The sequence below is a fragment of the Bombus fervidus genome, chromosome 1 (assembly GCF_041682495.2).
Source record: "Bombus fervidus isolate BK054 chromosome 1, iyBomFerv1, whole genome shotgun sequence".
Lineage (NCBI taxonomy): Eukaryota > Metazoa > Arthropoda > Insecta > Hymenoptera > Apidae > Bombus > Bombus fervidus.
The window spans coordinates 23,260,971-24,252,579 of NC_091517.1; the positions used below are offsets into that span (position 1 = coordinate 23,260,971).

General features: G+C 38.4%; 17 protein-coding genes and 6 long non-coding RNA genes across 47 annotated transcripts; 12 read left to right on the forward strand and 11 right to left on the reverse strand.

Moving 5' to 3' along the window:
* Positions 1-18,612: 18,612 nt before the first annotated feature.
* LOC139986423 (uncharacterized) lies at positions 18,613-21,643 on the reverse strand. The gene is made up of 5 exons (XM_072001741.1): positions 20,594-21,643; positions 20,385-20,518; positions 19,732-19,904; positions 19,219-19,288; positions 18,613-19,004 (listed from the first exon to the last, which is right to left on the reverse strand). The coding sequence occupies exons 1-4, from the start codon at positions 20,983-20,985 to the stop codon at positions 19,223-19,225; spliced, it is 765 nt and encodes a 254-aa protein (XP_071857842.1). The 5' UTR covers positions 20,986-21,643; the 3' UTR covers positions 18,613-19,004; positions 19,219-19,222.
* A 1,634-nt stretch (positions 21,644-23,277) lies between these two features.
* LOC139985613 (uncharacterized) lies at positions 23,278-24,394 on the forward strand. The gene is made up of 3 exons (XR_011799453.1): positions 23,278-23,410; positions 23,524-23,703; positions 23,777-24,394. It is a non-coding gene; the product is annotated as an uncharacterized lncRNA (long non-coding RNA).
* Positions 24,395-24,401: 7 nt separating this feature from the next.
* Positions 24,402-26,569, forward strand: LOC139985620 (uncharacterized). The gene is made up of 2 exons (XR_011799454.1): positions 24,402-25,409; positions 25,529-26,569. It is a non-coding gene; the product is annotated as an uncharacterized lncRNA (long non-coding RNA).
* On the reverse strand, positions 26,371-49,987 carry LOC139998263 (paramyosin, long form). Of its 3 annotated transcripts, none has more exons than XM_072022701.1 (17): positions 49,846-49,985; positions 49,545-49,762; positions 48,091-48,147; positions 45,393-45,479; positions 45,098-45,264; positions 39,787-40,024; positions 39,450-39,569; positions 39,189-39,338; positions 38,914-39,060; positions 38,331-38,547; positions 37,595-37,722; positions 37,079-37,191; positions 30,285-30,480; positions 29,696-29,824; positions 28,563-28,934; positions 27,610-28,068; positions 26,371-27,126 (listed from the first exon to the last, which is right to left on the reverse strand). In XM_072022701.1, the coding sequence occupies exons 2-16, from the start codon at positions 49,656-49,658 to the stop codon at positions 27,676-27,678; spliced, it is 2,628 nt and encodes an 875-aa protein (XP_071878802.1). In that variant the 5' UTR covers positions 49,659-49,762; positions 49,846-49,985; the 3' UTR covers positions 26,371-27,126; positions 27,610-27,675. The 3 variants fall into 3 exon arrangements, with proteins under 3 accessions (XP_071878802.1, XP_071878811.1, XP_071878794.1); XM_072022710.1 differs by having other exon boundaries at positions 49,545-49,760; positions 49,849-49,977; XM_072022693.1 differs by having other exon boundaries at positions 49,545-49,987.
* On the reverse strand, positions 31,231-35,542 carry LOC139985482 (paramyosin, short form). Its single transcript, XM_071999951.1, has 3 exons — positions 35,151-35,542; positions 34,046-35,041; positions 31,231-31,991 (listed from the first exon to the last, which is right to left on the reverse strand). The coding sequence occupies exons 2-3, from the start codon at positions 34,361-34,363 to the stop codon at positions 31,413-31,415; spliced, it is 897 nt and encodes a 298-aa protein (XP_071856052.1). The 5' UTR covers positions 34,364-35,041; positions 35,151-35,542; the 3' UTR covers positions 31,231-31,412.
* Positions 48,154-49,538, reverse strand: LOC139985599 (uncharacterized). Of its 2 annotated transcripts, XR_011799448.1 has the most exons (3): positions 49,155-49,538; positions 48,475-49,076; positions 48,154-48,382 (listed from the first exon to the last, which is right to left on the reverse strand). It is a non-coding gene; the product is annotated as an uncharacterized lncRNA (long non-coding RNA). The 2 variants fall into 2 exon arrangements; XR_011799446.1 differs by lacking the exon at positions 48,154-48,382 and having other exon boundaries at positions 48,474-49,076.
* A 12,392-nt stretch (positions 49,988-62,379) lies between the features above and the next one.
* Positions 62,380-100,815, forward strand: LOC139998171 (uncharacterized). Of its 2 annotated transcripts, XM_072022517.1 has the most exons (11): positions 62,380-62,951; positions 86,716-86,944; positions 87,426-87,869; positions 88,843-90,118; positions 90,605-91,932; positions 92,755-93,623; positions 94,212-94,434; positions 94,944-95,043; positions 95,121-95,157; positions 97,719-97,834; positions 100,229-100,815. In XM_072022517.1, the coding sequence occupies exons 1-11, from the start codon at positions 62,931-62,933 to the stop codon at positions 100,407-100,409; spliced, it is 4,824 nt and encodes a 1,607-aa protein (XP_071878618.1). In that variant the 5' UTR covers positions 62,380-62,930; the 3' UTR covers positions 100,410-100,815. The 2 variants fall into 2 exon arrangements, with proteins under 2 accessions (XP_071878618.1, XP_071878625.1); XM_072022524.1 differs by lacking the exon at positions 97,719-97,834.
* Positions 100,741-342,317, forward strand: Fhos (Formin homology 2 domain containing). Of its 4 annotated transcripts, XM_072022646.1 has the most exons (20): positions 100,741-101,069; positions 171,397-171,506; positions 258,687-258,745; positions 273,113-273,180; positions 278,070-278,175; positions 293,228-293,741; positions 295,331-295,593; positions 298,623-298,754; positions 300,294-300,630; positions 301,365-301,995; positions 308,115-308,273; positions 309,337-309,519; positions 311,585-311,704; positions 314,567-314,701; positions 315,612-315,754; positions 317,112-317,379; positions 317,768-317,891; positions 329,607-329,765; positions 336,393-336,479; positions 342,100-342,317. In XM_072022646.1, the coding sequence occupies exons 1-19, from the start codon at positions 100,905-100,907 to the stop codon at positions 336,446-336,448; spliced, it is 3,732 nt and encodes a 1,243-aa protein (XP_071878747.1). In that variant the 5' UTR covers positions 100,741-100,904; the 3' UTR covers positions 336,449-336,479; positions 342,100-342,317. The 4 variants fall into 4 exon arrangements, with proteins under 4 accessions (XP_071878747.1, XP_071878738.1, XP_071878720.1 ...); XM_072022637.1 differs by lacking the exon at positions 336,393-336,479 and having other exon boundaries at positions 329,607-329,774; XM_072022619.1 differs by lacking the exon at positions 336,393-336,479 and having other exon boundaries at positions 100,764-101,069; positions 317,109-317,379; positions 329,607-329,774.
* LOC139985365 (protein mesh) lies at positions 315,019-320,801 on the reverse strand. Of its 3 annotated transcripts, XM_071999771.1 has the most exons (6): positions 320,325-320,801; positions 319,497-319,732; positions 319,194-319,381; positions 318,803-319,118; positions 318,319-318,550; positions 315,019-316,223 (listed from the first exon to the last, which is right to left on the reverse strand). In XM_071999771.1, exons 1-5 carry the CDS (start codon positions 320,740-320,742, stop codon positions 318,356-318,358), a joined length of 1,353 nt encoding a protein of 450 aa, XP_071855872.1. In that variant the 5' UTR covers positions 320,743-320,801; the 3' UTR covers positions 315,019-316,223; positions 318,319-318,355. The 3 variants fall into 3 exon arrangements, with proteins under 3 accessions (XP_071855872.1, XP_071855881.1, XP_071855864.1); XM_071999780.1 differs by lacking the exon at positions 315,019-316,223 and having other exon boundaries at positions 318,242-318,550; positions 320,490-320,801; XM_071999763.1 differs by lacking the exon at positions 315,019-316,223 and having other exon boundaries at positions 318,242-318,550.
* Positions 342,318-344,616: 2,299 nt separating the features above from the next.
* Positions 344,617-460,248, reverse strand: Fkbp14 (peptidyl-prolyl cis-trans isomerase Fkb14). Its single transcript, XM_071999992.1, has 4 exons — positions 459,948-460,248; positions 355,714-355,877; positions 348,284-348,396; positions 344,617-346,140 (listed from the first exon to the last, which is right to left on the reverse strand). Exons 1-4 carry the CDS (start codon positions 460,178-460,180, stop codon positions 345,952-345,954), a joined length of 699 nt encoding a protein of 232 aa, XP_071856093.1. The 5' UTR covers positions 460,181-460,248; the 3' UTR covers positions 344,617-345,951.
* Positions 456,902-579,715, forward strand: Mesk2 (misexpression suppressor of KSR 2). Of its 8 annotated transcripts, none has more exons than XM_071999730.1 (10): positions 546,934-547,315; positions 552,441-552,859; positions 556,626-556,679; positions 568,108-568,307; positions 568,859-568,979; positions 571,416-571,704; positions 572,411-572,680; positions 573,087-573,171; positions 575,534-575,578; positions 576,815-579,715. In XM_071999730.1, exons 2-10 carry the CDS (start codon positions 552,645-552,647, stop codon positions 576,958-576,960), a joined length of 1,425 nt encoding a protein of 474 aa, XP_071855831.1. In that variant the 5' UTR covers positions 546,934-547,315; positions 552,441-552,644; the 3' UTR covers positions 576,961-579,715. The 8 variants fall into 8 exon arrangements, 7 of the variants coding, with proteins under 7 accessions (XP_071855810.1, XP_071855800.1, XP_071855831.1 ...); XR_011799393.1 differs by having other exon boundaries at positions 546,935-547,315; positions 575,534-575,654; positions 576,815-577,038; XM_071999682.1 differs by lacking the exon at positions 575,534-575,578 and having other exon boundaries at positions 546,935-547,315.
* Positions 579,716-582,940: 3,225 nt separating this feature from the next.
* On the forward strand, positions 582,941-759,259 carry Egfr (epidermal growth factor receptor). 5 transcript variants are annotated; one of them, XM_072022567.1, is made up of 12 exons: positions 651,672-654,143; positions 726,956-727,287; positions 750,128-750,463; positions 750,740-751,124; positions 751,777-752,453; positions 752,748-752,877; positions 753,138-753,436; positions 754,030-754,331; positions 754,479-755,684; positions 755,865-756,270; positions 756,401-756,580; positions 756,699-759,259. In XM_072022567.1, exons 2-12 carry the CDS (start codon positions 727,155-727,157, stop codon positions 757,004-757,006), a joined length of 4,362 nt encoding a protein of 1,453 aa, XP_071878668.1. In that variant the 5' UTR covers positions 651,672-654,143; positions 726,956-727,154; the 3' UTR covers positions 757,007-759,259. The 5 variants fall into 5 exon arrangements, with proteins under 5 accessions (XP_071878687.1, XP_071878668.1, XP_071878650.1 ...); XM_072022549.1 differs by lacking the exon at positions 651,672-654,143 and adding an exon at positions 679,567-680,661; XM_072022559.1 differs by lacking the exon at positions 651,672-654,143 and adding an exon at positions 683,586-683,846.
* Positions 759,260-760,571: 1,312 nt separating this feature from the next.
* On the forward strand, positions 760,572-762,978 carry LOC139990968 (uncharacterized). Its single transcript, XM_072010648.1, has 7 exons — positions 760,572-760,990; positions 761,075-761,351; positions 761,658-761,789; positions 761,868-762,114; positions 762,273-762,387; positions 762,569-762,674; positions 762,766-762,978. Exons 1-7 carry the CDS (start codon positions 760,829-760,831, stop codon positions 762,972-762,974), a joined length of 1,248 nt encoding a protein of 415 aa, XP_071866749.1. The 5' UTR covers positions 760,572-760,828; the 3' UTR covers positions 762,975-762,978.
* Positions 762,979-763,103: 125 nt separating this feature from the next.
* On the reverse strand, positions 763,104-764,203 carry Mrrf1 (mitochondrial ribosome recycling factor 1). The gene is made up of 2 exons (XM_072010635.1): positions 763,511-764,203; positions 763,104-763,435 (listed from the first exon to the last, which is right to left on the reverse strand). Exons 1-2 carry the CDS (start codon positions 764,074-764,076, stop codon positions 763,195-763,197), a joined length of 807 nt encoding a protein of 268 aa, XP_071866736.1. The 5' UTR covers positions 764,077-764,203; the 3' UTR covers positions 763,104-763,194.
* Positions 764,204-764,817: 614 nt separating this feature from the next.
* On the forward strand, positions 764,818-767,071 carry LOC139985466 (protein Loquacious). Of its 2 annotated transcripts, none has more exons than XM_071999925.1 (3): positions 764,818-765,188; positions 765,430-765,800; positions 765,867-767,071. In XM_071999925.1, exons 2-3 carry the CDS (start codon positions 765,456-765,458, stop codon positions 766,518-766,520), a joined length of 999 nt encoding a protein of 332 aa, XP_071856026.1. In that variant the 5' UTR covers positions 764,818-765,188; positions 765,430-765,455; the 3' UTR covers positions 766,521-767,071. The 2 variants fall into 2 exon arrangements, with proteins under 2 accessions (XP_071856026.1, XP_071856017.1); XM_071999916.1 differs by having other exon boundaries at positions 764,819-765,188; positions 765,320-765,800.
* A 1,093-nt stretch (positions 767,072-768,164) lies between these two features.
* Dhc1 (dynein axonemal heavy chain 1) lies at positions 768,165-789,649 on the reverse strand. 2 transcript variants are annotated; one of them, XM_072022438.1, is made up of 34 exons: positions 789,217-789,649; positions 788,503-788,742; positions 787,925-788,079; positions 787,589-787,812; positions 787,065-787,342; positions 786,799-786,972; positions 786,462-786,691; positions 786,153-786,352; positions 785,806-786,029; positions 785,363-785,538; positions 785,098-785,280; positions 784,596-784,994; positions 784,012-784,262; positions 783,488-783,733; positions 783,240-783,403; positions 782,766-783,020; positions 782,465-782,693; positions 781,253-781,926; positions 779,724-780,529; positions 779,450-779,657; positions 778,995-779,381; positions 778,332-778,504; positions 777,683-778,049; positions 777,380-777,574; positions 777,176-777,314; positions 776,795-777,071; positions 776,103-776,544; positions 774,289-775,646; positions 770,530-774,107; positions 770,216-770,442; positions 769,828-770,139; positions 769,151-769,602; positions 768,792-769,086; positions 768,165-768,580 (listed from the first exon to the last, which is right to left on the reverse strand). In XM_072022438.1, exons 1-34 carry the CDS (start codon positions 789,307-789,309, stop codon positions 768,194-768,196), a joined length of 13,998 nt encoding a protein of 4,665 aa, XP_071878539.1. In that variant the 5' UTR covers positions 789,310-789,649; the 3' UTR covers positions 768,165-768,193. The 2 variants fall into 2 exon arrangements, with proteins under 2 accessions (XP_071878539.1, XP_071878531.1); XM_072022430.1 differs by lacking the exons at positions 768,165-768,580; positions 785,806-786,029; positions 786,153-786,352; ... (5 more) ...; positions 788,503-788,742; positions 789,217-789,649 and having other exon boundaries at positions 768,849-769,045; positions 785,363-785,618.
* LOC139985595 (uncharacterized) lies at positions 775,644-777,390 on the forward strand. The gene is made up of 4 exons (XR_011799445.1): positions 775,644-776,025; positions 776,153-776,386; positions 776,929-777,063; positions 777,132-777,390. It is a non-coding gene; the product is annotated as an uncharacterized lncRNA (long non-coding RNA).
* Positions 789,650-793,938: 4,289 nt separating the features above from the next.
* On the reverse strand, positions 793,939-805,051 carry Dopecr (G-protein coupled receptor DopEcR). The gene is made up of 4 exons (XM_071999939.1): positions 804,893-805,051; positions 803,767-803,986; positions 801,951-802,380; positions 793,939-801,375 (listed from the first exon to the last, which is right to left on the reverse strand). Exons 1-4 carry the CDS (start codon positions 805,002-805,004, stop codon positions 801,196-801,198), a joined length of 942 nt encoding a protein of 313 aa, XP_071856040.1. The 5' UTR covers positions 805,005-805,051; the 3' UTR covers positions 793,939-801,195.
* Positions 805,052-840,595: 35,544 nt separating this feature from the next.
* On the forward strand, positions 840,596-872,251 carry Slow (epidermal growth factor-like protein slowdown). The gene is made up of 9 exons (XM_071999795.1): positions 840,596-841,300; positions 865,645-865,710; positions 865,880-865,980; positions 866,397-866,492; positions 869,661-869,786; positions 870,836-870,925; positions 871,060-871,139; positions 871,707-871,814; positions 871,884-872,251. Exons 1-9 carry the CDS (start codon positions 840,810-840,812, stop codon positions 872,049-872,051), a joined length of 1,326 nt encoding a protein of 441 aa, XP_071855896.1. The 5' UTR covers positions 840,596-840,809; the 3' UTR covers positions 872,052-872,251.
* Positions 872,252-872,297: 46 nt separating this feature from the next.
* LOC139985538 (protein LLP homolog) lies at positions 872,298-873,374 on the reverse strand. Of its 2 annotated transcripts, none has more exons than XM_072000049.1 (3): positions 873,201-873,374; positions 872,730-872,993; positions 872,298-872,655 (listed from the first exon to the last, which is right to left on the reverse strand). In XM_072000049.1, the coding sequence occupies exons 2-3, from the start codon at positions 872,887-872,889 to the stop codon at positions 872,396-872,398; spliced, it is 420 nt and encodes a 139-aa protein (XP_071856150.1). In that variant the 5' UTR covers positions 872,890-872,993; positions 873,201-873,374; the 3' UTR covers positions 872,298-872,395. The 2 variants fall into 2 exon arrangements, with proteins under 2 accessions (XP_071856150.1, XP_071856141.1); XM_072000040.1 differs by having other exon boundaries at positions 872,730-872,904; positions 873,201-873,359.
* Positions 873,375-875,280: 1,906 nt separating this feature from the next.
* On the reverse strand, positions 875,281-878,972 carry LOC139985558 (uncharacterized). 2 transcript variants are annotated; one of them, XM_072000090.1, is made up of 4 exons: positions 878,393-878,972; positions 878,155-878,236; positions 877,896-878,005; positions 875,281-876,267 (listed from the first exon to the last, which is right to left on the reverse strand). In XM_072000090.1, exons 1-4 carry the CDS (start codon positions 878,442-878,444, stop codon positions 876,200-876,202), a joined length of 312 nt encoding a protein of 103 aa, XP_071856191.1. In that variant the 5' UTR covers positions 878,445-878,972; the 3' UTR covers positions 875,281-876,199. The 2 variants fall into 2 exon arrangements, with proteins under 2 accessions (XP_071856191.1, XP_073968299.1); XM_074112198.1 differs by lacking the exon at positions 875,281-876,267 and having other exon boundaries at positions 876,885-878,005; positions 878,393-878,950.
* Positions 878,973-934,010: 55,038 nt separating this feature from the next.
* On the forward strand, positions 934,011-935,624 carry LOC139985590 (uncharacterized). The gene is made up of 3 exons (XR_011799444.1): positions 934,011-934,196; positions 934,299-934,454; positions 935,570-935,624. It is a non-coding gene; the product is annotated as an uncharacterized lncRNA (long non-coding RNA).
* Positions 935,625-962,112: 26,488 nt separating this feature from the next.
* LOC139989067 (uncharacterized) lies at positions 962,113-967,226 on the forward strand. Its single transcript, XR_011800258.1, has 3 exons — positions 962,113-962,383; positions 966,359-966,514; positions 966,992-967,226. It is a non-coding gene; the product is annotated as an uncharacterized lncRNA (long non-coding RNA).
* The last annotated feature ends 24,383 nt before the right edge of the window (positions 967,227-991,609 follow it).

Sequence of the window (991,609 nt, forward strand, 5' to 3'; positions counted from 1 at the left end):
AATATACGAATCGAGACGATTCGTTGCCTGTTTACGACTGAACATTATCATCTTGTTTATTTATCTGACGCGAAATCCTTCTCTGTTTCTTCGGTTAAATTCCTATCATTTCTTGCATACAGTTTTTTCGATATAGAATTTTATGAACACCGATCGAGTCTCAACCCGCTGTTATCGATTAATTCTTCGCTGAAGTGGAAAATAACCGAACAAAAACAAGGTAAACTGCAACATTGATCGCAGCGATGCCGTTTCATGTTTTTACCCCGCGGTAAGTTCATCGTTGTAAACACGTTGTTGTCGGAACGTTTAAATAGAAAAATTAAATATTCTTGTAAACTTTGAACAATTTCTTGCTTGATAACCGGATTGATCTGTTCAATTTTTCTTTAGAAACGATCTTACATATATACTTCGTCTTAAAGATTTTCTCTTTATAATTATCGTCGTATGTTACGAATTAGGAAAGTTCGACAATTTCTTGCATCGTTTAAAATGTTAAATAAAATAAATAATGACACATATGTACATAAAAATAAAAAGTACAAAATATAAGAAATTTCAAATGTTTCAATGTATCTTCGAAAACTACAAAATTCTAAACAGGACGTTTCAATTAAAAAAGACAGTATTAATAATTAGTAGAAAGTAATATGTATTTCTCATAAAATATCGCTGCTGAACTGCCTTCGTTTCGTGTTAAAAGCTTTTGAAACATTCTTACTGGCCGTGATACGCGGGGAATTTCTTCCCCTCGACGTCTAAAGTTCAAACTGTTGAAAGTCTGCATTCTGCAACGCAACCATTGCCACGCGCATACGTCTATGAATCGTGCGCTTCTCGTATTATTATAGTTGCGTCTATATTTAATCGCAATTAATCAGCTGTCGGGTGTATCCGCTTCGGCGGTGTTAATTTTTAACAAACCTTTGCAAAGAATGTCGTGCTCTGCTTTGCTCCATCAACGTACTATGAAACCGCACGATTCACAAGCATTCCAGTTAATTATTCCCATTGTGTTTGTGACCGTGATATAGCTCAACGAATAAAAGTAATTGAGAAAATAAGAGTGTTGTCACGTGTGATGTAGTAGTACCGTCGACAAGAAAATAAATATGAATTCCAATAGTATCATTTAAATGTACGAGAAGAACATGAATGAGAAAAGACAACGTTTAAGTTAATTAGTTGCATGTATGTAGATACAGTAGCACGTTGATCACGCGGTTTTCTCATTTTCAAATCGACAGTTTATAGTTGTATAAATCATTATGATAAGTTATTGGCGACTCATGGCCGGATGAAATCATAGATTGAATTTTATAAACCTTGAAATTAATATTAAACAGAAATAAAATCTTTTGAATAAAAGTGTAATAATTTTGTTCAGCTTTAATTCATTGTTTTCCAATCTTTCTTCTGCAAGGTTTAACAAGCAACCAACTAAATTTCTAATTATTCAAAATTTTCCATTAATCGATACTTCGTTAATCGGTACTTTGGTAATTAAAGTTCTACTGTACATCTTATACGCGTATAGAATTAATTACTATACGTGGACAAGGTGTAATTATATGTATCGTAAAATTTCTAGCAATTTCAATATTTTGATGCTCATTTCCAATTGCGTTCTTGATTGATATATCATGTCATCGGGAAATTATACAATATGTAAAGAGAGAGTAGCGAACAATCGAGTCGTGTTTCTACGGCTTTCGATATCTCTGCTGCACCCCTCTTTATCGAATTTTATTTCAGCCGTGCGAGAATAATGAACTCGATTTCTATTGTTCCTTTAAATGTCCGTAATCTATTGTTCGGGTTCCATGAAAGCACGCGAACGCCTACGCGCTCAAGAACCAGCTATGAGTAATAACAGCCAAGGTGTATTATGTAAAATGACCTATTTCGATCATGGATTTCGTTTCGCCGAATTTCTCCAACGTTTTGCATAGTCCAGTTGATGCATTATAGAATAGTTCTCGTAGCGGTTTGCTTTAATAACTTCAAACGGTTAAGTAACCAGAAACATCAGGATAGTCCGCTGTTCAGCTCGCTTATTTCTCCTTATTTCATCGGTTTATTAAGACAGTGACAGAATTAAAAAAAGTAAACTTTTCAGAAAATTGGAAACAGAAACACCTGTTGGACAAATTAACGAAACACCTGGAATTGCTAAAGTATCTAATTAAGGAATCGAGAAGTTAATCAGCACTTGTAGTCTAAGCTACACCGTCCTAATAAACAGATAATTTTTCAAAGATCGCAACTTTGATAATTTTTTTAATATGTCCGACGATTAGCATCATATTGATCAACTTGGCAAAAAAAAAAAAAAAAAGGAAATTTAATTCACATCGTTCAGCAGTGTAAAGATCCAAAAAATCGACATGTCACGCTCGAGGAACGAGTCTGTGCTGTTACAAATTGATTAGATCGTTCTTTCGCCTGTCAGTCTCGCGAAGATTCTCGCCTCTATAATCGACGACACTTTCACGGACGAAGAACGAAGTGGATCGCCAGTTGAAGATTAGCAAAGTCGACGATAAACTGTAGGATCGATAAATTCACGGTCGTGGTGTCGGTACGCGCGTTACATAAGCGATACAGGACGTTGCCTCGATCTATCCTTGGCAACTCGACCAAATGGACGTCGAATCGCTCGGCATTGTTCGTCAGGGGAACCTCCGATATCTGAATCGTAGACAAGTTTGCAATTGAAACGACACGTTCGTTTCTGAATTTCAGCTCCCTTCCGCCTCCTTTCCATGACTCGATTTTCATTCAGCGGCCTCGCGAATTGAAAGTTCCAACTAACGGCAGGTACATGTTTTCTGGAATATCGTAATGCAAGGAGAACTTACGTGAATCTAACGGTAAGTTGTTCGATGTCGCGTTACTATGAATGAAATTTGTTATTTCTCAAAAGCTGAATACTTCGTCCTTTTTGATCGATTCTTATAGGAGAGAATTTGATTAACATATAATTTATTCCAAGTAGATAATTTTGTTATGGAAATGTAGAATGGTCGAGAAGGACAAGAGCGCAAAAGAAATATTGTTTATTTGAATATTGTATGAGATTTTATGTAATCTGTACCGCGAAGAGGAAAAAGATAATGTCGCAATGTTATCTTTCGCTGGAAAAATAGGGCTGAAACGATTATTAAAAATGCGGTACGTGGCCGAAGATAATTTTGTTTCATTTGAATTTTTATGCGCGCGTAAAAATTATTTATAAAATATACTAATCTTAAAATATACATAACTGATCATTTATTATGCAAATATACATACAAATGAATAATTACGTAACAAACTGATCCACAGTTAATTTAAATACATCTCTCGTCACTTAATTATATTCTCATTCTTATTCAATGAATTATTTAACAAGTATGTAGTTCACCTTAGCTCTAGTATTCATTTTTTAGATAAGTATTTTCTTTTGCGCCCAATAAATAATCTTTCATTAACATACGCTACTCTAATACATTTCTTATATTATACTTTTCTTACATAACAGAGAACATAAAATATATCTCTGTGCTTCGTTGTATGTAAGAACCCCCAGACATCGTCGATATAAATACGAAAGGATAAAAATCAACGAAATAAAATTTATGCATAGTAAGTAATTGATGTTTGTTAGACGTATCTCGCAAATTTTAACGCGACACAAACGAAAATAATTGACAGTGGAAGCCAAATTTGGTGTGCAACACGGCTTTACTATTTGAATCGTGCCGTGAGTTATTCTCATTGGATAGAGCGTAATTACAAACCTTTCCTAGCAGTAGTCACGACTAGAAATTTGTTACAGTTTCGCAAGAATTTCCGTGGCTCCGTAAACTTTTCAGTCCGAAGAATGGAAAAGATTACAAAGCCGAGAGGTTACGTAAATTAATCCTCCAGGACGTTGGTCCTACTCGTCGTGTTATCCTTGACGACGATGCTAAACAGCGAGAAGATCGATCGATTTTATCGATTATCAGACTTTACGGCACATCTTCGTCTCTTCACGCCATTGTAACGATCTTTATCGTTCGCCGATGCTTACTACCATCAAAGGATTTCTCTCACATAACCCGCGTCTATAGTTACTCGTAATTTACTCCATTCATTATTTATAGACAGGATCAATTAATTCCTTCGTCGTATTCTCTTTCATCTTATTGTACCAGGCGATTGTCTACATCGTAATTAAGCAAATCGTATCCTTTTAAATCCATTGTACAGAGACAATGATGCACGATATCGTCTTACTTGGCAGCAAACATTCATCGCATATACGTAATATTTTTATTGATTTGTTCGTCTCTTTATTAAAGGCCATTAAATCGAAGATTTAATCCGACACAGTCCGAGTATCTCATCGAACTATCGATAATCCGTGTAATTTAAGCGATCAATTATCATCGAGAATTCTTTTACATCGATATCGAGTGTTGCTGCAAAACTAATTCGGCGTTAAATAGGAATCTTCGTTTCGTTGCAATAGCAAGCCGTGGAAATTCATTTTCCAAAGAAAAGCCTTCATCCGTCATTGAAGGAACGTTTATTTTGTAGCGATTATACCGTCGACATAAAGTATTTGCTCTGCTTGATAATGGAACACGTGGATACTAACATTAATTAACATATTAACGATTGATTCATGGAATACGTTCTTTAGGCGAACCAACTACATGAAACAACTAGGTTCAGTTTGCACGATATTTACACTCTCATTGGCGTTTGGAAACAATGCACATTATTCGCGAATTAACCAGATACGCTGGTATCTTATCCCGTGCAACTTCGATTCGGTCTGCGGCCGATAATGAGCAGAAACAATTTATCGGACATCAACGACGCAATCGATATGGATTGCCATGCAATCTGTTGCTGTACAGAAACCAAGCTCCTGGAACGAAACTTGGGCAACAAATCCATCGCAATCGCATTGTAACGCTATACACGGGTTTCGCTTGAAGTTGCAATGAAATCGAATGCCATTCAGGTATTGCATCGAGTCCAGTCACAGAGCAATGATTTCGAACTTTTCGCCTTTTCATGAATCTATTCATGAGCCGATCGAAACGATGCGATGGCTGCGATTAAACTCTTTGGCCATGAATCCGTGTAATTGTACCGTTTATACCAAATGCTGCTTAAATATAAGCCAATTTCTTTTTTAATTTTATAATTGTAACAGCATACCTTATATGTATTAGTGTCTCTTAAGCAGATATTGTAATTTACCGTTTCGTTGATTGAGAATTGCAGCGGTGTAAAAATCTATTGCTACGTAGTTTTCATAAAGAAATGTTCTGCGTATGTTATTATCTAAAATTTGTCGAATATTTTGCCAGTTATAAAGATGTATCGTGATAGGAAATAAAATTATAATATAAAATAACGAGATAAAGGGTTCAAATAATTAATTCAAATTCTTTAAAATAATAAATTTCTAACATATATGCGTAAAAGAAATTTGTATTTCGTTTCAACTTTTTAAGGATATACAGTGAAAAGAATTTGAAAGAGGAAAGTCGAAGGATTGCAGGTGTTATTTGAGAAATCGCAAATACAGCTCGACATTTTGATGAAGAAACGTTCTTCTCATTTATCAAGCACTTTTGTAGGCCGAAAGAGTTTCAAAACGATATTCCGTACCTGTTAGTTATGGTAGGCGATGAATAACGTGACAGTTCGTGTAACAGTGAATTGCGTCGTTACTCTTCAATAAATATCGATACGATGCTTTAAACTATCGCTCGTAATAAGTAAAGGAGAATAGTCTCGATTATGACCTTATAAGGATGGCATGCAAATCATTTTATTTCTCGACAGAACGTTCTTACCACATTATATAAGATTTTCTTCCGTTTTTATTTATGCTCGATTTTTTTTGTACAAATCGATTGCTCCATCGAGCTATTAAATTTCATTCAAAATGACAAACAGGAAAATAAAATTTATATTCGTTTACTGCGTTAATAGCTATTAAGTATAAAAGAGTGTCTCGATGGTCATCGTTTTTTTCATAATATTTATCTCTCTGTTTCTTGTTTTCGTATATTACATAAAACCTTTCAATTTTACAATCTTATAGATAACATTTTAACTTCCCGAATGAATAAATCGAAACAAAATGACGCGAGGATACGACGCATGTTTCGTGTCTGCGTAATTTGTCCTTCCATATAGTATTGATTTTCCCGCTATCTCTTTCGTTTGACGTTTTATTATCCGCAAATAAATTTATTTTTACCGAACGAAATTTTTATGCTCAACAAAGAAATTTTTCGAAACGAAATACCATTGATCACGTCTAAGCAAGCTATCGCTTTCATTCTAACAAGTTCCTTCTCACACAATTTACCAACTCTCGCCCAGCAGTCGATGCGTTTACAGTAATTATATTTTCAAAAATCGGAATCCAATACTTCTGACGATCTTCATAGCTGTAACGTTAAATACAACTATCGTGTTGAACCCTACGCATTCGTTTCCCCTAGGAACACAACTCCACAAACGTCTACGAAAAAATGTCGTGTGTCTTCCAAATTTCCTATCCGTGAAACACGTCCGCCATTCGTCTTTCACGTTGAAGAAACCTTCTTCACCGAAACTTTCAGAAACGAAACCTGAACATTCGATGCGTTTACGTATACCCGGTAGGTGTGCATAAGATTACGCACGCAGTCCTCGAAGCTTCTGGCAAGGGCGTGGCGCGATTAATTATGGAACACGCATAATGCATGGAATGCTGGTCCAGTCCTTGTTGGACGCGTGCTTCTTCGATTATGACCTTATCTGAATCAACCACATTTTTACGAATGGTTAGCTTAATTACTCGCATACCTAAAACTTACGTACTGCACGCCATTTTTATTTCTAGGACTTATTAAGAATTAGAAGCCGGTTATCGAATTACTAAGTTTCTATATAAAAACCTCGACTGCAACTAAAGGCTATATACGTAATCGAATTTGAACTCTATTGAACACTAAATCCCGATTAAGTGTCATACCAGTTACATATTTCTATAGGAAACGAATACATATTATGTATCTATAGGTAGAACGAGCTAACTGTTCCTTCTGTACTATTGAACCACGATGGAAACGTGATAATAATAATATTGCATGAATATTCGAAAGGATGGAATTTAAAATGTGAACAAGAATCGTTTGGTCACAGTATCTAGAATTAGAATACAGTATAAGACTGATTAAACTATGTAATCAACGTGATTGTGAAATGTTTGAATATGTCTATGATGTAATTAGATAAGTTTGAAAAAAAAAAAATTGACAGAATTAAACTAAAATTCGACCAGGATATAGAAACAAGAATTATTAGGAAGTCAGAACCGAAATAATTATAACTGGAATGAGAAAATTGATTGTTTTATGAGATTCAATTATGCTGTATATTTTAAATAATTGTTATTTATAAACCTACTGTAGCGTGTGTGTATTACTTAAAAGTTTGCTAAATCATCGTTCTAATTAACGCCAGGAAGCAGCAAATAAATAGCTAATAATAGGCTTCTGGTTGTCAAAGATTCCAAAGATAAAGTTCCAAAAATAAAATCTCATCGTATATACGACTTTATAGTCTTTGGATTGCGAAAACGTTTCGAAGGCCATTAATTCTTTCATTCAAGTCGGACCAATCTTTAATCGTGGCCGTATTTTTTCTCGTGTCACAGAAGTTCACGCGTGAACCAATGGACGTGATTCCGTGGCAAGAACCAATCCGTGAAGCAACAAGTAGACACGGTAAAATTAGAAGATAAATGAAGTAAGGTGAAGGATGATGTGTTAGGTACAATGTTGCGTATCAAAACGGTGCTCAGTTGTTTCGTGTCTCGAGTGAGATACGACCGGCATTTCCTGCACCATGAAAACGATAATGGCTGGAATATAAATTTTAATGTTTACGACGCACGATGATCTCTGTTTCACGAAGAAACGAAGCTTACCTTTATCTTCCTGTCTTTTATTTATGTATTACGTGTAAACGACATTTCTTTCGCGTGTTACACGTTCTAAACGAATAATCTACGAGTCGAATTTCTTCCAATCAAACTAAGATTCTTCGGTTGATTAGAAAGGACGGAGAACTCGGAGAGTTCTCGTTTTCCGAAGTATTTTAAAAGAAGCTACGAGGAAAAAGTGGTCGTACGAGTGATTCTAAAGAGAATTATCTACAATTCAGGTGCAGAAAGAATTGCGCTAGTCTTACATAAATCTGCGAGGAACGGAGAGCGAAGAATTCTCTCTCTGATCTTCTATCGTCGATTACGGGATCGTATTAAGTGTGGAAATTGATCCATATTCCTCCATGGGTTAACTCGAACAGAAAATCAGCTGTCGCGGCTATCGGACGTAACGTCGATATTTAAGTCACGTCGTTTTGTTTCACGCTTGATCCAACGAATTCGTAACGAGGGACGCTGTAACGCCTTGTTACAGAACTACCGCTCACGTAACAATCAGCAAGCGTGTTGAGTAACTCGTTCCTTCGAGTTAGATGTTACGAGGTGAGCTTTACATTGGTGCCTACGGGCGTAAGAGCGACGCGTAACCTGCTTTACGACTATTATCGTCTTACAGGAGAAAAGGAAGGGGGAAAAAAGCGAGAAGAAAAGAGAATTTCGACGATGTTACGGCGGAAACGTTAGAGTCGTTTTCTTGATGCGTGCACGACGATTCTTGGAAGTTACGTAACTCTATAATTCGGTGAAAATACCGTAACCGAATTTGGTGATACGTAATTTCATAATTCTTGCTACGACGGACGATATTTTTCTGTTACAATGTTTTTCTGTCCTGGGAGAAAGACACGATTGTGTTCGAACCTGACAGACTTATTTTTCGTATGAGTAGCAGGTAGATTCTCTAATGCGCTTTTGCGGAGAAAATAAAATCGGGATACGATAAAAAGATTGTACTCTTCATTCTCTGATTTACTCGTACAATTGCGAGCAATACAGTGTCACTTTCGAAAGAGAGTGACGCGATGTAATGTTACTTCCTCCAACCGATAGATAGAAAACATTATCCTCGAAATACGTTGTCGAATTTGCATTTTGCGATAGTACGTTGTCGCGATATTATTTGTCGTGACATTAAGTAAGTTTATATAGATATGGGTTATTGGGTAACGGCTATTAATGCATTTAACGACTCTTATGTTATCGTGTGTTAGGTGATTTTCAGTTTATACGTAGAAACGAGCCCGTAAAAATCCTGCTGAGACGCTAGTTTGATTCGAGTGATCGAACGAAACATAACAATTTTCTATCTTGTTGTCAGATAATTACATGGATTAGTGACTTTTAAAAAATATCTCTCTTAGATAACATAATCTATTAGGGTTAAATTCAGAATCTCAACACGTATAAACTCTATACATAAATAAGTGCACAAAGTTCAATAACGTCGAATTTGAACAGATGTATGAAATTCGATGAACTAAACACAGTTCTCGACAAATCATTTCGCTGATATTAATTGTACAATATCTATAGTTTAAGAGACCGCTATCAGCCATCGTCAATAAGTAATAGTAGCTATCATTCGGAATATTGTATGCTTTGCATGCGTCAAGTATTGCATCAGCGTAAACGCGGTTTAACAGCGATACCCTACGCGTGCATCCGGTGTCGTTTCGAAACCGGTCGCGAGCCGCTCATTACCGTCATTAAAAGGCCTCGTTAATGAGAATCTCCATTGTGCTTCGGCGTGCACGCACAATGCCTTCTCTTTTTGTCGCCGATTTGTCAATCGACGCGACACGACGGCTCGCTTTTTATCGATGTCTCGCGTTGTAGTCGACGATTATGCCAAAACGGATGCGCAATTTGCAACATTTTCAACTTTACGCCGCGATGTCGAAATGCGGCGAGGGAACGCATCGATGGATCGATAGGCGATCGAAAATGCACAAGTACGTCATCGACGTACGCTGCCACGCTATCTCTGAGCTTTTCAGTTCCTTCCGATTGTTGCACAATGGCTTTGCGCAATACGATGGATCGACCATTGAACTTTTCGGATCGAATCAAAGACAGAAGCGTAGGCGAACGAACGATTATCACGATCGAGCGTGACTCGATCGAGTTTCTATTTCCAGATGGATTTTAGATTTTTTTTCGATTCCAATGACGTTACGTAACGGCGCGTGTCAACGTGGCGTGTTAACGCCGACTTGATCGAGCAACATTTGTCGCACAATGGAACTGGTGAACATTGTAGACACTGCTTTTATATTTCCGATCGTAAAAACTTTTACGAATCTTTGCCACTGTTTATTGTACATAGTCGAGCGCGATCGAACACATTTCTGGCAGCGAGTATTAACGTCAATTTTTCAAGCGAACCGGTTAAGGTGTCGTAGTGTGCAAGTACACATGCATATTATATAAATTAAATGGTAATACGTCCATGAATCTTGCTTAGAAATACCATAACAGGTTTTCTCGGATGAGACGAGCAAATGTTGCAACAGGAAAATGTCGCTGATTCGGTATAAAAAGAAATTTTAATTTATTCGTTATTTGTTACGAAAATGATATATGTCTGTGTAAAATTGACTGAAGTAATAACGATTAATTAATAACCATTATGAAATATCTCTACCTCGCTAAAATCTTTGTTTAATCAAATAAATCGAAAATATATAAAATATAAACGATCATTTGCTCAGAGGATAATTTGCTTCATAGTAATTTCAGATTTCTACTTGTACACGTATAAATGCGATTTCAATGTATCTAAATTTGCAATTACGTTCGAAACTAACACCAACAGACTGAGGATGACACCTCTGCTATATCGACAATAACATCTCTGCCGTATATCCATAAATACGTGTACTATATGGAACATAATAAGTAGATCGTAGTTATAATGGGTACTATTGTAACGATAGGTTAAACGCGTCAATTAGGCGAAATTTTTCGCGTCGAAGTACATAAATTTTCTTTAAAGGTAAAAAATCACGTCTCGCTTAACGTTAGTTTTCTATCATAAGTCACAGTCTTGTGTACCTACCGTGGACGATATTTTAACGAGTTATCGAGGCGCGGTTGCATGGCGCATAAATCAGGGAAATCGTGCCGATCTCGTCTCTTATCCCGCGTTTACGATGCAGCGAAACGAATTTCAAACGGATCGGATCGTGAGAAGGGCGACGAGCACCGGATTTGCCGCTTGTCGGCTTAGAAAGGATTACGTTATCGTAATTGAACGTTGCTCCAGATATGCTAATAGAGGACTGTTCGTAATTATTTAGCTGTGCTTGCAATAGACTCCTACGTGAATGTTATTCGATCGAGCTATGGATACCGCCATACACCTTTTACGCAAACTGTATCTGTTCTAGATATAAAAATCGAGTATTTAACATACTTGACGCATTTTAACCAGCTTCCGTCTTTTTTTTTTTTTATATTAATTTATTCTCTTTTAAAATTCAGCATTAGCATGAAATTAGAATTATAATTTTTTAAATCTATTACGGATATCCTGGATATTTCTGTATATCCACATGCGTATAAACGTCGGTGGTCTAGTTATAGACAATCCCTTACAATTTACATCTGTTATTTATATGCTTGTCTTTCCTTTTTAGAATGCAGTTTTCATATTTGAGTTACAACACTATTGCGTAAAGGAACGATCGTTCGAATTATATGTGCGTACACTACGAGCGTCGTTGGACGTGGAAGCGTGCAATCTATCACTAGTGAAATATTTGTCAGAGTAATTGAACAGAGAACGTAACAGAATTTTTATAGCGATCTCGTAAGAGCCGAGACGTTATCTTCCTATTATAATAGGTCACGTCGCAACAGCTGCCAGTCGCATAGAAAATTATTCACAAAGGACAGATCTGAATCACGAGTTCTCCGGTAGACAATAAAGCAGAAAGATTAACGCGTTGCTCATTGCCAGAGATATTAACTCGTTGCTTTATGACCGCAGCCTTTTATTCCTGAAGTATATTACGCTGGTTATCATTGAAAACTAGCCCTTGTCTAGACTTAGGTATTTAGACGTGTAAACATCTTGAGCGGAAAGAACAAAAAGCGTATCGTAATCGTTGTGTACGAAGGCTTAAACGTTTACCTATACGTACGTATGTAAATACGATATAGTGCATTAATGAAAGTAGTATGAATTCTCTATTAGCAACCTAATCGTCGAAAGACGATTTAGATACATGCATGAATTTATTAACAAGTGTATTATATGACACAAGCTTGTAAAATTGAAAATAGTCGGTAAGTGATACGGATAAGATGGTACAGTCACGAAGATTAACGCGAACTTTAAGAAAATTAGCGACTGTAGGTTGTTCCAAATTGAAAAAATCTTTGAACGATATTCGAAGAGCGTTGAACATTTTTGTGTAAAATCACAAAATATAGATATTGAGCAGAGAATGCGGTACGAATATAACTAGAGAAATGGGATCTGAATAGAGAATCGCTCGATCTATGCACTTTTTTATTCTCTCTTAAATTTCCCATAAATACATACAAACCCACGATATTGAGTATTCCAACTTATCCATCCCGTCAATGACAAGCACAAAAGTGCGAATAACACAATCCAGACAATTATCTTTATTATTCTCTTCTCCTCTCCAGCTTGGAAACTACAGCGTTGAAATCGTAACAGTTTCGTTTTTGCGTAATAAACACGCTTGGTTGTGTAGCAACGCATGATATCATAGGTAAGTATGCAACGATTGCGTTCTCACAATTGGTCGTGGTTAAACAGTGCAACACACGGTCACAGTTTACTACAATGGGGAGCAAAAATCTGCACGTGAAAGTATCTCGGCTTTGACTTGTCACTTACGTAAGACGAGTGGGAGTAAAGAGCTTTAAAAGCGTACGACTGCGTATTGTTCGGTAGGCACCTATGGCGAATCGATAATAAAAATAACGGAATTATCGTGGCCTCGTTGTCGCGTGGCTGGTTTACCAGTGTTGTCCGACGTTCTTTCAATTAGATAGGGAATAACTTCACATATACAGTGTGATAGAAAAATCGAAGACAGACGAAACCGTACGATAAAAATCAAATTGTAAGATTGTTACATAGAGAACGAGATATTAGCCCTTAAAGAGTGTCACGGAATAAAATTAAAGTTAAAAAACTATCGTTTCATAATAATATCATCGCAACGTTATTTGCGATTACTGCGAACGATAATATTTCTACTTTGCATCTAGCGTTGGATAATAATAAAACGTTTAATTCCACTTGTTTAATTTTACTAATTTCTTAATTAAAAAACGACACGTTACTGTAAACCTCCAACCATGATAATTTTTAAGGGCTGATATCGATATTGTTTTCTCTGTGCATATTTCGCTTGGATATTTGTGTCACTTTTATAGAGATAGTTGTGTGAGAACGACTTGTTTTTAAGGAACAATGAATTACTTCTCTTTTCTCGGACTCATCAAAGCGTTTAAGTTTGTAGCAGGAAAAGAGGCGCTAAGGGAATGATTTAATGGAGTCTTGGCTCAGAAGGTATACATTTCGCTTTACTCGCAAGGAGGTTCTAGGGGAGCTGTCTTCTATATCAGTCAATTCGGACAACGGTGATACAACAATTCGAGAGCTGTTCTAATCGTAAGAAACAAGCAGACATAATAGAGTAATGCATCATTGTAATACAAATTCAAATAATTATACGGTGAAACCTAAGTACCCAAAGGTACTTCCATAAACTTATCTCGAAGAATAGTCTTCACTGTAAAACTTTTCAACAGGGAAATTCTTTTTTTTTTTTTTTTTTAGCATTTTACCTGCGATACTTTAATACTTATCCACCGTCAATTGACAGAATTAGGTATTATAGCAACGATATACAGACGAAACGATCGTTGGTACGTTCGAGTAATCAGTTTAACTGCGTTGCAATGCAGATTATGGTGGTTGCAGAACCACAGCTTTCGTCAAATCCGATTAGAAAACTCTTAACCCCGATGTTTTTGCGACACTCAGCTGCATCTGATAATATCTGAAATTATACGTAGTCGCATAAATCAGAAGCAACGAGACATTCATAGGAATTATAGAACTTGGCGGTCGATTCGATGAATGATATATCGAGCAATAATTTGGATAATGAAAAGCAATTTACTATCTACTACACCAGCGTTGTATTTAGGAAAATGAAATTTCTATACATAGCCTCGAGCGAATAAATACGATGCAGAGACTGTATTTGCCGGGAGTCTAATTTATAATTAAAAACAAGAGGCTACGATCATAGATCGCTCGAAAGAACTTTCTACAAACTTTTCGAGCGTGTTAATAAACAATCTTATTTATCAAAAAATTCTGTTATAAACGTAAAATTATTATAACATAGGAAATGCGAAAAAAATGTTAAAACAACAAAAGTTATTTCACACGATCGAAGATCTAATTATCGTCATGTTTTGCGACCAAGTTTTCAGGACAAAAATAACAACCAAAAACAAAAACACACAAAAGCTTCGCTCCCCAGCGGCTTAAATCCAAAAAAAAAACAACACAAAAAAATTGTAAAAACCACGACACACAATACAGTATGGCTACGTCGTACCGTCGCGTATCGGTACTTTTGCCTAACACATCTTACTCTAATTCATTGTTTATTGTGAATTTCAAAAATGTATCAAAAAGACAAATCTTGGCATAATAAACGATTAAAAAAAAAAAAGATCTAATTATCGTCTGATACGATAAAAAGGAAAAATACAGAGATAATATTTATGTTTTGTATGGAATGTATTTATCGAACGAATACTTTATTTGTCGTTTAAATTCAGTAAAGCGATGTTTCTATTAGCTGGCATCGACAGCTGCGGTCACTGTTTCATAATGAGAAACACGTAAAACAAAATGAGTTAATTTTTCACCGCGTGTCTCTCTTGAATACGTTTCCATATTATGGCGCCTACCTGTTTTATAGACGTCTATATACGCGAAGATATACGCGGAGAGAAGACAGACAGCGTTCAAGACAGATCGTAAAGTAAAGTAAGGTAAAGATCGCATGTTGTTTTAAATGTCGGTATCGTGTTCTGTCGGGCGGTCGCGTGCATCACTGAGATTAATCAACTCCTACGAGCTCTGCGAGTTTCCAGCCGTGGTAAACGTAATCATTGTCGTGTAAGTTAACGATGGCACAATCATTTTCGTGGCAAAGTGGTAGCCGCAATGATCATAATTATTCCTTTCGTTGCGATTTCTATCGATATGTCACTTGATCTTGAACGAATTTCAACGATTTGTATTGGATTTGTCGTTGATTTGGATCATTAATTCAAATTGAATCATTAATAAATTTAGAAGCTAGCAGTATATACTGTTCTATGTATGGCCTTCTTAATCCTTGATAAAGTAAACTACGGAAATTACAAAATGCTTATGATTAACAAGATGATGACATTTTGAAGAAAAGCAATATTTTCTTTGCAGACAACGAAAAGAAATCGCGAATAATAAGAAGACCATTGTATGATATTATAATTCGTACAGTCTGTTTAACGAGTATTAATAAAAGAAGAATGAACATAAAAAGTATGTGTAACATATAATCTCTATAAAGCGAGATAATCTCACTTAATCGTTTTATTGTACTTAGGTTAAGGCGTTGATCAAACGAATCAAATTTATCCTCGTGATTTTCCGTTTACGACGGAACCTCTTTCTTTTCATTAGTTACAATCAGCCAATGCATGTACGACGAATTACGCGTCTGGAATACCGTGGTGCATTTACGTAGACTCAATAAGCAAACAGAATAATATTGTACGCATTTGCGTTTAGTGCCAAAGAAGCAAGTGGTTCGCTCGAGATATTGAGTGGCGTAGAATTGTTATATAAAGTGACCATTAAGAAGTGTGGACGTCACTTAAACTCATCGCCAGACAGTTTCGTAATGTTTTCCTTTCGTGTTCAGAGTTGATAATTTCGCATTTATCCCCTCGATAAATTTACTATGCAGAAAAACAATGGGATGTCCATAAATAGATTACTTATAAAAATAGTATACTATAAGACGTTGTTAAACATAGCAATCGTATAACATAGCAATGAAGCTAGCATAGCGTGAAATCTATTTATTTATTCATATTGCGTATGATATCTATACGTCGATAAATATAATACGTTAAAAATAAATTATTTAATCAGGAGAAAACCAACTGTATCTTAGGAAAACGTAGATTTTTTTCATTTTTACACGGAGGTCGCTTCTCTTTAGGAAACTATTATTATATTATTATATTTCCTCTACTATATCCTACTCTTCTTTATGGTTTGTTTATTTGAAATGTAATTTCTAGGGAACGCTAAACTCGTTTTGCGAATTATCTGTGACCTCTGATTTAAAATACTATTAAACGTATATAATATAAGGTTTATTAATAAATAACATGTTGGATTCTGTGCAAGTAATTTATCAATATCGAAAGAGACAAAAATTCTCGCTTCGGTATCACATCATGCAACCGAATCAAAAAGTAACCTATAATCGTTATCCCATTAATCGTTATTAGACATAAAACAAAGGAGTAATTACAAAACGGCGTAATCAACGACGAAGACGCATCGGGTTACGTGATTTCTGTGGTAACATTCATTAAATTCTCATTACGTATTTACAACGTTTGATCGATCATCCGCGATCGTGTAAAAATCTGTGCTGTAACTTCATTGCATCCGTAACGTGACTCGTTGAGGGGGCACGCGCGAAATCATTAGTCTACATTCAGCTGGATGAAACAACGAGATCGGAGAACGAATCGAACGCGAGTTCTTTCCTGTAAACTTGCTCTTCTCCATTTGCAAGAAACAAATAAACAAGATTCCTATAAAAAGCACAGGACAGATAATTAGAAATCTCTTATTCCTATTGCTACGTCACAAGTACCATTCCCCTTTAGTTAAAACGTCTTATTATTTCAAGATCGAGGGTAGTTGAGATTTCGTCATTTTCTTCCTGCTATCTTCGTCTTCCTTCGTTTAATTTCATACGTTTGCGATATAACCTTATTTAAAAGACAAAAGACACGAGTAACCTCAAATATCTGAACAGGATGTTCGAAGCAAGGATATTGTGTATCGGGTAAGAAGTTTCAAACTGTTCGAATGTTTCAGATTACGTGGTTTTTCAAATTATACGGATCGTATTCGCGATTTGATAACTACAGGCATACAGATTTATTAACACGCCTCTCGTCGAAACAAGACTCGGGCTCCCTCTGTACGTCTTTCTTCGTTGTGCGCATCTCGCGGATCTACTTGTTCCTTCGTCGCTCTAAATTTTTGCTTTCGTCGCATAATCGGAGAACGCAGCGCCGCGTTACCTATCGATCGTCTCCATTAACTAGTCCGTTACACAACGAACTATAACTATTGCCAAACAATAGATTATGCCGTGGCTGTGCGCCGTCAGTCGGCGCGTAGGCAGGGTAGGGGTTTACCTTATGCAAGCGTTACATACATTTGGTTATATTACTGACATTACGTAAACGCTGCTGATTACAAGGCGCGAGAAGGGAGAGAGAAGTGTTACAAATTGTCGATATTCAGGATATTCGTCGATAGCCGGTGTGTATCTGGGTTACGTGAAGAAAATAAACGAAACTGGTCATGGTGCGGCTGACTGTTGCACAATTCGTGGGGTAAAAGTTGACCTCGCGTTTCGCGCGCTCTGTTTTCCCCGCCTGCTAACCGCTTTAGGGACATCTATGGTCTAACTGTCTAATAATATAATGTCGATGCGTTACAATTTTTAGCCAATAATTCGCTATTATTGGAATATCATGCTCCTTGAAAATTAAAATAAAAGTTACGTTTCTTCAAACACATTATGATTCATTTAATAGGTTAAAATTAACATATCAGAATACCTATGTAGGACCTAAAGGAATTTCTCAATCTTAGGCGGAGTTATAATTGTTAGACTTTTCCCGAGTATTCGAGGAACGAATAGAAATTATCCGAACGTTATGTAAATTCGAACGAAGACGCGGCTATTAAAATCTCTAATCTACTTTCAGGTATTACGTTTGAGAAGATTCGCGGTTCTTGATAAACGAACGAGCCCATTGGCCAACGCGCATCCTTATTTTTGTTTGGCTTTCGTTGGTAATCAAACATGATGTGCGAGAGGAACGGAATCGCTGACTTTGAAACGTTCACGGTACGTTACGAAACGGGTCTTCTTACCTTGTAGCGTCGCATTATACATATAGGAGAGGGTCGGTACAGCCATTCGCGCGCGTAAGAGGTTGGTTACATGAGCGTGTAAATATTTCGCTTACGACGAACGGTTTATTCGTTGCGTTATGCGCACCTCTCCCGGTGCCTTAAACCTCCAATTACGTAAGCACCGCCGTTTGATGTTTATGTAACATCGTACCACGTTACCGACGAAATCGGTCATCGTCAGCATTGAACGAGGAACAACTATCAGAAATAATACCCGCTTCTGCGCTTCGTTCAACGATCCACTGATCGTCTGACTAGCGTCACCTGGTACAACATACACGTACTAAAGCAACGAACGAATGATAACAAGTATGTTTCTTACCTTTTTTAATTTAATTTTATTTTCACCACAGTATTCACATACATTTTGCCTATTTGACATTAGGAACTCGCAATTTTGTCACACCTACGTACAGACTTTCTGTCTCAGGTTCTGAAATATCGACGTGCACAAAAATCGCAGTGTTTCTTACGCCCTCTGTATTTTTTACGGTAAACACAAAGCAAAGATAAAGTCGGCATAGTCCGGGAGGCAGTAAATATTTAACGACTACTTATTTTCGCATCCTAATTTCGAGGTTATTTAAGTAGAATTATTTAAGAAATGAAAAAACTGTCTAAGGCTTTTTACCTTCATAATACCTGGAATCGGTAAGATTAGAAATTGGAGCGTAAAAAAATCGCGGATGCGTATCGAACAACTATGTTTTACTCGAACTAAATAATTATGTAAAAACGGTAAGGTATGTGACATTTTGCTATATGTGACAACCACTGTGCACACTAACGATTCATACACGTTCGTACGTATTGTAAAAAAAAGGAAAATTACGTTTAATGTATATTTTCACTGATACAATTAGTTATAAACTTGATCCGTGACTACTATGTTGTGACTTCTAATCTTGATTACGTATTATGTAAATAGGACGCACTTATCTCGACTCGTCTTGTACCATGGCACGCAAAGCTGTACAGAAGGAGAGGGCGTTGGACACGAACTGAAATGACATCAACTTGTTATTTATATATATAACATTCGTAATTAACCTGTTAATCAGAGAAAGGTATTGTAACTGTCATTCGAATTGGTAATCCCTTGAACATAATACCTTTATTTAGGGCTCTATATATTTTTGCATGCTTTCCGTCAAACTCTAATTACTTATGCGGCGTTTACATTTGCAAACCGAATAAGATGACTTTAGTAAACTTTAATACTATGATTGTAGGAGTATTTTATTCAATGACTACCTGATTAACAGGTTAATTCGTCCCCTTCGCTGTTTCTTCTCTGCGGACCAGTGCATATTATATATTTATATCGAAGCAGAGAATAAGAATGCAAAGGAATATAAAAATATATACACTGACAAAACATTACGTAAATATCGATAGTCTATTGACTATTATAATTGACAAAAGAGACATTGATTTCTCTTACCGAACAAAAGAAACGCAAATTAAGTTCCGGCATAAAACAACCGACAGAAAGTGTTACCGGTTTTTGATGAACCAACACGTTGAGCATGTGCTTTCGCAATTCTGAAGACTGTTCGTACCAGTCCATGTCGTATACGCTTTGCGAGGCGTTCACACTCTGAAAATTATGCAAGATTAATTATACGAGACGAAAATATAATTTAATTTATAACGCAAGAAATTCTGTAAAAGATAGAAATATTTATCTTAACGCAACATCGTAATCAATCGAACAGCTCTGACGATAGATATTTTATTGCGTACTTATAATGTGGAAGTCTATGTGTTTTAAAGTCCGACGACAGTTGGACATAATTTCCGGTAAGGAGGACAAGAAGTTCCATTTCGATTTGATCTGCGTCTGACAATAAATCTGTGTCGATGTGTTACCGAATAATTCGAAAATATGCACGCGATGTTTTTATCCGATGCACGAAACTTTTTATAGTTACTCTCCTTACAATAATCGCACACAGATACTTACAGCGTCTTGCAAATAATCAGCTGGCCACGCATACATGAATGTGAGGATGAGACAGAAGACACTAGAGTTAACGAGCTCCATTTTCGTAGTTATTGGAGAATCCTGTTTACAAATTGAATCACCGATTCCTTATACTATACACAAAATACTAGAAGATTCACATACCATTATCATCAAAATCCCACACAAAGTTATGGTAAACGTTGTCATTCCCAAAACATAAAGTACTATAAAGCGAAAACAACCGACCACTTCCTCCGCGTATCTAGACAGAGGGAAATTACTTAAAACGAAGACAAATGTCTGGCTTAAATCAAACGACGTAATACATTATCTTTACCTTCTTAAAAATAATTCTTTCTTAATACAAACGATCAACATACGAATATTTGTAATTTTCTCAATTTCCACGACTAAACATTCGAATCTTGCAGCGGCGAACCACATTAAGAGCGCACCAACCACGCCTATGCATAAGTGTGCAGTGACGGTGAGGCATACGCTGCTGTGATGTAAGTAGATGATAATATTTACTGGTGTATAATTAACTTCAAACGGATATTCTACATTCACCAGGGTTGGAATCGGTAAGACCAAAGGCCCAAACATGAAAAAGGTTAGCGACGCATAAATAGCCACTACATAAGCACTGTAAAGGACGTTGCATTTTATTATATGCGCGATGAAAATATCTCTTTCGAACTGCTGCGCCTCGTTCACGCATTTCACCATCTCTCCAATTATACGCTACAACATGTTTCAAACATCAATGCTTCCGACGTGAATTAATTGCCGAAGGGACGCGAGGATGAACTTACTTGCAGCGAGTCGCGCTTCTTCCAACATATACAAGTCTGAATAACTAGTTGCGTGGTGTATATCGTTAAGGTGATACATTTGAACAGAGCGTCCAAGTAAAAACTTATGTCGTCTAAGTACAAATAAATCGAGTACAACGAAGGCACGAGAATCAGAAAAGCGTTGATGACAATACAGATTTGCGCAATTTTGTAACAGCCGCGGCTTCTGCCGCTGTTGTCAGCAGATGGCCAACAAAAGCTTAAAGCTACACTGAGCCGAGTAAACTGGATTACATCTTCCGGTGTTATTTGTTTCGACATAATCTCAACAAACTTTTACATCTAATGAGTCGGACTAAACACGTTTCAATTCGCACAGTAGGAAGATATGTCCAGGTTCTTGGGAGCCAGGTAGTTATTACTTTTCTTTGAACGTAACTACGTAATCATAGCCTTACTGGTGCAATATTACCTTGTATGCAGGTGCGAATCAATAAATGATACTGAAAATACGCAGGAACAACTCGTGTTTACCGGAAAGTACAGAGTTCTTGTACTGTTAGATGATTCGATGCTAAGAATTATTAATTGCATTATGCATTTCCACGTTTCTGGTTACTAGAGAGGCACGAAGGCACGTTATTACGTACAGTCGTCAATATTCATGTGGCAGAACCTTCTTCGAAAATGCAACGTGGTATATGTGCACGATGCCATATATTCAGTATCTTGGGCGATATGTGTAGAGTAAAATAACAACGAAGTTTTCCATCTAAACATCTAGTAATTGTATCGACTTATATTTCTTTGAGTATGAGTCTGGATGATTTCTCATGATATCGTTGTAAAAAACGGGTGATTTGTGATTACAAGCGTAGCCAACGCGAAGACATTTGACGCGGTCGTCTGTCTGTTCATTACCATCGATGGAAGAAATAATAGACAACCTGTAACCCTGCACAACGGATAATTAGAACACTATCAAAAAGTGTAATGTAAGTAACGCGGCTGTTATAATATTCAAAATTATATTACAGCAATATTAACGGGTTTTTTCGCGCGTATGCATCCTGAAAATAATTAGTTTTAACGTATATTTTCATTGAAACAACACTAGTTTGGAATTCCTTTTTTTACGAGTATTCTTTTATCATATTCTAGTCTTTACTACATATTATGTATTTAGGATATACTTAGTGGTCTTGTACCATGGTACGCAAAGCAGTACAAAAGGAGAAGTCGTTGGACATGAACTGAAATGATATCAACCCGTTATTTATATACATATTATTCGTAATTAACCTGTTAATCAGGATAAGCTAGATAACGTGTCACTTGAATTGCTAATCTCTTGAACATAATATCTTCATTTAAGATTCTCTATATTTTTCCGCGCGCTTTTTTCGTATCTCTTCCTATCAACCTTCCTATCAATTATCTCGTATTTACATTTGCGCGATCCCAAACCGAACAAAATGACATCATTATGTTTTAATTCCACGACCGTAGACTTTTTTTATTCAGTGACGACCTGATTAACAGGATAATTTATTCATTTCCCAGTTCCTTGCCTTCGGACTTATTACACGCTTATATCGGATGTATGTAAATACGCAACAAGTAAGAATGCACGAAAGTGTGTAAATATATACACTGTCAAAACGAATGATAGTACATAAATATCGATAATCCATTCACGATCATGATTGATATTGGAGATATGGAGTTACCTTACCGAACAATAAAAACGTAAATTAAACTCTGGCATAAAGCAACCGACAGAAAGTGTCACTGGTTTCTGATGGACCCACACGGTGAGTATGTACTTTCGCATTTCTAGTGGTTGTTTGTGCCATTTCATATAGTATAGGCTTCGGGAAACGTTAATTCTCTAAAAATTATACAATATTATACGTAATTATGTACATAACGAAATATGTAATTATACATAACAAGACATAATTTGCTTTGTATTGTAAGTATTTTTGCAACGGACGTTTCTTGTCGTAAAATTGTAATCAATCGAATATCTACGACGCCATGGTAAGTGGACATCTACTTACTATTTATCCGTAGAAAAAAATACGTTTCTATATGTTTTCAGGTTCGAAGATCGTTAGTTACAATTTCGAGTGCAAAGAACACGGAGTACAATTTCGTAGCAGATTGCATCTCAGAGTAAGTTTGTATCGATATGTTATCAAACAATTCGAAAATATATTTTTTAATTCAAAAATGCGCGTACGAGATGTTTTTATTCGTTTCATAAACTTTTTCTTCGTTATTTGTTTTACAGTTATCGCACATAAATACTTATGGCATCTTGTAAATAATCAGCTGGCCACGCATAAATGAAAGTGAGTAAGAGACAGAAAGCAGTAGCTCCACTTTCGTAGTTACTGGTGAATCCTGTAAATGTCCTAATTTAAATTCTGCGAAATTGTTATCATCGATTCATTATACCGTACAGAAAATACCAGAAGATCCACATACCACTATCAATAAAACCCCACATAGAGTTATAGTCATCGTTGTAATTCCCAACACATAAAGTATTATGGAACGAAAACAACCAAGCACTTCCTCGGCGTACCTAAATACGGGGAAACCGTTTATAATGAATACAAATGTCTCAGTTAAATCACACATGGTAAAATGTTCTTCTTACCTTCTTAAGTGTAATTGTTTCTTAATACAAACAACTAACATACGAATGTTCGTAGTTTTCTGAATTTCCACGACTAAACATTCGAATCTTGCAGCGGCGAACCACATTAAGAGCGCACCAACCACGTCTATGCATAAGTGTGCAGTGGCGGTGAGGCACATGCTGCTGTGATGCAAGTAGAAGATAAAATTTATTGGCGTATAATTCACTTGAAACGGATACTCCACTTCCACTAAGGTTGGAATCGGTAAGAATAGAGGACCAATTATACAAAAAATCAGGGACGCATATACAGCTACTACGTAACCAACGTAAATGATATTGTGTTTTACTATATGTGCGATGAAAATATCTCTTTCGAATTTCTGCGCCTTTATCGCATTTCACCATCTCATCAATTATACGCTACAACATATTTTAAACATCAATGCCTTCGACACGAATTAATTGCCGAAGGGACGCGAGGTCGAATTTACTTGCAGCGAGTCGCGCTTTTTCCAACATATGCAAATCTAAATAATTGGTTGCGAGGTGTATATCGTTAAGGTGATACATTTGAATAGAGCGTCCAAGCTAAAACTTATGTCGTCTAAGTACAAATAAATCGAGTACAACGAAGGCACGAGAATCAGAAAAGCGTTGATGACAGTACAGATTTGCGCAATTTTGTAACAGCCGCTATTGTTAGCAGATGGCTAACAAAAGCTTAAAGGTACACTGAGCCGGGTAAAGTGGATTGCATCTTCCGGTGCTATTTTTTTCGACATAATTTCAACGAACCCCTACATCTAATGAATTCGACTAGACACGTTTCAATTCACACACTAGGAAGATATGTCCAGGTTCTTGGGAGCCAGATAGTTATTACTTTTCTTTGAACGTAACTACGCAATCATAGTCTTAGTGGTGCAATATTATCTTATATGCAGGTGCGAATCAATAAATGATACACATAATATGTAGGAAGACGCGTTTATTAGAAAACAGTTAGTTCTTGCGTTCTTAGATGCCTGGATGGTGATTATTGATTGTATTATGCATTGGCACGTGCATACTACTATACAGACACAAAGGGAAGTAAATACATACACGGAGCAATATTCGTGTATCAAATTTGTCTTTGAAAATATAAATTTGCATATGTAAGCCATATATTTAGTATCTTGTGCAGGAATATTCGCGTTGTGGAAAACTAAATGTAAAACAGAAAAATTCTCTATCTGGGCATCTGAAAGTTATATCGATTTGTATTTGTTTGTAAATGATACTCAACGAATTGATTCTTTTTAATGATATTGCTGTGAAAAATAATGTGTTTTGTGATTACATCCACAGCCAATCCTATTCATTACCATAGACGCTACAAATCGACGCATAATCCAAACTGTAACACGGTTGTTGGAATATTATGTTATATTATGCTAAGGATTCTTACTCGTTTTTATATATTCCAAAAAAAAAATTATAATTTTAATGTATATTTTAATTAATATAACTGGTTAAGAACTTCGTTAGTGACTATCTTTTTATGATTTCTAATCTTGAGTACATATTGTGTATTATAACTCGCCTTATATCATGGTTCGCAAAGGAGTACAGAAGAGAAAAGCTTTGGACACAAAGTGAAATTATATCAACTCGTTATTTATTTATTATTCTTAATTAACCTGTTAATCGGAGAAGATTAGGTGACGATATGATAATCGCTTGAATATGATATCTTTATTTAGTGTTAGGTTTGGGTTAGCGATATTTTTATTTTTATGTAGTTGTACAATCGTTATCATTAAAGGTGTAAATTTAATAGAAATCTATGTTTTTTGTTATAGATTTCGCACTGACACATCACTATGGGGTTCGATGCCATGATAACTTCCTCCGAGTAAAGGATAGCGTTAATAACAATATCTCTCGGATCTAATGGTGAATTGCATACATTTTTATTCCTCCGATTACCCAATCACATTTTTTGTTAGCGAATTTATGTGGCTCATTTATTAGACCAGGATAACGCCTTCTTGCATATCGCGTCTTCGATGTGATTAACATTTTATATCGATAAGATTAATTGGTATAATTTGAATAAAATCGGGATTTTCTCAATATCGATATTTGCAAAAGTTGTAAAAATAAAAAATATGAATATTATATGGCACGAACGTCCATAGGCTAATATTAATAAGGGCATGATAATAGGACAGAATACGTATCTTATACTTTAGTAATTAAAGTTGAGAATTCCATACCACACATGCTATAATGTAATAAATAAAATTTGTGTTCTTTATAAATATAGCAACAGTTTATTAATTTCATTCGTAGTTAAAGTTCTATGGTTCGTTAGTTACAGTGATAAAATATTACGATAATTATTAAAATATAAACACGATATTAGAACGGTATTTTACAATATTTTTTCTTCCTAAGATATTTAGCTTCGGAAAGGTTAAACTTTTCTCTATCAGCATAAAACGTATTAAAAAAGAAGGGTAGATTAAAGGATCATCGTAACATTAAGAAATAGAAGAAGAATTACAAAAAAAAACTCGATACATTTCGATAGGATGTGTTACAGGAATATATCGGTATTAGTGTTTAATCTTTATCTTGCAAACTATGGGAGGAAATGTATTCCATCGGCTTCGTACGTACGTGTTTCAGTTTATTTATTAAATTATTGTTTGACACAGGTTATCGTGTATGTCGTACAGTGAGAGTTGTGTGTATGGGCAATAATACCTATCTATAATATAATAGTAGAAGTAGAATTAAAGTTAATCCATTTAAATACAAGTGCGACACGCGCGATCAAAGAGGCGTAAGGAGAGAGAGAGAGAAAAAGAAAAAGTTAAATCTACGTCTCGCGTTTTTCATTTAATTTCTTTTACTTTTTTCCTTATTTATTTATTTATATATTTATAATATTTCCACTCCTTACGCTTCGTGATGCTGACATAACGGATACAAGGAAGATATAACGAATCGTTGTTGATTTTTTTGCGTGTATAATATTGTATAATATGTATGTATGTGTATATATTTTCATTTTTTGGGTTGATTAATCCATTTAATCGAATAGCGACGGTGTTATGCGTTTTAAGATGGTTGCTTCCTTCACGTTGCTTGTTCATTAATGCTTATCCCTTTTCGGTTTTTGCATTTATTTGGTTCGTTACGACGGGTACCGCGTTTCGTTGGCCAAGTATTTTGAATTTGCGACGGGTCGTTGGGCGTTGTCATAATGCAATTAAATAAGGTGACACGATATTTCGATACTGTTTCTTTTCCTCGTTGCTTCTTCCTTACGATGTTCGCGGTACGGCCCGTTGGAAACTCTTCTCGGCTCTTTCAACTAACGATGACGTATCGAGGCTCTTCCTTTTCTTCGTCGTTTGCTCGTGACACCTGTCACACAATCGTGGAACTGTATATTCTCGAAAATATAAATTTACTGAATTATCCGATGATCGTTTGAAATCTCACGATATTTCCTTAATTGTACACTTAGATACGTGGTGCAAGATGATGGTAACATCGACTGGTATTATTGGATTGCAGGTAGGTAATCAAGAAGCAAAGAATTATGAAGCAATTTTGTGTAAGTTATTTTTAATTTTTCATGATTTTTATCTTGTAAAATATAGAATACAAAATAAAACCAAATAGTGTAAAATTAATTGATCTAATTGAAATTATGATCATAGGAGTCATAGACGAACATTAAGGTAAATAACAATCGATCAACAATCGTGTATCGTGTATTTGATTATTTCTAAAATATAACTAATAATGTAGTTGAAATGATCCATTGTTTCATCTTATTATCTTTTATCTTTATTTTAGATCACATTCGCCCAAACTTACATAACTTATTCATCAAGTACGTACGTTTCTAAAGACGACGAGGTGGCGTTCGAAGTGGCAAAGGATGGGGTGTCGATGGCGATGGCGTTTTTACAGGTCAGACCTCGTCTCCTGGACGAGGTACACCTGAGAACCGGGCACGCTGGAGGTGGTGACGAAGCTGCGGTGTTTTGCGCGGATCAGAGTCAAGTTGCTCTCAGCGGTATCGGCACGATCTTCAGCAGCCTCCAATTCCCTTTGGAATCGGCGGACCCTGGTCACGCTTTGCTGGGACATGCCTTCCTGTTCTTGCAGTTGCCTCTTGTAGATGTTCACTTTCTGGCTCGCCTTGTCCAACGATTCTTGTAACAACGCAATGTTCTTCGCGTCCTCCTCTACCTGAATCATCACCTCCTTGATGTTGCGTTCCTTCTTGCGGAGAATCTTCACAGTCTCGGCATGTCGGCGCTTCTCTTCGTCAAGTTCCAGCTCTAAGTCGCGGATCTGTCAGAAGAATAATCGAAGAACGTTGAATTTGCTTTGTGGAAATGAAACATTCGTGTGGCAAGGTAGAGGAATAATTTATAAAAAATTGGATTGGATGTTATAAATGTTTAACTGTTTCTCTGTAGTATAAGTGTAATTAAATAGGTGAATTTTGTAGATAGGACTGCGGTAAAGTTTCAAAAATTTGTCGCCTTTACATTAATATCTCTCATTAATGCTACTAAAAATATTTGGTACCAATCAAAAGGGGTTTTTTTTTTAAGAATAATAGATCGAAGATTATCTACAAATTTAGTTGGAGTAACCTTCAATTTAAAAAATTGAAACTAGATTCTTGCAGCCTATGGAGAAAAGAATGCAAACATTTTTCATAAGATGAATAGTCATTTATCATTTCTGTTACATATTTTAATGAGTTTAGTTTTATTGCTGTCTGAAAATAACAATGTCGTCCACAGGTATAAATCAAATGAAAGGAATCTTAAACTCACCCTAGCCTCGAGTTTGCTGATGATACGCTTGCCACCGACGATAGCGTTCGCCTCGACTTCCTCCAATCTCACGGACAGGTTCTTCACTTCAATTTCAAGGGACTTCTTGATGGCCTCGATCTTGACGATACGTTCTTGTTCCTCGTGCAGGATCTCCACGGTGTGCTTCAGTTCGGTCTGTACCCGTTGGTATCGCTCGTCGCTCACTCTCAGCTCCTTCGTCACTTCTTCGTAGTCTCCGGCCAGGGTAGCCAGTTCCTGCTCGAGTTTCGCTTTCGATGAAGCGATGTTCACATTTATGGTAGTCAATTCGTTGATGCGACTAACCGACTCCTCGTATTGCTGCTCGACGGTTCTCTTTGCACGGAGGGCCTTTAAAAATATTGTTAGTTATGTTATTTATTATCATGTGGAGACGAAAGAAGAATAGGCATAGTGCAGACAAGCGGATTTTACAGTAATGATACTACATGATTTGGTTTTTTAAGTAAATGATAACTCGTATTGGTAATTGAAACGTTAAGCAGAACATGCAAATAATTTTCTTCTGATTTATGGATACTGTGTTTGTTCCATTTTTTAAGAAGATCTTTTATATTAAATTAATTTTCCTTGCGTTGTTTTGTCATAAATATTGGATCTTAATATTATGAAAATTAAAAATGTCGATTAATCCGTCAAGACGTTTTCAATAATTTCAGTATACAAAGTTTAAGAATAGACGAATCAATTTAGTGGCAGAGGAATCAAAGTTTTATGCAACTGGTTGGTATATTTGAAGTTACGTCTTAGCATTACCGTTTAGTCTAATGTATTTATAACTTGCCTAACATCAATAGCTCGTTCAAGCTATCGAATGGAAAATCCTGCCGTTTCGTTCATCCATTATATCATTTCATGGTTCGCCTATTTAATCTGAATTTAATTTGTTTTATTCTTTAATTTAGAGATAAAAAAATCAAAATAATAATAAAAACATGGAAAATTTCTTTACAACAGAATGCATTACCTGGTGAAAGGAATACCTGGAGACTTTGAAACTAAATTCAATCAGAATTTTAATTCGCTACAGCCCGAAATCTCTACTAAAAATATTACATTTTTATGATAAATTATTCACAGTATTTACTTACAGATTCGTAATTGCCGCGTACTTCCTCTAGCTCAGCTGTCAGCGATTGCAGGCGTCGTTGACTGATACCCAGTTGGTCTAGGGTTACCTGTAATTGGCGTTGAACTTCGTCGTAGTGGGCTTGGAGTTCCTGCAAGATAATGACACAGCATTTAAAATATGATACACAGTATTTTGCCAAATATGCGTCGTTCTTTCTTTAACTGCAACCTGTCATTCATATAACGCACAAGTTTTCGTAAGGGTGTCATTACTACAGGTGGGTGAGAATTCCACGTATGTATCGACTCAGAACTAATTTTATCGATACATTTCGTGTTAGGAATTAATTTCTTTGGCAAAACTCCAAAACTAAATTAAAAAGACGCATTAGAAGATTTCATTAAAAGTATACGCGTAACATTGAATCGCCTAAATAGAATGGTTAAATAATCAAATATAGCAGAGTAAAATTAAATATCACCATTTTGTATTGATAAAAATCTGTTCTTTAACTTCAATTTGTCTCGTCGTATTTAACTCGTTAAATGCCAGATGATCAGACAACGTATTAACATAAACTTCTTTTTACTCTATTAGGTTCTACTTACGGTCAAAGTGAGCGATTGCTTCTTGATGGTCTTCTGTAAGTCGATGTTGTTCTTGTTGGCAACGTCCAGAGACAGTTCCAGTTCGGTGATCTGGATCTGCATCTTCTTCTTCACGCGCTGCACCTCGGACTTCAACTTCGTCTCCGCCTCAACCACGCGGGCATTCAGCTGCTCGATCTCGATACTGGTCTGTTTGCTAATTTATTTCATTCCGTATGAACAATACGATTACCCCTTTCAATCGTTTTAGAAGGTTTCAAACCAGATTATTGTTTCCAGGTGACAACAGCAAGAATTTTGGATCGTCGGAAGATACCACGTCTTTCTCTCGTTGGTATTGTTTGCGGGAAAACCGCATCATCGGTGAATATCCAAGGTTAACACGTTTAGAAATGTTTGACATTTTACCAGTAACGTATTTAGTAATGCAAAGAGTGTTAGATTACCGGGATGTTTTGAAACACTTTGGTTGGCCATTCTTTGTGCTTTATTTATTTCGATGCAGAGTTAGTTGGGCTGCTTTGATGCATAGTTAGTTTGGCAACGGATGCAGTGATTTCGGAGGCATTACCATATCACAAGTGGAAAGTGTATTTATGTAACAAGGAAGATGCACGTAATTTACTTCAGTGTTTCTTTGACGTCTAGAAAAGATGATGGTTATTTCATCCGATAACGAAGTCAAAGAGTTACGAATTTGTAGCTACTCTAAATAAAATTCGAATTAAAAGATCCCAAAATTGAATAAAAATCGGAGTCAAAGAATCTAAATGTAGTGAATAAAAAATATTTGATGAAAAATTTGATGATGAATATTTCATGAAAAGAGATGATTGTTATCCTGCATAGAGGTGAATTTTTCTTATAAGCATGTGCCGATGTTTCAAACAAAACTTCAATGAAACCTGCAAAGGTATAACGAATAGAGAAAAAAGTAAAACAAAAATTCATCTAATCAAAACATTTTCTTCTTCAACAAGTTGTTACTCGCCTAATCTACAATTACAAGCTTCTGAGAATCAAACGACAGTGCAATTACTTCTCATTTATCGTTTATTCTCTTCATTGTTCCGTGTCACATTACTCTTACCCACACGGTTAAACTAATCTACTAGAATTTCCATCCTTTCAAGCGGGCCTGATTCCCAGGCATCCGTATAATCGTCTCGGTCTGGTCGGGTGTCGATACCTCTTGTCCAGGTAGTAGTTGCTCGACTTCTCTTCGTATCCTTTCAGCTCCCTGCTCAGGCTGTTCAACGGCGCGGTCAATCTATCCTCGTCGAGCAAATTCCTCGTTCTCTCCTCCATTAACTTCAGATGATCTCTGCAGTCCCACGAATAATTCGCGGAGGCAGTCTCCCTCTGGTACTTTCTAATATCGGCCAATTCTTGACTCTTGTTCAAGTTCTTCATAGCTTCCGCCGTTAAATGGAACTCGATCGCTCTAGCTGATTTACCACGCAGACTTCTTCCATGATCGAGGGCGTCCTGTACCTCGGACATGTGTTGCACGTCTCTCAGCGATCGAAAATCGATGTCGGCCATTTCACGTTCCAGCTGTCTAGCTTCAGCTTTGGTGCGTGCACTATCCACCAGCAAGGGCAACGGTTTTAGCCTGAATTCTTCAAATTTTCGTGGAAATACTTCTCTAGTCACGTGGCTGGCCTGCGCCGTCTTCGACAAACTGAAGTCGGACCGATTCGCTATCTTTAAGAAGACGAAAGCACCAGGTCAGACCCGTGCTCGCATAAATCACCCCCACGATCTTCGCGGTTGATCGTCGATTTTGATCGTCGCGTTCGATCGACGCGATTAATCGCGATGATTAGGAAAAACGGAAAAAGATGTCGAGACGAAGAGCGAAAGCGAGTAGAAATCGTGGTTTTCACAAACGCGACCCTTTCCTACGATCGTTCCCTGGTCTGAGGGTAGTCTCGACTGAGCCTAAACTTAGCCGCAGCGGTCCAGAATTCGAAAGTGACCGATGCACACTCTCGATCGACTCTCTCTAGAGACTCGAGAACGACTGCCAATCTGAGCAGGCTGCTAGCTTCCCGGCCCCGGGACACACGGGACGCGAGATGGATTTTTTAATGTACGCGCCGCGAGACTTGGCACCCTTCTGAGTTGCGTCTCGATTCGTTTCATTGCTTCCATTGTAAATTACGGAAAGATCTAACTGGCTGCCAGATGTTACCGCTTCCGCGATATATATCTATTTCCTTACACTGAATCTGTAAATATAAGAGCAATGGCGGAGGCTGAGGTTTCACGGTATTAATAACAATAAGAAATTTAGGAATTCCCGCTTTCTATCGCGCAACTATAATAGATTTCATTTTACGCCGAAGATTTCTTGCCAATGACTCGCTCTGACCGTGTTAAATTAAGATTTGGTGACAGTGGGGCGGCGATAGGGCGTCACAGGCTCGAGTTATTGAGCTGACAATGAATTATAGAAGACTTTCTAAAACTAGAATTTTCAAGAATAATACGATCGGTTTCTAATCCAGTTGATTTATATTCCAGTTTATCTTTCGAAATTTTTATTCCAGTGACGATAGGATTTTACCTTTCGACTCTGTATCACGTTCTACTGCATAAAATTTCAAGGATAAACAGAAATGTCGAAGATATATTTTAAAACGGAAGAACATTGAAAAATGATTTATATAAAAACGTTGACTATATAGGCAGTATATATATATTATCGGAAACATATATTATAGAAACAAATAAATAATATCTATTTAAATTTAACTCGTGCATTTAGAACTAAACAATAGCGTAAACAGTAACTTATTTGTCGAACAGGATACTGCCAACTCTTTCATTCCACTATATTGCACGGTCTTGAAATCCAAAATACGTCAAACATTACGTCTTAATGTGTTCAAAGATATTGAATAAAATGGATTGTACGTATAGATATTCGTATCGCAAAAATTATATAACTTAGTCTCTGTAGTCGTTATGATATTTATCACTGAATCAAATATTCCAAGATTATTCTAATGTATCTGATTCTTAAAAATTATGTAATTATGATTATGGAATTTTTAAAAATTACGTACTTATATAACTAACTCTGTAACGTTAAGTAATCGCACAAGCAATGCAGTTTTTCCGGTACATATATTAGATGCAAATAATCGATTATCTATTGATCATTATCGATCAATCTTACGTTTTCCTTTATCTTTTATAAACACTTCTAGCTTTTTCTAACTCCAAGTTCCTTGTTCCTCTTTTGTAAAACTTGTTATTACGACGTACTGCGTTACTGCACAGTTTAACTTCAACTTTTAGAAAAATCTTACTACTTATGGAACGATCTATACGTACGTCTGGCCGCCGGAAGTAAACGTCAAAATCCAAAAACTTAAAACATAGCATAAACTAAATCTCATCGTACGCCCATCACTTCCAAGCCAATTCTCAAACAAAGAAATCCCATTCGCTTGAATTATACAAGCCCCACCCAAGTCACCAAATCGATTTTCAACGACCATGACTTTCCTCTCAAGAGGAATTCATTCCTACGCCTGTTCGATTGACAGAGGTCTGTTTAAAAGACGGCAACAGCCTCGCCGAGTATTCAGCGTCGTATAAAGTCCGTCTACGTTGGTGCAGTTCCTTCCGTGACGCCAAATTTAGCGAACGAAAAGGTCAAGCAGTCGCGAAAGCGCCTAACCGCGCGAATCGACCGCTTTTCCACGCTCGAGTCGGCCTAACTTTCGCTCTCCGATCTAGTCTCGTACCTTGAATTGGGACAGATGATCCCTGGCCTCGTCCTCCGCGTCGATCGCCCGTCTGATCAGCTCGTGTCTCGAGTATGTTTCGATCGGTTTGCTCTCCCATAACGCTCTACCATCTGACCAGGGTAATTCCGGTGGTTCTGTTTTGCGAACGCAATAATCGCGTGGCAACGAGGAACATCGAGCTCGCCGATCGATGTGATCCAGCATCGGTTGATAGAAATTCATCCCGTAATTGTAGTTCTTGTCGTAAATGTAGGTGGGCCAGTGCTTCCATTTTGGTTCCAAAGGCACGTGCATTGGCGGCACGTAGCTTGACATTTTTGTTTGTCGCGGTTTTTCCGGTTTCTCTAGGTAGGTAGGTCTTTTTTTATTCACTCGAGGACTCCCTTTAAGCGTTCTTTGGAAATTGTTTTCTCCTTAAAGGATTCTTCGCAAGTTTTTCGATTTACTTAAAGAGTTGTTTGAAAGTTTCTTCTGATTGGCAGAGGAGTTCGTACGAAGAGAATTTCTTGGAAGACGATCGACGTCTCTTCTTCTTTCCGAAGCTGTTTTCTCTGCAGCAAAATTTCCCTCAGTTTGTTCTAAGGCGATTTCTGATAAATTATTTCTCTCGAGTAGAGTATCATATGATTCCGAAGCTCTTATAGGAAGTGTCTTAATATATTCTTCGTTTTTCTTCTTCTTGGAAGTATTGCTCTCTTCGCTGAAACTTCTGTATCGATCGTCTTGTTTACCGATTAAATCTTTCAATCGAATAAAAATTTTAATTCTAAATTCTGCAAACCTATATTTGAGATTTATCTATGCTTGGATTTCTTCTTCTGCGAATTCTGTCTTTGCTATTATTACAATGTATAATATCACAAGTATCGATCTTCACTGGGAGATATCGACCACCGACAAACTGCTTCTTCGAAATGTACACTTTGACGAGTTGGCGGATCTATTTTTTCGAGTATTTGTATGGGTATTGTTAATGTTTCATCCAACATCTACCTTGAATAGAAAGGATTGTCGTATTGTATTTCTTTCGGTGTTTGTGGAGTTAAATGTGTTAGATACAGGACTTTGTTTTTATGGGAGATTCCCTGATTTTGTTACTCACAGATTTTTCATTGTCGAACGATCGGAGGTGACAGTTGCTACGAAACGGTCGAGAAAAATTAGGCCGGTCAAGCGCGCTGCTATCTTTTGTAGTTTTTCCTTACGATTGCCACATTGAGAACGGCCAATCAGCACCTCTCGGCTAATAATTAGATCGTGACTGATCGGTGTTGAACGACGTTTATTAATAGTAGGATTGCGTACTCTTTATGCATCATCCTCAATTAATGACCCCAAATAATCTTTATGTCATTACAGAACGACGATACTCTTTGAGATGTCGTTGAAAATGGTTCGTAATATTGTTGTCAATTTTTCATGTAAGTAACGTCGCGTTTATTTCCTCAACGATGTTCTTAATTGTGAGCCTAATTATAGCGCGGTAACAGCGGTATTATTTCTTTGAAGATGTAAAAATATGTATCTTCTCGACGTGTTCATAGTCAAACTTTGACTATGAATTATCACTTTGTAGTTGTAATTCTTTTAAGCACTTTTGAAAAAATATTTTTCGGAATAGAAAAATAGAATATGTACAGTATACAACATAACATGTTGTAGTATCGTATGTATCTTCTTTCTAAATGATTTACATTTATTGTATTTTGTATTCGTTGCACCTAAATGTTTTTATTTTTATTAATACCTTTTATCAGGTTCCGTTTTCCTCTTCAGGCAAAGAAATATATCGTTTCTTTTTTCGTAGCACGTGGTTCTTACAAACCCCATTCACAATGACATAATCAATATACGCGTGTATCGGGCATTTGGCATTTCGGTACCGATGAGATTGGAGCCAAGCAGAAACAAAGTTGTCGTGTTTGATCATCGTTCGATGACGAATCCCGTTTGTCAATCCACGCTGATTGAATTTCCATTTTCGTTTAAACAAGTAACTGGATCACAACAGGATATTCACTTGAGTGTTTTCGATCGATACAAAAATACCTCGGATGATTAATCGATGCGGCTGATCGATGACAGAATTAACCGTATCTTTATTAATAGGTGGATATCATTGGTTAGTTATATCGGAAATAAAGCCAACTGCATCAAGGCTAAGTTAAAAATTCGCATACCCGTATAGATACTTTTCAGATCTACATTCGTTCGCAAAGTGTTTTGAAAGTAATACTGGCTTATAGATTTTCTGTAACACTTACGTAACTTGTATGCATGTTAAATAATAGTCGTGTGTAAGTGTGACATAGATCATACAACTTTAGAGGATAACAAATAGTATAATATTTGGAAAATGAAATTTTCGTTACTACTGGAAATTTGATCTCTGGTTGAAGTATCGAATTCTTTTAAATATTAAAAATTATTAAATTTATCATTGATTTTCTAGAATTACCATTTTACTACTATAAATAACGCATATGTTTTCTAACTTTATATTTAATCACCGGCTGTGGATATGACCCAGAGATACTTTTAGAACTGCGTACTTTGTCAAAAATGTCATAAAATATTGATTTATCGACTTCAAAAAATATGATTTCATTGAATAGAAATAACTCTTTTCTGGCTACTTCTCATTTAAATCCTGGTTTAACCTTCGCTATTTTAGAATTACGAATGTTTCACACGAATCGATTGCTCTTCTAATAAAAAAGAAAAAGGACGTATATCGTCTATCATCGCATGTATGTAACACGAAAACGGAAATAAGTCTCATAATACCACGGTTCAATATTTTCAAAGAAGAGATAAACGGAGATAAACGGAGAGATCATTACATCGTATTAAATATGTCACCTGGAAACTATATTCGCTATGCATTTGCAATGGTAACATCGTAGAATTAAACATCGGTGTTAGTACCAAAAAAAAAAAAAAATCGTAAATTATTAATATCGCAAATTATAATGAAATTTGAATGGAGAATTTAAGGAAAAGCACAACAAACGCAATTTAATTACTTACCGGATGATTTCGATTTCTTCATCCTTCTCAGTCAGGCGGCGTTCGTAATCGTGACGAAGTTGGGTCAACTCAGCGGACAGTCTTTGAGCGCGCTGTTCTTCGATCTTGCGTCCCTGCGATCAATTTTCTTTTACAAACAATTCTATCTTTCGAACTTTTCAATTTCCCACACTATAGCCAAATGATTTCTAGAAGATAATACGAGTAAATGATATTTCTGATTATCATTCCACTACTATTTTGTGAAATTATGTCAGGTCGTATAATTTTCTTTTAAATTAATAGAGAAATTATGATTAACTTAATTTCAAAATGGTAATATATCGTATACTGAGAAAATTTATATACTGAAAAAAATTCGGCTGTAAGATAATAAGTGATGGTTCTAATCATTAATTTCCCACTAATCAAATTTAAGTGTTGCTACTACAAATCGATCGATTATAAGGATAATGTATATTATAAAAAAATTTAGAAATTTAAAAACACTGATATAAATAAATAAATTCCACTTACTGCTTCGGCTTCTTTGTAGGCGGCAGCGAGTTCCTCACGCTCGTTCTCCAACCGACGGAGTTCCAGTTCCAGTTCGTGAAGTCTGCGGTTCATATCAGACAGCTGGTTCTTGGCATCGTTCAAGTCATCTAAAATAATAACGCAGTAATCGATATAAAATTATTTCTATACGTCGTTTATGATATTTTATTTACTTTTTTAAAGATAAGAAATTAACTACACACACGTTCTTTTCATTTATTTGATACGCAATGGCGGGTAAAAGATACTTTAAACAGAGTATTTGTATAAATATTAACAATTTTTTAACTTTGCTGTATTCTTCTCCTTTTTGATTATACAATCTATTTTGAGATTTATGCATATTACATTTATTTATTATTTTTGTCAAATTACGCTATTCTTTCGTATGTTCAGCGTTTAAACTTTCTTTTATCCGCTACTGTAAGTCATCAGACATTTACTGTATTTAATTTTAAATATAATACGCGTTATACTAGATTTACAATAAAATCTTTGAAACCGAGTACAGTCTATTTTTCCGTATAATACAAATAGTTAATGCTATCTGATGCCATCGATATTTTGTATTCTCAGCTTTCACTTATCCCTATTTTAATCTTATTAAATGCTTGATGATTTACGGACGTGTGATAATATAAATGTCAGATAAATATAAAATAGAGAATAGAAAATGAAAAAATGTCGATCGATCGAGTCTTATGAAATTGCTCACCTCCCAATTTCTTGTTCTCACGAGCCAGTTGGTCTTTCAGCTCGCGAGTCTTGTCGAGTTCGGCGTTGGTGCGCTGGAGTTCTTGTTGTTTGTTGCGGAGATCACGTTGGCTTTGTTCATACATTGCCACGCTTTCATCCAAGCGAGCCTTGAGTTCGATATTGATCTTCTCCAAGTGTTCCACGCGTTTCTGCAGTTCGCGAGCAGTTCCATTGGCCTTAAAAATTGATAAATTCATAAATAAATAAAATGCTGATTCTTGAAATTGGAATATCATGTTACGTACAATTTGCAAATTGTGAACTTTTTTTCGAATCAATCGTACTTTTCCACAGTTGGCAAACAGATAATTAAACAGATTAAAATGTATTCAACCTTTTACGAATATTTTCACCTAACTCAATGTTTGTCCTACAACAATGCTTTATTTATACATTTTGTTCCGTGAAAAACTATTCTAAACGAAATCGTGGAGTTATCGATCGTATTCGACAATTGTATTGAAAAAAGAAAATAATATAATTTAGAAGATGATTTACGTGTGAAAAAGTGGCATAGGATAGTAGAAGTTTCGGAACTGTACCTTTTCCAAGTCGATGATCAGCACTTCTACTTCAGATTGGAGGCGGGATTTCTGCTTCTCGAGGTTGTTGATCTTGACGAGCAGAGTTTCAATCTGCTCTTCCTGTTCCTGAATGCGAGCTCCGTATTTACGACGTAGTTCCTCTACCTATAAAATTCAGTCGATCTTTTACTCCAAAGGTCCAAACTAACAGAAACTCTGTCTATATATATTTATGCGCTTCGAAGCAACGATTGCTTTTGCTTCTAAAGTTTCGAGTTGTTCTTTTTAGTTACCTCTTCGGCACGAGCGTTAGCTTCGGTTTCATACTTCGATCTCCAAACTTGCACTTCACCGTTTGCTTTGACCAATTGACGTTCAATGTCCAAACGAGCTTCCGATTCCTCTTCCAATTGAATGCGAACGGATTCCAATTCCGATTCAACCTGTCGACAATTTTATTACATAAATAAAATACAACTTAAATGTAATTTAAATGTGTCACGTTTATATATATATATATATATAATTTTCCAGAGAATTAAAAGAATATATACCTGATGTAAGGAGGCCTCGACCAATGAACGACGACGATCCTCATCCTCGAGACGACGACGAGCATCTTCGAGCTGACCCGCCAGCTGAGTCTTCAGGTAAACAGCGTTCTCGATGTTAACCTATGATAAAACAAATTATTATAAAATCATTAGAAAAGCGTAATACCAAGGACGAGCTAGAGATACGACACTGATCGCGTTATCGATAGTGTCGCAGATAATTTTAAATCGTTAGGACCATTTCCCAGAAGTTAGGAGAACTTCTTTTCTCTTTATTGATGCAAAACTGATGCGTTTGTATCAAGTATGAATTTCAATTAATTTCATAATTATTTACCTTCAAGTCCTGCACTTCCTTCGTCAATTCGATATTTTCCTGTGAGATCCTGGTTTTGTGGTTGGTGATGTCGATGACGGTACGATTCAATTCTTCAATTTTCACGTTAAGCTCGGCTACATGCACTTCGAGTTTCTCCACAGTTTTTATTGACATCAATTTCTCTTTCGTGACATTGTCCAGCTGGGCGAGGAGTTCGTATACCTCTTGTTGGAATTTCGATTTTTCCTTGTCAGCTCTGCAAATATTGCCAATAATGTATTAGTGGAATTCTGTCAGACGCAGACAAATTTTTGCCGGAATTTAATCTTTTATTTCTTCGAACAGCGTTCTTTATATCTTCCAATAGAATGTTTATATTATATTTCTACATATTACATTTTATATCACTACATCTTTCGTCAACGATCGCTTTCTCACCTGTTTCCCTCAAACTTTTTACGCTATTCTTACATTTATATAAATCATTTCAAATCACGAGGAATCCAACGAAATTCCACAAGGTGTGATCGTTAATCGCCATACGCCTAACAACAGTGCCAACAAAAGCAACAGCTGGAACCTTTCTCTTTAAACAATGTCCAAGAACAACATCTTACAAAAATACTTCATTGAACGGACCCGACCTAAGATGTATATTTCGTCCATTTATCTAAATCATCAGCCGTTGGTTATTTCGAGCTCGAAACTGACATCTAAACTCTCCATTGATTACCATTAATCTTAGAAAGACGAGAAAGAGACTTTCTTAAACCCCTAAGAAAACTAATAAGAAAATCAATAAATAAGCAATTTCTTTCTTCTGCGCGCGTAAAACGTTTTCCACTCATATTCCTAAGAAACGAATAAAATATTTTTTCATTCTACAATTACACTTACGATGAATACTTGTCGTCGAATGACCTTTCCTCGAAACAAAACGATAGAAAACTGACGTTAGCGTTTATAAATAGAATCACGACTTATGGTACACGAAATATTCGAAGATCGTTTCTATCATTTAAAGTACCGATCGATGAATTCGCATACCATTTTCACTGTCCTCCACATTTGTAAACTTTCTCTAAATTCTCAATAAATACTTCGTATCGTTTTCCTTTACATAACGAACTTCTTAACCCGAGATCAAGCGAAACTTTTACGTTTACTTTACTTCAACGAAAGAATAAACCATCATGAACGATGTACAGTTGCAACCGTAATCGAATATTACGGTCCACTCAAATGTTCAATTTGTGATCGATAATGCGATCAAATCACCTCGATCGAATCTTCTCCTTTAATCCTCTTTAATCTTTTAAATAGAAAAAGTATCTTGTTCCTGCGCATCCTCCTTCGCATGTATGTTGACAAATCTGTGCGAACAAGATGGAAATAAAATACAGAGACAGAGGAAGAGATAGGGAGGATCGGCTAGCGACGATATCGGTGGTCCACCTACACGTAACACACAGAGGGTGTAAGGTGTCGGCCGATTCCGAGGATAGTGGGGATCCGGGCCGGTCGCCTGTACTAATATGGCGCGGCAACACAGGGTTGTGGATTGCCGCGCGACTCGCACGGTTAAAAATAGTCATAAGCCGAGTAGCGGCCGTGCGAGCAAAGCGTCTCGCGGGGGGAATCAGTAGAATAAAAACGTAAGAGCAGGAGGAAGGGATGTAGCAAGAGCTAGAGAGCGAGAAAAAGGGACAGAGAGGGACGGAGGGATAGAAAGTCGTAAAGGGGAAAGTTGCGAAAGTCAGGGCAAATGGTGGAGGCAGTGGCGAAGAACGAGAAGGAAACGAATAAATAAACTGACGAGTGTTTATGCATTTATGGGACGTATAAAAAAATATGGAGAACGTCTATAATACACGGAAATATATACGAGTGAACTATTTCAATTTTTTACTTTTACTCTAACTTTAACTATTCTAATGCAGCGTGAGAAAATATCTTGATTCGACTTATGGTAATTAACTTTGCCGTGATAAAAATCGTATTCGAATGTTGCAAGATAAATTGCTTTAGTTTATTTCGATATATTCCTTATAGATACAAAATTAATCTATAACGATGAATAAGTATTTGTTTAGGTTCTGTTTCTTCGGTAATGTTTAGGAAAGTATGCGAATTTGCGTAAACGCCTTGAAAAGGGTTAGAAGTTGCAGAATGACAATACAACGACGAGACGATGAAGATAATGACAAGATACCGAAACGACGACAAGAGAATTAAAGTTGCAGTTTCGATTCTGGGATCGGAAAAGAGTTGGAGGCCAAGGAATTCGTTCGGAAACGAGGTTATACGTTTTCAGAGAACGGCGGAGGGAGTGTACAAATACGAAGAAAGAAGAAACAAGACCGCGCGTGTGTAAGGAAAAGATTGCAATCGAAGTAATAAAACTAGCAGGGGAAGGGTTTATAGGATAGGTAAACGAGAATCACGAACGGAAAGAGTTTATCAAATTGAAAAAGATAGAACGTGTATGCAATCTAGGAAAGAGAAAACGAGGAAAAAGAATAAGATTGAAGAGAAAAGGGCAGAACAAGCGAATAACAAGAAGATAATGGAAGCTGTGTAATAAAGAGAGCGGCGAAAGCAGCTTGAAAGATGGGACAGGGCTATTTTAAAAGGCATTTTAAACGCCCTTCTTGTACCAACAGGTGGAAACTTTTTGTAACGCTGTGCAAATACTCTAAATACCTCGTGTTTCCCTTTATCGTTATTTTTTTCTTTTTCTCTCTTCTACGAAGGTAATTGAAAGAAGATCGTAAAAGGAAAAGGAACCGAGGTGGAATTTGCATCTTCCTGAAAAGTCACGGAAGTCGATGAAACGGCCATTTTACGTTTATAACGTCGTAACTAGTCTTCATTTATTATTTTCCAGCGTCGTTAATGGCGACTGGGCTGTTCTATTTCGCTGGTTGAAATATTAAGAGGCAATTAGCTGTTGCTTCGTCGCGATACCGTTGATGTATAAATGTCGTAATTGCTTTCGCTGGAGGGTACATTTAGAACGGAATCCCAGTTGGGCTCTAATTTCAGGCCGCATTCTTGATCAACCATTCCACTTGTGCGCGCTGATGCTACAGAAATACGTTCGAAAGAAGCTTCCTGATATTTCACGCCACGGAACGTGATTTTTTAACTTCAAAAAGTGCGACAAGGAAGCGGTTTCGTCGACTAAACTCGAGGAAAAGAATCGTTTACGTTCTAAGCTCTGAGTTGTGCTTTTTTTTTTTTGTATTCGTGAAGTATGTGGAAATCAATGAATTGTAGAAGAAAATTGCACGATCAGAGTGGAAATGTCAGATTTAAATAACATGAATTAGACACCAAAGTTTCATATTCTCCAGACAAATAAGTAATACGTTTCTAAATACAAATTTGTGTTGGAAAATAGTTTGATTAGAAGTAAACGTAAACATGTATATTGAAATTTATATGAAGCGGTGATTGGTTTATTTTTAGCATTGTGAAACGAGAATAGATGAACTTCCTCGGACACTAATTTACTAATAAAGCGAGATCAGGAAGAGATAATCATTTCTCATTCATCTTTTACAAACAATATATTATCGCGAGCCAAGATTATATCGTCGTTAATATGTTACTGTGAAAGTATTCTATATACTCAATAATGTTCATCTTATCTTCTTGAATCGTGATTGAATTAAATAGAAACTAAACGCATACATAGTGTCAGTATCATTCAAGAAATCAATGGCGTTTATTCCACGTTACGCAATATATCCGATTTGATAAAACCCCAATGAAGCGTTGGTCTTTGCAATAAAGTCGGATCTTTGTCCATATCAAACTTGTGCCGAATATGTTACACATTTAGTATACTCAAAATTGATATGAATTTTAATTACGATCTCTCCTACAAAACTTTTACCTAATCGTCACTCTAATCGTTGAAACATGCTCCCAACTCTAACTTGAAAAAAATTACAACTATATATTACGCAATAATAACAATCCTCCGCCGTACACTGTAAGACCTTAGTCAAACATTGGCGACCAAAGAGAAGGGGTTTAAAAAAGTTTCTATTACTAAGCTTCCTGAGACTCGATAGAGACCACAGACAGCAGACACGCGAAATAATAGACAACGTCTAGATGACAGCTCGATAAATTCTCGAAACGGAGGCGTCCTTGTAACGAGCGATATCGCGCATTGGGGCGCCGGGACGTCGAAAAGTTGGTTATGTTTAGAAGTGCTGGGGGAACGAGTCTACGCGTATTTCAGGTGCGAGTAACTTCGTTGTTTGGCCAGAGGCCAGTATCGTCGAGCATAATTCCCGCAATTTTCGAATACGCTTTCGTTCCGCGCGATACTTGCTATAATTAACGATCCAACAGTGATTCATCCTTGTTTTCCATTTCGTTTCTTTCCACATTTTAATCCATCGTCTTTCCCTTCTTCTTCTGTGTTTCTCTATCAGTTCGATAATACACGAGCAACGAAACTGGGTTTCGACGAATCTTCGAACTTCCGGTGAACTGTTTATTGACGCTTTGCACAGCGTTCGCGCGCTTTGACCTCAAAGAACGGGATCGCGAGGCCGCGATTTTATTTTCACAGGTGTATATAATTAACCACGGTTTATTGGTGTTCCTATTCCAGCGTACCTTACACCCTATCGAGATTCGACGCCTGTTTCGACTCCCTCGGACAGAATGTTATCGCGTTTCGTTTCGTTGCTCGGATTTAATATCGTTTTCAGTGGATTCGTTTTAGCAGAAGGTAACGCGTACTCTCGAAGCGTTTATATGAAACGTATCTGGTCGAATAATGCCTAGTTCGGTCGAGTATCTGCGATCTGATGTTAACTAAAGCTTGGGAATCAAATTTTTATCGGATATTTGAAATTATCGAAGTTTTAGATATTAGAGTTATCGAAAATACGCTTTTACGCAGCAGCGATGTAGCTTGGAATTGTGGAGAACGAATTACTAGAAATACACGGCGAAGTATATTTTTGGTTAACTTTGGATTATTTTAGAAGTGTCAGGTATAATTTGTATAGTATCTGGTCATGTTTGTGTGTTCGATATGATGCCGTACTGAAAATAGAACGAAGATATACCAAAGGTAATTGAGTAAATGGTTATGTAACTGTTTTTAGTATCGTTTGACGAATGTATCAGACTAATTGCTTTGGTAGGTGCGACGATACGAAGAAGAAGGTACGTATTAATATACCGAAGAACAAATATAGAGAATATCATACTTTCGACTAAACTTTCGACTAACCTGTTGTGTTTAGATATATAAAAATAAATATTTTTGAAGGATTATAATTTTGATTAATTTGCTGACCTGGCGCGTGCTTTCGAAAGTTGATCGATTTGATCTTGGAAGTCGACAACAACTTCCTGGTGTTTCTTGCGCAGAAGATGCGCGGTTTCCTCGCTCTCGAGATGAACATCTTCGAGTAGTTTGCGCAGCTTGGCCAGTTCCGTGTCCCTCTTTTTGTTAATCTCGAACTGTTTAATTGTAATAGAGATCGTTAATATTGCGTTATTAATGAAATTTAATCGAATAAAATCTGTAAATCTAAGAATTACACGATTATATTACGTGTTTCGTTGGAACGATTCGTTCCGAGACTTACTTGAGATTCGGCGCCACCCTCTGCCTCTTCGAGACGTTCGGACAGCTGGATGACTTGCACGCTCAAATCAGCGCGCTCGCGTTCAATCTGCAGATTAAATAGAAAAGATTAAAATCTATCAGTTAAGAGACATAGTGATAAATAAATGAATATTATAGAGATTTTAATTGTTTTTAATTATTTTAGGAGTCAACTAAGCATTAACATTTAATTAGTTTCTGTATAATGAGAAACAAAAGCTTGAATTTTTTCCACTTATTTTTGTTATTTTGCTTTCCTTTTTGTGGTCGTAATCCTCTGTGCCAATAGACGATCTTTCTACTATTACACTTTAAATTCAATTTAAATAAAATATAAAACAAACGTTTATAACGTAGCTAAAACTTTGTGAAACTAACATTTTTTATCGGGACATGCTTATCATTATCGACTCAATAATCGTATCGTGAATTTTGAAAATCTCCGAAGCTATAGAAAGCACAGAATGAAAATTTTCAATTTCTGCAATTCCTTGACTCGTTTAATATTTAAAAATAACTCTTCGCGTATTGAAATATTCCATTTACGAATTCTTGCACCACTCGATTCAAACATCAAACATCTCTACCACTTGAAAAAGGATCAAGGATCGATCGTTCCATTTCCCTGATAATAAACATAAGAAACCTCGTAAAACATTCCATAACGCGTCAAGAAACGTACCACTGATATAAGGAATTCGAATCGTTCCTAACTTCTATACGTCGAGTATGAATTCATCGAGATGGCATTCTTGTTGATACACGTCGAGTGTAATCGAGACGCGCGGCATTGTTTTGGAAAGAGGCCTCGAGAAACGATGTGAACAGCTCGGTGCAAGCTTGACGTCAGGTTTCTTTGGACCGCGAATAGAACGATCTAATTTCGTACGGACTGCCTCTATATCGGGAGCTTTATTCATATTACAAACGAGGCGTTTATCGAGAAAAGAGAGTCGCGCGACACCACCATAACTGTTAGTTCTCTAGAAACCATTAACGTTCACCATGGTTCTTGAATGCTGATATTACTTATTGTTAAAATGCGACTTGTTGTCCCGAAGGAACGTGTAGGAAAATATTAAAGGAAAATATAGAACTTATTTTAACCATGACTCTTTAACCTTGTCTCTGATAATAGAAGATTTATCGATCATTTATCGAGCGGAAAAATAGTTTCCAGTAGAAAAATCCAACTCGATGGAATTTAAAGTTGGACAAATTTTTGATTGTTCGAGGATAAATAATTAAATTTGTAACTATACGAAGTGGTGAAATTTAATATGAACTTTTTGATAAAAAATGTATTATTCAAAAATCTATTATTTGGTAGTTTAAATGTATAGAAGACTTTATATCCTCGTATCAGGATACTTGTATAGTTAACTACGCGTGTATGGATATTTAAATATCAGGAAATCGATTCAAACGATAATCGTAATGAAAGTAACAAGAAGTCGCAACATTATGTAATAAGAAACGCGATCCAAGCAACGTGGACTGTTTATTCTCCACGAGAATAATTAACCGGACACTTCATCGGATGATACGTGTTAAATACGATCATAATTTCCAAGTTTTTACGGTTTCGAAGCAGGGAAAATGTCGCTGGCACCGGTTCAAGTCACGTATTACAAATAGCATTACGAATCTGATTTCCTTGAAGTTTGATCGCACAATGAAACGCAAAGAATCTTCCAATTTAACGCTCTATTTAAACAGAGACTATCATTGTTTCTAGAATATTAAACTCTACTACTCTAAAATGTATCAAAAGTTTACGTTCTAAATATTTTTAGAATCTTCCAAATTTTGATACGCAAATAAAGAAATTTATTATCTATAATTAATTTGAAAACTATATTTATATATTTTGTGTCACGTTGAAAGACAAAATTATTCGATGATTAATCGACGAATGATATTTTATGATTCGAACAAATTTCAAGTTTTCTTAGTATCGTCTTTTAGCTTCTTTCGTACGAAGTAAATTTCCGATAAAAGTATCAGGTTTTCTTGGTTCTGTCTTTTTAAACAGGTAGACGTAGATACTTGTTGGCCGAACACGAGAGAGGAATGCGAGTTCGTACGCTGAAGAGGCGCGCATCCCCAAAAATAGCTGCGACTCGAGAGCTGGACATTTCGACCTACTGCTCCCCACTCTATGATGGAGAGCAGGCCAGCCCCGCTTTTTTTGTATCAGTTTCAAAATTCACAATACCCGGATTACATAAAGTCTCAGAATTGACGTTTACTTCTGGCCGTTTTAGTATTTTTATCTATAGAATCTCGACGTGTGCTTAACTCGAATTCCTTTCGATATCTCGATATTAAAGAAAACGGAGAACGTCTTGATCAAAATGTTTTCTGTGTTCTGTAAACTAACCGCGGTAATTATTTACTCGCGTGAAAAAAATACGAGTTACTTTTTGCATGCAGGAATTATTCTTCACTATCGGAATAAGAAAAAGGCAAAGAAAGATAGTAATCACTCCCCGCTATTAAAAAATAAAGAAAGATACAAATATAATAAATAGTATTCTACTATAATTCGAAGCAAGGAAATCACACGTTTCACTAGAAGAAACGGTTCGACGTCAAACGATCAATCGATCTCCGCTAGAAGATAAGAATTCACAGAGGAAAACTGTTGCAAGAGGATCGATCGAAAGGAAACTCACCCTCTGACGCAGCTCTCTCTCAGACTCCAGGTCATCCTGCAGCAGGCGGATTTTGTCCTGAAACGAGAGGCAAAAAGGATTAGAGCGTATCACGGACCACGTTACAGAGGGTCGATGCTTTACGTAATCGGCCGACGAGAATATCCAACAGACGGAGGCTCGGAAGGTATTTCAGAAAGACGGACAGCCTCTGAAACGGGCTGACTCGCGGTAGGAACAGGAGGATCTTCGTTTTCAGCGACCGTTCATCGGGGTCGTTTCTCAACCGAGGAACCAAGGAACGTGCACTCGTCTGTACGTGTTCCATAACGAGATCAATGGCAAACGGTTCTTCTCGAGTTGAAAGAAATAAGAAAAAAAAAAAAAAAAAATGAACAATCTTACTTGAGTCTATAGACGAATACACGTTTCCTGGTTCTGTTCTTCGAGTTTTCCTCCTTCGTTGAGTTTTTTCGTTGAAGCCACGAGATTGGCATAATCAGGGTAGCCGAAGACGAGCCACAAGAAGATCCGGATGGGATACATTGATCAATGTTCTCGATGAGAACGTTTTGTGGATCATTCGAAGATGTCACTCCTTCGTGGCACGATCGTCATTTAGGACCGATATTTACGACTATTTTCGTACACGAGCAATTTGATAGCTACAGAACCGTCTACGACACTTTCGTTCCTCGTCAGGGTTGGCACTAATATCCCTTATGGTCACTGAACTTTCTCGCGTCTCACTGTCCCCGAAATCGGTCACTGCTCGACATTTCACCTTTTCACCAGCGATCACTTCCTCTACGTGATTTGTCCTTCTTGTTCTTTCGTCGCGTCGTTCAAGGAAACATAAATCGAAGGACTTCCTCCGAGAACCCCGGTGTTTCGATCCTCTTCTCGTTCTTCTGTCTCGCTCTCTTCGTGTTGCATCATCGGGCAGACTTGGATGAACATTCTAGGTTCGCTAAAACCTTGGATTCTTCGGATCAACGAATTTAGACCTAACGAGAGGTACGTAAGACGTCCTATCATACATTATATTTCGCGAAAGATACTTTCGACTATTACCAGTGAAATACCTTAGCTATTACGTGGATGGAACATTAATAGTTTTGTTCGTACGTTTCAGCGATCCTCCCGTTCCCTTCCTATTCTTAGTAACTAGTTGTAAGCGATACTTCTACAACATGGTAACTAACCAGTTTTTCAGAGACTAATCTTTATTAACGATCTATTATATCAAAAGTAAAGAGATGAAATTAAGATTAAAAAAGTCGAATTAAAAAAAGGTCATATTTAATATATATAGAACAGTATCTAAACGAATAATAGTTTAAATAATTATTTATGGCCATCGAAAAGCAACGAAGAAAAACGGAGCATCGTTGTGCTCTTAAACGTGACTATCTTATATCAAGATACCTTTTAAGAAAAACGAGTAAAATAGCATTCGTTTCTGTGGAACTTACCTCCAGTCTGGAGAGAGTGCTCAGGTCGGCGCTGTATTCGATGCTGACATCGGCAGTACCACCGCCGGTGGAGCGGTACGTGTACTTGGAAGCTTTAGCGACCGCTGAAGACATCCTGTTCGCTAGATTCACTCGCTATTTTCACCAAGATAATTTGTCCCCGTATGGAGCCGAGAGATTCGTTTCTTCCTCGGTCTTTTCTCGCCTAAAAGCAGCCTCTTACAGCCTCGATGCGTCGGCTGTTACAGTCGTTTAATTTCTTTCAAACAAAAATATAATCGTCGTAATATAATTTTGCTACCACTTTTCTTCCTCCTCGCCGCTTCTTGTTCGGCTTGTTCTTCGTCTTCTTTCTTATTCTGTTCTTCTTCTTCTTCGGGGTTTCGGAGCCGACCAGCGCCCTACTCGTAGTGCGCGACCCGTCGTCGTTCGTATGGCGCGCCGGCGGCTCCATGGCTTCGTCAAAATGACGGTTCCGCGCAAGCGCGTTAGATCAGCGACCCCCACCAGGAACATGCGACGACGACTCGTCATCGTGGTCATTCCTCGTCCTCGTCGTCCGTCGAGGGGAACCACTAACCGACGACCACCACCGTTACTCGAACGCCCACGTTTCCTAGCGTGTCTGCCAAACGGCCTCCTGCTTAGGGAAACGGCTATGCCGTGTTCAATTGCATTTTATCTACCCTTTTCCTTATCTTTCTCTTTCTCTTTCTCAGCTTCGTTCTAGAAACGTTACGTGTTTTGAACGTCCTGTTTAGGTTTGCTTGTTCGTTGTTAGGTGTATAGGAAATAGTTCCTTGTATAGGAAAGAAACGAAACGGCGAAAATTTATAGGGATATGGATATGAGATGAAATAAATTGTAGCGATTATTAAGATTTAGGTGGAACAGCATAGAATAATATATTGTGCGATATATTGCATTATAATCGTTCGTTTGCTATCTGGTAAATCTGATGTTATTATCTTCGTCGTTGTCATTATCATTGGGTGGCTTATGATCGTGCGATACATTAATGATAATCGAAACATCGTGATTTTACATTTGTACAGTCAAATGTTAAGTATCTTTTATAATAAACGACGTATCGACGAACAATGACGACTAATTAACGAGAGTTAATTTCTGTTTTCATTTGGAAAAAGGCAGTAATTTTTAGAATGTAAATAGTTTCATAACTCGAGTTACACATGTATCGATAAATTAAGAAGGAAATGTTGACAATCGTTGATAATATGGGAACGTTATAACGAATTTGTTGTCGAAGGAATAATTATGACGAAATAGCCAGGATTACCATTCCATAAACATCTCAACTGTTGATATATTGAAAAATAATAATATAGATATTTCATGTCGGTAAAAAAATTGATTTAGACCGTAGCATTTCAGCCAGTCATCGCGCTAAAAACAGTATTTATAAATCATTTGTCCAGATCTTGTACTTACGAAGTACAGAATATTCCCAGGATCAAAGAGAATAGAAAAATATGTAGTATTGCTGTGTTATTGAGCTGAAGCCAGCAATTTCGTTAATGCAAGGTTGAAGTTTGCATATTATCTTATTTTCAGTTGTAATCTACTTGTTATAATACAGTGCGTCACTTTGTAAATTTATTGCGTCTTATGCTTATTGCGTCTCATATTGTTCCAAATATTGAGATATCAATATCTCCTATTTTTCTTGGCATGTTTACAAAATAACATTCGATAGTTAGATACTGTATGTTGTGCCTTTCTCCACTGCAATAAACTTATACTAAAAATAATACCATATAGCGAAAAAAAGCATTTATCTTCTTTTATAAAACATCGTTTAAGATTAGAAAAGATTATCCCTTCTAGAAAAAATTTATTTCAGCTATGGCACAATTTTTTTTTTTTTTCGTTTCGAAAGCTTTTCGAAATTTAACTAAGAAACATAAATACCAAAATTTTGAAAACGTTAACGTGACTAACATTCGGCTTACGCGCGAAAATAAATAAATCACACACGAAGTAATGCAGAATAATTTTCAGTGTAATGAAGCTTCGAAGCTCAACAGGTGTACCGTCTCCGATCGAAGATCGTTTCTGAGTACGAAATTATCGTAGCTCTGGACGAGTAGAACCAGAATCGTCTCCTAGCGTCCCACGCCTCGCGTTTCGTAGAATTATTCGCTTAACGTTCGACCTCTGCAACCGCGTCTCACTTCGTATACCGATTTAGATATGCCGTACTTGAAAAGCTGCAGGGTCATCGGTTTCATTCGTGGATCGACCATCGATGAGCGAGAGTCGTTGACATGTTCGAATCTATAACAACATGGGCGTAAAAGAAAGTGCTACGTAACAATCGCGCTACGTCACCGACCAGTGTCATATGAAAGCCAAAAATCATTTTAGAATCGTCGAATCATCCGCGACTATTTTTACGCGCCCACTCACCGCGTCAGGAGCACGTTTTATAATTTTACTCGCCCTCGAATCAAATCAAAAGCGAATTGTTTTATAAATAACAACGCGTAATAGTTGATTGAACGAGGTTGATCGATCGGGCAACAGGTGATCGGAGATCAAAATCGCCGTCTCCGAATCGAATTCTTTAAATCTGTCGAAAGTTCGCCTTTATCTCTCACAGCTGCGGTAAAACGTTGAGCTTTTCGTTATTTACACTCACAGCATCGTTGACGTTGCGACGATGCCTAACAAGAATACCGAGCGTGTTTCCATCGACGTTGGCATTGCGATCTCCGGTTCTTGAAATTTGTTTAACATTCCATTTACACAGGAGAAACGTTAGAGAAACGTTATTGATAAATCGTATCTAGTGATACGTTATTATTCATGTTGATTTACTCGTTTGTTTATCAATAATCTTCTATCGAATGGTAGGGTATGAGGCCAAGCAATGTGCAACATTAATATACCGGTGTTTATCTCTTTATTTTTATATCTTTTACTTACACATATGTTATTTTATATATTGTCTGGTGAATGAGTCATGTCGTGTAAGGCAAATTTGTGTACTATAATTAGGCTGTGGATGCTTATACAGATACATACTTTTAGGAAAATAAAGAAAGAAATGTAACTGAAATAAGAAATTCTACTTTATATATATCACCTTTTTATTATCTACAAACACACGATCTTGCGCAATCTAGTTATAATAATTCAATAAATACTCTATCTGACTACTGTAGATAAAGTAAATCCAGAAGTTGTTGTTGCATTTGAATCTTTTGTAAACAGAAATTGATAAAAGGGAATTCCAAGGTGAAAGAAGTACTTTAGAACTAGAGACTCTACTTTAGGCAAATAACAATTAAACCATTAATTTAAGAAAAAGAAAGAAAGTAAATATCTTTCTCTGATTTTAACACTTTTTAATTAATAGTACATAAAACCATACACTATGACCTATAGTGTATAACATCAAAAAAATGTTTAGATACTCACCACTAATTTTACATAAACATACATCGACGTAATTCCGTTGTATCTATATCTCTGCGCTCAATCATTTACCCATTCTACTAGCCGGCCGTCTGAAACAGGAGCTTCCCATTCTACTAGCGTTTTCCCCACCATCGCCGCGAATTCCTCCCGTATTTATATCTTATAATCCATTTTCCTTCACTCGAAACAGCAACAGGGGACAACCGAACCATCTCCTTTCCTTTCCAAATTCTCGAATTCGATTTTTCCCACTTTCATCCATAAATCATCATCCGCCCATCGTCTTTCCTCGATCGAGAAAGATACGAACAAATGTGTAGCTAGAAAATATGTTAAAACCCGAGAAATCTTTGTCAACCGAGAAACTTCCAGTTTTCACCAAATTTCCTCGACCTCCCGGCTCCTCCCCCACTCCCGTCGAGTGTCTATAAAAGGTCGCCGGGCAATGGTGGGCAAAGATGTTCGTTCGGCCTAGCCGGGAGCTCACCAAGTAATTTGAGATTGGCCCCTTCTCTTCTGCGTCCTCTTCATCACCTTGCTCCCACTCCGCGTCCTCCGACGACGGCCACGTGGCTCCGCCTGGCGGAGAATTCCAGCCACCATCGAGAAAAGCGCATCGGAAGAGCTTGGACCAGAATAACTGACTCTCTTTCTCTCTCTGTCTCTCTGTCTCTGTCTGTCTCTCTCTGTCTCTTTCTCTCTCTCTCTCTCTCTCTTTCCCACCGCCATCGACTTCTCGCCCCTCCGGCCGCTCTTCCATTCGAAAGAGAGTTCCGAAAGCCATCTCATCGGCCTGCACACTACCTATCGCGTCGAAACTCCCTCGTATCCGTGTTTGCAATTCGCGGCGGCATGTTTCGCCGGATATGCGGCCACGATCCCTACCGACTGTTCCTTTTTACGTCCACTCTGTTTACGGAGGTTGTGGAACGGCGTGGAAAGAGAACGGTATTTATCGAAGAGAAATTTTCGACAGGGACGATACGATCTTTTCGAAGTTTGTAAGTTTTTATCTTTGCATAAGCGGGCGAATTAACGAGTTGAGACTAATTTGGAGAGTAACTGGTCGCAAATAAACTTTTATGATATTTACCAAATTAGCTGACGCGTAATGTGGTCTTTCGGGGAATTGAATTTTAGACAATAGATACCATCGTAGTAAGGATTTTATGAAAGGGAAATAGAAAAGATAGTTTTACGGAAATCCTAGATTAAAAAACGGTAATTTCCTACAACTGAGGCAGGAATTTGAAGGATATTTCAGATATCATATTAGGTATCGTTCGTTATTATTTCACATACCACCATTAATTACGGATTCAAAGGATTCGTAGTTCTTCGAGTTATCCCTTCCAGACCACGCGATTCGCGTGAAGAATTTGTCCGCTTAAGCCTGAAGCAGTGCTTGTGTTGTAGCAAGAAACTGTTACCAAAATATAATTGTTGCTATATTCCAAAGACTGTAAACCAAGTTGAGATGAAAACTAGGACACGTAATTTTCAAACATGACATGTACGCTACAAGATGTAACCAACAAGTCTTTGTTCTTCGTTGTCGATTTTGAAATCATGTGAAAACGATAGCCAAGTCTTATCGGACAAATTTTCTAATAAAATTACAACACAATCAGGATGAAGCTTGTAGTATAGTCGAGGAACAATAGTCAGACTGTTACTAACCGGGTATTTTTACTTCTAGCGACAAATCACAGCCTCCTAACCTTCTGCCTAAAGTTTCGCGAATGAACGAACAAATCTTTTATTTTCAACAAAATATTTCACTAAAATTTTTACAATTTTATGCGTTAAATGGCGATCCGCTCGAACCAGTCACAAACCTAATTAATCCTGTCCAGTTAAACGATCGTTACCCAGCAGGAAGTAAAGTTTGAAACGGAATATAACCCAGTTATGGAGCTTCGTGTATCGAGTGGACGTACTTCCACAAATTCACTGTTCGGCGCCTAGGGGTTTAATCACTTTGAATTGTGTTTTAGAAAATTATTCGCGGAATCGAAGCGATCTTAGATGTTGTCAACAGCGTGATGTATGTCACGCCGAATGGAGTCGTTATGATTTTTCTTGGCCGTCATTCGAAAAGCTGGACTCGCATTAATTTGGGTTCGCTGGTACGCGATTCGGTTATGTAACGGTGTTAACGAATGTCATCGTGATTAATTCGTCACGTTGATAAATCGCTCGATGTTGCTATTCCTGAATGTTTACGAATTAATTCGAGATCGTAAAAAGAGAACGATAGAAAAATACCGTGTGGTTTCTGTGTTTCGCGTAAAAAAGGTCTATAACGATCTTCGAGTCGTCGGATGAGCACACTGCCCCAATTTTCTAAATATACCCACGGTTTCGCTCTCTCGCTCGACTGAATTCCCTTAAGTATCGCAGGTTGAAAGTTCTTGACTTCTCAATTGTGAGTTTAACGTTTGTAAACAGAGTCGTTGGATAGCTTGGGAAACATTGACCACTTGAGTCGATTATACGGTGATCGATGTTCTCGATGATCGAAACTCTTGGTGCTCCTTTTACACGTTGCTGTTGAAGAGCTTGGTACTCACAATGTTGCATGTATATTTTGTATACTTATAACGTTGAATATTGTGCTGCTGATGGTTGCCAACCGAATTACGAAACGGACATTATTCGTACCTATCTCTTTTTTTTCATTTTTAGAAGGAGGATGCGTGAAACTAAAAGCAAAAAGATAATTTAGGCTTTTGATACTATCGATATTGTTTTGTACCGTTATTCGTAGTTTCACTTTTCTAAATAAAAATAAACCTCCTCCGTGTTAATGAAACGACACCTTTCCGGTTACAAGCTTCAACGTCAGAGTCTTCGTCGAGTTTCTCGTCGAACTACGTTTCAGAATTCGATAACATGGCAATAGTTCAATAGCAACCGAACTGAAATGTTGTATTCGATATATCTCCGGTTATACCCATTACTATTCTATAATTACGGTCGTCGATCGAGTCAGGAAGAATGCAACAGGTGGACTCTAAAACGCTCGTTAGAGATTTCTCTCTACGATTTAGAACAGCGACTTTTAAGGGACCGAATCAAATAGCTCTTCCTCGTGTAAAAAAATATTGTTTCAAATTGAAAAAAATATTAGGACCCAGAGTAACGCTAAATCATGTTCGTTCGGTTAATAGCGTCGAAGATGAAAATTTGTTTATCCGAAGAACGAATTGTTGAGGTGAAAAGCGGATCGATCTTGTCCCATTTCGTTAACGTGAATTACACGGGGTATCGACACACGGTATTCAGGTCGACAACGATCATTAAGTTGTTCCGTTTTGCGCACAATACCATCTCCGAGAATACCTTACAAAATCCATAAACAATGGGATCTGGCCTGATTCGAAAGATGTAAATAGGAATTGCATTTTGAACGCAGACACATTTGTAATCCCTGTTGTACGCGTTAAATTGATCGCGCGTAAAATGTCGTTCCCTGAAATAAGCTTATTAACAGCAACTAATTGCTTGAAAATATTACACACTCTTTTCCCAAAAATAAATTAATTTTATCAGAATAGACGAAGAGAACTATTTTGTATGCATCGGGCTAATACATTTTTGCTCGCGCGAGTGTAGTGTGCCAGAAGGGAAAACATTGTATCCTCGCCGCAAAGTGGAAATATGAAAGGCGATACACAGGCCGGTATCGTCTGCTCGAATTTACTGCCGTGCTACTTTCTGATCGGTTATTTTAAACGATCCGAATTCTGTTCGGGACAGAAGCTTCGGATGTGAAGGAAACTAATACGATTCGGTTTATCATTCGATGAGGATTTATTTTATCTTTATTGCGGGCGACTGATGCGTTTAAGAAATTGCAGGAAGACAGTGATACCGATATATCATTGCGTTACGTGGGTTTCGTGTGTTTACTTTTTAAAGTACATACTTTAGTTAGAATTTCTATAGGTGATAAGTGTAAGTGACGTAGCGTGTGAACTTAATGCCAATAACGTCAGTATTTTCAAGTTTAGCTTTTTTACCGCTAATTGATACTATGCGTGAAAATTCGTCCGAGTGAAATAAGAAGCGTATTTTAAAACTGAATGTTATTTCAAAGGTGTGGCGTTCCATTAAACTTCTACTCAAGAAATAATTATGATTATTAAGTATGTAGAAATTTACATAAGGAATCATTAATCTTAATCACTCAGACCTGTTGAAAAGCAAAATAAAAACATTTATTAAAAAGTTGAATTACACTTGACTTTGATTTGCTTCAGAATATACGTTCCCCAAAAATTTCCAATGAATCATCCTGACGTTTCTCCTTTCTGCCAACAACGACTGTCATAATTTTAATAGAAACCGTATCCTTATTGCAGTCACAAATTTTACGACGTTTGGGAGTTTTTGTTAAAAATCAATTCTTGTTATTTTTAAGGAAATAAGAATACCCAAGTAAAATACATATATCTAACTCGTAGCACGCAAGGTAATACCGATCGTGAATATTTTATGGGAAACATTTGTAGAAAGTGACGCATATCGAAAGGAATTTTTTTAGCAGCATCCATTGACCGTTCGAATAAAGAAAGAATCAGAATCGGAAAATATGGAATGAACGGCCGATAAACACGTGACGCGACATCCACCCCGCGACAAGGGAAAAAATATATTGACTCATCGTTCGAAATCGTCAGGAAAATTTTTAGTCGATGCTTTTCGACATTACCGGGAGAAACTCAAGATGACTAACTCGCTCTATTCTTGTCCGAACGTTATACACTTGTATCCAATGGGAAAGTGGGCTAGAACGTATGAAATATCAATCCCTCCTCGGTCTCGCGTTCAACTTTGCACCATGCTTTCTCGGTTTTCATTTGTGTATTTTTTCCTGACTATATCAAGTTTTGTTTCGTCACTTTCGTTATTTTTTATTTAGTCGTTATTTTGTATCGCTAGAATCGTCGAATAATATCGTAATTTGATTTCTGTTCGATATTAAATATTTAAAGCTTCGTCCTTTATCGGAGTAAAAAATATGTAAATTAGTGTTTGATTCGTTTTTTCACGAAATCGTCTATTTCTCGCCTTGTACGTTCCCATATTTATTTCAGACCTAGTATTGGGTTGGCAACTAAGTGATTGCGGATTTTGTCATTAGGTGGTAATTACTTAGTTGCCAACTCAATATATTCATAGTATCTACGTAGCCAAATCAACGAAGCGTTTGCGACACATTAATCAACGATGCTTTCAATTTATTTTAGATCAACCAATTTCAATTTCCGTAATACCGAAGCGATTAATTTCCCATTCGATTAATTTCCTTTTCAATTCACGATACTTTGGACTAACTTCACCCGTAGTTTCGAGTTCATTAATTGTATGCATTTCTCTTCTTATTTCCTCGACAACGATTTTCATAATTGTACAGACAAACAATTTCGTTCGTCTTTCTCGCCTTTCATAGAATCGAATAGAGTTCCTTCGCTCGATTCCATTCGACTGTCAGTAGAGTCAATAGCATTTGCGATGACAAAGTGCCATCGTCCTAAGTGTACCCCTCCGTGAAAATAGAAAGTGATCGCGGTGTTGTGTCGAGTCCTCGCTCGTCTCTTCTCGAGTGGCTGCTCGTCGATATTTTTATTGCCCGTTCGCTGCGTATTTATACGCCGGTGCTTCTATATCGGGAACGAAAATATTTCTAGGTGGATCTGCGAAGAGTGAACCCATGCAAGAAGCGGTGTTCCGTCGCCGCCTTCCGCGATTTCGGCGACCTGATTAAGATTAATCTACGACACCGGTCAGACGGCCACGGTTCGTTTTCACTGCCACCGGAAGATTTGACACGATTTGTCAAAGTTGTTACCACGAGTCTGACACGGATCAATATAGATTCGAAGCATCAGCAGGGATTAGGATGGTCGTGCAGGGATTGGGATAAGGATAGCTCGATATTAGAAGCGAAAAGGGATAGAAAGGCGTGCGTGTATGCGTCTACATTGATTATTTTTGAGTTGAAATATTAATAGCCACGGTATAAGAGATACGTAAATAGAAAGCGTGGAGCGCAACATGGGTAAATACTTTTGAGAATATTTTCTGAAAGCGCTTTTAAAAGCTTTGTCGTGGCGCCACCGTTACCAAGAGTCGTGAATTTAAGCTCCTGGAAGCTTCGATAAAACCTCGACCGATAACTTTGTAGTCGGTCTCTGCTTTTCAACTACTGGATATGTTGATTACTGCATACGAGCGAGTCCGGCGCTTATTTTCTAGCGTGTTCTAACGTGTGTCGAAAGTTGGCAGCACGACATCAGATTCGCGATGCGAGTGCTCGCAGAAAGACTAACTCCTTGCTCTGTGCATAGTAGATCTACCGATTTAAGCGAAAAAGCTCATATGTACGTACATAAAGTGGAAATTGTGAACAACCGAATATTACAGGGTTATCGTCGTTCATGACTGATTCATTGTTATTTACAAAAGCAGTTTTAGCAACTGAAAAGTCGTTTTACCGTTTTGTATTGTATTATAATTTTCTAATTTTTAATTAAAATTAACTTTAAATACGCTCGAGTAGTTTCATTTCAAATCAACGATCCGCTTAATTCAGTCCCAATACCTACTTCATTTTTCATTTCTGCTTCCGCATCGAAGCTGGAAACAATATAGCAATAATAACAAAAACAACAACAACAACAATAACGTTAACGTTACGAGATTAATTCGTTATGGAAGGAAGAAGGTATCAATTAGGCAAATGCGACCATCCTACGACCAGCTGATATAGCGGAGCAATTAAAATCCCCGGGAATAATTCAACAATCTGACAACGAGATTTCCTCAGGATACGGGACGTCCCTCGTTATCAACGCCACTTTAATAATCGTTGCTCCTTCAGACTTTAATCAACTCGCATTATGCACCGGCTAATAATGATCTCGATGCACGAGATCCTTCCCTTTCCGTCGAGTGGCGCGGTTGGATTTCCACCTCGGGTCACCGGTTCGGTTTCGAGTAACCCTCGAACTCGAACTGTAATTAGCTTTCGAAATCCAGCGAAAGCTGCAGTCTGACTGGTTCGTACTCGACGGTAAGGAAACGTCCTTCGTCTCCGAGTAAAACAATCGTCGGCGCTTTGATTCGCTCGACTTCCTGCCGGTTGCCGCACGAACTGCCATTTCACTGTCTTTATTTCGTCTTTTTCCTGTTCGTCCGCTTTATCTAGCCAATCCGTGGCTTCATGGTCTCAAGGATACTTCAACCGATTCCTCTGGGCAGAAGTTCCCATTTCGAGGAGCAGTTCCGCGGATCTGTTGTACAAAGAGACAAGGTCCGTAGAATCTAGTCGCCAGAGGAACGCTAACCGTGCCGGCGCTGTCCTCGTTTCCTGGACAAAGACGCCCGTTTTGCCAGCAGTTTGTCTCCACCGTCCGCCGGATTCCTCCGCGGAATCCTTCGGAGAATTCCGGAACCGCCGCGTCCGACCCCTCTCCGTCTCAACTCCTCGTGGAATATTATACGCTTGCACGAGCACGCTACTGTAGCCGCGCTTGTACGTGGTTGGCGCCGCTTTCGTTATCGTACGGAACCACCGTCGACGAGGAAACTTCGCGGTTCACGCTTTGGCGAACGATGATTGGCAGAGGCTGCAGAAGTCTTTGTGTTGCTGGTTCATTGTCTTTGGGTAACGAGTGAAATTAAGCAGATGGAATTCAATTTCTTCCTATTTTTCAGTTTTAGAATACTTGGATGGAGTATACTTAAACGTGAATTTTTATGCAATTATGGAGAATTTAAATTAATAGAAGAAATAACACGATTTTCTTAAATATATAAACTCTTACTACCAAGATATAACGTTACGTTTCAATCCATTTACGTGTTGTTATCAAATGACACGATATCGTACCATTGTTAAAAGCTAATACACAGCTTGTTCTTCGATATACGTCCGGCGGTGCAATCAGTTCCTTCGCCTCGAATTCTTATTAAAAGTGTAATCGCTTTTGAGTATCTCCGATACTTCGGAAGAATAATTTTCTTCTCTTCGAAATCCTCTCGAGGAACAACTCGGTCTATACAAAGTGCTTACAAGGAACGATTCCCTTAAAAATATTCTTTCGCGGAATAATTCTCCTCCTTTCGTCAAAGAATACATTCGTCTACCGTCGTAAGATATTCTTCCGCGGAGTAAACCCCTTACCTACTATCATCCTTTCTCGAAACATTCTCTCGGAGCATGATTTCCTCGATACTTTTAGAGGTACAGGAACGTTCGAGTGGATGGAAAAGGAGGAATTGTATTGAAAACTAGAAGGTAAACTCCATATTTGACTTGGCAGTCGGTCGATCGTTTGAGTTAACTCGATAATAGCCTCTTTCGTCCGATTCGACGTCAGATAGCATATCACCGACAAAGATCGTTCGCATGCTACTGATTTACCGCGGTCCAGCCTCGTTCGTTCATTTTAAAATTGCGTTGGTGCAACTATTCCACGTACAAGATCAATTATACTCGCTCGAGAAGATGTCTCGTGGAATGTTTCTTTCATAAGTTCGAGGGTGGTTTTTATTTTGTATTTACTATTATTTTGTCGTATATTATACGCTATACGTTATTAAACAAATTACAAATGCAACATATTATTAAAATGTTACACATATACTGCCAAAGTAGATTTGAAGAGATTCGTAAAAGTTACCAGTCCTTAACGCGATTGCAGTTGTATGTATCAAGGAATAATAAATAAAATTTATACGTCTTGATAAATTAAAGCTAAAAATGTAAAACTAAATTATGCAATCTTAATCATAAACTGCCTTATTAATTAATCGCCTCCAGGGAGACTACGAAAAATGAGAACAGACGGTATCTACGCTGTATGCATAGATATTATACCAATTACTGTTCGCAGAGAAAACCTGCATACGTTCATCGGGAAACAACGTATCGTCGCTATTCAGCAACGTGCACGTAGCATGCCAATATAAAGAATCTAAACTAAATAAAACACCGTAAACGTAGAATCTATCGTTCACCATCGAGTTATCATCGAGGTTGGTGAACACCACTTTCCGAAAATTTCTAAACATTCGAGTTTCCTTGCAAGATCGAAGCTGCGACCGTCTCTTTGGGCGGGTACGGAAGCATCAAGGAGCCGACGCGGCCGAACAGCGAGAGGACGTGAAGCTATTCTTAAAATAGGGCTCGACTGAACGAAGCGAATGAACGAGAGAAGCCGATACGTATATACGGAGGGTAAGGCGAGGCGCGGGACGTCGGTACGCGTTAATCAGAGGAAGATGGAAAAGCACGGTCGAAAGAGGAGCGTGTAACGAAGGCTCGGGAAGAGAAGTCGGAGAAAGAGAGGGAACACGGCGTGCCTCGCGGGTCGCCGGCTCTTCTTCAGGGTCCGAGCTTCGTCCGAAACGAAGCGCCTCCGTTCTCCTCCTCTTCTCTTATGAGAACGTGCCGTCGGGGACGACGCTTCGTCGAACCGTTCGTCGTTCGATCGGTTCTCCACGTTTGGCCTCACTCGTCTCTTCTTATCCCTCTTTCGTTTAATCCTTCTCTAGTTTCCTGTATCTTACTCTATCTGTCTCTCGTACCTCCGTCTCTTTCTCTCCCGCTTTATCTGTCTGTATTCTTGCATCTTTCTCCGTCTCGATCATTCGATTCACCGGTTTCTTCCTCTTCTTAGCTCCGCAGCTTCCTTCTTCTCTCGTCTTTTCGGCTCGAACCGCGTGTCACGGTGAAGCGAACGTGGTGCACGCTCCGGGTGGTGGTGCTGGTGCTTGGTGTTGGTGGTGGTGGTGGTGCTGGTTGTTTTGGTGTGGTCGATGGTGTCGGTGGTCGATGGTGATCGGTGAATCCGCCTCGAGCGATCAGGAGATCTCACCCTTGGAAACCTTCCGCTTTCGCTCGATCGAGGAGGGGAGGCTGCTCGAATCATGGCGTCCTACAGGAGCTACGTAAGTGTTGAGACTAGGGTTTCAGCGCGAAGTCGTTTACCGGATATCGTGGTTCGTTTATGTGATAATTTCGATGCACGTGCCCTACTTGTACAGGCCGAAAACCGTGGGTTTGATCAACGTTTTTGGGCGCGGCAGATTCGGGAAACGTAATTTTACCGGCGGTTAATTGGGAAGTTCGTTTCGGCCGGTTGAAACGTTGTTTACGCGACGCGGTGTCTTCATTAAATCGACGCCGGTCGCAAAACGACGCGAAGTTATAATTGGTGTTCCGCGGTGTCATCGCACGAGATGAATTTTCGCAAACGCGACGCTGAAAAAGAAGCAGAGTAACGCCGCTCGGCTGTAGCACGCTGAAACGCGTTCTCCCTAATGTTGTCGAGCGTTTTGGGAACCGGGCAAGTAGAAAACGACGAGTTTCCTCCATTTCGTTGTCGCGTTCTTCCGAGCAAAAGGCTGTTTCTGTTTTTCTTTCCCTTTGCTTCTTTTCCTAGTGAAATTTTTAACGTCTCGTTTATATGGTTTATACGCATTCCACGGTTTCAAAGCGGTATGAGATGTGACATTTTTAACGATACACCGATGCTGAAAGAGAATATGAAAAGATGTGAAAGATCGGTACTATTTTTTTATAAATTCTCTGTATATATCGCTTTTCAACGAATCGAGTCATTCTCGAAGAATGATCCAATGTTTTGTTGAGATGCAACTGCAGTTTCTTCAGGTACTTAGTCATGTGTATAACGCGAATTAAAATATAATTGTTCGCTAAAATGTAACTTGAAAAATTTAACATGAAACCAAATATTTTTATGTTTATACATTTTTTAGTCAACGCGATACATCGTCATAATTGCATTCGCGTGCAACGACTCAAAATGACACTAGTTGCGCGTTATCTCGTATCTAGAGCAAGAAACAGCGTTTGCTGACGATGATTCGTGTTATCTCGAAAAAGTAATTGAGAATCTAGCCGGTTCGTCAGATATAATAATTTAAAACTATTCGAAAGCCTAATATTATCGCTCGATTTTGTTGAGAATTTAACTATTGAAGATTGGCGTGACCGTGTCTTATGGTGACCTGCATAAAGAGACGAGATGATGTTTAGTATTTATTGTGCATGGTGCAGATATTATTAACCCGTTGATGACTGTGCTCGTGTCTGAGGCGAGCTATTCGTGATTCGTTTGTAGACAGTGTCGTTTGTCTGGTTTGTTGTCGAACTGGTTGACTAGCTTGGCAATTCACTGCACTGAAAAGGGAGAATGAAATACGTTTTATCATAACCAAGGAAAGATTTCATTACTTTCTATAAAAAAAAAAAAAAAAAAAAAAAAATGCAGCTGGAGGAAAAAGAAAAAGGAAAGGAAAAAAAAGAGAATCGAATGTGTTATAAAACTTCATGCTTTTAATTAAATGTATTCTTTTAGTTTATATAATACGAATACGCAAAAAATTAATGTACAATTAAAAACACTGTTTGGAAAATAAATCGTAAATACTGGCATTTATTGCTTCCTTTCGAATAAACACTGAATGAAATTCAATTTAATTATAACGTTCCATCATTCTCACGATCAGAATGATCTCTTCCCTGTCGATGTTTCACAAGTTTGATTATCTAACAAAAATATACGAATTTATGCCTATTTCCCTCTTTATCTTTGGTATAATTTATATAAAATTATACTTTTGCCTAGAATTAATAACGCAGTATTTGTCCAACATTTATTACAATATATTACAATTGTTTCGACGACCTGTGCTTGATATGTTCCTTGATATTTTGAGACGATAGTTCAACCATGTCATACAATGATCAACGATAATTGATCTCGATCAAGATGATCTACTATGTACAAATACCCCCTATTCTGCTCCCATCCAATGTTTCAATATATCATACAACTTTATTACTTCGTCAAACTATATCATAAAACTTGAAGACGTTAAATCTTAATATAAAGTAATAAACGAAGTGGCAATAAACCTAATCCAAAAGTGATGCAAACTAACAGTAATCCATAATAAACCGAATATAAAACAACGAACATATCGTATTACTCGTATATTCTATGTGCCTCGTATAATAAAGCGAGAAGATTTTGAGAATCTGCATTCAATCACGTATTTCGATTCATAGATCATCGTCATTTTAGTTTCACGATTAGTTACGTCATACGTTTTCATGACCTGAATGTTATACCGAATTTCTTATAACGATAAACCTAAGATACTAAGTTTTATGAAATATGACAGGGAACCTACACAATTGTGACCCTCAGTTAGTAAAATAATGTATCAAAAATTTAATTGACTAATGGTAAGTAGAAATTGCCAAATTTTAAGCAAAGTAAGCGACGAACGAGTATTTTGAATGTATTTGATTCCTCGTGGTCGTTGCACCTCGCGCGTAATCTATACGCGACTCGACCGCCCGCTATAATTATGCGATGTAAATGAAGTCCATTAACGTTATCGTCCGAAGGCCGTGGTCGCACGCGATTCTCTGTTTCGCGCAAGCCGCGTCGCTGTTTACAAAATACCTAGAATTTAAGACCGCCGTTCGCCAGTCACGCCGCTGACGCGACTTTGCCCCTCCGCCGTTTTTCCGATTTCTTTCGACAGTGATCGCTTGCACGTGTTACACATATTCTTGCTTCAGGGATCGAGCACACTGACCTCCCTCATAAGATCATTAAAATCGCGTTTCATTATTGCACGACAAAAATATTTGGACATATTTCTCAATAAATTTACAGAAATCGCTGAATGATTTTCTTGAGAATATCAACAGCATACAAATACACACACGTATGTATATATAGTTCGGATCTTATATCGAGTTTTGAATTTTTGATTATTTGCTCTCGAGTTTTTAACGAGAAGTTTCTGGATTTGTTTTATGATTTCTCGTATGATTGCTATTTCCAAGAAGCTGTAAAAATTGATCGGCAGGCTATTTCTTTTCTCATTTGCATAGTCGATGTTCTAGCGAAAAGAAATAACTTTGTTCCAAGTTATATTTCCTTTTTCTAGTTATATTTGAAGTACAATATAGGACACGCTATACTTCATCGGTGGTATATTTCAGTAACTCACAGCAGTCTCTGTGTTTATATACTTTTGGGAAGATGCTTAACTAAAGCGATGAAATATTCCATTTACTATACCATAAAAGAGGTGAGCCAATCCCCTTTTTCAAACACACGTTTCCATTAATTTGCCAATTATCTCGAAATAAAACTCGAAGCGAAGATCGCCTTAAAAATCAGCAGTCCCATCGTAAATGTCCGAACGCGGATCTTAGTACGTAGATATAGTGTGTAGACCGTGCAGTAGATAGAATACGGTCGATGGTCAGACGGTGTTGGACGTCGTAAGCCAACTTGCAAGGGTCCGATAATAATACATAGATCGGCTGGCAGCGGCGCGGAGGTAAACATTTACCGAAGAAGCTCGGGCTCGACAGCCACAGGGCACGAATTCCGGGTGTGCACCTCACGGAAACGCGTTCATACGTCGGCATCGGGTCGCTTGTGCCGTGGCTAGCAAAATTAGCCGGGTCTTTCCCAGACGACGTATGCCTGCTGGCGATCTACTCGTGCGAATCTTTCATCTGCCTATACCTATATGAATACGCACACTATACGCCACACGCATACGCAGTGTTTCATTCAAGCAATTAGCGTGTTTAAGATTCCCGGTAGGTGTTAACGAATTAATTTTCTTTTTTTATTTGATCGGGTAGAAAAAAAACGAATAAATATATCTTCTTAACTTACAATTTCGTATAATCCGTTTACCGTGTATAGTTGATGTATTTGTATTGGGATATGTATAATTTTGTGTGCTAGACTAGATTAGCCGTGAAGTAGTGACACACGTATGTGAGAATGAGTGTATGGAAATATGTGTGTGCACAGCGTCTCGAAAAACGGAAGAGTGCAACTGTTCCGTTAGCAGTGTGATATGGAAGATGGACAAAGAGAGTGCCGAGACGCGTGCAAATGTGTATCGACGAAGATCCTGCAAATCGTTTATTAAATAAATCTAAAACTATTTTAATATAAATCCTAAGTGTAATCTTAGTGTTCCTTTACATTTATTTCGGCGAGTAGGATCCACAATTCTCAACGATTTGAATCACTTTTTTAAATTTATTCCTCATTTGTTTAATTAATAGCTTATAACAGTTAAAGGAATATTATTCGTATGAAAGGGTAAATATCGAGGAAGGAAAATCTAGAAAAAAATGATTGACTAAACAATTGCAATTCCCTAAAAGAAACAAATGTATTATAACGTATATTTGGTACTTTGTATACATTTTTGAACATAAAATTTATATCTGATAATAATTTATCCATTATACGTATCTATCATAACGAATAAAAATATTCCGTACGGAAGCAGAAATTTCGAAAAATAATCCAGTCGGTTGCTTATGTCGCGCGATTTACCCTTCCCGTGAAAATATCCTGTATATTGAGTGTGAAGTTTCAAAAAGAGCTGATAGGTACCAACCTATCGACCGTTTCTGCGAGATTTTCGTTGCGAAGCCCGATAAAGAATATCCCTGGTCGTTCCGGCCGACAGCTTTAAGAAAGCTCTCCAGGGAACGAACAGTTTTGCTCTCGTCTATTGGAGTTCTTTAAACACGGCTGCATCAGGGGATGAGCCAAGGGTGTACGATATCTTCTCCTTTTCGAACTTTCCAGAGTGAGAGTCGGTCGAAGAGGATTTCTGCGGACGGGTGAATCTTAATGTGCGCGATGTACTGGCTTTGCTACTGGATCGTAGATGAACTCGCGATATCGAAATTTATTGGATCGGTATATAGCTTTCCCCTTTTCGTCTCTTCCTCTCGATAAAATAAATTATAAACTTTTCAACTAAATTATTTTCACAGATACACGAATTGAATATTTGAGTAAGGCGATCGAAAAATAGTTAAAAAATATTTGTTTCGAGTATCTCGTGAACTTAACAATTTTCTCACCACTTCGGACCGATACTATTTACACAGATCGATGAAAGAATTCCATCCGACAAAATTATATATTTCCATTTAAACTGATAATGTAACACATCGCCGCGCTTGAAAAACCTACACGTATACGCTTGTGTTAATACGCGATTGTTTAAACCGACAATGTTTTCGTATGACATTTTTTCCACCTGCGCTAATAAAAGAGCTACGACATTAAAAAGACGAATGAATTTCTCTGCAAAATTGACTTAAAAACCACTTTGAACCGATACAAAAATACTATAGGATCGATATAAAACCACTTCAAAACCGATATAATAACGGGCTGCAGAAATACAACCGGAATCGATATCAGGCAAAATCGTTTTTATTCGTAAGAGTTATGACATTATCTCGATTATATAAGCATTTCAAGAACGAGGATCGATATCACGAGCATTTGCAACCGCTGCCAGTGGTTGACTTCAGTGGAATTATTTTACGTAATAACGACAATTTCGTCGATCGACGGGCATCTCTAAAACGGCGTAAGTAAACGATGCGAGGTACGTCGACGATGGGACGCATGATAAATTTAGCCGGGGTACAACGTGTTTGCGTTCCACTTCCTAGACGCGAAATCGAACAAGTTGGTCTTTAAGATTCCCCCGCGACATTTACACGCGGCGTGAACTTCGGGCAAATTGAGACATTTCGTTTCTTGCGATTCGTCAACATCGTAAACACTCCACTTGGAATTAATTACAATCTCTCGTACGTAATTAATAATATTTATGTATGTACGGTGATATTGAATCATCTGGTGTATTCATTGCGATTTGTAATTTGCAGGTGAAATTGATCGCTACCTTACAGAGAAAAAAGAAAGAAGATTTCTAAGTAATAATCGTAAATATCGAATGTATAATTTATAATTGTTTAATTTTTGTGATATTACGTTTCACGGTACAATATGATACGTTTTTAACGATATCTCGTTACGTGCATATCTCGTGTATCATATTTTGTAAATCATATCGATACAACTTTGTTATCGCGCGTTCTGAATATTTTCAGAACATTTGAATATTTTTTGTACCAATTATTAGCTGCAATTGGTTCGAATGAATTTGATTTATTAATTTATTACCTGGTTTCCAGATAAATAAAATTTAATACGAAGTTGTTAAGTAATGTTGAATACGTAAAACATTTTAAATTCTCTTCTCGATATACAATTACAGTCACTGATTTTTCACTTTATTAAATGGATAACAAAATCTAGACAAATTATAAGTAGATAAGCTTACACGTAACTGACTGGAACAGGAGACGCTACTCGACATAATTATTTGTAAATAACGATAATTATTCATATTATTGTCTTCATATTTGTGACATTTAACGTCATCAAACTATGTACGTTGAAAGGCGAGTTTCCAAACGAGCTTAGACAACATATTGAAAATATTACAAGCTTGTTGTTCGTGGAAAGAGCAGAAGGTAAGAAACAGCGGTAAAAGAAAGAAGGGTGTGTTCGAGGAGGGCTATCTTCATCGCTGTCCCCGAGGCGACGATAAATCTCGCGAATCTGAGGGGGAAAGGGTGTCGGTGAGAAAGGCCGGGCATTACAAGGATGAAGCAACAAATCGTGTCGCGTTAAAACGCAGAACCCTCGTAATATCGCGTCGAAGCCCACGGCGTCGCTTAAAAATAGTGCAACTGGAACGTACCGTTTATTTCCAAGCTTATTCGAAGATCGTTATGGACGGATGAAACCGGCGATTAAATTAAAGGGAAAGCGAGAAACGAAGGTTGAGAAAATCGATGTCGTCGCTGAGTGGGAAATCATAGGGTAATATCGCTCGTTCGTTAATAACTTTCTCTCTTCTTTCAAAAGATAGACACGCGCTCTTTCAAAAGATAGAAACAGCTTGAACGCGATTAAACGTCAGAAGGAAAATCCAACGTCACGGTGGATAAGAGACGCTTCGAGACGCAAGAATATGAACAGGGGAAACGAAGGGGAGACGTAGGCAAGGGGAGAAGTGGCTCGGGCTGAAGATAGAGAAAAAGATTTAAAGGCTCTTCTGAATATTTCAAGACGAGTTGTTGCCACGGCAAAACGTTGCCGCGGGACGATTTAATTGAGCGTTCTCCTCTTACCCTCTCGACGCTCCGTGCACAGCCCCTCCGGAGGAACGTCAACTGGAAATGCATATGCATCCGTGGCTCGCGAGCAACCGCTGTGCATCCAATTGCAGTCGGCGTTAAATGGAAAAATACACGCTTCCCTGATCGCTTCGATGTTCGTCAGATTCATTCACACCCCATGGTTTCGGCTGAAATGTCTAGAGGGTTACCTAGGATACGAGCTGATGTATTTCAAATGCAGTTATTGTACTCTTGGTTAATTCTATCTTCACGTTACGAGCTAACATCGGGTTGTTTAATTTATATACGTATTTTGTCAACAGTTTCCTAGTACGTATATAGTTTAGGCCTTAATAACAACTTCTTAATCGCGATAGCCGTGCTTTATTAGCCGATGCTAATGAACTTTCAAAATGTTTTGTACAACGAATAGAATATGTCCATGAAAATGCTATATGATGAACATTCAAATATTTTTCTGATATAGACATCATAAAAGAATAAATAAAAACAATGACTGTATCAACGATATTATCCATCAATAAACGTCAAATTTTCTTCTCCGTTCCTCGAATAAAACATCCTACGCGGCTCCTCGAACAATAAATCTCGATAAACAAATCGAGGTATCATTATCCCAATTGGCGCGCCATTCCTTAATATTCTAAACGTTAGCACGTTCACCGTGTTACACAGCTTCTGACAAATTGCACGTTAATACTAGATGCTTGTGATAAAAGCGGCACAGTGATAATGCCCGGGCTTTTCATTGCGCCATACCGGGACAATAAATTATGTTCGCCGAGAGGCTAGCCAGTATTTGGCCAGTGCTTTGTGCTCATGTTGAACGTCGACGATGCATAATCGACTAACGAGTCGAGTCGCATCCACATTTGATGCCTCGATGTTGCTATCGGATACAGGTGTTTCCGATAGCCGTGGTGCAGCTCCGATCCGATCGCATACATTTCACCCTACCATGGAATTTACGCGGAACAATATGCTTAGCTAGCATGGTCGCGTGGAAAATATTTTGGCTCGTCCGCTTCGCCGAGTTAGCAGCGATGTTCATTGTGTCTGGTTTTCACAGTAGGGTGGAAATACACGATGTTCACGCGAGTGGAAGAAACAGGATACAGAATTGTTAAATGATGGTTATTGCGCATCCTTCGATTCGTATTTTATTCAATCGTGTGTTTCCTATTATTATAAAGTTTTCTCAAGTTTGAGAAAAATCTTTTTGCCACATATTTTACGTTACATATAGAAAATAACATAACGTTTCTTTAACTATGTAACTTTTAATTTGCATCTTAAAGTAAAAAGCATTTTAAATTGCATCAAACTACGTATATTAGTTTCGAACGTTGAATCTACAAATTCGAGTCCCAAGGTGCATTTTTTTATAAGCGTCACACCTAAGAAGAAACACGAGAGTAGCAAGCTCCGCATTCATCAAAAATACTCGAAACCACCACTCCAAAGAAGTTATTTTTACGTCGAAAAAAAAAGGAGAAAGGAAAAAAGAAAGATACATCAAACCTGCCACCTTATGTTCGAAAAATATCAGTTCAGTCTTCGGATAACTTAAGGGAGAAGCATTTGTTGTTTGATTTAATGCGTTTCTCCAATCGAGAAAGCGTGCTTCTACCAGGAAGCATCATTTCAAATCCGTTCACTGTATTGTTTAAGGCAGCGCACCATAGTCTGTAGTATTCTAGAAAATATCGTTTCTCCTTCCTTCCGTTTGCTCGTTGTTTCTGTCCGTCCTTGTTTCACTGTTTCTCTCTTCTCGTACGTGTACACTTGAAGAGAGAACATGCCGGTGGATACTCCAGAGGGAACATGGACGAAGACCTCGCGGCTATATTTAAACGGACTCGTAGACATCGCCTCGAGTCTCTTTTTTCCATCCAACATGCCACGAAGAAGCATCTGCAGCTTGGCTTCGAAAAACTGCACAACTATGACAGGTCGTGTCCTCCTGGAAATCGCGGAAAGTCCGCAGAGAAAAACGTGACACAATTTTCTCGCTGTTTCACCCGTGTTCGCTGACTCCAGACATCATGGAAAGCTGCGAAAATTCTCCTAGCTTTATTTATTCGCCTGTACGTTTTGTTTGCTTTTCGATGGCAATTTGAATTCAACCTTAGGATTAATTTTATTATGAATTGTATATTTTGATGAAACTCTGAACAATTGTTTATTGCATCACCAATTCGAATCAATGATCTTTTCAGACATTTTTTTCTACAAATTTATAAGATTTTACAAAGGATACAACTTTTACTTGACATTTTTTTTAAGTTTTCTGTCATCCACAATTTGCAATCACTTAATTAGTAGAGGTGATTCGTGATCATGACGAAAGAGAAAAGAAATTCTTATTTGAAATCGTAGTTACTAAAAGGAAAGTGATAACTTGATAGATCCTTTTGTTATTGTGTTATATTTCTTTGTTCTTTGTAATACAATTTACGTAAATTAAATAAAATTCAAATATACACAAGATGAGAAAGACGTACCAAATACGATATTAAAATAAGGCGATAAACTCTGATAGTGATCAATCAGATGTACCTACAGCCTACAGCTGTTCGAATTGTATATAACAAATATTTGTTGTTCAAACAAAAATGTACCTATAATTTTCCCTATCATCGTTAACAATTCAAATTCAGAATTAAAAGATTATCTTTCGACGATCATGACAAACAAAAATCGAAAATAAATTGCAATTTTATCGAATTGCCGTTTCCTCTGTTTGTTTTCAAACAAATAAAGCAATGAAGTATGAAAAATAAATATTAATATTACTGCTAGTAGACAATATCTTTCGCGGAAAATTTGACAATTCAAAATTCAATGGTACACAGAATATACAAAACGTAACGTTTTTCTGTGAAATCGGATTGATGCAGTGCAGCGTGCATCGTGCACGTTGGTCGATGAAACAGGCGTTTGAAAACCGTGGCGGAAGAAGCGTTCAAACGTCGCTGTCTTGTTAGCGACGACCAATATTTGCCGCCAGAAACGACAACAACGCGGTCCGCAAACACAGCTGATCTCGCAGATCAATTGCCCGCATTGAAATCAATTTTGAGACTCGGCCCGGTTACAGATCGGCCTATTGCGCGATGTCACTGAACCTAGTCGTTTGAATTATATCTATCTACCGATGATTTTTCTACTACACGAATGGTAAACACATTCGAATAAATGGAATTTTCTCAGTGGATTTTCGTAATTGTGATTGGCAATTCGAGATTAAACTAAAGTGGATAAAATTGAAAATGGATAAAGTTGGTGAGCTGTTAACTGGATTGGACACATTTCGCTAAATTCGTTTGTTGAACTTTTCAATGCATTAATTAAAGATAGACTTTTTCCTTCTTTAAGATCATAATACCATACCAGTATTTATGTATTTATATATTTACACTATCTGTCGCGATCGAACAATTTTTAGTACTTGAATTATATAAGTACAATTTACAAATATAATACATACATAAATAAATATATATGTATTTATATATTTACTCTATCTGTCGCGATCGAACAATTTTTAGCACTTGAATTATATAAGTACAATTTACAAATATAATACATACATAAATAAATACATATGTATTTATATATTTACGCTATCTGTCGCGATCGAACAATTTTTAGCACTTGAATTACATAAGTACAATTTACAAATATAATACATACATAAATAAATATATATGTATTTATATATTTACACTATCTGTCGCGATTGAACAATTTTTAGCACTTGAATTACATAAGTACAATTTACAAATATTATATATACAGTATACTGTATCCCCATCATATAAAGCTTAATGTATCCGAGATAGATTTCAAATGTCATTGAGTACACGTGTACTCACCTAATTCGAATTAATGGATCTGGTTATGGATTTACATAGCGTTAGCATAGGATGTATGAAGTGTTATATAAGTTAATGTAACTCGAGATGTCATCTTCGCATAATCTGATCCGCTGTTCTTTCTAGTTTTGAATACCTCGTCGTGTGCTGTTACACGCGCTGGCAAATTTTGTCAAATTAGCTAGAAAACAACTTGATTGATTAAATTCGTTACTCTTCATGGTACTTTGTAGTAGGCAAGGGAAATGAAAATTTGTCCATATTATTCGACACGATGATTATTCTAATTATTAATTACGAGCTTCGTCAGTTGTTATTAGATTACTTGGTCGCACAATTTATTTAATTTATCATATAAATTTAGAAATAATTTATAAAATCTAAGGGACGAAAGAAAGCGAACGTCCAAAAAAAAAAAGAGAGAAAGATTGACATCCATCGCGGTGGTAACTAATTTGCAACGAATTCTAGAAAGAATTCGCATTTAAACTCCATTAAAAGAGACTTAAGTGCATTTCTATTTATACGCAGATTCTTGAGAACGCCGTGCCGGGGATATTCAATCTTTCGTTTCAGCCTGAGCTTTCAGTTAGTATTAATTAAACTCCGAGCCGTTGTCATTCTGTCGTAAAATAAATAGCCCGAACTAAAAGCTACGCGTGACTGCGCTAGGTGCCACTGAAATTGGCAGAGCACCACGAATCGGTGCGAGTACGTTGCTCTTCCCATGACTCGCCGAAATTCGAGCCGACCACTTTCTATTCGTTAACTGTACGTTTTGATGGAACACGATACCGTAAGTTTGCCGTTTGCTAGGTCTGTTGATTTTCTGCGGGAACAGGATGTGGATGTTGATGCACTCAGCTCTGTATTTCCGACCAAAGGACCTAGTTTCTTTTCGCGTATCTACAATGAATAGTCAGCAGACGTGCCATACATTTGCATATCTTTCAATACCTTAATATGCATGTATAATCTACATTTCTAATTTCTAAAAAAAAAAAAAAAAAAAAGAATCCCATTGCACGTACTTTGCGCTCAGTTCCTAATTTGCTTGATTGATATTCGAAGAAAGCTGTATACACCGCTTTACAGTGTTATCAAATGACGAAGAATTCAGAATGGATGATTCAGAAAATTATTTCTTTGATCTCACATTCTCCAACTTTTGGCAGATAATAAATACAAATAACTACATCATGTGCAATGGTATCTAAGGTGTGAAAGTTATAGTACTACGTGTGATAATTTATCTGAGTTTCTCTCGTGCTACGGCAAGAGTTACGTGGCATTCCTAGTCTAGTTTAAACGATCAAATATCTCTAAACGATAGGAGTAAAGTCTAAGCTGGTTCGAAGATATTACGTAGCTCTTGGCTGACTATCGTTGTACAAATATTACTGCAACTAGAAAAACTTAGGCAGAGAGTAATTATCAGGTTCCACTACCTAAGAGTAATTACATAAGGAAATTCGTAATCCGTATAAGTAACCTCTCAATAATAATCTTATGAGGATGATATCGATAACACTATATTTAACGATGTGGATTTCACAACATTTTGGTGACTGACCGAAATTCAACGATGACTGAACGACTTGTCACAGACACCTTACATTTTTGGCAATTCTGTTTCTTCTTATAAATTTTGTTAATTGCGCTATAAAGTGTTACTTGTACGTTAACAGTATTAACAATATTAATTTTATATAATATTAGCGATAGCATATCAAAATCATAATAGCTTATAGTTTCGGTGTATTTTTACTTGTACAACGTTCTAACATTTTACACCATTTTCATACGAACATTGATTATAATTTCTCTACATATTTTACTTCTTTTCTACCTTCCCTGTTCTCGCTGTTTTATGGTCCCTATTTTCTCGCTGTTTTTTCCTTTTTTATACTCTTCGTTGTTTTATGCAGACGCTTTAATAGACCATGTCTGCAAATATTTGTCCTCGAGAGGTGGATTGCCAGCTACATATCTCCCTGTCTCTCGAATGATCTTGCAAGTGGACAAGTCTCAGATGGTTTTCCCTCGAGTATGATGCGCCACGTTTGTAAATTGCGGATCTCCCTTTGCAGTATCGTGCTAGAATTTTCTTTGCTAACCTTGAATAATAACTGGCTAAAGTAAACGAAACAAGAACGGCGCATACGCCAAAGGCAATGAAAATAAAGCTCCAGGTATAAAAAATTAATTTGTTGGAACTGAGTTGCATAAGAAATATTGTGGGACGTTAAATGTTACAGCGCACAAAGTTGAAAATATGCCGGATAGAGGTGGACGTTATGTTTCTTCTCCTCGTGACAAATAAATAATTTAGAAAGGGTGGCAGGAATGGAAACATTGGATAACATTAAATATTAGAGTTCGTGAAGTTGAAAATATCGCGAGATAGAATCGCGGGGAAACTTCTTATCTGCTTTGTTATTTATGAACTCGACCAGGTACGAGATACGATGTATGACATCATTTTTCTGTTTTCTTTTCAAGTTATATTTTAACTAACTATATTCTAAATAAATTATATTTTAAATTATAGACAATAAACGATTAAATTAGTACGTAGACGTTTAAGCATTTTAAGCACTAACATCTACGCAAACCTTTTATTCTTTTATTGGATCTAAATAACGTCGCATCGTCGCATGTAAGTATATAACTTAATATAGATATTATAGGTAGAAAAACTTTTCCATTTTTCACAATCGATGCAATAGGCGCAACATTTCACAATTTGGAAAACTTGTAACGTAAGAATTCCATATGATATCTGTAATTAATTTTCATATTTTCATTTCATCATAGCAGTTAAGGATTAATCACTTCCCTGCAGTTTTTTATTTAATTTCTACATATCCACGCTTCAATATTTAACAGAAATTAATTGAATTTTTAATACTTTCGAATTATTTATCGAGTTTCATCGAGCAAAGATTTTTTATAGTTTATGATGTATACCTTCAATTTTAAATCGTAAAACTTTAACTATACTCCATTAGAAATCTTAAAATATTTATAGGAAGGAGAAACAATTATAACTTAGCAATTATAGAGAATGACAGTATGATCGGGCTCACAATGAGTGATTTATCGGTTTGTAACTACATCGAGAGACTCGACATCCCTGATAACCGGACTCCATAAGAGTCTTCGGCCGCAACTTCCGGCAACTTATACGGCACCGGAAGTTTTCCAATTACGCGGCGAAGCCGTTGCTGTTTCCCCGTCGAAGCGTTTAGTTCTTGACATTCTCTCGTCGCCACTTTCGCGGCGACGAAGGCTTCTCATTGAAAGACTTTTGCGTCGAGCCACTCGCCAGAATCTCGAGAAACTTCATTAAATATCTTCAGCTTCCGATGACTTGCCACGCAACTTGCAACTGAAATTAATTGGATACACCAGTACATGATTTTCGTAACGGATTTGCATGACGACATAGTCAATAAAATTTTCTCTTTAATTGGAAGGATTTTTAACTTTAATATTAAACTTTATCGCGATTAACGGTTTAGTGGCGAGGCACGTTAGTTGATATTTTCTGTGAAGTAATCACACCGTAATATATAAATTATGGTGCATAAAAGAGATACGTAGTAATCGAATATAATAATAATAACTATCCTTAAATTTTTATATTAATATCTTGATCGACTTAAGATATTTCTTTCTTATAGCAAAAGAAAACTTTCATTTACGTATGAACGCGCATATTAAATGAAATGTGCAACATTTTGGAATATAAACTTGAATCTGACATTCGCACGATAATGCGTCTATTTCGATACAGGTGGTTCATCTATATTTTAGGATTAAAGTACGTTTTACAAAATGACTAATTTTTGGAAATCTACCGCGAGAGAAAGAGAAACGCGTCGATTTATTTTGTCCACAAATAGAATTAAAGATTGCGTAAGAACGAAGACAAACCAGGAAGTGAAATTGAAGGTGCATACGATTCTTGCCAAAAATACGCTCCGCAAATGTCATACGGGATTCACTTTCGACATACACGTGTCACGCGAACACCCAGAGAGGCTGAAATCGTTTCCTTGATTCATGCATCGAAATACTGAAAAAGTTGGCCACCACCCAACGCGTAAAACGTGAAATAACAACCCGTTGAAATGGATCGTCGAACCGGCCTAATCGGCATTTTGTAACGTAAACACGTTATCGTTTTCTTCATACGCTATTTTTATTCCGAATGTTTCTTGCATGGAAACAAGATATACCTTTTTGCAATGCAATAATTGCCATTTTCGTCCAATACTTTATTTCATCCTTGTACGTCGCGAGTGCATAGATTTCCTGCGAAATCTTCAGCTGCAACAAGTATATAGAATTATAATCATAACGCATGCTGAAATCAAACGTCAAAGTGCGCTGCTTAGGGTCCCATGAAATTGTGAAAGGTAATTTCAACGTTCATTCAGTCTAAAACCAGAAGAATCACGTATTTTCCTCGGACGAATAATACCGTGGTAAATTAAATTTCCTGCCTTCCCGATCCCATTTCCTCGGTGTTCTTGTGCTCGTAAAACGAAGCATTACTTTCGACATATTAATCCGCGCGTGGTCGGAAACCAGAATGAAATCTGCGAGCAAGATTATTTCTGTAGAGACGACACAGAAAATTTTCTTCATTCTTTCACGAACTGTTTTCTATTAAATATGCGACAAATTATGCTTTCTTTTTTTTTTTTTTTTTTGTTTCTTTCGCTTCTTTTGATCGTCGAGCGAACCATCTCGAAGGGAACTATGAGAATCGCAAAGGCAGAGACGGGACAAAAGCTGTTGAGATGATATTTCTAACGAATATCCACTGCTTAAGAGGGAAAAACATCGAAAAAGAAAAGAAAGAGAATCTTTTACTTCTATCGAAAGTTAATTCATAATACTACCGGAAGGATCTTTGAATTTAATCGACAAAATTTCATACAATTCGATAAATGGAATTTTACCGTATTTTATCAAATAGCGCAGGTACTTTAAGAGAAACACGATTTAAATAGAAAATGATGATTGAGATTCTACCTTTTCACATTTCTTTCTCTCTTCTATTTCTATCGTCGAATAATCCTGCATTTAATACCGTCTAACGTACTCTGTGTGAGGAAAAGATACGAAGAAGCCACGTTACATCTCGAATTTTTCCTCGTCGCAACATTTCATCGAATTCACCTTTATGATGGAATACATAATGCAATTTCGTGGAGACGAGCCGAAGTTAACGTCGGTTGATGAATTACATACGAACCGGTTGACCGAGAAAGACGAACACAATGTTTCCTCGGTATGTTCCATCGAAAGAACAGCAGAATAAATACAAAAGGCAAACTAACGCCAAGCAACGTGATGGTTTGTTGTGGAGGAGAACGCGTCTGTCCTGGATAGAAGATAGATTAAATTTATATAACCAACTTTCTGTATCTGAGTTGTCTGAATACAGCCGGCTACACTAATAACCCTTTCAACCGTGTGACGTACGTACACGTCGTAATATTAAATTTGCAATTACTTTGGCGCGTTCACGCGTACGCTGTGTACCGGGCAACGAGCTTCCAAGTTTTCATATCGTTCCGCGATACCAAACGGGTAAATTCGATAAAATGCAAATGTTTATTAAATCGTGAAGTGGCACAGTTGCGTTTCTCATACGGAATGCGCGGTGTTTTTGTAAATAACGTTGAACGAATTATAACTGGAGCGTTACATCGCGCAATGTGCTGTAATGTAAAATATATTTCAATGTTCGATGCGTGGAAATGCAGAATTGGTTTGATAAAATACGAATACAGCGTTTATTCGATTATACGTACGTCGCCGAACATCCAGCGATAAGTGGATCTATCATTTTCCATCGTGTTTTTCATCGTAAATATCGTATCATAAATCTTTTATTTATAAAAATTAGAATTTGCATAAAGACCTGCTAGCAGGTTTATCGATAAGAAACAAGAGACATAATATTTTACATACCTTCCTTCGTCCCCTCGTGAACGATGTATTTTTGTCTATGACCATTTACTTTGGCCTTCAACAAGCGCCTGTTATAAATGGTCAAGTATCGACGTCACTTTGTAATTTTAAAAAGACGTAGCGGCGTTTTCGTTCCGCGGAGTTCACGACAACTGGTGGCACGTCGTAAATTATAATAATGCGACCAGTCGACAGAGGTTAAATCAGACTGACACTCTTCAATTAGTCGGCCTCCCCTCGAGCTGCTATCGCTCGAACCGCATCGGGCGCCCACATCCTCATCAGTAACGCGTCGATCGCACAGATCTGATACAAACACAATCCTTGCTCGTTAAAATGCAAACATTTGTTTCTGAAAAGCCACACGTGTACACGAATTACCCGATAATTTTCAATATGTATAAATTTTAAATATCAAATATTATTGGATGATCATATAGAAGAAAAATAAATGCTGAGATGTTCTCTGGAAATGTTCTCAATTATACTTATTTCACTCGTGTCAATAGGCAATCGCAATTTGTACGGTTAATGTTGACGGTCTCGTAAAAGCAAATAAACGTGGCTCTTTCTTTTCATTAGCCAGGAAATTGCAACGAATCGAGGTTTTCCTGCATTTCAGCGGAAAATATCACATCATATCGGTATAATCATTGAAAGGTAAGTAGTAAATAACACCTGGTAGTTAAACAAATTACGTAAATATTTCTGATGAATATTTATACCCGTTACTTTGTTCCACGGAATAATCAGGTGCAGTATATTCGCGGCTTTGACGCGAAGAAATACAAGCGATGAAATTGAATTCTCTTAATCAAATTATTTTCATTATAAAACGTTTAAATCAAAATTGTAATAGATATTACGATTAATACTATTCTAAATTTAAAAAATTCACGTACAGTCTGTAATAATAATTTATATATAATATATTTTATTTATATATATAATAATAATTTATTATTACAGACTGTACGTAAATTTTTCAGGAATAATTCCACCTCATTCGAAAATATCGTGTGAACGATAAAAATCGGTTTTACTGGCATTTACTCGTTCATTCTATCAAAAGCCACGAATGTTACGAATAGAGATAGAGTTAAGTTAATAGTTCTTGTCTTTTACTAGCGACAAGATGTATTATTATGTCAAGAAACAGTGTCTCGATTGGAGTAGATCCTCTGCTACCCGAACCTCCATTATTCCAGCACTCTATTATTCAAACACACTACTATTTGGAGATTCTATTAGTCGAACGTGGTTCCATATAAGTTGCGTTGCAATATAATACAACGTAATAGTAATATGTGCAAACTATTCGACATAAATTTTAATTGTGTCCATGATGCAATATAGTCGTTACAAAAATAAGCAACGATCGTAACGTGAGATTTTATGTTTTTAGAGATACGGTAACATCGATTTTTTAGTATCTGCGAAACTATTTCTACAGAATGTGTCAATCGCGTGTCACGTATGGACATCGGGATATTATCGCACAAGATGACACAAATCTGTACTAACTTCCTTTCCCATTTTTGTGCATGCAATTCACCCAACGTGATCGTTCGTAAAAGCAAATTATTACCAAACTCACGTAATCGATCAAGTTTATAAATCTTCAAATAATCTTCCCCTATCCAGCGTTTCCAGAATGCGTAAGGGGAAAAGACGATTCCAAAGGAAATCTAAAATTCCAAGAAATATTTCATCCCTCTGCAAAGACCAAACATTTTACATATAACATTGGACTGCACACCATTTGCAAGCTCTGCCAATCGATCCTTGTCGTATTAAACGAATCGTCTATCGATACGTGATTTTCCTTTAAACTGGCAACTTTAACCGGCAAATATTCAATTACACGAAACAAAAATCGGCCTTTGGCGGTAAAACGGCGCGTGAGAAACGATCGTTTCGCGGCCGTACAATTTATCTATCGATAAAGCGGGATCAAGGGTAGAAAGCTGGCGTGCAGGGTTTGAGTAGGGATGGCCAAGCTGTAAACAGCCATTTTTATGGACGATAAAGCAATATCGAAAGATTTCCCGGTCGAGCTGCTTTCAATTCGACCAACCCAATGGAAAGCTTTTCGCCACGCCGACGAAATATCGAGAAGGCTAAATTGACGGTAGGAAACCCTGGATTTCCGTCAAGGGAGAGAGACAGAACGTAGCTGCTCTGACGGATTAGCTGATGGACGGTGACTATCGATGGATCGTTTATCGATCTTGGACAAATTGGATGAGAACGATCTTGCCGCTCGATTTTCGTCGATTTTCCGTGCAAATTCTACGAACGCCATTCGTATCAATTTTCCACGTTTTACAACTTTCATCCACTTTCATTTTCTTTCGTTAAAAGCTTTTTTAGTCTTGCCCGGTATTTTTCATTTTTCCGCCTCAGTCCGTCGATCGTCTCAGTCTTTCGAAAAAAATCGTTCATTTGTAAAGAGATCTCGGATTATCATTCCTGTCACACCGAAACTCATCTACTTTTTCGTACGTTCTATCTTTCGGATTTTTCTCTATTCCGGTCGCTCCACATCGACCGTTCTCTATCACTTTTTCGTTTATTTTTCCCTTCTCGACGGAAATCCAACGAATTCCCAAGTAGTTCCCGGGGAATTTCCAGAAACCTCGTAAATGAAAATAGAGGCTTGTCGGGTGCGTAATGTGGCCCCACTCGGTTCTTTATCGTTTCTATGCTTCAAAGTTTCTGACAAGGACAAATCGTGTCGTCGTGGCCGGTGGCGCTTGAAATTTTTAGCATTGAGCGTGGTGTAGATATTAGCCGCGTATTTCGCCAATGTCCTCGAATATTTTCGGCATAGGAATCGATCTCTAAGCCTGTTTGACAGCAAAAGCTGTATTTCACGGTGATTTGCAAAAGTCAGCTGATTGGTGGTTGTCGATCATCTGCTTTGAGAAGACAAGGTTGAAATCAACTTTTCTATTATGGGACGAGGTTAAGAAATAGTAGGCGGATTAGGAAATGCGTGGATTTAAACGAAGCATGGTTACATAACTTGTATTGTCTTGCAATAAGAATACGATCAGATACAATAACGACCAATGAATCACTTCATAAATCATTTAATCGAAGATTAAGGATATGAATAATTCGCGTCTTATATTGTAATATCAAATGTAATTATTTATTATCTCTGACTATGCAATATCTGTTTAATCTGTAAATTATGACAGTATAGTGCACAATGGTTGCATATTTTTATTTCTCCTACGGGAATTATTATGATTTAGTTATAACATATTTAGACATCTAACCACATAATAAGAATATCTTTAATACTTTTGCAGTGTTGTCGTATCTGCTCTGAAAGAGCGTGCTTTCCACACAAATTGATCAATATTGCTTCGTTCTCTGTATACGTCGACATTTCTTCGTATTCGAGCATGAAAAAGAGAGATTTTACATTCCGTGCAATATATGTCCAAAAAGAATATTTATTACCTTCCAACTTCAAAGAATATTCCATTTGTATTTGCTCTCGTCAAAAATACGGAAACAACGGAAAATAGCGCATTTTCCAGAAAAAATCTGCTGAGCATTGCTAAGCATTAGAAAATTTATTACAACGAAGAATCCTTTGATAAGCCAATAATACTAATCTGTGAACCTAATAAAAAGCAGGAATTTAATCATCGCAGAAAGAGAAAGATCGCAAGTTTTTCGTGGAACAATCAGCTTTCGAAATTGTTATGTATCGTAAACATTCGTCGAGGGAGGAATAAGCATTACGAAAATAAATTTCCACAGTTGGCCGAGCACGTCGAAAAAATTTCATAAAAATTTCACCGTGTCCGGTGAAACAAGGTGGTCGCGATTTCTTGCTTTACCTCGCGATGGTCCAGTAAAACCACGGTAAAGCCGATAATGGACGTCGTAACAGGTTCTCGTTCGACTTCTTGGCAAACCTTTGCCTTCTGAATTTAGCCAAAGACCGTCGAGGCTGCTTGCCAAAATGTTTATGGTGACTTCTTGAACTAATATCGAAGTTCGGCAACGAGGCGCAGCTCCGGAACCGTACACGACCGGCATTTTAAGATACCTAATGAACTGCTGCCAGGTAAGAAATTGATGTTTCATCTTGCAAGGTTTGGTTAGTAATAAATATATATCGTAGGAATTTTGATACTGTGTTTTAAGAGGCTTTCATCTATTCATGAATAGATCTTGAAGCTCGTTCATTATCGATTCTAATTATTATCATAGAATAAAATGAAACAATTTCTGTATCGATATATTTGAAATTAAACAATTGTAAGATTAGCAGTGAATTTAAGATATGACTATGTTACATCAGAGATCAATTCCAGTATTATTTTGCAATAGCAAATCGAAGAAACACGAGGCTATAAAAAAAGATAAGTTATTGTATTTGAACTTAATTAATTGATATACGAATGCTATAATAAATACAGTGTTGTATAAATACTTTTTGTAGCCAGTGTACATCAGGTATCTAACGTTAACAGGAGAAATAATCGATAGTAGGTAATCATAGCTTCTTTTTCATAAACGAAACTTGGAATATTCGGTATTAGCAACAAGGGACCGCGAGCGAAAGAGCCGGAGACGCGATAATAAGGCAGATATGAACGAATCGAAAGGAGTTATCGTTTCCGGCCGTTTTCGACACTTCCGCTGAAAAGAATCGGTTTAGCGGTCTTAAGGAGCGTCCGTTGTAATTCCATTATCACTCCCCCCCGAATAGCATTAGCATAATAACGAACGGCACTTTTTAAAAGTTCGAGCACGAAGGCTCCCCTCACCCCTTTCTCATTCTCTTTCAGAGGGGATCTCATCTGAACGCGATAGCGCAAGATGTCGGAGCTTTAGAATGTAATTGAATTTAAATTGAAATTATGATCGCGCCGGTGGTATCGCGTAAGCTCGCTCGAGTCGAGGTTGCGCGGACTCTACGTAAACGCAAACTTGTAAACTGTATGAAAAATAAACGCCGGTCCATACCTGCGGTTTCGGACAAGGAATAATTAATTACGCGAACGAGTTTTAATTACGGAAATATCTACCAACGTTTAGAAGCTCCGTTCAACGACTTCTGCGCGTGGTTCGTTGGTTCGTCTAAAATCAACATTTTAAGAAACACGAACAATACGAGAATCATGTGGTGGAAAATTTATTTCTTTCAACTTCGCGAATGCAAAATGCTTCGTACATGCGACACACGTTACAGATAAGTAATCGCGAATCGATCTTCAACCACCATATGAATCTTGTTCAGAATAGTCACTGAACTCGAAGGACTTCGAGTCGTGTAATTTGAGTATCGTAGAAGCTTGAAAGATATGAGATATTTCCAGTTAAACAAACAGGTTTATATATGGTAAAAAGATTTCAACAACAGGTAGCGAGTCATTGTGACAATGAGTTTGCGAGTTCTTGAAACTATATTACTCGTTATTCTTTCTATTTATGAAACGATTATCGATATTTGCTATCAGCGTCAAACGAAGCCGTTGAAATTATTTGCCAAATTTTATACTTATTTCTATGACGTTCCCTTTGATAAATGAAGATGATTTGATAAACGAAGAATATGAAGCTATAAAAAATTTATCTTGGTTATGTTGTTCACAATTAGCTACGGTGCTTCGATCAGTATGTAGAATGATTCTGATTACTTTTGAAGAAGTAAGAATAACAGATTTGCGTTTAACCATTTGTATACAGAGTTTAAATGATAAAAAAAAGGTGCGTTTTTTGACTCACCCGTTATACGACAGAGAAACAGGAAGGTTATTCCTCCCAGTTAGGTCGGGCCATCTATTTCAAGCTTAGGGCAATTCGCCAAATTTATGTTAATTGTACGAATTTTCATTTCTAGACTTCGGCCATCCGTAGATGATGTATATTATCCTCGTTCGGCTTACTTAAAGATGTTCTTCCTCTGTAAGATGTTCTTTAGATATTCTGTAGATGTCCTTCATCAGATGTTTGGCTATTCACAAGCCAGAATGCAGTGTTTTTAATACCATTACTCATTCGAGGTAGACTTTACAGTCGTATTTCACTTGTTCAATTCTTTCGTTGTATCTATTCATATTCCGCGAAACACGATCTACATATTACGATTGTCATTCAAATCTTTACGACCGCGTCTCGCGTTTATTCTATAAGCTTTTCATGCTTACATTTTTCAATAACTATATCTAATATCTATATCTTTCTACCATTTACTTCCAGTGTCTACATTTATTTGTATCTTACGAAATGTAAATCTTGCAATTAAAGAAAAAATTACCGCTACAAGATAAACTGCCCTTTTTCCTTTTCCTAAAAAAAGAATCGCACATGTTACGCACGTCGCTCCATTGTCATTCACAATACTTCACTGCTCACCAGTCGCGTAATCGATGGCACGCAGTTCAGCAATAAAACGCACGGTGACACGCGATTCTATCGCGGCGACGTACGGCGACGCATAAATCTGTCGTGAAAAAAGAAATCGAGCCGTTTGCCGGCCAATCTCGATCGGTAATTTTACTTCGCAAGCGGCACGAAGTTTCGCCGTAGTCCGATTGTTCCCCGGCTCGTGGAACAGTCGATCGAACCGGCGACGTTTCAAGCATTCGGCCCGCTTTTTCATCGCCTTCGATCGATCGTCGCCGTCGTTGTTGTCGCTCGTATAACGGTGCCGTGGATAAATGCAACGAGATCACGAGCATTCACAGAGAACTGAACGATTCACGGTTTCCAGGGTGACACTGGCGCCTACCGACCCAGAGGCAATGTTGGCATCGCCGCAGGTACATTTGGAAGAACGACCGCGTCGACTGGGAGCGGTCTTCCGGGTTGCAGGAACAGCTACTCGTCGTCCATCGGTTCCGGTTCTAGCCGAGTGCACGGCAAGGAGAGGGTTTCTGGCTTCGGAAACGCGTTCCTAAAGAAAGACAAGTCCGAGGAAAAACCTACCTTTAAGTATTCCAGTAAGTTGCTTTGGATATGCTCATTATGATGTGTACGGTCTTCGTTTTATCGTTTCAGGTTCTTCGCGTTTGTTGGTCATTATTATGGTATTTGAGAGAGCGATTTTAGTATCGTTGCTAATATACTTTTTCTTTATTCTACTATGAATAATAAATAAAATAAATCTGCGTAACTTTCCATAGACATTTTATAGATTTACGACGGTAGTTTCCCGACGATTCGAGTAATCTTTTTTGTAAAATATTTAACTATAATATATATTCGTCTGATGCTTCCTGCGTTTATATATAACACACGAATAGAAACTTGTTTATGTCCTTATATTATGCACGTATTTTTTCATATATGTACTTTCATTTTAATTTTTTTCTTTTCTTTTTGTATAGGTTTCGTATTTCAGTCACCGATATTTCGCGTGTTAAATAATTGAATAAAGAAAAGTTAGAAAAAAAAAAGAATCACAGGTCGATGGTTTTTCAGCTAACAAGGACGCGGACAAAAACAGACTACACCCCAGTAGGTCGTCGACGGAGGATGTAGGGGCGAAAAGTCCATTATCGAGCAGCAGATCTTCTCTGTTCGAGAAGTACTCGTTTCCAGCTACTAAAGCTTCAGAGAGGCCCGCCTCCGTTTTGGACAGATATAACCGTGCCACTTCCCGCGAGAAGAGCAGAGAGCCAGACGGAGTATCGCGATACGGATCCAACACGTATCCCGGATCGAGCTTGGCTCGAACTTATGGAAACGAAAGTAGAATCGAGAAGAAAGAGAGGTCCGATCATCCGCCGGTATCCTACCGTGGATTACGGCCGAACTCTGGGAGAAGTTCACGCGAACCTAGCCCGGAAGTCAACGTCGGAAAATCGAACTCCTTCAGAATGTATTCGAGAGCCCCATCCTACGGTCGATCCAGTGCCACTTCTAGTGAGTGAATTTCCTCTTTTTTTCCCTTACATTTTGTTAGAAATTGGATTTTATTATTCAAGTTGGAAATGGAAAAAGAATGAGTTTCAGAGAAAGTTCTATGGCGGAATATTCTTGGTTTTCATATAAATTTTATTATTATTACGATGATATTATTCTCTGTGCTTACAACAAGCAAATACAGAAACGTTAGTTACAGGTGAATGACCTAAGAAGAGAACGTGAAATATTTTCGAAACCGTTAATTATATCGAAAAATGGTTCGGACAAGAGTCGAACGATTTCAAACAGAACATTGTATGGTATAAGTAACAGTTTTGATATTTCCAGTCTTAGGTGACTCTTCCTGTATACATATACATATAATGCTATTGTATGATAAAATATATGAGTACATATACAGTGCTATCATACGAAAACCATATTGATGCTCGGTGATTGTTCGAATCCTTGTCTTATAACGTCGAAATCAGAAAATTCATATTACGAGAACGGGGTGTCATTTAAATTCATTTTTTCCGCAGTTCTATCGTCTTTTAATCGTCGAACAACGTTCGTTTACGCGAATTCTAAATTTATAGACCTACGATATTGGCAGAGACACGACAAGAATCGGTAAGTAGCAGTTCTTGTCATGCTCTGGAGAATTGTAAAACGGAATGAGAAGCTTTTTACGCGATATTTATAGCTATAGATTTTTGCATTTGAAAGCAATGTATCTCGCGAGAAATGGAACTGATTTGTTCAAAATTAATTTTCCGTTCAAAATCGTAACGAAGAATAAGCTATGTCGTCATATTTAAAGTCTCTATTTTTATCCTAATTATTTAGAATCGAGCATTGCAATTAAAACAGTTAATTTTAAATATGAAAAAGATCACGATCGCTCTTATATATGTATTAGTAAAGTTACCAGTTAAGAAAAATATATTTTGCTCAACGAACGATTCTCAACGTACGAAAACATTTGCAGGTGCCTCCGAATCGAGCTCGGCGCCAATCTCCTCGAGATTCGGCTCGACAGCTGGTAGCAGGTTCCTTTCATCGAGAAGCAGCAACGACCGAATACCGGCAGCCATAAGCTACTCCGGATCGGACAGGTTCCGAACTTCAGGCAGTAAGCCTATGCCGGCAAATTTAAAGGACGAAGACACCGTTAAATCCAACGTGGAAAGGAACGCGAGTCAAGAAAAACGTTCCACTCCTGTTAAATCGGAAGAATTAAAAGTCGACAACAGACTTCAGGACAATGAGACCGTTACAATGGTTACGAGAGGTACGTCGCCCAGTCTACCGGCTTCTTCGTCCTTTGTGAGGAGCAGAAGAGCCGACATAGGCATCGCGAATCAAAGGGAAGTCGCGCGAGTTCGAAAGAAAACGGAGACGAAGAATCAAGAAGTTCAGAGCGAAAGGCTCGAGGATGCTTCGAGATTTTCGCGATTTGGAGGCGGTGGACGAATCTCGGGGACTCCGTGGTCAACGTATTTGGACAAATTTTCCTCGAATTCGAGCGGAAGTGGCGTGTACGCCAGAGGCTTTAACGGAGGTGCGACCAACTCCAGAGTAAATAGCTTCGCGTTCTCGAGATCGAACGACGCTTCCAGAAACGATTCGACTTCAAAATTATCGCCTAGTTCTAGTCAAGAAATCCACGGCAATAGGAACCAAAATGAACAGAATACTAAAGCGTTCGGCGGTTTAGGTTTCGCGGTCACGAAAACGGATTCGAAAGCGTCTACGGGTAACGATCCAAGCAATTCCAATCAGACGGAGGTTAAAGCGCACAATGGCGAGGTTCGTCCATGTAGCGTCGGCAAGATCGAAGTGAAAACCAGTCGTTTAGCGAATCCTTCGGTTCTAAAGAGAGACAACTCACCGCATCAGCCTGGTGTTGTCAAGTCGCCAGATTCCCGCGAAAATACTTCGAAGAGCGAAGAACAGCAAAGTAGTAGAGAAAGTTCGACGTCGAAGAGCGAGGATAGCAGCCAGAGAAGGCCATCGATACCGAGATTAGGTCGTATCGCAATGAAGAACGAAGGCAAGGTTACGAAATCGTCATCGAGTTCGTCGACTAAGTCCGATGGATTGCGGGAAAGAAGGAGCTCGACACCTAAATCTGACACTAGCTCGTTATCGAAACTAGATGAATCTTCTAGTAGGATAGTCGAGGGCCACTGCCAGGGACAGAGCAAAGAAGTCTCCGCGTCTAAAAGCGATAGTGTTTCTTCTACGAAAGATTCTTTCCAAAGGTAGTTGTCTAATTTTTCAAACGATTACAGTAGAACACAACATTTTTACAATACGTAACTTCGTTTCGAAATATTTTCAATTTTTGATATCGCTGATATGTTTCGATATTGTCAAATAAATAGCAGGAAAGTGAAAAAGTTTTCTCGAAATATTTTGTATTCTTAATGTCAACGAAAATAGTTCATAGAGTTTCGCGTTTGAGCGAGGATGCCAAAATTAATTGGTCATTCAAGATATTTCTCTAATATTATGTATAGATTTATTTCTCGATATTACCGTACACAATTGAGGCAAATTTCCACGGAAAAGCAGCATCAACGTAACGATATAAGAAGCCAAACGACGTAGAAGATTTATTTTTGTTGACTTTAGGCGACCAAATCTTGCACAAATCAATTCTGCTTCTTTGATTCCTCTCCGTTACATCTAAAAATACACTGTTTCCACTTTCTGAAACGCTTCTTCTTATTTTTCCGATTAAATAGCAATTCGTCCCAAAGCCGATCCACAACACCCCAGTCGCGAAGCGGTTCTACGAAAAATCTCTCCCGCCAAATGACACGGACCGATTCGTCGGAAGGATCCGCTGTAAATGTGCCAATTGGCAGATCGAAATCGACGTCAGCCAGTTCGGTGACGAGTCAGGGTGCAAAAATAAAGGCGACGCCGCCACCATCGCCAGGGAAATCTTCAGCGTCGACCGTCTCTTCAGTGAATCTGAGGCAGGGCGGATCACCGGATGCTCGTGGCAAACCACCTGTACCGAAGAGCGATGCCACATCGGCGTCCGCATCCAAGAGCATCGTGCCAGTTAAGTACGTGAACAAGGATTTTCGAAAGTCGACGTTAAACATGGAGAATGGCGACCCGTCGCAATCTAAGTACAGCAGAAAGAAGAAGAATCAACGAAGCATGTCCGTCAGCTCTCAAGATTCGCAGTCCGAACCGAACTCCGAACCGAATATCCATCGTCCAGCTGTCCCCTCGGAATCGAGCTCGAGTTCCGTGAAATCGAATAGATCAAGGCTGAGAATGCCATCGTCCGGTACGTCGTCGAAGAGCATCGGTAGGAAAAGCGAGTCGACTAGTTCGTCGAGGCCGGAAAATTCGAGGAGCAGCTCGAAATCCCCTTCCGGGAAGAGAAGCAAGCAAGACGGAAGCACGAGTTCCAGCGGCGTTAGCGAGTCGAATTCTTCGAATTCGTCGAGCAGCGAGGAGGAAGACGATAATAAACAGGCAAGACCAGGATCGAGACGTCGTAAGAGGAGAACGTCGAAATCTCCTTTCTGCGAGAAAAAAGGGAAGATAAGCGCCGGGTCATCGAGGACGAGCGTTTTGGCGTCATCCACCGACGAAATGTCTTTGACGATGGACAAACCACCCAGACCGCCGTCTAGTCCAAGATCGAAAAGCGATCGTTCGGGGAAAACGGAGGAGGCTAAATCATTCCTGATGAGGGCCCTCGCACCAGTGACGAATCTTTTCAAGAATAAGCATCAAGATTCCAGCGAGTCGGGTAAATCAGGTGGTTGGCTGGATTCCAACGAGGAGAGCACGGACGCGAAGAAGTCAGAGCAGAACGGTACGATCGCTTTATCGAAGAGTCTATCGAAGAGCTTCAGTTTCACGAACTCGGAGAAGAACGACGACAAGAGACATTCTAGCGTGAGGATCAGGCGAAATTTTTCCGGGGAGCAGCCGTGGTGGATGGATCCGAACTCCGACAATGTTCCTGAAGGCGTCGAAACGGGAAGCGTGTGCAACGAAGATATCAGTCAAGAAACGACCGTCAGTAGTACCTTACCTGACGATGGTAAGTCAGCGTTTCTAACTTTTACATCTGAAATAAATTTTCGGTTAAATGTAGTTTTTTATTTTGATACACGTAAACGAGGGATTTGGTTTGAGAAATTGGATGGAAACTATATTTATCTGACATATAGTGTTTACGTGCTTATGGATACTATTTCAAAGCTTATGAGAAAGAGCTTTCAGAATGTAATATATTATTACGATTTCCAAAAAAAAAAAAAAAAAAAAAAAAAAAAGAGGTGCGGTTCATTCGAAACTTCGTTTAAACGTTCGTTTTTAACTTCCGTTGCAAGTTTAAAGATTTTATAAATGTTACAAGCGAATAAAGAAAGATAACATACATTTTTTAAAGTTTCCTTTTCACCTCAGATCGTATCGGAAAAGCCACTAAGAAACCGCGTTCATAATTCGCAAGGGAAAAATATAATTATATTAAAATATAATAAGTCTATTTCTGTTGAATTGCCTACTTTTATGTTGCTTAGTTATTAAACCAAATCTATTAATATATCAAATAGTTATTAAATAGCTAAAGAAATGCAAAATCAAATACAGAGACGTGGAATTGGTGGACAACAAATTGAATTTTTAAGTTGATCCTTTACAAAAGAGAAGACATAACTTATTGTTTCTACCTTAGAAGCATTATATATTTTCGCAAACGTCGTAGATTACCAATGATTCGCGTACTCTAAAACAACTTAATTACCTCCCCGTAAATCATTTTTAAACATACAATTCGTTCTTCTCAGCTTCGCAAGCAGAAACACAGGTTAGTGCGATTCGCGTAGATAAACCACTTCCCCTAATTGTATGTTCGCAGGCAAATTTAAATACAAAGTGTGGAGACAAGAATCGGAGGAACGAGCTTGGTGGTTAGATTCAAACGACAGCGCGGCCTCGGAAGATGCGAGGAAACAGTCGACAACGATTTTAAGACAAGAATCGGGAGAGAAGGCTTGGTGGCTAGATTCCAATGATAACGTTCCGTCGGAAGAAACTCAGAGACAATCTTCCGCAACAGTTTTGAAGCACGATTCGGGAGATAGGGGTCGTTGGTTAGACGGAAATGACAGCGTTCTTTCGGATGAAGCCAAAAAACTGTCGCGACCGACGATATGGAGACAAGAATCGGGGGAAAGGGCTTGGTGGTTGGATGCAAACGATAATGTTCCGTCGGAGGAATCGAAGAAACAATCGTCTATGACGTCTCCTGTTTCGAAACGAGAGTCGAGTCGTTCCAGTACTCGATCCAACGAACGAAGAAATCGACTCAGGCACCAACAATCCGGCGAACAAGCATGGTGGATGAACGACAATCCAGAGAACGTACCTGAAGGAGTCGAAGTCATTCCTGTCGCTACAACGCCCACGCAAAAAAATAATAGCTACAATGATGAAGTGGACGACAGTCAACCGTACAACAGAAGTATAAATAAAGTCAGGCACATCGAGTCTGGTGAGAAACCATGGTGGATGGATAGCTCGTCAAACGTTCCTGACGGTGTCGTTAAGATTCCTATGGAAACGTCGAACAGCACCTCCGATTCCTCCGAATCGTTCGAGAAAATCGATATTGGCGTTAACCCTGAACCTGAGATATACGCGAAGAGAAACCTTTCTAGATTCCCTATCGAATTTCCGCCACCACCGCCCGATGAGCCGCTTGGGGATCGCGCCAGTCCTGAAGGGGTAAACTGATCATATATCGTGTATTATTCATTTAACGGTCCCCCAACTGACGATGCTATAGATATAGAACTCGATAATACGCTACGTCGTAAATCTTTAACGTTGCGTGCCTTACATCGATGAGACAATAAAGTCTTTAACTTAATTTATCCCTTGATTAAGAAATCGAGTGGCTTCCGTGAGAGGCTCTAAAAAGGATAATGTGTGAAAATTGTTCTTACATTGTTCCGTCTTTAGGATATGCGCATTAAATTATCGTGTGAATTTCTTCCGTCTAATGTAATATTGTATACATTCGTAAATAATCTTTTCCTTTCCTTTCTTTATATATACTTTAATGTTAAGTATCTTGTTAATTATAATTGCTAATATTCTCGCCAACATTTTTCAAAAGACGAACACTTAAAATCACGATCGAAGCCACCGATAATATACCAATTTCCTAAATTCGCTTCAACGGTAACTTTGAGCGCATTTCAACTAAAGTAAAATCAAATTATCGAACAAAATAGCTGGAAAATATTCGATTACCATCCATGAATTAAACGTTACTTTATTTTATTTCAAGTAAGCCTATGAATTTTGCAGGTGGAAAATCCTCCAGATCCTCCTGACAACTATTGCGGACGCGATTCGCCTTACGATAATGTTCAGTCGACACCCCGAAGATCGTCGCCAAGGAAACGACCTTCCACGTTACCGTTGTTCATCGGCCAACACACCAATATCGACGATTTATTGGGCGACGCGACTACCTTGTGTCCAAGCCCTGTCTTGTCTCGAATTCGTAAACGCGAACGCATCGGCGAGGGTGAGTTCTGAATGAACGTAACACGATTTAGGTTCGATCGTAGACGTATGCGAGCGACTGTTATTTGAATTACCGATTGTGTGCCGTATACGGTCGGTATAGAGTTTAGAGCAGTTTGAGACTAGGGTTGTTAACGAGAGAACGTTGTCCCTTTGAAGAGAAGCAATAGCATCCATCCTTTAGGGAATTGCGGTAAGCTCGATGGATGGGTGCTGAATCGTGGATAAGCTCGTGCACACAGATACGTATACTATTTAAAGGGCAGCTGATAGGATTAGAGAGTAGTTGTTACGAACACATTCGGGTGATTGTAATTCCCCTGCTGAAAGAAATTTGGGTTAGCGAGTAGCCAACCGTAACTGGAGGTCGTTCGTAATTGTCAGGGATATTGAAGAAGATAGTTTCAGATCTGTCTTGTAGAAGCGAATTGCAATGTTCGTGAAATATCGGCGTACAAAGTACGACGAATGGTAGATATATTTGATTGATTTGATTCCTTGTCTGTGTAGATTCGGCAGAAGAGAGTTCAGAATGCGAAGAGATCGACGCCACCCAAGTGATCATCCACGACAGCACTCCGCAGACACCGGTGATACAACGACGACATCGGTACGTTTCATGTCGATAATCGAACGTGAATTCCGAAACACGTGGATGCTTGATTGTAATTAAGCAATTTTCTTCAGGGACAACGAGAGACCTCAACCCGACGGCTACATTCCGGTAAGTTTTTCTAACAATTTTGTTTCTCTTTCGCTTTGTCAACATTACGACGTCAAATTAGAGGTGACGCTGTACCATCGAGCAAACATGGTATTCTTTCATTTACTTTTCTTCGTTTCAACCATTTCTCTTATCGCGAATTCTTTGGAAAGTTTGAAAAGCGTGCAGGACAATACGGTATACTCTATACTGTTTGAAGTTTCATCACTTTGCCGTTCCACGCGAAAGAACGGAAGGGAACGCGAAACAAGCAACAAAACTTCCGTTTCTTCGTTTCTTCTGTAGCTTTCCAACGAGACGCGGTTCTTCGCGCTCGCTATTCGCGTGCAATTCTTTTCATCCTGATCAGTAGCTGAAGGAAAGTAGTGTGTAGGTGGCCGTGGATAGGAGGACGAGTACTCGAAAAAGCCAGACAAACAAAGACGAGAAGAGGGTAGACGACATCCCGGAGGAGTGTTAGTGCGCGCGACATTATTGTTTCTCATGAGGGATGTGCGAAAAGAGACCCTCCTTTACTCCAGACTCCCTTTCCTTTCCCTTTTTTTTCTTCCGTTTTGCACGTAAAGTGCTAACAACAAAGAGGTCTTCTGGAATCACTTCCCCTTTGCTCGCAACTTTCCTCGGTCGTCTGGGAACAGACCAAATTCTCAATTACGTAGTGGTAATTTGCAAAATTCCGTGAAAGTTTATAAACTATTTTAAATGCTATTCGAAAAATAATCAGCCTCAAATAATATATAATAATCGGAAAAATAATCTACTTACTTTAAATTATACGCAGACTTTATATAGTTTCTATGCCAAAACCATTGACGTAAAATTCTAAAACTATGGATTAAAGAAAAGAATTAACTTACAACAACAACGAGAACGAGAAATCTTTTGTCCTCTCGTTTCTCAGTCGACGAGTCACTCATATTTTCCCGGAGCACTATAGAGTTTTATCGCAACGGTGGCACCCTCTAGCACGAGCTACCTCCCATCACGTTTCTATAGGTCCAGCAGCCCCTTTTGTGAGCTTGTCACCCTCGTGGGGTTTCGTAGTAGCGGGACAACAATGAGCACAGCCGCACTTACGGTTACGCTCTACGTGCTGCGCCAGCTGATTATTTTTTCACCGCACAATTACCAGCCCTGCCGTTTCATTTGGTTTCTCTGTACCCACGCAAACCTCTGTCTCTCTTTCTCTCGTGAAAAACTCCATCCTTGAAAACAACGAATCGCCGGGTGGACCCATGTTCCCTGACTATCTTTGCGGAAAATCGAAAAGAGAGAGGAAAAGAGTAAGATAAGTACAGCTTAAATGGGCTCCATAGAATACGGGTCAGTCTGACCGGCTGGATAAAGTTTGTTCGACGATAATATTGTCAGTTTTTGGCTGTTTGGGTTAGAAAGTAACGGGCTCGTTTGCGATATGGACGTGCGTTTCTCGGTTTGTTCAGCGCGTCTTAAATGGAACGAAAACGCCGTCTGTTTTCTAATTCTTTTCCTTATCCGCAAATCCGCGATTTTCCTTGCAAAATTTAGCTACTCTGTGGTTACTTCTCCTTTTCGACCCGTACACGAACTGACCGAACTGGCAGAAGTAATTCTACGCGGAAAGAATGTCCACGAGCTTTTGTCAACTGAAGAGCTCATAAGAAAAACGATTTAGGTCCGTGCTTGTTTTTCTTCAAGAAATCAGGAAACGATCTAGTATTGTTATTTTCAATTTTTTAAAACAATATATTCATTATGTTAGGTAATTTTTGCTCTATTCTTGTCGTAGTTATATTGCAAAAGAATTATATTTAAATAAATTACGGAGTTCTGATTTTTTTGTATGAAATACTTTGAAATTACGCGGATCGCTTATAATCAAATGTTTTTGTGCAATAACTGAAACGGCAATCATATAAAGTGCGATTAAAGACAAAACATTAAAACATTAAGAACCTTGAAATAAATTTATCGATTACTGTATTTTTTCTTGCTTCTAATAATATTATTGGAACATCTCCAAGTACCGATAAATTAATGTAATACTGACTTTAATCTGCAATTATCTCGAAATTTAGATGTGTGAACGTTTGTTACAAAACATCTAGCACGAATGAGGTATTACTCTATGTATACGTGTATCTAAATTAAACATTACATCAGCGAAATAATGAATCATCGGTTGGTTCATTAAAAAGTAAGATATAAAAGATCATCGTTTAAATTGCTTCCGTACGACGATGATGAATTAATCTTTAACAAAAAAATCAATTAATAATAACGATTTGTTAACGTATATCTAAAATTACTCTGTCAATGATAAAAAAAAAAAAAAAAACGTAATCATCTACACATAAACAATAAGTGAACAAATCGTCTTTCAAACATTTTGTATACTTTCACCTTCTGAGAAACGCACATAAATATTCCTGGCTAATCGATATTTACACAATTCATAACAGGAGATTAATTGAAATTATCACACCAAATCATTATAGGTACATAATTTCATTTATGCAACAGCGGTAAACAGCAATTTTGGTAATAAAGACAGCAAATATTGTCTTACGGCATCGTTCCAGGGTGTCCTTTGTAGCCGGGACGGAATAGGGAGGGGGTTGACCGCACGGCGGCGCCACTGTCGCCTTAGTGGCGACAGGTGTCCGTGGCGTTCAGTGTCGCGGCGGCCGCTCGCGAGGTAAGATACATTGTTGATTGTGTATTTTTCTCTCATTTTCTCTCTTATCCAGTTTTATGATTCCGCGTTATTTTCGTTCACGTATCGTCGATTAATGTGTGTATTTTGACGAGTGTCGTACGCGATCACGGATCAAGGTGACGCGCGTTTCCGTGCGCGGGAAGCGCGCGTGTCGTTCGCGCTCACTCGAGCTGAGTTTTTGTCGCGCAGACTCCGGTTCGACAGTTCGTTTACTGTATATATCGTTGTTCTCCTCCCGGCTTCTGGTCCAGACACTGCTCCAAAAATCGAACATCAACGGCTGGCCGTTACGATCGAGCGATGTCGTTCGATAACTGACCAGTCAGTGCCACAGGTAACGTGAAATTTGTTCTATCAATTCGACGTACGTTTGAAAGTGACATTGAAGGAGCTGTCAATTTATTACGAATACCATACGATGATAGCATAAATGAAACTTCTTCGTGAGTCACAAGGGCACTCCAATCGATACTTCTCTGGAATGTCTCGACTAGTTTGGATGGGTTACCGCTGCTACCGGGGCGTGTTATTTATTTTGGAGGTTAGGTTAGTTATGTAGTCTTTAACCACAGGTCCGGTTTACGAAGTTCTGTCGATTTTTTTGTCTGGATCTAACGTGTACGATTGTCAGTTAATTGTCGTAGTTCGTAAACGCGAGAAACGTACAAATTTTTTGATACGATTTTCGGGGATTTTCGCATGATTCGTTTTAACGATCATATTGTATAAGTTTACCGACCGTTTTAAGTTTCACGTTTGTACGTTATAAATCTATTGCGTTGAATTTTTTCTCGCATTATTATGAAAGTAGTCGAATCAAGCTGAAATTGTTTACCGTTTCGAATGCTTTCTGGAAACAGTCCGAGTTCCACTGCCGTTCCAGGAATCCTGTCAAAAGAGAATTTGTATTTCTAACGAAAAGTCGACTCGCATATAAAATAGACAGAGAAAGCAACGCCGGGTCGGTGAAATTCCTTTGATAGCGGCATACCGGCGAGCATACCGAAAAGTTGGCACCGGCCGTGGAACGGTCGAGTTTGTCGCCGGGTCCGCGCGAAAACATCGGTCCATCGTGGATTTGTTGATGCAGACGAGTTTGGAAATCCTCTTAAGCACGATCTTACGTTACGATCGCATCTTGATCGTGAATCTTTCGTCGACTACAGGCACGATTACATTCGTGGCATGGCGCAGACTCGTTTTCCCTTCTATCTTCCTCCCCCGCGTTTCTCTTCTCCCTTCTCGCCATTTTCTTTCTCTCTTTCTCTTCCCCTCTGTCGTCCTCCATCTCTCTCTTTCCCTAACTACTATCTTTCTTTCTCGCTTATTCGGTATTTCTCTCTCTTTATTCTCCATCTCTCTCCTTTTTTTCTGTCCTGTGAGCACCATCGAGCCGGTTCGCAGAAGAGCTAGCCCATGCAACGGGTAAGAACAATGCGAATAAGAGAGGATGACAAGACTGGTTGGCATGCGTGGATAATTGACACTTCGTAAATTCGTTCCGGACGAACGTCGATTTTCTCGCGATTCCTCCTCGAATTGAATATCGGTGTGAAACGTAAAGACGAAAACGTGAGAATCGATGTCGTTTGATCCATTTTCGTGACACGAACGAATCGGCGGGGCACGGTATTGCGATTCACCGGACACCGTGTAGAAATTTCGCGTCATGCGCGGAGCGTGGAAGATCGATGTTTTTGTATAATACTTCTCGCGCGCGAGATAGGTACGACGCGACGAATCTTATATGTTCGTATGCGCAGATGTTTTGAATTGTGTATATAGAAAATCCGGGGGAATTAGCGTGTTTCGTAAATATTTCCGTAGATTTTGTTTGTCAACACTGTTCTCTGTTATAGCGAAGAAAATACGTATGATTTATTAATTTTGATGGATATCGGAATTTTATGGGATAATTTGGTTCATTGTGTCGTGAAGTAAGGTTGAAGAACGCACGGTATGTCAGAGCGTTCGTAACCTTGAAGGTAAATGAAAATTACCTCTTCCGATCATTCCACTTTCGGCCGACAAGCCGACAGACGAGTGAAAGGAAAATCTAAAGGTCATCGACCGTATGAAAACGGCGCGGTTTCTTATTCACCTGGTCACCGGAGTCAAAGGTTGTTACAGTTTCTACATTGTCACTTTTGCACGTACGAACCGTAAACGTCGAATACGATTTGTTGAGTTTATTTTTTATTATTTCATAACACGTTCTTGAATATGTATTTTTACAAAGAAACTTTAAGAAACTATGTAACTAAAAAAAAAAAAAAAAAGAAGGAAGATATAAAACTATTTATATTTTCCTTGATGATATTTCCATCGCAATGTCAATGATATTCACGTTACCATTAAAAACCCAATTTCCAGATACACACTACAAACCGATCGATCGATGGAAGAGCGCGAAAAGCTGCAGAGACAAAATAGCGGCACTTTTTCCTCCGTCACGAATCTCCATCGTCGCTCAGACAAAAATAAATCGGCAGCTTTCCACGGTCGCTCGCGGTGTGCCTCTCTTTTTCTCTCTTTCTCTCTCCTGTTCTCATAAAACAAACTCACGAACGGATGAGAAGTGGTCGGAGTAGAGAAAGAGAATATCGGTTCACCGCGATCAAGGTATTCACGTGAGCCTCTGTTTCGTCGTCGAGCCGGTAGACGCGAATGGAACGTGAGGAGGAAGAAAGAGATACAGGGAAAAAGGAACAGAGGGCTGGCGTGAACGGTGGAGACAGCGCGTTAGAGAAAGAAGGAACGAGAGCAAGGTTCGTTTTCTCGGTTGGTTGTAGCCGGCGACTCGAATGAAAATAAATCGGCGGTACGACGAACTGGTTCGTGCGTTCGCGTAAAGCGGTCGTGCGGTCCGGTAAAACAGAGACAGAAGGAAAGAGAAAGAAAAGACGCGTATAGAGTGCGAGTGAGAAGGAAGGAAAAGGACTCTCGCGACGCGAAACAAGCCTGTGTGTTGCCTTCTTTGGATCGTGGAAAAAAAGACCCTATCGGACAACAATCGGCCGTTACGGTCAAGATACAGAGGGCCCGCGAGATGTCTCTGACGTGCCGAGTGCAGTATCTGAATGACGTCGATCCGTTTGCCTATGCGAGCTCCTATCCGGAGCCACCTAGGCCGCCTGTGCACACCTTCAGCGCGACCTTGCCACTAATTAACCAGCTCGCAGCGGTGCATCGACTTCTACGGGCGCCTCATAGGGTGAGTTCATCTTTCTCGCTCTGCAACGACAGCGTTCCTCTTAATTCATCGTTTATCGAGAGATCGAGAGCGAGGGCGAATTAATGCTCCATCAAGCGGCCCGCGGCGCCGCCATGCGGTATCTATCGCGAAAGTATAATTCATAGGATTTTTTGCGCGCCGCTAACGATGTACTTGATTGCTTAAAAACCAACACTTTTCATTTGCCCTTTTTCTTTTTTTTTTTTTTTCTTTTCTTTTTCACTCTTTTTTCCCCCTCTTTTAGTTTAATGGTTCGAAGTCTCTTACACGACTATGCTTGCGTTAGATGTTAGACTCAAGCGAGGGGAATTCAACGACCTGCGTAGGTCGGTTAGAACGAACGATGGCAGATCCGGATTCGAGTGCCACTGCTGTGGAAATTTATCAAAAGCGTTGTTCAAATTCCGATGATTCCATAAGGATTGGTATTTTATTTTCGATATATTATACGCAGAGTTCTTCGTTCGAACGACACTGTCACTTGATAACATATTTGATATTTTAAAAGATGCAACATAGTAAAATTAATTAATTATTCGATTCTCTTTTGTCGAACTGTAAAACGACAACGTTGTCTGTTCCAAACATAAACATTCTGTTAAACGACAAATAGCGTACTGAGAATACATTATCACTACGTATAAGTGTTAAATTACTATGGTATAAAATGACCACGAACGCAAGCTTTTGATAAAGTCCATTCACAGCTATTAAAGCGTCTTACAAAGAAATCGTCGAGCATGTTCGTCATCTATCGCTTACGTTCGCCTCGATAAACGACGTAGATGAATAGCTATGGGAAGAATGCCACGGTAGGTGTTTAAACAAATGTTTTACGATAACGGAAAAATATGGCACGGCTGCTGGTATGGTAATGCGAGGAGATCCATCTGTAACGGAACCTCTTTGAGGGCCGGGGGGACAGAAATTATTCTCATCGTCAGACAGGATTCTCGTTTAATGCTGCCACTTGCTGCCAGTATCAAGGATTCTCGAGATCGCAGAAATTTCCCGCCAGGGACAGGTTTCCTTTTTACTCAACCCTCCCTTAACGTCTGCCTCGACGTGTAATACGTACACGGAAATATATTTATATCCCCGGACAAAATCGCGCCGGAGAGGGATGAATTTTCTTTCCTTGATATTAATATTTATGAAATCCGCCCTGATACCGGTCGGCGTAATGTATGCTTGAAAATTTCAAATAGCACGAGTTACCGCACCACGGTAGCACCGTGGAGGAATAGTCGAATGAATTTTTTCATCGAAGTTCGCCAGGAAGTACTTACCGATAACTCTAGCTCTATCAGGCCATTCAATAGTAATGTTGTCTCTTTGCACTTTGAATTTCCGAGATAGAATGTAACGGTCACTGCATCAAGGTATGCAAATTTACAGTTGACGATTAGAAAAATTACAAATAGCACCAGTATATAAATGATCAATGCTAATGAATCAAAAATGAAATTTTGTTCTATCGATGGAATGCAACGGTATAGTTCGAAATGGTAGATAGGACGTTTTAACCAAGGAGCATGGTAAAGATCATACAAGTATAACAAGAGTGCGCATAAGATATGGAAATTTCCTTCGGTTAAACTCGAAACAAGTTTTCTCGAGACATAGATATCAGATTGTACGTTCATAATTTCATCTAACCATTTTCTGAAAGAATCTTAAATCCCAAAAGAATGTAACAAATACATTACATCCGCGCAATATTATGAACTGTTCGGAAACTCGTGGTGAAATCACTTTCGGAGTATCTCTACTCTCCGATGCCCGGAGCACCGATTAGATTAATTCCCAATCAGAGTACCATTAACCAAACTACCCATCCTGAAACTTTCTTCGAAACCACGTCTCTTGGTATCACGATGTGGCTCCCCGACGATTTAAGACGACTGCTGATATTACATTGAATCAGTGGAACGGAGGAGGGTCGATGCGATAAATTATATCGTCGAGGGAAAAATGGACGGAAAGTGTGGCCGGATGCGAGGCGAACGATCCTCGTGGCGTTTGCCGAACTTCACCTTGGGCCGAGTAATTCTTCAAAATTTATTATTAGATGTTCGTCGCGCGATATCGAGGCAGCGGTTGCACGCTTCTCAAAGTCGTCTGGTCGGCTAACTATTATAAATCGACGTTATTAAGCACCTAGCCAATGGAGAAATATATGCTTGGCGTATTACGACAGTAAAGAGGGATGAGAGAGGGAGAGAGGGAGATCATAAATTTCGCGCGCGTAACTATATTCATTAATGGCCAGGGGATCTTGTGGGATCTTCTCCGGTTGTCGTTCCCTCAGTTGCTGCTGTTTCTCTCTCTCTCTCTCTCTCTCTCTCTCTCTCTCTCTCTCTCTCTCTTTCTCTCTCTCCCGCACACCAAGAGAATCCGATTGCGTATAGCTGCGTGGCGTTCGTGGCTCCGCGACCTGGCACGTTTACGTGTTTCATTCATTGGATCGCGCGAGCGTGCTTTGCGTAAACCCGAACAGCATATATGCACATACATACATACATAGATATATGTAGCCGCGATCTCGCGGATAGCTGCGGCTTCGTGCATTCGCCACCGGCTTATCTTTCGGTGATTGTTACTGTTCGCTCGCCGCGTACTGCACGGTAATTAATACCGGTGTAGGCACGCTGAATGTGTAACGAACGATGCCGCACGATTGATGTTGCATAATTTTTGCCACGGTATGCGGAGAGAATTTTAAATTCGTCTAAGTAAGAATTATTATACAGAAAGCGTAAATTAATAAGCAAGAAAGAAAGAGGAATAGAGAGACAACAAGGATAAAGAGTAGTACGCCTTCCAGATTATTGCGATAGAACTTAAAAGAAGAAGTTAGAAGAGAGAAGCACTTAAAAGAAGACCACTTGGTACTTGGATCGAAAGAATAAAGGAAGAATGCGAGAGTTTAAAAACTGAAAGGCAACAACAAAATGAAGAACAATGGTATCTTTTCTGAAAGAGATCGGTTGTAAGATACGCGTGACAGCGAAAATAGGATTAAAATGGTCTACAGGGAAAGGACGAAAGTTATGAGAGAAAATAAGAAAAGTCAATACGTCAACCTTTTTACATTTTTCCAAAGGTCGCAACCTATGAGCGACAGATCTGTTCGTAAGTATTTACTATGATTCGAACATTCCTGTATTAGAATGTCTCGAAACATTCATATATACTGTCTTTGCATACGGCACAAATGTAACTCATGGACGGAGAATAAAAGATACCAGAACCTTCGATTATTTCGCTGGCGCAATATTCCAAGAGTGGGTCATTAAGTATAAACAGGTTTCCACTCCAATTTATCATCTCGCAAGCGTTTTCTTCCTCCCTCTACAGATAAGATTTGTTCCTATTAAGCATCTACAAACGTTTCGAACGAATAAAACTCCGATATTCTATTACTCTTCTTCGATTGGTCTGGCAATTTTCAGCCCTTCTTCAATTACCGAATTCAAAGTATTTTTCTAGTTAGGAAACAAATCTTTCTCTAGTTAACGTCCCAAGAACGTGTTGAAACAGTTGATAATCCAGTTTCTCGGAGACTCTAGATTTCCAAGGTCTTCGAGACAGCTCATTGTCATCGTACGTAGAACTCGTTGGGCGCTGGTCTGTTACACGGTGTCGCCTATCATTTTGACAGCCAGCGCTGGAACTGAGCTCGTGAGAGGTCCAGGTCGGTCGGCTGCGTCGCGGTCGCGAAAGCGGTTTTACGATCATGTCCAGATAGCTTTGTCGTCGTGACACCTTTGCGGTGCTTGCTTTGACACGCTGACGCGCTTCATTCACCTAATCGTGCACGCGTGCTTTCTGTAAACTGTCCGGTGGGACACGTACATGCACGCGTGTCCATCTGGTGTAGCTAGAATCAGGGACAAACAGCCGGTGAACGAACAATAGACGAAGATATAGACACTATAGACGGTGCTGGAGCGGAGAATGGGCGAACAATGAGAGAAAACGAGAGGGGGAAATGGACGGACAAAGAGAGATAGAATAAAGGAGAAAAAGGGAAGGGTATCCAGAGTAGAGAGAGGTCAGGCGACACGAGCGCAGAAGCGCAGCAAGCGTGCACGTGGTTCCTTTGTTCGTGGCACCGTTTCTGAAACAGCCCTTCAGCCGCAACTATTCTCATAGAGGTCCCGGTGCACGGTTAAATGCACGATTACTGCAGTATCGCTGAAACCTCGGTCGGCCACCTTCGTGACTGCACCACTTTGACCCAATTGCGTCGTCGTGTCGCAATGTTGAACAACACGCGGCTGCCAACGGAGGGACCGGTCGGTCGGTCGGTCGCGCGCTATTCCTTCCGCATTCAACGGGCCAGCCACGACCTGTCTCGGGCTACGTTCGTATCCGACTCGAAAACGCCACTCTTCCAGCTTGACGTCCTCCGGATTAACTTGCATGAACTTTCACCGATCGTATTTAGCACTTCTCAAGAGCGTGCTTTTTGCCGTTGGTCGTGACTTTTTATGGTTTCGAAGCGATTTTCTGTCACGATTGTGAGTGGTTCGTTTTCCAATATAATAAATCCAATATATATATACATTTAGAGATGAATTTTGGAAACGCGGTCTTTCGCGATAACTATTTCACTTGTATTTCATAAGATATATGCGCCGTATTATTGCTTTGGTTAGCTGGAAGCCTATGCGCGATTAATTGATGCAGAGATTGGCTGTAATTTCAGTCTTGATCATAATTTTCTGCTACTGCTACCGAAGAATCTGTTACAACTCTTGCGTAATACTATGTAAGACTTTATATTAAAACGACGATAGACATTTACGTTCTTCAGCAAATACCATTAAATACATTCCTTCTGAATTCTAATGCAACAATTTTATTAGCGTCATAGAATTTTAATAAAAGGCCATTAACGTTACAGAATTACTCGTACAATTTGAAGCATAGAGTAATCATCGAACACTTTCTAAATTTTACATTATTCTTCACGAGCAATGATCGAGTAAAAAAACTATCGATGTTCTCGCAATCTAGACGCTGCTTCTTTATTTCCACGAAACCTTTTCTCTTCCTCACCTTTTTCTCCCTACACGTCGAAGCGGATTCGATCGTGAAGAAATTACGATGCGGTTAATTTTAAAGCTGTTTCGGACGTAGCCTGGTGCTTCTGAAAGATTCGAGTGTTCCGAAAGATGCTGGTCGGTACTCTTTGGGCCCTCCTTCGGCAGTTCGCCGACATAACGGGACCGAGAAGCGTTACCCTCACGGCAAAGGAATAAAAAGTACGTTTATGGTCTGAGCATTATATACCTATAGGTACCGTGTGCTGGTGTACCGGTTATCTCGCGAACGTTGCTGGGTTCTTTCCGTGTAACTCTTTTACCTGTCCTTTGCTGCGGTTAAATTCGGCCTCGCCCTTTCCAAAGGCATCCTTGACGCAGCTTCACGATGCGTTTAAAGCGGACCGGTTCAGCCGCGGCTAAAAAATCCGCGATTCGAACAGAAGAAGTTCTTTCCAACCAGTTTGTGTTGGGACGGAAAGGATAAGTTTTGTTTTCTGTTAATTTATGGCATAGATATTGTCTAAATATATCGATTATTTTGACATCTGTTTCGCATTCTTCATATTTTAATTTGAATTCGTTTCAAAGATTATTACGAATGTAATATAAATAATGCAATGTAAATATTTTGTATCGTTTCGTTCGTAAGTTTTGCGTTATTCCACGGTGAGAAATCCGTGCCCATAAACGGCGTATATCGAACGGGCTCCGCTTTTTCGCTTATTAAAAGGAAGATGGTTATTTTCTACAGTGTAGAACGGTGGCCACGCATAAATATTTGGTAAACTGACATCCTTAGGAAGAGTCGGTGCAACAGTGTGCACGTACGAGCTGCGAACCGCCTTTTATATTCTTTGACGTTCTCTTTCATAAAAATCCTCTTTACCCTCGCACATTCTGTCGCGCGTATGCTAAAGCAGTGCCGTGCTCCGAATTTATGAGCAAAGCTGTACTCAGGAACCAGAATTTATAGTGCGCATTCTCTCGAATTTATTCCTCGGAAAATGTAACGAGACGCGTCGGTGAATTTACGCGTGTTCTCCACCGCGATTTTTAACGCGAAACGATAAACATCTTGATCTACGATCGAACGCAAAGGATAACTACGTGGAAAGCCAAACGATCATTTTGCTTTCACCATGATCGATGCACTTTGTCTCCTGCATCGTATTATCCTTGCAACGGAGACTCGATGTCCCCCTTGTTAATTACGTCACGATTTCGTTCCATTCACGGTGGAAGAAAGTTTATCGTTCGTTCGCGAGTTAGACGCTTTATATTCTGTAGCTTGCAACGATTCCAACGTTATTTACTGAAATTACGCGTAAGTTTTCTTCTTTTTACGAACTCTGCGTGACAAATGTTTTGATTGATTTTTAACGAGGAATTCATATCGTGATTCGACGTGGAGTATTCTTTCATTATCGTAGAATGCATTTTGTAGTTTATTTCGATGAGCCAGATTATAAAAAAAAATTCGTGGAATACATGTAAACTTTTGTGATTGACTATAAATCTTTCCTTGGATAGTTAGATATTCATTTTTGTGGGTTTTCAGACAGTATGATTTTAGCGAGTATCAAAATTTTATAGTTAGAAGTAAAGATATTAGTAGATTGATGAGGTAAAACTTCTCGGTTCCTTCACTGCGATATCCTTGAAACAAGAACCGCTCACAATCCACTGAATAGAATAATGGTTATTCCGCGCTGATATATTTATGTACGTAGATATTTAGATACTTTATATAGGTAATTACTTGGCAGTTAGTAATGCATATTTATACCGAAAGTTCACTCGGTTAGTCACTTGGTTGGTAGCTGCAATATAATTCAATTCATTACGGTAGTTTACTCTAACAAGCTTAAGACCTTGGGTAGTTAATAAAGTAAATTACATTTTCACGTATAATCTTTCGATCTCTAACAATAAGATATGTGCTCGGATTTTAATTAATCCTACTAAATTCATAGATTAAACTTTAAGTAATCTATTAGACTAAAATTAATTCTATCTGCTCGTACTACTCCACATACGTAAATACGTTATAATATTATATAATATTTAAGCGATTCGTAATCAGTTACGTCTCTGGAAATTTGTGATATGTATAAAATAGAAAATATTTTATAGTAGGTGAAACCAATTTATCTATCTATCCTCATAAGTATATAAAATCTCGTAAACATTCTTAGTCTAATCTCGATCTCCGTCACTTAAAAAAATACGTAAGGTCTAAGCTTAGTAACTCGAAATGTTCCCGACATTCTAAACCCAAATTAACTTAGACGCGTAACCGCGTTGACTGTTTTCCAACGTACTTACACACGATCACCAGCGATTCAACACCCGAGTCACGGTCACTGAAGTGCTTCAACCTCGAGCAGGCTGCGTATCCACGAGGATCGGCCTTTTTCACGCTACGACAACAGGCGTATCCGCGTTACGTAATATTACAATTACATCGCGAGTGACGCATTCCAGCGCTTAGCGGCTCGCATAACTCGTCAACAGCGAGTAACCTCGACTGCCTCGATTTGGTGGCAAATAGAGCATGCTCGTCTCGTCCCGTGAAGATCAGTACCGGCACACCGGTTTCAGGCAATCCATTTTTACCCTCTGCATTCCTATTGAATGGTAATGGAGAGTTACGATTGCGATTTATGGCGGCGTTATACTTGGGAGGCTGCGAAATTTCGGTTTTATGGCCGACCGGCTTATCGCGCCGCACGGCAATGGACTGCGAAGTGCAGCACTGGTGCCGTCGTGCCACCGAATAACGATACCAGAAAGAGACGTAAATCACCACGGACGCATTGGGACCCGTCCGTCTCAGGGGATCCTCCAGTTTTTTTTTTCTTCTTTCCTTTTTCGCTTTGTCTCTCGTTGGTCTACGTACAGTGCAACCACATTGTCGAACTACAATACGTATGCGCCGACTATACGGAAACTTGACGATCGTTTGTTAGTGTTAGCTACGTATTAAACGTATTAAACTACGTATTAGCGAAGAACTCACATTTGCATCTATAATCGTTTAGGAACGTTCTACGTGATAGACGAATTTTAGTAAAATTTTAGAAACACTGGTGTTCATACGTATCATACGTCTCTGTTAACTGTTCCAACTGTTCACAAACGGTCGTGCATCGCTTTTGTCATGGTGCAAATAGCTTCTCGGTAGATACGTAGCTTTGGATGATCTGAAAATGGAATTTTATTGGCTCGCTAATATATTTGTTCTAATTTATTCGAATAACGACGGATGGTGAGGCGGGATTTTGGATATTACCTAAATTTAAGTTGGAATGGTTTAACGAGGGATTTGGTGCAGGGCTTCCTTTTGGGCGTCGAGTTATTTCGAACAGCTGCGAGTTGCGAGAGAATGCTTGGGGTGGGCACCTACAGTTAATGGATGGATGAAAGCAGTCTAGTCGGGGTAATAAAAATTGATTCGGAGCAGTGATTGTGTGTGACAATGGAATTAATAGGCTCGGTTGATGGATTTTTAACACGGGTTAAACGTGATATTTTGAGGGGATTAATTGTTCGCTGAGATCTCTCTCATTCGATGGAGGGTGGCTCGGTGAAACTGGAAAGACTGACGTATTTTATCCACCAGATTATTTTTCCTAATTGAAATCGAGACACTTTAATACGAGGATATCTTCGACGAAATTAATACGCGACAGGAAGTAATAATACATCCGTCAGGAAAAATGTTTTTCTACGAGATTCGGTCAACCTGTGTACTTGAAAGAAAACAAATTATTAGAATTCGTAGTGCACAAAATTTCACGAAAGTTGGGTTTCTGCCGATCTGTATAGCATACTAAAACTACAAACGAGAATCGGTTCGATGGTACTATAACAATATACAATTTTCTCTCAGAATTTTATGTCAGTACATCGTGCATAGACTAGACTTGCATATAATACTATTTATAAAATTTGACCTAAATATCTTTACCTCAGACCTGGCTTGCTTCAATCGGTGCTAAACAATGAAGCCATTCGGAACGAACAAGCAGACACGAAGAGTTCTTCAGAACTCGGTCGACGATCTACGATATTTCGTTCTTTTATTCTTAGCATCGTACGATCGTTACAAGAGCGATTGTAGTCGCTCGAGTTCATAAAAATGTGACGTGAAAAAAGCAGAAGCTAAAACAAACGTTGCAAAACGGTTCGAGGCGTTGTTTACGAACGACTTTCTCCAGAACAATCGGTCCCTACTGCGCGAACCGATCGAGCTCTGTACATCAAGTTCGCGCAGTCACCGTTCCATCATCGTCTGCTGATATTTTTTACAAGAACATCGCGCTCGATCTAACGGACAAAAGGAGTCGCTCTGACGATGAAAAGAAATATCACTTGCACCACGACAAAGAAACTTTCTTTGGTACAATATTGACAATGCCTTGATCACGATTCTTAAGGTGACAAGAAAGAATATAAGTGGAAAACGGAAACTAGAGAATAATGGGCTGAATGGGATGGAATATTGAAATAATGGGATAGAATTACATAAACGAGGATTAAAGTGGATATTTTTGTATTGGAAAATTGGAAAATTGGAATTTTTCTTTTGTTACAGGTGAACATCAACTGTATGATTATTATCGATGGATACGGATATTGTTGGTATATCGTTATATTGTTTTCGATTTTATTTTTATTTCGTCCAATGTTTGAAAAATATTCAACGAAATATTTTGACACGATTACGCGTGTCGCTTATCGACTCCTGAGAGCATTCGATTTCATAATCGAAACATGGTTTATGTATATTCAAAGAATTTTCAAATTCAATATTTTTTCGACAAATTTTTGAGGAAACGATTCTGCCTTTGATTTATTTTTGTACATAATTTCGTGCAATATTGCACTATACCTCTCACTGGATGATATTAATCCTGTGGGAACCATAAAATCAAGTTCTTTTTTGTATTTTGCTAGATCGTAATAACTTTGCGAATACTCGAGAGATTTGCAAATAGATTTTCGCACAGTATTACGACATAAATAAATAAATATCTGACGGAAAAAATTTCTAATTTCTGTCATTCTAAATGTTACAATAGAATTTTGATTATTTAATCTGATCATGATACGTATTGTTCGATTAATTGAATAATTTTGTCTTCGTTACTACAAACAACAAATTGCATCAATCTGCACTTCGCAAATTTTAAAACGTTTAAAAATTATCACGCACTAATAATAAATACTAATACTAAGAAGAAAGGAAAAAGGTGGGTTTAACGCGATAGAAAGACAATACACTTGCTTTAAACAGCCTACGTGAAACTGGGCGCATAAATCGTCGAACGAAGGTGCGCAAAGAACGCAAATAACTTTTCACATGGCTCGCCTCTCCCAGTTTTTCTCAGTTTTTACGTTCTTTCGCGTTTCCCAGTAACAGCCCACGGAAAGCCGGATCTCGCTGACTGACAGAACAAACGAAAAGTTCGAGAAACGACGCGCCAAAAGTTTTTCGTGTAACGAAGAAAAGTAATCTCACGGAACGTTGTTTCAATCCGGTTGTTGCGTCGAAATTGTAAATAACGGTTTCTCGAAAATTGGCGAAACTTGGTTGGACACCACGCGTTTCCACGGGTCAAATTGATTTAACTTGAGGATATTTATGATACGAGTTAGAACGCCAGCCGGCGTAACTCACGGCCGAGATTTGTTTTCGTTGCGATTTTCGAACTGCATTGTACGATGGTCTTTGTTACGTTGCTTGAAAAATTTGAAACTTGCAGAAATTAGAATTTCTTTCCTTTGTTTAGGAAGTTGTGGGTTGCTTCTATAGAAATGCTATTTTTATATCGATGGTATGTCGTATCTAAGACAAATGATCGAGTCTTTTAAAATTATCGAAAATAATATTATTAGAATTTTTAATTCTTTTAACATTTTGAACTTGCAAAGATCTTTAACATATTCGTGACTTCCGAACTTTCGCTTCTACTTCTTATAATTATCATTTTGCGTAAATCGAAAGTTGAGAACTCATTAATTTCAGGCTACTGTATTAATTGGCAAATAGTAACGTCACGACTGTTTGCTCTTTTTAAATACAGTTTACCGATTGAAAATCATACCACACTCCATGTAGCTGTTTAAAAAGTTCACTCAATATATTTTCAAAATTTATTGCTATAATCTGTAGATAAATAAGTAGAGAAACTCGCAGAATTTTTAATTCTCATGTTTCGTAATTAATTTTCTTACTGCGAATATAAAGTGGAAACGGTTGCCTTATAGTTGATAACTATCATAAATCGTGGTAACAAAAGTAGCAATTAAAATGCAACTGATTAAAAATTTCTTCAGAAATGTATATTACTGCTTTCGTAATAATATAGTTAGCTATAAATAAACATTAGCCAATGATCCTATGGGAATCGTTCCCAGCGTATCGTTATCGTTATTAATACTCTTTCTATTCTGGTTTCTAAGAATACAGTCGAAATTTCTACCGGACCAGGACTCGTGTGGTCTGTACAGCCGCGTGACACCTGTGACATCGTTCACAACTATTTTCGTACTACGTTTCACTCTGTGATGTGGAGCTTCCCTCGAAATTTCGGTGCTTGACAATTTTCCTACGATATCTTAATGTTATCATCGCAATATCTTCTATTCAGAAAGTAGCTCTGTTTGTAGAATAGCCCTTGAGAATCTGAAACTAGCTCAACAATCGATATTTCTATAAACTTATAGTTAGTGGATAGAGCACTCTCGTATGATTCTAATAATTTGATACCGTGAAAATGAAATGTACATAGAATCTAGATGAAAAAACGATTCGTCGGGAAATAGAAGCGTGTGCTAATACCTTTTGCAGTCGTAGTATTAAATTGTCCGAGAAGTGTCTTTCTTTTACAGACTCGTCTTTTGCAACGATGCATCTTTATACAAACATGAAACCTAATTTGTCGAACGTTGTGATCTTTAGTTTGATAGAATAAAATGAATCATACGTAATTGGATAAAATAATATAAAACGAAAAATGTTATGCATCCATTATTTTCTTATAAAACGAAAGAAACATTTCGGACGACCTAATATATCTACCTAATTGCCTTAATTAATCCGCGCGCTGCGACTGCTTTTTTTCATTTCTAAATAATTTTTTGTTAAATAAACAATTTTTAATTTTTTCCTCCGTTATAAAGAATGTAAGATGCGATATTTGCGAAGTAACATTGTCTATCAATCGTGTTGAACAGTAAATTTCCGATAAACTCCATGAAGAATTCGGATGTCAGTCTTCTTAATTAGAGCCATGATGCAAATGAGTTAATTACAGTATCAATCGGTGGATTTTTGTATACCTTTAATCAACCAACTGCTACAGACCTCTGATGTATTCCGCCACGAATGTCATTTCTCCTCGTGTACATACACGCTGCTCCACACGAGTGTCCAGTTTCATTGAAGAGTGCGATTCTTGACGCGACGGTGGAATTTGTTTCGGGAAACGTGTAGAGAATGGACTTTCGGCCGAGCTGTCGCTCGAGCAGACCCTCGTTGCTCGGTTTCGGAGCAAATCGAGTTAACTGCTGGCACTTAGCGCGCGGTATTGTTGAAACTGGATAGGGCAACGTTTTCTATGTATTTCAGTTCACTGACTCGTTATACGAAAAAGTATTGCCGGTATTTTTATAATTAGATATTACAGTTTTATTTTTGCACTTACTAAGAGTAAAAGAGTATTTGATAATTGAGCCCGCTTAATAAATTCTAACTAGTTGATTTTGCTACAATTTAGCTAAATCGTCTGTGTTTTTCGGATCACTCTCGACCCTATCGTATTCTTTCGTCGTTAAAGAAGTTCCTTAACTTGAAAAAAAAAAATAAAAGAATTGCTATTACCGCGAGATGTTTTACTCCAATTTTATAACAAAATCTCGATTAAAGCGTTAAAAGCTTCATCGAAACGGAATCTAGATCGAGCTGGATAGACCACTGAACGTGCTTTAACACTGGAACTACCGATAGTTAACACGAAGCTATTTCTACCAAAACCAATCAAAATGACTCGTCTTTAAAAAATACGTAACAATAGAATATTTATATATTTATCGATTTACTACTTTCTTACAGAAGCAATTCCATGTTATGTCGTACATTTTTGGTATTATTAATCCATCTGTGACTAAGGGACTCAACTGAGGGTTGACACATTTATAAAATTGTAGAACCAGTCATTTTTAACTGGTGTGGTATTTCTAGTGTTAGCATCTAGCGATCAACATCATCATATTGAATGATACGCGGTAAATATTGTAAAAACGTGTGGGAAGTTGTACAAAACGAGGAAACTGGTTAATTGGGATTCGATAAACAGATTGCAGGACCCTTTTACACTTTGACAAGTACCGCTCATTTTGACTGGTTTTGGTATAAGTAGCCTTGATACAAAATTATTTCGAGTTTGAATACATAAAAAACAAAATAAAATTCATTATATTATTCTTTTAGTTATCGTTGCGAAAGTCATTACATCGTTGCGGAGAAAAACTATAACATGAAGTAGAAATTTGAAAATAAGATCGTAAAACTAATCAATTTGACTGGTGTGGTAGTTCTACGCGTTCCACTAAAACGACGAGGCATCTAAAATTATTCAAACATACTTGGATCTTCGCTATTCTCGATTTCAAGCTAACATTCCCTCGGTATACGTTGAATCTGGACGAGCAGCGGCAGGTAAGAAAGAGGCCGCGTGTTTGGTCAAAATGTTTGCCCCGAAAAAACGTCCTCCGAATGACCTTACCTCAGGCTGTTCATAAATATTGATAAAATGCGCTTCCTGCCGAACGACAGGAGTCGAAGGGAAGGGTGGAAAGGGTGGGAGATGCAGAAGGTAGCGGAAAGGAAACGAGAGAAAAAGAGAAGCGAAGCCGCGTAGAGTTGCGAGTTGCAACACAGTCCAGCGACCGATCGAACGATAAAGGCGTTACCGCATTATATTTTCGAGAGCGTGAAATTAATATTCATGAAGAAGCGGTATTGCGAAGGGTAAAGAAGGTAGAAATATGACGGACAGGTTATGATCGAGTAATGCGGTCGTGGAACCGTTCGCGAAATTATTGCAAATTACAGATTTTTGTACGGTTCCCGGCCGAGATCGGTATTTTTGGCACACTCGCGGTAATAACGACCTTGTTCGATGCGAGCACGCGGTTCTTCGCGTTGGATCGATGACCTCGGTGTGAGATCATTTTTTAAAAAACTTTTATTATAATATCGGATCGGGAGAGATTTAATGAATCCTGGATTTTCTTTTTAGCCGTTGATGAAAAAGTTACAAGTTTTCTTAGATTGTGCTTACTTCTATTGGTTTATATCGCTTTATATTCTATCGGGTGTTAAGTTGATTTGATAATACTTGGTGTGAGACCTTCTGGGGAAACTTTGGATTGGGTATAATTTAATGAATTGTAATCTTTTCTAGAGCTGGCCTTTCAATAGGTCTTGTTGTGGGGAAAATGTTAGGTTTTCTAAGATAACGGTTACTTGGATTCTTGTAAATATCTTATCGTGTCGTGTATTCTGTTGAGCGTTAAGTCATCGATTCGGTAACAGTTTTATGATACGTTCACTGTACTCTATATAAATCTTTTATTGCTCTTATACAGAAGAAATTTTCGCATATAATACGACAACGTCTCAGATGTTTCTATTTATGAAACGTTTTATTCCGATACTAGTGAAAAAATAGAAACGTAGAGATTTATGTGACGATTGTTGTTATCGGATTTTGATTATTTCGATGGAAAGATTATGTTATCGACACTGAACTCCTATCCGTATTAGTTACAAGGTTGCGTCAAAGAAACAACCTTGGTCGATATAAATCAAGCAAAGTGTCCTTGAGTTGCTATAGAGTAAGAGTTCTATGAAATAAATGATTTTAAAACTATTCGACATACTCCATTGAACAGAACACATTTCTTCTTAATCGTGTTTTTGATAGGTAGGATTAGGCTCAAAATAGATATTTATGGTATGGTAACCTGTACAATAACTTATTTACTTAGTGTTGTTTAAAACATAGTGTTTTTATTTTTCTCTTTTTTTCCCGGTTAATTTATTCATCGATTTATCGACCGATTAGAAGCTACAGTTATTTGCTAATTCATGACGCAAACATTAATAACTTAAATACATACGTACGTAAATAAATATAGATAACATATTATCAAAGATAAGTTTTAAATTAAATTGAATTGTCTTTTTGAAAAGCAGTAGCTTTCTAGTCCAGATTATTTCGATAATTTGTCAAACAACTTTTTAAACAATTCTCGAAAGATTTAGATCCTAAAATTACACGAAGATACAATTGACTTTTCTATTTTCTCTATGAGAAACAAACGAAATATTGGAAATGATCATAAGAAGTGGAACGTATGTACGATATATTGGAATGACAGACTGAATTTCTGTATGCAGTATCGCGGTGGTATTGTGCCAATATTTGAATAAAACATTGGCTGTCAAAAGGATGTCGAAGGAAAGAATGCTGGAAGGGAAGGAAAACAGCAGGAATTGTGTATTGGTTTTCATCTTGGTTCTTTCCTCGACTTTATAAAAAGATCACCTTTTTGATTTTATCTTACGAGGTCACTCTCATCCATTGTTAACCCAGGATAACCTGCGCAGGATCATAAATTAATAAGAATTTTCAGAAATAGATCGCGATAGAGATACGAGTAAGAGTCGTAACGAACTGAACGAGTGAAATTTTAAGTTAATTTTCGAATCAAAGTTTGTCAATTAGTAAAATGTTACACACACATGGTAACTAGCTCGTAGAGTTGTGGTTGACGATTATAGACTTTATTTTTACTTGAACGTAATATCCCAAAATCATAACTGCGCTTGGAAGCGAAAATTTCTAAAAAAATAATGAGGAAATGAAACGAAAAACCGGGAGAAAGATCGATGTGATTCGGAAGGCTGTAAACCTTAAAGGCTTTCAACGACTCAGCGGGTTGCATCGTTTATGATTGCTTGCGCTCTAAAAATCGTTTTATCGTCTTCGACGAACGTGACTCGAAACACATCGGTCGCGTGAACGTTCCTTCCCCGAATGAATATTTTCAGTGATCCGTGAAATCTCGGTTGAACCTTTCTACGGTATCGGGCGACGATTTTAATAGCTGCCATGAATCTGACCCATCGTTGCCCCGTTTCGTATCCCCGACGTTTCGCCAGGCCGATCGTCCATCGTGGGAATTCCCGTTGATCCGTGAATTTTCTGCAAATCAAGACCAGGGGGATGGCCACGATCGAGATTTATTCCCGCAATAAAACGGCCGGAAAGTCTTCTTTCTCCGAGGTGTTTTCCACGCTCGGCTGATCGACGGGACTCGCGCAACGATTTCGCTGGAAATTTTACGCGGTTCGTCGGTCCTCTCGATGCCGGTTGCATTGTCTCGTTGTTAGTTCGGGAACACAATTAGCGCACCAGGTCAGGGAGCGTCATGCTGCCTTAATCCAGGTCTAACGTCTGTCCGCCAGATTGTTCTCTTCCTGTACACTGTACGGTATTCGTGCGTGTTGTTTTGTGTTTGGATTTCCGTGGCCACGGATCGCAATCGTCTGGGCAGCTAGAACGAAGCTTCGTGCGTGGGTTGTTTCGTTTGTAATACGATATACGCATGTCGATATGTATTAAGATTTCCTTTTTTTTTTTTTTTTTTATTTTCACGTAAATCACCGCGGGGAGAGCTTTACCGTAGTAATTACAACGGCGTAATTGAATCTCGCAATCGGTGGGAAATTTTGATTTAAATCGTATCATCGAGCAGCGATTGCATCGAAAATCGTCGGTGTTCTGGGATCGTTGTTAATTTTCCGAATGTATATTCATTGTACCGGAACGATGTTATTTCAGATAATGACGTGGTTGATAAATCACGCGGGGTCCATCGACGAAGAGGAAGCCATTCGACCAATAATCTAACTTCTTGTCTGATGCAATCTTGTATGATAGAATCTTCTATTTTTGATGTTTAGTTTAGTACGATGGATGGAGCATCATCGTTTTATACTTACGAGACTCACCTTGAAACAGGATGGTCGCCAGATCGGGAAAAAGTTATCGACATAGTTTCACGTGACGACCGGTACGAGCTACAAGAAATCGTACGTATGCCGACACGTGCATTCCACCAGGTAGCACGTGTAAATCGATCGATCGACAATTTCTGTATCGGCATGACTATTTCTCGATAGAAATTTTTTTCTTACGCTTTCTTAGTATTGTTTTGCAAGGGTTATTTCTCAGCTATCGTTCGATTGTCTATCCTATAAAGAATATTACGGTGTTTCTATCGATATCGTTGAAATATATTCTCATCGAAAGAAGGATCCGAGTCTCTTTTCGTCTCACGTTTCGTTCCCTCGATTCTATCCTTAAAAATAGATTTAATCATTTTTCTTCGGTTGGAATATTTCTATTGAGAGCGTCTTAACCCTACTACATTCTTTCGGTCATTTTTCATTCCATTGTATCGGGTTATTCGAAGATCTCGTAACGAAATTGAAGAAACATTTTTAAGTAATATATTTTTATAACAATGTGTCTAGCTTCGACATACGTATATCGTAATGGCTATTTAGAAATTGCAAGAAATTTTATTTTTTCGTTGAATTCGTATATGGAAATTTCGAAACACATTTACAAGGTTAAACACTTTAAGAAAGAAAAAAAGTGGGGATAAAGAAAAATCCCCTTGGCACAGAGAATATATAGAAGTGTGTCGCAACTCGAAGCTGTAATTTCCATTTCCATTTTATGTATTACATAAGGAAAAACGAATATACAAGTCACTTCTAGACGTTGCGTGCGCACGTTATTCGCGTGTACGTGCACGTGGTCAGAAGCGTGAAGGCAAAGTCCAATCACAAAGGGCATCGTAACGTTGCGTTGGTGCGTTCGTCGTAATGAAAAATACGACAATGCGTCTATCTTTCTGGCCCTTCAATTAACGTTCCCAATGTACGCTGCTACATTCGTGTCGCGGTGACAAATAAAATCTCCTATTACTTGCTCGTTGCAAAATGGATTATAATTGGCACGATTCCGAATTTTCCGGCGTCGTCGTCGAATCGGTTTGAAAACGCGCGCGTGGCCATCGATTTGTAGCGCGGCGCGGCGCATAATTAATGGTAGATTTAATTGGAGCTCTGGCGCGTATCAAAATTACGCGGAGCGTGGAATTTATCGCGCGGTATCATACAAAGTATCGTTATTTTCGCGCGTGCTGCAGAGGGACACATTCGTTCGACGTGAAAAATAACGATGAAATATCGAAGCGAGAAGTAAGTAAAATTGGAATAATTCTGTATCCGATAATTAATCGAAACATGCCAGCTTCGTTTATCTCTGCAAGTTTCTGCAAGTTTTATTCCTTTTCATCTTTTTTTCAATAACACTCGGATCTCTGCACTTTTGTATCTTTTCTGCGATTTTTACATATCAATGTCGTAAATATCGAATTGATGGAAAGTTGATTTTTCTGATTAGCCTGTATATACACGTTGCTTTGAATTTTGTTTCATTCGATTACGCTCTGTGATCGCGTAAAAAGTCAATTTAAAAGGAGTTTGCATATAAGTCAAGGTTAAAATTTGGAATCCCCGTGCACGTGGTCTGCCATAACTAACGCGAATAATCCATACAATTTTGCTATTTTATTTCCCTTTACGTTGTCATCCATGTTTATGAATGAAAATAATAAATTACTACGATATAATGTATTCGATGAAAAATGTTTTACCACGTAGATTCGGTTTATTTTTACATGTGTATTCGATTTTTAGCTCTGCTATAAATTACGTCCCACGCTTTACATACATATAATATTCGTCATTCGTTCGGAACGTTTCCTGTAACGTTACATATATTGTCTCGTCGCTCGAATATTTTCACGCGGTCTAGTTGAAAAAAAAAAAAAGAAAAAAAGAAATGTAATTTATGTAACAAAGAAATTTACGATTCGTAAATTGCGATATTTAAGATCGTTCCGCTAGAGGTTAACAAGAATCTCTAAAAATAGCATTCTTCTAAAGGACAATTGATGCAGCATCGATAACAGACCCATAATACTGACGTCAGGACCAATAAAATCGCCATCCTGTTAAACGGCAAGCACCAGATGCACCAAGTTCCTTCGTCTTTGTCGCTCGGACGGATCAGAGGTGATTGGACATCAAGGTCGATTTATTAAGCTCTTGACTCGCATCATATTACTTACAAGGAGAAAAATCGTTAACAGTACTGTTTGTACATCCGTCTAATCGACGAATTTAGCGTTTATTATATAACGTTTCTCTTCGTTGTTTGTCGTGTGTGTAATAAACGTCGAGTCGGCAATTTCATAAAAAATTTCACAGTGCTTAATGAATAAATTAAAAATTATAAATATTATTATCGAAATATTATTACGTAGATCCATTACAATTGTCGTAACAAAATTATCATAAACGTTCGTCCGAATACTTTCTATTTCCAAGAATTAAAATTAAAATTCCAGACAAAGTTCAACTGTTCAAGGAATTAACTTGATTTCCACTAAAGATATCTACCATCGTCCTGATCAAAATTTATGCGTCGATATTTATAAATATTCGGGGAAAAGTTGTTTCGCATTTAACGTAGCGAACTATCCTATTTAAGCGAAAATGTCGGCGGTCATAACGTACGAATATTTGCATAGGGTTCCCTAGAAGGGAATAGATCAATGGACGTTAAGCAGCAAATCGACAAAAGGAAATCCGCAGAAACAGGAATCCGCTTTCGAGTTCTGCCTGTTTCTTTTCAGTAAGAGGTTCACGGAACGACAAGTAATTAGGTTGGCTCGCGAGTTTCAGTAATAGTCGCAGTCTCCATATAGTTTCAACATTTAAGTTTCTCATTACAGCGGACTCGTGGTTAGTCCACTATCGCTCGAGAAGTCCGTGACGTTCTCTAGCATTTGGACACGTCTGGTACATGTAGACACGGACAAGCGTACGGTTATTAAAGCGACGAGTATTCGGACGTTCGAGTATGCAAATAGAAAGGTCCCTTGATAGCAGTGGCTTTCGTCGAATGCATTAAACGTTCATTAAGAAGTTAAATCGTGTAATACGAGATCGGTTGAGCCAAATGCGATTCAGTCCAAAGGAAAATTGGAAACACTTGACAAAAAATTCTCTACTTTTTTTCGTTAATGACATAGATCGACGTGTTTCAATTCTGAAATTTCAAATAATAATTTGTAACTGATAGCACGATCGAAAAAAGACTGATGATATATAAAGAAATAAATAGAATATACGAAATAGACTTTCTTATCGGACTTTGTGATAAGGATTCGCACAGGTTCGATCGATCGATAAGTAATTTATTTAGAAAACTAAAAGAAAATACATAATCGCATTGATAATACGCTTTGCGTTACCGAGTTTCTCTTCGCTAGATTACCACATACTTTAAACAGGAACGTAGATAATTCAAGAGAAAGAAAATAGAATGCGATCGATTATTCTCAATCGTTCCTGATCATTTTGTTTTTGCACAGCATTGACTTGAAATAACATGTATCGAGAATGACGTTAACGAATCTCGTTATGAACTAACATCACTAGTTACGTTTGTACTTATCCTAACAGTTCACAACTGGTTTTTGTTTTTTACTGGAAGAAAGAATAATTCTTCTGAAAAATTTTATCGAGAAGAGATTTTTCTTCTAATTCTTTTCGCGCTATGAGAGAAATATCACCTAAATACAGAACACCATATGTTCTATTGTACAACGTTGTTCTTGGTACACCGACCGAACTGTTTCGCCAATTTCGTCTATGGAATTTCACGTCTTGATTTGAAGATTCGGAGTAAAATGCATACTACAAATCGTTTCATTTTATAGGAATATTTGTCCATTTTTAGAAACGTATTGTGCAAACGCTTTAGATATCGCGCACCTGGTAGTCGGACTAAAATTTTTACACGATGCTGTACATTCGAATATCTTGTACGCCACTGTGCAATAAGATTGTAAGAGACCAGAGATCGAAATGGTCAGGGGATCGAAAAAGTGTCATCTTTTCTGTCCATAGAAGAAAACTGGTTTGGATTTCGTACAGCGATCGCATCGTCAGACGCGAAAGTTGAACAGGTGAAGGCGATCTAATACATCAAAATTCCTTCTCATGTTCGTCCTCCGCTTGGGAATTTCCGCTAAAGCAAGTCCATATCGAACGTGCTCCTTGACCTTCTCCGCGTTGTTAGTTTCGTTGGTTTGCCGCCGGCTAGGATCGATCCAATTCACTTTACTTTATTTCCGACTTCTGGGAATGAAATTTCGTTCCTGTATTGTTTCGAAACTGAGGGATTGATATTTAGCCGTCGTTAAATGTCACGGAAGTGTTACGTTGAAACTGTTGAGAATAATGCCAAAGTAGTAAATCGTTTTACTTGAATAATATCATTTGAATATTTTTTACACACGAAGACATCGTGGAGTTAATATTTTTATGAAAAGTTAAATGTCTAATTTTTATGCTAGAAATGGAAATATTTGTATAGTAATCGTCAGTTACTAAGAGCCTAAAGTTACGTTTAATATACTTATTCGTAAGTTCAGCTATGTAATTATGTTATACAAAATTTTATTTCGATCTTTTTCTTGTACTTCGAAGCACTAGAAACACAGATTTTCGAATGTTCAATTCGAATGTTCAAGTCGCATACGAAATTCAATCGAATTTGGTACGATGATTTTCCCTATCTATATGCTCACCATTGTGATAATTTATATTAGTTTGTAGCGTTACGTAATTACCTTCTAGCAACTCAAGGACGTACAGAAACAGATGCTATTATAACTACATTTAACACCCTGTGGTGTAAACTTCAAGCAGATGCTGTAAATGAAGTACACGGTAATGGTTATACCAAGTCTCGTTTGTTTAAATAACTTTCGCTCTTTAGAAACCTTGGCTTGCTCGAAGGCCACGGAGCGTGAAATAATCGTGAAATAATCTTGAAAACGTAAGAAACGAATTTCTCTTTCGTTGGTATTAAATCTGGAATAATAAATGATGGAGAAAGCTGTCGTTGCACTTAATTTATTGAGTATTATTTTACATCGTTTGAATAGATTTTTACATACATACGCACGGTATATAAATGGTCGAGCATCGTTAAATTTGTAACTTGTTGAAACTTAACCGATATATTAATCGACCTATTGATCTTAATCGCGTCAAATCATTTCGGCATAAAATCTACTAGCCAAAAAGGTAATAATAGAAACAATGCAGCGATTTGTTTCATTCATCGAGTGTTGCGATGAATATCATACAATACTTTGAATATTTCATATAGTTTCACGCGTTATATGGAGTCTGTACATTTTTGTAGCTTTAAAAGAAACGCAGAAACATCCGCAGTATAATAACGCTATCATTCAAGTGTCTTAATTTTCTTTCGTTTCCTCGAAAGAGAACTACTTCTGGAATACAAAGATTAACATCTCTAGTAATGGCAAACATTTAACCAGTTAAACACCTAATTACCTTTTTATGTACCTAACCTGCCATATTTTTACTATACGCTACCTACGTACATATATACAGTCGCAAAGTCTATCAGCATTAAACCTTCTTCATAGCGTTCCGACATATCCCATAAACATCAAATGCCACATTAAAACCTTCTTATACTAAATAGGTACATAAAACTCAAAACCTCACCTACCAATCTTTTACATCCTATATACCATCGTATCTTCGTGCCTCGCTCAAACTCGACAACCGATCGCTCAAGAAACAGAGTAGCATTCGAGGGCAGTTTTACGCGAAGTAATCGACTCGATAACCTCGCAACGTTCCTGGCGAGGCGTAAAAAAGAGGAGGGGTGGTCGTAAAGAACGAGAAGCTCTCGTTGGAATTTCCAATTTTCCCTTATCGTTGCTTCGCGGTGCGACTTTTACTCGTTCCGAGAAATCCGTCCTTCGGCGACCTCCCGCGTCGACCTCGATCGTCCTCTATGGCATCGTGGTAACGTCGCCATTCTGGGGACGTCGCGCGCATTACACGTAAAAAAGACCTGGCTTGGCTTTAATCTCGTCGATTCGAAGAGCAGCTGGGGATGTGCGGGTGCGGGTGCAAAAGGCGCATGCAGCCGCGTGTATACGCGATCCTGTACACGAGCGTTTGCGCGGGGGTAAAGAGGCTCAACAGACAGCGGCGTACCGGTACGTTCTTCGCGATACACGCATCGAGCAGGTTCATAATCACCTGGCCATGCACATACATATCGAGCGACGCGAGTTAGGCCGTTTCTCTCTGGTTTATAGCTAGTTTCGTGTAACCACCAGGGGCGGTGTAAACGTGGTTGGTGAGCCTGGCTGCGGTAGAGGGACTGTCGGGAGAGGATCCACGACGTGTATTCACGGCTGCAAGAGTGCACCGTCGTTCTTACAGCCTGGAATATATTATGTGCACTGTATATCGCTGGCACAATGCCTTCTGTATGGTATAATGCGCGTACGCGATAGAATCGGTGAGCTTACGCGCGCTATATTCAGTGTCATACGGATATAGCGTATTGTTAGTGTAACGCAGGCCGGATCGCTAGGGATGGGATCAAGTTCAACGTGTACTCGCAAATCTAAGTCAATCGCAGGAACCAAATTTTAGTCTATGGCTTATGGAGCTAGGTACAACGACGAAAGTTCTTAGTGGTAAACTATCGAGCGATCGCTGCCGATCAGTTTTACTTTCTATCGATCGTTCAGCCTCGGTGCATGAAATTGAACCGTCTATTCGGATTTAACACGCTAACTCGTTTATAAATTTACGAATTTACACGAATATTCGCGGTTCTCATGAAAAATTCTGATATATTTCGTAAACTTTCGAAACACAAACGACTTGCACGCTATCCACTGTTCTCCCAATGCTATTTGATCCCATTGCTAGAGCTCGCGGGCAGGTTTCCGTCCCGGCGCAACCGAGCTCGCTATTTTTTTCACGAACGTTGAATGACGATACCGGCGGTGTATTTTAGAAGCATCGTTTTAACCCAGCGACGTATAACGTAACACCTTCGCGCTCGGTGAATCCTCTTGGAGCAAGGCGGATCTAAACGAGCGGCCGGGCTATTTCTAGACCCTACATTTTCACGCAAAATGTGTGCAACGTGCGACTAGCGATGCGCACGGGGGATCGTTAAATATTCTGAAATAGAACGAATCGAAAGAATAAGGCAGCCCGTATCCGTTGCTCGCGGAATATTCTCGACTTGACGTAGCTTTGGCTATCGATATAGCGTCTTGAATTTCGAAAAGTCAACGGTTCCAATGATTATACGTACAGTAAACATCGCGATGACTTGGTAAGAAACGTTACATGTTTGTGGGCGTGAAATTTCCTGTCAATTGACGTTAGAAAGCAAATGATAGAATTAAACGGGAAGCAAATGCTAGAAATGTGGAAATTCTCGTTGTGAGAGTGCTAGTGGACTTGTTTGTAGCGTATAAGAAATGAATTGATTTAAAGTTATCCAAGAATGAAATTTTTTAGATTGTATGTTTTAATCTATTTTCCTCGTTGTTGATTCTCCGGTTGACAAGATGTTCAACAGGTGGCAATGATTGCAACATCTGTTCTTAAGTTATTTGCGACAAAGCGATATTTCAAATAACGAGGCAAACGTTAGTAGCTTTTAGGACTATAATAATACGAACGAAATAGTTTTTCCTGTCATCTAACTATTTCCTAATTATTTCCTAATCTAAGATTCTCCCTCTGAGTCTCTGAAGTCGTTTAAACGGTCAACGCTGGGAATGTCCATACCTCTCAGATAATAAACGACGTAAACGTGAAAATTAACAGAAACTTTTATTGTTATCACTCGCGTCGTTTCTATATCTCAATCTATCGAAAACAATCTACCACGAGTTAACCCTCGAAAATCCTACAACCTGTGTTTCAACTGAAGGCGACGAAACGCATTGTGGAAGGGACGTGTTGGCCGTGTACAAGCATTTATTTAAATATATTGGTTACATCGCGGACGAAAGGCTTACAGAAACGTGCCAGCACGGAACGTCACAGGAAGCGGGTCGTTAATCTGCGGCTACGATCTCATTTCCACTAATTGGCTGATAGGGACGCTCGATACGGACGATACCGGGCTACGTACGCGGGCGCACGTGTGCAACCGCCACAAAGGTTCCAGCAGAGGGAAAGGCTGCGGAAAAAAGGACGAGTAAGAGGTGCACTTACGTACGCGCGCGTGCTGTACGAGATTTTCAGAGAGCGAAAGAGAGCCCTCCTCTCTCGTTATATTCCTCCTTCTACTCTTCGTGTTCCTGCTTCCCTTCGTGATTCTATTCTCTCGGTCCCTTGATCGTGCAAATTTCCTCGAATCGTCGTTCTATCGTTTCGTTTCTTTTTTTTCCCCCTCTTGTCGCCAATACCGCTTTTCATCCGACAGTTTCAACCCCCCCGAGCGCGGGCGATATCGCGCGAACGTGGAACACTGATACGCGAAGATGGGAATTGCAAGTCGAAGTCGAAGGGTGCGATGAGAAGGCACGATGAACGAGGGCACTACGTGGATGCAGGAAAAAGCAATTAATGTGAGACGTTTGATGTTTTGAACTCGAGTTCTGCTAGTTCTGTTCTGTTTCGCTTTGCTCGTACTAATCAGAGCTCCTAATTACGAATAGGTTCGGTTCGTTGATAAATTACAGCTTTCACGAGACGAGGAAAGGTCTTGTTTCTGAATATGCTAATTATCTAGGAAATTGGAAAATATCGCAAGGATCATTGGGACCTTTGCGACGATGGAACATCGAGTGGAACGGTGGAAGGGGAGAATTTCTGCTTTGTGAAAGATTAGTTTCCTAGAATATTCGTTATACAATAACCAATACGAGTTGTTATCAAGAGCTATATATAAGTCTTATTGACATTTGGAAGTTTTCAAAGTCTTATTGGCAGATGGAAGAGATAGCACTTATTCTAAAAGTTTATTTAAGCCTCCTAGTTTAGCCCATCTTATTCTAGTTAGTAGTTATCTGTAGTTTAAATTTTTCTAATAAAACAGGGACGATTAAAGAAAGCTCGAGACAGTTCCAGCTTTTTATTTAGCGCTGACGCCCGAACACAAAAGGAGCTAGACTTCTATACATCCACTTTTCTTCCATTACCTCCGTTTCTTCTTCCCTCATCTTTGTATCTCTCCCTTATTTCCCTCGCCCATTTCCGCCTGTTTTCCCTTCCTTGGTCCATTGCCTTTCACGCGACTTGTTCCTGTTCCCTTCCACCCTCGAATCCCGACCATCTACTGGTAGATTCGCACCGTGAAAGCCCGTGGGATGAAAGGAGAAGGAGCAAGAGGGAAACAGTTAGCGAAACAGAGAGGGAAGGCGACAAGGGAACACAAAAGGCGAGGCAAAGAGAGAGAGAGAGTCTCTCAGTCAGTGACGAGAACGTCCTTAAAGGATAATAAGCTCGTGCGACGTTAATAGCTGCCGCACAAGAACTCTCCGCTGAAAGGAGACGTGTCTACGGACGAGTGGATTTTGAACGTCCCTCTACTAGATTTTGAAGAACGTCCCTAGAAACGGGAGTCAAGCCTGAAGAGACTGATTGTTAAACAGTGGGGTTGGACGACGTGACAAGTTCCAAAAGGGACAGCTAGTCATACAAATTCAACTAATCATTCCTGGTCATTGTTTCACGCCAGATCGACACCTGACGAACACGTGCAGGCACAACGCATACGAGCAATCAAGCTCCGATTCATCTGTGTACCCTAGCATCTGGTGCAATAACACGAGGGAAATTTAGATTATCTTTGTATATCATATAGCATAGCATAGAAATGATAGAGAAATTGATTCTTATATTTATATAAAATTCTTATATATTTGTATATTCTGTATATGATTGATTTGTAAAAGTACGACGACTAAAAATATATTTCGAACTATGTAGATATTTGTAATAATTGTTACATCCTTTGTATTTATTTTGAATTAATTTTTGCCTCGGTATGTTTCCTTAAATGTTACTTATTCAAGGTAGCAAACTTGCGTATGTATATGTGATAGAACTCGTACTATACCGTAATCGGTCGATTTCCCGTATTGGAAATTCCCGCGATTCCCTGAAGAAATTTCGCAAGTCGCAATAAAATCCTAGAGAGACGTGACGATCTGGTTTCGTTGTAGCCAAAATCGCCAATTACCGTTAATTAAACGTAATAAAGCAGTGAAATCTTAATCAGCTACGTATTCCCCTGGCATCGTGGCCAGGTGTCACAGATTTGTAAGATAACAAGGAAGAACGCGTGTCCCGCATATTTTTCTCACAGCCAGCCACTAGCAACCTACTAGTTGACTGACTAGTCAAACCGATTTCTCGGCTCTCGGCCGATCGATCAGCCGTTCTCGTTCACACGCCGCAATTTTCCTCGCGCGTCGCCTTTTTCTCACCTCGTGAAAGGTTAATATATAATCACAGTCGTTTTACCGGTGACTTTTAACTGTACCATGACCAATCACCATACAGGAATTTCTGGTATCGGCGCAGAACCCAGGAACCGCAATTTGTCCCCATTATTTCATACTCGATTCTTCTTTAAACGATCCAAGATCTTGCCGTGTGTTTCCAGCTTCTTGTTCGATCTTTAAGACCAAAGATAGGCATTTTAGATGAAAAATAAAAATAGGTTTTTGAGAATGTGTCATCGTTGACAATCTCGAAGTCGTTTCAAAGGAACGAAAGAAACGACGATTTATCAATACGAAAAATCCATACTCTCGAGACAACATTAGCAACAACGGTCGTCTTCTTACGACGCTTTCTTCTAAATACGCGCTGCTGTTATTTTTGCACTGGTATTTGTCATAATTATACGGTCACGAGTTAAGAGTGACTAACAGTTTCTCAAGAGAGAAAAAGGTCGGTTTCGATCGTCGCTACAGTACCACACTGGCATGCTACGTTTGTTCAAGTAGAGTACTATTAATTAACAGACGCCGTTTGGTGCTGATGGAGATTCATGCGAAGCCGAGAGAAAAGTGTAGCGAATATTGGATCGAATAAATCGTTAGTTTTTCAGAGAGCGATCATCGCTCCTGTTTTGTGCACGCCTGTTTATAACGAATAAATATCGCGGCTTAAAAATCTTTTAGCGCGTTGCTTCGCTCGCACTTGTTAGAGATTTATTTCTTACAGGTGCCGAGAGAACGTTTAATCTCCACTGTTCACTGAATGAATCAATTTACGCGTCGTTACTTTTTACGGTAGAAAAATAGGAGAGATTTTGTTTCATCTATAGCCTCTCGGATTCTCGAACTCATTTAGGAGATCAATTAGGAGATGATTCGATCCGGATAGTAGGAAACTCGTTTCTTGTAAATAGGTGCAAATTAGGATCGAGATGCTGTTTAAAATAGCACAGTAAACTAACTTTCCTTTCTTGAAAAGAAAACCTGTAATTCTTTTCCTCTAATTGCTTCAAGTACTAGATGAAATAACATGTTCCTACGTATACCTACGTTAGCGAATTCTTTCAAGTACTATACTCGTTCAATAACGATTTTTACACTCGGAACGAGCGGTTCCGACGAAATTTGTTTTTCACGAAATTCAATTATAGCCTGGTCCATTCCGATTTTGGTCGGCGTAATTCGAAGCTGTTTTCATTCGAACGGTGGAAAATGCAGGCACAATGTCGACCAAATGAACGTTGTTTCTCTCATTTCGCACGCTGATTTCCTCTTTTCATGGAATTATTTTCTGATAATCCATAGTGACAATAGGACGAGTCGCAACAGAAATAAAATGCTTGGCTTGCATCCTCGATTTCTATATGTCTCAATTCAGCTCCATTTGACGGACTATTACCCAGGAAGGGTATCATTTTCCATGTTATAAAGAGCTGTCATTCGTAAAACAACATACAATTTACGGAAATTATGGCAATTTTTCGAAATTGGATTGCTTCATATCGATCGCCATTGATACCTAAGTGGAAAGTGATTCTGCATTTATTGCGTACGATACAAGTCCTTGGTGTAACAGAGCTACGTTGAAAGGTAGTAAAGGTTTTAAGTAAATCGTGGATTTTTACGTATTTATGGAAGAATTAAATGTGCAAGAGTGTACAGAATAAATATGATACAATATTAACAAAATATATAGATCAATTACTCGAAGTATATCTAGCAGAAGAAACAGATCTTTGGTTCCATTTCCTTAACTCTGTTTCGTAGTCAAGTTACAAGTAATTCACACGTCACGTTAAAGATTTAAATGGAAAAGTATGTATAAGTAAAAGTAAGTATAGGTAAATGGAAAAGTCGAGTTAACTCGTTATTTGACGTGTGAACATCCTGAACGTAATACGTTTAGTTAGTAGCGAGGATTCTCGTGTTTTCGATTTAAAAATGATCCAGTTAATACGTTAGTAATAGTTAGTTATAGTATAGCGCTTACAAGAATGACACCGTGTTTGTTTGGATCTCTATTAGGATAATCTGTATATCTTGGCATTTACATCGACAAATCGATTTAACCTAAATACGTATGATAATAAGCATAATGCTGTAAGAAAGAAATGTAACTCTGCCGATGATGCATCGACGATTCAATAAACGTTTGAAAGATTGATTATTTCTTTTGTAATCAATTATTGATTAGGTTGATGAACACGTTATTAACTCTCTGTTTGATGAAGTAACAAAAATGTGATTATGCGTTTTGATCGTGTTATCGCAATAACCTACTAAGAATCGCCTTTCATGAAAATCTGTCGAGTAAAGTTCAATCTCTGCGTGTAAAACATAATCGGAGTCGAAGAATTTGATAGTATCCGAAACACTATTAACGCGTTCTGCTTCGTGTTCGTAATTTCCTCCGGTCGGGTTCGCGCGATGTAAATCAGCGGGAAAACTCCGTAGGGCGAAGGGCCGAGGCAAAGGTTCCTGGAACGTGTTGTCGAGATACAAGTCGACAGCGTAATTTGATTATACAATGGCAAAGGACAGCCGTAGACAAGCATAATTAGATTTTTCAGTAAACCAATTTACTTCAGCTGCAGATTAGTATTGTGTATAAGTGTTCCGGGTCGTGGAAATTGTCGCGCGTTCCTCGAAGAAATTTCGTGTCCCGCGTCACTCCGCAGTTAGAAACGGCTCACGATGTCCGAGTTCCGGCAATCTCTTGAAATCGTGGCGGCGAGCTAAACCGGAGTAAATTGAATAGCTCGAGAAATTGCTTAATGCACCGCTGAAAAACGTGATCGATTAAAACGCACACATTGTTAGTTGCCTTTGTACACCGCGCGCCGTAGTAACGAGAAATTTTGCGATTAATCAGAGTCATATAACATCGAGGCTTTTCTACTTCGCTCTGACGAGTGTACTCATCTTCCTCGATATTTCACTCTCCGTCCCTTTGGATAAAAACGCGAAATACGTCAAATAAGATCTTAATCAACGTAATTCCTATTCATAGTAAAAATTCTGGATTTGTGGCATAGGAAAATCGACAAATTTTTAGCACCTCGAGAATATTAATCGTCGAATAAAATTCTCGAGGTCCTAGGAATACATGTAGTTCCATTATACATATAGCGTTTCTAAATTTTTAACGCATAGCGTAATTTCAACGAAATTATGTCATTTGTAAGCAAACCGAAGCATCTGAGAATCATTCCACAAATCCTCCTTTCTCGAACGATGAAATTCAACGCATTCACCCAGTCTATCGGTACTGTTTTCCCTGTTTCGCAAAAACACGTCGAAAGCGTTTTTCGAGAGGACGAAGAAAAAAAGAGGCTCGTTCGTAGACAACGATAAGGCAGATAAACATGATTACTATGTCCGGAGGCCGGAACGTAAGCTAAACAGAGGTCGATTTTTGCGAGCTTCCCGTAAAATGGAAATGGCGCCGTAAGGCGTCCGGATTGTTTCGAGGTCCAGGACTTCGATGTCGATAGTCTGGTGACGCGAGGCGTCTTGAGCGGACGGCCGCGTTTCAATTTGCCGATTTCCAAAGCTCCGGCGGATCGAGTTGCTTGATCTCTGGAAAATTGGATACGTGATGGGACTTCCCGGGATTCACTGGGAAGTTTACGAGCGATCCTTGAATCTTTACTGCTCGCTACGAAGCGGTTCGCCCTGCACCTCGAACGCCATTCTTCTTCCTTCTTCTTCAGAGAGTAGACGAGAACAGGAGAATAAAGGAGAGCGTAATCAGTCGAGGAACATTCCTCGATCTCCCCGGTTGAGAATTGCGTCTGCATTTTGACGGCATTACGCTATGGCGGTGGTATCAGTTTGTTTCTTCAACGCGGTCCAGGTAAATGTTTTTCGGTAAATGAAACGACGCCTCGTAAATCGAGTATCAAAACTGAAAAAGAGATTTATGTTGCGATAAATTTGCGAACTTGTTTCGGCTATTTATGGATTGACAATCCTACGGGATCCTCGGAGTACGATCCTACAGTGATTACCAAAAATACTTCCATATCGTTGTATTTCTTATGACGTTTAAATTTAAGCATATATTGATCAAGTACAGATCAAAGTATATTATATCCTGCTTTCGTATGATTCCCAAAATTCTACACTACGAAAATAAAATAACAAAAAACACGTTATTGAAGATTAAGGGTATTACCAATCATTTATCGTGTATGTTTATTTTATAAATAACAATGAACGAATCGAGAGACGGGAAGCAACAAAGACAGAACTGAAAAGCAAAACGAGAATGCCATCTGTTTCATTCTTCGTTTCTCTCTCTCTCTCTTTCTGGCACGATCTTATCCTCTGTCTATATCAAACCGCTGTAAACAAATTTCACCTAAACTCGCAGTCGCAAACGATCTCTTCCGAGAATCGTTCTATCGTTACGCCTTTCTTCGATTTCCAAGACGTGTAGCGAGGAAAACCAACCCCTCGAAGGACAAATCAACAAACTCTGATCGCATCTCTCACCCAAAAACCTGAAAATCTAGTTGGAGCCTTATAGCTCGACTCCACATCCAATCTCATTCGCAACCAAATTTTACGATCGTTCTGTCACGAATCGGCACGTTGCGCCGCTCCACGAAACGCCGCGTTGCGCCGGTATGCAATTTCAGACTAATCTCCTAGCGCGTTTTCGAAACGCGTTTCATCCCATCTAATCAGATTAGTCCGGTTTACCACCAGTGGCAACGTGTGCGTGTACGTGTGTTCCCTTTTGAACAGTTTCATCGTGTGGCTGGGCCAGAGGATATGCGTTGCTACGATGAAATTGGACGAAGATTATTAATTGCCTCTGGTGTACCTGTTTCTTCGGAGCTCTGCGAATATTTAGCGGCTTCGAGTGTTACACGGGCCTGGGTTAGACGAGACGGAACGTCCTTAATGACCGTGGCTGCGCACACATAGCTGCGTTCTTGCACGTTGGATCGCATCGGTCTCGTATTCGGGTCATCTAGTTGGCCGCTTTCTCGCTCGAGCAGCCAGCTAAGGTTCCAGAGAAGGTGTATCGCCGCTATCTTTGCCTCGTTATTCTCTTCTTCTCTTTATCCCTTCGCTTCGTCTCTGTTCCCACTACGTCCATCCTTTGTCTGCTCGCTTGGAGAATCAGAAAACGTTCTCTTGTTCTCTCCTTCTGTTCCGTTTAGTCGCTTGGCTCGTTCTCTCTCGCTCCATCTCTATTCCTCATCGCGAGATTTATTCGCGACCCTGCCGAGCGGATATCTACGAGCAAAGGAAGTCCTTTATTTCTGCGGCACGACGAGTCGAGCGCGCACGTGAATGCGGCTTTAACGTCCTGAAGGGACGCGGTTGTATTCCCGCGGACATGAATGCGCGCAACATAAACCGGCGGCCAGTTTTCTTTCGTCGCGCTGGGCTTTCCTTCATTTTTATGGCTCCGTTATAATTGTGTAACAAGTTCCGTTCGATTATTATTCTTCTCGATACGGAACTGTAGCCAACAAGATTCCTTAAATAACGAAACAAATTGACAATTGTCTCGATCTCTATTTGCATAATGTGAAATTTAATGTCAGAAATGTAATTATCCTGTTGTGCAAACATTTCGTTATTCAAGTATTTTTATGTTTCTGTTAGTTGAGACGTGGGAAGCTCTACTGCTTCAGATTGCTATTGAGCGCAAGCAGTTCCTTTAACAATGTGACTTTCTTTGACGCCGGAACCCGGTGCAATTTATTCAAAGTTGCGCCGAACGAATTGCTATGAAACGAAGAAACTATTCCGTTTCTCTCCAACGACGAGTGTTGTACGCATGAATGCGAATTTATGCTACTGCCAGAAACATTTATATACACCGATACAAACGCCTCGTAAAGGCCACTGTCACCTCTTCGTTGCCGACTTTGATGATCATCTTCTGCCTTTGTTTTCTTTTTCTTTAATCCGTTGCGAACTTTAGACATACTAATTTTAAGATTATTACCAGCTTTCAAGTTGTAGTTTAAAGCGACGAACACTTGCCGAGGAAAGAATGCTCGTTCTAAGAATGTTCCCTTTGCGACGAACTGGTTCGTGTTAAAAGGGCGAAGTTGAAACGATTCGTCCATATGATTGAAAAACTTAAATACGTTCTCGAAACGAATTCTTCGGTACAGAATTCTTTACTCCTTTCATTCGTGAAATTTTCTTTCCTTAAGATTACTTTTCCTCGGGGAAATTTGCTTGAGAATCACGGTTTGGAGAATGGTCCGATTTTGCGGACGTCCAACTTGAAAAGTTAATACTGTACGAAGGACTCGAATAGGTGTAGTAGATGGGTGGTTTGCGTGTGATACGTCGAATATTTTTCAAATAGAACTCTAATCGCGCATAATTCGTTTAAACGGTATGTACTTAATCAAAGTATGTAATTTCCGTATTATTCGATGCACTTTTTCAACGACTAACTACATTCGTTGTAGGATTTATACAGATGATCGGTTTTAGAATTCTGACGTACTTGTAATAAAGCTATTACACTTCCTTTTGAACAATAATTTATGCATTAAAAAATTATGTACCTAGGTAATAACAGCACTAGGATCACTAGCGAAATATCAATCTATGACTTTAATTAAAAATTCGGTGCATATTTTAAAAGAACACGAACACGGTGAATGTAGGTCGATCGCTTAATTATGAAAAGTTACGCATATACATATAATATAATTTTAAATATAGCTCTTAATTAAATTTACCGAAAATCAGCATACAATCGCGTATTAGAACTAAAATTAATTAGAATGATATCGAATTTTCTAATGCGGATTTTTAATTAAAAATCAACTCGCAGTAATTTTCACCGAACGTATAAGAGAAATGCATCACTGGAGCTTCACACTTAAACTTTCATGGAAAGTACAAGAATTCTACCGGAACATTGCCGGTCTGTGCAAGAACGTTGATGAATACACACTTTTAACCGCTTCTAACCATAACAACGTATGTACTGCCACGAGGCTACGAAGGTAAACGATTTACCTGAAATGCCTTCCGTGCATGGTCTTCGATATTACAATATTGCCATGGCATGCAACGATGTTCGCGTTTCAAAATCGTTCGTGAAATCATTTATTCACGCGGTTTCTTGCTCGTGTAAATTAGTCGCAGTTCATGGTCATGCACTCGGCTGTATAGTCTCGTAAAGGACGGATGATTAAACTTTGGTGAAAAATAACGGTGTGGAATGAAATTAAAATATGCGAGACGTTCTCGTTTTATACGTCGAGTATAAAACAAAACTGGGTACGTATTATTAAATTTATCGCTGGACGAATTAATTTGCGAGCCGTGTTCCTCTGCTAAATCCTATTTTGTTTTGCAACTACACTGTTGTTACAAATGCAAATGCCTGGTTCGAAATGCGTATGCAAAATTTATAATTTAGAGACGTAAAAGCTTATACTTACTCAGCGGATAAATCGTTGTTGTTATTTTCGCTAATGAATTATTGATGGAAATGTTAAATTATAAACATAAGAGCTTTCCCTCTTTGCTATATTTTGTATTTTGTATTTTGTGTGTGTTTTATTTATTACCCACATATTTAAATAAAATAAGTTCGTATAATAGTCTGAATTTATACAGAATTTTACATTTATCGAACGTGCAATGTATCGTAAAGTAATCTTTTCGTAGAGATTCAAATCGTTCCAACAAAGAGAAACTTGTTGGTAAATAGATTTGGCTTGTCATCGCGGTAATCGTACAATGCAGAATGAAATTTTATTTTATTAAAAAATGTATTAACGAAAAGGTAATCGTGAATAGTATTCCCTACTTCTCAAAACGCCTAAAACGTAAAACTAAAATACAGTAGCTCGTAAAATATTGCTTCGAATAGGTACTTCTATCAACAACTCCACGCACGTATATATAAAGCGAAGAAATTTAAAGAAATTGAAAATCGTTCTGTACAATTTTGTAATTTTGCGTTTCGCCACAATCACACGTGACTTTCCACAGGGTACCTTATCGAAAATTATTTCAAGTACTTACGAAATTGCAAGGAAATTCGTGGACCGATCGATAACCTTGTGTCGCGGATTGAAAAAGAAAAATTGGGAAAACAATCTGGTTGGGCGAAGATGGACACGTGTACGTTTTAATTTGTGCCAGTAACGTGTCCGGTGGAATTAATGAACTAACTAGCGAGCACAATGGATGGCAGAATGCAGAGTATTTGCCCGCTTATGATGCTAATGCTGCCTCTTTACTTTGCATGACAATTACCTTGCCTAACTCTAGGCTCCCCATGGGGGTAGTATACTGCTCGTTCTATATCATGACCCGCCTACGCTTCTACTCTGACTACCGTTCTTGCCCTCAAACCCTCGCATATCCTTGCCGTATTAAGCATTAAAGTAGGTATGTACACAGCAAATTTTGTTCTTCTAATTGTCACCATGAATATACACTCTTTGCGAAACGAAAGGACTATTCTGACATTCTTGAATGTTTTTTTCATTTTTATATGCTGTTTGTCTTTTGTCAATTTCTCTTTGTCTAATTTAGTTTTTAATTAGCATTAGTAATGGTCTTGGTTCAATTTTGTCCTATTTTTGTGTCAATTAGTGCTAAGTACGATTGACGATTAGAGCTATTATCTTGGAACTTTACGAGCTCAACATGAACAGATGTTACTTTTGATCAATGGAGAGGAAGAAACGAAAGTAATTCACGAAATACTATTCGCATGTAATATCGGATATAATATGGCAATCTTCGAACGAGCGAAATCTTATAGGGGAAACAGGTTAAAAGGTGAAAGAAAAATTATACAGGAACGAAATGATGCCACAACTTGCACCAGAACAATGCTTCATTTTAAAGATCTCTTAATTTGTGACCTAAGTGAGATGCAATTTATTGCGAATGAAATGAAATTAAATTGCTCGTAAAGTCTGCAGAATTTTATGAGCATTTATTAATTAAGAGTAATAATTATACGACCTTTTGTCTGGGTTCTGCATGAGAGACAGGCTACGCGAGATGTCAAGATTTACTCCTTTTATACGTGTGATTTTCATTTCCGTCTGACGTTATTATTAATTCTTAAACCGTGTAATTATAGAAAGAAGAAATGTGCAATATCACTAGCGGCGAGATTCATCTTCCCGGCGCATGTATTTACATATAGATTTATTAAGAAAATACCAAAAAAAGAGCCTTAAATTGAAAAGAAACAAAAGATATATTTTTTTTTTAATGTTAAATAACAGAGCGTAATAACGGGCTTAAAGTGTAATAACGATATAGATTGCTTCGAAAAATAGTCAAGAACGTAATGTTATGTATAAGAGTCGTTCTTTGATCAAAAATTACTTTAGACACGGTACTGAGTATCGATAAAGATGAAATTCAGTTGGGTCAAATTTAATCTCTGCGATTGTGGACGTAATATAATGTACTTGAAATACAAATATGTAGTAACGATGTATTAAGAAATGAACGTATATAAATATTACAAGGTACCTACTAACGATGTACGTGACGAGTTAATCTCATCTTTCTCATTTAACAGGTTAACTAATATTACATCCCTAATTTGATCGATTTCTTTTCTCACCCTAGATAAATCCGCCAACTTTTTTTCAAATATAATCATTTCTCACCATGAGACGCGTATCGTTCCACAAATCTACCAACTATAATAGAATATTTCCCGTACGAAACGGTTTCCATTTAATAAAAAGTTAATTCATCCTGATCGACGACGAGAAACTTGGCGAAAGTTTCACGATTTGCTCAACGATTACCAATTGGGAAAGTGATTCGTAAAATCCGCCAGGGACTTGAACGAACGCGTGGCGAAAGATTCGAAAAGTTGCAAAGCGGCTTACACGTCGTACCGGAACTAATTGCGAACGACCGTCGGTACACGGCAAGGAAAGAGAAAGAAAGGTAAAAAGGAAGAGAGAGAGAGAGAGAGAGAGAGAGAGAGAGCAGATGGCGTCTGAAAGGAACTGGGTCGTTAGCCCGAGTTTAATGATGCTGAAGGACGAGGGACCCGAAGTATCCTGCGAAGGACGAACGTCGACCGTCCTTTTATTCCTTCGAACAAACCAATGGACGAACGAATGACCTCCGAGCGAATCGATAATTCGGCCCGATATATCCCGACCAGGGTGGAAAGAAAAAGAGAAAAGGAGGGTAGGAAAAGACGGAGAAAGAGGGAATGGAAGACAGAGAAGAGAGGCGAAGTCAAGGAGGATCGTCGGCGTACGAGCACGAGCGAGCAAAACCGACGACGAGAGAATTCGATATCGGTCGATCGTTAAACTTGACTAGAGTTATCGAACCAACAAGATGGGGGAGGAAGAGGATACGAAGGGGTAGGAGAATGGGAGTGCTGCTACTCTCGGTGATTCGATCGATGAATATAATTCGTGATTCGACGTTTTGCTCGTTTCATGGTCGTGATCTCCGAGATTAAACCAGTGTTCGCGAATAGAGAGCGCGAGATGGTTTTTAAAATCGACGATCGTGTGTTCGATGATGCTCGCGTGTTTCACGTTGAAAGTTTCGTGGTCGCGTGGAGAAGAAGACCTTTCTTTTTGTCAACGTCCCGAGCGTCGAATTCCCTCTCTTTTTCTTTCTTTCTTTTCTTTTTTTTTTTTTTTTTTTTTTACATGGTGAAATTATAAAAGCTGGTCGTATCGGGAAGATGGCGAATTGGATACGGTCGCCCATTCGAGAGGGTAATTGATGGGCTCGATACTCGGGGCGATTCGCGGCTTTAAAGCGCAGAGTGTAAGGACTGAACGCGTGTCGCTGGCTTAAGTCGATGATCAGATCGAACGCATCGATCGATGTAACCTTGCTGTCGTTTCGTGTAATGGATCTGTTCGACTTCGTTCCAGGATGATCGAATCGCGATTTATCTCATCAAGATATTTCTGTATCTTGTACCAGAATTTCTGTTTGGTATCCCCAAGTATATATATATATATATATATATTTTTTTTTTGCAACGAACATTATTAACACGATTAGATTAAACCTTGAGACGTTCGAACTTTAAACATATGTAAAGTAGATGTATTTAAGACGCTGTATGGTGTTTAGGCTATTCATATTTTCTATACTGTACACCTATACTTCTTAAATCTTATATTTTACACCGTAGAAACGTTCTTATTGCTCCCATTATGAACATACAATGGATTTCACCTAGAACTTAACCTCGTTTCAGAAGAAAATTATTGGTCTTTGTAGAACGGAAGTATGGATCAATTAATAAATAGCGTAATGCTATATTTGAAAGTGTATTGACGTATACCGTGATATTATTAGAGAATTTATTAATTACAAATTATCATTGTGTTAGTAATTTCCTATATGATATACTTTAGATATTTCCTTTTTCTTCGTTATCTGGAGCAACATCTTTCGCTCGGTACTTTTTCACCCTTTGTCGGTTCTCTTTATTCTATCCAAGTCTTCCCGACCAGAAACCATGAACGACTTCCTTTCTCTTGATCTTTCTCCTTTATCCAATTTAGAAGTTCGAATGTGCCACGAAACTTCTGAAAATTTCCTGTTAAATATTGAACTATTCGGTGAATTTGTTGAATCACTCAGAGACTTGCCTCGAATACGTAAAACTGCACAGTTCCTGGCGGTTACGTTCGAAGGTGAGTTCCTTTGCCACTTGACACGGATACAACAAGCTTCGAAATGAAGGCAAATTTGCTACGTTGCTGGCATAAAGATTTTCGAAAATTCCCCTAGCTTTCTTTCATGCATATTAAAATACCCACTTGAAACTTTCGCGATGAGAAAATCGCGGAGAAAGTAACACTTTAAGTATCCGAATTACACGGCTATGTGTTTCTCTGTTAAATTGATGAGAATAACAGGGAAACTACGATGGAATATTGGTGGCGATAAATCTACAATTTCAAAACAAGCTCGGGGCACTTCGATATGAAAATTCTTGGTTTATTATCATTGATGCTCTTACGATGCTACATAGCCGGTGTTTGCTCACACGCAGCCCCGATTTATGGTTTCTCTCAAGGTTTTTCGATGAGATTACGCACGCTTTGGTGAAAGGTTTCGTAATCGATAACACGTTTGCGCCGTATACTTGGCATCATTGTCCTTTCCGCGTGTAAGCAACTTTTAAATCAATTTATTAGAAACTGTTGAAGTAGTCGCCACTTCTAAGAAAACTCTACATCTGGTCTTTAGTTTTCTCAAGCACCGAAGCCATCGACAGCGCATAGTTCAGTCTTAGGGTAACGCTGCTAGCGTGCGGATCTGAATCAGCTCACATTGTATTTCACACTTTGTACTTTAATATTCACAATGTATATATCTTTTTATCCACGCGTTTCGTATGTATCCACATACATCCAATAACCTTAACAGAAACTAAAGCGATGTTAATTTAAAACGATCAATTCACTTTCTAGCGAATTTAATTTCAGCCCAAAATACGTAAAACACAGAATTCCAATAACAGTTTTACAAACGAGAGATACCAGTATTTCCCTTCTTCGATCACAAATTAACTCGCTTTGTATTCCATTCGCACCACGTACACAGCATAGAATAATTATCTCACCCTAAGCACGCAATTCTCGCACGCTTCACCAACCTAAATAATTTCATCCGACAGAGGAACGAAAAGAACCTCGTGTTCGATCGTATTCTCTGATTCTCCGTGGCAAATTTCTGCACCGTAATGACCAATTTAATTTACCGCGCACGTTACCATCGCGCGATCAGCATACGTTGTAGCCCGATGCATGTTCCCTTTTCTATTCGGCCACGAATCGATTTGTCTCGTATCTGTCCAGTGGCACGTTAGATCTGGCTAATTAGGAATAACGAACGCGAGTCCGGTTAACGGTTTGGTTCGCACTTACGCGCCACCACGCTCTTTACGATCGAGTGGCTCTTTCTCTAATTGTTTAACATCGTGCTACGCCGCCAACGAGCCTCGCATAAGTCGAATAAGTCGCGTTATTCGCACGAGTCTCTCGCACCGTCTCTTCTACGTGCCCCTAGCCTCTTTGGTTTTCCTTTTTTCCTCTCTCAATACCATGTGCCATTCGTTGGATCCTCGAACGCGACACGTCGTGCATCATGAATGGTAATTTTCGCGTGAGAAATAATCGCGCGCCCTTTCACCAGGTGCTTTCGTGCAAAAGTACTAAACCCTTTCGATCGGATGGGGTTGAAATGAATTTCCAGCGATGTTTGATGTGGTTGGAATATAGTATGTCGAAGAATGCGTGCCGCACTTTTGTGTGTGTGTGTGTGTGTGTGTGACGTTTAAAGAGGTTTAGTGGAATCTACTTATTACGGTGGGTCGTATAATTATTTCCCTTGTATGAGTCATTTATTGTTCGAGTACAATGGTGCGGTGTCAGCCCCGCCCAAGTTTGTCGCGCGAAATACCTTCGTCTAATGCCTTTAATGGCGTTTAATGACTTCTAGAGGAACGATTTTCGTAGATTTGTATTTTTTCGTTAATTTTTATGGAAAGATTTTAACAAGCTTGAACGTCCTTGACTTGTATTAACGAAACCGATCGAATACGCTTGATTCTATCTAATTGATTAATATGACTATTCATAAGAAGTCTCTGATCAAATAAATCTTTTAAAATTAGTCGATCTTTTAACCACGCAATCTAAATTACGTGTCAGATATACTTAAATAAATGTCCATATTTGACGATTCTCTAGAGGCTTCTTGTTGCGTGGATAAAAACAGTTCAACGAAAAACTTATTTCACGCATATGGTAGCGTTCCGCTAGAAGACTGTCAGACACCAATGGAACAATGTTGATACGGAAAAAAGTGGGAACTCTTGCGAAGGAAAAAGCAAACGGGGACGTGATTTTCCGAGTATTGTCAGAGACACCAGATACGAGCGAATGATATGGAAAGAAATCTTTTTTCCAAGTGTCTGCGTTCGCTGTCTTGACTTACAATACCTACATTGCAAAGAAACTCTTAAACCTACTAAATAGACATTTTTTATTTTCATGAATTAATTAGGGATACTCGATGTTGTTCTTAATCTTTTATTACATCTTCATAAATATTTAATTACGAGATTATTGATAATTCAGTACATCACCGTATGTGTGCTGAAAGCACGATTAGTTGTCATTACGAGATCGCTATGATAATTGACTTAAGATCTTCCCACGGTACTGTATGTCTACTCGGTGGCAATGCCGTGTCATTGTTACGCTTCGCGGTCTAGGGGAATTAATTATTTTATGGAACGTCATAGTTTTCGGGTCACATACACGTAGCAGACGGGTACATGGAAGCGAACGCGACTCCATTGTTCCCCGGTGGCCTCCCGATTCCAATTTGATCTTGTTTTCAACAATGAATGAAAACAACGCCGCAAACCGACGTAATTTCATCCGTTGATAACGGTTCTATTAAAACGAGCATCTTCTAATTACCGCACTGTACGCTGTATAAATAAAGCCCGAAAGTATCGGGGTCGTATCATAAATAAAGGAAATTGTCTGACGTTGCTTTCAGGAAACTGCAACCTCCAAAGTTGAAATACCAAGAACAGGAAAATTACTTGGCTGGTAATTACAATTGTTCGAAACGGGCCGGTTGTCACGGGCTTCTTTTTAATTGCGTTTCAATTAAAGTCGACGGAAGTCGTTTTTTCACGCTCTTTCGAGATCTTCAGGAAATTTTACGTTTTAATACCGCAATAGTCAGAATGGTTAAAATAACCGATTCATAATTTTTCATAATAGACCTCTGTAGATTTATATCTGTGTATTTTCGAGAATTACTGCTACTTTTTATCGTTATCTTTCTTCGTGTTTCAATATACGAATTCGTATAGAATGCGATAGATACAGTGACGTTGAAAAACTACGAAGGTAACGAAAGAATCTCAATCTTGAGCATGTGAAAGCAAGTAAACTACCATTTGCTTCCTACATGCTTGAAATATCTACCACGCAACGTCTCTCACATGTTTATCGTACCTTCGGTTTCATTTTTCTTGATGCAAGTTTTATGCTATAGTTGTTAGTAATTCTAATGTTAACCGACGATAAATTACAAGATTATTGGCAAGAGTGGTTCTTGTAATGTAAATTTTCTAACGATGTTCGCTTAGAATACGTTATCCAACGTTTTTCTCACGCTATGATAACGATATTCTACTATACATAGAATGGAGAATAGCGTTAAGTTTCTGAAGTTCTAAAGTTTGACTTTGATAACAGCGATCTAACTAGAAGAAACTCCGAAGTGCTTAACACGTTTGTTAGGTACGAGTTTAAGGAACCTGTTTAAGAGGATTAAACTTAGTTTTAGAAGCGAACTATGTATGTCGGCTGGTTATCCTAAATGTCAATGTACGCAACTATCCTATTTTACTTTACAATTTCCCCTACTTTAATTTATCCCGCCCTCCGACTTGTGAAATATACCTTTACTCGGTGGATTTAACCAACGATAAGTTAATGATATTGATGACTTCCAAGAGAGATAATATGGGTAAATGGGTATTTTATATTCTGACAAATTTCGCAGAAGCAACTTAACCACGTTTCTTCGGAGTAATGAACGTACGGGTTGACTTGACGAGAGTAAAAGTTGACTGACAACTTACAGAGATTGATCATTCCGAGGTGAAAAGGTTGACTCGGAGGTACCAAGGTTGAAAACAACGAGGTTGACTAATCGCATAGATAAGAGATTACCAATCAAAGCATAGGATACCGATTTTTATCTTCTTCGATATTAAATCGTTCCCGTTCGTTTCATCTTCGTTAACAACAACTTTGCTGCTATTGTTCATATTCAAATTGACATCGCGAGAGATACTAATTACGTATACACTATTTTCAGTTAACAGAAATTTCTAAATAGAACTGTGTTACTTTCTGAATTTTTGTTGATCATTAGATTCGCAAATTTTCGTAAAATACAATGAAAAGAGAGAACACGAATGAGAATAATCCACGTGATTAATGAAATTTTGATTTCTGGGATTTCGAAATCCCAGGAAACTTCGACTATTGTAACATATAAAGAAAAAACGAAATAACGAAAGATACCCAAACACGAACTGTATTTCTGCAATTTCGTAGAATTTATAAAACCTCGACGATCGCAAAACACAAAAAGATAAGCAACGAAAATCGAAAATAACAAGCAAGTTCTATCTCTGAAATTTCGAACTTTCGCCGCAATTTACATTCCTGTCTTTTCTTCTCGCCCACGTGTCGGCGAACTTCCCGTCACGAAGTCACCAGCACCATTCGTCACTCGTGTTGAAAGAATTCTCCGCGTTCTAGGTTTCAGTCCGCCCATTGTCGCGAAACTGGCTGGCTGAAACGTTTCTGGTCGCATAGTTTTACGGCCGCATACCGCAACGTAAGTACGTATGATTCGTCGCGAACGCTCAGTCCCGGGTATTATGTAAGGTTCCTCGTAATATCTCGCATAGGCACGGTTCACCTTGAACCGTGCACGCTTCTAAGGGTTTAAGGGTCAAACGCTTCTTCTTCGCCAGAGAATAAGAGCCGTGCCCTCTTTGGTTACGATTCAGGGACCCGTCCGACGACCAGATTGCCGATCCATTTTCTTTCATTACGATCCTTTCATTATGATCCATTTCGCGTCGTTACGTTGTACCCTTTTTTTTCTTTCCTTTTATTTTTGTTTGACGAACAAAGGGCGGGAAGTTGAGAATTACCGCGAGATTTGTTGCAGAGATCTTAACCCCTCGGCCGTCTCTGTTGCTTCTTAGTCAAGTTATCGCTTCGGTGGGGGATTATCTCGAGGAGACTAGTCGTTGAGCAAGAGAGACGTAAATCCTGATGAATTTTATTGGAATTAATTGACGGTATTGTTGTACCTGAGCTGATAGTCGTGTGCACGTTTTGATCGGTGGAGAACGTATTAACAAGTTGGCTCTCGTTGTTAGTGGCACTGACTGTGTTTATGAAGTCTGTCGGTTTGATAAATTGCTAATGGTAAAATCGAAGTGCTACAAGTGTTTCGTTGAAACGTAAGTAGTTAGAATATCTCCTGTGTAAAGTGGATTAATCGTGTGAACAATTCTACTCAAAAATATTAAATGTACCGCGATGAAATTTTTTCTATGATTTTCTTCGATAATAGCTTTTGAGTTGTGTTAGAAAAACAAAAATCTTTGGTATCTGCTTCGATACGTAGTTTCATTTCTTCTACGATTGCGCATTAAAATTGACAATCGATGTTTTTGTAAAGGAATAGGAGCTTTTAAAGCAACTTAAAAGCGTAAAAAAAGAAACAAAAATTGGGCAATATCGAAACGTTACAAAGACCATTACATATCGTACTACAGAACGTGAAAAGCTCAAATATACGGTGCACAATCTGAGACTTTTAAATCGTATACTGGAACAACATTTTGTGCCTGCAGCGATAGGATCGAGCGTGCGGCGCGATATTAAAACTGACAATGGAACAAAACGATGTATGCTGTAGATCGCGTTTCGATTCGGTCGCAATGACTAAGTGACTCGTACGTGTTAATTTATCGCGCGATCTACATCCAGGCTTTTATAGCGCGGCCTTCGTGTATCGATTAATCCCAACTTCGGAAAGTAACACTGGACAATGAACAGGTATTTGTGAGTTTATTTGCATCGAATGAGAACACTTAGAAACAGGCGACTGATAACATCGATAACAATTTACCTGCGAATAACATTCTGAAGCGTTAATTATTTCTATTCTACGAACGTTTATCTTCTTACAACTGGTATAAATAGTATAGTATATAGCATATAGTAGTATAGTAAAAGACCATAACGTTACAAGTGTTCGACACGTATAATACAGGGAAATAAATGAAGAAGTTTATTTTGTAATTTTAATTTGTATTTTGTGATTTTTGTATTCGACAAACATTTCAATAGATCGATTAGTTATTAATTATTTGCATCATATATAAAATCTCTTTATTATGTAAATGAATGTGTATTTATGCAAGTTCGCATTTTCGTGAATACAATTAAAGAAATAAAATATATTGAGACTTGATTCTCCTATTATATATTTATGCTTATCATATATATTTATTACATTTTACGTCTATTCTCTACATCATTTTATATTTATCCTTGAAAGAATCTCGCAATTACCTATAGGCAAAATCAACAGTATAAATTTTGCAATATCTGTGGAATCTTTAAATATTGAAATTTTTATGAAATAATCTTATTATTAGCGCAAAGTTTGCATCGAATTGAGTTTGCATTTTAAGATTTCAATGCGAATATTAAACAAGCTTCTTACTTTAATCCGTTTCGTTATTCCAAACAATATCAGTCACTTATAATTGTTAATTTGGCAAATAAGAACCAGGCAACGTTGATATTCTCTTAATCGTGTTTCTCAATTGTGATAAGCTTAGCTTAAGCTGATAAAGCTTCATTGTTTTTGACATATTATAGCATGACTGTTTTATTCTTACGTTTCCTTCAATTTTATCATCGAAATAGAAGAACGATGTTGCGGATAGTCTTTCATCAAAGTGACTATCGAATTTGTTGGCAGGTGATATTGATTTCGGCGATACGCTTATATGTTTTCTATCGATTCTACGTTCGTTTCGTAAACGTTGTTATCGGTCCCTTAAACAGACCCTAACGAGCTGAACTACAATGTTTGTTAAATATTTGGCCGAATGCTAATACTAGTATAGTTATACCGATATAGGTACTGACAGTTGAATTTTCGATTATCAATATTATCAATATGTACATTCTGGTATTAATCATATTTCTGATATTCTTGTTTATATTTCAAATTTTCTTCAATTATATTTTATTTCTAATATTTCTTAGTAATTATTTTTTATTTATAATTTACATATTATTTCTCTAAATTTTGGTATTAAATACTTTATTTTTGTTAATAATACTTAATCATCAAAGTAACCCACGCGGAATATTTCATAACTTGAGATTAATTACGTAACTTTGATCTCTATCGCTCGAAATCGCTTACCAAGGTTCACAATACATCTTTGAACCTCCTACGCTGCGAAGAGAACAAGGTCATACCTCAGAAGTTCGATCCGAGTCAATCTAAATCGAGCAACTGGAGCAACGAATTTATATTCCGGAAACCGTGTTACCGACCTCTGATCACGATCCTTGATCGCGGAGCTGTTAACAACCTCGATGAACTCGAGAACAAAAGCTACGTCTGTCTTTCTCTCTCTAAGATTTAGAGTAAGCGGAGCTCATATAAATGAATAACAACGAACTGCAGGATCGCGCGATGATCCGCGTACACTAGCGTGTGTGCATTGTTCCTGAGAGCCGGGCCAGGGATCAGGAACGAAACGATCAAACGAACGTTGGTTTCACTTCGATATTCGTACGATAATAATTTCCTCTCGTATCGACCACTGTTGCCATTGTCGATTCTCTGGATCGACCCTGTCGATTCAATGAAATTTCAGTAAAAGCACGCAATTCTTGTTTATCAATAAACTACGTTAATTTGAATCGAATATTCTGCGCTGTTTCCGTTTTTTAATTATTTTACTATAAATTAGTTAACTCACTCGTATCGTATGTGTCTTACACGTAAAGTACTAAATATAGAGTAAAATTTATTAGAGTTTTGCGATAATCGTAACGAGCAAGTGGCCCAATTTGGTCAACCTATTTAGCAAGTAGGCGATTGCAGAACGGGTTAAGTGATCGTTTACAAGCCGAAATCGTTCTGTGAATATGATAACCGAGATTGTTGCCAGGTGACTGAGACGAGATAAAACGCTGATTTCGGTACATTAAGGCGTTCCGTTGGGTATACGCGAGCTCTGTGCCAGCAGCTTTCAAATCTGAATAATTTTTTGTTTCTTGTTGTATCGGTCGTAAACGGTTTCGTGATATATGTGGCGTTATGATCGTTGGCATATCGTATAAAAGTGTATGTAGCGTCGGTGGTATTTAATTTATCTGTGGCATTTAATCAGTTTACACACGTATATATCTGCGATATAGACGGGTGTAGATTATTTTAGTCATTGACCTTTATGGATACAAGCTGCGATATCTTATGTTGGAACATGTAAGTACCTATGTATCGTGTAAAAGATACGCTATAAATATATTTTCGTTATTAGTCGTTTTATCATATAAATATTTAACCATTTTTACCACTAAAAAAACAATTTGTATATAGCTGCCAATATTATCCATGTTTTCAATATTCTCTCTGGTTACGGTAAATATTCGTAATTTACTTATGACCACTCGCGTAATACTCTGCTCCATGTTTAATGGAATATTTATGGTATCGTCCGACGATAGTCACCGCTATTGTTACGATACTTATTACGATACGCGATACCGATTTCAATTCGCTGTTCAACGAAGCAAACCGTGATTTACGCGTTCGTGCGTTTTCACCGACATTGAATCAAACTGTTAATTAAATTATGTTTTTACGCGTATTTCGTAGCTTTGTAAAAGGTACCGCTTCGCGCTTTGCCTGTATCGGAACGTGCCCCTCTATTCATCGTTAAGTTTCATAATGCTAATTAAACCTAATTAACGGCAGCGTATCGTATTTCTATAACATATTCTAAAGGTGGAAACAGAGTCGGTGAACCATAACGCGGAGGTCTTTCGAAGGAACAGGCATAGGGGAAAGGGAGCTGAAAGGGATTCGTAGGCGAAATGGCAGGTGTTTGGAGATTGTTTTAACCCTTTCATTGCTGCAGCGATACAGTCACCCATTGCGAAACATTCCCTGTATATATTGCGGTTGACCATAGTTACTCGTTTTAAGCTATAACATTTTTCAGCTATAACGTCTTCAAAGAGAAAAGAAATAAATTTTATTTTTTATTTTTATAAGTATATAAATATTCTTCTTATACATTGTATGCATTCTGTACACTTTTGTATATTTATATTCTTCGCAAGTGCATCCGATTAGATATAAAATTTGACGAATTCCACAGACTATTTGACAAGTAATTCGATAAATGTTTCATGAAAATTCTGATATTCGTCGTGTAACTAACACCGGAGCACATTGGAGCGCTTTCGTGCGCCATGGGCCATTGATATCGAATGGCGGAGTTTTAATCACGCGGTATCTCGCGTCCCTTGTAACAGAGACCTTTAAATAAAAAGGAAAACGCTCGAGTTACCCGCGATTTCGCGGGACTAACTTTTGCAATTTAATATTTGTCTTCTACCGTTGCAAGTAGCTCGCCGCTTTTATAATCCCCCGCTAATTACCCCGGGCAAAATAAATCGTGGAAAAAGTTCCCCGTTTTTCCGTCTTACTCGCTGGGATTAAATTAGCATAAAATCTGCCGCGAGAGAAGGCTGCGTTGTTTAATCAGCAAACGGGGAAAATATTTTTCATACCGCGTTTAATAGACACTCGAATGAAATAAGTAACTTCTTCTCCTTCTTCTTCTTCGTCTTCCTCCTGTCCTTTTTTTTTCTTCTTCTTCACGATCGGTCACGGTTCGTTCGGAAATCCGAGAATCATTTAACGAGACGTCTTTTATAAGAGACGATAGTTATTTCTGTGAAAATTGTATATGAATAAATTGATATCGAACTTGCCGGGTATAAGAGCGGATAAAGTTCTCGAATAGAAGAGTGGTACTCTTGGTGTATCAGCGAGAGAGAGAGAGAGAGAGAGAGAGAGAGAGAGAGAGAGAGAGTTATAGGAAGGTTTTTGAGAGTTTTAAAAGTCAGAAGGATACGGCGCGGAGGAAATTGATAGATAGTTGAAAAGTAAGATTATTGTACGTGTGTTAGAGAAAGTATACGTTCAATCATAGGAGTCTTTTAGGTGATCGTGTATGCGCATGAGGCAAGAGTTTTCTTAGACGTGAATAGTGATATAATGATCGAGTAGAATGATCAGGAACAGGACTATGAATTCCTTTTATTATGTAACTCGTGGATATAACTTAACGTTCTTCTAAAAAGTGGTGAGAATATACAAGTGAGAGAATCTCTTTGATTTTATATAAGAAAATTTTCTTAACGAGATTAATCGTATAGTTGGAAAATAAATAATTACAGAAACGTAGTCTAAATAGACATTTTATATTTTACATTTTGAACTCAAATTATATGCAGATTATTCGTATCAAATGTTTATTAAAATATTTATGTCACTTAGTACATCGTATTTATTTAAAATAAATTACTAACACAAAAAATCGTATATTTTTGGTCTTGGAATTCGGCATTGCTTCTTCAAAATCTAAATTATGCGACAGCTTAAAATCGAAAAGGGAGGGACTCGTGGTATATTAATGATATACGAAGTTTCGTTTATAGGCGATCGTGCAGCTTATTTTTCATCCGCTGTAATGTTCGGTGACGATATTATAAACGCATCGTGAATCGGATGGAGATAGCTATCTGCTCGATGGTTCTTCAGGCGAGAAATTAATTAGAACGTCAAAATTAAATTTCGCCAATCGTTCTTGCGATTCTTTTTTTGCCACTAACTCTATTAGATCGTCGGTTGCTCGAACGTCGAAATTAAACGGCACGTTTGATTAATATTCCATCGACTTTAATTAGGTTCATGGCTGTCATGTGTTTTATGTTATTGTTGAAATATTGCTGAAAATAATGATGCGATGTAAATAACAATTTTCTAATTGCTTTTCGTTTATCAACTACATAGCTTGTTATATAGTATACTGATATTTTATTAGACACTTTAGAACTCTAGAATCTTAAATTAGATATTTAAAAATATTTATATTCCGTCCTCTACGTACAAACATTATCTCTCGTGTATAAGTTAAAATAATAATAAAATGTTATTTGATTAATATCTGTTAAATTAAAATTGGAAACTTGGAATCTGAGAAACAGAATTCATGTACCTATTAAATAATCGAAGAAAGTGTGTTCGAATTTCCTACTACTAACTTGTCGTAGAAACTATTTAGCAAGATAAGTTAGTTTCCCAATCTCGAGATTTAGAATGAACTAAACTTTTCTTTAAAATTTTCACTTCTTCGACTATGAGCTATCGACTGAGTTTGGCTGGATATTGAACATTATGGATTCTTGAACAGTTTAGCAGTACTTAACATATCTACCAGCGAAGCATAGTTCGTTTAAAAGTTTCTTTTGAAGCGTATTCGGCCACCCAAAGCGTACGCCAGCTGCATAACGCTCGCTTAGAGTTGGGGCGGAATTACGCTTGGTCCGCGTGCAATGTGAACCGACCGAAAGGCGTTTTGTTCTTCTTCTTCGTCGATCGTCAGTCGCCGAGCGTGAAGTTTTCGGATTTCGCCATCGATTATTGTTGAAGACCCTCGTCAAACTTTATAGTTTTACCGCAATGAAATTACTTTAATAAAGAAACTTAAAGAAGAAAGAATTTTGAAATCATATACATATCTTGTATATTTAGGGTTTATTTATACCTTTAAATAAATATATTCATAAATAGATTATTATTTTATTATTTGGTATGTTTATGGTTCGTACAATAATTACTAGTGAACTCTGCTTTTAAAAATAATCTAATATTATATAATTTATGAGTTTCTAATTTTTATTTCTTTTAAGCTACTTAGTTTTTTTTATAATAATATTATAAAAGGACGAAGAATTGAAACTTAACGATTTGGAAAATAATTATCTCTTTATCTTTAACATTTCCTGCATTTCCGTTATCAGAAATTATCAGATATTAGTCGATATTAAAATAAGCATTAATAATTACCTTATGCATGATGCCATTTAAGATATAAAGTATACAATACCTTGTTCTACTGCTTGCCCGTGTCTCTTTCAGTTCTTCCTTCATATATAACTTCCTTTTAACTTCTTTTTATTCATATTCGAGAAAATAGTCTTTTCCAAGTACAACGAAAGTTATTCGCTTTCAAAGAGGAAATCGACGCTTTCGGGTATTATAAAACGAATAAAACCTACCTATGAAACATTGGATGATTGTCTACGTCTACGCAGCATGAGGGACCAGTGTTCCGATATTACTCGGTATTCGAGACCGGTCGTCATAATCCGCGAGCATGTTGCGGATCGTGTGTCAGGAAACACAAGACGAGAGTCGATCAGACTTTATAATCCTCGGGCACGGTAGCGAGAGAGGCCGATTTGCAGCGTCGAGAGAGTCCGATTTAACTTTCCTCCGTGCGGAGTACCAAGGGAAAATCGGCGACTTTCTCGCGCAAGAAATCGTATTCAAACGACCGATGACAATAAAATGCCACCGTCCGTAAATCGTGCGTTAAACGATGAACCGACCTTTCTCTAATCGGACATTTCGCCATTATCCACGCCGTGTTCTTTTCGATATGTGGAGAAATCATTGCACCATCATAGAACTCGTTGACGGTATATATATTAAGTTTTTATTCAATTTGTAAGTCTCGTTGGCGCTTGAGTGATCAGGTTATATATCGAACATTGAAAATTGTTTTTGAACGTAATAGTGGAATATGTACTTTTACTCGAGATATAAGACAAATTTAGAAATATTACACATGTTTCTAGGGTTTAATTAGGTTTTAATTAATTAGTAAGCGCATCATTTTCCAGGTGATTTTCTACCATTCTATCATTTTGATTTTTACCATTTAGGTTGAATTCAAAACTAAAAAATTCTGCTGGCTCATTGGCAGACGGTCCAACTTAAACATGCAGAGTAAAATAATGTTATATAAAGACATATTAAAACCTGTTTGGACTTATGGGATCCAACTATGGGGAACAGCGAGTAATTCCAACATAGAAATTTTCAAAAACGATTCCAATCAAAAACTCTAAGATCCTTAATAGACGCACCTTGGTATGTTATCAACGAAACGATACATCACGACCTTAAGATACCCACAGTGAAAGAAGAAATATCCAAGTTCAGAAACAGATATAATATAAGAGTTAATAACCACCAAAACCCATTAGTTACCCAATTACTTGACACGACGGATTAGATCCCTAGACAAAGAAGACACTACCTTTAGATCGAAGCATTAGATTCAACTAGAATCAAACATACTATAAACTCTTATAATCCAAGTTACAGTACCACGCCAAATTAATTTACTTATAATTCTCAATGAGAATTGATTGTAAAAGTCTACCAAATAAAAAAAAAAAGAAGACCATTTAGGTTCCTCGCCATTTAGAGTGCGTAGATTTTTTTTTTTTTTTTTTTGGTAGATTATTTAAAATCAATTCTCATACAGAATTTTAAATAAATTATTTTGGCGTGGTACTGTAACTTGGATTGTAAGACTTTATAGTATGTTTGATTCTAGTTGAATCTAATGCTTAAATCTAAGGGGTATTGTCTTTTTAGTGTGTGGATTTGACTCGTCGTATCAAGTAATTGGGTAACTAATGGGTTTTTAACTCTGTGGTTGTTAACTCTTATATTATATCTGTTTCTGAACTTGGATATTTCTTCTTTCACTGTGGGTATCTTAAGATCGCGATGTATCGTTTCGTTGGTAACATACCAAGGTGCATCTATTAAGGATTTTAGAGTTTTTAGTTATAGTTGCATTATTTTACTCTGCATGTTTAATGAGCCAGTAGAATTTAGAGTGCGTAGATGATAAAACAAAGGAGAAAATGAGATGTCTAATTACAGCGACGTATAACTACGTAACTTGAATTTATCTTTTGACAATGACGATTCTTGGAAATGTAAATCAATTATATAATTTATCTTTAATAAGAATGAAACGCACGTAAAAAGACGAGGATCTCTACAGGGAGAAATTATTACGTACAGGAGATCGCCGATTCAACTAACGGATTAACTCGTCTTACTCGGGTTCATAGGTTGAAAATAAATTTATCAATTCGTCCTGCGTTTGAAAAAAGGATTACCATTGTTGGGACAAATGCAGTGCGCATCAATTTACTCTCTCCTCGATCCTAACGACGCGACGCCAAGAGTTTCTCCGATTTAAAGAAAGTTTCATGCTTTCGTCGTGTCAACAGTCAAACCATTATTTGTTTGAAAGTTCAAGCGAAATCGCAGAAATGATTGGTATTTTGTAACAATTTTGTAACAGGATGATCGATCGATCGAAATAGACACGACACGTCGCGTTATCAGCACACTTCGTTACTTCTTAATAGCTCGTTGATCGAATCACCGATCAAAATTGCTCCTGCGTCGATCAAATTTTTCTTCTTTGTCATAAAATACGATGTAACACTATGATACGATGATATATCGTTAAAACAATTAAGTATTAATAAGTTGTACGAATCGCGCTTAAAAAATAAAATATATAAAATGTAACTTTTATACTTATATTTTTCGCACGATGGTTGAGGTAGGTTAGGGCACTGATGGTTTCTTTTTTGTCGTTAATATAACATGGAAAATCAGTTTTTACATCAATGGGACATATAAATTTCGATAATTTCGACCTGAAATGTAATTTTTAATTTTATCGCATTAAATTGCAGAGAATACTTTTCAACATTTCCAAGTTAGATATTTCAAGTCGTATGACATAACATCTCATACGATGTTACCTGTGTTGTAATCCGTACCTCGTCCGTAATATTAGGCTTTTCTGGATGTATCTACGGTTTGTATTTTAACGACACGTAAATTCCAAATGCTGCACGAATATGATCGAATATATTTTATACCATTACGTTCTTAATTCCAATAACTACTAGCTGATTTTCTTCTATTCAACGTACATCAAAGAGGTTCGAAGCAAATCTTACAAAAATTGCATCAATTCGGTATCGATTTGCTACCTCGTTCCTCGCATTACTCTAATTCATTTCCAACCGATTTTTTCACCCTCGAACAAAACGATTTATGGAATACATCGGAATGATATCGAAAACACCTTTTTGCGGTTTCTTTCCCTTACAAATTCCCTTACAAAGTCGATACTGCCATAATATATCACGAAGAACACGTATCGAACGTTATAGAAATTATTTCACGTAGAAATATTCACTTTTAAAGGAATTACATACCTGTGTTCTTTCAAAATAAATGTTTCGAGATAGCAGAAACTCGCACGATGACTTCGTACAATCGTCTACATGCAACAGTTGTCGACAAAACAGTGTACAAGTAGAAAAGAAACGAGCGAAAGGGTGCGTCGAATGGGAATTAATTCGAACCAGGTCACGCTCTAATTTCATATTCAAATCGCCGGTTAAACGAGCCGCGTGGTCTTGGAGATCGTGCCCGATCTCCAGCGTCGCGAACTTCGTTTCGCACACCGGTGTATCGCGGCCAACATAATTAAAGTTTCAACGAGCTCGGATGCAACCGGATCGATGAAAAAAGAAAAAATCTTCGCTCTTGGGACGATCGATTTAATTCGTGGAAACCGCGACGGTCCTTGAACCGTTGGCCGCCGGATGTCTTCGCGGAGAGGCCATCGATCGTCAAGGACACGGCTGGTCGAAAAACTTGTCGTTTCGGCAATGCCTGGTTAGTGCGTAGGAATCGTCCCTGCAGTCCCTTAAATCTTTCGACGTTGTGACGCGTCCTGCATACGCATACCATCGGCATCGAGCTTAATGCAAAACTTGCATATTTAGATATCTGCTTTAGATTTCTGCTGTCATAAAAGAATCATATAATCCGGCGTGTATACTAGCATATTTCAATCAAACAATCGTAACATTCATGTTTCCTTCGTCGCTGTTATTAAATGATGCAATTACTATCGGTACTTGTTTTTCTATCGCGAAAATTATATATATATATATAGTTATATAACGCGAACGGAATACATTTGACACGACAAGTCGACTACAAATATATCCAGAAATAATTGAACATTCAAGAAGCTATAAGTCGACATTAGGCAAGAAATGGTGAGGTAGATACGGTTCAGAGTTCAGACAGAGAGACGCAGGAGAGAGGCTTGTGAACAGAGAGAAAGAGAGAAAGGGCGAGCGAGAAGAGGACGTGGGTGAAGTGGAGCCTCTCGAGATGAGATGCCATGCCTCTCGAGCCTGTGTTCTTTATCGCGCAAGAACCTGTGAAGTAGGAACAAAGGAATATTCCCGTGGTAAGAATCCTCTTCTCTGGTCGAAATACTCGAGCCAAGAGCCGGAGGATGACGGAAATGATGGTAGGGGGTTGGAGAGTGGCTGGCTGGACGTTTCTAGGATATTATTCCTACCAGTTCTCCGTTTCACCCTGTTTCTCGTTCCGCCACTCCGGTTTCGTCTCTCGTTCGTTTCTGTTTGTTGTCCTCCCCGAACCCTCTCACGTCTCACAGCAACGAGAAACCAGAGAAACTGTAACGCTCGTTAAATATTTACGAACGATTTACGAGCCTGGAATTTTGCTTATGATTAATTCAATGGTGACAGATTTCTCTTTTTCTCACTTGGAGAAATTGGTGAGAACAGATGAGAAGGAGAAAGATAGATAGCGTGTCGAACACCGACGCGAGATGATTAATGACTTATGGTAATTTGTACGTTCGATTGTGCAATCCTGATAGAATGTAATCGTATTATTTACGCGATGTTACGTAACGGCAATCGCCGTGCGTTATTGCATGGAAATGCTTGTTCCTCGATCGGATCGTTCAGTCGGCTAGCTTTTATTACCGATCTCGAACGCAGATGTGTGGAGTCTGATTAGAAAAGAATCGTATTGCTCCGTTGATGATTGGGCATTTTTGTTAGTGCGTCGTTTGAATCGACGCGTTTTCCAAGTATAATTACTCAGATGATAAATACGGTTTATACGTCGCTTAGCTTACTTTCCATTAATCCTTCGATGATGAATCGTTCGCGAATTGAATGCGGACACGTCGTATTCTAAACAGCTCCGTTTTTCATACGCATTGTTATAAATTTTATTTGTCTGTATTATATTGCACGGTTATTTCTTTCTCAACTTTACGAGTCGCGTTACCAACACTAGAATTAAAATAATAAAATGCCTCGAAAGAAATTTTGAATACCTTGGATCGCGGTTCTTTAAATCTTCAATTTAGGAACATTGTCTCTTCTGTTTCGTCGATTATTATTTTACAAACGAAGGGAGTCCTTTCTCTGCCATCAAAGTTCTCTTACAAAATTTTTAACAGTAAGTACCTCTTAAATTTTCAGAAAAAGAAATACATACTTTGAGATCGGTAAAATTTCACAATCGAACAAAATTTAATTTTCCCCGTTGCGCGTTATGCTGCATTCTTCCTTAAAACTTCCTCTAAATTTTTACAAAAGGCAAATATCGAAGTTAAAAGAATTGTATCTTTCCTTCATCGAATATTCAACACTCGTAATACCACGTTTTTTCATTCTATTTGGCCGGCCACGTGATATTTGTGCGTCTTCCCCGAAGACGAACACTCGGATGTCTAATTTTATCTCTACTCGAGACACGGCAAAAAGAACACGACCAGAGATGTCAGTGTAATCGGCAATGCTCGAATCGAGTTCCCGGCACCGTTCAATCATTCATGCGGTAAACAGGTTCCATTGAAGTCAAAAGCAAGCGCGCCATTCTCCGTCCACCGGCCGTGCAAAAATCAAGTCGTATTTATGCAAGCCGGTGCGTGCTGCTACCTCTCGAGCAATCGTCCTTCCTGCAGGTGCTACTTCAAGGAGTAAGGACAAGGGACAAGGGAGAAAACGTTCGACTGGTTTCGCATAGAATAGACGAACTTTGTTCCTTCGGCGGAAAAAACTTGTTGGAATGACTAGACTACAGGAAATGTAAATTTAAATTGGGAGTTTTTGCGAAAGGCAACGTTGGGAACTTGAAAAATATACTTCGGTATGGGCAAATATTAGATAAATGTAATTGGTATACGAGCACGTTCATTAGATATAACAAATTCTATTAAATTAACGTAAATACGTTATCGAATTAATAATAATATCTTTCCACTCCTTGCACGTTTAATTCACCTTCGATCCATCGTGATAACAAGAAAAGTTTTATTTTCAAAAAAAAAATCTGCTTCATCTGCAAAGTAGCATTGCGATAAAACTGCTTGTAACTTGCAGGGCGACATACGAAGCGACACGGAAAAAAGGAGCGCTCGAAAAATACTGGTAATTAGCTGAGAATTTTATCGCGAGGTGAACTCACCGCGGTTGGTTAAACAATAAATTTTGGTAGTCGAACTTCATTAAACGTTCTCCGGATCACTTTTTGAACGCGTCGACGAATAAGTTCTCAGGAACAAGTAACTTTCTATCTTCAGAATTGCTCTATCTAAACCCCAAACCATTCGCTATTTCCAACTCTGCAGTAGCCACCATCTGCAGACGTTTGAAAACAAACTTTTGCCTCGTTCGTTCAAGATCATTTCGTAAGAAGAAATGCAGTTATAACACGGACTCTTCGTACGCTTTTCGTCGGATAGGAAATTTTCATTCGAACGCGATCCAGGTCGATCAACTTGGTTTGCTGGGCCGTCCACCACTTCGTCCCACGCAACTCGATGTTTCACGCGTGTTTCCGTATCAGCTACGAACCGATATATAGGGATTGCCGGTTCTCTCGATCAAACTTTATCAAGACATTTTGCGAATGTACAAAGTGATCCACGCAATTGCTCGAAGCTATGTTCTTTTCTCAGTGCAATTTGGAAAATGTCAGAGCAAAAGTTGAATGGTTCGGAGAGTGATACATTTGTAGAACCATCATTGTTTTGCAAAGTATCTCTCTTTCATAAATATTCTCGTCATTCTACGTAAAAAGGCACTTAAGTAAATGTATTATAAATAGGAAAAAATTATTATATAAATATAGCTCGTTGGAAATTTTATTAAAAGAATTATAACAAAAATACGAAATATGAAGGGAATGATGACAGACTTGAGATATCATAGACTAAACGAAGAAATCGTTAAGAGATCGATGATCCACGCTGACGAGTTAATTCACCTTCCTCGGTTAACGGGTAAATTAATCTTCAAATAACTTATAAAACTATTCCGATAAAGTTAGCAGGACAAACCAGGGACACCCGGTATAACCGAAGATAAAGAAATGAAAAAATGCAGTCACCCAAACGGACGAGCGAACGGATAATTTATGCGGTTTCGCGGTCGCGTGACATTCCCTTTAATTCATCGAAAAATGCTCATAACGACACGCCATTAATTCCAATCGCCGTCATATTATTTACTCGGTCCAAGGATGTATCCGTTCGTTCACGGTACACCGGCTTCCAAGCGAATATCCATCGCCGGAAACATCCGTCGCGGTAAACAACGGCCGGAATTATGGCGCGAAAAGCGGCCAGATACGCGTCGATGCTTTACCGCGAAAATTTTGTTCTCTCACTCGTTCGAAACTGGTCAACCGATAAAACAGTGCTGGAGGTATGGACCACAACCGTCTACCCTCTTTGGTCGTAGTACGTATGTATTTTCAACGGAGTTGTAGGTACACGAACACATCGCCGAAACAGAATTGCCGTTGGCTGTTTCCACAGTTTTCATTATCTCGTACACGTGTAATAATTCGGACAGCTTCTGTAGAAGTTTACACCATGAACATGATCGTGTGTAAGTTAAGTTAACGCGGAGTTACGACTTGAGTCTAGCGATAGACTCAAGTATGTGCAAGTAAGTTGAAGCGAGAGGCTTCTATTTCGCGTGTATCTAAACGCATGTGTACACGCGTGATTAATAAGCATATCCGTGTTTTAATTTACGCAACCGTGAAATTCATCAGAAATTCTCCGTTACAATGCACAGAATGCACATAATATACAGAAGTATTTAAAGTATTCGCTGATGTATAGCGATATAAAGTATATTTTATTCATCTATTTATGAGTTTATGTTAAGGTGGTCTGATTAACAATAAAATCATTAGCGACTGCCAAAAGTGCGTAATTAGTGGTTATTACATGTTCATAAAATTAAACGAGCTAATCAGTTACATGGAATCGACTAGGTTTGTCTGTTTAAAAAATCACTATAATGTTCGTTATAATATTCGATATTTACTGGATGAAACGAATCTATGCGCGTACATTCCATATCTCTAGCTATTTATATTCTTAAAAATATAAATTTGCATAAACAGCTACAGTTTACTTAACGTTCGAATTCTGCGAAGAGAATCTTGAGTGTCGTATTTGATTCGAATTAATAACTATATATTGAAGTTGATTCTATCGCTAGCCATTACCAGCCGGAACCTTCTTCGGTTCTAATGGGAATGCCCATCCTTTTCGTTTCGCCCAACGGGATCACCTCCTGGCGTGGATGCACCGCCAGTTTTCTTCCCCGTTTCTCGAGCAACTGGACTAATTTATCGCGCGATTAAGCGAGTTCTTTGCTCGTACTTCTCTCCTTTCTCTTCTTCCTAGCGTTCCTTCGTTTCGTCGTCTTTTATCTTCACGCGTTTCTACGTGAATTTGCTGCACGAACTTTTGGGGGTTGAGGCTGATCCTGACTAGAATTTCTTTCGGATTTTATTTCGAACAGGCAGATATTTATCACGGTTCAAGTTAGTTATTAATGCTAGATTTTGATCGTTCTTTGAATTTACACACGTCCGGATAAAATTGCAAGTTGGAAACGATACTCGGTCTTTATTCACGACCTCCATGAAGTTCTGCATTCCGAACATCCTAAAATTTCCTCGACACTTTTTTAAATCCCTTCAACCGCAGGATCGTAAAAGGAAAGTTCATTTACGGGTGATTCGGGCAGATGGTCCCATAATTCGTCGTCGAGCAGTTTTCATAGCGACGTTCGCGTGGTAAGAGGTACCTATTTCTTTGTTTACGAGTCGAAGGGACGGAATAGTTCATTGCTTCGGCAATTGTGTTTGTCGGTTCTCGTCGCAGAAATCGGGAACATCGTCCGTAATCGTCTGTAATAACAGAGAGGACGTCGTCATAGTTAATCGTGGCGATCGATTACTTCCAAGAAGGTGAAATGTAAAGAACAGTTTATCTCGGTATTGCTTATTTCGTTCAGTCCTGCTTACTCTTGTAAGGTAACAGAGCAAGGAAATAGTCGTCATGGATCTTAGTTATAGATTGAAATATTATAGTTTACCGTTGCAAATATGTAAGAAACGGTAGAAATGCAAAAATTACAAAAGTAATAGAGCCTTAACCCATTAAGAGGTAACGTTGCGTTAACGCAATATTTCATTTGTCATTTCTTCAATCAGTTGGTATTGTATCATCGAATTCTGTTTTTTAAGCGACTACGAGAAGAAATCTGGCAGTTTTGAAAATTTTAAGGATCCAGCTATTTGTAACATTATGATAAACTGTTCTTAATAAGTTAATATATCACAGTAATATATCGTTTTGGAAATATTCGCGACGTCCGAAGGTTCTAGAGCCATTGTGAATAACCGAGGTGTCCAAAAATTCCATAGGTATTTATAGTATTCAGCAACCATTGAAGCTCTACCTGGAGGAAGATCGACATACCTAAAGAACCTCTGTGACTCTGAGATTTTAGGATATCGGTATTGATGTATTATATATATTTACCAAATGTCCAGCTGGTCAAATTGTAAAGTACAAATTAAATAATAATAATTAAAAATATATATATATTATATATGGGAGACTCTAGTATCTAGCATAGTTTGGTATCATAGCAACACGTATAATTATACTCTGCTCGAGAAATTAATCGTTTTGTAGATTATGTAATTTTATGTAACAAATGTTTTTTCCTAGGTTCCTGATACTTGTCTTTCTCGTATCAATATTTTTTTTTTTTTTTATTATTATTTAATTTGTACTTTACAATTTGTCCAGCTAGACATTTGGTTAATTTTTCTAACTTAATTGCTAAATAACACGTGGATGGCTACCCCCAGCGGGATACCATCTTCGAGTTTAACTATTTTATTTCTTTAGCGAGGTCAGTAGGGTGCTTTCTTTCTACAAGAGACGTTATCAATATATCGACATTACTCTTTATTGGCTATTTCATTGTTTCTCTCTCTTTTGTATTCTGTATGCTTGATCTTTCGAGAACTTTTACTACGGTTAGTGGTTCGGCTACTTTCTCTTTTACGTTCCTGTGACAACGATACGATGTCTTCCTTTACCGTTCCTCGTGATTGAAGAGGAACGCATTCCCGTGCCCACGTGTCGCCCACGTCGCCATTGAAGCGTACTAGGCTCGAACGCTCGCAAACTGTTCTAGGAATCATTCGCTTATTGGCGATCGTTTCAAATTCAAATCAGTTGCCGTCTGTTTTCCGCGTGGTGACGATTATTAATTACCGACACGACGGCTAGGTTTCAAGCTATTTTTACGCTGCGTTACTCATTTCATCAAAGGAATGATACAGTGTGAATACATTAAGGCTATGAAGGTTTCTATGTTAAATGTAAAATACGGATGTAATATTCAGTGGCTGTGAAACGAACAGGTGTTCGTGCGCCATTTGACTTGAACGACTATTTTGTGCTTTAATCGTTTAAATACGATAACGGAGCATTATACGTTAGAAAGTTGTGCAAAGGAAATTTGTTGAAAAAAGATGATCGTTATAGGTGAAAGATCGATTCATGTTTCTATTTTGCTACGTTTTCTTACGTTTATTTATTACTTACAGCTGCTTGTTGCAAATTTTACGTGAAATTACGGATATTAAGCACGACCATGTACCACTACATTTAATTTATCAATGATCTTGTTGAATCGCTATTCAACGAGCTTCATTAAAATTTAATTGAAATTCAGCGGAAGCTCGGTGAATCGTTTCCAGTCGATGTAATCTTGCTGTAAAAGTTACTTCATCATAATCGAATCGTAATTCGATCAATTACAACTCGGACTAATTGCTGACAAAATCTGACGAAGTTATTGGCGGTAGTGCGTCGTTGAACAATGCTGGCTGGAAATCGATATTCTCGTATTTCCATGTGTAATTGCTCTACTTCGAATCAACTGTGTGTTACGTAAATCCGTTCATCGAGTTTACGTCAGAAAGGGCTTTTAATAATTAGGCCAGATCGCGACAGTGTTTGATAAACGACAGATTTCCGGCGTAACGACTCAGAACGGTATCGCGAGAGTATAATCGATCGAGGTTGATGTTACGACGATCGTTAAATGGAATAAGAGGCGTCGTTTCAGACTAAAGCTCGCAAATTGATTTTCTGCCTTTACTCCTGGCTGTTAATATGAAACATCGATTATTTAAATATAACGATAGAGAGAGTAATGACTCGCTAATTTTATACTTCGTAACACAACGTTATAGAATGTTGTAGCACGATACTATAAATGCATACTTAGAAATATTTTAATTATCTGTTTAATTAATTTCAACAATTTCAATCAAAATTTGGTACACTTTACTGGACGAAGTAAACATTCTAAATTTGAGATTATTCTTTCTAGACTGTTACGATTATTCACATATCGTATTACAGATACAACAAATATCAGTAACATTGATTAAATAGAACGATAAACTTTATTACCCGGAACATTGATACGTGTCACACGCCATAATGAAAGCAAAGTAGCGTTTTCTATTTCGCCGCAAATCTTTACCGACTTAATAGCCTTCAATAGATAAGGTTATTTTCAATATTTAAACTTAGTTATCCGATCTCTGCTATCGATTTATCTATCGACAGGGTAATTGTGTGAATGGCCTGTAACGCGTTATTCCATCGTGTGTACAGTTTCGCAGCAGATGATGGCGAACAAAAAGAAGCGAATCGTGAAAGTTTCACATAGTCAAACAGAACGGCTCGGCTATCTCGGTTAATTGTCTCGGAAAGCTTTCGTTTATCTTGTCTCAAGGGACTTCCGTCAAATCGCAGGACGTCCGTGAATTTTCATTATGTTTAGCGATATACGGTTCTGCATAAGCTCGCGTGGGTTCTCGGAAACGTTTCGTTATTTCGGTCTCGTGGGAACGAGTCATGCGACCCTGAATTTACATAATGGAATTGTAACGTTTTCGTAACGAATTTAATAGCTCTTTAATTGTGATTAACTTTGTTATAATGATTATATTCGAGTTAGTTTAATAATCTAGGCCTTGTTTTGGGATTATTCGTTAATAGTATACAAAGACCATAGAGAAAGAGAGAGAGAGAGAGAGAGAAAACGATTGATAATGATCGGTAATGAGCCACATTTTTTATGTTTCATAAAAAAAGCAATTTTAAAATTCAATATATTCTCAGATAATAGTTGTTAATCGTTTACTATAAATTTGGCATTAAGCAAGGCTATCAAAAACCTTTCTTCTGAAAAAGTAACAGGAATAAGTAAATTAATCGTATAAAACTTATTTTTTACACGTTTTACTCGAGCGAAATTTTTTTATTCCATAATCAAATACAGAAATTTTGAAACGGCTTCGTTTAACCTCTCGCAATGTCACTTTTGTGTTGTTATTGTTCCGTATATTTTGTGCACGAAAAGCGTCGATTATACGGATGAAAAGTGACATTGGGGCAGGATATTTGCCAGTTGCTCACACGAGTTTCTGCAAACAACGTGCTCCCTGAAGAATAGGAAATAGAATCGCGCGAAGCATACGTCACTCGGGGAAAATCGTAGCAACGTCCAAAATGGAGGGTCAGACCCTGGTCAGGTTGCCGCATCATCGAATCGACGCTCAACGGTTCACGCTTCCTGGAGTCGACATGCGTTACGTTAACACGTGTTGCTTGACCGCTGGGAGCTTCAAGGGTTAATTATTACGTCGCTTGTGTGGATTGTATTGTACGCGGAGGGAAAGGTAATTTTAGGGAAGAAAAGGTAAAGAAAATTGATATAAATTATGTACGAATGATTATTGCATTGTACGATCAAATCAGTGGTTCAAAAAGGTAATTAATTTACCAAATGTCCAACTGGACAAATTGTAAAGTACAAATTAAATAATAAAAAAAAAAGGTAGTTAGTTTATATTCGAGGTTTTGATGGAAATGAATTGGAATTGTATGTTCAATACACAAAATGTTGATATAGCTCTTGCGAATCTTAGAGCACAATTTTATAACACAATTTATTAAAAACTTTTCAGCGTTTAGATTTCTATAAAATTTGTGCTTCAAATGTTTTTTTGAAAATTTGCAACGTTTTCACGAATCAGAGTTCGAATTTCTATATGTCCGTCCAAAATGCAAAGATAGAGTCGTAAAAGAAATGAAAGTAAATATCTTTGAGTCATCAGGTTATTGAAGATTTCGATCTTTGTCGGATTCGTTAATTGCATTTCTAATTTGTAGTAATCTGTTTCGAATTTTAATCGCTAGAAATTCCACAGTCAAGTGATTGGTCTTTATCCCTGCGTAATTCACATTCCAACGCGGCTCTATCGCGTTAACTTGTAATGGAGATAGCGCCGGTTGTGTCATCGTGTGCTACATTACAGTATCGGAAGAAGCCTTACAACTTTCGCCATCGATATCGACATACGACTTAGTTAATATAGAACGGCGGACGTGTAAATCCTATACTATACGAGTAACCATATTCTTACATAAAACCGACGATATAATTCCACGAAGCTAAATTAAATTACGAATCAGCTGTGGATTTGAAACGAAATAAATTCGATAGAAATCCGAATTGGACATCGTTTTCTTCGACCGATTAATTTACATCTTTCGACTAATTCTTAATTAAAACTAACTGTCAAATATATAATAAGAATTTCCACGTTGCTCAAATATTTTGTTTTATTTTTTGGTAGCTTATTACATTTTTTTATGTATCTGTAAATCGTTCTACTCGATACAGAATACTATCAATTATTTTTTTATTATTATTACTTAATCTGTACTTTACAATTTGTCCAGCTGGACATTCGGTAAATTTTTCTAGCTTAATTGCTAAATAACACGCGGATGGCTACAGCCAGCGGGATACGATAAATTATCAATTATAACAGCGAATCTAAAAATCCTGAAGGAAGTTTAGTCGCGTTAGAACGATATTCTCGCGTGGCAGCTATGATTGTAGTTGATCTTTTGATAGAAAACAGACGTTCCGTGTCGCTGCGAAAGAAGCAGTCTCGAGGCTGCCTCCACTTGAAACGCGTCGACGGCGACGCATCCGTGAAAAGTTTCTTCAGTGTGGATTTGCGAGGACGTGTGGCAACATTGAACTGTCCGTAGGGAAGACATACGAGACCCGTGAGACTTTAAGTGGCTAATTAAACAACTTTCCCATGATGCGTAGATCGGATAGGAAACTATCAGAGCGTGGTAAAACTGGATTAATGTTATGATTAATTAGATTCCTGATCTCTCGAAGGATTGACGTGTACCTACGAGGGTACTGTTTTCACTTTGCCATTTGATGTCGGCAATGTATCGATCATACACCGCGCTGGATCTTCTTTGACCAGATTTTCTCGTAGAACACCGATCGAATGTTAATGCAACTGTTTATGTAACCTCGAAGTCGACGTGCTTGGTAACTCGTCTTATAAAAGCGTTTATCTCACAAAGAGATTTATCTTCTTACAAAGATTTTTTCCTATTGAAAATATTATTTTGAATCGTTATCTTGGATGGATGGGTTATCATCTATAATGTATTATTATTCTCTATTCGTATTTATAATGATTTTTCATATGGAACACGTAGAAAATTGTTGAAGGTTGTTAAAGATGAAAGATAAATTTATTAGAGATACCGAGCGTTCCTTATTTGCTTTAATACAGCGCAATGTTCACTTTCTTGAAACATGAGAGAAACAGCGACGAAAGAGAAGGACGCAGCCAACAAGTAATTTCCTTGTCGAAGCAAGATACTGTTGACCGTTTTAAACCCATTAATTTACAGACTTCCAATTAATTAAGCATTTCATAGTCGAGTAATTACGTTTAATCGGTATTAATCTCAAATTGCTAAACTAGTTTTGTAAACATTCTGAGCATATTTACTCCGCCCTCGCCTATTCCATTTTTCTTTTAACTTATTCAACAGTTTGTATAAATATATATACTTTGTTCGTATACAGAGTATAACAAATCTCTGTTTCTTTAGTTGTATTCGCGAAAATCTAAATTCGCATAGACATCCGCAATCTACTTATAATCTAATATTACGATTCATCGTCCTTTCTCTAAATCGATTACATCCGATCACTTAAATCCATCTCACGTTTCCTATCCATCGTACAACTTCCTTTTCCCATCGACTCAAATTTTTACCATCGTTTCCTTTCTCCTTCAGCCCGTTAACATTCTTACGCAAGCGACGCAAGTTCAGCAAGCAGAAACAAGCGGAGTGCCATTGTCCAAGATGACGATGCAGTCGTCGCTTCCGGTTGACCAATTTCGTTGTGGGCTTGAAGGCCAGAGATCGTACAGAACGCAGCCTCCCGTCACGTGAATTACGTAAGGCAATTCGCTTTCCACCGAATGCGGGACGCCTAGAAACCGGAGAAATGCAGCGCGTGCTCGAACGAGCCTCTGCATTATAACCGGCGCTCCGTTGCCGGCAGACTATTTTGAAGCTGTGATTTTTAGAAATATGGGTCAGCCGCGTGCTTCCTGTCCCCGCTTGGCGCACGCCGTGTACACGCACAATTTCGTTCTCTCGTTTTGTTTCAAACTCTCGCCTGTTTCGCTTCGATTTTCTCCTATTTTCGTTCCCCTCGTTCTTCCACTTAGCGAGAACGCAGGTCTGAAAATTCATCGTCAAGGCGATTCTTATTTGTTTTCCGCCTTCAAAGTTCCGTTTTTATCGTAATCGGTTTTCCTTGTATATTTTCTTTTTCTGGTCGATATCGGTGTTACGAATTTCATTGTTTATTAACCGGCATATTCGTTCTTTATAGAAAAATGTTCATGAAACTCGAAAATGTCAAGCTTAAGCCTACATGATACCAAATCTTTAAGCCTCTACATTCCAAATAAATTTAAAGTAACAAAAGCTCGTCTTAAAGTAACAATAAAAAAATCCTCGTATTATCGATTAGAAACTCAAGTTAATCAGCATCGTTCAATTATTCGTTTAAAGAAGCAAGATGAAAACGAATCGATTCACGCACAAGCGAACGCTCGTTGCCAACTTATTTTGTCATTAGTATAAAATCACTTTCTTCCTTTTACGCTAGTCATTCCGAGACATCCTGTACATTAGAGATCGAGAAGAAAATCTCATTTCAGTCTGATCAATCGTCTCTGAGCTACAGAAAAACCAAAGTGCCACTGAACGTTAATTAGTAGCGCTTAAACGATGGTTCGACGAGACATCGTTGAAAAGAACGCGTTACAGTCGCCACGGAAGCGGACAACAACTTTTCCAGCGACAACGATCACAAATACGGCGGCCTAGGTAGCTCGACTATTTTTAAAACGACATTTAGCTTTCGCCTATGGCTTCCCAACTGGCTGCACATTATTTTTCTCTCTCGTCTCCTTGTTTTCGGCTTATCCTCTATTACTTTCTCCTCTGCACCCTCCATGTTCCCCCCTTCAACCGTCCTACCTTTTTTCTTCTCTCGCTGCTACGCGTCTGTTTCTATTCTCCCGCATTTCCCGTAATATCTTTCCGTTCGTATCCTCGTGGTGTTATTTCTTCTAGGCTGGCAACATGCCGTGGAAACAGATGGATCTTAATCTTGCAAAGCGACGATGTCTCGAAGAAAGAATCTACGGCGTAGAGAAGAAAGGCTTCATTTCAGTCAGGATTATTTACCTTTCAGGATTTATCGTCTGACGATTTGGTAGTTGAAATCGAGCGACGATGCCGAGACGCGATTCGATGGAAGATTTTTCGTGGCAGTTTTCGAATGCAGCGATTGATTCGTCTATATAAAGAAAAAAAAAAAATAATAATAATAACACCAGTGTTCTTACATTTTTTGTTTATAAATGTTTATCGATGACCAATGTTCAGTTATGCACGTAATTATCGTTCTAGAATATTTTTTACGAATTGAAAGACTTGACTCGGATATATTCAATTAGACTACATGAATTTCTTTTGTCTCTGTCTCATTTTTTAATATATAACTGTACGCGTCTGTTCTCTTTTCGTATTTCTGTGCACGTTAAAATATTATATCTCCTTTGATCTACGACACAATTACAGTTAAAATTAGCATAATTACTTTAAACGTTCCAAACGCGTCACTACACGTAGAATTCCCTGTTTTCAACTTTAATTTCATCTTCGTTTATTCGATCGTTAAAAACTGAATAGACAGGCGAACAAGGAAATAGAAAATATTTCAAGCAGCAAAACTTTAATCCTACTTCATGATTTACGTAGATACTTCCACTTAATCAAACGTCCAGAACGATTTAATGAAGTGGTATCCGTGGTCATTATTATTCCCGGTATTTTTAATATAATAAAATTATATCTATAACTCACGAGTTTATGGCGTTTCTATTTTCGAGACAGCACGATGATGTAACCGGTGATTTAATACGCCGTGTGTCCAGCGAAACGGGACCACCTGATGCCAGATGAAGAGATTATCATGTTGCATAGACGGACACGGAGTGCGTGGACCAAATGATCCGCAGATAAATTTAGCAGATTAGCCGCATTAGCCCGGATTGTTGAACCGTAAGGCGCCTATTCGTTCGTTGAACTCATTCCTTGGATGCTACCAAGAAGCTGGATGATGAGAAAATTCCAGATTCTTCGCTTTAGTAACCCAATAAGGGTTAACGAGACATTGCATTCGCAATTTTCTCATTTTTCCACTCGATTTATATCGTTGAGATATCTAAATTTTCGCAAAAAATTGCCAACCTTCCAGCTGTTACGATTTCTTCGACGATAATCGTACAGTAATCGTACGCACAGAGATGGTTTTACATTAGACGGAGCGAGAAAATTAAGTTGGACGTTTTCTAAACAAAATCTTAGAATATCAGACACTTCTACGTAGCTTAATACATTTTTTTCACGATTTAAATTCGAGGCTCGCATGATTCGTGTGAATTTAAAGACCGGAATTCCATTTCTTCAGTCGTAGTCGTTAAAATACAAATCAGCATAAATATCCTCAGTCCACTGATCAAATGCAAAATTACGTTACGCTATCGTGGCCTATATCGCGCAGCAATAAAACCGTAGACGAATAGTTTTTCGTAGCGCAGTTAAATTTCTGTGGCCGCAAAGTGGCAGCAGTTTAAAATTAGGCGACGAGTACAGGAGCTGTTCCCGCCCCTGGATCGCGAAACATAAAGGCTGCCTCTTTGCTCCAGGCTACTCTTGCAACGACACGTTATTTTGGAACCGCAACTGTTCCGAGGAAATTGACCGATGCTTAACTGCTTATCATTTCCGACAACTGGGTAGTTTCTAATTTGATGCCACGTCGTAAGTTGTAATGTGGCTAACGTGACATAACGCTGACACGTTGGCTGCTTGTCACGTATTATGTCGAATTTTGATGTCCTTATTTACATACGTGCTACGGTAGATACCCAAGTAGTTGAAAAAAATCTGCTGATTATATAGATGAAATTTCGTACGAATGTTAGAATTGTATCAAATACGTGACGATGCGTGTTAGTAAATTTTTGAAGCAGTTCACTACTACTAAAGGTTATAAATATAAGTTTGGCAGTTAGTGATAAGATATATTGTACAATTGGTAGCGTGCATCGTCTCGAGCTGTGCAGTGTAGAAATTGTAAAGAATTTCGTGATTATTAACACTTTATAACGACAACGATCATCGAATTCATCGATTTAACGATTTCTTTTGTTTATTTGTCGTACAGCTTGATGATACGGCGCTCCAGCTGTATAAAGATGGCGATTATGGCGCTTATTTGGACCTCGAAGCCTCCATCAGCGAGCAACAGGAAGAATTCGAAGGTTTCCAGACCAAGTAAGTCTTCTCGTCATTTGACATCCTTAATAACAAGCATCGTGCTTCTATTACTTTAATTACCTATCCCACCCCTTACAATTGTTCTATAGAATCAGTTAGATAGGGATTTTAATGCAAATTACGATTAAAATTAACACGAATAAGATAGAACATTATTTTAATTTTATAAGTATACGAAGATTATCACCTCATATCGTATCATATTCCAAAACAATATAGTAAATGCTGGGACGTAACGCGTTTTATGATTAATCATGAGTAATTAAAGGAACTCTGTCGGAGACAAATATTTTGTCGAGCTTGCAAGATGCATGGAGAACTTGCAGCCCCATCTCTGGTACCTTTGATCCCATGGGATTCGATGTGCTTTACCTACCTCGCGTTGGGACAACTGAATTATACAGCAACTGTTTCTAAGATATATGAACAAACTTTGCAGGCATGTTTTTAGTAAGCGTAAGGACGAAAAGATATCGCGTAAATGTAGTAGAGTTAAGGTCTTTTAACGGTGCATATTGAGCTGAATAAACTTTCCCTCCGATATAAACCGAGGAATGCGTATTTAAGGGATCTATTTAAATTGCAAAGTTCCATTGTCTGAAATGATTTGGAATACAATACTCGTAGTTATGTATCGTTCGAAATAACCAATCTTTCCACTTTCTACATAAGGGACAATCCAAATATTTGAAGAACCTTTTTATCGGAATAATATAGCTTTTCTTTATTCGATACTTAAATCAAGTACGTTAATTAAATTTTTATATTGGAGCATCGTTAATTTGAAACGAAAGATGGGCGTACGAGTTGACGAGAAAGGATTTGCAAGACAATGCAATAAGAAAAAGCTCGTTGTCAGGAGGTGTATTATATCAAATTAAATCAACAGCACTAAAGCAGTATGACGAATCGTGTAGATAGGGAACCGTGAGAGATTGATGACACTGATCTCGAGCTAGGCTATTGACGTGCTACTGTGAATTGGAAAGAACGCCATTGTGGAAAAAGCGGGTTTCATCGCCGGCTATTTTGACTTGTTTAACGTCGACACATATTTCATTCAGTCGAACTTAATACGTTCTTTACTCTTGTTTGAGACATTTCTTCGCCTTTCTCCTTTTCTTTCTTTCTTATGTCAATCATTAACAGTAACGCGATTGCCGGCAAGAAACCTAGATTTCAAGTTAAGTTCATAATTACTTGAGAAAAAATAAATCTGATACAACAACTTGCCAGCGTAATTAATTTGGACTAATTGTTTGCCAAAAGAGACGTTTAACAGCTTGAAGAAAGTAATTTCGTTTCGATTCCATCGATGATCGATATATATTATTAGATCGCGAACGATTTTACATTTACGGGAAATTTAAACACATAATATACAAATACGTTGATTAATATACAAACACAAGTTAACTATGTTCATAAAAATATGAAACTACATCAACATAATCTACAAACTGCGGTATATTGTAATCACAAAATTGATTAAAATTCAATTCAAATAATTCAGATGTAGCGGAGGTAGAAGAAAGATCAACATAATTTCAATTAAATCACTCTATAAAGGAGGATGAAGTTTACTATTCAGACATCTCAAGCCTGTATCTTCCTATTTAACCATGTACAATCAAACTAGTCACGCTCTCCATTTCTTACCAACTCTCTCGTAAAATTAAAACGATAATCTGCTTGGTATTTTCAATTTCCTATATTAATTATCTATCTCACTGTATATTTCACAATCAGCCGTCATCCGTTGCTTCGATAGTTGACGACGAAGCGTAATTAGGTCGCAGTATGATATTATCCATCTTCGCGTTTCTCCTTTTCGCAGAGAATTAATTCAGAACTTTTTGTTCCTACATCCAGTAGCGGAATACATACCTTTTCTTCTTCTTCTTTTTCTTTTTTTTTTTTATCTTTTCTAAGCGAGATTTCGACGCAGACACACACGGAGGTCGGAAATTGCGCGTAGAAGCGAGTCAGGGAAAACCAGGGAAAACGTAGATAAACATCTAAGATTAATTAAGACCGGCTCGAGAGAAATTAGTCTGTTGGTGTTAATTTCCCATTCTGCCGATACGCGATCTCAGGGACCTTGACTTCACCGACGCTTTAAACACGCTTTCAATAATCGACACAGCTGCCGAATGACGTTCTTAGTTAATTAAGAGCACTTCGAAACACGGGAAACGCGGAATCTCGTTGCTTTCACTCGGCGTTCGAGTTTCTCGGAGCAGATATGACTTGCTGTAATGTTCGTCAAGCAAACGTTCCGTTCGAAGTTGATTTCAGGATTGGTTACTAGGCTGAAAAAGGTTTACATCGTAGAATCGCTGTGTGCTGATGAAAATGTTCTGTGCCGTGTTAATGACGGGTGTGAAATAGTAGGATGTAGTAACGAGGATTTAAATTGAGCTCTTTGTGTTCTTTGTTCCCCCGAAGTTGTTAAGCGTAATTATTTAGACTATTTTCCTTTTTTAATTACGAAGAGCACTGTAATAAGGGGACCCCTGGGTTAGAAGAAGGCAGATGAGAATTGTAGATTTTTCATACGATTGTGAACCCTAGTGTAGACGAGAACTATAGATTTTCTAAGATAATCTTAAAGCAATTAGTTTTCACTTAGATACAGTCTTTTCTGATTTTCTGTTTTATACGGTATTTCAATGTCGTTGACGAAACAAGAAAAAATGCAGAAAGCTTGTAGTTAGAAACGAATATAATGTTAGATCGAACGTATGTGACTTGTCGCGTTACGATGTTTAACATTCAAAGTATCATACTGTGGTATTGATTGTACGAACAAAATCATCGCAATTTGACTTATTCGTTATTCGTGCGATTAAAATGCATTTTGCAAAAAATAAGTAAACGTCCAGATACTTTTAACCAATGACGTGTCTCCGAGTACTACGCGCGAAGTCCACATCGATTTAAAATCTAACGTCGATCCGAACGTTTCAAACTAATTAAACTTCGTTAAAGCCAGCTTGTCAGGACGAACATTCTCTCTTGATGTTCTTGGGTATCCATGTGAAATGGAAAACTCTTCACCTCCGCGATAAGAAGTCGGTTCGTTCAGCGAAAGCATGCCGCTTTAAAGTCCGTATCGGATTCGCGTTAACACCGATATCGAGAGGATCGATACGCGCACAGCAAAATTTCGCGATCGGCAAGGCATCGTATTTTCGATTATTCTCGTTGCATAGTCCGCGGATCGACGACATTTTCAACGGTTTTCTGGCGAAACCTACGCGTTCGTTCGTTCCTATGCCACAATGGCTGCTGAAAGACGCGCCAGAGAGATCTATCGTGTTCATTGTGTGCAACACGCTCTATACTCGCGAGGGATTGACTTCCTCCTTGCGGCGAATCGATATGAATTACTCATTGGATGAAAATTACATCCTACGAGGCCGTGTTCTCGCAGAGAACTTGCGCAACCGTGAATCCTCTTCGACTTACCTCACGATTTTCGTGATTGTACCATCTGAATTTCGCATTTTGCCGATGTAATAAATTTATAAAGCGATTTGTTTGGTAGTGTTTGTAATATAGAGTTACACCGATATCTAATTTTGCGAAGGTTGTCTTGCGATCGGAATGTAGGCTTCAGGCTCTACCCTTCAAACAACCGCTTGTCCCTAAAATGTTTTCTATGGATGATCCGGAATTTAGGGTGCTTTCGGGTTGACATGGGTTCATCGTCTCCTTAATAAGTCTTTCGCAACATCACGTTACTTCGTTATCGCGTAACTTGAGATTGAAACTTTTATCTACTCCCCATTCGCGCAATTACATCTATCGGCTGAATTTCTTAAAACGTGTTGTATCCTCTGTTTGTTGATATTCGACAGCAGCATCGTCGGCTGACACTTTGCGGAACACAGGCCAAACGTTTGATACGCAAACAGAATCGTATTTATAGGAAGGACGGTCGCAGATGCGACGAAATTGACAAAATCCGCGCGCAAGAATCTGGCAAATATTATCGGAATAAACAGTATTCGAGAAACAAATTTGCAACGCGTGATAGGAAAGGGGTGAAACTTAGAGGGTCGATGGCAGACGATTGACGAAAGACCGACGGAAAGAAAGGTAGGAAGGCGAGCTGAGGTTAAGTAAATGTTTGGTCAGTGGTACTCGTTCCAATATTTGAAAGGCCGGAATTTTCACGAACCGCAAAACGACGTCATACGTTTGCCTCCTCGCCACACCTCGCCCCCTTTTTCCCATTCTCTTCCGATACAACGGCACCGAACCGGTCCGATCCTTTTTTTCTCTTTCTCGTCGATGCCTATGCCCATGCCCACGTACACCAGTCGAACCCGGCAACGACACGGTCCATGGCTTGCCCTCGGTCAAATGGAAACGCGTTCCACGGTTTTTCCGGCCGCGACGCCCCGATATTGGCTCCGTGGTTGGAGATTTGTCGACCGGCTGTGATACCGCGTACACCATGCTAGACCGCGCTCGATAACCAACCCTACGACTGATCATCCGCATTTTATTCCGTGTTCAGCCGACCTCGAGAATAACTAGTAGTCAGAGATAGAATCTGAAACTTGTGGATCACCTGAAATCTCTGTACGCTTCCGTTCTTAAGTATTACGATACTTTCTGGCTCGATACGCAACGCGATAAATAAACCGCGGATGATAATATAAAAGGAAATACATAAAATATCGAAAGTAAAGCACAAGTTAAGAACATTTAGTAGATGAAACGAATCTTTATTTAAGTTTGGTTCTTTCTTTTTTGTATCGTATCGATAAACGTGCGAAGAATCGTTGATTCTTGGTGATCGAATCTGAAATATTTTCAATCGCTTCGAGTCCGTATTGTACAATATGTGAGGAAAAATTCGAAACACTTGGAACACGATTCGAAGCTTATAACTGTTTGGAATTTGACGATCTGATGCGACGATCCGTTGTACGTCCGATTTTCACGTGTCTTCCAACGAAATGGCAAACTCGTGAAAAGATCGTGCAGGAATGCGGGTTTTCTGGGTGGGGTCTCGTGATTTGTATTGTGTTTAGCGAAGAATGGGGTGGGTTTGGCAAAGGAATGTGGTGGAGTTTCGATGGAGCTTTCGATAGCAATGTTTAAATTGTGGTTTGTTGGAGCTAGGAGCGCAGATTTTATTGCGGTTTTATCTGTGAGATATTTTCCAAACCTTTTATCGTTTTGTTTCATTTTCGTGGTTATTTTATTGCGTTTTGTTCATAGCGGTTTTATCGTAAGAATCTTCGTTGTGGAAAGTGGCAGAGTTTGCCAGATGGATGACTTCCATTAATGTTGCTTTTGTGTTACGTTATTACTTTATTTTGTCTACGTTTGAAACAAGTTTCATATTCCAAGATAAACAATTGCTTTGAAACATCAATGAAATTTAGAGGATATAAGACACAGCTTTTATTACACAACCATTCGTTTTTAAATGTAGTAAATCGTTCTGTGTATATTATTTATTAAGTTTATACGCAGAAAACCGTTATAAATCTTGGCAGGTGTCATATTTTTGATGCAAAGTAGTGCTAAGAAACATCACAGTTTTAGTACTAACATACAACATATTACTGTGTCATTTGGCACGGAGTAGACAGAGTTTATTGCACGTAAAATTAGCAAATAATTTATATGAAGACAATACAGTTTCTATTGAAGTAGTCTATACGTTGTCAATACATTTCGACTGTTATCACAAGATATTCACCTGGCCTCCCTTAACATTCGTTGATCAAATCAAAGTATCAGGTTGTCTGGAAAGTGTCCTTCTTTTACAGACACGTCTTTTACAACGACGCATCTTTATACAAACATGCAACCTAATCTGTCGAACGCTGTGATCTTTATTTTGATAGAACGTAATCATGGATCATACGTAATTCGATAAAATGATATAAAACGGAAAATGTTGTGCGTCCATTATTTCCTTATAAAACGAAAGAAACTTTTCGGACGACCTAATACAATACAGTTGCATGTCATTCTCTGTATAGATTCTAAATATTTCGAATCGAAGGTTTAATTTTACACGATGACGCTTACGTACTGATCGCGATTCGTCAACGTTGCGTCAGTAATCAAACTCGTCTTATAACGAGATAAACCCATCAACGGAATTACGAAATTTGTTTATTCAAAGTTTCAACTTGTTAAGGTTATGCGATGGATGTGGAATTAAAGAAACGTGTGGGTAAATTGTAAGGTATTGTAAGTATATAATTTCTTGTGAATGTAAAGTACAAAGTGTGGAATATATGTAAGCTGGCCCAGATCCGCACGCTAGCAATGTTACCCTGAGACTAAAAGAACGCTAAAGCCAACGTCGCACGTGTGCCGCTTATGGTCTGACGCATTCTTTTGTCTATGCGCTATTGATGACCTCGGCGCTTGAGAAAGCTGAAGACCAGATGTAGAGTTTTTCTAGAAGTGTCGATCACTTCAACACAACTAAATCGTTATCTCAACCACAGGAAGATCTTGGACTTCTCTCGTCAGTAGCGATCGTGTAACACAAAATTGCAGGGTCGTGCCCACACACCGCGTCACCCAGTTCCCATGAATCGTTCGTTGCAACACGATTAGCCACCCACGCTGATCCATTCTCTCCTCTGATTTTCCCCGTGAGGCTTTCAGTGAAAATTACGAAAATCGAGAGTCAGTAACGTAGAAAATCCGTGATCTATTCGACGAAGAGGAGAAGATGGCGTGTCTCGCGTAGGTAACCGATCATTTGTCTTCTCGTCGTAACATTTCGCACCGGACCGCCTACGTTTCAACTCTGCTCGCGATATTCGTCTACTCTCTGACCACCGTGTTTCACGAAAATTAATTCCGCTGAGCGTTGGCTGGTGTTCCGCGCGTATAAAGAGCCGTAACAAATTGCCGGTCATTCACCGTGGCCGAATCTGAAGTTTCTCTGACTCCAGGCTCCCAAGCTGGTGCCGGAAGTTGGACGTTTAGGCAGAAACAACAGTGGACACAGTCCGCGCTTTGACAATTTCGAGTTTTTGGGGTTAATGTGGATGACGAAACGAGTTGGGATTAAAAACTTGGGACGTGAATCTTTTTATCGTGCGTGAGTCAGAATTCGTGCAGGTGACGAGCGATGGAGAACTGAGAATAGTTTTATGTTAACTCTTTGGGAATTGAATTTTGGCGAGGCGTTGAATCGCTAATGACGGTTCGTTGGATTAGGTTTCGTATTTTTATAATTTTTCAATAAACTCGAAGAGCTTTCAACGCGTATACTCTCGACTCTAATATCACGTGTATCAGTTTGTCGTTGATTTTTCAAGCTTTCAAGCAACTATTATTAAGGTTTACTTTCAATTCGTAATAATAAACAGCGATTATAAAACACGCGTGTCTATGCGGGGCACACGAAGGCGTAGGTTTGGAACGCCAAAGAGGCGCAACCTAACGTTAGTAGTGGAAGGTCCCGGGAGCCCATCACGAGTTCCAAACAGTTTTCTCCCGTGTCACGTCTGTGCACAGCGCCTGGGAATAGGTTGCCGCGAATTTCTGGAACACGCAAGCAACTGAAAATTATGGCGATCAATCTCGCGTGTATTAAGAAGACGCGGAGGGCGACTAGATCCGACGTAGAAAGCGGAAAACTCGGGTCACGATGGGTTAATTAATTACATTTGTCTCGTCGTGCAATCTAGACACGGCGAATTTCAGCCTCTGCCTTCTGTCGTCTAAGATCGTTAACTCATTAACAGATTAACGAACATCGTTGAAGTTCCGAGGCAAGAAATTCACAAGTTAGGCTACTGGAATAGGGCAAGAAGACGGTCTGATCGTGTTACCACTTTGAGCAAGACTAATGCTCGTTGACGGTGAAAACGCGCTTTGTTCTATTCGGAACGCACAAAAGAACGAACAGTGTCTTCGTCGGTAAAGCTTGTAGCAAAGATGTGTTCGTAAGGAAAGGCTATTTCCGAGGTGGAACCTTAAAACTTAAGAGAGTAATAAACAGCACGCTCTTTAGGATGTTGGTTTTGTTTGTTCTGTACTCAGACTGTAACCAATCCATTTTTGAAACCATTTCATGCCCAACAGTTTCTCCTTCGAGATTTCTTACCATTAAAAATCATAGCAATTGTAATCAACGATACGTCGCATTTAACGAATGAATAAAATTTATCAGCGAACCACTCCCACTGGTAGAATGAATAGTCTTAACGTTCACGAACAAAGAAAGAAAAAATTGTTCAAAATACAAAAGAGCCAGAAGCTGGAGAAATCCTCAGCTCCTCCATTCGTTGGACCAAACTCAGTCTCCGCGGTCCCTTCGTTAATAAAGCTCGTGTCATTGTCCTATCTCTTTCTGTCACGTGTTGCGTAATCCGTTTGAATGCACGTAGGTACACTGGCCACGTATAATTATAATGGAAGCTATATATCCGCGGGTTGTGGAAGGGTCGAGAGGGAGAGCAGGGTAGGAGAAGAGCGCGGATAGTGGGTACTCTCCCAGGGGTTCAATAACCAAGCACAATAAGTCGCTAAACGTTCGGCGTAGACGGTACGATGAGTAATCAGCTTCCTACGTATCGGCCCCGGGGATCGTTAAGGTGTGTACAGTGTACACACGTCCTCGAACCGAGATACCTTATATATTATCGGCAAGGGACACGAAGAAAGGAGAAAGGTACATCGGGCGGGAACGATTGTGCGCATCTAAGGATTGTTGTTGCGTTTCGCGTGGTCGAGGTATTCATAGGCGGATGTAGTTACTTGGAAATGGAATTTTTGGCAGCTAGAGGATAGGAGAATTATTATGAGTATTATTTATGTCGGTTTCGAGAAGTCGAGAATTTGTCCGAAGAACGTTATTGACTCTTTACGACAGCTTTGCCACTTTAAAGCTACTTTTGGTAGGAAGTTTACTTTATGATAAGCTTACTTTAAGTTTACTTTCGGATAATGAAGTTGTAAATTGAAACATCAAACGGGGTAGCATCTATCGATCTAGCCATAACTAGAGTAAGCATTAGTTTGAAGGGGTCGTAAAACAGAAGCATATTAAATTTCAGATTGCAAACGACATTCACGAATCGATATTTAAAACTTAATATTCTTTTCCTGTTCTTCTTTAACGTGGTTCTTAACAGTTGGACATCGAATAAGATCCAGGGTATGGAAATCCCGTGTTAATATCGAATATATTGGAAAAATGACATCTCGTATGTATCCACTTGATATGTATTATTCGTCGACTTGGTGCCAACAGATGTTCACATCTTCGAGTCTGCACAACATTCTCGAACGAGAAAAGGACTTTGAAATACGAGTAGAATACATTCTGCACATTCGAAATATTTTTCATCACGAATCCAAGATCCTCACAAGGTGGAATTGATAAGTTGCCAAGGAAATGGCAAAATGTCATAGAAAATAATGGCGTACGTTTCCTAGGTTGTGATATTTCATAGACGTAAAGGATATACAGGGTATATGTATACTTATGCAAATTTAAGTATATAGCAGTGAAGTCGAAAATTATTTATGATCTCACTTTACGGGTATACCGTGTATTATGTGCAAGGATTTGTAATAAAAAAAAGATTATTTTACGATATTTTGCGTATCCTAAAGTAACGGAAAGAATTGCTAATTTACGCTATTTAGTCTGTGCTGGAAATAATGTTTTAAATGTACGACGAAAGAAGACGCTGGGAAAAAACGGGTTTTGTATGTTCACGGATTACACGCTGATTTCATAGGATTCAAAGAAACGTATATTATATAACATACTTGTTTGCGGTTAAAGAAAGACGAGTTTAATCTTTTTGTAACACGATGACTTCATCATTTGAGATCACGAAGCAAAGTAAAATGTCACGGTTGAAATTAGCACATCAAAAGAATCAAAACAACCTTTTTCCCTAAGCAAAAATCGTTCAAAACAATAATTTGGATATGTTACTCGAAAAATTACAAACTGTTTTACTCCAAGCCTACAGTATCATCCTAAAGAGGAAGTAAAACGCTGTTATTCCGGCAAAAAATAAAAATAAGTCTTGGAATATTTTGTATTTATGTCATTCTGGATGGTAAAACTGCAAGTGCGTGTTCTCTATTAAGAAATCTTCATTTCTTGCGTACATCGTTTGCCATTTGAACTGCTCATTTTGCTTCGGACCTAACGGAAATGTTTCGAATTATTCCCCAAGCAAATTACCATCGTGATTTTCTCGGTTTTTATCCTTTTCGGCGGAGGGAAAGAATTCACGGACAAGTCGCGGTTGTTATGGAAATTTTTAAATGGCGCGACCACGAGGATATTATTATTTGCGCCGGTACCTAACGAACCGTCTCGAAAAACCTCTAGCTCCGAACAAGGGGCTCGTTTCATCATTTGCATCGGCATTTTTGTCGCATGTTGGCCGAGGAAGCAGTTTTGCATGATAACGGCCGTCCCTTTGGTAGGACACGGTTACCATGATAATCTATAGGAATCGCGTTGTAAAGTAACGTCGATAAATCGGCTCATTACCGCGTATCGTCGTTGTAGAACGTAAACTCGAGCCGCGTTGTCACGCTAATGTTATTAGCGAGTGTTAACCGAAGGACGTTCCCAACGATTCACGGTTATAATGAATGAATGGCCACGAATTTACGCGCTTCCTCCATTAGCCGCTTTGAATCCCTGGGTCGTGGTCGTGTCACTCTAGTTGTAAAATCTCTAACAAGAGAAACACGCGAGACGTGTTAGGTGTTGATTCGAGTAAGCCTTTTGTGAGAAACGGTAAATGGATTTTATACTGACTTAAGGTTGGCGAGTTGCATAACATCGCGGACAGGTATGGACTACTTTGAAAAAAATGCATTGGTGATTTAAAATTGATTTTTAATTTGAATAAAATGCAGAATTTTTCTACAAAATGTTAGTCTTATTATAGTATCATTTAGTACACTTTATTATGTTATACTATATACACATTATATTATTATACATTATATTATATTATAGTATTATATAGTACACTAATTTTTATGCGACTTTGTATGTACTTTGTGAACGTAATCATGAAATTTAATATATATATACAAAAGACCATTTCACCCACTAAATATTACGATTAGCACTTTACTTTGAATATTTGACGTGCACTAGCTACAGAAGGTTATTTCTCAATGAAGCGTTTTTTAAATCACGTTCTACATTTTATTTTCTATAATAACAAACTTTAGCACGTAGTAGTTATATGAAAGTACGAATAAATGATAGGAAATTTACTATATTTAGATTTAATTAATTAGTACGTGAATGTTATAACATATACAATGCTTATCTTATTCACGAAGCAGTTTTTATCGTACAATATATTACAATTGTTAAATCGGCGCAAGACATACGAATGCGAGTTCGAATACCTGTTACGAATTTTAAACAATATCGTAAAATCATACGCGTAATATACTTTTTGTTCCACCGATGGCAACATCTCGCTTTCTCTTCTAACAAGCAATGCACGTAATATTTTCTCGTCAACTCGCTCGATATTTATTTCATCCAACATCGAATCTGTATTCGAGAGGAACGATTTCACGCTGTTGCGTTTACCTAATCGCGTTCCTTCTAACATTCTCCTATTCTGTATCATCCGGTGAGAAAAAGGCAAGCAAAAGAAAAACGCGGTCCATAGAAATACATACTTTTAAAGGCGTAACGATTTGCAAATTGTATTCGTACACGTTTATAGAGAACGTGGCTCATTACGATAAACACTATGATCGAGCCAGGCAAAAATTCTGATTTCCGCCTTTCGTGAATACTCTACTTTCTTCGACGGTCACTCGGCATATAACGCGCCATTGGAAAGGGAACATTCGACTATTGTTCGAACTATGGTTCATTAGTCGGATGGTTTACAGTGATGTACTTATAGCGTGTTTCGCGGAAGTGGAACGAACCTAAGTGGACGATGGCGAACCATTTTAACGATCGGATCGAATCCTACGATAAGACGACCGATGGACGAACTATGAATTGGTTAGTTAGTCGTTTTGTACGGTTTACGTCAAAGAGGTATAACTGGTTACGAATCTACAATTCTTGGACAGCTTGGGATCGATAACAAGAACGTTTATATTGCAAAAAAATGTTCAGTTTTTGAACTATAAATTGGTTAGTTAGTCGTTTTGTACGGTTTACGTCAAAGAGGTATAACTGGTTACGAATCTACAATTCTTGGACAGCTTGGTATCGATAACAAAAACGTTTATATTGCAAAAAAATGTTCATTTTTTGAAGTAGAAGGTGTAGCCGGAATAATGGAATAATTAGATATAGATGGACTTTATACTCGATTTTACTGATCGAGAAATTTTTGGTACGGAATATTTTGGAAATTATTATGGAAATTATTATTGAAATATTAAATCACAAAATAAAAGATTCAGAAACGTTTGAATTAACGCTATATGTACATACGACTGGTCGAGAAAAATTACGGTCCTCGAGCGTTGACTGAGCCGATTATTTCTCAGTTTATATACGATCAGGTTCGCGCCTGTTCTTTCGCTTCTGTTCGTTTCTTTGTCCAGCGATTGGGGAAACGGGGTTTTACAAATTGAGTCCATAAGCGATGGCAAACGGTCTGGAAACGTGAGTAACGATCGGATAGGTGCGACAAGAACCAGGTAATAGAAACGTCGACAGTCAAATGCCACTATAGTAATTGTCTTCATTGGAAGAAAAATGTTTCGAGTGTTTGAAGCTTAATTACTCGTCGTATTGTGTGCGTATTTACGGGCAATAAATATGGTTTCTAAATACATTCGTTACTTCCCACTGCGAATGCTGTTAAAAATTTCATTAATTTTAAACTCAGCTTAAAAGTGAACAAAAACCTATATATAAACCTACGTATAAGCCATATACGATACATCTTTAATTTGTATTGTTATATACGATAATTTTTACGTACGATGAACATTTTTTCATCGTATATATGATTAAAGTTTTCACGAAATGATTTGATCTTCAGAATTTAAATTAATCTGAAATTTTCGATAATATTCGGTAATCTGAAAAATTCGAAATTCGAGTGTGTGAGTAACTAAAACTTAGTTTACGATACTTTATTCCGAAATGAACTTTCATCAAATCTCTGAAATACCTTCGATGTCTCGATTCGTTCGAATACTTCGCGACTAATTCAAAATCGATTCGATTACCGTCTTTGTGAGATATCAAATTCTGAATGGCAACTTGAAGCGCACCGATACACAATAGAGTTAAACGAATTCAGGTAAATAGACTGGTCGGAAGGAGATCAGAGTACATGAGAACAGATCGATCTCTCGAGGATCGTTCGGACAAATAACTACCCAAACTATCAGAACTGTCTGTCTAACTGAAGGTTTCATCACTTCTCTGTACAGAATCCGATTATTGGATTTGAGTCGTGGCATAATCGTGTTACAGACGCCAATCAAGCGATATCTACGATTGATGTCGACCCCACCACGCTTACGGAAAGCGACTGTATTTTATTTGACAAGCGAAAGAAATTTCTTTTACACATTTATCATAGTTAAGTAAGCTAATATTCATCCTGAATGAAACACTTTGTGTTATTTAACTCTGATGTGGTCTTTAAATTCTTATATGTAATTAATCACCTTCTTATTTCATAAGTTAAGACAGGAAGTCATGCGTATCGCGATAACGGTCATTTCGTATTTTCCTCAAATTTAAGAAATTCTTTAATAATCGTTTAAGAAAGCACAGAGAGAAAATCAAACGTTTATAACCCATAAACAAATTATTTATAAATACTTACACTAATTATAAATGGATTAAGTTGAATTGAAAATTATGTTACGTACATTAAGATTGTTGGCATTGAATCTCGATCGATAAAATGAACGAGTGAATTTTTCTATCGTTGTCCAGCAATTCGATCAATAAATTAAAAAGAAAAATGCGTAATTGGTTGTAAACTAGGCGATGTAATTAGTCTCTACGTTATGTTAGATCAATGTTTATAAAAATTATTCGTGAATAATATTAAACGCTATAAAATTGAGACTTGAGAACGCACAAGGATTAGTGTATAATAAAAATGAATTTATTGCTAATTTTCATAAGAGCAGCTGCGATACAACGTTGTTTAAAATCAAAATATGTTAAAGTGGAACTTGTAGTAATCGTATATTCGTGTTTTAAAATTGATATTGCAGGTATACGTTTTGCACGCAAGGATGTAGCTCTAAGTTATCCGGAAATGTATATTATTATGGTTTTCCGATATTCTTGGTGCTGTATTATTTCGATATACATAGTCATACGTTGTTTCGAACCAAGCAGTACTTTGTTATTTTAAAACATGTAGTGCTATGTTATTAGAAAATGCATTATACTACATCGTAGTGAAATATATACGAATAATATTATATTGTACAGACATACGTGATCGAAAGATTTCCATATAAACATGTGTTAGATAAAAGCCTCTAAGGTTAAAAAATTAACTCGACGTTTTTATTAATTGAATGTTTGTAGAAACTTAACAGAAACTTTGAATAAAGATTCTATCGGGCGTTATATAATGCAAGATACACGTTAGTCACTGTGAATAATTATATCATATTATTGGTTTATCAAAGTCTATTAAAGTTGTGCTTACTACGATGCATTAATAGTGATCAGCAAAAACTTTCATTAGGCGAACAGGTTGACTTATCGTAGAAGCAAAGTGCGTAATAAAGAAGATCAAAGTATGAAGAAATAATCGTTATAAATCATCGGCGTAAATAATCATTATCGTTGTTTTTCCTTTGTAACTAAAGATTCTCGTACGTTTTTCCCTTTATATTTCATTTTTCCAGTATCTATCTTTCTGATTAAATATTTTAATATTCTTGTTGGCTTTGCTTTAATCGAGAAGAAAGTAGCAACGATATTCACAAAACATCAATTATACAATGTAATTAGCGTAATTAGCTTTTCTTTACATTTCGATTAGGTTACATAGCAAGCATGGCACCGAAAATGTCAGGATGCGACGTCTATTCTTTCATATCGATTTGATTCTTCATTATCCAGCAAAGTAATGAACACCAATTAATGGCCACACAGCAAGAGCATAATAAACCAATTTTTATCGATTTCCTAATTTGCATGCTGGTCGACGGCCAGAAGGGCGTATTTTAATATACTTACAAGCTAAACAGCTTGAAATTGCTCGTCCATTGTACTTCTTTTTTAAATTGGTCGACTTTGCGGCATTAATTGAATCCGGCAAGACTTCGCCGTAATAAGGGTGAAAGTCGATCACGATAAAAATGGATCGTTACCCTAAAAATTCCTCGAGTTTCCGCGGGCTTACGGGCACGTGCATTCCCATGTAAAATGCTCTGACTTTAATTTCGCTGCTGGGAATTCTTTAGCCGGATTACTTGTCCCCGGATATCCTCCGAGATTCGCGGTTTTCTGTCGGTGAACGCGTTCCCAGAAGAGGCATGCATCGTCGATTAAATTAATGAGTTTTGCCGCCCGCGGCACCCGCGGAACGATGACTCACATATACCTGCTTCAAGAATAGATTTTACGTCGCTCGCCAGACGACGTGTGACGAAACGAAACGAACGACAAATTCGAAAAGTAAATTCGATCCTGGTCTTGGATTCGTAATTTGCCAGTTGATTAGCACCGATGAACGTCAGGAAATAGACACGTGTGATTTTTTACTTGTCTTTTTATCAGTTAGTCCGAACGTATGAATGTTTAGCACACGAATATTATATAGGATTATTTGCATAAATATACCTATCTTGAAAAGTGGAAACACATAACAGTATGCTGTTAACAATAAATGTTTGATCCGTGATTAGTATTCTGTTGTTAGTACAAATATTTCTGTAGTCAGTGTATTTGTATGTTTAATTAATGTTGCTTTTATAATTTTGTAAATACATTTGTTGTAATACAATGTTTTAAATATAAGGTTTTTAGATTTATACATATATATATATATATGTATATCAGAAGCTATTTGTGTATTACTATTAATTCTTTCATTCATAAATCACTCAATGATCAGAGATATTTGTCGATAACTTTTTTACCTATCGCAGGACAAATAATCTAAAATTCATCGAAAAATTGTAACATTTAGAAAATGTTTATTTGTGTGTAAACAAATGTTGCTTATTTATGAAAAATTTAATTATATGTGTAGTATCGTTTACAAATGGAATAATTAGCTTCTAACGAGAACGTTATTCGATGTGCATTTGTAAAAATCGTAAAGATACAGGTTATCTAAAAATAATGATATTTATAAATTTTACATATCAAAGCAGGGAAAAAAGTTCAGGTACAGGAATATCATCGACGAGTCTTACTTTTCACGTTACAAACAATTTAATTTTGCGCTAAACATTTGCGATAAGAATCGAAACCATTTTACACAGAGTTCTCGTAAAATTCTCGATGACTAAACTACTTTCAAAGATCGAATGGTCGAAAGTGAAAATACCCGAAAAATTCTATTTCGATTCCAAACGAACGAAAGTTGGAGGGATGGAATCAAGAGGGAACCTATATGCTATTTCGTGGTTCCTGTTCTTTATTGCAAATGAGAAGGAACGAGACGAAACAAATAACCGGTCATGGGAAACGCGTTTTCGTTCACGAGCTCCTCCTAGTTTCCCTCCGGTGAAAATCGAAGGTTTCCGAATAGCTGGCGATCCGGCTCGGAATAAATCTCATAACTAGGTTTACAGATCTATTCCCAGGAGATCGACCGGCGGTCTGTGCCGTTCGTTTCTCGTTTTATAAATATCTACCCGCATTTCTATCCGTGATCCGAGCGACAATGAGTCAACCTCTATTACCGTTTGTTACCGAATTATCTTAAATATAAAACTAACGAAGAATTCACTTTGCTTTCGTAGCTTTCGTAAAACAAAAAATCATCGATAACATAGTGATGGTGAAATAATTCCTGCAGTGTAATTCTTCGCAAATGTTTGTGCATTTATATTTTATATTAGTAATTTATGAATAAATATAGTAATAAACGTGATAATAATGCGGAATGTTGAAGAAAAGAAAAAATGTTGTATCTTTAAAATAATAACGAATAACGTTGATTTAATTATGACAGAATAATACGCTCGTTGCGATAATACAAATTTCCTTGTGTTGTTGCAGTATAATCGATAATTTGATGTATCATTACAAAATAATCAAGATTTAATCAGCACGGAATTCCCTCTTCATAATCCTTTTTCACGATGCTTTTGTTCCACGGTTCATTGCATTTTAATCAACGAATTAACGAGGTGAATCCTCAACGGAATAAAATATCGATATCGCCGATATTGTTTCCTGTAATCATCCTGTCCCATGAAAATACTAAGTATATCAAAATATCAGTCATATCAATGGAAATTATGAATATTTCATTATAAAAATAGAATATTCGCGAAATCTCACGGATATACGTAGACGAGAGAAATAAAACTCTAAAATGATATCAATAACGTCTAAAGTAAGTTCTATGGTATATAGCGTATAGTTTGACTTTTATTAAAAATGACAGTGCCCGAAGTATATTATTCTATTTTTTATACCTGTATAATATTTTAAATTTAATAATTTTTACTAATTTATCTCGATTCGAATAATTTCTTAAATTCGAACAATTCCTATTCGTTCGTTTCGTTTCTTCTCATATGTTACTTATGTTTTCTAAAATATCCTAATGCTAACGAACGATATACTCTGTAAATTACGTTTCTCTTAAATGCACAAAAATCCTTAGTCTACTTACAACCTTATAACACTTAATTTCGCACACGCGTTTCCGTACGTTTGATAACTTGACGCGATTCTGTGCGAGTGTTACGTTCAACGTGTGCCAATTTAAATTGACCGTGACCAGCTAATTGATGTTTTACAGGGGTGTTACACCGTCACGACTAACACGTGATGCAATGCAATTATACACCTGAGAATATTGCATAATAATAGCGACGGTCGTCACGGTCTGTCGTCTCTTTAATTTAATCCAATTCGATACTGTTACGCTGTTCTTACGCATACGCTGTCAATGGTAAACACGAAACATCGTCACTGCTTCTTACGATCGTTTAATTACGTAATTCTCGTCTCTTTATTGGTATAGCTACACGTGTACGATGTTTATCGGAAAACGAACGCTTTTTCTTTTTCGGAGAAACTTATACCGTTGCATGGAATAATAAAAAATATCCGAAATCAGAAAGAATTCGATATTTATCGAAAATGTTTATGAAAGTATGAAAACTTTGTAATGAAAATAAAAATACTTTGGTTTTCCGGGCAACATAAAAAATTTGTAGAATTTTATGTTTTTCGTAGATGAAATTTATAAAGAATTCCCTACCGTATATTGTGCTGAAATTTTGTTAACGCGTTCGTTGTTACTAAAATATGATCATCTCCTCGTAATAGTTTTCATGGAATAAATTTTTATTCTTCAGAGAATATTCAAGAATATTTAATAATAATTTTAAAGAATATTTACTGTACTATACACTGTTTAGCGGTTTGTTTGCCTTCGTAAGTCCTTTTTTCGAAACGCATAAAATTAAAAATAAAATAGCCCGTTAAATGCATTACCTATAATTTCGCAGTAAACATGATATTTAAATTGACGTAAAATGTGCGTCAGTAGCGGCGAATGTATTTAGGTACAAAAAAATAATTCCCACCTAACTTGACCAACGGTTTGTAATATCGTTGCAAACATCGTATTTTAGATATTTTATTTATTTTTGTATATTTTGTATATACGTATTTTCATACTTTACAATTTCCCATAAACGTATAAACATCGTCTGTCTCTTTATCACACATAAATTGACAATTTCAAAATATTTTATTCCCCTCGGAAAAATCATACATTCTCAATTTCTCGGCTCAACTAACTTTTCAATATCGAACGTTTGAATTTAATTTCCGTTTGACACGAGATTCCATAAGTTTGCGCTTGTATACTTTCGACTTCTCGTTAGTACACGTGCGGCCAATATGTTCGACAATGCAGCCACTTAACTGCAGCTGATCAATCGGTCGCTGGAAGTCCAACTTATTTGAGACACGTGCCGTTTTAACTTCACTAGCACTCGATAGGTGGAAGGTCGTCTCTGAAAGTTTGCAGTTTGCAGTATCGCACGGAACTTCCATGGTCGAGTTCAAATCTGTTGAAAAGTTTGAAATCGGAGGACTTGCCGCATCGGGAGCACACTCCATGCCGGAATTTAACGTCGATTTTGTATACTGGATACTTTCGTGAACTTGCTTCATAAAGCCGTGTCTTTGGTGCGTTTATACGCGCCCGAACGTTTAATACTTCGCGCCTTTGGTGTTTTACAACGGGCTTATATCAACTCTTCTATTATTTTCTTTCCTGTCTGTTTTAACGTGCTTTGCGTATGCTTTACCAATGCTTGGAATTTTCTTTGAGATATTTGTTTTACGTAAATTTCCTTTAATGAAAATAGTTTGGGCTCTACTCTTCCTTTCGGACGATATCGTTTGAAATTTTAGTTCGCCGTAATTAAATTCTTTGACATCTATATACTTTTCTTAAATTTAAACTTCATATTTACGTAGTATCGTCGATATTGTATACCATGCATCTAAATTCGTGCTAAACGTGTACAAATTCAAAGAAATTATCACTGATATACGAAGTAGGAATATTGCAGGAAAGTGAAGCTAATCATCGTTATTTCGTATTTGTATTCCTATCTCTGTTCACTTTTTAATGAGAAATATACGAGCTTACACTTATACGACGTTATTTTCTAATTTTCATTCGTAAAATATATTCGAATCGTTCTGCAGAGAAAGCTCCGACAGTCTGTAGTTTTCAAATTACGATACTCCGCATTATAATCTTACTTCATACTGAATAAATAAACTCGTTAGAGGTTCCAACACGTGGGATAAAAATATACAATGGCTGATAAATCTATAATATGTATACATATATTATTTCGTCTACGGCGACACTACGATAAAAGATTATTATAAGAAATCCAGTAAAAAAAAAAAAAAAAAAAAAGAATCAAACTATATTTGTTCATAAAACATCAACATTCTAACTTAGTCGCAGAGCAAAAATATTTGAAAACGAGTAAATTATAGAAATTTCATTTTCATCGTGTTTTTTTTCCAAGCATAGAGTAACGTGTTATTAAAAATGTTTAAAAAATCCGTTAAATATACAGATTTTATTTAATTATACAGCTGAGCAGCGAAATTGTAAAAAGTGCAGCAGTGCGTAAGACCGTAATTGTAAAAGGCTAATTCAGCCGCTTCTCGAAACATTGAAATATTCCAAGTGGCATTATAACATTACGTTTCATCCTCATTTGCATCTGCAAGTGGTATAAAAAATAAATAGAGTTATTCTGCGTGCCCGAGTCTCATAACTCTCCTTTACTCGTTTCTTTCTTCTATGCCGTCCCACTTTCTCTCTTATTCCTCTTGATGCCTCTTTTACTTTTCGCCCGCTTTGCCTCTCTTTTATTTCACGCTTCGCGTACATTCAAATCTTGTTTGCATCGAATAAATCCTCGATAATCAACAATTCTCCTCTTGTGCACATAAGTCTGTGTAAACATCTACATTAACTTTCGGTACGTCCTTTTCTCACGAAAGAGAAAGATCGTTTTATGTTAATTTAAAGTATTTATATTTAATAGTAATTATAGATTGCAGATTATATTAACAAAGCATGCAAAACACTGTCTAATCGTGTTTCTTAAATATTTGACGCACGATATCCCTGTACCATAGCTTAGAAAATATACTGAAAGAGGTAAAATATGGTTTATAAGGTAAGAAGGCTAGCAAAACATCTTTCACGTCGAAGAATACGTATTGACAAAGAAGAAAACACACGAAAACAAAATGATGGATGAAATATTAGAATACTAAAGACTCAGCAACTCTACGTAAAGCCAGATTACTCGCTTAATTAGCCTTCGTTTACGAACAATACAAGTTGCACAATTTTCGTAACTACTCTGTTGCGTCGCAACAATTTTCCATCGAGACTACTAGAAAAAAGTTAAAGTTATCAGACGTAGACCGAGCACCGACATACGATACAGGTGGAGAAGTTGGAAACTCGAGTGCACGCGCTGTTTCCGTGTTCTGGTTTTCAAGACTTTTGGATCTTCGTACAGTCGTGGAAACAAATAGTTCTCGGGATCAATGGCTGGCCGCATTGGCCGATAATTACGAGCTGTTACCACGCGAACGGAACGGTTGGCTTGATCGGGACGAGCAAAGAGAGACAGAAGAGAGGAGAGGAGAGTGGCGGATCTGCGAACGTTCGCTCGTTACACAATTAAATTTACGATCGAGTCGAACGCGATCGGACGTTACTGTGGCGTGGTTACCCCAGACCGGATATAAATTGCGGACCGCCCTGTTCGGTTGCCTTCGATCGCTGATCGACGATTAAACTCGATGACATGGCTTCTCGTCGTGGGCGAACCTTAAGCATCATCTTGCCGTCTCTTATTACCTATTATTTCAGAGTTATCCGATTCATCCGTTTATACTTCGTCACGCGTTTTCAACCCCTTCTCCGCGTTTCGCTTAATTTGGGGTAACCGATTGTCCTTTTTATTTCCTTTTTTAATAAATACTAGAATTATCGACATCCAACCACTACATCGTGTTAATATAAATGTAAATATTCTTGTAAAAAAAAAAAAAAATAGTAAACTCGTTTGCTTTAATTATTAAAAGTATAAAATATGAAATAAATTATTTAATTATTTTCTATATCAGAAATGATAAAACTGTTGCTTGAATTCCGTACTTGAAAGAGTTACATGCATGGTAACAGGTTAAGAAAATGAATATCACGGACATGGAAATCGAGCGTATCGTTACCTCGAGTTACCGTATTGAATGAAATTGAGACGAAATATGAAAAACTAAAGTCGAATTCTATTTTCTCGTTCAACGAGGGCTACTGCTTCTTTAGTAAGTTCAAACGAACGGAGCAACGAAGAAACAAAAGCCACGGGAATCTTTACATTCATCAAGGCGCTGTTTATCAGCACCGCGAACGGATGTTCAGAACCTAACGATTTCAAAGGCTGATTCCACGATGAAAGAACAAATACCGGGAACGACTATCCTAAGGGGTTAATTAAAATAAGAAAACTTTGGCGGATCGCATAAGACGAGTCGAGAGAGAGAGAGAGAGAGAGAGAGAGAGAGAGAGAGAGAGAGAGAGGCTAAAGGTTCAATGGGACTTCTTGGTTGCTATCTGTGTAACTTGATGTGCAGTCCTGTGCTATTTTATAAAACTTATCTAACTGCCTCGAGGTAAAAATGCACATGAGCGAACGCGAATATTCTCTGATCTCGTTGTATTCGCCCTTTGCGACGAAGTTTATCTCGGTATCGGGAAAATTCTATGGTTTTTCGGCCTTTTGCAAGCATCTCGACTTTTAAAATTCGATCGTTCCCATGGGACGTCGATATCTCAGTCTCCGCACGAATTGCTCGTTGTTACGAAATTACGATAGCGGACAATTTATGGTATCGTGGAAATAATTCGGTCGAGGCTTGGGAATGATATAGTAGGGATTCTTCCTTTTGCACTCCGTTTTAAAAGTTATCCTTCCGTAACCTAATAGAATCATCTTTCTATGAATATCGAGCGACTTATAGGCTTATCTATAAATACGTGCAGCAACGTGCAGTAAAATCAGATCATAAATTTTTGATACGCGTTTTCAATTAATCCAGCTTTTCAGAAGCCAAACCGACTAATTTGTCAGTTCTTCGGTTTTATTATCCAACTTACTGAAATTCTTCCTTTTCCTGAAACACAACCTGCGAGATGGCCTCGCGACTATATAAAAAACACGATAAAAGTGCTGTTTCCAATTGTTAATTAAGTTATAAATTTATGTACTATTAGCGTAGATTGACCAATGTAAGCTTATACTTGTACGAGTATAAGTCAAAAGACATTATTATTATTATTATTATTGTTAAGGTTATTGGATGTATGTGAATACAAAGGAACGCGTGGATAAATTGTAAGGTAGAAAAAATATATATATATATATTTTTTATGAATATTAAAGTGTAATTACAAAATTTGGAATACAATATGAGCTGGTCCAGATCCGCACGCTGGCAGCGTTACCCTATGACTGAAAAAACCTGAAGCCAACGTTGCGTGTGTACCGTTTTATGGTTTGCCTTCGACGCAGTCCTTTGTCTATGCGTTGTCGATGGCTTCTGTGCTTGAGAAAACTAAAGACCAGATGTAGTTTTCTTAGAAGTAGCGACCACTTCAACAATTATTATTATTATTATTAGGGTTTTTAATATATAACTTTAATTCGTAGTCTATCGATTCCATTAAAAAAATAGCAAGTGCTGCTTCCAATTACTGATTCATCGTTAGTTTCTATAGTTTGAGCAAATTCACATATCGTTACTCCAAATCGATCCAAGTATCCACATCGTGATAAACGATAGTGTATAAATACATCTTCGTCGTTAAATTTTCTTTCATGTCACGTTGACGTTTAAATCAACTTCGTGAGAATCATCGAGATGTATTTACGTATGTAAATGGCAAGGTCCCTAACTGGATACGGAGGCATGATTTCGTCTATGATATGTATCCGTGTAAGCCATTGCATTTATGCAGATGTTGTGCTCGGCCTTTGCTGATTATACCTACGTATAGACGCCTGGCTACTTCGCTGATGCGTATTTCGTGTACATACGGACTGGACGTCCACAAACGGAAACGTACGGTCGCGTGTACGATGGTTTCCACGTATTTATGGGGATGCATGGCCAAATGCATGCCTGTATACATCGCTGTTCATCCAGGGATGTACGGAAGAGGTATTCTGTCTTCGTAAATATCACCTTGCCGAAAAATATTTTCGTGTTTACACCGGTGGACGTTTATTGGTACCGTTGCGGCAAGTATTATATTTCCCATTGGACGTTTCGCTTTTATTCTCTCGTTCTATGAATGTTCTGGGTCAGTTTTGTGTTACGAATGAAAGTTTGCTTTTTTTTCTTCGTGAAACGACCGTTTTTTATTGCATTGTCTTGTCTCGTGAGAGTTGATTGTTGGACAAAAATTCTGTTTTTTCTCTTTCCTTTTTTTCTTTCTCGTTTCTGTACCAAACTGTCCCGAGTTATTGGAAACGAGGGCCGATGGCTGCGTTCCGCTTGGATTCTACAAAAAAAAAAAAAAAAAAGTTGCTTCATCGTTACATCCGTCTTTTTGAAAATAAAAGGTGTTTTACGTTTCGGATTTAAGGAATATTCAGGAATATGTTTCTTGTATTGAAGGTTGGTTACAGTTGGAAGTTTAGATATTATTTTTAAAGGATTCTTAATTATTGCAAATAAGAACTACTTTATTAAATACATTTTATCAATCGGTTAACAGTAATATTTTATAATAAAACATTGTTGCAAACATAATTACCAATATAATATTTTATTATTTTTTGCAACGTTTTATGCAGACATTAAGATAGATATAAATGAACTCGAGTGTCTGTAATTATATTCTTCTTAAAGTTTACCAGTAGACTACAGATATCTGCTTGTTTAAGCAGTGAAAATAAGCAATAAATTGTTTATTTATTTTTTACATTTATGCTCATTCTTCTACATTTTCATATATTTGTATTTGTTATGAACATACATAAACCTGTCATTTATTTGTCAGTCACACACAGTTATTTATTTACTGTATTAAGTCGAGATATGCATGGTTCGCATTTAAACGTCGGATTGGGCTCGTCAATTTTCTATATCGACGTTCTGTTTGCAAATGTCATGTTACGCCGCAGAATACGCAAGAAAAGTTGTTAATTATGCCAACTGTCCGAACAGTTCCACGAAAATAGAGTTCTTCGTGTGCTTTTCGAATCAAGTACTGCCACATGATCCTTCTACGTTTGCACAGTATTTATCAAAAAGATTCTTTACAATTTGCGATTATTTATAAAATATTTAGTACACGACTTACATGTAACTTGAAGCGTTTTGAAACTGAAACTAGCCTCGGACTCATATTGTACGAACCGTTCAAAAGCGACATTTATCAACTTCACAAATTGAAAAGCAGAGAAAAATAATCATTATGTATAATGAAACATGTATAATCGGTATAACGACATTAAGAAATTAAAAAAAAAAAAGAAAAGTAGAATTGGTCAATTTGGCTTTTACGTGATTCATATTTTAATTATATTGCGACTACTAATTTTCGATATTTTTCCAACGTATTTACATACATTTTAGATATCTTAATTATTTTATGTATTATTTTATATGTTATTTATATATTATTTTTATTTTATATCTTTAGATTATTACATTAAATTTCATTTTACAAATAATTATAATCCTACGTATGATTTGTTTCGTAAGATGCTTGGAAAACTTGTCATAAACGATATGTGGGAAAGATGTAATAAAAATACAAATATTTTAAGCAGTATAACATTTCCGATAAAATGAGAATTGAAGTAGTAATTCGAAACTTATCGATAACAGTGCACACGTAAGTACATTGAATTTCGTTCGAAAGTCCCAATAATTGCGCGTCGGTAGAGAGCTTATCGTTCAGAGTCCTGTTAATTGCTGTCAATTTAATTCCCTTCCCCGTTTTCGACCTTGCTTCCTTTATCTACAAATAGAAAAAAATTGGAACTCTATGTCGTCAGCAGTAAATCCGTTTAAATCACGTTTTTTTCAATTTCCTAAATCTGTTACCCCGTAAATATAACAAATAACTTTTCATTATCTTACTCGTATTTTATTTCATTATTTCAGAAGCAATTTCGTTCTACTTTAATACATTTTAAACGCTTTAAACATTTCTCCAATTCAAAAGCCAGCAAAAAGCCGGATTATCCATCGGCTCGGAGGAATCAACTTTAAAATCTCACCTTTTTTCTCACCGGAAATCCTTTGTTCTTCATAGCGTTTATCCTTACTCTTTCCTTCTCTGTTTACATCCCCCTTAACTCGTCGCGTTTTCAATCGGACCGAATATCTCCTCTGTAAAACAAATTCGCCTTTTCTTTGGTTTTCTAACAAACCGCCATGATCGGGGACGCTCTCTCGTCAAACGCGTTCGTTCGTTTCTTTTTCCCACTTTCGACCAAGAGGGAAACACAGCAGGAAAGGCGAAGGGTGAGACGAAAGGAAACGGAGGGCACCGATGGAAACGAGCCACGCGGGGAGATCGTATCGGCTTCACGCCTCGTAAACGAAAGCTTCACTCTGCCTTTCGTGGTTGTCTGGCAGATTCGAAGATCGCATACATCCCAAGGATGCTCCTACGTGTTCCCTCGCCTTAAATTGCCACCGTCAATCGACCATTACAAACGCGATACTGCCACTGCAAAAAAACTGCTATTGTTACATGCTACATTGCTTCTTTCACCAAAGTGTGTTTCGCGATTTATCGAGAATGTTTCGTAAAGAAATTGAATTGTCTTTGTAATATTTTATTGTTGTACTTGATTGTTGTAATTTACGTTTTTGTTGTGCGCTCATCGCGAGAAGGATAGACAGTGAGATCTGTTTAACATTATCACGCTACATAATTAATTTCTCTCATCACTTTTAGGTAGTTTCAATTTCGAAAGAGAAAACAAATTCTTCAAAGTATAAGATCGTAATATTTTTCCCTGTGATTTTCATACTTCGACTAGGCATCTAAGATTCCCTTCTACTATACACTCTGCTCTATTTAGTACATAGATGACACGTTTGTGTTCGTTGCACAGCGAACATTTAAGTGTAAATGTCGGTTTAAATAATTTCTACGGGACATAAAACCGCCGGCGACCGGCTGTTTCTCACGATAAAAGACCTAATGAATGTCAAACGAGGTTTTGGCGTTGGTTCTAAACTTGGCTTTATACAGTTCCATGTCTTTGCCAGATTTGCACTCTTGATGAACGTGGGGTTGGTCGACGTTATGGTCGCTAACGTTGTAATCCTCCAGTGCAATTTCCCAGGGAAAAAGGACGCGATTGCGGAGGCAAGAAGAGACTAGGTCACTGCAAGTTCCGCCCTTTAATCCGGCGGTCCTTTGCGAGGGGAACGAATGCCTGGGCTAAACCCTGTCCCGCTAACGGGTTAAAGATATTTCACTCGAGTCCGTGGCAAAACTTCCTCTGTCTTTTTCCTCATTGTTCCATTAAATGACAACATTCCAAACGACTATGTTCTTTGCGGCAAATTATATTCCGGTTAAATATTGAAGCAAAATTACTATATATCAAACAGGGAGAAATATTATTATTATTAATAAAAACTTGATTAGCAACCGATTTAGCAATGAATAAAGTATATTAAAAAATGTAGTTCTATTTGATAGGAAGGTACTATATTTCATTCGTAAAGAGCTGTACAAGAATTTCTATAGAATTTCTATGATATTTTCTTCTTACTTCATACGCATTTAAAAAATTGATCATTCTCCTATTAGTTTTAATTTTTAAAATTACAAACGAAGTTTCTATGTAATTGAATATAATTTAAAATGATAGACTGATGTTATAGATTTGAAGAATGTAAAAGCACACAATGTAACAATACTTTACTATCAATTACATTCATCTTAACCATCGATAACATGGTGTAACTATGAAATCACATAGCCACGTATCCATAATCTTACTTCCTATATTTGCTTATCGTTATTACAATGTATGCGCTCAACTATAATATTATTCTACTATAATCAAGCAAACTATATATCAATCTTGCAGTCATTATTTCTTTCATCAAGGCGGGCAACTGTAATCAATCTCTTAACTTCTCCTTCGAGCAAAGAAAAGTCAAAGAAAAATTGATCGACGGCTAATCGATTAATTCTCGTCGTTAGTTTCGAAACTTCCCGGATAGGTTCATTGTTAAAAAATAATCTCGTTAGCAGCATCGCACGGTATTTCTACCGAACACGAAAATGCTTCCCTTTTATTTGCTTTTCATCCCCGAAATATTCAAGCGGCAGTACCTTTAATGAGCGTGATTTTCATCCTTTCATTGTTACCGGGAAAGATTACGCCGGGAAGTTGAAACCCACTTAGAGTTGTTCAGGCATTTTTAATTAGTTTAATTTTCAGCCTTTTAATTGGTACAAGAGCGCGGAGCTGTCCCGGAAAATTCTGGAAGTTTGCAGTCTCTGAACTGTCTACTCGGAACGAGTGGTTTCCTCTGCTTCCTACCGGCCTATCTTCGCGTGCCTTTCATTCTTCTCTTTGGCCTCTCCTCTTCGTCGCTTTTATTTCATCCTTGTTGGCGGTTTTCCGCTTCTGAAAATTTGTGTTACGCGGAACTTTCCACCCGAGCAAGAATACCTGTAATTTAAGAAGTTTCTACGTCGATGAGAAGACGATGAAAACAAACGGAGAGAGCGAGACGAAAAGGAGAGAGAAGAGATAGAGATAGATAGATAGATAGATAGAGAGAGAGAGATAACTGGCGCTAGACCTTGCAGAAAAGGTTTGTAAAAAGAAATAAAATTTCCAAGCAAAGTTAAACTCTCTTGTTCTTGAAGTTTCTGCCCGGAATTCGCTATCTCAATCTCGTACCTCTGCTATGTTAATTTTCTTAATTTTCTGTCATACTATTCGTTTTTCAATAAAGAGAACAGGCAAGAGTGAAAGACACAGGGTAAAAGTTCGTGTACTCAATGATTAATTTCGATGGTAAGAGGAATCGACAAGAGTGAATAATCGATAAGTTTGCAGAAGAGAGTTCGCGGCTTTTATTAGTGAAAATATTATCGTCTGTGATTTTTGTAGTTTGAAGAGATATAAACATTCCCTCAAGTAGAAAGGAATATGGCGTTAGCTTTCGACTCTTTAATTAGCCTTTTCGATTTATTTCTATCTTCAAGAGATTCAACTTTTTGTTAATAGTAATTTTTAATCAGTCTGTAGAGACGTCGCGTCGTTCGAAAGTCTCGTAAAACAAAAAGTTTACGGCAACCTACCGACAATTTCCCGCTGGGATTAAAAGAGCTGTTCTTAAAGTCGCTTGTCGATTCTATGAAAACGAAAACCGAACATCGATTAAAAGTATTACGAAGGAAAATTTAATTTATTAAGAACGTGCAAACTGTGATTATCAACTCACTAAGATTTAAGAACACGTGGAAGGGTTAATAACTCTTTTTATTTTTAAAAGCTTCGACCAAGCGGGAAAAATCGAACTAAAACTTCAACTTTTTCCATCCTACTTTCCCCTAATTCTAATAGTAGGTATAGATCTTGGTGAAAAGATCAGGAAGACGAAGTTCACGAAGGAAAGTACAGAAAGAAGCTCGAAGAGATAAGAAGGACGCGTACTTGAATTTACGAATGACAATGACAGTAACGCGAGACGCAAAGATTCGATTCGGTTCGAAGACGTCGAACTACGTTTTGCTTCTCGGTTTAACGTAAATAATTTTTCCGCGAACGGATGATGCTGACGAAGAGGAAAAGTCGAGAGGAGGACGACAATGAAACGACTCGTACGAAAGTTCCGTGTAACCGGTTCCCAACTAGTTCGAGATATTCACGGGAGACTGTTTGCAAAGTAGTTTCGACAAATTCTCCACACACTTTTTAACGTGATTGCTGTGAAAAGAAGAAAGGAGTAGCGTTAGCTCGAAGCAAAAGTTAGATTTAAGATATTTCGAGCAAGGAATCGCGTTTTATCGAATTAGTTTGAACTTGTTTAACTTCGTTTGACATTTTACATTTCAAACTTTCACGACGATTGGATGACATGTTTGTCATTCTTCGGATTTCAATCGTGCTTTTATCACATTGTTGCGTAAGAGTATAGTGGTGATTAAACGTTCGAGCAATTGACTATTAAACGTATCGAGGATATTTCTACAAATTGAAAATTTTCTGAAGTTAACTAAAATTAAAATTAATCTGTTGTAAGATTATCTTTGAATGGCAGACAAAAATCACATAGGTTCTTATCTCTTTGAAGGAGAAGGAAACATTTTCCTTTCTACTATCCTCACAGCAGTGGAAGTCTTTTTCTAGAACGAGACGTCTAATGGGTTTTCCCGATTTCACGATCAACGATCATCGTAACGTGGCTGTGAGAAAATTCTAAAATGTCTGCCAAAGGCAAACAGTTGGTATTTTTCTATAAATCGATAGCTAAGAGCACGTACAGTTAGTCAATAGCGAAACAATCTGGAATTATTCTTAATTGAAAAAAACTAGTATCATATCTTTTCGAAGAAACGTGACAGGACATTTAATTCATATTTTTTTCAGGTTTGTTAAATTCATAAATGTTCATTATTTAATAATACTGTCTACGATTATGATAATGTATAATGAATATAATTATACATTTAATTGATCGGCGGTTTACCCCAATTTTGGCAAATTTTAATTAAGGTTGGCATTAACGTTGGATTTCGTTATTAATATGTTTCGTATTTGTTACGTTGAAATCATCTATTGTGCAGCAAATATCAATTTATATCATTCGTTAATAAATTATGTTATGTTTTCTTGCGGAAACAATTTACAACTAAAACGTTATTTAATGAATTTCATTTAATTATTCGATTCGCTGTTTACTGTCTCTATTTTTCATTCGTTGCTTGCTATTTACTTATATTACACTTTTGTCTGTGTCATAACCTGGACTTTTTCATAATCAAATTATTCAACGATATTTTATATCAAATTAATGTTATACGTCAAACAGCAAAGATCGTTGATTTAATCGAAAATGACCGAAATTGCAATTTTCATCCAGTGACGACGGAAATTTTCGATCGATGAAAAATCATTTCGTAATAATCGATTCTAGTCTCGAGCACAATGCAGTTCTTACGTAGTACTATAGAACGTAATAGCACATTCCAAGTTTCTATTGTGCGATAATAATTATTCGTAGATTGATTGTAGAGATGCCGAAAGCAATGAACACTGCTGAGAAATTAGCCACAATGTCTATTTAACGTTCATCACAGACTTAACTAGAATGGACTCTCGTGTCGCACCATGAAATTACTAGAAATTGGATTTCGAGTCGTACTCGCGGAAACGATTCAAATTGGATTTCGAATTGCATCACGATGGTCGACCGATACTCGATTTCGAGTCGTACCGCGAAATTAGCCAAAATCCGTGTTCGGTCGCACCGCGAAATTATTCCAAATTCGAGTTCAACTGCCATCGCAAAATTACTCGAAATTATAATGTAACTGACAGTGCAAAATCAATTAACATACATCGGTGAATCGTATTCCACGTTCATAGTGGTTCTAAGTACAATAAATGTATTTTTAAGCTGCACGCTGCAAAAAAGAAATAGAAACAAAATATTTCCAAGTACGATTAATTGAAATTACGTTATAATTAGATTATTTTCATAATGCTCAATAGAAAATTCATTATTCCTTAACGACTCACGCAACGTGTTAATAAGGATGGAACATTAAATTCAAATATTATATCCGTCAGTTGTTGTCCAAAATTTCTAGTCTTTCCCGATTAATCGATTAAACGAAAACGAAAACGAAAACGAAAACAGTAATATACGTAATATACCTAATCTCAACCTTTTCTACGTTAACCTAAATTTCACGTTTCATTTATGGCAACGATTAGTCGTACCATAACAATTTTCATTCACATGGGTCTTAAATTCTTCGCGGTCCTTGATATCATCCAGACAAGCAAATTGTTCTAGCAATGTAACAAAACATCGGATGAAATTTATTCGAAGGAAAGTTCTCGCGATATCTACGTTCGTTTGACGCGCCATCCCCGCAGCAATTCCGTCAGACACAATACGCGATTGTCACGAGTTTTAATTAAATGTGACACGCTGGATGCTACTGATCCTACAGTTTAGTCGAACTTGCACGCTGAAAAAGGGTCTTCTCTTTATCCGCATCCCTCTATTCCCACGACTGACACTTCATGCAGTCCTTTTCCGAACCGCTTCCGGAAAAACCCTTGCGTTTGAACGCGATATATGTACGTACACTCTTTCTGTATAATGTAGAATAATCCCTCTCCATGTTGTTAGCCCCATGTCGTCTTCCTTCCTCTCCCTCTATACTTTTTTATTGCTGTTTTTTTCTATAACTCGTTTTATTCCGTTTCCTTTGCCGTTCGTCCCTCGGGCTTCCGTTTTTTCCCTCGTTCCATTGGAGCTTCGTGTCCCTTTTCTTTCAGTTGTACACTTTCTTTCTCTACTTTGCATTTCGTTCTCAGCTTCTACCCCTTTTTGTACTCGTCCTCGACGTTAAGTACCAAGAGACTCTCTGTATTTCAATTGAGTTCCAGAGACCGGGTTTCTAGATTTATCCATTAATCGCTCGTCTCGTGTTTGACAGCGAGAAAGAAGTTTATACGGATGTACGCGTTAACGTGTGTTTGTAAGGAAATGACATATCTTGCGCTAGAACTGTAAAACTTGATATTATATATAAATCTAGATGAAAAATATACAAGAATAGAGATATAGTACAACGTAAAGTTTATGACGTAGATTATATTTTTATTTATAAAATAATTACGAATATAGTTACGAATTTTGCTCGTGTGTCTATCTACACTTTTATTTCTACTGTTGATTGTACTGTTTAAACCATTTATTTAAGATATCGTTATTATGCAATTAATTGATACTTTAAATCCTTATATTTGTTTGTTTCAGGTAAGTAATTCGAAGTCTTTAGTTTCAAATGAACCCACATTTGGACATTTGCAGCAGGTATATACAGCTCCAAGTAAGTTCTTATTTCAGATATTGATTCGCTGTTTGTGACACAATATTATAGTTGAAAAAATGAAATTTTTTAACACAACGCCGATTCGGTGGCTAGGGACTATACTATTAGAAACAAGTACCTAAGGAACAGACACTCTAAAAACCGAAGGAAACTAAAAAAATGCAAATTTTCTAGCAACACTTATTCGTTTTACTAAACTACTATTAGAAAACAATTACGAAGCTACTAATAGAAACAGATATCTAAAAAGTAGAAGCTATAGAAAATGAGTTAATATTATCTCCATTATAACGCTAAGAATTGAAACACGTTGTTAATCTATTTCTAAAAAAAATAAAAAAAAAAATAGAAGTCCAAATTGTCCACCATTAGTTATACGTTTCATCAACCATCATCGCGTACGTTTCATCACATACGCACGCGCACACATTTTCACAGCACCACTATATCTACTGCAGAATATCCAACGAGAATTTCCACGAGAATCGGTGGGAAGTTCATTCATTCACGGACAGCTCGCTCCGTTCTCGGTCGGTCGTTGGTTTTTTTTTACTCCAGGCCACTTTTTGTTACCTTTTTGTCAGGCTCTTTCTCCATTTTCCACGTTGTCCCATGACTCTAATTCGCGCGCACGTCGCCCCGGTGAAATCTCTTTTCCAAGTCTGGCTAGTTCCTCTCATGGCATAATACCCGTGACTGAATTTGCATCGGCCCGACATTTGTGTACACACGGCAGACACCGAGACACCGCAAAAACCGCACGCTCGAATCGGGTTCCACGCGTTTTCGCACGCTGCTCCACCTACATTCTATCCCCTTGAAATCTTTACCGAATCAAATCAATTACTTTTCACGGCAAACACGGCTCCGCATTTTTGCGAATCTTCTTACATTTCCCTTTTTAAGCTTATTCGTCTTTCTTCTTGATTACGCTAGATCGAAGCACGAGAAAGAATTTGATCGCAGAAACACGTTACAAATTGTACTGTAGTTCTAATTAGTTTTTCCGTTATCGGTATCGTATAGGTTCTGACTCTGAGATTTTGACAGAACGAGAAACGTATCGAAATGAGAATCGAATAATATTGTATTTTTAAGTGACATTTGGCCATTCAGTTCAATCCATCGCATTATACAGAATACGTGAACTGTAGGTATTTAACTCTATGGGCAAATAATTTATATGTATTGAATCAATTTCTGAAACGATGTGTGCGTGAATATACAATATGTGTATTGAATTTGTACACTTACTATCACTTAATTCCAATCAAATGGTCCTATCACGAATATTATGCACCCGATCCGTTGGTGTCAAGTTAAGCTTGGAAAATTGATATGAACTGGTCTCGTCACACATGTTTCTACTCAAAGGGTTAATTACAAATCTAATCCGGCAATGACATAAAATCTACAGTGACAAAATAATTCCAACGAAAGCCACGTAAAACAAACGATTTCTAAATACTCAATTCTTCTGCGATATTAACTTTATTCTGACCGAAAGCGCGATCTGTTAGTATTCCAATTAACGTCCAAGAAAAAACGGTTCTAGACTGATTTTAAGAGCGATACGAAATCATTTTCTCAAGGTTTCCAAGCGAATATCACTAATACGCCAGCGACGTCAACTGGATGACCGATATTCTTGCATATCGTTGAAGCTCCCGAGGGAAATCTCCGCATTCCGACGATCCGTATTACCGTCAAGTTCCACACGCCGCTTTCTCCTATCTCCCCCCTCCCTCTTCTCCTCCCAACCCTTCCTCCTCCATTCGCCCCCGTGTTTCTCCTCTCTTTTTTTCGTATTTTTTCCCTCAGACCATCTTTCTCTCTCGGCCTCGTGGAATTCATTTGCATGAAATCCTTTTGAAGGACGGATTTTCGACGGAACAGACGCGGAAATATCGCTGGCGAAAAAGGCGACTCCTCCCGTAGCTTCTTATTTTTGCTCGAGTTTCAGGGACGTGTCTCGAGCCAGTTATCATTTTTATAGAGTTTCTTCTACCTGGGGTGAACGTTGAACGCTGTTTCGATTGGTTTCCTCGTATATATGCTTTGAAAAGTTGCTTTTCTTTTTTCTTTTTTTTTTTTTTTTTATGTGCCATTTCTATCTTCTTCGTGTTTATCATGAATGAATGGATCGTCGAGAGACTTCCGTTTAACTGAAAGCTGCGAAACGAGTGGAATTATTTCGCTGACGGGAAGATACTTGTAAATTACTTGGGATTTTCCGGTTGAACGTTCGATTCGATTTGAATTGATTGAAGCTTTATTGGATTTCCAGCCGGAAATTTGCTTTGTGTTACTGTTTGGTTAGATTAAAGTACTTTCGGTACTCTGTAAGCGCTTCACAAGGTTTTAAGTTGAATCCAGTTATCCATCCTATTATTTTCTCTTTCGTTTTCTTCTTTCTTTCATTTTTCTATTTTTCAAGGGATTATACTGGCAAAGAAGATTTTTAAAAGTAAACACGAGAAAAGTTTTGCAAAGTATTATTGAATAGGTTCGTTGCTGAAGGATGAAGTGCATACGTACGTAGTATTTCACTTTACATTTACCTCCCAAAAGCTGATCCGTAGACTGTGAAAAATGAGATTTCTATGCAATCGCTTCCTATTCACGTCAATTTTGTTGAAGATTCCGACATTTATCAGCAACTCTTTAAATGTGAATTTAATCTCGAAATAAAAATAGACGATCGAATGTTCTTTTATACTCGCAATTACCTAGCCCGAAATGTAACATCACGATATATCAGAATTTCTAATTACAGTTCCCAGTTTCAATTTGTAGCTTTAAATTTTTTATTACCACTCGTAAATCCATTTTTATAACAAGCAACGTGTTCAAATATTTCGTCTTTTCCTTTTTTGATGGAATTAAACGTCCTTGGAATATTTTTATGGTGCCGTGTATAAAGTTACTTGTATTCCCAAATATTAAATTAGACAAAAGATAGAGATCTGTAGCAACCTATAGACAGTTATGGAAGACTACGGTTTTAACGTTTGATTTCGTCAACAGGAAAGATTTAAACGAAACATTCGATCTTTTATGTATTTGCTTCTTTGCGCGATTCTTTCTACGTGGCTGGTGGTAGATGTTGCTAATTTTCTGCGATCGTCAGTGGTCGGTCAGGGTTTTGGTTGCTAAAAGCTCTTCGAGTTGGCAGAGGTGTCGATAATCGACCTAGGTAAGGAGGCTGCTTCGGGAAACCGAATGCCGCTGGAAATGCACAACGTACACGTTTGCGGTGCGCGGTTCGGTTCGCTCAATTTTCGTGGTCGCTCGACTTTCCACCGTTTAGTACTGTTACAAATTGTCTGATTGAAACGTGAGAAGACCTTAAATCAAATTGCAACGATCCATGAGCCAATCAGTACGGGAATTCTGAAATTGTTTCATGATATTTTTACTCTACCGATCTTCATTGGTCGTACTTCTTTCGTTTAATAAAACCTTAATTTATTTCATTAAATAAATTCATATGTAGCAAACAAATACACGATATATAAATTTTCTATATACTGAGATAGTTACGAGTGTAGTAGCTTGAATTTATATATCGGTGCTATCGGTCTTCTTTCGATGCAATTTATCGTTGCAGAGGAATGCTACGAATAGCGGAAAATAAATCGATCACGGGTTAGGTTTAATATGGAAAATTGATTTCGAGCAGCCATATGAATCAATATCCCGTAACAAGTTGACAGTGATTAACAATCAGGTCTTTTTTTTTTATCAAACGTAACAGGTGTAACGTAACGCTTTTTATTACACAAATGGAATTTTTACCTTTGGCGGCTATCATTTTGTTAAAATACATATTCCTTCGTTTCATTCCATTACAGGCGGTAGCTTCACTTTTTTCATCCATAAAGCAACGTGATGCTATAAAACAACGCGAATCGTGGGAACCATAGAAAATAACACATTGCGAAAGATATGAAATAATTTAAGTAATACAGCACGTAAGAATTATTCAGCATTCTCTCAGAACAACTCTGCACCACTGAAGCAAGTCACAGATTCGTTCCACCATATAGTAACAGTTATACTTACAATGGTTGCCAATGATCTACGAGAGGCACCGTTAGATCAGCGAACGGTGTACAGGATTCAGCTTCGAATTACGACACGCAACGGACACGCGTGTACGCTTCGAGGCGGCGTTTTCACGGTTTACTCCCGCGCGAGTGTCCGCTCGTTACTCGTGCGCACCTGCAAGACCGACGAGATTTCGCGGTGGATCGCGCCACACTGTCAGACTATTGGCGTAACAAATTAGATCGTTACACGGTGTTACAATCCTGCTTGGAATTCAATCGGGATACCATTTCCTGCGCTTCGTCACCGACCAGTCCCTGCACCGACCTATTGATCTGAATCCGAGCCATGGCAATGGCTATTTCGCGTCAGATAATTTATCGCCATCGCCATACTCTGTTTCGCGTCCGCGATACGTTGGTCGAACAGTTTCCACGTCGATGCAAACGAACGTTTTCATTGGGAAGAATTTATGGATTTTGTTGTTTCTCGAGGCTATAGACTGGATGCCGCTTCATTAAATTATTCGCCTCCTGCAATTTCACGCTCGATCGATTCCTTACGCGAGTTTCGCGGGTGGCTCGTGTCTCTGGATATCGACACTGTGTGTTTCTAACGGATCGATCCGCGTGAATTAATGTTGAAACTACTGGTTGTCGACTCTGTTGTTTCTTTTTTCATAGCTTTGTGTCATAACTTGGTTAGGCTGTTAAGCTGTTTCAGATGGTTTATGTAAATAGGCATCTCTACATGTAGGAGTAATGTATCAACGCGCTACCGTATTTCCCATTATTTTCTCGCTTATTTTAGAACTGGTTGTATTTTTTGAAAAAATAATAATGTTTCTTTCGTTGGTATTGCAACGAGACGAGTAAGTTACGATTGTGTGCGTGAAATTTGCAACAACGTCGAAAATGTGACACACTTTGTAAAACATTTTTCTAAAAGAGCACACGAGAATCTTATTCCTTTATAAAACCTATCCAATCAAGGAGTAATTTATTTATCCCATTTCTCTATAACTATATGTATATCTTCCATAAAAAGTCCAAATACATTTTTATAACATAAATTTTTATAAATGACACAGAGTTTTCGAAATGATACACTAACGAAAAACGAACGAGCTTGTTACTCGTTCCAATGTAACAATAATATGGTCCCCAAAAGGTAAAGCAATTTACTGCTCTCGGCCGATACCAGAAGTCTCATCTTTAAACATCCTATGTGCCAATAAATCAGCAACAGACACACAGGAATCAAGAAAATGTAACAGACAACGCACAACAATGAACCTTGCATTTCCACGATTCTTCGCAAAGAAATGTCGATTTTCCGGTTACCGCTGCGTCCACTCGATGCCGCGAATCCCGTACATCACGCGCGGCATGCGTTCGCCATAAATCAGCCGAGCTGTTTATCTCGACGATGCCCGGCGACTTTTATATCTCCGGTATCGGACGATCTCGATCTTATCGCGGCGAACGCGCAAAAGTCCGAGCGACGCTTAAATACCCCGCCTCGTATACTGGTACTCTCCGGGACTCTGCGTCTCGATGTGTGTCTCGACAGTCGTGAAGAAAGAGAGGTATAAGAAGAAGAAGAAGAAGAAGGCACGGAAGGTAGCACGCACACGGCGAACATGCCGGAAGCGTATAGCCCTTTCAGACCTCCGCGATCGATATCAGATCCTCGAGATAATCGGCAATTAAGCTTGCGAAAGGACTGTACACCGTGCCGGTGGGTCGTTAGGCTGACCCGAGCGTGGCAGCCAAGGGATTCTGGGAACACAGACCAACGACACGTCTTCATTAGCCTTTCATGAACGTTACTCTCGTACCTCATCCCTTCTGTATATGCGCGTGTACACGTATACATGTATACAGGGTGTTTCCAGTTTTTCCCAAGGTAAATTCATTTCGACTTATTTTCTGGAAAGAAAAACTTCCAATCAGAAGATTGGATTCTCGATTTTTGTTTTATGCTGAGACTTCAAAATTAAATGGTTTCATTGGCACCGTGTTAGAGCGAATAGATGGAGATTTAGGGTCGAATATCGATTAACATTTCGCGATTCATACGTATCAAAACCTTGAAACATGTCCTTTTATTTATTCCTAAATCGACCGCGAATATTTATGCAAGTTCATATTTCTGATAATTGTCTCGCCTACCAAATAACGATATTTTGGGTATTTTTCATCTTTCTGTATATTACGTGTATCCTTTGTATTTTTGCACTTACAAATTTTACGTAAACGCTCGATATTTTGCTAGATGGCCTGAGACTTTTGCACGATCCTGTACGCGCGTCCTCTCACCCTTTCACCCCATTTGTACGGTTATCCGCGTGTTGCGGTACGCCGAAGCCTACTCGCGTGTCCCACTAGCGTACCGTGCCTATTCACGAGCACGTTGTTCGAACCGGAAGCTAGCAGGAATCGGTCGGTATCGTTGGTGAATCCCCACCGATGGCGACCGAGCTACGCGTGTTATCCGGTCGGCTCCGAAAAATAAATGAGGCTAATGGAAATTGATCGGACCGGGACGTGTTTTGCGATCCTCCGAGCTGTTTTGCGCGGCCTGATAGATGTAGCTCGTTAGGCTGGGAAAAGAACATCCGGCTAACAGCGTCGCTGTTTCAGAGAGATATCCAGAGGTGGTGGTAGTTCTCTAGGGACTATGGGTGGCCGAATGGGGCGGAGAACATTGGCTCTTTGGTGAAAAGGTTCCGAGGGAAATCGAGCCATTGCGCGCGCGACCCGAGGGTGCTCGATGTTTGATCAGTGATTTGGGTTAACGAGGAACACCTGCCAAGTGAATCGAGTGGTCGAGTAATGGCGAATGGGTCATTGCTTCCGAACGAAAGCATTGTTCTTGATCGCGTGGAACTATTTTTCGTGATAGGTTTTAGAGTGCTCTTTAATGCAATACTGCAATTTGGATTTAATGTATTCTCTTCGAGTCGAGCTTGCAATTAATTTGCCTGAATTTTCGTGTATCTTTAAATACGATGGTTATATAACTCGTAGAAGTACTAATTCTTTCATTGTCTATGGTTAATTCTTTGGGTGTACACGTGTATCATTTTTTTTTTTTTTTTTTTTTTTTTGGGTACAGTTAATTATTTGTTGTAATTTATATCTGGTCAAATGTATTCGCACACGTGTTATTATTTCTTTTACAAATTCGGTACTTCAGAAATTGTGCAAATATTATTGAAACAGATACGAATTAGAATTAGTTTTTTAATTAAGTATCCTGAAAATTATATTACCATATTATCCAGAAATTTCTGTCGTCAAATCTTAATTACATAGTATTTAGTAGTTAAAGATAGATTACTCGTAGATTTAGTAGCTATAACGTTAATTAAGTACTTCCAGAATAATAATTTCCAGTTTCATATATTTGTATTAAATTATCTTCTCTTAAGTTTCAATCCCAAACACATTCATTTTCCCATTGCCTTTAATATAAATTCCTGCGGTAACAGCATAGGCTTGAAATTAAACAAAATTTCAAGGCACATCACGCCCACGAACATCCATCGTCGATCGGTAATAACGAAGCATATCGGAGACGGCTCGTGGACCGGTTCACAGCTGTAATCTACGCAACGTTTCTCGAAACTCGGCCGGTTCTCCGGATGTCGCCATTTGTATCGTTTGTACCTCGGCTCCCTCGGGATTATTCCTGTAGCAGACGAGACTCGGTATTACGGCTGTGTGTCACGATTTATACCGGCTCCGATAAGCCGCCTAGCAGATAAGCGACGGCCACGCTTTACCCCCGTTGTTGCGATCTGCCGAAGTTAGGAAGCGCGTTTGACGATTATCGACAGGTGTATCCGATTTTACGGTTCGCCTCTCTGCGAGCGCGTAATCTCGCGCGTCTAGTCGCAACGAATAAAAATGTATCCGTGGCAAGTTTGATCGGACTCGGAGGAGAATTGGTTCTGTCGAAAGATACTGCGAGTTTGGTAGATGGGTCCTGACTTTTCTATCAGTTTCTTACGAATTCCAATTGGATTCTGATCGCGAGAGCTGAAATTTTTCTGAATAATTGTACACGTTTTATAGTCCGTGCCATGTTTTAATCGTTGTATATTATTATCAAAGAGAGGTAGGACATTTATTAATACGTTAAATGGGTTACCCATTATTTAGAAGTTTCTCTAATCACGAGATTAAAGACTCAAAGAGACTAATCAATGTTAGGTAAGTTGATTTTAAATTACTTTCAATAATCAATATTAATAATCATTACATTATTAATAATAATTCCTTACGACATAGATATGATGTTTTACACTTCTAATAAAAATGATAAAATGCATTAATAAGTTAGACGTCCATAAGTAAAGAAATCATTATGTCAGAGATATTGGCTACTTGCCACGATTTTACTTAGATGGCGAGTGACTGTAACATACAAAATTATGCAAAATAACCAAAGCATTCTTTACAATATTTAGAGAGTGAAAGATATTGATTTAGATTTCTTTTTGTCGCTGATAGCCAGAATTCTAAAGAATCCTTCGATCTAAAAACTTTCCCCGAGCGTCCAAAATGTGGACACAACGGCTTATGACACTTTTCGACATCTTCTTGCTCTGACCATTATCAGACGAAAGGCACCGCGTAGAAAAATATTGGCTTATCAGCAGAAATCTCAGGGTGAGTGTTCGGGGCCACTACGGAGTCTCGGTCCAATAATTCCATTGTCGACTGTATCGCAGTGTTTCCTGGTATATCCTCATCGACTCCGGTGTTCTGCACCGGCGATATCCCATAATGGTGGCGTTACGAGAAGACCAAGAGACTGTATGCATCGACAAGCGGCCGTCGGTATCTGGATAACTATATTATATGGCGTATACTTATACGGAGAAAAGTGCTTCGGGATAACGGTTCGTTCTCTGCGATCAGCGGTACCTGCCGTTCGAAAAAGTCTTCTTCAGGAGGAATCGAGAGACGCGGTGGTGGCGTGCGAGTCGGAAATCGTCGACGCTGTTCCATTATACAGCTAAATCGAACGTTAAACGATTGTGAAACTATCATCGGCCGAAACTCAATCTTCTAAAATGTTGCAAATCAGTCATTTTAATGACTCGAGAACCTGTCTTTTTCATTTTCACCTTTCAAACTTCGTTTTCACTACTTTCTTTCCACTTGTCGGATTCTTCCTATGCTCACCTCGAGGTTTGCCGATCACTTCCACTTTCGTTACCTCCTACAACTTCTAACACTTGTACAATTATTTTAATTTCATTTTTGAAATATCAAAGAATCAGAGTTATATTCAAATCAAAGTACGTTCGTCTAAAAAAACGCAAATGTTACGCAAAATAGTTGCCAAAAGCTGCATCGTATTTGCATTTGTTTAGACGTCGTAACAATTCTCAACGTTGTGTTCGAAGCAGTTACATTGAAAATTAATTTCCGAATTTGTAAGTAGAATTTTGTAGTAATAAAACAATTTCCGATATTTCACTGACAACTGATAATTTTACGATCGTTCGGTCTTCAACGTCGTGTCTGCTACAATCAGTAACCATAAAATATCCGGAGCTTAAAAGACGAAACTTGTTGCAAATACAGGTATATATTTGCTTCGACGTAGTATCGTGAGCAGCTAAGCGTTCTTAACGTTACAGTATAATAAATATAGCGAACACGATCCCGGAAGCGTCTGTTCAATTTCACTTGACTGCTGTCGGATAGACGTCTGACAGTTGACAGCTTACATTGACGTTTCTGTGCACGTGAATACTATGCAACATTTAGAATAATATTCTATTACATCTTAATACCTTCGACATGCACGTACTTACATGGTTGTTAACTATAAAACTTGCCGCGAAATCAGAGATCGTCTGTTTTCTTAGTTTCCCTACCATTTCGTTTTTCTTTCGTTTCTATATTTCAGTTTGCAAGAGATCACAGTGCAATTTTGAGAAATACTTCTGGCAATGATCTTTTTCTTCAGCAACGTCGATATTTGTACGATATTAATCGCTATTGAAACGAAACCATTAACCTTTTCTTCATCAACGCTGCTTGTTTCGTACACGCAAAATTTTAATTTAATAAAGTAATTCAATTAACCAAACAAATTTTCTGCTTCCTTGATAAGATCATCGAAAGAAATGCGTCCCTGTTGCTCAGAATTAAGGAAGGAACACTCTTTCACGCAGAGTAAACGATATTCGATCCCGAAAGAATTAAAAAATGACTGTAGATAGCAGAGTGTCCAGTCTGCTTTAAACACGATGGAAGTTAACTTTAGAATCAATTAGCTCAAACTTTCTCGCCACGTCTCAACCATCAAAAGCAAACCAAAACTCACCGGACCATGCCTTTGGAATTAGAACAGGTCAACGCCCACTCATCTCTGAAATTATAGTTGGAAAAATTCCATCCTCCCGTATTCCTAGAACATTCCGCAAATATTATATTTCTCTTGGGAACTCCTTCGATCCGGTTTATTGGATCGGAAGAGGTTAAGGGTTACACAAAAGACGAGAGACAGCGAGCATCGACAAGCATCGGCCGGTAAAATGGAGCAGCAGTTTGCTTCCGGTTGGCAGCGAACGTTGATCCAAGTTTAACGATGGATCCGAACGACTCGACCGATCGACTCGTCCTTTTCTTTCCTCTCGTTTGTTCTATCGCTCTTTTCCCTTTTCCACTCTTTCCACGACGATTCGCCTCGGTGTTGACCTCCCGTGGCGTGTTCCCACGGTGAACCACGTCTTCTAGGTCTGCACAGCGTTGTTGATTGCGATACCTACGCCTTCGCTCGCAGAGCGCACACTCGTCCGCCTCTAGGCTAGGTCAGTACCGTAAACGGCTTACTTACACGCTGACACGCACTCGCGTGAGCCACGTGTTCCCCAGCGCCGGTGACGCTGAACAAGCTGCACGCCAACGCAAGAAATGGGAGAGGAGAGCCACTGACCTATGACACCGACTCGGTCAGAATGCTTATCGTTAGAGAATGGCAGACCGAGGTTCGACTGTAGGTCGAACGGTGAGGTAAATGTTTGCGATTCTGGATGGGATTCTGACGTGGGCATCGGTTTAGAGATCCTGTGATTCGGAGGATGCCACGGTTGACAGTTTTTGGCTGGACCACGAAGATTTTAGACGAGGGTCGTATGGATTGTAACGGAGACACGGAGAATTTGGACGTAAGTAGAGGCTGAATGATTGATTGGTTTTGGAGAGAATGTTCGGATTTGTGAGTGGTAGATATTTCTTGAGAATCGTAGAATCTGAGTTTAGGGAGTTTAGTTTCGCGTTAAAGTCTGACTTTGAAGAATTCTATTCAGCTTTCTAGATTTTCTTTATCTAGATTTCATAGAAAATAATTAGGAGATATTTCTTTGTAAAATGCAAGAGATTGTTACCAATAATGTAGCTAAAGAATAAGGTGAAATAGGTTCAAAAGATGGAATAACGGTATAAAAAGGATCAAAGTATACAGAATACGGTAGCATGACTGCTACTAAAAAAAAAAAAAAAAAAAAAGAAAAATAATATTCAGTCTTATAAATAAAAGTCGGGCCATAAATACAACTACGAATAAAAGATTGTCGTATGATTATTCGTTTTACATTCTTTGTCTGAAACGTGCAACAGGAGAAACCACGAGAGCACCACAAATTTATTACAGAGCACAAAGTCTTTGTACGAACATTGTTGAACCGTACGTTACGAAATTGTAGCAGAACAAACGTTACCTGTTAAAGATATTTCAAAGGCTGTGGCGTTCGGTAAATTCTCGTTTTGGAGTTTTGCTGGCGTAAAGCTGTCACAAGAAAAGGTAAACCTTGGGTGGAGAAACAATGTACCAACGCGCGAAATCCGTGTATGCGAGGGCGTCGTTAACCAAGCCGGTAATCTGCTCGTTTTTATTCATAGCTGCAATGCTCCAGTTATTACTTCAGTAAAATTTGGTTTAAGCAAGACTTAAGAACCAGAATGGTACCTAAGCTAGATTAGTATCGTAAACATAAAGGGTGGCTCGGACCAGCAGGGAACACGCGTACCCTTCTACGAGCAACATGTGTACAACACCCTAATGAATAATATTTGCAACATCTGGTAAATGTTGATACACGAAACACACAGTCTTCGATGTTCGTGGTAGCAAAATGCTGTTCATCGTTACGTATTGTGAATACGATTTGATCACTCTGATAATTATTATTTCAATTAAATACGTGCGACTGAGTTTGTGTTGATTCAACATTAATTCAAAGGTCTTTGAATTTTTCAAATTCCAGAATTTTATTTTATTTAATCATGCTACACTTTTGATCATTTGGAAATTCCTTAACTTCGTTGATCTTAATAAAAAGGAATGTACCTGTTCCTGCATGAAACTGGAGATGTACCTGTCATAATTTACAATTAGACGGTAGATTCCAATTTAGAAAGTTTAACAAATATAAAACTAAACGCAAGCATTATATTTCTACGATGCATTAAATGATAACGCATAAAGTTTGAAAAAAAATGAAACAGCGACAGGATTGCAAAGTTTGACAGCACGAATATTCCACGCTATACATCGTAACGAAACGTGCAAACTACGCGACTGGTTAATAAATTTTGTTCGTTCGTTACTAATAAAGTTTTCTTATTAACGCCAATTCTTTGCTATCGATACGTGCTCGACTATAGGAAAACTGGGCGCGGTGAATATACGCGATTTACTGATTGGAATTTCGCGCCGAAGGTAAAGTTGGAAACCATATAGCTTATCAACTGTTTAGAGAAAATTAATTTACTCCACGCGAAACACACTTGCGTTAAAGTGAAAAAGAATAACTTCCACCTGCGACTATGTTCATGAATATCTCCGTCCACGTAAATTCCTGTGAATAAAATCCCAACACTCGCGATATATCTTCATTTCCTAGGATTATCCAGAATTCCTGATGTTCTTCTTGCTTACAGCTTTCGCTGCTGGAAAACATAGTCGATGGTAAGGTAAAAAATGCCTAGGAACTCGTTGGCTGTGCGACGACTCGGAATCGTTGGCAAAAAAGCACGTAGCCACGGCTCGGTAGATTTACTCTTATCTGAACATACACGGTTTATCGGTGTTCTAAGTTGCCGTGAACGTGCACGTTGGCAGCACGCGCGTGCATGCAACTCGACCAATTCAAGCCACCCGCGATTGTTACCGAACGTTACGATGCTCGGTCGAGGCATCGTTATCTCCTAAACGCGAGCTTCACCTCGTACGATGCCTTCGAAAAGACCGCTTCCTTGGAATTCTCGCACGACGTTTTCCATTTCCTTGTTTCACACGTCTTCGTATTAGGGATAAGGCGAGGTAGTACCAGGGAAGAAGAAAATAACGCGTAGCGATTGTTTATACAGATCATATATTTTTATGCAATTAAATCAAAGATCGAAAGAAGCAAAGAATAAAATGCATATAATATGCAGTAAGTGACTACAAAAAAGTATTTTTACATAGGTACTGTTATTTTCCAATGAAGAGTTTTTCCAATAGGGTCTACGATTCATTTACATAGTATCATTTTATTTGTAGTTATATGAAAGTACCACTAGATGACACGAGATTTAATACACTTGAACCTAATTAATTAGTGCATGATTTCATGGTTGACGAAAGAACAATAAAAATATCCCTTAGCATTAGTAACCTAATTTTTATTCGAAACTCATTTATAACAAGTAAAAACGGTGTTATTGTATTTACATTGTAATTAAGGTTATCTGCACATTTTTCTGTTCTAATTAATATTGCTGCTGCAATATTTTCCCATGTTCCTTCGTCAAACAGCCTCATTAAACAGCCACGATCTCTCTATCGTTTGCATCAGTTTCTCTATTGTAATTAAAATACATTATTCCCACTTTTTGCATTCAGTAATCGCAATATACTCGCTTCAACGCGAGATACAAATAAATCCACGGCATATATTCGACCTATTTCTCAAATTCCACGTTCTCACTACGTCGGATTTAGTGTTCCTTGTGGTTAAACGCAATCCAGAGTGCAGCTCGCGAAGAACTTGCAGCATAGTTGCAAACGTAACTCCGACAAGGTGGCGTAGCTTTCCAAAGCCCCGAGAAAATCGAAATAGTTCATCGACAGTTTCCTGCCACACCAGGAAACTTTGTTGTAGAAGAGGAACATCCGTGAGCGTTCGAACCGATTCGAAATTCGCCTTTCCTGTGTGGGCGTTCTACCTCATTTCGTTGTTTCACGACCATTATCTCATGAAAGTTGCCCGAAATTAAGGCAGAATTGTGCGCTGGCTTTTCCTCTATGTGCAGTTCGTGTTCTTGCTTTCGATTTTCGGTTTCTCGCACGAAGATCGATCGATTATGTTTGACGAGAGACAATTATCGCGACGTTGTACGATCGGTAAAAGCTAAATTTATCGATATCAAGGGACTAGATTTTATCAGTGTTTAAAAATTCCAAGGGTCGAGACAAATAACGTTTAAAAAGCGTGACCCACATTTTATGCAACACAGTTTCCATTAAAAACTTTCGTAATTTAAAAGTCAAAGGACTTTGACATATAGAGCTATATCAACGAATGTCACTACTTGACAATTTAAATTGAAACCTTGCTATGCCGATTCCGACGACTATACGATTTCTCAAGCTTCCGGGTATTTAGGAAATTTAGGAGAAGACTTGCCCAAAAGAAAAGAGATTGAGAATCGCTCACAATTTCGTGCAGCAAAAGTGAAACATAGAATTCAGCAAATCTACCAGACCACGATACTGGAGATTTTCATGGACCAGGTTCTTCGAGTAGGTATATCATATCATACGACAAAACTCGCTTCTTACGAATTAAGTTTCTTCATAGTATAGTTTCCTCTGTCGCTTCCTGGGAAAATCTGATTAATTACGTCATTCTCATACCACGTTTTATCCGTGTTTACGTACAAAATATTCATCTAACTTAACAAGAGATCTTGCAACAAATTCAACTTTATTTTTATCTCGATTAATTCACAATCCTATTTTATGTCCTCGCAACCCTCGCTTTGAACACTCGTACACACTATATAAATGTTCCACTAACTTGACAACAGTCGAATTTAGTAACAAATTTATCTCGTTTGTATCGCGATCCTATTTTGTAACCTCGCATCAAACTCGGCAATGCACAAACATTGTCTATAGGCAGTTCGTGTAAACGGTGTACAATATCGATCAATCGCAACCAAGCTTTGTTACATCCAAGCATGACAGAGACGAGTAAGTCGGCTGAATTTACAACTTGTTCGCTGAACGCGTTCAACCAACAACTGTCCTATGTATATATGTACATATGGGCGGTATACGCTTATTTGACATACACTTACTAATAAGAGCAATTAAAGATAAAATCGTGCAGATTGCCGCATGTAAAACACCGCATCGTATATGATACAGTTTAATTACAGCGTATTCATTGTTAGAGAAATAAATTGCCGGTAACGCAGCTTACCTGATCGTCTATTGATCAATCACTAGACTATAGGTATTTACCCATTTATAGAAAATTTACGACCGCGATTATGCGCAAAATCCACATAATATTAAAAAATTATACAGAATACCCAAAGTATGGTACACTATTACGACATTTTAGTGAGGGGTGAGAGAAATCTCTATTTAAATTCCACCCCTTTTTTACATAAACATTCACGGTCTATTAATAATCAATTGTTCACCAGAATGGTGTGTACCATGAAACAACGTATACTACCATAGCAATTCATAAATCAAAAGTCACTCAAAGGGGTTTAACCAACAACGCGAACGATTAATTCTCGCCTTGTGAGGTCCTTTTCTCTAAAATATAGGGATAACAGAAGAAAATTAAAGCGAAAACCTAAACGGGCACAAAACCACGGCACGGTTTCGCGGCCACGTCTCCTCTTCCTGGTATCTGTCGCCGTTGCCCTTGTGGTCGTTTCGCGTCCAGTTCTGTCTCGGTTGTCTGAAGAGAAGCCGTTCCCGTAAGTGGGACAGTCACCTGAATACTTTGTGGCAATCAAGAGACGGTCTTCGGCCACGGGACACACCGCAAGGCACTCTACCACAGAAAGAGACGAAGAGAACCGTGGAACTTGTAAAAGACGACAAGATGCACGGAGGCGAGTTGGCGGAGACGAGAGAAAGAGGAGAAACGGAGGAAAGGGACGCGAGAAACGCGTTCACGGTGCTCCTGTCTGTCAATGTTCAGTCGCCGTTTGGGATTCGCCAGATGTGCCTGGACCACGGAAACCGATTTTCCGCGATCTACGTTGTCGATCTGCGCGCGATAGAAAGGATCGTGAATTCATTGTGCGAAGCTGGCTATGATCGGGCTCAGAGCGGCGAGACCAGGTCCTCTACGTTTTTTGCACTGCGGAAGGGATTTCTGTCGTGTTTGCAGGTATACCTTTAGAATAACGATTCTGTTCCTCCTTCCAATCGATTGTGATGCATTTCTTGATCTAAAAAGATGACTAAAACTCAAATTTTCAAACGACGATTTAGCTCTCCTGCGATCCTCGAATTTTTGTATTTTAATTTTCTTCTCGTATTAACGAATAAGGAAGATTTGTAACGCTTGAAGATGTTTGATGTAAAATTCGAACGAGAAATCACACCAGTAACAATTTTTTCGTATTTTCTTCCAACTTGAGACATTCTCTAACGTTAAGGAATAATATGATTCGGTAGAAAATGAACAAAAGAATACAGCATGGGTAAAAATGAAAAAAAAAACAAGTGGTTTTTTTTCTTGTTATATTATTCGAATTAGAAGATGTAGTGTTCCTTTCTGTATCTTTTATTTGTTTTTCGATTCGATTCTTTTCACTGAAGTTTCGTACTTTAATCGTCGGTAGTTCTAGCGTTAAATGATTCGCATAAAATTATCGTTACTTCGATCGCTAACAGAAATATGATTATATAATAGTTTGGAAATTACGTTTCTTGGACATCCACTGTTTAGCGGATGAGAAGCACGGTCTCTTGGGGAGCGACTAAAACCGCTGAACGAGACAGAGTTCCTTTTGTGGGAAGCTGAGCCTCTTGCAAAAAGCGCGTCTCTCGACTGCACTCGATTGTGTATTAAGCGATCAAACGATGTAGATGATTGAGACGTTACAGCGATCGTGTTATAGAAGATGGTAAACATCTTTATATTTAAGATTAATAGGTACGATAGGTATCTCGATATTAATTTTAGCCTGTAATTAATTGACTATTCTCGATAAACACGTGTTTCTATTTATTTTCTGTTCAAAATATTCGATAAAACTATCAAAAAGTTCTAGATATAAAATCGAAAATTGATCGCGTTTGTCTTGGTGAAAGCTATCCTTTGGCTTTCAAGCCAAGAGTACTCCATCGATTACGAAGCGTCTCAAAATCGCGGAGGAGCGTTTCAACGAGTAGAAGCATCTCAAGTTCGACGTGCAAGCCACGTTCTAACCGAGCTTGGCGTAACCGGTTATTAAAGCTTACGCTTTAATGCGCGTTTCGAGCCAGAGGAAGATGTAAGGGAGTCGAATGATCGATCACGAAATGGCGTGTTTTCCGATGTTGGACGTAGTCGAGGGATCAGACGGAGGCGATTTTCGGAAGAAACAGAGAGAGAGAAGGAAAGAGGAGGAGAAAGAAAGGGAAAGGAAGACAACGGTTACGCGTAATCACGTCTAGATCGAGGCTAGAAATAATTAGTTCGATCGTCATTAGAGATAGATTTATAGAGGCGAAAGGAGCATTTGGTTCCTTGGTTCGAGGCGTTCTTGCTGCCCCCGATTAAACGACCCTGTTGGAAATGCGGAAGAGGCTACGGTTCCATCGATTAATTTGTAAAAAGTACTTTACAAGGCTGATAGATTGCTTCGGGTGAGTGTCAATCAATCAGAACGAGAGCGGCAGATGTATTCGAGATATCGAGACTTCGTTAAGTTCCTTCGTTTGACTCGAACGAGGCTCGTGGAAAAACGCGGTGGCTCTTAAGGCGATTCTTTTTCTTCGTTTGTGAAACAAGGTGGAACTCTCTGTGATGATTATGAGTTGTTAGCTTTTTTTGGAGAAAAAATAAAAAAAAAAAAAAAAATAACAAAATGATATAAGATGAGGAAACGTGCGTGATTTCTGCTTTCTGGGAAATTATAGCGTTGCCTGATTAGTGTTTTCTTGGGACTAAATTAATACCGTGTCGAATCATTAGCTTTTTTTCATATGTGTCTCAGCTTTCTTCTTACACAGATTTTGTCGTTATATCGTTAGTTAACTTTCTAGTTCGAGAATGAAGACTCTACCAAAAGCTTTGATCTATGTAATTTTAGTAAGTGTAATTGAAGATCTTCTTTTTCAACTAATATTAAATACATAGGAAAGTATCGTTCACGAAACTATTTGGTCAATTATCTAGAAAAAGAATAGAAAACAATAGTACGCCCACATTGTATGTTTTATATGAAACGTTATACCGCGTGAAACGCTAGCAACATAGTTAAAAAAATAAAATTCACGTAGAGATTCGTCTCATTTACCAAATATTATACCGAGTATTCTACTTTGAATATTCTATATATTTTTACACGTTATATACATTTCACGCATTTTTGTACCTTCAAGTTTCCCACGAGTGCATAAAAATCACCAGTCTACTTATTACATCCCCTGATTAAGAAGAAAGCAACAATTTCAAGCTCTTCGTTATAACAAGCTTCGTTTTACAACTTTGTCATTTAACTCCTTATCTCGAGAACAGCCAGTCATCTACTTATAATACGGTCTGTCAGGACGTATCTTAAAGTTTCTTGCAATCCATGCTCCATAATCAGGAACTGTCGCCAGAAGATATTCTGCCATTGTACCAGGAACTTCGTTTCCATCCTATCGGTTTTCCACAAGATATTACGTTCACAGTATCTGACATAGCTTCGAATTCGAATGAAACTACGTAGTCATTCTTTCAAATACTTTCTTACAAGTACCAGTACCCGGTAATTTTCGACAAATTACCCTTCTAAAAGCGGCGATGATCGGGGTAAAGTGCGAAATCGTAACTAATATACGTCGTTGTAAGAGGCACGAAATTTGTATAAGAAAAGTCGAAGTCGTGCAATTTTCCCTGCTAAAATGGAGCTATTATCGGATCTTCTGCAGGGATTTCTTTACGGTCACGTAACTACGATCGTTAAGAGAAAACTACTCGTCGAATAGGTATACTTAGATGGTCAAAGGTCGACACGATCGAAGCTGGTACGCGAACGAAACACGTAGTTTCCGCCTGTTAACTTCCGATCGAGTTGAAAAGCCAAGGAATTATTTCTTCGATAGGACGCTTAACAGGCGGCAATCGTAACCTCCAATAATCCTCATATCTTCTTCTCTGTACGATCCACGGCTATCATCGATCAATCGTTCCACCAGCTACCGTTCCTTTTATGCCTGTCGATCACGGGAACGCATAAACTCACGCTAGCGGATTATTTACGACTAGATAGGACGGCCTGTTCCTTGCGATCGCCGACAAGAAGATCGACAAACCTCGATTGTCTATAAATCTGTTTTGAACGGCGCGTTGCCTCTCTCGTGCTCGTGTACAAGCAAAATAAATCTTTGGAAAATGTAAATGCGATTTTGCTCGCGTTTGCTTCGAAGATTAATCGCGATTCCGTTGGTGAAATTCTGCTCTTCGGCCAATTTACGTATATCATATCACGCGGTTAAATTTTAAGCGCTAAACTGTAGATTATTAATTGTCTATTTTTTTTTTTATTTCTTTTTGTTATTCTTATAAATTATAGCTGTAAATAATGAAATAAATCTCGACAAAGAATTATTCGAGGAAATTATAGAACGTTCTGTATTAATGATTTACAATTTAAATTTATTAATTCATGTATTATTATGTTTCTCTTCTTCTATTATTCTATCTTCGATTATTTTGAACATCTTTGACAGTACGCCGAGGCAAAATTTAAAGCTGTAAATTATTAACCATCTATTTTTCTTTTCTCCTGTTAACTTTGTAAATTATAACTGTATATGATAAAGCGGAAGTTTAACAAGGTGTTATGTAATAAAATTAGATAGGTAGCTTTGCTCCAATGATTTATACTTTTGACTTATTAATATTCAAGTCTCTGATCTATGCCTGCCTGTTAGCAAAATAAGAGCGTCTCTTTGGTAAATAAATATAGTTTCATTTTTTCAAATCGGCAACGTTATACATTTTAAAGTTCGTTATCAAGCTTCCTCAAAAACAGAACGAAATAATATTTGAATTCTGCCTTGCAATTCGCTGGAAAAATATTGTTGCCAAATGTTTCAAAATAAACAGGCTAGTCGCGTTTAACCAATCCATTCGACGAAATCACACATAACAGTAAGCAATATCGTTCGCAATCAAACCAACCGAATATGAAACTGGCCTACCAACAGAGTTACCAGTACACGGAACAAGCATCGAACTCGTTGACAATATCATGAAGCTAATCGACAGCGTTGCACTCGTTTTTCCGTCACTCTGTAACTTTCGTCCGATTCGCTGACGAGCCATGCCGGTTGTTTCTCCATTTTCGACCGCGATACTGTATCCCATTTAATTCCTATCATCGCGAAACGACATCGCCAATTTCTGCCAGCTGTGTCGTTTGCCGTCGTCGCGCTCGAGGAAGCCAGCTCGTTTCCTCCAATATTTTCAGCCATGCTGTTACACTATTGACAATAAAGTTACCATTAATATCGGACCGTGTCTGTGCACCGCGATCACGCATAAAACAGAGGCTCGATAATTATTTTCCATCGATAGTCGATACGTCTGCCGCGGCTAATCGACTTTCGCGGTGCCTCCGCGTGTCAAATTGTCTCGCGAAGATGGGAAAAAGCTGAAGCTTTTCGAATGGGAACGCGATTCCAGAACGTTTGAAAAGCGAGACCAAATCTCTTCAACGATTTTTCGTCACTTTTTATAGCTACCTTTTGTTTACGATCCTGTGATTTTTTATTTTGTTTTGTGCAGGAAGTTCGAGGAAATTGTTTCTCAAGGTACATTAGTTCGATAAAATGAACTGTTTCAAAAATTGATTTATTTTTAAATGGAATTTTATATGAAAGGGAAAGAATTATATATTGGATTATTTCTAGAAATCTCATATCCTATTCCGTGGAGTATCGAAATTGTATCGTAATTATTTTATTTTCCACAGCTTTGACCCTATACGCGTTCAAATCAAATATTTGTTTATCAGATTATAAATACATATAAAAATCTCATTCCCATTTCTGTGAATTTTTCCAAATTAATTTCGTAAACTAAATGGAAATTATAGCACAAGTAATCAACGTCGAAAATGTGTCGCGATCGTTTTATTTTTTTTTTTTCCCACAGTTTTGATCTACTAACTTGGATAAAATGTTCGTATAATTATCGGTTATAAGTCTGATAATTCCATACCTACTTTGACAAAGTTTTAATCGGAAGCGAATATATCTGACTTTTACAAAGTCTCGTCAACCATACCTTCAGATTTCTAACTTTTACAAATTTTATATCAAGTAAATCGTAACGTTCGTTTTTAATCGTGAAACGATATTAAAGACGTCCTTATCACGTTTTCTCCTATAATCGCCATATGCATATATAATTATCTCTAGCATAATTCGGCGCAACGTAACTTTTTTACATCGCAATCAACGTCGGATCATTTCCGCGGCATATCACGATAAACCAGCTTTTTCTTTTTACGCGATGCAGCTGTTTTTCCTCTACATGTTTTTCGGGCAAGGTGAAATTAAGTATACGGCCGTGGCGCTTGCAGCGATTAGAATGCATCGTTGGTCGTAAATCAGGCCGATTTTTATCGGTCGCTTTCCTACCAGAGCGAAGATAAGGTGACCGCGGCACGTATCGTTGTAACAATTGAAACGTGCCAGATTATAAATCATCCACGCTTCTGGTTTTTAGACTTATCGAGTAAAGAACATGTTGTTACGAAGAGAGGCGTGACTCGACAGTGCACGCAGCAGGAAGGCATGCATTTCATTGCGACCGTGTTCGTATCGGTGAAATTTTCGTGGCAATCTTATCGGTCTCGCCTCGTATCTCTCCTCTCGTTTCGAGATACGTTACCGTTTCTACGCTAACTTCATTAGCGCAAATGCGTGTACGGAAACGCACTTGTGTTTCCTCTATTCGCGGCGATGCTGACTTTCGCGAAGTAAAGTACTTTCCTGAAAATGATCTCGTTTAGGTAGAACTTTCTTTTTTACTCTTTGCTTCTACAGTTTTAAAACATACGGAATTATTATCCTCGTGCTCTTTTAGCGGGGTTTTCAAATCTTAAGCACGATCTTGTTAAATGATAAAACAATTCTCCGAGATTTGACAATCGCAAGCGAATTCTTTTTTCAGAAATTTTCATTCCTTGACATCTCGCGCGAATCTTTTAAATCGATCATTGACTATGCACGTCGTCCGCGCTATTTACACGTTCTCAAACCAGAGAAAGGAGCACGGAGAGAAACACGTCCGTTGTAAATAGTCCTCAGTCTGCCATTCATGAAACACTTTCGCGAAAATAGAGATATACGCTCTTTCTGACGGAAGAAAGTCGCGCGACATCAGGGCGGTTCTCTGTAATATCTACCTTCCGTGTCGTTGAAGACGCGGTGGCTGGACAGGAAGGTATAAAGACGGTGTCATTAAAAGAGCTACCTTCCGATCTGCTGATTGTTGAACATTACAGGACCAATGCTGAGTATCTTGAAGCATTCTCGTTCATTCGTTTCCTTCTCTTTAACTCGTAGCAGCACTCGGCAACAATGTATATCGCCGAAGCGAAGTGCCTAATGGGCCATCGATATCCCAATGGTCCTTCCGCCGAATGTTCAAGAAGAAGGCGTGCATGGCAACGGTCTAACAAAGGCGTGGATAGTGGGGATATGGAGGGGCGACAAAAAGAAAAGAATCGAATCCGATCGACAGTCGAGTTTGAACTAGGAAGCGAAAAAGTCGAGTTGTAACCGGGCAGTGAGATCGACTAGCGACGCGATCAAAAGAAGACACTTGTTAATAAATATATTGTTGACCTAAACATCGAATGATTATTTAACGCACTACACCCAATATCACCTCAAACTCTTACATGGATGAACGATGCCTTATTTCCATCGCCGGTTTCAAATAGTTTCAAAGATGATTTATTCGTTTCGAAGGAAAGATTTTTCATACTTTCTTCTATAGTGTAATATAGTACCATATTAACTTCGCCATACCTTTCGGAGAGATCATTCGAAATTCCGCAATATTTTTCTAATTTACGTACATAAAATCTCCTACAAGCCACGTATATCTCTCGTTACAGAGAAGAATGTATACATACAATAAAATTCTAGGACAAAGTTCTGACTGGAACCGTCTTCCACTCATTTTGGTATTCTTGTTCCGCTGCTCGAAAGGACGGGAAACAAGTAGACGGTTCGTGAACGGTACAGTATGAAAGGAAACGAGGTAACTGGGGATTGCAGAGAAGTCGACTAGCCATGGAACGACTGCAAATACGCGAAATTCATTCTGGAGGGCGATCCGCTCGGGGCCAGGTTGCCTCTTGGTTCTCCTCTCCTCGGGAAAATATTCATACGTGGCATCCGGGGACGAGAGGCCGCTAAAAACGCAGACAGACGCCCGATGTGGACGTCAACGTCGACGAAACGTGAAAATATATTTCCTGGGGGGCCTGGTGTCCGACCGCTTTTCATTCGCGACTAGTGCTTTCACGACGTTAAACTGGTTTTCGCGGCCATCGGTATCCTTGGTCGTTGCGCTGTCAAGATTCCTTGCTGGCTTCATCTTCTTTTGACTATTTAAATGCACAGCCCGTGTTGGGAATATCGGTTGGATAGCAGCCATTGGAAGTTGGAAATATATAGGTGATGTATATTTTCTTACTTCTTTTCGTGCTTTTTTCCTTTGGTTTGTTGGCGCTCGTGCTCGTAAGACCATTTTTAACGTTAGAACCACCGATAGTTAAGACGAAGCTATTTCTACCAAAACCAGTCAAAATGATTGGTCTTCGAAAAATACATAATAATAGAATATTTGTATATTTATTGATTTATTAATTTCTTACAGAAAGAATATTATGTAGTACATTTTTGGTATTATTAATCCACCTGGAATCAGAATCCTTAAACGAGGGTTTTCGCATTTATAAAGTTGTAGAAGCAATCATTATGACTGGTGTGGTAATTCTAGTGTTAACACGTCTTTTCTACTTGTAGATAACCAATTTATTTAACCGTATTTATGAGAATTTGTTCTCTTTTACTTCATGCATTGTGTTTTGCAGTTTTGCATCATATCGCATTAGGAACGTGAGATATAGCATTAGAATTTACAAACATTGATATTATTATATAACTGAGAAACAATACTTTGTACTTTTAGAATAGAACAATAGAAACTACCAGAAGTTTCTATTCGTTTTTAATGATAGAAGATCATTGATAACCCTACACGCTTTTATAGCATATAATTTTTACAGCGGTAGCGTGCTACCAACCACTTAAGTGATTTTCTACAACAAAGTCTAGCGATAAGATAAATCTTAAACGTTGAGCGTTTGGCGTAATAATTGCGAGATTAATAGCCTTAAAATTCATCAGCTTTTAATTACCAAAAATTGTTAATATTTTCATCTTCCTGTAAGATTCCCAACTATTTCTTCGAAACTATACAATTTTCATTCTATTAACCTCTTGTTTTTAGTCTGAATAGCGATCATATTTTGTGAAATTTCCGTACGACGAATTCTCAGGAAATCTCGCGCTGCCTCTAAATCCACCGTCTTAACTTCTTTTCAACGCAGATCAGAAACTTCCCGATGCTGTTTTCTTTCTAAAAATCCTACTCTGTTTTTTGCAATCACTCGAATTCTCTTTGTTCTGGTGGTCTCTGAAAGAAACCATTCACCTTCTGCTTATTCTCACGATTCTCACGGTTCGTCGGTGATTTTCCTCGGAAAACGATCGGAAATTGAGTGTGCACCGGGCTGCGCGCGTCTGCAACTCGTAACTTCTACCAGTTTGATGAACTTTTCCGGCACACGTCGACGAGTAGCCTGCGAATTTCGTATAATTCGAAAGTTTTTGCGCTTTACCGACGTATTTACACACTGCCTGAGTGCAGTTTGATTTTCGAGGTCGAAAGACGGACATAGCGTATATAACACGCCTACGCGTTGATGTTGATCGTCCAGGTAGAAAACACGACAACTATTAAACACTTTCACACTTAAGATGGATTTTCACATGGAGTTTTCGCGTTCGACGGATGCTCGCTGTGAACGATTTTCTGCGACATTGACTAGCAGAGTGATTAAAATAACCAATTTCTGAGTTTTCATGGAGATATTATAGATTTACAAGAATGAATTTAAAGAATTTGAAAGAAAATTAATTAGATCGAGATTCGTTGAAAATTATTTTTTGACTTCCTGGAAGTTCCATTGGTTTAATGACGTGAAAATTCGTCAATTTTCAAGCTTCTCGTCAAATTTCAACGATATTCTGTCAAAAGAAACTCGAGATCGTAATACGAATGATTTAATTTATTCCGATAAATTTCTGCAACATGATACGTTCGCAAGCGAGTGCAATACGATTTTTTGATATGGATACCATCAATTTGAAAAGAATTTCCAAGAACGACGTGCATGCGTGTTCTGCCCTTTCAGATTGGGCGTTATTCTGAAAATTCTTATAAAAACCATCCTCCTGTTTCCTATGAAAATGATATTGTTGTTTAATCTTGAAAATGAGTCAAACGATTCCCAGAAACAGAAAATTGTCCAATTCGTTTATTCGCTTTTATTACGTATTTAAATTAACGATACGAAATGAACGTATTCGTGAAATATAAAATTAAATTTAATTAGCAAAGGCAATTATACCTTTCTTTGATTAAACGTGTAAGAATAAAAGTTCAGTTTCAGATAATAAAATATATTATATAATACGATAACCGTTACAATTCAACGCTAGCGTGAATATAATTCAAATCAGTATCATCCTTTTAATTATATGTTCATATATGAATATCGGTACGCAGTGACCGTTTGAATTTTGCAATTACATCGTGTGTTATAATTTCAAGCGTTAACTTCATTAACCGAAATATTACCATATATTTCAAATGCAAACAGGTAGGCAGCGCACAAATGAAAATTTTGGAACGGCGTACGATTTCAATCGTTTAGATCGTGTAACCGTTATTACCGCAAATATCCCAGCGGATGATAATTCGTGCAGAAATCAATTCTACAAGAATTAAACGCATTCGATTTATTCACTGATACGTTAACTCGCTTTGTTTTCAAGTTCGCTGATATTTTTAATTTATTTCTTTTTAAACATTTTGTAACACAACGAATTCGATAGCGTAAGCTGTAATTAAACGTAATTAAGACGCGAAATACTTAATTAAACCATTGAAAAAGATAATCAAGGTGGATAGTATCGGCATTCCTGCTTCTCGTAACATTCAAGAAAGAATCGTCGTTGTTCGCGTGAAAGGAAGCAGACTGTCTTAACGCGTAAACCAAACACGTTTACGGGACAGTTAAGTTGTTTTGACTGGTGCTAAAACGATTTCGGTGTTCTTGCGGCGGAAAGACGCGACGGTGAAAGAGACCGGCGCCGATTAAGAGCAGGCTCGCAAGGTTAACCATTGAATTCGACGACTCGCGTCCAGGCTGGTTCACGCGAGAAAAACAAACGCGTCGCGAGAATCCCGTTTCCAACAGCGGATCTCGTGGAACGCGTTTTTAACGCGATTGAATTCCAGTTCGGCTTGTTGAGAAACGGGTTAAGGCCGCGATGTTACGCGGTGATTGACATATTTTCTGCGATCAATGCATGAATTTTCAGTTGAATCTTTTCAGTTGAATCTATGAAAATGGATCGTTTATCGCGCGCATTGACAATTTCAATTGAATGAAAAAATTAATTCAATCATTAACAAGCAACATGTACATAGTACGCTATTGTATAGAGTAACGCACTTGAACATTTACCATGCATTTGTACGTATATATTATATCATGTATGTTATACATAGTTTACTGGAAATTCATCAGCAGTGATTATGAGACACGATCATCGCGATTAAAATTTGAAATCACTTTGATAATGTATTAGGTTGTTCGAAAAGTTTCTTTCGTTTTATGAGGAAATAATAGACGCACAGTTTGTTTTATATTATTTTGTCGAATTACGTACGATCCATTTTATTCTGTTGAGATAAACACCGCGACATTTCACAGACTTGGTTTCACGTTTGTACGAAGGTGCACAGCTGTAAAAAGCACGTTTGCAAAAGAGAGACACTTTTCGGACAACCTAACATATAAAAGTTGCAAGTCACTAATCGCAAATATATTTGATAGAGAATTAGTTGTCTTAAATATATAATTGGTAGACGTAACAGAATCGTACAAAATTCCTATAAATAATCAAATGCTGGGTTCCGTAACTAGAAACTCCTATGGATATTAAATCGAAGAAAAGGGATGATTACAAGGCATAAAAATATTCCAAAAAATCCTCGTTACATCTTTTATTTCAATTTCCCAAGGAAATATCGACTTCTTTACGTCGACGACTATATCTTTCTCTTTACTAGCGAAAAGAAGAAAAAAATCAATTTGTCGTCGTTGTCGTTCACAATGCCAACGCAAATTCAACAGTCTGCCTCCGTCACCCTGTCGACACGTCTCGAGTCTACGTTCAACAAGTTGCTTTTCTACGACTTCTTGGTCCCCTCCTCGAAACGCCCTTTCTAATCGTGTCAGCAATTCAAACGTCGAATTTCTTTCGAGGACAAAGAAATTTTGTGGTGAATAGATACGAGTAGATCGCAAGGGGCAATGGCTCGCGTGATAACGGGCTTCGCTAATGGCGCTACATCCGGAACACGTGTTCCGTTCACCGAGCTCTCATCTCCTTTTTGATACCTTCAACGTGTTTAGCTGGTGAATGCATTGAAACCGGAAGGAAGGACGAGCGAGGCGCGTGAGACATCGTCTCGTGGCCAGCTAAGAATAACTCGTAACGTATTGCGATCCAGACCTTGTAATATCGTGCGTGAGATTGAGATTTTCATGTACGAAAAGACTTTAATACGGGAAGAAGCGTCTGCCGATATGACGGATATATTAAGCCGCAATAAATAAACTTTTTACATTTATTTTATTTATTTATTATACATTTTTTCTTTTTTTTTTTAACCATAAAGCAGTATTATTATACGTACATCACGTAATAGATCATTGAGACCTGCTTTTCCAAAATTGTAACATCGAATATGATTAATATTATATTCAATAACGAGATATTCTCACAAAACCGTCCGATACCGGCATATTTACTTCCGTTCTAAATTTACAAAGAGAAATTTCATTGAAATTAACAGCTACTTGGCAAATTCCAAACGATCATCGTGAATAGAGAATTATCTTTGAAACATCCTTGACCCAGACGTAACACGGCGAACAAGTATTACATACATTGTTCCTGAAAACGATAACTGTAAACCTACGGAGAGAATTGTGGGAAAGATCGCAGAGAATCAGCTTGAGAGCGAACTTGCTAATTGTGATTTTGTCTGCTTATGAGTAGATCCATTTTCATTCTGGTAAGTTCAGAGTTTAAAAAATTCCCAATTTCTATTCTATCAGATTTCTTATGTTAATGGAGGAATTTTACAGTTTTTATTATATTTTTTACGATTAATTTTATAACTACGTTTTTATCCGACATATTAATTCTTATTGTGTTGAACGAATAAACGTTATGAAATTAATTATACGGAGGAAATTTTATAGTAATATTACGTTGAATGGAACAGGTCCATTCGCGATTTTAAAACTTTATACCAATTAAAATCCATCATTCCCTGCACTCTCTGCATTTTGTTCGCCAAATAAATCAAATTATTCGTAAAATATAAAATTCCACGTTATTTCGTAATCGAGATTCAAACTTCCCGAAACTCAACCCTCTAGAACAGTTTTTTTTTTTTTTTTTTTTCATAAAACGAGCAAATATTGCCTCGGTCCATCGATTTAATTTTCAGCTCCACCTCTGTATTTTCCTTTCTGTTGAAAACGAGTGTATTACCAGACGCGAGTTTACATTTCGACGACCAAGTCTTTCGAACATACTGCGGAAGTCAAAGAAAAATGTCGGCCAGAAAAAATGAAAAAGGAAAAGCGATACCGAGAAGTTTCTCGCGTTCCTCTGGCTTTCGAGATCAAAGATCTCGATCGTGCGACCTGTATTCGATTTTATTGGCGATCATGCACTCCATTAATTGTCCCTTTCGTCGAATCAGCAAAAGGAAATCTAACAAAGGATACGTTGATCTCTGATTACAATTTTTTTCAGTTTTGTATCGAGAGAAAAGACGCACAATACAGAGGACTGTAATTTATGGATCAGGTCAGGCCACGGATGTATCGATACCAGGGATTACAGCTGTCAAGTGATTAATTGTCGCTGTATTAGTTACCGCTAGTGCGTAACGGCGTCGATTAATTTCCGGTTCGACGCGCCTCCTCGACTGACACCCCACCGAAAAACAAGCTTTGGAATATTGATAATGGCGTGCCTTCGAACAATAATTATCAAAGCTACGCGAATAATCGTCTGATCTTTGGACAATTTATTAAACGACCACGATTCTGCGATTTTTCAACGGCAAATTTCAAGATACAACGTTATTTTATGCCGATAGTAATTTTCGAATATTGTTCGAACGAGCGTAATTTAGCGTCTGTTATTTCGAGTACGTTTTATTCGTTTTAAAAAAAGCAATGCAAGAATTAAACGTGAATTCTAACAATAGAAAGATTAAAAATTTGATAAGCGAAAAATCGTTGAATTTTAGAATATCTAAAATAATTATTTTGCTTCGTGTTGTTGGATTAGCGAGTTCTTAAAGAGGATTATTAACTTTCGAAACTCAAATATTTTCCTTTCCATTGTATGCAAACAATGAAAAGTATGAAGAAAGTTGCTTTTAATACGCTTCTTTTCGTTCATTTCACAAGCAAAATTAAATAGGTCGAAAGATGTTTTTATTGTAGCAGAAAAATTTGCAAACAGAAGAATAACTATTATAAATTGCATTGAAGATTACTCTCGAATAATGTCCCAGAAATATCTCAATTTTTATCCGCTTCTTTTCTCCCGAAAACTCTTAAATTTACGATATCCTTCTTCGCTGTTGGAAACATAAACATCGACAGTTCTAAAAATTGTTTTTTCTTCGAAAATCCATTTAGTACGATCAAACAGATGCAGTAAAATTATATAGTTCAATTAAAAACGCTAGCGTGTTTCGTCTCGATCATATTGTAAACTCCGTTAAACGACAAACCTTAACAGCGCGACAATTTCTGGAGAATTACCTTCTAAAGTGTCTCGTTTATCTCAGACAGCTCTGAAGAAAGGAATCTTTGAAAGATCGAATAGAACTATTTTCTGGATTCGTTGAGAACGAAGCAGAATTGATTTTGTTTGGATTCGAGGAAACGTTGTTGTTTTCGATAAATAATGTCCTTGGAAGAGCACGCAGTAGCTTGCGTAATTTATTTAAATTGAGATTTCACTTCACATCAGCTTTCTAAAGGAGGTTCAGAGAAACAACTAAAACGTTTAATCAAGTACAAAAAATTAAGACGGTAATTATTTCTCTGTTAATTTATTTCGTCGAGCGCTAACGACGTTATAGAAATTAGCCAAATATCGTAAATTAAGATTTCATGAAATTCTCATCCTTACGATCAAAATTACTAAAAAGTGTATTATAAATTTTAGTTTAAATAGCGTGTGAATTAAAAAACGACAATATTTATTAATATTAATATCTGAAAAATAAATCAGACGGAACAAAATATTATTGGTTCTTTCGTTCGTATTTTATTCGAACAATATTAAGCTGAAATTATCGATGGAATTTATTTGCATGTCCATCTAGTTAGTATGATTTATTTGTCAACGCGGTGTATTGTCCCGGTAGAATGTTAAGAATAAGCTCTGTACTTTACAATAATTCACGCGTTACCGCGTGCTGCACGTTACGTGGGAACCTCTTTTCAGGAACACAAAAGAAGTTTGACACGAGCTCTAAAGTGTAATCGCCTTTTGTGAACGAAAGAACGGCGGGGCGTCGACGTTTGAAGCGGTAAATTATCAAAAACAATGAAGGGAAAAGGCGCAGTCGACTCTGGGACTGCGTCCAAAATAAGATCAAAACGTAAAGTTTCCTGGGAAGAGCTGGGAAAAAACGGCGAATTAAAAGAGTTAAGGAGCAAAAAATATCTAATAGAGCCCTGGCTAATAGTAGCTAACAAAATATCTCGTTAGAATTATTAATTTAACGCCTTAGAAAATTACTCACAGTAATCAACATCAATTTAACAAGAAATTTGATTAATTGCTTAACATTTAACACTTTTTCCACGTTCTAAATGAAATAATTCAAAGTTAACTTTTAGATAACTACATTTTATTATAGTATATGTACCATAGCTGAATGTTCTTACAACATCCATTAAAAACGAACAATCGTCTTCAATTGCATAGGAAGTTGCATATACATAAATCGCATGATAAAACCTGCAAATAAATTTTCGGTTATCCAAAAAGAAAGCAACTCTCACGCTCATTAAAGTGCAGCTAAATCTATTCAACACTAATTATAATTACTTTCAGACGTTGCGCTCGTGTCAATATCTCCGGGTCTGAAACAGAATTTCTCTGCTACGTATCTGTTCGGTCATATAATTCACAAATCGCTAACTAACTGCACTGGATATATCTCTAATTGAATCTGCGTTGCATCTACATTAGCGATTGAGTTGCGAGAATTTCAAAGCTTACTGTTTAGCAACGTTCGCGCCGCTATAATCGTTACTTCAATCTTGCGCTTTGACTCCAAATTTTACGTAGCCGAATATGATCTTTGCCACAGCTATTTCTAAGCATAGATACGTTCTATTATCTCTAATGAAACTAATTGCAACATTCTTACTTTTAGATATTTTTTCTATTTACATCTGCAGAAATTTATCTTAACATATCGAATCTTACCGAAAAGTAAATTACCAATAGCAATATTCGATAATATTCGATAAAGACGCGATAGAGTGTCTAATCCTTTTTCGCTTTGATATGTCACTCAATTTCCTTATTTTTTCTTAACTGCGTCTTGTGTTTTTATACTCATTGACTCTTCGATCGAGAGACACTCACTACGATTTCTTCTTAGGCTAAATATTTATCGTCCATGGCAAAGCTGGGCGTAACAAACGTTTCGGCTACATTAAATGTCACAAGGAGTCGCTATGAAACCTGTACTCTAAACTCCAAACGAATCACCCGTCTGCAACAGAAACTCTGAGATACGTATCGCGCCATTTTAGCTAACAACCGAAGATTAACGATTTGTTCTATCCAGAAGCATCCGGCTAACCACAGTGAATGGTCTCTGGCATTTGTCCTTTCACCGAATCTAAAAATAAAATAAAAGAAGATGCACGAGTACAAGTTATTCCATTCAAGTTTGATCTTATGTGAATGAAATATTTGGAAAAAAGATAATTTGAAAATACATTAAAATAGTTGGTGTAAGTGTGTTCTTCGAGATCGCAGGAAAATTAATGTGACTCGCAGCCAGGTGAATAAAGAGATAAACCCTGTGATTTATGGAGATGCCGTTTGGTGAGTTTGGGAACTGTAATTAGATTCGAGTGTCCCTTGATTTTTGTCCTTGTTCTTTCTTCTTGACAAGTTTTCGAAATCGAATAGAACATCTATTTACCTGGATATAATTTGTTAATGAAAACGATTATAACGAAAAATTTATAATTTCTTTAGAATTCAATACGTCGTCGATCGATTCTACGTCGAAACTATGCATCAATCTGATCAATTTACCTTCGTAGACTTTCTGAACAATTAAAAGATATTGATAACGTTAATTATGCAGTGTAATTTTAATTAAGTCGAATTAATATAACAATTAAACCAATACCGTTCATTTTTTTAGAAAACATTCTACTTTAGAATCTATTATCTATTTGTAAAAGGCTTGTATCTTCGAATTTATTGCCTTATTTTCTTCTTCAACTATTTTATATTACGATATATATTTTCTTCAGCCACTAATTGGCATAAGAGTGATAAAATTAACAAGAATGAATTTATACAATTTTTCCTGGATAGTTTTTATTTGTAATTAATTTTGTGTGTTCTTCCGTTCTGCGGTAATATCTTGTTAAGTACAAAGTCATTTGGGATTCTCTACATTAAGATTATTAAGGAAACGAGACTATGTATCTGGAATGTAGAAAGAAAGCTTTTAACAGTGGAATTGCAATTCACGAGTAAATTTGTAGTAAACGATATTACTGTATAACGTAATTTCCTCTTGAAATGTAGAATATGTTGAAGCATTATTACGCCGAGAGTAAAATGAGTTAGTTCAGTGTGAATTCGTGAACAGGACGGAAAATATTTTTACGCGAAATTTAACTTTCTTTTAGATCTAACTAGATACGTTGAATCATCCGCTGACCATGTTCTCGTAAAATATTTTTCCACGTGATTTTCAAGTGAATATTCTACTAAAGGAGGAAACGTTGAATCGTAGAAATTCGACGTCACCAGAGATATAGAAGCAACACAGATTCACGGAATATTCACGGAAATAAAGTTTATTTATATCTTCGCAAGATCTGAAATAGACCATTGAGGTGCGATAGATTCTATTATTAATGCAGTTTGGTATAATCTGAATCAGCATAACTACATAAAGCCACGTATTTGTTGAATCTATTTCACCTAAGTATGGAATTAAATGTAGTTCGAATAAATGATCGACGTCGTTATTTTATAAAGACCGCTTGAATTATAATTTATAACGTTGTAATACTTTCAGTATCTTTTTCCAACATTTTATTTTTGTTCGACATTTTCCAATTATAAAATGAAAAATATGTTTCGCGTGATACGAATTCCAGTTACGGTATCCACGGCGCAAAAACTAAGATAAATCTCTCTTTGAAGTAACACAATTAATTCTGTATAGTCGGTATATAAAGTCTTGCTGGTTGTACAGAGATAAATGTATAACTTTGATTTTCGAACTACTTCCTAAATGCACACGTTTACGTGTTACAAATGAGCCAAGCTTGCAACAAAACATAGAAGGCGAACACGGCAGAACAACGACAAAATACTGGTTTTGCACCTCTGACATCTACTGTCACATAGACGTCTTTTCTAAAGCAATTTCGCAATCGCATTATACGATAACGCGGTAACAATCATCTGAATGTGTTATACGAGTACCACAATTATATGGAATGGCATTGCAGCCCCATATTCTTCAAAATAACTAATACGTAGCTGGATCGCAGCTTACAATGAAGTAACATTGAAAACGATGGCACGAAAGCGATAATGGTTTCATTTTCTAAGGTTTAGCTGCGACGAGGTGCGTAGGTATGAATAATACGGATGTAATTATCGGGCAGCCGTAAATTGAGGAAGCAGTAACAGTAAATGTTGCATATTACACGGTATCGTTATTTGTCACGATCGATCGTCGTACATAATGATGTACTTTCATGGTAATTATTGACTACCCGTTGCCAGTTTGTAAGATTAGGCACGTTACTAATAATTGGTAGCGTTATACCTATAGAATTTCTCTTTCTTAAACAAAGATTTAAAAATAAACGGCATTCTCTTAATGGTAGAGGATACGTTAGCGCCTTGCTGCGCTAAACCTTTCTTCAAAGGCATTTGTAACAGTGTTAAGAATAATCCTGTTAAGACGCGGATGCTAATGAGTTTCCTTTGATTTTCTCGATTTGTAGAACGGCATTTAGGATCTAATATTCATACAGAGCTATAATATCGCTATACGATTTCGTTCCTTTACAGTGTGTAGAGTGTTTTATGTTTTCTTTGGAATAGGCGCTTCGTTTAAACGTCTTCAATTAAAACTGCTTAATTTATAGTTGCGGAAATATGTTCGAGTTTATTAGTTTGTAACTGGAAATGGATTTTTGTTTTATAGACATTCCTCTGTATCTTTTTTTTTTTTTTTTTGGAATTATTATTAAGATTCTTACTATCTTTCTTTGTGTATTTATTTAACATTGTGTTTGCAAGATGATTTGAATTTTCTTTAGAAATATCATGACATACTTTCGTACAACATTCATACACTGTTATGGAATTTCGACCCTGAAGAAGATACTCAACAGCTTGTTTTGGCATCTTTCTCTTTGTTTCTTTTAATTATTTTTATTATCAGAATAAAGAGAATTCTTACTTTTCATTGAATATTTCTTTGACATTTATTTCTGCAAAGTGGCTAGAATTTCCCTTCAGATACTTCGTGATATTCAATATCTCGGAAGTTTAAAAAGCTTGCGTCTTCGTACTTACATTATCCGACTCCTCGATCTTTCAATTACAGAACAATTTTTCGAGAAAACACTCGTCTCTTAAACGATCTGCCACGAAACGAGACTGAGCTAACAACTTACAAGAAGTTTCTCAGTTTATTAATCTTACGCGGAATTGTTTGCTTCGTCTGTTTGCAAGAAGGAAACGCGTTGTAACAAACCAATTTTTACCAAAGTTCCCGAGTTTTCCGTTTTACGTCGCAATATCTTTATCGTTTTCAAACTCGATTCCAACAGTTTTATTCCTTGTTAACCACGTCGAAGAGACATTAAGCGTAAAAGCAGCGATCGCAAAAGATCTAACGAGCATCATTAATATAGTGCTGTATTTCTAAAAAATATTTTTACAAAGGATATATATTTTTTAAGATTGATATTCATCGTCGACATCGCTAATTAATTCTTTCATTTCCAAGACACACAATTTATTTTTTCTTTAATTTTTAACGGTAGAATAATAGTAACGTATCTTTCACTAATCCTGTTTCTTCAAAAGACCCAAATACTCTGTTAGAAATTAATTGCGCCATTCCAACCAAAGTATCGCTATTAAATAATATATATTCTTGCGGTGCGTATATCTGTCATCAGCCACGCAAGATTAAATTGGTGCGTGTAGCATAGATTACTGCAACTTACGCAACAGAAAATAGCTCGAGAAAATCAGTGGTTCGAATACATTTACACACATACGTTCACCCTTTCTTACCAAATAGGACACCAGATACATCCTTCTCTAACGAACCATAAAATTCTTAAACAAATCATTCTTGACTGAAGTGCAATCTTATTTTAAAGCCTATGTTCGTGAAAAATACTCGTTGAAATTGATACAGTTGCAAATCATAGAATTATATTACAAACTGATAATAATCGTAACAGATATCGGTATTCAGCAAGCTAACGATTGCTGAATTCCATTCATCGTGTCGTAGACGAATAAATCTAATAGATATCACAAACAAATGATTGCGGAATATATTGATAATAAAAGCTATGAAATAAAAATAAGAAATTTGCATTATCTCTTAGAAATGGCTTATTAACGTTATAAAGCACAAAAATCACAATTATCCACACATTATTTATAACACTTACACCTGATAAAAATTTAGTACGAGGGAGATCATCTTTTTTAAACAGACGATCGATTTCACGGAGAACAATCTTTCATTACAGACTTCATAGTCAGAATTTTAGAAAACTGGGTCGGTGATCGAATCAATTTTTGACGACCATAAATTGCGACCGGTCGTCGCTTGTTCGTACATTTATATTCCTGCTTCAGTCAGGCCTGCATACGGTCGAGAAGCATGGACGATGTTTTATGCTCGATCAATGCCGGCCTGGTCTCGATTCGAAAAGCGAAATTGTTGGGGAGTTGGCGCCGAGAGATCGCTCGACCTCGACGTGCCCTAAGGGCCTTGCAGTGAAATTGCATGCGTAATTACTGGAGCGTGGACGATACCACAGACTGCGTTGCATATCCGTGTTAAGTAAATTAAACGCTGCCACACCGGCGTCGCGTTCGCGCGAATACGCACGTTTATATTATGTTCCCATATTCTCTGTACGCATGATACAGATGCTATAGATGCGATGCATTCATGGAGAAAGGTATATATGTAGGTACGAAGGTGAGAAGCGAATAGTAAACGTGAGCGTGAAACGTTGCTTAGATTTAAACATCGATTAAGAAGGATCGGGAAGAATAATGTTCTCGAAGCAAAGACTCTGATCGTGATTCAACTTATTTAAATGCTACAATAAGACATTCAGAAGAGATTCATCGATCGATCTCCGAGTTTATAAAATTTTATAAAACCTCGATATTTTCGAGAACTGGATGACTGAAATTTCGAAAGGTTCGATTTCACATGTTGTTAGCTTCAAAAATTCGACTTTTTAAATTAAGATCTCAGGATTCTGTACTGTAAATACTTTAGATATTTCGAACACTGTTGCATATTACGTATACATCCTACGAGCTTTAGCGTCTTTAAGTTTCCTAAAAATACATAAACAATCGTAGTCTAATTACGAGCTTCTCAATTTCCCGAATGCCGCCCATCGAGCGCACACTCTCGTCTCTGAAGCACACAAAGTGCACCTCGAAGCGCCCTTACTCCATCGCCACGATATACCCACACACGATTCAACTGGTAGCAACGTTCCGTGAATCGATTCATTAGTGCTTCGTTACGCCTCGACTTATTCATTCATCGTAGCACACCGTTATCCTGTTACGCAATCGCGTGTCCACTTACACTTTTGGCAAACTGGCATTCGTTCACCGACCAAGCCTCCTCCAGCTGGATTTTCCGCGAACGACCCACACGTGCATCAAACCGTAGTTGCATTCTCTTGTTCCTTCTCCTCGAGAATGCACGCGTGCACCGACGAACAGACGTGGTGTAGCGCGCGAGCAACGCGTGTAGTGTATATACGCGTGCATTAGCGGCCAGTCAGCGTTTTGATCTCCCACCAGTTTCTATTGTGGCGAACGCGGGGACCAGGCCGGCAACAGACCATCTTGGTAGCAGCCAGTCGTTGCCTAGACCTCGAGGACGTCGCGAGTGTTCTCTCTCCTTCAGCGAGGACGTGATCGTGATCGTGCTCTTGTGTTTTCTCTTCGCTCGTCCTTATTCTTATCTGTCCTTCGAACGGTGATGCTTTGGAAATCTGTGCACAGTGTACGCCGTGATTGAGTAACAGTGATCCAGCTGAGTGCACCGCTGCGTTTGGGTTACTTCGAGGACATGAAACTGCGACCACGGGATGCCACCTTACTGGTAAATTATTCTGGATCGTTGTGCTGACATTGTTTGATCAGTTTGATGGATATATCGCCGGGTTAGGCGATAGGATGTTTCTGCTTGATTGGAAAGTTTGCCCGATGTCTCGAGTTCACGAGAGACTTGTGCTTCCAGGATGAATTAATAAGTAGTTACTGTGTTACTTTGTCGAGGGTTTAGTCTTTGTCGGATATGCCTTGATCTAACATTTGCGTTCATATCGTATCGTGAAAAAAAGAAAAGGGTTTACACTTTTTTTTGCAAAATTAACGTTCAGGTAATTGCGAAACTTAAACTGGGTTATTGTTCCTTTTCTTAATGAGAAGATCGAATTAAGTGGTTCCGGAAAATGCTAGGTTCTCTGCAAGAATATAGTTGTAAGGTACTGTTGAATTTTTTATGCGGAATCGCTTAGCTAGGATTATGTAATGAGAATTAATTCATGATACACTTTGCGGCATAGAATTATCTACTTGCGATAATGAATATTCTAAAATATTAAGGGGGATTTTTTTTTTTTATTGGTTTTATAACACTACATATATAAATTGTTCGACACCTACGTTCTGTAATTTTGTTCTTACGTTTCGAAGCATGCGCTTCATTCCGAATTACTCGTGTTGGCAACAGCGAATATTCTAGTAGTTCAACTACTGATACCTACGTATATATGTATAAAACATTTCTTAGAATATTCAACTTTTGATCAGTCTAATAACTTCATATCCAGAGCAACAAGATAAATAAATTCTGAACGACTAATTCGACTAAAGCGACTTAACGTTTAAAATCAGTACAGTGCGCAGACTGGCTCAGCTAAATCGAATCACCGAAATATACGTCTTATTTATTGTTGTATGGCAAAATTTCTCAGGACATAGTTACGCTATTTCAAGGGACACGAGTAATGTTAGAAAGACATTTTTCTCGAGCTAATATTCTTCCGAGATTCCAAGACCGACGATAAATAAAGCAAATATTTAGGTAATTCCATCTAGCTGGGCCACTCTGTATATTGACTTAAATCTACTATTAATCCATACTGTGTTCCAACTTCCACTTCCATAACAAAAATATCTCTATATCATAAACCATCACGAAGATCTACCGCTCCATCGAGTTACTCCAAAATTCCATAACAAAAATATGCCTCCGGCTAGTCGATACGCTAAAGATCGTCGAACGGAATTCCCACGGAGTCCGTGCGTGAAATATTTCCGGCCGCATCCACGGTAATTATTCGGAAAGCGCGCGGGGGCGAAACGGCTCGGCGGCGCGAAACACGGCGCAGCCTCATCTGCCATGCAACAGGTGCAAGGGTGCATTTGAATAATTGGAACGAACGGGCGAATGGTCACGTCGGAGGGGCATCTCGGATGGGATCGATCGAGGTGCTTCAACGAATTCTTCGCGAATATCGAGATCAACGCTCTTCGATCATTTTTAATCCCGTTTCGTTGGCTAGGGCTTCTCTTGCACAATTCAATTAATATACCGGTGCTCGCAATTACACGGTCGCTCTAATTTTGTAATTTTTATACAAAGATATAGGATAGAACGCGAGAAGAAAGAAGTCTGGAAAATAGAACAGTTTAATTTATGAAAGTTATCGTTATAATATTATTTTATTCTATATGGAATTCGTTTTTCGTATAATAAAATATTCTGTTACGCTATATTCTATAATCATGGAACAGTCGTAAACGCCAATTTTGTTCATTGCAGTGAGCATAATTTATATATCTTTTTTGTATAATACAACAATAATAAAAGTAATATCACAAGGTATAAAAGATTTTTCAGAAATGTTACAGTTATGAGGTGTAGTTTACCATTAGCGAAATTTGTCAAGTTGCTAGTTAGAAATTATTAATACCAGTAGATTTTCTTATGTAATCGGATAATACAACTTTTACAAATTTCACAGTGTCCAATTATCCCATTTGACGTAAAATTACAAAATTATAAAAGACAAAAGATGATATAAATTGACAGCTATTTGATCATTCTATGCAGTATGAAATTGCAAAGTTGTAAAACAAAAATCTGTAGCTTACTATTTGTCGCTTATCAATTGAATAATATTGGCAGTTGATAAATCTTTGGGTAAGGGAGCTTTAAGCTTGAAAAATTATCGCCAGTGAAATTATTTCGTGGAATTGTACTTTCCTTCTCTCGTCCGTGAAAAGTTTATTTAGAGGAATCGAGGCTACATTTTTCTTGCCAAGAAGCGGCGCAACTAGTTTCAACCGATTTGGAATTTGTTCCCTGGCCCGGTTTCCGTGACTTTCAGTCGATCGATCGAAACGTTCCTGAATGGGACGGATCGATCATTTTCCTGCGTTCGATATGATGGATGTAATACGCGCAAGCGACTGACAGTTTTGATTTAGAGAGTACTCTCTTTCTCTTTTTCTCTGTCTTGTGTCACGCTCTTTTTATCGGACTAGTCGGGGAAAGTCGATCGCTTTAGATAAAATCTTTGAATATCTTTTTATTTCCTTTTATTGGAATTGTTGTGAAGATATTTAGTAAAATTTACGTAAAGAATCTTGGTTCATTAAGGATCAAGCATAGAAATAATGCGACAAAGTTGCGTATACTACAAGCAACGGTATCGAGGGATGTAAATGAAATAACTTACATATCATTTTGTCAATGTATCAAAGGGATATCGCAATATTTTAGATAAAATATCTTTTAGGAATTAAAGATATTTAATTAATATCCATATAATATAAGATATAAGATATATAATATAAAATATGAACCAAGATATAAAAAATATTTTCTCGATCGAAGGATAACTACGTACGTATTTAGTTTTTAAAAGTACATTATCTCTTTTTACAAGTACATCATTGTATAAATTTTAGATTTACATTTGCCCAATAATTTGTCGATGTGAAAATATTCTTCAAAATATACCTTCATGATTTTGTAGATACTAAACGATAAAGTACCTATTCGACAATCTTCAAATATTTTCTCGAATATATTTTTCTAAACATTGTTCCCAAGCTTTCACCTCTTGCCAAACCCTATACACACCTATACATCGAAACAACTTCTATTCGAAAAAAGACCTCATATCGCACCATAAACAAGCTAAGAAGGCAGCAAGATCGTTTCGAAAGGAAAGTTCCCATTGTGTCAACCCTCCGAGCCGAAACTTGACGATACCCGCAATCACGAAACGGTTCACGATTCGATGACACCCGGCCACGATTGTTCGTTCCTTGACTTTCACTCGCGTGTGTATCGTCGATCACGGACCGTGACTCGACTCTTCGAAAACTCGACGAACAGTATTATTCGTTCCTCGTTTTTCATGAGATTCGCCGAAGTCGTACGAATGTCGAGTTTTCTGCAACGTCGTCGAAAACGGAACGGAAGCGTGCCGTCACGAGCACGCGTCGATCGATCATCGATCAGGTAGCCGCGCTATCCGTTGAATCCTGATGATCGAACGATGAATCGAATGCAGAAAGGACTACCGGGTAGTCCCATCGGCTTTGTCCCAGGTAACAGTGACAACAATTACGCTGCGCTTGAAAAATCAATCGCGATGATGAGTTTTGCAACAGGTAATGAATATTGATGTCTGTTTCGTATCGATGCGGAAACGCGTACATACCTTTTGCGATTCGAAGATTTGATTCCCGAAAGATCGTTGCTGGACGAAAGGAAGTTCTGCGTTGTCGAAGAGCGATGCGAGTTTTTTCAAATTGAAAGTGTTTGGAAGGTAAAATTGTGAAATTTAGGAAAGAAAAGTCTATACTTAACTTGTAATTTCTAACTAGTCGATTCATTAATACAATATTATTAGTTGGTAAGTGATTGTGCGAAAAGATCCAGGTCAGCTTTCTACTAATGAGAAAATGATAATAAAAAGTTGGCTCGGAAGAGTAAATTTAATTATCATGAAGCGAATCCTCGAAAGTTAATAATACGTGGCGAGACGACAGGGAATAGCTTCTGTGCAAGCATAAATCCACGGGAATCGCCATTTTCTAGCGTTCGATTCTTTTCAACGTGATCACGGGGCGATCGAGTGCAAAAGAAAACCCCAACGCCGCCCGTTTCTACTTCGATCGTCCATTATTCGATTCCAATCCGCCGTGATTGTTGCTTTTGAACGAGCTGGAAATCTTTTCACGTATCACCGTCGCGTTTCGTTCGTCACCGACGACTTAAATTGACGTGAATTGTCATCGAGCCGGCGTTCGAATCGATACTCGTGGTACTCGATGTTGGTCGTGTGCACGTGGCAATTAAATTTTAAAAGTTCCGTCATATTTTTCAAACATTCTCTGTAAAATTCATCAGAAACTAGAAACATTTTTACTGCTTGTGAAATAACGAGAATTCGGTGACAAATTCGTCAAGTATTCTGTATTTGAGATTGAAGAGTTTCAGAATTTAAACGATGTAGTTAGGTAACGGAGTAAATTGTTCATCTTCCGAATGACCTAGTTTACCTACGAACGATTAATCTTCCTCGCTAATTAACAAAAAACCATACAAATTCTGTACGAATGTCTCGGAATAGCTCGTAAATCATTTTCTCCGAAATCGTACTTTCCTTCCTTCGACAAGAGGCAGAAACCAAAGCCGCAAACATCTTCCTACATCGCACGACCATCGTTACCTTAACTTTATCTTTCGCAATAAATATTTCCATCTGCAGATGATACGCTGAAAGCTCGAATTATCGCCGTTGACGATCCCAGAATCCAGCTGGTGGTGTCGACCGGGAAGCGTCGACTAATTATAAACGAGGGAATTAAATCGACCGCGTAAAAACATGTCCTCGGTGCTCGGGGGCAGACGCGTGTGCGCGCGTTTTCCACGCACGTCCGCATTCTCCTCGACCACGGTAGCGACCGAGCGTCGTCGATTTAAATACCGCCGCACCAATTAGAGGGATTAATTCCTAAGTGATTTATGGGCTGAAAAGGGGAAAGACAGAGGTGACCTTACGCGCGCGTTGCCCGGCCTAGGATTCTTGCGTAATCGTTCGTTCATCACCGGCGATTATTTATTCCCGCGCGTTAATCGACCGTGTCCTCCGTTCGTGCCGGTGAATTCCGGATATTCGAGGGATTTGAACCGACTGGTTCGTCCTAACGATAATTAATTCGTCGTTCGACGGTGTGTAAATCAATGACTACGGCCTTGTTCGAAACCGACCGGTTCGTTCTGCACCAGGTTGTGCCAAGTAAAATTGTTTCGAGGATCAGTTGAGGTAATTTTTGATATTTTGATATATCAAATAAGACAGTTGTTCAGGGATGAAAATAGCTGAAAATAGATGGAATTCATTGCCATGGGAGTTTTATACAAAGAAAAGAGAATATTTTTTGCTATTATAGTAGCATGATGATAAAAATCGCTCGTGGAAAATGGGAGGAAATGGTGGTTATTGGCATCTGCGTACAAATCTAGGGCTTCCGAACTAATATCGTATCGTCGAACGATGTCGCTGACACTACGAAGGCCGATACTCGTGAGCAAAGAATGGAATGTGGAATCTTGTTTTCAAGTACTAACTCTTGGCAGATCTTGTAAAACGCTTTATTTCAGTGCTTTGTTGTCTTGCATAATATGACGTGTAAAGTTTCGTGTTAGCAGGTGAAATGAGAGAAGCTACTCGAATAGTGATCGTTTCGTAATCGAAGTGGAGATCGTGGAAGTGATACGAGATAAATAATTCAAATTCATGGCTTATCTTTGAATTTATGAAGCGCTAGTTTACTCTATCTTGGTTTTCTTATGGTCTACGTGCTAGGCTTACTCGGAGTAGTTGGAGATTCTGATGTAAAAATGTCAAAACTTATCTTGAAAATCAATCTAAAGGTGAGGTTGTTAAGATTTCAGCATACCTGATACATCTACTCTTAAAAAATATCTTAAATAATTTTCTAAATTAAAAAACTGCGTCCCTGAAAAGTTGGATATCTTTCCATTTTTATTATCGAAGGAATTTATATTATTTATCTCTCTGAATTTTTAATTTCAACGCCGAAGAAATTTACATATTTTATTTTCCTTTATTTTACATTTTAATATCGAAGGTGATATTTTTTAAGAATCGGTTGCATGAAAACGATCCATGTATCGTCTTCAATATCATTCACCTAAGAATTATAATGCATCCAATAATAGAACGTAATATAAAACTGTACGTTTATTTTCAAGATAAATCTCTCCAACTGTCGTAAATGTCGCTTGAAGTATCGTGATCCTAATTAACATCTAACGGAGCCAACATGCTTGTTCACGTAATATCAAAAATTGCCAGAACATAACGAGTTTCTGTTACGTCTACTGAGTTGTTTTTCTCGATGATTCTAATTCATGCAATAGTATAGCATTTCCGTGCGTTTAACACGGCTAGCGGGATGGCAATGGCCAATTGGCAGGTTCGCGGCGTGACAAAGGGTTACGAATTGGCCGAGGTTCAAGAGCCTTCGTCGAATTTTGTCGAAAGTTTGTTGAATAACACACACAAGAATTCTTTCTACTTTGACTGTTTTCCTCGCTGACAATGAGTCAAATTTTAATTCGAGTTTTGAGTAAAATTCGTATTTGAATCAGCGTTTCTTAAATTATCCGCGCGATAGGTGTAACGTATGATTTTCGCGATCTCCGCAAATTCGAGTTGATTCAAGAACAGAGCTACGACATGCTTCGAACGTGACTCAGGTTTCGCTTAAATTTAGCCCAACTTGCACTTAACTCGGGTTTAACCTAAATACTCGGATTCAGACTTAATTCGAAGATACTTGAACTTCGACTGAAATTTAGATAGCGAATGAAGAAACTCGGCGAGCACGAAGCGAGTTTAAGCCGATTTACGACGAAATTTTCATGACGATTGTTCCACAGATTCGTTAAATGTGGCATTAAACAGGAAAACTTGTCTTTTCATTGGCTTATATGGCCTGGAACTAAATTGTATTATACGATACCATAGAGACAAATAATAATAGCGTATTTTATTAAGAAATCGTATAATATCTATTATTCCCTACCAATTTACTTACAGAATTTTACAACTTTAATTGAAACTGTCTGCATTTGGAAATTTTCATCGTACAACGGTATCCAAAAGATTTTTGCAGACCGATCGTTTTGAAACTATAGCAAGAGGTTACTCGAAAGTTTCAGGAATAATTGTTAGAATATCGGGGCCGTTCTGCTGGAAATTTCTCTCCCTTCGATAAGTTTCGAGTAGTTACATTATAGTTTCCGGTAGGCCAATTAGCCCCTGATCCTCGAAAGTTCTGGCTGCTCGAGGTAATTCCGCACGACGCAGCGCGCTTCATGCAGTTTGTATTCGCCTGCGGTTTGACAGCTTGGCATTTTTAATCACCAACGAAATTATGCTCGACTCGTTGAACACACCGTGTGCCTGATAGCTGGATGGCTTGTTCGTGGCCTGAGCTTCCGGTCGGCCTTTCTTCTCTCTTCTTACGAGTTCGAAACAAGGGCGTTGAACCGTTTCGATCGATTTTGTAAAGCACAGATAGGATCAAGGATGGTTAATTTATCGATCTGTTTAATCGTTATATCGATGATTTGGTCTTGCAGGACTATATAGAAGTTATTGATTATAATATTTATTGCTCTTTGTGAAATTTGTTTTCATATGTATGGTATTGTATTGGAAGATTTGAAACACTTGTTGATTGATAATTGTTTGTTGTTAAAACTTAAATTTATACAAAGAATGAGTTCGATTTATGAAATGTTTATTTAATAGCAATCTAGCCTGTGAAAGTTAGAATTACTTTTAGTAGTAATTCATCAATTACATAATAATATTAGTAAATTAATAAGTTACAAATAGTGAATTGTATGTTATAGCGCATAATTTTGCAATTCAAAACTTGTCGTAATTCTATAAAAACAATTAATTTGTTTTAATTTGTTAAAATTACAAAAATGTTACAAGATTTTTATTATAGAACTTGTTATTGCGACGCGAAAATGTACTAATTTGTAATTCGTGATTTCTAACGTTTCACTAATAATATTTATTCAGTTGTTTGTGCGAGGAAAAGTGTTCGGGAAGTATGAAGAATTTAATTTATATTTCAAGAGTCTAGAACTTAAGACGTAGAGCCTAGTCTCTAAGTAACTTTCTTCACGCTACTTTTGTTATTACTAGCTAGAAGTACCGATGAATATTATCGTTATTGACAAGAACGAGTTAATTTTCTATTTCCCTTCTTTCCTATTCGTTACAGGACACTCAAACGTATTACGAAGAATGCAGTATAGACCACGAAAATATAGATATATCTATACAAAATACTCGATGTGGTTTGATAAATTAAAGGTGAATTTAAAGAAAAGAATATCAAGAAAAGAAAAGAGTAGCAAAATCACAGAATTGGTCGCGACTTAAGAAAATGGTAACAGAAAGTTCTTATGAATATGATTGATAGTAGACTAGATGTGAATTACGCAAAGTGGTACATATAAATATCAACTGTGTTTTTGAAAAAAAAATACAATTGAAACGAAGCATTTCTAGTCACTAACTTATAGCTGTATTTTTAGTTTCTCTCAGATATACCTTGGATCGTGTACGTATGTTCTAACGCTTTCCTTTAGATTATAATAAATTATATTTACGTATACGTGCATGCTATTTATAAAACAGACATAAGTATTTGTGGGAAATAGACAGGAAATGGCAGATTCTTACAATCTAAGGCAAAGTATTTCTACATTTATTATTATAAGAACACGTTACGGTTTATAAAAATGAGAGAAAAGAACTCATTTATTTGATTCTTATCTAATTGGATTAACATCGTTATAGCGGTTCCTTCTACATACATACATACACGTGTTATGTACTTAAAATGCTTGTATTTCATGTTGTAATATGATTATTCCACGTACGGGACCGTCCTTATTTCAACGTGTGAACCAATAAATCTCAGCTCCAAGCCACTATAAACCCATAAGAGACATCGTCTTAATATCACCTGAAGTAGCTCTCGCAACATGTACTCACCTCATCTCTCTTAACCGTTAACATCTCGTCCAAGTATCCCGCGACTCATCCCGGTAAAAAGACGCTTCTGCCGCGTCTATTTAACGCCACTTCATAACGCTCGAGAGAAATTGGCGCGCGGCAAAGCCGTCGCTCGACGCAAGAGTATCGATAATCGGTACTGGGTGGAAACTTCGCAGACTATCGGTCGCTCCGTTGTCAATTGAAAACCGCTTCGATCCGGGGGTTATCGCGACGAACCTCTTCCTTCGTTCGTTTCTTTTCTCTTTCCCAACCCGTTTCCCTCGATTCCTCCATCGTCGTAGCTTTTTCTTTTTTCCCCTCTCTTTTCTCTCTTCTGGTCCAGTTGCGTCCCCTCGGCAGAGTCGCGATTAATGCGCCATTAAAGGAGATTGGAAATCCTTTCGTCGGGGACTTTCGTCGTCGTGCTTACGGACGGCAAAGTTCCCACGAGCATCGACACACACCGTCCAGGATTTTGCATTCCATTTGCAAGGGAACGTTTCCCCACGGCCACTTTTCATTCTCTCGCGGGTGCACTCGGTGCTGGCGAGCTGCGCCGCACCGTCGAGAGGGTGAGATCGCATTTACATGGAATCTCGAGTCGATCTCGAGGAGCCGAGGCAGCGATACGATCGGCTTGTTTTTCCGGGGCAACCGCAGCTCAACGAGGTTCGTTCTAGAGTCGACCGGAGATCGTTGCCAGCCGGATCGAGCACGCAACAACGGTCGTCGCTACTCGTAGAGAAATTTGAGAATAAACCGTGAATGGAGTTGCGGGCGATTTTCGGCGACTCGAGCAGTTCCATTGTTCGCGTGTAGTTTACGTTTGCGGAGTGTCGAGAAATGGTGGATTACGTTTGTTCGGTTTGCGGGACAGCTGAAACAATTAACGAGGATTTTATGTCGAGCTGATTGCCTGTAAATTGGCTGGTTTACGCCAAGGTGGAGTAGATGTGTTTCGCTAAAGAGTTATTTGGTCAGTGTTTACACGTCAATTGAATTTACATACAGCGCTACAAAGAGGAAGATCGCGTCGAATTGATAAGACAAATGGAACGACGTTCGTTTTCTTAAAAATTTGTCGTACAACTAAACGTTGCCTGTAGGCAAAAATTCTTTAAGTATTTTCAAACTACGATAAATGGTTCATGTTGTCAAATAAGCATGAGGAGGTTTAAACGATCCTCTCTTATACAAAGCAACAATTACGGAGATAGTGCTGCGTCCGAATATTAATGTGTGTAACTGTATTTGATACGTTCACTGGGGCAATTTCATTCTTACTTTACAAGGAAATGAATCGTATCAGATTTGAAAGTACAGGAAGTTAGGGAAGATTCCTTGCCTATATCTGTAACTATCATTGATCAAGTAATAGCCCCGGCGAAAATGCAATCTACTTACCAAGCTTGACAGGTTACCATTAATTTCAGGTAAAACCTTCATTCTGAATTTAAATGAAATTTAGATCTCGCGTGCGGCCGGTCTATTCGATTATGATCAAACTTCAAAGTCTTACGTGAACAGACGTGGCAAAGTTCTGCTAGAGAAATTCCCGTGATATGCTCCTTTGGAAGGGAGATATTTGATGGGGTCTTAAGGAGAACGAGACGGTTAATGACATCGTTTGAAAATTGAGATGATATTTGCTAAAGGTGGTGCATCTAGGGATAAGGAAGTGTATTGTAATTGTAAAAGAGAAGGTTACATGATCCTATAACTTCTAGCTTATCGATTTTATATCGTATTATAATTTATCAATATTGTCGATTAGTAAATTATTGTGTAAGAGAGCACAGTATATTAAAAACTAATAATATAAAAACCAAGTTTAAGTTAGTATAAAATTAAATTTTTGCACGGTTCTTTTTAAAGACGATTCTATATTCTTCACATACTTTTTACCAAAATCTACCACATACGAACGACTATATGAAAATCGAATTTGTTTAACCAAGCAAGAACCAAGAGGTCTTTTACTCTGTACATTATTTACATAAGGTCTCCGAAGCTTGAACCACTTGCCTCTGTAAAGAAGTATTCAACAGTCTGAGATCGTTCGAAGGTCACTGTATGTGTTTGCGCATTCCTTTTCCCGGTATCGATACGAAAATACACCATTTTATTCAAAGATAAAGAATCTGTTTCTCGATGTACAGAACGTTTCTTGTAACCCTTCATAGTCAGAAGGAGGAAAGAAATTTTGTAAAATACCACGACTACGAGGATTTATTCAATTTTTATTTATCATTGTAGAAACGGTACGAAATAAAAAGTGCCACATTCCTAACGAAAATGATAAAACAACGCAACACACGAAAGAATAAGCAGCTACTATCAACATGCATGAAAAGAACTTTTATAAATCTATAATCTAATCTATAAACCAAAACTTCGGAAATCTGTTCTTAACACTTTCGTCCATTTCGTCTCGAAACGACTAGACTCAATGACCATTTTCCTTTCATCCTTTTCGCTGGAGAGAAATCTTAGTACGTTTATACTTCGCCGTTCCGCAAAGCCCACGTTAAATTCAATCCGATTCTTCCCCTACCCTTCACCTACGTATCTTTCGAATAACTTTCGAAACTTCCATCTCGACTATCGCGAGATCGAGATTCTACTTTCCACGAGCACACGAGCTTGCCCTGTTCGTCCGTTGACGTCTGTTGTCGGCCAATTACCGCGGAACAATACGGGGCAATTACGCGAGCGAAGATTGAACGCAACGCGAAAAAGAGAACGAAACCGCGGTCTGTTTACGTGGAAACATAAACGTCGACGAGGATGTCGTCGGAAGCGAGTCGACTGCCGACATTGAACTTGGCCCCGTGCCGGAAAGTTTTTAATTTATTCGAGCAACCCCTGTCCCCGTGAGTCAACTCTCTTAAGGGAATCCAAGGAGTCGTTCCACGGCTTCTTTCCCCTCGATTCACATGGAAATGGTTTGTTTACGGGATAACCGGGGCCGCGAGGCAAGAACCAAGCCAGGATCAAAAGTTTTGCTGCCGGGCGCGGATATGATCCCCGGGATTGCTTAAAACTTCGTGATATTTTTCAATCGCGTCTCACCGAACTTCGTAATTCGTGTATTAACGACACGCATTTAATCTTCAACGGGTCGATGCTCTTTGATACGAAATCTTTTGAATTATCGATGCTCGTGATTTAGGATGGATTTTTCTAAATGCGAAGAACCTATTTATGATTTATATTTTTATTCATAATTTCTTAAGATATGTTTGATGCTTTTCGTATAGGACAACTTCTTTCCAAATATATCTGTAATTATTTCGAATCCCGTTGATTCTGTATGGGGTAGGCGTTTTTAGGTGTAGCATGTATGTATATCAACGATCTATAATCTTTTAAAAGATGCTGATAGTTTCAACACGGGAAAGATTTTTCTAGGTGTAGAATATATACGCACAAGATGTGGAATACATGCATATATAAATATTGTGGTTAAATTTCTGCTTAGAAAACGACATTCCATATACATCAGTCTGGTGGATTATTCTACATAAATTCTATGCTCTTGAAAGCAACGATTCGAAATTAGGTGGAGATGCACTTGTGAGATATGTAAATCGCTATTGGAATGATTTATTTATGAAGTATGTAATGCATGCATCATTGTGATTTGTTTCTTATTAATTAACTTGTGATATTCTTAATTATTAACTTCGATATGCTCGTTTATGGAATACTATAGTTCTGTTATGAGTAAAGGAAACGAATAATTATTCTTTCACGTTCTACACACTTTCCTGAAAAAGAGAGTAGGCACTTTAATTCGTGGAAATCCATTTAATTAGGAAGCCTATACTTGCACTCGTTCGAAATCAAAAAGAAGGAAAAATTATTCGCATTTTTCTCATTTAAATATATGTGTTCATAAATAGCGATATCTCTGATTAGTAGGACATGGTGCAGCGGATTTTTAGAAACCTACAGTGACGATCATAAAATATTAAATTATATTTGTGCAAGAAATTGTAAACGATGTTTAAATTTCAATAAAAAGATAGAGGTGTATATCTCAAACTTCTAAAATTAGATTGAAAAATCAGATTACAAAGATCATTATTCTTTAATTCTATTTATTCCATTTATTTAATTATTCGCATAATCCTGTTTATATGGGTATTGAAATTTTGGCCAGATTTTTTATACCCGATGAAAGAGATCTATTTCCTTCAATGGCTAGCTCTAAGGACTTGACTTTGGTACGTAACGGATCTAAATCACACATAGCTTCAAAGTCTTAATGTACTACAGATGCAAGTGTCTCCAAGGACCGAGAACTAATATTGGAATTTGTAGATTGGAAATTCTACAGGTGCTGGAGGTATTTGGAGTCACCGGAGGTATCAAAGCTACGAGAGGCATTTAGGATGTACGCAAGTTCTACCCGTACCTATGTGAGCCACCCAGAATGTGTTCAGATTCCAGGATTATTAAACCTCTATGAAATATCGAAATATTTCTGCTGTCGTGGAAAGAAAGCTGGTTGCAGATTTAAACGTTGCAAGATTAACAAGTAGCCAGCATTTTTAGAACCACGAATGATTTAGGTTTCTGGAAGCATTAGAGTCTATGGCGTTCCCAAATTCTCCAAATTCGAAGGTTGTCGAGAAAGGTTTCCAAAGTCTAGCGACGCAAAGGAGCCATAGTCTTCAAGGTCCCAGGGTACCAAGGTATGCCAAGGGTGCTCGAGATCCTAGGATCGTCGAATTAATATTGCTAAGATCACGATGTACTTCAAAATTTTGATGCTTGAGAAACAAACCCTAATGCCTTCGTTACTCTCGATTATTGACGATCATGGATGTTTCTGACTTCTGAATATTAGAACTTCCGTGATCCACTTGGATCGGATCCTTGGAGAACCTGGAATCTGGGAGTACCTGATACAATCTCGCGATTAGTAGAAACTGTATTGACCCGTTATGAGAGTAATCTGTGATTCACATGCGCCTATTATATTCTACGAATATATCAAATTATATTATGTCTATTTTATTCCTGAATTTTGGTATTGCTACAGTCAAACTTTACTTGGAATTGAGCTAGCGATAAAATGTTACTTTCTGCAAACTCATACTTTATACTACTAGACAGAACCATGGAATTATTTTCTTAATCGTACTTATACTAAATTTCCTGCTGATCTGTATTAATTCAAAATTAATGTTATAGTATAAATATCAATAGTAACTTTTTTTAATTTGATAGATTCTCGTCGAACAAGTTGCCCAAGGTGATAAAAAATCTATGCTGTCTTCTTGTTAAATTTTTCAATCTTATGCTGCACGTATCTAATGCCTCCAAACTTCTGACCGATAGAGAAATTAAGAAAATTAAGAAGAATCAAGATCTCAATTAAGAAACTTCTCCTTTCTTATTAATTAACGATAATAAAACCACTACTTCCCCAATATTTCTGTAAATAATATCTTTGACATTGCACACTAGAATTTGGACCAGTTTTACATACGCAACGTCGAACGAAATACATATGCAAGAAGTTAACCAAATGTAATTCCTAAGCACAATGCACACAGCTTTACTTTTGTCTCGCAAGAATCTCACCCCCTTCCTAAACACTGCAGCGTTTCCAGTCTGTACAGTTGCGACGATGCACACAGCTAGGCGTTAGAAAAACGATTTCTCATCACGGCTTTGAAATTTTCATGAAGACAGCGTACACAATCGCGCTTAATCGGGGATCGATCTCCGGAGACCCTCGCGCTCGCGCTAGAATCGCGGCCGGTGCAGCGTGTTCCGCGAACGACGGGGCATTTGCACACGACCACGTCGCCCCGTGTCTCGGTATCCTCTACGTACGTGTTTAGCTTGTGGGAAAAGCAAAACGCGTAATCGCGCTCCGTCTCGCTCGTTTAACGAGCGGAAACATTATTAACGCGCGCGTACGTAGCCGACTTTTTTGCCCCGGATGTGTTTGACGCTCGCTCATGCCGCCGCGCCGGTGTCTTCGTCTTCTCTCTTTTCTGGTCTCCTCTTCGTCCTCCCTGGCACCCCTCGTTCTTTTTTCCTTGTTCTTCTTCCTCGTCTTCTCGTCCTCGTCTGAAATCCTTTGTGCACGCGGTCGCCGTAGTTTCTCAGGGACGCGTGGCGTGGGAAGGTTCGCAGGGCCTTAAAGTTCGCCGCGGCTAGCCAAGGTGCACGAGGCAGATTCCGAGCGGAGCCACTCTAACCCAATTCGTGTCGCGCCGAGTCGCGTTCTATACGGCGAGCCGGTGCAAGCGTTGTGCAAGCGCTCACGCAGCCTCAATTAAGTAATTACCGACCGGCAGGCTCGATTAATTCACAACGAATAATTAGTATCGGCCCATCGTCTAAGAGGTAATTACGCGATGTCCCGATGATTTTTCAGCCACGGGCATCCGCCACGTTCTTCGAATGCTTAACCCATTTTTTGACGGGCGTGTTATTGGTCAGTACTATTGGATCAGCAAATGGCCAAGAACGTGTTGAAAATCGAGACACAGTTGGTCGATATGAAAGACTTGTTAATATGGTGACGCATAAAAGTACTTGGTCGCTTGAAAAATACACGGGGAAAACGTAACAAGTCTATTTTTGTTGACTTTATGATTCTGACATCACCTCGCTATGATTAGGTTCATCCATTAAGTTCAAAAGTACAATTCTCCTAAAAGTAAATGACGCATTTATAAAATTTTGTGAACGATATTAATTTTATAACAATCGACGTTTTTTAATTATTCATAATTCTAATTCAATGAACAGGAATTGTTTATACTATTTAAATTATAAATATATAATATACAAATTTTGAATAGTTAATCCTCTGTCAGTTTTGCATGTGCGACTACACGATCATTAATGTCGTTCTCTATTTTTCTCTGTTACAGCCGAAAAAATTCGATCGTCCTCAGGACACAGCTGTCTGTGAGGGTGCATACTATCATAGGTGAGTACATCCGAGACTCGATTCGAATCTAGCCACAGGCTCCCACGATCCACTTGGATGGATCATCCGATTCACGACGATTCCCCGACCTCTAACCAGCATCGCTGGGTCAAATCTTGCTCCACTTACTGCGTTTCGGTCCGATGATCGATAAAGAATCGTTAGCCACATAGGAAATATCGTTTTCTCGAATCATTGACACTGATTCATGAATCATCCATATAATAATGATCAAACGTGAGAGATTAGATGTACATAGGTATATCGAGGTTCGAAACAGCGGGATTGTTAGTTGTAAAAATAATTAGAAATTCTTTTGGAAATATAAAAGTGAAACTGTTTAGGAAATGGAATATATTCAGCTTTTTTACTATTTGTTTCAATATTCTTTTTAGTTTTGTTGAAAACATTAATATCCCTGATAAAATATAGTCGTTATTTATTTTAACTTTTGACATTTTATTAAAAAGTATTAAGTTACGATTTTAACGAAAGTTCATTTAATAAAGCTCCAGTCAAATTTTACCATACAAGAACGGTGAAATATTTCGCTGACAAATTTGAAAACAATATATCTTTTATTCAATTTGTACGCGATTTCAATTTTTTGATTATAAAATTCATATTACTTTACAATAAATAGGTATATTTATGTTAGTCATGTATACTAAAGACATAAATGTATATCATATTAATACATTACAATAGATAATTTATAATTACATGGAAATATCATAATTTATAATTACATAGAATCGATAATTTTAACCGTACGATTATCGCTGGGTTTCTGCGAACGATATTACCGTCATGTTAAATCCAACTAATTATTGCATAAAGGATATCATATGAAACAACATCGAATAAGCTTTCGTTCGTTTTTACTCGAGCATTTGCGATCTATTAGACGATAAACATCGTATATGGATTTAGTGACAGTTCGAGAAATCGCAATGTATTTTATTGAATCAGGATTGAAGGATCATTAATTGAAACGTTTTGTCCTTTCGTCATTCATAAATAGCGTATAATCAAATTACACGTTTGAAATCCGCGTTCGTTAACAACCAATGACACGGATCGTATCATATTGCGTGATTATCGTTCACCGAGGAGACCTGAATCAATTTTCGAAAGAGAACAAGTCACGAACCCCTATAGCCGGCTCGAGGAAAGATCTAATGTAACGTTACTGTCCGAGATATGTAATTCTTTTTGATGAAAACGTCGCACAGAGTAATGACCAGTGTATAAAGTGCAGAACAGTGTAGCGGCGACAAAAATCGGCCTAGGGCTTCGCTAGGGAGTACAAGCCATTAATCACCGTGACAGGTGATGGTTAACCACGCAATGTCGAATAAAAACTGTGCCCGCTGACCGCGATGCAGTTTCTTTTTCAACCCGCGACTCATGCGGCGAATGTGACTTCGCAATGGAGAATAATTGTGTAAAGGCAATCGTTGATTATACGAACACTTTTCATTTTGAATACGTGATCATACAGTTGATATTAACATTCTTCTTTCATTGTCGTTGATGGAATAATTCGATGGGAAAATAGACTGATAGATACGATATATAGTTAGATATATTACCCCCTGCAATTTATAATTCGTCATAGCAATTCATTTTTACATAATATGCCGCACGGATTTACTTATGCAAGCATAAACTGTATCAAATAAGCGGAATAAACATATTGGATAATGTGTTACGTTTCTATATATAATATTAATTGTTAATTAATATGTCGAAATTAAATATCGCTAAAAATTATATGTCGAATTTTCAATAAGAAATTGAGTATTTCGATTACAATAAATCATCTTTTAATGATTGTTAGATTAAACTAATTGTCGCGGTCTGAACGATCTCATTGTTGTTTCGATAAGTATAAAGATTTTCATTTTCTATATGTAATTGCCGAGCAGAATTTTGATTTAATCTAAATAGAAGTGAAACTACATTTTCTCGTTGTCAAAAGCCAACCTCTTTCATTTTCTAGCAGTTCGAAAGAAGGAAGAGAAATAACAAAAAGCAGAGAACCCGTACCTTCCCCAATCACAGGATGACTCGCGAATCCAATTTAACCTTCTTTTCACCATTACAAAGCATTACGTACCAACGACGAATGCTTTTCCCCGATTCAAGCAGGAAAAGTATGTCGGAAGGCCGAGTGCTTAACAATACACCCCGTTGAAACGTAATTGCAAAAGCGATTACACGAAGCTAACCTCGTCGAAATTACTAATTCCATTAAGCAATTACAAACATTCGCGAATCGTTTCCACACATTCTACGCGACATAATATTTTTGTGGCAACGCATTCGTAATTATTTCGGATTTGTCGCTATCGTTGTCTACGTCATCTTCGTCGTCGGCAGCGTCGTCGTGGAACGACCGAAAGGCGTTCTCGACGCTCGAGGCGGTTGGTCGGCCCCGTTAAATCATAATATTACCGAGGAAAATTGAATCGTGCGGCACGCGACGAGATTTCCCGCTAAAATCACCGTGAAAATGGGTCTTCGCCGGTTCTTCGTGCTGTCGACGAAAACGTAGCCGCGTCGCCTTTTTCTGGCGCACAGAGAAAGAGGGGAAAAAAAGATTGATCGCCGCGAGGCGATCAAGCCAGCACCGGCGAAACATCTTATTTTGTCAATCCCCGGGAAAAGACGGCGGCCGGTCGGTCGAGTTGAAATTCAACGAGGCGGGAGGAAAAAAATGTAATAAATGATCGGTTGTTACGACGGCGCCTGGCGAAGCAGAAGCGTGATTCTATGTTATTTTTTGTCCATGTTAAAACATTTTCTCTTCACGAGATTTAAATATTAAATCGCAAATGTAGAGACGTTGGATTACTTTTAGATGTTAAACGTAGAAATTTTTGTACGATATATAATTTTATCTTCAATATTTTTTTTTTTTCTTTTTTTGTTAGTATTTTATATAATTCGAGCTTGATTTGTGTAAGATCGTCGCGGTATGTTTTTTTTTTCTCTTCCTCTTCATACATCTTTTCTCGTGGAAATTTAAATATTCCATTTCGTATATATTATATTTATATTATTTTTAAACATTGCACGTAGAATCTTTTACACATATAGTATGTATTTTTATTTCCAACCTACCTGTTATTCGAGTTTCATTATCGGTGATCATTATCATTTATCTTTGTCTCATTTGTGTGTTCTTATAAATTACATAACACTTTAAACCGAAAATCGTACTGGACGAACTTCCCTTCTATCTACTGTATATACATATATTCATTAATCTGTTTTTACAACACAAAGACGAGTAATTGAAAGAACGGAGGCGAGATGTTTCCCAAACGAGCGTCGTAATCTCGCAATTTGGAGTTCGTAAAATTCGGTTAAGTGAATTCTAGTTTCTTTTGAAACACAACGCGCACAATAGCCGATTCTCCTCATTATTTTTTAACGAACAGAGAGAGATTTATTTCCCAATATATTCCGTACGAGCTCCTGATCGTCGATAAAAAGTTGTGGCGCGAATTTTATCGCAACGCGTTGTTATTTCAGTCGAGAGCGTGACTACGTTGCCTTTCGTGCTGTAGCATATGGTATTGTGCCGATCTATGTGTGTGCTTGTACAAGTGTAACCGATCTAACTAAGTGTAATCGTGATTGTCCTCATATTCGAGTGCATTCAATCTTGAGTATGTTGTTGCATCAAGCGCGCGCGTCGTGAAATTTAAGTCTGTCTAACAGGAATTACTCAAACGAACCCTTATACATACTTATCGCGTTTTCCTTTACACCAAACTTTACGTCATCTTGAATCGTTGCAACTTTTTTACGCGTTATGAACATTATTTAAATACTGTTAGTAATTGATTATTATTCGATAATATACAACTGATAATGTATTAAGATTAAGCTGCGCTCGTTGGTTCATTTCCGATTGACAATTGCGTTCTTCTATCTTGAAATATCTTTTAGATTTGAGAATGAAATGGAAATGGAAACGAGAGTAAGAACGAGACGCAAAAGTTCAAAGAGTCCAGCAGGTTTAAAACAGATCTTTGATGAAATATTTCGAAATTTCTAACAGAATGCATAGTTTATATTCTTTGGAGGATATTCTTTGTTTTTGTAAATTTAAAACAGAACTATCTCTGTGTAAATAACGAATCTTGGAAACGCAAATTTGAAAAATAATTGTATAATCAGTACTAGTTGCAATCTTCGTGTATGGTGATGAAAATCATAATTCCACTATCTTGACTTATTTATAAAGTAAGATAAGATAAACGTACAAAGATTAAAAAAAAAAAAAAAAAACGCTCAAAGAACATGCACGCAAAATTTGTTTTCTTAAATTTACGGTCGATGTAAAAATGTACATAAGTTCCAGATTTAAACGTTTAAAACTCTAGTTATTAGAATAATTTTTATTTTAAACAGACTTAAACTAAATGATCGAAAAACGTAAAAGTTCGTTTACGATAAAAATATCAAAATAACACACTAATATATCGTTTGCCGGTCTTTTGTCACAGCGTTACGCGCATTGACTCGTAGAGAAGTTGACTCAACGGCAACGTTGCGTTTTTAGCAGAAAAATTCTTTCCTCTGAAACAGACGGTAATTAAACGGACGTTAAAACGTGATAGAGTTTCTTAGCGGGTGCTCGTTCAGCTTGTTATTACGTTTGAAATCGGTCGTCGGGCTACCTCTAATTACATGCGTCCGTCTGAGAGAAGCTAAGGAGGTGACGAGTAATTAAAAGTGATGAAGTTGTTGTCTAGAATGTCGGCGACGAGATGGACGTACGGGTTTTTGCAAATTGAGTCGAAGCATCTGTCGCTGTAATGAAAAGAAACGTGTTGAGTTACGAACAGTTTGATATGTACAATGAAGTAATCTTAGCAAGAATCTAAAGGAAACTTGATGACTTTCTTTGCCGTAACACTTGTTACTAGTTAGAATATATATATATATAGAAAATTCTTATTACAATTTTCAAATGAAATAACTTTATTGTAATGAAATACTCGTTAATTTAAATAATTTTCTCCTGTTGTTCAGGGACTTTAGATTTAGATATTTGGTCTTCTTTCTTATTTATTAAATGTAATAAAATCATTTATCATCATGGCTTTCTTGCACGATTGAAGTAACATTACTCGTGAAATTTTGCAAATTACAGATTATAAGGTTACAATAAATGAAGTTACGAGTGTATAAATGCTCTCGTCGTAGCAGTGACAATTTAATAAAACAAATAAAGCTTTACACATTAATTTTATACATTACAGACCATCTAATTGCCCTATTGTTCCATTTGCTATAAAACAGCAAAATTGTGCAATGGAAATTTATAATTTGGACACAATTTATCGATCCTTGAATATTATTATTTATTGTATAAGAGAGTTCAGCATTTGCATTATAATCCAAAGAAACAAGGATGTTGACTTGTTCAGATTCAATATACAGAAATAAACGATTATCCATTCGCTATAAATTAACAAGAAAAATATACAATATCTTTGGCATTTATTTTTACAATATATATAAATAATCATCGCTAAACTTTCGAGTAACTGATTCAAATAACTGGCTATCTCAAATAACTCTATCGTTGGTTGATACAATTATTATCTGCGCAAGCAAAAAACCACAGAGTATCGACGACAAAGAATTCTTCAGAATGAAATTGCTCGATCGAACAACTGGAACCGAGTTCCCAATCGTTTTCCACGGTCCGGGAACAAAAAATCGTTCAATTATCGTAGAATTCGATCCTGCACGCGGTCTCGCTAAACCAATTAAGCAACGCTGGGAAATGAGTCTACCATGTCGATCGCAGAAACAGAAAACGCTAACTAACCGCTGCGCGATTCAAGTTTGGCAAATCGAACGACACGAAAACCTCGGGCTCGCGTCTGGTCGTCCCGCAGAATTCACCTGCGGGCCGTAGCCGTTCGTTGAACCCTACGAAGTTGGTGGAGGAGAGATGATCGAAGGTCCAGAATAAGCGGCTGAAAAAAAGAGGAGGACGAAAAAAGAAAAGGGCGGAGGAAGGAGGAGCGGAAGCCGACGTGGACCGTGTCGTTTTACATATTTTAACGGTGCTTCGTGTACCTTCGTCTCTCGCGAAACCTGTCGGCCCTTTCGCTTATTCTCGATATTTCGTCGTTTCCTGGCCGCGTCTATATTTCAACGGCACCACGACCTGTCCACCCTCGATGGGGGAAACGGCTGTCTTTAATACGGATGATTAAAGCAACGTAAATCATCGGAGGCGTGTCTACTGCAATTGTTCGATTTCTTTAATTGCTGATTCGTGACACACGGGATTGAATAATTCCAGTGCCTTCGAGCAAATTGAATCCTTTAATTCGCGAGTTGTGCAACTTTGTTCTTCTTCGTATTTAAGATATAAGATGGTGTACTTGCATCGTACCTTGTACAACTTGTTCAGATTTATTGTACTATACTTGTATTCGTATAATTGAAAGATTTGTAATAATGTAAATATAGACTGAATATTTAAATAATATCTGTTAGAAGAGAAAGAAAAGTATTGGTGTCATATTTAAAAGCGTAAAAGTTTATTACTACGAATATTAGTTGTCTATGAATTTCAAGTACGTTTGAATAAGTGATTTGATTTTCATTGGTTTTGAATTGATTCCTGTTGGTTTACGCAAGTTCCTTTATTTATTTTTATTTAGAAGTTGGCGAGTTTCGTAAGACTAGTTTGAAAGGAAATTGAAATTAAATTGAAATTTACAGAGGATTTTTTTAAATTTATTCCCAAGTACTTTATTTTTTCGTTCTTTCGAAAGATCTTCTTTGATACTTCGCTCCTTTCTTTTGAGTCGCAGAAAAAAAGGATATAAAATATATTTGTACGGTTCTACTAATTGAGTACACCATTCATTTTCTCTTTCGCACGTTCCAGATTCAATTTTCTATCATTCCACTTTTTTTTTTTTTTTTTTTTTTGTACGTTTCATAATTATAGGACAAATATTTTTTTCCCGCGCAAATTACACAGAAGTTCCTTATAGGCAATAAATTGGACGTACTTTTTTTCTTTCCTTAATTCGTCCGTTGGACAAAAACAATCGTTTCACTGGTCATCGATCGACGAGTGGGCAAAATGGCCTCGTGTAATGATTTGCTCGTTTTAATTTTGCCCTGGAGCAACGCCAGTTCCTCTTGTAAAATTTTCGATCCCGTTATTAGTAATTCGCTCGTTAATAATCGAGCTCTTTGCGGCCTCGTCCATTGGACAAGGCCACGGAATTTAGCGTGTTCGCCAAACTCGTAATCAAACAATTTTCTTAAATCTAAATGCGAACCACTATACATATCAGAAACCAGATGGAATCGTCGATTCCTAATTAAATCGACAAACTTAGAACACCTTTGATACGAACGACTAACTAAGATAATAATCGTAAAAGCCGCGAATCTTCCGTTGAAAATGACGGTAGTCGATATGGATTATCATAATTATTAAGGAGAAATTTCGATCCTTTAGAAAGTTAGTACGATATTAGTGCTGTTAGTTGTGAAGAAGCGCAGATCCTCCGTTGGAGATTACGTTAATGCAATTTTAATATCGTTATAATCGCATAAATGAATTGTATAAGTGGTGGTTTCGATAGGTTTGCCGTTAATATTAGTAATTATAAAAATTGTAGATCTCCAGTAGAGATTACGGTAATCGGCGGCAATTAATGCAAGAACGGAAAAAGACTTGCTGTAGGAAACGCTTCCAAAGTGAGCTATGTTTCGCACGCATCACGCGACACGTGGAATCGGATTTCGTACACCCTCAGCAACTCTAGTCTGGTCTATTCGACTTTGAAATAGACTTCGTCTTCACCGCTTTCTTGGCATTTTCTTTGCATGTTGAAATTCTTATCAATTACGGAAATACTTTGCGAATTTATTTGTCTTTGCTGTCTTAAGACTCCGCGTCGTTTGGATATGCGATGTTAGCGATTTAATTTATTCATTTTTCTTTGCTTTTTCTTCCACATGGATTTGGATAGTTGATTTAAAAAGTATAAATAATTACAATCAATTAAATATCGATTTACATGTTACAGTTATTTTTGCACTAGAACCTTTAAAAGTATGGAACGATTAATCGATCCTGAAAATTTAATTCTTTTTTCTTACTTTGTCTTCCATTTTATCAAATCATTTTTTATGAAAATTCTTATAGTATACTCTTTTTCGTTTTCCTCCTTATTATAGCAACTTAATTTTTTTTGCATTTTATCTTTATTAGAAAATTTGTTGGAAAATACTTGAAAATTTATTCAGTTCGTTGGAAAATGTTTAAAATATTCCTATCCTAATTTGAATAATTCTTTTTGGAATTGCCTCTCCTTTGTATAGTCTAGTCGCTCGTCTTCAAAAATTTATTTGAACATGCTACAATTAAAAAATTAGGGCTATATTCTTGTATTAATACATTCGATTAATTAAAAACTCGTGTGGTATAATTACGGAGTTGGTAACTGGTCGTTTATGTGAGCAACGAGCATGTTCGACGCTGCTTAAGATCACACCAAGCGTAACATAGTCGACACCTCGCGTTTTGCGCGCCATTTTCTTCCTAACGTCACTCGCAAAATTCTTCGTCTTAGAGGCAAGTAACAGCTATAGAAGTTCTCCATTTTTTGCGTTTTCGACATACTTTGCCGCCTCTGACAGAAATGGTCCAATTAAAATCGTCGTTCTTTCTTTGAAAATATGAACATGATTATAGAGAACGGTAGTAAAATCAGTCTAAAATTTGACGACTCTTAATAAACATTATTTTCGCCGTATTTTCCATGTTGAAAATTTTCCTATTTGAAAGAAATTTTATAAATTTGGGCATCTCATTTCTTTGTATCCGTGTTATACAATTCCTCGCTTCTACAATTTAATTGTAAATTGCACATTTTCCGCTCGTACAACATGCGTCGATACGTACGATACACCTGTCGGACGAAATTTTAATCTTCGACGTTTCTTGCTCTCTTGAGTATTAATAGTGACGAATTAAAAAACGAGTAACGTTAGCCAAAGTGAATTAATCATAACGAATTAATCAAACTACGCAATAAAAACCGTGATTCGACGTCCTTTCAGCTTCGCCTGTAATTATCATCGACTAGCTAATTCAACAATATCAAAGGAAATCAGAAAACTCGCAAAGACCATAACGATTATCCCAAACTCGTATACAAGGACGTTCTCGCTTTCTCGATTTTTAGTGTCGTAACGATGCGCTGCACTGGCACACGCTACCTAACGTAGAAACTCAATGGAAAAAGGATCCAGCGGAGTTGCAACGCAGCGTTACGAACCAGTGAGCTTGCTTAACGTCTCGAACAGAGAGGACCCGACGTTCGTAGGGTAAAAGGAGACAGGTTTCTGCTTATATGGTCACTGATTACGAAGGGGCCAAGGGCCCGAGGGCCTTGGGACCGCTATTCTTAGAAGATGGGTCCTTCCACCTCTCTTTCTCGAACTCGTTGCTTCCTTATCTTCCTTCTTCTTCGTCCTCTTGCCTTATGCTCCTGTCTACTTTTCTCTCTCGAGCTACTCCCTCGGCACACTGCTCGATTCTGACTCTTTCGTCTCGTACGCGGCCCCTACAGCGATTCCTAATTACTTGTGCTCGCATACGTCCGTCTCTGTTTCACCCTTTACCTCTCCCCTTTAGGCCGTAACAGGCCGACATGCATAATGCATTTAAAGATCGCGTGATAGCAGTCGATTATGCGGTCGCGCGGGTCTCCTTTTCCGCGAAAGGAGTCGCGAATTGGGATCCGTAAACCGTGAGTCGAAGAACACGAGGGCGTGGTCGCGCGAAAGAAAGAAACACAGACGAACAGATAAGACCGTATGAATGAAAACGATATTTTCTTTCTTTCGAGCAAACGAGACCGGTGATACGCTTTGTGTCGCGAGAGTTGCCGCCGCTGCAAAACGCTGCGGTTGAATTTTTCTCGAATCGCGCGTATTCAGGTATAGCGTGGATTTTAATTCGAGAAAGAACCGAACCGAAGGAATAAAACAGAATTGGACACGTTTAGATAAAGGCAATATAAAAACGAGAAATGCCAACTGGGTGAAATTCAAGATTAGAATCAGAAAATCTTTTTACCACGGATATTTAAAAAGCTGACCGGTGTGCGCCGACGACACGATGGAAGTTTTGCATTTGCGGTTAAAATACGTGGTTACGTGAGTTCGATGAAATTTCTACACACAAATAGTTAGTTACGTCAATTGGACGAAAGTTTAGTCGGAATTGTTCGGTTAAGTCTGTTGGATGGAAATTCTACTGCTAATGTTATGTCGATTTGACGGGAAGTTCTGCTTGGAAATGTTCGGTTGCGACGTTCGACGAAAGTTCTGCTCACAGATCCTTAGCCGTTTCAATTTGGCAGAAATTCTATTTACGTTCCAGTGGTTGCGTCACTTGTCATCAACTTTTACTCACAGATGTTTCGTTACCTTGACTTAAAGAATGTTTCGCTGATAGTTGTTCAATCATATAGTTCGACAAAATCTTACGTTACTCCAACGAATCAATGATAATCGTCTCATTCTCGTAACACGCGTAATATCGTAACTTATCGTTCGGAATCGAATGCTAAACGAGAAAGTATTCGTTTTTGAGGGATATTCGTTGAAACTACCATAAAACAGAAATACCCGTTTCAAAATATGCAAATCAAGTACATTTGTCAAGAACGTTCGAGATTTTCACGCGTTAATCCGTGACGGTACTTCCTGTTTCACGATAAACGTTCACGTCCCGTTATTTTGTCAAGCGTTTACAAAAATTCAAAGGAATCTACACGGTCGATAACGCGATCTGTATATCTAACGCGTAAGCTTTACGGTCGGTTCTATGGTAATTCATGCCGTATCGTTGGAGAGATAGCCAAAGTCGAGGACGAAAACCGATAAATTCTCAGAGTCGAAATCCTTGAACGGAACGACTCGTCCTTGCGAGTTTGCGAAATTACGCAGAGTCGTGGGTATGGAAATTAGCTCAATTGCACGACCGGCTCGGGTTTCATAAAAATCCGGCAAGGTTCGCGGTTTGAGTTTCCCTGTTCCTTTTGCACGCCACTTTCCATTCCACGTCTTTTTCTCCGACGCTTTTTGTCACTTTATGGCGGCTGTCGCATACCATTGACGATTTTATTTAATCGAGAGCGAACGACGCTGAAAGATATTCCGCGCCGGCTCTAGAAGAAATAATCAAATAATCTGTGCGTTAGGAAAAACACTCTACGTGAGAATTTATTTAATGAATTTATGTTGAATTATATTTTCTTAATAATTTGGATTGTTCTTGTCGCTGGATTAATTTTAATCTCGCCTGAACAACTAGAGAATATTTTAATCTTAATTAATTTTAGTTCTACTCGTTGGTTTCACGTACAAGTGATCGAACTTTGAAACGTATTTTCGAATTTTAATGCAAACTACAGATTTGTTTGTTTCGTTCTTTCTTCCTCGGGATCTTCTCTATTTAATACGAAGGTACTTTTCTTAGCATGAACGTGATATCGAACGTTGAATAAGTCATTGAATCTTAATGACTTTTTCACGCCTGTGGAATTAATCAACGTCTATTTTTTCCCGTTCGAATATGCGAAGTAATTCTGCATTCGTATAATTCTCGCATTAATTTTGCCAAACATTAATCACCCTATGCCATCTGTCGTAATCCTTCTTTCACATAGAATTGTATTAATGACAACTTTTAAAATCAATAAAAAGAAACCAATTCATCAAGTCGGAAACAAAATAAGATTTTTAACGCGCACGATAGAATTACAAATTTCTAAACGATTCTCTCTATTAAGCGTTTAAAACCTGATACGGGAATTATTTCAACTGTACAAGAATTTTGCAGAAAAATCTGATCCCTGTCAATATTTTTGTTCGTCGCTGTACCGATTTGAAAACCGGGTAATCAATTACTAAACCGTATCGTAATCGTAATACTTCTCTCTGTTCTCTCGCACAATTTACCACAACCATAAAATATTCTCCTGCTAATTATAATCGCTATTAAGTAGCTCGTAATCAGCGTTCGTAGCTTCTAGTTACAGTTCACAATAATCGAACAGCAACCAGATTGTAACAAGCTTGCATCCAGTATAATGGAACGGTCAACGCGTCGCAGATGAAATTATTCGCCCATTGACACCGATACAAGCAATTATCAACATTCGTGCTGTTCGATAGAGCGTGCATCCGAGCATGCAGTGCTCGAAACCGTAGAATCAGTGTATCACGAAGCGGGAATGGAGATTGGACGCGTAAAATTGACATGGACAGTTTCCGGTTTTCCTTTTTTTTATTCCACGACGTCGTGTATTTCTTCGATTTTTCCGAGAGATAATGTATTTTCCGATTTTTCGCCGTACTAACACCGAGTAACAGGGTCTCTGTATCCCTATCTGCCTCTTTTTCTCTCCTTCTCTCTTCACCCTCTCTTTTATGCACGTTTATTCTTACTTCTTTTAACCTGTTTTCCCTCTTGCTCGCACTTCCTCTGGATTTCCAGCAGGCTGGAAAATCTCTCGGCGACCGCCGAGTCCCGTGAAATTGAATTTAGTGCGCCGCTGGTGAAATGGAATTCAATTAGTATTAGTAATACGGTCGACCCACGATTGAAAAAGGATGATAGAAGCCCGACGAAAGAGCGTGAAACGGCGAGTGGGGGTGTAGCTGGATAATAGAGGCGGAACAGTGAATTCGTCGTGTAAAATTAATCGCGGACTTAATTACCGGTTTTCCTCTAATTAAACCCGATAAATGATTTCAACCGAGGAGAGGAATGGTCCCCATTGAATTATTGTGCGACGATGTGAAATCGTCCGTTGAGATCTTCTTGGGAAAGTTGAAGCCGGCTTTGCGTAAATTATTTATCCGTGTGTTTCCTTTTGTCAGTTTCTCCACGAGATAAATTTTTCTTCTATTTCGTTCGCTTAGATCGGATTAGAGATCGAGTATAGCAGGGAAAAGGATTTGGGAGAATGATAACACGAAGGGAAGAAAAGCACGTTCAGAAACCTACCGAATGATTTAATCGGACGCGAAGAGAAGTTGATAATTAACGAGTCCCTACGGCGCGTCGACAATGCTTAACGTTGGAAACAAAAGCGCCGCCGGTGTACCTAGCTGTTCCTGATCTTCCTACGCTAAACGAACTTCCGGGTGGCTTGTTCGCTTTTGCGCGCGCCTTCAGCGCGAAACGTCGACCACTTTCGAGGCACCGTTAGAGCGTAAGCAGCTGCAGTCAATTTCCTTATCGACCCCGTAGAAGAACAATCGCATCATTTTTATAAAAAAAAAAAAAAAAAAAAAAAAAAAAAATGAAAAATGGGAGAGAAATTTTCATCTTTTATAGAAGGATCGGAAAATAAGTCGAGAAACAGAAAGCTAGCAGTATGTATGTAAATATTAGGTCGTCCGAAAAGTTTCTTTCGTTTCATAAGGAAATAATGGATACGCAATATTTTCCGTTTTATGTTATTTTATCGAATTACGTATGATCCATTTTGTTCTCTCAAGATGAAGATTACAACGTTCGACAGATTAGATTTCATGTTCGTATAAAGATGCGTCGTTGTAAAAGACGAGTCTATAAAAGAAAGGCTTTTCGGACAACCTAATAGTACATATTTTCAGGCTAAGTTCGTGATATTTTCTAGTGGAAAGGTACTTGCTTGAAATCAGGAAAAAACGCGATTCATAGAAAATTAATGTAAATTAAGTATACTATACGACGATCTATTTCTCAAGATATACTAGTATGAATTTGAATGATCCGGTAACGTCTGGTTAATGTATAGTTGCTGAAGTATATAATACGGTGTTTCGTTAACGTCTCTATTGTTCTCGCTAATAAATGTTCAAAGGAAAGAAGAAGGTAATTCATATATAAATCTGTAAAAGGTAACATAAAATACTCGCTCCTTTATATCTCAACTTACCTTTCTTCGACCTCAAACAGTCTACACAAAAATTATTCTCTCGTTAACGCTTCTTATATCGATGTTATCTCCTTCTTACAAATTTTGCATTCTTCAGCGTGCAATCGTTCTTATAGTACTCGATCGCAACCATGTTAACAAGCGCCTAGTTGTTTAAAACGTAACTACCAGTCTCCCACAACATCATCGCTAAGAAAAACAAAGTACAATAAGAAAAGAGCAGGATAACCATTTGCGCTAAAAAAGAAGGCCGACTGACCGACTCCCACCCAATACCCATCCTCCAGAGCCGCAACAATGCGGTCCGACCGTACGGTATTATTATAATAAATGGTTGCGTGTTGCTTGTCTGTTGCAGAAAAATTGCTGAACAGCGAGGGCCGCGAGCTACGACGAGCTCTCTTCTCCCTCAAGCAGATCTTTCAGGTGAGTTTACAATTCGCGATACCTGCGGGAACGCGGTAGGAAGAAAGACGGGGTAAGAATACGAGAACAGAAAAGAGAGGGCGATAGGAAGGGAATTGCCAACAGATGGGAGACAAGCAGAGATGGAAGAACGAGTGAAACAAGGAGGAAGAGAGATACGAGAAGGAAGAAGATGTAACTAAGAGAGAGAAAGAGGGAAACAGGGGCTATTTTTGCACGATCTACTCGCTCCATGAGTAAATATTTGCATGGCGGTTTGAGCGAGCGCATTCTCTCCTTCCTTCTCTGTTTCTTTCTCTCGTTGGTTCTTCTACTTTCTCGTTTCCTTTCTATCCTTTCTATCTTGATAACCGCGGCTCCTTGTCTCGCAAATTCGTCGTACCTCGCTGTAGGACATATGCACAGCGAAGAATTTCAATAGACTTTTCCACGTGACTGTAATCTAATTTTGGCATCTGATGTTTCCTCAGGTAACTATGTATAGTTAACAGATATCGGTGGAGACAACAGCTACTAAGGTAGAAGGTGATAAAATAATTTTGAAACACCACGATTATTGTTTTAGCCAAGATACCTGATTTTTATATAAATTTATCTTCTCCTTCGAAATTGCTTATTATGTACTGTTAGTTACTAAGACAGGAAATACAATGCGAAATATGGTAGTGCGCAGAAAATATTATTCGTAAATATTAGGAGAAACATAAGGTTTTTGGTTGTAGGGTTAGAAATGTTTGCAACTGATGGAGAATTGGCGAGTCGATTTGTTGTTCTGTGTCGATTTAGTGAAAATTTGGTCGGATACGTTTTAACCGGTGCATTCATCAGGAAAGATGCGATTGATGGCATTTAATTAGAGGTAACTTCGTGTCGATGATTTATCGAGTTTTAATTTATCATGTATGAAACGGTTCGTAACTGCTACTATGTAAGTTAAATCACCATGAATATGTATGGAAGAACGAAGTGAAAAAATGTAACGTATTTTTTTTTCTGTTGGACGTTTTTCGAATTTATTATTTACTTTCTAATTAGAGGAATGGAAGGTAAAGAGAAATTATTTTCACTCGCTAAATATTACGCTGTTCTTTATTCAATTATTAATACAATGTATAGCAGTAATATTGCAATATTTTTGTATTTTGTATTTTTAATACATATTAATATATACAATATTTATTATTTTACTTTATTACGCGCATCTTACAAATATTTGTACCTTCGAATTTCTCATAAATGCATAAACATGTGTCAAAATATTTATCGAAATCTCCATAATTTGGAAACCTCGAAGACATAAAGAATTCTTCTATACAGAAAATTCTATATTTGTTTCTGCAGTTAATAAAAGTTAATAAAAACGGAAAAGATGATAATCTGTACAAAAAGAAATTATTGTTTCTAGGTAAACTTAAATCTAATTACGGACCACTGATCGTAAGTTTGAAATATAAGAGAAAAATTTGGTTCATTAGCGACGTCAACGTTAAATCGATTGTAATAGGAGAATAGCTCGACTATCGTGCTTTATGAAACAAATCGTATCTGCGAATCCGTTCGTTTTTTGAACGTGGACCGTTTCAACTTTCGCGACGATCCTTTTTCTTCCGCTTCCGAAACAGGAAGGGCAAACTGGACGCTGGTAGAGCGTGTTTATTCGAGTCGGACTTTTCTTAACTTTGTTCGCCGTAATTAAATCTCGCAATTAGCCGAGCGGGAAAGGAATTTTTCTCCGTGACTGCAAGTCAGAAGACCGTTCGTTAAAAGAAATCGCATTATACCGGAAAGTATCATTCTTTCCTCGTAAATGATGGATGAGTTTATCATTAAATTATATTAGAGAATCGTGAAGAATGGAGCGGATATCAAGCACGTGGATAATAGACAAGGTAGATACTATTAGAAACTATCCTGATCGTTTTATCGATTACGTGTCTTCGTTTCATTTAGATTCTATTTTCTTTTCACTTGCGTCGCAATTGCAAACACGTACTCTGTAATGTACATATATTAATGACATTAATTATTACCAATAATAATATATTTATTGATAGGAATTTTGGTGAAATATTATGACAATGGCAATCGGTATTATTACGAACCTATTAGATTCCAAATTTATTGGTAAAATTATTCAGAAGGATATTATATTAGCGTTGATTGACAAATGTGTTAATAATAGAGAGAAAATTGTGTTATTAGGTGACTGACAACAGCACAATGACCTGTAAGCGAATAACGACAGATTGTTCGATTGCAAATGTATTTTATATTTATTGCGAAACGACTGTCAGAGTGGTAGCTGGAACTAAAGCGAGAATCAATAAAGATTGATTCATCGCTTTTTTTTTTCTATGTGGCTTTCAAATTAAAGCGATTAAAAAAGGTATTTGCACACCGTTGTATTTATTATAGCATTTACAAATCACAATTCACTGGGAAATAAAATAAATACGTACAAACTACTTTTCGCAGACATCGTATACGAAATAGTCCTTCACGAAAATGTTCTGTTTCTTCCAACATCTGCAAATGAGAGGAAATCAGATTTCGCGAAACGCGTTCTTCAAAGGGTAACGTTTAATTAGACAATAAGATTACCATATCGTAAAGATAAATTGCTGCAGTCGAAGGTTGACGCACTGGAACGAGAAGGTGCCTAAAAACAATCCTCCGACTCTTCCTCAAAGCGATACCTTATCGTTTCAATTATCGAGCCGGCTAGCTACGAAATTAATTACAATGATCCTTCCTCTACCGAGATAGTCCCTGGTATCTTGCCGTCGAACGAGATCTCCACCTCGACCAACGAACTTTATCCGTTGAAATCGCCACGGCAACGTTCAATTTCGTTTCTTAATCTTGGCTAATCGGCTCAGCGCGTTGCGTTCGATGGACGACGCGAAATTCCACCATCCGGGAAACCGAAGGTCTGAAACGTAGCCACGAACACGACCGGGTCTCGACAAGATCGCGAAACGATCCACCGGCAAGCGAAAACGCTCGCACCGATCAGTTTAATCAAACTTTGTAGATTTTCCATTATGTCCGCGACTTGCTCCCTCCAGCACCGTAACTAACTCCATTTACCTCGTCTGACCTGCGACTGGCTTAGATGGAAATGCGGATAAATCGTCCAAGCTCCTTCGTAATCGGCTATCGGAAGTTCCAGTCGTTTTATTTCTTATCGTTTCGCTGGAGTTTTGGTTGACTTGCATCACCGGATCGCTTAATTGTCAATACGATCGGTTGTGGTTCTGATGATAAAGCGATACGATGGTGGAAGCGTGAAATGTAGCAAAGCAAGTTTTAGGTAGTTAGAAGGTTGAAATGGCTTATTGTAGAGTGCATATATTTGTCGGAGATGAATGAACATAATTTAACAATGAAAGAACAATACTTTAGTCTAGACTTTTTAAATAATAAAACTTAGAAGTAGTTGTTTAGGATTTAATCCGATTACGTTTGCTCGAGATTTATGACAGTAGGCTTGGGCTCGGAGTGATACACCCGGTCGCTAAACGTAGCCACGATCACGGGATGGACGTTTTTACCTAACAGAGGTACGACGTAGTTTGTATAGCTCTCCTTAAAAATATAGTTGACCCATGGGGTACATAGTAGAGTACAGAAATGCAGTTCCACTTGGACTTTGGAAGTGAGCGCATTTGCTATCCTGTTGACCGTGTATTCCTTATTGAACCTAAGATTATTGTCATTAGCATCTCGAGTATATAATCGTTACGGTTAATTGTCAAATTCTGTAATAGTCATATAATCATCTTGTGAATTTATTATTATATTCATTTAGCGACTAAGTTCGTTAAACGCCTCTAACCCCAATGTTAACTCGGTATATATATATAGTATCGTTCACGTTCATTCGTACGATAGATACAATTTTTGTGCTTTGGCTCGTTTCTACTGTAAAAGCTAAATAAGAGTTCCTTATCGTTGTTAACCTATATGATTCTTCATTGGAACAATGAACAATATTTTATGAGGTAAAAATTGTAGCTGGTTGAAATTTAAATTATTCGGGCAACGTTATTCGTCTTTAAAAATCGGTCGAATAATTATAAATGGTGGCGTATACATGTACGTATTCGGTAATTGAACGTGGAATGTTTGAAATTGTGAAGCAGCATTTTTGGAGATTAAAGTTAAAGAGAGTGGAAATATCAGTGTGCATCTTTCCGAAAACAAATTACTCGTATTTATGGTTACTTATCACAAGAAGATGGTATAAATAATCATTAATATAATATCAGAATTGCAAAATCAATGGAAATGCTTGGCATTGGATTTTTCATTTTTACAACGATTAAAAACAAGCAAGTGTTTTTGACAATGTTAATACTTACGTTTATTGAGATGGAAGCATAATTACGTGTATTTGTATATCTTCATCATATTGTTTTAATTCTGATTAACTATACATAACATATTTGGGGATACATGCTAATGACCGATAATTCCAGTGTTAATGGTAAATTTCGTAATATTTGAAGCACTTTACTCTTCCAGCTAATGGAATCGTTTCGAATAAACTCGTTTCTCATTTCAGTTTTTTCTTTCAACGAAGATGTTGTTGAACAAAATTCATTTTACGCTTTTCGCGAATAAAGTCACTGAAACTTGTATCGAAAATGTTGGTCGTTAAATACGACGCTATCTGAAGGATTATCCTTATCCGCGATGTATCATAAATCAAGCCGTGAAACGTTCGAACATTTCCCAAAAGATGGACCATAAATCCAGAGACGCCGAGCCATCGATTAGGTGCTTCGTTTCAGGTTGAATAAATTAGAGATAAGCGATGATCAGAGGTATAACGGACATCTATTCGACTGGTCGAATGCTATTTACCATAAACTTTGGTTTTGCAGGAGGACAAGGACCTGGTGCACGAGTTTGTACAAAATGATGGGCTTGCTTGCCTCATCAAGGTTGGCAGCGAGGCCGACCAGAATTATCAAAATTATATACTACGAGGTGAGTATACTGACAATTTGTCGATAGACCTGCAACGTGTTTTTGTGCACAGCGTGGCTTAGGCTTCTAATAGCGTATGGAGGTTCCTCCGTGTATCATCCAGGCTATACTTTTCGCGGGAATTCGAGTCGACTACAACCATAAATATTTACGATGCAAAAAATTGGATTTTTTACGAATTCTTCTAAGCCCGCCGTATCTTACCTTTGATCAGACTGAAGCTTTCTTTCTCTTCTTTTCTTTTTCCTCCCCCTTTTTTTTTTTTTTTTTTTTTTTTTTTGTTAAATTAGGGGTACTGAGTTTTGTGTTCTATTCTTCCGTAATGATTTGCTCCATGAAACAAAGACACGAGTTATTTTAACATTTGAATTATTTGAGATATTTGAAATTGTTCACATAGAAGATGAATCAATATGCACATATTTGTATCATCAATGATTTCTTTGTAAGAGAAGCTAGTGAACTAAGAAACGAACATTTTGACGATCTAGTAATTTACTATAACAAGCTGAATCTCAGACGCGACCAGGTCTCGACATTTCTCGCTAAACACGAGAACATGGTACGTCTGCGACACATCCGTAAACAGTGATAAGATAATACCTGGGTAATGCAGCTAACACTTAACGAGCTAACATCAACGGATTCGCGAAACCGAGTCCCAAGCGAGCGTCAACATCGTCTTCTCTCATTTTCCTCTTCTCGCCTTAAAACATTCTGTCGAAAGCCGCGCGTTTTCGCGCAATACGCGTCGTGGTCTGAGAAGGAAGCTGTAGTATTAGCTCGAATTTAGACTCGGAGACAGTTTTCTTGATGTTAAAATTCAATTCATTTTTGCATTTGCATTTGGTAATTACACTTTAACGCATATGTGCACGCGTGAACGACAAAGTTAGTCGTTGGGGAAATTAATTACTAACAAAAGCAAAGGAAAGCAAACGCATTTAGTCTTCTAAGAATATTTAATTCTAGAATCAAGCAGGGGCTCAGTTATCCATTAACGATTAGGGTACATAGTATTAAAAGAGACAAGAGGAGACATTTTCAAATTAACATATGTCCTATAACAAGGATCAATTATAGTCCTTATATCATCCATAATGTTTCTATCATTGTTAATACTCGTTGAATCCACATACTTCAACATGAACTTGTACGAACGAAAAATCGTCTTCGTCAATACGAAAAGTGTCTTTCTTTTACAGACACGTCTTTTACAACGACGCATCTTTATACAAACATGAAACCTAATCTATCAAACGTTGTGATATTTATCTTGATAGAACAAAATGGATCATACGTAATTGGGTAAAATAATATAAAACGGAAAATGTTGTACATGCATTATTTCTTTATAAATCGAAAGAAACTTTTCGGACGACCTAATAAAAGAGAGAACCTATTTACGTCTATTATTTACGCCTATTACACGAACTTCGTTATATAGTTTCAACCAACTAAGTCGTAATAAAAACTCCATAATAAGTGATAAATATAGTCGGATAACTCCGACAATGGACGTCCACACGCGAAATTGCGCTGTTAACGTAGACTGTTTACAAAAGCATCTACGCACGGATTCGTCTGCAAAACCGCGACGCGTAGCAGATTATGAATGCACCCTTTGATCGTGTTTCGAGTGGTTCGCCGCGGCGCAGGCCGACTCGAGTGCTTCGTAAACCTCTGCTTCGGGCGAACAACACCGCGAGAAGACCAATTCCGCGTCAGCTGGCTGCTCGGGACGGAACGCGGTCCACTTGTGCTCTTCTCGCTCTTTTCCCGGCTCCGATAACGAACCAAAGTCGCCTCTCGTCTTCGATTACCGCGGGACTTGTCGAGTGCATTGTATACCGAACGAGTCCACCGGGAGTCCTCGAGAGACCTTCCACAAGAAACTGAAACTCGTGCTATCCGGAGATACTGCTCGCACGGGAGGGATGATTCTTCTTCGTCTCCGTAAGCTGTTTCTTCTTGAAGGGGAAAACTGTAGTCCGATTCGATTCCGGGAAATCAGTAGAAACTGTGTTGCAAGTGATTTTTTAACGTTTAGCTCGATGATCGAAATAAAAGTACGCTTGTTAAGCGTAATGATATTACGTCGATTCCTACTAATGGACGTATTACTTTTATGAAAATGAAATCTCTCCGAAAAACCTTGTTTATTAGTATCGTTGTGTGTCGAATAAGAGAATACGTCTTAGCAGGTTTGTACGAGAGTCAGTGAATTGTTTCCAAAAACTCAGAATCTAGTGTGTCGTGTCTAGTTTGCTGTGCTGTGTACCTGGGACATAGATATACAGGTACAAAGTACAATAGCATCGTAGAGACAGGAAAGAGCTATGAACGGACACTTTTACCGTATCAGAAAACTGAAGTACCGTTCTAAAAGTCGATGTTCTATGTTCTTTTACCTCTCACAAACATCGACGCAATTATTCCTGACCCTCCGTGCAATTTGCCTTTAATTTACGTTGTTCCTTATACCACTTCGCAATTATTCCATATTTATCAACAGACGTCTATCCTTTTATTTTATCCTTTTCTACTGATTAACCGTGGTAGCGTTCTTATAGACGACTTCCTTCCTTCGAAGCGAGTTAAATTAGGTTCGCAGCGATCCTTTTACGACTGTTTTCAAGAAGAAGGAACACGGTGGAAGAGAGAAAGGGGGACAAAGTGGCTCGGTAGTTGTTCGGCCGGGTCAATTAAGATTAAACGAGTATCGAGCAACAGAGGGCGCCTGGATAAGTAGCAGGAGTGGCAGATAAAGTAATTCATAAAACAATTTGGCAGTTAGGTTTATCACGCGCGTAAATCAGGCCCTGGTTTCACCCGTGTCTCTGACGCTTGGAGGAAGCCACTTGGGAGGGCAATGTTACCTGTCTAATTTAAAGGGTGGGGGCCTCATTGCGTGTTCCTTATCTCTTGGTAAACAGGAAATTTATTACGACCAGGCTTGAACGAACATCCAATCTTCTAATCCACGATGCTCGTGGAACGCGAGCACTATGTCGGCATCTCGGCGTGTCAGTCTTGGTTGATTACAGCGACGCTTCGCCACGCTATTGGCTCGTTAAAGTGCCGACTCTCTGACAGTTTCGGTTTGCTCGGGAACGTTCCAATGGTAACTTTGATAAGATGCTCGCTCAACTCAGGTATAACAGATAGCAAGCTTTACTCATATGTAGAATGGATATCTGTGTTAGTCAGTTTAGAAGTTTTCCATTCAGGTCACTGATGACCCTTAACTTATTCATCGCAAAGATCAGCTAAATCTTCATTCAGTTGCATTATTACTTAGATATAAATATTTCTTCCTTTACAGGTCTTCTGTCTTTTAACTTGGGATTTAAGTTATAGTAAATCATCGTGACTTTCGTCAAATACAAGTATATTTAGTATTCTTGTGAGGGATAGTAATTGCGTAAGTGGGTAACGATAAACTGCTTTGAAAATTATTTGCAGCGTATTAAGGACAATTAACTGAGATAATAAGTACGCAATTAAGGACGCAAATGATTACTACATCTAAATAAAGTACCTGTCGCTATAGCAAATTACCGTTAATTATTAAATAGTTGTTCTCAACGTAGGAACTGATGTCTAAAAGAATTAATACTTGTGTGTTGTAAAGAGTAATAATAAATATGGTTCATGGTCTCAAACGGAAACGTTTGTGAAATTTCATAATTTATGATATTAGGATTATTAAAGAATATTTTTACGACCAACTTAATACTCAACAAAGCGCGAAAAGCAATTATTATATCGTTTATCATAAATTATAAATCATAATTCAATAATTTATATCATTTCGCGATGCATCGTATTTTTCTCAGATTTTAGTTTAAAAATAACAAATATTTTAGAAGATTCCTTCGCATGAAAGTCAAATCCAATAAAAAAGCAAGTAACCAGAATTAATAAAACAGTCGAAGGGTGACATGCTCTTAGCCAACACATATTTCTGTCATCGATACTTTTAGTGTAACATTTCCTTTTCTATATTTTTAGGAAACTAAACGAAACGCAAAATCTAAATGCAGCAACAGAAACGAGATTGTTGATAATTACAATTTTTATTTCAGACAGGAGAAATTCGTTGTACGTATATAAATTCAGAATAATAGAACAAGTAGAGTCTTTATACCGTAGTCAGCCAAAGTGTATCAAATCTTTTGGAATAAAATCTTTTTTGCGAGCCTTCGTCTGAGCAGTAATTCCCTACTGAAATTCACTGAATTCCGTCAAGAGGAGCTTGAAAATGTAGAATTTTGCGCCGATCGTTGCTTTAAATCACAGCCGCGCGTTCTCACAGCGACAGCAGCATATAAATCAAAAGACATGTTCGCGATAAAACGAAAATAGGAATTCATCGAACCGGTCGACGCGATGAACGTAAAATCCCGTGACTCCACGGCACATTTGCATATCTGCATTCGCATGGGGCTCCCGATATCGATCACTTTGATATTTGAAGGCAGATGAAGTATCCGAACTTGAAGGAACCAAGATTCTGGAACTGTGATTTTGGCTCAAATTTTTATCGTCTATTGTGTATTAGATACTCGTATTGTAATCATTTTCAATGAATAGCTCTAAAAAAGCGAAGAAAATTTAATCTCTAATAATGAACAAAATTCTTTAATAGAAAACGAGAAGAACACTGGAAGTAATTTTTTTTTTATACGTCACTACTTCTGAGCATCTGGGCACCTTATCCGATTTATAGCATAACACGAAAGAAAAATTAATGGCCAAAAGTAGTAGCCGTCATCTTATTATAGAATTTCATCTTTCACAAAATATTTCATTATAAATTATATCCGAAAAGTATGCTTTAATTTGTTTTAGTCTTACAGATGTTATAGACACCGATGTTTCATCGCGTGTCTATAACAAAATCAATTTCGTCGTATCATAGTAATGATAGTACATGCTGTAATTATATAATTGTTACTCGCAACTCTGTAATTAAATTACATTCTGTGAAATGTAAGCAAACGTTTCTCAATGTTTCATATACCTTTTAAAGCATTCTATCTACTGCAATTTAGTTTTCGTCTGTAGCAGTATTTAATTGCTCGTATTTAAATGAAAAGATAATCCGCACGAAGAACACCATGTAAAGTAAATTACTCGGAGATAAGCGAAATTTCAGAAGTACTTGTTTTCACGTTCGCTCGAAACGTTCATTATAAATAATTATTACGGTAAAGAGTTAAATGATAAAATGTTAAACGCATTTTATTCCATATTATTTCGTACACAAATTCACTGGAACCATTATAATTTGTAACCGCATAATACAATCTCCCTCGCGTTTCGTTCTCTCAACTGCTCGTTACACGTTCATCTAACCTTATCGCAATCTAATAAATTCTACCGCTAAGTGCAATTTCAGTCAAAGTAACTTAATATACGCTACATCCTCCGTACCATACATCGCTGGTACACGGCCACTTGTTATCCTTCATTACTTTATATAAATCGCGATAAAGAGATTCCTTTAAATGTCGGCGAAACAAGATTTCTCTGGCATAGACTTTAAAGTTCTGAACATCCCGTGACGGATATTTTTGTTGTAGTTATATAAAAATTACAAAACGTTCGTTAAAATGAAAATCTCTGTAGCTTTTATTTGAACGACAAAAGAAAGCCGAGTATGGAATGAAACTGTATGTGAAAATATTTGTGAAACTGTATTTAAAACTGTAAGGCTGTTGTGAAGCGTGGGTGGATCGGTTGACAGCTGTTTTCGAAGTGACACGGTTCCTACGTTTTTCCGCATCTTCAAGCCTGCGATATCCTGATGCAGGTTTGCGAGGGAGGAACTTACGTACACTTACGTACCAAAGATATTGCGTGCATATGTGCACGCTATCGGTGAAATTCCAACACCGGATAATGCGTAACATTCACCTACTTTTCTGCTAGGGAACAGATTTTTATCGATCCCCTTGTTCGATTCGAGAGATGCGTCCGCGACAGGAGAAATCAAGTTTCCGGGACGCGCGCACGTGGATTATGATTCTAAATCACCGGGGGAAACGTTTTCTGTGCCGTTGGACGCAATGTCGTCGCAGTTCCCACCTATATTTTTTCCTTTCTTCTGCTACTCCGCCAGCTTTTTGCTTTCGTTTTTTCGTTCTTCCTCGTTTTTTCTTTTTTCTCTCCCCCCTCTCTCTCTCTCTCTCTTGCCCGTTTTTCGTTTTGTTCTGTTTTCGTTGCCGACGAGAGGAAAAACGGGTAACACGAGGGTGCTTCGCCCAACGACTGGACGCTGTCGCTAGATTTTTCGCGCGGAAAATTATGGCTGCTCTTTGGATATACGCTGATGAAATTGTATAACATACGCGACTAACTAGTACTCTTGTACGTGTTAAATGGTTGTTTCCTCGAGGAGCACATCGATGTCGTTTGTAGAGTACCTATCTTTATGTACGAAAATTGAAGGAGATAATCGAATATTGCGTTTTTTACGATGTCGAGATTGGGATTAAAATAAAGAGAACAATTCATGGGTATACATATACATGGTATAATATAATTAAATCCATATGGTCAACATAATAAATGTATCGAAACATTAAAAAAAAAATTGTTATATTCAGGAATATACTTACGTCAATGTATATTATAATGTATAATGATGTCTATATCGTTATAATGCATAATAATTTACCTCAAATAATGAACGATATATTTCAATGTCGCCTATAGTCAAAATAATAATTTTATGACCAGTTAACCAGAATCATGAAAGAAAACTGATTCTACATCCTTACGGCATTACCTGTTGAACTACAATCACACTACGCTGTGTAAAAAGTCATGTGATTCCGTGAACCATCGATCGTTGATTATAATATCCCCATAGAGCTATACCGATAGTCGATGATTACGCGCGCGATCTACGCTCCCGTACACGCTTCTAATTAGATTTCGCGGCGTAACTTATGGCCGGTGTAATGATAACGGGCCGGCTAATGCCCGCAACCGTGGCGCGCTTAAATCGCTTTACAATTATTGTCATTACCGGCGCGATTGTGCCGATGAAGCGGCGCGACGTTACGATTGCGACGTCGATGCTTGAAACGTGACGTTAACCCGTGTCAGTGCTTCTCAAATTCTTCGGGACATTTAACTTTTTGACATCCCGTTTGCAAGCTCTTGGGATCAAGTTAATGAGATGGGAAACAATAGAATTATACAGAAACGACGGATCTTTTTAACTACAGGCTTTAGAATTATTACAATTTTTAAGAATTAACATTTTTTTCAAAATCGATTTACGACTTATTAAACACCGATTAGTAGTAGAATTATCAAACTCGTCAAAACGACGGATTTCAGACTATTGTTTTTACAATTATCTGGAACATACAGATTGTCTTCGTAAGATTGATGCCGACTTTTTTTGAGAATGAACTATGGGACAGAAATACAGCTGTACGTATGTATATTTTGTAGTTCGTAACGTTGTAATTTTTAATCGTTTATATATAATATATTTCGATGCACATAAAGGGGATAGTTTTTTTCTTTTTTTTTAGTGAATCGTTTCTGAACAATTGCGACAACAGAAGCAACCCCCACGGCGACAAAAGCCTGGTTTTCCCAAATTTCTGTGTGAGAGACACTGTTCCAAATGGTCAATATAGTTACATGTTAACGTTAGCTTGATATTCGACACGCTATGAATATAAATGCTCATTATAGATCGGCCCTTTATCTTTTTATCCATTAACGCGGCTTCTGGCCGGATTACATTAGCCTGGCCTATTTTTCCATCGCACGCAAAACGATTTTCAGACGGATCGGATTAAAAGCGGCAACATAACTCCCGCTAACAGGAAGACAGTGGAGAAATAACGCGGCACCATGCAAATTGCTAAATTTACGCGGTCGTGTTGTTACGTTAAATCACCACGGTCTACCAGGCCTCGGACTAGCGAGGGTGTTAAACGCGTAATGTCGTGTAACGTTTATTATTAGCATAATTACCGCATTAGCATACTCTTTTTTATTGGCTGGCCCAACAATAAATCTCCGGCTAAAACCAGCACCACGACAGATAACCACGATCATCGGGTTATCGCGTACAAACGATATATTCTAAATGACGTTCCTCTTTTCTTATCCTTCCTTTTTTCTTTTTGTCGGTCGGGTGTCGCGTGAAACGCGAGACTGGAAGCGGTCGCGGAATTAAATTTTGCTAACGTGCCGTGTTTCTTATCGGCGGAATTTATGAGTGGCCACCCTGGACCGTGATAAATTTTCTTTCGAGATTATGCGCGTTTTCTTGCTCCTTGCGCCGGCACAGCTTGCGGAACAATTTCGATTTCGTGAATGGATCGTAAACGTCGTTCGTGTATTTATTCGAACCTGGTTCAATTAGCATCGGTTTTTAATTGGAGAACATAAAGACGGGTCCATGTTGCAGAAATCAACGGCAGTTCGAAAGAAAGTCAGTTCCGCTCGAAAATACTCTCGGCACCTGCTGAAAAATTTTCATCGACTGTAAGTTGGCTGTCTCGCTTTTCCACGGAGTTACTTCGATACGAATGCCCGATACGTTACGGAAGTTTCGTTTGAATTGCTAAACGTTTCAAGCGCTTATTACCGCACTGATCGTAACTGGTAATAAAGTCTGATGACTTTAGATTAGATTAGAACTTTAGATTATTTGCGGATAAATGCAATTCGTTATATGCGAATATCGCTCGAGCACTTACACCGTTCGTGCTGAAATCAGAAACGCATCCTCCGTTTTTTTATGTTAAACATATGTTTAATTTCGTGGTTTCGTAATTTTAATATACCGAGTAAATACGTGTACAACGCGATACAAACTTTTCGAGGAAAGGAATTTAATTTTATAATTGAAGAAATTCTTATTACAACATTCTGTTATATATGGATTCTTCATAAATCGCGAAATAATAATCGCAAAACTTTTAATGGCTCCTAATGATATTTCAAGTTTATTTCATTTTCTCTAGATGTGTTAACATTTGTGGACGAGAATTTATGTACAAAGTGTGTGCAGATCTCTATTGCCGTACATAAATTTATAGTACGTAAGGCATTTTGTTTGTCGTGTTTTTCGCAATTTGATAAATGTCCATTGAAGTTCGATTTTTGGATTTACGTGGGAAGAAAAGCCACTCTTTATAGTCGTACAAACTTCGTCTTTCGGTGTAGCACTAAACAGGCAGCCAACCGGTACTCCGAACTTCCTGATGTTTAATTTAACAGTCGCCCTACCGAAACTTTCGCCCGAACGAATTTCACGAGCTGCTTTTCATGCCATCGCGTACTCCGTTACAGCAGTGAACAAATCTAAATTTAATACCGTAGCTGGCCGCGAAAAAAAAAACAAAAGAAATGTGAAACCTACGAAATGAAAATTGAATTTTTATTGCGTACCGTATAGAAAAGTATATAATATTACCAGGGTAAAACTTTATGTTCATGCTGGAACATGTATTTGATAGTATTCGTTTCAGTACGCATAAAAGTAATATTATAATGTTATACACACTATACGAATCGACGATATCGATTGTTAATATTCTCTGCAAATTACATTCTGTACGATTTTATCGAAAAAATATTAAAATTTTATTATGTTATCGATAATGCTATACCACTGAAAGAACATCATAATTTAAGAAAAATGGAAAACTTGTTTCTCTGTTGAGACTTTTTAAATTTAGGAAATTGGTTCGCGGTGAATATTCAACAAGTAATTCTTTCAAATACGTACGGAGTTTTAGCAATGTTTTAACGTTATTAACTCAACGAAATTTGATTTACATGTCGTGTGCTTTACATTTTTAACAATTAAGAAAGAGGACTACTTTCTTAACAATTAGTATTGACTACTTTTTAAAAGGACAGTTATATTTATAATACACTGTTCAGAGCAATTAGAAGATCGTTTTCTGCGTCACTTTGATCGTTATACTCACTTTCGGGACATAAAACGTTTGAAATCACATATAATTTTATAACACAGAATATACATAACGTTTTACGAGGGACACGATCGATTTTCCGAAGAAACCTGAAAATTTATCAGTCAAGAACTCGTTCATTAGAGATCATTACAATTGACGGATAATTAGTTGAAAAAGTACGACGGGCCAAGTGGTATGAATGCCGAGTTCGAGCAATCGGTCAGAATAGATTAAAGGGAAATTACCGGCTGGCTGATCTTTCTACGGAAGAAAAGTTTCATTCGATCGACACAATAGTTCCATTATCCGACAGTTCACTAACGCATTTTCGCTGATTTAACCCATTTACATCGGAAAACGCGGTCAGTTGCCCAACACGAAGTGTCCTATGTAGTGGTAAATGTGCATTAGTTTCCATACGTTTACGAATCCATCAAAGATTACATTTGCAGCTGTGGATGATAATGGATTTCTTATAAAATTTACATACAGCAATTTGAAGATATTTCGAAATAATTGTTTCAAATAAGTTTTTATGTCTTTGTTTTAATACTTTTCAATATAATATGGTTAGCTGAGGATTATATTGATGCAATTCTGTCTACTACTATTCTTCAGAAAATAATAATTAAAGTTTATTATTATAAAGCGTTTCAAATTATTGTGTATATATAATAAAATTATGACTTAATTAATAATAAAATTAAAGGGGCTTGTAAGAATTTAAATACCTGACTAAATTCAAATTCTTATGATCTTAAATTATAATATACATGTTAATCCTTTAAGTGTTCACTGAAATAACAAAATGTAATTGAAAAAGACACTAATCGTGTTTATGATTTGGACTAGGGTATATATGTTTTACGTATAGTTTTATTTCTCTTATCACTCTTTTATTAATTCTCTGAACAATAACTTTTGTTTGGTTATCAACTACATTCGTATTTAATACAACAAATAAATCACCGTTTTTTTTTTTTGCTTTGATGGTGAAATTCCTACGATAAAAATCTCATTAAACATAGGTTTTATTCCCTGTGGAATGTTCAATAATTAAGTTATATGTTTTTGTTTGAGATCGAAAACAATATTAGCAGTAATATTGTTATATATTGGAAAAGTTAACCAGCGAAATATTTACGATATTGCTGTGAGTTCTTGTCTCTCTGTGGCTCTTCACTTAGTTGAATTACAACGTGAAACATCCTACTGTGCAGCCCGGAAAGAAATTAAAATCTCCGGATTTATACGAATTTTTCATTGTTGCAATTTAATATTTCATTCGGTGGCTTTATTGGTATACCAAGTTCTTTTCAATACAATCCAATTCAATCATAAAGCTGCAATAATATTTCTCATATTCTGTCGAAGGGAAGCGTTGCATAGAAACTGGAAAAATATACTGGAAAATAATCAAGAGTAGTTTATCTTGCAAACTTCTCATGTAATTACTTTCTAGGTTCATTTACATTGCTGTAGCGAACTGAGAAAATTCAACATTCAGTTTTATGCAGAATCAGCAGCTAAAGGATGGTTAAAACGAAAAGGAGCTGCACTAAAAGCGCATATCATCGTGTGTGTGAGCGTACTATTTTTTATTAATAAAGATAAAGTCGGTAGAGGACGTTATATAAATATGCCAATGCGAGACTTTATTTGGAAAATATTCTGAATATTTTGCATCGGTAAAATTAAAAAATCCCGCCCGAGGTGGACTGTGAGACTTTGATAATAACAGAGTTAAAAAATCATAAAGTCCAATGAGATCTTGGGATTTCAGAGATCTCAGGGCCGACGGAACTTTGACATTATGCGCACCGTGCATTTTACAATCTTGGCAATTTCAGAATCAAAGAGATTTTAGTGTCATCTGATTTTTAGGACCTTGGTGATTTGAAGACTTATGCAACATCTGCTGTTAGGTGAATCTAGTAATAATGCTGAATCTGGCAGTGATAATAATTTCGTTAATTTTATGGCCAAGACAAGTCCAAATGGAACAAACGACTATCGTCAAATTTTCTGTTAATCGATGTTCTCATAAATAATTGTTCTATCAATCAGCGTTCTCATAATTGTGATTCTATTGTGTCGTATTATAAATAAGTTGTATCCTACCATTTTTGATCGTAGTATTTTTTCAAATATTCCTATAATGTCAGAAAAGTGGACTCGACTATCGTTTTCAGTTTTCATTTTATTTACACACGTCATGTTCAGGATTATCAATGAAATTTAAAGTAACCGTTACATCGTGTGATAGGGGATATTCATTTCCTTCACTCGCAATATTTTTGCTACGTACATGAAATGTCGATATCTAATACGATACGTAGATACATAAATATCAGTGAGGAAAATCGAGTTCAGTATTTTATGAAAACATTGCGTTTCGAACGGGTATCGATACTTGCAACTAACAGAATAACGACGCGACCCGACGTCGGGACTCTATTTTCATAAAGTACAGTGCGCTCCTATCTCGTTTTGCACCTATCTTTCGTTTCCATTTTTCAAACGGAGCGGCGAAGCACGTAAACAAAGGAAAGGCTCCTTTTTCATGTCGCATCGTGTCCTGCGTTTACGATTTTGACATTTTTATAATTATTGTCGAATATTTGTATCACTCACTTTGTCAAAACTGATACATTTAAAACATTGACAGTAAATTCCGCACTAACTTTGTTCACAGTTATGAAATTTTATAGATATTCGACGTTTAAAACAAAATTCGAAAAAATTAATATTAATCTCCAGTCAATAATTATGTTTCCACGGTATTTAGGCAAATCATGTTATTTGTGTGCTAACTTTTTTTTCTCAATCTCATCGTTCTATAGATTTGAAAAAATCTGGGAAACAAATATCAATATCTCTGCTACATTATAAACAATTCGTCAAATCAGATATTTCATACCTCTTTCAATAAGAATAAAAATTCGAGAGTAAAATTCCGTTCGATCAAATAAGATTATTCTCGGTATCTGTAATATAACAACAGGAAATATACGATAGAAGCAAAATTATCGAAGAAATAGCAAATACTTGCCCATCGAGTAAACATTGCTTTGTCGTCGATAAGGCCACGATTAGCTGCGCTTCTATCACTTGTACACTTCGACAGAGAACTAGTTATACCACCATGACCCAATAATTAATTGTTGCACAGCAATGCACCGAGCTCAATTAGAACTCGTACTAGTTATACAGCAAGTAAATTACAACTTTTGACATGACCACGTAACGTTCGTTGCACGAGTTGATAATTTGTTCGCGGCTAGTTATTATTGTGTAATTTACCGGATTTCCGGCGCGACTACCTTCTATAACAGGTGGCGGGTAATTTTTGAACAGAATAGCAGTCGCGATCAATAACGAAGTAGATTTTAGTAATTCTAATTCTAATTTCGTTTAAGAAAAAAGGAGAATCACACCATGAGCCTTTGAAATTTTCCACTTCCTTTTTCATATGATTTTATCTCTATTTAGATTTTGCGATTAGTTGTGACTTATGAGCGATTAACGCCCGCTTTAGCGAGAGAAGTACACAATAATTCCAGAGTTCATACGAGACTTGGCGACTTAATGACGTAGAATCTTTATAAGTAAATTCGTGGATTTTGAGAAAATAGCAAGTATACTTGCATGATAATATGTACGACAAAACGTTTGATAAAACAGCAATGTTTTCTTTTCAAACATTGGAAGATAGTAAAATATACCGAAAGATATTTTAATTTTCAAGATTCTGAAACTTAAAATTTCTTTTTAATTACCCAATTTATTTACGTCGTAACTATAGTCTCAGGGATTATTATACATCAATATCCTTCGTATTAAAGTAAAAGTTTAAAAAAATATTTCTCTCCCACCATCATCTAAATAATTCGCCAAACTTTGCAAATATACGCTGCAAACTTGGCAACGACATGAACTAATTTCAAGTCGCTTGGAGGCACGCGTTAAACCGGTGGTAAACGTGGGCCGCGAAATCCGGTAGCACGAGTCAGGCGAAAAATCAATTTCGCGGACAACACGAGGCGTCGCCTGGCAAGTGGAAAAGAGAAAAATGACAAAAGTCGATCCGAACCGTTCGGAGATTGATGGATTTCATCCTGGCGGCCGCGAGAGTGGCGGCGGAGAATGCGACAAAAGCTTCTCATTGGATATTTGCATCGGCTGTCAGAGATGTGGCGATGCTTTCCCTGCGCTCCCGTCGAAAACCAAACAAAAAGGAGAAAAAAAAGGATTAACGTAAAAGGGGAAAATGGAAAGGGTGAGAGCGTGAGAAAGTTCCGTTGTTCTAGAAAACAAAAGACCTCTCCGTCGTCCTGAAGATTATGATTCATGCGAAATTGATGAACCGCGAACGACCTCGCGCGCGTGTATATTTAACTCGCGCGCAGGGTGCCAGATATTACGCGAGCGTTAGGGTCGCTCAGGCGAACCTTTGTTTCATTCATGAACTTTCCAATTTTTCGGACGAAAACCGCAGATGGAAAATGTACCGAAAGTTTGTTCGTTTATGGAATTGTTTTACGTTGAATATGGATTTGGCTGCAGGGACTAAAATTGTTTTCCGTATCGTGTTATGGGTTTTCATATAGGTATGTCGGGCCGTTTTGGGAAGGCTGTAGTTCTCCGTTGTTTCTGTAAATGTTTCGTTTTTGTTTGTTTGTATATCTGTAAAAGTAGGCATATTAATGGAATAATACGAGGCAACAAATTTTCAGCATTTTATTAGCACAAATGAGAAGAAAACTTGGGAGTGAATTTAATAAACAGATAGTTCAGTGGAAATTTATTTATTATAAGAATTTGATGTTGGATATTTGTCTATATAAGTTAGTTGTTCAATGATAAAAGACAAGAACTCTGATATTAAAAACGAATCGTTTGGTATTTAACTACTTGTATATCTCGGTACCTCTAAATAGAATTTACAAACGCGGAAACTAATTCAACTTTATCTTTAATTCTTCTCCGTTTGACACTTCTCCGTCATTCTCAAACAAACGTCCTTCTCTTTCAAATTCTTATACAAATATAAGCTAATTAACAGTTTTATGCTTTTAATCGTACAGCTCTCGGTCAGGTGATGCTCTATGTGGACGGCATGAATGGAGTGATGGAACACGGTCAGACGGTTCAGTGGTTATACACGTTAATAGCCAGCCGCTTCCGATTAGTGGTGAAGACTGCACTGAAGCTGTTGCTGGTATTCGTCGAATATGTGGAGACGAACAGTCTGCTGTTGGTCAGGGCCGTTAGATCGGTCGATACATCCAGGGGTATGATACCCTGGACGAACGTGATGAAGCTGCTGAAGGATTACGACGCCGCCGACACGGAATTACTGATCTACGCGACGACGTTGGTCAACAAGTGTTTGAACGGTATACCGGACCAGGATACTTATTACGATCAGGTGGACTGTTTGGAGGAGCAAGGGATCGAGGGCATCATCCAGAGGTACATGTCGAAGCAAGGCACCGATCTTGATCTACTCAGACAATTCCAGATCTACGAGGCCGTGCTGCATCACGAGGACGGGAACGATAGGGGCTCGCCTATTCGTCAGCTGGACGATAACATCAGGTATCGATTTGAAGCTTCGATCGCTTCGTTTGCCCTTCTCCCTTTAGCAATTTTGTTGATCTTGGTATGTAACGTGTTCTGGATAATACAGATAGAGAGAAATTTCATGTGGTCTAAGTTGGAAATTCCGGAGGATTATGTGCAGATAGAATCTTCGAAAGACCGAGTATGAAAATCTTAAGTGAACTTACTCGCTCATGTAATATATAGAACATAGTTTTTGAAGATAAAACGATCATGTTTCCAAAATATAACGGAATATCGAGTAAAAACAGTTGAACTCGCAATATATATAGTGGTAGAACTCTCGGATTATTCAGACAAAATCGCTTTCGCGGGCATGTATTTGGATTAGTGCCTAATCATCGTTTTACCGCAATAAATTTCAAGTTCCGTTTTATCCGAGCACGCTAACAAGTTGACCTTTATGACTCTCATAATTCTCGCATTAGCTCGCTCTTCTAGTTCTCATTTATTAATTCAATAACCGTACATCTACCTATTAAAGAATGGGATAGATTTGAGCCATTTATTTTAAAATTGTAATATTCTCAAGTCAATGCGTGTCATCTATCGTCCCTCTTAACGTATGAACGATCACGTTGTTATACCGAAATCCCTTGTTCCTATACGTGATAATAAATGACTCTTCTAAATGATCGATTGGTCATCGCGAGGTGGATGAAGCAAATTGAGAGCAAGGTATCCATCATTGTAGGTCGCGTTCGTGTGAAGAAGTCGGTTGTTCCAAAGTAGCCCCTAAACTAGAATACAATCACTAGATATATCGCATGTCCATAGTTGATTGAATGTTCAAACGCAGATAGGTATATTGCTTTGAATTCTCCAGTGAGTAAAAATTGTTCCATTTGATTCTATAGACTGTGCAGTCTGAATAATATTCTCAATTTTCACCCGTAGCGGAAACCGAGTGGCAAATATATTGTATTTAATGTTTTGTCCATTAACGTATAAATGAAAAATCATCGTATATAAATACAGTAAATAAATTAAATTTTCAAGAATACTCTTCGTCGATTCTGAATGGTATTTAATATCATTATTTTATACCTGGAAAATGGTATTTCATACACAAGATATTTTATACGCAACGTCTCAATATTAGTGTTTTAAAAAAATTATTTTTCCATAAAATGGCTTTACTTTAAAGCTTCGAAATCCAAATATATTACTCTGTTTAAATAACGTCACGACCAAAGAAGCTATTTCGACGAAAAAATCACAAAGTTGGAAAAAGATTATCAAATTATGCAGTTTTTCTGGTTAGATTATATCCCAATATACGTGCCACTTAAATTCGAACAGTGACTGGTAAATGTTTATTTTTCGTTTGGCATAACACCATGTAAATTGGCGAGTTACGACGATCAATATATTTCAAGTGGATTACGCAAATATCGCGACTCGTGTCGCCAATCAAGTAGTACGAATCAATGACTAAGCAATATGAACGTCAAAATAGAAACTCGCTCAAGATCCATCGTATAATATTTTTAATTTACGACACAACGTCGAAACATGAAAATCGTGAACATAATAATTCACTCTGAAACATTTTTCTCTCGCAGGAAAACGCTACGAAACCGGAAGTCCCTGGTGGATTCTCACGAACGGCGAAAATCCCGGCGACACTCGACGGGCACGTCTCCATTGTCGATGTCCTTGAACGCGCGCCTAAGTCCGCGGCTCAACCACTCGTTGGGTATAAGCTCACTGAACAACACGCTAAACTCAAGTTTGCCCGACGACGACGACGAGTCGAGCAGTTCTCAGAGTTCGCAGGGTCATCTCGGCGAAGTTCAATTGAATGGCAGCTACAAGGAGAACAAAGGTGAGACACCTTTTTTTCCTATTATTTTACGTTGACTTTCCCCTAGATCGGTGCTGACCATCGATAAGATATCTCACTTCGTTTTTATCTCTGTTTTCATGATAATATTCTATACCACTGACATTTCACGCGTCCTTTGTCTTTACGTATGTCTATCCTATTATCATATTTTTTTGTTTCTACGTGTATCATATATGTTACATACTTTTTACTTTATATTCCATTCAGTAGCATACGGATACTATATTTGATTACTTAACTGCACTTGCAGTCTGCACGTGCAGTATTTGTGCTAGTTAATTCGTCGTATTTTCCTACGTTGTTATCGTCTTTTGAAATCTTTCTGTTAAAAAATATTCGAAGAATAGAAAAATACGGTTGTAGGAAAATGATCCAAAGAGCCTAGCAATTTTAGATGCTATCCAATGCGATACAGCGATGTCGATACTTGTACGGGCTTATGACAGCTGCAGTAACGAATCGAAGAGATTGGAAGTTTCTTTAATTACACCAACGTAATCATTTCTTTCGTTCCATTTGTCCAAAAGCAATCAATTACGTTTTCAAGTTGTCCATATTTACGGTACAAAATTTGCGCAAAGATCACACAATGCTCTCAGCATTTTCTTCCAATTAAGCGTCAATAAGATTCACTACGAGTGAATAAGATACATTCTTAAAACATTCGATTTAACTAAGAACATTTGTTTTAATCTTGCCGCTTATTGTTTTATTTATCTCTTTAAATCTTTCTTCTGGAACGCCTAAAACCAAATCAACAGCCGCTTTTGTAATTATTTCCAAAAGCCTAGCAACTAAGATTCACATCATTAAATTGTGCAGTTCTGCACCCTTGCTAAAGATTATTTTTGTAGAACCATTTAATCTTCATTTGGCTATAAGTCAGAGCACAGACTAATCTTCATAATACCGTCTCTACCATGTTGGGAGTCTCTCTCCTGACAACTCTAACGCATTATTACCTAAAAAATCAAAAAATTTGACAAGGGTCATTTTCGTTACTAGTCTCTCAATTGGTCAGCATCGTTCCAGTATGATTTCTCCTTCTCTCTCTCTCTCTCTCTCTCCTCTCTCTCTCTCTCTCTCTCTCTTTCTCTCTGTTATCCCGAATGAAACACATTTTCACTTTCGTTTGGCGTGTACACGCATACGGGTAGTCGATGTACGTCGCAAATCCGCTCGTTAACGATTCGACCGCGCGATGAATACGAACTTCGACGCCCACGAGCGGCGATTTCCGCGTTAACGGATCGTCCCTCTCTCGGGAGAGAGACCTTGCGGTTTTCAGTTCCCCCGTGCGTTTCGTTGCGGATGCAGCACGCGGCGAATGCGAACTGCACGCCAGAGACCGAGCGAAAAGCGTAGTTTCGCTCGAAGGGGGCCGTGATTGAGCACGTTTAGATCGTCGCATCGTCGCGGAAAACGACTAGTACGGATCCACGCCGATCGGGTCAAGTACGCCGCGTGAACTCGCTTCACCGGAAACGGAATGTCGATGTCGCGGCCATGAGTAATCGGCTGATTCAAACGGTTATGTTTTCACCGTTTTCATCGTTTTGTGTGCACGTTTATCGCTATTCCGAGGAAGTTGTCTTCTAACGCGTCCTATATCGATACAACGTATTTATTACATTTTTATAATTTTACTTTACCTTATTACGTTTCTATAACGTTTTATCACTTGCATTCGTTGCCGTTAGTAGAAGAAGGTTTAGCACTCTCGCTGCTACCGATGCATAAATTAGATTTTGTTAATTGTATTGAATTACAAAATTTCAATTCAATCGATGATCCAGAATTCTTGGGTTTTTCTTGTAAGTGCAAAAACATTTCCGATGAGGAAGATATTTACATTTATATGTAGCTTCTGAGGAAGGAAAAATAACGAGGGTGCTAAAGAAGGTATTAGATTGCTGCGTAAGTTGTATTTGTTCGATCTTCTTATACGAACGAGTTAAAAATCTATACATACAAACATCGTCTTTGTTATTTTTATTATTTTATTACTGAGAAGATATTTGCATAAAAAGGCACAAATGATCGAAGCAGGAACTGTAGTAACATTATACGAAGTGAAATCGGTACAGTAAAGCATTTTTATTCGGCATTCACAATTGGTGTAGGTGTTACGAGTGTTTGAACCTGATATTATTGATTTGTAAAGTTCTGTAGAGAAGATAGCAATCTTGAAGACGATACTGGAGGAGGACATCGGACAATGATTAATAGCGTTGAAATAATCTGGTCGATCGAAAAAATTCTGCCATTCGCCATTTGTAAGATTGCATCGAAGCTTGGAATTCACAGTTGAAACGTTGTGATTTATCTTCGTAAAGAATGATTTGCATCAAGACTGTCAAGAATGTATATGAGTAGGCAATATTTCCATCCGCGTTTATCTTTATTATGCTTCAACTTCATCCACAATTTTCGAACTAAAAATTGTCACTCGTACCACTTTCTCTCTAAGCGGCTCGTATATCGCCGTTTATATAAACCACTAACGAGGAATGTTCTTCGTTATACAGAACTTACACGGCAATCGAATAAAATTCCACAGAACGGCAAAGTGAAACAGCGTTATTCGAACGTTCACAAAATTCTGCTTGAAATTTTCCAACCGATTCGTCGGCAGTAACGTGCATGGAATAATCGAGGATACGGTGTCGAGCGTCGCATCAACTATAGGGTCGGCGAAATAATTGATACACCGCGTATTTTTGGCGCGAGCTCGAACCGCGAAGAAATGACACGCGTGACGAGCAGAATTTATCGCGACTGTCGTCGAGGGACGTTTCGATTCGTATCGCGGCCGATAAATCAAAATGAAAGTTCGGCGGTAGTGTGATTCGACGCGAACGAAAACGATCGCGCGATAAGCGGTTCGGTGTCGCGTAACCACGCGCCTGGTAAATAGTAAATTATAGTTCGACGCGGAAAATGATCGGCCGCGTGTGTGTATTGGCGGCGAACGAGCCAGGAAAGAAGTGATTTATTGCGGCTTTCAGTGGACGTTGGCGTGACACCGGCGTTAAGACGTCGAAGGGAACGAGCTGAGAGGCAGAGGAGCTTTATCAGGGAGCAGCAAGAGGCCACGGCGACTATGCGAGCATCCGTGGTACCCTCGGACGATCAGGAAAGTCAGTAACAGATTATTATCGTTTCGATATTACCATTAATGGAGAAGTAATGAGAATTTCGTTTAACGTGTTCGCTTTATCGGATTTTCACGGTATACGAATTTGTTGTACGATAAAACGAATAATATTCGTATAAAAGTTTATGTCTCTATACTTTTATTGAAGTTTACGGGAGAATTTTTGCTTCTAGGAGGAAATTGATTTAATGAATGACTCGTTGATTATATAATAGCTAGGTAGATACAAAATTTAGCAAAAACATATGGAAGAGAAAATAATCTGATTGAGATTTTATGTGAATACATATCGTAGATTTTATATTTTAGACCATCGAACTTTTACATAACTCGTAAATATTTACCAAATTGAAATACAATTTGGTAATTTTTACGAGAGTCTTAAATATATTTTTAAGCTGACAGATTTTATTGGAAACTTATTATAATCGTAGGTTTTATAATGAAAGATAGGTTCCATGTCTTTCGTCGTAAAAGAATAGAGAATGTTAGAAAAATGCGAATTTGAGAGATTTCGAAACAAATGCAAGAAAGTTAAGAAAGATGTTATGAGGTTAGGTCAAGGTTACAAAGCCCAGTGTATCGACAGGAAGTAATCGATACACGCAATTTGTGAGATACGCTGCTATAATTCTGTTTTAAACGCTATATACTGACCAGTGTTATAACGATTAATTCTACGCACTTATAAAACAATAAAAATATCTAGATTCAGTTTTGTTCCTAATTTTATGTCTATCCAAAATTTGGGAAATATTATTAATTTTATTTCAATTAAAATTTCATTAAATACATATTATAATTGGAATTTTGTGTCAAAGATTATATTTGAAGAAATGGAAGGTATATTTTGATTAGTTATTAATTTATTTGCCTAGTTATTAATTTTGCTTCAATTACAATTTTATTACATACTATGATCGAGATTCTGTTCTTCAAAAACCTAATTTGAAGAAATAAATCACGTAGAATTTAACCGATAGTTTGGGAAATTGTTCATTTTCCGTTTAACAGAAAATAGTAGCAAGCGTTAACGAGTTATAAACGAGTCTTGGTATCGTTTTAACTCGTGAGAAACCCATGTTTTCAGTTGTGTAACTTTACCAGGCTTTTAAAGATGTTTGTGTATAGTTCTCATGGACTGTTTGAAGTTTCTCTCGACTAGTTTCTCGGGTGGTAGTTGGAGGATCAGTTTCTGTTTGCATTTTTAAGCGATCCTCGTCAAACCTAAGCTTTCGATTCTCTCCGCGTAACTCGGTGAACATCGATTCTCCAAATCTTCGAAGATTCCACTGTAGAAGCTTTCAAAACCTGTGATCTCTGACCTCGGAACAAAACAACGAAATTAGAACACGTTAGAATTGTAAAGAAATATACCTGTAAACAAGTTAACATAGTACGCGTATAGTCAAACTATTGTCTGTAATTCCAAGCAAATTATATAATAAAACCGTAATAAGCAACGTAGAGAGTAATAAGTTAATTAATTGGAAATAATTAAACGGCTTTTCGGTTGCTGAAGGTCCCTATGCGACGAACGGCCTGCGTTACACTAACGGCACGTCGTACGAAAGAAATGCGGACTCGCCGTCGAATAAGTTATCCAGGACAAACAGCAGGAAAGACTTGACGCCTCTGATGAATGCTGCGAACAAGCTTGACTCCGAGGAGAAGAAACCATGGTACGGCAAGAGCCCGGACGAGGGTGTCGAGTGCGACGAGGGTAATCACACCGACGAGGATGAGGATCGTCGAGTGGTTCTACAACTGAAGAGGGAAGGAACCGTCAAGGATCTCACACAAAAGCTGGCCGCTCAAAATCTTATACCGAGCAGCCCGGTCGAGGAGAAGGTTTCCAGGTAATTTCACTGTACGATACGTAGAAAAGATTAAGACTCGTTAAGGAAACACTGTTCGTACGTTTCGCTTTAAGATGGATCAGAGTCCATGATTTCTTCTTTCTCCTATCAGGGAGATAAATATCGTTTTGTTAACATCTTCCTGAATACTATAGATCCATATTGAAATTAGGTCTATGTACATAAATTAGAATTAAAACTTTTCAAAGTTTATTTCGAGGTTTATTCGATTTGCCATTTTATCTCGCGGACGCTTGTTTCAAAAGGATCCTGAATCAAAATTTCGAGTCTGATTAAAAATTAATATACGAACAGAAGGGTCAAGTATTTAATACATTAATCCTTGCGAGTCTAGTGGAACAATACGTCCCAAGATAACTTTTAGAAAGATTGCTAGGTTGTTATAATCTTTCTGGCATTAGCGAAATCTCTTGGTATATACGATAATAAACGGGATTATATATTCTGTTTCAAAGATTATACTTAACCCATCTTTTCTTTCAAACTTCAGTGAACTACCATTGACGTTATTCCATTATCGGTGGTCCCTTCTAAAAGAAAAACACATCTTTAAATAGCGCAACCTACAGACGTCTTAAAACATAACGTCCGCATTCGATAAAAAAAGAGAACAAGTGGAACTCGATCTTCTCGACGTTTCAAGCCTCACCACCTAACGTATCCCCAGAATTCAAACCCTTCGTCAAAGCAATGTTCTTCTTCTTCGCCCTCAGGATAGGGGACATGAGCGGTCTGATCTCGAAGGCGAAGGAGGGTCTGGCGAAGTCCAAGTCAAAAGCGGACGTGCTGAAGTCTCCTACCGGCGACAGCCTGCCGAAACTGCAAGAAGCAAAGAAATCCGAGAACGAGCTGCATTGGGAGGAGTTGGTTAAGAAACTGAAGCGGCCACTCGAACTCTGCGACCTCGACTTCACCGATCTGAATTCCGACGACGAAGTTGACGTTCTTGGACCTGTGAACGTGACCAACGGCGTACCACCGCCACCACCGCCCATGGTTCCGACTCCTGGTGGCATACGGGCACCACCGCCACCACCTCTAGGGGCGAGGCTACCGCCACCCGTACCGCAAGCGCCTCCACCGTTGTTCGGCGTGAATCTCAAGTCGCCGAGGTCACCGACCGCGGTCGACTCCAACAACGCTCCAAAGAGTCCACTGCCGACCTTCACTAAGAAGAGTAAAAAGACGGTGAAGCTGTTCTGGAAGGAGGTCAGGGATGACCCCATTATACTGTCGAGGCTCGACAAAAACAAAATGATATGGGACGAGCTGTCGCCAGTACCTGTTGACACGCAGAAGCTCGAACACCTGTTCGAGAGCCGCGCTAAGGATCTCATCACGAAGGTGAGCAGCTCTCGTTCTTTGAGCTTCGTCGTTGCTCTTTTCTGGGAGAGCTTGTTTCCTGCGGGTACGGCTATCTATACGGGAGTTTCCCTCTGGGGAGATCTTATATTTCTTCCTCGCGTCGGTCTTTCATATGTATGTAGAGTGATTCGCGACAGTATTTGGACACTTGTCATAAAGAACTTTTAGGAATATAATGCGTGGTTTATACAAAACTTCTTGGAACCTTAGTAGCTGAACGTGTTTTGTATAACTCACGTAACATGTTCATGAAAAGTTTCCAGAAGTGTTCAAATACTTTCGATACTGTGCTTCGAATATTAGAACGGCTTGCGGACGTCTCGTGGGCTCTGCAGTTCTAGAAGTACGTATAATGAAGATGCTACTTTCGAAATAAAAGAGGAAAATAAATATGGAAGTGTAAGTAAGCGCACGACCGAACTGTCGCGAATTAGAAAATAAATTTAGCGCTAGATGTAAGATCTTTTCGTGGCAACAATTTGTCTATGATTTAACATGGAAATGGTCAGTGTATCTTACCTGTGTATATTCTTGTTTGTTGTATGTATAGAACAATTTTGTTGGTGAATACTAAACAAAACAAAGGATTAACACAGTGTAACTATAATAACATTACAAGGATTTTAGCGAGACACGCGTTACTCTTAAATCAATTGAGCCTCTCGTTCGCTTTGAAATCTGTCAGGCCAAACATACTATATGCAAAAAAAAAAAAAAGACAATACTAGTTCACAGCAAGCGGTTTCCACCAATACAAAGCGACTGGGAAAAAAGAGAGCCTTTTCAACCTTCCAACTGAGCACTATCGAAACTGATGTGCCGAATCCCCCTTCTGCCAACAAAAAGTAATTGAATTTCCATCGAGCTTCATAACTTCGCCATTTTCAACAATACCTTCTATACGGTTTATTTTCGTTATTTCTGTCGACGAAAAGCTGCGGCATCGTCCTTCTAGTTCGCGGTTCCACAAAATTCCACCGCGCCACGCCATCAGACAGGAAATTTAATTACCGCGCGGGTATTCGATGGAAAAAGCGACACCTTTCCGACGTCCCATGAATCTTCTTGCTTTTTCGTTTCGTTCCTGCCGTTGTCCCGACGAGAGGAAGCGAACGTTGCCCGACGTCGACGATGTTAATCATTCCCTGACGCCTGATTCTTGAGGCACACGTGGTGAACGGTGAACGTTCAGCATCCGGTTCGCTTGTCTCTACCGCGAGAAGCTTTTCATCGCGCAGAAATTCCACAGGCAACCTATGCACAATCCAAAATACACAAAGCTACGTGGTTGGTTAACCGGCTGCTTCTGCCACCGTTAAAGGGGATGAATCCTTTGAAGTAGCGAAGTCAGACAGTTTTTGGGCTACTTGATTCTCGATTTTGATGATTTTCTCTTGGAAATTCGTTGATCTGTGCGTTGTTTTCCAAAATATCTTTAACGCGTGTAAAATTGAAACAATTGAGCTAGTAAACGTAACTGTTTCTCTTATTTCCTACGTCTCTTATCTTAGTAATTTTTTAGCAATTACCAATTTTGATAGCTATTCACTGTTACGATATTATATCGGATCAATATCAATACAAAATATCGGAACATTATACGTAACTTGCATTTTACAGATTTTTATTTTGAAAGATAAAAGTCAGAGTCACGGTTGAAACTAAATTTTGTCGAATCATGACCATAAGTTTAAGCTACAACCAGACACGATATTATAAAGTGACGTATTAAAAAACAACTAACTCAAGAACTATCTTTCGCAACTAAATTCTCCGCCACTCGTTTACAAGATTTTCAAGTGCACTTGCCTAAAAATGCAATCTTTTATTCTCACCCGAGAATTCATTTAATTCGTGGCCGTTGTTTTAATTAGCAAACATTTGCCGAAATTTTCATCCGGCCATTATCCAATCCGGAGAAACTTTCTCTCCGTTCCCCATACGCCAGTAATTATTGTCTCGTTAACCTCTAGTCGAGAATTCTTCTTTTATTTTCTTCCTTTTTTTCAAACAGTTTCTTTCCAGATATTTTTGAATAAAGAGCACCTACTAACCACGGAGCCAACCGTTAACTACAGTGGAGGAACGTTTCGGTCGGAATAGAGCGCTGCGAATTGCATTAAATACACAGTTCTTCCTCGTTTTTTCTCGACCTCTTTCGTACGTGTCTCGGCGATAACGGAAGGAATTAAAGGCTTGGTGAACTCCGTTCGGCTTCTCTTTTTTCGTCTTCCTTTGGGCGTTAAAATCACAGGGCACCGTTCAAACCGTGGCGTTTAGACGTTTGAACGCGTTCACGGACCACGTGCTTTAAAGAGAATTTTAAAGAATCAAGAATAGTTAGTTATTGTGTGGAGAAACGTACGATGTATTTGGTTCGACTGTGCTACTTAAATGTAATTAGAAAATCTCGTCGTTTGTTAACGAATCGAGTATCTTTATAGTATTCAATTTATACAATACATATAATTAACATATTTAACTATTTCAACTATCCTTCGTCGTTACTCGAGTAAAAGAGACGTGTGATCTAGGAAAAGCATCTTCTTGTTATGCTTTAAACCCGTTGTTTGTTATAATATGCTTGTACGTTCTAAGATAAAGACTTTAAATACTTGGATACACGTGTCATTTTTAAAAGGAGGTAAACAAAAATTTCATTTATGAAAATGAATTCTATAGTAGCATTTAATAACGCCAGTTCTTTGAAGCTTCTCTCTTTATTCGTTGACAATAAAGTCATAAATCTTGCTATAAGAAGGAAGCAAGTATACCACTGCACTTGTTAAACGTTACAATCTAGCACAAACGAAACTGCTGCAACAGAATATAACAATCTACCTTTTACACAAAACTATTTACGCGTGTGTATCATTAAAAGTGTATCATTTAGTTTCTTCCTTCATATATTTTGTATATCCATATGTGACATCTCACGATATAAATATCTGTCTCTTATTTATGCTCGTAGAATATAGCAACAAAGTTTAATCGGAGAAAACTGGGACAATGTCTATAATACTGCATTCTATTTTCATTTCATTCATTATAACATAACGTAGTAGGCACATCTTTGCATCTTTAGCGCCATGTCGATCCCACCGAAGATAGTTACACTCTCTACCAACGTTTAACTATCTGGTGGACAGATAACGCGACAGGGATCCCGTTTCGGCTTCTCCGGATGCCTTTGACACGGATTACGCGTTTAATCCGGCACCGTTTGCAGTAGAGTTACTCTCTGCCGGTCCTTTAAACCGCTTTACCCTAAACGGCTTTATTTTCGATCGCGTACGGAGCAACAGAACAGAACCGAGACTGGCTGTCTGTCGCGGTGTCGCGGAATCCTCGTATCTCTCGATCCCTACGGTAGCTTTCGTGTTTTACCAAGCAAAAGGCAGATACAAAAAGAAGGTTTGGCGAAACTTTAAGGAAATAAAAATCCCGTTGCGCGTTTGTACTTCCTTCTCACCCTTCCTCGCCTTTCATTCGCCGTTTTCACGCGTGTTTTTCGTTCGATTTGCCGACTTTATAGACAGAGCTTGTTGCTGTAAGTTGTATTCTGATACGACGACAGTTCTCGATCTTTGTTCCTCTTTCTTCTGTATTAAAATCGATCGTTCGACGAATCGCTACGAAGAGACGATCTTGCGGTATATTGTACATTTTACATTATTTATCAAATTTTTCCTCGTGGAAAGCCTCGTGGAAATTCTTCTCGACGATCACCGAAAGATTCCACGCGAACGACACGGCCGTCGCTAATTGCTGACGTAATTACATTCCGGGTTTATCAGCTTTGCCCGACCGCGTTCAACGTTTTGAATCGCATCGCGAGCCAATGGACACGCACCGCGCCGACATAATGTGATCCGCCGCTTCTTCAGACGCCTCCGTTCCGTTCCTTCCATCCTTTTCTTTCGTCGTGCTTTCTCCGAGCCTTTCCTTTTTGCCAGCCCGACTCTTTTGAACCTTTACATCCACCTCGCGGAATCCGGCAATAATTAGTGCCGGATAAAGGGTCCGTCGAGGCTTCCGTAAAGACGAACGAGACAGAATGAAGGACAGCTTTGAAAAAGGAGATATGAATCGGGAAAAATTATAGGACGTTGAAAGCTTAAGAAAATAGACGTTTGATAGATTAGGCGGGAAGATTTTGGATATGATTTACTGGATTAACTGTTCCTTCTCTGTTTTAATTTTATGGAAGTGATTTAATGAAGCTCGATGGACATAAATGTGTTCGTCGATAAGGAAGTGTTAGCGAACACGTTGGCTGCCAAGCGAATTTTACATGTCTGGCATTGGTTATTACCCGTAAACCTCATGACGTTACTGACAAGTTCGCGTAATGCCAATCGCTCTTGACCTTTTCATGGCGTTCAACGCGTTAAGTAATGGTAATTTCCTTGGAAATAACCATTTATTCTAAAGCGGTTATTTCTTTGATAATTGAAGTTTCTGGTAAATCGTTTTCCGTTGTTGATGATGGCTGGAATTTGCAGAAACACAAGTTGCACTTTTATGAATTATGAACGTCTATATGAATTATTTCAGGCAGTTATTCATAAAGATAAAATTCTTTCACCACGAATGGAACAATGGAACAAGTATGAAACGAAATTACGTTACTTACGAACTCGTGGTAAGAATGCATTACTAACTGAAATTCTTGTCAATATTTCTTATAAAGATCGACGAAGTTAAAAGACACTATAAAGATTATTCTAGTTAACAGAGATCGATTATCTGGAAAATTGATATTCGCTTTAAATTTTGATAAAGAGTGTTCCATTTTTTAATTTCTACGGTTAAATTGTAAGCACCGAGGTCATACATCCCAATGATTTGCTGTGAAAAGAGGGAGAAGTTGCTCATAAAAAATAATAACTGCGATCACGCTGCGTTCTATCTTCATGTTACATCATGTTAAACGCGCGCTTGCCACAAGCGATTTCACGAGACGATCATGCACACGAATGGTTACAATCTTGGTACAATATAATATTACAGGCTCCATTAGTCTAATGAGAAGTAACTTTAACAATAACACGTCGTAAATTAATACCGTTCGCAACAGTAACGAAATCTCGTGATAACGATCGCGCGTGATGATGATAATAATAATAATAATAATAATAATAATAATAATAATAATAATAATAATAATACGGTGAATAGTGGTTGGGTGGTGGTGATGGTGGTTTAATGCAATACGACTAATCTTTTCTTGTATTATTTGCAATATTCTTGGTGCTCGCACGAAAAATGAACGAAATGGCATGCTGGAATTTTACAGGAGGTGAGTCCTAATTTCTTAACTTCACTTAACGCCGGTTTTTGCTAACTCCAAACTTCGTTTCTACGCGCTTTTTCATTTTTCTCCGCGTTTCCTACCATTTTCTTCGTTTTCTCTTCCTTTTTATTTTCTTTTTAATTTACGCTTGGTACTAATGAACGCGGTAATGTAAATTCATTTACACATTACTCCGATCGAATCAGTGAAATAAAATTATCCATTGTGTGTATGCTGGTACTTTAATTCTGTGCAGATTGTTAATTGCTAATTGGCTTTCCTTGAAGGGGTATTTCAAGTGATTAATCTCGGCGCGGTAGCTATTGCATCGCCTCGTCTCTGCTAATTATAACGCTCTTTTTTGATTTCTCTTCGCCCTGTATTTCACCTCTGTTTATCCTTCGGCGTAATTTACAGCGGTAACGTAACAGTAACCGGTGGTGTTTGCTTTGAACTCGTTCTACTAATTCCGTTTCCGCTGACGGTGTACGATATTTTTATATTTTACCGATTGATCAGCATCAAATACGTTTTCAGCGCATTTTCATCCACCTGCGCGCTTCTCTTTCCCTTTCCTTAGCGAGCAAATATTTGACCTGCACTTGATTGTTAATATTATAAAATTTCAGCTGGAAATCGTGTCTCTCCTTTATTCCGTCCAAAACCATTACGTGCACGGTGTTTAATTAGATTTTATGATTTTTGAGTGTTCAGACATGACCATCGAACGTCTTTTAAGTTGTAGCAACGCGAGCATTATTCTTTACCAGTGGCTAATTTCTTCATTTTTGTCGTCGAATAGAAACAACAAGAGATGAACAAAAACAAGGAGATCATCGTGTTGGACCATAAACGATCAAACGCCATCAATATCGGCATGACCAAGTTGCCTCCACCAAGATCTATTAAAACCGCGATCTTGAAAATGGACGCAACAATTATGAACAGAGAGGGTATCGAGGTAAGGTCGCGTGATTTATTTCTTTTCCTTTTTTTTTTTTTTTTAGTTTCTTCTCATTAATTTTATTTAATGAACGTTTGCGGTATTTGCAATAGTTTTAGTATCTCGTTCTTTCACGTTTCGAACGCGCATTACGTTCAAATAATATGATAAACAATGGAGAACATACAGGATACCGATCCCTGTTAGTGTGACATTAAGCCAAATTGATCATTAGTAGATTTCTTTTTATTACAAGATTTTTCAAGTTACACGAATTAATATTTCATAATTTCGAATGAAAATAAGTAAAAGAAATTTTATCATAGGCTTAATAGTATTCCGTTCTATCAAGCATGGATCGAAATATTAGAGATTATTGTCAGAGATTGGTTTCAGAGTGTTTGCAATTATGAGAAGATAGTAGATAAAATACGCTTGGAAACGACCTCTGAAGCGTTCTATACGGTATCTAGTACAATTAACTCGATATAATTCGATCTGAATCGATTCAAACAGGCATGATCATTACATTCGATTCGCTATCATTTCACGAATCTAATCTTTAATAAACATTAATAGATATTTATTAATTTATAGATTTGTATATATTAAAATTCAATATAGTAATTTTTAGTAAATTATCTGCACGGTCTTATTTATAAATAATTTATTTTCTTCGTAAGAATGTTTCGTTCTTGTTGAGTTACGTTCGAATAAGTTACACGAACAAAATAATATAAGCTATTTTCTCTATAAGAATATTATTACTTATGCGAAGAGTAATTTATTTGAAAATATTATATGGTATTTTGTGCAAATCGAAAGTATTTTAACATTTCCCCATTGATTTCTTAATTTTTTCCTCGAAATGAAATGTACTTCAGAATCCCGATTTCGTTAAAAATCTCCTTTAAAATTATGACTGTAAAAGTCAAAATTCTTGGTTCACGGTCGACCCTGTGATTCAGTTGAAACACACGTACGTTCTTTTTTCGATGGTTTTTCTAATTTCTCTAATTTCCTGTTCATTTCTCTTCTTCGTTCGTTTCCTATCCTTTGTCCTCGGATCCATTCACGACAGAAACTCTTGACGATGCTGCCAACCGAGGAGGAGAGGTCCAGGATACAAGAGGCGCAGGCCGCCAATCCTGACCTACCTTTGGGATCGGCCGAGCAGTTTCTTCTAACTTTGGCCTCTATCTCGGAGTTGCCTGCCAGGCTGAAACTTTGGGCGTTCAAGTTGGACTTTGAGAATTCGGAGAAGGTGAGTCTTTCGAGTTTAACGACTGCTTATCGATGACCAAGTGGTTCGTTGGCTCATTCAGCTGCGAATCGGCATTCCTTCAATGATCAGGAATTTTCACATAAATTGGACATTTTGCATTTAAATTGATTCTATAAATAATATCATATTAAACAAATATCTAGAAAAAATGACAGACTATTAGAAATATACGAAATTAAAGATATACAATAATGTTTAGAAATGAAAAATATTGAAACTTAAACGTATAAATATAAAATTTTATTAACATACCGGTTGAAATCTTTGAAGATGATTGAATGGTATTCATTCATATAGGACATGGAACATCAATTTTGAAGAAAAAATAGGCTGTCGAAAATTAAGACGGAATTTAAAAATGTTGAACTTTAAGTACGTATAATTCCTTTTCCATATACAAAAATAAACCATAAGCAGTACCTTGATTTCTCAAACACCTCCGATATCATTTTGTGTTCTTTAAAAGCCCGCAGAAAAGATCTTCAATCTTATATGATAATTCATTTAAGGAGTTGATCTATTTTAAAACGATCATGCACTTAGAACGACGGAACCTACTAACGTCTATAAAAGATCCAACGAGCTCGTTAGCGTATTGAAAACACTCGACTTTAATGACAGGAATAATAAGAGATGCATAAGCAATGATTACCAAGGAGACAGGCTACTCGAAATACGGATCGGTTGATTATTGGTCTTCGGCTTGTCGAATCTAGTCGTGAGACGTACCGTAAATACGTTTCACCGTGAGAAACTGCATGACATTTCGAATGCAGATTCTATTAAGCATCGTCGAATACGAATGTCTGTAATGGCGTTCGAATTGGCCCGTTATTTCTCACGAATCTCGTCTCGAATTCCGCGGAGATAGTCGCGAGACCGCGACGAGGAAAAACGCCAGGTATGCGGGGAAGGAAGTCGCGGGGAACGTTCCTCGCATAATCACGTGATTTCTTCGCTGGGAACACGGCGAATTCCGATACACGATCGTGTGCCGCATCGAACGTGTGCGCCGCTTCCTTGAAAAGTAGCAGACTGACACCAGCCTGTGAAACGCCTTGACCGTGACAGAGCAAGAATTCTTTTTGTCTGTTAGTTCGCCACGTATTATTTCATATTCTCATTTTTCATATTTTAATTGTATTTTCTTTTCCCTTCTTTCTTTCTCTCGCTATTTTCGTTCTTTGTTTCGTTGAATGTATCTTTGATAACGCAAATGTCTAATTCATCTTTTATCAAGTTTTTTCTACTGTTGTCTAATGAAGCGTATGAGAAATTGTTCGTTGCTTTCGTAAAATTTGTTCAATTTTTTTTTTTTTTTAATCTCTTGCGCGACTCCTTTTAATGCAGGTATTGTTAAATTTGATTCGATTTTTAGAAATTCAATCTTTGCTGAAACAGATAACCACAATAGTATTTGTCTGTATTGCGTGTTATTAATAAAGGTTATATTATAAAATTATCAAATTATCGAGAAAAATATTTCATGGGAAGAAATATATCTGATAGAATCTTGTAGTTCTTTCAAAATTCACCTGATTGTCAAATCATACTTATAACCACATTATATGTGTAACCATCGGTAGAGGATCAAGATCGATGTCACATTTCTATATTAATATCATAAATCCTTTGAGTTTTTAATATCATAATTCAATGATACTTTTGAATCTTTCTCACAATGATTTCCAACTGCATGTGAATTCTTACGGGTGATCAATTTCCTTCTTTCATAACAGAGAATTACTCTGTTTTTTGTAATTTCTCACCTTGCATCCCAAATACAACACATACCTTTACATATTTAACAAGTATTACGCGCACCTTACTTCTATTATTACCCTTCCAAAAAGAGAAAAAAGAAAACGCAAACACTCGTATATCACATTCGTGAAAAGAGAAAAAGGACCAAAAGATATGCAAGAAGCTTACGATTTGACGAATGCACAAAAATGGAACCGCAGACGAGCACAACGAACCAGCCAGCGTGCCAGAGAACTCGCGGCTCGAAAGAAATAATCGCGAACCACCTTTGTGACTTCAGGAAATTGCGGACCCTTTGATGGATCTGAAGCAAGGAATGGAGACCCTGCGAGTGAATAAAACGTTCCGCGGGATTCTGAGCACGCTCCTTTCGATCGGGATATTCCTCAACGGAAATGAGGTAGGTATTGAATGCCAGCCAAATGATATCCGCTTAATCCGTCAGTCGGAGTCAGTCGTTCGCGCCGAATCGATATCCATCAGCATCGATGATTTTCGTGTGATCGTTGTTCGATGATTTGGAAAAAGGGACGGGTATCGGTTTAAGCACTTTCCTTCGACCGATGCCATGTTCCTCGATACGAGCATCGTTGGTCAGTTGTCTAGATTTTGTTCTTTCACATCAGTGTTTATGGATGATGGTCGATGCACTTTGTAACTTCGTGCTGATATTACCAAGTTTACATAAGTTTTTCCTAGTTTATTATTTATTTATTATTACCTGAAATATGAAAGTTAGCATTCTTGGTTATGTTTATGTACTTCTGATGTGGACATTTAATTCCTTTAGAATTTCTTCTTGTTATCAATAGTAACACTTTTATTCCATTTCATTTACAATTTGCATTCTTATGCAGTTTGATAAATTATTATTTCAAGTAATCAATACAAATATTCAGCCAAATCATCCTTAAGTATTTGCTTCAAGCGATTATAATCGCAGATATGATATGAAACAATTCGTACGCACAATTTTACGCAAATACATCGATCTACGTTCGATGCACCCAAATATAAAAAGCAATAAATTTCAAAATTCAATGCTACAAACATATCGTTGCGATATCTACAAAAAAAAAAAAAAAAAAAAAAAGAAGAAAGGAGAAACGAGGTAAAAAATATTATTTGAAGTAGATAAACGATGCTTCTAGCCACACGAGGCCGTTTTCATGTTCCGGATAGCCAGGCATACGATATGAAATGTAAAAATGGAGCATTCGCACGAATATTCGTGACGAATACTTTGCGATTCTATTTCGATCTTGGACAATTTCTTTTCACTCGTCATCGTTTGCTTCCGTTCGAATATATTAAAACCGTGGTTCTTCGAATGGTGCACTAATCATTTCCTTATCAGCCGCTCTCGAGCGTGTTTTTACACGACACGCTCGATCATCGAAATTGTCGCGTGGCCCAGATATTTACCGCTCACGTGAATTCAACTTCTTCTCTCGCGTTTTACAGTGAATTAACGGGGGAAATTATGAGTGAAATGAAACTCGTAGCTCGAATTTAGGATCGTCGTGACGCAAATAATATGAATTTAATCGCGATAATATTAGCATGCAAATTCATAGAAAGTAGGTAATTTCAAATGCTATGCCGCGGATTAATGTCCATAAAGAAAGTATATTTATTCGCCAATTTTTCACTCATAAAGCTGAAACATTATACAATGGAACTTTACTTATCTAACTTGTCATTTATGTAAACGAACTTGCGGTGGTTTTGTTCTTTGTAATAGAATTTATATCATGCAATTTTATTTGTAAATAATACAAGATCGATAGACGAAATATAGATATAAAAACGTATAATATTGCGGCACGATTAAACTGATTTTTGAAAACCAATATGCAACAATAAAAATAGCTGATAATTTTGTTTTCTTCGAATTCTTCAATTAATTATTAAAATTAATTAATTACATTTCGTTCTGTAATCACAATCGTTCTACAATATTGTTACAATAAAATAGTAGTTACAAAAAGACTTTTCAAACTGATGAGAAATAATAGTATATATAATATGTAGCAGAACATATTGTTGCTAAACTTTTTAACATAGTGTGTATGAACGAAACATTACACCTAATTACAGGAATCAATGAACTTTTATCGTATTATACGTATATTTTATACTACAAAACTTCCGGAATTTTTCACACGTTTGTTTATCTACGTTTCATGGAGGAATATTATAGCTGCACCAAATATTCATACCATTGAAAAGGATATACATTTTTAATTAACGTACTCGTAAATTTTGTTTGATTCTACCTTAATAATATGTTACAGACGAATAACACCGGAACTTTTAAAAATTTCACAGTCAATCAGCAATTCGGATTCCAAAGAGCTGGAATTCTCATTTGATTTTGTAATAAACAAGTCACAAACGTTCGCATTGATTAGTTACACTTTGATACTCGAAGCGAAAAATCGTAAATTAATTATCGTGCTAACAAGCATCCAGTCGTCAGGTAACGTGCACTCGTACTTTACCTTCGCACGAAATCTCTCAAATCGATCCGCCATTCTATTTTGCTACGATTTAAATAAATCAGTCTAGCGTAAATTATCGGATAACCGCGAGTTATTCGATAACAACCCCGGGGATTCGACATAAATATTCTACACATATTATTTGATTTTCCAGCAGCGTACGAAATTCCATTAATTATTAAAATTAATTAATTACATTTCGTTCTGTAATCGCAATCGTTCTACAATATTGTTACGATAAAATAATAGTTAAAAAAAAGGCAATGAAATTTAGTCGAAGGAAATAATAAAGAAAAGTTCGACGCAAAAATATAAAAAACTAGAATTTCACCTAAAACCCTTTTATCGCAATCACAATTTGACACCAAATTAAATCTAACGAGAAAATGGCTAAAAAGAATCTGGCCAAAGAATCTAAACAGACCAGAATCTCATCCAATCGTATCCATCGTCGTTTCAAACGTATCCATCGAATCAAAAACGAAAAAAAAAAAGAAAAGGATTAAAACAAAATATAAACTAAAAAGGAACGGCAGGTTGAAAGGAAGGAATCGACGTGGCAGAATCGGATATGCCGTCCTCGTCGAGTTAGAAGCGCGTGGTCAACATCGATTCCGGGTTTTCGCAGCAATCACGTTACGCGCGAAAGTGGCCAGAAGCGTCGGGTGGAAAGCCTGTACCAGCGGGAACGTAGAAGTTAGCCAGAACGATATTCCGTACGTTGTGTAACGCTGAAACGTCGCTTCGTTCTTTTTTAGGTGAAGGGCTTTCAGCTGGAATACCTCGCCAAAGTACCTGAAGTAAAGGATACGGTTCACAAGCACTCGCTGCTTCATCACCTTTGCCACATGGTGATGGAGAAGTTTCCGGATTCCACGGATCTCTATTCGGAGGTGAGAGGCAGCTTACTTCCGCGTCGAAGGAACCGGATAAAACTTTAGTCTCGTCGCTTCGTCGCTATGCACGTTCGCTAGAAACCGAATAACCAGCGCTACATTTGCGAAATCGCGAACGGGAACTTCGTGTCCCAGACGAACTTCTTCTTCGACTCCGGAAACTATTACGAATGGTGTTTCGCGAAATTGTAGCGCTCCCCAGGAATTTCGGATTTCCGGTGTAATTGCGGTCGCAAATAATTTATAATTGATGTTTGTTGTTGTTACCGAAGTAAAGTTATTTTAAGCAATTTCAGTATACTGGTATTCGGAAGTGTAGCTTCGGTATTTCTTTTTTATTCGGTTAAAACGAACGTAACATGGCTGAAAAGTTTAGCCAGGCTGGTTCGATACACTAAAGACATTTTTACAGGCTCTCTTGCGCAATGGAAGTAAAATTAATGAAGTTCCATAAATTACAAGTTGCAAATTACGAGCATCAATGAATGTAGCGCTTTACCTTTATGTAGCACTGACGAGTTTAACGATAAAACGAAATTAATTATAGAAGCAAATTTCATAAATTCAAAGCTATTTAATTATCCTATTTGTTGCGCAATTATAAAATTATAAAAGAAAAGTCGTTTACATAGAAATCATATTTTGTCAATATTCTAATATCGTTAGTCACATTATGGTGCAAGTGAATACAGATATAATTATTCGCAAGTTCTCGATTACTAAAGGAAGATAAAAGTCTTCCTGCGTTTTCTTTAACACTTTTTCTTCTATATAGCGCATTTCCTAAGAGAAATTGTATTTGTATCACTTTCCCACCGAGTCGTTCGTATACTTATTTCATGCAGAATAATTCATACACGTGTCGTTTGAAAATCGAAACCAAGAAAAGTCTATGAATCTTGTTCAGATCGGCGCTGTGACAAGAGCATCGAAAATCGACTTCGACGAGCTCGCGGCAAACATCGGGAAACTAGAGAGCGAATGCAAGGCATCCTGGGACCACCTGAAGCTCATCGCGAAGCACGATGGTTCCACGATGATGAAAGTCAAGTAAGTACCAAAGTCGAAATTGTACGTCGTCAGACGAGATCGATTCGATCTAGGTAGATCGTATTTTCTCGCTGGCCTTTAGAAGGGAACTTCGTTCTACGAAGTTTTGAAGTTTCCGAAGATTCGTACAATGTTCGATAAATTCGCGGCAGACTTTTTTTCCCGTGGCAAAACTGGCACAGTTCCAAATGGCACCACCATTAATTACCGAAAGCGTATTTCTTCCTTCCTTACTCCTCCTGCTTCCTGCTGGTCCCCTTTAACCTTCCTCCTCCTTCTATTTTTTCCCTTTTTTATTTTATTTCATCTTATCCCGTTTCTACTTCGTGGTGGATTTTCGGAGCCTTTATCTGTTCATCCCCCTCCATCGAGCTTGTCCTTATCTAAGTCGGTTATATTCGGTAAGCTCTTCTTCGCTCTTTTTATCATTTTCTTTTGCCCTTAGTTAAGGTTATTAACTTGTGCGTTGCTGGCGAGGCAAGAAATTCATAGAAATGGAATAGAGTTCGTACAAATCGATATAACATTATACGATATGATAAGAATTTATTTGAAAAATTTATTTTAAAAAATGTAATATCTACTGGAAGATAAAATCAACCGATTGCTAATTCAATTAATTGCTACAGCTTTTTAAAGCAAATCAATCCACCGTATCGTTAAGTCTATATAGATAACAAAATTCTGTAGTAAGTGCCCGAGTACTTTCCTCAGCTACTGTGTATCGCAATAATATTTTGTTCAACGGTGAAGCGTCTGGTTAATGTTGGTTGGCGTGGCCGCTGCGTTAATTAAGTGTAACGGGACGGCCTAAATGTCGGACCGGGTTAATTCGTTTTTGCCTGAAACTCGTTTAAGCGATCGTCTACGCTGATCTCCAGTCCTTTCGAACGTACTGTAGTAATGGAAATGTTTCGTGTAAAAAATGAACGTCGGTGATTTCCTTTTTGCGAATCTTGATATTCAATGCTGTCAGAAGACGATGATTCGTCGGAACGATGCGACTGGAAAATCCGCGAATGCAGCGTATCAAAATTATCGACGTCGCGTTTTCATTGATTTGGATCAACATGATTTCGAAACATAAGTTCTGCTATTCGAATGCTTCTATTGCTATAGAGGAAATAATAAATATATGTACATGTAATTAAAATTCATTTTTCGTTTCAAATGCATCTCCACGATACGAGATATCGATTAGAATTCTTCTATCCCGCATCTATTTCATCGAAGCATAGAAACTATCGATATTGCAAACATAGCAAAAACAATAGTCTCATAAATCAATATAAAAAAACTTGTTTCATTGTACACGTGGCATTAATCTCCGATTTCTGAATGCTGTTTGTCGAAGCAGAATGTCAGACTTCCTGGCGGACTGTGCGGAGAGGATAATCGTGCTGGGCATCGTACACAGGCGGATCATAAATCGATTCCACAAATTCATCTTATGGCTGGGGATCCCGTTGCACAGGGTGCAAGACACGAAGCCGAATGAGTTTTGCCGGATCGTGTCCGAGTTCGCGCTCGAGTACAGAACCACCCGGGAGCGGGTGATACAGCAGCTGGAGAAAAAAGCCAATCACCGTGAAAGAAATAAGACCAGGGGAAAGATGATCACAGAGGTGAGTTACAAGCGGTGCCTCGGCTCCCGGTGCTCGTATTTTTCTTGGACCGGCGGCAGAGGCGGCGACGGTGGCCGCTGAAAATCTTTCAGAAGGGCCGGCCCCACTTTCCTCTCTCATCAAATACAGTTATCGGAGCGTGAACGGCATTATGGTGCGCTCCGGCGAGGGGAATAAATTGCTTTTTTGCCGCGGGGTGAATCAATTTCTTTTCTTGCCTACCGTTGCATTAATATCCCGCTTGTCTCCGTTTTCATTTCTGTCGCGATATCGTCGAACGTACGCGGATCTCTTACCCAACTGACGCCCTCCCCCCTTCTTCCCATCCCTCGTTTTTCAACCACTCAGCCTGTTCACGTGAATTCGACATCCACTCTGATCGTTACAGGTTGGTAAATTCAGGACGAAAGAGGATCGCGCGGACGCGGAGCTCAGGCAACTGCTCGGAAGCGATATCTCCGACGTCGAGAGTATTCACGGTACCCTACCTTGGAGGAGACAGAGGAAAGACGGTGAGTTTCCTTTCTACTGTTGCTTGCCTTTCTTCTTCTCCCTCTTCTTCTTCTTCTTCGAGCTCGTTCGTTCTTTCTTTTCTTTTTTTACCGCCTAACCCATGTCCTTTTTTTTTTTTATTTGGTAGAATTGTATTTGCTTGCTGGGAATTCTTTCCATGTTTCTAACTTGTAATCATGCTGAATGTCGAAAGAATAATCGGAGTTTTTTTTTTTTAATAAGTTACTTGCATTTTATGAATTATTGAACGAACCCTCCACGCGAAGGTTTAGTTTCGCGATGTTAGTTACAGAAGCTCCATTTTCAAAAATGTAATTTTTGCAAAAGGTAGATGCCTACGTACACACCGTTCCATAACTCGGTGGATATTTATTAATTTTAGGAGCAATGTTTATTTGGATAAACGTTATACAAGATGTTACATACATTACCATTTAGTAACCAACTTAATAATTCGTTTAACTTAGTAGCCTAAATTGCAGGACCCTTGTGGCCTCGAACCGAATGCCGAAGACATTATGTAGTCATCTATCTTAAACATATGACGTCCTGGAAAACCATTCACGCATCCGCTTCTGGTTAAATCGCGGATCATCCACGTTTGTGAATAGGGCTCGTATTCGTAGCTTCCTGTGCCATTTCCGGCGTTAAAACCGACCTATACGTAGGGTACAGTGGTTAATTAATTTTAACCGATTAATTATAAAATACAAACTTTTACACTTTATCATATATATATATATACCCGACAATAAATCTATCTTTAGATAATAAGCAATTATGTTCTTGAATAAATAACGAAATTTTTATACCAAAGGATAACAGAAGATTCGTCTAATGTATCAATATTAGTATTTAGTGCAGTATTAAAAAGCGAAACGTGTATAAAAATTGATACGAATGAACTTACGAATGCCGAGACTCCACCTTCTCCATTCACAGTATCACCACCAGCTTCCGTGTGGCTGGTCCATTGAATATTCAGATAATTAAATATCACGTAAGTGTTCACTTCGTCTGTGGCCAAAACCATTTGGAACGTATTCGTTTTGTACAGGGAATTATCGATACCACCGACGAACGACACATTTTTCCATGTTACTACGATTGCGTGTTTAGGTTCGAAGGCTTCGGCTCCAATCATTCCTTCGCGAATATCCCATTTGAGACGTTCGCGCATTTCCACGCCAAATTGATCTCTTCTGCTTTGCAAATTTTCTTCCACTCTAAAATTCATTATCGTAATCGATTCCCACGCTATTTAATGTATTATTTAACAATTTTTGTAATTTTTACCCTACCTAAAGTATACGCCAGGTCTCCTCTGGTCTATGTCGGTTCGTCGAATTTCTCCTATGCGACATTTACTGAAAAATATTCCTATAAAACGAGGATCGTTCTCCTTTGGCCAATTTCTGACCGGAAACACGAGAGGGTAAGTATAATGCAGCGGAGGATCGGTAAATTCTAAGTAACCATTTACTGATACCTGTAACGTGCGATGTATTTTTTAGACGGACACTCGGCGATTTATTAATATTGGCAGGTTAGGTTAGCTACTAATCGCTGATACTTTGATAAGGAGATGGCAAAGAGCAACGTACTCTGGTGTAATTGAATCTGAGCCCGAAGAATGGTAATTGAAAATTGAAATTCTTGTGTACTTGTGACATCGAAGCTTCGATTTCCCTTTGATAATCGCCATCGTCATAGCTACCACCCCTGTCGACGTACCAATACATGAATTTTGAGCGAATTTCTTTCAGTCTAGTCTCCGTTAAAATATAATTTAGAACTGAATCGTCCGGATGAGGCGCGTATCTGTCTGCTTCCGATAAATCTGTAAGGGTACACGAGTTCCGATATTTTGCTATCGATATTTGATGCCACGTACGATAATCCCAAACATTTGGATCGTTTAATAGTTTAATTAATAATTTTATACGAAAACGAAAATACTGCTACTAGCTTTTGTAGATTTTCTGTTAATATCGCTATTATGTCTTTAGAAACAAAAGTCAACGAACGACGTGTGTCTGTATGGATCATAACGAGATCATGTACATTAAGTCAATTGTAATAGTAGAAAAAAGGGAATAATTTTAGTTCAGATATCAGAAATATATGTGGAAGGAAGATTGAAAAATCGTGTTACGAAACTGACAACGATACGATCCAATGATTCATCCGATAAAACAGATAAGATTTGATTCTTTAATTGAATTAAGTAGCAAAATTACATATAGTACATCTATCAATCGAGTATTATACCTCTAAGAGGAAAATGTGTCTGGGTTACGTGCAACTTTTCTTCGCGGCAAAATTCTCTTAAAATTTTGAAGACATCCTGTCTTGATTTATTTTCTCATATTTTTTACACAAATTAAAAAAAAATAAATAGCGGTCACGCCCATTGGTATCGAGACATTTACCGTATCTCGTATACTTTCCATTTTTTCTTCCGGCCATTTTATCAGAGAAGCCATCGGAAAGTGTGATTTCATTGTCAGATTTATTTTTTTGGTCAGAATTGTTAACGGCATTGAACGAAACTTCTTCTAACCCCTTCTTCGTTTCGTCCTTGTCATCGTGATTACCTCCATCTTCGTTCACATCCACTTGTCCGGATAAACTTTGCTTTCTTATCGGAGATATCTGTCCGGTATACTTATTACTTTCGGCGATCGATTTCTTATTATCCATAGATTGGGTCTCATCCAGCCCGAACGCATTCTCGATCGATTGATTCTCAGTTTGCGCTGATATCTGACTGCTCAGTAGAAGGAAGAGACAGCAGAAAACGATCGACTTTGGAAAAGCAAAAACACCGATACAAAATTCGTTTCGCATTTTTAGAAGAAGTAGATTGCACCGATTTGTCTAATTTACTAAAAGAGACTGAGCCTGAACTCAGGTAACGACTAGTAATAACGGAACTGATATCAGTAATATTGCGATAAAGCGCGTTTATCTTTTTGCTACAAGTGGATAAGGTAAGGTTGAAACTCGAACGATCGAAACGAACGAGGTCGCCAGTTTCTTTATTATTTGCCGATTCACTCGGAATGTCTTTTTTCTTGTTTTTTTTTTGCGTAGTGTTGTTATTTAATTATTTAATTGAAAATCACAAAGTTATTATGCAAGATGTTTATTGTATTTTTGGAACGATGTGTTACTTGCGAAATAAATGTGTTTCACGATACTCATTTTTAAAGTGTGGTAAAAATGATTAATTTTGTAACATAAATGCATTTTACAATAAAAAAAATATAATAGCAGGCGTAGGAGATACTACGTGAAAAATAACGTAAAAATAGAGAAGAGAATATTGCTTGCTAATTGGATTCTCTACAAAATGAGATAACAGAATTATAGAATATATTTCTCAAATACCATGTAATTTATTGATCTAAAATTGCACAAAACCCAATTTTGATTAATATTTATTAAAACACCGAATACAAGAAATTATCAGGCTTCAAATGTATTGATCTATACATGCGTTGTATAAGTGTACTTAAACAATACAGTCTGGCATTTTCTTTCTCTTGGCATCTTAATTCTCATCTTCTATATTGCAATGAAGGTTTTACAAAAGTCTTAAAAATATATTTGTTTACTTTTTTCCTATTGCAATTGTATCTTGTATACCAGTATTTTTACAAACGTTCGTGAAGGAACTATACTATATATTTTATGTTGCACAGTATTCTAAACATTTTCGATTAATAGCACGTACTAAAAAAGAAAAAACTACGAAATACTTAAATTGGAGGATACAGAAAAATATCCCTATAGTTTTATTTTCAAGTAATAACATTTTATGATCCGCGTAAGTGATTTGAGTGTAATATTGCGGAGACGGACGCTCGATCGTTAAACCGAAACATTATTCAGAGCATTTTATTTGTAATAAAATAATCTGTTCCGACTGATATGTAGTATTTTTCAGTATTACAAAAACCATACAGATTGTCTTAAGAAAAAGTTCTTTGAAAAGTACATTGAAAGTCCGCAGTTAATAATTGATAAAACGATTGATACGCGTATTACTGTTATTGATGTAATATACTATAACGATAAAATGTAAGAAACAAGCACAGAAAGACAAAGAAAAAGATGTTCTACAGGAAAACTCCTGCAATTTCTGTTACTATATCATTCGACAAAGATGGACAGTGTGCTAAATAACGTAGTATCACGCGAAATATTTGCTCGATTCGTTCTTCCATCGGACATCAAAGCGCAATTTGCAACATAAATCCGTTTTCTGCGTGTCGCATCGTTCATCGATCGAAACATTCTAATATCCTGCCACCGACAAGTTTCATATTTCTACATTACGCGACGTCTGGCTCCGCGATACCGTAGAATACAGAACGGGGCAATAGAACGAAATAATACCGTCGCTTGTTGTGTTCGATCGAAGAGCAGAAATCACTGCTACGTTTTCATATTTCTTCTTTTTTTTTTCCCCCTCTGTTCTTTCATCGAGCCCCATGGAACAAGCTACTAATTTCATTTGCATGTACGATAGAGAAATTTATTACGCTCGTGTGTGACTCGCACTATCATACAAGCTCGTTACGCCTTCGATGGCGAATTAATGGCGTTGAAAAGCGATGGAGGTGGAAAAAAATGTAAAATTAAACGAATGGTATTGCGCTTACGGGTTTTATGGTAGTAATTGCGGATAAATAAAGTACATTTTATCTACGGAGTTAATTCTCTCTCGGTACTTTATAATTTCAAAGTTTCCTGCGATTAACGATTAATCATTTCATTGCTTAATCGATGTGATGCAAAGCAGAAAATATAGGAGGAATTAATTCGTTTGAGATAGAGCAAGCAAGTCTGTTTAATTTGTACGACATTAAAGAATATCCACACGTGGAAGACATAGTCGATGGAAATAAAATATAAATATAATTTACGAATATATTTCGAAATACTTCGAAATCATAAATTAATTCACGAATTCCATAAGCACCTCTCATAATAAGCTGCACCTTCAAAAGGCAAGATTCTGCTTCTATTCTTTTTACCTTAAAAATGAACTTTTTCTTTCCATCTCGATATTATCCCTTCTTTTCTCAACGATGCATTCTAAACAGAGGGGGGAAAAAATTCTCATTTTCAGGACGTTTCGGATTTAGTTGGCCCAGGTGAAAGAACGGTTAGCTAGCCAAAACTCTCGAGGTCCTCCTTAGCGGTCGGAAATATAACGCGTCGCCTTAAAAGGGTGGCTCCGCGGCGCAGATAAGAACAAAGTGCGAAAATTTCTCCTCGTTTCTGTAGCGTTGGAACCGGTGGCGGCACACGAGATAAATGCCCTCCTTAAGCAAACGCTCTCGAGGCTAGATTCGAGGATAGCGTCGGCTCGTTTGACGGTGTTACCGGAAAATGAAAAGTAACGGCATCGAGATTTCAGAACGCGCGCATCAGGCCACTCTGCGCCTCGAAAGAAACGGTGGGGATCGCGTTTAGAAGATAATCCCGCGTGAAAGGGGTTTACGTTGTTTCCCTGCCCATCTTCAATATTTTCCTTCGTCTCGCATTTTTGTCTCATTCCTTTTTGCCTGTTCCTTCCTCGAGAAAGCTTTCCGCTGAGTCTTGTTTATGACAAATTGTCTAGAATTTCGTTATCTCGCCATCAGAAGAGTTACGTGATATTATATTTTCAGACGTATTGATGCATACTACTTGCAAATGAAATTATTCACGTAATTAGTATGGGTTTTTGTATATGTAGAACTTGTTGTCGATTAAAACATCTTGTTCGTATGGATCGTGCGTTCATGCGCTTACGAATCGAGAGAAGAAAACACGCTGTGCTGGAGTCTTACGCCAACTACATCAGAAATTCTCTTTATGGTGTTGCTTATTTATGGTTGCTCCTGATTCGCAAATTTGAAACTACTGCAATAAATAGAGCCTCGTTCTAAATCTTATAAAATACGCATGGAGATAAGCCAGGAGAGAAAAGAAGCGAAATGAGAAGCGGCTTCCTGAAATATTAATAAGAAAATAGCAGAAAGTGCGAAGTTAAGCGATTAAAAACTTATTCGTTGATGTTTCTGAAAGAGTTATTACTTTTGGGAACAAACGAAGAACTTGTTAAAGGTATTAATTATTTTAAATTATGATTCTTTAACTAAATGCTTCTTTAAAAAACGGCGAACGAGTCGATGAAAATTAACATAGTATCAAACGTTTCTCAACTGTTTCGTAAAATTGTAATGTTTCTTCTCGATGAGCCACGTAAGATTTTAGTACAGCATTGTACGTATAATATTATTTGCACGCAAAAAAATATCAGTATCGTATACTTCGATGATATCTGCTGCAAGAGACAGCCAGAGTAGCATTTGCCTGACTACATATTGGTATATACTACTGTCGTTCTATCTTATCGAAGATACACGCAACGTTTGTAACATTTTGCAAAAATTCTTCGCAAGAGCTTTGCGTTTTTCACATTTTCATGTTTTCGTTAGCGTATGTGGAAATGAGAAAAGAAAATATGCATAGCAAAAGTAATAGGAAGATTAATTAGACAGCCGCCAAGTGCATAGGATGTTGAGAATGTGGAAAACGGGATGAAGTTGTCGCATTCGTGATGAAATTTTTTTTAAATCATATAATATATTACGGAAGCGACGAGCTAACTTAGTCGACGAGATGGAATAATTCGGAGTTAGTTGTAGATAAAACCACGTAAAATTTGAGCATTCCTGAAACAAGGAAGAATGTATAACAAGACATAAAGGGATGCCGCAAATATGACATTATCATTTTGCTATTTTTAGAGGAACGTAGAAAAGCGTAATTTTGAGACATAACTGTTTACGCCCTCTCAGCCAAATTAATTAAAGAAGTGAAATTTAGTTTGGGCAACTAATTTCAAACTACAATCAATTTTAATGTAGTTTATACAATTTTCAAGTTGAGAGTTTCGTTATTAAAGTTAGAAAACCATTTATAGTGTACTAACGTTATCCATTCGTAGCTCTAAGAACGTGTCTATACTTGCTACTGATAATAATCATTTATTAATACATACTACCTATACGTATTATCCACATAGTGACACAACTTATACGTATACTTGTATTTCCAACTATCTTTATCCGACTACATACTAGCTATTAGAATTACGATTCTAAAAACGAGTTACCAAATATTTTGCCGTAACAAATCTGAAATTCTGTGCAAAACTAATTATCTCCGTATTATTATACTCGGTATACGCTAGAAAATTCTAAACGTCATTATTCGTAATTTCATCCTAGACACTTTTCCACGCACTATTACACGTAAAGCGGCACAAAAATTCCCATAAAATATCAGGACCTGTTGTTTACGAAGCAATTTCGTGGGACAAATTCCAAATTCTATACAACTCGACGAAGCAATTTCGATTACCTTGCGGGTGCACCGGGTCGAGCAATGCCATTTCCGTGTCGATTGCGCGGCTGTTTTATGGTAACTTTCAGCATTTCAGTTACGGAATTAGTTCTCGGGATACACCACGGAAGATGATCACAAGGCTTTTTGTGGAAAGCGATGGATAACGAAAAGCAGATATCTTGCAGGTCACGGAAAATCATCTCGTATTGTCATCGCGTATTATCTTCCTCTTCTACCTTCAAAAAAAAAAAAAAAAAAAGGCGTTGAAATTCTTATGCTTACCGTGAACTGTACACATATACAGGTCTTAGAGGGTGGAACCACCTCTTTACGGCTCGTAAACTTGCCAATGCCCGTGCATTACCTGAGCTCCGCAGCCATCATAACTTTCCTTCCTTTTATTCCCTTGTATGCTCCTCTATAAAATATCTAAACGCCCCCGCCTAAGTCGAGCCGCTACTTCACTACGTGGACAACATCCCCTCTGTCGCCCATGACCTCGCGAGTTGAACACCTAGATATATCATGTGAATTTTTCCACGTGGTCCTCTGCCGCTTCAGGGATCACGATTTGTCGCGGCAGATTCTCTCTCAGACGGATATCTTCCGACCCGTTATTGCATTCATATCCGCGGTTTCCTTGAGAGGGTTGTATTTACGTCGAGATTGCTGAAAATGAAAAGCTAAGGGAAAGGTAAGGGTGGCAACTGTGGTTTTTCTTTCCTCCTTTTATAGATATACCTTTTGCTCCTACGTACAGTTATAACGGTTCAGGTAGACCCGGGGAATTTGAGAGATTTTTTAATACGGTACACGAGGCGCAGAATTCAAGGAAGGAGGAGAAGATAATACCAAAAATATAATTGGTATTATTTAATTAATATATGAATATGGAACTTTTATCCGACCACCTGGAGGCGGACGGTAGATTCCATTTCCAAAGTGATCGCGCCGGTTGGTGTATTCTGGTGTATTCGAGGATAAACTTTTATAAAATTAAATCTGTGCCGGATGAGAAATGTGTCGTTATCTCTAACGCGAGAATGATTGCTGCTGCAACCGTCAAGTTTATTAAGAATAAATAATTTAGGTACAAATATAATCGATACCGTCGATAGACGTTCGTACAACGTATTCACGCAGATAGAATAGACCGCTCGAGGATGACTCGATAATAACTCGCTAATAATGATTCGTAAAATAACTCGGAAATCTCTCGCCAATAATTCGCTCGCGATCGTGTCCGCTTATTTATACCGGTCGGAGGGAGTCGAAAGATTCAAATTCGTTTTGGAACGACGGTTGCCCTCAACGGCGACATTGTTTTTGCCTGGAGATAATTTAGCTCTAATTTCGTGTGTCTAAGCAGTATCCGTGATTCGAGGCACAACATGAGTCGCTCTCGCTTCGCCTCGTCTTGCTTTTTGAAAGTATCGGGGACAGAATGTTTGTAACTATCAGTAGGTACTAAGTAGACCTAAGTTGTAGGTATAAAATTGAATAGAAATACGTATGGACTTCTAAAATGATAAACAAATATTCACAGAAGTTTTATTGATCGTATAAGTTCTATTTCGTCATTTTAAAGTTTTCAAAATAATAAAGTTTTCCCAAGACTCGTACCGTACGAATCGTTTTGATCCTAGGATTATCGAAGTCTCAGAGTCTTCAAGATGCTATAGTGGACAAGGTTCTAAGGCCACTGACTCGCCATGATATTCGAGATCTCACGGTTCTCGAAGTGTCTGGGTGCCCGAGATTCCTAGATACACGAGGCGTCAGGAAACACTCAGCAAGTAATACGCCAGAGGCTTATTAGTTTCCTAATTCTCTTATTTAGCGTACACATTGTTCCAAGTATCATTATGAAAAAGCTAAAGAATTCTGAAAACATTATAGTAAATGGTAAATACCTATATATTACTATTACACTAAACTGCCGTTCATGTATTCGATAGACAATTTTAATTTATACAATACTGTTTCCTTGAAAAGATACTAGATGCTAATTACTAATTAGCCATTACTTTTTCGTAAAATTCTCAGATTGATATCGCAAGTTCATCAATGTTTGGGTTTATAAACAGTAGCATGTGTGGCGGCAGTCGACAAGAAAAATACCACCACTTGACACTAACTAGCGTTGGACGACGGTAGCGCAGTGGTTAGCGCCTTAGGTTACGAACGTTCGAGACCCCGGGTTCAAATCCCGGCGACCGGAATCAGATTTTTTTTCCGCGGCATCAAAAATGAGACAAAAATTGCAGCAGAACCCCAGCAGCGACATCTATATCCGCAGCAGAATCTGTCTTACCCTACACAACAGCAGTGTAGCACTATCACCACACAACTAATACCGGCAAGCGGCTACTACAAACAAATAATACCACCTCACATGTATGCACATAATACTTGACAGAAAAATTGACGTATCATCAACCGTCATTAGAAATTCTCGCAGTTGTGTCACTGCAAGGATGAAATAGTAGACAATTTCCTGCTAGATAGTTGCAAAGTTAAAATCGCTTAACCTCCTCGAAAATAAACAGTCACGAAAGTCCAGTAATCTGCGACAGTAAGGACCCCACATCGGGTTGACCACATCGCAAAACTTGGCCCTTCCTTTGACTCTGCTTCATGGGAATTCCCACTGCCTTCTCATCTCCTTCTTTACGGTTCTTCTCGTGAGCAACCTTCGTATCGGATTTACACAGCCGCCGGCGAGACCGCCAATGGAAGCTTCTTTCAGGCGAGTTTCAAAGAAGCTCTCAAAGGAACTCACCGTGCTTTTGACGGTTCCGAAGTTTCTGCCCCGTGGACCGACAGTATAGAGAGACTGTTCCGCCAAGACTTGACCGGAGAGCCGCTACGAAAGAAAAATGACCTCGTCCCCTTGTATCGACTGCTCGAGTAAACGTCGCGGTACCTCTGTGTTCGACGAAAATATGTGTCGAGAATCGTTAATAACAGAGAAGGTTTAAGAACGTTGGCATATATAACATTTTAGTATTTCGACTTTCGATGGATTGTGATATTGCGAAGATTGGCACACGTTCATGACGTGGGACATATTTTGAGATTCAATGATCCGAATGGAACCTTTTTTTTAGGTCTTCAGGTGTGTTTGTACGTCTTGTTTAAATGTACAACGTAATACAATGAGAATATTTAAATAAAAAAGAAATATAAAGGATAAAAGATTCGAAATATCAATGAAACTTATAATATAAAATAAATTTACATTATTTAAGATTTACATTTACAATCATCTGTAGTGTTAGCTGAGATTTAGAATAAATTTTCTAGCGGTAGAATTTCGGAGTGGGAGTAGTAGGAATGTAAAATTGAAACGACAGACTAAGAACTTATTGTTTATGTTATCTTCTTAAGATAAATGTATTTTGAGAATTGAATATTAATTATGTACTTACATGTATGTTATGAGATTGAGAAATTTATAACAAGTAGAGTTGATCGATTAAACCTCTAACATATTGAGCGTTAATATTGTTTTCAATGAATGAAAGCCTCGTTATTATTAATTCCCGCATAAACCATCGGTTCCTCTATAATTGCATCTTTAAACAGCCCCGTTTCGATGACGTAATTTTCCACATGGTGACACATTCACCTAGAATCTATCTTTCATCGTTCATTCCATAGGAAGTTCGCCAGAAATATTCCACTCCCTAATCGGATTATTCTCAGTTTGCATTCGACGTAGTTCGCAGGCCTGAGGTTTTAGCCACGAACTTTCTTACTATCGGAAGTTCATCGCGTGCGCTAATGCCGAATCTTTCTAACTAACGGAAGAGCGTTTACCTTATGATTAATTATAAGGTGATAAAAAATGATAATCTTTTGTGTAATTAATTTTCATCCTTAAAGAAAATGGAAATTAACTTTTGTAAATAAAATTGCTACACTAATGAAACTAACTGTCCTTTGAACTAATTTTCATCTACGTTACTTTTAATATGAAATATTTATTATTTGAGTCGTTCCCCAAAATTTTCTCTTATAACGTTCAAATAAACTTTACAGATTTAAATAAAGATTAAACTTATAATAATTTATGAACTATTAATACGTATTATTCTTCTATCTAGTACTTTTCGGAAGAGATAACAACAAATAGACGAAGCAACGATTCTTTAAGCCAGTTAACTAATATAAAACAATTTATAACTCTTTAAACTCTTTAAGTGGGATATTAACAAAGAATTCGAATTCCACTGTTTTACGAGTTAAGTTCAAAATTTCAACGTCGAAATTGTAAAGAGAACGTGAAATGTGGATTTCAGGTCGCACATCGCTGGGCCCGTTGCTTCGCGACGAGAACACCAACGGGAATCTGACTGATGGTGACGATGAGTTGCTGGAATCGCTGGTGAAAACGGCAACGAAGACACCGGCAACGAGAACAACGCCGAGGGAACGCAAGAGGACCAGACACGCCGATCGTAAGTCTTGTAAGTGTGATCCCCGCACCCTGCACTTACCCTCCCTTCTTCCGCGCTGATCGATCTATCCATGTTCTTTCTTAACAACATCGATCGTTTAATCGGTTCCTTGCCGATTCATTTTCGGCGTCTTCGCGTGACGTATTTATGGACCAATCTTTTCGAGGACTTGTTGGCGTAAAGATCCATTTTGAAAACGATCGATATTTTGTGTACACGCGTTGTCGTTGAACTCGTTTAAACGATGACGATTAAGAAATAATTATACGTGGGTCGACGAGAATCTGTTGACAATTTTCTCATTGCATTGGAAAACATTCAAATATCCTAAAGAATTATCCTAACTAATTCAAAGGATTAACTTAGAAGCAAAAGATTTCTACATAATTTTTTATCTATATAATTAATTGTTCATAAAGTGTGCGAACAACTGAAGTTTCATTGAAAAGTATTAATATAGAGTTTTTAGGCGATGTACGTGTTATTTTTGCGTCTCATTTCAAAACTCGTTACTTCTGCGTTGTTATTCTGTGTGTTATTCTTAAATTTTCTCACGAAGCATCCTATCTCATGCTCGTATTTATCGAGTTAGGAGGCGTTAGGCGATTTCTAAAGATATCTACGAGGTTCGATTGAGCGGAAGGTTCGATGAGCAGGTTCATCGATTGGAAATCTTCCGAAGCGGGAATTCATTTTTCATCAGGAGATCGTGAAGCTCGATTTACTGGTTGGGTTGATTAATCGCTCTCCGGATTTGAGAAGCGTTTTCCCGGAGATTCTAGTTTTCTAGCGGAAAACGCAGATTTCGATACGATCGACCGTTGTTTGCAGATAAATAATTGGCAGGTTCGGGAAGTGATTTCTGGAAACTCGACCAGCGATTAATCTACCGGGATTCAACCAACGAGACAGTAATTCGTTGACAACTTTCTCGTTGTATTGGAATTATGGCGTCATTTGTCATTTTCGTCTCTTCTATTGTGAATTTTGAATTAAATATATTACAAAATCTGAACGCTTAAATTTTTATTAGAATTATATTTTTAATAAAATAGAATTTTTTAAAAATATTTGTTCAAGTTGATTGATTGTCGATGTTTAAGCATAGAAATTTTTTATCTATTTAGATTATATCAAAAGGTATGTCGCTTCCTCCTAGTACTATTTTCCATATGTAGAATTAAATGTTAATTTTTCTTTTTCTTTTTTTTTTTTTTTGCTTCATGTATCTTGTGTATGAAATCTGTGAGAAAATGAAAATTTCTTGAAATGGTCGATTTGTCCGAATCTGATTTTTCATATCCAGTGACGATACGATCTATCACAGACAACAACAGACACGGGCTTGAAGTTGTACCAACATTAATTAAGAAAACATCATAGAAGTTCGTAATCCTCCTGAGGATTCCTTCGTTTGTATCCTCGGAGAAAATCCTCTCCCTCGAACTGTTCTTCTTGATCGTGTTTATGCAGTAGGATAATTTTATAGCGTACAATTATTAGCAATTTCCATCGTTTCAAAGAGTTATTTTGTTACCTGTATTAACGATTACTAGAAAGTCAATTTGTGACTATATAATTTAAAAAACAATTTCATTTACTGTTTCTATTACTTAAGGAATATATAAAGGTTCATTCGACCTATTATATTCGATCTATTTTTGCTGGTTAGCTAGGCAATTAACTCATCAATCGTATTACCAATCTTTCGAATATAATAATTGTTTTATTCAAAAATATTCTTTTAAGCGTTGTTTTATTTATGTTGAAAATAAATTATATTTATATCTGTTAATACAAAAGTTTCAACACGTTAATATTTACGAAATGGAACAAGAATTTTCTCTGAATATTCGAGCAATTTTCATGCAGATGTTAATTCGTAAACAAAGGAAACAAATTGATTTCTAATACTAATAAGCTTCCTGATTTTTCATGATTATTAATTTCCATTGCACTATTAATTTATATTGCAACCAGAAAACAGACAACGCCAGTCATAATTTCGCGAGAGAAGTTATCTGTTGGTGAAATCAAATAAATCTGTCTTCAGGTTTGATGCCGAGCTTTTAATCCTTGAAAGCGTCCGGTGAAGCGGGCAGATGTTGACAAGTCGAAGTGAAACAGTAACGAAATCGATTCCTGAAAATGTTAGCGCCAGTATTATTCCTGCTTTATCCGTGGAATAATTTATACGTCTGCAAATGGAATTCTTGGGAAAATTCCTCTAAAACGATTTAGAACGATCGGTCCATAAATAAAGACTCGCGAGACGCATCGATCTGTAAGCGGAAGTTCGGAGGCGAAATTCGAAACGCCCGCGATCGAAGACAACATTAACATTAAACAAACTTCGATCGTTAGTTCAATTTTCTTCGAGCACCTTATTGGCACCGATCTTCCTTCATCTTTCCTTTCAATCTCGCGTAACTGTACATATACGGGGTATGAAAAAGATTCAGCTATATTTATAAGGTGTGATTTTACGTATCAAGGTAATGAAAAAGGTTCAGGTATTTATACGCAGCAATTCAGTTACGACCAAGTTGTAATTGTAAATTAAAAAGCAGACGCACCATATTGGAGAAAATGGATAGCCCACAGAAAGGATATTTATCTCTAATTACTTGTTACAGTCGTCGAAAAATTAGAAATTCTAACCACTGAGCGATTTATGGCTCTGGCTAGATACACTGGCTCGTGAAAGAATTTCAACACTTATCACAGTATCAAACTTTTATATATTGTATCATATAAAATATTTTGAAATTTCCTTAACGACATGATTATATCGATGTTTGAAACTAATCTGGAAATGCATACAAAAGTTACAAGACATTTATTCTAAATATATATTGAATAAAATAATTATTCTACGACATAAATAGTAATTTTAAGCATATAATAAAAGATAGATAACCACTTAAAATATCGAGGCTTATTGAAGTAACTGTTTAAATATTTTTACCATCTCTGCGAAATCTATACTTTCAGATTTGTTTCAAACTCTATCGATATAATCGTCCGGTCTCGTTACAACGTTAATGAAATATCAAAATGTTTCGCATAATACACATAATACATATATTTAGGAGAGACGTCTATAAGTGTTCAGATATCTTCGCGCACCACTGTACATCGTTTTCAATTATAAAAGATATTCGAAGAAATTGTTTGTCAAGAAGTTTGAGTAAAACTCGTCTATTTCCACCGGTGGGAATAAATAATCCCAGCTACGACAAAGTTTTGATCACCATGCGTCATGCAGGCCACGTAGGTTTCGCAAGTTTTTCAAGCAACATCTGCGGTGGCAGTTTTTTAAACGGCTTTCCACGAAAATGAGACGCCCCCACAGTTTGGTGAAAGTGTCATTTGCATTTTATATTGCGGCCATTCACAGTTTCGGGACACACGGTTTCCGGAGCGTGCTGGTCGCACCGTTTTTATAGTTGAACGCGTCAACGTTTGAAAAATCCACCGAATTCTCCCCGTATCTCTCTTGAAAACGTCTTTTTTCGGTTTATTGCCGGGTGTTTTAAGAATTTCGTTTTCGAGGTTACAAACGAGTGTGCGAAAAAAGAAAAAGAAATAGAACAAAAAGGAACGTAATGCGAAGTGGCGAATAAAATGTTAAAATGTCTTTCGAGGTGTGACATTTTTGCTGTGAAAATGAAATATAACCGTGATACTGGCCACGGGAATCAGTTTTTGATATTCTCGATTTTTATGAAACTTCATATAGAAAATAGAGAAATATTTGACTTCCTTCTAACGCTTGTATTCGAACGATGCTGGTAAAATATCATTCCCTGCAGTTTTTAAACAACTTTTTTTTATGTCCAGTTATTACATCGAAGTTGGAATATTTACACTTTCGAAAAATACTATGTAAATTAGTATTCGTATAATAAGTATTTACATGTAACATATTCTCCTAATTTCTACATAGTTTATACAGAAAAATTAAAAGCTTAGAAACAAACTCATATAGAAATATTTACATTATCAATATTGCTATAGTAACACCGCTAGCGTATATAGAATTAACCCTCCTAGTAGTAGATTTATAAAAATGAAAGATTCTAAAGATTCAGATAATTCAGCAATACGTTAAACATGATAGACTGTACGTAGAAAGATGTAACCCCAGACAAATATTCCGATTTCTTCCTCTTCTATAAAGAAGATTCAATCGTTATTACTATATGTCACCGATCGATATTGTGATTTTTTAATCAGAAACAAGGGTAGATTTTTACCAACGGAACGTATAAACGTTTCCTGCATCGTATAACGAGGTATTTGCTGCGCGCACGCGAGGGTGCAAAGGGATAGAAGATAACGATTAAACATTGCATACATACCGCAGTAAAATAAAAAAAAAAAAAAAAAAAAAATGCAGACATATCGGCATAGAGAGAAGTTCGTAGTGCGTGCTTTCTGTGAAAAGGATATACGGGAGGAAAGCAAATAGGCTACGATTTCAATTCCTATGCCACACGTCGCGCCGTTTCGAACGATCGATGGAAGAATGAATCTCGTTCGTGCCACTCATAATAAAGTCAGGATTTACACTTTATGGATCTGTCTCTTCTTTTTTTCTTCTTTTTTTTTTTTCACTGTGCAACCGACAGACGCATAGTTCGGATTTTTTTTCCGTTTCTGCAAATATTTATTCGTCTATCTGAGGGAGAAGCGACAAACATTTCAATCAGAAGTATCGTTTGGTACTTTGGAGTCGCGTTTATAGATGGTTTAAGTAAAAGAGTTTAGTGGAGTGGAAATTAAACGTACGTGTTCCTGGAACTTTAACCTATTTACCGTTGATACGTTCGTAATAAAATATAACGCAGAGTCGATTTTATATCATTTCGTTACGCGAACAATTTTCTCTCATTTATTACGTGTGTAGTTTTTTATCAGTTACTTCCATTTAATATTGATATTATAAAAATTGTCGAGATCTTTCTTAAATAATAACCTTTTTAACAGAGTAAATATTATATAGTCGTATAACATATACGTCATCGCAAAATAATGTCCAATTTTTAAATTGAAGAGGAAAGTATCGTAACAAAAATATCAGTCTATAAAAAGTATAATTGAAATGCTAAAGGCATCGACGCGATATGTATAATTTCATAAAACACGTAGAAGGAAGAAAATGACATTACCTGGAAATAATTTACATTTCCTAAATTGAAGAGAAAAGTATTATAGCAATGATATCATTTCATAAAAAATGCAGTTAAAATGCAAAAGACATTGATACAATAAATATAGTTTTATAAAATACGTAGAAGGAAGAAAATGATATTCTCTCGAAATAATTTCCAGCTTCTAAATTGGAAAAATTTAATAACAACGATACTAGTTCTCATAAGAAGTTAAAAACGCAACGATTTAATATAAGCAGCAGTCATTAGAATACACAGCGTATTTGGTCTTGTTCGAGTTAAGCTCGGGGCTTATGGAGGTTTCCGCGCCCCATCTCCATTGGCGTAATATAAAAACACCACTGAGAACCTCGTTATACAAGGAAACATACATTAGCGAATATATTTCCCGTGGAAACGTGTTGATTCTCTCCATCCGGCAACAAAACACAGAAAATTACAAACACATGTAAGAGACTTGGTCCATAATGCATCAACGACGTTGCATTAACGGTGAACGCGTTAGGGGTAGTTGCCGTACGTACAACGCATAGAGTATTAAATAAAATAAATGATATAATAAGCTACGAAAAGAAAAAGAGTCAGATTGGGCAAAATAGAACGAGACGAGGAAACTAGTTGCGTCGAGGGAAAATAACTATTGCCATTGTGTTAGCATGCGTATATGTAATTCAGGAGGCGTGCTTTACACCCGGTGAAACCTCCATCCTCGTTTCCCCTTTTCTTCCTCATTTCCTTCCCTTTGTCCCGAATTATCCAGTTTAAGGTGGCGTAGCGAGGGGTGTGGTGATGGCTTGACTACACGTACACACGTACAGGCGCACATGCACGCAAATGCTAACTGTGCGAAAGTTTTAACTCGAATCTACCAAAAGGAAATATTTTAATTTTCCGAATGGATATAAAAATTCTCATTAAATACGATCATTGGAAGCATTAAAAGCAGTATGGATTTGAATAATTATTGCAATATTTTTTCTCACTCTTTTATCGTTCTCTTGGGAACAGAATAAAATAAGTCCACCTTCTCGTCTCTTGATTTCGATGTTAAAATAGTTAAGAAAGAAACTTGTTCGCCAATATGAATTTCCTAATAAATCAAATAACTAATTATTTTTGGAACTTTCGATAGAGTACAAAAATACATTCTTCCAACCAAATAAAGGGATAGTTTTAGTGACACACAATATCACAACATGGAATATTTGCTGTCATTGTTTTCGCCTGTGGTCCTTAAATATAATTAGCTGCCATTGTATCTCTATCGCTACATGAACCGAGGCTTTTGTACAAAGTAATATACAATATACAAGCGTACAAATAGCCGTGTGTATGTGTTTGCGCGCGTGTGTAAAGTAAGTACGTACGTACGTGTATAAATATAAACTGGTGGCGGTTGCTAACGGGGTGGCCTAGCCTTCTTCCCTTCCTCTTTTTTTCTGTCTGACAGTGAAGCGGTCGCGCACCCGGGAGAACAACACCACGCCGGAAGGGTACCAACCCTGAAGGGCTACCGATCGTGACCGACGCGATGAAGGTTCGCTGGTTTTTCGATTAAACGCAACTTTCTTTTTCTTTATTTTCCATCCTTTGCGTGTAACGTGTGTCTCTGTATCTATCATCTGTTCTTCCCTTTTCAACCGCGTGTTTCATATTTTCTTTCCTCTCACCTTGGAATGCCTTCTTGCTTCTTTTTCTCTGGGTATGCTTTGCTTGTCCTTTGCAGCATGCGTCTCGCTGTATATTTGCGACACGAACGCAATATTTTAAGGTTGACGTTTTATCTGTTGATTGGAACGTCTCTTGGCGAGCACTCGCGATTTATTCACCGTTACTCTTCGTTTGGTTTGCGTTCGATGACGATACAATTTTGCTGGGCATGCCGAATGAAACTTTTAATCGAGATATCGAGGTCTGTTTGAAATTAATGATAGATGGACAGAAACGAAGATCGCGATATTTATCGAAGGTATATTGGTATTACATCGCGGATGTTTATGCAATCTCATATTTTTATGAACGTAATTAAGGAAATGAAATATAAATCGAAATTTATTTAGTCTTCTTATAATTTCGTATATTGTGTGCGTTTGCTACATTTCTATTTTATAAATGCATGAAAATCTGCAGTCTATCCGTGATCGTTCATTTAGATCAGTTGATTTTGAACAGACCTTAGGATCTATTAATATTCGAGATGTTCTGTCGGAGATATTTTGCATGTGCTACATATACATACATGTTACGTTCGTACAATTTCATCCTATTGATCGTACGATCTACATTTAGATGACTTTAAATATACTGGAAAATTTGGTTAAACGTAGTGACGTCCGATTACTCGTAGACCTCCGTCTGTCTCTCAAATTAAGTCAAAAACATATTTTTTGAAGACTAAAATTCATGTTCTGTCGAAGTGGTCACCACTTCTAAGAAAACTCTACATCTGGTCTTTTAGTTTTCTCAAGCAACGAAGCCATCGACAGCGTATAGACAAAAGACCGAGTCGAAGGCAAACCATAAACTGTAGACAGGCGACGATGGCTTCAGTGTTTTCGGTCATAGGGTAACACTGCTATCCGGATCAGCTCAATTATATTCCGATTTGTATTTACACTTCAGTATTTAAAATATATATTTTCTACCTTACGATTTATCCACGCGTTCCTTTGTATTCACATACATCTAATAACCTCAACATGTTCCATAATTTTGTGGAGGATGATTAAACGTGTTGGTGTATACTGACGTCAAATGTATCGCTATAAATGTAACTCGCTCTAAAGACTGTTTCCAAAGACCGATTACTGATCACTATACACCACCAACACGTTTAATCATCCTCCACAAATTGGTGACCCCGACTTGATTCATGTGCCGCTACAATTTTAATTTTCACAATTACATCTCAAGACCTATCATCGTGTAATTTAGATCACAAAGACGACTAAGCCTGTTACTCATTCGAAGGTTAAGTAAAAAGTTCAACCGCCATGTGTTACACCTACGCTTTTGTGGCAGAAGTTTCTTTGGCTTGCAGGGGAATTTCGGGACCTAAATGCATTTACCTCGGACGGACTTTTGCCCTAACCAAGGCAGTTCTTGCCTTTGCAAATCCACCTCGAAGAACGACCTTATCGGTAAAAACTGTTCGGTATCCTTAATTAATTAATAATCCTGTCCAAAGCAAAGTAAAATATTGCACACTTCTTACCGAGATTAATCGAAAGTGAGATACTCGATCATAATGTTGATCATGGAGTCGTAAATGGTTTCATTATCGTTTCAATTTATTTGTAAATTGCATGTCGAATGCGTTATTGCTTCGTGTTCGTGTTCTGACACGTACTTAGAAATATTTCGAAATACGAGTATGGATATTTCATGTTCCAATAATTAAGTCGGTTCCAGAGACAGGATAAATTGAAATAAACGACAAAAGAACGATTTGATCTTAATTTATAGTCGTATATCTGAGTGTACGCGATGAATTCTTATTTCGATGGCTCCTTTTAGTCGCACCGTATGATTACAAACGTTGCACGCGCTTCTATCGTGCATTTGTATAGAGAGAAAGTGATAAACCCGCGGAATGTTGAATAATTCAAGCGGCGCGCTTGTCGAAGGTGTTTTCAACGACGTTTGATTTACACAGACGGGAAACGATGTTAAAACATACTTATCTGCTTGAATTTCATTCTAACAAAACAATAACAGTAGCGCTAACAAGCGATAACAAGTTTAGAGAGCAAAGTAAACGCCTCAGTTTACCTTAAGAAAATTATAAAGCAATTATACTAATCGAAAGAATCGTTGAAAGAAAATTACGATAATGTCGTTTCGTTGGAACAACGACAGCGACGAGTATCGAGAAATAAGAGGAACAAATTACCTATATCTATATATATATATATATAGAATTATATTTTACCATAAGCTACATTGCTTTTGTAATGAAGCAAATATTGAACTCAATTACCAATGAATCAATCCACTTAGGGTAAATGTGGCTTAACATTATCAATAGCTGGATTACGTAGTTATCTTATGTAATGCGATTCATATTGCCATTCGTATATTTATGTAATGTTAATATACAACGTAATACGGTGTTCGTATAACTATCAGTTTTGCCTCCTAATCATTTCGTGAAATAATTCTGCTTGTGAATTACGTAATAAGCGTCACGTACGAACCCGAGAGAATATATTACGGAGTCTGTTAATACCCCTAGTTCTGATTAATCCTTACAGTGTATTCGTTGCGAAAGGGAATAATGAATCGTTGGAAAAGGAGATCGGTCGCCGGGAAACGCGACGAAAGCAACGACGATACGATGATGCGAAGAGAATCTCGTTCGAAGATGCCATCCGCGTGCTGATTAATTTCAGACTTCGTGTTAATTACTTTCCAAACTGATAATTAAATTTTAATTGGCTTTATTTATGGTGGTAACCAGAAGAAAGTAGTATAGGTACGAGAGAAACGTCTCGAATAAATATGAAACAAAGTAAAATAAACTTTCAATTATTTTGTAAAATCACGATAATCAATTACATGACAATTAAATTGATCGATTTTTATGTTCTTTGATCAAAGAAATTTATCATTATGATCTACATCTGATCAATGGTCATAAGTATCCGGACACTTTAGTCGTTGCATGAATGTTAATAAAATGTAGAAATCAACGAGAGAAACATTTATCATCTCACAAATTCACCAAAAAATCTATGAAAATAATCTTGAAAAGCAATAACACTCTGTATATCAAATTAAACGTTCTCAATCTTATTACCTCATTAAATGGCATTGCAAATTGTTGTCGAAGAACATAGTAAAATATCGGGGAGTTTTCGCCTAGAGCTATGTACATCACTCGTACAACATACACGCACACGCACAATCAATCGAATTACCATCGATGTATGATACGATGGCGCACACTTTTGACACACATACACAAACATATACGTATGCACATACAGGCATATCGAAAGAAGCAGCGAGCGAACTAATTTCATTGGTATCGATCCTCCTTCCCTGTCACGACAAATATTTGCTAAGTAGCTCGGATGGAGTGCGGCCGTGGACCGATATACACGATAAACACGGTTCGGCGGTGTCTCGTTAATAACGTGATCACGAAGCGTTCTGGTGCGTCCCGACGCGCGCGACACACGCGTTACGCCGAATAAATCGGAGCTATATGGATCCCGTGTTTGTCAGACAGTCGAAGCACGAGCGATTCGCCCGAGCAACATTAAATTGGAAGTCAACGACGCGCGAAAATCGGCCAATTCGGCCGATCAGAGGATCCATCATTACGAAAAGAATGAATCTACGAATTGACATTCTCTAAAGAGTCACTGTTGAACGTGTTGTGTGATTATCTTTGGCGGTGATTTGGGGTTCTGTTTCATGTACATTGGCCATGAGGTCAGATTTGACGTGTACTCACGAATCAGAATCAATTTCAATGGTTTCGCATCGAAAAGTTTATTTTATGGAATTGGACGATCGCTGGCAAAAAGCAACGTTTCGTCTCATTTTTGTATTACAAATGAGCAGCTATTTTGCTAGTAGAAAGAAGCAACGTATGCACGTTATATCGTATTCGTAAATAATTTGCAGTAAATTCGATTTTTCTAATTCGAGTTACGCAGTGCGTTTGTCTAGATGCCTATCGATAGTTGCATGGTTACCTTTCGTTTCTTTATTCGATCAGTTCCTATGTTATTTTATCGTGCCATCGTGGATAGAATCGATCGACTTTCCCAAACGAATTTCAGATTTCGTGTTTGGAATGCATTGAGAATAGAAGAAGTGAAAGCAGCTACTGTTGATCAATCAAATTGGTTATACTCAGGAAGTGATTACTTTTTCAGTATAATCTTCGTTCGAAATTTTTACAAAATTTTAGAAAAATAATACTTCCATGGAATTATACAGGTATGTCTTTAATCGCAAAGCAAATACATAGATAGCGTCGCATCAAATTCTCTTCGAATGTTCATTAGTAGAATAAATTTGAAAATGTCGATAATAATTTCAGTGCTCTTGGTATGAATATTTGAAATGACAATTTTGATTATGACAAAATTATTAAAATATTTTGTGCACGCGAAATCAAAAGAACCTTTCGTATAATTTCAACGATTTAAATTAACGTCAAATTTATTGTAATATATCTAGTAGGAAATTAATTTTCCAAATTCAGAGAATACCTACATTTAGAATACTCGATGAAATCGTGTTTCTTTGATAAAATATTAAATACTTCAAGCGATATCTCTATAATAACAATCGTCAGCTTTGAATTTGAAAATTACTCGATTCATAGGTGGCGAACACGCGTCATAATTTTCTAAATGCATTAACCAGCATTCATAATTATATATGCAAGTGCGAGCTGTTCATTTTCATTCCGTTAACTGCGGGTTCGCGTCATGTTAATAACAAATGTCACTCACACTAACACCGTGAATTAATTTTCGCTTGATCAATTATTGTGTGAAACGATTAAATATCTAATATTATAATAATACTTTCTAGTTGTAGCACTAGCACATATTACCGTATGGATCGTGATTATCAGAAACACGTAGGTATCATTAATAATCATTCATTTCTTCCATTAAACGCTTGTGTCATGCAAGGTACTTCAGCCGAATCTACGAGATAGGATCCTCGGCGATCTGGAATGCCTTTGACCCATGGTGTAAATAATGGCGTGAAATGATAGCTTAATTATTACATTTCCTTTGGTTCTACCGCATGCAAAACTATTTTGGAACGATTATTTGGAATGATATTTTACGTGACTTGTACAGCATTATAGTTTGAATGTTTTAAATTGACGGACATTACGTGTAAAATAAGATTAAAGTACTTTTTCTCTATAAATACTATTCAAGTATAGAAAAACAATGATATTGATAATACCGACGTATTGAACGATACGTACGAGCGTTAAAAAAAAATAAAAAAGAAAATTTTAAAATTGAAATCATTCTTAGTTACTTCTGTCATCGTATCTATGTATAATAAAAAATTACACGAAATGTTCTAATATTTAAAATTACCTGCATCTTTGAAACATATTTCTAACAATACTACTTCGATGTAGACAAATATCAATTGTGTATAATTCACAGTGCGTAGAACGCTGAAGAACGGCCTCTCGGAAGAGGAGAAGAAACACATCGCCACCTACATCAAGGGCTACTGACTGTGATAAAACTCGAAACCTGTAGCTCGTCCACGAGAAGAAAGGAGGGATAGTAACACGATCATCGAATCTTCGGTCGGACGTTGATCACACGACCAGAACATTGCGATTTCACGGAGGCGCAACCAACGAACACGATGAAACTCGGAAGAAATGAAAAGCCTCCCTATGGAAATCGCATACACCAAGGTTATATGTTAAAAGAATTATATATACATATACATATATAGATATATATACACGCTTATATATATATATTTCTATCGAACTTTCTGTACGTTGGCAGAAAGCTATCGTTTTTATCAAATTCGTCGGTGAAGACGAAACTCGAGGCCTTCCATTCTATTTTTCGATCTTATCGCTTCAACTGTCGTTCGTACTTTTCCAAATACGATCAAATACCGTAGTTGAATAAACCGTAACGGGCCTAAACCTTTATAGTTAAAGACGATCAGAGTTGAATTTCGTAATTTTGATACTAAGAGGTGTTTTCTAACCAATTGAATTGGTCAAGTTTTATCGATTTAATAGATTTTTGATTGTACGAATGGTGAAAGATGACGAATAAAAGTAAGAAGTTTTCTATCGGTTCATAAGCTGATACGTGCATATGCGTTAAATGGTAAATCATTAAATTTTCGTCATGTATATTTTTTAAGAATTTTCCTTAAGAAAATGTATACATATCGAGCAATATTTTATGCACTCGACTCTTCGCAATCGCTAAAAATGACCGATGGTGTAGCACAACGAAAAAGAAACAGATCGGGATGATCAGTCAGAGGGCTCACATCTCGTTTGGTACGACTGCTGGCTCGTAGGCGACGAAGCGACGAGCTTACGGGTCAGCGTTTCGCATCGCGAACGAATGCGACGACTTTTGAAACTTATATCCTCTCCATCTTCTTTGCGCGGAAAAAAGCAGCATGAAAGAAGGAAAAAAAATGGAAAGAGAAGTTTTCAGATGCATCTTCCGCGGTGACAGTTTCTCGCGAATAAATGTTCGTACGCGAAAAGGAGAAAGCATTTCTCGAAGCAATTCGCTTTTGCAACATGGAACGAGAAGATTATTGAAATACCCGGTGAGATGCTTCTGCATTCGAGCAAACACTTGAAAGTTCGAACGACAGCGATGAAAAATCGGACAATCTTATCGAAACGTGCCTCAAACGACACTTTTGATCCGTCGATGAAAAACTTTGAGTTCTCTCTTCAGGTTTAAAGAAAGTTTCGAACGAAATTCAATGAACCATTCGATGATACGAAACCGTATCTTTCGTACGTATTTCTTTTTCTCCTTTTTTTTTTTTTTCTGTCGACGAAGGAAGAAACTAGAAAACGAACACGAGAGTTTATGAACGTGAATAGCGATTTTATTTCTGCCGATATCGTAGGTAGTGAATTTCGGATACCTAGACGGCGAAAATTTGTAAACGGTGTGATTTGTTCGACGAGAGGAGAAACTTAATTAATTTAATCATCACCTTATTATCGCGCTGCCTGATGTTGCGCATGCGCTATTATTGTAATTTTCTGCGGAAATGATTCTTGAAATAAAATTGAGAGCAGCAATAATGAATCGTCTTGTTTATTTGCTGTTCCCCATTTTTGTTCCTATCCTTCCATTCAATTTACGAAATTGACCCTCGATTAATGTAGGATTAATGTAGGATTCGATCATAGATGATCTACAACGGTTTGAATCAAGTTAATTAATTCTCGAGTACTTCGTTTTAATTTGTATTTTACTTCCAACAAAAAAAGATCAATGTTTATGTAACGTTTCTACATTGTATAGCCCCAAAAATAATTCTGCTTTGGTGTATAATCGTTCTTTATCTTTATTTATCCTTATTCGACTTGTACCTTACTTATCCTTATTTACCTTCAAAAGCGGACGAAATAAAAATAATTTCAGAACAGCACCACGGTACCTTCAAGCACGTACTAACAAAAATTTTCTGTATAATCATAACGTTCGTAATAAAGAATTCACGAATTTGTCGAAACGAAAAAAGAAAGGAATAATTTCATTAGATTCATCGCACGAGGTAAGACACAAATCAGAATCGAGTGACGAGCCCTTTTGCTAAAATCTACTGACTAGAAAAAGGGAAAGGTTGGTGCGGTATACGAATCAAACAAATTCTTTTATATAACAAACTGTGCTCGAGACACACGATTTATTATTAACCTTCGTCCAACTTTAACAATATACAATATAATGTAGTAATAAAAACGTATCAGTTAAAAGTGTAATAATGATAGATCGTCGATCACGGGAGAAAAAAGATCGCGTTGCTTTGCGACCGCCACTCATCTCCACCACGTAACATCCTCGAGGTTATCTCGCGGCTTCTACTCTATCGAGTTCCTCTCCACCAGTCTTGGATACGTTTCTCGCGTGAAATTCGTGGCTGAGAATGCCGGCGGGGCTTGCCGATGCTGATGAAAAAGGGGGTAACCGTGTGTATGTGTGTACAATTAAATGTGTGTCGTGTGTGATACGGCATAAAAGGCAGATAGGGGCGGGGGTGGACAAAAAGGAAGAAGCTTTTTGAGAGAGGGACAGAACGTTTTCGCGTGTGATTTTTAGCACCGTTACATCGATGCGCTTAATTAATACGCTAACATCTATAGTCGTGTAGAAAAAACACTTTCTCTGTCTCTTTCACATTATATCACCCTTCTTCTCTTTCTCTCACTCCCTGCCGTTCTTTCCCTTCGTTTCTTTCTATCTATATTTGTATAATTATATTACGTTAGAACAGCCTCGCTTTCGTGCCAGGTTTTCGATCGCTCGACCAGTCATGTCTTTACGCCACTCGCGAGTTATCACTCTCGGAAACGTAAATTCCCGGTTTATATAGTTGGAACGTGTCCCTGAAAGCTGTATATCTCCGATGAAAAATGCGCCAGAGCATCCTGAAAACATCCTTAACACGCTCGTCCTTTTCTCTTCTGTCTTATTTCTTCGCCTCTTTTCCATTCTTTTACTCCCGCGTTATTATTGCGTTAACAGATTATTTCGTCTTTTCTTAGAAAACGTGTTCATGGACAGAGGGATAAACGTCTCGAAAATACAAGAACATTCGAGGACATAATCGATACATCGTAAGAGGTAGTACTTCCTCCTTTCTCTCTATCGATTCTCTTAGAACTTGGTTTCGTTTGTGTAGAAAGAATGTGCGACATCCTAAGCCTGGCTTTGCGATTAATTCTCGCAATCCTTCCAATTACTCGAGCAAGCTCGTACAGACTCGTAATCTTCGAATTTCTTCCTTGGACAAGAAGAAGAATCTTAGTAAGACGAACTGAACTGCCTTTGCACTTTTGATACTCTTTCGGTCAATTTCTCGGTCGAGTCCCTCTATGGAGTTCCTATGGATACGGAGTTCTCAGGCGCTTCCTTCGTTCCTTCGATCGACGACTGGCCACTGTCCTCCTTTCACGAGAGAAATTCCCTAGCGAAGAAGAGATCCGTCCGCGCTTCTCTTTTTTTTTTTTTTCTTCCTCAAGCTTGAAAGATTCGCGTGCACCGCGCAGCAGACGCGTCGAAAAAGCGGATGTTCATGTTTCAACACAGTCCACGGGACAAACGATCGATCAATCGATCGATATGACACGGCTGCGAAGGGTTCCGTGTTCAGAGGTGTTCCTCGCGGATCGGACAAGACTCGACGAGACGATTCCGCGTGGATGTGAACACGTGGTGGCGCGAGACACGACGCCGTCGGCGACGCGGTGCTCGGAGACGCGGCGACGCGGCACGAAGACTTCAGAGCTCATCGTGCTTCGGCCCACTGAACTCGTCGTGGGAGATGAAGCCGTTCTTGTCCTTGTCCTCGTGCTGAAAGATCTCCTCGACCAGCTTGTCGTGGTCAACCATCATCTTCTTCATCTCCTCGTTGTCGCCGACTCCGCCCTGCTCCGCCTCGATCATTTGTTTCCTCAGGTACTCGCTCACCTGTACACAAACAAACACGTTAGCATGGAGCGGTAACGCGGTCAATTAGACTCTGCTTCTCTTTTGCTTTTGCGATGTTAGTAAAGAGAAACGATCGTGCGAAGTTCTTTTTCAAATTACATACGTATGAATCGCTTAGAAATTAAAACGATCAATTCCATTTTTTAGAAGTTTCACAAGTTGAAGTGATTTTAATAATAAGGTCCAAGGTAAATAAAAAAAAAAAAAAAAAATTGTTTAAATACTTGTAACGCTATTGTGTTTCTTTACTTTCCTATTTTGGACGTGACCGATATGATTTTTGAATGATTCGTAGGACGTAATATTTTATATATATATCTCATGCATAGAATTCAAAATTCTGTTTCTTTTTTTTTTTTAATGTATTTGTTATATAAGGCAGATGAGCCTATTTTTATCGATTTCGTGAGTTTTATATTACTCGGTTACTAAAAGGTAGTATTTCAATTAAACGTAGTAATAATCAATATATTTAGAACATTCAAGAGAATGGTAAATGAATATTTAATTTTAATTGGTGAAGTGGAATGTGAATTGACAACGTATCGAGTTCTAAGTTCTTTTAGAAAGGATGTAAAATTAGATTCATCACGTCTGAATTCCCCAATCTCCAATATTTTATTAATGAGTCATGTCGAAAAGAAGCTAAGCGGATGTTGAGTTAATAAATGAAATGTTTCCAGCGGATGTTGAGTTAATAAATGAAATAAAGATAAATTGGCATATTCGATTAGAAAGAAGCATGTATATCGAGTTTCTTGTGTCGAAGTGAAACTTTTTCTTAGAAGATTGAATTTTTGATTGCCACGATACGAAACACGTTAAGCAGTTAAATGTAGCTTCGAAATGCACTGATTACTTTTAATTAAGTAAAATTAAAAATTCATATTCAAATTTTTCACATTATTTTTTATCATTATTTAATGATTTCAATACGTACGAAAAATAATTCAAAGGAATAAATGGAAAGAGGAGAATTTATCAGTCGCCAAAAGGATTTATTCGCTCCAACATTTCTCTACATAAAATACAATTTGAAGCTTTATAACAGTGCATTTCAAGCTGTCTTAAACAGGGTAAGCATATAAATTCGGTGCGCGAGCGTGTTTTTATTTATTTAAAAACTCTTTTCTTCTGCAATAAGCCAAAAGGGATGAAAAATGCTCGGAACTATGTTTTTAAATGTACTTTGACGCAATATATCCACAGCTAAAAAGTTGTCAGTCGCACAATATTTTTAAATGATTAAAACGTATCTATATACGCAAGGGAATAAAATACGAAAAAAGGTAGCAAAGGATTAGTCGCTCACGTTTGTTACACGTTGAAAACAGTAGGGGAAAAAAAAAGAATATAACGTTACGAGCTTTACATCCCTTTCCCTCGACACAATGCGCACATGTTAATCCTTTGCGCACTTGCACGCCAGAGATAAAGCTAGCAGCAAGCGATGCCCGTGATTGGCCTTTGATCCATACAAATTTTATGAGACGAGTGGAATCGTCGAAACAATTTTTTCTATCAAACTGTTCCAGCATATTTCGAATAGGATTAGTTAATCCTCGACCATCGCATTATGGATCTAGTAGGATCCCCTACAACTCGAGATGCGTTTCGTATTATACGAATTCCGTACTATACAGGATTCATGGTGCAAGAATTAAAACAAGTATGAGAAGGGTTTCGGTACTATGTTAGTATTATATATATTATATTAGTTATAGATTAACTATCGTGAACGAGCAGGAAAAGAATTTAATATTTCAGTATTTAACGAGTGAAAGGAATCTCTCCTTAAATATCATTTGAGTTTTTAGCTGGATCTAAAGAATATAAATTTACAGAAACATTTGCAGTCTAATAATTGGAAATTGAGAAGAATCTAAAGTTTAGATTTACTATTTCAAAATATTATATCCGTTTTAACGAATAGAACGAATAAATCAGACTATATCAATTACATAGTTCACGCGAAATACGAGCTTGAGCGTTAAGAAGTTAATCTATAAATTGAATTTATCGTTTTAGTGGATTTGTTAAATATTTTGTTCCATTTATATTAAAGCCATCACCACGAATAACCCTTAGAAAAAAATGAAAGAGATCTTGCCATTGCTCTCACCTCCTCGCGGGACAATTGGTTGTCATGGTCGCTGTCGATCTCTTTGAACACGTTTGCTGTTGGTGGAGAGTCGCTGATATTGATCAGTTCAACTTCGAATAGCAAAGTAGCACCTGCAGTCAGAAATAAACGATTTTGTTAAAGATATGTTATATGATCTTTCAATTGAAATTTTATCATGCAATTTCATTCTCCTTTTTGGTGGAACTCCAAAGCGAACACATCCTAAACACACTAAAAAGAACATATCGATTTCTTTCTAAATAACACGTTACCGTCTTCATCGATTGAGTGAATACGATAAATGGTCGATTTTATGTTCGCACGAGAAAATCACCTAAACATTTTGATTATTTATGACGGCCAATAACCAAGTTCTCACATTTTTTATTATAAGTCTCCTTAACATCGAATATAATATAATTTGTAGCAAACTTTTTCTTTTTTAACGTAATTGATACTAGTCGATGATACGATAAAATTTAATAGCCGGGAAACGTTTCATTTCTTCTAATTTGATATCAACCTTTAATCGTTTCAATTTCTTTCGTTTTACTTGACTCGTTTCTATTATTACCCATTTAACCATTTTGTTCTCAAATACACAAACTGTTTCAATTTGCAACAGGGCAAACAAAACGTAGAAACTCCTTCACAACGTTTAAACAGTTGCTCTTAAATAAAACCGGGACTTGGACTATTTTCCGAGACTGGAGCCTCTAAATTCCCTTCGATACGACACTGCACTCAGAGAGTCCCTTTCCTCGAGCCTATAGAGCGCAGACCTGCTAATAAAATATTTCACGATACTGCTAGAGTAACAGCCCTCGTTGTCGAACACGTTCCAAGAGGTTTCCACTCAGACTTGCAAACGCCTCGTTGGCAGACGGTAGCATCCGTTTCGAGGACACCGGAAACTATCGACGAAATTCTCATCCGTGATACCGAATTTTTGGCTAATATCGTTTAAACGTCCCTGACGTTTAAAACCAAGATAGAAATGGAAGACGATAAAAATAGAAGATGAGAAAGAGGAATGAGATTTCTCCAAATCAGTCGCCTTGATCTTCCATTATATTTCACTGATCCCGTGGAATCACCGACATACCTTGACCGCATTGATTGACCGAAACCCAATAAAAATCCAATACGTCTCTGTCAATACTGACGAAAGACGATTGCCGTGGATTTTCTATTATTTGTTCGTCCACAATCTATACGCTTCCACGTGGATGAAAAATCTGTCTCGTGTCTCTTTTTCCCGGATGATGTATAACGAATACCTTACCTTTGACGTCTAGTACTAATTTCGTTTAAACGAAGATCAAAGGCAAATTCAGAAGTGGATTGGGTCCTTACGTCGAATGAGAAGTATTATTTGCGAATAAGCCGAAATAGGCAAAGGTAATCGAACTTTAAATGACTGATACATATATAATAATAGCAAATACGACAGAAGGCGTAATGGTGTACAGATACTAAAATTAGTTGAAACAGCGAGAAAGATATATATACCAGAAAAGCATTCAATTTTACTATTTATGAGATTCATGTTATAACGTAGAATATGTTGTGGATTCTTCGTAACTTTTAGGACTAAACAAGATAAACATGAAGCTGATAATGGTTTTCCAAATTGGCCTCATTTTCTCCAAGTGTTCAAATATTAGGTTGCACGAAAAGTGTCTTTCTTTTGCAGACACGTCTTTTACGACGCATCTTTATACAAACATGAAACCTAATCTGTCGAACGTTGTGATCTTTATTTTGATAAATTTTAATAAAATTTAGTTAATTTATTTCTATATATATTATTGTATATATGTTATTTTGACAAAGTTTAGTAATTTGATAAAATAATATAAAACGGAAAATCTTGTGCATCCATTATTTCCTTATAAAACGAAAGAAACTTTTCGGACGACCTGATATCTATAGGATGTTCATCCTGTACAATTTTTGCACGTTCAAATGCATAAACATCCCCAGTCCAATCATAACGCTATATTATCAACGTGACAAAATGTTCACCATTCCACTAACAGATTAAGCTATTTACGATGTACAGCATTTTTATTAAATAAGAAATTCCGCTCTCTGAGCGTTTAATCGTTATATCTCAATAAATAACCTATCGGTTATGAAACGCCTTATGAACGTTTCCGTTTACGAGATCGTCTGTTGTAACGCGATCATGTAATAAAACCGATATTAGAAAAGGAAAATGAGCTCGTTAACAGTGGCGTGCACTTAATTCTCAGAGTAGAACGACACGACCGATCAATTTCATCTTGACGATTCTTACGCAACTACCGTTGACCCGAGCGAACCGTGTCGGCGATAAGAACGACAAATCTGTCCGTGTTATAATACAACGTTCTGAAATTGACAAAGAGATACGATTACTCATTACTACGTTAGAACTCTTGTATGTATAATAAGATTATAGGTAAGGATAATTTGTAATTAGTAGCCTGTGTATGTCTCTGCGTTTATGAGAAATTTAGAGGTGTACAAATTTACAGAATGAAGATAATACGGAGAAATGTATCGGATATGCAAAGTAAAGCATACGTTCTAATATTTCGTAGGTGAAACGAATCGCTAATTAGCTTTCATTTTTTATCGCTGGTAAAAATATGACAACAACAAGAGCTTAACAAGATTTATAACTACAAGAGCCATTAATTTGAGGAGTAAATTTATTTCAACTGTACGTGTTTGCAGTACCTGAGATCAACTACATATTGTAAAAATAAACGTGAACGATTTTTGGCAATAAACGCGTTTAAACAGGTATATAAATATATAATGTTCCGAATGGTAATGTAATTTTACCGATAACGATATGATCTGTTATGCGGCGAATTCCCGCGAAATTCAACGAACACCCAGCACGCAGTACACTCGCCTGCATCAGCGCATATTTCGTATTAATTATACACGGTCCTATCGTGATTAAACCGTAACCTAATGAAATATACCGCTTAATTATTCACTACTTAAACTGGTTGTAATTAATACAGCAGACAATGTATCTCGTCTAGTGGTGAGCCCCGTGGAAATTTAGTATTTAGTGACTGAACGGATTGATCAGTTAGAATTAGCGAAATAATGGATTAGAGCTCAAGGAAAATATATCGATTGCCCATAATCGCTTCTCCTATGAATAAAATATGTAAAGTACCTGTAATAAAAACGTATATCCGAGATTCAAATTTTTTTAAATTCACTATCCATGCAATAATAAGGAGAAATTTTTCTTAACTTAATAATGTCCACTTAATAATAAAATTTCATCGAAAAGTTTGTTCCACACTTTATATCAGTGTGTTCCAAAAGTTTCGTTCTTTTTATATGGAATTAGTAGGTGCACAACATGTTTTCTTTTATATTATTTTATTGAATTATGTATCTATTTTGTAATAATAGAACAAAGCGGGTCATATACAATTCAATAAAATAATATAAGAAGAAAAATGTTGTGCGTCTATCATTTACTTATAAAACGAAAGGAACTTTTCGGACAACCTAATACGATTTCCACGTGGAATGTAATCTTCTGCGAACCTTTCCAACGTTAATTCACCAAAAGAGACACTTGCGTAGAAACGATAGTTTCAGATCCTCGCTCATTTTCCATATAACACTAGTAAACTCTTGAAAAGTTCCTCTTATTTTCTGTAGCCGCAACATCGACGACAGATGGAATCAAATTCTTTTTCTTTGTACGCAACTTCCTTCTTTTCGTTCTTGCCCTTCGGCGTTCCTCGTGCCGGGAGAAAACGATTTTCTTTCTGAATCCAAGAAATCTGAAACCTCTTTTTACCTTCCGAACAATACTAGGGCAAACTATTTTCGTTCGCGGCTTTCATCCTCCCGGAAAACTGAAATACGAGTTAATGTTATATGGTAACCAGACCGAAATAACGGAAAAGTTAATCACTCCATTGTTGTACTGTAGGGAAAAGAAACGGAGGTAAAAAGGGAACGGTTCAAATTAATCTATGCTTAAACGCGTTCAATGGCGCGCGACTGGCCGTTTAAATTGTTCAACATTTTTATCGCAGCGTGAAAAGAGAGTATCGTTGCGATAGGATTGTTCTCTGGCTCGTGGTCAAATTTACAAGGAATCGCTATTATCCTGGTTGGAGATTAAAATGGAATTGTGAATTTATGAAAGACCTCAGGCGTTACATTTAGATAGTCTACTGAACAATATATACCGACCTATTCCCTCTTTGATATATAATCTTAAAACTAGCTATTAGACCAAAGAACATATTCTTTATTTAATCTTAGATTACCGTTGAAAAATAAGAAGCGAAGAACCGTTCGTGATATTGTATTTTTTCTCATAATATTTAGATTATATACATTATATATTTACGCGAGAATAATTAATAAAACAATGATTAAGTTTGTTATTCCAATGCAGCTACATATTTTTAAGAGGATTCCGGAAGAGATCCAAGAGAATTAGCTTCGGTTGTTGAATCAATATTCCAATGAAGATGCTTTTCTTGATTCTCGCATGACACAATCTTGTCCTTCTATAATAGCGATTATATAAAGCCTCGTTCATATTAATCGACTTGCCTGAATTCAAGCTCTGTACAAGTCAAGTAATTTGAATCAAACTGTTTGTATCTAGGTTAACTTAATTCAAATATCAACCTGAAATCGTGCCAAAGATGATGCTTATTGAAGTATCGTTATTAATAAGTAAAACCTCGATTTAGCTTGGAAGAAAGGATATCTCTAATCAATTAAAACAACAAGTTCTCGTTAGTAAAGTTAGTTTCGAGCTATTAATTCGATTAAACCGACTCGATACAAATAATTTTCGGTTTAATGAGAACAAACAGTAGGAATTTTAAAGTACATAAACGATAGATCTAAACTGGTGAAGAAGTTGACTAATCTGAACGAGACATAATATTTTCTTATAATAACTAAAACAAATATTAGATATTCTATATTTTTCTATGACCATTAAAAGACAAGGTTTCATTTCGAGATTTTCGTATCGTTATGTCTCGTTCAGATTAGTCAACTTCTTCACCAGTTTAGATCTATCGTTTATATACTTTAAAATTCTTACTGTTTGTTCTCATTAAACCTGAAATTATTTGTATCAAGTCGATACCTCTCGTAATAGCTCTCGTAATGTATAACGATATCGAGAACATTACTGTAGTATCGTAAATCTTCTCGAAATATAATGATCTTCTTGAATTGGTTAATCGCGAGTACTAATCGCGATATTTATTCCATGTCTACCTGCAGTAATTAGCTTTCCCTTTCCGCAGAAGATAATCGTATCGAATGTTCATTGAATCGCGTCGAATATGTTGAGAAACGTTGAAAAATTGAAACGAAGCGACTACGAAGAGGTTCGACAAATATTCCGGTCTCGCCCTGCTATGCCGCCAACGTAAACGTCGTGTTGCGCAAATATTTTTCACAAAGGAGACGAGTGAACCCGTGTTGGCCAGCGAAGAAGTTAATTAACCATAAAACGCATAAACCGCAGTTAACCCACCCGCGTTGCAAAGCCCTCGAACATTGTAACTTCTCATTACACGTTCTTCCGCAACAAAGAACCACAGACAACAGTCTGACTGGGAGAAACCATGAAAAATTCGCGTGGTAAATGAACGAGGAGTCTGCGTCGTTTCCAGAACGATTACAAAACCCTTTCAATTTTCGTTATGGAAATCTAAAATATAGCATAAATTTGAAAAAGCAAACAAAATTTTTCATTATATAAGATATATTCACACTTGAGTCGGAATAAACCATTTCCACTTTGTCAATTTTTTTCGAAATTCAGTATACACCTTCTTTTATATCAGAATAATAGGACTCTATTTGCGTTATCTTATAAAATTTTAAAACTGATTTCTCATAAAAAATAAAAAATAATATAAAAAGTAATGTGACTTTTCGCGTTCCTTCTTTCGCAGTCTTTATCCACAAATCATCAAATAGAATATATCTATGTATTTTATTCTGACACAGGTTTGGCACATATATTCATTGTGAGTGGAATATAAAGACTAAATAATTATTTTAGTAATTAGGAACTTGTAAAAAAGCTCAGGCGAAGTACAAGCCATTTAGGGTTAAAAGTCTTGATCGAGTTATGATAAAACAGATTTAATGAATGAGCAGGAACCACGGTAATAACCCTAATAGCTTCCTTTCCTTGCTTCCTTCCTTACTTCATCCCTGGTTTTTTTTTCTTTCTCCTTCCCTTTCCTCGTCCTTCTTCTACTTTCTCTCCGTTATAAGTTAAATTTTAATTTTTCTAATCGCTTCGACGAATTTAAATTTTCAAATATTTTTCCATATAATGAGCTCAGTATCACCAAAGATAGTTGCTGCGCAGAAAAAATGATCTATCCGCATCGAAACCTTTTCCACCGAACATTATCGAGTGAACTCCATTCTTCGCCAATAAAAGCCCTCCATAAAACATGGGATCAGGATCGAAGGTATATGCATATTCGGGGCTAACTTTCGATTTATCTAACGCGAGAACGTTCGCAAAGAAGAAAAAAAAAAAAAAAAAATGAGCGAACGAGCGTCGCTGTTGATCCAGCCAGGTCAACTGCGATGGCTAGTGCTCGATTTAATGGTTGACGTTTTATTGGATTTCCGTGCAATTGCATTTTTTAGTCTGATTTCGTTACTAACGATCCCCTTTTGTATCGATTCGTCCGTTGGTCTCGTTCGTTTACCTCCGAGAATCGATGGGACCCACGGATAATTTGAGGAGAGTTAGCATTAAACTGCAACTTCTCGCCGTGAAACCGTTGCAATTTCGTCCTTTTTATGTTCGCCCTTGTTTCTCGTTGACAAGCCTTTATCGTGAATTGCTGAACGATAGAATTGATGCAATCAATTCCAGTTCTCGATACTTTTTATTCTATCTACCGCCGAATGACATGAAAGATGATCGATATAAATTTACGTGCTTTTTTATTGACAATTTTCATTAGTCGTTTTTAATACACGAATATTAAATGAAACAAATATACGTTTGACTTTTGGCGTTTGGTAGGCTCCTGAATTGTTCTGATAAAAAGTGTAATTACTGGAGTTAGGTGAATTTACGTGTACTTGATAAATTTTCAAACTCGGTTTTCTAGAAAATCGACCTTCCAACGCAATTTTGTTATATCTGATTTTTCACTCGTTTTGTATCGCCCCCAGAATCTTCCTAGTTTCACTTGTATCAGAAATTTAGACTAGCGATGTATTTTATTCGTGCGCGAGTTCCCATACTAGATATCGAATATCCATTAAAACGATTGTTCATCGTAACCTTCGAGAAAAGTAATTTCTATCCGATAGAACGAAGATGATAAGAAACTTCAGACACAGCGAACGTCGTAAGAACGTCGACGAAGAAACAATCTTACCTCCAGGAATTACGTTTCCGGCTCCTTTTTCCCCATATCCGAGTTTCGGCGGTATGGTCAACTTCCTCTTTTCGCCCACGCACATATCCACCAATCCTTGGTCCCAGCCTTTAATAACTTGGCCAACTCCCAGCTGGAATGTGAACGGCTGATCTCTGTCCAAACTGTAACAGACAATAAACGAGCTACGTTTTAAACACTGTTTCGCTAAAAGTTCACGACAGAATGCGAACGATTCTTTTTATCGAAAGTCATAATCGAACACGTTGGCTTTTTCAGCACGTTTATCTTTGTTTCGTAACTCTTATTAACGTAAAACTTATTAATCACATTTTCTTAAAAGTCATATTCATTAACTTCATCTGTCATAAATTTTTCACTCTTATTCTTTTCACTATGTGGTAGAGTTTAGGTTCATAAAAGTAAGTAACTGGCATAATTCCATATTTATTCTCTCTTTTAGAAAAATTAAAAATCTTTTTTAATATTCTCGATTCTTAAAAAAAAAAAAAAAATTTGATACCCATAACGATCCTGTTTGATTGTGGTTAAAGATAATGATCGTTATTTCAGATTAAATTCACGACAGATTCGATATAGATTTTCATAGTAACATAATACGCTGAATTTACGCTGAATTTCAAGGTCTTCGATATCGGGGGGCAGGTGTACGCCTGTCTACCATCGATATTTCCCGTGAAAGAGATCGCGTCGTGGAAGTGCAATCCGATGCAGTCTCGTAAAATCGGGTTCACGTATGCCAGCCGATCGTTTCACGCGTTCCGGCAACGAAAATTGACAAGTTCATCGGCTGACTGACGCAGGAAGGCGGAAAAAGCGGAATAGAAAAGCGGAGACCGTGAGAGGGAGAGAGAAATTCGTCGAAACGAACACGAGAACTCAACGCAACGATTGTGTGGAAAACGAGGTAACGATGCTGTACCGTGCGAAAAAAACGAAAGCTATTAATATTAAAGTGCGTTATTAACGAAAAAAGGAAAGAGCAACTTATTTCACGATAATTAATTTTCACTACATGACTGCTTATGTATAGCGATAAAATTAGAAGTTAAGAGTCTACTTTTAAATTTAAAATTATTTATGAAATAAATCCGAATGAATGTGAAATATCGTTCGAATATGCGAACAACGTGTGTGATTATTAATTCCAATATCCATAGATCGTATTATATTTACGTAAAAAAATTTCTTTGAATTAATTTCTACGTAAAATATGGCAAAGAAAAATGTACAAAGTTCAATCGAAAAATTGATCGAATATTGATGCAACAAGGTGAAAATAAAAAAATTTTAAAGAAGAAAGAGAAATGCGTAGGTTGACGGAACTCGGTATAAAAAATCGATGGAACATAAGGAAGGAACACGTCCTCGGACTCGTTTGAGGCGTCTCGACGTGCGTCTCTGCCACTGACTCGAAGGGTTGCAACGACGTCGCGCGCACACGCGAATGCGGATGAAGTTCTATGTGCAACGAGTAACTATGTTGTGTCACGAGAAGAATTTCAAGCAGAGAACTACGTTGATATGCAGATATGTCGCTACGAGCTGAATGTCTACACACGCGTGTATAATGTTAGAAATACTTCAGCAACGTTTCTTTCGCTTTATTTTCTCTTCCTCTTTCTGTTCTCGTTGTTTATGAAGTTTTAACCAAGAGGAAGACAGGCTTTTAGGAAATTACAGGACATTATAAAAAGAAACAAAAATTTTCAAACTACTAACAATTTTGAAAACTTTTACTTACTTTTTCCAATTACGTCAGTTTTCCAATAAATTACCGATATTATAAATATGACTCTATCGTTGATATCGGAATAACTGAAGGCGTAAAAATAACAAGATGGGTCCATATAAAGAATATAAATAATAATTAAGTTCAGTGAAAGTATCAAGAAATGGACATTCTTTTATAAATCGTATTATGATACACTTGGGATTTCTATGAGTAGATAAATTACTTGAATAAACGAGGATTAATGATTGTATCAGTCTACGTTCCAGCGATCCGACGACATTTAAATTTCGTTCAACAAATTTAAAATGAAAATCTATCCTCATTACGAGCATTCAATCTCCATCGATCAATCAAATCATCGTTATTATCACATTTACCTTGGCTTTCCAATGAAAAGTTACGATCATCCTAACGATAACTATCGTTCCTGCAGTAACTTCAGCTACATCGAGCCGGAACGTTGTTCGACTATCGACACGACTCCCATAAACTTTCTTCGAACTCAAATAAAACTAATCGCGTCAAGTGTCAGCTGTTTGCTTCTTTTTCGATTTTCGTTTGCTTCTAGCTTTACATTACAGTTTTCCATTAAACGAAAATCCAAGTGAAGATCGAGGATTTCGATTTGAAACTAATGGCGCGACATTTGGAACGATATTGATTCTTTTCTTTGCTGAATCCTGTCAGGGGATGAATTTTCTGATCCACAAGATTTACAAGATCATAGCGTTTCCGATTTCTCTGATTCATCCTGATTCATGTTAGAAGGTCGAAGCTCGAAATTTTTATCCAAGTGACAAAAACTCGTCATAAGGCCTGGATTTTATCGAGAAACGCGAGATAACTAAATCGCAAAAGATATAGAACCGTTGATCTTGTTAGCTGGAAAGATTTCAAAAGAAATTAAGTCGAGTGAAATTTTCTGAGTATAAAGCGATACGTACTAGTAATCGAAAACGGTCGATTTTGAACTTTCTAAACGTGTTTTATTTCACCTTTTTTTTATAACACACAGTCGTCAAACTTGTGAAAATTGCAGTCCAAATGCAACAAAAAATTAAATTAATTTTTTTTACACAATTACTCGATGCAAGATAATTATGACAGTTTAATTATATAATGATAATAATCGTATAAGCTCGGTATTCCAAAATCGCTAAGGAAACTTTAAGGTATAAAATCACGTACATCGATTCTAACGTAGCAGATAAACAGCAAAACATGATTGATTATTGGAGAATCGAGGTATCATCGAAAAGAAAATATCGAACACGTCGCTGGGTAAGAATAGATAGCACGCGTTTATTCCTGGTAAAAAATAGGTGACACGAAAAGAATGTCTCGATGAAAGGAACTTCGAGATCGTTGGTCTTACGCGTCGAAAGTTCCGTTTAGCGGCGAGGAAAATAGAGTTTCTGAGAGGAGATCCAAGACAATTTCGTTCGGATATTAATAGGTTATTTGATGTGACAAGTTGGACCGACAAATTCGTAGTCGTTTCTTTCTTTGTATCTTTGTTTTCTTTGTATCGATTCGTTTGTGAACAAGCATGAATTTAGCAACATTTCAAGTACATCACTGATCAATTTGTACAGGTAAAATATAGTCCGAAATAATTAAGTAAAAATGAAAAATTGGAAAGATATTCGAGTATTAAATTAAAATATTCAATATGTTCTCTTTTGTAGAACGAAACAATCTTTATGTCGATACTTCCAGCCAGAAAATAAAATCCAAAAATGTATTATGATTACGCATTTGTCAACTTGAACGCTAAAAGTTTATATGCTCGAAAACGATTATATTCTGCCACTCTTATCTTTATTTGCATAGTGCTATCGTTGTTAATTAGCGAGCCCAGCTCCACTGGAAGCTATTAATAATTCAAAGAGCAAATATCAACAGTAATGAGCATTTACGGTTTACACGAAGTTCTATTACGACATGATTCGTACAAAATTTGAACTGGTCAATATTTATGGAAATCATAAATTCATGTAAACCACATTTTAGTCGAAGTTTTTACTTTCGATAAATTTTATTGGAATTAAAAATAATTTTTTCTACAAACCTGTAAAACCTGAATCCCACATCCGAACTTCATCTCTTTACTTAAAAAATTAATGGTTATTTATCGCGTCGACATTAAATAAATAATACTAAATTGCAAAATAAATTAAAAAAATAGTCCGTGTAACCTTGTTACGTTGTTAGTCCATTTCGCAATTTATATAGTTGGTGATTGATCGTTGATCTTCTAAATGAAATCAAATAATTTCCAAACAGTTGTACGATCTTGAAATAACGAAGACCTTCGCAATCTCAACCTTCCTTTCATAAAATTAAAATCGTGTGCTTTAACACGAAAGTAAAAAGGAAACCATTAATCAACGTCCTCGAAAATTTTCTGCTTATTAGGCTTTATACAGGTTTCACGTGAACGAATTGCCAGTCATTCGCGAAACAACGTACGGGGTTAACTTATCGGAAGTTCGTTAGGGAGTGTAATTTTATTCGCGAAAGTTTTGTTCTACTAACCAACCGCGTCCGATATCTCGTCGGTGTTCTTACGCGTGAACAAACATATTATGCGCTCGAGACATAATCAGTCGGAATCCTTCTAACGCAACTCGTTACCGCTCGGCGTCGCGACGCCGGGCGTGCAGAATAATGTGGCCCAAGTTTCGAGGATAATTATGTTGCGTAAGGGTAATTACACCATGCCACGTGGGGAATTTCAAGTTTCCTGCACTTTCGCGCATCCACGTCGTAACAGCATGCGCTCATGCATACAATCACGCGAAGAATATATTTCGGAGGGATCGTAAAGGGTAGCAGTCATTGCTATGAACACAGGAGAAACATCTATTTAAGAAAGCACAAAGTACAAAGCAAAATAACACGATTTACCACAAATGTATATGTTAAGTAAAAATGGATTATAATTAGTTCAGGTAAGACAATATAATAATAATAATTAGAGTTACGTGGTGTGCAATTCATTCATTTATTATACGTAATGTATTTAAAATTGCACGATAGCACTCTTAAATTTATTCTTCATTATTCGTGAAACCTTATTACCTTGATTACGTAATTTTTCACGAATTTCGTGCTGCTTCAATTGTTTTCCCAATTTTATTAACCATACAAATCCTTCACAATAAACTAATCTTACCGATAGCTTCCACATTTCCGTATAATCATTATACTCAATTATTCTAATGAATCTGATTCCTGATATTGTTTTGTTCGCTCGATATCGTCTTTATATTAACTGATAATAATACGAACAAGAACAAAAGAAATTTTTACGTTGCATCATAGGGAGACACGGATTTCACGCCGAACTTATTATATTGTCAAAAATCGAATGACATGCATTGTATTTAATACTGTGCGCAATGATTCATTTAAGAGTATGCATAATAAACGTAGCTTCCCAAAATACGCGTAATTATTTATCAGCGCGATGCACTGATCGTCATATTAAATTTGTATCGGCAGCTGATTTCCATGGAAAACTAATAATTTGCTTCCTGCCTCTCGATAATAAAACTAACGCTTTATCGAAACTTCCGATTTCCTGTTCAAGCAGCAAATTTAATAAACATGTAGCCGTTCTAGAAACTGCATCCTAGTTTGCATCGCTCAATACTTGGACTTCAGACTTGACTAGTATTTGAACGATTTAGCCGTTCACATCTTTCATCATTTCGTTTATCAAAGACGACAAACTACTATCATAGTTCTTGAAATTAAACTAAAAATAACTACAAATATCTTACGAAAACTATCATTCTTACGAGATTCACAACTTCGTTATTTAATTAGATACGCTTCTTCCTCGACGTAATTACGTAATACGTAACAATTGTAATGAATGTTTTATTCCCAAAAATTTGACGAGTCGTTTTTGTTTCGAGCCTTTCGATTTGTTAACACTTTGCCATTCGCAAAGGCCAGAGAGAAAATCCGTCGAGTTACTTTCCACTTATTCGATAGTCACCATTGGCGGAGTCATTACGTGCCAACCCAACGATTCTTCTATGTAACTGAAATCTTGTTCCCCAGTTCCTGTAATAAACAGCAATCGGGTCAAAAGCACGTTATCGGTTACCGCTACTCGACGACAGGAAGTTGGTCAGTGATCGCCGGACCCCAATGGGCGCGACAGATTCAAGTACCGACGAACGTTTAATTATTTCATTAACAAGTAACGTTTTACGACCTCTCGACCAGAGTATTCCGCCACCACAGGTTTACTACAGTGCTCTCCGTAATTACTGACTTTTACTATCGTGACAGCGGATCGCATATTGAACTGCCGGCGACAAGAGACGATTTCGTTGGTCACGTTTGTCGTTATCTGCCACGTTTTACACAGTAATTTCGCGAAACTTCAAACCTCACTTAACCACGCTTTAAAGGAGTTGTTACGTCGCGTCGCAGGGGAAAGCTCGTGAAACCGAGCAAAGTGTTTGAAGTAACATCGAAACGATTTTAAATTAAAGTTTCCTTAGGGATCGATGTACGTTATTACTTTTTATAAACATCGAGAAGCTTCGATCGATTTGTAATATCGATAATTTTATCAAAGAGAAATTTTATCAAGAGAGAATTTTATCAAAGTATTCGAAGTAACGATGAAGTAGAAGTTGGACTCATTTTATAATTTATTTTACTGTCAACTATATGTACTATTGTATACATGTGACATAACCCAATCTTTTGTTATTATTAAATACACGATTAATATCCAATTCCTATGGAAAAAAGGCTTATTTCCATAAGTATATTTATCCCAAGGAAATGACACAAATAGAGATAAATTCTAAGATAAGCTGAAGAATAAATTTAAATTAATAAATTCTAATGTTCTGTTCTAAATTTTTTATTTAAATATCATTGGTTGTGTTAACATCAGATTTTTTTCTGTAGGTTTAGAAAACCCTTCTTCGTTTGTCTTATCAAAAATGAAAGGGTCTGGAGATAACGAGTTTGTCAAATAACAGAAGAATCAAGTGTATCTCTTCCAGAATAAACAAGTATCCGGATATTTGCGAACGTTATTGTAGCTCTAAAAAAAAAAAAGGTTGTTCGGTTGCTGATAGCCGAATGGCATTTTTCTTTTGTCCGTATACGTTACTTCGAATATTGGAATTGTTTCCTCGCAGCGAGGCTCCTGGAAATCTTTTTATACTATTTACAATATTTCTGTTGGGTAGAGTTAATTGGTTTTGGATTGAATTCGTTAATTCGGTAGGAATTAATACGACTGCTTGGAAACAACAGCGATCCGACGGACAAATAAGAATATAAGGCGTTTTCATTTGGAGAAAAGAATTACTGAATGTTCGACGAAACTTGACAAGTTTGCTCGTGTTTTTTGTTAGCGTTCCGAAGAATTCCGCAACTTTACATCATCATGTACTTCGTACTTTTATGGTCCAATTTTCATCTCAATGTGAATTGTTTCATTGTAAAAGATAAAAAGCTATTTAATGTTTCAGAAGACTTCGGCATAATATGTAAATCAAATCAAGTACATGTCAAACAAGAAATTACGCATACCGACAACGATGTTTTTATGTTTTTCTGAAAGCGTGGAAATTTTTTGACGATAAAAGAACACAACCGAGTCGAAAATAATTCAAAGAAGAGTTAAGATGCAAAGGGTGCATAAAATGTACAAAATAAAGCCCTTCATATTATATTTAATAAGTGAAATAAATCTATTTTCATGTGTTAACTAACATTCATAAGAATATCAAAATGCATAAACATCCACGATCTATTAATTATCAGATAAATCCAACCATAGATTTATTGTATTATACATTAGGTTGTCCCAAAAGTTCCTTTCGTTTTATAAGAAAATAGTAGATGAACGACATTTTTTTGTTTTATATTATTTTATTGAATTACGTTTGATCTATTTTATTCTATTATTACAAAACATACTTAATCCATAAAATAATGTAAAATAAAAGATGTTGTGCATCTATTATTTCACTTATGAAACGAAAGAAACGTTTGGGACAACCTAATACATATACACATCATGGTCAATTAAACTCTAAAACGCGACAAGAACATAGTTAATTAATTATATAAGATTTCTACGTGAGAATAGACAACCCACAGACACACACAAACGGAGCGTGTTCTTGTAACGTGGTGCTTGGTCGATGAAAAATGGAAAATAATGAAGTTAGGAAGAAAAGGGTTCGATCGACAATGGAGCTGCAGAGAAAAGGGAAAGTCATAATGGGGGAGGAAAGGGAGAAGGAAGGATACAATGAGGCGGCGGAGAAAAGGAGAAACCGCGATGGAATCGCGGAAACGAAGAACTACGTTCCAATGAGGAGCAAATATCTCGAAACTAATTTCTACGACTTCTTTCTATCGAGCATGTGTCTCACTTCGAAGCACGACAACCGAGACGATGCGACCGTCGATTCAATGTGAGATAGAAGCGACATTGATATCGATAATTACGTTTATCCTGTATGTTCTGACTTATTCAGGATAAAAGTAAACTGACCAATAATCTCATATCCTCTTAGCGTTTTATTAATCATATTAACGATTTGTATGTCGTTTCTGATGGCAATTTATATATCTTTTCCACTTTGACATGAGATATTTTATATCTTCAATATCGAGAAAAAGGACACAAATAAAAAACATCTGATTTCTAAATCTAAAACATTCACCGACGATCGTGCAGACGTTAATGTACGATATATCCAACGATTTCTTTCATGTGTGTTTAGAAATATTGAATTGCGACCTATTTGTAATAGTAATAAAAATGATAATAATTATACCATCGCGTATACAATCGAATTATACACTTTTACTTATAATTCTCAATGAGAATTGAGAAAATTCATCCAAATAAAAAGAAAAAACGAATCGAATTATACACTAAAGCGTGATTACTTGGTGCAATTTACAGAATGGTCGAGTTAGCAAAACTGTAGCATGATTAAAAGGCGACCAACATATCTGTGATATGCATGATTTCAAGAGTAATTGGAATTTTATATGAACACGCACACGTAGATTTATTGTTCTTTGACACGCGACAACGATGACGATTCGACCATTAGAAAAGAAAAAAAAAGAAAAGAAAAAATAAAGGATAGCAATTGGTGGATGAATAAATGAAAAATACAACGACTTATCCGTGTACCACGATGAAAAATCGTAAATGCTAGAAACCCTTTTTCTAACGATTTGCTCGGCGAATTAAATGTAACTGGAACTTCTATAAATCATCTACACTATCGTGCAAATAACGTGCACGTAATAAAATTATGTATCTTGCTCGAAATGTGTTGATATGCGTACGCAAATCACGTGCATCAGGATTACGATATGATATATCTATGTGTATTTAATCGGTGTATGTAGTTCAATCGGGGTGCTTTAACGTTCATCAATATTTAACATATCGAGTATCTTTAATATCATTAGCGCAAAACTAGCCTAAAATTGTCAATCCCAAGATATAACAAAACTATACAACAAAATCTGAAAAGAACGTTTCAGGAAAATAATCCCCCAATTAATTAAAATGATCAATCCGTGCATGGAAAATGAATAAGAACCACATTTTTTTTTACCAAAATCAAATTGCAAATTGACTGCATATTGCAACGATCGTATTTTCTCCTATTAATAAATACAGATATTATCTACCTTTAAGCATTCGAGAATTATACCGAGTCGAGTTTCATCAGTCAAGGACGAAGTACAAGAGGCAAGAAAAGATGGAAGAAGGCGAGACACGTCCAAGATCTTGACGTGCAACGAATGAACATCCTTCTTGTCGGTGGATGTACTAAGAAGCAAGCTATGCGAAGTCACAGAGAGAAGGGAGAAGCAAAGAGAAGAAGCGAGAGACGAAGAAATCCAGCAAGAAGAAGAAACAATTGCTCCGGGACAGTTAACTGTAGGAGAGACAAAAAATATCCAAGAATCAACCCTCGACGAAGTCCTTCGCTTCGTCTCGAATATCCTTTTGCGTATGGGCTCCTGCGGATAGAAAAGTTTCCCGCGTATCGCGGTACGCTCTTTAAATATTCAAATGGAAGCACCGCTAGCAGCTGCTATGCGCGGGATATTGCCAGTTTACGAAACCCTCTATTCGCTGAAGCAAGTCCTATGAGACGCTCGATGTTTTTCACGCGAAACTTTCGAAACTGCCGTTTTCCCGACATGCCGTGTTTCACCGAGATCAGACCCTGTCATACGGATTACACAAATCGATGTAAATAATAAATACGACGAGATTAGACGCGTTCTAATGGACTATTTCCGGGAGCAACTTGAAAATGTACACGTGCGTTTAAGATAAGATAGGATTATTTGAGTCAAAAGGATATCTCGGTTGAGCTCGTGAGTAATAAATTTAATTTTAAGAGTTCATTCGCTCAGGAAAACAGATAAATGCTTATCGTAGAAATCTTCTATGCACATATCGCGTATGTTATGTAAAACATTTTGAAATTTTATTAGCAGTGTAACGAGATACTAGTTAAACTAGGTAAAACTTGAAACTAGTCTGAAATGTATATGGAAATTACGAAATATTTATTATAAATATAAGATAAAGATAAAGATTGAATTTTAAAATGTTGAAGGTCTAGTGGCTCAAATAATTGTAGCCTACTATGTTTTCTATTACCAGGAATTAAATATTCAAGTCCTTAAAAGTAGCAAATATTTTTATCCGCACCTTTAGTTATTTTCGTAACTTCGGAATATTTTATTCGTTATATGAGCTGATGAGTATGAATTATATATGAGAGTTTAAACAGACTACGCGGGAAACAATAATATAAATAGTTGGCAAACAATTGGAATGATGGATTAGAACTGCGCTTTAAATGCAGGGAAATAAATTGGTATTTATGTATCGTGAGTGAAGTTGTTATTATGCTACGTTTGTAAATATAGATTACAATTAAGAGTAAATTATGGACGCGGTGTAATAAATACTTATATTAAGCGTAAATAAGCTTTTAATTTTTGGTAAGTTTACGAAACGATACAAAAGAGATTGAATCATCGTTTTGAACTAGAGGTTGGTTGTAATAACTTAACAGTAACTTAATAGTACACTTAAGAGCTTAGAATATATGCATATAATAAAATGTTTAATTACAAAAGAAACTGAACTTATTTCTATCGGAGTTCTCGAATTTTTACTTACCTTTTACTTTAATATTTTACTTTAATATTTTAGTTTCAATTTTACTCTTGCTTTACGATCAGACAATTAAAATGTGTGTAAAAATGTTTTTATTCGAATTAAATCATTATTACTCAAATTAGCTTCGTGAATATCCATTTAATATTTCATAAAACCCTTTTTTCTTTAAGTCACGCAAAGAAGAAACGTGTTACCGTAAACGTGGAAGTATTAAAAGGGACAACTACGAAGCGATATTCGAATTATTCTCGATGAGCGTGAAGCGTCGTCGCGATTCAGTTGCGCCTGCTAGCATTGATACGAACCGGAGTGGAGGAAAAGTATGTCGTAAAAACAACTTTACCGTGGGTGTATATGACGCAACTCGGTAAATGGAATAGTCGTTAACGATGGGAATGTCGTGCTTTTAAAAACGTCAATGTGCTCGACCTAATTCTCTCCTTATTCATTGTAAACCCGTTGTCTCACCCTCCCCCCCCCTTTAATTAGAACTGTTTGAGTCTGCAAATGACATCGACCAGACTAACGGTACACCGATGTTTATGGTGCGGTGTGCCACTCACAAACTTCAGGTGCATTTCTACGAGAAACATACAAATAATTCTGATAAACTCGTTTCTAGTTTTATATCTGCAGTAGTTTATTTATTCGTGCTTTATATTCGAGTTTTGTTGCGCGTTGACAGTCGATGATCGATATGGTACTCGTTGCTAGATGAGGACAATAGGAAATTGGAAAATTGATTATTCTTTTGTGGAATTTTAATTGATCGGATTTTTATAATTTGCTGTTCTGCAAGATTTTAGAACGTAAACTAAATTGTCTACTTACGTGCTACAGGAGTTCTGTAGTATGTTTTTCAGGTAGACATGGAATTAAATGCTTCGTTAAGAAGTCATTACGGAAATGTAAAATATCCAGGATACGTAAAAATATTATAACCTTGTAAGCAATATTTTTCACGACAATTGCTGTAGAATGGTGATTAATAAAATGTCACTAAGTAGCTTGTAGTTCGTTAATAACAATTGTAAACTAACAATAAGACACCTGTCTGGTTAATACAACTGCTGTACTACTGAAACAGTCGTCGCCTAAGTAGCTTAAGTCTGTTTCCAGACAGACGTACACAAACACCGTGAATACTACGTATCACGAAGACGCAAAAACTCTTAGCCCTGTGCTTACTCGCTCTGACAATTCAGACATTAAAACGCTCGCGAAATCCCTTAAAATACGGACAGACTTTTCGAACAGAACTTACAAGCACTGTTTTCACTTTACTGCCTATGTGTACTTTGCCATTAATAAAGCGAGAGTTTTAATATCGAGCATTTATTTTTATTCTACCGTGTCCTTATTTCCTCTAATTAATATTTCAATCGATTTTATGTATTAGGCAAAATAATTATTACAAGACAAATTTTAATCCCTTGTCTGATGATTTTCTGAAACTACGTAATACGTTCGCAATTAGATCGAAAATCACATTCTACTGTAACATGTATGTACAATCTTTTATTCCTTCTAGGAAAATGTATTTTCTTCCTTGCACTTCCTTTGTAAAGATTTTTGGCATTAGGATTAAAATTATTTTTATATTAGAAAAAGGAAAATGTCAAATACGCTCCAATTACCACTACATCCTCTCAGTGCACGTACAGACATATATCGTATTTATCCTTTGTAGTCCACGAGTGGGCGCACGAATAAAGAACGAATGCACATACGCTTCGCTCTGTATGGTGAATTTATTTCGTTTGAAATTTCATTTACAACGAGACTTCGCTACACGCATGGCGTCGTCATTAATTCCACGATTAAACAACTGACCATCTTCTGGACAAAGTTGGAAAAGAGGGAGTGGAGACAATGTCGCAGAGTCGCGGAGAAATATTGAAATGGGGGCAAGGACGAACATGCGGAAAATCAGTCGAGTTCCTCTGCGATGGCATTTGCATACACTCGTGCGCACAGGTGGACCGTGTAACGCTTCGGAAAACATAAATCGTCCCGTACATGGTCGAAGGAGGAAAATTACACCGTAGGTGAAGTGAAAGGAAAGAAAAGAAAAGAGAGAAAGAGAACAAAGAGCAAAGGGAAAATGGATTTAAACGTATTTGTACTTTAGAGTGGGTATTACGAGTGTGTAATCCTTCCATGTTCCTATGACTTTTGCGATATTTGATTTACTACACTATCGTATATAGTGGAGAATATACTAATTCAACTAATTAAGCATATAATAATTCCATGTAAATTGGCGATTAGGGTAGGTACTATTTATATGAAAACTCGATAATTTCCTTTCCTCTGCAAGATATTGCTATATTCGTATATTCGATAACCATTTTGATATGGAACGTAAAAACTTTGGACAGAATTTGTTCGAACGTTTGTACGAATTCAAACAATTCGGATTAAAAAATCCCTCGAAACGTCATTACCGTGATATGAATATAAACAGCTGAACGCCAAACTCATCTAACGCAACATACACGTGTACGTTCAATACATAAATCTATATAATGATACTAAAATACTTTTGTTCGAAAGAAGTTCCAGAATCGCTGCCACAGCTCACTCGTATTTGTGCTCGTGCTGCGTTAAAAGTTACAATCCAAGAACAAAGGATTGCGAGAAACGAAAGAAAGAATCCGAGGAACAAAGAGAGAAAAGGACGAGTGACGAATAAAAAGGAGAGATTACGAAATACGATCTTAAGTTGTAAAGGACGAAACGATAAGGAATCAAGAAAGTAAAAGAAAAAACTATCAAAGAATTCCGTTCTGCCGGGCCATCCGTTGATCGCCCTACGACTATCGTTGTTAACATATCAAAGAGCTTTGCAGCGATATTTAAATTTATTCCTCCTACCTCAACCGTTTACGGTATACAGCCCCCATTCGATGCTCTTACGTATCGAAAGCATGCTACAAGCATCTATAGTTGGCCGGTATATTCACAGGAAGATGGCTAGGACGTTCGAGCTTTTCATAAAGAGCCAAACGGTTTCAGTGTGTTTCGGCCGAAAGCTCGTTTCTCTCGCGATATCCAACCCCCGTTTCACCCTATGTGCTATACCACCCCATCGTACACCATACTCGTGTGTGCGGATCGGCTGAAACGGACCAGGTGCATTTTCCATTGTCCTCGAGCGTATGATAGATTGGCTAGAAACGAGGGCAAGTGTTCTATCTCGTGCATTCTCTTTTTTCCAAGCTCGGATAAAATGTCTTGCATATCTTCGAAATATTTTTAAACCCGGAAGAACTTCGTTTTTTTGCGACTTTCCGGCTTAGTTTTCAACGGAGGACTTTATAAAGCCAGGATATTCTACTTTGCATAGATACTGGGACACGATATGTACGTACATGTAACACACAGATATTTGATTTGAGATGTAACGTTAGTTAACTTTTAGGGTAGGCAATCAAATTGCTGCCGTCAACAAGAGTATAATTAAGTTTGAAGTTCTAATATCGGACATTGTTATCGATATTTCGATATGAAAATATTCGAGTAACGAGAATCGGAGCGTTTTTCTAATATTTTTAATTGGAGATAAACTTGCTGAAACAAATATGAACGAATACGTGCGTATAAGATCGTATATTTTTAATAGGATTTTCATAATAACGAAAATATCAGCGTCCTATGGTTGAACAAACGGCAATCAAGCATGTGATATACTTGTAATTAATCGTCATAAACATTCCGCAGTATCGTAAAGCGTTTAATTAAAAACCACTCGAATTCGATAAAAAGTCGGCAAAAATTCCAACCACCGTTATTACCAATTATTATCAATTTCGAGCAGTTCCAGCTTCATCGAGTTGCAACCCTTCAAAATTTACCAAACATTAAATTACCCCCGAAAAAAAGAGTAAAGCAGAAAAAACAACGAAATCTCAATTATCTCACATTACCGTGTACACGTTTTTCTGTTACATTCCGCTAGACTCCTTGCGCCACGTATTTCTCCTCTCGAACACGGTTTCACCTCTCGGCATAAATTATTTTCAAGCAGCATCTACGGATACTGGTGGATGGGGGTTGGTCGAAGCGTGTAGGACGGACGCGAACGAAAATTGAACGCGTGTAAAAGTGGCGCAACGTTGGTCGCGCGTATTTTCGTGGCACGCAGAAATTGCATTTCAGCCGGTCGTCAATTACAGCGGAAACGAGGTCGAAATTTTAAAAGCTTCGAAATAGCCGAGGGACGTCGATGGCGGGGTTAGGTGTAACGAAATAAAAGCGAATAATTAACGCCAGTCGACGTCACTCGACGTACGTTAAACAGGTTATATCGCTTACAACGAGCCGGGACGTTGTTACATCATTTTTAACATCCACTCCAGAGCCTATCGACTTCCTTAAGGGATCCGGCTACCCGACCGTTCTTCGCAGCAAGAAACGACCGGCAACGAAGGAATTTACTGCGCCATTAAGTGTCGCGCACAATGCCGAGCCGACCAATAACGCTACACGGTACAGGCCATCAAGCTTTCCGCCTTTCCGGTCGCGAGACTTGGAAAATATTCCGCGAACTCGCGTAGGCCGCGATCCCTGACGTTTCCAGACGATTCGACTGTTAACGTCGAATGTCCCGTAAATTCCCTCGCTCTTGTAATATCGCATTATCGTTTAACATTCGAGAACCACCCCTGCAACGACGCGTCGCCCGGCGACTGCACGTCTCTCGCTTACCGCTTTCGATTAAAATTCTGATTCTGTCGTGAGGCGTCGTTGCGTTTCACACGATTAGAATAATGGCCCGCCGTTACGGGTCGGCTCTTTGCAACGAGTCACTCGTAGAATTACACTGCCACGGCAAACGGTCGCTGTTTTGCCGGAGTGCGTTGTGGAATATTTTAGAAGCAACGAGCATTACCGTTTCTCCTCTGCGGAAGCTAATGTTGATTCGGATAAATTTGAATAAAAATTGTTCTTGGTTTATTTTTAGGATGACGAGTTTTGTAATCCTCGGTTATCGAATCGAGATTTCTCTCGCAAATTTCAATTTTTTATTTCCTTTTTCCTTTTTTTTTTTTTTTTTGTTGGATCGATGAACGAATTCCGTGTATAAGCAGAACGTATTTATTATTCAGGTGTCGTATATATACATATGAATTATTCTCCTCTCTTTCCACCTTCCACTCTCCAAACCATTCTCCACTCGTTTTGCTTTGATTGGGACTCGTATACCTAACGACATGCTTAGTATGCATTGTTCAATGTACGTGTAACATGTCTACGTTGTTTCTCCAAACATTTCGAATTTTATTTTCAAATGGGATAATTTGCGACGAGGAATGAGCAGCATAAGTGATTTTAATTTGCTTCATTTTCAATAACGTTTAACTAGAGTGAATTGCCCGGTTATGGTAATATATATATATACACGAATATTCTTCGATCAAATCAGTTCAGACGGCTACGGACAATTTGCTATTTATCACACACTGTTGTAGTTAGAAAACTAAAATTTCTATGGTGAAAGGCTATAGTGCACGATGTAAAGGCAAATAAATAATATAGCGACAAATGGTCTGTCTGAATAAATTCTGTCTACGAACGACGAATTACCGATGACTTTTCGTAAAATGACAAGCAATTTCGGAGGCAATATATTCTAAACGGTAATAACAGAATCTTAGCGCAGCAAACTGGATTTGTAACTAATCGATACGATGTACTTGTCTGGGCAAACATCGCGCCAGCTTAATCCTAACGGAAATACAAATAAGGATAAGAAACGTGCTTTGGAAAGAACAATTTGCGATTCTATATCTTGTGTTCGTCGCTAAAGAACTATCCATTAGTTTCTGTTCCCACGAGTTCTCAAATGACTCAGAATTTCTTTAAATAGGAACGATCCCTTAGAATCAATCTCCTCTTGGCGCTGCAACTATAGAATCACTCGGCTAAGTAGTTTTCCCGAAGAGCCCACCTAAATGCATCCCTTTCATTCGTCTTCTCCTCGATTCTTCCTTTATCCTCTTTGAGAACAGCTGTCGTGTTGAGCAAAATCAACGAAGAATTAAATTTCTGTATTTTCGGGACTAATCGGGATTGCGTGAAATGGCTAAGATAAACTAAAATCATATTAAATCGCGATAAATATCGTTAATCTACAGCCCCATAAAAACATCGGCAGTTTCTGTGACATTATAACGATCGTCTTCAGAAGAAAGCTGCTTCTTCCAGACTGTCGACTTTTCTTAATACTCTTCAATCGTAGAAAGTCGCTGGAACCTCTTAAAGAAAAATTGTTCTCCTATAATTTCCAATGTACTTCCTTCGACTACGAGCAGCCATCGGAAACTTTTTTTCACGAGGACAAACTTGTATAGGAATTAATGATAGGATCAAACTTAATAATGTACGCTTCTCTTGGGACATTTACAGAAACTGAAGTAAATCTGGAAAATTATTAGGAAATTGTAAAAACGTTTCAGAATTATTATTTAATTTAAAATGTTAGACTGTAAATAGTCATGGTATTTTACATATAATTATTCTAATTATAATTACTCTAATATATAATAATTCTAATACAATAATAATTAATAATAATTTTTCTTGCTACATACGTCCATCATTATTTAGATCAATCTCGATATTCGTTTCAAATTTAATTCGTGTCAAATTGTTCCAATAGAATTGTTAAGGCATAATTATGTATTCTGATTTATTATAAACATTTTCAGCAAGACTATCCTATCCAAGAACGTCGTAAACATCAGGAAATGTTCAAAAATATATATCGAAATCGAAATGACAAGCAATATAACTTGGTGAAACGGAGAAAAACCGCGACGACGACAGTCACGACTAGGACCGGTCGATCGCAACGACGTGAAGCGCAAAAAGCAAAGCAACGCGTGACGATCACCGTATCGCGAGGATGAGAGGCGAGAAAAGCGTAACTTATCGAGTTTTCCGGTAATTAAGTTGAAAATCGTTTTCATTCGCCGTGCACGAGGCCACGGTTTAACGTTTGACCCGGTTGAATAATTCCTTCGATTCTCGTGTCGCATCGGACAAATTGCGAGACAGGATTTAGAACGACCCGCTGTGTATATCGCGATGCTGGGACGTTAACGCTTCACGGCTCTCTTCCCCTATCGCTTTTTCTCTTTTTTCAATCAATATCTGCAAGCCAGGGAAACAATCATTCGCCGCGCTCGTCACCGGACCCATTTTTACACCTGTTCCGAAACGCGCGCACCTGGAAAATCGGCGACCAACGAATTTGTTAGTCCAGTCTGAATACGGCGATGAATTCATTATTCGATTTACCTTTGCCAAATACCGGCGAATATAGCAAAGGAACGAGCTATTAACGAGCGGTAATAACAAGTCGAGTTCTGCAGGCTTCTCTACCCCGTGTACCCCTTTTTCGCGCCGAGCAGTGGCGGGAAAATTCGATTTGCAGCATAGTTTTGTTGGTAATTATACGAGCCACACAGCGGTTGATTACGAACTTCGCGTTAACGTAATGAGTTTTGAATGATTCCCAGGAAACCGCGCGGCAAGTCGCAGAAACTACAAACTGGTAGATCTACCGTCAGTGGAGTGGAAACAGAATCATCCCCCCAAGGGAACGGAACGAATTTTAAGTCGTCGTTTCTACGCCGATGACAACGTGGCGCGCTCGTGAAGCTCGGAAACTCTCTCTTTCTCTCTCTCTCTCTCTCTCTCATCTTTGCTTTGGCGAGATGGCTTTGTGAGCTTCGAATCAGACGTCGCGCCGAGACATGACAGACACGATGGTCTCTGTACCGACGTACGGGGATGAAGCTTTTGGACCTGGTCAAAGCGCACTTGTCGGAACCTATGTACGCATAGGAAGGATAATGGGCAGGAAGATTGGGAACATAACAGGGATTTATTTAAATCGGATAACACCGACCAACCATCGCAAGAAATATTTCCTACATAATATGTCTTCCTTCATCTACTTTTAAATACATGTATCCTTTCGCTGATCCAACAATAATATCATCCATTCTCTACTTTTAATTTCAAACTTTTTAACTACTTTTAAATATCTCTCATTACCTATCTAACAATATAATTACCTATTTTCTACTATCTGTAAGTGATATACGTTTAACTATTTTTAAATATATTCTTTCGATGTCCTAACGATAAAAATATCAATTTTTTGCTATGTTTAAGAGTTCGGCATTTTTACCTACCTTTAAATATCTTCCTTCTAATGTTCTAAGATTATCCACCTTCTACGTTATCCTTCCGACTCATTTCTAGTCCCTTTATCACATTACAATAGCTGCAGGAAATTCCAACGATAAAATCCACCATTTACAAAGACGGGGCAGATGCCACGAACACCAAGAAGTATTTCCAATATGAAGAAAGACGGTCTTCCAAAGCATTCCGGTATAAGCTAAATTGCATTTGCAAAGCGTCTACCAGCTGTTATGCCGTTCCCTTCTGCTCGTGGACGCCTTCCTGCAGGAAAAGGAAACTCGCACACGTGCTTCGTACAGACTTGACGTACGTGTTCCACGTGACTATGCCGTTGCTCGCGGATCTGCGATTCGTACGTGAATATTGCGTTGCAACGCCGCGTCTGACGTGCGTCACAAAGCGGTCGTTCAGCGTCGACCGTACGACAGAAATACTTATCATCACCTCCTCAACCCTCGAATACCGACTCAACCGAGTCACGCACGACGTCGCAATACGACTTAGCGGGCTGAGCTACCGTCTCAAGCTCGCTATTAACTGCTCCGTTTCAAGCAAACGCGTGTATACTCGAGTTGCTATTTGTTATTTGCAGTAAACGCGTATGTGCAATGGCGAAGAAATCGTCGGGAAACGTTATTACGAGCGCGATCTTGGGAATCTGGACGATATTACGGTGATTTAACGTTCGAAGTGCTTAAGCGATACGGATTAGGAATTCATTGTGAATTTCTTGTGGTTGAGAAGGGAATTCTTTGTGTGACAGAGAAGTTAAATTCGATTCTATTGAGAAAATTCGAAATGCTTAGCGCGAAGAGGAAATATTTGGAGGTTTTGGAAGAAACTTATAGAAAAATCTTTCTTAGCTGTTAAAGAACGACCTACTTTTCATTCGATGTTCATTTCGAAGGAGTTTCATGCACAAGTGCATAATAAACGATTGTCGTTAAACCTCGTGAAATATATAAATATATATCTACAATTCATCCAATTTCTAAGTGGCCCTGTCAGAAATATTAACAAGGAGGAAAATAAGCACCAAAAATATATCATTTTTCTTTCATGAAACTAAAATCCAAGATCGCTGCAATCCACGCATCACTTTTGTTCATATTGAACTTCCATGCGTTGTCCTTTTTCAAACACAAACGACCATCGTATTTAAAACTCAAACCACGAGAGTTATAACACAATAATCTTCACCATGCCAATATAGCTGCAGACACAAGATTTTGTTAAACGAATCAAATATAAGTCGCCACCTGTCGGTTTGCCGCCATAAATCCGCTAATAATTTAAACCGGGCTAATTTTTGCCAGCCAAGCAAAAATTCAGCACGCTCCGCACCGGCTGGCGATGAAAAATAAAACAGACGCCAAGCCGTTATAACGCTCCTCCTCAGTCGCGACACATTGGGTGGCGATGAATTTCGCGTTAATATAACGACAAAAGCTGTGACGCCTCTCGTTCCTCTGGCTCGGCGTTAAGCGTAGATTAGATTCTCCACCTACTTCGTACTAACTGTAACGCGTGATAAAGTGAAAATATCTCAGGCGTCGGGAGGATTGGTCCTATCAAGGCGTTGCTAGGATAAGGAAAAAGAGACGATTTCTCAGCGGCCACCTCTTGTTATCTGCTAAGACTCCTGGAACGGCGACACCGTGTAATAACTGTGGCAGAAGCTTCTATGTATTTATAAGATATTCATAAGCGCGCCGTCTCGATTTCTGTGGTCGACAAAAGGCGGACTTATGATTATCCCGATGGCCGCATAAAATATTCCGGATACTGCGACGCGCGAGAAAAGCTTCTTTGTCTGGTATTTCTGTTCGACGAACCATCGATATTTTCGTCTTTACAATTGATCTTTTAATAGTGCAGTCTGTCACTGTCAGATTAAGCCCGAGATTACTGTCACGCGAAACTAGGACTTAAGAAATAATAGAAATTCGCCGAATCAAAATTCGCGCTGGTTGTATCGTATTATGGTAAAAATAATTTTTAATTAAGAGCCAAGATTTACGTGGGTAATTTAATTATGCGTATACTGTTTTCTCTTACCAAGTAGTGTTGCATTTTTAATTAAATTGAATAGTAATTTATGCACACAACGGCGAATGTTGGTCCGCGGGTAATGGAATTTGTTCTGCATGAATTTTTAATTTCGTTTTAAACAAACGTACGCGTTCATGGATATCCTTGAAAGTCGCAAGAGATTCGAAGAAATTTATGATTGATACAAATATATACCACATTATATTGTGTCAATTAAAAAATAATCATCTCTCATAAATACGTTGCTATATCTGTACTTTACCACATTCCTTATAAAGGAAAATCCTGATAAAGTGGCCCACCTAAAGGAACTTAGAGTCCGAAATTCTCTCAACTTTTGCTCGAAAGTGAATCCTAAACGGGAAACAGCAGCTATCCATCAAGAGAAAATAGTCGAAGAAGCCCATCTAAGATGTCCGAATAAAAACAAAAGGAGAAAGTAGTCTAGCAAAAGCTGGCAGACAGTTAACGGCACTGCGGCAGAATTCGCGGTAAGAGACAAAGGCCTGGGCAAACGACTGAGTGGCACGCTGTAAATTTCGCCTACGCTCGGTAGGTGGTTTAATGCAGATTTAGATAGGTCGACCGGGCGCGCATGCGGCTTTCGGGTCTTGGAGACTTAGCCTAATTAATTTATAGACTGCTCCCTTATCTGTTGCTGCCGACGTTGTTGCCAGCTACATCGCGTTGTTCAACACGCGGCCATATACAAGGTGTTTCAGAAATTTGGTGCCAAACTTGGGCAACGCGTATTACTCTGCATACTGACAAAGAAATCGTAATGAACACGAGTCCAAATATCATAATTATCTACGAGTATCTGATCATCTTCCGCCGTGTGTAGGTAATCATTTAATTACAGCGGTATTTACCTTTCTTCTTATTGTGTCTACTTAATTTAGAAATAAAAAACACAAATCTACAGATACAAAAATATCATTTTTATTCTGAATGTAAATGTGGAAAAGCTAAATTACAGGACACCTGAACACAGCTTTCAATCGAAGGATCAAGTTTTTGAAGCGTCCTGTATACGCTGAAGATACCTGCAACCTAAAGGGCACACGAAGTGAGCCCTCCGTGAAGTAACCGTACCAGTTACTTCACCGCCTCTTCGCCCCTCGAGATAACATCCAGCTTGATGCATCCCTTCGACGGAACGTGTCTCGCGTAACCAGAAATTCCGCCACGTTACCCGTTCATCCGTGCCTTCGCTGGATTTTGTTGCAGTTATTTGCTGAAAGCAAGACGAACTAGTCCGTATGGCGTGTAAGATGAAAGTTGCACGAGAATCGTGTAACAGTTTGATGGGACTGTGTACCAAAGCGAAGGTTCTTGGGTAATGAGGTTTTGAATACAAAGAGAATTAAATTAGTTCGAACTGATAAATATTGGACTGGTGAGAAAGTAATACAGACCTTTAATAGTTCTAGAAGAAAGAATTTCGTGAAACAGTTTCACAGTTCAAAATAACATATCACTTCCTAAGTATGATAATCTGATAATTTATACATTTGAGCGTTGTTGGAGATGAATTTTGAAAAAAAAAAAAAAAAATTTCCTGATTTCCTTCGTACGTGTAAGAAGATTATATTCTTATACGTGAGAACGTGTCGACTTTTCCGTATTTAGCAACGATGCTTAGAAGAGGATGAAGTCGCACGAGAGGCTTCTCTCGGTGAATTGAATTAATAGAAGGCTGTTGACACCTGATTGCTTCCAGGTTTAACTAGAAATTTAATTGGTTCTGACTAGTCTTAGTTGATTGGCGATTGTCACCTGTTAAATCCGATTCCTGGTTCACTGACTCGTATATCACTCGTTTAAAAACACCCTTCTTCCAATCTATACTGTTTTGGTAATATTATTTAAAAAAATATGATATTTCAATGTTTTTATGAACTTTTTCATTTCTTTTTTTCTTAGTAAATTTCTAAATTCATTTATCAAAAAAGAGTTATATGTAGACTACTGTGCCCAACTATTAATTACAAAGATAAATGTAAAATATATTTTCAATAGGTAGTTATGATTTTCGTGTTATTTGTATTACTGCCGCATAAGCTCTAATACGTTGATTGTAGGCAAATATAATTGGATTTATCGGCAAATCTAGTAGATTCGTGCCTGAGATGTAGGAGTAGGTATTTGCTATTAACACAGTGATCTAGCTGAAGGAATCGATGATTAGACATGGAAATTGCTTGAAATAGACGTTTCATGGTGTAGGTGGAAACTGCCCGTTGGCGAATGTGCATGATTTTATCGGAATTATGCACTTCTCAAGTGTTCCACTTCTCGGCTCTTGTCATGAGTAATTATAGACTTTGATCGTTGAAACTTTTCATACTTCTGAGATTCGCATTGTCCGGCCAGTATCAAAGACTTGCAGTGATTTTAATCTTTAGTACGAAAGAGAAAAATTAAAGAAGTCAAAACGAAAGTTATATGAAAGAAAATTCTGTGAGAAATGCACGTCAGACGATATATTTGATTTTTATGAAAAATTATAAATTAGCTATTTTGATTATTTTAGTAGCTCTAACGTTAACGTAATTTAAAATATATTTTAAAGATACTGTATCACATTTTCAATGGATTAACTTAATTATATTATGTTTTACTAACGCGTACAAACATTTGTTATTTTCTTTAAGGCTATAGTGTACGATGATCGAGCATTAAACAAATTCAAGTTTGTATGTATTTTCTATGTATGTATGTATATTTTAGAAAGCTGGAATATTACATTAGAGTCAGGCAATCGAGTAACATTCAATGTTGTTGATCGTTTAACGCTTAATACAGAAGTCAGATGACGGAATCTATCCATTCCACCGGTAAATCGAATGGAGGCGATGGTATCTCTGTTTTGCAATATCTCTTGCTAGCTTTGACCGAATCGATACTCATGTTTAGTACTAAATTGAGAGCAATTTGTGCGACGCGTCAACGTATCTAAGTCAGATTTGCAGTAACATAATAATTTCTTTCTCTCTATAATATGTTACCTTACTCACATTTGTAACGACGATTTTAGTATAAAGCGACAACAGTTGAAAAGTCAATTGACATGTCGAATTAAAAAATTGTTCTTCCATAAAAGATGAGTAAATTTTTTAATTATAAACCAACTTGAATTGAACTTCTTATAATAATTTACACGTATGCTCGCCAGTGTACGTACGAAAAAGGCAATAAATAAACCAGGACGAGAGATTCATCGGTCTAACTGGTTTCCATCGATCTAAGCTTTACTGGTTCCTTTTAATATTCCTCGATTATTGGCGTCGCAGTGGAGAGTGACAAGCCTTAAGTAACGAAGCTCGTTAGATCATCCTGACTCCTCGTTGAACGCTGTTAATTACATCGCACCGGTAAACACACGAGCAAATGATTTAGTTTATCGTTCAACGTAGGCGACGACTTCGACGATATCCTCGTTCCCGTCGATATAATTGTGCCTCGATGTCGATGTATCGCGACAGGATGCAAGGAAGTGGAAGCGGATGAAAAGAGGGAAGGATTTCGAACGACGTCAGTCCTACGGGCAATCGAATTTCCTCGACGAATCTTGACGTCGCCGAATAGACTGTCTTCAGGCAAAACAGCTACTCAAAAGCCTCAACACAGGGAAACACGAGGGTGTGAACGTGGCAGCACAGCTCTTGGAATTGAGTTTTTAATTGGCGAGGAGACTGGCCTCGACGCGACCTACTTAAACTTTGGCCTGCCGTTTAAGTTTGAATGAAAAGCATTTTAGACCCTCGCTTCTCTTAGGTGTCTTAGGTTTATTGTTCCTTTAGTAAGGTTTTCTCGTGGTATCGTGCGGAGGTCGTTCAGAATTTGTTGAATCACGTTTTTGGGGAGCATTACTAGCGAGAAATTAAGTACGATATTTCGATAAATATGGCCTCGAAGAATTGCATAGTAACTGGAGTAACTGGAGTAGATTATAAAGGTCCAAGAGAGAAAATAACAGTGAGATTCTTTCAATATAATTATGAAGTAAATAAACGGACAAAAATGTGTTTTAATTCTCCTTCATTTTTGATATTGATAATTGTGTCACGTATAATGGCGCTTAAAATGTCAGATGCGTAAATTGCTAATAATTTCAACGTATCTCTTCGAACTTTCCTTCTTGCAGTGTGCTAAACAAATTACTATACAAATTTATACAAGTCAAACCAACTTCTCACCTTCACCATGAAACCAACCATTAATTCTCACACATGTGGTAACAAAGACACAAAGAAATGGATCATAGAAAGGACTCGTTATTCCGTATCGATCCAGACGACGAATCCTGGAAACGAATAGTCGACGATCGATGGAGAAATAGCAGAAAATTGGTCGGTTGCCGCGAAACCGTCGCGTACCTCGTTACGGGTAATTTTGGTCCGGAGTCAAATTCTCCAGCATCGATAAAGGAAACAGTAGGGGGAAATGGTAACGATCTTGGTCGATACGGTTTCTCGATCGCGTTGGATCCTCGATTTCGAAGCCACGACGTGGCCAAGTGGCTCGTGCATAGGAAGCAGTCGGCTCGGAAATAGGGTGCGGACCGTCGTCGTAGCGTTGCGGCCATACCAGCAGATAGCGTTGCATATTTCATGGTGCACCGTAACGTAATGTACGCCTCGCATGGGAAATCCTAACGCGGCCGCGATGCCCGGTTTCCATCGCCATGCCCCGTAATCTAATCTGTTTTGTCCTGCGGAGAACGTCGGCGTGAACTTTATACCAATCTACCTGCTTACTTGGTAAACTTGTTCCCTTTAACGTGTCTACACACCGTAGGTCAATCTACTTTCGTTGAAGTTTTTCTAAGAATTCTTCAGCAATATTGATGTTGCACGAGGTAGCTTGCGGTTGCATGATTATAGATTGCGTGAGATTCATACTTCGGATTTTCACGGGGTTAATTTGAATTTAAAAATAGTTTTCATTACGATATAAGTAAATAAGTAAGATACTTAACGCGTTCGTTATTCAGATTATGAAATTCGATACATATCGCTATATGACTATATTGCTTATATCGTTCCTCCGTTATATTTGTTAATGTAAATTTTAGATGATAAATAGAACCCTACAAATAATCAGGAATTTTCAAGAGTAATAAAGCTATTTTCGTATAATAATAAACAAAAATCTATACAAATGATTAGATGTACTGTAATTTATATGTTACAAACATAATAATATTACAGTGAATGACGATTATTGTATATCGTATAAATACGGGTATAAAGAAGACATACGATAGGGAACAATGTTAAGCAAATTGTCCATAACTTTGAAACAGTAATAATCATAAATTGGATAATCAATTTAGAAATGATAAATTTAAACGATAAGACGCTAATTGCCAGCTTTGGAAAGATATAAAAAATGTAACCGATTGTTGATTATTTGATTGATTACTTTGCACTTCAATTATTTGACTAATAATTGTTATCCTGTATTACTGTATAGCAAAACTAATTCTTATATTTATATCAGATGCAAATTTACTTCTGACACGTTACGTGGCTTTGTTCAGTGTTAATGCTTTGAAAAGATTGCTCAAAATACACGGTGCAAAGACCGGCGTTACACTTTGCCCTTATTGCATACAATACCAACTCCGACTAAACCTAATCGCTTTGTTCATCCTTAAGGCGGAATCGCAATACCGCATTTCCACGGCCACAATGGGGCAAACTGTCTCCAAACTCGGCTCTTTCTCCACTCAACAGCCCTACACAATGCCTCCAGCGTCTTTTGTCCAACCCAACAATGATCAAACACCTTCAATTGACTTCCAGCCGAATTTCTCCGACCCTAAACGTATTCTAAACCCTGCTACCTCTCCCTTATTTTCTCCCTTTGTCGGTGATTCCCGTGTGCTTTTAAAGTAACGGGGTAAGATCTAGGCGGCGGCACGCGAAGGTCAATCGCTCGGATTCCTTTAGGTAAAACGATGCTTTTCATCGTAAATCGAGAGCAAGAGATCCAATTTCCACACGCAGCATGGCCAAGCATTTCTAGTTTCGTCTTGAGGACGGACGATAGCCGGCCCCGATACGAAAGCTCGGTTGGTCTGGTTGAATTTACGACTCGAGCGTGCCGGCGTTTAATCTTGCCAATTGAATGTAATCTTGTAGCCTCTTTATAAGCGGTTGCCGGAGATTCGACGAATCGAAGCCGCTCGAGACGCGGCCCCGAGAATCTCGTAGCTACGTTTCCCCGGGGATCATCGGCCCCTTTTCGTCTCGATATCAAATTGTAACGACGGCTCCGGCGAAGAAAAGGGAACCGGTAATGGATTTCTGAAAAGTTTCCGCCCTACCATCGACGAGAAGCTAGAGTAGGAGCAGCAGGCGGAGGCTTTTGTTCACGCCGGGCCAAGTTTCGACTCGCAGAATTAGTGGCCCTTTAATGGGTCCCGTGCGAGCTACGCGGAACTTTTCCTCATTCACGGCAAAGGAAAAATCCGAGACGGCAAGTTTCGCCGGCCGATCGAACGGTTACGACTGGCAAAAGACGAGAGGCGAGATATGGTAAAGGAGGAAAGAACGCCAGATATTCCAGGGACGGCGCGGCAGTAGCATGAGCCGTTTTTGATCAGACGAACAGCGTAATACGGGTTTTATTAAAACACGAATGCAACGTGGAATTTTTAATATTTTCTACATTTGGATATATATTCATTTATTTGCTTTGGTGAGAAATCGGTAAACTTGATTTATTGCGATACATCGTAAAGCATCGAAAAGTGTTCTATTTAATCACGTCTTTATAATTAAATAAAATTAGTATCCTTGTGTCGCGATTCAAAATAAAAATTACACGTTAACTGTTAATATAATTTCCAACGTGGTAAAAATCTGTATTCGAATTCACGCGTGCAAACGTTTCAAACGCGTCTACCTTCCAGTCGCAGAAATCTTCAAGAAGTCGATTTTCTTGTCGCTTATTTATTGCCATGAATTTCGAACGAGATTGCTCGACGCCCTGGCGAAGTCTATCTTCCAACCATGAATATTTGAGATTCAATTCGCGCTAATAAGTGTTACACAATTTCGTTTCAAGCGGCTATGTATGTTAGAACATTTACAATCAGAAACGTTTTAGCGAACCGGTTTTCGATCAACATATCCGATACAACAAACGCGTTCAAACTGCGTTGTTGCGAATTTTTATCGAATTCTTTAATTATCTATCGGTTAATACGTTCCAATCGAAACGAATTTCAAACAAACAGGTGTCAAACATCGTTCATGTACCTGGAAATGGAGAAAACACGACGTCGAACGCGATGAACAATTTGTATTCTCGAACGACCGAATCGCCGATTTTGTATTACGTCAGAATTGATACGCGTACGATATGCGAGTTTCTGAATTGTAATTTAATAGTTTATTGTTCCAAGCGTGAATGCAATTTATCATCACGCCTCGTTACATTATGAAACGTGCTCATCTTTTGTAGCCGCAAAGCCGATATCGCGCGCTGAATTTCAAGCTTATCGGGGATGAATACGAACGAATCCATTCCAAGTCTTTTTCAATTCACGGAAGTCTTTTCGCTTCTCGGTAAACCTTGAATTTATTAGCTTTCGTAGACTGCTTTTCATAAGAGTGTATTGAAACGACAGCACTTATCAGCCTATAAAACACAGTTTTCTACTTTTAAGACAAGTAAACATGTAAATTCCTCTTATTCAAATATTACATTCATATTAGATTTCCCCTTATTTATGTAACAATTTATTTTATAAATTCCTCTTATTTATTACGATAATGATATTCAAACTTGGATTTTTATCGAATTATATGTATAATGGTGAATTGCAAATTTTAATCCGTAATGTTTCTGTATTCTCTACGCGCACGTGTATTCTGAATGAAAATATAGATTGCATGGTTTGGATTTGCAAGAGAGTCTTTTTAGATTTGTCCACACTCGTTGAAAGCTTTTATTGTTCAAAATTATACAGCGGAACGTCCCAACAAATATTTCACGAGTTATAGTACCATAGATTGTAAATATATAACAATGGCAACAGCCTACATTTAGCGCAAAACTTCAAACGCGATATTTTTATTTTAACCGATGCTTAAAAGAGCAACAGAACATTCTTTTCTTTCTTATTTATTCACGCTTATCGAATCGCATAAAATTTCCTATCATTCTCAATACTAATAAAATAAACTAATAGTTATTCAACAAATACTTTAGGAATTGCAAAATACATTCATAATACAAAACGTTAAACACAATACAAGTTTTAAGTTTAACGGTCAGAAATGACGCACATTCTTTTTATATATCTTAATATAATAATCTTTGTCTATACGATCATTTCGCTTTTGTCACACAGTGGCATTAAATTTTACAGGAAGAATCTCTATTTCCTATAAAATTAACAGCACAATCCCAACAAATATTTCACGGTTTACAGTACCTACGATAAACTGGCAAAATACAGCTCGTACAAAAACGCGGAATACAATACGCTTCTCAAATTTTACGCTCGAAAAAGCTTTTAAACTGTCCCATTGAACATTTCTCGAATGCTTGAAGATAAATTTCGCATAACATAGCGAAACGCGGAACGTACAAGAACGCAAAGAGGCAAACGCGTGAAATTTTTACTCGCTGAGAAAAACTGCTGGTAAACAGACGCTTTTCATTTGTACGGCCGCGATCTGGCGCCGGAGAAAGCTCGCGTTCGGATTCTCACAAAACAAATCGTGCGCGCGCTTCCAGAATTTGTCAACTCTTTTGTCTATTTGTTTTCATTGGGCCGGCAGAAACGGAACAGCCGGCGAATTTCATAAAGCTGACTGATGCGTGGTTTCCTCCCTGATTCAACTTCAACCCCTCGCCATCTTTTATCGCATCATTAAATTTATATTTACCGCGATGACCACACCGGAGGAAGGCAACTATCCAACGTCGTTTTCACGCGACGAAACAGCCACCAAACGAGATCGGTTTGCAGACCAGACCAAACATTGGCTTTCGCTTGAAAAGCGAGCTACGCCGTTCGTTTCGACCGCGTTCGTTTCCCAGAATAAAACTACGTTTCCTCTACATCCTCGTATCGTGTTTTCCTCTTACGCCTAGATTCGGCTTTAGCGAATGTTTCGACCTTTCGGATACGCGGCTTGGATGCTCGACTGTAACGTGCTTCGATGGCGACACGCGAAATGGTATTGACTCGCTTTTGTCCTTGCTAAGTGTTGGCTTTACGGCTGCTATAGGACACAATGGGGTGCAGCATTTTTTGACTACGGATACTTCGGTCGTTAGCAATTGTATCGGGTTTGCTCGAGTTTTAACTGTCACGCGTTTCGAAATAGGCGAGGACGAGTATTTTCATGGCTTTACTCCACGCATTTATTATGCACGTTGTTCTGTTCGGAGTCGTGTTAAAAGTAGAGTTATTTTCATTTCTGCAAATGAAATATTCGTGAAATTTGGAAACATTTTTATCGAAACGGGAGGAATGATCCTCAAAGAATTTATTGTGTTTTTTGTAAATTATTCTTCAATTTAATTTCAACAAATATTCGTAGGAACAATAAAAACGAATAAACGAAATATGTACTCTTCGAAATAAGAAGAACGTCACATTTTATCAATAACGAAAATTCGCTATGATAAGCTTCATTTTCAAACAGGAATAATACGTAAAATCAAACACAATGATATATATGCACGAAACCAAATAACAACGATACACTAATTACTCAAATTTGTTTGCGGATATAATTATACGCAATAATTACATTGCATAGTTAAACAGATAACAGCAAGTTATAACAAGTAACAGCAAGATATTTACATTGGAAAATTGACTTTCGTCTACAAGTATTTCACACAAACGAACTACACTACTAAACTGCAAGAAGCCTTAATAATTGTCCTGTAACTACGAAAACTTCTGAAACCCCGCGTCATCGGAATCCGAACACCGTGTTCGCGTTGAATACATAATTTGCTTGATATATGCACGACCGCGTCCATATAATACTATATCGTCACTTGATGCGCGTATACTTTCGCCGCAAAAGCATTTCAAAAGAATTTGATCGCATTTCACTTATCTCGCGACGATCGACAGCGTTTCATCGAACATCGTATAGAAAGCAGGATAATATCTTCTTTGTAAAAGACACGAATATCGTTTACAATAACTTTATTGTTTTCTTTGTAAAGTTTGTGCATATACGAGATGCCGAAACTGAATACGTATCTTACTTATAGTTTTTCGATACGAAGGAAAACCAACGTCGATAAAAAAAATTCTTATTATTCTCTGATTTTTTCCCTCTTGAATGCCTTCCCTGGACTAAAGCTAATCATTTAAAACTAACCACTTCGTTCGGTCAGAAAACACATTGTGAAAAGTACAAATGCATCGCAACTGAGTTTTATTGGACAAGCCGATAGTAGAAAAATAGAAACATAGATCAATTACTTGGTCCAATTTGTCTGTTCCAATCGCGTGAGATCTAAAATTCATCGAATGAAAAGAAACTCATTCGTCTTTGTCGTATGTTTTTTCAAACAGAAAGCAAATTACGAATTAATTATCGCGGATGGATAACAGCGATCTTCGGGAAAGGAGAACGTTTGAAACAAAATATATCAAGCCGCTACGTAGATCCCATAATCAATGCATCACGCTTCGAAACGGAGCGTCGTGAAAATTTTAAACGTTCGCACCATTAAACCGAATAGCAATCGAATAAATTCTACGCACTCCCTTGGCTCTTTGCCTCCCTCATCTCCAACGAATATTATTATAGGAGAAACTGGCAACTCATATTAATTAGTATATATCACGATGATATATAAAAGACGGGCAATTAAACGAGAATCGTTGAAATGTTTTTAATCGCTGTGCGCTCGTTCCTATTTGAAATGTCGATTCGTGATCGCTTTTGATTCGATCGTATTCGTCGATTAAATAAAATAATAAAAAATTAGAATTTTCGAACGTCCGATAAAATAATCTTGTAAATCAACCCACTTATGGCCGTCATTATTAATCGAACGTATTTTATCGCTTGTCGATCTGGTTTCAAAGCAATTCGCAAACGTTTTTGCGTTTGAACCATCATCGAACAAAAATCCAGATAAAATCGTATGTACCGCAAAGGCTTCCTTTTCACCGAACTACGTCGCCTTTAAAATGTCCATTAAGCAAATGATTATTGCCAATTCAACGCAAGCGTGGTCGCTCGGCGTGTTTCAATGACGTAACGTACTGTTCAGGATGGACTACTATTTATGGTGACTAGAACTGTGCGTTACAAACGTAACCACGATGGATGGGAGGTAAAATTTGTAGTCGACGAATGAACTGAATTTGCAGTAGCTATACGGAAAGAAAATTCTAATTATCATCATGTTGATATATAACGATGAACTGGTGTAGTTTAATTGGTAACATCGATCGGTATAGGTTCTTGATGAAACAATTGGAAATTTGTGACGGTGCAATACCTTCCAAACATATGGTTAGCATTATTTTTCAAAGGGAAGAAATCGAAGAACGTATAACGAAAACAGCTGTGGTCCAAGTTTGTCTTTTTTCCAGGAAATCGATAGAATACTTTAGCATTTTTAATCGTCCAATAGACTTTTTCCTAAACGAAACGTTTTGCAATAGCTGCAAAAAGTATTCGCACGTATCTTCCTTTCCAATAAAGTCATCTTCTATCAGTTCTCTTCTTCTTCGTATTCTGTTGCAGTTTCACGCTATCAAATGTAACGTTGCGCCAATACTTTTTGCAGCCACTGTACAAGCAAAGTTCGTCTTTAACCTGTGGCGGCACTTGGCAACAATATATATCGCCGAAGCAAAGTACCTAAGGAGCCATCAATATCCCAATGGTCCTTCCGCCGAATGTTCCAGAAGAAGGCGTGCGTGGCAACGGTCGCGGACGCCTAACAAACACGTAGATAGTTGGGATATTGAGAGGCGACGAAAAGAAAAGAATCGAATCCGATCGACGGTTAAGTCTGAACCAGGAAGCGCTAAAGTCGAGTTGTAACCGCGCAGCGAGATCGATTAGCGAAGCCGAGAGCGATGCACGACGCGATCAAAAGAAGACACTTGTTAATAAATATATTGTTGACCTAAACACCGAGTGATTATTTAACGCACTACACCCAATAACACGTCAAACCCATACAGCAAATAAAAATATCTACCAGGATATTCAAATCGCCAATTCTTTCTTAAGCGAATCGTCTAAACGAAATCGCCAACACTGTCATTGTACAAGGGAGAATATTAATAACCTCTGTTTAATAATAACGACATCCGTGAAGACCATTGGGCGCGTTCAGAATGGACTGCGTGAATGTGCGCGCGTCCGGAACAATGGCGATTTAAGCGCGAAAAATGATATTTCTCCAGACACCGTAAGTCAAGGTATCCGTGAGAAACGCAAGGCGCAATTTCGCCCGGTAAATCTGCGACGCTCGTAAATCGCTTTATGGGAAACTGCCGGCCGTGCTTCAACCAGGGATCCGCGATCTGGCGAACGCCTCGTCTGATATACGGATACTTAATATACCCGATCTTACGACAAACTATACGTTCACGTCGATAGACACGCGCTCGTTATTAACTTCGATGAAAAGGCCCCGCGTGGCTAGGAAATAAAGCCGTCTTTCGACCTGCAATATCTGATAACGATCGTTCGTTTAGTGACCACGGCTGCTACGTCAAGAACAAACATTTCTTCGGTGGCTGAAACTTATGCAAATTCACGGGTGATCGCGATTTCGCGGAGAGTGTATCGAAAGCGCTATGATTAACTCTTTGTACTCTTTCATCCAAGCATTTTAACGTTACATTCGATGATTAAAGTCGATAATTAAAAACAGAGTTTACGAAGGAAAATGTATAATTGTATGCTTGTTTGCCATGATCAAAAAGCGTTGATATTTATTACGTATTTAAGGCGTGGTATTTCTTCAAACAGCTTTTTCGACGAACCTTTTTCTTAGAATGAAATGTTCTCGCAGGATCTCTTACAGAGTAAAAGAAGAAAGTCATCGATTATTTCGAAACCTTGTTCCCACCTTCGTGTTTGGTGCTTGATTTCTTTTTAGCTGTATCAATGTTCAAGAAGATGTACATAAATCGACTATATGAGAATATCTTGGGAAAAAGATGATATTTATTGAATATAAAGTTTCTGCTCTCTTATATACTGCTTTCTTCTATACGGTGCGAAAGACTGTCTATTTTTGGATATCCAAATTTCCCGTAAATGCAGAAAAATTCGCAATCTACATATTACGAAATAACTAGATCAAATAAGCTGCTGCCTTAGAAGTCGAAGAAATTGTTAACACTCGTAAGAATTAAACACGAGGGAATCTGTTTAAGAATATTTTTTCAGAAGCTCAGCAATCCATAACGTAAGATCACATTATAAATACGATGTCAAATAAACTTCTTTCGCGGATCTGGGTATCGAAAAATACACTTGGACGGATCGGGATATCCTACGAAAACCGTTCGAGATATTTCCCCTCAAACATCGTAAATCCTTCCCGAAGTGAAACGGCAAAGAAAACTTTACGAGTCCATCGTCGTAGAAAAGGACAGTGCCAGTGAAACAACGTGAAATATCAAAGATGGCCACGATACGAACGCAATAAGTCGGCCAAGAAATTGCATTATCTCTAAAGAAGAGGTCCCGGGCACGTAGTACCGACACCGTTCCACCAAAATGGTGCAGTATGGCGTATATGAAATTTCCATATCCACGGCGAAAAGTGCCATTGCATCGTATTGGAGGAAACGAGAGACCGAAACAAGGAACAGATGGAAAGAGTGCAACGAGAGAGGTGGAACGGCTAGAGGCATAGAAGAGCATAGTCGTCGAGGGAGAAGGGAGGGTGGCGAAACATTTGCAATTCTCAGGGACTTTCGCGGAATATCCGACGGGAAAAGGTAGCGAGCACAACCTCTGCCGTATGAAATCTCCCTGGAGGTCGTGTATCAGACATGGATGCGAGACTGGTACGTTCCAGCTGCTTCTGTCTTCGAAAGGGTAATAATCGCGAGGGAATCAACCTAGGCGAGACGAAGCTAAAATATATAAATCCGATTTTATGCAGAGGTAAAGAGGAAAGAAAGATCATGTACGCCATCGTTCACAAATATGTGGACAATTTTTAATTATTGTAAATGTAGAGTGTCCTGTATACGTAATTATTTTACAAACCTTGTTATTTATTTTATTTATTTATTATTCCAGCAAATATTTCAAATAATCAACTAGCAACGGGTAATGTTCGTAAGTCTTATCGAGTGGACGTGCCTGCGAGGTTTAGAGGTGAACTTTACTTCATCGCTTGAAATCTTTGACGCTAGTTTCGGCATCTGTTCTTGCCCGGATAACCATATTACAATTAGTAGACATTGATCGAAAGAGCATTTAATATCGATTCATTACAAGCCAACACTTCGTTTGCCATTTCTTTTTAGACAATTCGCATTATCGAATTCTATTTAATGAAATTAGGGATATTGAAACTATGGAAGAATTTCCTCCAGTCCTCTAGATCTAGATTCTGAAATTATGAAATATTACGATACGATATTATGAAATTTGAAGGAATCGAAGTATTTTATACTAGGTAGCTTGATAATATAAAAATTGTTGGAATACAACGATATTTTACGCATAGGCACAATACTCTTACACAGACACCCACACAGGCATTTGAACAGGACACTTGCACAGGTCATACTCGTTACTGTATAGAGAGTGGGCTTCAAAATATTTAAGGGATCAGTCTAGTCTGAGAGTAACTGACCAACAATCGACAATTCTTGTATACTTTGTTAATTATATCACTCGCTTATATACATCAGGTTCTGTAGTTCTGTTTAATAAATATCACTGAATATTATTTTAACATAAGCATTGTATCTTAACTTTAAGATTAAATTCTAACAAAAATTTAATTTGTATAATGAACTTCTGGAATCTACCTCTCTATTATTCATAAAGTTTATGAAGTTTCAGCTATTACTTACAGATAAACGCGAAACTCTCTAGACAAACGACGCAGATATACTCTTTGTTTCGATTTAAATTTAACAGAGCAGTTGATTCCGGTTATGGCAAGAAGTAGACAATCGTCGTTAGAGAAACGTTTCATAACTTTGAAAATATAGCAAAAATACCAATCAACCGCTTGAACAGTCTCTCGATACTTATGAACGATAGTGTACAACTATCAAGAATCACGATCCATGCTCTCGCTTCCTCCGAGGAGGCTGTCTTTTCTAGCTGTGTCCGGTTTCTATTGTCGCGTATCAGGAGGAACACGTTCATAAATAATATGAAGGTTGTCGTACAAACGATGGATCGCCTCTTGTCGATGGATCGCAGGGGCGACAGTACGTTTACGACTGACATTCGAGTAGATTGTACCTTCTGAAGGATTAGCTCTAGCGAAGGGTTGAAGGCGGTGACGAACGACCATTTTGACGCGGGTTCAAAATGATCAGCCACTGGATCATTACTTACGCCAAAAGGCGGCATGAGGAATCACTGCGTGAAATCCGGGCTTACCTGCGACAAAAAGACAGAAATGAGTTAGCTATAGTTCGTAATGCAGTGGATTATATGTGAAATTAGTTTATATGTAACGGTAGACAAAGGTAGAATTAAAATCTGTAGATATTTCTGTGCCACCAGAGTTAACTTTCGTAATGTATTTTGGCAATTTTTTATCATAACGCTACACATATAAAATATACGTCACAATAATCCCTAGTTCCTGTAAAATATGATTTCACCTTGTAGAATTAAGAAGTTCTTTCGTATCTTCTCTTATCTTTTAAAGCTTCTTTCGTCCGCTGACAAGCCTCGTACAAAGATAGATCAGAAGAGAATTTATTTTCGTTAAACTTTGCAAGTGTATTTTATGCGTATAAATAAAGAAAGTGACGCATAGGCATAGACAGTTTAAAGAAACTTTTATTAAAAAGTCAGAGCGAAACTATGTTATATTTGAGATCCGAAGAGAATAATACTTTAATCTTCGACATGATTTGATGTATGCATATGAAACTTCGAAAGGAAAGGTATAACAGAGAAATACGTAACGAATACTGACAGAGTTTGACAGATTAAAAAATGCTCGATATTGTTTTAAAATAGTTACGAAATAGAAAGTTACAAATCTTACTGTAAAATTTTCTATTTCATATTAAACTACCGAATATTGTTCCTAAATCGCACACGCATAACCACATATGTACATTTGGCTGGTTTCGTTCGGTATTGTCAACAAATACATATTGTCATGATTCTATATTATTAGATTCAATTAAATTATCAATTAATATCAGTATTGACCGGGAAATTCGAGTTCCATTTAATTACGTATAACTGTTACTCGAATGAGATCCAAATCTAACAAACCGAGTAAAAGATTTGATTAAAGTCAAACGCAAAATGATTTCCACCAACACGATGAAATTTCGCAGGTTTTGGTGATAATTTAAAAATTGTTAAAAATTGTGTATGTTCGTTTTAAAGTCGTGAAAGCATATGAAGATATCAAAAGATCATCCGACATCGTCTAAACTAGAATACTTCAAGAATTTGGATTTAGAGGCTCATTATAATGTAACCGTAGTCTAGCCCAGTGAAATGAGAAATACGTTATCCGAGTGGTTCCAAGGACCGTTAATTAGGAATACGGTAATAAGGGATATTAAGATTTCATATGCCCCCCGGGACACGAAGAGCTCTGAGAAGCAGCCATTAAGTTACTCTCTCGCTGCTTTCAACGACATCGTGGTCGCTGCAGCTGCGTCTTTTCCCAACTTGTGATCAAGCGCGATTATCATGTTCAAGGCAAGTCGACTAATTGTAAGTGAACGAACGAAAGAGCTGCATCAATTTTCTATGGTTATATTATAGGAGTATTCGTGTGAATACGTTATAGTATATGTACGTATAATAAGATACTTTTAGAAATCTAACAAAATCGTTATAAAGTTACGAAATTCTCATAAATGAACGTCACAATTTTATATCGTATAAATGTCCCATAATATGTCTACTATGCGTGGAAAACCTGGCCAATGCACAATGGTTGTACAAAAATTCTAATTTCATAGTCGGCCGAATAAAGCAATTTTCGCTGACACTCAACGTCGACGAATAACACAACAGAATTGAAATAAATTATAACGGTCGAGTGGACGATGTTTTCTCCATTAAAGCTGGCCATTTCTGCGTAGCCGGCTCGCAGCTTTATTTCTGCGCGTCGCTTTATTACGAGGGAAACGAACGATGTTTTATATCCTGGCTAACATTTTTTGTCATCTGCAATTTTGCGAACAATAAGTGCACCGATGGTCCCACGTAGAATGTAAATCGCAGCATGGAAACTTCACGGGATTAAACGGTGCTTTGTATCGTTTCGCTTTCCGTCCACACGAGCATCGCAGTTTTCTAAACGGCTCGCCTATTCCTCTCTCCTTTCCTTTTCTTCTCTCTCTCTCTCTCTCTCTCTCTCTCTCTCTCTCTCTCTCTCTCTCTCTCTCTCTCTCTTTCTATGTTTCACTCTACGACCAGAATTCACCGTTTCAGAGTTCATTTAGCCGCTTTAGAAAGCGTGGCTTTCGCACGCGTGGCTGGAATTTTATAATCGACCCATTACGATTCACGACCGTCGGAAAATATGAAGTACCGTTTTTAAACTGCAATGCAGAATTTTTATGAAAAAAATCTTGCCTTACGTTCTTGGTTACAACGTGGCACGCGTTTTCGATGAAATTTCCACGTTACTCGCGTGAAATCGTAAAATTACGCTCGTCGATGATCGAAGAAAATTTCTCTTAGTGTTAAAGCGTGTTTCGGATGAAATTTCACCGGCCGTAAATAGGATTTCGATGAAAAAACCTTCCCTTACGTTTACTCGAAACATGGTGTAAGCTTTCGACGAAATTTCACTGTTTCGCGGATGAAACATTGCCATAAATGATCGGTAATGCTGTTTCAGAGAAAAATATTGTTCTTACGTCTGTTCGAAAGACAAAGAAAAATCATAGCTAGCGTGTGCGTTTCGAGCGAAATTTCGCGTGTGAAACGGCAATGTTACGGTTGTCGATAGCACGGAGTAATTTGCATTGAAAGCTAGGAAGAGTAACGATACGAGCATGGTACACGTTTTTATCTCGAATTACAAGTGCTTCTACAAAACGATGGGTTGTAATTCACGTAGAGGGTGGATGCCAACGTAAACATTTTCTTTCGAATACTTGCATTTTAGTTGGCAATTGTACATTTTACAACGAACGTTTGCATGCACGTATTACCTATATACACGTATATATATACACATATATTTTATATGTATCGTGTCCATATTATGTATATCACATATCATTAGTATGTATGTTGTATTAGGTTGTCGGAAAAGTTTCTTTCGTTTTATGAGAAAATAATAGACGCACAACGTTTTTTGCTTTATATTATTTTGTCGAATTACGTACGATACATTTTGTTCCGTTGAGATAAACATCGCGACATTTCACAGACTTGGCTTCACTTTTGTACAAAGGTGCACTGTTGTAAAAAACACGTATGCGAAAGAAAGATACTTTTCGAACAACCTAATATTACTTCACATGCAAGCAACGAGATTTCTTAAGAGATAACTCACAGTACATTAAGAGATACCAACAAAAGCTAACAGAAATTGTATTAGTGTCTAAGATGGTAGAATCGCAAAAATTATCAACAGAATAAAAAATGTATATTAGAGTCGCATGCAGAGGCTCCAGCATCCCAACTCAAAATTATCTCAAAACATCCGTAGCTAATCGTTGCAGAGGCAATCGAGCCGCTTCTTATTTGAAAGCATAAACTTTATACCGCGTTTCATTTCCAACTGGAAGAGCATCTCGTCTACAGTATGATGGGTCGCGTGACGAGCGTTTAGTTTCCGCTACGAAGTCTCGCGACTACCGACAATTCGACGTTCATCTCGAGACCCTCGACCGGTCTCCGTCGAAACTTCTCAATTTAACTTTCCACCTGACTGTCGATTCAACTTTCTGTCGCGTCGTAACGAACGCAAAAGAAGATCGGAAGAGTGAGGAGAGCGGAGTGGAAAATCCGTTTTCGAGGGCAGATGGTTAGGAGGGGGCGTCGCGATTAAACGCGCGTTAATTCGCTACGATCGTTCACCAGCCTTTGTGCCCGCGAAGCGAGCGATTCGTTTCTAAAAGGTGGCGGCCCGAAAATGATCGAATTACTACACCTTAATTATGGCCGCTGGAACCATGAGACGAGAAGGGAACAAAGAGAGAGAGAGAGAGAGAGAGAGAGGAAGAGAGAGGCTGGAATAAGACGCGAGACGAGACGAGCTGGAACGTGGAACAAGCACAGTCAATCTTCTTGCCGCGCGTTTGTGCAGCTCGGTTAATTAGCAGGGAAATAATTTCTCGGCCATTAACCAAGTGGTCGCTTCGGTAAAGGAGGTGCGAGATCGTGGATTGTCTACGAGAAGACAATGGCGGCTGTCGTTCGCTCCGACATATGGTGAAAGATAGATAGATAGATAGATAGATAGCGAGATAAAGGAAGAGGGAGACGGAGAGAGGAAGACAATAGCGATGGTTGAGAGAGCTGAATCGATCTCCGTCGACTTCGTCCTGCTGATGCGTCGTCTCGTTCCTTGCGGCTCGACAGCTATTAATGCCGAAGTCCGGTAGACGCGTTCTTGTCACGCTGGACATTCAACTTGTAATTGCATTGCCGAATGCATCCATGGACGTCCGGCTGGATTGATTGCCCCGAATGGTCGCTTGCAGTGAAAGTTGAAAAGTTGATAGAAAAATACCTGGCCGTGATATGATCTTTCATGGCGAATATAGGTTTGATATTGAGACCGATAGAATTGATGGATATCGTGCGAAAAGCGATAAAGATATTTTCCGATAGAAAGTAATATAATAAAATTGTAGCGACCTATCGGAGAGCACGAAGAAAAGTAAATGTAAATGTAGAATTGATGTTGATATTGGTAAAAGTGATGTATGACGTAGTAAAGACATCTTTTATTGGAAAATAATATGATAAAACGTTTCTGGGACGATGGAAAATAATAGATGAAAGCAGAAAATATAGCGTCTATCGTTTTAGCGATTTATTGAACTGATTATCGAAGAGAAATATGGAAGTGAAATATTGGATAGAAAAATTGGAATATTATTGTCACTGAATAAATTGAGGTGAAATTCAGTCGTCTGCATCAAAGAATTCATAAAAATTTGAATGAAGTAGCTTTCCTTCTGGCTAGACAGTCGCTAATTTCTAAAAGCTAAATATTCGTTTTACGATTATTGTTCGAAGGAAGCGGAATATCACGTTTGATTATTACCGAATGAATCTATTAGAATCTTTTCTACGTATAATATGATTAGTTACAAACACACTCTCAAAGCGTTTCCTGAAATGAAATTTCGATTTAATTTGGCTAGTCGAAGACAGGAATACTTCATCGTACAAAAATATGAATTTCCTTTCATGATAGCGTTAAATTTATATTTGTGGAATGCGAAGAAGAATAGAGAGCAAACGAAAGATTCGTCGAGTCACTCGACATGCTTTCGTAGAATTTTAAAACGCTAAAGGTCCGTTTTAAAAAATACGGTCTCTCAAAGTCGAGAATTATGTGCAGGTCCTAAGTTTGTCCGTTTCTCATGCGATTCGATGCAATCTTCGAAATATCAGTAGCAAACTACGTACTTTCTTCTGACTGTGCTTTGGTTTACGATACGTAAGAGTTGTTCATGAGTGAACGAACGTTTGAAGTCGAGCTCAACGAAAAGTAGGTCAACCTTTGGATGTCGAGCAAGACAGGCTACCTACTTCTTAAAGCTCGGTTTTAGTTAACGTATAATTTACTTAATTATGAAATGTCAAAGAAGGTAGATATTCTGTGATATTTCAACTTGGTATATATTTATTGGTAATATAATTCTACGATTTCTAATTTAAATAAGTATTGAGGAAATAAAGATAAGTAAATAATTCTTTACATGAGACAAGCATATAATGTTGAATCAGTGAGATCATTCAGCAGTTGTATCGTAGTTCGCTATAAATTTAAATGACATACGTCATGTTATTATCAATACAAATGTCTCAAAAAGTAATTGCTCCTAAGCAGCAACATTTTAACATGTTGAAACACAATTCATTTCACATTTAAGTATGTAACGTGTACGAGACGTAAGTATTTCAAACAACATACGTAATAATAATCAGAGTCTTTCTAATACACCAAACCTCTTCAATTTTTATATTAATACTTGAATTAATTCAAATCATTATTCACGGTAAAGTCTCCCTGTCGATAAGATGTTTACTACCAATCAAAGGATCAATTAATAAATAATTATTAAAGATCAATAGAATCGATTCATTCAATCGGTTTAATCGCAAAGTTTGACATTTCGTTTGATCAATGCATTTGACACGTAGGAAAGTATGGTCGTACGTTTAACCCACATGCGTTGTTCGAATACAGCGTATGTCACCGGGAGTGTAAAACGTGTTTTCCAAGAGAGTACAAATTCTTGTCTCCGAGCTAACGTGGTCTTCGTGGCGAAAATTTCGACCTTGATAGCTTGGCTTGCCGGAAGAACTTTTGAAATCTCTAGAGAAAGCAATTTCCGGAGATAGCCGGAAAAAGAAGTCCACCGACCCTTCTTCATCGTTTGCTGCTTGTTGCGCGCTTGGATTTCCCACTCTTGGAAACGTATATTCCCGAGGATATTGATGTCCACCGAGCTTTAAGCCAGCCTTTTAAACGACGATTGCTAAACCGGCCATCGTCTCTTAACGCCCTCGGATACCAAAATCGCGGCGACAACCTAGCAATCCCACAAAATCACGATTTGCTGCGATTTCCTTGCAACGTAATCGTGTGGTCCGATCATTCGTTCCAATTTATTTCCTATTTCAAGCAATTTTTTTTGTTTTGTGCTATATCAAGATAGGTAATGTAATGGACAATTGGAACGATCAAATATAAAAATGGTCTGATCTTAATTTAAACTTTGCAACAGGCTTATTTATAGCGGATTAGAATAAAAATTTCATTAAAATAAGATTAACTACAGATACTTTCTTTATCGAGATCTGTCAACCGAATGGCACTCCGGACTGACCGTAAACAATTGAAAACTTGATAAGAAAATCATGAGCGTGCCTCTCAACAGTTCAAACTGATACGCCAGGGGACACGAGTACACTTACCGTCTATAATTTTTTCAGTACATACGTAGCACTCGATAGTAGCGCGCTTTTTATTCCATCTGGTATCTTTTAGTTCTATCCTACATCACGATTATTATCATCTTTTCTTTTTTCCGTGCCAGTAAAAAAGGAAAGAAAAGGAAACAGCTAGGAAAGAAGAAAATCCATTGAAGAGGTGAAAAAATCTCTGAGAAGTGGGGGAAAATGAGAAGAAAAAGAGGGAATCGATGAAAGTAAGAGCAACGTGAAGCGTTGGGGAAAAAGTGTTAATGACGAATGTAGCAGCTTTGCAATCTGCATAGGAATCGTGCAACTTTTGTGCGAACAGTTTCCATTCAAAAGAAACGCGCTGCTCGTATGTTCCGAAACTGCTGCTTCTCGAGAATTCCTATCGAAATACACGCGGGAGATGAATCGACCTCGATGACCGAATAGAAACGCGTTTGCGTAAAACGAAACGTATTCACACTATCGCGAAACACCGAGCGACGATGTGCTCCTACATCGTTCCTGTCTTTTTCTCTTCGTGTTTCCGTTCTACATGGTTTCCCTCTTCTTTTTTTTTCTTTTTTTTTTTTTTTTCTTACTTTGAATATTCTCTCGAAATATTCCGTCTGCCGGGATTCTGCCACATCTGGTTCTATGAGATCGTAAGTTCGAATTCAGTGGCATTGAAGATGAAAAGAAAATTGTTTGCTGGAGATAATCCACTTTGAAAAATAGAACTGGTATCAGTTTTCTTGGAATCCAAGATTATTTTCGTACCATGTTTATGATTTACGATATATTTATCTTTACTTTGTTGAAGGACGAATCTATAGAACTTGTATCGTAAGAGGAAGAAAAATAAATTTATATAAGGTAAAATAATCATTCGTAGATAATATATATCAATCGTTAAATCATTAAACGTCGAAGTTTCGCCAAAGGAGTTCAAGCACACAGTAATAATTCGTTATATCCATTGAAAGATCAAATATGCGAAAATAACACGTTCGTATTATGTTATTAAAAGACAAACGTACAATTCCTATTTTCTTATAATATCATTTCGTAATGAACAATTTTTTAAAGAAACAATGAAACGAATATTTAATTAATTATACAATTTCACGGAAGACAGATATTTATAATCTCCCTCGGTCTCAGTTACGTGGAACCACAGCGTCCGCAATTCCATAATACACCATAAACCTAAGTCATGGTCCTAAGACGTAGCCGTAGAACATAAACAGAAGCGACATCCAAAATCCCCGTTAGTCTCCATAGAACTAGCGGATTGTGCATAAACTCGAATCTCAACAGTCTTTGGCACGTATCCCGAATCTCCTAGATACATTTGGACAACAATGTTGTATTGTTGAAGCACGGTATGCGAAAGCACGATTCGGATCTTCCATAGTCCATAGAGTTGCGCTATATACAATCTTTGTTCCCTGGTCGTCGTAAAATGCTTACGATCTCCTTCGCTAATCATTTAAGCCATTAAAAAATATATAGAAATATATGCAAATATCTTCAAGATTGAATCCGATTATAACGTGAAAGATTTCACGAACGAAATTTTTAATTATTCCCGTTACGATATATAAAGAAATTGTTGAAATTTATTAACCATAGAAGATTTAAAGTAAGTAATTTTTTATATCAGAAGCGTACTAAATTTTAACGATAAAGAAATAATTACATATTTCCTAATATTACGATCATTCGCGGAGAGACGTCAGCGAGAGGCGTAAATTCTCGCTACGATTCGTATAATCGACGCCGCCAATTAGTCGTTTCCCTGTTTCGGTTAAGATAACAGAGGTAGTTCAATGAATTTAACGCTGTATTAACAGCTTAATATAGCTTGTATATTTAACAATAAATTATATAATAATAAAAACGTCATAATTATTTAGCGATGAATACGGTTAATGTGTTACAGAAATTCGACCCGACTTTACGATATCTCTCGATGAATTCGTTAGACTTAGCGACTTTAATTTCAATCGTCAGACCTCTCGATGTATGTCGTTTGAATCTTCGAACGAGACTGATTGTCCTTCGATCGTTTCTTTGTCTTCTCGGGGAGACGATCCTCACTACGCTCGGGTCACGCCTCCGTTCGCGCCTATGATCATATATGCCACTTTCTTTGTGTGCATGAAATAACGGACCGAAATCGACGTTTCTGGAACTCGCTGCTGGGTGACAACTATGCGCTTGTGACGCCAACCACATAAGAGACCAGGCCGCGCTTCGGAACCGATGGGATGATGACGGAAATAAAGATCTGGCGGAATATAGAATTATTATCCTCGTGCTCTTTTAGCGGGGTTTTCAAATCTTAAGCACGATCTTGTTAAATAATAAAATAATTCTCCGAGATTTGACAATCGCAAGCGAATTCTTTTTTCAGAGATTTTCATTCCTTGACATCTCGCGCAAATCTTTTAAATCGATCATTGACTATGCACGTCGTCCGCGCTATTTACACGTTCTCAAACCAGAGAAAGGAGCGCGGAGAGAAACACGTCCGTTGTAAATAGTCCTCAGTCTGCCATTCATGAAACACTTTCGCGAAAATAGAGATACACGCTCTTTCTGACGGAAGAAAGTCGCGCGACATCAGGGCGGTTCTCTGTAATATCTACCTTCCGTGTCGTTGGAGACGCGGTGGCTGGACAGGAAGGTATAAAGACGGTGTCATTAAAAGAGCTACCTTCCGATCTGCTGATTGTTGAACATTACAGGACCAATGCTGAGTTTCTTGAAGCATTCTCGTTCATTCGTTTCCTTCTCTTTAACTCGTAGCGGCACTCGGCAACAATGTATATCGCCGAAGCGAAGTGCCTAATGAACCCTCGATATCCCAACGGTCCTTTCGCCGAATGTTCGAGAACGCCTAACAAACGCGTGGATAATGGGGATATTCAGGGATGACAAAGAAAAAGAATCAGATTCCGCCGAAAGTCAAGTTATAAGAGTCTTCTTCAGTCTTGAAAAGTCGTGCCCAGAGTTCAGAAGTAAATTGTAGCCAGTGAAAAACAAGTGTTAAGAAATAAATTCTCTTTTTTTTTATTTTTATCTTTTATTTACATCTTCGATTCTCCTGTTTTATTTTACGTGACACACTCGTCCATACATTGTGTATTTTCCGTCGGGCAGATAAGACGATCTGTTTGCGACGCTGTAGGCGCGAGCGACGGTTAGAAATACGGCCTATATTAAGCCTCGTGGCGTAACACCTAAGATGTCTGCATTAAAACCAGTAATCACTTAGTTTCCAGCCCAATATATCGTGGAAGAGTTAATTATCATTCGACAAATTATTATAATTCGTATTTAATCTAACAAAATCCTGTTGGTTTTAACTTACAAATAGATCAAACAGATAGAGAATTAAGAACGAATCGTCGAATTAAGCGTTGGAAAATCGATATAGAGAACAATGCGATCGAGAGTAGGAAACTGGTAAAGCTGCTCGGCTAAAAGACGAGAACAGGCTGCACGAAGATCAATGGAGCAAAGGAAAGAAGGAAAGACGAGAATGCCTAACGCGGAAAGAAAGAACCTTTGCTCGACGTTTTAAAGAGCATTGCATTTTTTAGAAAGTCGCGTAATTTCTCAAATACCGGCCGCGTTTCACGGATCGACAGAGCATAGAAGGGAAGTGCGATCGCGAAAGCTCGTTTTCAACGCGTTACTCAAAGGAGAATGGTTGAACTAGTAGTCGAATGCGTCAGCCGGGAATCCTTTTCGCGAAATTGTACTCCTTTGGAGATTTCATTCGACTTACGTGGAAAGAAACGCAATGCTTTCGACGAAGGAACGTTCACGCGTCGCTGTATCACTTTGTGAAGCTCTCTGTAACGAGTTTTCACCGCATCGTCGTTGCGTTTCTACATATTTCTTATATTTCGTATCGAATTTGATGACTTGCGTGTCCATCCTTATGTAAAATCTGTATTTTAAGTTTCACGGAAGTTTCCAGAAAGTTTCGAGTGAACAATGCACGAAGTATCAAAAAATTCCGACTATAAATAACATTCAAACTTTGAAAAATAATAGAACAGTGATAGTTGCCTTACGTTGGTCGCTAGAGAGACTGAAACTGACACAATCCTCGAAAGTCCTTATTCAACTATTCCTTTTATGTAAATACGATCTCCGACCCGACCTCCGCTACCCTGAAGCAGGAACTTGCCAGGAAACTTAACTCACGAGTCCATCTGCAGATCTTACAGCGAATGAAACGCATTCCTTTCGCCTTTTCTCGCTTTCTTTTTTCCTCCTTTCGTTTCTTGCATTCTGACTATATCCATGATGTAATTATATACTTATTTGATCAGGTTCTGTCAAATATATCGAATTTATATGTAAAGGATACTCGTATACTTTGGCATTCGACATCAGAAGTCAGCCGCTTTGTAGTATTACACTTTAATTACTGTCTGCCATCAGATGCGTTCGTTAGCAATTATTGACGAAACGTGACTACCCGAAGGCACTGATTCGCTTTAGCTACGCAGCCCGCTTAATGATCCGATCGATTATTGTCGTTTGGTACTCGCGGTGATCTTGATACGGCAACTCAGTGTACCAAGCGAATTTTAAACTTTAAACTTAACAAGTATGTACATGTAATATCAAGAATTATCTTGAATAGATATGTGTAATATTAAATGCACTGAAATTTGAAATAAGGCGAGAAACATAAAGCGAAAGATTTTTCGTTGTTTCGATTTAAGCTATAACATTGTTAAAAGAGTGATACGACTAGGGAAAGTGTTTTCAGGGCAACAGTTGAAAGCAGAAAGTTCGAAAATTATTAACTCGAGCATTTGGCGACGAGAAAACTTTGTTTCGCTTTACAATATACATGATATTCTTCTGTTCTTGAGTAATAATTGTATGAATCATTTGAATTAACGTAGATAATATAGAATACCTACGTTTGTAAAGACGAATATCATGGAAAGTTCATTAATCTTTCACTACGAATTGCAAACATTAGCTTTCGAGCGCAATTTGGTAATTAATAACCGTACAGATCAATGGATAGATAATAAATATGCTAAACATTCTTAATTGCTTTTGCCATTTATAGCTTATTACAGAATATTACGTGTGTATAAATTTCGAAAATTCAGTAACAAGTAATTTTACGCGTATCAGGTAACTAGCAATATATTAAAGCAGTACTCGCAGAGGAATTCCATAGCAGTGAAACATTTAAAACAGATATCAATATTTAAAAGATATGCTTCCAAATTTGCATTGGAAACGATCAATTTTTAAGCACTTAGCTCGTTCGAATTCCGAATGGCAGGTAGCAATCCTCGAATGTCAATTTGCAAATGGATAGAAAAGGGGACGATCGATCGTCAAAACTTCTGAATTTCTAGCGTGTCCTAAGATCCAATATTACTTTCCATCCGCGGTTTTAGTTTCTTTCCATATTTGATCATCGGCCCTTAGACGTTTCGATCGGCATTCGAATCAGCGAATCAGCGAGGTTAAACTTAATCGAAGAAAAAAGCAATAAATTTATCTCGTATACTATTGGGTTGGCAACTAAGTGATTACGTATTTTGTCATTAGGTGATATTAACAAAATCTGCAATCACTTAGTTGTCAAATTAATCCAATAAAATCAAATAGAAAATGAGTTAAATATTTGTCCCTTCTTCCTTAACGCGCGTACAAATCAGAAACTTTCGTTTTCGTACCTCGCGTAAAATATGCCATTTAATTCTAAATTAATATCGCTTTACAAAGCATAAAAAATTTATCACGAGCGAAATTTCATCTCAACATATCATTTTATTTTAGAAACGAATCAAACATTTCGCTTGAAATCGTGAAATCGCGAGAGGGTTAATAGCTGAACATGTTATTTGCTTACAAATCGATAAACAAGTATATTATTTGCGACAAATGAAAGTTTTGTAAGTTGTGAAAATTACAAATGCGCGTGTACTGGAATTAAATGGCAAATAAATTCCGGCGTGGCGCCGGCGTCAGTATTCAAAATAGCCCCGCAACGAAAAATTAATACCGCACGATGGGAACATTAATCGCGGCTGCAGCTGCAACTGCGGCTCTACAGCTGCGATCGCAGCACGATATACTGCCATACATATATCTAGTCGATCGATCGATTGTAACGTCATACTTTGACTCGATCCGATCTTCCGACGCGTAGCGAGCCGAGAAAGGCGATCGCTCGACCGATCGCTGAATTACATGGCGAAACATGCGGTAACAAGGCCATGCGATTATGAACATCGTGTTCCTTGCAACACGAGGATAATGAGAGGGTTGATACGCGAAGGAAATCTCGATGGGCATAAGTCAGTCAGCGATTACTAGCTTGCAGTACAATCTTTGTCCAGGTAGATTTCCTGTCAGATTTCAGAAAGACGACGTAATGATATGTCGGATTTAATTGTTCGTTAACGAACAATTCTATTTCGCAATGGTGAACGCGTATTAACAAACGAGAAATATGTAACACGTAATGCTAAATCATGTAATACAAGATTTTCCAAAGATGAATATAGGCTGTCTCTCGCAATTGGACCAAACATAATTTCAGATGATAGAAGACAGAAGATGATCTCGTTAGAAAAATTTAAATTACCTTGAACGCTATATTATGTGATACGTGTGTATGTAATGTCTCGTTTAAAAATTCTAAAGTTAATCTTTTAAATGAGACTATGAGCTTTTGTATACACCGATCGTGGATCTGTTTATTCTTCATCAAAGTAGCAGCGTCCGAAGATGATCAGCTCATCAAGATATTTTAACTTTAATATTGTGGAATTTGTTACATGGAAATCTTCGAAATGCCGCTTAGGTGTTTAGATGAATGCATACATGCAATAGAAAATTTAAGGATAGAAGCATAAAGATAGAACAGCTGGATTTTCAGTTTAAAGAGTAATGCAATTACCGAGTACATACGAATCGTTACGCCTACGAAAGAAATATGATCCTAAAAATATAATAATACTCTTTGAACCATTCATCTTTACTTGGCATTTCTTCGTTGCAATTTTCTGTGGCCAACTTTATATAAACAATATCGATCATAATCAACTACAAGAATAACAATTCTTTAATTCAAAGTAAGAATAAGACTAACGCGCGAGAAAGTCATCGATGAACATCGTAACGTGGATTAAAACGTATTTCGTGATCCTTTCGATGTGAGTTGCGTTAGCTTCGACCATTATACCTTCAAAGAGTACCAAAAATTTCGCGCGGGATACCCTCTTCGTTAACAGTCCTTAATCGGCCAGCTATTTTTTTTTCGAGGCCATTAAGGATAACTGGCAATCACTGGAAACGAGAAAAACGCGTTGCTCGTTGGAAACGATAAAACGAAAAAAAAAAAAGAAAAAAGAAGGAAAAATACTCTATCAATCCTTTCCCCTCTCCCTCGTTTTTGTTTCCAATTAACTTCGATCGCTTTCACGCAAATTCAATTGCTCCCATCATCAACGCGATTGTTGCATCGAGTAAAACGCCATCCGAATGTATTCGTACAAGCGTTATCTCGATCGTGCGCCACCTCGATTTCGCAGCGGCTTCACGCCATGATCCAACGAATTAACGCCATTGATTTTCACCAATCACGACCGTTATCTGATCAGATATTCCAACGATAACTTGTCTCGTATCGAAAAGAAGCGACGCGCATCGATGAAATTCGCGAACCATTATCTAAATTGTATCGAACCGATCGAAACGCGGACGGATGGTTGACATTGTTTTCGTATACGTGTGTTTGTTTAATTAAAGCCCGAGTATTTAATTAAGTAGAACTCCGTACGTGATTTGGAACGTATAGCAACTGGTATAAGTGTAGCTGCGAGCGATTAAGCGAAATTGTACGTGCAGCGTGATAAACTACAGGCAATGTGGAGTGCACGACGTTGAGATGAATCAATCGTGAAGAGTAGACTGTACATTTTTGTGTGTATGTTACAAATGTTAATATGCAAAAGTGTGTAAGAAAGGATTGTTACTGGTACGCGTGATTTCCTGTTTCAATTTTATATTAAAATTTCTTGTACAGACATGAGTTAAGACCAGAGTGATTGAGACATGAAAATTTGAGGGGTCAGGGGTTAATTATGTAAGAAAGGGTCTCTGTTATCTGCACATAATGTATGTGTTTGATAATGTATCGATGTTATCGATACTGTCAACTATTTAGTATTAAAATCCCCAAACCAACCGATTATCATAGTTGGAATCAAGGGTGAAACTAAATCAAGGGTGATATTAAAATTTCTTATACAGACAAGAGTTAAGACCAGAGTGATTGAGACATGAAAATTTGAGGGTCAGGGGTTAATTATGTAAGAAAGGGTCTCTGTTATCTGCACATAATGTATGTGTTTGATAATGTATCGATATTATCGATACTGTCAACTATTTAGTATTAAAATCTCCAAACTAACCGATTATCATAGTTGGAATCAAGGGTGAAACTAAATCAAGGGTGATATTAAAATTTCTTGTACAGACAAGAGTTAAGACCAGAGTGATTGAGACATGAAAATTTGAGGGGTCAGGGGTTAATTATGTAAGAAAGGGTCTCTGTTATCTGCATATAATGTATGTGTTTGATAATGTATCGATATTATTGATACTGTCAACTATTTAGTATTAAAATCCCCAAACCAACCGATTATCATAGTTGGAATCAAGGGTGAAACTAAATCAAGGGTGATATTAAAATTTCTTGTACAGACATGAGTTAAGACCAGAGTGATTGAGACATGAAAATTTGAGGGGCCAGGGGTTAATTATGTAAGAAAGGGTCTCTGTTATCTGCACAGAATGTATGTGTTTGATAATGTATCGATATTATCGATACCGTCAACTATTTAGTATTAAAATCCCCAAACCAACCGATTATCAGAGTTGGAATCAAGGGCGAAACAATCCAGAATTTAGCAGGTGAAACTCGAATTCATCTGAATACTAAACAATCCACAATGATTACCGAAACGAGGCTACACATAAATAACTATGCGTAACTGAATATGGAAAATTTGTATCAGCCGCAACACACAACATCTCTATCGAGTATGTTTCATTTTCTATCTTCAATCGTTTCAACGTTTCTGATATTCAGTAATTTTTCATTGCGTTGAAAGACACAATTGGGAAAAAAGGTGGAAGGAAGATGGAGAGATTTCACACCATGAAAGAATTTTTCTCGGTCGTTTCTGACGATTGACGTTATAAAAATATATTCGCGAACGGTGACAAAGTATCAACGAGCTGACGCACGATACAAGTAAAATCGCAAAAATTTCCATGAAAATGGAAAAATCTCGGTGACAGGAAGGGTCCAGCCCCGTTATACACTTCCCTTATTTCCGTGCTGGTGATTGTTGTTACTTTTCGATTCTGGCCGTTTGATTATAGAAAATAATATTAGAATTTACGAATAAACAGACAGCACCCTTCGACGTTCGATTCGAGTTAACAAAACGAAAAATTTGAAACGCGAAGCACGATATATGTACCCGAGGCAAAAAGCGCTTCCATTATTTTCGGATGAAACGTTACCATAGCGATTAATACGGTGAAACAATCGATCATTATATATACTCACAGGTATATAGGGTCGTCAAAATGTTATCGAAAAGAAGGATCGTATTATTTTTGCATTAGACTGACATTTCTGAGTTGTTTTCACATAGTATACAGACATTAGCACAAGTTGCTATTATATGACTGTAAGATGGTATAATATGGCTGCTTAATTATATACATAGTTAATTTTATTATTTATAAATAAACGTTTATAAACACTTTTATTGCCTTTTTAATTTTTAACATAACGAAATAGGAAGAAACAGGGACTTCAAATCAAAACAACTTACGAACTTCCATCGATCTATACATTAAGATAACTAGGAGAATTTTATGTATGTAGAATATCGAAGAAATGAAGCAACGGAAAAGACTGAAAGAGAATACCTTGTAGTAGTTCTCGATCACGTATTCAGAGTTTTAATAGATGAAATATTTCCAAGTCGTACATTCTCGAAAGAAAATCTCAAACAGACTCGAGAACGTTCTCAGCGTGATAACTTACTAATGGAATTGCTAATGTGTACATATTTCGGAAATGTCTAATGATCCGTATGACTTTTCCTCGAAGGAACTTTTGCCCCTATTCAAATTATCTCCAACTTATCGAAAAGTATAATGTGTTTCATTTCGTATGGAAATGCGCCTGGTAGCAGGCAGCCCGCAATACGTGAAAAGCCGTGTGTGGAAGTCGGTGGCGAATCAGTTTTGCAAATTATACAAATGTACATCTTGCCCGCAACGTTACGTCGTTTGACAATTATCTTAAAGTATTCCCTTTATTCGAAACTTCTATCTAAATGTATATACCTGTAGAGAAAAGTATGTACAAAGGCTAGAAACATTTTTTTCATATTAAAAATTGAAGAAAATAAAATTAAAGAAAGAGATTAAAGAAATCGTAATAACGCTTGTTTCAAACTTTTTGCAATAAAATGCAGAAAACAGATAAAGGAATATATTTATTACTTCGACCTATTGCTTTCTGATATCCATTATCGTCTTCAAAGATATTGAGAATGTTCTGGAATCGTAGCTTCCAATTTTAGATTATTTAAAGGTCACGCTCGAACATCATTTCAGTAAGAGCACTTACGTGAATTGATAACCATGAGAACATTAACGTGTACTGATATATCGTGACTGACTAAAGTATTTGAATGTATAGTTACGTTACGAATAAATCGTATCATGTACCTTATATGAACCTTCTTGAAACTTCAGCAGTAATAATTGTGTCCCATTATGGTGATAGGAAAATTTCAAACAGTTTTATACAGTACATAAACCTACATTTAATTCCACGTTTAATGTTTTTACTCTTTTTCGCAACTGGCCACGACATACACATATATGTACACGTATATACACGTAAGCAAACATTATCAGCAGGTTAAACGAGTAGTTTTTCGTAATGAAACGAATCGCAGTTTCACGGCGATCAAACGGCGGGTCACTATAATGGCGTACATACACGGACACGTTGTTCGATTTGGGCAGCCGGCGTGCTGCGCGATATCGGTTCGGGGCTCGAAATTCGCGCGAACATCAACGAAAATTATTGCTCGGCCACGACACCCGGTGGTACCGAACACTCGCGAAACGAATCGTCTGGTGCCCGCTGTTACCGTACACGCGTTTCCGTTTTGTCGAATCCTGGCCGTCGCGTCGATTCGGTATTTTCCGTTCGTGCGATCGCGTGAGCCACCAGTTAACCGAATCGAATCAACGATTTTTGTCTCTCGTATCCACACAAGCCGACACATACCCCTGTTTACGACGCGGACAATTACGCGGAAATTTTGCGCACCGCGAAATACGCTGCGACCGGTTTCCACTGTTTCCCGTTGATAGCCGCGAGCACGCCGATGCCAAAGTGTCGCGGAGATTTTTGCGGCGTAACGCGAAATCGTCGCCCGTCACCGGTCGATGGGTGTTTAAACTACGGCGTTGTAGGATTTGCGGATTTCCATGGTCTCGAATTCGACGATGAAAATTGTATATGGCTTTTACATTTGAATTTAACCCCCTAACTTTTGTCGACATAACCGGCCAAACGTGCACAATTCTGTTTTTAGCGGGATCGTTCCTTCCCGTTATATAATAATATACCTTTTTGTAGTCCTAATGTTATTATCTTGCGTTTTTAATGCGTATATAATAAGATGTAACACGCAAAATGGAAAGTGAAATAAGGTTGTATTTTTAGAAATACAAGGACATGATTTTTCGTTATTAGGAAAAGTGGTGGGTTGATAAAGATCCGAATCGGAATCGTCGAAATACGAATCCTGTTTCAACTACCAATTGAATGTTTAATTGGCCGGGAGATTAAATTTGAAGTTTAGTTGGTGGTTTCATTTCGATTTGATTTTGAAAATTTAAATTTAAACCTTGAAAGATTTAACTCTTTGCTACTCTGCGTCAAACTAGACGAACATTTTATTCGATTATTCTTAGCTTTCACATATTCTTATGTATTGGAAGAAGTTGTACGTAAAAGTACTCCGATGTAAATTATCGATTACGAATTAATAGAAATAAAATATCAAACGCTGCACGGTGGCAAAAGGCTGAATATTCAATTTCAACTTGAGACAGAATCGAAGTTTGAATTCTTTGACATTTGCATCTTAAGTTAAATTTCTTATTATAGTTACTGTATCGCATTTATCGCTATTAGATCAAATTCAATATCATTGCGATTTTATTATCTTTTTACCTTCTTCTATCTTTACAATCTCGAGGGAAGAGAATATTACGGATATCAATTTTCAAGTTCTTATTTAGATCTTGTTACCTCTCTTACAAATCATCTTCCTAAAAGAATATAACCAGGGCTAGATTGATAACATAATTCGTACAATCATATACCTAGGTAATATTACACGCATAAATATGTTCATGTAAACAGAAATGGACCGGGCTTTCAAACGTTCAACGAGGAAAGAATTTAAAAAGACAGAAATATGGAATCAGAGATTGTAGAAAGCAGAACCTTCCGTGTGGTCTTATCAATATTTGGAAGAGCACCGTAATCCGGAGCGGGAACAAGGAGAAACGATGCGATGTAGCCATCCAATAAGACCGCGACCGTTTCATTACAGCCACGAATAACCTCGGCCGCGTTCTACCGCAAAATTGCGGCGTAAAAAGCGAAATACAACAGCAGCAGCAGTCGCGTGGAAAACTGTCAATGTCAGAATGCCAGTTACGCGTAAAGGAACGAATCGACCCGGACGACCATCGTCCAGCGAATCCGCGCAAAATCCCGAGCGGGATTCTTGGAATGGTTGATACTTTTTTCTATCGTCGACGAAGGAACAAGCGCGATAACGACACGGTCATTGAGAAAAGGGAACTTTCGTCACGGCCAATAGCGCTTCCTCGCAATTTGGTTCCATCAGTTATTCGATAGTCGGTGTTCCTAGGGACGTGGAAGCCCGAGGGCTAACAATCCAGCTCCAGCGGCGCGTCCATAACGCGATTTGCCAGCTTCTGCGGCTGGTTCGCTCGTTTTCTTTCGTTTCGTCGATCGGTTTCTTCCGTAGGCGAACCACATCGGCGACTTTCTTTCGACCGGGTCTTCCCTTAGGACTTGATCGGTCAGCGTTCCAACGTGCGTCCTTTGAGAACGATCTCCTCTCCCTCGTTGTTGAGATTAATCGCCGTGAAGCTGGTCTAGTCGCGCGAGATGACGAAGATCGGTCGGACGTCCTTCGAGACCACGTTCATGGCTGTAACATCTTGTCTAGGAGAGTGGTTGAAGCTCGACGGAACAGCCAGACTACGATGCTTGTTTTTAGTGGTGTGAGATTGTCTACGGGGTCTACGTTATACAGCAGATTGCATTTCGATGTATATGTATAGGGCGAAGATCGGAAGTTTCTGGCTAGAGTGTAATTAAAATACTAGAGTGTTTAGAGATAAAGAGTTTTCCGAAATAAAGATTGATTACACAAGCGTGGCATATATGTACTGTAGTTATATTAGTTTATGCTCGAAAGTGAACGAAGATTCGATTTTTGACAAGATATATTTTAATTACAAAATTACGGCCATCCAGCTAATAATAATTTTCCAGCTTATAACCGACTTCTTCAGAAGTGTTACAGTGTATTAGTACAGCTCTTGCTTATCAAGGTAGATAAGCACAGGGTGATGTAACACGAAGAGAATTTCTATCTGAAAGTTTCTACGTTCTCGTGTTCATGTAACTGTACATGCTAACCGTGTCCAAATGTACTTTAATAATAAACACTTTTAATAATAAATGTACTATAAGTTTCAAGTGAAAACAGGGATTTTTTCTTTGCAGTACCACCATTTAAATACATGTTTCAGATTGTATTTTGAAGTAACTTTATTTAACAATATAGATAAAGCTTGGAGATATTTGTTCATTTGATTGAAGCGAACGAAGCTGTTAAAAAATGGAAGAAAATCGATTAAAGAATCGCCATAGCAAATTAAATCCACTGCATATTCGCGTACAAAGAAATTCCATATGAATACCTATAATTTTTCTTGCAAATGATGCATTATTTCTTACTTACTTTCGCGAATATCGCTTTTATTAGAATTTTCGCTATAAAACATGCAGCATTTCATGTAGCCTGCGTTCAGGACAGCAAGCTATTTTCATCAGAAACTTGATTCAATGAGTTTTGAAAAATGCGAGCAATATACGATGGAAATTTCTTTTCATCATCATTCGTCATTCTTCCTATCCTCCTAGAGAATGTTTCGAATAATGAGAAAAAGCTCACAATCCAAAACATTTCACATTTAACTATTTTTACAGGGAAAAAGGATAATAAAAAAAATTTCAAATAACACTGATAGCAATTTTGCAAACTCTATGGCACAAGAGTCGTTTGGATTTGCTATGTACAGACATGACAAAAGTTTGTAGAAAACAACTGATACATCACTCCATATGCAACATTGATTAAATGGATTTAACGCAGAATTTATTTGGAAATGATGTTTCTTTTAAGCTTCGTTAAAAGTATTTATTATTTAATAACAATATTGTTATTATTATTTGATAATTAGTGAAATAATACAATACCGTTCATAAATATTTAGAAACTTTGTTGGAATAATATAAACTTTATCAAAATTTTCTAATTTATTGGAAATTAATAATCAAAACCTATACTTGCCTTTCCTTTATAAAGTTAACAGACTATAAATCTAAATTATTTATTAAAAACTAGCAATAGTACACACGATTAATATTTTTGTATTCAATGAAATACACGATGACGTTAATGGATCCATCGAATGTAATAGATACCACCACTAAGCTTCAAACGAACCTTCCTTCTTATCTAATTTCATAATTTAAAAATTAAGCAATCCGAAGAGAAAGAACTTTTTAAACGACGAGGTAGTTCCATAATCTTTGATAATTGCGCACACCGAGTCTGTAGTTGCATACGAGCTTCTAAAAGTCATTTTTATCGCCATAACGTTTTATATATAAACTTGGAACGATAACGTGGAAGATAAAATTATCAGAGATTACGTATAAAAAAACAATGATCGAACAGTTCTGTCCGTTGTATTATATCGTTATACTATTAAGTCTTCGTATACCGAATAATTATATTATTAATTCTAACTTTTAAATTACACTTTGAAACACAGTAGATTATAATTATCTTAAAGCATTAAAGATAATAAACGATTCGTTTGAAGACTGTTCTTGCGAATACTGCAACGAAGCAATGGCAAGCATTTATCGCGTGTCAGATTCGAAATTTCTAAGAGGGTCAACCAGATGCACGTGACAACGTTAAATGAAGTATCGTAACGCGAGGAATGCAATTAACGCGGTAGGACTTCTATAGCTTTTGTTAGGAATACATATTAGACACGCTGCAAACTATCTGCATCGAGTTTACGTAAATTTGAGCGTGAATAGGAATTTTCGACATTCCGGTTGTTATCGACCCCAAGTAGTTTCAGACGCAGCTCCCATTAATTTATTGCATCTCTAGACACCTAGTGTTACTGGCATAATGCATTCCATAGATAACAATGAAATATCTATTTTGCTTTTCCGAATAGTTCACTCTGAATTTATTAATAGAATGTTCGATGCTTAAGAGGTAATATCGATTGCCTCGAATAATTATCACGACTATTACGGAACAGATTCTAAACTGTTGCACGTTTAACGTTTCAAATTTCATATAGCTCTTATTACATTGTAAATAGACGTCAAAATTCTCTCAACACTCGGAATAAATTAACGTGAAAAACAGTTTATTTGTAATCTGTAACAAACTCTGCCAAGTATATATTTTAACCAAACACCGTTAACTTACAATAAAATTTCTCTGTTTAAAACAGTTACTTTATAGCGAACTCCTGTTACTTGTAGAATAATAATTTCTAGGCTTGAAATTCATTTTAAACGATAAGATAAACAGTTATCATAATTTATTCTTTTTTCATTTGGATTTTACGTTGCGCCGTCACTTGGCTCGCAGCATCGCGATCATTTAACAGGAAAAAATCGTCGCAAATATAAATCGCTGACAATGACCAAGATCTCTCTTGAATTTCCTTCGAGTTTCTCTTTACTGAGAAACGAAAAATGATGAAATTATAACTATAAAACATTGGCTGGTAACACGCGAGGCAATCGAAACATGCGATGTAGTATCGAATACGGATTGAATTGCGTATCAGAGAACATAATAAACAGGTAAATCCCAGTTCGAAGGCGAAATCTTTCGAGTGAGACGCCGTCGGCATTAAGAATCACCGGCGGACATCCGGTCGACAGTGTATCTGAATCGCGCAATCACGAAATATCGATTGGCCGATTTAATTAAGCGCGAGTGCGCTTCAAACACAACGGGCACATGGCAAACTAATCAAGACTATGCGCTGTCCATTTAAAGTGATTATAATAAATTAATATTGATATTTTCTTAATTGCACCGACTAATTCGAATAAATTGAATGCCATACCGAATCTGCATACGTCGATATCTATCAAAGTTTGCGATCCTACATGAAATTATTTATAATGGCTCACGAAAAAACTTGGCTATCTTCTATAACAAATTTTCATGTATATATGTATCGTGTACATAAAATACGACAATCCTCATATCGAATTCAATTTAATTTAATTTATAATTTAAACGTGAAGACCGTTTCGTGTTATAAATAAATAAAACATTTTATAATATTATTATAGAAAGACGGAAATACGTCAAATTTTTGACGCGAATGTACGAGTACGTCTTTCTCTATTTATACACTTGCCACTTTAGTTTATAGTATACCATCAAAGTGGATTCTATTGAGATTGAAAATAATTTACGACGAATTATGACAGTTCTGCGATGTGTAATTAACTGAATATGTATTTCGGTATACGAATAGTTCCCTTTTTCTCGCAAATATGTAAAAGTATATTACGTAAAGTATTATAATTTACGTATATCCGATCACGTATACATTTATACAGCTATAATGTCGTCGAAATAGAAAAGTTGACTGTTGTCTAATATCTAAAGCACGGTGTCGATAAAACGACAATTATGGGCGTTGAAAATCTGCAACGTGATAGCGTGTCAATTACTGTACGTAAATGCAAGGAACGATAGCAGTAGAAAATTTCCAACTGATTTTGTCTATATCCGAAGGTCTAAAATTCACGCGCGTATGTTAAATCCGTCCAGTTGTAAAAAAATCGAACTACCATTCTCCGAAGAGCAACGAACTTTTACATCCGCAACGAACACTCAGTCTTACCAAATCCAATTCAATTCAATGCAATCCAATCCAAACCCATCATATCTCCAAACAATTTTTCCCATCTATCCTGGATACAAGAACGAAGAAGTTGCTTTCCGATTCTCAACACGTCATCGATAAAGAACACCTTTATCGCGAAACTGATCACCGGAAGAACAATTAAGAAGGCTACGTGTATCGACAGCTTGAACTTTCGACACGAACAGCCGCGGCACCACGAATCGTGGCCAAATTCGACCGCTAATTCGAGGCGGTAGACACTCGTTAAGGTTTGCGGATTTTCGTTACGGCGACCTTTTACCCCGAGCTACGAACTTCAATCGGGTTATTAATGACGAGCTCGAAGATAGGCGAGGAGTATACGAAGCCGGCAAAAGGTATATGTATATACCGAGCAGCAAGCCGGTAATCACTTTCGTGGCAGACTTTAAGCTTTCAGACACGATCGCCCGTTATCCCGTCAATTTAACCCGTCTCACGACGTGATCCGGCGCGTCTAGCCCAGCGAAATCCTTTACCTTCTTCTCCTTTAGCCTGGCTACGCGGCCGTCTGTCCGCGTTCTCGCTAGGAAAAGGATATAAGGAAGGATATTATGCCCATCACCACCAGAAGACGTCCTTATCCAGCGGATTTAGTTACGGTATCTATCGCGAACGATTGTCGATCACCGATCACCGGTTTATTAATTTTCCTCGTCATGAAATTGCCTCAACGTGTCTCTGTCATAGTTTCGTGATGGATCGACAGCTTTCCAGCATTTGGCTTGTCTTGGAAATTTGTATGAGAAGAAAAGAACGATGGAATATGATACCGTTGTTCTTTGTCTGAGAAAATTTCAAGTTCTATTTTCTAGATGAAAGATCTCAAAGTTTTATGTCTTGTGATATTAAAACTAGCGAACCAATTGAAAGGACTAACATTTAATTAAATTTCTTTTCTTTGTAGTAGCTAAAAACTGATGTTCACTTTTATCGAGACAAATTCTCATCCAACGATGTTACTTGATTTTTTTCTTACTTTTTTCGCTTCTAATTAACTATATATATATTAATAAATAATATATTCCAACTTACAACTTCCAAATGAAAATTATTTGAAAATTCCTAAATATAATCCTCTTTATTTCACATATATAATCTATATATTTATATACTTTATCGTAATTATATTCATATAGACAGTAAATTCGTTTTATAAAATAAATTACATTTAAAAAACATCATTTTTCGTAAAGCTGATAAAATCGAAAAACATTTAACGAGGCGAACGTGTCGATAAACTGTCAAAAATAATTTTGTTAAACGGTGATGAAAACCAAGGTGAATAAAAGTTTATCACATTTCCGACCGGGACATATGCATATATTGTCATAGGTGAGTAAATAATTATCGAGCGACATTGGATTAACACTTCATAATTCCCTGTGACATACGTGAATTGTCGGGACAAGCGAATAAATCGCACATAATATTCCGTGTTTAACAGTGGGTCGGGATTCAAGGTAAACATAATATTGACGCGGCCGACGATGATGATAAATCTCGTTATTTATTAAACCCTCCGGCAAACTGCATAGATTATGCATGCTCCTTTGTAACTCCCCGTCATAAATAACTAATTACAAGTTAAATTTTGGTGCGTTAGATCGCGCGCGACCGGATAACCGGCCTCTCGATGATAACTATTTATAAACTTCCGTTTCGTATCCAGTAACTATTAACCGTCAATCGTATTATTTGGGCAAACAGGCTGGATAGGATAATACAGGCGTTTCTTCCTCTAATTAATTAGTCACCCCCCTGATGGATTGTTGTTACATCCAGTAAATTTCGTTACGGGGATAACCGTGATAAATCTCTGTCATGGCTCGATAGATAGACGTATAATTTATGGTCGGACACGAGCCCACGTATTTCGACGAGCGTCAAATCAATATAAAAATACAGGCAAAAAGGGAAGAGACAGGAAGAGGGCCAAAGAGAGAGAGAGAGAAAGAAAGAAAGAAGAGACAAACGTGCTGCGGCGAACGTACGAGAACGAACCAGATCGAATCGAACCGTTCTCGTTCAGTGCACTTTGAAAATAATCTATGATAATAAGCACGAAAGGAAGAAAAATTTCTCGACGAAATTTGATCGCGATTTTGTATCCATGGTACGAGTTTTTATTGTTCATTTTATTGAGAAAAGTCACGATACGTTTAGCCTGCATCCACGCTAAAGTTGATCGCTATTTGCCGCAGCTAAGGAACGACGCCAGCGAGGGTAGTTTAAAATGAAGCTTCGAGATCGTCCGCTATTCTCTGTTTTTAAAGGAGCGAGGCGCAATATCGGTCGGGAGGTTTCCACGATTCGTCAGAGCGACGTGGCGAGCATATTTTCACGCTGATATAGCAACGTTATACGGGATAGATATAGTAACGTTAATATCTTTTCAGCCGGTAAAAAGGCGGCCCGCTCGAGAAGTTATGGCCAGTTTATCAGCGGCTAATCCAGATTAATCTGCGGCAATTTTTTTTATCGGCAACGACATTCCTCTGGCCGCGACTGCATCGTGTTCGCGCGAGTCGCCGGAGCTTAGGCGTAAAATTTATGGAACCGCGTAGACACGCTCACCCCCGCGGGGAATATTCGTCTTTCTACCCTGCACCCAGCCGCTTCCTCCGCGTGCCGTTTTCTCTCGTCCCACCTAACCCGGAAAGGGTCTTCTCTTTCCTCCGTTCATAATATAATATGCAGGGGCGCACGTTACACACGCTCACGGGCCAACAACCACGAAGATGCGGTGCACCGATGTGTCAGGCCAGTCTGGCAATAGATCTGCCATGGCTGCGCGAGTTCGGCGCTCGGAATACGGATGAAGATGGCCAAGCGACGCGCTTAACCGGTCCGATCGCGACACCTGTGCCAATCGGTCTTTTGCGTTGCACTTCAAGTTTCCCTTTAAACGAAGATTCATACGAAATTGCACATTTGGCTGTTTCATGAAAATTGGCGCAAGGGGAGATCGAATGGAGCAGACTCGTTGGGGAGATCAATCGCGAAACTTGATAAAAGGGTGCAAGGAGAGTAATTCGATGATACGGCGAGACGAAGGGAGCGTCGAGTTAAAACTCCTAATTTTAAATATCTGTCAGAGGTATGATGTCTCTTATCCTATTAAGGATCAACGTTGCCTTAACACGGCAATTTATTTTTAATATCTTTATATTTATAACCCAAGTTACGTTACTGAATTCCGTTCCTCGACTTTATGATTATAGGTAGGGATATCAAGGATTTGTATAATTCCTTTTTCTCGTCGTTATTTCTTCTTCTCTTTGGATTTTACAATTCTATGGAATTTACATATTTATGATACTACGATAAAAAGATATATCTTTCTAAATCGAAAAAATTCCGTTTACTTTTCTGGTTTGTTTAATGGAAATCTGTAAATTATGAACTTCGAATATGGCCACTCACCCTCGCTTATTCTCAAATGGAAGTAACGCACTGCAGGTGCTGCTTACTCACCTGTAACAAAAAATAAAAGAAAGTCATTAATTAATGAGTTTCCTATATCGTGTGTACTGATTAGTCCTGAAAAAGTATGAAAAGCTTACACCTATATCAAAGAATTAAAACAGCAACTAGTCTTTGAATCAATTTGAAGCTAAATATTCACACCAACAACCACATTTTACCTAGCAAATTGTTATATAAATTCTGTCTTCCATTATCATCTACCAACATCATCCAGAAAAACACACCAGAATATCTCAAATAACGAACAAACATCTCTCAATACCCAACATTTTCATTGTGTAAAACTTTCTATCCCCACATTCCATACATGACCGTGCTCCAGAAACACAATCGCATTCTTCGATGACTATAAATGAAAATGAGAACAACGATCCCAACCGGACGCACGAAGACGTCATCGTCTAGTCGAAAACTCGCACGATGGACCGTAAAAGAAATGTGAAAGCGGAACAAGGAATGCGGATCCCTGGGTCGCAGGTGCGCGTGTGTCTCGGCGTGGTTGAACGGTTCTCGATTATCCTAATTCACGGACGAACGAGCAGAAAAAATGAAAGTTCCGGAAGGCGGTCGTGCGACCGGCTTTAAGTCGTCGTAGAAAGCGTGCCCGCGTGTACGACCCAGAAACGCGTTCAGACGTATTTACGCTATTGCTCAAAAGCGTACAGACTTTTGTTTATTTTCAATATCATGTAATTTGTTTGATCATCTCATAATTAACGTAGTCGTTAGTTTTTGTACACTTTTTTGATGAAGATAAAGAGTTACCAATTGGTAAATTATTGGTGCTAGATTTTGCCACATCTTTATCATTTTTTATTTTTTTCCTATTGAGTTTTCTATTGTAATTTTATAAAACTTCCATCGCACAGTAACAACTCCTATTGTTGTAAATTTAATTATCAGGAAAACCGCATTACTCGTAAGATAATAGCACCAAAGGCGATTTTACTATTTGTTAGAGTTGTCGCAGAATCTTATGACACGATAAAATTTACAGTGAGTGTTAAATGCTATGGAGCAATTTTGTTATTCAAGGAGTTCGTTATCCTCGGTATATTTCGTTTTCAAGTTATAAATAAGATAGAGAAGGTTCTTGCAAAATGATACGAAAACAGTCACGATTAGTTTTAGGAATAATATTTAAATCCAATTAAAGCTGCGATAAATCTCGTATTTAATGTTAACTAGTTTTAAAAAAATAAACACTGGTTTTGATCATTAGTTTGCCATTAATTTATATATTTTGGTAATATTGATGTATAATAATACTTTCAATATAAATCGAACAAATCTTCCACGTACTTATAAACAGTAATGTAACCTATACACGACAATTAAACCAGCTTTTCTGGAGAAAGTATTTTATTTAATATGCGAAACGATATTTTCTCTCGTGCAATGACTCGCATTTGCCGTCGCTCATGAATGACAAACCTCCGAAGTCATTCGCTAATTGCATTGCACACTCTTCTTCTTTTTCTTCCACGTTATGAAATCATTTACAACTACAACGTATCGTGTTTTCACTCTGGCTATCCATAACTGAAATTTCTACCATGTCCGAAAGACACGGAATTTTCGTTTTTCTGCTCGTTACTTTTCCTATTTTCACGGACGTTTTGAGATTGGCGAACGCGCCTGGATCACGCAGCTGCGTTGTAATTATCGCGATTGAAGCTTTTCATGGTGTTGTAATTACGATGAAACTATAGCGAAGAAGATCTGTGATTTGGTGCGCTATTTCCAGAAGTAATATGAAACGAGATTGTAACGACGGTTTGCAAAAAGAATTGATTCTGTTCGATATTGAACATTTATTAGTGTTGAGAATTTCGGATCTTAATAGCCGAGATAACGGTATATGAACACTAAATTTACACTTGGAATTTATATTAGAATAGTTATATATTTATTTGATAAATGAATCATCGATACACACTTGCACGCGTCTCAGCACTTTCTTCCGTACTCGACTGTTAACCGCCTGAACAGTTTACATTCATTTGTTTTTGAGTAGTATTACTATTCATCTAACCTAGTCCAGCACATAAAATTATACATATCTCAATAATTAGAATTCATTATTACATAGAATTATTTCTTATTAGAAACTAGTGGAAACGTTATGTCGATCAAATCTATTTAATTATTAGGTTGTCCGGAAAGTGTCCTTTTACAGACTCGTCTTTTACAATGACGCGTCTTTATACAAACATGAACCTTAATCTGTCCAACGTTGTGACCTTTATTTTAATAGAACAAAATGGATCATAATATAAAACGAAAAATATTGTGCATCCATTATTTCCTTATAAAACGAAAGAAACTTTTCGGACAACCTAATATTAATCACATTCTACGTCAAGTTTCCCTCGAATTAATCTAACATTAAAAAATAAACGCAACATAGCGAATTGAACAACATATATTGACAATGTTTAATAAAAATCAATCCTTCAATAATTCCGATCGAGCGACGTATTTATCACGGCGCGACTTTTGCCGAGACGTAAGCGGTGCAAGTCAGTTGGTACACGGACCCCACACTGCAGCTTTCAAACGTGTATCTTACGGCAACGGACGCTTTCCCCTCGTTAGATAGTCGACCGGTGTCGGATTCGAGGGAACTTTGGGGAAAGTCCCATAGTTTGCAGTCGCCGATGGAAAATGCTTGGCTACCAGGAACAGCTTCTAACTTTCGCGATTTTACGGGCGGGAAGAGTTTATGCTCGACGCAAGGTCGACGTCCCCGTGAAATCTGCTGACGCAGATACGAGCTTCTTTATCGCGTGCTCGATTAGTTGGATATTTTCGATCATAAAAACGTCTACAAGAGGTCTGTTATTAGGATCTTGCTTGATCCTTTTTAACGGCATGGATGCTTGAATCGAAGAGAATTATTCCTTTAAATCGCTTGCATCTGATACCATTATTCCATATCAAGATATGGAAAATTTTACCTTATTTCGTATGATAACGTTTGTGTAATATGCAGTGGAAGTTGCCAGGATGTGTAGATACTTTCTTCAAAATGATTTCCCTCGTGTATGAATCTACGTGTCTGCATTAGGTGCTATGTTATTTGTTGTTGGTAATACAATGGGTAGGTTTGTATGCGATTACTCACAGTACTTTGTTTAAAACTGGTGTTTTGCTAAACGGTAACAAGATAAAGGACCTAACGTAGACTTTATTAAATTCCCTGAAGAATTCGAGCATTTGTGGAAGTTTTTTATAATCACTTAAATTAGAGTACAGATTATGTTATTTGTATTAAGTGTAGATTGTAGTAAGAATATAAAAGAAGCATGTGTTTTATAGTAGTTGATAATAAAATTGTAATATAGATCAATTATGCGATTCTATATTAAGCGACAAAATATATGTATCGTGTACGTAAAAACTTTGACGATCATTTTTTAATATAACAACTTCTGTCGATTCATCGTTAAAAAATTCATTTCTCGTTCTCTGCGTAATATCAGTATCGTTATCCTAAAGCTACGTTTCAACAGATATAGAGGTGAAAATTATTATCGTTCGATCTTCTAGGATATTCCTACTAAAATTGCAACGCGATGTGGGACCCAGTATATCAGGATATAGCAATTTAATGGGATGTAGTAACTTGGATGGCTTATATTGAAACCATAGGGAAACTCGGGCTAACTAGTACGAAGACTAGAATGGATTTATCTAGTTAAACAGCTAAAACTTTCGCGAAGGACGTCATTCAAAATCGTGATTATAATTTCAAAAATGTTTTCTTTAATATTTACGTAAGAAATTCTTATCGAATATAAACATCCCGAAATGTTTCGTTTATAATAAATCGCAAATTGCACGTTATACATTACATTTATATAATTATTTATTATCGAAACAAAATAATATTCAAGAGCAAGAGCAAAGCATTAAATTATAAATTGAACATATATTTGTAAAGTTCAATATATTTTCAATCGTATATATGTATAAATCCGAAGAATTACTTGTTTATTTCTCCCCTAGCATCCAATATTAACAATTTTTCGTTGGTATTGCATTTAATTATAATAAATAAACATTGCCCAGGAAATTCGATGTCATATTGTAAAAATTAGACATTGTGGAAATTACAGTCTGTTTATTTAGAGACGTCAGTTGCTAAACTTACTGAAAATCGACAATGCGGTAGAAAAAATCTTTCCTTCATAAAGCATGCGAGTTACAATTTCAAAATTCGTACGAATATTAATAATTTTATCGTACACGTGCAACGAAATTGGAATTCAAGTGATATAAAATGAATTAAAAATATTCAATTTTAAATTCCTTTATATCAGAATTAAATTCATTAGATCCGCCAACTATATAAACTTTTTAATTAAGAATATCATAATTAAAATCCTTAAGCAACGGCTTCAGAGAAGGTTTTGCTAATGAAGTAACCTAGAAACTAACTCAATCGCGTAACTGACACTTTGCTTGTTAATTTTTCTTAAGACGGCATCTACGACTAAAGAGTCGATGTTCTTTGCCCTTTAACCTAGGGGCTACGGGCCACGTCTGGAACAACAGCGTTCTTCATCTGTCAACAAGTTCTACTACAGTCTTAACAAGTTTCTACACTAACAACAAGATAAATAGTTTGTTCAACTAGTTCGCAGTAGTAGACAATTTCCACAAGTACGTTAGTGACTGTAACTGCAGTTTCGCTTGGTAAAGTAGCGGTATCTTATTATGTATCCACCTAATTTACGTAATTATATCATTCAATTATCTAATTGTATCAAATTAACTCGTATTTATATTTTTAAAACGATGATAAAAATTAGAAAAATTCAGCGTCTACTTGTGTGTATGTTTTTGGCATCTTTACGATGTTTCTCTAGGACCTCGGTACATTAATTTACGTCCAAAGATTCGTAATAACCTAACAGTATCTCAATATGCATTTACCAACAAAAGTCTTCTTACAGCTTATAAAAAAGCCAATTGTATAGATAAAACATGCACGTATATATATAACGATGAATTTATTTCTTATAGTAGCTCGCATAAATATATTTATTCTATGACTGTTGGCATAAAACGGAGTAACTTTGTAATAAAAATGGTTAGTGTTCTATTTTAATGAAAATGGCCTTTTAAAAACATATAGAAAGATCGTTATAAATAACCATATAAGAACATTAATATCACCTAATTCACCAATTGCCCATAGTAATCTCAAGCGTAACACAAACTCACTCAAGCATTCCCCTATTCAAAACCAGCATGGAAAACCGCAAGAATCTCAAAAATTCCTCTCTACCGATATCGAAGCTATTTCACGGCGGTATCGTCGATTAAATTTCCGCACGGACGACCTGTTTGTGCAGATTCACTTCGAAATCATCACGGACGAGAGTTTCGAGTGGCCGAGACGCGGGGCTAAAATTTCGAGAGCAGCTCAGGCTCTCTCAGAGGTGCGGATCGTCACAAGCACGAGAGTTGTTAATTATTTCACGCGAGTTCCACAGTCACCAGAGATGCCTACTTCGTTGGCAACGTGTGTGGAGCCAAGGGAGCGTCGAATGTGCGGTGAACGAAAGCGGAAGCGCATATATCAAGCAGAGGATCAACGGTACTCGGATGCATCGAAATGTCGAATCCCACGAAGCGGTTTTCAATGCATCAGCGATCAAAGAAACCAAAAGGATCACGACCCTTGCCCTTCTTCCTCGTTCTCCTCTTCGATGGCCGTGTGTCGCTTGTATCGCGCACTCGTGCGTTTTTCAACGCATCGGTTACGGCGCACAAACTGGTCCGCACGCACACGTTTCTCCTGGCGAAACCGACCAACGAGAACAAGCGTGGAACCGCCTAACCGTGCGGCAAGACGTACTCACTCGTCTCAAACAGTCAATTGCTGAATGAATTTATTGCGACGAACGAACGTGAAGCAGATGCGTTTGAGATTGCTTCGGTCTTATAGAAGAAGACCTTCGGATGAATTTTTTGAGCAATGTTCCTTTCAATAGAATGCATGTAGGTTTCTGTGAAAATGAATCGACCTTTGACAACAAAAAGGAACAGAAATATGTTATTTTCTACTATACTTTTTAAATATTCAGCTTCTCGATGTATGAGTCACGATGTCACGACATCCTAGATAATTGCAAAGTTTCTCGCGACAGCTCGCCATGGTTACTTTTAATGGAGAACTTTTAGCACTGATGAAATATTAAATTGGAATTATATTCTGAAATGTTTATTCTTAATGTATTTTCTATACTCTAATATTTTTTTTTTTTTTTTTTTTTTTGTATGATCATATAAATATAACGTTATAATTTAACCACAGCGTAACACTCAAACGTCGAACAACAATACAGCGATTCGATGTAACATGCCACGAGCTCCGAGCATTTGCCATTTATGTACTTGCCAACAACGAAGGCATCAAACTGTCGAGCAAATTGGGGACGGCCATTCTCTCCCTCGTCAACGCTTTACCAAATTATTCACGTTCCGGTGGCCGGGATAAGTCGACCGAAAGAAGCCGAAATAAGAGACTACAATTTGCCGATTCGAATTTTCACCTGACAATTGAACATCGTTCGCATACGTAAAGCTGGCTCGCACTGAAACAACGAGCAACATTATGACCATGTGTCGTATTTCTTGAAAAAGTTTCTTCCACGTTTCTTCGGGTTTTTGTTACCTGCTTCTGGTCGAAATGGTAAAAATCAAAGAAAAATACGAAATACGCGGTAACTTGTCGCGACTGAAACAAATGCTCGTTCGGTGTATACCTACTGTATACTTCGCAACACATTCGCGTGTTTGCAATTTGTTGCTACACAGTGTGTACACCGTTACTAGAGATCAATTATAGTAAAAACGACAATTGCGTCATCGATAGTGGTTACCGGAACCGAAACTTGTAATTTAAGTAAAGATTAATAATTATATTTGGTTCTAATGTTATATTTAGTAATTATATTTGATAAATGCTATATTTGATCCCTGGTTCTCACAAATTCATATTTGCTGACTAATACAAACAACGAAAATACAAACAACGAAAAGTTGCTGCTTGTTGCTTCAGCGAGGACGTAACTTAAGGAATGATCGAAGGAACGGAATCGATGAGTCGCAGCAAGAAAGATCACGTTATAAACTCTCCGCGAAGTAGAACGAAGAAGCTCGATATCTCGTGGGAGCAAACTCAGCGGGTCGCAGCTATTTTTCCTTCCTTAACCCAAACCGGCGTTATCCTGACGTTTCCTTCTACTCTACTCTCCTCCTACACGTTACCGATCTTAGCCACCGTTAACTCGCTCTCTATTTTCGATCTTCGCAGCCAATTCTTGCTGCCGTTGCATTCTGCCGCTACTTCTAATTCCCCTTCGCCGAGTGCATTGTTACTGGATCCACGACAGGAAACGTGAAAAATTGCGACGAACACAACGTACCTGGAGAACGTTTCGAGAGCCCTTCGATCTTGACCTTTCTCCAAAATCCTTCGTTACCGCAATCCACGACTCAACGAATCGCGAATCGAAATGATCGATCGATAGGCGCAAGACGCCTGGTTCACGGAATATGGAGACCAAGTTGCTCAAAGTTGAGGTGACTAGATCGGATGATGCCAGGAATTAATCATGGAACGGCCGACGAGTGTAACCCAATAGGGCCAATCGTGAATTTAACAGAAGAGCTGGGATTTGGAAGATTGGAAAGCTGTTGACAGAGAATACGAAGATTCTATTTAAACGATAGCGGTTTTTGGATGGAACGTTGGATAATTGAGAGCACCCGAGGCTATCGTTTCCGCGGTCTAACGATCATCCGGATTTCTTGAATCGAAGTTTGTCTTTTGAGTAGGATTTGCTATGGAACTGTTGATTTCGATAGAATCTCTCATAACTTATATTTTGAGTCTAAAAGTTCCGTATGTCAGTCGGTCGGTCAGAATTATTTGAAATTTTTACCCTGGAATATATTCTTTCAATTTAATTCCTGAGAAATTCTATTCTTTGGATATTAGTAAAAACTGCGATAAGAGATGAAAAATGATTGAATTAACAGAAATTAAATTAATTTTTATATTTCGTTTTTTTCTCTCAACAGCGTCCAGCTTGTATCGTCTTTGTCCTAAAATCACAAAACCTATAAATTCAAATTCGAGCGCGCTGTTTCAAGATGCAAAAATTAGAAGGAAAGGAGGTAATATAATCTTCTCGAGTCGCCAATTGAGCATCAAAGTCTAGAAACTGTTCGTCTTGATTTATCGCGGCAAGTTGTCCCGAATAATCAACTTTCTGACGCGCATCTGCGGCCCTCGAAGGCGACTAGAGAAAAATTAATAATTTATGAGCCGAGGAGATGGTAAGCCTTAAGAAGCACTGTCACTCGCAGCTGCATACAAAATCAACAGTGACTCGCGATTCCCAACTTTTTCTCCTCGATTCCACGTGTACTCTATCCTTTGCTCTGCCCCTCTCTGTCCCTTCGCGAAAGCTTCACGGTCGTGAATCACCGGAAAAGAGGGAAGCTAAGTAAACAGTTTGAGTTTCGTGTCCTGACGCCAACTCTCTCGAAATTCAATTTCGATGCTTCGCTTCAATCGACATTGTCATCCAACATTCACGCGCAGCGACCACGAACTTTAATTCAAAGACGACCGCGCACGAGCGAATCGACTAGCAGCCAAAAGTGGCGGATCATCGGCTCAACCGAGCTTGGAAAGCGGTAGAAATCGACCGGAGCAGGTTCGTTTCTCGTTCCTATCCTACGTCCATTCGTAGAGCTTCGCCAGCCATCGACACATAAATTAACAAGGAGCTTTCGTCGAATCAAAGAAACTTTCTCGATCCTCCTTGCGGTGGCTGACGCGCAGATACGCGAACGGAAGTTCCAGTAACGCGTCGAAACGTGTCTCGAATTGCTTTGCTACGGGTTGTTCGCTTCGTGAGAGCTAACAGAGACACCATGTGGTGGGTGAGTATCCTTCGTTGCTGGATCGACCGCGAGAGCCTTAAACTTTAATCGTCCTGGCCGCATACGTGCTACAGAACCGGCTCGTCTAAAGTCAAAGTGACATCTGGTTTGTGCGGAACAGAGAACGTCGAGAACACCGAGCAACTTTCGGTGGAAAAGGGTAGGAAGGGAAAATTAAAGGAATGGAAGAAATAGATGAGGAACGAAAAGGGGAGGGGGAAGAAACGAGATACCTCGATTCTCCAACGGGAGACTACTGAATCTTTTATTCGTGTACCACTCCACTTTGTCGCATAGTCTATCCGTTCATGGAGGAAGTTGAAGAAGGTCACGAAGCTTCTCTCGTTCAGACGGTTTTTCGATGCGAATCCCCCATCGATCGGTACGAATCGATTATCGTACGACATTTCCGCACGAACTCGGTTCGACCACCGGAGTCACGTGTCCCGCAACGATCCTCTCTTCGTGGCTCTCGACTGGCAACGGACGTGACGTCCGATTTGTTCCGATCGAAAGCGACGCGACGTCCTCGTTGTTACAGAATTGACAAGACGACGGGGAATAGAAAATGTTACATCTGTGGTCGTCGGTGAAACCGAGACATCGAAATCGTGAAAAATCAGAGCTTCAACGGCGACCAACAGCACGACAGCACCAATTTTACGACCACGTTTCGTATTATATCTGCTTGGTTGATCGTATCAAGTATACCGAGTCAATTAGCTGGTTGAAGTTACGCGTATCGTTGTATAAATTCACCTGACGAAGCATGGTTTAATTAAACGGAAGCGCGGAGAACAGTAGGATGTGCAATAATGAACCGAAGGTTGAAAGAGGCTTGGAAAACGATTTGGTAGGAATTATAGCGATTACGTGGCCTGTTCGCTGCCTTCGTTCCGAACGACAATTTTCTACCGGCTACGTATCGAGGAGGCTTGAATAGGTAGTATTGGATTGCGACAATAATACCTTTTGAGATCTAGTTCCATATCTAGTGCAAGTTCGAGTGAAATTGAACTTTTCTTGGATTATGTGGAAGTTGGATTACTAACATGAGGTTACATGAAAACCGATGACTACTTTCCTGTCGGATGTTAAATGATATTCGGTCGGCCGGAATATTCGTTCCGATTTTTAAGGCACTTGGTCGACGTGAAAGATCATATTGAAAAGTTTTTCGCCGAAAAACCTGAGAGATTCTGCAAGGATATTCAAGAATATTCAAGTTGCGTGAAAGACGGGGAAACGTTATGGAACAAAATGGCACTTTGTTGATAGTTCAATAAATGTATATAGAATCAAAATGTAAATCGGAACGAAGTTTCAGGACGACCCAATAAAAAAAGATTGATTTTATTATTTCGATATTGATTATCTATTATATCTAATAGGTATATCGAGATATGTGTAATTTTCTGTGCAAGACTAGATTAGCCGCGTAGTAGTGACACACGTATGTGAGTATGAGTGTGTGGAAGTATGCGCGTGCAGAGTCTCGAAAAGCAGATGAATGCAACTGTTCCGTTAGTAGTGTGACATAGGAGATGATAAGACAAAGAGAATGCTGAGACGCGTGCAAATGTATATCCAAGAAGATCTTGTAAATCACATATTAAATAAATCTGAAACTATTTTGATATCAATTCCAAGTGTAATCTAGGTGTTGCTATACTTTTATTTCGGCGATTAAGATCCACAATTTTCAACAAGGTATATAGGTTCGTTATAATCCACGAAGCAACTTTAGAAAGTTTCAAAACTGATTTTTCAACTTTATTACACGAAACAAGAGAAAAATCACACAGGATCACACGACTAAAAATGATTTCAAAACTTAAGAATGTGAAACACCGAAGGAAACTAAGCTCCAGGATCGCAACATCTTGAAACCAATTTCTCGAAACGAACGACCCGCTTCTCAAACATTTTGCCACGCCGTCCATAACATCGAAGACGTTCCAAACGGCCAGAGGGATCCTAACATGGACAGTCGGTACACGATCCGAGTGAAATGCACGATTTACGAGAACGCGGGCGAAGCGTTCCCGTTTCGAGCATAGGAAAACGTTTTAGAGAGCTGCTAGCCAACGGACGATTCACGTAACGCCTCCCCCGCGACTGCGAATGTTTTCCAGTTTGTAGGACAGGGGAAAAAGAACGGTCCGGTTGATGAGGTCACGTTGCATCCTTAGACTAGCCCTCGTCCTGCATATCAAAGCATACTAGATACAGTTGAACCGTGCACGCGTCCGTGCTTTCGTAGCTTCATCTCATTCGCCTTCGTTGCGCGAGACACGGAGGATTGGGCTTTTTATTTCCTCACGAGGATATAGCGGTGAATCATGATCCTAAAAGAGTGTAGGGAACTTCTAGATTCGCGTTGTCTAGACGAAACATTTCGGGACAACGTAGCGTTGAGTAAAAAGTTAATGAATTTATTTATAGGATTATTTATAGGATAGGTTTCTTTTTTCTTTGTTAAAACGTTAGAGACAGTTATAGTTTTGAACCGAATTTTCGTAAGTTTTATACTTTCCATTCATATTTTTGTCTCGTTATTTTTGTATTTAGAGATGGGATCACAATAGCTATTAGTTTATTCTTCGGATAAATTTATCACACCGTTCTGAGCTGAATAACCTTTGCTACACTTTCTTGCGTGGACTAGGGATAAAAACAAAAGAATATCTTAAACCTATCGATTATATCTGGAACTATCTTCTAGCTACTATTTATTGCAACTAGCGCGTCTGCGTATGAATGACGAGCGCGAACTCGCGTTATCATTTTCAACATTTTGCCTATTCCGTTTTATTTTTATTGACTATCAAGGAAACGTCTAATTTTCTGCGATTGACGAAGAATTTGGTACCCGAGAAGTACAAGGCTGTGGAAATATTTTTTTCTCGGTTTATTTACAAGTCGCAAAGAACCGAGATACTCGTGCGAGGATTCATGCGACGCAGTCTTCTTTCTTTTTTCATGACGATTTTAAAATCGAAAAGCTCGTCAAGTCTATCGAACAGGAAAATTTTATTTTTTTTTTTTTTTTTTGCCGCACCAGACACAGTTAGCTTTACTTTTGAAAAGTCCGAATTTCCAGAACGATTGATCGCGAGCCTAGCTGTACGCATTTGTCGAAAAATCGAACGGTGTTTACGAGCCACCTTTTATGCGACCGATATCTACAGGCGACAAAAATGGATTTCACGTAGCATGGTTTTACGTGCGTAACTTCGCCGTTTGTTTTTGTTCTTTCCCGTGGAATGTACAACCACCGCTATAAAATTCCATGCCTTGTTGCTTGCACTATTTTCAACCAACAAAAGATACGTATACATAAAAAAAGACCAAAAAGAAAAGGATGGAAATTGAAATTCTAAGTTCCCAAAATCTCCCTTACGAAACTTGTACGTGTGGTCTTCTAATCTACTAATTGTAAGATCAAATTTGTAGATTATTTAATAACCAAAATTAGAATTTACTTCATCTTAAAACAAAAAAAGAATAAACACTTCCTATTTTTGTTACAAATTGAAATATATTCACATTTTATCTATAAAACAAGTAATAAACAGAATAAACCTTTAAATTATTAGATACAAAATAGTCACTTGATCAGTTAAGGAGTTCGTAAAGAAAATATAATCTACTAATTGTAAGATCAAATTTGTAAATTATTTAATAACTTGAAAATTTGAATTTATTTCATCTTAAACCAAAACAAAGTATAGACACTTCCTATTTTTGTTACAAGTTGAAATATATTCACATTTTATCTATAAAGCAAGTAATAAACAGAATAAACCCTTAAATTATTAGATACAAAATAGTCACTTGATCAGTCAAGGAGATTGTAAAGAAAATATGATCTACTAATTGTAAGATCAAATTTGTAAATTATTCAATAACTTCAAAATTTCAATTTATTTCATCTTAAAACAAAAAAAGGATGAACACTTCCTATTTTTGTTACAAGTTGAAATATATCCACATTTTATCTATAAAACAAGTAATAAACAGAATAAACCCTTAAATTATTAGATACAAAATAGTCACTTGATCAGTCAAGGAGATTGTAAAGAAAAAGTTGATAACTTACAACTTGTAACTTATCAATTTACCATTATCGTTGACATAGTTAGAAAATTATTTTCAAAAAGAATCTACACTTTGCCTTAAATATATAAACATCCGCAGTGCGATTATTGTACAATTACCAATTTATCAAGCTATCGAGTGAGTACACACCTATCCCCTAAAGTATCAAGAAATGTTTCCTGCGTCAAAGCAACGTTGTCGCCCGACCGTAAGCTTCATCCTAATGAGTATAGATCATCCTAAGTGTGGTAACAGGGGTGTACGAGCATTAATCGTATCAGTCTGTCTAGCCGTGGCGCGAAGTGCCGCGTTAAGGCGAGTAAATTAGCGTCTGAGAGGGTCGGTACGGCCAACTGGGAAGCCGGGGCACGTTCGTCCAATGTTGAGCGTTTCGCGGACGAGCAAAGCCGAGAACCGGAGGGCGTAAATTGGCGGCGGGAGACACCGTTGATGGAAATATGTCTCGCCTCAAGAACGTCAGGGACTTGTTGAATGGCGGAAGACTCCGCGCCATCGTGAACAACGCGGCTTAATCGAAGGACGCGCATACTTCGCGCAACCTCCCCCCAAGCTCGTTCGTTTACGCGTGCCGTTTCGAGAACGAAATAGGAAATTTATGCGATTCCAACGGAGCGATACGCACGCGATGCGATGTCTGATTTCTGGGACGCGTTCGAAAGTCCGTGACGGAAACTCTCGACGAACGTTTCCGACGACCTCGACTGGCGAAAAGCGGCAAATCGGGAAATCGTCCGAGGCGATCTATGAATGGAGTTGAACATCGAAGAGTTGGAGCGATAAATGTAAATGTAAATGCAAATGTCAAGATTTCTAACAGGATTATAAAAATTAGCATATCTGTTGATCTTGTCTTACTTACGCCTTATCATACTTCATGTTTTCGTGGCGATCTTTCGTCCCTTTCGCGTATAAAAATTTTGTTTATTAAACATTTTTCTTGCGTTCCATATTTTCTAATTGATGTATCATATTTTCTGAAAAATTCCCGTTTACAATAATTTTGACAAAAGATATTCTAAATTTCTAATTCTTCGAAAACTCTCGATGTTTAATAAAATTCTAATTTAATCCTTTCGTACATCGAAATTGATAATATTTTTACATCAAATAAGCTATATAATTGTAGTAATATTTGTATATTACCTAGGTTCGTAAATTCATAACAGCATCGATTTTATGAGACGCGAGGTTCTTCCGACGGGTGAAAGATACGGGAGTTCGATTTACGTTCGATCGAGGTATGATAGGCGACGTAGAACGATGAAGCTGTTATGCTAATGACGAAGTTCGATCGATACTTGGAACAAGCTACTCTAAACGAGAACAACCACCCAAGTTATAAACAGGTTTATTACGTGTGTAATTAATTAATTAACTTAGGCAGTATAAGCGGGTGTATGTTAATTAATGGTCGCATGTAATAGTATCAAGTAAATACATATCGACGTTAAATATGGAAAAAGGAAACTTCGTGATGGAAACGCTACACGAGATTCTGCTTACTTTCGACAGACTGAAGATCATTTTCTAATTAAACCCTGAACGCGATACGAATCGAAATAGAAAGAATACGGTACAGTGTATAGTGAAGAAATTATCAAACAATTGCGCGTTTAACTGAAATCGTTTAAACCGCGTCAAACTACAGCACGGTTTCATGGAAACGAGTTTTTAAGCATCGCTTCAAAAGTAAATGAAAAAATTCTTTTTTATTAATCATTTGAAACTTCGTGTTAATGTTTTTGATATTTGACCGATTTTTTTGATATTTTACATTTTTACAGACTGCACTTTTTAAAAAGATTCGAAATATACGAGCAAGCTAATGTATTTACTTCGAAACAAGTAAAATTTACTCTTTTGAAGTTGTCTAATTAACTTGTACATTATATTTTACATTATTTTGCTATTAAATTAAATAGTGCAGCCATTGATATTTGAAAACGAGTGCCATGCATATCATTCCTGCGTCATGTTGTTTAAGCGAACATCGTAATTTACCTTTTAATGTTTGAACACCTGAGTTCTTCGCATAAGCAAAATCATAATGTGTATGGAATTTATGGGAGCTTCTACAAACGTATTCGAAATTAGAGCTTTATCGATACATGTGCAGCGAAATAACGCACCATAAAATTTTACAACAGCTACAAAAATACGAAATCATATTCTAAGGTAAAGCGTCTGATTTACGACAGTCGGTCTACCGCGAGTGACATGTGTGAAGTCTGTAAAATTCAAACTATCCTGCCCCGTAGGGCATATCGCTGAAATACAGCGATATCAAAATTCACTTAACCTGCTTTACGTGTCCAATTCTACACCGCGGAAGTGCTCCCATCGAATTCGAGGAGAAATCGATTTTTGTACTGATATTTCTTTAAAAATCAAAACGGGTATTCTTAGAGAATATTTTATGCGGATTAGACGATACGGTTAAAATATGCGTCGGTTCGATAAAATATAATTTCAAAAGAATTTTTAATATTTGCCTCGAGCTAATTTTTATAAGGGCTAATATTCCAAAAAAATCATCGTTACATTTTATTTCTGTAGATCCAAGTACTCTTTTAAATTATTTAATAATTATTAAAAAGCTGTTTCAATCGTGTTTTCTATTAACGTTATCGCTTCTATATCTGGTTAATAATTAAAGAAAATAATGTATATATCAGTGTAGCGAAATAATCTCTTTAATCTATTCAAATTGTCTCAACAAAAAGGAATCTCATTTTCCATGAACAACATCGGGACAATGAAAAACAGCCACCGGACAAAACTATATAAATACCAGCGCTCGCCTGTCAAATCTGTCAACTTTATAGCCTGAGAAGCATCCTAGAACCATTATCGGTCAGTTAAATTGCGTTTTATACGCTTTTCATTAAGGCTCATTGGATATGCGACAAGCGCACGTGGCCTGACACGCTGGAAACGTTGGCTCCTCTTCCATCTCCTTTTATTCTGTAGTTGCCGGCCGCTGGAGCCACGACAACCTTTTAGGCGAGTTTTCCCCATGAGGAAAAACATTTACCATCGACTATACAGTCCAACGATCTCACTCTCCTTACTGCACCTCCTTTCTTTCTGTCCCTTCGCTCGCCTGCTTCCCCGACTTCTTCCTTTCTGCCCCTGGCTTCTTCTCCCGGCTTTTTTCATTTACCCGAGATAGAGAGCGAGAAACGAGAGCCAGTACTAATTAAATCCAGTACCGTTGCGCAAGGAAACGAGCTAACGTCCCCGCATTTTTCTACCGACCCCGCTTACGGAACCTAAGCCTTGTTTCTTAATTAAAAATACAGTGCGCTGGAGGACGTTCGATTACACACCGGAATCGACACCCCTTGTCAACGAGGATAACGAAGCCCGACTACTCCGAGCTGATTGCGAACGCCAGACCGCTCTACAATGCGGCAAATAAAAGGTTTAAAGTCTACCTTTCGATGCCTTGATCGATACGTTCTTTCGGACATCCGAGAAGGACGCTCGTTCTTTAAGATGGGAAATTTGCATAACGACACTAGAAACGCAATACGAATAGACGAAGCAAAGATAAATGTACAGAGCGTAGAATGACAAAATAAGATCAATGAAAATAACATCACTTGTGGAATAACGTCAGACAAATTCAACTGAGACCGTATAATTCCTTAGATCTCTCACCAAAATGTTTAAAGATACGTTCGCGAACTCAAAGTATGTCATAACGCACACTTTCTCGCTCGCATGCAAACGTGTCTTAAAGGTGAATACGTAACTCGAGCCAGGGACTAAATTTTCGAAAAATGTTTGGAAAGTCGATGACCAGAGATGAATGAGGAAAACGCGCTCGAGAAAGGGAGAGAGAAAGCGAAAGGAGGGTGGGAGTGGCAACGACCCTTATAATCGAGCTCTAAGCCAGGGCAGTTTATCTCGCTTCACCGAATGAATAATACAGCGGCCAGAAATGTAATTGGACGAACTCGCATAAAGCTAGAAAGGCCGAAAGTAGAAACGGACACGCAAAGGAAACAAGCTACCACTGGTAAAAATACGAACAGGCTGAAGGGCTGAAGAGTCGAGCGCGGTCAGAATGTATGGTTCCTAATTATTTCGCAAGCGTTCACCTTCCCCCTCGCCCCTATAATTCACTCTGTCCGTCTCCCTCTGCCCCTTTCTCTTCCTCTCGTTGCTCGTGATTCTTCACGTTGAAATAGATTTCAATGTTAAAAAAAAAAAAAAAAAAAGAAAAAAAAAGAAGAAAAAAGAGGGTGAATAGAGAAAGAAGAACGTAGGTTCGTGGCAAACGAGGCACGTGTAACCGGAGAGCCTACGGACGCGGAAGAATATTTCCTCGCGCAAGAACAGCCTTGGCTGGTAGAAAAAGTGGCACCGGGCAGCGCGGTTACCGGGAATGAAATACTGGAACAGTTTTACGGGACCTCGTAGACGTGGATGCAAGCGGTTCTGGCTGCCTCCTGTTTATGGGCTTACACCGTACAGTTTTCACTTGGTATCGAGGTCGGGTCGAGTATTTCCCGACGCCGTTAATAACGGAAAAAGCACTTGCCCAGGACCAAGTCTGCCCGGTGGATGTTACAACGGACGTTCATAATCTCGCCAGAGGGAAAATTGCGATGCAACCCCGAAGACGCGAACACCAAAAATTCTGCGCACGATCTCACGCGGTCCATCTGATTAATTCTACCGCCCCGCAGATGAATTCTAGATTATTCCGATATGAATTTCAGCGCACGCTGATCTGTTTGATCTATCAGCAAACGGATATATTAGCTTGGGTTTCAGCTTTGATTAGTTTTATTTGCATTTCTTTTAAAAAGTATCAAAACTGTATGTAGTATTTTGTTCCAACAAGTGGAGTCAAGGAAGCTGGAAATTCAAGAAGATTGTGGAATTTTATGAGCAAGCGTGCATTTGTGCCATGATGCATTTACAAGCAATATTTTATTCATGCTACGTATGTATAACATGAAAGGGTGAGATGACTTATTACATAAGCTAGTGGATATTGTGTGAATTCGTTGGAAAAGTTTACTTAATGCGATATAAAAAATATGTATGTATAATAAGACGCATATATAATAAATAAAAAAATGATATATTTTACAAATGACAAGATTATAAGAGTCGCGCATTCTGTAAATAATTAAACGTTATTTCAATCTATATAAGAAAAATATCTCTTCAGTGTCTATATAGATATTTCGCTGTGGCTTTCCCGAGCACTGAATATGCGATGAGACGTTAAAATCCATTAAATACGATTAAATCTATTTCGACATAAAATTATCTTTCTCGAAAATCGCTCTGCAAAGATTGATGGTTGCGGAGGTTAAGGCGCTGTCCATCAAACTAATTTTAACGATGATGAGACGTTTGGTAACCTCGCGTGCTTCACTCGCATACCAACGATCTTCGCTTTTAATTTCGAGTCTGTCGTAACGTATAATCCAGTATTTTTCAGAAATATGGTCGATCTAAATTTTACATCTTGTTAGATTCCTCTATTTAACGCAACAGTCCCATAAAATTCTTCGGTAACGTCTACGATATCGATGACAGTCTTTGTACGCTGCTGGAATCTGGATATAATGCGGGAAGACCGAAATCAAATTTCAAGGAGGGAGGGAACGAAATCAAGAACAGGGACGTGATCGCGAGCGCACGCGTGCGGTATAGTCGACAAAGGGTTCTGTTGGTGGGGTGCGAGGGTAAAATGAATATTGCAAATTGCGTTTAATGTAACGCTCACCGCAGGCGAATATGTACAGTTCATACTAATGCAAACGTATCGTAATATCACATCTGCACTTCCGACTACAAATTGGCTCTTTAAGCCAATACCGCCCTATTACCGTCTGAGTAACGGTGCTCGTGATTATTCCTCGACAATTAGAAACTATAACGCGTCTTATCACCGTGGAAATTCTACAAATTCGCCAGTGCCGCGGAACTTTACTGCTTCTCGAAATACAAAACAGCTTGGTCGGACCGGATTATCATGTTGAATAATCCGTTTCTATCCATGCGCCACCACGTATCCACTCAGCAGCAAGGTCAGCTTCCATTTGCAAATTTTATCGCGCATAGCCGCGATAAATAAATAATACCACCCTTTCTCCGCCGTAAAAGATATCCTTTCCCGTGCTAAGGAAAGTCAAGTCCCTAACATTGCATGCGATGTTAAGTTATAAAACCTTGGTTGAGTCACGAATTTAAAACAACAAGTCGGTATACGATCAAAATTATGTCGACGATGCAGCCATGAATGTTCGCACAATGCGCGATGTATGGAAATTAATTGGTTAGATATATTCGTATATAATGAAACGAATATGATATTTATTCATCGAGTAGTTTTTTAAGAATAAATTCCTAAGAAAAGTCCATTCTTCCGGGCGCTCACAGGTATGAAAGGATATCTGATAAGAGTTAATGACACTGAGGCGATGGATCGTGATAGTGATAGGAAGAAACACTCGAGTATATTTAACAATAGATATTCATTATAATATATATTCTATGTGTACACTTTGCGTAGAACTCGCGATTATTATATTAGCGGTTCGCGATTCGCAATTACAAGTTCGACTTCTGGTCGGTGATTTTGACGCGCGATATAAGTTCGGATGATGATTGCTTGAGATGCAGAGGAACTCTGATCAATTATTAAGAACTATTAACTATTGCTTCGGACCGATATGTAGCGACTGACTTTCCGTCACGATAACGCCGCGAAGGAAAACTGCGATGGGGTGTGTCTAAGGATGCGAGATCATCGGATTCGTTGAGGAAAGCCTTGGTTCGGAAAGTGAGGGAAATGAACGTCGTTGTTAATTGACTAATTTTGTGTCGGTGGTTGGAAAAGGATGCTAACTAACCTTGAAAAAAAGTTGCTAGCGGGAAGCATCGTACGTGAGGAAAGCAGATTTCTCGTATCTTTCCGTAGTGGGTGATAGATTTAGGGACTGCTAAGAGAAAGGCTGTTTGTCCCTTTGGAGAACCTTAGCTAAACAAATCCTAAAATTTATAGCAGGTCCTTAGGCTAGCTGAAAATATTCTGCGAGGATGTATCGATATCTGGCAATCATCTTATCCGAAGAATAGGGTCTTTGTGTAGCGAGCCACGGGACAGAAACCGTTGGGAAGTTTACCGTCGAGTGCCGCTACAACACTTTACGGATTGATTACTCAGTCGAAACAAATCACTGGAAATAATTGAAACTGGAACGAACTACAATGCCCAATTAAGGTTCTGTGAACTCTTACGATATTAGCACCGAGACAATGAAGTTTTAATTTTTAAGTCCTTGATTGTCGTAAAACACCATAAGAAATGTATGGCAACTGATGCAGTCCATCTGATACCGTAGAATCTGAAATTTCCTGACTCTAGAACTATGGGATTCGCCACGAAACACACAATAAACATCGGTAGAGAAACAGTTTAACCGTGAGAGCAGAAACTTCCTGGCGTCGGAATCGCGAGGGAGGCTTTTAATGGCCCATAGAAAGTAGGATTTTCCGATTTCGGAGTCACACAACGTTCTGACTAGCACTTCGAACGAACTTACCGTACTAATCCATTGGAAAGCTTCAAACTCGATAAGAAAAAAAAAAATTATATGACTTACAAAGAAAAGAACACAAAACATTGGTAAACGTTGAAGCATCTCACTTCACATCTATAAGCTTTTCTGATCGTTCTCGTTGCGATTGTGGAGTGATTGAATCCCAAGAGTTAGTTTTTCTACAACTCGATCATTATCATAAATACTTATTCTATAATATCTATTAATGTTTATTACAAAGAAACTGCGATTTATAATGTTCAATAAACGCTATTCTAATAAGAAATTCCTCAAAGTTGGATTTTTTATTTCCACTATCTCGTAATTATCCAAATCATAGACATTATCTCTATAAACCGCAACAAAATTTACAGTTCACAAACAATTGAATTATTTTCTTTAAAAAGGGACATCTCTGTGTTACCGCGTGGCCGATATAGTGGCAATAAAATATTAGTAAAAAAAACGTGATCGTAAGATCTTAAGTTAGCTCAAGTTGGGCAAAGTTACAATCGAAGATTAGGTAAATTCATTTCACGCCGTCGCGTCGTAATTATCTTGTCACGCTCAGGTCTAGGTCTTGGGAGCGGAATACACGTCGTAAAGTACACAGTGCTGCCACGTAGAATATTCTGACGATCGTACTTACTGATGGCCCGTGCTTTACTACGTAGGTACTCTATTATGTTGATAGAAGGACAATTAGCCCTTGCATGACGTTGACATCGTAAGCAACCGAGAAATTAATTGCGAGACTAATGCCGGCAACAAGGCGACCCCTTGACAAAAAGACAGTTCGCGTTTATACCGTTTAATTGCAAAATGCAACGCACGTTGACAAACTGTTCGAACACGGTTGCACAATTTGAAACACACATTTATATGCCTGTCTTTCATAAATATGAAAGCAGGCACACTGGCAAATAACGCCTGTTTCCATTTTACCGCTCGTAAAATGGAAATTCGTGCAACGATGTCTCTGTTTCGCCGGAGTATTACGATTATAATGCATGATAGCCTGTGCGTTATCGCAACGTTCGCTCCTTGACGGCCACGGATCGGTTAATTGAAATTTGCGCCGAATTGACAACAACGAAATAAAGTGCATCGAATGGTCGTTCGATGCATGTATCTAGATGAGAACCGTTATCACACGCTGGGATTACTGTCATGCTGGATGAACTTATGTTAATATATATGTATATATACTTGATTTAATTAAACGCATTTCTTCTATGATATAATAACAGATACGCTTGCAACGATTATATAATATTCTATTCAAAAAATTCAAATATATTGAGTAGAAATTAAAGACGCCAGCTAGACTATTCTTTCGTTTTGCTCCAAGAAAACGTCACTAAAAATCATTTTTATTGCCTACCTTTCGATTTTTATAAACAACTAAAAACCAATAGATTAATTATTCAACGAACAGAGTATTCAACAAATTCGATAAATATTCCAACGAATATACAAAAAAAAAAAAAAAAAACTAACATTAGAATAAATTTCATTCCCATCGGTATCAGAGGAAAATAGATATCAGCTACGACGAAACAGAAAAGAGGATGTGGACCAGATAGGAATAAAAGGTCGCGGATCGATAAAGGACATATCCTTCGATAAAGGACACGATGACCAGCTTTCTGCGATGTATCGGCACGTGGTTGGTGGTCGATGCTAGGCTTCAGCCAGGAAGCCATGCACAACGAGATAACGGGTGCACGCTACGAAGCACACTTCACAACGAGTCCACGCCACCGAGGCCGAAGGTTTACTAAGAACGATAACGTTATCGTACCTTGCCTCCTCGTTATCGGCCCTTCGGAGCCGCCACTCCTGCGTTCACGAATGAACTTTCAAGGTAATCGACTAGGGGACTCGTGGTCTGCACGCTAAACAGCTCGTGCGCGCACGTACGCCACCCTTCGAACACGCTGTTGCTTCGGCTACGTTGCGGTTAGAACAAACATGGGAAAATTATGGGCCTGCGTCGACCAACTTGCTCGCGCGCGAATAATTGATCTCGTGAATGGGAACGGAGTTACGTGCATCGGTTTCCTAATGCAACCAGGGTGAAAGGGTAACCGAGAAGTTTTTAATGCTACTGCGTGACTACGGAGGTAACGCGACTTCTACGAGTGATGAAAATATAACATTTTTTTTTTCCGTTAAGTTTTCCGTAGAATTTGCAATTATAAAGATTACAATGACTCTTAGTAATATTTGAATGTTACGGTGTTTGAGAGATCGTCGCTCTATACATTCGTTTTAATATTATTATCGAGTACTAATTGTCTTTTAATTATATTAAAGATAATTACCGTAGTTAGTAAAGACATCAATTTTATTTATTTAATACGCACAAAGAATTCTATTTTATATATATATATATATTTTTTAAAGAAATATAGCACTTACGTCATCATTAAAAATGATAGAAGAATATAAAATAACGTATACCACTCGTCGTAATATACCACTGCATAATATGTGAAAAGCCTCGTATGAAAGGTAAAAATGGTTAAAAGTACTGTGCAATGTAAGAGTTGGTTTACTCTCTACCAGACGTATTTTCTACTTCTTGCTTTCACCTTTATTACTCTTATTTGCAGTTGTACAGTAAGATACAATAAAATTATCGCTGCGAAACAAAGAAAGAAAGAAATATTTTAATGAAAGAAAACGACAACAAACGGGTTCGCTGCGTTGGTTTAAATTTAACGCCGGCTTTTATTGTTTAATCAAATGAATTCTCTTTCGAACGTGAAAGGTCGTGCTTTTGTGCGAATCCCGTTTGATGGAGATGGTACCAGCGCAACGCGAGAAAAGCATGTCAAATTTTTATAGTACGCCTGCCAGCAGAAAAAATACCAATATAAAAAAAAGGATAGTTTTAGGAAAATTCTTCTGACACTTCGACAAAAAGCTCCGAAAGTTCCACCAGCTTCCCAATGAATTGTTAATTTAAGATCTGACAGTCCATTATTCCAAAATCGTATCGTTCACTTCTCGAAAAAGACAACAAACGTTAGCGCCGCTTTTAGCGGAGGATTTTTTTCTTCGATTTTGGATTAGGTTTTCGTTTCGCTTTGAAATACGTGACGAGAATATGTACGTTTTTCACGACTACGACTAGGATTATTTTCTTAATCCTTTTCGGGTGAATTCTTCTTTCCAACAATGAATGCGATATTATCTTTTTAATAATGTTCGTTCTCAACATTCATGGCTCTACATTTATATGACATTTTTTCTTTATTTCTATTCATAGAATATGCCAGTATCGTTCCGTGAAAAAATAACTAGGACACTCTTTATAATCTCATTAGTTGTCTATAACAGTATCATATATTCCAAAAGAAGTGTCGTTATTAGTGATAGCATGAAAAATGATAAAAAGCCAAGAACCTTCGTAAAAGATATTTTGAAAATCATATTTCTATCAATTTCAAAAGAATTAAGTCGAAATAAACTGTAAGACTTACGTCCTTCCGCGAAATCGCTTTATTAGTTAAAAGCAAGGTTATAGCAGAAAAGTGCGGCGGAACTATAACTTTGCGTGTTCCAGAGTGTATCCAACTGAACTTACTTTCCGGGCATAAATCACATTGCAATAACAGTTCCCGTGCTGCGTACTACTTCTCGATTGAGATATCGATTTTGTCTGAGGTTTGTAAACACATTCTTTATTTATTCTTATTTCGCGTCGAATATCGTGTAAAATTGGAACTTTCAGTATGTAAATTCATTTAATAAAAACTGTATCCTTTTACATGAATCGCGTATCAAAATAAATTGCCGTTTACTATCCGTTTTTCATTTTTGTAAAATCTTCAAAACTTTAATATCGTAAGAATTATTTTGCAGAGTATAAAAAACACAGGTATTTTGTTGGAAACCAAATAGACAGACAATATCGATAACGTGATATCGATCGGCAGTGTACTGAATTTTAAGGATTCTTCTCTGTAAAAAGTAGGAAATTCAATTTATCGCGCGCATTCTTCCATACTTTTCGTGTCGTTCCCTATATTCATCTTGTCCTTGGAAAATTATGTACTATGTACCGCGTTTCCTTTGAGACCCTAAAATAATAACTCAGGAATATTACCCTAACGTAACACTTGCTCTGTTATGCGCCTAATCTGAATGTATCTGGATGCTGCGTTGCGGGCCAGCCGCAGGCAGGATGTTGTTAATTCAAACAGTTTACTTAATTTATGAATCCCATCTACACGCGTGTTCTGTTTACACGCGCTGCTGCTTCTATTTCGCGGCCACCGCTAATGATTTCGACTGGCGTTGGGCCTCGGCTCTGTCTTTCCGGGAAAGTTGAAGTTTCCGGAAGTAGCGCGCAGCTACTGGCGTGTTTTAGTTAAATACGTGAGATATGTAACGTAGGAGGAGGTGACTGCGGCAACGGCGGCGGTGGTGGCTAAATTAATGCGGAATACGTCTGTTCTCTGCGGCTGGGCTGTCTCTCAAGTGCACGCTCGACGAATACAGCCGTTCGCATAAAATACGTACGCTGGGTGTACCGACAGACGACCAGACAGTCAGACACACCGTGAATTCCGCTTGATGCCAGATACGCCGCCGTGAAATTAGATTGTTAGACGGGCATCGATTATTGACAAACGGGATACTATGTATTCAAAGCTTCCAGCGAACGCCCCGCTTTTCAGAAACTGCCTATGAACTGAGATGCAAACGGTGGTTGTAAGGTTCTATGGACTAAAACATGGTGATTTCTCCCATTGTTGGAAGATATTATAATTTCTGAAATCTTATTAGATAGCGCCTTGCAGACTTGATTGTAGTTAGTAAATACGAAGAGTCTGTTTTACCTTCCAAATTTCTATAGGTAAAAGGTTGGTAACTTTTCTGTTTGAAAGCGTACATTTCCCTATTAGAGTTTCACTTCATCCTCTATTTTTGTAAGTTGAAGATTTTGTTACTCTAAAACCATCTTTCAATAATCCGCGGTACGATTTTTATGATACTCAAATTTTATTTCGCTTTCGTTTCAGCAGATGGTCGTTTAATCTTTTCCTATTCTCTACATTTTGTGTTCCTCGAATCTTGAACTGATTCAATCTGTATATAATCGATCCTGAATCGAACTTTAGTCGAGATCGTTTGAAGAACGAAGTGACAAGGGAAAATATGAAAGATAACAAAGAAGCGTCTTTAATCAACACAAAGATTGTCAAAGGTCCGAGTGTAAAGTTACATTTTTTTTTTTTTGAGAGAACATCCATAATAAATAAAAAACTAAGATTTTTATTCTTGCCAAAGATATTAAAATCACTGGTGTATCCTATTCTGGTAGGAATTTTATAAGACAGGATATTGCGAGGCCGGATTGAAAAGTTTCCGGAATGACAATAGCAGTAAGAAATAAAGCAACTGCTAGCGGCGATTCCGGGAACTTTTCAATCTGTCCTCGTGGAGTCATGATTCAATGACTAAAGCGTAATAAAAAATGTTACTTTATATTCTACGAATCAATCAAAAACTTTATACATTTCGCCAGAGATCCAATAACGTTCTTATCAAGGCACTCGGTACATCGTTCGTTTCTCGCTGCCATTACACGTGTCGTAAACCAAGGATCACTCTTATTAAACGAAAGTACGGTCTTTGAGATTACAGTCAAAATATCGACGTGCACATAGGGGTTTAGCAACTTGGCACAACGCAGTGACCGTACGATTACGTGAGGAAAAAAGTTGCGAAAGTAATAAAGGGAAAAAGGTCGAAAAGCAGGGGCGCGATGATATCCAAGCTATTATGGAATTCTCGTCACGCTATCGTACATACATCATCCAACTGTTTAGATTGACTTCGATGTTTTCATGGTATTTCTAATGGACACTCGAAGCTCGATCGAACAGCTGACAAGAACGACCGGTTTTTGCGGAAAGTTGAACCGTGGATCGCGAAACTTTCGTCATTACGACCACCCACTGGGCAAATAGGTCGTGCGATATGTAGAGAGTCGCTTGTATCGTGACAGATGCAAGAAGATAATGAATTACATCGTAAAACAAAGAATACGAGTCGTTGAAAGGCTAACTTTTATTCGCGTGCATCGATTCGTTTGGTCCATCGTGCGTTATCTTCCGTGACGAAAACTTTTCTTCTCCGAGAGAAGACGCGAACAATGGAGTGCGAGTTATAATGTTCTCGGCAGAGAGCGGATCGTTAAAATACCATTAATAATTTCGAAAAGCCAGCCTTTCCATCGTAGTTGCGAAAAGCGCTGGTCGGCGATTCTTTCTGACTACGAACAGATCACACAGATTAATTCACGTTTGCTTATTGATAATGATCTCGCGCGTGCGTCGCAACTTGCTTGCACATGAAATTCCAGGGTGTAAGTTATTTATTTAAGACGCCCTACTTAATTCACTCTTACTCATAATCTTAAAAAAATATCGCGTTTTTACTCGTAATTTGCCAAATTCGAATATCATAAATTAAAGAGCAGACTAGTAGGTGACTAGATGTTAATGACGCGATAAACAATGAAATATACCTTACGCATTAAGAGCTCGATGATTATTGTCTTCTACAAATGACTTGTAATTTAATCTTCTAATATAGCTTCAGCAGGCAAGATGTTCCCAACCGATAACGACGTTAATATTCCCACAAATTATCAGCAGCCTAGATTACATAACGTTGTACTTTTTTTTTATTACACCTAAAGCGCGCAACGCTTTCTCATTCTTTCATTACGATATCGGAGATTAATACTATCTCGCAATATACAACAAACTTGATTATTCCATAGAAAGTGAAAAATTGAATTTCAAGATATCGAAACTAACTAACTCGGATGACCCTACTTCGTTTCATTGAAATTTCTCGAGTCTAAATCAGCTTTTTGTCATTTTAATACCGTTTCTACCTCAAACGAATAACTTCGGCAACTTGGTCGAATCTTAGGTAACAACGCAACAATGAGTCGCAACCGAGAACTCAATCAACGAAAATTAATATTCGTTCTCGGGGAAATTCCGCGAACGCGCTGCTCGAAATTCCGGAAACACTTTGTTCGAAGGTACCACTGCCCTCTGCAAGTTTCCCTTCACCAATTATTCGAGACATGCTTCGTTAATTTTCTATCACCGCGAGCCCTCGTTACCGCTCGTCCCCAAACAAGGCAACACCGCTAACAACTGGTCAACTCGATCAACCCACCGGGGAGCGCTACGCAAAATTGATACGACCCATTTCCAAACGGCGCGGCGGTCAACCTTCATCGATCACTACTGAATTTCTATGATACACGGCCTGCCAATTACAAGAACGAGTTATCTTCGGTGGAACACGAACCACCCAGCTGTTCGATACCCACCAATTCGATGAATATCCATTCCCTCTAGATAGAATCGGATCTAATCTGTCGAATCGTGGCCGATAACCGTGCGGGATAAAATCAGATAATGTGCATTGTGTAACAGAATAAGCTTCGGATTCCCTTTAATATCCGCTCCGATTCTCCTGTTATGCTTCGTCCAGCTACACGATTTCACTTGGCATTCTATATTCGTAGAACGACTACCAAATAATCTAAACTATGGATCGTGAATCGTGTAGCGAGAGTGTGCTGGGACGATACTCGAGTATTTACGGAAATATAGTGGAATGGATGAGTTAGCGGTACAGAACATCTCTTTTATCCTTATTTTATACCTATCGAAGAGACCAGTTTCCATTGAATTCATTAAGATTGATGGAATGCGATGAAAATGAAGAAAATAATAGATACAAACATTTTAGGTATTTAACGTAGTAGATTTTTGTATCCTTTTTAAGGAAAGAGATAATAATGTAGAAACTGTTCCTTGCTTTATTTTATGTTTTACATAATAGAGACGCGTTAATTAAATATGAAGGTGTAACAAGACCATAGGCAAGTGTTCGGAGAGGCAGGAATTCAACAAAATTCCAAACATAGCAGTGAAGCTTCTGATCACGGAATTTTAATTACTGCATTTTACTGAATCTTAAAACACGCTAAAACTATAATCCTTCGCGGACATTGAAAAAAGATTAAGCAAAAGTTGTATGGTATAGGTTACAAAAATAATGAAACCTTATTGTCCTCGTTAATTATGATACTTTACGTATGTTCAAAATACGTGACTCGTTTAATTAAAAAAAGGGCACGATCCAGCTAAAAGTAATAAAGCACAAGCGATAAACCAATAAAGTAAGATCTATATATCCATATATACAGTCTAGTTTTCAAAAGTTATAATTAAGGAATCTGTTCTGTTCGCCGATCACAGTACGTGAAATTCGAAACACGTGATCGAAGGAACCAGATTAAATCGTTTATCTTCGAATGGTTCGCGTTTTAGTTGCACGCTGTAATCTCGTCCTAGATTTAATCGCACCGTGGCGCCGTGACGAACCAAACGAGAAGATAAGGTCCGTCGCGTACGCAGCATCTTGACAAATAGCAAAGCAACGAACAGATTCTCCTGAAATCTGGTATCTGGTTATCTGGTTTCGTTTCGTTCGATACGTTTCATTCTTCCGATATATTTCGAATCAGATAGTCACGCACTTGTACAATTAAAATCTGGCGACACTCGGCTCAGGTTTAAATCGATAACAGAATCCTACAGATACGTGACAGATACGATTAGATAAACTAAGTACGTCTCGACGCACAAATGGCATTCTAAACGTAGTACTGGCATTATGGTTCATCTTTTTACGTACGCGTACTTCTTATTTGATCGTTTAATAAAACGACTTTCAAATTCAATGATCTTATTAGCCATTCGATTTAATAATTTTTATTGGTTAATCTTCGCTTCGATAATTTTTATCAAAAGTATCGTTTTGGTGACGCTTTACGCAAATATACATATCGTCAAAGACAAACGACATGTGTGCGTTCGATATACGCGCGGACCGCGAGACCAGACAGATAGAACCCGAGGGAACCAAGAAACGGACGACTGTACAGTATAAACTGAGATAGGTACAACCTCAATAAAACAGAACTTTAACTTGACAGTCGTTCGAGCAAACAGGGAAGAAGGAAACGAACAAGAGAAAAAAAAACGGCAATACTAAAACCAGCAGATACAGAAAGCGTAACGCTGGTGGAATCATAGAAAGAACGGACCTCGATGTGTTTCGGTATCCAACTTCTTTGCATCGCTCGAAGAACGTTACATGCAATGATCGTGTAATTTACGTATTTATTCTGAATAAATCGATAGCATCATCGATTGATAGATATTCGAAATGTAGTAGCTGAGAGAGCATGCATATACAAAAAGTTATGCTTTCCACTCGTGAATATTTTAAAGATATTTGTCGCTTCGATAAAACTGTAAACTCAAAAGAACTTCCTTTTACTGCGCGATAAGAAATGCAATGGGATGGCTTTTTCATACAATGGAGCGCCGTGTATCTTAAGTTCGCTATTTCCACGCGCGGTATTTAGCGAAAATTCGTTCGTTAGAGATTGATCATTGTTCGTTTTCTTGCTAGCAAAGTACCATAAAATCATACCCCAAAGGATCTTTCGGAATCCTGATACCTGGTACCTAGCCTAACGCTTTTCGGTATTTCACAGTATCGAGCCTTGACCTGATCGGATCATCTTGTTACCGAGCCACCGTCCACCAGCGACCAGCTACTTTATCCCCATTCAAGTGTGTATCTATAATTAGTCGTTGGTTGTCATCCGTAGTTGCTATTCATCATTCGTAATCGTCACTTGTCATATCTAGTCTTTAACAATCGTTTCAATAGTTATTTCTCACGTGAATGGTCTTATGGACTAGTTAAATAGCTTTTAGTAGTCGGCACAGTACGTGGCAATGTCAACCAACTGCGCACGAACAACACTCGATCAGCAAAAGACATAACATATTAAGGCAAAGACTTAAAACGTACTTTAGATAAAATTAAAAAATCCATATTTAGTTCAACATGTATCGATGCAACATAGAAACTTATTACATTTTATAAAATGATTTTCAGCTACTTTGGTTAATACAAATTACGTAATAGACAATATCAGTTTGTCGTTGAAATCTTTAATAGCGAGATTTAAAGTTTAATAACGAAAAAATCATCGTGGGTTTTACCAACTTCTTAGAATGAATAAAACCATAAGAGCAGTATCAGCATTGAAATGACAATTCTGAATGAATTCTATGTACCATCGCCTCAATCTGTCACAGCCTCGGCGTTTACTATCGCCAACATTATCATCCTAAACATATCACGCGTTGCATCACGTGAAACCTGAACACGAGCAATCTAAACGTCTGCTAGTCGGCTGAGAAGCACTCGAGCAATCCAACAGACTGACGCAGATTCCGTGGCACTTTTTTCAGCGACCGATGCGTCGCGTGTCTGCCTTTATTTCCATAGCCGTCGACAACATTCACGAGCCGTGTGTTCACCGAGCGCCGATTCACAGAACGAACGCCTTCAGAAAGTCGACGCATTGCTCGGTACGCGTCGCGAGAAATACGCCGTGAACGATGGAAAAGGGAGGACGAGATAAACGAACGGGCGCGAGAGTGTGTCGAGGCGGAAGGGTTGGAGACAGAGTTGGAGGGAGGAAGTGTTGGAAAGAGTGCATTAAAGCGTCGACACAGAAGGGGAATGTTCGCGGAACAAAAACCGACACGACCGAAGATTTGCTTTGGGAATGGCGGAACCTGGCCCGGAGAACTCGCTGTGCCGGGCGAGAACTCGACTCATGAACGAAGAAGCTAAGCTCTTTAGCGAGAACGCGGCAAATGGAGTCGACGTTTTCGCCCGTGGATGGTCGACAACCGTCGTGAAATTCTGTATACAGACAGGAACCACCTAAACGGAGCACAATAAACAGCTGCTCGAAGCGACCGCGAAGCTTATTGATGAAAAGAGACGGAATTTGGATAAGCGAGTAAGACGAAGAAGAAGCGGAACGAGTGGCAATCGACAAGCAAAGAGCATCCGGAATGAAAGTTCCGCGACACTTTTAATCATCGCGCCAACTCGTCGTTTGCCTCGCTTTCTTTTTCGTGTTGCGATCTGGAAACGACGGAATTGTGGTTCCTTTTGACGAAGAAACTAAGAAAGGTTTTAGACTAGTCTTGTAATAAAATTGCGTTTAAAATATATTTGTATGTAAATTGGGATATTTGTGTATTTATATTGCTCGATCCGAAGCCGGTAAATCTAAAGATAGATCTTCTCTATAGAAAGTAGTTAAGACAGTAGACTTCGTAATAGAAAAAGTATCTTTATAAAAATAAAATAAAATGTCTCAAGTACCCTAAAATAATGTAATTACTATCGATGTTGAATTTCTGCATTCAATAATATCTATTGTTCATAATTTTCTGCTAATTATAATAAATGTTTCAATATATCAGAAGGTAAATCCATAACGCTATTAAGAATAAAATATGTATAGAGCAACAATTTCTGGAACATCATAGTATCCGAATATGTATTAACGACAGCTCTCCCGGCTCTACGTAATTCGGTAGCTGTAATTGGCTATTAAGACGCTGCAGATTCGTTAGTGCACGCTTTAAATTCGTCATTAAAGATTCGAAAAGTTAAAGCTTTAATCAGTGATCCCGTCAAAACGTTTTCGGTGGTAGGGTTGGCAATTTCATTCGGCGAACGTTGCTCCCAAAAAGGAAGTTTAATCGCCACGCGTAATTAGGAAATTAACAAGGCAGAAAATAGCTTGCACGAGTTTACAACTGTACATGTATGCGTTACGACAGGAGAAGGCTATACGACAGTTGATGTTTTATGGAGATAAATGAAATTCAAATTTATGCCGTAAATATATGAACACCGTGAATTTAGACATGGATCAAGCTCTTTTTAATTTTATTCGTCTTGTTTTCGTACGGTTCTACCAGCCTCCAATTTTACGAATAACTAGTTCTATATCTGAAGCTATTTCTTTTGTTATATCTCGTAGAATCATAATAATCTAGAGAATAATTGAAAACCACGAGTAAAAAGACATGATAATTTAAATATTCAAGTTGAAAAACGTTACTTTGCCGGATAAATTGTACGAATAACGGATTTAAAATCATTCGACTTACTTTTATGTAATATTCTTCGACAAAAGCAAGACAAAACGGTAAAATACTCGCTTAATCTTCCACCATTTGGAAACCATAGCATGCGCTCCTCTCATTCGTACATTTTTCACTTATTTTATCGCGTAGACTCGTGATAAAAAGACAGAAGTATTGTTGCACATTCACGAACCGCCCTGTATTATTTTCAACACCCGCATTCAACGACGACCAATCTTTTTCCCACTTCTCGTTAACCGTTGTTTACGCGTGAAAATAAGTACAATGCCGGCGGAATCACAGCCCGGTGAAAAGGTTATAAAACGCGGAACCAATTTTTCTATGGCAGTTAGTAACATTGTTTGCGAAACAAACAACACTTTGTTGAAAGGTCGAATTACTTCGTGAACAAAAGAAAAATGAATTCGTCATATGTTCCGTACAAATCCCTCGTCGCTATTTTTTTTAAAGAGGATCTCACGATAAAATGTCACCATTACACGTATATTGAACAGAATGAATTATCGTATAAACGGATTAATTCAAATGCGCGAAGTAATCACAGATGTTACACAGTTTCATTTTCGTGTTTTCTATCAAATTTTTACGAACTTTTAATGGGACTGCTTGGTAGAAAACTGTAAAAGAGTAAAAATCTATCACGACGGACGCCTTTATCGCGTGGCTTAATCGTAAGCCCTCTGTAAACGAACGCTTTACAGACAACCTGATTGAAAAGTATCTGTAAAACTTTCCCCGTTTCAAAGGATTTTTTAAACGTTTGTTTGACTTTAAATCAAATGGTATTGTATTTGAGAGGAAATTACTGTTACTATAAATTTCTGGGATTATTATAAAAAATATTCTAACATGGCTCACTGGCACATTTATTTTGCAGAATAAATACGAATTAAAAATGAATGATCCATGCAATAAAACGTGATCCATTAAGACATGCATTATGAAAACTATTGCGAAAACACTGAAAGCCATAAGTCATTCAATCTTGAATTCTATATTCAATATCACACGAGCTACTAATCGTACGGTAATCAATTCTTAAAAATTTACAAAATTTGTATATTAATGTATATTAAATATATAATATTTGTAATATTTGATAGCAGAGAATAAACTATCTTTAGATCCAAGTATAATTGAATATTAGAAAGAAGCAAGAAATATTTTATAAGCAAGATATCGTGGTGTACTCAAGGTATCATACATATGCAACGAAATGATTCATCGCCTTTCTTCGTATTGACCTCAAAAGTGGCTATTAACTTTTCGTGGCGCAATATGTTGACTCCGCGATTAACGGTACCAGTAACGGCCTCACGAAACAATTTTAAAACACGTCAAGACGGTCAGTTTGGTCGAATATGATTATCGTTTGATCTATCGTAATCATCAAGAGAGCCGGTTACTGAGCGCGTAATCTTCAACCTGGGAAGAAATTACCATTTCTTATTTATGTAAATGTTAACCTGTTTCTTTTAAGGGTAATAACCATTTCTCTTATTTCACAGTTAATCTTATTCTCACTTACACTCTTTGTTAGAATACAACGATATTATACGCATAGGCACATATACTCTTACACAGCACATACACAGGCATTTGAACAGGACACTTACACACGTCATACTCGTTACTGTATAGAGAGTGGGATTCAAAATATTTAAGGAATCATGGGTCACTGCCTAAGTCTAGTCTGAGAGTAACTGACCAACGATCAACAATTCTTGCATACTTTGTTAATTATATCACTCGCTTATATACATTTGGTTCTGTTTAATAAATATCACTGAATATTATTTTAACATAAACATTGTGTCTTCCACAGATTATTAATCTTAACTTTAAGATTAAATTCTAACACTCTTTTATCAATACGAATGAAACGATTTGTTGGAATGTATCGTATTATCATTGGGTATATGTATAATATGTTATTATGAAATATATGCAATTGAAATAATTGTAGATTATAAAATCGATTCAATCAGTTGCTATAATCTAACATTATAATCTTTCACTCTAGTCTCGAAATATATAATAGTAACGATTTGTAACTTGGTTTGTTCATTTTTGAAAGATTATAGTTTAATAATTAAACAAAATTATAATCGTAATTATATTTATTTTTCGATATATGAACTAGCTAACTAAACTAGCTAATAAAAAAAGACGTTGTAAACCTGTTTATATTCTTCTAACTAAAATTATCCTCAAGCTCGTGTCACGTTTCTCATTTTAAACGCTTAAAATTACAACGCACACCGAAGAAAGTTGAACGTGATAAATGTTCAAACGCGATACGTCACGCTCGGGAAAGTATCCGTGCGTACAAAGGGAAATTCGTCTGCTTGGTGTATACAGTTTTTTACGTTTTAATTAATACGATGATCAAAGCAACGTGCATGAGAGCGAGTTCGAAGCACCTGCCGAGTAAAGAAAGAAATAGAAACGTTCAAACGGGACATGAAAACGTCCCAACGAGAAGCCAACGTGAAATTTTTAACGAGCGATGATTTCAGATGCACGAAATTATGAAAACACGCTAAAACCCGTCAACAAGATTTATCCAATCGCGACACAATTTTGCGACATGTTACAAGCTCAAAGGACCTGTTTCCAGCTAGTACTCCCTCGTAATATCGAATTTAGATCACAAAGAGCTGCTCGATGATGCCCGTTCGCGTGAATAACTCGATATATAGAAAAATGACATTTCCTTGAGGTATCTTTCGAGATACAGGAAGATTCTCCGATACTGAAACGATATTTGTCTCTGGATTTAACATTCGACCGAGCAGAAAATACGCAAGGGATCGTAAAAGCGATGTTTTTGTGTAATAAACGCACGACTAACTTGGCTTTATTCTTTAGCAGATCCTCTTGGAAATACATGTTTTAAACGTCTAACGATGTGCAATCCATCATACAGACGACTTTGTGCACGTAATCCGTTGCAATTCACTTGTCAAACTAGAAAAAATATTGTGACTGATCGCATTACTACAAAAATTTATATGTGAAAATCTACCTAATCTAACCTCTCTAATGATATTTCTTAAAATCTTACAGAAACCATTATTTGAGAAAATAATTGTAAGATTAATACATGGTAGATAGAAAGAAAGAGACATTTGGGTGCGTCTATTTGTTGCTAGATATCATAAAGATATTTCAAAGAAAATCACGTATTAAAGAGGAATTTCTGTAGAACCGATGTGAAACAAGTAACTTATGTAATATGTCAATGTAATTCCTTTTATTAATGATCATTGAATTCGTTGCCAAAGCAGATATCCGCGATAATGGGATGCCTCGTATGTAAGAACCCATGTCGTATTATCTCCACGCAATTGACTCAAATAGCAATTTTATCAGCAGATATTAAGCTATCAGAAGTGGTCAGGGTCATTGAAAAACAACATTATATTAAAATATCTTTCCATGACCTTCTATCTATGACCTTTTCTTTACCATTTTCAACTACATTTAAAGTAAAATATAAATTTTTTAATTAATCTAACAACAGCAAATTAATCTGATAATATACGTTGCTTCCATAAAATACCAACACGCTGCATCAAACCCAGTATCATCTACTCTTAGATTAATCCAAGGACGATCCTCATTTTCTTTTCTGTAGTCTCTAGGGGTCATCGTTATTAATAATCCGACATTTCGCTGGCAATCACTCAAGAGATAACCAGCAACGAAAGGAAGTGCGATTGCTTAATTTATCATCGAATGGAGGTCACCGGTGAACGCGATAACTAGTCTTATTTACTCGTGAAAATATATTCAACATCGTTTATCGGAATAGTTATCAGTTACGTTAGTCAAAGAGGAGGGCTGTTGGTGGAAAGCGAAGTTACTTTTGACTTTTGTAAAATAGGTATTCGTGAGAAAAACAAGTAGCCTGAGAACGAACGGCTGTCGGTTTTCTTTGTCGAAAGTTCGCCTCTTTAATTTCTGTAAAATACAATATTAGGAAGCGTTTGACGTTCCGCAGGAGATGTCACTAGACCACGATATTGTCATCGATCAACCGGCTGGAGAGTTTGTCACCTCTGGATCGAGGAGCAATTAATTCTGGCGAACGACTTCATGGATCGGACAGCGGAGCACGTAAGTAAACCGACTGTCAAATCCGATTTCTGACGCGGTCGAGGGCCTGAATTCGAATGAGGCCGTTCCGCCGAGATTTCTCACTACCGATAATCAGCTAAGATTCTATTCTAGATGGTGGGAACGCGCCTGTTTCGTATTATCATAACGGAATCGGCGAAACACGCTTTCGCAGAGTAATTAACTTTTCGCGTTCGCCACTGGTTTTCAATGCTTGCCTGTTATATACCGTTGGAAAGAAAACAAGAGGTATAAAAATACTTGAACCACGAACTAGTCCCGTTGTAACATTAGCAACGTCATTATCAAAACATTACGTTTAATTAATATTTACTTGGGTTTTGCCTCCACGTAACAGTCTGCAATATTCACTGTTTGTTAAGAATTTCTGTTCAATTTTTATAGATTGTACGGCACGTAATTCATTACATTTAAATTCACTTAAATACAAATTCATTGCGAATATATATATATATATATATATATATATATATATATATATATATATATATAAATATATATCTACTTCACATGCACGTATCGATTACAGATAGATTAATGCATAGAATTTCCATTCCAAATATTGTACATTATACTGGCGAGGAAACTTGATTCGACACATATTATTCCAAAAGAAATATTTGAAATAATTTCCATTAGCTGCTTATTTCCAATATTTCACAATCGATCATTTTTTATTTCTGCGGAAAGTTAATTCTGTTGCAGTCCTCGAATATTCTATATCTCAAACTCGCTTAAATTTCAATCGAGAAAAGGCTATTCGTTGTTTTAGGAAAATCATTAATAATGAAAAAGATTCTCTCCTGATTCATCGTTAACCATCGTTTCCATACTAATAGCATTTGCAATCTTTTCGATCGTTGAATGTAACTTTTCTAAATTAGTTACCTTTTAATTTTATCAGGCAGAATAGGACACAACGTTACTTGCGAAATAATATACCAAGCGCTATACTTGCACTGGATGTTTTTCTTTTTATACATCTTTGCACATTATGTACTTTCCGTGTATTTCTGTGCCTTGAAGTGTTATAGATGCAAAGTCCGCAGTCATAAATAACATGATAAATAATAACCAATATGCTACATATATACATGCCAATTCTGTGAGAATATTACCAGATTACTGCTAAGATTATCTGTTTGTGCCTGTTTCTCGTACAGACGCCGCGTTGGCAAATCGTTCGGTCCGATCGCGTTCGAACGAATCTTCGACGTGTAAACCTTCCCGCCCAACGATACTGAAGATTCAAACGCAGTTACATCGACGCTATTACGAACTATACGGGCGAACTTTGATCACGAAAACACATTCTTCAATGATTCCAGAGTCAAACGGTCTAATTAGTCTTTGACAATGTTTCCTAATCCCTTGATGTAAATGTATAATAGCGATAACGAGCGATCGAAATATGTATGCGAATATAATCGAACTTTAAGAGAACTGCGAATCGATTCGAAACACTTTTTGCTGGAACAAGATAAATTCCAAGCACGTCGTCTGGAATGCGTACAACTTAGGAGTGTTCTAACTTTAAGCTGTTCGGGACGCTTGTACTACGTGACATCGATTCTATGTAATATCTACTCGAGGATACAGTCTAGTTAATTATTTTCGCGTAGGGTTTGCGATGAAAATTCGCGTTAATGCGAGGAAACTTAATGGAAGATTCTCGTCAGATCAGATTAGTCTGACAATATATTTAATAAGACATCATAGGATCCCTAAAACTGCTTGTTGACTATTGATGTTTACCAAAGTGCTTTGTGTATTTAGTTTAGTATTTATATAGGTTAGTAATTCTTTTTGATACCAATAGACGATTAGTATTTATTTCTATACGACGAGATGGTTGTTAAATGATTGCAAATAAAATGAAAATATTGTTACATATGATACTTCAATTTACATTTAGTTATTTCAATTTGTCGATAGAATCTAAAAGATAATTGTAAATCAAAAGCACTCGGATATCAAACTGCAGCATAGCGATCATTGGAATATCTTACGTAATGTCATGACGAAAGGGAAAATCTTCATGGAGACATGATTAATTCAAGATAGTTGGTCAAGTTTAGCATCGCTGCGAAGAAAAAGTATGACAACAGCGCGAATCTTTTTTGCACGACATAACGTTCCAGAAGAAACAGAGAATGATATACGAAGCTTATTACGTTGAAGCAATGTTTCCCTAACCTATATCAAACAACGTAATTCTAAAATTATACGTTTCTTTCTACATTTCTCTATATTATAATTTTTTACGAGATATTATATACAGGTATAGTCAACTTTCTAAACCCACATTGATGTGATTTATTTCATTTCATGAAGATATCATTTTATATATACTATAACGAACTGATCTAGCAGAGAAGATTACGACAGGAGAAAATCTTGCAAATCTTATACAATAATTGTCCCTAATCTTTCATCGTTGACATCATCCTAACCTACATGGAGATACAGACGCTTACATTTGAATCTGGCATACCAAAAACCCACTCGCGAGACCAGATGCCCAGCCGTTAAAACAGATGTTTATTTATCGAATGAAAGAACCCTTTGACCGTTTGACGAAGTACGCGTCGAAAAAAAAAAAAAAACATATGGCAGCACAAATACGTCGGCCACGTAATCAGCGTAATACATTGCGTTCCAGGACACGTGTGCCACCGACTGTCGAACTAACCTCTCAACGAGAGACGATCGAATAAATCGGAAGAAAGAAATCGCATTCTATTACACGCGGAATCTAACGTAAAATCTATCTGTTTCTCTGTTATACGTATATCGTGTTGGTAAAGTGTGACTGACCTTGAGTCGAACTTGGTACCATCCACCAATGTGCCGGTGTAATGCATCGTCAGCTGGTCACCGATCTTCGATTTGGCGTCGCATACTTCCGGTACGTACAGCTTTTCGACCTTCAGTCCCGACTGGTTCTGATCAGCATTTGCAAGAACAAGAACGGCGACGAACACGAGAAGCACCGTACGGCACGTCGCGAGCACGACACCCGCGTTATTATTTTCTAAACGGACAGCCATGACTCGGTTCGTTCGTTGGCAAATGCTCGTAAGCAACTGAGTCGGTGTAGCGCTCTACTCCACCGAGCTACCTTCGTTTCCCACTCCCTCTGGCCGTTGGCTGCGCTGTACTTCGTCCCGAGATCAGGCGAACGCGTTGGAAAAGGACGAGAGCACCGTGCCGCCACATTGCGCCGTCTCATTGGCCCCACGAAATATGTAGGTCTCTGCCTCGGCCTCTTTTCCTCCTTCCTTTCCCTCTCTCTCGCTCCCATTTACTCTCTTTTTCGCTCTCCTTTTCCCTCCTACACTCTCGCGTGCCAATCCTCTCTCGAGTCTCCTTTTTCCCTTCCGTCTCGTTTTCTCTCCCTCCAGCCAAACACTTCCTCTCGCGCATTTCCTTTCTCACTCGCCCGCGCAAAGTCCCTTCTTGTCTTTTCCTTGTTTCTTCCTCGTCACGGCTCCGTTCCACTGTACGGTTCGGCAATGTCGACCTTCCTTTCCTATTGCACGCATGCCGTGGCTACGTCGCTATACCTAGCATCCCGGCTCTCTCTTTCTTCGAATCTAACCCGCGTGTCCTTCTTTCGAACAACCATTCGCGCCTCTTTCTTCCTTCTTTGCGCTAACAAACATCTTTCGAATCTCTCGTGATGAACCGAGTCGCGTCTCGTGGCATCTTCGTATAGCGTCTCTATTCGGGTCACTTTGTAATTTAGCCTTGCAGGCAGTTTCTTCGTCCTGTACAAGAAGCGCAGAGCATCGTTAGTACAGTGACGCGTTGGTTAGAATTTCTTGTGCGATACACGCTTGCTAAATGAGATTATATCGACCGATCGCGTTATTCTTTATTATTATTTATTATTCTCTCGTTTATTATCGAGCGATTGAATAATTTAGCAAAATATTCCAAGATTATGGAGACAGCAGTTATACCGAAGCACAAATTGCAGTGTATCGTACCGCGCACCATTGAACTGCAATAGGGGGGACAATAATTTGTTACAGGTTATAGTAAAACCTCAAAATCGATCAGTAACGGATTTTTATTGGCATTTGAACTCCTCGTTTCGCATGATGTAGCGTGATTATGGCATTATGTACTACATAATGCTGATATTATTCAAAGCAGTATCATATTATATGGCACTAGAGGATTATGTCGATCGATCGATTTTAAACGATGAAATATTGTGGCCCAGAAACGCCATTCTCCGCGTTATCGGATGGCAAAATTTGAATAAGAAAATTGTGCGGTAACATAGATCAATGAGAAGAAAAGCTAGCAATTAGGATATCTTTTTCTTTCAATTATTATTTCTCCTCGAGAGAAACCTGCCCGGTATAACCTCTTGAGATAAAATAATATGAATGCAATTTTTACAGCATATTTTTACCGTTTCTGGAAGACGATAAGAATTCTTACAAACATCTAAAAAACAAAGATCAATCACGTCGACGGAACCGCGCCTAATATATCGAAACATAGAAAGATACACAATTACTGTTGGTGTATTGAAACTGTAGAGGAAAGCAGCGCAAAGTTTCTCAAACGCGCGAGACTAAAGCTCCCTAAAAACATTAACGAAGAGATAAACGAATTGTGACAGGATACGGTGGTATTATAAAAAAAAAAGTAACAGTAACGAACGCTGTTTCGTTTCATTGTACAAAGAACAACCTGAAATATTATCGTTCTCGGACTTCGCTCTTTGTTTTCAACAGAAGTTCCAACGTTAGTCGTGCAACTTTTACATCAAAGAAAAACAAACTGCGTTGATGTTCGTCTCCGCTAACAATTCTGCCAGGTTGCCGGTCGCTGTCGTAATTAATTTCCCTTTACTTGTCCACTCGTTTTTCAACCCTTTTCGTACCCCGCCCTACTTACCCATTTACCGACAGTCTCACGCAGCGTCTTCCAAGCCTCGTTCAACCCTTTGCCCCTTTCCTCGAACGTAATCCTTTTTTTTTTCCTTTTTTTTTTTCAGGGCTTCTTTCACTTTGGCGACGTGCGATACCTTTGCTCTTTGGCATTACATCCACGTTGTTTTTTGTTCTTTCTCGCATCTTTCGTTGCTCTTCCGCTCGTTTCCATGCAACAGATATCGTTATGATGCGTGTATAGCTCTTTCTGTAAGTTTTCTTCTTCGTTTTCTTCTGCACGTTCGGTAACTACGTGTCCATTTCCAACCCTTTCTCTTTCACACTGCTCGCCGTCCTACTTTCTTCGTTTGCCAGCCGTGTCACAGCCGCAGCCAAGCGGACTGCAACATCGCAATACGTCTCTTCTTGCACGGAACCGCGTGGCACCAACACTGCCAGCAATGTTCAAAGTTACACGCGTATCTCGCAACTCGCGAATGCCTCGCTGCATCCCGTCGCTCACCAGCAAGAAATCCATCCTACCGATTAACGAGGTTTGCGAATTATACGCGAAAATTAGGCGCACGAGTATCACTCGGTGAACACTCGACTTGGTTTTTAGAATTTCACGGCTCGATGATACGATCCTTTCGAGATTTCCACGAGTTTTCAATTGATGCTGTTTAACACTCGTGCCGAGTGTATTTCTTGAGAGTTGTGTTGACATGTAATATACAGGCTTGTGTTGGAAATTTTACACGAAAAGTTAATACATAGAGAAAGTTAAAGCTTTAATCGTACTGTCGATATAAGTTATTAAAATAATGAAAAATTGTTGTTCAAAGTTCGTTCTGTTGTGAGATGTATTTCATGCAGGTTAATTGTTATGTAGGAAAGATACTCTTTATGCCTTTAAAATTAATTTCTTTATGTTACATAACGTTGAAATAACAAAAAATATTAGGAAGATACATATTTTGATTTACTATACATAAATCGATATCGAATTTGTATATGTTGCGCTAACGATAAAAAGTAAATATTTTTTATTATCAAAAAATATGTACACATTTATTAATATATCTTTGGGAGAAACAATAGTATATATTTATGACAAATATCTTCAAAGCATTCATCGTAAAATGTTTCGCTGCATGTGATGTAAAATATTTGATCGTCTCTATTTTGTTGGAAAGTAAACCTGACAAATTATTCCAAATTATTCCATAGGTACATCCGCTCCATCGTGTTGAATTTGCGTTCCATCAAATTATCAAATATAAATTTATACCTACAGAGTGTTGGCCGATGATTGTCAAGTTTTACGTCATGTAAAATAAACTCATTATATAAATAAACTTAAAATCCTCTTTCGTGATAATTTCGTCCCAATCAGAGATAATTTAGTTTTTCCTATCGACAGAAATATTAACGAACACAATTCCACTGTATAACTCGGAATTTATTATTCGCAAAGCGAAATGCTCGACAAAGAATGTATCGACAAGAAATTTCACAACACTGACCATTGAAATATCGAGACTAAGATATTCGCTGAACCAATAGTTTCTCGACATGAATCGTTTCGTACGTTATTACGGGAAATATCTAACTTCTAACATCCGAAAACATCTAAGTATAAAATATAATTACGCCAGATTATGTCGCTCTCGAAATCATTCGGTTCTTCCCTGAACAAATTTTTCATACAAGTAATTTACGAGTAATTTGTAATTACATAGCCATACAAAATCAGATGAAATTTTATTATGTTGGAGATACATAATATGGAAAACTACGTATACCACTAACCAGTACTATTCAAGTTTCCGACTATTCTGAATAAATACGAGGAACGATGATCAAGGATGGAATAAAAATTCCAGTTTCAAATATTGGCTCACCACCACCATGAAAGCAAGCACTTGCCTATCTAGATATTCTGCGGATTCTAATCCCCGGAAATACTATTTTTTTATTTACCCAACCACATGTACCGATCGTTTCAAATTGCACATTCGAATCGCGTGGATTTTTCCGAATCGCGTGTTAAATTAAAACGTTCGTCACGAACGCTTCTCGTACGATCAATCCTTGCTATCCTTTTTCTTTGACGTACGGTATCTCTCATAAGTACTTACACGGACGCCTCGGTTGATTTCTATTAATATTATATACGTCCATACGTTAAATTTAATGTCGTTATTAAATTGTTAATACTGAAGAAAAAACAGCAAACTAATGATACTTTTATACTATCTCCATGAAATCAACAAAAATACCTCATACGAGATTTAGATTATTTATTTAAAACCTTATCGGTAATATGTTAAAACTAAATACATGGCTCGGCGAAGTAGCTACTAAATTGGTATTGAATTTTAAATATAATAGAATAAATTGGAATAATCTCTCTATCGAATTGAAGAAAGTTTTTCCATCTCAACCGTAACTTGACAATCAAACAAACTACTCCCATAATGTTTGACACTTACGGATATCATATTTTCATCGCACATCTGCATTTAGAAAACGATTTTGTCGTGTAGTAACATTCTGTAACAATTCTACCAAGAAAAAATAAAATCGTCTCAAACCCTCGTATTTATAACTTTGTAGCTATGCGCTACACTTTTAAAAGTTAGCGTACAACGTACATATTACAGTACCGCGACAGCTCGTAAAGTTTCTACATTATCACGAATAAACTCGTTCCAATTATAACGTTTGTAACTTTGCACATTGCACATGCTTCTTTCGGTCCAAGGACTAATTCATCGGTGGGATTCATCGAAGCGCAATGACGCCGCTGCCTCGAAATGGAAAACTCGAGTTCGGAGTTGCTTTCCTACCTCGATCCGACGAAACGCGTTGCTCTAGATAAATTTCATTTATTCTTAAATAAATGCAATTAAGCGGGTTACGACTGAAACGAATGTAGAACGGGAGAACATCGCTTGAAGAGTCGCGCAGAATTATAATTCGCGCGTTTACGTAGCTCGCGACCGCGAAAAGAAATGATCTTCGAGTGTTTGTTGAAATGGGATAAATGAAACCCCTTTATTGCGCGAGTAATTTGAAAGTAAGAAATGGGAGCGTTTTCAGAGGGTTAGATTAAAATTTTTATCTCGCTGAGTTATCGAAGATGTCGCCACCAAGCTTAATTTCGTTTACATGATTCTTTCAATTTTCACCATCTGCCGCTAGACTACGGATGTTTATGCATTTGGGCAAAAATTTAGAGATACAAAAGTGCATAGAATACATCGATTAGGTTGTCCGAAAAGTGTCTTTCTTTTACAGACACGTCTTTTACAACGACGCATCTTTATACAAACATGAAATGTAATCCGTCTAACGTTGTAATATTTATCTTGATAGAACAAAATGGATCATGCGTTATTCGATAAAATAATATAAAATGAAAAATGTTGTGCATCCATTATCTCCTTATAAAACGAAAGAAACTTTTCGGACGACCTAACAGTATAGCATGATATATTTAAGGGATGGAACGCATTTCTACGTTGATTTCATTTCTTCGTTTGTGTTTGTAAAAATATGAAATTGCATAAACACACGCAATCTGTTTATCATTACGTTACTGATATGCGCGTGTGCTTTTTCGCGTACAAATGCGCAGGACATTTATTTCACGGAAAATTTTTAATTGGCGATTCGCTGATAGATTCGTCCCGGGAAAAATATGGCTCTATTAACTCATAAAATAACACTTTTATTATCCCTGTTTTATGATTGAATGTAGCGGAGCGAAGAATAGTCGTAAAATAAGTTTCTAATAGACTCGGCACCTTAAAGCAGGGATGTAGGTATCACAGTCCCACTGCGGACGATATCAATAGCATTGGAACGACCTACTTTTCGCTATAAGCAACAAAAGATAGAATTTCATAAAATATGGAGAACTTGTGATATCTGGACGTTATGGACACTGGACGATGCCAAGCAAATTCGTCAAAATTTCTTCTCTGTCCGTCAACGAGCATGACCTGTTTCGCAGGCTTTTAACAAGAAGAAACACGAGAGCTGGGTCCGCGAGAGAGATGTTTCATCGAATCGTCCACAAGCTTGAACTCGTATAACGTCGAGGGAGAAAACGCGAAACGTTGAACTGTCTGCGTGGTTGTTCGTTACACGAACGGGTCACGACGTTCGGCCAGAAGTGAATTTGCGTCTGGCTCGCAGGAATCTCGGCGAGCCGTGACTTTGGCCGTGCCATCGCAACGCGTCTACATTCCGACTTCATGCATACAAATTATGTGATTTGTGGGGGATCCGGGCCTTTTGAAAGTTTCCAAGTCTGTTGAACAAGGAGAGGATCACAGAGTGCTCCATCGTCGATCCTCGGGGAGGAGAGTATCGCGTTCGATCGCGTTAAATCGAACACCGAAAAAGGGAACGAGAAACGAGAAAGTTTTTCGATCCTGGCCGCGTGTACGCTGACTTAATTTCAACGTGGGTTCGTTCGACAAAATTCTCCTTTCCTTCTAACCTTTCTGTGTAACTTGCTCGTTTTATCCGCGACGTGTACGACGTTTTGTTGTCTGACGACGTTCACTGTTAACGAACTTACGAACGAAAGTATCGTGAGAACCGGTGTCCGCCGCGTTGGACAGGAACTTTTATTTCCAGAGAATACAGCATTTCCTGCTAATAAGCTCGTTTCCGCAGTTACGGTTTGTCGCAAAAATATTCGCACCATCCTGAACGGAGGCAAGAAATAGGATGTAATACTTCGGGCTAGACAATTGTTTCGAAGAAATAGTAACACCAGAGTTCATCTTATCGATGTATCTCTTTTATTGTTCTTTATTCAGTTTCGTGTGTGTGTGTGTGTGTGTGTGTGTGTCTATGTACGCATGTCGTTGTTTGTCAAAGAGATAAATACGAGGAAAACCGCGGCGAAAGTAGAATAGAGGCATACGACTTTCATTGCGGAGCGGTTAAATATGGAAGTGACCTCCAGGTAAAATGGAGACGCTGTTATGCTAATTTATATTCATGCCGGATAGAATTGTTGAACGAGAGTTAAAACGAAAATTAATTTTGATATTTATGTTTGTAGTTCATCGTCAAGTTGATGATTACTTTCAGTTTTACGTGGTTTTAATATACACGTCGCTTAGGGAGATACTTTTTCAGCTTTATTTTCAAGGAAACAATTTGTCTCTCTTTTGACGGTTGATTGATATTTCGTATTTTAATTACTCGTACCCGTACAACTTTAATTTCCCATTTCAACTTCGGTTAGAACTATTTTCAGATATCTAATTATACGTAGAAATTTCACTCGCTTCCCAATAACACGTTTTATTCGAATCTTTGCAAAACGGAATCATCGGTGTGAAATAAATTATCAATGAGAGACCGAGACAAAAGTATAAAAGCAAGGCATATTACAATGACGAATGCGCGAAAAGTTGGTGCAAACCATTTGTTAGTCGGCACTGTATTTCCTCCAAGAATAATTACATCGCGAAATCAATGGAGCCCCATAGAAATGCGGTAGTTCCGTTGGCTCGTGTAACGACGCTACCAACTAATCCCAGTCGCGGCTGCTTAACGCATGGAAATTAATAATGAGACAGAATGGAAATCCTGGAGCGATAAGCCCTGGATCTACATAACTCAGCTCGTGGATTATACAGCGACGCAACGGTGCCGGTGCGAATTGAACGAACGATCGAGAAACAAACATGGAACCGGTTCATTTAATCCGGCGCGAACGCAACCCGCTTAACTTGAAAATTTCTGTGCCCGTTATGACGCGGAAGCGCGGCAAATTAATTGCCTACCCGCGACAGACACTCCGTATTGTTCCAGGGAAATTTCTATGGTGCGCAAACCCAAATTATTTATTTCGCATTAAACTTAGAATTGTGGTCTTAGCCGTAGGACGAAGTAAATCAAACGAGTCTACCTACGGTGTATGGTAGATTTTGTTACGTAAAGAACGAGAATAAATTTCCGATGTTTTCGTGCGTGCACTGAATTTAAAATGCAAAGTAAACGGTACATGAAACACGAAACCGTGAGGGCGGAGGAAAGGAAGACACGAAATATATTATAGTTTATCTGGAATATATAGAAAATTAATTGCATAGAATGATTTTTTTTTGATATTATTTTGCTCTTTTAACTTTTTATGTTCCACCGGCATGATACCGATAACATGAAACTGTTTCTTACATTGTTCTCATGAGATAAGAAATGGAAGGGAGTAGAGAATTATCGTATAGATAAATTTACAAATATTTATTTTATTTTTGCAGCAAAATTCTTTGTTTCGACTACTTTCACTTTAAAAACGTGCTGGATTTGCTGACCGATCTTATTCTAAAAATCTTCAAAGTGCAAATATTTTATAGTTATACTATGTTTTCTCATAAAAGATTAACGTACATTAAAAATCATCGAATTACACGATACGATGTATAATTTGTAATTTTGTTCGTAATTTAAAAACATCGAAATACATGGCGTTTTGCGAATCTTGTCACAATTGGATCAACAGATTCCGTTTCCTCGTATTCTTTCCGCGCATAAGGTATCCGCTTTGCAAATTACACGGCAAACAGATTCTGAAAGAGCGCTGTTATCATTTATTTTCTTGTCGTTAGAGAGGCGGGAGGCGGCATTAGGCAAATAATAACGGTTCGCAGGCCATTGCTCCTCTCTCCTTGAATCTCCGCAGACAGTTAAGGCCGTATCGCTGGAGCGAATTCTCGGGGCAAAGGAATTTTCGTATTCGCGTCACGTCGCCGTTTCTATACGTACCTACCTGCTGCATACCGTTCGATTTAGTGCGGTACCAGTGTTGTCCCGCCGTTGTTCTGCCGCTATCGATATATTAAAGCAAACACAAATAGATCGATTTGTTCTATTTATTACGAATACCGAGCATCAACGCAGGTGAAATTTGAAAAATTTATTAAAATTCTAACACGCGATATACCTGAAACGTCGAAAAAAAACAATGCGATTTTATTATTATTTATCGTGTCGGCACGAGCAAAAATATGTATTTCAAACGACAAGTGTCTAAATTTCGATATCAAATATTAAAACGCTTCCTCTTCGTCGTGATAGGAATTACCTTAATTGCGTCGATAAATTTCTAAAGTATCTCGATAAATAATTTAAATTTCAATTTGTATATTATAATTATATGGATCGAGATAATCGACGATTAACATGGTATGTTGCTTAAAAGCAAAATAATATTATGTATACGAATTGGTAATTATAAGCCAGATCAAACGAAAGAACACTGAACATGCATCGAAAAACGCCGATGAAATTGAAATTTAGAGAAATCCCCTTATGTAGGTACGCTCGTGCTTTGAAAGTAATACGACTGAAAGCATGCAGGAATTACGTCTTTGAACGTAGCAAGATCTTTCTTCGTTGATTAAATTTACGAATAAGAAAAATTGCTCGTAAAACAGAGTGGAGCACGTCCTTGTCATCTGCAAATTATAAATTTAAAGAATCGCATAAAGAACTTTCTCTTTCTAATAATAATGTTAATAGATTCTCTATTTCTCATAGATCCAGTTACGTTTTTACATGATTTGATGAACGTATCTTCCCAATTATTCTCGTTGCGCGTCTATCGAGTGCAGCGAATTCGATGTTGCGTAGCTTGTTTGATCGGTTTGGTTCGATTCGTAGCGCGTGGCAGTTATTCTTGTCTGTATTCTGTCAGATTAGCTCGCTCATATCTATGCCATGCTTGCTAGTACCACCGTTATATATTACTACGTGTCTTATGCTTATGAATCACATTTGTCTATTTTCTGTGACTCTGTGTCTCCCTATTTCACGTTGCACTTTATTTCATTCCGTTTGCTCAAAATGCTATCTGTGAAGTTGATACCTGCCTAGATCCGAGGGTGAAACAGAATTAATCTACTGAACTAAGTTTCGAATTCAATCTCAAAGGCCTTGAACATTGCACGAGATAATCAAACTTGTTATCTCACTGTTGATCTTTGATATAGCAATGAAAAAATGAGAAGATATTGTACACTTTAGGCCTGATAAAGAAAGATATTAGCACATCTGCAGGAAACTTGAAATAAATTCGACGGCGAATCCTACAACTGAAATCTGAATCTCGCTTGTGGAATCATTTACAAAATCCGTGGAACCGAATGACTTTGGCCGGCAACGCTTCATTTAATTTACAAAAGGAGACGCGAAGTTTTATATTTTGTTTCTTTCACAACAGCTTTCACAAAAAGTTTCTACGAAAGTAAAAGAAATAAACTGTTGGATTCATCCGAGAGAAAAGAAACGCTGGAAAGACAACGCCGCGATAATCCACGGTGTTCGCCATTTAATAGCCGATTTTCCGATATCACAGTGATCGATATTACCTGTATTTGAAAATGAAACGGCTATACATAGGAGAATGGCCGCGGAAGCCTGATCTCACGAACGCTTAAGCGGCAAATGGTTCGAGCTTAATAGCGGCTCGTTTCCAGTGGGCACTGGTAGTTGGTTAAACGCGCGTAGTTTCGACAGGAAAGCTCGAAAGCAGGAGCGTACGTTACGCGAGCTTCAACCACTTTGAATGCCGGAGATAACTAAACTGGGGTACTCTTGTCCGCGGATGAGTTCGGGGTTAAGGGAAATACCGCGGGCTGCGGTGTGCTCGATTGTTCATCCCAAGGTTCTATCGCGTTACGCATTACATATATTAACAATTAGTTAGATACACATAGACTACACCCCTGAGTTACATTACTAGTTACCTTTCCTTTCTGGCAGTCGGTATGATAAAACGTTTCTTGGTAATGTGGAACGCGAAACGCTCAAGATAGAATCGATTCTAAGCAAATACAAACTCAGCTTTACGGTTGCCTTTGGATAATTTCAACCCTTCCAAAACTCGATTGTTTTCGGAAAGTGAAAAAAAAATTTGTTTCGAGCAATTGTCAGAAATAGAAACACGTCTTTTGACGACTTTCACGTTGCATGATTTTATAAAGAAGATATGATACAGTAAAATTTGAGATCAGTTTTATCGAAAAGAAATATACCTGTTATTTAGCGAATGAACAACTTTAGAAGCACGATCGAGCGTGGTAAGGTCAATATAATTTTCTGTAACTGAAATTTTGCTTCTAGACGAAGGAATCAAATACACAGTTTGACTTTCTAATTAGAATAAGACGTGCTCTATAGATTTCTTCGTTATCACGAACTACTGCACTGAAGATACTACGTTTAAGAAATACTTCTAAAGATAGTATTAAAATTTATAAAATCAGCACGAAAGAGCTACGTACTACTCGTATTCGCGATAAATCTAATTCATAGAAGAAACAGTTCTTCAGTATCTTACTCACCAATCGCGTCAAATGTTATCAAAATATTGCTTTCTCTGTTGCGGCAAACGCGTTCGTCGCACTTTTGCAACGTCGTTAGCAACAGGCTTATGGACTTTATCATCGTCTAAAGTCGACGTTGTCAACATGTTGACAACTGTTAAGCGTCTGCGGCGGACAGTGCCAGACTCAGTCGTGCTACGCGATATTCAAAGGTGTCAACGATACGCGTGCCGTTGACATACTTTCGCTTGATCGATACATCTCGTCGAAAATTTACCAGTTTTATCGTATACAGCTTGATCGATCAGTTTCTTCTTTGCCTATACGCAACAATTTCAACGACGAATTCTACGAATATTCAAGAAGCTGGTCGTTAAACGCAACGCTCTGGGCAATATGGACGACTACTCGATTACTAGAATTTCCAACAACAGGTACGTTATCCCGAGAAACGACTCGAGGAACTGATTCGTCACGATTGCAGCGCGGTTATAGTCGAGATTTGCTCCTTGGTGAGAATGTTTCGGGCCCTTCGGGGCAAAACAATTCCAGACTGAATTTGCAAATGATGCTTCTCGCGGAAGTTTATGGCTGAAGACGCTTTCCTGTGTAACGACTTAAAAACTAGCGATATTAGTAAACCGAATCACAAGTTAGCGGAATTATAAATTTTTCTTTCACGGTTTCGATATGACTCTGGAAAGGTACGATTGACCTGCTAAATACAGGCCAAGCACAATTCTCACTGAAATAATTTCCAATACGAGATGACGATATTTATATCGTCAATAATAACAATTTTAATATTCACGGTACCATTTAGAAAATAACGAGCAATATTAATATTATATTTGGAATTAACACAGTTCTGAAAGTCATATTTCGAATTGTTTGCCACTTCCATTCAACGAGCTAAGCGTTCGAATATTTATGGAAATTAATTTGGTAGTACAGGTATGTTTTTGTGATTGGAATCATCTGTAGAAGGATAACGCGTGATATGAGTGATCGTATACTACTCGATCTCAGGGAAATCGTGTTAAATAAACTTGAACTTCAAAAATAGGATATGAATGGGACGCAAGCTAAATATGATTGATGGTTTAAAGTTGCATAAATCATAATCGAAATTCTTAAATAATAGAAAATGCAGGTGGACTATATACAAACTCAAACTTTTATAAACACAATTGAAATAAAAGAAATAACGATATATGATAATTAAGAATAATACTATCTAAATGATAAACAAATGACCAATTCAGCAACCTAAATATATGAATGTTTCATCTATTAAATATTGTTATGAGTACTACATTTCGAATATTTCACGTATTTTGGCATATTCTGAACATACTGTGTATTTTTGCGTTTATCCACTTCTCGTAAATGCATAAGCATCCGGCTCTAATTACGACAAATATTTCCTTTGTTTTCTATTCTTTCATTTTCAATTTTCTTTTTTTTATTCGATAACAAACTTATATAAGATTCCTTTATCCGTCAAATTTATTATATTTAATTAGTACCGAAAGGGAGCTATTACTTTTGCGAGACTCAAAGTTCGGAACAGTGCATGGTCTTTGGCAATCTCTTTGATGAATAGGTGAAAATTAGAATGCCAGATCGAGGCAGAACAGCTCTTATGGAAATGACCAAAGGATCATATCGATCCATTGTAATTCTTGAGAGAGCGCGCGAGCTTTGAAATTTGTGCGGTGCCCCGCGGGAATGCGGATCTATTTGGATCGCTAATTTCGCCAGTTAATTTTAGGGAGGCTAACCATAGTAATGGAGTTTGCGGTGTGGGCCAAGCTTCTCATCCGTTATCGATAACGTCGATGGCTGAACTCCGTGTACCGGATGTCAGAGGGAATTGGACGTGTACCGAACACGTTTGAAATTCCTACAGAAAGTACGGAGTACCGTTTGGCATTCCTACCCCAAACAATCGGCTACTTCCGACTCGGTCAAGAGATCCTGAACCTTTCGGCGCCAAGAACATGCGTTTCTCCGTAACTCAACCGCAATCGAAGGTTGGTTCATTTCCTGCCTAGATTAATTCGCATTTGCTCACGATTACTGTGACTAGTGGTACCGCGCCGGGTCAAACGATCGAATCACCTTGCTGGAATATGTAATTGTACAATGTTGGCCGATTTGCTCGCGCGCATAATATGTGTTGCAATTTTAGAAAATTCAGAGCAAAATCTGCGCGAATGGTAGAACAATTCTTAAATGCAGCTCGTTGATTCTATACCGATACTCTGACCAACTTTCTCCACTTTTTTCCGGCATTCCCTATTGTGGGTCAGGTCACTCGTAACATCATAGCCTCTGGAACTCTGTCTTTTTTCCTTTTGTATTCATGCCTTTACCTGAATTTTAATCTTGAACTTTTGACACGTTGTTATCTACGGTATAGTTATAAATCACTTGTTATGAACCGTGATCAATGTATTCAAACATACTTTTGATTTAAATTTCAGCAATCTAATAATTGTACAAGTATCTGTATTACACATATACGAATATTTAACTCTTAAAAGCTATAGTCAAAGAAAATCACGTTTAATCCATCATGTTTATTCTAGATATCAATAAAATCAAGCAAACGCAATTAAATGTTCTATTGTTACTCGATATTCGATTTTCTGTAGAAAATATATAGTTATAGTATGGATGTATGTCGGTAGTATTATTACGAAACAATAGTATGACCACAAAATGGAGCGGAAATTGCTTCCATGATAACTTTTAAGGATGAAATTTATCGCTTTCAAAAAAGGGAAAATTATTTTACATATAAATGTGAAAAATTTCTAAATTGTAATTTAGAATCCACATTAATCGAATGATAAAGCTTCGGGTCACATTAAAAATAAGCTGAAAATTCTATTATACCCTGACGATATATGAAATGAATATCAACATTCTCACCCTGCGAACAATAAAGAAACGAATGATAATCACGCTTGAAATTCGTTGCGTTCCCATTGTTTTTCATACGAACGGACTAATCACGCGATGGACGTTTGAAAACAGAACTCGCATATTGCACGGGCGGAATAAACGAACGATTCGGGCTGCGAAATTAAAATCTTTTCCCGAATTCCTTTCTCGACTCCCGGTCCGTGGAATCGCGTAATGAGCTTTTTGTTGCGTCCCGCGTTATTACAAAGTCGAAAATAATCACGAGAAATAGCGGAATTCGTAATATCACGAACGACAATCGGCCATGTCGGTCTCGAATCCCTCTTTTTCGTAGTTGGTTTTTAAACAAGGTTGTTGTCATTTTTTTTTTCTTCCCAACGTGCTATTTACTTTGGAAAAGAATTTTTACGAACTGAAAAAATTATTCCGATAGATAAAAAAAAAAAAAAAAAGGAAGTGGAACAAAGAACACAACGAATAAAAAACAGGATCGTTTAGTATCTCTTGTCGTTCTGTTCGTTTCGATGCATCCCAGAAACCTGTGTGAACGTACTCGGTACCGTTGTGAACATGATCACGTCTAGGTAGACAACAAAAGCTACTTGAATAGATCTCTGCTCTGCCAACGATTCTTCTTGCTATATTTCTCGTGAAAAACGCGCGTGGAAATAAGCCACGCTTACCGGACGTGATAATTCCACCAAGCAGAGATACGCGCACGATTTTTTACTTGGCCGCTAGAGTGATTAATGAATCTGCCCGCGAGATCATATCTTTTCAGTCGGTTCACCGTGGCTGAAACAGCGACCGCGTTCGAGCGAATTCGTTGCCCCCAAAATGAACTTGGAACTCGAATTGTACGATACGTTCATGCGTGTTGGTTTCAGTTATACATATTTAAATTCTGTGATTTTTTTCGATTGCGCCACGATTATTGCGGTTGCATAAAAGATTTCTTAATTTAACATTTAAAATTTCAAATAAAGAATTAAAGACTTACAATTAACGATTTGGAATTATAACATTAAGATTTTAGATGGCGAGTCTATAAATATATTAGTGAGATTACTAAATGTAAATTGCTACTTCGTAGTGATGGAATCAACTTTTCATCGTTCGATTTAAAATTTGGATGTAGCCATAATCTGTATGAGTTTATTGAACTCTTCCTCGACCTAGAATCGGTTTAAACCCAAATTACGAAAGTCGTTCCACCTTTGCTCTGGAAATTTCTGTTTTAAGAAAATCAAAGTGGCACAAAAAACAGTTCTTCTCGAAGTAGGTTAATTTTAGCCTGACACATTATCATTATCAGCCAATTTTAAGGATATAGACAGACAGCTTCCTTGAAATTGCCAATCTACGAATGAAATAATAATTACCAATACGTTATAAATATCAAAATATTGTAAAATATCTTCCTGTGGAAAAAGCGAATTAAAAGTAGAAGATTAAAAACATTCATATTAATACAAAATATCTTACTATTGCGTCAAATTATCTTGTTTAAAAAAAGGAAGGAAATCAATTGGTTAAATTCGTAACAAAGTAAAATCAGATAGTGTTTCATTAGTCGACGATACTGTTTGTTGTTTCGCTAATTTAATGGTCCTTATACGATATACGTTAATTGCATTAGCCGTGCGATATCGTTCGAACGAGTTTCGTCAATTAAAAGCATTAGATTTCGATTAGCAACAGCGACTCTCCTCGTTGCTTTTCAGCGATTTCATCCCGTTATGATACAACGCTTTTTCGTCCTTTTTCACCATCGATCTAGTTTGTACGACGAAAGGCCTTTGAACGTTTCAGTATCGAACATTGCGAAATAATTTCCTGCTTGACTGCACACTTTGATAGTTCGTCGTGTAATCTTCAGCACGTAAGTCGTTGCATCAAAAATCCTTTGAATGCTATGTTAAATCGATTAGTTCAAGCGAGAGTCTGTATCATCTGCCATGCTTTATTTATCATCCACTTACTATATATATGCCTTTAAACATTTAGGATAAAATTCGTGCACGACCGGCGCTAAATTCTGAATATTAAATTATTTCGCAATTTTTGTAGAATGGCTTTTGTAGAATGGAATTCCGATAGAATGTAGAATACAATTTGAATGTTCACTCTAATCACTGTTATGTATGCAAGTATTATAATTACATGGTGTTGGAAATTTATTTGTTTACGAGTCATTAATTTTATGTATCGGGGACGAAGTTGTGGATTTAGAAACTGTAATTTAGAAACTAATTTAGACACACATTACAGTGTACATGATGTTATTGCGGTGCCTACCTATATTAATTATATTATCGCGATATCAGTAAATTAATATAATACACGCCACTGAATTCGTATTACTGTGCAGTTTAAAAACATGGTAATAAAAATATGCGTCCTTATTTATAAAGTCGCAAAGTCCTGTTTTTATACAAAAATAATTGAAATTTCTTTTACGTCAGCAAATTTTGCTTGTTTGTTCATCTAAACATTAAATAAATTATTTAATTAGAATTACGAATCTTACGTATATAAATATATCTACTGTACATACTGTGGCACGTATGTAACACATAATAAGTCAAATACCTCGCTTGAGATTAGAAAGCCTCACGAGTAGACTAGACGTTTAAGGATGAGATGAGAGTACTTAGTACACAGGCCGGATTCGAAATGCGACAAGAATAACGGTTCTTCAAGGCTGAAGAGAGGAGTATCCGAAAGGTTGATGACTCGTTGAAATCGTCTAGAACACGGTATACCACTCGATCTACAGCCATTAAGTTCTATTTGGTTAGCGTGATCCATCCAAGTACCACGGTTCCCGGGTACCATTCGAAATGCATGTTCGCGTGACGACAATCTCTTTTTCTAACGACAAGATACGAGCGAGTTTCGTTGGATTTAAATGGGAACGTTTTGTTGAAACTCTCTTCGACGAAGCTTTGATATCGCGAGCGGAAATCGAGAGAGTGTTGTCTATTTTAATGAAAGATGATCGACGACGAGGCTCCCTTCGCGTCACGATCTCTCGAAACTGCATCCGCAACGTACGTAGAAAGTTCTTCAGAGGTCAACTTTCACCGTCCGAAACCTGTTCCGCTAAAGAAGATGCGCCACGATGGAAAAGATTTCCAGTTGCATTCTTGGAAATTGTACGTTCGAGAAAATGTAGTGACGTATTTATACTTGTTTAAGCGCATTTATCATTGGATGAGTTAGAAATCGAAAGGTTGCACAGGTTGTTTGCTTCGTCAGAGTGTGTTCGCTTTAACGGTGGAATTAGTAAGATTGAAATTTTTATTAGATATTTCCACAACGTCGTCCGAATGCCTTCTACCTATAATAAATATGTATTAGTGACGAGTATCTAAATAGGAAAAATGCTAGAATATGACTTGAAAAGCCTATTTCAGCATGTGAAAATATAAGACTATAACACTCAGCGGACAAGATCGATGATCATCTTGTTACGCTTCCCACTATCCAATCTTGTGTCTAATTCGCGCATAAAATTCTATTTAAACTACGCGTGCGATGTATTTCTCATAGAAACCGAGTCTTTCAATTTGTTTCGGTCTGTAAAGAAAGCAAGGGAATTCTCTTCTATAACTAATTGTTCTATTGAAGTACTTTCGGTGCAAGATTTCTAATATATCGTGTATGGCCTCGTTATCTATACCTATAACCACTTTTACTGTTTCATAGCGTATAATCTATTGTATCGTACATGGTACGTAGATACTACATTTAATGCGCATTAATGCCATCAAGATTTGCTTGCAAGTGTAAGGTAATTATTTTAAGCAAAGATAAATGGATGATAATAGACAAAATGTGTAAGAAATGATATTTAATTCATAGCTGAGGTATGTAATTTTGTAATGTAACGAAAAAGAACGCGATCTTCTGTGTTTCTGTGAGTTTTCAAGTTTCACAGAAACGATATTCTAGATGGTTTTGCCGACGATAAACTACGTCATTGTAGAAGCGCTGTATCGAAAGATGCACTTAGCTCCTTTCACCATAAGGTTCTTCGAAACTACCAGTCGCATCACACACGAGAAATATATTTCTAAATTGGTCGAAGAACATCAATTTATTTAACAACGTAAAATTTGTCAAAAAATATTGTATTTTGTCCTTAACTATATGACAAATCGGAATTAGATATTTTATGCTACTTACTATACCAAGATGATAGACACAGATACAGATGTGATAAAATATATTCCTTGATATTCTACTATCTTTTATTAATTTAATATCTCAAAAGTGTATACGATACCAACAGTTTCAAGCTTCAACAGGATTCACAAAACAACACAAAGAACAGGTAAAAGCGAGTAACGAAACATTTTCAAATTCCTCTCGATCTCTTCCAAAGCTTTATACTACGTGTTTTGTACAAAGCAAACACGTTTGTTTTTATTTTTATAACAGTTACAATTGGCAACCGGACCGATTTATAGGAATTTGGATTTAAAACAAATAAAATACGGATCTCTCTCCATATATCGAAGAACCATGAACACGCTCGTACATAAATATTTTTTCCCAGTCAATTTTTTAAAAATCTCCATCGATTTCATATAAACTTCCATTACACCGACATCTTTAACAAACTGCAGTAATTCCATTCTTCCCACTTTAAAAAATATCAATTTAAAATTGAACAATGTTTCGAAGAAATACGATCATAATAATTAATAAGTCTAAGAATAATTGCGAATCGTGCAAGATTAATTATCGCGCTGACAAACATTACACATAAATATCTCTTTCCCAGTCAGTTTTCCAAAATCTTTATCGATTTTATACAAACTTCCTTAATAAAATGTAATAACTCTAATTTTCCCTGTTTAAAAAATATCGATACACTTATGCACACAAATATATGTTCTTCAAACATGTTGCAACGAAATACGATCGCATAAATAAATAAGCGTGAGAGTCATCGCGAATCGTACGGGATTAATTAGCGTCCTGGCGATTGCCAGATACTCGTTAGCAAGCTTCGAATCCGCGAACCACGAACCACATGGATCGGCGTAATTAGGTGATGCGTTCAGTCGCATTTCGATACTCGCGTCGTATCTGCTCGTATTTTTCCATAGATTTTCACGTTCTTGACACAAGGGTGTCCCTTTAGCCAATAGGTGATATTGAAATATAGGTAAAAGGAATCAAAGACAGGTGCGCGCCACTGACGAGAACATCAAGTGGTCGTATGGTCGCGGCTTTTCCAGCGACAAAAATCCTCGCTCCCATTCGTTCGTTCGCTTCTCTCCCCCTCGCTTTCTTTCTTTTTTTCATTTCCCACATACTCGTCGCGTATTTCAACGTTTTCATCGATGTCAATCATGATCGCGGAACGACAGACAGCTCGTAATCATCGGGCCTGCCATAAACTGGTTAGAGGGACGCTTTTAAAATCCAATTCGACCGAAATATTATTTACAGCGTCGTGTCTTGCCGCTTCTGTTTTGTCGCTGTTCGAGCACCAGAGATTCGTAGGCCGACTAGAAGGTAAATATTTACGCGCGAAATGAAATGCAAATTTTCATTCGCGACGGGCCACGCTTCATCGCCGGCTTATTTGTTCCAAGAAGAACAAAATTTCGTCGATTCGCCCCTGTGATATTTATTACGACGACCCAGCGAACTGATGCGCCACGACTTGACAAAATAACGATTGCATATTCGAACGTCAATTGCACCTGGCAATTCGATGTCGCTAACGTTACGCACTGCTGCGTCTATTTTATTGTTCGTTTCATATTTTTCTTTCCATTTTCCATTCTCTTTCGTTGTGTGGATGATGGGCTTCGAACGAGTACTGTACAACGAGAACACATACGAGGATTATCAGTGTTATGGAAAGAAGCGAGCGCATCGATTAAACAATCCTTTCTATCGACATGGATGTAATTTCATGGGCGGCGTTCATTAATTCGAATGGTATCCCGTTAACCCCTTTATGTTCCTATCGTTTTCCTGTTAAAGAACTACCGAGCTCTGCGTATTTCGCCTTCGTATGGAATTTTCAGGAAATACTTGATAACGGATAGCTGCGCGAATGTTCGGCAATAACGAGGCACGTAATTTCTTGTTTTGTCGTGTTAACAAGTACAGAATGTGTTAGGGAAAAAGGAAATAATATAAAATGTATGTAAAAATTAACCGAACACACGAGAATTGAAACAACCCGTGAGCCGCTAAAATGCGATAAAACTTAATTTTTGGTTACAAATGTCCCCTTTATTTACTCGTCAACTTCACTGGTATATTACGACGATTACACTGCGATAAATGATGTAAATATTCATTATTTAAATAGTCATAAAATTCGAGTTAATAACTTGGCGATATGAAAAACAAATATTTATTAATTTTCATGAACTGAGAAGACTGGGAATCAATATTGAATTGCGGCGAAGGTATCAAAACTGGTTTGTTGCCCGAGTTTACATTGGAAACACACACGCACGGTATTAGAGCACATTGCTTCGTTCCCATATTGAACGAATAGACAGCTAATCAACATTAAATACATCAAAGTACTGACGTCAGTGATTGAAATTATGATAGTGGTTCTATGTTAACGGTCTATTAATTTGACAACGATATGGACAGCGTATTAAATACTTCTTCGATTGAAAACGATTTAATAGACACGAAAGTGTCATATCGTCGTTATTGACGTTTAAACGTATACGATAAAATGGTATTAAATTTTTGCTTTCAATTTCGTATATATATTAGGTTGTCCGAAAAATGTCTTTCTTTCGCAAACGTATCTTTTACAACAGTGCACCTTCGTACAAACGTGAAACCAAGTTTGTGAAATATCGCGGTGTTTATCTCAACGGAACAAAATGGATCGTACGTAATTCGACAAAATAATATAAAAGAAAAAACGTTGTTCGTCTATTATTTCCTCATAAAAGGAAAGAAACTTTTCTGACAACCTAATATATAGGCACATAAATTTACATGAGTGAAACATCCATCCTGCGCAAACAGTCGGTCAATAATAAGCATCTATTAAAGAAAAACCAAAGATACAGTTTTCAGAAAACTAACCTGAAACCTGTTAATGGAACAAATATTCTCATCGCGTCGTTCTATCTGTCTAATAAGTAGTTAGGACAATTAGAATCGTCAGGGCATGCCGGCAGAAACGATGTGAGAGTTTTTTGCGTATCATAGTAGACCGGGATGCGGACAATAATGCGATTTCTCAGCTCTCTCCACCTGCTTTTTCGAGGGGTCAGTGATCTACAATCATATACTTATACGAGGCCAGCCCGCATGTGTGCACGCGCTATGCAAACGTGCCGTTACTCTGGGACCGTCGTTTTAAATCATAAATAATTTTCCCTCGTTTTGCCAATATTGTTCGCTGGCCGATGGAATTCACGAAGACTTGTAATATCGTAATTTTAACGTTTTCAAATGTATGTGAAGGAGAAAAAAGGGCAAAAAAGTGTGAGCTACAAAGCTTGGATCTAGTAATAAGTTCTTGCGCATTTCGACGAATGTTATAAAAATTGTTTGGAAAGAGCAAGAGGACATGTACCTGAATTTATTGGCGAAAAGTATATATTTATGAAACAACGGAATAAGTAAGTTACTCCTTGGTTAGATAGATTTTATATGAAAGTAATGATACTTGCAACGTGTTCTTTTAAAAAGAGCGTGAATGAACTTACTAACCAATCTAATATGATATTGCATATTATTGATACATAGGTTTGTGTAATTTTCAGAAGTATAGAAATTTCACTTTTTTTCGTGATTATTTGGTGACTTAATCAATTACCTATCTTGCAACATTATTTACAGGTTGCCTGCAATGTTCCTATAGTTTCTGCGTTTCTTACTGGAAAAATTCAATGAAAGTATATGGATATTGTATGGTAATAAATTAATTTCTATACGAGTGTCTACGTGTCGAATAATAATTTTGAAATAATTGGAATAATTAGCTAAGAAATATTTGCTATTTATTACTATCAACTATTTATTGGTATAATAGTTAGATGACATTTTTCTACGGCAATTGAATTCCATGGCCAGGTATTATTATATAAATACTACATACAAATTCTCGCATTTAATACGAAATGAAAACCGCGCAAACTTATGTGCCAACCTAATACAGAATTAGGAAAGAAAGAAAATAAGGAAGGGAAATGTTACGAACGACGATTTAGCTTGAAATTGGACAAATATTTGGGAATGTTATTAAAAGGTGAATGAAACTCTGTGTGGATAGAGAAAGGGGCGATGGGAAAGCCGGGCCAACGGACAAAGCACGATTTCAAACTTTTTTTTAATCAAAAAACTTTCAGACGACGTCGAGCAACGATGACGGTTTAATTGCATGCGATGCAACGGCAAGTTCCGGTGAACAATAAAATGGAGAAAACGCGATATGTGAATGAAGATTTTTTTATTAAAAACCGGATGAGTCGGGCCCGGTTCTGTGAAACTGTTCCCAGACGCGTGTGCGAGGGAAAATACGTTGTTACGCGTCACCGCGAGATTTTTGCGGAATAAAAAGCTTTAATAGCGCGTGCCGTGAAATTTGAATCTACGAGAACGGAGTATGACAAAAAAGTGGCGTATGCAGGTGAAAGTTTAAATAGAAATATAAAAAGTAGAAAGATCGTAGGAGGAAAGCAAATTGATACGAGACAGTAACAGTTCTATTGTATATTGATAATTAACGATAGTCTTATTAAAATAAATCAATATATTATCAATCTATTAGCTAGAACGCATGAATGTATAATACGTTGTATGAAACATGCTGTCTGAATTACGCAACATGATGTTTGAATTAACCTGCCGATTGTCATTTGAATGTACATGGGAATTATATATCATAACGTATTGTGCTGTTAATTACAAGAAATTATTTATCAGTATGTTCGTTAATTATGTTGTTTCAATTTATTGCCTTATTTTGAATGTCTCCGAAAATAATAACGTATTGTATACGCACTTACGTATATAATTATTATAGAGACAACTCCTGCTTTTATATTAGCTTAAATTACCACGGTGAAGATTAATCAAATATGACTTTGTAGTCATGATGAGCGAAGGTACGAAAATTTGTTAAAACTGTTTGTAAGGATTACAAGAGAGTTTGTTCCTATAATTCTCTAACTTAATTGTCATTAATACAATTTTCTACAAATTAAATGCAAAACTCAAAGAAGCTTCTAAACTCTAAAATTACACCCGAGAATCGCAACGAGAAATGTCAACGATATTGGATAGAAATGTAACAATTTCTTTCGACATCTATTCCTGTTTTCCAATCTTTCTTATAAAAGATCATCTCAAAATTTTTCCTTTAGTCTGCGTTATAATCGAAGCTCTATCATAGTCTAAAATAGGAAATATTCTCTCATACGAGAACAAAGTTATTCGTTTATACAGATAAGATATTTATGATTATTTGAAATAATCAAGATGCGAATATTTAAGCAAATTCGTCTTTTTGTAAATATAATTTACAAAATGGAGCTTAGATAGAAAACTCTTTTATCCATTAAATATTGTAAAAGGCACTGAACTTTGAAAAATTTTCTGCGTATTATACGTATTCTGTGCATTCGTATATCTTCTTCCACGAATACATAAGCAACGAATGAATGTATAGCAAATAATAAGTAAACGAAGGAGTGGAAAGATGTAACCCTCTCGCGACTCTGTCGAGAATAGCGCGTTAATAAACTGACTGCTCGGTGTTGTTAACGTCGTTCGGTGATGCCTGTCTGAGGCTACAGGAAGCGTAATTACATGTAAAATCGAACAATACGCGGATCGGCGAAGGTTCGGCTGGCGCCTCGATTATACGTTAACAGCGACGCGCATTTCCGAGGCAATTAAATGCGCGCCTAGCAAAGTGTCGTTAATATTAAATTAGATTTCGTGTCGCTCGGACACGCGTAAATTACCAGATTAAACTAAACGTTAAATTAACGCTAAATTAATTAATACGCGAGAAAGAGCCCGCGAACCGATTTCCGATGACGTCCTAATTAATTTGCGAAGTATGGGAACGTCGTTAAGAATCATACCAGGAGATATCGTAACGTGTCCTAATTGAATTGTCCTTTTCTTCTTCATACTACCTCTGAAATTGTAAATTATGTCCTTACAGTGACTTACGAAGACATTTTAATATTTATTATAGAAAAGTACTTACACTAACTAACTCTATCTTATCCTCGGTGATTTTTCGAAGATCGTTATTAACGTTTTGATCGTAGATCGGGTATCGTTCGTTGATTAATTCGTATCAAGCGAAGCACATAAAATCGTTTCATTTTTCAGATTCGTTTGACGTGTGTTACCGAGTACATTAAAGTATATCGGCATATTTTGTATCGTCATCAACACCGTTTCCATCGATTCCCATCTCACTAACTCTAAAAATAATCTCCCCCGGACGACTAACCCGAGAAAGGATACATAAAAGAAAAAAAAATAAGTACACATTTCACAAGTTCTAATGGACGCTCCGAAGCAGAGGAGCGAGGTCATTGCGTTAGAAAGAGGAATTCTATGTAAACCCGCGGGCGAAAGTGGTGCGACATCGAAGACGCTGTTCGGTCGGCGAGATTTATTTTCAATCGAGAAACGTCGCGATTCGTCGAAACGTACGAGTTGCCGTGTCCGTGACGGTTTGCCGGGCTGTGTTGTCAAAAGCCGCCGGTAGAATACGTGCTCGTGGCGAGAAAGAGCGGCACTCACCCACGTGGCCAATTTTCTTCCGACAATATTGACCTTCCCTGTACTCCGGATGGAGGACCAAAAATTCCTGCGGATTTCACGTCGCCCGGAGACGGAACAATGTAGATACCGGACGAGTGGCTAATCCGGGATGTTCGACGCGAAGACTCGATTACACTGCGGATTTATCGAAGGCATTGAGTGCTCTAAGCCCCCGGACGACGCTCCGAGGAAATCGAGATTTATATTCCGGTCGCGAGCGACCTCCACTGTCCGGGAAAAAATTCTTTCGCTGCTGCACCACAACCAGACTCTCTTTCCCTTCCCTCTGTCTCGCTATTTTCTTTTCATCGGAAAAAATTAAGAATTATACGCGTTTCCGCGCGCACGATAGCGGAAATACACGCTGATTTACTGGAAGAAAGATTTCCGTTGTTTTGGCTGCGTAATGATACTCTGTTGGGGACTTGGCTCGTCGTCGAGGATTTTCAGTACGATAAAGTGAAACAGAATTCAGGAGACAAATTACTGTGAAAGTAGATCTCGATGAGACAGAAATAGGGAATAAGTTGCGAATAACGCAGAGTTGAGGTATATTAACTACTTCGCTCTGAATTAAAGCGATAATACGCTGCAATAACCACATCGTAAAGTTATTAAATTGAACACAAATATACAGTATTAATAAAATTTGGGAATCAATCGAACGTCCATTCGTACATAACGATATTAATTTGTCTATATATAATGCTCTTTCTGTTTCTCTCTCTCTCTCTCTCTCCCTCCCTCCCTTTTTCGTAAGAAAATTATCTTTCCATTCCTATTAAAAGCTCATCTTAGTGCGCAAACTCTCAAAGACGTTCAACTCCGTTCGTGCGAAAGATAAGGAAATTATTTTCGGTCGATGCAGATTGCCCTGTAATACGGAAGTTGGAAGGCAAGGACGGATGCAAAGGGCCACGTCGGTCAATAAACTGAATTAAAATAGCTCCGGAAATTACACATCCGAGGATGTCCGACGATGAAACGTTCTGTCCGTCTCGACGCAACGCAAACCTCGTAAGCCTACAATTTCTTGCTTATCTATTTGATGGGTAGACCTTGCTCGAACTTTACATTTCTAACATAGCCTTATCAAAGAGCGTTTATGACACTTAAATCAACCGGATTTCACGAGAAAGTATTTTCGAGAAGAATTCCTTATGACGATAAAAAGTATTTATAAGTACGTATAATTTCTATTCTTTCGTAAAATACAAGCGATAATGACCTCAACCTTGCCATTTATTATTAATTACATATTTATAGACGAGAGAAAGCAATGTGAAAATTAATTTCGACTTAAATTTTTTATGCTTCTAAAATTGTAAAGAGAGATATTTTTAAACAAGAATTCATGGTATATTTGTACCTGCGATAGAATGATATTAGCAGTCAAATTTCTTTCTATAGTCAATTTTCTTAATCGAAATAAATGTCCTGATAAGAAGCACTGATAATTACAATCAGAGGTAATTATATAGCAATTTATAAAGTAAACATAGTAAAATATATCATTAGTATGTTTATTAAGAGAAAATTCAAATTTATAATTCGCCGATTGCATAAGAAGATAGAAAGTACTACTTCTAATTATCGATACATCGCTAATTTATACACTTTGATGGAATTAAAAAATTGTCGTTACGAATCGCTAAAACTATCCGTATACCTATGAATAAGAGTGTACATATTTACAAACGCGTAATACTTTCAAGATTTTACAACCTTCCTATCTCCACACAAAATAACGACAGCGAAGCAATCTCGTAACCACATTCTCTAACAGCTACTAGTCACTCGGTCGTAATTCTAAATAAGTCGAACACGAATTCGTCGTTTCGTTAATCGCTTTCACGAATCGTTTTCCGCTCTATGTCGAACGACAGTGAGAGCGACCGGTGAAAGCTGTGCGTTGGCAAAAGTTCGAAAGCTCGATGGTAGCGCGATGTCATCGACCGCTTTCGCGGCAACCAAGTAAACGATGACACGGCGCTTTTCGACGGCAGCGTGAAGCAAGAAAGCGTCTACAATGAAAAATGATTCATCGGGGAGAAAGCTGATGTTTCATCGCGCGAGAAAAGGGTTGAACCGATTCGATCGGATTGGAACATAAATTATGGGATATCTATTACTGAGACGAATTAAAGACGAACTGCGATCGATTTATTTCGACCATTTATGAGATCGTTAAATCTCAATGCCGTAGAGTATATTTTGTTTACGATTTCGCGAAATAATATCGTAGACTCGCGAGAATAACACGATTAGGAAAAATACATTTTTAACGAAACTCGAATAAACAGATTGAAATAGAAAATTTATTAATAACTTAATCGTTTGACTATGAAAATATTTTGTCTGTTCGCTATAGCTTAGCTAATGTTTTACTATTACGATTTACTATTGTCAAAAATTAACGCGTTAACTATCACGAAAATATACAGTTTTCTCTGAAAATCGCGATAGGTGGAAACGTATTACCGCGTTAATATTTATTACGTCATAAAACGCGTTAAGTTTTGTAAAATATTATGTTGTATTTGCGCACTTTTTCTCTGCTTCTAGGAGGTTTCACTTTCATGACTTTCCACGACCGTGCATTCGTATCCTCTATTTGCATTTACCTTTCGAACTAAAGAGCAAGCGAAGCTGGCTTATTTACGCGTCAATAACCTCGAAGTAAACTTCTGAAGATTTCTTTGAAGGGTAAAGGTCTCGTTACGCGGCTAATGGGACTCACGACTGCGAGATTACTACAGGGCAACGGTTTTTGCAATTCCACAGAGGAAGAGTGCACCGTCTTCCTAAAATGCACTTAATTAGCCGGAAGATCGGCTTCTTATCGCGCTCTCCGAGGACAGTCAACTCTTTTTAAGTACCCATAAACTTACAAAGGATCACACCTTAGTGACTCTCAGCAGTAACATAAAAAGCTTAAAACAGATAGCTGTTTCTCGGTCGCCGCGTATCGATCGTATGTAGAGAAAGTTAGCGAGTGATATAAACTAACGCTAAGCACTGAGTGGGTGCATTAGTCGTTTTAACTAGATTCATGGTGTTTTTATAACGAAAGAGGTAAATCTTTCGACCTGGACACCATTGTTCGACAAATAAAAATTTCTTGTCGGTTTAATATCAGGTTGTCCGAAAAGTGTCTTTCTTTCGGAAACAGCAGTGTATCTTCGTACAAACGTTAAACCAAGTCGAAACGGAACAAAACAAAACAGAACAGAACAAAATGGATCGTACGTAATTCGACAAAATAATATAAAACGAAAAACGTCGTGCGTCTATTATTTATAAAATATCATAAAACGAAAGAAACTTTTCGGACAAGCTAGTACGTATTCGGTGATACGAGCAAATCAATTCGAGCGAGTTATAATTTCTATAGCTGGAGAGAAATAAAGATTTCTTCTTTAGAGTCTTTTAATTAACTTTGATTGCCACGAGTTATACGTGTAGCATTTCAAGGTAGCTACGTATTTTGAAAAAGCTACTTCGAATAAAAATAAAGTTTATTACACAATATCGTAATTGAAAATGAAAAAAAAGAAAAAGTATTGGTCTGCTGTGTACAACTCTAACCGACGAAACACGTAAATTCTGAAAGTCACTATAAGCTAAGTGGAAAACACGTGCGCAGAAACAAGGTGCTTCGCTGTATCTGAAAATTAGAAGCGAGTAGGTAGTGGTTTCAGAGCTACCTAAAGCCGGAAGAATTAGGGAGCATTGCAGGAACCGATTAAACTGTTCGAAACTAGGTAAAGATACGCTGTTTAATAGAAAAATACGCGAGTGACCATTTTGTGCAACGATACGCGACAAATGCATCTAGATACGAAATAGCTGGAAAACTTTCTGAAAAAGTGATCTGTACGACTATAAGATACGAGAGCCGAGTGCATTTTCTGATAAAGCGGTTAAATTGATAGAAAATTTTTATTTATTACAAAACGATGAAGTTATACAATTAACAATTCAAATGTAGCTAATTTTTGGCCGTTTCTTTAAAATGCTGCTCAATAGGGTACGCGTGAAGAATGTTCTTAAACTATGTATTACGTTTGTTTATTAACGTCTTACTTATTCCCCAATGCATCCAAAGATCTAAATAAACAATTTCAATGACCAAAAGCGATGGAACAGTTCCGACGAAAGAAAGAAACACGTTTCAATTAAAATCGTTTCTCCATCGATCTAGTCACAACGAAACTACTCGGAAATGCATACGATAATGCTGCATAGTTTTATGAAACACGGGTGAACATATCCGAACAATAACACCGTTGTTTTTGCGATATCCAAACGAAAACAGTGTTACGATATTTTAACGACAAAAATACGCGATAAACACGGCGTAATGCAATGCAATCAGACTACAGGCTGCAATGGGATACACCTAACCGCATACAAATACACATCTACAAGCGAATGCACACTTGATCTCAATCCCTGCTTCCTCTTGCAGTTTAGCAGACGGTATTGTTCGTGTGTGACAATAGATGAAATTGAAGTTGGACCGGTGTGTGTTTGTAATTTCAATGTAGGAAGGATTTCGCGGTAAATCGCGTCCTCTCCCTTTTCATCTCTTTCTCGTCATATTCTAAAAAAACGATTAACTACATTCCATACAGAAATCAATTTCCAGAGAGAATTACATCCTTCTTGTTAATCATCCTAGTGATTGCTGTTAAATGTTACAGTTTCCAACGAGCAAATTCTAGCGGAATTTAGAAATAGCGAGAAAGAGAAGATGGTTGAAATAATCAAGCCACGTGATATACGCTATCGCGCAGATTGCGCTACATCTTTTTCACCACACAATTGCCAAATTAATAAAACTAAACATTTCTCGTGTATTTTTATCGTCTCTTCTTCCCCTTTTTAATTTAATCAGCTCTTTGCTACAGATTTGAAGTTTTTTTTTAAAAACGTCGTGACTTACGATAAATCTTTGGGGGACAGCTCTAATCCAATATCTAAATTGTCCTGATAAGAGATATTAGTTAAAAACAAATTGCTAATTTAAAAATAGCTATTTTCTTCTTGATAGTACAGCTAAGATTACTAATTTCAAATACACAGTCCGTAGCAGAGTCTGCAACGAAGGCAGTTTCGTACGTGAGAGCAATTAAGCAAGTAACACGTAGTTCAGCAATGTTTATTTTCGTTCCTGACGCCATTAAAGCAAATTAACCGTGAAATTGTGACGGTCATTATAACGGCGTGGGCCACGAGGCAAAAATTATCCGGCCGCGTTCGCGGGCAACGATAGAATTTAAAGGGCGCGTTAGTATTCGAGATTACGACGATCCTAAGCTCGCACTATAGGCGCTTAGCGGCCATTTTAAACTTCCAACGACCCGCTAAAGTCTGTTCACCTCATTGAATTCATAAAACCCTCTGAACTACTTACCGGATTGCAATAATTAATAAGCGGGCAACTTTAATCGCGAGACCTTTCAATCGAACCATCTTATAATACTTAAATAATTCCAATCGAGGAAGCATCGTTCAAATTGACGAAATTATCCGCATTCGAGCAATTTTCACAACGATTATTTATACTATAGATAGAATCGCTATAACGTGACGAGACGTTGAGTATGTTGAAATTTTGAAAAAAAAAAAAAAAAAAAAAAAATACCGATTAAAAGTAAAGAAGGTCAAGACAACACATGACAAGATCTTTGTCAACTAGTAGCATCGTATCTGTATATCGATTAAGCGCTCGCTTTTAAATAACGCGTGTTATTCCTGATGATTATCTCGAGCCAAAAGTGAGTTGTATCTGCCATTCTGTCTCGTGTTCTAAGCTTTTTATTTGAACAACTACGTTACGCGTGTTTTATTGTCGTTATCAGATGCCGTTAAAACGTACACTTATTTTGGATATAACTTAACCATGCTACGATAATATCGTGTGGAAGAAATATTTGGCTCAGGTGGTCGCCTATTAAATTCCAAGCCAACTGGTTAGCAGAAAGTCTTCCGCTAAATTTCCTTCCGAGTAAATATACTATAAGCTAGAATTATAAATTTTAGAAAGAACGTTAAGGAACTGTACACGAAAAGCTAATAGAGTCGTTTTGGTACATTAACGAGACAAATAAATTATTACTTTTATGAACAAATACAATCATTTCAACGATTCTAATCTTTAAAAAAAAAAAAAAAAAAAACACCAAGACTTTCGTGTCGATTTATAGATTTAAGTCTAATAACTACCGAGCAACACCGTACGATAAAAGATAGTAAATAATTATATGTAATACGAGTAACGTGGAATTTATGGCAATTTCCATTATCAATTCACAGATTATAATAATCGAGCGAGAGATTACTTCGCATCGTATTTATCACGGCAGTCGCGAACAGCTAGCAAACCATTTATGTGTTCTATGTATTTCACGATGCTACCGCCTTATTAATGAAAGCTATTTATTATCGACCTAGTATTTGTCAGATCAACGCGATCAAGCGCATGATCCTATTAACGTGCGTAACGTTCATTCGCAAGTTGAATGAATAATAGAAAAGAAAGCGAGCACATTATATTTTTTATCGAAAAATAACGCTGTCAAGTTTGTAAAAAAATAGACTGACAAGTCTTGACGAAACAGCTTGTTCGACGAATGTAAAGCGAGTAAAGTGCTTGACATCTGGATTCCCTCGCACAATCATTTACCTTCTTTGTAAAACTCCTTTTTCATAATTTTACTGTTTTGAAATTATTGATACAATCGGTTTACTTGTAATTCTCAATTTCATCTATTTTTCTCTTCTTTTATCATTTACCTTCTTTGTCAAACTCCTTTTTCATAATTTTACTGTTTTGAAATTATTGATACAATCGGTTGACTTGTAATTCTCAAGTTCATCTAAATTTTGCTTCTTTTTTTATCTTAAAACCAGATATCTAATCGATTTGTGAAAGAAAACAAGTAGACATTTTTTAGAAGGATTGTCGAGTTTACTGGTCTGTTAAGGAGATAATTTGTAAAGGTCGCAAACAGATCTTGGACAAATAAATCAGAGAGTTTTACGAAAAAATGTTGTCGATACTGCGATACGATGTTTCTTCGCTGCTTTCAGAATCGTTCGTGAGCACAAGGAATAGATTTTACGATGCACGAAGATCGTGTCCTCGCGATTAAAGCGAATCTCCCGTCTTTATCGCTTGCCAGGGAAAGCTGGATTTCCTTTTATGGCAAAGAGAAAATTTGCATCGACATTGCCAATAAAATAATTCTTGAAATTTGTAATTTATATGATGATGAAATATTGAAAGCAAGTCTACATTCGCTAAAACGTTTTACACGTGTTTTTCCCTTCATGCTTCAGCAGAAAAGTATTATTGATTTCCAATTACAAATATTAAGTTCTTTCGTTTATTTTCGTCGTTCGTGTATTTTTATTATATATTCGTATCTTCTGTTACGAAATAAACTTTTTCTGAGACACACGGGTTATCGAAATAAACGTAAAAGTAAGAACGTAGCGTAACGCGTACATAAATCGTTTATTAGATTCGCATACGCTTTCCGAACACGGCGCCATTAGTTCGACGATATTCACTTATCCCACGAGCGGAAATTAAATTTTTCGCTTACTTTGCCAATGATATCACTGATATTTTCCATGTTACTGACAGCTTGCTACATTTTGATATCGATACTGTTTGTATATTTAACGCGCTCACTACGCCAGATAAAAAAAAGCAAATTCGAGAAATAAAATGGTATACACATTTCGTGCCACAAAGGTGGTTTCGATCGAAATAGCGTTGAAGTATCAGGCTACGAAATTAATCTATGCGCATCTATCGCGTTTAGATCGAGCGAATTGAAAACACGGTGAAATGAAAATTTAGTTTCCTCCGGCGATCAAATAAATTTTAGTCGGCCGCACCTCGAACGAACTGTTCCCTCTACAATTTTGCAATGCGTGCGTATGTCACTTGGAAAAGTTGCAGAATTGCAGGACGTAATAAAACAAATCTATTTTCACATGGAATCCGTTTCATTCGATCGCCTAAATATCAGACAATGAGTAGATGTATTTTTGTATTGTATTTTCTTGATATATTTTAACACACAGCTAATTTTTTTCACATTTGGTCCTACATTAGTTTTATAATTGATGACGTTTCTGGCAAAAGATTCTATAAAGTTATGAGCTTATTTTCGGCGAGTCGTTTTTAGCTAATTGTCCAAAAAAAGCTTTTTGTTCGTGTTGCTCGGTAACCGCGAAAATTTCTGCCGTAATTTACTCGATTCGTCGTCTCGACTTATGGGACCTTTTTCCAGAAACGTCCTCAATTAGAACGTTTTCAATTTAGAAGTTAAACGAAACTTGTTCTCTAGTCGAAGAAGTTCAAATACTCCGATCCGACGCAACATTTCTCGGATAACTCCGTTTAAGTAAATTCCAAGCAGCAGTAATGTATTAATGGCGTTTAATACTTCAGAATATTTTGAAATTCCAATCTTCGAAAACATTTGTTGAAAATGACAACGTGAGTTCGTATTCGTGAGTTCATATGCAGATGCGTTAGTTACAACAAATAGTAACTAGATGATCGTTTTATATACAATCGATAGGTTTAAGATGTTCTTTTGTTTTTATCCCTAGTCCATGTAAGAATGTGCAATAAAGGATTTTCGGCTCAGAACGGAGTGACAGATTTATCCAAAGAATAAAATAATAGCTATTGCGATCCTACCTCTGAATATAGAAATATCAACAACATTCTTCTGTAGTTAACGTTCGAGGGGATTTATCTTTGAGCCAAGCTCTTAATATCGCAATTAAAACACATCCTATAAAAAATAGGCAAACGTCCAGATACTGGAAAAAATTACCCAGTAATTATATCAGACTTCGTCGATGTCTATTTTCCTATAACATCAAACCGCAAAGATATGCTATGTATACCAATAATACTATACGTGATATTATTCAAATCAGAAAATCTGAAAATCGTTTCGAATAAAGAGGAGAAAATTCAAGCCAACCGTCGCTCGCCCCTCTTGATGTTTCTCGCGAAACACGCAAAACCACATTGCCACGATAATTGCGATAATTGCAACGATCTGGCACGCAGTCGTTCCAAGCGAACCGCCGTGTGTCCTGATAACTAATAATTGACCGAAGTTTTCAGCGCGCAACTTTTCGACGCGGAATATTTCGGCAGGCAACCGTTGCTCCGTTCGGCGGATTTTAATGCGTACGCATCGGCGATCCGCGGCGGAGGGTGGCATTTCCGTTTTTAATTGGCACCGCTAATTGCAACAGCTTTAACGCACGATTCCCGGATATCCGAAAGCGTGAAGATTTACGCAGCTAATTGGTGGCCTCCTCGTGCCGGTTTCTCGTGACGATGAACGTTGACAAGCAGAGATGTACACGGACGTGGTGCACGCTCGTCGACGTTAACAAGCCGCTTTGACTCGAGCACAGATTGCCGCTGGAAACTATTATTTTGGTTCGAACGAGAGCGTAGAACGCATTGACGTTGCGTATACGATGAAAGTTCGCCGTAGCACCCTCTTAATGGAAGCCTTTCGTGAAAGAAGCCCGAGAGGACTACTTCGCCACAGCGTTGTTTTTATTAAATTATCGTCGTATTACGTGGATGCTTTCATCGCGATGAAACGATAAGCATCGATTTTGCGTGTATACGTTCTCATCGATAAGTATCGGGGCTGTAGAGTCTCGGAAGAAATTTAAAGGCGAGCGAAAGAAAATATTTAATTGAAACGGAATGGCGCTTCCGTTGGATTTTTAATATCGACCTTTTGCTTATATTCACGTTACCTGAACGATATTGTACCACAGAATATCCGTATTCGCTTACTTTGAAATTTAGTTTTCCAGGGATTTGAGAGACAGTCACGGAATAATTAAATGTTTTTTATATTAAAATTTGAATTCCTTTTGTATCTGGCCGTAGAGAAATTCAATGCATTTACAGTGAAACGATTTGTTCATTGCAGCGAGAGTATCGAGAAGTTACACAGTCGTGTGTGTCTCGTCTGTCAGAAGACTCCGATACGAAGCTGCACTCGAAACGTAAAAGGATGCCGAGCGAAAAGGAGACCAGCATGAAATCGAACAGATCGATTCGTTCACCGTGTCTTTCGAACTTTGTAGAATCTTCGTTCGAATGAATTTTTATGTATCTCGTATAAATATTCACAAGCGGATATTAAATTTGCAAGGAGAGGGGCGGGGGGGGGGGGGTCCTCATTGCCACGTTCCCGCGAACCCTCAACCCATTTCATATCGACTACTAACCGGTGTTGGTATCGAGGGAAATAGCTGGCCCGATAATTAAACCAACGGTCGATCGGTCTGTATATGAAAACGCAATTTCCATAGGCACTCGATACACGGTTATGCATCTTACGGGCGCACAGAGGACAATTGATTCTTGACGAACGTATGTACGTCGACCGCGACGTATTATTGCTTTTTCCTCCTGGTTGGCTGATTCCTCCTCTCTGTGTCTCATCCCTGTGTTACTGTTCATCCTTTTTACCATTTCGCTCCACTCGTATATAGGAAAACCTTTCGTACAAAGTAGAAATAACGAACGTCGTTCGCGTAATCGATCGCGAAACTGAATTATCGCGTGTCCTCGCGGTACGTGGCCCGGGAATATGAACGTTTATTATTTACGATAAATATTCGTATCAGATAACGGACGATAACGACTAGCCGAATGTACATGGGCGCGACACCCGGTCTATTCCATTCTGATTTCGCGATATCGAGGAATATATCGAGACTAGTAATTAAACCATTGGCCGATCGCCGCGCAGGAAACGCAATTTCCATGGCCGCCGTTTTGAACGCGTCTACGTGCACGGTTTATACGTATATTTCCTCTTTGCGTCGTCGATCGATGCACCGAGGGAACAAAGAGCAGAGAGGAGAAGGAGGTCAAATAAAGCATGTCGACCAGGATGCCGGAATTGCGCGGTTGTCGTTATAGTTTCAGTAGCCACCGCTACGGGAAATGGAACAACTATAACCCTGAAGAAGCAACGCTCCGCTGCGGACTTTCCCTTTCGTCTCACGAGCGCATAACTATACGCTACTCGTTTTACAACTGTGTTTAGAGCTGCGATGTCAAATGGAATGGATGCCCACCTTTGAAATTCGTTAACGTAATCGTATGGATATTAATGTGTTATGATAACGAACGTATTAGCGCAGCTACACGAAGCAAATTTGACGCTTTAAGAGATTAGAACGTTGTTCCAATTGCTTTTACTGTTGAAATATGCAAGTATTATACAATATTAGTGTTGTTATTATAAGTATTATATTGGTATATTAGCGTATAAAATATGGATGCTGCTTAAAGTGCTTTTTCTTCGATAAAATGTAATTCAATTATGAATTTACGGAAATATATTTGTAGTTATTTTGTTCCTTATCATCGTTGTAATTAAATATGTAGATGTCGTAAAATATTATATTTTATATAAATTGATTCTTGAAATCTATTACGTATGTGATAATAAAATTGGCACTTGTCGAAATTTCCAGAACATTCGTTCTTGAAAAACTCTCTATCTCCGGGTCGTTTAATTTTTTCAACTATAAATCGAAACATTTTTCATTTACCGACACAAAGACAAATATTATTAAGTATATTTTATAAGAAAATAAAAAATATCTCTTCCAGTCGTCAATTCGCTGTCGGTTTAAGAATTTGATGAAATTCATATATGCATTATATATTACCACAAGTATCAAAGTGTCCAGACTCTTATGAGCGATAGCGTGTGTGGTCATTCGTAGTCGTTTGTGATTTATGAAAGTCTCCGAGACTATACAGTTACGTTCGTACGACATGGACAGGATTTGTGTTAAAAGTTGAAAACGCTTCTATTAGTATCTAGATTTTTTTTTTTAATTTATACGTGTGAACTCTGTATCGTCGAAACATAGATATAAGGACAGTTTGTATCTTTGTATTTGTAAAACAATATATTTTGATTTATTACGGCAAGCTCATCGGTCAATATATACGGATTAAAAATTTCACGTTTCAACGCGAGAGATCGACACGATAAAATTAATTACATACAAGCTTGCGAAAGTATAAAATAAAAAGTCTTGTAATTACTAACATCGACAGGACTATCGTATTTTACAACATAACACGGAATTTGTCGATCATTATAAATCACCGTGTAATTCCCTAATCGATAAATTCTGCAATCGACTGCAGCCCGAGCAACAGAACGTCAAGCGCAAACCTTCCAAACTATCCATTTACATCTTCTGCTTCAAAAAATTTCAAATATTAAAAACTACTTAAACTCTTCTTTTCTCTCAGATGCTTCAGATCTCTCACTTTGTTGCGTTACCATCGTTAAAACATCGTTTCAATTTACCCTCCGAACGAACAGTCTACATCCACCAGCTTCATAGATTTCAAATGTTAAAAATTACTCGTTGAGAAAACTTCTTTGTTTCTGTAGGATTCTTAAAATCTCGCACCTCGTTATAGCGTATTATCGTCGAAACATCAAACTTCTTTCAACTTGCGCTACAAACTATCAATTCACATCGTCAACTACAAATATGTTAAATATTCAGAATTGCTCCAACTCTTCTCCATCAGATTCTTCGAATCTCGCATCTCGTTATCGTATTATCGCCGAGAGAAAAGAAAAGTAAACGCGCACTGGGCTCGCACGAAACGCGTCGAACGTAGCAGCGAAGTAACGTAATTGTCGTTATAGTTCCAGCAACAAGGAGAGTAACGAAGCTCACGTGGAGAAGAGAATAGGGAGGGGGAGAGAGTGAGATCATAACGATACACGGTCGAACTATTAACGGATCCTCGGTCAAAGGACGGCTTAACCCTGCAATGGGGAAACACAGCGCGTCGGTTGAACGGTGAAACACGCTGGAAATTGTGGCAACGGTAACAACGCTGTTATCAGCAACGACAGTTACATGATGGCCGGGGCGCGGACAACATCCGGCCCAGGCTTTCCTCGCGTATTCGTATCCCAAGCAGAATTGCACGTAGCCAACCCCTTGACGTTACAATCCCATCTTAAGCGGGCAGCTCGGTGGTCGCGATTAATTTTCCAGTCAGAGAGGAAACGCGCTCCAGTTGATTTCTTGCCATTGTGAAACGGTTGGGAACCGCTGGCGTTTTGCTAGAACGCAATTTTATTGGGAAACTGTTTTTGGAACTCGACTCTTCCATCGATCTATAAAAAAAAAAAAAAAAAAAAAGAAAAACAGGCGATATGAAGTGGCCAGACGCCACGTGAAAAGAGAATCCTGAAATTGAATTTTGAAGTAGGTAGCTGCCAAATTAATATGGCAAAAGATTGTCCTTGTGTGAGTGTGTACGTACGTTGTTCCATGTGGTTGTTTCGCTTGATTGTTTATGGTAATGAGGTAGAAACAGTCGATTCTCCCCGCTTTGCTTTCTTTTTCTCGATCAGATTGGATTTTGAGAGCTGATTTTTTTTTTTTGAGCACAATGTACGAACTAGATTTCGGTGAGCGATGTTTATAGAATGCGTGTAAATGTTTGAATTTGGAAGTACTGCTTCAAGTATAAGGCTATGTACGATGGTAAACAATTAATTCTCCAACGAACACATTGTACAGTAAATATCAACAAGTAACAGAGTGTTAACGAGTAAAACGTAATAAATTAATAGAGACACGTGCTGTTGTTCTAATAAAGAAACGGGTTCAGTATTAAAAAAGAAATATTTTTTTCACGGCGTGCGAGGCTTTCGCAAACACATTTAGCAAGACTACGCGTATGTCCTGTAGCGCGTAAAATTAACTTTCACAGCTTCGGTAGCTAGGCCGTGTCAACTCGCAAGCTCCGCCTAAATACTGCGCTCTCCCCGTCGCTTAACGTTTTCATTTGACATTTCGGACTGTCGTGGAGGCAGCAGCAGCAGCAGCACGGCTTTCGAGCTAAAAGACTCTCGAGCATATTCAAAGAGCAAAAAGACCGAAAGGGCGACGTTTCCTGGTCGCAAAGAATTCATGAAATATGACTGATCTGCCGGCGAAACGAGACGACAACGCGTAAAAAAGAGACAGCAAAAGCTTAGGAGAAATGGACATACCGGGCGAAATTTCTCTGGAAACTCGATTTCTGCTCGAGCATCGCGTCCTTTTCTTCGTGCGGAGCCGAGTTCAAGACGCGTTAAAAGTTTCAACCCGCCTCGGGATGCCTCTGGCATGGTATCGACGCTCAACTTCGCCGAAGGGCTCTGCCTGTTTCACGTCCCCTCTCCCACGAATTCCCCTATTCTTACCCCTCTTTCTTCTGTCCCCGGCTGATCTCACAGAAATCGCACATCGGGGACGAATTTCCGCGGAAAATTTGTTAATATTGCAGGCTCGCCGGGCTCGTGAAAGCTCGTGACACAAAAAGTCACTCGGCAGCTTCTGAGACGGAAGTTCATAAACGACAAGGGCGGCCGCTGGTGAGGCGACGATAGGAGCGCCGGGTGTAAAAATTAAAAACTTGCCGCGACCGTACATAGCGGACGTCGAGAAGAAACATTCCTGCGCTCGTTTCGCTCTCTTCCTCTTTCTCCCAGCTGGGTCTCCTTCCGCGATAAAAGCCGAGAACTTTATACCCCCTGCCATATAAAGTTCCTCCAGCATTCTGTCTACGCACTTTCCGGAACTTTAAATTGAATTAACCTAATAAAGTGCCGGCTTAAGCCAGCGACTGGCGTATCTTTGCGCGAACCGCGAGACGCTGACGCGTTTGTTTGCAGATTTTCCAGATTTTTGCGATACCACACATACACGTACACTGGTATTGGTTGCTTTCTGTTTCAAACTTTTAAGCACGACGAATCGCGCAAACAGGTTTTAGAGAAAACCATTCGCCTGCTTCGTGAAATAACGTGCAGGAAGTTGATAGCTTTTTGGAGAGTTTTGCTCGGTTCTTGCGATTATCGATACCGGCGATTTTAACTGCTTCTTTTTAGAGAGGAATGCTTAATAAATTGTTTATTGTTAGTGGAATCTCTTTCGATGCTTTATACTTCAGGTTGTTGGAAAACAAAATTCTAGTTGCCACGATGTTGTACTTGTCTTCTAGTAAACAAACAAGTAAAATGAAATCTGGACTTAAGGTACTTGAATTAAATTATAAGCAGCTGGTGTAAGGGAAACGGAGCAAAAGTTTTTTTTTTTTTTAAATATTACACTTTATTTTCTACGCAGTGGATGTTACGAAATTTATAATTCACCACTATCCATTTATGTAGCTAATAGCGAAATATTAGTGTTTACCTAATATTATACTGCGAATTTTTATGTATTTGTAACAAGTGTGCCTAAATATACGAAAATATATAAAAACGAGAACAAATGCAAAAAGTTTGCGAAACATCGGAAGTAAAATATATTTTACAACATCTAAGAGCCAAGGTATTCTATTTTCCCGCAGTTTGATTTGTTTACGAATGGGTACGAAAATACAACTCTGCTTAAATATTCGCAGTATTATTTATTACACGGCCTAAAATTTCCCAGCGAAATGAATCGAATAAACCACGCGGGCAGCGTTAACAACACGGCTCGATGTTACTTTTAATTTCGCTTCGATGTGTTCCTCGGCTAATACGCCGCAGACTACGTAGCCAAACGAGGAATTAGAGGATCGACGAAAATCCCGGCGTGGCCATTTCCAACGTTGCAGAATCGAGCCTTCGTCTAGGTGTATCCAGCATTTACGATACTGTTATGGCTCGCTGCGATTAAGGAGAACTGGCAGATGGAAAACGGAAGCGTCTCGCTCAGACCCATAGCCTTAAGCCCTGGCCACTCGTTTGTGCCGCAAGCTGTTCGCGGAGAGGTGAAAATCCGACGAACGAGAAACGTTATTACTCACATGTTAATGGACCGTTTCTCTCTTTCGAATTTTTTTCTATAGTCTGAGAAATGGCAATTATAAGATAGCGTTTGGCTCTTAATATGTTTGTACGCTACGATTGAAATTTCCTTTCGAACGAATTGAGAAATTTAATTTAGTTAAAACGGCTGGCGCTTCTATTTGTTTATCAAAAATATCGAACTTTTAACTCGCTTTTAGTGGAAATAAAATTAGCATAAATCTGATTGAGCGTTGGAATACGTCAGGATGGAATGCAATTTTTAATATGGATGTTTTAATAATTCCCCATAATTATCGTAAGTAAGGTTTCAAATATATATTTTATAAACAACAAAGTTACAGTAATTTCAACTTGAATTTTTCACTTTTAGCAGCAGAGCGTATGATCAATTTTTCATAAACCTACGTTTACATTCAATACAATTAATTAACTTTATCCAGACTACATTTATTTAAAACACGCTCAATTTTATCGTAAACATCCATTTCTCTCAACTTCTGCGTTCCAATCAACGTTTGTTACATTATTTCTCAAACGTTGCCTTCTCTCAATTTCCTTCTTCACATGGAAAAAGATCAATGAGATTTTTAATCTATATCTTCTTTGGTCCACTTTGTTTCAGTTCGCACGTCGTAAAAACGTTCGGTGACACGGAAACCGAGAAAACCACGCGTACCTTTTCCTATAACCTGGTTTACATTTCGAAACGGAACCATCGAAAGAGAAAAAAACGAAAAAGATGGACGCGAGGTTTTCGCTGTATAAAATTCAACAGAAATACATCCTTCTAGTATATCCAGATATTAGGTAACGCAAATTTTGGCGATTCGCGATCGTTAGTCACGATACACGCATTAATCAACGTTTAATTTATCCAATTACGTCGATCTGATTTCAATTAAAGTTGCGATTGAATCGCAATCGGAATTACTTTACCGATTGACCGTTGAATTTATAACTGGCACGTCGCTAAATATTAGTATGCACGAACGTCCTAATCAAAACACCGACACGCGCCACTTTAATTATTCCATTTAACTCGGTTTGTAAAAGTAATATTTCCGTGCTGCGTTTTGGTGACCGCCACCCTATTAATTCGCTGGCTTGACAGGGGTTGCATTACTCCGGAAATTTCGAGGAGAGAAAGCTTAATTACCGATTTCAAGTACTATAAAGTTCGATAAACTGTTTGCCAATTGCGTACTGCTAGTAGAGGGTAGAATTTGATGATTATCTAGAATTTGATTAAAAACAACATACTATTCAACACTTGACTGGTAAAACTGAACGAACTTCCATTTTAACCTTCTTTAATTTCAATCTTAGAATCCAATAAAATTACCTCAGTTATTAATAATATTCCAAATCAAACTTTCTATGTCAAATCAATTTCCGAAAAAATTTATTTGTCTCGTATAATTATAAAACTGGGGAATACTGATGGAAAATAGTTTGATGTTACTATTTTGACTAGGTTATTAATCGCATTTATCCCCCAAAAATGGTGGATTATTAATTTTCGGTATCTGTTTTTAGCTGGATCTCCTTCTAAAAGCGTACCTGTAATATCTTTCTTGGTAACGATCGAAATTTATTTCGATTTCTTTACACTTACCAATGTAGGTTATCGTTAATAATATTAAATCGTGTCTTTCAAAGGATTGGAAGTACACGCGATAACAAAGTTAAACGAAATTTTCATAATTATCCCATAGTTAAAAATATCTTACGATTATGTTAATCTGAATAAGTTAATAATAGCAACAAAAGAATTAAATTGTAAAAAGACAGTGTTGGTAAAAATGTTGTACACTTTCGCGTATATAAATAAAAAATATCTATAACTGCGAATTTTTTAACAAAACAAATATCGAACGCATCGAATGAACATTTTGTGAAATGCTTTCACGGAATAATAGAAAGAAAGGATAATAAAAATAATATACAATGTAATAGTTGCACTTAGTATACGCGTTCTCTATAGTTCAGTAATTTACGAATGCTTTATAATTTTCTATTTGTTTACTAACAATGAGTCCTTCAATGAAATCTCGCTTCTGACATAAGCGGTTCCAGTAATTTCACGAATTCTGTACGGGATAACGCGATTTCCAGTTTATCACGTCACGAGGCAAGTTCATCTTCCGAGAATGATGACCGTCCGGATACCGTTAGCGGACGTGTATTCCATTAGTCGCGCGGACAATTTCGGCAAATAGAAGACAAAACCTATTCAATGCCGTAGCATCAGCATTTTAGAACTGAAACGAGTTCCCTGCATTCGTGGTTGAAAGTTGTTATTAACTAACATTAAAATTAAAGTATAAAATATAAAGAAAACGAGATGAAAAGACTATAACGCAAAGACTTATTATTGCATTATACGCACATGGTGTAATAACTTGTCGGCTGTATATTCTGCAAAAAATCACTCAACTTCCTAGAAATGTTCTGCGGCGAGTCTATAAAATTCCTATACAAATTTAAAAATTGGTCTTAACGTAAAAAGACAAAAGATTTACGACAACGGCGTTCTGATATTTCGTGTTTAAAAGATTCACTGAAATATATCGGAATAAATTGCAAAGTCATTTATCGTAAAGCGATGGATCGTCAGATCGTTAATAGATGAAAGTAAATACGAGATTTTTGTACAATACGTGTACCCATTCAGGAATTACAAATTAAGAGGATTCACGAGTAACGAGTAACGAGCATAGATATGGTTCAAACGCAGAAACTGTAACGAGGAAAATGCTTTGAAACGAAGATCGAAGGATTACTTGTTATTTTCCAAATCTCGAATCTTTCTAAAACACAATATCCAGGTACGCTATGTTTGGCGTATCGCGTTACTTAAAATATTCTACGAAATTCTAAATTGAACGTAACGTTTACAAAATTTCGCGAAACAATCTAATGGATTGTTTATTATTTCTGGAAATAACTGAAAAACTGAAACAACGCAGCGCGTTACTTCTTACGGAAATCCCTTTATCGCGTTTGTTGACTGTGCCGTAATTTAAAGAAGCGAAGGATCACCGAGTCGCCGGACTAAATCTCTTTCCTTGTCTTATCTAACGTTCCCCTATCCGGAATAAGATTGATACTTAATTCATCGATTTCCAGGGCTAGATTTGCAACAGCTCGGAACCAATCTACTCCCAGAGCAAGGGAAAACGTCCGACCCGAATCACTGTTCTTCGTTTTCGTAGTAAACTACCGATCCTGGATGAACCGACTGCTTACGCGTTTCTCACCGTCAACATCCAGCTTCTTCCATTGGCTACACTCGCCTGCTTGCATTTAATCGTTTTCGCTTCAATTTCTTCGTTAATTTTTTAAGCGTTATTTCTCTTCGAATAATACAGGATTTCTTCCAACGTTTTCCGTTTCGTTGCACTCACGTAGAAGATTAATGAACGAGTATCTGACTTTGAGGTTCGAATTATACAATTAATTTGTAATATTAAACGTTTAAGGAATTATAGCGCTTTATCGTTAAAATATTTTACGATATAATACTATTTGAAATGAAAATTACCGACGAAATATAAAAATACGAAAAATACGTGACGAAATTACTTTACTAATTGACAGGTCTTATGAAATCGTCAATTTGAGTAATTAATTCGGGTAGTTTCGCGTTCGATTTCGATCTTTGTGTTATATATACGATATTGTATATATGTTCTATTCTACGTTCGGAGATTCCGTTTCGATAATTCAATTCATTAAATGAATTTAATTATTCGCTACGTGGTTAGATGTGTATCGACGTTTACTCCAAAATTCTATTACGACACAATCATTGCCAAGCCACTGCGAAAATAACGTAGCAAAAGTAACAACTCTCCAATCAATCTCCAGTGATCGAGAAGCCATGCAATTACTCGTCACAGGCACGGTTAAGCAACGTAACGACTCTCAGAGTAAATCCTTTCATAATGTAAAATAATGTAAATCGATGAATAGCATTAAACGTTCGGTCGAATGGTTCGTCAAACAACGTGTTTCATACGCGGCTATGCGCCACGCGTCGTCCATAAAAATTCGTCTGAGCAGCGAAATTACGTCCGCGCGGTTGCGTATAAGCGCGCGTTAAGGGCGGAAAATAAACGAGCGCGGTAGAAAATTCCCGGCGAATTTGAGATCGGCTAAGCGAAGCGACAGCCAACAGAATCCTGGCCGCGTGCACGGCGTTCAGCCTATTCGCGTGAGCGTTCAACCTTGCTCGTTAACTCTCGCTAAACTGTACTTGACCGAATCACCGAGCCGGCGGCGATCTCCGGCTGCTCCGGGCAACAGTTTTCCCTCGTTTCATCGCCACCTTTTCTACGGATTTCACGGGCTCCCGCCTTTTTCCTTGCGCACCAAAAGAGCCGCACGCCATGACGACTTTCCTCGTAGGCGTTCGTTGGAATGGCTAGGCTCGGACGGAAGGCGATTACGAGCCGAGAGAGGAGTCTGGACAATGGAAGATAAAAATGTGGCAAAAGGCAGGATGAGAGGAAGAGAAAGGTTGAAATAACTGACGAAAAATTCGGAAAGCCGTTTCGATTGAAAATGCAGGATTCTGAATTATGACACGATTACATCGATAACGATTCTTCTCTTTTACTTTCAAACTTCAAAAATGTTCTAAAAATGATAAAGAAGTTAGATGGAAAATGGTCTAAACGGCACAACAAGGTAAACTCTATCTCCGATTGATTAACCGATACACGAACTCATTATACCTAAAAATGTATTTAGTAATCCATCCTCTGATCGCATGATAATTTCAACCGATCAATCCAAATGCTCTTTCTAAAACGCCTCTATACATGTAACTACCTAAATCAAATATCTGTACATCCATCATCTGTACGTGTACCGTTCTGTTTCCAAATACACCGACCCGTATGATAAAATCGTATCACTTCGACATATATTTAACGAATCGACGAATTTGTATGTTTCGAAACGTATTCACGAGTCACCATATTCTGCTATCAATTATCGAAACTGTATTTCCGTGTTTCGATTTTTTTCGTCTTGTACTCTGATATTTTTTTATCCACAGACCGTTCATTTCCGCTCTTCCTTTTCCGGCAAATAATTGGCATTGTTAGAAGCGCTACGGAGAAGAATGAACTTTCTATACATTATAGAGATCCAGTGATTGAACGTGGAAATCGATTTTAACGAAAGAGATTGAGCGAATGTTCAGATAAGAATATATCGATTTTCGTAAATTAAAGTAACTCTTTGTCTACACAGTATTACGATTTATTTATTTTATTTATTTAGTTTATTTTATCTCTTAGAGTTTCGGTCTTATAACTTGCAATTTTACTCTCACTCGTCTCCGAAAGGAATCCGAATTTTAATTTCATTACTTCCAGCCTTTCATGAAGTGATTAATCTTAGACACAGTACTTGTTTATTTTCAATCTGTTGAGAATTTTGGATCTTAATAGCCGAAATAATGATATAGGAACACTAAATTTACACTTAGAATTTATATTAGAATAATTATATACTTATTTGATAAGCGATTTCAATGATATTCATCGATACACACTTGCGCGCGTCTCAGCACTTTCTTCCATACCCGACTGTTAACCGACTAAACAGTTTACGTTCATTTGTTTTCGAGACGCTGCGCACATACGTACTTCCACACACTGATATTCACATACAAGTATTACTACTACGCGTCTAACCTAGTCTAGCACGTAAACATTATACATATCTCAATACAATCGTTGAACGAAACAGTTATATCAGGCTCGTTTCTATAACAATCAGTGAGTCGATAGCTGTATAACGAATAGAGTGAGATTTTCTAAATAGATTTTAAAAACCAAATTAATTTAGAACAAAGAGAACTACAGATCTTTAATGATCTGTAATAAAAACAGTTGAGGGTTTGCCATGGTGGAGAACTAAATTAAATATTACCAACGTTTCTAATACATATAATTTACATATAATTTCTATATACATATATTTTCTAAATTTTATTATTATTCTAAATTTTCCATAATCTTCTTCTGCCAAATGACTACACACCATAGTAGCTCGCTGAATGGGAGAACACCATTTAGCGTTGCGACTTGGAAAGTATCAATGTATGCCAACAACAGTAATTTTCGAGTCGGAAAGAGGGTTAAACGATCCCGCGATAAAATTTTTAGTTTCGAAACGTGGTGCACGGTTCATTTAGCTCTGCACAATGTTTTATTTAATCACCTGTTCCTGAAATTTAATTGTCCCGTTTTAACGACGTGTTCGTATTAATTTCGCAAGGTCGCTTGAAATTTTGCACAGCCGTATTTCGATTTTACGAGTGCGCTTCGCCTGCTTTGTTTTTACGCCCCTTGTGCACCCTTCGACGGGAAACAAATTTGCTAGTGTGAATCACGACGCACGCGAACCACGCGCGCACCTATCAAGAAAATAAGCGAATGAGAACCGTAAATACAGAGAACTGTTTGTTGATCGCACGTTGCTACGTAACGGATCAATGAAATACGAAGACAAACAAGATTTTTCTTCGTTAGTCCACTTTTATCAAGATAAGTTAATAAAAATAAAATAATAACTTTTATTAAGATTAAGAATTATTCCGTTAAGGACCAAACAGCGAGATAATGGTAAATCATTGTCAATGTCGAAGAATAAATCGAGAATTATTACATTTCCCTCTTGTCGAAATGACGCGAGAAATCGTATTGTTTATGCATCTCTTGTACAGCAACGTACGAAATATATATGCGTCTGACGTTAAAACGTTTATTTCACTTGATGAATGTTCTACCGTAATATTTCGCTAGTAGTTATTTCTATACTCGCATCGACTATTGAAATATTGAAATCGAAAAATTGAAAAAATATTTTTATGAAATTTGTAACGTGGCTTAGAATTTAATTTAAGTATACATACATTACGAGTTTATCTATACCGAAACTTATCCACGCAAAAGCATATACATGTTCGCGCATTGTTAACTTCGTATATTAAGAATATCAACGCTTCTGGCTTGTGCACAACGTGACATCAGTTGCACGTTTATTCTCGTAAGGTAAAAAGACATGCGCAGTCCCCGATATCTGGCGAGTAAATATGAATCAGCAGACGCGTAGATAATACGCAGCCAGCCATATTTTTGATAGTAATGAATACGTCCTGCATACCAGGAGCTGTCTGCTATACAACGCTCGAGAGGACCGACCAGGTTTTGTTTTAAATGTTTTCCCCGTTGGAATAACGCCAGCCTGTGTCGTGCTATACCCCCGCCGCATCCGACTCCCTGTTACTCCATCGAATCCTCGGAAAAACGACAATGCCACGCTAACTCTACCATCCCATCCTACCTCTAACCACACCACCCTCCCCCTTCTAAATCGTTCGACTCATTCCCAAACCCTCGCCTACCGACATCCGCGCTCGTATTCCACGCTGGCGGAACGCGCGTGAACGCCAGAAATTTGCAGCGCTACCCAAAAAACTGCGGTAGTCATTGCTTTCGCGGGGATAAATCGCCCTGTTAACCGAAGTAAAAGTAGGACGTACATATGGCGCGAAAAACTACTTTTCCATTCGATCCTTCTCTGTTAGGCTACGCTCTGACGTTCTCGGTAACGCTTCGCTGAATTAGCGAAAGTCGGAATTATCGTAGGGAAGATGACCGAGTTTCGATCAAAATTCTTTTTATCTTCGGTAATGTCTCTCGAACGTTTCTCAAGATACAGAAGCTAGGGAAATACGTTGCCTCGTATGCGAAGGGTGTTTGTTCGATTTTAAACAGCAAAACGAGAAAAGAAGGTCGGATATGTAAAATTGTCGTTCGAGACATATTTTCTAAAGTTTTATAAACAGTTCCGTTATATCGGATAATTTATTTCGCGTCTTTTCACAACGATGTCGGAAATTTATCTTAGAAACGAGTTCGCCAGAAGTCAAGTTGATTCTACGTTTTGTCCATTTCTCGATTTCATTGTCGAGAAACAAACACCTGAAGAAAGTGACATACACATAGGTAATAGTAAATTCTAAAGTAAATGTAAGAAACGACGTTTGCGATATCATCGATTTTCTGTAGTTTCCAATTTATGGAATCGATCGATCAAATATCAAATACTCCTCGTACATGTTGCGAGTCGAAACAACTTGCGACACCCTGTATCTGTATAGTTTCACGAAGATCTTTGTGTTAACTGTTTATTTTAATGGAAGCTTTCTATGATTTTGAGCACTTGCGTACAAAGGGGAAACGAAACGTAATATCAGATTAATTATAAGAGTAACTGGACGAGATTATTTTTCATTGGATATCGATGGGTTGAAATGATCTCGAAAAAGTTGCTGACACTAGTCACATTTCGCGTTATCCACGAACCAGCGAGCATTCGTTCGAACGTGCCAGCGATATTTTACGACGACAAAATGACACGGTCGGATCTTCTTTCGCAACCATTGTCAAAAATACCATCGCGCCTGGAATAGACTACAAATTTGTACGGTCGTTACATTCGCGAAAAATAAATCAATACGTTAATCTAAATATAACAAACCGGACGTATGAAAGCGAAAACTCGTGTTTTTGTCCGAACGGTTCACACCGAAATGAATTGATGAGAGTTCGAATTGTCGGGCGTCGCAGGCTGAATGTATTACGGGAAAAAGTTTGCTCGATTGAACGGAACTATTTCCCGAACAAAAAGCACATTACACGACGCAGTTGTTTATAATGCTCGTGTACCACAATCGTTACCACTTAGAAGTTGTTGTTTCGTTCGAACAATTTGAACTTCAGAATACATTGAACTAAATTTCTATCCATTTATATCGATCAATTGGTCAGGGATATCATTACGTTATCAATTTTTCAAAGAGGGATACTTTGTAAACGAATTGTAAACGATTCCTTTCCAGGAAAATAAAAGGATATTCTTTTTAATTCATTTACCAAACCATTCGATAAATTTTAGACACGGTAAATATAATTTTGATAAATAATATATCCTACAGGTTTCGTAACCCATAAATTTCAGATTTTAAACTTTCACGATGATTACATTTACGCATTTGTGGTTGCTCGTGTCTCGATCGTGTTCATTAACGCGTTGCGCTTTGTTCCGACAGGCAGATTTGAAAAATGTTTTTAATACTGCGAATTGGAATATTTGGAAGAAAACGCGAAAAACTACAAATATGGAATCCATAAAGTTTAATGTGTTCGATAAATTTCCTCCGAGTAAAATCTAAATCGAAAGAAGTCTTCCATTGACAATAGCGAACGCTGACTGTCGACTACGTGTTCAAGGTACTTAGGTACCTTTCATTCGAGAAAGCAAAGTTGTTTGGAACGTAGGAAACTCTCAAGCGGCAAGGACCGTCGAGAAATCTCTAAAGCGGATCAGCGGCAATGTTTATATTCATTTTAGCATCCATTAGTGACGGCATTAAAACTGAAGATCCGTTCTGACGCAAACTGCTTGCAAATAGTAATCAGACTTCAGTCGCTCTCTGTGCTGCACGCGGGTTCTCCCGGTGAGATCTCACGGCAAAGAAGTGGAAGAACATCGAACTCGCGGGAGAGGAATCCATTCAACTGGATTAAAAGGAAAAGAAATGAAAATCTACATCGAATGCTCGCGGATTGAAGCGAATCGAATCAACGCGAGACATTGATTTATCTCGAATTATCGGTCGATATATCGCAATTTAATGCAATATTAAAGCTGTCTGGAAACGTACATTGACTGTTTCAGACATTTATATCGATTACTGTAACTGTATGGGTTATTACTGCACTTTCCAAATGATATAGAAACACCGAATTCGTCTCGGAAGAAATAATCTTGGTACTTGGCATATTTTCTTCGACACATACGTAAACTTTTTACTTACTTCAAAGTTATCTTCCGAATTGTATCGGAAGTAGAAATTAATAAAATTTCCCATGTACGTATCGTCATAGAGACAGTGAAATATTACGCAGAGACTTTGCAAAAATAAGTTGTAACTTCTGTACATTTTATTTTCCAATGAAATACGGAATTTCCACGTTACACTGTTCCTTGATAAACTGGGTCGCTGATAATTCGAGCACAACCCCTGATTTCTTTTCCTTGAATTTCTATTTCTATTCAGAGAGTTTCAAACGTTTGTTAGAACCGAATATTCTAGAATTTTTACAGATTTTTTGAAAGCTTAGAACAGGAAAAGAATTTGGTTTACAGCTGACCCAGTTTGTTTACGAAGTGTGAAAAAATACGTTTACCTGCCAACAGTTAAATTCCTTGAAACCGGCTCAGCTGCGATATTTAAAGGCAGTATTTTTTAAGCAACGAAGTGTACCGAGTAGCGAACGTTAAACGCGAACGCTTTATCAATCACAGCAATTATTTAAACGAGCGTTTACACGTAAACTCAGAAATCAACGCGTGCATCGAGCGGGCGCGGCTCATTAATTAAACGCAATGCGCCGCTGATTTGTAGTTAAGCGAATCAGTCAATTATCGCTTAACACATTCGCTCGTTTCAAGCGTTTCCCGTGAAATAAAAGGAACTTTGCTGTTTCATGATAATTGCGCGTCGTTTCACACCTTCTCGTGTCATGCTCGAATTATACTATCAAACGGAACTTATCTGCGATCTACTGCTATAATTATTTTTTATTTTTACAGGAAATACCTTCAATCGATTGCACGTTTCATACCGTTTAAACATATGTAAATACCGACTGTTTCTGCGATGTTTTCAATTTTTGTTCATCTTCACCCAAACGACACGAGTATACAAATACACATAATATATTCTTTCGTAAATATCGTTGAATATTCGTAATTATTATACCGTTTTATACGACGAGTTATCTACGTATATTGCTTCCCACGTGTATTAGGGCGAATTGCATTTTCCTCGGATTGTGAACGTGTTAATTGCGAATTAACTTCTCACACCCATAATATCAAGCGAAGCTCGCACCAAAGATAATGATCAAAGTGTAACAAAGGAAAGAGGGGATGGCTGCGCGTCCAATCCCGGTTCACAAAGGATAATGCAAGGATGAACGCAAACGAACAGGCTTGAACACCCACGCTTTCGACCGTGTGGAAACCGCGAGAGTAAACCGGACTATCGAGTAACGGGGAAATAGACGAGGTAAGACGAAAGGGAGTCTGGGATAAGGGTGGTAAAGGACTCGAGGAACAAGGGTAAAATAGAAGGCGAGAAGAAGACGGGTGGACGAAGTATCTCGCGCACGACTTGAAGATAAGACGAGCGTCTTTCACGGTTCGTCGCATCTCAACAAACTCAGTATGCGACCGGGGCGAAACAGAAAGGTCGAAGGAGAGGATATTTGCCTTAACATCTCCATCACTTTGCCAGGCTTTCTTTTTCTTTTATTTCGCTCTCGAGCCAGTAAAATAACACCGGCTGCCGGAATTGCGCGGAAAAAGTGCTCATTTGCAGATCCCACGCCTCCGGAGCAGACCGACCGCCATATCATCTCCCCCTTTGTATGAATATCGTTAAAGTTTCGTCCCGAAATGCAAAGACCGACCGCCATAAGCTGAAATCACCGACAAAGGAACCCTTAATAAGGGGTCACCGTTCCTTCGTTCCCTCTTCTACTACTTTGTCACAACGAGGGACGTTGCCATTAGACGTTGCCAGATTCTTGCTCGATCAAACAAATACCAGCTACTTCTGATTTTCTATCTTTTATCTTTTCTATTATTGTACCTCGTGGCTCTTATTTCTTGTATACTTATTTACAATTTTATTACAATACGAATACTTAGACGTATAAGGTGGGCTGTTGAAGTGGTCACCACTTCTAAGAAAACTCTACGTCTGGTCTTTTGGTTTTAGTATTAGTCTTTTAGTATGGACAAAAGATTGGGTCGAAGGCAGACCATAAACAGCACACAGGCAACGTTGGCTTTAGGGCTTTCAGTCATAGGGTAACACTGCTAGCGTACGGATCTGGATCAGCTCAATTATATTCCGACTTGTATTTACACCTCAATATTTAAAATATATTTTCTACCTTACAATTTATCCACGCGTTCCTTTGTTCATATACATCTAATAACCTCGACATGGACCAATAGATAATTCTATGGGAAAAGATACATGTGGCACTCTATGCGTTAATGGAACTTGACGAATGTTCCTAAGTTAATTTATTTCATCTCCCTGACACCGACACGCACCGCGAAATTCTACAAAGTACGACTTATCGACATTCTAATTTAGTCGCGCGAACTTCGAAGGGCAAGGCTAAAGATTGGAAACACGAGTCCCTGGAGTTTGATATTTCTTCAAGGTCGTTACGAAGAGTTTCCGCAAAGACAAATGAACCGGAATCCCCCTGATTTTACACGACCACGGGACTTTAGCGAGAGGATTTCCTTCGATGCTTCAACGTACCTGTTCGTCGTCCCTTTCGCCGCACACGGTTCTCGCAATTACTGCGATTAAATCGAGTTAACCAATTACATCACTCTTTCTAGCCCGGATCGAAAATCTTGCAAACTTTGTATGAATCTTGTCTCGTCAAGTTCTTTCATAATGCGAGTTATTTCATTGATCGATGTTTACATATTGAAACGATATTAAGCGATAATGAACCGTGATGTAAGTTTAAGAGAGAAGCATTTCCTTTCGTTTAAATATGAAATCTAGTATAGGGATGAAATCGTGTACACTACGTTATAACGCGTGATAAATGTTCTTCAATATTAATACAGAATACTAATTGCGATAATAATGGCATTAAACGCATGTTAAAGCGAGGGCAGCATGTGTAATTATCAAATTTCCTCGTGCTTTCGTAACGATGTGGAATAATTGTATTCGAAAGTATCTAATACAAACGTTCGAAGCGATAAAGAGTATTTAAATTGGATCGTTTAAAATTAACGATAAATTGTAAATAATAAATTATTCAAAATACGAAAGGAACAATTTACAGTGCTCGTTAAGCACCGTGTAACATAATATTTCAACAGACCATGATACGTACACGTGTCCCGAAAATTATTATTCGCATCAGTTTACATAAAACCTATTACGACGTAATGATACAAAATTATATTCAACAACAACGTACATACTATATCTTCCCCTTGTTTAGTCCTCTCTCGTTTCATTATAAAAATTCATATCTCTTTGTACAAATAAAAGTATATTTACTAGCATATTACGTTCAACAGCAAATTAAATCTAACTTATTAATGCTATTCTTCTCGCCTATAATCTACCTAGACACAAAATAACGTTAATATAATGGTCGAAGCATACAAACAACAAAAGCAACAAGCGGACGCTTCGTGCATCCTCTAACGAGCAGGCGATTAAAAGGAAAATCCACGTGACCGCAAACGCTAACGTTATAATCCATTCAATGTCCGCGTACGCTTATTAGGGGTGCACGGGGTTACAGTTTTGCAACGTGGCAGTTATAAACGCATGAACGTTCGCCATATTCAAGGAAGCAGAGCTGCAAGAGACAGGTATACGAGGGCGTATCAGACAAATTATCGCGTTTCGTTGCGCGAATCCGCGCACGACCGCTCGTATTTATACGCAAAGAATAGACAAACTGAATTGACAAGAAACAGAATCGACGTCGAATCGGACCGAATAGACGTCGGCGGAAATAATGACTCAAAGGCTCTGTTCTCGGTTTCTCACCAGCCGTTTCTATTGAGAGGGATCAGCTCGTCTGAAGCGTAATTACGTCGGAGAACGTCTCCAGAAGCCAGAGAGATTATCAACGGAACATGAAAGCAGACAAAAGCGTGTCGATTTTGTCGAGAATTAACCCGGTTAGGATATACGTATTCTGGCTTAAGGGAATGTCGATGTAGAGCAGAGACTCGTCGGCTCGATCAGCTAGTCTGGTATGAGCAGAATTACACGGATGATCAAGTGGTACGTGTATGCGACGACACTTGATATACTTGATTAATTATGGTTGGTATAACGGATGTTAAACTTGCCATTTGTACTGGCAAGGAACGTCATGCGATTGATGATATATTATGTATAAAAATAGTGGAAGTATTATAAAACTGTCGATCTTGTAATCTCCAGCCTGGGAAAAAGTACTATAAAATGATGTACAATAGTAGGTGTTATCAAGATTAACATATCACGCGTTAACTGTCTCAAATACATTTTCACAAAGTTGATTTAAGGAGCCAATATCGATAAAGCTAGCAACTGTTATTTCTCTCAAGTAAAGGAATAGTTGAGGAGACCTCAACTTTGTTTGACACGAGCCAGGTAAACTAACAGATTCATATGGATAAGATTTTTTAAATTATTCAGTTGTAAGACGACGGATGATCGGATAACTGTCAATTTTACGCTGTTTACGAGATTTCAAGTTATTTACAATTTAGATTGCTTGAATTCTGGTAACTCGGTCGATCCGAACGAAGCGTAAATTTCGAACTTGCTTATACAGTCGTTAAATAATCCGTAACGATTAAGTAACAGCTGCTAAATAAAAGGCGGTTCTATGGATATTCCAATGCACGAATGCCGCAGTCTGGATTTAGTCGAGAGTTATTATCGGTACTGGTTTCAAAATCACTGTAACAATCAAACTGTCGTTTCGGACGTTCGCAGTCCGCCCGGAAGGACCCGTGACGTTTGAAAAGAGTCGAGAACGATACGAGTTAACGTTGACAGGGACTACGCCGCAAATTTTCCAGGCTGCAACAGGTATTTGGGTGCTGTTTGCACGCGACCGTTCGCGGGTAAAGTTATACCCGTTGTCTAAGCATTTAGACAATTCTTCGACCAGGCTAAACTTTTTTTAATCGCTCTGTCACGGACGTTCGTCGAGAACGATTGAAACGAACGAACGTGAGAATATTTGTTACTCGTTGTTTGTTACTCGTCGTCGGGAAAATCTGAAAAAGAGAACGCGTACGCGTTTCGATTTAACAGAGGGAAGAAACCAGAGGAATTCAACGAAACTACACGCGTCGCACGCTAAAGTCGTATCGAAGACGAAAACGGTCTCTTTGAATCTAAAATGCGGGAGTAACTGGAAAAGGTACGTGACACTCCGTACAATATGTATCGAATGGTTTCGTTTCCCTGCGGAGAATACGGAAGTGGTGAACGCAAAATTCAGGACACGATCTCCTTCATAGTTCCGATCTCCGGAGACGCCGCCACATTAAACTTACATAATTTGCTTGCGTTATGTTTTCCAGAATTCACCGTCAAATCAAACATGAGAACACCACGAACATGGGAATGCCCTCCGATGGAGCGAGTAAAATGGATTCTTCCGTGGAACATGGACGGTGAGTTAGCAAAACTTTTGTTACGCTTTTAAAGCGAAATTGATGTTCATATTTTACCATCGATCGACTCTATATACTCTATACTCAACTCGCGAACTATACAACAAACTCGATTTCCAATAATATTTATAAGATTTATAATTTTTGTGTAATTTGTAAATAGTATAATTTGCGCGTAATATAATAGTACGCTACGTTTTAACAGTTTCACAATGTTTTATGATCTGTTGTGAACATAAAACCACGAAGATAGAAATTGTTTTACTATAAACGGAGCAAATGAAAATACAAATTCACATGAAATACAGTTGCTTGAATTTACCATTAAGAATATCTTGTATCTTGAAATAATTTCTGTATTTTAATACAATTTTTAATCGACAAATTTCATAATCTCTTAATCGTTCGAAATCCAGCCAAAGTTAGTCTAGTTTCATACGGTGCTTCCAATGTCTACTGATATTTCTGAACTGGAACTAGCAGATAGAGGGAAAGAGAATCCTCGTGAAATTTTAGTAACCCTATAAAAGCGAATGTGTCCTCGCAAATCCGTATGCTCTTGGTCCCCTTCGATTCTTAGGGGCCTCAGATTTATCAAAGAACTTGTACGGTTCGATTCTTAGCCACCCTCGTAGTGTCTTTCTTAACGACGGTGCGATAGAATCAAAGCATCCCGATCATCCGTTTTATTCCGGAATTCACTTGGCCGAATCACTTCGCAAATTTTCCCACTTCACCGAGCCGAACGAAAACTCTGCTCGCAGCAATTCTCGCCGCTTCTTATCGACTATTCTTTCTTAAACCAATTTAATTCCCATCCCATTTTCGTTCCGATGCGATATAAAGCATTTGGTACGATATAAAGTTCTGATAATTCTGATCTATTACGAATACTTCTAACGGAGTACGAATGAGTGGTTGAGGACGATAAATCGATCAATTCTGCCAATATGGATTCGCAGAGGAAGGTAAAGGGCAAAATTTTGCTTCAAATATATTCGGTTATTAAATTTTACAAATCAATAAGTCGGCTATTTCGATATTGAATAAGTAAATTATACAGAGAGCGGTTCGTTTAGAAAAGGATTTTGTAAATTTCAAATTATTTTTATCAATGTGATAAAACGATCACGGAAATCTCGATCGATGATAAAATCGCTGACATACTGCGGATGTTTACGCAGATTTATATTTTTATTAACGCAACTAATAGTATTTAAATGAAGATCTGTCTCGCACGCTCCGCGTAACCTATAACAAGTGCTTCGCTTTGTATCTATGGTATATTTTTACATATTGCATTCCGCGTTTTACATATTTTTACATGCATTTGAATTTTCCATAAACGTTCATATTCTTTTAATAGAAATCTATCGTTTGGCAAAGAAAGTAACAAAGAATAACGTATAATATCGCAGACAATTCTATTCTATTCTATTCGTCTTTCTCTACGTTTAATCCGCGAAGTATTCCGGAAGAAAAGGACGAAATTTAATTTTGCAGCTAAGGCTGCAAATAATCGTTAAACGATATAAGTCGAAACTTGGGCGAGAAATACGTTGAAACTTTATCCAACCGTTACTATCGCAGATGTCGGAGAAGAAAAGATAGTCGTGCAAAGTTCAACGTGTGGACATCTTCGAATAGAAGCGGATAAAGCTGATCCAAGCAGGCAGAGCTTCGCGTAAAAGATCAGAAATCGGCTTAAACCTCGATATTCCAGCGCGTTTCGATGAAAAGTGCAAAGCGTAGTACGTGCTATGCGAGAGAGGGTACCTAAGAATCCTAAAAGGATCCGAAGATCTCCAGGAATTCGGATACATTTTCGTATATGTCTCTTGAAGCCTCGGGTAGAAATTCCCTTAATGTGTCGGTTCTTAAGGAAATTCTTTCTAAACGATTTTACCTATAGTCCCTAGCCATCCAATCGCAGGATCACACGGAGAAATTTCCCTTCTTTGGACTACCATATGTTGTATATATACGTAGCACGTTGAACTAACAAAGAAACTTAATACATTTTTTGTCGATAAAGATTCTAAGAACTTCGAAATTGTATCAAACAATAGAACGATAGAACGATACTAGTACATGAAAACAAATTCCTTTCATATACATCACATATATTACCTTTAATTATCGCAATCGTCGACTAACAATTTGATAATTATAACTACTTTTACGCATTTGTAAGAAATTTAAATTATTTAAATTACAAAAATATATGTATGTACTAAATATTTTGAAAGTATTCACAGCAGTGCCTTAAGCGAATCAAGTTAAATTAAAATATTATTAATGAATCAAATCTCCGTTATATTTCTTCACTCGTATTAATAAAACTGTGAAATAATCACATAAACGTCTACAGTCTATCAATAACTGTTCGCAATTAAATATTCCTCACTCTTTATCTCTGTTTCTCCAAAAAGCATCTAATTTCAAGTCATCCAATCGATTCCAACGTACAAGAAATTCGATCAGCAATGCAGAGCAACCTGAAAGCACAGCTAACGAACAATCTTCGCTCAAGCAAAGGAAGAATTCAGTTTGAATCCGAGGCAGCGTATCAATTTTCGTTTTGCCAGTGATCTTTGACTCTGTGATGAAAACGATCGCCCCATCTTCCACGAAGATATTTTACCAGGCGATGCTATGGTCGAGTTAGAGGATTTTGGAACGTGACCCGATTTCTGACCCTCTAGTCTCGGGATGTAATCATCGTTTGATGCCCGGGGGACGAGAACGAAGAAAGACAACAAAGAAGGGGAAGGATTATGGACAGAATGGACGAAGAACCGTGGTCGAGAATGAGATTTAGTTGGAGTCCGGGAATGCAGGGCAACAATCACGGACGATTGAATCGGCCGCACGAGAGATATCGATTGGCAGGACCAGCCGATACCATCTTGTTTCGAACAGCGCCGACGAAAAAGGAAGCACAGGCCGTTTGTAATTCGTTGTAATTGGTTCTTTCGCTTCGGTTGCTTCCAGTTCTTTGCGAGTCTTCGGATTTAAGAGTCCCGCTTGCGACTTCAACGATTGCGACGACGATGCTATTGTCCCCGAGTTTTAATCCCCGATCCGTTAGATTCCAAGGAATTTCGAATAATTGGATGAAATTAACTTTACAGAGAAATCGGTTAGCGATCGTTTAACAAAATCTTAAAATTGACAAGCGTGTCTAAAAGACACGAAAGAAGTTCCAAACGAGTATTTGTAATTCATTGGTGTAAAATCGAACTTTTTTGTTGCATAGTTGAACTGTCTTTTTTAATCAATTTTATATCGTACACAAGATCGTAAAACTTAATCATAATGATTTATGGCACGTAATATGATTATAGTTCTCTGGTTACATGTAATATTTTCTAGCAATACTTTGAAGTGTACCGAACAACCACAACGACGTTTCACTTCAAACGACTGCTTTTGATAATTTTGTTTGACTAAATCACGTTGTTGAATTCCGACATTACGTTAGTCGAAAATACAGGTAGAATAATGAACGCCATTGATTGGTCGATCAAATAGAATTCTAGAATTAAATAAATTACATTGAATTCGGTACCGAGAGACATTTAAAGGTACGGGAGGAAATAAAATGAACAAGCACCGCGAACTAATTTTACCAAAGCAGCTAATATGTATTACAATCCGTGTATCCGGTTTGTACGTACGATAATTGTATGTGCTCTCGATTCACACGTGCTCGTATTTACAAAGCTGTAATACAAAACCAGGATGCACTATCTTTAGTTACAGCCAAGTCTTGTACACTACGTATAGTCCACCACTAATATACTTTGTAATGTTATATCGTAGTACCTTTATAGTACCATACCATAGCTTTACACACTGGAAGATATATCTATACACGCATTCTCTCAAATTTACTGCTTTACATTTGCATACGTCAGACACAGATCCGCCTCTCTCGCATTTTACAAAGAATTTTGGCACCATTCTCTGTTACCTTATGCTCGATCGTTTAAAATGCTTATCCTCTACAGGAAAACCACACAGAGAAAACGTAATAGCTCTATTTTTGTTGACTTTTCAACTTGCATGCCATTTAGCTAAGTTCTCGTACGATGAAATAACATTCGATTAAACTTCCTCGAACAGTTCGAATCTTATTCGTACCTTCTGCCCTTAAAATGGCAGCGTTTATTTAAAAATAGTGGTCCACGGAAAATTTAAAAACAGTGGTACGTGTCCACAGAGAAAGAATAGAAGAGAAATTCCTAAGGTACTGTTTTAATAATATATATTGATATTTACAACTTGTTTCACTTGTTACCTTCAATTGCTATTATTTAAGGAAAAAATTACAGTCGGAGAATTCAAGAATTCCCGGAACGAGACAAAGGGGGAGAATGAGAAGGGAATTGAAGATCGAGGCAAAGAAAACAGGAGAACGAGGCAGAAGGAAGTTTCTCGTCTGTGTGGCAATGGGCGAGAGACGCACGAATGTATTTGGGAGTTTACGAACTTAGAGAAGGGTTTTACTTATGTATTAGTTCATCACAGAAACGACTATTGCCGAGACGGATCCAGCTGCGCCCTTTTTACACCAACCTTTCTTTCCCTTGCTCTTTTCCACTCTGTTGTTTTAAGTATTTATGAAAAACATTAAAGCCCCGAAACATAAACTCGAATACGAACGTTGACGAAAACGTCGACGATAATATATCGGATGAGTTCACGCTGGGATATAGAACTCCATTTATCCGATCTTGTCAGGGGACAAACAATTTATATACAATAATTGGAGTTTATGTAACAGAAACGTATCATTTTTCGTTTACATAATACGAGCTGGCGTTCAGATAAGTGAATCGAAGCAGCAAAAGTGCAGTTAATCAGGCATTAACTAAAATTTCGTTCAAATAAATACAGTTCTACTATACTCGATTCTGAAAGTTAATTTGCGTCCCGTCATTGTTTTCTCTGTTTATCGATAACCGTGTGTATGTAAAATTGCTCATACGTGAACGAATTTGAAAGAAACACTTTATACGATCATATAGCAGATATTTACAAAACAGCAGAGTTTTAATGAAACGTGTTTAACATAGGTTTCGCGATGAATTACGAGCTCGTATTTCCAACGCGAAGGAAACCGTACAAGATAATTAAGTACATGTAATTGCTCTGGAAAATGATGTAGATTTCCCGTGCGTTATACAAGTTTCAAAGCTTTTCATTGCAATTACGCAAGAAAGCACGCCTGAATCACGTGAAACGCGTAAATTTCATAGACGTTATTCCAATCGTCTAGTTCTAATCTTCTAATTTTGAATATCTCACGTAACGAGCATTCTGTTTTCCATCTTTCTGTGACTTTCGTGTTCACGTGAGGTACTGATGAACAGAATCATCCCCAGAAATAAAATACACACGCTACTAAATTACGCTTACTAAATTATTAATAAATAACGGTTATTCTCGCAGTTTATAAATATTCCGTTAACTATTCCAACGTAATTTTCATCGCGTAAGCATCAAACGCGTGTTTTCATCCAGAGCAGAGGTGAAAAAGGCCTGATGCGGGAAGAGTGACAATTGCGAGAAATTCCTGGGACGTTAAGGCGTCGCGTCGGTGGCAAAGCTCGTAAACGAGCGACGAGATAATAGATTAGATTGCTGGTGATGCGTTTAACGTGAAGTCCGGTCACGTTGGCGTTAAACGTATAGCGAATGCCATTTTATGCAGGCGGCTATGCAACGAACGAACTCGACGAACGTTCTAGAAAATCGTGAGTAGTGCCGGTCGTCGAGACTCTTAAAGGTTCATCTTCAAATATTTAATGAAGCCTCCGCACAGGCCTATTACATTTTTAACGCTCGCCGCCCACTCCAAACTCGTATCCGTGACGAGAAGGATTTATAAGCTTCTCAACGACGAATAAGACAAAAAAATGTAAAAGCTGGAAGGGAGAAATGGAAATTTCCGAACAACCGCGGAATTAGGTGGAAAAGATAAATTCGGAGACGTCTAACAGCGCGTACTCGAGTCGACATTGTCGAGACGTTAACTTAATAATACATCGTTCGGGATCAAAATTTTTTTGCGTTACCAGTTCCTTTTTTTTTTCTTTTACCGTAATGTTCTTTCCATGTACCGAGATTTTTTTCATTTTATAACGGATTCGCCTACCCACGCTGTCCTGTGACCTTTCTTTGTGCCACATACGTATTAATTTTTCGCTCTCTTTCTCTTTCTTTGACAATATGAATTTACATTACCGGTCATAACATTCCGGACAATTTAATCAAATTCTAGTAACAATATAATACAAATCTGTAACATCGCGTACAAATTAATGGCACATCGAGATAGTTTTTACGTGAAATTAATTGACAGTGTATTAAATTTTTTTAATGAAAAGGAAAATCGGAGAAACGTGACTTATATTTCTCACTTGTGTATCAAAAATGAATCGACGTTTAAATATTTTTGACTTATGTACATATTCAAATTTAGCTATTAGCATTTTCGTTTTTATATTCGTGGTGGGCGATAATCTATCGCCGCGTGCTATAAAAACTGATGCGTCATATCGAACCAGAATCTGGTAAAAAGTAAACCAGTGACTAACAGTCGAAAAGTTTTTATTTCTAACATCTTTACTACGTACGAAGAAATTGAAATTTATAATATTTCCAGTAGCATTTCCGTCTGCTGGTTAAATCTGCATATTTCACGGGCAAAATTCTCGAATGTTGTTAGGGTGGTTTCACGATCGAAGTTCCGCGGCAAAAGGAAAGCCGGACCAGGTAGAAGGGGAGAGTAGAAAACGCTGTTAGCCTGTGTTCCCTGCACGAGAAAACGTAATTTCACGTATTAACCGCCAACAAGGTTGTTCCTCTCAACTATCTAACCAGCTGCAGATATACCCGCGTAAAGACAGAAAGAAGTTCCAAGCCACGGACTTTTACACGCTTCGTTATGATTTCAACTCGAAGAACCAGCACCGAGACCGCTTTATTTTCTTAAGTCTTCGCGTCGCTTTCATTCCCTGTTTTTACCGCATGAAGCACAAGATTCAACGGAATGAAAAGATATACAGCAAGCCCCGACCATGTTCCTAACCATCTCTTATTTTCAATATTTTCCTCCGTTTTGCCGGCAAATAAACATTTCAGTTTCAACGCGTACTGAATTTCATTCCTCTACAAAATATATAATTGTTTCGCCGTACTCCTTATAGTTAGCTCCGGTAGTAAGAAAAAGTAGATTTCCCCTTAGACAAACGTAACTTTCCGTTGCCGGTGTAACGAGATTGCGTTCGCTTCATACAACACGTTAATCGCGACTTTCTTATATACCCTATCCAGATCCGAAAAACACGCGCGCCATAGCCAAGGTAGAAAATGCGTTTTCCACCGTAGCTCCTCGCGCCGAACGCCTCCATTTATTCGTAAGACGGTCACGTTTTACTTTAGTCGGCTGGTAGCCGCGTTACCTCGGGTCGCGGTAAATCAACTAAGCGTTTCCGTGTACATATATTTCGATGTTTATGGCCTCGCGTTATCCATCGAATTTCTTTTACCTCCTTTTTTACTCCCTTTGCTTTCCTCGCCTCGTACTTCCGCAGTATCGTCGGCTTATTTTCCGCCTGATGTAAGCTCGCTGCCGCTTGCATCCGCCTACGCGCGGAAGAGCCATGGAACCGACTGCGCCCGCGTTTACTCGCTTAGCGTGGTGGCTAGTAAACGGACCGCGTGCTCGTAAAATGCGGCGATCGCAAGACCGCAATAAAGACTTCGAGTTGGTCGTGTGTTGGAGATAGAAGCGCGAAAGCGAGCAACGCTAGGCATGTGGGCAGAGGGACGAAGGGAAGAGAAAAGGGTTGGAGGATCCTGCAGAAGTGCACCCCGTGGACCGGTGCCAGCGGCCGGCAGCTACTCTCGTGCTCATTGCATCGAACCTCCAGTCGTACGTAAAGGGATCGGTATTTATGGTACTGCCACATTGATTCGTGTAAAGCCGACGGTACTTGACCTCTTCAGCGTAAAGTAGTAGCCGGTCGAAACCACGAATGAATTCGGTTTACTCGCCGTCTACCGTTGGATACGTTGCACGTGTTGGCCCTCCGTGGATAGAGACATTAGCAAGGGTTACTTTATGTGCAAGCCGATCCGGCCGCGTTGAAAATTTCATCTGCAACGCGAATTTGCGGTCGACCCAAACTGCGAGCGCATCCTCTGCAATACATAAGCTAATGGCTGAATGTATCTTGCTTCCTGCTTCTATTTTTTTTTTTCTTTCCTCTTTGTTATAAGCTTTTAATATCGGGCTAGAAAAACGACTACCTCCGTTGCGTTCTTTCGATCGTTTTCCACTCGATTGCAAATTTTCTAACGTCGAAAGATGTCTTCAGTTTGAATAGAATATAAGATAATTCTTATTGGTACGCACGGTTTCTCGGTTCAATTTACGTGAAACATCTTCGTGATATCTGGTGTTGAAGTATATCAGTTTTTACAGAAGAATTGATATCCGAAGGGGAATAATTATTCGACGATTTGATTACTCGATCGATACGAAACGTTAATGTAATACGATAAAATGTAAATAACGCGTGGCGAGGTTAAGAATGCTGTTTTTACCTTATCCTATTACGGTAATTTTGTTACATTCGTTTAATACGATCCCTCGAGCAGGTGATACACTCCCGAAACTCCCATACGTGTCATAATAAATTCCGGTAATTTGTGCGCCGGCCGCAATGAATTTCACGCGTGTTATTTCCATAGCCGCGTCTCCGGAAAAATATGGCGATGCGAGATAACGAGCGAACAAAATATGCACACCGTCCGGTAAAAACGCTTCCCACGCTTGGAAAATTGTTCGATCGACAAGACCGATTTTAGAGCCAATTAATCTGCCGCTCAATACCAGTTAATAGAGAACTAGATTCTACCCAATAGAGTCTACCAGTTTCTCTGGCAAAACCGAGCAGGATCGACAACTTTATTCTGATTATATATTATGTAGTTATAATTTAATAACAAAATTACAGATAACTGAGAAATTGATCGATATTTAATTGAAAATTATATTCGAGGAACTGCATTATCGCAATTACGTTATCACTTACAAGCATCTTCGAAGCATTTATTTATCTTCGTGAAGATATCTGTGATTTTGTTATTAAATTATATCTTCACAAAAATAAATAAGTGCTTTAAAGATACTTGTGAGCGATAACGTAGTTGCGATAATGCAATTCCTCGAATATAATTTTCAATTAAATATCGATCAATTTCTCTTCTTTTTTTCATCATCTTTCATCGTCTCTTTCAGCGAAGAGAAAATTTTTGAAAGATATCTGTGATTTTGTTATTAAATTATATCTTCACAAAAATAAATAAGTGCTTCAAAGATACTTGTAAATGATAACGTAGTTGCGATAATGCAGTTCCTCGAATATAATTTTCAATTAAATATCGATCAATTTCTCTTCTTTTTTTCATCATCTCTCATCGTCTCTTTCAGCGAAGAGAAAATTTTTAAAAGATATCTGTGATTTTGTTATTAAATTATATCTTCACAAAAATAAATAAGTGCTTCAAAGATACTTGTAAGTGATAACGTAGTTGCGATAATGCAGTTCCTCGAATATAATTTTCAATTAAATATCGATCAATTTCTCTTCTTTTTTTCATCGTCTTTCATCGTCTCTTTCAGCGAAGAGAAAATTTTTGAAAAATTTCCATCCACAGTTTTCCTAACTTGAATTTTAGAACGAGACTCTCTGTATTTAAGACAGTTCAAGAAGATGTATTTGGCGATAAATCAGCAGCTACAAATGTCACAAATTAATGTTAAATCTTTGTTGAAAAATCCTATCTTGGTGAGATCAGGTTTCCTGATACGAATAACTTGAATTCGAGTAATTCGAATAAACGGAACGAGGCTGGAGAATGAAAAATAAAATGAAACGCGTTCAACGAAGCAGATATTTCGTAAGTAAAGATGGAAGCGAGCTGGAACGGGTCGTCACAGGTGGCGTTGACATAGAAACGGGATATAAACGAAACAATCTACGTGGTTCGTTCGGTGATAGATGGTTGCCGTGGAAATCTGGCCAGAAGCCGACGGAGAGGAGAAAATTGGTAGGGGATGGAAAATTATATGTTAGCCGGCCAAATATCTGACGCGATTATAACTTGATCTAAGTTGAGCCCGGCACGGTACCTGCGTGATCTCCGTGGCAACTAACACAGCCGAGAAATCTACAAGTGCACCGACGTGCTTCCGCTTCGTAGGAGACAATTCGATCTGACCCCGAGGACTCTTGCCCAGAAACAGCACACCCAACCCCGACTGGATATCCTTATTAATTACAACACCGGGTTAAGTTGAATTGTCTCCGTTCCCATTTGCGGTTACCAAGGACGGACTAATTACCGGCAAGTTACATCTCTCGCAGCCGACACCTTCTTAGTTCCAATTATTAAGACATCACGATTTTCGTCGACAGCTGGCTAAACTAGTATAAAGGAATAGTTATCGTCATACGAAATTAGACCACTTACGAAATTATTACTTGTCGAAGGTATCGAGTTTTAAACTCGAATGTTTCAACTGTCGAGTTTTAACATCTGAAAAGTGGAAAATGTCCTGTACTTGGTTTAATGCAAACGCGCTTCGATCTAGGAAATTATCATTTAAGATATATACAAGAATATAAGAGAATATTTAATCGAAAACTGGAAAATCTAAATTATCGAGCTTCTAGGTTTGAAATTTGAGGAATTTCTTGCACTTCGTGCGTTTCGATAGGAAGATTTCAAAAGAGGAACAAGATAGTAAGTTAAAATATACCTGACTACTTGAAGTACAGATCTTTCTAGCGAAGAAAAGTCTAGTTTATATTTTAATAATAGCGTTAACAGCGCAACCTAAATGAAACACGAGCAAATTATGAAATATCGATATTTATTTCTTACAAAAAAAGGATTAAAAGTATGTATTTTTTATATAGAATGCTAAAAATACAGGGGAACTTGAGAACAAAGAGATACTTACATTCTAAATCATTAATTTTGAATTCTTCGTTATTTTATCACGCTATCGAAGGATAGTAAATTTTATGTTTCTAATCATCTACCGATACCTAATATATTTTTAAATACAGAATATTTCGATATTCAAAAATCAGTAACTCGAAGCAAGTACTTTCATACACATCGAGATAGAAATATCTTCGCAATATGTGCACTTCAGTTTTTGGCAACGTATACAACATTGTGTGTGCTTTTCCATTGTGAAAATTAGTTTCGAAGTGCAATTAATCTTGTGATGCGAAAGTTATTAATTGCAGCAAGCCTGTTTCATCCCATAAATATAAAACGGAATAAGTTTCGTGGTAACAGTTTGCAACAAGGGCCTGTCTTGTATCCTTGGTGTTCAATTTTTCGGCCGTTTATCCTAAACGTTCGATACGTTAAAAGTTCTCATATCGAGTAGCTTTTCTATCTTCGGTTCGCTGAAAGTGACGCGATTGACGCGTCCCTATCCATCTCGTCAACGTTTTGTAGAAGTCTTCTCGCGCACAGTATAGAATCCCTTTATCCCTCATCGAAACGACTTCAAATCTCTTCCCTCTCTTCCTTTGAAAACGACTTTTGGATATGCGTCTTATAAATCTCGAGAATACGCTTAGTCAGTGGAAATTGTTACGATATGTCAGTTTGATCGCGTCCGAAATATGTCAAAAATCACACAGATACCAGATTTATTAAAAAATATTTTGGTATGCTGCGCTCGATGTGATATCGCGCTTTAAAGCAGCAATATCGTGAAATTAATTTTAAGTGTACTATGTCTGACATGTGACTGGAACTAAATTCGTAAAATGTGTAGCAAAATAGGATAGCAATATTGGATTTGACATATATTATATATAAGGTGAATTATTATTAAACGTGTTGGTTTATCAAAGAGACGAGTGATAAAATCGTGATTGTCAGTTATATTAAAATCACTTCAAGTACAAGTACAGACATAGCGTACGCTGGTCGTAATCGTCGCTCTCTCAATGCTACTGTTCAACTATACGTTCGCTATTCGACTCTATGGCTCGCTATAATGACTGTCCTAGTGTCACGTCGGAGACACAAGAGATCGCGAAATTAACGGATCGCCGGTGATCTCCTCGCGTCGCGGTTCGAACGAAATGATTCTTTCACGAATAGGGCGAAGAAAATTGAACTTCGTATGCGATAATGAAATTTATTGTAGAAATCCAACAGAGTGACGGTTCAAGCGTTACAACAGCGTGGTTCGGAATGTTAGAACAGACTGCCTTGAGATGTTACAACGGACTGTTCGAGCGCCAGTTTAGGAAGGTCCTTCTACCGAGGGTCTAGTCCCTTTGGAGGGGCCTTTTTAGTTATTGTTTCATTAGCTGTGGCATGCAGGGTGTTCGGTCTATCCGGTTACTGAGCGGGTGGTCTTCTTGAGTGTGCGACACTAGCGCGTTGACTGCCACGCGTATTTTCAAGAAAATCTCCGTTAGGCCACGCGTGCCGCACTATCAAGCGTTCTCTGCTAGATACTCCCATCGATATTTTAATAATGCGAGTCGCTCAAGTCGTGATCTTAAGAATGATCTCTCGTTTCGTTTGTTCGCAATATTCAAACCACTAGCTGTTGTTGAATATAACGAAGGAAAGTGCGCTATATATTATTCAGACCAAATGGTTTCTTATGCCACCAAAATTAGAAAATGAATCAAATGATACAGAAAACTTGGCGTCCAACTCCTTCTGGGAATTTCTGTTGAAAACGCTTCGACGGTTTACGAAATTGTAACAAAGAAGGATATAAATATTAAAATATTTAGAGAGTTATTAGCTGCAAAATTATTAGGGTTGTCTGAAAATACAAAACATCCTTGTCTTCGATGGAGTCAGCATAATATCGCCGTTCGGAAAAATGATCCCGGAAGAAGCATTAGACGCGCATACAAATAAAATATGTTATGCGAATAAAAGACGTCGAATGGACCGAACAAAGACACAAAAAATTTAAAGAAAACAACAACTTATCGTCCAAATTGTCCCGACCAACCTCAGCTATGTATAGAATGCTTTAAAGTTTTACATTCTAAATAATTCTTTTCATAAACCATTTTCGTATTACTTTTGTAACAATTCAACAGTTTTATTATTATGGAATACCTTTTCAAATACCTACGACGATCCTTCGCAAGTAGTCAAACAAGCGACACCCGAATATGGGTTACGCGGCCTGACCAGAAACTTTGCTGACACCCGAATACGGATGTCGTGGTAGTCAACGTGCTAGAGAGCACGTTCGTCTATTTGTATCGACCGGTGTTATCACAAAAAGTTCAAGTGTAACTCCGGTTGTTGATTACGAAGAACGGCGATAGTATTTTGTACGGAGTTTGTTTACCTTTGAGCCCAGCAAACCAAAACAACGTTGGCACTCCAAGGCACAACGATATGAGTCTTTTTTCATTCGAATCTTCCGTTGACTCACGTGCCGCTACATATATGTATATATATCGGTCGAAAATATACAAAACTTTTAGAAATTTTACTAACATCGCGATGAGATTATATTGCTAATATAATTATACTGGTAATATTTAAAATCAATCTAGAAATGTATATTGCCGTTCACAAGTATCGGAGCACCATTATCATCAGATACGATAGTTGATTTAAATTATGGAGAAAATGATTGGTCGATCATAATTTTGCATTTGCGCGATGTAACGATGCAAATCTTTACGAAGACCATTCGTATATGTTAGAAGATGAATACGTGTTAAAAATCACAAATGTCGATCCTTGCAATTCTCTAACTTTTTAAATAAAATGAAAAGTGTACGATGTCGATACTAGTGAGCGATAGTAAGTATATGTAGAAAAATTTCTAGAGGATCGAACAACATTAATCAAACTATCCGCAAGATTTCTCGAACGAGACATGCCGCAAGAAGCAACGTCTTGCAAACTTCGAAGTAACACGAATATCGCGTGAACAGTAGCGAGAATATAGCTGATAGGAAAGGAAGAAACTTTGTGCGATAGTACCATTTGTAAGGAAACAAATTTCGATCGGCAGCGATAATTATCAGGATCGCTGCCTTACGAATACTTGAACATAATTTATTATGTGTCACGTTGAACACAGATGCGTAATATTGCGGTTTCAACAAGTTTCGCGGCTATCCGCAAAGCGTATAATTTACCTATGGATAATCGAGAGTTTACTGTTTCTGTGACAGGTGGTGGAAACCACTGCGTTCCCTCTCTTTCTCCTCCCAGCATGTTAATAGAACGAGTAAACGGCTAAGTTCGTTCTCGCGTACAAACGACAGGGGGTGGAAGAGATAGATACGTTTGACATTACCGTACTAACAAAAAGTTTTATTCAGAGAGAAATTTCCATGTTTCGAGCGATGTGATCCGTGTCGCAGCAGGATTCGAGTGCTTACTCGTGTTTAATGCCGAACAGAGCCCCGTGGAATCCATTAAAGCACAAAAACACACGATTAACCGCCTTCTGCTACAACATAATTCAATCTTCCTGCTGTATTCCAGACGCTTATAAAAACTTCATTTAATTTATGAAGCGAACATAAACCGACCCGTAAATGGACTCCTTTCTAATTATAGCTCGTCAAACAGTCAACTGATAATGGGTTCCATTTGTATCTGCCGTATCAAATTTGGAAATACGGTTTGTTGACGCGAGGACGCGGCCTCCAGGATCAATTGAATAACAAAGTTTTATTATTTGATATTTGTCTTCGTACCGTTTTGAGGCTATAACTGTGTGTGAGTGCGCAGTGTACATAGTATTGTACATAAGGAAATATTAGTATCCTCGATTACTAATTTCGACAGACTTTGAAGTATATAACCATATATAACATAATTCTAGCAAAGGCTCCTAGAATATCCCGCAAATCCTTCCAATCCGTTAATATTGCTTGCTTAATAACAGCAAACCGAATGAAAAATTCATAACGGAGTTTGATAATGGTTTCTATTTAAACTGATAATGAACGGTTACGTAAATATATTCACCGTACTGGATCGCCTTAACCAAAAGTACGGAAGTCCAGTAACGTTGAAAGCACACGTAACTGGAGCATAAAATCAGATAAAATAAGATTTCTACAGATTTGTCCCATTGTTTCTACCTGTCATCCTGATTTTAATATTATACGAATCCATTATCCATTGCTCCAATATCGCTCACGAGTGTCTCTCTTGATAAAAACAAAAAAAAAAAAAACTCATCCTCCATAGCTTTCATCCCAATTACTCCATAGTATCCATATCGGTTTCGTAACGAGATTTCCATTTTTCGATTCCGTTTTTTCCGGCTGCACTATGGTCGAGGGTAACCGAATGAAGCGAAAGGGACAACAGAATCTCCATAATTTCCCTAGGTCTGTCTCAAGAGCCGAGTTCTCACGCTATCGTAACAAAGGCAACAAGAGGAACTCCAAGTACACTCGCAAACCAAAACAGAACTCCAAAAGCTATGGCAGGGTTCGAAGGGGCAGCCAGCATGACGACGGCGTTGTCAAGTCTCGGTGACAAACTTCTTACCGTCTGGAGGCTGTATGATCCACCCTCTCTCTCTCTCTCTCTCTCTCTCTTTCTGGTGCGAAGCTTGCCTCTCGTTTGCGATTACGTTTCCTCTTGGTCCAGGTCTAGTTTCGCCACTGGTCTCGAATACGTACACAGTAGTGGCCTCGTCACGATCTGGCCTTAGTCACGAGAGTTGCCGCGTGTTAGGTGGCAGACACGATAGCGTTGGATGCCGGGAAAGCGGAAGAACGAGAAGGGAGATGGTAGCTAGAGTATACCAAGGGTTTTCGTTGCGCGATCCCTAAACTTGAGAAATCCACGGCGATCCCGTTCCATCTTTGTCGGACGAACCATCGTGTCGAAGCTCATGAATTTCAGACGCATTCGTGCCCAACTACCTGAGGCTTGCGTTAATACATAGACCAACGCGAATGGACTACACGGACGTGAGCGCACGGCCATGTTTGCGGAAAAGGATATACCTAATTACCGCCCTGGCATCGCTAACACTAGCTATGAATCTTTTTCCATGGCACATGTGGCTTTCCTCTAATTCGTTTGAATGGCTGTACTGACGCGTACAGACCTGGTACACCGATTCAGTTATTTTACATAGTGGTTCGTTAGTTTTTCTAACTTTGACGGAGCTTTTCTAACTACTTCGTAAGGGATGCATTTATAGTAATATATATAATATAATTTATGACGTACGACATTCTATACTATAACACTATAACGTATGCACGATGTAGATTAATGCAATGTAAATACATTATAAAATAACGTGAAGCAAACACTGTGCCACTATCTGTTTAATACTTGAAAAGTCTTTCCGTGCTGATTATAATTGTACAGTAAAGATCAATTACATTTCTATGATATATTCTTTTGACACACTTTGATACGCGAAACTGACTGCGTTGATCATTTACTAAATAATAAGAAGAATTTGAAGAAGCAGCTGCGTACAAATTCAGTGTACTTCGATAACGCTATTTATTTAAATTTTGATTGAGAACGTGTGCAAATAGTAACATCAGTTTAGCTGTCGACATGGAACGTTCAAAGTATTTCATCTAGGCTGGCCTTCAACTGTCACGTTTAATTCCTCCTGATTAAAGAGAAAAGTACAGGATATATTTTTTTAAAGAATTGTGCGTCTCTTGTAAAAGATAAGGATGGGAGAGGTATAAAAGTTAAATGTTATAATTTAATTGTCGCTCGTGCATCTTTTTCGTGCTTCATGGCTATATGCCGGAAGAAATATGCGATGATGGATGTAAAAGTCAAGAGATACAAAGCGAAATTCCCGGTACTGTCCAGGAAAACGAATGCGTATGAGAAAATGGACGTAATAATATGTACGTGTATTTCAAAGGAGAATTACGTCGCCATTAGGAATACAAATGGTAGCGTCGCGGTCGTGTTTTATCTCTACTGTTATTTTTCCTGTTTATTTTCTAATATTTCGACGGGCCACCGTCCACATCCGAACGTAATCCCAATTAGAAATGTAATATTTGCGCGAGCAAAACGAAGCTTGCGTTTGCACGAGTACCGGCATGTACGATCATGGGAGAAATATAGTAACATCGTAAAATGGTCAAGCACTAAAGCCTACATGTTTCGAAAACTGAAATTGCAATTGAAAACATTATCAGGGAATGTGATAAGAAATTCGAGTTTCGTTTAGAATTTATTTAGGATCGTAAGATTTCAAATCAGAATTATTGCATCCGCTGTATTATCTGTATGGAAATGCATATTCCCGTTGACAAAGGAACCGTGTGAAAAGATAATCTACACATATACTAATAAACTGCAAATTTTATAAACACATATTTAGAGAGAAATGTAAATTTTGCATAAATTTTAATCAAATAGTACGTATATTTAAAAAATATCTCGTATAACATATAATTTAACGAGCAGATCCTAGAAATACATAATTTGTTACATTTCACGCGAGCCACGTACACCGTTTAAAAATTTGAAATATATTAAATTGTACGTGGCTTTTGCAATTTGATATTCAAGATACTTTTGTAAAACGTGTACAGCTCTGTGTACGATTACATTAATCGATATCACCACTTAATATTTTAATTTATAACCTCGCTACATCGGTTCCTCCAATATCTGCACGTGTCCGTATCGAAGTCAGAAGGACGCAAATTGCTATTGCAGTCAAGCGTAACGTAAAACCCCGGTGGTGCTATTAAATTGAAATCGTAAAACGTTTTCGTAAAAAGACATGCAAAAACTTGGTCGTTTATAGCGAACGTAAATTGTCCGATTGTTTCTAAGTAAAATACAGGTGGAGAAACAAATACGTTGCAAACCTTGTCTTAAAACACTTATGGGAAATGAAATAAATCTGGAAGATCGTTGGAGACGAATTAAAATTTTGTATAATTATTATCTTGTTTGGAACTGTGAACTATAAAGAATTCATTTTGAATCTGAATATGTAGAATGCTCGACGATTCTCTAAGGAAATATATTTCTTATATCGAAGGTTTTATATATTACTTCTACGCTATAATTCCATAATACGAGTTTTAAAACGATGTATCCAAACGCGTTCCCACGGAAACGATAAAAAAACCACTAACGCAGAAGTACAGCGATCAATAAGAAAAGCGACTGATCGATACCAATAGCTGCCTATTAATGTTACCAGGCTTCACCTTGTCGTCGACAGATACAAAGGCGTGTTTATCGGAAACGTATTATTTCGCTGATACACTGACTCTCGTGACACGTGGTAGTACAAGCACGCTAATAAGCTTTGTTCGACAGATACAACCTGCCTTACGTTTAAATAAAATTAATATCTTGTACTTAACTTGCGAGTCTTGATAAAAATTTTATGTAAATTCTTCATCTTTATCAAACAACTAGCTAAACGTAATTATTTTAATCTTTTTGTGTCATGAAACACATCGAAAATATTATTGCACGATTTAACACCTAATACCTTTCCGTATGTATAACGCGAGTCAAATTTGAAAATTATAATACACGACGTATTCCTCGACATCGAACTTTCGATAATTGTATCGTTCGATCTCTGAAGGTGTAAAAAAATTTATTCATAGAATAATACACTCGTCTGGATAGCTTTCGATGATGGAACCTGGATCGTCGATATCGTTCGGGATCGCAAACAAAGAAAGAACAAATGTTTGAAAAATTTCAACTGTAAAGAACTGTGATGCCACTGTAAGTCGAAGGGATGAAAGACGCGGAATAGCGGGCACAAAGATAACAAAATATACTCGCGCCTACTTTTCCTTCCTTTCCGTCGGTCTATCGTGTACTTTATGCTAACCCAAATTCAAGAGCTAACGTTGTATCTTCCTTTCCACGGGTACGTTCGAGGCAACGGTGATCGTAGAACGGCGAACAGACAGAGCATTTCAATTGGTTGCTTTTATGCGTTTGGTTATACTTTCAAAAGTCCTACCCACCCCCCTCCATCCCTCGTACAATTCGAGAATTTGCAATTCCCGACGTCGACGCGTGTGCGCGCGCCAGAGAGAAGTCTGATGCCGTTATCTCTACATACTTGCACGAATCTCTGGCTCGTACGACGTGTCTGCATTCCTTTCATCCTCGAAACGGGAATTATAAGGCGCGAAATTCGTGGAAAGCTTGATAACGTTAAGGAAACGAAGAAGGAGGAAATTGAAACGTTGCTATAAAACTCGTGGAAGGAAAAGGACCGTTTACTCCGAAAATTCGACAAAACGTCTCTGGTTTATGACAGGGAAATGTAATAGTGACAACGTAGAAACGAGGAAATAAATATATTCCTTGAAAGTTGACGATAAATATCATTTATTTCCGTTGTATTTTCAATCGATCGATCGATTTCGTCCTCGTTGAATGCACGTTCGAAATTCGATCAATGGAGGATCAAAGAAGATTTTTTATTTTAGTGTCGCTTCAAAAATCAAGAAGGAATATCTTAATACAAAAGATACGATTATTAAATTTTGTAGAAGTCAATGCTGGATAACATTTAACGCAGATTATATTAATATATTGACAAGCAACATCCTTAAAATTATGAACGAAGTAAAAAATAGAAAATGTAACTTATCCTGTTCCTCTAACGTGGTCTTTAATTGTTTTCCTATAAAAGATGAAAGTCATATGTAAAATCATATGTAAAATCTTGAAATATTTTATTCAAAGCTATATTTAACAACGTTTAATTACTAAATCCTGAACGATTTTACACGTTTGTGAAACCAGTCATTTCACGTGCAACAATTTTAATATTCCTTACTCTTCCGACTAATAAGCAGGTGTTCCTGGTTGAAAATAGAGCTTTAATTTTCATCGGAGTAAAAAATCCTAACGCGAAAACTTATTTTACTTATACACAGTGTGGTCGTCTCTGCTCAGATAGCAATAAATGCTCTTGGACAAGACCGTCCTCGCGGTTTTCTTTCACCAGCGAGTGGCTCAGTCGTAGGGAAGTCTTCTCGAGCCAAGGATTTCCTTTTCTAAAGAGTCGTTGGGGCTAGCTCGCGATACAAGAGCTTATATAACGCGCGTTTTCTCGGCATGTTTCTCTCTCCTGCTGGTACAGCCAGGCTTTTCAAACCTGTTTTTAAGGTGGATAGAGCGCGCCAATAATGCCGTACGTACGTGCATGCGTTCATTTGCGCTCACCTCGCCGTAACGAAATCATTAACCTGTGTCTACCGGACCCTCCCAACGATAACGTAATCGCGCCATTTGTTGGTCCACCGTTGTGTTATTTAGCAGAGAATCGCACGAAAGGCGAGCTCAGTCGAGGCTGCACTGTACGTAATTCGGGACGAAACGCGTCCAACAGAGCATTTTCCGTGAGGTTATTCAGGAAATTAAAGTGCAAGTGCGATCCTACGTTCCGATCTTCTTTTGCTTTGCGTTTCGTCGTGATAGTGTCTTGTTTAATTTAGTTTAGTTTCGTTTTGTTTTCTTAAATCAAGTGCGCTTCAAGAACGTGTAACATGATAAAAAATATGCCAGTAAATGGTAAACCGAAGATATGGTGTCCAAAAGAGGATTACCAGACGCACGATGGCGATGGTATCTCTATGTCCACGACATCCGGTTCATCAAGCTGGAAGAACATCGCGGAAATCGAGGCTGTGACGTATCAGGGCACCAGGGTGAAGCAACGGGGAAACCTTTTTGTCTTACAACCCTCGAGGATGGTTATCGTCGATTCTAGACAGTCCAGGTATCGACTTGACACGAATAATCTAGCGCTTTAATGTTGAGAGTTAATACAATACCGTGCAAACGAAGAGAAGATTTCGTTCAAAGGCAATTACGTAAAATGTGAATAATTTTTGACACGGAAAACTTGCATATGAATTTTGTCAATATGTGAATTTTAAAAAGCAACTATTTACACACGAAATATCGTATGATTTGGTATTTTATTTTGCCGCTTTTTTAGCTTCTACAGTTGTACAAACATGGTTCTGTTCGGGAACGCGTGTATATTCTGTTTTGTGTACATAATTCAAATTAAACCGACAATATACATATATATTGAAAGAGCAGAGGTTTTAAACGTTAGAGATACTTTAATAGATCTGTTCTGTTCGGAAGAGTATCGACAGCTAACAAAATTTCAATTTGCATCAATATATCGACTTATTCGCATTTATTGGAAATAGAAGCGTAATAAGAAATACCTTTATGGATACAAACTACGATGCAAAATTTCATTATATATATTACATACAATAATAAAACAAGGATAATCTATTCAAAATGTTGGTGTGCGCAATCACGTCGAGATACATATTCAAATTTATTAGAAGCAGAATTTTAATCAAAAATATCATGGTTAAGAATAATACGAGGAGCATGAATAAGAAACTTGGCCACATGTATTAACATAGAACGATAAAACGAGAATAATGTATTACTCGTTCATAAATATATTTGTAAGTACAAAATCTTTTAAACGAAATTACCGATCGCGTAATTGTTAGTACCATTGGACGATCTATAAAATCACTAAAAACCTCGAAATAATGAAAAACGTAACCAAAATAACAAGCAACGAAATTTCCAACAAGATAAACCTGTATTACCAATCCACCTAACTAGCGTTTCAATCGCAGAAACGGTACTGACTCGCGTATTCTATTTTTTATACCAAGCTAAAACACCACGTGCTCTAAAATTTTCTAAAACGACAGAGTACGACATGTACTCGTCTGATAATAATAATCTGGTTTGGGGGAGGTAGGTAGAGCATAAAGAATCAAACGTTCGACGTGGAAAATTGAATCGAGCTAGTCGGGAATGAGATCTCGTTCGTGGAAAACTATTTGAATGCATTCGGGGTAGTTGGAAAAAATACCCGGGTAGCATCTGTTGGTAGTCGGCTTTCATTCTAGAAGACGTTCACGTTGCTGCTTCTTGTAAACCTCATTGCCCGGAACTTGCAAACGCATGCACGTGCGTGCCATTCGTTCGGACTCTGTGTCTACGAAAGTATAAGGTACAGGTGCAAGGGAGGAAGTGACGACTGCAATTGCGACTCGGAACTACTGGCCACGAATACATTCTCGCAGCGCACGTGATCTACTATACGTTGTTTCTTTAGTAAGCGTAGTATTCTCCGCTTCGTTTCGACCATTCCGATCGGATAACGTTCCATGAAAGCACATAAACAAATGCCCTTGCTTTCACGCATTAATTTTTAAACGCGTTGCCGTTCCCTTGACATCGATGCCAATATTTCTTTATTACGAAAGATTTATTAGGATACTACTTGCATAAAAAATATTGCAGCATCCCGCTTAAAATGACAGATTTAAATTTGTACTTAAAATTAACAGAAGCGTCTGCTAAGGCGCTAAGATATTTCTATAAATTGATTTATTAAAATTTTTGCGAGGTACAAGGACACTTACAGGTACAGTTTGACACTTTTACCGATTACATTGCGAATATGCATTCAACGAGGACAAGTAAGCAATTAATCAATCGAAAACGGGGGAAAAAATGAATGACATTTATCATCCGCTTTCAAAGGAGCGATATACGATAAATATATTGATAAACGACCAATCGAAAGGAGATTTTATTCGCATTACATATCGCGTTATTCAATACGCGCTCATCAGGATCGCGTGATACTCTTGAAAAAAGTGTAATATAGCATCTGCAAGAGTTACGCGTTTGTAAAGAATTAAAGTCAAGCTTACGTAATAACTATAGAGTGTTCTAAAAGAATATGTACTTGTTATACCATTATCCAAAGGCAATTTTTTATTTTAAACGATTGATAAATCTCTTATCGTGTGATAGATCCATTTAAGAAAATAACTTTTACCTTAATAACTCTTTTTCTATTCCTCGCAATTTAATTTAGTATGTTACAAAGTAAAATCTAGCCGAATTTTTAATGGTTAACCCTCACTCCATAGCGTGAATTTAGGTGTCGAAAATTTGCGTAACGTACACCTGCGTACGCCTTATATGACCCCGAAGAATATTAAAAAAGTAATTGGCCAATTTTCAATAAGATCGAAAGCACAAGCTTCAGCAGCTGTACTCCAGGTATATAAATTCTTTTGACAAGATAAGTAAAAGCCATAATACGGGAGGCAGCTCGACGGCCAAAAGTTAGTCAAAGGCAAATAATCCGAAGAGCGTTTTCATCAAAACGCCAATACATTGAACGACAGGAGCGATCGAAGTCAACCAGGCATATCAAAAGAGACCAGGACGATGGGTTAGGTTTTCTAGCAACGTATAAACTCGGTCTTCCGTTAACGTCGAAAATGGCATCGACGTCGGTGACGACCCAACAGTCGAAGCTCTCTCCATTTGGTCAAAAATAAATTACAAGGAAAAGAGTTCTAGGCTGCATCATTTCCGATCCTCTTCTCTTTCGAGGAAGATCCGAAAGAGGAGAAACTGCTCTATGGCTGTTCAGAAGCTAGTCGACCAAAAGGAGGTTTACATTGATCGGCAAATCCCAATCGGTTTCGTCATTAAATATTTACAGCCAGGGGCCAGAGATGAGGCTGTATCCTCGTGAAAGCTCGCGTTTACGTAAGTGAACGCAAGTAAAGCACCAAAGCTACGCCACCGCTGTGTCTTTATTATATGCAGAGAATTTCATGGTAAACGGATTCGATAAATAGATTCCAGTTCAGATTATCGACACAACCAAATCAAGTAATCGGCCGCGTTCAATTTCCCGTTACCACGATATTTACGTTGCGTAATGGTTAATAAGCTTCTGCAAATACGCCAAGTTAGAGTTGGTTAACCAATACATATAACGTAGAATGTAAAATATTCGATTTACAAGAGGCGAACGAGTTTCGTGAAAGTAACTTGACCTGTTGTTATTGCAAGGAAACGATTTATGCTTTATACGCGTTAACCGTAATCATCTCGCGATGCAGCCGTTTCTAACGAGGCAACTCGACATGTAACATTCCTATTGCAGTAAATGGCCATTGAATTAGGAACATACGGAAACATTTTTATTTATAACGATACTATTTCATAAGCGATAAACTACTCTTAGGAAAAGTAGTATATGTAAGGACACGTGTATACTGAGATCGCTTCGATGTTTAAACTTTACCACAAGAATAAAAAGTGTCGAAAAGTTTGAATAATCCTAATTTGATACGACAAACGCAATTATCAGGTTTACTCGAACTGTACTTACATATCGATTTTCGACCATTAAAGGCGTTCCGATTATTTGAATATCCCAGAGGAAAATCCCGGAACAATTAACGCTTAATCGAGTGCCGTCTTTATCGGAGTAGCAAAATGAACAAGTGGCGAAGTCGCGAACACTCGCACGCGACGCAACCTCGGCTTGCAAGAATCGGTGTGAGAACAACTCGATCGAAGAATGATTCTAATTAAGTCGAATCCCTTTTATGTTAATGCACCGGTGCCGCACAGTTTCTCCAAACTTGTCGCCAAGACCCGGAACTCTTCGAGACTTTATCGGATCTTTAAGCGCCTGTCTTAACATTCGCTCATTTCGAAGTACGGGCGCGCGCTTTGCCGCGCAAGTACCGACGTCGGGAATATTTATTCAGCCGAGCTCCCTTTCGAGGACCGCTCGATTTGTCAAGATTACGCGAAATCGAGTCTTCTCTAGTTTGAGGAAACTAGAGGCTGTCACGTATAGCTACCGTACGGTTTTACGTATACTCTTGCAACGGGACGATGGGAGCACGCGAGCGCGTAATTCGACTCTGCCTAGAATGCCGATACATTTGCATAATTGTGCGTACAAATTTCGAACTTTGCCAGAAGGATTTGCCTGGCTCACCGCGAGCCGTCGCGGAGCGAAGCTGAGCGGCTCCGTGTCTACGCCACTGTGCAGCTGCGGTTCCTCGTTCGTAGATTCCGAATTCTATCCGATGAATTATTTATGCGAATACGCGTCATTTTAAAAGCAGCCGTAATTTCCGAGCGAGTTCCATCGCGTCTGCATTTCGGCGCTCCGCGCCAGGAACGTGTACGACGCCACTCTGCTCCAACGAAATATTTTACCTTAATTTCTCTGTATCTTTACGACCCATGTATCATAGAAATATAGCGAATAAGTGCAGGATGTTTTCCTTGAATTATGTTTTATATCGGTTAAGATAAGCATCTCGCAATTAGTTAACTGCATCGATAGAAAACATCGCGTTAGGACGAGTTGAGTTAATTCAGAATGACGAATATTCTGATTTATGATCTTCTTTTCTCAAAATCTTTTTTTTTTTTTTTTGTTAAATTTTGATAATCATATTTTTATGTACGTTGAACTGAATATTTGATAAACATGATGTTCCTTATGAAATAGTCTAATATCAAGTTTAAAAAGAAATACATACATATTCAGAAATTTCAACATTTCTATAAAAATTTGTGCACCATAGCCCGCATTATTGAACAAGACAGCTCATTCGTATCACTGCAGAGTTTCGTGGAAGTTTAATATTAATACACAATTTCGCGTACTGTCTTGAAAGCTCCGGTACACGCGCCGGAAAAAATATTTCTAGCATGAAATATTTATATGATCATGCGGTAAGGATACAAATGAGAATAACGCACCTGTTTCTTATCTTTTCTACGCGTCGGTATACACATGTGAAAGTAGAATCGGCATCGGAAGCTTCCCTAGTGTGAGCAATGATAGAACGAGGTAACCAACCTCTCTTACACTCGATCGAAGCACACCCCAGTGTCTCGTTGCTATATCTTTTACTCTGTGAGATTTCTGCAATGCAACCGGGCACGAGTATCATCGGCAAACGTGTAAAAAATACCCAAGGGACGTGTACTAATTCAAGAACCCTGGTTTAACGATTTCCAGATACCTTCTCTATCGTAAAATCAAGAAATATAAGAAAAGGAGAAACGCGGCCGATCTTGATCGAATATTATGCAAAACAGCTGTCTTAGGAATCTTACTAGTTATAAAATGTCACGTAATATCTCACTCAAACGTCTTAGCATGTTGGAGATTTTATTCCAAGAGAGGCGATTGAATCCGAACAGCTTTTTCAAGAATCGAGTGAAGTTCACGAGTTTGCAATAACGAGTTACATCGCTTCAAAGTACCGATCATTTGAAACAGGGGAACGTTCCCGTCAAGAATAATATTTGCAACATTGCGCGAACTTATCCAATTTCCGGCGAGTTAAAAAATGTACATTAATCTTATCCCTGACGCGAACTTCGTTCGAAGCTCATTCTCGTTTAATACGTTGCATACGTATTCATTCAAAAGTTCTCCGGCGTAGCTCGATTCAGTTTTTTATCCATCAGAGAGATTAACAGCCGACCATTCGATAATTTAATAGCAAACTACAAACTTTGCTCGCGATCGAATTTCTTCTTACACATTATTAAACGCTATTCTTATATCGATAGTAATCCTTAACGGGTTTGTTAATAATTTCCTAATGACATTTCAAGCTTTCTTATGTTTTCGTCAAGTATCTTAATGCTTATGAACGACAAATCGATCTTGACGGTTCTATGACGATACGCAAAAAGTTGATCGGCAAAGGAAGAAGCGACAAATAGAAGGACATCGAACGAATGGAACAGAGAGAAAGGGAGAGGAACATCAGCGAGTAATATCGATCAGTATTCAAGTTTTCCAAGCAAAAAAAGAGCTACGTGAAGTAGCTTTAAACCTGGCCCCTCTGCAACGCTCACAGCGATTCTTCACAACGGTTGACAGACTAAATACCGTTCCTTGACAACTTTTTATACAAGAGCTTGGCCTCCTTCGGCAAAGAGTTTCCGGCGCCAGAAGCACGTCGACTACAGGGGTGGATGTAAGATGGAAAGAAACGTAAGAAAAAATATGTAGCCGACGTTGCACGCATATTACAGACTGCCACGTACGAGTGAACACGCTCTCGCATGCCACTTTCTACAAATCCGGTGTAATCGAGAGGGTACAAAGTGGCATGGAGTGGCGCGTCGCAACAATACGTATTCCACGGAGCAGACCGGTGAAAATATACATAAATATACATTTTTATGATGAATATACTCGAGGAAATATATAGCGCTTGAAGAAGGAGATTCCAAAGGCGAATAGCGATGGATGGTATGGAGGGGTGGCGGGTCAGGTGCAGCGTATGATATCAGAGAAACTCGTAAACGGATGTAAAGAAGAAACGTCACGTCTAACATCGGATATTTCACACCGCGACTTCCGTTCTCTTCGTTTCTCTTTCGTATTTTTGTTTGATGAACGTGCGTTATAATGTAACGCGGCGAATTTGACTTCTGTGATGGAAGATACGTCGCGAGATATTCATCAAATCGATAAATGCATTTATGTTCGTAAAAAAAGGTTCTCGTATAAATTTTAGTACATTGCGTCCTCTTTGTAAAAAATCTGCAAAAATATTAATATTAATAACACTAAAAAAAAATTAGTATTAACAACTAAGAAAAGATTCTCATTAAGCTAAAAAAAAAAAAGAACAGTTAGTCACACATCGAAGAATTTGCAGCAATAAAAAGAAAAAAAATATGTGCAATTAACATTTCTTAGAATGGCAGGCATAGGTATATAAATGAAAGACTTTTACATGAAAACTAAACTGAAATATTTGTTACACAACGATAATTTAAATATTATAGAAATACATGTATGTGAGGGAGAATATTCATATTTCCTAGATTTTAATTACAATTGGGAATAGTCCATAATTATTTGTTTTCTAATTGCATCATTACAAAAACCAATGGTTCTATACATTAGGACAATTTCTCTTTGCCTCTAGCCCCTACCGAAACTTAATTAAAATTTTAATGAGGAAGCAGTAAATGGAAACTTGATCGTTTATAAACGCATTTAAACAGCATTTCTGTCTCTTTGAATTAATCATTTATTAAAATAATTTTTTAGAGCAGCAAAAGCACCGAGTAATTCAATTTCAATGACAAATTGTATAGTTAACTTTTGTCATTAAAATGCAATCTAAAGATTTCATTTCCCCATACTTAGTTATTATTCATCCCTTAATGAAGTCATCTTAGATATAATTGAAGTTGTCCCATCATCGCGACTCGCATAATCGTTCGCTCGGAATTAGTTTGGCGACTTTTCAGACAGCTTACGCTATCTTTTAATTAGCCCCGAGCAATATATTTCGATTCACATTTTAAAACCTGAGAAAATACACTGAAAACCGTAGTAGATGCCCAGAGGAGAGGGAAAGTAACTTTTCGGAGCTTCAGAACTTACTTTCGATTCGATATTCCCAATCGTAAAGAAAATGTATTGAAAATTCAGTGATAAATAAAGGAATTTCGAAATATGCTTATTAAACCATCTTATAATTTTAATCGACAAAATAAATTCATAATCCGTACGGTACTACGCGTTATTTAACTATTCACCATGTTTCCAGATTCTGTATCCTAATTTGCACGACGTGCGCGCAAGCAATAACGTAAATTCACGCAAAATGCATATTAATGTAACGATAAATATCGTTAAGAGCGATGTTTACGATGAAAGTTTCAGCAACTGTGGCAAATTTTCGATTCGATAAGCGATATGACAAACTTGGCGCTAATATCTGACCTCGTTCATCGAGAAAGTCGGAAAGGATTGTAATCGAGCGTTCCAAGATCTTTCTACGGACGATGACGGTAGAGTGTTGGAAAATGAATACGTGATCGCGTTGAAAGGCTATCGTTGAATCCGTAACGACCGGCTGTTATACGGTGCTATCGTTCACGGAAATTCCTCCGCTTTGGCGCGACCCCACCGCGACCATATACCGTTAGAGAATATAACGCGCGTCTTTTTGAATTACTACGGTAGGGTGTGATACGGCAGGTCGCTGCTTTTAACCGGACATAAATAAAAGCACGCTCGGCCGGATAAGCTCCGAAATTGATTACTCGGGTGATGCCAGCGCGAAAGCGAGAGACTTTCGTTTACCTCGACGTTATCAAATAGGGCGTAGACGCGGTGAAGCTGGATAGCTTGCCTGATTTTATCCGGTCTTATGTTTTCGTCCACCAATTCGAAAACGTCTCTCCCCATCCAGGAGAGCGATTCCTTCGTAACGCCGAATCCCCTCTGTCCCGCGCAAATTTAATCTCTATCGTTCGCGTCAAAGTGAATTTCATAAAACAGACCGTCCCCCTTAAGTTCTCTCGAGAACATTTCCGTTTCGTTGTTCCATTCTTCTCATATTTGACTCGATTACGAAGGAGAAAGAGAGAAACAACATCGATCGAACGAGGAAAGAACAAGGAAAAGGGAGGGGGGGGACAAATGGATAAGGGAGAAGAGAAACGTGTTCGAACCGATCCGGGATTCTTGCGGACTAATCTCGAGAACGAGGTAAATGGTAACTGATCAACGGGGAAGAGACGCGGATGAAAGTGGAACGTGACGGTCCAGAATGCAATTGAATTTCAGATTTACGCTCGACAATGTAATACGACTTGGAATTACGTTGAATCGTACGTATAGGCTACTCATGCATACCGGTTACAAAAGAGCATCCGTGAGTTGGTCCGATTCTTTGCTTTGCTTTGCTTCGATCGTCAATTCGTTTCTAAGACGACGATGATGGACGCAACTCTGAACGGAATTGAAGTCTTAAAAAATTATATTTGAACTGTTTGACTAAAATCTTGGAGCGCGTGAAATACGACAGGTTTAAAAGTAGTTTAGGAGATATCAACTTTAAAGCGGCATGTTACGACAATGTACATATACCGTGTCATAAGTCATAAATTAAACGTGCAAATCGTAGGATGTTTACCGTGTCTAACATAGTCTTTCTTCGGTGCACGGAGCTTTCCGTTCCTGTCGTTGCGAACTAGATCTAGCTGGATCGTTCTTGTTAAGACTCGCGATAATTGTTGTAGAAACGATCGATTATGGATCTGGTTTCTCTTCGTGTTTAACACTACAAGTAGCAAATTTCTTTATCGAATATCTCGTAACAGTAATTACAGCTCTCGATCGCAGGTTTCATACTTCGTTGTTACAACACGTTACTCGACTCGTTTGTAAAATATCTGTTTTCTTTGCAAAATAAAAATATTATTAGAAAACGTTTTAATCGAACAGAATAAATACGATGATATAAGATAACGAAAATTATCTGCATACATATATCGTTAAATCTAAGCACGTGCAACGACTCCACTCTGATAAAGCAACTAAATACATAGTAACAGCGCGATAGATAGCATAGATCCCTACAGAGCCGACGGAGCAAACCCTTCGGGATAAAAGAAAAGTTGGTGTTATCCAAGGTCGATTAAGGTTGCCCGGTAGTCAGGTAAATGTTTTCCCTCTTGTATCGGGATCCTACATCTTGCAGCCAGATGTCGGTAGACCGTCCGTAACCGGTTCGATCCGCTCTACACCGCGCACGAAGCGACGCGCATTCCCATTGACCAGTCTGTAGTCTGAGTCGTGTATTCGGGCCAATAGTAATCGTGCGGTGCCTTTGAGAACACGGTACGGTCTCTCGTTAGTCTTGTCTCTCGTGGTGCGTTTTCACACGTCACACGTCGGAAACGAAAAAGGGCGAACGAAGGAAAAGAAGGGAACAACGACGAAAGTTACGTCAGAGCACCGACGCGGTTAAGGAACAGAAAAGACAAAATCACGTGAGAGCTGTCGCGAAGGGATCGAGCAACGGAAAGAAGAGCGAACACAAAGATCCCTAACGCTTCGTAATCGTCTGTCGCGTCTCTGTTTCCGTACTATCCTGTTCGAAAGTCGCAGAGAAGCTGCAACTCTTTTTCGGTACCAGAATTCCGCAGCGGGAGCCGCGCAAGACGAGGTGAGTCACAGGTCGTGCACCAACCACGCGCAATTTCCTAGTCGAGACTTGTTTGCGAGAATCGAACAGGTAATAAAAAGAAATTCCCCAACGCGACGTATAACATTCCGATCGATGACGATTGCGTTTGCCTTCGTCGTCTCTATCACTGATGTTTCAACGTGTATAGGTGCGTGTGTCCGTATCTGTATGTATGTGCGCGCGTTCGGGCGTTCGTTTCCTCGCCACATTTTCACACGACTCTTTCTCTTTTAACGAACTGTGGCGACTAAGTATAACCGACAGCGACGTTACTCGAAGTGAGTCATAGGGTATCGTAACGAAGGTCGAGCTTCACCTTGCGAGATCAATCTCCATTCTCACCCTTGCGTTTTTTAAACCAGCTCCCGCCACTACGGGATTTAACATTGACTGTCGCACGAGTGCGTCAGCGATACGATCGAGAGCTCGATACGTCACACTGGTAGCCCGGGTATGCGATTACTCGACGGGAAACGAGGTTAGACGTTATACACGCGGCTATCCACGCGAAAAATCAATACACGACCCTCCTGTGCTACGATCCAAACGCGCACCGATACATTTCTACTATTGCAGCAATTTTACCTTTCGAGGAAAACGATGATCGCCGTGGTTTCTGTCTTTCAAAAATTCCTACGTGTGCGTGGACACACACGCACGTACACGTAGATGCATATACGAGTCGGAGACCGCAGCTGATCTTCATCAGTTTAGGTTTCCACGGTCGTACGAAGCTTATATAAGTTATACGACGCATCATGTACATGTTTGTGGAGTAATTTTAATCGAACGACTCGAGAGAATGATCGGAGAGGTTGGAATCGAACGTTTCGTCAATAGCTTGTAATATTTACGACTGTCTTCCTGTTCGTGATAAAAGTTTAATGGGATTTCACGGCTACGCTCGAATATCAAATTAACGGGCAGTAGAACAAACAGGGGTCATTCTTTAATACGGAAATCGGTTTATTTTCGTTCGTCAATCTACATCTACGTGTATCGAGCTTTTTACGATCTTCTTTCTTATCGATTTGTTTTCCCACGCGCGCTTCAACCACGAAATATCAATTTTTCAACCTATGCTTTTGTACGTATGCGTATATATTTACATCAGAGTTTAAAATCAAGTATTTACCTTAAAACGTTTATCGAAGGGACAAGCGATCCCTTTTTTAATCGTAATATGTCGCGTACTTTTATCGGTTTAAAGAATTTATAGAACTTCGAGGAGCCCCGATAAAATGAAAAACCAATTGCGCGTTTAAACTGTATATTTATAATCTTACCCTGAAACGTCGTGACTTTATTTTCGCTTTTTTTCTTTTTTTTTTTTCTTTTTTTTTCTCTATATGACGTTACGAGAACTCGATGGTCACGAGCGTAACGTACAATATAACGTTCTTCGTAGTCGAAGAAAGAAATTTCTTGGTGAGTGAAGGTTTTAATTGACAGGAAGACCGTCAAATCGCCACGTTAATACCCCTTGGTGTTCCGAAGAGGGTCGTGCCCGTAAAAAGTGATTTACGCTTTCGTTTTTACGGTCAATAACGGGACATCGTAGAAAAGAAATTTCTTTTTGGCGAAACGGGTCGCGTCGACCGGATTAAACGCTTACGTTACGAGGCGTTATTTTCTTCGCGACATCCAGCCCGGGTATAATTTATCGATCGTTATCGTCGCTTCGACATCATGCGAATTCGTTCAAACGCAAATAATGAGATACGAAATCAATTCGTGGTCCTCTTGTATAATTGAACTAATATTATTAGTAAAATTTGACAAGCGTGAGTTTACAGTATTGACAAATTTCGTCGTACATGATAGAGGAAGTTTGGTAACAAAACAAGCATACAATTGTTGATCCAATATAAAATTGTAAAATTATAAATTATCTGTACTAATAAATTCTCTTAGATAACCATAAGAAATTTGTTAATGAGAACTATTCACTTCAATTAAAATGTTCTATTTAGCATTTTTGTATTTTCCATAGATTTATAGATTCCTCGTAGATTCTTTCATAGAAAATTACGATTAAATATTATAAATTGAACGAAAAAAATGGCAGAAAGAAAATGGTATAACCGCAGTTTTCTTCAGATTCAAAATATCAAATAGAATATTTTAAATCGGGAGGACAGGTGACAAACTCTGCAAGTACATTTTACAAATTAAAATTCCTGATTGTAGTATTCGACGTGAAATTTTAAAACTTGTAAATTAATAATACCAATAAATCGTTTGAAAGCATTTTTGTTTAATTACGAATAATCGTAAAAATTACTTAGCAAAAGCCTAAATAGAAGTTTACAATCTACGACTTATCCCTTGTTGATTCACTAATATTAGTTACTAAATTATTATGCAAGAGGTCTCACGTAACAAAATAGTAAGGAAAATATAAAAATCGATCGAACATCGAATCTTCGATCAGGCTTTTTATTTGTCCACAACTTTTGCATGCACGTGCCTGTTTTCTCGGATACATGTGCAAATACACGTCCAAAATCATCGGCGAAGCGTGTAATCAGTGAATCGTGTGATTATTCGAATTTTGAAAATGTTTTTGCACACAGTCGAGCAATTTCGTAGCCATTTCGAATTGGCACAGCCACTGATCACCGTTTTCGCTTCTCTCTCAGCATCTGCGTGTTTTCACAAAGGCGCACAAGCGTTGCACCTTGCAATTGGCATGCGGCCACGCATGAATGTCTCGATGTGTAATGACTAAGTCATTGAATTTTGTGCATGCCCAGCCATGTTTCCTGACACCTATCTTTCTTCCTTGTCTTGTTTTCTTGTTTTGTTTCGCGCAGACTGGTCGACGAGGTAATGGCAGAACGATTCTACTCGCAGGTAAAGAGTCTTTCTACATTAATGGAAATGTCAAACGTTCGGAAAAAGACGAAGATATCGCGTTAGACGATTTAGACGCGATCCCGTAATCTCGAGAAGAGCATCGAGATGTGGAATCGAGGAAGGGCGTACACAGGAAACGTCCTATTAGTTCTGAAAGCGCAACATCTGTCCCTTTCTTAGCTAGAAACCAATTAAGGAAGGTCAATTAAGAATAGACAGGTGCACGCAGATAACATCAGTTTCGTCGTTCCTCTAATTTATCGAATTAAGGACGTTACGTTATGAAAACACCTATAGAAACAACGATAGAAAATGATAGAAATAAAATCTACAATTTCAATGAAATTGTTTCATATGTGATTAAACACGAACGGGAGAAAAAACGATAAAAATAACGATGGAAATAAATTCTAACGATTAAATTCTGCAATTCCAATTAAATTTTTGTATCGGTGTATGTTCATGTGCGAATATGTGCATAACAGTTCGAGTTATTATGAAACAGTCTGCCTGCTTTCATTTAGTTATGGTGTTTGGAATAAGCAGCGGTTGGTGTTGAGTCATCGAAAATATAATGGCAATTTCAACCGAGCAACGACAGGTGTAGTTGTCCTTTCTCCTATATAATGACGTCACGAACTTCCAACGATCCTTGATGCACAGCATTAATGAGCGACTGTAGTGTTATTCATACCTTTCGACCGCGTTTGGTTTTGCTCGATTTTGAATACATTAAGATGAGAACGTCGGTGGATACAGCTGTACGTGCGGAAAGTTCACTTGAGTCGAATCACGAATAAAAACCTCAGATAAGTAATACACGAAGTTGAATTACATAAAAAAAAAAAAAAAAATTAAAAAGGTATTACAAATATCTATCACTAATAATTTTTTAATATGATTTCGAATATAAATAATTTAAACGAGATGTACCTGCATTCTTCTTCTCTCTTTTTCTTTTTTTTTTTTTTTTGAAGGGGGAGATTACCGAGCGAAAATGAATTAACGAGAAAAAACGAAGTAATTAAGAAAATTAGGTATCGGAGCGTTAGTAAAAACAGGCTGAAAACAAGAACAAAAGAATTACACGAGTTAATTATATATATATACTATACTTGATATACGTAAATACGTACTTTGACTTGGTAAGCATATTTTTGTGGAATTCAACCGAAAAATTCTCCTCTCGTAAATATGCGTTCCAACGAGGTACGAATTATAAGCGCTCTTGGTCTATGACTGGCACTATAAATTCCCAATTTCAAACTAAAGTCAAGCTCATATTAAAATATACGTGCTTAACATGGTTCGCTTCACGTAAACTATCTACGTCTAAATATATAGGAAGAAAGAAATATTACAAACAAAGTAAAATTTTGATTAAACCTTTCTATCGGTATGTTTATATATGATTATTTAACAGTTCGGTTAATCGCCTTGCATTATTTAATTATAATGTAGTACGTAACGACTATTAGTTGAAAGTTTTAAATATAACTTCTGTGCTGAAGTGAAAGTATTTCAACGTTCCAATGGTAATAATCATTAACGTGTCATTCATATCTTAGATAAGTTATCTACAATATTGAAAACAGTGGAATAATTCTATATTTCGACACGGTTTGCCTGTGGATATCTTAAACGGAAATTCGTTAAACGTCCGTTTAAATAAAATGAAATTAGAGGAAATAAATAAATTGGTTAAACTTTAAACGTTAAATATTCTTTGCCGTACTAATCAAACGAGAAAAAAATGAAATAAAACTATCCATAATTCACTCCACAAATGATACTTTCTTTCGATTATCGTACTTACTCGTAGTTTGTTTATACGACTCCAAAATTCCATCAAAAATTTTCCAAGTTTCAACCATAGAACGTTTACACTTGCGAAAGAAATGTACAATGCTTCAACGAAACGTTGTAACCAATAAAAGATGTGACCAAATGCGATCCAATATCAAAATATTTATCGCCAATATCACGCAATACGACATCCTAACTCGTAAAAGTATCGAAGTCAGTGGATTACGTCTTCGTATTCGTGGCGTCGTACCACCTGCGACTGAAACGAAGTCGATGGCCGTTCCATCAGAGAATCGTTTGCCAATGCCTCGATCGATAGTCCAAGCGCGTTCACATGGAACCTCTTTATCTTGGGTTTTCTTTATTTGCCCCTTTGCCCGTTCGTTTGCCTTGTTGACGCACGATATTGGCGTATCTCGTCTTCGGGCACGCGTATCAGCATCATCAACGCGGCAACAGCAGCAAGCAGCAATCGGAGAGGAGAACAACGTGGGACGCGTGTCGGCGAAGAACATCGAAGTCAGAGGTAGATCCACCGCAACGGTGGACAGGATCATCCTTGTCGAAGACGTCCGAATAGGTCGTCCGAGTCGGGGTTGGGTTTTATCATCGTGGGCGAGCAACAGCGAGCGGAAACGTCGCCATGCCGGCAGGTATTGGCGCTTCGTACAGGTCGTTAGGCGACCTGGGCGAAGACGTGTACAAAAGTACAACGATCGTCGACCAAACACAGACCACCGGGCAGAGCGTCCTCGAGAGTGTCAAGAAGGCTTTCAGTTTCGCCTCGCCCAAGGTCGATCTAAGGAAAAAGGACCCGCTGATCGTGGACCGCCGTGAGAGCGTCTCGATCGTCTCAAGGTAATGTCTTATATATACGTTATTGTCTGCGTATACAGGGGAAAAACCGGTCGGCAGGTAGGGGTGACGGTCGCGGGACACGCTGTTTCGCTTCGTCTTTTCGTTGTTTCTCGACCTCGGGCCTTTCTACTCAAGATTTACTCATCGCAAGTCGCCGATGAAGTAATTCTGTAAGTAATTCTGATTACTAGCAGATTTGACGCACGATCTGTTTTGCTGACTTTTAAGTAAGAATCTAGATACAGAGTTAGCAAATATTGAATCGTTATACAGTGCATCCGATTCTTTCAGTAATTTATGGAATGCTATTATTATTTATCTTCTTGTAAAATTCATGACACTTGTATATATTTATTGTATGATATCGAATGCCTAATACGTTGTTAATAATTTTGCATTATTTCGAATATATAATAGGCTGGTTTAAGTTAGTGACTTCATAGACATTCAAATTACGATTAATTGAATTGAAATTATTTTTATGTTAAAGAGGAGAACCTCCTTAGAGCTTATCGAATACTTTCTCAGTGAGATAGCATTGTTCGTATCAAAGAGAGATTTCGTATTGAAAGACAAACTCGATCAATGACGAGGTAACCTGGGCAGAAGCTAAGGAGGTCGTGAATGATCGGTTCGAGGTCGAAAATGTCGGCGGTACGGTTAGAGTGCTTTTGCTATTGGCCACGGTGGTGGACTGGGACGTCGTGGAATCGATCGTTACAGTTTCCTGCTGCTTTTTTAAATCGGTCGTCACTAAAATTACAGAAATGTACTTTGTGTACTTCGAAGAAATACGACGAAAATTACGGGGATGGTGGCTTTTCGATTATTAAATTTTATTGCTACTAATACGTCTGACTTACTAACTGCCTGCAATAACAAACTTCGGAAATAGAACCTATAAAGAAGTTCGTAATCTGTCTACAAATATCGTATCGTTGTTGGAACAAATGTAGGGATTATATTTTGCGCAGATGGATTCCTTCCTTTTTTAAACGCGCACCATTCTTTCAATCATTTTCGACTCTTAATCTTGTTTTAACCTATTTTATTGGTACGTCCAATTTCTCGCTTCAATTTTTTATTATAAAATTAGTTTTAAAACGGTAGAAATTTTTTCCCTTGTTGATACAAGAGTGAGATTAATAAGAGACGTAATAATTCGATGACGACAACAGGGTTAATACCTTTCTCCTGCTACGTTGAACTCTGTAGCTTGAATTCGTACTGTGGCTTGAAACCGTATTCGAAGTACGTGTTGTATTTAAACAATATCGTAGGAATTCCTCATAAATATATTACGTGTATTGTATTTTGAAATTTTATTATCACTGTAATGAAATGAAATTTCAATTAGATGTATTTCACATAATATATTCACAAAAATTTTCCCTGGTTTCGTTGGTACCGAATAAACCACGGGACAACACGAACGATCTCAGATTTTTCGAACATTCGATAAACGAAAAATGTTCAGAAACAAACACCCGAGTTAATCGTTCCATTTGAAAACGAGAAATTGCATCCGCGATATTCTTGTTTTTCAAATTCCTTCACAATTTCTTGGATGGCGACGCATTAAATTTGCAAGTGCTCTAGAATCGAGAATAATTAAGAATCGATAGCGCGACCACGGCAAAGTGGCTCCAACGATTTCGATCTTACGATCGCTTCTCAATGTGAGCTCTTTCCAGCCTAACTACGAATCGAATTAGGCACACGCGTGTCCCTGTTATCAGAATAATCAAAGACTGGTTTAACCTTAAGCACGGACGGACTTTAGGACCGGAAGTTGGTGGTGCGACTATTGATCGGTCTGGGTACAAAAGCAGGCCACGAGGTAAGCCGCATCGTGCGACATGAACGTCACTCCTTTCCTAGCACTTGTACCGCGTGTATTATATTCATTGTCTAATTTTTCGACTTCCTCTGCTTTCCTGTTTATCGCTTATATTTGTGCTCGCTGCTTTGCCGCGTTATCTATGCTAACCTGAGCGAATGTCGTAACGCAACATTGGTGATAAGTTTGCTGTGCACCGAATTTCAATCAAGGATAACGATGTCACAACGCAAAGGCAATTTTAATATTTTTCTTCCCCCTGAAAAAACATCGAGGAAAGAATTTAATATCTTGTCGAAGAATTTGTATAATTTTATGTAGACGATCTAAGGTAATATTTCATTTTGATAGAAGACCCTTTCAGCTTCGGATGTTTTTGAATTATACATAGCGATATCGGTTTCATAAAATGTGTAAATATAGGGATAATGATCTAATCTAGGTTATAGTCTACAGTGCAGACCACTAATAAGTCTATACCATTTGTAATATCGGCTGAGAAAAGTTTCCATTAAGTCCAGTACAAATTCTGTTTGATATTTATGAATGAAGTTAAATCGGAATTTTTATATGTTGCTACGACGAGATCAAATATTATGGAACGTATAGTGTTATATGTACTTTGATTCGATAGTAGAGAATTGTGCAAAACAGGAAATGTAATGTTTGAGATTAAGCATATGATATAAATCACAAATTTTGAAAAATGTGATATATACGTTCAGCAGAATACAAAGCTGTGCTCTTTGTAATAGGAAGGTATTATTCTGATTTATGTTTCCGGTATCTATCTGCTATTTACATTTATTTTCCGACTATTCCATGTATCAATGAAAGCATATATATATATATATATATGCATTATTATCATACGCTTTGATTTATGTTACAACACTCTGAGAATTTCCGTACATTCGTTTAAATCAGAGTGATTCCTTTCAGCAACAAATTGTACACATTCTGACGGTGAAGTTTTTTTCTTAAACATATACCTATGTAATTTTTCTCTGTCATATTACTTGTGTTTTCAAAACACTAATTACCACGTCACGCTGTAGCATATAATATTTTCAATAAATTCTAAATCGATCGTAAGAAATAATGTTACAGAGAACAATTTCAATCTTAAATATATATTATAACATATAATCAAAATGAAAGAATTACCATTATTAAATTTTTTTGCAAAAGGGGGAATATCAAGCGTGTAATCGCGTGTTTCGTTATATAACGACTGAAAATAGATTTCTGTGAAGTTATCACCGATGTTACATTGTTATTATCGTTACTAGTAATCATTTTTTGCATGCACGTAGTCGGATGTGTGTTCCTTTGTCCTCGCAACGCTCGAGTTGCATTAGCGTGTGCTTCGTGGCGCGCGACGACAGCGCGTGCGTTGTGGAACCGGCTTCTCGGTCCGAGAGATCCTCCTGCGAGGTCGATCCTCCGAGAACGGCGACACACCAACCGTATTCAGCACGACGCGTCTCTTAACCGCACGGATCCCCGATTTCCTCTGCGGGGAACAGCCCAAGCTTCTTTGTTTCAACGATGTGTTCGATCGTTCTGGTTCACTTTCTTATCGTCTTTCAAGTCTATTTCCCCCGTTGGGCGGTTCAAGTCAACGAAAATTACGTGACATTAATTTACGATGTATTTCGATCGATCGTTGACCGGAAAATAATGCTTGGAACCTCGACAATATCGCGTATGCTTGAGGTGCGGTTAGGAAAACGTGTTTCATACTGATACGACAAACGATTCAGACTTTTGGGTATAGATGATCGTTCATCGATTTTTTTTTAGAATAATGTATTTGAAATGTTTTAATTATATTGCCTGCTAATATTTGTCGTTGGTACCCGGGTAGAGGCCGTAAGCCGCTAGGGCCGGGTGTTGTTATTATTTGCCGCTATTTTGTTCTAGGGAAAGAAACAGGATGCCGACCGCAGCCACACCCGAGAAATCTGCTCTTTTGGGGTAAGTTTCGTTGAAAACAAACAACGTAGAACGTAGTCGCGTGGTATACGTATCTATGTATGGCATACGTATATGTATTATAGATCTACCCTGCTCATATATGTACGTAGACTGCAGTTGATTTTGTACAAGAGTAAAACTCGCAGTAGTTGATCGAAGCGACCTGTACGTACACGTAATATTCATTGACATCCATCTGCTGTCCCGTAGGGATTTTCAGATCCCGTAGAGAGAGAATTGGCATTGACCCCGATATCGGTAAAGCCGAATGATCGTCACGGTAATAGACAGCTACGTTGTTAAGAGTGGCAACGTTACTCCTCCTTTTCAAATGTACAGACAAGTCAAGGTTTGCTTTCGATAAATTGCTGATAATGTCTGAGGCGCGAACGTAGACACGTCTCTCCATATAAAAATCTAGAACGATCATTTCGATCTGGTGTCATATTTGCACGAACATTTTTCTCTTTTTTCCCTCCCCTCCCCCCGCACTCTTTCTTGTTTTTTTCCATCGAAGTTATCGCAATTCTCTGAAGTTGTAACGCAAGAACGAATCGATACGATGCATTAACTCGGGCTCGGAGAAAATGAAATTGTAATGGCGAGGCATTGCGTGCGACCTATTTCTCCTGACTTTTATTGAATGACCGTGTATCGTTTTCGTTATTCACCATGGAAAATATATTTTTGATTACACAGCGGGATGAAGTCTGAAAAGTATCTGGAGCACCGGTTCCACGCAAAGCGAGTATTTTCTCGATTTTCCACCGGTAAAATGGAATTCTCGTAGCCGATTATTTGAACGAACTTTGGCGATTCTCTTCGTTGCGCTCTTTGTCGAAGTAGTACGAAAGTTCTTGGAAAGTTTCGCGCTTTACGCAATTACGTCTCCCTTTTAAATATAAATTTCGGACACAATTACAGTTGTCAAATATTACCTCAACTTCCAAGGTTTCTTCAAAACTATCCACCTTCAAGCGCGCCGAACCGTATTCTTCTTAATTCAAAGAGCCAGCTACGAATTGACGCTTGACGTCTGCCTTGGAGTTAACGATAAAGCGCAAATTGAAGTCTCAATATTTTCGAACTACTTAACAAAATAAAGGAATCGATCAATGTAACAGAGAAAGTGCATATGGGCGAAGGTTTAAATGCAGTTTCTAACACGACAATCTTAATGAAATCTGCCTTACATAACCGTCTCAAATGTACTTCGTTCGTGTACGCTGTTCACGACGAGCCAACGCAAGCCAAGCGGCAACAGCCGCTTTGATGCACGACGCGACATTAAATTTCTAATTCTGCCAACACGTCGTATTGTTCTCATGTAATTAAACTACGAGACTTACGCTTCTATCTGTTCGTACATAATGACGCTTGACTCGAACGTGTCCGCGAGACAAAGAATTCCGCTATCGAATATATCGCAATCCTAACACGTTTCGCAATTTATTGTTGTATACATATATCGACACGTTCTGTCGTAATTAATTTAATTTTGAGATGGATTCACTTCTGAAGCGTGCATTGGGAATACGTGATCAATTGCGCATTATCGTGTACAAGTTTCGAGCGCATCCCGTTTTGATTGAAACGATCAAATCGAACGATCGAGTAAGTAAGTAATAAAAGAGTTTGTCTTTCTAATATAACGAAGCTTTCTATTAAAGCAGATGTTTGATAGACACCCCTAATCGCGCGAATTGTCGGTTATTTTTCTCTGTTGTACCGAAATGGGGGAATCCGACAGACTGGCGCCCTACTTCAAATTGCAACCAATAAACTTCTTCCTAATTGATCTCCGTTGCGGAGGAGTTAACAGTGAAATTAGGATTAACTGCGGGTCATTAGAGAAAGGAACAACTTCTCCTTGAGAACGTTAAATTGCGCAATTTAAAAATATTTACTCGCAAATAGAAGCCAAGTTTCCGCGTTACATGGAAAGCAATGGATAATATCGATCAACGTAGTATTTGTGTCACAAGCCTGTGATAGTTGACAGTGCCATACATCGCTTAAAATAATATCCTGGACGAGAGAAGTTGCATCTGTGGTTTCATCTCGTAATTCGAATTAAACAATTTACGGATAATGCCTGGGAAATATTTGAAAAATTGTCTGCGTCAGCCTCGACATTCGAGGAATGCAGTTCTTTCACATCAAGTTTAATCTACTATCTTTTGTCTCTCTTTGACTCTCCGAAGCATTTTATCTTAAATTGAAAAGGAAAGTCGACTGTGTTTCGTTTTGAAACTCGAGATATGCAATTTAGAGATAATATTTGAAAAATATTGGAAAATTGTCGGTGTCAGTTCTTTGGCGTCAAACTCCATCTTCTTTGCTTTATGTATTTTTCTAACTTCTCGTTTGCATCGCGGTGTTTCATTTTCCATTCAAAAGGAAAATATGGTCCTTTAGTAATCTATAGGTACGCACATGTCCTTCGTTGACACTTACTCATTCCTGCGGTATAAGACACGCGTGATGATAAATGGTGCTAGCAGGACATTAAAATGTAAGAGTTCCTTGTGACACGACTCTGTGAACTCATACGTCATTTTGTTCTACTTTCGCTGAAAATTCATTTTTGTGCCACTTGGCAACACGCCCGATTCACCTGAATTGTACGATCCTCGGGACTTAGCTCAATTTTCCACTCGATAAAGACAATGGAACCATCTCTTTCTCTCTCTCTTAAAGATATATCATCGGTAACGTGATCGAAGCATTAGAAAATCGGAAACTCTACACCATCGTCTGAAATTGTGGTTTCCGCGAGACGTACTCTTCTAGAATATTGGCTCGTGTTTTGTTCTGTCACGTGTTTCGTTATTAAAATGAGAGAAACATCAACACGAATATGAAATTACTTCATACAGTAACCGGATTGCAACGTGTCAGGATAGCGATCGTAACCTTAATTATATCGTAATAATTCATAATAAGGTATATTAGTATACATTTCTATGAACAGTGTCTGTAACGAGAATATGGTAAAAAAGTGAAGGTAAATTCGTGATTTTCTAATTACTAATTAACAACTGTACTGAAATATCTTATACGCTGGCATTGCGTTATAATCCCGATCATTGTAGCAACTAATTAACGAAAACGGAAAATCTCACGTTATTCAATTCTCGTGCAACATCATAGCGTCCTTTAGAGGCAAAAATGTTCGAATAACGAAGAGAGATACCTACGTTGCATAATTAGCGAGTGCGCATGAAACCAGAGAAGAGGTCACGAAATAGTTGAAAATTAGAACAAAGACCCTACAACGACTGTTCGAGGATCGGAGGCGAACGAAAGGTAACCAATTTGTTGTGAGATTGAAGTTAATGCATGGTATGGATAGACCATATTTCATTTTTCTCTTTATATTACATTTTGAGATGCATTTTTCTCTACGTTCAATTCAGCATCCGATCAATTTCTATCTTTAGAAGCGATTAAGGTTTCTTTTTCTCTGGGTGAAACGGCTTTAGCGAATCGTGCTCTGCATTCAGCATAGATTTAGCGAGCAATCGTTCGAGATTGCCTGGTTTTCGAAAGAAAGCCTGACTCCAGAAAGGAAAGACGTAAATCAATCTGTTGTCGACAGCCTCGTCTTACACGCGTCTCTCTGCGACAGAGGACTGGCTGACGAAAAAATGTCATGTGCAGCTCGGTTAATCGATCGATAAAAAGGATACAAACGAGATATCGAATGACGGGGATATCGAGTGTTCCTTCGTGGTGGTTAGCTTGGTTTTTATCGATCGAATGGTTTCTTACGAATCCACCATTTTCTCTTCTTCGGTAAGCGTTACGAATCTCGACAGGTACCGTAAACCGTATACGACTTGTTTCTACTTCTAACCGCAGCAATTTTATTTCGTGTTTCGGTGTGCTTTCGTAAATTTATGTCTACTCGCGAGGAAGACTATCCGCTTGATAATGGAATTACAATGATTTTTTAATATATGTATAGCGACTTACGAAAGTGTTTGAACATTTGATATAGAAAACTTTAGAAAATACGTTATTTCGAGACTTCATTAGCACGCGTTACAACGAGATACGACTGTCCTGAAAATAAAAAATGAACGTAGAAAAATCTGAAAATGTCTAGCTCTTAAACTAATTGTCAATAGTACATTTGTTTCGGTACCTTCGTGAACTAACGATATCAAAAATTTATGCCATGATCGATGGAATAACGTGCCTCGTCTGTTTTAGCACAGACTCTTATAGCTTGCGTTAGATTCCTGGTATATTATTTAATGTATAAATATAATATATTATTATTTCTACGATATAATATATCTGATGATTAACGAGGTTTATTAACATCGTTCACACTGTAAATTTCACAGAATGTGATACACGAACGCTAATAAAAGATACTGTTACAGTGGATTCCTTATCTGTTTTAGCCGCTCCAGTTTCGAGCATACGTCGACGTTTATTTGACCTAAAATTTAAATCAACTTTAAATTTCGAATTAACTCTGGAAAAACTAGGAAACTGGGCACGGTATCCGCGATTAATTTGCAGCGAGTTTGAAACGGATTTGAAGCTCGGCTTAAAGCTCTCTGATCTTTCTATGCGAATACCTCGAAAGTTCTCCCGTTTTTTTTTTGCCCGCTAAGTCATTGAAGGCAGCCGCCGATTAAATCCTGCTTTTCAGGGATATTGTGTCTATTCAGGAGTTTTTCGCAATTCCCGCGAACACCTTCCACCGAATACCTTTTCTTTTCGTATACGTAACACGAAGCAATTTCGCAGTTGAAAAAAAAAAGAAAAAAAAAAAAGGAAAACAGTAGAACGTCCGATTCGCGTGAAAATCTTATCAGGCGTCTGCCTAGCAGATTTTCAACGTTACGGTTTTAGAAATCCATTTTCGTTCGTATTATCCAATCGTCGATGCATCTACGAAGCTTCTTTAAATAAAGAGGGATCCTGGAAGGCAAACCGACGTCTAGAATTTGCATAACCGATATTCCAGCATCTTCGCCCGTATCCTGGAATAATCAATTCCCATTTCTTCGAGCACTGGAACTTTAAAACTAAGCAGCTGTCACGGAAAGGTAGATGATTGAATCGATGAGTTTTGTTCGAATACCTTGTGAAATGCAAAGCCGGAATATTTTTATTTCAACTTGCTTCGTAATAATCATAATTCTGACTTATCGAATGTTTGCGAAACAGTGGTTTTTGGCATAATTATAAAAGTTAATCAAAAGGGAAACGCAAAAATACGTTGACAACATGCTTTTATGGTTACTATCTCCAGCGACAACTTGGGACAGGAACACAACCGGATTTAACTTGCACCGGAAATGATAGTGCGACGTGCTAGCGATACGGGAAACCACACGCAGACAGATTTGCTGTGCTTTGAAATTCAATGAAGTGAACTCAAACGATATATTCGAACCACTACAAGTACCGTTTAATCTTTAACCGGAAACTAGAACAGCTGGAGAATTAATGAGATCATTATATTAACGTAATAGGTTGGAAACGATAATTCGAAACATTACTTAGAAGCAGAAGAACCAGTTATCTCAAGGAATGAATTTTCAAAAAGAGCGATATTGTTAAAATCATACTGTTACTCTAAAGGAAATATCAAATATAAGGCAAGTGCAGTTCGCCGTGAAACGAATAATATCTTTTTAAAACAATTAATACCGTTTTAAGAAAGCAGCGATGAAAAGAAACGAAGAAAAATGGAATTCTAACTTAATTTAAAAACTGAAGCCTAAGCAATTTTATCTAGAAAATATTTCTTACAAATATACTATATCTTGAATATTTTGCTTGCATATTATATGCATTCTGTGCGTTTTTGCACCTGTAAAAGTCATTAAAATGTATTAAACCCTTAATCTAGTAATAACCTACAACCTCTAACCTACATAATATCGCGTTTATGCGAGATAAAGTTAAATTCACCGAGGTATAAAAAGAAGGCTGTTAACAAGAAGTATACTTCAAGTTATATTATTCTGTTATTGGTTGTCTCGTCGTATTTTTAGATTACGTCGTATTTCGTCGCAAAAATATGGGAATCGTTTTTTATTGTGGTTTTGAGTAATTAGAAAACGTTCAATTAAGTTAAGACGAAGCACTCGACATCTTTAAAATTTCGTTCGCTTCACGGACGATAATGGATAGTAATAATTTTCTTCCTCTTCCTTTAGTAGGTTTCTTCCTTATTAGGATTCTCATTTGCAATTATGGAACGTATTTTCAACGAAGATGACTTTTATTATATCCTAGTCTTAAAATGTAAAAAGGTAGATGAAGAAACTTCGGTGAAACTATTTATTTTTTAGTTATCATTATTGGATAGGTATGCTAATAAGAATCTAGCATTCGATAAAGTAAATATTTGTACAGAATATATATTGCAATGAATATTTTCTGAATGAATTTAATTATCTCCGTTTGTGTCGGAAAATACATAGAAATTCTAAAATATTGAAAAATAATATTGATATTCGCATATAAATTACGATATTTTACATAAATTTCTCTCGTGAACCTCGTTTCTTCTCTTCTATGTTTTTCTTCGTGTTGAATCTTAAACGTTCGTTTCAACACCTGTTCGCGTAATAACATTATAGTATACGTTACCAGAGAAATATGATCATAGTAATAAAGTGAATAAATTTGGGTTACTATCGTTCGCAAGCAATGCTCTATCAGTGTAAACAAGGGAGTACTGTATATCTAACCGAGACTTTATCAATTTATCATCAAATATCTTGGCGTGAGAAATTACTTCGAAGAACTTTTTACCGATGTCGTTCGACACTTGACTCGCTCGAGGCTAGATTTTTCTTTTAGCAATAAAGCCAATAATATAACGGTTCGGATTATAATACACTTAAATTTTAAAAAAATATGGTTTACTCGTCGTTCTTAAAATTAGATAGATATGTAGCTCCAATTATAATGAACTCTCATATCCAAATGGTCCTCTACGGTGCTAGAAAAATTACAGCGAACTAAAAGTTTTCCTAAAAACTACCTTCAAACATATTCTATTATTCTGATCACTATTCTGCCTTAAATACGAGTACTACCGATTTTAAATAACTTTCATTTGCTAATATTAAAAAACTGTTAACGCTGTTCCATTTTCAACGAATACTTGGAAACATTTTAGCGACTCGATCTCGAAATGATTACTTTGAAAGTACATTTGTACATGTATCGTGAAGTCCGCAGGATAACGTATTGATTTTCAAGTAAAATCAGACTGCCGCCATCCAGCTGTGTCTATAAATCTGGGGTATAAATTTAATGAAATAATTTCTGCAGATATATTTTCGCAGCGAGTGCCAACGTTTTGAAAGAGAGAATCCAGTTCCATATCTTCTTCTTTTTGCGAGATCACGGCTCCATTCAAGCGCCACATGAATAAACGAAATATGGAATGTGACAGAAAGAGTATTAAAATGATAGCAGAAATTAATTCACATTGACTAACGAGGTCATTTTTGAAGCTTGTATACCAGAAAATAGAAGCAGTATTTTCATTTACATATATCTATATATATATATACACATAAGAAAGAGTATGAAAAAAGACAAACACGAGAATGGTATTACTGGAAAAGCAATTTACGCAACGCTGCCTTTCCAAATGATAAAGCAAGGAAAAGAAACGTTTAACAAAAGGGCAGGATCAGCCCCGGGAATCTAACGAAGAAAGTAACTTCTTTATGAGGTCAGTGGATGGTATTTTCACTGATATTTCTTCAAGGAGGGGGTGTAGTTCCTTTATCTCGCTCGAACTTGCAGAAGCGTCAGCATGTAGGGAACAGGTCAACCCGAGATCCTGACATTTCCCCGGTGAACTAAATTGGGTCGTCCCGTAAATCCTCGGGAATACAGGTCAAAGTAAATTCTTCCAGTATTAGACAGAGAAAGAGCGCGGATTGCTTCGCCCAAGTACTTTTTAAACGGTTAACACGATCAAATTAATCACCGCGAGTATCGTTTGTTTTTCCTAGCGATTTAAATCAGGAAACGCTTTACTCGATACTGCGAAAGGACGATCGTATAAAACGTGCCATTGATTTTATTGCAAGAAGCACTTTAGAATTTCTTGGAACTCTAAGAACTAAGCTTCGATATTTTAAAATTTAACCTTGATCTTTTCACAAAATAATGGAACTTGTACAGTGTGAGACAGTATTTTTAGTAGAATAATAAGAGAATTGGGAAAATATCGTGTACCTTAGATTCCTCTAGACAAGAATAGATATCAAAAAAGAAGAGATGTAGCTCGAAGGTTGTTCATAATCGAATTTAGCGAATTACAAGACGAATTACTTAGTTCGACTTGAACGTTATACTGACACAAATAATCCTATTTTATTCTAATATATTGCCTCTAAGTTACTGCCTTTTGTAAGTCGTGAAAATAACGCGAAAGACGATAGAATCATCGTTAAAGCCATAAATACACGTGTCAAGACGTAAAAGAGGAAAATCAGTACTCCGATTTACTGGATCACATAATAAACGCGTAGTTAAACGAGCCTTAAACGGCCATTTCGCTGGAGAGTGAAATGCACTTTTGAACATTACGGAAGCTTTAACGAAGAAGAACGCGGTGCTACGTGTTTCCTCTTTAATGTATCTACAGCTGAATAGAACTGCAGGCGTCAAAGGGAAATTGCGCACACGAATCACAAGATTACCGCATAGTATGCAAGCGTGTGGTATGTACGGTCTCGGGGACACGGGCCATCTTCAGTAACACACGATCCGGCCAGCAACGCCATGCTCGATAGGGCGTGGTCCTCAGGATCGATACCATAAAAAGCTCACTACACCACCGACTTCTTTAATAAAGTACGTGGCTTTGCGTGTACGCGTTTATATTAAACGTTTCCACGAGTTTTATGCAAATCACCCATACCTTCCGTGGGCGCGCGTCCGATTATGCCCTTTATCACGCACATCTAGCGACATCGTGGGCATAGCAAGTTCTATCAACGATTCAGCTGTAGAAAAATATAGTAATCGAGGAAAGCATTCGAATACTTATCGTAGACAATCGTTATGAACATATCAGATGCGCTGTATGAAAACCTTTTGGAATTTCATTAACACTGTATAACCCAGTTTATGCAAATGTTATTTGAAAGTATGAATTACAAACTATTTCAAGTATTTCTTACATTACAATGTCTTGCCTCGTGCATTTAATTAATTGTTGCGTTGATGGAAATTATCTACCTCGTTTATGTAGAATAATTATACGACAGGCTGTTATGAAATAATGGCAAAATATTTCCAATTGAACGAAGAATAAAACATCAGTTTCCACGGATGTTTCCAAATGATAGAATATTCTAACTAAGGGCGGCAGTATAATAGATGAATGCACGACTGTTATAATTGTGAGACTCGTAGCAAAAACGACCTTTGTCAAAGTTTTCAGCTTCTCGGACGTCAAATCTTGTCTTCTCTATGAAGTGTGTGTTTGTTATAATCATCTTGTAACTTCTATGTACATTTTCAGATTTATTTCAAATTTTATCAATAGGATGAAAATCGTGTCGTACGTCGTACAATATTTTTTATATGATACACATAATATATATTTGTTTGTATTTAGAAAAAGTTTTTTTTTATTGAAATACTTTCAGAAACCATTGTACACTGTACATTTATAGTATTCCGTAAGAAGGTACTTGAAATTGTGATAAGAAAATTCGATATTTTGACATTCGTATTCAGATAATGTTCATCGTTTCTTTGGTATTGATAAGTGAGGTGTATATTCGCGAACCGATCAAAGTTTATATCGATGAAAGAGCATATATTAGTAACGCAAACTGCACATCCTGCCCTGCATTTTGGCATATGGGAAGGGTGGTCTGTTTCTGCTACATTCGGGTTAATTACTTAATTAATTAAGCGCGAATGTATATCGCAGGATCGGACTTGCACAAATACATATACATATTCATGGGTCAAATGAATATTAATTGTTGAACTATCGCAAATCGTTTCTGTGAATTACGGTATGGCGAAGAGTTATTAGAAAGCAATTATGTAGCGATTACTACTCCGTTGGCGGTCATAAATCATTGACTAACTGTGCTTTGATACTTTTGTCTAATGAACTATGCATTAAGTTACATGTTACGTATTAATTAACGAAAAGGGAAAAAATATTAATCATAGAGCGATAATACTACATGATAAAGAACAATAATATTTATTTCGCTTAAACTATATTTTTATTTTGTTATAATTGTGATTATTACAATATTTAAAATTTCTTAGTAATATGAACGAACGAAGGAAAATTACGACAAATAAAAGTATCATTTCTACCGAAACACAAGAACAGAGGAAAACAAAGTTTATTCAGGAAATATTTGTACGTCGCTTTGAAAGGGACAAAAACCTATAGGACTAGCCCATTCAAATCCGCTGAAAGTATCAACTTGGCACATTTTATATTCTGGCGTTGACGTAGCGAATATTTGATGATACTTTGTCTGTAGTGCGAATGGAAAGAGAATAAACAAAAAGGAATAACTCCTTTCACCTGGCTGATTCTTTTCATTTCACTGTAAACTTTTGAATATTCAATAGTTTCAGGGTTAGCACTCTCGCATCTCATTTGAACGTAATTCCTTCAATCTTCGTTTAACCTAATAATATTCTAATTAGTCTAGCGATTAAAACGCGATATTAACAGGAGCGTCTTTTACTTGCATTACGAGCATGTAGTTTCGCGTTCGAGAAAATTAAAAATAAAGTGAGCAAATATAGACATCAGGTGAGCATAAAAAAAAAAACGCGAGAAAAAATGCGTATCGATTCAACATAAATTTTCCACTATGCAATTTTCTATCGACCCTTGGTTAAGTCAGCACTGAATTTTCTAGGCTATCGATTATTTCCTCCTTATTAAACGTCCTTGTTCGCGCATTTAATTTAATGCTCAACACACTCGCTGTTATTAAAATACGACTATTTTTTCCCAAGAGCTGCACGAAGATAGAGATATCTTCTTTCTTCTTTCATAAAGAAAAAGCTAGTAGAAGAGAATTTATGTTTCTAGATATTTTCATTACAATACTTAAAAACAGAAAGCCAACGATTGCATTTTCAATTATTGCCGAGAGTCTAGCAAGTACATTTAGATAATTAAACAGAAATAAGAACGATACTTTTATAAGTGAATGATGGCAGAGTACTAAGCACGTTTCAGTATTTTACCAATGATAAAGATAATGTTTCTACCACCTACTGAATTCAAGAAACATCAGCGAAGTATAAATTTCGTCTGACTCAACAAACTTTGAATACTTGGTGCTTTGTTTGCACGTGTGCCAAGAATGTCTCGATTGATTTAGTTGTGGCAAAATAGTCAAGGGACTAAGAGACTTCTTTTCATGCGCAGCACGATGCCTTCAGATAGTATGGACGACATTGAACTGAAAAATATTCAACTTCAATTTCCTCCGCTAAGATGCCTATCGAGAGACGACAGTTCTGTGCGAGAGGAAAGGGTTGAAACTGACAAAGGGAGTTTGCTGGTGGCTGTGCAAGGGAACCGAGCGAAACCTGCCATTCTTACTTATCACGACTTAGGCCTTAACTGTGAGTAATCAATGTTTCTAATTATTTCTAGAGGCTATCATGGATCAAATTTCACCCGGTATGAATTTTGTTCTAATACCATCCTAATATCATTTCCAACCACTTCGAACAATAATTTTTCTACTTTTCATTTAATATCGTATAGTAACTAAACATTTAATCGCGTTTGTTCGATTTTATTGATTTCTAAAATAAAAAAGATGAGGCGGTGTAAAATCTTACCCATAATAGTATTAATGAGACTTCGTTTGGGGATAGCAGAGATTAATATAAAGAAAAATCACGGAAAATTGCCAAATAGATTTTTAACTTTGTATTTGAAAAGCGATATTTGTATTTTAATTAATATGCACTGTGTACGAGAGTGTGGTAATATTAGTTAAAATTCTTCGAAATGTCGTTGTTGGAAAATAAAGCGAAAAATCTGACCGGAAATTTTTCTACATCGCTCGAGGGAAGAAAAATAAACGATTTTAAGTGAATTTGATACGGATGGATAAGATTTTTGATTGCGGAAGATATTAAAGAAAAAGATGGTTCGTTATTTTCAGATATATCGAGCTTCCAGGCGTTCTTCAATTACATCGACATGAGAGTTTTACTCGAAAACTTCTGTGTTTATCATGTGAATGCACCGGGTCAAGAAGAAGGTGCACCCACGCTGCCTGAGGAGTAAGTACATTTTCTACAGAAAGTTTATTTGTTTCTCGAAACGCGTTATAAATTTACGGTTAAATATTCTTACTGACAAAATTTTACTTTTTTGAACGTGAAACTTATATTTTTCTTTCTCTTTCAATAAATACAACTTTCAATATTGGAGCCGCTGCATACCTTTAGATTTTCGTACTAAATAGTCTATGAGCAATTTATATAAAGGACCAATTTCTTTTTCCATTTCGAGCATGATCCAACAAACGCGTAATTGCTAGCAGCCACGCCTAAAGTCGATAAGCGACCACTTCCAATTATCAACCAGGTTCGAACGCCGATTCCCTTGACGTGCAGTAACGAGTTTGCTAATTAACGCGCAGCACAGCTGACAGTGACGAAACAAAACGAAAAAGCAAAAATAGAGGCAGCTGATTTCCCAATGTTTACCATATGTGCGCGTATTATACGTATGCATATTTAAATATCGTTGAAGAGCATAATACGCGCGCGTCAGTTGACGACAGTGAATTCAATTACTGCAAATCAATGACCTAATTAACATCCTAATTAGTCGAAGCCCCGACTATGTTCCTACTTTAACATGTACCGCGGGTAATTCCTCCATGTCTTAAGAGCGATTCTCTCTCCTTTGCCTCATGCCTGCGCGGCAAATTCTTTCTTACGCTTTTCCCTCTATCGCCGTTTGCATTTCTACGGATTCCATCTTATCCGGCTGTTGCGCAGTTCGCCGTTTCGTTATTCAATTTCTCATGAAATCAGGAAATGTTAGGTCAGGAATTTATTCGAAGATCAATCGTTGAACTAGCTCTTGTCGTTTAACGAGAACGAAGTTACGCGATAAGATTGTCTTTATTTGAAACAATAAAATATATTCATTGCAGATTGGTTTCAAACTTGATCAATATGTATAATCATCATAATCTCGTCACAGTGTTAATGTCATCACAGTGTTCTGTTGCGAATTATCGACTAAACAGCAACCGGTCAGGTCAAACCGATCGGTCGATATCGCGTACCTCGAATGACTTAACGCTCAAGATTTAATAGATCGAGTGTTAGAGTAATGCACTTGTTGTATAAAAGTAAAGTGTGATGTTATGAAGATAGCGATGGTAGGATCTTGTTGGGAGCGAAGTATTTCACCCATACAGTACGATGTCTGACGATAAACTGTCCTAGTATGTTGCTAATTTTCCCCACCAGCCGTTGGGTCTCGTGCCTTCCCGGCTGCAGTTTTTCCCGGAGATTTTTACCCGAACTCGGAGTCATTAGGTTTACAGCTCGGAGAGGACATGAAATTTGGAATTTTCTAAAGAAGGGACAGGGCCCGTCCGAGCCATAAACGGGCGGCTACTTAAAATTTCGAACAATTTCAAAATGTTTTATATAACACACATGATACGCGAAAGTTTTCTATGATAAATGTCGAGAAATATGATAGCACTTTCGTGAGCTATCGTATACGACTCGATGTTACGATCGATGGTAAGAAGAAGAAAATTCCGCAAACCGCGTGACACAATCGCTGAGAATCGTTTACACCGTGGAATTGGAAGATTGACACTATCTACCTACGACGTCCGATTAACCTGACCTCAAACAATCGAGGTTCACCTCGGCGGACGTATACGTAGCTAAACAGAGTGTTACAGAATAATTTAGACTGCAATGCAGATTTTCATGCAACCAGCAAATACGAACTATTCCCACTCGCGTGCCAAATCCGTAAAACACGATGACGAGTATATCTAGTCGAATATTTTGTTTCCGATCGATCGACTTGGTGATACTCGAGAGATTGTATTGGATTTTTGTAATTTAGTCAGAAGAATCAAGATTATGATTTAAAATTCGCATCTCAAAGTCCATGTAAACATCTCGTATACTATTTTGCACATGCTTTAGGCAATTTACAATAATGATTTCATAATTGCGACTAATCATATTTTTAAAAGTATTTTACACATTCCTACCAGTGTGTACTTGCATGAAAGAATTTGCAAATATAAATACATCAGCATTAATTACAGCGTAGATGTAAACAAGTTGGTATGAAACTAATAAAATCCCACGTTTATTGCCTCCGATGTGGCGTATTATTGAAAACGTAAATTCCGTTTCACACGTAGGATGCAATGATAAATATTGGCACACGATAATCACCTAAGGTCAAGTGAAAAATTTCTTTGCACGCACCATCAATTCCAATTCAAATTGAGAATTCACCATATGATTTAGTTTCCTCACCGCCCTTGCCGCATGTGTCAAACATTGACACACAAAACACAACTGTCGTAAAATGTCCTTCTTGTATCAAATGCAAACCTAATATTTCTTACTGCACATCCAACAGACAAATTGTCACAAAGAGAAATTTGTTATATCGAAACATAAAAGATAAATTAGACGCTAAATCTTATTTTCGTATTACAGTTACGTCTATCCGTCCATGGATGAACTGGCTGAACAGTTGCTCTTCGTACTGGGCTATTTTGGCCTGAAATCCGTAATCGGTTTTGGAGTCGGCGCCGGGGCCAACATACTAGCGAGATTCGCACTTGCTCATCCGGAGAAGGTTAATGCTCTGTGCTTGATAAACTGCGTGTCGACGCAGGCAGGTTGGATCGAATGGGGCTACCAAAAGCTGAACGTTCGTCATTTGAGGTCACAGGGCATGACCCAGGGTGTATTGGACTATCTGATGTGGCATCACTTTGGCAGGGTGAGAGCGTACATTCATATACCTAATTACACTAACTATAGAAACTACACGTCGATGTTCTTTCAACGAGAGAGGTAGACTATTACTTTTCAAATCCTTCGACTGTACTGTTTATTTTTTTCTTTTGTAACTTTGATAGTAAAACTTCCATAAAATCTGATAAAATATTAGATAATAGACTCTAACGAGATGTTGAATTTAATATTGTGTTCACAATGTGTAATTACGACATGTTTTCCAATATTATTCATTATAGACCTTCTTTTCTAATATCGGCAAACAGATCAATTAAACGAGAAGGTCTTAGCAATAAATTTCTAGCACGAAATGGCACGATACGCGTATATAAGAGAATAGACAATAGCCTGGATGACCCACAAAGTTTCATCAAGGCGAGTTAGTTTAAGCAACTTTCACACGGAAACGTAGATCGATAAATTATTGACGGAATCGAGTATGCCGAAGGCTTATTCTATCGAGTGTTTCCAAGCAACGTAGGAAATTGGATTAGTACTTCAACGACAATTCCGTCGCTCTTATTATGCAACACGTAGCTCCTTAACGGAGTTACCACATATGTAGGTACCGTAAAAAAAAAAGAAAAAAAATAATGGAAGTAGATCATGTTTATGATGTAAACATTCGACACAACGAAGAACAAAATTGTCAGAGATTCAGCAAGTAGCACGTATAAAATTTGTTTCAGGGTACGGAGGAAAGAAACCACGACCTCGTGCAAGTGTACAAGAACTATTTTGAGCGTCGTGTAAATCCAACGAATCTAGCGCTATTAATCGACAGCTACGTTCGTCGTACAGATCTGAACATCACGAGGGAATTAGACCCGACGCGTAAGAAGGAAGGTCTGACGCTCGGTGTACCTGTGATGAATATCACCGGTGCTTTGAGCCCACACGTCGACGACACCGTCACGTTAAATGGACGATTAGATCCGATGAACAGCTCTTGGATGAAGGTAAGAGACACTTGCAATATTAATCACCCTCTGTGCTAAGAGACTGTACACATTTGGAGTTTAATTCCGCGGAGAGAGTTTTCACCAAGAATCTCGTAAACTTGGCTTAAAATTCGGCTGATAACGTTTTCTCGGTAAACTTTTAATTGCGAATTATTTTTAACAAAATAATTCAAATGTACACAAATATAATATCTTTTTTACTATTATGTTATTTTGCATACTCGTTACTATTAATGGAAATTCAAATGGAAAATATTTTTACAAAGTACATAGAGCTACTGTGAATAACGGCATTTAAGAAACGATTTGTAAATTTCGTTGCAACGTTGGACGTAACAGTGAAACAGATCGGCTATATCGTTAACTAGATAATACCAACTAATTTAATTTGTCCAATTGACAGATTTCTGATTGCGGAATGGTACTGGAGGAGCAACCGGGCAAAGTAAGCGAGGCCTTCCGACTGTTTCTGCAGGGCGAAGGATATGGTAAGTGAGCGCCCTGACGAACCACGCTTTAGACGTTAATTATCAAATTGTCAAATGGTTATTCTCATCGATCTTCATCGGTATAAACGAATTTCGCTCGCGCCATGCTATTTCGTAAAAGAGGACGCGATCGCCTGATAAAACTAATACTAGTTCCCATTGATTGATATGTTAAAATAAAACTGCTAGTAAAATTCGAGTTAATGCTCGGTCTTTATAACCTTTACGACACGTAAATAAGAGACAACATTGTTGGTTGTTTAACATTACAAACAATGGATTAGCGTTAATGATTTCACGAAGACGTTCACGTGCTTTCTTGCGCAACGATACGCGGAAATGAGAACGCAAGTATCGTAAATATTCGTAGGCTTAAGTTCGTTCAATCGATTGCTACAATTTGACGAGTATCGGTATTTTTGGCCTATATGCACGTATACCCGAATCAAAGCCAATACAACTAACGAGTTATATACAAAAACGAAAGAAACGTTTCATGACAAGCTGACCGAACGGATAATCTCTCATCGCGACGTTCCCGACTCCGGTAGTATGCGATCCAATAACAAAGTAACGCTTGTAAATGAAGTCATCCTCGACCACTTTGCCTTGGAACTCGCTAGACTGATGCGGAAGTCGGTTTAAGCTGCATTTAGCTGTAGCGAGCAACGTTGTTTCTGTTCCCTCACCTTTAAATAGAGAACGATTTTATCGCAGATTTTTCTCTTTCTGACGTAGACGTTATCTATCGTGCAATCATATTCGAAGTAACTTGACGTTCGCCAATATCGTAAATATTTTTATCGCTTCATTGAAAACACATAATGAGCGAATACAAAATGTGTTATCACCCCTTTAAACGATTAACGCTAATTACGCGAGTAATTGAAGTTTATTATTCTTTTTGGCTTCTTGATCACAGAAACACGATAGCACTTATCACATAACACAACGCTTTACCACTACTATCGCCCAGTTAATATGCAACAGAACAGAAAGAAACGAGGTGTATTTATCGCGTAAATAGAGTACTTCGCCGATGATACAACGCCTCGCCTATTCCTTCTAATTATTATCCAACTCCTTTTTACACCATCCATTCGCTTAAAACAAAGACAATGAATTTATTACTTATTTTACATGGTAGGTATCTGCGAATATTAGCCAAGTACGCCCGAGTTGTTCTAATTAAATTAATTGTTCCTATCGTGATGATTATCGTTAATTAATTGTTGTTGTTACGATCGTCTCTGTTATACGAATAGAGTTTTCATGTTGTACGAATGGCGCGATGCCAAGATGTTGTTAATCCTTGATGCATTAAGGATCGATTACGTGAAACGTTTTAAATCTCTTCAAAAAAATAATTCTCAAATTGCTTTTTATTTAAACCATCGCATCCAATAAACCATTTTGATCTCTCTCTCTCTCTTTCTCTCTCTATCTCTCTATCTGTCTAACGATCTCACCAGCATCCTTGCTACATCGAGATTTAACAACGTCTTCGATCATGTACTTTCCTTCGTTGGAAAGCCACTGGCTCGACTTGATAAATAAAAAGAGGTTTGAAAAAGGATTACGTTGAATTCATCACTTTAGTCTCACCACCATTTGTCATTTATTTGAGAGCTTAAGAAAGAAAAAAAAAAAAAAAGAAAAAAAAAAGAAATGATTATCGAAGGCAAATAAGAAAAAAAATACATGTTCACCGACTTGCGCCTTTATTTCCCACGCGTCTCGGATCGATCGAGTGGTACGTATATACTAATACCTAGTGCTCAACTGAAGTAGTCAGTAAAGTAGTGTCGGCTTTTTGGCTATTTTGTTTTGCTTCTCAATTTCTGCCAGTGCTAAGGATCACGCTATCGTTCAAGTAGTTTAGACAGAAGATATACAACGTATATTGTTTTGAAAATACTTTGATAAGTACCGGCAAGAATTTACGCTTTTACTGTTCGAATGGCTCGTAAACTGTTATGAAGTAGCATTAGAGTTTCCGATCAAACGATTTATTTGATAATTTCTTTTTTAAGAAGAAGAGAATTTGACACTTACTTTGCAATGTAAATAGCCAAAGCGTTTCTTTGCGACTCGCGTCCATTTCATTCGAATAACAATTTCTCTGACTGCACGAAAGAAGATGAACATGGACGCTAGTCGCGATCTAATCGGTGCTTAATTTTTATTATTTAAATGTATCAGTACACGACAATTGGCCTAGCGATGCATCGCACCTAAGAATGACTTTTTTTCAATGAGAATAAAAACAATTATGATAATATTCGCTATGGCTACGCTACGTTATGATCTGTTCCGTTTTTTGAATGTTTTAAAGAGAATTTGTTTTTTTTATGCCTTTTAGTGGTGAGATCCCCGCGGAAGCCCATGACGCCGACAACACCCGAAGGTAATTGTAATTAGGAATTGAAGGCCGCAAGGAGTCAAGCGCGCAGTTGGTCAGTTAGGCCACGTCTATGTGTTAAGTAAGTCGGAATTCAAACTTTTATCGGGAGGTATTAACCGACGATGATGTACTAACAATATCATGGACAACCTCGGGTATATTCTCTCTATTTCTGTCTTCTCTGACTATGAAGGATTATCAAAAGGCAACTAACTACTGTTCATTCTCTTAAACAATGCTAACTCTTTTTGGGCTGCAGATGTCGTGGGTTTATGTCTTCGGACTTACTAAACTCTCGTGCATTTCATGAATTTTAAGATATATTTTGTAGATACATCTTAGAATCGTCATCCCTCTCGCTGTTTGTTTTTGAACGAAATAATATGTCGATTGAGCTTTTGCACGATGAAGCTATAGAATATCGATAAACACTTTTACAATTGTTTTCAAATGTATATGAAGAGTTACAGCGAGAGGATTAGTTCAAGATTGCATCGCATTTTCATATATTTATTCGACTAATTTTTTATTTAACGAACTTCTTAAAAATCTTCACTACAATGAGGATTCATTTACTAGGATCACAAGATCATGGTAAAGTTTTATCGACTGAGTTCTATCATTGTTTGTTCTTATCGGTAGTTGGTATGAAGTAGCCTTTATCAATCAACGATAAATCAAGTATCTTTATAGAGACACCTTACTATCGCTTCCTCGTAGAAGTCGATCTTTTGAACGGAAGTATACCTAGGCTGTTTTCAAATTTTAAATTATTTAATCTGTTTTCTTATAGCAGCATATACTCATGGTGGGACATTAACAGATAGTATTTATAAAAATGTGCAATGAAAGAAAGACTCCGCACATACTGGGCAGTAGAATAGCGAACAACGAATTATGCCGAATCACATGCCTTGCACATAAAACAATTTCACTCTGACACACACGTGATTCTACCCTCTTTGTTTCTCGTTTTGCATGCGTGCCTTTCTATTTATTCTGTCCTCTTTATTTTTTTTAATCTCTTCGTTCGATCAAGCTAAATGTTCAATTCCTTTTTAACGATTTTTACGTTTCGATTTTTATCTCTATTTACTATACGATGAGTTTATTTGTTTTTGAACGAACGGAACATACATGTGGATACTTTCGTATTAGAAACCTCGACACGAGGATGAAGAATGTGATTCAGCACTCCAATTACTCTGACCTGGAATTTTCGTTTATTTTTCTTTACAGTGGCACCACTATCACCGTTGAAAATGGCTGACTACAGACTGGCTTCCCTCGAAGGACTCAATCATGTTTGCAGTAAGAAGATCGACTGGCCCACCGCCACTATACACATCACCGAGAATCCTATATCGGAGGCAGTTGTTTGTTAAATTTTTCTCGAGAAATTTCACAATTTACCATTGGTTATTTTTTCGAATGACTAAGCATGCAAGAACTTGAAAGGAAAAGAAACTGAAGAAAGAAAAAAAAAAAAAAAAAAGAAAAACAGAACGACGCACGCAGATCGAATCGGACATCGATTTTTTTCAAGGCTTCGTCGGAGCAACGATAAACGTGGCTCTAACTTCTAATTTTCGTTTATCAAGCTAACATCGATTATTCGATTTTTAGTTCTAAGCATATTTTTACTTTGATGTATTCGTTCTAAGTTTACTCTACTTCCCTTTTATTTATAACGAGACTAAGATATTTACAAGCGGAATGAACGTTTCCAATGGTACAAGATATTTTGTAGCAACCGTAATGCACGTTTCACTTGATTTTTTTCTATTAACGATAGATTAGGTTAGTCGGATAGATTTTATTTCAAATGCAACGAGGATTTTATCGTTTGAATCAATAATACACCGTTTAAGCCGGTTATCGTCCACGAGACTTTTAAACGTTCAATATAATTCGGAATTAACACGCGAGTTCACTTTTAAAAAGCTGGAGACAATTTTTGCCAATACACAACGTGACAATTTTTACTGTTGTAATCCTATGCAATCTTTGTTCAGCGGAACAACGTATTTTTTTAAAATTTCAGCGAATATTATATCGCGTATTACCGACGGTCGTTTTAATAACATGAATTTGAGATTAGAAATATGCGATTACAAATTACATCTGACGCATCGAAAGCCAACAACCATCGTATTCATCTATTCGCAGATACGGTTCTCGTACAACGTCAGAAACAACGAAATCATTGTTTTACTTAACTGCGACTTTTACAAAGGAGCAAGGTGAAAAAAAGAAAAGATAACAGAGCAGAGTAATGATGATCTGAACGGAACAAGATAAAGGTACTCGTCGTATAATGCGCGTGAGAAAAAGAATTTAGTCTTGGTTACATACGGACCGTTAATTATGGTTTAACGATGGATCGATTAAGAAGGGTAGCGATGATCGAGCGGTTTGATCGATAATTCTAAAAGTGTAAAAGTAATAATTATCCAAAACGATGTGCAAAAATATCGAATTGCACTAAAGACGAACATGTGTGGTAGCACTGCATCGTAGAGAATCGCGCACTATTGCTTTCCGTGTTCATAAGGAGATGCAAGAAACGACTGGTAGGTGCAGAATCAAGGGAGTCAAGTTCGTGGAAAGAGCATTGCGCACAATTCGAGCAGATATTCGCGTTTATTCAAACGAATCGGCAGACAACAGAAAGCGTGATGTCTTTTTATAAATTTGAACCCGTCCAGCCGCGCCTACTAAAAGCTTTCCGTGAATCACGAGTAAATGGTCGAGCCTCGTCGTCGCTTATGCATCCTTATCGAATTTGACGAGCTGGCTTTATTACTCGCGATAAATCGATGCTCGATCAATAAGACACGTCACACGGTTACGAGTAAAATCGAACGTGTCGGTGACACGATGCGCAGAGAATTAAAGAAAAACGAGGTAACAAAGGTAGGTATCGACGGATTAGACGCGTCGACATCTTCGATGATGTCGCTTGTTCGTTACCCACGGACATTTTTCATGTGGAGGAATGCAACAAAATAAAGCCTAAAGCAATCGGTCGTGACGAACGACCGTCCGTGTTCTCTCGATAAGAAAAAATTCTCGTAGGCCTGCACGTGTGATATGTGCTTCGTGTTAAAACAGGGAGTCTGCCCGAGGATATTCGCGCGTTAAACATCCTCGAACGGCTAAATCCTATGAAATAAATAACGTTTCCTTGCCCGACAACGGAAGAAACGTTCGTTCATTTGTTTGCGCTCGCGCACCGTTCGCACCCTTTCCTTAGTTTCAAGCGTTTAGAAATAATTAGAAGCGAGGATGTATGTATGCATGTTAACGTGTGTATGTGAAACCGAGAAAAAGAGGAAACGAACGTATGCGTATGAAAGCATGCGTAAGCGTGATATACATAGGAACGAGGATACGTAGATAATCGTTCAAAAAAGAAATAAAGATCGCAAAAAATTAAATAAAAAAGAAGTATCTGGTTCGATACCTCAATACGGTTCTACCAGGCTTCTTAAAGCCTTTAGCGTGATATGATAAGACGTGCCTGCTACATGATGTCGTACGTAGCTTTCGAAAGTTTCAACGCCTTTAGTTTTATATATTACGATTCCCGTACGTCCCGGATTTTCCCAATTTTCGCGCGTCCTTTCAAAACGAAAGCGTGCAATACGCTACATTCATGGTAATAATCGCCACTGGAAATTCCGCTGAATTCGGCTATCTGGAGCGGACGCTCGAAATTTCTTACATATCTTATATTTCAATCGAGTGAAATTCATATCCAGTCCTTTAATCAGTTTTCATTTTTTTTTTCTTTTTTAATTAGTTAATAAGTTGCGTAGAAATTATCTCTGTGTAAAGGGGATTCTATGAAAATTGTGGATCATGATAAAAAAAAAAAAGATATACATAAAAATTACGAAATTTCTTTGAAATTCCAAAACCCTGGCAAAATTTGTATAGTACGGCATTTACGACCATCAATGGCGTGTACTGTGCACGTCGGTGAGATATACAGTATCGTTTCTCGACTAATGAAGAAAAAAAGAACGACGGTATTTTAATCGGAAGGTCGTAAAAGAAGAAGATGCGCGAAAACACGACGAAAGTCGAGACAAAGGACGTATCGAGGGACGAAAGGTTTAATCGTTTCATGTAAAAGAGAGTTTATAAAAAAAGAGCGAATATATTATAGATGTATACCTATGGCGCGTTATTTAGGCCGGCGAATTGAAGACAGATCTGTAGTCGACAGCTTAGTATTAGAACTTTCAGGCTCGATTCTTCGAGAGGATTGAGAAAATAAAGGTATGCACGCATTAATCATTGCTAAACCGCGAGCGCTATAAGAGTAACCGTAGCTTCGAAGGACCACCGACACATTACTATTAATCCCTTCGTTTCCACGTCGCTCTTGGAGCTGCATTATAGAAACATTCAAGAACGGATTAGATCCACAACGTTCAAGTCTCACAACGTTTCCCTATTAATTATATTTGATTGAACATATCGTGGAAAAGTGTGATACCATTACGCATTGTACAACCGTTCAAAAAGATCTAATCTTAATCTTTAATCTTTCATTGATAATGTTCACGAGTACGCATATCATTAGTACGAATTAATTTACGAATTATATTATATTCGTTATGATTCAATGAAAAAGAAAGAAAGGGAAAAACAACAACTTATCGATATCCTGAGAATTCTATCGTATCTGCACTTTAATTGAAAATGCTAACGGTGATTGAATGTCTATAAAGCTCGAAGGGGGTGCGAAACTGACATGGTTGTTGGTTACGAAGGGCTTAAAGAAAAATTCATTTGCACACGGCCGTTCACAAAAAATCGGTATCAAAACGCCACTACAATCTCGCGAGAGGATAGCGATGTTTTTCTTTGAGGTGCTACGTGGAGCTTTTGCCTCCGAAGCAAATTTCCAAAAAATTCCTCGCGCCGTATCATCAAATAGATTGTAGCGGAAAAAATATGTTACTGACAACAACTCAAAGTAAAACAAGGTATAGTACAGTAAGCGAAATAAACTTAGACGGAGCTTGAGTATATCTATAAATATACAGGTTAAACAACACGTGCGCACCGAATATACATCTTGTTATTTATAATAAATGAACATAAAAAAACATTTTCTTATAAAATTTTCCTTTTCCATTCTGAATCAAATTAATGTTTCCGATTATTGAACTTCTATTTAATTTGTTATTCTCTATATAAAATATATACTTGTTTTTAAAAAATTATTTATTCCAAGAGATGTAAAAATAATCAAGAAAAAATATATAAAAATTATCAAGAAAAGGGGAAAGCGATGAAATATTTCTTTATATCAATATGTACGATTCTCGAAACATCTAGATAAATACGTGCGTGAATGTTAATTGTTATTACAATAATCACATGGTAAGTAAATTATAAAATCTCTCTCTTTTTTAAGTTGAAAAAACATATCATTATTATCATTCATGTAAAGCCAACACAGAAAAATTAACGAAAGATATTTTACACACAGACAAAAAACGTAAACGTGTTTTTCGTGCACATACGCTCTCTACTACCGTCTTATATCTTTGATAATAAACATATTCCTTCTTGCTTCTTTCATGCAAGAAAAAACTGCCAAAAGAACACGTATTATGGGTCCCGGATCTCATCTGGGAACCAGTGAGTCAGGAGGATCTGGTATAACGATTTAAAAGAAGCAAAAGAGCTTACAAGGAAAGAAATTTGCGATGAAGACATTTGCAAAGGATTTTAGAAGGATAAAATGTACAAATCAAACGATGATATTTCGTTTCCATATAAAATCATATAGGTACTTCGATTAGAATGAAACATTCGCTTAAAGCGAACCGCCATGTTGCTTTCCTTCATAATCGAACTTCACACGTATCGATCATATAAAAATTATAACGAATTAGACATACGTACAACGATTAAGAAATTCAGTAAGTTGAACAAATAATGTCAGTAAAGATTATGTCATAACAAGATTGAGATTAAAATATGTTACATCGGAATTATTTGTAACAAATATTTAACTAATAATACTTCTATGATCGTGATTACGTGATGATCAAAGTTTCGAAAATGTCTACGTACAGAAGCTTCAATCGTCAGAATTTTATTGTATATAGGTATTCAACTGACAGTACTTTCTTACTCGCATCGCATCACCGTATGATTATGTGCCACGTACATCGGAAAAAACTTGCTACGACAAGTATAAGGGTACTTTATTTGTACTTACCTGTTGAAAGATATCGTATAGATAAAAAGTCCCTTCCATTTGCAATCTCTATTTTTCTTCCATCCAAATCGTGCGAAGAACATGGTCTTTTATTCACTCTATCTCGAAGCATCGAGATTTTTCTTATGTTTTCATAGTTGAAATTAAAGATAAATTATCATTAAACTAGCACTTTTCACTATTTAGACTCATTATTTAAACAACTGAATATACATTGTTAATTCACATCGGACACGTTTTGTTACTATTCTCCCTCGCAAACGTTTGTTTGGATACAGTGCTGCCAAATGTCAAATATCGAACTTTGCGTTCGATTGAAATCTCGATATACATATGTAAATAAAGATAGCACCTGAAAAGAATATATTTATTTTTATAAATTAACACGTGTTTCAAATTGTTTTAAATCTATTTAATAATACAGATATACATGTTACATGGTAAAAATTATTTACGGTTATTTATTTTCATTCGATAAGAAACCTTACATCGTTTTAAATTAATCGATAGAAAATCGATCGTAGACATATTTTCTCTTTCCACCGTAGTTCATCGCAACCTTTTTGTATCAAGTTTTCTCTTGGGTACGCAGTTGCATGTGCACACGTACTCTAGATGCGTTCCTTGGCGACGAGAAACCAGTCTCCCGATGATTTTTGCGACGATCAAACGACTACTGTCTTCAAGGAATCGACAGGCCCGTATATGCCGACATGTCTTACCTGGCTCGATGGACAATGACCCGATGCATTTGAATTTTAACTGACAATCTGTGATTTTTAAACAATTAAACAAGTAAATCCTTGTATTCGTATTGTATGTACAATACGATTTTACAACATTACATCGATCGTGTAATGTCAACAATTAATGTAAGGTTAAGGTGTGTCTATAAACATGGTTCGTATAAACACTAACGATATGATTTGATGAAATTTTATTCATTTTGCAATCACGTATTTAAAAATCGATGTTTATATCTATGCAGGCACTTTCAGCGATGCCGCTTATCGATTCGTTGATCATCGGCGTTGTTCGTAAGCGTCCGTCAGGCCCCAATGTTACCGCCACCTGCCGTCTTCGAACGGAATCACGACTCGTCTTTGACAAGGCGCGCGTATTCTTGACTCGGCCAGCGTGGGAGTAAGGCTGTCCACCGAGAGACGCCTGAGAAGGTGGTCGATCAAGCGCTTTCTTACATTGAACCCAATTTCTTCGTACACGGTTGCCGAATTTTATTAAATTATCGTTCGATGAATATGTATTTTCATCGAACAAATCGCGAGTGAGTTTCGTCCATTCGAGTCAGTGAAATTGCAGTGTCTTTGTCACAGAGTGTTTAAGAAATCGTTCTCCCCCGTGTGCAACCGGCGTTGTTACAAAACAAATCACGGTGAAAACGGAGTCGTTACGCGCGCATGCGTTCAAAACGCTTGAATTTGAACGTGGTTCGAATTTTTCATGCTTCTTGCTTAATTCGAATAAGTAATTCGAATTGAGGAATATACGCGGAACTGAAACGGAGTGTGTACGATGCAGACTTTGAATCGTTTGAAGTGGACTGATATATAGACCTGACGAGGAAATTCCGATGGAAGTCTAATTCATCTGATACCGTAATAAGCAACTTGTTACTACTTCTATGACACTTGATTCTCGATGTGGAACTATTTACCATCGCCCTGTTGTCGCTAAATCGTTCAGGGGGCGTCCAAAAAAATTCGGAGTGATATATAGTGCGATATTATTAAGTGTGCGGTGCTGGTGTAGTGGATATGCGTCGATCTTTATTGTGAAGTTGCCTGGGGAATTCTTCCTGGATTGAAAGGCCTGGATAAAAGATGAGACTAGCCAGGATCCTCGGGGTTTGCGTACTCCTCGTGCTGGTGTACGTCGTCAAGGCCGACGTCATCGAGGAAAGAGGTACGTCAATTGTTTATTTTCTTTTTCTTCCAACTGAGAAATCATATCAAGTTTTGAAATAGGAATCTATTACCGTATCAAAACATAGCGCGTAAACATATTTTAGCGAAAAAATTAAAAAACATGGACGCTAGATATTTACGTATATTAATTAGTCGATACACGTAACTGTTGCTTATGGCAAATAGCTTCTTTTTACTTTGTAGCGTAAATTTATAAACTATGCTGTATATAGTTGAATCATTTTAACAATTTTTATTTGCCTTACATTAATTATGTGCTGAAAGAGCATCTTAATCATTTTTCATGCAACGTACATTTATAAATATATATAAATATATCACGCGGTCGAATGAATAAAATATCACGCAATAATTGCTTTGTGAATCATAGTTTTGCAGCGAAGTTTCATTTGTAAACACAAAACGTCATCTTTTTTTATTAAGATTTTTAATAAAATTGTCCAACAAATACAGTTATTAAAAGTGACAACATTGGAAGTAACATACTTTTAATGTGAATTTCGCGAGATTAAAAATAATACAAATATGTACACTTTGAAATCTTCGCGATTTAGATACGTCACCTGTAGATTTCACCTGAAGCGCGTTATCAAACTTAAAATAAAAATCCCCTATCTCAGCAAAACAACAAGCAGACGCTATTACCTTGCAGATAAGCAAATAAGAGATCCCTGGTAGGAACATATAGGCGTGATTCTCTTCTTGTGCTTCAATTTCTTTCTCCAGTTGCTCCACATTTTCGAACTCGACGAAAAACATGTATGTTTATCTTTCTTACTTGAGGATTAAAATATCAACAAGGGAACAAAGTAAATGTTTCGTTTCTCGGTAAAATCTATTGCAATTAATGCATCGGTTGCTTAACGACCTCAGATTCTTTCACTTTTCGTCATGTGGCCGTTGTGTACACCGTAAGTTAAATATATCTTGTTAAATGGCTAATTAAGCCTTAATAAGATCGGTTCACCCAGAGCGCTCGGCCAAGAATGAGGCCAATGGTACAACGTGTCTGTCTCGTTTGGAACTTTTGTTAAACCGTGAATACCATTCCTTAAGAATCGCGAGCTATTGCCAGGTGCTTTCTTGCGACTCGCTCTTTGTCATTTCAAACGATCAGTTTACAATCCACTTGTACACATCCAATGACTACACACGAGTTTAATTAAGAATCGGTCCTCCAATCAAATGACACGCGCAAACGATAATACGTCACGATTTCGCTTACTCGGTGCACGATTAGATTTGTCCGTCGTAGATATAATTACTATTTTACTTCTCTCTGATATCGCGTTGTAGGCTTTTACATTCCTTCCATTCAAGCATGTAATCGTATTGGAGATTTAATACTAGTAGAATAGATTGCATATACTGTGATTTATTTTCCGATCGATCTTTGTCCTCCACAATACCTCATTATATCGATTAATCGACGATATCGTAAAAAATTGTCGGGTAAAAGAACCACGTTGAAATGGTATACAGGCGACATACCAAATATGGCGAGGAAATGGTAGAATCAAACATCATGTGCCGATTCTTCATTGAATTCTTCGACTGAGTATCGGTCGAGTGAAAAAGCTGTAGCAACCTGCGGAAGAGGCAAGAACGCGTTCTCTCGCGTTCTTGACGCAACGTTTCTCTTCTCTTTTCTCTCTTTAGTATGCGAAGGAAAGACATAGAGGAGCGGTAGTCAGCCAACCATGAAGTCGAGACTCGAATCGAACGCTACGATTTCGCGGTAGCTATGAAATGATCGGGACGCGAATTAGAAATATGTAACTGATCTTGGGACAGTCTAGGATGCTCTCCGTCAAGCAGAAGAGTAAAGTCGGAATAATAAAAGTAAATCTTTACGTCCAGACATTTATCGTCCTGTCCTTTGATTCGCCTTGGATAGTATATCAGAGATTAGACTCAAATCTTTCTTTTCACGAACACATTAGCATCGATGACGTTTGAACTATCGAACGAACAATTGTTAATAAACTGTTATAGCATTCGCTGATTACTGGTTCGTTCTGTTGCTGTTTGACCGATCAAAGGAATGTTATCTTAATCAAGAATTATTCGGGTAGAAACTTGGCGTGAACGTGACAAATATCCTTTCACTCTGCCATTAGGAATATTTAGTAACAGCATTAATTCGTGTTCCAAACCACTCGAGATGACTTTCTCCTTCTTCCTTCGTATTACTCGTATGGTTCACACTTGTTAAAGTCGTTTACATGGCATTTTTTCACGTATCTTCTCAGAGGATAATTATTCTAGCAAACCTTGTCGCGAATGAGATCGTCGGGTGGAAAATTAGTACGGGATAGCCATGGCGTTCCCACGAATTGATAACGAGTCGCATGGATGCAAGGGAACGAGTCCGGGTCAACACCACTTGAACCGATGTCGATGACGACGATCGCCACCGATGACGCATCACCTCGCGAATCATCTTGCGCGATGATGTTTCCAAGTGATTTGACCATCGCGATGCTTCTCCTCTTACTTGTGACAAGGTTTTACATCTTGCTCCGTTTCTTCTATTATCTCGGACTAATAACACTCCCATTAAAGCTTATGGAAGTTTAACGATTTTGATATGTGTATGCAAGAGATTGTTATTCCAATGAATACGTTAGAACGATCAAATATTTAGATTCTCATGAGTATATACATTTCGGTTATCAGATCTTTCGTTCGCCAGAGCACGCATCTACTGTAACCATAGCCTAAATCGTACGTTGGATTAATTTTAGTAGAGAGATATTCTAGTTCTTTTAATTTCTTCCGAGAAGAAATGAATATAATATTATTCGACTTTGTATACTACATCACTCATTTTAGAAATTAAAAGTTTTGCACATCTTGCATGACAGATCACTTTAAATATCGCGTACAATGATGCAGAAGAAGTTTTCAATTCGTGATCATTACCTGCCTTCGATAATTTTTTAACAACTAATTTCTAAACAAAGCTCCAGGTTTAGGTTAATTAATTCGGTCTATATCTCGTTTATTGAAAATAGTACCTAACGCCCTTGACTTACCATGAATGAACTTTAGCAGCATTGGATGTTCAACAATTGAGCTATCTCTGCTGGTACTGTGGCGGCAGCAGAAGCAATCAGGGTCGAGCGACAATGCATTCACCTCGTGCATCGACCACGCTTTACTTAGTACATTGTCTCGCGTTCTAACGATATACATACTTATTTCTCTATGTTACTTCGTGCTATCTAAGCCGCATTTCCGCTATGCACAACCGTCGTAATCATTTCGTAACGAAGATTACTGCAAACATACAACTCCACCTTACCAACTTTCGTTTGTAGTAGGAGCAATGTGAACAAAATTTCAGTGTCTAAAATATTAATTTCTATTTTAACTTCTCGATATTTCTTCGAAATATTTCACGATAAAGACGATTAGGAACAGGAGAAGGGAATTGAACGATTGATGGTGAAAATCATAGATCGTTTAATGGAATAGATAAGTGAAAACAGTAATATATTAATTAGACAGTCGCATGGACTGGATGTTCAGAATTAGTGGGAACACGATTGTCAATCTCTATGGTAAGAACTTCGGACCCACGTGTCTGGCAAACCAAGAAAGAGACCGAACTAACGTAGTTCAATTACAAGGAACGCATTCACAGCTGGTTGTAGACACGAGCCTAAGTGTACCGGGCTTAACCGTAATTGTTTAATGGGTTAATGAAATGATACACCCGCCGAATCTAAGCGCGCACAAAAAGCCAATTGTGCCCCATCGACATTCCACGATTATTCTGACTTTGTGCCATACTCTCTCTATGAATACTCTATATAGTTTGGTATCATTTTAGTCGCCTATGTAATAAACTAGGCTATGGACAACTATTTCAACGGTAGAAAAACTTTTATATCAGATTTTGCGTTTGGCGTATAGAGAATCATATTGTTTTATATTTAAATAGTTTGGAGTAATTTTATGAAAAAACATTATCATCAAATAGCAAATATGTTTAAACTAATGTTGATAAGTATCTTCATAGATATTGTAGAAATTGAATTTACGAGAATTCACTTTTGCTACAGAGATAATAAAGATAAATGAAGAGGTTCCAGTACTACGCAAAGCACTAGCTGATAATAATACAATTTTTCAAAATCAATATCTACAACAAAACGGTTGTATAATCATTCCCTTTACGCTCGTTACTCTCTGATCAGCTTCTTAATTATTAGGTAAAAATTATCCCGACATATTCATAAACGCATAAATTTTACAATTGGTCAGAGATCGAAAACGAAAATCTGGCAACATGGTTAAGGAATTCTGAGTGAAATGGAGCCCATTTAGCTTACGGGCGAAAGATGTATCCTGCTGCGAGGGTTTAACGGTGACTGCTTACCTCTCTTCCATTCATGTTGCTTTTCATTCTACGCAGGAATCTCAGAATGACCTGACTACGTGCAAGTTATGACGGTATTGACTGCAATGTTACGGGAGCGTAATTCGTAACACGTTGAAGAGTGTGCAAGAGAGAAATTCTCCTTACATTCCGGTTTACGTATATATGAAAAAGAAAAAAGAAAAAACGATTGCATCAACTTGCCCGTAAGAAAGTTCTTTGAACGTAAAGTTTGAAACTACCGTGTATGAAACATGTTTATTCTTGAATTAAATATTTCCAAGATAGGTTTTTTGCTTGTGCTCGAAGAAGAAATTCATCCGTGCGTATATTTCTTTATTTACGTCCATAATTTTCGTTATGAATATTGAAAATTGGCGCAAAATCCACTACCTTTCGCTCAGAAACTTGTTACAAATAGAATAACTGATTTTCTAGTTGAATCCAATTGAGGATTTTTTCGAAGTAAGTCTTACTAACGTTTTCTTAAGAAGCTTTTTATGTTCTCGTCGTCGTTCTATTAAATGATGCGTCATCCGGTTTTGCATAAACCGAAAGAAAATATAATTCTCCTGTCCGATGAAGAATTTTTCTATACGTTGCGTGTAATGGTATAGTCATCTATTGGGAATTTAATATTTAACGGTAATCTTCGTGTATACGATTAATATAATTAATATAATAGCGTCTAGGAATTTAATTTAGACTTCGCGCTTCGACGAAGAAAATCTTTGTACGGTCATCTTATCAATTTCGCTATCGAACTAGGGTATTATCTTGAAATTAACGAGAAATTATCAAGTTTCAAAAAATTGACAAGATTCTTGGAAAATGTGATTGTAACACATTGTCGATGTAACTTTGTATCGACGTGGAACATCTTTTCTTTTCTTTTCTTTTTTTCTCCTTTACTCGCTTGCTTCTACATCGTCGGTCGATATTCAATCTTGCGTGAAAGATTTTGCGGATTTCGATGTTCGCTCGCTGTCAGATCGTATCTGGCTTTTCTGTTCTGCACTCAGGACGTGAGAAAATGATATAGAGCCTCTTCCGAAACGCACGCTCGCCGTGAAAAGAAACGTTGGTGCACGCTCGAAATCGAGTCTTGTTGCTCGTAAGGAGCAAGTTCAAAGACCTACACGCTGCTCGCATTCATCGCCACACTGGAAGGTTTTGAGACGGCCCTCGTCGAATCGAGGATCTACCTTTTTATGATCGAGCATTGAAGTTCAACGACATTGCTCTTACCGATGTATAATCCTAACGGTGATATTCAGCGTCATGTCCGGCGTGAAATTTGAATCATACAAGTCTCAAGGAGCATGGTCACACTCCGAGGGTCACTAACAGGAAAAGATCTTAGTGGATCCTTAATGGTTGCTGATCGTGACAGTCTAAATGTCGCTAGTCGACAAGGCTAAAGAGATCAATCGCGACTCGTATTTATCTTTACTTATCTTTCTTCTTCGTTGCTGTCGAATCGCAAAAAGATGAAGATTTATAAATCAACGTGTTGAAATACCACGTCGCGTCGACTTTGTTCTTGGTATCGGGAATTGAAATGACCGACGCGATGCTTATAGGCAACGTTGGACGTACGAGAATGTTGAGAAATTCGCGGCGATACAATAGAGCGCGATTTTATAATTGCTGTATAATGTATAACATGTAAACAAGAAACTTTCTACTGCACGCCGTGTGAGCAATGTAAAGTTCACTGGACCGCTTACTGGAAACGCGCGAAGAAAGTACTCGTCATCACTAATGGATTAAAAAGTCAAATTCAAATCGAAAGTTTTAATTGCACTCTTTGATCTTTCTTCGAGCAGGCACCAAAAACGCGAAGTAATTCGTACGAGGGGCGATTGTTCGCTTATTCGTAGCAGTTTTCTGCGATCAGAAACGAGGAAACAAGGATTCCTTTGATGATTCCAAGTCTGCAGAACAACCTTCTTGAGACGAACTGGCTCGACCAATAATACATAGTGACTTAACACCAGCAACACTCGGTGCGCCTCGGGTGCGAAGTGAGCATAAGTGCGAGACGGTGGAGTTTAATTGAGGTTGATGAGGGGGGCGTCCGTATTGGCCCGGAATTCAATGCCGAGATGATGTTTCTTGCTTGTAGCAAGACGTTGTCTTGGAGAGAAAGCGTCAGAAAAATCGATGAATTCGTCTAATTTCTCGACCGACTATTTCGAGATGGTGCAACGATTGCATAATGGCGAAGTTTTGGAAAATATAAATTTTCCAATATAGTATCTTTAACCACAACGATTGTCGAATGAACGATCGTCAGAATTCTCGGTTAGTTGTTCGTCGTGGAATATTTTATTTTAAAATGACAGAGTTATTGAACAGACAATATCTAGTTCATCAGCTGAAATAGTTGTTCGTATCAAATAACGTTACAGGACGTTGTATCACAATTATGTCGAATTGTACACTACTTTTGTTGTCGAATGTGTCTTTCATGACATTCGGGATCCTTTTTTAAATACTTGCCTTATGGCCGTCTATAGGTGCTTCTTATCAAGCATGTTTTGTACGTGACTTGTACGATACTGACTCTTTGAATGGAGGCGTTCCAGCCGCTTCGATGATCCACTCGTCAGCATCCTGTCTCCAGATACGCACGCACTTGCACATAAACGCGCATACTGAGAAAAGAACAGGATCTCGTGGTGGAAGAAAAGTCTTTCACGGATGTGCGCGAAACAAAATTGTGGCAGTGGCCTCGATAGACTGTTACATAAAGGAAAAAAACAAGTAGTTGCCGGTGGATACCAACGCGTTAATAAGTTCTCTTATTACGGTTAGATAATGAAGAAACAGAGATACCGCTAGGTGCTCCATTATAATGTGGAACGAAGTTAATACGCAGTAACAGGAAACAGAAGCGTATCAGTTTTTATCATCGACAACTTTAATCTAACTGAGCAGTGGAAATCCAAGGTATGATCGTAAATGGACCACAGCGCAATGGCGAGTCTCGTAAGAAAGATCTCCTAGACCCGTGTAATACACATGATTATCAAAATTCACCAACATCAAAAAACACTGTCAGTTATTGGTGTTAGGGCATTTAATATGTCTGAATAACACGTGATGTATAGTAAAAGCTGAATACTTTTCGCTGCTTTCATTTTATAATTACTATAATATTACAAAATTTGTTATTTTACTTACATTATACGGGCTGAAAATCAATTCTAGAATTTGGATTTAGTCGCACAAAAATTTTATTGCTGCAATTCAAATTGATGTCAAAGACCGATATAATCCTAATAATCTATTAAAATTTGAAGATGTTTCATATAATACGTACAAAATGAAAGTTTTTTATAAAAATCCAAATACTTTCGCGAACCATTATGCTTGCGACTTTCGTAAAATAATATTACACAGCGATAGTATTGTCGCTTAAAGCGTGGTTAATCGGGTCGGTTGTAGATTCAATCACCACAACTTGAGCAACCAGTTATCAAACGGCAACCTGTCGAGTAAGTTCATAAAACCGGCGAGGCGAGGGCACCGAGAGTGCGTCGTAAAATCAACAACGACCATGCCACGACACGAGAAACCGTCACTCGCTCTTCAAACACGGTTCCTGAAAGTTTTCGAACGAGGAACTCGGTCGTGGATAACCCCACCCAATGGTTCCAGGTTGCGTGTCGCGGTTGCGGAGCAAGAACCTCCCCTTTGCCAGGAGTAACGCGTACGTTTCGCGTCCATCCTCTGCTACCTTCGACATTCCTGCCCGTCCTGCACATCCCGTCCCCTGTTCCATTCAGGCATAATAACCGTGCAGTTTCCCAGCGCGTCTTCAATGGGCGAAGATTGCACGCTACGAGACCTCGGCCTGCGTCCTCTTCCTCTCCTTCGCTACTCGAATCTTCTTCGCTCTTCTTCGACGCTTCTTGCCATTTTCTTTTCCTCGCGTCTCCTTTCTGCTTTCTCCTGTTCTTCCTTCTCGCGGACCATCTCCGTGCCGTTTTTCTCTTTCTTCTTTTTCTCAGGATTTCGAGTTAGTTGTTCGTTCTTCGATCTTGATGAAACTCGCGGCTGTGTCGTCCGCGGAATGTAGTTTTACAGCATATTCTGGAATTAAAATCTTTAAGAATCTTCGTACACGTTGAGTGCGTATATGTAAAAACGAAGCGTATAAATCAATTAATTTGAAGAATTTTCGATAGATAGTTTCGATAGATATAACCAGGAACAGAAAGGCTGACTAAAGAATCATTTGTCGAGGAATTATTTATCGCTTGTGTTTGATTTGTTTCTCGTGGATATCCGACGTTTTAATCTTGGTATAAAATAGAAATCCAACGAGCCTTAATTATAGTAAAGTCACAAGGGTAACGCATATACGAGGGAATATCGTGCTCTCGCGTTTTTCTCACGTGTTCTCCTAGTTTCTCGTCACGCGAGTAAAGGCGACATCCGATTCCCAGTAGGAAAAGGGTACTAAGCGTTACGATAGCGAGAAACGTAATCTTCCTTATTTTCCGTCTGGCTTTTCTCTCGTCGTTCGGTATACCACAAATCGAACATCGTGAGTTTCTCCTGACAGTCACGGAGGAAAAACGCTGCTGACAAGATCTTTCTTGCCTTTTCTCTGAACAGCTTTCGGTTATTTGCAATTCAAAGACTTCTGTCATATACCACATTGTACTGTGTATTACGTGCTAATGAAAACGAGAGGTTTCTCGAAGGAAAAAGTAGACTTTCACTTAAGCTGATATGTTTTTATTTCTGCTTTTAGCTATTTATTCTCTTCTTAATTAATCTTCGTATTATCATTACTTATAAATGAATGGCATTCCATCAGAAAAATATGTTGAATAATGATTATTAATTTATTTAATTGGTGATTTATGACAGTCAGCAGAAATGAAGATGATTGAACAATAAAAGATATTTGTAAAAAGTGATTAATTTTAATACGTTTCTCTTTACACACAGTTTCATATTTTTACTTCTGAATATCAAAACGTATAAAATCATAAGTGATGATGAGGTCAAATTCGACTTGAGGAAGGTAGATTATACTTCTACCAAAGTTTAGTTTGAATACTCTCTTCACTTTCAATCGCCCAGATTGGATATTATTATAAATATACGTAACGTTTCGATATTTTACATCCCATACAATATTAAAAATTACAATAAGCAATACTCGTTTAAAAGGTCTCTGATAAATTCGTAAGAGATTAATCGAATATTGCAGAGAACTTCTATGAACCGAATGCGTTGCTATCATTCCAAATTGACATTTACCTTCCGTTATTTATAATAACTGTATCGAACGATCGGTATGAAATACGTGATTTCCACGTAAACCCTTGACTTGTCGGAATCGTGAACGCGCGATGAACAAAAGAATCGTATTGCTCGGCCATGTAAGGTGATGTTTTCCTGTCGGACGACAAACTTGTGTAAAATTGCGACGTACGATCGTGTACCGAAAGGATGAAGAACGAGCCACATCCGTCCGTCCCGCAGCTTCGATTCGCCGCAAGACGAGTCCGCGTTCGCAAGGTGGCTGTCTTCTATACCAAATGAGGCAACCAGTCTTGAAGAAAACAGCCCAGATATGTCTCCGGGGACGAGGCTCTGGTCCAAACCGGGACTCGATATCGCGAACTCGCGTTCCCTTCTCTTCGTCACTTGGGATAAACGTCCACCACTCGTCGTTCGTCGTCGGTCAGACTGGATGAACAAGTGAACTCGAGGTCCCATTCTTTCGCATCTTCAGCACGTACATATAACCTTCGAATCACGTCGCGTTTGATATTGATCGTCCCCAGTTAAGCGATATGAATCGTTTTATCAATTAATTGAGAAGAATCCTAGAGCCTTTGAGAAATATATTATACGTACTATTGCTTGTGAATGAAATCAAACTGTAAGAGTGAGTCACAGTAGGGAATTAGTATCATTAGAAATTTTCAGTGAGTTTCAAAATCTAATTATTAAAATTAAGGGATAAAGAAACAAAAATCTTTATTTTGAAATAAATTATATTATAAAAAGCATTTCAAAAGAACTGATCGTTAGCAAAACAGATATTCAAGTATTTGTGGAAGTACGCAAGTACGAAAGGGCTATATAACTCGAACGCTGGTTAAAATAGCGAAAACCCACTTCCTTTCCGAAGCTTGGCTGGCCAACGAAATGCACAGACGTATGAGTCTCTTTTACAGCTTCAGGACATCCCCATACCTCGCATGATACGGCATGTGCACCAAGAAAATGGCGCATCCACGAAGAATAGGCATAAAGAAAATCTGTTTGGCCATTGTTACGTGGACTTCAGAGAATCTCGGATGGTGTGGCTGCAGTAGGCGAGACAGGGGGGTCCAGGAGGGATGAAAGGCATTGGGGGTTAAGTTACCCGAGGGGCCAAGACACTCAGGTACCGCATTATTGCATCGTGGTCGTGGTACGAATCGCCGTGGCCCTGCTGTGCCTGGTGGAGGTGGAGAAGCAAGCGGCAGGAGAACCGAGACTAACCTGCGAGCCTGTTTGTAGGTGGCACTGAACTTGAGACGGGAATTCAGACGCCTTCAAGGGACAGAAAAAAAAGGCGGAGGGCAAGATGTCGGTATATAGTTAGTTTGCATGCACCTTACGTTTCAGCCATGTTTAAAACCTTTTGGTGATCGCAAAAAGATAAGACCAGATGGACGAACGGCCTTAAAGAAATCCTATTTTTTCTCCAAAGAAGGAGATCTCCCTTGGCATCACCGCTGAATTTGTCAGAACGTGTGTTTTATACGAATCGAAAGACGAACACTTGAATGTAAATTCAAATGTTGTTCTAAGAAATTTTTAAGGATTCTGGAAGTAATTCTTGATCTTAGCAAATTCTCCTTTACGTATTCGCCATTGCAAATCACCTTGACCAGTTGAAAGGAGCGGTGAAATCTGGTCTGTTGTCGCACTTTGGCCACCCATGCAGCCTGCTGAAGTACAACGTGTGCGAGATACGAGTTGGTCGCCATAGTGAAAGAACCACCATAGCGCGGCGAAGATATAACGTTACACTCTGGTAGCAGTCTTGGTGTGGGAACGCCACTGAGATGGAAGTGCCAGAAGAAGCAGCGGCATGTACGCTTGCTTCTCGTCGGACACAATCGCGGTTAAGGAACACCGTGTTGGCTCAACCCGTTTATGCGAGAGGAATAAGATACTCTTTGGTTTCGTTTCTAGAGGATACCTTTACTGTGAACTCCGTAATACGGTAAATACATGAGAGTATTACGTCTGTACAATTCGTTGTATGCGGTTGTCGGTCGTTTCAACGAACTGAGGCCAATTTTTAATAAAAACTTCCTTCGTAAAAATTCTGAATTGAAATACGAATGTATCGGCAAAGATTGAAAGAACCTTTTCTTTCTTTAGCCTCCTTTATTCGACTGCTATCCAAGGTTGTTCTTTTGGTCCGATTTCTTCTTCCTTTTTTTTTTTTTTTTTTTTATTGACCCCTGACACCGCTTAGCGAAAACACAGCCGCATGCAAAGCTCGTTTCGCCTGTTCGCGCCGCAGGAGAGGACATCGTGTCGTAAAAGAAGTAAAAAAGTCAGTTTGCCGGCCATGTGCGTATGGTTGGCACACTTGGTAGCCGCACCGTGTAGAAGCATATGTCGTGCTTCTTGCCGACCATTTTTTCGCGGGTGTACGAGCTCAGAGACGCCCATACCTTCTTTTTAACGCGCGCGACTTAGTAATACGCCATGTGAACATGCGTGAAATTACACCGAACTTGATTACCTATGCGAAACACGCCAGTAGAAAATTGACCGTGTAAGACCGTGACAAAGTCGATCAGATTGTTACTGGCATTTAGCTTCTATATTAATGATGTTTTATATAAGTAAAACACTAGTACGAGTTTTAAATACTCCATGTTCCAGCGAGCATAGAAGTAATTATTTTACGCTATATATGGAGGTTAGAATATTCTCGTCAGGTACCATGTAATTTTTAATTAGACGCAGGGAATGAAGTAGAAAGAGGTGCTGAATGCGTAAATCAATCCAAGAAGTTCTTACCAATCCCGTTATGGGAAAAGAAAGACAACGCTGACATCCCGTGTCGTCCCGCGCGGTTTACGGTCTGTTTTTCTCTGACCTTTCTTTCCTCTCACTTCTTTACCCATCTCTGCCAGTATATAATATCGTACCCTTTTTTCTCTGGAATCTACTACGCCAGCAGCGACCACTCAAAACCAGAATAACGCACACCAAACTTCGTTTGATTTACGGCCAAAGGACTCGTTGGATTATTCAACTCGTCCATTTTTACTGCTGCCGATACTCAACCTGGTGAACTTTTTCTTTTCGATCCACATATCTAGTTAGAAGAAATCCGCGAATGAAATTCTACTCAGGACATTTCCTTAAAAAGGTCTTGAATAATAATTATTAGATTCTTTGGGGTTGTTTTTCGAAGCTCGTCATCCGAGATGAAAAAGATAGGCAGAATAGGCGTACGACAAGCAACGATGGCCTCCTTGATGCCTATTATAGTTACGAGGTATTCTTCCACCCTCGAAATTCTTGCTCCCCCTTCCTTCGATCTCGGTGACACGAGAGATTTCTACTCCGGACGAAAGATAGGTCCATGGTCAATGTAATCTGCGTAGTATCGAGGCTGCTTTGTACACGGGAACGAACAATAGAGCGTTGGATTGTCCTGCACCGGTAACTTAGCCCCGTAGAAAAAGGCATACACGAACCTCTTCAAGTCAGAACTACCGCCAGTGAATGCCGACAAGCCAAATGAATTGTTGGTTCACGTAAAGGATCTTTTTCAGCCAAGGTGCTGAACGTAATCCACCACCTTTGGAATACTGACGGTAGCGAACATAAAAATTCGAGTTATACTAACATCGTCTCGATGCTTGAAAAGGTAGTACATGAATTCTTGAAGTGAATATTTTATTATAATATTTTAAGATAGTAATTTCTTGTATCTATAACGAAATACGAAAGTGTTAGGTCTTTAAATAGATCGATGAATGACCATATTTTTCTTAAGGGTGAAACTTGAGAAGCGCAAATAATACTCGTTCTCGTTTGAGAAACTTATGGTCGTTGATAAGCTGGATTATAATAAACTTTACAAGTAGACTACCGGCCTTGCATCGTTTTTGCCTGCCCTTATGATGCATCTCGCCCTTTCTTTCCTCTTGAGACAAGATGCTTTCTAGCGTGCGTATCGAAGCTCCGTTCAAAAAATCCCCGCACACGCAGTACGCCTGTCGCCGATGAAACTCAACGAGTTCCACGAAGTGACGTACGGTTCGTGTCCAGAAAGAAACAAAGAAAGAAAGAAAGAGAGGTAGATTGGAAAAGCAGCACGTATTGGATAAGGTATTCATGTATTCCCTTGACTCGTTGCCTATCACGTATGTTGACTAATGATGTTCGTCACTTTGATATACCTATACCTATAGTGTGCAACGAAAGGACTTCTAATCCATGAATATTTCTATGATACGTCTAAAATAAAGAAAACGATACAAGTTGGTGCGATTACGCACCTTTTAATACATTATTCCAATAGGATAATGCTACGCCTTTTAGGTCATTTTTATTATATAGACATTTAGAATCATTTAGAATCGTATTTTTCTGTCGCTAGAAAATTTCTTCGATTTGAGGAAAATATCGATTTGCGCGATTTCTCGTTTCAATTTATACCAATGATTTAGAAAATAAGAGTCCTTTTTATAGACTTCATTTCAGACATAGGTCTCAAGAGTTCACTAGTAATATTAACCGCGATTATCGTCCAATTTCCGAGTGATATAGCTTATGTTGCACGTAATACAACGTTTTTAACAGAATTTATTCAGGAAATTCCTCGCTTGTCCTAACGCAATCCCCAATAACAGAGGCAATTTGCAACGGTCGTTTGATACTAATAGAACGGCGTGCCATAAACGTGCGCGTTGTTGGAATGCATCGTTCACGCTGCTCTTTTACCTAGCTATTGCCAATGCAATATTATCTACGTGTTTGTCGGTCATACACCGAGCATCGACTTGGCGAATATGTAATTATTTGCATCGTGTACTATGCGTGTATATGCGCGTGTACGCGAAGACCTGTTGCATTAGCCCTAGAGCTTCGCATTATACATAAATATACATAACATAATATACATAAATAGGAAAAACGAGATACCACCGTATTACCCTCGCGACATTATTATTACATTCCTGAGGTTCGATGCTTCTTTGCGTCATAACTTTAAAAGTATGTCATCAACCTTCGAAATTATATTAATTTGACTTTAAACTACCTGTATACGATATAATAGAATTTCTTAATTCGTTAGATGATTTAGTATTTGCTAGATTAAGGTGTCATTCAGCTTTGTTGGCCACTAAATAAATGGCGCCACTTTGTACCTCGTAACAGTGTGGATGGCACCACGCTATCGATATACTTTGCACCTTTTGTGGTGGCTTCGTATCGTTGGTGGGAACAAGATTTAATCACATTCCGCCCCTTTAGTACTTGAAACTTATGAATAAGGGAAGTGTTCGTTAACGAGTACATCACTTTAATTTCTTCATCTATCAAAGTTCGTAACGTAATTAATTAGCGCACGACTGTACGAATTCACTTTAATTTCTTGAATTATCGAAATTCATAATAAAATTAATCAATGCATGGTTGTACTTTGGTAATGATACGTGGAAATAGCGAATTTATGATACGAGAGTGAATCTACTTTCCACTCTTACAAAAATACTGCGTATTAATTAATATTTTTCATTACTAGAGTAGAAGCTAGTTATTATAGACGAGCAGCCGAGAGAAATACCTGAGAAATGTATACCTGCCGTTTACTACCGCGTACTCTAGCATTTCACCGCACTTACTTTCCGGTATTCTTATCCATCGAACGGTTTAAGGCGATTTCAAGTATCATTTCAGGACAGCGTCCCGAAATTCCCCACAAATTGCTGCTCCTTACGGGCTAAGTGCTTGTCTAGCGATGCACAACGGACACAAAAGGCGCGTACACAGTCAAAATGGTTTCCAGCTTCTTCGCGATGTCCTCTTTAGGAAAAGACGAGGGAGCAAAGTGAAAAGGCACTTCAGTTCCGTAAATATTAGGACAGGTCTGGCGAGATATCCTGCCTCCCTCCACGATTTACACAGCACCCTTTTTATCATGGGAACATGCCCCTTTCTAGAACTCACGTGATCGTGTTAAGAATTTCATTTTAACCTAGTAGAACCATTTTTACACTACTTTTACACTATGGATTTCTTTTTATTGTTCGGAAAGAACACGATACTTTATCGATTCTCCGACGATATTCTCTAACGGAGAAGAAAACATTACGCTGAAGAATACGTTTCCAATAAACACGCGTGTTCATTCATAATTACGATTCATTGATCGATACTTCATTGATATATCAATTTACCTGTCACCGCTCGTCTTTACGTTAGTTGGGGAGCCACGATGAACCTTGTATTGAAATACGACGCGTTTCTGCCTGCTTTTATCTGACACACGTCATAAAGAACATTCATATTATTTTACGCAATGAAAATCTCGTGTTTCGAGCCATTTTGTCGCTGGCGCTTTAGCAAAAATCGACAAATTCACTCTACTAATATTTTTATTGAGCAGTTCCATTTATTCCATATTGTTTTCCGCGTTTCTGGTAGATGAGCCGTTTAGAACATTCGAACGTTACATCTCTATAAGTTCCTTCAACTCGAATTTCTCACGAGTCGATTCATTACCTATTAACACTGTGTATAAGCCTTCCAACTTCATGGAACCTGTTTTGCTACTTTCCTTATGCTTATAACCGCATAGATATACAAATCAGCGACAAACGGTTAAATTCATGGATCGTAATCTACGGGTGGGTGTTCGAGCAGGTTGTTGTTGCTGGAAGAAGGACGTCGGTGCACGTTTTAAAGTTAGTTCCCTTCTCGTTTCATCGAGGGGGCAATGGGAGAGAAAAAGCACCAGCTGCCCTGCCCCATAGGAAATGAGCATGAATATCTAATACAGAGGCGAACCCGGAAGCGAGGCTTTCTCGTACGAGAGGAGCACGTCCTGTTCTAAGGATTTCGCCTCTTCTCCCTTTTTTCACATGCTACGTACCGCGTGGCGTTCCATGGACACCGGCAGCTGGCCAACTCGCTTCTTCTCGATGTTTTAAGGAAACTCGTGACGCGTCTGGTCCAGAGAGTCTGAGAAAAAAGCCAGCTCGCCAGCTTGCCAGCGTCTTCGATTACTTCCTTGTGTCGTGATTCATGGATGCTACAGGGATCCGCTTTAACGCGATCCATGTTCGAACTCTCGTAGGTACTATGCGCTAAGATTAACAACTTCCCTGGTTATACCGCTACTTCTTTGCTTCTTACGTGACCACTGCGATGAACGATATAACATATGGAAGTAATAACACGATTAACAGTGATAGTAACAACAACAGATGCTACGTTGCATTTATAGTAATGGCAGAAAAAATAGTGAAAACTTCCGGAGCTTTAAATTCTGGTTATAAATATTCTATGTATTAGGACATCTGTTATTTCCGAATTAAATGTTCTGTTATTTCTTTGTTAGTTTTTTACAAATCTGTTATTTCACTCGTATTATGTAACAGATTGAAAATCATAGTGGTGTATATTAAAATTTTGAGAATCTAAATTTGGTCACGTATTTTACTTCTAAAAGTATCATCCTATCAAGTTTCATAATTAATTAAGTTATAATTTAGCCTTTACCGCGATACGTTTTTACAACTTGAAAAAAATACAATGAGAAACGCAATTTCTTTTTATGCATGCAAAATGACAGTGGTCTGACTACATATATTATGATTTAAGTTTCTCGGTAGTAAATGAAACAAATACAATTCTGAGATAACGTTATCACTGCTTGTAATACGATAGCATAATGGATATAACAACGGTAATATCATTATAATTTCACCAATCAGTTTTGAGTATTGGCTGTGCGTATGTTTGGAAATTTGAACGTGCCAAATAGAACTGATCTTATTGGAACAACGTGATAAGTAATTGCTGAAATAAACCACGCAGATGTTTACGTATTTGTCGGTGACTTAGGAGTAACAGCGTTTCTAGTTCCAGAACAAGCGACGAAACGATCCTAAATCTCTGTCAAAAAACACGAAAGTCTCACGAACGCTGCTGCGGTCCATAGGGTAAACGCACATCAGGATCGATGCTTCACGAGATAGACACCAACACGAACGCACGATCTTTATATTCACACGATTCATTAATAATGGAGGGAACCCGTGTTATCCTCAAGGTTGCCTCTCCCTTTTCATTCGATTTCTTTTCGAGGCCTTTTACCTGAGACGGTGCATCATCCCACGCTCGATGATGAGCAGGTGATGAACCAACGCCTCCACCAACTGCCACCTTTCGCAAACTTCGAGAGATGGTCCCGGTTACCGCAGGTTATGTAGTATTCTTCCGACTTTCCCGTTGGTCTAGGTCAGGATTTTCGATTTCAAGCTGCTGCCACAGTCTGTGCACCTCGCATCTGCCCATGTGTATCGTTTGAACGCGTCGATGGGCGTCTTTTATTAGCTTTCGCCTGCAATTTACGGCGGTCTTTAAACGTAGATTTCGTAACGCGATAAGACGTAGCTGTCTATCCATTCTTAAAGAAGGTGTGGTAATTAAATCGGAAGTGGCTGTAACAGTCATCAATTTTTCTTCCAAGAAGATTGATTTAAATGAACAAGCTGTTTCATATATTGTAGTTCGGTAGAGTTAAATTATACAACTATAAAGGAAACGGAGTAATTTATTACCTAAGATTAATTAGGTAATAAATCAGTGAACGAACGAATTATAATCGAACTAAAATACAGGCTTGCACCTTCCACGACCACCCATGATACCAGAATCACTCTTGGCTGATAACTCGCAGCGGGACTGGAGAAAAGCAAGGGTGGGCGGTCTGGTAATCTATCGGTAGATAACAACTGTGGTAAGCACGACGAACAATCCGGCTTTCTCTGCTTGTTCCTTTGTTCGTGGCGCATTAATCGTTTACTTCGTGATCACGATCGCGAGTAAGTAAGTAGGTAGTCGTCTGCTTACCTTTGTATGGTCGTGCTATAAGAGCAAAGGGACCGACGAAAGCGAGGAACATCTTCGTTTCCTTTGGAATCGAACGAGGTTGACAAAATGATCCGCTATAGTGAATGTAAGTACATACGTACGTACGTATGTCGTGTCGATCTATTCGAGGGGGAAAGATTCCTCGAAAAAAGGTCGAGGATGCTGCGATGCTCGTATTTCTCTTTTAACGGCCGCTAGCCTTCGCAGACCTTTGGTCTTAGAGCAACAGGTGAACTATAATACAAATGAAAGCGCGTTCATTTCATTTTGTTCCGCCACACCGTGAACGATGGAATTCGACTAAAACGGTCGTAGAACAGCCGGCGAGAATAATTAGTATCGATGAAGCGTAACTCCATATGGAGTTGTTTTTTTGTGGCTTACTTTTTCCCCTGCATTACGGAGCATGTTAGGATTTCGAAACAAAAAGTAACACTCTTAAGTAAATGAATATTTTATTCACATTAATGTTCCCTGACACTACTACAAATGAAACTTATAATATTCTTTCATTCTATTTCACAGACAGACGTATGGAAAAGTTTGATTTGTTGAAAGAACAAACGATTTTTCCAGAGCCCCGACTCTTCCATCTAGAGAATATTTTTTTATTAAAAATTTTAAGCCTAATACAGGGTTTATTTCGGCTATACGAGTATCTGTAATATTTCTACAGCACTTAACTGAAGTAGAATAAAATATTTCTACATATATAAAGTACAATATTTATGTAGAGAAGAAGTACCCAAATTTTTCCAGTAGTCTTAAATTTTTAAATCACAGTTTTTTAAAAATTTATAAATATGTACATGAACGATATATATTTCCGGTTAACAATTTCTCAAATTATTCAAACGTAGAACATTGCGTAATAGAAATAGGAACTTTTAATGTCTATAAATCCACATCCATAAAATAACGTTTCGCTTTATGAGAAAGCTCGTTACCGCTCCATCCGTGATTCCAGCACCCTTACGGTGGAAGCATCTTACACGTAAAGCCGATTTCATCGGAGACCAAGTATCTCGTGGCAGCAGGAACCGGTGACAAGAAACGCGCCACGGTGAATACGTTTCTCCGTTGGAGTTGCAACGATGGACAATCGATCGTTATTATCCCGGGTATATGCGGTGCAAAAAGTTCCTCGCAGCATTCTTTTTTCTTTTCAGATTTGAAACGCCGAGCGAGACCCCGGCACGACAATAATTCCTGCGCTCGATCCGAGTACCGTTTTCCGTTATCCAAGCGAGATGGTTAAGCGAAGTTGGCGAACGTCGAGGTTGTTTTGTGCTCTACCAAGCGAGACTACCGTGAAGAAGACAGAGGCATTTCGTTCGTTGAGACTTCGTGGAAGCGTGTGCGCCTTTGTGAACCCATGAAACACAGTTGGGGACGGTCCTGACCTTCGTCGTTCCTTCCTCTTCCCTTCTCTATCTTGGCCACCCTCCAAAATTATACGCCAGACGGAGTGCGGTCTTTCATTTACTTAATGCCATTTCTTAAAATCAGTTATCGCTTTTATTCGTAACAGTGTCGGAACGATGTGTCCGTAGGTCAGGATAGAACTTTGTTGTTTCTCTGTCGTCGAATTCTCATTTCGTTCTTTAACAGATATTAGTGTCTCGTTCATAAGGTAAAAAGAGAATTGAGAGAATTTCAAATTAGAGTATAGAAGGAATATTAGAATATTTAACGATATGGAGACCGATTATTTTTTAGGGTAACTTTTACTAGTAGTTGATTATTTCCGACAAATATAATTTTCGTCATGTTCGTAAAATCTAAAGTCATGTAGCTTGTCGTGTAATGGGTTGCACAACTTCCTCTAGATGTATAAATTCATCGATCAATCATCGATCGTTATAGTGTTAATTAGAGATAAATATACCTAACGTTGAATATCTGATATTTTGATTTTCTCCTACATCTCATTGAATGTAATTATAAACTATATTGTCTTTTGTCTAATGAGATTTTGTTCTAGATAATTATTGCAAATCATTAATGATTCATATTGCACAATATGTACTATACATAAATAGAATTAAATAAGTATAATAGATTTTGAAATGAAATCGATATACATGGTGACAATACGATTTTCAAGAAAGCGGTAGAAAGTAAATAAATAGAGTCAGTATTTAAGTTGGGAAGATTTTTCTTTTATTTGGCTTGCGGTCAGCAGACAAGAATATAGTTTCTTCAGGAAGTACTATTCGACTGCAGAAGGTAAAAGATAAAATTCCTATAATTACAGACGCACACAGAGTACAGACGAAATGCCAAGGGTAACCATGCGTATCGCCAATCAGTTACGGGTCACGCGCCTTCGCTTCGCAGGGAACGACAAAATCGACATGTGTAAAATTCTAGTCCCTTTTTTACATCCTACTGTGTACTAGGTTATCCAGTATTCTGATTGCGATATACTTCTTTCCAACCCTTTTTTTTTGTCCTTTTCCATTATGCAAACAGATAATGTCGAAGAATTTATTTCTTCGCAGGAAGACTATTGGACTCTTAAATTTTCTTTATTCTAATCGCTTAATAATTTTCAACTAGTTGTTATTCTGTCTACGTTTACCTTGGAAACTCGAGATTTATCTCATTCTCCATACTATGTAATTTTAAGATATAATTCACTAAAATTCCTGGCCTATGAAGGTGCATTCGATAAGTGTTGCATGTAAAGCAACCGATTGTTGCAGAATAAGAAACAATTTCCGCATAAAGCTACCAGGAAAATCCTTGACAATCACCGAGTGCAAAGTATTCTATACCGTTTATGGAAAATATAATGGCTAGTTTAGTAAAGGAAAGCCGACGTGGAAATTATTATCCCATTCAAAGGAAACGTTAATTAGTATACCTGCTCTAAGAGCGAGACGAACAGTTACAGACAAGTAAATACCATAAGTTTTTCTCTTTTGAAGAGTATTATTTTTAATGGCATTATTAATTGGAATTCCTCGAGATTTATAGTTTCCCTTCTCTGTAAAACTCAAAATTACGAACGAATAAACATTTACAGAACATAAGAGAAAAATATGAAGAGTCGTGTTCTTCAAAATTTAAGATATTGTCAATTAATCCTATTTAAACAAAATTCTCTCTCTATTAAACACTAAACACAAGTTTACTTCCATCTCTTGAATGTTTCGAAAATATCGATTGTCATAATATTACTGATTGGCTACTGATCTTTTTGCAATACTTTGTAGGTTTAATTAAAAAGAGATATATTCCCTATATCGTCAAATATGTTCAAACGTATATATAAGTAATTATATCCTATACATAGACCTACATATATGTTACCAGGTACTCAGGGTATAAAGATCAATTGAAGACAAAACGATTTTTTTAACACTATACACTTTGCATCATCTTCCGTGTCTATATGTAAAAACGACGTATGCATGCATACGCGTAAGTCTCGTGTGGGAAGCGAGCCAAAGTGAAGCGAAGCAACAGGCTGCTATTCCTGCAGTGGGAAGTTGGTCGAACGTGGAATAGAATGAAAAAGAAAAAACCGTGGTAAAGGTATGAGGTTAAACAAGAAAAATTCTGAACACGCTTCACGAGTGAGGTAGCGCTATTAAACATAGGGTTTGATTCATTGAACGTTAACACGGAAACATGTTATTACACGATCGTCAATGGTACGTGATTTATAATTATACCAAAGTACTGTTATAATTATTACAATGTGAATTTTATTTCTTATGGTAGAAGAAATGTATCTGTCATTAAAATTAGTTTCATTAATGTCCTCGAGTTTCTCGAGGATATATCATGGATATCGTTTATTTGATAGGAAAAAGAAACGAAAAGGAACTGTACTAATTGGAAATGTTCAATTATCCTTCAGAGTGTCACGTTTTTTACTTCTTACAATGCTCTTCTCGCCACATGGTTGGGCGCCACCCATTTCTTGGCACATGTGCAACATACTTCGAAGCCCCTGCCTTTCGCTTCCCACGTCCTGAAGGTTTCTGAGAAAGAAAAGAGTGCGATCCACCTCGGTACTAACCTCGAAGGAGAAACCACCGACCGGTGGAGTTTACACAATTTTCATGTAATAACTTCTCAGTGTCTATTCCTGTCATCGATACATTTCACAAATATTACGCGATCAAAGCAGGAACCTCAAAGGATTAAGTATTCGATTACTTGATCTGTCAATTAATCGATTTGTTAGAAACTCTGTTTCACCTCTTCAGCATATTCGTTTATGCGGAGCGATAAAATTATTTATCTTGCTTGTTACCCTAATTTTGGTCACGTATTCGTGTCATTGTTATCGTGAACAATCCACAGAAGATAATGATATTTTGCAGAAGTACCGAACGTACGTGCTCGGAACAAAAAAGGGTACCATAATCGAGTCGAAGTGTCATGAAGGCGTAACCGCACCAGGTCCCCGAACAAAATGACGTGCGGATAATTACTGCAACGAAATAAAGCGAGTATTTTTGAATACGAAGGAAGTACGTGCTGCATTTTCGGCGCTGGAACAGGTTTCGTATACATATGTACGTCGACCTGAAACGGAAGCGACAACTCGCGATGGATACGGCCCTGTAACGGAATTTCTTGCTTGTTGGGAACCAAGCGACTGCCGCTAGCTCACCTTAGGCCCTGTTCACACGGTGACGGATGGTAATTTCTCGGAGCGTTGGGTGCTCTCAGTATCATTATCAACCCTTGCTAGCTAAGTGGATCCAAATAAACGTTTTAGTTGGAAATATGTGTTTCATTTGTTAATTACTCGGTTGATAATTAAATCACGTTCGCTAGGCGAACCAACACACAGGACAAAGAACATGGACAAGGAAGATCTTGATACTTGATACTTGATACTTGATACCCACCAGGAACGATCGGATAATCTTGTACGTTGAGGAATGCACGATGAAGAATTTTACCTGTGTCCCAGCTTAGCCTGGAAAATCTAGTCGAGCCATGTGAGAAAACTGTCTAGTTCGTTAACATTGTTATTGAATGCGTTCATTCCCTTTGGCATTCGTTAGCGCGGTGATGTAAACATAAAGGTCAAGTTTTTTTTCATGAGATATAAAGTTTAACTTTTTCCTTACACTTTTTTCTTTTTATTTCGACCTATTTTTGTTAGTTTTCTGATTTCTATGTTACTCGATGAATGCAATGAAAGTATTTCGATATAAGATGATTGAAGAAGGGAATAACCTGATAGATTTGAAAATATAGATAGATATAAATTTCAAAAAATTTTATAACATAGGTATAATCGTAAAAATTTTCTATAAAGTGCTCATACTTTCGTGTGCCACAGTAGGTACGTTGTTATTTATAATTATAAATGATTATTTGTCTGAAGAGAATTATATTTCTAATAAATTTGTTGAATGTTTACGCTTTAATTTTCTAATTATGCCTGTGTAACATTTTGTGGTTAAAAGATAAAAATCAATATCAGGCTCGTGTTTGTTCGTATAATTTCTTCCTGTACAGAGAAATTTCCTAATGTGAGAGGGAAATGGCTCGTTGGGTGTTTTACTATCTTACTCGTCCGTCTTCGTCTTTGTCTTTTTCTTGTCGATAATAATGGGGTGTCGAAGAATCTAATCAGTTAAGACTTCGCGTGTGAGACCGTCGAAGCTCGAAAGTTCACGTGGAAGACGATTTAAACGAGATACGCGAATCCATTAAGCTCGCTTTACACGTTGATTGTCATGCGCGAGACGCTTTAGCCGGTACACGACCCACGCACTCTTTACGCATACTTAACGAGGACAGGTAGATATTATAGCCCAAACTGTAGCGATGAAATTAATGACACAGTATTACGAAGGTAACTTGTTTGCCAGAAAGCATTTTCCTTGAATGACAACGACAATCAAGGGATTTGTATACTCGTCATCCTCGAGCTGCGATTACTTTCCGAAGACAGATGTAATGAAAGGTTATTCGTGTACAATGATTTATCAGTCACAATAGGTTAATAATATAATTGGTTCGTTTGTAAAGATTTCATCACGTATAGTTATACTGTTACATAGTAGAAGTTAAAGTTTACGAAGATATATTTTAGAGATTCATTATGGTCCCAGCAATGAAATTCTATATAAATTTTGTGTAAACGAAATATAAAAAAAAAAAAATAAATTATAATAATGCTTTAAAGAGCTCACTTTACAAATTAGAGACGCGAAATATATTTCTGATTCTTTCTGTGACCAAACAAAATAGTTTGTCATAATGTTATAAGCAAAATAAAATTATAAGTGCGACGTTGACTTTTGATATGTTAATTGTTTATGGTATAAAAGTAGAAATAACGATCTGAGGATGCAGTTCAAATAAAATATCCTGATAGGAAGGAAGGAAAATTTTAAAGTTACTTGTTATATTTCACGTTACACGATGTTAATCGTTCGAGTTACCTCATTAACGAACCAGTGCGGTCCAGTTTCAAGAACAATCGCTCGGTTTCTCCGAAATCATTAGATAAAGTGATGGTTCTCCGATTCCAACATCCATTACAGGTTATTAATTGACAATCTTCGTGATTTATGAGGATCGTGGGCAGGGCTATTATATCCTCAAGTATTTCTCAATCGGCCGCGCGATGTTCAATCAACGATAATCTTCAATGCCACCCGCAACCGTATAAAACCTTGTGGTCGTTACAGGCATTGCATCGGATTGTAATTAATTTCAGAGTCTCATTAAATCAACTTTATCTGAAATAATAACCGATAACGACATAAACTTAACTAACTTGGTACTTGCGAATCTTTCCTTTGGTTCCAACTATGGGCCATGACTAGCATGTATCTTTTTTCTTTCGTTATTGCGATTTAAATTTAATTGGGCATTTTTTCTTCTTGCTATAATTATTTCACGAATATAGCTGTTATATTAGCTACGCTATATTAGTACAAAAATTAATTATGACCGTGTAAGACCAGTTAAATTAGATTATAAGCATTATCAATTTTAACTACTTTATTGTTGGTACCATTCGCGTGTAGAGAAGTTGGTAAACATTTCAGAAGACAATATCGGAATATATCAGAAACTGAAATCGTTTTGTGTCGATGCATTTTCACTCTTACAATTGCGTAAGCGCGCACGACGATTTTTACGTAATTTCGACGTTAGCATCGTTCGCTTCAGCAATCCTGTCGTAATTTAAGGAGACAATTTTAGCGATAAACTAATACTAATATGTCGATATTTATACATTTTAAAACTCTGTTTCAAGTCGGTTTGATATTTCTCACGCTTTTGTTCGTACCAAGAGGATATATCACATTATGATAACTGTACCAATAATAAAAATATTCTAAAGTTTATTGTTTTCTTGCACCTGTTATTAAGGATAATTTTCGATATAAGAATGACGTCAATTTAAACGAGAAATGGCATGAATTTCAGCTAATTATTTCCTTGCCGCTTGGCCCCCGTTATCTCCTATTTTTTTAACGTTGCACTTTACGGAGCATAACCGAGCAGCGGTACTAATTCAATCGCCGTCCTTACTCCAAGTAACTGACCGCGGCCAGTGTTGGCCGCTAATTAAGGAAATATCTTAATTACCGTTCAGAATTCCATAAGTGGCCCATATAGTTTGCGCGAGATGTCTCGCTGGCCAGAGATACGGGTCTCGGTCGAAACTATTAGATTTTTTTCTCACACCGATGTCAAACAGGTTCGTGCATTTAATTGAAAAATGGAAAGAAAGCGATCGTTGTTTTTGTCATTATCGTCATTTACTAAGATAATGTAAATAATCAAGTCTTTCAGATGTTTGCAAGTGAGTGAATTGCACAGATGCAACGGATTATTTTACAGCGTTGCATATACGAAACCGTTTCCTCAGAAGCCTCTCATTCTTGATTGTTTTCCATTGATGATAAAGGCTGCACGGCACGGATTACACACACGACCCGCTTTATGCGATTCTTCCCGAGGAGATAAAACTGGTCGTTTCCGTAATGATGTTCCACGAGATATTTCCCCGACTATGTCCAGTGTGTCCTTCGACATTTTCTCACTGGTCGATTCATACCTACACGTTTCAAGGCGCTTACAAAATCCCACCCTGTTTCAAAATGTTCTAATACGTTCGCTTTGTTCTTTTCTCTTCTTTATTGAAGTACAACATCCTACGTGCGAGGTCACTTAATCCTTCCAGACGAATTTTCTTTAGCTCGTAAGACAAATTTTTCTATATTCGTTATTAATGATAATTGGTTATTTAATAATTTAGCAAAACACTTATGAAAGTAGTAAATTATTAAAGTATCGTTCAACGTAAAAGGGTTAAATTATTTTATGAAATAATTATGTTCTATGATCTACTTATCGATGATATTGGGATGTTACCAAGTAGAAGCTTGGAATAACTATACATTTTAAGGATTTTCAAAAAGTACCGAAGTGTTAAGTTTACTCGAAGAAGAATTTTGCAATTCGATCTTCTAAACTTCCGATCTAAACATAACAGTTTAAGTTTAACCGTTGTGCAGTTGCAACGATTTATTTTTAGATAGTACTTCATCATTTACGCAGCCTTACGATATCTAACATGATATTCGTGAAAATATCCCGGATACTTTTATCGTATTAAATTTGTCACGTATAAATTTAACGATATGCGTCCGTTCTTTACGCATAAAATTCTTAGAATCATTATTTAATCAGAGGATGCAGATGTTATTCGGTATTTTCATATTTTTATGAGCACAATTAAAGAAACGAGACCTAAGCGGAAATTTATTCCATCCATGTTACAGCTCTAATATGTATATTTTGTATATCTTTGCATGTTGTGCATTTTTACGTCTTGAAATGTATAAAAATCTTCAGCTCTAGTTGAACTTAAAATTCTTTCTCGCAAAAACATACGCGGTAAGATATTTAAAAAACATGCGATATTTACACGGAAAACCCTCAGCTTCCTTTGTGCGCGAGTTTATCGTCTATACGTTTCCTGACGTCGGAAGAATCTTTCAGAGAGTTCGAATCGTGCGAAACGTTAGCAAATCCCGTATTCGCCGGCGTTTTTTCTGGAAATCTACATCGAAGGCGACACACGTTTAAACGTTCGGTCTCCATATCAGGAATACTCAATGCAAAGATACTTAGTATTCTCGTGGGCTGTTGAAAATACACGCTACTACGATCGGAGCGTACAGTCAAGTAAACGTGTCGAGATCAAGAAACGATCGGTTGGCAAGCAAGCGACCAGTATTCCAAGAAAATAACGCCTGTCTGCACCATCGAATTTTTCTTCGTCTGTATAATTTCTGCATTCACGCGATTATTTATAACACGCATACGATTGCACGAATTGCCAATACCGGAGGCGAATTCGTTTTTTCTCTCATCAATATTCCAGCTTCTGCGTCGATTTCTACGTTCGATAACCATTCGTGACATATTTTTCAATTTTATGAACTTCTACGGGGCTGGCTGTTTCGCATGATCGATGGATGTAGAATAGGAAAACGTCAATTATCGCTAATAAATTGGCAGATAATTCAGTTTGATAACTTGGCGATGTTACACTATATCGGGTATCTTGCGTGGACAAAATTTATAATCCGAGAGAAACACAAGCGGAATATTAAACGCAACAAGTTGCATTACAAATTGGGCGATACAATGATACGAGCGATCTTTAAAACGGATAGATTTGTTTTTTTTTTTTTTTTTTTATAGATCATGACTGGATGAGCTTCTCTATTAGGTGTTTTTTAAGATAATATTATTCTCCCTATACGTACAATTTAAGTTCAAATCGAATACAGATATTAATTAAACTTTTGCATTACTGTCTGTCATCAGACTAACTAATAGATAAGACTAACATGAAATATAATGTTAAAGAGTAAAATAGAATGAAACAATTAAATAATAATAAAAATTCAACGCATCGTACGATGACAGATACAAATCTTCTGGTTCGTTGCAAAACCAGTAGAACACCGGTAATGAATAAATAATTTAGCTTTATAGATGCTTAATTGCACGTGACGTTCGCGTTTCACGAACGCCGTCGGGGTTTCGGTGCCGTGCGATTGATATCTTTTAGCCCATCCACAGTTCTTCCTTTCTTTTTGCGTGCTGCCACTCGTTCTGGATCGCCCACGCCTTGAATAACCTGTACATATGTAAACCGACCGGTTAACCACGTCGTACGACTTAGAAGAGAAGGGATTCGTATATATTTTCGTATGGGTATGTCTACCGAACTGGGTACACCTGAGGTTCTCGACCGTGAATCGTACGCACCAGTCCAAAATTAGTGGATTTCTAGACTCGTTTCTTAGTTAGTGGATTTCGTTTCTTGCAAACCTGGAAACATTTTACTCTCTAATTAATGGGACTGGCTTCGGATATTTTTGGCATACGATAAAATCGGTTACGAGGAACAACTTGGATAATTAATTCGAATATACTTCAAGTTGATTGACCCTGTTGTGTTCTTTCGCTAATTTTCTACTCAAATATGATTTTTTATCGTTAAGATTTTTTTTTAAGATTGGGATAATATGAAAAAATCGTTATGTATATTAACCCGTTAAGGACCGACAATGCAAAAAGGAAACATTTAATTTATAATTTTTTATATTATTGGATTTTACTTTTTAATATCTTGGTTATGAAAGAGAATAGCAGCGATTTACCTGATACCTGATTTCGTCACTATTTGTTCTTCCATGTAGATATTACGATTTTATTAATATCAAAGGAATTATGATATTTATAGCACTATGGTGAATTTGTTAACTTTTCTTAAATCACGAAAATCTTGTTTACGTTCCTAATTCGTGCGAGCTTTTAGTATTATGTACCTGTTATTCTAATACATTTTATGCATTATTTCACTACGCGATTCTTACCGGATTACTTTGCATTTCCAGTCTCAATTTTAAGTTCAAGTTTCTTTTAAGATATTAAGGATATTTCTGCTCGTTGAAACTAGAGTAAGATTGGAACATATAAATTTTAGGATCGCAAGGTTAAGAAATAACAAGAACGGAATGTTAATAAAAGATTAATGAAATAGTTTATTAGAAAGAACAAGATTGACTTACAAGCGAAGGAATTTTTGCAGTTCTTGTTGATTCTAGTGCGCAAAAATGAACAGAAATAATATCCGAAAGCAATAACGTGACTGAAAATATAGGAAATCGAAGGCTAATATATCTGTACATGTGAAACCACTTGTTGCGTCCGTTCCACTTCTAGCAGAATCGAAGTGAAAGTCGTCGAGGCCGTTCTCAGATCATTCACAGTCTCCTGCAGGATACAGATGTTTGAGATCCTTCAGGCCCAATCACATCGGACCGATGTCTGAATGAAAGAAACGACGATGGTAGTAAGATCGTCGTTTCACGTGTGTCACGCGATTGCTCGGTACTTGCGTGGAACGAGCACGTTTAAACACAGGAACTGGTGTACAGGTTTTGTAGACGTTTCTAAATGCTTTAGTTTTCATAAAGTATGTACGTAGCTACAGATTGAGAACAGTGGTTTGGAGAAATTTGGAGAAAGGTAGTGAGTTAGGAAATTTTATAAATTCTATATTTAAATTATAACTAGACATTTGTGTCTATTATTCATATTACCTCTGCCACAAATTGCGCATAGAATCAGACAAATTAAATCGCTACAAACTCGGTTTGTCGCCACAGATTCGTGTCTTTCCCATTCAAGAAACAAATCGTGCGATGTTAACTTTTTAATGTTCTCGGTCAGGAACCTAACCATTCCACAATGTGCTCGTCTACCTGAAGCGGACATATGTCGCGCTAACGAGGTTCGCTACGTTCCATGGAACTATCTCCCGTGGATTTTAATTGTCAGAGCAGAGTATCAGCTATATCTTCTCGCGAACGGACGTTATAATCATCGCTGGCGAGTTTGTCGACCTTCAATTAACGATAATCCAGAAAAAAATAATCCGTAAAGGGCACGGTGATGAAAAATGACACGTAAATAAAAATGTTGTTTAACATACTTCTATAAATATACGGAATAAAAGAGTAACGATTTTCGATAGAGCCGATTTCGCTTACAGCGACGACGATCAAACTCCTGAAATTCGATAGTTCGAGACGCGTCAGGTAATAAGCAAAAATACGAGGGACGAATCACGGTGAGTTTTTTACTCTGGTACTCTGGTTGTGTTCCGTTACGAGAGCTCGTTAGGCTCGGACCTTCTTTTTCCTTGTAAAAACAGTTTTACAAGGCACGAGCCCTCTGCGCACCCGTGTCTTACGTAACGACATCCTCTGTTGCGATATTCCAACAGCGTCTAAGACATATTCCGCGTCGAGCAGCCGTGAACAGGTTCTGCGGCAAATTCGCGCCTGCCCTCGCAGCCGTTCCCCTATTTTCTTCACTCGATTTCCGGTGAACGAACGGAAATCGCGACACGAAGCCCATCAGACTGTTGCAAAGGCTACTCGACGCGTGAATATCATTCCTTGCTGCGAATCTGGATTCGAATAATGCTCGATTCATCGCTCAGTGTTCGCCCGTCAGGTTGAAAACATATTGCTGAGAACGCTGCGGCGCAACGATCGAACAATCGAGCGAACTTCTGAAGAGGAAACGGCAATCGTAGAAAGCCGAGGCGTGTACTCGCGGAGCCATTAACGTTCGACGACATTTCTGCGTTGCAAAACTCGATTACGCGATGAGTTCGCGGTAAATTTGAAAGAGAAATTCATATAAATGCGATTTCATACCATTAGCAGCGTGCAAAGGACGAAATAGGATGCTATAGAGGAAATCTCAAGCGCGCGATTTTATACAATTTTATAATTCGTTCTGTCATTACCGTACCTTTGTACGATTCGTCTCGTGGCTTGCGTATGCGTAGCTACTTTCAGTGACTCACGAAAGTGTTTCGTTGTTCGAAAAGACTTTACCATTTTTATTATTTATCTATGAATTTCTATCAAATAATGAAACGTTCGAACAAATACTCTTCTTTACTTTTTTTCTACATTATTAGTCGAACCAACGTATGTTATTTCGATATAACGCATTCCAAGTTGCAATATTTTCTTCTCCCGTGGATCTGGTATCGATAATTGCAGTGTCTCGCGTTGAAAAACCGTGGAACAGCAATAAACTACCGTGACGCAACCGTTTCAACTCCTATATCAGAAATCAGCTTGCGAGTGGCTCGTTAATAAACGGCCAACATCAAGCTAGTCAGTGTCTATTTTCTAATTGGAAAAATTGCGATAGCCCGATCGAACGAACGAACGAACGAACGAACGAACGAACGAGTTACCAGGTGTCTCGTGAAAGTTCGGTGTATACATTGTTCAAGGATACGTAAATCAGGCGAGGTCCACGCAATCGAATCCGCGGCTGTAGAACGCGTCGCTTTGCCTTTTTCCGGGACCTAAGCGCAATTAGCATAAAAGCGAGGGTAGACACGCTGGCCACTCCATTGCTGGTGCACACGGTGTCTTTGTTGTCCAATCAAGAGACCGTTACACGCGAGTGTCTGTTTTAATGCGGTGACATTTCGCTCGGCCCATTTTGATCCAAGTTTTCAATTTGGTGCACAATCGAGTCTCGGCCAACGCAGCCTCGAGATAACATCTGCGCTTTCAACGGGGCTGCGTAAAGTGAAGTGTATTCAATCACAGATGCTGAGCCTCTGGAGGTTGCGCAATAATCGATGCTGATTATAGACTGCTAAATGCGTTACAATGCAATGACGAATGCACGGTAATGGATGCCACCGAAGATACATCAGTCTCGCGAAAAAACGAATGGGAATTGTCTTTCAGGTGGCGAAAAGTCGCGTGGTAATAGTTTTCGATGACGAAGCAACGTAGCTGAAATGCAAATTGTTTGAAATTTTTTCTTCGATAAATCTCAACGATTGAAAATTATCCTATGACTTGAAAAATTTGCTAGTAACACGACTTTAATTATGCAAGACCGCCCAAATACGAGGTAAACATATTTTGATAGCAGCGAATACGATGAAAGAAATCAAGAGACGAATAATTACGATATTTGCTCCGTTTGAAATAATTGCTTCTCCGAAAGCAATTTTTTCTGCATCATCGATAGTAAGGAAAACGTTTTACTTTTTGAACAGAACCAGATCTTACGATAAAAATCATCTTTCTCGAGACCAGTTTCCAGTAAGACCAGTTCACGGATCGACGATTTTGCACGAAATAGCAATTACAGAGTAAGTGGTGTTCACGAGAGGAGAGATAAATATGAAAGAGGCAATTCGAACGGGTGACGATGATGCGTCATTGGTCACAGACTCTTTCACGAAGGTGTTCTCATGTCGGCTCGCGTTTCACGTTCTCATTCTCGTCCTCATCCTCTTTCTGCTCCTCCCTACAGACGTCGTCTCCTTCGTCCTTCTTACAAAGCTGCCTTGATAGTCGAGGGTCTCGAGTTCCCAGAGCGCCGACAAAGAATTCAAAAGATTCCGTGGATTCGCGCCACGCTCCCTCCGGCGCTCCGATTGATCGACTTTTTCTCCTCCTCGACACTGACCCTTCTGGTTTTAACTGGTTTCGCTCCGTTAGACCCTACGAAAAACCTTCCTCATTTAAGGTTCCTCGATTTTTTCCTCTTTGTCGTGCGTCCGTCTGACTACTTATCTCGGAATTTGATGATCGGCTATTCGATATTTCAATTATATACTACTTAAACAATTTTTATATTTTTTTTTTTTTTTCGTTGATGTAATGACAGTTGGGTTTTGTAACTTCAAACGTTTTTCAATTACATCGGTTATACAATATATATATCGTTGCGCTTCCCTGCTTATTCATATATTTTTAACCTCGAGACGTACAGCCGAAGAATTTAGTAGCACCTTAAAACCATTATTAAGCATTGTTCAATATGCAAACAAGCAGCAATTACTCGTGACCGGTTGCAGGCGAATTGTAATTATAGCTGCTTGTTCGTTACATTCCACGATATGAATAGCGAAGAATGTGATCTCAAAGTTATAACTTTGCTACGTGCTTAGTAAACAACATCAGTTGCTACATTTTTAATTTCGATTATTTCTTACTAAAAGAAGATTATATATTATTAAGAACATTATATGGTTATGTCACTTTGATTATGTCAGATTTTCTCGTCAAGAGATGGCGAATAGTTATGCAAATATGAAGAAGTATTTACTGAATCACATGATCCTTGAAATAACTTCAACCACCACTCATCAACAAGAAAATCGATCGACAAAAGAATTGCCTCATCTCACGATGTTGCCATCCATATTAAAAATGTCGCTGAGAAACGACAATTCTAAGTTGTAACGAAACATTTTCTCTAGGTCGTAAATTATTAAGAAACACAAACCACAAAAGTACTAATTTCAATTAGTTATCACTGCCGATCACGTAGCACAGCGATGCCATCAATGAAATTCTACATGTTACTCGGTAATGATTCGCGATGTAGAGTATATCGCAGCCGGAGGAAGCGATGGAGAGAGAAAAGTACATAAACTTCTGGATATACAAACGTGTTACGGTGGCGTAACGACGTGTAGACGAACATAGGATATCATCCTGCGATCCGGACCCATAAAAAGTATGAACCGTAATTCAAACCAGATGCGCTATGAACCGCGACTTTATGTATACATTCGCGCGTGAGCCAGGGGAAAAGAAGAAAGAACGACGCGGGATGCCGAGAATCGATTAAATTGAAAGACATGAGCGCTGGATCGTGAAACGGGTGAAATATAGCGATGATGTCCGTTTAGATCAGATAGACGAAACCGTTTCAAATCTCGACAGAACTCGTTCTCTTTTTTTAAACACCATGTAATTTTACTGATATTGCCTACGAAGATCATGTAAGAAATGTATCATCGGAGCATCTTACATCGTGAAAAATTTAACCAAACAATAAATTCCATCGACTTTTCATTTGTTGTTCTTTCTATCTTTTCTATCTGTCGTATTATTGGCACGTAGCGTTAGCTAGAATTAAACGAGATTCTTCGGTCTAATAAATAGCTCTATAAATTCCGAAAAATCAAAATAAAAATATAGACAATTTCATATACGTAATGTTGCATGTGCCAATCTGCGTACTACGATATAATTTTATGCACATTGTTTTAAATCTTCTTCGAATTTTATATTACATTAAACGAATATCTTAAATTCCAAATTCGGTCTTCGGATGTATCAAATACAACATGAATTTTGAGAAACTTTAAATAAAAGAATTTTCTTTAATCAAACCACGTTCTAAAGACTATTTAACGTGGTCGTATTAACATCACGAGTTTCTTACGAGTAATCTTACGAGTTTCGTATATCATACGAATAGTCGTATTAACGTAATATCGTTGTTACTATTAGTACTTGAACCGAATACTCGGATCTATCTGGCTGCAGTTCATAGGTGGAGTACATTCCTTCACGTTGTGGTTGTAGCTAGATCGGTGGAAGACCTGGCTAGTGCTGTGTAAGCAGATCGAAGAATGTGCAATTACCACGGAACGCCCTTTGAATTCAAAACTAAGGATTCTTGAATTTCCTGGTTTCGTATTCAATTTCTATGAATATCCGGGTATAGAAACTGTTCGGTCAATTCTGCCAGCATACCTATACTATGTAGTTATTTTATGCTCGTTCACTTAATTTTCATTAATATCGTTTAGTTCTGATACACGTCTGAAAGTTTCAAAACACGTTCGATGATTTAATCCCTCGCCATTCGTACCAGTTTTTATACGAGACGGTACACTCGGTTCGCACAACGTTCGATAGTCGACGAAGTTAACGGTATTTTCCAAACATCCCACGGTTTACGAGAGCCAAGACAATGTGTATTTACAGTATTGATCGCGCTATCGATCAGGGTTAAAAGAGGAACATGTAAAACACAAGGTTAGTCGAAAGGAAACGTTGGTGCCGTGTGTACGCGGGAGCAACGCGAATTCCGGAATGTTTCCGCCATTAATAAACATAAAACCGTGACCCGACCTCGTGTTTCCATAGAATTAATCACAATGTTCGCCGGCAGCGTTACGTTTTGTCTGTCGAAACGGTAACGCGGCATAAATTCGACCAACGACGCGAATTTCGACTCGAATAATTCAACCAACGATATTGCACAGACGTAACGCGTAATTTTTCGACCTGTCAGGGTGGAAATGTCGCGTGAGTTGGATCACCGGTCGACAAGATGGCCGTAAATGCCACGAGTAAAGGTGGACAGGATGTACATACGAGATTACCAATGTCTACGTCGCTTCGAGCTCGATACAACCATCTGATAAGCAATCAAACGATTTAATCGAAACAGGGATTGCGAATAACCAATTCATTCCTCGTGTTTCTATCGTGTTTGTGTTCGTGATAAAGCCGATACCCGTTGAATCGCGTGACATTGGATCCGTATTACTGGCAATGCCCGATCGCCATTTAAACTGCATCCTCTTCGATCGGTTGAAATTTTTAAATGTAACAACACCTATACAATATGATCAAAGCGTATCGCTCTCGAGATTTCCTGTTGCGGAAAAAACAGGTCCGCTTCGATTCGATCGTCTCTGCGTGTCGTCTCTTCTCTTCTCGTCTCGCTTGTCACAGAGCGTGACACGAAAGCGTCTCCGGTGTCGGTCTCGTTTAATTTCCTATTGGCGCGTGCGGATATAATCGACCGGAAATCTTATCGTTCGTTTCGATCAGCCCTCGTTGCAGCAGAGGATCCGGAAGAAAGGTGTCGACGATCAAGGGGTTAGGGAAAGGGTTATCCAGAATTCTGCTTCCGTCGTCGATCTTCCGAACGAACGAGCGACACTTGCATGGGAAGAAAATGTCATTCGATAGCAGCTTCACGAAAGAAGGGGATCATCTGGTGCCCGTAGCTCGCACGAAGAGCTTCGCAGCCTCGCCGAACTCTGCATCGTGCAGTTTTTTTCTCTTTTCTTTTTTGTTCGTTCATTATTATTCGAAAGACGCGAAGGGGAGGTGGAAAGGAAGCACGCCCACTTTCTGAGCAACCGAAAACGAACCTGCCGCGTGCACAACTCGAGCAGATGGTCCTCGAGGTACACGTACACATCGATCGGCATGTTCAGTCGTGCGAAACAGGCGATGGAAAACGAGGACAGCGACAGACAGCTCGGATCCACCTCCCGGGAAAAACGAGACGCCCCAAGATCATCGAGACCGGAAAATGCGCGATTTACCTCGAACGAAGATATCGACAATCGCGTGTTTTCTCTTGTCCGCTTCCAGCTTCCAGTTATTTAGCCTGTTTTCTTTGCGATTTGCTCGCGATCGTCTCGTTCGGTCGGAGATTTTTGAACACGCGATCATGGTCTACATAAAGGCGTATCGTGTCTCCATGACGCGACGCGTTTAACTAGCGTGCCATCCGGCTCTCCTCCTTTTTCCTTCATACCGGTTTATTCTCTTGCGGGTTACAGTCTGGCGAAGGATATTTTCTACGTGATGAAGATGACTCTATAGACGCGGTAGTTATATATTATTTAGCAGTTATTACACTCTTATGTATAACACTAAACGCAGCAAGCTTTATTCCGTCTTCGGGATTATATATCCTATACCGTATGCTTTTCAATTCAATCGTTCGTGCACCAAGAAAATTGGAGAAAAGTGACGACGCGACGATTATTTTTTAAAATTTACCTTAGAGTTTATAGTTACTCGTACTATTTGTTTTCAATCGACAAACTTACGGGAGGTAATTATCGCAACCTGTAAGTTGTACAATTTCACTGATAAAGTTGATTTAACTGTATGAAAAAGCTGTCTAGGTAGTAAAGGTGAGAAATTGAGAGAAATTAGAATTAATCAGTTTGGTTTCTGAGAAGCTATTATCATACATCAACGAACAAGATAACGATTCTGATACTCGATTCCGATTATCTTTATCATCGCGCAAAAGATAACAGTAACATTGTACTGTAACATTGCAACTAATGGGGTAAATCTGTGTATTCGAGGCAAGAACGCGTTCGAATTTCTCACAGGCGACGGATTCTTTCTGAATTGTTAAGCGCGCCTTAACGGGTATTGCCGATCATCTGTCGAGACATCTGGGTCGGTCCTGAGAATATTTCACGCTTATACAGTAGCTCGTATACAAGATGCGAGGAATTAATATGCATAATTTGTTAGAACAATGGCGAGAACGAGCCTCGCTCTCGAAAGCGGGGTCGCGAACGAAGCGAGCCAGCTAGAACGTGGAAATAACGAAACGAACAGCCGTACTTTGCTCCTGCAAAAGGTTTCTCTCGTTCCTCATCGTCGGATTATCTCCGATGAATTGACAATTATATCAAAATATGTTTAAAAAATGTCGCGAACAACTATAGATATTCCGTGGTTGCTCCACGTAAGCGATATTTAGCTGCTGATCGCGTTCTCCTACAGTGTTTAGTTGATAAACAGGTGTCAGATTCGTCTAAATGGGCTGAGTTAGCAATAGCTATCTCGTTCGAAGTATTCGCGTTACCAACGCGCATCAGTTAATCGAATTTCCAGCAATTATCGTCGAACCTGTTCATCGTTCCTTGTATTATACAGATAATATTTCGGTCAAATTTGATTTCCTCTTCGGTCTACTCATCCCTGTTAGCGGTCCAATATGTATTCTTCTCTCTTTAATCCTACGACAGTGTAATGTAATTAAAAATTATCTCTCTACCTTCGCGATTTCTTTACGCGGTCTATGATAAAACTTGAGGTCTATACTACCCTGTTTAAAAAAATGCCATCTTTAGCATCTCGAAATACGCGGAAAAAGCAAAGTTTTATCATTTTTGGTACGATCTTTGTCTTCTTCCATCGCACTTAAAATATTTAGTTATTAGATTGTTTTAGCTAAGGGTCGCGGTATAACGAGTTTATACCGATAAATGCTATGAATGAAATTGTAGGACGTTCGTTAATGAAACTTTTCATTCACAACCACCTTATCGCGTTAATAAAAAACAATTCTTATTGTATCGCCGTGGTCACGCGCGCGCTCGCGTGCAATAAAACACGAATTTTACCGCTCGGAACCGGCCTGTTGCTGACACGCTTCGTTCGGAGCACAATGGAAAACGCGCGAGTCCTAATCGCGATTTGGCGCACACTCACGTGTGTGAACCACGAAACGTATTCGTCTCTATTAGACTGGCGACAACAACATCGAGTTCCTCGACGATTATGCGAGCGCCGCTGATAGAGTTAAACCGCTTGAAGCTTGTCGTATCTTATCCAGCAGCGGGGCACGATTGTCGCTTTATGAGCCCAAGACAATGAGGTCGCCATGTTTTTCTTGTGTCCTCGCATGACGACCGAAACGACTCTGAAACTCGACGCCGTATATGTTCGTCGTCTTTCTTCCTTCTACTTGGACGCCCTCGTCCGTGACGCCCTACCTTCGCTCGTATAAACGTAAGACTCGCAACTCTTGCCACTGTTCCTTCCAGTCAACTGATTTGCAAACAACAATTAGGCGCTTGCTGTGAATTAAGTCTAAAGATAAGCCGATGATTTAAAAGACATCACTTGGATGGTCTCGAGGAAGCCAGCGGTCGAATTTATGACCGAACGTTAGTGGAAGAGGCGCACTTTCTCGTGGTACAAAAGGTTGATCGTGGAGATAAGGAAACTTTCAATAGGGAGGGCTATCGTGACTTTCTAGAAACAAGAAGCGTTAGAAGTCTTTCAAGTGTTTCAGCTTTTTCTTTAATTTCGTGTTAACTTTAAGGAATCTGCATATGTTAATATTTTTAAGGTTTTATGGCTATTTTACATTTATATTTCATGCGTACCAGGCTCGGAAATAATTGACAAATTGCTTCTCTCTTTCACCGCTTCCAGGTATTCCTTGCTCCTGTAGATCCTCTTTTTCAGTTTGTCGGTAAAGCAGATGCACGATTCGATGGATCTAGTAACTCTCCAGAAATTCACTAGAAATTCTGTGGATAACAGTTTGCTTGATGATCAAGTAGGAACCTGTATGTCGGTATGCTCCACTAACGATCGATAAATAGAAACTGTCGTATCAACCGGGCTACTCTATCGTCGATAAAGTTCGCATTTTCAACGATAGAGGGATATTTTCAACGAAGAAGTATCCGACGAAATTGTCGCTCGAAATAAATCGAACATCATATCGCGATAAAATGTATATTTAGAATTAATACGCTTCAAACTTTGCAAACATTTTCAATGAAACTTGGAAGATTTAATTTTAAAAAAGATTTAATTCAATACGCTGTCTATTTAATACTTCGAAGAACGAATATAAGGGATTTTTTACCAAAGTTGCTTCGTTCGTGTTTCGTAAAATATCGTTTCCTTTTCCAAGTAATCTGACATAATCGGTAAATTAACGGGCTTTTGTTTCGTAAAAGCTGGAAAAACAGAAACGTTCGTTTTATTATCCATGACCAATCAGGTAAAATGTTCGCGGCCCAATTCGATACTGTCAGCGTGATTTAACGTTTCTTGCAAAAAATTTCGAGGCAACGATTAGCTGCGCAGAAATTTCACCTCGATACTTGCAAACGCGCCAAGGAATTCTTTTGTTTCAGAAAGAATACTGTTCCGCGTTTATAGAACGACAACGGAATAACGGATATTTCTGACGAACCTAATAAACGATGAGTGGATGCCGTGAATATTTCCGGGTTTCGAAGCGTTGTTCAAATATTTGACAAGTCTTCGAGGTAAACAATAGCTCATTAATTCCTACTTTGTTTGATCTAATCCACGTTTGCAAGCAGACGCTCCAGGTCCTGGTATATGCATGTATTACGAGCCTCGCGCTTTGTTTCGTTGCGACTATTTACTTCGATTCAAGTAAATATTGAAGCGCCGTATGGAAAGTCGACGTATTTGTAAACTGTTCGCGTTGCCACATCTTAAAAATTAATTACGAAGAGTCGTAACTAAAATTTCTGACTTTCACGCTATCGTTTATTAATATCATTAACCGATTTATAGTAACGGTACATAAATGCTAGTAATACGTACAAATTAATAAGAAACTAGCCGTTAAAAACAATATTTACCATCTTTCTACGATATCAACGTTGTTTAAAAATCGATCGACGATATATTAAAATTCAAAATACGACGATTACGCGCATGAATAATGGCCTATATATCGTTACTTGACTTCAAAACGCAAAAAGAGAGGAAGTTTCTGCAAAAAATCGACGATCAAAAAATTTCCTGAATTGCACCACCAAATCGAAATTATTCCACTAGCAGATCGAACGTGACCTCTTCGACGTCATTTGGAACATCAGCGAACTTGGCGCCCCGTTAATAATCGATGCTCTGGCAATTAATTCCAGGCTTGTCCTCTTAATCAAGAGTATTCATTCGCGTCATCGCGAGTGAACAATTCTACTACACACACACACACGTATAAAACCGAAGGAGTTTTCAACTATCGCATAGTGTTTGAAACGTCGAAATGCTAAGAATTCCGAGTACCGCTTGGCTGCAGAGAGATTTCAAAAACGTTTACAATTTTTTTTATACCATTATATAATAGCTATTACATAACATAATATATATTGTTATATTAATTATAGAATGTTATATATGTCGGAGATGAAAGGACACCGGAGCCTTTCTTTCGGAATGTTTGCGAATGTCCCCGATACTTTAGTCCAGACTTTTTATTATAGCCGTACTTAAACGATAAAACTGAGAAATAGCTGTTTATGAGTTAAGTCAATTATGATTATCCGAGATTTATGACAGTGGGCTTGGGCTCCAAGTGACATAACGGGTCACTGAACGTAGCCAGGGTCACGGGAGGGACGTGTATCTAACAGAGGTATAAAGTAATTAAATAACTCTCTCTAAAAACAAGGATTCACCTGAGGAATACAGAGAGATACGGAGAGGAGTATATAAGGGCAGTTGCACTTGGACCGAGGTTCGATCCGATAAGTTCGACTAGCCCGGTGAACGCGTACGTCGAGTTCCTAATCGCAATCGTCATCCCGTTGACCGTGTATTCGTTATCGAACCTAAACTCATCGTCACCGACATCTCAATTATTCGCTCACCGATATCATTTGTTAACCTTTGCGATACATTCGCTTCGATCAATACCATCTGGTATACAACAATGATGGACAACTCGCAGAAAGATTCATTATACGCCCCGTTTTCCAAAGACGACCCGACATATAATGTTACGTAATAGCGGTATAGAGGTATAATAATTTGTAGCTAACCCAACTAGCTATGTTCCTTACCATCTATTAGGTTGTCCGAAAAGTGTCTTTTTTTTTTTACAGACAGGTCTTTTACTACGACGCATCTTTATAGAAACGTGAAACCTAATCTGACGAACGTTGTAATTTTTATCTTGATAGAACAAAATGGATCATACGTAATTCGATAAAATAATACAAAACAGAAAATGTTGTGCAACGATTATTTCCTTATAAAACGAAAGAAACTTTCCGGACGACCTAATACTTCTAAAAATCTTCATCGGAAGATCGAAAGATCTAGTGGATTGGATCTACCGGAAGATTTACCCCATCCGTGACATCGAATCCGCGACTATGCGGGTTCTTATAACCGCGAAAAGGCGAAGCACGAGGTAAGAGAGAGGGATTTTTTGGTTGCTCCTTCTCTCCGTTGGTGCATGGCCTCTCCGCACGCGTCCGTTGTACGCGTCTACTTCGCCACGGGGTCGACGGCCTTCCGGAGGATCGGGCTCCAGGTCCAGCATCACCTATCGGACGGAGAGGGAAACTCGGTACTCCGCATTCTACGAGAACGGAGAGACCCGTTAGCAGAATCTATGGCCCCGTCGGCTCGCGTCCACGCTGTTTCCAACCGATGCGCCTCTTAAATAATGTATTCGATTTATGAACAATCCTTCGAATTAATTATCCGGCTGTTTCTTGTCGAGCGCGCGACAGTATTGGTAGCATCGCGAACGCGTCGCGGATGCTGTTACGCCACTACTGTGTGCCACTCGCCACACAGACGAGATAATTAACTTTCAAATGTCAACAGCCATGCAACAACGTTTCGTTATCTTCTTCCTTTTGAAGCGTTCTATCTAATGGTTGATTGTTTTGTCAGGGTATAATGGTTGGTTATTGAAAAGAAGGGCGTTCGAAGTCCGATAGATCTTGTTTCGTTAACACTACAACTACCACACCGGTCAAATTGTCTGGTTTTACAATTTTATTTTAAAATTCATACTTTATGTTATATTTTCTTCCCGCAATGATGTAACGACTTTCGCAACGACAACTAAAAGAATAATACAATGAATTTTATTTTGTTTTTTATGTACTCAAACTGAAAATAATTTTGTGTCAAGGCTACTTATACCAGTACCACTCGATATAACTGGTACTTTTCAAAGCGTAAAAAGGTCCTGCGATCTTTTTATCGAACCCCAATTAACCCCAATTTTCCTCGTTTTCTACAACTTGCCACGCGTTTTTAAAATTTTTACCGCGTATCATCCGATATGATGGTATCGGTTATCAGGAAAATTCCAGATCGATCGCTAGAGCACTAGATGCCAACACTAGAAATACCATAAAATGACTGATTCTACAATTTTATAAATGTGCCAACCCTCGTTTAGGGATCCTAGATGGATTAACCCCTTAACCTACGACTAGGGGCATAGCCCGTAGTAGATGATATAATATAATATAAATATAAATATAAATATTAGCAACGGCGCCCTCCTAAAGTTATAAATATTTGTGGAATATTTGATAATTACAACCTGATGCAATAATTGTGGTAGATGCAAGTACTACAAAAAGTGTATTTATACAAAAATCAGTAACACAAAATTAATAATCTGCAATGATGTGATACAATTCGAAACATTCTGGTAGACGTAAGGGAACTTTGCTCTTCTTACGCTCCCACGTTGTTTCTCAACGTTTTTTTATTTTTTTTTTTGGCAAACTCTACAAGGTTTTGACGGTCTTAGTTTTGATGCTGTTGGGTCAATGTGTTTTGGAAAATGAGCCTAATGCTTCGCGTGCAGTCTCACTGGCATATCTCCGGAAGATAATTGTCCTCGTTCTCTGTAATTCGGTTTTCGCATATTCTCCAATAGTGATTCGGCTATGTACTGCACAAGCCGTGCGAACGGCTCGAAGGCTGCGCGAGCTTGTTTACGTTTTGGGCCCAAAATTCTCGAACGTAAATCGCAGGTTAAGGGGTTAATAATACCAGAAATGTACTACATAACATTGAATTCCTCCTGTAAGACAGTAATAGATCAATAAATAGAAAAATATTCTATTATTACGTATTTTTTAAAGACCAGTCATTTTCGCTTTGACTTACACGAGCTTTCCGAGAGTCGGGTAAATTTTTCTGATCGCTTTCTATTTTTCTATTTTCCTATATTTCTGCGTTTTTATGTTACTATATTTTCTTGAATATTGTTCGAGAGAAATTGAATTGCGAAAGGAGATGTTGAAGGTGTCCTGGAAAGAGTACCGGACGAGGAACAGTTGGAGTACTGGTGAAAGTTTCAATGAATCTCTCGGCGAGCTTTGCCCAAGGTCAGCTGTTCTCTTTCTAAAGACAAACACAATCATTAGGAAGTTACAAAAAGATGGATAATATATCGAATAGGAAAAGAGAGGTTCGACCTATCGTATAATATTTGCGACATCGGAATGCCAGGAATTTCAAATATTTTTTCGCTGCGGAAATTTGAAAAAGAACTCTCCTTGACTGAACCATTGTACGACCAGTCTTCCATTAATCATTCGATACGACGCTTGATTTATGACACATGTGGCCTTATAACCAATGTGAAATTGCTCGTAAAGCTTAGTTCTTTGAGGAACTTTCATAGTGGATTAAATATCAATAACAAAACAAAATACAAATCAACGTCAACATTTCTTTCATAAAATTAATACTCTGCCAAACGATAGTAATTAATATAATACACGCGATTTATATTCTCGCAGACAACAGCAATTGAAACGTAAAATTCCATTAACCTACAGTTAATCAAGCATCAAATCACTCGCTCCTCGATGGCTCCTCACAAAAGAAAGAAAGAAAGAAAGAAAAAAAAAGAAACTGAACATTAAAAAAGAACAAAAAAGTGTATGATTATACCATTTATAAAGTACATCGCGCTGACGCGACGCAACATCGCGACATCGATCTTCTCGCGCGATCAGAATGCGTATCGGCAGTGGTGGAGGATGGAAGACTCTCCACCGACTCGTATACCATTACGACAGCCAATGACTTCTGTCCATGTAAGGCATCCGACGCCACAGCCTATGATGCATGCCTAATTGCCTCTAATAGCCGGTTTTCGAAAGACGTCGCTCGCTGTTAGCGGAACGCGCGTACGCCGACGCCGCGGAATCAGAAAATCGAACAACAACGAAGAAGGGAAACGATCTCCGCGGCGAAGACGGTGAATCGGAGTTGTTAGTTATCCGTTTCACTGTCATGAATCAGATATATCCGCGTGTCTCGTTCGCAAGCTCTTTTCTCTCTTTGCCAGTTAAGTCGCGTGCGCGACACTGGCCACAGGGAGACTCCTCTCGCGTCCTTCTCTAGACCATCGTTTTGTCCAGGTCTCTCTAACTCGGCCGTATCCTCGATCTTTCTCGCGCCTCTCGAGAATCGTCTCGAGACTTCTTTCCAGTTTCACCGGTGCTCGTTAGAGCGCAGAGCTCGCGCCCGGAACAACGACGATTCCTATCCGCACTCGACTATTTATGATGGTAACCCGTAACTGTAGCGCGAATCTAGCCTCCGCACTTCGTAAATCTGCGTTCCTCGTTAAGAGAAATCAATCGACGGAATTGCCACCTATTTTCTCTACTACGTGTCCCTCTATGTCCGTATCGAGTGAGTTTTTCGGACGAAACGAGATTTTCGTTTTTACGAGGTTCGTTGGCTAGGACGAAGCTTCTGAGGCGGTTCTGAGACGATTTCACTCGAATACGATAAGAGAATCTTCTTTCTAAGATTGGCGTGTCACACGTTGGGGAAAGATTTTATTACGGCGGATGAAAGTTGCGTCGATCGTTATAAACTATTCGTGAGATGCAAGTAGGTCAGTTGTTTCTGTTGAGGTTATCAGATGTATGTGAATACGAAGGAACGCGTGGATAAATTGTAAGGTAGAAAATATATATTTTAAATACCGAGATGATCCAGATCCGCACGCTAGCAGTGTTACCGTATGACCGAAAACCCTGAAGCCAACGTTGCCTGTGTTCTGTTTATGATCTGCCTTCGTCCCAGTCTTTTGTCTATACGCTGTCGATGGCTTCGATGCTTGAGAAAACTAAAAGACCAGATGTAGAGTTTTCTCAGAAGTGATGACCACTTCGACAGTTTCTTTAATAATATAATGGATTTGTTGCTTTTAATCTCGTACTATGCGGATATCCAATCCATTTCGCTCAGACTGACTGATTCGATCGTCGCTAGAAAATTCTGTACAAAATTGTTACGTTTCGAAAATTCCAATATATTGCGTTGTTCATAATTTTTAAGAACTAGGCTTTCCTTGTACCTTCGCATGTTACATGCAATTAGCTTCTTTAACGAAGCCACATTTCCAATTAATTTATCGCTGACGGTTTGTCTAAATTTACGTGGCTCGACGATTTCAACAATTTGTCGGACGCAAGCGTTAACAGAAGACGCGAGGTCGGCTCGATTAACGATCCGAGAGCCGACAGACCCAAAGTTTTACGACTAGGGGTGTAAAAGAGGCTCTCCTGTTCGTTACTCCCTCTTGAAAAGCCGACCAGGCAATGGAACTCGTTTACTTACCTCTTACCTGAACAAGAGACCGAGCCATAGTGGAGGGGAATGCTTTCGTAGAAACGCGGCAAGCCGCGCAGAGTGTTTGCACATTGTATGTACCTAGCTATACTATGCCGCGAAACTGAAATGTTCCAGTATAACGAGTTTGCTGGACGAACGATCGATTCGGTGGTTTTACCAGAAAATTCAACATTTTCGATGAACGTCGAGTATTCCTGAAGGCGACAGCGATCGCCAGTTCAAAAATTTAGTAACAGAAAGTGACGTTTCGCGTTGTTGGTTTCTATTTTTATCGTGGAATGTTCAACGATTCATTTTTACGTAGTATAGTTTGCTACTATTTACTATCTCTAGAACATTTTGCATACGTGTATTAATAAAAAATATATCGTGGATAAAACATGACAAAGATTCAAATCTTTTCAAATGATATATTCCCAAAGTCTAAAAAAACCCAATAAAAAGATGCTTCCGTTAAAGTCCATTGCTATGTTCTTCGATCGTTCCAACGCAGTCTAAAAGTCGCAAGAAGGAGAGGGAACATAACGAGTCTCAACGTATCTACGTGATACAGGAATTAATAAAACGAACAATCCAAACTATTTTATCTCTCTTTATACGCTATCTTCCCACGATCATCTCTCGACTTAATATTCGTCAATAATCGACTATCGTTTCTGTCAGCGATCCACCAGAAGCCACTGTCGTCACACTGTCCACAGGAATATATACGATCAGCGAGACAAGTGGCCGTCTTTTAAAGAGAGATATAAATATTTCACTGGGAGGCCGTACATCACGACTAATCTATGTTACACGTCCATTACGAATCGTCATTGACCGTCCAAAAATGGACGAGCCTCGAATTCGTGTAATTCAACCGGTCTAGAAGGAAAGAGAACGAAACGGGGATAGAAGGAGACGAGGCTAGATATACGACGCAAATTAGGCTACCTGAAAACCAACGTGCAAGAAGTATCGCTCGCGATTAGCAAGTCGTCTTACCAAATTTAGCGAGCCACCGAAAGCGCCGCGAGCATATCGCCGCTCGGGATCGGCCATGTCACGACCCTTCCTTCCTCCATCGTCTCGGTCCAATGTTTCCATGTGTTTCCAGGAGAACCAGGGGCCCCGGTGATCTTTAAACTCCAAACTGCGGCATTATGGCCGAATTTGGACTTTAAGGTCCACCGTCGGTACACCGCATTAATGTATTATTCTCGGCACGGTGGTCGAGCCCGGACCCCTCTAACGAAGTGCAAGAATCAGAAATGCCCCAGAAATTTCGCTGGGTTTTCAAGCAAAATGTGAATCTGCTGCGATTCCCTTGGGTATTTATTACGAGGAGACGTAGTATGTTTCCATCTTTCGTAGCCTGCGTCATATTCTGTTACTTTACGATGTGAAAATTACGCTCGAAATTAGCCGACCGTCGTATTCCTATTTCGATCCATCGATACGTAAAAAGGTGTGCAGAAAATAAACCACGGAATTATACGGGACTAAAGAGCATTAGATACGGTGAAACACAATTTATGCTCTTTATATAAGATCGAGAACCATAAATAATCAATTCTTATGATTGAAATTAATGTGGACGTTTAAGACGAGGATTAAGTGCATATTAATTAGAATTCGCTTGCGTTTATATTCAACGTGCATTTACAAGGGAAGAAAAAAGCTGCGTAAGTAACTCGCTTAATAAATGCCGGCACAATACGGATGAAAGTATTATAAATACCCCTACATTTATTATGAAATACTTCGAATTTACCGTGTAACGCACCCTGAAATTATACCGTTAAAGACACACATCGAAGGCACTTAACAACCAGCATCCGGAAGCAGAAGCGTACTTGCTGCACCGTGCAAATTACAGAGTGCCGAGAGAGAAATTAGGGAATCGAGGAACCGGCTGAAAATCAATTTTGATCGAAGATCGCCGCTCCGCGGAGCGTTATATTATCGGTAGCAGAAGCTCGGCCAAGTAATTAACCCCCGGCGACCAATTTCCGGGGCACGCGCCATAGCAAACGGAACACGAGCCCTCGGAACACGTGAAATACGATTTGCCGAGGTGGCAACGAAGTTCTCTCGATTATCGGTCACAGTCGCACCTATGAGCCTCGTACGTTACATTGTCCCGTGTTTCTTACCACATTACAGTTCGTAAGCGCTGTTTATTGGTCTCTCGAAACGTGACTCGATTCGATTTCTGTTTTCTTCGACGAAGATCGGTGTATTTGGCTCGGCCGATCGAGCCAGTGTCCGGTTTCGCAGACTAATAGCCGTCCACTTTTCCCTGTCCACGACTCGGTAGCATTTCTATTAAATTGCGCTTGCACAATCTCCGCGTTTAGCGACTCGATGTAAATCGAGAAGGCGTTTATTATATCGAGCGTCTTTATGCCCGGAGCTTGTAAAAAATAAGTCTGATTCGAATCGATTCTTGCGCAATAGAGAATCGTACACCACTGACTTTCAGCGTCGATTAGATCTAGCGAAACGAGCGTTACCAAATTTTCTTTCGCGTTAGAGTTCCAGTGAAATAAGTCGCTGACTCATATCGTAATTCTACTTTAATATCGCGTTGATATTCAAATGAAGTAGTTCCATATCTCTCTCTCTGATTGCATCTAGTTCGAACTGAGAATAGATCGTTTAAAATTGTTTTAATTTACGTTGCGATCTTTATCCGTAACGAGTCGAGTACGATCCTAGAGCGGATATAAATTTAATTCGACGAATTATTTCACGCGATACAATTTAAAATTGTCAATCAATGTCACTGAAATTTTGAAGCCAATGGAAGACATATCTAAATTGACAACCAAATGTAAATACAATTTTGCTAATATAGCATCGACTGACAACGTGCTGAATTCTAAATCTGCTTCCTTGTAAAAGGTAGAAAACGTAATTTATCGTATTCTTCCCTCGTAGATTTATTCATTTTAAACAGACCATCGCGAAGCGTATTAGAATGACGCATTATTCACAGAGATATCGTGTTATAGAGTCTTACTACCGCTGTAAACATTTACAAATTACGATCTAGCGCGTTCGATTATCATTAGCCAAATGGAAGAAACGAGATACGGTATCGTTCGTATTATGGAGTATATAAGCGCGGTTATTGCTTTCAACCGTAAAGAACCACGGTGGAGCACTTCTCGGGAACGTTTTAATTTGTTACAGAAAGGGACAAGCGAGCAGCGACACGCGTGGGTTCGGAAAGACGATAAAAGCATGGTCGTTTGATTGACGCTGGCGTGATGCGGATTTCTTAACTATAATCGACTTTGCTGGCAAATTAAATGCCTTCTAGCGGTACCTAGTCGTTTCGAAATTATCCGCGTGAAATCTCCTTAGCCTTTGATCACGATTTTTATTGACGTTGCATCTCATTGATTAATTATGCCTCGGTACGCGATCGATCGCGTTTACGTCAGCTCGAATAGAACTGAAACAGCGAAATGAGATTAAACTGTCCATATACCGACAGATAAGATATTACACAAGTTCGGTGTCTATCAAAGATTAAGAATTTTCTCCTCTTACGTAATTTATAATTTATGACATTACAAACTATACGTACGTAAATGTGAACTTCGTAAATATCAAATACGTTGAAATAAAAAAAAGAAAGTACTGGTCATGAAATCGTTTATCAATTTTTCACCGACACAAAGTCTCCGGTAGACTATATTTTCTTAAATTACCTAACATATTTCTGTCTAGAACTCGTATTTGCACATCGAAAGCAGCGACAAGTAAAAAGCGATAACAGGTCCGAGTGAGCCCGAAATTTCAGTAATTTCATGTTTACCTATCGATTCACGTGAGTTAAAAATACTTCAAAATTTATCTAATCTCCCACTCCGTTCGACCACGTGTTATCAGTCCTTCAACTCTTCAAATTTTCGGGTTCATTCCTTAGGGAAACTCTAAGTAAAGATCACGCTATCGTGATCAGATTTATCTACTTGAGGAGCACTGGGTCACTTTCAATCCGTTGAAAACCGCATTGGTCAGTCAAGAAAAAAAAAAAAAAAAGAAAATATCCAACGTAGGACAGCTGCACCGGCTGTGTTAATATTTGGCAGACACCTTGGGCCTGTCCTAAAGATAACTGCGAAGTAACCTCGCAGATTTTGAAACGTGTCTTGTTCTCTCGTGAGATCTATCCTCTGGAAAATTCAGAAGCAAGATAATGACGATGATCTGGAGATATAATTTTAAGTTGAAATTCTTTCATATTTACTAAGAATTTACTAAAAATACGGAGATAATATTTCTGATGGAAATTTATGGAAAAATAAATTGTTTATATAATATTTAAATCGTCTAAATTCAGATTTCTATGATTTCGCGAGAAAGAAAGACACGATCTTTTTGATTAAAAACAACTAATCTTCGATAAACAGTGAAGTCTCGCGGTATCTCATCTACGCTAAAATTATAATCATACTATAATAAATATTCTTTAAATTCATACTGTTAGGAGATTTTTTATTTGGCTGTAGCGAGGAAATTTTATCGAAACTCGTTTAATCGCTATCGATGGAATTTCTTCCACATAACTCGATAGTCTGGAACAATACACATCGTCAACGTTTTACCGAAACGTCCTCGATCTTCGATGAATAATAAATCTCCATTAAAGACCACTGAAGAATCATCGAAAGTCCATCGACCTCGCTGGGTCCGGCGTTCTCGACGGACGTCTGGACTAACGAGCTAGATGCGAAATTCATTCCGATCCAGATATCATCTGGTTTCGTTTCTGGATCGGCAGAGTGGCTCGATGGTACGGCAAAATACCGATTATTTATGATTCTTCGATGGAAATGTCCGAAAGATGGCATATATCGATATTTTTGCTGTCGTGTCGATTTTTTAAATTAAAATTTATTTTAAATTATTTACATTAAAATCAAAGAAATTTAATATAACCATACTATTACTTTACTTATTTGTTTTGCAGATTAAATATTTATTTTCGTAACACCTTCTCCGATATTTCAAAACCGTCTATACGTATTATTATAGACATCTTCTAACCATTAATTAACTAAGAAATTAAAGGATTGGCAAAAATGTCCTTGGCATGTTTCTCTCGCGAATTTCCGTATACTTTTGCATACTACGTTCATTCCGTGTATGTTTGCGCATTTAAATTTCCACTAAACCCATAAACATGCGCCGTCTACCATCGAACGAGAATATGTATGTTATGCGAATCTCTTAAATCTGTTTGCCTTCGAAAACTGCTGGCCGGTCGTCGATAATCTTCCCTCGACTATCCAAATATTAATTTATCGCGGTAAGCGTTCCCGGCTAATTGCAGATGGTTGGTCCGAGGCATTCGCTTCCGAAATGTTGGAATTAATAACCGAGGTAGCGTTATTTATTAATTGAAACCCGCTCGCGTGCGATCCGTACGAAGCGAAGGGTGGAACGATCGTTATGGATCGGCTCTTGTACGATGTTCGGAGCTCGGCCACGCGGCAAGTGCCGACGGCAACACGGCCGTAGTATTACGTATGCTTGATCTGAATTATGAAAGCAATTAATATGGACCGGTAGCCGATACACGAGGCTCCAGCGAACCGGTACGTCGTCGTAGATCGGCGTGAGACTTGTTTCCCGCCAAACGGTACACGCGACGATCCATGTATGTTATACGTGAGGCGAGCCCTCGATGGATAGACTCTCTGAGCCATGGTTTCTTCGTGGTCGATGTCGTTTCGTCGTCGTAAAGAGGCAAACGCCCCCCATACGCGTATTTATGAAGAGGGCTACAGCGTTAATGCCCTCGGTTGAAGCTGCGCGTTATTCCTTGCAACCAAGCACGCGATGAATGCAGTGGAGATTTACATGGACTTTTTTAGATGAATCACCGTGGAATATTTTTTGCTATAATCTTTTAGCAGGAAGCTAAAAGGTAACACGTTATTTTTCAAACTTTTATAAGAAACGATCATCTAGAAGAAATGAATTTTTGTTTAAACGGATGACAGTGACCGGTGAAATTTAAAGAGATTTTTCGAAAAATGGAATTGGTAAAAAAATATTGATTTTTAAATGTTCTGCAAACGAATAAATTACAGGCGATTAAAAGTTTATTAGTTGGAGCTAACCATTGTTATACGTTCTATCGATAGGTGTACGATAAATTTTTAGCTACGAATTATCTATTAAATTAATTATATAATTATATTTATTACGACAATAGCAAAAGTATTTTCTAATTACTTGATACAGATGGAATGTCCGTATTCCTGAATTTATGTTAAACGATTAATTATATAGGATTCTTCGTCTAATTACAATTATACATCGTCGCAACCAAAATATACAAGTTACTCAACGTTGTACGATTCACGTGACAAGCTGGTCGACTGAAAATTTAATAACATTCGAGATATCTAGAACTTAGCAGTCTGACATTCCGTTTCACAAACGATCAACAAAAAATCCAGCAGTTCCTTTCACAAAGGATTCGATAAATTAATTCCACAATACGCATCACCGATCGGCCGAATTAACATAAGCTTTCTCTGCTGTTTAAACACGCGTGAGATAATTGACAGAGGATAGAACGGACATCCCGCAGGCCCGTCACTTTGAAATTGAGTGTCATTCTATTTGGACGCGAACCGAGTTCACCGCGTGTCGGCTTCTGATTAATTTCAGATTAAATCGTCGGCTAACTCTTTCGAACGTGAAAAATTGATATCGTGCTCATAATGAGCATGATCGAATCGGAAGGCCTCTCGAAACCGTCGCTAGGTTTACCGAACGCGTCGGTAACACTCTGCTGATCGTAGTAAACGGACAGCACGCGCTCAACGCCCACGTAAAAAGGCGGAGGAACGTTACGGTGCACCTTAAATTAAATCAAGAGCCTGTGGCGTTACGGTGGCGTAATATCATCCGCCTTGCCAGTGTCTCGTAAACTATTATTGTCATGGACAAAGTGATATCGAAATGACCAGAGACTGGCTTCCGGTTAAATCTCCATTTTCTTCGAAGCTGTTACTGTAAATATTCAACGCGTTTCGCCAGGGAAGTAAACGGATCGAGAGTAGCCTCGATCTTAGTAAAACAATTACCCAATTGTTCAATGTAAACGATAAATATGTAACTTGGAAGCTTTTGAGCTTTAATTTTCAAACAACTTCGACATCGATGATAAATCGGTAGAAAAAATGAAAAGTTATTCGACTCGTCGCATGCTCCGTCGTAATAAGCGAACATCGCGTAATAAATACGCTTCGTCGGACATCTGAGCGCTGGCAGGGCAAAACCAAGGTCTTTGTATACTTTCGTCCGATACGACGATTCGCTCGGAGCGACTGAAATCCCGAAATTTCCAAGTTTCTCGACGTTGCAGAGTGGCTCTCGCGATATCGCAATCTCTCTTGAAACGGATCGGCTGACGAGGGACACGGGGCCAATCGATAAGGTCTGTCGTCCTCCGTAACCACAAATCAATGTGGTCGCGGAGGGCCTGCTTCGTCGTAAGGGCCATTAAAGCACGTTCTCCATAAAATATTTTATCCGGTTTGCGGATCGATTTGAAATCCGTAGAGCGCCTCTCTCGGCTTCTCGTATCTCGACCGTGTTGCCCGTTCCCGGGCCAGAGATCTGCTCCGGGCAGCCTTTTTCGGCGCACCAAATTCATAAATAATGGCTCAAGACCGACCCTTCCTCGTGTATCACGGCCTGAATTTGTAGTCTTTAAACCATTTAGGGTTTTTGCGATCAGGGTGGCGCTCCCTGTTCCTTATAATCGCCTCGTAGAGAGCTCTCCTTTAGCCTCCCTGATCCCCCGTGGCCGACTAGAAGATCGAGACGCGATTCGGCCGATCAGTGACCTCCAGGTGAGCGCGTTTCTTGACGCAAGTGCTGGCACTCGGCCAGAAGCGGCTTCTTGCCACGAAACTTTCATCGTTTACCCGCTAACGCGACTCGAAACGTACTTGTACCGTTTTCGGTACTCGTTTCTTTGCAACTCTCGCGTCGCTAAGTCGCAAAGCGGCTGTTTCACCGATCAATATTCGATCGAAGTTCGCGTTAATGCGAAAGTAATCAAGGCACATGGTGTTTTTAAGGAACTTGGTAATTACTAGACTGCAGAGTTTTATGCATTTATATGCATATTATACGCGGGAATTTTAAAGACGTAGAAATACGCAGCAAGCGCGAATTACTCAAACGCGTATAAAATATTCCAAGCGGAATAAATATTTGTATTATACGGTATTACACTCTGGATATATGTAAATAGGAGAAAAATTAAAAAACAAAGTTGAGCTTGTCGTATCTTTTTCCCGTAATCTTCATACGTGTCAGTCGTATAACATTTTTGCTTTTAAAAGTACGCCGTAAAATTTTAAAATAGTACTAAAACGATCCTTACAATTAGTTTTTGTTTAGAATGATAAAAACTGAATGAAGCCTACAAAGGCATGTTCTTCCTCGTTACAAAATCTTTTCTTCAAGCAACATTCCTCGTATAGTGTGTGTTCCATTACAAAAAGCATGGCATATAATCGGATTCGACGTGCATTCTATTAAACGGCAGTTAGGCTACGTTTTACATAACAACCGACAACGTTTCTTCTTCCTCTTTCGAAAGGAATCAAAGCACACGCTCGCCGCGTCAAAACTTCAACCTCGATCCGTGACAGACTTTCTAACATCTCCCGTTGTCCCCCGTATTACCTTAAGTCTAAATAATTTCCTTTCTCTCTCTCTCTCTCCTTTCTCTGTTCTTCTATTGCGGCACATTGTGCGTACAGCTAGGTACGAACAGGTAAACCAAAGAGATAACGGTAGTGGCCGACTGACAAAGCTGACAGCTATTTCTTTCGGACTCGTTTCTCTCTCCGTCCTTCTCTCAACACGCTCTATATTCCGTTTTAAATAAGAACCGCGTCGAAACGACGCATCTGTACTCGTCACACGTCACGTAGAAAACGTCGTTAAAAAATCTTTACTCAGAAATCGTCCGCGTTAAAATACGCTATTCGTCCGGACTGTTTCTTTTTGCTTAGAAATTTCTATTCAACGATTGGTTCTGGTCGTATCAAGGAGGTTCGCTCGACGATTTCGCCGTCATTATGAGAAATTCGTTCGTCGAATTAACGCCATCTCTCTTCTCCTTTCTTATTCATTTCTTTTTTTTTTTTTTTTTTTTTTTGTCATTGTTCCATTCTAACAAAAGAACTTACCTCGCACATTACGCGCACTCTGCGCATTTCTGCACCTCCGAATTTCACGTAAACCCATAGAAATCCACGATCTTATAATGGATTTTTTGTCAAGCATTTTAATGCGCAAACCACAGAGCAAAACTGTGACTATAAAAGCTTTGGAGATATTTTTACGTGTCTTTATAAAATTATTAGCCACGCTATATCGCCTTTTTTCTCTGGCAACCTCCACGACTAGTCGTTACGCAAGGAATGCTAATATTTCTATAATTCATAAGCGACCAGTCTTTTATTTTTATTCGACTGGATCGGGGAGTATTCCCAAAGGATATACGAAAATCCTGCGGTCGAAAATTCGAAACTGGTTTCGAGATCAAGATGGATAAACGCGCAAACTTTCCGAGATAGTTTTAAGAGCGACGAGCTTTCGTCGTGGTAGCATTATTCGTCCGAAAGCTGTCGGTGGGTTCTTCAGGTCGTGCCGCTTGGTAATCCTATACGTCTTGAGAAACTGGTTTCCGCACGACGTGTTGCGGGTAGCGCGCAAAACAAATTAATAACAAGAACATCATAACCGCGGCCCCAAGGCTGTTGGAGACGTTCGCGAGCCGCAGCTGCTATACCGGGTGATCCATGACCATTGTTGTTGCAGTCGAAAGAGAAGCTCGCGAGCTGCTGTTGCTTCGCTACCGCTGCGCGCGCTACGATCTCCTATGGGGATACATAAACGCGCGCTTAATCTTTCGCGTGGTCGTATTACCATTTGATAAGGTTAAGCTGATTGTGTCGGGAAAATTGCACCGCGAGACTTTAATTTGTGCACGATCTATTTCCAGGCACCGATGTGATACCAACGAGATATCGATAGCTCGAACAGTGTTGTTTGACAAATATAAAAATGACGTTGTTAAAGATTGGCAATATTTTTTGTACACCGTGCATTTCAAATATCGATTAAATAATAAAATTCAATTTATCGAGTCAATAAAATTACACAAATAGGAATTTATAGTTCTAAGACGCGTTTAAACAAATATTTTTGATATATCGCGTTACTTTTTTCGACGTTACAATTTACGAAGCTAATCGTTGCGCCTTCTGAACATCTCGTATCTTGAAAAACGAAATAACGCTAGATAGAACACTTTGCGTAACCAAACAGGATAATACTTATCTTACACCGTATACCTCGAGGCAAGGATTTTTAATGGTGTTGGGCAGGAATTTTAATTAACGAATTCGACCGAGTCATCGATCCGACGATGCTTTATTATCTAACTGGCGGATCGATTGCAAGGTTTAAAGGATATCGACAAAAGCGCTAATCACGGGGCGCATTGCTTTTGAGAGATGCATTTTTCTCTCGTACGGAATGCGATCTATGGGTACCGGTCGATACTCGAAGATCAGCAGTGGCCGATGATGGCAGGTCAGGACGATCCGTAATCCGTACTTTTCAGAGCAACAATGGCTGAGTCACGCGATATCGTACGTAGCTGATGCTCGCCACGAGGAGTTATTATCTCACTATTAAGGGCCAACGTGTTGCGTCGACGCAGAATTTTATTTATAACCATTTCTCAGTCGCCCGACGTTATTGCGTTATGTTTCTTAACATCGTGGTCGTTATACCTGAGACTCGATATAGTAATCGAAACTGGTATCACGGATGCGTTCTGTTGAGGTTGACTGATAAAGCAACGAGTGGATGCATTTGTAATAGAAAAATATATTGAAATATAGGTATAAGTAATAAGTATAATAAGTAAGTAAGTATAATAAGTATGAGGAAATATAGGTATAAATATATAGGCATAAGTATAAGTATACTGTATGCTGATCCAGATTCTCATTCTCTCAGTGTTATTGTACAATACAATAAGAAGTACGATAGGAAACACGTTGAAATATTTATAGCAAAGGACATTACCAAAAAGTTAATCTTGGTGTGTAGCTCTAGCTGAAGGCTACACGGAACAACGATAGAAATCTACTTATAGCTCTTTTGTTTCTAGACCTTGTAACCCAAAACAAACGATATTCGTAAAAACAAATGTATATTCAAGAACACAATAATACAGACCTCTCCTTATTTTGAACTTTTTCACTAAATTCTATTCTCTTCGTAACAGCGGTCTCCAGGTCACGGACAAACAAAAGAAAAGGTGTAGATTTTTTGTCCAAGCAGTTACTTCAACACGTTCGAACGACATGCTCTTTCGATTTTGCCCATTTATACCTTTACGATTGATATTTTCTTTATAGCGATCGCACTTATGACTTTTTAAAACGCCACGCTCCTGTTTCTTTTTATCTATGCGAGAGCTATAAACTGAATTTTATAGCTGTTGTTTAGTTTAATGGCTCTCATTATGTTTTACAAAATCGATCGTTCTGGAGGAAACGCGTGAAAGTATCGTTGATAGTTTAACGATGGAACGAATTATTTTCGAAGAAAATGGGAAAGCAACGTAAGATAATTTACACGCGATCGATTTGGATTTGATATTTGTCGGAAAAGGAAAGCCGCGTAATAAAGAGGATTTTTACGTTGATGATCCAGGCGATCGTTTGGCTGAACTCTGCTTATGCAAACAGCGGACGAAATTTAAATTTTCGTTTTATCGTGTCAGCTGTGCAGCGTAAAGTAATACGTCTCGGTGCATGGCACGTAACTGCGAGAAGAATTTGCAGCTTTTGCCTTTTATTTTGACAAAGCTGGAATAACGTTATATTAATATTGTGATTCTGTTAATTTCAATTTTTCCGAAGCTTTACATGCAAATCATATACATATGAATATTAAGGTTCACCATATTACCGTAATAATAAAATTGTTTGTTATATAATTCTAACAAGACAGCACAAAATTATTATAATTCCATATCAATCTTATGATATACCACTTAATGAAAATCACTCTACTAGTGACATTGTCGATTATATATGTCGGAGATGAAAGGATACCGGAGCCTTTCTTTCGGAATGTTTGCGAAAGTCCCCGATACTTTAGTCCAGACTTTTTATTATAGCCGTACTTAAACGATAAAACTGAGAAATAGCTGTTTATGAGTTAAATCAATTATGATTATCCGAGATTGATGACAGTGGGCTTGGGCTCCAAGTGACATAATGGGTCACTGAACGTAGCCAGGGTCACGAGAGGGACGTGTATCTAACAGAGGTATAAAGTAATTAAATAACTCTCCTTGAAAACAGGGATTCACCTGAGGGATACAGAGAGATACGGAGAGGAGTATATAAGGGCAGTTGCACTTGGACCGAGGTTCGATCCGATAAGTTCGACTAGCCCGGTGAACGCGTACGTCGAGTTCCTAATCGCAATCGTTATCCCGTTGACCGTGTATTCGTTATCGAACCTAAACTCATCGTCACCGACATCTCAGTTATTCGCTCACCGATATCATTTGTTAACCTTTGCGATACATTCGCTTCGATCAATACCATCTGGTATACAACAATGATGGACAACTCGCAGAAAGATTCATTACACGCCCTGTTTTCCAAAGACGACCCGACATATATAAAAATCCGACCAAGGGACACTTAAAATTACAGTCACACTACGTTATTACACATTACGTTATTGCGGCAAATTATGATTCCATTAATAGTCATTATGCTACAACATTAATTTCACAGAACGAAACATCAGGTTGACCGCATCGCTGAGATACTGTCAATCATATAACTTCGATAAAATGTTCATAAAATGTTCGATAAACGATTAATTCGTTTAAAAAGATAAGATCGATGGACACGCGCGCTAATTTCTATCGTCGGGGAAACACAGCACGTCTGTTAATATTTTAACCTCCAACCCTTTTGGAACATCGTATCGAGAAGGACAGAAGAACGAAGGCGGAAAGGAAAGGCAATCGGTGTGCGTGCCACCTGGAACGAACAGTTCTCGGAGGATATTTGCATGCGACACGATGCCAGAATGCGGCACTGCTCGCTGCTCGACACCGATTCCCTTTCCGACCTTCCTTTTCGCTTTTTTTCGCGCTGTTTATTTATCCGCCACAGCTGAACCGGCCGAAGAATCCTTTTAAAGCGATTTTTCGGCGACCATGGTCGGATTCCAGCAAGGTCGAGTGCTCGCTTATGAAAATACCGACGATAGAACGGGCTACGACCGAGGGTAATGGACGCGGAACGATCATCCACGACCAGCAGCTTCGTTAATTATTCTAATTAGAGGCGAGCCCGGTTGGCCTTTCGACGATCCTCGTCCATCGTCGTGGGTGCTCAAATCGATACGCTTGCCCGGAGAAACAAACATACTTATACCTGAATTTTATTTATTACGGTGTTTCTTTAAAATAAGTCACTCTTCTTTTATTTCCGATCTAATTTACATAGAGTAATTGTATTTTTCTGTTAGCGTTATCTCAATAGTTTACACGAAAGAATAACGTCAAAATGTGAACACCAGTGTTACGAATAAAATTCATTTTTCGATAATTCTTTCTTCGGTTTCGTTGTATTAATTGTTTTAAACGTTGCGAAAAATGTTCAGAATAACTTCGATTCTAATCGTTGAGAGACAATGCTTTAAAATAAAATTCGTAGTAACGCATTGCTAACAAGATTTAACCAAAGAAACGCAATTTCATTTGAATAATCGTAGCCAAGAAAAAGCTGATAATGAACTTAAGAGATATCGTTCGATATTCCCAAGCATTACGTTTTAAAAGGTAATATTAAAACGCGTTATCTCTCGGTACCCGCGAATTAAGAAGAATCTGGCTGTTACAAAGTAACGCTCGAGCCTCAAATTATGTCAGCGTGAAGAAGGATGCACCGAGAGACCGTGCGATAATTCTGAAATTAAGTAGGCGCCTTTCTTATCGATGCTACACGCCTTACATCACAACCTGTGGAGGACGCAGCGCGAGGGATAATACCGGGGTGTTTCGGATATATCGAGTTCCTCCGGGAATAACGCGCGATAGATCGTTCGACCAGATCTTCCCTGATATCGCCAGCTTCTTTTCGTCGGTGCCAGAGATTCAGGCAACGTCGTCTTAAAAAGAGGACCATCGCGAAACGGCTGCAGGGTAGAACAGAAGAAGAGAAAGAAGACGAAGAGGAAGATCTATAGGAGGTGGGGGAGGTAGGAGAAGAAGAAGAAGAAGAAGAAGAAGAAGGAGCATTATGGCGTACGCGGCGATTCAACCGCGATAACTTTAACGCACGTGGAATGTTGGACTCGCCGAGTAGGCAATTATAACTCTGCGTCTCGATCTCGAGCCTCGATGCACTTTACCGGGGAGAACGAAGGAGATGCGGAGGACAAAGGAGAAGGGCGAGCGAACAGCGAGAGAGAAAGGGAAAGAAGAGCGATGTTTTTTACGGGAACGACAGTAGATAGGTAGTGAGTGTTCAGACGATTAATGGTTGTTCTCTGCCCGTTTTCGATAGCGAAGCTTCGACAAAAGCTGTATTTCTACTGGTCTGCTGGTCTTGGATAGATAGCCTTTCGGCAGTTCGTTAAGAAACATTTACGGTTCGATGATGCGATCAATTTTTCCACCTCCGAGTACGCTGGTTGAAATAATCTCTTAATTAAAATCAAATACCTCCGGCTCGATTCCATTCCATTCGATTCCTATAACATTTGGCTATCGGTCCTGTTACCACGTACTTTCAATTAGTTCGAATGAATTGCGAAGGTCGAGTCGAGTCGATTCGATAGTTTAAGCATTCACCAGATTGTAGAACGTTTAGTCGTACATCGTATATAGGGATATTTTCTTAAAATTAAATACATACGGATATATATACGTTGCTACATTGGCAATGGAAGCGTTACGAAACGTTCTACTGCACGGGCAATAAACTTTCTGAAAATTTCTCATCTCTATTATAGCAGATATCTTTGTATCGCGGTATTAACGTTGCAGGTAATATTCGCAGTGTAATATCCTGCTAAACATTTTTTTTTTTTTTTTTTTTTTTGGCCGATCTCGAATTTCTAAATGTTCCAACGGCCCCGGTATGCTGAAAATATCCACTTCCTTTCACTCGCTATCGCGGTACCGTTCACAGAATCAGCGGAACACCGATGCGCTCGTAAACTCATTTATACCAACGACGCTTCGCAATATCCTAGCTCCGTTCCAAAATAATCCTCGAGCGTTCGTTAATCGGGACATTGACTGCCTTCAGCGCTGTAATTCGCCAACTTTCTTCCGCGTTATTGCGCGAGAGAACGACGTAATTTGGACGCAAAGAGAGGAAAATGTGGCGCACTGAACGCAAGCGCCATGTTAATGTTTACAATAATGTCATCGTGTACACGAGAGATACAATTTTTCTTTATATATTTTCTTGTATCTGTTTTTCGAAAGGAGAAAAATTCTTGTAGAAGGTAGTTATCACAGAGATAAGAGACTGCACAAACAGTTCAACGCAAATCGCGAATATTACGCTATAGTAACGAGCATAGAAAATCTTCCTAAAATCCAATATTGAATTCCATCTTTTATTCTCTCTTACGATTAGACGATATCAGTTTGATTTCGCAATTGAGCCAGTGATTTCTACTTTGTGGCGAGACCGGTACGCGTAGCATTACGAACGTTCTGAAGAGGATGGTATGGCAAAGTGCGTAGTCGAGATTCAGGTTCCATTAGCAGAAGTAGATTGCAAGGCCGTGGAAGGACGCACTTACCGAAATGAGTCGACTCGGAATCTTTTACTCATGGTCGCTCGATAAAATCCTACTACCATGCCGGGAGGTCCTTACGATCGCTGGTTACCGTTAACGTCCAGACTATAGCATTCTACGAGCGCTTCTAAACTCGCTTTAAACTCTTAGAAATACGATCCTTCGGCCCAAGGATGAGTCTGGCTGCGAATCGAGCGTTGTCCTCTACTCGAACTCGTTCACTCGAGGATCCTTGAATTTTTTTCAACCACGTATAATCCCTCCGACGTTAAGAAGGATTTTCGTTCCACGTTGTAAATCAGTCATTAAAGACTTTTCGGCTCTTAGCTTTCTGGAGAGATTTAACTTTGTTAGATTGTTGGAAAGGTTCGCGTTTTCGTGAATTTTTTCCTTCGTTATTTTTATAAATTTGATATTTGCAATATCGATGCCTGTCTCCGGATTTCGTCGACGCTGTTCACAGCACGCAGCATGGTATATTTTTCAATATCGAAAGCACGAAAACGAGACGACGATGATCCGGTGGAGAGCACCGGGGAAATATAACGCGCGTATGGCTTTCTTGCGAGTAATAACTTAAAATTTGAATAAAATATTGCAACCGAGAGAAGCTGTCGGACAGGCTGCACTCCGTATACTTAACAGCAAAGATTTATCACCGTGTGCCGTCTTAAATTTTATGGCCAGTACACGAAATATCAACCTTAAGGCAATTATTTACCCGTCCCGATATTATTTTTGTCGATAATATTAAATCATTAAGCGTATGAATATTATACAGCGGTCATTCATTGGTATGATCGAATGAAATAAACGGATCAAATGAAGAAGAGAATACGAGTTTTCGTCAATTTTCTCATTCGTAATGTACACTCATTCACAATGTTGTGAAAATATGTTAAGTACGATCTTGTTCATTTTTTGATTTTGATTTTATTTAACAGCGGAAAATGTCGCTTCGTATAACATTGTTAAAAAGAGAAACAATCTATTGGTTCCAAAAGTAGAGAACTTTTGACAAGGAAAAGCTAATAGCACATCTGATATATAATACTTGTATATACAATAATATAGAATATTTTTTAAAGCAAAAGCTTGTTTCTTTCAATTTTTTCCAGGCGATATCCTTCTTTAACTTGCTTTTCTCATTTAGCTTTCGTATGACAATTAAAAAGTCGTTTTCTTTAATATACTTCAAATATTTTCACGATTGTACACGGCAAGTACTGGAAGGAATGCGATTTGCGTACTTACACGGTTCTACGATTTCCTCGATCGAGAGAGAAACAGTGTAGGTGGCAGGGTACAGAGAAAGTGCAATAAATTATTTCGCTAATCCGAGGGGATGATTACGTTCGTCTCGATGGGTGGGACGAAATTTAATGTAACCAAAGTTTGTGGGCAGATAAATGAATGGTTAATATATATGTTAATATCTGTAGACACCTGAGAGAATGGGCCATTGATCGATAGAGAACAATCTGAGGTCAATCGTACTCTTAATACATTCTGACGTGCTTCTAACGAGGTAGAATTTTAACGTACATGCTATGTATATATAGCTTTCAATGACACTGCGATCGAACAGATATTAAATGCTAACACCTGTGGTACCTAGAAAACCTAAGAATAGAAACCTTGATGCCAGGAGATTCTGCAGATGGAACAACATCTTTGAACTTTATGTCGTCCGTAACCTGCTAAAGATGTGTTCAGTGTACTCACGTTTCCCCGGGTCATTTACCAGACCTATTGTACCATTACGACTCTTTAAATCCTGTTCAAACGTCTCTAATTAATTTGTCTTTGTGTTTTTTTACGAAGTTAAATTATTATAGAGTCTCGTGTAACGTTATTATTTAAAAATTAACCCCTTTACAGTATAGTACGAATACAGTTGTAGTTATTTATTTCCTATCAATATTGAAAATATGTATATTTGGTATGTAAGGCTAGAAATGAAGATAGTTCTGACAGTAAAGAAATAAATTATTGCCCAAATTATTTCACAAATTATATTCGAACAATAATTTTCGTATTAACCCCATCATTATTAACGTCGATAATTTCCAATATGAGAAACGAAAGAAAATTTCAAAGAACCTCATCGAATAAAACAATTCGTATAATCCGACTGCATTCCATTTTCATCCCTTGCCAGCACCTCGTTCGATCGTCGGTAAAACCTCTTCTTCACCCTGAAATACGCAATAGCAGCCCCGTTGGATTATCTCTCGTATTGGAGAGGACGAGCTGGTCGAAACGAGCTTGCTAACAAGCAATTAAATTAGGCCACAGGTATTCGCGATCATTCGTCGACTAAATTCACCCGTTTCTTTTTGTTTCAGGTAAGTTCACGCGTCCAGTTTGACCGAACCCAGGGACTGACCTCAAGGAAGGACGGTAATGCACCAAGCCTCAGGCAGATAAGCATCGGTTGTTCGTTAGTGGGCCCGAAAACCTCAGCGCTTAAAAACAAAACGGCCCGGTGGTCGTCGCGCGTTTCGTGGAACGGTTCGTTCGAATGTACCTCGCTGCGTGTATAATGCCCAGAACGAGTCCACGAGGCAACGGAGTAGTTCGTTTGCCTGTGCAATAGGGGCTTAGATCGGGAGGGTAGATTAACAGAGGGATACACGTGTCAGGCTCAGATTGACGCGATTTCATTTTAACGAATTATCTTGACCCTATCGGCCAGGAATAGCAGAGAAGCGGAAGGGGTGTCGTTTTTCTTCTCTTTCGTGGAGTTATAGTTGATGGCGTTTCTTCTTTCCTTGCGCAGGTATTCCGGATTTCTAGAGAAGTGGCTGAAGATCCGGAGTGATGATAATTTGTCGAGCGTTTTGTTTCGGGGAACGAGGCTTCTGTATTTTTGGTCCCTTTTTATTTTTATTTTTATCAGAAAGTATCTTGTAACTTATTATTACGACCGTCAAGAGGAATTATTCCGTAGGATAAAATAAGTTGAAGATATTAAGTACGATCCTTCTTTTATATCCTATTTTATCCTATAGAATCATACTTTTCCTCGTTGTACCGTTAATTACGATTCTCTATTTATTAGAAAAGTAATCAAAATCGTGTCTCTTCAGACGAGTAAACGAAATACAGAATTTTTACAAACAAGGATAAAATACGTACTCAAATTCTATCATTTATTCAATCGAATTTTTCAATCTCCTTTGCAAACTGCCTGATCGTTCCAAGTTGCACTTACCGCGGACAAGTAGAATTCACGATCGGTAGACTTTAAAGGTGAACCGTACAATGCTATCTAAATCAACGTAACGACTGATTCTACAAGCGCGGCCAGTCGACAGTTGCACGGTTAACTCCGGTTAAAATCAACGTTTCCTCGAAACTACGACTCTGTAAATCAATTTGCATGCTCGGTTATAAAGCGCGTTCGCGTTAAAATAAGCCGCGGCCAGCATTTATGTAAATGGAAAACTGTCCACCGTGAGGCGCGACATGCGTCTGCACTTAATTTATTTTTCTCCTGGCAATTTTGTAGCGCGTTGCAAAAACCGTTCACATTTAACCGAACACCGCTCAAAGCGAAAGATTGCCTCTGGCAACGGAAGGATTGCTTGAAAAATGAGTTTGTATAATTTTAACAGCACGTTCGTGATTTTGCTCGAAGGATGGTTATCTACAAGTGCGAAGATTGATCGATACGTTCGAGGATGATTGCTAATACCATAGGAAGTTCATCCGAGCAGATGATCCTTCCTCTTCTTCTTCTCGTCTACTCTTGATCGTAGAAAATTGTTCCACGTGTTTAGCGTTATAATTTACAAGACTTTCGAACATTCGCTACCTTCTTGAGCTTTTAAAAAATTCCACGAGGCTAATGTAAATTATCGTCAGTAATTTTTTGAAGATTTTTTTTAAATTACGTACACTTTTTTTGGAATAACATAAAATCTTTGTTCGACGCTCTTTCACGCGAAGATAATTCACGCGGATTCTCGTTGTCACGCAATTTGCGCAAAGTATTACGTCATAATTGGGATTAGTGGCGAGATTTGTTTTGTTTTCATCGGGTCCACTATAGATTCGACACGTAGATAGCCTCGCCTCGGAACCGGAGCTGACAGAACGCATCTCGGCCGCACGTTTTACAAGTTGTTTTACAACCAAAGGATACAACGCCACACGCTGAGAGCCCCAGGACCTCCCCCTCTCCGCGCGTTAGCCGCCGCACTCCTTTGTCCTGGACACGGATTCGACTTTTCGACCGTGCTCCCGGCTTTCAGACCTTCTGCTGTCGACGCCTCCGCGACTCTACAACGTAACTCGCGCCTGGTGGACAGTTTTACGTGATCAAACCGATTTCCGCTTGTGTATATACTTCTGTCACTTTCAAGAGAAGTCTTTAAAAATTCTTTAAATTGTCAGATTTCTCGATAAACTTTTGTCGATCGATCGGTTACGTTGCGATGAATCTTCTTAGGAATGTTAATTAAGAAATTTTGTATAGAGCTAAAGTGGAAGTATTTTTTAAACATTCGGGAAGAGAATGAGTTAATCATCAGAAAATTTCGTAAGCGATTAACAACACTCTTTTAATTCCGTAGATGCTTAGCAATTTGTTTTCTCGATCATTTTCTACGATAAAAAATTTCTATAATAGAATCGATATTGATCGCTTGCATTTGTAAAAATAAACACACAGTTTGATTCGACGAATATTGGTTAGCAGATTTCCTACTAATACATATAAATTTCAAATGAAATCGAAACAAGACAAGCAATTTCTCTATATTATAAGATTCTTTCTCAGTCTTATCTAATACGTTTCCCTATACCATGTTATTACTGCATTACAATTACTATATTAGGTATTCATTACGCATCTTAATCGTAACTATTATACCAACTTGTTACTAACACTAAGTAGTAAGCTGCGTGTGTCGTAAAGAGTTGACGACTTTAAAACAAAAACCGCTCCTAGCATTTGGATCATTAAAATCCTAATTACTGTCTATCCTATTGCAAATAACGTTGATTTACTTCTCCTCGATAAATTATTCCTCGAATCTCATTAAAAGATTTTTTATCAAGAATCTACGCACGATTTCCAAAGCACAATTGGTAGTGGCCGTATCGCGTCGAAACGGTACAACTTTTTGCTTTGCGTTGTCGCAACTGGAAACCTTTCGTTACCCGTTAAGCTGCAGGACATTAGGGTAATTAAGCGATCGAGGGGTTTATATAATCGCGCCGCCACGTTTGGAATTTATAATCGATGGAGCGGCGCCAACCGCTATACTGGAAATACTGGATATTCCGGAATAAGAGCACTCTCACTTTGCATGTCGACACTCTTTCCGCGATAGGCTAGCGTTCCTTCGCCGATAAAAGTGCATCGCTTATCACGCCTAGAGGCGTCGCGATGGTTCGACCAACTCGATTTCAAGAAACGAACCCGATCTTGTTACCGATAGCTTTATACGTCGTTCTACCTTGAGGTAATTGTCGTAAGATATAGACAGCTTTTTTAGTTTTTAAGCTTCTCTCTGTTTTTCGTTTCTTTCTATCTCTTTCTCTTATATCTTGTAAACAAGACTATTTTGCAGCTACGAAGATATTAAGAAGATAAGTGACAATGTTCATCTGTTTAAAATAAAAAATACAACGTTACAAGGTCTGAGAATCGACGAAACCGTATAACCGCAACGACACAATGACAAAACGAAGCTTAGGCTAGTTCTGTACAGAGATGTACGTGACTAGGTCTCTCTTACATAGTAATTTATTACGTAATAATAGTAGCGGACAGGGATAAGTTAAATGAAAGTCGTAGATTATAAGCGACCTGTTTGTAATCCAATATATAAAAATACCCGTCATACATGCGACGTGTATGTTCACGTGGAACTAGCCTTTCAACAACAACGAATGTCTAAATTTCACAAGAGGAATTCGAAATGGCAAATATATCATGTACTGTTTGACGACATGCCTAAATCACCGGTGACTGGCATGATTCGCGTAAATGCGTTTTACGAATAGGCTGGCTAATATTCGAGGGCACCGAGAGAGCGTTGGGAACGCCTCATAGGTTAGTCGAGGAATTACGATGCGGTTGAACGGTACACGTGTAGACTGGGTATGCAAGGAAGAGCCGCCTCAATTATCAAGCTCGTTTGTAGCAACATTGTTTACAGCGTCTGGCTGCTACGGAGTATTTATCCGCGAGCTTATACCCTGGACGCTCGGACGGTTTTACAACCCGTGGCCGGTGCGTGGACCGGCTTTTATACCGGTACTGGTATAAAAGCACGCGTCTACGTGCCTTCTCGAGGAATAATTCTTCATTAATTGCGATCGCATGCGCGGCATTCCTCCCACTGAAACGATGGTGCGCTTAATTCCCAGGCTAATATTTCATTAGATCGTGGTATAGTAATATTGCGCGAACGGACGTTCCGTTGGCGTTCGTTGTGCAAATATTCGCGTCAACCTGATCCCGAGTACATATATTTCAACTATAATATCCTCGCGTATAACGTATTATCAGAGACCGAAGAATAACGATCGGCGCGAGCCATAAAAGTCGCCGTCGGGTTCGAGCTGCGCCGTCATAGAGAGGATTCGAGGCTATTGTCTCATATCTGTAAACCGTATCGAGGGAAAAAAGTGCGTCTGCCGAACGACTAGGTTCTCAGGATCCTTAGCCAGAACCCTTGGGCCGAAGCAAAATCCAAAGAGTCCGTGGTCGGCTGTCGTCCACGGGGAAACGTGAAACGCGGCGCAACGCGTACCCTGTCCTCGGAATTCTCTCCTTCCCCAACCTCTCTTCGCTTCTATCCTTCCCTACGTTGGATTCTTTTGTTTCCCGCCGCGGAACCCCAGTCGAGATCCTATCTGCCGTAAATAATTATCCTGAAGAACCGGCAGATGCCGCGGTCTCGCGTTCGAAACCGCGTTCGAAAGGACCAAAGAGGGCTGAACGAGCGTGTACCCCTTGGGATTTTCATTTTAATCATTGATCTCGGCCCAATCGCAACGATTCCGCGCTTCCAAATATTCTCGATACTTCGAGGATCTTCTTGGATACACTCGAGACCGCAGAATTCTTATGTTTGTGTTCGTTTATGATTCGCGAGCAAGTTGGTATTTGTTCGAAAGCATACCTCTTATCTGGTTCATGGACGCGAGTTTCGTTTTGATAACGGTGATCGGGAATGTACAAGATCGGTCGGAACGTGGCAATTTTCAGAATTAATCTTTTAACGGTGCAATCTCACGGGCGGAATCAGGTGATTGCAGGGTATTGTTGCTAACGCGATTTCCTTTTTCGGTGTTAACCAACTCGATAAGGTACGCTTTTATGGCTCGCGCGTAATTGACCCGCTGATTTCGTTTTAAGGATACGGTTCGTGAGAAGCGATTTGTTTTAGAACGTACTATACTTGAGGCTTGTTTCAGGTCGACCAGATGATTCTGATCGTGACAGTGATGTTCGATACTATTAAAAGATACTGTTACGAATCTCAATGTTTACAAGTATTTTACAACATTATTCATTCTTGTCGAAAATTATTTCCATCTCTATAAAGCGAAGGACTTTTCAGAACTGGAAACGTAAATTTGGCATTTGCGAAAAGTTAAAAACATCTATCCTACGTGTTAATTTCTTTAAAGCGCATAAATTATTTTATAATAGAGTAAATGTAAATAAATATAAATTTGAGATTACAAGTTTCTTATAAGCAGACGACGTAATTCCAGAACCGTTGCTCTGAGGTCTGGTTGTCCTCGTTCGGCTAAACAAATTACACGTTAAACGACGTGCCCTGTCTCGCGCATTCGTGGCAGCCCGAGTCTAATGTCACCCTGAGGGAGCAATTTTCAGGCGTTTTACTCGCGACACACGTTCCACGCCTCTGGCCCTATTGTCTATCCATACGCGACCAACGCGTAATTTATCCTCGAGGACGCTGTCACGATCAGAAGAAAGGAAACCCAGCCTGTCCTTTTTCGTACGGCCGCGAATTGAATTACATGAATCTACCAAACACCAACGAGGAAATTTTGAAGAGAACGAAGATGAACGACGCAACAGATACCGGTGAGTGTACATCTTCCTTTCTATTATCTTCACTTGTTTGTTGTTATGTAGGAAATTATTCTAGAGAAGTATATCTTTACATCGTAAAAAGAAAAAAACAGGATGTAATAGAAAAAAATTTATAACTTGAAAAATAAGACTTAAACGACAGTTTTGAACTTTCGTTGTCGTATCAGTGTCTAGAATTACAAATCTTATAAATTTTTTTCCAACAACCTGTATAGAAAGAAAATTGCGTCGCTGCGAAGTTTGTCATTTTTCGTATTATTCCGAGAAAAAACAAGTATATGCGCAGTTTGGTAGACGCGTTTAGAGACTATTGATTATCGAGAATATCAACAAGTTAAACACGAGTATGTTCGCTAGCAAACCGATAAAAGACGATAATTGATAAGGAAAATAAAAATGGCACTCTGGTAAATAGTAGTACTATTACTATATACTATGATACGATAGGACGTTTTTAAATTGAATATCAGTACCAAGTATAAAAAGGGATTTCTCAACTATTCCGGGATTTGAACGTCACATTTAGAAATGATGCGAACTTCAAATGTGATAGGATTTAACTTACCAAGAATAACTCTCTCTGAAATTGCCCCATCTTGACAAAACTTTACCAAAAATATTCAGACATATATTAACATTTTTCAACAATTTAAAAAACCGATATATTTTGACCACTTTTTCCTCAGGAATTTTCCTCGTTCCTGTAACCTCGTCAGAAACATGACTTTCGATGAACACATCGTTGACGCAATATTCCACGTATCTAAAACTTCAAAAAAACGTTGATCTTTTAAAACTACCAGGATGATGCTGTACTTTTATACATATTTGGGAAGATTGAACGTTTCACGAAACCCATTGGCCGGTCCATTGGGTTCCCTTGATTCACAGCTCTCACAATAATCCGTAAATTATCCGCGCAGTTTCACGCAGTGTTGTCTTCGAACGGCGATAATTTATCGAATCCTGCGGATCGACCTCGTTTCACGCGACACTTCTGCCAATCGCGCACCCCAAACGGATCTAGAATGCTGGCAACCCGTAATGTTGCCTCGCGACTGATTTACGATCACGATCGATCGTTACACGAACGACTATCCGCACTCGCGAACTCGAATTCCACGGTTCCAGTGTTCTTCAGCGTCGTAAGACGGAAGTATGTATGTGTTTGGAGGCTGCATCTTGTTCCGCAATCGGATCAATTCGATTTCATAGAGATTTCAAAGGCAGTGATACGTACAGTCGTGAATTTCGCACTGAGATCGCTCTCGTGTTTGCTACATACGCTCACTACTACGCTGCCCTGGCTTTAACTTAGTATTCTATTGTTTGCTACGACGTTTGCATCGAGATAGAGGTGCTTGCTACTTGATGTTTAAGGCGAACGAGATGTCGAGAGAATACTGTAGGACTTGGCATAACATTCCGATTGTATGTTAAAGTTTTTTCCGAAACGTTGAAACTCTTTTTGCTTGTTGAAGTCAGAGCGAGATTGAGACACGAAGAAAGGATCACAGCAGAGTTAATGTTAAAAATGAAAATCTATAAACAGCAAGAGAGAATAATGTAAAGAATATTCGAATCATAAGATAATTTATCGCGATAATCTGATAGTATACGTGATAATTTATCGATATTTTGTAATAATTCTTTTAAAAAATATGACGACATTGTAGGCAAAAAGTTACTTCGTTTTATAAATTATCAATTCGATTATCTCGTATTTTACTCGAATATTACTATCAACGAGATAAGAATTTCTCTAATATTTTTTAAACCGAGTCAGTCGAAGGATTCAAATATTACAATTTATAGGACGTATCTTATCGAATTATGCGTGTAGTAATCGACTAAGTAATCGATTCATTATGCTTTCTTCTTCTTTTTTCTGTAAGGAATAAACTATCACTTGTAACAGATAGTAATGAATGGATGCCTATCGAGTACTGTTTTATCGCCAACAGATGCTTGAAAGTATATACAACTATCTATCGGTAGTGGTTAACACGGCCAGTAATAAGCGATTGGCTCGCTTATTTTGTGCTGCGTTCTCTCTTCTCTTCTTCGTATGGCTAATTTGTTGGCATATGGTCATATGGCGTTGTCTAAAATAACTGGCGAAAGATGAACCACGAGAACCAGATTGTTTTGATAATTGCGCTTCAAGGCACACCTCTACCTAACACTTTGCCGATATTAATCAACACGCTTGGTGGTTATCAAATTTCTCGATTTACTTTTATTATAATTTAATTTGCACACCCTTCGTCGACACGTATCCTTATCGAATTATTTCGTGTTTTCGATTTTCGAAAGTTTAGCGTAAATCAATCGTTCTGCAGTTTTTCGGAATTTTGTTTTGCTTTTAGTTTTCAATTTTATTTATTATCGATATTTGAAATATTCTGCAACTTTAAGATAGACCGATTAAACCAGTATACTTTTAAATGATAAAGAAAAACGAAGTTTCACTAGAATATTGCCGCGGAGGAAGCGATTTTCGCCTTTTAAAAAGCACACACTTTAGAAAAAATCCAGTTACAAAGTATTTTTAAATAACAAATAAAGTTGAACCGCAATAAGAAAGAAAGCGATTTTCGCCTCTTAGAAAGCACATCGCCGGCAAAAAGCCGGCAAAACAAGCGTATCTTCCCATCGATTGCTCGCAAGAAGCTCATGAATATCCGCTTTACGGTCTCAAAGGTTTCGCCAAACGATCACCTGAAACTCAGTCAATCACGAAATGTCAGAGCGACTCTTGAATTATTCGCCGGCCATAAATCGACTAGCCAGATTGCCCCTGGTATTTGCAAAATATTCAGTATTCCTGCTTCGTACGGAACGATCTCCGTGATCGTTGGTCTCGCTGCTTTTCCACGAACAAACTACTTATGAGCCAAGGTGAGAATCACCGCGCAAACTGGCAGCTCAAAACGGTCAAACCTAACAAAAGGAATAGGGGAAAAAAGGAGAGGAACTGAAAGAGTCGTTCGTGCCAAGAACGTCGAGACGAAAGAAAAGCGGAGGAGCAAGAATTCCTGCTTGCAACGATAATGTCTGGTTCTATAGCGATTGTTACGAGCCTGGTAATTATCGTCCTGTACGGACTAACAATGCTGGCAACTGTCAAAGTCCGCAACTACGGAGCTCGATGATTAGTCGACGCTCGCTAAAAGTCTGTGGCTCGAAACCGACCGGCTACGTGCGAAATTGTGAACAGGTTACGCGTGTAAGACCTTGCTTCTTCGAATTGGAGGAAAAATGACGGCTACGTTGCATGAATCTCGTTTAGCAACGCTAAGTTTCTCGAGAAAGAGGTCTTAAAACGCGTCTCATAAGATCGTTGATCTCGTCGTTTGGAAAAAAGATTATTATTCCAAACAATTCTTACCTTGGAATTTTTATAAGGATCGATCACCCTGCTTCTGGTAGTTGAAGGATTTTGAGATTTAGCCAATTTGTTGACGCGATGTTTTGTTTCTTCTGATATTTAAAATAGTCTCTAGTGATTAAAAATTAAGTTGCCTTAGCTATTCGATACGTATGCGCGGATTTCTTTATGAAGCAATTCTTTTTTCAAACGGACAATGGTTTCAATTTTGAAAGCGTTACGTCAACGGTTATTGAATTTTTCTACGCAGGTTTTGAAATATCCTACTAATACGATAAAATTCTGAAACATTGAAACGTTAATTCTCAATCCTTCCAGCATTTTCTATTTACAGGGCAGCAAATTGAATTTACATTTGAAGCTCGACGTTCCAATTCCTGGGTAGCTTTCCAATTGAATTTACTTAGCATAATGTAGCAACGATATTTAAACAGAATTGTAAATTTGATTCCAAGCAGGATAATTAGTAGCATTAAAACGATCTGTTCGTTTTCCTGAATTCGTTGGCTACGGCTATTTATCGGAGAATGTATTTGACTATGTGCAAACGTTACATAATTTAAAGCCAATTCGGTCGCCAATTCGACACGAACACGTTTTCTACAAACTATCGCGAAAAAAGGAAGAGACGAGTCGAGAAGAAAGGGACGCTAAAAAGCGGGAACAGTCTGTCAACACCCTCGTAATGTAATTTGCAATTTTAATGCCCGGCCATGAATCCCTATTCCGCACGATTCAAGTCGGTTGCGTTATGCGAGGATACGTAACTCGATAGGGTAATAATGCAAGGCTGATGCAGTCATGCAAATTATTATTCAAAGGCTGGCGTATTCCTCGCGTTGAATCGCTCGATCGCAGATATTATTGTTATGCGGTCGCGCACCTCTGCGTAATTACTTTTGTCGTGACACCGGTCGAAGGGTCAAAGTTGGAGCTTTTACGTAGAAAACAATAGAATTAAAATTACAAATTATTAGAAATTAGAATTACATGTTACAACTTAAAACGCTTCGGTTCGAATCGAAGTGGAATTTTCTATTTACGAACGTTTCCTTTCGCGTGGCTTACGATCGATCAAAAATCATAATTCGAATCGAGTGACCACGATGAATGACATTCGACTGTTTCGACTACGAATTCAACGAAAGCCATGAATGAGCTAAGGTTATGTTTTCATGAGTCTCACGTATCGTTCGCGCTGAAGTAATCGCGGCGGAGTGTGTATCCCTGCTTTGTATGCACTTTTTTACTACCACGTGGATCGTAATCGCCATTACCAGGCTTAATAAGCTGTAAACAAAACGTTCAGGCTACGGCGTTAAAACAACATCAAGCAAGGAAATATCTCGATGAATAAACGTTAGCTGGAGTGGAAGATCTACGTGAACATTCTCGTCGAAAAAACGTACAGTTTACGTAGCATGGTTCCTCGGGTAAATTATCGTTGAATCGTTTCTGTGTCGTTATTTCTTAGAAATATGATTTCGTAATAGGACTACTTGATCGAAGGATTTGCCTATGAAGTTGATTCAAATTTTACCTCGTTTAAAGCGATGAATTTTAGATGGATGCATGTAATCGTAAAATAAAAGATTTCCGAATACTTCTAATATTCGATTAACGACACAGATAAATTGTTGTTGTAATTTACAAAAGTAAGTAATTTATCTTTCGAGAAATCAAACACCGATCGTGTACTCTAATATGGTAATAATAAAATTAACAAATTTACCAAATATATTTACTTGGTCGATTTAGTTTCGAAAGACTCGTACAACGAATTTGTATTACATCGATCGTATCGATAGATATAAAATAAGAGTTGAAAAAAGCGAACGCGTATCGTCAAAACGATTCAAAAAATCGCTCGACCCACCTCGCTGGAATTATTATACATCCCCGACACCCTCGTAGATCGTCCGTGGCCCCGTTCCCCGAACAATCCCCTTACACAATATTTGAACACGTGACTCGGCCGTGCCCCGACGAAAGTCACTTTAGACAGCAACAGTTAAGCGATCACACTACATATTTGTTTTCTCCATCTGGCACGGTGCGTAGGTTATATGCAGGACGGGTCGGGGCCCCGACATTCTCTCGACGATTCACGGCGGGGAACGAACTGCACGGGGCCCTTGTACTGTTACAACGACCCGTAAAGAAGTCGATATTATTCCTACGTACGACGGTAGTTACCGTTGACATTCCATGCCCGAGGGTTACGGGCGGCGCTATGCTCGTAATTCTCATTTTTAAATTACCTCTGGTGTTCACCTATGCGTGTACATACGCTGCTCGCCTTTCTATGTCCCGTTTGATTCGCGTTGAAACCGCTGTCCACGGAGATTAGGATGAATAGAGAACGGGTGTAAACTGGTTCGTCAACGTTTCTGTAAGACACGAACGAAAATAGTTAACTTGTGTGGTGTGTAACGGATTCATCATGGAGGATGTGCGATGTTTTGCTTAAATTTATGAAGTACGAGAGAAGAATCTGCAGAACGTATTTCTTTATTTGACATTGGTATCAATGGTAGGCGTAAATTGGGCGTACATATTTGGAAAACTTTCATTTTGCGCTATTTGGTCTGTACGAAGTAAGAAACTCATATTTTAGAAAATTCAATTGTTAGAATTTATTCGCGTTTCCTTCGCCTTCGTGTATATCTTTCCACCAATTTTCAGATATTTCGTTCGCGAAAAGGGTGGAATACACGAAGATTAGCGACGTTTAATTGTATCGAATACTAGAATCAAATATATAAATAGTATGTGTCAATAATATTTAGTGGAAGTATAATTTTCATCTTGAGCGCGACTTTTATGATCTCTAGCGGAGTTCTACTTTACGTTTGTTTGATAAGATTCGTTCTGTGGACTCTTCCAAAGGAATGTAGGAGGCCGTAGAATTTGTAGAGTAATACTGTTTGAAGAACAACGTGTTTCGTGTTGGAGCAATAAGAGAATCGAGTCAAACAGACCCGGAGCCTGCCAACTCTATTTGGTTGAACTTGGTAATTTGAAATGTCACGCTCACAGCTGTATCACGAGAGAACGAGTTCTGTTTACCGTGGCTTTTCGACGCGCATATGTTAAAGAGAGGCTGAACTCTGAATTAGCAGCAAGAGCAAACATCTGCAAGAGCCACTTTATTAACTGCTTGCCTCCACCTCTAGATAAAGCACCTTAAATTTCAACGATAACTCACTTTTAGGCTCCAAATAAACTCGTCATTTCGAAAAGACAAAAATATAATTTAGAGATAATACGGAGCGCCTATATATAATAATTTATCGTTCGAGTAAAATGACAACCGAGAAAGAAGCAAATCCTATCGATCGTAGACCTTTCAGTTGCAAAATTTTTCACCGATCGAGTAAAGTCTAACGACAACATTGATAACAAAGATACTCAGAAGCGTTGAAAGTAAACAAAGAAATTGATGACTCTGTACGTTCGTTTGCGTTATACGTGGAAATGTACCATGAACAGAATCCTACAGGCGAAATCTTCGATGAAATCGAATGAACGCTTCAGGAACTTCAACATCGTCCACGAGCTAATTTCAACATATCCATCGATACACCCTACTGTAAGGTTTTTCAAATCGACTCGGGAATGAGGTCAGCTCGGTACTAGCTCAAGGACTTACGTGGAAACGATAACCGTAATCTCGATTCGCGTTACACGATCGCGACCGTGTAATGCCTAGTTTCCAACGGATCTTGTTTACCAGAGGAACGCGATTCGAGCGATTTACGCCGCAACTCGAGGTAAACGACGCGCTATCGGCATTGCAACCAGCGATTCGCAATATTTGAGTTGAACATACGGTCGGAAACATCGATAGTAGCCGCGATAAGGACCACTGACGGCCCCCGGTCTCGATTGGTTGTTCACCACCCCATGCAATAACCGTTGCAGATAATCGAATTACACACAAATGCTTTATCGCCAGGTGTAACCGGCCGCGTTATTCTCGCGAACTGCGGCGTAAATCGCGTACCAGCCACCGATATTCGTCACGTTCGATCTTCGATGCCGGGAATAGATCGCGTAGGAGGTTAAGGGAGAAACTCGTCTTCCCGTGATCGGTCACCTTGACATTTCGTGGACTGAAATAATGTCGTGATCGAACGAAGCTTGTAGTCGCCTTTGAACTGAATTCGTTTTGTTTCGTCTTCAAACAGTGAGATTAGCTCGTTTGAATTTGATTTCTAACGAGTAGAATTTTATCCGTTCGAACAGATTTGAGATCGTGTTTGAAGACACTTGTTTCGAACATACAATGGCTGATAAATTATTTGGACGTTTATTTCTTCAAAGTCGACTATTACAGTTAGCGTGTTACGTTCCTCGGGAAACAGTTAATAGACCAATCTGCGATATATCGAAATTTCAATGAAATTACGAAGAAATATTCTTCTCTTCTTTAGCTGAAGAGAATAATTGACCTCGACGTCGGTTCTCTGAATCGTGATTAAAGACGTTCAGGTCAAGCATTATCTTAGTTACACGTTTTATATCACGCTTAAATATTGATTTCTACATATATCAAAATAAGGAAAGTTCGATACCAGTACTTATATAGTCACGTTTCGTTTCTACGAGTTCAATAAATCTTCGTTCAACATTCCGTATCTTCTTTTCTTATTTATCTAAATACGAGATCTATCTTCGAGTTAAGTATAATTTTGTATTCAAATCGTGACTTCGTGTATTCATTTGACTTCGAACAAGAAATTAATTAATATTTTTATATTTACATTATACTGCTGCGTTGAAGCAACGATGCGAAAATGTGTCAGGGGAATGATTATGCAAGCGTACGAAATTAAATAGAAGATAAACGCAATGAACAGAAAATTAATGTGGAAAGATGGGATACGATATCGAGGAAAATCTTAGAAAGTAAACCCCGTTAAAAGTTAATGGCACGAACGTGAAACATTAAGTATTGAATGGAAAGGACGCCCACGTGCTGCCTATCGCTGAACAGACAGCTTCGTTACCTCCAGACAGTTATTTTCCGATTGCGTTTGGAAAGCAACAATAACGCGCTAAACTATCGCACGAATAAATAACATGCTTGCACTGTGGCATAGTATGTAGAAAAATTACTCGATGTGAAAGTACATTCAAGAATCTGGTTTCGAGAAACATTGCTGAGGAAACATTTGGAAATGAAACTTTCGACGAATCGATCGTTTCCCGACAAATTCGTTTCATAAACGTAACATAAATTCTAAATGCGACGAAGGAAAGATTCAAGCTTCTGTTTTAATATTTTACTGTCGAATCAAAAATATGTCGTGTACAAATATTCTTTGCTTTTTTTTTTTTGCAACCAAAATACTTAAGAAATTGGCCATTTTAAACTTGTTTCTTGAAATTCACTATACAGCATAGATTTTGAAAGTCTTCTTACTCATATAACAACTATCGAACAAATTTCTATTATAATTTACATCGGCACTGCATACATAGCATCCGATAAAACGAGGAACCTATTACTCATAACTTGTAACTCGTCAATATACTAATATTGTTAGTACAAGACCCTACCATTTTACAAATCAAAAATAAACTTCAAACGGGAAGAAACAAAACTCCCAGTTCTACGTAGAGGTACGTAATACCGTCAGCTGTCAGAATCGTGTAAACCCACGATTTGCCGTGCTACCGATAACGCCATCCAATAGATCTTGAATCCTGACCATAAATCCAGCAGTGGCGGCAACGTCTCGATGACATCGGTCACCGGACCAACCGTGTCTCGTAAACTGTATGGTTCGAGGAAAGGAGTTTGATCGTAAATATACGCGATGTCATGGCACGATGGACAGTGTGATATTCCAGCGAGACAAAATTACTGCCTACGAAATTGTACCATAATAGATTTTGGTTATGGGACTTTCTATTAATACAAAACATGGTATTCAACCGAACGTTGATAAATGTTTAATTCAGTAGCGTGTACATCTATATCACTTTACTTCTGGCATATTATTTCATCGCTTATTTTATTTATTCTTATACGATACGTCTTCGCTGATTTAAACAACCCTACCGAATTATTTTCTCGTTCTTTCACTTTCTCATTTTTCATTACATAAAAGATTAACGGTGTCTTGCGATATTCGAGTTTGATCATTCCGTACAAAGTTCAAGATTAAATTTGAAGCTACCGAAGTTTAGGAAACTTAGGAAGTGGAACGATCCAACTTTACTGTATCATCGTTTGTGACGCGAACTGAACTCGTGAATTAAAAACGTGGAGAACGGCGACGAGAATAGGGTGTTGCACAGTGGATGTATGTTAAGCACAGGCAGCGATAAGGCGCGGCTAAACCGGCCCAATCAGCCTATGTTTCACGTTACCCGCGACAGTCGCGACATTACCACTTTATATCACCTATCGTTCCCCATATATATTTGGTGTTGGTGTGCATTACGCTTATACGCGTCCTCCATCGCTGAAACCGTACATACTTTAGCCTCCACTGGTATAGGAATGTAGAAAACGTAAACACGAAGGAACGATATCAGCCCTCTCTGCTTTATGGTATCGCCAATTTTGTTCCGAGAGCTAAGATCTTTACGACTCTCTTTGTCACGTTTTTAGCCTTCGCATCGTATATATTATAATATCGGAAAGTTGGTACTGTTGTTATTGATGTTTTATTGATTATGCGAGTATTATGCGTTATGGTTGAACAGAATTTTCGCGGCATTAGGAAACGATGTTTATGATTGGAATTGACGAGGTAGATTTGAAAGGACGATGAAATATAGCGTAAGCAGGTATCGATTTATCGTAGTTACGCAAAGAACGTAGAAATTAGGAAAAAAATTACGAAACATTTCCTATCGAATTCCATCTTAGCCCCCCATAAAACGCATCATTCTCTCTTACGAAGTTTCTTCTCCTCGTCTCCAATTAAAATCCTAATTAACCTCAACCGACTCAACCCTAATGACCAGGTTAGGCTTATAGTTGCTCCTGGAGCCCTTGAAGACTAACCAATCCCTTGGAGCAGAATTGTGGCGAGATTTATCGCTTTGCCGCGAGAACTAATCGCGCGAAACGTAGGTTATAACACGAGGCGGCGTGTGTCGAAACTGTGGGCCTTGTCGACGGTTATACACGATCTGTGCATGCCGGGGGAACAATTATAAAACGGCGGCTATTGCCTAATCGTCGTCGATCGTTCTGGCGCGTTCCCGTGCAATTGTACGCCTAAGCACAACGGAACCGGGTCTCATGTGGGCGAACTCGGCTAGACACTCGGAGACCTCTCCCAACGCAGAGTTGAGTCAGCGGTTCCTGCCACAAAACCGATTCGCTGGAAGCTGTCGTATTTTATTCCATACGCTCGGTCCATCGACGCAACAATTTCGTTTAGATTGAAATAAATACGGCAGAACCTTGATTTTTCGAATATTAATTAATGGAACATTTGACTATGATTCCCTGCAAGAAAGATCGAGAAACACGGCTAGAAATTGGAGGAAGTTATCGTTTCGTAAAAGTAAAAGGACAAGTCGTTCTTGAATTTCTGATAAGTTGTTAATTTCAAAAGTGGTGAATCAGGAAACGCGTTCCACGACAGTTACAAAAGGATTCTACGATTTCGAAAGTTGAGAAATCTTCGCAACGTTTCGGATTAATGCTATTTTAACATAATACTCTTAAAATAACAGAAATTGAAGCGTAAATCACGTTCAACCGCTATTAACTTAGCAAATTCTGTTTGTAACGTTGCAGCGAGAACTCGTAAAACATTGTGCAAGCTATGATATATCAAATCGTTCAGAATTCGATACGGTTCTCTCGTCGACCAACAGGGAAACCAATTTTTCTTTTGACCAAGGTATTTACGGCTCCGTAGAAGAGAAGGATAAAAGTACACGTGCTGGCCGATAGTTTCATTCGTCAAGGTTACCTGCAAGCGCTTACACGACTGTACGTTCGACTGACAGATTGTAATGACCGACAGACCACTAATAGTTGCTGTTATTCAGCATGCGAGGCCCTGGCACGAAGGGATCACGGGAACTTTATGGGTATGATTGCTGTTTGCCCCGTAGCTACCCGTGCACGTTTGTAATACGTATGGTACAAGTCGCTTCAAAAGTGATGCTGCATCATCCCGACATATACATATGTGAGGTATATGCAAACGAGAAGATGTCATGTACGCGAAATAAAATAAGTAGACAACTTGTAATTTGTAAAATTTACTTTGTTGTTTTATTGTCAAATTTATTACTAAATCCTATTATTACTGTATCCTGTTACTTGCTGCAAAGCTCCACTAATGATATTAGTTCAACTGTACCAGAGACTCCAATTATACTATTTTCATATCTCGCGCGTAATGCGGACGTTTCTCAACTAAAAAATTGATGAACAAACGTACGTATATAATATAGTTTTCGCTACACGCTCCATTAATTGATTACGTAACTTGATACGGTGTTTGTGTATAGAAACTCACGAAGTTTCTTATTTAATTCCACATCTTGCCGCGCATATTCCAAATCGTTGGAAGTATGGCGTCGACTTGCATAATACAGACGCGTGAAAACATTAATTATCGGTGCGAGTGGGAAACACGTCCGATTAGAACCTTCCTAGCGATTAACTGCAGAAGAAAACACGGAGTTTAACGTAGCATTTTGTCCTACTATTATTGGACGAATAATTACGTATCTTTATTTTAATTACAGAAACGTATTTAAAGAAATGTTTAGAGAACGTTTAGAAAATGTAAGAAAGAACATAAATTATATACTCTTGGAAAAACTGGATCTCATTTCAATATTTCATCAAGGATCTTCCGTGTTCAACTAGAAGATCATAATTAGCGTAATTGTACCCCTATTAAGTTAATTCCCTTGATCGCTTTTTTTCTTATCAAGGCCTTGATCCTAAGCAGGTAACGGTGTTATTGCGTCATAACCTTACGTGCTTCGTGAAAGATGTTTTATTAAGAAGAATATCCTCTTGAAAGAAAGTTGCTGTTTGAAAAGGATTGCTAGATGTTGGATGTTGAACTAAATTTCCGAAGACAAAAATTTTCATTTTTTTCTATAACGTCTACAATTCTTTTGAAATCTTAAATTTCGAACATTCTTCGAGAAAGAGAAAAATACACATCATTGTCCGCTTTTAGGCGTAATGAAATCTAAAAACTTACAAGTTCAAATATTTTACTTTATTTGGTATGTCACTGTATTAAAGCTTCAATTACGCTTCATCGTCGTATCATAAGCGTCATTTATGTCGCAAAAAACACTTAATGTAAATCCAGTCAAAATTATTCAATTCCTTCTAAAATTTTCGTTGATCGAAAAACGAAATGCCTATAGCGCTGCAAGATCCACTTGCAACATCATCGCAGTCTGGGAAGGCAGCGTGATAATGGGCAGGTTGAAGTTCCCGATGCTTTCACACCTCCACGATGCACGAAGAAAGAAAGAAAGAAAGAAAGAAAGATAGAAGGTCGAGTCGGGTGAAGAGTTGGCTGGATCGGTTCTCGCGCGGTTTATCGCCCCTTACGAAATTCCCGGAGATAAGAGGAGCGGGTACCAAGGTACGTATTGTGCGAGCGCGTACGAGGTAAAAAGGTAAGAAGAGGTATACGAGGAGGGAAGAAAGGAGCCGACCGTGCTTGCTGTACCTGGAGTATGTACGTCCGTGCACCTTCGAAGGTGTACGCACCGCGGGCAAAAATAAGGATAGAAATAGCGGCAATTACCGACAGGCCGAGAGAGATGGGCGTATTCATCATCCGAGGTCATTTGAATACCGCGAGAGAAGAGACGACAGAGGCGGATCGACGAAGAACGAAGAATCGCCGCGGAACGAATACGAGAAGGACGAGGAAACGAAGCGAACGAGTGGGACAGAGGCGGAATGGAAATGGTGTAGGAGGAAAGGAGAAGAAAGGTAGATTCTACGCCAGGTTGTACACAGGTATACGCAGCCGATACAGAAGGGAGAAGAACGATAGTGGAGACGAAGGAGGAAAGAGGGAGACAAGAACCGGTTGCCGAAGAGGTAAACACGCGAAGGTGATGTACCCTCCGTGCCTCTCTTCGTCACTACAAAGTGCCGAGACTCCTCGGGGATCTGGAGTGACGTTCCCGAAAAGTCAGCGGATCGGAGAAGAGTCGTCGAAGCGGAAACACGAGGGAAAGCACGAGACGTCCAGCCGATAGCGTTGCTCCTCGATCATATCGGTTTGGACTGGACTGAAATCAAACGCGAGGGCCACGCAAGGAAGAAGATACGACAGGTTTCTCGGTTGGAAAAAAAGATAATAGAACAACGAATATACGTGTATAAACGTCCGGGGACACGAGGTTCGTGAGGAAGATGGAAGTGAAATTTCAGTGACGGATTTAATAGACGCGACAGGGATACGATGGACAGACGAGGTGGATGGATAAAAAATTACACGAATTCCTGGTTAGGATGGCAGGTGTAGCAACCTGTTATTCCACGATTCGGTTCTTGCGCGGAACGAAGGCCCAGAAGAAAGGCTAATGTTTTGATCCAGCGTGGATTTTACTCACCGCACGTCGTAATCTCGAGACGTATGCTGACTTTTGCTCCGGTTAATTCCCAAAAAAATTCTGGCCCCGGCTGTTTTTCAACGCGAACCGGGTGAAAGTAGCTAGCTCGCTGACTTTTAAACTGCGCTCGCGGCTTTCCCATAAAAAGCTGCTCCCTGTGATTCAGCGTTGCACGGTCGAACATGTGTCAAGAAATTGGCCGGATCGGCGAAAAAACCGATCGCGATCGAACGACAGCGTGCACCGGGACGTACCAACCTCCGAGGGACTGACCGAGGGGGAAAAAATGAGAAGACAAAAAACAGGGAAACCTTCGAATCGATAATATACCAATACACGTTATTATTCCATGATTTCGATTAAATTACCCTGTTGTTACTCACGAATCATTACTGGTTCGATAACTTTCTTTATCCGACTTATTAATGTCCGGCTTTCGAAATCATTCGATAACCTCGTGCTATTAGCGGAACAAAATTACCCGTATCGTAATAAATAGTCGGTTAATTACGGAATAATTCAACTCTCTCTACACAGGATTCTATATAATACAATCCTTTACGTGTGTGGGGTAATTATGAATTTGGTAACAAATTTTAAGAAATTAATCTAGAATTACGCAGGGAAGAAGAATATTATAAAATCTATTAAACTTCAAACTTTCTAACAAAGCGCTCACGATCAGTAATTTGCGTAACGCTATTCCCTCGTCCTCTTTGATAAATTACACATATGCAATTTGTTAAAAAAAATCGAAAGAACTGTACATATTTTCTCGTCCTGCAAACTATTTTTTCTCTTCGAAATCGGCATTCTTGCAACGGTACTTGTTCGCCTTTCGTATACTCAACACCATCCATTCGGAGCCCCGTGGAATCGCTTTATCAACGCACAGTAACGTAAGATGTTTATTGACACGTGTCAACGAATACTAGTTAAAACCTCGAAGTTAATGTCGCGCGGCACATCGCCACCGACTCTTCCTTTTTACCGTCTTTACGGCCAACCAAGGAGCCGCGCGATTTTCAGAGGAATGTCAGCTATTATTATCGGGCCGCTTACTCAAGTTCCAGCTGATTTTTAAATCCTCTACCGACAATATGGCTGAAGCTCGTCCGCGGAATGTCGATTCTGCCGGCGTAATTGAAAAGAGTTGCGCTTCTTATCGAGTCTGCAACTACGTCCACATTCTTAACGCGCGTCTAATCCCTTGTACCTGGTGCTGCTTCAGCTGCTGCTCTGATTAGTCGACGATCTCTTATAACGACCTTTGTAGTGTATCAATCCGTATGCCCCGTTCACATTCAGAATATTTAAATATTTTAGCGTCATAACTTGAATAGCGCATGTATCTTTATATACAAAATACAATCATCCGGAAAAATTGTTGTATACTGTTGAAGTGGTTGCCACTTCTAAGAAAACTCTACTTCTTTAGTTTTCTCAAGCACCGAAGCCGTCGATAGTGTATAGACAAAAGACTGGAACGAAGGCAAACCATAAACAATAGACAGGCGACGATGGTTTCAGGGTTTTCAGTCATAGGGTAACACTGCTAGCGTGCGGATCTGGACCAGCTCAATTATATTCCGACTTGTATTCACACTTTTGTATTAAAATATAATTTCTACCTTACAATTTATCCGCGCGTTCCTTTGTTCACATACATCTAATAACCTCAAGATATACTTTCCGAAAAAGTCAAACGATAAATCACTTCTTGTTCTTCTTGTGCCTGTTTATGAGTTATTTCGCCGAATACCGAATTTTCGATCCCGATCTAATTAATCGGAACGAAAATTGATGTATAGGTACACGAACATAGTAAAATGAAACGCTTGTCAGCTCGGTGCAAGTTGTTGCATTTAATCAGGCACTGTACGATTTGTTTTCTTCAAGTAGTCAGAAGATAGATAGAGAAAAGAGATGGTCATGTTTAGCAACTCTTTTCGTTTCCGCAAATATTGGCAATCGTGGGACGATTCGTGGGAGGCGCATAGCTAAGGACGAGGCAAAGAGGAATTTGTCGAGCCGCAAGGTCTCTCCTTGTTGACGAGTTTGACGGGTCGACGACTACTCGTTTCGTTTTCCATCATCCTTGAATGTTCGCGGACACCATCGATGCTGTATCGACACAGCTGACGCGAAGATGGCGCTAGAAATTGAAATTATAGTTCGATACTTCTCAGAAGTGCTTTAATAGAGCCTCGATAGTTCCTGGAAGTATCGCGAAACACCGTTAACCTCATAGTTTGAAACAAATGAGCGGAAGAGAATTAAAAGTCTTATTCCTACAGAATGTAATTTTTCACTTTGCGAAAAGCATATAATCTTTGAGTTATATAAGTGTATTATGTATTTTATAAAATACTATTCCATAAATTACGCGTTACTGGTTGTAATATTATTTAAAAGTAATGAAAAATATTTGTGCGATACGGGATCTCGATTCCTTTTTCTTTTTAAAATTTACCAAGGATATAAAATTATCTCAATTTTTAACAATCTTCTTTTCCATTTGCTACTTTGCTGCAATGTACCGAACGGGTAAAAATTAAAAATACAAAAGTGTTGTTATATTTTCTTCAAAAGTGACGAACATGGACAATAGTCACTTTTATTACAAGCTCCCGATTCTTAGAATACGACAAAACAAACACAAATTGCAGAACGCATCCAACACACCTGTTCCTCAAAAAGTTAAGGATTAAAAAAGTCATGGAATAAAAGTACGGTATCATGCAAGTCGGCTTCATAATCGTGTCTGTTTCTCGCGTTGTCCATCCCCTCGTTAGGGGTGACGTCGAGACGGTTCCAGGAAACGAGAACTCCCTCGCGAGACGGAGATTCTTAGGAAACGACAACAACGGAAAGACGCTCGTTCGATTTTCTACGCGATGAACAATGGCCCCTGCTGCTAACACGAAAGTAAAATACGAAGGCGCGGACAAAGGGTGTATAGACAGAAGAGGAAGAACGAGAAGGCGCGTTCGCGTTGCCGAAGGTAGGCGGGTAAGGAGGGTGAAACGAACGAAAGAGCGAACCAAGTAAAATAAAAGCACCGTGGCACGATGGTGTTATCCTCGCGGCGCATCTTTTGCACGGTCCTGTAGCCAGGTATATTCGGTCGGAGCCCGTAAGTCGTTGTAACTCAACTTACGTATATACGAAGGATTCATTATCGGCGGAGTCACGTACTAAGACAGACGCGAATCCGCAAATGGACTAAATAAATAATTTTGCCAAGGATTATTATTAACGAGTTCTTGGAACCGACGCTCGATCTACGCGAGCGAACCGCGCTCCCCCTTATCGATCGGCCCTTTGATCGTTAACATTCTCGCGGAAACCTCGCTGCGGATCTTACTCTCTCGTTCTTCCTCTCTGTCTACATACATACATACAATGTTTCTTGACTTAGGCGACTATACTTTGATATCGTGCTCAGTGCACGTGTATCACGGAGAACCGCCGTAGCATGTATTTATTTATCTATTTATGGGAAAATATATCCATTAGAGTAAACATGTTCTACATAACATGAAATTATTAAAAATTCATGCAAATTAAATTTATAAACATACGTACTATTTCATACAAATAAAATTCTATACAAACTAATATAGATCAGGATAAGATACAGTACAAAAAGTTCTTAATCGCAGGCCTGGATTAGGAGAAAATATCAATGGAAGAATAAACACTATTAATGTTTAACACTATGTTTGTTATTGGTATCAGTATGGTAACCATACACTCTTTTATGAGGGTGCACATGAAGAAAATCATAATTCTACATAACATGAAATTATTAAAAATTCATGCAAATTAAATTTATAAACATACGTACTATTTCATACAAATAAAATTCTATACAAACTAATATAGATCAGGATAAGATACAGTACAAAAGGTTCTTAATCGCAGGCTTGGATTAGGAGAAAATATCAATGGAAGAATAAACACTATTAATGTTTAACACTATGTTTGTTATTGGTATCAGTATGGTAACCATACACTCTTTTATGAGGGTGCATATGAAGGAAATCATAATTCTACATAACATGAAATTATTAAAAATTCATGCAAATTAAATTTATAAACATACGTACTATTTCATACAAATAAAATTCTATACAAACTAATATAGATCAGGATAAGATACAGTACAAAAGGTTCTTAATCGCAGGTCTGGATTAGGAGAAAATATCAATGGAAGAATAAACACTATTAATGTTTAACACTATGTTTCTTATTGGTATCAGTATGGTAACCATACACTCTTTTATGAGGGTGCATATGAAGAAAATCATAATTCTACATAACATGAAATTATTAAAAATTCATGCAAATTAAATTTATAAAAATGCATACTATTTCATACAAACAAAATTCTATACAAACTAATATAGATCAGGATAAGATACAGTACAAAAGGTTCTTAATCGCAGGCTTGGATTAGGAGAAAATATCAATGGAAAAATAAACACTATTAATGTTTAACACTATGTTTGTTATTGGTATCAGTATGGTAACCATACACTCTTTTATGAGGGTGCATATAAAGAAAATCATAATTCTACATAACATGAAATTATTAAAAATTCATGCAAATTAAATTTATAAACATACGTACTATTTCATACAAATAAAATTCTATACAAACTAATATAGATCAGGATAAGATACAGTACAAAAGGTTCTTAATCGCAGGTCTGGATTAGGAGAAAATATCAGTGGAAGAATAAACACTATTAATGTTTAACACTATGTTTGTTATTGGTATCAGTATGGTAACCATACACTCTTTTATGAGGGTGCATATAAAGAAAATCATAATTCTACATAACATGAAATTATTAAAAATTCATGCAAATTAAATTTATAAACATACGTACTATTTCATACAAATAAAATTCTATACAAACTAATATAGATCAGGATAAGATACAGTACAAAACGTTCTTAATCGCAGGCCTGGATTAGGAGAAAATATCAATGGAAGAATAAACACTATTAATGTTTAACACTATGTTTATTATTGGTATCAGTATGGTAACCATACACTCTTTCATGGGGGTGCATATAAAGAAAATTATAATGTCGCAGATAATTTATCTAACTTTTGTATTCTTTGTATTTCTAAAAATATGTAAAATTATCATCCTATTAAAAAATTATATTAAAGACATCAAGTATACTTTCTATTGGGAAAGAAATCGAGCAAAAAGAGGTAGCGTACATTTGTGTATGCGATTCCGAGGAAAAATTCGCGTGACTGTCCGGTGTGAGGAATTCGAGGAACGTATGGACGAAGCGAGCGGTCGAGTAAGTTTTGTGACATAAGATGCAAGGGTTATTCAAATCTCGTCGAGCGGTGCGATTTTTTCCAAAGGCGAATTCCTCGGGTAGCGGCGCCACTGTGCTTTCGGAACCGGTATTCTCTTCTGGCCAACGTTATGGTCGACACTCTATGCCCGTGGTATACTTGGAACCCGAGTTTCGCGGGGAGAGTTGGCCGCACGAACGAGAGAGGTTCACGGTGCGAGATCGCTCGAGGGTGCTTCGCCACTTTTCGTTGCCTCGCGTCGCTTTATGGTGTCTCAGCGATGAGTAAACGTCAGAATCCTAATAAGAGAAGCATAAATGTTGGCTAGCAAACTGGCAACGAAATTTATTTTTTCTTAAAAAGGTATAATTTCACGCCTCTTACGAAAGGTACATACTTTTATGTACACTAGCGCTCGTAAGTGCGGTACATGTAGATACATATATACTTTACACATAGATATATGAGCGTTTCTGGTAGAAATTATTCAGTTTCATAAGAATTATGCGATTAGAGAGTCGAGCGGAAAATTTTAATTCCCGTGGAAGCAGTATGGTATGTAAATCCAAGTAGAACTTCCATAATACATTCCAAGTCTGGTATTTAAGAACTTCGTTTCTCGATATCCGTTAAATATTAGCGACAAATAAATGTGAATCCTGAAACTTGATTCGCACTATACATCTAATTGACATTAAGTAATCGACTGGCAATAAAGTAGCAAAAAGCTACATTCTTCTCGGTAGAGGTGTTAAAAACCTCATTATACCGAATGACGAATTTGTTAATTTTATAAAACGCTGTCTGCTACTGCCAAAGTAGAAATTCGTGCTAATAAGCATTCTCGCAATTCGCAATTTCAAATTAATCTACTTAGAGTATAACCAAAAAAAAAAACTACAGAATCAAATTTTTGTCGACACTAAAAATTACAAGATCGAAGTAAAACGATTCTCAAATGTTCTATATCAAGAAACTCGAAAAAATTCATTTCTTCGACCGCTTGGATAATAATAATGATAATAGCAATAACGAAAATAAAGGTCAAATTCTCCATTCCAAATTATTTTGCCGCCACCGCTGACAATCCAGATTCGCAAAGAACATTAATCCTTCGTAAAGCTTAATTCTTCATGAAAACTCTTGAAAGTGTTGGCCATCCATAATACACCAGCGGTCACGCGATCGCAAGCGCGCGCGATCCCCCTGGATCCACACCGATTCTTCAAAGTCGCCGTGGAGGCCGCGGTGTATATACTTTCCAGTGCCACTTTTATCTGATTCGCGTACGGCAACGCGGTCGACGTTGCAAGAGGAATGCGAGGAGAGCCTTCGTTCGTTCGAAACGAGCAACATCAGGAGAAGAGAAACGAGAAGAGAGAACAGGTTGGCGAATAAAGCAACGCGGCAGCTGTAAATCGCGCGTCGAAGCGCGAGATACGAGCTTGGCCCTGTCTCGCTTGAGGTCCGCAACGGCCGCCATAGAGATTGATCTCACGCTTCCTTATGGCCGTCATCGTCGTCCTTACCATCGGAATTATGGCCCTGATCCGCGTTGCGGATACGTCTGGAATTCCTCGAAAAGATCTACCCCCGGGCTACCTCGTTCACTGACGCGCGTGCTGATTTTAGGGTTTATGTCATAAACTCTTTAACCACAAATGGATTCAACCGCTAGATTAAAATGCGCGCGCCACACGGCTCGGAAACTTGTTCTTTAACAATAACGGTTTTCGAATCGAAACGAATATTTGCAGTAGCTAATAGCGAAGCGTTAATGGATACCAACCAACACAACCAATGGACACTTCCATGTCGTGTCAAATATACTTTGGTGATGTGCGAAATTTTTTCAGAATACCGTTTTATTCATAGAAGATTGTAAGAGAATTTAAAATAATTTTATTAGTAAAAAGTATAATAATATTAGTAACTTATTAATAAAGAAGAATACAAAAATCCCAACTAATATTTAGAGTACAGTTATGGAAAAGGGTACGTGCCATTGAGAAATAACATCGAGTTGTAATATCGAGCCGTGATACTAACTTTCTCCCTCCTCCAATTCTGATATACTCAACCACGGTTGATCAACCGGTCAATCAGAGACATTCGTCGTATACGAGCTGTGTACCAACACGAATAAACCAACACGAACCTCATCGCCGATTGAATTAAATTTCCAACTAATTACTTCATAATTATTGATGTCCATTAATTTTGAATTTTTTTAACGTTCCATGGCGGAGCGCATTTTGTCATCGCGCGTTAGGTCGAACGGTTACGTTCGAACGAATTGCATTACGCGCGAAAACAAGAAAACGATTGGTAAGAGAGGACGTGGCAAGAGAAAGAGCAAGAGAGCGGCGATGAGAGGTGGAGACGAGAAGGGAGAACGACAGAAAGAGAACAAATTCGATGACAAGGGTGGGGAAGTCGCGGAAAGAGAGTAGGAGAGGTTATGTCGCGGCTAAATTTAGGCCCACGCGTTCATGAAACCACCTGTTGATTCCTGGCAAACTCGTGCGATCACCATTATCGTCCCGAGACGAGTTGCACGCTCGATAATTAGCATTATCCTGAATAGTAAATCACTGGTTCCTGATAAGTTTAAAAGTTTTCATTTTTTTGTTTTTTTTTTCGTTGTTGCTTTTATATTTGTAACATAATTCAATTTGTGAATGTTGAATCGTCTTTTTTATACTTGAGGGCCCTCTTTATGCGAGTAGTAAGACAGTTAATTATTTTCTATTCTTTGTGCTACTAAACATAAATGGAAATGTAGCGGCACATGAGTTAGAGGACAATTTGAATCATACTGTTGTTTTGCCTCGGAGTATCAACATCGTCAGGACATACATAATGTAATAATAAATAAACTCTGGGCAAAACAATGTCGCCGCTACGTGCAACCGTCGAACAAAGACGAATTAAAATTTTCCGGTACTCTTCCGACCAGTATAAATAAACGAACACAATCCTAAGGCGACCAGTTTATCAGTCTCAGTCTCGAACGATCTTATTAGCGATCTATACACAGTCTTTAGCGAATCCGTTAGTACCGAGCGTCTTAGCGAACATCGTAACATCTGTATTTATTAAATATTTTTAAAAACATTTGACGATTTCAACAGCGAGTTATCTCGTCGTTTAAACCTCACGACCAACCATCATCTACAGAAATATAGATTGAAATATCTCGAAATGAAATTGATCAAACGATTCTCTTAATTATGAAGAAGTAGAATTTAGGACTTTTTCTGTCTCGTCTTTTGCTATTCTCGTGACTATTTCGAAAACGTCAAATCTTTTAAATTTAGAAAAGACCATTAATTCGAAAGCAAATACTTCAAATTCGTTAAAATCCTTTATATTCAAACGTTACGCTCACTTTTGTTGTAGAAACGTTTAAATCTAAGTCAATCTTCGTTTGATCCACAATTACGAATCTATTAACTTTAAAATTCAAATTGTTTTAGAAATGACAGTTTGAAAGACACGACTTTTCACATCAGCATTGGAAATAGAAGGATCACCGATTCGGTTGTCGTTAAGGGCTTTAAGACCTTTGAAGTAGCTGAAAGTCAGCCTTCCAAGAAAGGTCTGGTATCATTTACCATCGAGACACGCGAGACAACACTCCAATAATGACAAATGGGATCGAAATAGATACGGACGAACTGCAATTTTGCAGCATTGTTCCTACGTTGTTACTAGTGTTAACGTAGTCGTGTCTCTCTATGGGGATCCTCCTTGCGGGGGTGAAAACGACCATTGGCAAACAAATACCTCAGGGATAGTCAAACCACTTGAAAGGAACAATACTGTTGCCCGGTCAGTGGTCGGGAAAAATCGTTAGGGATGAATTGGAGATGGTTGGCCGAGGGTCGAGCATCGAACGATCGAAACGGAACATTGACAGGCACCTGCTAAGAAGCCATCCTCCTGCGTTCCGAAATGTCTGTGGGAAGTTTCTTAGTTGTATCATCTCGAACGATCTAGAGAATAGCGATTTTTTGTCGAGGTCTAGAAAAGAATTTTTGGTACAACAATGAGTCGGTAAGTTTTAACAAAGCTCGTGAAAATTTAACGAAAGATTGTTTTCGATCGAAGTGGGTGGTTGAAGTTTGGATGGTCGATAAGTTGAGTTTAGTTAGAGAATTTAGCGAATTGTTCAAACAGACGATTGAGTGTTTAATGCATTCGCGACATTGAAATAATCTCGTTAACTATAAGTTCCTAGTTTCTAAGAAATTTCGCAGACTAAGAGATAAACATAATACATGGGATTAGTTTGGTGTAGCAAGGAAAAATGCAATGTACGTAAGGTAATATGCGCACACTAGCTATTCGTGGAATTTCCTATTTCACGAACGTCGATTAAAGCTTATACGCATCGAATTGAATAACGAACATTATAAAAATTTTCGAATTTCTCATTAAAAGTGAAATAATTTCTTGAATATATGGTAATGTTATATTTATTACAACATTAGAAACCTACTTATGTATAATCAAAGAGTCAGAATATTATATAATCGCAATACGCATAATAATTACGTTACACAAAGAGTAAAAGCATACATTAAACATTTGCTGTTTCAACAAATTCCCGTTACGTTCGCGTCGATCTGCCGCGTCAGTTCGAGCTTTAGTTCCACGAAACGTCTCCCTTTTTTCGCCATTTAGCGGCACAAAGCGTTTACGCTTTAAGGCATAACCTCTACAGAAAGAAGCACCAGGTCTCTCGACCAAGTACTTACCTGCGTTATTACATATTTATGGTAAGACGTTTTCGCGTGGTTCGCGGAAGAAACAGTCGCTAGAAATCCCGGCCGCGATTTTGAAAAAGTTTCTCCAGTTCTCTGGCAGCGCCACTGGCTGTGGATTCTTCTTGGAAACAGAACGCGATGTATTTTCACGCCTGCCCAAGGTGGCTTTCACGTAACGAGATTCTACATTCTTGCGAGTAAAGCACTGGTGCTGCTTCATTAGGTATAGAGCACGAGCGGAGCGTTTTCACGCCGATTGTACTAACAAATTTTTCTAACAATTCGTCGAATATAGAAGAACTATTCAAAAATCGTCGAACGAGTTATCTAATTAATGGATCGAAATCAAAGGAATATGTAACCGTACTTCTTGGAACTTCTTATGCAACGACGTTTATTAGATTCACGAAATCCAAGGTAAAATTTTAGTTTACCAAAGGGCACAACACCCGATAAGATACCGCTTCCGGAATTCCCCTATCCTATGCAGCTGTGCACAGTAGGTATGGAAAGGTCGCCTGGTAGTCCATTTTACGATTCAAGCATTGACATAAAACTTCTTCTGGGAACGTTTACTGCGCCTCTCCGAGGGATCTAAATCACGATCGTCAGGGTGACACCCACGCATCGAGCGCTCCAATTTTATTAAATCGCGGGTCGCAGTTCGAGCGGAGTAGCTCTTGGTATCTTCCTATTCCCTGTGTCGCGCTGACGAAAGAAACAGAGTCAGGGAACATATGCTTTTTCCGAGTGCAGATGCACTGTGCGCGAGCAAATAGCTAGCAAGCAACCCTCGAATGCAGAAAGAATGAGAGAGAAAGAGAGAACCAAGGGGGATCATGCTGGCCGTGCATCCACACCGGCGAAGAAGCATTTCACGTAGCTACAAAGGGGCCGAGAGTCGTGGCCCTTGCTCCGTGTGGCTATGTGCGCGCGTAGAGATACTTAGCAGTCGCTCTACCTGGCTAGAGGAATAAAGTAGAGAAACCGAGTGATCCACGAAGGAAGAAGGACGAAGACGTTGGAGGAGGTGAAAGAAGAAGGAAGGTAAGTGCCGTGGTAAGGTAAGGCGAGGCGAGGCAAGTCGAGGGGTAAGGGAGGGATACGAGGGACGAGGAGAGGCTAGGAGTTGTCTTCTGGTCGGTCGAGAGGGGTGGCGAGAGAGGCGAGGAAGTCTGACGGCAGCGAAGGAGAAGGTGGAGAGGCACTCTACGGTGGTGGCGACTCCGATGCCGACGGTGGTAGTGGCGGTACCGAGCAACGTGTGCCGGTGGTGGTGGTAGAAGGTGGAAAGGGAGAGGCCTGTAGGTGCAGGAGAGGCGAGGAGAGGCTCCTGCCCAGCGTGGACCTGTGCGTCGTTGCATGGCCGACCTGGAGACTCGCTCTCCGCAAGGTGAGACGCGCGGACCGAAGAGGAGGCCTCGAAAGATCGGCTGGAATTCTCGTGAAAGCCGCCTCTTCCTTTCTCGTGTTGTTTAGCGCGTGCGCTCTTTCTCTCGGTGTGTAGTATCGTGGAACCGCGAGTGATCCGTGAAACAACCGTGTGTCGTCGTGGAAATCTCTGTTGTTCGGTTGTCGTTGCTCTCGTAGAGCATCTTCGTCCGCGGCATATCATCGTGGGTGGATACGATCACGGACGACTATCCAGACAGTGGAGAACTAACGCGTGGTCGTCTCGAGGCGAACGGACACGTTGACACAAGGGGAGGCTCGAGAACTCTCGGGGTATTGTTGTCAGTGGAAACAGGTTGGCCGAAACGGTGACGATAAACTTTCGGATTTTATGTGGACGAAGGAACGACGAAGGAATTCGTTTCTCTGGTGTGTCCGCTCTCGGCAACTCGAGAACAACGGTCGAGAGAACGAGTTCGTGGAAGGAAGCGATGCCAGAACGACGCAGAATGCGCCGTCAACGTGTTTGACAGTGATAACGCGTGCGCGCGTGCACCTCTTATCAGCTGCGTAAATTCGATCTCGCGTGTCACCTCGTCAGTTGATCTCATGGACGCGCCTGTCTGGAGACGTCTGCTGTGCTCTTTCACGCATGTCGACCGTCTCGTGTGACGTTGCGTGCGTTGATCGTTGTTGGAGCACTTTTGACCAACTCGATTTCGATATCAGATCGCACGTCCGCCACGTACTATCAACTCAAGAGGTTTGTTTCCTTGGCCACCCATGGGGTCACGTGGACAACGTTAGTTTTTCCTCGATATCGAATCCTCGTTTACGTGAAAGTGCAATACGAGTTTGCGGAACGAATATCGACAATGTTCTGTATGTTTCTGCCGGTGCACGCGGCTGAAGAAAACTTCGGGGACACGAGTTACTTGTTTTGAAAGTGAACGTTAGTTCCCTTGAAGTTTCGAACGTGCAACGTTTCGAATGCCTTGTCTTGGATATTTCGTCGGTCGAATGATCACTGCCAGATAGACGGTGAGTGACTTTATACATGGACACGCGTTATGTATCAGGTGTTGGGAGGGAAACCTTCGAGCTGTGTACAACGATCATACGAAACGGAGTTCTGTCGTACGAAATAACTTCATCGAATCGGTGTTGCTTTTTAATTTTTTTTTTTTCTTTTTTATCATTTCGATGCAATCCCTGCTGTTCGGTTGTTTCTTACAACGTTCCCGTTACCATCGTTGGAACTACGAGTAGTGTAACGATCGTAGACTTCAGTTCGTAGCTCCATCGCACGTTCACGCGGCAACGGCGAAAGTTTCTAGAGAAACGTCTCGTCCACAGTCGAGAGACGGTCTCTCTCCGGTCTGGTAGATCGACACGCCTTAACTTTTCTTGCGTACATTCTTCCCTCGTGCAACACACAGGCCTGGAGTGTATTCTCGGCGACATCGGTCGAAACGCGGCCTTTTGCGAGCCGCCACCGAAAACGCGCAGCGACAACGAGACGCGCGTGTTTCCTGTAAAAAGCACGGCATACCGACGTTGCTTTTCAGCCAAAAGATTTATAAAGGACCGAGCCGGTGGCACCATCGCCATCGTGTTTCTTCCTCGAAATCGCGCGAGCCTAGACTTTCACGTACGAGTCGCGGCGCACGTTCGTCCCATAAATTCTGGCCGTGAACGTAAACAGATCCCCGCGAAACCATTTGTAGCTTGTCGCGGATCACTACGTGACCAGATATATAGGTTTTTACCCGGGCCGCGTCGACCGATCGCTCTTGATCATTTTGACACCGTGGTCAGGAAAAAGCACGATCCCTCGCGCGATCGACCACGATCGAGTCCCCGAAGCTGAGGCTTCACCGTTCCCCTCATCCGAATTAGCGCTCGATCGACTTTACTGCGATTTCGCATCGCGGTCGTCCTGTCAGAGATCGCAATCCGATCACCTTGTCAGAGGTGTATCGGGCTTAAGAACGACGAATTCGATACAGAGCCCAGTGTTTGAATAAACATGTTTGGCCACGGGCTTCTTCGACTTGTCATATCCTCCTTCGGGTATTTTCCATATCCAACCGTTTGTTCTATTTCGTTCGTGGATTTTCGAAACCTTCCTCCTACAAATTGAATTTCTCTTTTCGCTATCAACGTACGCGCTACGTGCCGATCCAACGTTTCGACGAACATTTCCTCGTTCCCCTCGATATGCCGCGTTCCAATTGCTTCACATAGTTGTTGCACACGTATATACTAACCGACCGATCGTTGGTAAGAAACTCCGTGTCGATATCCAGGCCCACGAGCACGCGGATTGCACAAGCCTGGAATTTCTTCTTCGCGGTCTCGCCGGGATCTCTGCCGCCTAATGTTTGCTGGATCGTTAGTAACATCGAGAGACTTGAACGCCAGGGTAAGAAGCCGTCGGCTTGCGTTGGCGGCAAAACGCCCGTTTGAAAAACATCGACTGGCGAGCATGTGACATCTGCCACTGCACCGGACCATTAGGTGGCTTACCTTTTCAAACTTCTCGAGCCACGGGGAAATCATGGACCCGTCCACCCTTTTTCCCCACCGCCTGTTTCCCACTGGAGCTACCCTCTGACATCTGCTTGTGTCGTCTCTGCATGAAAATTCTTCGGTCATCACACGATCTTAGTTAATATATAACGCTAGACTATCGATCAGACTAATTAACGATTAGAACGCAAATATTTTTGTATTTTGGGTTCGATCTTCTTTCTTCTCGCTTCATTTCTCTACGAGCGCCTGTAAAATTATGACTTTGTGTAAATATCCGCGGACTAGTTGTCACGTAGAAGTAACAGTCCTCGCTTTATCGTAATGAAACGAAACATACGAAGCTCGTGATAACAGTGATTCAATCTTTCCTGAGTAATTAGCGACGTTTTAATAATGTTATTTAAAAAATTGCAATGCCCTATAAAGCTTTTAATTTTTTTAGTAAGTACAAGGTAATAGGATAAATTATACGCAGCTCAATAACGTCAATAGAGTTTGTTTCTCGGAAAGACAAATGTATTCCACCCCATTTGAAAATCATAAAATAGGGCCGGGATGATTTCCATGTTTCATCCGGGTACAAATTTATTCCTGCGTAGACAAAGTGAAGAAAAGCAGCCGTATAATTTGTTGAAATGCACTAAACGAAGCCGCATTAGATTGCCGGTGTGCGAACGTTCGTCACGATAACGAATGCCTTCGACTCTTCTCCGCATCACTCGACGACGGATACCACGTTTGGGATGTCGCTTTATGGTTATGCGTACATATGGATGCGTCCACTCGGTCGAGTATGATGTAGGATGCGTTCAGTGTTCTCGTGAAGCAGCGTATTGAAAGAAAAAAAAAAAAAAAAAGAAAAAAGGATATATATATCCTACTTCCTCTAAGGACGCGCCTACTCTTGAAACAGAGGAACTATAATCCGTTCGCGTTGTAGGTTCTCCAACCAAAGATACGAGAGAAACAAGACAATAAAAAAGAAAACCTGACGAGGAATGACATTAGAATGTCATCCATACAATTAGAATAAAATTAAACGCATCGCTGTAAATGCAGTAGACTTCTATGTTTTGAGGTAATTTATGGAAAAATCCTGTATCGATGGAGCGTGGTGTGTGTTCTTGTAGATGCTGAAGAAACTCGGAATACCGATGACGTGAACGTGCAAGACGGCCTACACGAAATTCCCTTGCTTTTTCTTCGTCCTGAAAGCACGTTTCCCTACTTGCAGCCGAGAGGAGAACCGATTGTTAGAGTAATCGATGCAACGTGCATTGTTAGCGGCGGTTCCGCGCGCCACGGCCAGCCATTATTTTCAACGGAAAGACAAGGCTCATGTCGGTGATAAATACGTTGCGCAACATTTTTGCCTCTTTTCCGCTTACTTCGATTCCTTGATATCGCGTAATTTGTCACATCGACCAGTTCGTGCTGGATGTGGACGGAGTAACCAGCACGGTACGTCGCTGCGACGTAGGCGCGATAGTGTTTACGTTATCGCGACCAATCTATCTCAAATATTTCTACGCTTTACTTCTTGCTCGCGAGCTAAGTAATCATTCGATAAACATTATCGTAATTACGACGCTCGCATAATTTTACGTTTGATCGTTTTATCAGTTTAACGCTTCGTCGGTTATCGTAGTTTTATCAGTTTAATAACAAAATCTATCTCCAAATGCGAAAAAGTGAGTACCATTTTTGTTAATTTTATAACTTTTACTTGATTTCTAAAAGAAAGTGTTCACGAGTCTTTTGAGCACGAGTACCTATTTTTCTTCCGAACGTTCTGTAAAAAATGTCGTTACACGGCTTTCAACTCGAGACCTTTTTCTGTGCCCATGAAAGCAATCGTTTCTGCGTGAAAAAGTCTTACGGCAAGTGACCGAGAGTTCACGGTTTTCCCGGATATAACGTGCAAGAGTCGACAGCAGCGCGCGTAGCTTTTGGAGCATCTATGGGACACTTCAAAGCCCATGCAGAGGTCCTCGAGACCCATCTTAGTTAGAGGATATTGATGCCGGATCCCTAGGGGTTACCTCATCTTCTTTGTTATAGCCTGGAAGAAAAGAATATACAGGTATACACGCACACAGACGTATTAGACTATTACTTGGAAAAAAAGTTAAAGTTTGTTTCCCTGGTCATAAAAAATGTTAATTTTTCCAGAAGAATTCGATATTTCGTTTTTCGACGACCACCGTTTTCTCTTACCCGTTGATGTGTCTTAAACGCAGCAATTATTAATCGATAATCATCCATAATTACTACCTCTGTTTTTAATGAAATCGATATAATAGAATTCCATTAAATATATTTTGTTTTTTGGCCTCGTAAAGAAGAAAGAAACGTTTTCATATAGAGAGACGGTAGGAAAAACATTTCGTAGATTGTACGGTGTAAACGTTTAATATCTTGTTATACACGTAATTTAGATAAGACACGGAATTTATAGAGCATCGATGACCTCGTTAATGACGGCAACACAAAGATCTGTCGCTCGTTAAAAGTCCAAGACGTCACGTTTTACTGTTATTCTTTGCTCAATCTGCAGAGTTATTAAGACCAATAAGGTATCGGAAACCCTGTATAGAAAGACAAATCGACGAACCTATCGATTCGTTTACTCGACGGCGAGAAAACCTGTAATTTGTGCAATTTTTTATCGTCAAATGGAATAAATCTTTGTTTAGAATACATTGTTCGTTGCGATTACAAAACCAACCAGCTACGACAATCATCACTCGTCCTAATAACTGTTTGATAGCGCAATTATAGCAATTTCGCGGTGTCGAAGACGGATTGTCGCTGACAAGAAAGAGAAACAAGCCAATTGTTAGCGACCTTTTTCTTATGTAAGTTAGAAACTACGAATGCGCATTTAAAGAGAAGTTTCTATAATATTTCCATAATTAATCAAAATTACTTGGAAACAGAATTACGATACAATATAATTGGCAACAATTCGATACACTGCGAGATAAATACTGTTACGAGTATTCCATAACCACAATGTGGAACGTCAGAATCAACGTCAGAAAATTAAGAAGACGATCGATCTTCATCGACATTCAGGATATTGAATGATCGATGAAAGACCAAGCAGTTAAAGTATTATCTACGTAAACGTTATATTCTGTAGAACTATATAAAATATAGTATAGTGAATAGATATCTATACATATAATGTAGAATCACGTTAGAAGAAGAGAACCAATCCCGTAAAAACATTTCTACGGAAAACTGAGAGGGATGCAAACAAATCGAACCACACGCAAATCTTTAATTAAATAACAAACGAGCTTGCATATTGCTCGAAAATCGCGAATCGAATCGTAGCCCCTTAAATTTCACAATTGACTTACTTTCACGGCGACCACGTATCGCGGCAAACTCGCGACTGTTCGTGATCGGTTTTTGTGTTTCTCGCACGAACACTCGAGACGCGCGGGGAGAACATACGAAAGATCGCGTTTAACTGGCTCGCAAATCGCTCACCGAGTCGAATAATCGTCCGTACGTCTATAATAGTCGATAGGTGGCTGGTTGCACATCTCGGGAGATGCTGGAAGGTCCAGAGTCGAGGGAAAGGCGAGAGTGACGTCACCGGCAGGAATGAGGTTAAACCGATGCTAAAGTCACGCTCGAATGGTGGCTATAACGTGGACCATGGTGCAGGATGCACGCGAGATGCATGGTCCTGCGAGAAGTGTACGCAACGTCCCGGGACTCGAGGTTTCCCGCGAGTCGACCGAGCCGCGAAGAGAGGATCATAGATCCGTGATTGCATCACAGATATGTTGGACGTTGCACCGTTCTTCGCAAGTACCTCGATCCTCTGCCAAGATTCCAGATAATCGAGCCTCAACCGTTTCTCCGTGTTTCTTCTTTGATTTCGACTGTGATATTAGCGAGATGCGATTACGATTCTCGCGATTTCTGGCCGATTGCATGGATCACGCTTGATCGTGCGAAAAAGGATTACTTTATGTACACGTGTGGCTGATGATCGTATTTGAACGCTTACCATGGAAAACTGTTACGTATACATCGTATGTGTCGTATAAAACATATCGAAATTTCACTAATACCGTAATGAAACGCTATCGTCATGATCGTATTGATAATATTAAAAAGAAAAACAATCTGAAGTGTATACGTATAGAAGTTACAAGATATTTACTGCAAACATATTTCTAATAAAAAATTAGTATACAGGATGAATAGGCGTTTTGAGTGTACAAGCGTTAAAATAGTCCTTGTGAACATTGACGTTTACAATTAATATAATAGATAATTGACCGTTTAAGTACTTTTGCTAGCCATGCGAATACTTTTGTAGCTTCTATGTAAATTTTCGTATCTCTTTCAAACTTTAGCGATATAAGTGCGTGAGTTAAAATCGATGCTCGAAGGATTCACCGATTAAATGACATTTTCGTTTCATGCAAAATTTGGAAACGCGTTTATGCTCATAAGATATCTTGTTCGATATTGGGAGATGTATGGTGCAGTATCGGAAAGATAAAGGGAATTTTATTAGTTAACGTTCGCACCTGGTAAAACTCACGAACCGCTGTTGAACAACGCTCTTATCTCTTATCACGGACGTGTACTCGTAACGCTCGTTCGTACACGAAGCTTTACTTCTGCTGTCAACATCTAAATGTTAATCTTCAACGCGAGTCTTGCACAAACACGCAACTTGCAACGAAACGAACGTTCAAAGGGTACCAGAGATCGTTCCAACTGAAATGTTTATAAATCTTCCGGACATTATACGATCAACGCGTCTGATATTCTTAATGCAATTAAGACCGAAACGTAATCAACGATCAGTAGAATCATTGGCTTCAAGAATTCGTTTGAACTCATATTCCACTTATGACAAGAAATTTCAAGAAATTGCTCGATATTTTCTCCCTTGCTATTTTTCTTCTATTTAAATCGTACGATTTTACGCTATTCGTCCGTAACCTCCGATTTGTGTAAAAGGTTTTTATACTCATCTCTGTTATATTGGTAAAAAGAAATGACAAGCAAAACGTCCAACTCTCCTCTTATTTATCGGCGAAGAGAAATAATTCCAGAACACTCGGATCTACTCTCTTTTGTCAGGAAAAAGAATTCTGTGATTCTACGATGTAGTCGCCGAATGCTCCGAAACCTTTGAACTCTCGACTGCTCTCGCTATTTGCTATGTCACGACACAGGGTCCATGGAGAGCTTTGTCTTTAGCCAGAGCACGACTTTCGCTGCATAATATGCGGTCAGCCTCTGGACCAGGCACTGTCGGGTATCTATCTACCAATACAGAGGTGTAGCATCGTGTACCGAGCTACATACCAACACGAGTTTCTCAGCCGGGGCTTCTCTATCTACGGAGGATCTCCGGTGGTATGGACGAGCTCGTGCTGACCTCGAGGGCTAAAGATTACAAGGGCTCGCCACGACTAGAATCCAACCTCTGAACGAGATATATAGGCGCTTACACGTAGCTCTCTAATCTCTGTATATCCAAGCTTCGAGAGCACGCGGTTAGGTGGCCAAGTCCAGTTGCAGAAGAATCTTACGACCGCGTATTTTTCCGTTGATGCGGCTCCATCAGAGCGCGGAACTAAGCAAAAGGAGATATTATCTCGCGATGCCTCGCATGCCTTTATGCTTATACGCTGCCTCGTTCGGTCTCGATGCTATTGGTTTCTATTTCTTGCTTTCGCAATTTCCCGAGGCTTAATTGAGTTTAGAAAGAATTTTGAATTTAGAAAGGATAAGAAGTTTAAAAGACCTTGAATGGTAAGATTTTTAATCGATGATATTCACACGCGTTGCATCTGCGTTAACGCAACATTTCATTTGTAACGTTTTATAGAAAATTAGATTCTATAAAATTCGTATTACGACTGTACAAAGATATGCCAAGAATTTGTTCCATATATTCTATTCGGTTTGGTATTAACGATCGACCTGAAAAATATTCCAGCGGAGAAATTGAAAATCTATGCTCTACCATAAAAAAAACATAAAACACTATCTACAAGAATATTCAAAAGTAACTGTTGTTTTCGAGCCTTACCACAAACGTACTTTCCCTTCGAATATTCATTCACGTTATTTCCCAACCGGACCTTTCCCAGAATACCTTCAACCTTGCCCGAACCCGAGCCACTTTTTCTCCTCGGGCGGCACGCGATTTCGTGCGTACAATTACACATGCTACGTACTTACGCTCGTGTACGTTTAGTGGCGATCGAATCGTTCCATTCTCGATGGCATGCCTCGATCGAGAAAATCGTTTCTCCTTTTGTTTTTGCGAAGCACGCGGCAGCGTAGCTCGCGTTGCTTACGTGGGTCGGTCGAAATGAAAGGAAGGAAACCGATGGCCGATGGGTAGGTAGAGATATACGTACTGTATCCAGCTAGGAGTACGAACCGCTCATTGGCTGGTAATTACGTCGATTATACTCGGTTTTTATGATTGCGTCGCGAGCTCACGGTTCTACGTGCCGCGCTCACTTACGCAAATGAGCGGTCGTGCACGAAAGGAAAGCAGTACGAAATACACCGACCCTCGATCATCCGATAATTGATCTTGCGTGTCGCGGTTGTTCGCGTGAAACGTGCATATGGTAGTGGACGGTTGAAACTGTTATTAGACGATTACGTGATACGAGTTTGCGGATCTAAACACCGAGCTAATCGTTGCCATCGATATCGCCCTTTCGGACACCCACGTGCTGTATCGCCTTATCGCTGGCAGTTTGTTATTACTCGATGAAGTCGGTACGCGCAAATCGTTTAGCGCTGTCGGGGTATTAAACAGGAAAGATGTACGATAGCTCGATCAAGTACGTAATTTGCGTTGTACTTGACCAATTAGTACTTGTACTTCAACTACGTTACGTTAGATTTGTTCTTATTTTGTTTACCGATCCCTGTTTATAGCGTTGATTAGGATATAATATATTCACTGTTTGTATCATATACCGCATCAATCTTTTACTCCTTTGAACGTTGAATATGCTAATCGACATCGATTCGATGGATTTTAAATATCAAGTAGATTTAACATTTCGACGTGTAATTTATTTACGAGTCTTTTTACGTTTTACTTACATACCGATCATACGACGCGAATGAAATAACAGATTTGTAGTAAAATAACTAGAAAAGAAAAATAATCGCGCGTTCATTGGTATTAAATATCTTATGATCGGCAGTGTATGTACACGTACTCTTTTCTGCGCTGAATATTTTGAATTTTCCCTACGTATAAATAACGTCAAACATCGATATAAATTTATATTATATTATATTATAGCAATTGGTAACATCAAGAAACAGGCTGGAGTTAAAACTTAAAGCGTCAATTTGTATCAAACACAACCAACCACTAAATATATTCAATTTTCCCGTCGCAATCGTAAACAACACAACTACCACGATTCAGATAGGTATAAAAGAGTGATGTGAAAGATCATTAGCGTCAATCGTCAAAGCTAGAATTCCAGAGACTGACGTCGTTCTCTAAACGAGCATGCACAGCCGGGCGAAGGTACGAACCTCGTAAAAATTACATCATAACTTGGATTTTTCCGACTCTGGTCGGCTCATTTCACCACGTGTCGCATACCCGTGGTTAGTATTCACGGTGCCGGCGTCCTATTAACGCAAATACGTCCCTGCGAAACCAGTTTGCGTCCCGACGGTGTAAAACCCGACGATTGATTGGTGCAGGACCGCGAAACAGTCGCTTACATTGGCACGCGCTGCCCGGAGAACCGGAGTGGACTCCTTAGGAACACGGTATCCGTCTTGCAGCCGAGACACCAACTCGACAAACGAGTATTCGAACATCTACACGCATACTCGCACCGGTACGTTCGCCACTTTTTCATTTTCTTCCTCTTTATTTTCCTATTCGCACGGGGTTGCCTGTGTGTTTCAAAGTGAAGAGCCATCCTTTACCATCGCGAGCATACAGTTCCACTTACGATCAATTAGCGGAAAGAGAAAACAGCATAGACAGATTTGTTGGAATTTCATTGTTAACGTTATAGTGGTAAGCGTTCGCTTCCACGAAGACAATATGTTCGAACGTATGCTGGAAAATACAGGATTTTACGGGCACGGTTTCGAGAAGCGATCGCTTCTGATACGCCGTTTGCATTAATCAGGGGTAGACGCAGCGTTGTTTGGAATAGTAAGGAGGAAATATTTATAGAAAATTACTTCGAACGACTTTGACATAGTTGGTGGGATGTCAAGTTACTGTTTGATATTCAGTATCTATTTTTATTTTTTTACAAAACGGACATTTGTTTAAATTATTAATAGAAAAATGTACGTCGTGTATAGACGAATGACGTAAGTTTATATTTGTACTATTAATCAACGCTTTAATATCTGATATTTCAAGATACTTTCCAATATCTCAAGTTTAAATCGATCGATTAAATAACGAATTGGGTAACTGATTCGTATGTCTCTCCATATACGTGTAATCTATACGAGATATAACATCGAGAGATTAAAAAACAACTGCCTCGTATCTCCCTATTATGCATACCACTTTAGAAACACACCACAATCACAGAGCAGAATTTCGACCGACATACAATTAGTAAATCACCGGTCGCACCGAAAGCTCGCCGACGAATGGTAGGTTCGGTCGCGCATAGGCGACTTGTGCGACGCGACAGAAGGCGCGTGTGCGCGTACACGCGGCCTGTTCGCCGTCTACACGGTGTCCACATATGGCCGTTTAGCCGTACCGTTCCCTCGCGTCGTCTCTTCTCCTTCGCCTCTAGAGTCCTTGACGCCCACCCTGTGTGTATAGTTCCTCGCCGCGGGTATCTCAGGACGTCCGACACGACGTCCTGCTTCCCAGACGCTGGCAAGCCCTGCGAACCTCCATTGTACGAGGAAACACTCGCGGCGCCTTGCATAATTGACCGGCCTCCCCAATGGACGCTTTTCATCTTTCCAAGTGGCCCCAGACACTGTCTCAGAGCTATTGTTCAGTTCGTTCTTCTAGACACGTCGTCGTTCATCGATGAGATCGAAGGTCACTGGTTTCGGTTAGGTTCGCAGCCACTATTGTGCAAAGTGCATAATTGAAAAGAAGACGAGTAGAGGAACTAATCAGTCGTAATAAATCACTAGCGATGGAATAGGTTCGAAACTGTGTCTTGTAATTGAGCTTCTCTAAAACCAAATTGGTCAACATCAATTTCTGTAAATTTTTCAATTTCGTTACCTACGTAGTATAATTGATATTCAATTTTCAAGAGACGAACAATATACTTAAGTTTTCACTAAAAAAAAATGTTATTTATAATGTTATTCTTTATTAAATATCAGTTTATGGAGTTGATCGATGAAGGCTTCAATTATAAAAATGTATGGTGCATTAAGTATAGCACAAAAGTTGAGGATGAATAAGGAATCAGAATGTTGTAATTCGGTGTTACAACTGAACGTTATAACCTGGTGCTATGATTCAATATCACGACCTGGTATTATATGGCCTGTTTATAACAGCACCACTGCGCATAATAACGTCACTGTTTGAACTCTCGCCTTCGGTTTCATTTCATTCGCATAGACAAAAGCGTTCTAATTCTCCACTGCGAATTCAAATGTCCACTTCTCCTTCCAATTATGTAAATTAGCGTGCCCGATGATACTCGTCTCAAAAACAAAGACACCTCGATATTACTTTCACGCTCTCTCTCTTTCTCTCACGCTCAAACGTACCGAAAACAATTCCTCGTCGCAGCAGAGCTAAAAAATCCGGTGGACCGAGACTTCAGGTAATCAAGGGTTCCTTGATGAAGACGACAGACGACGCGACGCAGAATCAAGTCGTCTTCCTTAATTACCCGAGGCCCATCGTGCCGGTAGGCGCGAAGTTCGATCGATTCCGGGGAACCGCGCGGAATTTGCCGGTTTCTCGAAAGCTGGCGCGCGAGATCTTTCGTAGCCGAAGAGCCAACAGTTGGTTTCTTGCCGATCTCGTGGCCGGTGGACGCGCGTCGATCCTATCCTGACTCTCCTCGTCTTTCTGTCTCCCTTTTACTCGTTCACGGTCGGTATGTTAATGTCATTCTCCCGAATCCCTACGGCCTCGATTCGAGGTACTAGCCCGGCCAGGTTTTTCGTGTCGGGAACGATGTCGCTTCTAATTGACGAGTGGCGGACGTAGACGCGGTCCGAGGAACGAACAACAAGGATTCGTCCGTGTACCTGGTGACATGTGTCCGAGGTGTTCGTAACGACGTTCATCCGTGTCTTATTATACGCTGGACACCCCGATATTTTCGGCGGATCGCGGCAAATGCTGGTTTAGCCGAGTCGAGGGAACGAAATACGTAGGAAAAAGTGGCGACGAGTTGCCGACCTCTGTCGCGATATTTCAGCGGGGTAAAAGAAGTCGCCACCGCGAGCTCTTACCGCCGTTACGGTGTCTGACGTGCCACGAATGTGTTGAGATTTGTTACGCGAAGAGAGGACTGGATTTATCAAATGCTGCAGCACACAGTGTTTTGTCGATGAGAAAGTAGCGCGGAAGGTATTGGAAACGAATGACAAATCGTATCTTGTCGGGAGGATAACTTCGTCATCTTTCACCCTTTCGTAGTATAATACAGTTACGAAAGATTCAAAATTACGAAGAATTATTGACAAGATCCGTTACATCTCGAATGGCAAATAAAAAAGACGCGTGTATTGCTGTTGATAATTATTTGAACGATATCGATAGTACATTTTTTGAATAATTGAAGTTCAAGACACATACCATTTTTAGCCAATAACGCAATCTTTAAACGACAATTTCTGAGAAATTGAAGTTAAATAATCTTTAAACTTACGTTTGTTGATAATATTAAACACGACTTAATACAACCATATTTATCGTTGAGCGATATATAAGTATGCATTTCGCATTCCACTCCTATATTCAAGCAGTGATAAAACGTGTCTACATGTCCAGATATCAGGCACCTTTTACCAATATTTAATTTTCCATATTAACATCTTCGAAATAATATATTTATAAGTTTATATTATTTTTACCTGTACGTAGATTTTAGGGCCATATTACGATCCTCCCGTTAAATAAGAAGAATCAAATTATCAAACGCTAAAGAAAGGGACAATATTATTAATTGGTCATTGTTACCAAACCAAACAAATACCAGTTTCCAAGCCATTACTAAAATCTACTTTAAACACTGACCTACATCCATAGATCTACGTCTGATCTCGCAAGAAGGTGCAATCAATCGTGTTTAACCACTTACACCGTAGCGACCGAAGTTTGCAATTGCACACGCTCGGCATAAATCTCGGCCGAAACGATATAAATTCCAGCAGCCGATCCATTAAACCGCTAAAACCGGCGAAATCGCAGCAGGCAGCGACGACTTCATTGGAGTGGAATCGCGGGGAGGAGATACGAGGCTCGTCACCTTGATCCCCCGAACAAAGAGGCCTGTCTTTCCTGCTTGCTCGATACTCGCGGAGAGAGAAGCCCCGCTAATGACTCGAAAGAGACGCGGTTGAAAACGACAGACAAGTATACCTTTCAAGGCGCTGGCCACGTGGGCGAATCCTGCCGTTTACGGATCCTAGCTACGTCTGTTCTAATAAGCTCTCGTCGAGTGTACAACTCGCGAGAGGCTCACGACCGTTCTACGCGTGGGAGAAAGAGAAAAACCGGTGTAAAAGGGAAAGAGAGTCGAAGAAGACAAGGATGGACAGAAGGAAACGACAGAAGAAGAAAGGAAAACGATTAGAGGTAAGATCGCAAAAAGAAGAGAAGGAAAAGGGGAGTTGGAAACGCGAGGAGTACTCGAATCGTGACGTTGCACGGCAAGTAGGTGTTAGGCCAAGTGGGTGTCGCTCCTCTGGAGAACGCGCATCGAGGAGAGTACGCTGCAACGGTGACATCATCGGTCACGCAGTCAGCTGACTCGACTTAGATGGAGCGAAAGAGCGGAGAAAAGTGCGCTGCATAATTATCGTTGTCCGCGTAACTATTATCGTCTGTATTCGTGCAGACACGGCCTCAATAGTCGAACGGATGTCGACCTTAACGCAATCGAACAGCTTCGATGCATTCCCCTCCCTCGGGGGCCAGTAGCGGACGTGTTTTTCACCGATCGGAAGTGCGTTGGTGGATAGGAACGTAAGGTGGACTGACGCAACGATTGGGATCTTTCGACGGAGGACAGTTACCTGTGACAAAATCTAAAGAACTACGATTAATTTTTTCTGCGATTAAATATACATCTTCGCAGCCTGTTGAACATTACGAAAGCAAGTTTTTAGTTTCTTATTTACAGAATTAGTATTTACGAACATATACTTATGAACAAATTATTTGAAGTGAAGAAATTAATAAAAGTGGATGTTCGTGTTCTCGTGTGCTCTTCATATGGCAAAATTCATGGCTCTAATAATAATTCTTGGATTTTACCTTGTAGTATTTTTTTTTTAAATTCCAACGAATCGAATATACGCGAAGTAAATATTACGTCACTTGTGGTACTTTTAACGTAAACAACGCGCGTCAACTTGTGCGTACAGTTATGCGACTGGTTTTAGTATGCCAAGTATGTTGTATCAGCGTGCAGATTTTCCGACCGAAGTAGTATTCTACGCTGGTTGAGGTTAAAGAGAAATTGCAGGAAGTTCAGGTTTCTTCATCGGAGACACTCACCCGTAGGTTATAAATGAAAATACACGACCTTCGCTACTTCTCGTGATTACTAATTAGTTTTGCACTACACAGAAATATTTAATTTCCCTTAAGGAAAATAATATCCCAAGGCAAGTTCTGGTCACAAAATTACGATTTCTCCAAATCCAATTATAATCTTAGTTATGTTCACTGACGACTTTCAAAGTACATATAAAATCAAGTATACATATATTTCTTGGTCGCGCTTTCTGTTGTTTGAGCAAACGAGGCAGTAAACCGGCAGAGCGGTTCACCATTCTCCCAACGATCCTCTAACTTGCGAAACTTTCTCTACTCTCTCTTCAAGGTACTGGGAAGTGCACACATATATAATGCATATAGCTATTACGTAGAAAATCTGATTATCGAATATAACGGTCAGTCTGTATACTGTATAGCAGTGCCCAAACAATTCTACAGGTGCTCACCCTACTAGGGTAATTTGATCTAACCTCGAAATTTGCTCCTTAGCCTTGAATCGCTACAAGTAGCCCCACCAGCTTTACCGCGTCAGTTAATACTAAACACTGCGCTATGCTACGATCGTATTTCACCTATGTATAGTGCGAGACACGCCTCGCGGGTTTGCCTCGCATTGTCTGTACATAGCTGGAGCTGCGAGGCATTTTTGATCTCGCCAAAAAACTGACAATCGTTGACTCATCCCGAGGCAGCCTCTCGTGTCTGCTCTGTACCACCTGTACATAGCTTTAGAGCCGCACAACGAACCAACATATATATTTTGACTTAATTAAAGAATTTACTTGAATATCCTACATAAATATCATAAATCAAAGTTGTCATATTTACCCATTGAAAAAGATCAGACCGCAAGGGTTAATCCTCTCAAACTCGTCCAATCATAAACTTGACGAAGTCAGCTGAATTAAAATCACCTAGCACGATAGTCATTGGACACGTTGGACAATGTCTCGCTTGGGAAATGCCGTTAAATCAATAAACGAGTAATCTTACTCGAAAAGATTCACAAGACGAGGGGGTTAATATCCGCAACTCTCAAGTCACTTGCAACTCTGAATCGCGAAGCGGGCCAAGTGGTCCTTCAGTCCTCGGTTTAGCCGATGAAGACACGGGCAAGCGTTGTCGCAAGAAAGCCGACCGGGTACGGAGAATACGGGGCCGATAGTAAATTCAAGTGAGACATTGTCGTTCGATCCCTCTCCGTCGGTATCGAACAGGGTGGTCCGGCGGTGGAGCGGCGCTCGTCGTTCCGTCGCATTCCCATTGCCCGTATAACGAGCTCTCAGGGCGCGCGTATCCAGCTGCCCTTCCTCTCCGCCAGTCCACCGTTGCTCCTGGGTGTTCTACGCGTCAGGCGAATTGTATCTTCGCGGGGAGTGATCCCTAACCTGAATAAATTGCATTTCATTGCCCGCTGCATCGCCATTTGCCGGCTACTCGACGGACGATTCTTGATGATCTAATCAGGGGACCAAGAGACACTCAGGTCTGCGAGTGCTCTGGACATTTCTTTTTCCTCCCCTTCGCCACCATCGTCAGTTCGCTGGTATGCCGCGTTCCATTCATCTCTTTCTCTCTGTCTCATCCAATTCCGTGGATTTCTGACGCGTCGCGTTACCGGCGAATCGGACAACGTTTCTTTCCGAGGTATCTCGATGTTTTTCGAGATTGTTCGGTTAATTGGCGGACGATGCGCGGTTCGCTGAAATTGAGCTGGACCTGGTTGAAGGATTGGGTCAGGTGTGTGTGCTCGGGTAATGCTCCGTTTATCGAGAATTATAGTGTGCGAGACAGGGGAAAAGAATCTTTCAAAGTATCTGGACATTCTTGTACGAGTTTTTATTGTTCGTACCTATGGAGTTCTTTTCTTTCCTTTTCTTTCTTTTTTTTTTTTTTTTTTTTGTACGTTGCCAGTGGTGAAAGGAAAGAATTTGAAAGCAATTTACGTGATGCAATTTTTCATCGTCTCTTCCTTCTATAGTTATTAGCCGAGATTAGATCCACTCAATTAATACTGGTTAATAGCACTGGTATAGTAAGATAGCTACAGTGATGAAGTATCGTTTCTGATACGATGAAAATTTCTCTTCGAAGATAATACTGCGAATAGATCAAACTACACAGTATCACCGAATCTAATCATGTGTTTATAAAGAAATGGTTATTTAAAAACGATCAAGCGCGAAGAAATTAGATAAAATTCCCAAAGCATCACACGATTACATACTATGAAATTAATCTAAATATTAATCCTGATTAATCTACTATTTGTTGAAACACATCTAAATAATTCACGATCGTACAAGCGAAGTATATCAAAGTCCATTTTACAGTCGTTTGTTCTGTTGGAAAAGTCGAGCATCACCAGCGCCGCTAGATCAGATATTAGACGCCATCGATACGTCGATTGTGACTCATTTAAAACGACGAACGCAGTGAATGACAATTAGAAATATCGTATCAAGGTTTTCCATGTTGCGAAACGAGGGATCGAAGTCGATGCTCGGTTCTCACGCCGCTACCGCGAATCCCGGACCGATCTGCCTTGAACGGCGAGCGCTAATGAAGCAACTCGAGGCTAGAATGAACGAGAGAAGCGTTCGCGGTATACGAAATCTGCATACGACGCGAATCAACCAGATATTTCGCTTTAACGCTCCATACGAGCAACTACGAGAGTCTAAAAGTGGCAGTAACTTTCGATACGCGTGCTCGCATTTTCTTTCTTTTATTTCTTCCTGTCTTTTTTTTTTTCTTTTATTGTTGCGAATGATACGAGGTAGAACGAATGGATAGGAGTTATATATACTGCGTGAAGACTCACATTATCGTTTTTTCGTGGTCTTAATTCGTTCTGGCATAGACATTCCATTGGAGGAATTCTTTTCTAGGAGAAAGTAGGTAATTAGCTGCCATCGCTTGTAGTTTGGTTGAAGACGTATGAAAGTTTCTGTCTTTCGAATTGGATATCAGAAAGGAAGTACGGTAGAACATGGATTTTCAGAATAGCGATTAATGGAACGATTAATTAATGGAATATTGATTAACAAAGAGATAATTTCTTTTAAATGATCGACGGACCAAGATACAAAGATGAAATAAATTCTTACATTTTTTTTTAAAAGATGTTGTTCTTGTCTAGTAATATTATTCAAATAGCGTGATGATCAGATTAAATAATAAAGGTTCTATCGTAGGTAGCTTTAGTGGTTTCCTTTGCTAAAATATAGCCCTGAAGATAAATCCGTTTAGCATGAAATTTCGATCGAACAGCTTTAAAATTCAATTTAGCTCCATAATGTCAGACAGCAATAGGTCGAGCGTATATCTATGATACGTTGCTCATTATGCGTGACGTCAAGTGTATCCAAGCGTGGGCCTAGTAATTTGCTCATAATATTGTCATTTGAAAAAATAGTCTCAAAAAAGAAAAAGGGAATTGTAACTTCTTGTTAATTTCCACTCTTTGATCAAATGAAAAGGTTGATCGATCTTTAGATGGATCACGGTTGATTGGGCGCAATCAGGCACCGTTTTTAACGCTAGTAATTGGCAATTTTCTCTTCGGTTATGCTATCCACTCTTCTCCTTTTCTCCTCGATCCTTTTCTGTCGATTCACCATTATGAAAAATACCAACATTTCCAGTGTTAAATCGTACTGTATAGTAAGAGGAAGCGATAACGTAAAATAAAGCGTTAGGTGGTGTTACTAATCGAGATCGATTTATTCTTTTATTGCATCGTTAAATTCTCCGTCAATACATAAAAATTCAGTCTAGATACGATCATTCTCCTTTACAATGAGCAAGAATTAATTCTGAGTTGACATCGTACAGCCCTAAACGAAGATCCGAGTCCTTGAAACTCTCGATACGCGTCAAATTACTTGTTACGATCGAAAGTTGCAAACTTGGAACACACCGATTTTACGACCTTGCTGAATCACTTTCATCCTACCAAAAATCCAAACAAATTATCAATCTAGATGAAATATTCCGTAATGAAATGCAAGAGAAAGAACGTCAAGGAGAAATGCCGTCGATGTTTCAACATCGACAGGACATCAATCTGTTTTGGAACGATACGACTGATAAATAGACGTCCGCGCGTTATTAATCGACAGTCACGCGTGCTACGAAGAGAAAGAAAAGAAGAAAAAGAACGGAAGAGGAGGAATTTCGATTCTCATTACAGATACGGGATCTCCGAACGGGACGATTGGAACTTTAATGGAGGTTTCATTATATTTCGTCGTAGAAGAACGCGTGTAAACGCACGGTGAACGTGGAAAAAGAATCGTCGAAGGGGAGCGAGTAGGGAGAGAAGGATGGTGGAGAAAGAGCCGGAGTAAAAACAAGTGGTGATTGATACCATCGCGAACACTGTGAGGCGAGAATCGATCATAATTATTGCCCCCATTAACCCCTCGAGATGATCGATATAGTTTACCAAGCCGATCGATGCTTTCAAACCGGTCTCTCGTGTATGTTCAAGTTAATTGTCTTGTATTATTTATACTATCATGGTCGTCCTAATTGTTATCTCTCTTTCATTCCATTACAGAATATATTTTTCTATAGGAGTATTGTTTCTAGATATAATAAATAAGTTATGCATCAAACTGTTGTATAAAAAATATTGAAATCAGAACACTGTACTTTTTTCTAGAATAAATGGAAAAGTGCTTTGCTCATACTTGCAAGTCAAGAATAACTGCAAACTAAAAGTTTAAAAAGTTAAAGGAACCAGAAATCTTTGATCTTTCATTGCCTATCTTTCCTCTTGATATGAAAGAGATTATCCGACTCGATCTTCGCGAAGCGTCACTGTATCCTCCACATAGATCTTATTCAACCATCACTTCCCGTCGTTTCTTCGCGTTTATTCACGTCCATCCCTCGATACCATCCTCGAAACACAAAAAAAAACATCCTCGGAACACGAGAATTTCTCACGCGACTTTCCCCATGTAAAGTCCTCTTCCATCGGTTGTTCCTCTGGTAAGCAGCCGACACGAAGCAACAGCTAGAACCTTGCCGTTTCAGTATTCTGCTGTCCGTTGCTGTCGGCAGGATCACGCGGCATCAGGCCGTGAAAAGCGCAGACTGCCAGCGCGACTGCTGGTGACGCGACAATAGTCGATTCGTTACTTCGCACTCGCCAACCTCCAGCAAAGACACACCGGGCATCGTGGAGTCCTCGGACCAAGTCGGAAACACGCGATCCGCGATGCCAACCCATGCTCGCTCCATTTGTCTCCGTAGAAGCGACCGCGCCGCCGCGGTGAAACGGTTCTACGTGTCAGACAAACCAACCGTGGAAAAATGCTTAACCATTTCTGGACTACGATCCGGGAACTTTGTTCCAAGCATCGCCGACCCTTGTAAGGGTTTTTGTGGGATTCCGAATGATCGAGCCAGATATCGGCCATCGGAGAAGGAGAGTCGTGGTTTAATTGAGTGGGATAGAAGATCGCTACAAAGAGGAAAGAGATTCGACTTTCAGACGTTGTGTGATTTTAGATTCTTACAAGTGAGAATTTGTTTTTTTATGAAATTGTTCGATTAATAATTGAGCCGCATAGAAGTTAAATCGATCAGCTTCATTCTTTATAATCTCAATGAAGACGAAGAGGATTTTAGATTTTCAGACGTTGTGCGACTTATGATAACCATAAATAACAATTTATCGAACTGAACTTTTCTTCATCTTTTCTTCCATCTGATTTTTATGTACGTAGTGATAAAATATTCCAATTCGATTCAGCTTTTAAATTTCATTGTATATAGTAGTAAGAAATGATTGTTAAAAAGCGCATACTTGAATTATACACAATGAAATTTAAATATAAATATGTATTTCAAGAAACGTAAGTTAAATGTAAATTTTGTAGAATTCACCTCGACTTATCAAGCAGTGGACTAACGGTCTTTATCTAAACTATGACAATCCATAAAAAAAGAAATTCTTCAAAATCTTGTCTGCAACCATTCGATTTCAACATCGAAGAATATACATACGATAATCTAGTTAATTTACGCATACTAGAATATCAAAATAATCTCATTGCAAACATCTCCACTGGTCTAAACAATAAAACCGATTCAATCTCATTTCTCAAAGACCTTCGAATCAGTTTAGATACAACTTACACGACTTATCGGATTTTCCCTACTTCGCCAAGTAAAAGGAGCAACGAGGAAAGCTGGAGCACGTTAGTGAAACGGCTTTTACAGCTACGACTACCGGGCGTAAAGCGTTTCGAAAAAGTGTCTATCGGCGGCGAAGCTTGTTAGAAGTTTGCGGTGGGTAGACGCCGCAAGACGTTTAAACAAGTCGAGACAACCAGAACACGGCGGTCTCGTGGACTCACAAGGCAATTACCCCATTACCCCGTAGTGAACAGGGCGAATTACGCTAATATATCGACGACACGTTACCAACAGACTCCCTTTTTCTCCGATGAACGAGAAGATCGAGGGAGGACCACATTCTTGCTGGTTGCTATAAAGTAATCGATTTACCGCCGAGCGACGTATCAATGCTCGCTCAATTAGCGCGTTGAATTGACTTGTCGAAGGGTGTTCGCCTTATTCCTCGAGTTTCTTTCGACTGGTCGATGTATGGAGATTCGACGTGATAGCCATGGCGATGCTTAGGGGTTGAACTGACTGGTGGCAAATGAGAAATTGAATTAATTTAGTTATCTCCTCTTTTGAAACGATAGTAATCGATGGTAAATAGCGTACACTACTTTTCACAAGGATCTGAAGACCTTAATGAATTTATCATAATAATATATGTATTTTCTCGAAATTTAAAAAGAAACTAATGCTAATAGAAACGAATGCTTTTTATGGAATCGGAAGACTATAATTAAAATTAGTTATTACGAAATTTAACAATAGTATATTTCTTTTGCACGATCGTATCGATTAAAGAGAAATAAAGTCACGTCAGAACGCAAATAAAGAGAAAGAAACGAACGAATATTTTTGCATTTATGTTGTTCACAAGTGGAAGTGAATTTTCGTATCGCCTCAACATCCTGTAATAAAATCCTTTCACGGATTAAATTCTTTTTATACTCACAATTCTACGTCCGTAGCGTTCCACCAGGAATGCAAGAACATATTTTTTCTCATTCTTCTTTTCTCCTTTTATTGCTTAAATTATCATCCGTGTTCGTCCTCGGTGGCCGAACAATTCCTACGAAAGTCGTCGAGCGCGGGGCACGATCATTAAAACTCCGTGAATAATCGGTTTCTCGCAAACATCAGCCATTAAATCGTATGCCGTGCGATAACAATTCCACTTTAACGTCAGCGAATTGTCCTCCACCCATGAACAAACCCATTAAGAAGGGAACACAAGCGATGCACCCGCCTTGGATTAAGCTCGTTCCACGCGTACAGACGAACCTTAAGACTCGATGTTTCGATCATTTTGCGACTTAGGCGTATCTCTTGGAACGATATCGTCTTTACGCGAACGAATTGTTCGATAATGGCATTCCTCGGTTCGTAGATAAATATATTCTAAGCGGATTACTACTGCGAACCGTCACGATTTCGTGACTTTATCGCTGCATATCTCTACCTTTCTCTTTAACATTTTGTAGTCTAGAATTTATATGCCTAAATTATATTTTCGTTTTAACAAATAAAAAATCGTTTCGAGCTTTCAGAAGATATTTCTCGAAAAATTGAAACGAAAAATCAATAAGAATTTCTTCGTTACTATCTGAAACCCAAGAAATTTGTTCTATTCTCTTTAGTTCAAGTGTTCTACCTATCGTCTCAAAGCCGGACTTTCATCATTTCCTCTGAGCCATTTATGTTTCTGGTCTTTAATTTTGATTTAAAACATAGTCGCTCACGGAAGTATTTGAACATTTAACATACGAAACTTTCATGTACATGTCATACATGTTATACAAAACATATTGTGTCGAAAGTCTCCTAAAAAACACTGCAGAATTACACACAAACAACAAAAACGACATTTCTTCTCTCGCTTCATTTTTTTCACTGCCTGCGTGTAGCTCCGACAGAATCGACCTCCATTTCTCGTTCGATCGGATTAAACAGGGTCTTTAAAGCCACTTTTCGTACCTCGAGGAAGACACACGAAAATCGAGTATGGAGACTCGTTGAAGTGCAAAATAACACGAAAAGAGACTCGGAAGATGTCCTCTTGCTTCGAATCGCATGGTCCTCTGCGTATTTCGAGGATGCCAGAGGATTATGTGCAAGCAAGCGTCGCAACAGATCGACGGGAACAACCGTGAACACTCGTGGGCCATCGTGGTCGCAGAAAAATAATTAATCCGCTGCTGCAGAAATGGGAGAGGATTACAGACTAAGGGGGATACAACGAAGCGAGACGAAGAAGCGAGTTAGGGCGCGGAGAAAAGGAGACGGAGAGGAAAGGTCGGATAAATCTCGCCGGTTCGTCGAGCAAGATTATAATATACGATTAATAAGGACCTCGTAAAAAGCACGCGTGATCGATCGGTTGTTCCGAGCTGGAACGCACGGAATATCGTGGAATACAGAGTCGAGGCAGCTTCGAAGCGTTTGTATGTATTGTACGTGCAAATACCGACGAGGTATTTGCCGCACTGCTTTCTCGGTACAAGGCATACTGATCTCGCGGCCCGTTTCTTGCCGATAATTCTTGGAAAGTTGACTGGTAATGCGCCTCGCTGCGAATCTGACTTTTTCTTTTCTCTTTTTCTTTTTTTCTTTGATTTCTCCGAAAATTTTTCTTCTTCCGTATTAAAAGTTGTTGGTTAGTTGGGATGCATAGTGGCGATAGCTTTTATAATTTATCGGTCTCGTATGGTGACATTTGTACAAGATTTTGATCTCGCGATAGTTACTCCTATAGTAACTGTCTGTTCCTTTGATTTTTATATCCACTCTTTGTGTCTATATATCTCTTTCTCTTTCTTTCTTAAAAACTATACATATACATATATCGTAGTATTTGTACGTTGAATATGTCGATCTGTTCGTTGTTTTATTCTATAGGATTTCGTCGTTTAATCGGTGGAATAGAACCGCTCATAGCTCTTCTATAATGTCGACGATTAAAAAATAGAAATTCGTGAAAAAAATTTATCGCTCGACAACGCACACGTATGTAGTAATAAGGAAAATCCCTGACGATTCTCGAAGGCCGGCTCGATTCTTGTAAATAATTTATCAAACGACATATCTGGAGACGTTCTTCGTAGAAACACGATGCGCTACCGGATTCCAAGTAACGTTAGATACAGAAATAAAAATGTGAGAAACGTTGATCGGAAGAACCCCGAGGAAGCTTCGACGTTTCGCAAGAGGAACGAAAGGTCGATGCGATTGAAAATTGAATAAAACAAAAGCTGCACTGACGAGGTGGCGCGGTGCATAATTAAAACAAACAAAGAGTGCTGGGAAGCATAGAATTGGCCGATGGTGGGGCCTTGTCGACCTTGCAGTTCGAACCCTGAATCTCGTGCGGGGATTCTCGCGAAGAAACCGTTGCGCGTGCGGTTTCCTCCGCTGACTAAAATAGTCACAGGATGACATCGACGCTTGAAACAAGACTGATGCTTTTACGTGAGAGGAATAAATTGATACGTGCGGTAATGTTCACATTTGGAAGGACCTGTTACGGAGTGCGAATGATTCTTTGGTCACCTTTTTAAGTGCAGAAAGATAGCTTAGTTAAGATTGCGCTTTTAGCAGAGAAACGTAAAAGGAGCGCGTAGGAAGCGAGGAGAAAAAGCTAGCAAATAAAACAGAGTGAAATACTCAGAGAAATTAAAAAATTCAAATACAATTGAAAACAACTAAAAATTGCAGAAACGTTTAAAAATTCAAAGATCGGACAGCTATAAAATTCGATTTAAATTCGCTTCCTCGTCTTCTTTCCTTTTGTAATTTTAACGTAAAAAATTAAACATGTAATATAATGCTTAATGTGACCTAAAAAAAAAAATTCAGTTCCTTCACCAACCCGAATAATTTTTTAAAACGCCGCTTGTCTCGAAGGCGTTTCGAGCACCAGGCTTCCTCACGCCCGAAAAGTACAGCGTCAGATGATCAATCTTCCAACCGGTGCGATCCTTTGAATACGAAGGGGGCCTGGAAAGCTTAGCCTTCGAGGCTTTCGCGTTCAAGGTTGAACGGGAAAAGCCAGCGGGGTATCTCTTCCGCCGAGTAGGTGACCGATGGACGAACGGGGAAGAGAAGGAAGGTTGTTCCCGGATATTTATAACAGACCACGAGCAACGCAACGATAAATCAAAAAGCAGGCCCCGGCCAGGGATGAACCAGCTCCTGGTGGGGTCAGATCAGCTTTCGTTACGACGCAAAAGGAAAGAAGAAGGGTCGTAAAGGAAGAATAAAGAAGAAAAAAGAAGAGGATTGGAAATGAGGAGAAGCTGGACCACGGGAGAAGGACGCTCAGGGCCGTGATGAATGCAGGCCGAAAGGAGGCTGACCTCATCTACATTCCTGAATGTACGATGCCGGACTCGGGCTGCTCTTGATAATCAGCGCGCCTTATCGTCTTTCGAGAGCCTCGTTTATTGTTACTCGCCAACCATACGTTTCGCAATCGCGATTCATTCGTGAATGCCGGATGAGAAGCGAATACGTTCATACATGACTCGACTAGCGTGCGTTCGCTATTGTTATTAACCGAGCTTTGTCATTACTGTTAACTGGCGGCGCATCTCCGCGTGATTCGTACGATTGAATAATGAAAGAACGATTCTGCGAGGTATGGTGCTGGTGATCATTTTTCCTTGCTACTTTCGTATAATGGAGCGGGAAAGATCGTACGCGTTGAACGTAACGTGTTGCGTGGGTCCGTTTTTGGAAAGAGCATTTCGTAAAATTGTTGGTAATTTAAAAAATTGCACTTGACTCGTAATAATTGAATTTTTAATAGGTTTATCATTCGGATACCGTCGCGGATCGGAATTGGAAAAATTTTGCTCAGTCTATAATCTTGTCACGTGATTATTAACTCTTTTCAAGCTGAATCCATTGTCCAAATGGCATCTGACAGTCAAGAGGGATCAAACTTCTTCGCTATTTACAACTAACCCTCTCATTCCGCTTAAACTAACGCATTTCCAATACCATCTTTCGACAAGAAAATTATCACTTTTCCTCTAATCACGATGACGTGCAACGATCGTTTTGCTCACGATCAGATTGCTATCTAAACCAGCGATGTTTAAACCTCTCCCTGAACTTCAACTCCCTTTAACCGCAAGGCACGCTAATCTTTGTCCAACCGCAACCTCCATGAATAGTACGGATGATAAAAATGCTTCTCCATCGAGGCGTATCCACCGCGTTACCGTGACAGCTACTCAAGAAGCTTCAGGATGCGAAGAATTGGCGATTTCACGTTCGCTAACAGGAACGATCGACTCTATTCGTTGAATATCGATTCGTTGGCGGGAGAATGGTGGTGATCGTCAATGGTTTCACCACTTGCGGGATAAGAGACGAGGCGCACACAGCGTGTAAGCATCGATAAAGCTTCGCTTAACCTCGGCCTGTCCGGACGCATTACTTCGAATGACTGGCAACCTGCCAGAACGGGGTTATGCGCGCAGTAAACGCGTGTGTAATGACGGGTTTCAGGACGTGGCACGAACCAACGGCGCCCTCAATGATGGTTGCTCCACCCAATACGGACTGAGCTCCGTGTTGTACGGCCAAAATTGGCGGCCGCCGCCAGATTCGAATAATGACCGGTATCGCGGCGATGCGCCGATTGCTCCAACTGCCGTATTGAAATGGCACGGTAACATGCGCTGCTTTAATCAAACGCGACCGAAACAACGTACGTACGTACTTACACCGTTGTTTTCAGAGTGATTGCAGTGTTTCGCCGCGAACGTTCGTGCTGTAGGGTGGAATAATTCCATGGGAATATTTATGGAAGTTTTGGAAGGTTTTACAGTTATAGATTGAATTCTAAATATAGATCTTTGTATATTCGTAAATAAGACGAGAAAAATGTATAGTGTTATTTGTGGAGAGAAGAATTTCTAAATGTAAATGACATACCCTGTAGTTTCAAATCTTTCACGAAGTTTTCAATCTACGACGTTTAGCATTTGATTTCTTTAATTATAAAACACGAAAGACGTATCCTGCCGTGTTTCTCTTTTCTGTGATCTCCATATAGAAAAACATATACGTGCTATATCTATCGGTGAGTTAATGTACAGTAGATAAGTCCCAAGTGTTAAAATCTAAACATACCAGTTAAGAAACATCAGAGACCCGAAACAGCGTATCACAAGCATGTCCGAACGCATCAGGTATTTTATGAGGCGCAGAAGAACAAGCCCGATACGCGGGGCTGCTCCGCGTTTCGGCTCCTCGAGATACCTCGATTGTAAACGAGACTTCGGCACGGGTTTCCTCTTTCTTCATGGCCTGTTAGCTCCGTTCCATTCTGCCTCTCACCAGCTTGCCTCTTCTCGATTCTTCCCTTCCCCCACTCCTCCGACCACGTTTCTCCGGGCCCATTTTACCCTCAGGGGCTCGCGGCCTCGATCCAGTCCCCATTGTCCGCGTTGCGTTTCAAGATGCCGCCGCTGGCTTTAATGAGAATTTTAATTACCCAATCCTGCGGACTCCGCGCTCTCATGGTTCTGTTTCTCTCTTGCCCTCTTGTAAAATGCTCATGGACAGCCTGGCCGATTACTCTTGCGCAAGCAACATTGAAAACTCATGCCATGTCACTCTCCGTTACCCCTGTAACCATCCAAGAGAGCACGATTATACGAGTATATGTATATGTACTCGGATAAATTGCACGTGGATGGACCGGTGTGCATGTGTTCCTGGAGCGTGAACGACGTACGAGCTGAGTCGAGGTGATCGATCGAGGATAGAAAGCAACCATGTTACCTCGCTACATTTCTTTGAGATGCTTTCGATCGTATGCTAACGGTTCATGTAAAAAAGGTCGCGTTTTTTGAGAGTCGATTAATTAAGATTAAATTGGCCGTCCACTTCATGGGTGTCCGATATTTTTTGCGCATGGGGAGAGATTGGATTCTTTTGGAATATTTTAACTCTATTGCGATCCCCGAACATTTACATTTCAATCTTGTATTTCAGTACGCTTTTATTTTAACCCCTAAAGGCTCATTTCGCCTCCTATAAATTTCGTAATAAGTGCAAAGGATGCTTTTCTACCTTTCTCACTAATATTGAACGACATATTCGATAATATTAGAATAATTAATTCAATTTATTTGACTATATTAATTTTTAAAACAAAAAGATATACCAGAGTGATATTTTAGCCACGTTGGCTTAACTTCCACTCCTTCGACGATAGATTCTAAGAGTCGATATTCTAAGGAAATCTGTAGCACAAAGTTCAAATCAGAAATCATGCACACGATAGTAATTTTTCCATATTTTTCCCCGAATTCGTGATATTTTTTAACGTTAGAAGAATATCATCGACTCGAAAATGATCAAAGGACTGCAGCAGGCTCAACGTAATAACGAATAAAGATATTTTAAATCGTAGACAGTGTTTTATATTAAAGATATATTAACATATTATGATAACAAAATAATGTTGCATTAAAAAACACAATAAAGTACAAAAGCTAAAAGACATACGAAAAAACGTCCACTGCATCAAATATGATCATGTTTTCTTTTAAACTAAAATAAAATTCTGCGATAAATTCAGCAAATAATTTGGAAACTTTTTAACGACGATAAAACTTTCAAACTCTAAACTGTTTTATCATCGTCAAAGTTGTTCCTGAAACGTTGTAACCATGACGAGTATAGTATATTTTTCTCGGGCCTGTCCACGAACAACATGTACGTGCTACCAGGTTTTTGATTAGTAGAACTCCCATTATCTTTTATCTCAATATCGGCATTTTGGTCCTGCTTTTGTTTCAACGCAATGGGTGTATCTTCCGACTGCATCGATAAACCAGCAGGTCCTGTAAGAATTGTCGTAGGACTACTCGATCCTGTATTACCTCCTCCTCCATTCGAAGGCTTCTTCGTCACGTTCAGTTTCACGAACTTATCTTTTTGGTTCGTCAATTCTGAATTTACATTCTCTTTGTCAGTGTTAGCTAGCTTCAGCAAATTGTCCTGATTGTTCAAAGATTGAAGATGAATAGTGCCTTTTAACGGCGCAATGCCAGTTCTATCCGTATTTTTTTCGATTTCTTTTTTTAAATCAGCAGCGGCTTCCCTTAAGGGCGCAATATCGCTTTTCACTGTCTTGGCGCTTGATTTTTGTGAACCAGGGAAGTTGATGGTCCCCATTAGTGGAGGAGTATCGACCTTGTTCGTTGTTTTATCCGAGATCTTAGAATGAGCAGCGGTCGTTCCTTCTAATGGCACTTTCTTCTGCTCTACTGATTTTAAAGTATCTTTTGATTCTTTCTTCTCAGAAGCTTGCGTTTCGCCTGATGTAACGGAGCTTCCAGGAAACACGTTCTTTGGTCTATCTAACAATGATGATTTCGTATCGTTGGCTTTTTTTGCTGGAGTTTCGAAAGATCGGTTAGAAACAGTTTCTTTCGAAGGAGATTTCTCTGATACCGATGAAATCGGCTGTTGGGATTGTTTATTTCTGTTAAAAGCATTTTCAGCTTGATTTATATTAGAAATACTAGTTTTAAACTCTTTGATCGTCGAAGTAGCATCTTTCCGTCCGTTAAAATCGTCTTTCTTTACGTCAAACAAAAATTTCTTTTCCTTTTTCGTCTTCTCATCTTGAAACTTCAATTCGGATTTGCCCGTTTTATTCGCCGCGTATTTTATCTCAGCGTTCGCAGTATCATTCGCTTCTTTCTTCACCGAAGATATCTTCTCTGGTTCCACAATTTTCGACTGTTCCACCAAGTTCTTCGGTTCCATCAGCGTCTTCTTCTTCGTGGAAGAAACCTTCTCTGGTTCAACGATTTTCTCTTGATTCTGCATAGTTTCTTTCGAAATGATGTTAACAGAGGTTTTGTTTAGAATTCTTGGAATCTGTCTGACGTTTCTCGATGGACTCCTCGATGGTATGATCACACCGTAATCGATCAACGTACCGTCCTTTTTCTTCTCGATCGGTTTCATGGACTTCAGAATCTCCTTAATTCGTAGGTCCTCCTTGGTCCCTTTAGTCGATAAATTCTTTCCTCCTGTTCCGTCTGTTCCGCTCCGCTTTTCCTCTTTCACTGAAACATCAGCAGATTTGTTAGCACTTCCTCCTAATTCCTCCTTTTTGTATACTGTGTTTGAACCCTGTACATTTGCTCTCCCAATTTGCGAATCAACGCGCTCGATGACTACAGGCTTCACATATTTCGGATCTGTCTTCCATTTCGATGCCTTTGTTTCACGTTTCTTCTCTACGTTGACGCTTTGTGGAAACTCGGTGTCGTATTTAACGATTTTTGGCGAACAGCGAACCGTGGGGACTATCGGAGCGTCAAATTCCTTCTTCGCGCTTTTTCTAGAATGAATCGTAGGTTTAACGCGATATCTTGCTTTCTTTACTACTCTACCCGTGTTGTTAGGTCTTGTTTTTACTTCGGGAGTACGTTTGATAGGCACCCATCTCGGCAAATTTTTCACGCGAACGTAGTTAATCATCGGATCAGGCTCGTTTGTCTGTTTAGTCATTGCTTTCCTCGTTACGATATCCCTCTGATTATCAACATTCTGCGGGTCAGGTTTTGCAGACTCGATGGAATTACGTTGCTGAGTTGGTAAAACGTCGGTACTTGATTTGTCTTCTTTTCTTGCGGTCGCTTTTGCGTTCCTTCCCATCGCAGTTACAGCAGACGTACGATCGTATTTTGATACATTCTTTGGAGTGTTACCCTTCTTCCTGATCTTCTTGAAAGAATCCTCGGAGGACCACCAGGGAATCACGTTCGAGGGTGTTCGATTTTTAGATATTCCGTCTTCTTCGTTCATCGTTGGCTGCTGAGAGCGATCGTTCGATGGTACGTTCGGATTTGATGGTACGTTCGTGCTACTCTGAAAGATGGTCTTATTAGGATCCGCGTTCGAGGAAACACCGTCCATGGTGTTCGGAATTGTTTCTTCCTCGCGTGTGGAAGCGTGAATACCGCTTTCGGAAAAAGTGTTTTCGATTTGTGACGCGACGTTTTCAGACGTTTTAACGTCCGTCACATCGGAGACGTCCGTGTACGTTGTTTTCATCGTTGGCTCACCTTTCGTCGCTAGATCGCCTTCCTTTGCTTTGCTCGTCGTTATTCCACTTCTTGGGATGTCTTGGCTGAAAAGATTCTGCGGTCTGTGAGGTTTTACAGGAGGCGCTGGAGGTGTGGGCGGCGTAGGCGTTACAGGTGATGTTGGAGGTGACATACGAGGAGGATCCGTCTTCATCTCCGCGTTTCTAGGTTGTTGAAACCGTGGCTCGTTAAATTTCGCAGCAATCTGCAGGTTCAACACAGGTTTCGAGCTGGTCGATGTCGCGATGTTCCTCGAATGCTCGGCTGCTGCCACGTTTTGACTCTTCGAGGGAATCCTGATCTCCACTTTGTCCACTGAACTGACGACATCCAATTTATCCGCTCTGGCCACGATGCTCTTCAACTCCGACACCGGCTTCCCGTTTATTGAAAATTCGATCTGTTTCACTGGTATCGTATTCTCGCTAATGGATATCTGCATGGAACCGAAATCAGCACGTACGTTCGTATTACTCGTCTCGATCTTGTCAGTTCTGTTTCTCTTTGAGGAAATCACAACCGAGAGTTGCTCTTTGTTGCTACCGGCCGTTTTTGTCGCCGTCTCATCCACGTTGATGGATACCACAGACTCGTTTTGCGAAGGAGTCATCCTGAGCTCAATTTGTGGCTCCTTCGCCGAATTCGTCGGCGTGATTCGCGAGGTATTCACAGGTTCTCGTTTCATGTAGTCTATCGTGGAAGTCGAAGGTTTATCGGTAGTTACAGTTTGCGAAGATGATCTTGTAGCGGGTGGTTTTGAAGCAGGAGGTTTTGAAGCAGGAGGTTTTGAAGCAGGAGGTTTTGAACTAGGTGGTTTTGAGCCAGGTGGTTTCGAACCAGGTGGTTTTAGAGGACCATGATTCCACGATGCTTGCACGGTACTTTGAGTTTCATCCTTTGATATGGATTCGTTATCCTGTACTGTCGTGTTAGGTATCGCGTCAAAATTTGCGAGTTCGGTCGCGGTACTGTCAACCGACACTTTTTCCAGCATCTCCTTTCTGTCTTTGATCTTCTTTTTGTGCGCGATCATCACCCTGTCCAACCAATAGGCACGCTCCTGCACCGACTGCAACATCCATTTGCTGCTCGAATCCGCCTTCTCGGTGATTCGTTGCAGATCCTTTATTATTTCGTCCATTTTCATTAACCAATTGTTTCGCTCCCGCGTTTTCGCCTCGTTTTTCTCGATTTCGGTTAAGCTTTGACTTCCACTAACGTTTTCACTCGCGTTGTTCGATGCAATCAGGCTTGGTTTTTTATTTGCGTCCTCGTCCCTCATTACAACCATGGGAACTTGATTGAACTTCATGGACATGTTACGTTTAGATATTTGAGTACCACCGTAGTTATCAACGCCAAGATTCATCGCGTTGCTATATTTTTCTATCATTGACGCGTACGACAGAGACTTGTGAAGCTCGTTGCTGTGTCTTGCCGTGATGTCTCGATTCCTGTCATCGTATCGAAAATGAAAACGCGTCGCACACGATGCGTTACTGAATTTAGCGTCTTGGCTGAAGGCATTTAGACCAACGTCCGAGATGTTCGTATTCCTAGTTTCTTTACGTTTGTTATTCCATTTTAAAGAGACTAAGGATGCGGTGCTAAACGGACTTCTATGGATCCCATTGATCATAACCGAACTCAGATTGTCCCTCAGTATCTCTGAACTACACGAACCGTACATTGTATCGTTGTAGCTGGCTATCATCTGCGCGTACGGACGAGGTTCTCTCTGAATCGATCCTTTAATTTCTTTCGAAACATCCAAACGATTTGCCTTTTTCGTCAAATCTATGTGTTCCCCAACGTTGCGTAGTTTACAACCACTGGACGGCCTTTTCACTTGAGACGCCGAGAATAGTGGTTTTCGAATACATATTTCTGAAGAAACTGCCCCCAGCGAAATCTTTTTGTCGCATTGTCGCGTCGACACCGTTCTACTGTTTGTTTGTGGGCAGTGCACGTTCCTGAAGTCGCTGATCTTTCTGGTTCGTGATAGCAAAAGCGGTGGCATCTCCAATAAACAAACATCCGACTTCTGCCTTTTGCACATATGTTTGACATCTTGTTTCAGTGTCACAGTATCTTTGAACATAATTTATTAGGAGTTAGGATAACGAAGAAGACGTTTAAACGAAGAGATATAAGAGGAAATAGAAGATCTTATTGAAAATTTTAATTATAATCGTATATCGAATGTAAATATTTTTTCGTGGACATATGAAAATTTGTATTATTGTACTTAAGAACATTCGAACATGTTTGAAAATATATTATAATATTATTAAATATATTATAATAGGGAATAATTATTCTTATGGAATCTTACTGGATGGTATCCGACGAGGGACGTTAATACCAAGTACACATTTCAAACGATTCATCGTATAGGTATATAAACCGTGTAAACTAATTTCAATATTTTAAAATTCAGAATTCAGGTAGACGATTTTATACATAAATTTTTACTCGTAATTTTGACAACGAATCGAAAAAAAGAATAAAAGTTTTTGATATGATCTTTCTACCACTCGCGATATACCATGTTGAAATGTCAATCGGGTTATACGAAAAATCCAATCAAACAAAGGAATTTACATCTCGATTTTATTCGTCGAATCGCTTCAAGCGGTGAATTGATTAATGAATTATGTATACATTCATATTTCGTTAGTAAAATATTGTAGAGATATTCCTGCAATCTTTACGCGGGACAGCAGTTATATAATATTTTCAAATATAAAATAACACTTTCGAACAATATTTTTCAACCATTTTCAAACGAACTTCGAAGATAATTGCTCTTTCGTAGAAATTAAAAATATTTCGATCAGAAAACACACTGTCCCTTTGACATAAAAAATATTTTAATTAAAAACTGCACGATACTCGTCCATACTAATCCTTCGACTTTCGATCGTAATTTTAAGTACTCGTACGAGCTTTTTTAAGTATTCGCGAAGATGGAGCATGCTGGCGATGCCTTTGTGTCACTGTACGCCGTAAGTAAACTTCGAAAAATGGTACTGACGGCACTTTCAACTCGACGAAGGCTCGCGCGGTTAGATCGCAGGATAAGGATTTTCAGGATCGCTGCCGGCGTTAAAGTCACGCCGGCATCTTCGACGTGGCACAATGCAACGAATCGAAGTCCCCCCTATCTTCGCGATCTTTCCTCCTCTTTTTTCTTTTCGTCGATGCTACGTAATCCATGATACGAATCGCGAAGAACGGTTGAAAACAATTGGAGCAATACATTGATTTTATATCGATTTGAAGATGTTTCCATCTTAACATATTTTTTCTAGGAAGAGAAAACTAGAGAAAAATATTACGTATTTGGAAGAATTTGATATTTGCACAATTAAATTATCTAATATTTATTTTGCATATAATTGTATAATGATCTAGCGTAGGGAAAAATGTAGTTGTGTATCTACAGTTACACAAATAAATACAATTGTGTATACTAAAATACTTGGATTACGTGCAGGGGTGACATTGCAAATTTCTCTGACTCCTGCCAAAGATGAAGATGTTTCCATCTTAACATATTTTTTCTAGGAAGAGAAAACTAGAGAAAAATATTACGTATTTGGAAGAATTTGATATTTGCACAATTAAATTATCTAATATTTATTTTGCATATAATTGTATAATGATCTAGCGTAGGGAAAAATGTAGTTGTGTATCTACAGTTAAACAAATAAATACAATTATGTATACTAAAATACTTGGATTACGTGCAGGGGTGACATTGCAAATTTCTCTGACTCCTGCCAAAGATGAAGATGTTTCCATCTTAACATATTTTTTCTAGAAAGAGAAAACTAGAGAAAAATATTACGTATTTGGAAGAATTTGATATTTGCACAATTAAATTATCTAATATTTATTTTGCATATAATTGTATAATGATCTAGCGTAGGGAAAAATGTAGCTGTGTATCTACAGTTACACAAATAAATACAGTTGTGTATACTAAAATACTTGGATTACGTGCAGAGGTGACATTGCAAATTTCTCTGACTCCTGCCAAAGATGAAGATGTTTCCATTTTAACATATTTTTTCTAGGAAGAGAAAACTAGAGAAAAATATTACGTATTTGGAAGAATTTGATATTTGCACAATTAAATTATCTAATATTTATTTTGCATATAATTGTATAATGATCTAGCGTAGGGAAAAATGTAGTTGTGTATCTATAGTTACACAAATAAATACAATTGTGTATACTAAAATACTTGGATTACGTGCAGGGGTGACATTGCAAATTTCTCTGACTCTTGCCAAAGATGAAGATGTTTCCATCTTAACATATTTTTTCTAGGAAGAGAAAACTAGAGAAAAATATTACGTATTTGGAAGAATTTGATATTTGCACAATTAAATTATCTAATATTTATTTTGCATATAATTGTATAATGATCTAGCGTAGGGAAAAATGTAGTTGTGTATCTACAGTTACACAAATAAATACAATTGTGTATACTAAAATACTTGGATTACGTGCAGAGGTGACATTGCAAATTTCTCTGACTCCTGCCAAACAATTCGCAAGCAGGAGGACAAACTGTGACTAACGTGAACGCATTTTAGGACCGTCTGAAAGTTATCGCAAAGTCAACTGATTCACACGTCGACGTAAAAATCCGCCGTCGAGTTACATATTTACACTAGCCAGTGTAAAAATCATACGAAGAGATCTTCTCACGGATATCTCTCTTAATCCTAAATACCATCCTTTATTTTTCAAAATTGAATAGAAGTAAAACTATAATCCTCTTACGGCTCTACATATATTTTCCAATGTAACCATCAATTTGCATTCTATTTGAAAATGTCAAACGTAAGATGCACCCGGAAAGGCGAAACCACTGATTGGTTCCGCATATAATCTTACCTGCAGCGCAAACCACACGTTGATCGATCTTTCACAAAGTCCAGATGGCATTTCGACGTTGCTGATGCCATCGCTACGTTCTCAGTAATTTGTTGCGTACTATACTACATTCTCGAAAATATTAACAACATATTCTATTTTTTACGGAATTTAACGAGATTTAGAATCGATTAAGGAAAAGGAAGAGTTGATTTCTGGAAGCTATTCGGGAGAATTTACTATTTTTCTTTTTATAATTTAATTTTCCAAAGAATTATTGCGTGGTTATTTCTATCGTTCAAACATTTGTTGAACAATAACTGCCGCATTGATATATAAAATTATCGCAAAACAAATACGTCACGATGTAACGAATTCGGAATTTTTCTTTCCAGTTTCGTCAAGTTATTACTCTCGATAATTTTTGCAGCCAAGGCCCAAATATCAAATGTTGACATTTTGAAGTGTTTGCATTCCCCGTTGATAAGAACCTCTGTACAAGATCACAACGAACATCAAATTTATCGTAAATTGTTATCACTAAAATACTCCATATTGTGGCAAAACGAACTGTATGCTCGTAACAGTTCGATGTAAATAACATAACTTCGATTTAATACAAAGATTCAAGTTAAAAAGACAAATCAAATATCTAGCCTTTGCCTAAATTTCCTTGTTCACATTTAAACGCAAACTGATTCGTGTCGTAATAAATGTCTTATAATGAAAACGCGTCGTTTATTGTTTAAAATTCAGAAGATGCTTAATGACTGGTAATGACGAAATTACTGGCTCGTCAAAATTGCAAAGATGACAATCGTACGCATACGCGCGAACGTGTAGTAATTAGCATGTCTTGATAAAAATCTGTTACGAAGAGGAAGACAGTTTATATACCTCACGTGCGACGAAATAACAATAATTATTATCATTACGTTGCTTTATCACGTGCTACTTCACGAGTCGGGCAATAATTTCGGGCTACGAGTTCTTCCCTACAGGTGGTCAGAACGTTTGCTCATTTGACTAATTACCGGCCCTCGATCTGCTGTCCCTTCGTGATTCTTCACGGATCATCCCGAATTATTAACCTTCACTCTGTGGTATTTACATGACTTACTGTTATGTACAGAACATTCTTCTTATACCGTTAATTAATATCGCTGAAAATGAAACACTACGCGTGTATTCTTCTTCTTTCTTTATATCTTATTCCTTGATAAGACAATACACAAAATTGTTTCGAACAACAGAAGACAAAGTACCTAAATTCTTACAATTAGATACTTTGACCGTTAGATCGCGATAATAAAATAAAAATTCAGACTCTGAGAGAGATTAACGACAACAGTGAACGATGTAGCATCGAATAAAAGAAAAAAATTATTAGATAAACTAAATTGATTTTTACAGTACAGTAATTTAATCTTCAATCACGAGTGGATTCCTTGATTAAGGCTTAGAGAGAATTCGTCAAAGCTTCCGAAACGTCGTTTACGAAGGAAGCTTCGCGTGTCGATCAGCTATTATGGCACATTGGGAACAGGATCGAAACTGGCGGTCGAAGGTGCCGGGTCGGTTTCGCGAGCGGTGATTCTTGGAAATTCGAAAGTCTTCCAGCGAGATTGACCGGTTCTCGGGGAGATTCGCGGTGGCAGATACGTGCAACACGAAAGGCCACGGCGTTGCTTCGCCGTGAACGGGCAAAGTCACGATCTGGAGCTGCACGAGGTGCAGAGGTCGAACAGCGAGGAGCAACTCACTTCGTGCCTTGAAATTCTATCGTGCTGCATGGTCAGAGAGAACCAACCGGCGCAGCCTCTCCTCAAGACGAACGAGGCTGATCGTGAGCGGCGATCCACGAGAAGGTTTTCAGTGTTTTCTTTTCTTTATTTTCGTCGCTTTCCTTCGGCTACCTCGTGCCCAGCTCGATCTACTGAAAACCATCACGAAGTCACGAACATTATTAGCAAGTTGCGGAGTCGACCCAGCCGCAAACCGGACCATTTCGCAAATAAGAAGCTTACGACGATTTAACGAACGTTTCACCGTTTCCACGAGCCGCGTTTTGCTTTCCGTATAGACACGGATCCCTGCGGCTGCTAATTATACCCGACAATTTGCGTAACACGTGAATGTATAAAACCGATAAGATCAAACGGCGGAGTTTTGTATCGGAAATCGTAGTAGAAACTGGTCGAAAGACGTCGAATATTGAGATCCCATTAAAAACATGGATTTCAAACTTCGTGTTTTCTTTAGTGGATCATAATCAAACGCCGTTTAGATTCTACAATTTAATTTCAACAGCTAATCTAAACGTGATGCATATTTAAATTAGAAGCGTTTAGAAGAGACTCGCTAATCAAGTTCTTATTACCGGTACTTTTTCAAATATCAGGTTTAAGTAATAATCGATGGTACTCTAATATTCAGTGTTAAATATACAGTGACAAATTCGTACATGATTTGATCATACTTTAAAGTAGCTTCTCTCTTCCGCATCGATCAGCATGGTGCATGTACAAACCAACCAAAATTCCTCTTCCAAATCTTCCAAAGATAATTCCTTCAGCCGCAAATTTGAATCTCGTTTCGCGCTAGGTTTCTATGCAAATTACGATCTTGCGTTAGATTCAAATATCGAAATTCCTACGTTATTATCAGCATGTTAAACTGCCGATCGAAAAATATCCGATAGCAGCATGAGTCACGGCAATCTCGATTTAACATAAATTGCATAACGCGCAATTGCTCCGTCGGGATTTGCATCGAAAGGGAAAATGGCCCAACGGTCTGACGATGGATCGCGATAGAAGGGGGAGGGTCGTGGGTCCGGTCGGGGTTCGCCTTTACGGCGTCTGATCATACAATCCCTGGCTACGAGAGCCGTAGAAGATAAAATGTTGAGCCATATACGGCCCAGTGGGAAAGTGAACCGGCGCTGGGACCACAGCGGTTCGCTCTCAGTTGGTTAAGCAGAGGCCGTTTTTGCCGGGACAACACAGGCCGACGGCGGCAACTGTGCCGTGTTCTAAATCAAAGCTCGTTCGCGAGCAGATACCACGAAAGACGTGTAGAGAAAAGAAAGAGAAAGAGGTAAAAGGGTTCTGTGTGATGGGGCCAGTCGAGCTACGGGGGAGGTGGAGACGGTACCTTGGAACGTATCTCAGATTGGGCATCCTCGAGATACCTTAACGTATCCTCTCGTTGGTCCGAATGCATCGAAATCGCGCTCACGTCCGGCTTTACCGTTACATCGCGTTTATTCCTCCTCTTTTTCTTCGTGCACGATACTGCTCCCCTCGTCCGCCTCCCTGTTTGTCTTCTTCCTCCCCTTTTTCCCAGCCCGAGTCTTTATTCTTCTTCATCATCTTCGTCGCCGTCTGTTATTCGCCTCTCCTTAATTTTTTCCGACCGTTCTTCTGGCCCGCGTGCTCCCTCTTCTTCGGTCAATTATCGCTGAGTCTCGGAGCTTGATTGACGATCGATTCGACTCCCTTTGACCGGCACAATCCATTTCGTCGCACACCTGGGTGGGGTTCCCGCGTGTCGCGTTTCGGCCTGCCGCCACTCTCTCTCTCTCTCTCTCTCTCTCTCTCTCTCTCTCTCTCTCTCTCTCTCTCTCTCTCTCTCTCTCCTGCCGTCTCCTCTTCCAGGACTATTCCAAGATCTCGTAGGACTCGATTCTTCTCCCGTTGTTCCGTTTATCATAGCTCCGTAATCAGACTTCTTCCACGAAAGATAGATAACACGCGCTTGTGAGTAGTGCATGTTAAAGTAATGCTGACGAAAGGGCTGACAGCAAAATGTGGCGGAGAGGAAAAGGGGAATTATACCGTTAGCTCTGGCACGTACAGTTTACGGAGAGATTCTAACGCGGTAGAAGTTGCTGCCATATTTCATCCGGCACTTTTCTACCTTTTCTCTTTGTTTTCTCCGCACGAGAGCTGACTCTCCCCCAACGACGTGTGTCCTGCGCGATCCCTCGTTACGATAAATCATGCACGCGATATGCTCACGAAGAAATATTACACGCGGGTAAATAACGTTAATTTATGTTAATCGCTCGGCCGTACTTCACGCTCGTTTATTGCCACGACTGGCGCCGCAAACCCTGTCCGCTCGACGTTTCGACAAACGTCACGGTGCACCCTCGGGATTCCACTCTCTCGATCCATTAACAACGATCCACAGACGACGAAATCGGTGCGCGGAATTTTTTGCGATAATCGAGGTAACCGTGTCACCGACCTAACCAGCAGCCCGATATATTGGATACTCAAGGTCACTTTTAAACATTTCCAAACAGGCTTTTACAAACAGTCAAGTTGATTGAATTTTTACAGACGTATAAACGTTAATATTATAATATTATAAATTTTTACAGACGTACGATGTCGAATAGACATTGATGCCTTAAGATCAGGATTTATCATAATTGAGAGAAAAATGGGTAATTTTACCATTCCTTTGTTCGTATAAATAAGAGAAAGTTTAAAATAGATATGATATAACACGATAGCACAAAAACGGAAATAACTTCTGAAAGAAATGCTGAAAAGCTCGCGATTTATATTGTTAGAAAACTTCCAATATCCACCCCAAAATTCATTCTATAAAAAATTTAACAAGAAGTTTCAACCATTTCAACTCACTTTCATCATAGTCCTTCACTCGCATCTTCCAATTCACGGAACGCCAATTTAACAAACAATTCCTATCAACATCCACGTATTTTACGCGACAAACATCGCAATACCGTGACTTTGATCGCGTTTCCTGGTTGATCGCGAGCTCCTCGGATGGCTGTTGTTCACTGGGTACAGCCCCCGCAACCATTGTCGTACAGACGTTACACAGCGTGGAGGACAGTGGATCGAGAGGACCAAGGGAGAGAAAGCGAGTGTCGAAGCCTTCACCCGCATACAAATTGATCCTTTTTGCCGGTGCTGCGTCGCGTCTGGGGCGGCAGCTAACGTGTCCGGTGTGGCTGGCCACCGAAAAACCGGCCTGGACACGGGTACAAGGGGGTTTGTCGCGTTTTGTGGAAACAATCAGCAGGTTGTCGCGAAACAAGGATATGAATGCATAAGCAGCGCAGTTAACACGGTTGCTCGCCGTGTTCCCCAGCCCTTTTTTTGCCACGATTTCTCCCTCAAAAGATGCCGCTTTTATGCTCTCGGCAGGGCTGCCTCTCGCAGGAGAGGGAAGAAAGACGAGGGACAAGGTCCAGACTTTAGATAAAGCAGGATGCCGGAGGCCCGAGGAACAGCCTCGAGAAACATAGGTGGACGACTTGCGTCGATAAATACAACCGACGTTGTCCGTATGCCGGACTCTGGTCTACCTCGATTCTTCTTTCCTTTTTTCTTTCTTTCCTTCTCTTTTTCTTCTTCTTTTTGTCTTCCTTCCTTTCTTTTCTTTTCTTACGCTCGTCGTCATTTTGCGAACTCTGCTCCGGCATTCGCGGCACCGCGTTCGACTAAGCTTCTCTTGGCATTCTTCCCTCCGTGGTTCGCCACTTGAAGAAAATTCCAAAGTTTTTATTCGTAAAACACACGACTTCCTTCCTTCTTCTCTGCCAAGCCTTCAGAAGCGTATTTTCGTCGCCTACGCCCTTTCCAGCTTATCGTCGTTTATTATCGAGCCAAGCGACGCGCGACAGCTTGCATCCATTTGTCAATAGCGCTGATTCTGATCCATACTTTCGAGAGAGTCGATACGGAGACTCGATTTTGCAATTTGCTCGCTGATATTAGGTGGCTACATATATTCTGTCCATCTTACAACGTCCATCTATGCCTTGCATTGTGCTTTCTCTATAAAAATCTTTGAATTTATCGTCGAAACAAGAAATTGTTGAATTTTTCACGATCTCAGTATCATTTAATCTTTTGTTCGAATCGAAAGCATTTGATTCTTATCTCCTTTAAAGCCGTGCTAGCGTGATTTATATCAACGTATACAGCGTTCTTATCACAGAACTGCAATCAGAATTCGTACAATAACCTAATATATAAAAAAAAAAAAACAAGTTTGGAATTGAAATTGCGAAACGAAATTGAAGTTTATCTGAGAACGACGAGGAGTCAATTTCTTCGATGAGAAATTCCGCGGTGAAATATTGCAGGAACTCAAGGTTTATTTATCTTACGATATCTTTATTTTGGCAAGTCTGCGAACCACACCACACCTCTTAATCTCTCCTCGTTGATATTAATAAAACGACTGTACTGGATGACACTAGTTTGCAAACAGTCGACACCACGATGTATCGCGAATCTGACAGACTGCGACGTTCGTCAACGTTTCATTTATTTTGCCTTCGCGACACGACGAATTAAAACACTTTGAAATATTTGTAATTTAATACACTCTACGCCGATAATTATCCCAAAAGAGCCATTACGTTTTAAGATAATAAACCATTATTTTATTCTGAAATAAATTATGAAAATATGTTTTGTCAATTTGTATAGGCTGTCACTAATTTTAGCTCCTTGTTAATCATTGTCAACTATTGATCTATAAAACTCATTAATTTACGTTGCGTGATACGGTATATTTGCTTTTGATAGCCAACAAGGTTTAATGTTCTTTTCTATCTTGAAAGATATCAGGAGCGTGTTTCGCGCAACCTTCTGCAGTAACCAGTTAAACCGCCTCGTTAACCAAGCAATTTCTCGCGCACAGAACAGAAATATCAAAATTCGGGACGTGTATATCAAAGCTTTTTCTCTTTCGAGTAATTACAAGAGAAAGGCCCGCGATATCGTGATACACGACCATGACGACAACGTGCATTTCCATTTGCCTGGCTCAACGTATATACCAGCGGAATCGAGACTCTGAGGACAAACGAACGAGACCATAGGCGACACACCCCGTTGATTAGTCACCGTGGCAAGGATCGACGTGTCAATTCGGTCGATACAACAATGACAAATGCATTTTGCTCGATTTCATCGAGAAAAATTTTGCTCAGTCGATTCTGTCGATGTCAACGGATGATAATGGCGATCAGAATGGATCGAATGGAGCAACGCTGAATTTTATTCCAACAGGAGATAACAAATAACCAACGTTAATTATGTCCGAGTGGAAACTTTACGACTTCTTTCTTCTAAACGATACGCGAAAGTGTGTTTCTGCATAGTTACTGGGTTATGTACATATGTTATGCGTGTTCGCCATTGTGTACAAACAATCGAAGAACGTAACTTGAAACATTAAACAAACGATCGGAAAATATAAACAAATAGTCCGATAAGCAAACAAATCGATGTATAAAGTCGGTGATACGAATAAACAAGTGGAAAAAGTAAACAGTCGACTTGAAGATATAAATACAGAAATTGTAATCAAATAGAGAGGAGCAGATAAACAAACCAGAAATGTAAATAATAAATTGAATTGTTGCATAAGTATGAAACGACTTTGACGATCTTTCAATACACAACAATCTTTAAAGAATCTTTTTCAAATAAATCTAAGTAGAAGATATCTAATCATATTCTTCGTAAATAACAAAGTGATAATTGACTGATAAACAGTTTTATAATTATAAATAAAATGTAATTGTAAAATGTCTTGTACGCTATTGAAAGATTAAAATACGCGCAAACTGGATGCATGGCCGAAATTGCAAGTATGAATCACCGGAATACTGATCGTCTACGAGCATAATTGCGAAACTTTCTCTTCCTTCTCTCGACTTAGTCAAAAAAAAAACTCGTCGTTACAAATACGCATTATCCTGCATCTTGTTCACCAGCAAGTTTCTAACTCTCGTTGCTAATGAAACGATCCAACTTGTATATAGTACGTGAAGTGTAACCCTTTCGACGTAGCCAATAAGAACAAGAACACCTCGGATTTCTACTTCAGTTTCTGAATAGCCCTAAACGAAGGAGGTGCCCTAAAAAGGGACCAACGAGTCTATCCAATAAGCCCTGCATTCAGTTGGAAAGTTTCTGAAAGAGGTGCAAACAATGGTACGTGGCGCTGTATAATGGCACCGAAACAGTCGAGGTTCAACGAACGATCAATCAAAATGCGCTCGAACTCATTAACAATCGGGACAAAACGTGCAATTAGCCGCTAATAACGTGTCCGACTATTAACCAGAGTTACCCTGTCAACCGGAACGCACAGACAAAACCGGTTCGTTTCTCGTGATTTGTTCGCACGATTTTTGACAAAATGAGCACGCATTGGCAAATCGAACAGTATCGCCGTGAACGTGGTGAGAAAACATTTTAAAAAAAGGTCACGCAGATCTTGTTACAGTATTAATCCAATGGACGTGTACAGGAGTTCTTAATCCTTTCTCGATGTGACGTACTGTGGCGGTTATTTCGAAATGATTCTACGAGGTCACAGTAACGTTCTATGCGAAGGCTGATAAGCTTGTTTGATATAAAAAAAAAAAAAAAAAAAAAAAAACAGTTTCGGAGAAATATCTTAAAATAAGAGGGAATAACATTGTTAATGAGAAACATGGTTTCGTAAGGACGAAACTGGCACAGGACTTAATAGATCTTGAAAGCTAGGCGATCGCAGATGTCTGATCGATACGATCCGCTTTCACGAGCCTATGAGTAAGGTTTCTAGGAGAGTATTGCTCGATAAACGACTATTCTACTTTGTAACTGCAAACAATTTATAACCTTCCATCGCTATTGTTGCGTATATTGAAATAGAAGAAATAAAATTGAATACGACAAATATTCGAGAAGTAAACGTCCTTGGTCTATGAAATTGATCGAACTCCTTCACAGTATAACACAAATATAGTACAGCAAATTTCACATCTCCAATGTTGTATTTAAATTTTTCTACACCTATGGAAGATTTAATGATGCAAGAGTGCATAGAATATACAAAATACGCAAGAATACATCATAATCATAATTAGTGATATTCGTATTACTAATTTCCATCTGTAATCTGCTTACTGTGCTGTCAGAGGATCGTTTAACTGTCGCGTACTTATCAAGAATACCAATACGGATAGGTAGTACAACGATCTAGATCCTGAACCAGGATTTTCAGTTGGCTCCCGGATGACCCTGATGAATTTAAATATTCACGCTAGTTTAACCAAACGTGTCTCGAGCCCTCAGCTTCGAAGACGTCCCACGTCTTTCTCACCGGCAGACAGCCTGGTACCACGACGACAGTCGCTTCTATGGGCGAGAGGGACAAGGATGGGAACCTAGTTAGAAAGGGGAGAGCCGAGTGAAAGAAGCTCGTGCAAGAAACGAAGAGCAAGGGAATAAGCGAAGACGAAGCGCGCGGAATGCTCGACAATCACGATCGACACGATCGAACGGCCGCTCATCGACTTCGAGATTGAACGACTGAACCGTAGTCGGGCAGCGGAGGATCGTAATTAATAGAAGAGCGACAGAAAGGGGTGAGAGTGACCAAGACGAGACTGGTGGTAATCAGGCTGCTACTTGGAAGGGAGGACTCGACGAAACCCTAGTCGACGTCATTTGTTTAAGTTGATCGTTGGCCGTCACGGCCGAATAAGGCAACCCGTGTTCGCCACTCTGCGGGGAGTGCGAAAGAACAAAGAAGGAGCCGTGAGAGGGCCTCCGGGATAAGATCGTGTCACGGCCAGGAGGAAGATGAAGAAAGAGAGAAATAAAGGGAGAGAAAAGGGCGAGGGAAGAGCAGACACCTGCTGTTCGTTGCATTGTCTCTCTTTTCTCTCGTCTTCTGCTCTCCTTGTCCTCTATTCTTCATCCTTCTTCCTCTTCGTCACGTTCTCGTTTCTTCTTCTTGCTCTTCTTCTTCTTCTTCTTTCGATCTGTTCGAAACAATCCACGAGACCTTTGGCGAGGAAGGGAAAGAAGGCGAGCCCTTTGGCCGAGGCGACGACAAAACAATTGCCGGCGTAAAAGGCGAATAGACGTTTTTTCGCGATCGGTGTGCTCTATTTCCAAATCGAGATACGCTGCCCGAGTATGGGAATCGATGCTGATCATACGGTGTCCCGGGAAGCTGAATACTCTCGGGAAAAATCACGCGAATATGTCGCGTCAAACAATGTGCCGATTCGTTCGAGTGTCTTGGGCTTGATTCATTTAAATATTACCTAACGACTCTAAGTTCTAGTCAAACATGTAAAGATGTATTTAGGTTCAAGATGAAAATCGTTGTATGGAGGACGATTAAACGTGTTGGTTATATAGCGATGAAACGAGTTGATACTTAGTGTAGTCAATATATTTAAAACTGTTCGCAGTACAGAGTTAGTCGTCGTTCGCTAAGTGTTGCTTGATATGCGTATACAAGGTAGTGCGTACGTTCGCTCGATATAAAAACGATCTATAATAACCAACTCATTGTCTTTACGATCGTGTTTGTTTATTTATACTGGTCGGGGGAGTACCGAAAAGTTTAAATTCGATTTCGGTTGACCATTGCGCGTAGCGGCTATATAGTCTTGTCCGGAGTTTGTTTATTATTACATTTCGTATATCATAACGGTGTTAATACTCCCAGGCAAAACAACAACATGATTCGCATTGTCCTATGACTCTTGTGCCGCTACAGTTGATACTATAAATATTCTATTATTATCATTTCTCTATCATTTCTCCAACGAAGGGTGGTTCACTGTTATCAAGCGTTAAACATTTTAGCAAAGAGCCAAATGAGAAGACTTTTCACTCTCGTGTGACAACGCGTGATTTTGAATAAACGTACTAAAAATAATAAAACCGCGATATCTGGCTAAATTTCTACCAAAAACACTAAACTTGATACGATAGCAAACATTAAAAAGTTATTATATTCTTAAATAAAGAAATCACAAATTCGAGATATGATAACCCCGTGAATTTTTCTGAATAGGATGTAGAATTTCGAAAACTTTAATGATGAATTATTCGTATTACAGACGTGAAACGGTCCCGTGACACAAACCATGCAAGTAACACGGTGAAGCGACAGCGATGGCAGCAGCGGAAACGCTTCTTCGAGACTCTTCCGATATTCTCCTTGTTCGTGACAGTCGAAGAGAGCACGAAGAAGTGGGAATCATTGTCGAGATCACCTTGGCAAGGTCCATGGGTTCGTAAAGGGCATGAAAGCTCATCATGTTTGAATACCGACACGGGCCACGAACGCTGTCGACCTGCAACCTCCTCGGCGTGACTTTTCTTCTACTGATCGTCGCCGATAGCTACAATGTGTCAGCGGATCTCAGCTCCGAATTTGTCAAAGGAAAAAGTGAGTTGTCCTTTTCCGAAACATCGCCTAAAATAATTGCGATTTTCATGTTACTGGTATAAAAAAGTTATTTTTTATATATATACTAATTTTAACGAAATTTAAATGTCAAGTAACGTAATACTGACTGCGATGGTACGAAAGTAATTTGTATAAATATGCAACTAATTTGATATTAGTTACTAGCTATAGCTATGTTTTTTCGTGTTTTAAATTTTTGACATTTGTAGTAAAAAGTAAATTCGTGTAAATAAATTATAGACAAAAAACCGATAACGTTCGAATAAAATTTAGCGATCTAAAAGTTGCAAATATGTGCAAAGAAAATATGTTTACAGAATCGTAACAGTAGAATTGAAATAGACGATACGAAACACAGTGCAGTTTGGAAATAATTTATACAAAGTGCTTTCATCGTTCCATGAAAATGAAATATCCTCTAACTCTCCCAAAGTTACGTTACTCGACCTTTTTAAAGTATTCATAACCGAAAAATTAGAAAATCCTCGAACGAGCACTTTTCTCAGAAAATGTCTCGTTCTTAAATATTTTTAATCTTTCGGCTATATTCGTACAAGACGCATTAGAACCACTACGAACGTCAAATATTAGCCTGGGAACATCGATCGTACCGTTCAACCAGCACGAACCAGTACGAAGACACGCGTACACCGCGTTACGATACCTTTCAGATTGAATCCTAATGGAGAACTCTTCCTGGTCGCGTGTACATCATTGAGGCCGCCTAGAAAAGTAGAAAGTAAAGTTGCGCCAGGTTTTACGACCGCGTGGGTGGCTGCTCGATCGGTCGAAGGGTTCCTTTTACTCGAAGTACCTGGAAAGTACCGTTCTTCCCACTCGAGCAGAAGGAAACTCTTTAAATCCCGCCTCGTTCTAGCACCAGCTCCGCTAGGAAATATTTACGCTGCTTTTGGGAACGCGCGTGTAGGTGCACCGGCGCGTGTAACAACGAGATTCCTCTTGATTCCTGGCGATGTCGATGCTTGACCCACATCGCCGTGTGCCTCCTGCTTCGTCTTGGCAAGAAGACCTTTCCCGTTTACTTTTATTACGTCCCTAGTTATTACCGGTGCACACTTTTCTGGACCACACGCGTGATCCTCTTCTCGTGATATACGACTGAACTTCAACATTGTACGCGTCAACGCGCCTTCGACTTTCAAGATGCTTTGTATATCGGAGAACGGCTCGTAGAAAGATCGTTGGCTAACGTACGAATGAAATATCTTGCTTGTCAGTGAGTTGCAATCAAAACGTGGTTCGGTAAAGTTCAAGTTGTCTCTTGCGAAGATGAAAGAGCGAGCAAGATTTTGGAGAAAGAAGCGAAGAAGCGCGAGCGTACATCCTTTATTCTATCATCGTTGTGATAGCACGCTTAAACATACGAATTTCTCTATTACATATCGTAACAAACTTGAATAGAATTCCTCTCTCAAAATACATTAACGATTAACAATATAATTATCTAGTTTATCTATCTCTTTTTAATCATCTGTAACGATACGGGCTAACGGAGCCAAAACACGCTTTCTCTACTTAACGCCGTAATTAGATAAGTGTCAGAGAATTAGCGGGTGAAAAGCAATAAATAGCGATTTCCTTCGAACGTATCGAATGCTCGAGTTAAAAAGGGGTCCATGCTCGGAACCTAAAGACGCGACTCGTCAAGCAGATAACCACCCAAGATTCCACGGTGTGCCGCAATTTCGAGAGATATCACCTAAAGTGGTCTCCATAAAGGTTTCCATTAACGTGATAAGGGGAGGTTGATACGTTCGTGGCCATTAGGGGACTGTAACCTACGTGGTGTCGCCGGTGTGCAGAGACTCTTCATGATTTTCTTCTATCATTTTTTATTTCGTCCGAGAAAATACATTCGACACGTTATTGCCGTACGATATTCGAGCGACAGGCGACATTTTTCTTCGCCAAATTATACTTCGTGCCGAGTTAATCGTTGCACTTTATCGCTGTGAGCTTTTAGCGTGAATCGCAGCTGGAAATGAAGCGCCAATTAACATGGCGCATTCGGCACGCCCGTCCTCACTGAACACTGTGGGAATACATAGATTTTACCAGGCAAATTGAAATGTTTGCAGCGACTGCAGCGATGAGTTATCACATAACTTGTCAAATTTGCCTCGTCTTATGAACCGAAAAGAGTTATTTAATCGAAGTTTCGTGTTGTTTATCGCGTGGAATTCGGAGGGTTCTTTTTTGGAATGCGGAGCCACTTTTATACCGCGTGGAAAATTATTCGGTCCTGAAGATTTATCTCAATACATCGAAGGATTGTCAAACTTTAATTTCTTTCCCGTTTATTTTATTATTTTGACATTTGAGATTTTTAGCATTTCTTATCGCATGTAAGTGTTCCGTTGAAAATAAATTTCCATGAAATTTATTTTTTTCAATGCATTTTACTTTAGTTTATCGGAGTACATTTCTTTTTATTACTAACTTTCTTCCTGTTCCTATTTGTTTTATTTTCTGCATCTTACTTTTCTGTTTCGTTAATTTTCTGACTTTTAGCAAATAGAATATCAGTACTTAGATATACTTCAATCATCGGAGTAATTGAATTTTAAAATTGCTCTTCCACGAAAGGCAGGAAACGTGGCATATTATGCGTTCCATTTGTGCCGTTCAAATAATAACGTGCTATTGCAGAAATTCACTAAACACAGGGATATTTTTCAATATCGTTATCCTCATCCCATTTAACAATTTACATTAAAATTAACAATATAACGATATATCGTCAAAAACCACATATCGAATACTTTCTCAACTCGCATCCCATATTCAGCACTAATGACATGGTTATAACGAGTACAAACGACGGACGTCGTACGGTCCTTTCCTCCCTTGTTTCCTTTCTCAGTCTCCGTGAATGCAATTTTGGAGTTAACGAAGACATCGTTTTGGACATTCGGTAAAAAGCAGTCGCGGTCACGCCGATCGGAAATAAGTTTTTGCGAAGCGGGACCGATCTCGTGCGCTTTCAGTCACGTTCGCTTTTGCATTAACGAAATTCGTGACTGGGGTTTTTTTTTTTAAGGAGGCGGTCGGTCTTTGATCAGAACGCATTAATTCTATCAGCTCGAGCCATGGCTTTCCCTTTAAGTAGGCGCCTGATACGCCGTCGATCTTCCGGATTACCCATGTTAAAGACGCGTATCGTTTCTCGAAAGAAGAAACATGTGTTCGCTAACGACACCGCTACCACACTGTGTATTATAATCGTACAGCTATCGAGAGCCGAGCTCAGGCTTCCTATGTACTCGGATTTACATCCTTTATATCTCCCGATTTATGGCTTCTACTCGTCGGCTACAAGATGCCGTGAACTAACCATTAGAATTTTGTAAAACGAGATAAATTTTGTAGCGCCTTTTATTGCGCACGTTGTGGAATAACTCGTTTGATTTCGTGCCTTTATAGAGTTGTAATGGCTGATGCGTAGAATGGAATTGATAAGGCTTACGAATGCCGCATGTTTGATTTGTTTTTCGAAAGCTTTCTGTCTAATGAAGAAGTTATTGGCACTGGATCTTTAAAAGTTTGGTACGCGAAACGAATGAATTTCGAGGCTCGCGAAGATTACAGACGAAAAACAGATATTGCTTCTAATAAGGAAGTTATTGAAAGAACTTTAATATGGGATAAAGTATCTAATTTGAAAGATTCTACCATTGATAACACCTATGGAGGCTGAAAAAGGAAGAAGAAAAATATCTTAATAAGAACGTTAGCGTGGCTGAATTTTTAGAATTACTTTATAGTTATAGTAAAGAAGTAACGGATTTTAAAGACTCAATTATTGCCATGGATTTTTCTCTTCGTACGTTTAATCGATTAAATTTTTCACCTACAATATTCTCGGCATATTTTCAATATCCCACATGTATTATCACTGAATTTAAGTTTTTAATATTCCTTATATTAAATTTATCATTATTATAGTACGACGTCTAAACGTGTAAAATACTCCTCTCAACACTTTCTTCTTCCTACGCTTTTAAATCGTCCTCTTCATTTATCAATTATTATCAACTTCATCGTAGCGCGTCATTTTAGCCACTCGCGTTTTCAACCATCTTAGTTTAGCGAATTAATGTTGCAATAACCGAGAAGGAGGACACGGTGGTAGGATAAACGCGATGCAAGATCACCTCGTGTGCAATGTTCGCTACGGTGGACAACAACTCCATCGACGTGTATGTGCAGGATCGGAAAGGGACATCTGGGAGGCATGCCTTAATTGACCGCTCGGAATATTGACGAGATCCCAGAGACGGATTGAGACGTTGAATTTCCGAGGGACGTTCGCTTTTTTTGCCTGCCCATGAAATATGACCGTTCAATATGCTAGGCAGATATTTATGTACTCGTGGGATTGCGCCTGACGTAGGGGTTCGAAAGAGATCGGGACAGGTTCGGAGACAGTAGAAAGCGTTCCTTTTATTTTTTCCCTTCGTTTTTCTACCATCTTCGTGCGGGGATTCCAAAGGATGTCTCATTGTTTGTTCGTTTGCTCGTGTTTGCAACAAAGTTGCAGAAGTACCACGCTCTTACGAGAGAGTCTATGGTTAATTATAGTGTTTGTAAAAATTGTCAAGACGTATCCTATTACATATGACCGGCAGCGTATGTACGAATTGTCATACTAATCAACTCTGTAAATTGAAAGGCAGAGAAAAATGACCATAACAAACACTGTTTTCTCTTTAATTTTTTCAAAAGTTTCAAAGTAACCAGATATTGCGAAATTACAGACATTCCAATCGTAAACTTCGAACAAACGTCAAGAACGGATCGAATGTTAAACTATGAACATAAGAAAATTTCTAATATAATAGCAATTTGCATTTTATAACGATTACGTAAGCCTCGATATAAAGACTACAAAGTATAGCAAAAAAACATAATAAAATTACAAGTTCTAATCTACGCTATTCGGGAACCAGGATCATCGAATTCTTTCATAACTAAATACGAAAGAAACGATGAAAGAAATTCCTATTAATCTTTTCTTAATAAGGAAGAAAATCCTATTAATACTTGATAACAAGAAAGATCCTTTTACATTAAAGCTGGATAAATTTTCTCATAGGCTCTGCGGCCAGTTTTTCTCGTCTATCCAAAGCAGCAATTCGACCATCTGGACTATCGTATCGTCAACGAACAACCGGTCAAGTTGGTTGCCCGTAAGTAACCCGCGTATCGGGGTTCCGACTGCCCGACAGAAATACCAAACGCCTCACGAACGTAATAAATGCCGGTGGTAATCGCTGTTAAACTTCGTCCGGCATCGAACGTCTCAGCCAACCATCGCATAAATGCCATTCAAAGTTTAATCGCGTCGATTACAGGATCGAGATATTTCTGTTCACGGTAATAAACGTCGCGACCACGAGGTTACTTCTCTATTATTTAACCGTCCGAGACCGATCGTCGTCTCCGAGTCATTTGACCGGTACGGTGAGAGATCGACAAAGAATTCACTAATTGAATCGCCACGCGTTGAAAGCGCGCGTTCGTTGCGCAAACTATTCTATAAAATCGATTCAATTAAAAGTGAATTCCACGTGCCCCAGATGAGAGGCGACTCCTATTAATCATTTTCGCTCGATCCCTTTCGCAATCCTCCTGAGGGGGTAAACAAGGCGCGCCAATGGACTGGCCCTAGGGACGATGGTAACAGGTGCTTCCACAGGTGCGTACTAATAATGGGTAAAATGGCCCATTCGTTACGCGTCACGATTCATGGCTCGTTTCCTTTTCCTTCTTAAATAGGCCGCGTGTCAGCGACTCGATTCGTTCAAGTAACGATATTGTTTTTGCCTTGCTGGCAGAATTGCGAAGAAGTATGATTGTTAGGGATTGGCTTCTTAAAAGGAGTTTCCTTTTAGAAGATAGTGGAAATGAGTTAATGAAGTTGTTTTTCTGAGGCATTTACTCCAGCCTCTTGGTATACATACAGTAAAATGATTAGTTTCTTATGATTTGTAAGGAATTCAAGCAGTAGGGAATTTTTTGCTACATACGATCTTTAACTCTTACTCACGCATATTGTAGTTTAATTCGCTGAAACTAGGAAGAGCAAATAATAAACATCGTTACCACTACAATTCGCACGTTTACATTCAGCCAATTATCAAGTACTGCCACTAAGACCTCTTAATATTATATTCCTCCTATCGATGCTAATCAGCTGCTACTGAAAAGAATAAATTTAATTACGATATACGTATACCATGAATTACTTCCATTTCAGTCTAACGTATATTCCATAACTTCACAACAGAACAATCGTCCTTCGATATACGGATTCAGCGTAGAACGACTCTCGTTTAGATCTCGACTAGATAAACGAAACGACCCACTGCGAAATGATCTATCTTTCCCATGGCAATAGAACGTCTGGCGATCTCCCGTGAAGAGCATTCGCGAAGAATAGATCGTTCTGATCGGGTCGAAAGGTGGGGCGGTCGGAAAGTCGGGCCGACACCTTGGCTGCTTCGCGGTTGCCTGACCATTTGATGGATGGCGAACAGCAGCCGTTCTCCATTAGGGTTCCTGCAGGTCTAGCTACGAAAATGGGTGGGTGGACGGCGGCGAGGGTGAGAGGCAAGAGTAGGTGGATTTTTCATCGATGGCGAATCGAGAAGAGCCATAAAGAGATTGAGCGAGCGAAGGGCAAATGGATACGAGTAAGTCGGCTTGGTGCGTCGTGAAACATTCCTCGAGCCTTGTAAACACGCCAAACACGCCTAACACGCCGGCGAGATTACGCGATTTTTTATGATGTATCGAATATTTGGTGAAAGTGTAACGAATATACGCGTACAGAGTTTACGGTGCAAGAACACGATAAACCACATCCCGTATTTTTTATAAAAAATCAATTTTACCAAAATTGTCTTTTTATTTGAAACTAAGCATGTTTTCTTGACGCTCTTCGTTCATCGTAACGTCAAAATACTTCTTGTCTTAATAATTTGTCAAATTTTTGCACAGGATACCATCTTTGCAGAAAAAAATTATTGCTACTTTATTTTACCGATATCGGTTACAAAAATCCAATATTATTATCGTAAAAAAGAAGAAAATTGCACGATACAGCAAAGGAATACCTGTTGCTTCGTCCGTTACAGGCAGTAAACGCGAAATCGTGATCGGGAAAGTGGAAGGAGATGGCGTGGCGCACGTGGGAAATCAGCTTTCTTGTCTCGGCACGAACGCCGCACCGTTTATATCAATCTTATGTTCTTGCCACCGATATCCTCGCGTGTCTCGAGGACTTTAATTGCTCTGTAATCGCCTCTGTCGCGGTTTGAAATCCGCCGCTTGCATTCCGTGGATAACGGGTCGCGGGACGCTGTTGCGCGTAAGCTCAACATGGTCGACAAATGTCCTTCACGGCGGAAACGGAATTCCACCATTTGGGTTTGCATTCAGAGCTAGCATTCAAGAATTCACAAGATGCAGGGCGTTGTTTCTTGCAATGGGATACCTGTCCTGAACTGTGCGGTGGTCCGCTTTCTTCTTACCTGCGAACAGCGAAACCTTCGACAAATTATCCTTTACCGTTCTTTGCTACGCAAGAACAGGAGACTCGCGATTAGAAAATAAAATAAAATTTATTCATAGAAAAGAGAATGTTACTCGCTTTTGATGCCAGACGAAGGTCATAATTTAGAGAAACTAATAATTGGCATCATCGACGTGTTTTAGAGAAGCATTAACACCGCTACGTGGTGTTGATATTTACGCAAAATATCAAGCATCGTAATATTGTATAGTAATTTCGATTAACAATTAAATATAGTATTTAAAAAAAACATAATGTACACAGCAATCATCGTTCAATCTTCAAACGCTATATCGATACGATCTATTCCGAAGCGTTATTGAAGAACCGAACCGCAAGCAGGAATAAAGCACGGGCGAGAAAATAGCCGATCGCAATCTCTCGCGTGCAATCTCTTCGTTTCAAGCGCAAAAAGAATACTGTAGCCAAAGGTAATCGAAACGAACATAAATCCAGAACAGCGGGAAGAAATCGAGAACGATTCGTGGGGCGTCGAGTTCGATGGATCGAACAATGGCCAGTGTACAGCATTGCGGGCCTTTGCGCATTCAAGGGCTGATCCCTCGTTTTACAATCGGCGAATCTATTTGCAACGCTTTGTCGAATCTTCTTCTATTCTATCGTAACCGATATTCTTAACGAGTCTGATACTTTCGTAACTGGAAAATTCCTGATGCGATCTATTCTCTTACGATAGAACGACTCCAAAACTAATTCCTAGTACAATCGAAGTTACGGTGGTCATTTATATACGTAAATATATAAATAAAAATGTGATTAAACATGTTCAAATTTTATCTCCTCGAAAATGAGGTCTTGAAGGAAGAGATTTTATTTTTCGCTACATTTTCCAACTTCTCTTCCTGTTTAGTCTATCGAATCTGTCTGGAAATTAAACAACTTCGCGTATAAATACTAGACAAATTTTCGAACTCGATTCTTTCAAACACGAAGCCTGTAATGCAATTTTATTATATTTAATCTTCGTCTTATTTCGAAGCGTACAATCTTCCTGGCTTTGCTTATAACAGAATTTTACATTGTACATTTTCTCTATCGATTCACGATTCACGTGTTACGTTATTGGGACCAAAGTTTCGGAATTTGTTGGTGACGTACGATTTCGAGGTGAGCTGCAACTTAAACCGAGTATCGGACCATGTCGAGATAAAGCGTGTCGATAAAACTGGTGTCCATCGTCTGGGTTTTCGGATGTGGCAGGTACATAATCGCGATATATTCGTTTTCATACATATACCATATATTCACACAACTAGTGGCAAAATCATTTACGACAGATGACGCGACGATAACGAGGTGTATGCGCGGTGATAAAGACAATCTCGTTGCGGTAGTCGAGCTATGACGTTACGTGAAAGAGTCGTTATTCCGCCATTCAATTAAGCAATAACTCGTCGTGTTTTAACGACCGCTAACTGTTACAGGTCTCCGTAAAATGGGTTTTCCGAATTGAAAAGATGTTTATCGAGTTTTTGCTTCATCAGTTTATGCCGATTTTTAATTCGCTTCTCGTTTTAACCGTTTCACAGTGCCACTCAATTTTATTATATTATTCCAGAGAATAGAAGTTTGTTTTTGAAACAGATCGATTCTTTTGTTTCTCTTATTGCTAATATTGGTTTTATGCATTATATCTGTTGAGGTTATTAGATGTATGAACAGAGGAACGCGTGGATAAATTGTAAAGTAGAAAATATATTTTAATACAGAAATGTAAGTACAAGTTTTTTTTTATTATTTTTATTTGCGTTTATTTTACAATCAATTCTCGTTAGAGAATTTTAAGCAAATTTATCTGACGTGGTACTATGGCATGATTAATAAGTGTTTATAGTATGTTTGATTCTATTTGAATCTAGTGCTCAGGTCTAAGGTGTAATGTCTTTTTAGCCTGCGGATTTGTTCCAACGTGTCTAGTAGTTGAGTAATTAGAGGGTTTTGGTAGTTGTTAACTCTTGTGCTGTGTCTATTACTGAATTTGGATCATTCTTCTTTGACCGAAGTACAAGTAGGAATATAATTTGAGCTGGTCCCGATCCGCACGCTAGTAGTGTTACCCTATGGCTGAAAGCCTCGAAGTCATCGTCGCCTGTCTACCGTTTATGGTCTGCCTTCGTCCCAGTCTTTTGTCTATACGCTGTCGATGGCTTCGGTGCTTGAGAAAACGAAAAAGACCAGATGTAGAGTTTCCTTAGAAGTGGTGATCACTTCAACAATATCAAATGATATTTCGTGAAAAATATAAGCTGTTGATGGAAAAATTGCAAAATGTTACTCAATCTCTATACCATTACGAACCTAAAACTCGAAAGATCTTGCAAAAGTGATTAAACCCGATGCAATTTAGAATGAAATAAGGAACCAAGGAAACAGACGCTAGTTTCTTTATAACGAGTAGGTATCATCAATCATCGATAACTGCCCTAAGCACATTTAAATCTTGCACGATTTATCATGTGTCAAAAATACTGTTTCAATGCGAGTGATTGAACTGGTAAATCACAGACTCCTTGCAACGTTGCAATTATCATCGGATCGGACCACGAAACAAATGTGTCAAGCGTGGGCGTTTTGTATGAACGCTCGCAGAAACGTTTTCCATTTAGCTTGATTCTTTAGAGAAAGCTTCGCCGAGATTGCGTAAGATAGCCCCATAACAAATGAACCAACCCTGATAGATTTCTGTAGCTTCTCCGTCTCGATAAAATAAGTCGAATCCATTATGCTCCGCGAACCAGGCAAGAAGCAGAAATGCGGGTTATCGATTTGAAATAGAAGGGAGCTCAGATCGGCTCGCTTATTGCAATGAACTCGAGGGAAGTCGAGTGCGGAGTACGCCCACATACCACGACTACGAGGATCATCGATCGATCGTACTTACGAGGATGGTCGCGGAAAAACTCATCGATAACCTTGAATAATACCGAGCAAAATACGAAAGAAGGAATCAATATGAACACTCGTAACTATAAATATTTCGATTCCTGATACAGTTGGATCGGAAGATTGATATCTTTGTTATATTTTCAAAGCTTTAAAAAATCGAAGAACGTTTCTCTGTTATTAATTCCTTACCTCTTAAAACCTCCTTAAAACTGGTGTCAAATGCTCCGCTAAATTTAAACTAAAAGAAAAGATATACTTGCGTTACTCGAATTTCGTGTTTATTTATAACCAATAGCCGAGGCTTCGTAAAATCTACTTAAACCTTGAAAAATGCTAGAAGCAGATGTTTCAATTACTCTGAGGTTTTAACGTTAAACAGACAAGCTTAAAGCCGTTTAACTTGTCATTTGTATAGATACAATTTTCAGCAGCGGGATCAATTTTCACCTACTCTTTCGATTAGTGCTTTTTTATTAAATGGTAGATTAATCGTGATAGAAAATAAAATCAGATTCAAAAGTTTCATTCCGAATATATTTTATATATGTGCAATAATTTGAAAATGCGCAAATAAATACTTAATGAACGGTAGTAGGTATATTCTTCGTGTCGAGATCCATGGCGCTTGAAATGCATCCACATCGCGATCCTTGTGTCTCTTGGTTCTCGAGGTGGAATAAGAAAGGAGAAAAGCTGGAAGAAGATGTACGTCTCTTCAAGGGTGGTCGACGCCCGATACGCGATTCACACTGGATGGATCGATCGCGAGGTCTCGTGTTCTGGATCCACCACAGACCGATTCCCTTTGTAGGCGCCTTGGCTCGATGCGCCGCGTGTTAAATGTCAGACGTTCGCCTCGATCGGAGAACGCGGCGAACCGGATACCCCGCGATCGACCAAGAAGAAAAAGCGATGCTATAATATAACGAGACCGAGATGCATCTCGAATTCGACAGGCTCGTGAAAAATGTTTTGCATTGTGTTTGATAAATGATGTTCAAAAAGTCATTCGTTTAATAGAAAAATATTTCAACAACATTGAGTAATTTAGATCCTTCTGAAGTTTATATTTAAAGAGAGAGAGAGAATATTAGATTAGTTTCAATTGAGGTATAAGAGAGTTTTAATGTAACTTGTTACCTTCTTACTCTTTCTTGTTTTTGGTGAAGCAAGTCTATTGCAGCTCTGTTCTCTAATCTTCGTCTAACCACGCTATACCGAAATATAATTCCAAGCAACGGAACCCACCGATATTTCGAAACGAATAAACCCAAGGATTCGCGAGCACCATTCGTCACGGCAATTAAAATATCCCGACGAAAATCCTTATGCAAGGCGTTTTTCAAGAGGGACTGCCGAGCAAACGTGTCGAGTTTTCGTATCTGCGTGTTTATCTGCAGCTCAGGGATTCCATAGGTACGAGTTGGTCGGTTTACACCGATCTCGGCCCGCTCGTATATTAAAATCTCTCCCCTTGCGTCGCAGTTGGCGAAACCGCTCGAAAGGGAGAAAAGAGATTGTTATCCGAGGCGCGAGTTATACGTCGGCCATTACGAATCCGCGATTCAGACCTCCAACGAAATGATTTACGAGCTGTGGTATCGATAATTTAAGATTCCAGAATCCTCGGAGGGGTGAAAGTCACTTTCACTGGTTGATGCTTCGATCGACGTTTAACCTAATCGTGTTCCATTAGTGTTGGCCTTTAGCGATAATAAAAACAGGCAGAGAGACAGAGTACACAGTACACAAGTAACCATGCAACGTGAAAATTCAAAAAAACATAGAATGTAGCTGGTAATAAGATTTATGTATAGGTGACATTTTTTACGAGGAATGACGTGTTAAGTGCTGTAACAACGTTTCTTGCATTCGTGTACTGTGAAATATTCTATAGTGAAAGGACACAATCTCATTATCGAATTCATTAATCCTCTTATTACGCTGCTAATGAGTAGCTGTGGGCAACTGGAATAATTTCACTGACAAATTAGTCGTTGAACATCGAATATAATTACACCGATCCTCTTATTATTAGTATACTATACATTCTGCAAATTTCTAAGAATCTATTTTCCATTTTATAATTATAATATGTACAACACTATATAATATATTCTCATTAGTTTCTTCCTATTTATAATCTACTATTACTACGATTTTCTTCTCTCGCTCGTATCATAAATTATTTATTTATGTCGTAAATAACCAACCTTCTGTGTTAATGCGCGTATAATATTAATTCTCGTGATATATTATACAAATGTGATTTATATAACGATTTGTTATTGTACAAGATTACATAGAAGGTCTTGCGATCGTATTTAAAGAAACAAAGTACAAAATACATACTTGTTTCAACATAAAATGCAAAATATGACGTAAATCTATTTTCCTGTCATTTACATTCGTGGAACTTATCGTTTTACCTTTTCGACAATTCAAGGAAGGTCGAACGTAACGACCTTGACCATAGTATTTCAGTCGGTATGCTCATGCATGACCTTCGACCATGAAATCGAAATAGATATGCATCTACTTCCATTGTTAACACGGATCACCGTTTCAGCATGTTGACCACAAACTAGTTTCTCTTATCTGTTCTTTGTCTTTCAGAGTCATGAGAATACACGCTAGAAAAAGCTGATTATGTTATTCAAGTTTTATCTTCGTTTACACTCTTATTCTTGAACCAAGGAATCGGAGAATCGAATCGTGAATTTTTCTTTCTACGAGCGTTCGTAGAAAGTCAGCGTGCCACGTGGAAAACAAACAACGAATAATAAAAACCTTTTGTCTGCCTGAGAATCCGATTGATTAAATACAACGACTTATTTTAATGCGTGGAAACGGGAATAATACAGTTCTTCGCTTGAAACCGAAAATACGCTTAATATAAATTAATACAAAATACAATTAACTTTGTTTCTGGACGTAGGAGAGAAGGGAATTACTTTTGTTCGTCAATGTACAAATTGAGCTTAATCGAGAGGCATTTTATAAAGTACGATATATTTTAAATATTTTCTAACAAGATCTACGCAACATTATTCGTTCCCAAATTCTACATCATCCTCTTGATCTTCTTCTTACCGTTAGTCTTCCGACAATTTTCAATTTGAAGTTTCTTACACTGTGATACTAGATTCAGTCACTTTGTTAGTGATGTACTGAAAAAGATGAAACGCTATGCTTAAGGGGTCAGGATAATTCGTGGACGATTCTCGCAATCAGCGAGTAGAAACTAGCAGTAGATTTGCGGAGAACGAAAGACAGCGACAGGAGAAATGATGTGTACGAGCAGCGGCTGGGAGTTAATACCCTCTCGGAGGGCAAACGCGAGTTCGCGTGCCCTCGACAAACGCGCGAGGTTCAGCCTGGCGGCTGCTGAGGTTGCCGAGGTGAGATGAGAACGAGAAGGATCGAGAAACAATCTTACCGCCTGAGGTAAGGGAGAGGAACGATGGAACGAGACACGAACAACATTCGAGTCGCGAATCCGAGAGAGAAGATCGAACAAAGCGCATTCCACATGCAGTCGTTCGTTCCTCGTCCACTCTGTTACCCTCTGTACTTCATTTCGATTCGTCGTTACTTTCTCGCCTCTGCCCTCAGCGTATTATCCTACGCGGATGGAAAGAGAAAATGTGACTCTCGTCGAGCGACGCTGATTGCCGCGTTTTTTTCACAGAATTTAAATATCGCGCGCTTTACTACGTTTCGGTTGACACGCGTATTGATTTATCTGTGAAAATAAGAAGCGAGAATAAGGAGAAAGTATTGCTTTCTGATGCAGCGCGTTATTAATTATATTTATCTTCGGTAAACTGGATATTATATTTTAGTGCATCGTGTCTTCTTTACAAAACCATCGAAAAAGATGTGTTTCCACTGTACATAATTAATAAATAATAATTTTTCTCATAGGCTCTTAAAATATTTGGTCCTAAATATTGCTCTTCTTTCAATCGAAATAAAGTTTATGAATAAGTATGAGAAACTAAAGAAAATAGTAATTTTGAGATCAATAAAGTTTTAGAGCAGTTAAAGCTCTATCTATTGGATTCGTTTTCTTCTCAGTTTCTGTGCTTATGAAAATACCTATGTAATAGCTGTTTTGTAAAAAATGGTTGTATTCATTTGCAGGTAATTTTGTGTTCAATATGATCTGCATGAGCGTAGCGAACACAATGAGTAATATTTAAAATGTAAATTGTTGTGGAATGTATAATTACGCCGAGTTACGATTGACAAACATCGAACTGATAAAACTATCATAATCATTTTTCGTATATTCAAGGCGAGGTTCGTTACATTCAACTTTAATTTTCAAAACTGTAAATGTTACAAATAAATGATTCCAAAGGCAACATGACATTCCTACATCGTCAATACAGTCTGAAACAACAAAGACTAACGAGCGAGTCTTATGTAAAGATGAAATGAAAACCAGTGAAATAACATGTTTTTTATACTCATGGATTAACATCTATTACAAATTATAATTCGTCTTTTTTTAAATTCAATAGCTCGTCGAAGAACCACGTCTCAAGTAAACAAAGTTGAAAGTAGATTACCGGTCTACGTCATGGAAATTTTTCTTTCTCTATGATCTTACTTCCGTTTAACTTCGTTAACGTCATATAAGTGGCTAGATATCGACTTAGCTAATTCAAAGTCGATTTCAGGTAATAATGAGAAAATTATTCACGTAATTCATTATAAATCGAGCATTGTGTGTTAAGTATCGCCTTCGTGAATGTTTCACTCGAAGCATATCATTTTGGATGATCTGCTGCTTGACTTCGTATTATTTTCAATTTATATCTATCACGTTCACAGCGAATTTGCAAAACAAAGATTTTTCGAGTGTATCGACTGGAAACGCTAGTACCTCGCAATCTCTGCAAATTACGTAATGACTACGTGAGCACCTGTTGAATCTTTCCCGTTCCACATGATCCTCGGCAAAAATAGCATGATCAAGTGCGTCGTTAAAGATAAATACAGGATTATTCTTTTAGCGATCTATACACAGCCGACTGGGTGAAGTTGGAAATTACAAAGCACCGAAAACATAGAGAGGGAAATCGATGAAAAAATGGAATTTGCAATTAAAATGTTACTCGCAACTAATTGGCGCGTATTGAAACTGGAATAATGTAAAGCGCAGAGCAGGATTGGTTGTCATGGAGTATTAGAATTACTGCAAACGAGATCCAGGCTCGCAAGACCGTGACGATCAAAAATCTATAATGATCTCCGACTAGAATCGATTGCATTGGATACAATCGAATTTCGAAAGAACACGAATTGAAATTACATTCTGAAATAAAATGTCAATGAAATGTTCATACATTTATTTATTATTTTTTGTATGGGCCTATCCCGCTAAGAGACTCGAACGCATAGCTCGCCCGCAGGGAGCGGAGAGAAGCTTAACCGCAGACTCGAAAGCAATAAACCATAAAGCTATTAATGTTACGCCCTGGGATGGTTATGCTACGGCTTATAACGTATACGAACCACTTATATATCCTCGAACTGGTACTCTATTTGCCGCTCGACGTCGGCCTTCTTTTCGCTCTTCAATTCCGCGCCGCGCGAAGATCGATCCTCGTGCAAGGTCATGGCGGCCGTGACTCCACCTTGATCGAGAGTGACGAAGCGATTCGTCGTTCTTCTGGCTCGTGTTCATCGTAATTTTCCGTGTTACATTCGAGACTTTTTTTTTTTTTTTGTAACGTGTCTAAAATGAAAAAGAGCAGAGATCAGAAGGGAAAGAGTCTATCGATGCGAACTCTGGTAAAGATTCTGCGAAAACAGAAAAATACTCGCCGTTAACACGAGAAGAATGGCGAGAAGTGACGTGGTCAAATTTACAAGAGAGGTGCAGCCATGGAGCAGCACCATGCTTTTCTGCCTCGTGTTCGTCGTAATCTTCCGTGTTACGTTCACAATCTGGTCTCGTAGCATACCCAAGAAAAAGAGAAATAAAAGAAACCAGAACGAATAGGACCATCGATGAGATTTCTCGTGAGGTTTGCGCGAATACCGCGTGAAGATAGCGCGGAGATCACGAAGAATAAAAAAAAAAAAAAAAAAGATATTCGATATATTCGAATTTGCAGAAAGATCGCGGAATGTCGCGAACCGGTTCTTACGGGATCGCTCGAGTTCCCTTATCGCGAAACGAACAATCGACGTGTTTGCCTTTCGTACACTGAGCGGGACGAAAGTTATTTGAATCGCGGTCGATTTGGCGCGCGAGGGGAGAAAATGGAACGCAGTAGAAAATGCGGTTAGCACCGGCAGGCGAAGATCGGTCTCGGTATCCCAAGGTGGTATATTATTCCCGGAGTGTGGCGTGTTTGTTCGAGAAGTAATATTCAGAAGTGTGGCACGGTAATGGAGCTCCAGGCTGCATAAATATGTGTCAGACCGCGAAGTCCGAGCATTTCGTTCTCGTTTCATTCCCTTCTTTTTTCGCGACGAAACCATCGGCTTTTTGCCAGTGGATTCGAGCGTGTTCACGGTGAACGGGAGATTACACGCAAACCGGGAACTCGTATGGATGATTAATTGCTTTTCGCTTAAGCAAACCCGTTTTTGTCACTGGCAAAGATACCCTGGGAGCCAAACCATTCCTTTAATCTCGTTTTGCTTTTAATCTGAAAAGGTAACATCGGTGCAAATTTTAACCTTCCTTGGTTAACAGTGCGATAATTAACGTTGCGAACCACACATCGGGTTCGAGCGTAGCGTTGACGTATTCATTTTCTGGTCTGGTTACTCGGTTTTATTGAATCTCTCGCCTCGATGCTTCGTTTTAGCACGCTGTACGCAATAAATCTTTCATGTACATATGTTTCGATTACAGATCGGATTCGCAATTTACACGAATATAACCTCCCTTAAACGCCGTTGGATGTAATTTATTTAACGTTAAATCGGGTTTTAAATTATCATCAAAATCTACATCGAGATCGGTGGCTCCTTAGAAAACCTTATCGATCGCAAACCTTATACGAAAGTAGGTACGCCCTTAATCTTCATTTTGAAATAATAAATCATTCGAAAATGTGATACGCGTTCGAGACATATTACAAAAATCGCGCTGTATCGCGACCGAAACCACCACCATAAGTCTCATCCATAATTCCCATCACCCACACTTGATACAAAGGCAATCCACAAAAAGATCACTTCAGGTTCCTTCATGCAAATCAATCCAGCATCGGAACAAAGAAACGCTGCCAACATACGCATTAATTCTCGCAAAACAGAGAGTGGAATAGAGCGACAACGAAGCAGGATACTGTTCATCCAAACCCCATTGGTTCGATGTCAGGAGTCAGCGCTCGTAACGCTTGCTCTCGCAGAGCGGAGGATGGCAAACTCGTGTTTACATGGTGACTTTTATTAGAGAATCAGTGTCTCGGTGTTCGGTGCGGTACGACGAGTTTCACCTTCGAGGTGGAGGAGCCCATTGTTCCTCGGCGTTCGGTCTCTCGCCCGGACGGGTGTTCCTAAATTATTGTTTCCCCTTCGAGCTTCCAGTCCGGTCGGCTGTCTCCCACCTACCCCTCCCTCCCCCCACCATTCCACTCATCCTTTTTTCTCGCGTCCCTTCTCACCACCGATCTTTTTCTCCCTTGGTCCGCGTCGGAAGAAACCAGAGCTCTCCGATGGTTATTTCGCGCATTTACGATACCTGGTCTTTATTCCTTCGAAGGAGTAGGGTTTGCCGTAGGGTCGGCTCCGCACGAGAAGACCCCGAATCGGCGAGGAAGAATCGAGAAGAAGAGGCTGCACGGTGCGTATCGATGTTTACGAGGCGAAATAAACGGCGGCGACGGCGCCGCCATCGGCGTGCGGTTATTTCGTATTACTTTGGCCTTTAATGGCGTCCTAAAGTGGCGCATAAAAATCGGTGCTTGCCTTCTCCTAGAAGGTGGTCGCCGGGCACACGGCGAGCGTACAACTCTGGCGCCCACAGAAGAAGCCCTCGCCGCGGGATTTCGGTTTCGCGGCCGTCGTCGGCTCGTTCGCTCGTTTCCTTCGTGTTGTTTCCTTCTGGCTGTTCTTCCTCTCAGATACGAGCCGGTGACTCGAACTTTTTGTCGACAGCTTCACTCATTGGCGAGTCCACGTGGCGATGGCTTTCTTCGCCGGTGATCCTCGCGGCTCCAACATCCTCCATGGTGATCCATCGATGATACATTATGCATCGCCACGAGACACGGTGGCTTGTTTGCGTGATCCGAGCATCAAATAGCCGACCGGGGGAGGTGGTGAAATTTGTAAATAAGGAATCGAACGAAGACGAAACGTATGGATTATTGCGTGCGATATAGCGAACATACGATTACTAGACTGAGATTTTATGCATTTATGGAAAATTAGCATTTAAAATTTAAACCTGCACGTAACAAAGTTAAAAGCTACCGCCGTTAAATTCACCAATTTTATTCCTATAAACATCAACTTAAAGACACGCGCAGCGTGCGAAAACCGACACCTTGACAAGTGTTCCTAGAACTCGGCGAAGGTAATTGGCGAACTACAGGAGAATTCGCGCCCCCTACCCCGTAATCGATACGTTGCCATTGTCTTTCAGAAGCGTGCAGGCATCGTAAATTTAGGAGAATTTTAATCCTGACCGAGAAGTTGGCCCGGTAATTTTCGTAACCCCGTTGTCGAAGATAATTGCCACGTTTCCGTAGCCCTACGGGGCTCGAAATTCGCCGGTGGACTTCGTGGCTGGAGCCCGAGAACGAGAGAGAACGTGTTGGCTGACCGACCTCGACCGACACTTCTTCACCGCTCCCAACTACTACTTTTCTCCCCCGACTAAACGGGTCCAGCCATTCGCTCGGTTATCTTATGCGTACCCCTTCTGTTTTCTTCTTTTTTATTTTATTCTTTTCTTCCTCTTTTCCTTCTTACTTTTTCTTTTCTTTTCTTTCTTTTTTCATTGCGACATAACTTTCTGTTTGACGCGTCACGGGAACCGTTGACGCGACGCGGTTGCATCGGCTGTCTCGTAATTTTGTTACCTCGAAACCTCGTGAAAGCTCTCGCGCTCCTCCTGAAACCTCCGACTTCGCTTCTGATGCGTGGGCCAAAGTGCGAAGAGTTGCGTTGCATCGTAGATTTTTTACGACGGCTTGTGGCTTTTCGGAGTTACTTTGATCCCTCGGAGTAAACCACTGGAAAGACTTACTGTTGAAGCGTTTCTTTGGTTCCTTCTATCCATTTGTCCGAATTTTATCGAGAACGGAAACTGTTAACACTTCATGATATATTACGATATAAAAATGTTCGTAAAAATATGAATGAAACGAGCGAACGTGCTCTTTCAGAAGCAGAAACTCGCACAAAGAAACAATCTATGCGTCAATTTTCATTTTATATATCGATTATCTTCTCTCAAGACTGACACAAAATATTCTTGTATCGAAGAAGATTGGAACGCTTAAAGATCGAACAATTTACAAAGTTCTTGGAATTGGAGTTGATTCCACGACCAGAAGCGGAGAGCGTGAGCGCACGGCGCCGATGAAAAGTTCCGAAGAAACGCGGGGAGAAGAAGAGGAACGAGATGGACACGTCCCCGGAGGGTTCGGAACCAGTGCTCCTTATATTCTTCCTCCCGTAAGAATTTCCATCGTACGGCCGTCTTGCTCGTCACGGAGCAAAGTGGAACGGAGAGACGCACACGTCGTGTAGAATATAAAAGGGAAACACACAGGTGGAAAGGAACGATTCTGTTGTAAAATAACAAACGAACAGACGAACAGACGAGCCAGGGTGATGTACGAGAGTCCTGAACATGGCGTTGCCTGAAAAGGAAGCCGACGGCGCCTCCGGTTAGCGGAAGTCGTCTTCCAACTAGTTTTACACACAACTGATCAGGAGTCTTGTTCTACGCGGACGTAACCAATATCGCGACTAACAATCGAGCCAGTAGAATTATATGCGAACAAACGTCGATAATTACACCGGTATGCCGAACAAGAATATTTGACAATGCACCAAATACGTACATGATCACCCAGTGGTGTAAATCGATCCGCTTCTATTCTTCATAAAACGATGTGTTACTTTCAGTACCACGAAAGAACTCAACGTACTGTTCAAGGTTAAGAAAAACATATCTCGACGCAGAATAAAATGGTAACCCTGGTTGACTACTGTTTAAGCACTGTCGTTAACTAACTTCTATCAGTCACATTCGACAAACTTGCCTAACGAGCTGCAAACCGGGACGCGAAAAGGTCCCATCGACAAACGTCGACAAATTAAATAACCCTAATGAACTTCTTGCGCGAGCTAACGTTCTTCCCAACATCGCAATCAGGAGCTAGTCCTTGTGTCTCCTTCGCAAGAAATCCTCGCTGTTTCTTATCTTCCACAACGATTAGGACATTAATCTTCCAAGCGGTCGAAGCGCAGAAAACGCGTCCGAGGGGGCCGCGAGGCTTATTGGCCGGCAAGAATCCCGCAGCGATGCAGATCCACGGTCGATCCGCATTCTCAAAGTTTGTGGCGCCGTGGGCTGGTACGCGCGTTCTGCATTCGTCTTGCACAAGCTACGTCGCAGCATCTGGTCAGTACGAAATACCAGGGTCCGGTTGTTCCGACGCTTCTTTCCTTCTTTTCTCCACCTTCGCCCCCCTATACGTCCTACTCTCCCGATGACGTGTTCGTCGCGTCTGGTCTTCTTTTACGCGCAGTGGCCACCGAGATGCGCAAGAAGGATGTCGTTGCGCAATTATTTTCGCATGATTCCGATCGGTCGACCAGATTAAGACCGCTGATGGAACGCAGCGTCGCGTCCGTTTGCGATCCGCGTTACGCAGCAAAACCGAATTCCCCGAGTCGGGCCCGATACGTGCGACTATGCGCCGCGACGCGGGCGACGGTACGATTTCGGGGCCGAATCTCGTCGCCACACCGGGACAAAGACGTAAACAGATGAAGAAATCCGAAAGGGAAGACGGCGGATCGTGTTCGGACGTCTGTCGATCATTGGCGATCGTTTTTGTTCAGGGCGCGTCCACTCTTACCTCGATGCCGCTCCATGTTCCGGTTATTAACGAAGTTATGAATGATATCGAACAGAAATTGGCGGCGCGATCGATCGCACGGATGATAATTGAGGTTATTAAGGTTTTTGGCGAACGAGTTTCAGAACTACTCGCCTCGAATTAAACACGATTATCTGGAGGTTGCTGAAGGAAGAATTTTGGATATTCAGTCCCTCGTCTTGAGGGTACATAGCGACTCGGACTATTTCTCATAATTATAACAAGTAACTACTTTTAAAGATACAAACAAATTTTTTTCTTTAATCGTGCTCTCATTAACTACTTGTCTTTAAAGATGGTGTACGATATGTTTCATAATGAGAACGGATTAATAATCGTTAAGTCATTTTTCGATTTGTAGTAACGATAGGAAAAATTTGTATTGAAATTTGTTAACCAAAATGAAACGAAGTATACGACACGTATCGTCCGAATAATTATTATCGTATGTGTACGTACAGTATCGATAGACAAAGCGTGGTCGCAAGATCTTCGATGCAGGACTTTGATACGTACGGTAGTTGTCAGTTGTACAACAAAATCAGGCGCGTGTGCACGCGAGTTATGGAAGTGGTTCGCCCACTGCCACGGCTTGCTTTCAAAGCTTAGAAAGCTATCTATAGATCGGAGAAGCGCTTTCGACGATGTGGGTGGCAACCTCAGACCGTTCCACTCGATGATCTTACGAACGCAGAGAACCGTCAACGTACGGAAGTCGTGCGACCAGTCTATATCTTAGTCATTTACGAAATGTCACCGTAGCTGGATCAATACTCCTACCGTACGATGTAAGCTTTATTGCACTTTACTACACGTGTTGCTCAAACACTGACATTTGAGTATCTTGTTCGACCGCATATAAATTGTGGAACACGAAGACCGTTAACCTTTTAATTATATAGCTAAGAACGTTTCGCAATTGTGATTTTTAAATTGCGCGAGTATACGTGCTGTATAATATACTTAATATAATGAAATATTTTTATATGGTGTTTAATTTAATTCGATATTCTTCTTGTAACATAAAAATTCAAATGGTACCTAGAAGATCTCTACTGACAAACAAGTGTGTGAATCGTTTTGAAGACTATTAAATTACTTACTTGTATTTCTGTTGCACTTATCTTCTTTCTTTTTCTTTCATGAAATTTCTCATTCGATGACATAAAATAATTTATTACGTATGTATTTATATTAGAAGCTTTTCCTTTCATTGTTACAGTTTGCATTGGAACCAATGGCCGCCTCTCCGTTCCGTCCAACAAGCAACATCACTATCGGAATCTTCGAGACCGGTACACCAACTGTACTTACGTCGACGGCAACCTGGAGATCACATGGCTCCAGAACGAGACTTTCGATCTCAGCTTTCTCCAGTATATACGAGAGGTCACCGGTTACGTGCTCATCAGCCACGTGGACGTCAAAAAGGTCGTTCTGCCGCGATTGCAGATCATACGGGGCAGAACTCTCTTCAAACTTACCATTCATGACACGGAGTTCGCCCTATTCGTCACGATGTGTCAGATGCAGAACTTGGAGATGCCGGCTCTCAGAGGTAAACGAATCTTTCGATTTTCTCTTTTAATAAACGAAAACGTAATGTTCGAGTTTCGCCGTGTCCTTCCATCCTCTGCTTTCCTTCACCTCCTACTCTTTCATCTGTCCTCTCTGCCTTCTTTAGCCTTTACACTCTTAATTGATCATTTGCACTCGAGCTTTTTGCCGAAATATCGTCTGTGCCTGGGAGGAGCACTTCCAGTGTAAAGGGTTAACAAACCTGAAATCTCACCGATATGATACACCATAACTAAATCACACGTGTCGTTGCCAGATATCCTCAATGGCAGCGTGGGCATATACAACAACTACAACCTGTGCCACATCCAAAAGATCAACTGGGAAGAAATAATCACCGGTCCGAGTGCAACGTACTCCTACGTGTACAATTTCACGTCGCCAGAACGCGCCTGTCCGCCATGCGATAAGAGCTGCGAGCAAGGCTGTTGGGGCGAGGGGCCTGAGAACTGTCAGAAGTATTCCAAGACAAACTGTTCGCCTCAGTGTTGGCAGGGCAGGTGCTTCGGGCCCAATCCGCGGGAGTGTTGCCATCTTTTTTGCGCTGGTGGCTGCACAGGCCCGAAACAGAGCGACTGCATCGCCTGCAAGAACTTCTTCGACGACGGTGTATGCACCCAGGAATGTCCGCCCATGCAAAAGTAAGTAGATTGATCCCTATCTCTTTGATCCGTCGTGAACTATCTCGTTGTACTCTCCTCGCGAACCAGGACAAATTTGGATTGTGTTCGGATTTACATTTTGATTGACAAGTAAAATCGATAAATATCTAAATATGAAGCTTATTGTACTGATGGAATGTTTCGCGCGGATTCTTATCTCCTGAATCCTAAATGATCAAATTGAAACGATAACATCAAACACAATAGAAAAGTAAATGTTCTAATTCCGAAATACATGGTTAAAATGATAGAATCCACCGTTCAAATCGATTGCATATCACAAAAAACAATATCTTCGCGTAAAGAATCTTCCCAACAATCGCCCCATAATGTCCTGTAACAACGGTATGATATTTCGTGACCTCTACATCCGAGCGAATAGTCGGAAACTATAAACGCAAGAATGGTCTATCAACCCGCGTTGATGACCACGCGTTTCTTGGATTTACCACGCGTTTCGAACCCGGCAATGCGTTTTACAACAGTATCCTTATCATCGATAAATCTTTCCCGCTTGCCAATATCGATTTCCCGGTACGGTATCGTATAAGGAACACTCGCTAAAAAGTTGGAAACTCCCAAGTTTTATGACTTTGGCCGCACCGAGTAAGGATTACAACGATCGTTTCAGATACAATCCTACGACGTACTCGTGGGAGGCTAATCCTGACGGGAAGTACGCGTATGGTGCAACCTGCGTGAGAAGGTGTCCAGAACACCTTCTGAAAGACAACGGAGCTTGCGTAAGATCTTGTCCGCCGAAGAAGAAGGCGTTGAACGGAGAATGCGTTCCCTGCGACGGACCTTGCCCAAAAACCTGCAAAGGCGTGGAGAAAGTACATTCCGGGAATATCGACAGTTTCAAGGATTGCACCATCATCGAGGGATCGATCACGATTCTGGACCAAAGCTTTCAAGGATTCCAACACGTGTATTCGAATTTCAGTTTCGGCAAACGTTACGAAAAAATGCATCCGGACAAGTTGGAGGTGTTCAGCACGTTGAAGGAGATCACAGGGTTTTTAAATATCCAAGGGGACCACAAGGATTTCGAGAATTTATCGTACTTCCGGAATCTGGAAGTGATAGGTGGAAGAACCTTGACGGAATACTTCGCATCGCTGTACGTGGTGAAAACGTCGTTGGTCTCTTTCGGACTCAGCTCTCTCAAGAAAATCTACTCCGGATCGATAGCGATATTGGAAAACAAGAATCTGTGTTACGCGCAAAGTATCAATTGGACTAGAATCAAAAAGTCATCGGAGCATGAGAGCTTGTTATCGAACAATCGGAACGAAAGCGAATGCAGTGAGTGTTACTTACTACTTATTACTTTCTAATCCATCAAATGAGAAGTAGAATATAGTTTATACTTGGGGCGTTTAGATTTCAAGAATTATCATGTTGCGTAGTAATTTGTGTAATATTGGAAACATTATTTTATTTATATATTCATATACTTTCCATTACGTACACCTTCGTACGACTTATTCTAGCAATGCCTACTCAGCTTCTAATAATTCTCAAGACGAAACAATACCAATATTATACGAATTTATAATATAAATATATATTATATACAAATACCTTGTACAATTACAGTAAAAGATGGACTAATATGCGACGAGCAATGTTCCGACGAAGGTTGTTGGGGGCCCGGTCCGGCACAGTGTCTATCCTGTAAGAACTTCATTCTAGGAAACGATTGCATTCAAGACTGCACCGCGCCAGGGTAAGATTAATCTCGAACATATTCGAAAATACTTTATAAATTCGTATCAATTGTATCGTAACATAAATGACACGTTTCTGTATATCAAATTTGCCTACCTCAGATTATGGATCGAAGGTAAACTGCAAATACCTGAGAAGGCTTTGACTTTCTGCTTCACGTGCGCACGCTTTCGCTCTCTTTTCATGTATATTACTTTGTTTTCCTTTATTTGGCCACCCAAGGGACAATAATTCAAAGAAATTCATCCCATTATCTAGAATTTATCGAGCGGATGAGAAGACCTGCAAGGTGTGTCACGAGGAGTGCGATGGCTCTTGCACAGGACCGAATGCCGAGCACTGTAAGAAATGCAAACACGCCCGAGATGGACCGTACTGCGTGCCAGAGTGCCCGTCCTCGAAGTATTATGACAACGGCCTGTGCAAAAGTTGTCACGAAAACTGTGTGGGTGGTTGCGACGGTCCTGAGAACAACATAGGCCCTAATGGATGCCACAGCTGCGATAAGGCGATCATAAACGGCAATTGTCTGCAGAAAAAGGAACCCTGTCCTGACGGTAGGTGATCTGCCATTTATTTCGTTTCCATAAGAACGAACTGGAATCTCAGTTCGCCAAATTCCTTGTACTTAAAATCGTAATTTCACCTTTAAGCGATTTTAATAAAAATTTTCGCGTAATCGACATTTCATTGACGCAACAAAAATTTTGTTCAAATAAATAGAGTTGATACGAGCTCAGTTCTAGCAATACCTTAAGAACGAATTTAATATTCTACGATTTTAATAAGTTCAATTTGTCGTTTCTAACTTTTTCATTCACAGTTTTCTAGTAACTTTTTAAAATGCCTCTTATAATTGAATACGATGTACTTATGACTTTCAATTTGAAATGTTAAATAATAAAAGTGGGTAAACCTGTAAAAATATCTTTTCTCGATACCAATTTTGTTGGATTTTGTATATGTTATATGTAAGAGTGGGTAATATGCGCTTTGTCCGAGCCGTAAGACGATCGTCTACTTGTTGGAATTCGAGAAAATTGAAATTGAGACCCCGTTTGCTACATAATTAATTAATTTTGAATACATGCGACTTACACATAAAAATGTTATAAGATTCAGTAACTTAACAGAAATTTGTCTGTTAAAGGGTATTACTACGAGTGGGTGAGTCCTCAAGAGCAAGGACCACTGAAACCACTTGCTGGCAAAGCTGTTTGTCGCAAATGTCACTCTCGCTGCAAGAAGTGCACGGGATACGGTTTTCACGAGCACGTGTGCCAAGAATGTACAAAATACAAAAGAGGTGAACAGTGCGAAGACGAGTGTCCCGCGGATCATTTCACGGATGCCGATACTCAACTTTGTATACCATGCTACAGCGAGTGTCGAGGATGTTTCGGACCGGGCCCAAATCAATGTTACAAATGTCGAAACTACAAGATCTACATTGTAAGTGATATACTGATTTTCGGTAAATGCAAATTTTGCAGAGTATAAATTTTTAATTCGATGAAAAAGAAGATTTAGATTACAAAAATTCTGTTAAATCTAAACTAGTTTTCGAATGTCTCATCGAAGTCTATCTTCTCGTTCCAGGATGGAGATACAGACGGAAACACCACGTCTTTCAACTGCACGGAAACGTGTACTCCTGAATATCCGCACAAGATCTTTAATCCAGACAGTGAACCGTACTGTTCACTGGAAACTGTGGGTTTAGTAGAAAACGAACTTCAACCAGCTATCTTAGCAGGCGTTGCGGTATTCGCTCTAGTGTTCCTCATAATAGCGGCCATAATCATGTACTTCTGGCGTGTACGAGCAAAAGCCAAAGAAAACACTGTGAAAATGACAATGGCTCTGACAGGCTTGGACGACAACGAACCTCTTCGTCCAACTGGCGTGAAACCAAATCTAGCGAAATTACGTATCATCAAGGAAGAAGAGATGAGAAAAGGTGGAATTCTAGGTTACGGCGCTTTCGGGAACGTTTATAAAGGAGTTTGGGTGCCAGAAGGGGAGAACGTGAAGATTCCAGTGGCCATAAAGGTCTTGCAAGGTAATGGTACAGGAGCGAACACCTCGAAGGAATTCCTCGACGAGGCTTACATCATGGCTAGCGTGGAGCATCCGAATCTACTTCAGTTGCTAGCTGTTTGCATGACATCGCAGATGATGCTGGTGACCCAACTGATGCCTTTAGGCTGTTTGCTCGATTTCGTGCGGAGATTTAAGGACAAAATTGGCTCGAAAGCGTTGCTAAATTGGTGCACACAGATTGCCAGAGGGATGGCTTACTTGGAAGAAAGAAGATTGGTTCATCGAGACCTTGCGGCTCGGAACGTTCTTGTACAAACACCCAACTGTGTCAAGATTACCGATTTCGGATTGGCCAAGCTATTGGACATCAACGAAGAACAATATAAAGCTGCCGGTGGAAAGATGCCGATCAAGTGGCTGGCCTTGGAATGCATTCAACATCGGGTGTTCACTCATAAATCGGATGTTTGGGCTTTCGGCGTGACTATCTGGGAGGTTCTTACCTATGGCGGTAGACCGTATGAGAATGTGCCTGCTCGAAACGTGCCAGAATTATTGGAAAAAGGCGAAAGGTTACCTCAACCTGCCATATGTACGATCGACGTGTATATGATTATGATTAAATGTTGGATGTTGGACGCTGAGTCGAGGCCTAGCTTCAAAGAACTGGCGGAAGACTTTGCGAAGATGTCTAGAGATCCTGGCCGATATCTTGCTATCAAGGGCGACAAATACATGAGGCTACCTTCGTATACACTGCAGGTTGGTAAAATCCACTTAATGTTTTATTACTCCTTTCTTTGTACATAATACAAAAAGAGTCGATGTCATTTCAGAACACTTCTCTTCGCTACAGAAATTTCCAAATGGACGCTTATTTCTAACTAATTATTGTTCATTCGTCGTAACAAGAATGGTAAATAATTGCGATTTTGTTGTTAGGACGAAAAGGAGATGATACGAAATCTTGCATCAGCCATGGACGGTCCTGAAGCCTTGGTAGACGCTGATGAGTATCTACAACCGAAATCAAGGGCTCCCATCCCACCAGGACTTTCAGCATCCAGTACTTCCGGCTCTCCGCCAAATACACCCGTGAAAGCTTGCTGGCCCAATGGAAAACCTCTAGCCACAGATTCACCCACGCCTCAGAACCAACAAAACTTAGACAGAGAATTGTTGAGGTATGGCGCTAATCACAGAAACGGAAATATATCGCACGAGCCAGGAAACTCCGGTCAACACGGGCATTACGCGCCTGCGAATGGTCATTGCGGACACATCGTGGGCACGGACACTACTAGTTCGAGATATTGCTCGGATCCGTTAAAGATGATCGTTGTGAGAGGTGAGTTGATTACTCGACGAGTTTAAATAAATGGAATTTTACAATATGGTAGAACTAATATTATTTTGTAAAATAAAGAGAAATTTTAATGAATCCATGTCAAAGATTAATTTCATTTTTGCTTACTTAGATTGCGATGTGACAGACGACTGTTTCGACGGCGAAATAAATTCTGCGCATCAGCAGGCTCAAGTAGGTAATCTCAAGCTCGACTTGCCATTAGACGAAGATGATTATTTGATGCCATCGCCGCAATTGCCAACGAATACGACGCAATACATGGATCTCATAGGTGACTCCAAACCTACGGGTAAGCACGAAACACTTTCTCTAAATCACTTAAATGAAAACGCTTATCCTTTCCAAACAATTATGATACGTTCATATATATCCGCGAAACAATTCTCAAGTTACATTATCGTTTCTAGAAATGGAACCAAAGCGAGTCAACAACGGTTACCGAAAGTATCCTGAATTCCTAACTATTCAAGGGAAAACGTCGTTAGATAATCCCGAGTATATAATGTCCCAAGACGAAGGACCATTAACCCCGCAAACTCTAGGTATTCCGACGCCTGATCTGGAAAAGGTTCTAACGAATGGAACATTTGGTTCTCAAGTGAGACAAAGGAGTTCGGAAGAAGAATCTGACCATGAATACTACAACGATTTCGATCGCCTGGAACGGGAATTGCAGCCGCTAAAACCCCTTAGGAAGAACGAGACGACCGTTTGATTTCGAGATTCCTAAAACTTACATCGAATAAGGACTGTTCCGTTAAGGTTCCAAGTTAGAATCGGAAAGCCGGTGTCATTCGATCGTCCGTTGATCTCAAACGCAACGGGTGATAGCATGAACATAGAATGGCGGACGAGCCCGGCTCCTCGTATTCGAGGAAACTACACAGTGTACTTAGAAAAGACACTTCGCTGGAAAGTGCCGTGTTTGATTGTGATTAGACGTAAAACGTGTGAAACTGTGCTAATTTTCCTTCTTAACGAGCTGACTGTCGCGAACGAATAAAAATATATGTCTCGCGCCTTATAAACTGTAAAATCGTTGTTGAGCGCGTGTACGATAAACAAGTAGTGCAAAGATAATCTTAATGTGCCATTCACGGTGGCTTGTAAATAAAGAAAAAAAAAGTACTGTCTACCATTTCTACAAGGCTACTAAAAGTTTAGGGAAACGACGTGCAGTAAATGGCATAAACAATTGTTACTTTCCTATCTCTGTCTTCGATTTCTAACGCTATCTTCGATGGCTCACTTTGATGGTTCATCGAGTTCTTGTATTTTGTTGACTCGTTTTACGCATGTTTGTTAGAAATTTTTATATTAAAATGTCGAAGCACGGAGGATTATATGAAAGCGCGAAGGTGGACACGTATCTTTCAAAATTATCCGCTACTCTTATCTTTTATTCCCTAAAACTGAAATTGTGCGTGTAAATTCAATCGGATCTCTATTTTATGCGATCGAGCACGTATCATGAGATGCACATCGGGGCCGTTCAGAAATTCGGGACATGTAACGAATATTCAGACCGCCTCGTGGCGCGGAACATCTGTGCGGTTTGCCCCTTGACTGTGATAAAAAACGTTCTGCTATTACTCGAGGACACTTAAAAGGAACATCTCAATCGTTTATCGATCTATCTTTGCTTCCCTTCTTCTTACATATCGCAGTAAGCTACGACAGTACAACGAATTGTCCTAATTTACTGCTTAAATGGTAATAAGTTTCCGAGTTGCAAGCGAAGACCGACCGGAATCCAGGGATTCGTCGAGGCAAAATCGAACGAAACGCTCGAGGAGACAACGAAGGAAGACTTTTAGATGCTTGCCGTTTCCCAGGATTCTCGTCTCGCGGCTCTACTTAAATGTTTAACGATGCCCTATATTTTTTTACGCCATCGCCTTTTGTACATGGGACCAATGAAATTGGCCTCGGCCAGAGCGCACGGAAGTATCTCGATTTTTTATGTAGGAACGCGTCTGTGTAAATAGATTAGTGGTTAGCGCGTAAGATATTCTACGTACGTAGAAAACGGAAAGTACTTGAGTAAACTAAGTAATCTGTATCTGTTTTTCTTTTCGAGTATAAAACGGACGAAAAAAGAAACGGACGTAGACGAAATAACTAAAAGCGCAGCGCCGGTATGCGAATTATACGGGGTTACGCTGTGCCGCGTAATCATAGGATTAGGACGTGCCATGTTGTGTACAGGGAACGCGCGAGAGAAAAAAAAAAAAATAAAAAAATGATGAACACGTTTCATTGACAGGGAATTCGTGTTAAATCAAAATTTTGAAAATCGGAAAACAAATGATTCGAGGCAATGCGTTCGATTAGCAGGAAAAGCGTGTATGAATGTGTACGAGATCCCGATCTCATTCGTGATGATACAAGTAATAAAAATAAAATTTATAACGAGTTTCTGTGATGAAATGGGACCGAGTTTCAGAAATAAAAATTGTCTAATCTAATATACGACATGTTTCTCACAACGATACAATTGCACGAATTTGTAACCCTCGTAACACACGAAATGCATGCTTTTACCCTTAAGAATGATAAGCCAATACGTATCGTGTACATTGCGTTAATCGTTATTAATGGTTACGTTATTGATTTCTCATCTGTAATATATTATATATGTGTAATGATTACGTTGTCGAGCAGATCAACGTGTACCTCGAGAAACGTGTACACGTCCATTTTCGATACTCCCGCCGGAAAAAAAAGGAAGAATGAGAAAACGTGTTTCTCCATATGCTTCTGCCCATATTGTTCCCGTCTCTACGATTCCGTGTAAAACAAGTGTGAATTTGAAATTGTACAATACCGTTCGATAACCGGGATAAACTAGCTGCGAGAAATTGCATTTGCCATTCGGTTGTGGACATAGAACTTATAAAAGTTTATAATATCATTATATATCGTAAAGAAATTATTGTAATAAAGAACCATCATCATTCTTACGAAATCTCGCGATTTTGTTTCTTTCTTCAACCCGTTTGACAATGATATTGACTCGCAAAAAAAAAAAAAAATGAAAATGTTTTCAAATAAGACACGTGTAACTGTATTTTTATCTTTTGTGTTCTTATATTGTTATATGTTTAGCAAATTAATTATTTTAATTAATTATTTATTTGTCCGTCAACAAGGAAATATGGACTCTGCTATGTAACAAGCGTTTTTATAATTCGATATAAATAAACGGAAATGTACATCGTCGATATTTTCAACCGCTTTCGTCAATGCATAATAGTAGTGCGATGTATATATGTCGGGTTGACGTTAGCAACTTGGGTTTGGGACGTGTAAAGAATCTGCGCCTGGGTCGCTCATCGTCGTTGTACGATCGATGATATCGTTTATTGTCACAAATACAAGATAAACTACTGGCCTCGATACTCGAACGATAATGACAATGATCGTGGAGTCGGTATAGCGAATCCACGGCCCACGGGATAACTGATCTACTTTGCTTCAAAGTCGGACTCGACTTACTCCTCGTGATACAAGGATCGCTTGATTAACTCTTTGCTAAGACGTGGATTATTCGCCGATAGTACAAACACACTAGGTATCTAACTAACGAGACTGTAAGAAAGGGAATGACTTTCCGTCACGACGACGCTGCAGAGGAAAACTATGGTGGGGTGTGCCTAAGAGCACGAGGTCATCGGATTCGTCGAAGAAAGCCTCCGCTCGGCGGGTGAGTGAAATAGACGTTGCTGTTAATTGGTTAATTTCTATGTTGGCGGTTAGAAAAGGATGCTAGCCGCTCTTGAGAGTTCCTAGCGGGAAGCGTCGTACGTGAGGAAAGCAGATCTCCCGTATCTTCCCGCAATAGGTGGCAGATTTACGGGCTGATAGAATAAAGACTGTTTGCCAATCTGAAGGACTTTAGTTAACTAAATCCTAAGATTTGTAACGGTTCCTCAGGCTATTTCAACATAAACTGTGAATGATGCATCGGCATCTGGCGATCATCTTACCCAAAGAATGGGATCTGTGTGTGGCGAACCACGGGGCCGTTGGAATGTTTTATTGTCAAGTGTCGATACGGTCAATTCTTTAAAGGAAAGCTATGTAACTTTATATCTCTGTTAGGTGGAACGTTGCTACGCTCGGCGATCGGTCGTCGCCCCGAGCCCAAACTCATTGTCTCAAGTTTCGAATAACTATGTTTGGGTTATTTTGTAATTGCTGCAGCATTCGGGTTTTTCCGAGTGATTTCAACGGGGGGTCCTGTTGACCTTCCATCTCCGATATATATATATAGCTTCATTTGCTTCAGTCACATTTTAGTCTGCTAGTATCACAGTCTATTGTATTTTAATGTTTACTATAAGACTAAACGAACAATCATCGAATCATATTTTTTATATTTACTTATAAATCAGATTTTACACACAAATTCATAAATATATCAGGGAAGAAGGTGGATAAATCAGGGTGCAAGACGAGTTAACAGCTTATTTATCAGAAAAAAAATCTTCATCAAATTCATTGGATTATTTATCGAAAATACGCAACTTGCAACATGGAAACAATAAGTGATCCTTATCGGAGACATCTTTTCGACAATGATTCTATATTTAATGTCTACAATGAAGAATCGATAAACTTATCATCCGGTGCTCCCGGTCCTGACCTGCTTCAAAACTGTGTAGAAATTATGAAAAAAACTACAGATCATCGCTTGGTGAAAACTTAATACATTACGTATTACATTACACTTTTTAATACGTTTTATTGTTAATATACGTTAAAATGTATTTCGTTGTAGGAGGAAGAAAAGAAAGGAGGAAAGTATTATCTGTTTCAATATGGCATCACAGCAGGCTTATGGGAGTGTCGTGAAGAATTGACAAAATTTTTGAGCAAACGTTACAGCGATCCTGTGAAACGGGAAAATTTAATTTTAACATGCGGAGCTTCGCATGGTTTGCTACTTTTGTTAAATACCATTCTTTCACCAAACGGGATAATTTTTGTAGAAGAAGTTACTTACATGACGGTATTAGATACTTTCAAAGAATTTCCATTAATGAAAATAGTCACAGGTATTGTCGTAACGAGTTTATTTTTTTCTCGATCGAATAATAATCAATGTCTGTTTGTAAAATTATCTTTAAAAAGCGAAAATCATATTTTATCAGCATATTTAATCAAGTTGGTACCATCCTATAAATCTTCGATCAAATTCGATGTTTCGATTAGAATAAAATTATATCAATTGAGACATATTCAATATTTTTTTATTTGTCATCGATTGTTTTCTGTTAACTACGTATAATAAGATAAAAAAGCTAAATAATGAAAAAATATTTCCAATATAGTACCGATGAAGAACGATATGGTAGATTTAGATGAATTTGAAAAAATAATTGTGAAAGAGAAACGTAATGGTAATTTTTTAACAAATGAGCATAAAATATTTTGGGCTATGTTTTACACGATTCCCACTTTTCATAATCCGGCTGGATCAACTTTACCACCTGGTAAGTTACAATTGATACGTCTTATTAAAATCTATTAAAAATTCCAGACGTGGTTTTAATCCTCCTTTTTTTTAATAGAAAATTGTAAGCGTCTTGTTGAAATAGCACGAAACAATTCTATATTAATAGCTTGTGACGATGTATATAATTTACTGTATTATGGAGACGGTTTACCGCCACATCGATTATTTTGCTATGATAAACAAACGGATCCTGAGTATAAAGGTGGCAATATTATATCAAATGGATCGTTTTCAAAAATTTTTTCTCCCGCACTTCGCTTTGGATGGATTGAATGTAGTCCACGAATCGCTAAAATCATTTCGTAAATATGACACTTATTTTTTATTCTACCTTTTTCATTTCATCAAGTATTAAACACAACAAGTATTAATTATAAAATTTAAACACAAAGAATTTCTAAAGATTTTTTAGCATGTACTGCTGTTTTAAATCTTACATGTAAATCCATATTCTATCTAGAGGAATTTTGTGCAATGGTGGCGCAGTTAATCATTACGTTTCCGGTATTGTTACAAGTTTATTACAGCTAAATCTTCAAGATAATCATCTCGATAAATTAACTCAAATATACAAGGTATATTTTCTAAACTAAACTGAAATATCTAAAATTATTGTTTTCTTTACAACACTGAAATATCCATTCTTCCACAATTACATTTATTAAGATATAAATTTATATAAATAATTACGAAAGGTATATTTAAAAATGAACGTAAGACATACAGCTAAAAAGTAACTAAGTATATTTTACACAGGATCGGCTATCAATATTATGTAATGTATTGGACTATTATTTACCAAGATGCTGTTCATATAAAAGACCAGAAGGTGGTTGCTTTGTATGGATTCATCTTCCTTTAGGTAATATATTTTCATCTAAAATTTTCTATTATGATTATTATTATTATCATGAAGAAAATTTCTAATATATGAAAATATAATTTATTTGTAGAAATAAATGCCACTGATTTTATTCAATGGTGTCAGAAAAAATACAAAGTATCCGCCATACCAGGGATACTATTCTCATATTCAGGGAAATCTCATAATTATCTTCGACTTAGCATAAGTTTTCATAGAAAAGAAGTTTTAGAAACTGCTACAAAAGCACTTTGCGAAGCTCTTCTAAACTATGTTAGAAAAAATATTGGCTATAAATGAACTATACTATATAAATGGATTATAGTATGGTAATTTTCCAAGCGCAGTTATGTTAATGGTTAATCAATATTACAAAAAATATATTGTCTTGCATGTAGTAAAAAAACCGAATTATAAAATAGAACAAAATAAATGACAATAGTGTTTATTACACTATGAGCCTTATTTATTATATATACATGTATATATGCACATGTTTACAATCATGCATTTGAAATTTTTACGATTCACCTAAAAGTTCTTTCTGTTTTGCTTTCAACAATCCTTCTGCTTTATCTACATATTGTTTTTGTATAGCACTTACATAACTTTCAGCTTTAAATGTTAAATCTTTTGGTAAACCTTCTTTTTTTTTCAAGTCTCTAATATGTTCGTTTCTTATATCACTAATAATATTTTTGCATTTAATAAAGTATTGTTTTGCTGTTTTTGCCAAATTTTCCCTATGTTCTTTTGTGACTCTATAAAATTTAATAACAACATTAATACCAGACAACAACAACACGAATTATGCATTTAATATTAACGAAACTTACTTAGGTAATGGAATATAAATTGTTGTACCATCTTGTTGTGGATTTAAATTCATATTCGATTTTGATAAAACTTCTAAAATATTTGGGATTATTTGTGGAAATACAGATGCATCGAGCAATACCATATTAGGTTTTCGACTAATGTCTACAAGCTCTTCAAGATTATGTTCTTCATCTTCGAATGTTATAGTCAACTCTTCAACAGCGCCTACTCTTGTACGTACAGCTAAATTTTTTACCATTTCATCTTTGTATTTTTCAATTGCTCCATCAAATTGTGACATCATACGTTCTACCTTTACAATGTCAGATATTTCATTAAGATTAACATGTACCACTGATTTTTTATTGCTAGGTCGATCTTTACTTTTTAACAATATATTGCCAGTAAAAAACTTATTTATATTATACAATTTGGGTGAAAAATCATACAAATTAGTATGTGTATTTGTTGATCTAAATGACATTAAAACATTTCTGGAACTTTCCAAGTAATGTAAACATCTAGCATGTTTTGATACAATTTTCAATTCTATAATGCAAGTTCTCAAAAAGCTCAAATTCATTATTGCTTCAATACTTAATTAATGTTATGCTTTTATGCACTCTTCTCTGCTTATATACATATAACGACAATTTACATTAATTACTAACAAGACAACAAAATTTCACTGTTATTAAATACTAATACGAGTTAGTAAGGTTAGAAACCAGTACACTGCACCATACACATAATAGGCAACTTTCTATAAAATTGTGATACTTTAAATTCAAATATTAAGGACTATACATATTTGAAATGCGTCAACAATATTCCAGTGTATGTTATATGTATTATATTATATTAGTATATTTATATATATTAGTATATTTTATAAAGAGTACAAATTTTTATGTAGCGTATGTTATTTTATTTTAGCAAATGTTCATAATATTGATATGCAGCAATAATACGATGAATATACGTGTAATATAATAAAATAAGACGTGAATTTACATTTAATTTTTATAGAATTTGGATATTATTCGTTTATATTCTTTCATTAAAATAAGCCTTAATTAATTTGAAAACACTCTCTTAGAATGTACGTATACTTGTGTTGGCAATAAACTATTCCTCCTAATATAACTAATCCTTGAAATAATATTATCAGATGTTGGCAAATATTAACTTCATGTACTTTTTCATATATATTGATGTGAATTGAAATAAATTTTATTTTGTGCTACATAATGATCAATTTTTATGTATATTTTAATTTACTTCCATTTGCTTATTTCTAATGTCTGTGTTTATTCCTAAACCGTCCTTTCTAGTACATTCGTTATTTGTAAGTTTTCTTCTGTACCTTATATGATGTGGTATTATTAGTTATAAAATAAATTTTATTTTCAACTACTCAATTGTGAACAAATCATGAAGATAAAAGCTGTACTTTCCCGGTCTATTAGATTTCCACATGAACCTGTTTTTCGCGAGTGTTCATCTATGATTGTGTAATCGGGACTTCCTATACTTTGACTAGTACGTACTCAAGAATAATAATAATAATTGTTAAAGAAAATAGGAAGGATTGGAGTTTGTTTCGCGTTTAAAAGTTTGAGTGTCAATATAAAGTGATTAATAGAATTTGTACAACACATAGAATTATTAATGTAATCCATTTATCGTTAAACGGTAATTGTTCTTGATTAAATATGTTGTATTATAAATTTGAATATATTTTTATCGAAGAATGCTTCACCCTTTCTAGATATATATAAATATTTACAACATGTTTAGATTTAGTCATTTTCTTTCTTTTACAGACAACAACATATAGTAAATAAAAAAATATAAGTATTTAACTAAATATGGTGATACATTAATGTTATTGATTGGAAAGAATTATAATATAGATACAAATTGTTAAGAATAGGATAGATAAATTTGCAACAATCTATAATGGATAAAACACCAGTATCTATTTTACATGAAATAATGGCGAAAAATCTAGCAACGCCTAATTATGAGCTTATACATGACGGGGGAGGCACGCATATAAATACTTTTACATATCGGGTATCATGTGAAGGTCTTACTGCTACTGGTGTTGGACGTTCTAAAAAGGATGCAAAGCATGAAGCTGCAAAGGCAATGTTAGAAGCTATTGTAGCACATAGAGGTTATCTACAGTTACCAGCATCGCCAGCACAATCTTCTGTAAGAACCCCTTTACCACCAACAATTCCTGAGGTAAAAAGAACTCCACCAGACGAACCATTTATTAATGCAGTTGGTGCTTTACAAGTAAGTTATGTTTATTTACCTTTAGTTTGTATCAGTACAATAATATTTATATGCATATTATTGTAGGATTTATGTATTGAAAACAATTTACAAGAACCTAAATATAACCAAATTAATGAGGTTGGACCTCCACATGCAAAAATTTTTAGTATTCAATGCACAGTAACAACTTTTAAAGAAACTGGTATTGCAAGGACAAAAAAGCAAGCTAAACAAGAGGCTGCAAAAAAGATGTTAGATAAAATAAACGAATTGACAAGTGGCTTAAACACTGGAACTAATAAAGAATCAGATGAAAGGAAAGATTATAGTCAAATTGCTAAAGCTCGATACCCAGCACTTTCAAGGTTACCTACATCTAGAAAAATTAACTTAGGTGTTAAGATATCAGAATATCATATACAGTTTAAGAATTTATTTGATACTGAAATGCAGAAAGAACTAACTTCAAAATTAGCATCTATTATTCCACAAAATGAAAATCATATTTCTGAAGACATTGTAGAAGATCTGCTAGACAAATTTCGAGAGATCTTGGCAATCACAGGGTTAGATATAACAACTTCAGTATTCCCTTCAGTTACAGATATGTTTGTTGTAACTATGAGAATAGATATGTCTCCTAGTATTGTTGAATTTGCAATAGGAGATACAAAAGCAGCTGCTCAGATGTATACACTAACAAAATTGATTAAAACTTTGATACTTCTTTTAAAATAAGGATAGAATAACTATACATAAAATAAGTAAATTTCAAAATATTTGTGTCAAAGAATATGTTTATGTTGGAAGAATAATTGTCTAATTTTTTTTTTGCTATATTGTAATATCTTAAAGTTAGATATCAGTTAAGCCTGTTATATCAATTAAATAATTTCTATGAGAGAGAGAGAGAGAGAGAGAGAGAGAGAGAGAGAGAGAGAGAGAAAAGTAAGAGCTTTTTATTATAGATCCTATTTTAGGTAGAAACATTTATATAATTTTTACTTTTGTTATAAAATAGTACTAGCTATATGTGGGTGAGATATTCTATAATATATAATAGCGTATCACTTCATATATACGTAAATATACAATATTTATATAATATACTACATAATTGTTACATAAATTAATAATTTAGTATATTATATACAATCTTCTGAAAGTAACCACCATTTTTTCAGGCATTTGTCAGTTTGCGATAACCTGCTGAAGAAATGTTTTCAACAAAGCTTAGCTAGTTTCAAGTCCGCTACGTACTCGATATCAAAAATGTCCAAGAAAGTTTCTTTTCAATAAAAAAATCAAAGTTACGTTAACTTTATTAAATGTCACTTTATATTTTGGATTTTGTAGTGTTTTAGCTGATGTTAACATGAATTCAATAGATTATCATACAATGACCTTGAGATGGCCGAATTAAAAAATTTATGTGCGATATATAGTTGTAGTTCATTGTAATATGTAATATAAAATTGTATTATCGATATCGTTGGATAAATTTATTAGTTTGGTAGTTTTAGTCTTATTTTGAATATATAATTTAATCAAAATAAAATAATTTTCCTTACTATTATATTCCTATTGATTTAATCTAAATTTCAAAATTCAAGATTATCTCAAGATCATAGTGTGCGATAGGCCATTGAATTTATCTGTCTTATCGTCAGCTACGAATCTGTGAAACCCAAAATATAATGTGCTATTTAAAAAAAGTAAATGTGATCTTGACTTTTTATAAAAAAAATTTTTTTCTTGGATATTTTTGATATCCAAGTATATAGCAGACCCAAAACTAACTTCTATCCAAAACATTTCTTTGACAAATTATAGGAAACTGTCTGAAAAATGATGGATAATCTCAGAGTATACACTTTGTATGTACAAATACTTGTCTTATTTGAAATTATTAAGTATTATGAAAAGGATATTCGAATAACATCAATTATTCTATTTAAAATTCTTAAATACGATGAGCAGAATTTGAAATATGAAAATATAAACATCTATCCTCTATCAAGATGTAAGGTATAAAACTTGAACAATAATTATTATATCACAGTTTAAATTGTTATATTATATGTTCTTCTTCTTTTTTTGCAGAATCTTAAATTTTCGTTCCGAAAAGACCAAGATGGATGTATACAAGTAATTTATATATTTTTTGAGAATTTAAAATCTATTATATTTGTTCAGAAAATTTAGATCAAATCATTAAGGCATGAAGGATGTTCTATGTATATATAATATCGCATTAGAATACAAATATGTTCACTTTACAATTGTTATACAAATTTTTAATCTTTATCATTTGTAATCTAAAATGTTTTAGTATTACATAATGTGATTGTTATTTAGCGAGTACATTATAGCAGAAAGGAAAAATAATAGTGTGTTTGGAGTACTTTACTTTACTTTATATCACACAAAAGCGCTACACCTCGTAGCGTCCAATGTCGAGGGTTATGATCAGTTTCAAAATCGATCGATCCGATGTACTTCGAATCTGTTCTTTGTGGTTTTCTATATATAGGGCATTCATAAAGTTTTGGATCCTTCCCTGCAGTTGTGTTTATTGCATAAATGTAAATCACAGGCATTTGTTCATATAGAACTTTTGGTTTACTTTCTACTAATTTGCTGGTTTTACGATCAAGCGAAGCACCCTCTAAAAATAGACCATGAACGTATACTCCCTCCTGAGGTGGATTTTTTATATCTTCCTTGTTAAATCTTGTAATTAAATTTTGTAATACAACAGAGTCAAGAGCCCAACCTTTATGTGCTCGAGTTACTTCCTGCGAAATATAGAGATTTGGAAATCAAAATTATTTTCCTTCAAATTTACAAGTATTGGACAGCTTTCTTATCGATGCAATTCAACAAACGATATCACGAGTAATTATTTTTAATTCATTCGAGGTATTGTATAATAATAAATTTCATTTATCGTTGAAAAAAATTAATTTTAAATTTAGTATTTTTTTTTAAAAGAAACATTTGTCTAACTTGTCGCATTGCAGTTAGAAATCCTTGAGGATTGAAGAATCCAGTCATCCAAAAGACCTTAGGCCTGCCGTAAATGCACCACTGCCTGAATTGATGATCTCGTTCTAAAAGTTCTGTGTACCAAAATCCAAGCGTTGCCGATTCCCAGGAAATTTTTAGCCATTTCTCGGGAATGCGAGCGTCGTACATCGCATCAAGCGACTTTCGTAAACCTTGGCTCATCACAATGGTACCTTCGATAGCTAATTTCAAATCTGTTAAAGTGTTATACACTTCTTTAATGACTCTGGTGATCCTGTAGAAATTCGACTAGTGAGCAAATTATTTAGAAATAAAAAAGAGAATACAAGAAACTATACCTGTCGATTTCTTGTCTCAAAAATATATTCATCGGTAACAGTGCACCCATTCGTTGAAGTGCTTCTTTCACTTCAAAAGAATTATATTGCTTTGGTAATTTGGCTAGCATATCGTTAGCAAGTTTATAGACGACATTTTCTCTAGTTTCACCGCCTTGTGCATTTCCTTCTTTTGGTTGGACACTCAAAATCGTGTCAAGTATTCCTTTCGCTGTATTTATTTGGTAAGTAATGTCTGCATTTGGATGTAAACCAAACACTTCCGGCGTATCGGTTGCAGGCAAGCTATCGATGTAATCCAAGTATCCCTGAAGATTCTTGGTTTGTGGTACTTTGTATCCACGATAAAATTCGAAGCCAGGTCGCAATAGTACATCGCAAAACCAAACGTGTGTAAATGTAGTTAACAAACGTTTGTCGAAGTCATCAGTGACTCTACCACCGTACTGAACCTGCATATGAAAATAAATATAAAATAGTTGGGTGTAACGAACTTTTGTATTTTCGTTTCAGTTTTATGATGTTTGTAATTATTTTGAAGTGTGATCATTTTGAAGATTTACTTGCTTGGGATCGACCACGTGCAACTCCATGATATACCGATAGTAAGTAACCAAAAATAAGGTAACACAAAAGTATTTTAATAAATATTTGTATAATTAATAAAATGTTCAAACCTCTCCAAGCATGTAACAAATAGTTGGCCACGATACTCCCCGTTTTGGATCCATCTCATCCAAATGATTCTGTATAAATTGAACGGAAGCAGCAAAATCAGCCTGATTAAATTCGTATGGTACGTTCCAACCAAGAGGTCCGAATTTTCTACGTTCTTGAACTACCGTATGTAGAAACGCAACAGCATACAGTAAAGGTGGCCACTGTGATTGCGTACTGTAATCCAACGTGTCCTGCGTTACGCCTTGATAAGTTCTTTTCAGGCTGGCTCTAATACCTTGCGGTGGTTCGTTCGTAAATTTGATGGCCATCTGAAATGATGCTGGTTATACGAAAGAACTTATTTGTCTATAAATTAATTGTCTTCTGACAGATGTAAGGAAAGACCTGCAGTAAACCGATAGGAAATTGCGGATGAACTTCTGTAGTCATCCAAAGCCGAAATGCCTCGTGCACAATGTCCGTTTCAACTAGAGCGTCCATAACTTCCGTGCAAAAAGGAAGCGATAAGTGAATATTTTGTAACAATACCCAAGTACCAGTGTTCATAGCGTCCGAGATCAATTTTCGAGCATGAAATTCTTGGCCTTGACCCATGGAAACCGATCGCAATTCTTAAATATACATTAAATATTTAAATGAAATCGTAGCTTATTTTTATTTTTATATTTATATAAGTTAAACGTTGTCAACTTGCTTACGGATGACTTTTTGCTTTGCCAGTGCACTAATCTGTGGGCTAGGGTCTGATCCTATCGACAATATACATATAAGCGGTGATCTAACTTCAGACTCTAACCACGTAGCTTCTAGATCCAAGATCTTCGTTTCTCCATACTCTTTCCCTAATGATTCAACCACGTATTTTTTCGCCTGGGACAAAGTTCTATCTGGACTCCACGATCTGATCAAAAGTAATTTTCTAAACACGTCGAGTTTCTTCTGATATCCGCAAGGAAGTTCCTCTTCCTCGGGTTTCTCTCTTTCGTACCACAATCGCCATTCTCTTTCGCTGAATTCGATTTTCGTTAGAATATCCGAGAACGTGTCTAGTTTGCTGATCTCGACTAGATTCAGCCAAGTTATGTCGAGAATCCACCTGAATGGTTTCGGTGTAACTGCGTTTAAGTCCAAGGATGCACCGCCTTTGATAAAAGCGTTGAACTCTGTATGAGAAATTACACCTCGATGACAGTCTATCTTCATAGCTAGCATCAAGGTGAACAACGATTTGTGTCGTTCGTATAGACTTCTCAGAGTAAAGGCCCACACTTCGTAGGTAAGGTGACGAAGAATTATGTTTATTCGTTCACCAGTGATAGGACTTTTCACAGATTTGGTAATGGAATTATCGAATATAGTCAGAAATTGTCGCAACGAATTTTGGTACATTACGTTTACGTTGCTCATCTCTACGATAAGGAAATACAAAATAGACCCTCTGGACGCGACAGCGCGGAATTCTTCTCGGGCTAGCATGATCTTCTTTTCCGTTAACGCAGACACCTTTAGTTTTTCATTGACCGATTCTGCAGTTACTTTGGTTTCCCTGAGCACATTTATAAGCGCTTCATCGTCTACTAAAGAGCCTTCGGAAGAGGTGAGTCGATGTAACAGAGTGCTTTCGAGTTCTTTCATTGATCGTTGGTTCGTCATCACAGATTCGAACAGAGCCACCCTTTCGGCTTCTAAGTCTGCCTTTTCCATAAGGATAACTCTACCAAGTAGCTGATCTTCCAGGCCTAACATCGTCACAGTAAAATCGATTATCGATGTCTTTGCTGAAATTTCAGGACTGTAAGCAGGATTTGGTAATTTCGTGGTGATGTACAACATAAAACCGGGCATTACATCGCATTCTTTGTCACCGACGATTACTTTCTCGATGGAACCGGATTTAATAAAATTCTTCTCAAGCACGTTATCGAGAACCGGATCTAACTCTTCCGCGATGTCCTCTATCAGCAATGGTCTGCCCAAAGAGAGGCTGTCTTCAAGGTGAGTCCTAAAATATTTGTGATTAAGAGACGTAATCTGTAGTTCGTTCATGCATTCCTTGTTCTTTATCCACATTTTTCCTTGATTCTGAGGATCTATTAACAGAGGATAGGAGGAGGATTTAGTTACGATAAGCGCGTTTTGCACAGACAATTCGTCATTTGGTAATCCTTGAAGCGTCCATTCCGACATCGTCGCACTGTCTACGAGCATGTTTGTAATGTTCAGATTTTTAGTGAAGGGAATGGATTTAGTTGCCAAAATGTTCATCCAAGATGACACTAAGCTAGCTCTGTACTGTTGATTGTATGGACCACAGTACGATAAAAAGCCAGTTGCCAGTAAAACATCCCCAACTAGTCGACCTAACTGAATTTTGAATTCGCTGCTTTGCTCGGTCCAGCGTATTTTCTCACCGCCTAACCCGTTTATCAATGCGGTTGCAGCTGTCATTTTCCTAAGACACACGTTTGCAGCTTCTGTCAATCTTTGCTTCTCCGAAACAGCAGAGTCATATTGTTCCTTAACCGCTTGCAGAGCCATTTCTCTTTCCGATAATTCTCTCTCGGCGTTTGCCAGATCCTCCATGGCTACCTTGAGTCTTGCTTCCTGCAACGCTAAATTAGCCTTCAGTGGTAGGACTTCCTTATTCACCGAATGAAAAAAAGCCATTGCCTTTGTCCAGGACAATAAACCTGCCACGTCACCGCAAACTCGTCTGGCAGTTTCCATGTTATAGTCCTCCATCTTAAAGTAAGGTTGAAGTAATTCAACCATCTCGTTGTTTATTATGTCTTTCGGATAGTTTTGTAATTGAAGCAAGAACGTGGTGCTGGCCATTAACTTTAACGATTCTGCCCAAGAAGGCTTTGGACATGGCGCAGCTGTATCCGGAACAACCGATCCAATTTTTCGTTGAAATAGAATTAACACACAATCCATAATTCTCATAATGAGATGAGGAGGTCTACCCAATTTCCTGACGGTAGCTATATGAGCCGGTTTAATAGTGTTCAAAGCAGCCTCTGCTTCCTCCAGCGCAGGCTTAGCAGCCTCTAGCTTTTGTTCAGCTAAGGCTTTTTCTTCTGCTATGTAAGCTACCAATTGCTCAGCTTTCTCTTTCACTTTTTGCACCTGATTCTTAAATGCCTCTGCCTGCATTGCTCTTTCTGTCACTTCCAAGAGGACAGTTTCTGCTTTTTCAGATGCTTGAACTAGTTCTTTTTCCATCTCAGCCAGATCTCTTTTCAAGATCTCAACTGATATCGAAGCTTCTTCCAGCTTCGCTAAGCCAGTATCCATGCGCCTAGCTCCCTCGCCGAGTTCATGTTGTTTGCTTTGGTAGATATTTTTGTAGCCACCGATGAAGTTCAAATACGATTTTGGCGTGACGTGAGTAGCGCGACGAAATCTTTGAAAGTATTCCGTGGACGTCAGAGAAACGATGTCCTGTATGGAGCCTAAGGCATTCACCAATTCAGATTTGACTTCGCTGGTACAAGCTATGCTAAAGTCGTGCAGAAAGTGTTTAGCAACTAAGATTAGAGCGTCTCTGGGCCAAGGTTGGAACCAATCGATCGTGCAGCCTGATATGAGAGCTGGAAAGCGTTGAGCACGATTTCTAAACTTTTCGCCAACTGGAGAGAAACAAAATACTACGTGTAAATTTTGGCAGGTCCTCTGAAGAAAGAAATCCATTACGAGTTCGTTGTTGATCGTTCGTTTTGGATTTTCGCGTCTCAGGATAGGTATCAATTCTGAAATAATCTCTTGCTGTTCGTCACGAGTGAATAAGTTGCTGATAACCCCGGAGCTCAGAATATTGTTCAAGTATTCCAAGAAGCCCTCCTCTTTAATGTCCAAATCAGTAAATATAAACGTCGTACCCTTTCCTTGAGCTCCACACGTTCGATAGAGATATCTTAGATCTTCTAAAAAATTTGCTACGTTGTAAGATCTTGTCAAAGTGATTTGAAACGTTTTATAGCCGGCAATGAAGGACGATAATTTCGTAAGACTTTGCTTGCCAGATCCTCCGACACCTACTAACATTACATTGCCCTTTGGATGTCTAATGACTCTAGATATTTTAACCAAATGTAGCATGGCATCGGGGAAGAAGACCAAATCCATACCAGAACCTCTTTGGATTTCGTTGAATTGCGAAAGGAACATTTCTAGTCTGTCCCTGAGGATTTGGTCGTCATAAACGGGTTCGTATACTTTTGGTAACTCAATGTCGGCGTCTTCACCTTCTTCGCCAGTTGGTTCGGGTGCATCTCTAAAAATTGTCACGAAAATGGTAAAAGGTGCATGTAATCGAGCAATTCTTACGATTTTCTAATGTTAATAAATACGTTAATATTTGTTTAAGATAAAAGTTTTATCACGCCTCTTTTTCGATCGACAATAATAATCTGACTTAAATTAAGTACGCGGTTGATCGTACTGATAATACTTACCTCATGAAATCTACGAATACAGGATCTTGATCGAGCATGTTCGCATAATCCTTCCCTAGCATTTCATTAACAACTTTTAGAATTTCTTTATCGAACCAATCTTTATCCGCTTGTATAGTGAATCTATCACTGAATACGCGACTGCATTCGTGTTTCCACAGCAACATAAGCACACTTTCCTTATCGATAACCGTGGATAGTGTACCAAGCATACCTTGCCAAATTCTTGATAAATCTCGAAGATTAAAGGTATAGTGAAACTTGGCCGGTGTAGGTAATAAATTGGCTCTAGTTCTTTCCCAAAGTGTTCTTGTCAGGGGAACCATTTTATTAACGAGATTCCTAACTTCCGTTGAAAATCCTCTTTTAGCGTTGTAATGACCTTCTCCGAGCACGCTAAAAATGCGATCAATGGATGCTTCGTTAGGTAGCGTACAATTGAAAATGCAAAACTGTCTCTTCAATCTTAGAGGAATGTCATTTCTTCCACCACCTGGTTGACACATTGCTGCCAAAAATGTTACGTCCACGATGCTAGTAAAGTCTCCGGGTTTCTCTAAAGAATAAAATCCTTTCATATCCATCGTTTGACGGACAATTTCGTTGGTGATTTGATCACCCCACTCGTTTATTTGCGGCAAATTTATATCATCGATGAAAACCAACATTTTTTTCCCTCCTGGTGGTCCAAACGTGCTACCTAGACGTTTCTCCACGTAACTTTCTATGGTTTTCTGAAACTGATATGGACTCGTGGCCGAGCTGAAATTGAACGATCTACTCAAAGTGGTCTCTCTGTTCGCTTTTTTCATGTACGACTTCATCATGACGGTTTTGGCAGAACCTTGTTCGCCTATTAATAAGACCGCTTTATCTTGACGACCAATTAGATCGATTAGGTATTGTATTCTCACGTTATCAGGTATAGGAACCAATACATTGCTGTAATCAGGCGTCGAATACTCTGGATAAACGTAGTTGGTCACCATGCTTGTCCACGTATCCCATTTACCTTTTTCACTGACATAGAAATCGAACAATTTTGCTTCGGGGTATTTTTCTGATGTTGGTAAATCTAAACTTTCGAAATTTTGTCGCAGGTAGGAGTCGTACTTTTGCCTGTCCGATGTTTCTAACAGTGCTCCTATACCCCACACCAAAGCAAAAACGTAAAAACGTTTTAGATGTTCGGCTGTCATCGGTTGGCGGTTTTCATCTTCTGTTTCTTCGTCGTCGTCTTCTTCTATGCGTACTTCGGGTGGAATTAGACCCTCGAGGAGACACAACATTTGTCGCACTATGTTGCATTGTAGAACGTCTATTGTCAACGATAAAGCTTGAGTGCTCCACGAATAAACCTATAAATTAATTATATGTTGCCGTAATTACAATATTACAATGTTACAATACTAAAATATTGTTAGAAATTTTATTTAGGATACAAATGGATAGTTTTTAGAATTAACTTAATATTTTCATAGTAATCTTTTCAGGAAATATGAAATAGGAAACGTGAAAAATAGCTTTGTAATAAGGTAAAACAATGTGATTAATTTTGCATGTTAATTTGTAATTACATTATTAATTTGTTTAGAATTGAATATTTATATACTTGGATCAGATAGAAATGTGGGATAATGGACAAATATAAACTCGAAATATTAACAGCAAAATACATATTGAAGTATCTGGAAAATAAGACTTAATTTTCTTTATCATCATTTGAACAAAATTTGCGCAAGTATCTCTATCTAATCTAATTATAAATAACGTGTTTTTAAATATTTTATAAAATGACAATTACGTTTCTTTACCTGCGTAAAAGAATCTGTAAAACATTGACCAAACACTTCTTGCTCCAAAGGTGTTCGACTTTTCAACCAAGCAGTCACCACAGGACTCCAGTCCAATCCTGATGAACTCATGTACACCATTCCGTTACGAGATACCGTAGCTGGACTCGCATTGTCGACATTATGAGGCTCAAAGATGATCTTGCAATTAGATGACATCGATAATCGGTCACCATTCGCAAGAGTCAGAGTTTTATTGTCGTCCAGTACAGAGTTTAAGTTCTCGATCCAGATACTATCAACAGGTCCATCAAGCACCATCCATACGTACTCTCCTTCTTTTAATTTCAATGTTTTGCGCCATAAAGCTGAAAATATTCCATCCGTCCAATCATTGGTCGCCACGTCCAATCGGCCAAACATTTGTGCAGCCGTTATACTTTTTGGGTTCATTCTCATCTCTCTGTAAAATACGTTCCTGATCATTGACCGAGTTAAATCATTTTAAGTTATATTATTTGGTGAAAAAACAATTTTGAACGGTGTTTTGTAACGATTTTCGAAAAATATAAATGGCAATGGGCATGGCATTTATACATTTGAATATATATAAGATAAAACGAAGAAAAAAAAAAAAAATGATTTCACGGACTAAGAATGAATTTTTATGTTGCCATATAAATTATTCGAAAAATATTTTTCAATGTAATTACCTATGGGAATTGCCGCACTGCGTCAAAGCTTTCATCAAAATATGTATACAAGTGGTTTTTCCTGCACCGGTCGGACCTAGGGTCATTATTCCATGTCTTACCCTTTGTGTTTCGTATAGCTGTATTAATTTTAGCACCCACGGCGGATGGTATATCAATCCAGCTTCTTCTACTTGTTGACTAATAGCAGCTTCCAACTCCGGATAAGAAGTCTTTTCAAGAGCTTGATTTGGAAACAAATCAGCCACCAATGATATAAATAATGGTTCGTCCTCGTCTAAAATAATTAATGTACTCAATACTAACATTTATTTTATACATATATCTTTGCAAGTAGTAATAGTATATATTCTTAGTATAGTAATAAGTATGATTATGTACCTATGAGCTTCGAAAGATTCATATCTCTTAAAACACGCATAACGATCGTGCTTTCAGAATCTTTGGAGTTTACCCTTTTCGACGCGCCTAATGTTCTTAACACGGACAATATGTTTCTTAGACCAAAGTCGTAATGGACCTTCATAAATGAACAGGATGTTTATTGAAATTAAAATTTAGTTATCGCGTTTTTAAATAAATTACCTGTTTTGTAAGTTGCTCTTCGCACAATTTGTACAAAGTGTAAAATTTCCGAGCAAGCGTGATGTTTTCCAGGAAACCACAGCTAGCTAGTTTTACTCGAATAATGATTTGTCTATCAGGTACCATCATAGCGACGGTGCGGAACTGTATCTTTAGATTCTCTGGAAGTTCTTTTCTACCAGCATATCCAGGATTCTGTAACGTAATTCTTATCTTATAATTCTAACTTTTACATCACATACAAAGTTTCCTGCAATAACTTTACATTACGGTATTAATACGTTTGTTATCTTTTTTTTTTACCATCGTTATAAATATTCCAAGCTCAGGACACATGTCAATCAAGTCTCCATCGGTAAAAACGAACTGTTTCTTCTTCTCCCTCTTCGCAGCCAGAACAACTGCAACTTGTTGAGCAGCGACAGACAACACTGGTAACTCGATTCTATTAAATTCATCGAAGCAACCCCAAGATCCGCTTTGTGCTAGTCCTTTATAGATACGTCCTAATCCCCTATAGTCCATTTGATCCGAACAATTGAATACTACTACATATTTGGCCAAAGTTTTGCCCATATCTTTCACAGTTTCAGTCTTGCCTGTTCCCGCTGGACCACAAGGTGAGCCACCCATTGACATTGATAATGCTTGTGCCAAAGTTATATAGCATCTAGAAATATAAAGTAAGAAATAAAATCGAAGAAAAAGGTATACATAACTTTGTAACATTTATTAGGTTGTCCAAAAAGTGTCCTTCATTTACGTCAAACGTTGTAATTTTTATCTTGATAAAACAAAATGAATCGTAGGTAATTCGATAAAATAATATAAAATAAAAAATGTTGCGTATCCATTATTTCCTTATAAGACGAAAGAAACTTTTCGGACGACCTAATACATATTTACCGTAATTTATTGCTGTGAAATTTTTTCCGTATGCGTATGTAGTTACCTGTCTGTTAGTGGAGTAATCACGAGTCTTTCTGTGCATCCTAGATATTCGTTTTGATATGTAAAGTTCACGTCTGTTATGCAGATCGATGTTTTGTCAAGGTCTTCTTTGAAGTAAAATCTGCATTGCTTCAGCCACTCGAAATCGTTCAGTGATCGTACATTCAAACGGCACTATGTATGAAACCTCGTAAATTAATATTCTTTCAGAGGTAAACAGAAATACAGTAGAAGTCGATTTTTGGAAATCATCGGGGGAGAAACAGATCATATAACTCGAGTCGTATAATAAGAAATTTTACTAATTCTCTTTACGTATCATTTTTCGTACAGATACGCGTATGATAGGAGTCAACATAAATTCTGATAAATGAATTCAATCGGTAGAAGTTAATCGATCGCTGACTAAAATTTCCAGATAAGTGGAATTTTTCTGTATTATTTTACGAAGAAATAATTTAAAAAAAAAAGGTCAATAACGCTCTAGTTTCGATCCCTAGATTTTTATATTTTTTGTTCTCTAGAATAATAATCTTATATTAAAACGCAAACTTTAGATTTACTAGCCATACTTGGACTGTTCTTTTTTATATTCTCTGGCAAAGTTTGCACACTATATAGCAGGACACCCTGTATATATTAATATTATTTTCTTTTAACTTACTAATATATCGAAGATATCGCGTTGATGCACATGGATTGTAATCAAAGTTTCAAATTTTGTTCTTTCAATTTTTGCAAGATCTCTGGTAGTCTGATCGATCAATGTATTCAGTAAATCCAGGAATCTGTTGTTCGTCTCTGCCATAATCTTTTTATCTGCACGAGCTTGAGCTAAAGCTAGTTCACTGTCCCTGGTCCAGATCATTTGTATTCCTAGTAAACCGACTTGAGCTGGCATTTTATCCAAAAATGTAAGTAGATTAAAGTTTACATCGTTTATCATAGAATGACACTGGCGGATTATCGAGTGTAAAGATTGTTGCGATGTTTGCAAAAGTTGCGTTAGCCACGTTTCTACCGAGCCCTCTGCTCTCACCGCTCTTTCAAGCTATAATAAAATTACTTTTCAGCGTTTAAATATATCATTAAATATTTTGAACAAGATGCCACACGTACCAAGATCGTTTCACCTTCCGATGAAATAACGGCGGTCATTTTATTATATTCGATGTCATGAAACTTCACGTAACGCGTATTGTCGAAAATAGATAGCAGATGGTTCTGTATCGTGTGAGAATCAGAAGCTTGACCAAGTATCTCCAACAAAGCAGGATCCGATACGAAGAAGAACCTTGGGAACATCATACGCTTCTTTTCTAAATATCTGCAATTGCATTAATCATTGTAGCGATTTCGTTTACTATTTACAATTTGCTAATTACATGCGTACCCACTAAGAGATTTCTGACACAGTTCCAGCTGTTCCTGCAGATGTGGCAGAAGTTGCTTAAGCAGATCATCTCCTACGCAACATGGCACCACTCCCGGTGTCTCGTGCGCCCTTTGCATGATTTTCTGCCAGCTCTTATCAATCTTACTAAACCTTTTCGCTTCTTTCGGTAATTGTTTCGCTATGTCACCACCAACGAACACGGCTTCTAGATAAACCCACATATTTTGTACCAGCAGCCATCTTTCCAGTATTTCGTTTGTATTCGACAGATCTGCGAGCCATTGTTGTATCTGCTTGCGGAATGGCGCGTTGTATCGATTCGACATCAACGAGCCAAGCACCATTAAACTGTCTTCCAGTTGGCCAATCGTCTCGGCAGTGGTGTCTCCTCTTAATAATAATTCTCCTCTGTTGTTGAACGTCATGAACGTCAACTCGTGAGACGACCATTCATTCACCACGATTCTTAACTTCGCCTCGATGTCTTTTTCTTTCATGGCCGAAATGCAAATGTCCTCGATGTCCTCTTTATATTTCAATAAAGGCGCCTCCAGGATGTTCTTCAAGCAGAAACCCTCGCTTTCAAGGTCAAACGAGTAGCCCGTCACTTCTACGATCCTGTGCCAGTGGCGAGGTTTCATGGCTTTGTTGGCCATTAATTCTAGGAGCGGACACATGTCGTTAAAGTCGTCGATGGTTTTCTTTAGGGCGAAGAACGCGGGCCATTCCTTCAGGCCTTTTGGCAGCTTGCGGCATCGGTTTTGGAATTCCATTAGCTCGTTGTTTATGTCCTCGATATTCACCTGAACATTGCATCGGTATTCTTTGTTATAGATAACGTGTTATCTTGCTTTTAATATTGATTAATATTGTATTATGCACGATATATGTAATCGATATTAAATTAACATCTGCAATATGTAATAATGTTCTGATATAATATTCATAGATTATATGAATATATTGGATGTGTAGTTAATATTAAAGAATGACCAATGTATTATCAATAATTGCTGTGAATAATGCAAAGTAGAGGGTGGATAAATTTTAAATAAGAAAATGTCTGTTCTTCATATCGAAGTTACAGCTATTAGGATATCAAATTTGCATATTACATTCTCGGATTTGTTTGAATTTGTGGAAGATCGATGAAATCTAACAGTATCTTGCATAATACATCTAATGATATAAATAAAAGTTGTTTCTACTAAGTATGTGCAAATACTTTCACGAATCGCTTTAGATATTCATTTTTCGAGAAATACTTTACCTCGAATAATGCAAAGCAGAGGGTGGATAAATTTTAAATAAGAAAATGTCTGTTCTTCATATCGAAGTTACAGCTATTAGGATATCAAATTTGCATATTACATTCTCGGATTTGTTTGAATTTGTGGAAGATCGATGAAATCTAACAGTATCTTGCATAATACATCTAATGATATAAATAAAAGATGTTTCTACTAAGTATGTGCAATTACTTTCACGAATTGCTTTAGATATTCATCTTTCAAGAAATACTTTACCTCGCCCCATGGAATGTCATAGTAGCTGTTCACCCTATCGATAACATCATTGTACAATTTATACAATTTCTGAAGCAAATTCAGCTCCTTTCTTATCTGTGATAGTTCAGGATAATCCGTTGTAGGCAAACCAAACAATTCTTCACCGCTTTGGTAAGTTTGCAATTTCCTCCACATGCCATCGAATCTATTTTGGAACAAAATCTGCCTATCCGAAGCTTCTCGTGGACTTAGACCAGACTGCATAGGTCCAGAAGATCTGTATTCCTCGCAATACATCTTGTTATCGATACGGAAGTTCTCGAGATTGTTTCTAAGGTCTTCCTCGAACTGTGGCTGCAGCTTCAACAGCAACACGTGACTTTCTTGCGCTCGTGCGAGCAACTGTTGCCACGTATATCTCAAGTTATCGACCTGTTCCAGACACTCTTGGTCCACTGGTACTTCGTATCTTGTGACGATGTTGAAGGCTTCCTCGATTGGGTCGATTTTTAATTCCATGTCAACTTCCTGTTCCCGAATTTTCTTTAAAGTATCCATAATAAGTCGTACGTCGTCCAGATCGCGTATCTGACGATCCAATTTACGCTCCATTTCGTTCATTAACGCATAAACATATTCCATTTCGCGTCGGTACTTCTTCTTCATCGCTTGACCAATTTTGTGGGTGCATGCTACGGACATTTGTGTCAGAAAAGCATCTATTTCTCGGAATATGACTGCATTTTTTTATATATTTTCCATTTTGCGAATTTTGAGAATTTCTTTATATATATATATTTTCCTTTTGACTGTGATTTATTACAATTCAGAACTGGCTATCATTTTCTTGGAAGCAATGACAGTTGTATTTTGTGAACTTTAGTAATACATTTGACGTTATTTTTATCTACACACCACGTATATCGCTGCTTTCTCGTGAAATAATGAATAATAAATAGTAACACAAATATTTGATTAATATATTCAATCTGATTTCAAATTGGGGGAAAATTATATTCTTTCAAAAATCGTTACAGAGAAGAAATTTGAACGTATTTGGGTTGATCTGATCTTCTTATTCAGTAGCACTGTAGTGTTACTATAATTAAAAGGAAAGCAACGCAAAAGAATTTATTTTATAAAGCTTCGACGCAATATTATGTGTGATTATGTGTATAGAAGGAAAATTATAATTAATCTCCTACGAATTTTAATTTGACGTTACTTTACCTTTGATCTCCGTGTATAAGCCATATTTCAGTTTCTCCGTGGAGACAGCGATGGAACTTCCAAAAATGACCATATCAGGTTCGGTTGCTAAAAGATCTTCGAGCTCACTGTGCTTTCGAAGCGTAGATTCAAATTCAGGCAAAGAAATTTGTAGTAATTCCCGCATACTTTTTTCATTCTTCCACAAAAATTTATATGGCTTCCACCTGTCGATAAATTCTGCAAGGTCCTGTAATAATAATTAGAAATTTGTGTTACTACAAGCAGAACGATAATTACAAATATATATAAGATTTCTTACTGGCTTGAATTCTTGCATGCACGTGTTTAGCATGGATAACAGTTTTATCACTTCTTTGTTATCCATCACCATTGCGTGAAAATTCTGCTCCTGAACAGGAAAAATTGATCTCTCCTCGGAGATAATTTTGAACAGCCTTCGTCTTCTCACTCTTGGATCCTCTGGCTCCTCTTGCTTCCTCTTCGCTGCTTGCATCTGAGCGCGCATCACGATATCCGCGAAATTCCTTTTGGAGTAGGCTTGGCCCCATGTATCCTGAATTATTAACAAATATTATTATTATTATTATATTATATTAGTATTATATTAGTATTACAGTATATATTATATACTATACAGTATATATTATATACAGTTATATACTATTAGTATATACTATTAGTATACAGTATATATTATATATTATGTTAGTATTACAGTATATATTACACGTTTTACATCACAGCATTATATCGTACATGTTAATAATTATACCTTATTTATTCTAGAATTCCATTGCGACACTCCTCTCGCAACGCCAGCAATAGTTTTACCAACTAAAGTTAGGACTTCCTGTACGTCGTCTAAACTAGGTTTCACGGTCACCACCGGTATCATTAACGTTGCATGAAGCAGAAATATTGGACTCGGTGCGTCCTCTGATCGAACGATAATTATTAATTCACCTGATCATCTGCAAAACTTTCGGCTATGCATTCATATTTTATCGAATAGAGAATCACCTGGATCGATTTCCCGAATAAATCGCTTTCTAATAATGTCCAATGAGCTTCTAGTGACTCTTATCAGAACATCGACGACCTTTCTAGAGTAATATCTCCTCATTTCGGACACGGCATTTCGAACCATGTCTTGCATTCCTTTCGGTAAGCTACCAGGAGTAACCAACAGCTGATGAGGATCGTCGAATAAATTCCAAACTATGGACCAATCTTGTTGGACTGTTTGGTCCACTACCTCTTCATTTTCTGTAAGCTCATCGTATATAAAAGTTATGATTCGGAAATACGCAGAAAGAAGAAAGTAAGAAACGTGGATGAAAATGTTACGAACGATATTTATGATCTATTTTTTATATAATTGGTTTAATTTTTATTGGAAATAGATTAGAGTCGAAAAGAAACAGAGGCGTATCGTCGTACAAAATTTTTGAGAAAAATCTAATACAGAATTACGTTATGTTTAATATCTATCGCTATATTTAATTATGGAAGAAACTAGTTCTTCAGATAATGTCGCGTATCACCTTCGGTATTAAAAAATTCGAATTGACTGGAATTAGCAGCGGCTTTGAAATTCTCTGCCGCGTTCTTAACGAGATCTAGTACTTCTTCCACAGCCTCTTCCACCATCATACTTTTACGATATAAATCTACCGCCGCCAGTCTGCATACTTCTTCGGTCTTCTCTACAAATTCCTCTATAGTCCAAGGCTGATCAGATTCTGGCATAGAATGTAACGTTATCTTTTGCATAGCTGCCAGCACCTGTAAAATCCTTGGAACAAGGGAAGAGAACTTTTATTCGACTTTATAAATACCTCTATGAACCTATGCGGAACGATCAATGATAAAAATCTGGAATTCTTATCGTTGTAAGAAATTTTGTTTAACTGTCAAATATCAGCAAAATTATTATATCTGTATAACAAAAATACCTCTTTTAATTTCATTGCGACTAATAAGAACTTGTAGGAAAATAAAATAGACGAAAATTAAGAGACACCGAAGAAAGACAAAAGCAAACAAGCGATATAATATATGCTTATCTAAAAAGAGCTATTGTAATTTAGAAAAGTAGGATTTGCAAAAAGTTTAAACAGAAATGTACCTATTGTCGTACACATCGTGAACCCTTGTAACAAGAATATCAAATTCCTTGATCTGCTGTTTTGTGTTCTGATAAAAGTTTTTCCATTCTGGATTGGTCCAATTCAGAGAAGTCAAACCAGGTTCCAGCAAAGATGCAACTCGCACCAAATGCGGTAGTAACAATGGTCTGACTTCGAGTTTCACACGCCTGGCCGTAAAGACGAACTCTTCGATCATCAATTGGAGAGAGTCTGTGACCAATGTGAAATAATCTTTCTTCGCCAAAATAGTCAATGCGACGATAGGAATTTCCAGATTCAATTTGGCCAAGCAATCAGCTTCTCGAAGCAGGAGAGTGACGCGTCCTTCTAAGTTGACTTTAATCTTTCCTGTTTTCTCGTCCACCATCAGCAAAGGTCTGGATCGATAAAACAAACTATGACGTTCACGTAAAAAATTAATAAAAAGTGGAATTAGTTAGTTCGGTTCTTGTTTGCGAGGGACTTGTACGATCGATTTACCGTTTTAGACAGTCTTCGATGACCCAGGAGTTTTGATGAGTCCAGACTTCAGCGATGTCTGATTTATATTGGTTCAAAACGCCGAGGGCGTAATTATACCGTTTTTCTAGTTCCATAGTGAGCGGAAGAGTCTTTAGCACTGGATGATTGGAAACAGACGTAGCCAATTCATCTAAGTGTACTCTGAAGAGAAAATAATTTGAGTCTGTGACATAAAAATCATAAATTATCGTTCGACGATGTACGAATAACTTGTTTAATTTACTTCAATGAATTTGCCCAAGTTAATCTTCCAGCTATAGCTGGCATATGTCTAGGTAATGGGGGATCATCCCTCTGTTTTTTGAATAACTTTAGTATTCTGTCCACTTCTTTGTCGCAATATTTTACTACTATGTTGTACTTTTCATCTAGTTTCGTTAGTGGTATCTTCTCACTGACCTTAAAAGCAAACAAATAAATCAAAACATTAAAAAGTACAAAAATTAAGAAACTATAAAATAAAAATATTCAAATATTAAAGTATTAACAAATTTCGAAAGTAAATGATTTTAAGATGTACTGAATACAATATGTATGGACGAAGAAACACATTCGTACGTACAATTAGACTCAAGTGCAATAATTACAGTAATTGTGCAACTTTACAATGTGTCAAATGTACAAATCCTCGTGCATTATTTAGTCAGCTATAATGCACCACTTTACTTTTTCGAATCGAGTTAAAAATCGTATACCCTGAAGAGTTTCCCAAACGTCCGCGTAATTTTTCTCAATGATGTTACCGATGTTTTGTTTCAGGGTATCAGTTTTCGTCATGAAATCATTATAGTCCGTATCAAATTCGGTATTCCTTGGATCTAGATAATCGTAACCTTTAGCGGTAGCAACTTTCTCAGCCTCTTCGAAAGTTCTTATGGCATCGTCCAATGCTATTGGAGTAAAATAAAAAATAGAAAGCTGAAAATTACGCTCACGAAACGATCTAAAGTTGAAAAATGTAGATAAATATTAACGAATTAGAAACAAATAGCATCTATATATTAATTACGTACATTCTCCCAATAAAAGACCCTCCATCCTTCTTTCGAAGAGACTTTTGTAATCTTGTATCAGTTCGAACATAGTCAAAATTTTTCTCACTCTATCGCAAAAGGAGTCGAATCGTCCAAATACGTGAGTTTCTGAAAACGAGAATTCTTGTTCGGTTACAGCAGGAGAACATCGAACCAGTCTGTAAGTTTCTCTGTAAGCTCTGTAATGTAATGATATTCTTTGTTATTTTCCATATAAAAGGACAAAAACTGAATCGGTATGTCTCTGATTGAAGTATAACGATAAAGAACAGCGAGTTCACAATTTACTTGTTAAGTTTTAAGCAATGCTTCAGCTTCGATCGCGCAACCGTTCGATCTTGACCCCAGACAGTTTCTCGACCTCTATTTGTGACGTAATCTCGACAAGCTACGATCATTTGGTTCGTGATCTTTATCATTAACGAACTAGTTCGTTCCGAGGTGTTGTAATATCTCGACACGCTGTATATTAAACGAACTGTTTGTAATAGCGATACGAGGGAATCTCTCATCTTCACCTAAAAAATATGTAGTATCAATATATATGAATATATATAAAAGCACATGGAAAACGATATAGGAAAATAAAAATAATTTCTCTTTTTCGTACGATATGTTATCTTACTGGATCGTCCAAATACAAGCAGTGGCAGCATTTTTCCAACGCCTGTATAAATTTTGCATTATCCTTCGCTTCGTTATAACAATAAGTGACTTCGTCCTCCACATCGACCCAATCTTTTATTAACTTGGAACGAGCAACTTGCAAACAAAGAAGCGACATTCGTATTTCGTGATCCTAAATATTTATACGTAGCACAGATAATAGTTTACTCGTTATTACGATCGACAGTAAAATCATCTGCTAAGATAGGAAAACGCAAATAGAACCTGAAGTTTGTTGACTAACTGACTGAACTGTGCTCCTCTTCGTTTCCAATATTCCAATTCTTGCTGAGGACCAGAATTATCATTCTCTCGTTTCACCTGCTTGCTTTCTACCATGAAGTCTTTCAATCTCTTGATCCACGTTCTTACTCTTCCCTCTACGATATTCACAGCGTCTTTCTTCGCTATAAATGCTTTGGCTTCCTCGAAGTTGCGCACTTGCACCATTAGAGTTTCGTCGTCGTCGAATACGCGTCCTTCGTGAGCTACCTGTTCGCACACTGCGAAAATTTGGAAAATATTTTATATTATCATTTTTATATCAAAAGTAAGGGAGTTTCGTCGTAGCAAAGTTTAAAATATACGCTCGTTACTGTTACGCTATCGCCGCAGATTTCTATCCACTCGTAAAAAATTTTAATTATGTTCATAAAAATATAAATTTGCATAAATATTTGCAGTTTAATGATATAATCGCCTAAAATTTTACGAAAATATAGTAATCGTATATGTAATTCTATCGTTACCTTTCAGAGCGCTGCAGAAAGATCTTAAACCCGGTAATAAAAGGCTCTTAATCATCGGGCAATCGTCCTCTCCTTCAGAGCCAGGATGTGCAAGCGCATCCATGAAAACGTATTCTACTACTCTCTGTATCGCCGTTATTATCCCCACTTTTTTTGTGTCTATCACACCGGTGTAAAGATCTTTTTGGAAACCTTCCTCGGGTAATTGTTTCGAGATATTTAATCTAATAAAAGTTTCGAGTTTGCATCACTGAGGTGCGACTACCAACTATAACTTTATAAGACTGTTATGTATAACACTTCATACTTTGCCAGATGTTATACTTTATATCATACCTGAATATGTAAACGCATATTCCGGTACAAGGTACTTGCCATCCATCGGTAAGAAACAATTTCTTTTTCCCCGGTTCTTTTATTTCTTTTTGTTCTTTAACTTTCGGTATCGATGTGCTTGGACTTGGTCGAGTGGTCGAAGTTTTCGTTTGGATCTGCAAAATAAAATTCCACGGTTACTTTATCATTAACGCTAGAATAATTAGACTCGTAGAGTTTTTAGAATTACAGTCGTATCATGAAAATAAAATAGGTACATGCGTGTAAGAGTTACGTTTCCATCTGAATGAAAGTCAACGTTAATTTTGTCGAAAGCACTTACGTTTGACAATTGCATACAAAATAAGATCGAAATGCGACAAAATGACAAGCTTTAGTTTCTTTCTCCTGATAATTATTAAAACCGTGTGAATATTTTTAGCAAAATTAATATCGAGATAGAAACACGATTATACAGAGTAATTTATTTTCATTATACTACTTTAATTATAATTATTTATGTGTATATTAAAAAATACTTGATAATTTCGACGTTAAATCGAGGTTTTCATTAAAAAATAAAAGATAAAAGGTTTGACCGTTTCTATAGGACGTAGAGTTTCAGATTCCTCCACTTCTTGATAATACCAGACGAGGGTGGATTTCATATGGGGCAAAAACAGTTGATTGATTTCGTCCAGCATGTCTCCCTCGAAAACGTGATCCATGACCTCGTGGCGGGACAATTGTGTAGCATCCATCAAGAGCTGGAAAGCGAATTCTAGACGGGGATCCATCTCCCCTCGCCTTGCCTTTCTCTCGCATTCTTCTCGGCGTTTCTGCGAAACAAATCGAGCATATTAATTGTTTCTTATACACGCCGTGCTTGAGTCAGTAGCAATGCCTTGTCATTGGTCAGACATTATGTTCGCCTATCCTCTTTATTACAAGTATGGCGTAGTTTAATCGATTCCAGTTTTATTTTTTATTTTTGACGTCATTTCTTACTACTATTATCAAAATGTGATAAATTGTTATATCGCACGCTCGAGTTTCAAAAATCCAATTTAATTTCACAGTAGAGCGACTTTGTGAATTTGCTTTCGTTAATATCGCTACAGTTTACCTAATTATTTATTGTGTCCTACCGTCCTACACGAACTCGACTGTACTCGATACACTAAAAAATCACAGTTTTATATTCACTTCTGACGATATTTCATTATCTTTCTTTATAGCTCTTCGGATAATAACGGAAGAAGATATACGCGCGAACAAAATATAAACGGCCAAGAAGCAAAAGAACAATAGACCTGGAGGACATCGCCGGTTCCTTCTTCGTCGCTGCCTTCCTCAGAATTCTCCGACTTCTGTTGAATCAACAAAGCAGGAGCTTGCACGAACATGGTCGAACGAATTAAACCGGGAAAAGCGATTCAATTACGCGATAGAAGAATGGATAACGCGATGGCGAGATTCACCGACAGTTACACCGGCGAACTGAAAGACTTCCGAAGTAGTGTAAGGAGCGAATATCCAGTGCCACGAGTTCGTGTCTGGTACCGCCCTTCTACGTATCGTTCGTGTCGTGTGGGAATTTCCGCGCGATTCTGTCGACAGTAGTCGATACTGATACCACATAGTGTGTATTCTTCTTCCATTGTCGCAAAATCATGTTGCACAAGAACAGTCGATATAACAATGAACAACATTCGTGGCATTAATAATAGCGATGGGTTATATCGTGTATGTTTTAAAATTAATATTGTTTGCATCGGCGATCGAGTGATTTATTCGTTAAAGCGACGATTGTTACAACGTGTCGTGAATATTTCTCATTTGTGAATCCACGATCCAGTAGCTGTGTATGCGCGACGACGAAGCTAACGCCTCTGCAACGAGTATACAAGAATAAGTTACGTATGAGTATTTGTATTTATGTATACAAAGATTATTCTTATCTTCCGAAGCGTTGCTTTTGCTTTATATTTTTCTGCCACCGGATTAACCAGCATGTTACGATACGACTAGAAATATTAGTAATTGAACATCGGTTTTTAAGCGGTGATTCGACGATGTTGCTCGAAATTGGTATTGCGGCGAATGTTTTAAAATTGAAACGTAGCTTTAGTTTTTCTGTTTCAATTTGTAGATTGCCAGTGTTCGTGTATTGCCTCGCGTATACCGTTTTTCTACTTTTTGGATTATTACTTATATTCATTGCATGGAGTAGGTCTGTAAAAAATTAGTTCAATTAATTGTACATAAAATATTAATTTCGTATTAATAAATATAATTAAAAGCTTTTTCACTTTATACGTGTAATATATATGTACTTTTGGTGTTACAATTGTTCTATCCGCACCTCGCTTTATGTGTATATAAATACGATTACATTTATGTACGTAGCAAATAAATGCGTACGTCATTTCCTATACGTCACAATACAAAATCGAGATATAAATATATTCCTACCATTAAAGTATTTCTAAGTATTTAAAAATATCCTTCAAACTGAATTCATCATAAAATCAAAAAGTTAAAATCAGATCTCCATATGTCGATCATTTAAAATCAATCAAAACCATCACTTGTAATTTCCTATTATCAATATGTATACGTGCCTTCTACCTTATTCTCCTCGCTCGTTAACAATTTCGCTTTTATCGAGAGCTAACCATAACAAGTTACACGTGAGAATTACACGTTGCACGCGATCGATTACACGAATATCGAACAGCTTGGATCGCCATCAACGAATAAAATGATTATTTTCTACGAGGTTTTTCAAGCAACGCATCGATCAAACCGGTATTAAATATGGTTCGTACCATATTACCCAACGTGCACGCGAATATCCTCTTAACACGCAGATCGAGAACAGCCATGTGTATCACTAATCCACTAATATACGTGTCAATATTCGATTAACATTCGTAGTTGCATCTCGAACATCTTCTGAATCTGTTGATCGAACAACGATACGAGCTTGCCTCGTATTTGCATACGAAAGTGTATGTTTCTTACGTGTAACAACATCGATTCACGAATGCGATAAAATGAAAATCGCACGAGCCTTAGAACGAATCACGCGTGAAGCAACAGTGAAAATTTAGAAAGTTTGCGATATCGTGTTTGTTATCTAATCAAGATTTAAGGGTAGGTTGGTAGCAATATCCAGAAAAATGTTCGTACGAAAATTCGCTCGTACGAAATGGAATCCTTATTTACTATGTCCTTAGCAACCATTCGTTACCGTGCTAATTAGCTTTAATTATTCCCGTTGTGAGAAACTATTAAATTCAAACGTGCTATTCGGCTATTTAACATTAATCCTTTTGTCAATGCTTACTCTGGCTTCCTCGGTGGTTTCCGTCATCTCGATGAATTTCTATCCCACAGTTTCTTCGCGCTTTCACGATTTCAAACAACCGACGTTCTTATGCAGTCAACGCCGTAATGCGACATTAACTCTGTTACCCAGTCTCTTAGCTAACAATGCTCCCTTGTCCCTCTCTTCCGCCACCCCTTTGTCTCTACTCCTTCTTGAGCCTGTTAGTTCGCATGCTATCGATGTTTCATTATTAGGGTACCAATGAAATGTACGAAGAAAATCGGTTGTATCTCTGATAGAGGGCGAACAATAATCGTAAACAATAGAGGAACGATAAAATAAAAAATAACGTCTTATGAAATGGATAAGAAATCTGGAGAAAGTGTTTCGAAAGAAGAGTCGAGAAGTTTACGATAAATGGTTTATCGAGCGAGGAGCCATCATCGCGATAAGGAAATGAGCAGTGGCTCGGGTAAGATATATGTTTAGATAGGGTATAGGATAGATCTATCAGCCAATGTATTTCTTCGTCCTTTGTCTCGGGCGGTAGCAAACTTTCTTATCGTTCTGGTGTCGTTTCCAATGTTACCGATTCAGCATAGAATAAGATCGCGACATTAGTAGTGGTTGGAATTAAAACTAAACGTTACTGCGAAAATAAGGGTAAAAAGAGATACAAAATAGTGTTTGTGAAACGCTTAGAAAGAAATATATTTATACTCGATTAAAGGGGAAGTTGCACAAGTAGTTATGAATAAAATTTTCTATTCTCAGAATAATATCATTCCTCGCATAGATTGCACAAGATTATTAAAACGCTTCAAGAGTACATATTTCATTTCTATTTTTCATATATTACGTGAACTGACAGTTTTTCGACTTATAACGTAACTCTCATCTTTTGGTAATGGTAAAATCCCAAACCTTACCTTTGTTAACGCTGCAACTATCCATCAGTGCATTTAATACTCTTGAATCTATCGTTCGATATTATCGCACAATTTCGATATTTGGAAAGAAAAAGATTCCAGATGAAATGCAACTTCCAAAGTCATGTACATACATCTAACTTCTTAGACCACCGCACGTAGAAAATCTTAACAAAGCGAATGAAACGAACGAATTAAAATCCATGACATATGAAAAGAGAAATATTCCATGTTAAACGTAAATTGCAAAGTTATCTATGCCCTTGATCCACGTATGTCCTAATTTCTTTTCCAATACATAATGCCATTTTCCTATACGAGGTCTAAATTAATTTTTCCATTTACCCTGAACTATTTCTTCACGATCCTAAACGATAAAGCAAAAGAGCAACAGCTAAACATAGTGAAATAAACTTATCTTGCGAAAATATTTATATAAAATCCTAAAATCCTTGATAAAATTGAAAAATCAATCTCCACCCTTCCACCTTCCCTTCTCTTCTCCACAAAGCCAGCCACGAAGCAACGGTCGGCAAGAAATCATCCGAAATTGAATCAAAGAGAATCAAAAGGCTTCGTCGCGTTCGAATCTGAGAGATGCAACGAGAAGGAAATCGCCGAGAGGCGTGGAAGATTTGCACACGCGGGCAATAAAATAGTATCGATCAGTCGATGAGAACAATGGAGGAGGCTGGCAAGAATTCAAAAGTTTGCCAGCAAGTATCGTTCTGTTTCCAGAAAGCCGTTCGATGGAAGGGGTTTTCGACCCTATTCCAGCCTCGTGCTGCCGATTGCGGACCAGCGGCCACCGCGTGTATCGACTAACGTCGGCGTTATTGACTAATGACTGGTACGCTGTTGCAAGTAGTACCAGTCCGTGTCAGGACGGACACACTCCAGTCCCACGACCATATTAATGGCGCGCGACCGCCGCGAACACAGGGGTTAAGGCGCATTTATGTAACACGTTGGCGAGCAGTTCCTTCGACGTCGCGCGACCTACATTTCCTGACCAATGTCTGGGAAAAAAGAGGTCATGAACGCGAACGGTACGCTGGCAACCGTTTGCGGAAAAACCCTATTCTTAATTTTGCCAATACAATCATGCCTCGTTCTGATGTTCGTAAAATTTCAAAAAGTTTCGTACGATGTACACAACATATATTTATGAAAATTTTCTACGATAAATATCCGCGATACTTTCACGAATCATCGTACGTCGATGGAAATAATACTTTCCGAACTTTTTACTTTTTTTCGATAGTTCGTCTTTCACTCGAAGATGGGATGTTTTGTTTTCGTAGATAAAATTCTTCGAAGTTCTCTCTCTTGTTTCGTAGAATTTGTGAAAGATACTTATTAAACAATCGTTATTAACGTATTAAAGTATAGAGCAAAAATTATCGAGTACGAAAAAGCTGGACTATATGGTATATAAAATCGTTCGTGCATATACGATCAATGTTGATCGATGAATCTTCTCAATAGTAACGAATAACGTAGAGAGAAAATCACAGGATTGGAATAAATATCATAACGAATAAATTAGAATCTCCTTTAAAGCCACAGTTTGATAATTAACATCTGCATTGGTAATTGCATGACACTTCATTTTATTAAAAAGAAACGTGTAACGAACGTAGAAGCACACAAATATACAAGTCGTCGTTAATTTGAGCGAATTTCGCAATCAAAATCTCGGTAATCGCGTAATCGATGCTTGTTAAGGATATTGGAATAAATGAATACAAAGCGTTATACCGAGTCGTATATCGAGTGAAATTTGCGATATCTACGATCTCGCCATTTATTATTGGAATATCATCTTACTATTCTATGGCGCTAGGACAATAATCGTTAATATTGTACCGTTATCGTCGAATTCGTATCACGACGTATGTAGTACACCCGTCATTGCGCTCGGACAACTAGAATCGCACCGTAGTCCACCGTGATTCGAGTTTCCTGCGTCCTGATCGCAAGTTACCAACGCATGCAGGATGGAAGCACGCGAAATTAAACGCTTCGTTAACAACACGCACGATCGCGATATCTTCTCCTTTTTATTTAACGAAAGCGCTCGTTGATACGCGTGGAAAAAATCGATCGATCTAAACATTGAAACAGACAACAGGCAAAGCGTGAATAAAACGCATGCTTGCATCCTAACAACGAGTTTTTCTTGCGAGTTAATTCGTGTTTTTGATTGCTTGCGCGCAAGATCGAGTATTTCAGCGATCAAATAGAACATTTTTAGAATCGAGAAATTCGCAAACCAGTTACTTCTTTCGTTCTAGATATATAGATTATTGTAACAATAAATGGATATTAATTAACGAGAATGCTTCTTCTCTTTTTTCTTTACCTTTTATTATCTCTTTTTAGATGTTTCATTTGCAGCGCTGAAATGACTCTTTAAAGCACTCTCGGCCTGTCAGGTGAAACCTCAAGATAATATTGTACTTTGCAACCTGTATGTCTCGTGTGATAATCACGATGCAATGTATCAACCAAATATCGTTACTTTTTTATTCCGTTTCGTTTACTCCAATTACTCGAAAGAAATCGAACAGAAGAGAAATATATCGTTTCGAAGGACAACTTTGAAAGACAGAGAGCGAAAGAAAGAGCGAGAGAGAGAGAGAGAGAGAGAAAGCAAGTTTCAATGGATCATCGCAATCGACAAGTTTCCTCGTATTTCACGTCGAGTACGTTTCATGGAGGTCGAAGAAACGCGCAAGTATCGACCGTATCGAGCGTCCATAGTTGAAAACTCGCTTCTCTGTCAAAACTTTCGGAATGAAAATGAAATATTCGCGAGGTCCCAATGTCATGTTTATCACACAAGGCAGCGCGGGTTTAGCATCGCGACGATCATCGATCGTACACAACCACATTATGACGCCGGACATTCGTGGGTGATCGATCAACCTTCCGTTTTAACAACCACTTAAAATATGCAATAACAGCACGTCCGGTGGTGAGGTACGTTACAAAACTAGTACAAAACTAGCAGCTAGGTACAAAAATGTAATTAATCGTCAATAACGAAGGCCGCCCGGAAAACTGCCAGGGACCAATCTCGCGTTTTCCTTTCATCCTCGTCTCGTTCTCGGTTCGTCGTTATTTTTATCCGCGTTGCTTTTATCATAAGACGAGGAAAAGAAAAAGAAAAAAGAAAAGAGAAATAAAGGAGAAAGAAATCAGAAAAAGAAGCAACGCTTCGATCTTTCTTTTTCAGATGCAGGTACCGTTACCTCTTTCTTTCTCTCCTCCTTTTGTTTTATCCAGTTCTGTATGCTTGATTTATTCCCTTTCTCCGCTTCGTTCTCGTTCCTTCCTTCTCTTTGAGCGACTTTAAAGTATTTAGAATCTCGTTATCGCTGAGGAATTTAATACTGCTCGGTTTGGCGGTTTCGCGGATGCACGCTAACGTGGGTGGCACGCCGGCTTTGATGGAACACACGCCCGGAAGCTGGTATTTCGACTGGTGTTCCCGTTTGATAAATGTTTCAAGCGACCATCGCTTTGCTACTTCTCCTCTTGTGTCGCATTACGAAGTAATCAAATTCTGCTTTAGGGAGGACGCGTCCTACTGTCGAAATCTTACGTTTCAGAGAGCTGTTTGCTATTCAAAATAATTGTTAAGAAGAACGTTTGATAGACATCGCGTACAAATGTTAAATGCTGTACTATGTCTGTACTATGTTGAAATAATTATTTCAATGAAAAATATATTTTAACGAAACGGATTATTTCATTCGTCATTAAGATAACTTTAATTTGGAAGTTCACATATTATCCTTTTTTTTTTTTAAATAAGAAAATGAATATTAGAAACAACATGTTTAAATAAGTCTATCAAAGTTGATATGAAAAAGAGATATTGTCGAGCTTAGTAAAATGTTTGGGAAATCTTCTACGCTTAACTTCATCTTATACGTAATAGAAGTATAATAGAATTTTAAGTACATTAAAATTCATAAACATTTCGTAAATGAAATAACAGACAGGCTTAACATAACGATACGTTCAAGTTCAAATAAATATTTATAAGCATTATCTCAGCTCAAATAGTCATTTCGCGTTTAAATAACGTTTAAACAATTACATCGAACGTTCTTCCAAAAAGCAAAAGAACTTCACCGTCGCAAAACCCATTGAAAGCAGTTTAGAATTTCCAGAATTCTTTTTACCAAATGAATGTCCGTCGACACCATGAAGATGAATACGGTGGCCACTCGATGGAATTGGCTGATCGCGGAAGAAACATTCATTCGGGCCAGGTGGGCGCTCATCCCTGTGTCGGCGTGCACCCGAGACGTTGCATCGTAAAAGTTTAAAGCGTGTAACGATGGATCTGGACGAAAGAATCGTGGCATGCGCGATCTAATATGTACATACATTCACGAAGATACATTCGGAGCAAAATCATATAACATTTTCTTCGTTCTTCTTTTCTTTCCTTTTTACATTTATGCGCCACGATCAACCCCGGCTAAACAACTTGCGCAAACATTACACAGAAATAAAAGCATCTCGCGAAACGAAACGAAAAGAAACGAAACACAGAAGAAACTGTTGCGTTTTTGTTCAATCAATTTTATTGGAATTATTAACAATACGACGGGTGACGGTAGCCTCTTTCACGATTACCTCCTTAACTCATTTTCATCGTTAGAAAGGAATTAATCGTTTAACTGCTTTAAATCAACGCTATATCGTACCGCTTGTTATTGCTTTGACTTCGCGAGTTATACAAAGCATTCGAATGAAGCGCGAACGAAGCGAGTTCGTTCGAAAAATACTTCGTTGTCGTGAACAGGTAAAAATTCGCAAGTGCTTTTGATCTTCAAACAGGGATGGACGTGTGTATCCTTAGGATAAATCTTAATTAGGATTCATCGGTGTTCTTCGCAACAGATATACTCGGAAGAACGGTGAATATCGATACCGTGACTCATCGCACTGATAAATAACTCGCGTGACACGTTGCTCGTTCGTGGTAAACAATTAACGACGATACACGTCGCGTAACAATCGTTAAAATTTGTCAAACAATCGTCGAACGATCAACGAGCCGGCAATTAACAAAGAGATTGGCATCGCGTCGCTTTTTATCTTGTTGCATTTTAGCCGGGGTGCTGTTTTACATAGCTAAAGTTTCAACTATAACGTAGCCCAAAATTTGCTTTGATTCGGTTCTATAGTTAAGATATCTTAACATCAGAGAACATCGTCGAACCGTACTCTCGTTATTTTCAATTCGTTTCAACGATAAATTTCTCGTTCCATCGTATAATGGCCATAATTCCGTTTAATAATTCCATCGATGTGACGCATTAGCGATGGTAAATTATCGAAAGAACGTTTCGACGCTCCGCACCTTAACATCTGCGTTCTCAGAGCACTTCCGGGCACCTTAACCCTTTAACTTATAGCTTGGTATATCAAAATGGCACGATAAATTACCGTCGCGCATCTAATGGTATTCATAGCCCCGACCGGGGCGTCCGCTTACGATTTATTTATTAGAAGAGCCTTATAGTTTAATAAAACACGAAGTCTAGAGTAAAAAATAGAGTAGAAGCTGAGACTTTCTAGACACCGATTTGCGTATTGGATTTCTTCTTTAAAGGGTTAACGTTCACCATTCGAGAAATCTCAGGACCTTGCCCACTTGCTTGCGCGTGAGCATCGCTTTTTGGAGCGTAGCGGGAACAATATTTTGCTGTGCTTTTTTTTTTCTCTCTCTCTCTCTCTCTTTTTTCTTTAGTTTCGTTTCTCGTACTTGTTAAAATTTAGATCATTTGTACGAAGTAGGTACGAAGCGTGCAATTCAACGCATGATCCTTCTTCCTTCGCTGTACGATCAGACGCGTAATAAAAACTCACTATTCAACCGATGCTATATCTGCTTCTGAGAACATTCTAAACCTTGAGAACATACATACGTAGAAATCGATGAATAGCCTGTAACTTTTAAGTGACGCTAATTAACTTTCGAGCGACACGTAGTTGTTCGATCCAAGTGTTACGAATTTTATTCCTTCTTTTTTCATATATTCACTTTTTCAATGATCAAATATCGCCACTGTAGACCAGCTAAAGAATATGCAATAACGAAATAAGATACGAAACTAAAAGCGCGGAACTTTTACCCGCGTCAAATTACTCTGTTCGATATACAATTTATTTCTGAATTCAATTTAAACCGTCGTAGGATATCCGCGATATTCCGCTTAACGAAACGGTTAATTACACGCACCTTTTCATCGCCAATTACGTATAACACGCACACTGTTGAGGCATAAATATCGCCATGACGGAAACGTCGCGGGAAGTTCCGTTATATAAAAGCTGCGAAGCCGTGAAACATTCGTAACCGCGGTACTCGAACAGTGGACTTTATTCGCTATAGAAATGGCCAGGTTTATAAATGAATCTCGCGTTTTATTAATAGCCGTTGCTTTCTCTCCACCCACGGGAAACGGTTTTCGCCAAGTTTTTACCCGGTTGGATCGCGTTGCGTTTCGTGTCGGCCGATTTCCCTTTGAGTAAGAAACGGGGGCGAGTTTTAAATTAGATTTTCGCAGCGAACGGCCCATGACGCGACGACGGTTTGACCGGAAAATGAAATAATGGCGATTTAAGTTTAACACGATCCACGATCCGACAACTATATAACGACGTTGTTTCCTTCAACCCGTGTTCACGGCTCTCTCGCAGTTTCTTGTACTTCCATTCGATTAATCTCGCGCATTTATTGCTTCCGTCGGCGGCCAGAATTTCGTAACGTGCCGTTGGTGAAAGTTTGATTACCATTTTAATTGAAATTCGATCCCGTATGATGGAAACACGTCCCTGCTTGAATTTCACGCTCGATAATCGAGTTTCCAACTCCGCAATTCCCTCACTTTCAGAAGCAGATCTAGAATCGCGCTGTAAAACGAGTCACAATCCAGCGAATCGAGTCTTCCTATTCGTTTTCTTCTCCAACAAGGAGGTTTGCCTTCCACCAAAGGAATAACTGCTAAAAATCACATACAAACGACAAGATACGATCGTTTAAGAGATATCAGCTGTGTCGTGTAATGTACCTGTGAAAAGTGAGCGAATAGAAGCTTCCAGTTTGTTCAAACCGAAGGAAATATTAGAACGAAAAGGAGGTACTTAGAAATATTCTCTGCGACGATTCGCTAATAATTATGGAAATTACTTTAAATAAAACCGTTCGATTTCGATGGAATTATGTTCGTACAAAATTAAAACCACAGAAACTTGCGAGAGGATTTAACAACTAGGCGCGAGAGAAGGAATTCGAAAGAGAAGAAAAAGTAAAGCGTGTCAGCCCAAGTTTGATTAAAAACGAGAAAGAGAGAGTGGAAGGGAGGCCGATCGCGAGGCCGAGTAGAGGAGGAAGCGCGTTAAAAAAAGCGTATAACCGTCGCGATCGAAATCCCGTCCGCGAGTTTTCGTTTCACATGGGCGTTCTACGGGCGCGCAGATTGACGCGGCGTCGCATTCGTAGAGGCATCTCCGTTAATTGACCTAGTGTTCTCTTGTATTTTGTGTTCGCCTGCTTAATCATCTTCCCTTCGCATCACCCTTCGATCGATTTTAGTTTCGTAATCGCGTAGAATGTTACGCGATCGCAAGCGACTGCTCGCTCGTCCTCGTGTTATACGTTTACACGTTATTTTATCGCGACTCGCTAAGATAATTGTGTTTGAGCGTGATCTTACCACGTAGATATAGGCAACGATTAGTTTTCCGAGAACGCTCTCCTGAAACCACCGAGAGGAGAGGAACGCGCGAGAGAGTTCTCCGCGTTTCGTCGACTTTCGAGAGCGTTCCTCGAGAAGGAAAAAAGCAAAAAGTAGATAAACAGGGCATCTCCGATTTAATTAATCCGGACTGTAACGATCAGTGTCGAGCGAACCGTCGCCAAAACGAACAGAATGTCGTCCGTTGTGAATGTTCGATCGACGATTCGTCCACGAGGATCGCGTCCCTTTCGAGGATCTTGATCGCGCGACAAACGCGCCCCAGACTGAGCTTCGATTCTTTCTTTCGGCCTTACATCACGCTCGTTCCCACGTTTCGTCGATAACGTGGAATCTTTTAATAACAGACACGTACACATCTGTATATGTATATACGTGTATATACGTATAATCGATTATATTTAAATGGAAATCGTATAGAAAAAGCAATACCCTAACAGTTTCTTTAAATAATTCGAATATGCGTTTTGACGAAGAAACGACCACGTGCCTTGGTCAGACAAGTTTCTCGTTTTTTCGACCACTTAATTTTCTTAACATCTTTTTCTCTAATCGTCTTAACGGTTTGTTAGGTTCTTAATTACACGCGGTTTGACGGTTTGGATCGAGACGAACTGATTTAACGGTAAAAGGTAATTCAGTTAGCAAAAATCTTAGTCTTCGAAGTTTCGGTTTATTATCGTGGCGCTTGATTGCTCGTTGATATTACGGAGAGATTTACTTTATTGTACTTGGCCGATCAATCGTGTTCGGCTAGGAATAATTCGTCTCCCGTGGCGCGGAAAGAGAAACAGAAAGCAATAGTCTTAATCGAATCGCGTCCACGCGAAACGGAAAATAGATGGATCGGATAAATATCCAGAGACTCTAAGGAACGATCATTTGCAAAGAAAAAGCGACCGAAGAGAAAGTATTCTTCTTTCGAGGCAGAAAAGTTTGGCGCTCATCGAAGAAGTTCGTTGGTGAAAAATCATTTTTCTTTTACTAGTTCCCTGAAATTTATTCCGCATTTTGAGACGCGACCAGATTGATCGCGCGACTTACTCGTGGTGGCGCTTTTCGGAACAAAGAATCTCAGTCTCAGCCTTCGAAGGAAACTCGGAGAGAACGGTAGCGGATGCAAGAAACGACCTCGAATACCGAGAGATGAAAAGCGATGCTCTAAGAATGGGGCGCGTGTTCTAGAACGTTCGCGCGCAAAAGGAAAGCGTTTCCCCTCTTGTTCTCGTAGGCGTTTGGCTTTTAATCGTCGTCGTCGAGGCCGAGCAGCTCCGGCGGAAGTCGTCTGTGCCGGCAGCACAACGTCAGACAGAGCACACGAGCCGCTAGTCGAAACTGCGGGCTCAGGGTACCAAGGACCACCGCTTTCCAGAAACTGTTCGTCACCCCCAACCACACTACTGCGAAATGGAGAAACGGCACCTGCAGCGTAAACATTAACATCTGTGAATTGTAAAAGTAATTTAAATATCGCGATACGGGCCTTCCTTACACGGCGAAAGTCTGCGTCGTGTTATATCGAGAGCTTGTTATACGAGAACGAAAAGAGCGCGCAATATTATTTAACGAACGCTGAGAATTCTTCTCGCAAACGCACAAACGCAATAATTGCTCCAGTAGAATTGTATCGAATTTAAATAAAACGATAGAATCGATGTAACGTATGCATCATTAGCAACGAACGTGTTAATGAAACCTGAACTTCGATCAAAGCCAAAAATATTATTTTCATCTCTCTTTACAAGCAGAAAACAATGCAAAAAGAACATACAGACTACGTAAAAAAAAGACCAACATACATAAAAAAATATCGATATAACGCCAAACCTTTATTCTAAAACTCTATATTTAAAGGCAAGCTATAACTCTCGAAACGTCTAAAAGCGAGACGAAATTCACAATGTCTCGTATGAACACGTCGAGACTGACCTTTCCCCTATATTTCGCTGCATTCGCACACACAGAGAGGAAGAAAGAGAGAGCGACATTTAAATTACCTGCGGCGGTCCGTTAACGACAGCGTATATCCGGAGACCGGCATACGGTGCCCAGGACATCCAAAAAGTCATCACCAGGACAAAGGACATGATATGACTCGGATTGCTCAAGTTTTCCGAGAGCGCGGTCGCGTACTCCTTGTCGTGAATCAGTACGCCGGATTTTAGTCGTCTCATCATCGTGAAGATGTAGCAATAAGTGTAGACGATGGTGATGACCGATGGGCCTAGCACGAGGATCGACAGTGTGATGGTGTAAGCAGCCATGTTGCCCCAATCGAGCATACAGATGAACGCCTCCCGGTCGAAAATCGGCTTTTGGAAACCTAGGAGGGGCGGACAGCACATCATCGCCACGCTGATCCACGTGAAGACCATCCAGCACTGGCATCGGGTTTTCGTCTGCACGGTCTCGTATCGCAATGGTTTCCTGTGAAACCGAATCGTTCTGTTAGTTAATACTCGTACGAATGGAAAACGTTTCCAGCTAAACCTCTGTACCTGCAAAGTTATGCTTTGACAAGTTAAAACGTTTTAGTACGTTCCATTTGTGTTCACAAGTATCAGGATATCTGCTGATCTCGCATAAACTGTGACCCAAGTCCCAATTAGTAAATTGACCCAAGTTATTAGGGAAATGATTAATCGACCAAAATTATTTATTCGTGCAGGGCAAATTTAGAATACGGAGAAAGATCTGTCAAAGTTATTTGCAAGAGTGATAAGAATTATCAATAACGAATTAGTAGTATATTAACACGCACAATTCTACGATGTTTGAGATTTTATCGAGAAAATGTTCAACGTATTAAATAGGAAAGAGAATGGTTTCGTGAAATTTGTATCTGGTTCGCGAATGCATGGAATGGAAAAATAACAAGTAAAATGAAAAATAATGCACTAATATATGTTAATAAGTTAGAGCGCCATCGTCCAATTTATGATTTTTAATTAACTTTCAATCTGTAATTGATGATATTCATATATTTGACTTACAACAACAGATTTTTTATATTGCAAAGTTTCGAATAAAATAAAGTTTCTAATAACTATTTAGGTTTCGCCTACTTGTCGTAATAAGTATTCCAATACTTATGAACATGAGTGTAGATCGAAAAGTTAGAGGTTACACTTGAGTTTGTGATAGAGAAATGAAAGGTCGAGGATACAGACTTTGCGTTCCAACGAATAATGTAGGTGGACGATTATTATAAATATACAACAGTAAGTAGTGCAATGTAAGTTGTTGATCGAAGATGTAGGCGAAATGAATTAGAAAGGTTGTTGAAGGTTGTCTAGATTTTAGTTTACCTATAATCTTGACATCGGTTATCGCTCCATCTTAGACCTATATTACTGTGTTACGAATCTGTTAGGCTAATAAACGATAAAGCCATTGTAGATTATAAGGAATATCAAGATTATCGTATTCTTTTCGTTGATATATATACCGTGAACTCGAATTTATATACTTTCAACTGTATATCTAAGGATACAAAACCTACCATCTAATCGCGTACTCAAGGTATATGTATGTATTACGTTCTACACGTAGAGAAGATGTAAAAACTTTCATCGTTATATCCACCTTTTTGAATATCAGACGAACGTTAAAAGTTAAAGTTATTTATCCGATATTCTTTTCAAATGCTACTTGTCGTTTTAAAGAATACTAATAAAAAGAAAAAAAAAAAAAAGAGAAAAGTTGCAAAGTAAAAAATTCCATAATATTTCTAGATCTTACAGATTTCTAGATTTATTTAGATTTTATCAGTCGATACGGAAAGAGAATATTTTACCATTGAATTTTACGTACCTGATGGCCAAATACCGATCCACAGAAATCCACATGAAGGTGTAAACAGATACCGCCCAGAGAGTAACCTCCAAATAGCCAACGAGACGACACACGACGTCCCCATAGACCCATCGTCGTACCAACGCTGGATACACCGAGAGCGGAACCACCAGCAGACCACAAAGAAGGTCCGCCGAAGCGAGAGATAGCAAGTAGTAGTTTATCACCTCGGAGGGACCTATGCGGTGTGATTCTCATTTGTATTTACCTCGAGTGTGAATCACCAAACGGTCGGGTTTCACCGAATGTTACAGTTTTTATTGTTTTTTTCGTTTTTCCCGCGGCGACAGGGTCACCGGGACAGGCAATTAAAAGAAACCCACAGCGACAAAGAAACTACGAGTCATTGCAACACCGATTGCCAGGGTAATATTACGAAATCACGTATAAAATATATAAAATACTAGTACGATTAAATTTCGCTGTTGTGTTAGTTAATTGATTATATGCAAAAATTTCTTTTAAGCGCACGCAATAAAGCGTTCTAATATTTTATCGGACAAGTAAAAGATCGCCGCAGTTTTCATCCGATATATTAACGAATTAACGATTTTAGAAATATATAACGACGTTTTCATAGATGATTAAGCCTGTTACGTTGCTTTTGTATTTTAAACTGGAAATATGTTTTAACAAAACGTTTACGCAAGTCACTTTCGTGATAGGCATGTTGGTAGGCATGTTATCTTTTTATGTAAAATTGCATAACAAGATGAATATCTAATATTCGTTCCAAATATCTTACTCTAACCATGCATTTACGACTTTTATACTTTTATATATATATATATTTAGTAATTAACATAATTTATTGTGTAAATATATACACAATAAATATTATGTATAAATATATACATTTAGTAATAACATAATTCAATAATATTTTTGTTTCTTTAATTCAATTCATAAGACCATCTAAGAAAAGAAAAAAAAAAGCCCGACGTAATTAGTTTTAAAACAAATTCGTGAAATCTGTTAAAAATGTCTAAAATCTTGCCATTTTACAGATTACAGATTTGGTAGTTGCAGCGTTAATAAATGTGTAAAAATTCGGAGTCTAGTTGAAGCATGTTACGGCACTTACCACGGAAATTAAGGTAGGTGGCGATGATGAGGAGATTCGAGAAGATGATGGCGACACCGACCACGAAGATGAGGCCCGCCTGCATGAGAGCCTCCAGCGAGGGCTCCTCCATGCCGCCACCCTTTCGAGCTGCATCCCCCCACCCGCCCTTAGGTGCTGTTACCCGTCACCCCCCCACGCCTTTGTCAACAGCCACTAAACAGCCAGGCGCTAGGCCTTCCTGGTAGATTGTACCTGGTTTCACCTCCGCTTCCTGCCTTCTCCTTTCTTCGCCTCGAGACCTGCCCTGCCGCAGGCTGTCAAATCCTCCACCAGCAAATGACAAACTTTCGCCGAGATCTTTACACGAACGTACCTTCTCTAAAGACCTCGTAACTTCGACGATCTTGATGGAGGATCGATATAGCTATATTGCTGCAAGCAGAGAGTAGAAATAGCTGACGCCTCGTTTTTAATTTACGGGAGTATCACGAGGTGCGATAGGAGAATGTTGATGACTGCGACGAGAACGATGACGATGTAATATGTCGGTGAAGTGACCGATGCGTACGATCCGATGGGATGAACGACGAGCCGAATAACGAAGTACTCTGATTCGTGAGACCCGCGGGAGATTTATGAGAAATGCTGCCATATTCGACATTTTGCGAGCTGAAGACACGCGATGATCTTCGTATCTTGTATATGTAATAGCGCGATTCGATTAGATGTAAAATGGGTGAATCGAGGAAAAGAAGCGAGTTATAGTTCGTGCATCGGTGTTAATCAGACGTTCGAGGAAAAAGAGGAGGAAGTGAATATTCGCTGAGTAAAAGTGGATACGGTGGTTTTTTTGAAGAAATACGGTTCACTGCAGTCAAATTGGAATTATCGGGTTTCGTAACGATCTAACGAATAAGCGCAACGTACATCGAAGCTAGAAACGCTCGATTCCTTTCGAGTATAACGTAATCAAGACATTCTGGCAATCGGTACAGCCGCAAAGATGAAGAAAGATTTACCAATAATAAACGACGACAAAAATATCCTGCGGTCTTGGATAAAACCTCATCCTTATTCCAATAATCCACTGATAAATATTAATAAAGGGGTCCTTCTTCGCTGGAAGAACAATAAGAAACGGAGGAAGAAACGCTACGAGACATCACGCACTATCTCGCACTCGTAGTGAACCATAACCGCAACCAGTAAGAATATTACGTCCCTTCTCAGCGTTACACATCCTTTGCAGTCAGTCTTTTTGTTGATATACGACGTCGCGTCGTTCCGAGTCGTTGCTCGACGTTGTGTTTATAGCGGAAAATTTCACTCCAGATCATCTTCTATACAAGCACACGAAGTCTCCATTTCTAATCATAGGGTCGGCTTACATATTTGAAGGGCGGGGCGGTTTGATCGTATCCCGGACGGTAGATTGCTCGAATAACGGTCGCGATGGGAAGGCAAAAAGAGGCGCAATCCCAACGTCGATAGTCGTTTCTTTTTCATACACATTCTTGCGAGGGCCACGTAAGCCAGGTGAAACTCGCATGGTCAGTACAAGCGTCCTCCCTCTTGCTATCGACCGCCATTCATAATTCAGCCGAGTCGATCCTGAATGGAGGGCTGTATTATGAAGCATCGTGTAGGCTGGCCACTATCGCCGAATTAAAGCCGAACATATTTTATTCGGGACGTTTCGTCGACTAAACGCAGACGACGCAAAACAAACCAATCGAGTCGAGCTAACGAAGGAATTGATCGTTGTTTCCAAGTAGATGGAGATTCGAGGGTTCACTATTGTCTGGTAGTGTTTGTTCGAACGACGGAGAAGTTTTAATTTCGCTTTCGACTTGTCGTCGTGTGACTTGTTTAACGTGGCAAGGAAGTTGGTTGTTTAGAAGAGCGTTTTCAGGGAACGTGTATGTTCGAACACTGTTGGCAGAAGTTTGGAAATGTATGATACACAGCGTGTGTTGGTGCTTCTACCGTTCCCTACCTATTGTTTTAATATAATTTATGAATTAGAAACTTGTACGAGGATTATTACAATTCATATTAAATTTCATACGTTATTTCAAAAAACAATCATCTTTTTGTAGATAAAAAATACAAAATTCTAAGGCAGTTCGGAACATTATCATCGACAAAATATTCCACCGACGTAAGATATAAATTCCTTAAAACGTTTTGATACAACCTATTCCACGATAGTTTATTATGAAAACTGAAAGGAATCTCATCGTTGCTATGTCACTGGAGATTCTTGACAGTAAGCAAAGTAAATTCAACTAATGCCCTCCTAATCTCTATTTAAACAGCGTACGAAGACAAATGTTACGCAGGATGATCCCCACAATCGGTGACCTCAAGATAAACGTCGTTAAATGACTCTCGATACCGCAAGCTTCATGGGATTCTCCAGATGTACCAGGTGTAACTAGCGTACGCTCGTCTCATCGAAACCGCATTCTTGCGCATACTATAGAAAATCACCATATCCGCGATTCTCAATTCAAAGATAAACGTCGCTAAACCAACGTTTAGCCACGGATACTAACGCGACGATCATTAATCTCACCTCGTAAACCGTGAGCGCATATATAGATAGGAGACAGCACAACCTCGAAAACGCTTTCTTGACGAGACGATCAGTCCCTCGAGCATCGTCCTAGAATACGCAAAACGTTTCTCGACTAAGTCAATCAAATCGTCGTAAAGCTAAAGTTTCGTATTGCATAATGTGCGGTAAAGTTCGCCTTTATCATAGAAAATGACAGCTTTGTAAAAATTTAGTCTTAGAAATAAATTAAACATTAAAAGATATTTAACCTGTAACTGGTATGCTCATTTTATCATGTAGATAAAAATGTTTAGAAATTTACAAAAAAATGTTATTATGGATTATACGTACATTGATGATACATCGATGATCGTTACAGTCGGCGCGATCGCACAGTCAACGTGTTAAATCACACATTGGTCAAGCGCAACATCTCGCGAAACGAATTTTCCAAATTATTACAAAAATGAAGACTCCTAGGGTTTTACAAATCTTAATTACGGGAATAGTTTTGAAGAATTTCTAAAATTTAATTTTAAATTTAAATTTGAATTTCAAAATTTGAATTTAAATTTCAAAATTTAAATTTGAATTTCAAACTTTGAATTTAAATTTCAAAATTTAAACTTGAATTTCAAAATTTGAATTTAAATTTCAAAATTTGAATTTAAATTTCAAAATTTAAATTTAATTTTCAAAATTCAAATTTAAATTTAAAATTAAATTTTAGAAATTCTTCGAAACTATTCCCGTAATTAAGATTTGTAAAACCCTAGGAATCTTAATTTTTGTAATAATTTCAAAATTTAAATTTAAATTTCAAAATTTGAATTTAAATTTCAAAATTTGAATTTAAATTTCATAATTTAAATTTAAATTTCAAAATTTAAACGAATTTCAAAATTTGAATTTAAATTTCAAAATTTAAATTTAATTTTAAATTTCAATTTAATTTTCAAAATTTAATTTTAGATTTTCGATCGATCGCTAATACGTTCGAAAACGGAGAACAGTAGCTCGCGTACTGTCAAGCAAAGTAATATGCTTTTCAGATAGGATAGTAAAAAGAATCTGTCTAATTACGGAACGGAACGTTCAAGAGTGAACGTAAATAAAAATACAGTAAAGTATGTTCGCCTCTGCAACTACGATATGCAACAATAAAAATAAGCGAAGCAAACAGTTCGTACCTTCGATGAATGTATTACAATAGATCCGCTTACAGGACGTTCTTCTCGTTCAGTTATCTCGCTTTCTATCAGATTAGCTTTCAACGGATACAGGTGATCTACAGTCAATCCTGAACATGAAAGCCATTCCTGTTTTTTGCAACGTCGGTATATTTGAAGACGATAATCGATAAAATACCAACACATTGTGGACAAGGGTAATGAATGATCGCTTAAATCGCGACGAAATCGGGCGAGTATCTTTAACGAAGGTCCAAGCTAGGGAGAAATCTCCGTGTGCAGCGATACGCGACATTCAACGACGGTCAAGTCAGTTACATAAAAATGCAGAGCTTAATGAAGCCCCGACCTCGTAGCGTTCGGATTTAGAAATTCGAGTCTGCTCTTTTCTACCATTTTCTCCGTTGCCATGTAACTGTCGTGTCGTTCGCGGTCTTCGACGGTACGTAACACGATCACGAAGGTCTCCTTGCTTCTTCTTTTATTTCTATAACACTTTCATAAAATGGTAAACTAGAATATGGAGGAATAAAAATGAATAAATTTGAATTTTTCGTTTTAAATATTAGATTGTCTCGTCTTTATGAACTTCTTTCATAAGACGATAGATATTATTGCAATTTCGTTTGCATTTACGATATTTGATATTATTTGTTTCTTCTCTTCTTTCTACACATCTTTCTTGAAATCGTAATTACGACTGTGGATGTCTGGATGGGAAAAATTGATAAATTTGAAATGTTTGGATTGCGAATAACGTTTGCTTAACACTGCTTCTAGAATTAACATTCTTCGTGGCTCGCGTTTTAAAATTAACTGATAATAATATAGAAGAGTAATTAACGCATGCGATTTAAGCCCCGAATAAAGAAAAGACAATTTTGAAAAATTTTATAGAAGACACGATAGAGAAATATTGAAAACTGTCAGATGATTTGGAATATCACGCGAACATTATACTTCGAAGAATATACCTATAGATGATCTAAATTGAACAAAATAGGAATTGTAGAGTAACCGAGGAACACGTTATGTCATAGCAGGTTTCGTTTTCGACGTATTTAAATTTGAAAACTCGTCGAGCACGCTCGTTACGAGAAACAGCGAAGCTTGTGTAGCGGAGAACGGTATTCTTTTAACTAAGAATGGTAAAGAAAGTGTACCCAATTAAGGGAGAAAATGGTTGGAACGTTTGTAGAGTGACAAACTCGGTTCACGTCAACGGAAGTTCGTAGCGCGTTTTTCGAAATCCATAAATATAATTTGATATGCAAAATAGACGTAATATTTTTTAAAAAACTCGCGAAATGGTCGAGAAACGGGACAACTGTTTGGTTCTGTAGCAAGATTTTTTAAAACATACCTTGGCCGAGTGCACGTGCACTCGCCTGCATTTCAAAGTAAATCGAGTGGAAAACAAAGTCCTGTATAGAACACGAAAGAAAACAATTATTCTGTCGTTTTAACTCCTTATGAAAAGTTGCCACGTGTTGTATCGCGCCAGTATTTTCGTTATTTGCTACACAGATGGCATAATTACAGAACGCCGTTGTATTAATAATTAAAAATCCATTAGCCTGGTTTCTTCCACATGCATTTATCCGCCAGATTGTATTATTATTTTTATGATTACGAAATCTTAGGGAAATTTTTGCTCTACCTTGATTACCAACGTTATTTTTCAAAGGCACCGTTATTTTTAGCTTGCTGATAGAGCTACGGTAGGTACACAAAAGTAAACTAAAAGAAGCAGGTACAAAGAATTCTTTACCTTCGCCGCTTTAGATTTTCAAGACTAACGAGAATCTCAATGTAAATGGCACAGAAGAAAAGACAAGCGACAGTCAGAAGACAACTTGTTAACTGGAAAGTTGCCATTTTCCTGAAGGAGACTTTCAACTGATAATAATAAATTTTGTTGCAATATTTGTTGCCATCGTCAGCAAAAAATAACCGAGTAAAGAATTATTTTATTTATATTTGCAATTTCGTTTCAATGAGTCTCTATAGAGAATTATATACAGAGAATATGCCACTTTGAATGGATCGTGCAACAATATCAGTTTTTTGTCTTGTTCCAATATTTGTTACCACTGCAGTGAAAATGCATCTAAACAGAAAATTATTTTTCGCTTATACCGCACCGAGAAAGTCAACGATGAGCATTAAACGTATAAATTGCAATTAATTTGCGATTTCGAATGGTTCGTGCAATTTTAATTCGACACAGAAAGTTTAACATTTTTAATGTTCAACGTATCATCGTCTAACTCGAAACAGAACTCTACTTTTTGGCCAATATTCAGTTTAACATTACTATATATAACGTAATTGCACTTGATATTTACATTGATTATAACAAAATAACACCTACACCGTGTTCCACATGATTTTATCACCCGCGCTTCGCACACAGAGAAGTCGATTGCAATTTTCCTTAATCACGTCGTAATTCGCGAACGGCGATTTTATTAAACCGATCAACCAGATAACAAGAAGCCGAGAAAATTACGTAGGGTTAATTTTCATTTATGAGGAGCAAGAATATCGATCAAATGGAAAGTGGTCTTTTACGGGGAAACATTTTTACTCCACACACATATCCTTTGAATATGTACACGAACTCCAAAAACTTTCCACCTTTTTAAATGACAAACGTAAAAATAAGAAAGGGAAAAAGCAAAATAGCGATCTTTTGCACGTTGCTCTACCGAGGCTCGAAGATCATAACTGCTCTAAAATTATGGCTCTATCATATTCTTCTGCAGTTTGAACGTTCAGGGGCGCAGAAATATTCAATGACTTTACGATAACCGGCAATTTGCAGAAAATGGAACGCAATCAATTCCCGCGGCGATTTTGATCAAGCTACACAAATCATTCCCGTGCACGCGCCGCCCGAAAGCGAATTAATCCACGTGGCTGACTTTATTAAACCTTTAAATCACGTTACGGCTCGGCTAGCGTCCCGCTTTCTGAATTTTACCCTATATAGCAAAAGTTATTACGCCCTCGGTCGGGTGGCTTTTACACAGTGCTTCAATTAATGAGAAAAGTTCCGGGCCCAAGGGGATCGTTCGTTCGTCGATATTCTTTATTCCCGTGAACGCATTTCAACCGGCGCATAAACGAGTGTGTGGCCCTGATGAACGACAAGAATATCGGACGAACCGTTTTTCTTCCGTCGGAAGATGGTACGCGGAGAACGGAACGAAAATAGGGAGGTAGAGATAAAAAAAGAAAAGAAAGTTACAACTAGGAACGAAGAAATGCGTACTGAATTAAACCTTTGCCTTATAATATTTATAATATCTACTCTAACTTTAATTTCCCTTTAGATTGAAAATTAATAAATCGATAACTTATATCTGATACGATATTACGTATACTGCTATTCAAAAGTATTCATATACTTGCAAATAGTAACATTGAAATAGTAAATGTATATAGTAATGTATACTATACATATATTATTGTTTTATCTGTCAGTAGGCGATCTAAATTTAGAGTCAGCCGATTCCACGAAAAGGTAGCGAATGCCATTTTTAATTATCAATCCAACATTAATTTATATGGTTTAGTCAAATACAAATATTGTTAATACAAGTCGACTAATTTCGCCTACTTTTAAACTATGAGAGTAAAGAGTTGTGAAAAAGAGATTAAAACTTCTTACTTATTATTTAACAATTAAATCGTCTTTTCGCCGCGTGCTGATAACTTTATCGTTTCCATTTCAACCTCAAATATCATTGTAACGGATAGAGATAAGAAAAGGAAGATAGAAAATAAGCGAGATACAAGGGGAAAGAAATTGTTTCGAGTGTTCTCCGAGATAGTGTCATCGAAGAATCGCCTAACCACGACACGGAAGTATATCTAGAATCCGCGTCAACCAAGATGACCCAATTTTTTCACCGATTTCTGGATTATTTAATAATCGTCGCGAGAACGTTTCAATCTCTTGAACGCGGTGCATCGACAATCGACGCGATACCGTTTTTCCTCAGCCAGCCGATTATTTAATTTCCAATTGAACGCTCGTTTGCGTTCGTTCGCCGCATTCGAGCAACGTCGTTTCACGACATCAGCCTATCGGTGAAGAAGAAAACGAGCAGTAAAAAGGCGAATGAACGGAGAACGGGGTAAAAAGGGTGGAAGCGGAAGACGCGCGAGGGGGAAAAGGGGAAGAATGAAACGAGTCGGTGGCTTATTACCGGGGATATGCTCTTCAATTATCATCGAAGCAGGAACAAGCTCGACGTACGTTTGCGAGCGAACGTTCGGCTTCGTCGCGATGCTGACTTCTCTCCGTGTAACCAGCGTCGTGTCATATCGCGGTGTAACCGCGATATAACCACGGCACACGGTACATGGATACGTATATAACGAGAGGGATGGCCTGCCTTGTTTAGTTAACCGAATATTTGCCCAATGATGCGCATGTCGTGATAAGCTGACAGGAGCACACAGATAGGCCCGAGTCAACGTACATCCGACGTCGATGTACGTGTATCTATGTATTTTCCGCACTCTCCTCGCCTCGTGACATCAATTTTCGAACGGCCGGTGCGTGCGCGCGCGTTCGCCTCGGTGTACGTGTATACGTGCTGCACGAAGACGGGGACTGTGTGTGCGGGTGTACGTCAAAGAAAGCCGAACGTGGGCCACACTGTGAAAAGGGGGATGAAAGGGTTCAGTTAGAGGAAGTAGAGGAAGCGGAGGCAAAAAGAGATAGAAAAGAATAAAATAGAAAAGTAACGGAGAATGGACGAGTGTGCGACTGGGAGAAAGAAAAAGAGAGAGAATGAAAACGAAGAGAAAAGCGGGTGAGAAACGAGGATGATGGAGCAACAACAACGAGAAGGAACGTCAAAGGAAAGCAACGCATTGTGCTCGTGAATCTCTTTCTCGGAGATATCCATTCACGTTTGATTACAGATGAAAGAATGATTTGATTATATTCGATCGTTCTCTCTTTTTCTATCTATCGAATAACGATACGGAATCGGAAGAAGCTTCGAGGGTGAGATGGTCTTAAATGCAAATGAGACTTAACCTTCTCCGAATTCCCGCCGTTCGACGCTAATTAGAGTCGCCTGGAGGCTTATTTTCGGAAAATGTCGCGCGACGAGACACGGCTTGCGAATCAACGACGTGCCGTTGGTACAGAACATCGTGGTCGCGAGGCTGTCGCGCGCGCGACAGGCTGCCTCTGCTAGCGCACACACAGTGTGAACAGCCGGAGCGAAGAAGCGGCAGCACATGAATGAAGAGCGACGGAGAGGGAGAGTGAAAACGTAATATTCGGTCCACGCAGCATCCCTAATCATCGTGACTATGAACAGGGTAGAACGATGATGCGTGACCTAATCACTGCCATCTTTGCCTGAGATGTGTGCACTAATCGGCGGAACAGAACGTCGGACCACGTACCTCCTCGATTTCATCCTGATCTCGTGCACCAGCTCCGCCAGTGCCTCGGACGCCGCCAGTCTCCGGCTGGGTCTGCCCGTGCTCGCGCCACTTTTATCCCCTCGTTGTCGATGGGCCGACAGAGGGGACGACGTCGAGAGAGAGAGAGACAAAGAGGGAGAGACGATACGTATGTGTATGTGTGACTGAGACGCAAACAACGAGTTACAGAGAGACGACAGGCAGAGACACAGAACCAGCGAGACAGCCGAGCGAGCGAGAGAGAAACTGAGCGACGGACACACACTGAAACGAAGGGATGTTCACTGTGGTAGAGAGACGTCCTCTCCTGTATACGGTTGCCGTACGTCGGACGTCCGTCACGCCAGACGCATCTCTCTCCCCGGTTCGAAGGTCCTTCGACTACTTTCTTCGGAGACACGCTGTTCGTGATCTGCGAACGAGATCTCAGGTGAGACCAGCTCGAACGAAACGCGGCTGTCAGCACGTAGAGCGCACATTTGCGCTCGGCCGACCCGAGCTGGGCTTTACTACTACCGTCTGAGTCCGCTTCTTTCCCTCGGCCCGGGAGTCGAGGCGTCGATACCACGACGACGCTTGCGCGCCACCCCCGATCCACCCTTTCCCACCCGGGCATTTTCACAGCGCATTGGCTCGGAGCCTGCCGGCGCGACGCTACGGCGCCCTGCACGAACGACGTCGTTTCTCCTCGCACGTCGTCCCCGTAACACCCGAAAATCCAGTCGATTTTTGACAAATTCTCGCACCTCGCCTACACCCTTCGCCAATTTCCTGTCATTCTCTGTGCTTCTGCTTTCTCTTTCCCCAATTATCGCCACTCTTCGTCCGCTCGTCGGTTCTCAACGCGCTCGACACGTGCTCCGTGTGGCGATGTCGGTCAACGGGGCCGTTTCGTCATTCCACGCCGAAGCGAGAGGCTGCCCGCCTTCGACGCTTTCAATCGCGACACAGCTTCGTGTCGCAGCTGCGTCGCACGTTTCTACTCGCTTGCTCGCTCGCTTGCTCTTATTTTTCCTTGGACCATGATGGAAACGATGTCGATGGTCGTTCAGTCGCTACGAACGCCGGATGTTTTCGAAGATATTTTCGCAGATATTTTCCAAGATATTTCCTAAGATATTTTCGGCGATATGGGGAGACTCGTAAAGAATAGAGCGACGGAAGGCGAGGAAAGATTGATCGCGACTGCGGAAAGTCGAGAGTGTCATCGGAAATTGATCGATCGTACGAAAAATTTTACGTCGCTTCAGAGAGAATACTTCGACCAAGTTTTTTAGTCTGGTTGGAGGTATTAGTTTCGCGAGAAAGTACGATATACAGTTAGGATAGTTAGCTCATTGAATTATTGGATACGGATGAAAATTTATGTTTCCCATTGGACAGCTGTCTGATCATAGGTGCAGGTGATTAATATTTTGCACCTTTTTACGCGTGAATAAGGTGTCGCCGTGCCCGATTCTGGCGTGTCTACAGATTAAAATCCCATTATGCAAATTGCCCGTAATACTTCGTTTGCATTCGGCCACCTGACCGAGAACTTCCCCATATATTACTGCCAGATAGAAGTATCAATGACGTAATGAGCATGACATTCATCAATATCGCCACTGATTACTCCATGCCCACGATATAAACGCGTTGAAATCGTTAAAACCGTTTTATCTATTTTGCAACAGATTCAACGTTATAATAGCCTACGCGGATCAACGAATAAATCATTCCGTTGAATAATCTACGATATATCCTCTATGTATTTTAATTCCAATTTAACATTTCCGATCCATGCCTGTGTAGGATTTATATTGCCAATTTCTCTAATCCATCATCGATATCGCGTTAAAACGATGAGCGCTCGTTAATCATCGAGATGTAACATCAAAGCTGGAAAAAGATGAAATAACGTGATTTTAATCAACGTTGTCGAAGCGGAGTGGGCCGAACGATATGGAGAATTCAAACTCGCGCATCGTCCTCACGGTTCGTAAGTCGAGAGAACGTTTAGCGACATCCTACGTTTAAGTGTTCCGGCATCGTTGAAAGACGCGTTGTATGGAAACGGTGACCTTTCCACCTGAACCTCACTCTCTTTCATATTACGTAATATCCCACGATCCGTAAATAACACTCCATTGACTAGCGTAACGCGATGACGAGCGTGTGGAGAACACCCTATCCGGAGTCCCGAAGGATTTACTACTGCTGCAACTGCAGAACGCGACAATCCCATTTGCACGGTCCGTGGTTCGAACATGCTTATTCATAGATAGAAGGCTTAGCTATCCACGGAAACCAGAACGATATATTACGCTGAAAATTCTAAACTATTATTTAATTCGCGCGATTTTGCGCTATCGCCCCGTTATAAATTTCGATTGCGACGTAATCCGGCTATTTGCGATGTTCATTCGTTAACGAATATGTGGGCGAAGTGAAATTGACGTTGATTGGTTTCAACTGGTTTAATAACTGTTCCGTTATGATTTTATAGCTATTTATTAAACCGAACAGCTTGTTTCCTGGTCAAGTATATCCAGTTTTTGTTCAATGTTACGCCCAGGTGATCGAATCACGGAATTTTATAACACGTTGTACGTTTGAATTTTCGAGAACCGTGATTCATAGCGTCGATTCGTTGACAGAGGGGGAGAAAATAACGAAGTTACCATCGATCGTTTTCAATTCCTACGAGAATTCTAATTTTCGCTCCGCGATTGTTAAATATCTTCTTTTTCGTCTGTTTTCCATAACGAATACGTTTATTCTTAACGAGAATGAATTTGTTATTACAACGATACAACGTGTTCGTCAAGCGACAAATTCGCTATCGTAGGAGACGTTACGGTCCGCAAAAGTGCCACGAGAACGCAACTTCTCGTGTAAATTCAATTTTCACTCTGCCAGCCGGCTAGAGTATCTTTTAAACGGTCATTATGCAAATCTAATTGAAAATTCGATGCGCGAAGGCGACCTCGACGAAGGCTCCTCTCCGCTCATCGCCGAACATAAATAACCGATGCGAAACACGCGAGTGAGAGTCGATGATAAAGTGAAACCACTTTGTAAGATGCACTTCGTCGAGATAACAGGAACGCAAGGAACGTGTACCCGCCTAGATATATGCTGATTCAATTATTTCTGTCGTGCAGTGAGCCACCCAGGTAGACGGGGCCATTTTACCTCATTCTTTCATCGTCCATTTGACGCTTGTATCGTAAATGAGCATCGTCTTCTCGTTACGTATTTGTTTAATAGTTCTGAACGATTTTTTTTTTTTTTTTTTTTACTAATTATCGAATTTAAGGAACGAAATATATTTCAAAATGAAATGAAAGTACAAACGTAGTATACGTGTTTAGAATTTGGGTAGAATGTTTAATTAAATTTTAAAGTATTTGTTTCGTTAAAGAGCAAGCGTAAAAGAACTTTTGAGAAAAACGAAAAGGTCAAGGGTTTTGTTAGTTTAAAGCAAAGTGCGGAGAGAGATTTAAGAGATTAAATACATGTAGCAGGGTTTTATTAAAATTTTAAAGAGTAATGCAAATTCCTCGTTACAAAGCAATGTAAATTTTACTTTCGTAAAGTGGTTAACTGAATGTAAATCTGCAATGATTATTTGAATGATTTTTAATCGTATACTCGAAATAATATCGGATATTTTGACAGAAATATTTCCTGCCGACTAGATATATTTTTAATTCGCCCGATTCTAAGATGTGTGACAAGTATTTTATGAAAATACGAATTTATGCTTATCGAAGCATTTAATATATATTTAGAATACCGTGTACGCATCTCTATTGCTGCTTAATCGCATTATTTGTGTCAGTCGAAAGCGGATAGTCCCAGTAGCGTCGTTATATAAAACAAAGTGTTAAGAGGGCATTACATTTCGATGAGTCAATATTATTTTGCCGATATAGATCATCCATGACGTGAAATTGACGATCGCGTAATTCAGTATAGGCAAGGTCTTGCCGGTGACCTTACCGAAGCCCCATCCCAGCGTCGTTCTATTCAAATCAGATAGAACCTCCTTTCATCCACTCACGTTAGACAGGCTGATTAAGTCTTCCTCGGTGCTATTTTCGTACACTCTTGATTAAAAAACAGGAAATTCACGTGCATGATCCGTGAGAAGCCTTCGGCGATATCGCAATAAAGCTCAACTCATTCGCTTCGAACAAAGATTCTAATCAACACCTCCGGAATCTAATTACATAATTCGGTCTCGAGATAAAGCGACACCCAGGCTCGTTTGAGGATCAACGTCGTTTTCGTTGTAAAACTGTCGACACGACGGCGTCCGATGATCGATTACGAGCGTCTCCGCCGATGTGTTGCGCATTTTTTCGTCGAAAATGCTTTCAGTAATATCGAGACGGTATCAAACGACGTGTCTTTGACGGTTCCAATTGAAAACGATTGAAAATTAACGTCGGATCACAGACAAGACGAAAATCGAAGACGAAAGTCAAGGTAAAAAAAGCAATTTACTGCTTATTTTCGTGTATATCTATTTTTGAATCACTTCAACGATACGCGTTTAAAATTGTATTGAAGAATAGTAAAAAAAGAACGACTGGACCGAATCATTTAAAAACTATACTATACCATTATCGTATCGATACAATCGCGGAAAATGCTTCTACAGAGGCACAAAAACCAACTCTATCTAGTTTAACCCTCGGAAACATAATCCCAATTAAACTCTGTAGAATAAGGGCGAATAATTAGGAACAAATTGAAACAAGTACACCGATTTTAAATTCCTCGACGTTTGGCATTAATCCAGATCTACGACAATAACCTTACTTTCGTCAAGTTAAAAGAAAAAGTATCTTCATAACCAGGATCCACGCAAGATATACAGCGCCTCGTAACTGTGCGCTGGGTGCATCTGCACCGTCGAATGGAACGCTTTAAATTCGTGTTATCGTTCTATTTTTGTAGCAGCCCCTATATACGTCCACTCTGCGGATGGCGCTATTGTCTACCCTCAGACACAGGTTCTATTTATAATTTCATCTCCGTCGATTGGGAACGTGGTTAAGGAGTCTCGGCTTCCACAGGAATCCCCCGAAAATCAGCAGGGATGGAATCAGTCGAGTGACGCTACCAGGTAATGCAACAGGGCATTGAATCATTAAATTTGGCACAGTTACGGTTCATTCTGAAACGAACGACGCGACGCACGCGATACGTTCGCTCATTCTGAAACCGATGGCCATTGTGCCGCTCAAATTGGTACATCTCTGATTAGAAACTTGCGCGTCCGTTTCATCGTTGTACCTGGACTCCGTGGGTGGTGACTCACGTGCGACGAGACAACGGCCCAGGCGAACACGATTTAAAGGAAACTTTTACGTGCAAATCCGATTAGTCGAAGAAGGCTGTCGCCCACTTTGTGATGTTGGCATTTTTCAAGCAGCAGGTCCATTTAAAAGTCTCTTTAATTCTGGATAACGAATTTCTCGCAAACTATGCATTCTGTTTCTCTGGTGTTTGATAGAATCGAAGATTATCTTTCATTTTTAATTTCATTTTTAATTGGAGAAATATTTAAAAGTAATGTGAATTTAGTTTAATAATTCAGCTGAAAGATTACAAAAACGATTTTGGTATTTCATTCGCTTTAGTGCCGATGCTTGAATCCAGGTCCTAGGTTCTTGAGTCCCAGAATTTGTCCCAGTTATTCTAAGTTTCAAGTTAATCTAAAACTCTAATATTCCAATTTTTCATTCGTTTTTTCTACGTATCACGTGCCATCAGTAACCCACGACACGCAACAAAAGCAAACCTTCGTTGAATTGACAATGATATTTTTTGCCGTTTTGCTAATTGTACGATAAAACCAAAAGAAGATGAATGAATCAAAATACGAAGAATCCAACACAATTCGTCCTACTCTTTAACGATACAATCACTGAAATAGTCAAAATTACTAATACGTAATTCTTCACAGAAACTTACCCATCTACAACGATGCAATTCTAGAAACTTTAATGATTTTTCGCGAAATATATGTTTTTCCCCCTGGTATTATTATATTCTTTCGTGCATCTTCCACTTTTATTTCGTTTCTAGAAATTTTACGTTTTATTTATTTATTATTTCATCGATCGTTCTAAGCCGTTAAATTTCTTTCGTTAAAGTTTAAACTTCTACGGTATCTTGCAATGTAGCAAAGTATTCAGCTAGAATTTCTCTCTCGGAGAAAATGCTTTCGTGAACGCTACATTATGTACTTAGATCACATAAGGACCGTTTCTATACCGTAGAGCGAAGAGCGACCTAGAATGGTCAGTCAACGAACGGTTGCGCAAGATGCAAATCATATCGCGGGATATGAGGGATATCCTAAGCCGTCGAAACGCACCGAACGCTTATTGATCTTCTCCTCCGCGAGAGGAGCGAAGAGAGACCATGAGTCCGAAACGACGCTCGCGGTCGTCGTGGATCTTGGATACAATGGTGACCCCGACGAAGGTCTCTGTCGAACGACCTCGACACTCGAAACTGTGCCGAGGACATCAGGAAGAAGCGGTAAGACTAACAGTCGCGCCCCTGCTTGAGTCCTTTGATGTGAGTGAAATCGGACGCACTGTGGTTACCCCTATGTTTCTGATGAAATTTTAATTAAAAAGGACGTCGGTGAAAAAGAAGTTCGAGATAGATAATTCTCTTCCAAATTATAAACGTAGATTTTGTACAAACTTTTAATTCGACAAATCTTTTGTCTTCAAGATGCAAGTGGCGTGTATACGTCTAGAAAAAATCCTTGTGCTTCGTTCATTAATTTAATGTAATTATTACTAGGAGTGAAAATTCGATATATTTGTATTTATAATGCTGTTAAGTATAAGAGTAAATGTATTTTTGGATTCTACAGGAAAGATTGCTAGAGAAAAAACGGAAATAGAAATAAAATTTTTCATTGTCTTCCCTATTGGTTCTCTTTTTATATAATTATTATTGTATGCAGATACATACAGATAGATATTGGAATATTAATGGCAAAGTTGTTGAAAACGGTTGCTTTTCTTTAGCTATAAACAAAAGATTTATGCGAATTTCAATTTATGTAAATTTTCTGCTTCGAGAATAGCTATCGAAGGATTTTTCTTCGGGTAATAAAAGTGTATATTTTATGTGCGTATAGATTCAAGGTAATTATTTTAAAATTAGCAACGAAGATTTTATAACATTAACGATTCGGATGATTTTTAGATCGATGCGTATCTAGACAAAATTCCATACTGATATGTAAAACGCAATTTGAGATATACCTTGGTAGAAGCTTACCTTCCCGCAAACTTGATTAACTTGTTTCTGACCTACTTCGCATTTGTTCTTTCGCAAGAAATGGAGTGCGCCTTTGTCTTCCTGTCAAACTCGACGCGAAACTTCTCGGCCCATTAAAAATTACGACTTAAAACCTCGTTGGCGGAAGAAGCCGACATACTAGTTGAATCAAAAACCAGTCTCGTTTTAATTTCCACAAAAATCCGCGATTCAGCCTACACCAGACCAAAGCAACTTTCTACGGCTGCCTTCCACCGGAATATTTCCAAATCTTTTTCCAACTCAACGTTCCACCGATTTAATTTACCTCGCTGATTCAAATCGCTCGAAACGAACGATCTTCGCGAATAGTTTCAACGTCCAGCCAATTCTACGAAACCTTTAACGATCGTTAGCCCTCGAGATGTTAAAGAAAAAATACACGGTGTCCATTTGACAAAATGACTTTATGGCAAACAAACCCAGGATTACGTATCGTACATGCACACGTGGTTTTTCGAGTTGAAACATCGGTCCGCGAGGAGCAGCCGCGATTAATGCGAGAACGGGCACGGTCGGACAAAAGCGAGAGTCGTCGGTGTTAAACAATCGGAGAAAATGGAATGGTCGCGTTTCAATGGCTTCTCTGGCTGTTGGTCACCGGCGTGGCGACCTTGTTTGGATATTTCCCGTATATTTTGCCGCTTCTGGTCACTTTATAATGAATTTGCTGGCTCTGGATCGTAAATGTGGAACTGGTCACGTGCGGCCCGTCACCGGTACATAGCCGTTTCACTTTCGTTCTGATACCCGTGTGCCTGTGCTGCTTCCGTTGCAATATCGAATTTTCTGGTCTCTGTCGTTGTTTCGTCAGTGTCGCCGTGGACGAGCCTTTCGAACTGGTCAATGGTAGAAGATTGCGTTTCTTCAGCAATCTTAACGGCGATACGGCTAGAATCGTCTTGGCGACGCTTCGTCGACAACGCCAGAGAAGTAGAGCTGTGGCGAACCATGCAAACCAGGGGCCGGCTCTTGGTCCCGGGGCTGGCTCCCTCGACCAGAGAAATAACATCTGAGAATAGTAGATATATTATTCCATTAACCGAGTAGAACAAAAGGTGCAAAAACGGTACAAATATTTATGAAAATTGCAGAGTTCAATTAGAATTAGTATAAAGTAAGTGTATTTTTTGCGATTAATAAACCGCCGATGTTTATGCGAATTCACATTTTTACGAACACGACTAAAGAAATAAAACCTAAATAGAGATTCGTTTCGTCGTTCAAATATTCCGACGGCTATGTAGTACTTTACATTCGATATTTTATATGCTCTTCCATATTATGTACATTGTGTATTTTTGCACATTCAAATTTCATTTTGTTTTATGAATGGATGAACAGCAGCAGTTTAAAAAACAATTTGTCAGGTTGATGCTATAAAAAAATATAAAAGGTCTTAAAACACGTCCCGAATTTTTCATCAGTAATTCTTACTGCAAACTATAGCAGACAAGAAAAGAAATATATATATAGTTTGCACCTATAATTTTTAGCGTTCCAATCTACATATTCATTCGAAAAGATGGAAATTTTTATTCGACGCAGTCGTTATCGGTCTCGGTGGACCAACTTCGTTAACTCTATCAACGTTTTCCAATTTTCTCAGACCAAGCGTGGTGGTAGATAGAAAATCCGTAGCGAAGGTGTCGAATTACCGATAGACTCGAAGCTGGTGTTCTCCGTGACGAAAGATCATTTGCCAATTAAGAAGCAGGATTCGGGTCGAGCGCGTGGGCGTGCACGGCGTTAATTGAAGTCGCGGGTTTATTCGAACGATAACGAAGCGAGCGGAGCCGACCAGCCGTTCCGTATGTTATGGGAAACATTTTTGTCGTTGACGGTTCGCAATTTTTCATTAATGAAATCGCCAGTGCACCAGCAGGCTGCAGAGCAATTAGCGAATAAATTGCAGTCACCAAAAGGGAGGAGCACGAAAGGTTTTTGCTTCCCTAGTGACGTTTTTGCACCGAGTTAGCCAAAATAGCCTACGATATTTCAATGAATTTCAATCAATTCGTTCTCGTTGCTCTCAACGCCGTCATTTTCATGGAAGAAGGAAAGAAAGGAGAGTGATCAGAGTCTGATCGTTAATTGGAAATTTGACGCGCGTGTTCCTTGCTAATTTAAAACGTTCTTCTTTTATTTAGCAATGTAAAAAAGGCACCCACCAATTTATGAAATTTGCTTAAACACGAGATAATTAAAAACAATTATAACACATCACGATCAAGTACCCTTTGAACCTGACGCGCATATACCTTTCAATTGACCGCATAAATTGAGACGAAAGGGATAAAAGGTTAACACGCTCTGCATTCTCCTTACTTTGATTATTCTCGCATTCTCTGGACTGCGACTTCCCAACTGAGAAAAACGTCTAAGGGTGAGTCAGGATAGGAGCAGCAGAGGGTTAAGAGAGAGGAGAGAAGAGAAGAGAAGAACGCTGGTGGAAAAGATCGATTCCGTGACCGTCGTGCTTTTTCAAGGCTGTACAACGCTAAATCCACGATAATTCGTTTAGGTAGACCGGTATATATCGCGGTAGTAGGCCGCGTTCAGACTTTTATGGCTCCCCGAACGGCGTGAATATCGTCATCCTCGTAGAGTTTTCCTATGTTTACCCTGCGTTCCTTTCCTCTTTTAACAGATACATATACCGAACACGTACACACGGGTGACCCATTTGGCAAAGACTACCGCCACGGAGAATTCCGCATTAGCCAGCCGCCGTGTGTTTTTACCGTTGAAACTGACCTTATAGATCCAGTCGCTGGCGCGCTGCCTGAAACTTAGGGGTCGATCGACTGGCCGAAACATAGAATGGCCGTGAACGGAGACTTATTCTGAACGGTAGTTGAACCTGCTACAGAAAGACGGTGTTTGCGTTAGAAAGATTAAATACAACCGAATGTAACGTATACGTAAGCTGTCGTACGTGCTTAAAAGACATATATGTAGGTACAATGGCTCACGAAGAAGTTTGAACGTTTGTAGTAAAAACCTTTTTATGTTTATATACAAATTCCGTTGTGTGCGTTACACGAATGAAAGACATTTAAAACTATCGTTAAGTACTTTACTGATCTCTATACTTCTATCAAATATCTATAAATATCGTCGAGTTGATTCACTCGCACTTGACAGATACCGCAAACGATTACGACGATTATAGAAGTTCTTCTTCGTTACTGTAAGTTTACATTTTGCTTGCCATGGAACTTACGAATCTCTGTTAATTTCTAACAAAAGAGTTCGATATAGTTCAGGACAGAGAACCGTTGATTAATCTATAGGAAGACGATGCCGATATCTATTTCAAGAACGGCTTTATAAAGTGCAAACAAGCCGTCTGATCAAAGAAGAACTACAATTGTAGCCGCAACAAGTATCGATCCTTAAAAAAACCTGCGAAACAAACGCGCAGACGGTAATCTACAACGGAAAAACTAGATCGATTTGCCGAGCTGCAAAAACTCAATTCCGAGCGGGAAAAACAAACCGGAAGAAACTCTGTTCCACGGTCGAGCGACACAAACGGAATACGCGATGAAAAAGGTAATCTATCGAAGCAAATGAACGCGTTGCGTGTGGGCTGCGAGAAAAGAATCTGAATATCTTTGAAGGAACATCTAAGAGACTAGCTGTAATTTTAGAAATCACAATTACATAGAAAAAAGTACGCTTCTCCGTTTCGATCGATAGCGATCTACGTACTCAAGGTCACTATTTTAAGAAATTTCACTTGTACATCCGTGTAACAGCTTCTCAACTTTATCTCCCGAAGTAAACACAAAAAGTATGTTTTATAGTTTGAATTGGACTCATATATTACGTCCTGGTTACTCAAAACGATGACCTTGACAACATACATAAAGGTCAATGAAACGAGCGAGGTGTACCCTTTTTCTAACTCGCGTTTAACGTTTGATCGTCGATGTATTATCACTAGGAAACACGTTTCACGAGTCTGACCAGTCAAAGGCTGAAAGTGGCCTACCATTTACGACAAGAAAGTTGTCAGACGTTAAAAATTAATAACGCGAACTGATTAACTGCGACTAGGAATTCTTCGCTGTTGTAGTCAACTAGATAAGAACAAAGAGCCGACGTTGCAAAAGAAAAAGGAGGAACGTTAATGGCCTTCCCAACGAGGAGAACTTGACAAATGGTGGTCGACGGCGATGAAAGAACGGCTGCGTTTCGTTTCGTGGCCGCGTAACGAGTTCGGTCTTTCAGAACGGGAAAAGGGCCGACCATAAAGAACCGAGGCGATGCGGAGGACAGCTTGAATCGGGCAGCTTTTGTGACTACCTACTACCTACGCGAGCCTAAGATATATCGCGTGTCTGGAACAGTCGAGGGGAGCCAACGTGGAAATGGCGAGAGAGGGAAAATTTGCAAAACGCAACAACGTCCGCTGCCAGGATATAAATTAACATACAGCAGAACGAAAGATAAGGGACCTGAACGTTGTGGATGACAGGTTGAATCAGAAGCACGGGAACGTCGATGCTTAAAATATATTATGCTCGGCTGGAACTGAAACTCGATGAAATAGGGGCAATGGGAAATAAATGTTACTCGATTATTGTGTAAATGTAAGACCGAGTGTATTATAAAGTATCGAATACGAGTAGTAAGCTGATATACATATACAAGATAAATGAAGTTGGTGCTCTTGCAATTGTCAGTGCGAGTTAACCAGTCCATGAGATTCGACTTTTCGCAATCGTTACATTCTCAATACTACCGAAAAAATGTAAGGGTATCAGGAAAAATACTCAAAGTCTAAATATATAATACGTATCATTGTTTATAATTTGAGTGTCAAAATTAACCAAAATAGTGATCAAAAAACGCTACGCATATGGACTATAAAATAATTAATTTTACTACCTCAAATTAATGAAATTATTATTAAAATATCGAATAGGCGAATCGTTAATTGCCCGACGTTTCAAAAGGAAATATCAATTCTTAGAGGGTTTTTTTCTTTTTTAAATTTCGTAATAATTGCGCAGAGTTACTTAAGTGTCTTAATATTTATGAACAGGAATGTGCCTACGTTTAATGTAAGTAAGATTAAATTGAATGAAAATGTTGGAAAGGGAAACCGAGAGAAGAACGTTCGAGGCCCAAGAGTGAATTAATATGTATAACGTTATAAAATTACAGATATGAAGGATAAGAACGAACATTAAATTCAGACTCTGATCATTAATTTGTTAAATGTACCGTGGTTAATTGAAAATGAACGTGAATGGGAGAGCAAGAAGAAAAATCCATGGATTAACAAAATGAGAGTTCAGGAGACAAAGAATGCGGAGGACAAGTACAAGATAGCGTACTGTGTTCAGTTCTGTGTTCAACCATGTGTAAAATATGTAGCGATTAACTGGAAACGACTGCATATGGAACGAAAGCAACGAGAAGGAGAATTCGCGTGCATTAATCTGTGTACGCGTAATTGAGTGAGTAAAATTGAAGCGTGATAGTTGAGAAACATCTGTGACTTTCCTGATCGCGAGTTCCTTAAGTTAAATGTTTTGTACGCACATACATATATCAATGTCTGCTTCGTTCTTGGCCGTATGAATGTCAATTGCATTATATAAAAATATATTTTTCCCAGAAGTTGTTCGATTATTAGCACTTTTCGTTATTTCAAGAAATTTTAACACAGATTTCCTCTCTCGTGGTATTAAAAGTATGACACAAGAACGATTAAAAATTTACTCTAAAGTGAAAAACATCCACTTAGGAACAACCGTGCGACCATTAAAAAAGATAGAAATAAGAAGCTGAAGACTTTTTGCAAGCGCAGTAGCAGAAACTCCGCTATTCCTTCCGCTTTAATTGGAAGCATCAGCCTCGAACATGAAACTCGAGAGGCCATAAACCACAAAGTCGAAAACAAGCATCCCTAGTAAATTCAATTTCTCGAGAGCTCGTAAAAACTTCTCATCCTAAACCTGCCATCTTCTTCTTTCAAGATCTCCACGCTGTCCCACAAAAAACAATCGTCAACGACATCTGTCCTAGAGTCAGAATCGAACAGAGGGGAAAAAGAAAGAGAGAGAGAGAGAAAAGGTGACTGCAATAGATAGCCGAAGGTGGACATCATCTGTCCTCCCCTCTGAGGGTGGAAGATTTGATATCGGTTCTGAGGGGAAAGTTGAAAAAAAGGGGAGGTCAAGTAGCAACCGGAGAGATACATTTGAGATAACGGCGGTGCGGCGGGCCGATGTCAAGGCGACCGTGACACGGTGAGACACGTCTCGATAAGGACGCGGAGAAAAATACGACGCGGCTGGTAAATTGCGAAGCGAAACGTCTCGAGGCTTCCTTGATCGGCTGATATATCGCGACGACGCGACGCACGGAACGACGTGACTTGGACGCGAAACGCGGCGACCCTTTCCAAGTCTCCTCGAGAGGAACACCTTAAATGGTGCACCGTGAACACGCCTCTTTGGTCCCTTGGTTCGTTTCCATGCAGAATACCGATTAATCGGCAATAAATAACATGCATAAACGGTGTTATCTTATTAAGATACATCAACGTCCAGTGTTTCCATTATCGTGTCGGCTTTTAACGTTCCGACTCGCTAGAATGGAGAAACCAGGCGCTCTGCTCGAGTACCAAAGAAGCCAGTTTCGTGTTTTATTACACTACACGTACACCACTTACGGTATCGTGACACACGATTCTGTGGCTTTGATAATGCGAACGGGATTACCGAGATTACTCCTATGTACTTAGGTGATGTTTATGTTGAACCCAGCGGATTGAGAGCTTCCAAGTGCACGTATGAGATATCAAAAGGGTGATTGTAACGTGGATGCTGATGGAAGTAAAGTAAGAAGATGAAACGGAGTACCTGACGTTTCTCGTGAAATATTTGGTTTATCAGCGAATTGAAAAGATCAATGGTATTTAAACGTTTGTTAAGGCTTTCAACTAGAGAAATCAGAAGAAGGGTTGATTAAAGTTCCTATTAAAACGTGTAGATATGCGGTTTTACTCAGCACCTGTTTAGAAATTATACGTGATTATTTTTAATGGTTACACGGTTATTTGTAATACAGTAGCTGCTACAAAAGGTTTCTTTATTTGCATAAAAGTTTTACTTTCAACAACTACATAGGGTAAAATATGACGAAGTAAGGACAGTGGTTCAGAAATGTGTGATATTTTCTACAATTAAATGAAATGGGTATTGTTGCACAGTGAGCAATCAAGCAGTCATATAGAACGTTGTTTTCGATATTCATTCCTGATATCGGACTGGCTTTTTTTTCTACAAACAAACCCTTGCTTTCATCATATTTCTGATAGTGACATGCATGTCCAGAAATAAAGTAACTTTACTACGTATCCGCTTAAATATTTCGAACCAAGGCCAGTGCTCGATCAAAGCTGTAAAACTGTGTCATGGATGTGCCTTGGCAGCTCGAGCGTTTTCGCTCTTTTTTTCATCTCCATTTCGAAACTTTCTACCCAGGGGTATGACTTTCACGTTCCCTAGGAAACAGTGACGTACAAATTTTGGTCCTTCTTATTCCCTTACGGCGTACTTTCACTTCGTTACGTTCTATGTTAACCTTTATATTACACAGTCGTCTGAACTTCGGAAAATTTTTCAAGTGTGTAATCTTCGTATACCATATTAGGTTAAAAACTGATAATAGCAGATGATAATAATAAAACGATCGAAATAAAATGATAAAAATTACGGTATGTTACGAAGCGAGCAAATGCTGAATAATTATTTTAGGTGAATACAAAGTTTCCAGTCGTGTCTTGCAAAATCCTACAAATTCTCGTATAACAAATTTCAAAATCACAGATATTTCACAATGCTAACTACTACATGAATATGAATATTATCATTCGATAAACATTATAAGCGCGATCAAATTCTCGTCGACCTGTCGGACGATCGTTATCATCTTCGAACTCCGGAGAAACTCGAAAGATTAAAAATACTGCAAAATTACTCGTAATGAGAGAAGGAAAAGTTCAACAGATATTTACTCGAACTTTCTTTAATCAATCAACTGAATGCTAGGTATTAAAACTATGATTATTTTTAAATACACGATCGAACGCACATAAAGAGACATCGTATGTACCAAATACGTATGGGAAACCTCTGTTCGAAGAACAAGTGATTGCACACTATCATGTCGGAGCCATGTGCGATGTGCGGCATATAATTATTGTAATATGTATATCGAGGAAAATAAAATTTCCCGATGCAATTTACGCGTCTACGTTACTCGGTCGTACGAAAATCTCATCTAGCCGACCATAAAACGGTGACAAAGTCCCAAAAGTAAACACACGTATACCTTGACGTGTCTCGATCCACTCCAAACTTTCCACCTGGTCTCCCGTCTGGATCTCCACCGCGGAATCTGTCGTCCACTGCCGACGCAGTGGATGTCGTGCACGGCCGTGGTTCTCGTGGCGGTGGAATCGCGCGGCGAGGGATCCACCTGGGACCTTCGTGCGCCGTTTTCTAACCAAGCAGCGGCTCTTCGAACACGTCACCCTCGCATATGGAGACACGTCCGGCAGCCGCCCGGCGACTTTTCATATCCTTCGACCGTGAATTTCCCTGGACAACGATCGCCGCGAACGAGCTCCGGACACGCAGCAGAGTCGCGGCTTTTGCACGCGGCTCAATGTTGCGGGAAAAAATTATTAGAAAATGATAGAAAAAAAAAGTGTTGGGTCAAATGACAGACGAAGAGTGCCCGGAGGAAAAGAAATTTAGACAAAGGATGGAGCGACTCGCGGCTGATCCGGCTGAAGTTCGCCGATCCCCGATCAGGCTATCGATCGATCCTCGAGGCGAGGCCTCGTTCACAGCGGTGGCACGATGCGCTTCCTGCAGCGATCGTACGTACGGCCATCGAGAAATAACGAATCGATCGACCATGATGTGCCGCGGCTCCAAAGAAAATTTGTCGCTCGTCGAAACTCAAACCGTTCTAGAGTAAAGCGTTATCGGACTTTGTTTCGCGCTTCGGCTGCAGCCGAGTTTTTGTTCGAGCACCGTGCCCTTGTCTTTTCAGGTGATACTATGATGCAGCACTGTTTGACCGGTTGGTCTCTTTTAGAGCGAGCAGATGCCTCTTTTGATAGCATTATTTCCTTGTAATTTTAACGTCACTTCCACATCTCGACTTTGGTTGGTGTGAATTTTCAGACGTATTTGATTTTAACGTTAACTTCAAGTATGTTGAAAAATGTGCTGCGAGTAACTTTAGGATTAGTTGTCGTACTCCACGAATATCGTTTCGTTATTCAATGGACACTCAGTTAGAGAGCAGATCATCTAATATAACTACGTACGTATATAATCAAACCACGTTAGCGAAAACTAAGCAAAACTTCCCTCGCTTGAACGTTCCTGATTTTAACAAGTCAATATCCTACGCGAATCGCAATTTCCCATTGGGTATTTTATAAGAAACAAAAATATTTATCTTCAGCAAAGGAACGAAGTAGTAACCGAATATTTGCGTTATAAGACAGATTTTTATTCATCGGTCTGTGAACCTTTCGTTTCCACCACGTTACACCACAAAACATGATACGCTACACTAAAATCGACACCAGTAAAAAGTGCAAAAAGGAACACGATATAGATCGACGCAATTCTATACCCACAAATTATTAGCGAGCTGCATAAGAACATATTAATTTACGGTTTCGATGCAATGTCTTTTTCGTTCATTTTTTTCCTTCCCTCGGTTGAACGAGTATCGCCTTGTCGCTTGTCGATGGTACGGTAAAACTTCGATACACCCTGCTGCACACGGAAAACGATCCCCTTGGCTAGGGTCAACCTCCAGTCGACTATAGTCTTTTCGCTCCTTTCTAAACTCTCGTGCACTCCCGTGACGTCACTGGATCGTGTCAGTAGGTCAGAACCTGGATACGTCGTCCGAGTGCGCTGCTGTTTGTTCAATGTACTGGGTGCTCGCAAATTGCATTACCTGACTGAAACTTTGCCAGATTGTATACAACTGTTCGACGCGTTACTTTTCTCGCGTTGTTTCCGTGTCGATAGCGAGTCAAGAAATTACCTAAATACAGAGACTGCTTAGAAACTTTGGATTTATTTGCAGAATGTTGGTGTTAGAATTTAATCTAGAAGCTAAGGTTAATAACTTTTGGAAGACACGATGTTTATGTTGAAATAATATTCAGCGATGTTTATTAAACAGAACTACAGAACCTGATGTGTACAAGCGAGTGATATAACAACGTGTGCAAGAATTGTTGATTGTTGGCCAGTTACTTTCAGACTAGACTTAGGTAGTAACCCGTGATCCCTTAAATACTTTGAACCCCACTCTCTATACAGTAATGAGTATGACCTGTGTAAGTGTCCTGTTCAAATGCCTGTGTGGGTGTCTGTGTATGGGTACTTATCCCTAAGCGTTGTATTCCAACAGTTGGAAAACAAATTCTTCTTCGCAGTAAAAGAAATTATTATTACAATTAACAGAGATTGTATCTAGAAAATTGTAACTGCTGTATAGCTGTATATAGTTACGCGTTGTACCTATCGAAGAAATAATATTTCTCGCATGACGTTGCAAAAAAAGCAGTGAGAGTTAAAAGTTTGTTATTAAATATTTATATGAACAACGAGTATCTGTAATGTTATGCTCTTTACAAAGGAGAATATTTTATATGTACCGAAGGGAAGGAAGATAAATATTTTCTTCAAAGTAGTTCTTTACTCGTTACAGACTTATATTCTTCTTCGACGTTGATTTAGCTATAGTAGGCGGAACAGCCGTTCAACGAAACAATTGAGAGGTTTAAATTCGAGAGTGAACAGAATCTCTGCAGAGAATTGGCAGCGCATCGAAGCAGCTTGTATGATGGTAGACGTCGCGACGCTCGATTCGGTGAAATTTCACCTGAAGTATCGTTGCAATGGAAACATTGTCCTTGTATCATTCGATTATCCGAGAAGCGATGCAAAGTGAATGCAACCATAACGAAAAGAACACATAAAATAATATTTTACATGCTACGCAAGAGAAAAGATGCATAGTGCATTTGTACTTGCTTTTATTCTTCCTTACAAGGATTATCGTTCGAAAATCCTATTACATAATTGTATATGGTTCAAGCTGTGACTCGAAGTAACGATTGTCAGCCCTTCGTCCTCGCTCTCTACAACAGATCGTATCATATACCGATTGCAAATCTTTAATTGACAACCCTATCATTGTTCGTTGTATCGACGTTCATTTATGTTTAACGTTTACAAAACCAGTTATGTTGTGTCTCGCACAAGCATGCAGTCGTGCAGACGCACAGACCGAACGTCTGATGTGTCAGACTGAACGTGACATGCTGAATCATAAGCATGGGACGTATCTTACAAAGGGACACACGTTTTTGATATCGCTCAACGCGTTACACACGTTCGTTTATTTTTAGACGTATCTACCGAAAGACGCCTGCTGGACATATTGCGTGTTTTCATATGCGCTCGATCGTTAAAATTGGCACGAGATTATCAAATCGAGCACCGACATAAAACGTGGGAGAAGCGTGAACGCTACTCACTCAAAAGCAGCCACGTCGACGCGTGTAGTTGATGTAATGCGCACGAAAAATTATATTCGTCCGATTAACCCCTTTTACGCGTCACCCTCGCCGAACGCAACGTTTTCTCCAAGATAAAGGTTAAAGTTTATCGAGTCTTTGCAACCTCGACAATTTACCGCGGTCATTAATTTCTTCCGCAACGTTGGTCCCTTGTGCAAGACAAATTTTTCTATAGTCCGCGTACGTCGATGTGTATTCCGTGCGACCACGTTACCGCGCCTTTGATCACCGTTTTTTTCCGTTGCGTTTTCTACGATAAAGTCGCCTGAAGATCTCACGGAACAAGTTCCTCGGCTGACAACACAAATTTCCACGATAATTCAACGTCCGTCGCGTTTCTCCAAAGTTGTAGCAAGCGAGCGAGATAAACAACAAATCGCGCAAATTCTGTGAATCGCTCGTAAATTATTCGAAATCGCGCTGTACAAGCCGAGGTCGGTCGTATCTTTACGAAATTAATACCAATAAAAGTGAAACCAAACGAAACATCGCCGAGAGTTTCTAACTATTTCCGCGAAATGATTTCTAAGACCGTTGCAGAGGATTTGTAGAATCGTGAAAATTAAATCTAATTTACATCGATGTGTATAATGTGTCGTTCATAAGTATAGGAACATCTGAATTTTCTTGCGCAATAATTTATCAACTAATAATATCAATGAACTAACAAATTGCGAGTTTATAATTTTTCAAGTTTACAACGAACTGAATAATCAAACTTGATCTCTAATTTGGAACATTTATGTACATCGTTTGTTTTATTACGGAGCTTATTTGCCATTACGAAAGAGAATTAGAGTCGATAGTTTGTGATTCGTAATTTGTAAAATTTCACTAATAATATTAATCCATGTATTTATAGTCTAAGGTTTTATATGAGACAATATCCTCTAAATATTTTAATAATTTCCTAATGATTTACAGCTTTACTTACGGTTTATTTAATTCTTTATACTTGTATATGGTGTATACGTAGTAGTGCGATAATATTAATTAATTAGAAATTATATATTTTCCAAAATTAAGATAATAGGAAATATTTATCAAACGTTAATCGTTAGTGGATTGTGTCATCAGCGTTTATGCTGTATTGAAAATAACAAGCCAACTTTGTGATTGCTATATCGAAAACAGAAATATGCATTTCGACATGCAGAGAATGTTGATCATTTTTCATATTCGTTGCGTATATTCTCGCAAGAATTTCATTGTGTTCGACTGGAGCGTGGAACCGGTCGGGCTGCCAAAAGAAAATACGTGCAAACGATGATTAATGGGCGAACATTCGATGACACGATAACGAAACTTATCGCTCGATCTTCGCACGGACGAAAGAACAGTACGCAGATCGAGAAGTTAAACTTTTGGCCTTACCACGCGTTCCTTTGGTATCGTTGTATGGTGCTGATTTCATACGTTTCTAATACAGATTTCGAAAGTGACGACGTTATTACTCGAGAAATTAATGCGATGTCTTTTACGAAAAAACCCGCGTACCGTTGAACGACTGTATCGCGTTTCTGAACGAAATATCAATATGTAAGATCGTTTAAATCACATTTGCTTTTGGGGGCATTTGTGATATAAACAATGTTTGTCTCTGCTAACACGTTAGTGTACAATTTTAGGTATTATTCCGTTTCGCTTTCTTGTTTTTATTACCAGTGTGAATATTTTTAGTATCGCTGATCATCAAGTGAACGAAATTCTTAGAAATTTCAGACAGGCCGAATGATTTCTAGGATAAACACAGAATCGAATATTTCTTTGTACAACTGAGACTGATTGAAATCTATTTTATAAATTATGTAAAACGTTTAATATCATTTGTAGCGTTTCCTGTTCACCAAATAAATCACGAAATATCTTGCAATCCATCTGCAATAGTTTAAGGTGTCAACGTAGTGATCATTCAGACAGATATCAGCAACGTTTTACCACATCAAGACTTGCTATCTATCATTTAGTCGCAATTCTATTTCATCACTTGCATTTTCCAGCGTGTATAATTCTTCTGGGCAATTTTATTCGACAACCTAAATACCCAAACACATCGAAAACATTTATACTAGCCAATTACTAAATCATCCATCATAGTGAAAGCAGTAAACTCGGTGCAGGACTCTCTTGCACAATAATTTACCAATCATCTTTGAATACATACGATTAGTAAAATTTTACAGGTCGCGAGTCACAAGTTACCAATGTTCTTATAAATTCTTTCCTATAATGGTAACACGTTCGTAACAAGACAAAGATTTGTGAGTGAATTTTAAAAGTCATACAAATATCCTGATCGTTCTGTCCGCTGCAAAATTGTAAAATTATGAAAAATTGTATAACCTACGATCGTCGCTTCTCGATTCGCTAATTCTGAAATTATTACACAAGAGGGTTCAGGTAGTCAAATTGCCTCGGTTGCACCGCTGTCTCGAAAATTCCTCTGGTAATGCCACGGGACGAAACCTGCTCCCGCGAGAAGCCAACAGGCATCGATGATTACATCTTCCCAGGAAGTCGATTTGCATTGCAGATCCATGGAAAAGGGAGTTCGAGGGTACGAGCTGCCGGTCGTAGAGGATCGTCGTCGTCGCCGAAATGGCGCAATGAAGATGGATGAAAACGTTCGAGCGAATGGAAATGTCGCACGGTGGAATATTATAATGTCACACTGTGATTTATCGTTGGATTTGCTGCCGTGTTTTGTGTCTCGTGCTCGTAATGGCCAATAACGCGACGATGATGCGCGCAATTATCTCGCCGTTGCCCGTACGCCGCTTCCGAACACAAGCACCGGGATACGAACAAAAAGACGGACAGACCTCGCCGCGGTCGCAGCACCACTGACCTTGGTCTCGACCACGTCGATCCGGTGCAGAAATTGCGCCTGGATCCCTTTCGCGTGTGCACTTTCGGATCCGAATTGCTCGACTAAATTGCGCACCAGTCATCGATGCTTCATACGCCGTCGGCGAAACCCTTTCAGGGATATGCAAGAAACGAATTACACCGTGCCAGTTGATGTTTTATATTATTTTCCTGATTGGTAGAATTTTAGAAAGAAAGTTTCGAAAGTTACTTTGACATAGCGGTTTAAGAACCGAATTGACGTATCGCTAAGCATTAAGAACCAGCAGGCAATAGAATAATACGCGAAACTGGGTAAGTGCAACGTTATTAAGATAAAAAATTGAAATAATAAATAGTGTGTAAAGTTAGAGCGAGAAAGTTACACGAGTCAGAGGCAGGAAAAGTTTTCACGGTGTAAAGAAGATGGAATATTATAGCGTTAAAAGTATTTCAATTTGTTCGAACTTCGTAAAATTGTGCAATTTATACCTTTCTAAGATCGTGCAACTTATATAGGTATATCTACTCGATAGGAAGTTGCAAATTAAAAATAAAAAAAAATTTTATGAAAGGAACTCTTATAATAATTCGCGTGAAGTTTGCATATAAAGTTGGTTAAATACGAGATTTTTCTTCGAGCTCTTAACAACGTTTATCTCCCCTAAGCACAACTATCCACGTAAGAAATCACTCGAGACTCCTGATATCGTAACAGTTTTAACCACTTTATTTGACCTCTAGCCCCGCCAATAAGGATAAAACTCAGAGAGCAACTTAAACAAGATTGACTTAATAGGTTTACAATTAAGAAAGTTCCAAGTCGTCTGAAAACTTCTTGACCTAATACTTCCAGGAACACGTTATCTGTGAAACGATATTAAAAAGCCTCGTACTATCTTCCCGCTAAACCTAAACCCCTCATACCATATCAATCAACCCTAACAGCCTCAAACCTTAAAAAGAAATTTCGTTATCAAACATCCAATTATTTTTCCCCTCCGTAGCTTCAATCTTTCCTCCGATCGTCGAGATATCGTCGTAAGATTCAACGATATTACAAGCTTTCACACATCACGTTGCGATATTTTTGGTCGTTCGTGAAAGACTCGTACGTACACAGCTCGTTGGACACCAATTTTCGACGAGCAACATTCCGATCGTTATACGCGGTCAACGTTGCACCGACATTGAACCAGTGCAATGCTGCAATGCAGGTGGACCAGCCGGTGCAGCTGGAAGATGCGTAGGCAGTTGGAGGCTGGAGCCACTGTCTACCGCAAATCTCTCGCGGCTCCCGCAGATGTTATCTTTACCGCAAGATATCCGACGATTCTGTCTCCCTTTATGCATGAGCTAGCTCGCAAGAAATCATCTCGCTCGTATGGAATAGGAGGAGACGGAGACGAAGAAACGGGCTGGGCGGAGAGTCACAGGAACAACGAGGATATAGAGAGGCCCAGTAGGGATAGAAGAAAAGCAGAACGCCGTTTCACAACCCTTTGTTCCGTGGATGCCGGATGCCCGGGCGTTGGATTATTTTTCTCACGGTGAATAATTCATCCTGACAAATGGGACGGGTGCGCGCGACCCGTCGTGGCTCATCGTTTTGCTCGTTTTTCTAATCCGCTTTTTGTAACGTATCAATTCGAGTATTACATCGAATGGCCGAGGATCGTGGCTACGAGGAGTCGCGTTAAATTTCAACGCGCGCTAGTGTAGGATCGTTAGAAATGACTCTTTGAGAATGGTTCTTTAACAGGTGGCGTGTTTGTAATCTTCAGGGTGATTGAATCCTTTTCGGTCGTAATTTAAGTCCTGATTAGATTTTACCGCGATCTTTTAGATTGCTTTTTTGTGTTGAAATGGTAGTTTACTTTTATGACAAGCTTTTGACAACTGAAACTCGTATTTGTTTTTAGATGGAGAAAATTTTGTTCTCTTTTTACGATGGAGTTTGTTTGCTACATTATTTTCACGTATTAAATTAGCGCAAAGTTACGTTTGTATTATCTAAGAGCAATTCGATTATTCGACGATTTAATCTGAAATCTTTAGAAAATTTCTAGTAAAAATACCGAAGAAATCTTACACATATTTGCGAATTACATTTACATTGATCAGTATAACAGCAGAAAATTCCCTAATAGACAGAAATGAAATTGAATTCCGCAGTTTAACGTCAGAACCAATTTCGCAAGGACGGCCATGAATCACGGCAGTTTCAAGCAGTTTGTCTCTAATCTCCGATTTCAATTTCATCGAGAGACAGGCGAATGTACAATACTGCGGGCTAATTTAAATCAAGTTCGCGGGAAATGTTTGATCGATAAAATAAAAGTTTGATTGCGATCAGGCAACGCTTGCATCGAGAAGAAACGATTTAACAATCTTTTTTACTTAATAAACTATTTTCTGTCGATAATCCGTTGCTCTTTTCACAGAAACTTTAATAACAGAGATATCGTATCGTTTCGAATGCGAAAACGAAAAATGTTCAAGTTGTTGAAGTTGTTCTCATCCAGATCTTCCACTTTTGGTAACGATGATTTCATATTTCTCTTTGTAAGAATCTCAATGTCATATCGTGATATTTTTGCAGTATAAATCATCGTTTTAATCTTCCATATATTATGGAAGTAATGTATGTATGTAATATTCCCAAACGTGACTGTATAATTAATTAAGAAATTCTGTCGATTAAAGAGAAATAAACAGGTATTTACAAACACAAATTCGAAAACTAATTAAAACAATTTCAACCGTATTCGCTACTTGATTTAAGAGATACATGACCTTACATACGTATGGAGCTCTGCTCGCAATTAATTAATACGTGCTTAATTTTTGTCATTTGAACAATCCACTCCTTAAACAAAATATTCTGGATAAATACGAATATGCTGTATCATCATCAGAAAATAATACGTACAATATTATTTTCAATACTTGTCTCATTTTTGATCGAAAAACGTACTTCCGAACACTTCCTACGGAAAATTAAAAAAGAACCTGATCCTACTCATAAATCTAATAGCTAGAAAAAATCGCAAAGAAGCACACAACACAAACTCAGAACCAAAAATCTTGCAAAACATCTCCTTCCCCAACCGTAAACACAGGTACGCGGACGTAGAAGCAGGTAAAAGAGATTAACAGGTAAGAGATTGAAAGCTAGACAATGGCCCAGCGTGCTCGACATTAAATCACTGGTAATTACGAGCAGCGCCACGGGCATTGTCTCCTATGTGCGCCACATTATCAGGCATCTATTCATTATCGCGGCTTAATTGCGCGTGTAAACGCGATGCCGCGAGCGCGCGCGTCCATCTTATTATTTTCAGTTCCTTTATTATCCAGATACAAAAATCGATCGGGATGACACACGTCGGTTGCACGATGTCGTGGCCGGATCGCTCGCTTTTCCTCGCACCCGTAATTTTCTAGCGTACGCGTGTTCGGTCGCGCTGCCATGGTTCCACGGGAACGCGTGACTCACGACCTACATTCGTCCAGCGTGACACCTTTTGCACGCACGCCTTTAACATTTATTGCTCGTAAATAGAGAAACTCCTGGTCTCCGCGTTCTTCGGATCTCGAAATCGATTCGCGACTCGGCAACGATGCAATAAACGCTCGCGAAACCCGATCGTTCGATTCCCTTTCCCTTTGCTTCGATTTTTGCTTTTCGAGGAAATTGGAGTTGGAGGAAATTGTTGATTTATTGGACGGTTGAAATAACAAGATCGCGTAGATGAGTCTCGAGCCGACAAAGGTTTAGACACGATAGCTTCGATGCGGCGTCGATTGCACGCGATGTAGGATTTCTACACGGGAATAAGAAAGGTACACTAGCGTTTAAAAGTACTTCAACGCTTATACGTTTCTTATAAATTTATTGTAAATTTATCATAAATGTATAGATCGGAAAATAAGAAACGTATTAAAAATATAAGTATTATAAATTCCTCTTTTTAACTCCGACGATTTTATATTTAAAATTTCTTGAACGCGGCATACATACTTCAACTTTCATAGTCACGCCAACAATTTCTGATATTTTGTAAATTACCAAGACCCGTCGTACTATGCAACAAAGCACGAAGTAGACGTTCCAAGCGAGTCGTGCAATCTTCAGCAAGCCGAAAGCAACAGTAAATTCTAACCACATCCATGGAAATATCTTCGTAGCGCTTTCTCACCATTAGCAAATTCCTACCATTCTACACTCGCTGCACCCTGTATGTAATATGTATATTACAATGATCGTGGCAACGTAAAAAATCCGAGGCATGAATCAACAAAGAGGAACGAGGAAAAAATTTCATCGCGACAAGCGTACCCTTCGAGTTTCGCAATCGGTTCAGCCGGTCGTCCCATCTATCCCAAGGAACAAACAACGCGCACCATTGTGTCTCTATCCTACTAAGCGTTCTTGTCGAACGCGTGCAAGGATATGTAGGTGGTTAACTGAGCGGTTGGCGGTGTATCAGGAGAGCAGACAGGTAGAAAGGGAGCGGAACAAAGCGGAACGAAGAAAGAGGTCTAAGCGAGCAAACAAGAAAGGAAGGAGAGATGGGTGCGAGAGAGGACGAGGGGCGGAACGAGGAAACGAAGAGAAAGAGAGAAAGAAAGAAGGATGGTGGGGTTGGTACGAGCGACTCAAGCACGTGGAGCCTACTCCGTGTGTCTCGTTCAGTAGTGCTCTCGGTTGCCTTCGAACGATTTCGCACCGGATGTCCATCGAGCTTGTTCGACGTATCCAGCGTAGCACCTTTGGTCAAACGTAAAAAAATCGATCAAAATCATCGAGAATGTGATCCGTTCGTCGTGACTGTTACTTGCACCAGACATCGTCAACCTAATCGAAGATCGAAGGCTGGTTTAGCGATGGCTTCCGTAACGAAAATTCTTCTGACGTGTGCTTTCTTTATTTTACCGATCGCCATCGCTTCGATCGAACACACGGCCAACGATCATCGCGACTTTACCAATCACAGACTCACCTGGCCGGTCTGGCCGTATCACGAGAAATTCGCACGATCTCGACACGAACACGACGATAGGAGTTTCCAACAACAGGGTACCGTCAACAATTGGATTCGCAACGATCTGTTCTCCGAAAGAAGCAGCTCGACAATCGCACCACTGCAAGCAACTGCGAGTGGGCTCAGACATCGCGTTGAGCAACACGTTTACGAGCAACGAACTTCGAAACCGGAGAAATTCAGCGCGGTCGCGGTTGCCGACTACACCGGCACCAGAGCCATCGCTTACGCCGGTTATCACAACAATCATCGTCACCAGCCGAGGGAAGTGGTCACACAGGGCTACCAGCATCACACGACCACTCCGGCTACTTATACCAGGCATCATCCTGGGTGAGTGAGGTCTTTGAAACTTTGCTTTTAGGCTTTTACGAGCTGTCTCGGTAGCTTCGTAGGTTTACAAAAATGGCTTCATTTGCCTAATACTTGTCACTGTCGGTTGATAATTACGTTGTATCGTACGTTACTTCGTATCGTTTCAACCGTAATCTTGCGTGAACTTTAACATCCATAGGAGCAAATATGGGTAAGGAAGATCGCAGGTTTGTTAAATAAAGACGAGTACAAGCCTAAATTCTTGAAATCTAAATTCCAGTTTAAAGTTAGAAGTACGATAAGGTACGAGGAGACGATGTTACTTGCGATTCTATAACAAATCCAAATTCTTTTTAAGAGATACATCGTTCGAATAAATTGTTCTTTATTTACTACAAAACTTAAATCTGTTTTATTATCGTGTCACAGGTACAAACATAAAGAGTCACTTCTTTGAGTCATATCTAAAATATAAATATCTTTTTTATGCAAACCGACTGTAAGAGTCTTTTTTATACATTGATACACAATTAAAACAGCGAACGCAAATATCATTGCAAGAGATTTACGATTGGAGTTTAATTATTTTGCACCGTTATTCAATCCATCGACGCTAATAACAAACGGTTCATTCGAGATATCTTTTCTTTATGTCGCAACGTAACGATGTTCCAGTGATTTATAAGATCAAAAGAATCTCGCATCCAATCTATACACCGATAACGCATCGAACGATCATTTTTCATTCGCCTACTCAATAAAGCAAATTAAAAATTGAAAATTACAAATCGAGCATTCGAACGTATCTGCGAGAACATCTTTACAATCGCAAGTGCCTTTGCTATTCTATATCTCTTCGTCATCCAGTTGGTCAACTTATCGAGATGTGTGTTGCATTCGCATTAAGAGTAAATTACGTTTCATTTATACCCATAAAAATTAGAAAACCGCTCTGTCCTCGCGCAACTAAGGTAATGTAACATGTACGTATTCGCGATTTACCGTTTCTCGAAGCGGCGAAACAAGTATTTTTCTGCGTTTCCTTCTGCTTCCGTGCTAAAACAGGATTAACTTGACGAATACGGATGTACATCGAAGTCAACATCGGCCGTACGCGAGGACAGCGAATACCAAACAGGACAGGAAGCACATTTCATCGAATTGCGCAATAAAACGTCTGGCGTACTCCATTGTGTCGGACGAAACTAAAGTTACGCGTAAACGGTGCGCTAAATTTCCCGGTAACGCCAACCGATCGAAGGAGATCAATTTTCTCGGCCGAACCACCCACTTTCTGCTTGGAGAGGCCGACTTCACCCACCTTTTCGGCATAAAACGGAACGTTTCGCGGTATATCGCCACCCTCGAGCCAGCGAACGTAGGTGTGTTGCGTCGCAAGCCGAGCCAACGAAGAGAATCGAAGCTAAATTCGAGCGGAAAACTTTACGATCTACCGGACAAAGCGCAACTCACGCGTTTAAATGAGTCGACGAGCGCGGTTAGCCGCGCGCGTCGTGGAATTACTTCGCAGAACGATAATTTATGGTGCCAGTCCATAATCTTTCTCAGAGTTTTAACGCACGACTGTTCTGGTCCGGACTTTCATTTCGATTTTTAATCGTTTGCGAATTCAATCAATCATTTGCCTTTTTTTTTTTTTTCTTTCGAACCGTGTAATTTTGTGTTGAGAATTGAAGATGGTGGAGAGGCGATAGATATAGCGTGGTAAGATAGAGTTATTCGAGTCAGCTAAGCTTCAACCTTAGAATAATAAACTTTGTCGCTTATCGTTATCGGTCATTGAAATAAACAACGAAAGAATGAGAAAATATCGTGTATTTTAGATTCATCGAAAAGAGACGCAAGAGGACAAAACGCTTATCTCGACCTAAATATCCTACTAGTTTATCTTACGCGGTACCTATACATATGTATTTTATCAATTTATAGTGGCTAAAAAGTATTAAAATTTGTTTGGCGAGGAAGAGGCAGCAGGAATTACTTTGACAAAGTTGCAACTGTTGCAAAGTTAAATGCCAGGTGTTTTATCTACAGTTTCCACCTTAAATATCTCCACCATGATTCACCCAGGAGATTATTTCTACGGTTGAAGGTTACACAGTTTTGAACGCTCTCGCGCGAGAGTGGGCGATTTTTTACTGTGCTTATCTGTTTGGTGGGAGCAACGGGATAACATTCGTTTCCTTGCTGAAAATATTGCCATAGCTCCTGGCAAATAAATAATTTCGCCAGCGTACGCTACACACGAATAAAATGCTCGGAGCCGTTCTAAAATATTCAATATACAAAGAACCGTGTTATTTTCGAGAAAAAGTCCAAGTTACCTTATCACTGTCACTGAAAAATAAATATGACGAAATATTATCCCGCGCCCGTGAAACCTGCTCGCAATTGTATAACAGTCGGCTGAAAAAGTGCCTCCGAAGTAAACTATGAATATTCGATAGAGCAGAAAATAGGACAAATATTTTTCGTACATGACAGATATAAGTATGCAGTGATACGAATGTGCGGAGATAACTTTACATGGGAAACTAGTATAACAGCCTGGTATAACGTATTAACAGAACGTTGGAGGCAAATAAGATGATTCCACTGACGATAACTATTTCCCCAAAATAAAATTGTTTTTCACGGATTATCTAAATTCGAACCAACCGCGTAAACTATAAAACTAGAAGCGCAAAGTTTATTCCAACACTTGGAAGTGAAAGTTTCAACAGTTACATGTTACACGTACGTTCGTGTACATTTCTATATTTTCGCTATCGTTGGCAATCACAAAATCAGCCGCAAAGATTTGAATCTCCCGCTAAAGGGATCGGTAATCTCATTGGGCGGGACGTTTAATTAATCGGCCGATTAATTATCTCGCGCGTAACGCGTTCCTATGTCACGTGCAATTATTAGGATTGTTGGTGCGCGACGACGGCGGTTCCCCTTTGGCCGGCCTTAAAGGTTTCCGCATGATAATATTGCTTTCGCGCCGCTTCGAGCGAAACCGAGGGACGCCAATTAAGTGGCGCGATTGCTCGTGCATAACAGCGACGATACAGGCCCGCGGTTTGCGACGATACTCGCCGGTGGGAAACGACCATCGACGATGGCGAACGTGAGACCTCTATCTCGTTGATGATAATCGACCGCAACGGGTCGCTACTCGCGAGTCTATGTTTTGCACAGAAATGGAAGAAAGATTTTGCCCTGAATGTCGATAGCCTGGCCATTAACATCATTAGCGTTGCGTCAATGGAACTACAACGTCGAGTTTTTATTAAATTAAAAGGTGGTTAATGGGGAAATGCACGCGTTGCAGCGGGTGATTTACTGGTCACGATCTCGATGGTTCTTTTTGAGGTCAGCGCGAAAGTGGTTTAGCGTACGCCTCGGTTTACGGGGAACTGGTGCAACTTCGTCGACCGAATTAGCGATCAAAGCGACATGGATGGATTTTTGTTGCGGGCGTGGCAAGGTGATTTGTTCGAGCTTTTAAAAATTTGAGATTCGAAATATCAGGACGCTGAAATATCGATGGAACGAAGTATAGAATGTTGATGGAGTAAGGTACTCGTTACGTTATGCTAGGCACGTGTTACACTATGTTAACATTTGCATAGGATGAAATTCCACCTATGACAGCCTCTAAGGGTTAAGGTACAGAGGAAAGTTCTGTGTATCTATCAGGTGCAAGTAAAATTTACGATATTTACTGAATATTGATTTGAGAGCTTAAAGAGGAAAGTGTAGTACTTGCAATGCTGGCGCAACGTTTCGTAAGAGGAAAGCAGTTCGTTCGATCCTTCGGTGTACCGAATATTTGATCGATAGAAAGTTTTAGGTGTAGCTTTTTGGCAAACATAGATTTTACGGTATTTGCTAAATATTGATGTGGTAATTTAAAGGGAAAGTCACGATATTTGAAATGTTATGAACAATGTTTTATACCGTCGAAATAGTTTGATATTGCTAAATATTTGATTATATAAAGTGATCGGATAAAATGTTAATAGGAAAGTTTCTCGATGAATAATTGATAATATTTTCGAAGTATTGATTTGTAAGATGGAATGGAGAAGGTGAGATTTTATGGTCGGAACGTGCTGTAACGAAGTCGGCTCTCTTCTGGAGAAACGATATATTCAAATTGCCACTTAAGGTGCAGTTGATTCTTGAAAGTGTTTGATGGGAATTAACCATATTAGGCAATATGTAATCGCAAACAGTTTTCTTAAGGATTAAATAAAGAAAATTGTGTACGTGCTGTGGCCTATTAAATAAATGAACAACGATATTCTGAAAAGTACAGGTTTTTAAAGAAAGTACAAGATACGGGTCTTACAATGCCAAGTACGTTATTGTGCTTAATAAAAGACTTGCTATCTTACATGTACAGAGAAATATTACAAGAAAAGAAATACAAGAAAGCTTTATAGCTTTATAGAAGTTCAGAAACCTACTTCCTATGTTCTATACTCGAACTATAAATTACCGTGACTTATATCGATTAAAATTATTTATAACAACGAGCGGTTTAATTTCACCGTGTTATATATACCATATTTATGAAGCTTCAACGCTTACTATCATTAAAGGTCACGATCTGGAAGTAAAAGATAAAGGCAACGTGAGAATGCAATCTACTTTTGAGGAACAAACTTACTAATTATTAAGACTGATTTTATGCAATTGATTTAAATTCTCTCTGATAAAAGTATCGCGATGACCATGTTACAACCTCGTAAGACGTTTGTCTCCAAAAAATGTTATACTCGAACGTATGCTCGCGAATCGCTACCGTCTCTCGGAGCATAATTTCGCAACACAACTCGGATCATCTCTCATCGTTTCAATGACTGAGGCGATGGGCCGCGGGCGTGTTCGCGATACATTTGGTTGCACGTGAACGCGGCCACTTTTGTCCGTGCGAAACAAAGCTCTCCTTGCACGCAAACTGAAAAAAACGGCGCGACTCATCGACGAGATCCCTCGTTATTATTTAACCTGAATGCGATAATTTAGCTCGTGCCTACTGCTCGCTCGTTCTTTCCTTTTATTCTATGCGCCGATCGAATTACCCAGATACAAGGCCGAACAGAGCAGTGAAACACTCGCAAACCTGTCGCACGAGGCCGACGAAAAGTCGTCTCATCGACACGAACTACGAATAACGCGTCTCGAACGATCGATCGGTCGGTCGTCATCGTCCGAAATTTTTTATCGCCATCGCGGCAATAATGACACTTAAAATGCGATCTAGACGGCGACGGTAGCCTGATCAAGAATACAGAAGCGGAATTCGAGGTCGGTTACATTGATCTGGCGACAAACTCGAGTCGATAGGCGCGCGCGGGGCTTCGACGTGTTTCAGCTACTGTTTTCATGGACTTGTGCAGCTACTGTTTTTGATTGGGTCGATGACGCTTCGATGGTAATGGAAATCACGGGATGAAGGATATAGAAAAAGAAAATGAACACCTTTTATATTAGCGAACAGCCAAGTATCTCGTCGACTCTAATCGTTTCAACGTCTCCTTGTCTTTTCTTCCTCTTTGTAGTCGCTTTAAATTAAGGAAGAGCTTGTAAATTTAGAAAAGAGCATATAAACTAACAAGCTGGAGATAGCGGGCCCAATAAAATATTCATCGATAAGAAACGAATGCAGCAAGTACCGAGGTTAATCGTTTATTCGAAATCGAATTTTCTTTTCAAAAGTGCATTGCCCTGTTGGATAATTGATTGGACGTTGGAGCAGTTTAAACAGACGAACGATATGCGTCAGAACATCCTGCTCGAATGGGTCTACTGATCCTTTATAAAACTATCGTTCGTCCCTTTGGTCATCTTACACGTGTGATCGATGGAGGTCGATAAGAAGAAGCACGAATAACGAATATACGTACAGTTCCAAGTATATCCCAGATAATAATCCTGCCATGTCACATCTTGGAACGCTTGGTGCGTAGTCGTTTACATTGTTTATTATCCATCGTCTGTTGCGTTGTCGTTGGTCTAAGGTTTAACAGATCGGTCGATTGACAAATGGACGGTGTCCGCGTGGAAATAGACGCAACTGTTACGTCCACGTTGTTGTCAAACGACAGGCACATTCGTTTTGTCGCTCGAATCGAGACCGTTCTTCTGCAACGCAATTACCATTTTCCGATACTGTACACCGTGACGAGAAAAAACACTGGACACGCTTTAAAAAGAATCTTCCGCAGCTTTATATGCTGTCGAGTCACTATCATTCTTGCAGACACGATAATACGGCTTCACGGTGTGTTATCATATGTCAAAGCAGAAAAGTTGATACCAGAAATTATTTGAAAATAATATTTGAGACGATGATAGATAAAATTTTCTAAAATTATGGAAAATAATTGTTGCAATTATAGATTGTTAGTAAATTATATAAAAATTTCTATTAATATAATAAAAATATCTTTTTTCTTCCATTATTTATAGTCTCATCGACCGCTTTCATGGGTTATTAGCAACGCACGAGAGTAGATAATTACGATTATAGAGAATTTAGAACGTTTTAGATAATTTACCTGTTCTTATATCGATTTATGATCTTTTGAATTGTCCTTTATAGCGGGTTTCATATTGCAACGTTGTCTACAAGGAGAATTTCTTGCATCGCAGGATCAGGTGTTCTAATCTTAAAGTGGCGTTGCATAATTCAAATACAATGTAGAAAAGACAACTTCTGATTCTGATTTACCGAAAGAATAAATCATAAACTACAAGACAGAAAAGACACTAGTAAAAACAGTTTGAAAGATAACTATTAATTAGGAAGTTATTACATTGACACAGAACTAAGAGGGACGTTAGAAACGCCGTAGTAGTACGTAGCATAGTAGTACGTAGCACACTAAACTCAGAACCATATCTAGCTCTATAAACATTGTAATAGCGCTTTAGAAGTAATATGCTACAAATGGGCTTAAACGGAAAAACCCACCTAACACCAGAGTACGACGTTAATGCTTGACTGCTTGCATTCGTCGCGTATATCCGCGCCTTTTGCAATTTCATAATCGTTACACCGCAATCGGCGCTGCCACATTCCCGTCGTAGATACTTTTCTAGCGAAGAGATTAATAGTTGGCATGGTTATTGAACCGCAGCTAAACAAACAAATGTGTGAGCCAAATAGAGTGGCTATTCACTTCGATACATATATGTATGTATCCGGCAAGCTGTTCATAATTTCGTACGTCGACATTTAATCGAAGTTTCAGCACCATGTAATAATGTTTCGCTGGCAATTTTTATCCCGATACATCCTCCACTGAAACACGTTTCTCGTGCATCTCAACGCGTCAAAAGAAAAGATCGTCGCATCGCAGACACGTCACGAATTTATTTTTCGCCTGACGTTTCATTAACTTTTACCACCGCTTCGGTTTCCCTGGCACGCGCCAATTCACAATCCGGTTAAGTATAGAGTCGATTAATTACCAAATATTCGGAACACTCCGAAACAGTAAAGCCGGTTAGTCCAGTTAACAAATGTGCTCGGCAAATCGCCAAATGGGACTATACAGCCTGGCTTTACCATCGTTTCAAACGGGAATCCGAGTCGTTTCTCGATGTATACTAGCAACACGAGCCAACAAGAAGAGAGAGATTCGAACGGATAAAAGTAAGGCAAGTTATTCGTTCGAAATTTGTAAATTACTGGAATCCCAAGAACGGTCTTCGTTGTGGTAAAGAACGTTAACTGGGAAAATATCAACGCGCTTACATTAAAACTAAAATAATCATGAAATATACCGTAAGTACTCTGTGTATCAAAGTCACGTAGTACCTTCCTTAACGCGCAATAGTTATTGAATACGATCGTTTGCCAGGGAACGATCGGAGAGAATAAATAGCGGTGAGACGATAATACTCCTTTATCTACTGAATTTCGCCACTATTTTCACTCGTTTTACGGCGCCATACAGCGAAATAAATTCTACGAGCCGGCGATTCACGAGGTGATAGTATCCGATTGCGTTCGCTTCCTTTCCTCGGCTGTTTTTCATCCTTATGTTTCGATGTTTGCTAAACACAGCCGTATGGGATTTACAGCGCAATTGTATCCAGCTTGGTTCCAATGCGATTCTCGTCGCTCGAGACGGAAGCTTCGAATCGAGTGATCTCCCGATCGAGAATTTTAGCCGAAGACTTATCTCATACAGTGTGTAAATTCTAATTTCAATTTGTTCTTCGTACTCCTTGTTAACGTTAATTAAATAAATTTTATAATAAAACGCTTATACCAAGTTCAACTTAGATCAGTTTGCAATTATTACAGGGGAAAAATAAAAATAAAATCGTTTGATTCACGAGCAAGCACGTGCCCGCTTACATGCTCGCCACTACGCTTTAATAAACGCTACACACCCTTAAATTCTTCGAATCTTTTCGTACATTACTCTGTGCATATGCATATCTTACGTAAAATTTTGCATATAAATTGCACGTTAGCTATAGTCAAATATGCAAAACCTTTAATTTAGAATAGCAAATTCGATAGAAAAGGAATTTCTGTCATACGTAGGAGCTAAAACACTTGCACGTGGCCATGCTTCGCACATAATTCATATTCAATTACCGCCCAGGTCTGGCTTGATGTTGGATCAGGAAAAAATACCAAGACGCGAACGTGCGTGAAAACCGTTCCTTCAGGTTTAAAAATGAAACGTCCCGGAGGTATTTTCTTTCTTACTTGACGGTTAGCGAGCCCAGCGAAATGTCAAATACCGCCCTCCTCCGCCGATTCAACTTCCAATCTGGAGGAAGTCGTCGAGCCGCGTGGCATTCTGCCCGAGAGCAACAACGTCTTCTTTTAGCACGGCCCATTTGAGAGGGAATTCGAATCAAGGTCAAAGTAAGCAGAGTACATTGTTCTTATCGATTCCGTGCTCCATATTTCATCGTATCGTATTTTGTACCGATGGAACGAAACTATCGTTATTCATAACTTTACGGGTGAATGCGTTTTTTACGACGTCCACGTGACAGTAAGTGAAATATTACGATAGTAAGTAGAGCTTTCGAGTATTAGACATTGTAATTAGTGTGTTAATTGATGCGTTAGAACGTCTTGAAACTTGTTGAAAATTGCCGAGCCATCAGACTATTAGAGTTTTAGAATGTAAGAACGCCTATTATTATTAGAGTATTAGAGACTTGAAACATCGATGGATCGAGGTATTCGTAGTGTTACAATGTCAGGATATTAAAATATTATCCTAATAGAATTTTGAGATATCAACATGTTGGAAGAACAAATTATCTAGATACTTTAGAGTAGGTATTAAGCATTAATTTGCCACAAAAGTCCTATGCAAAGCAGTACACGTTCATTAAAATCTTGAGATATTTCTTAAGACACCCTTTTGCCCGGAACAAAATACCCAATAAGGTATCAGGATTTAACGATGTTGTCTTTACATGTAACTTCGTGTGCTCAAGAGATGTCAACGATGTCCCTTGGCCTTTCTCCGAAAGAATTCGCAAATGATTCTGTCATTTCTCTTAATGGAACATCGCAAGACTCTTAAATGCCTTCAGGGAGGGTTTCGTGTCGCGACTCGCCGCAAAACAAGTAGAAGGAAGGAACAACGAACGCGAAATGACATTCCACGGACGCAAATAGAGCACGTCTTTTACACGTACGTTCTGTCGGGACCTCCTTTTACTTTCTTTTCGTTTCTGTTAGCGCGTACTGTACAGAGATAAACATAACAGCGTCGGCCGTTCAACCCGCACGACCTACGACGGGGTTCTGACCAGATTTTGATGTTACTCCGATTGTTTAACAATGGTTGAATCATTCAACTGACTCATATGGATAGTTCAATGCCATATAATATCGCGTGATTAAAGTTTTATTTCAAGAAACTTTCCAATATCCTTTTCAAGTTTCACTTGCGCTAACCTGATTCTAAAACCTCAATACGAATGCCGGATATTCTACTATAATTGAGATACACACTATTATACAAAAATATTGTAAATAAAAGCATTTTTCGATGAATCAAATTACGAAGTAACATATCGTTGTTATGCGAGTCAATAAAATTATGAAGAAATGTTTGCACAATCATTGAGATTAGGATTCAACGTCTGAATACCTTCACAAGCTATAATGAGCTCGCGAGCCTTAAAATTGACACGATAAAATAGTAATCGGTGGTTGGAAGAGTCCGTAAAAGATACGTTGCGTCGTGAACGGTGCACGTTCGCCGATCAAAGGGCAATCGCGAACGTACAATTTCGCGAGCGTGTTGGCATTTCGCATCGATTTCTTTGGTGATCGTAAGATCTACCGGAGATCAACGACAGCTGGCACATAAGAGAGGATACGAGCAAGGTGCATGCTGTATTACGGTGCGAAATGCATTAGAGGAAAATGAAGAACAATCGACGTTCACGGAATGATGGACGCAAAATCGTCGGTATTTCCGCTTCAATTTTAGCACGTCGATTACTTCAATCTGCAGAAACCACGACGAACAATCGTTCTTCTACGCGAGAACGGAATATTTCGAAAGGAAATATCACGACAAAATGTTTTTTTCAATTCGCATGAATTTGTTCTAATGACAAAAAATATTACGATATTTCATTTTAATATCTTACTGAGAAGAATAAAATACGGAAATGAAAGGAAATGAAATATATTCATGTTGTAAAGATCTCGCATGTGTTTAAACACAGTTTTCAACTACACCTTCTAATAAGAATACTCGCCAAATAAGCATAAATAGATCTTGCAATGTTATGCTAATACTTCTGGAAAGTTTTTACAATAATTACCCAGCGAGAGGTACAAACTTTTAACTCTAGAGAAATCATGTTGCTGCACGTAACAGGTATTACTCGCATAAATAGAGAATAAAGCGATAATTTAAAGATTGCATTAGTTCCTGATAAATACTTTCTTTTGAAATTGCCTAACTTATATCGTTTTAGCTACTCTATACGGATAGTATTACGCAACGTAACGCTATATCGAGGTATAAATAAATATATTCTTAAAAGAAATTACAAATTTTCAACTACGATTTAAAGCTGCAAATTCATCAACTGAGACGTAACTTCGTAACTTCGTAACCTCGTAAATATCCATAGGATATTTGGCAAATATTTGAAGAAACCACCCTTAAGCCTGCACTGCGTACTCGAAGCAATTTCTGTACCACACAAAGTGCATAACGGTGTCCAAATAAAACCATAAATGTATATTTGATTCTGTCGCATTCTTTCCGTTATTTTCAATCGATTTATACTGCGTATTCAACGAGGAAGATATAAAAGAATTATTATTGGTATGCATAATTCCTCGTGTAAATTGCATGCAAAAAATTTTCTTGGAAGATCAAACATCTTCTGCTCGATTATAACTGAAGCAAAATTGAAGAAAAAGAAATTCGGGGATTGCAACGAAATTAAACTAAAGTGTGGATTAGTTCATTAAGGACAAAGCAATACTTTATCGCAATATTACAAATACTCCAATTTCCTTAAATTTTATAAAATCGTAGAATCTAACTGGAAGATGTAGCGAGGAGAAATATATTAAGCGAATCCTTCGAATTCCTTTTTGTTGAATAAAATGTTATTAAATGTATGCGAATACAAAGGAACGCGTGGGTAAATGATAAGGTAGAAAATATATATTTTAAAAACTAAAGTGTAAATACAAATGGGAATATAATATGAGCTGAAAACCCTAAATCCAATGTCGCCTATCTACTGTTTATGGTTTGCCTTCGACACGGTCTTTTGTCTATACGCTGTCCAAACAAAGTTTGATGTAGAGATGTAGAGTTTTCTTAGAAGTGACGACCACTTCAACACTTTTCATAGCCACAATGTTGAAAAGAAAATCCGGTACAAATTGATTTAAGAAAATTATAGATGATGATTGCGTCAACGTAACGTTGGCCCTTAACGAGTTGAACCCTTATTCGATATAAGATATCGGCTCTAATTCAATCTTTAAAAAACCCTAATCTCCTCTGATATACTCTTAGACTTATACTCGGCCAAAAAGTCGAAAACTCATCAATAAGATATCATAGGGAAGGCAGTCCGTGTAAGGAGCCAAAGGATGCAGGTCCGATCGGGAAGAGTGATGGTCGGCGCTCCGCTTAAATCCATTAGCAGTGACTTTTTCCGCGCGTTGTTGTCCAGGGTGAAGAGGTCGCAGCCGCGGGCAGAAATTGTGGGTAGAGAAGGCGCGAGCAGCAGGTAGAGACGATCGTGTTCTTTGGCCCCTAGGGTGGTCGAACCGGATGGTTATATTCGACCGTAAATGGTGTTACGGATAAAAAAAGAAAGAAAAAAAGGAAGTGGCTTGGGCAGCTCGGTGGCGCGGCAAGAATTCGTGGCCCCGTAAGGTCGCCTCACCCGAGGATCTTCTTGAAAATTCCACGGGTCGGTTTATGGCCGACATAAATGGACTTATCGTTGCCAAGTGTTCGAACGATGCGGTATCGATCGCGCGGTACCGCGCTATTGCTCCGCGTTCCTGCGATTGCTTGAATAATTCATGGCGATTCCTTTTCTTTCCGTCTCGAATGGTTCGCGTTATTGCGGGGCCCCATTAAATGATAATTCCGCGGTGAGCCCGACGATTTGCGTCCGCCGTGTTCACGGAAATTGATAGCGCCGCGATCGCCTAACGGTGGCCTCTTATTTTACTTACACAAAAAGAATACCAGATGATGGAAGAAAGATACATTTTACATTGCGCTACGGTTCCGTTCGTCTGAACTACGATTGTTGCGATGAAATTTTAATTAATTTAACTCTTGCAAAATGTAACAAACTGAAAGCAAGCGCTGCTAGAACGTGTCGTAACGCGCGCTACTAACGAACGATAGAAACATTTACATTTCGTTTGATAACGGTCGAATAGTCATGAAAAATTGGCTGCCTTGTACAAGTCGGAGAAAATATATCACGGAATAAGACTATTCGTATTCTACGTGTGTATGACGGTTTCAGCGATATATCATTGTGGTACGTCGAAAGCATAAGACGATAATTCACGACGTAAGAAAACGTTGCATCACTCGACGCGTGCGTACACGGGTTTCACCGGCGATTAGTTAAAAGCACGATGTATCCATTACGTAATCTGCCATAGAAGAGAATGACTTGTTCAAAAAGTCGGTGTAAGCTTTTGAAAAATATTTGTATAGATTATTCGTGTTTATCGAGCTTACATTTTCCACTCGTTTATTTAAATCTGGCACCGACCTTGAATCATTCTATGAATTTCCCTGAATCCGATTAAAAAAAACAGATGTTAACACATCGAGTATGGGGCATACTTTATTACGCTTTCGTAACTTCGTAACTATAAACTTCGATATCGTCGGTTATTTACAGTGTCTTGTTCTCTTTTTTTTTTCTTTTTTTTTTTTTCGACAGAATGTTCAATTATTCGCAATGAATTTCGCATCGTAATGTTTAGTTTTTTGATATTTCCGTTTAGTAGCATCATTGGCAAATTTTCAATTTACATAATATCTTTATAGGATATTAACTCTTTGCGAATGCGATAAAATAACGAAAAATTCGGAATGAAAATAAAACTTGTAATTTCAACGCTTCGATGAAGAACATTCACCATTGTGGTGTTGTGCTAAGAAGCAAGATGCAAAATGATGGAGATGCATCGCGAAAAATGACGAGCGGTAGCGTGGCACTTATTGGCACCGCGTAGGCGCGTAATTACTTCCCCGGGAACCGGTAACTCGTCATCAAGTAATTTTGTAGTTTGGAAGCTCCGCAAATCCGTCCCAGCAGCCTGCGGCTTCTTTTGCAACATTGCGTATTCCACGTGGAAAAATCAGTGGAATCGATCGCAAACAGCGACAGGCGACTATCCGATTAGAATAATTTTATATTACAAACTGGAATTTACGTTCGCTTTGCTAGAAATAAGCTAATCTCGATACGATCGAAGGTACTGCTAATTTATGTAAAGCATACACCTCGTCTAGAAAGCACAGAATACTATGGGATCTTGGATTTCGTGGGAAACTTAGCACATTGCAAACTCTACAATTTACACTCGATTAGGCGGCGCACATAAATTTTGTATGTAAGAGGTATAGAACGTACCATGGGGCAAAATGGGAGGTCTGTTCTGTTGGTCTAGCGGTGCATCGCGAACTAGATGTCTCCGAGCTATCGATAATGCTTTAAGAATATTTCTCTGCTCTTTCCTGTCTGAGGCCGATGCTTTAAGAAATGATGCGGGGGAAGTGAAATAAAAGAAACGTCTCTTGTTAACATTAACGAAAATCATACTTGCTAAAATGAACTCTCTTGTACATCTCCTCTATTAAATATTCTTAATTGTTCGATACAATTATTTACAGCTCTGTATTATAACCACAATTTTCCATTAATACAGTAAAATATTTGCAACGAAATTTGGCGGTAAATTTTTCAATTTCGCGAAATGTTTCTATAGATTAACCTACGAAGCATCATCGCGAAGAATATCGCGAAATATATAAATATAACATCGAAATGGAGAAACTTTTTATAAACAATTTCGAGAAAGTGGTTGCCGAAACGACGGCGAATGAATCAGGCAGGATTGTTTGGAAGAGATTCAAACAGCGACGTTTCACAAACTGCCGTTAACGTATACAACGGGAGTCAGCACGTCGGATTGTTTAGCCGTCGGTCGGAGGGCGAATGGCGAATGGAGATGGCGGAGAAAAAGGAAGCGGCTGGCAAAACTCCGTCGTTAACGAGCCGCACGCTCAATATCCTTATAACTTGCCTGCTCGATAAAAAGACTTCTCCTCTTTTCTTTCAGAGGCGTTCAAGAGAGACAGGGAAAAATATTCAACGAGAGGACACTGAACCCATTTGTCAGCCTCGAAAATAACTCCTTCGCTTTTATGATAAACCATCGTTATGCACCACGGCGGCGGGTATAGTTAACCGGGGAAAAAATATCGTCATGGCTGCAGCGGGAGTGCAGCCGAAGAGGATGAGAAGAGGCTGTTAAGAATATTTCGGCCACATGTGCACGGCCGATGGAAATTATTTTCTGATGACGTTTGTCGACGGTGTTGATTTCTTATAGACGTTTCAGATACAAATAGGACCACGTTATTACAAATGCTTATACGGCTGTTGAAAACTAACATTTCAGCGACGAGTATATTTTGCAAGAGATACGAAACAGTATATAGACGTTAGAATATATTTACCGGCAAGCTACAATGGCAGACTATAAAATTGGTATTGAGATAATGGTGCAATAAACTGCTGAGGCGCTGGGTCGTTTAACCGTGGAACTAAATTTAAAGTCTGGAAGATCAATAACGCATTTGCAAGAAAGTTATTTTTCAAAGCAATTTTCCAGAAGACGAAAAAATCAATGTTATTTCTAACTACAGATCGCTAATCATGTCTGTAACATAGGTAACAAGGCAAAAAAGAATATAAAGCATATTGCTATAATTATGCAATTATCATATTGCGATTGGATCGGATGCCAAACTTTCATAAATATTTATTTCACAATCAACGAGAATAAATACGTAAAATCAATTAACGCTCTCATTATTTCCAATACCAAAAAAAAAGCTTTAATTTAAACACCGATTATCGTTTATCGTTTAATTTGTACATTAATTTACACATTATTAAACTACTTGAGAAACAAGGATCAACAAGTTAGCAACACGAACAACGATTACGTAATAGAAATTTACCTGTTTATTCATAAAGCAAGCAATCAGAACTTAATTCAAGAAGCCGCGCGTAGATTCAACTATGTACGCGCGAACCGTTGCGTCTGAAACCGCAAATCGTCGGACGGGTAGTCGTAACATTACTCGTCGTTTGCCAAGCGAGCTCCTTCGAGCCGAGCACGTTTTCTCGTGGTATCCGTACGTTGCGATTCATTTCTCGCGCGATGTTAATTGACGCTGTGGAATTACATCGCATTTGCATGCCGGACACGTCGCGACGTCCGTTCCGCGTTGCTTTATTTTTCCGTTTTTCGCGCGCGCCCCGCTTTGCACGCGTGTTCCGTCGCGAGGGAGATGGGATGACACGAACGTAACGGCCAGAATTATTGCATCGCGCACGATTAACCACCCAAGTATTAAGGCACGGCCTGGATTTCCGAGAAATCGACCGTTTGCGTGAAATAACTCGCCGATAAAATTGCATCGCCGCGCGACCCAACGTTTTATAAATCAGCCGGATAAAGCGTTCGCTATTAAAGCAACATCGTCGGAACGTGTCGAGCTCGTTATTTATCTATCTAATCTGAATAGATTCATGTACCGATAGTTTACAAATTTACTCGAATTAAAGGATAACTTTGATTAACGACCTTCTTTTTAATTCGCTTTAAGAACGATAATTCAGCAAACCGAATCTTACATGCAGTAAATCAACTATCGCCGACGTTATTCATTAAACCGCGATAATAACAAATCTTTTAGTCTTATAGAGAGCTTTCAAGAACAGATTTCCTCGTGATTAATCGACTTCGTGTCGAGGGGATTAGGCAACGTGAATGACGTTTTCAAGCGGCGACGAAAAATTAGGTGTCGCGATAGCCGAGGCTGTGTTTGATCAGTTATAGCGACTCAAAACGAGTAGCCAATGACCGGCCATGCTGTTTGGAAAACTTTCGAACCAGCGAATTGTGCTGGTCGAGCACGAGTGCCACTTCACTTCGTCCGGCTATTTCTTTGTTCTTCCATGCGAACGTCTCGAGAACGCCTCTCTTCGTGTTTTGTGTGCTTTGCAGCCAACTTCTGATTGCTCGTAAAATTGACCTTTTTCGTTCCTTTTTACTATCAACTGCTTACTTTGATCAGTTTAATTACCGATTCTTATCCTAAAGAAATTTTAAAATATTTTACTATTTTATTTGGACACAGCATCTTGTCCAGGAATGTCCATCTGAACAAATGATAAAGAATTTATAAGGTTACAAAAAAGAAAACAAAATTTCCTTGTATCTTACGGTATTATTTATCTTGAGAATTCCTTTAATCCTCTAAACAATCTTAAAATATTCTTTCTCTTTTATTTCTTTCGCTTTTTCAATATTATAACGAGTACTTTGCTTCGAATATTTTTAACATGTTTGCGTACTGTTATATACACGATCGTTCTGTATATTTTTGTACATTTAAATTTTTCATAATCTACTGACAACCCATCGAAACCATAAACTAACCAACGTTAGTCTGAAGCGCCATTGTCGAGAAAGTAGAAGAGGAATCGGTGGGGTAAAGTCCACGAGATCGTACAATAAAGAATCGATGTTTATCACTGGCGGCAACGTCGAAACGAGCGTGCAAAGCGTGTTGTCACGATCGGGACAACGCGCGACGACGGTTTACCGGCATGCGATGATAACGTACGGCTTCAACGTTGAAAATTCGCCCCGTGTATCTGTGATTATGCGCGCTGTTTACGAGTATCATCAGGCGAAAGTAAAGCTGAATATTTATGGTTCAATTAAAGATCGATAGAGGATGCGAGATTAATCGATACTAACTCGCTGAACGTATAGATTTTGCCGCGGATAGTGTACGCGATATGTTATTCGCATTTTTCTTCCGATTCCGTAATATCGATGCATCAACCGGTTTGGTGATGTCGTCCGTTGTACATCTCTAATGTAGCTACATGTCGTATTTATGTTGTATCAGTGATACAATGTGTACGCGTTTGATAATTGCTGATTTTACAATAAATATCTTGTAACTGTCATGTACGTTCTCCAATTGGTTTCAAATTTTACCACTGGTTGAAGCGGTCACCACTTCTAAGAAAACTCTACATCTGGTCTTTTTAGTTTTCTCAAGCACTGAAGCTATCGACAGCGTATAGACAAAAGACTGGGACGAGACCATAAACAGTAGACAGGCGACGATGGCTTCGGAGCTTTCGGTCAGAGGGTAATGCTGCTAGCGTGCGGACCTGGACCAGCTCAAATTATATTTCTATTTGTATTTACACTTCTGTATTAAAACATATTTTCTACCTTACAATTTATCCACGCGTTCCTTTGTTCACACATCTAATAATCTCAACAACCACTAAATGCATAATAGTCATGTTCTCGTTACAGTACTAATGAGATTTCAAAAAGTTCTCTATAGCGCGCATAGTACGTACACGTTCGCAAAAATTGTTCAGGATAAATGTTGTGATCATGTTAGAATCTCGATGCTCTTTTATCTGTAAACCTTGTGGCATATTAGTGACCCAGAGAAAGTTCGGTTTCGCGGAACGTTGTTCACCTATGGTCGTGAAAATATCGGTCGTGAGCAATAGATAGTCTAACCGGGCAAGGGTAATAACGAATGGCAACCATAACTCGACGCTACGTTCGCCTGTAGCGCGGCTAGAAGTGGAAAACATGCGAGATCACCGTTAAGGTTTCGGAAGTATGTACTTCTAAGAGAGTCGCGGACACGCGAGCCGTCGATGCGGTAATTCATTGAAAATTTATCACCTCAAAGAAGCTTGCGAGCGGTATCACGCGACGGCGCCTTCGCTAATCGACATTAATTTTATTACACGCGACTTCTTCGTACGTTTCCTCATCTTTTTTCTCTCTTCCAAGCCGGTTCTCTTCGCTAACGGAGAAAGTTCCTAGAACGCATTAGAAGTCTTCGCTCTCGATGAACTTAAGGCCTGTACGATGAAAAGTGAAACGTTTTCTCGAGTTACGAGTACGATACTCCAACTTCGTACACTATGTATATACGTCGTATAGTTGTTGTAGGTCTGTATCTTTCTATTTCATTCGAATTCATTCTTTTCTAAGAAGAATTTGACCACTCATTGCGAAATAGTTGTAAGAAATGGAAAATTTCATAAGCTCCTAGGGATGTATTTCTCTTCGTTTTGAAGAAATGGTTAAAAGAAGTTGTTATAGGTCTGTATCTTTCTATTTCATTCGAATTCATTCTTTTTTAAGACGAATTTGACGACTCATTGCGAAATAGTAGTAAGAAACGGAAAACTTCATAAGCTCCTAGGGATGTATTTCTCTTCGTTTTGAAGAAATGGTTAAAAGAAGTTGTTATAGGTCTGTATCTTTCTATTTCATTCGAATTAATTCTTTTTTAAGAAGAATTTGAAGACTCATTGCGAAATAGTAGTAAGAAATGGAAAATTTCATAAGCTCTTAGGGATATATTTCTCTTCGTTTTGAAGAAATGGTTAAAAGAAGTTGTTATAGGTCTGTATCTTTCTATTTCATTCGAATTCATTCTTTTTTAAGACGAATTTGACGACTCATTGCGAAATAGTAGTAAGAAACGGAAAACTTCATAAGCTCCTAGGGATGTATTTCTCTTCGTTTTGAAGAAATGGTTAAAAGAAGTTGTTATAGGTCTGTATCTTTCTATTTCATTCGAATTAATTCTTTTTTAAGAAGAATTTGAAGACTCATTGCGAAATAGTAGTAAGAAATGGAAAATTTCATAAGCTCTTAGGGATATATTTCTCTTCGTTTTGAAGAAATGGTTAAAAGAAGTTGTTATAGGTCTGTATCTTTCAATTTCATTCGAATTCATTCTTTTTTAAGACGAATTTGACCACTCATTGCAAAATAGTTGTAAGAAATGGAAAATTTCATAAGCTCCTAGGGATGTATTTCTCTTCGTTTTGAAGAAATGGTTAAAAGAAGTTGTTATAGGTCTGTATCTTTCTATTTTATTCGAATTAATTCTTTTCTAAGAAGAATTTGACGACTCATTGCAAAATAGTATTAAGAAACGGAAAACTTCATAAGCTCTTAGGGATATATTTCTCTTCGTTTTGAAGAAATGGTTAAAAGAAGTTGTTATAGGTCTGTATCTTTCTATTTCATTCGAATTAATTCTTTTTAAGAAGATTTTGACGACTCATTGCAAAATAGTTGTAAGAAATGGAAAATTTCATAAGCTCCTAGGGATGTATTTCTCTTCGTTTTGAAGAAATGGTTAAAAGAAGTTGTTATAGGTCTGTATCTTTCTATTTCATTCGAATTAATTCTTTTTTAAGAAGAATTTGAAGACTCATTGCGAAATAGTAGTAAGAAATGGAAAATTTCATAAGCTCCTAGGGATATATTTCTCTTCGTTTTGAAGAAATGGTTAAAAGAAGTTGTTATAGGTCTGTATCTTTCAATTTCATTCGAATTCATTCTTTTTTAAGAAGAATTTGAGGACTCATTGCAAAATAGTATTAAGAAATGGAAAATTTCATAAGCTCCTAGGGATGTATTTCTCTTCGTTTTGAAGAAATGGTTAAAAGAAGTTGTTATAGGTCTGTATCTTTCTATTTCATTCGAATTAATTCTTTTTTAAGAAGAATTTGACTCATTGCAAAATAGTTGTAAGAAATGGAAAATTTCATAAGCTCCTAGGGATGTATTTCTCTTCGTTTTGAAGAAATGGTTAAAAAAAGTTGTTGTAGGTCTGTATCTTTCTATTTCATTCGAATTCATTTTTTTTAAGAAGATTTTGACGACTCATTGCGAAATAGTAGTAAGAAACGAAAAACTTCATAAGCTCCTAGGGATGTATTTCTCTTCGTTTTGAAGAAATGATTAAAAAAAGTTGTTGTAGGTCTGTATCTTTCTATTTCATTCGAATTCATTCTTTTTTAAGACGAATTTGACGACTCATTGCAAAATAGTTGTAAGAAATGGAAAATTTCATAAGCTCTTAGGGATGTATTTCTCTTTGTTTTGAAGAAATGGTTAAAAAAAGTTGTTATAGGTCTGTATCTTTCTATTTCATTCGAATTCATTTTTTTTAAGAAGATTTTGACCACTCATTGCAAAATAGTATTAAGAAATGGAAAATTTCATAAGCTCCTAGGGATGTATTTTTCTTCGTTTTGAAGAAATGGTTAAAAGAAGTTGTTATAGGTCTGTATCTTTCTATTTCATTCGAATTCATTCTTTTTTAAGACGAATTTGACCACTCATTGCAAAATAGTTGTAAGAAATGGAAAATTTCATAAGCTCCTAGGGATGTATTTCTCTTCGTTTTGAAGAAATCGTTAAAAAATATATCAAACTTCGTATAAAAAATAAGTAATATTTGAGAAGAAAATGGTGGTATTTGTTGAAATCAGTATTATGTCAGAATGAGCTGTCGCTTTTATTAGAAAGAATGTAATCCGTAAATCATACAATTAGTTGCAAGTACAAGTTAGCTACAACAACTTACACGCGTTATTTTCAGAAAGGATTCGCGAATGTGCATTTAACCTCATCGTTTCTCTCGTTCAATGTCGTGGACCGAGCATGCTGGACGTTATCAGCGCGCAACGTTCAGTATGGCCACCAAAGCACCCGAACCAGTATTCCCACGCGAATGTCCTCCGAACCGTATCTGAACCTCCGTCGCAACGTGTTCCGAAGGATTTTTCTACGAACGGAATACGCTCTGGGAACGATTTGATGTTAGCTCGTCGCGACAGCGGATATTTATTTTTCCGAATTACGATAATCCCGCTGCCGTGAATAGATCACGATCATCGAACGTTATACGGAAACTTATCGTGTCGTCTAGAGTTAAACGGAGTAGTATTTACCCACGTAGGCGTTCGAAAGCATCCATAATTTATTAACCAGAATAATCTCGAGCATCGACAACACCAGTGAAAATTCCAGAAGCCCAAAGAATAACTTTCACTGTATTTAAATTATGCCTGGCTTTAACGACATTTATTTGATTTTCTTCCCTTTGTTTATTTATTTTTATTTTAAACAAAAATTTGTTTTTCCTGTACATTCGTGTCTCTATTACGTGAATCGACAACACGTTCATAGATCAATATGGAATCTGTGATTTCTAGAAGGAGAGATTGATTTTCGTGGACGTGAAAACAATGTGCACCATCATCATGAATATTATATCCAGCTCAAAGGAAATGAGCCGATGTCGGATACGCTACCTGTCTGACAGAACCTACACGATCCGCTAACCTGGATCACCTACCGCGCTAATCCCTCTGATCCTTTCTGGCGCAGATAATCCGTAGGCAAATACGAGACTCGTCTTTAACAGACAGATTTTACGAGCATCCTTGACGTCGTTTAAAGACCTCATCTTGTTCTGTACACCTGCCGGATCTGGAGAACGTGGGAATTACGCAGGAAGGGAATAGTTCATTTCTTAATAGGTACAAAAATAACGCAGCGAGGAATTAATTGTTACATAAGGAAATAATTCGTAATTTCACAATTAAACGATAAACTATCTTTCGTAGTGCGTTTAATTCCCATCTTTCGGTATAATTAATTAATGCGTGATTTACTCAATTCGAGAGACATAAATTAATGACAGCAACCACGATACCTAGTTTCTTTTCTAAATTCAGAACAACTATTCGTCTCAGTCTGTGACACTTTTAATCGAACAACCTTCTTATTTGAACGACTTCTTCGCGCCCTTGGTATGTCTTTGCGACAAACAAAATGGCACACAGGGCAAGAAAAGTAGACGTCTCGCGATGCGAAGCACGTGGTTGGTGTTGCGACAGTAAATGTCGTGTCGCGTTTCAACGAACATGACAGCGACACAGCAAAATGCAATTTTCTCGCGAGTCGACGATGACGAAGTGGTTCCGCTGTGCGGGATCGGATCTCGTCGCCCAATCATGCGCGATTCGCGCGCGTTCGTGCGCACTGAATCGTCCCGTTCTCTCGCATTCGTGTAATTTCTAGTCGACATATCGAACCGTACAGAACAAGTAGCGAGATATCAGCGTTCGAAATTTTAGCAGACCGATCTTCCACTTTCCATTGCGATTCAACGATGTTACATTCGAGGATTACACAGAAAGAACACGATATATGTCATACTTTCCACTTTTCTATAGCGAAGCAGTTTTATCCGTTAACCGCATGGTTTCTTAACCGGAAAGTTATACATGTAATTATAGAATAAAAAATGTTCTAAAAAAGATTATTTCCCGTGGAATATATTGGATATATCAAAGAACAAGAATAATATTTGCCTTTGGTTCAAAATGTAAATGTGACGGAGTGATTGATGACGGTGAAAATGAAAGTAATAGAGGCGAATGCTTGTTAACCGAGAACATCCTGTCAGCTAAGTAATTGTAGTTAAAACTGGTCGACGCTTTCGAGTGTAAAAGATACTCTGGGAAAGTCTCAATGTTCAATTACGGATGAACCTCGCGCGTTTATGTAAACCGAAGCGTCGTGTATCCTCTCTTTTATGTAAGTTCTACGCGAGATACTCAAGTACAAAGAGAAAGGAGCGCCTTCGATACTAAATATCATAGCTGTCATCGTATTATTTTTTGCATTTTAACAAGCAGACACTTAATATTCTTGAGCAAGACGATGTGGAATTTTTGTAATTTCCATTATAGGTACTTAAGCTTTTATTACAAATATACACTACGATTTTCGAATAGAAATCTTGTCATTGTAGAAGAATCTTTCTGTCACCTTCGCGAATATAATATTCGCGATTATGTCGACGATCAAGTGTGTATACGATGTATTAGAAAAATCAATAAAAATACAAAATCGTAACAAAGTGCGCGCGATTTGCATGAGAAAGCTTTAGACGGTTAAATGAAATCGCGAAAATCGGTGGCTACAGCACAGGATGAAAATAATTCGCTGCTGAGTTCATTCGAAATCATCTGAAACGAAATCATGGGTGTGTATCGATCGATCGGTTTAACTGATTCGACTATAATAAAATCGATCACGATGCAAGTAATAACAGCTGTCAAAGAAGATTAGCTACAACGAAAGCTATCGAATAATCCCTTAGGACACGATAGCGATCATTCGACGTTCCTTTTACAATGTAGCCTCGCTTTCCAAGCCTGTTACCCTCGCATTTATCGAATCGAAGCTTAAACGTACTCGTCGAAATTATCTTCTCTGCATTTAACGTTTTTCATTTCCATATCGACTCGACGAGATGCAAATGAAGGCGTGTACCGTGTCGTATCGGCTGCGATCGCTATCAAAACAATCAATTCATTAATTTAATTTCGTCTTGTCACCGTTTGACAATGTGTTTGTATGGATGGCATAAATCTCAATAACAAATATAAAGCCACAGGGATTTGCGTGCTCGAAATACGTTAAGGGAGAGCTGGTCCTCGAATAATAAACGCTGTATAAAGTGTCACTTTCTTTCGTACGTCCAATTCCTGCAGCTCTTCGTACTAATAATATTATTATGCATTCTTTATTTTCTCGTTGCGTAAAGGTATTCTTCTTATACTTTAAGAATTTCTTCTTATATGCAGATATTTTCCTTGTGTTTTAGGAGACGAGTTTGTAGCAGATCAGTTCCCAACTCTGTCAATCATCATCATCGAAATGGACAAATTAGGTAAATTAAAAACGTTTCTGTAAAACGAGATGTTTCTTTATAGATTCTCGTAGATGTGTATTTATTTAGTAAACATCGACATAAGCGATTAAAATATTTAGATTTAAGATTATAACTGTTACGAAGAAGATTAGTATTATTTCGCACGATCAAGTCCGATTATTTTTAGGTATATTAATGTTATTAATGTTAAGACCGATTCATCTTCCGTTTTCTTGTGCTGTCCTGGATGGACACAGGCGACTCGCTTGAGTTTTGGATGTAATAAACGTGAGTAAACGATCATAGGCATTCTAAACATCTCCATAAAATGTTAACTTTATACGGATATGAAAGAACTGTCAAGTTAATAAGTCGAAATTTGTATTCTTGTAATTGAAGTTTATTGCTACGAATATTAGTTGACTATTAACTTATGGTACGTTTAAAAAAGTTATTTAATTTCGATAAATTTTCAGTTGGTTTTTGTTGGATTATTTAAATTACTGGAAATAGAACCGTTCATTGCAACGACTCGTTCGATTGTTATTAAAAATGCGAAAAATAATAAGAAAAATTTGATGACTTGATTTGTCTAGATGTGAAATGTAGAACAAAAATCTTTTATGGACATGCAAGATATTTATTAGTCGATAACGAATAATTATGTATCAGGTTATCGGTACGTGAATTTAATTGCTTTTCAGCTACTTGCCCTTCCCCATGCTTAAACGGAGGTGTGTGTACCTCTCCTGGCAGGTGCACGTGTCCCAAAGGATTTACCGGCAACCAGTGCCAGACAGGTAATGTCTAACACGAATACAAATCGACTCTAAATTGTCATTCCGAATGCTAATCAACGTTACGTGTCTAACACCTTTCCTGCTTTACATTTTATTACCAACTTCGCTCTATTAACTTTCTTGCAGACATGTCTTGTTACAATTTCGTATAACGACGTCTAAATTAAAATATCTTATATAAATACCAACTATACTTTCATCGCAAAGATTAATATATTAAAAGAAACAATGAGAATATTAAAAAATAAGAATTAAAAAATTTTTTTTCCCTAAAATTAACCTAAATTTGAATTTATTCTTTGCTATTAACGTAAAATCAAATATTCTGATTCGACTGTCACTAGAACGAAGCATTTTCAAACGCTTCGATTCTCACGTTCAAATCTAAACTGCACAATTGCGAGCAACGTCACCTTGCTCCTTATTTAGGCGAGGCCCCGGGTGCCGTAGAAGTAAACGAACCTCCGTCAAGCTAACGATGCAAACAACGAGCGTCGTTAAATCGTAAAATATCCGTAATCGATATTCGCGGCTCGGAAACACGTCCTCGTAACCAGAATCGTTAGGCGTAATTAAATTGACGTAGGCCGATACGCAGGTCGATGGCATTGCGCGAATACCATGCCGACCAAACGTATTGTAGTGTCCAGTAGCTAGGCTGCTTTCGATAGATTTACGAGCGATTTCATTAAGCTATGCGGTCATTCTAATTACCAGGGCGAAGCGAGTCGTGTCGACGTGCCGCTCTCAATTCGATAGAAAAATCCTTTACAAGGAGTTTCAACACTCTCTAAGGAAATATCCTTGAAGCTTTCATAATTTTACGATAGAACGTGTTGTTCAGCCCTACCATAGAGGAACAAAGAGAGGACAAATCTTAGGATCCGATCAGGATCCGTTCGTTTCTTTAAAATAGTTTTCTAGCTTCGAAAAATAATAATTAAAATAGGATACTATTCGATATCAACGATAATTTTCTTATACTTGCATTAAATTATATATTGGGTTGGCAACTAAGTGATTGCGAATTTTGTCATTACCCCCGATGAAAAAATTCTTGGGTTTCTTCTCAACCTTACTTTCTCTTCTATTCGATTGGCAACTAAGTGATTGTGAATTTTGTCATTACCCCCGATGAAAAAATTCTTGGGTTTCTTCTCAACATTACTTTCTCTTCTATTGGGTTGGCAACTTAGTGACTGCGAATTTTGTCATTAGCCCCAGTGAAAAAATTCTTGGGTTTCTTCTCAACCTTACTTTCTCTTCTATTGGGTTGGCAACTTAGTGATTGCGAATTTTGTCATTACCCCAGTGAAAAAATTCTTGGGTTTCTTCTCAACCTTACTTTCTCTTCTATTCGATTGGTAACTAAGTGATTGCAAATTTTGTCATTACCCCCGATGAAAAAATTCTTCGGTTTCTTCTCAACCTTACTTTCTCTTCTATTGGGTTGGCAACTAGGTGATTGCGAATTTTGTCATTACCCCAGTGAAAAAATTCTTGGGTTTCTTCTCAACCTTACTTTCTCTTCTATTGGGTTGGCAACTAAGTGATTGCGAATTTTGTCATTACCCCCAGTGAAAAAATTCTTGGGTTTCTTCTCAACCTTACTTTCTCTTCTATTCGATTGGTAACTAAGTGATTGCGAATTTTGTCATTACCCCAGTGAAAAAATTCTTGGGTTTCTTCTCAACCTTACTTTCTCTTCTATTGGGTTGGCAACTTAGTGATTGTGAATTTTGTCATTACCCCAGTGAAAAAATTCTTGGGTTTCTTCTCAACCTTACTTTCTCTTCTATTGGGTTGGCAACTAAGTGATTGTGAATTTTGTCATTACCCCCGATGAAAAAATTCTTGGGTTTCTTCTCAACCTTACTTTCTCTTCTATTGGGTTGGCAACTAGGTGATTGCGAATTTTGTCATTACCCCAGTGAAATAATTCTTGGGTTTCTTCTCAACCTTACTTTCTCTTCTATTAGGTTGGCAACTAAGTGATTGTGAATTTTGTCATTACCCCTCATGAAATAATTCTTGGGTTTCTTCTCAACCTTACTTTCTCTTCTATTGGGTTGGCAAGTAAGTGACTGCGAATTTTGTCATTACCCCTCAAGAAATAATTCTTGGGTTTCTTCTCAACCTTACTTTCTCTTCTATTGGGTTGGCAACTTAGTGATTGCGAATTTTGTCATTACCCCCGATGAAAAAATTCTTGGGTTTCTTCTCAACCTTACTTTCTCTTCTATTGGGTTGGCAAGTAAGTGACTGCGAATTTTGTCATTAGCCCCAATGAAAAAATTCTTGGGTTTCTTCTCAACCTTACTTTCTCTTCTATTGGGTTGGTAACTAAGTGATTGCAAATTTTGTCATTACCCCCAATGAAAAAATCTGCCATCACTTAGCTGTCAATCCAATAGAAGAGAAAGTAAGGTTGAGAAGAAACCCAAGAATTATAATAGAGCTAAGGGAAGAATATCTTATTTCATTGGCAAAAATTTGGCGTATCATAGTTAGGTCCTTTGCAAGTTTAAAAAATATCGATTTTGGTTAAAATTCAAACTGATCTATCGCTATTCATTTTTCTATCGTACGCGTACATACCGTTTAATAGTGTATTATTATTAAAATTATTTAAATTATTGTAATATTACTTTAATACTATCATCGATCAAACAATAACTCAATATTAAACACGTTGAATAGAAAAATTTGATCGCGTTTCACTTTCTACGATATAGAATGCTATCAAAGCTATACGGAATATGCGAATAAAATGTGCCCTTCGTATAATTAAGCCGAAATGATTTATACAAATCTTAGACGTTGAAAGAGCACTCAATTTCCTTTATACTCGCCTCATTTTTTTAAGTTGATCAATGAGCAAGTTACTTTAAATGGCACGGATCCCCACCTTTCTCCACTTATCCTCGATCACTCACCAACTAAACGACCAATCTACATTGCCAGTAATTTATTCTGTAAAATCCTCGAACTCATTTCGAGAAATTCATCGGACCAACGAAAGGCAGCGTTTCATTGCGGAGAATTTGCGCAATACTACTGGCCGGAAATCGAAGGACTTCGCGATGGATCAGTCGGTAGCGTGCAGCTGTCACGTTTATGCAATTAATTTTTGCACGAATTAGCATAACTTGTCTACCAACGTTACAGACATCGACGAGTGCGTGACAGAGAAGCCCTGCGATCAACTTTGCAGAAACCTACCCGGAACCTACGAGTGCCACTGCAGACCCGGTTTCCAACTACAAAAAGACGGCCAGTCCTGTCGAAAGAATAGTGAGTAATCGTTGGAAAAATTCTACTCGACTGTCAAAGACGAATTTGTTTTCGAGATTTCTCGACAGTGACTAATATACTACTGAGAAACACACGAAGTAGCACTTTTCGACCAATTTACAAGCTGTCTATGAAACGTTACACATACGCTGTTAGCACCAGCGAATAACAAGTTTTTAAATGGCTTCTTGTTGTTCTCGTCCCATCGTAGGTTCTCGAATTTTAGATAAATCAACTACGATGTTATTTTTATCGAACGGACGATACCGTTTTGTCACATCGTTCCCATTGATCTTGAACTTCAGTGTCATCTACACGAGGTCTGACTATGTGAGAAGAAAAAGGTTGTCGATGGTCAAGTTCAAGATCGCTCGAAATTGGCTGAGCTTCAGAAAACAGACTGACATGTGGTAGATTGACCTAAATTTTAAGCTGGAGTGATTTTCAGCTTAAAATGTGACAAAGCCATTGCGTAATACAGGACACGGACGAAGAGTGTAAAGTGTGACCTATTTAAATGAAAGTTCCAATCATAATTTTATTAGGAATAACTCTAGAGATTATATTATAAAAGAACATTAAAAAAAAAAAGATTGTATTCCTACAATCCTCCTGCTGTTTTAATATCCCTGACAATAAATGTAATTCCTTTCCCTGATACAAATGTCAGTAATTTTGAACCATTTTTACTGTATCCATTCTTACTGTAATAGAATATCAAAGTATTATATTGTTTCCATCAGCTTTAATCATAAACTACAGATAGAACTAAAGCATCGTAATAAAGGCACTGCCACTTGCTCTATAAGGTAGAAAGAGACGATCTTTGAATAAATTTATTACGAGATCAAATTTCTTTTCAAACAGTACGCAACAGTATGCAATAGCGTCAAGCGAAATGCTGCACATCGTAAACGTACATTACGTCTTCAGTATCAATATCTCGCAGTCTTACAAGAACCGGAAACAGCAATCCTCGTCCTAAACCTGAGGATCTGCTCGCGGATCAGATTACTTCCACTTTGATCACGCTTCTATCTCTTTTTCAGTCACCGAAGATACGGCGTTCGAAGCTCGAGACTTGGAGAATGATTTCCACGAAACAACAACGACGAAGCGTCCGGCGATCTCGTCGCATGGTTTGTAATTGTAAATTCCTCTGTTCTTTGCCTCTCTTTCTTCTTGCTCTCATTTCTCCAATATTATTGCCTTAAATGCAAGCATATTGTGAATTCTGTAGTTAAATGACAATATCAGAGACTCCTATTTACAGATACGGAAAACGAGGTGACTGACGATGACCTCGATCAGGACTATGAGATTATACTGAAAAGGCTTACCAAGCTCGAAAAGGTATGCCAGACAATGGATTGCCATGTGTTATTTGACTTATAAGGGAGAGATACGCTCGCGAGACGATAGAAACGCGGATGCAGCAGGTTGAAGGATTTCCTTCTTATTGTAAAGTCTATTCCGATCGTTATGGTCATGTATGAATTATGTAGAAACTTGGAAAACAGTTTGATTCCAGTTTTGGTGTTAATGAAATGGGAACTAGTTGGGGCTGATTTTCTAATATCTTGGAGATTTAAAGAATTCTTTAATATAAGTGCATTTGGTATGTCATAGTTTTTTTCAAACTTTTATTTTATTTATAAGCGGCTCTATTAAACCAACCAGCAAAGATGGATATTAATATTTTGTACGAGTGGGAAACACTCAATAGTGTTTAAAGTTAAATACATTAAATACATTACAATTTTTGAAGCAACATTCAAGAATAGATAATTCGTTAAAATAAAGAAGATTCAGATAAAAATAATTATAAATTTACGTGATAGAAGTAAAAATCACGATCATGAAATGTTTGCATAATGAAATGATGTCATGTATTATATTCACCGCTTATTATATCCTTAGCAATTCGCAAAAGGGAAGAAGAGAGATACAGAAACGACGGACATGACTGTCAAAGTTGCATCTGTGGTTGAAACTATTAACGAAATGAAGAGATCTATCGAAAATGTGGTTAGTTACCACTTTATTAATGTCTCATAAAATATATACTTCTGTTTAAAAACGCAGTTCTGTTTATAGCAACTCATGCAGCAGGAGATATATCAAATGAGGAGCAAATTGAGAGAATACGAATTAGAGAGAAGAAAAATGCAACATTTAACAAGTAGAGTGGTGGAACTGGAAAATCGTTTAAGATTACGTTGCAGATCAGCGATACCAATGAACAATGGCTCGATGAAGTTTTAACGTCGTTATAGCGAAAGAAAAGTGTCTAAAAGATTGGACATTGCCCATAGATGTAATATTTATGTGAGAAAATTGCATACTATCACTGCCATCTCTTTAGCTTTTATGATACTTTATTTAGTATAGTAGAATTTAGAATATAGTAGAATTCTAACTTAAATAATCATTATGATTATTTGTATTCAGCTTTATAATAAAATGGAAAAGAAACTCGAATGATGTTTGTTGATTCACATAACATAATTAATAACATTTTACTATAATAATACAATTTACTTCTGTTACTTACTAATACAAAAGTAAAGAACAGTATTAATCAATGCTATCAATTTTATATAGAAGATTTACTTTTCTTTCATTGCGATCCTCTGTCTCCTTGTTAACCTCTTAGATGGCTTTAAGCTTCCCTTTTGATTTTTTGCTCTACTCTTCTTGATCTTCGCAATATTTCGTTTGTTCATCCATACAGGATAATTTCCATACTGATCCAACATTGTTTTTTTATTATATATCCTTTTATTAGTGTCTACATCCATTTTTTCATCATCGGCTTTGGTGTCATTGTTAACTTTTGCATTTTCCTTTATTGTCTTGGCATCAACAACTTGAGAAAAATGTTAAAATCAATTCAAGTCATTATGTAAAAATAGTAACATATTAAGCAGAACTGTGCATTACCTGTAGCAATTTTTGATATTTCTGCCATTTCAATATCTTGTACCTTATTCCCATCAATACCTAATGTCTTTTTTAATCTTTCTAATTCTTTTACTGCATAACGTTCCCTTTTAATTGCTCTACACTTCCTCTTCCATTTACTACGCAATGATTTTCCCATTTTGTTTTTATATATCTAAATCATAATCGTAATGGTAAATTAATTATATTTTATCTAAATAGTGATACATTATCCGAGTACCGAATATAGAATTCTAATTTTATCATTACAGATAATATTAAATTTATTTTTAATGAACATAAGAATATTAAAAATGAACAACTGCATTGATGTTGAACACTTATTAATTAATAATACACAGGAATTAATATACTGTTTGATAGTGATATAACCTCGAACTATGTACAAATATATATAATATATTCGAAGATATAAAATTAAAAACAATTAATTGCACGAATAATACCTACTTTAAGAAATTATATTCTCCCAAAATATCTTCGTAAAAAGTACTATATCACGTACTAAAAATCCGGAACACGTGGAATAAATTGTAAAGGATTTCTAACAGTCCTGACAATGGAAATCCTAACCTCGAATGTGTTTCAATTTCACTGCGTTAAGTGGCGATCTCTACAGGTCGATATTATAAAATAAAGTTATACAGCATGAACAATGTAAGAAATAGAACTAGAACTCAATGCACTAGAAACCGTTTTTACCACTTTAGTGTCATTTCCACTATTATCGATTCAGTATAGAATAAGACTGTAACGATAGATGGAATTAATAATAAATTTTACCATGAAATGTTAATAAATAACATATAGGACAAAATATCTTATAATTGTCGAAAATCTATTTAAAAAATTTACTATGCTATAGATGATTTAGTATGCTATAGTATGCAAACTTCAAGGAATAATACTTTTTCTGATTTTTATGTATAATATCTTACTGAAAGATTCTGCATATGTATACTTTACAATTTTAAACTGTACAATTAATAATTGAGAGCACGACTAATCAGTTTATAATATTTGTTATATAATTCATAACTGTATCATAGCCATTATTCATAATGATACAGTACAATGTATTTATTAAATATTTAACACCGATTACCTAGCTCTCGCCACGTGGAAATTGCTATGAATAGGAAGCTCCTCTATCCAAAAATACTTTCATTTTCAACCGAATCCTTTATACGTGTGTTTAGAAAACGATCAATCATTTTTTTCGATTACTAATATATTTTATTTAGGCAGAGATTAACATTAAAACTATCGACGACTGAAGTTTCTTTTTTGTTCGTATTTTTTAATTTCTGCTTTACAATTTGTCCAGCTGGACATTTGATAAATTATTCTAATTTTATTACTAAATAACATGTGGATTGCTGCCCTCAGCGGGACACCATCTTCCAGTTTGTCTATTTTATTTCTTTAATGAGGTCAGTGGGATGTTTTTTTCTTAGTCTTCTTTTTATATAGGTTTTGCTCGTTTCAGCAGCCAGCTGGTTTGGATGTATTTGGATGCATTCTTTCTTTGCATTTTATATAAAAAATATAAAATCTGAATTTTTGTCAAAAAGATCATAATGAAAGGTATACGAAAAAATATATAATATAAGCAGAGGAATAAGATTCTACCTCTATACGTCTTAAAAAATATTCAAGCCTCTAAAAATGTACTGTTGTAAATCTATAAAATTTCTATGAAAAATTACGAATTGCTCATTTTAGTCATCCTTCTAGTTCTATTGTTCATCAGTGTCTTCCTTCCTACCTACTTACAAATACCTATATATGAGCTAAGATTTTGACTTAAAACACTTGCCTAATTATAAATCTAACTTAATTTAAAAATATGCTACCTAATTGCATATGTAATTTAATTTAAAGATACCTCCTACCAAACTGTACATCTAATTTAACCTGCCTATTAAAAGCCTAAGAATTTTCCCTTCCCTCTCTTTCCCTTCTCTTATATATATAACAATAAAGATTAAATAGGAATTTTATAAGCCTCACCTATCAGAAATCTAAAGGTTTCTTTTTATAAATCCTATTTATACAAAGATTAAAGAATTTCTAACTTCCATCTTTTAGAAATGTAAAGAATTCATTTTACACACATACATATATATTAACACACTGCAAAATATTACAAACTTAATTATCACTATTTTTCTTATCACTATTTATTTAATTTTTTAGAAACTTTTCAAATTATATAATTCAAATTTTTCAATATTACTTTTCCTTATGTACTTGATATGTATTTAATTTTAAATCATCCTTAAGCCAAGTTAGAAATATTCATAAATACTAAACAGATATATTTTCAGTAACAGATGCTCTTATAAAAAAAAAGTGCTGAAAAATAAACCAACTTAGAACAAATCATCCACTCGAAATTATGAGTGGAACATTTTTTCTATCTTGTGACACTAATGTATCAGTAGATTTACATATAACATACAAAATTGTCAAAATAAACCGCAATGATTTATCATATGCAATATCAATGTATTGATGAAAAAATAAAAAATAAAAAAAAGTTGTTTAAATCTCGAAAACATACACGACAATAGAGTGTTTTAATTATTTACGTAATATTAATACAAACTAATCAATATACTCATATTTAAGTATACGCAACACTAATAGCGGAAAACCCAGTACAACCATGTTGGAGGTTGCTGATATATGACCACATCTGTGCAGCTATTTTTTAGCTACATCAGGTGATCTAAAAGTAAGAATATACTTCCACAATCCCAGTGGAACAATTTTGGGCATTTTCACAGGCGCAACACTAATTAGAAAACGCGATATTCTATCAATGCAACTATCAACTAATTGTAAAAATAATTTAAGGAATCGCGTTAGAATACTAGTTGCAATACAAAATTTCAAAATGAATTAAATAAAAATCACTATTTCTGTATGAATGGAAAGTTACTTCAAATATTCGCGATAACAACAAACCACAGCATTACAGAATTGATTAAAAATTTACATCTCTTTAATTCAACTTTAGATGAACAAAAACGTGTCAAGTTCTAATATCACTCTTTAATAAATTCTAATTATTCATAATAAGAAATACGTATATACAATGAGGCAAAAACGATCATTATTCTATCGCAACGTTAATTATAATCGAAATCAATTGTTTTTCGTAACTCTGATTTAGAACGGGAAATTTCGGACCAAACTAATAGATATCAATTATTCGTAATATTAATAAAACAAAACGCGATTTGCCCAAAATTATGGTAGGCCGGAATGTACTTCAGCCAAGAAACAAATTAATACTACTACTACTACTACTACTACTACAAATATTAAAAGTGAGCATAGTGACAAAGTAGTAACAAGAATGACTTCCTATGCCCTGAATGATCCAGAGGATGGGAAATCATTAATAGTTGCCCTCTTCCATGGCAATTTGCCGGGCCTCTTCAGCTTCTAGCCTCTTCTTTCTTCGAGCGCAATGCCCATTGAAACTTACACCTAGGCTCGATATTCTCTAATCGTAAAGCAAAAAATAACTTATTAATTTAATTAATTAGAAAATAATAAAACACAAGCTTACCAACTCACTCATTGCACGATTTTCACACATAACTTGTTTGTTTGGTACACTATTTGTACAATTTAATTTATTTATCATTTTCCTGAAATCGACTGACGAAGTCTAGCGACCATTGCGTTAAACGCGGTAAAGATACATAAATTTTAATTTTAATTATGAAAATTGATGATCAAAAGTGTATGTATATCTTTCAAAAAATTCATTGTATGTATTGCATGTCGTATGTGTAATGGTAGGTAAAGATTTGGTACTATCATTCTAATTTGATGATAAGATTAATAATATTACTATCTACAATTTGTTATACTTAATAGCAAATCTGGTTATTATTACAGTTCTTGATTGAACTAATATTTGTAAATTATACTATTATTATAATATTTTTACTATTTAATATTATGTAGTCAAAATGACGTAATTCCACATCCTAGTCACACACACAGAATGCCGAAAATACGTCGTGCACAATACGTTAACGCATCGTCAATCGCTGAAAAATTATTATAAATTTATGAACTATGATCGTGCCCATTGCCTATTTTACAAAGTACACCAGAGTAACACCTGGTCATGTGAATGAACTCCTGGCAATGAACACGGAAAAGGTTGAACCTGAAAATCCTGAGCTAAAAAATGATTAGTGTATTCCACGTATGTACTTTGTATCTACTGTAGATTTAATGAATTATTAAAATTTTAGAAAGAAAAAGCTTGGAAATGAACAAGAAATTTATTTTATAACTGATTCTGAATTTAATATTAATGTAAATAATCTCAGGTTATTTCTTCATCAAAGCATATTTTAAAAAGTATAAAAGCAGTGTTCAAAACTTGTTGCTTTAATTCAGAAATTTATCTGTCGCGAAGTTTCTTCTTGCACATAACATTTAATATACTTTCATACGGAAGGAACTGAACTCTAATACTTTATTACACAATTTAAATTATACTCCAGTTTATAATATGAAGATCAAAGAATTATGCAAATTAAGATAGTAGTGAAATAGAAGATAAAATTAAAGATGATTTATTACTAAATTATTTATTTTATACATTATTTTATATATTATGAATTTTTATTATTATTATTGTGCAATAATTGAAACAAAATCGGAGGATATCAAACTTCTCCGCTATGAAATAATCAATATCATTTTAATATTTATTATAGATTCAAATATTCATGTCTCATGTATATTCTTATGGATATACATAATCGTATTTTAAAAGTAATTCTGGTGATGCAATTATCAAAGAATAATTATCAATATAATATTGTTCCTACCAGTTGTTAACATTATATTAATGTTATTAATATAAAATCTTTATCACCAATATCATATTGGTAATATAAAAAATGCAATGTGCAGGAAGATCTATCCTAAGCTAGTAAATAAGACGTTAAAATACAAAGTGTTACTACTCACGAATATAATAAATACTCGCAGTCACTATACTCGCATACAATTCTACGTAATACAACCAGTCACCCGTGTCGATTCGGACCTTTCATCCTACGACATGATTGAGTGACCGGAGGAACAAAAATTCATGCAACTCACGATTAGATGCGAAGGATGTTACCACCAACGCTGCAGTAAATCGTCCCAAGCTATCGCAAAGGCAGTCATAAAAAAAGACCCACTGCATTCCATGGCGTAATGTGAAAAATCTTTAACAAAATATATTTATTTCAAAAAATATTTTTATAATTTATTCTTAAAGACACTGTGTCAGTTACATTTTTTCATAATTGGTAATAATTGAAATAACAAACATAAAATACAATTATTTAAAGCACAATATTCAAAGATTGCTTACATTTTTGACTCTTGGAGCTCAGAAATCGCCACCACGAAGGAATGAATCATCAAACTTCGTAGTCTCGTAGTGTTAGTGAATGCTGTACAAAATTTGCAACAAAGCATGTAGTATTATAAATGTTATTATTTAATTAATATAACTAAAGATATTACATAAACACGTATTGATTGAATAAGACTAACGATAACCTTTAAATGATAGTGGAAATATGTACTACGCAACGAAAATCACGTACCTGAATCTGGATCGTAATGTTTATGCCACAGTTTTCGGCGGGAGAATGACATTCGCGTCTACAGAATCGTTTAGTTAATTTCTGATTGGCTGATACGACAAAATTACTCTTCCAATCAGCACCGCGCACGGAATTCAAATTTCGTATATCATTATATATATATTTAATTCCTGAAATTATGAAATTTAAGTATAAATTTTTATCTTGTAGTTTCTTAAATGAAATATCTGCTTAAAAATTGGAAAAAATATTATTATATTTCTTGAAGTTTTTAATTTAATAGTTCTTTCTAATTTAAATATCAAATATGTATTTAAAAATTAATATCGCGAAAGAGACTGAATTGACTACAGTGACATGACTAGTCGATCACATTACTGGTAAAGTTTATTTGACCAAATTTCGAATTTCTATTCGAACATGGAAATAAATATAATAGTTTTAAATCAATTGTCAAATAAATTGAAAATAAAAAATTTGATGTGTACTAGTATAAATTTTGAACACTGTAATGATATTTTTACGCAATTTAAAACATGTTCTATTTACAAACTACAATATGAAATTTATTTATAGAATAATAAGTAATAAATCTATTTTCAAATATTAAAAATATTAGAGTAATAGAATCTTACATTTAAAAAATATTTCGTTATATATACGTATGTGTATTTATACTTAGACACATGGAAGATAAACATGTAAACAGTATGGTATCCTTGGCTTGTTACTAGCATATGTTTGTTTTATACATACTCTACAATCATATACACATAATTTAACATAAATTTCTAATAATTTACATATTCTTACGATATTACTATTTATTATACACACATGGCCAGCTTTCTAACCACAACAAGAACTTTTCAAGCAATTATTCTATCCTTTGGTCAAACTTCTCGTAGAAAATTAAACTATTCATAAAATCATAGAAAGAAAAGTTTGCAAGTTTGCGATTCCTCGTGTTTTCCTCTGCATGACAAGCGTAACTGAAAATATATAATATGTGCGTTTTCCCTATTTGTGTCAAGCTCCAGTTTCACTTGATCTCAAACGCGAAAATGCGTTGGCGTATTTTCATTACCCTTATCACGTTCTCAGTAGCAAACGATATTTAATTTAGATAAACACACTTTCAAGAGGCATGCACACTGATAGATTTATTTATCAATGTACACGTAGCATAGTGATAAACCAGTTCTACCGAGAGTACAACGTAAACGGAAACGTCGGTCAATTTCACGATTAACACTTTCTAAGTCACGACGTACGTCCACCGTTGGTATTTAGATGTTCTGATCTACTTTTCACCCCACTTGTAACATATTTATACGCGTTCAGTTTTCACGTGGTGACTCCTCGAACGACGCGTATCTCCTACCCCAATTATTATTTTGTGCATTCGTATAGATGCACGATCTACATCTAGTGAAGTTTAATTTATAGCCCGCTGCGACATCTAGTAGTAAACCTATTGTATCGAAGTCACAAAATTGTCTATAGAGAAATTTTTCTGTAAAGTGCATGTAAAGTAAGACGATAGACGCAGGTTATTATTTTTCAGTTGGCAGTGATTTGAAGCAAAAGATACAATTGCTTTTACCCAGAGTCTCGTCACATTGAGGTTATCTTGGAAAATGTCGGGATTATGAAAAATACTTTAGATAAATACATATATTTCTCATTTCTTCGCATAAATTAATACGGTACGAAGAATTAAAGTAAATCTATTATCAATATTTTATTTCAAAACGATTCAATTAAAATTTTCGCTTTCGTAATATGCACTTGTCCATAGGTGCGTTAGATATGAATCAACTAGTACACGAAGATAAAAAGCAATTGCACTGTGCAAGAAACGGAATCACCGGCGTACCGACAAGACATGTAAACCCACTATCATCAAGAGAACTCTTATCAGGGAGTGGTGTCGGTGTTGTATAAAAGTACGAAGTGACTCGTTAATGTAGTAATAGCCCAAAGCGAGACTGGAGTGCTCCGGTATATGTACGTGGGCCGAGAGAGACCACTCTGTTTTTTCGCATTGTTGGCGCAAGTAGTTTGTTAACGGCGGATGTCGACGATGTCATCTTCAGGCTTTAACGAGGAGTAAGTAATACTTACGATCCCTCTAAGCGGTTTGCCCTGAACGACTTCCGTGCTACAAATTGTCAGAGATTTTGCGAGCTACGACAACCTGATCCTTCTCCTTCGTGATGTTCTGTTTGTCGATACCGATGCTCACGAAAATTGGTCTCGTTAGGTTGGTATATGATTTGGCACAGTAGGTCGGTTGAAAACCTTGATTACGTCGCAAATTATGCTTTGGCGTGTATGATAAGAAACGTAGCTATGATAAATGACATTCCATTTGTCTTCCTTTGGAAAATTTTCTTAAACAGCTTTCTCTCCCTTCTTTGCAAAGTAGGTAGCATATTCTACTATATAGTTATTACCTACTGATTGAAACATGTCAGTTGAAAGATTACAAACCATTTTCAATAAACATTCAGCTATTAGTCAAATGTAAAATTCTCTATGTGAAATCTACGTTGTTATTATCTTGTTACATGGAAATAATTCCTAAAACAAAATATAGCATTTTCAATATTATTTTTTAGCTTGTTTAAGTTTCATACAATAACTTAAGTTTAAGTATCTTTTGGGTTTGTGAAAATGATGTATTAAATTTTAATGTTACATAACAGCTAATCACTACCAAATCCACAGTCGATTATACTTAAGAGCAAACGATAGGGAATCTAACGAGCAAAAGATGAGTGAGCGTGTAAAAAATCGGTGGATATTTCAGGTTGTAATTGAACAAAATCAACATCACGTCTAGCTGCATCAGGAAATTCTTGAAATTGATACCGGTAACGACTTCTAATTAAAAACGTCATTCTCTGATTAGGTCATCTAAAAAGGTTAACAAAGAGTTTAACAATTACACTATCGTCGACATGTACAGTTACGTAAATACTACATTTGGTTGCAGCGCCGACATAGAATATGATTAAACGTTCGAAACTTAATGTCTGACAGCAAGTAAACTATTGCAAGGTTGAATTCACCATCTATCATATTGTAAATGAAGGAGATCATTTATAAAATTACACGGAAAGAGCTGTAGCTACAAATCAGCTAATCGAGTAATTAATAGCAAATGTTAGATACAAATTGCACCTTGCCCAAGAGATGTTCATTGACGATTGTAAAAAATAATTAGAATTCCTACTTTCTTGAAACCTAAATCTTATGCCACCCAAATCCTTGTTTTGTTGAAAATATCTCTTTAAATTTCCATTTTCTATACCTAGATATTTCTACAACTTTCATTTCAACTTCAGTCGACTTCTTCCTTAGTTCTTATTACAAATCAAATCCTTTTCTCCAGCTTCTTCTTCTTTTTATTTCCATTTCTCAGAATTGCTAATGGTTCGCTAATTTTTCAGCGACGTTGATTCTCCTTCGTCGAAAAATCGTTTATGCCGGATCGCCGAACCGCGAATAACGACAGGTTCGATGCACTTGAGTGCAACGGCCTTTGTCGTAATCGTGAATGTACTCTCTCCGTACATTCGTAGTGGCTGCTGGCCCCTTTTTCACGCGGTATCGCGAATCGTTTCGCTGCTCTATCGCTTTCAGTATCTAGCAACGAACGACTAAGAAAGAGACGAATGCGCGAAGTCTCGCTGAGCGCGCGAAACCTGGTTTCGTTTCTAGATCGCCGGTGCTTTCGTTTCAGTCGATTCTATGAGAATGTGAACCGCGATATGGCACAAGGACATTATGCTACACTGACCTCGTCTCCGTGTGACCCGAGCCGAGTGGCTCGTAGAACCTACGTAACGTATTCATACTAGAGCGATGACGGAACTTGATCGTCTCATGATATGATTAATAAAACACGTTTGATAGTGTTTCGTAGTATCTTATAGGAGTGGCGATTCGGATGAGTTATAGCGTGCCATGAAGAATCGTCGATTCTACGAAGGTGAAACAATTGAATTTCATGAGCTCTATAAAGTTCCAGGAGATGACTTTTAGAAACTTCCTGTCAATATTATATGTATGTCTTAATTAGTAAAAGATGTATCTAGAAATTATAGGCGTAGCTGGGGATTTTCTACTATCTAATTTCTTCTATGTAGATTTTTTTTTTATAGAACATTTACATTTTTTATAGAACAAATTGTAACATAACAGCGTTTGAGCCATGTTTTATTTTAGTATCTGTTACTCGACGAATGCAACTTTCGCGTGAACCCTTTCATTAGTTCATCCGTTTGAAAAACAATGGGAGAGCCAATTAAACTCGTTTAAGCTTTAGACGTGTATTATGTAAGAGCCTACGCGACGGAGGGTGGCTGCTGTCATTGTATTTCATGAATAGTCTTCCACAACGATGAGCCATTTTTACAGCGCGTGCCATTGTCTCGAACGAATATAACGCGTCTGAAATGTTAGAAGAATATAAAAACTATTTGTTTGAACGAGTCTAAAAAATGTATATTTAACTACATTTCGTTTGATCTTCTCCACTTTCAGAAGGAGCGAACATTCTGAAGAAATATCAGATGATGTTTTCGTGGAGTCGGATGATAGCTTGGAACACCTTTCAGAGGATATAAAAAATTTCAGTCCACAGTAAGTTTCTTATATTTATTTTCACTTATTACTGACTATTTGATGAAATTAAAAATTGATTTTCTCGTTCTTTGTTCATTCGTACAAATGAGTTAAATATAAACGACAGAAAGCGAGACAAGATATTGATAAGATAACAAAATACACATTTCTAGAAGTTGTACATAAGAATACACAGATAAAAAACAGATTACTCTGATACATGCCATTGATATAGATATCTATTAAAGGAAACGTCTAATTATAATTAGCCTTGCAGTTGTAGGAATGATTGTAGTATTTATAGAATTATCAATTAAGTACGTATTTTTGTAATTTCAATACAATTGTTGCTGACTGTTTTCGGTGTTTTCCTTCCAATTTTCTATTACGAACAAAGTTTCAAATATAAGTAAACGTCAAATGTTCTCATAGATTGCGTTTAAAAGTGCAATTATCTTCGAATTAAAAAAATTTCAGTCACTCGTTATTCGACTGTTCCGCGGAGAGACGCGTTCGCGGTATAACGCGTCAACGAAAGTCGTAAATTCTCGTTACGATACGATAATCGGCGCCACGAATCAGCTGATTCTTTATTTCGGTTAAGATAATAGAGGTGGTTCGAATGATATTAATATTGAGTTAACAATTTAAATATAACTCTTTATTTCCAACAACTTTTGAAAACTGGAAAGTGTGTTTTCACCGAAGAGTTGTTAGCAAGAGAAGTTCGGTGACGATGATGTCGGGGAAGAAAACTACTGATGGGTGTGTCTGGAATACAAGACAAGCGGATTCGTTGATGGGAATTTTCGTTAAGAAAGTGAGGGGAACGGACATCGCAGCCAATTAGACGAGGAAAGAACTGGTGGATAAAGATGTGTACCAGCCGCTTCCGACCAAAAGTCGTTCATGGATGGCATTATACGTGGGAAAAATCCGCTGTCTCCTATTTTCCTAGAATGAACAACCCTAAGGAACGTTACTACTTGAAAGATATCCGAGGGACCCAAGGGCCTTGATCGTAAAAAATGTTAAAATTGATGACGGTCCCTAGGGTTCCTGCAGGTCCCAAGGAAGATGATAAAAATTTGGTGATCATCTTGATCGAGGGATGGAGTATGGTTTACGTCACGGGACGTAACACTTGACATTATCTAAAAATATATATATTTAATCAAATTCTGTTCTTTTATGCTTCGTTTAAAATTTATTGCATCCACTGAAAACGATGATTATACAACCTACGTATATTTTTTGTATACTGTGTATGTATGTTTGCACTTTTAAATTTTTCATAAACGTATAAAAATCCGTAATCAAAAAGTAAAGACATTTCTGATGAAAAAAAATACAACTCCAGAGTTGCTTGATTGTATTTCGCTGACAGTGAGTGTGTTAATACGTACAAAACGTGCGTGAATGTAAATAGCCAAAAATGCTTTACGAAACGCGTTTTGTCTATGAAAGAATCTCTATCACTTGATATTCTTCAAACGCCTTTGCTAACGCGTTACACCGGTACACCGTTCGCATACTTACTTATTTATATCGCGCAACTTTCACTGATAACGAGAGCAACATTCCAGAAGCGGCGTCTTCTGAATATTTAGAGGGTATACGGGTTTTGCGTCGCAGCAGTCGCGTATAGAGACAGTTACACGTACGGACCTTCCTGCGAACGAGCGTGAAAATGCTTTGTCTTCCTGTTCGTTTTTCTCGTCGTGGCAGTCTTGCCGTTAACTTGCACAATTTTAAAGATTCCTTCTGACCTGTGCCCCATTGTACGCATTACGAACAATTGAGCGAACCTTGGTAACAGTGGCCTGTTCCTCTGCTCAAATACACGGCAGCTGTCGTGGCGAGGAGAAAAACTGAATTGTAATGGGATATCGTCCTACCAAACTATAGTAAGTTTTTCCTTTGCTTTATCTTTCTTCTTGAGCCATCGTGTAATAGTTGTTTGCTGATATTTGTTCATGTCAACGGAGTAACTTTTAGTCTGATTGAACGTCCTTGTTGTTCTCTGACTTAAATTTTAGACACACCAAAAACGGAAATTAACTAATTCTGTTCGGGGAGAATGTGAATTCAAACAACGCAATATATCGTTTCCTAAAAAATCTTACTTTATGCTATGCAACGCTTGAACTACTAAAAATAAGCTAAATATATGTTTATTTTGAATATTCCTAGTAATTATACTATTATATACCGAATAACTTTTTCATCTGTATTTTTACACGTGTACATATTTTAATAAGCCTCGGAACATAACGTTTATCGATTAAGCGTAGGTAACGCCATAGATATAATTCGACAATTCCTGTTAATATAAAAAATTAAAATATCTATATAAACAAGCGAATTTGAAATTGAAACAAGCGAAATGAAGTAAACAACGATCTCTGAACATTGATACGCTTATTCCTGTTTGGATTTAATATCAAGGAAACGAGGACTTTTTATTCGATACAGATCTTCCGAGTAAAATAATTCGTACGCGCGTACTGAATTAATTTCTACATTTTTCTCATATTCTTCCGCAACCTACTTCGGTTTTAATATAGCAATTTACATCACATTACAATTCTCATCGACATCATACACGATATATATTTTTGGAATGAATTGCACTTTGCGTTTCAGTTTGTTCGCTGTACACCGTCAGTCTATTAGAGCAAAGTGCAATGCTCCAGCACGTACGCGTTAACCCGGTTTCGGTGTCATCAGTGTCATCGACGTGACAAGTAGGTCGTCGTGAGCTCGCGTTCCGTTGAGTTCCGTTTATTATCATCAGTCTCCCTAAATATTGTCTCCTCTGAGGTATGTACCTACAGTTACTCGAATTTACTCTTTCTCGATTTTTCGTTGCATCGATGTCAGTGCTGTTGTTGGAAAAAATATGACGCGCCATCGCGAATTCAAGCGGTTATCAAGGTATTTCGAACTTTAAGGTAGACAAATTAACAGAGATATTTAACAGAGTTGTGATTATCTGATAGAGCATCGCGTGGATGAATGTGTAATAGCAATATATTTGAGTATAAGTGTAGGAATAAGTATAAGTGCAGTGTATGGTAATCCAGATGCGTACTATGGCAGCGTTACGTTACAACACAGCTCCGAAGCTATGGGCCTATGTGTATTTATATAATTACGAAACTGGCCTGTCTATACCCCCTATCCTAACACCAATGTATGCAAGGCATGTTTCTGAAAAGGCTATGAGGCTGAAAGACCCTTCTTATTGATTTAATGTTAAATAATACATAATGGCTTCGAAGGCCAGGAAAACTAAACAATAGTACTGATGTAGAGTTTTCTTAGAAGTAGGGTTTGCTTCAACAAAAAGCAAAGCGTCACTGTATGCTACGGATTTTTATATATCGTAATATCCTGAAAAACCAGTTGAAAAAATTCCGATGAACTACAGATGGGGAAAAGATAAAAGATACCTAACGGGCAGATACGAAATTCCAATGGCCCATATGGCCCAGCAACATGCCCGTACCTCTTCAGGATGTTAGGCAATCGAAAAAGGTCCCCCTAATCTTTATGGGTCACGGATAGCTCAAAGAAACACGTACATGGTAGGGGAATCGAAAACCGTGGTATAAAAGGACGTTTTGGTGCAGAGAAGTTGTGACTAGTTGCAGACAGAAATCAGTCGTTACACATTAGAAAAAAATAAGACGCGAACAAGGTGCATAAAGTGCTGTCGCGTCGAACCAAGAAGGAAACCGAGTCATACCAGAAGCATGTTTACAAAATTTTTTTTTTTTTTTTTTTTTATTTGTTTTATTAAATTTTTACAATTTGTCCAGAAGGACATTTGGTAAAATGTTATAGCTTAGAGAATAAAAGAATAAAAAATAAAAAATAAAAATAAATAGAAATAAATAAAATATAGCATGTGGATGGTTACCCCCAGCGGGGTTCCATCTTCTAGGTTTCCTATTGCATCTCTATTTCGAGGTCTGCGGGATGCTTCCTCTTCAGTCTTCTTTCTATTTTGGTTTTATTTGTTTCAGCAGCCAGCTGGTTTGGGTGTGTTGCAAGTCTTTCTTTGTACTTTTTTGCGTATCTAGCGATTTCCTCTTTGACTGTTGGAATTTTTAGATCTTTTCGTAGGTCTTCATTTCTGACGTACCATGGTGCGTTAACTATGGTCCTTAAGATTTTTGCTTGCTCTATTTCTATTTTGCTTATGTGACTCATTGCTGCCGTCCCCCATAATGGGACTCCGTATGTCCAGATTGGTTTGATTATTGTTTTGTATATATTTAGTTTATTCATTGTGCTTAATTTAGATTTTCTATTGATTAACCAGTACATCTGCTTCCTTTTTGCACTTATTCTGTTTATTATTGATTTTATATGGTGCTTCCATGTAAGGCGTGTGTCTAAATTTATTCCCAGATATTTGACTTGCTTTGATTGTGCTATGTGGGCGCCGTTCAGTTGAATATCTGGTGTTTTTCCTTTTCTAAGTGTAAATGTTATGTGGTTGCACTTGCTGGTGTTCACTTTTATTTGTTTGTTTTGCAGCCATTTTTCTATTTTTGTAGTGTGTTCTTGTAGTAGTGCGGCGGCCGTTTCTAGATTTGCATGCCTCACTAGTATGGCCGTATCGTCCGCAAACGTCAGTGTTTTACTGTTGACAGTTGTTGGTATATCTGCCGTGTATAGTGTGTATAATATTGGTCCTAAGACACTTCCTTGCGGTACTCCTGCCTTGATGTCCTTAATTTCAGAGTATGCATCATTTATTTTTACTACAAAGGTTCTGTTGTTTAAGTAGGATTTGAGTAGTTTGTAGATTTGTTCTGGAAATTGCTTTTTGATTGTTTGAAGAAGTTTTTCATGGTTAACTTTGTCGAATGCTTTTTCGATATCCATAAAGAGTGCTGTGCAGTATTGTTTTGTTTCAAGCGACTGTAAGATTTCATTGACGAGTCTATGCATTTGTTCTATTGTGGAGTGTTTATTCCTGAATCCAAATTGATGGTTCGGTATTAGTTTTTCTTTTTCTATTGTTGGTTTTAAGCGGTTATATATTATTTTCTCTAGTAATTTGGAAAACGCAGGTAGTAATGATATCGGCCTGTAGGATGCAGTTAAATGTGGGTTTTTGTTTGGTTTGGGTAACATCACTATCTGTGCTATTTTCCATAGTGTAGGAAAGTACTGTATTCTTAGAATTGCGTTAAATATTATCGTTGTTAGTCTTATTGCCTTTGGGGGAAGGTTTTTTAAGATTTTCCCATTGATCAAGTCAAATCCTGGTGCTTTACTTGTCTTTGTTGCCTCAATTAAGTTTGTAACTTCTTGCGCTGTTGTGCTGAGTATGGTGCAGCGTTTATCAGTTGTGTTGCTGGCATTTTCCACTTCTTCATTTGTTTGCCATCCAGGGATGTTGTTATCAATTTCATACGGCGAAAATATATTTTGTAGGTGCTTTGAGAATTCTTCTGCCTGTTCTTCGTTGGTTCTAGCCCATGTGTTGTCCATTTTTCTGATTGCTGGGATTGTTTTTACTGTTTTCTTAATTTTGTTAGTGACTTTCCATAGGGAGTAGTCGGTATTCTCATGCGCGGATAGTGATTCGATGAATTTTGAGAATTCGTTATTATGATGTTCCCTTATTTTATTCTTTAGTTCCTTTGCAAGTTTATTTAGGTTTTTCTTGTTTTCTCGTGTTCTCTGTTTTTGCCATTTTGCTTTCGCTTTTCTTTTTTCCCTGATTTTGTCTAGGATGTCCTGCGGAATAATTTTTGATTGCCTGCTATTTGTTTCATAGGTGGTGGTTGCCCATGCTGCTTCCTGTATTATTTCTGTCAAAGTTGCTACTGCCTGCTCAATGTGTTCAGGTGTTTTCAACGGGATATTGCAGTTGATTTTGTTTTCGATCAGTTCTTTGAAAGTTTGCCAGTTGGTGGTTTTATTGCAAAGCGACTCTGACTTGTTATAAAGTAGAGGTTTGCTTGTATATTCTATTATAATTGGTGTATGGTCGGAGTTAAGCTCGAGGCTGGTTGTTATTTTTAATTTGCTTACATTTAGCCCTTTTGTTACTGCAAAATCCAACAGGTCAGGTATTTTATTGGGGTCTGTCGGCCAGTACGTTGGTTTTCCTGTAGATAGTACATTGAGGTTGCTGCTTCTAATGTATTTTTCCAATGTTCTACCTCTCGGTGTGCTAATTCTCGAACCCCATAATGTGTGCTTTGCATTAAAGTCTCCTGCCGCTATATATTTGTCGCCTAAGGATTGGAAGTACTCTTCCCATTTTTTAAGTGTCATTTTGTGTCTCGGAGGTGCATATACTGCTGACATCTGGAAGTAATTGTCATTGGTTTGTATTGTGACAGTGGTTGCTTGTAGGTGTTCTTGATTTGTTTGACTATGTAAGTGATGCTTGATGTCATTTTTTATTATTACTGCAGTTCCTCCATGTGCTTTACCTGAGGGATGTTTGGTATCGTATATGGTGTAGTACGGTATTTTCATGTAGTTTTTTAGGGTGAAATGTGTTTCTGAGACAAGTAGTATATCAATATTATTTTTATACAAAAATATTTTAGTTTCGTGGGCTCGCTGTTGCAAGCCATTGGAGTTCCAGACTGCTATTTTCAAAATGTCCATCTCTATTTTTTACTTAGCAAGTTAGTAAGTAGTTGTAACATGATTGTTGTTTGTTGTGCTTGTTGTCTTAGTATTGTGTTTAGATCACTTACCATTTTTCCTAACATTTCCATACCTTTAATGGATTGTTTGAGCATTTCTTTGATGTCTGTAACGTCTTCGATGTTATTGTTTTCATTCTGATTGATTGCAAGCGTTGGTTTGCTAATGTTTTTAGTTACTTGTGCGTAGCTTCGTTTACCTTGGGGATCTATGTTTCTGCTTATAGCGTTTAGTTCCTCTTGTGCTTTCAATGTTGTTTCGTTATCCGGTATACTTTGTTGTGGTTGATGGTCATTGTGTGATCTGTTGCGAAGTGGAGGAAACAGTTTACGTTGTATTTGTTTCCTTATTTCACATCCTTTGTAGCTGGCTGGGTGGTTTCCGTTACAATTATAGCATTTAACTTCTTCTATTTTTCCTGTGTATGGGCAGTGTATTGTTAGGTGATTTTTTGCACATTTAACACATGCCGGGCTTCTGTTGCAATAATTTTTTGTGTGTCCGTATTGTTGACACCGCATGCATTGTGGTATATCTTTTTTGTAGCGTGGTGGTTCCACTGTTACAATTGTATTTAGTATTTTTTTGATTTCATAGATTTCCTTGTTATTGGTTCTGGGTTCCAGTTCTATTAAGAATAGTGGCAGTGGTTGCTTCGTATCGTATCTTGTCATATTGTTTATTGCTCTTGTTTCATGGCCAATTTTTCCTAATTCTTCACTTAATTTTTTTGTGTTAGTTTTTGGATGTAAACCTCTTATAACTATTTTATAGCTCCTTTCTGTTTTGAGTTGGTACGTGTGGTATATAGCATTTTTTTCCTTTAGTTCATTTATCACTTTCCTATAAACTTCTGGGGTGTTTGTTTGAATTTTTACTTGTTCTAATTTTGTTTGTTTTATTGTGTAGTTATCCTTCCCGACTACATTGTTTAGTCGATCAATAAGCGGGTCTATTATTTGGGCCTCAACAAATATTGGTGGTGGTTTTGATATGTAAGGAGTTTTAGTTGTGGTTTTGCTTGTCGGGTCATTGTCTATTTCTTCCGTTAGTGAGCTGAAGGAGTTTCTTAAAGGTAATTCTTGCAGCCATCGCTGCTTTCCTGTATCTGGGTTTCCTGCTGCATTTGTGTCTGGAATTATTTTACGTTTTTTGCTAGTCTTTGCTAGCTTCCAGTTTTCGTCCTGGTAACTTATTTTGTTATCTTGTCTGCACTCCTCCTGTCTCCGCTGCTCTTCCATTTCTTCTATTTCCATATCATTTTGGTTGTTATGATTTTGCTGTTGTTGCTGTAAGCCTGGTAAATCTGATGACCCTTTTATGTAATATTTTTCTCCATTGGTTGCAATCTTGATCGTTGATATCTGTTGTTGCATTGTTTGTCGCTAACACTATTCGTAGCACTTCTCTGAATCACTTGACTGGAGCACACGTTTGCCTACGCACATCTGTTCGCCTCGGTTGCCCGAGCGAGACTGATGTTTACAAAATGTTCGACAAAGCGAAGGAAGCTAGTATGCAGAGTTCGGTCGTAATAAAGTATATTATCGACGGAATTCGCGAGCAGACTAACAACGTCATACTGTACGGCGCCAAGGATATTCGCGAATTAAAAGAGAAGTTCGCTCCGTACAAGACCATGAAGGAAAACGCGAAGACAGAAAGCAAGCTGGTCGAAGAAAAATCCAAGACGACGGGACGCCATGGACCTTTCTATGCGGAAACAAAAATCACCTACATCCGAGCTGCCTAGTGAAAAGCAAAGTTGCCAGGTATTTCAAATGCCGGGAGTACGGACACATCGCATCGCAATTTAACAATGCAAGTCTCCTAAGAGTGCATGTGGTGTGTCGCAGTCGTTACAGAAAAGCGTTATAGAAACGTTAAGATCGGAGATTGCAATTTGACCGCGTTGATAGACACCGGTAGACAGTTGACTTTAATGCGAGTGGATCAGTACGTAAAAATTGGAACGCCCAAATTAGATGAAGTCGAAGTTGATAATTGAATTAAAATCTGGCTAGAGAACGGAATAACAAGTCAGTCTCAGTCTGACTTTGCAAGCTCGATCGTGTTGGAAAAAGGAAACGGATCTCTTCATGTTTCTATCGGAGAAAGTAGGAGAGAATGTACGGCTGTTGTAGTTCCCACGAGTCTTTCTTGTCTCGAGGACGCCATCGTCATAAACAAAAATTTATTAGATGAATCGGTTGTTCCGGATTTTGACTGGTCTTTCGTTACGATATGGACAGTACATGTGTCTTTTTTGGGAAGTTGGAAATTCCTACCTCACAAGTTGTAAAATTTACAGTGCGTCAAGAGGGTATTGCCACCCAGAGTGCTCTGTGGGTCCGCTCTAAAGTTAAACATAAACACCAGATGAGAAACATCCACGACCGTAGGATAGTTACAAGATTGGATAGAAATAGATTTCCTCCTCAAAGGAAATATGGATAGAAGAACACCCCCTGGACGGAGAGCTAGAATATAAAGACCAGACGCTTCAAGAGACGAGTATTTAGTCTTCATCGCACATTCAGCAAGAGAGATTCATCACGCACCAGCATTGGTAGATACTCCTTACGTACTAAACTTATACTAAACTTAACTAAACACGACATTACTCTACAGCTTTAGTCTACCGCCACCTTGAGCGTTAATAGCGTCCAAGATTCGCGATATCAACCGACCAGTTGCAACCTGACTGATCGCCACCTAGTTGAAAATCGCAACATTGGTTATAACGGACATAACCGTGGTCGCTTCGGATGGAGAAATCACGGACGATGAGGATTTCGTAGAATTTACGGAGTATCGTGTGAACTGTACAATCGAACAAGCAAAACCCACCACAAGTACATCGGAAACATGCGACGGTGAAACGTTCCTTAGTATCTTTAAGCGGAAATAAGTAACGAAGTCCACCAGTGACAAAAATGTGGAATCGGAAAATCCCGAGGTTGTCCATTGTAGAAGCAAAATGAAGAAATCCGAGAACCTTGGCGTCTCCGTAGAAAAGAAAGAAGCTGTTGCACCTTTCTACGTGATTTCGAAGATGAACGTAAATGGAGTGGCAGCCAAATCGAAGCAGCATCGAATAGGTGACGAGATCGTAGACTGCGTGGTATGTCGATCGTCGCAGCTAGGCACGCGTTAAAAACGTGTTCGGGAATCAGAGAATTGCAGATAGCCAAAGAACCGACTTTAGCTTTCGGTGCAGAGCTAGGTGACACGTGGTGCGATATTCTTGTACGCACTCGAAACGATTTCGGGATGACGATGCTGAAACAAAGGAACGCGACTGATGTTCGTGATTCCATAAATGTCGTGCAACAAGAAACTCCTTCTCAATGTAAGATAATGGGTACCCTGATGAAGAATGGCAAGAACTTATTCGGGAGTTCTAAGGAGCGACTGAAAAGCGAAAATGAAGCAACTATTAGAAAATTTATATAAAAGAAAATAAATAATGTCACTATAGTTGTTCGAGTGATCGCGAAAAGACGCGTTCGCGGTATAATGCGTCAACGAGAATCGTAAATTCTCGATACAATAATCGACGCACTCTCTTTACATCCAACAACTTTTAAAAACTGGAAAGTGCGTTTTGATCGAAGAGTTGTGAACAAGTGAAGTTCGGAGACGGTGATGTCGAGGAGGAAAACTATTGATGGGTGTGCCTCTGGAGTACGAGACAAGCGGATTTGTTTATTGCAATCTTCGTTAAGCAAGCGAGGACAACGGCCACTGCTGCCAATTGAATGAGAACTGGTGGATAAGGAGGGGACGGGACACTTATCCCGTGTTTTACCGTGACGAGCAATAAGGAGCGTAAGTAAAAATCTAAATCTGAGGATAGTAATAGATTATTGCGGATCCGAGTATGTTTAAAAAGGTGTTGACCACCTTGACCGAAGGATGGATGAGGATATATTCTGGGGTTACAGCTCGTAACAATAGTATTTAAAGTAATTTAAAGTATACGCTTCTTGATTTTTATTACATATACTTATAGATCAGGCATATTAATCTCCATTATATGATTGTTTGCCTTTTTTCTTTTCATCATTAATTGCTTTCATCTTTTGAATTCATTCTGAGATTTAATTTTCCGTTCCTTTCGAGAAACAAAAGGAGATAATTTATTGTCTGTTGTAATATATACGTATTGTCTGTTGTAATAGAAAAGAGAAACCATGAATAAGAGCGCTGAGATATTGGACGTATATAATAGGGTTTAATTTTCTAAAGATGTAAAGCATATGCTTTTTAATTTCTTTGTCTCGATGCAAGGAACAGCTTTCCATTTTATGTCGAAATGAATTTGTTTTCTCTTTCATTTGATAGTTGTTACACTGAAAGTGTTTATAGGTTTCTGAGAAATTTAGAAGTAAAATATCCTCCAGAATACATATAGTGATAGCGATATACATTATATATTCATATATATACGCGAATATGTGTTATTAGTACGATTACTATTTGTGGAGGATCGCGTTATTTCGTAGCTGTCCAGCATTTGAAATGACAGTTCGTTTCGATCTCATTCCCGATTTTCATTCTTGGCCGCCCAGCTAGCCATCGCATGATTATCCCAATGAAACAAAAACGCTGGAACGAAGCGGCCTATGCTCTGTGTTCGATCGATTGTCACGCTACTTTCGTAGACAATGTTTCCCAGGAGTGAAATTCGTTTGTATCGTCGGATACGTTCGGTCTTTGAACCGAGGATGACTGTTCACGTGAACGATGCTTCTCCCTCCATGTGAATTCCCAATGAATTCTAGAAATAGATAGCGTTGTTACACGTGGAAGTGAATACTCGATGAGCGAAAATGAATACTAATCAATTGCGGAAACTACTCTTTCTTATAATTTTTTCTGAGATTATTAGGGAACGTTTGCCTAATTAACATGCATGCATTTAACTGCAGTAAACAGAATTACTAAGAAAAATGAAAGCAATGAATATGAATAATACTATAGAATTTTATATAGATTGTTTGTTCGCAGTTTCGTCCAAAGAACTCATTTTCACTGAAGGAATAATTATATACACGCTACCTAGTTCCTTATAAATACGTTTATTAGACTCACGAAATATTTAAGCGCAATATTTAAAACATAAGCGAAATATTTAATAATATAAGCGCAAGTGCAAATTTTTATTTGATCGATTTGTACTTCGTATGAATATACTTTAGGATTCTTCGCTGACCGTTCAAGGACTGTTGTTATGTTTGTGTATCAAACACATCGCGGAACATAGTAAGTGTTATGTTTTTTGAAGAAAGGGTCGTGCGTATCTATTTCTTATGAAACACTTTGTTGTGTATCATAACAATCTATATTTACTCGGTAGTTCAGATTCTTCGTTCGTTACGTAATTCACGAATTAAGTTACAAGACCAATTCGACATTAGTAGTAACATATACGAGCTCATATATCTCTGAAACAAGATACTCCTTGAAAAACTGACTCAAACCTAAGAAACAATTTATCTCCTTCCTTCGTTAATACCCGAAACATCTGATTCTATATGTTGCCGCTTATCAATATTACCGATAGCCATCTAGTATTTAGAAACAGCGACAAACGCGTAGTAGGTCTTATCTAAAGCGGCTAAACGGACGTGCAACGTATCATTTCAATAAATTTCCATTGAAAGTCTTTTAATTTAATGATATCATGCCAATAAACGTAAGTACATACACAGAGTGTTTTCATTAGCGGTATCGATCACATACGTCACTCTAGACAGGAATAAGGAAGCGCGAAGTCCGAGTTACAGATGGTTACGAAGATGCTGAAAACACGGAACAGTTCCTTTACAGGTCGAATTTAATCGTGAGAATCAATAACAGCGATCGAACGAACGAATTGCCGAACGATAATAGTCGATTTCATGGAAAATTGCGGTCGGTAATAGGCGAGAGAAAACAGGCGATTAGGAACGATCTAGGAAGTTCGAAACCGGTTCCAGGTATCGTGTCGAGGTCTAAGGGAAAAGCGACGACGTGCAGGGACTCGTGATCAATTATCCCAAACACGTCCGTCTTTCCATGGGACTTTTTCGCGAAAGTGAAATTTATCTGCTAGCTACAACAGATTCTCATTTATCTTCGAGCTGCGTCGCGTCGACTTTATACCCGTGAAAACATTATTCATAAGACAAGGGAACGAGAATCGCGTCGTCGAATGGAAAATAGGCATTCACGACGATTCTTACGATACCGAAATGCCATGCCTCGCAATTATTCTCTAAGGCTGGAAACGGTGAACTGTTTTTCGCAAGTGTTTGTGTTTACATTATAATCTATTTGAAATTCGGTTCCTTTTATTTTGCTTGATTACTTTCTGCCACAGCTTTTAAGCTATATAGTATGTATGATCGTACGCGTACAATGATAACACATATTTCTAAGAAAATGTGCGGCCAAAATTGCATACATCCATGCTATGAAATTAGATACAATATGTCATTTACAAACGTTTGAATGGAAATTATACTGTTTCTAGTCAATCGATTAAGCATATACTTTTATTCTGTGTTAGAACTACAGCGGAAATCCGGAATAATTCAATTTGCATAGTAATCGTCAAACGGTACAAGAATGGAATGCGATCGACTTCTCGATTTATTCTATTGCTTCACGGTAATTCTAAGCGTACAAATATTTTTCAATGCATTCAACGTCTTATAACAATTTCCAATTGGGTGGAAATATATCGAATGAAATAAGGGAAAAATATAATTAATAGTCTGCGGATCTTTAGAACGATTAACTCTGCACGCATTCTGTAAGGATGAACAACTGAGGTAATACTTTAACCATATCGACAATCATATGCAAGAATTTAATATCAGATCGTATCAGTTCTAATTTATTTAATTGCAGAAGATTCTGTCTGAGATTGAGGTCTTTTGATTCCAAAATAAACTTATAATTTTCACACTACAAACGCTTATAATTGGAGAAACTTTAACTTGCATCGTTTGAATGATAAACGCCTCATTGTGGCATATTTCCACGTCAACTTTTATTTTCTGTAACATACGTACATGAAGGCACGCCGTAGTCAAAATCATTTCTCCGATTTTTAATAGACATATTTTCAATAACGGTAATTCTATATATTACGATATAACAACAGACACATATTATTCGATTAAACGTATCAGTGTCAGAAGACGTATCACTGATGTACGTATTTCTGAAATTATGCATTTCTATTTTTTATTCCGTCTAAAAAATGTATAATTAAATTGCAACAATAAATTCGATACACATGTCATCGTCACAACAGATACCACATTGTCAATTCACTAATTATTTCTTATAAATGTGTACACCGATAAAAGTGGTAAAAGATACAGAATTGGATTCAAGTTTTCATACCAATAACTAAATGGATTCTGATGAATACTTTTATATAGTGCAGTAATGTTCATTGCAGAGATTATAATTATTTAGAACTTATCGCGTTAAAATATCCGACGAAAACTTTTAGTTGAAATTGTCTCGGCTACGAAAACAAATCACGCACCTATCTACGTATATCGGTTAATGCACTTTGACGTGACACAGTCTTATGCATGTGCCGATCGTCGCGTACGCGCTACATCGTTGTATCTTTGACTTCTGATTCGCGTTCGATGCAACGCACGACGCTGCTACCGACACCAATTTTGCTATCGACGGTAAATCAGGTCATTGGTTTTATCGTCGTGTAATATGAATGTACACGCGTGATGTATGTGGTTTATCCATTCTGCTACCGAGAAAGCCGACGCAGTCCGATGACGACGGTGGATTCGCTAACAAATCGAACTAAGCGCGGTTACACCTGCGTCGATCGCTTTTCCGCGTCCAAACCTGCTGATTCGATTCATCGAGTCAAGTTTCTAAGGTCGTGTGAAAGTAACCATTACGATCTGTCTGTGATCAGGAACGCTGCTTATTGTGAAAAATTTAACGAGATCATAGATGAGATGTCGATCAATTTAGTTTACATTAGTATTGCTCTAAAATTTCTTACAGTTAAGTTAAATTTTAGTAAAAGAAAACACGAATATGGTAGGAACTATGGGCAAAAAACTAGAGCCTACGGCTGGGATATCCCACTCAAAGAACCCATGTTTGGGCCCTGGCGCATCGTATACGGCGGCTATTTCACCCAGAAGGCGGTGCTCGCACCCTAGTCGCAGTAATCCTTATTTCCACGTTCTTCTTCTGGGCTTCCTGGAGGGGTGCCGATCCCACATCAGCCATATTTTGCGGACATCAATGTACCGCTTTCAACTGGTTAGTGCTCCGATCCGAGGTTCGGATAGCGTTAACGTGGATAAGTGTTGACTTAGGTTAATGTTAGTGGGTGTTAGAGGGGGTTAATTCACACTCTTAGTTCTACCTTACGAACTACCTTTGGAATGTTTGGAATGAAATTTGTTGTTGTAGAGCATTAAAACTCTACAACAATCCATTGCCTTAAATTTCTATTTATCACAATTAAAGGTTGATGAGCTATTGGCGGCACATCTCTGACCGACTTTCATCGCTGACGGCTCCTTTGTTCTGGCCGGTTTTAGGTTGGTCTTCCTCCCCTCCAGCCCCGGACGAGGCCCGATTTAATTATCGTGTAAACTAGGAAAATTATGACTAGGATTTGAACACGGGACCTTTGGGTTTGTAGCCGTATACAATATCCACTTCGCCACCGTAGTCATATGATATTTCTATTCTAGAACTCATATTTAAAGTTATAAGTGTCTGCTACATTACTTGGAATTTCGTTAAAGCATTAAAACTCTTGTTGTTCGTTAAAACAAAAACGTGATTTAGATGTAAAATTCGATGATGTAACTGATTTAAATCTTGCTTTGTATCGCAGCTTCTGTTTATTACGCAATTTTATTTGTTTTATTACCAAATAAAACACAAAGCGTGTCGTACGATATTCAAGGATTAAAACGCGGTTGTAGAAACCTGCCTTTTCTAATTTTTCCGGCGTGTTAATAATGTCACCAATAAAACCAAAATTTGATTTTACTACATATCAAAAAATATCTAAAAAAGCACATGAGAACATGAGTAGGTCGCACAATTTCCAGGAACTGAAACACATGATTGTAGGAATCCTTCTCTTTCTAAATTTTGCTGCTGGTCACCAGCACGGTATCGTTCACGCATTCACAAGGATGATTCAGATGACGTTTTCTGTATTGTACAGTTAGCTGCATGTGAAAACGATGGCAAAAGAGTTAAACGACACGTTTCCCAGGGTGCGCGATAGTTTGCCGCGCGGTTGCAGACGGTTTGAAAGAGCTCGTTAATTCGCATTCCCGCCGCTATTGCCGACAGCGCCCTAGGATTCCTGCGCTCGATCATTTCGGCGTAATACGCCCACGCGATATTGCTACATCCCTTTGTAATTAAGCTATTTCCCCGATTGGATAGTTAATAACAAATAGTATTACACTTAAATCGGTTTATCACAACCATGACGTTGGCTCATGCGGTATATCTACATTGGCGTTCATTTGTAATTAAGCTTATCTTCGATTGGATAGTTAACAATTAATAGTATTCCACTTAAATCCGTTTATCGCAGACACGATAGTGAGTCGTGTTATCCATGCGATTTCTTCTATTTCTTCATCGCGACGTTGCCGTTGACTATAAAACTGACCATGTAAAAGCTGAAACCGACTCGTGAGATGCGACCCTATAACGACATTGTGCGCGAATCCGTTGATTACGATTCAGCAAGCCATGGGATAGTTTAGGATTAATAAATCGCTGTGTCATACAACGCGGCTGGAAAACTGGTGATTTTGAAACGAAATCTTTAACGAACCTCTTACGATACGTACCACAAAATGAGATTTTCCCTGAGAATCGATGCAGACGAGATTTGACATCGTTGTGCTTTCAAAGCGGTGACATTCTACTGTTTGGAGCCTGTATTTAGAGCGTCCTATGTTTTTCCGTTTTTCATGGGCAGTGTTACGTCCAAGATGATGTTAATGTAACAGTTACGATCTGTCTGCGATCAAGAATGCTGCTTATTGTGAACAATTTCACTAGACTCTACTAGACTACTAGACAATATTACTCTAAAATTTCTTGCAATAATTTCGTAAGAAAATTTATAAATACTGAATTTTTGAAATTTTTAGGACAAGAACTTCGTACGAAAATGCATTTCTGTATATTTTTGATTCATTCTTCTATATTTTTTGATATTAAAAATTTAGTATTACATTTTTATGATGAATTATTGAATTACTCCTAAGTAATTTAGGTAAATTTTTTATAACGAAGTAACTGTTGCTAAGTCTTAACTAAGTGGCGATCAGTTAGGCTGTATCTGATCGGTTGACATGTCAAACTTTGAACGAGATTAAAGCTCAAGGTGGAAGTGAATTAAAGATGCCTAGTAGTAGTATGTTTTGGTTATTTATTTGCACTTTTTAGTATACACGAAGAGAATCACTAAAACGTTGAGATGCAGAATAATGTTACGTTTAGTTATTACGGTTTGGTGTAGCTCGAAGTGTATGACGTTCTGATAAAAACTGTTGTTAAATTTTCTCAATACTGCCTCAAGAAGCTTCGTCTGGTCCTTATATACCATCTTTCCGTCTTCGTGTTTTCCATGGTTTAATCGTGTACTCTCGTGGGCGCATATCTTGTGGTATTGCTGATTGATACCGAATATTTACTTTAGTCCTGACCCATCGGACACTTAGGGTGTTTATTTGGCTCTTAATCAGGTCCTCATCGTAAGATTTACACCTCGCGAGGTAGGAAATTCGGACTGTCCCAAAAAATGCAGATGCGTTGTTCGAGTCGTAAACGGACGGCCACTCCAAATCCCGAACACTAACTATTAATTTCATTCGTTTCCTTGTGCAACGCTTTGTGTTTAACCCTGATTTTCAAGTCACTTCCTATGTAATCCTTAAATTTTGAAAGCTAAATTTTAGTAAAAAAAAAAGAAATATTATTGGAACTATGGGCAAAATTAGAGTCTACGGCTGGGCCTTTACAAGGCGCTCCGTCCAAAGAACCGATGTTTGGGCCCTGGCGCCATCGTATACGGCTATTTCACCCAGAAGGCTGTGCTCACACCCTAGTCGCAGTGATCCTTCATTTCCACGTCCTTTCTCTGGGGCTTCCTGGAAGGGTGCCGATCCCTCATCAGCGATATTTTGCGGACATCAATGTACCGCTTCCAACAGGTTAGTTGTCCGATCCGAGGTTCGGATAGGGTTAGTATGTATTAGTATGGGCTATAGATTGTTAGGGTTAGTGTGTTAGTAGGGGTTAATCCAAACTCTTATTCTATCTTATGAACTATGTGTGGAATGTCTTCTATTGTTGTAGAGTATTAAAACTCTACAACAATTCACAGCCGTAGTTTCTATTTATCACATTAATGCGATGAGCTCTATTGGCGGCACATCTTTGACCGACTTTCATCGCTGACGGCTGCTTTGTTTTGGTCGGTCTTAGGTAGTCTTCCCCTCCAGCCCCGGAAGAGTCCCATCGTAATTATCGTGTAAACTAGGAAAATTACGACTAGGATTTGAACACAGGTCCTTCGGGTTTGTAGCCGTATACAATATCCACTTCGCCACCGTAGCCATATGATATTTCTATTCTAGAACTCATATTTAAGGTTACAAGTGTCGGCTACATTGCTTGGATTTTCGCTAAAGCTCTTGTTGTTGGTTGAAACAAAAACGTGATTTAGATGTAAAATTCAATGATGTAACTGATTTAAATCTTGCTTTGTATCGCAGCTTCTGTTTATTACGCAATTTTATTTTTTTTATTATAAAATAAAACACAAAGCGTGTCGTACGATATTCAAGGATTAAAACGCGGTCGTAGAAACCTGCCTTTTCTAATTTTTCCTGCGTGTTAATAATGTCACCAATAAAGTCAAAATTTGATTTTACTACGTATCAAAATATCTAAAAAAGCACATGAAAACATGAGTTAGTCGCACAATTTCCAGGAACTGAATCACATGATTGTAAGAATCCTTCTCTTTCTAAATTTTGCTGCTGGTCACCAGCACGGTATCGTGCACGCATTCACAAGGATGATTCAGATGACGTTTTCTGTATTGTACAGTTAGCTGCATATGAAAACGATGGCAAAAGAGTGAAACGACACGTTCCCAGGGTGCGCGATAGTTTGCCGCGCGGTTGCAGACGGTTTGAAAGAGCTCGTTAATTCGCATTCCCGCCGCTATTGCCGACAGCGCCCTAGGATTCCTGCGCTCGATCATTTCGGCGTAATACGCCAACGCGATATCGCTTCATCCCTTTGTAATTAAGCTATTTCCCCGATTGGATAGTTAATAACAAATAGTATTACACTTAAATCGGTTTATCACAACCATGACGTTGGGTCGTCTGATCCGTCCGATTTCTTCAATTTCTTCATCGCGACGTTGCCGTTGACTATAAAACTGACCATGTAAAAGCTGAAACCGACTCGTGAGATGCGACCCTATAACGACATTGTGCGCGAATCCGTCAATTACGATTCAGCAAGCCATGGGATAGTTTACGATTAATAAATCGCTGTGTCATACAACGCGGCTGGAAAACTGATGATTTTGAAACGAAATCTTTAACGAACCTCTTACGATACGTACCACAAAATGAGATTTTCCCTGAGAATCGATGCAGACGAGATTTGACATCGTTGTGCTTTCATAGCGGTGACATTCTACTGTTTGGTGCCTATATTTAGAGCGTCCTATGTTTTTCCGTTTTTCATGGGCAGTGTTACGTCCAAGATGATGTTAATGTAACAGTTACGATCTGTCTGCGATCAAGAATGCTGCTTATTGTGAACAATTTCACTAGACTCTACTAGACTACTAGACTACTAGACAATATTACTCTAAAATTTCTTGCAATAATTTCGTAAGAAAATTTATAAATACTGAATTTTTGAAATTTTTAGGACAAGAACTTCGTACGAAAATGCATTTCTGTATATTTTTGATTCATTCTTCTATATTTTTTGATATTAAAAATTTAGTATTACATTTTTATGATGAATTATTGAATTACTCCTAAGTAATTTAGGTGAATTTTTTATAACGGAGTAACTGTTGCGAAGTCTTAACTAATTGGCGATCAGTTTGGCTGCATCTGATCGGTTGACATGTCAAACTTTGAACAAGAGTAAAGCTCAAGGTGGAAGTGAATTAAAGATGCCTAGTAGTAGTATGTTTTGGTTATTTATTTGCACTTTTTAGTATACACGAAGAGAATCACTAAAACGTTGAGATGCAGAATAATGTTACGTTTAGTTATTACGGTTTGGTGTAGCTCGAAGTGTATGACGTTCTGATAAAAACTGTTGTTAAATTTTCTCAATACTGCCTCAAGAAGCTTCGTCTGGTCCTTATATACTATCTTTCCGTCTCCGTGTTTTCCATGGTTTAATCGTGTACTCTCGTGGGCGCATATCTTGTGGTATTGCTGATTGATACCGAATATTTACTTTAGTCCTAACCCACCGGACACTTAGGGTGTTTATTTGGCTCTTAATCAGGTCCTCATCGTAAGATTTACACCTCGCGAGGTAGGAAATTCGGACTTTCCCAAAAAATGCAGATGTGTTGTCTGAGTCATAAGTGGACGGTCACTCCAATCCCGAACACCAACTATTAATTTCCTTCTTTTCCTTTGTGCAACGCTTTGTATTTAACCCTGCTTTTCGAGTCATTTCTGATCTAATTGTTAAATTTTCAAAGCTAAATTTTTGTAAAAAAAAAAAAAAAGAAATATTATAGGAACTATGGGCAAAATTAGAGTCTACGGCTGGGCCCTTACAAGGAGACCCTTTCAAAGAACCCCAACGTTTGGGCTCTGGCGCCATCGTATACGGCTATTTCACCCAGAAGGCGGTGCTCGCACCCTAGTCGCAGTGATCCTTATTTCTACGGCCTTCCTCTGGGCTTCCTGAAAGGGTGCCGATCCCTCATCAGCGATATTTTTCGGACATCAATGTACCGCTCCAATAGACGGTCCGATCCGAGGTTCGGTTAGAACTAAGTGATATGTTAACTACTGCTAGGAAGTTGTAGAATGATATGCCAAAACTTGTCGCTCTTATCTTATGTACTATATATGATATGTCTTTTGTTGTTGTAGAGTATTAAAACTCTACAACAAATCACAGCACCAGTTTCTATCTATCACATTAATGCTAGATGAGCGCTATGGAGTCGTGGCACATCTCTGACCGACTTTCATCGCTGACGGCTGCTTTGTTTTGGGTCGGTCTTAGGTAGTCTTCCCCTCCAGCCCCGGACAAGGCCCATCGTAATTATCGTATAAACTAGGAACATTACGACTAGGATTTGAACACGGGTCCTTTGGGTTTTGTAGCCGTATACAATATCCACTTCGCCACCGTAGTCATATGATATTTCTATTCTAGAACTCATATTTAAAGTTATAAGTGTCTGCTACATTACTTGGAATTTCGTTAAAGCATTAAAACTCTTGTTGTTCGTTAAAACAAAAACGTGATTTAGATCTAAAATTCGATGTTGTAACTGATTTAAATCTTGCTTTGTGTCGCAGCTTCTGTTTATTACGCAATTTTATTTGTTTTATTACCAAATAAAACACAAAGCGTGTCGTACGATATTCAAGGATTAAAACGCGGTTGTAGAAACCTGGCCTTTCTAATCTTTCCTGCGTGTTAATAATGTCACCAATAAAATCAAAATTTGATTTTACTACATATCAAAATATCTAAAAAAAAAAAAAAAACACATGAAAACACAGAGGTCCGAAGCCATGGGCTTATGGGTATTTATATAATTACGAAAACTGACCTGTCTATATCCCGCTGCATCCTCTGTGGAAAGCATGTTCCTAGAAAAGCTTATGAGGCTGAGAGGCCCTTCAAATTGATTTAGTGTTAAACAATACTTAATGACTTTAGGACTAAGAAAGCTAAACACTACAGAAGATGTAGAGTTTTCCTAGAAGTCAGAATCACATCAGCACTTCTCCCTAGAATTCTACATCTTTAGAAACAATTACCTTTTAATCTCATTCTTATTTTTCAAATCTTTCTAACCTTTCAAGCTTTTCCTATTCTTTGTCGTAAGTATACAAAGCTTGGTTTTGGTAACGCCTTCGTAAATATAGCTGCTAGTTGCTCTTCGCTTTTTACGTATGTTACATTAATTTCGTCTTTATTGTACAAATCTCGCAAGAAATGATATTTTACGTCGATACGTTTACTTCTTTCATGAAATTCTGAATTTAGCTTCACAGTTAAAACTCATTTTACTGAATATCTTCTCTGTTTCTGGTTTCTCTACAAGAGTCTATATCTTATTTTCATGGTGCGATTTCATATCTTCACGCATAGCCTTTTTCCATAGCTCTCTTTTTTCGGATCTCGTCGTTTCGTTAAAAACCTCCGGGGAATTTTTCCGCTATGTACTACATGGAGCGACCGTAAAAATCGGTTTGTTTGATCGCAAGTCTATCTCTCAATTGTCTGACATTCTCGTCAGCTCTATGAGGTTGTTCTACGGTTTCATACTAACTTTCTACCTACTCTTTCATACCTACGTATATCATTGCTCTGCGCATACATATCTTCGCGTTTGATATTTTTCGGCAAACTTAATTTAACAACTTTCATCGATATTAGTTCGGGCTTAAATATTACTTCGCGGCTGAATACTACAACTCGGCACGTACATGCGATATCTTTATCTCTCATCCACTTAGTCTAATAAATATCCCTTTCTCTCCTTTTTATCAAGTTTTCTTCTCTTCTCCGCAGGAATGTGCGCGAAGCACTCACTACCGAAAACTCTAAAATTTTCTAAACCTAACGGTTTCCCATACCACAATTCATACGGCATTTTATTGGCCTGTCTCGTCGGTCCCGTTTTGTTAATGACATGCATCGCGGTGTTCATAGCTTCGGCCCATAAAAACAACGGTAGATTTACTTTCTAATATTTTCCCTCTCTGAGACGCCATTTTATTCAAGAGTGTATGAGACGTTAATTGTATGCTTAGTCCACCTTGCTTCTTAGGAATCTTCCAACTTCTATATTTTTATATTCTTTCCCTCCATCGCTATGAACTTCTTTGATTTTACAACTGAAATGATTTTCAACTTCTAGACGAAAGCTTTTAGCTTTTCAATTACTTTTGACTTGTGTCGTAAGAACAGCAAATCTTTTTAAACTTTTGAAAAATCACCTTTAAACGTAAGAATATAAAGTTTCTTGCCTAATGACTCGACATCCATAGATCCACATACATCCGTGTATATAATTACGCGAGGTTTAGTTGTACGCTTAACTTCCTCGTGAAAACTCGACCTATGATGTCTCCCATACGAGCGATCTTCACAGAAAAAGTTAGTCGTCTACAACTTTTATACTCAAATTCTTTAAGAAACGCTAACATGTCTGATGTTTTGATGACAAAGTCGCTCGTGCCATAATTGCAGTGTGTTTGCCTTTGACTCCGCTCTGACGTATAAGACGTAACGGATGCAAAAGGAATATACAGCGTATTAATTTAACAATGCGTTTATTAACGATACTATCGCGATATTTCCTAGGTCGGACACCGACTGTTGCCTCGTATTCTCTGTCATGAGCTTTCTTCGTTTCCCTTTCTTATATGGTGCCGAGGTTCTCGGAAGAGAAAGTTTCTTCCGGGGTAGAGAAATAGTTATTCCTTACCGAAGGCCCTTGCGCTCTTCGTAAAGTCCCAAGGTCTTTGTATCACACATCCTGGCATCAGACATCGTTTCGCCAGCAATGTGACCAACACGTGCGTTTCAACTCTGGATCTTTCTCTACGGCCTTGTGTCGCTACACTTTCTAGTTTCCATCAGTATGCAATAGCTGTAACTATAAGTACATACGTACATTTAATTTCGTTCCTTTAATTCGTGCAACGATTTGTGCTTAGCCCTGCTTTTTCAAGTCACTTTCAACCTAACCGTATTTTTCTATCTTTCTAACAAACTTAAATTTTAGTAAAAAAAAAATATTATAGGAAAAACAGCAAAATTAGAGCCTACGGGGAGCCTGTACTGCCGCTTTGATAGTTTACAAAGGAAAGTACGGGCTCATGGCGAATAGTAAACGGCTATTCCACCCAGAGGACTGTGCTCAGACGCTAGTCGCAATAACTTCTAATTAACACGCCCTTCTTTTGGGCGTCTTCTTGGAGGTACCGATCCCACGCGCAGCCTTATTTCGTGGATTTCGATATCCCGCCTTTCAGATATGCATCCATTTGTGTCCGGGAATCACAGCCTAATTCTATAGATGTATGATATGGCTGCCCGATATGTGATCCTTTCAGTCTTTTAAACTGGAGTACCAGAAGACTCTAACTATTACAACTAACTTAATTTCTATACATCACAACTGCTTTGCTTCAGCGGGAACATCTCATTCTGCCCACGGACATGACCGCTTGCGCGTGGTTTGTTTTGATCGCTCCACCCCTCCAGTCCCGGACGAGGCCCATCAGTTGAATCGTGTAAACTAGGAAAATTACGACTAGGATTTGAACACGAGTGCTTTGGATTTGTAGCCGTATACTATATCAACATCGCCACCGTAGTCATATGATGTTATTATTTTAGAACTCATACTTAAGGATACAAGTGTCGAGCCTACATTGTTTGGAACTACGTTGAAACATTGAAACCCTTGTTGTCCGTTGAAAGCGTGATTTAGATCTAAAATTTGATGATGCAACTGAATTAAAACTTGTTTTGTGTCGCAGCTTCTCTTTATTACGTAATTTTATTTATTTATTTTTTTTATTATAAAATAAAACAAAAAGCATGTCGTACGATATTCAAGGATCAAAACGCGATCGTAGAAACCTGCTCTTTCTAATCTTTCCTGCTTGTTAATAATGTCACGAATAAAGTCAAAATTTGATTTTACTAGATATCAAAATATCTAAAAAAACACATGAAAACATGAATAAGTTGCACAATTTCCAAGAATTGAAACACATGATTGTAGAAATATTTCCCTTTATAAATTTTCCTGATTGTTAGCAGCACTGTATCGTGCACGCATTCACTGAAACGATGTTTTCTGCCTTGTATAGTTAGCCGCATCTCGAAACGATGGCATAAGAGTGAAACAACACGTTTTCCAAGCCACGCGGTTGCAGACGGTTTGAAAGAGTTCGTTAATTCGGTATCCCGCCGCGATTTCCGACAGCGCTCCAGGAATCCTGCGCACCATCATGCCGGCGTAACACGCCCACGCGATATGCGTACACCGGTGTTCCTTTGTAATTAAACTTATCTTCCATTGGATACTTATCAATTAATAGTATTCCACGTAAATCCGTTTATCACAATCATGATGGTGGATCATCTTATCCGTTCGATTTCTTCTACTTCTTCAACACGACGTTGCCGTTGACTATAAAATTAACTATATAAAAGCGAAAACCGCCTAGTGAGATGCGACCGTTTAACGACATCGTTCACGAATCCGTTAATTGCGGTTCAGCCAACCATGGGGTAGTTTACGATTAATAAATCAGTGCACTGTACAACGCTGCTGGAAATCGGATGGTTTTGAAAAGAAATCCTTAACGAACCTTGAAGCTCTGGTGATGCGTGCTAGCCAGTGAGATTTTCAGTATGCTGAGAATCGTTACAGAAGGCATGTGACATCGTTGAGATTTCATAGTAATGATATCCTATTATTTGCGCGCTGTATTCAGGGCCTTCCATGTTTTTTCGTTTTCCATGAGTAATATTACGTCCTGTGACCCTACCATATAATATAATGAATCCTGCGGTTAAGATGGTCAACAGGTGCTCGGACATACTTGTTCGAATCCGCAATAATGCTAACGAATCGTTAATTACCGTTCTCAGATTTAGATTTTTACTTATTGCCGAGATTAATTTATATAATGCATGTTTCAAGTCGAAATTCTCCTTGGGGTTATTGCTCATTTGTATAAAACATAGAAAAAGCGAGATTACCCATGTTGGATGTTCGATGATGACTTCCATCCACGAACCAACGTTCAGGGGGACCAGCATCCGTCACTAGTTTTCCTTATAGACTTCAGCTTCACCGGACATCACGGTCAGAAGATACCTCAGGTTGCTGCTAACTCATCGAACCGAAGAAAACTCAACTTGCGTGCAACTATTCGCTCAAAACACTTCCACGCAGTACTACACGCTGACACTCAAGTCCCAAAAGTTGTTGGAAATAAAGAGTATATTTAAACTGTTAATTCAGTGTTACGATCATTCAAACCACTACTTTTATCTTAACTGAAATATGGAATCGGCTAATTCATGGCGTCAATTACCATATCCAGACGAGAGTTTACCGCTCTCGTTGACGCGTTATACCGCGAACACGTCTCCGCGCGATACGGACGAACATGAGGAAATAAAAAAAATTATCAATTGTTGTAGATCTTATTCAATATAAAGAAATATCTTAAGCATTATGTATATAGATATCTTTATATTATTTGTTTCAATATAGTATTGCTCCTTCAAACGTAATTTTACTGAAATACATGATAAGCTTCCTAGTTGTTAGGACTTCGTCCATTGTATCATTAGTTTATAATTATCGAACTTAGTAAAACACTCGTTACTTGTTTGCGATATACCGTGTTATTTTATAGAAATGATATGTCAGGCGTATTGCATTTATTAAAGAAACAGCCTAAATATAATTAACTTTGTAGTAATGATTTTAGTATTTATAGAATTATCAATTAAGTACATACTTTCATAGTTTCAATACATTTGTTGATCTCTGTTTTCACTGTTTTTCATGTAATTTTCTATGACGAAAAGTTTGAAACATAGGTAAACGTCAAGTGTTCCCACAGATTGCGTTTAAAAGTGAAATTACCTTCGAATTAAAAAAGCTTCGATCACTCGTCATTATCTGGTTATATGTTGTTATGATTTCGATTTTAATTTTGTTCGATAATAATGTTCGATAATATTTGTTTATAAATTTATTGCAATATTAAAGCATTTGTACGTGTCATATTTCTTATTTCCTTTAAATTTCGTGTTTTTAATTCCATTTCCCGACAGTTGCGACTCGCGCAATTCACCAGCCATGACGACGCATTCCTTTCACAGCTCGAGTTGCGGCTTGCTCGGACTGCAAGAATAGCTATTAAAACAAGGCAATGTGTCGTTTCCTAAAAAATCCTGCTTTATGCTATGCAACGCTTGAACTACTAAAAATAACCTAAATATATTTTCATTTTCAATATGATAGAATTATCAAGTTTATAAACATCAGAATTATAGAAATCGGGACTACTACTGATCTCTATATTGTATGATAAATTTATTGATGGATGGGTTTATTTACAGTCGTTAAACAGGAAACAATGGTTATTTAATTTGAATTTAATGCAGTAATGTGATATAACTGAGACAACTAAATTGATAATTCACAACTCACAATTAACAATTAACGAGTCAGATCAACTCGCCAGCAACTCTCCCTCAACTACGACTCGCAACTAATAAATTCCTCGCAACTAGACTCTCAATTAACAACTAACGATTAGGATTTTCTCACTGAAGCATCCCTTTATCATCTTTTCATACGCTCAACACGCACGCGTTTCATAACTGTTCATGATCATGGTCACGTACACCTTCTTCCGAGTAACTATTTGACTGAACGACCTGAAGCATATTGATGGGTCCCATGGCCTATGGAAGTTTCCCGCCCCTTTCATCCTGTGCGTACTTACGCTTTCTAGTAAAACTGTATATATTTCGTCGGGACTTTTTTAGACAACCTTTCCAGGATGCTACAGTATCCCTAGTAATTATGCTGTTATATACCAAATAACTTTTACACCTGTATTTTTACATGCACACGTATTTTACAAATACAGCTTACAAACGTACATATTACAAACAAGTTATCCATATGTAATATCGTCTGAAGCAAGCGAAATGAATCTTTTTATTCGATACAGATTTTCCGAATAAAATTATTTGTACGCGTGTACTGAATCAATTGCTAGCGGATGTCAGTTATTCCGAATTTTAAGGTAGACAAATTAACAGAGATATTTAAAAGTGTTGCGGTTATCTGATGTAGGAACGCGTGGGTGAATGTGCAATAGAAATATATCTGAGTACTAGTGTAGGAATAGCATAAGTACAGTGTATGCTACTGCAGCGCACTCTGGCAGCGTTACATTACCACACAGCTCCGAAGCCATGTTCCTATATGTATTTATGGAATCACGAAAACTGGCCTGTCCAGACCCCGCTGCACTAACCTAACTACAATCTGCGCAAGCATGTTCCTAAAAAGGCTATGAGGCTGAAATACCCTTCTTATTAATTTAGTGCTAGATAATTTTTAGTGGCTTCAAAGGCTAAAAAAACTAAGCTATAGCGCTGATGTAGAGTTTTCCTAGAAGTAAGGTTTACTTCAACAAAAAGTAAAGCGTCCCTGTATGCTGTCGCCTTTTATTTATCGTATTATCCTGGAAAAACCGTTGAGAAAATTCCGATGAACAACAGATGGTGTAGAATGAAAGGCCCTAGCGGTTCAGGTAAGATGGGACGTTCCATTGTGCTAAATGTCCAACACGTATCCGTGTCCCTTTAGGTGAATAGGCGATCAAATAAAGGTGCCTCTGACCATCTTGGGTCACAAACAGCTGCAAGATACATCTGCATGGTAGGAGAACCGAAAAGCATGGTATAAAGGGACGTTTTGCTGGAGAGAATGGTCAGTTACGGGTAAGTTGCGGCTAGTTGCAGTGAGAAGTTAGTCTTTATGCATTAGCTGTCGAATATTTGTTAGTGCTGAGTTGTTATTCAGAAGTAGACTAGGTGTACAAATTTAGTTGTATTACATTACTACATCAAGAAATAGCTCTATTTAAATAATCATCGTTTCAATCATTATGAATATATCAAATAAATAGAGATGAGTATAATTGCGGGAGTTCGCATCGAGATTGAACAAAAAAGAAAGCCAAATGTTAAACAGAATTATTCGTGTAGTAATTGTGAGATTGAGTTGATGTCGCATTGAATCATTATCCACAAAAAGCGAAGGATCGAACGCTGTTAATACCATCATTGATGTCGAAGAAAGAGCCATTGTTAACGATAAGCAAACATGAAACAATGAAAGTTGCCGAGATGAAAGATGAACTGAAAAAACGAAGGTTAAAAAGAATTACTAAGAAGGCGAGAGCGTCTAAGAGCTTTCATCGCCTTGGCGATCGAGCACGGCGAGTACGATGAAGGGAAAGAAGAAGATGTCGAATAGCGCGACATGTTCGAAACACGCATTCGAGTCGACAGTAGGAGCGCACACGTCTTAAACATTCAGGGTCGTGGATATGTCTATGAACACATTAAAAGGTGATAACAACGTCAGTGTGCAAAGCTAGATGTTGGAATTTGAGGAAATGTACAACCTTTGTGGCTGGACTAACGTGTAGCGATTAATATACGTGAAGATACTTCTACGCTATTCGGCGAAATTGTTTGTCAACCACGGAAAGCGTCCTAGAAACTGGAGAACAACGAAGGATATGTTGAGTACCGAGATGGCGCAAAAAGTAGACGCGTACAAGGTGCAGAAGGAACTGTTGCATCGAATCATGAAGAAAACCGAGACTTATCAGGAGTATGTCAACAAAATGTTCGACATAGCGAAGAAAGGGAGTATGGAGAGTTTGGTCGTAACAAAATATATTATCGGCGGAATTCGCGAGCAAACTAACAACATCATACTGCACAGCACCAAGAATGTTCGCGAATTAAAAGAGAAGTTCGCCCCGTACCAGGCTATGAAGGAAAACGCGAAGACAGCAAGCTAGTCGAAGAAAAATCCAAGAGGTCAAGACGCGACGGAGCTTCCTGTGCGGAAACAAAAATCACGTAAGTGCGAACTGCCCAACGAAAAGCATAATTGCCAGAAGTTTCAAATGCCAGGACTACGGACACATCGCATCGTAATTTGACAATGTAAGTCTCCTAAGAATACATATAGCCTGTCGCAGTCGTTACAGACAAAGCGTTGCAGAGACGTTAAGATTGGAGATTGCAATTTGACCGCGTTGATAAACATCGGTAGCGATCGGTGCGAGCGGATCAATACGTGAAAATAGGAGCGCCTAAATTAGATGAAGTCGAAGTTGATAATTGAATTAAAATATGGCTAGAGAACGGAATAAGTCAGTCTCAGTTTGACTTTGCAAACTCGATCGTGGTCGAAAATGGAAACGGATCTCTTCATGTTCCTATCGGAGAAAGTAGGACAAAATGTACGGCAGTTGTAGATCCCACGAGTCTTTCTTGTCTCGAGGACATCGTCGTCATAAAGAAAGAGTTATTAGATAAATCGGTTGTTCGGGATTTCGAGAGATCTTTCGTTACGATATGGACAGCACGTGTCTGTTGGGAAGTTGGAAATTCCTATCTCACAAGTTGTAAAATTTACAGTGTGTCAAGAGGGTAATGGCCACTCGGAATGCTGTATGGTTCCGCTCTAAAGTTAAACATAAACACCAGATGTGAAACATCGACGGCGGTAGGATAGTTACCAAATTGGATAGTAATAGATTTCCTCCTCAAAGGAAATATGGACAAAAGAACACCCCCTGGACGGAGAGCTAGAATACAAAGATCAGACGCTTCAAGAGACGAGTATTCAGTCTTCATCGCACAGTCAGCAAGAGAGATTCATCACGCACCAGCATTGGTAGATACTCCTCACGTACTAAACTTATACTAAACAGTATAAATAAACTAACTAAACACGACATTACTCTACATCGTTAATCTACGGCCACCTTGAGCGTTAATGGTGTTCAAAATTCGCGATATCCACCGACTAGTTGCAACATGAGTGATCGCCACAACATATAGTTGATAATAGCAACATCGGTTACAACGGACATAATCGCAGAAGCTTCAGATGGAGACAACACGAACGGTCATGAAGTGGATTTCATAGAATTCACGGAGTGGATTTAGCACGAGTACGTTGGAAAAATGCGACTGTAAAACATCGAGAGGTTCCTTAGTATCTTTGAACGGAAATTTCAAAGATGAAGGAACGTCCTCGACGAGTGAGTAACGGTGTCCATCAGCGTCGAAAGTCTACGCGACGCTTATGGTAATTCACAGAGATCGTGGTTAAATGTAGTACCGGAAAATCCCCAAGTTGTCCATTGTTGAAGCAAAATGAAGAAATTCGAGAACCTTGGCGTCTCTATAGAAAAGAAACAAACTGTTGGACCTTTCTACGTGATTTCGAAGATGGACGTAAATGGAGTGGCAGCCAAATCGAAACATATTCTAATGTGTAACGAGAACATTGAGGCTGGTGGACATAGCAGCGTATATCGATCGTCGAAGCGTGACAAGCGAGACATAAAAAAATGTTTGGACACCATGGAATTGCATATAGCCAAAAAACCGACTTAAGCTTTCGCTGATGTGCTAGGCGACACGTGGAACGAGTTCAAGATGCAGACGCTGAAACAAGGGGAAAGGAATCAGCCGATACCCTATTTCGGTTAAGATAATTGGGATGGTCCAAATGATATTAACAACTTAAATACAACTCTTTGTCTCCAACAACTTTTAATAACTGGAAAGTACGTTTTGACCGAAGAATTGCTAACGAGTGAAGTTCGGTGATCGTGACGTCGAGGAGCAAAACTACCGATGGGGGTGTGCCTGGAACACGAGACACGCGGATCCGTTTATTGCAATTTTCGTTAAGGAAGCAAAGCCAACGGTCATTGCTGCTAATTGGAATACTGGTGGATAATGATTGGACGGACACTTATCCCGTCTTTTACCCTGACGAGCAATAAGGTGCGCCTCGACGTTAAGGAAGCATTAAATAAATTAAGGGCTTTGACAGTAAGTAAAAATCTAAACCTGGGACGGCAATAGACTTGGTTGCAACTCACGGTTGCTTAGGATTATTGCGGGTCCGAGCAAGTATGTTTGAACTGATGATATATAATGGTATATTTGATGATATATGTTGGAGTCATAGAAAGTAGCAATAGTATTTACACGAAATTTAAAGTACATTCTTCCGGATTATTGTTACATTTATTTATAGATCATGCATATCTATTTAATTTTCCGGTCATTTCGAGAAATAGGAGATTCTCCTTTCGTTAATATACGTATAAGTATTGTCTGTTGTAATAGAAATGAGAAACCATGAATAAGAGCGCTGAGATATTTGATGATACTTTCCTGAAGATGTGAAGCATATGGTTTTTAATTTCTTTGTCTCGATGCAAGAAACAACTTTCCATCATATGTTTAAGTGAATTTGTTTTCTCTTTCATTTGATAGTTGTTAGACTGTGGATGTTTATAGGTTTATGAGAAATTTAAAAGTAAAGTATCCTCCAGAATACATATAGTAATACAAAATACATACATAAGTGTATACGCTTATTCATAAATACGATTCCTATTTGTGGAGGATCGCGCTATTTCGTAGCTGTTCAGCATTTGAAGAGACAGTTCGTTTCGATCTCATTCCCGATTTTGATTCTTGGCCACCCAGCTACCCATCGCATGATTATCGCAATGAAACGAAAATGATGGAACGGTGCTTCCTATACTCTGTTTTCGATCGATTCTCACGTTACTTTCGCAGACAATGTTTCCCAAGACTGAAATTCGTTTGCATCGTCCAATGCGTTCGGTCTTTGAACCGAGGATGACTGTTCGCGTGAACGATGCTTCTCCCTTCATGTGAATTCCCAATGAATTCTAGAAATAGATAGCGTTGTTAAACGTGGAAGTGAATACTCCATGAGCGAAAATGAATACTAATCAATTGCGGAAATGACTCTTTGCTATCATTTTTTCTGAGATTATTAGGGAACATTTGCCTAATTAACATGCATGCATTTAACTGCAGTGAATAGAATTACTAACAAAAAGGAAAGCAATGAATATGAATAATACTATAGAATTTTATATAGATTGCTTGTTCGCAGTTTCGTCCAAAGAATTTATTTTCACTGAAGGCATAATTATATACACGCTACCTAGTTTCTTATAAATACGTTTATTAGACTCACGAAATATTTAAGCGCAATATTTAAAATGCAAGCGAAATATTTAATAATATAAGCGTAAGTGCAAATCTTGATTTGATCGATTTTTATATTGGTAGGAATGTACTTTAAGATTCTTCGCTGACCGTTCAAGGACTGTTGCTATGTTTGTGTATCGAACACATCGCGGAACATAGTAAGTGTTATGTTTTTTGAAGAAAGGGTCGTGCGTATCTATTTCTTATGAAACACTTTGTTATGTATCATAACAATCTATATTTACTCGGTAGTTCAAATTCTTCGTTCGTTACGTAATTCACGAATTAAGTTACAAGAACCAATTCGACATTAGTAGTAACAAATACGAGCTCATATATCTCTGAAACAAGAAACTCCTTGAAAAACTGACTCAAACCTGAGAAACAATTTATCTCCTTCCTTCGTTAATACGCGAAACGACTGATTCTATATCTTACCGATAATCTATATTACCGATAGGCATTTAGTATTTAGAAACAGCGATAAACGCGTAGTAGGTCTTACCTAAAGCGGCTAAACGGACGTGCAACGCGACTAGGTACTACCTACGAAGTTCGAAACAGGTTCCAGGTATCTTGTAGAGGACTAAGGGAAAAGCAACGGTGGTCAGTGATTCGCGATCGATTATCCCAAACACTGCCATCTTTCCATGGGACTTTGTCGCGAAAGTGAAATTTCTCCGCGAGCTACGACTGGTTCTCTTCGAGCGGCGTTGCGTCGATTTCACGCCCGTGAAAACATTATTCATAAGACAAGGGAACGAGGATCGCGTCGCCGAATGGAAAATAGGAATTCACGACGATTCTTGCGATACCGAAATTACACGCCTCGCAATTATTCTCGAATGCTGGAAACGGCGAACCGTTTTTCGCAAGTGTTTGTGTTACTTGCTCGTTGCATAACGAATTCTGATCTTCTCGTTTCCTCAAGACGTATCGATTTAAATTTAGTTCCAGAATCGAGTTACGCGCGATTCTTCTTTGTATCGGGTTTTATAACTCGCTTATGAGTGGTTCCTTATTCGTTTCCGATCCTTGTGTTTGGGATTTCAATAGACTAGTAATTGATGTAGAAATGTTGCTTCATCTTTGGAAGCAGGAGGAACGATCGGTTCTGATTAGAGGAAGACTAGTTACTAAACATATCAATCCATATTTCCGCGCTAATTATCGATATTAGATATTAATTAGTTGTTAAAAGTTCGTTAATGTAAAATAAGAAATGTGAAAAGCAGGTTGCAATCATATATTAACGAAAGCTGCTATTATTAAAGTAATTCGTAGAAGAGTCTTATGTCGTATTATTTCATTTGTTGGTCTACTTGCTTGTGTTTCACATATGTAAACACATGGAATTAATTTTGAAATCACGTTGCAATTTATTTGATCTTTGCTTTCAGTTTCCTTGATTTCTTTCTACCGCAGTTTTTAGGCTATACAGTATCTATGATCGTACGTACGCAATGATAACACAAGTTTCTGAGAATATGCCTGGCCGAAATTAGGTACAATATTCACACAAAAAAATTATTTACATGCACTGGTTCTCTGGATGGAAATTATACTGTTTCTAGTCAATCGATTAAGCATATACTTTTATTCTGTGTTAGAACTACAGCGGAAATCTGGAATAATTGAATTTGTATAGTAATCGTCAAACGGTACAAGAATGGAATGCGATCGACTTCTCGATTTATTCTATTGCTTCACGTTAATTATAAGCGTACAAATATTTTTCAATTCGCTAACAAATCGAACTAAGCGCGGTTACACCTGCGTCGATCGCTTTTCCGCGACCAAAGGGTTCAAAAGTACTTTCAAGTCTCCGCTTACGTGAGTCCCATGTTTTTAAAATTTCAACAGTTCTCCGATGCTTGGAAAGGGTGTAAGGTCCATTCGTTCCTTCCGTCTTAACTTTGTCTCCTAATCTAACTTGGATGTAAACAAATACAGTAGCACGATTTGCGTTGTTGGCTGGTTGAATGCTTGCAATGCTTTATAATGTCTCTATTTCGTTTAAATGGGATTGTAAGTCTTAGTACAATGGCTGCTGTAAACGACAGACGACGAACAATGCCTTCAAATGACTTGCCACGATTTTAGCAGGTTGATTGTATCGTTCCTCCAAAATTTCCCGTAACAGAATAATTGATGGCTGTATTTGCTAATGATGGTATTGTATCGGCCGCTTCCTGTGTTAGGCAAGAGCGGAGATATATTAATCGCTTACAGTCGTCAATACGTGAATTCTCGTGTACTGTGAAGCGAAAATGACCCGCGAACGATGGTCAATCTTCTTAGGATCCCGGAAAAAAGGTAGTTGAATTTTAGGTGCGGTAACTTCATTGTCGACTAGATCCGAATATGATGTGCCCGCTGCGGTTAGCATATTTCTATCAGGTGCCTCTATGATCCGCCTTTTAGCCATTCCAATTATATCTGTAGCACCTGCTTTACTGTGAAAGAACTTCTGTTTTAGCTTAAGGCATTCATCTAGTGTCTGACCCTGGTCAATCTAGTCGAATTCGTCTTGATTTTTTCTATACAAATAAAACTATACCAAATTCTGCTTCTAAATCGTCTAACCTGTATTGAATGGCTGTTACTGACCCTCCTTCCTCATATTTATGAAGCACAGCTTGAAATATTTCTAATTCTTTCTTAAATACTTACCGTTTCATTTTCAATTGTCTCTTGCGTTATTCTTGATTGGGACCATGATGTATGGGCGCGAGTTTCGATATGATAATTTAAACACCGTATACGGAAGAGGTGACTCCACGCAAACAAGTGTATGACTTTCGTTTCGATGTTATCAATTCGCTCGAAGCCGAGATGCTTCGTCTGCTGCTCTTCACTGTGCAGCAAAATGTTGGCGGCGTACTTTGCGATGAAGGGCTTCCCTTCCCTAAAGTGACATTTGCGTTGATATGATTTGTTGTCTAACAATCTTGTTTTCCTCTGGACTGATGCTTCCTCTAACGACAATGAATCAAGCTCGAAAGGCCAATATTGCGAGTTCTGAACTAAGTGGCGATTAATCAGGTTGCAACTGATCGGTTGATATCGCGAACCTTGACCGACATTAACGCTCAAGGTGGAGCTAATTAAAGATACTGAGTAGTAGTATGTGTTGGTTAGGCCTGAACCATCGGGCGAGACTGTTTAAACGGAAATTTGGACTTTCTCAAAAAAGGCAGATGTGTTGTCCGAGTCATACACGGACGACCACTCCAAATCCCGAACACCGACTATTAATTTTATTCTGTTCCTTCGTGCAACGCTTTGTGTTTAACCCTGATTTTCGAGTCACTTCCGATCGAATCGGTAAATTTTCAAAGCTAAATTTTAGTAAAAAAAAAAGAAATATTATTGGAACTATGGGCAAAATTAGAGTCTACGGCTGGGCCCTTACAAGCAGAACCGACCAAAGTACCGAATGTTTGGGCCCTGGCGCCATCGTATACGGCTATTTCACCCAGAAGGCTGTGCTCACACCCTAGTCGCAGCGTTCCTTCATTTCCACGTCCTTCCTCTGGGCTTCCTGAAAGGGTGCCGATCCCTCATCAGCGATATTTTTCGGACATCAATGTACCGCTTCCAATAGACGGTCCGATCCGAGGTTCGGTTAGAACTAAGTGATATGTTATAACTACTGCTAGGAAGTTGTAGTATGATATGCCAAAACTAGTCGCTCTTATCTTATGTACTATATATGATATGTCTTTTCTTGTTGTAGAGTATTAAAACTCTACAACAAATCACAGCACCAGTTTCTATCTATCACATTAATGCTAGATGAGCGCTATGGTCGTGGCACATCTCTGACCGACTTTCATCGCTGACGGCTGCTTTGTTTTGGGTCGGTCTTAGGTAGTCTTCCCCTCCAGCCCCGGACGAGCCCATCGTAATTATCGTGTAAACTAGGAAAATTACGACTGGGATTTGAACACAGGTCCTTTGGGTTTGTAGCCGTATACAATATCAACTTCGCCACCGTAGCCATATGATATTTCTATTCTAGAACTCATATTTATGTTACAAGTGTCGGCAGCATTGCTTGGATTTTCGCTAAAGCTCTTGTTGTTCGTTGAAACAAAAACGTGATTTAGATGTAAAATTCGATGATGTAACTGATTTAAATCTTGCTTTGTATCGCAGCTTCTGTTTATTACGCAATTTCATTTTTTGTTATTATAAAATAAAACACAAAGCGTGTCGTACGATATTCAAGGATTAAAACGCCGTCGTAGAAACCGGCCTTTTCTAATTTTTCCTGCGTGTTAATAATGTCACCAATAAAACCAAAATTTGATTTTACTACATATCAAAAAATATCTAAAAAGCACATGAAAACATGAGTAGGTCGCACAATTTCCAGGTACTGAAACACATGATTGTAGGAATCCTTCTCTTTCTAAAGTTTGCTGCTGGTCACCAGCACGGTATCGTGCACGCATTCACAAGGATGATTCAGATGACGTTTTCTGTATTGTACAGTTAGCTGCATGTGAAAACGATGGCAAAAGAGTTAAACGACACGTTTCCCAGGGTGCGCGATAGTTTGCCGCGCGGTTTCAGACGGTTTGAAAGAGCCCGTTAATTCGCATTCCCGCCGCTATTGCCGACAGCGCCCTAGGATTCCTGCGCTCGGTCATGTCGGCGTAATACGCCAACGCGATATCGCTTCATCCCTTTGTAATTAAGCTATTTCTTCGATTGGATAGTTAATAACAAATAGTATTACACTTAATTCCGTTTTTCACAATCATGACGTTGGATCGTCTGATCCGTCCAATTTCCCCAATTTCTTCATCGCGACGTTACCGTTGACTATAAAACTGACCATGTAAAAGCTGAAACCGACTCGTGAGATGCGACCCTATAACGTCATTGTGCGCGAATCCGTTAATTACGATTCAGCAAGCCATGGGATAGTTTACGATTAATAAATCGCTGTGTCATACAACGCGGCTGGAAAACTGATGATTTTGAAACGAAATCTGTAACGAACCTCTTACGATACGTACCACAAAATGAGATTTACCCTGAGAATCGATGCAGATGAGATTTGACATCGTTGCGCTTTCATAGCGGTGATATTCTACTGTTTGGAGCCTGTATTTCGAGCGTCCTATATTTTTCCGTTTTTCATGGGCAGTGTTACGTCGAAGATCATGTTAATGTAACAGTTATGATCTGTCTGCGATCAAGAATGCTGCTTATTGTGAACAATTTCACTAGACTCTACTAGACTACTAGACAATATTACTCTAAAATTTCTTGCAATAATTTCGTAAGAAAATTTATAAATACTGAATTTTTGAAATTTTTAGGACAAGAACTTCGTACGAAAATGCATTTCTGTATATTCTAGATTCATTCTTCTACTTTTCTTGATATTAAAAATTTAATATTACATTTGTATAATGAATTCTTGAATTACTCCTAAGTCATTTTGGTAAATTTTTTCTAACGAAGTAACTGTTGCGAAGTCTTAACTAACTGACGATCAGTTAGGCTGCATCTGATCGGTTGACATGTCAGACTTTGAACGAGATTGGAGCCCAAGGTGGAAGTGAATTAAATATGCCTAGTAGTAGTATGTTTTGGTTATTTATTTGCACTTTTTAGTATACACGAAGAGAATCACTAAAACGTTGAGATGCAGAATAATGTTACGTTTAGTTATTACGGTTTAGTGTAGCTCGAAATGTATGACGTTCTGATATAAACTATTGTTAAATTTTGTCAATACTGCCTCAAGAAGCTTCGTCTGGTCCTTATATACCATCTTTCCGTCTCCGTGTTTTCCATGGTTTAATCGTGTACTCTCGTGGGCGCATATTTTGTGGTATTGCTGATTGATACCGAATATTTACTTTAGTCCTGACCCACCGGACACTTAGGGTGTTTATTTGGCTCTTAATCAGGTTCTCATCGTAAGATTTACACCTCGCGAGGTAGGAAATTCGGACTGTCCCAAAAAATGCAGATGCGTTGTCCGAGTCATAAACGGATGGCCACTCGAAATCCCGAACATACCACCCACCTTGAACGGTCGTGTTCAAAAGTTGTCTATAGTGATGAAGTGTGTTCCGTATGTTCCGATTCGTTGTATTTCTAGAATTTCTGATATCCTCGAGTAGACCTTCTCGTACACATTTATACTTATCAATTTCGATGTTGATCTTCTTTAAAGTAGAATCCTATGTTGGAATTTGTCTCAAATACTCGTTAGATTTCATTGTATTCCCTAGAGATAAAGGACGAAGTAGATTGCTAAAATTTGTAAATTCGATGTGCAGTTGTTTTAAATTAACGTTCAATTCCATGACCTTCTATATGTATTTTGACTAGTCCGGATAGCAGTCATCCTATTCGTTGTCACCAAATTCCCCGCAGGAGTCCACGACACAGGAAGTGTCACTGAACACCTTGGTCCTGAGCATTTGTAGTTGTACTGACTTGGCACGTGGAATTTCCTTCGTATCTTTGGTGCCGCATCTCTTGGTCAGATTATCCGCGAAAGACGAGATCAGAGGTGTCTTTTCTTTCTTTTCGTCCGATTCCTTCCAGCCGATTCGACGAAGTTTATAGGAATTTACACTTACTGGCGTTTTTAACCATCCTGGTTTATCGTGTCGATATTTATTCGCTGTTGGATTGTTCCTAGGTCTGTTTCTTGGTATTGTCACCGCGTTCTGCGCGACTGCCTCCGCTGGTTCCGTATAAAACGAACTACCCTGCTTTCACTCGGGTGTCAGAGAGCTGCTGGTCTCTGATTTGACTAGTATTAATCTTATTTCGTTCCTGGGAAGTGTCACTGTGCTGAAACTGTTCCAGGAATTCGCTGCTCCATCATTCCTGGCAAGGTTGTCGTTCGGAGACATGGTCGAACGAATCTACTGATTGCTAGTATTTCAAATATCTTCGTAGTCCGGAATCTTATCTCCAGGAGAACTTTGATCGTACACCTCCAAAATGTTAGATCCTTGATAGGGTTGCGATTTCTTTCGAGCTTCTTAGTCTCGTTTTCGTTTCAAATTGCTCATGCAGGATAACGTAGTTTGTAAAAGGGCGTTGAGCATTTTGGTGCCCGTGTTTGGGACTAGTCTGAGAAGCATGTCAGCGTTGTCGGAAGCAAAAGTGACTTCATGGAGAAGTTGGAGGGCAGAGATTTGTCCACTTCTTCGTGTTGTGCTTTAAGTGTTAAGTTACAGTTTGCTCTTTATGGTTGCTTCTTCGTGATCGTCTCGTCCGTGACGATCCAACCTATTTCTATGTTCCGTAATTACATGAGTTTGTCTACTAAATTAACCCTTCCTTCGCGAAGGAGTTCCCAAGGTCCAATGAGGCCGTCGACGTCCGTTGATTGATCAAACGTTAGATCGGCTAATGGAGTATCCCCTGGTAAATCTAACTTGCCTCGCTCAATATTTTCTGATGGAACTGACTGTGAAACCTTGTCAATAACCAAGAATGTTCATTCTGCCATATAGTCACTGACTCGTGAGTGTGCCTTCGTTCGAGTAATCCGACTGATTTATGATTTCATTTGATTGGCGCCACATAAATATATGTCTATCGTTTGGGTGGCTAGCCATAAACACTTACATGTTTGCTTGGTCAAAAAATGTGCCTGGGAACAGGAGTCCAACGAGACTCTACAGTGTTGCATTTTTCCGGTTTGATCACTGATGTTTATGACGGACGTAGACAAAATGACTAGATGAGTAACATGTTAGATTGGTTTGAGTTGGTTGTCACGATTTATCTATATTCGAATGCAGGAGGGTATGGTGCCGTTCGCGGCATAACATACAGCTACCAGTTGTACACTCTTCCACTGAATGTGTGTTACACATTGACAATTACACAGACGATTGAATCAGAAGTTTTTCGCTCTCACTAGTTTTAATTTCTCGGGTACTGACTTCGACAAGAATTTTTTGCAATTTCGTGTTGCGTGAGATGCGTCACAAAGATTGCACGTGATTGGGCGATAGAGGTTTGGTTTGGAATCAGATTGCGTATGCCGTCTTGATTCCGAACAAGTAAATTATACTGACTTCATGTAGGTCGTGATGGTGTTTGATATGTCTGCGCAGGGAGGGCTCACTTATGTGAGTCTATGGGGGCTGGCAAACCCACGTTCCCGCAGCCAGGGTGGACCGTCGGGACTAGCGTCCTGCTTACGTGAGTCCTCTATGTACACCGCAGGGAAGGTCGTCGGGAGTGTGATGCGCTTGACCGCGGTTTTGCTCTCTCTACGTAGCCTTGGGTAGTAGCGCACCCACGATCCTGATGCCAAGGATGGGACCGTCGGGATAAGTCTCGGGTACAAGAGTACTTTTAGGCCTCCGCTAACGTGAGTCCCATCTGGGTCTGCCGAGCAAAGCCAGCAGGTCGCCGAGCCGGCAGTGACGTGGCCGTACATCCACACGATAGTCCGACCAATGACTAAGAATGGTACCACGAGGGTCGAGTATAAATCCCGGAGGGTGTTGCGACTCCTCAGCTCGACCAATTTGCTTTGGACTCGTGGTGGCAGTTCTTGATGGCCAAGTGCTGGCAACATGGCCGATTTAAGAGGTGTTGGTTGCCCCGAATGGCCGTCGGCGGGTGAGCAGCGCCCCACCTGCTCCGGAACCGTCCTGGAGAGACGGTAGGGCTTCGAAAGCGCCCCGTTCGACCTGAGACGAGTGACAGTCCCTGCAGGCTTAACTAATTCAGGTAGCAAGGTACTGGGTACCTTGTGCGCTGGTTGGGCGTTTTCCCAACCTCTATGGACCTAGCGATGCTCGGGTCCAACATGGCGTCTATGCTCAGGAATGAACCCGTTACTAAAAGACACACTCGATGTCGTCTACAACTTTTATATTTAAATTCTTTGAGAAATGCTAACACGTCTGACGTTTTGATCACAAATCCACTCGTGACATAACTGCAGTGTGACCGCGCTTGACTCCGCTTTGAGCTGTATGACGTGACGGCTGCCAACGGAAAATACAGCGTAGCAATTTAACAGTACGTTTATGAATGTTACTAGCGAGTGCTGGCTAGGCCGAAACTCGGATTCTAACCTCATATTCTCCACGAGCTTTCTTCGTTTCCCTTTTTTATATGGTGCGGAGGTTCACGGAAGAGAAAGTTTCTTCCAAAGTAAACGAGTAGCTTTTCCTTGCCGAAGGTTCTCGCGCTCTTCGGAAAGTCCCAGGATCTTTTCCTTTATTATATCCTTGCTTTGGTATCGGACATCGTTTCGCTGGCCAAGTGACCAGCACGTGCGCTTCAACGCTGGATCTTTCTCTACGGCCTTGTGCCGCTACACCTTCTAGTTTTCATCAGTATGCTATAACAATAAGTACATACATATTATTAACTTCGCTTCTTTCCTTTGTACCATGCTTTTTGTTTAACCGTGATCTTTCGAGTCACTTCCGACCTAATCTTATTTTTCTATCGCTAACGAAGTTAACTTTTAGTAAAAAAAAAAAAAAGAAATATTATAGGAACTACGGCAAAATTAGAGCCTACGGGAAGCCCGTACTGCCGATTCTGTCGCTATTGAATGAAAGTACAGGCCCTTGGCGCATAGTATACAGCTATTCCACCCAAAAGTCTGTGCTCACACCCTAGTCGCAATGATCCTTAATTGCACGTTCTTCTTTCTTCTGTGCTTCCTGGAGGCCCGACCACACGTCAGCGTTATTTCGCGGACATCGTTGTTCCACTCTTAAATTGTTAGTGCTGTTGTCCGGGGGAGTGGTGTTAGTTTTGTTAGTTTTTTATTTTATCCTATATTAGTATTGTTAATTTAGTTAGTTTATTGCATTGTTTATTGATATTTCTAAATCTTTGGTATATATGATGGATCACAGCCATATTATATCACATTTTTTTTTTATTGTAATCACAGTATGACGATTTGTTGTTGTGCAGCACACTCTTTGCTCGACTTTGATCGCTGACGGCTTCCTTTTGTTTTGGTCGGTGTTAGGTCTTCCCCTCCAGCCCCGGACGAGGCCCATCAGTTGGAATTCCGTGAACTAGGAAAATTATGACTAGGATTTGAACACGAGCGCTTTGAATTTGTAGTTTTATTTTATTTTTTTTTTTATTATAAAATATAACAAAAAGCATGTCGTACGATATTGAAGGATCAAAACGCGGTCGTAGAAACCTGCCCTTTCTAATCTTTCCTGCTTGTTAATAATGTCACCAATAAAGTCAAAATTTGATTTTACAAGTTATCAAAATATCTAAAAAGCACATGAAAACATGAGTAAGTTATACAATTTCCGAGAACTAAATCACACGATTATAGAAATCTTTCCCCTTCTAAATTTTGCTGCTGGTTACCAGCACGGAATCGTGCATGCATTTACAATGATGATTCAAATGATGTTTTCTATCTTGTACAGTTATCCGCATCTCCAAACGATGGCAACAGAGTGAAACAACACGTTTCCCAGGGTGCGAGATAGTTCGCCGCGCGGTTGCAGACGGCTTGTAAGAACTAGTTAATTCGATACACCTGCGCTTCTGAATTTCTACCCTAGATCATATCGGCGTAACATGCTCATGCGGTATATCTGCATTGTCGTTCATTTGTAATTAAGCTTATCTTCGATTGGATAGTTATCAATTAATAGTATTCCACTTAAATCCGTTTATCGCAGACACGATAGTGAGTCGTGTTATCCGTGCGATTTCTTCTATTTCTTCATCGCGACGTTGTCGTTGACTAAAAAATTGATCATACGAAAGCGGAAACTCTGTCTCGTGAGATGCGACCGTTTAACGACATCGTGCACGAAAACCGTTAATTGCTGTTCAGCCAGTCATGGGATAGTTTAAGATTAATAAATCGCTGTGCCGTACAGCGCTGCTGGAAAGGTCATGATGTTGCAACGAAATCCTTAGCGAACCTCTGATAATGCGTGCAACAAAATAAGATTTTCCCTATGCTGAGCATCGATGCAGACGAGATGTGCCATCCTTGCGATTTTGTAGCAGTGGTATTTTATTATTTGGAACTTGTATACCAATACTATAGTTCATTCTGTGATCAAGATAGTCAACAGCTGTTCAAACATACTTGTCTTAAGATACCGTTAATTGCCGTCATCAGATTTAGTTTTTTTGCTTACTATCGAGGACATTAATTTATACAATGCATCGTTCACGTCGAGACGCTCCTTGGGGTTATTGCTCATTCCTGTATAACATGGGAAAAGCCAGTTTTCTCATGTTGAATGTTCGAAGATGACTTCCATCCACGAACCAACGTTGAGGGGGGCCAGCATCCGTCACTAGTTTTCCTTATAGACCTCAGCATCACCGGACATCACGGCCATAAGATACCTAAAGTTGCTGCTAACTCATCGAACCGAAGAAACCTCAACTTGCGTGCAATTATTCGCTCAAAGCACATCCACATCTCTCGCAGCACTACACGCAGACACTCAAGTCCCAAAAGTTGTTGGAAATAAAGAGTATATTTATACTATTAATTCAGTGTTACGATCATTCAAACCGCTCCTTTTATCTTAACCGAAATATGGAATCGGCTAATTCATGGCGTCAATTACCATATCGAGACGAGAGTTTACCACTCTCGTTGACGCGTTATACCGCGAACACGTCTCCGCGCGATACGGACGAACATGGGGAAATAAAAAAAATTATCAATTGTTGTAGATCTTATTCAATATAAAGAAATATCTTAAGCATTATGTATATAGATATCTTTATATTATTTGTTTCAATATAGTATTGCTCCTTCAAACGTACATGATAAGCTTCCTAGTTGTTAGGACTTCGTCCATTGTATCATTAGTTTATAATTATCGAACTTAGTAAAACACTCGTTACTTGTTTGCGATATACCGTGTTATTTTATAGAAATGATATGTCAGGCGTATTGCATTTATTAAAGAAACAGCCTAAATATAATTAACTTTGTAGTAATGATTTTAGTATTTATAGTATTATCAATTAAGTACATACTTTCATAGTTTCAATACATTTGTTGATCTCTGTTTTCACTGTTTTTCATGTAATTTTCTATGACGAAAAGTTTGAAACATAGGTAAACGTCAAATGTCCCCCAGATTGCGTTTAAAAGTGAAATTACCTTCGAATTAAAAAAGCTTCGATCACTCGTCATTATCTGGTTATATGTTGTTATGATTTCGATTTTAATTTTGTTCGATAATAATGTTCGATAATATTTGTTTATAAATTTATTGCAATATTAAAGCATTTGTACGTGTCATATTTCTTATTTCCTTTAAATTTCGTGTTTTTAATTCCATTTCCCGACAGTTGCGACTCGCGCAATTCGCCAGCCATGACGACGCATTCCTTTCACAGCTCGCGTTGCGGCTTGCTCGGACCGCAAGAATAGCTATTAAAACAAGGCAATGTGTCGTTTCCTAAAAAATCTTGCTTTATGCTATGCAACGCTTGAACTACTAAAAATAACCTAAATATATTTTTATTTTCAATATGATAGAATTATCAAGTTTATAAAAATCAGAATTATAGAAATCGGGACTACTACTGATCTCTATATTGTATGATAAATTCATTGATGGATGGGTTTATTTACAGTCGTTAAACAGGAAACGATGGTTATTCAATTTGAATTTAATGCAGTAATGTGATATAACTGAGACAACTAAACTGATAATTCACAACTCACAACTAACAATTAACGAGTCAGATCAACTCGCCAGCAACTCTCCCTCAACTACGACTCGCAACTAATAAATTCCTCGCAACTAGACTTTCAATTAACAACTAACGATTAATGGATTTTCTCACTGAAGCATCCCTTTATCATCTTTTCATACGCTCAACACGCACGCGTTTCATAACTGTTCATGATCATGGTCACGTACACCTTCTTCCGAGTAACTATTTGACTGAACGACCTGTAGCATATTGATGGGTCCCATGGCCTATGGAAGTTTCCCGCCCCTTTCATCCTGTGCGTACTTACGCTTTCTAGTAAACCTGTATATATTTCGTCGGGACTTTTAGACAACCTTTCCAGGATGTTACAGTATCCCTAGTAATTATGCTGTTATATACCAAATAACTTTTACATCTGTATTTTTACATGCACACGTATTTTACAAATACAGCTTACAAACGTACATATTACAAACAAGTTATCTATATGTAATACCATATGAAGCAAGCAAAATGAATCTTTTTATTCCATACAAATTTTCCGAATAAAATTATTTCCCAATTTTTGGTTGCATCGCATTTGCTTGACGCGCCGTCGCGAATTCAAGCGGATGTCAGTTATTCCGAATTTTAAGGTAGACAAATTAACAGAGATATTTAAAAGTGTTGCGGTTATCTGATGTAGGAACGCGTGGGTGAATGTGCAATAGAAATATATCTGAGTACTAGTGTAGGAATAGCATTAGTACAGTGTATGCTACTGCAGCGTACTCTGGCAGCGTTACATTACAACACAGCTCCGAAGCCATGTTCCTATAGGTATTTATAGAATCACGAAAACTGGCCTGGCCAGACCCCGCTGCACTAACCTAACCACAATCTGTGCAAGCATGTTCCTAAAAAGGCTATGAGGCTGAAAGACCCTTCTTATTAATTTAGTGCTAGATAATTTTTGGTGGCTTCAAAGGCTAGAAAAACTAAGCTATAGCGCTGATGTAGAGTTTTCCTAGAAGTAAGGTTTACTTCTACAAAAAGTAAAGCGTCCCTGTATGCTGTAGTCTTTCATTTATCGTATTATCCTGAAAAAACCGTTGAGAAAATTTCCATGAACTACAGATGGTGTAGAAATGAAAGGCCCCTAGCGGTACAGGTAAGATGGGACGTTCCATTGTGCTAAGTGTCCATCACGTATCCATGTCCCTTTAGGTGAATAGGCGATCAAATAAAGGTGCCTCTGACCACCTTGGGTCACAAACAGCTGCAAGATACATATGCATGGTAGGGGAACCGAAAACCATGGTGTAAAAGGTCGTTTTGGTGGAGAGAATGGTCAGTTACGGGTAAGTTGCGGCTAGTTGCAATGAGAAGTTAGTCTTTACACATTTGTTGTCGAATACTTGTTAGTGTTGAGTTGTTACTTAGAAGTTGACTAGTTGTACAAATTTAGTTGTTTTAGTTGTATTACATTACTACATCAAGGAATAGCTCTAGTTAAATAATCATTATTTCATTTATTATAAACATATCAAATAAATAGAAATCACTATAATTGCGGGAGTTCGAGTCGAGATTGAACAAAAAGGAATGCGAAATCTTTAACAGAATTATTCGTGCAGTAATTGTAAAATTGAGTTGAGGTCGAGTTGAATCATTATCTACGATAAGCGAAGGATCAATCGTGGATAATACCATCATTAATGTTGTCACGTCGAACACACGGGGAATCGTGAAATTAAGAAAATCACTGATCGTTTCCTCGCGTCGTTCGAATGATTTTGCATAAGTTTAATTGTTTCAGGAGCAAAGTAAAAAAATTCAGACTTCAGATATACTGGCAGAGTTTATTATGTGTATTCGACAGAGTGACAGTTAAGAATGTTAAAACAGAGAGTCTGGAGAGTTGATTTTAGAAAGGTTTATATACTTTAGGTTTGGTTCCCGTGGACGGGGTGTCGCCGGGATGCAGGTCACAGGTGGCCATGCTGTTACTGTTTTCTGACACTGGAACACACTCTACGTTGTTGTTTCGATGGCCTGGTGGTTTTTCTATCGTTAATTTATGGCTCGGTAACATTAGCGCATCCGGTACCAGGAGCACCCGTCAGCCTCGCGGTAGTTGCGTCCGATTACGCGATAGAAGCGGTTTTACAACAACGCGTGAACGAGAAATGGCAGCCGCTATGATTCGTTACCAAATCCTTGACTCTCGCATAGCAAAAATACAGCTCATATGACCGCGAACTTCTTGCGATATACACCGCGGTTAAACGTTTTAGACACGCCGTAGAAGGGAGAAACTTTGTAATATACACCGATCGCAAGCTCTTGACGTAAGGCATTTTTAATAATCAGCATCCAGAGAAATGTTCGTCGTGACAATTTCGGTATCTCGATTACGTCGGACAAGTCACGACCGACATCCGTTATATAAAAGGTCTGGACAACAAAGTTTCCGACTCTCTTTCACGCTTCGAAGCGATTGGGAAGTCCGTAAGACTACCGAACTCTTGCGCAAGAAAATGACACTGAGCTACGCGACTTCGTCAACTCCGGTACATACGCGTTACAACTTAAAAAGATACGTTTTCTTGATCATAACGTAGAGATATATTGCAACACAGTACGGTCGTATGTACGAAAAGCCCTGCGGCATAGTGTATAATTCCAATTCGCTCCTTCGAACTTTCTCATCCTGGAATACGGCGTGAGGTGTAAGCCGTGAGATATAGTTGTATTTGCTGATGTGTTACTGCTCATATATAGGAGTGAGACAGGTTCTGCTGCGAGTCGCCGGTGTCGCTGCTGGGAATACTGCTGCATTTTTCTTCTCATTTTTGATGCCGCGGAAAAAAAACCGAACTCCGGTCACCGGGATTTGAACCCGGGTTCCGAACGTTCGTAACCTAAGGCGCTAACCACTGCGCTGTCGTCGTCCGACACCGGTTAGTGTCGGGTGCCGCCACAAGCGCTACACAAAACCTGGTAACGACGCGTTTTGTGTGGCTGTCAGTTATCAAAGACTGCAGAAACTGGACACGACAGTGTATTCCGTGTCAGCGATATAAAGTCACCAGGGACGTAGCATCCCCAGTTGGAACGTTTGAAGCGTCGGCAGATAGATTCGATCACATACACGTAGGTATTATCGTGAAGAAGTATTCGCAAGGCAATCGATAATGCCTAACGTGTATCGACCGTTTCTCGCGTTGGTCCGAGGCAATACCCACAGTTGATAAGGAAACATCAAACATTGCTTCAGCTCTCCTTTCAACATGGATAGCTCGTTTCAGTACCATCCAAAATAACAACCGATCAAGGACGCCAATTCGAGTCGCAATTATTTAACACGTTGACGCCGGCGCCGATATTCATTTTTTTTTTTCTATGGGGAGGCGCTGGGTCACATTAGACTTTTCGACACGACCGCAATTTTTCAACTTTGACCTCAATTTATAGCAAAATTATAAATGCAATACGTTTCCTGTTGGGTTCAATGAATTCCGTGGACTTCGACTAATACATTGATATACAATAGTTTGGCAATATCAGTTTGCATATATTTATAAATGTTAAGTAAAGGCCGCATACTACTTACCGATAGCTTTTATACTGGTGTCCTTTTGGCCGAGAAATTTCTATAAAAAAAAAAACATTTATTTGTGGCATTATAAAAATGAATAAAAAATTTCTACCACCGCAGGCAAGACAGAAACAGCAACGGGGTGGCTTTATGAGTTTTCAAAATCGGAATGGCGTTAAATTTTTAAAATGGATTGACAAAATGCCAGTATGTATGCTAGCTACTTCAAAAAATCAAAGGTGTGCTATTGTTCAGGGGGGAAATAGCAAATTAAAATCAGACACTGTTTGTTTTTTTTTTTTTTTTAATGATGCTAAAAAGGGACTTGATCTATCCGATCAGATGTCATCCTATTATAGTTGTTTGCGCAGAACAGTAAAATGGTATAAAAATAATTTGTAATAGAATTAATATGCGAGGTTTGCATCGTAAATGCATGGTATGTACATAGAAAATGGGATACTAAAAGTAACAAAATCGTAAAATTTCGCGAAGAAATTATTGGTCACCCTTTAAGTGGACCCCTACAGAGGAAAAAATGCCATTCGTACCAGAGCCCGTGAGAAAAACGAGACGGCGATGTAAACAATGTTATTAACGAATTTCTAGAATAAAAGGTAGAGAGTATACCGCGAAAAGAACCAAAAAAATAACAACATATTGTGACCGTTGTAAGGGTCAGCCGGCACTCTGTTTAACATGTTTTACAAAATTGCGTGGAAAAGGAAAATGATTATGTTAAGTTTATAATATTAAATTGTTATGTTTTCGCTATTGTATGTCTGCTTACAATGTTGAGATAAAATAATATAAACCTATTTTGTACTGCCTATTTTGTGAAATACATGTGTGACCCATCGCGTCACCTCACGGGCCAGACACGTGTGACCCGCTGATGGCCCACGCCGGCGTCAACGTGTTAAGGAATTATACCGATTGCTGGGTATCAAACATTTACGCACGACGGCCTATCATCCCGCGTCCAACGGGATGGTAGAGCGCCTACATCGACAGTTGAAAGCGGCAATCAAATGCCACGATACGAGCAACTGGGTTGAAATCTTGCCGGTCGTACCATTAGGAATTCGAACAGCCATTAAGGAGGACCTGAACGCAACGGCTGCCGAAATGATCTACGGCGCAGGAATACGATTGTCAGGGAAATTTTTCGTACCGACGATTCAGCAGGCGACCTCGAAGAACGGAAGCGAATCGAAGAAATAAAGCTGCAACCGATCGCTCGACATGGTACGAAAAACGTGTTCATTTTCCGTGAATTCGCAGCGTCACCCTATGTATTGCTGCGTAACGACGCCGTCCGCGGTCCCCTACAAACACCTTACGACAGGTCATACAAGGTGATAGAAAGCGGGGAAAAGAATTTCATCATCGAAATAAATAATAGAAACGTAACGGTCTCCATAGACCGGCTAGAACCCGCGTCCCTTGTAGATGACAATATCGAACAACAAAGCGTCGAAAACCACGGCATAATAATATCGCCTAGAAATGCAATCAAGCGAAACGATAGATAAACACAAGAAATAAATATGTCACGCACGCGGGCAGGAAAGTCCGATTTCCTGATACGTTTTACAGGCAGGTTTCGGCTAGGCACTATAGTTCGTAGGACTTGGAAATTACCCACGAAATTTGTAAACTAACTACAAAAAAAAAAAAAAAATGTTATTGCTGGTAAGGAAGCAATGTAGCGGCACATGAGGAGGATAGAACGATTCGAATCGAGAGTGACTCATGTTGTTGTTTTGCGTCGCAGTATCGACATCGGTACGATGTACAAAAATTTCAAAATAAATAATCTCCGGACAAAGCAATATCGTCCCTACCAGGAACCGTCAAGCACAGACAAAGTCAACCTTCCCCGCACTTCCCCGACCAGTATAAATAAACGAACACGCTCTCTAGGACGATCATTATTTGGTATCCTTACAGCGAGTAGCATCGAGCGAGCGACGGTTCAGGCGTATTACACCAACTCAACATAGAGTACGTATATTATGTACGTAGAGTGATTTTTAAATATATCTGACTATCACGAGTATTAGCTCATCTATTCGGTAAATAAATTAACACGTTTGATAGGAAAAGCAAGCTGGTCGAAGCAGAATCCAAGAGGACGAGACGCGATGGAACTTCCTGTGCGGAAACAAAAATCACCTAAGTGCGAACTGCCCAACGAAAAGCGAAGTTGCCAGAAGTTTCAAATGCCAGGAGTACGGACACATCGCATCGCAATTTGACAATGTAAGTTCCCTAAGAATACATGTAGCGTGTTGCAGTCGTTACAGACAAAGCGTTGTAGAGACGTTAAGATCGGAGATTGCAATTTAACCGCGTTGATAGACACCGGTAGCGATCGGTGCGAGCGGATCAATATGCGAAAATAGGAGGGCCCAAATTAGATGTAGTCGAAGTTGATAATTGAATTGAAAGCTGTTCAGAGAACGGAATAAGAAGTTAGTCTCAGTCTGACTTTGCAAGCCCGATCGTAGTCGAGAAAGGAAACGGATCTCTTTTTGTTCCTATCGGAGAATGTAGGAAAGAATGTACGGCACGAAAGAAAGAATGTAGTTTGCACGAGTCCTTCTTCTCTCGAAGACACCGTAGTCATAAACAAAAATTTATTAGGTATTTTTTCTTTTCTTTTTTCTTTTTTTTTTTTATTTGCACTTTACAATTTGTCCAGCTGGACATTTGGTAAATTTTTCTAGCTTAGTTCCTAAAAAACACGTGGATGACTACCCCCAGCGGGATACCATTTTCGAGTTTGACTATTTTCTTTCTTTAGTGAAGTCAGTAGGGTGTTTCCTTTTTAGTCTTTCTATGAAAGTTTTGCTCGCTTCAGCAGCCAGCTAGTTTGGACGTGTTGCCGTTCTTCCCTTGTATTTTCCTACGTACCTGCCGATTTCTTCTTTGACCGTTGATAATTTTAAGTCTTTGCGTATATCCTCGTTTCTGACATACCATGGGACGTTGACTATTGTTCTCAATATCTTCGATTGTAACGACTCTAGTTTATTTATGTGGCTCATTGCTGCTATCCTCCATTTTGTGATCGGCTCTTGTAGTAAAGTGGTATGCTTATTCACCAGTTGCATGTGGTAAAGTAGTAACAGTGTACTGTTTTTGAATTAATATGCTTGACTAGTACAGTCGTGTCGTCCGCGAAAGTCAGTTTTGCTGTTGATAAATGTTGGTATGTCGGCCGTGTATAATGTATATAATATTGGGCCTAAGACGCTTTATTAGATGAATCGGTTGTTCGGCATTTTGAGTGGTCTTCCGTTACGACACGGACAGCACATTCGTCTTTTTTGGGAAGTTCGAAATTCCTATCTCACAAGTTGTAAAATTTACAGTGCGTCAAGAGGATAATTGCCACTCGGAGTGCTGTATGGATCTGCTCTGAAGTTAAACATAAACACCAGATGAGATACATCCACGACGCTAGGATAGTTCCCAGATTGGATAGGAATAGATTTCCTCCTCAAAGGAAATATGGACAGAAGAACACCTCTTGGACGGAGAGCTAGAATATAAGGACCAGGTGCTTCAAGAGACTCGGTCTTCATCACACAGTCAGTACGTCGGAAAGATGCGACGGTGAAACGTCGAGATGTTCCTTAGTATCTTTGAGCGGAAATTTCAAAGATGAACGGACGTCCTCGACTATACCCGTAAGCAGCGAAGTCCATCAGTGACGAAAATCTACGCCACGCTTGACAGTAGCCTGCAGTATGCCAATCCACAGAGATCGTGGTTGAATGTTGAACCGGAAAATCCCGAGGTTCTCTATTGTAGAAACAAACTGAAGAAATCCGAGAATTTTGGCGTCTCCGTAGAAAAGGAAAAAGCTATTGAACCTTTCTACGTGATTTCGAAGATGGACGTAAATGGAGTGGCAGCCAAATCGAAGCAGTATAGAATCGGTGACGGGATCGTAGACTGCGTGGTATGTCGATCGTCGCAACTAGGCATGCGTTAAAAACATGTTTGGGAACCATAGAATCGCAGATAGCCAAAGAACCGACTTTAGCTTTCGGTGCAGAGCTGGGTGACGCGTGGAGCAAAACTACTGATGGGTGTGCCTGGAACACGAGACATGCGGATTCGTTTATTGCAATTTTCGTTAACGAAGTGAGGACAACGATCATTGCTGCTAGTAGGAAAACTGGTGGATAAGCATGGGATGGGACACTTAGCCCGTGTTTTACCGTGACAAGCAATAAGGAGCGTAAGTAAAAATCTCAATCTGAGGACAGCAATAGATAATTGCGGATCCGAGTATGTTTGAAAAGTTGTTGACCATCTTGATCGAAGGATGGATGAGAATATATTCTGGGGTCACAAATCGTAACAATAACTATTTCCTAATCTTTGGTACTTATGAAGGTTCGCAGCCATATATATCACAGTTTGTCTATTGTATTACAGTGATGGCTGAATGAGCTACTTGTTGTTGAGCGGCACATCTCTACCCGACTTTGACCGCTGACGGCTTCTTTGTTTTGGTCGGTATTAGGTCTTCCCCTCGTGCCCCGAACGTGGCCTATCAGTTGGAATTGTGTAAACTAGGAAAATTATGTCTAGGACTTGACTATGGGTGTAGGAACACATCGCCAACGTAGTCATATGCTGCTTCTATTCTATAATCCATACTTAAGGTTACAAGCGTGGGACCTATATTGCTTGGAATTTCGTTAAAACATTAAAACTCTTGTCGTCTGTTGAAACAAAAGCGTTATACAGACATAGAAATTCATTGATATAACTGGATTGAAACTTGTTTCATATCGAAGCTTCCCCTTACTACACAATTTTACTTTTTTTATTACAAAGTAAAACACAAAGCATGATGTACGATGTTCGAGGATTGAAACGCTATCGTAGAAATCTGCCCCTTCTAATCTTTCCTGCTCGGTAACCACGTCACCGATAAAGTCAAAATTTGATTTTACAAGATATCAAAATATGGATGTTATAAAATGACTTTCCCTTCTAGTTTTCGTCATTACGCAATAGCTGTATCGATAAGTACATACATATTATTAATTTCGTTTCTTTCCTTTCTACCACATACTTTGTGTTTAACCGTGCTCTTTCGAGTCATCTCCGATCTAATCTTATTTTTAAGGCGGTGCTCACACCCTAGTAGCAGTGATCCTTATTTCCACGTTCTTCTGCTGGGCTTCCTGGAAGGGTGCTGATCTCTCATCAGCGATATTTTGCGGACATCAATGTACCGCTCCCAACAGGTTAGTTGTCCGATCCGAGGTTCGGATAGGGTTAGTATGCATTAGTATTAGCTATATTTCATGTTAGTGTTAGGGTGTTAGTGGGGGTTAGTCCAAACTCTTATTCTACCTTAGGAACTATGTGTGGAATGTCTTTTCTGTTGTAGAGTATTAAAACTCTACAACAATTCACAGCCTTGATTTCTATTTATCACATTATTGCGATGAGCTCTATTGGCGGCACATCTTTGACCGATGTTCATCGCTGACGGCTGCTTTGTTTTGGTCGGTCTTAGGTGGTCTTCCCCTCCAGCCTCGCACGAGACCCATCGTAATTATCGTGTAAACTAGGAAAATTACGACTAGGATTTGAAACATAGGTCCTTTGGGTTTGTAACCGTATACAGTATCCACTTCGCCACCGTAGTCATATAACTTGATTGAAACTTGTTTCATATCGAAGCTTCCCCTTACTACACAATTTTACTTTTTTTATTACAAAGTAAGACACAAAGCATGATGTACGATGTTCGAGGATTGAAACGCTATCGTAGAAATCTGTCCCTTCTAATCTTTCCTGCTCGGTAACCACGTCACCGATAAAGTCAAAATTTGATTTTACAAGATATCAAAATATGGATGTTATAAAATGACTTTCCCTTCTAGTTTTCGTCATTACGCAATAGCTGTATCGATAAGTACATACATATCATTAATTTCGCTTCTTTCCTTTGTACCACATACTTTGTGTTTAACCGTGCTCTTTCGAGTCACCTCCGATCTAATCTTATTTTTAAGGCGGTGCTCACACCCTAATCGCAATGATCCTTAATTGCACGTTCTTCTATCTTCTGTGCATTCTGGAGGCCCGACCACACGTCAGCGTTATTTCGCGGACATCGATGTTCCACTCTTAAATTGTTAGTGCAGTTGTCCGGGGGAGTGGTGTTAGTTATGTTAGTTTTTTTCTTACTCTAAATTAGTTTTGTTAATTTATTAGTTTATTTCATAGTCTATTGATATTTCTAAATCTTTGGTCTATATGATGGATCACAGCCATGTTATATCACGTTTTCTATTGTAATCACAGTATGTTGACGATTTGTTGATGAGCAGCACACTCATTGTCCTACTTCGACCGCTGACGGCTTCCCTTTTGTTTTGGTCGGTATTAGGTCTTCCCCTCGTGCCCCGGACGTAGCCCATTAGTTGGAATTCTGTAAACTAGGAAAATTACGTCTAGGACTAGACTATGGGTGTAGAAACACATCGCCAACGTAGTCATATGCTGCTTCTATTCTATAATCTATGTGTAAGGTTACAAGCGTGGGCCCTATATTGCTTGGAATTTCGTTAAAACATTAAAACTCTTGTCGTCTGTTGAAACAAAAGCGTTATACAGACATAGAAATTCGTTGATATAACTGGATTGAAACTTGTTTCATATCGAAGCTTCCCCTTACTACACAATGTTACTTTTTTTATTACAAAGGAAAACACAAAGCATGATGTACGATGTTCGAGGATTGAAACGCTATCGTAGAAATCTGCCCCTTCTAATCTTTCCTGCTCGGTAACCACGTCACCGATAAAGTCAAAATTTGATTTTACAAGATATCAAAATATGGATGTTATAAAATGACTTTCCCTTCTAGTTTTCGTCATTACGCAATAGCTGTATCGATAAGTACATACATATCATTAATTTCGCTTCTTTCCTTTGTACCACATACTTTGTGTTTAACCGAGCTCTTTCGAGTCACCTCCGATCTAATCTTATTTTTAAGGCGGTGCTCACACCCTAGTCGCAATGATCCTTAATTGCACGTTCTTCTTTCTTCTGTGCTTCCTGGAGGCCCGGCCACACGTCAGCGTTATTTCGTGGACATCGATGTTCCACTCTTAAATTGTTAGTGCAGTTGTCCGGGGGAGTGGTGTTTAGTTATGTTAGTTTTTTTTTTTATTCTAAATTAGTTTTGTTAATGAGTTAGTTTACTCTATAGTCTATTGATATTTCTTTGGTATATATGATGGTTCACAGCCATGTTCTATCACATTTTTTCTATTGATATCACAGTGTCTTGACGATTTGTTGATGAGCAGCACACTCTTTGTCCCACTTCGACCGCTGACGGCTTCCCTTTTGTTTTGGTCGGTATTAGGTCTTCCCCTCGTGCCCCGGACGTAGCCCATTAGTTGGAATTCTGTAAACTAGGAAAATTACGTCTAGGACTAGACTATGGGTGTAGAAACACATCGCCAACGTAGTCATATGCTGCTTCTATTCTATAATCTATGTGTAAGGTTACAAGCGTGGGCCCTATATTGCTTGGAATTTCGTTAAAACATTAAAACTCTTGTCGTCTGTTGAAACAAACGCGTTATACAGACATAGAAATTCGTTGATATAACTGGATTGAAACTTGTTTCATATCGAAGCTTCCCCTTACTACACAATGTTACTTTTTTTATTACAAAGGAAAACACAAAGCATGATGTACGATGTTCGAGGATTGAAACGCTATCGTAGAAATCTGCCCCTTCTAATCTTTCCTGCTGAGTAACCACGTCACCGATAAAGTCAAAATTTGATTTTACAAGATATCAAAATATGGATGTTATAAAATGACTTTCCCTTCTAGTTTTCGTCATTACGTAATAGCTGTATCGATGAGTACATACATATCATTAATTTCGCTACTTTCCTTTGTACCACATACTTTGTGTTTAACCGTGCTCTTTCGAGTCACCTCCGATCTAATCTTATTTTTAAGGCGGTGCTCACACCCTAGTCGCAATGATCTTTAATTGAACGTTCTTCTTTCTTCTGTGCTTCCTGGAGGCCCGGCCACACGTCAGCGTTATTTCGCTGTTAGTGCTGTTATCCGGGGGAGTGGTGTTAGTTATGTTAGTTTTTTTTTTATTCTATATTAGTTTTGTTAATGAGTTAGTTTACTGTATAGTCTATTGATATTTCTAATCTTTGGTATATATGATGGATCACAGCCTGGTTATATCACATTTGGTCTATTTTTATCACAGAGTCTTTGACGATTTGTTGTTGAGCAGCACACTCTTTGCCCGACTTTGATCGCTGACGGCTTCCTTTTGTTTTGGTCGGTGTTAGGTCTTCCCCTCCAGCCCCGGACGAGGCCCATCAGTTGGAATTCCGTAAACTAGGAAAATTACGACTAGGATTTGAACACAGGTCCTTTGGGTTTGTAGCCGTATACAATATCCACTTCGCCCCCGTAGCCATATGATATTTCTATTCTAGAACTCATATTTAAGGTTACAAGTGTCGGCTACATTGCTTGGATTTTCGCTAAAGCTCTTGTTGTTCGTTGAAACAAAAACGTGATTTAGATGTAAAATTCGATGATGTAACTGATTTAAATCTTGCTTTGTATCGCAGCTTCTGTTTATTACGCAATTTTATTTTTTTTATTATAAAATAAAACACAAAGCGTGTCGTACGATATTCAAGGATTAAAACATGGTCGTAGAAACCTGCCCTTTCTAATTTTTCCTGCGTGTTAATAATGTCATCAATAAAGTCAAAATTTGATTTTACTACATATCAAAATATCTAAAAAAGCACATGAAAACATGAGTAAGTCGCACAATTTCCAGGAACTGAAACACATGATTGTAGGAATCCTTCTCTTTCTAAAGTTTGCTGCTGGTCACCAGCACGGTATCGTGCACGCATTCACAAGGATGATTCAGATGACGTTTTCTGTATTGTACAGTTAGCTGCATGTGAAAACGATGGCAAAAGAGTGAAACGACACGTTTCCCAGGGTGCACGATAGTTTGCCGCGCGGTTGCAGACGGTTTGAAAGAGCTCGTTAATTCGCATTCCCGCTGCTATGGCCGACAGCGCCCTAGGATTCCTGCGCTCGGTCATTTCGGCGTAATACGCCAACGCGATATTGCTTCATCCCTTTGTAATTAAGCTATTTCTTCGATTGGATAGTTAATAACAAATAGTATTACACTTAATTCCGTTTATCACAATCATGACGTTGGATCGTCTGATCTGTCCAATTTCCTCAATGTCTTCATCGCGACGTTACCGTTGACTATAAAACTGACCATGTAAAAGCTGAAACTCGTGAGATGCAACCCTATAACGTCATCGTGCGCGAATCCGTTAATTACGATTCAGTAAGCCATGGGATAGTTTACGATTAATAAATCGCTGTGCCGTACAGCGCTGCTGGAAAGGTCATGATGTTGCAACGAAATCCTTAGCGAGCCTCTGATAATGCGTGCCACAACATAAGATTTTCCCTATGCTGAGCATCGATGCAGACGAGATGTGCCATCCTTGCGATTTTGTAGCAGTGATATTTTATTATTTGGAGCTTGTATACCAATACGATAGTCCATTCTGTGATCAAGATGGTCAACAGCTGTTCAAACATACTTGTCTTAAGATACCGTTAATTGCCGTCATCAGATTTAGCTTTTTTGCTTACTATCGAGGACCTTAATTAATACAATGCATCGTTCAAGTCGAGACGCTCCTTGGGGTTATTGCTCATTCTGGTAAAACATGGGAAAAGCCAGTTTTTTCATGTTGGATGTTCGAAGATGACTTCCATCCACGAACCAACGTTGAGGGGGGCCAGCATCCGTCACTAGTTTTCCTTATAGACCTCAGCATCACCGGACATCACGGCCATAAGATACCTAAAGTTGCTGCTAACTCATCGAACCGAAGAAACCTCAACTTGCGTGCAATTATTCGCTCAAAGCACATCCACATCTCTTGCAGCACTACACGCAGACACTCAAGTCCCAAAAGTTGTTGGAAATAAAGAGTATATTTATACTATTAATTCAGTGTTACGATCATTCAAACCGCTCCTTTTATCTTAACCGAAATATGGAATCGGCTAATTCATGGCGTCAATTACCATATCCAGACGAGAGTTTACCACTCTCGTTGACGCGTTATACCGCGAACATGTCTCCGCGCGATACGGACGAACATGGGGAAATAAAAAAAATTATCAATTGTTGTAGATCTTATTCAATATAAAGAAATATCTTAAGCATTATGTATATAGATATCTTTATATTATTTGTTTCAATATAGTATTGCTCCTTCAAACGTAATTTTACTGAAATACATGATAAGCTTCCTAGTTGTTAGGACTTCGTCCATTATATCATTAGTTTATAACTATCGAACTTAGTAAAACACTCGTTACTTGTTTGCGATATACCGTGTTATTTTATAGAAATGATATGTCAGGCGTATTGCATTTATTAAAGAAACAGCCTAAATATAATTAACTTTGTAGTAATGATTTTAGTATTTATAGAATTATCAATTAAGTACATACTTTCATAGTTTCAATACATTTGTTGATCTCTGTTTTCACTGTTTTTCATGTAATTTTCTATGACGAAAAGTTTGAAACATAGGTAAACGTCAAGTGTTCCCACAGGTTGCGTTTAAAAGTGAAATTACCTTCGAATTAAAAAAGCTTCGATCACTCGTCATTATCTGGTTATATGTTGTTATGATTTCGATTTTAATTTTGTTCGATAATAATGTTGTGTATTTGTTTATAAATTTATTGCAATATTAAAGCATTTGTACGTGTCATATTTCTTATTTCCTTTAAATTTCGTGTTTTTAATTCCATTTCCCGACAGTTGCGACTCGCGCAATTCGCCGGCCATGACGACGCATTCCTTTCACAGCTCGCGTTGCGGCTTGCTCGGACCGCAAGAATACCTATTAAAACAAGGCAATGTGTCGTTTCCTAAAAAATCCTACTGTATGATATGGAACTAGAAATAAGCTAAATATATGTTTATTATCAATATGATAAGAATTATCAGGATTATAGAAATCAGAATTATGGAAATCAGGATTACTAGTGATCTCTACTCTGTACGATAAATTTATTGATAGATGGATTTCTTTACAGTGGTTAAACAGGAAACGATGGCTATTTAATTTGAATTTAATGCAGTAACGTGATATAACTAAGACACCTAAATTGATAATTCACAACTCACAACTAACAATTAACGAGTCAGAAGAACTCGCCAGCTACTAATTAACTAACTCGCCAGCAACTCTCCCACAACTACGACTCGCAACTAATAAATTCCTCGCAACTAGACTCTCAATTAACAACTAACGATTAGGATTTTCTCACTGAAGCATCCCTTTATCATCTTTTCATACGCTCAACACGCACGCGTTTCATAACTGTTCAGGATCATGGTCACGTACACCTTCTTCCGAGTAACTATTTGACTGAACGACCTGAAGCATATTGATGGGTCCCATGGCCTATGGAAGTTTCCCGCCACTTTCAACCTGTCCGTACTTACGCTTTCTAGTAAAACTGTATATATTTCGTCGGGACTTTTTTAGACAACCTTTCCAGGATGCTACAGTATCCCTAGTAATTATGCTGTTATATACCAAATAACTTTTACATCTGTATTTTTACATGCACACGTATTTTACAAATACAGCTTACAAACGTACATATTACAAACAAGTTATCGATATGTAATATTGTCTGAAGCAAGCAAAATGAATCTTTTTAATCGATACAGATTTTCCGAATAAAGTTATTTGTACGCGTGTACTGAATTAATTGCTAGCGGATGTCAGTTATTCCGAATTTTAAGGTAGACAAATTAACAGAGATATTTAAAAGTGTTGCGGTTATCTGATGTAGGAACGCGTGGGTGAATGTGCAATAGAAATATGTCTGAGTACTAGTGTAGGAATAGCATAAGTACAGTGTATGCTACTGCAGCGCACTCTGGCAGCGTTACATTACCACACAGCTCCGAAGCCATGTTACTATATGTATTTATGGAATCACGAAAACTGGCCTGTCCAGACCCCGCTGCACTAACCTAACTACAATCTGCACATGAATGTTCCTAATAGGGTTATGAGGCTGAAATACCCTTCTTATTAATTTAGTGCTAGATAATTTTTAGTGGCTTCAAAGCCTAAAAAACTAAGCTATAGTGTTGATGTAGAGTTTTCCTAGAAGTAAGGTTTACTTCAACAAAAAGTAAAGCGTCCCTGTATGCTGTCGCCTTTTATTTATCGTATTAACCTGGAAAAACCGTTGAGAAAATTCCGATGAACAACAGATGGTGTAGAAATGAAAGGCCCCTAGCGGTACAGGTAAGATGGGACGTTCCATTGTGCTAAGTGTCCAACACGTATCCGTGTCCCTTTAGGTGAATAGGTAGTCAAAAAAAGGTGCCTCTGACCATCTTGGGTCACAAACAGCTGCAAGATACATATGCATGGTAGGAGAACCGAAAAGCATGGTATAAAAGGACGTTTTGCTGGATAGAATGGTCAGTTACGGGTAAGTTGCGGCTAGTTGCAGTGAGAAGTTAGTCTTTATGCATTAGTTGTCGAATATTTGTTAGTGCTGAGTTGTTATTCAGAAGTAGACTAGGTGTACAAATTCAGTTGTAATACATTACTACATCAAGAAATAGCTCTATTTAAATAATCATCGTTTCAATCATTATGAATATATCAAATAAATAGAGATGAGCATAATTGCGGGAGTTCGCGTCGAGATTGAACAAAAAAGAAAGCCAAATGTTAAACAGAATTATTCGTGTAGTAATTGTGAGATTGAGTTGATGTCGCATTGAATCATTATCCACAAAAAGCGAAGGATCAAACGCTGATAATACCATCATTGATGTCGAAGAAAGAGCCATTGTTAACGATAAGCAAACGTGAAACAATGAAAGTTGCCGAGATGAAAGATGAACTGAAAGAACAAAGGTTAAAAAGAATTACTAAGAAGGCGAGAGCGTCTAAGAGCTTTCAACGCCTTGGCGATCGAGCACGGCGAGTACGATGAAGAGAAAGAAGAAGATGTCGAATAGCGCGACATGTTCGAAACACGCGTTCGAGTCGACAGTAGGAGCGCACACGTCTTTAACATTCAGGGTCGTGGATATGTCTATGAGCACATTAAAAGGTGATAACATCGTCAGTGTGCAAAGCTAGATGTTGGAATTTGAGGAAATGTGCAACCTTTGTGGCTGGACTAACGCGTAGCGATTAATATACTTGAAGATACTTCTACGTTATTCGGCGAAATTGTTTGCCAACCACGGAAAGCGTCCTAGAAACTGGAGAACAACGAAGGATATGTTGAGTACCGAGATGGCGCAAAAAGTAGACGCGTACAAGGTGCAGAAGGAACTGTTGCGTCGAATCATGAAGAAAACCGAGACTTATCAGGAGTATGTCTACAAAATGTTCGACATAGCGAAGAAAGGGAGTATGGAGAGTTTTGTCGTAACGAAATATATTATCGGCGGAATTCGCGAGCAAACTAACAACATCATACTGTACAGCACCAAGAATGTTCGCGAATTAAAAGAGAAGTTCGCCCCGTACAAGGCCACGAAGGAAAACGCGAAGACAGCAAGCTGGTCGAAGAAAAATCCAAGAGGACGAGACGCGACGGAGCTTCCTGTGCGGAAACAAAAATCACCTAAGTGCGAACTGCCCAACGAAAAGCAAATTTGCCAGAAGTTTCAAATGCCAGGAGTACGGACTCATCGCATCGCAATTTGACAATGTAAGTCTCCTAAGAATACATGTAGCGTGTCGCAGTCGTTACAGACAAAGCGTTGCAGAGACGTTAATTTGACCGCGTTGATAGACACCGGTAGCGATCGGTGCGAGCGGATCAATACGTGAAAATAGGAGCGCCTAAATTAGATGAAGTCGAAGTTGATAATTGAATTAAAATATGGCTAGAGAACGGAATCAGTCAGTCTCAGTTTGACTTTGCAAACTCGATCGTGGTAGAAAATGGAAACGGATCTCTTCATGTTCCTATCGGAGAAAGTAGGAAAAAATGTACGGCAGTTGGAGATCCCACGAGTCTTTCTTGTCTCGAGGACATCGTCGTCATAAAGAAAAAGTTATGAGATAAATCGGTTGTTCGGGATTTCGAGTGATCTTTCGTTACGATATGGACAGCACATGTGTCTTTTTTGGGAAGTTGGAAATTCCTACCTCACAAGTTGTAAAATTTACAGTGTGTCAAGAGGGTAATGGCCACCCGGAATGCTGTATGTCGAGGAGCAAAACTACCGATGGGGGTGTGCCTGGAACACGAGACACGCGGATCCGTTTATTGCAATTTTCGTTAAAGAAGCAAGGACAACGGTCATTGCTGCTAATTGGAAAACTGGTGGATAATGATTGGACCGACACGTATCCCGTCTTTCACCCTGACGAGCAATAAGGAGCGCCTCGACGTTAAGGAAGCATTAAATAAATTAAGGGCTTTGACAGTAAGTAAAAATCTAAATCTGGGACGGCAATAGCATTGGTTGCAACTCACGGTTGCTTAGGATTATTGCGGGTCGGAGCAAGTATGTTTGAACTGATGATATATATTGATATATTTGATGATATATGTTGGAGTCATAGGAAGTAACAATAGTATTTACACGAAATTTAAAGTATATTCTTCCGGATTATTGTTACATTTATTTATAGATAATGCATATCTATTTAATTTTCCGGTCTTTTCGAAAAATAGAAGGAGATTCTCCTTTCGTTAATATACGTATAAGTATTGTCTGTTGTAATAGAAATGAGAAACCATGAATAAGAGCGCTGAGATATTTGATGATACTTTCCTGAAGATGTGAAGCATATGGTTTTTAATTTCTTTGTCTCGATGCAAGAAACAACTTTCCATCATATGTTTAAGTGAATTTGTTTTCTCTTTCATTTGATAGTTGTTAGACTGTGGATGTTTATAGGTTTATGAGAAATTTAAAAGTAATGTATCCTCCAGAATACATATAGTAATACAAAATACATACATAAGTGTATACGCTTATTCATAAATACGATTCCTATTTGTGGAGGATCGCGCTATTTCGTAGCTGTTCAGCATTTGAAAAGACAGTTCGTTTCGATCTCATTCCCGATTTTGATTCTTGGCCACCCAGCTACCCATCGCATGATTATCGCAATGAAACGAAAATGATGGAACGGAGCTTCCTATACTCTCTTTTCGATCGATTCTCACGTTACTTTCGCAGACAATGTTTCCCAAGACTGAAATTCGTTTGCATCGTCCAATGCGTTCGGTCTTTGAACCGAGGATGACTGTTCGCGTGAACGATGCTTCTCCCTTCATGTGAATTCCCAATGAATTCTAGAAATAGATAGCGTTGTTAAACGTGGAAGTGAATACTCCATGAGCGAAAATGAATACTAATCAATTGCGGAAATTACTCTTTCTTATCACTTTTTCTGAGATTATTAGGGAACATTTGCCTAATTAACATGCATGCATTTAACTGCAGTGAATAGAATTACTAACAAAAAGGAAAGCAATGAATATGAATAATACTATAGAATTTTATATAGATTGCTTGTTCGCAGTTTCGTCCAAAGAATTCATTTTCACTGAAGGAATAATTATATACACGCTACTTAGTTCCTTATAAATACGTTTATTAGATTCACGAAATATTTAAGCGCAATATTTAAAATGCAAGCGAAATATTTAATAATATAAGCGTAAGTGCAAATCTTGATTTGATCGATTTTTACCTCGTAGGAATGTACTTTAAGATTCTTCGCTAACCGTTCAAGGACTGTTGTTATGTTTGTGTATCGAACACATCGCGGATCATAGTAAGTGTTATGTTTTTTGAAGAAAGGGTCGTGCGTATCTATTTCTTATGAAACACTTTGTTATGTATCATAACAATCTATATTTACTCGGTAGTTCAAATTCTTCGTTCGTTACGTAATTCACGAATTAAGTTACAAGAACCAATTCGACATTAGTAGTAACAAATACGAGCTCATATATCTCTGAAACAAGAAACTCCTTGAAAAACTGACTCAAACCTGAGAAACAATTTATCTCCTTCCTTCGTTAATACCCGAAACGACTGATTCTATATCTTACCGATGATCTATATTACCGATAGGCATTTAGTATTTAGAAACAGCGATAAACGCGTAGTAGGTCTTACCTAAAGCGGCTAAACGGACGTGCAACGCGATTAGGTACGACCTACGAAGTTCGAAACAGGTTCCAGGTATCATGTAGAGGACTAAGGGAAAAGCAACGACGGTCAGTGATTCGCGATCGATTATCCCAAACACGGCCATCTTTCCATGGGACTTTGTCGCGAAAGTGAAATTTCTCCGCGAGCTACGACTGGTTCTTGTTCATCTTCGAGCGGCGTTGCGTCGATTTCACGCCCGTGAAAACATTATTCATAAGACAAGGGAACGAGTATCGCGTCGTCGAATGGAAAATAGGAATTCACGACGATTCTTGCGATACCGAAATTCCACGCCTCGCAATTATTCTCGAACGCTGGAAACGGCGAACCGTTTTTCGCAAGTGTTTGTCTTACTTGCTCGTTGCATAACGAATTCTGATCTTCTCGTTTCCTCAAGACGTATCGATTTAAATTTAGTTCCAGGTTCGAGATACGCGCGATTCTTTGTATCGGGTTTTATAACTCGCTTATGAGTGGTTCCTTATTCGTTTCCGATCCTTGTGTGTGGGATTTCAATAGACTAGTAAGTGACGTATAAATGTTGCTTCATCTTCGGAAGCAGGAGAAACGATCGGTTCTGATTAGAGGAAGTCTAGTTACTAAACATATCAATCGATATTTTCGCGTTAATTATCGATATTAGATATTAATTAGTTGTTAAAAGTTCGTTAATGTAAAATAAGAAATGTGAAAAGCAGGTTGCAATCATATATTAACGAAAGCTGCTATTATTAAAGTAATTCGTAGAAGAGTCTTATGTGGTATTATTTCATTTGTTGGTCTACTTGCTTGTGTTTCACATATGTAAACACATGGAATTAATTTTGAAATCACGTTGCAATTTATTTGATCTTTGCTTTCAGTTGCCTTGATTTCTTTCTACCGCAGTTTTTAGGCTATACAGTATCTATGATCGTACGTACGCAATGATAACACAAGTTTCTGAGAATATGCCTGGCCGAAATTAGGTACAATATTCACACAAAAAAATTATTTACATGCACTGGTTCTCTGGATGGAAATTACACTGTTTGTAGTCAATCGATTAAGCATATACTTTTATTCTGTGTTAGAACTACAGCGGAAATCTGGAATAATTGAATTTGTATAGTAATCGTCAAACGGTACAAGAATGGAATGCGATCGACTTCTCGATTTATTCTATTGCATCACGGTAATTCTAAGCGTACAAATATTTTTCAATGCATTCAACGTCTTAGGACAATTTCCAATTGGGTGGAAATATGTCGAATGAAATAAGGGAAAAGTATAATTAATTGTCTGCGGATCTTTAGAACTATTAACTCTGCACGCATTCTGTGAGAATGAACAACTGAGGTAATACTTTAACTATATCGACAATCATATGCAAGAATTTAATATCAGATCGTAACAGTTCTAATTTATTTAATTGCAGAAGATTCTGCCTGAGATTGAGGTTTTTCAATTGGATTTCAAAATAAACTTATAATTTTCACACTCCAAACGCTTATAATTGGACAAACTTTAACTTGCATCGTTTGAGTGATAAACGCATCATTGTGGCATATTTCCACGTCAACTTTTATTTTCTGTAACATGCGTACATGAAGGCACATCATAGTCAAAATCATTTCTCCGATTTTTAATAGACATATTTTCAATAACGGTAATTCTATATATTACGATATAACAACAGACACATATTACTCGATTAAACGTATCAGTGTCAGAAGACGTATCACTCATGTACGTATTTCTGAAATTATGCATTTCTATTTTTTATTCCGTCTTAAAAATGTAAAATTAAATTGCAACAATAAATTCGATACACATGTCATCGTCACAATAGATACCACATTGTCAATTCACTAATTATTTCTTATAAATGTGGACACCGATAAAAGTGGTAAAAGATACAGAATTGGATTCAAGTTTTCATACCAATAACTAAATGGATTCTGATGAATACTTTTATATAGTGCAGTAATGTTCATTGCAGAGATTATAATAATTTAGAACTTATCGCGTTAAAATATCCGACGAAAACTTTTAGTTGAAATTGTCTCGGCTACGAAAACAAATCACGCACCTATCTACGTATATCGATTAATGCACTTTGACGTGACACAGTTTTATGCATATGCCGATCGTCGCGTACGCGCTACATCGTTATATCTTCGACTTCCGATTCGCGCTCGATGCAACGCACGACGCTGCTATTGACACCAATTTTGCTATCGATGGTAAATCAGGTCATTGGCATTATCGTCGTGTATTCTCAATGTGACCACGTGTTGTATGCGGTTTATCCATTCTGCTAGCGAGAAAGCCGACGCAGTCCGATGACGACGGTGGATTCGCTAACAAATCGAACTAAGCGCGGTTACACCTGCGTCGATCGCTTTTCCGCGACCAAAGGGTTCGAAAGTATTTTCAAGTCTCCGCTAACGTGAGTCCCATCTGGTAAAAATTTTAACAGTTCTCCGACGCTTGGAAAGGGTGTAAGGTCCATTCTTTCCTTCCATCTTAACTTTGTCTCGTAATCTAACTTGAATGTAAACAAATACAGTAGCGCGATATGCGTTGTTGGCTGGTTGAGTGCTTGCAATGCTTTATAATGTTTCTATTTCGTTTAAATGGGATTGTAAGTCTTAGTACAATGGCTGCTGTAAATGACAGACGTCGAACAATGCCTTCAAATGACTTGCCACAATTTTTGCAGGTTGATTGTATCGTTCCTCCAAAATTTCCCGCAACAGAATAATTGATGGCTGTATTTGCTAATGATGGTATTGTATCGGCCGCTTCCTGTGTTAGGCAAGAGCGGAGATATATTAATCGCTTACAGTCGTTAATACGTGAATTCTCGTGTACTGTGAAGCGAAATTGACCCGCGAACCCAGGTTAATCCCCTTAGGATCCCGGAAAAAAAGGTAGTTGAATTTTAGGTGCGGCAACTTCATTGTCGACTAGATCCGAATATGATGTGCCCGGTGCGGTTAGCATATTTCTATCAGGTGCCTCTATGATCCGCCTTTTAGCCATTCCAATTATATCTGTAGCACCTGCTTTACTGTGAAAGAACTTCTGTTTTAGCTTAAGGCATTCATCTAGTGTCTGACCCTGGTCAATCTAGTCGAATTCGTCTTGATTTTTTCTATACAAATAAAACTATACCAAATTCTGCTTCTAAGTCGTCTAACCTGTATTGAATGGCTGTTACTGACCCTCCTTCTTCTTATTTATGAAGCACTGCTTAGAATATTTCTAATTCTTTCTTAAATACTTCCCGTTTCATTTTCAATTGTCTCTTGCGTTATTCTTGATTGGGACCATGATGTATGGGCGCGAGTTTCGATATGATAATTTAAACACCGTATACGGAAGAGGTGACTCAACGCAAACAAGTGTATGACTTTCGTTTCGATGTTATCAATTCGCTCGAAGCCGAGATGCTTCGTCTGCTGCTCTTCACTGTGCAGCAAAATGTTGGCGGCGTACTTTGCGATGAAGGGCTTCCCTTCCCTAAAGTGACATTCGCGTTGATATGATTTGTTGTCTAACAATCTTGTTTTCCTCCGGACTGATGCTTCCTCTAACGACAATGAATCAAGCTCGAAAGGCCAATATTGCGAGTTCTCAACTTAGTGGCGATCAATCAGGTTGCAACTGATCGGTTGATATCGCGAACCTTGACCGACATTAACGCTCAAGGTGGAGCTAATTAATGATACTGAGTAGTAGTATGTTTTGGTTAGGCCTGAACCATCGGGCGAGACTGTTTAAACGGAAATTTGGACTTTCTCAAAAAAGGCAGATGTGTTGTCCGAGTCATACACGGACGACCACTCCAAATCCCGAACACCGACTATTAATTTTATTCTGTTCCTTCGTGCAACGCTTTGTGTTTAACCCTGATTTTCGAGTCACTTCCGATCGAATCGATAAATTTTCAAAGCTAAATTTTAGTAAAAAAAAAAGAAATATTATATGGGCAAAATTAGAGTCTACGGCTGGGCCCTTACAAGGGGATCCGTGCAAAGAACCGATGTTTGGACCCTGGCGCCATCGTATACGGCTATTTCACCCAGAAGGCTGTGCTCACACCCTAGTCGCAGCGTTCCTTCATTTCCACGTCCTTCCTCTGGGCTTCCTGAAAGGGTGCCGATCCCTCATCAGCGATATTTTTCGGACATCAATGTACCGCTTCCAATAGACGGTCCGATCCGAGGTTCGGTTAGAACTAAGTGATATGTTAAACTACTACTAGGAGGAAGTTGTGGAATGATATGCCAAAACTAGTCGATCTTATCTTATTTACTATATATGATATGTCTTTTCTTGTTGTAGAGTATTAAAACTCTACAACAAATCACAGCACCACAGTTTCTATTTATCACATTTCGTTGATGAGCTCTATGGGCTAGTGGCACATCTCTGACCGACTTTCATCGCTGACGGCTGCTTTGTTTTGGGTCGGTCTTAGGTAGTCTTCCCCTCCAGCCCCGGACGAGCCCATCGTAATTATCGTGTAAACTAGGAAAATTACGACTGGGATTTGAACACAGGTCCTTTGGGTTTGTAGCCGTATACAATATCCACTTCGCCACCGTAGCCATATGATATTTCTATTCTAGAACTCATATTTATGTTACAAGTGTCGGCTACATTGCTTGGATTTTCGCTAAAGCTCTTGTTGTTCGTTGAAACAAAAACGTGATTTAGATGTAAAATTCGATGATGTAACTGATTTAAATCTTGCTTTGTATCGCAGCTTCTGTTTATTACGCAATTTCATTTTTTGTTATTATAAAATAAAACACAAAGCGTGTCGTACGATATTTAAGGATTAAAACGCCGTCGTAGAAACCGGCCTTTTCTAATTTTTCCTGCGTGTTAATAATGTCACCAATAAAACCAAAATTTGATTTTACTACATATCAAAAAATATCTAAAAAAGCACATGAGAACATGAGTAGGTCACACAATTTCCAGGAACTGAAACACATGATTGTAGGAATCCTTCTCTTTCTAAAGTTTGCTGCTGGTCACCAGCACGGTATCGTGCACGCATTCACAAGGATGATTCAGATGACGTTTTCTGTATTGTACAGTTAGCTGCATGTGAAAACGATGGCAAAAGAGTGAAACGACAAGTTTCCCAGGGTGCGCGATAGTTTGCCGCGCGGTTTCAGACGGTTTGAAAGAGCCCGTTAATTCGCATTCCCGCCGCTATTGCCGACAGCGCCCTAGGATTCCTGCGCTCGGTCATGTCGGCGTAATACGCCAACGCGATATCGCTTCATCCCTTTGTAATTAAGCTATTTCTTCGATTGGGTAGTTAATAACAAATAGTATTACACATAATTCCGTTTATCACAATCATGACGTTGGATCGTCTGATCCGTCCAATTTCCTCAATTTCTTCATCGCGACGTTACCGTTGACTATAAAACTGACCATGTAAAAGCTGAAACCGACTCGTGAGATGCGACCCTATAACGTCATTGTGCGCGAATCCGTTAATTACGATTCAGCAAGCCATGGGATAGTTTACGATTAATAAATCGCTGTGTCATACAACGCGGCTGGAAAACTGATGATTTTGAAACGAAATCTGTAACGAACCTCTTACGATACGCACCACAAAATGAGATTTACCCTGAGAATCGATGCAGATGAGATTTGACATCGTTGCGCTTTCATAGCGGTGATATTCTACTGTTTGGAGCCTGTATTTAGAGCGTGCTATGTTTTTCCGTTTTTCATGGGCAGTGTTACGTCCAAGATCATGTTAATGTAACAGTTATGATCTGTCTGCGATCAAGAATGCTGCTTATTGTGAACAATTTCACTAGACTCTACTAGACTACTAGACAATATTACTCTAAAATTTCTTGCAATAATTTCGTAAGAAAATTTATAAATACTGAATTTTTGAAATTTTTAGAACAAGAACTTCGTACGAAAATGCATTTCTGTATATTCTAGATTCATTCTTCTACTTTTCTTGATATTAAAAATTTAATATTACATTTGTATAATGAATTCTTGAATTACTCCTAAGTCATTTTGGTAAATTTTTTCTAACGAAGTAACTGTTGCGAAGTCTTAACTAACTGACGATCAGTTAGGCTGCATCTGATCGGTTGACATGTCAGACTTTGAACGAGATTAGAGCCCAAGGTGGAAGTGAATTAAAGATGCCTAGTAGTAGTATGTTTTGGTTATTTATTTGCACTTTTTAGTATACACGGAGAGAATCACTAAAACGTTGAGGTGCAGAATAATGTTACGTTTAGTTATTACGGTTTAGTGTAGCTCGAGGTGTATGACGTTCTGATATAAACTATTGTTAAATTTTGTCAATACTGCCTCAAGAAGCTTCGTCTGGTCCTTATGTACCATCTTTCCGTCTCCGTGTTTTCCATGGTTTAATCGTGTACTCTCGTGGGCGCATATCTTGTGGTATTGCTGATTGATACCGAATATTTACTTTAGTCCTGACCCATCGGACACTTAGGGTGTTTATTTGGCTCTTAATCAGGTCCTCATCGTAAGATTTACACCTCGCGAGGTAAGAAATTCGGACTGTCCCAAAAAATGCAGATGCGTTGTCCGAGTCATAAACGGACGGCCACTCCAAATCCCGAACATACCACCCACCTTGAACGGTCATGTTCAAAAGTTGTCTATAGTGATGAAGTGTGTTCCGTATGTTCCGGTTCGTTGTATTTCTAGAATTTCTGATATCCTCGAGTAGACCTTCTCGTACACATTTATACTTATCAATTTCGATGTTGATCTTCTTTAAAGTAGAATCCTATGTTGGAATTTGTCTCAAATACTCGTTAGATTTCATTGTATTCCCTAGAGATAAAGGACGAAGTAGATTGCTAAAATTTGTAAATTCGATGTGCAGTTGTTTTAAATTAACGTTCAATTCCATGACCTTCTATATGTATTTTAACTAGTCCGGATAGCAGTCATCCTATTCGTTGTCACCAAATTCCCCGCAGGAGTCCACGACACAGGAAGTGTCACTGAACACCTTGGTCCTGAGCATTTGTAGTTGTACTGACTTGGCACGTGGAATTTCCATCGTATCTTTGGTGCCGCATCTCTTGGTCAGATTATCCGCGAAAGACGAGATCAGAGGCGTCTTTTCTTTCTTTTCGTCCGATTCCTTCCAGCCGATTCGACGAAGTTTATAGGAATTTACACTTACTGGCGTTTTTAACCATCCTGGTTTATCGTGTCGATATTTATTCGCTGTTGGATTGTTCCTAGGTCTGTTTCTTGGTATTGTCACCGCGTTCTGCGCGACTGCCTCCGCTGGTTCCGTATAAAACGAACTACCCTGCTTTCACTCGGGTGTCAGAGAGCTGCTGGTCTCTGATTTGACTAGTATTAATCTTATTTCGTTCCTGGGAAGTGTCACTGTGCTGAAACTGTTCCAGGAATTCGCTGCTCCATCATTCCTGGCAAGGTTGTCGTTCGGAGACATGGTCGAACGAATCTACTGATTGCTAGTATTTCAAATATCTTCGTAGTCCGGAATCTTATCTCCAGGAGAACTTTGATCGTACACCTCCAAAATGTTAGATCCTTGATAGGGTTGCGATTTCTTTCGAGCTTCTTAGTCTCGTTTTCGTTTCAAATTGCTCATGCAGGATAACGTAGTTTGTAAAAGGGCGTTGAGCATTTTGGTGCCCGTGTTTGGGACTAGTCTGAGAAGCATGTCAGCGTTGTCGGAAGCAAAAGTGACTTCATGGAGAAGTTGGAGGGCAGAGATTTATCCACTTCTTCGTGTTGTGCTGTAAGTGTTAAGTTACAGTTTGCTCTTTATGGTTGCTTCTTCGTCACCGTCTCGTCCGTGACGATCCAACCTATTTCTATGTTCCGTAATTACATGAGTTTGTCTACTAAATTAACCCTTCCTTCGCGAAGGAGGTCCCAAGGTCCAATGAGGCCGTCGACGTCCGTTGATTGATCAAACGTTAGATCGGCAAATGGAGTATCCCCTGGTAAATCTAACTTGCCTCGTTCAATATTTTCTGATGGAACTGACTGTGAAACCTTGTCAATAACCAAGAATGTTCATTCTGCCATATAGTCACTGACTCGTGAGTGTGCCTTCGTTCGAGTAATCCGACTGATTTATGATTTCATTTGATTGGCGCCACATAAATATATGTCTATCGTTTGGGTGGCTAGCCATAAACACTTACATGTTTGCTTGGTCAAAAAATGTGCCTGGGAACAGGAGACCAACGAGACTCTACAGTGTTGCATTTTTCCGGTTTGATCACTGATGTTTATGACGGACGTAGACAAAATGACTAGATGAGTAACATGTTAGATTGGCTTGAGTTGGTTGTCACGATTTATCTATATTCGAATGCAGGAGGGTATGGTGCCGTTCGCGGCATAACATACAGCTACCAGTTGTACACTCTTCCACTGAATGTGTGTTACACATTGACAATTACGCAGACGATTGAATCAGAAGTTTTTCGCTCTCACTAGTTTTAATTTCTCGGGTACTGACTTCGACAAGAATTTTTTGCAATTTCGTGTTGCGTGAGATGTGTCACAAAGATTGCACGTGATTGGGCGATAGAGGTTTGGTTTGGAATCAGTTTGCGTATGCCGCCTTGATTCCTAACAAGTAAATTATACTGACTTGATGTAGGGCGTGATGGTGTTTGATACGTCTGCGCAGGGAGGTCTCACTTATGTGAGTCTATGGGGGCTGGCAAACCCACGTTCCCGCAGCCAGGGTGGACCGTCGGGACAAGCGTCCTGCTTACGTGAGTCCTCTATGTACACCGCAGGGAAGGTCGTCGGGAGTGTGATGCGCTTGACCGCGGTTTTGCTCTCTCTACGTAGCCTTGGGTAGTAGCGCACCCACGATCCTGATGCCAAGGATGGGACCGTCGGGATAAGTCTCGGGTACGAGAGTACTTTTAGGCCTCCGCTAACGTGAGTCCCATCTGGGTCTGTCGAGCAAAGCCAGCAGGTCGCCGAGCCGGCAGTGACGTGGCCGTACATCCACACGATAGTCCGACCAATGACTAAGAATGATACCACGAGGGTCGAGTGTAAATCCCGGAGGGTGTTGCGACTCCTCAGCTCGACCAATTTGCTTTGGACTCGTGGTGGCAGTTCTTGATGGCCAAGTGCTGGCAACATGGCCGATTTAAGAGGTGTTGGTTGCCCCGAATGGCCGTCGGCGGGTGAGCAGCGCCCCACCTGCTCCGGAACCGTCCTGGAGAGACGGTAGGGCTTCGAAAGCGCCCCGTTCGACCTGAGACGAGTGACAGTCCCTGCAGACTTAACTAATTCAGGTAGCAAGGTACTGGGTACCTTGTGCGCTGGTTGGGCGTTTTCCCAACCTCTATGGACCTAGCGATGCTCGGGTCCAACATGGCGTCTATGCTCAGGAATGAACCCGTTACTAAAAGACACACTCGATGTCGTCTACAACTTTTATATTTAAATTCTTTGAAAAATGCTAACACGTCTGACGTTTTGATCACAAATCCACTCGTAACATAACTGCAGTGTGACCGCGCTTGACTCCGCTTTGAGCTGTATGACGTGACGGCTGCCAAAGGAAAATACTGCGTAGCAATTTAACAGTACGTTTATGAATGTTACTAGCGAGTGCTGCCTAGGCCGAAACTCGGATTCTAGCCTCATATTCTCCACGAGCTTTCTTCGTTTTCCTTTTTTATATGGTGCGGAGGTTCACGGAAGAGAAAGTTTCTTCCAGAGTAAACGAGTAGCTTTTCCTTGCCGAAGGTTCTCGCGCTCTTCGGAAAGTCCCAGGATCCTTTTCTTTATTATATCCTTGCTTTGGTATCGGACGTCGTTTCGCAGGCCAAGTGACCAGCACGTGCGCTTCAACAATGGATCTTTCTCTACGACCTTGTGCCGCTACACCTTCTAGTTTTCATCAGTATGCTATAACAATAAGTACATACATATTATTAACTTCGCTTCTTTCCTTTGTACCATGCTTTTTGTTTAACCGTGATCTTTCGAGTCACTTCCGACCCAATCTTATTTTTCTATCGCTAACGAAGTTAACTTTTAGTAAAAAAAAAAAGAAATATTATAGGAACTACGGCAAAATTAGAGCCTACGGGAAGCCCGTACTGCCGATTCTGTCGCTATTGAATGAAAGTACAGGCCCTTGGAGCATAGTATACAGCTATTCCACCCAAAAGTCTGTGCTCACACCCTAGTCGCAATAATCCTTAATTGCACGTTCTTCTTTCTTCTATGCTTCCTGGAGGCCCGGCCACACGTCAGCGTTATTTCGCGGACATCGATGTTCCACTCTTAAATTGTTAGTGCTGTTGTCCGGGGGAGTGGTGTTAGTTTTGTTAGTTTTTTATTTTATCCTATAATAGTATTGTTAATTTAGTTAGTTTTTTGCATTGTTTATTGATATTTCTAAATCTTTGGTATATATGACGGATCACAGCCATATTATATCACATATTTTTTTTATTGTAATCACAGTATGACGATTTGTTGTTGAGCAGCACACTCTTTGCCCGACTTTGATCGCTGACGGCTTCCTTTTGTTTTGGTCGGTGTTAGGTCTTCCCCTCCAGCCCCGGACGAGGCCCATCAGTTGGAATTCCGTGAACTAGGAAAATTATGACTAGGATTTGAACACGAGTACTTTGAATTTGTAGTTTTATTTTATTTTTTTTTTTTTTTTTTTTATTATAAAATATAACAAAAAGCATGTCGTACGATATTGAAGGATCAAAACGCGGTCGTAGAAACCTGCCCTTTCTAATCTTTCCTGCTTGTTAATAATGTCACCAATAAAGTCAAAATTTGATTTTACAAGATATCAAAATATCTAAAAAAACACATGAAAACATGAGTAAGTTGTACAATTTCCGAAAACTAAATCACACGATTGTAGAAATCTTTCCCTTTCTAAATTTTGCTGCTGATTACCAGCACGGAATCGTGCATGCATTTACAATGATGATTCAAATGATGTTTTCTATCTTGTACACTTATCCGCATCGCGAAACGATGGCAACAGAGTGAAAATACACATTTCCCAGGGTGCGAGATAGTTCGCCGCGCGGTTGCAGACGGCTTGTAAGAACTAGTTAATTCGATACACCTGCGCTTCTGAATTTCTACCCTGGGTCATATCGGCGTAACATGCTCATGCGGTATATCTGCATTGTCGTTCATTTGTAATTAAGCTTATCTTCGATTGGATAGTTATCAATTAATAGTATTCCACTTAAATCCGTTTATCGCAGACACGATAGTGAGTCGTGTTATCCGTGCGATTTCTTCTATTTCTTCATCGCGACGTTGTCGTTGACTAAAAAATTGATCATACGAAAGCGGAAACTCTGTCTCGTGAGATGCGACCGTTTAACGACATCGTGCACGAGAACCGTTAATTGCGGTTCAGCCAGTCATGGGATAGTTTAAGATTAATAAATCGCTGTGCCGTACAGCGCAGCTGGAAAGGTCATGATGTTGCAACGAAATCCTTAGCGAACCTCTGATAATGCGTGCAACAAAATAAGATTTTCCCTATGCTGAGCATCGATGCAGACGAGATGTACCATCCTTGCGATTTTGTAGCATGGATATTTTATTATTTGGAACTTGTATAGCAATACTATAGTTCATTCTGTGATCAAGATGGTCAACAGCTGTTCAAACATACTTGTCTTAAGATACCGTTAATTGCCGTCATCAGATTTAGTTTTTTTGCTTACTATCGAGGACCTCAATTTATACAATGCATCGTTCAAGTCGAGACGCTCCTGGGGGTTATTGCTCATTCCGGTAAAACATGGGAAAAGCCAGTTTTTTCATGTTGGATGTTCGAAGATGACTTCCATCCACGAACCAACGTTGAGGGTGACCAGAATCCGTCACTAGTTTTCCTTATAGACCTCAGCTTCACCGTACATCACGGTCAGAAGATACCTCAGGTTGCTGCTAATTCATGGAACCGAAGAAACTTCAACTTGCGTGCAACTATTCGCTCAAAGCACATCCACATCTCTCGCAGCACTACACGCAGGCACTCAAGTCCCAAAAGTTGTTGGAAATAAAGAGTATATTTAAACCGTTAATTCAGTGTTACGATCATTCAAACCGCTCCTTTTATCTTAAACGAAATATGGAATCGGCTAATTCATGGCGTCAATTACCATATCCAGACGAGAGTTTACCACTCTCGTTGACGCGTTATAGAGTGAACGCATCTTCCCACGACACGGTGGAACAGCGAAAAAGACAAAAATTGCAATTGTTGCATAAATATGAGTCTTTTGCAAGATTATTAAAAAACATTAGTTCATTAATTCCGATATTAAAATGCTTTGCAATAAGTTCGCTTCAATATAAATAAACATTTGATGCATTATGTATATAGATATATTTATATTATTTTATTTGAATATTGTATTGCTCCTTTAAACTTAATTTTACTAAAATACATGATAAGCTTTCTAGTTGTTATGACTTCGTCCATTATATCATTAGTTTATAACTATCGAACTTAATAAAACACTCGTTGCTTGTTTTCGAGATACTGTATTGTTCTATAAAAAAGATATGTCAGGCGTGTTGCATTTATTAAAGAAACAGTCTAATTATAATTAACTTTGTAGAAATGATTTTAGTATTTATAGAATTATCAATTAAGTACATATTTTCATAGTTTCAATACATTTGTTGATCTCTGTTTTCACTGTTTTTCTTGTAACTTTCTATAACAAAAAGTTTGAAACATCAGTAAACGTCAAGTGTGCCCACAGGTTGCGTTTAAAAGTGAAATTACCTTCGAATTAAAAAAGCTTCGGTCACTCGTCGTTATCTAGCAATATGATGTTATGATTTCGATGTTCTCACTTCTATTTTGATTTTGTTCATGATGTATATTTGTTTATAAATTTACTGTAATATTAAAGCATTTGTACGTGTCATATTTCTTATTTACTTTAAATGTTGTGTTTTTAATTCCATTCCCGACAGCTGTGACTCGCGCAATTCGCGAATAACGACGTATTCCTTTCGCGACTCGTGTTACGACTCATGCGCAGCGCAAGATGCGACAATGTATAGTTTAATAAGTAAATTCTGTTCTATTATGCTTTGTTCAAAATTTAGTGCGTCCTCTAAAAGCGCTGATCCATATTATACTACCTACGTTTTTTGTATACTGTGTATGTATGTTTGCACTTTTAAATTTTTCATAAACGGATAAAAATCCGTAATCAAAAAGTAAAAACATTTCTGATGAAATAAAATACAACTCCAGAGTTGTTTGATTGTATTTGGCTGACAGTGAACGTGTTAATACGTACAAAACGTGCATGAATGTAAATAGCTAAAGATGCTCAGCGAACCGCGTTCTGGCTATGAAAGAAGCTCTATCACCTGATATTCTTTAAGCGCCTTTGCTGACGCGTTACACCGGTACACCGTTCGCATACCTACTTATTTATATCGCGCAACTTTCACTGATAACGAGAGCAACATTCCAGAAGCGGCGTCTTCTGAATATTTAGAGGGTATACGGGTTTTGCGTCGCAGCACTCGCGTATAGAGGCAGTTACACGTACGGACCTTCCTGCGAACGAGCGTGAAAACGCTTTGGCTTCCTATTCTTTTTTTTCGTCATGGCAACTTTGTCCCTAACTTGCACAATTTTAAATTCCTTCTGACCCGAGCCTCGTTGCGCGCATTACGAATAATTGGTACCGTGGTAAGAGTGGCCTGTTCCTCTGCTAAAATACAAGGCACATTTCGCGGCGAGGAAAGAAACTGAATCGTAATAGGATATCGTCCTACCAAACCATAGTAAGTTTTTTCTTTGCTTTATCTTTTTTCTTGAGTCATCGTGTAATAGTTATTTGCTGATATGTGTTCAAGTATTCGGAGTAATGTTTAGTGTGATTGAATGTCCTTGCATGGAATATAACGGTAAGTTGTTGTTACGTCGCGTACCTGCGACGTCCCTCATGATCAGGCCTCCGAGGCCCGCACCTCGTCACACTGACCTGCAATAAACCCAAGGGACCACCATAGCCCACATCTGTTAGCAATAAAATTGTATTCTTTATACATATTTGGTCTATGAGTGGTCCCAAAAAAGGATCCTTGGGTTTATTGCATGCTCACACTCATTACGGAGAAAGCAGAGATTGCCCAGCGAGATAGCGGGTTTTTCACAAAGACATAAACACCCGTGAGTCATATTTTCCGAGGACTGTTCCCTCGTATTTGATTTATTAACACCGGTAATATCCAATGGGTATCGCGGATCGTTACCCTCACTTTTCTACCGAAAAGCGTAAATGCCCTCACCGAGCTTTCCTCCGTAAGTGACATGCGAGACAAACCAGTCGAGTTCTTGCCTCTCTAACAACCACGTCGAGCAACCTTCGGGTTCATCAACACGCTTTCCAAACACGGTCTGTAATCCAATATAAATAAATATATACATATAATATAACTGTGAAGTCCAGTTATATTCCAACCCAATCACTCCTTATTCTCCCACAAGAAATAAGGGGATCGTCTAATTCGTGGTGTCGATTCGTGCAATCGTAGCGGGAATTTACGACTCCCGTTGACGCGCTATAACGTGACGTCTCCCCGCGACTGGACGAAAATACAGTTGTTATTCTCTGACGTTTTGAACCGTTTTCTGAATTGGTGTGTGCAAATTTGAGACATGAAAGACATTAGCTAATTCTGTTCGGGGAGAATGGAAATTAATTCAATGTAATGTGACGTTTCCTAAAAAATCCTACTGTATGATATGGAACGCTTGAACTACTAGAAATAAGCTAAATATATGTTTATTATCAATATGATAAGAATTATCAGGATTATAGAAATCAGAATTATGGAAATCAGGATTACTAGTGATCTCAACTATGTACGATAAATTTATTGATAGATGGATTTCTTTACAGTGGTTAAACAGGAAACGATGGCTATTTGATTTGAATTTAATGCTGTAACGTGATATAACTAAGACACCTAAATTGATAATTCACAACTCACAACTAACAATTAACGAGTCAGAACAACTCGCGAGCTACTAATTAACTAACTCGCCAGCAACTCTCCCTCAACTACGACTCGCAACTAATAAATTCCTCGCAACTAGACGCTCAATTAACAACTAACGATTAGGATTTTCTCACTGAAGCATCCCTTTATCATCTTTTCATACGCTCAACACGCACGCGTTTCATAACTGTTCATGATCATGGTCACGTACACCTTCTTCCGAGTAACTACTTGACTGAACGACCTGAAGCATATTGATGGGTCCCATGGCCTATGGAAGTTTCCCGCCACTTTCAACCTGTCCGTACTTACGCTTTCTAGTAAAACTGTATATATTTCGTCGGGACATTTTTAGACAACCTTTCCGTACGCTACAGTATCCCTAGTAATTATGCTGTTATATACCAAATAACTTTTACATCTGTATTTTTACATGCACACGTATTTTACAAATACAGCTTACAAACGTACATATTACAAACAAGTTATCTATATGTAATATCGTCTGAAGCAAGCAAAATGAATCTTTTTATTCGATACAGATTTTCCGAATAAAATTATTTGTACGCGTGTACTGAATTAATTGCTACATTTTTCTTATATTCTTCCGCAACCATGTTTAGTTGTAATATAGTAATTTGCATCAAATTACAATTATCACCAACATCATGCACGATATATATTTCGAATGAATAGCACTTTGCCTTTCGGTTTGTTCGCTGTACACCGTGAGTCTGCTAGAGCATAGTGGAATGCTCCAGCACGTACGCGTTAACCCGGTTTCGGTGTCATCAGTGTCATCGACGTAACAAGTAGGTCGTCGTGAGCCCGAGTTCCGTTGGGTTCCGTTTATTATCATCATTATACCGTTTATTATCCCTAAATATTGTCTCCTCCGAGGTATGTACCTACAGTTACTCGTATTTGCTCATTCCCAATTTTTGGTTGCATCGCATTTGGTTGACGCGCCGTCGCGAATTCAAGCGGATGTCAGTTATTCCGAATTTTAAGGTAGACAAATTAACAGAGATATTTAAAAGTGTTGCGGTTATCTGATGTAGGAACGCGTGGGTGAATGTGCAATAGAAATATATCTGAGTACTAGTGTAGGAATAGCATAAGTACAGTGTATGCTACTGCAGCGCACTCTGGCAACGTTACATTACCACACAGCTCCGAAGCCATGTTCCTATAGGTATTTATAGAATCACGAAAACTGGCCTGTCCAGACACCGCTGCACTAACCTAACTACAATCTGTGCAAGCATGTTCCTATAAAGGCTATGAGGCTGAAAGATCCTTCTTATTAATTCAGTGCTAGATAATTTTTAGTGGCTTCAAAGGCTAGAAAAACTAAGCTATAGCGCTGATGTAGAGTTTTCCTAGAAGTAAGGTTTACTTCAACAAAATGTAAAGCGTCCCTGTATGCTGTAGTCTTATATTTATCGTAGTATCCTAAAAAAACCGTTGAGAAAATTCCGATGAACCACAGATAGTGAAGAAATGAAAGGCCCCTAGCCGTACAGGTAAGATGGGACGTTCCAATGGGCTAAGTGGGCCAACACGTATCCGTGTCCCTTTAGGTGAATAGGCAATCAAAAAAGGTGCCTCTGACCATCTTGGGTCACAAACAGCTGTAAGATACATATGCATGGTAGGGGAACCGAAAACCATGGTATAAAAGGACGTGTTGTTGGAGAGAATCGCCAGTTACGGGTAAGATGCGGCTAATTGCAGAGAGAAGTTAGTCTTTATGCATTGGTTGTCGAATATTTGTTATTGCTGAGTTGTTATTCAGAAGTAGACTAGGTGTACAAACTCAGTTGTAATACATTACTACATCAAGAAATAGCTCTATTTAAATCATCACCGTTTCAATCATTATGAATATATCAAAAGTATAATTGCGGGAGTTCGAGTCGAGATTGAACAAAAAAGAAAGCGAAATGTTAAACAGAATTATTCGCGTAGTAATTGTGAGATTGAGTTGATGTCGCATTGAATCATTATCCACAAAAAGCGAAGGATCAAACGCTGATAATACCATCATTGATGTCGAAGAAAGAGCCATTGTTAACGATAAGCAAACGTGAAACAATGAAAGTTGCCGAGATGAAAGATGAACTGAAAAAACGAAGGTTAAAAAGAATTACTAAGAAGGCGAGAGCGTCTAAGAGCTTTCAACGCCTTGGCGATCCAGCACGGAGAGTACGATGAAGAGAGAGAAGATGTCGAATAGCGCGACATGTTCGAAACACGCGTTCGAGTCGACAGTAGGAGCGCACACGTCTTTAACATTCAGGGTCGTGGATATGTCTATGAGCACATTAAAAGGTGATAACAACGTCAGTGTGCAAAGCTAGATGTTGGAATTTGAGGAAATGTACAACCTTTGTGGCTGGACTAACGTGTAGCGTTTAATATACGTGAAGATACTTCTACGCTATTCGGCGAAAATGTTTGTCAACCACGGAAAGCGTCCTAGAAACTGGAGAACAACGAAGGATATGTTGAGTACCGAGTTGGCGCAAAAAGTAGACGCGTACAAGGTGCAGAAGGAACTGTTGCGTCGAATCATGAAGAAAACCGAGACATATCAGAAAGGGAGTATGGACAGTTTGGTCGTAACAAAATATATTATCGGCGGAATTCGCGAGCAAACTAACAACATCATACTGCACAGCACCAAGAATGTTCGCGAATTAAAAGAGAAGTTCGCCCCGTACAAGGCCACGAAGGAAAACGCGAAGACAGCAAGCTGGTCGAAGAAAAATCCAAGAGGTCGAGACGCGACGGAGCTTCCTGTGCGGAAACAAAAACCACCTAAGTGCGAACTGCCCAACGAAAAGCATAATTGCCAGAAGTTTCAAATGCCAGGAGTACGGACACATCGCATCGCAATTTGACAATGTAAGTGTCCTAAGAATACATGTAGCGTGTCGCAGTCGTTACAGACAAAGCGTTGCAGAGACGTTAAGATCGGAGATTGCAATTTGACCGCGTTGATAGACACCGGTAGCGATCGGTGCGTGCGGATCAATACGTGAAAATAGGAGCGCCTAAATTAGATGAAGTCGAAGTTGATAATTGAATTAAAATATGGCTAGAGAACGGAATAAGTCAGTCTCAGTTTGACTTTGCAAACTCGATCGTGGTCGAAAATGGAAACGGATCTCTTCATGTTCCTATCGGAGAAAGTAGGACAAAATGTACGACAGTTGTAGATCCCACGAGTCTTTCTTGTCTCGAGGACATCGTCGTCATAAAGAAAGAGTTATTAGATAAATCGGTTGTTCGGGATTTCGAGAGTTCTTTCGTTACAATATGGACAGCACGTGTCTTTTGGGAAGTTGGAAATTCCTATCTCACAAGTTGTAAAATTTACAGTGTGTCAAGAGGGTAATGGCCACCCGGAATGCTGTATGGGTCCGCTCTAAAGATAAACATAAACACCAGATGTGAAACATCCACGGCCGTAGGATACTTACCAGATTGGATAGAAATAGATTTCCTCCTCAAAGGAAATATGGATAGAAGAACACCCCCTGGACGGAGAGCTAGAATATAAAGACCAGACGCTTCAAGAGACGAGTATTCAGTCTTCATCGGACAGTTAGCAAGAGAGACTCATCATGCACCAGTCTTAATAGAAACACCTTACGTACTCTTGCGTTTATACCAAACAGTGTAAATATACCAAGTAGACACGACATTACTCTACATCGTTAATCTACCGCCACCTTGAGCGTTAATGGCGTTCATGATTCGCGATATCCACCGACTAGATGCAACATGAGTGATCGCCACATCGCAACATATAGTTGATAATAGCAACATCGGTTACAACGGACATAATCGCAGTAGCTTTAGATGGAGACAACACGAACGGTCACGAAGTGGATTTCGTAGAATTCACGGAGTGGATTTAGCACGAGTACGTTGGAAAAATGCGACTGTACAACCTCGAGAGGTTCCTTAGTATCTTTGAGCGGAAATTTCAAAGATGAAGGAACGTCCTCGACGAGTGAGTAACGGTGTCCATCAGTGACGAAAGTCTACGCGACGCTTCTGGTAATCCACAGAGATCGTGGTTAAATGTAGTACCGGAAAATCCCCAAGTTGTCCATTGTTGAAGCAAAATGAAGAAATTCGAGAACCTTGGCGTCTCCGTGGAAAAGAAACAAACTCTTGGACCTTTCTACGTGATTTCGAAGATGGACGTAAATGTAGTGGCAACCAAATCGAAACATATTCTAATGTGCAACGAGATCATTGAGGCTTGTCGACATAGACAGCGTACATCGATCGTCCAAGCGTGACAAGCGAGACATAAAAAAATGTTTGGACACCATGGAATTGCATATAGCCAAAAAACCGACTTAAGCTTTCGCTGATGTGCTAGGCGACACGTGGAACGAGTTCAAGATGTAGGCGCTGAAACAAGGGGAAAGGAATCAGCCGATACCCTATTTCGGTTAAGATAATTGGGATGGTCCAAATGATGTTCACAACTTAAATAAAACTCTTTGTCTCCAACAACTTTTAATAACTGGAAAGAACGTTTTGACCGAAGAATTGCTAACGAGTGAAGTTCGGAGATCGTGACGTCGAGGAGCAAAACTACCGATGGGGGTGTGCCTGGAACACGAGACACGCGGATCCATTTATTGCAATTTTCGTTAAGGAAGCAAGGACAACGGTCATTGCTGCTAATTGGAAAACTGGTGGATAATGATTGGACGGACACTTATCCCGCCTTTCACCCTGACGTGCAATAAGGAGCGCCTCGACGTTAAGGAAGCATTAAATAAATTAAGGGCTTTGACAGTAAGTAAAAATCTAAACCTGGGACGGCAATAGCATTGGTTGCAACTCACGGTTGCTTAGGATTATTGCGGGTCCGAGCAAGTATGTTTGAACTGATGATATATATTGATATATTTGATGATATATGTTGGAGTCATAGGAAGTAACAATAGTATTTACACGAAATTTAAAGTATATTCTTCCGGATTATTGTTACATTTATTTATAGATCATGCATATCTATTCAATTTTCCGGTCATTTCGAGAAATAGAAGGAGATTCTCCTTTCGTTAATATACGTATAAGTATTGTCTGTTGTAATAGAAATGAGAAACCATGAATAAGAGCGCTGAGATATTCGACGTGTATAACAAGATTTACTTTCCTGAAGATGTGAAGCATATGGTTTTTAATTTCTTTGTCTCGATGCAAGAAACAACTTTTCATCATATGTTTAAGTGAATTTGTTTTCTCTTTCATTTGATAGTTGTTAGACTGTGGATGTTTATAGGTTTATGAGAAATTTAAAAGTAAAGTATCCTCCAGAATACATATAGTAATACAAAATACATACATAAGTGTATACGCTTATTCATAAATACGATTCCTATTTGTGGAGGATCGCGCTATTCCGTAGCTGTTCAGCATTTGAAGAGACAGTTCGTTTCGATCTCATTCCCGATTTTGATTCTTGGCCACCCAGCTACCCATCGCATGATTATCGCAATGAAACGAAAATGATGGAACGGAGCTTCCTATACTCTGTTTTCGATCGATTCTCACGTTACTTTCGCAGACAATGTTTCCCAAGACTGAAATTCGTTTGCATCGTCCAATGCGTTAGGTCTTTGAACCGAGGATGACTGTTCGCGTGAACGATGCTTCTCCCTCCATATGAATTCCCAATGAATTCTAGAAATAGATAGCGTTGTTAAACGTGGAAGTGAATACTCCATGAGCGAAAATGAATACTAATCAATTGCGCAAACTACTCTTTCTTATCATTTTTTCTGAGATTATTAGGGAACATTTGCCTAATTAACATGCATGCATTTAACTGCAGTGAATAGAATTACTAACAAAAAGGAAAGCAATGAATATGAATAATACTATAGAATTTTATATAGATTGCTTGTTCGCAGTTTCGTCCAAAGAATTCATTTTCACTGAAGGAATAATTGTATACACGCTATCTAGTTCCTTATAAATACGTTTATTAGACTCACGAAATATTTAAGCGCAATATTTAAAATGCAAGCGAAATATTTAATAATATAAGCGTAAGTGCAAATCTTGATTTGATCGATTTTTACCTCGTAGGAATGTATTTTAAGATTCTTCGCTGACCGTTCAAGGACTGTTGTTATGTTTGTGTATCGAACACATCGCGGAACATAGTAAGTGTTATGTTTTTTGAAGAAAGGGTCGTGCGTATCTATTTCTTATGAAACACTTTGTTATGTATCATAACAATCTATATTTACTCGGTAGTTCAAATTCTTCGTTCGTTACGTAATTCACGAATTAAGTTACAAGAACCAATTCGACATAAGTAGTAACAAATACGAGCTCATATATCTCTGAAACAAGAAACTCCTTGAAAAACTGACTCAAACCTGAGAAACAATTTATCTCCTTCCTTCGTTAATACCCGAAACGACTGATTCTATATCTTACCGATAATCTATATTACCGATAGCCATTTAGTATTTAGAAACAGCGATAAACGCGTAGTAGGTCTTACCTAAAGCGGCTAAACGGACGTGCAACGCGATTAGGTACGACCTACGAAGTTCGAAACAGGTTCCAGGTATCATGTAGAGGACTAAGGGAAAAGCAACGACGGTCACTGATTCGCGATCGATTATCCCAAACACGGCCATCTTTCCATGGGACTTTGTCGCGAAAGTGAAATTGCTCCGCGAGCTACGACTGGTTCTTGTTCATCTTCGAGCGGCGTTGCGTCGATTTCACGCCCGTGAAAACATTATTCATAAGACAAGGGAACGAGTATCGCGTCGTCGAATTGAAAATAGGAATTCACGACGATTCTTGCGATACCGAAATTCCACGCCTCGCAATTATTCTCGAACGCTGGAAACGGCGAACCGTTTTTCGCAAGTGTTTGTCTTACTTGCTCGTTGCATAACGAATTCTGATCTTCTCGTTTCCTCAAGACGTATCGATTTAAATTTAGTTCCAGAATCGAGTTACGCGCGATTCTTCTTTGTATCGGGTTTTATAACTCGCTTGTGAGTGGTTCCTTATTCGTTTCCGATCCTTGTGTGTGGGATTTCAATAGACTAGTAAGTGACGTATAAATGTTGCTTCATCTTTGGAAGCAGGAGAAACGATCGGTTCTGATTAGAGGAAGACTAGTTACTAAACATATCAATCCATATTTCCGCGCATATTATCGATATTAGATATTAATTAGTTGTTAAAAGTTCGTTAATGTAAAATAAGAAATGTGAAAAGCAGGTTGCAATCATATATTAACGAAAGCTGCTATTATTAAAGTAATTCGTAGAAGAGTCTTATGTCGTATTATTTCATTTGTTGGTCTAATTGCTTGTGTTTTACATTTGTAAACACATGGAATTAATTTTGAAATCACGTTGCAATTTATTTGATCTTTGCTTTCAGTTTCCTTGATTACTTTCTACCGCAGTTTTTAGGCTATACAGTATCTATGATCGTACGTATGCAATGATAACACAAGTTTCTGAGAATATGTCTGGCCGAAATTAGGTACAATATTCACACAAAAAAATTATTTACATGCACTGGTTCTCTGGATGGAAATTATACTGTTTCTAGTCAATCGATTGAGCATATACTTTTATTCTGTGTTAGAACTACAGCGGAAATCTGGAATAATTGAATTTGTATAGTAATCGTCAAACGGTACAAGAATGGAATGCGATCGACTTCTCGATTTATTCTATTGCTTCACGGTAATTCTAAGCGTACAAATATTTTTCAATTCGCTAACAAATCGAACTAAGCGCGGTTACACCTGCGTCGATCGCTTTTCCGCGACCAAAGGGTTCAAAAGTACTTTCAAGTCTCCGCTTACGTGAGTCCCATGTTTTTAAAATTTCAACAGTTCTCCGACGCTTGGAAAGGGTGTAAGGTCCATTCTTTCCTTCCATCTTAACTCTGTCTCGTAATCTAACTTGAATATAAACAAATACAGTAGCACGATATGCGTTGTTGGCTGGTTGAGTGCTTGCAATGCTTTATAATGTTTCTATTTCGTTTAAATGGGATTGTAAGTCTTAGTACAATGGCTGCTGTAAATGACAGACGTCGAACAATGCCTTCAAATGACTTGCCACGATTTTTGCAGGTTGATTGTATCGTTCCTCCAAAATTTTCCGCAACAGAATAATTGATGGCTGTATTTGCTAATGATGGTATTGTATCGGCCGCTTCCTGTGTTAGGCAAAAGCGGAGATATATTAATCGCTCACAGTCGTCAATAGGTGAATTCTCGTGTACTATGAAGCGAAATTGACCCGCGAACACAGGTTAATCCTCTTAGGATCCCGAAATAGAAGGTAGTTGAATTTTAGGTAAGGCAACTTCATTGTAGACTATATCCGAATATGATGTGCCCGGTGCGGTTAGCATATTCCTATCAGGTGCCTCTCTGATCCGCCTTTTAGCCATTCCAATTATATCTGTAGCACCTGCTTTACTGTAAAAGAACTTCTATTTTAGCTTAAGGCATTCATCTAGTGTCTGACCCTGGTCAATCTAGTCGAATTCGTCTTGATTTTTTCTATACAAATAAAACTATACCAAATTCTGCTCCTAAATCGTCTAACCTGTATTGAATGGCTGTTACTGACCCTCCTTCTTCTTATTTATGAAGCACTGCTTAAAATATTTCTAATTCTTTCTTAAATACTTCCCGTTTCATTTTCAATTGTCTCTTGCGTTATTCTTGATTGGGACCATGATGTATGGGCGCGAGTTTCGATATGATAATTTAAACACCGTATACGGAAGAGGTGACTCAACGCAAACAAGTGTATGACTTTCGTTTCGATGTTATCAATTCGCTCGAAGCCGAGATGCTTCGTCTGCTGCTCTTCACTGTGCAGCAAAATGTTGGCGGCGTACTTTGCGATGAAGGGCTTCCCATCCCTAAGGTGACACTCGTGTTGATGTGATTTGTCTAGCAATCTTGTTTCCCTCCGGACTGATGCTTCCTCTAACGACAATGAATCAAGCTCGAAAGGCCAATATTGCGAGTTCTCAACTAAGTGGCGATCAATCAGGTTGCAACTGATCGGTTGATATCGCGAACCTTGACCGACATTAACGCTCAAGGTGGAGCTAATTAAAGATACTGAGTAGTAGAATGCTTTGGTTAGGCCTGAATCATCGGACGAGACTGTTTATTAGTCTTCCAATGAGGTCCACACCCTACGGCTTACATCTTACGAGGTAGGTAATTCGGACTTTCTCAAAAAAGGCAGATATGTTGTCCGAGTCATAATCAGACGACCACTCCAAATCCCGAACACCAACTATTAATGTCATTCTTTTCCTTCGTGCAACGCTTTGTGTTTAACCCTGATTTTCGAGTCACTTCCGATCGAATCGGTAAATTTTCAAAGCTAAATTTTAGTAAAAAAAAAAAAAAGAAATATTATTGGAACTATGGGCAAAATTAGAGTCTACGGCTGGGCCCTTACAAGGAGCTCCCTGTCAAAGAACCCATGTTTGGGCCCTGGCGCCATCGTATACGGCTATTTCACCCAGAAGGCTGTGCTCACACCCTAGTCGCAATGATCCTTAATTGTACGTTCTTCTTTCTTCTGTGCTTCCTGGAGGCCCGGCCACACGTCAGCGTTAATTCGCGGACATCGATGTACCACTCTTAAATTGTTAGTGTTGTTGTCCGGGGGAGTGGTGTTAGTAGTGTTAGTTTTTTACATTACTCTATATTAGTATGGTTAATTATGTTATTTTATTGCATTGTCTATTGTTATTCCTAATCTTTGGTGTATATGATGGTTCACAGCCATTTTCTATCACATTGTTTCTATTGCTATCACAGATGTTGACGATTTGTTGAGCAGCACACTCTTTGCCCGACTTTGATCGCTGACGGCTTCCTTTTGTTTTGGTCGGTGTTAGGTCTTCCCCTCCAGCCCCGGACGAGGCCCATCAGTTGGAATTCCGTAAACTAGGAAAATTACGACTAGGATTTGAACACAGGTCCTTTGGGTTTGTAGCCGTATACAATATCCACTTCGCCACCGTAGCCATATGATATTTCTATTCTAGAACTCATATTTAAGGTTACAAGTGTCGGCTACATTGCTTGGATTTTCGCTAAAGCTCTTGTTGTTGGTTGAAACAAAAACGTGATTTAGATGTAAAATTCGATGATGTAACTGATTTAAATCTTGCTTTGTATCGCAGCTTCTGTTTATTACGCAATTTTATTTTTTTTATTATAAAATAAAACACAAAGCGTGTCGTACGATATTCAAGGATTAAAACATGGTCGTAGAAACCTGCCCTTTCTAATTTTTCCTGCGTGTTAATAATGTCATCAATAAAGTCAAAATTTGATTTTACTACATATCAAAATATCTAAAAAAGCACATGAAAACATGAGTAAGTCGCACAATTTCCAGGAACTGAAACACATGATTGTAAGAATCCTTCTCTTTCTAAAGTTTGCTGCTGGTCACCAGCACGGTATCGTGCACGCATTCACAAGGATGATTCAGATGACGTTTTCTGTATTGTACAGTTAGCTGCATGTGAAAACGATGGCAAAAGAGTGAAACGACACGTTTCCCAGGGTGCGCGACAGTTTGCCGCGCGGTTGCAGACGGTTTGAAAGAGCTCGTTAATTCGCATTCCCGCCGCTATTGCCGACAGCGCCCTAGGATTCCTGCGCTCGGTCATTTCGGCGTAATACGCCAACGCGATATCGCTTCATCCCTTTGTAATTAAGCTATTTCTTCGATTGGATAGTTAATAACAAATAGTATTACACTTAATTCCGTTTATCACAATCATGACGTTGGATCGTCTGATCCGTCCAATTTCCTCAATTTCTTCATCGCGACGTTACCGTTGACTATAAAACTGACCATGCAAAAGCTGAAACTCGTGAGATGCGACCCTATAACGTCATCGTGCGCGAATCCGTTAATTATGATTCAGTAAGCCATGGGATAGTTTACGATTAATAAATCGCTGTGCTGTACAGCGCTGCTGGAAAGGTCATGATGTTGCAACGAAATCCTTAACGAACCTCTGATAATGCGTGCCACAACATAAGATTTTCCCTATGCTGAGCATCGATGCGGACGAGATGTGCCATCCTTGCGATTTTGTAGCAGTGGTATTTTATTATTTGGAACTTGTATACCAATACTATAGTCCATTCTGTGATCAAGATGGTCAACAGCTGTTCAAACATACTTGTCTTAAGATACCGTTAATTGCCGTCATCAGATTTAGTTTTTTTGCTTACTATCGAGGACCTTAATTAATACAATGCATCGTTCAAGTCGAGACGCTACTTGGAGTTATTGCTCATTCCGGTAAAACATGGGAAAAGCCAGTTTTTTCATGTTGGATGTTCGAAGATGACTTCCATCCACGAACCAACGTTGAGGGGGACCAGCATCCGTCACTAGTTTTCCTTATAGACCTCAGCTTCACCGGACATCACGGTCAGAAGATACCTCAGGTTGCTGCTAACTCATCGAACCGAAGAAACCTCAACTTGCGTGCAACTATTCGCTCAAAACACTTCCACATCTCTCGCAGTACTATACGCAGGCACTCAAGTCCCAAAAGTTGTTGGAAATAACGAGTATATTTAAACCGTTAATTCAGTGTTACGATCATTCAAACCGCTCCTTTTATATTAAACGAAATATGGAATCGGCTAATTCATGGCGTCAATTACCATATCCAGACGAGAGTTTACCACTCTCGTTGACACGTTATAGAGTGAACGCATCTTCCCACGACACGGTGGAACAGCGAAAAAGACAAAAATTGCAGTTGTTGCATAAATATGAGTCTTTTGCAAGTTTATTAAAAAACATTAGTTCATTAATTCCGATATTAAAATGCTTTGCAATAAGTTCGCTTCAATATAAATAAACATTTGATGCATTATGTATATAGATATATTTATATTATTTTATTTGAATATTGTATTGCTCCTTTAAACTTAATTTTACTAAAATACATGATAAGCTTTCTAGTTGTTATGACTTCGTCCATTATATCATTAGTTTATAACTATCGAACTTAGTAAAACACTCGTTGCTTGTTTTCGAGATACTGTATTGTTCTATAAAAAAGATATGTCAGGCGTGTTGCATTTATTAAAGAAACAGTCTAATTATAATTAACTTTGTAGAAATGATTTTAGTATTTATAGAATTATCAATTAAGTACATATTTTCATAGTTTCAATACATTTGTTGATCTCTGTTTTCACTGTTTTTCTTGTAACTTTCTATAACGAAAAGTTTGAAACATCAGTAAACGTCAAGTGTGCCCACAGGTTGCGTTTAAAAGTGAAATTACCTTCGAATTAAAAAAGCTTCGATCACTCGTCATTATCTAGCAATATGATGTTATGATTTCGATGTTCTCACTTCTATTTTGATTTTGTTCATGATGTATATTTGTTTATAAATTTACTGTAATATTAAAGCATTTGTACGTGTCATATTTCTTATTTCCTTTAAATGTTGTGTTTTTAATTCCATTCCCGACAGCTGTGACTCGCGCAATTCGCGAATAACGACGTATTCCTTTCGCGACTCGTGTTACGACTCATGCGCAGCGCAAGATGCGACAATGTATAGTTTAATAAGTAAACTCTGTTCTATTATGCTTTGTTCAAAATTTAGTGCGTCCTCTAAAAGCGCTCATCCATATTATACTACCTACGTTTTTTGTATACTGTGTATGTATGTTTGCACTTTTAAATTTTTCATAAACGTATAAAAATCCGTAATCAAAAAGTAAAGACATTTCTGATGAAATAAAATACAACTCCAGAGTTGTTTGATTGTATTTGGCTGACAGTGAACGTGTTAATACGTACAAAACGTGCATGAGTGTAAATAGCTAAAGATGCTCAGCGAACCGCGTTCTGGCTATGAAAGAAGCTCTATCACCTGATATTCTTTAAGCGCCTTTGCTGACGCGTTACACCGGTACACCGTTCGCATACCTACTTATTTATATCGCGCAACTTTCACTGATAACGAGAGCAACATTCCAGAAGCGGCGTCTTCTGAATATTTAGAGGGTATACGGGTTTTGCGTCGCAGCACTCGCGTATAGAGGCAGTTACACGTACGGACCTTCCTGCGAAGGAGCGTGAAAACCCTTTGGCTTCCTGTTCTTTTTTTTCGTCATGGCAACTTTGTCCCTAACTTGCACAATTTTAAATTCCTCCTGACCCGAGCCTCGTTGCGCGCATTACGAATAATTGGTACCGTGGTAAGAGTGGCCTGTTCCTCTGCTAAAATACAAGGCACATTTCGCGGCGAGGAAAGAAACTGAATCGTAATAGGATATCGTCCTACCAAACCATAGTAAGTTTTTTCTTTGCTTTATCTTTTTTCTTGAGTCATAGTGTAATAGTTATTTGCTGATATGTGTTCAAGTAATCGGAGTAATGTTTAGTGAGATTGAATGACCTTGCATGGAATATATCGGTAAGTTGTTATTGTCTGACGTTTTGAACCGCGTTTCCTGAATTGGTGTGTGCAAATTTGAGACACTTGAAAGACATTAGCTAATTCTGTTCGGGGAGAATGGAAATTAATACAACTCAATGTGACGTTTCCTAAAAAATCCTACTGTATGATATGGAACGCTTGAACTACTAGAAATAAGCTAAATATATGTTTATTATCAATATGATAAGAATTATCAGGATTATAGAAATCAGAATTATGGAAATCAGGATTACTAGTGATCTCAACTATGTACGATAAATTTATTGATAGATGGATTTCTTTACAGTGGTTAAACAGGAAACGATGGCTATTTGATTTGAATTTAATGCTGTAACGTGATATAACTAAGACACCTAAATTGATAATTCACAACTCACAACTAACAATTAACGAGTCAGAACAACTCGCGAGCTACTAATTAACTAACTCGCCAGCAACTCTCCCTCAACTACGACTCGCAACTAATAAATTCCTCGCAACTAGACGCTCAATTAACAACTAACGATTAGGATTTTCTCACTGAAGCATCCCTTTATCATCTTTTCATACGCTCAACACGCACGCGTTTCATAACTGTTCATGATCATGGTCACGTACACCTTCTTCCGAGTAACTACTTGACTGAACGACCTGAAGCATATTGATGGGTCCCATGGCCTATGGAAGTTTCCCGCCACTTTCAACCTGTCCGTACTTACGCTTTCTAGTAAAACTGTATATATTTCGTCGGGACATTTTTAGACAACCTTTCCGTACGCTACAGTATCCCTAGTAATTATGCTGTTATATACCAAATAACTTTTACATCTGTATTTTTACATGCACACGTATTTTACAAATACAGCTTACAAACGTACATATTACAAACAAGTTATCTATATGTAATATCGTCTGAAGCAAGCAAAATGAATCTTTTTATTCGATACAGATTTTCCGAATAAAATTATTTGTACGCGTGTACTGAATTAATTGCTACATTTTTCTTATATTCTTCCGCAACCATGTTTAGTTGTAATATAGTAATTTGCATCAAATTACAATTATCACCAACATCATGCACGATATATATTTCGAATGAATAGCACTTTGCCTTTCGGTTTGTTCGCTGTACACCGTGAGTCTGCTAGAGCATAGTGGAATGCTCCAGCACGTACGCGTTAACCCGGTTTCGGTGTCATCAGTGTCATCGACGTGACAAGTAGGTCGTCGTGAGCCCGAGTTCCGTTGAGTTCCGTTTATTATCATCATTATACCGTTTATTATACCTAAATATTGTCTTCTCCGAGGTATGTAACTACAGTTACTCGTATTTGCTCATTCCCAATTTTTGGTTGCATCGCATTTGGTTGACGCGCCGTCGCGAATTCAAGCGGATGTCAGTTATTCCGAATTTTAAGGTAGACAAATTAACAGAGACATTTAAAAGTGTTGCGGTTATCTGATGTAGGAACGCGTGGGTGAATGTGCAATAGAAATATATCTGAGTACTAGTGTAGGAATAGCATAAGTACAGTGTATGCTACTGCAGCGCACTCTGGCAGCGTTACATTACAACACAGCTCCGAAGCCATGTTCCTATAGGTATTTATAGAATCACGAAAACTGGCCTGTCCAGACCCCGCTGCACTAACCTAACCACAATCTGCGCAAGCATATTCCTAAAAAGGTTATGAGGCTGAAAGACCCTTCTTATTAATTTAGTGCTAGACAATTTTTAGTGGCTTCAAAGGCTAGAAAAACTAAGCTATAGCGCTGATGTAGAGTTTTCCTAGAAGTAAGGTTTACTTCAACAAAATGTAAAGCGTCCCTGTATGCTGTAGTCTTTCATTTATCGTATTATCCTGAAAAAACCGTTGAGAAAATTTCGATGAACTACAGATGGTGTAGAAATGAAAGGCCCCTAGCGGTACAGGTAAGATGGGACGTTCCATTGTGCTAAGTGTCCATCACGTTTCCGTGTCCCTTTAGGTGAATAGGCGATCAAAAAAAGGTGCCTCTGACCATCTTGGGTCACAAACAGCTGCAAGATACATATGCATGGTAGGAGAACCGAAAAGCATGGTATAAAGGGACGTTTTGCTGGAGAGAATGGTCAGTTACGGGTAAGTTGCGGCTAGTTGCAGTGAGAAGTTAGTCTTTTTGCATTAGTTGTCGAATATTTGTTAGTGCTGAGTTGTTATTCAGAAGTGGACTAGGTGTACAAATTTACTTGTATTACATTACTACATCAAGAAATAGCTCTATTTAAATAATCATCGTTTCAATCATTATGAATATATCAAATAAATAGAGATGTGTATAATTGCGGGAGTTCGCGTCGAGATTGAACAAAAAAGAAAGCCAAATGTTAAACAGAATTATTCGTGTAGTAATTGTGAGATTGAGTTGATGTCGCATTGAATCATTATCCACAAAAAGCGAAGGATCAAACGCTGATAATACCATCATTGATGTCGAAGAAAGAGCCATTGTTAACGATAAGCAAACGTGAAACAATGAAAGTTGCCGAGATGAAAGATGAACTGAAAAAACGAAGGTTAAAAAGAATTACTAAGAAGGCGAGAGCGTCTAAGAGCTTTCAACGCCTTGGCGATCCAGCACGGAGAGTACGATGAAGAGAGAGAAGATGTCGAATAGCGCGACATGTTCGAAACACGCGTTCGAGTCGACAGTAGGAGCGCACACGTCTTTAACATTCAGGGTCGTGGATATGTCTATGAGCACATTAAAAGGTGATAACAACGTCAGTGTGCAAAGCTAGATGTTGGAATTTGAGGAAATGTACAACCTTTGTGGCTGGACTAACGTGTAGCGATTAATATACGTGAAGATACTTTTACGCTATTCGGCGAAATTGTTCGTCAACCACGGAAAGCGTCCTAGAAACTGGAGAACAACGAAGGATATGTTGAGTACCGAGTTGGCGCAAAAAGTAGACGCGTACAAGGTGCAGAAGGAACTGTTGCATCGAATCATGAAGAAAACCGAGACTTATCAGGAGTATGTCAACAAAATGTTGGACATAGCGAAGAAAGGGAGTATGGAGAGTTTGGGCGTAACAAAATATATTATCGGCGGAATTCGCGAGCAAACTAACAACATCATACTGCACAGCACCAAGAATGTTCGCGAATTAAAAGAGAAGTTCGCCCCGTACAAGGCCAGGAAGGAAAACGCGAAGACAGCAAGCTGGTCGAAGAAAAATCCAAAAGGTCGAGACGCGACGGAGCTTCCTTTGCGGAAACAAAAATCACCTAAGTGCGAACTGCCCAATGAAAAGCATAATTGCAAGAAGTTTCAAATGCCAGGAGTACGGACACATCGCATCGCAATTTGACAATGTAAGTGTCCTAAGAATACATGTAGCGTGTCGCAGTCGTTACAGACAAAGCGTTGCAGAGACGTTAAGATCGGAGATTGCAATTTGACCGCGTTGATAGACACCGGTAGCGATCGGTGCGAGCGGATCAATACGTGAAAATAGGAGCGTCTAAATTAGATGAAGTCGAAGTTGATAATTGAATTAAAATATGGCTAGAGAACGGAATAAGTCAGTCTCAGTTTGACTTTACAAACTCGATCATGGTCGAAAATGGAAACGGATCTCTTCATGTTCCTATCGGAGAAAGTAGGAAAAAATGTACGGCAGTTGTAGATACCACGAGTCTTTCTTGTCTCGAGGACATCGTCGTCATAAAGAAAGAAGTTATTAGATAAATCGGTTGTTCGGGATTTCGAGTGATCTTTCGTTACGATATGGACAGCACATGTGTCTTTTTGGGAAGTTGGAAATTCCTACCTTACAAGTTGTAAAATTTACAGTGTGTCAAGAGGGTAATGGCCACCCGGAATGCTGTATGGTTCCGCTCTAAAGTTAAACATAAACACCAGATGTGAAACATCCACGGCGGTAGGATAGTTACCAAATTGGATAGAAATAGCTTTCCTCCTCAAAGGAGATATGGATAGAAGAACATCCCCTGGACGGAGAGCTAGAATACAAAGACCAAACGCTTCAAGAGACGAGTATTCAGTCTTCATCGGACAGTCAGCAAGAGAGACTCATCATGCACCAGTCTTAATAGAAACTCCTTACGTACTCTTGCGTTTATACCAAACAGTGTAAATATACCAAGTAGACACGACATTACTCTACATCGTTAATCTACCGCCACCTTGAGTGTTAATGGCGTTCATGATTCGCGATATCCACCGACTAGTTGCAACATGAGTGATCGCCACATCGCAACATATAGTTGATAATAGCAACATCGGTTACAACGGACATAATCGCAGTAGCTTTAGATGGAGACAACACGAACGGTCACGAAGTGGATTTCGTAGAATTCACGGAGTGGATTTAGCACGAGTACGTTCGAAAAATGCGACTGTAAAACATCGAGAGGTTCCTTAGTATCTTTGAGCGGAAATTTCAAAGATGAAGGAACGTCCTCGACGAGTGAGTAACGGTGTCCATCAGTGACGAAAGTCTACGCGACGCTTATGGTAATCCACAGAGATCGTGGTTAAATGTAGTACCTGAAAATCCCCAAGTTGTCCATTGTTGAAGCAAAATGAAGAAATTCGAGAACCTTGGCGTCTCCGTAGAAAAGAAACAAACTGTTGGACCTTTCTACGTGATTTCGAAGATGGACGTAAATGGAGTGGCAACCAAATCGAAACATATTCTAATGTGTAACGAGAACATTGAGGCTGGTGGACGTAGACAGTGTACATCGATCGTCGAAGCGAGACAAGCGTTAAAAACATGTTTGGACACCATGGAATTGCATATAGCCAAAAAACCGACTTAAGTTTTCGCTGATGTGCTAGGCGACACGTGGAACGAGTTCAAGATGTAGACGCTGAAACAAGGGGAAAGGAATCAGCCGATACCCTATTTCGGTTAAGATAATTGGGATGGTCCAAATGATATTAACAACTTAAATAAAACTCTTTGTCTCCAACAACTTTTAATAACTAAAAAGTACGTTTTGACCGAAGAATTGCTAACGAGTGAAGTTCGGAGATCGTGATGTGGTGTGCCTGAAACACGAGACGCGCGGATCCGTTTATTGCAATTTTCGTTAAGGAAGCAAGGACAACGGTCATTGCTGCTAATTGGAAAACTGGTGGATAATGATTGGACGGACACTTATCCCGCCTTTCACCCTGACGTGCAATAAGAAGCGCCTCGACGTTAAGGAAGCATTAAATAAATTAAGGGCTTTGACAGTAAGTAAAAATCTAAATCTGGGACGGCAATAGCATTGGTTGCAACTCACGGTTGCTTAGGATTATTGCGGGTCCGAGCAAGTATGTTTGAACTGATGATATATATTGATATATTTGATGATATATGTTGGAGTCATAGAAAGTAACAATAGTATTTACACGAAATTTAAAGTATATTCTTCCGGATTATTATTACATTTATTTATAGATCATGCATATCTATTTAATTTTCCGGTCATTTCGAGAAATAGAAGGAGATTCTCCTTTTGTTAATATACGTATAAGTATTGTCTGTTGTAATAGAAATGAGAAACCATGAATAAGAGCGCTGAGATATTTGATGATACTTTCCTGAAGATGTGAAGCATATGGTTTTTAATTTCTTTGTCTCGATGCAAGAAACAACTTTCCATCATATGTTTAAGTGAATTTGTTTTCTCTTTCATTTGATAGTTGTTAGACTGTGGATGTTTATAGGTTTATGAGAAATTTAAAAGTAAAGTATCCTCCAGAATACATATAGTAATACAAAATACATACATAAGTGTATACGCTTATTCATAAATACAATTCCTATTTGTGGAGGATCGCGCTATTCCGTAGCTGTTCAGCATTTGAAGAGACAGTTCATTTCGATCTCATTCCCGATTTTGATTCTTGGCCACCCAGCTACCCATCGCATGATTATCGCAATGAAACGAAAATGATGGAACGGAGCTTCCTATACTCTGTTTTCGATCGATTCTCACGTTACTTTCGCAGACAATGTTTCCCAAGACTGAAATTCGTTTGCATCGTCCAATGCGTTAGGTCTTTGAACCGAGGATGACTGTTCGCGTGAACGATGCTTCTCCCTCCATATGAATTCCCAATGAATTCTAGAAATAGATAGCGTTGTTAAACGTGGAAGTGAATACTCCATGAGCGAAAATGAATACTAATCAATTGCGCAAACTACTCTTTCTTATCATTTTTTCTGAGATTATTAGGGAACATTTGCCTAATTAACATGCATGCATTTAACTGCAGTGAATAGAATTACTAACAAAATGGAAAGCAATGAATATGAATAATACTATAGAATTTTATATAGATTGCTTGTTCGCAGTTTCGTCCATAGAATTTATTTTCACTGAAGGAATAATTATATACACGCTACCTAGTTCCTTATAAATACGTTTATTAGACTCACGAAAAATTTAAGCGCAATATTTAAAATGCAAGCGAAATATTTAATAATATAAGCGTAAGTGCAAATCTTGATTTGATCGATTTTTACCTCGTAGGAATGTACTTTAAGATTCTTCGCTGACCGTTCAAGGACTGTTGTTATGTTTGTGTATCGAACACATCGCGGATCATAGTAAGTGTTATGTTTTTTGAAGAAAGGGTCGTGCGTATCTATTTCTTATGGAACACTTTGTTATGTATCATAACAATCTATATTTACTCGGTAGTTCAAATTCTTCGTTCGTTACGTAATTCACGAATTAAGTTACAAGAACCAATTCGACATTAGTAGTAACAAATACGAGCTCATATATCTCTGAAACAAGAAACTCCTTGAAAAACTGACTCAAACCTGAGAAACAATTTATCTCCTTCCTTCGTTAATACCCGAAACGACTGATTCTATATCTTACCGATAATCTATATTACCGATAGGCATTTAGTATTTAGAAACAGCGATAAACGCGTAGTAGGTCTTACCTAAAGCGGCTAAACGGACGTGCAACGCGATTAGGTACGACCTACGAAGTTCGAAACAGGTTCCAGGTATCTTGTAGAGGACTAAGGGAAAAGCAACGGCGGTCAGTGATTCGCGATCGATTATCCCAAACACGGCCATCTTTCCATGGGACTTTGTCGCGAAAGTGAAATTTCTCCGCGAGCTACGACTGGTTCTTGTTCATCTTCGAGCGGCGTTGCGTCGATTTCACGCCCGTGAAAACATTATTCATAAGACAAGGGAACGAGTATCGCGTCGTCGAATGGAAAATAGGAATTCACGACGATTCTTGCGATACCGAAATTCCACGCCTCGCAATTATTCTCGAACGCTGGAAACGGCGAACCGTTTTTCGCAAGTGTTTGTCTTACTTGCTCGTTGCATAACGAATTCTGATCTTCTCGTTTCCTCAAGACGTATCGATTTAAATTTAGTTCCAGAATCGAGTTACGCGCGATTCAGTGCATCGGGTTTTATAACTCGCTTATGAGTGATTTCTTATTCGTTTCCGATCCTTGTTTTTCGGGATTTCAATAGGCTAGTAAGTGACGTAGAAATGTTGCTTCATCTTTGGAAGCAGGAGTAACGATCGGTTCTGATTAGAGGAAGACTAGTTACTAAACATATCAATCCATATTTCCGCACTAATTATCGATATTAGATATTAATTAGTTGTTAAAAGTTCGTTAATGTAAAATAAGAAATGTGAAAAGCAGGTTGCAATCATATATTAACGAAAGCTGCTATTATTAAAGTAATTCGTAGAAGAGTCTTATGTCGTATTATTTCATTTGTTGGTCTACTTGCTTGTGTTTCACATATGTAAACACATGGAATTAATTTTGAAATCACGTTGCAATTTATTTGATCTTTGCTTTCAGTTTCCTTGATTTCTTTCTACCGCAGTTTTTAGGCTATACAGTATCTATGATCGTACGTACGCAATGATAACACAAGTTTCTGAGAATATGCCTGGCCGAAATTAGGTACAATATTCACACAAAAAAATTATTTACATGCACTGGTTCTCTGGATGGAAATTACACTGTTTGTAGTCAATCGATTAAGCATATACTTTTATTCTGTGTTAGAACTACAGCGGAAATCTGGAATAATTGAATTTGTATAGTAATCGTCAAACGGTACAAGAATGGAATGCGATCGACTTCTCGATTTATTCTATTGCATCACGGTAATTCTAAGCGTACAAATATTTTTCAATGCATTCAACGTCTTAGAACAATTTCCAATTGGGTGGAAATATGTCGAATGAAATAAGGGAAAAGTATAATTAATTGTCTGCGGATCTTTAGAACTATTAACTCTGCACGCATTCTGTGAGAATGAACAACTGAGGTAATACTTTAACTATATCGACAATCATATGCAAGAATTTAATATCAGATCGTAACAGTTCTAATTTATTTAATTGCAGAAGATTCTGCCTGAGATTGAGGTTTTTCAATTGGATTTCAAAATAAACTTATAATTTTCACACTCCAAACGCTTATAATTGGACAAACTTTAACTTGCATCGTTTGAGTGATAAACGCATCATTGTGGCATATTTCCACGTCAACTTTTATTTTCTGTAACATGCGTACATGAAGGCACATCATAGTCAAAATCATTTCTCCGATTTTTAATAGACATATTTTCAATAACGGTAATTCTATATATTACGATATAACAACAGACACATATTACTCGATTAAACGTATCAGTGTCAGAAGACGTATCACTCATGTACGTATTTCTGAAATTATGCATTTCTATTTTTTATTCCGTCTTAAAAATGTATAATTAAATTGCAACAATAAATTCGATACACATGTCATCGTCACGATAGATACCACATTGTCAATTCACTAATTATTTCTTATAAATGTGTACACCGATAAAAGTGGTAAAAGATACAGAATTGGATTCAAGTTTTCATACCAATAACTAAATGGATTCTGATGAATACTTTTATATAGTGCAGTAATGTTCATTGCAGAGATTATAATAATTTAGAACTTATCGCGTTAAAATATCCGACGAAAACTTTTAGTTGAAATTGTCTCGGCTACGAAAACAAATCACGCACCTATCTACGTATATCGGTTAATGCACTTTGACGTGACACAGTTTTATGCATATGCCGATCGTCGCGTACGCGCTACATCGTTGTATCTTCGACTTCCGATTCGCGCTCGATGCAACGCACGACGCTGCTATTGACACCAATTTTGCTATCGATGGTAAATCAGGTCATTGGCATTATCGTCGTGTATTCTCAATGTGACCACGTGTTGTATGCGGTTTATCCATTCTGCTACCGAGAAAGCCGACGCAGTCCGATGACGACGGTGGATTCGCTAACAAATCGAACTAAGCGCGGTTACACCTGCGTCGATCGCTTTTCCGCGACCAAAGGGTTCGAAAGTATTTTCAAGTCTCCGCTAACGTGAGTCCCATCTGGTAAAAATTTTAACAGTTCTCCGACGCTTGGAAAGGGTGTAAGGTCCATTCTTTCCTTCCATCTTAACTTTGTCTCGTAATCTAACTTGAATGTAAACAAATACAGTAGCGCGATATGCGTTGTTGGCTGGTTGAGTGCTTGCAATGCTTTATAATATTTCTATTTCGTTTAAATGGGATTGTAAGTCTTAGTACAATGGCTGCTGTAAATGACAGACGTCGAACAATGCCTTCAAATGACTTGCCACAATTTTTGCAGGTTGATTGTATCGTTCCTCCAAAATTTCCCGCAACAGAATAATTGATGGCTGTATTTGCTAATGATGGTATTGTATCGGCCGCTTCCTGTGTTAGGCAAGAGCGGAGATATATTAATCGCTTCCAGTCGTCAATACGTGAATTCTCATGTACTGTGAAGCGAAAATGACCCGCGAACGATGGTCAATCTTCTTAGGATCCCGGACAAAAAGGTAGTTGAATTTTAGGTAAGGCAACTTCATTGTAGACTAGATCCGAATATGATGTGCCCGGTGCGGTTAGCATATTTCTATCAGGTGCCTCTATGATCCGCCTTTTAGCCATTCCAATTATATCTGTAGCACCTGCTTTACTGTGAAAGAACTTCTGTTTTAGCTTAAGGCATTCATCTAGTGTCTGACCCTGGTCAATCTAGTCGAATTCGTCTTGATTTTTTCTATACAAATAAAACTATACCAAATTCTGCTTCTAAGTCGTCTAACCTGTATTGAATGGCTGTTACTGACCCTCCTTCTTCTTATTTATGAAGCACTGCTTAGAATATTTCTAATTCTTTCTTAAATACTTCCCGTTTCATTTTCAATTGTCTCTTGCGTTATTCTTGATTGGGACCATGATGTATGGGCGCGAGTTTCGATATGATAATTTAAACACCGTATACGGAAGAGGTGACTCAACGCAAACAAGTGTATGACTTTCGTTTCGATGTTATCAATTCGCTCGAAGCCGAGATGCTTCGTCTGCTGCTCTTCACTGTGCAGCAAAATGTTGGCGGCGTACTTTGCGATGAAGGGCTTCCCTTCCCTAAAGTGACATTCGCGTTGATATGATTTGTTGTCTAACAATCTTGTTTTCCTCCGGACTGATGCTTCCTCTAACGACAATGAATCAAGCTCGAAAGGCCAATATTGCGAGTTCTCAACTTAGTGGCGATCAATCAGGTTGCAACTGATCGGTTGATATCGCGAACCTTGACCGACATTAACGCTCAAGGTGGAGCTAATTAATGATACTGAGTAGTAGTATGTTTTGGTTAGGCCTGAACCATCGGGCGAGACTGTTTAAACGGAAATTTGGACTTTCTCAAAAAAGGCAGATGTGTTGTCCGAGTCATACACGGACGACCACTCCAAATCCCGAACACCGACTATTAATTTTATTCTGTTCCTTCGTGCAACGCTTTGTGTTTAACCCTGATTTTCGAGTCACTTCCGATCGAATCGGTAAATTTTCAAAGCTAAATTTTAGTAAAAAAAAAAGAAATATTATTGGAACTATGGGCAAAATTAGAGTCTACGGCTGGGCCCTTACAAGGGGATCCGTGCAAAGAACCGATGTTTGGACCCTGGCGCCATCGTATACGGCTATTTCACCCAGAAGGCTGTGCTCACACCCTAGTCGCAGCGTTCCTTCATTTCCACGTCCTTCCTCTGGGCTTCCTGAAAGGGTGCCGATCCCTCATCAGCGATATTTTTCGGACATCAATGTACCGCTTCCAATAGACGGTCCGATCCGAGGTTCGGTTAGAACTAAGTGATATGTTAAACTACTACTAGGAGGAAGTTGTGGAATGATATGCCAAAACTAGTCGATCTTATCTTATTTACTATATATGATATGTCTTTTCTTGTTGTAGAGTATTAAAACTCTACAACAAATCACAGCACCACAGTTTCTATTTATCACATTTCGTTGATGAGCTCTATGGGCTAGTGGCACATCTCTGACCGACTTTCATCGCTGACGGCTGCTTTGTTTTGGGTCGGTCTTAGGTAGTCTTCCCCTCCAGCCCCGGACGAGCCCATCGTAATTATCGTGTAAACTAGGAAAATTACGACTGGGATTTGAACACAGGTCCTTTGGGTTTGTAGCCGTATACAATATCCACTTCGCCACCGTAGCCATATGATATTTCTATTCTAGAACTCATATTTATGTTACAAGTGTCGGCTACATTGCTTGGATTTTCGCTAAAGCTCTTGTTGTTCGTTGAAACAAAAACGTGATTTAGATGTAAAATTCGATGATGTAACTGATTTAAATCTTGCTTTGTATCGCAGCTTCTGTTTATTACGCAATTTCATTTTTTGTTATTATAAAATAAAACACAAAGCGTGTCGTACGATATTCAAGGATTAAAACGCCGTCGTAGAAACCGGCCTTTTCTAATTTTTCCTGCGTGTTAATAATGTCACCAATAAAACCAAAATTTGATTTTACTACATATCAAAAAATATCTAAAAAAGCACATGAGAACATGAGTAGGTCACACAATTTCCAGGAACTGAAACACATGATTGTAGGAATCCTTCTCTTTCTAAAGTTTGCTGCTGGTCACCAGCACGGTATCGTGCACGCATTCACAAGGATGATTCAGATGACGTTTTCTGTATTGTACAGTTAGCTGCATGTGAAAACGATGGCAAAAGAGTTAAACGACACGTTTCCCAGGGTGCGCGATAGTTTGCCGCGCGGTTTCAGACGGTTTGAAAGAGCCCGTTAATTCGCATTCCCGCCGCTATTGCCGACAGCGCCCTAGGATTCCTGCGCTCGGTCATGTCGGCGTAATACGCCAACGCGATATCGCTTCATCCCTTTGTAATTAAGCTATTTCTTCGATTGGATAGTTAATAACAAATAGTATTACACTTAATTCCGTTTATCACAATCATGACGTTGGATCGTCTGATCCGTCCAATTTCCTCAATTTCTTCATCGCGACGTTACCGTTGACTATAAAACTGACCATGTAAAAGCTGAAACCGACTCGTGAGATGCGACCCTATAACGTCATTGTGCCCGAATCCGTTGATTACGATTCAGCAAGCCATGGGATAGTTTACGATTAATAAATCGCTGTGCCGTACAGCGCTGCTGGAAAGGTCATGATGTTGCAACGAAATCCTTAGCGAACCTCTGATAATGCGTGCCACAACATAAGATTTTCCCTATGCTGAGCATCGATGCAGACGAGATGTGCCATCCTTGCGATTTTGTAGCAGTGATATTTTATTATTTGGAACTTGTATACCAATACTATAGTCCGTTCTGTGATCAAGATGGTCAACAGCTGTTCAAACATACTTGTCTTAAGATACCGTTAATTGCCGTCATCAGATTTAGTTTTTTTGCTTACTATCGAGGATAATTTATACAATGCATCGTTCAAGTCGAGACGCTCCTTGGGGTTATTGCTCATTCCGGTAAAACATGGGAAAAGCCGGTTTTTTCATGTTGGATGTTCGAAGATCACTTCCATCCACGAACCAACGTTGAGGGAGACCAGCATCCGTCACTAGTTTTCCTTACAGACCTCAGCATCACCGGACATCACGGCCATAAGATACCTTAAGTTGTTGCTAACTCATCGAACCGAAGAAACCTCAACTTGCGTACAATTATTCGCTCAAAGCACATCCACATCTCTCGCAGCACTACACGCAGACACTAAAGTCCCAAAAGTTGTTGGAAATAAAGAGTATATTTAAACCGTTAATTCAGTGTTACGATCATTCAAACCGCTCCTTTTATCTTAACCGAAATATGGAATCGGCTAATTCATGGCCTCAATTACCATATCCAGACGAAAGTTTACCACTCTCGTTGACGCGTTATACCGCGAACACGTCTCCGCGCGATACAGACGAACATGGGGAAATAAAAAAAATTATCAATTGTTGAAGATCTTATTCAATATAAAGAAATATCTTAAGCATTATGTATATAGATATCTTTATATTATTTGTTTCAATATAGTATTGCTCCTTCAAACGTAATTTTACTGAAATACATGATAAGCTTCCTAGTTGTTATGACTTCGTCCATTATATCATTAGTTTATAACTATCGAACTTAGTAAAACACTCGTTGCTTGTTTTCGAGATACTGTATTGTTCTATAGAAAGGATGTATCAGGCGTATTGCATTTATTAAAGAAACAGTCTAATTATAATTAACTTTGTAGAAATGATTTTAGTATTTATAGAATTATCAATTAAGTACACATTTTCATAGTTTCAATACATTTGTTGATCTCTGTTTTCACTGTTTTTCTTGTAACTTTCTATAACGAAAAGTTTGAAACATCAGTAAACGTCAAGTGTGCCCACAGGTTGCGTTTAAAAGTGAAATTACCTTCGAATTAAAAAAGCTTCGATCACTCGTCATTATCTAGCAATATGATGTTATGATTTCGATGTTCTCACTTCTATTTTAATTTTGTTCATGATGTATATTTATTTATAAATTTACTGTAATATTAAAGCATTTGTACGTGTCATATTTCTTATTTCCTTTAAATGTTGTGTTTTTAATTCCATTCCCGACAGCTGTGACTCGCGCAATTCGCGAATAACGACGTATTCCTTTCGCGACTCGTGTTACGACTCATGCGCAGCGCAAAATGCGACAATGTATAGTTTAATAAGTAAATTCTGTTCTATTATGCTTTGTTCAAAATTTAGTGCGTCCTCTAAAAGCGCTGATCCATATTATACTACCTACGTTTTTTGTATACTGTGTATGTATGTTTGCACTTTTAAATTTTTCATAAACGTATAAAAATCCGTAATCAAAAAGTAAAGACATTTCTGATGAAATAAAATACAACTCCAGAGTTGTTTGATTGTATTTGGCTGACAGTGAACGTGTTAATACGTACAAAACGTGCATGAATGTAAATAGCTAAAGATGCTCAGCGAAACGCGTTCTGGCTATGAAAGAAGCTCTGTCACCTGATATTCTTTAAGCGCCTTTGCTGAC

Coding starts and splice junctions, on each gene's coding strand:
- LOC139985482 (XM_071999951.1), bottom strand. CDS start 34,363: ATGTCAAGCTACGTGCCGCCAATGCACGTGCCTTTGGAACCAAAATGG. Junction 31,992..34,045: donor ATCATCTGTCCCAATTCAAG/GTACGAGACTAG, acceptor GTCTTCTTAAAG/ATAGCGAATCGGTCCGACTT.
- Dopecr (XM_071999939.1), bottom strand. CDS start 805,004: ATGGAGGAGCCCTCGCTGGAGGCTCTCATGCAGGCGGGCCTCATCTTC. Junction 803,987..804,892: donor CACCTACCTTAATTTCCGTG/GTAAGTGCCGTA, acceptor CACACCGCATAG/GTCCCTCCGAGGTGATAAAC. Junction 801,376..801,950: donor TCGTTAACGGACCGCCGCAG/GTAATTTAAATG, acceptor TTTACGCTGCAG/GTGCCGTTTCTCCATTTCGC.
- LOC139986423 (XM_072001741.1), bottom strand. CDS start 20,985: ATGGTGAAATGCGTGAACGAGGCGCAGCAGTTCGAAAGAGATATTTTC. Junction 20,519..20,593: donor AAAGAATTATTTTTAAGAAG/GTAAAGATAATG, acceptor CCCTCTGTCTAG/ATACGCGGAGGAAGTGGTCG. Junction 19,905..20,384: donor TAGTATTTTGTGTATAGTAT/AAGGAATCGGTG, acceptor TCGTATAATTAA/TCTTGCATAATTTTCAGAGT.
- Fkbp14 (XM_071999992.1), bottom strand. CDS start 460,180: ATGGCTGTCCGTTTAGAAAATAATAACGCGGGTGTCGTGCTCGCGACG. Junction 355,878..459,947: donor GGTACCAAGTTCGACTCAAG/GTCAGTCACACT, acceptor TGTCTGTTACAG/TTTGGACAGAGATCAGCCGT. Junction 348,397..355,713: donor CGGAAACGTAATTCCTGGAG/GTAAGATTGTTT, acceptor TTCTGACTGCAG/GTGCTACTTTGCTATTCGAA.
- Egfr (XM_072022567.1), top strand. CDS start 727,155: ATGTTTGAATACCGACACGGGCCACGAACGCTGTCGACCTGCAACCTC. Junction 750,464..750,739: donor GGAGATGCCGGCTCTCAGAG/GTAAACGAATCT, acceptor TGTCGTTGCCAG/ATATCCTCAATGGCAGCGTG. Junction 753,437..754,029: donor AAAGGAACCCTGTCCTGACG/GTAGGTGATCTG, acceptor TGTCTGTTAAAG/GGTATTACTACGAGTGGGTG.
- LOC139985466 (XM_071999925.1), top strand. CDS start 765,456: ATGGATAAAACACCAGTATCTATTTTACATGAAATAATGGCGAAAAAT. Junction 765,801..765,866: donor ATGCAGTTGGTGCTTTACAA/GTAAGTTATGTT, acceptor ATATTATTGTAG/GATTTATGTATTGAAAACAA.
- Slow (XM_071999795.1), top strand. CDS start 840,810: ATGGCTTCCGTAACGAAAATTCTTCTGACGTGTGCTTTCTTTATTTTA. Junction 865,711..865,879: donor CATCGAAATGGACAAATTAG/GTAAATTAAAAA, acceptor GATTATTTTTAG/GTATATTAATGTTATTAATG. Junction 869,787..870,835: donor CCAGTCCTGTCGAAAGAATA/GTGAGTAATCGT, acceptor TCTCTTTTTCAG/TCACCGAAGATACGGCGTTC.
- LOC139985558 (XM_072000090.1), bottom strand. CDS start 878,444: ATGTCATTCTCCCGCCGAAAACTGTGGCATAAACATTACGATCCAGAT. Junction 878,237..878,392: donor ACATTACGATCCAGATTCAG/GTACGTGATTTT, acceptor AATTTTGTACAG/CATTCACTAACACTACGAGA. Junction 878,006..878,154: donor GAGCTCCAAGAGTCAAAAAT/GTAAGCAATCTT, acceptor ATTTTGTTAAAG/ATTTTTCACATTACGCCATG.
- Dhc1 (XM_072022438.1), bottom strand. CDS start 789,309: ATGTTCGTGCAAGCTCCTGCTTTGTTGATTCAACAGAAGTCGGAGAAT. Junction 775,647..776,102: donor TTACAGATTCTTTTACGCAG/GTAAAGAAACGT, acceptor ATTAATTTATAG/GTTTATTCGTGGAGCACTCA. Junction 769,603..769,827: donor TTTGTTACATGCTTGGAGAG/GTTTGAACATTT, acceptor TTTCATATGCAG/GTTCAGTACGGTGGTAGAGT.
- LOC139985538 (XM_072000049.1), bottom strand. CDS start 872,889: ATGGGAAAATCATTGCGTAGTAAATGGAAGAGGAAGTGTAGAGCAATT. Junction 872,656..872,729: donor AATATCAAAAATTGCTACAG/GTAATGCACAGT, acceptor ATTTTTCTCAAG/TTGTTGATGCCAAGACAATA.
- LOC139985365 (XM_071999771.1), bottom strand. CDS start 320,742: ATGCGAAACGAATTTTGTATCGGTGTTTTTGCTTTTCCAAAGTCGATC. Junction 319,733..320,324: donor TGGAAAGTATACGAGATACG/GTAAATGTCTCG, acceptor GTACCCTTACAG/ATTTATCGGAAGCAGACAGA. Junction 318,551..318,802: donor AAGGTGGAGTCTCGGCATTC/GTAAGTTCATTC, acceptor CCCTACGTATAG/GTCGGTTTTAACGCCGGAAA.
- Fhos (XM_072022619.1), top strand. CDS start 100,905: ATGTCTCTGACGTGCCGAGTGCAGTATCTGAATGACGTCGATCCGTTT. Junction 101,070..171,396: donor TTCTACGGGCGCCTCATAGG/GTGAGTTCATCT, acceptor TTTGTCGTACAG/CTTGATGATACGGCGCTCCA. Junction 278,176..293,227: donor TCAAAATTATATACTACGAG/GTGAGTATACTG, acceptor TTAATCGTACAG/CTCTCGGTCAGGTGATGCTC.
- Mesk2 (XM_071999730.1), top strand. CDS start 552,645: ATGCCGGCAGGTATTGGCGCTTCGTACAGGTCGTTAGGCGACCTGGGC. Junction 556,680..568,107: donor GAGAAATCTGCTCTTTTGGG/GTAAGTTTCGTT, acceptor TTTCATGCGCAG/CACGATGCCTTCAGATAGTA. Junction 572,681..573,086: donor TGAACAGCTCTTGGATGAAG/GTAAGAGACACT, acceptor TCCAATTGACAG/ATTTCTGATTGCGGAATGGT.
- Mrrf1 (XM_072010635.1), bottom strand. CDS start 764,076: ATGAATTTGAGCTTTTTGAGAACTTGCATTATAGAATTGAAAATTGTA. Junction 763,436..763,510: donor ATTTATATTCCATTACCTAA/GTAAGTTTCGTT, acceptor TAAATTTTATAG/AGTCACAAAAGAACATAGGG.
- LOC139998263 (XM_072022693.1), bottom strand. CDS start 49,658: ATGTCTTCAGCGGTCGCTAAAGCTTCCAAGTACACGTACCGCTCCACC. Junction 39,570..39,786: donor AGGAAGTGCAGGACTTGAAG/GTAAATAATTAT, acceptor GTTTTATCATAG/GTTAACATCGAGAACGCTGT. Junction 37,723..38,330: donor TGAGAACAAGAAATTGGGAG/GTGAGCAATTTC, acceptor TTATTATTTTAG/ATGACTTGAACGATGCCAAG.
- LOC139990968 (XM_072010648.1), top strand. CDS start 760,829: ATGGAAACAATAAGTGATCCTTATCGGAGACATCTTTTCGACAATGAT. Junction 760,991..761,074: donor AAACTACAGATCATCGCTTG/GTGAAAACTTAA, acceptor ATTTCGTTGTAG/GAGGAAGAAAAGAAAGGAGG. Junction 761,790..761,867: donor TGGATCAACTTTACCACCTG/GTAAGTTACAAT, acceptor TTTTTTTAATAG/AAAATTGTAAGCGTCTTGTT.
- LOC139998171 (XM_072022517.1), top strand. CDS start 62,931: ATGGCGTCCTACAGGAGCTAC. Junction 86,945..87,425: donor ACCTACCTTTAAGTATTCCA/GTAAGTTGCTTT, acceptor ATGGTTTTTCAG/CTAACAAGGACGCGGACAAA. Junction 95,158..97,718: donor AACCCGACGGCTACATTCCG/GTAAGTTTTTCT, acceptor GCATCGTTCCAG/GGTGTCCTTTGTAGCCGGGA.